Here is a 1,054,742-nt window from a genome sequence, read left to right as displayed (position 1 = left end):
GGGCCAACGAGCCCCAGGTTGAGAGCCACTGCTCTTGTAGATGTCAGAGAGACAGGTCTAAATTTACCTTCCTCTGTCTTCACACCCCGCCCCCACCATCAAAAGGGCCCCTTTGGTTTGGAAGCAGGGGCAGGTCTTCCAGCTGCTGACTCACTTCAGTAGAATAGGTCAGCTGCCCTTGTCGCCTGGTGTCATATGAAGCCTTGCTTCTCAAAGTGGGGTCTTCATGAGAACTGTCCCCTTCTTCACCGATGATCCTGTCCTTTGACCAGGCAGGCAAACGATCGGTTGTTACGTTTAGAGGTCTTGAGTCCGCCTCATCCACCTGGAGAGAATTTGAAAAATGCAAGTTGGTGTGGGGAGATCAGCTGATAGTGATCAGGGTTAATATACTGAAAAGTCACCAGATTGGCTGAAAAATGACTAGATGCAACAGAAATAGAGATTTACGGGCGGGGTTGGGGGGAGTTGTTACGAGCCAGACACTGTTTTAACTGCTTTGTATGTATTAACTCGTCAAATACTAAAAATAAGTAAATAAATAAATAAGTAAGGAGTAAACATAGTATTATATTTTTACGAATACTGAAATTGACATGCAAAGCAGGTAAGCACTAGTTACACAGGCGGGAAACATCAACTGTTTTCTTATCAGACCAAATTGCTGTGCAAACAACATGTGCAAAAGGATCGCTGTCTCGCATGTAAACAATGATGGATCCCAAGCGGCAACAGGAGGAGTGAAATCACCCTGAAATAACCCACTGAAAACAGTAACAAACATATGAACTCCTTGGGAAGAAAACCTAGCACAGAACGTTTAGGAACGAAGGAAGTAGGAAGAAGGCAGGAGACTAGAATATTCTACCTCATGGGCTATGGGCTTTCCACCTGCCGCCAGGTCCACTCTGCCCGCCTTTCCATCCCGCTCCGTGTCAGGCGACCTTGGACTCCTTGACAGCACTCTTTCCGAATACCGCTGATTGTTCCTTCCCCTTGCCACTGGAGGCCTGGGGTTGCGAAGACCTGCCCTGATTGCCCTGAATCCTGTCTACACTGTTTTTAAAAGACACTTTGCTAAATTCATCAATTTCTTTCTTTGTGCGTGCTGCTGTTGCCCGCCCGGACCCTGGAGTCGGTGAAGGAGCTGTAAATAAATGAAGAGAAATAGCTCGCTGTTAGGGCTAGAGTCCACAATGCTGTAAAAAATGGAAATCTTGCTTAAATTGATTTATAAATGGTGTGCGACCTCAGCAAAATACCATGAGTGACTTACCAGACTGACTCGAAACAGGAGGCGTTTTGGAAATCAGCTGGGCTTTCTTTATCCCAAAGATTACCATTACCTCCTAAAATAAGGATGACCCCTCAGAGAATGAACAATAACCGCACTGTATCATCTCGTGTTGATTTGGTATTCCAGTTTGCCCACTATGTCCCCAGTGTCATCTCCTTTCACAGAGTAAATATTTGTTATAGAAATGAGGCGCTGGATCGGACTGGGTCAAGACCACATGCGAGAACAGGCAGGTAAGTTCTAACTGGAAAGGTACTAACGGGAGGATTTCGCTTCTGGATCTATAAATGCGTTATAACTCCGCATCGCCGACAGTGCAGTCCCAGCGTGTCAATGAAAGAGAGGACATGTCAGAATTAAGCAAAGAGGCGCATATGGGACGTTATGTTAAAGTCACATCAATGACAAAGAAATCATTAAAATAATGTTGGGTGGCTGGCTTAATAAAATTTACAAACAATTAAGCTATAGTCCTACCTCTGTTTCTTACATCAAAATTAACTTCAGACAGTTCAAAAATTTAAATGTAAGACCTTGAACATTAAAAGTACTAAAAAAAAAAAAACCAGAGAGAGAGATTTTTACAATTTTAAATGAGAAAGTTATTCCATGTAAGAAGACAACAGCAAACAAACAAAAACCCAAGAGCAGCAACCTCAGAGTCCGAAAAGAAACACTGAAATATTTGACTATGTAAAAGTAAATCTACTCTCTCATCTGTCAGGGAGGGATGAGGCTTTGTGATCAGCAAAGACAACTCCAGGTTTCATATGGTAAGTTCCTGAGAAATGATGATACTGGTGTGTGGTATATTGATTATGCTTTCTTGTATTGACCTTTGATTTGTATCTCCTAGCGCTCCAAGGATACTACAGACCCCGAGAGTTAGGGAGGCGTGATCCCCAGTCCATGGTGGGTGCTGAAGAAATCAGGCTTTATGATGATGAAGATGAAAGTGATCGTGAACACAAGAACAATTCAATCAATTAAGTTAATCTTGAGAGGACGATGGTGATACAGATTAATCAATTGAAGTCATCAGTCATCTGTTGAGTTTCACTAGCTGTTTAAATGACCCAGTTTGGTTAAATGCCACTTGTCTAGTTGTTGAGCGTGAAGAAAGCCTATGGTTTTTTTTAATTCAAGAGATCCTAAGTCCTCCTTAAATCAATGTGGTGAATTCAGTAGCAGAGTGATTACTGATTTTCTAATAATGGATATTATTAATAATATCTAATAATGGATGTTATTCTTTAATATTCTTTAAAATCATTCTACTTTAACTTTAATTATGTCAGTAGCCTGGTTGTTTAAATAAAATCTTTCTTTTTTTGCCCAACTTGATCTTGCTCTAGAGAAGAGTGGAAGGAATTATATGACCCAGTCTGTGTGCGACAATTAAGCTTGGGCCCCTTTGGTTTTCTCTATTTCTGGATTTATATGTATATATGTATGTATTTCTTTTCTTAATCATTTGAAAGTTGCAAATAACATGACATTTTACCCTAAGCAGGTAAGCCTGTATCTCCTAAAACAAAGATGACACCTGAGAGTTAACAATAATCCCATAATGCCATCCCATGTTGATTCTATATTCACATGTCCCCAATGTGTCCCCAAACCAACCTTTATAGCTCCCCCACCCCCGATTCAGGAGTCATTCAAGTGTTCACACAGTGAGTTTGGTTGTGTCTCTGTAAATTTTTATACTCTTTCTTTATACAAAATGTCAGATGTCACATCTGAAAGTAACTTTAAGCTCTATGACAAAAATGTTCTCCGGAATAATAGACCCGTATTTCCAGTTATGTGCTGGACAATTTCCTATATACAAAGAGGGACAAATTCTTCTGGAACAAATCCCTAAGATTTTGAAACATTAAGGTGTAAAAGCTGGAAAAAAGTGGGGCCTTTTTTGTTTTACAAAAACTAAAAAAAAAAACCCCGAACACTGCTATTTAAAAGCTATAAGAATTTTCTATCTCCTTAGAGATCAAGGCAGCAAAATATGTTATACTCCTTCCTTTCAGGTTTCTTCTCTCTTTCCCCAACTCCCAACTCCACCCCCACCCACTCCTCTCTCTGAAAACATTTTGGGTTTTTTGGTTTGGGTTTTTTTTTTTTTAAGGCTTTATTTGAGAGAGAAAGAGAGAGAGAGAGAGAAAGAGGAAGCAGGGGGAGGGGCAGAGGGAGAAACAGCCCCTCACTGAGCAAGGAGCCTGCTGTGGAGCTAGATCCCAGGACCCCAAGACCATGACCTTGAGACCACCACCCCCGTCAAAATCAAGAGTCAGATGCCCAGTCAACTGAGCCACCAGGCACCCTTCTCTGAGAACATTTTGAATGGGGCTTTTAGTTGGGCAAATATAAGGCAAGGACTTTAACTTTTTCTTTACTTTTAATAGAAAACACATGATCATAAGGCAAGACCTAATATACAGAAAACAGAAAAAGAACAAAAGGAAGGAAGGGAGAAAGATTGATGGGGCTCTTAGGCAAATATAAAGGACTTATGTTTTGTATTTTAATAGATAGTATACATTTATGTGGTACAAAACTTTTATAGATAGAAAGAGGGGGAGAAATTGTGCTTGGGATCCCCAAGGTCACCCGCAGGTTTAATGATTCACGAGGAGGATTCATGGGACTTAACATATAGTTTACCCACAGCTACAATTCTTTATAGTGAAAGTACACAAACCAAAAACAGCAAAGAGAAAATGTGCATGGGGCAATGACCGGAGAGGAAGCCCAATGTAAGCTTCCAGAATCTTCTCCCAGGGGAGGCCCACAGGAAGCACTTAATTCCCTCTGCAACCAGTTGACAAGGCACACGTAAAATACTGTCTACCAGGGAAATTCCCTTCAGAGATGCAGTGCCCAGGGTTTATTGTGGGGGACTGGTCACGTAGGCACCCTCTACCTAGCACATGCTAACATTCCAGGCTCCTGGATGGCCAGCCAGTGTTCGACATACATCATAGTGTTCACAAAAACAGCTGAGTGGCAGGGAGCCACTCTTATCAGTTCTGGGAATGGTGAGAACCCACTCAAAATCCCAGTCTCCAGATTCCAAAGGCCAAACTTAAAAGTGGGCCTTTCTAGAGCCTGCTGCATTGTCCCCTTTCCTGATGCACCATCAACCCGATTCCAACCCCACCCCGACCCCCTCTCCACAAGAAGCCACTATCTGTGGTTTATCCTTACTCATCTTTCCCAAGTTTCCTTCTATCTGCAGACCCCCTGCCTCAGGTAATGAATGACCAGAACTTTCCCAGGCCATAGAAGCCAGCCCGTCTAGTAGACTTGGCTTTCTGATTAGCCGAGATACTTTTGTAGCAAAATGTCTTTCTTTTTTAAGTCACGCAAAGGATTTCACTAACCTCCCTTTGTGTGTCCGCAGACCTTGCCCTTCCTTGCATAAAGAACCAGGTCCTCCGCACATCACGAAGCAGGAACCGGTCGCCACTGGCTCCAGCCTGAGCACCAAGATAGTGTTTGTAGCTGGTACCATGGATTCTGCAAGACATCAAGAAATGTGGCAGGCCACTGCACTCCCTTTGCCAATGAACCACCTGAGCCTCTTTGTGAACCCTTGGGCCAGGCAGAAACCCCGGGGTTGGCCTTTGCACAAAGGTCTGCCTTCTCCCCAGGTGGCTGAACTCCTGAATAAAAAAAAAAAAAAAAAAAAATAAGGGGCGCCTGGGTGGCTCAGTGGGTTGGGGCCTCTGTCTTCAGCTCAGGTCGTGATCCCAGGATCCTGGGATCGAGCCCCACATCGGGCTCTCTGCTCATTGGGGAGCCTGCTTCCTCCTCTCTCTGCCTGCCTCTCCGCCTACTTGTGATCTCCGGCTGTCAAATAAATAAATAAAATCTTAAAAAAAAAACAAAATAAAAAATAAAAAAAACTTCTCCTATTCCTCCCCACTCTAAACCAGTTCCTTGAGTGATGGCCGTTTGGGACGAAGGCCAGCCGAACTTGGGTTGGGTCCCAGTACACTTTGCTATTAGCAAATACTTTATTCCTCTCTTGCTTTTGCCATTCAGAGTTTTTCTACACCTTCTGCCCCTGGGAATGTATGGGGAGCTTCCTCCTGCTTCTCCCACAGCTAGAAAGCATCCCGTTTCTGGATATTCCACAAGTTGTCTGAGCATCACTCTATCGACGAACATGTGGCTTGATTCAGATCTTTGCCATTACGAGCGGCAGCGCAGCGACTAACCTTGAACTACGAAGGACCTTCTGCTAAAGGGTTCACTGTCAACTATCCCAGAGGCTGAGTGATGACACAGAAGATGGCCACGTTGTCGGCCCAGTCCCCTGTGGCTTCATTAGTTCAAGAGAAATTACTGGATATTGACGATAGACTGCTTCAAGTTGTCCCATGAAAACAGGCCTCTCATTGGCTGGATGCCTTGTACTTGGTTTTCTAAGTCTGAATGCATTTCTTTTCTCCTTTTTGGTGGAAATAAAGAGGATCAGGAGTGGTCCTTGGTGGGTCATTAAGGCTTCGTGCAGGGTTGCTACATTTAGCAAATTGGCACAGGCTTATCCTAAACAATTATTTCTTGTTTATCTGAAATTCAGATTTACTTGGGTATCCCGGATTTCACCTCGCAGCCCTGGTTTAGTGGCATATTTTAATCTAGCGACTTAAACCTCGTGGAACTCCTGGGATTAGGTCTCTGACATGGAAAGCAAGTGCAGACTCGAGCTAACATCCAGCGCGGCGGGGGAACAGGCCCTCGGCTGCGGACAAGAAGCCCCACGTTGCCGTCCCTGGCCAGCCATTTGACTCCGACACGGACATCAAAGTAGTTCCGCAGAAACTTTGTCATACATACTCTCCCAAAGTTGAAGGGAACCTAAGTAAGTCCCTTTACACAAAGTGTTCCAATCCTCCGAATGCGGAGTTCCCAGCACGGGGAAGTATGACTTCTTCCGTTTCTCTGTGCGAGTTTCTTGATGTGGGTGAGTGTGGGAGCGAGGGGTAGGTATTTACTCCACCCCCTCCCCGATTTCTGCTGTTCCCCCTTGCTGATGCTGGCAGTCAGGGACTGCTTGTGAAAAGGGAGAGAGGACTTTAATGGCAAGAATCACGGTATTTTTGTAACGAGCCTGAACTTTTAACCCCTTCAGTGAGATGCAACCTTGACTGTCTCCAAATAATATTCTTTGTTAGAAATTTGCTGATACCATGAGCCCGCTGTCTGTGAGAGGTAGAACACAGTCTACAGAAATCATTGCAAAGCCCCAGGATCACCATTAACCTGTCTCTGTTGTCCCTCCCCCGACCATAAACCGAAATACCAAGTGTCTCGCTGCTTAGTCCTCTAAGTTTCATTTCACCTTGAAATGAAAGTGTTCTGAAGATGTCCCCGACCGGATATGCAAATTCGTGTAACAAAAACCTTCCCTATCAGTACTAGTGTTCACCAGATGACTCCAAAGGGTCAGATGCTTTGAAAAAAAAAGAAAAAAGGCCCCAGATGCAAATAATGGGGTAGATGATGTGGTTAAAAGAGGAAAGGCTATTTATGGATGTAATGGCCTCCAAACAGTGGTCTGTCTGGTCATGGGGTTTCCATAGCCCCACGAGTGAATTCATTAGTAGCGAGGCACGATGGAAAGGCACTCACTTGGAATTTGCTGATGATTTGGTTGACTTGGAAGCACGATCATTCACAACACCTAAGATGTTGCTGTAACGGTATTTTGAGGATGTGATTAACCTTTACATAATCAATTGACTTTAAGCAAAGGAGATTGTCCTTGATAACGTGGGTGGGCCTCGTCCAGTTAGTTGAAGGCCTTGAAAGCAAAAACTGATTTCCCACAGGACAAGGAAATCTGCCCTAAAACTGTAACATAGAAATCCTGCCTGGTTTTCCAGTCTGTGGCCTGCCCTACGGAATTCAGATTTGAAAAAGTAACCATGATTTCATTGACTTTTTATTGTTCTTTACCTAACCAATGATACTGAAAAAACTGGTGTTAAATAACTACTTCAATTACTTTTCTCTTGGTTCTAGCTTCCCTCCTTCCATTCCCCTAAAGGAGAGTCTCACATTAATAGAACCATTGGAAATTAATTAGGTATTAAGCACTGTGTGTTGAATCCCTTATTACAAATGATTAAGTACTATTTGTTTTAATATTTTTTGGTAATAACTATTTTCACCAATGGAATATTAATAATATAAGAGCATCTCCTTCTACTTTGTGTTCCTGGAAAACCAGCATTGTCTTTTTCTCTTAGTAAAACCAAAACATTAGAGTGGTGTCTAGGTGGCTCAGTAGGTTAAACGTCTGACTTTGGCTCAGGTCATGGTCACAGGGTCCTGGGATTGAGCTCTGCGTCGGGCTCTCTGCTCAGCGGGGAGCCTGCTTCTCCCTCTCCTCCATCTGCCCCTTCGTCCCCATTCATGCTGTCTCAAATAAATAAATAAAATCTTAAAAAAATAAAATAAAATAAAATAAAAGCATTAGAAGCAACTCAAATACCCCAAGAAACTAAGTATCTGGCAATGACAGTTAAGGTGACACAAACACTCCAAACTTCTATTCTAGGTACATTTGAATCGTCAAATAAGTCGAAAACTGTTGTTCTCTCCAAATGTCTACAAAGCAGGCCTAACTTTTGAGTCAAATACAAGAGTTCCAATGATGGACAATGAAATGTGACTAACTTCACAGAGTCAGAAGCACGTTTATTAAAGCAGATGGGGCTCTTCCCCTCCACGACGGGGATCACTACCTCGGCAAGGGCCAGGCAACAATTTCACTGGTTTTGCTGTTGTTTTCTTTTTTAAAAAGATTTTTTTTTTGTTTATTTGTCAGAGAGAAAGAGCACACAAGCAGGGGGAGTGGCAGGCAGAGGGAGAAGCAGACTCCCCGCTAAGCAGGGAGCCCGACACAGGGCTGGATGGATCCCAGGACCCCGAGATCATGACCTGAGTGAAAGGCAGACGCTTAACCAACAAAGCCACCCAGGTGCCCCCATTTCATTGTTTTTTAAAATTGAGATGTAATTGACATGACATTATATTAGTTTTAGATGTACAACGTGATGATTTGATATTTGTATATACTGAGAAATGATCACCACAGTAAGTCCACTTAACCTCCACCACCATACATGATGACACATTTTTTTTTTTTAATCAATTTCGTTTTGACCAGTGTTTTTTGAAGCTCCTTAGGTGGTTCCAATATGCCACCAAGTTTGCCAGCTACCATCCTAGAAAACCTGGTCTTGCAGAGTAGTTCCCGAACTTTGGTGTACTGAACCCCCATGGCTGCCCACCCCCATGCATGCTGCACTGCTCTACCTAGAGTTTCTGATACAATATGGCTGGATGGGGCCCGAGAACTAGCCTTTATCCTAAGGTCCCCGGTGATGGAGATGTTGCTTGTCCAGGAGCACATTTGGAGAACCATTGTCCTACAAAATTACCATTATCTGAAAACCATCCATGACCCAGGGCCGTTATTTGGAATCTCCCCATGTTGGTATGACGCTGAGAAAGGACCAGGCAAAGACGCGGAGTACGATCAAGACTTTCTGGAAGGAAGAAAGTGAACCACCAAATCTATGGACGCAAGCATTCAGGTTGAATAGCTAGCACAGCATAATTTGTGCTTTTCCTCACTGCTCTGAGGCTTCATGATATAGTGCGCCTTCGTGACACAGCAGTTAATCATCAGAGGTGGCCTGCGTTTCAGTAAACATCTCCTCTCGGTCAAAGCGGTGAGAGGTCCTGTTTCTTCTAAGGACCTGCGTGGCCTTACTGAGCCCGCCACCTCAACTCTTTGAGCCTTAGTTTCCTTGCCTGTAAAATGAGAGGGGACTCATTTGGTCTCGAATGTTCCATCTCATTCCAGACTCTGATCAATTCCGTGACATTTCACAAGAGAGGTGACAGACTCTCTGGTTTAAGCACAGAGGGCTTAAGCCATGTCCACGCACAGGAGTTCGATGGCCTTCAGCATGACCATTAGCCTTCATGCCGGCCTCTCACAGCAGCAGGGTGAAAAATCACCAAAGGGCTGGGAAACCTGCCACTTGCCCGGCGCACCAAGAACTGCTCTCCAGAGATCACTTGAAGTCAGACTAAAATTCAGTCATCTCTTTGAAGTTCACTCTGTTTTCCTCAGTTTCTTGATTAAAACAAAACAGAAAAAACCCCACCCCTGGTGACCCGTCATGCGGCTGGAAGCATTCCTAGGGGAAACTGAGAAAACGAATGACTTAGTGACTTACTGAAATCTCACCTGACTCCTGCCAGACGTAGGGATCCGGGTGCGTAGCCCTGCGTCAAATGGATACTGTGATTATTTCGGTGTTAATTTCAAGTCCTACCGAAACAAGGCCGCTTCATTTTCTTAAGTGATCAATGCCATTGCCTTATTCACTTTGTTCCAGAATGCTTTTTTACTTGAAATTGGTCCCGAAGCCAGGATGGATCTACTCTGGAATTCTGGCTTGAATGAATGTCAGGAAAGAGGATCAAGGAAGAAGGTTCTGGTTGGAATCCATCAGTGGTTCCAGACCAGGGGCAAGTCTGCACTCCTCCCGCTCCCCGAACATGTGGCGGTGTCTGGAGACATGCTTTTCCTTTGTACAAATGTGTGTGTGTGTGCGTGGGGGGGGGGGGTGGGGGGCATTACTACTTACGTCTCTTAGGTAGAGTTCACGGCATAATCCAGCCTAAAATACCAGTAGTGCTCTGAGGTGGAGAAACCCTGACATAATTCTCCCGGGGAAATAAAAGTAAACAGCCACGGGGACAGAGGGACAAAAAGGAGGGAGCAGAGGAGATCTGTCCCTCAGACGAGGAGAGGCATCTGAGCCAGGGAAAGGCTGGTCCTCAGTAACTCATCCAGTTTCCCTCCCCTTCCCTTAGCAACCCCCCATATCTACCCCCTACATTCACTACCCCCCCACCCCCACCCCCCCACCCCCATTTTCCTTCCTCACCTCTGGTCTTCCCTGCCCCCATTCCTCCATTCTGAGATGCCTCTGTCAGGGAGGGACCCTGAGACCCGTCTTAGAGATAAAACTGGCTGTGGGGAAAATATGTGATCAAGAGAAGAAGCTAGTAAACTTAGGAAAAAGTGCTTAATGGCAGAAGCGCAGCAGAAATGGCTATTAAAACAATAAAGCATCTTAAAGGCGATTTTTAACTGTTGTTCTGTTGACGTTTAATGCTGAGTGTGGCTGCCTAGGTGGGCTTAAGATAGAAAGGATTCTGATTTCAGATTTTTTTTTTAAAGTCTTTGTTTTAAAGTTTATTCTTTTTTTAAAATAATTTTTTATTTTTTTAATAAAAAGTTTATTCTTTTTTTTTTATTTCAGATTTTTTTAAAGATTTTATTTATTTATTTGACAGAGATCACAAGTAGGCAGAGGCAGCCAGAGAGAGAAGGAAGCAGGCTCCCCACTGAGCCAACAGCTCGATGTGGGGCTCGATCCCAGGACCCCAAGATCATGGCCTGAGCCAAAGGCAGAGGCTTAACCTACTGAGCCACCTAGGCGCCCCCCACCCCACCACTTTTTTGTATACCATCAAACGTACACAAAACCAAAGCAGGATATAGCAACAAATGGGGAGGGGGAGAAAACACTGTGATCAGCTCTTTCTGACCACGCCCCGCTACAGTGGCCTTGGCCCCAAATAAATGATTGTGTCCAATCAAAATCCATGGAAGCAAGTGCATTTCTCAGATCGACTAGAGTGCCGAACTTGTGTGTGTACAACAAAACAGCTTCAAATGACCAGGGACAGAACCGTGTTCGTGACTGCACCGATGCAAAGCAGGAAGGAATTAGTGACTCATCAAAAACTGGCCTTCTGGTGCCATCTGGGTTTTCCCCCCACACTCTTTTAACTTGTAGGACCTTGTCTGTGAATTTTGTCTTCACCCAGCCTTGTCTTTCAAAGGCTCTGAGCGCAGTCAGCAGGGAAATGAGCACACCGCTGCTGAGGACGGGAGTCTGCCCCCTTTGCGGTACTAGGAGACTGCTCAGTAGCCCTGGGCCCACACAGGATATTCTGGGGCTTAAACAAATTTAGGGTCCGTTCCTTGGTCAGATCAGCACACATCAGTGGCACTTCCTGAGTTCATTCTATAGCAAATATACACCAAAATGAACATTTGGGACACCCTGCCTTTTCCTTGGACTGTGCCCCGGGGTAAGGGCCACTTAGGGGATTGAAAGCAGCTGTGCCAAGGACTGGCCATCCCGCCAGGTCTCAAATGCATTTTCTAGAAGTGCCTCCCTTTTTCCTCCGTTATTTGTGACTACAACTCTTTGGCTTCTATAGTGACTTGACAAGGTATTTTGTAATAACTGTGACATCACAGGTCACTGCACCGAGTCGGGCTTGTGATATAGCCTGCTTTTTGTTGCAATTGGCACAAAATCAGAGCCATGCTTGTGGGATTCCTCAGCTGAGGCAAGCATTGGGGATCCAGAACAATCTACCTTAGAAGACGAAATGGGGGTGACCAAGCATGCTGGTTTGCTCAGAACGGAAGCGCTTCTTGGGGTACAAGGTTTATGGCACTAAAATTGAGAAAGTTCTCCGCCAGCCAAAACAAGTGGTTCACCTGATAGGGAAGTTATCTTCTTTGCCTCTTGGGAACCACAACCTTCAGTTACTAGCTATTCCCACTAAATCTACAATAGATAGCATAGCCTATGAAAACCCCTATCCCAGGGGACTTCAGCAATCATCCGCCCTCTCATTTTGGCAGATACTGAGACTTAAGAGTGGTGTAGACATTTTCCCAAGGTCACACAGCTTGCTAGTGGCGTATCAGGAACCAGGCTCTAGACCACCACGCTCCCCATTTAGGACACTGCCCACAGCATGCCCGCCTTTCGCTTTGCCTGTCTCTTTTTATTGCTCTTTTAAAATGCAAAAAAAAAAAAATGTAAAATGACTTGTGCTGGTTTTCCTTTTGGCCTTGGGACTCTGCCATTAGAACAGTGTGAGCTGGGGCGGGGCGGGGGACAAGGAGCAGGTGCGGCCGAGGGTGGTGGCGGCCGAGGCCACCAACTGCATCATGGAGGTCTCCCGTCGCCAAGCAAAAACCAGCAAGAAGCCCAAAGTCAAGAATAGGAAGTCTAAGAAGGATTACTTCATTCCTATGCTCACCTTAGCATTCACGAGATGCTGGAAGATAAGGCCCACGCCCGCAGGTACAGAAACTCCGTGTTTCACAACCTGCACCTCTTCAAGGACAAGGTGGTGCCAGATGTGGGCTCTGGCACAGGGATCCTCTGTATGTTGGCTGCCAAGGCTGGAGCCTGCAAAGTCACTGGAATCAAGTGTTCCCGTATCTCTGATTACGCAGCAAGATGGCCAAAGCCAACAACAGAGACCGTGACCATGATCAATCGAGGCCATTCACAACAACCCGATTCGATTCTCCGTCCCAGCACACCACCAACCGAAAGCGGTACCCAGTGTAAGCGGTAAGGGCGGTTTGTCTCTTTTCCCCCAGCTAAGGGTTCACTGGCGTAAATGTAACCAAGAGAACATCAGTTACTGTAGGCCATTCTTCCCTGCCACCTCTACAGCCACTGGGGGGGGGGACTTTCAACACACGATCATTTGTTGCCACCGAATGCTGCCGTGGACAGAGATGGTCACACGCCAGGACTACGTCCCTCTGGGTGAGGGGCTAGTGCTTGTGACTAGACCACATGTGCACGCAGCTTAACGTCTCGAAAATGCATGAAAATCTTGCTGCTTCCCATCTACTTATCGTTTCAGAGAGAAGACTTAAGATGCCTGCTCTAAAAGGTGAGATTAGTGTACAAAACACTCCGTTCTAAGCGCCGTACAGAGATCTCATAAAATCCTCATCATCGGCTGTTCTCTCCCATTTCCCATCTATGGAAACTGAGGCACGAGACGTGAAGCAACCCTCCCAAAGAGCTTTCGTTGCTGGTTTCACTGTACTGAGTGGTGAAACCCGCTTCTGAGCATCGCGCGCTTTGCTTTCCAGGAGAGAAAACAGTTTAGGGGCTACAGTAAAACAAAGCAATCGGAACACAGCTCTGGAAAGCAAGGGCAGGGACAAGGTGGAGGCGGTGTTCTCAGGCTACGGGGCAATAAACCAGGAAGATGAAGATTCCTAGTAAAAAGGAGGGGTTCTGTAGACTTCGCACACTCCACATGAACGATATGGTGACACGCCTCAGCCCTTAACTTCCGTCTTCACGGGCCATCCTCACTCGAGCACATCATACAAATGCCCTGTCCTGTCCCGCTCTGGTCGCAGCGGGAATACAGCCATCGGTTGTGGAACATTCGCCACAAATTCTCATCTATACTGGCGGTCCCTTCACAAAGCCCTTTCGGATCTCCTCAGCCCGATTCGGCCCTCTGCCCCCTCGTATTTGCTTTCCCTTCGCCACTCAGCCTGTCCTCCCTGGAGCTCAGCCAGCAGATTGGCTACGGACACGCCGAGATGAAATGAAACACTTCGGAAGCGGTGTGACCGCATGACTAGGTGTAATTGTAAAGTTGGTGACATTTGGGGACCCCACCTCTCCTTTATTTTCTTCCTCCCTTCTAGTACATTCCATCACGTTGGGTCTTAAATGGTGATCTTCTCGGGCAGACTGTTACTACTTTAACATAATAAGTGCATTGTGCCATTTCTGACTTTTATGGGCAACAATGGGAGTTATCAACTTTGGGACAAGTCCCGAAATACCTTCACCATGGAGAAAAGCTGACTTCAATTAACTTCTGGCTTCTCTGTAATTTTATATGCCAGGCTAGCATCACGAAGTGGCAAACACGTTCAGGAACCCCATCAAAACGCAGCACTTTGCAATGAGGACACAAACTATAACAGAAAGAAGTAGCACGATTTTATTGAAATGTGTTAGTACAGTGTTCGACAACCTCAAAATCCTATATCCTAAACCCATGTAAGCACTGCATCCGAACAGAGGCACGTTCTAACAGGAGCATCTGCACGCGGAGTAACACACTTTCGGCCGGAGCACGAGCAGCTCTGGGGCATGTGTATTTCTGCGGCTCCCCTGCTCGGCCCCACACACGTGAGTCGGACCCAACCGAGAGATCTGGTGGTTTCGCTTAAGGTCCGCACACCAGCAGCAAAGGCTAGAGTCTGGGGATGGGGCTGCTCCCGAGGGCTCCTTCATCGTCTTCTTGAACTGAAACCATCACAGAGTCGAGGTGGTCTACGTTGCTGCTGTGTGTGGCCAAGTCTAGTCGAATTAGTTAATGTATCAGAACTACTTGAAAAACAACAAAGTGAGACTAGAAGAGAGAGGTAGTTGTTAATTCAATCATGATCATGCAAATTTTTATCTGAAGATTATTCTGAAACAAGCTCTTAGACTTGAGAGAAAAGGATCACATTTAAATCAACTTTTTTCAGTCACGTTAATGTGTCTACGCTTGTATGCCAAGGCTGTCTACGTGTGCGTGTCTGTAACTACATTTTCACTGGTCTAGGCATAGAAATTCCAAGAAATAGATATTCCTCATTTATCAAAACTAAAAATTACATACATCTAAGGAGGCTCTTTACATTATCAAGTTAACTCTACCTAGAGAGAGTCAATCCACATTGCACAGCCAACGCTACCAGGCTAGAATACTACTTTCCTCAAAAATCCATTTTAAGGAACAGCAAGATGTTCATCTCCGCAATGACCCAGACGATATTTTTTGACCTCGACCTCTGCTGTGGTGAAGTTTGAAACCTTAAGGACTGCTGTTCAAGTCCGTTACTGACTTCTGGATTTGGTTTTGCCACCTGCAAAATTTAGATCAATTTCCTCTCTTCGAGTTTTTTTTTTAAAATTTTTTATTTTTTAAAGATTTTATTTATTTATTTGACAGAGAGAGATCACAAGTAGGCAGAGAGGCAGGCAGAGAGAGAGAGAGGAGGAAGCAGACTCCCTGCCGAGCAGAGAGCCCGATGCGGGACTCGATCCCAGGACCCTGAGATCATGACCTGAGCCGAAGGCAGCGGCTTAACCCACTGAGCCACCCAGGCGCCCCTCTCTCTTCGAGTTTTAAGATTCAGCAGAAGAGAGGGACTGCTATTATTCTCAGGCTCTGTCTATGCAGGCAAGTCTCTCTTCTGCCACACGTGGGGAGGAACCTCACCGAGGAGGATGCTGTCAAGGGCCACGTGTGAGTAAAGCAAGCTTTGCCTCCACCATTGCTCTTGGGTCACCACTGGAACGCTATTGTCACAAAACAATGAATGCTTCCTTATCTCTACTTTCTCTGTAGGCCTTGCTTACCCACGTTCTTCATGGAATGGTTTTAGTTAAAATCATCAGTAGTCTAGCAGACTTGCTACTTCTGATTACAAAAGGCAAAAGAATATTAAAACAAAGGAGGTCATGTTTAAATATGCATTTGGTGGTACTCAACAGAAATTCACCTTTTTATTATGTCAAAAACAATGAACAGACCAGTAAATCTGAGGAGACTTAGGGGAGTCTTTGTTTTAGCGGCAACCCACAAAGTGAAATTATTGGAAAAAGACAAAATAAAAGCCGGAACTAACAAAAGGCCATAAAACAAGACGGCGGGACAGAAGAGCACAGCGTGAGTGGCCCCAGTGAGCTGGAAGGGTGTATCTTGACACTTCCTCAATCAGATTTACCGCTGCACATAATTCTGGAATTTTAGAACATGACACTGCAGGTAAGTGATGGTTATCATGTGTTTTTCAGAAGGGGCAATAAAAAAAAATGCAGATTGACTCTGCTGTCTCATGTTTATCAGAAAGTAAATGTGTCAGTGGCCATCTTGGGCTGCTTAAATTCTGGTCAAATTAACAATAACCACAATGGTTTATTTGAATCATGGTTACCAAAAAGAAAAAAATAAAGTAAAACCAAACTCAGGGTATTATCAATTTTCTAAGGTTCCCTAGGAAGTAAAAGGCTAAACTCTGTATACAGGGTTTCACCCCAATGTCCATAGGCATTATCCTTATTTACACAGAAGGCTTTAATCTGAAGTCGCCTTGGGCAACCTCGAAATACATAAACTATGAACTTTGGCGGTAGAATTCCATACTTGAAAGTTGTGGCCTCAAAGTACTGGCAAAACAAAGAAGAGGGTCACCTGTCGGGACAAGTCGGGATGACGAAACGTATCTCATTAACAACAGTTCACTTACGAGGATCAAACAGCCACCACCCTCCCCCGCCAACCTGGAAAGAAATGGTCTGGAGCTTGAGAAGGGGGAAACAATGCGTCTTGGAGGGTACAAGATGGGATGCTTTTGCATTATATCCTAGAATTGCTGAGTCCTAAAACTAAGAAGTCAGGTGAGCACGCACAAGTGGGCCGGCCCCGCGCTCCCCGTCGGGGGTCTAGAGCGGCACGTGGCTGAACAGGTAGGACACGGATTCACCATTGTGTGTTCTCCGGATTGCCTCCGCCAAGATCATGGAGATATCAATAACCTGCAGGCCAACAGAAAAGGGGAGAGCACAGGGGGACACCTCAATCGTAGTTAGCGAAAACCACAGAAGCCACAGAGCCCAGAAAGAATTTCTCCAGCACACAGAGATGTGCGAGCACCAACCGCCCCCTCCGGCCGCCCCCACTTCGATCTTCAAGTTACCAACATGCGTGGGACTGGGGAAGCGAGAGTTCCAGTGCGAACACTCAAAGGCTTTTCTCGGGGTCCGTTAGCCAGAGACGTCCTTTTCTTGGGGTGTCTCTGGTTTAATTTTACGCAATCATGACATGGAAGGCTTTCCTCTCTCTCGGTTTCCAAAAATGCAGTGACCGCGTCACTTAAGATCACCTCACTCAGGGGTCAGTGCACTAGGTTTTCAGGGCAGGCCCAGGGGTAGTATTTTCAGCTTGCGGGCCAGGCTCAACTCAGCCACTGCAGTGTGAGAAGAGCCACGGACCATACATCGACAGATGAGTGCGGCTATGTTCCAATAAAACTTTATTTACAAAACCAGGTGGTGGGCCAAACCAGGCCCAGGGGCTGTATGTAGTCTGCAGACTCGCAACCACCATCAGTCAGGGAGGAAGATGAAAGAAAAAGCTACTCTGACCATTTTCCAATGCTGCGCCCCCGCCCTGTGCCAAATGAACCTCGCTGCCACCGGACGGCTCAGAAATCACGAAGCGGGTCGCCCGGTTCCAGCTCCTTGCTCCGCTGGGGACAATGGAGGCTTTTAGCGATGAAATGACTCGCCAAGGTTCCCCGCAGCCTAGAGCCAAAACCGGGGCTCAAATCCCTTCGGCACAGTTCCAGGCCATCGGTACAATCTGATCACCACCGACTCTCCGGCAGCCTCCCAAGTCAGGAAGGGCAGGAAGGGGCAAAGCTCTAAATATCCTTAGCACGGCCCGTTTTCTCGCCTCCATTTTTAAAAAATTGTGGGAACATATCCATAATGTGACAATTGCTGTTCACCCCGCCATTAACCGCATTCTCAGTGCTGTGCAGCCAGTCGCTGGCGCCCATTTCCAAAATGTTTCCAGCATCCCAGCACCTCTGTCCGCGTCATGCGCCAGCTTCCCCTCCTCACCCCCAGCCCCTGGCGACCAGCACTCTCGTCTCCGTCTCTCGACCGGACTGCTCTGGGCCCCTCAGAGAAGGGGGATCGTACGCCACCTGTCCTTGTGTGGCCCGCCGCTTGCGCTAAACACCATGTTTTCAAGTTCACATGTTTGTCACCTATGCCAGACTATCCTTCCTCTTTAAGGCAGAGTGATGCCGGACCCCACCTTGGCGGTCTACTCCCCTGTGGTAGGACTCCTGGCCGCTTCCACCTTCTGGCTACTGCGAAGAGCACTGCTATGGACAGACATGCACAAGCTTTCATCCGCACACCCGTTTTTAAGTCTCGGGGTAGAGAGCCAGAGGTGGACTCCTGGGGCATATGGTCATGCTGTTCAGCTTTAGCCTGGCCTGTTTTCAACTGCTTTCCTGATGTGGTTTGATCGGCTGACTGTTTCTAACTTGGACTTCCGCTGGTCCCAGCCTCGCTCGGACCCAGCGGGGATCGCGCCCTTGGTTAGGAGAGGCCACAGGCCCCCATGGAAGACTCGGGGCTGTTTTCAGGATTGGACGGATGTTCCGCGCTGCTTGGTTCTGCCTGCCATATAGGAGTTACCTGAATCTTGGGACAGTGTCTCATTTTGTCCTCTTGTGGAATGGTGTTTGTGACGACAACAGCTTCAAAGGCGGCATTATTTATTCGGGAAATAGCTGGTCCCGAGAAGATCCCGTGTGTCAGGATAGCATAAACTTTGGTGGCTCCAGCCGAGAGCAGCCTGTAAAACAGAAGAAGGGGAAAGAAAAAAAAAAAAAAGAACAAATACCCTTGAAACATTCTCCCCTTAGTGTGATTTAAAAAAGCAAAAAGTGTGTTCCACAGAGAAAATCAGAAAACCAATTTCTCTTGCATTTATTAACCTAAAAAGAATCTTTTGAGGTATGCAGTGGCAAAACTCTTTCTGTCAACCTCGGCCTCGGGCCTCCGTAATTCTTTCCTGAGCAGCGTCCCTGGCCTCTCCCTCCCACTCCCCCTCACTGGGGACAACCAAAACACGTTTCCAGGTGCTGTCAAATGTCTCTAGGGGACCAAAACGGCCCGTGGGTGAGAAGCACAGGGTTAAACTAAGAAAGCCAGACTATCATCATTTTGAGCTACAGCCAGTATAGAACAACTAGTGACACAGTTTGCACGGTTTCTGTTTCATACTATGCTGGAAACCCAGTGGGCACAATCTGCCCCCCGCACGTCTCAAGTCAGGCCAGCCCCTTCGCAGGTACTCTGCGGCCGTGCCCGGCGGGGTGCGACTCCCACTCCCCACAGCCCCGCTCTCAATCCTTCAATCCCCCTGGAGCCAAGGGCTAAGGAGGCTCGAAGGAAGGCCAAACAGAAGGAAGAAAAGGCCAGAAGGAGCCCGCAAGATGGCCTCTCTCCTTCTGTGCTGTTTTAGGGGAAGCACCTTCTCTGACCCTTAATATTTTAAATACACAGAAAGCTCGTCCTTGAAAATGGAAACCAGGCCATAAAGGTCTGTGGGGTTTTTTCCTCCTGAGAAAAAAGAAATGGGCCTAGACGGTCCTTTGGTCTGAAACACCTTCTGCAAGCAGCCCGTGATAATTTGGGAACACCGACCCGATTTTTAAAAGCTGCCATTTCTCCTTTCCTAATGAGATGCCCTCACGCTTGCCCACAGCATCCCTCATACTTGTCTGCGGCGTGACAGATGGTGCCACATGTGTCGGCCATGTCGTCCACGAGGATGGCCACGCGGTCCTTCACGTCGCCCACCAGAACCATCCGGTCCACTTCGTTCGCTTTCTTCCTCTCTTTGTGGATCAAGGCAAACTCCACATTCAGCCTGTCTGCGATTGAGGTGACCCTGTTTGAAGACACGGAGAGACGTGTCAAATCTTGTCCTTATGAAGAAAAGCGCTTGTCGTTCAGTGCTGTGTTCCGGGAAGGCAGTTAACCGACCACACTCAAGACAGCGAGGTCATTGGGCCTCACTTGGAAAGCCAGGCCTGGCCTGGGATGCGCAGTAAGCAAGCCACGGGGAGAGGCATGTATTGACGTGGCCTTGCGTTCGTGGCAGCCGGTGACGACTGCCGGGCGCCTGGCTAAAACTGGCTAAAACCGCGGACTGAGAAATCCGTACGCCACCTGTCAGTGTTCGTGCGACTCTTTAAAAAAAAATCAGAGACACGTGCTGAATCACCATACTATCCATCCGAAACTAATGTGACCCCGCATGTCAGCCAGCTGAAATTTAAATAAAAATGTAAAAAAGAAGCATAAGGAAACAGCTGTATGTTTAACAGCATGAAAATACAGTGTATATGAAAAACCAGCAAGGAAAAAAGATCACTAAGAGACAATTTAAATCAAGTTATTTAGAAACCGCGACTCGCTCAGTCTGTGGCGTAGCCAGTGGGGACAAAAGTCCCGGCTCACAAATCCACATAACACGACAGCGAAGGAGAACAGGCTTCCCTGCACCAGAGGCCTTGGGACTAGTAAACCGTGAGTTTCTCTGCTCATCTGCGGCAAACGCTCCAAAGTTGCCCACTCAGGAAGGGCTGGGCTGGCAACAGAGGGAGAAGGAGGCAGGCCAGACGTCTCCGTGCGCCCGTGGCGTGTGGCCACAAGCTCTTCTCCTCTACCTGCGCGAGACTCAATATATGTTCCTACCAAATGATGCTGACCCAGGGTATCACTCCGGATCTTACCCAGAAAAACCTAGAACAAAATATACAGTTTCCTTGCCATTTCTTCTCAACATGTGTTTCCATTGTTTTCAGAAGAAAACAACAGAAGTTCAATCTGAATCCGTTTCACCAAGTTCCCAGCCTGGTTCCGTGTTTACACCAAGGGTGAGCTCCCTTCTAAGGGTTTACTTGCCCTTCAGCAGTCAGCCCCACTGAGCTTCGGAGACTACCCAAGAGTGCCCTCTTGTGGCAATCCTTTTACCTGCAGCGAGTCAAGCTTCAAAGCTTTTAACTAAGGCAGCGGGTTCCAACGGGTCTGATACCCATCTGCTTTGGTGAGATGACTTCCATTGCATGGAGCAAAGATACCACTGACCACGTCCACTGTATGTATCACGGGGCATCTGTGCAGCGGTTCTGTCGGTTGGGGACCAGCTTACCCCAGAAGAGGAAGAAGCTAATGACACGTAGCAGAAACTTTGTGGAAAATGAAAGAAGGTGGGAGTAAAATCCACAAGAGCCTCTCCTAAAATGCTTGGCTTTGCTGGCAGAGGGAGCGGGGTGGCTGAGTGGGACAGCCTTGAAGGGGATCTGCAGAAAAACAGCATCTCAGCGCTGGCCACTAACTCTGGTTAGTTGATTCTGCACTTTTATTTTTTTTTTAATTATTTTTTAAAGATTTTATTTATTTATTTGACAGAGAGATCACACGTAGGTAGAACAACAGGCAGAGAGAAAGGGGGAAGCAGGCTCCCCGCTGAGCAGAGAGCCCGATGCGGGGCCCGATCCCAGGACCCTGAGATCATGACTTGAGCCGAAGGCAGAGGCTTAACACACTGAGCCACCCAGGCACCCCTGATTCTGCACTTTTAAAATCAAGGCTTGGGGTGCCTGGGTGGCTCAGTTGGTTAAAGCATCTGACTCTGGGTTTTGGCTCAGGTTACCATCTCAGGGTCCTGCTCGTGGGGAGTCAGCTTAGGATTCTCTTTTTTCCATCTTCCTCTGTCCCTCCCCTCCCCCACCCCTGCCAAATAAATCAATCTTAAAAAAAAAAAAAACCCACATGCCAGGGTTGGCAAGTAGATGGGGGAATTTGGTATATAAGATGGTGTTTCAAATCAAAAGGGAAAAGATAGATTATTTAATAAATAGCTTTGGAACAACTAGATGGCTGGGGGTAGAAAAAGCTGGATTCTTCTTCACTCTTTAATTCAAAACAACTATCAGATGGAAGAAAAATTGGAACATTAAAGAGGAAAAAGGCAATTTGTCTTGAAATAGATGAAATCATGGAAGAAAAATTGAGAGACAGGTGAACCCTTCCTAAACCCAGAAGCCAGAACACAAAGAAATAAATGACAACAGAAGAAATGTTCCAAAAGTCCTGTAGAACATAAAAATACACAAAGAAATGAAGAACTTGGGGAAGTATCCGCACTATACCCGCACGGAACAAAGGCACAGCCTCCTGTCTTCCAAGAACTTCTAACGATCCACAGCACCTGGGTGGCTCAGTCGGTTAAGCATCTGCCTTTGGGTCAGGTCATGATCTCAGGGTTCTGGGATCGAGCCCCATGTCGGGCTCTCTGCTCAGCGGGGAGCCTGCTTCTCCCTCTCCCTACTGCTCCCCCTGCTTGTGCTGTCGAATAAATAGAATCACTAAAAAAAAAAAAAAAAAAAAAGCAAATAAACCCCTAATGATCCAAAGGAAAAGGCCTCTAGCCAACATGACAAATGATCCTCATGGAAAAGACATGCCAGACCTTGTCCGTAGCAACCAGAATGAACAGGAAAAGAAACCACACGCCATCTCTATCTGGTTCATAAAGTAGAAAAGGTCCGCCCAACTGCTATGGCAGCAGGCCTGGGGAGAAAGTCACAGGCATTCGTGCTTGGGAAGGTCAATGTGTCTACCTTTTCCAAAAGACCCAATTTTGTTCCTGTTCATGCAAACCAAAATGGCTCTTGCCCTAGGACTGGGCAACTGCCCTTCTAGAACTAGCTCATGTGTGCAAACGTCCTCCAGACACAGTCAGGCCAGTGCTGCAGGACCGTGCTTAGGAGTACACACCACGGGACCTCCGGGCGAGGAACGAGGGGCTCGGTCAAGGGGTCCGGGTGTATGCGTACCGTGGAATTATCGCTCCGCCGTGAAGAGCAAGGAATTGGATTTACTGCATAGCTGTGGAATCGCGGCCAAGACAGAACGAGGATGGTTCTTAAAAAGCACAGGGAAGAGGTGTGTGCGGCAGATTACCACTTGTGTCAACTGAAAAGGGGGATGTGTCTGAACAACAGAATTCTGACGCTGGGAAACGGAGGTGTCTAAAGAGGGAGATGGGGAACATGACCCAATTTGAAGTTCCGCGAACAGGACGCGTAGGCTGAGACTATATAATAAAAAACAGGGTCGGGATAGAAAAAGAAAAGGCAACAAGAGTCTGTGGCATCTATTATTCTTTTGGCTTATTAGCTTCCGGAGTAGTTTTTCCTGGTTAAAAACGAGGGACCGGGACGCCTGGGTGGCTCAGTTGGTTGAGCAACGGCCTTCGGCTCGGGTCCTGATCGTGGAGTGTCAGGATGGAGTCCCACGTCGGGCTCCCTGCTCGGCGGGGTGTCGGCTTCTCCTGCTGACCTCTCTCCTTCATGCTCGCTCTCTGTCTCTCTCAAATAAATAAATAAACTATTTTTTAAAAAATTAAAAAAAATAAAAATAAAACGAGGGACCGCGTATTGCACGCGCCGTGCACACGCGATGTCTGCAGAGGCGGAAGGAGGCAGCGGCGGCCGGGGGATGGGGGAGCGCCTGGCTAGCGCGCACGGGTCTGCTCTGCGGTGCGGACAACATCCGCGAACTGGGGAGGGCGGCGGCAGGCACAGCTCCGGGACGGCGCCGACCTCCGCGGAGCTGCAGAACAGCAGGGGCGGATGCGAATCGTGTCTCACGAGCACCGCCACTAACAACAAGCTCCGTCTCGGGCTCACCTACCTCTGACCTGCTCGTCCGCCTCCGGCCTCCGATCGGGCCACTGCAGTCACCGTGTCCGAATGTAGAGTCCACCGCGTGACTTACTAAAGTGTCCAAGTAAAGGGCAAGCATTTCCAACAGACGGACAGACAGATGACACTCTGCACACTTTGACCTGGAGGTCCCGGGTGAGGGTTTTGCCACTGCCCGGCTTGGGTCTTCGCCTCCCAACTTTGTGCTACTGCCTTTGATGCAGTTGTGTCTCCTTCCTGGCAACAGCCACTTCCTGCCGCTGTCCAGGGGGGCCGGGCCCCACCTCTTCGTCCCCAGCAAGCCCTCCAGAGGGCCGCTTAGCGCTCAGCTCTCGTGGGGGCTCTTCTGAGAATCAGGACCTCCGCTTCCCTGCGTGGGCTCGGTGACGGCTTTCTGGGCTACTCCTGAGCTTTTAAGTTCGATTCTAAGCCCCTCAGCCAGGCTACAGGCAGACAGGGGAGCCAAAAAGGCAGCTGCATTTTAAAGACATCCTGAAGCACGACGGTCACTGGATACTGTCACGGCCCATTTATCAGCTTCTCTGCGTCTGTGCTCGACTGACAGCCAGAGGTCTCTTTCCCTCTCCCTTCCTGACGGAGACCCCTACACCTGGGCACTAAAGCGCCATGCCACCCAGTCTTCCTTTCCCAGATGGTCGCTGCCCAGGTCTACAAGATCACGCAGAGTCCGCGAGCGTCCGGCCCATACGGAAGCCACCTTCTAGCGCCCTCGTCCTGCGTTCTGAACTCTCGGTACTGACCGCTCCTTCACTCCCCAAGTCCGCGAAGCCCGCCAGATTGGCAGCTCGGCACGGCTTCCTGGTGCTAGTCCGGGTGTCCGCAGTCTGATGCTTCTGGGACCATGTCAGTTTCTGTCCAAGTCAGTCATCTGAGAGTCGGTGACTGTTCTAGAGACCTGTATGTGGGCGGTTAACACCAAAACGTCGGCCTCTTCCTGAATCTCATACCTGACCCAGGCCTCGGAAGCAGGGTTTTCAGCTCTTCTTTATTTCTTGGCTCTGGATCTTATCCCCCCTTTTCTTGTGCTCTACGGACACAGATTTCTTTTTGAAAGCTCCGTTCTATTTTGGCTTTCCCTGTCAAGGGTTTGTAGTAGGAAGGACTGGCTTAGTGTGTTGCGTTGTTAATGAAAAGCCTTGTTTTCCAGTTAGGCTCATTGCTCTTATCATCAGAAAAAAATTAACTTAAAGTAACACGTTGAGTAAAACACGTCCACTGAAAACGAACACATGCTTGTGTTTCTCGCACGAACGATGACATGCTGACCTCAAGACCCGCTCTCTACTCGGCAGGGGAACGCCGCAGTCCCCGCCCTCGTCCATTTACACAACAGAGCGGTAAGTAATTTAAAACACGCTGCTTTAGTTAACGCATTAAAAAAAAATAGAACAAGAAGAAAAACCACTGTGCGTTTGGGCTACCTTTTGGCTCCCCCGGCGTCAGGTGAAACGATGATGCAGCTCCTCCACTCCGCGATGTTCTCCCGGATCCACTGCAGGACCGCGGGCTCCGCGTACAAATTATCCACCGGGATGTCAAAGAATCCCTAAGGGGAGAAGTCAGGGTCACACTGCAGAGGTTTTTGGGTTTTTGTTTTTTTTTTTTTTTTTTTTCTACAAGATACCCTCTTTCATTATGTAAAATTCGAATTTTCTATTCAAAAGAAGCCTTTTCAACAGACTCCCTTTTCTGAATTTTAATAGAATTAAATCGAAAGACAGGTATGTTCCAGGCGCCTAGGTCAGTCCAATCCGTTATCTTTGCAGACATGTTCTAGTCTCTTAGGATTACCTATATTCTAAGCACTAGGAGAATGGTTCTGCAGGGGAATGGGGGAAAGGGGTCTGCTGTGTCTTAAGCACCTTATTGAAAGCCAAATGCTTCTCCGCATTGTATCACCGAGTAGGTGTAGTATAACGGGGCCTGTTTTATACATGAAGGAACTAAGCTGGGAAGGAGGTCAAAAACACATACCTGGCAACCCTGCCATTCTAAGTACCTTCGAGAAATGGAGATGGGAATGATAAAGTTTACTACCAAGAAGCCATTCCCCCTCCTCCACAACTATTTGGACGCACTGGTGGCAGACAGCGGAAACAACTGTTAAACTCTGTTTCCAAGCCCAGGAAAGATGAAAATCCAAGACAGCAACCACATACAAACTCAAACACGAGTCGTGTCACCCACTTCGAAAACAATTTAACTTAACGCAGTTAGGATTTAACCACTCCCATTAAGCCCCTGGTCACAAGGGCAAGAAAGAAAATGCTGGAACCTGGATCTGAGAGGCATGCAGGTCCATGGTGATGATGTGATCGGCCCCGGCGACCGAGAGCATGTTGGCCACTAGTTTCGCCGAAATTGGAGCACGACTCTAAAAAATAAAGACACAGATTTTATAACAGGAAAAGAGAAGGGAAGAGATAACATTAATAAAATTAACCTAAGTCATTTAAAACTTTAATACTTCAAATTATTATTAATAACAAAATTACATTATTAACCAAAGATAGTCGTTCCATTTTATTCGCCCAACATTTACTATTTCCATATATTGTTGCAAGACAATGTGCTTGACGCTGGGTAGAAAGAACAAATATCCAAGAAGCAAACCAAACACACACACGTAGCATCACCATCTGTGGTCCGCAGAGTGATGAGGGTGAGGAACAAGAGGTCCCAGAGAAGAGGAGAGAGCATGGAGGGCACGGAGTGTAGAGACGGGTCAGGGCACGGAGTGTAGAGACGGGTCAGGGCACGGAGTGTAGAGACGGGTCAGCAGAGGCCCCTTCAAAAACTGCTTTTAAGGTGTGGTCAGCAGAGGGGAGACCAGTGTTCCAGAAAGAGCAGCACGTGTGACTTCACTGAGGCCAACAGGTCACATCCGGGGACGGAAAGAAGCCCAGTGTGGCCACGGGCACTGGTCTGAGACTGGGGGTGGGGGGGAGCGCTGGGAAGCGACGCAGAGGCCAGCCCCTCCTCAGGAAGAGCCCATGTGCCTCAGCTAGAAGCGTGTGCTGTCACGGATTAAACAAAAACCAGACTGAAGAAAGAACACTGTACCAGGAATAAGAATTTGGTGTTTCAAGAAGGGATACAAGGTTATTTATTGATGCTGTCTCCTCTTTAGCATTAACGTAACTTCTCTGCAGCTTTAGCTTCTACATCATAAACCCTGGACAATAATGGTCTAACTCAAAAAAAAAAAAAATTCAGAGACTACACAGACATAGATGAAACCTGGGAAAAGAGGTCAGCATTTTACTGTAAACAGTAATATTCTCATACACCAACCCAAAAATATGTACATATAAGCTGAAAAGATTTCATTCAGACTCACAGAATGTCATCAATTGCATCTCAAAAGTGAAACAAAAGACATTTCATTCACAGTAGTAAGAAATAACATGATCCCTATTAAATACACAAGTATATTCATGTAAAAACATACACAGGAAGGAATTACACCATAATGTTAACGGATCATTTGTATCTTCTCTTAACACACCATACTTTATTAAAAAACAAACAAACGGACAGAAACCTACTGCTTTATAATCTACTGGGAACATTAGCAATGGGAACCCTCACTAGTGGGAGTCCGGGGGTTTCGGGAGGGGGAGTTTTCATGCCCTCCCAACTCCTCATCCACTGCAGACCCAAGACGAAGAGGCGCCCTTGACCTTGCCCAGGGATACTACTCTTGCCTTTCCAGCAGGAGGAACAAGTGCTTTCGTGGGCCTCAGGGAACAGCTCAGCCAATGAGAAGCCGTCACACTTTGAACTCCCAGGTTCCTCCAAGAGACTTTTAGTTCCTAAGCGCCCTTCCAACCTCCCCCTTCTCTCCTTCCAAAGCCTGCCTCTCTCTCCCCGCTGCCCTCGACCTTGCCTACAGTCTTGCCACACCTTGTTTGTTTGCAATTCTTCCATTCCCAATCACTGTCGGTGGCTGGGAAAGTAACCGGCAGAGTCTATTTCAAGATCTGCATGACTTGGTGATCAGCCGCGATCCGGAGAGGCCCCGGGGCTGGTGAGCTAACAGGGGCGGTCCCCCCGAGCTGCTGGGGCTCACTGCCTTATCTGCGACCCTGGGGTTTTCAGGGGAAGCTTTCTCCTAGGATTTTGAGCTTCACGCCTTGTGTCTAAGCTCTCCGGGCTTTACTTGGGATCTGTGTAAGCCCTGGGTCTTGGGGTTTTCTGTTTTTGTCTGTACCTCTGACCGCACCTTTGACCTTCAGGACAATTCAGACTGTTCCTGATGGAACTGTGCAGCTTCCGGTTTGCTTCCTGTCAGGAACGGGACTGTTCCTAATGAAACCGTAGCAGGGGTCCCGGGGGCCCCACATAAACCAGCTTTGGCTACCGGCCGCTGACAAGATCCAAAGGTGGAGAAAGGAGCGGTGGTAGAACAGGACAGAACTCATTTCCACCCGGAAGACAGCGGGACCGGTGTCTCCAAGATGGTCTCCAAAGTGCCAGATAAAGGTCTGGGTGTATATAAGGAAAATGTGGGAAAAGGCAGGTGGGTGGCGAGAGTCAGATGGGTCCATCATTTGCCTTGGGGTCAACTGTGGGGGGACTCGCCTGCCAGGAACAGCCCACTGCTCCAGGGGGTAATTTCAGTTCCTCTCAGGGGCTGCCGAGCCCTCAGGGTCTTTGGCCTGCGGGAAGAGATAAGCTGGCAAGGGAAACTTAATTAGAAAGTACAGACTCACGCCAGAATGGAGGCAGCGAAAGTCCTCCCGCAGAACCAGGCTGGCCTTCAGTCTGATTCCTTTTCAAAATCGGACTGTTCCTATCGGAACTGTGCTGGCCTTTCATCTGATTCCTTCTGGACCAGGCTGTTCCAGAAAAACCTCTAAGAAACAGGACCCAGTCATCAAAATGCTCTGAGGGCATGCCGCCGCACCCCCACCCCTCCACTGGGACTCCAGCCAGTTTTATGTTTAAAAACTATGGTCCCTCCACACGCACATTTATAAATAAACAGACTGGCTTAACCAGAAGTCATTTAGAACTTCAATGGCCATTATGGGGAACTGTCAATCTTTCCGAACTTAATTTTCTCCAAGTTGAACTGGACAACAACCACGGTTCTCAAACTGAATGGGATTTCTTCTATTTTAATTGGTATTTTGAAGCTTTGAAACACTATCAGGAATCTGAAATTGCCTCTTTCCGAGATACACTTTATACACTAAATGAGGCAAATGATTAAAAAGAAAAACCGGCTTCTGAGGCCTCTTCACCCTGCCCCGGGGTCCAAGGCAGCCACCTTGTATTCAGGCCCCTCCCCCCTGGGCGCCATCTTCTTCCGGCGTCTCTGTTCCCTCTCGTCTCCTGTCCTCTCCTTCTAGTCCTTTTGCCAAACCCTCCCTTCCTCAGAAGCTCCTCCACTCTCTCCTTTCCTGAACCAGTTAAAAAGTGCCCCTTTAATGTTCAGTCTTCCGAGGATCTAAAAAGACCCTTAAGTTTCTTACGTTATCTGAACTAAGGCTGAACTTCCAGCCATGGTTAAAGAGTTTCCTGAAATGACCGGGACCCCAGAGGTTTGCTGAAGAATTTAACATAGTTATTCCAACTTACCACCCTGGTTTCTCAGATTTTTATCACCTAGTGCACATGCTTGTTGGTGAGGGCCAGGCCAAACACCGGACGAAACTAGCCCAATGGGAAAATCCTGAGCAGGATTTAGAAACAGACCCCTACCTTTTGGCAAGATGCAAGAAAACTCACTGGAAATCTCCACTGAACAATTATAATGGCTTTTCGTAAGCCTGTTGATGGAACAAAATTCAGGCTTACACAAAAATTTGATGAAATCTGTTCATGATTATTATAATCACCTCCCAACTGTCTTTAAAGAAAATTCTGGTCTTCGTTTGGATGGTGAATCCGTCGAGGTAACATTTAACTCTATGCTTATTAATGACTACTCCAACTTCCCTTTTAGTTAAAAGGACCAGGATGGGATGAGAAACTACATCCACTTCAGATATGAGTAACCTGGGAAACCAGCTTGCTCGCACCCTAGATAACGCAACTAAGGGAAAAGTGGCTAAAATGTTTGATGTTTAGCTCCACCAAATGAAGTCCCCTAAACAAAACCGGAAGAGTAGTTTCTGCTATTATTTCAAAGAACCAGGACACTGGGAAAAGACTGTTACAAATATAAGAGCTTCAGGAGTCTTACAATGTCCTAATTCCCAAGGACAGGGGTAGAGAGCAAGATGGAGTCACTCATGTCAAGCACTGACGCAAGCAGATCAGGGCACTGCAACCACAAGATATCACCAAGCCCAGCATCAGCTGAAACCCCAGAAATCGTAACACGCAGAAGCAGAGGAGGTCTGCTAGTCACACCCCCTAGGAGTTATCAGAGTCTCCAGGGTCCTCAAGACGGGTATCCTGGGCCCCTGCTTGACCTGAGTGACTCCATCTTGCTCTCTACAACAGGGCTACAGGAAACTACAGGGGCTTTTCCCAATCCTCCCTCTAAGCAGCCTGCAGAAACTACTATTCAGGTTGGGCTAAGTCTGTGTCTGCCCTTACTGACACCGCGGCTATACAGCAGGCCCCGCCTCGGAGTACTAAAATGGCTCATAGAGTGGGTGGCCTCTGATCGATCTTGACAGGCTCCTCTCTCTGAACCTGCTCCCATCTGTCCAGGCCCTTTAAGAGATGCACCTGCTTTCTTCCCTGGCTCCTCTGCGCCTATTCATCGACTGGGCCCAGATTTCTTAGAAAAATATGCTGGAAGCTGCTTTCTCGCAAAAGAGGAAAATAATTCTAGAATTTGACAGTAGTAACCAAGATAGCCAACTGGGGGAAATATATGACCCGTCGGCATCTTTTTTATGCGGTCTCTGATGGCACTTTGACTGACACCCCTTCCCGCCAAAAGCAAATGCTTCACTGTGACTGACCTATGTGGTGCATTTCATAGCACCCCGGTTGATAAGGACAACCAGTATCTTTACCCCTCGGAAAGAAAGGCAATGTACCTGGCCGGTGATGCCCCAGGGCTACATAGAGCCCTTCCTAACTTTTCCCAAACCTTAAAAGCGGATTGGGAGGATCCAGAGTTTTTGGCAGGTTCTACTTTGTCACGATACGCAGTCTGCTTCTGTCCCCCTTCTCAAGCCTCTTCACAGAAGACAGCACCCACCTGCTAAAACTTTTGGCCTTTAAAGGGACATCAAAGTCTCCAAAGAAAAACTGTCCTTTGTCCAAACTCCGGTTTGGTATTTAAGGTCTGTGATCTCAGAACACAGACCAGAATTGGATCTGGGCAGACTCCGAGGGAACCTCAATGTCCCAGAACCTAGAACCAAGAGGCTTTCTCAAACTGGCTGGCTCTTGTGGAAACTAGGATTCCAAACCTCTCTCTCCCCGCCCAGCCTCTATGCCCTTTACTCAAACCTGACAAACCCAGCCCTATTTATTGGGAAACAGGGGCATGACACAGGCTTTGGGGCTCGAAAGCAAAGCCTAACAAAAGCCCCTGCCCCCAGACTTCCTAATTACCAACCTGCCTTTTTCCTCTTCTCATACAAGAGCTTTGGGAATGCCCCCGAGCGCCCACCCACAAACATCAGGCCAGAGGGTGACCCCGCCAGCAACCAGTGGCTCCGCAGGCATCCGCCCTTCGCCTCAGAGCCACTGCTGCCACTGCCCTCACAGTTAAGGCCACTGCAGATGTAAGTCACACGGGTCCCACGAACCGTCCCCCTGCTCCATGCCACCAGGCGCCTCACCCCAGGGACACCCTCCTAGTCCCTGTTCCTCCCGGAGTCACACTTTCTCACCGCGAGGGCCCTAGCTCTGCCAGCCTCCCCCCTTGCGCTGACGAACCCCTCACACTGCCTCACGCTGGAGGCCGCCTTCCGACTGCCCACGACAATTCCCAGCAGACTCCTGTGACCCACGCAGACTTCCCACGGTTTACTGACGTTCTTACAGGACCAAACCGGCAACCAGCACGCTGGGCGTGCCCTGCCCACTCCCTCTGAAGTCACTGCGTCTTGTTCCCTTTACCTTTAGCTACTTTTGCTGCAACAAGGTTGGGTTATCCACTCTTACTCAAGCTTCTATTTTCGCCAAAGGCAAAACCACATACACCTATGCGGACAGTCCATGTGCCTCTGGGGCAGCTCAAGACTCTGGAATGTTACGGCAGCAACCGGGTCTCCATACTTGTAATGGGGATAAGATTAAAAACGGCTCCCGTGTCCGAATTTATTGGGTGCCGTGCTTTTGCCGGCAGCTCTGGCTCTGAAAGTTCCCACATTCCAGACTCAAGGACATCGCCTTGCTGATACTTCCACCAAAAAAATGCTCCTCTCAAGGAGAATGACAGCCAGAGCCCTGGTGTGTTCCAAAGGCAGGATGTTCTTTCAAAGAACAAATTAGAAAAATTGACCAGAGGTGCACAACAATTAGCCCCAGAAAAAATACTGGAAATCTAGTAACTGTTGCTTTGATGAAGAAAGCGAGCTCGGGTTTAGACCAAATAACCATCCGGTCCTACCAGAAATTCCACTATTTGCACTACTTCCCGCTGTCCACGCATTAAACCATGGGTCTACTGACAGAATGAGAGCATTCATGAACCAATACTGACGGGAAATTTTACAAAGGTTGAGAAAACGTCCACTTGTCCAAAATACAATCCTGGGAAACCTCTCCACACCATATCTTAATCCGCCTGGCAAATTAAATTGCCCAATGGACCACTGGAGGTTTGGCAACTAGATTTCATGGATTCAAGCATGTTTTCATCATGGTTTGTCACTTTTCTCACTGGACTGAAGCTTCCCCTGCAAATACGCCAGTGCCTCTTCTGTGGCTAAAATTCCAGCAGAAAAAATGATTTCCTTCCCGGGGAACCTTTCCTGAACTACACAGTGACTGGGGTCCCCGCTTTACTGGTCAGGTGCTTCTCCAAGTCTAGGCACTGTGGCTAGCTTCACTTAAATGTCTTCCACATCGTCCTTAATCCTCAGGGCTGTTCGAATGCACTAAGGACACCGTTAAAACTTAAGTGGCAAAATGTGTACAGTCCAAATGCCTGGGCCAAAGGCATGGCCACGAGTCCTTCTAGATCGCAGACCTTCCTGCTTTTGGAACTCATGCACTCTCGCGCTTGGAGATAATCCCAGGACGACTGTGCATTTGGCCCTGCCTCTTAGGACCCACACCTGATGCAAAGAAAGCTCTTCAATATCATAAAGGTGTAGTTGCTTCTGTTAAAAAAAAAAATCACCATTCTCTGGTAGAGCCAAGTCTTCACTGTGTACTCCCAGCAGACAAGCAATCTTACATCATCACCCTTCACAACCTGGAGAATTTGTCTCTCAGAAAGGACACCTCCAAAAAGATCTTTCAGCCTCGCCGGAAAGGCCCCAATTGGGAATGGCTCACCGACCCGTGTCGCCCAACTCAAGAACAGACTCCTGGATCCACATGGTCCCTCTAAACCAAACACCACCTCCTGACCGGACCTGCTCACCCTCGAAGGATGTGAGAGTCAAGACCCCCGGGACTGAAACACAGAACACCTGGAGAGACCGCTTTCCCCAGCTCTCCGGACCTGGCCTGTAGACCTTCTATCTCTTTGATGGCAAGAAAACACCCTTGATCTGCATTGCCCAATCTCTTGCCGAAAGGGGGAAACCTTTTCAAACAGGAACAGCCTCATTAGGACCCTGTGAGCGTTTCTGAAGGGCGACAAGGTTCTGAATTCACAAGTCTTTCTTTTATCTCAACTAGGAATGGGCCCTGGATTCTTATCCAAATTCATAGTTTCTGAATTGGCAACTTTACAGACTATTAGTGGTAACAAACATGTTTCTAAATAGCACTTTTGAGATAACGCTGTTTTAAAATGTGCTTGCCGAAAGGGTCTGTTTTAACTATTGCTTCACGTTCCTCCGTGTACCGTGGCTTCCCAGACGCGCTCGGTTACTCCGTGCACTGCGCTCTCGAGCTAGTTTGCGATTTTATCTCCCAGCCATTTCAGGAGGCAAACGTGACTCCGGTGACCTTCAGAGGGAGAAACTTTTCTTCCCTAAATCCAAGTAAGAACCAATAAATATTTTCAGACGTAGGGTTCTGGTTGAGAGCTAACATACGGTTGGTTCTGTCCTGTTGGTTTGGACTGGCAACAGCTCCGCTGATGGAAAGCCACTATAATAGCTTCCAACTCCCACTTTCTTCCAATGGTCTTTCAGTTCCTAACAGCCCTCCCAACTTGCCCCTTGGCTCCTCTCCTTCGTCCTTCAGACCTGCCGATGCTTTTTTTAAATTCTCAAATCAGCCTACCTTTTGCTAGTAAAATAACTGGCAGTTCTACTTTTCAGGTTAGTAACACATATGTAACACACACACACACACACACACACACACACACACACACACACGTTTTTTCCAACCCACAAGGAATGAGAAGAAACACCCCTAAATATTAACGGTACCTGTTTCCAGAAAGTGAAATTGTGGGAAAATATTTTTTTTTTTTTTACATTTTTCAACTTTTTCAACTAACCACAAACTAAAATTCATGTTTTTATCGTTTAACTCCCTGTTCTGTTCCACACTGCCTTTAGGATAAAAAAGACCCCGACTTTGGGACATCTGGGTGGCTTAGTCAGTGAAACATCTGCCTTTGGCTCAGGTCATGATCCAGGAGTCCTGGGATGGAGCCCCGCACTGGGCTCCCTGCTCAGCGGGGAGCCTGCTTCTCCCTCTACCCTTCACGCCACTTGTGCTCTCTCTCAAATAAATAACTAAATCTTAAAAAAAAAAAAGAAAAAGAACACCCCAACCAGCCTGGCTCCAAGGGTCTTCCCTGCCATCTGCACTGGGCCCGCTCTCTCCCTCTTCTAGAGAACAATTCAAGCCTTGCCGTCTACACCCACAGGTCGGTCTCACTCCCATGCCTCTGCTGGGCCACACTGCATTTGACCCTCCCCATCTGGTTCAAATCTCCAAATGTTGTGACACTCTTGAGAACTCCCGAGAGAAATGGTCTGTCCGTTCTAAAGAGATGCTGCATAGGCTGATCACTTGGCCACTATGGCTGAGGACCGCCTCAGGCCATCTGCTGAAAGACTGACATTAGAAGACCTGAAGTGTTCGAACGTCATAGTTCACAACTGGACCAGGTATCTCTCAAGGGCAAACGACTGGTTCAGAAGATTTTCACATCCTCTGGAGCACATGGCTCGGGACCCTACACACCACAGCTCTTCAGTAAATACTCAACAACAGATTCTCAATCCCATCGCATTTTCAAGGCTTAGTGATTTGCCTTGGTGACTGCGAGAATTATTCAGTCTAACACGATTTCAGAATAATTCAAAGAACAAACTGACCATGGAGACTTCTTTGTAATACAATCTGATTCTCAATGCTCATCAAACTGGGGCTCTTCCTCTGATTTTATAACTGGCCAAAACATTCCTCTGTGGCATCCAGCATGTCCCACTTCTGAGATCCAAACCCCAGGTAATGTCTAAACTCATACTTTCTGAGATTTCCTTCTCCAGACCTTGTTTAAGAATTTGTGTTCTGTACCATGACTTTGGCTCAAGACCCAACCGACTCCTGCAGGAAAGAGGATCTGCAAATTAATGGACTTCACAGCCACAGGATAATAATTTATATGACATTTCCACAAAGGTGGCATCCAGGTACAGCGGCCAAAAGTAAAACGTTCAACTCCCCTGATGAAACACGGAAAAAGATCAAACATTTGGTGAGCCAGCCCAATCATGAAAAGACTCTCTGGATATTCTAGATCTTATTCAATGTATCGGGTGCCATCCTGCTAGAAATGTACATTGGATGAACTTTACAAATTTATAATATTGGAGAAACCAATGTCAGGACAAATGTTCTCAAGGTTTCCAGTTAAAAACCCAAATGAAACAATTGGATAATTATTTGAAATAACTGAAATTGAAATTTCCATAAATAATATTTCGATGAAATTAAAATAATTGAAAAGAACATAACCTTGAAAACGATCGGGGAAAAAAAGCTGCAAGTCTTGTACCCTCTCAGAACTAACGCTTTCCAGCTATGCCCACATCATACTGTCTGTACCAGGGAAGGGAAGTGGCCATTACTGACTGCCAACCAGTGCGGGCATCAGCCAGCCGCGGCCGGTGAGACCAACCAGCCTGTGGTCTGTTTTTGTACAACCTGTGAGCTAAGAATGGCTTTTACCTTTTTCAGAGGCTGAAAAACAAATGAAGAACGTTTTGTGACATTTGAAAAGAATATGAAATTCCTACACCAGGGGCACCCAAGTGGTACAGTCAGTGAAGCGTCTGCCTTAGGCTCAGGTCATGATCCCGGGGTCCTGGGATCGAGTCCACATACTGCTTGGTTCTCCAACTCCCTCTGCCCACACCCCCCACCCCCGTTTGTGGTCTCCCCCAAACAAACATAAAATCCTAAAGAAAAAAACAGATAGGGTGCCTGAGTTGCTCAGGCAGTTAAGTGTCTCCTTCGGCTCAAGTCATGATCCCAGTGTCCTAGGATCAAGCCCCAAGATGGAAACCTGTTCTGAGGGAGGGCCTGCCTCTCCTTATCTCTCTCTCTCTCCTCTCTCTCTCTTCTTGTCGAATAAATAAGAAAAATCTTTTAAAAAAATTAAGGAAAAAAAGAAGTAATTCCCATTCCCGCATCCATAAACAAAACTTTACTGGAACACAAACAGATACCCCTTTGCTTACGTATCATCTATGGCTGCTTTTGTGCCAGAATGGCGGAGCTGACCTTGTTGAAGAGATCTGGTGGTCCACCAAGTCTTAAAATTTGACACCTGGCTCTTTTTGGAAAAAAATCTGCCTACCTATGTATTTGCTGTAGGCACAGCATGTAAGAAATAGTAGCAAATGCTATCCTTACATTTACAGATGAGAAAACTAAACACACACAGAGTTTAAGCTACCATTACAAAGAAAGGATGAGCTGAGTGAATCATGATGCTGAAATTCAAACCTGAGTCCGCTTGTTTCCAAAGCTGTAACCCCAGAGTTCAGGCAACGCGACACGATGCGTTTTACGACTCATACTACGTCACCTTCCCTTCTCCAGGACGGCACCGCATGTGCTGACGCGTCATGATTTATGAAACCATTCCTTCACTGCCGGAACTAGGCCCTGGTTTCTTGCACATACCAATGAAGCCAAAAATAAAATTTTACAGATGTGCGGGGCTTGCTTAAAAAAAGAAGCAGTAAGATTCAAAATAAAGGTTGTTTTTTTTTTTTTTAAATAAAGATTTTATTTATTTATTTGACAGAGAGAGACACAGTGAGAAAGGGAACACAAGCAGGGGGAGTGAAAGAGGCAGAAGCAGGCTTCCACTGAGCAGGGAGCCCAATGCGGGGCTCGATCCCAGGACCCTGAGATCATGACCTGAGCTGAAGGCAGATGCCCAATGATGAGCCACCCAGGTGCCCCAAAGAAGCAGGTTTTGAATATGAATAAAAGCCTCTAGCTTTTTCTGGGCTTCTCTGCACATAACTCCAAAAAGGTCAATTACCCTGGATTTCCTTGTGTCTCAGACATCACAGGCTGCACTATCCTGCGGGAAATAACAGGACAAGAGAAACCAGGGTTTGGGGCGTGCGGGGGCGGGGGGGCGGGCAGGGGATGCACGTGTGGCCCATGCCATCCTGTCACATTGCAACACTGCACGGCCTTCAGCCTACTCTTCAGTGCTCTTCAGCAGAGCACAAAGGGGGAAGTAGGGTTTTCCCCTCATTCTGGGTCTCAGCTCAGCCCAGTTACTGATAAACACAGTTTGCTCACAGGCTCGGGCCATTTCTCTTAAGCATTTGCCTAGATCCCTTGATACACGCTCTTCAAGAGGGAAAATTCACGGAGGTAAGAAGCCAAGTGAAGACACAGACAGGTTGGAGGGATGTGGCCTCAAGCGAAGGAACCAGGCAGCCTCTCCAAGCCGCAGAGGCCAGAAGGATCCTCCCCTAGGCCTCCAGACACACCTGGCTCTGCCACACTGTGATTCCTGACCTCTGGCCCCCAGAATGGTGAGACATTTCTGTCACTCTAAGGGGCCCCCCAACCCCCCACTTAGTCATCTACTACAACAGCAACACAAACCGAACACAGCTCTCCACCATTCCTTCTCTCCTTACCAGTTTTCTCTGACAAGAAGCCACACAATTTCTGCCCTCAGGGCTCCCTCTGCTGCTATCTGTGTGGCCTCTCAACCCTGCGTCCACCTCCCTGCGTGGTTGACAATGAATGTCTTATCTCCTCCATCAGCAGTTAAGCTCGGAAGTCTGGAACTGTCTGATGCGGGTTAAACACAAAAACAGCTACCAGGTTGTTTCCAAGAAACACACTTAGAGCAAAGTGATTCGTGAAGAGGGAAGGGAAAGAAAGACAGGTGTTCAAAAGGGTCCTGAAAGGAATACCGGCCCCAATGACGGCCAGTGGGAACCAGGACAAAGAGCTGGTGAGAAGCCACGCCCGCACCGCGGCTCGTGGGAGAACTGCGTAGGGCGGCAGGGGACACTGCTGGCCAGCAGTGGCCACATTCCCCCTAAGGTGGGAGACAGGTCCCTGCCAGGGGCCAGGGCCAAGCAGGACTAGTTTCTCTGCAGGAAGAAGACTTCGTTAGGAAAAAACGTGAGCAACAAAGTTTGAAAATGCCACCCTGGAAACAGACTGGATACTTACAAACAAAAACCGTAAGAGTGTCCACAGGTATCGGTTAAGGAGAAGTTAGGGCTCCCCTCCCCGGGGCAGTGGGCCCGGAACGGGGGCCATGGAACAATAAAGGGAATCAGTTACTCAAGAAGATACAATCCCCTATCTGAGCACCAAATGCCAAAGCCACTAGAAGTGAAAGGAGAACCTGATGGCAAATGACAGAATACAGAACTCGCTAAGCCTCTTGCTACACGAAAGAGAAAGCGCAGAGTATCACTGGCTCCTTTAGGACATGGACAAAAGTGAAGATGTACTACAAGGCTACGACATACACAAATGGAACAACAGACTGTGCTGATGGGACAAAAATCAATAGAAATTCTGGAGAAAAAAATGCACAGAAAATTTTCCAATCAAGTTAGAATAAAAATTGCTTCCTAAATAACAAGGGGGAGGTTATGTGCTTCACGGCAACCTATGTGACCTAAAGGTTTTGGGGGCCCTTAGCTAAAGCTCCATCACCGATGGATACATACACAGTCACAAAGTCACACGCTCAAGCACGTACGGCTCATGAACCAATAATGGTTTTTACATGACTGAACAGCCAGGGGGAAAATAATCAAAACAATATTTCACGGCATGTGTCAATTACATGAAATTCACGTTTCACTGTCCATACATAAAAGTTTCATTGGAATACAGCCACACCCATTATTTATATATCATCTGTGTCTCTGAGATACACCAGAGTTCAGCTGCTGCCACAGCGACCGTACACCCCTTTATAGAAAGTTTGCTGACCCGGTCTAATCCATGCAGGGTAAATCATAACTCAATTGCAGAATGGAGTTCTGGAGACCAATTTCTAGGGAGAAATTAGCTGACAGCTGTGTTCAGCATGGGGTCTGGGAACCACATCGGAAGAGGCATTAAAATTTAGGGGGATCTTGGTACACGAATTCAAAATTATAAAGGGATTTTTTTTTCCATAGAGGAGGGAATCTGTGTGCTGTTTGGAAATGTGTGTTGTTTCATAAAATGAATTAGGGAGATAAACAGGGGTGTATTGGGGGAAACGTCTGGCATGATTAGTCACATCATAGAATAGCCATGTGTCTTGTCCATTGCAAGGATTTGTGGAAAACCTGATGAGCCTCTAGCCATCCGTAAGACAGAAAGCACGTTAATAGTCTAAGAGCCAATGGTTATCGTGCTTTGAGTGATAGCCCCCCAAAACGCATCTGCCCAGAACCTTGGAATGTGACCTCATTTAAAAAGAGGGTGCCTACAGATAGGACTAGAGAGTAAAGATCAAAATGGGTAAAGGGTTAAGGGTAAAGATCAAAATGAGATTACTCCAGATAAGGGTGGGTCCTAATCCAATGACCACCCTTTTAAAAAAGAGGGAAGGGCACACGGAAACAGGGAAGAAAGCTGCGAGATGGGAGTGATGCCACCAGAAGCCAAGGAATGCGAGGAGCCACCGGAAACCAGAAGAAGCAAAGGCGGCTCCCCCCACCCCTGCCTGAGTCTTCATAAGGAGCGCAACCCTGATGCCACCCTATCTTCTGATGCCTGGCCCCCAAATCGTGACAGAACAGGTTTCTGTTGTTTTAGGCCACCCAGTTTATGGTGATTTGCTGTACCAGCCCTGGCAAACCAATACAATCCCCTCCAAAGTGTCCCTCCAATCCCAAATTCTCTGATGTTTTGCGAAGGCAAGGACTATTTTAATTTCTTCTAGAAACTCACACAGCCTCCTATAGGGCTAATGTTGCTAAAAGAAAAAGTCAACAATACTAACTTCGTTCTTTGTGAAAGGTTAAAAAGAGGTGTATTTTTTATTTTTTATTTTATTTTTTTTAAATATTTTATTTATTTATTTGACAGAAAGAGAGAGAGAGAGAGATCACAAGTAGACAGAGAGGCAGGCAGAGAGAGAGGGAGAAGCAGGCTCCCCGCCAAGCACAGAGTCCGATGTGGGGCTCGATCCCAGGATCTTGAGATCATGACCTGAGGCGAAGGCAGAGGTTTAACCCACTGAGCCACCCAGGATCCACCCCCCCCAAAAAAAAGAGGTGTATTTTTTAAATGAATGTTTTTCTTTTCGAAGACCTGTAGATTCATATGCAATTGTAAGAAACAATTCAGAGATCTGGTTGGGCCCTTTACCCATTTTCTCCCCATAGCAACATATGCAAAACTAGAGTACAGAATCCCAACCAAAATACTGGCAGTATTGATTCAACCCGGTAATGGGATTCTACTTCCCCAGATTAACGTACTCGCGGGGAGGGTCCAGTTCCATCCACCACCATTAAAGATACACAACAATGTCATCGCCAGGGCTACATGCTATCATAATGCCCGGAAACACATGCCGTGTCTGTATCTCTATCTGTAAATATGAACACGATGGCTGGTTCAAAGACAGACCTTTGAAAAGCCCAGATGAAAAGGCTTATGTACTCGATCATTAAAATAGAAAGCAAACATCTTCCCAGATGTTATAAGGTAATACGTAAGGGGGAAAAAACGCAGATGGTACCCCAGAATAGGTTCTGCCAACGGGACGCACACCTCCTACCTTGTCCTTTTTATCCTGTCGGGCGTATGGAAAGCACGGGATCACGGCGGTCACCCTGGAGGACGACGCGATCTTGCACGCGTTGATCATGATGAGGAGCTCCATGAGGTTGTCGTTGATTTCCCCGCAGCCGCTCTGGATGATGTAGACATCTTCACCCCTCACGCTTTCACCAATCTCGACGCTAGAAAAAGAAAAGGCCCGAACGGTGAAGCAGGCTTGCGTCTCGGAGGTCCCCTGGAGCACGGCCGTGGGGCAAGGATTCACCGTACAGTGGCACTCGTGGCTAGGACCTCCCACGGCCAAAGGATGCAGAACAAAAAAGCGAAGGGAAAGGGGGGAGGAGCAAACTCCGCGGGCAAGCGGGTACAAGCTTCACCCCCCAGCCACGCGCGGTGGCAATATGCCTGAAGTGCTGTCCGCCACGGAGGCTCATCCGTGCCCAGGCTCATACCGGGGGCGGGGCGGGGGGGTGCAGCTGGGGGTCCCCTGGGCTCCATCTGCCTGGCCCGGACCAAGATCCCAGACCCCCAGGGGTTCCACATTAAGCACACCACTCGCACAGGTGGGCAGAGAGAGCGGTTCCTATCTGGGAAGGGCGGGAACCCTGGCAAAAACAAGGTTCCCAAAGGTGCGCTGAGGACCCCTGGCAAGCCTCGCTTTCTCACATAGGAGGGGACCTTCTACGCTCGCCGGAAATATGTCTCAGTCCTGCCATATTTACCTCTTTCTGCTAAACAGTATCCTATTCCGAGTTGAGCCATAAAGCAAACTTCAATCCAAGGTTAGATTTCCCTCTTACACATAGCTTTCGGTGATCTGTCTTCCCTGGAGTCTAACGTCCTACGTTTTCACCTGGTAAGTTTTCTAAGTAGTGAACACAAATTCCAGCGGAAACACTGGCCTGCCCATCTGCATTCCCACCAGGACAGCTGCTCGCGCCATCTCCAGCTCACTGTCCTGCCGTGTCTTCTCCCACCACTGGCTGCCCCGGGTTCTCCTTCTGCCTCTGCACAGGTGCCGCCCCCCCCCCTGGGGGGGGGGAATCCCACCATCCCTTCCCCCACACTCAATTCCCCACTTCCTCTAGCCTCTTTCTTGCTGTACTTCTTTGTTTGGTTTGGTATCCTCCAGTAGCTTCTGGAGAAAGAGTAAAGAGAAGCTTCAAAAGTCTCTGAAAACTGCATGTTGGAAAACCCATGTTTTGGGCAGAGAATGGTGAGTGTTCAAGACGATAGCGAGCCAGCCCATCCCTGGCACGCGCCTTCCCTTGGGAAGAAAAGGGAAATAGCGCTGTGTGCTGGGGCAGGTCCTTCCCAGAGCAGGGCCAGGAACCAAGGAGACCCTCAGCTGTGCTACGTTTTTCCACAATTGATACCTGGAGCATAATACGAATTCTGCATTTGCTTCCACACCACCTTTCACCCTGAGATGAGAAGGCAGGAAACTGCACTGTCCCCAGCTGAATGGAACCACTGAGAAATACTTGGCGCATGCGCGCGCGCACCCTCCCCACGAGGACCATAGCCACACCCATCCACATCTGGTATCACCATTCCCCACATGCCTTCGGATCACCCTCCCCCCATCGCCTCACAAGAACCCCAAAGCTATGGCCCTTCCGAGACCCGCTTCCACAAGGAAGCTGTAGGTCTTTTTCAGTGGAAAGTGTCATACTTACTACAGCGTTTATGTATTTTTTTTTTAAAGAATTATTTATTGGTGGGGCGCCTGGGTGGCTCAGTGGGTTAAAGCCTCTGCCTTCAGCTCAGGTCATGATCCCAGGGTCGTGGGATCGAGCCCCGCATCAGGCTCTCTGCTCAGCGGGGAGCCTGCTTCCCCTCTCTCTCTGCCTCCCTCTCTGTCTACTTGTGATTTCTGTCTCAAATAAATAAATAAAATCTTAAAAAAAAAGAGAATTATTTATTGGGAGGGAGCACGACCAGGGGGCAGGGGCAGAGGGAGAGGGAGAAGCAGGCTTCCTGGTGAGCAGGGAGCCTGATGTGGGCCTCGATCCCAGGACCCTGGGATCATGACCTAAGCCAAAGGCAGACGCTTAACCCACTGAGCCACCCAGGTGCCCCACTATTGTTTAAACCTTCAGTATGTGTAGCGTTTTCACCATTTCTGTTGTATCCCATTTTCTTAAAGCAAGTTACAGAAGAAGTTTGAGTGCTGGTCCCCCAACCCCAGCTTTCCCATAAACCCTGTGCTTTTTATTGTATGATTTTGCCTAGCAGGATGATTAGGAAAGCATGTCACACTACAGTAAGATGGTCTGCAAATGGGCTCACCCGGAGAAGAAACAGAATGACTCTTACTGTAAAATTACAAGTGAGGCACATAAATAATTACCCTTATCTATTCTACTATCAGAAGCCAATTATACCGAATGATACTGCTTTATCAACAGAGCCAACTGTTTCTAAAACAACTTTAAAAATGAGTCGACATTTCGGACACCATGCAGCAGTATGCTGAATCCATAGACGCTTCTACCCGACTTCAACTAGAATTAATTGGGACACAAAAATGAAGTCTTTCAAGTCGAACTGATCTGCAAGTCAGTTCTGGTAACGGGGGTCCTGTTTTTCTACGTTCTCTGCTATGAGTGGAAAGAGTATGAAGAGAGACAGAATTCTATATGCCCCCTCCTATTTTGAGTTCTAAGGAGCGAACCGTAATTCCCTTGAGAATATCCTGTCAACTGCGGAATAAGGCCAATTTGGAAATCGCGGAGTCCTATAGCTAGAATTAAGGTTATTGACCAGCTGACCTTAAAATAGGGAGATTCCCCGGAGATTATTCAAGTTGGCACAATGCAATCACAAGGGTCCTTTCAATGGGACAGGAAGACGGAAAAGGTTAGAGCAACAGGAGGTCTGAGGCAGGGGGAGGAAGGTGCTGCATGGTTCGCTCTGAAGAGGGAAGGAACCAAGGGCTGCCGGCGGCCTCTCCAGGCTGAGACAGGCAAGCGAATGGCTTCTCCCCAGAGCCCCAGAAGGGAATGCAGCAACCCCTAACAGACTTCTAACCTACACAACCACGAGATGCAGCGGCAACAGAGGGGACATGGGCCTGCCAAGGCCGAAGTATTTACTACCTGGCCTGTTACAGAACAAATCTGCTAGCGTCTGGTGTTAGGACTGTTTATCCCCTAAGACCTGCTTCTCTGGCCTATTTTTCTTCAGGAACTTCAGTCCCCTTATGATTAGCAGTCCAGCAGAGGATGGAGAGTCCTATCACCATGGCAACTCTTCTCCCCAAAGCTATTCCTGCTTCTACTCATAAAGATGATCACGACTGATCTTTCCTGTAGGGTCTTTTAAAAATTGTGGCCAGAAGGCAGCATCCTTTTGCTGTTCAGATGAAGAATCGTCACAGGTTCCGAAATAAGAAGGCAGGTGAGTTTATGTGACTCAACAATGAACAGGTGTAGTGATTAGAAGATGGCTGCAGATGCTGTAAAAACTTTTCCCACCAAGAAGTGGAGTCTAGGGGCGCCTGGGTGGCTCAGTCGGTGAAGCGTCTGCCTTTGGCTCAGGTCATGATCTCAGGATCATGGGACTGAGCCCTGCATCGGGCTCCCTGCTCAGCGGGGAGCCTGCTTCTCCCTCTCCTCCTTCACGTGCGTTCTCTCTCAAGTAAATAACTAAAATCATAAAAAAAAAAAAAAAGTAGTGGAGTCTAGGGGCACCTGGGTGGCTCAGTCAGTTAAGCATCCAACTCTTGGTTTCAGCTCAGATCATGATCTCAGGGTTGTGAGATCAAGCCCCACGTCAGGCTCCACACTCAGGAGGAAGTCTGCTTGAGATGCTCTCGCCCTCTGCCTCTCCCCTTCCCTTGCTTGCACACTCACCTTGCACGCACACACACTCTCTAAAATAGAAAAAATAAAAAGTGGAGTCTATGTTCCCCTTCCCTCGGATTTGGGAAGACTCTGTAGTGACAACGCCCCAACTGCAGGGCCCAGAGCTTACCAGACCAGCAGGTCCACTGTCTGTCTTCCATGCTGTAAGGAAGCTCAAGCAGCCCTGGGGGTGGAGCGGGGGGAGGTCCTGAGTTTCCTAACCAAGCTGCCAGGCAGGCGCCGGCACCGACTTACCGGCCATGTGAACCGGCCACCTTCAAAGTAGACCCTCTAGCCCCAGCTAACCGTCCCAGACACCATCACACAGGGCACTGCCCAAACTGCACGTTTGTGAGTCAAATACACGATCGCTGTTTTAAGCGGTTAAATTCTGGGGTGATTTGTTACACAACAGAAAACCAAAACTTTGGGTCTTTCAGTACAGCTAACCACTCTGTGGGCAGGTTAACTGACCAGGATAAAACGTTACAACAGACCTTCAGACACCTTCACTGTGGGATTTCAGCCATCTCTACGGAAGCCCGTGCAGAAACATCTCTCTGCATATTTCAAATGATTCAGAGGGCTCCTGGGGGGCTCAGGTCATGATCTCAGGGTCCCAGGATGGGGCCCTGTGCTGGGCTCTGTGCTCAGAGATGAGTCTACTTGTCCCTCTCCCCCTACTCATGCTCACTCACGCTCCCTCTCTCTCAAATGAATAAATACCATCTTTTAAAATAAACAAAAAAAAATCAGTAAAGTGATTCAGAGATGAGAAGGGAAATTCAGGAGGCCCCGTGTCTGATTAAGTGGTATTTTAAAGGTGGGGAAAGAGGGGCGCTTGGGTAGCTCAGGCAGTTAAGCGTCTGTCTTCAGCTCAGGTCATGGTCCCAGGGTCCTGGGATTGAATCCCGCAATCAGTTCCTTGTGGGGGGCGGGGGGGGGGGGCGAGTCTGCCTCCCTGCTTGTGCTTTTTCGCTCTCTCTCTCTGACAAATAAATAAATACATAAAACATTTTTTAAAAGATTATGTATTTATTTATTTGACAGACAGAGATCACAGGTAGGCAGAGAAGCAGGCAGAAAGCGAGGAGGAAGCAGGCTCCCTGATGAGCAGAGATCCTGATGCAGGGCTTGATCTGATCCCAGGACCCTGGGATCATGACCTGAGCGGAAGGCAGAGGCTTTAACCCACTGAGCCACCCAGGCGCCCCTAAATACATAAAGCATTTAGAAAAAAAAAGTGGGGAACAACGAGGAACAGGTGCCTGGCTGGCTCAGTTGGATAAGCATGCTACTTTTGATTCTTGGAATTCTCAGTTTGAGCCCCACGTTGGGTATAGAGATTACAAAAGAAAAATCAAAACTTAAAAAAAAAAAGTGGAGAATGGAAGGAGTGATGACCAGGAGACATTAAAGCACATTTCTGGTCCTGGCTCTGGGGAGAGGTTCAGGAAGCTTACACGAACTAAATCAATTTTCTCTTCTTTTTACCCCATTTCTCATCTCTAGGACTACACAGTAAAAACCAGATCACTAGTACAATACCTAGCACAGAGAGGACTGTTTGTAAAAATCAACCTCTGGACCTACACAGTTCATGGGAAAGAGAAAAGTCAGGAAGCTAACCTGTTATATTCCAAAAATAAAAACATACAGGGGCGCTGGGGTGGCTCAGTCATTAAGTGCCTGCTTTGGCTCAGGTCATGATCTCAGGGTCCTGGGATGGAGCCCCACACCGGGCTCCCTGCTCAGCAGGAAGCCTGCTTCTCCCTCTCCCTCTCCCCCTGCTTGTGTTCCCTCTCTTGCTGTTTCCCTCTGTCAAATAAATAAAATCTTAAAAAAAAAATAATGTTGGGGCACCTGGCTGGCTCAGTCGGGAGCATTGGAGTCTTGATCTCAGGGTAGTGAGTTCAAGCCCTTCCTTGGGCACAGAGATTACTTAAAAAAACAAAATAGGGGCGCCCGGGTGGCTCAGTCACTTAAGCATTTGACCCTTAATTTCGGCTCAAGTCCCGATCTCAGGGAACGGGGATCGAGCCCCGCGTCAGGCTCTGGGCTCAGCTCAAGAGTCGGCTTGAGATTCTTTCTCCTTCTGCCCCTCCCCCTGCTCACGTGAGCTCCGGAGCACCGCCTTGCTCTCTCTAAATAACTAAATAACTAAATAAAACCTTTGAAGAGCGAATGGTTAAAAAAACAAAAAAACCAAACACAAAATAAAAAAAATACATAATATAACTATACAAGCAATTCCCAGACGTCACGTAGAGTGGTTTCTGAGACCTCATGATTTCTAGTTAGCAGGTGGTCGTTATAAAATACTCAAAAACCAAATAAAACTGAGTTAAACATACAATCGTACTTCAAGGTCCGAATGAGTTTCCTCCAAAGGTACACACAGTATTTTGAGCAGAAATCCAACAATGCCTTTGCAATGGACTTCTGAGATTAACTAGGTTCCAGCAACAAAGGAGGGCGCTGCACAGAGAGAACAGGGAAGGGCAACGTATTTGCTTTCAAAATCCACTTCACGCAGAAATTTCTCCTTTACTTACACGATGCCACCTCCCGAACAAAAACTAGTAGCCCACTCTTGTTACGGCTACCGAAACTTGAATAAGACTGGCAAGATATTACAACATTCAAGCCCCGCTACACTAGCCTTTTCCCCAGCCCGCCACCATGTTTCCAGACTTCTCTACTAAACTCCGCAAAGCGGAAACGTCGGGCTCAAGGACTCCCGGCAGGTAGAGCACCTGTTACCCGTTCGCAAACGTTTCTTCACTTACATTATCAACGAGACTATGTATGTATAGTGATTTCCCACTGGGAAGAAGGGTTTCCCAGATCCTATAAAGCTGACTCCACAAACACCACTGTCCCCATATTTCTGACTCTAATTCCTTAGCATCTAAGACATTTTTGACTAATCCAAAAGTCACCCAGGTTTTCTTCTACAAATGTTTCGTTCTAGGCTTCACATTTAGGTCCACGACCCATTTCAAGTTCATTTCTGAAACGGTGGGAAGCAGAGATGTTGTTTGCTGCGTTTTGGCAGCTCACACCAATTGTTCCCTCACCACTTGTTCAAAGTGTTGGTTGCTTTGGACCTCTGCCAGACATAAAAATGATCAGCAACTGCGTACAGTGCTGGACGCCTGAGGGAAAGAGCTAAAAAGGAGACCCACTTGAAACCGGTCAAAGAGCTTTGTGGACTCAGGCAGGTGGAAAACGGAGCCCCTGTCCCGTTTCGTGGTGGGGGAGGGGAGCAGGGGGGTGAGAGCGGGGGCGGGGGGGGGGCACCGGTCTGACCTCACTGAATGGAGGCGACCACGGCTCCTGGACCTGAGACACGGGTAGTGGTTACGCGGGCCAGGGCCTTGCCGCTGGACACAGCAGAGTCCCACAACTACGAACATGACCAAAAGTCTATCACCTTTGAGGCGGAAAAATGAGAGGAAGCCCACGGGAACAAGCACGTGCGCTCGGGCGCTCTTGAAACCCGCCGCACAAACACCGCCTCGGCTCAACCCAGAGGTCGGCGCCCGGGCTGCAGGGGAGTCACCTGCGAGCTTCTGAAAACGCAGACTCCCACCCAGCCGTGGGCCAGGCAGGGGAAGCGGCTTTCCGAACGACCCCAGGTGAAGGCAGCGCGCAGCCGGGGCTGGGGACGTGGGCGGAGCCGTCCCTCGCACGCCCGGGGGTTTGGGACCAGCCTGGAGGGGGACGGGGAAACCGGACGGGCACAGCCGGGGACGTCCCTCGCCGCGTGCCCGGCACCGAGGCGGTTCCCGCCGGCCTGCGCCCACCTCTCCTCGACGCTATGACCGCCCCGAGGTCGCCCTTCCGGGCCAGGGGCCGCCCTCCTCCGCGTCTCCCGGGCGCCGCAGCGGTGGCGCGGAGGCCGCGTCGTGGCCGTCCCGCCCCGGAAGGGGGAGCGGGCGGCCGCGGAGTGGTCCCGGGCGGGCGACGGTCCCCGCCCGGCCCCGCAGCCGCGCGCCCTGCGCCTTCCCCGGCCCGGCCCGGCCGCCGGCGCGGCCCCCACCTGGTCTCCTGGTTGCTGAACTTCTTCGTGACCACCTTGCCCAGCTCCAGGCCCAGCCGGTCGGCCACGCGCTGGGACAGGTCCTGGTGCGAGCTGCCGCTGAAGAGCACGATGTTGGGCATGGCGGAGGCGGCGGTGGCACCGGAGGCTGCGACGCGAGCGGGAAAGCGCGGCTGTCGACCAAAGGAGGAGCGGAGTGGAAGGGAGCTGCAGGGGGCGGAGTCGGGGCGGGGCTCGAGGGGGCGGGGCGGGGCGGAGCTGAGGGGGCGGAGGCGCGGGAAAGCGCCGCGGCGAGACCGGGAGGAGGAGGAGCTGGAAGGGGCGGAGCCGGGGGGGGGTGCTGAAGAGGGAGCGCTCTGGGCCCCGTTTTTGACCTTTCTGCCCTGCCTGGAGAGGGAGGGCCGATGTACCAGCTTAACTGGGCACCGAGGGAGGGTGCAGGAAGAGGCGACGGACGTGCCTAGCAACCAGGAGCAGCCCCCCGCATCCCCGAATACCCCCAAACCCACTGCAGACGACTGTGTGCCACTACGAGGGTCTCCAAAACTGTGGCCTGCGGGTCACATCCACGGTGCTGTTTGTACCAGAGACCTAAACATTGTTCTTACACGTGAACATTTGCAATCTGTATGATCTACAGCTGTACCACGTTCGCAACTCAACTAAAAAAAAATAGTATTCCCATCAAAAAAAAAAAAACAATCAAAAAACCCCCTTTCCTCTAATTAATAGTGTGTACTGCAAAATGTTGTACTAAATTCTTATATTTTGTCAATAAAAATATTGTGAAAATTTGTTTTCTCTCGTTCTGTGAGGACCTACATAATAACCTCTCCATTTTGCTTGGTGGCCCACAAAACCTAAATTATTGGCTATCTAGTCCTTATTCAAAATTCGCTGATGCCTGAATTACAGAATGGCCCTGTGTCCTTGAAAAAGTCATGAAACCCCTGGCCCTCTGAGCCCTGACCGCAGATGGAGGGGCAAGGTTGCTCTCCATGGTGATGGTGAAACTTGATCAAATCAAGGCCCCTCCAGATACCTCATTTTTAGGTGATCAGGTCAGTTTTGCAACTTCTTGCCTGATCCCGGGAACCTCACCCCCAGCGGCCCCAGATCCACCAGGTGGTGTCATGTCATCCCCCCATCCATCCCCTGCCAGAGCTCTCCGTAGCCCTGGAGTCTGCCGTCTTTCCCTCCCTCCCTGCATACTGGATCAAAAAAGGTTTTCTCAAGCAGGTGCGGTCCTGGAGCCAAGCCCTGTGCACAAATCAAATGTAGGGGAAAGAAACGTATTACGTGGAACAGAGGACCCACATGTTAGTGATGCTGGCGAGTTTCATGCTTCTCAATGACAACAGATTAAACAGGTCAGATAAATGGCTGGTTTTTACCTACTGTGGCCAAGAGTTGGCCCTCCGTCCACACCAAAGTCCTCCTGCGAGCGGGCTGTAGCCCACTGTAACCTGATTTCGTATAACTGGGATTTGTGGGATTCCTGGGATTATTCATGTAACTGGAACTTTTCATCTGGGTCCATGCACTTTTCAAATGTACCTAGCACATCGAGTATTTCTTTAAACTCCTGAATCTGTCTGCTTACCAAAAAACTGTCCCAAACCACCAATTCTGGCAGCATTTCTGCCCCGTTTCATTCTTCCTGGGGACATGTATGTGCTCTATTATTAAAAAAGAATAAAAAACACAACACTACTTGCAATGATTTATTACCTATGTGTTTTACGGTTAATTACCATAGCAATGAGATTTATACTGATACTCAACCATATGTCTAAAATTTTTATTGAATGAGTCTGCTAATGTAATTATTTTTAAACTCTCCTAATAAAATTTTCTACTAACAATATTAACTGTAATTTTTATGTCCTTAAAATTTTTCTCATAGACAAACTATATACATGTTCTTTTCAGGGGGAAAGCGGCTCTGGATAGCATGGCAGGCCATGGTAATTGGGTAACAAAACTGACAGACTCTACCTTACAGTAGAAGTTAAAGCCCCTGGTCTCTGAGTATGTTAATGGTCAGGGGCTGGGAAGCTAAGGTTGAATCCTCACAAACCATGATGTCAATACTACCAAGGAGAAGCAAGATCTAGGTGGGGAAAACTTACCAAATGGTTGTTGGTTCAACTCTTTGATGAGGTACTGGGCTTGAATGCTGAGGGTAAACTGGGATCATCCAAAATCATCATGAGAGGGGCGCCTGGGTGGCTCAGTGGGTTAAGCCTCTGCCTTCGGCTCAGGTCATGATCTCAGGGTCCTGGGATCAAGCCCCACATCGAGCTCTCTGCTCGGCAGGGAGCCTGCTTCCCCCGCTCCTCTCTGCCTGCCTCTCTGCCTGTGATATCTCTCTCTGTCAAATAAAAAAATAAAAAATCTTTTAAAAAATCAAATCAAATCAAATCAAATCAAATCATCACGAGTAGCAGACAGTCCAGAAACCTGTCCGTGGTATATCTATGCGGGATTTAAAGAACCACTGTAGGTGAGTTCGTTCAAGAGCAGACATTTTCTCTCCAAAGCCCTTTATCTTTGACCCAAAGGACCCAGGCTGTGGTGACAAAACCCTGGTCTAGAGCAGGTTTCTCAACCTTGGCACTACTGACATTCGGGCTGGGTAATTTCTTGTGATGGTGCTGTCCTGTTCATCGGAGGATGTTTAGCGACATCCTTGGCCTCTACCCACGAGATGCCAATGGCACCTTCCGACCAGCTATGACAATCGGGTCTCTGCAGACATTGCCAAATATTCCCCAAGGAGTAAAATCCCGCCAGCTTGATAACCACTTGTCTGAATGCACTCCTGTCCCTTTCCTCCACTCGGATGAGCAAATACTCATTGAGTCTCTGTATTATCAAATTTGCCAAGTCCCATTGGTCAAAGCAAGTTATGTGGCAAAACCAGCATCAGGATGGTATGCGAACACATACGGGCATCGATACCAGGTCCGCTAGTCCACCAGAGATCTACCATAGCATGCTTCTTGGACGGAATGTGGAGTTGAGAGAGCCTCCAGGAGAATGGACCACACATACAAAGAAAGACTCTGGACTCAGGATGGAGAGAACATATGCCATGTGTCTATGTGATCTCAGATTTTGGCCATATTGTAAAATGGTCATTATTTTAAGACATTATTTTAATGTTAGTGGAGAAAATAAGATATTTCCACTGTTGGCCTCTCACTTCACTGACTCATCAATAGGACTACTATGAGAAACACTGATTTGAGTTTACGAACAGTTTCACGTTTTATATTCCCCACATCATTTAGCCAAGATCTCTGTGTATAGTAAAAGCTCTCAACATTTGCAGAATGAATTTATTCCCACCTACCCTAGGGCTGAGAAATGGAAGAAATGGCCCAAAGTTACACAGCTAGTAAAAGGCAGCAAGGGAATCAGAATGCAGGCCTTTGAACTCAGTCCTTTCTCTCCAGAACAGTGATGCCCAAAAGTAGTATAATGCAAGCCACATATGTAATTTACATTTTTTCGTAGCCATATTTAAAGAGAGCAAAAACAGGGGCACCTAGGTGGCTCAGTTGGTTAAGCATCTGCCTTCGGCTCAGGTCATGATCCCAGAGTCTTGGGATCGAGCCCCACATCAGGCTCCCTGCTCAGCAGAAGCCTGCTTCTCCTTCTCCCTCTCCCCCTACTTGTGTTCCCTCTCTCGCGGTCTCTCTGTCAAATAAATAAATAAAATCTTAAAAAAATAAATAAATAAGATAAAATATTAAAAAATAAGTAAAAAGAGTAAAAACAGTGACGTTATTTTAATGATACACTTTATTTAACCTAATAGGTTAAATGTTATGTCCCAAATGTTAATCCCTCCTACATGTATCAATATTAAAAAAAATTAATGAGATATTTTGCATTCCTTTTTTAGTTTTTGCTCACATGAAGTCTTTGAAATATACTTTACAACTACAGCACACCTCAATTTGGACTATTTTTCAAGGGCTCAACAGTCACCTGTGGCTGGCAGTTGCTTTAAGAGCAAGAAGCTCTAGAACAGTGGTTCTTAAGAGCAGTGTCAAGACACCCTTCTGAATTCATTCAATTGTGTGTATTTCTTAGGAGTGCGGCGAATAATTTCTAACTAATTATAACCTGCTTGAGTTTATAAATAATTTGCTTTAAGATGCAAGTTAAAATAAATACAATTTTATTCTCTATTAGTGATATTTTCACTCATAATCAAGTTTTTTTCCTGATTCTTATTTCTATATCATCTCCGTTTACTTTCTATCATTTAAAGAAAAAAATTTTAATAGAGAAGAGTAGAATTAACATCCATAAATCCATCACCTAGATTTAGCAACTACCAAAATTTTGCTAGAGGGGCACCTGGGTGGTTCAGTTGTTAAGCATCTGCCTTCGGCCCAGGTCATGATCCTGGGGTCCTGGGATTGAACCCTGCATAGGGCTCCCTGCTCAGCAGGAGGCCTGCTTCTCCCTCTCCCATTCCCCCTGCTGTGTTCCCTCTCTTGCTGTGTCTCTGTCCAATAAATAAATACAATCTTAAAAAAACTTTGTTTTGCCAGATTTGGGGTGTCTGGGTGGCTCAGTTAGCCAAGCTCCTGATTCTTGATTTCGGCTCAGGTCATGATCTCAGGGTAGTGAGCTCCACGTGTACAGCCCTGCATTGACCCCCACATGGACCACCTCCTTCCCGCCCTGCTTTGCTCCGTCAGCACTCTGGAGAGACTGCTTCCCCTCTCCCTCCCCCGCTGCCCCTCTCCCCACTTGCAGTCTCTCTCTTAAATAAATAAAATAAATCTAAAAACAAATTGCCATATTTGCCTCATCTGTTTTGTCTGATGTAAACTACAGTCATTGTATATTCACCTCTAAATTGTTCCATCTGTGTCTATAAAAAGATAAAGAAATCACACCATATAGGAAAATTAACTAAAAAAACGGACCAAAGCCCTAAATGTAAGAGCTACATTTGTGAAATTCTCAGAAGACAATGTAACTGTTCATGACCTTGGGTTAAACAATGATCTCTTTAATATGACACCAAAAGCACAAGCAACAGCAACAATATAAACAGATGAACTAGACATCAAAATTGTAAACTTTTGTGTTTCAAAGGAGACCATCAAGAAAGTGAGGACAGACCAAAGCGTAGGAGAAAATGTTTGCAGCCAATCTCTCTGATGAGGGAACTGTATCTAGGATGTATAAAAAATGGCCACAACCCAGTGAAAGACAATTTTCAAAAATGGGCAAAGGAGCATGCACAAGGATATTTATAGCATCTTTATCCATAATTGGCAAAACTTGGGAGCATCCAAGATGTCCTTCAGTAGGTGAATGGATAAACAGTGGTCCATCCAGACAATGGAGTATTATTCAGTGCTCAGACAAAACGTGCCATCAGGCCATAAAAAGACACACAGGAACCTCCAATGTATATTACTAAGTAAAAGAAGCCAATCTGAAAATTCTGTGTAGTGTATGATTCCAGGTACGGGAATGTTCTGGAAAAGGCAAGACTAAGGAAACAGTTAACAACAACAATAAAAAAGATTAGCCTTGCCAGGGGTTTGGAGGAGGGAGGGAGGAAGAGATGGAGCACAGAGGGTTTCCAGCACAGGGAAACTACCCCGCATGACCTACAGTGGAGGCTACCTGTTGTTACACATTTGTCTAAACCCTTGGAAGTTACGTCAAGAGTGAATCTGGGTTGATAATAATGTGTCCCTGTTGGTTCATCGTTTGTAACAAATGTACTGCTCTGGTGATGCTCAGGGAGCCTGGGCTGTGTGGGGAGGCAGGAGGTATCTGGATGGGAACTCGCTGTACTTTCCACTCGATTTTGCTGTGAACCCAAAACTGCTCTTGAAAAAAAAAAATACCAACAAAGTACATCTAGAAATGGAAAAAGAAAAAAAAAAGGAAGAAAGAAAAGAAGCAAAAGGATCTGAATAGCTACTTCTCCACAGAAAATATATAAAAGGCTAATAAACACACAAAAAAGATGATCGGCGTCATTAGCCATCGAAGGAAAAGCAAATGAAAACCACAGTGAGATACCACTTCACATCCGTTAGGATGGCCATACACAAAAAAATAGGTAAGACGAATGGTGGTGAGGATGTGGAGAAACTGGAACCCTCGAACACTGCTGGCAGGAATTCAAAATGGCGCCACTGCGCTGGAAAACAGTCTGGCTGTTTGTTCCTCAGTTAAACACAGAATTACCATACGACCCAGCAGTCTCACTCTTGGGTGGATAGTCAAAACTGGGAAAACAGGCACTCAAATAAACAGTCGACGTGAATGTTCATAGCAGTACTATTCAAAGATAAAAGCCACCAGATGTCCATGAACTGAAGAGTAGCCAAACAAAAAGCCATACCTCCACACAATAGAATATCGTGCAACCATCAAAAGGAATGAAGTCCTGATACAGGCGATGACGTGGGTGAACCTTACGAAGGGCAGGCTAAGTGAAAGAAGGTGGTTACCACAGAGGACCGCATGGGGCTTCACTCCATGTTCAGAACAGGCCCAGTCTATAGACCCAGAGTAAGTGAGGTGGTGCCAGGTGCTGGGGGCTGGGGACACTAGTGCGTGATGGGTAAGGGGGGTGGGGTTTATCTGGGGGGTAATGAAAATATTCTAAAATTCTAAAATGGACTGTGGAGATAGAGGCCCTACTCTGTGATTATACTCAGAGCCACTGAATTTCACACTTTAAATGGGCGAATGGAATGGTACATAAATTATACCATAGTAAGAGCAGTTCAAAAGAAAGATAAGGACATTTTTCTTCATGATTCCAACACCACATGATCCCATCTAATGTATTACCATGTCATTGTCCTGCTTTCAATGACACTGAGATTGATCACTGGTTTAAGGTGGTGACAGCAAAGATGTTTCCACAATAAAGCTTTCTGCTCTGCAAAATGCTAGTTTTCTAGTTCTACCATTCCTTCTGGTCTACAAACACTAGCTGGAATTCCTCAGTAAAGAAGAGCTTAAAAACAAAAACAAAAACAGAAGAGCTTCCCTTAGTCTTCTGGGGCTCCTTGTTTACTCCAAAGTAGAGCTTGTACCAGAAAAGCAAGACAAAAAGTTTCTTTTTCTTCCCTTTGATTATCAGTCTTCAGGGAAAGCAGTTTTGTGTGTAAATGTTGCCTCCCCCTAACAGGAAGCAGAGATCCTTGTGGATTTGGCAGATCCAAGGTCTGGGGCAGGAACAATGCGGGTCAGGACGTCTTGCCTCGGCTCTGTCAAAGACAAGGAGGAATATGTCTAGAGGATAAAGAAACCAGCTTGAAGGAGTGGGTGCTGATCAAAGGTAGGACAGTGTGAACGTCAAAACTTCATGGAATGATAATTGCCTGAAATGCACCAGTATGTTAAAATCAATGAGTCTACAATGACACTCAATTAAATGAAAACCAGAACAAAACAAAGTAATCCTCACTTGAACCCAGTAAGGTGAATGTTAGACTAACTCCTTTCCATGAAAATTGGCCAGTAAAGAGTCAGCTTTCTGGAGAGGCAAGGTGAAGATGGTATTAACTGATTTCTTGGGTGATTACGTATCCTCTGATGCTGTCCAGGGGAACATCCTTTCCATGTAGGTCGGATCAGTCACTTCTGGAAATTAGATCAAAGATAAAGGCTCTGGTGCCATGAGTAGGCTTAAGGGAGCTAGACACAGCATACATAATTCAAGCCGAGGAGTCAAATGGCATGGGATTCCCATACCAGGGGGGAGATGGGTGTATGAGGAGGTCTTACAGTGGTGGAACTAGAAGGTTTTTAAATGGGGTACCCCATTCGCATTGTCGTGAGAAGGTGGGGTAGTGTTCTGATGACAAGAGCAACAGAGTCAGGTAAGTAAAACCGAGCTTCATTTTAGTGTGAGCCAAACCAACAGAGAAGTGGAGGGTTTGTATTTTGGGACCAATAAGAGCGAGTAGCTGCAAATTCTTTCTGGAATAAGGTAGCCATTGAGAGAAGGAGTAATGATACTGGACCTGTATATAATACTACACAGCAGACCTTCACAGCAAACCTATGTAATCAATCTTATGACTGTTTTCACAGGTAGAGAAACTAAGGAACAGAGAGGTTAAGTGACTTACCTGAGGTCACACAGCTACACAGGGGAGCCAGGCAGCTTTAACTACTGCTTCTTACTTCACTCCATTATGGAAGTGGGAGCCATTGAAGAAGGCTGTCCATTTTGGATCAACACGGTGTATAAAAAGAGTACTTCTTCCTTATGGCAGTGTTTCCTGTTCCTAAAGAATCCCAGGAACACAATTTTGATAAAGATTACCCCACCCACCCAACATTTTTTTACAATGTTGTTGGAATACCTCCAAGCATGATCCTGGGCTTTCTTGTCTTCTTTGCTCGTTTGATAAGCTCTCCTTACCGGTCATCTAGGCCCATGACTGAATCACAAGGACTTCCACATTTGTATCTCGAGTTCTGCACTCGCTTCTCTCTCTCTCTCTCTCTCTCTCTCTCTCTCTTTCTCTCTCGTAGACTTGAACATCCAACTCCACGACAGGGGTCCTGGCAAAACTAAGGTTTTACCCATTCACGTACTTACCCATTGCCTCCGGCTGTCATTATCTATGGCCACAAGAACAGAATTGAGCATTTGGGGCAGAGGTCATGGGGTTTTAAAGCCTAAATATTTACTGTTTGGTCCCTTACAGAAGAAGCTGGACCTCTCCACTGAGAAGTCTTTTTTTTTTTCCCTCCAGCTTTACTGAGATATAATTGACATAAAACTTACAAAAAAACCACAAAAACTTACGTATGCTTAAGGTGTAAAACGTGTTGATCTGATACCCTTATGTATTGCAAAATGATGATTACCATGGCATTAGCTAATACCTCTGTCATGTCCCATAATTACCATTTCTGTTTTGTGGGAAGAACAATTAAGATTTACTCTCTTAGTGACTTTCAAGTATATAATACAGTATTATTAACTGTAATCACCATGCTACCTGAGCGCCCCAGAGCTGGTTAATCTTATAACTAGAAGTTTGTACCCTTTGACCAACACGTCCCCATTTCTGCCACCCCATGGCCGCTGGTAACCACCACTCTGCTCTAGGTTGTTCTGAGTTTGGCTTACTTATTTTTAAAAAACTTTTTTAGATTTTTATTTATTTATTTGACAGAGAAAGAGAGATCACAAGAAGGCAGAGCAGCAGGCAGAGAAAGAGAAGGAAGTAGGCTCCCTGCTGAGCAAAGAGCCCGATGCGGGGCTCGATCCCAAGACCCTGGGATCATGACCTGAACTGAAGATCGCCTTCACACAGCATAGACACAGCATACTGAGCCACCCAGGTGCCCCTTATTTTTAATTTTTTTTTTTTTTTTTTAGTAATCCCTACACCCAGCGTGGGGCTTGAACTCACAACCCTGAGATCACGAGTTGCATGTCCCACTGACTGAGCCAGCCAGGGACTCCTTTGGCTTTTTTGAGATTCCACATATAATTGAGATCATACAGTATTTGTCTTTCTCAATCTGGCTTATTTCACTTAGCATAATGCCCTCAAGGTCCACCCATGTTGCTGAAAACAACAGGATTTCCTTATTATTCATGGCTGAATATTCCACTGTACACACATGCACACACACCCATCCTTTTTTAAAGATTTTATTTATCTGAGAGAGAGAGAGAGAGAGAGAGAAAGCACATGAGCAGGGGTGGGGGAGTGGCAGAGGGAGAAGCAGGCTCCCCGCTGAGGAGGGAGCCCAATGCGGGGCTCAATCTCAGGACCTTGGGATCATGACTTGAGCCGAAGGCAGATGCTTAGCCAACTGAGCCACCCAGGTGTCCTGCACATCTTTTTTCATTCATCTGCTGACTTGATGCTTCTCGCCTCAACAACGCATTCTTCCCTCATTACATAACACCACTAACCATCCAGTTGCTTGAGTCAAAAATATGTGCAGCATCCTTGATCCTGACCTTCCCGCTGCTTTCATGGGCTGAGACTGTCAGTTCTGTTTGCAAAGTCTCGATCCAAGCCTGTTCCCTTCTCTCCATGTCTGTGGCCAGCAGCCATCCCCAGCATGGACTTCCTCCACAAAATTTTCATAGCTTAATCTCCTCTAGCCCCTTTCCACACGACAATCGGAATCATTTTTTAAAATCAAAGCTAATTGTTTCACGTCACCCTCCTGCTTAAAACCCATCTATGGCTTTCTGTGCTACTTGGAATTGGGCCGTGCCTAAACTGCCGGCTCCATGTACCCTTCCGTCACTGACCTTCAGCTTCCCTAGTCTCTTGCCTGAAACACATACAAATCTTCTGGCCACAGGACCTTTGCATATGTGCCTTCCTCCCTCACAGAGCTCTTTCCACTGGCTCCTCCATCACAGGCTTGGCTCCTTTGATCTCCTGATCTCAGTTTATAAACGTCATTTCTTTATCCTCCCCTCAAACCACAGGGCTCCTTCCTCTCCCACCCTGACTACAGTTTCTCTTTTTTCTCATTGCTCCTGTGCCGGCTGCCGCCACAGCGTTTATCTTAATCTGTAATTATCGTCTTGTTGCTTTTATGTGCACATTACCTCTCTGTTCCATTAGTAACTAGACTGTAAGTAGCACAAAATCAGAGATTGGGTCAGTCTTGGTCACAACTTTATCCTCCGAGTCCAACACAGGATTTGGCCAAAGAGTATTTTCAGCTTTGCCAGCTATAGGGTCCCTGTCGCAAATACTCAACTCTGCTGTTGCCACACAAAAACAGCCACACAGGGAACCCAGTGCACATGGCTGTGTTTCAGTAAAACTTTATTTATGGGTACTGCAATGTAACTCTCATTTTATTTAATGTGTCATGAAATATTATTCTTTTGGGTGGCTTTTTTTTTTTTTTTCCTGCCTCCAACCACTTAAAAGTGTAAAAACCATTCTTAGCTCAAAGGCTGTACAGAAGCATTTGGCCATAAGAAGTTTGCCAGCCCCTCATCTAGCACATTGCATGGCAGATTCTCACAATTTTTTCTTTCTTTTCTTTTTTTGGAAATAAAGAAGACATGCAAGGAAGAACTTAAAAATGAGAAACGTTCTCCAAACAATACTCCTGAAATGTGCATTCAGAGAGGATACAAGGCATAGTCAGATGTAAATGTGATTATTTTGCAATTGACATGATCCACATAGACAGCAACCAAAAGTCCCTTCATTGTTTGGCAGCTTCTGAAAGATCCATTTCCCTCTGGGCTGTGCAGACATGGCCACTCTCCTAAATACTGCAGTGATAAAATGGGAATTAATATCAAGTGATCCCCTAGAAACCTCTTAGAGAGATGTCAAAGAAGTCAACAAAACATGTCTATCTGATCATTATATGAGGGACACACCCACCCCCTCCACACACACCTCCCAAAGCTTTCCAATTCTACCACTGGCTTTTTGGCCCTCTGCATTCTGAATTGCCCCAACCTCCCCTTCTGTTTCACCAGAGCATTGAGACCCTTGTCCTTGGAGGAGCAGGTCATGACCACAAGAAGAGCCCTCAAGTCAGCAATGCGCATGCTCCCTGTCTCTTTCCTCTGTTCTTTATACCACGGTCCTCGGTTCCCACCGCTGTTCAAGTCATCAGGGTTGTGATGGTGAAACCATTTCTCTTTGTTCCTCTGTGCTAAAACTCTTTTGTTCCTCAGGCTTAGAGGTGTCGGTTAAAAAGAAACTGTTTATGCCACCTAATTAATTTAGCGAAGGTAGTGGGGAAATGTTGAGCCCAATGACTCCCTGTATTTATTTAAAAAAAAAACCTTTATTTAAAAAAACAATAACAGTTCATTTCTTTTTATAAGGAAAATGAATAATTTTTTAAAAAAAGAAAATGGATAATTTTGGGGGACTTTTTTTTCTCTCCAACATATAATGCTCAAGAGGGTAAAAGAGTTCAGAATGTACTTTCTGAAGATTTATCATATAGAAGAATCTGATTTAAGAGCACAGCTTTTCAGCAAAAAAAAAAAAGTTCATGTCTCTGAATGCCAACTTAGGACAACTATCTCCATTCAATTGTCAAAAGCATGATGTGATCTTCTTGATCTTCTGAAAGAAGAATAATGTGACCTTATTCAGGCTTGAAAAAGTCTCAGCTCAAGGATCTTTGGGGAAAAAGCCATGCTTAGTAAATCATTAACCCCACTGGCACTCCTTCAAGGTTACCCTATCATAGGTAAGAGAGGGACTGTAGCCAAGTTCAGGAATTTTAGTTCAAGCACTCTCCTCTGGAATATTTAGACCCTTAAATTTCGGGTGCTTTAAATTCAGGCAGTAGAATAGGTTTAATGAACACCGCTACTGAGTGAAATACAAAGCACTGGGTGTAAAGCATCAGGTCAATATAGAAAAAGGTTGCTCGTGAATTCCTTCTTTAATGGAAACTCCAGAGGGAACTTGAGTTCCTACTACGTGCCCCACTGCTTCGCATACAGACATTCAGTTCTTCCCACAACCCCGTGGACTATGGAAAACTGAGGCTCAGAAAAGGCATCCAGAGTGCGTGGTGGGCAAGCATTTGAACTCCCCTCTTTGTTTCTTTTTTTTTTGTTTTCCAGATTATTTATTTACTTGAGAGTGAAAGAGTGAGAGAGAGCAGAAGCAGGCGGGGAGGAGCAGAGGCAGAGGGAGAAGCAGACTTCCCCCTGAGCCAGGAGCCCGATGCGGGACTCGATCTCAAGACCCCGAGATCATGACCTGAGCCGAAGGCAAACACTTAACCAACTGAACCACCCAGGAGCCCCTTGCCTCTCTGTTTCTATGTTTCCTTTTTAAAATATGTATGTTGAAACACAGAATATAATTGCTCAGTCTTCAATATTGGATTTGGGAACCAGTGGGATTCTAAACACCTGATGATGGCCACCAATGAAGTAAATATGTTTACAACTGCTGTGGGAATAAAATGAACATAAAAATCCATATACACATAAAATTATACATGTGCTCCCTGTACACCCCAAATAAATGAAACTGTACCAATCTCAAACTACTTACCAAGTAGCCTAAGTGGTAGCACATTGCTCACTGGACTTCGTAATAATTTCCAAATCACTCCTGATTTTTTAGAAATTGCTGATCTGATCTTTCGTTTGACGCAGCTAGGATTAGCTAAATGATGCCTGTGTCCGAGCCACGATTTAGCACAAGGAACCACATCTAACTCATCCAATGATGGTCCCCTTAAATGGTCGTGGGCCCCAGTGCCAGATCGGATGTGTTGCCGCCCGGGGACCACCAGATGGGGTGTCCCAGATCTCAGGTGGCTGAGCCAGTGAATATCATGACATCCGGCGTGGCACGGACCAGAAGAACTACGGCTCTACAGCTCTCGGGGCCACCAACACCTCTTGCTCCAATGCCATCACTAAGTACCCTCCACCAGCACTGCCCCCACACTCCACTGCCTGCCTCTGAAGCTGCCCCCGCAAGCTCTAGTATCTGGTGACTTCTCATCTCATTAGCCAAGAGCAGACGCTATGGCAACGCCATTATTCTTGGCACTGAACTTACTCTCCGCCTCTGATGGACCCACAGCAAATTGATGAAAACATTTTTCAGCTGCTTTTCCTAGCTGGGCTATTAATATATTTAGTATCTCTATAATCTACTGAGACACACGGCCACTGCGACAGTTGGTTACTATGACGTTCAATGATGTGGCAGTTATTTTCCACTAACAAGTTTTTTACTACTGCCAGCAGTCACTGGGCTGCTATATACCAATGAACATAGACATACAGTCGTGTCAGGTTGAAATCTCCGAGATTGCTGACAGTCAACCATTTCTGATCGGCCAACACAGCAATTTTGAAATGTGTGGTTATACCTGCCAGTTCTAACAATTTGAATGGTGGTTCTGGGTATACTTGGTCCTCAAGCAGGGGCAATTTAGTCCCCAAGTAGTGCTGAGGCTGAGAAAGCCCCCTCTAGGCTAATCTGTAGACTAGCCCGCCACGCCTGGGTGTGCTGCCCTGGCTTGTATTTCACGTCGCTCAGTTTCTTCTGGCCGTTTCTCTGTGCCGAATCTCACCCGGGACACACCTTCTATTCAATTACCTTGGTAAAGACAAAACAACTGAAAGCCAGAAGCTAGGAAACTGGTAGACCACAGATGAAAAAAGCAGCTCTGCCGAGATTATAAAACAACATTTTGGGATGCCTGGCTGGCTCAGCCAGTAGACCATGTGACTCTTGATCTCGGGGTCGTGAGTTCAAGCCCCAGGTTGGGTGTGGAGCCTACATTTAAAAAACAAAACAAAACAAAACAAAAAAACCCAGACTGAAAAACAAAACAAAGAAAAAAGAAAAACAATATTTAAGTCGAGAAAGAACAAGTGAGCGATGCCATTGTCTACTGCCTACACAGAATCCAGGTCTATATTTTTTTCAGACTTTCCACCAAAAATGTTCCCTAACAAATGCTCTGCCCCACCCACAGTGGTTTACCCAGTTGTCTTAAGATACCTTGTTCTTTCTGAGATTTTTGCTTTTACCCATACCCGAACTCAGCTGTGTTTTCACCCTGATTTTCTACTTACTCACTACACTTATGGTGACGGTCATGAACAACCTGTTTGTTCAATATGTGTTTTATGAATTACCTGAGTGAACGTATTTCATGCATTATTTTAGATAGTTCCTTTTAAAGGAAACTGTAGCAGGGCACCTGGGTGGTACACTCTGTTGAGCATCTACCCTTGATTTCTGCTTAGGTCGTGGTCTCAGGGTCGTGAGATCGAGCCGTGCATCAGGCTCCACACTCAACGTGATATCTGCTTGAGATTCTCTCTTTCCCTCTCCCCCTCCCCCTGCTTGTGCACGTGCTCGCTCTCAAATAAATAAATAAAATCTTAAAAAATAAGTATATAAATAAAACTATTTTGTGGGATAATTTTACTTTTTTAAATTTTAAAAAAGATTTTATTTGAGAGAGCGTGTGCGCAAGCAGGCAGAGCGGTAGGTAGAGGGAGACGGACAAGGTGAGTCCCCACTGAGCGGGGAACTCAATGTGAGACTCAATCTCAGGACACTGGGCTCATAACCTGAGCCGAAGCAGATGCTTAACTGACTGAGCCACCCAGGCATCCCGAGTTGCTAACTTTTAAAACAGAGACTAGTTCCTAGAAAAGCCAGATCTAGGACTTCTCTTGAAGAATCCAAAGATCCGGACACTGGTCCTGCTTTGGCATCGAGCCACAGTTGTTTACCCCCGAGTCAAGGCTGTCCCCTTTTTGGGGGGGGAGGGAACTCTCTATTTTACCCCATGGAGGTCAAGTGTCAAGTGTCCTTTCTCATCAAGATTGTGCTTCTGCTTGTCGTTCTGCCATACCCTAGCTACACATTTCCATGGCCATCTTGGCTCTCGAAAGCCGCTGATTTTTCCTGTCTACCTCTAAGCCTTAGGACCCACTTAAATGAAAGAACAAATAGCTGCTTGGCTCCAATTATCCTGGGCCTACAGCTTGGGACATGCACGCATCTGGGGAAATTTAATTATCCTCCTAGAGAGGGACGGTGCTTTTACTGTTGAAGAGGAAAAAAAAAAAAAAAAACCAAAACAAAACCCGAAGAGCATATCGAATACATCTGTATAAATGGTGCCTGAATCTGGAGGGTTACAGAGCCTGGCAGCAGGGCTGAGGTGGGGGAGCGGAGACCCAGACTGTTAGCGGATATGTGCTCCTTATGGCAAAGGATCTGCCCCTCCCTCCCTCAGTGCCTTGTACTTTGAGAGAATTAAATATAATCCCAATTCTGAAGTAAATAATGCATTCCTAAGAAAGCCAGTAACAGTCGGAGTGTCTGTATTTTGATATTCGTTTCAGACACTGTTAGTTGGCCATTTTCCTTTCCATTTCAATTATCTGCAGCTTTAGCCTAACTGAGATTTGCAAGTTTAGCTTCACTCCCCAAACAGCAATTATTTTTGGGAATGTGTTTATATTTTAATTGTCCTCTAGAAAAAGGCTTTTATCGAATCATCATTTCAGTAAGAATTTTCATTTTTTTGTCGGACACTTTCTCTACGACTTGGGAAAATTCAAATACGGCAAGTATGGGTCTCATGGTGAATTCAGCATCACAGAAGGGAAGGAACCAGAACTCTCTATTTGACCTTTCTGAAACAGAGCAACTTCCAGCAAACTCATTTTTCCTAAAAGTGCAGGAGATATAAGAATGCTTTACCTCTTGGTGATTTTATTGATACGTGTCTTGAGAGCATATACTGTTAATTTTTAAGTTTGGGAAAAAGGAAACTGCAAAGAAAGCATCCAATTATCTTGAATTGAAGATCACCATATGCAAATCAAACCTTTAACTGTCTTATTAAACTAGTATCTCACTACAGTTGCATTACAGATATAAAAATTCAGAAAGAAACACTGGGGAAACTTCTAAAGAGAGAAATAAGGTTGTCCTAGAAGTTGTTCTTTCCAACAAATAACAAAATGATAAAACTATACTTAGTGTATTTGGCTATAATATATATTAAGCCCCTATTATGCATTCTCCAAGCACTGTGCTAAGCGTTCATGTTTAGTATTTCCATTAATCTTCATGAAAGCCAAGGAGTGTGAGTTACTATCTCCATTTTACAGATGAATGAACTGAAGAACAGAGGATAAGGCACGTGACTGACCGCGCACAGCGGAGCTGGGGTTTGAACCCAGGTGGATCTGATCACCCGAGCCTGTCACCTGAGCGAGAGGCACACGCTGTCCCCGCTTACTGCTATGGCTTTCTGTCCCGTGATTCCTATGTGTTAAGAAAAAGGACAGCAAAAGCGTGTTTCTGTCCCTGGCCACCCCTTCCTCTTCCGTGAGCAGGAAGCAGGGTCCGGGGTCTCCTGGTCTCTCATTTCCCTAGTGCCTGCCTCTTAACGAGATCGCAAAAGCTCGGAGTTAGAGATGCGTACTACCACTTGGTGTGTTTCTTTATTCTCATTCCTTTCCTGAAGGGTTAGCTAACCCTGAAGAGCAAAGGCACAGAAATCATAAAACCAAACCGACTAACACAACTTCAGAAGACCCAGTGGGTTTGGAAGAACTCCATTAGAAAGCCAAGCTAATAGAGAATGCTGGAAACCCCAAATGGCTCTGGGCTTCCAGGCAGCCAAGGAAGGCAAAGAGGGGCAAAGTAGCGTCTACAATTCCTGGAGCTACCTTGGAGATGGGGGGAGCCCCCAGACTCAGGACTTTGCAAGACAGCTTCTGATATTTACTGAAGACCCCGTTGCTGGAAGAAATGAAAGGACCGGCCTGGCCAGAAGCTAAAGCAGCTCAGCACCTCCGTTCTTAATACATCAATTTTACGAGTCCTCTATTCCGCAGGAGGCCGAACCATCCACGCCAGCAAGCAAGGCTCACCCCTTTCCCTCCCAGAAACTGCTTTGTGATTCCCCGCTGAGAGAGGCTTCCCCTCACAGGTAAACACATTTCCAAGGCCATTTGAAACACAAAACTGATCATATTTTCGAGAAGAGGTTAAACTTGTGTTTGAATATGGGGGGAAATCAGTATTTGGTCAGTAGAGGCAAGATTGACATTGAAGGTCGATGAGTCATGATGTGTGTTCAGGGGAGTAAACAAGATCTTTCTATTAGTTGAGTTTTTCATGTTTAGAGCACAAGACATGAAGTTCTCTTGAATATGGATGAGCTGAAACAAGTCTTTTTTAAACATGTTCTCAGAGAAAGTATTTAGAAGGAGAGAGAGAGAGAGAGAGAAAGAGAGAGAGAGATGATCTTCATGTACCTGGAGAAATGACCTGAACCAGCAGGAAGCCATCCCAGGAGAAACAGTACTGGCCTTAAAGTGACAGCTGCTGGGTTTGACTGGGGGTTCTTGCTAAACTGAGCTGGTGGGCAACCAGCTCTCATGTTAGAGACACAAGTCAAACAGCCCTCTTTCTTCCTTCTCAACACCTAGTGTCAAAGCAGCCCCACCATGCTGCTGTGATTCCCATCACTGCCAATGTGGCACAGGCCTCTTGGAGTTGTGCAGTGCACAACCTATGTACCCATACACAGCAGCCCTGAGGGAGGGGAATCTCTTTTCTTTTGGAAAGTTCCTCTTTCTGTTTTCTGGTCTGCTGGATGGACAAGTACAAAAATATAGAGCCAATGACTTAGACAAATATGTTGATGTGTTTCGCTTTAACCCCCCAAAAATTACCAAGTAGGTGAACATAGAATTGGGTTTTTAAACTAATTTAAGAGGGGCACCTGAGTGGCTCAGTGGGTTAAAGCCCCTGCTTTTGGCTCAGGTCATGATCCCAGGGTTCTGGGATCGACCCGTGTCTGGCTCTCTGCTCAGTGGGGAGCCTGCTTCCTCCTCTCTCTCTGCCTGCCTCTCTGCCTACTTGTGATCTCTGTCTGTCAAGTAAATTAAAAAAATTTTTCTTTAACTAATTTAAGATACAGAAAAGGAGTCAGCTTCACTAAGAAATCCTGTGGTGAATTTTTTCATAAAGAGAGGAAGCCTTTCACCAAGTAAATAATCATCCTATATAATTCAAAAGTCTTGGATTTCCTTGCCTTTGTTTTGCTTCAAATAAAGTATGTTGAAATGAAGAACATTGATCTGGAATGTGACTTGGGCTGTGGAATTTTTAAAAGATCCCAGGTGGTGCTAATGTCCAGACAGATGTCAAAACCACCGGGGTAGTCCAATTCTCTCCCCTTTCTCTAGACAAATCTCTCCTAGGAGAGATCCTTACTGGATTAGAACACAGACAAGAGCTTAGCCATCAAGTCTGTCTGTTTTCTTTCACATCCTTGTGTGTTTCACATACTACATCTTGAAACTTCTGGTTGAACCACATTTCATTTTACGTCAAATAATTTTGAACATCTACTCTGCATTAGGCACTTAAAAAAAACCCAACTGACATTTCAAGGATCAGAACATTGTTCAAGAGAGAAGATGCGTTCTTAATTTAGCCACTAGATGGCAGGAATTTGTAAATCAAAGTGAACATATACCCAAAGCCCACCCTAAATCAAAGCATTTTTTACTACAAAAGCAAACAAATGGCCCCTAGGTAAGGATGGGACAGCCTTAGGTAGTGTTTTAACGGAAGTGCAATTTATCTCTGATGCCTCTAGAGTTCCCTTTCCCCCACCTGCTTCGACTCTGCCCCCATTGGGTGCTGCCCGGCCCCACGCTGGTGTGTGATCTCCAGGTCTGCTCCTCCTGCTGGGAGCACCATGTCTCCTGGCGATCAGGAAGGGCTGGGAGAGCCAACCAGGTGGCTAAGGTGGGGCACAGTGAGTTTTCATCTTTTCCCAGTCTATAGTGGCTTCTGGGGGACAATGCGACTGGTAGAGCTGGGATGGAAATGTGGACACAGGATCCAGGATGCCTGCTGACCCAATCCATGGAGGCCACAGGCCTGTGGAACCCTAGGCAAGTGGGTGTGCTGGCCTGGATGACATCCCCCTGTAGCTGGGATTAGGACTGTTCCCCTGTTTAAACGATGACAGAGAAGCCAAAGTCTGCTCTATGCCCCACTCTGACCTGTCAGCGCTAGCAGATGGATAAGGCTGTTTCTGCTTTAGTCTGTTTAGCCTCAGACTAGGTAGGCACTCTCCCATGGTCTGAGTCCTTGCAGAGACAATGTCTTTTTTAAGGCTCAACTAAAATCCCCACCTGCTAATTTTCAGCTACCCAAGTTATAGAATGAAACTGGTCGTCTATAGCAATGACCGAGTGCTTTTGACAGTCAGGCGGGACAAAAGAAGCCTATAGAACACCCATCTGGGGGCACCTGGGTGGTGGGGTCAGCTGAGCATCCAAATCTCGATTTCGGTTCGGGTCATGATCTCAGGGTCCCAGGATCGAACCCTGTGTCAGGCTCCGCACTCGGTGCTGACTCTGCTTCATTTTCTCTCTCTCCCTCTCCCTCTGCCCTTTCCCCTGCTCATACCCCCCCCCCTCCCGTCTCTAAATAAAGAAATACATCCACCTGACTCATTGCCACTTTCCAGTGGAGAAAAGATGTAAGCAGTAACAAGGGAATCTTGCTTTATAAGCACTTTTGGGCAATAATAACATCTTTAGCAAGAGGAATGGGGAAGACCACCAAAATCCACCTGCTCCTTCACGGGCCCATGGCCACACACGTGAAAAGTCGGAGAAAAACCTACTGAGCATGTGATTTGGAATGGTATCTAAAATATTGCTGTAAAGTAAGTCCATCCTGTGTTTCCTGATGTTTCGGGTATGTGCAAATTTCCCAGTTGCGTTTGTAGTTAGGGGCGGGCTGGTGGCTGAGTTCTAGCCAGTGGAACTGGAGCAGAAATGACATGGAGCTCCATAGCCTCCCCCCATGGCCTTCCTTACTCCCTGCTGGCTTGGGGCAGGGGCGGACCACTGCAGTGTGCCTGGAAGCCTCCTGCTGAAGACGGCAGAGCTGCCATCAGCCTGGGACCCTGAGAAACTGTGTGGAGCAGAGCCCCTCCCTTCCCTCTCCCCACAAACCTTGCCCACTGCACCCCACTCCCATCCTGTAAGGACCTACTTAGCAAGAGGATTTCATTAAAGTTAAACTGTCCCGGCTCCCCTTCCCCGCAGGGGATTCACTTAGAAACAAGTCCCGGAAACCAGCTCAAGGTAACAAAGCCCAGATACAAAGGTGGGTCAGGCCAGGTGGAGACATCCGATCAGTGGGGGGTTGCATACTGTCTCCCTAGCTACCAAGCAGTATGGGCCCCGGCCCCTTGGGAGCCTTTTGGGCGCCAATCCTAATCAAGGTGTAATAGGCTGGTTCAAATGTCTACTAGGGTAAATTGTAACTCAACTGGTCACCTAGCATCACTGTGGAGTTTCCTGTGTGTGTTACAATCTCATTGGCCACCTGTGCGTGGCCAGGCCTGAACGCATGGCCTTTGTCCTTAAAAGCTAGTCTGTGAAACAGAGAAGGGTCGCCCTCTCTTGTAAGAGGTGTGGCCCCGAACGTTCGGTTAGATTCTCGATGCTTGGCACGAAATAAAGCTTTGCTTGACCTTCGCTTTATATCAGTCTCGCTCCTTTAATCACGGACCCATTATTGGGGCATAACACATCCCTCTACTGGGGAGATTATAGGCTCCCAGTTGGCAAAAGCATACCTTGCACCAATAAAATCACTGCCAATCAGCTAGAGGAAGACTTCACGGTAGAGGGCAACTGCAAATCACACTCTGGGCATCTCATTTCCCTAAGGGCTGCAGGGCTCTGGCCCTCACTGCCGGACGCCAGACTAGATCGCCCCACAAACCCTGGTCATGTGCTCTTTTCGTTCATGAGCCCTTACTCTAGTGGCTTTTTAATACCCCACCTCGACGGAAAGCCACTTAAAGCCAACGGTAGATGAGCGGTCGATAGCAGCGTGGAGGTAGACACAGGGCTGGGGGGAGGGGAGGGACCAGGGCCTGGAGAAAGATGAAAGGTCCCCCCACCACCCAGGACCCCGGACCAGCTGCCCACCCCCCACCCCACTCCCACCCCCGCCGCTGCACACACCTGTCTCCTCCCTCGTGAACAGTGCACCTGCCCGTGGTCTCTTCCAGCGCTAACATTTTTAGGATTCTGTCGACATTCAGTTTTGGGGGGGGGTACATTTTTGCTTTTCTTTCATTTAGTTTTTATTCTGATAAACACCGACTTGATAAATTTTTCATTGGCTAATCCCCGCCATCAATATTGTATTGGTTTCAGGTGTAGAAGCGCGGATCGTTTAAAACGGGGGGTTGGCAAACTTCTTCTGTAAAGAGCCAGATGGTAAATATTTTAGGCTCTGTGGGCCTCAGGGGCCCTCCCCCCACCCCCACCCAAAGACTCCCAGACTTAGTCTGCCCTTGTCATGGGAAAGCGGCCAGCAAAGGCAAGCCAGCAAATAGGCGGGACTGTGCGCCAGGAAAACTTCATTTACTGCAATAGGCGGCTCCTTCCCAGCCCCCATGCTCCACGGCCCCTCCCCCAACCCCCGTGTTTCTGCCGCAGGTACCACGGCTTGCAACCGCCCCATTTCGACCCTCATTAACCTTGGTAGCTCTCCAAAATATGTACGTACAATAGTTACTGCCCAGGAAGCTTGCACTGTCTCAACTAAGCCTCCAGCTGATTTAAGTTCAAGTTGGAGACCCCTGCTCCAGAGGATTTTCTCTGTTGTTATTGCAAATGTATGTAAAACAGTGTTTAAAAATATGTTTGCTTTTTTCTTAAGCCCAGTCCCCCTGTTACTAGCCCCGCCTTTATCATCTCCACTTTCTTTGAGACTCACTCCCTCCTTTGGGGGTGGAGGTGGCGGAGGGAGCCTGTCTTCCAGTAGCTTCCGGAGCAATAATGCATAGGAAATAAAGTTTTTGCAGTTCTGCAAGTCTGAAAATGTCTTCAGTATACATCATTCCCACAACTCCAAGCTTGGATGGCTGTAGAACTCTTAATTGGAAATTGTTTTCTCCCAGTATTTTAAAGGTTTCCTTCTATAAACAGTAGTCCCCCTGATCCGTGGGGAATTCATTCCAGAACCTCCGATGGATGCCTGAAACCCCATCTAGTATGGCAGGCTACATGCCATGTTTTGTCCTATACACACAGACAGGGTTTCATCTATAAATTGGGCACAGTAAGAGATTAACAGTAATAATAATAGAACAGTTACAACGATGTGCTGTAATAAAAAGGCAAATATGGCCTCTCTCTCAAGACACCACCTTGGGCTGTACTCACCCTTTCTCTTGGGATGAGGTGACCTGAAGAAATGCCTGCGTGATGAGATGAAGTGCGGTGATGGTCACAGGCACTGTCACACAGCGTTAGGCTACCCTTGACCTTCCAAGGAGACGTCAGGAGGAGGAGCATCTGCTTCCCAACAGCAGTTGACTTTGGGTAACCCCAGCCACGGAAAGAGGAACAGCAACAGCGGATAAACAGGACGGCCCTAGTTCTTCCAGCTTCTTTTCTGCTGAGAAACTCAGAGCCTTTCAACTTCTAGAAAAAAAGAAAAGAAAAGAAAAAAAGCCTTTCAGCTTCTGATTTTTTGGCACAAGATTGTTTCTTCCCCACTTTCCCTCTGGAAGCATTCCTCTGCAATCTCCACACCCCCCCCCCCCTCGGGCTTTTTCCCTAATTTTAACATCAGAAGATTCCCTTTGATGATAATAATATCACATAATAAAAGCTAACATTTGTATGGCACTTACAGTCTGGCAGAAACTCTTTCAGGCACTTTACACATATTAACTCACTTAATCTTAACATTCCTAAATGCAAGGGGTTATCAGAGAGGAGGACACCTGAGGCTAATGTCTCAACCTTCGGCTAATACTTAAGACACGGCACCAAAGAGAGGAGCGGAAGCCGTGTACCAGAGAATGGGGCTTGTCAACCAGGGCTTCCACGGAGAGTGATGGAGACATCAGTGACAAGTGGAATAATGGCCCCCAAAGATATCCTCGTCCTCAGCTCTGGAACCTGAGAAAATCTTGGTCATTAAATTGATATTTGGGTGTTTCAACAGAAATGTAGAGAAAATGGAAAATGTGAAATTCCCATTTTTTCAAAACTTACCCAGGGTCCTTTGCAAATAAGTCAGATTCGCTACAGTACAGTACATTTTAAGCACGTTAATGAATATACTGGCAGATTTTTGAATTAGCACCAAATCTCTGTATTTGAACGAGCTTCCTTGAGGTCTACATAGTAAATGAGGGATTCGTGCTAATTATCTGAAAAACATGTGCTGAGAAATCGTTGAAATGTTTTAACCCCCAATTAAATGACCAGGGAAGTGCATTTTGTATTTTATTCATTCTCCCAAGTCCATCAAAGTGATGTTGCTCATAAAGCTAGAATATTCTTAGAGACAGCGGTGAAGTTCTTGTATGGACTAAGCCCTGAGAAGGAGATGGAGGTTTCAAACGATTTTCAGCCCGAACAGCTTCTTTTCCACGCTGTTTGACAGCACCTTTAAGGACTTATACGTTTTTCAAAGATTCCCAAGTCCTCAGCTGAGAAAAATTCCCGCTCCTCCTAGAATGGGCCCCACTGTTTCCCACTTTGCATGGAGTAAACTGATTTCCCATGTAGCTGCAAATAAAGTGCTCCTTCTCTCTCAAATCTCACATCCAGGGTGGGTCACAAACTTAAAACATATTTTAGAATACAGACCTTTACAGGTGACTCTTAAGAGTAGTGGTTCTCCGGGCACCTGGTGGGCTCTGATGGGCAAACACGTGACTCTAGATCTCGGTGCTGTGAGTTCGAGCCACAGGCTGGGTGTAGAGATTACCTAAAAATAAAATCTTAAAAAAAAAAAAAAAAGAGCGGTGGTTCTCCAAGTGTGGGCGCCCTGGTCCCACCCAATGTTAATATCACCTGGGAACATGGTAGAAATGCAATTTATTGGGGCCCGTCACAGCCCTAGTGAATTGGAAACCCTAGAGATGGGTCCAGAGTGTTAACTAGCCCCCCAGGGAACTGCAATGCACAGTCAAGTTTGAGAAGTCCTGGCTTCGAGGACTCCAGGATGAATTGCAATTTTAGCAGCTGGCGCCGTGTTGATATCCTGAGGATACTCAATAAATTTTTCAGTGAAGGAACCTAAGAAAGACTCACTTAAGACACTCAATATTGGAAGAGACAGCTAATGGGCATAGTATATCTTTAATCTTTATAAAGGATCAATAGAAGAATCAAGAGAATGTGAAAAACCCTAAGGGAATGGCAAACAGGAATTTCTGGAAATCACACCCAGAGCTCCTCCTCTCTTTGATCAGCTGGGTGACTTGGGGGAAGATCAAGTTTAGTGGAACTTGGCCTTCCAGTTGGGGGCATGCACGGGCTCCTTCTGGGGGTACGTTGTTCACAGATCCTCTCTACCTTTAACTATACTGAACTACCTTTAACTATACTGAAGGAGCTTGTATCCTTGGCCTGGGATATTTCCAGCAATTGTATCCTTGCCCTGTTGTGACAACCAAGCAGTAGTTTAAAACAGAAACGACGGTGGGCACCTGGCCAGCTCGGTCAGTGGGGCCTGTGACTCTTGATCTCGGGGTCATGGGCTAGAGTCCCGTGTTGGGTGCAGAGATTACTTGAAAACATAAAAAATAAATAAAATAAAAATGACTGAGATGGGGTGGTCTTAACACATGCCCAGAAATCCTTGGCCTTGGCTCCCATCAAGAGCTGCTGAATACAGGTGGGCGTCCGTCGCACCTGTACGAGAACGCAGCTTCATGGAGGGAGATGCTCTGTGACCTCTGAGGCAAGGTCATCAAAAGTGATGTGAGGGCGGGAGAGGCGAGGCTGCTGGGGCACCGCCGCAGGGAGGAGTCACGGCTGGAAGACCACCGCACTACAGAATGACCTTGGAGGGGGGCTCCGTGGCTCCCCGCTCCAGCTGATTGCATCTGCCCAGCCCACCCGCAGACCAGGGACTGAGGAGCCTTGAGACAACTGCAGCCTCGGCCATCAGCTGACTAGTCACATGGGAAACCCCAAGCCAGCGCCTACTTCGTGGCTCCCCTTCCCAACCCCGTCATGGGCTCTTCCCCTCCGGCCAGTCTCTCCGGTGACTTGCTTCCTTGAGATCCTACCCTCTTCTCTCTCCATTCTTTGACCTTTCCTTGGATCGCAGCACCCCCATTACTCCCATGACCTCAGCTTGGGGCGGGAATAGTGGCAGGTGCTGGTGACAGCCGGCCCACCAGCCATGGCGCTGCTGATACAAGAGGGAAACGTTCAGGTCTCCGGTGGCGACCCCTGATCTCATCCCCAGCACCAGGGGGTGAATCATGATTGGTCTAATTTTAACATGGGGGTCTCGTTCCCTTTGGCCATTGATTGGTTTGTGGGGGGGCATTTCTTCCAGGGCTGGTAATGAGCTGACAGGGACGTTTTCTCGGGAGTTTGCCTTCCCACGTAAAGAAACTACAAGAACGTACGAGTTGGCAGGGAGGGACCATCTGACTATCATCCTTTCCCACGTCCTCCTGCTTGAAACATGACTGTTACGTCCAGAGATGGAGCAGCTTCTCAACCTCTAAAGCAAAAGGCCAACAGGCTGGGCAAGGAGGAACCACAAGACAGAAAGCATTTGGCTTCTCGGGAGCATTACCATCGCCCGATCTCACTCTTCCGACTTCCTCCCTCTGCATCTTTTTGTGGAGGAAGGAAAATCACACATGGAGCCCTTAGCGTTCTGCACGAATTTCCTTGGATAGGCTTGCCTGGTTGCGAGGGCTACTTCTCCAGTCTTGGTGCGCGTTGCTTCTAACCGTTCACACTAGTGACCTTGAGTTCTACCGCCAGACAACTGGATCCAAGGCAGCTTTCAGGGGGAGATGTCACAGCACACAGCCTTCTTGGGCAGCTGTAGCCAACGACCTATGGGGTTAGAGCTTTGAGACCCAAACTCTTTCTTCTTCTTCTTCTTCTTTTTTTTTTTTTTTAAAGATTTTATTTATTAATTCTACAGAGAGAGATCACAAGTAGACAGAGAAGCAGGCAGAGAGAGAGGAAGGGAAGCAGGCTCCCTGCTGAGCAGAAAGCCCGACATGGGGCTTGATCCCAGGACCCTCAGATCATGACCCGAACTGAAGGCAGTGGCTTAACCCACTGATCGACCCAGGCACCCCAAACTCCTTCTTCTTAAAGTGAAACACCCCAGAGCCCCTCCAGGATCCCAGTGACTAAGGAACTAGGATGAGAGTCAGACCCCAAGCAGTCTTGTCCCCTAGGTCAGAGCTCCGTTCTTTTTGAACTCTTGATCACACTCTATTGAAATAACAGAAATCCCAGAGCAAAAGGGCTCACAGCCCAGTTAGGATTACATTCATGTTTTCACGTGCCCTATCGCTTTCTAGTTCTTCTCAAGTCTGTACATTCAATTTTTGTATGTTTGCAATAAAATATTTTTTACAGCATTTTATGTTTGATGAGTCCCTGTATTACCAGATGCATTCTTTTCCATCTGCTGGTCTTCTGTCCCCAAGCCCTGCTCTGCAAACCTTTCTGCCCTGGCCCTTTCTCCACCTGTCATGAAGACAATTAGTTTTAAGAACCGGTAGAATGATGTAAATGTGAGCACACCAGAATTTGGCTTTGCTCTTTGTGGGTTGTGTGATCGCAAGCATCTTTTGTCATTTCTTTGTGCCTCATTTCCTCATCTGTAATACTGGGATCATAACACAAGGATTTCCCTCCCAGGGTTGTTGGGAGGCTGAAACGGATATTATCTATCCTTGCCCACAGAGTCCCTAGAGCACAGGAAGCGCTCAGCGCACTCTCGAGTTAAACATCGCACACCTGTTTGCTATGTGTATTTCCGCCTGGCAGGTCAAGACAATCTTGGCCAGATATTGGGTTCTTCAACTGCAATTCTTTTTTCTCCATTGTGTATGGATGTCATTCACATCCTTCTAGGGTTTTTTTGTTTTGTTTTGTTTTTTTGAGAGGGAAGGGATGGGAGGAGGGGCAGAGGGAGAGAGAGAGAGAGAGAGAGAATCCCAAGCAAGCTCCACGCCCAGCATGGAGCCCAATGCAGGGCTTGATCTCATGACCCCAAAATCATGACCTGAGCAGAAATCAAGAGTTGGATGCTCAGCCAACTGAGCCCCCCAGGTGCCCCAGGTCCTTCTAATTTTAAATATTGTTTATGAGAAGTCTGATGGCTGCCTGATTGTTCTGCCTTCCTAAATAATCCATGATTTTCATATGAACTATGCTTATAAGATTGTCTCTGGGGGCACCTTGGAGGCTTAGTGGGTTAAGCGTCTGCCTTCGGCTCAGGCCATGATCTCAGGGTCCTGGGATCGAGCCCCGCATCGGGCTCTCTGCTCAGCGGGGAGCCTGCTTCCCTTCCTCTCTCTCTGCCTGCCTCTCTGTCTGCTTGTGATCTCTCTCTCTGTCAAATAAATAAAATAAAATAAAATAAAATAAAATAAAAAAGATCGTCTCTGTACCTCTGGAACTCAGGAATATCATCAAGACATTGCAAGGCCAGGGCCTTTGATTTCCATTAATCTTACCTGGATCTCGGTGGGCCCTTTTGGTCTGCGGCCTTGTCTTTTCTTCAGAACAGGAAAATCATTCTTTTATTATCTCTTTAATTATTCACCTCCCTTTTGTTCTTTTCCTGCTTCCAGAACTCCTGTTACTTACATATTACAGTCCCTGACCTCTTGTCTTCGTATATCCTATCTTGTTCTTCCTAAATTCTGCTTCGGCAATTTTTCTCTAGAACTTTTTCATCTTCCCAAACAGAAACTTTATGCCATTAAACAATTCTCCCCCGCCCCAGCCCCCATCACCATTCTATTTTCTGTCTCTATGAATGTGACTATTTTGCATACGTCACAAAAAATATTTTTAATTAATTTTTTTTTTTTTTTTTTTTAAAGAGAGGAGCACCTGTCTGGCTCAGTCAGTGGAACCTGTGACTCTTGATCTCAGGGTCGGGATTTGAAGCCCCATGTCTGGTGCAGAGTTAACCTAAAAGAAAAAAAGATTAGATACCTCACATTGAGTAGAATCACATAGTATTTGTCCCTTTGTGTCTGGCTGATTTCAATGAGCATAATGTCCTCGAGGTTCACCCACATCCTAGTAGGTGACAGGATTTCCTTTCTTTTTTAGGCTGAGTAATACTCCATCGTAGGGACGGGGCCACACCCTGGTTATACGTTTTCCTGTCGGTGGAGATCTGGGTTGTCGCCATCTCTGAACTACCGTGAATGCTGCTATTCTGAACACCAGTGTCCACGCGTCTGCTCAAGCCCTCGTTTATTTGGGGGGTATACGCAGCTGTGGAATCGCCAGGTCTTAGAATAACTCAGTTCCAATTCGAGAGGAGCCATCACATTGCCTTCCACGGTGACTGCTCCGTGTCCCGTTCCCAGCGACAATGCAGAAGGATTTTCCTTTTCTCCACGTGCTCGCCAAAACAGTCAGCGCGTTTCAGCAATTCTCCCACCTGGGAGGTAAAGTATCTCCAGGAAGGCGTCTCTTTGTCTAATTTGCACAAAGGTATCCTACGGACTAATGGCAACGTTTTTGGCTGTGGCGTTAATGAACGCTGCCAGCTCTTTCTGCCATCAGCTACCCAGCTCCGGCCTCTGGCCCATCCCCCAAACACACTGTTCCTCTGAGAGTGTAGAGTGTAGTGTCCAGTCCCACTAAGTTATTCGGCAACCATTTACCAAGGCTCCCCGGGGTGGGGGCAGGGTTCTACAGGGTTGGCCTGCCTATTCTCAAAGGCACGAGTGTGCACCCTGGCAAGGGGGCCCCAGGCAGCCGAGGGAATGCCCATCAGATGGCTGCCTTCTCCACAGTGGCTTGCTTTCAAGGCAATAAAACCTGGAAAATAGCGTAACTGGGATTTGAACTCACGTCTGTGTGACTCCCCTGACCACAGTTCCCAGGTTCACTGGTCCCTGACGAAACATGACTGTCTCTCTCCTGCATGTGTCAACAGAGGCATTTGGCTTCTTCTCCCAGCTGACTAAGGAGCAGAGCTGGTAGTCTGGTCCTCTGACCACCATTCACGCAGAACGGGAGCAAGCCTCCTAGCAAGTGCCCATAAGATTTAATGTGCCACTGAATGACCGGGTTGCTAAGACTGGTAAACAGACATCTGGTGCTCACAGATTCACAAAAACACATAAATTTCATAGAAAGTTCTGTACTTTTGAAAACAACCAATAAATTGGATTTTCTTCTTCATGACATCCCGAGTGTTTATGAAAAGAGCCAAGAAATTATAAGCAAAGGCTGATTGAACGATTACTCACAACTAATTTCAAAAGTGAGTGATGAAAACAGTGTCATTCTAAATATACGTTTAGTGTGGGATACGGGTGATTTGTTGACATCTTATTTCCCAACTTCTCACTGTGAAAATTTTCAAATATATAGGGAAGTTGAAAACAACAGTGCAGCCACCACCAGACAGCGGTCACCTAAATTCCACAGTGACCCTGTTTTACTGTATTTGCTTTGCTTATCCAGTGACCTGGCTTTACTTTTGCTGAATCTCTTGAAAGCTACAGGTGCTATCACGGATCACGTATCTCCTCAAAACAAGGATGTATTCTTTATGATCATAATAACTTCTCACACTTAAGGAAGTTAATAATGTCCTCAGAGCACATAATAATCCAGTCCCTATTTGAACTGTCATCATTGTTGCCCGCCAATGTTCTCAATGGCCGTGTACCCAACACCCGAAGCCTTGCTCGGTGCTTCCCTACAACAGCCCTCCCCCGAGCTCACCACCCTGCCGTTTGCTGGGCTGCCGGGGCTCCGCCGAGCACTTCTGGCTTCCGCTGGGTTCTCGCGCTCAGCTCTGCACTTCAGCCAGTCAGCGGGGCTGTTCTGGTCCTGGAGGCTGCCTGGCTATCAGCTGGGGTGTTGGGGACAACTGAGCCCCGCGTCTCTCCCCACCTAGAAGGCTTGTCTGAGGTTTCCAATGCGCTAGCCACATAGTCTGTAGGCCACAGCCTTCTCCAGGGTCCCAGCTCTCTCCTGGGCCTGCACCCCTGTTTTCCCATTAGCTTCACCTTTTCTTCCTTACCTCAATTAGCCACCATGGCAACACCTTGACTCTGGAAAACAGTTCTGGCTTGCTGGGTGTAGCGTTTTCGGACAATCTGGGCTTCTAGCTCGTTTTCCTGCCTTTGTCTGCCTCTGTCCTTTTTGGCAACCCTTCCTGGCCTTCAGCCACGCAACCACGGGAGGCAGTGCTCCTAAGGACGGCAGCCAACCGCACCTAAGCAACCCCACCAGTGCAGCCGAAGCCCCAGCCTGTGGGCTCTTAAGGCCACCTGCTTCCTCTTAATCTGTGGGGCTCAGACTGACTAGGAAAGTAACTGAAACCACCCCCTTTCATCCTTCATTTCCTTCTGCCCAGCCTGGCTTCTGGATGTTTCTCTCCCCTCCGCCCACCTGCGCTTCCTGCACTCAGGAGACCCTTCCGGTGGGAGGCAACCTCCACTCCACAGCGGGGGAGTTGCTGGTGGAGTCACGTGAGCGGGCCTGGTCAGTCGGCCCTTGTGGCAGATCTCTAGGACTTACTGAGCTCGTGCAACGGAAGCGTTACACTTCTTCAAAAGCTGCCCATTTGCCCTCCCCCCAGCTCCTGGCAATCACCATTCTGCTTTCTGCTTCTCTGAGCCCGACCACTGTAGAACCCTCATATAAGTGGAATCATGCCACATTTCTCCTTCTGCGATTGGCTTATTTTGCTTTGCAAAATGTCCACCAGGTTCATCCATGTTTTTGCGGATGGCGGGACTTCTTTTTGATGGCCGAACATTATTCCAGTGTATGCGTATCACATATAATGATCTCTATATAATGCATTATATCTAAAATGCCTACATTGGGATAAATATCTTAATAGATATATATAACGCATTATACATAGATGTGTAAAATGCATGTTCTGGATGTAGTCATCTGTCAGTGCACACTCAGGTTGCTTCGGCATCTTGGCTGTTGTGAACAGGGCCGCTGGGAACATGAGGGTGCAGATCTCATGACCCATTGAGCCACGGAGAACTAGGAAGAGCCGGAATTGGATTAGCGCCGTGTCTGAAGCCAGCAGCAAAGCGAGGAGCTCCAGCCGCTGAAGGATAACGGGGGAGGCTCACCGTGGTCTGCAGTCAGGAGAACGACCCAAACCAGACTCTTTTGCGGCTCTGGATCTGGGTGGGGGAAACATCGCCTCTGGCTACGGTTAGAAAGGCCACACCTTCCTCCAAATGTGTTTGGTTTTAGTCACTCTTAAAATAATAAGAGTGAACATTTATTAGGGCTTATTATACGTCAGACAGTCTCCTAAAGACATCTATTAACTCATGTATTTCTTCTGAAAGCCATATGGCAGGAGCTGTTGTTTTGTTCCGGGAAGCAAATTCAAGCTCAGAGACTGACTTTGTCTTGGCCAGTAATTTATTTAACACAGGTTTATTTACTGCGGAAGTCTTAGAAGCCAATAGCGCACAGGATAATGTCTCTTAATAAGCCAATAAAGAAAGAACATAGTCCAAACCAACAATAGATTAATCACACCATTGTTCCAGGCAAGGGGAGATGAAAGGAATAAAGTCCAAAGTTAGTTGAGGTGTTCTTTCCTCCCAGCCGGTGGCGGAGCCCGCTCAGCCAGCCCCGAGTCCGGACTCCGCCCCGTTGCTAGGGCGCGTTGCCAGGGAACGCGGGCGCTGGAGGCGACTGCAAGAGGGTCACCTGCCCCGCGTGGCAGGGCTGATGTCGCTGCCGGACACAGTGGCTTGAAATGCCCCAGGGTCTTGGGAGCGTTTCGCAGATCAGCAAAGAGCCGCCTTGTCCAGATCCAGCTCCGGCGGGCCCCTCCGTGCTTCTCAGTGACCACGGGTTGCGGGGACGCCATCCCGTCTCAGCTGACTTCACTTTTCCAGCAAAACAACTTTACTCATGAAAACAACTCCATTTTGGTCATACACAAGTGGATATGAAATCCTATCAAACCAATGTACAACAGCTGTGTGTGTGTGTGTTTTAAGTAATCTCTACACGCGAGGTGGGACCCGAACTCACAACCCCGGCACGCTCTACGCACTGAACAAATCCGCGCCGCCCTCCCTACCCCCCCCACCCCCCCACCCCGGACAAGAGCTGTTTTATCCTCGTCTTACAGATAAGAAAACCGAGGCCCATACATATGAGCGCCTCACCCAAAAGTCACAGCTGGGACACGGCAGGGCTGGGGAAAAAAAGGAATATGGATTTGTCACTCTATTAGCCAGAAAAGTGTTTCTAACTAAAAAATAACTTCTAAAGTCGAAAAAAACAAACACCTAAGTGCAAAAAGATTTCTTTTGTTAATGAAAACTTTTACAGTAATAAAAGCCCTAGTTTATTTATAAAAGCAAGGCCCTGTAGGAAAACTTTTCTTACTAAAGCTCGTGATAAAGAGCGGCAGTAAAAATACTTGCCTGCGAAAATAATTCTATGTATCATTAAATCTGAAAATTAAAAAAAAAATCATTTATAGCTCAGCAACCACGGATTTGTCCCAGGAGAGTCGTATTCAGCATTGAATTATGGGTCTCTCGTTCCCAGTGCTACTTGGTGGGGCATGCCATTCCAGTGATAGTTCAAAGCAGCTAAAATTAGAGAATTAGCATAAAGCCAGGACCTAAAGGGCTATTTGGAGCCCAGGGTTTATTACTTTTATTCATTCAATAGCAAACATTTAATGAGTACCTGCTCTTTGCCAGGGGTATTCTGCGCTTGAGAATAAATAGAAATAAAACTCAACTCCGTCCTCAAGGAACGCAGAGTCTTTTTGTTGAACTAGAGAACTAGACCCACCATGGTACTGCTGAAGGGTGAAGGTCGGAATTGCCTGGGGGCGTTCCGGTGGGTCAGCAGAGTGTTGAAGTACAGATAGCAGCTCAGTGTTGAAGTACAGATAGAGAGAGATTGAGACTTGGGGAGGTTCAGAATTTCCCAAGGGGATGTAAATTACAGCTTCAAGACCCAGAACTGGAAGCCAGGATTGGAGCCGAAGTGGGGACGAATCTCTAATACTGCGAGCCACCAACTCACTGTCACGTGACCCGTGGTGTTGACCTGCTCCGATCTGTTTCTCTAACATCACCTGTGTGAATGATTGGATTCTGGCCATTATGGATGGATTAGTCATTGATTACCATGGTTTCAAGGTGACGTTTAGAGCAGTGGTTCCCAAAGTGTGGTCCCTGGACCAGGCAACATCAGCCTCACCTGAGAACTTGTTAGGAATGCAAAGTCCCTATCCCCACCAGGACTCATGGAGTTTGGAGCCCTGGGTCCTGGGCCCAGCTAGATACTTGCTACTTCCTGTATTGGCTGGTGGATCAAAAAAATCTGCATCACCTGGGAACTTGTTAGAAATGCAGACCCTCAGCCTTACCCCAGGCCTCCTAAGCCATTTTCTGTATCTTAGCAAATGCCCAGGTGATTTACATGTACGTTAAAACTTATGTCAATACATAAAGAAGGTCTTTGGCATTTCAGTTCACTCTAAAAAAAAAAAAAAAGGCATTGGGGCGCCTGGGTGGCTCAGTGGGTTAAGCTTCTGTCTGCTTTCGCTCAGGTCATGATCTCAGGGTCCTGGGATTGAGCCCCGCATCGGGCTCTCTGCTCAGCAGGGAGCCTGCTCCCCCCCCCCCCCGCCCCCTCCCCCTGCCTCTGCCTGCCTCTCTGCCTACTTGTGGTCTTTCTCTCTGTCAAATAAATAAATAAAATCTTTTAAAAAAGGCATTTATTTATCTTTTTAAGAAATATCTACACCCAGTGTGGGGTTTGAACTCACGATCCCAAGATCAAGAGTCACATGCTCCCCCACTGAGGCGACCAGGCGCCCTAAAAAAAAAAACCCTTTACAATGGAGCGTGCTATACTCCGGGTACAGTTCAAAGCACCGGGAATACAAATATGAGTAAGATGCAGGTATTTCCCTAAGCAAAACAGATTAAAAAATGAAAGCTAAAAAAAATAATAATAATAATAATAATACTGTGTGAGTAATGCGGGGAGTTTGACTCTTGAGTAGGGTTAGAGGGACAATCACAGAGGGCTGTCCGGGGAGGTGACCTCTGAGGTGTGATTTGAAAAACAAATAGGACTTCATTAGTTGGATAAAGCAGAGAAAGGACTTCAAGTTGGAGAGTTATTTTCCTTAGAAAAAGGTCACTTCAAATGATAATTACGAATTCAAGAAGTATTTTTCAAAAATCAATCATTATTATGCTCTCATCTGTACTTATTCCCTGTGTTTTCCCAGGCACCTGTGACCTCTACTCTGCCTTCTGTTCTGTATTCTCAAAGACAGATAAAAATGTCTTCCTGAATTTAGTTATTTTTTCCATTATGCTATTTTATTTAAGATACATTTAAGGGTGATTTAGTGATATTTTTACATGATTAAATGTTATAATTATAATGTCTTATTTCATATCCATTTGCCTTTAACAGTATAAATACTGTATAATAGAAAAATAATTCTAAAATATAGAGTCATCCTTCACTCATAACAACATGAATGGGAGACATATACAGCCTTGGTTTCAAGAATAAAAATTTTTTTCTTTTCGAAGTGCAATTTACTCCCAGGAATGTAATTCTTATTTAATGAACCTGAAAATAAATGATAGTTTCACCCCACCACACAGTAGAGAATGCAGTTGACATACATTGTTCTATTTCCCTGACTCCATCAACTGTGTGGTTATAGAAGGGATCGACTTAATAGCAATAAACCATAGCTTGGCTTTTCTCACGCCTATCTAGTAATTCAGGACTTTTCTTTCCTGTTAATGTCTTATCCAGTTTCTCCTAGGACATCTTGATGGTACTGCACATGAGTTGACCAACAGTTCTGCCCAGAACGTGGGACATTTGCCATGTTCTTCAGCTTTAGTTCATCCTTGTTGTGATCTGCACACCTATAAGCAGGTGGGGAGAGCCTCAGTTTTTCCCCAAGCCACTTCACCACAATGGAATCTGTGTCATGGCCAAGAGTGTTCCCTCCAAAGATTTCCAAGCAGACCGGAGGCAGAATGTGTGTAAGTTAGAAGCGATACAAATCGCCATCCCCAAACTGTCCACACTTGGCCATCTAAGCCTTGACATATGCTGCTTGTCTCACAGGATCCGGTCAGCGATCTGATGTTGAGGAAATGGTCTACATCTATGGGGAAGAGTAAAAGTGGATTCCTACTTGACTCAGAGAAAAAAGTGGATTTCGGATGGATTAAAGACCCATATAGGAATGGCGGAACTATAAAGTAAAGAGAAGAGGAGGCATACATCATATGGTCAAAGATTGGTGGACTTGATTATTTCCAAACTAAGGCTTTCTGTTTTCAAAAGGAAACTATGGACAAAGATTACAAGTGATGGATTGGGAAAAGATACTTGCAATGTCCCAAGCCAATGAGTGCATCATATAGAAATACATAAAAAACATCTGTAAATCAACATTGAAAAATAGAAAACTTAACTGAAAATTGGGCAAAGGACATAAGAGGAAATTAAAGGAAAAAGAACCTCAATGGTCAATGACCACATGAAGAAAAGGTGAAACCCTTTATCAATCCCAGAATGCAAATTAAAATAACAAAGAAATAGAAATCCATCAAATAGGCAAAGTCAGAAAGCTGGATAGTGCACACTGTGGGTAGGATGTATCAGTCAAAACCCTGTGGGAGTATAGACAGGTGCCATCATTTTGGTCACATTAACTTTCCCTTGTGATCCAGTATACGTGTGTGTGTGTGTGTGTGTGTGTGTGTGTGTGTGTGTGTCTTGTTGCTCCTGTCTCAGAAATCCGGGGAATACTAAGTCCGATTCAACAAAAGTCTGATTCAATGACATAGCTTTATATAGCTCTGGAAAATCAAGGGAGAGGAAAAAGGGTCACAGAATCTAGAAGGAAATGAACCCTTTTTTATATTTGTCTCTGTTGGAACCCACATGGAGAAAGCAGCATCCTTTCAGGGCACTCAGGCTAGGAGTTCCAAGTGGGACATGGTGTGGTGTTGAACCTGAAGGAGTGGAGTCCACCTCCAGCTGAATCACTTAGGACCAAGCAACCTTACTTGACTCATCCCCCTTCTCATAAATACTTGAGAAAGCATGGTTATGCTGGTTAAAGTTTGGCATCTTTAATAATCCATCTGCTGGTTGAATTATGTGATCTAACCTGATCTTGAAGTCATAACTTGACTCTAAAATGAGTGTGGTGAAAAAAGTCATATTGCCACAGGAAGGTCACCTATGGTCTTAGCGCTAATAAAATTCTGACCTGCACAGGTCAGTACATCATAATTATTGGCATTTGCAGCCAGAGCAACTTGGCCTATTAACAGGGAAATATGTCTAGAGAATGGGCCTGGGCCAGGGCAGAGAAAGCTGAAGGCTGCGGGGTCCTGAAGGTCTTTCAAGTCTATATTTCAAGTGTTTACACTATTTCTTCTGTCCAGAGGAGTATTTCATCTGTCGAGTTTGTAGCTGAGGGAAAAGCCTTAAAGGGCGTGGTGGACAGACCCTAAAGTGATCCCCCACAATTCCCAATTCCTAGTATTTACAGCCCAAGCAGTCCTCACCTCTTGAGTGTGGGCAGAACCTGTGGCATGCTTCTAAGTGACAGAGTGTGGCAACTGTGATATAATATTGGAGATGCACTTACGGTCCCAACTCAGTCTTTTTTTCTTTTTTTAAATTTTGCTCTTAAGTAATCTCTATACCCAACGTGGGGCTCAAACCCACAACCCCGAGACTGAGTCTCATGCCCCACCGACTGAGAAAGCCAGGCGTCCCCCAACTCAGTTAACTTTGAATTAATCAAAAGGGACATTATCCTAAGTGGGCTGACTTAATCAGGTGAAACCCATAAAAGAGAGACTGGACCTTCCCTGAGGTCAGAGCTTCTCCTTGTGGCCTTGATAAAATAAGGAGTCATGTTGGAGATGCCCCTGTAGCAAGGAACCGTGGACAGGCTCTGTGACCCGTGGGCAGGCTCCAGACTCCAGCAGCAAAATACCAGGGCTACTCTCTAGTCATATAGCTGCAAGAAATTGAATTTGAATTCCAAGCAGACTCATCCCCAGCTGAGCCTTCAATGACTGCAGCCTAGCCAAAACCTTGGTTTTAACTTTGTGACACCTTGAGCAAATGACCCAGGTAAGTTGTGCCCAGACTCCTGAGCTCTAGAAACTGTGAGATAATAAATGCACCACTAAGTTTGTGTTCACTCATTAAACAGCAACATAAAACTAATACAGAGGGGCGGGCTGGGGGGTGGGGGGGAGATTAGGAGGGGAAAGTAAAGGGAAGAAATAATAGATAGTGGTGATTAAATTTAAATTGTCTTTCATCAAACTCTGGGCTCACATCTTCCTTTATTCCTAACCCTATGTATATTTTAGACTGCAGAATGTGCTGGTTACATCTGAGTGGGCTTGGGTGAGGCTTGGAGCCCCACCAAGAAGGAAGTTGGGCCCAAGAACTGGTAGAGAGATCAGGAAAAACAGAGGAAAGTTCCAGCTCTGGGCTAAGGGCTGGTATGGAGTCAGACTGCGTTGGGAAGGACACCTTTTAGGGAACAGACTGCTCATGCTGGCTATTAGGTCAATATTTGCCACACTTCCTATGCCCCAGTGCAGCTGTCAGTCATTCACGAACTAATGTGCACTCAGCAGCTGATTTTCAGATCTTAGGGAAGAAATATTTATCCATGCAAATCACACATCAGCATCCTTGAAGGCACCCAAAGGCTAAGAACAAGTGTGCATGTGTCTGTGTGTGTATTTGCATTATTCAGGGGGTACTCAGTTGTCTTTTGACCTGGGACTTAGGAAAGGGTTTGGATAAGTCAGAGCCCATGTTTAATGAGGGAGGGTCTTTATCTGCTACTGTCTCTAATGCATATAACATTTAAATATCTTTAGCGGGGCCTGTGTGAAATGGGGGTCATGTACCAACTGATCAGAGCTGGCTCCTTCGTTTCAAACCTAGACAAAGTCTTGACTTATTTCCTCGGCAGACTATCAATTTTCCCTCTTAAAACTTACTGAAATTTGTCATTATTCTGTTTATTTTACTCTTCTTTGCTTGCCCCCTAGACCTGCACTTGCCCACTAGACCTCCGTGTGCCACTAGCCACAGGTGGGTTTTAAATTTAAATGAATTAAAGTGCATTGACTTCAAGATTCTGTTGCTTCATCATTCTGGCCGCACTGAACATCCACAATAGCCACGTATGACTATTGGCTACAATATTGTGCATCACAGATTTGGAAAATGTCCATGATAGCAGGAAATCTTATTGGACAGTGCTAAACACTAACTGTTCAGCTATTTTCACCACTGGCTTCAGACTCTTTAAACATTAGTGTCCAGGCAGTCCTCATTCTGCATGGGTCTGATATGCATGAATTTCAGTTACCATGGTTTTATGAAATACCCATCCCCCAACAACATGGTTTAAACCTCAGTTACCATGGTATGCTAACTGTGAATCATTGCACAAAGTCCAAACTTCGTGATTACCTCTTCAATCCAAAAATCACTGTATAAATAAAAGAGGTGCATGATGATCAGGGACCAATTGTATCACTTCTTTGAACGTCCATTGGTATGGGCTGCCAAGCTTCTGCTATTCAGCTCAGGCACAGACAGCAAAGGATGTAGTTGTGCTGTCTTCTTTTTCCCCCTACCGAATGATAAAGCCACATAACATTTAGTAAAAATGGATGATTGAAAGAGGGAACAGGCCAACAAAGATGAAAGTGCAGTAGAGAAACAAAAAATGATGATGCTGGAAGTGAAATAAGAGAGAATGTAAGTGGAATGGTAGACAAAGTCGCTGATTATGGGAACGCAAACACAGCCTTCCTTTGAGACTGGACATAGGCAGCCAGAGGAAGGCAGTGAAGGCAAATTCATTGACGTAAGCAAGGGGGGTGGCTGTGATGAAAAGGGCGAAGCTGTCCCAGAGGAAGTAACACTGAAAAAGAAACCCACCTACATTAAAGGAACTCTTGGAGACATTTCACAACATTGGAAGCATGAACGATAAAATACGTGAAGCTGATCCAAATTTAGAAAGCAGTATGACAATTTGCCAAAGCATAGAAAAGATGCTCCTTCCAGATTATAAGCTAAATGGTGAAAAAAAGAAGACAAACACTGTTCACACTGCCCTCTATGAGGCTTTACCAAAAAGGCCCACTTTAATTCTCACAGTTTCTAATGTTTTAAATCACTGTGTACCAAATAAGTATCCGTTTTACTCTATTTTTTTCATGTCCCTATATATTTAAAATTGACAGTAAGATAGTGATGTTTTCACAGAAATCTTTATAGGTCATGGAACAATTGTAATTTTTTTCTTACTGTCTATTAAGATCATTTTGCACATTTCTGGCTGGCTTGGTTATCTTTGAGGGCCTGCGATCTCATGCAAAGTGAAAACTGCCTGCAATGCTCACTTACTCTGAGCCCCTCCTTTCTTGAGGAATGGCCCATTCTAGAATGGGTGCTCCATTTTTGGGAAGGACCATGTCAATCATTCACCATCACGTCCCACCTCCAGCACCTAGCAGTGTTTGCCCAGATTAGAAATGAATGAACGGACTCATCTTGACTCTTTAAGTGGGTGACAGAAAGGAGAATTGGATCGTTCAGTGAAAGGACAAGACATGCAAAAGGTACTAATCAGAGTGAAAACAAATACATTACTTGGTTGGGGTTAGCAAGAAGGCTCAGCTTCTCAAATCCCACATACCTCCACTGCCAAAGCTAATTCCCCTAAAGTTGTGAATGACAATGCCGCAAACAAAATTTTGGTCCAGGCTGTGGAGTAGAAAATGAGAATTAATAGGGAGAATGAAAAAACCCCAAAGAAACCCACAAACAACTCAATGCTTTGAGGTGAATGTGTAACAGAAAATCGAGATGCCATCATAAATACAGAGGTAAGATTGGACAAGGTTTAGCTGAAGGCAGGAGGTTAATTTCGAATTGAATGGCAAAATAAGCTACGTGGGATAAGTGGCTATCTACTTATTTCAGTGACCCAGGATTTAATTCATTCCATTATTTTCTGCAGCAGAAACACTTGATAAAGATATGGATTTTCTATGTATAGGCTTTGAAATTAAAAAGTGAGTTGGGTAGGCCAGAGAACAGGGAGATAATGAAAAAGTATCCAGCTTAGTGATGTTCAAGATCTTATGAATAAAAATTCAGTACAAAAGGTTAGATGCCAACTCTGATCTTTCAAAGCAGGGAAGGTATCTCTGTAATGTTAACTTTAAAGGAAGATTTAGGAATGTTATACAGAGAACGTTTTATCATAATTTTTGGACTGCCACAGGGGAAACAAGCTCTGGAATCCACAAAACCAAACTGAAAACTAGTCTTACGCTCCCACCCACCCACACAGAGCCCCTCAGACATCTCCCACCCCTAAGCACCCCTCCACCCCCCAAAATGTGGAGACAAAGTCAGGTTAGAGAGAAACAATGTAATATATGTACTTTGATCCTTATAAAGATTTCTAAATGTTTGTTTAAAGATAAGGAATCATGCAAACAGAGCCAATATGCTCATTTTCCAATTTAAAAATCAGTTAACACAATTATGAATGGTAAACAAAAGAGAGTGGATTTCTCCCATTGCCAAACCAAGAGTAATCCAGGAGAAATAAATTAGAGTAATACCCAGAGTAGCTCAGAAGTATCATTCAGAGAGTAACTGGCATTTGGAAATACATGAAAAAGGAACATAAATGAAGACTGTCTTTCTTAAGATAGATCATCATGGAAGATGAAATTCTTAGCAAAAGGAATTGATCCTTTGCAGTGTTGCTGTACTGGTCATTCCAGTATTTGTTAGTCTTTCTTTTCTGGAAAGTAATTTATTTTGCGATTAGACTGATTGCAGTTGGGCCTAGGGAGTCTGTGTTAATTTCAGTGTCTGAAACAATTGCACTAGTTGTTGGATGTTACTAGAAGCCTAAGGTTGTGGGGTTCATCTTCCTCATTTCATCTTATTCTTTCCATGTCTATCGTTCCCCTTCTGGCCAATCCACTTACATAAAGTATGCTGGGATGGGGATGCAGCTAGAAGGGCACTTGCAGTCAGAACAACTCGGAGTCAAAGGTTAAACTCACAAACCCAGACAATAATATATACATACATATATATGTGAAGTTGAAAGAAGGTGCCCTAAATTGTTGACAAGGACTGTCTTTGGGGGTTGGGTTTATAGGAATTTTTACTTTCTTCTCTAATATTTACTTGATAACATTAAGAAATTATTGATTTTTAGAGGTGTGAAAATGGCATTGTGGTTATGTTTAAAAGTCACCTGTAAGAAGTTCTTACGACGAAATGAGTTGGTGTGTGAGAAGTACACACGATTCATTATATGACTGTGTCTGCTTTTGTGTATGTTTCAAAGCCTCAGAATAAAAGATTAATAGTGACACACTTGGAAAACCAGGCTGAGGACTTCAGTATAAAGGACCACAGGTACAGGGGCATCTGGGTGGCGCAGTCTAACCGACCCCTGGTTTCGGCTCAGGTCATGATCTCAGGGTTCTGGGATAGAGCCCCATGATGGGCTCTGTGCTCAGTGGGGAGTCTGCTTTTCTCTCCCTCTGCCCCTCCCGCCACCCAGGCGTGCTCTCCCCGCTTTCTGAAATAAATAAATCTTAAAAAAAAAAAAAGGACCTGGAGTTAGAAGGAAATTTTATTCTCTAGTTCAGTGGTCTCCTAACTTGTGTGAATGCAACCCTACCTGTGACAAGATTTTTGCATACATGCACCAGGCATATGCTTATTAATTGATTTATTTATTTAAAATGATGTACATATACCACCATACTATTATGCCATTATAAAACATACACAAACATAAAAAAGGCTAGATAAAAATAAACACAAGGATCATTCGAACATGTTCTTCCTACACTCTAGTGGACCTGGACCCCACTCAGGAGCCCCTTGTGTAGTGAATTGGGTGGATGGGTGGGGGCTTGAGGTTTTCAAAGTACTAAAGAGTTTGTAAGAAACAGAAATGGACCAGAGCACCCATAGGTAATGGGAGATGATCTGGAAAGACCCAGAGCTGCTTCACAGAGGCCTCGCAAAGAACTGGAATGGACTGAAAGCTGTTCTAACTGGATAGGATTTGAACAAGGATCACCGCTTCCTTGTATGCTCCTTTTAGACACATGCAACATACAGAATGTGTCCTGCCCGTACAGGCAGGAGACAATATGCAGATAAAGCAACCCCCCCCCATCAGCTTGGGCGATATATTTGACGTAATGACTATGACGAAATTATCTTAACATTAAGTATTTACTCTGCTGGGTAATGCAGTAAAACTTTCACACACGTGATTGTACTTAAAAGTCATGACAATCCTATGGAAAGAGATTTTCGTTTTCCTCTAAGGAAATCGAGATTTAGAAAACACAGATTAACTTTCCCAAGATGAAAGGGGTAGAAATGGCAGAGTCCAAATGTAAATCAAGAAGGTTCTGACCCCAGGCCCCATGTCCTTAACGATTAAACCATATTGCCTCCATAGGGAATTAACAAGTGTCCAAACCATAAGATTGTTGTGATGGTTAAATATATGTGATATGTTCAGCACATTGTCTGACAAAGAACACACATCCTATTAATGTTAGCATTTTAGTACACAGAATATTTACCAAAAGTTTCCACAGTAAACACCATTAATATTGATCAATATCAAACACCAATATTTATAATTATAAGAAAATAATGTTGTATTATTTAAACATTATTTATAATAACACACACCTAAACTCCTTTTGTTTGCTACCATCTAGAAATATGTGTGACTTTTGGGATGGAGTCTCTATGAAACGACTGATGAGAAGAGATAGCGACTACAGACTGTTACGCCTTCTGCCCAGTAGGCTACAAAAATGAAGTATTTGCACCTGGCATACTCCTGTCATCTTTTAAGGAGCCATCTACACAAACAGGAGTAGGTGGAGCTTGAGCACTAAATGACCCATTAAGTACATATGTACATTTCAATTTTATTTGACAGTTGCGGCTTGCGTCCTTTTGCTTTGACCCAAAGATACATTTGTAGACAGAGGACAGTTCTGAAAACTTCTTTACATTCTATCAGTTTCCCCCAAAGTGGTCAAATTTACCACTTGTTTTTTTTTTTTTTTTTTTTACCCCCCAGCTTTCCTATTTCTATCTACTGATCCAAACGAGAACTTCTCCTAAACACTTTCTGGATCGTGGCTTCTGTAATAGAGGAGCCATCTCTCCCTGATTTTCTGAAACATTCCAGATTTGAAACTGTCCCGATGTTAGGCTGGGATTCCAAATTTGGTTGGAAACATTGGCCCCTGTCGAGGTGATGCACGGAGCTCTAGGTAGAGCGCTATGCCTCACAGGCTGGCGTCCCGTCCGCTTTATGGGACTGGATCTGCATGGACTCCGATGATCACTGATTGTTGCTTTTGGTAATTTTGCAAATACTTCACTAAATGTTCTGTCACTCTTAATGGAATTCTAAGTTTCGCGGTTGAGTTGGGGTGGGAAGGAAGATGACGTCTTTGGTTTATATATTTTGACATTAAATCAAAGGAGATCTTTCTTTTCATCAAAAATTTTAATTTGATATTATTAATTCCTTTCATTTTATGTAACTAGATAATCTCTAACTCTAGGTATTACCTAGGAACCTGCCCATCGTTAGCTCTCTTCTCCTATTTGGGAAGTATTTTAATTATAGAAACAACGTGATGAGCGTTTGTAGGGACACAATAGAATCCACCCCCATCCCGTTTCGAGTCCAAACGGCATAAGCCAAAATTAAATTTCATGTAGGATTCTTGGAAGAAAGCATCAGATAACCAAACACTAGGAGCAAAAAATTCAAATTAATTATATATATTCTCTATTAATTCATAATAGCTTCTTGGATTTTAAACATCTTCTTTGCTATTGCCAATGCTTAAAAATCGTAATTTTAAAATGTAAGTACTGTTTTATATACACTGTGATTTCTTTCTCTTTCTCTCTTTCTGTTTTAACTTCTAAGTATGAATGATATGGTCTCCAAGTGTCCGCTTGGAGGGAGAGGGGATAGGATTCATTGTTTTGCTCTAACACGGTAAAATTTAAAACTTCACATCATTTAACTGGAGTTTCAACTATATGAAAAATAGCCAAATGTCATCACTTGGTTGGATATTTCTTTTTCGTGTATATATACGTATAATATAAACAGAATACATCTGATTAGTACATTTCAACATTTCATCAGTGTGACTTTTATCTCCTATTTTATATAAAATAACAAAATATACAGAGAGAAGAAAGGAGACATCTGTTCATCGTACACATAAAGTAAATAAACGTTCACGTATGGCTTTGCAAAGGTAGATTATGATGTGACTTTCATACTTTATTTATTTAAAAGCATCTTGAGAGAACGCGTTAGTGTGCTTACGAGGGCGGCCATGGTGGTTGAATGTCGCGCCGAGAGTCCAACATTAGGATCCCCACTCATCTTTCCCGTGGCTGCCTCTGCAGCTTTCAGGAGACAAATGTAGTTTATGACCACTTCGTTGATCTTCGCTACGATTTCCTGCCGCTGTGTTTCTGAGTTCACGACTTTAACTAATCGCATGCAAGCTTCCGTTAGGCAACAGAGCACTTGAAAGCTGGAAGTCATGGCTAGGAGCATCTCCTCTGGGCTCTTCTCGGCCATCGCCAGTTTCCTACAGGCACTTCCCAACTGTCTGGATTCGATGGACAACAGTTGCTTGTACTGAGAAAGCGTAAGGTCATATGCTTCCGGGCGTGACTCCTCTCTCTTCCCCTTTGTCGCCCTGACTAGGCAGAGCAGCTCATTGGCATCGTTTTGGGCTGCGAGGAACCCATCAGGCATGGCGTACGTGCTCTCTTTTAGGGCACTGATTCTTGCAATCCGGGCATCGAAGGCCAGGTTGCTAAAGTCCGCATCCTCTGGGCCAGGCAGGTCTTCCGCCCAGACCTTCAGCACTGACGCTCTGGTCAGCTCCCCTCCTTGCTTCTGAATCCCAACAGCCAGAGGCGGACTGATGGGTTCTGGCATGGCTTGAGTCATCTGTGGTCGAAAGAGGCAAGAGACCTGGCGGGTGGCCTCTCCCTCCTCTTCATCCTCATCACCCTCTTCATCCTGCCCTCGGTTCAGGAAGCAGTAGCTGAAAGGTCCCCGGCATCTCCAGTTGCTGCCTTCCAGCTTGCGCAAGGGTAATGTCCTATACAGCTTGGAGTCTTTGTGAGCCACCGGGGACCTTTTGTGACCTTTCCCTTCGGAGCTAAAGAACATCGAGCTTTGGGAAAAGCTTTTGGTGAGCTTCTTCCCCAGGGGGAGTTCTGCTCGCCTTTCCGAACTGGCCTCCTGTGCTTCCGTGATACCCGGACACTTTAAGCTGACCGCACCCTTGGTTCTCTCCTGGAAGGTCTCCAAACCTACAGATCCCAAGAGGATACTGCTGCTACATCCCAGAGCCCTCTGGCTGGGGGGTGTTCCGAGGCTCCCCCCTCTCAGATCCAGTGGCCGCCAGTTCACAGCCTCTCCATATGCCAGATTTGCTTGGGAGAAATCATTAGGGTCTTGATTTGGATTTGGCACCTTTGATTCCGAGTGAAGGTTTGATGGTAGCAGGATGAGATCAGCTTCAGGATGTTGAGACCAAGCTGAAGGCGCGCCTCCTCGTCTCTCCTTCCCAGGCTCTGTCAAAGCTACACTAGGGGTAGCAGAGAAACAGAGAGAATCATTAAGCATCGCATGGGTGGTCATTTTCCCTCAATCTCTATGTGCTGTTTGTCACTTTCCAAGGATGGACTCTAGAAGGGCCGCGTTTGTCAGGGTCGGCCCCCTTTTCAATGGCTGCCTCCTGAGATCTCATCAGATTTCCATTTCAAAACATTTCAAGAAAGACAGGGAATCTGTTATCTCTGAAACCACGGATTTCTTTGGAATCACAATCGTTTTTGGAGACCATAGCGTTTCATGACTTGCCTTGTCCCCCACATTTATCTATCGGCATTTAGACATGTAATTAGAAAACACACGCCCTAGATCTCGACTATGCAAACATATTTAGGACACTGAAGTTTCATTCCAAGAGAGTTAGGTTAATGCTGGCATCAGTTATCTTTTTCTTTTTTTTCCCCCAAGGTGGTCTAACTTAATGAATGCAAAGTAAATAAGGTCAACTTTTCAAGGGAACCCCACTAGGTCTGTCTGGTACTGGATTTGACACAGACACCCTGGGCAAGTTGCCCAACTTCTCTCAAAAAAGTTGTCACATGAATTTAAGTTAAAAAAAAAAAGTTGTCATGTGAAGAAAATATTCCCTCCTCACAGAATTTTTGTGAGAAGAGGGACGCCAGGGGAAAGCTCCTGGTAAACCATGAAAGAGTAAACAGCCCGAACTGGAGGTCAAGATGCTAGTGGAATCATGAGTTAAGGAACATTCACAGACGGGTTTCCCAAGGCGGGTGGTGCCAACGGTGGGTCTGCGAAAGGAGATCATCTTAAAATGGCAGGAACGGAGAACCAAGGCAAGCTCTCCCTACCATCTACTGACCTAGGACGGAAGAGACAATTGCTGATATACTTTGATATTTGAGAGTGTGAAAGAACATTGGTTTTTGCCATGTGATGGCTGGCCAAGTAGATTGGTGAGAGGACTATGTGCCCACTGGGTGGCAGGATGGTGAAGGTGGGTGCAGAAGGTGGCTGTGTTCTTGTTTCTACCTGTGCCCCTATTTTATTCTTTGGGGGAAAATGTAGCAGCTCGTCATGCGTACCCCTGGAGCCTTCCTGACCCTGAGGTGTGCCAGATACTTTAGGACACGTGTCTAAGAAAGTCTTACAGAGTAGGTTGGCATAGTAAGTATTAGTGAAGGGCAAATGATCTTCCCTAACCCCTTCGACCTCCCCACTACCCTGCTCTATTAACCTTCCTTGCCCCTCAATAATGAAATGGCAAAAACAGAAATTCGAAGTCTTGAGAGGGCTATCAGACTCTTGGGGCTCTACATCATACTGTCTCATAACCAAAAGTCCTGCTGAGTGCTGCTAAAAATCCCCATTTAGAATTTAGAAAAAAAAAATGTATTACTCCCCCACAGTTTGGAAGCAGGCACAGAGCAAGAGTCCAAACAGCAAATGCTGTTCCCACTCTTGATCCAGATCCAGAAACTTCAGTGTTCACTGAACACTGGGGGGAGGGGAGGACCCATGATCGCTACTTAGGCTGGCCATAGTTTTGCAGCCTTTTAAAAAAAACAAAACCCCAAAAACCCAAAAACCAAAAACAAAACTCCCAAACGCCCTAACTTGTCCTTTTCTTCCAGACTTTATATCTTTCGGTTTGTCGTAAATCTGGTTTACGTGTCTTGGGTGCATAACGCAAAGCACTAAATCCATCATCGCTGTACCTGTGGTTTCCTTAATCTTGGGGAGTCGATGACATCCATCTCGCAAAGTGCCGAACAGGGGTTCCGCGTTAATAGCTGTGTGCAGGGCGGGCACTGCCATCCGCGGACACATCCCTTCTGCCTGTGGGTGTAATTCCTTAAAGGCGGCTCCGTGGGGGGGCAGCCCAGAGGCTCTCTCCTCAGAGGGAACATAACTCATGCCCTTCCCTGAAGTCTCGGGAATCAGGTGCTTGCCCATGGCGGGGCAGAGTGGGGACTCCACGGGCGTGGCACTCGTGCTGCTGCTGCCTGTGCCACAGCCCGCGTCCACCGACGAGCCTTGAGAGCTCTGCAGAGAAAAATGGCACTCGCTTTGTAACGAGGACATCCGCTTGGCCAAGTGGTAGTCACAGAGGCGGGCCACGCTGTCTTCCGCCTCAGGAAGCTTGGAAGGATGGTCACAGGTAGACGGGTCGGTGTCCTCGGGATTATCTAAGTCTTTGGCTGAAGATACACAGGTCACGTCCGTTAAGAAGTGATCCCGTTGGCCAAGTGCTGAAACCTCACTGGCTTCTCCGTCAGGAGCCCCTTCAACCTTCTCTTCTGCCTCCCTGGTCCCCAGACCAGAAGCTCTCGGGAATGGGATCCCCGTTGCCGCTTCCAGGCCACTTTTCTCGGCCACCGCCCCCTCAGTGGCCACGTACCACCTTTGGCTGTCCTTGCGAAAGGCAGTTCTTTCCAGGTTAAAAGTGCTTAGGTGTTGGCTGTCCCTTGAAGACACGGTACCAAATTTACCTTTGGCTTCCTCCTCTGCCTCGGCTGTTTTGGTCCCCTGCTGTTTTTTCCCGGGCAGGTTTGCACTAGGGGGAGCCTTCCCCTCCCCGTCGGCCAGCTTGCTTTTCCTTTTGCTGGTGCAGGAATACACCACCGACCCCATGTGCAGTTTGCTAAAATAGTCAGTGACCGACTTGGTCTCCATGGTTTCGGGCTCCATCTCCATAGGGTCCGGGGGAAGGATCTGCTTGGAAGGCACAACTTTGGGCGGGAGGTCAGTCACGGGGCGGGCGGCCAGGGCGTGGGCGGACTGGGGAGGCAAGCCCCCGGCGGGGGTTCTGGAGGTGGGGAACTCTGTCTGTTCCTCCGCCAGCGGGTGGTAGCCTTCGTGAGTGGCCAAGAACATGCGGGAGAGGCTTTCTGACTGCTTCTGTGCTGCGGCCAGTTCAGAGCTCTCAGTCATTTCGGAAGAGTTAGTCTCATTGCCCGAGTCTGATGAAGACTCGGGACTATAAGCCCGCAAGATGGCTACACCTGCATGCCGTGAAAGACAAGAACCGATTACTGGATGCATCAGAGGCACTAGGAGACATGTAAGAAAATGGGACTCGTTATTACTAAAAAACAACAACAACAACAACAACAAAAGACAAACAAAAAAACCGAGGTTTTCCCTTTGCAGTGAGGACTCTGAGTTTATTGCACAATTGTTCCAGAAATGAGGAAAAATACATGCCACATATTTAAAAAAAAAACAAAAACAAAAAACAAAACAAAACAAAAGAACAAAGGAAATCATATACACAAAAAAACCCATGATGGTCGTTTCAACACACTTATGAAGCGGGACATGCGTGAAATGGAGAAGAGCAGGTAACAGGACTCCGGGGGTAAATGGCTTGAGAGGACGAAATGCACGGGTATCAGTGAATAAATGTAACAATCGTGAAAGAACCTGAATTGTCACTGGTCTGCTGTTCTTCTGACACGGACAGAGCTTCTAGAGCTTCCAGAGTGGAAACCACGGTGTTATCCAGGCCCTTCTCGCACTTCCCCTCGGCGTTGGTGGGCACCGCATCAATGAGAGACACGGGGATCTCATCACCTTGCAGACTTCTGCCTGGCTCCTTGTCCTCGAGGAAGGAGGCTGCCTGGCTCTGAGAGTCCTCCTCATCTGAACTATCTCGAAAGCCAGGTGGGGGTGCAGCGATGGCCATGTTCAAGGAACGCAGCAGGAAGTCATCCTCATTGTCGTCCCCTTCCGGAGGGGGCAGGGACGTGAGGTCAATGATGTCATCGCTTGACCCAGACAGGTTGAGGATAGCCGGCTGGTTCATCTCTCCCACCACGAGGTCCTCCTCACAGCTCACCTCGTCCTCGTCCTCCGCATCGTCGGTGTTTTCTGCGTAACAGATGTCGTGCAAGAGGGGCTCCTCTATCCCCTCAGCAGTCTCAAAGTTCTTCACGTCGCCTATGTTTGCATAAACGGAATTTGCCACAAACTGGATGCTCTCGGGATCCGGAGCAAGATCCAGGCCCTTCATGTCATTGGCACTGGCCATGTAGAGACTCCTCTGCTTCTCCAGCAGTTCCGGGCTCTCCTCCAACAGTCTTTCGTAGCCGAGAGTTGGGGGATTCACGCCATCATCCAAGGCGAGATCTCCGAAAATAAAGGACACTTTAGCTCCTCTCGGAGACTCCTGTGCTTTCTTCAGTGTTTCTGGTCCTGAGAGGGTCAACAGGGACCGCTGAGCTAGAGTCCTGTAGTCGGCCTCACACGGAGCGTCTCCCGGCTGGGTCAACGGCTGGTTAAGTTCATCTGGATTATAGGTGTTGTCTAGATACAGGTGCCGGTGGTCTTTGGGACACAAGGTGCCATCTGAAATATCGACCGTCTTCTGTTTTGAATCTATATATGTGATTTGGGCTTCCTGTTCCCCTTCGCCAATGAACGTGGTCATCTGGGGTATACAGTTCCAGTCGGGGCCAAGGAGGTTATGTTTTCCTTTATTTTCAGTTCCTAAGGAGAAAGAATCATGCAAAGACAAGGTTACTGGAAGGCCTGGTTTCTTAATTTCATGGCTTGTAGTATCACTTTTGGAAATACGGTCACGCAGCTTTCCGGACAGCGAACCAGTCGATGGAGGCTTCAGGTGTCGGGCTTTCCTGGTTAGGAGAGCTGACCTTAACAAAATCGAGCCCGCACAAAATAGAATTGCTATTTGATTAAAAAAAAAAAAAAGAATACCATCTGAGAATAGGGAACTAGAGCTTAACTCCATGTGACCCTTGGTTCTATTATTAGAAGACCTCATTTCCGCCTATGAATGGGAATATACAACACGCCTTTCAAATTCCTTAAAGGCCATAGTCGAATCAGCTGTCATTCCAGAAAATAGATCCCCCTTTTCTCAGTAAAGCAAGCGCTGACATTCCCCACCTTGTGGAAGATGATGTTGGAATTTTTCCTCCCTGAGTTAAGAGAAAGTCTTGTATTTTCACCACATATTTTAGGAAATATTGTAGTGATAATATAATAATGTCACAACAAAAATAATCTAACACATACATACATAAGAATAGGATAACATTGTAATGAGAACACAAAAACCTCTATCTTCAGTCTTTGTATATCCTAGTGGGTGTTAAGGTTTTCACCCATAAAGGTCAGGATGGAAGCCCGTGTGTGCGCGCATGTGCACACGTGTATGATTGTGTAAGGTGGACTGCATTACAGGTAACATACTTCTTCTATTTCTTTTCTTTTCTTTTTTTTTTTTTTTCCTCTCTGCTGTTTCCAAGCATACTTAACAGTTTAGCTAATTTCAATTGTTATTGGTATCAGGAGAACTCCTGAGGGTTTGTTTGATGTTCCTCATGAATTAAAATCGCAAAACCCTAATTTAAAAATCATTGTTTTGGCTGTTCCTCAAGGGTCTTCCAAGAGGGAATTCTGATGTGGAGATTTTGCTCTGACATTTAACAAGACAAGGCAGTGTGTCATTCTGTCAATATTGCTTTGTAGATTCCAGAGGAAACATTCTGAGGAAATGTTGGGGCCACACATTCTCCCATTTGTGCCCTCGAATTGCCCCCGGGCCTAAGTCTGGATAATACTGACATCAGCTGTACAAGACATACGGGGAGAAAAAAATCAGTTTTACGGAAGATGTTTTTGCTTCCCCCAAGTGGTACACATTAAACTCAATGCTGAATGTTGTTCCAAGTCCTTTTCTTAAATGCATGTATTTTTGCGAGTAGAAAGTAAAGACATGATTTTGAAGACACTGAGCTACTCCATGAGAACCATATTTACATGTTAGCTGATGATAAACAGACGTGTGGGGGTTCAGCACTGTTTTATGAACAATTTTGATGACGACTGGCTGTGTGTGGGGCGGTGTGTGGGGGGACTGAATTGCCGGAAGACGGAGAGCAGTTTAGCAAAGCCATGACAGAGCTCTGGGTTTAAACTAGTGGCTGGCAAATTCTTCCTACAAAGGGAGGGCTAGATGGTAGACATTTTAGATTTTGTGGGTCGACTGAGCAACCACTCAACTCTGTTCTTCTCCCAAGAAAGTAGCCACGGCCACCAGCCAAAGACATGCATGCAATGGGCTGGACAGGGGCCTCTTCAAAAGACAGGTCCGCTCTGTGAATATGACCTTATTTGAAAAAAGAGCATTTGCAAGGATAATTCAGTTATGGCTCTTGAGATGAGTTCATCCAGATTATCCGTGCGGGCCTTCAATCCAACAATCAGTGTCCTTATAGGGGGAAAGCAGAGGGAAAAGCTGGGAAGGCGATGCAGAGATCAGAGTCATGCAGCCATAAGGAATGCTGCTGGCCCCTGGAAGTTGGGACAGGCAAGAAAAGGTTCTCCCCTTGAGCCTGTGGAGGAAGTACAGCCCTGCTGCTGCCTAGATTTTGGACCTGTAGCCACCAAAACTATGAAAGAGTAAGTTCCTGTTAAGACTCAGGGTTTGTGATAACCTGGCATGGCAGCCCTAGGAAACAAGTATAATGTGCACAGCTGAGTGCCAGTAAAACTTTATTTACAAGAACAAGATCTGACCCGTCAGCCATCTTTTGCCAACTTCTGGTTTAGAAAAACATGAAAGCTGAACAGAGCGGTGGCTAAAATGGTTGACTGATACTTAACTCAGCTCCTCCTAATGCTCAGAGGTCATCGCTATGTGGGTTCAGGGATTCTGAAAGTAACCAAAGGTTAGTTTTCAGGATAGGGAAGAAATGGGGGCTTGCTGTTCCTTATTAGAGATCTTGACTAAGGTCTCTGATCAATTTGAGGTAAGAAGAAAATACACACTCAGTCTTGGCTTCCTTCCAAAATGGTGTACTGGCTTGGCTTTTGGAATGATTTTAGAGACACAGAAGGATGTGGGTTAGGAACTGGGGTCGACACCATGGCCTAATCTTGTGGGAAGACAGTGTGGACCAGGGATGAGCTAGTCTAAACAAGCTTTACCCTCCGTGCTTCTTGGGTCTCGGAGGGTCACATGACATTGTGAGTCACTATCTAAAGGACAGAATGTAGGCCCTTATTACTGTGACTGTTGTTGAAATGGTAGGTTTCGTCTTCTACACACACCTGTACAATCTCAACAGTCTATGGGGAAAAAAGTTTCCATTTTCAAGATCAACTTTAAGATTTGAAAATAAAAAGCAAAAAATCGGTTCTCCAACATGACAGGGTTGTGTTACACTGCAGAACCGATCTTTGGAATTTCCCAGGCCGGGGTGAAGTTGTTCAAAATCTCCTAGCTCGAAAACGTGTGATCCCACAAATGTTCACCATCAGAGCTGGCGTACCCTTGCCACCGCCTTCTTGTTCCTTCCCTGTTTATTTTTGATCATTTGCGTGTCTCGGGGTCTTCCCTTGCCTTATGTCTGTCTTCCTTTCCTTTCTCCATTTCTGTCACTTTTGTTCTCAAGTTCTCCCACTCCTGCTTCCCTGTCCCTTATTGACAGAAGTTCTGGGCATCCTTTTAGGTGTTGTACACAAATTCCTTTTGAACCCTTCCCTTGCCCACTAGCTTCTCGGTCCCGATTTTACAAATGAGAAAACTGAAACTTGGAGAAATGGAAATAAGACGCTTCCAGGTGGGGCTGGATCACGTCCAGTTGTAATTCCAAGTTGCCTTCTGGCATGCCTTGGCCATCGCCCTCATTTTCTCTCAGGGTCCCCTTCTTTCTGTGACCAACTGCTTTCCCCTCCCCAGCCATCATCATCAGCTGTGCGTGAGCTGTGTGGTTGTGCGCGTCTATAAGGAACAAGATATTTAGGGAGTAATGATATACGTTTTCGACTAAGTCGGAAAGTGAGAGGATTTTCCCTCCCCCACCCCTTTCAGAAATGGTGACGATGGAATTTGTTCTTAAGATTTTTCCCTTTAAGAGAAACCCTGATTTCAGAACCCCCCGTGATGATTTGTTCATGGGTCAGCAGCTCTGGCTTGAGTGCTAGTGTCTGTCCATCAGCCACATTTACTGAGTGTCCCCAGTAGATGGAAGAAACTAATCAAACACTAAAGAAAAGAAAGTCTAAAGCAAATGAAAACCACCCACTCTCAGAGAAGCTGTTAACACCGCAGTCCTCCTTGTCCCCACTTGGGAACTATCTTGTCCTGTCAAGTGGCTGAACTGGTTGGATGTCTTTGCCATATCAGTGCTCCCACTACAGAGTTCTTTCTAGAGGCCCAAGTCCAAGTGCTGGGTGATCCCTAAGCCCTCCAGTGGGTCTCAGAGCTCCCAGAATCCTGGATATAAGTCGGATATAGGAGGAGGTGCCCAGACATCTAGGCCTAGGGCCCCTTAAGGAAGGAAAAGCCCTAAGCAGGGTGGGGGGCTGGGGGGGCGGGGGGCCTTACAAGTCCTACCGTGCATTCCATCATTAGTTCTCCCCATCCTGAGTTCTGGAAGAGCAAGGCAATAAAAACTCCGTCACAAAGACTGATGCTTACTACCTTCAGAATAAGAAAATCACTCCCTTTGAAACATGTTCAGCATTTCCAAGTGATGAGTAAACACCACTCCCTTTGAAACACCACCATTTCCAAGGGACGAGTAAAACAGGATGGAAAAAATCAATATTTTCATCTAAAAAATAGACCATATCAGAATTATTTGAAGGTTTTTGTATTACATTTGGACACTAGATTTTTGCATGAGCACAATTTTAACTTTTAAAGAAACATTCTTATTGTTGTCAGGTAAGGCAGGGGATGGGTAGTACTTCGTGAGTTTAGGAAGAGAATACCTGTTTCCTGGGTCCCTGTATTTTTCTTGTTGGCCATGTTAAATATTGACCTCCTGGAATCCACAAGTAGCCGGTAGTAGCCAGCAGTCAAGCAGGCCAAGTTCATGGCATCTGATGATTCCATCAGGAGTGTAATGGGCTACACAAAAGAGAATATTTTGGTTAAAGCCATTCCTCCTTAATGAGTTCCCTCAGGCTGACAACAGTTGCACTGGTGCTGATGAAATATAACAAAGAAAGTTATTGGGCAACCATTTCATTGGAGAAATACAGAAGGTCAGAAGTAACACCAAGAGCCTTGCTGAAAAACATTTCTGTGACACCATCTTGAAAGCAGAGACATTTTGAATCTTCCCAGGTAACACTGGGATGGGAGAAAAAACAACAACACTGGTTTTGTTTCCAAATAGTTAACATTTTGAAAAAGTGACAGTTAAGGGGTCAGTTACCAAATGTGAACCTGTGATCTAAAAAATCACAGGAAGATGAAGTTGGGGTTCATAGTGCAAATTAGTGTTGAAAAGAAGTAAAAATTCCAGTGGAAATTACATCTAAGACCGAATGCAATGTGTCCAAAAGATTCAGGATGGGCTGCTTGTAAAAGAAACTGTAAATTCACAGGAGAACAAACCCGAGATGGGAGCTAAGAAAAGGCCTTGGTAAAACTTTCTGGAAAGAGTGAGGCTAGCATATGATTGGAGACAAGGTTTGGGCATATAGGGAAGAGGTGGTTAGTTGAAGCAATTATTCTCTTTGAATTAGTAAGGGTGGACCTGCTGGAGGATTCTTGGTGAAATTGAAAACTTGACAGGAATAAGGGAGCAATATAAAAGCAGACACCCAGAGAGGCACAGAAACATCAAGGTGACGAGCTCTTGCTTTCAGTCCAAGGTATAGGACCCTGGCCACGTTTGATGGCCCTGGCTAATGGGATCCACCATTCCACCCAAAGCCCCCATACTCCTTGATAACCTGCCTTTTCTTTCCATTTCAACTGAGGGCTTCCCTCAAAGCATCCCACAATTCTTTCCTTATAGGAAAGCAGGAGACCACCCATAGGGTCTTGCCACCTACTTCCGTTGGGTCGGATCATCCCGTTATCAGGTGTGTGATGACTGCCTCTAATTCACTCTTTCCCCTGCTCTTTCTGTGAGGGGGGCCACTGTTGTTAGCATCTCTGCTCACAGAGTGGGCCAGATGTCCCAAGTCTGTTCTTGCACTTGCGCTGCCACGAAGTTAACCAGAGGTCCTGGATTCGGCCCATGAACGCCACCAGCCATGGCCGCCATGTCTGAGCGGCATACTCTCCAGTCCATAGTCACTGTTTCCCGCTATAGAGGCTTTTCAATTTGCTGTGTAGACAGAACCCTCGCCTGTTCTCAGAGCACTCCTCCTGACTGACACGGTTTCCTTTTCTCTATGGAAACATCTGGCCCAGAACCAATGACTCATCCACTACTGGGACAAGAAGGTAGGTAGAGGGGACCTGGATTATTTCCCGTCAACTTCTGCTTCAGGAGTTGAGTTCTGCCCTTTGAGGACAATGTCAGATTGTTGTTTTAAATGGAATGGCCATGACATTCATAGGGGCCAGCGGTTCAGTCAGTACTAACGGCCACAGCAGATAAAGGCTAACTGACAGAAATGCTCAGCTTTTCCCAAAGAATAAACACACATGGGCCAAATGGCCGTTCTAAACAAAGTTGGGAAAAATATCCCTGACTCTCTGGACAGGAATATTCTAGAAGGCTAGCAGGGAAAAACCTTCCCACTCTCTCTCTCTATGATTCACGCACTCAGGAGCTACAAAGGACCTTAGAAATGAACTCGTTTGCTTTCTCGTGTACAGATGAAGTGGTCGAACAACTCGTCCCCAGATCACATGGCTCTTTAGGGAGGACTGGAGGCCTCGGGCCGGACTTGGGTGGATTTTTCTCTGTACCTCGTCCCATCTCTGATCCTCTGCCCACCGTGCAATGTCGACGGCTTTGCAAATAATAGCGGTGTTACCACAAACGAGCTTTTCAGATCAAGGTGCCGGGTCAACAGCTGAAAGATTTACCTTCACATCCAGCACGTGCAACTCTACCCGCACGAAGCTGTCCTCCTCGGTAAACATCTCGATTCTGTTGACGTGGCTGAAGTCGGCTAAAAGAGCCACTAGGTTTGTCTTGGTGTTTATGACGTGGCTTATGCCATATCGGGGCCCAACCAGGAGAGTCACTTCTGAGCGCTTTTCCGCCTGCTGAGAGAGAAGGACAAATCCTAAAAATCCTAGACCTCTAAAACACCATGCAGACTTGAGCCTGACGGTCTGTTCTTATAAGATCACATTTTCTTTAGCAAGTATTCCTCGATTATATTGTACTAAGTCAGCCAGTTAGAAGAACCAAACATGACGATCGCATCAAGGCGCTGATCAATCATGAATAATGTAGAAAGTAACTGTTATCCCAGCACAGACATTCATAATCATGAGACACTCTTAGAGACGAGGATTTTTGGGATTTTTTTTTTGTTGTTTCTTTTTTAACACGAAAGCAACTTATGGCCCAGTGATTTAAAAGAAGGCCATTGTTAGAGTACATCCATGCTCTTGGTTCATCATATTTCTTTTTCTAGGGCATTTGACAGTGGCGTTATCTAGTTTAACATTTCTTCTGATATTTCCAGACTGTGCTGCAGTCGCTTAGAAATGAAGGCTGGAAAAGATTCACAGCTGATTTGCTTTTGTCAAAGGCAGCTCATTCAAGACAGCCTATGGCAGTGCTATTTTGCAGGTCTCCGTGGCTCCCAAGAGAAAGCAAAAAAACAAAAACAAAAACAAACCACCCAAAACCAAAAAGCAATTACCACTAATGTTGCCTTGAACACACGGCCCCCATACAGTCGAAGGTCACTGAGGAACTTGAGATAATGGACCTTGGCTTGCAGTGCAGAGAGCTGAGGAGAGAAAAGAAACCTCAGGTGTTAATTGCAGTGGGTGTGGCCAGGTTTCTGCTGGAGACCAGCAGAACGACAGGGCGAACTGGGGGGCACGACAAGGAGTCTGGATGAAGAGTCAAAGTAAATTGCTATGTGTTTGGTTTCAGGATAAAGGGCTGTAATAAGGGATCCAGATGAAAACCTGTTTATTTGGGGGGAAATGTATGGGAGTGGTTGGGTCACAGACATGGATACGCTGGGCCAGGGCACTCAACAAATGAGAACAAGATGGTAAACTATTCCACTGAACTGTCTGCTTATTGGAGACTCCAAGAGTCGAGTGGTGCTCTCCGATCGTGGGTAGGGACAAAGTGGGTTGTGTACAGGAGACTCACCTATACAGAGTTCCTGAGAGCCGTTTTGAACACACACTGGCCATCTACCTACAGCCCATGAAAGAGGCTCTCCAAGCTCATCTCAAGTTTCCTCCGGCCTTTGTAAGTTTTTGGGCGTGGGTAGACTTTCTGTGCTCCAATCATTGGGGAGATGCTGGAGCTTGGGGCAAGTCCCTGCTTGGTTAGTTCAACTCAAGCATCTTTTGAGTTTCGTGAAGGATATTAAAAAAAAATACTTTATCCAGATAAAAGTTATATTTTAAAGATTTAAAAATGGAGATTCCCACCTCTTAAAAGGAGTCCTTGATTGTTAACTCTACCTTTCCTTTCGAAAACCAGGAGCACTTTGCAAATTGATTTGAAAGCAAACCACTCACTGTTGGCTAGAAAAACCGACCTTCAGAGAAAAACAGTGACAGATAGATCCTAGAGCAGTTAAGCCGATTATTACAAAATCAGTGGGCCATGCTTGAAAAAAATCCTATTGAGCCAATCGAAAGAAATTAACTTTGGGCCAATCAGAACTGAAATTGAAAAAAAAAAAAAAAAGAAAAACTTCTTGTTTTTTTTAAAGTTATTTATTTAAGTAATCTTTACACCCAACGCAGGGCTCAAAATCATGACCACGAGATCCAGAGTTGCACGCTCTACCCACAGAGCCAGCCAGGTGCCCCTATAAAACTTTGATCCCTGACATCCCGCTGGATTTCTGTGAGCTGAATGCTGAATGTAAGGCAACAGTGGCTAGAGGGTGTCAAACCTGATTTTACATTTTAAAAAGCCATGGGGTGAGGAGGGAATAGCGGTAAGTATGTTTTGGCCAGTAAAAATGACTTATAACCCAATACCAAGACCAAAGAATTACCCACATAAACAGTGATTTGTATTAGAGCTGCCCAAGTTTCTATGGCCAATATCAATTGTTAAGTGTTCTTGGGCTGTTACACTGCTTTCGACTTTATAGGTCCTGTATTTTTAGGTTCCTCTTTCTGGTTCTTGAAACCCTTTGCTTTTTATTACCTATACACATAACTCTCTATTCTGGCCCACACTCTATTTTAAAATGTCCTTTCTGTTTCTTCTGATAAAAAAAAATAAGGGAGACTTTAACACTAACGATGGTGAATGGTAGAGATAATTTTACCTTCCCTTCCAAAGTAAGATTTAATTCAGTGGTTGTCAACCAGGGGTGATTTTGCTCTCGGGGGCCCATTTGGCAGTGTCTGAAGATATTTTTCTATGTCACGATTGAGGGCATCTTGTAGGTAGAGACCAGGGATTTTGCTAAATACCACACAATGCACAAGAGGGCCTCCCTCCCTTCAGCAAAGAATGATTGCAAATGTCAACAGTGGGGAGGCAGAAACCCTGGTTTAAATAATGTGATAGCTGGTTTGCAAGGACCCTTGCTGGCTGCCATGCATTGAAGATGGCACGACGGAAATGTACAACTGTTTCGCAATTCTGTTCTCTGAGCACAAGGTCTCAGTGGCTAGGCAAGGTTCTCTCACACGCACAGGTGCACACGTGCACACACGCACACTCCATATAATAACTCTATAGCTTACAAGAAAGAAATAAGTTTCCATAAGAACACTGACTTGTCATTAGCCTTAGAAACAGGTTGATAGTGAAAAAAAAAGGGGAAGGGGTTTGGGGTTGTACAGTTATTGCCTCTGAAAGTTCGGTGCTTGCTAAGTATTTTATTCATGCGCTAATTTTAAGCATTTTTAAAAATGCACACAAGCCTTTCTCTTTAAAATCCATTTTCTATTAAGATGCAAATGTGATACCTTTTTACCCGGGGGAACCAAGTTTTGGTTTGCTTTGACAAGGTGTGAAAGTGCTTTCTTTATGTTCTTCTCCTTCATGCTTTGCAGCACAGCAGAGGGAAGGAAAGTCTCTAATCCCCATTCTTTTCTGCAATAAAGAGCATATCTTTAATTTCACATTCTTGTGATGATTAGTTATCTAAGACAAAATGGCGCCCTGATGTTGGTTGGAACAAATGAACTGTGAGGAAGTCAGGAAATGGAGGTAGGTCCCCAATTAGCGAGGCAACTTTGAATTTACACTCGGGAAACCTACTATCCGATGGGTAATACATCTGTTTGCATTTTCAAGGAAACGTGCTCTTCCCTCTCCAGGGGGAATGCCTTTGGGACCAATGGGAATTGAAGAGACAATTTATCCAACCCACCGCTGAGTCTCATTGAGTTCATTTATGTGTCTGAGTATGTATTTCCAACACAATTTCTCCCGGTTCCTTTGTTTATTGCCATTGTTACTATTCCCGCCCCCCCCCCCCCATCAGCCCCACACAGTTTTTCTCTCTTCACTGAGAAGGGCCCCGGGCAACTCCTTCGCGCTCCCAAAGCCATTCTTCCCTTCCCTTCCTCCTCCCCAGTGGTGGCTTCGCTAGAAACACACACTTGTCTTCTCTGCCAGCAAGATGATGTCTCTCTAGGTCCTTCAAGCAACATTTCTGCCTGGTATGTGTGCATGCGTGTGTGTGTGTGTGTGTGAGGAGTGCTGCTGGTGTGCAATCAGCGTGGGGTTCATGACCCCTAAGGGTGTGTGACACTGATGGGGAAGTGCGAACGTCACCAATAGGTGCGCACACACAAGAGAAAGAGAGAGGACTGTGTTAATACAGGTTTGCCGAAGGCCCGTGTCCCCAGCGACGGCTACAACCCTACCCCAACAATGCTCCATTTCCATCATGAAATCTATGAACTCTACCCTGATTGGCCGGGTACCCAACCAGTGTCTCCTAAATACTGTAAAGACCGCCAAGATTTGGTCATTTCTCCTATGCCAGATCCTCTCCAAAGAAGGGGAGGGAGACAGTCCTCCCCCCACTTGACCATCCACGCCACTGCTAGTTACGACGGGGTTTTTCATGATCACCATGTCCTCCTCCTCCTCCACGGGCACCTATTTCTACCCATTGTCTTGCCCTCCTTACGGGCTGCCTGGTAATTCTACTTACATCAGTATTTTAAATCGTATCTATCTTTTTTTGGAGATTTCATTTATTTGTTTGAGAGAGAGCACATGCATGTGCACAAGCAGGGGGAGGGGAAGAGGGAGAGGGAGAAGCAGGCTCCCTGCTGAGTGGGGAGCCAAAGCAGGATTGCCAGATCACAACCTGACCTGAAGTCAGACACTCAACCGACTGAACCACCCAGGCACCCCTCGTATCTTTATAATCGGATCACAAGTCCTTTAGGTTTATTTGTACTTTCTGCTGGCCTAGTGTGAAACCCACATAAAATGCTCAATGAACAGGTGAGTAAATTAATTAATGAGAACATTATCGTAGACTGTAAGAGCCTTACTCAAGCCAGTCATCTCTGGGAGGCTTCTGACGGTACCATGTGCCAACTAGCCGAACGTGGGGATGGACAGTAAGAACAGAAATGCATTTTAATGGTCCGAAAACCATGGCAGGTTGCTCAGGCTGCCTTTTCACATAGAGGCCCATATCATCCGTGCCCAGGAACTCACGGAAGGGGAACGGATGAGGGAGCGAGTGTGTCCGACTGAGTGTAAGACCCCTCTGGGAGCCAAGTCTCTCTGAGGCAACACTCACAGCCTGTGTGGCAAGACAGACACAAGCCATCCGTGAGAAAGAGTGAGCTGAGAACGGAAAGCCCGAGGTTCTCAAATTGTACGTGAGGATTTGTCCCTCGGGGTAGACAGGAGAACCGAGAGTTGTGAGACTAGGGGACTCCGAGTCCGCAACCTGGAGCTCTCACCGTCACCGTTGAGTTCTTCTCAACTCTGTTGAGAAGAAGCGATTTTATTCCCTGTTGGGTCAACCCGGCACGCAGGAATTTAGAAAGGTTTTACATGCAGCCCCCGGGAAGCTTCTCTGGAAGGTAGGATGTCACATAGCTTGCCCACCCCTCGTGCACATGGGGAGGACTCTACGGCCTTACTGTTACGGCCTTACTGTGGCTCCTTTCCTGCCATAAACTTTGAAATACGAACTCTCATCAGAGCTGCCAAGATTGAGGGAGGGGGTGGCAGCCTGAACACAGGTGCTTCCATCAATCACACGGATGGTAGCACAAGGTGGACCCCCCCCCCCAATAATCCTGCACCGGACCTGGGTTCGAATCCTGAGCCCTCTAGCTAGTAGCCCCGGCACTCAGCCAAAGCCTTATGTCCTACTGTGCCTGGGTTGGCTCATCTGTAAAATACAGCAAAAAGGCTAGTTCTCTCCCAGGGACATCATGAGAATTAAAGACCTTCATGCCTGAAAAGCGCGGAGACCAAAGCTTGGCTTAGAATCAAGTCTGTTCGGGACTTTGAGAACCTACACTTCATGTGACATCCGATCCTCCTTTGAACCATGATTTGCTAAAGGTGGCTTATGGAAGAAGTGGGTCTCTCCCCCTGCAAAACGGACGCCGTGCCCCCGTTGAACGAACGCCCCGCCGCAAACGACATCCATGTTGGAAACAGAGACAGACGTCAAAAACACCCTTGGGCCTTACGGAGGCAGCATCCCTGGGCCTGAATCGCCTCCGAGGCTCAACACTTACTCGATGTACTTGAGGGATATTTTCTGCGTTTGCTTGGTGGTCACGGTTGCGATGTACATTTGCAAAGCCGCCAGCCGCAGGGCTATGTCGTACTTCAGCTCCGGCCCAAACCGCTCCTGCACCACGTCGTTGCAGCTCTGCAACAGACACCAGCAGAGGGCGCCACGGGTCAAAGAATGGGCCGCCGCGCGCTGCCTCGGGGACAGGCGACAGCCCTTCCCCAAGGAGGCCAAACGTGCAAACCTTTCCACCAGGCCGCTTGGAACCCGGTCGGAGCTGGACGGCATGCACACAGACACAGAGACCACGCGCAACATGCCACATTCACTGACAAGTGAGCTGCTATTTAACTATCAAGGTTTTGTAAGAATAATTAGGAATTTAGGTCCGTCTCCTAACACAGGGGCTGCAAAAGAACACGAAAAGCACATGTGACTTCTGCTGAGGTTGGAATCCTGGGTTTGAATCCGGCTCCTCCACTACAGAGGGGAGGGCACTTGGGCATGCAACCTAAATATTCTGTGCCTCAGTTTTCTCTTTGGTAAATTGGGGACAATACTGCTCCCCATTTACAGGGTTACGGTGAGGATTAAATGAGGTAAAAACATCAAGCCCTTAGGGCTCTACGTGGTATGTTTTAAGTGTTTGGAGGCATATACAGCTGTCATCAGGAACATCTTTAACTTCCTCTTCGCTGTGTAGAGCAGCTTTGGGGAGGTGGAGTTAGCAAGGCGACGGACAGTAGCAGCTCTGGACTCACCCTCCTCACCCCTGTGCCACCCCCAATCCCCCCTCTCCCGCCTGCTTCAGAATCCTGGCTTTGCCAATGCCCCCTGCACACATAACTCCAACCACTTTACTCTCGCAGCCTCAGCTTACGCATCTGTGCAATGGGGATTTGTGCTAACGACCTCACTGGGGGTTGTGCAAAGACCGAGAGCTACACATCAAAGCCGTGCACTGGTGCGCTCGGTAAAGGGTTGCTATGGAAATCCTTGGTTCATTCCAGGGCTGACCACCCCTGCTGGGGCTCTGAGAGCATCATCTCTCATTCCCTGGCCTCAGTTTGCTCATGTGTAAGAGGGAAATGCCTACATCACAGGGTGATGAGGGGCAAATTGAACAGTGGCCGAGAAATGTGCTAAGTTTTTTTTTTTTTTTAAACGATTTGATTTCTATATTTGACACTGAGAGAGCACAAGCAGGGGGAGTGGCAGGCAGAGGGAGAGGGAGAAGCAGGCTCCCTGCTGAGCAGACAGCCGGATATGGAGCTTGATCCTAGGACCTTGGAATCATGATCCGAGCCAAAGGCAGTGGCCTAAACGACTGAGTCACCCAGGTGCCCTGAAAGGTGCCAAGTCCACTAGGACCACAGTGACTGGCTTTCTAGTGGTGTGCTCAGTCATCAGGAGCAGGGCACAGGGCTACACATCACCGGGAAGCACGGTATTGCTTCATTATATCCTACATATGTGTGCACATGCATTTTTCCAGAAAACTAGGCTAGCCTCCTTCTTCCTTGTCTTGTTCCAAGATTTCAAGGGCAAAATGGTCTCAGAAACTGTTTGGCTCTTTTCCAAGAAAAGCACATCCGTGACCCCTTCCTATATCGACTTGACTCACTGGGAACACGTACCACTGCACGGTTTCTGCGCAGAATATTTACCTTTCAAATACTTACCCATGCCCTAGTGGGATCATATGAGGCATGCTCTGTCCCTATGCTCTAAGTTCGTGCCTCTCGGCTTATCCCTTCATCCCTAAGAGGGAAGTCCCATTCTAACCCTGCCTCCATCCCAAGACCTAAGGGGTGTCCATTAAGGGGCACCATGGGGTGGAGCGTCACCTTACAGTCTCGTGAAGGGTGATGGCGAGGAAGGCACGGGGCCCGGTGCCAGGTGCCAGGCCATCACAAGGCCGTGATGCTTGCTGGTCAATCATTTCACTGACTGGCTTTCTTCTAGGACTGCTACTGCAGGTCACGTGTGAACCAGGATTTTAGAGCAGGACTGAGAGACGAAAGCTTTGATCCTCGGCTCTATCAACCACTGAGCCAAGGACCTCAGATGTGGCATTTCATCTCTCAAGCCTGTTTTATTACCTGGAAAGTGGGCTAACTCTCAAGGTTGTTGGCACACCTCTTAAGGATGTTGCATACATTGGAATGCATTTTATTAGGGTCACCGCCATCATTTCTCCGAGGAGCTATGACTGGGACCGCTGCGTCCCCTCCCTTTCGTACCCCGTGTTTAACCAGACTTCTGGGTGAGGTTTTTGTCAAGGTGATTAGTCACTTAACTACATTACATAATGAGTTCAGACGGACCCTGAAGAATCACCGAGAAGTCTGACGTATATGTCGTGTGGGACAGATCATGCTTTTATAACTCATAACTTCAGGACTTCAAGGACAGTTCACACAAGCAAACGGCGGGCACGGATGTGCTGTACCGGTGCTCACGGGCTCTACTCTAGGCCTAAAACAGTTCATTTACAGTAGACACGTTGGGTATTAAAAAGGAAACCAACGCTGCACCGAGACAGAGGACAGGAAATTATGAATTACAACTGTCTGAAGGGTTAGGGTTTTCTGTTACTATATATGCTAAAATCTGTAAGATACTTCATGGCCCATTAGCGAGTGGGAGGTTAGCAGAAGCGCCTCTCTTTTCATTGTCGTGGTTCATCTAGAGTCAACGGTTGTTGTCCTCCACAGGAACCCACTAAGCTGAAAGGACTTCGGTCTTTGTCATATAAGCGATAGCACTTTTGCTTACTCCTCTGTTCTCTAGGCTAATTTTCCTGTATTCTTTTAGTGCCCTAGCATCGACACTGGCACCCAGCACCATTTGCAGACCCACTGACTTCTGTTAGACAAGTTGTCTTAGACATACCACCTCACATGCTGCGAGACCCAGGCTGATGCCAGGAACCTCTCATTTCCTATTCTTGGTGGCGGACATAGGAGATGACGGTAGCTTAGTTTCAGTCCACCACACGTGGCTTCCCACCTCCTTCCCTCCCTCCATGGGCTACTCCTTGAAGAGCTGACTGGCTGGTCCATCAGCCATGCAACAGCCAAGGCGGGAAAGCAGAAACATCATCTATGGTTTTTTCAAGTGCCCAAGCGAGATCCCCAGGCAGGGACAATGGTTTGGAAGCGTCCTCTTGTGAATGGAAGGAGTACATAATTATAGAGAATGACAAGAGCATACATCTGTCTACACCAGTGCTCTGACTGGCACCTGTAACTATCTCCTTACAACTAACAAGATTAAAAAAAAAACCCTAGTGTATCCTCGGAGCTGCTATGGCAAAGCCCAGGGTTGGGTCTTAACAGAAATGAGGGGGATGGGGCGGTCACATCTGGGTTCTTGGGCTGTCCGGGGTGGGGGGAACAGGTGTCCAGGTGACCGAACTGGAACATTTAAAAAACCCAGGTCTTGACAGTTTCACATTTCTGGATGAACAGGGCATGCTGAATTGGACTTGGCTTTTCCAAATGACTCAGGGTTATCTTCAGGAACATTAATCATCCTATTGAGCCGGAAGTGGCACGGTTTCTTCCAAAGACCACGGAGGTGGGGGAATGTTTAAGCGGGCCTTGCCCTTAGTGCCCCATCTGTTGGAATGTTCTAGTACACATTCTGCTTGCTTTTTTTTTTTTCCTTCAACTTAATTTCTGTGCTCTAGGGCTTATTGCCACTTTAATTTATGTCACCATTCCTACCCTCTGGCATTTATCTTGTCTGGGTCTCTCTGCCATCTTCTACTGGTTTTCTTTATCCACTCAACTTGTTAAAGACCACAGAAGTTTTGAAATAAACAAGAAAATACTGAGAATAGGAAAACAAAAACCAGTGTATTAACTACCTAGAATTAGCAAAGGTTTCTTTTTTTTTTCCTTTTTCTAACTTTTTTGTTTTTTTATTTCTTACAGCTCCAGAAATCCTTGCCTTATATAGGTATGCTCAGCTAAACGGAGCACGTCTTTGGGGGTTTTTTTGGGCCTCATTTTGGTATTTTCTCCCCTCCCCCCCTTTTTTTTGGTGCCAGGGGAGGTTACATTTAGGTTTACAATCTCTTTGAGTAGATCTAATGTGAGATGCTTAAACTTCAGGTAAACGGGCTCTTACTGTTTAATGTGATTGTACTGGGAATTTAAGTGAGAGTAATGGGAAGCAGTTACGGAAAAATACAGGAATATCTCCTAAATGTCAAATGAGTAAATTCCCTCTGGGGCAAACTAGCAAAGATTTTCATCTCTTGAAACCTTGTTTTTTGAGAATTGTGACCCAGAATCGGAGATAGTCTGCAAAAGATACTATTTTCACAAAGTCTTGTTGCTTTGAAATTAATTATTCCATTATAAGGAATATCACATTTCAGAACAATTGAAGCACCGAATAAATGCATGAATAAAGGAGTAAAGAAAGGAGAAAGAAAATAAAATATTTTTTATAGTAGAATACCAATTAATAAATGAAGAAATAGTGGAATTAGAAAAAACATCATTTTGAACCATTGCAGTAATAATGGATTTGGGCAAGAACCATCAGTGAATACTAAAACCAGTAAGTGAAAGGGTATTAAGAAAGTTGCAAGTGCCTCTCCGCAAATTACTTATTAATTATAAAAAAATTATAACTTCTCAATGGATAAATTTGGAGAACATCGCCATAACCAAGAGTCAAAGTCAACCTCATCATTATGGGGACAAACGGACATCATCTACCCCTCAATGTGGTGCACTAAGGATGACACGAAGTCACGCATGTCTTTCTTCTGCCCAGATGACATAACCTCGACCTTATCAGGAGAAATTTGAGAAAAATGAGAGGTTGTTACAAAACAACTGACCTGTACTCCTCAAAACTGTTACGGTGTCGAAAGTCAAAGAAAGGCTGAGGAATATTCTGGACTTAAGGAGCTGAAGTGACACGACAATTAGATGCAAAAATGGGATCCTGGCGCGGATCCTATTATAGAAAAAATGGGTTTCTAGAAGAAAAAGGCCATTTGGGGGACAGTAGGCAAAATCTGGGTATAGACTGTACACCAGGATGGAAATGTATCTGTTAAATTTTCTTATTTTGTTAATTGTGCCACAATTATGTAAGAAAAGGCCCTTTTTACTAGGAAATACACACAGAAGTAGTTGGGGTAAATGAGCAGGATTTGGTAAATGACATTTTGTGTTGTTTAGAAAAATAACGTGTGTGTGCGTGCGCGCATGTGCAGGCATCGCAAAGGGGGAATGGGTTCTCACTAAAGTATGGCAAAATGTGAACAAGTGGTGAATCTGGGTGAAAATTATCAAAATTCTTCTACTACTCTTGTAACTCAAGTATGAAATGATTTCAAAACCAAAAGGGAAAATTATTAAAAGCACCATGGAATCATTTCACAATGCATGAAGCTTGGGGTGGGGGACAAGAGAAAGATCCCAAAGAAAAGAATTTAGGCGCAAAACCCCGCATTAATTTATCCCCCAATATTAATATAAAATGTCCTCAAATTCTCACATACCTGGACATAGAGATACTCAAAAGCAACTGGATCTCTCCTTAGAAGGTCAATTGGATCCTTTGGGACGAAGCTAATTCGGAAAAGACACCTCATCTTATGGGAGCTCGGCCGCTGTGTCACCTAGAAGATCAGACCAAACATAAGACTCCTTCACTGCTGGCAGAGGGACATGGAGGCATAGGCAGCTTTGTTTCAACACCAAGGAAGAGTGGTCAAAGTTCTTTTACAATGTCTCCCAGATACCGACTCCCCGAAAACCGCACATATCCTATGCTGTGTTCCCCAGAAGCCAACCCTGAGATAAGGGACCTGCTGAGGAACTGCTCCCGGGAGAGGCTGGTAAGGGAGTGGGGGGAGCAGGTCAGGCAGGAGAGGAGCCAACCAAGGGCATAGTGCACAGAGGTGGGTAGCTACAGCCTAACCCACAGGGGACTCAGGAGGATTACCTATACCACAGAGCCATGGGAACCTGAGCCAAAGGACCACAGATCAGCCATTGGTTTCAGGCTGTCCCAAAGGGGTATGAATGTCCAGGTGTGGCGAGAATGGGCGACCAAAGTCTATGGGCAGTCCTCTGAAGATCTGAAGATGCTGGTGCAGGAAGTGATAGCGCACCAAAACTAGGATGGGGTTGGGGGGTCAAAAAGGGGATCTGGAGGGAGACCACAGAGACTATGATTATTGTATGACACGGCCATGGGTTTTTTTTTTTTTTTTTTCCAATGAGACTCCAGACTGACTGCAGTAGGGAAAGCAGGAAAATGTCACCCTTGGATAACAATGCTTTGGAAAGTCAGAGACAAAAGTTTTGGCCTGAGCACTAAATCTGGAGTCCATGAGTTTCCAAACTACCCCAAACTTTCCATAATGGGACACTTGTTCAAGGGAGTTCAAGGGAGTTGAGAATACAAGTTGTTCAAGGGAGCTTAGAAGACACCACAGGTTCTTTAGGGCTAAGGACCATGGATTGTTTGGTTTTCCTATTTTATCGCACAGCATATGCCAACTATTAGGTGTTAAGTTTCTGAATTCCTTTTGCAACTGAAGGGAATCAGCCAATGTAATAGTAGGTGCTTCATAAACAGCCGAATGAATACAAGATACTGGACTCCAAGGAAGAAGGTAAAAGCTCTTCGATTTAAAGAGGTCAACACGATGCACCTGAACCATGCACCACGAACCAACAGTTGCTCTACTTGTAGTTTCATATACTTGTGTGTGCTTTTCTATGTATCTGTACGTAGCTTCATGGCCTTGTAACTCCTTCGTTACAGAGGACAAATCTGGCAAAATAAAAATGTTTGTGAACGGCAATTGAAAATTCAAAATAAAAATAACAATAGTTTTATTGAACACCATGTTGTGTGCGTACGCACACATTTTTCCAGTTGCCATCCCTACTTTTGTTGAGCTGATGAATTTCAGTGGGAAAACAGTCCTTTTAAAGGTATAAGGCATCCTGAGAAGCAGTAACACTGACCCAGCTTTCTGGCTGTGGGTGCGATTACAGGGCTGACTGGACTCACCAGCCAATGGGCTGGAGGCTGGCTCTTCACCAGCTGCAGGTCAAGCAAACCAGGAAGAAGAAAATGTGGGAACTCCAAGAGGCTGGAAGCACTGCTCAGGCCTGCTATGGGGTTGTAAGGTGAGGTCATAGGGTATTTTGTCAGAAGGTCTGGGCTGAGATTAGAAAGTTGGATTATCATTTCATTACTGGTTAGAATCTATCTTTCTCAAATTTTCCACAAGCGATCTTGAGTCTACTTTTATCATCAGGAGGTTTTTTGAGAAATCATGTAATGCAAAAAAAAGTGCTTCAGACTCATTAGAAAATGTAGTTCCTAAAAAGAACAATCCCTAAAACAAACAAGAAAACAATTTCCTGGAAATTTGCAGTAGTATGTAAATAGACAATAATATTTTGTATATAAAGTTTAGTTATAAACTGCCAGAAATTCGGAGCTGTTTAAAAGTTCTTTTGGGGGTTCTCACCAAAATGGAATATTTTTAATGATTGATTTAAATGATTTTTGTCATTAGACACATTTCTTATACTTACTCTCCCTTTTTGCCATGCCTATAAATATTTCGGTGATCGAACCTTTCATATGCAATGACTTGCAAAAGGCAAATAACTGGTTAGTCTCAGGATATTTAAATCAACCAAATTTCTTTCTAGAAAGCATACTTAAAGTTTTAACACTTTGCTTTTAGTTCTGGCTAAACACGAAACAAAGCCTCTTTTAGAAAGATAAGGGAAGCATCAGGGTTAGGGGCTTTTTGTTTCCTTTTAAGATTCGAGTGGAAATTTAATAACTGGAAATCAATCTGGAACGAGAAATTATGTGTACCTAGCACCAAGAGAGACTGAAAAAATCTCTCTCCAGCTAAATCAGCAAGCAGTTTTCCCATGAAGGCTATGCAATAGATAGAAGTTCAGAGGGATAGTGTAACTGCAAATATCAGAAAATTGTGGGAGGTTTCATTAGGCTCATAGCAACTGGCTGTACGCTCATATACCCTTGACATTTACTGCTCCCAGCTTAAGGCCGCTCACTGTAAACACCTGTGACCACAGGCCAGCGCCCCACAACCCTGCACAGCCAGGAAGTAACTGCCCTCAGGAGCAGCCACCACCACCACCACCAAGGGACAAATGCCCCCGTACCCCACCCCTTAGGTGGGATACCTCTGCAGCGCGTTCTCCACTGGCTTGCAGTGTTTCCCAGTAGGACCGAGCTCCAGTTGCCCACAGAGGAAACTGGCTCATTACTGGCACCCCCATTTCCCCCATTTCCCTTCCACTTCCTTTCCCAGCATTTCCCAATATCGCCTCCCAGTGAACCATGTGCCCCCAAACCCTTGTCTTAAGTCCGGCGTCTAGAGGAACTCCAAGCCAAACTCCTTTCACATGGGGGAATTCGGATTATCAGGGCTTGTTCCCCTAAAACAAATTATAAAAGAAAACCTGTTTCCAAGGGAGTTTTGGCACAGGTTAACAAACAACATGTGACGTGATTTCAAATATCTATAGATTGCTTTAAGCCTCCTAAAGAGAGTTCAATTGGAGGGAGAGGGCTATAAATGAACACCAGTGAGAGCTTTGTCACTAATTCCCTGCACTGAGTTGGACCGATTCAAGAGATTTAGGGATATTGTGGGAGCAAACTTTCTGCTAATCCGTCCATCTGGGGGCACCTTGACTCCTCGCTTCTCCTCCTGGTCTTCCCGCGTATCTCGCTCCCTCCCGAAAGTCCCCTCATTACTGAGCTCTCCTACAGAAAGGGAAGTTGTTGAAGTCCCTTATACTTCCAGCAAACACCCTGCTTGTGTCGAATCACAAGAGAAGTCAGGGTGCTACACTGAATTCAGCAGCCAAGCAGCCTGCTTGTCTCCCGACAGAACAGATGGGGGTGGCATTTTAGTAAGCAGGAACTGGGACACACTGGCAGATCACATGTTTACAGTGGGCAGCCCTGGGGCAGGGATTTCAAGCTTCCACAAATAGTCACCAGTATGCACCCAGAACTTAAGACAACGAAATATGATATTGGCTTCATTTGAGTAATCGCAGGAGCTGGTTTCTTTTTAACAGTTTCAAGAGATCAATGGTCAGAACAGGTGAGCAAGTCATTTCCCATAACATAAAATAGGACCGACGGAGGCATATTCCCAGTGAGTAGCTGCTGAGTCTTTGATAATTCTGGATGTGACACCAACTGACAGTCTATGAGAAATTGACAGAAAGGGAAAACGTTACCTTGAGATGTGAAACCCATTATGAATGCCAGGGCATTCGTTAGTGGAGATACCCGGGGCTGCAGTGAGCAAATTTAAAGGATTCGAGAGGACAGGGGATTTCTGGGGCCGGGTAGCCTCTGCTCTCACCTGGGGGGTGTAATTTCACACACCTGAGTTAGAGTCTCCTGTTCATGAAGCAAGAGCAGCTTGGTTCCGGCCCCTTCTGTCCTCTGCTCCAGCATGAGGGAGAAGTGTTCGATGCCTTTGATGGAAAGCTTTTCTTGAAGAGTCAAGATGACATCCTTATAGAGAAAACACGGACAAGATGCCATCAGGATGGGCAGAGCTCTCTCGCAGAGTTTACTGGGACGGAAATGGTTGCACAGAGGGGCTTCAGGTGTCTGCACTGTGTACCTTTGCTTCATTCCGAAGCCTGATGTTCCTCTTCCTGACCTCGCCCACCACCCCAAATCACTATGGAGCTCAGAAACAGGGAGGCAACAGGTTGATCTAGCTGGAGGAGGTGCTTACTTGACCCACAGAGCTGATCAATCCACGGCGGAGGGGAGAGGGTTCAGGTCTCCTTGCTTCCTAATGGGGTAATGATCAAACTTCTTCATAAAGTGGTCTACCCTTGGGGGTGGGCGAAATACCCCCCACATGCCAAATCCAGCCCACCACCTGTTTGTTTGTGTAAATAAAGTTTTATTGAAACACAGTCACGCTCATCTGTTTCTGTACTGTCTATGGCTGCTCTTGCCCCTTGCATTGGCAAGAGAGACTGTGTGGTCTGTGAAGTCCAAGATATGTGCTGTCTGGTCGTGTACAGAGAAAGTTTGCTGACCCTTAGTCTATACTTCGGGTTTTTTGTTTTTGTTTTTGTTTTTGAGAGAGCGAGCACAAGCTGGGGAGGGGGGGGAGGGGAGGGGCAGAGGGAGAGCGAGAATCTTAAGCAGACTTCACACTCAGCGTGGAGTCTCACAGGGGGCTCGATCCTACAATTCTGAGATCATGACCTGAGCCAAAATCAAGAGTCAGAGGTGGGGGCGCCTGGGTGGCTCAGTCGGTTAGGTCTCTGCCTTTGTCTCAGGTCATGATCCCAGGGTGCTGGAATCAAGCCCCTAGTTGGGCTCCCTGCTCAGTGGGGAGCCTGCTTCTGCCTCTTCCTCTGAGGCTCCCCCTGCTTGTGCTCTCTCACTCTAGCACTCTCTGTCTCAAATAAATAAATAAAATCTTAAAATAATTTTTTTAAAAAGTCAGATGCTTAACCCACTAAGCCACCCAAGCAGCCAGAGTCTCTCTTGGTAAGGGCATGCGGTCAGGAAATGTGGGCTCTGGAATGTGGGCTCTACTCCCAGCTCGACTTCACGGTAGCTGTGCAGCTTAAGGCAAGTTATTTACCTTCGAAGTGTCTTCATGTCCCTGCCTATAAACTGGGGATGCTACCAATACCTGCCTCAGAACAGATGTAAGGACTAAATGAGTTCACACAGAGAACACATTTACTGTAGCGCTATTTGATATAGAGGTAGGGGGCTATAACAATACGCACACATTCGCTTTTACTTCACATCCCTGGGGAGAGAAGGAGGAGCAGGCTTTGTTAGCAATCTTTGGCAGGATTAAACATTTATGATGAGGTGGGTGTTCTATACATAAGCACTTGTTTACTGCATTGCAAAACAGATGTCTTTGAAAATGAAAAAAGAAACACCATTTTTTCCCCCATGTACTCGAAAACTCGTAAATGATCTCTCTTCAGGATGATTTATACTCAGATGCTAAAAATCCCAAGGAGCAGTGCTATTCCAGCCCGGGGCGATTCTACCTCACAGCAATTGGTAATTTCTGGAGACATCTATGGTGGTCACAAGGGGACTGGGGCTGCTCTCAATATTGAGGGATACAGCTAAGAATCTTACAATACCCAGGACATGCCCCACCACGAAGAGTTACCTGGTCCCAAGTACCAACAGTGTCAAGATAGGAAAACCCTGCAATACATACAGATTTGGTTGTTGTTGTTGTTGTTGTTGTTTTAGCTCATCTTTTTGAAATTTTGTTTCTTCCCTGTAGACCTTTCTCAATTTCTTCAGGCCCCTTTAATGGTTGTTTTGCTGTTGTTTATTTTTTGTTTTTAAGTAAATGCCACCCCAGTGTAGGGCTTGAACTCCCAACTCCAAGATCAAGAGTGGCGTGCCCTACCGACTGAGCCAGCCCAGCGCCCTTCTCCAGGCCCCTTTAAAACAAGGACCCTCACACCTAATCACCACCTCAGACATCATTCAACAGAAATGCCTTGACTATATATTGAATTTCATAAAAAAAGATTCTCTGTGTCATAAGTTTTGTTCAAGGGCCAGAAAAGAACAAACAAACCAGCCTCTGTGTGGCAACAGATACTTTATAAAAGAGTCTCCTCAAACACCAGGGACGACAGAGGAAAATCGATAGCAATAGTTTCTCCTCGCCGTGATTCTCTAGCAAGAATTCTGGCAATTTTTATTAACCAGTGTCGTATTCCTTTCATAACTCTACTCCTTCTCTTTTACACCTTCCAACCAACGTCTGCGGCCATAGTAAAGCTGTTGGGTGCGAGCACAGTGAGCTTGAACTTGCTGCCCTCTGTCTTCTTGGTGCCGCCCACCACCCTCAGGGAAATCAAACTCACTCACTCTAGTGTGGGTTCCCAAGACCAAGGCCAGAGGGAATGAACAACAGGACTCTCTTTGAAATCGAGAGGGATTTCGATGAAGGAATGTATTCAAGTCTTGATCTATATCTTCAGATGGGGCAGGTGGCCTAACAGCAAGGAGATTTCCTTACCACGTGACGTGGTAGCATGGACCAAGCTGCGGTGGCACAGGGAGATCTAATAATGTGGGCCTGTGGGTTACCTTGGGGATCTGCAAAAACCGATGGCCTGGCCGGAGCACGTAAGCTGGCCACGCCCATTCATTTACATATTGTCTGAGTAGGAAAGGAATCGTGTTGCCCAAAGAAACATTTGCCTCTGTGCTCCTGGCTCTTCGGGGGAGTGTCTGTCCACCTGAGAGCCGGAGAGACAGCCGAGAGCCTGTGCCCACGACGTGAGGGCCTTGGGCCAAATGTTTGCAGCGCGACGTCCGGAGGAGCGGGATCCTACAGTCAGGCCCACGGGGGCTCAGCTTGTCTATGTGGCCAAGCTCAGACAAAAACTGAACACCGAGGCTCACTGGAGCCTCCCCGGCTGGCAGTCCCGCAACCGTGCTGTCTCGTGCGATTGCTGGGAGAACGAAGGGGTTGGGAAATTCTAAGCTGGCAAACTCTCCTGCCCTCTGCACCTACGCCCACTGGGTCCTCTTGCTGTGATGGAATACCACCGTGAGGGTGCCTGGGTGGCTTAGTCCTTTAAGCCTCGACCTTTGGTTTAGGTCACGGTCCCCAGGTCCTGGGATCGAGTCCCGCATTGGGCTCCCTGCTCAGTGGGGAGTCTACTGCTCCCTCTCGCTCTGTGATCTCTCGCTTTCACTCTCTCACAAATAAATAAACAAATAAATAAAATCTTAAAAAAACAAAACAAAACCAAACCCCGTAACTGTGCTTATAACAATTTGCCGAGTTCTGCAAGTCCTTCAAGTCAATCATGGAACCAGAGGGCGGACTTAAGGACCTCCGGAACCCACCGTCTATGGCTGCTTTGCTGACACAACAGAACAGAGTAGTTTCGAGGGAGATCAAACAGGCCACAGAGCTGGAAATACTTAATCTCCTTCCAGAAGTCTGCCCACCTCTAGGCTAGCAGATCAATAATAAGAGTAACACGTTGCCATCCACGGATTTTGAGTAGGAATAAAGGAAAAGGACTTTGTCAGTCACCCCCATTTAAAATGAGCGTTGTCGCATGAAGGTGATGGTTCAGTGTGGAAGGATTTGAGGACGGCTTATACGCTCCATCATCAATCTCGAACACTGTGTTCTCCATCACCTGCTACATCGGCACCTACTTCAAGCACTTCTAAACGGGCTGCTTGTTGGTATCACGGCAATAAGGGAACAGGCGTCTGCAGAAATGCTTCTACTTGTGCGGTCTATGCTGACTAATTTACAAAACCGAGAATGAGGGGTTGACTATTGACAGACATTTTTAACACAGACTTGATAGTCTCTTGATACATTGTTGTACAGATCATCACTAGGGACTTTTTTTAAAACCTCCATAAAAATCTCTTTTATTGTGCCATTTGAAGAAAGCCTATTTTAGGCTGCTGGAACATTAGGGAGCAATCAATTTCTGCACACACTTTTCTCCAATAAAAAAGAGAATATGCACTTTTTTTCCCCAGGAAGAAAGCATGGGGGAAAAGAACCCATCTGCTTTGTTCTAATACCCTTTTTGTACAACTCACCTGTGGCTCCACAGTAATAGGACTGCTCTGTGACTCTTCCTTTTTACCCCTTCTCCTAAGAAGCATGCCTTATTTCTTTCTTTTTAGGCATTAATTTTATGAAATTGGTTACAGCAATTAAAAGCAAATGTTATCTTTATATCATCCTACCCCTTGTTTTTGCTGGACACCAAAGAAGCAGATATTCAATTAACAGCTAGTGTCTTAATCTTCTTGGGGGCTGACATTGCTAAGAAATTTTAGGCAGGGTGCCAAGCCTTCTTGGGGACCGTCATGCTCTTTTAATTACACCGGAGTTGCATAAAAATAACTAGCCCTAGTGGTTCATCACACACACACACACACACACACACAAAGAGCAGAACCTTCTTAGTTTAAGCTTTTTTTCCAGTTTGTTTTTAAGTATTCACACACTACCTTATTTGGAAGCAACCAAAAAAGTCTCAGAAAGAAACAGTTTGGCAAGAAGGTGTGGCCACATCAGGCTGACCGTGGGACTTTCAGGCCACACCTGCCAGTGTCCAGGTGGAGATCAGGGGGTCCGCTTACCTTTATGGAGGTGCTGCCATCAAAGCGAAATGATTTGGTCTGTCCATTTTCCAGATACACTTTCAAAACATTTGGCATAAAAAGAAGTGAATTATCCTTAACAGTTTCCTGTTTAATGACAGCAACGAACAAGAAGGTCAAATGAGCATTCTGCCCTTTGCAGAAGCAGTATCTATCTACAATGTATTCTAATCCCAACATGAAAAAAAAGTGTGGCGGGGAACTCTCTAGGGCTAAAAACTGTCCCTCCCGTGATATCTGAGTTCTGTTGTTCATAGCAAAACTCTTCTTCTCCAGCTACAAATAACTCAGTTGATGCAAATAAAAGAACTTTTTTTTTTCCCATCTGAAAATAAATCCGTTGAATGTTTTTTAAAAGTCAAGGTTTCCCATCGGAAAACCCAATGAAGGAAATAATTCCTTTGTAATTGAACTACAGTGCTCAGGACAGCAAGGCCAGCCTTTGCAGAGCAGTCTATCTTGAAAAGAATGGGACCAGTAATGATAACCTTTGATGTGGTACCTTTGGCACCTGGTAGAGCTCATGCAAAGTGAGTAACAAGCAAGAACACGCTTGAAGTATACAGTTGTTTTAGGAAACAATTATTTTTTAAAAATTTTATTTATTTGAGAGACAGAGATCACAAGTAGGCAGAGAGGCAGGCAGGGAGAGAGAGGAGAAAGCAGGTTCCCCGCTGAGCAGAGAGCCTGATGTGGGGCTCGATCCCAGGACCCTGGGATCATGACCTGAGCCGAAGGCAGAGGCTTAACCCACTGAGCCACCCAGGCGCCCTGGAAACAATTATTTTTAAGTAGGCTCCATGCTCAATGTGGGGCTTCAACCCATGACCCAGAGAGATCAAGAGTTGCATGCCCCCCCAACGGACTCAGGAAGGTGGAACAATTTTTAACCCATTTAGAAATGTTCCTTAAGCTCAAAGGGGACATTTAAGGAATGGATGAGCATGGTAAAGGTTAAAACACTGAGTCTATAACAAACATTTTAACTCAAAAATAATTCAAGAAGAAATGCTTGGAACATGACCAGAAATGAACAAGAGAAACGTATTGCTTTCAATTTTCTCTTTAACTGAAAGTAGGGAGAGATGGCAGGGGAAGAAAGAAGGCATGTGGGATGCGCTCTGCCAATCCTTTCTCCCATGCAGCCAGTCACGGGGTCACAGAAGCCAACTGGAACTCAGCAGTCATGAAACTCTATGTCCCTTGTTTTACAGATGAAGAAACTAAAGACAAGATGTCCAGAGATTGGCTAATGTCCTACAGATAACGCATGAGATTCAATCCCTGGGTATTTCTGTAAGAGACTTTGTGCCTTTCGCTTTCTGCTCCTTTCTCTGAGTTTCCTTTCTCTCCTTTCCCCTCCTGTGGACTCGACACCTGACTCCTTGCTACCCAACTCACCGAGTGGGTTTGGCTCCAAGGCCACATGAAGAGATATGCAGTGACTCAGTAGAGCAAGAGTAAGCTGGACATAAAGATGGTCCCAAAGGTTGAGGAACAGACACGTGAGTGAATGTCCCTGCCACACACAGGCCTGTGGGGAGACAGTGGGGGGAGCTGCAGGTGATGACTGACCCTCAGAGCTGTCCTCACACACCAGCTGCCTTGAATGAGCCCTATTAGATCCAGGATGAAGTGAGATTGCCATAGCAGCTTCTAGAATCACATTCTTGCTAAAAATACATAAACTGATTGCCCAATCTCATGCTCGGAAGCTTGAAAAAAGATGAGCTAAGGGTGGCCTTCTGTGATAGTGTGATTCCTCTGTGACTGGTACCTTCCAGCTTTGTCTTGTAAGATGCTAACGGATACTAACTACATCCAAAGGGACAGGGATACACTGTGGCGGGCGGAACAGTGTGGGGTGAACAGGGGCAGAGGAGACGGGGTGGGAGATGGTGATTGGGAAGACAGGGGCCACAGCTGAAATGCTCCCAGGGCAGCACAGTGACAGCCCGAGGCCCCTCCCACAAGCATCCCATAATTGAACAGATTGGCCATCCAACCCCTGGACTCCAAGCGGGGCAGACACAGGTCAGCGAGTTTTGACAAGGACACACTTGGACCAGGAGGGCCTTGCTCAGGATGTGCAGGCCACGCCTTCAAATTCAGACCCAGGACCGCCCTCGGGGAAGACTTTGTGACCTGTCACGAGCAAGTCATGGATGAGATTTTGTCCTCGTGAGTTCATGTAAACACCGCCACCAGCAACAACATAACCTCGACCACAAACGCTGGTATTTCAGAGGCTCAAAAATGATTAGTGCCTTACATGACTGCTTTCGAAGAACTAAAAACATAAGGCTAGATTTTCTTGGAGAAAAAAATGGAAACTCAGCCTCCAATTGATGTGTGCACTATTCATTTAGAAGATGAATTACATGCCTGGGCAATCGTGATTTCCATCAAGACCTATGGATGAAGATTCGGGCTGTATATCTTTACTTCTGCTGGCATATATGACTCTTTCCCTGCATCTTCACCTCTTTCCCTTTTGATCAGTGAAAAGAAATGGAGACATTTAATTCTGAATAAGGAAAAACTTAGGGGAAGCCTTTCTCAAAATATATAATGGAAGCGTGCTCACTTGGCACAATGGAAAGAAGCATGTGGAAGGTTCAGAGGCCTATTTTACTCAACCTGGGGTGATGCCAGAGATCACAGACAATCAACTCCTCCACAAAGTAGTGAGGTCTCTAACATTGGAAGCGTTCGAAGAAACACGGGACTACATATTCTGGATACTATAGAGGGAACCCATCAGGAGCAACATGGCCATCTCTCAAGCCCTTTGCAATTCTGAGATTTAGCAGCCCCGTGAAATCCAACCACGAATTCTCTATTGAGCATTCCAGAGGGGTGACTGGCTGTGCTGTGGGCAAAGCCCCTATTTCAGCCACTCTCTCTGAGCCGTAAGCAGGCAACGGTCAACTCACCGACACTTGGCCATTGATGATGACCTCCTCGGAGAACCGCACTTTGACCGGATTGGACTTTAATCTTGCCTTTTTGGCAGCACTAATAAATGCTGACTTGGGAGACTAGAAAAAAGAAAACACTGGGTATCATTATTGGGAACATAGAGCAAACCCTGGAGCAGTTGTTTTCTAGCTTTCTCCTCTCGTATATGCAATATTTCTGCTAAAAAGTACATTTGGTACATGTCCAATTCGAGGATGAAACACAAATCATGGAAGCAATCAAAACCCTGTCATGCTCATAAAGTAGGAGCTTTGATTTAGTCAAACAGCGCGCTCTATGTTCTTGCTGAGCACCTTCCCAAGGATCTTTTTATTTTTCTTTTTTTGAGAGGAGAGAGGGAGAAAGAGAGCAGGGGCAGAGGAAGAGGGAGAATCTTAGGCAGGCTGTATGCTCGGCGCAGAGCCCAACACAGGGCTCATTCTCACAACCCTGAGATCACGGCCCGAGCCGAAATCAAGAGTCTGACATTCAACCGACTGAGCCACCCGGCTGCCCCACTCAAGGATCTTTTAAAATAATGCCTGCAAAAGTCACAAACCGTGCTTTGAATATAGAGCTTTGAGCGCAACATGGAGGGTGAAATGTTGGTCAAATGTAATGTTGGGTTCATGTCGAATTGATCACTCATTATTTTAAAGAGGTGGAGAAGATTCACTAATAGTTCTAAGGTGATCGATAGTCCCACTGTTATTCACACAAAGGGTTTAAGGGCGTGTGAACAAGCAAGAGCGCACACACACAAAACACACCCACTTTATGTGCCCCAAACTTGAATTTCAGCCTCTTGCTGGTAATCTGTCATCCAGAGTTCTTGCAGGATGGGGCAGAGACCACTTTGGCTTACAATTGAATGTTGGCTTCATATTCTGTCTCACTGTAAAGGTTCTTCGTAGAGTTGACCCTTCAACAACATAGGATCCACTTACGTGTGGATTTTGGGGGGAAAGTACAGTACAATATCATAAATGCATTTCCCTTTTCAAAATTTATATTTATTTTATTATTTCTTTAAGTAATCTCAACACCCGATGTGGGCTCAAACTCATGATCAACAGTCAGATGCTCTACTGACTGAACCAGCCAGACACACCAACATAGTTTCCTTATGATTTTCTTAATAATATTTTCTTTTCCATAGCTTGCTTTATTCTAGGAATACAGAATATAATACATCGAACATACGAAATACGTGTTTACATTATCGGTAAGGCTTCTGGTCAACCGTAGGCTATCAGCAGTTAAGTTTTGGGGGACTCAAAAGTTACATGCAGGTTTTTGACTGCATGGGAGTTGGTGTTCCCAACACCCACGTTGTTGAAGGGTCAATTGTATTGTCTTTTGTTGGAAAGGAGCTGAGTGACTCAAGTTTTCTTCCTCAGAAACTAAACGTGCAAGAGGGAAACTTGCTCAGAAGTGTACTGTGATCCAGAGCGAACTCCTGCTGCACAGTTCACCCCATCTGAGAATCATCCTTCTTGAAGAATTTTAATGAAGCCTGAGGAGAAGGGAACTCACATTTAGGAGGTGTCCACTATGTTGCAGGCACCATTTGTTTATTTTAAAAAGGACCACATTCTCTACTGAATCTAATAAACAGGAAAATATTTAGTTTGAATCATGAAATTGCTACTTGATAGATTAAAATTGTCAAGCACTGCAAATTGCAAATTGCAAATTGTCCAACCTAATCGTTTTTATGGTATGTGGTCCCAAGAGGTTCAGGCTGTTGTGGAAAGAATCCTAGTAATTGACTCGAGAACAAACATAGAGGCTCGACTTTCTGTGCCCTGTATTAATCTCAGGGCACAAAAGCCAATTAGGGGGTCCCAAACTTTGAATTTTGAGTAAAAATGAAAAAGGTTCCCATCTTTGTCAAATGCAAGTGTACTTGAGATCAATTAAAATGATATGATAAAATAGAGAAATGAAATGACAAATCCATACAATGGAGTATTAGTCAGCCATAAAATGGAATGATGTTCTGGTTTGTGCTACAACATGGATAAACCTCAGGAACATTATGTTGAGTGAAATAAACCAGACACAAAAGGCCATGTATTGTAGCACTGGACTCCATTTCCATGAACTGTCTGGAACAGGCAACTCGATATAGACGGAAGGTAGAATAGTGGTTACCCCGGGCAGGTGAGGACAATGGGGAGTGACTAACATCTGCGGGGCTGGATTTCCTTTTGGGGTCATGAAAAGGTTCTGGAACAAGACAGCAGCAACTGTTGAACAAGATGGTGGACATACTTAATGTCCCCGATTTGAATGCTTTAAAATAGTGAAAATGGTAGATTTATGTTACGTGCATCTTCCTGTAAAAAGATAAAATCGCTGTTGGCACTGTGTGTGCCTGTTCCAGGGAGGAGTTTTGCTTGAATACTGGACACAATCCTGTTACCTTAAGTTTCCCTCCACACCCATCCCACCCGCTGCGCTCATCCGTGTCTTAGGGGACAGCGTGGATGAATGGATGGTTTGGCCGCTGGAGCTTTAATTTCCCTGTTTATGCAAGATGTTTGCAGAGAAGGCTGACCTCTTGGAACACAACATAAGAAAACAGAACCAAGAACTCAAAGCTCTAAAGAACAACATGTTGACATGTTCAATATGACTTTTAAAAGCCCCACTCCAGGGGAGCCTGGACGGCTCAGTCTGTGGGGCTTGTGCTTCTTGATCTCCAGGTTGGGAGTTCGGAGCCCCATGTTGAGTGTAGAGGTTACTAAAAAAAAAAAAAAAAAAAAAAAAAAAAAAAGTCCTACTATAGAGCTTAAGGGATGGGATGGTGGTGTTCTCCTCGGATCGCTGTAATTATAGGCTGAGTTTGGTAATGATTAACGAACAAATCGTACAGTAGTGAGTTCTTTTGCTTTCGATATGCCACTTTTTAGCTGAAGGGAAAACATTATTTTCTCTTAATGATTTTAGGCAGGCGATACTTACACTGGCACAATGGGTTTCACACAAAGGGAGTGGGCTGTCAGAAAGCTACCGAGAACAGAAGCTACTAATTAGATAAGGGGCTCAAGCTTTGAAGCCCCCCCCCCCACCAACCACTGCCGCCTCGGGCTCTAGCATCCTTTATTCATGAAGGCTCTCATGTGTGCTCAACATGCCAGATACAGAGGTTGATTCCCCTGTGCATCTGAATCTTTTAATATAGCACTTTGCCACGTTTTCCTGAAACGATCTATGTCACTCATTGCCTCAATAAAAAAAGCACTTCACAGGGGTGCCTGGGTGGCTCAGTGGGTTAAGCCTCTGCCTTCAGCTTAGGTCATGATATCGGGATCCTGGGATCGAGACCCGTGTCGTGGCGGGGGGGGGGGGTCCCTGCTCAGCAGGGAGCCTGCTTTCCCCTCTCTCTGCCTGCCTCTCTGCCACTTGTGATCTCTGTCAAATAAATAAATAAAATCTTTAAAAAAAAAGCACTTCACAAGGACACTTGGGTGGCTCAGTCTGCTCAGCATCTGCTTTCGGCTCAGGTCATGATCCCAGGGTCCTGGGATTGAGCCCCACATCCAGCTCCCTACTCAGTGGGGAGTCTGCTTCTCCCTTTACCCTCTTACCTCCTCCCCAGATTTATCTGCCCTGCCCTAACCACAAACCTGATGAACGAGGAGAACCAGCCAGGAACTAGATAGCTAAGGAGTTAAGTAAATACTATTCTATGTGTATTTTGAAGCCAACGGACTTGGGATAAAAGGCCGAGAGAATTCAGGCCAGGGCATTTTTCTTATTCCAGATTTGCGACTATTTTATGTAATTGACATATGTTTCAAAAATTACTTTTGGGTAATAAAAACATAAGCTCCTCAAGTCTGAAGGTTACCGAATTAGAGTCAACAAAATAATGGCTTATTCCACTGGCTGGAGTTACGTGTGGCATGCGGGGTACGTAATCCCATCACGACTGCGGTTTTCACTCTGATCTTCTTTTGCGCCTCAAAAAACATACAATGTACACCCCTCAGAACACGATGAGTTAATTCTGAGCAACCCGCAGGCCCGTAGGTGCTGATCACAAGCACTTCCTATCCTGTAGTGGAAATGACGAGTGATTACCATTTAAAATAATCAGATTCCCCTGCTGTTAATTAATTTAAGATTAGAAGGGCTCTAATCAACGTCTTTCCAAATCTGCTGTTGCTTTTGCTGGGCTTTTAGAGGCTCAGAAGTCACTAGAACATCATTTGGAAAAAAAAATTACCTAAATAAGATAAAATTTCTGAGGGTAAAGCATAAGGTCTTAAATTTACAACTCCTATATGTCTACAGTACTCTGTACGTGGAAGGTAGGCATGGAGTAAGTATGTGGTGAAGTCTGAGTTAGCCCACAGTTATCACCGGGTCACTTAGCGTGGAGTTTCCCCAGAGCAGCGCCTAAGACAAGGACTGACAAGCAGGAAGCTGAATGGGAGGCGCTCCCAGGAAACACGCATGGATGACCAGGAGGAAGGAAGAGTGACCCAATGAAGCATCCCACAAGCCCGAAACTGGGCTGGCATGACACACGGCAGGAGGATCTCGTCTGGATTCTGGGACCATCTAACACATGGAGGCTCCCATAAGGAGATAGGTAGCCTCTCCCAGGTGTGTGGAACATAGTAGAAGTTGGGCAGGAAGGAGAAGCAGGAAAGCAGGTCCTCAGCTCTCGGGTCCAGAAAAAAGCCGAGTGAATGAAAATCATGATAGCGCCAGCCTACAGAATGGACAGTAACTTATCCCAAGTGCCACGGAGCCAGCACTGTGTAATGGGAGGGAATCGAAGAATTTCAACAGTCTGTTTCTCAAGCCCCATGAGACTAGGAAGTTCTGGAAGTTCTAGATTTGGGAATGTGGGAGGTAAAGTCAAAGGAAAGGAGGAAGGAGCTAGCAAGAAAGCCTTGGAATAAAACACAGTCAGAGTACAAGGAAAGAAGATGGTGCAAAAGATGGAATAAAATCCACAAGAGACCCAGAAATTTCTTCTTTAGAATGTCATCATAATGGAAGGGGGGAACTTCTCACTAGATATAGATAAAGACTTCTACGCAAAGGTGTTGTGTGCAGAATTAAAAGGGAAGACCACTGAGATCAGTATGAGAGGCTTAATAAGAGGGTGTTGGCTAAGTAAATCTTGATTCAATGTAATGCTTTCCAGCCATGCATACGATGCTGATAAAGAATTCTCGATGGTATGAAACCATGTTTATGACAGACTAAGTGAAAGGAGCAGAATAAACTCAATGTCCAAGATCTCCACTAGTGACAAAGCATCTATCACATGACTGGAAGGAACCAGGCCGATTGTTTACACTGCTTGTCTCTGAGGAAAAGATGGGCTGACGTATATTTTTTTGCTCTCGTGTGTGTTGCCTTCTATACTTCCACAATTTTTCTCTAAGAAATAAAGGAAACATGGCAGAAGGGGAGAGCCATCTATAACACTTCAAAAACAAGGCAGCAGCCTGTGAAGAACGACTTCTCAAAAGCCTCAGGAATCAATGAATACTGTTATGCTGAAAAAAATAAATTAATTAAAAAAAAAGCCTCAGGTATTTCCACAGCAGGGCTCACTGTGGGGGAGCCCCGGGACCATGTGGAGTGACGTAAGAAGGGGCGAACACTGGTTCTCTGTCTTGACGGGGCCTTACTAGGCAGAAGAAATACAACATAACAAATGCTGGCCGGCAGGTTACAGAATAAATTAAAATGCTAATTTTTACTATGTGCAATAAAAGCAGAATTTATACATGTTCTTTCAGCCTGGGGGCCCATCTGTTTCAGGATGCCGATCCTGGCTGCCGAGAGAAATGGTCAGCAAGAAGGGTTTGGCTAGGCCGAGGAAGTATCGGGGTAGGATATGTGGTGGGCTTTTCAGGAAGGAGGACTAATCCAGGGAAGTCAAAGACGAGGATGCCACCCAGTGATCGAGCAGGGAGAGAGTGCTACGAGGCGCAGAGGTGCAGCTATTGGCCAGAAGAACACACAACACTCGCTCCTGAATGTTGTGGTCAAATGTTGACTTTCATTATAGCGCAAGAGCAACAGCCACCTGAACTCCTGGAAAGTTCCAGATGATCTATTATAGGAAGTTCCATGAATCACTGGTAATAATGAGGATTCATATGAATAACCAGTCACGCGCACTCGAAACCAGCAAGCAAAGCCACAAGACGCAACCCTTAACTTAAATGCCAAAGTCCTTGTTCTTTCTCCAAGTCTACTGCATGGGGTAAAACATTACCTCACATTGCAAAAATAACCTGGTTTGGAATACAATGGTTCTGATCTCGCATGTCTAAGAGGTTACAAAGTGGGAAGAGGGAAGCCAGGAGACGCAAGGTGAACTTGAAGTTTCATTAGGAATTTGTAGTGGGCCAACCACTTGGTTTTTGTAGGCATTTCTGTTGGCTTCACTCAACCTATTTGTTCCCTGCAAAGAATGAGGAAACATGGATAGATTTGAAGCGAGTGTGAATGACACTCTGGTTAACAGAAACCATGTAGCTGTTCTTTCTCTGGAAGGAAGCACGGAATTATGAGACAGCAGAGCAGGGAAGCCCTTGGACGTGAGTCAGTGTGAGAAGCGAGACAGATTTGGAAGTCCGAGCAGGTGCGGGACTGACCTGTTCTATTGCCGAGAACTGGATCTCAAATCTCAGTTCTCTTACGTCCCATTGTCTCCTTGGTTTTCAAATCCAGACATGCATGTGCAGTTGTGGCACACACAGGGACCACGAGCAACAGTCCATAGTAAACTAAGTTTTTATTGTAAGTAGCAATGTCCTGGATGGCACAGTTTGTTGTCTTGCTTAGTTCTATTTGTCATCGTATCACAATCTGGAACACTTTTTTTTCCCTGCCTGAAATGCTGAGGCCACAGTGCTTCCAAGGAGGATGCTGGGACACGGGAAAGGAAGAGTTTGGTCAGGAGACGGAGAATGACCCTTAGCAGAGCCTCCAACTCCACGGGGAAGGAAGTAGAAGTTTAAACAGTTGCGAATCTCTGCCAATCCCTGTGAAGGCCATGCAAGGTACTGATGGTAAACCTTTGTGGGAAAATCTGAAGGACTTTGCCTTGGTATTTTTGAGCTCAGCTCCCAATGTACGGACTTCACAAGCGACAGCAAATCTATAGAAATGGGCAACCAGTCGTTGCCTGGGATTGAGGGTGCGAAGGGGGTATTCACTGTAAATGGGAACGAGGGATCTCAATGGGCTGAAGGAAGTGTTCTGGAACCGGACTGTAGTGATGGCTGCATCCCTCAGTAAATTTTATACAGAGCATTGACTTGTATGCTTGAAATGGGTGGATTTTAGGATATACAAATTATACTGTGATAGAGTTGTTTTAAAAAAAAAATCATGGCAACCCAAGGCAGTACTCCCATCCTCCTGACCAAGGCTGCTGAAATCAAATTCTGACAGCCGCGTTTCCTCTAATAGCCACCTTTAAGTGTGTGTGTGTGGGGGGGGGGCCTCCCTGAAATATCTACCAAAATAATTAGAAAGGAATATGGAAAAGAATTATGCTAGAACACCCTACAATTAAACATTCCATTCCATTTGCGATTCTCAAGCAAGAAACAATAAGAAAGTCTTGAGTCTTGTGTGATTTCCAGATGTGAGTGCCATTGACTGAGAGCTGGTTTTCCAGATATATAGAAAAGGCGTTACTTTCCTTTCTTGCTGCGAATGGTTTTGCTACCATGGTGCATAAAACACAAATAATGAAGATTTCTGAACTCATATTGTGAGTGCATGCTGTTTTTCTCTGCTGTTAATTCATTGTCACGGTTTCCCCGGACTGGGAGGAGGGGAGACTGGAATCCTGGGATCTTACAGCGGCACTTTTACTCACAGGACACTTACAGGGTAAGGCTGAATGACAGTGAGGAGTATCGATTCTTTGCAGCTTCTGAAAGAGAAGAAAAACAAACATATTTATGAAATGCGCAGAGGCCAGGCTCTCCATGACAGCGTTCTTTTGAAATGCGACGTGTGATGTGTTGGCGAACATTTCTGGGGCTCTCAGGCGCAGTAAATCAAAAAGCTCAAAAATGGGCTTTCAGGCCTCAGAGAAAACCAAAATCAAGTGTTCACCCAGTGTAACAAACAGCCTGATTGAAAGCTTCCCATGCGGTGTATGTTGGGCGCTATCATCTGTGATGCCAAACAGCAGGGCTTTGAAATAACCCTCGCCCAGGGAAGGACTGTTGCAGAAGCCTGGTCTCCGTCAGTCCCTGTGCTTCCCGCTACCCTCCACATTCATTCTCCCCCTTTGATTTTAATTTTCTAGAAAGGGAATCGATTTCTTAAAAATTCGTAACATCGTTATCTGCTCAGGGTCAGCAGCACAAAAGCGAAGTGTCAGTGTGGGTTTCTTGTGTGCAAACAGCACCCCGCAAACATCACTTCCCCATGCCGGGAGGCCCCCTGGGTCCACGGTGGCAATGCCCAGGATGTCGGGGTCCGAGCTATTTCAGACAGGTGCCGGCTGGGAAACTGTGTTCCTGATAGGGGATGCCTTGTAGCGGAAAGCAGAACAAGGCAATATCATGGTTTATTTAATTTCCCTCAAATAACCCAATCCTGATAAATAACTCAGCTCCTCAGGGAAAATCATGCTGTGGGTGTAACAGTTTTCCTTCCTTCCCTTTTCATCCGGAGTACGAGGAAGGTCTGTTGCCACTTTGTGGAGGAGATGCGGACTTCCTACTACTTCAGGGTTTAATGAACACCTGCTTTTGTGATTTACTGTCCACGTGAATAAAGTAAAGGGAATCCGTGGCAAGGCTGTTCCCTGGAAGAAGCCACGGCAGATGGTATTTCCAGCAATCTTTGCGCTGTGGTGGGCACCCTCCCCCCCAAGCTAGTTCCGGCCACTGGCCACGGCAGCGCTGGGTGGGGGCTGGGGGGTGGGGAGTGCAGTGGGGGAGGAGAGCAAGAAACAGCAGAGAAGGGAGGGATAGAAGTCAAGAAACTCGAAGAAGTATCAGGACATTTCAGATGACGGTAAAGCTGGAGGACCGGCTGCCCCGCCCGTGGGCTCCCACGAGTTCCCAGTTGCCAAGGGTGGGTGGAAAGCTCCAGCACCAAGTGTGGCAGCCAGAATCGCCATTAGATGGGGAAACAGAGCCACGGCACGCCCACAGCAGAGTGCCGCAGATACAGGGAGTGGTTGCGCGTCGCGGCTGGCTGTGTGGACAGGGGCAGCCCTTCCGCCAGGCCTTGTGGCATCACTAGGCAAACCTCAGTGTCACATGCACTATGACCTCAGCCTTATCACTCTGGTTTAGGTCCCAAAGACATGCTGCCGCTGGACTTTAAGGGCTGGGGGAGTTGGGGATGTTGCCAGGGTGGGGGGGTGAAAGGCTAGAGAGCAGTTAGGGCTCCAGCCACAGGAGAGTGGCCATGGACGTGCGTGGATGGCCAGCACCCAAGGACGGGGCGAGAAGAGGCAGGAGCTTAGCTGCGCTTGGTAACTCCGGCGATGGCGCAGGGCAAGAAACTGGACCCGGTGTGCAACAGAATACCGTGAGCAAAAGTGCAAAACACACGCACACACTAAAGGACACACTAAACGCGTTCAAAGGGATCTCTGTCGGGCGAGAGAGAGAGGGCAGGCGTGAATATAAATAAGCAACATCAGAGGAGAGGGGCCTTCCGTGGGTCTCTGATGATGCTTTCTAGCCTGAACGGATGAGTTTGATGAAGTTCACTGTCTGCACGTATGGTTTCATAAAGAACTTGCAATTTGGAAGAGGATGAAGAAATGTGGGGTAGACGTACATTAGCGAACTCGCGAACTGCTGAAGGGGAGGTGGCTCATGGGGCTTTTTGAAGTAATCCCTCATTTGCTCACAGACAGCGGAGGACCCGCTGCCCAGCTCTTTTGGGGCCATCCCAAGGCAGGGGACCTAACCCCATCGCCCAGCCCCCACTGTCTTCATACAGGTGTCTGCGTGAGAGGAACACTCAGAAGGCAACACAAGTATTGCTTCTCAGCTCTCCCTCGAGTTCCTCTTGTTCGAAGGGACCAAGGAACGCCCAGCAGATGAGAGAAAGGATCCAGTTGACCGAAGCCTTTGTGCACACGGCCACCGAGGTAGTGGGCGTGCCCTGCCCAAGGTCCGCGCCCCAGGGCCCTGGGGAGCCGTCGCTGGGCCCAGGGATCTGTGCTCGGGGCACAGCTGATTGGACCCAGAGGTTGGAGAGAGCCAATCAGATTTCCTCTCCGCAGGATCGGAACTAAGACACCCAAGACTCCCAACAGGGAGCTGGGGGTCAGTAATGGCTGAGCAAGAGGGGAGGTGGCAGGGGCGAGTCCTCCCCTGTGCAGTTCTGGCGCCCACTGTCTTATTAGAAAGAAAACAATTGATAGGAAAATCTCAATCGAAATATTATCAGCTCTGTGAACGGCCTTTCATTTCCGTGTTCTTTCATCTACAAGTACTTAATTATCCCCCGTCAGATGTGAAGAATGAACTCCATAGCGCTTTGGGTCCCGTAGGGTTTCTCACTCAGTCCTGTCAGGGGTGAAACGGCAGCAGGCGCAACCACAAGGGCGCCCTCTGGGCTCATGAGTTACAGGAGGCCACGGAGCCACCCGAGGCCTTGGGTCAAAAGACATCGCTCACCTTTGCGCACCAAAGCAGGGTGCCACAGACCTTTGAAGGAGGTACTGAAAGCCAGGGTTTAGGGCCTTTAACATTGTATGCACCTGGGAGCCGGGCTCATTACTTAATTAAAAGCAACAACAAAAGGCAACCGGGAGAGTTTGGTTGAAGCAACATAACCCCTAAGAATAGAGATGTTTTCAAAATCCCTACCCTTCCACTGAGGCAGGCCTACGGGATGCAATTCCTGGGGCCAGTATGTGGAAGACACAGTAGAAATGGAGCCCTGGGGTCACTGAATAAAGGCGTCTGGCACATCTGAGCCTCTATAGGGGTGACAGTACCTGGACAGGGGCAGAGGTGCAAGGACAGAGCCAGCCTCTGGGTTCTCTCTGACTCCAGGTGCTGCGGTTGGAGCTACACAACAGAGAAGTCTTCCAGGAATCCACAAACATGTCCACAAGGGAGTCAACCTTTTTTTTTTTTTTTTTTAAAGGTCCTATTTATTTATCTGAGAGAGACCGTGAGCATGAGCAGGGGGAGGGGCAGAGGGAGAGGCAGACTCCCCACTGAGCAGGGAGCCTGACATGGGGCTCTATCCCGGGACCCGGAGTTCATCACCTGAGCCGAAGGCAGCTGCTTAACTGACTGAGCCCAAAAGTGAATGTGCATTATCCTCTGTAGATAAGAGGACACCGATGCCAGATGACATTGGTGCCAATCAAGTGAAGCTTTTCACTTCACTGTCCTGGTCCCATTTCCATACGGAAGGAGCCAAAGCTAGAGAAGAAGTTTAAGGAATGCCCCTTAGCCCACTGCAGGCATCCCAGGTGCAAAACAGGGGCAGGGAAGGCATTTGTGGAGCTGGGAGTTTCGATTCTTACGTGACAATCGAATGTTTCAACTACCGATTACAAGCTGTTGTGATTACGAGTGTACAAGACACTGGAGAATTTCCTTAAACCTGCTTGAGATACGGATGGGGCCTGCCTGAGGCTTTGAGGAGGGCTAAGGAAGAGCGGGCTCTGGTGAGCTGTCATGAATGGGCAGTGGGGAGGAAGAACCACAGTTGCTGGAAGATTCCACCCTGAGACCCGTTGGCTACACTCCTCTCCAACTTCTCCTTCCTCCAACTGACTTGAGTAGATAGTGTTCTTTGAGTCCAAACAATCCTTGACTGAGGGCTCAGAGCTCTAAGGAAAAAACAATACAAAGGAAAACACAACAGTGAGGGACAAGAGGCGCTGGGGCAGGCAGGAGGCGGGATGGGCACACAAGGCTGTAGGAAAAATGCTAATTTCCTCCAGAGCGATGCCCAGTGGTCCCATATTCATTTGTTTACTTCTGGAAAGGGAAGCAGATATTCCCAGCTCTGGTGCAGTCTGTTAGGAGCAGACAAATGCCTGGAGATGCAACTCGTTAAGCATCTCAGACGCTAAGCAAATAACCACAGAAATGGGATTAGCTCTGTATCGCTGCTGTGATAAATAAACACGAACTTAGTGGCTTAAAACAACACAAATTCATTACCTTATAAAGAATGGAGGCCCAAAGTCTGAAATGGGCCTCACTGGGCTAAAGTCAAGGTGTCAGCTGGGCTGCACTCATTCTGGGAAACTTCCTAGCTTCTAGAGCCTTCCTGTATTCCTTGACTCATGGGCCCTTCTTCCATCTTCAAACCCAGCTGCATAGCACCTTCCAGTTTCTCTCTGACTCTCTTGCCTTCTTTCAGTTATAAAGACCCTTCTGATAACATTGGGTCCACCGGGATAATCCAGGACAATCCCCCCATTCTTAATGGAATCACAGGTACAGTCACAGGCTCTAGGGATTAGGTTGTGCACATCTTTGGTGGCTGGCTGGGTGGCTCATTTGGTTAAGCATCTGCCTTTGGCTCAGGTCAGGATCTCAGGGTCCTGGGATCAAGCCCTGAATCAGGCTCCCTGCACAATGGGAAGTCTGCTTCTCCCTCACCCCTACTTCCCCGCTCCCATTTGCTCACTCTTGCTTTCTCAAATAAATAAATAAAATCTTCAAAAACAATTTTTTTTTTCTCAAGAGACTGTCATCAAAGTGTTGCCCAGGGCTGAGGTCTCATCCGAAATCTCAATTGGGAAGGACCCACTTCCAAGCACACTTCTGTGGTTTGGGGCAGGATTAAATTCTTTTTTGAGATATTGGACCAAGGGTCTCTGTTTCTTGCTTGCAGTCAGCTAGAGGTCACCCTTCGTTCCTTGCGACATGGTAACTTGATTCAGCAAAACCAACAAAGGAGAGTTTGCTGGCAAGATGGAAGTTACAATGTTGTATAATATAATCACAGAAGTGACATCCCATCACCTTTGCCATATTCTATTGGTGAGAAGCACATCAAAGACCCCACCCATACTAAAAGAGAGTGGAATGCACAAAACTATGCATATCCAGAAGCGAAGATTATTGGGCCCATGTTGGATTCTGTCTGCCACACTAACAGAAAGATTCATAACCAAGTAACTGTAAGTATCCAAAAGTGGCCTCTGCCCATGAATTCACCTCACATGAGATTTTTTTTTTTCATGGTAAGAAATATCAACAAAAAACATTGTTCGGTATACTCCGTTAATTTAAAAAATGGGAAACATTTTTCAAAATATGTCTATTACATTGACGGCATTTAAAGTTTTTGTGCCTGGAGTGCCTGGGTAGCTCGTTGGTTAAGCATCTGTGTTCAGCTCAGGTCATGATCCCTGAGTCCTGGGATCAAGTCCTGCATTGGGCTCCCCGCACAGCGGGAGCCTACTTCTGCCCCTCCCTCTACCCACCCACCTGTGCTCTTCCTCACTCTCTTGCAAATAAATAAAATCTTAAGAAGTTTTTGTGCTTGAAGTAACTCTCTGTAAAGTGCCTGAAACACAACCTCGCTTGGTTTTAACTTTACCGATTAATGAAAGATGAAGTTATTTAAATTGAAATAAAATATTACAGTATGTTATTTGTCATCCAGGCTGGAAATGTGCTTTTCTCCTGTTTTTCTCACCGATAATTATTTCATTAAAACCTGCCAGACAATTAACTTCATAATGTTTTAGATCTTTTAGAATTCCTAACCCCAAGATCCTGGCTGGCAGTTGGGGAAATCTAAGCCATTTTAAAGTCGCTTCAGCAGAAAGATTAGACTGGAGAGTGGAAGATGTTACATTTCAGTAAAGCAGATAACTTCCTTTTACGGAGGTCTGAAACAGCTGGGAATGTTAAAAAATACAGTTAGGGGCATGTGTAGAGAAGTATTATTTCATAATAAATTCCAAGTGAATCTTCTACTTTTAAAGAATAGCTTCAAAGGGCAGTACCAATAGTTTTGAAATAGTTGAGTTTGTTAAAAACATCATTTAAATCCCTGAATCACAGCGCTGACCTGTGGTGGAAAATAGAGTCTGCCCTCTCTAAACTGCTCTTACCAAATTTGCCTTTGATTCTTCCACAAAAGCATCTTATCCCTTTTTGATGGGATCCCTTGAAACCCGTCTGGGACATCTGGCATCAGTGGTCGCAGGTCACGCTTTGGCAACACATCCCATTTGTAAATTTCACTGGCTGAGATTTCTGCTGCAGCAAGCAAAGTGACCTGAGGGACAGCTAGGATTCTAATGAGGCTTTCAGCGTTAAAATCTTTTCCAACAATGCAGCTAAAGCTGATGTGGTCTTTTTTTTAAAGAGCAGCATAGCTTGGCACCTTTCCTCAACTGCCTTTCTCATTTCATATTTACACGAATTTAGTGTCGCCATATGTAGTAATGTTGGCATGCCCTATTGTATATTTCCTTCTGCACCAAAGAAATATATCCCTTGATCAACTCAGAAATTAAGACTGATGTAACAGAGCTCTGAAGAACACTGAGATTTCCTCAGAGATGGGGAAAATGAAACACAACCAAGCCCAAATAACTAAAATATATAGCAAGATACCTTATGTCAAAATTCAAGAGTCCTGCAAAAAAAAAAAAAAAAGTCCAAACAAGTTAACTAACTATAAAGTTTTAGACTTCAAAAATGAAGTAAAGAATCAATCCATGAGGGCTGACAGTTTAGGCTATGGGAAGGCAAAATAAAGAGGAAATTTAAGGCTACATATGAAATGATTTGGTAAACTGTAACATGACATTTTAACATGATGCGAGGGACGGATGTGCAGTATTTTTAATTGAAAGGAAAGGTGCTGAGGCACAGAGAAAGGGCACTGGAACTCTCACTTCTAAGGTAAATGCACACACACATCAGATTCTTTCTTCTTGCACTTCAGCGTTCTTTGGCGAGATTAGCAAAACACTTTTTTCTGCAAGCTCATGTGTGCACCTCAGCCCTTAAACTCTCTGCTGGTGGACAGCCGCTGATGAAGGAAATCAGAAATGATTACAACAGCATTTCTCCAGCGACTCTTCACTCAGAAGAGCCTTTCTGCAATCCTAGGATGTTGGTATCCCAGTGGCTTCCTTTCTATTTCTTCTTTCTATCTGAACCCGGAGATGTGAAAAGAACATTAAGATTTTTATGATCTGAGAACCAGCCATAACATGGTCCACCTAGTCAATTGCTGGCAAAGCTGAAGGAAATAATGCTGCCCTTCACTTTTAGAAAAGTTGCCATAGGACTACTTAGATTGGCAGTTTAATGCTTCATCTAGTTGACCTTTCCAATACTCTGGAGAGAGACACTAATTATCCATTGTATCGATTCCTAACATGTACTGAAGCTGGAAGAGAATGGAAACTGCTAGCAAATGACTAAGCATTCAAGCCAGATCAACACATTAAGGCTAAGTGTGATCTGTCACAGACATTAGGAAACATTAACGCTCTACGCATTGTTGCTGAACCGTGTCTTTATTTCGATAACTGCAAAGAAAGGGATTATTTGTCATTTCTCAGTTATGGTCAGGGGATGCTGGCAAAGAAAATGTACATAATGAAGCCACCATAGTCATCAGGGCAACAAAGATAGAAGAGAAGGATCAAAGAATTCACTTGTCCGGGAGCACCGGCTTGGCTGCTACTAATTCCACAGTGTGTCTCCCAGGACCATTTTACCCTTGACATAGGGGTTATACTATTGAGCAAAAAGACCCCACCAGGTTGGTGGCCAATGGGGAAAATGAAGAGAATTTAAGACAAGATCCTTTTTAAGCAGTAGGTTAAAGACTGAAAAACCGGATGATTGAACTGTTCTTTCCCATCTGAGCTACAGAGGCCCCAGAGATGGACCTCAATGAACCGCAGCTTTTGGTGTCTAGACCTTATGTAGTCTCCTCCCCTTGAATCTGGGCTACTTCTGTGACTTACTTTTGACCAACAGAAATAGAGTGGAAGGGACACTGCATGAATCCCAGGCCTTGGTTAGAAGAATTGGAGGAAGCCTTGCAGAGACCCATTCTGTGGCTATCTTAGAACGCTCACGGAGAAGCCAGCCACCAGGTGAGAAGGCCAACAACCCTGAGACCACCGTGTTGTGAGAAGGCTGGTCATGCGGAGTAGCATCGTGGAGAGAGGGGGACCTGCTTGGCCAGCGCACCTGTTTCAGCTGCCCAGGTCCAGGCAACAATGCAGGAATGAAGGGGCCGCCTGGGATGTCCAGCCCAAACAAGCCTGTATGTGGTTACAGCTCTGGTTGGACAAATGAAAGATACCAGCTAGAATTCTGTGGATGAGTCCAGAACAGAGTCATGACAGACAAGGAATTATTTTATTATTTTATTAAGCCCTTAATTAAGTCCTTAAATTTGTTATGCAGCAATAGAAAACTGGACTGTCATCTGTCCATAAAGACTTTGAAAGCTATGTGTTTAGGGGCACCTGGGTGGCTCAGCCTGTTAGGTGCCTGACTCTCGGTTTCAGCTCAGGTCATGACCTCAGGGGTTGTGAGACGGAGCCCCACATTGGCCTCTGCACTCAGTACGGAGTCAGCTTGAGATTCTCTCCCTCTGCCCCCTCCCACCCCCCCCTTCTCACGCATGCACTTTCTCACTCACACAAAATAAATAAATAAATAAAAATCTTAAAAAAAGAAGAAAACCGATGTTTTTAAAAGGCAGTCATCAAAGGGGTCAAATGATCTCGAAACAGAACATACCTCCCTTCTCAAAGAAAAGACAGTGTCCAATTTAATGGCTCCCCAAAATACCGTGACACAGACTCACATTTAAATACAAAATGTCAGTCCTGTACACTGAGGTGGAAATGGCGACAAGGATGCTCTAAATGCTGGAAGTGAGTAGAACACAAGTACAACAATTACACACTTTGGAGACCGGGGTGGAGGAAAAAGAACTAATAAATTCTGAGTCGTGGACTAAAAGTATTTCACTACAAAGAAGAGTTTTGCGGGCACCACTGGCACATTGTTGGGTAGATATTTGAACTTTGCAGAGCAAGGATTAAAGTACATTGTAATTTTAGGTTTAGAATTAAATACTTATATACAGCCAAGGACTATAAATACAAACCTAGGGAGAAGCCACAGTTCTTTGCAAAATCTAATTCACATTTTAATGAATGTATTTAAGGCTTAGGCTGGGCTTTTCTTTGTGGAGAATATTAGGTCATTAGGTTAAAATCACATAAATGATGCAGTGATTATCAAAATTAACATTTAAATGAAATCGGCTAATTTGAAGCACTTTATTTTATTGTACTTTTTAAACCGTTGCAGTGAAATTTCAGGTTAGGTGCTCAGAATGTGGAAACCGCTGTCAAGAGTGTTTTATTTGCATGTGATATTTGTTTTTGGCCTGACCTAAATTTTTTGTCTATTTAATTTATTTTCAGCTGAATGAATGTTGTCTTTCGCCTTTGAACCACTTACCTTTAACTAATGGATGAAATCGGTACTTATATTTAAGATTTGTAAAGGACAGCAGGAACCCTTGAGATAAAAATTAAATTGTTTCACACACATGTGTGATACTAAATAGCTCTCACCTCATTCAATCCTTTAATAGGTATTTACTGAGTATCTCGTAGTGCCCAGCATTTGAGATACACCGATGGTTCTCAATGGGGAATGATTCTGCCCCACAGAGGGCATTTGGCAATGACTGGAGACATTTATGGTTATCACGACAATGGGGAAACTACTGGCATCTTGTAGGTAGAGGATAGGGCCACTGCTCAGTGTCCCACAGGGCACTCATGTCTCGGAAGACAAAGAATTTTCAGCCCAAGCTGTCAGTAGTGCCGGGACTCAGAGACCTTGGGCTATATCAGACATTACCCTTGGGAATAGTCACTATCCTGAGTTCATTCTTCTATTCTTTCTCTCTTTCTGTTCTTCCTTCCTCCCTCCTTCCCTCCGTTCCTTCCTTCCTTTGTATTTTTTTTTTTAAGAGAAAGAGAGGATAGAGCAGGAAGGGGCAGAGGGAAAGAGGGAGAGAATCTTAAACAGGCTCCACGCCCAGCACAGAGCCTGCTGCGAGGCTCTGTCTCATGACTTTGACAACACAACCTGACCCTAAACCAAGAGTCCAACACTCAACCGACTGCACCACCCAGGTACCCTGTTCCTTATCTTGACTTCTAATACCACAGGGTGGTTTACTAACTGATGGGCATTTGGGTGGTTTTCAAACTGGAGCTGCAAGCTGGGACTGCTATTATTATTCTCAAAAATGTCTTTTGGTGAATGAGCGTACACAGCTCTGTTTGGCGTGTACCTAGGAGTGGGGCTGATAGGTCATGGCGCATGCAGGTGTTCAGGTAAAAACGGTGTTTTATTTGACTATGCCATTCCTTCATGGTCCTGTGACGTGGATACCTCTTTAATACGACGAACTCTACTAGTTTTCCTTGACCTTGTTCTTTTACTCTTCTTGGTGTCTGACTAAGCTCCGAGAATGTCTTAAACTTACTCATACACAGTTAAAGCTCCGTTGTCTTAGAGAGGGGTGCAAAAAGGTATGAGTGTACAATATTCAACTCATCCCAACTAAATACCACAAACTGTATCAAAATTATTGGGAAGCCCACAGATTTCCAGCTGTGCTCCAAGCAACCCTTCTGAGACAAGGACACAGGCCAGTAGGAAGAATCTTAGACATGCTGTTCATTTTCTCCCTTTTTAAAATTAATTTTTAAGAGTTTTTTAAAAAGATTTTATTTATTTATTTGACAGAGATCACAAGTAGGCAGAGAGGCAGACAGAGAGTGAGAAAGGAGGAAGCAGGCTCCCTGCTGAGCAGAGAGCCCAATGTGGGGCTCGATCCCAGGACCCTGGGATCATGATCTGAGCTGAAGGCAGAGGCTTTAACCCACTGAGCCATCCAGGCACCCCAATTTTTAAGAGTTTTTATTATTTATTTGAGAGAGAGGGATCACACAGGCAGGTAAAGGGGAAGAGCGAGAGGGAGAAGCAGGCTCCATCCCAGGACCAGGGATCATGACCTGAACTAAAGGCAGACGCTTAAGCAACTGAGCCACCTAGGCATCCCCTGTTGCACAATTTCAACCAGAGACTCTCCAGGGCTTTACCCATTGGATTGTGAGTTAGTTGTCTATTGAAGAAAGGGTTCTACTGCTGAAAGCAAATAAGAAAACCAGTGGAGAGAAAGATTGTGATTGGTTCATCAAATTCCAATTGGCCTTAGTGTGCAATTCTAAATCTCATTCTGAATTTCCATGAAGCCGTCCAGCATCCTCTTCTAACTTTAACTTCCACTCTTCAACAAAAAGTTTTAAAAAAATAATTGGAGGGTGCCTGGGTGGCTCAGTGGGTATTTTGTATTTTTGTATTTTGTAACAACTATCAAAAGCAGGGTTAGCTGTATGAATAGCAAAAACGTATGCTTTAAAACAAGGAACAATGGGGCGCTAGGGTGGCTACATCTGTTAAGTGTCTGCCTTCAGCTCAGGTCATAATCGCAGGGTCCTGGGATCGAGCCCCGAATCAGGCTCTCTGCTCAGCAGGAAGCCTGCCTCCCCCCCTCTCTCTGCCTACTTGTGATCTCTGTCAAATAAATAAATAAATAAATAAATAAAATCTTTAAGAAATAAATTGAAAAAAAAAGTAAAGTTTTGGTGGATTAGGTCGCTTTTCTACTCTTTACATTTTAAGAACAACAATAATATCGTTTGCTATTTAACATGGCAAATGTAGAGAATTGTGGTAATAGTCACAACACTCTACAAGATCGGAAAAACTATTATCCCATTTTTATCGATAAGAAAATAAGGCTCGGAAAGGTCACAGTGACATTTACTTTCCTGATCTGAGGCTTTGGGTTTGGCCATGAGTTGCTGTAGCCAATGGAAGAAGGAAAGGAGTGACAGCGCACCAGACCACAGCCCACATTTTTGGAGGCCTTCGGTGTTCTCACTTGTCCACTCTTGACTGTACTCTAGCCGGCTCCCTGGCCCAAGGAGGATGAAGTCCCTGTGTAGAGGACCAGCCCCTTACCTGTAGCTTCTGGGAGAGCTCGGCCAAGATCAGCAGAACCACCCCAACCAGTTTTCAGATGCATGAGAAAGAAATGCTCATTTCTAGACACAAAAAGACAAACATTGTAAGAGTCCACCTATGAAATCTCTGGACTAGGCCGAGTCATAGAGCTAGAAGGCAGATTAAAGTATACTGGGGGACTAGGAGGAACGGGGGATGGAGACGCTTTGCTGAATGGGTACGGAGTTTCTGTTTGGGGTGGTGCACAATTATTTGGAAACAGTCAGCAGTGATGGCTGAACAGCACTCTGAGTGTAATTAATGTCTCTGAGCTGTACCTGTCAAAGTGGTGAAAATGGCAAATTTAATGCTATGTGATATTACCACCGTCATGAAAAAGAAAACGTGTGTTGTCACAAGCCACTGAGACCTTGTGGTTATTTGTTATGAAGCAATATGGCCCCTAAGCCAACAGTAGGGTTAATGTTCTATAAAGAGAAGAATGGGAATTTGATGGAATGCTGAATATGAGTACGAGGTGAAGAAAGAGGGGGAAAATGTCAGAGTCAACATCTGGTCTGCTGAATAAAATCTCTCCATGGTAAAAATAAATTAGGTCGCTGGCCGAGGAAGGGACTGATGGTTGTTGGGACCATTAAAAGAGACCATTTGGAAGTGGCTCATGCCATTTTCAGGGTCATTCCCATGGAGGCAATGCTGTCGTGGAGCGTACAAAATGACAAGCAAAATTCAGGGAGCCGGAAACATTAAAAAATTGGAAGCCAATACAAATTTGGAGCCTGAAAGACTGGGAGAGATCAGAAGGAGACAGTAGTGTCATCGGCTAAGCTGAAGCTGTTGGAAAGAACAGTTCGCATCCCGAGTGGATTCTTTAAAAAAAAAAAAATTAAAAAATAAATCACATTGTTATGCAATTCAAATCAATTTGCCCTGACAGTTGCTTTCCCTTTCTGTCTTAGTTCAGAGGAATTTTCTGTGTGATTCTGCCCTCTTTCAGGGCTTACAGCACCTTCTGTTCACCAGCCCTGCAGTGCGCTCACAATACAGGGATTTAATATATTTTTAAACGATAAAATTAAACAGAAGGCCAGAGACTGTAATGGAATACGTGGCACAATGGCAAATGGGAGGTGGCAGTAGAAGCCTTTTTTATACATAAGCCGAGGGACGAACATTGTTCAAGAAATGAGGTGTTGTTGGCCCAAAGTCTCAGCAGCTAGCGATGTGCCCACAAAATGGAAATAATAACAGTAATAATAATAACAGGCCTGTTCAGGGGATTGTTGGGAGGAGGACAAATTATAGATGGTTGAAGTGCTTTCAGTATCTTGGCAGAAAGGTATTATGTAAATTCCATTTCTTTTTCTTTTCATTATTTTTCCTTGAAGACTGCCAAAAAAAAAAAAAAAAGATCCTAGTGGGTGGATGAGAATGGGGATTGAGGGAGGAAGGGGAGAAAAAGTATTTCAGAGAAGCAAGTGATAGAGAGAAGTACTTCTTGGCCATTGCGTTTGCATTAATAAACTTCATCTACTTAGGCATGCGGTATGGAGGATACAGAGTGTCTGCGGGATTCCATCCCCTACCCCACCCTTGCCCAGAAGTAAAGTAAAATCATAGATTTTGTGGTCATTTTGCTAAAAGGATCCTGTCCATCTTGTTGACATGGCTATTGCCTTCACTTCCAACATTGTGCTTCTGTGTTTTAGCATGCACCAGGAGTGTCTTCCGCAGGCGACTGTAATTGCCCGGTCCCAAGGGCAGACATGGACACTCCATGCTCTAGGCTCTAGGGCAGATGCATGCAAAGGCCAGTAAGAGCAATTCTTGTTTTAAATGGAACATTCTGGAAGGCAGGGCTGAAAGTCAGCATGTTGCAATTTGTAGTGAGAGAAATTAAATTCTAATCTTGGACTCCACGGATGTATTCGACGCCGTCAGGTGAGATGATAAGACGACCCGGCTTTTAGACAGCCAACACATGGCTTGGCCTTCAGGTTCATTCACTTCATCCGCACACTTGGAAAAAAATCGCTTCTCTGTCAAGAAGTGGAATGCCTCCTGTCTCCTTTCTCTCTGGTCTATTTGGAAGCAATCTGAACCATCTTTCTGAGCTAATATGTTGATCATACCACTTCCCTTTGCAAAACACTATAATGATTTCCAACTGCATCTTATTGCATGTAGGATTCTTAATCTCTGCCTGCCAGGAGAGGACATCCCTTGCAGCTCTCCACTTAACATTTCAACTTTAAAAATCACTGGAATTCATGGAACAAGTGTTTGACAAGCCCCTACTATGCATCAAAGACTCTTCTGGGCTATATGGATACATCAGTGACCCAAACACAAAGTCATCTCTGCTCACCAGCGGTTGCCCTTCTATGGAATCATCTGGAACTTGGACATTGAGCAGGGGATGCCCTAGCTGGGTGGCAGTGGGCCTCAGCGAGCCCCTTATGCCTCTGGCCATTTGTGTTCTCATCCCGAAGATGCAGAAACTGGAAGGAATCTCCAAGTCCATGGCTTTCTCCCACAGTGCTGCTTACTCTTCCAGTTCCCAACATTAAGCAATCTGTTTGGTTCAACGTCTTTTACCTAAAACTGCCTGAAATGTCTTCTCTGACTACAAATAACACGCTAACCTCTTTCCTCAGACCACTCTCCAAGAATCACTCCCTCCAAGTCTTCTCAGATCACCGCATCTGTCTTCAAATCTACTGCTGTCCATGGCAACCTTTCAACATTCAGAGACAGCTTGGAAGGGGCAGATGGGAGGAAAGATGGACTCTCCTTAACACAAAGAGGGAACAAATTGGGGAAAGAGAGAAACAGGTTGCTTCGCTACCTGGAGTCACATGGCGTGGACTGGTTTTATGAAAAGGCTACTGCACACAAGTTTCCAGTGTAGATAGGAATGAGAGATGGTCAGGATCTATGTGGGGCCAACTGGCAACATTCTGAGACCAAGTACTGGTACAAGTGAGCATTTATTTCACACCTACTGCATGCTAGGGACAGTGCAAAGCACTTCATACCCAATATTTCCCATGTATTCCCTTCAAGTAAATTAGGAATTAAGCGTTACTATTTTCCATTTAGAGATGAAGATACAGAGGCTCTGAAGATGAAAATACTTTGAACCCAGGTGCCAGATGTTGGAAAAAAAATCCTCATTTATCAAAGCTTACCCACTCTTGCTGTCCTGCTGGAGGAAGGTCCTCACTACAAATCCAGTCACAGGCTCACCCCCGGGGCAGAATCTGGGTCACGAGTGGCAGGATTAAGTACGGATAAGGTATGATTGCACACGACCCTGATCCATATGTCTTTGTTGTTGTCATTTCAACCACGATTGTTTTCATTATCATTAATGCCTCTCTCCAGAGCCCAGAGGGAGAACATTCTAGAAGATACAGAGGAGAGTGTGTAGCCCAGTGATGGAGTCGCTCATTTCACTGCAGCATACAAATCGCTCTTCCCTGACCAGGCAGGCTGCACGGTCTTTGAGCTTCTATCTCAGCTCACCATCCCTGAGGTTCTGAGAAGTCCTGCAGGAGGTGACGGGAGGCTCGAGATTCGTTCTCACCTGTGACTTGGAGAAACCTGGGAGGGTGCTGATTGGCCACGTAGGTTTCTAAAGCAGGAACCTGACACTCATCCCGGTCGGCAGCCTCCTAGGATGGGACTTAGTCTCTTGGGTGTGACAAACACTTTCTCGGGCCTCGCCCAGTCCCCATAACACTGCGTCTTGCCTGGGATGTGTGTCCCTGCTGGTATGGTCCATGTAGGAGATGACAGGGAACACTGCAAAGCAGCCGACTTCAAGACATCGCAGCTCTGTCCGCTTCTGTTAATTATTCAACACCAACTGCAACAGGCCTGCCTCAAGCTGACCCTCATCATCTCCTACCTTTAAAATAACTCTGCAAGGTGTTTTTCATTATTTCTGCCCCCACGCCAGAAAACAGGCTCTCTGCGGAGGCTAAGCATCTTGTCCAAGGCAGCGCTGCTCCTGAGAAGGGGAGCCAGTAATCCCATGAGGGTCACGCCCCGCAGTATTCTTTGCCTCTGTCCATGGTAGTCATTATCCCCATTCAGAGCGCCCACATCCCAAAGTTTTACCCAGGACAGCTGCCTAATGAAGATACATGTTGTGTATAGGCCCCAAAGCATGTTCCCATAGCAGTTCTCTATATTTCCACAATGCTAGTGACAATTAAGGATCGAGTTCTCCATTTCATAGTTGACTACACTGTGGTGTGGACAGGCTCGTGTTCTGCTGGATGGGCGCGCTTCACCTAGCAGGGCAGGGTTTGGTGGCTATAACGCCGAGGGGTGGAGGGGCAAACGAAGGATTTTTTTTTTTAAAAGATTTCATTTATTTATTTGAGAGATTGGGAATGAGAGAGAGCATGAGAGGGGGGAGGGCCAGAGGGAGAAGCAGACTCCCTGCCGAGCAGGGAGCCTGATGTGGGACTGGATCCTGGGACTCCAGGATTATGACCCGAGCCGAAGGCAGTTGCTTAACCAACTGAGCCACCCAGGTGCCCCAAAGGAAGGATCTTAAGCAAGCTCCACTCTCTGTGAAGAACCCGATGTGGGGCTTGATTTTACGACCCTGTGATCACAACCCGAGGAAAATCAAGAGTCGGGACGCTTAATGGGCTGAGCCACACACACGCCCCAGCGAAAACAGTTCCATAGGCAGGAATGCTTTGCGGCTGGTTAGGGAATAGTGCATTTCCAAGCGTAACTAGGACACAAGATGGGTAAGTTGCTTTTGAGAGAGAAAAGGCTGGAAAAGAAGACCGGGAACAGGTGAGGGAGACCCAGTTGAGGCAAAGAGTCCTGATGAGAACCACCCGTCAGTAGCTGAATCATTACTCAATGAGAAGTAGCTGGCAGAAATTATCACGTGTGTCGGAAAACAAATGGAGTTACAGGTGCACATTTAAATGTATTGGTGCAACTTGCGTTTTTAGTGGGTGTCATACAACAAGGAAAGCCAGGGAACACTTGTTGCCACTATTAGAATCTAGAAGAAATGCATTAATGTTTTCAGAAAGAAGCCAGATGCAAGGATAAAGGTTCCCAAAACCACCCAGCCAAATCTGGATCTCATTCATTCAGATATTCATTCATTCATTCATTCAGTAAACATTTACGTACCTGGAAGCATGCTAGGCAACAGGGATATGATGAACTTAAGATTTCTCCAATCCTCAAGAAGCTCACGGTCCAGACTCACAGATAAATATAACCGTAACAAAAGTGCCATGTAGGAGCATATATGGGAACATATACTGGCATGAAGGGGGAGGGGTCAATTCATTCCCCAGTACCTGTGAGGAAGGTTACACTCAGGGAGGCATTCACAAAGAAATAGATGCTTCATCTGGTCTTTAGGGATGGAGGAAGAGTTTATCAGATGAGCAAGGGGAAAAAAAAAAGGAAATTTCAGGCAGTTGGGATAACAAGTCCAAAAGAAACAGGGTCAGTACATGTGGGGGCTGCTGGAAACGTGCTCTGCCATATGAGAGCACAGAAAGGATACAAGGCTGAGCAGGAGTGTGGGTCTAATGACAGCACATCTTGAATTGATGTAAGCAGCGTGTACCTTATCTCAGATGACAGTGACCACGAGATGGCTTCTTTAAGCTGGGGACTGATATAATCAGCTTTTTTTTTTTTTAACTTATTTAAATTCCAGTTAGTCAACATAGACAATCAGCTTTATTTTTCTAAAGGTTCACTCGGCCCACAGTGCAAGCAAATGTCAGGGGCATGGGGAGAAGGTGACTCAGGGATAGAGCTCTTGCCATGTTCCAGGTGAAGGGGAATGATGACTTAAAGAGGCAGAAAGGGTGACGAGGAAGGGATCTATGAGGACGATTTAGAGGAAACTTGTGTTCAGAGGCCTCACAATGTGAACGGTATCCAAGAATGAAAAGGTGAAAGGCACTGTTGGAGTTCATGGAACGGAATGTGCGGATAAGGTTGTTCCAATGCCAGAAGTAGCTGGGACTTTGCAGGTGTGCCTAGGGGTTAAGGACCATAGCCACTAACTCCCAATCTACATGAATTGGAGCTATAACCATGTGGAGCTCTATGGGGGTTGAACTTGTGCTTGAATATTAACAAGGCAGTGGTCGTCTCTGCACTCTCGTTCCAGTTGGTAATTTTCACATGCATGTCAGTGAACAGGGGGCACATGTAAGGAGAGAAATACTATTTTTAATGTTGGCAAGGAAGAGAGGTGAGCCTGAAGGAGAAGCTGTAATTCTCAGATGGCACATACAGAGAGTACTTGGAAAAAGCTGCAAGACAGACTCTACCTTCCTGCTAGGAGGAGAAATCAGGGTTAAGGAAGCACAGGTACAAAGCACAAATGGCTATCCTGAAGCAACGCCCCAGATCTCAGAAAACTAGCAGTGCCCTAATCCCTTCTAAAAGTTGACAGATTTTCAGTCAACCATGATCATATTTCACTGATGGCAAGAGGTCGTGGGATTTACACTAAACTTTTGAAGTGTGCCTGCCACGTCTGAATTTAGCATCAACCAAAGAAAACTATTTATAAATTAATCCATGGCAAGACAGAGAGAAATCTTGTTTTCCTATCTATTGGGAAATAACTGCTTTGAACGTGAACTTCACTGCACTAACCTTGCAACTGAATTCTGAGACCTTTCTGCTTTGTATCAATAGGGTTTGTGATCTACATTTGGGCTGATGATATGTAAAAAGAAAGTGTTTCACTCTCAAAGGTATCTAATTACTACATGAAGAATCCTATGAAGATTACTTTTCAAAAGCAGATATCTGCGGGGGTTAAAAACAAACAGCAAACAAACATAAGTAGTGAAACAACTTCCTTCCTACAGAACCTAAGAGCGTGGTTTAGATCATTTTTCAGTGCATCCCCAATATAGTAAGAGATAGAGTTTCAGCAGAACTGCCCTTTTCCACTTTCAAGGCCATTAAGAACAGAGGGTGTGGCTGGTAATTTCCATTTGTAATCATCCTGGATTTTTTATTCCTGCCACCATATGGAAGCATGTCTATAGCCAAAGACAACCCAGAAGGATGCAAGTCAAAGCGTATATAACAATCTTAAAAATATGAACCGATTTTTGTCTTTTACACTATTTTTTCCCTTGAGTTTCAGGAATGTCCAAGGAACACCAATATTCAGCTAGGTGAAATAGAAAAAAAGCCCCACAGGGTGATGAGGAGGTAAGAAAAGGCGAATATAAAAAACTGAGTTAAATAGCGAGTTTTCAAAATTACCCATTGCATAATACAAAATAACATGCATAGAAAAACAGTTTGAAATAAAATCCAACAAGGTCTGAATGAATCATAACATGTTGGAAACAATGGTAAGGGATTAGTAGGAAATATAAAATAGGTAGGAAACTACTGCTCTGCGAGTACTGTTTTCAGAAGACGGTGAAGTCTTATTTTTTATATTTGACGAACAGTAGCAACATTAAAAATACCAGGAGACACGATTATACAAACACACATTAGGAGTTCTTTTAAAAAATGCGTTTTCTTCGCCCAAATGAGACATTAATAGCTCCTTTGAAACTCATGTAATGTATCATATGAATAGGTCTTTAAACATATGCCCTATAAAACTCTTAGGAGGAAGTCTGAACAGAGCAGGTGAAGTCGTCCATTTGCATAGTCAATAAGTCACTGTTCGCATGCCTTGCTCTTATCCACATGCCGTTTCTCCATGTAGAGGAACTGCTATTCATTCAAAGAAGAGGAAACAAAAGTCCTCCATATAGATCCCCAGAAACTAATTATGTGTGAACTGTAGTTTGAGCTTGAGTTTGAAACACGGGCAGCCTGGTCATCCTTCAGCTTCCAAGGTTAGCCAGGTTCTAACCTGGGCCAGGTCTGCCGCTCAAGAAGATGTGGGTGGAAGGACCGCGGGGCTTAAACTTGCATTCCACCCAAGGGGAGCCGGGAAGCCACCAAGATAGATACCTTACTACACAGTCTCTTACTTGCACAGTCTCTCGTTCAGGTTCGAAGCCCTCAGAGCTACTCCTGGCCAGTCGAGGGCCAAGCACAATTCTAGAATCTCCTGATTTTGAGAAAGGACCTGAGAAATGTGAGTGAGGGGCTCTCCCACGGCTGTCACAGACAAATGTTACAGTGACAAGGACCCCACAACTATTTTGAATCCTATGCTGTATGTTCTCCAAGATGCTCTCTGCATGGTGTATGTGGGTACATATATAATTCACAACTGAAAGATTTTAATCAATGGTCTGAAATGTTTTTTTAAAAAGATGAAGCTCAAAATTAGCTCGTGCTTATGCATAATATAAATTACACAGAAACTCTGTCAAGTCTAAAGACAAGGCCACACAATTACAGGCATATCTGCCTAAACCAGATCACTCTGACCATATCTCTGTGGATCGATTATACAATCACCTCAAATACCAGCAGAGGAAAGATTTATTGTTCGTGATCCTAAGTCAAAGGTACGCACTCCACTGAGAGTTAAACCCCTGCAATGGCTCCTATGGAAGGCCACACTGCTTATTGGAAAACCATGATGAGTTGGTCTGCCCCGCAGGCTTGGCTGACACAAGAGCACAGAACCCTGAGCAACTTGAACTTACTTACTCGCCTAAATGACTTCTGCCAGCTCCTGTTGGCTTATCTCATGGCCCAGCGCCAGCATTCACCCACAGCTCAAGCTAGAAATTCGGGAGCTACCCTCCATTCTTTCTTGTCTTTCAATCTCTACCAAATATGCCACCAAGTCCTACCAATCTATTCTTCCTCTATGACATAGCTTTTATGACTCTCGAGGACTACCCTGGGCCAGGTCTCTAGCTGTTATTTCTCACCTGGACTCTTTTCAGACCTTCTAATGGCTTCTCTGTTTCTACTCGTGTCTCCCATATTCCATTCGCCACACAGAGCAGCCAGAGTAAAATTGTCAAAATACAAACTGGCTTATTTTACTCTATTGCTGAAAACCTGTTAGAGGTCCCCTCTCTCCTCTAGAATAAAATCCAGACTTTTTTTCATAGTCTAGATCAAAGGTCAGCATACTTTTTCTGTAAAGGGCCAGACAGTGAATATTTTAGGCTTCGTGGGCCACACGGCCTCTCGCCACCACCCTCATCTGTAGTCATAGCACAAAGACAAGATGTAAATGCGTGGTTGTGGCTATGTTCCCAAAAAAACCTTGATTTACAAAAACAAGCGAAGGGTCACATTTGGCCCTTGGGCCACAATGAACTAACCCTACTCTAGAAGGCCGTCCAGTGCTCAGTTCCCGTCTCTCTCTCTCCGGTCTTTTGATACCACGTTTCCTTTCACCGGCCAAGGACAGTCACATGGTGCTATTTTTCTCCCCCGAAAGAAAGCTTTTTTCTTCCCTCCACTCTGCCTGGTTGACTTCTCCCATACTCTCAGGAACAACTTCAACATCCCCTCCTCATTTAGGATTTCCCTGAGTCTCCTACTCCTATACCATCATTCTCCCTTTCATTCACCCTAACCGTATTCACCTATGTATTTGCTTGTTTCACTGCTTACTGTCCACTGTACCTCTTCCTCACGAGACAGGCAGGGACAGGGCCTGTAACCTGTAACCAGCAACTACCCCCAGGCCTAGCACACAGCAGGCACCAAAATATTTATCAAATGAACACATTTTGTTCATTTGAGTCCTAGATCCCTCACGTCTAGAATGGCCGTAACAATACGCCTGGCCCCTTCAGCTTGTGTCAGAACTGCTGTGTTGACTAAGTATTTCAAGCACCCCAGGGACATGCTCAGACTTGGACATTTTCCTTATATTTGGCTCTCTTCAGCACAGATACAGTTAACGGATAAGATTGTTTGTTTAAAAACCCATCCATTCTCTCAAGTGGCATTCAAGAAGTCGGGGAGCCGTCATGCCAGTCAGGATGTTCAAGCTACTTCAGTTGCGGATTTATCATGTGAGTTAAAGATTAGAAAAGCATATTTTCCTTTTTATAGCAGATGTTTTTTCTACTTCAATTAATACACTCTCAAGTCCTTTTTCTAGAGATATTTGTCAGTAAACATGGAATGTTGGGCTAGAAACAAATGTTGGATCGGGGCAGGTGGTCTCCGATGGTCGATGTGTTTCTAGAAAACACAGCCGAACTTGCGCATGCTGTGGAGTTGGCCATTGCCTCAGAGTGTGAAAGGTGCACTAGAAGGAACTTAAATGCCCCAGGGGGCAGACCCTAACCAGTGACTGTCTTGTGGTGGAGAAGGACCACAAATGCCTCTGATGGGACAACTACTAGGTGTGATGGAGAAGTTACCCAGAAATCCCTTGTGGATTGAGCCAAAGATACCCATTTGGAATATGGTCTTATATGGCATCTTGTTTGGCTTCTTTTTCTTCCAGGTCTGACTTCCCTATTCCCCTATTTAGTTTTCGAGAGAACTCTTCCTTTGAAGTCACTTGCACATGAATCCGCATCTCAGGGTGAGCTTTTGGTAGCCTGACCTAAGACAGTGACTGAGCACTTAATGATGAAACACCGGTATTCCCACTATAAACCGTCATTTCAATTCCACATCTCAGTGGTCATGATTTGGGCAAACATTTTGTAGAAGGGATACATAGACAAGTCCAGCTTACTTGGAAAGTTGAAATAAATGCCGTTCAACAATTTCGGGACTAGAAAGAGTAGTAGAAGAAAACTCGAAGTGTGTAGAGCTTGGAAATAAATATGCAACAGACCAGATTAAAAGTAAAACCTCCCAAGTCAAGGCCATTCTGGGAGCATTTTCTTCCATCAAAACATATTGAAATAAGTATCGTTAATAAAGATCATTCTTTTAAGAGGATGACTGGAAATGTTCTTTTAAACCGAAGAGATGCCAATCTGCATTAGTCTTACATAAAGATTTCTCTGAGCAAAGAGGTAATTACAGCCTGACAGATGCCTAAAATAGCCTCAATGCTGTGTTTCTTTTTCAATCCAGAGGTGGGCAGAAACCACCCTAGAGCCTCTCTGAATTATAGCTTACGAAACTTGGGAGAAAAAAAAAATGATATCTATTGAACTGCAATGTTTAGACTACCCAAGACTTTCAAAAGGCTTCTCCTACCCCCTCCTCTCCTCACCATCCTGGAAGCAAAGGAGCAGTCTAAGTTCTCTTGTCCAATGGAAACTGTTCAATTGCCTTCTTGTGTTGAAAATGGCGCTGCAAGTTTTCTGCACATGCTGGTCTGATGGTTCTCCACCTCTGTTCCCCTCAGCAGCCGTGTTCGGCTCTGGGCTCTGCTATTTATTGGCTGCACAACTGCAAGAAAATACTCTACTCCTCTCGAGCCTCTATATCCTCATTCGCAGAATGATGGCAATCTTTGCTACGAGACTACTGTTTTGTGAAGGTGAACAGTACCGTTTACTCATCTATGTCGATCACGGAAGAACATATAGTAGGAAAATAATACTGGCAGAGGCAATGCCTTCACTGGATTGAATATTTCGCATGCTACTTTACAAGTAGATGCTTTACAGCGCAGGAAGTCAATTTTTAAAATCTATGCTTTGTTTGATGTCCCCAAGTGTAACAGTCTCAACATTTAAACTTCAGATGGCAAATTTCACAAGTACCATAAAAACTGGTCTGCTATTCACTTCTAAGGAAAAAGGAAAACATTGAACCATTTTGTTTTCAACAGAAGAGATAGGTTTTTTCCTTCTTCCATAAGAGAGGATTATTTCTTCTTTATTAAAAAGAGCCAGACTTGACCTGAACCCACGATCATTGCCATTTGATTATATTTGTTGGCTGGGGCTGCAAGAGAATTACCCAAATGAAAGTACTACGTGCCCATAAGAGATACTACATATTTGTAAATAGTTCTTCGTATGTGAAGCTTTTCAGTAAAATCTGCAGCCATTGGAAGATTAGGTGAAACTGGTGAACCAGTGTTGAGTTGGCCCATAAAAAGAGAGAGAGCAGCTAGGAGAGCAAAGCTCCAAACCCATGACACCAGCCCAGCAAAACTGCATGTGAGCTATCTCCACGGCAGCTACATTGGAGCTGGTGAAGACAGGCCACCAAAGCATCTGTGTGGGAGGACCTGGAGGGAAGGTAGAGGGACCTCTGATCACTCAGAGAGCAGAGAAACCTTAGAATTACCGACAGGTCCCCCCCCAAAAGTGCGAGATTCCCATCCAGGAAGAACAAAGCACACACTTCCTTGGAGAGCTACTGCTCTGATGTTCGAAGGGCAACAGGGAGCATCTGTGTTAATTCCATTCTGACAAGGTGGATGTAGTATATCCATGTAAAAATGGCAGGATAGGGGCACCTGGGTGGCTCCATGGGTTAAGCATCTGCCTTCGGCTCAGGTCATGATCCCGGGGTCCTGGGATCGAATCCCTCATGGGGTTCCCTGCCCAGTGGGGAGCCTGCTTCTCCCTCTCCCTCTGCATCTCCCCCTCTCTGTCAAAAAAATAAATAAAATCTTTTAAAAAAATGGGTGGAGGAAAAGGAAAACTGACCAAGAGCAGAGGTAGGTAGACACTTGCCTTATAGGTATTAATTTGAATTGTGAGTATAAAGATAATAGTTCAAATTCAGTGTTCAAGGGGATGGCAAGAAGGGCAAAGAAGAAGTTATTTGCTAACTTCAAAAATGTTCAGAGTAGGGAACCATTAGATAATAGCCTGAAATAAAAAACCGTGGGTAGGTGTGTGTGTGGGGAGATGGCCATTATGTAAAGCCACCAGTCTAATGACAACCACCTGACCAAAAACACCTGTCTTCCTAATTACAATGAGTCACCCACAAACACACACACGTGTGTGTAAGAAACATGATGATATGATGTAGTGATCCACAGGATATACAGTTAAGAGAAAAAAGTATGTCTCATTTACTGCTATTTCTAAGAATGGAGACAAATTGGAGTATGTGCTCATTTTAAACAACGGAAGAAAGAACCACAGTATAAAATAAAAAATAAGTGTTACATACCAGGGAAGAAATAGAGAGGGGAGCACCCGACAGAATTTATACTTCCTTGAACATACATTTTGTAGATTTGACTTGGGAATCATGTAAATAGACATAATTATAAAACACAACTAAATAAAATCCCCAAATATTGCTTTTTCAAAATGAAATAAAGAACCCACATATCCTGTTGAAGGAATGGTTATAGCTATGCATAATTTTAAAACAAAATTAAACAAAGGAGCCATCCTAGCAATTGTAAGTAAGACGAAGTAATTGTACCTGTGAATCCAGTTAGAGGCAGAGTGACAAAGAGAGGAACTGTCCCAAGTGATTTTAAAACAGCATTTTGAACATTCTTGTAAGGTATATCAGGAAGACAAAAAGAACTGCAACAAAATGGTCTTAAAATGCAGTGGGTAACCAGGTCATTTGTGGTAGTGCTGTTATTCTGAGGCGGGAATATGGGTGGTGGGGGATCAAGCTAGAAGTCACGATAGGGTCCCCGAGAATAGGGATTTAGTTTGAGAAAAGGGAGATAAAGATGAAAGATATATGGGGTCATGTCAAAATGTTTTGTCCTGAACTTGAATCAGACATATCAATATCTCCTCAGGATGTATTTCACATTTAAAAAATGTACACAAATGTTGTAGTTCTATCCATCTCAATGAGCACACCAACATTCAGATTACCAAACACCATTTCCCACTAGAAGCAATCACGGCTCCTTAGAGGAAGGACTGATTCCAGATCTGGAGTGACAAACACACGAGCCAAACCTTGAGCATCCTGTCTTATCAGAAAGTCGAGACACTAATACAGACCCTCAGGGTCATGTCATGAGGACTTGATAGCCCACTGCAACAGGCTCCCACTTACCAAAGATGAGACGAGTTGAGCTTTGACAAGAATACCAATGGATTTAAATAATCAAACATACCTAAATCCACGAGTTCAAAATAACATTAAAAAAAAAGTTTTGGGGGGCGCCTAGGTGGCTCAGTGGGTTAAGCCGCTGCCTTTGGCTCAGGTCATGATCTCAGGGTCCTGGGATCGAGTCCCACATCGGGCTCTCTGCTCAGCAGGGAGCCTGCTTCCTCCTCTCTCTCTCTGCCTACTTGTGATCTCTCTCTCTGTCGAATAAATAAATAAAATCTTAAAAAATTAAAAAGTTTTGGGGAGAAAAGCCAGTGAAACAACTCATTTTGAAATCTGGTTTTGGAAAGTGGCAGATGAAGGGACAGAATCAAATATTTACCCTGCTTCCTATGTGAATCATTCCTCGGGTAACCAAGTTTATTTTCTCTCCAGAGTCGTTCAGCTAATGGGTTCCATGCTAGTCATGGAACATACCCATAAGTAAGTAAGTAAGTAAATAAATAAATAAATTTATTCAGCTAATAACTGAGCAAGAAATAATAGAATTAGTGTACCCCTTGGTTACAATCACTAATGAAATGAGAGATTTGGCCAACATTATCAACAGTTGCTTACATTATACAAAGAGACACAACCAGCTATCATGCACCCCTGGAGATGGAAGGTATGCAGCATCTTCCATAAGGAAACAAATCCAATTCTTACAGAAAACACAGGAAAACAGAGAGGATCATGGGACATGACATCCAGGGATAGAGTTGGCAAATTCGGGGTCCAGGATTCTCTACAGGACAAATAACTTTTTTTAAAAAAAGAAATACAGGTATGTTGTTTTAGAAGATAATTTAAAAAAGAAAGGGAAGGAGAAAGTATAGTTTAGAAGAGTCATGGGATGCCTAGATGGCTCAGTTGGTGAAGCATCTGCCTTTGGCTCGGGTCATGATCCTGGGATCCTAGGATGGAGTCTTACATTGGGCTCCCTGCTCTGTGGAGAGTCTGCTTCTCCCTCTGCATGTCCCCCTGCTCTGCCTGCCCCCTGCTAGCACTCTCTCTCAAATAAATAAATAAAATCTTGAAAAAGAAGTAAAAATAAAAAAGAGTCTTAAATGACATATGAACAACTCATATTATATAGACTTTATGGGGCTCTTGATTCAAATACACTCTAACAAGAAATTATTTTCTGAGGCCATGGAAGAGATATGAATACTGGGACTATCTGATTACATTGTATACTGTAAGGTATAATGCTATGAAGTGTTTTTAATTTTTATAAGGAATACTGATCTCTTAGAGGTACATACTGAATTACTACAGATGAAATGATATGATACGTTGGGGTCTGCTTCAATGTCATGAACGAGTAGAGGGTGTCCTGGGGTATGGATGACTGACTGGCCATGAGTGAGAACGGTTGAAACTAGGTGAGGGCAACATATGTTGACTACACTTTTTTTCAACACTTATGATCTTTTTCAAGATTTTCCATCATAAAATGTTTCCCAAAAAACCCACAGCCATGATGGACTGATAATGTCAGCAGTGGTTTCCTTGGCTTGACCAGGATTCAGTCCACTCTTCTAGTAATGGCCACCAGATATCCTTTGCAGAGCCAACCTCTCCAACTGTCAGGTCCTAAAACTCCAGGCAGGGCTGATCCCATCTTCATCACATGACCCAGACCTGCCCCCTGCCCCACAGCCCCCAGGGCACAGTCTACTCCCCAAGCACCAGTAATTTATTTAGGGGTGGACAGTCACCATACTGGGCCAGTAAATGCCCTGTCTGGGAAGGTGGCTTAGATATTTGGGGAAAATGGTGGGTCCTCACCCTCTTGAGTTGTTAAGCTGGTGGCCTGCAAGCCTATAGGTCTGGTTTAGCCTCACCACTGCTTGGAGAGAGCTCTCCTAGAGAAGCAAACACAGGAAAGTGGGCCAAGGCCAAAGATGGTGGACAAAGGACTCCTGTCACCATTGGGTTTCAACACCTGACTTCTCTTAAGCCTGACCAGCTGCACCATCGATCTGTTTGGAGTTCCACCAGTCACTAGATTCATTTTTTTGCTTAGGCCCATTTGAATTGCATTCCACATCTGCCTGAAAGGCTCTTATTAATCACAGCTATGCTATTTTTAAGAACTACCGTATATTTGCGAGACCAAGGAAAGGGACTTCATGGAGAAAAGAAAACAAATTACAGAGGAAGTCCACCCCTAAGGGCCTCCCACGTATTGAATTACTTCATAAAATAGTGGAAACTGGTACCTCACTATGTTTAAGACACATAATAGATGCAGGAAATTAAAGGGCAAGAAGTGTGAGCCTTCAGAAAAAAAATGGTCACACTTCTAGAAGCTTTCCCCAAACTTGGTATGTTTTATTATAAACCCCGAGAGAGGCTGGTTTTGTTACTGTGTTCGGCTATTCAGTTTTGAAATTACCAAGGTCCCAGTCACCCAGACACCCTGAAGTGCTCTATGAGAAAGAACGTTCCCTGTTATTTCCAGAATTCAAAGCGAGCTGATACTGTTGATTGGGTTCAATGAGGAACAGTCTGTTCCACCTCTAATATCCTTGATTGAACATTAAATATAAATGAAAACACCCTGGGGCAGAGTTTCAGAGCGTGTGATGAAAATTCAGCTCTGACATGCTTCTTATAAAAACCCAAGAATGCTCAGCCCACAGAACAGTCCCATTTATTAGACACAGAGATGTGTAGACTATTTTGCGCATAAATATATAAATAGATAGCAGCAAGGAGGTAAAAGGAAAAGAAGGATGTCTAATAGTGATAAATTCTCATATGGGGGAAACTAACAAATCTTTTGCTTTCTGGGTCCTTTATTATTTGATCTAGAATAGGCAATGAATTTTGCCTTGGTTGTTTAAATGGGAGATACTCAGGATACGAGAAAGCAAAGATGTGGAAATAGAAATGAAATCTAGTTTAGAATAATAATATATTACACATGCTGCTGTCAAAATGCCAAGATTCGTAATTTTTTCTTGGTACTTTTCTGTCTAAACATATGTAACTTACAGAGTAAATGAGCTTATATTTTATCTTTTAAGTTGTAATCAAATGGCGCATTAACTGCTTTTTAATGTCTACTATGTGCTGGCACATAATTTGCTTAATAAAGACTGATTTATAATATACAGGATACTGAGAAGCCAAAATGTTGAAATTAAAGCTGCTTTGAAAGATTTTTTTTTTTAATTTATTGGACAGAGACAGAGAGAACACATGCGTGAGCGTAGGCAAGGGGCAGAAGGAAAGGAAGAAGGGGAGGATCCCACGCAGACCCCCTGCTGAGGACAGAGTCAACACGGGGCTTGATCCCACAACCTTGAGATCATGATCTGAGCCAAAGAGCGGGACGCTTAGCTGACTGAACCTCCCGGACTCCCCAGTTGCTAATTTGAAAGACATAAGCTTGTATGTTTGCAGGTGGAATCAAAATGCATTTCAGAGTGGACAAATGGCCTTCAAGAAAGTCTTCCTTTTCCTTGTGTGTGCATTTTGGCCAATGTAATAAAAAGACTAGGTAGCAGGTACAAAATTTTGACCCTATAACACTAGCTGTGAAAAACATCCTTTAAAAAAATGATTTCCAGGGCGCCTGGGTGGCTCAGTGGGTTAAAGCCTCTGCCTTCGGCTCAGGTCATGATCCCAGGGTCCTGGGATCGAGCCCCACATCAGGCTCTCTGCTCAGCAGGGAGCCTGCTTCCTCCTCTCTCTGCCTGCCTCTCTGCCTACTTGTGATCTCTGCCTGTCAAATAAATAAATAAAATCTTAAAAAAAATTATTTTCACTCAATGTATCTCTACTCTGAACTCCTGCCCGGTAGCCTAGTGGGAGACATATTCTTAGTTGTGTCTGGGAAGAGCTACCTTCTTGCCCTGGTCACGCGAGGGTCCTGGAGATGTCACTCGGCTCTCACCATTCAGGACGGGTGCTCTGGTGCCAATCCACATAGCCACCAGAGACGGGTCTGCTCAGGGTTCAAGGGCTCCCCAGACACCAAGTGACGGATGGAGTAAGGGATAGTACATACCATAGATGGACACAGGACTGACTTCCTGGCTTCATCAAGTATTTCTCAACTGACCTTGAGCAAATCATGGAATCCCGCTAGCAGAGCTTCGAGACCAGCAAACACTCAGCATGAGTTGAACCCTATTTTCTTAACTAGAAAGGAGTCTGATTACTCCCAGTCCCAGAGAAGTGCTAGGATTTGGTGTGTGGGGCCCAGAGGTGGGGTTAATAAATGGTGGTGGCTTCACGTTTCCTTGTTTGAAAAACTGGGGTTCAAGGACCTCTTTCAGTGGTTTTCGTTTGCTTGAAAAAACAAGAGAGCCAGAGTGGCAAGGGAGTACAAAATCTCTCCTTGCATCTTACTTGTGCAAAGAATCCTTTTCTGCCTGAGATTTACAAGCCAATACATTTTTTATAGATCCTATTTATAACAAAAATTCACGGTCTCACCATTTAGTTTATGAACATAGGGTCTCTGCTACCACGCCATCTGGACTCCCAGCAGGGAGAGGGTGGCTTTTGATGACTGCTGCCTCCCTGCTCCGCGCTCTGTTGCCTGGGAACAGGGATAGGACTTGCCTCATTACCTCTCCTCCTCTCTTCCCAACCATTTCGTGTATATTTCCCCATCTTTGGACATTCCCACTCACTGGGGAACCATTCACCTGCAGGAATTGGAAATGACACCCTCTTGAGAGAAAGGGGAGAGGTGTCTACTACTGATCATAGCATGTTTAAGGTGGCCAAGATTTCATAACTCTCACCTCCAGTGGTCTTCAATGGGGCAAGGACATCCCCAGTCATTGGGGAGCACCACCAGGGTTTAGTGGATGAGGCGCCAGATGTCAAATGTCCTTCCATTCAAGGACAGACCTTGACAATGAAGAACGGTTTCACACACAATGACTACGATCCTCCCTCCCCAACTTTTGGGGCTGCGACATGCCCAGCTTGACAGGGCTGGTTGGGAGCTACCTGGGGAAGAACACAGATCTTCTCTGTCCCCCACGCAGTTCGATCTCACACTCCTGTGCTCGGCATCTTCATGACCCGGGGGCATGGGAAGATTACACAGCACCAATGCCGATTCAGTCAGGAAGGGAGGAGGTTTACCTGTTGGCTCACATGTAAGCAACGCATGTCTGGCACAAATAAAACCTTTAAAAGGCCACACTGTGTTTTCTTAGAGAAAAGAGAAGTTTAATGTCCACTGGCGGGCATCTTCAGTATGGGCATAAATGTAACTCTGGTCATGCTGAGTATGGGATCTGACACCACCCTGAGGCCACGGGAAAGTTTAATTCCAGAATGGTAACTTGAACCACTTACTGAATACCCCACTTCTAATCTATGAGCAGACGCCAAGGTGATGCGAAGAGGCTGAGACCAGTGAAGTCAGGAAAAGTGAGGTAGACAGAGATAGGACTATGAGCTGAGCTGGGGAAGTATGCGGGTGTTTGGAACACGGGTGTCTAGACTAAAATCTACATGTATGCAAAGGCATGAGACAAACCAGGGACCTGCTTCGGACACGACTGCTGAAAAGCTTAACAACTTGTTTAGATTTGATCAAAGGAATAATGAAACGGATTGTATTTAATCATGTAAAAGGCAGCTCCACATTAAATCCCCTTACAGAGGACTTCCTGGAAACATTGACTTCTATTCAATTTTGTACTGGGCCCTCCACTAGCACGAAGGCTAGCCTCAATGAATAAAAGATGATCTGTGCCGAAAGTGGCCGAGTGCTCCACAAACCGGTTTCACCTATCTCACCCAGCTCCCCGCATGGGGACAGTCACCCATGTGGCTGACTTCCTACCAAAGCGAGGGGAGTGCAAGCGCTGTATACCCCCAACCCCTTCCTTCCAGGCCTGGCCTGGCCAACCCTCCCATGGACCCTTCCAAACTCTTTCCTCTCTGCCATATGACAAGGACAAAGCCAAGCAGCATGCTGAAGACGGCAGTCACAGACCAGGTGGGGTCTGGGTTGGTCCCTGGATTTCAGCCCCGCCCCATGGGAAGGGGAGCTGTCCACCAATCAGGAGCACTCATTATGGACTTATGTCATTTACAAATCCCCATTGTGACCGAAGCGTGGTATGGTTTGGGTTTTGTTACAGCAGCCAGTGTTCTCCTAATCCGGGTCCTTGTCACTAAGAAATACAGACTCGTGACAGAGACCAGCAAGTTCAAAGATATGGCTAACCTTGGGTGGTATAGATTATAATAAAATCTCTGTACATTTCAGCGGCTCAAGATATGGGAGTAATTAACATTGGGGGCTGACTGGAGAGGATAAGGGAAAGCAATACAGAAATCTGTGATGTTTATCTGTTTGCTTGTTGCTTTTTTTTTTTTTTTGCCATGACTCTACTTTCCAAAAAAGGATTTTAGGTTGCCACAGAGTTCATCATATTGGTGTTATCTTTACTATTTTTGCTAGCAAAACAACAACAGCAAAAACACCCAGCACCCTCTGCCTTATTGCTCTGCCTCTCTGGTCCCCTTATCTTCAGAATAGGTCTCAAAGTTTCATTGGTTTAAGTCAGGGGCCAGTAGACAACAGCCTCGGGGCTAAATTTGTCCTTCTCTGTTTCTGTAAACAAAGTTTTACTGGAACCCAGCCACACTCATTTGTTTACATATTATTTATGGCTGCTTCTGTGCTACAATGGTAGAAAAGGGTTGTTGTGACAGCGACCATATGGCCCACAAAGCCTAAAATATGTACAACCTGGTCTTTTGCAGAAAACGCTTACCGACCCCTGGTTCAGGTCATTCCTAACCTAGTCATAACCTCAGCAGGGCACACGCCAAGAGCTCCCAGATCTTCCCACACCCCCTTCACCCATATGACATGACACTGAATCCCTCTTGTTCCAGCCACCACCTCATTGCCCTGCTGCACACCTGTGTGAAGCCCGAGTCAAGTTCACTGATAACACTGCTGGGTTCTAGCACTCTAAGGCTGAGCCTTGGCTAGCTCTGCCAACAAACCCTGGCGGCCTTCTGGGCTTTTCCATCATTCCTCAAGTTTTCTTCATCCTAAAAGACTAAATTTCTAAACAAAACAAAACAAAAAACAAAACTCAATTTCTGCTAAGTTTCCTCTCTTTGGTTTTGACGGCATATCTGGATTGGGATCCAATCTCTGGCTCGGCAGTTCCATGAGCATTAATGACAACATGTGACACAACAACTTGCCTGATTAGAAGTCACCAAGTACTCTCGCAATACGTGATGTCATTCTGGCTTAGCTAGCTCTCACGACTGTATGAGATAGATCTCCATTTTATGGCTCAAGAGACAGGCTTATGTAAATAAAGTCCTTGCCCAACGTCGGACACAGCGAATCCATTTCGGGGACTGGTCAGAGGATGGGGAGACAGAGCAAATCTTAGGGCACTTAGAAGAGTACCAAACTGGGGGTGCCTGTGAAAGAGCACACATCATCCCCCTCTTTTCAGAAGCTTATCCTCCAGGAAGATCCCATTGGGAACCCCCAAATAGGCTGGTGGAATGAAACAGTACAATGACCTGTACATTTTCTTGTAGTCAGAACCCTGGGAAGGTGACAAGACCCTGAAGGAAATGAGCCCTAGGGAGAAGTCCATGTCCCAATATGGCACAGGAGGGGCAAGCGTACCCAAGATGGCGGACAAGTGGCTGAGGAAGTGCTGACAGCAGTGAACAAGGGATGCCATAGTAGCTCCCAGCCAAGGTGAATGACCGCAGACAGTCCAGATGGGCACAAAGGTATCTCAGCAAATTCTAGTAAGATGGAAGATGCAGGCTAGGCGGATCTGCTTTGCCTCCCCCAAGCCTCCTCCTGTTCAAGCAACCCGCCCGATGGAGACGCAGCACTGTGGAAAATGGGACAAACTGACCATACCCTAGGATAGGAACTAGGAATAATTTGGATTGTTACATACAATAGATAAATAATGGTACAATTCTGGGGAGCCAGGCTGGCTGAATCGGGAGAGCATGTGACTCCTGATCTCGGGATTGTGAGTTTAAGTCCTGTGTTGGGCATAGAGATTACTTAAAAAAAAAAATGGGCTTCTTGGCCATCTGAGCATGTGGCCTGAGATTCTTGCCCACCCACTATGTTGGCTGTAGAGATAGGTTCAGGTGTTAAGCTCCTGAGACCTTCTATTAAAATCTCTAGGAAACGGGGCTTCTATTTGGTCCTGGGTACGTTCTGACTGCAGGTTCACTGGGATGTGTTTTTTGTTTGTTTGTTTGTTTTTGTCTTTTCAGCTACTTCTAGAAAGGTTGTGGAATAATTTATCTCAAAGATCAATAGAACATAGCATAGGGCCAATAATCATCTTCTATCATTTTTCCTTCAGGTAGATAAGATGTGAAGACGTTCAGTAGTGTCAACCGTAGGAAATCACTGAAAATACACCCTAGTTGAAAACTTGTTCCTTATTCTTCAATCTCCGACATTCATTCGCCATCCATGAGTTGCACAAAATGATACAGAGTAATGGAGAGATCTAGTGAGAGACGAGGAGATGCTCATCAACAAGATCTAAAGCACGCTGCAATAATGCAGATGAAATCACTTTTCTTATTAATTCTCATTATAATCCTTATGAACTATGGACTCAAATCGCTTTTTCTACTTTGTCCTTATTAGAAGGTTTTCCCACACATCCCATTTTCTAGAATCACTGACCTCTCTCCCCCCAGGCTCTGTAATTTGCAAATGCCAGGAAATGTGTGCACTGCAAGTGTGTATTTGGTGAGTCTACAATGTGCCGCGTCAGCATACCGAGGGGCTGTTCTTTCCTGTTTTCACTGAAATTGCTTGCCAGTCTTCCTCTAATAAGGCCTTATTATATCCTACATCATCATGCATATTTTATATGCCTGAGGCTCGTGGCTGCTCTCTGCTTTGTTATTTCACTAAGCAGCATCATGATGCATCTAAGCCAAGCTGAAACGAGACAGGAAGGTGACCCTCCATACAGATTCCTTCGCAGACACCGTGCCCGTGGAACATGATCTGATTTGACTTTCTATTATAATTTTGGCGAGGAGAGCCTGATCAAAACACAGAGGGGCCGAGATCTGATCTTGTAGATGGGTCCCTTCTAAATGGTTTCTTGCCATCAAGCTCTGGCCAATCTCCCACCGAGGGCAGCGAGGAGGTACTCCTTAGTACTTCCTGCAAAAATCCAAGCAGAATCTTGGCAAACCTGGGGTAGGAGACGGGCTCTGTGCATATAATTCAAGAACGGAGGTGCTCAGACCCACGATCTCAGGGCCAAATGCAGCTCCGTTGTTGGATGGGCCCACCAAGTGAGGACTTGGTAACTAGACTTGGGCCTGTGTGAACCGACAGGTCCTGGTAATTCCTACTGGCTTCTTCCACCCCCACTGCATGCCTCCCTACTTGCCCTGAGCAACTGCTTTAACTTCTTTAAGCCTCCTCTTCCAGGCTGTAACAGGGGTATAAGAAACAATACTTGCTCCTAGGGCTGTCGCAAGAAATATGAGCTGAACAGGCAAAGCACGGTCACTAAGGAGGCAGACTGCGTTTCATTCCACCACTGACTAGCTAAGGAACTTGCGCACATTCCTAACCTTTCTGCACTTTGGGTTCCCCATCTGTAAATCAGAGGTTACCCCTGGACCCAGGAACCATCGTGAGGACTGAATCAGTTAATATACTAAATGTACACGGGACAGGGTACATAGTGAGCACAGTGCGAGTATTATCTGGTCTGAATACTAAGGAATGAAAGAGTTTAGCATACGATAAGGACTTGCTCCATGTTAATTCTCTTAGTTGGGATGCGACCAATTACATTTTCTTTTTTTCTCCTGAGAGTCAAAAATGTTACCCTTAACTGAGTTACACACAAAGCTCTGGCTTCGACTGTGGATGTGAGTTGGCTCACTTGTTGTACTAGCGTCCTGGTTGTAATTGTTGGGATGATCATCCTGGCCTTAGAAACAAATGTGGACATCGCCTGGCATGTTTTTATACATCTTAGTTACTTAGGCAAAAGGAATGTCGCTAAAAATTCGTGTTTGTCCTTCGTGAATTAAAGTGATGATGCGTCACTTTCCGTCTATTCGTATTCATAGTCTAGTTACTTATCGGGAAGAAGCCTAATGCTCCCCGGAAAAGCTGTCCAGTCACAGGACATTAGTACAGAAGGGATGACGTGTCTGATAGATGTGGACAATCTTCTCTAGATGTGGCTGGAGCTCTGGCACAGCTCATTAATTAGATCCGCAGGCATCATCAGACTAGGCCGTGTGAGGAGACAGAGGGAGGGATGGTCAGCTGCCCCACTGCAGGGGAAGGGAGAAGGGGAACTAGTTTCCAGTTTGACCCTCGTGCCTTCTCATCATGGGGTGGGCTGCCCTCGGCTTTCACTGCCCTGAGAGGAAGGGGTAAGACTGAACTGCTCACACGCCTGGCTCTTCATGTTGCCTTCTGATGGAGACAAAGGGAAAGGATGGGAGCCCACACCTTCAGAATATGCTGCCAGGGCTCTAAAACCGGGACTGGCATGCGGGGATGGGGGCCGAGAAACATTCTGACACTACAGGCAAAACTGTGTGTGCCCGTGGATGCTTCTGGTTGGAGGCGCAGGTCCACTCTATTCACCCAATTCTCAGATGGGTCCTGACTCTCCAAAGACAAATGCCTCCAGTCTAAGCCAAGCCAGGAGCTCTGTTGCTGCCTTAAAGGGGTGACAGCAGGAAGGCAGGACCAAACTTTGATGTCACGGTTTAGGACGGCCATGCGGGCAATGGATATTTCTCTCTCTGCAGATGGGAAAGTAAGTGTTCATCAGGAGGGTCTGGGGTTTCTGGGGACGAACCAAGATGTATTTGACAAGCCTTTCTCCAGCCATGAACCTGCTCTTCCACTCAGGGTTCACAGCTACACATTGCCACCTTCATTACACTCTTCTACATCCCCATCCAACCTCGTCAAACATTCCCTTCAAACGCTACCCTCCGCTGCGGCCTTGCAACACTCATAAACACAGGGAAATTAGCTGGACGTCTCCTCCTGAAGGGCAAGAATGATGTCTTTGGTATTTATACATGGCCAGCACCCGCCCCATCATCTGCTACCTAGTTAATGCTCAGTAATCGTTTGTTGAAGTCAAACGAGTTGAGTTGGGTTGGCTAGCCTTGAGGGATGGGGCATGATTCATGATGTCTACAAGCAATTATACTCCTTAGTTTTCAAAAATAAAATTTTGGAAATTGTTTCAAGTTAATTTGTCTAATTATGAAAAGCCAGGGGAAATTATCCACGGCTACTTCTAAAGAAGAAAGATATGGTAATTTGCAAAGGGCAAGAATGCTGCAAAGATTTTGCTCCTCGGCCGCTATAAAGTATAAGACCGAGTTAAGAACTTAGAAAACTGAAATGAACAGAACTCGTCTAATTTCAGCGCAGCAATTATAGCTCTATCTGAGGACACATGAAAAAAAACCCAAATGTGGTTACTATAGTAGTAAATTGGTCTCTAAGAAACTCCTTCATTTTCTCTAGAAAAATAAATAATTTTCTATCATAGAGCAACCAAATGATAAGAAAAATAACCCACAAAGAAACATAAATGTATCTGGAAAGAAGAAAAAGAAGAAGAAGAAGAAAAAAGATCCACAAGCAAATGCCGCGATGGGAGAAAAAAGAACAAAACAAGACGAAACCATCTAGACGAGTGGTGATACCAATTTTTAAAGAGCGAATTTTACAGGGTTATTAAAATGATGAGTGTTTTTCGGAATTTCCTTAGTGGCAAAGAAAATGGGGTATTTTATTAAAGAGAGAGGGAATTTATCTTGTGTAAGACACAAACATTAGAACACGTATCGGCTGAGAAGCCCAGGGATGATGTTACGCAAGCCCCGTTTTTAAAGATTTGTACACATATGGCAGACAGATGACTAAGCTGATGGAAAGGCACGGGGAAGATTTTTCTAATACTTGAACTCTTTCATTAGTGAGAAATGCGTTATTTCCGAATTCTGGTTTAATGAGTTGGAAGGTATCAGCCACAATAGGAACTCGGCGACCGACTGCATCTCACCTCCGTGAACCACACTGTATTATTATTGCACGAGGCTTTCTCTGGTTAAAAGATAGCACTTTGTTACTTTTATGCAGATAAATGAATTGCACGGAGATGAAGGAGCAACCTTGAGGGTTGTGGGACACGTTCATAATCTCCATGGCATCCATGGCCAATGTGTTTTTCTCACTAGCAGTATCCCTTCGAATCTGACAAAACTCCCCCAAGGGTTCGATGTGGGGCCTTGTCTGTCTCGAGGAGGTACATCCTGAAGAGACAGCACTAGCCATGGTGGCAAGGACCATCAGCTCCCCGAGGGCTGGGCGCTGTCTCATCCCTCTCGGTGTCTGGTGCCTTCGCTCTGTGTCCCGTGTACACAGTAGCTGCCTGATCAAACACGGGTTTCCTGAGAGGTGGACCCCTTAGCTGACATTCATGCTTGAAGATCTTGAACTGAAGGAGGGGCTGGGGGAAACCATGGCAATGGGGAGCTTTCACAAAGCGCTCTCCAGAGCCCACCCACTCACTCAATGCACGGTCACTGAGCACTACGTGCCCAGCTTTGGAGCAGGTCATGGGGACACAGAAGGGGATGACACAGACAGGGTCTCTTCTCTCACAGGATGTAGGATCCAGGTCACCTGTTCCCACCACATCCAGCTGCATTCTGTATTTAAACCATGTCCTTGTCACACAGCAGTGGGACACCCATGAAGAGACTAAGATCACATTCCAAAGGGAGTTGCAAACAAGTGAGACCCCCCAGAACTTTCTAGAAAGAGGCACCATGGGATCTGCTACTGCCAGCCAGCACCGCCTCCTCCCCTTTCCTCCTCCAGCCCAGGTAAGGAGTTGAAATCGGGACCTTTGGTGTTGTCAGAAGGGCCGAGATCCAGGGAGAGGTGACTTCTTGTCCTCTGTGACGGGGTCAAGCAGACAACTTGAAGGGTAGCTGTTCTTGCTGGTGCCAGGCCCCCGTGCATGTGGGGTGGCGCCTCAGGATGTGTCCCTTCCTGCCTTCAGAGACTTCATGGGTGAGCTTCAGGGGATAGCCAGCTTCTAGGGACCAAGGCCACCAAGAGAACTGACAGCCAGTGCCAGTCAGAGGAGCAGCCCCCACTTACCAAGGGGGGCTCTGACTGCAGGCAGTTTGGCGAGAAGACCTCGGCTCTCACCGATTGCCCTCCGACCTCTGACTCCAGGGTTTGGCCTTGACAGGGGAATGGGAGTTTAGGCACCTGAAGTATTTCATAATGTTTGAAAAGCATACATGCTTTCCATTTCAAACACAACCTCGTGATCAAGTATGCAGGCATGTTGGAGGGATCAGAAGCGAAAATGCCATTAGTTCCTTTACTCTCTCCTGCTAGAGGGACCGACAAAATTTTCCTCTCAAGGGCCAGATGGGTGTCGGTCACAAGTATCCAGCTCTGCTACCGCAGGGAGAAAACCCTCTGAGACGACGCATAGAATGGTGGCGTGCGACTGTTGGCACGTTATTTATGGACTCTGGAAACTTGCATTTCACATGGAATGCATGTGTCACAAAATAGTCTTCTTGTATTTTTTTCCCAGCCATTTAAAAATGGTCCAAACCATTCTTAGCTCATGGGCTGTGCGGAGACAGGTGGCAGGCTGGATGGGGACCGTGAGCTGTCGTTCATTTAGTCAACACAACTACGCTGGGCCCTGGTACACAGAAAGTTCTCTAGAGACTTTGTGTAAGGTGAGGTCATTTTCTCCCAAACGCGTTAATGCAGAAGGAAACCGTGTTTTGGAAAACCTCTCTCACGATGCCCCGTTAGGACTGCTGGGAGCTGATCCCACTTTCAGTCCCCGGCTGCCGTGTCTCGGTCCTGCAGCGAGCCGGCCTGATCCCACTTTCAGACCCCGGCTGCCGTGTCCCGGTCCTGCAGTGAGCCGGCCAGTCCCAGCACAGCCACATAGCCGTCTCCGTTCTCCTACTATCCTCCAGGGACACAGGGCAACAGAGTTGATTATGGAAGGGTGTGCCCAGGGGGATACAAAAGAAGCCCGTGGCCTGCCATCAGGCCTGAACAAGACACTCCAGGATGCAGGCCTACATAAGGCTTGGAGCTTGCCTGGACGACACCTGTCCCCGCTGACAAGCACAAGCATCTCAAGAGACAAGTGGCTCCAAATGACAACACTGCAGCTCCCTCCCTGGGGCTTGACAATACAGAGTCACCCCCAGATTCTTGCATTCCTGTCCCCCAGGAAAATTGGAGGTGGTGCCAGGTCTCACTCCTGATGCAAGGTGGGGTCTAACATGAACCTCAGTGCCTATTCACAAGGAGGAACCCTTGAGAGATGTGGACGCCCCTTGCAGACTTGGCCAGCCAGTTGCAAAGGCTCTATGCCCCTGGGTCTACACGGAAAAGTAGGGTGGCCGACCCTTCTAGAACTGTGAGGTTGCCCAGGAGGTGGGCCTTGCTGGGCTCAAACTGGAAATGTTGCTCACCCTAAAAGTAAGCGGCCTCTATTTCTATTTCTCTGTTTTCTTACCCCTCTCCCAGTCCTTCCAAGGACTGACAGGACCCTCCAGTGCTTCTCTGTGAAGCAGAAGCTGCAGAACTTGGGAAAGAAACTTTCTCTGGAAAACCCCAGAGATGCTCCACTTAATGCCTTTTCAAAGTACGGATGTACATTTTGTAACGAAAGAGCATCAAGGTTAGAAGATCCCCTTTTCAAAATGTTCTGATAGCTTTAGCTTCTGCTTCAATATTGTTTGGAAAAAAAATCGGTTTGTAAAAGACAAGTGTCACACATCCATCATCCCTTAACACTCCCGGAGCACACACGGATCTGCTCAGACAATAGACATAGTTACATTTCTAACTTCTAATGACCCCTTTTTGCCCCAAGTACGCTGTGGAGAGGAACTCCAGTGGGCTTCAAGGATCTCTTGACCAATATTTTAACATCATATAAAACAGATTTTCTGGTGCTCCACTAAGACTATCATACAACGAATTATTTACATCAATGATCAAGCTAAGCCAATACACTAAAAGCACATTTTTAAACTGTCACAGCTTTGACCTAACTATCCTTTTGCTTCAGTTGATACTTTCACAATTCAGTAATGAATCAGTCAAGTATGAAAAAATCAGTGAACTCTATGTTTGCATATCCATGGGATTATATAAAATCACTCTTCACTTATATGGAATTTGGGCATTGCGTTTTGACCTCCTCAATTAGGCAATATCTATGTGTCAGTAAGGCTGGAAGGGGGAAAAATGCAACCTTTGGATATAGCAATGAAAGTAGGAGTGAAAGAACACTCCAGCTGAAGCATAGGCACTTTGGCAGTTAACAGAGAATGGGCGATTGGGTGTTCGGTGCTTAGGGGGCATGCGTTTTTAGGTTAGAGGTCAGTGTTGCCAGCACCGTCAAGGTGAACACGTGGGCTCGTGTTACTGCCCTTCACTGGCTCACAGGAATTCCTCCACAGGACGAGGTCTCAGAGCTGCGTATCAGCAGAACAGGGCCCAGGGGAGGGAGTCACGCACCTGACCAGGTCGATGACCCGCTCCCTCGGCGCAGCGCTGACCGGCTCATCGTTAATCATTACAATCTGATCTCCAGGGATCAGCTTGCCTTCGGAGGGGCCACCTGGAGACAGAGGAGAGCAAAGCGCAGGTGAGAAGACCATCGCCGATCCATCCGTGTCACCCTCGCCCCGTCACCACTCATCATCAGCACCTGGAGCTGTCCGCCGAAACAAAACCCAACCCTGGTGGCACGTTATTAGAGAGACCTGGGGAGGGGTGCCTGGCCGGTTTGGTCGATGGAGCACGTGAATCTTGGTCTCAGGGTCATGAGATCAAGCTCCATGTTGGGAGTAGAGCTTATTTAAAGAGAGAGAGAGAGAGAGAGAAAGAATGAACTGGGGAGTTCTGGATAAACTCCAGAGGCTCAGGCTACACCCTGGCCGATTAAATCAGAATCGTTGGAGGTGGGAAGCAGGCACTGGCATTTCTCTAGAACGTTCCTGGCAGGTTTGAGACACAGCGGCCTAGGAAAACTGCACACTTGAACGGACACGCGCAAGCCTGGGAACCGTGGAACCCCGCAGGCTGATTCCGTAGATTCGGAGGAGCGATGGGGAGGTAACGCGCTTCTCACCAGCTCCCAAGGGCTCCAGACGCTGCTGGTCGACTGAGTATACTGGTGTGGAAGCCCCGAAAAGAAGGTGTTGCCCCAAAGGGATGGCCACCCAGCTGTGCAGACGGCCTGCGGCCAAAGCACCGGGGCACACAGGGACCTGAACAAAGTTGCGTTTACTTACTCAGCCCAACTAGGGAGGCCCCATACTGTCGGCAATGGGGAGGCAGCAAGCCCGTGAGGAAGGACTGACAGGCTGGGGCCTGTGTTCTATGCTTCTGGGGAGGCTCAAGAAGTGCGGTCACCTTCGTGATTCTTGTCTGAAAGGTGGGGGCAAGGAAGCAGAGCTAAAGCTGAAATTGTTCAGGAAGCAGCAGGGGTCATGTCAGCTGGGGGGTGAGGTCGTTTGGTCCCTTCCGTGGCTGGGACCGTGGCAGGGACCGAGCCTGGGTGCGTGTGCCCGTGCTCGCACGAGATGACAGAGGACTCTTGTGTTTGTCTTGGTCCATCATAGTCGTTTCCATTGGTTTTTGCAAGGAGGCAGGGAGCTAATATTTGCTGAGCATTTATTACATACCAGGCAAGGGCCTAGCTGCCTTGCCTAGAATCCCAATGACACTTACAATCCCTTCCATACAATGAGAGGCCCCAGGCTCACACAGGTGGAAGAAATGGCTTAAAGGATAGAACCCGGTTGCAGCTCAGGTCTGTGGACTCGGTCAAGTTCAGGGTGACCAGCATCTCCTTTGAGCTTGCTCCTATAATTGAAAAACTGGTCACTGCCAGGTCTCCTGACAGATAAACTTAAAGCCACAACTGCATAAAGCATACATCAGTATCAAATAAAACCTATAAATGAATATTTCAACTACCTCCATGTCTAATGTAATTACCTCCCAAATATTGATAGGGTACTATAATTTTCATTTTACTTCCAGGTCTGTCACTAGGTCATAGGTGCAGCTGAAAGATGATCTCTCAAATATTACTGCGATGACTTTATTCAGTAATTGAAATGAGCACTTCATAGCCAGAGACGGGATCTCAAAGGAATTCAGATGCTTCCCACCCACCCAGACACTTGGCATATGTGTCACTGAAGCTGGAGCATAAATGAATCTTCTTTCTGGGTAGTAAAAAAGTAGGGAAAACCTTAATATTTCCTCATATCGTGATAAAAAAATATTCATTTCAAGATGTGGGAACTGAGAATTCAGTGTTTGCACACATAAGAAATTCTGAAAATCACTTAAGAGAGTTTATAGAACCATTGGATTATCTGCAAACATTTGCTCAAATTCAGTCCAACAAATGGTTAGCAATCAGATGCTGATCAAATACTGAAAAATGTTCACACGGATTGGCTGATGGACGTTAACTACTTTCCTGCGAAAACCGCTTGCCGATTAATAGGCCATACTTTTACATCTGACCCAGGCTTTTTGGCCAAATGGAAATATTCTCGTTTAATCAAGCAACTTAAACAAGAATTTCCGAGGGAAGCAAGACACAACTCCTTTCAGAGAACTGTTTCGTGCCCCATACTCTGAAGGCTGGGGTGTCTGGTACAGAAAATCTAGTCGGCCACAGAAATCATCTGAGACTTCAGCAGAGTCATTTTGATGAAAGCCACAATTTATTGGACCATTATTTTCACACCTCAAAATGATCGGAAATGGTCATCTTTGACCTGTTTCACTTTTGTCCACTGTTCTCAAGATTGTCGAAAATGAGGTGTCGGTGTTTGAGTCAGGAGAGTCACGGGCGAAGAAGAAGTTAAAGGAACGATGAAGCAACACAGGAAAACCTAGAACAACACTCAGATCTCCTGCCTGCTCTGGGGAGGACTCCTCTTTAAGAGAATCTCAGAATCAGAGATGTTAGTGTCCCTCTATCAGAAAGCAGCAGCTCAATGTCACCCCACTCAGGAAAGGGTGTGCGCACACACACCTAGCCTACATTATATAGCTCATACATATGACATATAATGTACGCACCCTCATACCCAGACTTGTCTCCTCTACATACACAATAATGGTTCGCCCTGGGGGCGCCTGGGTGGCTCAGTTGTTAAGTGTCTGCCTTTGGCTCAGGTCATGATCCCAGGGTCCTGGGATCGAGCCCCACATTGGGCTCCTGCTCAGCGGGAAGCCTGCTTCTCCCTCTCCCACTTCCTGTGCTTGTGTTCTCTCTCACACGGTCTCTTTCTCTTTCTCTAATAAATAAATAAAAATCTTAAAAAAAAAATGGCTTGCCCTGAGTAGTAGGAGCTCAGGTGATTCTGTTTTTTTTAACTTTCTCCTCTATATGATCTATATTGTATGTTTTTCATAATGCGGGTGTATTATTTTGTTATCACAGTAGGCGACAAATCTCTTTCATTTTAGTAATACAATTCTCAGCCGCGTCAAGCTCAACAATGCCATACAGAGAATTGAGGTAGGACCTACAGCTAAGAAAAGAGGAAGCTTGGCAAACAGGAACAGGTTGCGTGGTGAGTCAGTGGTGGGAGAGAAAAGGAAGCCGATTCTTCCCTGTACGAGTCTGTAAGGTGGTTGACTGTGGTCACAGGACTTACCCTGGACTATATGATGTCAAAAAAATGAAAAATGCAATCAACTTTTGAGACATCTACTACGCACTAGATGCCTTTCATTCTCCTTAACTGGCAGACTCAGTAGCCCAAATATTTTAGAGTTTAGTAATAACAACAATAATAATAACAATAAATATCTTTGAAATGAGAAGGAGGTACCTGGCACTCTTTTATGTATTTATTTACTTTCTGAGCTTTTAAAATTTTAATACAGTTCCAATCAGTGTACCGGCTTCATTTTGGCTTCTTCACTGCCAAACCTGGGGACAGGGACAGCGTCACGTGGCTGCCTTCTCTTTGTCTGGGATGACCAGGGTATAAAGGTTTCTGCTACACTGGACTTTGAACTTCACATGATCCTTATTTTTCTTGATCTTGACAAGTTTGGCATCCTTTTCCCTGCCTAAGAGCAAAGTCCCCGATTCCTTCAATTTCATGAGGCACGGCGACCAGGGACGCAGGGCACTGAAGGCCGGCACAGTAAGCATAAAGATGTGGGGATGGAGAAAAGCTACCTGCACTCTTAGAATGCGTTGCATTCTGTCCCGAGCCCTTGAAGATAGATATGAGCATGAGCCCCATTATCCAGAGGATGCAGAGAAGTGTCCATCAAACTGAAATGCAGAGGAATTAACATGGAAGCTCAACACGTCTAACGGGGGCAGAGGCGAGCTCCAAACCCGTCAAACCCGGGCAGTCCATTGCCAGAGGCTGTGCTCCTCACCACAGGACTGTTCTCCTGAGCTCTGTCCGTGATTTGCCAAATCCTGAGGAGGAATAGTATGGAAGGCAATTTCCTTTTGTGTGAGAATAAATCCAATACAAGTCCATTAAGATAAACTCATAAATACATATCATGAAAAAAGAAATCAGTCAAAGAGCCTTGTTTCTGGAAAGACCAGGGCGGCCCACTTCAGGTAATTGCCTCCTAAGGGCATTATTTTCAACTGTGTGGATGTCGGACATCTGTAGAGTCTAATAAGAAAGCCTGAGGCAGAGGACATTAATGATTGGCTCCTACTGCGGGATGTGTCCCGTTGGTGATCAGTCAGCCATTACTGGATGACGAACCAGCGTCCGATTCAGTAGGCTGCCCGATGGTCACTTCTTCTCAGGCGTCTGGGCCTTTCGGGTGAGCACAGACAGGCTGAAAAGGTAAGAGCCTCTTGAGGGAAACTCTCCTGCCGCTCCCATGACAGAAATCCAATAGAGAAGGTCAACAGTACAAGCACTTGTCAAGCCTCTGAGTGTCATCTCTGCTAATAGGCCGTTGGCCAAAGTCAGCAACCTGGTCCAGCCCAGCAACAGCGGGGTAGAGAACTATATTCCGCGTCCAGTCGGGGGAGAAGAGCGCATCCTCAGAACACAATCCAAGCACTCCGATGACTAAAATCCTTCTGTGACTTCATGCCACTTTCTGCTTTTGTTCACTAAGGAGTTTAATCGTGAACTTACCGAAATACAGCACAGCGCCTGTCTCTTTTGATGTGCATTCATACTTTAAGAAGTAGGTCATTCCCATGGTTACAAATGATAGATCCGTGTTTTCCGAAGTCAAAAGATATGATGCATTTGGCAGTTGAAACCCAGTCTACAGAGCCCTTTCTGTCCCTCTGGCGGTCTGACTCTAGCCCGAGGTTGGAAAAACTCCACAAGGCTCCACAGCTCAACGTGGAATGGTATGAAACTTACGGGACTCAGCGACAGTCGCTGGGGCAGGGTGTGATAGGTGACCCCAGGAGACCGGGAGCGGGGCCCAGTGCTTACCTGGTGTTACGGAGCGAACGACCACCGGCTTCTCACTCCCAGCCACAAAACCAAACCCCAGTACGGGGTCCCTCCTCATCTCCACCCTCCGAGGGGCCGGAGGGAGGATTTGGCAGCTCTCCAACCGAGGGTCGTCAAATGGGATGCCCTGCGTCATGTGACTGTGGGAAAAGCACACACAATGGAAAAAAGGTGTTACTGTAAGTGTTTGGCAATGGCTTGGCAATCACATTCTCCCTCTCCTTTCCAAACGTTCAATTCCCTGTCTGGGAGAGCCTGGGGAAGACGCGGGAAGGCACACAGTTATGCTTCCTGCATCCCCTCCTTAATCCCTTGAAAACACCAGACCCATTTCAGCATTAGGCTATTGCACTGGCTGTTCCCCCAAGCGGAAATACTGATCCTACCATTACATGGGTGTGGAGCCCCCTACCCGCTCTCTGGTCTGCTCAGGTGTGACCCTCTAGCCACATACACCGCATGCCTGGTCCCCCACACCCACAACCCCTTTACCCTCTTCTACATTTTTTTAAAAGATTTTATTTATTTATTTAACAGAAAGAGAGAGATCACAAGCAGGAGGCGGGGGGGGGGGGGGGGGGGGGCGGGGAGGGGAGGAAGCAGGCTCTCCACTGAGCAGAGCCCGATGTGGGGCTCGATCCCAGGACGCTGAGATCATGACCTGAGTGGAAGGCAGAGGCTTTAACCCACTGAGCCACCCAGGCGCCCCCCTCTTCTACATTTTCACTCATAGCACTAATCACTTGCTGATGAGCTATAGAACACACTTTAAAAAAAAAAATTGTTTTGCTGTCTACACTCCTAGAGAGGAAGCTCCACGAGGACAAGGAAGTTTCTTTTGTTAACTCATTCATCCTGGCTGCCTAGAGCAGCAGCTGTCACAGGGCGGATTCACGATCAATCATTGAATGAATATGTAGAGAGGGAACTGTCTGCGGAACACTATTTATTTATAACTGATATGCCGAGAAAGCAGCTCAGAAGATTATGGATACTCAGTAAGTAGGATCTGCAGCTTCTGGCTCCCATGAAACTGAAGGGATGGGGATCATTCCAGTGGTGATAGGTTATTCTGGCGTCGGCCACATTTCCCCCTTCCAAAAAAGATGGGAAACTAACTCCTGGCATTTATATTCTGGAGAAATTTTCAACTGATTTAAATGAATCTCTTTGTTCACATCTAACTTCAGAAGTTTTATCAGTAATTTAAACTCAAGGGGCGCCTGGGTGGCTCAGCGAATTAAGTGTCTGTCTTCAGCTCCGGTCATGATCGCGGGGTCCTTGTGTGGAGCCCCGCGCTGGGCTCCCTGCTCAGCAGGGAGCCTGCTTCTCCCTCTCCCTGTGCCCCTCCCCACCACTTCTCTCTCTCTCTCTCTCTGTCAAATGGATAAATAAACTCTTTAAAAAACATCATTTAAACCTCAAAATAGGTATGGCATTCAAAAATTTTCAAAATGCATCCACAAGTATCGTATTTGACGCCCCGAACAATCTGGGAATAGCGAGGCTGGTGTTACCATCTGCATATCCCAGGAAGGAAGCCGAAGTCAATAATGGCTTCTTGGTTCCCAGGGCCCACGCCTCATATGCCGGAGTGTCGGGTCAAACCCCAACTCCCCGGACTCTTCATGAAGTCTTTGCTCACAGACTGCAGCCAGTGTAGCCTTTTGTGAGCGAAGAGCTATTAGTCTGAACACCAGCGCCCTCCTGTAAGGAATGCAGGCACTGTTATTTCAATGATGTGGACTTCATTCAATTTTTTTTGCTCTCTAATGTTCAATAAGGAAAAGAAGACCATTTTGAAATACCTCAAAAGATGCTATTCTATATGCCATGTGGACAACATATTGTTCAAATGGGGGGGAAAAAAAGAAGATTGAGAAGGACGAATTCTGTGGTCTTTTTGTGTAATTAATAAGAGTTGAGAAGAACGAATGGAAACCCTCCAGGATCTGTCCTCTAGGCATGTACCACCGACTAAGAAAATAAAAGTTTAAAATTCCCCTTTACTCCGAAAGGACACGTCTTCGATTTAGCAGCTCGCAGTCTGAAAGGCTCAGAAAAAGAGAAGTGTTTGTCGAGAGCTAACGTGTTACGCGTTGCACGCTGACACTCATCTGTTACCCGATGTTATCTTCAGAACACCCCACAGGAACGGCAGTTTGACCCCACGACCTCCTCAGTGCAAATGCCAAACACAGAAGAGTAACTGGGTCAAGGTCACACGATTCTCAGAGGTAAGCCAGGTGCAACTCACACCAGGTCTCGTAAGTGTCACACGCTTGACCAGCTACATAATCTGCACTGACAGTGCAAAATCAAAACGCACACACTGTCACCCGAACCTAATTCAGAACCTCAAGACAGCAGAATGTGAAACCCAGGTCAGGGCCCTGTGTTACTGCCTGGGTCACGCACCCAAGAAGCTGGCCTTGGTGGTGTCCCATTCCAACGTCCCACCGCCATCCTAGACGTGTGCGGGCTCAGAGTGACCGCACCGTAGGTCAGCGGGGAGGGGAGGTCTCTCTGGACCCAGAGTTTAGATGTGGCTACAAGGGCAGGTTACACACTTGGGATGAAGGGAGGTGGGAGCTGCAGGCAGAGGAGGAAGCAGGCTCCCCACTGAGCAGGGAGCCCGATCTGGGACTCTATCCCAGGACTCTGGGATCATGACTTGAGCCAAAGGCAGATCTTTAACGGACTGAGCCACCCAGGCATCCCTCTGCGCACGCTGTCCTTAGGCTACCTTTGTAAATGGGGCTCTCTTGCCGGCCCCAGATGGAATAACGGGGAAAAAAGGGAAGGGGATTCCCATAGTTTTAGGGTCTGGTCTTAAGCTAGTCATTTGCACCATAACCCCCGGAAGACATATTCTAAATGAAGAAGGTGGTGGAAGTGAACTGACCTGCTCATGGTGTCCTGTGTTGCAGAACAGAGACCTGGACCCCGGCTGGCAGAACTTCCCGTTGCCAGTGTAGAAGGGACAGGGGAAAGCTTTGCCCCGTGCCACTGCCAGTCTGTGAAAAGCTTCTGGCACGGGTTCCCAGCCTTGGCTGCACATCAGAATCACCCGGAGAGGATTCAAAAGTCCTAATGCCCAGGTTTCCCTCCAGACCAATCATATCAGAATATCTGAGGGTACGAGGCAGGGTTAATCTTGAAAGAATCCCCTGGTGATTCCAAAGTGTACCGAGGACTGGGGACCACTTCCTGCTCAGGGAAATGTGGCATCTAGCTCTCCTTCTAGGTAGTAGGACAAGAGAGCACAAATGATGCCCCAGACCACCTCCTCCAGCCTCTACTGCAAATGTAAGTTAGGATATTTAAAGCATTTATAACTTGATTGTCCTCTTTCCGCCGCATGATAAAGTAATAGTCTCCAATTTTTAATTCATCATTCATTCAATAACTCTAATATTATTATCTTATGAATACCTGACATTTATTAAACACTAATTTCATGCTAAGCAATTTTTGAAATTATTTCCATATGTTAGTTCATTTAATTCTCCGAAACAACTCCATAATGCATTCATTTAGTCAACAAATACTTATTGAACGCCCACAGGCTTCTCGCTTCCAGGGATACAATGGGAATCAAAGCCGAATAAAAATAATAAAATGTTCACTCTGGTATTCAGAGACAGAAAATGATCTAAGAAATTAGTAAAATGTATCGCATATCAGGTCTTTATAAGCACGTGGAGAAAAATAATGCCGGAAGGGGACACTTTGGGCTTCCAGCAGGGGTCGGATAAACATCTGGGGGAGGAGGAGTATTTCAGGGACAGGGGCCTCTAGGGGCAAAGGTCCTGAGACAGGCTGTGCCTGGGGAGAGTGTGCCTAAGGGACAGCGGGAAGGCCGGTGGTAGGACGATGGGGAGGCGCTGAGGGACTCAGGGGTAAATAAAGGACGTGTGTGTGTGTGTGTGTGTGTGTGTGTGTGTGTGTGTGTGTGAGACACAGCCTCTTGGAGGGGCTTTGTGTTTTGTGCTGAGTGAACCCAGCAGCCTTTGGAAGGTTCCGAGTGGAGAAGTGATTGCGAGCGGCCCTTACCGAGGGCAGACAGGAGGAGGCTGGGCAGGGCAGGGGGCAGGGAGAGCTTTACAGGGCCCGTGGGGTCCATCCTGACAAAATACATGGGGGCCTGGACCAGAGTGAGAGCGGCGGGGATGGCAAGAAATCACTGGGTTTTTAATATATTTGGAGGCCACTTCGACAGGGCTGGGATTCCTATTCTGAAACCTCCTTCCTGCTCACGGAGGACATTGAAGTGAGGAAGGACATATCAGCACATCGTCTAGTGCAACTCTTACGTCTTGATGTGTGCAAATCGCAGGAGCCATTTTGGTTGCGAACAGCTAACCCTTTATGGTTTCCACAAGAAACACGCAAATGTTCCTGCCCAAGTACAGGGCAAGTGTGAGACTCATAGGGTCGTTTGCGGGCAGATTTTGTGGCCGGACTCTCTGAAGCCCAACTCTGTAGCTCCCACCCCTACTTCCTAGCAGTGCGATGTGTAAGAACTACTTCCTGACTCTATGCCTCAGTTTCTCCATCTGCGTAATGGCAATATGAGCAGTCACCATGGCTTAGGACAGCTGCAAAGATGAAATGAATGAATAGAAGTGAAGCATTTAGCAAAATGTCTGGCATGGAGTGCCTGGGTGACTCAGTGGGTTAAGCCTCTGCCTTTGGCTCAGGTCATGATCCTGGGGTCCTGGGATGGAGCCCCACATTGGGCTCTCTGCTCAGCGGGGGGGCATGCTACCCCTCCCCCCACCGCCTGCCTCTCTGCCTACTTGTGATCTCTCTCTGTCAAATAAATAAATAAAATCTTAAAAAAAAATGTCTGGCATGTAATCAGCATTCAACAAGTGATGTGCCAGGCACCTGGGTGGCTCAGTTAAGCATCTGCCTTGGGCTCAGGTCATGATTCCGGGGTCCGGGAGGAGTCCCACATTGGGCTCCCCATTCAGCAGGGAGCCTGCTTCTCCCTCTGCCTGCTGTTCCTCCTGCTTGTGCTTTCCCTCTCTTTCTCTCTCTCTCTGTCAAATAAATAAATAAAATCTTAAAAAAAAAAAAGTAATGTGGGGGCACCTGGGTGGCTCAGTGGGTTAAGCCTCTGCCTTCAGCTCAGGTCATGATCCCAGGGTCCTGGGATCGAGCCCCACATCAGGTATCTGCTCGGCAGGGAGCGTGCTTCCTCCTCTCTCTCTCTGCCTGCTTCTCTGCCTACTTGTGATCTCTGTCTGTCAAATAAATATTTTTTTAAAAAAGCGATGTGTTATTTTCATCTCTCGAGGTCAATGAATAGAAAGGAATAGATTTCAGATATTACGAACACATTCACTCTTAAAATATGAACACAAACCCAGTATCATTTCAAATGTTGATAGCCCAACGCCCGATGAATTGTCTCACCAAATCGTAGCTAAGCTCTGAGAACTTTCATTTGAAAAATCTTATCAAGTGCGATGACACAATAAACACAAGTATAAGTATGCCAGAATACAGACCAAAAAAGAAAGAATAAAATACAGGCTCTCTAAGGACTGAATCAGTAAATTTTTCTTGGCCATGTTTCTAGAACTCTAAGTGAACATGCAGTCCAGGGCTGGGAAGGAACCTACGTCATGGGGAAAATGAGAAGCGCCACTCAAGTTCTAAGGGACAGAGGAGATGGAGATGCTGCCACCAGCTGTGTCCACAGAGAGTGTGACATTGGTCTACATCCCTTCATTGTTCTTTCCCCGCCCAAGTAACATTGAGACCCACAACTGAACGTGTATTTTGTGGTGGGTGTTTGCTGCAGCATTTTCATTTTTTGCATTCTTCTTGTTTTGTTTGCACTTGAGGATAACCTTCCAATGGCATTATTATTCTTGTGCAACAGGTGGTATTTTCAGAATAAATTATCTAAAAATAATCAACCTGTCTTTTTTCCAGCAGGAACGGCTCTATACAAAAATGTGCCCCCATGAAACATCATTTGGTGGTTTGGATTAAGGTAAGCACGTTTTTGGCTCTCACCTTGCAGTATTTTTCATAAAGATGCTTGAGTCCTTTTACAATGAGCTGAGAAAGCAACACCTTTTTTTACCTGCTCGGGACATGCTTCAGTGAATTCTCATGCTAACGCTGCAAGAAGACAACTGATGAGCTCCACAACCTTTCAGTCCCAGCCCCCAACCATCTGCAACACACACCACACACACACACACACACACACACACACACAGGCCAGGAATCAGACACCTAAAAATCCAGGCTCTGTTAATTGAGATGGAAAACATGCCCACCAGAGATTCAATGAATAATCACCCTGTTCCTGACAGATTCATTTTAAAGGAATGATGGTGATCTTGCTGTCCAACCCCCGCCCCCATAACAAAAGGAAAGGGCTTTCCTAAAGTATTGGGAGACTTTCTTCCTCCACAGAAGTCAAAGACGGATACACTCAGCATATCACAAGAACTGACTTTGACTGGTAGATAGAATGCTATAAGAAGACCCAGTGTGATTCCATTTTTATATGCACTTATCAGAGACAGTGATGTCCTTTTATGGAATATGTGTGGAAGGGAAAGACTCTGGTGGGAAAAACTAAATTTGGAAGTTATTACTTGTATTGTCAAATTAAAAACTGTAGAAACATGGTGGCAGGTCGGATACATGGGTAGGTAAGACTGGAATGAAAAGAAGTATGAACGAACAGGTGCACCCAAGTTCTACTCAAGAAGGCCATTGCCATTGTGACTCTGCAAGGGGAGGCCAGCTGGGATTACGTGATAGCATTACACGTCAAGATATTCCATGCTCACCTCGCTAGTACTGGTCTCTGTGACCAACTGAATTATTCTTCATTTGCAGCCCAGGATGTGACTGGCCATGCTATGCCACGTGCCTTTCAGAGCCTCCCACTGCACGCAGTTCACATTTCGCTGTCCCTTGACTCAGTTAACACCTTACTGTGCAAAGCGAGCACACGGCAGAGCCCAGGTGTGACAAACAAAAAACACCTTTGTAGCTGGTCTTGTGCTCTTGTTCCTTTATCGTCACCACGCACGTGGAACAAACCAGAGCTGGCAGCTCAGGAAGGAGCCACGTGGAGCGAGCGGAGCTTCCCAGCCCCCCAGCCTAGAGCAGCTGGCCAATTACGAGCTAGGAAGTAATGATGGCGTGACAATGAATTTGGGAGATGCTTGTTAGGCACCAAAAGCTCACTCATATAATCATTACACAGTGATTTCTATTGGTTAAAACCCCTGGAATTCCAGAGTTCGCCTTGGATTCTACCAACCCTATTGTCCACACCATTTATGACCGGATGTTAACATTTCACAAACACGACAGACACTTCCAAAGGAAACTGTCCCTAACCCCCGCCTCATTATCGCAGTTGACAGGACATCCACAGGAATGCTATAATCTCTTCTTCATGACTTTCTCATACCCCTGAATGCACATGGGTAGCAGTGCAAGGGTAAAAATTCCTAAGCCCTCCTGTGGCCTGTGAGGGAGCCTAATAAGAAAAGCTCTGAACAAAAGTTCTAAGTTAGGCAAACCAGAATTCCCTAGAACAAGAAGAAGGAAGGAAAAAAAAAACCCACAACAACTCAGAAGTATGGATTATTCAAGTTGACAGAGGACAGCTGAGGGAGCTCCGGAAGTAGATGAGACCACAGGATGGGTTTTCAGCAGGTCCAGATTACAGTGACGTGTGTGTACCAAAGTGACATCCTGAAAAAAGTGTTTGCTGGCTTCTCACTGGGTTTGTTCCTCTACGGGGTCTAATGAAGAAGACAGCCTGGTGACCATCCCTGAGCAACTCCACTAAGGAGGCAACGGCAAAGGGTCCTGTGAGGTGGCAGAAACTTCGGGTGTTGGTGCTATGTCTAGCGAAACACCAAGATCCACAGGTTGGGCCTAAAGAAATGGCAGCCCGTGAACTTCAGGGACCTCCTCAGTCTTGGGCCAGGGTACCTTGGAGCAGGACCGTGCACTGAAGACCAGAGAGGTCTGCTCAGATCTCAACTTGGCACACATCCAGAGGACGTTTGAGTATTGATGTGATTATGTTCAAATTGACAACCAGCGGGAGTGTAATATGATATTCACACGTGACTTTCTTGATTTTCTTTCAACACATGACTAGTCTGTGCCGTGTGAGAGAACAGCAACTGTGAGTTGAACCGGGAGGGCAGTGACTAAGCCTGGAGAGAAACCGTCCTGAGCAGGGACATCATGCTAGGAGATCTGGGAACTCCTGCTAATACGGATCGAAACGCCCCGAATCGAGAACGTCCGGGGCATTCCACCCCTTTCACGATCGATGGGTTTTTACACTCAAAACCCATTTTTTGAAAGCAAATCTGGGCAAGCCTCTGGCCTCAGGGATCAAAAAGGTTCAACCATACGCCGCCACTGAAGAGGAGTTGAATTTAATATAAAAGTAAATAACTGTACATAATGTATTTCCAGCTCACATAACATACTGGGTCTCATGCTTTCTGCCTTCATGAATATTCATACTGTGGGTTCAGAAGAGCTCAACCTTCACTAATCAATTCCACAGGCCACTGTCACTCAATTCCACAACACGGCAGGAGCATTTAAAGATTTCCAACTGTTTAGTCAAGCTTGGAAGCTTACACAGTACTCGCGAAGCTAACAGAATCCCGAATGCTTAACGGAGAAGACACAAACTGTTTAGAAGAATCCTGGAGAATTTTATGAGAGTTTGAAATAAACGGGACTTCCTAATGGGTAGACAAAATTTGAAAATCTCGGCTCTCTTTAAGCTAATTTATAGATTTAATGCTATTCAATAAGGATATCTCAATAGTCAATTTTAAAGAATTCAACAAAGAGAACTCTGAATTTTGTATGATCGTATAGAACACTTTGAACAAGAAAAACACTGGCTGTCGAGCCGACAGGATACCAGACCCTATTAGAAAATGACAATTCTTAGGATGCTCTGATCCTGGCGCAAACAGAGAAAAGTATAAACTGGTGGAGTCGATGCTTCAGCTGGAACAAACAAGGCTTCCAGGTACATTTAGAGATGCCTGCCTCTGGAAAGAACTGAACGCAAGCCAAGGAACCAAAGAAACAAGTGCTTTAGCATGTCAATAAAATGGTTGGTTTTGAACCAAAGCCTTTAAATCTTTTGTCATCCAGAGGTTGTCTCTTCAGAGTCAAGGAGCTATCAGAATAATGAAGGAGAGAGTAACTTCAATTTTAAAAGAAATCTGGGTGTGTGTTAAGAATGCAGGGAAACAGATGTTTAAAAATGATGCTACCGTTATGTGCTTGTTTTATTGAAAATTATGCAAATACATATCTATAAAAACAGCAGCCTTTGAAAACCTGGAAATGAATTTTTCCAACCCTTTCAAAAATCCTCAAGTGAAGCATTTCAGTGGTGTGTGAACTCATTTGTTAAATATAATACCAAGTAACATCTCCCATTTGGTTTGTGAGAACAGCTGAGGGACAACAAGGAACGTGGAAGCTTTCTGGCCGAATCTCGGCAAACTGACTTGCAGAGATGAGAATGGAAAACAGTAAGCAAGCTGGTGAGACGTTCTGTCCTGTTGCCTCTTGATAGATTTCTGCTTCCGATGACAGTGAGTGAAATCAAGTAAAGCCATAAGCTGAACTTGCAAACAGACCCTCAAGTTTTTTAAAAAATTTATTTATTTGACAGACAGATCACAAGTAGACAGAGAGGCAGGCAGAGAGAGAGAGAGAGGAGGAAGCAGGTTCCCCGCTGAGCAGAGAGCCCGATGCGGGACTCGATCCCAGGACCCTGGGATCATGACCTGAGCCGAAGGCAGAGGCTTCAACCCACTGAGCCACCCAGGCACCCCAGACCCTCAAATTTTTATTCAACAGTGTAGTAAACGACAGTGCTCAAAAATAAATAAGCATCCTCAATTATGCTGCTGTCATGAAAATATTACAGAATTTGGAATGCAGCAATAACAGTGTGTTTACAAGTGATTAAAAAATATACCCCGCCTTCATTTCATCTCATGTTAACATTCCATTTTAATACCTTTTTCACATGTGCTTCATGCTTTCCATAACATACTCTTTACTGTGGCGTGGGTGTATATACATATAAATTACATATAAATTAACACATATTCGGAGTTTACATGTTCAAAGCCTTTTTTGGTAATAGGAATGGAGGGCCCCTGGGTGGTTCAGATGGTTAAGGTTAAGCGTCAACCTTTGGCTCTGGTCGTGGTCCCAGGGTCCTGGGAGCGAGCCCTGCATCAGGCTCTCTGCTCAGCAGGAAGTCTGCTTCTCCCTCTGCCTTGCTCCCTGCCCCGCCCCTACTCATGCCTGTGCTCTTACCTCTCTCTCTCTCTGAAATAAATAAATAAAATCTATAATGGGAATGGAGTACAAAAGCAAAAAATGTGGAGATTTCTGTTCTGTATAATCTGATTTATCGTGTGAGCCCAAAAAGTGTTTTACATATGCAAACATGACAGACAGAATCATGGATATTACAAAGCTCAGCACAGCTCTTAAAAAAAGCCCAGCTCTCACGTTCCAATCTATTCTGAATCAAGTTTAGAAACCTACAAATGAAGTTAACATGCTGATGGGAAATGGTACATTTCATTCTGCTTGTCTAATCCTTGCAAATCCCAGCAAACAAGATGAAACAGAGTGGCCCCAGGTTTGGGTCAGATGAATTGATGGTTATTACATGTGTTCCAGCTTTGGGCTCCAAAAGACTGAACGTTTAGAGGTTGGAAACCTAACCACTCCAGATCTTTCTAAGTTTCAATTGGTATCTGTCGTTTACAGAGCATAACGAATTACAGGGCAGGGCAGGGCAGGGAAGAACATTCCATCTTGAATGATTACCGTTATTTTTTTGTACCTACACGAAAATCCACTTTTGAACAAAAGACTTGATAACAATGAGCGAAGCCTTTCTCAAGCTGTTAAAATCATCACTTTAGGTCTGAAAATTTGTTTCCATCAAATTGGAGTCTATCCACACTTTAGAGCAGGAGACGACGGAAGCAGAGGGTTGAAGATGCAGGGGGTGCCCCTCCCCCACTCCCAGGGGCTGCTGTATAGATCTCTGTGATTAATGTGTATTCTTTGAAAATTTCTATTATAGTTTTATATTTGGAAAGTGAAAACAATCCCATGGGTTTGTAAATTCCAACTATGAGTTGTGAGAAACCGTGACCTAAGATAATATTGAAAAACGTGAACTGGTTTGGGGCATGTGGCCGGCTTAGTTGACAGAGCAGGTGACTCTTGATCTCGGGGTTGTGAGTTCGAGCCCCACGCTGGGTGTAGAGTTGATGAAAAATAATTAAATAAATAGGTACAGCATGGAGATATTTTAAAAAACATGAACTGATTTTTAAAAAGGACATACTTTTAGAGGGATGATTAGCCACACTTAGTAAATTTCAAGATTTTATAATCTTTACACAAAGGATTTGAAAAAGTGATTAGGCAGTAAGGGTCCCTTGATGACTAAGAACTTTTTGTTTTTTTTAAAGGTCTTATTTATTTATTTGAGAGAGAGAAGGAGAGAGAACGAGCATGTGAGTGGGGAAGGGGAAGGGGACGGGGAACATCTCAAGGGCACTCCCCGCTGAGCACAGAGCCCTGTGCAGGAGCTTGATCCCATGACCTAGAGATCAAGACCTGAGCCAAAATCACGAGTTGGATGCTTAACCGACCAAACCACCCAGGCACCCCTGATGACTGAGAATGTCTGACAGAAGTTAAAAGAAGATGGCAAAGAAATCACAGAATTAAAGGTTTCAGCTAACGGTTCTATTTTAATCAAGAAATTGTGGTCTCCTGGGGCACCTAGGTGGCTCAGTCAGTTAAGCCTCTGCCTTCGGCTCAGGTCATGATCTCAGGGTCCTGGGATCGAGCCCCGCATTGGGAGCTCCTTGCTCAGCGGGGAGCCTGCTTCTCCCTCTCCCTTTGTTCCTTCCCCTGCTTCTGCTCTCTCTCAAATAAATAAATAAAATCTTTAAAAATTAAAAAAGAAATTGTGATCTCCTAATCTTTTCTGCATTAAAATAATTGTTCTTAGCCCCTACCTAGAGTAAATTCAGTTTCCTTAGATATCGAACTATGTTACAGCCCAAGGTTCCACATCTTTCCTGCTTTGAGTTTTGTTTGTTTACTTCATTTTCCCCTCTTTTAAGCTCCATACACATGAACTCAACCGCTCTACCTGAGGTCCCAGATCCAAGCCTGCTTCCTTCTCTGCCTGCTCTGTGTGATGGGTGCTTCAGTCCCTGCAGGCGACAGCACGTAGTGGTGCTGTCCCAGGTGCGGCTAGTCGGTGGTCCCTGGGTGCCTCAGTGGGACTCACTGATTTCTTTATCTGTGCCTCCATCTATCCATTCTCTGCCAGGATTCAACCACACCATCCCTCTCTCCAATGTAGACACCTGCTGAGTCCCAGGAATCACACCCTTGGCGATGAACTGATGAGGAACGTCCTCATCCAGACTCCAATTGGAAAATCGGATTAGAAGTTCTGTTCTAATGCTTAGCCAAGAGCAATAAGCATTTCTGCACTGAGAGCAATACTGAGATCAATTATTCAATTAATACTATTTATAATACATCAACCATACCTATATTTACACCTACAGTTCTTAAAGCACAAACAAATCCCAAATACCTATTAAATAAATACTTCTTTCTGGATGCAATGCATTTTCCACATATAAACCTTTAAATACAATGAAGACTTTAGCTTCCTGGATTGACTGCCATAGAATTCATTTCTAACTCCCTAATTTAAATGAAAAACAATCTCCTTTTGTCCTAACTGAAGCATTTTCTCTGGTTGTCTCTGTAGAAGTTCTCAGTAAACTATCTTTGGTCAGTATTACCCACATACCAGCCATTTTCATGACTTAGAGGAGTCAACAGGCTAGCCAGGAGATTTTTGTCTATCCTTTCCTCCCTGGCTAACAGCCACTGACTTTGCAAATTCAGTCAAAATCAGGCTCTTCTGTTATTTAATTCAACAACTCTTTAGTGGAACCTTTCTATGTGTCTGGTACCCGGATGTGGCTGTGATTCAGACCCACAAGCTTCTCTTCTAGCCCAGGTGGCAGCAAACTGTAGCCCACGGGGCAAATCTGGCCTCTGGCTGCTTTAATAAATAATGCTTTATTGGAGCAAAGCCATGCCCTTCTATTAATATACTGTGGTTGTTTTCACGCTACCAAGGCAGCAGTTCTAATGGTAACAGAAGCTTTCTGGCCCACAAAGCCTGAAATATTTCCTACCTGGTCCTTTACAGAAAAAGGTTTGCCGGCCCCTCTTCTAGTGGAGAGACGGAGGTGATAAAAATCAAACATAAACCATATCTCATATTTTTGGTGGCTGATATGATTTTACGTAAAAAAATATATATATATACAGCAGGATCGAGCGTGAAAGGGGGTGGATGTGTTGCATGAGACGGGAGTGGAGGCCTCTCCAAGGAGGTGACTTGAGACCTGGATGAAGTGAGGGATTCAGCTGGGAGGCTAGCCATGTAGAAGATACCAGGCAGAGGGAAAGGAGGTAGAATGGTCTTGAGAGGACAGTTTCCCTGCCATTGGTCTACTCATACATTCATTCCTTTATTGAAAAAAGTTGTAGTCCAATGGAATGTGAAGTTCTCCATGGTTCTATGCCCTGAAGGAAATTCCAGTCCAGTAGGAGAAGCTACAGATAAAAACATCTGAGTCCAACAGATTGCTGGAGGCAGGTGCCAAGGAAGGATATACGCCATACTCTGGGGGCACATTCCATGGGGGTAATCAGCCTACGCAGTCGGGGGACTAGGAAGTACCTGACAGAGAAGATGACCATGAGTAGAGTCTAGAGATATGAGGAGGTAAATACCAGATGGCTAAGGAAGGAAATTATGTTCCAATCCAAGGGAAGAGCAGGCAAAGCCACAGAGACATTAAAGAGACTGGTGTTTGGGACAACTGTACGTGTTACTTGCTGGGTAATAGGGAAGAATGTTTAGGAGAGTGAGTGGTATCAAGGACAAATGAGGTTAAAGAAGAAAACCATTAGCCATGTTAGAAGGCTGCCCTGTACCACTCCCAGACCCTTTATGTAAGCAAGAGTACATCCTTCCTGCAAAGGTCGGAGGCTCTGAAATCTACCACTTGCATAGCAGCTGGGATACACTGGGTTGGGAAAAGAAAAATCCTGAAATTCTCTCCACGTTCTAGGAGATGAAAGTAGAAGATCTCAGAAAAGGTTAATACAGTTCTTAAATATTAACTTGAATGCACACACTATTAATTTTACTTATGAATCAGTAATATTCATTTTGAGGGTTATAGTTCAAAGGACTACATACACAGTTTAAACAGAACCCAGACAGATACATTTTTCTTGTCATGCCTTCAGCTTTAGCAAATGAGATGCAATAAATGAGGGACCTATTCAGGCTGGTATAAATTCACGTCCAGAAGAGGTTCCATTAATTCATGATCAACTTCATCTTTCAAGGACTTAGTTCTATTTGTCAATACCACTATTGAAAACCATTTCAACAATTAGTCTTTATCAACAGCCAGCTCATCTACCCAGATTTTTATCATCGTTAAAGATGATGAATTCAGCGCCTGCAGAATGCATATTGACTGTGCCTTGTGAATCTAATTGTAGGATCTAAAAGGGCAAAAATGTTTGTCAGTTTCCCTAAAGCTGAAAAATCCCTACAGCTAGGCTGGTAATCAATTACATTAATTGAGTTCAGTTCAATGTGTTTAAGAGATGACTTTTATGTTAACGACACTCTAATGTGTCAGAGGCAATAATAATCAAGTCACATCCTTGGGTTGATTGAGGGGCTCAGCAGAGCTGGTAGTTCTCAAGCTCACCTCATACCATCAAGCCAGATAGACATGACTCCCAAGGAACCTGAGATTGAGATTTATTGGTGATTACTCATTTAAAAGACAGGTAATATAGGAAGGTAGCCACACAATAAATGCTCAGAATCATATGCTTGACAGTAATCTGTATAAACAGTGTGCCATTGGGGTAAATGTAAGTCAGTGTGAATTGAATTTGAGACGAGGCTATACAACATTTCGGATACCACGAGGCATATCTCTTCCTGGAGACTACATCGGAATAACCATGTTAGAAAAGGATGTAGCAGTAAGCCCAACCTTGTAATTCTCAACCCTGACTTCTGAGTTATTGGATAGGACCCAGAGGTAGGGATCTTCAGAGCATGCCAGTGGTCCTCCCACGACACTTGGTAGGTAGTCCTAAGGTTTGAAGAGTGCACCCAGCAGACTAGAGGAGCTGGCGAGCAAAAGGAAAAGTGGACTGGGAAGAAATCAGGTGATTTCCTTGTTCTGATTCCAATCAAGAGGGAGGGTGATCAATTTCAGCAGGAAGAAGAGAATCGTCACTGAGAGAATGGCCACTATCTTCCAAGACAGCGACTATCCTAACACCGGGCTCCATTTTAGAACAAAACTATGGGGTTACCGGTGGGTTAAGCCTCTGCTTTCGGCTCAGGTCATGATCTCAGGGCCCTGGGATCAAGCCCCACATCGGGCTCTCTGCTCATCAGGGAGCCTGCTTCCCCTTCTCCCTCTACCTGCCTCTCTGCATACTTGTTCTCTCTCTCTGTGTGTCAAATAAATAAATAAAATCTTAAAAAAAAAGCAAAACTATGAAACAAAATAATTAAAGAAAGTACAATACTCTGATATTTTCCATGTCCACTTCAATGCTATTTGCTTAAAACGCTTTCATTTTCCAGACCCAATTCAGCTGATAACCTAAATCACACTTCAGTTTGTCCCATTAGTTAATGTAGCATTAGCCAGGAAGCTGTGCTTTTAAAGGCCATTCCAGGGGATTCTGGGGCAAAGCATTGGGTCAGTGGGAGACATCCAAGGAGGGAGCTCAAGAGACGGAAGAGACAGCCAGCCTCCTTCTACCTGGTACTCTGCAGCCATGCCCACCCACAGCTTGCCTCGGTGACAACCTCTGATGAAGCACCTGCTTCCCTGGGACCATCTTGAGAATCTGAGTTTCCAGATGGAGAAGCATGGAAGGGAGGCAACAGCAATTCTTGATGATAAACAACTTCATGGCTTGGATACAACACTTGCCATTATTTTAGCACGAACCCAGGACAGTCTCAAGGATTGAAAAACATACAGATTAGAGGCACACAGCTCAGCCTCTAGTGTATATCGCCCTGTTGAGAACTAGTGTACCATCGATGACAGGACAAAGGAAACTGCTTTTCATTGTTTTATTTTATTTTATTGTGCTGATCCAACACAGATTGCATCTGATGAGACTTGAGAAAATTACCACCTGAACATCTGGAGTCTAAACCAAGTATCTTTTATGGAAACTTGGCTATAGCAATTTCCATTTGCCTTTCGTCTTATTAAGGGAACTTTGGGAAAAATTTTACTTCATTTCCTATCATTAAGATTCATTTGGATTAAAAAAAATTCATTTGGATAAACTCAGAATAGCTCAAACCTTCAGAGGACATGCGCACTTAAAAGCATCCTGAAATTTAAAATTAAAAAAAAATTTTTTAAAGATTTTATTTATTCATTTATTTGTCAGAGGCAGAAAGAGAGAGAGAGTGAGCATGAGTAGGGGGACGAGCAGGCAGAGGGAGAAGCAGGCTCCCCGCTGAGTAAGGAGCCCGATGCAGGGCTCTGTCCCAGGACTTGGGGATCATATGAGCTGAAGGCTCATATGAGCTGACTGAGCCACCCAGGCATCCCTGCATATGGGAACTTTAAAAGAACTCAATTATTTTAAAAAATAATTAACATGTATCAGCAGTATCCATTCTACAAGATGCAGCTTTCTTATGATCATAACTGATGTTTAACAAAACATGAAAGATAGGCATTTTCAATGACATATTTAGCAATTTTATGTATGCCTAATTAACTTGTTACAATAACATTCATTTAACTCAATTTAAGGGCTAAAAAGTATTTTCAGCTTTTATTAGTGTGACACTTATATTCTGGGCCACACAAATCATGGCGGTAAACAAATCAAAGACACAGGATGAAACTGGGAGATTTTGCCTCAGTCCTTCTTCACCTTTACGAAAGGGCATTAGAACTTCCTGCTCTTCTCTCTCCATCACAGGGAGTTGCTCTTCCCTTCAATACTTTATACTTAGTATACTTAAACTAAGTATAAGTATAGTATAAGTATAGTATACTTATACTAAGTATACTAAGTATGCTACTTCATCTACTTTTTACATCAGGCTTTTGATCAGGCATTGAGCTAAGCCCTGAAAAAAATAAAAAGAATCATTACCATAAAAGCAGCAGATACTGCGAACAGGCCCGAGCTTGCCAAGTACTTCTGTTGACAACACACTTGCATTGTCACATTCATTCTCACAACAAACCTACTAGCTGGGTAATATTTTCACCATTTATACTTGAGGGTGCAGAGGGGCTGAGTGGCCACATTTAAGTTATGAAAGTACTAGAGGGTCGCCTGGGTGGCTCAGTGGGTTAAAGCCTCTGCGTTCAGCTCAGGTCATGATCCCAGGGTCCTGGGATCGAGCCCCATGTCCGGCTCTCTGCTCAGCAGGGACCCTGCTTCCCTTCCTCTCTCTCTGCCTGCTTCTCTGCCTACTTGTGATCTCTGTCTTTCAAATAAACAAATAAAATCTTTAAATAAAAAAGAAAGTACTACAATAAAATATTTCTTAAAAAAAGAAACGACAAGCTCAAAATGGAGTCACTTGTGCTAAGCCCCAGATCAGCAAACCAAGACTGAATACAGAACCTTACTGCAGTTCCAGCCTCTTCCAGGAATGTAACCTTTGCACTCAATTTGAAATTACCTGATCAGCGCTAGTGGGGGTAATCTACCTCACAGACCCTGCCTATCCCCCTTAGGAAGGAAGCTTTGTCTGCAACAACCTACTTTTTGCTAGAAATTTCTTTTTCCTGCCCCCTTATTTCCATAAAAGCCTTTCATTTTGTGCAGCTCTTTGGAGTCCCTTTCTATTTGCTGGATGGAGTGCTGCCTGATTCATGAGTCACTGAATAAGGCCAATTAGATCTTCAAATTTACTCAGTTGAATCTTGCTGTTGTTATTGTTGTTGTTTTCCTTCTTAACATACTAAAGAATACATCTAGAGTCTTGTGGCAGGAAGGGAATTTCCAAGTATAATGTGAAATCTAAAAGCTACAAAGGAAAAGACAAATAGGTTCAACTCCATAGAAATTTAAGAGGGCAAAAGCATAAGCCAAGTTATAAGAGAAAATGCTGGAAGATGTGTGCAACATAGACAATGGACAAATGTATGAATACGTAATAAATAAAGAGTTTGTACAATTCAAAAACCAAAGATAATCCAGTAAAAAATGGTGACTTATATGATCAGGGACATAGATGAAAATAATACAAAGGGCTAATAATGTTCTGAAAGTCACTCCTTCTCATTGTGAAATGCAAAGTGAAATACTGATTTGCCACTTTTCCCCCCTTGAAGTAAAAATGTAAGCTGGTGCAACCTGTTTCTGAAGGGCCCTCATGAGCTTCCAGAATTTACATGCACATATTATGTGTCTCAGCAGTGTTGGTTCTAGGCCTGTATCCTATAAGATAGCTGGGGAGAGCCGTGTACCCAAGGATGCCCACTGCGGCACTTTATCGAAAACAGAAATAGGGAGGGAATGCGAGAATGACAAGGTGCTCTTGAAAAGTAAATATATAATTTCATATTGAATTCAACAGAAAGCTTGAAGGATACATTTTTAAAAAACCCTTCAGACATCTGAATAACAAGACAAGGTGTTAGAAATATAAAAGAAACCAAAGAAAATTACATATGATCAATTCAGGAAAGCTAATACAAAATTGGCAAGAATTTCTAAAATCAAAAAGTGCAAACAACAGGGAGAAAGGAATCACCAAAGAAATGATTCTGAACAGTCTTTGAGCTGAAGGACCCAGAGAACTTAGCTGGAGAGCCTTTAGCCTGACGATAAAAGTACCTTCCCACCTGGATGCATCATAATGAAATTTTAATACACCAAGTTTAAAGAAATGATCTATAAAGCTACAGGAAGAAAAGATACTTTGAGGATGAAGGAATGTGAATCAGAGCATTATCTCGGTGCAGGACTGGTGGCCTGAAGGCAACGCAGTCGGAATCAAAACCTTCCCGGGAAAATAATTTTCAACCCAGATTTCTATGTCAAGTGTGAGGGCAAAACCAAGACAGGTCCAGAAATGCAAAGATCTAGAAGGTTTACTTCCCACACATCTTCTCTAAGAAAATGGTCAGAGGATGGGCTCCAATCAAATCAAGAGAGAGAAAGGCATGACATCAAGATAACCTTGGCTCCAACACAGGCAACAAGGCAGCAAAGTCCCAAGATGACATTTTGCTGGTGGCTCAGGAAGTCAGCAATCAAGATTAGAACAGGAGAAGGAATTCAGGAGGGACAGGCTTGGGAAAGAAGGTGCTTCCATAGATGAGGCACAAAAGTGTTCAAGACAGAACATGCAAGGGGGAACATGAAAACACAGAACCTGCTAGAAAAACAAAAATTTTAAAGTAGTGGCAATATAACCAGCACTAATTAGTAATACAATGAATACTCTTTTTTATTAATAAAAATTAAAACTCTTCAGTGAGCTTGAAAATTTAGAACCAACCTATAGGTAGGGCCCCAAAGGCTCTGTAATGATTACCAGGCAACTGTAAAAGCTTTCAACCTTTGTGATATTAAAGATAAAACATGCAAAACAAAACATGGGAAAGAAGAGGCTAAGAAGAAGCCAGCAAGGGCGCCAGAATTATATTTTCACCTCACTGAGTGGAAATTACCAGTATTAGGACATGTTGCTTATAGTAGAAGGAAAAAGAAACAAAGGTGTGATCTATCAATTAGAATTGTAAAGTGGCAGTAACTGAACTACCTGGAGAAAAAAGGAACATTAGGAGAGGTAGGGAATGGTGCCACTGATCTAGGTTTTATCTGGCAGAGCGAGCAACAGCAGATAAGGTCTGAAATTGGTAATCTTAGAAATTACCAGTTTAAGCATAATATTCAGAACAGAAGTTAGTTAGTAAGCAGGTAGTTTTCCGTAAGGGGCCAGGCAGCAACTATTTTAGACTTTTCGGTCATTTGGTCTTGATCACAAATAGTCAACTTTGCTATTGTAGCACAAAACCTGCCATAAACAAATGTATAAGGAATGAACAGGACTGTGTTACAATAAAACTTTATTTACAAAAACAAGTAAAGGGCCATCTTTGACCCAGGAGCCAAAGTCTGCTGAGCCCAGATCCAAATGTACATACGAAATCATCATATTACAAAAACCATAGAGGAAGATTTAAAAAATTACCATTAGAGAGATTTTGAAGCCAAACACTTATATTTACCTTTTAGTTCCTAGGAGGACTTCTCTTCTTTGATTCTTAAAGTCATGTCAAGAGCAGAAATGCTCCGCTAATACTAAACAATTGGTAGCCTTTTCCCAAATGTCATGACAGGAACGGTCAAGACCAAAATGTACCTAAATTTAAGGTTTATTCCAGTATTTGTTTTGGTAAATACTACTAGGTTCCAAACTCCTTGAAAGCTGTGTAATGGCTCTAATTTCAGTCTCTTCCATTGTGTATGGGATACAGTTGATGTGTAAAGCATACTTGGAAAACGCAGATATAACTTAGCAAAACTCCCCTATTCAGTTACTTTACATTTAATTTGACAATATATCATGATGTTTCCCAAAGAATTCCAGAGATGTTATTCCCCACATGAAGTCTTCGAATCATTGTTTTAATTTTCAACTTTGGGTGGTCAGCATTGTTTTTATCTGGTCAGAAGAAACAGAGACTATAAAATGAGATGACGAGCCAGGGTTGGGTCTTTTTGTATAGGTATTTCCAAAGCTATCATAAAAGCTTTAAAAAAACATTTTCAAGGCAAAACTCAAAATTTAATGCTGATGATAAGCACATTCTAAAGTTTGAGAGTAATATCTATTAATGTTGAAGAGGCAATCATTTTCAAGTTTCCATTTATTTCTCAATTCAAGAAATTGCCTTCTCTCCCGAAAATTAAAAAGGTTCCCACGGGGACTTAAACTGTGTTGGAAATGAATTGCTTGTTTATATTACACCCCCGTTCCCAACACCAAATGAAAGTTAAAGCAAAGAAATAAACTTCTGTGATTTTAGTTCACATAAAGCCTTGTCTATACACTGGAGCAAAACCACATTTCATCATTTAATTATAGATAGTCTCACATGATAATTATGCAAAGTAGACTTTCATTATGTCTCAAATTGAGCCCTGAAAAATGTGGATTCTGTGGGTGGAAGGAATCAGCTGATGAATTTTTGCTATGGAGCTTTGCCCCAATAATCACAACCATGAAACTGGGAGTGTAGGTTGACGGGAAGAAAAAAAGAAAATGTTTGGTAGAAACATCTGGAAATAAATCTAACTCCCCTTTTCAGAGAAAGGATGTCTTTGAAATGTTATGGCTATAAATATTATTTTATGGGCATTATAAAATCATGCACAATTAAGAAACAAATTAAGCATGGAAAGGCCACAATTCACTTTTCAGAGGCCTGTCTCCAGAAGTGTTTAATGATAACAGCGTATAAAAAAAGGAGGTTATGGAGACAAAGAGTTGAAACACTTGTTCTCTGGTCATATCAAATTTAGGGGTTTGTAGAGGATAACAGGAAAATTGCTGGGACTTTTGAGCTTACCTGGGCTACATAAAAAGATAAACATGTTCGGTGTGCTAGGGTTACTGTAAAACAGAATGTAACACCTTTTGTATTCAATTTCAGATATGTTAAAATCTGAGACTTTTCACACCGGTGTAAGCCTGGTTTTCCCTCCTCACAGCGTTTTCCTTGAATTTGGACAATTTGTTAAGAAGTGGCCGAATGGGTAGGGAGGGGTTAATCTCTGTAAAGACACCTACACTAAGCGTTTATCAATATCATCAACAGACAATCAAAGCTTCAAATAAAACCCCTGCTTTGGCCCCAAGGGAAAAGTTCAGGTTAGACATTAGCTCAACTGAAAACATAGTGGATTAAAATTTTCTCAAAGATTCTAAGACTCAAGCCTATTGAAGACCAGTGAACCTAAAACGCTTAGGTCTACATTATGAAAACAATCTAACACACTCAGTAAATAGTCTGAATTATTTCAATATGACTTCGACCAAATATTTGGATAATATCGACTAGGGAAAATCTTCGATCTATTAAAAGCTGGTGATAAATAATGATACCCCAAGATCCTTAAACAACAACAAAGGGCATTGTAGACACTGTATTTTTTAGGAATGTTGATGGTTGTCCATAAAAAATTATCTATGTATATATACAGACCTATGCATACACACACATTTGAAACGAGCTGAAAAATCATTCAAAATAAGATACATTTGAAATATACTGGTAAGCAACTGAATGTTCTGAGCAAAATGACATTGCTGTGGGCTGGAGATCTCCTTACAAACTAAGTACACCGAATTGGAAAGAGATTGACTTGCCTACACCACGGAGCACCATCTGGCTTACTTTTAGCAGGGAGAGAAAGCAAACCGAAATGGGAAATATTGTCGGGGGGCGGGGGGGGAGGCTGGGGATCCTTACTGCTAATTCGCGTCTCTGATAGAGCAACCGCACGTGCCCAGGTGTCTCCAACAGCCGGTTCTCTAGCTTCTCGGAAGTGGCGTCACCTTCACTTATTTCTGTGGTGAACATAAAGATACTCGATTTTCAATTCGGACACCCACAGCCAGGCACAACCCGGCTGATGACTGACAGCAGAGGAGGGTGCAGGACATGGCATGTACTAGACTCTTGTTTTACACCCAAAGGCAGGAAATCCTGGGTCTTAACACTTGGCACTTCACATTTCAGTCATTTCAGTGAACAATTCTCTTAATTATGGTCTTTTATCTATCCCTGAATTCAAAGTAAATACACAAGCATTCTACATACCAGGCCACAGTCGATTTGAAAAAGGCACGAAATATGGCGGTTGACCAGTAAGTCAAACACAGAGTTGCATACAACTCTGCAGTTCCTCTCCTAGATACATACCAGAGTTTCTAGGTGAGTGGACAGAGCTTTTAGGTGGGTTTGTAGCTCTTTTAATATCTACCCAAAAGAAAGAACTGAAAACAAGGGTTAAAGAATTGCACATAAAATGTGTATAGCATTACCATTCGTGATATATCCATTTTTCTATTAATGGACATTTGGGTTGTTAACACTTTTTGGCTATCAGGAACAGTGCTGCTATACACATATATACATACATATATAGTGGGACATTATTCAGCCATGAAAACCAATGAATGCTACGACGTGGACAAACCTCGAAAACATGATGCTAAAATGAAAGAAAGCCAGACAAAAACGCCACACGGAACAGAGATAGAGCAAAGAAGCTCCATGCTCTTTCCCCAGTCCTGACTCTACATCTCCTTTGTCTGGCTGTTCTTGAGTCCTACTCTTTTATCATAATCTGGTGATCTAGTAAGTAAAATGTTTCTCTCAGTTCCGTGAGCTGCTTTAGCAAATTAATCAGACATAAGGAGGGGACACCGCATAGAGGTTGGTTAGAAGCCCAGGTGACAACGGGCACAAGCGATCGGCCTCTGAAGTTGGGTGGGTGGGGACAACACTTGGGAAACCAAGCACTGAAACTATGGAGTTGGATGACAGCTCCAGGTAGAACCGAGCTGAGGACACCTAACAGGTGTCAGAGAACTGCTTGGTGGTGCGGGAAAAACTCACACCATGGAATTCAGAGCAGAATCATAGCTGTTCATATTATGAAGGTACAAATGTCCCTAACAGTAAATTTTAGGTTAAGGGTATTTTACCACAGTAAGAAAAAGCACTAAAGTATTTCCTTTCAAGGCGCTAATTTTCTCCCTGAATCTGCCTTGTTCCCTTCAATGCTCCCATGGGAGGGTGCCTGGGAGTAGGGATAATACGAAAGAGAAATGAAAGTTCTCTTGCCATGTCCAAGCATTCAATTTCCTGAAACATGATTCACAGGATTTTCTTCTAAGGAAGGGAATGGGGAGAGTCGGAGGTGGGGAGGGTATTTGTGAAGGAACAGTCTGAAAGAGAAGACCCAATGGGTCCTACCTGGTAGCGGAGGGTTCTACAATCATGTTTGGGCAGGTTCCTGGTCTGATACACGGGGTTTCGGATTCCTAGCAGGAGATTCACAGGATGGATTGCTGTGGAATTAGCTTCTGGTCCTCACACTTCCTGTGTGTCAGTGAGTGAGCTGTGACAGCTAAGGCTATGTCTGCACCGTCTGGTTAGTAACGTCAATAGTTAAATTTAAGAGGGTAGACCACTGCTCCAGGCCAACCTTGCCGTGGGTAACCAGCACTGAAGAGTGTTTAACTACAGAAAAAACGAACAGCATTCAAAGAGGGGCCAAGACACAAACACCAGCTAATACAGATGTCCCTTTTTTTGAGGAACCCAGAGCCTATGATCTCTTTGGCATCAGATCCATTCTTTCTGTGTTTACAGAAAGTGAAGAGTAAGCTTTGAGAGTGGTTAAGACTGAAAGTTGACTGTTCTGGAACCAGTAGAGGCTGGCAGAGTTTCTAGGTGAGTGGACATAGCTTCTAGGTGGGTTTGTAGGTCTTTTAATATCTACCCGAAGCTACTTCTCCAGTATTTAATCAATTCCTGCCTCGAGCAACAAGGAAGAATGGGAAAGGTCCCAGCATGCAGTATGAGGGGACTTGGCTGTGTTCCTCACTAGCGAAAGCTTATAGTTTCACTTTCCATAATACAGCAAATATTTCTTGAATGCCTCTAATGTACAAGAGAGTGTAACAGGCACTTCCTGAAGTACAAAGATACAAGAATATATTAATGATCTATTTCAAGAGTCTCCTATGGACCAGGCACTGAACACACATTAATTCTAGTTTTTGCAACCTTGGAGAGTTTAATATTTCCGATTTTCAGAAGACATAGGTAGAGTTGAGAAAGCAAATTATTCTTACGCTAAGTTTGCAGTCCAGTGAATGCTGGCAAATCTATTCATAATTTTAGCATACAGGAATATTGTAAGTCACAGAATCAGAGAATTCTTGGCCTTGGAGGTATTTGAGTGGCCAGAGTGCAAACCCTTGACAGATGAGTAATTGGACACAATGATTTCTCCAAAGACAAATAGCAATTCTGTGTCAGAGGTGGGGGGCGGACCCCAAGGTCAAGACAATAATGAGGGGTCACAAGAATGAGAGTGCCGTGAGGTTCTGGGACCCAGGAAAAGCTTGACCGAGAAGGTAGCAGAGAATATCAGTCTTAAAAGGTGGGTAAATATGGAAGGAGAGAGGGCAAGGCAGGCAGAGTGTAACCAAAGAGTAGTGAGAATAAGGCTAAAATGGCGGCAGATGTTGGCAGTGTTCCATGGTCTGTATTCCTAGAATCCACTGCGCATTTCCTTACATCCTGTCTCCAGATACTTTCTTTCCCAAGAGCTAGCACCCTGATTCTTGGTTGGCAGACAGCACCAGGCCACCAGAGCCGGTCTTGCCTCTGCTCAGAGAGAGCCAGAAACAATTTTACAATGAAGGGAGAGGAGCCTGAAGGTATACTGGGGTAGAATTACTCGGGCTCCTTGTCCCCACAGTGTAGACAACTCTGGAGATGTTAACTGAATTGTCCACAGTGCTCCCCTGCAGGGCTGGACAAAGACTGCCATCCTTCCCTGTGACCGTCTGGATGTTTCCACCTGGCTTGGCCTCCCTCCTTTCCCTGTCCTCCCCTTCCTGTCTCGCACACGGGGGTTTTCCTGTGAAGTGTTCCGATAACTCGCTTCACCAGAAACCCTGGTCTCAGGTTTTACCCCTAGAGATGCCACCTAAGGCAATGGCCATACCACGGATCCTTGAATAATAGGATGTGAGACACATTCTTAATTTATTGGGGGCGGGCTGGGCAGGCAAGTTTTCAAGCTTTGGAAAATGAACTGGTTACTGACATGGATGGCATGAAGAAAACGGAGCGACGATTTTCATCAGGCAATCATCGCTGACTTAATCACCACAAACTCGTCCAATTCCGCTCCATTTATATGTATTTTCTGACTCAAAAAGAAACCAAGGCAGAGAGATCTTGCTTTCCTCTAGGATCTACTTGAATATCTCCCATTCTGTCAGGGGCAGACAGTGAAAGTATGGCAATCAATTCATGATTATAATATGTGGCACAAGGAGATAGAAAAAGGTCCTTCAGTCCTTCATGCATTTCATGAATATTTTTAACAAGCTACTCCATGCCAAGCTCTGTTCTAAGAACCGCAGAGATAGCAGATAGCAAACAAAAGTCTCTGCATTCAGGGAGCCTACATTCTGGGGAGACAGACAATACAATATGGAAATGAACAATACATAAGGTGAGAGGCTAATAAGCAGTATGGAGAAAAAAATCCCAGGAAATGGGTTATAAAAAGTGTCAGGAGGCAGAGGTGAGAAAGGTCTCCTTGAAATAACAGAGTTCCAGGAAGAATCTGAAGGAGCAGAGGGAGTGAGTCATGTGGCTTCCTGCGGGAAGGGCATTTTGGGCAGAGGGAACTACACATGAAAAAGCCATAGGCTGGAGGGTGCCCAGCATATTCCAAGAATCCCCGGCAGGAACTAGCCTGAAGGGGGATGGGCTGTCCTCTAGTCCACGGGCAGACAGGTGGAGCGGACCAACCACACAGGGATAGTAAGGCTTTTCCCTTAATCATTGGTTCAGCAGATACTTGACCTCATGGTGAGTCCTGGGGGCACCCTTCCAGACCTGGGAGCTCCAAGGTCTGCCAGCACCCTGCTTGTTCATGCTTTCCTACCTTGACCTGGAAAGTTTTTCCTTCCTCTTGACTATTTGCTAATGTTTCCTTCTCTCTCGGCTCGGTTCAGTTACCACATTTGTTAAGAAATCTTCATTGGCCACCTCTATCCCAGGACTGCCCTCAATGTCCACTTCCTTGCCAAACTCAGGTATAAAAGGGACTATTTCCAACTCCACTATTCATTGGGGGTTCTGCACTCAACTCTTAATCCTGCAAGAGGGTCCATGAGAATTTCCCAGATCACTGTCTCATGGGAGACAGGAATTTACTCCAGGCTAGGTCAGAATAAGGACTTAGACCTAGAAACATCAGTCTCAGTGCCTGCCCCATTCACAGTTCTCTCTAAGGTGCACCACCGTGCCTAAATTCCCTGAACCATGTCACCCCCATTCTACCACTGGGCCACATCTAACTGGACAAGGACAGACTCCTAATACAAGGCAAGTCCATTCATAGGCTGACCACTGGACCTGTGATTTGGCTCAGCAGCAGAAGATGAGCTGCGCTAAACAGTGTGTCTGCTGCAACAGAAACTGGGATACTGTATCTCCTCGCAAGCAAGCTACACCCAGATCACCAGTCAATAACCACACACCTCTGGAGTATCCCATCTCTAGAGGCGAAGGAGAATTCACATATTCCTCTTCAGTCGATGCTGTGGGGTTCTTGGATTAAAAAAAAAAGCCAGTACAGCAAGTTTTATTGTCCACACAAATGAAAGATGGGAAGAAAATAATCCATTGTTGAGTGGTAACAATTCATAGGTACATTATACCAATTTTTGTCCTGCTCAAAAATTGTAATAACTTGGACATAGGTTAGACCAAGCTTGTTACTGTACTCTACGAAAAACAAAAAAGATGTAAGAAACAACTTAGTGAACAATAAAAGATTGCATAAGGGGGCACCTGGGTGGCTCAGTTGTTAAGCGTCGGCCTTCGGCTCAGGTCATGATCCCAGGGTCCTGGGATCAAGCCCCGCATCGGGCTCCCTGCTCGGCAGGAAGCCTGCTTCTCCCTCTCCCACTCCCCCCTGCTTGTGTTCCCTCCCTTGCTGTCTCTCTGTCAAATAAATAAATAAAATCTTAAAAAAAAAAAGATTGCAGAAGATCTTTTAGTCTTTTCTTAAAACTTTAGACACCACCTTGGTGTAATATATATACTTAAAATTCTCAAGCAGGCTACAAATGACTGGTGGCTGTTACTTAAAGCAAGAGTTCTTGACAATTTATCTGGCACTAGTATATATTATTATATAAATCTTAAAATAATTGTACTCTACTGACTATTCAGATATCACATTTTTCAATTCTATAACTTCCTTTTTTTTTTTAAATGAATTCTAGTTCTCTGCTGAGATTTCCAAGCTTGGTTTTGCTCATCCACATCATCAATACTGCTCTCGATTGATTGTTTGTCTTTTTTTAAAAGAATGATTCACATTGAGGTGCCTGGGTGGCTCAGTAGGCTTAGGTCATGATCCCAGGGTCCTGGGATCGAGCCCTGCATCGGGCTCCCTGCTCAGCGGGAAGCCGGCTTCTCCTTCTCCCTCTTCTACTACTCCTACATGTGCGCTCTCTCTCTCTCTCTCAAATAAATAAAATCTTAAAAAGAAAAAAAGATTCACATTTTTGGGGTGCCTGGGTTGGCTCAGTCAATTGAGGATCTGCCTTTGGCTCAGGTCATAATCCCATAAAAACTGGCAAACCTATCCTGCAATTCCTTTCCTCCAAGGGTCAATGCCACTCCAGAATATTTTTACCTTTGTTAATTTTCCAGTGTCTGCGGTAGGTGTTGCAATTTTTTTCCCTATCATATTCAGAGTTTATAATTATTGTATAGAAGAGAATCAGTCTCTCAGGAGTTTCTGTGGCCATACTGGAAATGGAACCCCATTTTTATTTTTAAATAATTCTGAAATGTGAACGTGTCACCCATTTCAATAACTTTCCTTCTCATGCAATGAAGTTTGCTTTTATTTTCCAAAGACATTTTATCTCCTCATTTCAACATCTTTTTCTTTCAACCTCAATTTTTCTAAGCCCCAGAACAAGGAAGCGTTTTGAGTTTTAGTTTGCTTACTGGGAGTACTTTTGAACTGCAGTTCGCGAGAGGAACTAGATTTAACTTCTATCCCATACCCATTTCAAGTAGGCACTGGATAATTAGCTCCTGATGGATTAAAACAGATTTTTGTCCATAAAAATCCATAGATTTTTAAAAATAAAATATCCAAAGCATTATTAGGTAATGATGAATAACGTAAGGCTGAACGTCGGCCGCGCGGTTGAACGGGCACTCTCAGCCCACTCCGTGCCTCGTCATCACCGCACGTGGGCTCCACTGGGGACCTACAGGACTTGAGACAAGGTCAGCAAGCGGCTGCCCCTGAAGCTGCAATTCATCAGACAACACACAACGGATCTGCTGGGGTAACTCTCCTCAGTAGATCGCTCTGCAGTGTGTCCCCAGTGATGCTAGAATCGGCAGTCTGATCCAATTAAGAAAACCAAGACGGATCTCAAGGGCCATCAACAACTGAACTGCATGGTAACAAGTAGGAGACAACGGCTGCATTATCATCAGATGGGAAGGGTGTTCTGAAGGGTGTCTAGAAACAGCAGAGTGGAAAAAACAGACTTTGAAAATTCATTCAGCATGCTTGATGAGACAGCAATATTTTATACATTGTGGAGTTCGAACTGGATTTTTTTGCTAACCTACGATTTTATATGTTAAGAGTGAGGGATAGTTCGTCAGGTGTTTTTATACCTTGGAATGAAATTACTTTGCACAACTCCCCACGTTACTTTCTTTGGCACAATCGTCTTCAGGCACTCTTTTTACCACCCCCCTCCCGCTTCCGTTTTCCTGGTAGGTGGCTGGAAGGTGGGAATGTTCAATCGTTTGGGAGGTAACATTTTCCGCTGTGAATGAATCAGCAACGTCTGATTTGGTTTCCTAACTCTTTTGTGAAATAAGGTAACACACAAATGACGGCACGTGTGCACACGTGTTATGTGTTCTCAGGAGGCGCGGTATCGCTTCCCAGGGGGTGGAAACTGGTTCTTAAGAGGCAAAAATCTTTCTCTTTTTATATAGAAAGCACAGATATACACACAGTACATAAACTTATATACAGCAGAAATACCCATGTTATTTTTATTTTTTTAAAGCTTTTATTTATTTATTTATTTGACAGAAAGAGAGACAGCGAGAGAGGGAACACAAGCAAGAAGTGGGAGAGGCAGAAGCAGGCTTCCCGCTGTGCAGGGAGCCCGATGCGGGGCTCGATCCCAGGACCCTAGGATCATGACCCGAGCTGAAGGCAGACGCTTAATGACTGAGCCACCCAGTGCTCCCAATACCTATGTTATTAAATGAAGGGGCGATTAGGAAAAAAATTGTTAGATTGTTGAGAAAAGCTTCTTCTCCTTGGTAGGAAATAATTGAGAAAACAACTGGGAAACGTGGACATAAGCCAGCACACACACACAGGTATCTCAGAATACTCATTAGAGTATAGAGTATTAGAGTATATGTTATATAACAGACAGCTAAATAGATACCGATTTTATATCTAGAATTTTCTTTATATCATTTGGGGGTTTTGTGTGAGTCTGTCAGCTTAATATGATTGTCTCAGAAGCTCTGTATGCCCCAACCTACGTCTGATAATCACCACTTCTCACAGTGGATAAAAAAACACACAAGACTAGTCACTAAGGCCCGACCTGGGCAGGGCTCAGCACATCTCATATCAACTACAACAGCCAAGTGTAGGCAGCCCGTGCCCCAATCCAAGCTGCCCGTGCCTAGTAACTCTTCCCCCTCTCCCATCTGGGCACGTCAGCTTTGGCCAAGCCTGAGGGCTTCGGGTCCCCCATACTCTCTCATCGCTGCCCACGCAGCCCTCCTGTTGCAGAAGGTCTCGGCCGCCATCTTCGTGTGAAAGAAATTCCCGCAGACAACACCAACCAACTCAGAGCCTCTTCCCCCAAACCTGCCTAAGCCTCCCTCTGGAAACAATGCCTCCCAGGCCCACAAGCCCCACCATCCCGCCCTCCTCAGCCTTGTTTCTGCTTCTCCAAGGACACTTCTCTGATTTGGCTCCCATGACAGCTGTCTGCATGAGTGCCTTCTCTCTTCCACTGAGGTGTGGCCTTCTGGGGAGATTTATTTCAGAAACACAGAGCACCTAACACAAGGCCTGGAAGGAATAAACAGCTGGGGATTAAGACCCACCTGTCATCTCTACCCGGTGAGTAATAAGCTTTTACTGAACACCCACTATGAGTGAGGGACGGAAGGCTAATGATGAGGCGGGATTCTTCTCCTCAGGGGTCTCAGAATTCAGGAGGGATCCTAAGACAAGTTCATGGATTTACAGTTTAACAGAAATCAAAGAGGCTTCAGGTGACAGCTATCATGGACTTCAGGCGTCTCTCTCCCTTAAAGACCTTTGGCCAGCCCAAATGACAGACACAGCACATTAAGCCGGCCTCGGAGTGAACAACCACGCCTACACATTTTCTTACTACAGACAGAAAGTGGCTAAAAAGTGACAAAGCCTTCAAATGAAAGGATCTCACTTTCCTTTTCATATTCCAAACAAGATTTCTGAAATTTGCGACATGACACGTGTGGCAGTGGGCTGCCATGGGGTCAGGCAGGAGCAACCACCCCCCCAACCCGTGGCACCCCAGGACACCTCCTAGAAGGTTCCCTCCGTTCATTTCCTCTTGCCAGGACAAATCCAGCCTCCTGCAACCTTGACAACGGGTTTGTTTTTCTCACTCAGATTCCCACGACAGTGCCCGAGGGTGCTGCTGTGATGGAAGGGACTGACAGCTTTCCAGATTCACAAACTGTCCCCTGCAGGCCTGCAGCGGCTAAAAACACACTAGGATAAAAAGCAAAGTCCCCCAGATGGATGAACCGCGTCGGGAGACCTTGCAGGCCCGGACACCCTCAGAGTGAACATTCCCGTGGGCTCTGCTCGCAGCGGGAATCTTTTTCACGGTCCCTCCTCAAATTCAGCATGATTCATTCACAACCAGAAATGAACCTCTTTTTCTGATTTTGAAGGTAAAGCCCTTATTTTTTATGAGAAGCACCTATAACCAGCCCATTTTAACTGTGAACTTGGCTGTGGATGAGAAGGCAGGGTTTGGATCCCACGGCTAGCCACAAAATGACACTGGGGAACGCAGCCTGGGGTCATGGCCCGGGGAGAGGCCTCCTCCGCCAGAACTGTACCGAAAGCTGCGCGCGTGGGCATGGCTGTACACGGTCCGCTTTCCCACGGGTGCTGTGACCAGTTGTCATAGGTTCCAACCCACATGAATTTATGATTTTATAGTTCTGGAGCCAGAAGTCTGCAGTGGGGCTCACTGAGGTAAAATCAAAGCGTCTGCTAGGGCTGGTTCTTATCTATCTGGAGGGTTCCTGAGGAAAGCCTATTTCTTGGCATTTGCCCACATTCCTTGGCTTGTGGCCTCCTTCCGTTTTCAGTCAGAAATGCCAGTCAATTCTTCCTCGTGTTCCGTCACTCAGAGGCTCACCCTTTTGTTTCCCCCTTGCTCATTCCGTGGGCCTTGTGACCACAGCGGGCCCCCCTGAAAGAGCGAGGCCCATCTCCCTGTTTTAAGGTCAGCTGAGGAGAACACCTTGATTTCACCTGCAACCAAGACTCCTCCTTTGCCGCTTTCGGTAACATGTTTACAGATTCTGGGGAATGAGGGCATGAAACTGTTTGGGGCGCCCTTATTCTGCCTACCAAATGTATTTTTCAGGGGGAAAGGGTTACGAGCTGTGAAAAGATCCTCAAAGGGCGACATTAAGAGGCAACGGGTTCAGTGCTAAAAGGTTTCTTGGAATGCGAACACAGCTCGAGGTTAAGAATGCTACCGACCTGCTGTGTGTTCCAAGGTAAGGGATTTCAGCTGCCCCATCTCGGCCTCAACTTGATGAGAAGGAAGGACAGAGACGGTCACGAGAGACAGAAGACACACTGTTGCAAGTCTAGGTCTTTACGTGTAAAAATTAATTTACAGCTTCCTTTTTAGCCCATCAGGAACCAAAGTTTTTTGGCTGGTTTTTATAACCTACTTAACCAATGCGGGGGTGGGGGTTGGGATTGGGGGCCGGGGGGGTAAAGAGAGGAGAGATTCCTGGGAAGACAGACAGATAAGCCTGATGATCCAGGCTAATGTGGGCCTTCTGGGTTTTTTCCCCCATGGATTTAAATAATCGTGCACATTAATGAGTTCTCCACGAACGGCAAGCATCATTTGAGGGACCTCCTTGGTCTGTCACTTCCAGGAAGGAACAACGGACTGGGCGGAGAGGACAACCAGACAGCCGAAGGACCTGCGTTCCCACGTGTGAGATCGGCGCGTCTCTTTTATGAGTTAGTAGAAGGTGCAGGTGACGCGAACGCCGTCAGGAAAGAGGCTCATTTTATTGATCTTCCTGTTCACGCGTGCCCTCCGGAGATAGGAGAGTGTCAGAAGAGAAACCTGATTTTTAATGGGGCATTTTATTGGGTTGAAGATGTTAATGAATCCCAGTCCTGAGACTTGAAACTACCTTTCAATGTGTATTTAAAATGCTCCCCCGTGCTACTGGCTCCTTTGAGTTTAGTCTGATGTCTCCCTGTCCACGCACACCCACCCAACAGAATCTTCTCGTTCTCTAGCACAGTCCTTAAACTCTTGGACACAGCACCCGTTTTTCTCTGCCCATGAATTGCTGGGGAACCTCAGAGAGCTTTCATTTAGATGGTTGAAATCTACTGATCTTCACCAAGTTGGAAATAAAAACTGTGAAAAACTGTTAATACTTATTAATATATTGGGGCACCTGGGGGGTACAGTCTATCAAGCATCTGACTCTTGGTCCTGGCTCGGGTCGTGATCTCAGGGTCATGAGACCTGGCCCAGCACTGGGTTCCGTGCTCAGCTCAGAGTCTGCTTGGAATTCTCTCTCTCTCTCTGTCCCCACATCTGCCCACCCCAACCCATGCTCTCTCTCTGAACTAAATAAATCTATAAAAAACAAAGAAGTACTTATAAATATATTAAAATAATAATAAACCTATGGATTGTAACACAAACAACATTTATAAAATACAACTGTTTCACAAACAGGAACAAGCAGGGAGGCCAGCAGGATCGCGTCCCATTTTCATAAATCTCTGTGATGTCTGATTAACGCAAGACAGCTCGTTGCTCATCTCGATTTCCTTACTGCATCTTGTGTAAGATCACATGTGCCACAAACGCCACTGTGTACTTGTGACAGACTGAGATGGAAAAGAGCAACTAAAATCCCAGCGTTATTATGCAAATCGTTTCAATATCGCGGACCGCCCCCCCATGGGTCTTCCAAACTCACCAGGGTCCTGAGAGCACACTTCGAGAGCCACTGCTCTTCGTGGTTTTCCCCAGGGGGTTAGTGCCATATGGGCTCCTGATCAGTAGTAAATGCACGGGATGCCCGGAATATGGGCTGGAGCTGAATCCGAGAAAGCCCGTGTTAAAAAGCGAAGTTTTGTTCTAGGGGTCCATGTTACCACTGCGAATGGATTTAGAATTTTTTTTTTAAGTAGTCTGGACACCGAACGAGGGGTTCGAACACAGGACCCCAGGATCGGGGGTCGCACACTCCACCAACTGAACCAGCCAGGTGCCCCTGAATTTAGTTTTTAAAACTATGAGAAGCAGGAAGAGTTTTGGGGAGTCCGGTCACCCACCAAATCTCTGGTAGGGGGGAAAGGCTGTTCTACCGGCTGTTCCCTAACCTGCCCTCTGCGGAGCTGGTCGAGTTGTTACCCTTCTTTGGCTTCTGAGATTTTTTGCAACGGCAGTTTTTTTTTTTTTTTAAAGATTTTATTTAATTGTTTGACAGACAGAGATCACAGGCAGAGAGAGAGAGGAGGAAGCACGCCCCCCACTGAGCAGAGAGCCGGATGCGGGGCTCCATCCCAGGACCCTGAGATCATGACCTGAGCTGAAGGCAGAGGCTTTAACCCACTGAGCCTCCCACGTGCCCCTCAACTGGCAATTTTTAAGTAGCGTTTCAGCAGTGATCTATGAACAAGAGCAGATTGTCTTTTAAGTCCCCTTTGGTGACTAAGACGGGGGAGCACTGTTATGCTTTAAAGGTACAAAACCAAAGCACTGGATTAGGATTGTCTTTGGAGATCTCCTGGCCTTACTTCTCAGTTATACTAAGCAAGTAACTTCAGATGTTTTATTTGGTTCCACCTTAAATATTAGATATTGCCGGAAGGGAGCAAGTTACATTTTGAGCAACTTGGGAATAGTCCACGTGGAAAAGGAACTGGTGCCTATCCACCGTTAGGGAGCTCTAAGGCAGCTGTTCCCGCATGGTGCAGTCTGGCCCCCTGGTATGCCTCTGCCAGTTCTGGAGACTTTTCTGGCTGTCCCAGCTGGGGATGGCAGGGACTCCCAGCCTCTAGTGGTCCAACCCAGGGGTGCGGCTTCACCTCCTACAGCTTCAGCCACCCACTCTGGCAAAGGAGCATCTGGCCTTCGATGTCAATAGTACCCCAACTGCGAAGCCATGCTATACACGATGAATTTATCTTTCATTTTCATCTTAGAACAAGGGCAAGTCTTTTCCTAAAAGCAGCATGTATTTTGCTCTCGTCAATGAGACCCTAATCACCCCTCCTTTGAGCATGCCTTTTAAGGCGTTTTTGGAACCCCAGTATGATGAACTTAGAATGTATATGATAAGACCTGAAAATGTTTGAGTGCATTCTAACTGCCTTCAACATGGAAGGGTCTCACAGTTATCTGGGAGACAAAGTATCCATCTAAACTGGAAAAAATAAGAGTAAACTAAATGAGGTTTGTTGCTGCAAGAATCATTAGAGACTTTTAAAGTCCAAAACACACTGTGGGGGTGCCTGGGTATCTTAGCCGGTTGAGCTGTTGCCTGGGCTCAGGTCAAGATCCCAGGACTCTGGGATTGAGCCCCGCATTGGGGGGAGGGTGTCCCTGCTCACTGGAGAGCCTGCTTCTCCCTCTCCCTCTGCCACTCCCCCTGCTTGTGTTCACTTGCTCTCTCTCTCTTAAATAAATAAATAAAATCTTAAAAAGAAAAAAAAAACACAACACACTGTGAACATCAAAAATCAGTATATCCTGCATGTCATTTTGGGAACATGGACCCCTTTATTTAAGGAGCCCTTTCGGTGGGATTATCTGAGCAACATTTGGAATAACTGTGAAGACAAGGCAAATCGTTTCAGAATTTTCTATACATGACGCGAAAAAGCTCACGAAGCTTATTAATTTTTTTCTCTCTGTTTTCTTCAACTTCGAAAATACTGCCTTTGTTTAAGAGAAAGAGAAATCAAATCACGATTACTCTACCCGGAGGTTCACTGCTGACCACACAAAATAACCCTAGTGGAAGCAAATGAAAGTTTCCGCGACCTTGTGATTAGCTGAGCATAGCTTTAGAGCTAGGGAATTTTCAGTCTCGTGAGCAACAGTAATTACGCAATTCTCGTCAAAGTTCCCCGGATTTTAGAGGACTTCTCACCCCACCTAACTACAGACACAATCATTCAGATGGCGAAGAGGCGGAGACGGAGGCTTGCCCGGAAGGGTAGGAAGAGCAGGCCGGCATGCTCTAACGGAGCACCCCCGCGACGCCAGGACATGGCCTATCGCCAATTACAAAGGGGAATGAAAATTGATCATCTACAATTATGAGACAGAATGACAGTTCTGAGCTGTTCGTCACAATAGAAAGCCTGAAGTGGCTGGGGCAAGAAGAAACCGGCAGGAAAGGAAAGGGGCAAACCCCGCCGACTCTACTTCTCATTAAGCCACTGCCAGGTTCAATGTCCCACAAACGCACCCTCGAAAGAAATTACGTAAGACCCATACCTACCTCGTGTGCCAACTGTTCAAAAATTAAGAAACAAATTGTTTCCATAGCAACAGCTATCTGTAAACAGCACAAATATGTTTTATATGCAAGTTAATAAGGGTTTTCTTAGGATCATTTGTGCAGTTTTTGTTTAATTAATTCACAGGCATGCTTGGCTGAAGAGTGAATTATTCATTATGGGAGAAGAGAGCTCAGGAGTTCAATAAACGAAGGTCAGGCTTAATGATCGGGGAGAGAATCTTGACCTGAGAGTTTAGGTTTGGATGCAGGTTACTTTGAGACGTTTGAAACAAAAATGACATTTAGTGTTCCTTACTGAGATAACAGTATTTTTGCGGTTCGTACTGCGGTGCTACGGCAGGGGAAACGCTGAAGGCAGATGCCCGTCTGGTGGGGAAGGTTGGGGGAGCAGAGGTCTACCTTGTCTGGCAGGTGGCCGCTGGATTCCACCCTGCGACCGCGGTGGGAAGGGCTCCCATTTACCAGGAGATGCCCTTGGCGGAAATCTGAGTCCTGCCTAAGGCAAGCGTCTTCACCTCCTGGCAACTCTTGGGAAATACACATGGACCCAAAGCGATAACAACGTAAAAACAACTATGAAGTGCTATTTGATTTTTCAAAGTGAAACAAACCAGGAGGAGTATACATCAAGAGGGTAAGGCCGACACACGACCAGAGGGTAATGGAAGCAACTTAAACTCAGTGCATATTTGTGACCCAGAAGTGAGCTCGTTTTAAGACACAGGGTGGCGGGTGGGGGTGGGAGCCCTGGAACACAGCACGACAGGGGAGTGGCTGGATTTCAAGGAGGAAAGGAAAGGATGTGGGGAAGGGAGAGAGATTATTTATGCCCGTCAGTAGACATGGAGTCCTCCTGAATGATCTGTTGGAGGCGGTGGGGCACCTTTGTGTCTTTCGTCAAGGGAGCACGTTACGGGGAGGGGAGCGCGTCTCCAAGACTGACTTAGCTGCCCTCCCCAGCCAAGGGACAGGAAATTCTGTGTGTCGCTTCAAGGTCATTCTTTTTGGAGACAGGGGAGAGCAAAGGAGAAGCGGCTGCAAAGAGGAGTCCCAGAGAGGTAAGAAGAGGTTCTGGGAGGCCCAGGGGCTTGGGCTGAGTGGGCATGCTAGGCGGGAGGGACAGGACTTTGAACTGCCCTGTAGACACTCAGGGAGAGGCCCGGAGGCCCAGCGAGGCTCTCCAGGGGAGGGCTGAGGAGGAAAAAGGGCCCAGAGTGACAAAGTTGGAAAGAACTTGAAAGGCCACATGACAAGCTGGTGCAGAACACTGAGCCATTTGGGGATGTGGGACGGTGCCTGCAGATGGGCTAGGAAGGAGACTCCTTCAGGCAAAAACAAACAGCTCTGAAATCAGCCAAACCTGGATGGCAACCCCAACGACCAGCTATGTGATCTACATCTAGATCAATTAAAAAAAAAATCAGTGGCGTGGGAACCTGTACCTCAGTGGAAAAAACACTGCCCAGAACACATCATTCCCAATTACCTGATTCTACGGTGGTTATTTTACAACTATTTAAATCATGGATAATGGATAGCAATGCAAAATCATTCCTGCCCAGAGACAGATGTGCAAATTCCACCCTGGAAGGCCAGGGAGCTGCCAGGCTGTGCAAGCTGATTTTGCCTTCATTTGCATATTTATATAAATATTCCTGATCTGCATGGGTATCTGTTCTCGGATTCTCCTTTGGAGTAGTTGTAACATCACAGCACTTTCCAAATTAATGAGTTAAATGAAATCTATTACACAGGTTAGTTTTTTTTTAAATTTTATTTATTTATTTGAAAGACAGAGATCACAAGCAGGCAGAGGGAGAGAGAGGAGGAAGCAGGCTCCCCGCCGAGCAGAGAGCCGGATGCAGGGCTCGATCCCAGGACCCTGAGATCATGACCTGAGCCGAAGGCAGAGGCTTAACCCACAGAGCCACCTGGGCGCCCCTACAGGTTAATTTTAAATCTGTATAAGAGTAGGGGTGCCCGGGTGGCTCAGTCATTGGGCATCTGCCTTCGGCTCAGGTCATGATCCCGTGGTCCTGTGATCGAGTCCTCGCATCAGGCTCTTCTAGGGCTCTCGCTCTCTCAAATAAAGAAAATATTTTAAAAATAAATAAATAAATCTGTATGAGAGTCATGCTATTCCCTTGTTTTGAAAATTACCTTTAATGGGTAATGATTAAGTAACTACTAATACGTCTAATGCTGTACCAGGTAGTGCTGTAGATATATGAATATTATATAAGTTCTGAACTTAAGGCTTTTACTTCCAGAGTGAACCATCAAAACTAATTTCTACAATATCTCTGATTTAAGCACATTTACTCTTGCTCATTTCCTTCCATTGACATATATTGTGTTTTTAAGGTATATTCCCAGGTCGCTAGACCAAGAGAAAAAAAAATCAGAATTAAATGTTATTTTACCAATACAAACGGAGTAAAAAACTAACAGTAGGAAACAGAAAGTTAGGAATCTGTTCTTTTAAAATCCTTTTCTTCAAGTTTCTACCTGAATTTCTTAGACTTTAAGTCTTGGGTAAAAAAGTGTCGGTCTCCCATTGATACGTGGGGATACAATCATTCCCATTCTGTTTACTGATAACCTGTGGTGGGGAGAAGAAAATACCTTAATATTTTATTCTTTCTATATTTGTAATGTCTTATTATATGATGAATGCCTCAATCAAGAGAGAAATTTTACACTGTGAATCTGACTTATAGCTTAAAACTATTTGAATACAAACTTGCATTAGCATCACTAGTTTTCTTTACCACAATTTGGTTTACCTCTAATGTTCACTTGCCATATCCTAAATTTCACTCTCAAGGAACTTCTTTGGTATTTGAAATTTAGATGTGATTTTTGTAGACCATAGAACTCTGAAATGTCCATCTTGTTCGTACGCCAACCACATTAAATTGTCTACATCACGGACTGGGGCTCATGTTCCAATTTATAATCCTAGCCTGGCTTTCCAAAATGATAAAAGTAAACCTGCTTTAGGAGAAAAATTCACATAGTACAGAAGAGTATAAAATGAAAAATACGGACCTTGCCCCAGTTCCTCAGATCCCAGCCCAATGCCCAGAAGACATCATTACTATCGATTTCTAGTGTACCTTCGAATAAAAATTTTAATGATACACAAAATTCACATAAAATGGACTTCTATGTAGCATTTTAAAAAAGACTTATTATTTTAGAGATGAAGAGCGCTCAGAAGCAGAGGGGAGAGGCAAAAGGGAGAGAATCTAAAGCAGACTCCCTGCTGAGCAAAGAGCATGACATGGGGCTCGATCTCACAACCCAGAGATCCTGAGTTGAAACCAAGAGCCAGATGCTTAACTGACTGCACCATCCAGGCATCCCTCTCTGTAGCATTTAAAAAGGACCAGAGAGGGGAACCTTGGTGGCTCAGTGGGTTAGGCAACTGCCTTCAGCTTAGGTCATGATCTAAGGGAACTGGGACCGAGCCCCAAGTTGGGCTCCCTGCTCGGCAGGGAGTCTGCTTCTCCCTCTCCCTCTCTAATCATCCTCTTCCTTTGCGATCTCTCTCACATAAACAAATAAAATCTTTCAAAAATAAAAGTAAAAAAAGAAAAAGGATGAGAGAGGTATATGGAAAATATCAAGATGTATTAATTTAGGGGCACCTGGTGGCTCAGTGGGTTAAGCCTTTGCCTTCACCTCAGGTCATGATCTCAGGGTCCTGGGATGGAGCCCCACATCGGGCTCTCTGCTCAGCAGGGAGCCTGTGTCCCCTTCCCCCGCCTGCTGCTCTGCCTACTTGTGATCTCTCTTTCTCTGTCAAATAAATAAATAAAATCTTAAAAAAAAGAGATGTATTAATTTAGCCTTTTATTAATCATATGTAAGGCAAATGTTTTCCCAGTTGGCCTTTTAAACTTGTTGTGGTATTTGACCCTTAATCTATTTAAATATTGAAAGAATTATTGTTAAGTGCAATTAACAGCTAAGGTTTCTAAAGCATGACCCTTAGATAAATAAAGTATGCTGGAAAATTATTTGAACTACAAAACTAAAAGTCAAAAGACTTCAAAATGCAAGGAATTACCAATACCAGATAGTACCTGTCTTGACTGAGTTTCCATTCCAGCTGCTATACATTAATCTGGTTATCTGAAACTTTCCCAAATGCCAGTATTTTTCTTTCTAAACAAAATGAAGTTCAGTGATGCAGACTCAAATTATTTTCTCAAAAGGCACTGAGCCCTAGCAGCCTCTAGAGGGCAGCAAAGAGGCCTCTCCATTTTGTGGCTGTCATTAGGAGATTTATTTTTTAGACAGTCTTTGTAGAACTGTTGATAATGCTTTGAATACACATAATTGGGTCGTTCTCAAAACAGTCAAAGATATGAAGAACATTATTATACACCGAGACTATGCTATAGGAACCTCTAATGGTTCACAATCTGTAGAGGAAAAGTCCAGTGTCTTTTGGGTAGTAAACCTAGCTCTTCAGAACCTGTCTTCAGGGGTACCCGGGTAGCTCAGCTGGTTAAGTACCCGTCTTCAGCTCTGCTCACGATCCGGGGGTCCTGGGATCAAGCCCCACGTCAGGCTCCCTGCTCAGTGGGGAGCCTGCTTCTCCCTCTCCTTCTGCTGCTCCCCTCCCGACTTGTGTTCTCTATCAAATAAATAAAATATTAAAAAAAAGAACCTGCCTCAAACTGTACTCTCCACGATAGTTTGGCATGGGACCTCCCTAAAATCCAGGGACACTGATTCCAGCATAGTGAACACGTAAATTGTTTCAGGAGCCCGACAGTTCATGCTAACTCCCTCTTTCCCCAAAGTTCAAGGCTTCTCTACATGGAGAACTCGCGCTCATCATATGTACATCAACTCATCTACTTAAACCTTCTCCAGTTGCAGTCATTTCTGGGGTTTGGCGCCGGCCGCATTGTACGGTGATCATCTTCTTACAGGATACTGAGTCCCTCTGTGAAATAGTAAAGTCTTCAGCGTAGGGCCCCTTGGTTTATTCACTTCGTAATCCCAACACAAGTAGCCACCAAGTGTTTAAGGAATGGACAAGTGCACACACGTGTGTGTGCAGGAATGAATGGTTAGAGGGAGCAAGGGAGTTTAGATTCTATTTTCCTAGAAATATCAATTCTATGTCCCAGAAACATCACAAAGAGACAGCGATATTTCACTTCAAATAAAACCCTTATCTTAAATCGAAATGGCTCCAGGACAACCAGCAGTGGAGGGCTGCTGGAAGAGGTCTATTGTACAAATCTTTGACCTTGAAGCCTGAGGTAGCAGAAGTCCACCTTCCTCAGAAACCCAGAACAGTAAGAATACAGTTATTTATTATAACTTTGACAATGGAAATCACCTGCAGTTCCGAATGTGTCTGTGGGTGACAGAGCTAGCGGAGGGAGAATTTAGTGAAGAAGAAAAAAATTGTTTCCTTTTAAATCTAGGACAAAGAGGAAAATGTCTGATGGCTTGGCTTACCTGTCTTTGTAGGAAGAATATACCGAAATGAAAGGAAGGAAATCAGCATCAATTCCTATTTTCTGTGAGTAAACTTCGGTTTAGAACCAAGATTATAATGAAGGATTTATATCGCAAGGGAGAAAAGAAAGGTGGCTTTCTCACAACGGTCAGCTAAGTGAGAACGCCGGTTTAGGGTGTGATCTGGGGGGAAAGTTTCTGCCATTTTTTTAAATGATTCCCCAATACTTCATACTTCTCAAACCAGAGTCCATTCCTAAATCCAAAGAACAGTGAGCAGTTCTTAATATGATCTGCTGTGGAGAAACCCCCACCCTCCTACCTCAAGAGAAAGATGAAATAAAGATGTTAGATTAAGTAATTTCTTACTCACTCCTTCAAATTTTAGAAATTTAAGACAGTTCATCTTACAGCTGCTGCTTTTTTGGCGGTCTTGAAATTCCATGGGGGAAAAGGGATTTTTCCTTCATTTCATTTCTTTCGTCTTGATGAAAACAAGCACACAATAAAACAATATGTATTGTTTATACATATATACATACACATGTACAGATTATGATATTAAGTTGCCTGTGATTTTTTTTGAAGTGAATTCTTTTTGTAAGAACAAAATAAGCATGTGAATTTTGAGTATTCAGGAGGGAGTTACTGTGGTAAGATTAGAAAGCATATATAGAAAACAAAAGGCCTGGTGTCAAGAATTTTAGAAATATTTGAAAAACAGGAGTCTTCTCTAGGGTTTGCAGGAGACTGGGAATGGACGAAGTCAAGCAAAGGCGCGAAGCCGACCGCCATCTTGGAGGGTCTCATGCCTGACACAAATCCTTTGCACACTTGGCTGCATTGCATTTCCTGGAGTTTTCAAGGCCCCGTTGTAGTCTCATTTATCACCGATGGAATTCTATGTCTTGCTAGCTGACATGCCGTGTAAGACTCTGGGTCGAGACACAGGAGACAGTTTTCAGTCCCTGGCTTGTAGGTTCTCAGTTCTTGGGCCTTCATGACTGCTTGACTTTGACCCTATTTCCTGGACCCCCCAGTTCATACACTTGTCTGCAATGGCTCAATGGCCTTCCTCAGGAATGACTGATCTGATCAAGAAGACTGTGTTTCAGATTCATGGGTTCAAGTTTCACTCCATCATTTCAATACATTTTGTACTTCAGAAACATTTTAGATTTGCAGAAGAGTTACAAAGATAGCCCAGAGAGTTCCATTTTACCCCTCACCATTTCCCCCATTTTCACAGCTAAGAAACCTACAGTGGTATGTTCCTATTAACCAAACCCTGGGCTTTATTTGGATTTCTCAAGTTTTCCCATTACTGTTCTCTTTCTGTTCCCTGGGATGCATTTGGGGGTACTCCATTATGTTCGGTTGTCACATCTCTTTTAGTCTCCTCTGGTCTGTGACAGCTCCTCAGTCCTTCCTTATTTTTCATGACCTTGACAGTCTTGAGGAGTACTGGTCTGGTATTTGATCGAGTATCTCAAGAATCGGGTTGGTCTGACATTTTTTTTCATGATTAGACTAGGTTATGGATTTTTGGAAAGAACATCACTGTGGTGATATGCTTTTCTTATTACATTATGTCAGCGGTACCTGCTCTGGACTGGACTTATGGCTGCTGATATTAACCTTGATCACCTGGTTTAGTGGTGCTTGCCAAGGTTTGCTTTTTCTTCCTCTTACTCAACTCTTTGGCAGCAAGTCACAACTCGCAGCATATACGCCAGAAAAGGGGGTAGGGGTAGGGGGCTAAGCTCCACCTCCTGGGGGGGAGAGTCACAGATATGAATCGGCATTCCTTTGTAAGGGAGATTTGTCTCCTTTCTCATTAATTTACTTCTTGAATTGCTCATTTATTTCAGTAAGGGCTCTATTTATGTCAATGTTTGTTTATGTCTATTTATGTTTACGTTGGGTGGCAAGGTAATACTACACTATTATTTTGTCGCTGAAATTGGCCGGGTTTGGCCCTTGGGTGCCCTGTAAGTTCTGCCGCTCCTGTGTTCCTCTGATTTGGCTTCATTTATTTTTATAAAAATGTTTCCGAACCTTCCAGCACAAGATGTTGTAGGCTCATCTTGCATTTTCCCATTTCGGGTCCCCAAATCACCATTTCTCCAAGGAGCCCTGCTTCCTTTTACTGGAAAATTGTATAATTCTTTCAGTTGATGCAGGCCCTCATAAAAGTCATGTGCCTTAACCCATCTTGATCTACTTATTGATTCCAATGATGGCTTATTGTATATAAAATTCGCTTACCACACTAAGTACCTGCTTGGTAAAAATTAAATATTAAACTGTGAAACTGCAGTTTTGGACAAGACCCATGTTGGGGGAAATCATTGCATTTATATATAGCAGTAGCACTTAAATAGTGTCTTTGATGAGGGAGCAGAAAACAAGCTGACATCCCTAAGTGCCTCCCCCCATGCCCCCCAACTCCAAGGTGGGATATGGGAGACATTCCTCAGGCACTCCTGGCTCCCCTAAAGATAAGGGAAGGAAAAAAACCAAATGGTTAAACTAAAAGAGATCACAGTCTAGCAAGACATGAGTCTCACTCAGTTTACAAATGTCTTAGTGATTTACAAGAAAAAAAGCATTCTTATCAATAACCTAACTCCCAGAAGGAAACTCCCAAGTGTCTTACCCTTAATGCTTTACTAGAGGGAAAAACAACTTTAACTTGACAATGGCAAAGCCTCCAATATCTTGTAGCACATAAAAATTTTTTTGAAAAATTTTTTGAAAATTCTTTAGCATACAATAATTCTTTTGAAAAACTTCCTTTTCCTACCCTCCAACTCCCAAGTATAGAATCAGTCACCCCCTCACAAGCCCAGTAGTGAGCTCCTTCTGCCCACTGGTCCTGTCTCCGTGCTTTAATAAAACCACTGTTTTGCAGCACAGGCATTTCAAGAATTCTTCCTTGATCGTCAGCTCTGGACCCCACCAACCTCATCTATGTTAAAAAAAAAAAATCACCTTCTCGCAGTAACACAGAAGAATTTCATTTTGACAGATGGAATAAAGTCAATCAACGCACGTTTTATCTTTTGTTATGATTTTACCATAAAATAGAAACCTGTACCATCCGGGTTACAAAATTTACCCAGTTACACTCAGGTTCTCTAACTGTGTTAATCAGCACGCCTATTCTAGTCTGGAAGTCATTTAAAGGAATCTCTAGGAATAGGAAGTCAAGTTCCCTGCGATTTCCACGGCGCAGTTCAAGTACATCAAACCCCAACGCTCCATGAGTATTTGCATGCTTCGGGATGGTCAAGGCTTACTAGGAAAACAGCAGTGGCACCTGGTTTAAAGGATAACTGAATAGCAACTTGAGGAATGGAAGGACTGAGGCCTCCCTAATGACAAAGTCCCCAGTAGGCCCAGGGCCCTGTGCTTCCATTCCACAGTGGTCAAGTGCGGACGGCTGCCTCCTCTCCCCGCGGGGACTGTCTATGTATCAGAGCAAAGAACTCCTCTCTCTCTAGAGCAGAGAATGGACAGATGTGTCCGCAGTTCCTATATTAGCTCTGGGGTTCATAATTCTGGAATTCTTCTCCTGTGTTGGCAAGCTTCAACACACAGCTAGATGCATTTACTGAGTTGCCCTCTAAGAACTAGCACTCTGGCTGCGTGTGTGTGCGTGTGTATAAACATATAATGGTGAGAGGCCGATTTGTTAGTCTGAGAATAACATTTTAGACACCTCGCTGTTTCAGACTCAACAGTGAGCACAAACACCCCCAGGAAACCGGGATGTGTTTCCATAGGCAGCCCCTGGTCCGGCGATAAGATGTCATTGTTGACAGGGATCTCCCCTCATTTCTCTGTCCGTTCTATAAATGCTGTGACAATATTTTGAACATCACCCATGATGAGAAACACCACACATTTAAGCTCCAAGGCTTCACCTGGGAAAAATGTCTTTACTTCAGCACATGGGAACAGAAAGGGCAGGCCAAGACTTCCTTCTGCCCAGACACGCTTCGCGACACATTTTCGCCAAATCTGGTCTTTCAGTGGTTTTTCACTCCAGGTCTCAGCATGCAAGGGCAATTCACAGAGGGTGTGTTTATGTGAATTTTCAACTCAATTTCCTGTCTTTATTTTGTTTCATCTTTCAACTAACACCACTGAAAAAGAATAAAAGAATTAATCATAACACTTTGTACTTCTTTTGCACATTTTTTCCTCCCGAGGAGATGATAGGACTTCACACTGAGCTCCACAGAGATGGAGAAAGACGTCTGTGAGGTAGACAGACCGCGAGTATTTTCATAATTGTTCACATGAAAGGGAATAGAGCTAGAGAGGGATTGGTATGGCCTATACTGGGAAGCGGCAACGTGGGTTTCTTTCCTGGGATCGAGCCCCGCATCAGGCTCTCTGCTCAGTGGGGAGCCTGCTTCCTCCTCTCTCTCTGCCTGCCTCTCTGCCTACTTGTGATTTCTGTCTGTCAAATAAATAAATAAAATCTTAAAGAAAAAAAAAAAGAGCCTGCACTGGTCTTAGGTAGCATGCGATAACTGTACGCAGCGTGGGGATGTGACTTGGGTTGGCTGATGTCCAACAGACAAAAAATTATCTTCCCAGTTTCAATATACCTACTACAATTAGGGACATGGACTCACCCTTTTGACTTGATGGTTGCATAATACCTAATTTCATCTAGCCAGCGAGAACTTGCTTTTCTCTTAAAGAGATATTCAGGGCACCTGGGTGGCTCAGTGGGTTAAGCATCTGACTGCTCAGGTCATGATCTCAGGGTCTTGGGATTGAGCTGTGCGGTCTGCTTCTCCCTTTCCCTCTGTCCCTCCCCCTGCTCGTGTGCAAATGTGCTCTCTCTCTCTCTCAAATTCTTTAAAAAGAGAGAGAGAGAGCGATGGGGTGTGTGGGTGGCTCAGTTGGTTAAGCGTCTGACTTTGGCTCGGCTCTTGATTCCACTGGGCTCCCTGCTCAGCGGGGAGCCTGCCTTTCTCTCTCTCCCTCTGCCTCTCCTCCAGCTTGGGCTCTCTCTCTCTCTCAAATAAATAAATAAAATCTTTTTGTATAATAAAAGATTTTTATTTATTCATTTGATAGACAGAGATCACAAGTAGGCAGAGAGGCAGGCAGAGAGAGAGAGGAAGGGAAGCAGGCTCCCTGCCGAGCAGAGAACCCAATGTGGGGCTCCATCCCAGACCCTGAGATCATGACCTGAGCCGAAGGCAGAGGCCCAACCCACTGAGCCACCCAAGTGCCCCATTAAATAAAATCTTAAAATCTTAAATATATATATATATATATATAAACATTTGCTTCTTTAAAAAAAAGAGAATGCTATTAATTTTGACTTTTGTTAAAATAATAAAAATAAATAAAAGATAACCTCTGTGAACATTAAAAGAGAGAGAGAGAGAGAGAGAGAGATGGAGAGATATTCACAGAGCCACAGCTATCTTCATTTTTTTCTTCCTTTCAAATATAATGTGCCATATTTTCCTTTTACTTCCTATCATTATTGTTTATCACATCAAGGTTAATCTTCAAAATAACCATTTCCTGTGGCTCACAAAATGAGCTTCAGTAAAATGCTCTGAGAGCCAGGGAAGAGTCATTGTTTTGCTCCATGAGTTCAAGTTCATTGTTGTCACTGGAAACCAACCTGGTGCCTACAGCTTTAGCGGGGAATGTATGAATCTGTAAAATAATATGCACAATTTTGCATATGTATAATCTAGGAACAGGTTCATTACTGTCATCAGATTCTCCAAAAGTATCTGGGACCCAAATTAAGAAGCCATGTTTGTCAACCTTCCTTTCTCTTTAGACAGTTTTCTTAATAGACCACTGCCCTCACATGAAATTTCATCAAAGATTTATTTAAATTGTTTACGTACTATATTCGTATCTGTGCTTTATAGAAGAAAAGAATAAAAGGCTTTTGTCTCTAAGAAGCAATTTTTGCCCAGGCTGGAGTGGTATCAGCCACCACTGAGAATGCCTGGTCTATAGGGTCACAACCAAATCCCTCTATCTGGTTCACGTGCTGCTGTTTCTGCTCCTCCCAGCACCAACCAAGCCCAAGCTGGCGGTTTTCAGCCTATAATCCACTCGCACAGTCGGATCTTTCACTCGTCCAGCAACTCCACGAAGTTCATATTAGATGCTTGAACTTACTCTTCCTCCAAACACCTAAAAGTACTTCCATCTCAACAATTTGTCCATGGCATCATCAACTTTGGCCCGTTTATCTTTTCTCTTTGGAAATCTCCTTTTCTCCCATGACACAGAGCAGGAAAATACATACTAGAAGCATGGCATCATTTTGGGGTTTGTTTTAGATAGCACGCAGTCTTGGCCCACCATTAGTAGGTATCCGATTTTGAATAATGGTGATTAAAAAAATGTTTATTCAGCAGACAGCTAATTGACTTTGCCAGGCATTTTCCTCCTGCTCAAAAGTTTTCCTCTGAAAAACCAGAGTTAAAGGGTTAAACCCTTTAACCCATGTCTTTGTTGAGGCAACCCCAAAATCGGGATCCTGCACTAGTCACACGATGTAGTCTAGACAACGATTGCATCCCAGCAGGACCAGTGACATAGTTGTGGGATGTGGTTTATTATTTTTTAAGAATTATTTATTTATTTGAAAGAGAGCGTGCACAATCACACATAAGCAGGGAGAGGGGCCGGGCGGGGGGAGACAAGGAGACTCCCCGCTGAGCCCACTCTATCAATGTCCTGAGCTAAATTCAAGGGTCCGCTGCTCAATAGACTGAGCCACCCAGGCAACCCCATGCTATGCAGTTTAAAATGAAAATACGGGATGCTTGGCAGCCTCAGTTGGAATAATACACAAATCTTGATCTCGGGTCTCGAGTTTGAGCCCCACATTCGGAATAGAGATTACTCAAAAAAATAAAATGAAAATGGAGGACTCCTTGTTCAAAAATTAATACTAATTTCAATGTAGTAGAGGATAAGAGAAAGCATGGGGCCCTTCTAAGTGCAGGGTCCCGTGTGACCACACAGATCGCACACCTAAGGAGTGGGCCCTGCTTCCCATGCTTCCTGCCACAGTTAATGGTTCAGGAATGGATATAAAAGAAATCAAGGTTGTTAGACCTATACTTTGTAGGACTCAGAAAGAGAAACACTCTAGCTGCCAGATCCAAAGTTTGCAACAAATATCCCTGAAAAGGGTGGTGGTCCAGAGAATTGGCTTGAATATGAAGCCAGGACAGAGGGCAACTCAGGTGGGAGAAAGGAAAGATACCGAGTCTTGGTAACACTGTTGGAGCCCCTGAGTCCAGACCTACCACTGGAAATGAGTCACCAGAACCCTCTTTGTTCTTAAAGCACTTGGAGTTGGAATTTCTGTCACTTGCAACCAGAAGAAGCTTGACTAACAAAAAAAACTATGTTTTAGGGCTGTAGGTGGAAAGAATTTACATGGTACGGGAATCCGATAAATATTAGCTGTTATAATTATAATGATATGTCAAACTCTGAAAACACTGCCACTCTTCTCAACTTGGAATGCATCACTACTTTATAGTGTTGATTTAGGTCTATGACAACCACATTTAAAGCTTTTTGAGAACATAGGATATTTTGGAAAATATTTCATAAAACCTTGACTTGAATGGGAAAGATAAACTGCTAAGTATGTCAATACGATTGTGTTGAAATATGACGCGAATTGATCCCTCATTTAGCAACCTGGAGGAAAATTAAATATAGATAAGAGTGTTTACAATATGTGATTTCATTTGACAGAAGCAGACAATTCTCTGAGGTGCAACACAAAATTTGTGAAGTTTCTAATTTATTATGACTTGTAGCAAAGGTTCTATTCCAGGAAATTTACATCCCTTGGGAATATGAGATTGAACAGGAAAATATGTTTTAACCTATTTATATATTTGTGTGAAAAATTATTTCAATCATGAATGTTGCATTGAATCATTGTGGTCTCCAATTAATTGAAAAAGGAGAATATCTGCAGATTTTTAGACACAGACTTACAAATTTCCTGAAGGCCATGAAAAGTAAAAGTAGGTAAAAGCAATATTCACATTTTCCATTTGACTGAGAAATTAATGGTGGAGCTGTCAAAAAAGATAAGGGAAGATGTAAACACTGGGGAGAACTCCTACTCTCAGATGCTGGGCTGGTACAAAAACTATATACATACCAATTACTGTCCAGACACTTGTCATGTCAGATTTATAAAAATACAGCAAGACTGTATTGAGAATCACTGCACATAATAAATATTTGCTGCTAATGAAACCGAATTGTGTTAGTTCCAAAACTTAATTGCCTTGTTATTCTTAGCAGGATTTTTGAAAATTTACATCATAGCTTTTTTGTGTTCTTCAAGAAACCATGGGCTATTTACATTTTTTCTTACAATTAAGAGTCCCTGTTATGAAGTCAAAATAGTGTCTAGTCAATATCCTTCCTTTGAGGTCCTTCAGTAGATGTGGGTTTATTTTGGTTCCTTCTAAGTTCCTTTTCCTCCATCAATCCAGGCTGCTTCTCTTTGTATGTCCATAAGATTTCACCCCTCTTACATGTCTTATATGTGGTTTTGGCAACTCTAAAACAAATGAACTTCGGGTAAGAAAACACAATCATATATTTGAAGACCGATTTTGACAAGGGAAAAATATTAATTACAAAAATCACAGGCCTTTGTATTTAAAGGGGAACAGCTCCCACCTGGGCATATATTGCCTGTTCTTTTATTGTCAGAGTTAAATCAATGTTTTCATCAGTGGAGTTTGAAAAAAGTCCTGTGAATTGTTAGTTAATAAATTTTGTCACTTCCTAACTCAATAAAAGATCTATTTGAATGCACTGTAATTGCAATGCATTTCTAAAAGAAAACTCTATTTTCTCTCTGAACTAGATCTTGGGTTTACTGCACTGAAAACAGGAAGGGCATATCGAAAATAGAAGAGATGTTTTTATTCTTCTGAGAACAATATCTAATTTGAACACATCAGCTTTCTCTTCCCCAAATTTAAAATTTAAAATAATTGTTCAACCAAGCAAGTCACAAGTGCCCAACACTGTATGAGTTTCCGTAACTAAATGTTTGTTTGAGGAAGGTAGTTTTGCTCCAATAAGAGTTATAGGAATGTTTCAGCAGGGTGTGCTATGATGCCCTAACGGGAAGGTTCTTCTGCCACTTTTCCAAACCTCCTAACTCTTGCTTAATATTTCCATTTTACCTACCCATTTCTATAAGTATTTCTTTCCACTCCACCACGATTTCTCTTTTGCTTTTATTTTCTCAAACATACTACTAATATGCTAGAAGGTATGTTTATTACTTAGTTAGTTAACCAATAAACCATTTCTCAACCCAAATCTGGCAGGGTATCAGAGATGCAGCCCAAATAACTTTTCTGTGCTTTAGAATTATCTTGGATAATGGACAGGCAAATTTCGTCGGCTTCCAAATTGAAAAACCTCCTGGCTCCAATCCTGAGGCCAATATAAAATTCGAGAATAAAATCTATAAAGTAGTACTGAAGAGGTTCAAAGAATCTCTAAAAAATTGTGTCCCTTTGGTATGAGAAATATTTTCAGCTGAAGGCAATTGAGACCCTAGGGGCCAAACACAAACTTCTGCCCCTCCTTTGACAACCTGGAAAAATCTAAATTGGGGTCCTTTGATTATCAGAGTTACCTTTTATCTGAGTGGCCCGTCCGTATGGGAGGGCAAACGTGAATTACCACACACCTGCTCCTCTTCTCCCCGCTGAAGCCTCAGGCTCGTGTCCTATTGCTTACTTCCAGATGGCACTGATACTTCATTGTACATTTCTGTCATTGAACCTCTCAAATTTGAGGGCCTCCTGTATGAATGAAATTACATTTGACTTTCTCAAGTTAATCTGTCTCATGTCAATTTAGTTGTAGACCAGCTGGAAAAACCTTTGCACGGTAGAGGAAATTTCTTCCTCCCCAACCTTCTCATGCCCTGAACTTATTTCTTTTCATTTTGGGAGGGGATTTTAATGCTGTCCTTATTTGAATCAATCCATTTAATAGCTAAGGCTGCTGTTTCCCAAAAGTCATTACTTTTGCTTAGCCTTACATGTAAGGGAAAAGAACTATATGCATTTTATCTGCTATCTCCTATTGAAGAAAGTTGGCATGTATCATGCTGTAACAGGTATCGTTTAGCAAAAAATAATTTCTATTTTAAAGGCAGATAACTTCCTGAGGATGTCTTGAATTAAAAACACAAAATGTGTTTTTCATTATAACCTTATACTTGCAGAGACAGATTAACCATGTTGCTATTGCTCTGTTTACAAAACAACAAGGATGGTCATCTAAATGCCTGAGGGCCATTTTCTTTTCTCCTTCTTATTATCAATGACTTGTTAGGCAGGAAGCTATTGCTGTTCCCTTCCAGATTACGTACTTTCAACTTTATTTAAGGGGAGAGCACAGGACAGTTTTGCATGATCAATCGGCCTTGTGAGAGCAAATGAAATGCAGACAGGTTAATTGCAACCCATGAAGGAATATACAAATGGCAGGCATTATCGTGACTCATGAATGGTTTAGTTGGTGACTTTGGGGAAGAATATGCAAAGTTTGACATCCTGTTCATCTATATTTATACAATGTGGTGGCAAAAGACTGGTTTTTTGGTATCTTTCAGACTAAGGACAGAGTAAAAAGGAAATGATGTTAAGTATATGTCTTTGGTTGACTTCATCTCCTTGAGACTATTGTTGGTCTCATTCCCAAAAAGGGAAAAAATAATGCCTAATCCAGGGGTGCCTGGGTGGCTCAGTCGGTTAGGCATCTACCTTCAGCTTGGGTCGTGATCCCAGGGTCCTGGGATGGAGCCCCACATTGGGTTCCCCTCTCAACAGTGAGTGTGCTTCTCTCTCTCCCTCTGCCTGCTGCTCCCCCTGCTGTGTGCACTGTCAAGTAAGTAAATGAAATCTTAAAAAATAAAATAAAATGCAACTTAAAACAAAATAATGCCTAATCTAGAAGATGGTGATAAAATTAAGTGAGTTTACTGAATATTACAGAACTTGATCCATAGAAGGTTTCCAATACTGATTTATCTTCTCCTCCTACAAGCGCTAGCTCCCCCCAGCTTTTAGAAATATTTACTTATTTTAGAGAGCATGAGTAGGAGGGGCAGAGGAACAGGGAATCCCAAGCCAACTTCCGGCTGAGCCCCAATGTGGGGCTGGATCTCACAACCCTGAGATCATGAGCAGACCCTGAGCAGAAACCAAGAGTCAGACACTTAATTAACCAACGGGGCTACCCAGGCACCCCTTATTGTGCTTATGTCTTATCACAACTTCCTTGAGGCACTGATGAGAGTGTTTTGCAATGACCGGTTACAATCCGACCATCACATTTGAAAAGCCCTGACATCAATGGAATGTATTGATGACCACACCCCACAAGCCCTTTCCCTGCCCAAGATTAAGGGCTGAACACATACTGACCACCACCCCCCCCCACCACCACTTGCTCCCTGCCTGCACTGAGGGCCCTGAGGCTTTCCTATACAACTCCGATTGTCCGTCTTACAGGCGGAGAAGTTAGCTTTTAAAGCCTGAGCCTGACACCTCCCCAAGACACAGACACCCGAAATTAATCTCTGGCTTTTTCCTTTCCCAACCTCATTTCTTGAGTTATTGGTTTCTCTTAGGACAAATATATTTGGCAACACTGTTGGCAAACCCACCCAAGGTCTATGCTTTCGAATTGTCTAGGCCCCTTGGGATCCCCCGGGACATAGCAACTTGCCAAGGCAGCTACAGGGCTCATCAAACCAATTCCAGGTCCTAAATTAGCAGCTGTGAGAGATCATTCCGCAACAAATGGAGTTCAAGAGGAGTTCAAGAGTTACTAACCCTCCAAAGCTATGATTTGAAAAACAATGACCCCTTTGTTAATCTTTTCTTTGCATATGAACCACCAGAGTCTGCATTGAGGCAGTGCCGGAAAACAGTGGGGGGCCTTGCATTGGAGATTAGCTCCTCCTGGAATCCAAAAAACATACTTCCAGAGCCTATCTCATTTGTCAAAGATGTGGGTTGAAGAAATTATGTTTGTATGGGACCAACATTTATATAACATACCCTATTACACCTGGGCAGAATTTCCTAGATCATATTTTTGATATGCAAATAAACACAAGTTAAAATATAGCATTAAATATAAACATACATATAGATATTTCTCACAGGTGTTACATTTTGTTAAAGTAGAGTTAACTACCTGCCCAATTCTAAAACACGGATATGTCTCTTAGTATGTTCTTTGGTGTCTAAATACACAAAGGAAAGCACAAACTCATAATAATGAAAACACCCCAAAGATGACTACTTTTTCCCCCCTTCTAAGGCCTCTGAGGTTCCTGACATATATTTTTGAATATAAAAGCCCCGACCCCATAGCATTAAAGGTCAGGTGATGATTTTTTTTGGAATCCCCTCAAAATGTCATCACTATAGAGAAATACACTTTCCAGGACATTGGAAAGCTGCAAGTCAGATACATTTTTCAAGGGCACTGATGTTTGTAAACATCCTTTTAAATGGAATAACAAGATATATTTGCATATGTCCTCCTAGAATACTGACAAGGCCAGGATACAAAATGGGCGTTGGGCAGCAAGACTTGGGCTTTGCAGAACTAGAATTACTTGACATTTTAAAAAACTATGTTTACCATAATACTGATTTTTTAAAAAATTTCATTTAATAAAGGAGGAAAATACAGTCATGCAGTTTTATATATTGATGAGTGGGTCATAAATTAGGCCCTAAACTTGGAGGGAAATCTAGACAACTCATGGTGTCTACAAGACAAAACTAACAGCACTTAAAAGAGGCACAGCTGGTTTTTTTTTAATTTTTTTTTAAGATTTTATTTACTTATTTGACAAAGAGACACAACCAGAGAGAGAACACAAGCAGGGGCAGGCTTTCCACTCAGCAGGGAGCCCCATGTGGTGCTGGATCCCAGGATCCAGGGCTCCTGACCTGACATGAAGGCATTCTCGAAACGGCTGTGCCCCTCAGGCACTGGGTAGCACAGCTAGTTAAAATACTTCAATGAAATATATGTTTCTCCTGAAATGCTTCTTCATGAAAGATAATGGAAACAGCAAAGACTCCAGCTTTCTTGGACCTAGTCATTAATTTAACAGGATTTGGGCCCGTGAGTTCAGTGCCGACTACAGTTTTGGAGAGTTTGTGCAAAGACCTGTGGTTCTGGGACACCAGGGTGGCTCAGTAGGTTGAGCATCTGCCTTCGGCTCAGGTCACGATCCCGGACTCTTGGGATCAAGTCCCGCATCGGGCTCCCTGCTCGGTGGGGAGCCTGTTTCTCCCTCTGCCTGCTCTTCTCTCTTTCCCTCTCTCTGACAAATAGATAAATAAAACATGTTTTAAAAAGAGAAAAAAGACCTGGGGTACTGGGTAAGGAGCAATGATGTAGGTAAAAACAGAGGACTAGATGCATTATTTTGGAATATGGATAAATGTCGCAAAGTTAGTGTGCTCTTTGTAGTAGTACAAAACTAGAACTAACCCAAATGTCCATTAATATTGTCTGCAGTTGCAAACGAGAGCAAGGACTGCTTCTGTATTTCTCCAGCAAGCGTCTCCAGACTGTAAGGTTAAGTGCAAATCATGGTGAAACAAAGCATGATTAGTATGCTATTGTTTATTTTAAAACCAAAGATAGGTGTTAAATGAATGAAACAAAGAGGTCATTAGACTGGCCTGGCTTGAATACCAAGGTGGCCCACTTGAGCAAACTGAAATCTAAGCCTTTAAATGCTGGAAGTTGATAAAATCAAAACACTAAGAACAATCAAACACAAAGAGCCACTGGACTCTTTAATACAGCCATTCAATCATTTCTTTACTTTGCTTCTGCCTTTTGTCTAGAAGTCTTTGCCCAGCGCCCCTCACTGGAGTGTTCCTAACAACTCCAGGTTTGGCACTGCCCAACTGGAATCGATTTTTGCTAAAATCAACTCAAAATTGTTAATCTCCCTTAGTTTACCCTTAATCAAAGGATGGAATACAAACCAGAAAAAAGTAAAACATTACCTCTGAGGGAGAGATAGAAGAAGGTGGAATGGATAGAGAGAAAATTTCATCTTTGAATACGTCCCATTTTAGAGACTGCGTACTGGGAGCAGGTATGGGTTTTAAATACTTGTAGAACCAGATTGAATTTAAAAAAGAACTTTTATAAATAAAAGCAAAGTGAAAGTAAAGAACACAACTGTGAATTGGGTTGGTGACTAAGTGTAAAGAAAGGAAACATTTCAATTAAATTTAAAACACAGAAATGTAACTAAACATCTCTAGTCATTCCTTAGGACAGGGTAAAATTAAAAAAATATATAAATACTCACAAAAACACATATGCAGATGATGTATATATATGAAAAATGGAATACACTACTATATTAGTATATGGGATTATATATACTATTTCATATATATTATACTCACTATGAAGGAGAGTATCTACGCAGAGAGAAAAAAAGATACACATATGAGCACGCATATGGGGGGGCATTATGTGAATCAAGAACAATTAATGTTCTACGAATTGAGGAGTATTATAAAATCAATCTTCCTCACCCAAGGACCAAAAGGAAAAAGAAGGCTGCGTATATACGGAGAACAATATTTTATTATTTTTTTTTTTTGCTACATCATTTGATTCTCATAACAAATACTCCTTAACAAATGGATTGGAAAACCGCGTTCAAAGTTGAAGCTGCAAACACAGTACTGAGGCTCTTGCACTTGGACTTGGCAATGCTATGGTGTAATATTCAATACCACACCTCAGTGAATCCCAAATAAATCATTCTACTCTTGCCTGTGGAAAAATAGCAGATAGAATGCTCTTGTTTATTTATTTATTTTATTTGTATGAGCTTTACATCTTCAAGTAAGATGAGACCTTCAAGGTCATTATGTGTGAGTCTAGTCCAGGAATTTGAGCTTGGTTAGGTTCTACACCTCACACAGAACTTTACCTTAGAACGTTAATAGAACTAATTGTCCATTGATAGCAGAGATTTTAATTATGGCTTGAAAAACTCAGAAGTCTGAAACCTCCACTATATATACCTGTCTCTTTCTAATGTGCTAGACCTCCTCCCTGTTGGAAAAGTATCTCCCTAACTTCCAAAATGCTTGCTCTATTTAAAAAAGGCATAAATGCGATTTCTAACTAAAGTCGACCCTGTCACATTGAAGCTAGGATCACAAAAAATTATACCTTCTCAGGTTAAGAGATGTAAATCTCCCTAACTTTCGACATTAGATGCATTATTGCCCTCATTGCTATTCTGGTGAACTCATCATGGCTCAGGGAGCAATTATGGGTACAACTACCAAAAAAGGTGGGGGGTGGGCTTCCTGAGGTTCAAAGGATTGGGAAAATGCAGGGTTGAAGGGCGTGAAAGGGATTTCTTTATTCAGAACATATAATGCTATGGGGTATTATGATTCTCCAAAAAAGGCAGGAAAGTGAGGCAGAGTTTCCAAACTTCTATTCCTTGGAAGCTTTTGCTTTCAGAGTTTTGTTGAACCAGTGTTCAGTGAACCACAGTTTGGGAAATGCTGGCATATTGGCCGGGGCTACTGCCAACAGTAGGTGCTGAGGTCTAGCAGCATGGAGCCTGTCAAATCTTTTTTGTAGTTCTAACTCAGAATCAAATGCAGAGGTTGGCAAATTTTGGAAAGATAAATAAGTCCTTCTCCAAAGACACATCCTGGGCTTTTGTATTAAAGTGACCTTCTACAAAGTACAAAATTTGTAGGAATTAATTAAGAAAATGAGGCTTAATTTGTAGCTATAGAATACAAATGAAAAAGAGCTATAATTTGAGTAATCTAAATTAATGGAAAATAAAAATTAGTTAACATTATATAAGAAACAGAATTTTGAAATCAGATTGTAGGAATCAGATTTGTGAAATAAATGCCATTTTTTTTCTTCTCAGAATCTTCCAAAGAGGAGGCTGGGTTGTTAGTGGCTGTGGGCTCACCTAGGAGAGGAACACTATGGGGCAGGGCTGGGGGTTGGGGGGTTGGAGGTAGCACCCACAACTCCTTGAGGTCCCCACCCCCAACAGACACAAAACAACCTGTGGAATTCCTCCTACTATGGCTAGAAGTGATGCTTTTTAAAATCTGATAATCTGGGGATTTTTTTTTAAAGATTTTATTTATTTATTTGACAGAGAGAAATCACAAGTAGACAGAGAGGCAGGCAGAGAGAGAGAGAGGGAAGCAGGCTCCCTGCTGAGCAGAGAGCCTGATGTGGGACTCGATCCCAGGACCCTGAGATCATGACCCGAGCCAAAGGCAGCAGCTTAACCCACTGAGCCACCCAGGCGCCCCTGGGGATCTTTTGCTAGCTGCAGCTCTATCCTCCCCGTGCTGCCTATGAAATCCCTGAGAACAGAGGCCAAAACAGGAAGTTTTTGAAAGAAGTCAAACTTTTGCAAAAAGAAAAAAAAAATTAAGCTGGAACTCCACGGAAGGCAGTCTCCTGCAATCCTTCCCAGGGCCGGGCACTATCCATGGTTCTGATCTACCTCCATGGGAAACTCCAAATGAAGAGTCAAGGCCCTGAGCTGGGCAGTCGGGGGCCTCATTTGCTTTCATTACCAGTCTCATTTTTGCTTCTCAGAAAAGGATTAGCTAACCACTTTCCAGACCCATGCCTTCCTTACAATGATGAAAACCTACATCTTCTGCCTGGCCTGACCAGAAAAGACGGTCTACTATAAACTGTCGGTAGCTTGTCTCCTGTCCATTCAACTGTTGACTGTACGCCACGCTTTAGACTAGCTGCCCAAGTCCCTACAGGTTCCTGTTAGGTTACTGTTCATTCAAGCAGTACACAGAGAGGTGGAGAAACTACCGGACAAGGAAGCCATAATGGACTGACACTCTCTAATGAGAACTAAAGGACAATATAGGGTAGAATTCACTGCAGTTACACTAGATATCATCATGATGGCACGTGGCCAAAATGGGTGAAATGCACATTTTCCATAGAACCAGACAGGACTGCAGACTGTAGCATTTTGCAACGTCACGACTTTGGGCAAGTCAGCTTTCCTGAGGTTCAAATTCCAAGAAAGCATTAAACCACAATATTGTAATAACTGAATGACATGAGGCGGGAAAGCGTAACCCGGAGAGCTGGATGAGTATAGTACTCAAAGGTCCTCTTTAGAGTTATTACACCCGTTATAAAATCCTTTTCATTTAAACTCATCTTTTTTTCCTGTTTTACAATGCCCAGGTATCAATGAGATAGCTTCACTGTTAGTGATCTCTTTCGACACCTTTAATTTCAATAATAATAACATAGAGCAGCAGTACATCCAATGAGGCAAAATTTTCTTTTCAGGATAACCATATTAAGGAGCTGACTAAAGATGAAACAAACAGAATCTTAAGGTCTACATTTCCCCCTATTTTAGAATTAATAAGGATACATATAGAAACTAAAGATAGTTAGAAATATATAAAGATCATACTTGTGAATGTGTCATTTAAAAGTCTTGTACTGAAAAAGGGTGCGTGACTGGCTTACTCAGAGGAGCTTGCTACTCTCAATGCCAGGGTCACGAGTTCAAGCCCCATGATGGCTTCAGAGATCACTTCCGAGAAATACAATAAAACAAAACAAAAATAAATAAATAAAACACAACTTTCGTAGTGAAAGAAAAATTCTTGAAATGTACTTTTGGTGATTTCTAATTCCTGAGAAGTGATTTACACCTAGAGGTTATTAAAATGGAAGAGGTACAGTTAGAAACTTTGATCCCACAGTCCTTCGTTCAAGAACTACATGTTTTTGTCATTGATACTTTCTTTGATAAGTATCTTTGATAAATTAACTTACCCTGTGCTAACCTACTTAATTCTTGAGGTTCACACTGTTATCGCAAAAGCCATACCTGATCACTGGAGAGAAGGCAGAAAAGGTAGATTTAAAAAACAAAAAAAAATCACACCTAATTCTATACTCCGGTGTTAATGTTTTAGTGTATCTTCCCATGTATTTTCTATTTTTACTGTATTTTTCCACTATTTTCTGTTTAAACGTTTTATATGAATTAGAGGGATCATACTTCCTATTATACTTTTTTATCCTTCATAACTATGCCATAAAGCTTTTGTCATATTCAAAATTCTTTATAACAATAAATTCAGTGGTTGAAAAATAGCTTGTAATATGTCTAGCACACATTTATTTAAAGTTTACTGTACTGTTGGGTTGCTTTCCATTTACTCTAGTATAAAAATCATTCCCCAGACTATTTTTATATATAAATCATTTCTACGTTCATAATTACATCCAAAGGCTAGTAGCCCTGAAGTAGTTCTACTGGGCCAAAGGAAATAAATTTTTTTTTCAATTACTTGTATGATTCACAGTATTATAACAGTAATTTTAGATCAAAAGGTTTTCAAAACCCTTAATAAGTGACTTGTAAATCGTAACTCCATAGAAATTGATTCATCTGTTTACTTTGACTTCAGGTTTTCAGAAATGTTGATCTCAGAGGACACAACAAAGAGCAGCAAGGGTCAGGTGACATCTGACCTCAAATTCCACTGTGCTAAGTTTTATTGGGAATGCCAGTGTTTAGAGGCATGGGGCATAGAGAAGCAAGCCCTCTGTGTGAGAGCAGAGACTCAGGGGACCCAGGTATCCTCTTGGTCACCACTGAGCGGAGGTGCAGGGAGATGTCATCGCTGCCTTGGCTGGGGCGACAGGGAACTGAATGTCGACACTCCACCCATGGTCCCTGGGCATTCAACCTGCAGTGTTTAATACTTGCTGCCTAAGAAAAAGTTCTTCTGGCAACAGCGCGGCCTCAGCCTGAGAAGTAATTGGCAATGTGTTCATGCTTCCAAGCAGGTATCCTTCCATCAGGGGTAATACCATGGGTGTCTGCCCCCCAGGTGGCTGGCTCGAGAGTTCCCCAGAGGAGGACAGAGCCCGCAGGAGCTATGTATCTGATAATGCATCTTCTGCGGACTCTATTCCCTGTGCACACGTGCACATCTGGGCGGGGGGAGAGAGAAACACGATTGAATTCTTTCTTCACCTATCAACTGAGTAAAGATTTGAGGAGAACATTAAAGATTTTATTTATTTACTTTTTAAAAAGATTTTATTTATTTATTTGACAGAGATCGTAAGTAGGCAGAGAGGCAGGCAGAGAGAGAGGAAGGGAAGTGGGCTCCTTGATGAGCAGAGAGCCTGATGCGGGACTTGATCCCAGGACCCTGGGATCATGACCTGAGTCGAAGGCAGAGGCTTTAACCCACTGAGCCGCCCAGGTGCCCCTATTTATTTACTTGACAGAGAGTCTGAGAGAGCACAAGCAGGGGGAACAGTAGAGCAAGAGGGAGAAGCAGGCTCCCCACTGAGCAGGGAGACTGATGCAGGGCTCGATCCCAGAACCCCGGGATCATGATCTGAGCCAAAGGCAGATGCTTAGCCATCTGAGTCACGCAGGCACCTCTGAATTTTTTTTTCAAAATATTTTATTTATTTATTTATTTATTTGACACCACGAGAGAGAGAGAGAGAGAGAGCAAGCACAAGCAGGAGAGTACAGAGGGAGAGGGAGAAGCAGGCTCTCCACTGAGCAGGGAGCCTGATACCGAACTCGATCCCAGGACCCCGGGATCATGACCAGAACCAAAGGCAGACGCTTAACTGACTGAGCCACCCAGGCGCCCCTGCTCTGGATATTTTTGTACAATCTCTTAATATACATTTGCAAGAACCTCTCACTACTAAATACTTCGGCTGCATGTTAAATTCCTCAGTTACAGAGAGTACATTGCTACAGGCTGGGGAGGTACACTCTGCTTAGGAATGGATCCGTAGTGTCCCTTCCTGTCAATACCTTAAGCCTCTCCCAGGCAGCTGGATTTGGGGTCCCTCTAGTCCCCCTAGAAGTTCCCTTTGGTCTTCCTGGAGCTCTCCTGCCTGATGAGCCACCAGTGAATAGGTCTTAAGAACCACTGGGGCAACAAGACAAAAAAAGCCTCAAGATCAAAGCCTTTGAGAGACCCTTAATATTGGAAGCCAGTGGGGGCTTGCAAGGAGGTGCAGTCACCAGGGTCCTGAAACTGGGGATTGGGCCATCTGGCATCTTCTGAATGGGAGAACGCTGTGCACTAGCTCCAGCAATGGGAGGGAGACAAATTTGTTTCTTCAAAATGTCAATATTTACCGAGGATTCATAATAACATAGACATAGGGCCCGAAAGCTTTTCAGGCACGACAGCAGAGACTGGCAAGCCTCCAGAAAAGGTCCAGATAATATTTTAAGCTCTATAGGCAACAGGGTCACAACTACTTAATTTTCCTATTCTGGCCCCAAAGCAGCTAGAGACGATATATACATGAATAGGTATGGGCTGTGTTCCGGCGGCTGGGTTCCTACATGAAAACAGGAAATTCTATTTCATATCATTTTCACATGTCACGCAATATTCCTCTTCACCCCTCCCAACCCTTTACAAAACCATTTTTTTGCCCCAGCGCCCCACAGTAAGAGACAGTGCACCCAATTTGGCGGACAACAGCACTAAAGCAACCAGGAGCACTGGGTCGGAAGCCAGACCACTTGCGATTCAATCGGTTCAGCTGCCTGAGAGCTCCATGACCCCGCACAAGTTACTGGACATTTCTGTGCCTCAGTTCCTCACCAGTGAAATGGAGAAGAAGCACCGTTCTGTAGGATGGTCGTAAGGGTGATGGATCAGTGACCGATGCATAATAAACATTTAATAAATAGTAACTTCTTATTATTGCTCTTGTCATATTTAATGATTTTTTAAAAGATTTTATTTATGTCTTTGGCAGAGAGAGACAGTGAGAGAGGGAACACAAGCAGGGGGAGTGGGAGAGGGAGAAGCAGGCTTCCCACCAAGCAGGGAGCCCGATGTGGGGCTCGATCCCAGGACCCCGTGACCATGACCTGAGCTGAAGGCAGAGGCCTGACCCACTGAGCCACCCAGGCCCTCCTTGCTCTTGTCATATTTATAGGTAAACACAACCATAATCATACAAGCTAGATACCAGGGTTTTAGTGGAGGATGAGGTCAGTGGCAGGTCCAGGCTCAGCTGGATTCAGCTCTGAGGTTTTTCCTGGGTGGACTCGTCTGCCACGTCTGCCCAAGGTGGGGGGTGCAGAGAGCTGAAAAGAATGGACCATACTACAGTGCCGCGTGGGGAAAATACGCGGAAAAGATTCCATAATCCCAAATACAGCTAAATTATATTTTAACTAAGTACCTTTTGTTGGCTAGCCTGGAATGTTGCCACCATTTTTAACATGATTTCTACAGAAAATTACATTCCACCTTCCAATCTGAGGCTTACAAACCACTGACTGGAAAACATTCTGGTAATAAGGACACACTGTAATAGAGCTGCCTGTGGGCTACTGAGAGCAGGAAGAAAGGCAGTTGGCGCAAATGAAAAGGGCTCACGATTTAGGATACAGGATCTTTCATAAAATGATGGCTGGTATAAAAGTAACATTCATTAGGAAACACGATGCAAAAATCTGGACAACTCTTATTGCAACTGGGGCTCCACACGAGGCCTGGAAATGACATTTCTCCTGAAACCATTCTTTCAGCTGTTTCTAGCATGGCTTTTAGAGCAGACCAGCTAACTGCTGGACCATAAAGATAAGTAAAGGGGCTAACTGACAATTAGGGATTCTCAGCCCTGCTTTCTAGATCTGCCACTGGCTGGGACTTGTCTTTACTTTTTCAATTTTCCCTAGGCTTTGGTGACCTAAACTGGAAAGGATATTTTGATCAAGCATTGGCCCGTGCATGAAAGTACAGAAAGGTCGGGGCATACAATTTCCCTCCTCCTTGCCTATCCCCTTGCAGTTTATCGCAAAACATCATTACCTTGATCCTTAAACTAAGCCTCGTTACGGAAGTCTGCAGCCTAGACAAGTCTTGTGGTCGTATTAAAATAGCACAGGATTGAACAGGGAGGAAAAAAAAAAAAAGCACGGAGAGCCCATTTCCCCCCACCTGACAGAGTGTGCGAACCACTTTCCAAATGAGTTATGCCCATCTGAATTATTTTTGGAAGTCTCGGGGGGTTATACTTTTTATAAGTTGTTCGTGGTGACTGCCCTAGGGCTCACAGCCATCCAGGGAGACTTTCATGTATCTTACACTTTGGTCCTGATGACAGGAAGACATGAATGAGAAAACTGCTTATTCTGCAGCAGACCCAAAGGGAATGAAGGGCTGAGCTTGAAGGAGCAGAGGACAAGGACTCTAGAATCAACGAAATTCTATTATTCGATATGCTAACATGAGAGCCTCAGGAGTTCTGGTGACAGGCTAGGTGGCGGGGTAGAGAATTCAACAGGATCAGGTTTAAAAATCCAAGAACCTGGTGGGTGCTGAGAATATAAAAGAGGCACTGTTTTGCCCCCAGTTCAAAAATCCTCCAATTACACACAAAGAGCATTTATGCTTACATAGAGGCAAAACTCCACGAATTCCAATTGAGTGGATTAAGCTGGGTGAGATCTGCAGTGTTCCTGGAGAAGAAAGGACTAGGTCTTGTATGTGATTCAGCAGCAGGGATCTGGGCTGCCTGACCACACCCCTAGAAATCCCTGGGCTCCCCAACATCCCCCCAGGAGGACAGGGATAGCACAACACATGAGGATTCCTCACAAGGAGCTGCTGAGGTCCTGGGCTGAGACGGCTTGTTGTTCAAAATTTTCAGGAAGCTCAGAGGGCAACCCCCAGATTTCATGGGACAATACGGTAGACTGCATGAAAACAATCATCTTGGATGTGTTGAAATCACGCATCAAAAGTCATGTCAGAAACAGACACTCTGTTTGACTTGCTATGTGCAAAGGTATCTTTAAAATCTGGGAAGGTGGGGCGCCCTGGGTGGCTCAGTCGTTAAGCGTCTGCCTTCAGCTCTGGTCATGATCCCAGGGTCCTGGGATGGAGCCTCACATCAGGCTCCCTTCTCGGCGGGGAGTCTGCTTCTCCCTTTCCCACTCTCACTGCTTATGCTCCCTCTCACTGTGTCTCTCTCTATCAAATAAATAAAATCTCAAAAAAAAAAGATAAAATCTGGGAGGGTTTAGAAATCAAAAGAGAAATAACGGAGAGACTGAAAACCACTATATTAATATTTCTTGGTGACAGCATCTGCACAAATTTGTCATGGAATAGTCTTATAATAGTTAAAAGAATTTGATCTATTAAGATAAATGTATTTTTTAAAGATTTTATTTATTTATTTGACAGACTGAGATCACAAGAAAGCAGAGAGGCAGTCAGAGAGAGAGGAGGAAGCAGGCTCCCTGCCGAGCAGAGAGCCCAATGCAGGGCTCGATCCCAGGACCCTGAGATCATGACCTGAGCCGAAGGCAGAGGCTTACCCACTGAGCCACCCAGGCGCCCAAGATAAATTTTCATTTAAAATTGAACTCTAAATAAATTTATTTCCATTTTAAAGCATTGAATGATGGTTATTTGAACCAAATAAGCCCCAGAAGAGTTGCTGCTGTGAATCAAAGCTCCCACGAGACCAACAAAGATCTTCTAGCAACAAGTGGAAGGTGACAAAAATCCGATTAGGTGGCTCAGTGTGGACCCAGCAATGAGCTAAATCTTTCAGCACAGGGTCCCTCTATCCTCACAGCTATATACTAAGTCAGCATCAAACAAACTTTTTCTGAGAAAGGACAGATGGTAAATATTTGGGGGACTGTGGGCTACAGGCTTCATGTTGTAACCAAACAAGAGGTAGAAGCAGACATGGATACCACGTAAATGAATGGACATGGACTGTGTTGCAATAAAACTTTAAGGACAAAAACAGGCTCCAGGTTCTATGTGGCCAATCGGCCCCAGTTTGCTGACTCTGGGTGAAGGACAATTTTATCCATCTTGTAAAAGAGAAAACTGATTCCAAGATGCTATGGTCTGAATGGTTGTATCTCCCCAAATTTCATATGTGGAATCCAAACCCCTCAATGGATGGGATTATGAGGCAGGACCTTTGGAAATGGATTAGGTTGGGAGGGTGGGGTCCTCATGACTGGGATTAGTGCCCATCTAAAAGAGGCCACAAGGAATAGACATTTTTCTTCTACAATGCTCAGCACAAAGCTCAAAGGTACACACTGTCCATGAACCAAAAAATAGGTTCTAACCAGACACCCAAACCGCCAGTGCCTTCATCTTGGGCTTCAAAGTCTCCAGAAGTTTGGAAAATAAACTTCTGTTTTCAAGAAAGCCAGCCTCTAGTGGTTTGTTATAGAGGCCCAAAGGTGCTAAGATAAAGACAATGAAAATAATTTGAGCCAAGTCCCTCCCATAAGCTGTATGGCTGGAGTAGGCCCTTGAACCTTATCTTATTCCAGGGTGTCAGGCTACCTTGCAAATCAGATAGTCGAGCTACAGTTGCGAGGTCTACGAACTGAAAGATCTGAATCCAGGTAATGTCTACGCTCTCCTTTAACCTATTTTGTGCCATTTGACAAGTCTAGTATGCCTATGAGACTCTTCAAAGAACCAAGTGCATAAAGGCATAAAATAAAATACACAGGATTACAAAGGCAATTAATTATAGTTATCATAATTAAAAAAAAAAACCTAAAGCAGGCCTCTTAGTCGCAGCACTACGGAAATTTGGGACTGGATGATTCTTTCTACTAAGGGGACTGTCTTGTGCATTTTTGGATATTCAGCAGACTCCTTGGCCTCCATGACTAACCAGATGTCAATAAAACTTCCTCTCCTCGTAGCAACAATCAAAAATGTCTCTGCACCTTGTGAAATGTGACTCGTGAGGCAAAAACTTGCCCTGTTGACAAACATGTGCCTATGGGAATGGATACGCCTCTCCGTTACTGAGTTCAATGGGAAGAAGGAGAAGCTCTAAGAAGCTCCAAAACGTTGACGTAGCGGCAAATACCCTGACATTTTGATAGCCCCAAACCTGTCCTGTGACATCAAATACACTTGTGTTTTCTACTGGTGACAAAGTTACACATTGCAAATACTCTTGTAGTTTGTCATTTATACTCCTGATTAAGGAAAATGCTCACTGACAGCCAGAGGGCAGTGGAAGTAAAAACAGAATTCCACACACCTCTCCCCAGCGAATCAAGGTTCATGGACTCTCTGACTTCTACTGACAGAGTTCTTGTGGAGATCTATGAACCTCATGTTAGGAAACTCTCCTTTAGTTAGACACATCAGGAGGAGATGAGGCCCAGTCAGCCACTAGGTAATCAATTTTAACAGACCACAGAGGATCATTTAAATTTAATGTACTATTTTATAACCAACAAAACGTTGGCTCAGGAAGGGTAAGCGATTTCCTCAAGGTCATGTAATTGTTTAGCATAAAGGTGGAGTCTAGGGCTGCCTTGTTTTGAGCTAAACCAGCATTCCCTAGTAACCAAGGAGGACTGCTTTACTCCTCTGTTTTTGTCATCCACAATGCTGACCTCCTCAAGACTGCAAGTGATTGGATCCCAACTTCTTACTTAAAAAAGGGACTAGGTCCCTGACCTCTGAACCTTCACTGATTGTGCCCCTTTGAAGACTTTCACGAAGAGGAGATGAAGACTGAGTCTAGGGACTGGAAACAAAGCATTCAGGTAAGAAATGATGCGGGAAAGTGGAGGGAGGGGGCGGTCAGCTTTGACAGCTTCACTAAGGATGTGGGGGAAGGTAAAGACAGCAGGCAGGAGCGATCCTCACATATTAGCATGAAGCTGGATGAACTAGGAGCATCAGGGAAGGGATAGATAATAAAACTTCACACAGGGAGGCTATGAGCAATGGCAGGAGGTAAATGAAATTATGCGTCGAAAGGCAGCTTGCAACTTGACTGTGTCACCAAAAATAGAGGATGTCAGCCAAGTCACCAAGAGTGAATGGTCGCTTACCATCCTGGGCATTCCAAGGGTGATCCATGGATCAGCAGTGTTAGAAATGCCTGGAAGCTTGTTAGGAAAAGAAGACTGCCAAGCCCCAGCTCAGACCTCAAAGTCAGACTTCACATTTTAACTAGCTCACTAGATGATGCACTTCGAAGTGTGAGAAGCACTATTTGGAAAGATACGAGGTCCAAGAAGCCTGAAAGTTCCCAAGAAGTATGGTTATGTCAAGGACAGAAAATTAAAGGCAAGAAGAGTGGTGTAGGATAGGAAGAGAAACTTTTTTTTTTCTTATTTGCATTTCTTTTTTTTTTATAATTTTTTATTTTTTATAAACATATATTTTTATCCCCAGGGGTACAGGTCTGTGGGAAGAGAAACTTTTAATTTGAGTTTCTGGAAGCATTTTTTTCCACGTTCCTATGTCCCTTACTAAAATTATAGGGATGCTAAATGGCACCAGTCACCAGACTGGTAGTTGCTTTGCATGTTTAGAATACAGTGCTGAGAAATTTAACAGGTTTCCAAGATGTTCATACGATCTGCCTAAAGAGTTTGGTTCTCTAAGGAAACTGTTCTTTCCTAAAATTTGTAGAAGCAGATGGAATAACAAATTCTTGATGAAAACTAGGAAAGTAGGGATTAACATAAAGAAGAAACATGGGTTAGTTTTCTAATTGCTCTCCTAAATCTTCCCACTGTCACTTTAGCCATCTGAAGTTCTTACTACTACTTTCTATGCATTTCCTTATATATCCCCCAATGATTTCTCTACTATGTTCCCTTTGAAGTTCAACAACACCATCAGTAGACCCGAGCCACCCCTCCATCCATCCAACATACATCATCTACTCATCTGTCAACCCGCCGACTGCCAACATTCACCTACCAGGCACCATTAGGATATTGAGACTCTGTTATCAAATAAGACATGGTTCCTCTTCTTAGAGGCTTTTATTCTCTTAAAATAGAAATTCCATAGAAATCCTTGGCTCTTCCATATCCCTCCCTCACTCCTAATAACTCTTGCTTGAATCTGGCAATACTGTCAACTCCAGTCCTAAAACAATGCCCAATTTTGACCACTCCATTTCCACGGCCTTCTTTTTTCTCTATCTTATTTTACACCACCCAACTCTCCTTGGAATATTAACTTTTCTTCTTTTATCTAGTATCTCCAGCAAACGCTCAGTCTTCCCCCCATAGTTTGTTTCTAAGGCATCTATCTCAGCACATAATTCTACTAATTGCAGAACATCTCTGGCACTCTGCTTTCTATATGCTAAAGCCCACAGTCCACGTTCTAGCATTCAAGTTCTCTTTCCTATAACCACACTTCATATTTGCAGACATATTTTATGCCATTAATAACTCCCCTTCCCTAAACATATTCCCAACATTCTAGCCATATTGGAAATTCCATTGTTCCTGGAAGGTGTCAAATCACACCATCTCTCCATGCCTTTCATTGTGCTAGTGGAAAGCCACTCCTACCTACTTGGTTTTGTAGCAATAATCCCTGAAAAGTTAACTCTTTTGGGAATTGAGTTGGGGAGAAAGAGTAGTGTTAGAGAAAGTTCCACAGAAAAAGTGTCAGCATGTTTATTTAGAACTATGAGAGAAACTGGGAGTCCCATGGTGGGCTCAACATGAACAAAGCCATCCCTCTTTTCCATATGCTCCTTGGGTTTTGAACTTGATTTTAGTGTGACATATTACAAGTTAGAGTTAGAGGTTAACATGCTCATGTTTACGAAGCAATTGTGAAATACTTGAGGGCAAAGGTACTTATGATCCAAGTTGCACCTAGTGGTGACATGGATGAAGGATAAGAGTTTGCTAAATGAAATCATCACAGATCGGATTTCTAAGAGATGTCTGCAAACACACTCTCCCTCTTGGTATTGACTGCCTTGTGTAATCTCTGCACTCTGAGCAAACTGTTTCTATATAGGAGAATATGCAATGCTCAGGAGATACGCTGGTTGTGATTAGATTGTACAAATTATTATTTCCATCTTGCTAGCAGCCTGTCTCTATGGCCTTCTTGGATGGGATGTTATGATAAAGTGAGCAGTTCTGCTATAGAGGCCTACATGGCAAGCAGCTGCAGATGGCCTCTCAGGTCCAACAGCCAGTGAGGAACTAAGACATTCAGTCAATCCAAAAGTGAAGGAAGTGGCTCTGTCGATAATCACGAAGTGGGTCAGGAAGTGCCCCCTTCCCCACTCCAAGTCTCACATAAAACCCCAGGCATCAGCCAAGTTCTGGAGTGCGGCCTACTGAGAACTCTGGGGGAAAGGAACAACCTTAGCCACATCCAAAGTACAGACCCACAGAAACTGCGAGAAAATCAATGTGTTTTGTTTCGAGCCACAATGTCTTGGGATTATCCATTAGGGCAGCAAGGGTAACCAACGCAATGAGAATACTGCTCTGGGTGGGTTGATTAATAATCATGATTCAAGGATAGTTACGGGGGATCGTGGATGCTGGGTTAAACAGGAGTACGAAGAAAGAGTCTTTGAAAGGTGAGATATACTCAAAAAATCCCGATGCTGGATTTTCATACACTGTGCATCTACACTGTAAAGAATTACGCCTTGGAGCAAAGGTTAAGATACGTCGAAGAGCAGACGGCCACTTAGCAACGCTGCTATCCTTCTTCTCATCATGGCAAGTATTTGTAATGTGAGGAACCCGGTGCCGACAAGGTCAGGTCAGGGAGGCTCGGCAGTCACATCAGAAGTGAAAGAAGTCACCAGAAGATTGGCTATTAAGAGGGAGATAAAGCGTTCTGCCAGCTACTTCCTCCTGGAGGCTCTGTGCTCTCTGATCTACCGCCCCGAGCTCTCATACACAGTGTGCTTATTTGGCCTCAACTAACTTATGTGTCTGACACATACTGGGTGTTTAATAAACATTCATAAAACGAATAAACAAATAGATGAATAAACTGAGGCTCCTTGAAACCAGGGCAACATTTTGTATTTTTTCCTATTTCCTAACACATCACTTGGCATGCAGTGATGGTTCAATATATTCATGGTGATTAATTGGTTGGTGGATAACACATAACGTTTCTAAAATGCCAACAGTGATAACATGAGAAAATATTTCGATTTCCCCACTAAGCCAAAAGCTTTTCCTAGGCTTGCACATTATACTGGGATGAATATTTGAGACGCCTCATCTAAATACCTTAGGAGAAATTTCAACCATGGCATCTCCATGTTCTAAGTAAATTTTCCTAGTAGAACAAATGAATGTAGCACAGGCATCATGGGGAGTGGTGTTCACTTCCGGATGGTTAGAAATGAAAACATTGCATAGGTGTTTCACGTATGGTGACATAATTCCAAGTGGGACTGTGTGTATACATTTTATTGCTATCCCGATGATGGTTAAGATGGGAAAATGGTCATTTTGTTGATTGAAGGAGTGCTCAGAAATGCAAAGCCAATTGAACCAACACGCCAAAAAAAAAAAAAAAAAATCCGCTTTCCAAGGAGGGTGATTTGCTTCTGGTTGACAAAGAGGGAAGTCAAAAAACCAAACTGTGACTCAGATCTCTGAGGCTGGGTAAGGGCCAATTAATATCGCAAGCCCTAAGCCTGAAAGATTAACAAGGATCTCTTAGAGTAACAGAAGCAGGGCCAACAAAATAAACAGAAATGTACATTAACAGGGGAAGAAATGAGGCCACATAGCAGGAGACAGAAGACTAAACACTTCTAGGCGTGGACACAGGTGGAAAGATGTCATTTCCCTGTCATTTTCCAGGAAGTAAAAAATCAGTAACAGCTTTAATGAAGCACTGTGAGGTATGTGCGCTCATGTGGTTCCCCAACTGGTATCCAGCTCTCAGGAGACACACTGATAGTGAGTTCACAACTAAAAAAATAAAAAAAATATATATATATATATACACACATATATATATGTATATATACACACACATACACACACAAACATACATATTTACATACACATACATACACAAACACTAAGGCCATTATTTTCTTCAGGGATCACTTTACTAATTTTTTTGAACTTCCCCCAAATTTTATCTCGGTTATATGGGAACCCATGAAACTAACTGGATGTCGCAAATGAAGACTGACTGTAGATAAGAAGGACCATTCTTCCTTGTTTTTTGATCTAATTCTTTGACCGGTCCTCCTGGGAGTCTGAGGAGGAGCACTTACAACTTAATGTGTTGCAAAAGATGAGGAATTTAACAAGCTCCCGATGCAAGTAATTCCTCTTCCTGTATGTATGCTGATGTGCACACGAGACAAGATTATTTTAAAGCACAAGAAATCCTTCTGCCTTCGTGGAAAATCAAACCGTTTTCCCGGATAATTTCTTCTCGAAATTGAAAACTTTTCTGTTGTTGCCCACCAATGATCTCGCTTGGAAACCCAAGATGCTTCGCGAGCGCACAATTGCACAATGCTGTCAAAGGCACTTCCCATGCCCATCTGACCACCAGATGGCTGAGGCTCGCGCGAGAACAAGATTTAGAGACACTGTTATGAAGGTTGGCACTGGAGGGCAAAGGGAAAAGGATGCAGAGAGAGACGAGCGGCGAGGGGAACTGACATTAGGATTCCTCTCAAGTCCTTTAGAAATGGACTTCTTTGCAGTCAGCAGTATATGCAGTCGTCCACTGGGCTGCAAACAGCGCGCTTGCTCCCAAGGGGCTCGTGGTGAATGAACAGGCAAACTTGTGCATGTATTAAGAATGATGCACCAGGCAAGGAGCTCATTAAGGGCTCCTGTCACTGGCTGTGAGCAAACACGAAGACTGAAGGTGCCTAAAATTAAAATTCAGAGCAGATGATGGCTAATGTGAGACCCGGCTCTTGCTTTTGGGAGACTGACACAGACAAACTCCACTTTGATGAGCCGGTCCCACCGAGGGAACAGAACCAGCTGGGGAGTCTGCAGATGGCTTATGTGCTTGTGGGAATTGGTAATCAGTGCTGCACCTATAAGGAGGTACTGTGAAGGCCTGGGAAATTTAAACCGCCTCCCTGGTAGCACTCCCAGACGGAGAAAAATTTATTACAAAATGTTTCAGGAAATAAAAACAGAGGTTTTCTCCTGAATAGATGAAAAACCCTTATAACTCATTTAGACGAATGTTTTGAGATCCCGCTTAAAAATGGGTAAAAGATTTGAATAGGTATTTCTCCAGAAAAGATGGACAAATGGACACAAAGCATAGAGGAAGACACTCAATATCAAGAATCATCAAGAAAATACAAATCAGAACAATAACGAGCGGGTGCCTGGGTGGCTCAGTGGGTTAAGCTGCTGCTGCCTTCAGCTCAGGTCATGATCTCAGGGTCCTGGGATGGAGCCCTGCATCGGGCTCTCTACTCAGCAGGGAGCCTGCTTCCCCCCCTCTCTCTGCCTGCCTCTCTGTCTACTTGTGATCTCTGCCAAATAAATAAATAAAGTATTTTAATTTAAAAAAAACAAATAATGAGCTAGCACTTCCATCCACGAGGATGGCTGTATTTAAAAACAGAGATAGTCACAAGTATTGGTGAGGATATAGAAAGAGAAAACAATTGGTAGTTTCCCTAAAAGTTAAACAGACTTAACATATGATCCAGTAATTCCGCCCCTGGTAATCCACTAAGAGAAATGAAATCATATGTTCACAGACAAAGACTTGTGCATGAACGCTCACAGGCTGGAAGCAGCCAAGTGTCCATCATGTAGCAGGCAGGCAAACAAAATGTGAAATATCCATACGATGGAATGGTATTCAGCCACAAAAAGGAATGGGATATTGACACCGGTACCAATATGGACAGAACATAAAAACGTTGTGCAAAGTGAACGAAGCGAGGCACAATGGATCGTATGTTAGAGGATTCTATTTACAGGACATGTCCAGAAAAAGCAAACTCACACAGACAAAAAGCAGAATAGTGGATGTCCGAAGGTTGATGGTGAGAACAGGGAGTAACTGCAAATGGGCACAGAATTATTTTGGGAGTGGTAAAAATGTGCTAAAATTAGATCGTGGTAACAGCTGCGCAACTGCTACTTTGCTAAAAGGCGTTGAGTTGTACACTCAAAATAAGTCAATGTTATAGAATGTAAGTTACATTTAAAGAATGGAAAAGAAAGACATCTCTTCTAGGTGTACCTATCCACAGTCAGGTATCCTTTAGCAACCTGTTTTCCCATTCAACATTCTATTTGAGATATGTCAATGTTGATATGTTGGAACTTGTAAACTCTATCAGATGCTTTGACTCTGCTGTATTGAATCGATTATCACCATTTCCATATGATGGTTTCCATTTCCCAAAAGCATTAATTAATGTACTTAAAAGTGTCTACTACATTTAATACCTTGGTAAAGGCAGTTCATTGGGGAAATTGGGCCAGGCTCTAGTGGGTTCAGAGCACGGTGAAGGGGGAGATAGCAGAGTGATCTCTTCAGTGATTTTACATACAGGGAGAAAGTGAAGCTAGAGGTACAAAGCAGGTTGTGAGGGAAAAGTGGTTTTGTTTTATCGTATTTTAAATTTTATAATATATTAACTTCTGCATACTTAGATACTGATCTGAGGGTTGCCTGGGTGGGTCAGGGGGTTAAACGTCCAACTCCTGATTTCGTCAGGTTATGAGCTCACGGTTGTGAGATCCAGCCCAGTGTCAGGCTCACACACTTGGCATGGAGCCTGCTTAAGATTCTCTCTCTCCCTCCCTGTCCCTTGAGAACTCCCCAACCCCTCTCTGACCCTCTCTTAAAAATCGATAAATCAGGGGCGCCTTGGTGGCTCAGTTTGTTAACTATCTGCCTTCAGCTCTGGCCATGATCCCAGGATCCTGAGATGGAGCCCTGTGTCCAGCTCCCTGCTCGGCGAGGAGCCTGCTTGTCTCTGTCCTTCTGCTCCTCCCCTAGATTCTGTGCTCTCTCTTGCTTTCAAATAAATAAAGTTTTTTTTATAAAAATCAATCAGTCAATCAGTCGATCAACCAATCCTGATGTGCAGTTGCCTGGATCATAGATACTAAACATTAAGCAAAGAGATGGCATGATCGAGGAAATCAGGTTCCAAAGATGGTAGCAGGGTTTACATCATGGGGCTGAAAATCATCTGGGTCTGATGAACAGGGGTTTCCTCTCTATTACAATGAAGAGACCTACGTGGGTGAGCAATGATAAGAACGTGTCTACGAGTAGTAAAAGGTAGTAGAGAGTAGGGTAGTAATGATAAGCAACGTTAAGCAATGATAAGCAATGATAAGCAAGTAATAATAAGCAATGATAAGAATGTGTCTATGTGTAGTAAAAGGTAGTAGGGAGGTCACTGACACCAAAACTTTCACTTTTAGGTTTAATTCTACAGTTAAAGACTCTGTACCCTTAATAAAATGCCAGCAGCCCTGGGAAACACTATTACACTGGATTCCCAGTACTTCAGATGCTAATATGGCCAGCTCTGTTATGTGCATTCCCTACTGAAGGTTCTTTTTCCCTTCTATATTTTAAAATATGTTCCTTTTTTTCCTTAAAGATTTTATTTATTTACTTGGCAGAGAGAGAGACAGTGCGAGACGGAACACAAGGAGAGAGAGAGGGAGAAGCAGGCCTCCTGCCGAGCAGGGAGCCCAATGCGGGGCTCGATCCCAGGACCCTGGGATCATGACCCGAGCCGAAGGCAGACAGTTATCCACTGAGCCACCCAGGCACCCCTAAATATGTTCCTTTTAAAATTTTTTCTTTTAAAACGCATACCACACGATGATTTGAGAAACATTCACATTGGGAAATTATTGCCACAATCATGTTAATTAATGCATAAATAACCTCACCCAGTTACCATTTTGTGCGTGCGTGGGAAGGTGGATAAGAACAAATGAGAACTTCTCTTCATGAATTTCAAATAGACAACACAGTGTTATTAACTACAATGACAGTGCTTATGCTGCATACCCAGAACTTACTCATCTCAAAACTGAAAGCTTGTAACATTTCACCAACACTTTCCCATTTCTAACCCAAACTCTGGCAACCAATTTACTCTATTTTGAGAGATTGACTTTTTCTGAGTCCACATATACTGAGATCATAAACTATTTGTCTTTCCCTGTTTTGCTTATTAAATTTAAAATAATGACCTCCAAGTTTATCCAGGCTGCCATAAATGGCAAGATTTTCTTTTTTATTATGGCTGAATAATATTCCATCGTATACATAAACCACATCTTCATTCATGTATCCCTCAACGGACACTTGGATTGTTTCTCTGATTTTGATTACTGTGACTAATGTTCCGATGAACAAGGGAGTACACATATGCCTTGAAGAATCTAATTTAATTTCCTTTGGCTATATAACCACAAGTGGGGTGGCTGTGTCATATGGTAGTTCTATTTTTAATTTCTGAGGAACCTCTGTAGGGTTTCCAACAGTAGCTGTAGCAGTCTGCATTCTGACCAACCGCGTGCGAGGGTTCCCCTTAGTCACATGCTCACCAACAGTTCGCTCTCTTTTTTATAACAGTCATTTTGACAGGTGTGTGGATATCTCACTGCAGTTTTGATTTGAATTTCCCTGATGATTAGTGATTTAATATACCAGTTTGTTATTTGTATGCCTTCTTTGAGAAAAGGATGGCGTCCATTTTCAATCAGGTTATTTCAATTTTTTAAAAAGATTTTATTTATTTATGTGAGAGACAGAGACAGAGATAGTGCCAGAGACAGTGAGAGAGAGCACAAGCAGGCGGGAGAGGGAAAAGCAGGCTCCCCTCTGAGCAGAGAGCCTGATGTGGGGCTGGATCCCAGGACCCTGAGATCATGACCTGAGCAAAAGCCAGATGCTTCACTGACTGAGCCACCTAAGTGCCCCAGGTTATTTCAATTCTTGATATTGAGTTGTACAAATTAGTTATATATTTTATTTATTTATTTAAAAATATTTTATTTATTTATTTGACAAAGAGAGAGAGACCACAAGTAGGCAGAGAGTTAGGCAGAGAGAGAGAGAGAGGGAAGCAAGCTCTCCGCTGTGCAGGGAGCCTGATGCGGGACTCGATCCCAGGACCCTGAGATCATGACCTGAGTCAAAGGCAGAGGCTTAACCCACTGAGCCACCCAGGCGCCCTATTTATATATTTTAAATATTAAACCATTATCAGATATAAGGTTTACAAGTACTTCTCCCCATTCTAGAGGTTGAAATTTTGCTGTTTCCTTTGGTATATAGAAGCTTCTAAGTCTAATGCAGACTCACTTGTTTATTTTTGCTTTTGTTGCCTGTATCTTTGGTGTCATATCCAAAAAGTTACTGAGACTACCAATGTCAAGGAATATTTTTTCTTTGTGTTATCTACTAGAAATTTTATGGATTCAGGGCTTACATTTAAGTATTTAGTCCATATTGAGTTAATTTTCATGTATGGTGAAGGACCCAGTTTCACTTTTCTGCATATACATAACCTTTTCCCACAACATTTATTAGAGACATAATGCTTTCCCTAACGTAAATTCTTATTTACTTATATATTTATTTGAGAGAGAAGGAGAAGCAGATTACCAGCAGGGATCAGCAATCAGGGAGCCTGATATGGGACTTCATGCCAGGATCCCGAGATCATGACCTGAGCCGAAGGCAAACACTTAACTGAATGAGCCACCCAGTGGCCCACCGCGACACTGTAAATTCTTGATGCTCTTGTCAAACACTATCTGACCAAATAAACATGGGTTCATTTCTGGGCTCACCATTCTGTTCCATTTGTTTATAGGTCTGTTTTTATGCTAGTACCATAGGGTTTTGATTATTAGAGCATTATGATACAGTTTCAAATCAATAATGGCGAAGCCTCTACCTTGATTCCTCCTTCTGAAGATTGCTTTGACTTATTTTGGTGGGTTTTGTAATTCCACACAAATTGGACGATTGATTTTTCTACTCCGATGAAAAAATGCCATGTGAATTTTGATAGGAATTGCAGCGAATTTGTAGATTGCTTTGGGTAGCATGGACACTCAAACAACATTAACTATTCCAGTTGATAAACAGGATCTATATTACCATTTATTTGTGTCTTCTTCAATATCGTTAATCAAAGCATTAATAGTTTTTAACTCCTTGGATAAATTTATTCCCAAGTTTTTTAAATTCTTATCGATGCTTTTGTAAAGGGCATAGTATACTTAAGTAGTTTTTCAGATGGTTTATATTTTGTATTTTTTTTAAAGTTATTTATTTGTCAGAGGGAGAGAGAGCAGAAGCAGAGGGAGTGGCAGGCGGAGCAGAGAGAGGGAGGAGCAGGTTCCCTGTTGAGCAGAAAGCCCAATGTGGGGCTCAATCCCAGGACCCTGGGACCATGACCTGAGCCAAAAGCAGATGCTTGACTAACTGAGCCACCCAGGTTTATCTTTAGTGTATAGAAATGCAACTGATTTTATGTATTGACCTTTTTTTCTAAAACTTGACTGAATACATTTATTCTAACAGTTCTTATTGGGGTGTGTGTGCGTGTGTGTGTGTGTGTGTGTGTGTGTGTAGTGTTTTCTCTATGTAAGATCCTATCATCTGCAAACACAGACAAGTTAAATTCTTTTCCAAATTGGATACCATTTATTTCTTGTTCTTGCCTAACTACTATGGCTAGAACATTCAACATTATGTTGAATGGGAGTAGTGAGACTAGGCACATTTGTCTCATTCCTAATTTAGAGGAAATCTTTCAGCTTTTCATCGAGTGTGAGGTTAGCTGAGAGTTTGTCATTATGGGCCCTGTCATGTTAAAGTACATTCATCTGTATGTAACTCGTTGAGAGCTTTTATCATGAAAGAATGCTGAATTCTATAAATGTTTTCTCATCCATCTATTGGGTTGATCATATGATTCTTATTATTACTCTGTTACTGTGGTGTATTATGTTTATTTGTGGCTGTTAAACCATCCTTGCATTCACAGATAAATCTCACTTGGTCACAGTGCATAAGCTTATCAATGTGCTTAAATGGGATGTTTTCTTAATTTCAGTTACAGATAAATCATGGTGTAAAAAAAAAAAGTAATTCATTTTTTCATACTACTTTTGTTTCCTGATGTGCAGTTGCATTAGATTTATAAGAATTTTCTTGAGGATTTTTTGTCTGTAGTTATATTTGTCCCTTGTAGTGTTATTTTCTTTTCTTTACTTTTTAAGATTTTATCTATCTGGGGCACCTGGATGGCTCAGTGGGTTAATCCTCTGCCTTCGACTCAGGTCATGATCTCAGGTCCTGGGATCGAGCCCCACGTTGGGCTCTCTGCACAGCAGGGAGTTTGCTTCCCCCTCTCTCTCTGCCTGCCTCTCTGCCTACTTGTGATCTCTCTCTCTCTGTGTTACATGAAGAAATAAAAAAAAATCTTAAAAAAAAGATTTTATCTATCTATATATTTATTTATTTTTTAGAGATTTTATTTATTTATTTGACAGAGATCACAAGTAGGCAGAGAGGCAGGCAGAGAGAGGAGGAAGCAGGCTCCCTGCTGAACAGAGAGCCCGATGTGGGGCTCGATCCCAGGGCTCGATCCCAGGTCCCTGAGATCATGACCCGAGCCGAAGGCAGAGGCTTTAACCAGCTGAGCCACCCAGGTGCCCCAAGGTTTTATTTATTTATTTGACAGAAAGAGAGGGTTCAAGCAGGGGGAGCAGCAGACAGAGGGATAGGGAGAAGCAGACTCCCCACTTGAGCAGGGAGTCTGATGCGGGGCTCAGTCCCAGGACCTGGAGATCACGACCTGAGCCAAACGCAGACGCTTAACTGACTGAGCCACTCAGGTGTCCCTCTTGTAGTGTTTATATCTGGCTTTGGTATGAGGGTAGTGTCAGCCTCATAAAATGAGTCTGGAAGTGTTCCCTCCTGTTCAATTTTTGGAAAAATTTGAAAAGGATTCAAATTAATTGTTCTTTAAATACTTGGTGGAATTGATCCATAAAGCCATCTGGTCCTGGACTTTTCTTTGTTGGGAAGTTTTGAATTCTTTTGCAGTCTCATTCTCATCATTTCCTATTCAGATTTTTTTATTTCTTGATGATCGTCCTGGCAGGCTGTGTGTTTCTACCCACATGTTCTACAGCATTCAGTTCACTGGTGTATAAATGGTCATAGTAGTCTCTTATAATCCTCTATGCCTCTGTGGTTATCAGGTGCAATGTCCCATATTTATTCATTATTTATTCACTTAAGTTTACTCTCTTGGTCTTTTGGTTATTCTAACTAAAGCTTTCTCAATTCTGTCCATCCTTCCAAAAAACAAAGGCCCAGCTTTGTTGATTCTATCTACTGTCTCTCTAGTCTCCATTACACTTATTTCAACTCTAGTCTTTACCATCTCCTGCCTCTACGATACCTTTGTGCAGCCCACTCTTCTCCTTCCTCAGCTGGGTTGCCTCACTGAGACATTCCTTTTTTCTTAACAAAGGCACTTATTGTTACAAACTTCCCTCTTCGAAGTGCCTTTGCTGCATTCCACAAGTTCTGTCATCTTGTGTTTCCATGTCCATCTATCTCAAAATACACTCATCTCGCCCTGTTGATTTCCTCCCTGACTGATTGGCCATCCATGAGGGTGCATCCATTTTCCAGACATTTGTGAATTTCCCATGTTCCTTTGCTACTGATTTCTAGTTTCATACAATTCTGTCTGGGAAAGACAGTAAATATGAATTCAAATTTCCCAAATTGAACAAGACATGTACCCAAGGCCAACTTCTGATCCATCCTGGAAAATGCTCCAAGCGTGCCTGAGAAGAAATGTACTATGCTGCTGCTGGAAGGAACACACTGCACATGTCTGTTAGGTGCTCTGGTCCACAGTGTTATTGAAGACCACTATTTCCCCATTAATCTTGTGGCTGCTTCATCCATCCACTGGTGAAAGTAGGGTATTATAGTCCTCTGCTATCATCGCATTTTTGTTAAGTTTCTCCCTTGAGTGCTGCTCATTTTATGTCATCTGGGCTGACCAAAGACATGCCCAGATACCTGCTAAAACATTATGTCCAGGTATGTCTTTGTGGATGTTTCCAGATGAGATTACCATTTCAGTTGGGAGACTGCATAAACAAAACCACTGTAACCAATGCATGTAGGCATTTTCCAATCCCCTGAGGGCCTGAACAGAACAAACAGAAGACTAGTGGGCAAACTGGCCGACTGGTTGAGCTGGAACATCGATCTCGCTCTTCTCCTCTTCTAGGAAGTCAGCGTTCTGGAATCCCAGGCCTTTAGACTCAGACGCGTATATACAAAATCGATGCAGTTTGATATGGACTGAAATTATACCACTGCTTTCTGGTGTCTCCAGCTTTTACATAACAGATCATGTGACTTCTCAGTCTTCTTTTTTTTTTTTTTTGCATTCAGCAGTGTTTTTATTTTTTATTTTTTTTTAATTAATATTTTATTTTTTATAAACATATATTTTTATCCCCAGGGGTACAGGTCTGTGAATCACCAGGTTTACACACTTCACAGCACTCACCAAAGCACATACCCTCCCCAATGTCCATAATCCCACCCCCTTCTCCCAACTCCCCTCCCCCCAGCAACCCTCAGTTTGTTTTGTGAGATTAAGAGTCACTTATGGTTTGTCTCCCTCCCAATCCCATCTTGTTTCATTTATTCTTCTCCTACCCACTTAAGCCCCCATGTTGCCTATGACCCAGCAATTGCACTATTGGGTATTTACCCTAAAGATACAAACGTAGTGATCCAAAGGGGCACATGCACCCGAATGTTTATAGCAGCAATGTCCACAATAGCCAAACTATGGAAAGAACCTAGATGTCCATCAACAGATGAATGGATCAAGAAGATGTGGTATATATACACAATGGAATACTATGCAGCCATCAAAAGAAATGAAATCTTGCCACTTCTCAGTCTTCTTAATCACAAGAGCCAATCACTCAAAAGAAATCTATCTCTATCTCTTTTTAAAAGATTTATTTATTTGTCAGAGAGAGAGAGAGCACAAGCAGGCAGAGTGGCAGGCAGAGGCAGAGAGAGAAGCAGGCTCCCCACTGAGCAAGGAGCCCGATGTGAGACTCGAACCCAGGACCCTAGGATCATGACCTGAGCGGAAGGCAGCTGCTTAACCAACTGAGCCACCCAGGTATCCCAACAAATCTCTTTCTATATCTCTGTATGTAACCTATGGGTTCTCATTTTCTGTAGAATGCTAATATACCTTACTAATATAATGCTTTCTTTACAAGTATGTTTATTTCAAAACAGACAGGGATTAGAAAAGCACACATCAGATGCCTCAAGACATCATTCCCAGTGATGATATTTAACTTGATATCTGTAGAGAGAGTGAGCTTCCTTACTTTTTCTACAACTCGATCAGTGACCAATGAAAATAATGATGATGCTGCTGCTTGAATATTTACTGTTCTTAACACATAACATGAATAAGGCATCTAACACTCTTAAAATTCAATGAAATACGAGCTACTATTATGCCATTTCGACAGATGACTAAAAGAAGACAGAGAATGATTAGGTATCTTGTCCAACATCAGATAAGCAGAAAATGAAATATACAAAGCCAGGCAGCCGAACTGCAGAGCTTGCATTCATAACCACCAAGATTTCCCCCACCCTAGCTTTTTTTGCACAAATAATAAAAACACTAAATAAAAACACTGTTTATAAGTCACTTTCTTATAAATGCAGTTATTTGGAATACAAAAGTCAAGAATTGGAAAGGATGTGGCTGATGTAAACCTAAAGACTATTTGAACAGAAGGAGATACAAACGACCTTACCACGAAAATTGTCTCTTTCTCTTCCTGAGAGTCCATAAGCATCTTGCTTAGAGACTATTAACTTTTAATTTCTTTATGATTCTACCAAGCCCAAACAAATGCTTTCCTAGTCATTATGAGATTATAGAGTATAAATTAAAAGGGAGTCCTGTCATAAGATAATTGAGGGAGGACCTACTATTAGGGGGCACATTTATTTATTTATTTATTTTAAATATTTTATTTATATACTTGACAGAGAGAGAGAAAGAGAGAGATCACAAGTAGGCAGAGAGGCAGGCAGAGCGAGAGGGAGAAGCAGGCTCCCCACTGAGCAGGGAGCCCCATGCGGGGCTCCATCCCAGGACGCTGGGATCATGAAGGCAGACGCTTAACTGACTGAGCCACCCAGGTTCTCCAGAAGGCACATTTGAAGATGAAACTTGTGTCACCATGTAAGGCAGGAATCCTCCAATTTAGAAATTAAAAAGAAGGCAAAGAAAAATTCAACAACAAGGTTAGAGAAAACAGAAAATCAGCAAAACTATCCTGGAAACGCTTAGATTTTGGATCTAAACTAACACTCTCTACTTTCCTTTTTTCATCATGGAGGCTCCAGAGAGTTTGAAAGGAGGTACTGAATACTATTCACGGGGAAATGTTCCTGTTTGAGCAACTGCTAGAATAAAATTCTGCAGTTTATACTATTAATGTGTTGGTATTAGACCAAGTAAGCTTTGTGAGGAGCTATGCAGTTAAATCTCAGTTTGATACATACATTATCATCAATGCATGCAAACTGCACCTAGGCCTTCACAGTCCTGTCCCCTAAGTGGCCTTTGATCCTGTCTGAAAATCACACCTGGGAAAGGACTGTTAAGAGGACCGCCACCCGGTTAGTGTCTTTGAGCATGACCCTCTCGAACTTAGGGCCCTGCCACCGAAGCATGGCCCGAGAGCCAAACTGCGATTGAAATCTAACCTCACAGGGCCCCGAAAACCTTGACTAGTATCACAAAGATGCCACAAACTGGTACACAAGATTCCCAGCGCCGTGCCATTTTAATTCAAATCGAGAGCTCCAAATATGAGTTGAGACTCGCATTTTTTTTAGAAGTAGGAGGGCCATACAGAGTGAACAAATTTAAAAAGTCATTATATGTGCTGAAGTATTTGGACAACAATTCAAAGGCTGCCAAAACACATTTGACCGAATCATTCCACGGTTGCCAATTTTAGTTTTAAAACAGATCATTGCCCTCCCACAGCACCAAGCTATTCCCATGAGCTTTGCTTTCTCCCAAGCCTGTTTTCTTTTCATCTTCCTCCAGAGATCCTGACAAACTGTCCCCTTGTAGGAAATTAAAAGCTTCCTTGACTTTATTCTTCCTCTGCTCCATACTGTTGAGCTCCAGCTCTAATTCCCCTCTCTCCGGGATCACTCTCTGACAGTAAAGATCCTGAAACCCACATTTTGACTACTCCCTTCAATCATTTACCTAATGGCGCTCTGGTCAATGGCTGGAAAATAAAGCTATTAAGAAACAGATCTTTCTGAGGACTGTTTTAGTCTACTAAATATTTAAGATAGACAAAAGGACCTAAGGGTAAGTCAACAACAATAGGAGAAAAATTGCATTGTAACATGACAACAGTTTTAACCTCAGTCAATTCATCATGCCTGCAGATGTGAAGGTATCTCTTTTTTCCACTAACAGTAGAGAAGAGTCATTCTCTCTAATATTTAACAGTACGCTGCCCTGCGTGTGCAGAGTGTTGTCCTGTGGCAACCAAGGAATTATGACAATTCAGCACACAAGGGCCAAGGGAAAGAGATCGCACGACCTTCCAAATGCTTTGTTGCAACTCAGACACAAATGCCTCTTTCAAGAGCTAAAAGGCATTTGGACAGATTATCTTGAACAGGGAATCTGCAAACTGCTGCCTCTGGGCCAAATCCTACCAGCCATCTGTGAGCTAAGACGGTTTTACATTTTTAAATGGTTAAGAAAAAACAAAGTAAGGATGACATTTCATGATAGATGAAATTATATGAAATCCAAGTTTGAGTATCTGTAAAGTTTTGCTGGAATGCAGCCACATTCCCTTATTTAAGGTCTCCGGCTGTTCTCACGCTACAACTGCAGAGATTAATAGCTACAGTGGAAACCATATATGACCCACAAAGGAAAAATATTCAGAATATAGCCCAATACAAAAGTCTGCTGATGCCTGGTATGAAAACAACCTCTCTCCCGAGTGGTAAGGCAAGGATTGATTTTGACTTGCATGTTTCAGGGTAAGCCCTGTTTGTTTCAGGTCAGTCAACATTTCCCGTATGTCCAACCATGGGTGATTTGTTGAAGCTAGGGGTATGTGGCCTATGCATGGGGAATGCTGGGAGGCTGCTTATCTCTCATGCCAACGATGACTGCAAGAAAGGGCAGGATTGCATTCATGAGGCATGAAACTGGAGAATGAAGGCAGAACAGCGAGAATCCAGAGACAGGGAGAAGAGCTCTGATGACCTTGGGTGCCCTTGAAACCTCTTCTGAAGCTGGGTGCTAGTTCTGTGTGTGTGTGTGTGTGTGTGTGTGTGTGTATACATATATATTTATCAGAGTGAAAAACACATATCTTAAAATGTTCCCTCTTCAACATCTTAAAGTGTACAATTCACTAGTGTTACGTACCATTACATTGTTGTGAATCATTTCCAGGATCGAGACTGTTCAGACCCAAAACTTTATCCTTATTAAACAACAACATTCTGTTCTTACCGCAAACACTGGTAAACACTATCTGACACATATATATATATATATATGAATGGAATCTTTCAATACGTTTTAAGACTGGCTCATTTTATAAGCTTGATTTCCTCAAGGCTCTTTCATGTTGTAGTGAGCCACAGGATTTCCTTCCTTTTAAAGGCTACATATTGTATCACTATAAGTATTTACCATAGTTTGTGTGTCTATCCATCTATCAATGGACTTTTGGGTTGTTGGCACTTCTTGAGTCTTGGGAAGGCTGTTGGGATGAACTTGGGTATGAAACTATCTTTGAGACTCTGCTTTCAATTCTTTTGGAAATACACCCAAAAGTGGGATTGCTAGATCATACATTATTTCTACTCTTAATTACGTAAGGAATCAATATGCTGTGTTCCATAGTGCTTACACCATTTTACAATACTAGAAACAATGTGCAAAGATTCCCTTTTTTCCTGCATCCTTGCCAACAATTCTTATATTTGTTTTCTTGATAATAATCGCCCCAATGAATGTGATATTTGTGGATTTGATTTTCATATTCCTAGTTATTAAGGATATTTGCCATATTTTAATATAATTGTTTGGGCCATTAATATACCATCTGTGGAGAAATGTTAAGTCTTTGCCCATTTACCAAATTTACTGACAAAATTTTTTTGTTTGATTTTTGAATATTTTCCGCCATTCCTTAGGTCATCTGTTCACTATGTTATTACTGTCATTTGATGCACAAAAGACTTTAAGTGTGATGTAGTCCAGTTTCTCTGTTTTTCAACCTGTGTGTCCATGCCTTTGGTGTCATATCTAAGAAATCATTGCCTACTCCACTATTATAGTCTTTTGGAAATTTGTACTTTTCCATCTTTAGTTCAGGTCTTTAAACTTATTTTTTAATTTTAATATATGGTTTAAGATCAGGTTGAAGTTCCTTATTTTCTCTGTGAGTACCCAATTTTTCAACACCATATGTAGAATTCTGCCTTTTCCCCATTGAGTGATCTTGGCACCCTTGTCAAATCATTTAGTTCAATACACAAAGGTTTATTTCTTTTCTTTACTTTTTATAAAAAAGACTTTATTTATTTATTTATTTGAGAGGAAGAAAGAGAGTGAGGAGGAATAGGGAGAGGGAGAAGCAGGCTCCCCACTGAGCAGGGAACCTGATGTGGGACTCGATCCCAGGACCCTGGGATCATGACCTGAGCTGAAGGCAGATGCTTAATACACTGAGCCCCCCAGGGGGCGCCTGTTACTTCTTTTCTGTGTCATTGGTTTATAAGTCTATTTTGATACTAGTACCATACTGTTTTCATTCCTTTATCTTTATAATATAAAGAGTTTTGAAATCAGGAAGTGATTACTATAGCTGTCTACTGCTTTTTGAAAAATCTTGACTATTAAGGGTTCATTGAGATTATATATGAATTTTGGGATATTTTTGCTTTTTCATAATCTCGGTGCCCAAACTGGGGTTTGAACTCATGACTTTGAGATCAAGAATCCCATGCTGTACTGACTCAGCCAGCTAGGTGCCCCTAGGATGATATTTTTCCATTTTCCCCTAGGATGATATTTTTCTATTTCCACAAAAAAAGGCCATGGGAATGTTGATAGGGATTGAGTTAAATCTGTACATCACTTTGGGTATTACTGATATCTTAATAATATTATATGTGCCAACTCATGAACCTACGTTATCTTTGCATTTTTTTGTGTCTTCCTTAATTTCTTTCAGCAATGTTTTGTAGATTACAGTATACATGGCTTTCACCTACTTGGTTAGGTTCATTCTAAAAATATTTTTTTGATACAGTCATAAACAGAATTATTTTTTTAACTTTCTTATGCAATTGTTCATTAAAAAGATATAAAAACATAACAGATTGTTCTATGTGGATTTTATATCATTCAACTTTAATGAGTATATTTACTAGCCCAAGCTTTATTACGACTTTTTCTTCTTTTCTTTTTCTTTTTATTCTGTGTGTAGAATCTTTAGTATTTTCTCAATATGACATCACGTAATCTGAACAGAGATAATTTTATTTTATTTTTTTCTAACTGGGAAGTCTTGTATTTCTTTCTCTTGGCCAATTACTCTGGCTGGGATTTCCAACATGACAATGATTAGAAGATTGAGAGCAGACATGCTTTCTTGTTCCTTATAATAGAGGAAAACCTTTAAGGTTCTAACCACTGAGAGTGATGTTACAGGTGGCCTTTATTATGTTGAAGTCATACAGTTTTATTCAAAGCTTATTTAGTGTTTCTGTCATCAAAGGGTGTTGGATGCTTTCATATGCTTTTTCCTCAATCAACTGACATGATCATGTCGATTTTCCCATCATTCTCCAAATGTGGTGTATTATACATTACTTGAATTCCATATGTTGAAGCATCCTTACATTTTAGGAAAAAAATATCACTAATTCATTATATATAAAGATATTAAGAGGCTGTTAAATTTACGATGCTAGTATTCTGTTGGAGGATTTGGGGATCAATACATCAAGGGTATTTGTATTTTTCATCTGTTTGTCTGGATTTTGTATCAGGTTAATGCCACCCTCACATAAAGAGATTGTAAGTGCCACCTCATATTCAATCATTTGGAAGAGTTTAGGAGGGTCGATATTACTTCTTCAAGTGCTTAGTATCACTCTCCAATGAAGTCAACCAGTCCTTGACTTTTTGTTAAAAGGTTTTTGAATACCGATCCAATCTCCTTATTAGCAACTATCCTGTTCAGATTTTTTTTATTACTTCATGATTCGGTATTGGTAAGGCTGTGTGTTTCTAAGAATTTACCGTTTCCTCTATTATTCAATTTGTTGGCATACATTTGTTTCAAGTATACTCTAATATTCCTTTTAATCTCTGTGACCCTGATTCTAATGAAATCTCTTTCATTTCTGAGTTTAGATACTGAAGGCTTCTCTCCTTTTTCTTTCCTTTTTTAAAGATTTTATTCATCTACTTGACAGAGAGAGAGAGGGAACACAAGCAGGGGGAGTGGGAAAGGAGAAACAGGCTTCCCACTGAGCAGGGAGGTCCATTTCATATGACCCCAGGTGAACGCAGACGCTTAACAACTAAGCCACCCAGGTGCCCCTTCTCTCCTTTTTCTTAAACAAGATAATAGCTTGCCAATGATTTTGATCTTTTCAAAAAACCACAGCTTTGGTTTTATTGAATTTTGTCTCTTGCTTTACAATTTTCCATTTCATTAATTTGAGCACTCATCTTTATTATTGCACTTATCTTTATTATTTCCTTCCTTTGGCTAGCTTTAGGATTAATTTATTCACGTTTTTCTAGCTTGAGGTGTAAACGTAGCTTGTAGATTCCAGAAGGTTTGCTTTTGTACATTTTGAAGCTACAAACTTCCCTCTTAGGTCTGATTTCAATGCATCTCCCAAATTTTAATATGTTGAGCTTTCATATTCATTTCTCACAAGATTGTTTATAATTTCCCTTGATACATTTTCTTTGACCAATTTGTAGGTGAAGTACATCTTTAAATTTTTACATATTCATTAGTCTCCCGCTTTTCCATCTTTTGTTGACTTCTAGTTCCATTGCAATTTAATCCAAACAGAGATTTTGAATAATTTCACACTTTCAAATTTGCCGAGACTTCTCTTAGGGCCTAACGTGTGTCTATCTTGGATGATGCTGGAAAGGTTCATTGAGAAGAATGTACAGAATTCTGGTACAGAATTCTGTATATGACTTCTAGGTGCAATTAATCTATTTCCTGATTTATCTTCTTTCTCTTACCCACAGTTGAAGTGGACTATTAGAAGTCTCTGACTATCACTGTGCTGCTATATCTTTCTTGAAATCTGTCAATATTTGCTTTATATATTTAGGAGTTTAGTATGTTTGTTGTATGAATATTTATAATGATTATGTCTTCTTGGTGAATTGTCATTTTATCATAGTAGAACATCTTCCTTTGTCTCTTGAAATAGTTTTTGACTGAAGAATGATTTTGGGAATGCCCGGTGGCTCAGTTGGTTAAGCGTCTGCCTTGGGCTCAGGTCATGATCCCACGGTGCTGGGATCGAGCCCCACATTGGGCTCCCTGCTCAGTGGGGAGCCTGCTTCCCCCTCTACCCCTCCCCCTGCTCGTGCTCTCTCTCCCTCATATAAATAAATTTTTTTTAAATCTAAAAAAGTAGGGCGCCTGGGTGGCTCAGTGGGTTAAGCCGCTGCCTTCGGCTCAGGTCATGATCTCAGGGCCCTGGGATCGAGTCCCGCATCGGGCTCTCTGCTCAGCAGGGAGCCTGCTTCCTCCTCTCTCTCTCTCTCTCTGCCTGCCTCTCTGCCTACTTGTAATCTCTGTCTGTCAAATAAAATAAATAAAATCTTTAAAAAAAAAAATAAAATCTAAAAAAGTAAATAAATAAATAATAAATAAATGAAACAATACATAAAATTGATTGTTGTCTGATATTAGCATAGCCACTCCTTGGTTCTTTTGGTTACCATTTAAATGTAATTTCCCCCATACTTTCACATTGATTGTTGTGAAATCAAAAGTGAGTTTCTTATACATAGTATATAGTCTGAGTCTGTGTTTCTATAATACCTTCTTACTCTGTGTTTTGATTGGGGAGTTTAATCTATTTGTACTTCAATAGTTACTGATACAGTAGGACATACCCTTGCTACTTAAGTTGTATCTTTATGTCCAACCCTCCCTCTATTACCACCTTCCTTTGTGTTTCATTGATCTTTTTTGTACTGACATACTTTCATTCCCTTCTCATTCCATTTTTCTTCTCTTTTACAGATAATTTCTTTGTGACTATCATTACAATTACATAAAACAGTGTAATATTATACCGTTCTATTTCAAACAGATTAAAAACTTAATTTAAATTGCATACAAAAACCACTCAAAGAGTTCTACCTTCCCTGGCACATTATGTTACTGATGTCACAAATTGCATCTTTAAATATCATATACTCATTTTCATGATTTACATTATTTTTCAACATTTTTGTCATTTAAATTCTATATAGGAATCAAAACTGAATTGATACATAGAGATTCTATTAAGAGAAGAGGCTATTTTTGTCAATATACTTAGTTTTATCAGAGAACTCTATAATTTCATTTGATTTTGCATTAAGGTATAGCATCCTTTCCTCTCATCTTAAAGTTAGACTCTTTTGACCATTTCTTAAAGAACTTCCCTTAGCATGTCTTAATTTCTTCATTTATGAAGGACAGTTTTCCTGGATATATTATTCTTGCTTGAAAATTGTTTTTTATTTCAGCAGTTTGAATATATCGTCTCACTCATTGTAGTCTACAATGTTTTTGCAGAGAAATCCATTCACAACCTTATATAAACTTCCTTGTATGTGATGGGTTGTTTTTCTCTTCCTGTCAAAGATTCTCCCTTTACTCAACTTTCACAGTCTGATTATCATCTCACTGATTGGGTGTCTTTTTGGATTTATCCTAAATTATGCTATTTGAGTTTAGTTTCTTCAATTACTGTGTATATTTCTTTCCTCAAATTTGGGAAGTTTCCACTGCTACTTGTTCAAATAATGTTTATGCCCAGTTCTGACCCTCTTCTCTCTGGCCTTCCCTAAATGGATACAATGTTGATTCGTGTCTCTAAGGCTCTCTTCATGTTTCTTCTTACTATTTTTCTTTTTGCTCCTTTGACTTCACCATTTCAAATGACCGGTCTTCAATGTCACGTGTTCTTTTTTTTTTTTCTTTTCTTTTTTCTACCTTATCAACTCTGCTGTAAACTCCTCTAGTGTACCTTTCATTTCAACACCAGCACTTCCACTTGGGGTGTTTTATAATTTAAATCTCCTTCTTGAAATTCTCATTTTGTTCATGCATTGTTTTCCTTATTTTGTTTAGTTTCTACCTCTGTTCTCATTTAGCTCAATGAGCTTTTTCATGACTGGTCTCTTGACATGTGAAACAAAGCTATGCACATGGATGTGTATCACATTAGAGTCCACTTCAAGCATTTAATTTTGTTACTTTGCTTGGCCCATGTTTCCTTGTTTCTTACTATGCCACAATTTTTTGCTATTGTTGAGACTTGGGCATTGGAGGGAAAAAAAAAATCTCTTCCAGCCTTTATATGCTGGCGTTATTAGAGAAATACTTCACTGATCAGCCCAGACAGAGATCCTAGGACGTTTCAAACATTTTCTGAGGATTTTTCTTCTCCAGATTTGTGCGTACGATTTTAGTAATTTTAAATTCAATGGGTCGCTTATTCCTACTTCTTCTCAGAACCCCATGGTCTCTTATTCCTCCTGACACCAGCCATTGGAACTGTAGTTCTAATAAATACCATAGCAATAGCATCTGGTGTCAGTAGCTTCCAAATAATACTTTTAGTCTGATCAGCACTCCATGACAAGTAAGACAGATTACAGTCCCTGAGGGAGCCCCCAAACTAGCTAGAACACCGGGTGCATGATATATGCTCAATTGTTTGTGTCCTGAACATGAATCTTTGGCGTAGGAGGTTATCTTCCTAGTTGCACCATGGTAGGTCACATAGAGGGAGGAACATGGCCAAGGATGTAAGAACACAAGAATTTAACAAACCCAGTTACTGGAATTCTTTCTTTGTCTTACACTGGGTAGGGTACTATTACTTATTAATTTGTCTCTAGAACTCTCACAAAGGTATTTTGCTCCACATAGAAACACAGTGTCTACATGGCAGAGTGAGGTTCTAAAGCTTCTTGGACTGTTATCTTGCTGTTATCCTGCCACTTTGAGTATTTCTTACATCCAAACTATTTTAGAACACTTGTACAGTTATAGAAAACTACATAGTTCCCATTCATCTGGCATTCAGTTTTGACTAATGTTAACATCTTACATTAGCATGGCAAATTTGTCACAACCAGTGAACCAATACTGATACATTATTCATAATTAAAGTTCATATTTCATTCAGGTTCCCTTAGGTTCTACAACTAATGTCATTGATCTGTTTTAGAATGCCATCCAGGAGATTATATCACATTTAGTGCTCCTACCTTCTTGGGCTCCTCTAGATTATGAGTGTTTTACCACTACATTTAAGTGATATAAACAAAAAAATTCGGTTCATAGTCAAAGCCAAATTTGTTAAGAATTTTCTGTTGCTTGGAACTCACTAGATTACCAAACGATGCTGTTTTCTAGTTCAAACAGACTATTTTATAATGATCAATGTGAGGCCAGGCCCACAGTATCCAAATGGTTACCCACCATTACATAACTAGTACTGAGAAGAACTAGGATCTTAGCCCAAGAATTTTTAGTTTTTACCATCCAATTTCTGCCCTTTACATTGTAACTACATTACCCCCGAAATTCACCTTCATTACATCCTGAATTCTGAACAGCCAATAGACAAGCATAATAAGATATGAATTTAATGACAAGGATGTGATGATTTTTCAAGTTCTCAAGGTTTTATTAGGAAATATGTGCTTTATCAATGTGCTCAAATTCTGTTAGTGAAACTCCTAAAGTAGAAAGTTCACAGGCGATCATGTTAAGTCACTGACTTACGATCATCCTTTTTTCTAACAATTTACTGAATATATTGCTTCAGAAATAGTTCTATTCATGTATCTATTACTTCATCCATCCATCTACTCGTATCTACATACACCTAAAGATTTTTGTAACAAAGACTTATTAAGCATCTACTATTGCCCAGAAAATATTCCGGGCAGTGATAACCAACACTGATTAATCTCCTGGAGAGGAACAGTCATGAGTTTTCTGGAATTTTTTGGACTGAAATTAAATGGTATCAATATAATGAAATTAATAAATCCATTTAACTTTTTGTAAGATCTAAGTAGAAATGTAGGCTTAATAATGTGGGAAACTGAATTTTAATCACTGAACTAAAGAATAAGAATTAGCTGAGGAGAAAAGAGAAGGAGTGAGTTTGGAGAAAAAGAAGGGGGTGCTATCACAGAAGCCAGGAGAATCACTTAGAACAGAACATCACCAGAAATGAATTGGGGACTTCTATTTGGGTGCTTTATAAAATTCCCCCATAAAATGAGTAGTATTACTTCAAAACACTATGGACAATTAACTTTTTCAAAGTACAATGGGGCTGTTTCTCTGTAGACCACTGGTGACAACAAGTTGCTATGTAATTTTCACATCCCTAATAATTATTTGCACTTGCATTTGGCATTCCATTGTGACTGGGTTTTATGTTGCTATTGTTGCTCCCCCTTCAACCCCTCCCACAAAGGTGCTAGATGTTGGTGGGAGCAGCTGCATGCCCCGTGATCAGCAGATTCCTCTCCCTCAGTCCCCATCACAAGGGAGGGGGGAGTCATGATATTCTCACAGTGAAGGTTTTACTTCTCTGTTGACTTTTGATGATGTTAACCCTACAATACTCTTTAGAGGTAGATATTGGTTGTTAGAGCTGTGCAACAAGTTCCTGCTGACAGCAGCGCACCACAGAAGTTGGCCTTGCTCACGGTACAACCTAAGAAAACACACTCTACCGATGTCTGTGCTAATTTCCGTCATACATAAAACTAATGGCAACTTCCTATCTCATGGGAGGGTTTTATAAATTTATCAGACAGTGAAACAGAAATACAAGAATGGGGTCAAATGCAAGATATTCCAGAGTAAGGTTTGGAAAACAATTACATCCCATAGGACAAAGGTGGCCCGCAGTTTCTTTTTGTAAATAAAGTTTTATTGGAATACAACCACATCCATTTATTTGCATATTTCCTATAGCTGCATTCATACTACAGTGGCAGAGTTGCCATGATCATTGCCAATTGCTTTGAGTTGTGACCAAGACCACATTACTTCCAAAGCCTAGAATATTTACTATGTGGCCTCTTACAGAAAAACGTTTGCTGACTTGGCCTACAGAAAAAAAGGCTAAGAGTGGAGGAAGAAAATTATGTACCTTTTGATGAGAAAACCCATCCATAACAGGGCAAAGAGAAGACTTTCTGAGAGAGTCGAGAGCTAAAAGCAACCTGTCCTCTTTCCTAGGCCTTTAAGGAAAATGCTACATGAAAAAAATTATAAGAAAGAAATCAGGAGGTGAGATTGGGAGGTGAGGTGTGAAGGCTAATCAGTCTTTAGCATTTATAGCCTTCTAAGAAACAAGAGTGAATGAACAATCCTGTCATATCCTTTGTGACTTGTATTCTTTCCTTATATTGGCCATCAACCTACCAAAAATGATGACAGAGAAGGAAAGGGCAAGATAGGGCCCTTTCCTTGCAATTTTACTACAGTCAACAGCAAGCCAAAAGTAGGGAGTTTTGGTAGAGTGTGCTCATACCGAGAAGTAAAATAAAAACCGTTAAATTAATTTTGTGTACCATTTCGACTTTTGGGGTTGGAATGAAATACGTATAAGTGTATAAGCTATGAAATACAAATTGTGCCATTTCACTGATTCTGCACAGAGGGCGAAGCTCCCATGTTTGCATATAAAGCTCACTTTGCATCATCGAAGGATCATCAGTAATATTCATGCTAATAAATTAAAACTTTTAATTTTAACTTAATGAGAATGGTGACAAAAGGCAAATAAACAATTATGAAATATTGACAGACCACAAAAAGAAGGGAAACCCTGTAGATTTTTAGTGTATTTGTCTTGCTCCTTTTTTTCTTTTTTTCCTCTTTTTTATCTTGCTCCTTGAGTAAGGGGACACTTATTTTCATTTTGCAATGGGTGCTGACAATTAAGGGGCTGGCCCCGTGCACTGACCAACACCCTTTAAGATCGACTTGTCTGCTTAGAGAGTGTCTCCTAGCCATCACAGCCTGAGCTGCTGTGGCCAACCGCAAGCTCTTGGAGCAGCTGAGCGACATGCCTACTCACGACGCAGGCTGATCCGTGTGTCCACTGGCACAAGAGAGCAGTGCCACTTCTCATCAGCTTTGCGATGGAAGAGACTCCTCTCCAGAAAGCGGCCATGGCCGACAAGGTTTTATTCAGGCTGTGACAGGCAAGAGAGGACAAGGGCTCAGCAGGGAGCACGGTCCCCGACCCGGGGACACCACAGCGAGGCACTGTACATCCAGCCCTCCTCTCCTTGCTGCGGCGGTGCAGACAGTCATGAAGGGACACCTGCCACAAACGTGATACCGTGTCCTCTTAAGTTCAGTCGATTTATTTGGCAAAAACACCCACACCCGCCAGTTGGCACTTGGCACCGGCCAGAATTTCCTGCCTGTGTCCCAGCCTTAGGCGAGGACATCAAAATTGCTCTCTGCAAGGGTTGGCTCAAGCCAGAAAGAAGGGCTCCAAAGGCCACTCAAAAGAATCGAGAGGTGGTAGCAGCCTCAAGCTACTCTTTCAATTACAGGCTGTGACAGAAACCTGGTCACCCAGGTGCTTCTGCTTTTCACAGTTTGGCTGTCCCTGTGATCCTGAATGGCCTTTGTGACCCACTTCGTGTACATCCCTAGAGGGTGCTAAAAAATGAAAAAAATGAAAAAAAAAATAAGGAGAAGAAAGAACCAATCCTGATCACCACCGAACCGGCTGTCCACAGCTCTGCGTGCCATGCGTGTCCCAACTCTTTGTCACTAAGTGGCCCAAGGCAATTCAGGCAATTACCAAACCTTCAGCTCTGTTGGCTTCCTGGACAAAAAAAGCCAGGAGAGTTTGAGGGATTGATGCAAGAGAGATGGATCGGTTATGTGAGCCCGCCACATTTCGAGAACAAACGCCCAAGATGGGAAGAGCCACTGATACAGGCGAAGACTGCGTCGCATCGCCCTTTCCACCAGGTGCCAAGTTAGAGCTGGACAGTCGTTTCCAAAGCCTTACTTTTCAAAGGGGCTCCGGCAACTCTGCAGACTCACGTGCTAGCTGGGAGGAGTAATTACCAACTCAGCAGATAGGTGCTTTGTCAGATATGAAAGAAAACAAACCTGTTTCAGTGAAGGGAATAAACAGCCCCCGATGTTCAGCCAGGGAAGCTTGTGCGCTGACAGGACGTAATTACCTTTCATTGCATGTAATGATATTATCACTTTTACTTTGTTCCTCCAATTCCAAAATTATAATATACCTCCCTCGCTTAAGTGGATGCTTGGGTTCCTCAGGAACTCATTTAACTCAACGGCATTTGCTTTTGCCATGAGGCAATTATTTGCATTTGGTGAAGAATTCATCGTGTGTCCTTGGAAGCAGTATGTTTTATTTAAGTGTTCTTCATCACAGAAACCAAAAAACGAGGCACACTGCCTCTTTTCCAACATAATGCCGATTTGTAACTCTTTGAACACTTAAAAAGTCCCCAAATAATCCATCAACCCAGCTCGAATAAATCTCCCCTATTTCCATCCATGTCACACCTTCCAGTTTCCACAAAGAAACTTTGGTATTTCATTCCCAGAATCAAAGGGTAACCACCTATGTAATCGCTCAGATCCATTTGTCCTTTGTTGGATGATGGTTAATAATTCGGATTAATGAAGTAGGAAATGGATGTGCCATTTTGAATATGAAAATAATACAGGGGGTGGTGGGGGCTACCACAGTATCCAAATCCAGCTTTACAACTTTAAATTTTTAGAAAAGGAAAACATTAAAAGAACTCATGAAACGGAACAAATGAAGGGACTGATCCATAGAATATGAGCCAGACTCTCTTCTGAAATCTTGGGGTAAAAGCAAAGGAAAAAAACACCCCAAGAATAACCCTCTTGGGGACATACTAGGTAAAGCCAGGGGAACTACTCGGGGGCTCAAACTTAAGGATGAAGTAAGGATTTGCTGTTTCTATTTCCATGATGACAACAACAAAATTCTATCACAGTGACTTGAAAATTCTGCTTGGGGTTAACAAAACGGGGAGATGGGACCCACACGCTGCTTGCATTTCCTCAGATGATTCTCTCCTGGAGCTAGAGAAGTCAAAAATACCTTTCACACTGACTACGGAACTGACTGGCAGGTGGGTATGGCTAGACTTCTCCCACGATGGGCAATGTCCATCCTGGAGAACAGAGTGGAAGTTTCCACATCTCATTACAAATTTCCACTATTCAGGTTTCAGGATTGAACTCTCTTGCATTCAGAAGATAGTGACTCGGTTTAATTGCCCACCATGGGAATTGCTGGCAGAGTAACAGAACAGTATGTCTGGTCCAATAAGCATGCAGAGCTACTTTTTGTAGGCTTACAGAAGACGACGACGAAGACGAAGACGAAGAAGAAGGAGGAGAAGGAGCAGAGGAGGAAGAGCAGCAAGCCTTTCAGATGCAGAACTTGAAAATGAGGGCATGTATTTTTGCAATGACCCTCCCGTCTCCTTTCCCACCTGCAACTGCTATCCCCAGACTCCAACTGGGCTGGCTCTTCATTAACAGCGATCTTGCCAACAAGTGCTCTAATATGAATTTTGACCATGTTTTAATTTTCCTTTCAATCTTCAAAAGCCAAAGTTTCAAATTCATGAAGGACATTTCTTCTTTTGTATTAACCCTCCCGACCCGCAAAGTCCAACCAGAGTGTTTTTACTGTTTAACAAAGAAATGGGATATTAGGAACTCGCTGCTCCCTATTCTCTAGAACATGTATTATATGTCTCTAAGGAGGTAAAACAGATCTTGCACAGTTGAGAATGACAGCAGGCCCATCACTTCCACTGTACTCTAAGATCATGGAAAGTAGGAAATTGTCTTACTAATCTTGGTATCTTCAGCATACACTCATGTTCAATAATGTTTGGTGGCTGTATGTTGGGAGGGCCAAGGAGTGCTTTTAAAGGAAGCCCATGACCAGACCACCTGGCGGATGGGCCATTTCTAAAGATGCTGAATGGGGAGGGTAAGCCAGGGAAAGGTGGTGGTGAGCGTGTAGGGCTGCGTGGTTGCTGGGATGGTGATTAAGGCTATGGATTATAGGGGACATAGCATGCATTAGACTCCATTACAAAGCCAAAACAACTGAGGCTTTATATTCTGATGATGAGGAAGAAATGCTAGTCTGACTACACAGAGGATGTGGCAATGCCCAGTCCTGGGGAGCCTCACCTTCTCCCCAAAAAGTAGATTCCTCAATGTAGCTCACTATCTCCCTGGTCAGTTGTCAAGGTTCAATGAAATCTTTGGTCTCGCAAGAATTTTCTGAACTTGCTTTATCTAAATCAGATCACATTAAGAGCCAAAAGAGGTGCTGTCCATAATTATGTGAGAACGATAATCATAAACCAGGACACTCCTGGGCAGACAGGGTTATATGCCTCTATCTGCACACATATGATCTATATCATCTATATGCTATATCCATTTGTAACTATATCCACAACTACACGTGTATCTGAATCAAGAGCTCTGTTGATATCTACATTTCTATCTACAACTGTATCTAAGCTTTATGCATCTTGATTCACAACCACACGGACATCTGTTATTTATGGATGCTGTTCTTAGAGCAAACATTTCAGAGGGCCTCAAACTCGCTATAATTCTTTCTTTCTCTTTCCTTCCATTTCTCCCTTTCTCGCCCCTTTCTTAAAAGGACACTCTTTCCTGAGAGTCATTCCTTCAAGTTCCAGTTTCTCTCTTCCCGTCCAACTCTCTCACTTCCCCTGCTTACATGGTCATAACAGGAAACTGACAAACTCTTCCTCTACATCTCCCATGTTTCATAAACAATATTCACTGTTGCTCAAACACATGTATTTCCTGTTTTTCTGACAATAGTAACAAAAGCTGTCCTTTTCTAATGCAGAGTTGGGTGTATTTGACCAGGTACATGTGTAGACATTTGGAAAACCATTTGATGACTCTGAGTCTCACTTTTCTCATCCAGAAATAGGATCAATATTTCATCAATTAAATAAGGGAAAATGCAATGGGGCAGCTGCCAGTCCTCGGGAGGAGAACCTGAAACTATTTCTTGGCTCTACCCAAGATCCAGGGTATGCACTGAATGTGTGTGTTCCTCTAAAATCCATTTGTTCAAACCCTAATCCCCAGAATGATGGTATTTGGAGGTGGGGCTATTGAGGAGAGGGTGGTAATTAGGCCACGAGGGTAAAGCTCGCATGATAAAATTAGGGAACTTCTAAGAAGAGACCGAGAGATATGATCCCTCTCTCTGTGTGTCATGTCAAGGTACAGAGAAAAGACAACCACCTCAAGCCCAGAAGAGGGCCCTCACCAAGAATCCAGGCTTGCTAGCACACTGATGGTTGATTTCTCAGACTTTCCAACTGTTGAGAAATAAAGTTCTGTATTTCAGCTACCCACTCTTTCAGAGTTTATTATAAACCCCCAAAAGACTAAGACAACCAGCCATCAGGATTTTTTACAGTTCCTGACCCTATTTCAAAGTGCAGCAAACACTGATAACCAGTAGTCTACTGTCTATATAATGTTATTTAAGTGTTCATTAATATGTGCGTAATGGCATTAATTTTTTAATCCTATGCATTACCAGCTTTTTTTAAAAATAAAATTTAAGGTATTGATTCCACTCTAAATAATTGGGGATGGGAAAAAGAACACGAAATTTGAACACATTTAACTACCGTGGGCTGTGTTCTGAAGGACTCATCAAGATAGAATTAGCTCATTATTGAGCTAGAAGACTCTAACTTTGAACATGGGAAGCCTGGATCTTCCCATAGCTTCATTAATAACTTGAAAGTAGTTGTACCACCATCAAAACCAATTGTATGATTTGGGATATCATTTGGATCCTATGACAAGATAAAAAAAGAGACATCTAACATCTTTCAAAGAGAATATGTAAAAGAGTAAGAAATTAAATGCAAAGGTGCTAATTACTAGCCACAGCTTAATTTTCAAATTGTTCTTTTAACGTACAAAACTAATGAGCAGAGATATACTCCACACTGCAAACCAGAGGTCGACAGAAACTTGAGTAATTAGAGTATTGCTCTGTAATGGAGGGAACTCAGTAGATAAGGAAAAACCCCCACAGGAATGATTCTCATTTATAAAACCCACTAGGGATAAAGAACAAACACCTCTGAAATCAGGTACTTGTTCTTCACATCTGAAAACAATGAGTCTGAGAGTGCTATGGAAACTTAACTTTTCCAGTTAAAAAAATCCTACAGATTTGGTGGCTCCATAGGTTGAGAGGCCAGCTCTTGATTTCTGTTCATGTCATGATCTTGGCATTCTGAGATCGAGCCTGGTATTGCTCTGGTCTCAGCAGGGAGTGTGCTTGAGATCCTTTCCCTCCCCCAGCTTGGGCACATAAGCACACGCACCCGTGTGCACGCTCTGTATTTCTCTCTCGAGTAAATAACTAAAATCTTAAAAAAAAAATAATCTTACAGATTGGGAAAAGTGACACTGTGACATTCGTTTTTAATGTTGCTATTTAGTGATCAGTGCAGGTTTCTCTATGAAGTTGCTGATTTACTCTTAACAGGTTTCAACAGCTGGCAGTAGGCCAGGGTAAATGTTACATTCACACGTGGCCTTGTCCTTAAAAATGTCAAGGACACGAAGTGAAATGCACGTGGCTCAGGTTAGCTGGGATTCTATGACCAACAGGCCCTGGTTTGTGTTTCCATTTAATTAACTGGTTTGGAAAGCACAGGAGCCCAAATCCGATGAGGAAACAGAAAAATCCATTTTCCTTGGAAAAGTCTAAGATATACCTCCATAAATTTATAATCCGAATCTTTTAGAAAGTACATTTCTTTGGCAGAAATTCTTATTGTTTTGAGTCAAAGCATCTAGGCAAGCTCAACTGAGCCAATTACATGAATTCATAATGATGTTACAAAATAGATAGCACAATGTAATCTGACAAAATATCATCTTTTCAGCAATATAAAGCACTTGGGTAAACTATGAAATGAACATCTCAGAGTCTAGGGTATAAGCAGAATTGTTGGTCTTTCTTCCAGTCTTTGGGCTTTCTGGGAGACTCTACTCCCATCGCCAATTCCAGTGCAGTTCCTATGGTAGGGCACCCTCAGGAAAGCCTTGAAGAGCCAAAGGCCACTGCCCACAGGCTCCCTGTAGTGGGTCAGGGTCACGGGCAACTTGAAACTTCCCAGAAGGCCAGGCCCTCAAGAATGAATTGTACTCTGAAGAGAGCTCCTCTCCCCTTCACAGGAAATTCAAGAAAGAGGGGAGACTTGGGCCGCAAAGACTGGAAATCTGACCATAACGTTCATACGTTTCTTGCATAGATTGCCTCCCATAATCACCTGGAGGTGCTGGGCTGTGCAAAGACCAAATCCCCAAAAACAATCGTAAGATTTTTTGTCTTTATAAACATGATCCCCCACCTCACCGTGACCCTGTCTGCTCATAGTCCACAGTCAGATTGACAAGAGCAAAGAAATGCTGCCTGTAGTCTGAAAAATGCTTCTTTTGGCATCCAGTCTCAACTCAATTTTTTTGGTTAGGATCAAACATGCTTACTGATCTAAAATGTATTTTATTTTCTTTTTTTAAGATTTTATTTATTTATTTGAGAGAGAGAGCATAATCAGGGGGAGCAGCAGAGGGAGAGAAAGAAGCAGGATCCCTGCTAAGCAGGGAGCCCAACGTGGGGATGGGTCCCAGGACCCTGGCATCACGACCTGAGCCGAAGACAGACGTTTAACCAACTGAGCTACCCAGGTGCCCCTAAAATTTATTTTAAATATTCTTTTACTTAAGAATGCTGCACATAGCTTGTAAAAGAAAGCAGGGTGGGCCCTTGTTTTTTGATAAGTGCAATAGGAAAACTTATCTCATACAATTGCAAAAAAAAAAAAAAAAACCAGAGAACTAGGGCTACTGATTCCTCCAAAATTCTTCGGTGGTTCCCTCCAAAAGGTAAACATAGAATTATCTTATTATCCAGTGAGTACAATGCTAGGATATATCCACAAGAATTACAAGCAGGGACCTATACAGATACTTAGGAAGCACTAGCCACAGCAGCATTATTCCTAAGATCCAAAAAGTGCAGACGACCCACATTTCCAATGACAGAAGAATGGTTAAACACACAAGGTTATCTGTAAAATGGATTATGTACAATGGAACATTATTCAGCCCTGAAAAGGAACAAAACAGTTATATATTCTATGCCATGGAAGAAACATTGAGGACATTACACTAAGTGAAACGAGCTATACACAGAAAAACAAATACTTCATGATTTCACTTATACGAGATATCTACAATAGGCAGATTCATAGAGAAAGAAAGTAAAATAGAGCTTACCAGAGGGAGGAGGGGGAATGGGAAGTTATTTTTTAATGAGTACAGAGTTTCTGTTGGGCATTATGATGATAAAGTTCTAGAAATGGACAGTGGCTAATGGTTGTATGATGTTCTGAATGTACTCAAATGTCACAGAATTGTACACCCCAGAAAGTTAAAATTAAACAAAATTTACCTTTATGCTATATACATTTTAACGCATTAAAAAAAAAAGCAAAAAAAAAAAAAGTCCAAAATCTTAGGCAGTGTCAGCGAGAGGAACACATATAATTCTGTTAGCTCATGTTTTTTATTACGAATAACCCAGTAACATTTCTATCTTGACCAATTCTACAAAGCAATGGAAATTGTTAAACTTTAGCTCTAGGCTCAGACAGTGGGTACAACTGGCCTTGGATATACTAAGAACACTTTCGCTCTTTCTCAGAATGACCTTACTGTCCCGAGAATTATCAGCCTAACAGGGCAGATCACCAACTATGAAGCAACTGCAAGTCACAAGACATAGAAGACAGAGAAGATTAAGCAGCTCGACTGATGGCCTCCAAATGTCTATGAGTCCCAAATGGAGGCACGCTAATTCTGAGTCAAGGCTGGAAGTAGAGACAAAGAACAGGTAGAAGATTCCACACAGTTCAAGCCATCAGTTCTACCTACTTGATGAAGCAGTCTCGGCCATCCCGGTTCGCGGTCATCTCCCATCCATAGGGTGGCACCTGGTTCAAGCCCCAGGTGCCCGAGGGAGGTGGCCAGCCAGAAGACTTCGTCCTGTGGCTGGGAAAAGAAAAAAAAAGAGAGAGAGAGAAAGAAAAGCATCATTACACCTGACTCCTAAACATTTCTTCTTAGACAAACACCAGAAGGAACATGGGATTTGCTCCTCTCAACTGTGGGCTACATGCTCAGCTGATTAAATGAATAAATACAATGAATGATTTTACAGTAGGTACCATGCTCATTAGTTCTCCTTATACTATCTTCCTTCCTGAGGTAAGGACATATATTCCTTTACACATATTCCATTTTACAGATGAGGAAACAACAAATGGCTCAGAAAGATTAAGTAACATTGTTCAGGACACGTTATCCATTTTAAACAAAATTTTTGCATACATTTTGCAATGGCATCATTGCACTACACTTCCTGACCCCAGACATCAGGAAGTGTGGCAGATAGATATTGCATGCCATATCAACACATATATGTAAACATTGTTTTTATGGATATGAAGCAAATATTTGGAAGCTACAATTCCCTGGCCTCCCCTGACCCAAGCATAACATTTCCACTCATATTATCCACATTCCTGTCAAAGTGAGCTATAACCCAGAGACAAACTCTCCATTTAAGTTGCAGAGAAAATCTACACATTTGCTTTTACACTTGCAATTCAAACCCTGAATCTCAATCATCAGCAAAAGGGAAGGGTAGGCTATGGAGAACTTTCTAGAAGCCGGCCCTCCCAAGAGCAAGAGGAGAGGTGAAGTAATTGCACGTGACAAGCCACTGGGACAGGCAGGGCGGCACAGTCACTATCTCCAACCAGAGGCCAAGCCCACGTTCTGGAGCGTGGCTGGGTCCTGGCCACTCCTCTCCACCAAGGACCTCCAGAACTTCCACCGTCTGCTCAGCAACACTGAAAATTGCTTCAGAGCAAAATCACAAGAGGAAATACCAAGTGCTGTTTTTGGATCAGCCAACATCCTTCACTGTTTGGTCTACCCACACCACGTGAATTTCTGGATGGCCTTGGAGATCTTCCAGGCACTTGCAGATTGCAAACTGGGGTCCAAACGACGTGGCGGGGGTTGGGGAAGCAGGACTCACATTTCAGGGGCCTCGTGCTCAGCATCTGAGTAGAGCACCAGGGAGCCTCTGACAGGGCCCCAGGGACCACACGCACAAGGTGTACAACTCTGTGTGGGCAGCCGTCCAAAGCCAGCAGCACTCCCCCTCCCCCGCAGCAAGCATCCAAGGACAGGGTGTCACCGTTTCTGAAAGGAGGCACCTCTGAATCCCCCAGAACACAGGGCAACTCACCCCCACCTCACAGCCAATGCACACATCTGATCAGAACCCAACCCTTCCAGGCAGGTGATACAAGCCCATTTCCAGTACAACTTCTAGACGGGAAGGATCTCACAACATTTAAACCACCTCTGTTGCTGTTTTTTAAACTTCCTTGCAGGTTTCCCACCTCCTTCATGAAATGTGGTGAGCAAAGGTCACAAATCTAAAGCGGGGCTGGAGGATTTAAAATCCCACCACGGGAGCCTTTCTTGCCCCTAGACTATTAAAATACAAGACAAGGGCAACAGTTTCTGTTCCTCTTCTTGGCACGAAAGTCAGCAGGGGCAGTTTCCTCTTAGGTTTTATAAGAATGGGCTGCTTCCCTACAGTTGGAAAACCCTTCAACTTGCCATCCTGTGGAAAAAAAAAAAAAACAAAAAAAACACCAATTTCTCCCAAGTAGTAGAGAATACATGTGGAGAGCTTCCTAAGACTGGACCAAGGACACAAGCCCTTAGGCAAGTGAACAGAGCACATCCTGCTATTAAAAAGTGTTCCAAAAGCAACAGTACGGTAAGAAGTAACACAAGGAATACTTGAGCAAAAGACTATTTATGTAGAGAATGCAACTGTTTACACTAGATGACTAAATGAGGGCCTGTATCAGAATGTTAATCATTACCAGAGAGGGCTACCTTACTGAAAACAGACTCTCTCTTCTTTTCAGTATTTCTCTCTTTCATCGGCCACAGCCACCAATGTCTAAATCACTAAAAGAAAAACACAGGCTTCCTAATGTAACTGCCATGTAAAATATGGTATCAGTAGGCCTGAATTTTGTTATAAAGTACATTCTGTCCTGTACCGTATGTTCTGAAAGCAGAAAAAAGCACTTCATGATGATGTTTTCCAGTAAAGACTTTTGTCATGAAACACCCAGTGAAGTGCAAATACTAGACACGTTTACAAATGCTAATTTAATACTTCCCTTCCAGGATATTGTTTGATATAAAAAACTGAATAATTAAAATCAGTTATGTCTATATGTCTGTTAATGTGTTGTCATATGTGAGTTGGAAAGGAATGAATGCAATTTAGCAAATTAAAATGCTCAAAGAACAAAAGAATAACACCCTAAATATCTAAACCTAAGAGTCTTAAGACTCAAGGACAAGGGTCATAACTGTGGAAGGATTTGGTTCCTGCTTCTATGAGTGGGATTGCTGGAGGTCCACCCAACAATATGTGGCCGTATAAGCTGATTGATTGGTCTCCCTTTTTCTAGGCACCTCCGTTCCTGGCTCTACCCTCTGTGTCTTCACCAAACCCTCTAAATTGGCCCATCCCAGAACTACTGGGAGACACAGTCTTTAACACCAGGAATACAACAGTTCGCATCTTACAGAGCGTAGATGGGGCCAGTGCTTGTAAAAGTAGAGATCACTTAACTGATGTATACCAGAGGCCTCTCTGATTCAGATATTCTACCTCTGCTGACAAGAGTTCTGTGCCCAACTCCTCATGTTTGGAAAAAATGCTGACTCTGGGTCCCAGTGTGAGATGCGCACCCTTTATATCCCGCAATCTCCCAAAGAGTCCATTCAGAGTTCCTAGGCAGTCTTCCCGAGCACTGACACCTTTGGTATTTCTCCTCTTTGAAAGAGGTCTTATTTTCTTTCTTTCTTTCTTTCTTTTTTAAAGATTTATTTATTTATTTATTTACTTGACAGACAGAGATCACTAGTAGGCAGAGGCAGGCAGAGAGAGAGGGGGAAGCAGGCTCCCTGCTGAGCAGAGAGCCTGATGCGGGGCTCCATCCTAGGACCCTGAGATCATGACCTGAGCCAAAGGCAGAGGCTTTAACCCACTGAGCCACCCAGGCGCCCCAGGTCTTACTTTTCTCGTCCAAGTTCCTATTAGCCTCTGAGTTGCTCTGACCACTTCCATGGAGAACAAAGACTATTCCGTAAGTAGGAACCTGCAGTGCTGCTCAGGAGCCAGCAGGACTGAGGATGGTAAGCAGGCTGGCGCCACTGAGATCATTTCTAGAATGTTCTCCAGCCTAGAGTTGCCAGATTTGCCAAATGTAAATATAGGACATCAAGTTCAATGTGAATTTCGTATAAACAACATTTTTTTTTTTTTTGCATCAGAAGATATCACATAATATTCGGGCATTACATATACTAAAAAATGCATTCATCATTTATATGAATTTCAAATTTGACAAGACATCCTGTGTTTTATTTGCAAACTCAACATTAGCACCTTAAATAATTGAATACTCAGATTCTCTTCCACAATCAAAAAAGGCAGCTTTCCTACAGAACTAAAATATCATAGCCCAGAATTCTTAAGACTTACCCTCACCTAATCGTGGGAACAAATACTACTCTCACAGAGTCTATGATGTGATAAGGAGCACCCTCAGCTCCCGGACTAGCTTCAAACCAAAGTATACCCTCCAAACATGTCTGTGGGAGTAACAGGGGGATTACAAGCAGTCATGAGCTAGGCGTTGATCTATTTCTCAAATTTAGCTGCAAGAATCACCTCACATTGTTCGATAACTATAAAGATAACTAGACCCTAGAAATTATGATTTAGCAGGTCTGGCTTAGAACTAGGAATCTATGAGTGAGAGAATGAGGGTGTGTGTGCTGAAACCAGCAATTCACATAATTCTCTTTTGAACAGGATTGCTAGATTTACCAGTCCAAATGAAACAAAAGAAAACAAGAATGCCCATGTCAACTGAATTTCCAGTACACGGTGAATAATTTTTAGTGTAAGGATGACCCATACAATATTGGGAAATACTGATTTAAAAAAACCATCCCGATTCAACCGGACATCCTATATTTTATACAGGGGCTATGAGGTTTGGAGAACACTAGTCCATGGTCATGTGGCAACCCAACAGCATTAGAATCTACTGGGTTGTTGGCATGACGTGAAATCTGCATTTTATCAAGATCCCCAAGTGATTTCCAAATGCATTCAAGTTTTCTAACCACAGCCCAAATGGGTGATTCCCAACGTGAAGCCTTGCAGCAGGTTGGAATCCCGTGATGAAACTTGTTAAGTCCAACTGCCCGGGACGGAGGCCAAGCCACTGGAGTCCTATTCCCGGAGGGTGAAGCCTAGGCATTGGTATTTCACCCCAAGATGGCCACCCACTGGTCAAAGTCATTTTATATTTGTTTTTGAGCTGATTGAATCACAGCAGTATGGTGTGGCAGCTCAAGAGCCTGTTCTCTAAGTGTGGCCCGGGCGACAGCAGAGGCGCCACCAAGGCGTACGTATTACCCCAGACCTACCAAAACACAAAACACTCAGGTGACAGGGCTGACCAAGCAATTTTTGTTTAAAAGGCCCGCAGGCAAGGCTGGGGCCCACTCAGCTTCGCTAACCACTGAGAATCAGACTCCCTTTAATCCAGGCGCTGCCGATTCTTTTCCACAATCTTCAACAAGTTCCTCAAACCCCCTTGGTCCCAGCGACTCCTCTATAAACGCTGCTAAGAGGACCAGGGCCTCGGAACAATATTAAATTAGTTCTGGAGGTCATTTCATACCATCTGTGCTAAAAAGTCTCTGCTAAATAAATCTCAGCTGAACGCGGGAGACAATAAGGCATCTGGGGGTAAGGCAGGAATAGGTGTCTCTACTCGTTCTCAAAGTGTTAGAAGTGTTAGAAGGGTGAATGTCTCGGGCCTCTATTCCTTTCCCGACGGGCAAGGGCAGGGTGATAAGGGGCTGAATCGAGCCAGGTTATACCTTCTTCCCAGGTCACAAGTTGAGTTCAGCTGTTCCGAAGGCAGAGGAAAAGATCAGAAAATTGGGCCCGGGAACCAGTAACCCCAGCTGTGTGTGTGATCCCCGGTAGAGAGGCCAATTTCCACGGTTCCCAGGCCCCACCTTGAGACTGCCTGCGACCGCAGGCTCCGTCACTGCAGCCCGAATCACGGTCGTGCGAACCACTTTCAAACACTTAGCTCAGCCTTCAAAATAGCGACCTACATTGCCAGGGCTATTTCAGTCATTCCAGAAATTCCCGGCCGCTTGACTGAACTGCTTTGCAATGCTGTGCTTTCTCACATCTATTGTTTGCAACAGATCGAAGAGGGCCTGGACAGAAAAGATCTTCAGACACTAGATGAAGCGAGAGCAGCCAGGAAGTGGAGGGGTTGAGATGCGGCACTAGCGGCACTGGGACCCAAGGTGGAAGCCACGCCCCGTTTCCACCCGTGGGCCCGCCTCTAAGTCCGGGACCCAATCCGGAGGCCAATCTACCTGGGAGAAGGCGGGCTCTTAGAAACCAGGGGCAGGCCAGTACAGTGACCTGGGGGGCTAAAAACACAACTCAGGAGGAGAGAAGGGGATTTTCCCCAGGTGAAGGACCGTGAGTGAGGTCTGGTTCCACAATCCTGAACAAACACATTCAAATGCTGTCCCAAACGAGCTTTGTGACCCCAAATTCTAAACGCGCCCTACTTAATTTTCATCACCTGTAAGAATGACTTAGTCTGTCTCAGTGGTTCTCACCTGCGGGGTGGAGGGTGGGGGTTGCTACCAGGAAGACACTGGTTTTGGAGACCAGTGAGGTGGTCCCAAAGGGGGAGAGGGGAGACACTTGAGGCACTTAGTGGGTACAAGGCATGGATGCTGCCACACATCTCCTGGGACACAAGTCACCCCCAACACAGAGACAGAATGACATCAGGGCCCCTGCTCAGCACCTAAAGCTGTCCTGGGAAAGAAAGAGAAGGAAGAATACATGGTTCTGACCACTTTCCTTGATGGAGACTTGGGGCTCAAAACATTTTGGTTGAAAACAAATACACAAGACACCCCGCAATTTCTCAAAGTTTCCACTGAAACCTGAATTCGGATAAGCAGAATCGATCTTTCCATCACAATGCAAAAGTTCGAAACCCAGGTTTGCCACTGAAACCTTCAAACTTTACTCAAATGATTGGGGTAAATCATTTGGCCTCTCGGGGTTTTAGTCCTATGGGTAAAAATAAAAACACCAACATCTGCTCTCAGGGATGTTCTGCAGATAAATAATACGTGCCAAGAACCAGGGTCCAGTGTTTGACTCACTGAGAACAGTCTCATCAAATGCTCTTGTGTTAGAAGTGGTTATCATCGTAATGAAGGTAATTTTAGTATTTGACCTCATAGATTAAACACCACTTCTACATACAGAATTTCTTTTGGTCAAAGTCAGCTTCATCATGGAACAAAATGCTAAGCATTCATTGTTTTGTTTTAAATATGCAGAAATGGAACTCAGAGAGAAAGTATAATTTACCCCTTAGCTAATGGAGGTACCATGTTGGCCTCACTGGAGGGAAACAAGGGCAGCCATGGACTTGGACTAGAGACCACATGTTGTGGCAGGCACTGTGTGTTTCACGGATTGTACTAGGGATGGAAATGGTGGGGAAAAAGTTACAGCCTCTGAAAAATCTCCCCATGCACACATCCTACTGCTGCGACACAGCTAGTTAGGAGAATGTCCAAAACAAATCCACGGCCTCCGACTCTAAATTCCTCTTACTTACACAGCATCATGATGAAGTGTGACTTCAACATATAGGTTTATGTAGATACCTGATAATATTTTGGACGACTAGCCAGAATTAACGTGCATCATTTGAGAACTGGTACTGAGAAAGGAGCTCTTATATGCATTTCAGATATGGTAAAACCTAAGCCACGTCTCTTCAGTTGCTCATCTTGGACATACAATGCACTTAAAAATCCAACCAAATCCAATTCTTCCCCAGAATTTGACCATCCTTATCTCTTTGGACTCACAGAGATTATTTTCAGAATACCCCAAGGTTATATAGTGTTACAGATGATGCTACAAAATGTAAAACATGTTCTCATTTGCATTGCTCTAAGTGGTGACAGGATTACAGTATCCAAAATTCTGCAAGAATGCCTAAGGTCACACAATATACAAGTGGGTGATATATAAAGTATCTGGTAGGTTGAATGGCCTTTTGGTTTAAGGTAAAGGAATTAGAGAGGGATTGAGACAAATAAATAAAGAATGCTTTCAAGGGCACCTGGGTGGCTCAGTGGTTGAAGCATCTTGATTTCGGCTCAGGGTCCTGGGATCAGTTCCCAGGTCATGCTCCTCACTCAGTGAGTTTTCTTGAGATTCTGTCTCTCCCTCTTCTTTGTCCGTCAACCCCGCTAGTGTGCTCTCTCTCAATCTCTCTATAAAATAAATCAATAAATCTTAAACAAAACAAAACATAAAGGAATGTTCTGGATGAATTGAAAAAGCTCCAAGATTAGTGGCAGTCTTGTTTCTATGATGACCACCTCGCTGAGCCTCAACTGGATGAGAAGGGTTCCATTGCTACAAAGTTTCGGGTCTCCAGGGATCAGGGAGGAATTGACTGGCTAAGTCTTTTGGCTCCAGTAAAATCATGCTATTGACACAAAGACACATCTTGAATCAGCTGCATTATGTTGTCTCAGAATATAACTCTCTGCCTTCAATTCAGCCATAGTCACAGTATGTCAGTCTCACTCACGAAGCAACAGCTTTCTAGCCAACTACCCTTTATTAGACACATCAAGGTCAAGTGCATGTGCAGAAAGCTTGATTGGAGAGAAGAATAATATCAAAGCCATAGATAGAAGTAAAAACCACCCAACCAATTATTTGTAAGATTTCACTTCTCTTTTAACAGGAAATACAAAAAAGTACAGTAAAAAGGGAATCACAGTTAGTTAAAAAACTCATTTGAATATTACTGATATACTGCACAAATGCAAACGGTATATACATTCCAAAGTCATTAGACTCAAACAAAAATGTATGATTAATCAAGAGTTTAAAAAGACATCTGGGGGCACCTGGGTGGCACCTGGGTTAAGCCTCTGCCTTCGGCTCAGGTCATGGTCCCAGGGTCCTGGGATCGAGCCCCACATCAGGCTCTCTGCTCAGTGGGGAGCCTGCTCCCCCCCTCTCTGCCTGCCTCTCTGCCTACTTGTGATCTCTCTCTCTCTCTGTTAAATAAATAAATAAAATCTTTAAAATAAAAAGATATCTGGGTATAATTTAATAACCAAATTGAAAGATTTTTCTGGCTGTCGTTATTTGCTTCCCATACCAAGAGTCCTGAAACGTACACAGTGCTGGCCATTAGTGACAAATGAAGTTTTGCCTTAAACTGAACTTTTGTTTTTTGCAAAGTGCGTTTGTACGTATTAGCTGGCTGAACTCTCTAATTCTGTGAATGGAGAAGGACAATTATGATTAGCCCTGTAGTATACAAAATAAAATAAGAGACTAGACACGGTAGCCAAGGATTCCCAGAAAGGCAATACAGAGCTCTACATCCGAACATTCACCCAACCAAGGGTGCATCCACCTTAGCTGGAAAGCTGTTGAACTACTCCAGGGTTCAGAGTCCTGTCTCCCAGGTAACCACATGATGTCAACTTGGTATGCTAAGCTGGGCACACACCTGTGACAAGGGTCTTCTTCACCCTTATACTCTATTATTCGCAATAGTATCTAGCACATAAGTGATAGTCAGTGTGAATTGAATTAATAGAACCACTCCAGGAACTTTCACAGGTTATTTCTTTTTAAATCTCATGACAGGTGAGAAGGGGAGCCTGGTTGCCACCGTGATGGCTAATCCAACAATGGATACCATTCAGCCAAAAACCCAAATGGTACCTGAAGACTGACTGTTGTAAGATTTACAATTCAATGAGCAAAACTGGTTACAAGAGGAGTGACCGCAGCATGACTGACTATGTAAAAGGAAAAGGCTATGTACGCAGGCATAACAAAGCCGTATGAGGGAGGGATCCAAAGTCACTGTCCATCAGTTGTGGGATCGAGGTGGGGTTTTTTTGGGGGGGGGTGGGGGTGGTTTTCAGTGTGATTTTTGTCTTTCCTTATATCCTATGAGAAAAATGTATTACTTTTGTAAATAAATTTTTATTTTATTTTATTTTTTTTTTTAAAGATTTTTTTATTTATTAATTTGACAGAGAGAAATCACAAGTAGGCAGAGAGGCAGGCAGAGAGAGAGAGAGAGAGATAGGGAAGCAGGCTCCCTGCTGAGCAGAGAGCCCAATGCGGGACTCGATCCCAGGACCCTGAGATCATGACCTGAGCCGAAGGCAGCGGCTTAACCCACTGAGCCACCCAGGCGCCCCTAAATTTTTATTTTAAACAGAAGAAACGGATAGGATTCCGTATGGATTTCTGGTGGATTCACTGGAGAAATTGTCCAAAGGCTGTACTGAAAATCTGAAAACAAGGTGTCAAAGAGGCTGTAAGGAAATACGCATTATAATGTACTGTTCAGAGTTCATTTCAACAGTCCCCTATGGAGAACAATCTAGCAGTTTCTATCCAAATGGCAAATGTGGATACCCTCTGAGACCCAATTGATATGAGATGGATTAAATAAACGACGACACAAACACACAGTAAGATAACAGGCACCTATAAAAAAGGACTGCAGATCTGCTTTGTTTACAGATTTATGAAGACCCTAAAGTGGAAAAAAAAAACCAACCCACACATGATAAAGAAATGTGGACAGCCATCTACCATTTCATGAATATCAGGAAGTAAAAAACTCCACAAAAGACAAACCCATAGAATCTAGATTTAGACAGAGCAACGACATTGAACATTGGATCGAAAACTTAGCCGGTTCCTTTTCCTTCGCGAAACATCAGCATTATCTTCTGAAAGCTAAGGCTAATACGAACCAGCTTGCCAGGACTATTGTGAGGAGTGCAATGATTAATTGTAAAAATGAAATACTATCGTTATAGCTTGTACATAGTAATGCAAAAACTAGTATTGATCGAGTGAGTACACAGTCAGTAGATGCCACAGGCTGTCCAAGGGGTGGCAATGCATCAGTGAACAAAAGAGATGCTGAAAATAAGACTCATGAACACAGGAAATAAACACCCCCATCATCTGAACCAACGCGCCCCCCCCCTTTTTTTTTTTGGTAACCTAGCATCACACTCACTTTACACATGCTTCTAATGCGATGGCCTCTGGCTAAAACACACTTCTTCTTCCATTCCAAACCCTCCTACCTCTACATAACTGTAAAACTTGACCCATGCTCCAAAACTCATTGCAAATGCGACAACGTGCTTAAAGGAGTCCCTGAACAGCCCTACTCTAAAATGATTACCTCACTTGCCCACAATGTTTGGAAATGACGGATTGCACTATGGAGGTAGCATCTACGTTATATAATTAACAATAACTCTGTGAGGACGTGTCTTCCTAGATTATAAGATCCTGAGAGTTCATACAATTTAAAAAAATCAAATATTTGCATGTTCATATACTTAGGGCAGCTTGAAATCGGCTCATTTGCCTTGCCGCCTTGAATGGGAATTATCTCTTGTTTATCTGTTATACTGCAGAGCCAGTTCTGACTTTCAGAAGGTCGGGGGGTGAATCTCCTTCATCTTTCTATCCCTGGAATTCACACAGAACTTGGCAATGATAGCTGCATGATACGTACTGTGTGTTCAATGAGCTGATACAGAAACTGTCTTGCTATGGTTGGTTTAGTAAGGGCCTCGAAATTGTACAGAAATGGGAATTTTAGCTATTGCTTTTGGAGGGGAGATCTAAACACATGAAAACAGGAACCTAACTTCTTCAAATTGCCTTCTATTGTTGAATGGCCAGGTAGATGTATCTGTGCTTGATGAGAACGTACAGACAGGGGATTCATGGAAATCCTAGGCCAACAGTGCTCACCTCTCTGATCAGCAATAGGCACCAAGCCCGGGATCCAAATCCACGACCTCTCCTTACATAAGTATTCAGTGCATAAACTGGCACATAGAAACCATTTTATAACAGGATTTCTTGAAATAAATGAATGAATGAATAGCAGTCAACTCTGTAGCATCCTCCAAAATGAGCACAGTGATGGTGCCTGCTTGGGTCCAGGATTACAAGCAATGGACGCTACAGCCAGGAAGAGAACGCCATATAATCAATAGCATCCTCCTACCTTGGGATTCTGGAAAGACTCATGTTTTCTTATAAAGATAACATTGCAACTCAGAGGACCCAAAGGGATTAAATATAAACTTAATGATGTTAAATTATCAAGCCTTGATGAGTTTCATTGATATAAGCTTGTTTCTTGATCTTTATCAGATCAAGGATCCCGAGGTAGGAAATGGCTCTTCATTGGTGGTGAGCTCATAGCCACAACAATGACTATATCCCTGACTGACCATTCTGAGAAAGTTCGATCACACAGAAAAGTTGGAAGAATACACCAACCATCCATTTGGCAATCTTCTAGAGCAGTGGTTCTCAACGAGAGATGATTTTGCCCCCCAGTGGACATTTGACAACATCTAGAGACATTTTTGTCACAACAACTGGGGGTGGTGGAATGCTACTGGCATCTAGTGGGTAGAGACCGTGGATGCTGTTAGAGTGCCCAGGACAGGCCCACAGCAAGGAACAACTGGATCCCAAATGGCAGTAGTGTGGAGGCTGAGAGACACTGACCAAGGTTTACCAATGATTTCTAGTTGGCAACGTTTTCCAATTTCTTCTCTCTCTCTTTCCGAATTTGAAGTATCTATTTCAATCATCTGATACGTACTAATAGCTGTTATGTTCTAAGGGACATGAGGACACTTTCCCCGAAAATTGTACAGAATCTATCACTTAAGAAAAAAAAACATACTCCTATATAATCACAATACCATATCAGAGTAAAATTTAATATTTATACAATATTGCATAGAATCCATATCTAAATTTCCCCCAAGGATACAACTACTTTTAAGGGTTTTTTTGGGTGTGATTCAGTATCTAAACAAGCTCTATGTGCCTTGCATTTAGTCATGCTGTCTCTTTATTAAACACTCATTTAAGGAGGCAAAGTAATCATAAAAATGAGGCAAGGAAGTATGATGCCACCTCAACCCCACCCCCAAGACACAATGATGACCAATATTTGTAAATGACACGACAGACGCTATATGGGACTCCTAGGGTTCGCAAAGTGCCTAGCAATTCTAGTTGCCCAGGGCTAACACACAAGTTGTTAGAAGCTATCCCGCAACACCCTGATACTAGTGGGAGTTTGGGACAAGGTCGAAAGGGCCCCAAAGAATCCTAAAATTTCTCAAAAGCAGAATTCAAGATGACAACATAATGTATCAACTTGTGAACAAACAGAAGGCAAGACCACAAGTTTCCAATGATTTATAATGAGGAAACCGAACAGGTACCAGAGGCCCCGATATTTTGCAAGGCAAGAAAGGCATATAAAAAAAGAGAGGCAACAGCAGCCAGAAGAGGGGTCTGAAATCAACAAGTTTCTGCCTCAACAAGAAGGCCCTCACAGACCTCTTCATGTGCAACGAGCCCAGTGCACGGGAAGACCAGGCTGCTACATTTTCTGAGGAATGCAGACACTTCGTTATCCCTCTTGTCCTTCCTCTTCCATTCAAGGATCTGAGATGAAAAAATAATCTTTCAGAAGGACAATGAAGAGTTTGGTTTACCTGATGACTTGGGGAGAGACTTGTCAATCTGGATTACCAGAAAATTCAGAGTAGAAACATGCGGCCTAAGATGAGCTAAACCTCTACACATAGAGGGAATTCCAGACAGTCAATGACCATTCATTGTATCCGCTCTTTTGTGCAAGGTTCTGGTCCCCTGTGTGTAAAATATAGCAACCCTATAATACGCAGTTCCTACTCTCTGGGTTATAAGGTAGAGTCTAAATAACTGTTTTCTGTTTCCCGCAGCTAGTGCCCTTATGACACTAAATTGATTCCCTCAATCATTTAAAACATTTCATTGCGGAATTTCAAGGCACTTGTTGTATGGGACTCTGGCGCTGTGATAAGCAGATAGGATGCCTGCCCTCTTGGAACTGATAACACTGCCAACCTAGACAAGCAGGAGAACATCTCACCCAACTTCCTCAGGGTACAAGCTCTGGATTGCTCCATGCCCACTAAACATTCAGTGAAACTTGGCAGGAAGGAGTGCCAGGCTAGGGAATTCAATCATCAGGAGACAAGCAACTCTTCCTTATGCCCCTCGATCGGCCCACAGGACAACTATTTCACCCATACTGAAAATTAAATAAAATTTTCCTCCTTCGTCTAAGGTTAGTCCTCTTCTCTCGCTTGTAATATGGAAGCTGAAAATGCTCTGAGGACCCACCAAATGCACTGTCATAGAACTTGACAGTGATGATAAAATAAATAAAACCCAACATCGACAAAATCTGCCAAATGGCCTAAGGTAATTTTCCAAGGTGTTGTTAAAAACGCTTCTGCAAAGATTCATCATTTTGAGAGGCCGATTCATGTTCACATTTGTCTTTTTAATAGATGACTCATAAGCTAATATCGCTACTCACCAAGCTTAGCCAAATCCAATTGGCTTCCCATTAAATGTCCTCATGAACTGTATATGAAAACTTCAAACATTTCCCAAGTTAGTTAGTGAAAGTTATATTTTCATTGTTGGTTGAGGATACCCTGTATCTTCATGTTTACAGATAATCATATAAAGTATTTGCTCTTTTTTTTTTTTAAAGATTTTATTTATTTATTTGACAGACAGAGATCACAAGTAGACAGAGAGGCAGGCTGAAAGAGAGAGAGGAAGAAGCAGGAACCCTGCCCAGCAGAGAGCCCGATGTGGGGCTCGATCCCAGGACCCTGGGGTCATGACCTGAGCCGAAGGCAGCGGCTTAACCCACTGAGCCACCCAGGCGCCCCAAAGTATTTGCTCTTAACGACTGTAGTTTTCTTAACCTTCTTAGTCTCGCTTTAGGACTTTCAGCATGGTACGTTAAAAGTAGATCCGTTAGCTAAGCAATCTCCCATTCCACTTAAGTTTTTCAAAAATTTCTTGGTAAGGTAATAAAGTATTATTTAAAAATTATCCTCACTTTGAAATAAAAAGGAAGAGATCACTAAAAAGAAGAAAGCGGAGAGACAATGGCAGGAACTGATAGGACTGTATGTGTACCTTTTGTGAACTCAAAGTAAGAAAGAATATAAATGGAAGACTACTAGCCAGGAAGGCCAGAAATTTCCATACAGGCGGTTGATGAGCAAACTTTCATGTAAAGAGACAGGTAACAAATATTTTCAGCTTTAAGGGTCAGATGGTAACTGGGTTAAAGGTAGAGAACTCTACCCACTGCATCAATGTAGCCACACAATATGGAAACTAACAGAAAGGGCTGTATTCCAATAAAACTTTATTTGGAAAATAAAGACTTGACATTTGGCACACGGGCCAGTTTGCTGATCTTACAGTGACACTGTGGAAAAGTCATTTATACTTCCATGCCTCACTTTTCTTATTCAAAAATAACAGTGCTGACCTACATGATATTTGAGGCTCCATTAAAATTCAAAATGTTCACCTTCAAAAACTAAATAGGTCTCTTTCTCAAAGGCCATAATCTTTAACAGAATTATAAGAGATCCAAGTAGACAAATTCTGCAAAACCTATTTTTCCACAGAGATACCAGTTTGACAGTCAAAAGTAGTGAACAAGATTCCTATTTTTTTTATTTTATTAATAGATTTATTTATTTGAGAGAGAGAGAGAGAGAGAGAGATTAGAAGTGGAGGGGCAGAGTGAGAGAGAGAAGGAGGCTCCCCCCTGAGCAGGAAGCCAGACAGAGGGCTGGATCCAAGGACTTGGCAATCATGCCCTGAGCCCAAGTCAGAGGCTTAATCCAATGGGCCACCCAGGTACCCCAAGGTTCCGATTTTAAACAGCATTTGAGCCAAGGATAAAAATATTACACTTCAATCCATCACATACCTGAATATTTATGGGGAGTTTAAAATCTCTGAACCATTTATCTTGTCTTATAAATAGGACCGCTATCTGGGTGAATAGTATTTCAAATACGCAATATGTAGTCAGTCTAAAACCAAAATGAGAAAACTCACTCTAGTGGTTGCATTCCAGAATTCAAATAAAGATTCTTTTTGGCTTAAACAAACAGTATCACAAGCTGATTATTCTAGAGTTTTCAAATGTGAGGTTCGAAGGTGGTTTTAATACCAAATAGTATGATGCCTAATAACATAACCATGGCTCTATCCTCATTCATATATTCTAAACAACCAAAGGGCATTGATCTTACAAGCTACAATGAGTCTATTTTCAATCAAAAACATGCCTGACTTTGGTTTGCTATGTCCGAGTCTACTGGGGACTTCTTTATTTATGGTTGAATTATAATCCCTGAAGAACAGGTGTTTCTAGGACACCTGCTGACATCCTTAACAAGCTAAGACAGAATGTTACAGTCAGTATATCTAAGTACACTGACACACTAAAATGTGTTGTATGGCTTCATTCCCCAGAGTTAGACTGCGTTTGCAATGTTGTTAATGGGTTATTTACAATATAAACAAAACACATCAACCTAGTGTTACTTTATTTTTATCTAACTCCAGGAAGATTTCTGATGGCTTTTCATTTAGAGTCATTTAATACAGAGATTCCGGGCTTTGTTCCTGCATTTACATAACTGTTGCCAGTCCCCATCACAACCCTGAATTCATCATGCATTTCCAAGGCTTCTCTTCATTTTTGAAACGATTAACATAGACGCAACAAATGGGCATGTGAGGCTAAGCGCAGAAAATTAAAATTATTTCATTAACACGCCGCCTAGATAACAAAGGGGAATACATTATGTCACTAGATTTCTCGGTATCTGCTCACCGCCAAGGTCACTGAAAATGTATGAGAATCGAAAGCACAAAAGCCTCAGAGGAGATATAAACACATATATTTAAAAATACCTATCTACCCTCAGGGCCTCCCCTGCCACTTTTTGTTGCAAGGGGGTGGCAGTTCTTTAAACAACTGGGAAGATCAAAGGGAGAAAATGTAAGCTAAGGATGAAGAGAGAACTTTCTGGTAATATTTTATTGACTTTACTCATATTTCTTTTGGTTCTGTACCTCCTAAATTGCTTCTAATAAGCACCACTGTATGGGGAGAACTGTGACAGAGGAAGATGATAGAACGCTGTCTTCCAAAAACCCACAATACAATAAAAAATAGAGAAAGGACAAGAAGATCCTGAGCACAGGCTTAAAAACCCAAGCAGGAGGTCACCAGAATGAATGTGGGGAAACCACAATGTGCTGAAAAGTCTCTGAGTCAACCTGAAACCCAGGGGAAAGGAAGGACATACACGTGTTGAAGAATTATCAGCATTTCCCTTCCTACCGTCATATTTTCACAACAGTTTGGATAACAATGATATTTATCATGAGTATTATAATAAAAACTCTCAAAGTTAAATGGTGCCATTACTAAAAATAATCGGTTGCTTAGTTTTTCCCCATCTTTTCCAGTTTCCATTTGGCATTCATTCATGCTTTTCATTCCAACTGTTCCTAATATAGGTAAATTAACTCTGAACAGAGGGAAAGATCCAGAAATTCCCGGACCCAGCTCAAGTGATGCACACAAGTAGACTCTGCTACCTTCTTATGTGCTGACATAGTATCATTTTAGGAATCAAGACAAAAATCATCATGACATTTCCCTAAGAAATAGAGAAGAAAGGATATGAAACAGGGGAAAGGCTGTGAGCTCTGAATAGTGTTACATTATGGGGTATTCACTTCCACGGTAAGAAAGATATTTACTTACAAAGTGTGCCGACTTACAAATTATTGGACAGCGCTATATTGGAAGCAAGTGCGACAGGCTAAGTTTTTATTAGAAAAGTACCGAAAATTTGTCCTTTTTTCTTTTTTAAGATTTTATTCATTCGTTTGAGAGAGAGAGACAGAGAGAGCACAAGCGGGTCGGGGTGGGGGAGGCGGGGGGAGGGAGAGGCAGAGGGAGAGGGAGAAGCAGACTCCCCACTGAGCTGGGAGCCCAACGTGGGGCTCGATTCCAGGACTCCAGATCATGACCTGAGCGGAGGGCAGATACTCAGCCATCTGAGCCACCCAGGTGCCCAGAAAATCTGCTCTTCTGATAATGATAATATATACTACAACTGATAATATCTCTAGGAAAGATATTAGCAACTACATGATACATGCGTACATATTAGCCAAACATCTTATTAAAAGACAGGTTCAGATTCCTTCAGTGTGCACTGGTGCTCAATTTCCAAAACCTCCCAGGTGGTGGTGACGGTGCTGGTCCAAGGGACGCAACTTAAGTAGCAGACTTAAATGTGTTTGGAAAATAGAAAGCAAACTATCACAGCTAGACTTGGAACTCCCAGTCAAATAGTTTCAAAGGTGTCTCTGAATCCATCCAGGCTGGCCTGGCAGGTATTTGGAAGGATAGAAGTCAATAGCTAGTCTTCCCCTGACACTGACCTTGGCAAACCCAGGATAACTGATTTGAATAAGGAAAAGAAAAGGAAACAAAAGTATATCTCATGAATAATAGTGGCACTTCATGGTCATGGTTATCTTACATTTAATATATGAGCATGGTGAGCATGCATTAAATGGAGCACTAAATCTTTTCTGTTGGAAATTACAGAGCCTGATGTACATTCTGGATTCAAAGGATTCACTTACCTAGACAAGATTCTGGAGTAAGTGTCTAACTTAGAAGCTCTATCAGCATCCCCAACTATAGAGAAAGTACATAAGACATGGCGGGGCCCTCAGCTTTGGCAGTTGCTTTGGTTCCTTAGCACAACAGGAATTCAGCCCTCTGGGAAACTTTCCTTAAAGACCCTATCCTACTACTCTCGACACGGATTTATCAAACACTTATTGTATTGTACAACTCAACTAAACTATTTAAGACCACAGACTGATGACCTGGTCTCCATTCGCAGAGAACATGTACAAAAGCTGCTAAAAGGGGTGCGGCGGGGGGGGGCCCTCAGTGGGTTAAAGCCTCTACCTTCAGCTCAGGTTATGATTCCAGGGTCCTGGGATCGAGCTCCACATCGGGCTCTCTGCTCAGCAGGGAGCCTGCTTCCTCCTCTCTCTCTGCCTGCCTCTCTGCCCACTTGTGATCTCTGTCTGTCAAATAAATAAATAAAATATATATATAAAAAAAGAAAAAGCTGATGAGAGGTTAACTACTATACAGAACATTATTTGAGAACATCAAAGAATAAGATAGATTGAAAATCCCTACAAAAATGTTAGATGTCCAAGAAGGACCATTTCTTGTACTACGTCCTTCACAAAGGCTTAAAATTGGGTGTAGTTGATAATTTCTCCCCACTATTCCACGGAGCACTGAACAGCAAACTACAGGCCATGGATTTGGATCACCACCCACTTTTTCATGAATACAACTTTATTGTAATATGGCCATGCCCATTGATTTTAGGATAGCATATGGCTGCTCATTTGAGAAAAATGGCAGAGTTGAATAATGTGGAAGAATCCAACTGAACAGCCTGCAAAGGCTAAAGTATTCACTATCTAGATCTTTACAGAAAGACTTTGCCAATCCATTATCTAGACTAATGATTCATCACCATCCTGACATCACTTCAGTTTCGTCTTGTATTACAGTCCACCCAAGATAGAGTTGGAGGGAAGGCAAGAGAGAGAGAGAGAGAGAGAGAAACACAGAGAGAAAAAGGAGAAGGAGCAAGTGAGAACCAGGCAGGTGCACAAGCTCAGGGGACATGATGACTCATGCTATGTCCTGAGAGAGTCTGTATCCTGCAGGCTTGCAGTTTTCCTAAAGGTTCTGGAGCCCCTTGTATCCGAATAAGTTGGAGATGACCAGCATGAGGGTTTGCCTAAACATAGAGCTCAATGACTCTAGGTGACTGAAAGTAAAGTAGAGTTTTTCTAGGGTACAACTAAAGCTGTGATATTTAGGATGGTGAAATGCCTGAGAGCCAGAAGCGAGCATCCAATTATACCTGTAACTAAATTAACAGAAACCAAATGGTGCTTTTGGCAGCTCTGTAAGAGCCATTTTCATTCACAGGGATTTTCAAGAGGTTCTATAATGAATTGCGGCCATAAAATACTTAATATTAGCACTACCCATCCATGGTGAATCTTCAAAGCCATAGCAGAGATAAAGAACACGGTCTGCCCTTTGCAATGCAAACAACCCAGGGGCTCAGTCATGGCCATGCTTCTTTATGGGCTGTGTACTTCTCCTTCTGTTCCAGCACCCCCATTCATCTGTTACTTTACAATCTTAGCTGGGCTCCAAGGATCCAGTAGGAAGACAAGGCGGTAACTACACTTTGTAAGCAATTAACTTCTTTCTTCCTTTGAACATTTACTCCTGTATGTTCATCAATTCTTAAGAACGAAACAAAAACATACACCTTCTGTCATTGCCACTGGAAAGATGATTAAATGTAATCTTGGCCAAATTACTGTATGTGTTCAGTGTATGGTTCTGGCGTTCAGCGTCTCATTCATTTACTATCATTCTTTTTTTTTTTAAATATTTTATTTATTTATTTGACAGGCAGAGATCACAGTAGCCAGAGAGGCAGGCAGAGAGAAGGGAGAAGTAGGCTCCCCGCTGAGCAGAGAGCCTGATATGGGGCTCTATCCCAGGACCCTAAGATCATGACCCACGCTGAAGGCAGAGGCTTTAACCCACTGAGCCACCCAGGTGCCCCATTTACTGTCATTTTATGAGTCCAACAGATTCCACACTTGGACAATTCTGGGTACCGTGATCCACACAAGTACCGCTAGTCACAAATATCCTGAAGCAAAAGGGTTCCCAAGATGGTGGTGACTTTTTCTAATTTAAAATAAATTTATTTATTTAAAGTCAATATTTATGGACAAAGCATGCTATTTCCATTAAAAAAAAAACATTAAAACCATTAAAAAAAACCAACAAAATTAAATTTTCTCACCCCCAGAATCTGTACCATAACATAATACATACGAGCCATTGACTTTTTTGTTGGTAGAGCACGCAAGTCTTGATTTCAGGGTTGTAAGTTCAAGGACCACTATGAGTGTACAGATTACTTAAAAATAAAATCTTTAAAGGAAAAAAGAAGGGGGCACCTGGGTGGCAGAGCCGGTTAAGCATCTGCCTTCAGCTCAGGTCATGATCTTGGGGTCCTGGGATCGAGTCCCGTATTGGGCTCCCTGCTCAGCAGGGAACCTGCTTCTCTCTCCTGAGCTCTCTCTCTCTCTCTGTGTGTCAAATAAATATATAAAATCTTTTTTAAAAAAGGACATGCTCTTTTAAAAAAATGAAAAAGAAGTTACTATATAAACTTAGAAAAATATTTTTTAAACTTAGAAACAATTTGGGTAGAAAAGCACTAGTAGTGCTTACATTTTTTTTTTTTTTTTAAAATAAGCTCACGACCAACTCAGGGCAGACACCTACCTCCTCTTTTCTTTGAGTGTTGGAAGTTTCTAACTCCTCAAGCAGAGAAGCATTCTCCAAGGCTCCCATTGCCACTCTCCCAAATGACCAAAGCCTAATGGTTCATCCTCCAAGGAACATTCTGTCAACCTGGTTTACCCATATGGAAACCACACGTCACATACAGGTCTTTTCATTTAAAAGATTTTCTATTGAAGTAATCAACACTCGACATGGGACTGGAACTGACAACCCCAAGATCAAGGGGGCAATGTTCTCCCGACTGAGCCCGCCAGGCAATCACACAATATATAGTTTATTGAACACAGCAAATGTGGCGAGTGCAAACTGAGATGTGCTCCATGTGTAAAATACACAGATTTCAAAGACTTAATAGGAAAAGAGGAGAACAAAATATCCCCTGAACTATTTAGACACTGATTATATATTGAAACAAGGCTATTTTGCATATATATGGGGTATAGTAAAAATCTATTACTCAAGTTAATTTCACCAGCTCCTTTTTATTTTTAAAATATGGCTGGCAGAAAAATTCAAATAACACACATGGCTCAGGTTATTATTGGACTATGCTGCTCTAGATTATTGGAGGAGGGTCAGTGATCCTCTGACAGATTCCTTTACATCTCTCAGTCTTTCTCGTAATTTACCCGGTGGCTTGTGGGTCTTTTCTGGGTGCTGTTAGCTGCTGAAGCATGGACCTTGTTCTCCTGATCAGGACGCCACCCACAGCTGACCCACAGAAGACCTCCACATATGTTCTCTGAATAACAAGAACCACATTATGAATCAAGAACTGCTGTCACATTGTCCTCCTAGGTCATGAGTACTGTGAAGGATTAGCATACATTATCTCCACCAGCCCTTCAATATCCATGGACGGAGATGTCTATCACGGATTTGTACCAAACTGTTGTTTTCTTGTGATATTTAGATCTTCCCCCCAAAATGCCTTGTTTTGTTATCTTTCACAAGACGCAGTAAAGGCTGATACCTGGAAAGTCAGTATCAATTCAACAAATAGTAAGCTAAATTTTTTTACAAGTTCTGCAGGGCGGGCCTGATGTAGAAGGAGAAGTGCCGAGATTGGCTGGATCCCTTCAATCGGCCACACATGTGGAATCTCTGTCCCGGGAGCAGGGAGGCTAAGCTCAGGGCTTGGGGGCACTAGTAGGCCAAGGGGGGGCGGGTGAGGACAAGAGGCACACACCACAGGCTTGGCAACCTCCGCAAGTCACTTGTGCAAATTCCCTGTTCCCCGCAAACACCTGAAGAAGCCAGTATGCAGGAAGGGCTGTTTCCAGGGACTCAGCCTCTCTCCTACTTCATCCCCTGGACAGTAAGGAGCAATGAAGAAGTAGTGCCCTGAAGGTTTTCTAAATTACTGCCTGAGTGATCTACCTCGCCCTGGAAGGGTGTCTTGAGACCCCAGATCAACTATTCTTCGCAGCGCACGATGCTTTCTGGTAGAAATAGACAAATTTAATTTACACTGCAACAAGCAAGAACACAACTGAACAACTGCAAAGATTATTTAATGAAAACAGCCACATCAGAACATATGTTTGTTCTAAGGCTTTTTTTAAAAGGAAGCTTGGAAGCCGGCTGTCCAATCCGTCATTATTTACAGGCTCACAGTCTCTGTTAGCTCCGCCGCTGTGATGAACGCTTCTGATGGGGGGTCCCAGAGTCATTAAGATCATTTCCTTTATTCACGCAAAGCATGCCAGCCATCAATCATGACTCAGAAGACAAAGTGATAACGGCCAATCGCACTGTAGCAGAAAGAAGCAAGCCGAAAGTAACTTTCCCGAGAATACAGGCGAGGGACTTGAAAAGGAAGAAACTCAGCAAACAAGAAACTTCTTCGTAAACTGTACAAACCCTAATTCCTAATTATGTTCCGCAGGAGTCTGGGTGCATGTCTCCCATTGATACCCAGGATCTTAAGACAGAAGACTCTTTTCGGAGAGATAAAGGAATCAAAGATGCAAAAGGGAAATTGGAAATTTTCCTATCCCAGTTTCATTTCTTTTTCTTTTTGAATGTAGCCTACCGGAAGCTTCTATTCTCAAAACTCTCTGATCACCACTGGAGAATTCGACATTCTAACTCTCAAAGGTTTTTTGTTTTTTGTTGTGTGTTTCTCCAAACACAGCGTCCGCCTTCCTCCAATTCTGGGATTTTGGCCATGCGTCCTTGAAGCCAGTCTCTGTTTATGTAATTGTTCTAATTTCTTTCCTGCAATTACTTTTCTGTTCTTTTTTTCCAAATCTCACCCTTCGTTCCATTTCTTTTTCATCTCTTGCCCTAGGAAATTTCATTTTCTGGCAGGCTCCTCTTGTTCTCTTTGGCAGTATTTCACACAGGCACGAATAGTCGTGATGATCAAAGTGTGCACGGGGAAAGGGGGCCTTACCCAGGAGCCGAGGCCACTCACCAGACTTATCTCATCATTCTGCCCTCTACTCTGCAAATTAGGGACCTATTTCCCAGTAGACACAGTGGAGGGTTGAGACAGCTGCTTTATTAGACTTAACAGAACCAGGAAGGGACAGAAACTCATTTACATCACATTAGGCCTCATTACCTTACTTCTCCCTACCTTTCCTGCCAGGCTCATCCTTCACTGTCTCCCCAACACAAAAGGGGGACTCATTCCCTGAGACTAACATCTTATTATATATATATACTTAGTAATCTCCGGCTGTTCCCTGTTGAATGGGGCACAAAGGGGGAAGAAACCTAAGTGTGGTTTCTTTGTTTATTTATTTATTTGTTAACTTATTTATGTATTTAAAAGTAATCAGTACGCCCAACAGAAGGGCTCGATCTCAGGAGGCCAAGATCAAGATTTGAATGCTCTAGCAAACGAATGAGCCCACAGACCCATTAGCTTTGCTCTTGGTGTCACAGGCTGTCCTGGTTCCTTGGACAGCTCTGTAACCATCCCACTTCTTCCACCGCTGTACTATTACATTTTACTGACATCTCGTCAGTACTGTTTATTTATTTATTTTTTTAAAAAAGATTATTTATTTACTTATTTGACAGACAGAGAGATCACAAGTAGGCAGAGAGGCAGGCAGAGAGAGAGGAGGAAGCAGGCTTCCGGCTGAGCAGAGAGCCTGATGCGGGGCTCAATCCCAGGACCCTGGGATCATGACCTGAGCTGAAGGCAGAGGCTTTAACCCACCGAGCCACCCAGGCGCCCCTCGTCAGTACTGCTTAAGAACATGAAAAGAGGGGCACCTCTGGCACAATCAGTTAAGCGTCAAACTCTTGTTTTGGCTCAGCTTATGATCTCAGGATCCAGAGACCGGAGCCCCTGATGAGCCCTGCAATAGACTCCCCAGTGAGCCCAGAGTCCCCTTGGATTCTCTCTCCCTCTGCCCCTCCCCCTTCTCTAAAAAATAAATAAATCTTAAGGAAAAAAAGAAAAGAACTTTATAAAGAAAACCCTTTCAGGGGCGCCTGGGTGGCTCAGTCATTGGGTTTCTGCCTTCGGCTCAGGTCCTGATCACAGGGTCCTGGGATCGAGCCCAGCACTGGGCACCCTGCTTGGGGAAAAGCTTACTTCTCCCTCTCCCACGCCCCCTGCTTGTGTTCCTGCTCTCACTGTCTGTGTCAAACAAACAAATAAAATCTTAAAAAAAAAAAGAAAGAAAAGAAAAACCTTTCAGCCACACACCATGTTCCTCCCCACCCACGGTGATTAATGGGGCAAAAGGTTCTGACGAATTCAAAGATCTGACCAGTTTGGAGGAGTGTCCAATCTACCTACATTAGCGAAGGCGTCAGGTTTGTGGTCATCACGTTTATTCATTTTAAAGCACAGTATAGCAATCATTGTTTTAAATTATATCAATAGTGCTATAATGTCATTATTCCTATTCTGGTTCCACAGACAAAGAAAGATGGTGGAGCCCAAATTTCAACCCAGGTTTGTCTCACTAAAAGCCGGGGTGCCTACTCTTTTGTGTTCAACTACACCATTCTTGTCAAGTCAAAGAACCGGATCACCTCCCCCTCACCACCACCTTCACCAAGGTTTGGCAGGGCGTGACCTGACTAGCCATCCCCTGAATTTGGAATGGTCTTTTCAAGGGAAGCAACAGCTCGTCTAATGTAAACTGTCAGCCCCTGGGAATGGATAATGCTGGCCAAGGGACACGCAGAGCTCATCATTTTCTTTGAGACTTGAAATATAAGTCCCCAAGAGGCAAGACAGTTTTGCCTGCTAATGCGCTCTTAGACAAGTGTTTCCTAGGACACAGGGAAGTTAAGAGCTTGGGAACATGCTCTTGGGCCTCCTGTCCCTATTTAACCACAGGCAGTTGAGTGCTCCAAACTGTCAGGGGGTCCCCAGGGCAGAAACTCTGAAATTATTCCAGCTTTCTAAGGGAGGCAAAAGTGTAGTGGTTTTTTTTGTGTTGTTGTTGTTTGTTTGTTTGTTTGTTTTAACACGTTTCTGCTTGGAGATAAGAAAAACAAAGAAAATGCTACAAGTACCTTAAGGTGGTTTATGGCCCTTATAATCTATAAACACATGCCCCTTCATGCACACCCATTTATTTGTTCATGTAAAATTTTAGATTACACATTGCGTCGCCATAAATAAGAGATGGACAATAATCAGTAACAAAGCGGCAAAAAGGGAAATGTATAAATGTGCAAAGCTTTCAGATCATTTTAAAAAGTGTAAAAGAAAGAAACATGGCTTCCCTACTGATCTAATTATCTCATCTTCCAACCTCTCCTGGAACTGGAATTATCTGCAAAGGCAATATTCCCTGAAAGACTGAATAACGCGATCATTAGAGACGGGTAGGTTCGCCAGAAGAAAGAACGGCATGAAATCACATCTTCCTCAATGCAAGCTCTCCGCCAACATTCAACGGCTGTGAGTTTAAGATTTTATTTATTTATTTGACAGACAGAGAGATCACAAGTAGGCAGAGAGGCAGGCAGAGATAGAGGAGGAAGCAGGCTCCCCACTGAGCAGAGAGCCTGACGTGGGGCTCGATCCCAGGACCCTGAGATCATGACCTGAGCTGAAGGCAGAGGCTTAACCCACTGAGCAACCCAGGAACCCTCAACAGCTGTGAGTTTAGAACATTGCGGAGGAGAGGGCGAGCGCAATATTTTAGAGAACTTTGAAACCGAATGGATGACAGTCATCAGAGCATAGAGCTAATACTCTTTTCCAGTCTGCAGATGGGTCCTCAAGATAGTACCAAAAAGGACCGGAATCTAAACAAGACAAGTCGTGCTTTCTAGGGCTACATCCTAGAGCCCTATAGCTGTCTAATTACCCTGTGCTGATATGAGCAAACACAATTAAGATCCAAGATTAATAAGGGGTTTTCCTGTTGAAAATTGCTTTTAAGAGCTTACCTGTTTTATGATTCAAGGCACATATTGTACCCATACCAAGGGTGGAAACACATGCACGTTTTTGCGGTGTGCGTGTATTGGGTGGGATTCCAATGACTGAGCGAGTCTCCCAGATTTCAGGCCACATGGGTCATTATATGTGGCAAATTCTATATAGCAGGAGTGGGACTGGATTCGAATGGTGTGACGTTCTAGAGTTGGGGCAACCATCTTCCTAATTATTTTTCTTTAAATACCCTACAAACTCTATTTTTGCCTATTACCACAAAAGCAATACGAAAACTTTTGAGGCTAACTAAAGAAATAATCATGATGGTTAATAGCTACATATACCCATCGGAGTATTCTCTTTCTATGTAACAAGGGCTGAATATTTGTCAACAAATGACTGCGATACCATCTCATCTATTGCTAATTATGAGTTATGCTTCTTAATAACCCCCCTGTGTTGAACACATGGCCCTATTCTCAAGGAGCTTTCAATGTTTGCAATTGGAGTTTGTATTCAACGAGGCAGCTGGAAGGGACCCAGCTGAAAATACCGATGTCTACCCAGCAGTTTGCTCACGCTCCCAGCATGGTGAGGCTTCTGAATGATTTATGGCAAAAGCAACAGCTTCTTAAATTCTATGCAGGTAAAAACCCAGGATAGCCCTTTGCAATGAAGGGCTCTATAACGAGGGTTCTCAGGCTCTATGTTGCCCTCACAACACATACTGTACTGGAAATAATGCTTCTTTTAATAGTACTTCGATGTTATAAACATCATGTTTGCACAAAAAAACTGGGTGATTGCTTTAAGAAGTAAAACTTGTACAAACTTGCACTCTTGAGTGTGGCTAAAGCTGGGAGAATGAAAGCTCACGGAAAACACTGCAAAACTCTTCCACTATTCTAGAACAATATATTTTTAAGGAGGGACACTTTTGCTTACACGTGTTTGTCTGCTCCACTCACCTGGGGTTTGCTTCCCAATTTCTGGAAAGATTTTTGATCGTCACAAACTTGGGGGAAGGTGAGGGGTGACTACTACTGGCAGCTAGCGGGTAAAGGCCAGAGGTGTTGCTCAGCATCCCACAGTGGACAAGATAGATGGACAAGATGGAGTAGCCAGCTCTAGGGATGGATGGTGGGATTGGAAGTGAGGTTGAGTCTGGGCTCTGTTGTGGCAAGTAATTCAGCATCAGTATTCCTTTGCAACATGAAAACTATATTCTCATTTGTTTGGAGGTAAATTTAGTGAGTTAATGAATGCCAAAGACAGAGTTCAGTGTTCTTCCATCTTGATGGTGGGTGAAACTACAATAGTGAGTCTTCAGCTCTGTGCGGGGCCATCTACAACTTCCCACGATTGTGGCGATAACAAATAGGGGATGGGTACTATTCTCCTTAATGAAAGGCCAAAGAGGAACACCACAAACTCAACAATACAAATCTCCCTATCAACTGTGAGCCAACCATTCTCTCCATGTTTTTGCTTCTGATGATGGTTGATCTCTCACTCGTGCATAAAAATGGCCAAATCAAATCTGCCCTCACCCTTACCATTCCAAACCCAGCAACACCATCCAGCTATGAGGCTCTTCTGATAAGTCCCTGACGGCCATCTCCTGAATTCCTGATAAAAACAATTCTGTGAATGATACTAATGTTCTTTAAAACTGAATTATTTTCACTTTGGATATCCTCTGTGAGAGTATTTTAGATGTTTCTCATTATATTTATTCTTGCTCCAGTAGTCATAACCTGCTTAAATGGTTTTGTGTTTCTTATTTCTTGAGCATCTCTTCTTGGGTGAAATTTACTTTGTGTGACTCTTTGTGTGAAGCCCCTCTTCTCATATCAGCGAGGTCAAAATTCACATGGGTCGTGAACTATTGGCCTACCCATGCAAACTTGGAAAGACAAGGTGAGGAGCAAACTTGTGAAGGTCCAGGTGCTGATTTGAATGGTAGACGTGAGAAAAATGGCAGCTGCATTAATTAGATGAACAGGGGGAAAGTTTCCATGAAGAAAGCACCAATAGAAGGAGTCCTTAAACTAGGGTCTTTGAAAGGATCTAGTAAATGACATCATATGCTAAATAAATATGTGTTGCTTGGATGGATGGATGGATGGATGGACACACATTTAAGAGTGGTAAACAATGAAGGGATGTGAAGCATAGAGCTAGGTTTCTGAATTCGTTTCCAACAGAAACAGTGAGATACTAAAAGATTTCGATAAAGAAGACCCACTTAACATGACATGTAGAGAAGATACATAGAAATACTGTCAGCAAGGGACATCCGACTTAGACACCTGATTATACCAAAGTGATCTAAGAAAAGAGATAATACAGCTTTCCCAAAGGAATTTTGGATACAGTTTTCTAATACATTGGTTTTGTATTATATTTCAAATAAACACAAATAATCATAATGATACCAGAAATAATTACTCGATGTTTAGCATGTGTGAGCCTAACCATAAGGACATCAGGCCATTTCATCTTTGTTGCTGGAAAGAAACCATCATAGTTATTGTAGTCAATCAACAATGTTAATGAACAATTCATTTCTTTGCTACGCAACAGCAATTTAATGAATGAGGTCATACAGAAGAATCGGGTCTTACACATTCCCCAGGGGTGGGGGGCATCAATGGCTGTAAGTATATTTATTTATTCTGAAAATAATGCCATTTGATCACTAGTTAGATGATTATTACACTGGAAAAAAAGAAAGAATATATATTTGTTAAACCAGTTTCCAACTATGTTTAAATAGAAAGAGAGCCTAAGAATCCTACCTTCTAAGAGATAATGATTTTTACTACTCCCTCAGTGATCCTGAAAGGAAGGGTTTTTTACTCAGTACTGCACTGGTTTTCCATGAGATTTCATTGTGATTGGCTCAGGACTGGATTTCACAGTAAGGTCACATTTGTATTCAAGGCCGACATAAATATAGAAAACTATCACTACAAAACACGGAATGCACATACGCTGTCGATAATCATGACATGAATATCCTGAATCACAGCTTTTCCTTTAAAATGTATTTCACACCTGCCATTTCATCTGACTCTAACTATAGGAGCATGGAGGGTGAAAATCTACCAAAGTAAATAGCATACAGTTTCGCAGCCAGGTTCAGCAATGCTCGCACTATTCTAGGTTAACTACTTGAAAAACTACACTCCCAATAGTAGGTCAGGTCAGACATTACTGGTTATTTTTACTTAATGGATGACTTCTTATTTCTCTGCATACATTACCCAATGATAAGCTGAAAGTGGATAATTAATTTGAAAGAAGTTCAAATATTTTCAACTCCTCATCCATCATATTTAAAAGCTGAGATCTTCATCACCTGGCTTCTGAGTACTGGCCAGTGCTTAGCTTTTAAAAAGGTAATTATAACAGCCGATCTACCTCAACCTGAAGTATAATGACCCCAGTGAAAAACAATTTATTCCTGAAAAGATAGTTTGCCAAGATAATTTTAAAAAAGGAAAACCAAGAAGAACAGATAAAAAGGAGGAGGGAGGCTGGGCAGGAGAGAACAGAGTAAGGTAAGAAAGACAGAAGGCAAAAATGAATCTATGTGAGATCGAAATGACCAAATTATTAAACTCCACTCTCTAAAGTCCCACAGAATGTTCGCTACAGTTCTTTACATTTGGAATACTAAACCAACTGTCCAGGTCATTCTAAGCAAATGGTATGACTCAATAATTTTAACATGGAAAACAACAACAACAACAAATCACATTCAAAATGGACATTTCACTAAATAGCCAAGGCACTGGTTTTTCCTTCTCCAAATTTGCTTGACGGTTTTCATTAGGATGTAGCAAATATTTGGCTTCAGGACTCAGATTTGGCCACGCTAACCCAAGAGTGTGGATCAGAGTTAGACGTATGTTTCTAATGCACTCTTCCTTGTAAGATCACGGAGTGTTTTTAGGACGTTTCATTCCCTATGAATATCACCAGGAATTTCCATAGCATCGTCAAGGGAATGAAAGATCACTTACCTTCTTAGTATAGGATTTCAAGGTGACTTGTGGGTCCCCCGTTAGGAGGGTGAAAATATGGATAAAATATTCTCTTCATTTGGGTCCCATTTGGGGCCCGTCTGCCACCTATAATCCTCAAGTCAGGCATGTACAACAACAAACAAGGAGTTTTTGAGAATTCAATGGATTCACCCAAATGAACTATTTCTTTTCTGTAGAAGCGGCCAACACCGTGATTCTTCACGGGGCCTGAACACAGACATTCGATAAAGCTCTGAGTATCAGGTGACATAAATGTGGCTCATAAAAGGCGCAAAGGCAGGACTAATGAGGAACAGGATGCCTCCCTGTTCCTGTTAAATGTTCACTGTATGCATGATTGCTTTTGCCACCATTGGAAAAAATATCTTTTGTGTTCTCTTGAAAGACACTTATCATTTAAAAGCGTCATTTCTTCTAGTGCTTTAATACGATCTCAAGTAGATACAGGTGGAACCAAATCCTTATTTATTCATGACCAAAACCTGATGCACCATTGCCACAAATGAAATGAGGAAAACGCTCCTTCAACGCTTTAATGGCACTGAGATAAAATTCATACACAGCCCAAAAGGCAGCTGTCACGTGTGGGGGTAATGGAAGTAAAAGGGATTTCTGGGTAATTGACAAAAAGTCACAAACTTGTACAAAATCACGACTCACACCTCCAATTATTTATATCATTCCATTTTCTCTCTGAACTGTCACTTGTTACTCTGTGCCCTGAGTAACTCCGAGACTTCCAAGAAAAAACAGGACAAGTACATTAGTACTTTGTAGGACAGCAGCGGTAAATTAGAAACTGTTGTCTTGCAAGCATGATGATCACAAAAGACCTCTTCTGTCGGACTCTGGATATGGACTTTTACTTATGGTAGCTCTGATTTAGTGTCACATGCTGTAAAATCAAATCCCTCAATGAGGCATTAACCATGGAAAGGAGTTTTACAGAACACCAGGCAAGTCGGCCTTCCCCCTTGTTTGCATTACACTGGAATGGATTGACTTAATGTTGCAGGACAATCAGTGCCCTGTCATCTTAATTAAAAGATAGAAGTGTTCTATCTTCTGGCTGAAACTCACCAAGCACTTTTCATTTCTTAAAATGAAAACAGATCATTTCTCCTGATGGCTCATAGGCTCGAATTTCATCTCAATCTATTTTGCTGTGTCGGACCAGGCACGCTCGTGCTCAGAAACCAGCACCATATCACTTGGAATCAATCCTGGACATTTTCACCATCACCCAGGACGGGGGCTCCTCCAATAGGGACAGGCAATGACAATGTCCATCAGGGTGGGCTGCTACTAGGATGTAAAGGCACAACTGTCGGGAAATGAATACTTTTTTGAGGAGACCCCCACATACTGCTATTCCGTATCAAAGGACTGTGAGTTTGGCTCAATGAGCCTCTGAACCTGAAGTGAAATGCTGTGTCTGGCATAAAGGGAAACCATGATGGAAATTTGATTAACCAGATAGACTGACTGCAGCGCACAAGTTGGCCTATTTCAATGGAGCCTGTGTTGGGGGGATGCTCTCTTGCACGTTCTTCAACTGGAGAAGGACTGTTTATGCCAACTACTTCTGTTTTGTTATCCAGAGCATATGGACAGACAGCTTAGGTGTCTGCTCGCTGATATTCACAAAAACTACCTTAGAGCCGCACAATTAGCATTCCTGAGCAAGCAATATCAAACACGCACTTGTGGAACGGGCACACGGTGAATTTTCTATGGCAACAGAAGCACGCGTGCACACGCTGAACGTGCTCCGTTATTGGAGACGAACGCAATTCTAAGTACAGAAGAAGAAAGGGTTCGAAGCCAACCACAACTCTCCCAAAATGAGCTCATTGGAATACATCAAAGCTGGTAAAAAATACATGTTGCTTTTCCTTAAATGGGATCCCACCCTTCCCAAGATGCCCACCAAGTTAACTCTCGCACAGCTCTGACCATTCCTTCCAGGGCTATTTATCAGTTGAGGAGGATGGAAACAGCTCTGCACAGTGATTTAGAACTCCCTGTACGTTCCCTGAAGCTCCGTCTTCAGGCAGCTGCAAAACAATTTTTTTTTCTATGACCCTCACTAATAGGGCTTCTTGTTTACTTCCTGTCTTCCTCCGTGATTTGAAGACTGCAGGCATTCAAAACTGGAAGTTTTTTTTGAACATGTTCTAAAAAACAACAACCAAAAAACCCCAATGTGTTCACAGGCTATAGAAGATCAAGAACAGAGGATAGGAAAAAAAAAAACTGGGTAATTGGAAATCAAAACGAAAACCAAGAACATCTCCATTAGGCTTAGGGAGTGAACACCACGACTTTATTTGCAAAGAAAAAAAGAGTTTCTTAATCACAGGGTTTAGAAGTATGATATTCATCTCTTATTTCTTTTCTTTTTTTAAAGATTTTATTTATTTGACAGACAGAGATCACAAGTAGGCAGAGAGGCAGGCAGAGAGAGAGAGAGGAGGAAGCAGGCTCCCTGCTGAGCAGAGAGCCCGATGTGGGGCTCGATCCCAGGACCCTGAGATCATGACCTGAGCCAAAGGCAGAGGCTTAACCCACTGAGCCACCCAAGCGCCCCTCTTATTTCTTTTCATTGCAGGCAATTTTGAGGGGATCAAACAACACTGTGAAAAATGTTAAACTATGCTCTTTCCTGGTCAAACATTTTGTTTGCCTGTTAGTCCCACATGGAATGCTGGGAAGGCAAATCAAAAAAGCTCATTCTCAGAAAAAGAGTTCCAGTCCCCCTGCTAGTGCTCCATTTCTGTTGAAGGGATTGATAATGATAAATCTAAGAATATTCAGACTGGAAATCCCCTGTCATCATTTTAACTTCTCCCCCCCACCCCCACAAGTTTGAAATACAGTCACCATCCCATTTGGGAACAAAATTCAAAAAGTCCAATGTAGAATCTAATTTAAACGTGTTTATAAATACAGATGACGTGTTAGGAAGAAAATGCAACGGAAGGAAGAAAATGCAACTGATCGCTAGGTTTCTCCGCAGTAAGAAAGAGGGCATGGGGTAGGAACTTGATGCTTCAACCAACCCACGGAATCCATGGGGGGCAAACTAACAGCAAAAGACATCCATCTTCTGTGTCATTTCTACATTTCCAAGGAGATGTGGTAAATACCGTATGACTGTCAGAGGTTGTTTTTTTACATGAAACACGAAATCCTTATTTTGACATGTTATCAATAATACCTACAACAGCAATAATTGTACAATTGAGGTTCCACATTTATTTCTTAAACTCCCCTCTGCTTAATCTTACAATTCACAACTCATAAGCAAACGCTTATTCAATGCTAGGCCTTCAAATATAAGAAGTACGGCCGCAAAGATGATAAACAGAACTTCTAGAACCCAACTGAAACCCAACAAAGCATTCATGTTCAGGCACGGACGACAGTGAAAACCTGTGTTTTCTGAGTAATGGGATGCGATATTCATACCAGGTTCAGGGAAGGATGCTACTCTAGATTGTTTTATGTAAAATAAAGCCTCACTGATGTTATGTGGAAAAATAACCATTCAGTCCAAGTATTATTGGACTGGGATCTTTGAGGCCATCAGGACAAGAACCCAATTAAGCAATGTACAATCAGGTGCCATTTTACCAGACCTTTTATTTCAATGATCGATCCTAAGAGTGGAAACAATGCCTAGTTGGGGAATAGGTAGTTTTTTCAAAACCAATGACATTTTGTTTCTCCTATACCATTAAGTCATGGGGACACTGACCAAAAAATTAACACCTTCAACCTCCTAGGCTGTGATCAACCACTAGAATTAGAGTAGATAAGTTGCTCCTGGGAAGTAAGGTTTGAGTATGTAACAGCCCCACTCACTGTAGCTTCCTCAAGATCTGTCTCCTATTTTTTGAAGAGGCAGTCACTTAAAAGTATTGCTATGCATATAGGTTCAAAATGTTCTCTACTGCAAAATATACATTATATTTTATGAAATGACTGGTTATTACCTATAACAAATGATATGTAGAAGAAATCATTGGCCATAAACTCTCCCTTGGGATGATGTTAAATGAGGGGGTTCCATTTCATAAAATTCACCTTTGGTTTGCCATCTTGCATCCATTGCTTTGCTACTCAAAATCGGTCCCTCTATTTTTAGTCCCAGAGCGGCACGGCAGCACCTAACCCACCCGTAATTCTTATATAATCCAACTCCAGAGTATCTCTTCATGAGAATATGGCAGGTGTTAGTTCTGTACATAATTGTGGATAATGAGCATCGCAAGCAACCTCAAACAGAAAATTGTTCTTCTAAGAGAAATTCCGCTCCATAGAGCTCGCCCTTGTTGTCAGGCACATGCATTATTTAGAAGCTATCTGTTGGACAGGGGCTCCTGTCGGCTCTGTCCCTTAGTCTGTAACAATGAATATAATTCCAACTTCGTCAAACTGTCTAATTTATTTTACAAAATTACCTTCAAAAAAACCCCTGAAGGCCACACGTATATGCAAACAGACTCACACAACTACCACTTGAAAATGAAGTATCTATGATAGCCAGAATGTTCTGAATGATGGTAAAGGGAAAGCAACGTTTTTGTGGATCAAATAAGCACAAATGTTGGTGGGTGAGAGTAAGCTAATCTTTGCAAAATAACGGCATTACGACAGCTGGTTTGAAAGCCTGTAGGGGAGCTGTGGTAGACAATTCTACGTCCAGTGGTGGTCTCACTTCAAGGATGTTAGCTTAATGACCACTGCAATTTTCTGTCACAAAGCTTTCATTTCAGTTCTTTAAATGCACTTCATCTAATGGTGAGAAAAACTCTTGGCTTATTGGAAGGGTTCAGTGAATACCTACCCTATTTTTGCCTTTCAGAAGGTCAAGTTGGAGATAAGTTCTGCCCCAGAGGTCAGCAAACTTTTGCAGGGTTGACCCCAATATTTTTAGGTACTCTTAGATGTTTTAAGCCACATGATCTCTATCACATATACTCAACTCCATCACGGGGGCACAAAAACAGCCCAAGTCCTAATGTACACAAATGCATATGGCGGCATGCCAATAAAACCTACTTACAAAAAGCCAGTCAGGTTGAGCCCACCACATGTCATTACCTGCCTTCTGTTCTATAGGACTCCTTGGAAATTCCCCATCAGTTTGGGCCTCCGATACCCACACTGCCAACCTACCGCAATCCTCTGGGTTTTTATTTCTTCTATCACTCTCACATTTTCCCCACTAACCTAACAGAAAAAACTTCCTGCTTCCTAGAATAACCTCCCAAATAAACTATTTACTTGCATGTCTGTCTCTCAAGCATCAGGCACAGGCAACTACTCAGTGTCTCTTAACAGAAGTAATGGAGGAAGCACCCAAGCGCAAATGTGGACAGCCATTGTACAGCAGCTGTGGTAAAAATGGCTGCTTCCCCGGGAGGTGGCCATTAAGATCAAACAGCACCATAGGACCAAGGCTTGTTCTAGAATGGGAGTAAACTGCATCACCTTTACATGCTGCATCCCATACTCATCATTTACTTAATGGCAAAGTATGACAGCGGAACAAGGCTGGTTCATGCACGACTCCAGAACAGGACAAAGAACGCTGGCTCATACATCAGTGTTGACAAAATGGCCCTGGAGAGGACGGCAAACCGGATGCTTTTCAGGCAGTTTTCCAAAACCCTGCTAAGATCTAGTCTATCCACCCTCTCCCAGAATATAGTGAACATGAACCACAGGTGGGGATCCCTGCTAAAAACAAGGCAACCAGGAGATGGAAGCCTTTTAATGGCCTCTACAATCATTTTTTTTTTGTTAATCAAATTCTTAGAATGTACTTTTTTTGCTGATTTTCATGGATGGAGTGGGCTTTCAGTTTCAGCCCTATCCACCATCTCTTAGATTACAATAGCGATAAAAAAAATCGAGCACTCTTCCTTTGGTAATGGTTAAATATGACCTTAATAGTAACTTGATTTACTAATAGATGTAGACTTAAATTAACCATGTCCCTCACTGAAACCTAGATGTGACAGCGGACCGACTAAATGCCACTTTAGGAGAGTGCTTTTGTCTATTTAGGTTTATTGAATAATGGAAATATGGAAAGTGGGCAAATATTTGACCATTTTCCATAAGGGCTTAAAGGATATGTGACTGTATGAAGTCGGTAATGATAAGTGACTAATCTCACAGTCAAATACAAGGATCTCAACCACAGCGGAGCCCATAAATTCCCAACGGATTCAGTGCTTAAGGTTCCACCTCAAATAATTTTAAAAATATGTGGTATCCGTTGTGTTCTCCCTTCCTCTATAAAACAATCACCTGTTTCAATGTTCAATGGCCGATGGGCCTATATTGTTTCATATTTCCTTCTCATTCTCCTCCATTTCTTGCCTGCATGCTTTTCATTCATTCACAAAATAAGAAAATACAGTTAACCCTTGAACACCATTGGTCCATTTATACGGGGATTTTTTTCCAATAAATACAGCATAATGCTATAAATGTACTTTCTTTTTCTTATAGTTCTCTTAAAAACATTTTCTTTTTTCGAGCCTACTTTATTGTAAGAACACAATGTATATTACCTTTAACATACAAAATATGTGTTAAGGGACTATTGATGTTATTGATAAAGTTTTCAGTGAATGATAGGCTACAGGGCCATACATTTCCAGAGTCAGCCCTTGAAATTTGAATTGCTTAAAAGTGAAATATAGATATTATCTACCAAACCACAGAAGGTGATTTGGAACACTGTATTCAATGTCTTTTCCTTGGGCCAGAGGTATCTGCTCACCCCACTGAAGCCGAGCTTAGACAACTGACTTTCTTTGGCCAATAGAATATGAGTACATGTGATTAAACCCTTCTTACTAAAAATCCATAAGAACCATCAGGTTGATCTACCTTCCATTCCATTTTAGCTAGTTCCAAAATAATGGTAGCATGGCAGACAGCAAGCCAGTAAGTAACAATTACTCTAATATATGGTGTGAGTTGGGAATAAGGGCGATGTTTAAGGACATGACTGTCAGATTCAGAGAGCCCAGGTTGGTAATACCCTGTTGCTTATAAGTTGAGCTAATGTACAGAAATAATTTAACCTGAGACATACAAATATAGCTTTTAAAAAATATTTATTTATTTATTTATTTATTTGATACAGAGAGACACCAAGAGAACACAAGTGGCAGGGGCAGAGGGAGAAGGAGAGAATCTGAAGCAAACTCCACTCTGGGTGTGGAGTCCAATGCAGGATTCGACCTCAAGACCCTGAAATCATGACCTGAACTGAAACCGAGAGTCAGAAACTGAACCTACTGCACCACCCAGGCACCTCTAAAAATATAGTTCTTAACTTGCTCGGTTGGTGTGAGGAATAATGGGATTGTATTACCTATTGTTCAGAAGGAGACAAGATAGTTTGAATAAAGTAAGTGCTCCACCCAATCTGTGGACAATTCAAAGCTATTTAAGGGAACCCAGCATAACACTGAGGGACTTTTAATGGCCAAGAGATTTTACAACTTTTTTTCTCTAATGATCTTGAAGTAATTGTTCACCATATAATAAGACAATGTGTGTTGTGTCTTAAGAGCCGGTATCAACCCTATGAAATTGGTAAGTTACTAACACTTCATTGAAAAGATAAGGAAGTTGTGACTTCTTGAAGTTTACTCCAATGGGTAAAGCTAACACAAAAACCTCATTTAATTCCAAATCATATGCTTTCTTAAAGCTCATCTAACCCTGTTGTCTCTGAAAAAAAAAAAAAAAAGGATTTCCCATTATAGTGGATAGATTAACTAGGAGAAATGGATTGATATTTATCCCTAATAAGCTGCAACAAAGCTCCAAATCTATGTTGCCTTACAACCCACCACCAATACATCTAGAAAATCTCTGCTCACATGAGGTTGCAGCTTCCTTTTTGTTATAAAACTATGTTCGCAGAACTGGTCTTGATCATCAAAAAGGTCATTTTCCTTTACAAAATCTCCCTCCAGCCATTCTTTGACATTTAATATTCTCTGCAGTCCGTGATCATGTGATGATTCTTAATTGCATTGCAGAATTGTACAGTATCGTGGAGTGCTTCCAGAAATCTCATTGTGTTCAATGCACACATGACTTTTAGAAGTGATTATAGAGCAAGAAAAGTCGTCTTAGCTTAGAAAATGGGAATTTGTCATGCAAAAGTCACCTACCCACATTCTAGGAGAAATATGTTATCAACCCAAATCTCTAAAGCCTCACTGAATTCAGGAAAATAAAAAATTCAGCACTTGAGGTTGTATCACTGAAATTTTACAAAAAAGAGAAGCTTATTCAGTGCTTCTCTGTTGTGTTCTGGAAACACAACTTCTTTAGAACGTCAGTATTCAAACAAACATATGCATCTGAAGAAAAATGCTTAGCTAACTCACCAGTAACGTACATTTCGAATATTCTCAAAGTCATAATGAAGATACTTTTTGGGGGCAACTGTGTGTTCCATTGGCTAAGCACATGACTTTTGACATCAGTCATGATCATGGGAACCTGGAATCTAGCCACTGGACAGGCTCCTCCATCAGTAGGGAGTCTGCTTCTCCCTTTCCATCTCCCTCCTCCTGCCTCTCCCCCCACCTTGCTCACTCTCTCTGAAATGAATAAAATCTTTAAAAAAAAGAGAGATTACTTTTCATCTGCTTAAAAAAAAATTCCTGAACAAAAAGGAAATCTATTCATGACCAACGAATTACTTTACCATTATGTCTTTCATTGCTATTATCAAAACATAAGAAACATAAATAACAAGACTTTATGATAATACGGAGAAATAAAATTTGAAAAGATATCAACTGGCTCAGTATATGGATAGGCTAGCTAGAGGAGCTGGGAAACATTAAAGTATAGGACAGAGATTCACTATGATTCACTAAAATCAAGATATATTTTTAAATTATTCTGTAACATACACATAGTTAAACTGTGGTTCTAAATCACTGAAAAAATAATGATAGGACTTGGTGATGACCTTTTTCAGGTGGCAAACCCAAACTTCCTATAACCTACCCAAGGTAAATGACATTGATATCATTCAGAACGGATTCGGAAGGATGATACTGAAACCAAGGAACCCATGGTCCTAAGGTTACAGTTTTACTCCCACTGACAACATAAACCAACACTACCTCAGAATTAAGAGGGAAGATTTTCAAAAAAAAAAGAGGGAAGATTTTCGTTCCTTTCAGAAAAAATCAATAAAGGAACCAAGTAAACTGTTACCTTCAAAAGTAAATAAAGTCAAGGACAAACACAAAATGGAAGCTAAACAGAAAAGGAACCCAGGCACCCTATTATGAACATAGACTTTCTGGTGGAGCCTGGTTGGATCAATGGGCAGGGGATGTAAATCTTGATTTCAGGGTGGAGAGTTGCACACCATGTTGGGTACAGAGATGACGTTAAAAAAAAAAAAACTAATTAAGACAAACTTCCATAGCTACTTTGTTTTACAAGTGAGTCTTCTTCTTCTTTTTTTTTAACATTTATTTATTTATTTGAGAGAGTGAGAGAGTGAGCATGAGCAGGGGGAGAGGTGGAGGGAGAAAGAAAAGGAGAAGCAGGCTCATCATTGAACAGGGAGCCCGATGTGGGGCTTGATCCCAGGACTCTGGGATCATGACCTGAGATGAAGGCAGACACTTAACTGACTGAGCCCCACCAGTGTATCTAATTTTCTAGCCAGAGAACATCTTACAGTTTGAATGATTATCAAGGCCCGACTCTCTCCTATATTTTCTTAATTTGTTCCACACACTGTAGGAACTTTGTAAACGCACAGCAGATAAAAGAAGATCTTACAAGGGGCAACAAAACAGAACATGACCATTTATGAGTTCCATGCTCCTCGAAACTTAAGAAACAATGAAAAATACATATTTGATTCTATTTAAATAATCAGAACCACCTGATATAATTACACTTTTTGAACACAACTGTACCTTCTGTAGTCCAAATCAAAAGTAGCAGTAATTATGTCCCTGCTGGGCTGGAAGACTGGCCTTGCCATTCGGAGCACCAGGACAGCAGCCAGCAGGCATTCATCAGGTCTGACCGGACGGTGGGAGCAACTCGTACAGCGGTTTGGAGGTAGTAATTCAGGGAACTACAGGAAGCCCTCACAGCAGTACATCTTAAGAACTAGCAATTTTAGCCTCATCAGTGGTAATTTACAAGTGATTTAATGGACCTGAATCATGGGCCTATTTCGACATTTATGAGTGGACATAAAAAGTTATGATAATTTGACATTAAAAATGAATATTAATATTAAAAATAGGTTTGGCTCTTAACTGATATTCCATATCTGAGATATTTCGCTATTTCAGGGTGTTTTTTTCATATATATAAACATATATATATTCATTATATATATGTATACCTTAAAACACAGGTACCGGAAGACACAGATGGCAGTGGCTGACACAGAACAGAAAAAGAGAAGAAGCAGGGCACTGACAATGAAGACAACTACCATGATGAGATAGTGAAATTTTCCTGATAACAGCTGTTTTTAGTGTGATACAGCACAGTTTTATATTTGCTGCTCCTTGCTCTCCTCATCTAGTTGTTTGAAAAAAAAAAAAAAAGCAACAACACGATAGGGCCATGAATATGCTGTAAATATTATAGAGATATTCTACACATGATAATGAAATGCACGACAAAGTGGGTGTACATGAAACTGCATCTGTATGTCACATTTTGATTACAAGTTATAATAAATTGCTTTTGAAAAACGGTTGAAATTACCACTCATTCGCAAGTAACAATTTAAATGAGAGAATTCGCACAAATAAGCTGTTTGTATTTGTTCGTACAGATACAGAGATTTTCTTGTCTGGGCCATGTGGTCAGATACAGAAGCACTTACTGATCTTAGTTTTGCAATTTAGGGGCTGATTTTCACTGACAATTATCGTTGTAAATGAGCCAAAGGACGTAGCGGACGAGAGAATATCCAGCTGAGAAAATTATATGACATTAGTTTTGATCGCATTCCTACAGAGTCTCTTGCTATAAGTGCGGAAAGAAGGTAGGAGAAAAGGAGGAAAAGAAGAGAAAAAGGAATGGAGCAGTGGTAAATATTCCAGGGGAGGAGAAACAGTCCAGAAAACATAAACAAGTTAACTCGTGAGTCAGGACACTGAGAATAATACGGAGAATTTATTCAGTATGTTAAAGACTTGTTGCTCACATAAGAGTGGAAAGGAGAAAAGTAAAGAGAATTCACACTCAGGCACACATGCAGAGACACACACATCATGGAAGCTACCAACAGTGGGAAGCTATAAGGGATATGTCGTGTGAAAACAGTATTTTACAACAAAAACTAAAAATTGAAGGGAAAACAGTCTTAAACATTAGATACAAAGACATTACGTATTTAAGTAGACTTTTCCCTTGGTTTCATCCCATGAGTCTAATTGTATATACATAGAAATAGGTATTAGCCAAAATTAGTGACACTGATGCCATTTTAGTCCCTGTCCTTTAAGGACACGCTCTTTGTGAAATTCCTCTCTCCTCCCTTCTCAACAAAATGGGTGGGGAAATTATCTCATGTAAAGAGAAAATTACTGCACCAAAGCAGGTTCTTGGCCCATTTTACAAACACAATCTGAAAAAAGGCAAAGTGCTGTCACTTAATTCTTTTATGAGGAATGGAACACAATGAAGAAAAGTCAGCGTTCTGCGACCTCTAGATCAAGGTAGAGTAACAGTTCTGATACCCAATTACACTGTGGGCTGGAACAGAGGGCAGCTCCAACAAGCAATTTTCTCACACCAGCTGGATATCCTAGACCTCAACCCAATTCTGTCACCATCTACCAGGAGACAGCATCTGATTCCAAAGCTTGAGGGCGGAGTCCCACAAGACTGCCCACTCCTTGCCCATTTCAGATGCCACAGGCAAGCGCAAGTTGTCATCTGTGCCTCTCACCAGCTGTAGATCTGGGGTTCCAAAAACCACCTGCTTGGATCTGATTAATTTGCTAGAGCAAGCTCAGAGAAACATTTTACTTACTTGATTACCAATTAATTATAACAGGATATGACTCAGGAACAGCCCCACTGAAGAGATACAGGGCAAGGCCTGAGCAGAGTACTCTGGGCATCCACGCCCTCTCCAGAACATGCCTATCCCTGGATATCCATTTATTCACTGGCACAGGTGCTTGCCAAACACCGCCTCTGCTTTTGGGAGTTGAGGGAGGCTTCATTACATAGACATGACAGATTAAATAATTGGCCATCGAACTCAACCTCCAGCCTTCTGCCCTCACTGGAGGTCAGGAAGATGGCACTGCGAGTGCAACCCTTCCTAGAGGGGGGTGGGAGGATGGGCGAAAGAGGTGATGGAGTGCACCTGTCCTGGTGAGCATCAGGTGATGGCTGGAAGTGCTGAATCACTATATTGTACACCTGAAACTACTATTATACTGTCTGTTGACTACATGCAATTTACATGAAACCTTAACATTTAAAAAAAAAAAGAGCAACTCTCTAATTCCATGGTTGGGCCACTTGACAACTAGCACTCATCTTTAGGTGCTTTCTAAAACTGACACATTAACATAAAGAGAAAATTTCATGTCTCCTACAGAGAGTTTTACAAGCTCTACGACAGAATGGGGGATGAAGACCAAATATTTTTTATATATATATATATTTTTTTTTTTAAGAAAATTTATTTATTTATTTATTTGAGCAAGAGAGAGAGCATGAGTAGGGGGGAAGGGGGGAAGGAGAGGGAGCAGCTGACTCCCCGCTGAGCAGGGATCCGATGTGGGACTCAATCCCAGGAGCCCTGGGGTCATGACTCTAGCCAAAGGCAGACGCTTAACCAACTGAGCCACCTACATGCCCCCGAATATATATTTCTATCTATAAATCATAATATAACAATAGGTTTTACTAAAAAAAGAAATTTGAGGAAAGGCTTGAAGGATGAAAAGGAATGAAGCAAGCAGGTCCCGAGGAAACATTTTAGTCCCAGTGGAGCAGGCAGGGTGCATATCCTAAGGCAGACACCTGCTTAGTAGGTTCAAGGTTACCGTGTCTGAAATAGAATGAGCGGGAGGGGATGTAACAGACCATTTCGTGGAGGGCCATCTCCATTTGTCATTTTAAGGACTTTGACTTTTGCACTGAAGTGAATAGCCATTCGCTTAATGTACTTTCTTCATTTATAGAGATCCTTAACTTAGATAAATTTTACAGCATCGACTCCAAAACAAAGGTAGATGTTTTCATTGCCTTCGTGGGAATTACTAAGGGCAACAAAATCCCCCACAAACATTTTATCTCCATTAAACGGAGTGTTATTTATGCAGGGGAAAGTATGGCAGATTCTGCTTCCCAAGAGGAACCGTCCCTGCCCACACAGTAAAATAATCCCTCCTGAATTCATCTGTAACATGTGCACCAAGAAAACCACATGCCTAGCTCCAGAACTTGTTGAGGCCACGTGGTTACGTTCTGGCCAATGGGATTGCCGGGGAAGTATTGAGTGGGGTTGCCCAGAAACATAGGGGAAGCTAGGAGGTGCAGCCCATCTGCACTTCCTTACTCCTCTCTCCATCCGTCTTTTCCTCGCTGGAGAGCAGAGGTCATGGTGCTCAGATCACAGGACATCTGAGCACATCAAGTAAACTTGAGATTTATTAGAACATCAGGTGAACTTCAGGTTAAGACCAAATCACCGCCGGGGCAGAATGAAAGGTAGAAGCACGCAGGATCCCATGGGGACTGTGTTGTCCACCCAAACCTCGTGCGACCAAATGTGAACAGGTGAGGCAGACTCCTACCTTCTTACACGCCTGTTTGATAACTCCTGATCTCCTATTACATGCAATGGATCCAAATTCAAACAGCTCCCATATTTTAGTCTCCTGTCTTCGGCTCCAATTTTTCATTTTTTTAAAGCCATTCCTTTGGATTTAAAATAATACATCCGTCTCTCCCCCAAAATAACTACCACGAATTTAGAAAATCTATTCACAGGGGAAAAGAGTGCCAGATCAAATAAACAGCACTGCCTATAATTAAGGACACGGAGTAGTGAACCATTGAAGTCGACTCCAAGAAAAGACCAGACACTAATTGGTAGAACTACATGGAGACTCACTGAGGGGTCAGTACCCGGGATGCCTATAAGAGGGCCGTGAGCATTGTTCAAATTAATGCAGCAGGCAGAAGCAGCCACACCCACTGGAACTACACACCACACATGTCACCAAGTAGAGGGAAAACTACTCAATGTAAAATTCTTCCCCAATTCCCTCCTCTTAAAATATATGCCAAAGTGTTCAAATTTTAGAACTATATGGAATACTAATAAGGATTTCATGCTCCTCTGACAAGCCTAAACTCTGATGTAATAAAAATGATAAACATATCGTCACTTCAGGCATGACACACAGCAGGTGCTTAATAAATGTTCATTGAGATTTCTCCATTATAGCCCCAGTTTATGTCATCGGTGCCACTTTTATTTCATTAGTCAAACTTGACCAAATATAATCTCCTAATATTTTCACAGGACTGTGAGAATCACAGGAAATAATAGGTATGGAAGCCATCTAAATAAATGAGTAGCGTTGTTATTGGTACTTGTACGATTTATGTCAGTATTGTATTTTCATTAGATTACGAAATATATTTATGGTTCATTCCACAGGTCTAGCCATTCTTATAACACAATTTCAATTACTAAGAAATGACAGTATTATCTTTTATGTTGAGATGGATGACTGTTGCGAATATGTATAATATGCAAATACAGAGCAGTTAAAATGGTTACTCTCTCTTAACTGAGGACAGGGAGGATCACCCAGTTCAAGGAGCTGGTACAAAGCTACTCAATTGGGAAGGGAGTAGGGAAGTTTTAGATGGGAGTCTTGTGGATGCAAAATCCAGTGTACTCTTTCAATCCCATAGTTAATCTCTGCAAAATGATTCCCAGAGAGCAGAGGATGACCACAATCCATCTGGCTAAAAGAGGTATGGTTAAAATCACTTCGCTAAGAAATTCAAATAGCAGATTCCACCAATGGATCCTTGCATATGTGAATAGCTCAAGCAAATGCAAAAGGGTCAGATAATTAGTTCCTTTAAGTATTGCACACACACACTGCCTGGCCATCGGAGAGACAAGATTTCTGGACGGAGGAGGGATGTTCAGAGTTGTATGCATGGACCAGAGCAGAGTGTAACTCTAAACCTGGCAGACATGGAGAGACGGGTGGGGTATCTCTTGGACAAGAAGCGGTGCTCTTCTGGAAAATACTGTTTTTGAGATCAGGTCTACCTTCCACCACTCATGTCATCAGGAGATGTTTACTCTTCAACATATCGCTTACCTTCAAAACAAATCTACAAATGTTGACTATACAAAATAGAAATTCAATCATTTCAGTGTGAGCGATCTCTGATCCCTGTATTTCCATGAACAAAGCAATAATTCTTATCAATCTTCCTTATATTAAAAAGAAAAAAAAAGCAAACTCTGTGAACTATACTGGAAATTACCTGAGTGGTACGGTCGGTTTAGCAGCCAACACTTGGTTTGGACTGAGCTCAGGACTTCAGGGTCATGTGGTTGAACCCCCAGTGGGCTCTGTGCTCAGTGTGGAGTCTGCTTGAGATTCTCTGTCCCTCTCCCTAGGCCTCCCACCCACCCCCTACTCTGGCCCTCTCTCTTGCTCAAATAAATAACTCTTTTTTTAAAAAAAAGACCTAATAGAAAAAATAAGCAAACCCATTTATCTGAATAATTTAATATTTCTCAGGCATCTATCAGAAATATTATTTACTTTCCACCCCACGCTATCTTAAGGTTTGGCACAAATAATAAAATTCACAAAGAATAAAACCGAACTGATTGGTTGAATTTGCTGAGACTACAAAACACATTTTACCAATGTTTATTTAAACTAATGGTTCCATTTTATTTATTGAAGTGTTTCTGAGCCAAGAATTAGGTAGGTTTTTTTCTTCATTACTTCTTATAAATGCTCTCATCTTCTTATTGACCAACAATATGAATTCGAAAGGACAAACTTCTATTATTCTCGGCTCGAAATATAGTTGCCATTAAAACAGAGAACAAAGTTCTCACAAATGCATAGATCATTTCATTTATCGGGAGCAGCAACACTCAATTAATAAATTTGAAGAGAAGCTTGTTTAATCTGGAAGCAAGACACTTCCACTTTGATTAACCGAGTACACAAATACTCCATCATTCCCTAGATGTGCACAGTCAGTGGATTCTAAAAACGTTCCTGCAATATTTGTTTTATGCAGTTAATTACCATCCTGTAAATACTGCCTTTGTAAAACAAGGGCAGTTATCACCACTGTTACCTAAACCTGAGTTATACTTCCCAGAAGAAGCGAAAGTAGGAATCTCGTGGGGAGGACAGACCTACATTGCAAAAGCAAACATTTAAAGGCAATATTACATTTAGTTTGATGAAATAAAATAGAACATAAACAAATGAAGAAAGGTGAGAATCTAGTAAACACCACAGGGAAGATGCCTGTTTTTTCAAGGATGTTGATTGGAAAATATGTGCAAATAGGCCTTAGCCTTACACGTCAGCAAGTGTCTTTGTTCCTTCAGACGAGATACCACCAGGAACTGATGCAGACCGCAATTTCCATCTTTATTCTACATGTAACTGAACAGAGTAAACCCCTGGATATATGATGCAGGTAAGCTGGAAAATGATCAGTTATCCTCCTGTGAGCCAGAGACATAGAAGAATAGCAGGCATTACCCGCCTCACTCTCTAGATGATCAAGAAACCCTGATGTTCTGGTTCTATGGAGACATGATCTCCTCCTAGAGCACAGAGGGATTTGACCTTCTTTCTTTCTTAGACATCACATTAAATCTTATTGTCACAAACAGTTCACCACAGAAGGTATAGGAAATAAGATTCTGGGGGAAAGAGAAAAAAGTATTAGCACTTTGCCCTTTACCAAGGTCTCTCGGTGACTCAGAAGAGTTACAGGAGGAGACAGCCTTGTACTTGGCATGCCAAGTGTGAACTCCCTCTACTTGCACGCGACTGATTTTAAAAGTGGTCTTAGACAAGTGGTCTTCAACAAGGGTGACATTTTCCTCCTGGGGCAGATAGCCAGACTTATAAAGATTTGTTTAAAGATTTATTTCTTAATTTTGGACCCAGAGAAAGAGAGAGGCGAGTGGAAGGCGGGGGGAGAGCAGAGGGAAAGGGAGGGGAAAACTCAAAGCAGACTCCCCGCTGGGCAGCAAGCACAAATCAGGGCGGGAGCTCACAGCGCTGAGATCAGAATCGGAGCTGAAATCAAGAGTCAGATGCTTAACTGAATGAGCCACCAGAAGCCCCTGTTTATATTTTTGATTGTCACACGTCGGGTGAGGAAGGCAGTGCTAAAGACATCTAAATTCAACACCAGGGAATCTGTAAAACACTCTCCATTGCAAAGAGCAGCTCCCAGAACAAAGAATGCTCTCTCTCCAAATGTTAAGAAACTCCACCTTGCTCATCCCTGCTGCTCCCATCCTGGCTCTCCTTCTATCCCTAAATTAGAAGTGGGTTGTTAAATTTGGGAATTTAAAACAACAGGAACCTAGCTCAAAGACACCCTCAGATTTAGTCTTTGTTTTGGTGATGTCCTATTCCCTAGGGGACCAGGCTTTCCTGTTGGCAATGAAATGCCCAATGCAAGTTTGGCAAGAAAACCCCTGCAGGGGCGCAGTGCCCCATACTCCTCATCACGTCAACATTTCCGCCCACCAGTTCTTCCCAAATGCCCTTGAAAAGAACAGAAAGGTACCATGTGGGGAAGAACTTGACCATCTCCTTACTACCTACAGTTGTGAACTTCCGAAGCCTCAGTGAAGGGCTTTGGGAACCAGAATCTACTCTTTCCAATCAATTTCAGCATCGCTGGTTCTCTTCTTCACATCTGAATAACATTCACTGTCTATGCCATGTACATGAAGCACCTTAGGTCACCTAAAAACGTGTGCTGTCCACAGTGCTTTACATATTGCAAGATTCTCAACATTGCCATGTAGTTGCCGGTTAGTGGAATGCTGAGCCATTATAGTGGGTGGTGGATAACATTAAAAAAATAGCAAATTGCGAAGTCCATCACACATACAAACCAAAGTATCTGTCTTCTGCACTTCTGGTTGTTTTGTAAATATGTCCGGAAGTTTATATCCTCAGATGTATTGCAAACTGCATTTCCAATGAGGAGCCTTGCTTTTTGTTTCGTTTTGTTCTGTTTTTTTGTTTATTTGTTTGTTTGTTTTTAAAGATTTTGCATTTACTTATTTGAGTGAGAGAGTGCATGAGGGCATGGAGGGGCAGAGGGAGAGGGAGAAGCAGACTCCCCATTGAGCAGGGAGTAGAAGGCAGATGCTTAACCAACTGATCCACCCAGGGGCCCCTCCAACAAGGAGACTATTTCTTTCTCTCTCTCTCTCTCCCCTCCCCCATTACCTCACTCAACCTTGGGAATAAAGACCTCGTCACATTACCAGCAACAAGCCCATTCCATTAAAGAACCCTCATAATAAACCATCTCTCATTTTCCTGTTCCAAACGAGATGCCATTCAATGTAAGAACACATGAGATCAGTACAAACTTGCCTTCTTTGCTGCAACTGGAAAATCCTTTTGACAAAGTGCTACATACACAAGTAGAAAAAAAGCTGGAAATGCTATGTCATCGATCAACTCTTCATAATACAAAACAAAATGACAACAACACTCACTCACCAGGAGCTCACTACTTAGACACTACTATACCTTGCTGGACTGAGCAAGTAAACACGGCTGAACTCAACTCCAATTTCAGTGCCAACTCGTATCACCAGTTAACGGGGCACAGATTACTTATCCTCTTGGAATAACCATTTCTTTAGTTACAGAGAAGGGCTATAAAAGGATAGCTACCCCCAAACTTTCACATATGCTAAGACTGGAGAGAAACGGATGGAAAAGGTGCGGGAAGACTGTCTTCCACATCACAGGTTTTCAACGAACGATTCAGTATCTTACAATCTCTATCAACACAGCGTTGCTCTACTTCTGCTACTGAAACCTTGTCAAACTAGAGTTTCCCCGCTATTTCACTGCTATTTATTTTTTGAGTCCCTCAGATGGAGCAGAAGATGATATACCCATAGGATCAAATGCTGGATATCAGCATTCTCAGATGTAAGCATACATGACAATCACAATCGCTGCCTAACACACAATTCCCAAAGAAACAGATCTTTGGGGCCCTGACGTTTTAATTCCCCCCTATTTTCCAAGTGTGACGGATGAGCTCTTTCCCATGTTCCAGGACCACTGATCTCTGTGGACTTTTAAGGACAAACGTAGCCACTGATCACACCACAAGCACCAGGAAAGGCCAGGAAGCAGTTGACCTGAGCCCAAGTAAGGTCAGGACACTTACTGCTAGAATAAGGGGAATACAAACTACTGAAAGACAGTAATAAGGTAAAAAGCTTGTTCTCAAGTCCCCAGAATGTCAATGTCCGGGAAAAAACCCCAAAACACTGTGTCTCCATTTCTAGATTAAGTAACAAGCGTCCATCCATTCCCAGGCTCCTAAGCCACTGACCTAGGCACTGTTGTTCGAGGATCTGAGAGTAACTTACCACCCCTTTATTCCCAGCTGTCCACACCAACACACACTGAAAAAATTAATGACGGACATACTTCTGCTTTTATTTGGGCAAGAATTTTCCTTTCACGACCTTTTGTTCCTAGCGTTAGAAATTCTCCGCTTTGGGAAAGAGAGCTGAGTCTCCACAGGTTATTTTGTCCCTTTCTCTGTTTCACAAATAGCCCCTGGGTCACACCACAGGATATTGAAAAGCCTGTGTCTCTCACAAATTAGGGAATAAGCAGAATAATATACAGGGAGTTGAGATGTACTCTGTGCACCGCTGATCAGGTAGGAGGGCACCAAAACCACCAGGGGGACAGAAAATTGGAAATTGCAAAATTAAGTTTCCAAGTGGAGTTAGTGCAGAGATGAGTGTTGGGCCCATTTTTTAAAAAATGTAAAAATGGGGGGAACTGAGGCAAATGACATGAAACCTTGAAGTTCTTCAAAGAAAGCAAACTTACCCCGTGGCGGGGCAAAGCTAATCTGGAAGACCAGAATATAAATGGGAATGGAGTCGATTGCGAGCTGTGGGGTTGCTATTTTCCTCCACGAGCGAAAACATCTGCGTCCCACATTCATTTTGGAGGCCATAACAGATAGTGCTAGAAGTTACAAACAAGCTGGCCCTAAGAATACAAAAAAACCAATGAAATCATGCTTTTATCTGTTTCCGCTCAAACCAAGATCCCAGAGTAGCTGAGGATACTTGGGCCTTCTGATGTAACCTCATTACACAGACCACACACCAGCCTGAAATAAACAGCGGTGAGTGACCATTAGCAAGGTTCACACTCACCACCGCCGTGGCCGCAGGTCTCATGTGACACTCGAGTCTTTCAAATGGGGGTGAGTATGCATTGACCAGTCCTTGGGAATCTATAACCCAAACTGGACTTTTAATACGATGGTACAAGGACATGAATATAAAGTGCTTTGCTAATTTCAGAAATATTGATGGATGTTGAGATAGCATGTTGGACAAATTAAGTGAAATAGACTCAATTGTTAAAATTATTTACACCTGTTTCATTTGACCTCCCTTAACATATGATAAAAATTTATACTTATATATGTGGCTTGCAATTTATATACATATAAGACATATTACTGATACCATTCGCATACCATAAAATCCCAACTTTAACATGGACAAGGGAGAGCTTTTTAGTATGTTAACGGAGTTCTGTAATCATTGCCGCTGGCTATTTTTAGAACATTGTCACCACCCTCCATAATACCCCTGTACCCGTTAACACGCCTTCCCCAAGATGCTGCTCTGGGGCTGCTGGAAACAACTCATATACTTCCTGTCTCTAAGGCTTTGCCCATGGTAGACATCTCGGATACATAACATCGCACAACGTGTCACCTTTTACAACTGGCTATCTTCAGTTCCGACCATGTTCCCTATGTCCATCCAAGCGGAAGCTTGTAACGGTAGTTCATGCCTTTTCATGGCCAACGAATATTCCATGGTAGGGATAAACCACAATTAGTGTAACCATACTTCATTTGACAGACGTCTGTGCTATTGCCACACGTTGGCTTTCATGAAGACTGTTGCGATGAACATTCACGTGAGTGTCCACGTGTCTTCTTGTCGCGTGCGGTACAGGGAGGAGGGGAAATTCCTGGGTCATGTGGTCATTCTATGTTTCACACTTCCGGGAACTTCCATTTGACTTTGAAAACAGCCCCGTGGTTTTCTATTTCCACCAGCAGTGTGTGAGGGTGGAAATGACCCCAGATCATCATGAAAACCTGTCTTTACGGAACTTGGTCGTGTCCGGGAACCCAAGCAAGGCAAAGTAGTATGTTATTGTACAGTCATGTCCTTTATATATTCCTCACCCAGTGCCCAGTGAGATGGGATCTGAAAGAGCCACAAGAGCTTCCATGTGTCAAATGTGCATTCACCAGTTCAGTTCATTTGGATTCTTGATGTTAATTTCCTGTCTCCTGGCTTCTCTTCCAACCTAAAAATCCACACGTCTCCACGGCAGACTTTATAATCATGCTGTGCTCAGTGAGCAGAGGTACCATGACAAATAGAGCGAGTATTAATAATTATGCTGACACTGCAGGCATAAACAAAAAGTGTCCCGGCAAACAGTGACATACGATCACCCTACTTATAGCCCACTTGTGGCACACTGGTTGGTAAGCTTGCTCTAGAAAGCTCTGCCGCTCTGTAATGAGTTTACTGCCGAAACACCTGAAGCAGAGGAATCAAGGAGCTATGTATTCCCTAACCATTTTGTAGCAAAATGCTACCAGTGGATCAGTCTCAAATAATCATCTCCACAGAGGCCCTGGTGGTTGGTAATACTTCTGCATTGAGCTGGAAGACCCCGTTCTGTGGTTTGTTCCTACCAAGTTCATTTTCAGCCTAAACACTCAGTTACCAAAGATCAATCTCCCACATGCCTTGCCAAAGACTCTTGACCTCTTCCATCTGCAACACCATTTTTTCCCATTTGCCTCTAAAGAAGGCACAAGGCTGGGGCAAAATGCCCTCCCCAAGAGCCAATCATTTCGGGACCTTCGAGTCTCACACTTGAGTGTAAGGGAGTAGGGATTCTATTAGAGTATCCCTTTGTTGTGAAGGTGTTATTGGAAGGGAAGAGAAGAGGTAAAAAAAACAACCAAATAAAATAATGATTTCCATACACATTTTCTTTTCCACTCCGGTAGTAAGCAATTTTTAATTCTAATGTTGATTTTTATGGGCCAAGCAAAGCATACAGTATCCTGGGAAGAGTTCCTCAAAATTACAGGGTCTTAATGTGCAATTTGGGCATCGGTTTATGGCCATTCAACTTCTCGTCACGGTTGTTCACACAAAGCCATGTAACACTTCATGGAATTGCAAATGATGCCCTGTAATCCCCCCATGAGATGCCCCTTCATGGGTTGTAGATTGCATGTTTATACTCGTCTCCAGCTGGGCTTTCAATACCGCAGTAAGTAGGAGGCTGTTCCTCTTGGATTCAAGGAACGCTTGCTCTTTTTTTTTTTCTTTCAGTTACGTGCAAATAAAATAGAGAAGAGATACTATTCAATGTCCTAAATGAGTGGGATGATGGGAGAAAAAAACTGTCCATACAATTTGGACCCTGATCTATGGGGGAGAAAAGTCCTCCAGCACTTCGGGGTTGTTAGGGTTGGAGGGGTTGTGCCCTGCCCTCCCAATTTGTTCTCTGAAATCCTAACCCTTAATGTGGTGGTATTAGAAGGTGGGGCCTCAGGGATGAGATTTAAGTCCAGAAGGTGAAGCCCGATGATGGCATTACTGTCCTTGTGTAACAGGCTCCAGAAAGCTGTCTTGTCCTTCCATCGCGTGAGGATGCAACGAGAAGACAGGGGCCCATGAACCAGTAAGCATGATATCACCATGCATTGAATCTGCTTCTCACCTTCATTATGGATTTCCAGACTTCAAATCTCTGAGAAATAAATTTTTATTATTTGTCAGCTACCTAGTCTATGGTCTCCTATTACAGAAGCATGAACAAAATAAGACCATTTAAAAAATATTTTTTTTAGGGGGCGCCTGGGTGGCTCAGTGGGTTAAGCCTCTGCCTTCGGCTCAGGTCATGATCTCAGGGTCCTGGGATCGAGCCCTGCGTCGGGCTCTCTGCTCAGCAGGGAGCCTGTTTCCCTTCCTTTCTCTCTCTGCCTGCCTCTCTGCCTACTTGTGATCTCTGTCTGTCAAATAAATAAATAAAATCTTTAAAAAAAAAAATTCATCCTTTGGGCGCCTGGGTGGCTCAGTGGGTTAAGGCCTCTGCCTTCGGCTCGGGTCATGATTCCAGGGTCCTGGGATCGAGGCCCGCATCGGGCTCTCTGCTCAGCGGGGAGCCTGCTTCCTCCTCTTTCTCTGCCTGCCTCTCTGCCTACTTGTGATCTCTGTCTGTCAAATAAATAAATAAAAATCTTTAAAAAATAAAATAAAATAAAAAATAAAAAAAAATTTTTTTTTTAAATTTATTTATTTTGGAGAGGGAGAGGCAGACTCCGCACTGAACAGGGAGTCTGATGCAGGGCTTGATCTCAGGACCTTAAGATCCTGACCGGAGCCGAATGCAGATGCTTAACCAACTGAGCCACCCAGGCACCCCAATAGGACCATTTCTTAACTGAATCTGGTTTCCCATTTTCCTTCAATCTGTTGATACAGACCACTCATGGTATTCTGTAGTTTCTACAGCTGTGTCCTGCACACTGCTGAATGTGTTCCAGGGAAGAATTGCTTAATAAACCACCTGACCAGGGGCGCCTGGGTGGCTCAGTGGGTTAAGCAGCTGCCTTCGGTTCAGGTCATGATCTCAGGGTCCTGGAATTGAGCCCCGCATCGGGTCTCTGCTCAGCAGGGAGAGCCCCCACATCGGGCTCTCTGCTTCCCCTCCTCTCTCTCTCTCTCTCTCTCTGCCTCTCTGCCTCCTTGTGATCTCTGCCAGTCAAATCAATAAATAAAATCTTTAAAAAAAAAACCACCTTAACAGAAATCAGGTCAGGGTTGATTTAATATATGTATTATCTGTCTATAGGGTTGCGAATAAAATACAGGATACCAAATTAAAATTGAATTTGAGGTATACAGCCACTGAGTTAGTGTGTGTCACATGCAGTATCTGTGACATACTAATATTAAATAGTTATTTGAAATTCAAATACAACTGGGCAAACAGTATTTCTACACAGTAAATCTGGCATCCTTTTCAATTAGACCCTCATAGGAACACATTAAAATGATGATTACCATTTATCAGATTAGAAAATAAAGCTTCGAGAATTTTACTGACTTCTCAAATGTCAAAAAGGACTTTGCAGTTTTCTGGCTCCTATCTGGGAATTCCTTCTGTCTTGTTCCATCATCTCGTTTTCTTAAAATTCTGCACTCTTCAACTTCCCTATTGGGAAGGAAAGTTTCCTAAAGGAAACTTGGCAAACTAATTAAAATTAAGGTTCCAATGGCTAATAACCACTTGGTGTGTTGAACCAACTGAGAATATGCATTTAAACAAACAATGCCTTAATTAGAAAATGTGGACTATTCACAATGGAAACATCTTGTCAGCTGACAGGTGACATTGGCCCACTCCTCATACATTGTCAATGACCCATTTCCTAGGCCTCTGAATCAGGCTGGATAGAATCGAAAGGACTGTAATAGACAATGAAATGAGGTCTGGACTTGATCCATTCAGAGTGCAGTAATAAAGCAATTTTAGATACATAATGGGCTCTCGCTGAGATTATTCCTGCCTATTTCCATGTGAACAAGTACAAAGCAGAATTTCAGGCGCTTTGGCTCCAAGGTTCATTGCACATGGGTTCAAAGCCCACTACTCCCTAGTGAGATGATTTTGACTCTTCCGAAGCTTTATGAACTGTGGAAGGGCAGAGATTTAACTCTCCCAGCAAGGTAATGGTTTAGTTGGGTACATCGTCATATTTCCTTGCACAAGACACTAGACAGTTGGGTCAAAGATAAAAAGAATTTCCTACTAACAGGTATAGCAACAGCCAAAGTGCCACCATTTGTGCAGTTGTATACCCTAAATCTCAGTGGGAGACACAAAGGGACCAAATGATACTTGCACATAATTCCTTATAGAACAGGGACACCAAATGTAAGGAACTTGAATCTTTTATAATGGACAGTAAAGACTTTCTGATCTTGCCTGGGAGGGAACTATTATCTTTAATCGTGATAATCAATAAGACACAAATATATCTCTACTCCATTTGGAGTCACTGCCCTGTTGTCCAAGTTTCTTCTCTATATAAACAATCTTGTAAGTGTATTTTATAAAAAGGATATTCAGTGTCTCTGGTTGAAAGGTGATGAAGGAAGGTGAGAGATCAAAAGAGAATTGTCTCTCAACACTAAGATTATACTTCCTTATTTGTACATGGGGAAAAAATTTCTTTCTTTCTTTATTTTTTTAAAGATTTTATTTATTTATTTGCCAGAGAGAGCGAGCGAGCACAGGCAGACCGAGTGGCAGCAGAGGCAGAGGGAGAAGCAGGCTCCCCGCCAAGCAAGGAGCCCGATGTGGGACTCGATCCCAGGATGCTGGGATCATGACCTGAGCCGAAGTCAGCTGCTTAACCAACTGAGCCACCCCGGCATCCTGAAAAAATAGTTTCTACTTCACTGAATTCCTCTTCACCTTTTATTTAGTAAAGCTCCTTTATGCGGACAAGTTCTGATTCTTGGCTCCTCCAAACCAGTTGTATAAGGGCATATAACTGAATGCATTTGAGAAAGTAGAAAGTGCCTTAGGTTTTAGTAACAGAATCCCCGATCACCTACTCGTTAAGCAGATACAGTTAAGATCCTACCACTGACAAGTCTTTGTGATGTTCTAGATTAAACCCAGGGTGTGAGGCTTCATCCAACAACTCTTATTGGACAGAGAATCTGAATCTTTCCGAGGCTTCCTTCTGTCTCAAATAGGAAAATCTTCACTTTGTCCATAGCCTCATTAGGAATCATGAGCATATAAATCTATAAATCTATTATTGCCCAAAATTTATTAAAGGGCTAGCATATATTAATGACCAAGGAGATAGAACAATTTCATATAGAATCCCAAACGGCATAAAGGATGACAGAGAAAGAAAGACCACTTCATTGATATTCTGTTCTTGGATTTCTCATTTTGCCATATTTGGGTGCTGGGTCTGTTTAAAATGACTTATGTAACTTTCTTCAAAGAGTGGGGATAATTTTAGTCATAAGTTCATCTCAAAATCTTTTATGGATAGGTTTCCTGATATTATCAGTTGTTAAATAATATAGTTGCCTATAACCCAGAGATTTTAATTCTTTTTAAAGCTGGAAAATCACTAGATAATAAATCTCAAAAGGCAAGAGGAAGCATTGATTTATCTATTTCTATCCCTTATTTTCAAGATTAGGTAAAAGATTGATGGAGGTAATCTCACATCATTTTTTATCAATAAATTCTCATCCCTGATTTTGAACAGAACTCACAGAACAAACTCCGATTCTAATTTCTAATTATAGGTAACCAATGGCCGTTGAGAGCATAATGTAGACTAGTTCTACAGTGAACTGCAGGAAAAGAATAAAGTGTATAAACATGTAGGCAAAGATCACTTGAGTCTGAGAGACTTTATACCAAAACTCCCCAAAATCAAGCGGAAGGAGAGCATCATGAATGGAAAAGAGGCAAAGGCTGGTTCGTCGTGACACACAAATGGATGCAGACCACATGCAAAAACACAAGGGAGTAATATCGTTAATGAACTGACTACACAGAAAGTCCAGAAAGGGAAGAAACCTAGAAGCCAAAACCATCATTCAAAAATTAGTATGAAAGAAAGGCATTTTCGGACACAGTAAACCTCAAAAAGTTTTAAACCGATAATCCCAACCATAAGGGCAGAATAGAAGAACTGAGGCCAAGATGCTTTAAGTTCATAAAAGGCGGGCAGACAAGGGCGATACATACATGAAGAGTCTAAGAGGATAAGAGAAAATAAATTCTTCAGATTAAATAAATACTATTTGAAATATAAGTGTGAAAATGTGTATCTGTGTGTATTTGTGAGTGAAATAATAATTTGCAAAGAAATTTCTAGACTCAAAGTAGTATTATTTAGGGAGCTGAGAGTAGGTGCTGAATTGGGAAAACAAACACAATCTAAAGTGTCTTGTTTGAGAGAATAAATACTAAGTATGCTTAGATTTTAATAAAAACAATCAAAGTGTGTTTGCTCATTATTAGAAAAATAAGCACAGATAATAAAAATGTAATTCATAGCTTCCAAACATTTAAAAAGAAAAAAAAATACAATCAGATATCAGAAAATTAAAAAAAACATAAAGATACCAATTCAACCAAAGAAGGCAAAATATCTCAGTACACTAAAAAATATGGATCAGTTCAGCTTATCTACTAAAGTCAGGTATTCAGATTTTAAGAAAATCATCTATGTATTAGGACAAATAACTCCCTCTTAATATCAAATATCTGATGTCCTACTGCCCATAACCAGTCATCACAATGCAACAGATAAAAAAGACTTCAATCTCCAAATATTTTAAGACAAAAATATATGTCTTGGGGGCACCTGGGTGGCTCAGCAGGTTAAAGCCTCTGTCTTCGGCACAGGTCATGATCCCAGGGTCCTGCGATAGAGCCCCGCGTCGGGCTCTCTGCTCGGCAGGGAGCCTGCTTCCTCCTCTATCTCTCTGCCTGCCTCTCTGCCTACTTGTGATCTCTGTCTGTCAAATAAATAAATAAAATCTTTATATTTATATATATATATATATATATATATGTTTAAATAATTCAAAGTTAAAGATTAATGAGAAAAATATTATATAAAATATAGAAGGGAATTTAGGTGAAAATCAGTCTAGATTGAAATTATCCAGGTAAACTAAAACAGTATATAAATATTGATATGTCTTTTAAAAAAGAGAAAAAGTAAAAATAAATGAAGTGATCAACTGTTAAAGCTAGAAAACGCGAAATGGAGCCAAAACAAGAAGATGGAAGGCGACAAAAGATACAATGGAAAATAAAAAACAACTGATTCCCCACAGATCAATGAATCTAATATTGGTTCTATGAAAATGTAATGAAACACACAAATATCTCCAAAGAGAGAGGGAAAAAACCCCACCAAAGTATACAAAAATAATAATATTAAAAATAAAGGGCATAACTACAGATGTTAAAGTGATTTCAGGAATCATTACAAAACACAATTACACAAATTTAAGCCAAAAAATATAAAATCAAGGACATAAATTTCTACAAAGAAAGATTTAATGGAGGAGCGAACATAAAAGCAACTAAATCAGGAATACAAATTCAGACAAAAACTCCAACTAAGCCTGGTGATTTTACAGGACAGAGACTCAACTTCTACTAAATTCATTCCTCTCTTAGAATAACTTTGCTTTTCAGCAGTCAAAAGATGTCAAACTTATCACCTTGTATCAAGAGGCTAGCATACCTTTGAAACATAACCAAAGAAAAGTAACAGAAAAAAATATTTAAAAAATTTATTTATGAATTCTGATGTAAAAATAATCATAATCAAAGTGATAAGAGAATATGGTATAATTTAATATAAATTCATAATGAAAATTTGTAATGAACAATTTAAGAAGGAATTCTCCTATGTCAACAAAAGGGTGTATACTAAAAAGGAACAGAAAAAAACCAACTCTGTAGTTATATTTAAGATGAATTACAGTGAATATCCAGATAGAGCAGAAAATCTCTCTGCCAGCATATAGCCCACACTTAGGCAACATTGTATAAGACATTCTACCAAGCAAAGTGATTTTTTAAATGAGTAAGAGGTTTGAGAATTATAAAGTACGGGACAAAATTTTCATTACCTAAGGATAACACATTAGTCAAGATAATCAATGCATAATTACGATTTATATGAGAATTGGGCAGGAGCCTAGGGACAAGATTAACCTACAACCATCAATAAGACCTCAAATGCCTCAAATACAGCATTCTAACCAGTTAGAATATGTAATAGAAAACCAAATCCTGTTTCCAGGAGCTACTAATACTATAAAATATCTTCTCATGGATCTAATGAAATCATTCCAGAAGAACCAACTATGAATAAAAGTTTAACAGGTTAACAGAAATTAAGAGACCAGAGTAGCAGGGAAGAGTAGGATAAAATCTCAGCCGAGGGCCAATTCTGCTCTTACTTTAATTGAATTTCATTCAACATCTGGAAAAGACTTACGATGGCACTTAACTAAAAGTTCCTGAAATTATGAGGCGCCTGGGTGGCTCAGTGGGTTAAGCCTCTGCCTTTGGCTCAGGTCATGATCTCAGAGTCCTGGGATCGAGCCCCGTGTCAGGCACTCTGCTTGGCAGGGAGCCTGCTTTCCCCTCTCTCTCTGCCTACCTGTCTGCCTGCTTGTGCTCTATCTCTCTGTCAAATAAATAAATAAAATCTTAAATGAATAAATAAACAAATAATAAAATTTCCTAAAATTCACATGGAGGAGGGACTATGCAAGCACAGCAAAGGCAAAGACGGTTTATAAATGCAAACTTTGTATATTAAGTTCTACATTTGTACCCCGGTTAAACCATGAATACTTGGACCTGTCGTTTTCTCAAACACCCCTTCCAACCCTGCACTGAGTAGCTGCCGTGTGCCAGTCGTACACCAAGAATGGCCAAGAGTGATTAAGATCAATTAAGTCCGGACCAAGACTCCCAAGGGAATGTGGTTTCAAAAGCAAAGTCTCAGCCAGTCAAGCTATGGCATTTCCAGTCTGACAGAAGAGGATTCAGGAAAGGGTCTATGACATGATTCAGACCCAGGAGCCTGTAGGGAAACATCCCTGGGTGCTGCTGCTGCTTCTTTTTTTTTTTTTTTAAGATTTTATTTATATATGAGAGAGAGATAGAGAGAGAGAGAGAGAGAGAGAGACAGCAAGAGGGAACACAAGCAGAGGAGTGGGAGAGGGAGAAGCAGGCTTCCCGCAGAGCAGGGAGCCCAACGCAGGGCTCGATCCCAGGACCCCAGGATCATGACCTGAGCTGAAGGCAGACGCTTAATGACTGAGCCACCCAGGCGCCCCATCCCTGGGTGCTTCTTGAAGGAATAAAATACCCTAAGAGTTAAAGACGCCATGCATTCCCTTACTTTGATGTTCTGTAGCACGGGGAAGCAAAAGGTATGCAGCCAGCATCTTGAAATCGGCACAAGGAGGGAGCTAGGACTGAGAGGAAAGGAGTAAAGAAACACAGGGAAATAGAGTCACAGGCACCAGGTCAAGCCAACCCGGAGGCCCTCGTAACAATTTCTGGTTTTGTAAATTTACAAACTTCTCCTCCTGAAGAGGGTGAGTGTTAAGTACTCGACACAGGGTCTCCCCGGACAGCAATACTCATGGGGCCTTCAAAACACAGCTCAGTTGGTGTAAATGAGCACACAAGCAAAGAAGGAAGAGCAACAAGGAAGAGACAGGGCAGAAGAGAAGGTGGTGTAGACGAAGGCCTGTGGAGAACAGATCTTTCATGAACTTGAGGGCTTCTCTGCCAGTCAGGCCCAACAAGCATTCTGGAACGTTCTTTTTCTCCTTCCACATAAAGCTTCTCTGCTCTTGAGCCCACTTTCCATTGTCTCACAAACAAGCTTCTAAATAAATGTATGCGATCCTACTGGGAAGGTCCCCAACCACCTCCCCTACACATTCATCTTCCTCTTGAAAACCCAGCTGAGACGGTCACTCCCAGCGAGTAGCTGCCTGCCTTCCATTCAGTCTGAAATCACCAGGCTGGCAATTACAGTTCTATTTCCATGCGATCTCTTGCGCTCCTGCAAAGATCCCTTAAGATTCAAGTTTTCAAATACTTGCCTTCTTTCCAAATACATTGTAACCTACTTGAGAACAAGAGTAAGTCCAACTTTAATGTTCCCTTATACTTTGAACATACAAAGCTTCTAGAAAATATTGTTGATAGAATTGGGTTTCTGGAGTCCCACTGTTTGGAACATCTTCGTTCTCACTAGATTCTCCTTGCCACTCCATTTCTTCGAGCCGGATTTCATTTGCGGTTACCATTACCTTGCCTCTAACTTGTAGAACTTGCTCACTCCCCTTTGATCACTTAACTCGGAAGACATAACTATGAATTCTGGCTAACCTCTCCAGACTATCTCCCCAGCAGCAAGAGGCCAATTCAATCTCCACAATTTCAGACCCTGGGAAATCATTTGTACCTTGGGGCACTGTTGTGTCCAGAGAGGAGAGGAGACGGCAATCCCTGGGCTTAATCCTATTTATCTCCTTTCCAAGGCAGCAGAAACAGATTGCTTTTTACTCTGCTCTGTTCTGTGCTGCCCAGGACTTCATTTACAAAAACAAACTGAAAGATAATGAACTCCTTCCTTGCTCCTGAAAGCTTAGCTAGGTGCTTGACATTTTTTTTTTTTAAACAATGACGATTATCAGAAGTCAAAAGTTCACCAATAAAACTTGCAAGAAGTCAGGATGCCTAATTATATTAATGACGCACACACTTATCTTGAAATCTCCCTTTTTGAGACATTGTTTTCACAACCCTCTGTGGCTGATTGTCAAATCACACCGCAGAAAAATGCAGTTAACTTTCTATATATGAAACTGTTAATTACCATTAGTTATTAGTTAACTTAAACCAGAGCTGATAAAGGCTGACTTAAATCGTACTTAAGCATACCAGCGCAAGTAACCACCAGGCAACTGAGGGTGTCATTAAATGAATTAAAAGACTATTTTAAATTTTCATTCACAAAATGTATCACATGTGCAAATGTGCTTTATTGACTATGTAGGGATTTGACTATATTGTTATCAAAGGGTCACAAACTTTCTATTGTGGAATGCAAAAAAACTGGAGCATGAAGCCTCATGTTAAAAGGGGGGAAAAGCTCTGTTTTTAGATGACCAATTTTTCTCACGCAGTGCTTCTCACCTGTAGGCTACTTTGCCCACTTAATCCTGTCCAGGGACATCTGTCAATAGCTGGAAGCAATTTTCATTGTTGGGAGAAAAATGGGTTGTTAACCAGCATCTGTTAAGTAAAGACTGGAAATGTTGTTCAACAGGCTACAATTCGTAGGGCAGCCAAATCAATTGCTATCCCCTCCCCGTGTTAATAGTGTCAGCTTTGAGAACTCCTACCTGGAAGGCAAGAATAAAGAAAAATCACTCTAAATGTAAAGAAAATAAGTGGAAATATATGTTCACGGTGAGGAGCTTAGTATACATGCAAGAGAATATATTTGAAGAAAAAAAAGGACTGATATACTTGTCAGTATGAAAATTGAATGGCTTTCATATCAAAACATAATACAGGGGCACCTGGGTGGCACAGTTCGTTTACAGCCTGACTCTAGGTTTCTGCTTGGATTATGATCTCATGGGTCTAGGGATTTAGACCCACGTGGGGCTCTGTAATCAGCACAGTTCTCCTTGAGACTCCCTCAGCTCGGGGCGCCTAGGTGGCTCAGTGGGTTAAAGCCTCTGCCTTCGGCTCAAGTCATGGTCTCAGTGTCCTGGGATCGAGTCCCACATTGGGCTCTCTGCTCAGCGGGGAGCCTGCTTTCTCCTCTCTCTCTCTGCCTGCCTCTCTGCCTACTTGTGATCTCTGTCTGTCAAATAAATAAATAAAATCCTTAAAAAAAAAAAAGACTCCCTCAGCTCCTGCCTACCTGTGCACCTGTGCATGCTCTCTCTCTAAAATAAAGAAATAAATCTAAAGAAAGAAAGAAAGAAAGAAGATACAAAAATCTGTGACAAACTGGGATAAGCTAATGGTACCAAATATTGGCAATACAGAATGGAGTCCATAATATAAAAAGAATGCTTACAAATCAATATTAAAAAAGGCTACCACCCCCCAACTAAAAACAATCATCGTGAAATGAACTTTGATTCACAAGACAACAAAATATGAATATATGATAAATACATGAAAACAAGTCAGTCTCAGTGGGGACCAAATTGAATTTATCAAGCTAGAAAACCCTACAAAGATAATACTACATACTTCTGACTATGGAAATGTAAGTGAGATAGATAATAGATCAAGAACATATAATTTAGCATAGCACAGTTTGCTAATCGGGCTCACGAATTTTTAATATGGACAAAGCATTAAACTCTGAAGTATCATTTCAAAGAAATTACTAAGAGAGAATAAGGAAATATAGGTTAATAATTTCTAATGATTGGCAGTTATAATTGATAACAGAAAACAAAAAATGTATCTCCAAAAGTCAGGTAAGGAAATGATGCTACTTCTTAACATAAGGGGACAGGAGATGTGAGATGGGGGAAAAAAGGGAAAACTCCTATAAGACACTATTCGGGAAAGGCTAGTTGAATTAGTATCCTTAAAATAATCAAGTTAAATGTCAACGGATACTCAGTGTGTGAATGAACAACAAAAAGGTTAAGCATATTATCTCAAGATTCATAGATAACAGATATCGGAATGAAAGACATACCTCTAACTAGTTTGGGAACAAGAGAATTTTCAATGAGGAATTTGTTCCTGTGAAGATTCAGGTATAAAACTATAGTAGATGGAAGAACTGAAGTTCTCCATGGCTAAGGCTTGGAATGCCAAAGAGGATTAGTATGGGGGGCTGGGGGGAAAGAGATCCAAGAAGTTATTAGTGAGTATCAATTTGTTTCAGAAGAAGGATGCAGTGCTGTAGGGTAAACATTGAGAAAAATTATACTAACATTAATCTCAAAAAACTCCTTTATTTTGGGACACTCAGGTGGCTCAGATGATTAAGTGTCTGCCTTCGGCTCAGGTCATGATCCCAGGGTCCTGGGACGGAGCATCGGGCTCCCTTCTCAAGGGGAGTCTGTTTCTCCCTCTCCCACCCATCTCCTTGTGTTCCATCTCTTGCTGGCTCTCTCTCTCTCTCTCTCTCTCTGTCAAATAAATAAATAAAATCTTTAAAACAAAAACACAAAAAACCCCCACTTCCTTTATTTTATAAAATGCAACATTCAACAAACATCCGTTGGATTTCCCTACATTCCCGGAGCCATAGAGACTTACCAGTGGGCATTTAACAGGCAAACTGGCAGCGCGGCTCCACAAGTTTATATTTTGGTTTCTGGAGGTGAAGAGTTAAAACAATTAATAATATAAGGCATGTAGTTGGTATGCTTCTAAGATGGCCACCAATAACCTTTACCTCCAACGTGATTATAGTCCATGTCCTTGGGAAATCCACAATCCAAGTGTGTGGACAAGACTAGAGACTTTCTTATGATAGAATTTAATGAAAGCGTTAGGATTTTACTTTTGAGATGAGCTTTTAAGAAAATTACAGCCTCGGGGTGTCTGGGTGGCTCAATGGGTTGAAGCCTCTGCCTTCGGCTCGGGTCATGATCTCAGGGTCCTGGGATCGAGCCCCACATCAGGTTCTCGGCTCGGCAGGGAGTCTGCGTGCCCCCCCCCCCCCCGCCTCTCTGCCTACTTGTGATCTCTCTGTGTGTGTCAAATAAATAAATAAAATCTTAAAAAAAAAAACCAGAAAAGAAAAGAAAATTACAGACTCCATCACACTGACAGTCTCTCAGTGTTGCAACCTGGCTCACATTGATGACGTCCCCCGCCACGTTGTGGGCTGTGCTACAGGGAATCTGAGGGAGCAACTTAAGGTAGCCTCTGGCACACAGGCTGAGGAACTAAAAACCATCATTTGAATAAGGTGAAGGAACTGAATTCTACCAAGAGCACAGGAGATGATCAAGGAAGAAAAATTGTTCCAATTAAACGCTGGGATGCCTATGGCCATGGCTGAAACCCAGACGGCAGCCTTGTGAGGGACCCTTAGCGAGAGAGCAAAGTCAGGCAATGCCCAAATCCTATCCAACAGAAATTGTGTAAGAATAAATATTGGTTGTTCTCAAGTACAAGAGTTTAGGATGAGTCCTTATATAATAATGGATCACTAAGGCAGAATACTTGGGGGGGTTCACTACAACAGATAAAGATAAAGAGTTTAAGAGATGCTTAAGAGGAACTGGTCTCCGGTTTGTTCAGAAGAGATCAGTGACGGACTCTGAGGAAACACTTCAGTGCAGAGCTGAAAACAGTGTAGCTTTAGGTCATGGTCAAATCTCAAGGAAGTGCTTTCTAGAAAAAGGGAACAGGTTCACAAGTCCGAGTTAGACATAGGCTTCAATGTCCAGTTCTGACAAAGACCAATCTAAATTAAATTTAGAACCCTGAGTTAAGGAGTACAGAGAGGGGGCTGCCAGCGTTGCCCCTCCCTGTTCTCCCCACAAGGGGACCTTGTGCCTGTTAGGTCTTTCTTATCTTGAGGTAAACATTCTTTTTTTTTTTTTTTTAAGACTTTATTTATTTATTTGGCAGAGAGAGAGAGAGAGAGAGATAGAAGGAGGATATGCACAAGCAGGGGAAGGGGCAGAGTGAGAGGGAGAAGCAGGCTCCCCACTGAGCTCGGAGACAGACTTGGGACTCGATCCCTGGACCCTGGGATCCCGACCTGAGCCAGAGGCAGATGCTTAAATGACTGAGCCAACCAAGCATCCCATAAACAGACACTCTTTTTCAAAATTTGAATGCTCAGTAAGAAGAAAATGTCACACCAGATAAGGGACCAAAGGTATTATTTTTCTGTGCTTCAAATGATGTACTATGAATAAGAATAAATGAAAATGCTTTCTTCCAAGAAAGAAATTTAGCACAAGAGGCAAATGTAACATAAAGCCAAAAGTTTTGATCATGTGGTTTGTTAGGGATGATCTTTGGTACAACAATCAGGGATTGCCACTCTTCGGTGTGCTAAAACTTAATAACCACTTCAAAAGGACCAAAGGGCCCCCTACTCCAGATTCTGAACAGACCTTGGAGATAACACAAATCTCCATGGAATGGAAGTAAATGGAAAATTCCAACCATTCCTATTTACCTACTAGGTTCCCTGTATGCTGTTTTAAATATCAAAGCAAGGGGCTCAGGGGTGGCTCAGTGGGTTAAGCCTCAGCTCAGGTCAGGATCCCAGGGAACCCAAGTCTGTCTCCGAGCTCAGTGGGGAGCCTGCTTCCCCCTCTCTCTCTGCCTGCCTACTTGTGGTCTCACTCTCTCTTTGTGAAATAAATAAATAAAATCTTTAAAAAAATATAGCAAAGCAAACTCATGTTACCAGTTTTATTAGGTATGTGTAAACATTGGGACTCTCCCCTAGTATACATTAAGTAGTCAATAAGTGCTTGATGGATCATAATCTAAATCTCACATGAACAGATTCGCATTTATGGTGTTATTTAAGAACTTGTTGAGAGTAACAAGATTACCTTTTCCCTCATTATGGAAGCTCAGTCATCAGAAATCCCACTTCTGTCCTTTTACACTGGTGTCATGAACCACTATATATTCAGATGGGATGCATTGTATTTTGCTTGTAAATTAGGGCTTTTTTTCACCCCAGAACTCCTTCGGAACAGAGAACATATCTTATTTCTATATGCATACCGAAAGCCCCAAACTTGCTTGACTCATAATAGTTTTCAATAAATGTTTGCATAAATGAATGAATAAATGGATTGAAGATATGTTCCTAAAAGCCAAAATTGAAAGCTATGTCTCTCTTAAATATAATATTTAAGATGCAATTTGATTTGTAAGTCAAGGATAAGAATGAATTTCTATGTGCAATTTGAATATAAATACTCTTCTGAACCCTGAATGTTATGGAAATATTGTTCTGGAAAACTAACAGCAGCAGTTAAATGCTTCAGAGAATGTTTTTCATCTAAAGCAGACTGCAATAATGCCGTTTTTCCCCCCGAAAGACAGAGCTATGTCTATCTGAGAGATGTGAGAAAATAATGTTTAAAATGCTTAACAATTTAAAGATCAAAAAGAAAGGATGAGGGCACCTGGGTGGCTCAGTCGGTCAAGCATCTGCCTTTGGCTCAGGTGATGATTTTGAGGTCCTGGGATCAAGCCCCATATGTGGGGGGGGGGGTTGTGTTCAGCCGGAGCCTGTTTCTCCCTTTCCCTCTGCTCTGCCGTCCACTTGTGCTCTCTGTCTCTCAGATAAATAAATAAAATCTTTTTTTTTTTAAAGGAAAGGATGAGTAAAAAACAATTAGAGATGAAACAAAACTAAGAAAAAACAAACGTGAAACTCGGACGGTTAATTCACTCATCAGATGGACGATCGAACAACAACTTCTCCCCATTCTCATAATCTCATTTCCCCATTTAGAACATTTAGAACATCCATCTCCAACTCCTGCTGAAGCAGACGTTGGGATCAGAACAGACCAATCCAGGCAATAAGATCGTGGTGGTCTTCGTCTTTTAGTTATCATCCTAAATCATGCTAAAGTTATCATCCTAAAGTATAGTATAAATATATATCCTAAATATATTTAGGATATGAAAATATCCTAAAGTAACAGCCTTCATCCATGCATTGAAAATATATGAAATGAGTACCTCCTATAAGCAAGGAACTGTGTAGTCACCAAAGATTTGCAGATAAATCAATGAGATGATGTGTCTCCCTCCAGCAGTTCTGGAGACCGATGTGTAAACCAGCCATGGGATTGAAGAGAAGACAAGACTAACCTCAACGAGTTAACACCATTCAAGACAAGAAACAAAGATGTAGATCTTCTCATGAAAGTCACATTTAGTACCTGTTTTCCTTGAGCTCTGACAGTGAATGGCAACTGTGGAGAATGGTAAATGGTTTCATAAGGAAAGACCACGGAATTCATTAGGATAGAATTGAGGGAAATGAGATTATGAGAACAAACTTTAGTTTTGTTACAAATCACTCTGGTCTGGTAATGGAGCCCTGTGAGGCAGATGCTAGACAACTCTTACCAACTGGAAGCCAGGATGCACAAAATGGCATCCGACTCATATTTTCCAGATGGAAGAGGAAAGACATTACACACGGTACCTTTGACAAAACAGGGAAAATCTCACGGCAGGAACTAAATCCCAAATTACAGAAATCAAACTGGAGGAAAGCATAATGAACTTGGCAGAGAGGAAAAAAATTGAAGCTAGATACTTTGGTGAAGAGTTAGAGTGCAAATAATAGAAGCAAGTGCTCTCCCTCCTCAGGACCCCCAAGAGTTTGAATAATCAGAGACACAGATTACAGTGGAAAGAAGGGTGAGGCAGCTGTCCATGAAAAGATCCCTTGATTGATGATCGATAGAAATAGCTTCATTCACCTAGGTTTGGGACCCCACTGAAGAAGCCAGCTGTCCTCAACCAATGGACAAGCCAGGAGGTTTGGCCATAGTAAAAACAGAATCCCAAGCAGAGCTGAATTTGCACTTAAACTCTCTAAGAAGTAGGAGAAGGTATTAGAGCCAAACGCCCTTTCATAGAAAAATAATGGAGGATAGGCTCCATCAGAGGGAGTAAGCCTAGGCGGAAATAACAAGGGCTTCAAAAGAAAGAGATTCAAGCAGCAGTGAAAGAAACAATGAAAATTTATAGGAAGATACAATGGAAACGTAAGACCCCACTTAAAAAGAAAGCTTCAGAGTCCGCCATAGGAAAGGCTGCCCAAGATATGTGGAGGTGAGAGGGGGAAAAATAAACACAGACCAATTATCTATCCTCCTGGACCCTAAGGAAAACTGTGCTGAGAGGTAGTTTTAGGAATTCTTATGGGCATGCGAAGACTTTTCCAGATGATTAAAAAAGAAACAAACCAAAGCAATTGTAAAAATCAAATCAGTTCTTCAAGCAAAGGAAATGTACCAGGGATACGTAGCTTAGGACAGAACAGGATTTAAATGAACATCATAATGAATCTCTCCCTGTGGATTTAACAAGAAGTAAAGATGGGTGGTTAAAATCTGTCAGAATGAAAAGCAAGAGGATAACAACTGAACCTGGATGAATAATACAGAGAGCAATTCATGCATTCCGATAAAAAAAATATACTTCTAATTCACAGAGTAAATAAGCCTTGGTAGATGACTTTGCTTCAGGGGAGGAGGGCAGAGCAGGGGATAGGAGGGAACGGACTTTGGAGTCATCTCATAAGCAATTTAGAATAACCGGCCTTCTAAGATTATTGCCAAGTAAAACTGTGATTCAAAGTAGAATAAACAGCACCTTTTACGAAACAGAGAGTGACACAAACCACACTTTTTTGGCATGGGCAACCGACACGGGCGACTGGAGACAGCACCTGGGTTGGGGGTGGCTTCAGCCAGGGGCGCGGGCAAAGCCAACGGTCTTGTCCCAGGACACCGTCGCCATCTTTCTTTGCTTTCTCCAGTTTATTCCGCACTCCGCGGCCAAATGAGACGGACCTAGGGCTTGCTTCCTTTCACTCTTGCACCAAGACATTATTGTCCTAGTGTCTCTACACCCTGTTCTCTCCCTGTCAATCAGACACTCATCTGGGACACGTAGCCGGAGGTCAATGAACTGACCTAACCCAGAAACAGTAAATATGCGCTGGCCTGCGTCTTGGTTTCAGCCCGCAACATCCTGACTGCTTGATGGTGGGCTTGTTCTGACGGGAAGGATTGAGCAAGGTGGTTACAACTGTAGGAAAAACAGGGCTCACTACAGATATAACCTGTTGTATGAAGGACAGCAAACATTCTTAAATGGGCAATGATACAGCCCCAGCAAAGGTGTTTCAAAAGCAATTCATTATCTTTACATCAAAACAAAATTCAGTACTAAGGTGTACACACCGAAGTCAGTTTCTCTATATACACATGATCATGATAGCTAATGTTTTTATTGTGCTTATAACGTGTTAGACATTGTCTTAAAGAGTTGACATACATTCGTTGAGCTAATTATCACCATCCCATATGCAATGTACTGGCTGTTATTGTGTTCATTTTCAGCGAGATGAGGCACAGAGAGGTTCTACAACGTACCTGAAGTCCCATAGCAGGTGAGAGCCAGGAGGATAACCCACTTGAAAAACACTGAACTCCACAGCTAGGAGCCCAAGCAATAGACACAAGACTGAGAGTATTTGGTTTTTAAGGGCCAAGAGGCTCTGAAATCACCCCTTTTATTTTCCTCACCTTCTGGGATTTTTGTTTCTTAGTCTTGTTTCTTCGTTTGTGGCGACGGGGACACAGATTGTTGTTCACCGGCGCCTTCACTAAGGACAACTAAAGTAGAGACACGGGAGTGGCCTACAGAAGTCTGTGAGCGAGTTAGCAACTCAGATGAAAAGCGATAAAAAGAGCAATTGCAAACAAAACTTGTCCATATTGGCTTAAATTAGGTCATTGATTTCAGGCCTCAGCCTTTGCTTTATATAATCTCGCTACAGTTTCCGTGGATAGCAGTGGCCGGCTGCCAGCAGGAGTCTCCAGAGTGAGGGGCTGGTCAAGCCTGTTCGCCCCGGGGCAGGGGAAGACTCTGGGAACACTGGCACGAAGGGTGCCCACATTGTCCACGGGCACCGAGGATGAACGAGATTCAGAAGGACTTAGCTTGTCTCCACGCTGAATGCGTCCGTGAGCCCCATTAGCAATACTTGGCCAGAAATAGGGAGCGTATCGTGGAACCAGGGGGAACCTGGTCTTTCTCAAGGGGTAGTTAAACCGACATTTATTTCTGAATAAATATGCTCAAATGACAGAGTGGCACAATACTCCTGATTTGAAAAAGAAACGAGTGAAATGTTTAATGGTTTCGTATATGTAGACATATTCTGGTGTTGAGAACATAAAAAAAAAATCCTGGTCACAAACCATAGCAAACTGTGAAAAAGGATCCAATTTCGCTGACAAACAATATACACACAGTTCTTGATTATCTAATGTGAACTGTTGGGGTAACATCCTCACACAGCCAAACAAGTAGGCAACACTATATCAAATAACAATAAACCAGGGTTTCTCACTCTTGTCACATGTGACACTGAGGTTCAAATTATTCTCTGTTGCGGGAAACTGTGCCACACATTGTGGACTATTTCACAACATCCCTGACCTTGACCCCCAGGAAGTCAGCAACCCTCACCTACCCTCAGTCCTACCCAGAGTCCCCTTGAGAGCCAAACTATCATGTCCAAGGCCTGTGATTCACCACTGTCGGGGACATAAGAATTTATCAGGTATTATCTTATCAAGAAACTATTAAATTCAGATTTTAATTTGTATTACTTTTTAGACCACAAATTATTCTCTATCTAAAATATGATGCTCACAGATTCCTTAAGCAGAGAACAGGGAGCATGGTTTAGACAGCACAGAACTCTAAGAAAACCTAAGAGAAGTGCCTTTTTACATGTAATTTTTATCTGCTTTCTATTCCATATCAGTAATGAGATGGAATAAAAATACAACTTGGGATTACTGGCCGTTTCTAAAAACTCTGAAAGTTGTTCTGCCAAAGTACACAGAAGAACATTGTGAAAGGCAAAGCTAAAACACTAAACAGAAGAACGCTGGCATTTCTTTGAGGAATGTGGTCTAACCAAATAGAAGCACGGGGGGGAGGAGGGAAATGAGCTAAGCGTAAACCTAAGCTCAGTATATATGCGTCTTCAGCCAAGAAGACAAGGTTCTAGCTGACTCGTCCTTGTTTTGTCTTTGTAAGTGATGGCGCAAGTGATTACTTAGCTAATAAGGAAAGATTTCTTTTGTTTTGAATAAAGAATTATTTATTTTTAGAGATTGGCAGCGAGAGAGTGAGAACAGGGGGAGAGGCAAAGCGAGAGGGAGAAAATCCTGAAGCGGACTCTGGGCTGAGTCTGCGGAGTCCAGCTCGGGACTCAATACCAGGACCCTGGGATCATGCCCTGAGCTGAAATCAAGAGTCGGTTGCTTAAGCAACTGAGCCAGCCAGGCGCCCTGGGAAGGACTTATTTAGAGCTGTTTAGGAATCTTTTTCAAAGAGGGACTTTACATATTCAACCTATAAAAATCTTCCTTTGCTATATTAGTTACCTTGCACTGATATAACAAAATACCCTACACTGTGAGGCTTTAGCAACAGACATTTATTTCTCAGAGTGCCGGGGCCTGCGAAGTCCAGGTTCAAGGTCTCAGTAGATTCAATACCTGGTGAGAACCATTTTCTAAGCCTTCAGAAAGCCAACGAGGCAGTTAGAGAGAGAAATCTGGTGTCTCCTGCTCTTCTTATAAAGACACTAATCCTATCCTATGTACTCAATTCCTGATCTCATCCCTACGTACTCACCTCCCCAGCATCCCCCACCAAGTCCCATCATGTTAGAGGTTAGGGCTTCAACCTCTGAATTTTGAAGAGCCAAGAACATTCAGTTTCCAACATGTGGGAAAAATTAGAACTGAGTTATGGAGAGATTTGTTCTAAGAGGAAGGCCTGTCTTTGAGAACACCAAAGCATTATATAAATAACACTGCCTTGATCCAAGACTGAGTAAATATGAAATTATAATCTTTACTTATAATTCAGGTAGCATTTGCAAATCACATGACCAGAAATGATTCGAATAAGTCAAAATTTGTTAGGAGTGTTCATATTTTCATGATGTGACAATGTAACTTTTCCCAGACAGAAAGACAGACATCAGGGGGATACACACTCACTTCTTGTGTATGCTGAGACTAAGCTGGAAACTGAACTGAACTTCAAACTTGGACTTCAACCTTACTTCTCACAATGTGATTGGTGGACTGACATTATCAGCATCACCAAGGAGCTCATAAGAACCAAAAAAATCTAAAAAAAATAAAAATAAAAAACCCCCAAACCAAAAAAATCTCAATACCTGACCAAGATATATTTAATCAGAATCTGCATTTTGACAACATAACAAGGTAATAATCACACTCACTGAAATCTGAAAAGCCCTGCTCTAGAGAATTCAATTTTATCATTTAGGATCATATTGTACAAAACCTTTTGTGCTAACCAAGGCAAATATTTTTTTCAAAATGGTCTTTTTAGAACTTCATGGAATATATGAAAAAAATTCTTTAAAGACCTTGTGATTTTCCGGGAATAATATATTGTATTGAAAATACAAGAATAGAAAACAAAATAAATGTAACTAGTAAAACGATGACTAAGCTCATCATTTATTGTGGATGTTTTCAAAGACAGGTTATTCTGATTGAATTCAACAAGGGCCATGCTTCGAGCTCTAAAAAGAACCTACTCTCTGACCAATTACTGTACCCACATTGGATACTCCCCATCACTTCTTACGGGTCACAGATTTTGGTTCTTCCCCACAAACATAGAAAAAGCTATGTTAGCACTAACAAGAAAATAAAACAGTTATTAAAAACTTTTGGCCAAAGACTAGAATGCATTTTATTTTGAAAGCTTCCCTTTGTTTCTCTCACCTAATCTTCCTTCCTTCCTTCCCCTTCCCTTCTTTCTCTCTTTTTAGCTTAAGAGTTTAAGATAACAGGTGTCATTCGTTACCAACAGCTGACCAGACTTTGTGATCTCGGCCACTGAGTGCTTTTGAAACTTCTGAGACGGGGAAATCTGGGGAAGCTTGGCAAAAGTCCCCCCACACCAACCCCAGTGGTTAACACTGCTCTTCTTTTAAAATGATAAGCCAAGGCTCAACGCACAAGATTAAAGAACATCAATAAATAGCAGGCAATTAGTTCAATAAATGAAAAACGATCTCATGTAATTAAAAAGCAATTGTAAAAATCTTTTTAAAAATGAAATAAAATTAAACTCAGCCACTGAACTGTAGACAAAGACATTTCGGGTACATTGAAGGGGTTCATTTGGCTCAGCAGCCTTTTTATTCCCCGACTCAGAGAACAATAATACTGGAACAGGAAATATGTCAAAAAGGTGGAAGATTAGAAGCTTAAAGCCCATAATCCTTGTGGTGGCAGCCAAAAACATCATTAAGGAGGAACACTCATTTATGTTTCTGTTCTCCTCCAAACCTAATCTTGCTTTTTTTTTTCCGGAGCAGAAGGAACAACAATTGGGGGTCAACGTTTGAACAGTGTTAGAGGACTGTTTCTTGGACCCAATGACCTCACTCAGAATGAGATTGTAGGAGTAGGAATTTTGAAAAAGATATTTGTCTCTTTCAAAACTGGAAAAGTCATCCTTCTGCAGAAGAATGCTGGGAACACTAGGGTGTTGGCTCTAGAGTTTGCTTTGGGAAACCTCCTGGCATTCCACAGGGAGCATGGAAGACACTCAGCTGTCAGGGAAAGCTTTGCCCTCAACATCTCAGCTCGCTGTATACAGTAACAATCTCCATAGGCCTATTGCCCTCACAAGCCTTGCAAAAAGCAGCTCTAAACAATATGTCGCATCTTTTCTATTTCCGGTCCTCTCCTGCCTTTCTACAGGGCCAAGCAAGAAGAAAATAACAAATCCCAAGGACTAGTCACTCAAGTCTGGGCAGATGATCACCTTCATGAATATTAGACGAAACCAAAGAGCAAGAATACTCATTTTAGAGAGATATGGGCGTAACGTTTTCCCACAACTATGAACGCGGATTTCCTCATTTGTTTCTCCATTATCTCTATATTACACTCCTTATGGAAGCAAAACATTTCTTTCTAGCTTACTTTGGAATCCTGGTGAATTTCTTGGTATCTCTCATTATCTTGCTCATAAGGCCGTTATTTCCTGAGTTCCGCCTCTATGCCAGGCACTGAAATAGTCACTTAATGGACTTCACCTAATTTCTTTCTTTTTTTATTTTTTTAGAGATTTTATTTATTTATTTGACAGAGAGAGACACAACGAGAGAGGGAACAGAAGCAGAGGGAGTAGGAGAGGGAGAAGTAGGCTTCCTGCTGAGCAGGGAGGCCGATGTGGGGCTCGATCCCAGAACCCTGGGATCATGACCTGAGCTGAAGGCAGATGCTTAATGACTGAGCCACCCAGGTGCCCCCCCGCAATTTACTTCTTAATGTACTTCTGAAAAATGGGAAAAAGGATTCCCATTTTTCTGAAGAAGAAAGTTGGACTGGAGGTAGTGAAGGTAATTACAATAAAAACTCCACTGAACAGGTTTTGATTTTCTTGAATATTTTATATATTTATTTGACAGAGAGCAAGAGAGCACAAACAGCAGGCGCAGCGTGGGGAGAGGGAGAAGCAGGCTCCCGCTGTGCGGGGATTGAGCCACCTAGGCGCCCCCTTCTAGGCAAGTTTTAGACACCAAAGGTGATGGCGTGTAGTCTACCCTCAGCATCCGACATGAAGTCTTTCTGGAAGACTGCCAATAAGTCTTTGTCCCACTGAAGAGAGCTGAAGAGAAAGGGCTTCACTCATTAGATAAGGAGGCAGGTCCTCCGAGGGAAACGTACCACGCAAGAGAAAAGGAGCTGGTGGTCATAAGCAGCAAACTCAAGGCCATAATCATTTATAAATTCCCAGATCAATCACCTAAAATTATAATACTGGAAGGAAATGCTTTATAAACAAACCTTAATTTCAAAGAATCAAAAAATAGTGGACATAAATGTCTTAAGTGTTTATGACTTAAAGTAAAGGAAGGTCTGCTGAGTTGCCCACAATACTGGGAATAAAATGAGAAGGGCGAGAGAATGGAAAGCAAGAAGTTGAACAAAGCGGGAACCCGAATGCCCTGGTGACATGGTCTAGCTTTAAATCAACTTAGTGTCTTCCGGGATGGACTAGAGATTATAGAGTTCTATGAGAAATACAGAAGAAAAAACCATTTTACCTCTTTTCCAAATATTTTACTTCCTCCGAAAACCCAAAGGTAGCATGGACGTAGTTTTTCCGTCAGGCGTCCTAACCTACCAGATTAACATTTATGTAGGGCTTATCTCCTGTGATGAATTGTAGAGTTTCATTTTTTCACCTCCATGATAGAACAGTTTTAAAGAAAGGCACCATATTTATATTTAGGGGTTTTATAATTTAAAGACATTTGGGGAAAGAAGAAAAACAATGGGATTGGTTTTGTGATGTGCTCATCTCAATGTTTTTACCAGATCCTCAATGACTACAAGCACCTTCCTTATGTTCCAGTTGAAGTTCTGAACCCGGTCACCATGTTGCCACCTCCGATTTCCACCCCAGCACATCAGTGTTCTTTCTTAGATCTGTCCTGTGGGTGGTAGATGAAATTATACCCATGCTGGCTTGGGGAAACCATGAATCGTGTATTTGTAAATTCTGAAATCACTGCTATTCTGTGCTCAAGGCATTTTATGATTACTTGAAAATTGAAAATCATTGAAATCACTGCACCTTTCAAGGAAAAAATAATTTTAAAAATATATGAGCATCCTCACTCGAGAAGTAGGTACTGAGAATTTCTGGTGAGATTGCAAATGCTTCCAGGATCCGAAGACAAATAAGACAAGTGAGCTTACTGGCCTCCTACAGGTCCCATCACACAAGCGATTACATCAGTGGATTGACAGATGCCATAGCAGAGCACTTAGGGCTCTACGGAGGCTCTGACAAAGGGCAGGATGTGGGCAAGGAAAGGCTCACTTGGGGAAGAAGGTCTACTCTAGAAAACAAAGGACAGAGATGGAGTTAGTGAGAACAGCATGCACTTGACGGGGAAAAGATGCAGGTGGAGGAGCCGCGTGCTCACACGGGATGAAAGAAAAGGAGGCATGCAGGACCGGAACAGGGAGAACACAACCACATCAAAGCTCTTCCGGGCAGCACGGGACGAGCTGAAGAAGATGAGAGAAGCAGCAGCTGCTGTGACTGGAGACAGATGATCAAGACTGTTGAGGAAACACTGACTGGTGACATGTGGGTCGTGGGGGGTGGTGCGGGCAGGAGACCTGTGGCACTGTGGAGACTAACTGAGGAGCCAGCTAGATCTTTGCAGGCATTCAGAGCAGAGACCATGGGGATGAGGGCAGGGCATGAATACAAATTGGAGATGGAGGGTTGGTTTTGAGGACAGAGGACCGGGGTGACCTAGACCTTGGACATTGTGAGCGATCTTGAGGGCTCAGTAAAAAAGAAATTATCAAGAATTGTTTCCAAACTTCTGGATGGAGCGACTCCATGGAAGATGGATGAAGGAAAGACAAATGAAGGAGCCGTTGTGGTGGTGACATGGTAAGTTCCATTCATGACATATTAACATGCAGGTGCCGGTGGAAGATCCAAGTATTGGTATTTCAGCAAGCTGTTCAATACTGGGGTCCAAAGAGCAGGGATAAAGGCATAAAGGTATCAAATCAAGGCTTTCATCAAACCAGAGATGGTAACTGCAAACAGTGAAGCAATGAGGATGTTCAGGGAGCATGGGAGGAAGCCAGATCCCCAAGGGTCACTTACCTTTACGAGAGGTAACAGAAAAGGAAGCACAAGGAGATAGAGGAGATGGAATGGGAGGGTCAGGAGGAACACCAAGAGCGGGCTCGGCTCCTCTCTTGACTACCTTGAGGCAATATAAAGGCACTTCCAGAAAATAGGGGTGGAAGCCACATGAGACTGGCTCACAGAGTGGAACAGAGGGGAAGAAACTGCTCCCTAAGGGTAAGCCAAGAAGAGCACTTCTCAAACGATCTGGCCTCTTGACACCTGTACGCTGCCAAACATGACTGATGACCCATCCAAAACACTTGCTTTCATGTTGTTCACATCCGTTGATTAAAATGCACTGCTGGGGCGCCTGGGGGCTCAGTCAGTTAAGTGTCCTATTCCTGGATTCAGCTCAGTTCAGGAAGTCAGGGTTGGAAGATCAAGCCCCGAGATCAGAATGGAGTCACCTTCCCTTCTCTGTCCCCAGCTCCCACTTGCTCTCGCTTGCTCCCTCTCTAGAATAAATAAGCAAATCTTAAAAAAAAAAAAAAAGAAAAGAAAAGAAAACAAAAGAAAAAGAAAAACCAAACTGCAGTGGAAGCTGAAAATGGAAAATGATACAAATATTTATTCATTAATTTAAAACAATAGTAACTCCATTAACAAGTACTATATTTTTAACAATGTAACTATATTTTCCTAAAAAAAGCATGTGGTCAGAAGAGTATCATTTCATGTTTCCAGATAGGACTCAATATACACCTTAATGAATGAAAATGGGTTTCCCCCATTCCTCTCTACTCCTGGATGCAATTTGTAGCAATATTATAACAAACAGGACATAAGACAGAAAGTCTGCCTTCCCTTCAAACAGGAGAAAAAACTAACTTCCCATTCATTGTAACGAGGGCAAGGAGGCAATTTTGGGTGTGGATTTAAGTAAAAGAACAGGTTTTGAGGCAGGAGAATGAGGGACTTTTCAAACAGTAGGTCGTACTTTCCCAAATATAGGATCATGATGCAGTGAAATGAGAGAACAAAAATTTGAAAAGTGTAGAGAATATCTAAGTAGAAATACTCAAGTGACCCTTTCTTCTCATAAAACCCACAGGATGAGATCTCCTCTGAAAAACGCACATGAAATACCACAAAAGGTATTTGCATTCATTGAGAAATTTGAGAGCCATCTGGAAAACTAAAATTCATGACAAAAGGTTTTAAAAGAAACAATGCAAGCAATGCAACATCACTAGCCCTTCTGGAGAAAGGTCGAGAACGTGGTGGCTGTTTTCAGCTTTTTGTAGACTAGCAACATGGTATTATCGGGCAATAGAACAGGAGAGTAACATGATGATGTCTGACGTAATACCATTGTTCTTCTGCGCATATCTCAACCACGTCACATAGAAACAAATGTTGTTTATAAATAGAAACACTGATGGAAGCTCAAATCCAATAGGCATCAGTTAGACTAGAAACATCCCAGAGTCAACCAACCTCTGCTCTTCTCTGCACCCGTGAAATTCCAAAAACCCTCTCCAGAACAATGATAAGAGAATCAGTCAATGACTAAGATGGCAGCCAGTGCAAGGGCACATGAAACCATCCCCTCAAACGTCACTGAAGTGCCTTTAACTTCTGGAACATGTTGTTCCATTAGAGGCTCTTAACCTTTCCTAGGACACAAGCTCCTTTCCTGGTCTGCTGGAGCTTCAGACTCCACAAAACAGTGTTGTAAAGGCATAAAATAAAATAATTAGAACTGGAATTTAAAACTGATTTTATAATATAGAAAAATGCATGTGTCAGTTACCACCTTCCATAGAGAGATCTAGCACTATTTTTACGACCTAGTTGTGTCACAAATATCCAGTGTGAGGGGGACTGCTAGCAACATAAACAGTAGTTTACAGCCTAATGGGAAGGCAAACCTATAAAGAGATAAATTGAATAGATTGAAGAAATATTAAGGTAGGGCACGCACTCGAGGAATTCGATACAGAGGAGGGTCTCTTAGTTTCCAGGAGGAGATGCTATCTGAGCTGAGCCCTTAGGTCATGAAGATTTTATCCTTATCTATAAATTAAGCAAACAAATTTTCAATTAAGTAAGGGTAGTCTCTGGATGACTATGGGAAGAGATTATGCAAAAATGAGATGAAACCTCAAAAGCTTTTTAGCAGGGTTTCAAAAACAAAGGATTTTAAACAAAGATGGAAAAAATATATGATATTAGCAACTTCTTTTGTAAAGGGGCTCAAGCCTCTAGATCTACTTCCCATGGCCCTAGAGCAAGTATCAGGTGGAAAAAGCCAGATACCTTTTAATTATTTCCTTTGCCCATAAAGCAAAAAAACAAAAAACAAAAAACAAATAAAAAACGAAAAAAAAAACCCAAAAACCAAAACCCCAACTCCCCAACTATTATTGAATGTCTCATCTCCAAAGAGGCAAAAAGGGTGAACAAAGGAGTCATAAGACACCAATTAAAAGATCCTCTCACCACATGAATTTTTTTTTTAATTTTTTATAAACATATATTTTTATCCCCAGGGGTACAGGTCTGTGAATCACCAGGTTTACACACTTCACAGCACTCACCAAAGCACATACCCTCCCCAATGTCCATAATCCCACCCCCTTCTCCCCAACCCCCCTCCCCCCAGCAACCCTCAGTTTGTTTTGTGAGATTAAGAGTCACTTATGGTTTGTCTCCCTCCCAATCCCATCTTGTTTCATTTATTTAAAAATCAGAAACTAGAATTTAGTCCCATGAAAATTTACCTTGAAAGAGTGCCAACCAAGGTTATAAGTGTAATAAGAACTTACATAAATCTAAAGGGGATTGATGATCAAGACGGTAATTTGAGAAATATGAATCCGAGTTTGAGAAAGTCTCCAGGCCTTCAAAGAGTACATCATACAAGGTGTTGACAGCCATGTCAGTGGTGTCTTCCCACACCGGGCGTGGAAGGGGAACGTGATGGCCAGTGATGGGCACCAGGCGAAAATGTGCGGAGAAGGAGACACACCGACACCACTTCAACAACTGATCTTGTCAGAGAGACAGACAGAAAACCAGAAAGACAGAGAGAAAGAGAGAGAAGGGAGGAAAGCAGGGAGCTAGAGACCACAGAAAACACTTATGAACAATACATTTACAACTGCTTAGTAAATGCTAGCATTTCCTAATAGCACTTCAGCATTTAACACAAGATGGACAAGTTCTTTCCCTTTAACATTAGATACATTACCCAAAGGGCTGTAAGTTTCTTCCTATGTTTGTGAAGAATTCTAAAAAACCAGCAAATTTCCGGAAAGCTCAGTGTCCAAGGGCTGTGGCAAGTATGCTAAGGGACTATGACCTTGAAATGACCACAGTCACAGGTAAACAGCGGGGTTACAAAATATGTTTCAAAGGGAAAGACCGGTAGATTTTCAGGAGATAATAAGCAGCTCTTCTCTCAATCATGACCATTCGTAAACAGCAGGTTTTGCTACATGAGCAAAAAACCATGAAGAGTTCAAATACATCCACATTCAAAATTAGCTGCAGGAAAGAGGTAATTTCAAATATCGACCTGTATATATCTAACTATATATACTTATAGATATATATAAACATATATAGCTATATAACATATGTTATATATATGAATGTATATATATTCATAATATGTAAATGGAAGCTGGGGACTAGTCAGGACATTTTAGTAATGGTAGGAGCCTGAGGAATCAATCATATCCCCACTCTAATTGTAGTGAAAACAAGAAGCAGGAAAGGAAATAGAAAAACCTAAAGTCGCATTTCACCTACTTCTGAATTCTGCTCTTGAAGAGCCCAGGAACTTTCATTTCACTGAATTCCTAAGGGGAAAGCTACAGTCACTGTTGTCTGGTAGCCCATTATTCCCCCAAGAGGAACGCACATATCTCCCTCCTTCAGACTCACTTCCAGCATTCATACTGTGTGCTGGGGTGGGTAGTGGTAGTAAGAAAAACAAACAAACAAACAAACAACAACAAAAAAACCCTTTCGTTAAAATATCACCTGAAAATACCATATGAAAATAGATTAAATAGAAAATTGAGTTGATGGGGCAAAAGGGGAGTTAGTAGAGGAATATTGATACAAAATCTTTTCAGCACGTTTCTCCAAATACATTAGATCAGTATGACAGTTTCGATCCCACCAAAGACAAAAGACATGAGAATGTTCAGCCGGGGAGAAGAGAATGAACGAAGAAGCTGAGGGTTGCAAGTCTCAGAACCATCTCTATGAAAGTCATGCATATTGTCCAACAACATTATTTCTCTGGAGAAATGGGGGCCAACCTAAGATGCTTGGTGTGGCTGTACTTGTAATTCAGACATGTTATTCTCAGGTTTCAGGTGTGTCCAATGATTCCAATGGGAGACATACCATCCAAGCAGCATTCTGCTGTCAAAATAGAACATAGGTAAACCAGGATCATATGTGCCATTTGGAATGGCTAATAGAACACTGAGAGCCACAAATGGATTTACAATGCTTTCCCAGGCTCTCCACATCCTCCTTAACTTTTTAATGTTCACTATCTAAATGAAGTATCTAGAAATACACCGAAATTCAGGCACTTGCCCTTATAATGTCATAGAAGAGATCCCCCCAAAAGCCTACAAAATTCCATGCATCCAAAAACCAAAGAAATCTACCATGTAGCATGAAGGGTTTCAATACCATCTGGTAATGATGTATGGAAAAAGAAGTGTGGAACCAGACCTGTTGTTGAAGAACCCAAAGGTCTCACCGGTATGATCATGAACATGGGAAAATAACTTACTCGCTTTCTGGTTTAAGATAAAAGGAAGAGACATGTAAAGCATGATGGTAAGGCGATGAACAAAATGCTTTCTTAATAAATGCTAGGTCCTACCAGTATTGGACATTCTCCTTCACGGATTTTGCGTTCTCTCTTCTTGAACATTCTACCATGTGACAAAAGCATTCATGTTGTCCATACACTGACCAAGCTTCAACACTTGAGAGAAACAGAATCTGGGGTTCCAGAATTTCATACTACTTTGTGACTGGGAAATATAGAATATATATCCCACGACTCTCCATGCCGATGCAAAGTATTTCAAGGATGTTATTGTTGATTAAATTGAGAGGGAACAAGTAACAAAACAAAACTATTTACACTACAAAACAACAACTTTTTCAACACATAAAAGGCTTTTGAAGTAATTCAAATACATCTTTGACAAATAAAACTTCATAAAACTTCAAGCCAAATCAATGATATACCTTTTCAACGATAATCTGAAAGAAATGAGATAACCCAATACTTGAAATCGGGCAGTTAAAAGTTACACTGACAGGAATTGGTTAATGAATTATGGTGTCTTATATGGGAAGGATTAGCGAAGCCCTATTTGAATTACCAAACGGGGATATTAAGATAAAAGGTAGAAGCAACACGTATTAACTTATCACTAAGTATTATTACATGAAGTCTTTGTGGCAATAACTTTTTAATTCCTTTTCACTTAGCTAAGATATACTCCTATAAAACTACCAAAACTCTTATTTATTGTCACACTGACAAACATTAATTTAACAGTGAAAGTCACCATCATACAAACAGTAAATCCATAGCCCTATAAGATTTAATTAAAAGACATTTATCATCCAGACACTAAGAGAGTGGAAGGAAATAAAAGACAAAAACATCACCTTCTGGATTGCTGACAACTATGGCGAGTTTTTGGCTGGTAGAGCTGAACATCCACAAAATAGGAACTGATTTAAAATCAATGCCCTAAGGAGGTTGATTGGTGGAAACACCAGAACCCCAAAAACTAGAGTTTGCCCATTTAAAGACTGCTAAGAAATGTTCAAGGAACCAAGTCGTAAATACAGGAGTCTACAACACGCACTTCACATGAGACCACATATTTTTGCATTGGAAATATAACTAAATCTACAGTCCCTACGCAATTCCTTTTCTATCTGATCAGCACCTCCACTTGCTAGAAAATTCTCTACACTCCTTTGCTTAGCTGATGTTGCATTTCTTTTGTGTACCTAGAAATCAGTCTATGAATCCAGACTCTTTCTGAGCCATAGACGGCCCCCCTCTGACATTTCCCTTACTTCTTTTTGTTTTCAATTTCCAGGTTTCTAAAATTAATGAAATACCATGATCTAATAAACAGGGCTGATACTAATATTTATCTCAGTTTGGGATTCCCACAAAGTAGACCCCCAGACAAAGATTGTACTGCAAAGCAGGAGAAGCTAGAATGTGAAGGGAGAGAGCTTAATAAACAAAGTATCACACTACTAGCTCCACAGTGGGTCATGATAGCTTAACCCTAACAGGAAATTCTGAAAGCAGTGGAAAACCTCCACCCCTGAAATACCACTTCTGAGGAGTAAGGGAACCGAGGTATTTATATACCAACTCTTGTCAGTCATTTCTGAAACACTCCTGGGCAAAAGTAAAGCAGCAAAAACAGTCACAGGAGAATATCTCAGCCACGGAGATTCAGATATGGGCTACTGGGAGTCCTCTAATACACAGTGACATGGTATGATGCAAGAGATATGAGTGGGTTGGGTGTATTACTGTACATAAGATGCCCAGAACCATATAGAGGAGATGGAAAGCATTCCATAAATGTCACTTACCATTACGGTCAGGATTATTAGTTTGGTAGTGAGGAGGCATTAGACAAGCTACCCAGTATTGATGTCAATGTCCTGCTACCAGGAAACCAGTTCAGTTCCCCGGAAGAATAGCTATTTCAAAACATGTAATCATCATCAATATGCTGATTGTCATTCAACTAGAGGTTCATGCTGAACAACAGGGTGTCAGTTGCTTTTGTGCACTTATAAATCTATGAGAAGAGAACATGTACCAACAATGGCCAACACAATACACGAAGTCCTCTTCCAAGAAGTACTTAGTCTTTCTCCCCCAAATCCACGGCCTCTGCCTTCGCTTCCATTTTCAGGCATGATTCCAAAAATCTCATGACAGGTTGTAGCTGGTTTTCTTCATTCTCAGTGCTATGGAAATGCCTGACCCAGAATGAAGGCCGACCACAACATGGATTCAATTTTCACAAAGGACATAAACAAACGCTAAGTATTTCCTCTTTGCAAGCTGTTGCATTTACTAAATTCCTTATGGACTCAAATAGGGAAACTCAAACACAAAATCAGCTGGAAGCAGCGAACACTAATCCAGGCCACTGAAACCAGATGATACCAAACCCACAGATGGCGCATTTGTTGCGTGAAAGTGAATTTGGACCCTGGGCAGCCAGGTGGGAGGTGGGGAGGGTGACTATGATGGAGGAGACAGGTCCACAGCCTCATTAGGCAGAATTGGTAGAGCTACACAAAATAGCAATTATCACAGATAGGCTTTTTTAAAAAAAATTTTTTATTTTTAAAAATTTTTTATAAATATATAATGTATTTTTATCCCCAGGGGAAATATGCTTATTTTAAACTGAATATTACGGTGAGAAAGAAATCTTAAGATTTGTCATCAGGCATTACACGCTGAACTGTCCTCTGATTCGAAGTAGCCTTAAGCGGGCTGTCAATCAGGGTGCATGGGGAGAGCACCTTTCAAAATGCTCTCATTATCCCTTGTCTCCTCTAATAGAAACACCCCAATTTGTTCCCACAGTTAAACTTGTCCAGATAAAACCCTACTTTCCTAGCCAACCTCCTTTTCAGATATATGCATCCAATGAGTTGTGTATCCTCAGCTTTGGGTCCTTTCAGACTTTCCTCTCTGACTGGAGCCAACAAACTCTTTATGCATCTACAGTCAGTCACCTTGACATTGGAAACCAAGTCGTAAGAATGCAACAGCAGACGACAGGGACCTACATTCACTGATGGACGATGAAGATACCATATTGAATTTTTAGTACCTACCTCTGAACAAGTCTTATAGAAAATGTACATTTTTCACACTTTAACATTTTAAAAAATGGGATGAGAATTACACTTGATGGTGTTTCAAATTGTGAGCGATCAAGCCATAGTGGTTTGTCCCGCTTATGTTTGAAAAATGCACTCATAGCTACTTATATGGAATTATGTCTAGTGTTGATGCCACTCCTGTTAAGTTTAAATGCCACATAAAATGTCTTCCAAAAGACTGCACTATGATTCAATATTGAAATTGAAATTTGCTGGCACATAAAAAGGCTTTTCAACTATGCAACAGAACTATGCAACTATTCAACAGTGCAACAGGCCATGAATTCGGTATTAGAAAAACAAATATTCACCTTTGAAGAGTGAACATGTTGTCACAACTTCTGGCAAAACAACAAATGAATTCAGGACCACACAAGTAGATGAAGCTGTGTTATACTGTGCTACCAAAATACTCATGAAACTATTACCCCTTCCACACCAAATAAGAAAAACACCAATGTTAAAATTTGCAGTGTGGGTTTTGAGAATTTGGGGGAAAAAAATCTCACATAAAAGTGGAGCTTGCTACAAAACATAATAGATGGCACAAAGGAAAATACTGGATGAACAACAGTTGGCATCAGTGATTCTCAAAAAGGCATCCAAAGGGGGTGATGAACCCAGCAAGAACTTTAAGGAATATCTTAAGCAATATATTTTGATTCTATGTTCTTTTTTATTTTTATTTTTTTTAATATTTTACTTATTTATTTGACAGAGATCACAAGTAGGCAGAGAGGCAGGCACAGAGAGAGAGGGAAGTAGGCTCCCTGCCGAGCAGAGAGCCCGACGTGGGGCTCGATCCCAGGACCTTGGGATCATGACCTGAGCTGAAGGCAGAGGCTTTAACACTGAGCCACCCAGGTGCCCCACTATGTTCTTTTTTAAATATACGTTCCAGGGTGATACAAGAGAAAAACTCGAAGACTAAAAGATGGCAAAATATAAAAGGGACAGGTAGACACAAAGGCCAGTTCAGACACCATTTCCCGATGTCGGTAACACGGAAAGAGCCTAATACAACTCATTAGGAGATGGTCTTTGGAACACTTAACTGCCTCACCAAAATTATAACCTTGGTAGAATTTAGGAAAGCTTGGGGATTCAGAGATTTTTCTTCTATGGAATTGAAAGCAAGAACATTTTCATGGGTTGTGGGAAGGATCAGTTTTGAGGGACCTGAAATTGACATTTTAAGTACTATTCACAGCTAGTAGCTTTTCCTTTCATTACACTTTTATGACTCTGTAATAAAAGGGGCAAAGGCAGAACTACAAGGAACTAGTGTAGAGTGACTCTATCTCAAAAACCAAGATGTCTGCATACCACAAAACATTATGTGGTATTTAGAAAAAATAACAGATTAGAAGAATACAAGGCAGAAGTATACAGAAATAGTATAAACATCTTCAAATCCCAAGTCTCAGAAAATACAAACAGTGATATTTAACTCAATAAACTTTATGCAAATTGAAGAGTGTATGTAAAACAATAACATTCATTTGCAAAAATAAATGCATACAAAAAGATCTACATTAAACTCAGTAGGATAATTACCTGGGTATGTAAATCATGATGGCCTAGAGAGAAAGGAAAATGAAGGATTTCTTCTTTAACAACATGAAGGCGTCTAATTATCACAGATGATAATGTGTTCAGAAACTGATAAAAGCATTAACTCAATCTGATATGCCCACATTAAATAAAGTTCCATCTTCAATTAAAAGTTCAAATGTAGACTGACATAAAGTTTCCATAAGATATTTTAATGCCCAATTCTCCTAAAATTTAGAAGAGAGAAGAAGGGGTGCCATTTACAGATTTTGAAACTATTATACACTTAAGAAGGAAAGGAGTTGAAATGTTTTGTGAACACCAATGAACATAAGGACTTTTTCTCCCATCCAAAAATAGTCACTGAAATCCTATTCTATCCAGGAATTTTTGCATGGAATAATTCCCTTAGTGATACTGAAAAACATACAACTGATTCTTTATCAATGAACCTATTTTAAAGTCTTTTCCATTTTGAACCAGTTACGTAGAAATAAAAGTGGCACATTCAAGTCCACTAGAGAACAAGCATTGTGACAAACTAGTTTCATCAGTGCTGCATCAACCACAGTGAGTACTTTCTCATGCTACTGTATTCCGGAGGTCTTCAAGGAGAGGACCAGCAACCACAACAATGAAACAACAACAACCAGCTCTGGAGAGAGAACTGCATGTTCTCCTATCTCCTCCTTCTAATATGCACCTAAATTTTTCCTTGGTGACAAACATTCCCCTTCAGTCACACTGAGGACGAGGCTTGGAGGCTAAGGTGTCCCACTCTCAATGAGCCTTGGAGTGTACAGTCTGCTTCTGAGAAAAAAAAAATAGCAACTGTCATTCATCCACCTAAAGAATCCTTGAAAATCCCTGCTGATCGCTGCGCATCTGATACCGGGAAGCTGACCAAATTTTTATCCTTTCTAGTACTTATCTTCCTGGAGTTCCCTGAGAGTCCACTCTATCTTGCTTCTAATTTCCAATTTTGACTACATTAGCCAGTTTGGAATTTTACTGCTGGCAAGCAAAGGACCCAAACATGATCAACGATGATTGACTGGGCTTAATCGTGGCCTGGGCCTTGTGCTAATGGTCTGTAATAGGTTCCCTACTCCTACTCAGGAGATGCGGATCTTGCTCGCGCCCAGGATAGGACAGGCCCTACTCATGGACGGGGAAATAGAAACACGGACAAAGAGCTTTTTCAGCTTACCAGGATCATCTGGAGCAGAGATTTTTAAAAATCAAATGCCTAGGCCTTGCCCCCAGAGAATCTGACCCAATTTGGTTGAGGTGGGGGCTGAGAACGATCCATTCTTTTCCAAAAGCAGTGTCAGATTCTTGCTATGAACAAGGCAGTAATCATGGACACTTAATCTGAAATCAGGCATGGAAAAATAAGAGAAATTATATCTTTTAATTAGAAAAAAAAAACCCTGAAAGTGTCAGGTGGTACTGTTATCATAGTTAAAAAGTTCTTCAGGAGATACCAATAATGTAGCTTGGGTTGAATCCTGCTATTCTAGACTAGGAATTGGCCAACTATGACCTGTACATGCCAAGTCCACCATGCTGACAGCCTTTAAAAATCAAGTTTTATTGGGAGGCAGCCTCAATTCATTTACATATTCTCTGTAGCTACTTATATCACATTTTAAATGTTGAAAAGTAACAGAAACTGCCTTGTTGTAACGCCAAAAATGTTTACTATGTGGCTCTTTACAGAAAGGTCAGCTGACCTGTCAAGTCTTTTGTTTAGTCCTCTTCGCAGCCAAGGTATATTGAACGATTATTATGCACGAGGGGTTACACATACTACTATGAGTTCGTTATTTCCTTTATAGCCCGCAACAACAGTCCTTCCAAGTAGATACTGGAATGCCAATTTAGAGACAGGGAAACTGAGGCAAGTTGAAGTAACTTTCCTTTATCCACACAGCTAAAAGATTGGGAAGCCAGTATAAGAATTCGGAATCTATCTCTGTGTAGTACAAATAAATTATGTGACCAACTGACACCATATTTGGCAGCCTTAAAGCTAAGGGAGGCAGAATAATGGCACCCAAAGATATTGACGTCCTAATCTCATGGCTTACAAATACATCACATTACATAGCAAAAAGGACTTTGTTACAGTAATTAAGGTTAATATCTTGAGATAGTTACTGAATACCAGATAATCCATGGGTCTAATGTAATCACAAGATCCTGATAATGGAAAGAGGAAGACACCAGAGGCATTGAGAGAACACGTGATGATGGACTCAAAACCAAAAAGTTTGTGGTCATTTGTTTTTACATCACCCATAGGAAATGAAAACACAAGCCTTGTTTTACTCTCTTGAGCCACACTTTACTATATACCAAATGGAAGCAATAGAAGAACTTATTTGAAATCAGACTAATGGTTGATCATTCACAGAGCATCCATCTGCAAAATTAGATGGGTTTACAGTTGATAAATAAACATGGGGATAAAGAAATACCTAGAAAACCCAAAGGAAGAATTGAGAGATTGACTCCCCATATAACAACACTGATTTCAGCGTATCTAACTAACTAACCTACTTAGTAGCTAGGTGGTAATGGGGATGGGGGCGGCGGTAGGGGGGATTATTACACGTAGCTAGAGAGAGAACGAAAGCAAGCTTTGGCAAGAGCTGAACTGTCCCATGGTCGAGACGTATGATGAGGAATTCTTTGTTATAGGAGCAGGACTTCTTCTAATGTGATTTTTTCCTTCTAGCATCCAAAAGCAAACTTCCTGATAACTAGATCTATTAATGCCACAGCCCCCAACTTTATTAAAAGCTATCATTTTGACTTCAGAGGTTATTACAAATTTGACCTATGAGGATAATACTTTAAGTACTCCTTAAAACACCAGGCAAAAATTTTCCCTAAAGGCAGTATGTCTGACTATATTAGACTACTCCAGTGTGTCACAGGCATGGGTCTATTGACATTTAGGACCAAACAGTTCTATGTGGTGGTGCTGTCCTGTGGATTGATCCGGGCTTAACGGCGTCTCTGCCTACCTTTGCCGGTAGCACCAGGACCAGTCATAGAAAACAAACAAACAAACAAACAAACATACAAAAACCTGCTTCTACACATTGCTAAATGTCCCCTTGTTGAAAACCACCATAATGGCGGAGAGCCCCCCCTTTTTTTTTATATTACGTAATTATAACTCCCTATTATGTATGTATACAAATCTCATCACTGCTGAAAAGCTTCACTAATCAAACATAAATAAAAGAACCAGTGGCACCAGGGAAATATTAAGACAATTAATTCAGAGTTAGCACACAGAACTTAACCCATTGTCTCTGCATTGTTTCATAAGTACCAGATTTTTATTTTCAATTTGTTTAAAAAAAAAAAAAAAAGGACCCTGAGATCGAAGTAAATATAATGTAAATATTCACTTGCTTTTTGTCATTGATATACCAATTCCAGAAGAGTAGGATAATGACAACGTGGAAATGAACAAAGTCTATTGGAAATGGGACTTAATTCTTCATTCTACTCTTGATGTCACGTCAGCCAGAAAGACAGGACTTTTGAGAAATTAGACAAGGGATGGCTACAGTATTTGCACAAAACTAAACCTATTCATCATTCAAGGATGGCTCCAATGGAACAACCTAGAGAAACTTTTCGGGTGCCCCGTTCTTTCTTTAGATGGGCTACTGCCCCTTGTTCTTTAACAATTATTTAACGAGGATTTCTATTAGACTTACTTGTTCACATGCCCATCTGTTTCACCTTGTGTCTTTGTATTCCTTCTCTCTAGTGGGGATAATGCCCTTGAAACCAGAGGTTTTCAACAATATCTACACATTGAAGTTAGCATGGAGAGCTTTTTGAAATAACAATGAAGCAACAGTACCTCTCATTACTGGTGGGAATACAAAATAATAGACACTTTGGAATAGCCTGGCGATTTCTTACAAAGACAATCATCCTCTGACCATATGATCCAAAGCTTGTGCAATGTGGTATTTATTAGAAGGAGTTGACAACGTACATTCACACAAAAACTTTAGTGTGGTTGTCTACAGCATTTTTATTCATAATTGAAAACAACCAAGACATGTGAAGGGTTAAATAAAGTGGTGAAGGGTACTGAAGGGTTAAATAAAGTGTGTTATACACAGACAGGAGAGTAGTATTTAGTGCTAAAAACAAGTGAGCTATAAAGCCATGAAAAGAAACACTGAAAACTTAAATACCTATTAACAAGTCAAACAAGCCAACATGAGAAGGGTACATATCCCAGAACGTTCTGGAAAAAGCTAAACAGTGGAGATAGTAAAATGATCAGAGAAGACAAGACTTAGAGGGATGAGGAGGTGGAGCACAGAAGATTCCTGGAGGAGGGAAACTACTCCATGTAATACTAGAATGGTACATACATGCCATTATACCTTTGTCCAAAGACACAGAGTGTACAACACTGAGAGTGAACTATAATTTTATCTAAACTATGGACACTGGACGATTATGATGGGTCAATGTAGGTTCATCAATCCTATCAAATATACCGCTCTGATAGGGAATGCTGCTAATGAGGGAGGCTTGTATTAGTGGGGATAGGGGATATATGGAAAATCTCTGGACAGTTCCCTTAACTTTGCAGTAAACCTCAAACTGCTCTACGAAATAAACTCTTAAAACACAATCAAATTCCTGTCAAGGCCCTACCCCCTGAGATGAAGATTTAAATGATTTTTGGCGGTGGTGGCAGGGGGGATATGGAGAGGGGGTGTGGTGCACTGACATCAGTATTTTTAAATACTCTTCAAGTGTTATTAATGGCCTAAGCTGAACACCTATATTTAAACAAGGAGGGAACATACAAGAACATGCAAGCCAGTTCTATGAGCCACCTACTATTGTAAATGAAGTTTTATTGGAATATACCCATTTTTATTTGTTTACATATTATCTATAGCTACACTCATGGCCTAATAGTAAACAAGGATTTTCCGGATGCCAAAGTTGAAATTGTTTTTGACCTGGTCCATTACTGAAACAGCTTCTGAACACTGCTTTAAATGATTGATGTTAAGAGAGGAATAGCTTAAGAAGAAAAGTCTATTTACCCCACAGATTCCTGGCTGATTCTAAGAAGAAGCAGAGGAAAGAAGGACCTAGGTTTCATCCCTAGCACCCAATAGTAGAACAAAGACAAATTGTGTTCACCCAGATGGAACATCCACAAGATGTAATACCAACAACGTGCTTTATGGCAAACTTCCTAAACTTTGAACTTCATTCAGACCTTTACTTGTAATTTTCCGTAACAGAAATTATAGATGATAAGAGGAAACGTTAAACAAAACTACAACAAAGCAATTTTCCAGATCATGAAATGAGATATGCCACGGGACAGGACTTCTTCCACCACCATGATGAAACAAAAGGCAGGCAGTTAGTCTACATGAATGAGAACCTAGACATGGGGGTCACTACTGAATGCTAGTTAACGACATATCTGGGGAACACCTGAGAAAAGCTGAATACAATCTGGGGATTGCATGATTTGAAGGCAGTGTGTGCTATGCTGTATACATAAGCAAATATATTTGTTAAAGGTACAGGCTGAAGCATGTGCAGTATATAATCATGATTTCTGTCATTTCTTTTAAAATCCTTCTTCCAAATCAAGCGCAGATAGAGCAAAACCTTAATGATTCTTATATCTATGTGATAAAAAGATGAGGAAGGTGCTGAGGTGTCATTGTACCATTCTCTGGGCCTTTTTCTGTATTAGAAGTATTCTTAATTAAAGATCTAGGGCACCTGGGTGGCTCGGTCCGTTAAGCATCTGCCTTCAGCCGAGGTCATGATCTCCGAGTCTCACGAGTCCCATGTCAGGCTCCCTGCTCAGCGGGGAGTCTGCTTCTTCCTCTGGCCCTCCCCCATCTCATTCTCTTTCTCTCTCAAACAAATAAAGAAAAATCTTAAAAAAAAAAAATCTAAGAAAGGTGACACGTGGTCACATCCACAACACGAATAGTAAGTCAGGCTGGTAAAAGTATCCTGACGCACGGGCATCAAACTCAGCGTGCCAACACACTCAAAAAATGGGCCAACATCATGAACTCACTGAAGAGAAGTTATAGCAACACAGGAAGAGGAGGGAGATTGAATTTCCCTGAGACGAAGGCCGAAGAAGAACCAGTAAGGAGCAGACAGCATCCATGCGTGAGGACACCATCGTGCGCATGCGCGGCTGGGACCTGTGTCGCTCCTCTAGTCAACATGAATTCCCTCAGTGCTCAGGTCCTGTTCTAAATGCTGGGGAGACAGTGATTCACAGGATAGGCAGGGCTCACAGGATATTCCACCCTTAGGAGCAGTGGAGGGGACATGGGAGGAGTGATAAATAAGCAAAATAACAAACGCAAATGTCTAAGATCCTAAAAGCCACCTAGAAACCAAAGCGAGGAGACGGGATAGCGTGGAAAGAGTAGAACGGGGGAGCTACTTGAGATGGAATGTCAGGACACTCAGGCCTTTTCTCAGGAGACTGGAGTATGAAGATCTGAGGAAATAAAACATTGTAAAAGGAGACACAGGATATAGGAACTCTGAGACAGGAAGAAAGCGGATGGGTTACAAAACAAATAATAGCAAGTACGAGCAGTGCGAAACGGGGGGACTGGGAGGCAGGGCAAGCTTAGCACAACCATGTGGGACCTGAAGAGGATTTGAGAGTCGATTTTTGGTGCAGTGGGAAGACACTAGTGCAATTCAGAGCAGGGGCTTAACAGGATCAAGGCATGTCCTTGAAAGAACTTTCTGGCTGTTCCATAAAGAATGAATAGCAAAAGAGGAAGAGTGGAAGCAAGAAGGGCGATAAAGAACCAGGTGAAGCGACACAGGTGAGTTTTGAAGGCGGACCTTCCTGAAAAATTGTAGGGAGCAAACAAAAGGGGCAAATTCCCGAATCAAGACAACACATGGGATGTGGAGAGATTAGTGAGGGGGGCAGAGGAAGCAGGGATCACTGTGGCATTTCACGGGAGTGTCCGCAATGATGAAATTTACTGAGGCAGGGAAAGTCTCTTCATCTTACAAGCAATTAGTTTTCTTTCTGGAACACCCGAAGCTTTATTCTCACTCAAAGTCATTAGATTTCTCTTCCCTCTTCCCGGAACATTTCTTCCCTCAGATCTCACGACTCACATGTAATCCAAGAAGCCACATTCACACAGAATACTGTTCCTGACTACTCTGCCTTAAACAGGATGGGAAGCAGTAGGGGCTGGAGAGTACTAACTGGCTTTAATGGAGAAAGCCTGGATTACAAAGGATGTGAGAGGTGGTACCAGGTCCATCTCACCAAAAGTAGGCATGACAATGTCAAAATACTGGTTGCATTTAGAAGAACTAGGGTCTTCCTCCTCCTTTACCTTTGCTTCTTCTTCTTCTTGACAACCTTGAGAATCAAGGCTCTCACTTCCCTAAGACAGGCCAAGGTGCCATGGGTTTCACCTCAGAGCACACAAGCAGTTATGGCCACCAACCCACGATGGCCCAAGATGGCCTCATTCTCATCCTCTAGGACCATGCCTACCCAGAGCGTGACTTGACTTTCTGGAAAAAACTGCACCTGTGCTCACCTCTACACTTGCTCCTCATCTTCTCTGCACGAGAGGACAACAGCTCTATCTTTGCTCTCCCAAGGCACCCAGTACATTACTTTGTACATGAATAAATTAGCAATACTTTGCAATAATTTGCAAATAAACTATTTGTGGAATGAATGAATCTGTAACTATTGGAAACAGGAGACTTCAGATCTCTTACAGTATCACATAAATCCTTATTATATCTAAGAAATATCCATATGATCATATTTCTAAAGGCCAATTAACTGTATAAAACCAATATTCCTTAATTATCATCTGTGCCAAATTAACTAACACATCCAACTTATGTTAGATATTTACTCCTCTTTACTTATTTCCACATTTATCTCTGGCACATTTGGTCCTCCAGAGACAGGGAGGGTGTTGGGGGATAAGAATAACAAGGAAAATCTGGAACATAGAAAGACCTGAAATGAGGATTAACATAAGCCAAAAACTCTTAGAAGCAAGTGTCCTCAGAATGTCACTCAGCCTGCCATGAGCTGCTGAAATAGGCCAACATTCCCATGAACATTTCTATTTGTATAGATGGAGAATAATATTTTCCAGAGAGGAAAAAATGGAAGAGAGAGGGAGAAAAGAGAGAGGAAGATGAAATTAATTTGCTGTTCGAAACTGACCAAAACTGAAGGTTGTAATTGATTTCAACTATGTTTAAGTTGTCCATTTTTCTACTAAAAAATTAAATGGACATGTAACAGGAACATTAGATTTCCCGTTAAAGACAGATTTTCTTCCGTGAAGATCTAGCTTAAGCTGAGGGCTATGCAATTTAATTATGTTCTAACAAAACATGAGAATTAATCCTTTCTATGAGACTTACTAAAATGGGAATTAGGAGATTTTTAGCTTCAGGATTCTGTGTCTTTTTCATTCTAGGTTAGAACATAACTTCCAAATATTCTCTTAACATGAGGGTTATCACAAAATCTTTCCTGCCCTTAAACTATCAAAACAGGAACAGTAATAAAACAAACTATACTTCAAAATGATGAAACGCTTTGGTAATCATGACATTTGGCCACAACTTATTTGCAAACCAAACTGGAAACCAAACTGAAAAGGTATAAAAGTTATATAAATTAGAGTGGTGGTTTTGCATGCATCCTAGGTGGAAAAGGACACTAATAATACCAAGATAGGAGTAGAAAATGCAGAAAAGTAATGCCCACAAAATCACACTTTATAGTTGTGAAATGACAATGATTAATGTCACTCGCCTTTACACCAAATGAACTTGATACGCATAGGTCATGGAGCTTGCTGCATTCAAACATGTAGTGACATCCAAGGTAGGGACCATTAGAACGAATACTCCTCCAATTATTTTATGCTTTGCACTCTGTCAGTTGGCGTTTCCTCTCTGCTTTCAGCAGATTTCCCAAAAGGATACGATGTTTGCCCATTTTCTAATCAAAAAGCTATCGCGGTGAATTAAATATGACAAATATGAAGAAGCAGATGGTTAAACGTACTTTCTAAAAACCTCACGGAAGGTTAATGCTACTAATTATTTTACATGGACTTAATTTCACCTCAGTATGGGGGCAGAACATTGCTATACACTCAAGAAAAGGGGTTTATTAATAAATGTACTCTGGGCAGAACGCCTCTGTCAAATTCCCCATGTAAGGAATTAGAAGCATGAGCAAATAGCAGCATTGATTTCCTTCTAAGGCTATTTTGCCAAAAAATAGATTTAAGAAACCAATACGAGCCAACATTATCATACCTAAGGAATATCCACAAAAGCTTATGTTCCAGAACAAGTAAAAACTGAAGTGGACTGTTATGGCATAAATATTTGGGACAAAGCTTCAGTGTTCACACTGTATTGATATTTAGGGGCCTTGAGGAACTCATAAGATGCTGTTATTTAAAAACAATCTAGGGGCACCTGGGGGGCTCAGTCGGTGAAGCCACTGCCTTCAGCTCATGATCTCAGGGGCCTGGGATCAAGTCCCACATCAGGCTCCACGTTCAGTGGGGAGCCTGCTTCTCCCTCTCCCTCTGGCTGCTGCTCCCCCTACTTGTGCTCTCTCCCTTTCCCTCTCTCTCTCTCTGACAAATAATTAACTAAAATCTTTTTAAAAAATTAAAATTAAAAAAAACCTCTATATCAAATATCTACAACTCTATCTCCATCTCTACACCTAACAGCATGCCTTATTTACATATATGTCGCCGATGAGATAGAAACTCCTGAGTGCCCCAAACATGCACCAGTGAAGCAGGTAGACTGGAACCTTCCTCAGGGACCCTGCTGCCTAGAGGGCAGTGCAACATCGTTTCATGAGCACTCAAGTGACGGCAGGCGCAGAACTCTGGAGACTCCCCTCAACTAGCAGCTACACCAGGCTGAGAGGCCAAGGAAAGACAGAGCCTTTGTGGCTCACTGGAATGCCTTGTGCACCTGAGTCCTGATACGATGTTGAGGCAGGTCCCCAGATATGTTCGAAATCACCAAAGAAAGTACTTTAATACACAGGACAATCAGGGCACAAAAGACGAAAACAGTATCACTGTTGTCACATGTAAAATAATTTCAGCCAAAGAGATAGCTGCAGATTTCCTTGCAAAGAGTTACTGCAAATAAGCCAAACTCATTTGTGGGGATGAGTTCTGTTTCCCCTTATTTTGTCATACTGTTCCTTCCTCCTTGGTAATTCCTTATAAAGTGAATGAGCATGTTGGACCTCCTCTCCCTTTAAAAACAATGGTGAAAAAAAACAAAACAAAAAAACAAAACAAAACAATGGTGATCAGGGGCGCCTGGGTGGCTCAGTCAGTTAGGCATCTGCCTCTGGATTTCAGCTCAGGTCATGATCTTGGGATCCTGGGATCCAGCCCCACTTCCAGGCTCCCTGCTCAGCACAGACTCTGCTTGAGATTCGCTCTCCATCTCTTCCTCTGCCCCTCCCCCTGCGCTTTCTCTCTCGAAATAAATGCATAAAATTGTTAAATAAAATGAAAATCATAATTTAGGACTGACTAACGTGACCTTGTAGCCCTGAAATTATCATGGTCACCACATCCTCCAAACAGAAGGATGTCCCAGGTTGGAGGAATAATATTGTCCAGCCAGGAAGAACAAAAAGAACAAAAATAATGGAAGTTATTACTATAACATGGGACTCTCCCAGCCAAGGACTTAGAACCACGCCATATAGAGAAGCTAGTCAGGATCACTGCTGCTAACCCCTAGAGCCAGGTATAGGCGTCACCCTTTCCTCTGGAAGCCAAGGGGAGGAGCTTGCCTACGACCACCGAAGTCATAGCCTAACAAACATGGCCGGAAAATGTAGGTATGTAAAAAACCAAAACTATCACCTCCCTTACTGAGACATGTTCTATTTCATATCTTTGGTTTCAACAAAAAACAGGACTTCTTGATCCATTTTCCAAAACTGTATGGCTTGAAACTCTGGAATGTATTCTTCTATTGTCATTGGAAATCAATTGAACCTGCTCACTTAATCTCCACATGTAATCTTCCTCTGTCACTTACACTGCTTAAACACCACCCGTATACTCCTGCCCATTGTTATCACACAGTGTGTGTTTTCCAAAATGTATGCCACACACATAATGCTACTTACAAGAGATGTAATTTTGTTTATAAATTTGTGGGGGTTTTGGAATAAAAAAATTCTGAAAAATACAGGAAATCCTTCACTCCTGCTGACCCAGGTTAGAGAGCTGTTACCCAAGTCTGGGGTCCTAGAATACTCACTCAGATTCTGCTCTATCTTGAGGACAGTGAGTTTGGTTGTGTGAAGAGTAAGAGACCAAGAGACCATCTTTTTCTCTGAAAATCAAGGTTTGGTTGGGGAGACAGGTCATGGGAATGCATCCTAGGGCTGCCCTGCTCAACACATTTCATGGATATGGGCCCCAGAACTCAACACAGCCAGCGCTGGGCTGAGCTCCTCACCTCCTGGGAAGTAACTCTTGTGTAATTTATGAGCATATTCATAAGACACATTGAAAATGACTTAGGAAGCAAAAAAAACCAGGGGTGCCTGGATGGCTCAGTAGGTTAAGAGACCACTTTCAGTTCAGGACATGATCTTTGGGTCCTGGGATCACGTCCCACATCAGGCTCCCTCTGCCCCTCCCCCCCCCCCCGCCCATGCTTGCATGCTCTCTCTCAAATAAATAAATAAATAAAATCTAAACAACAACAACAAAACAAGAAAATCACCAAAGGATTCAACTGCTAGTAAAAGAGAAATGAATCACAATGAGACGATTTTCTTTTCAAATTAATAAAGATACAAAACACAATGTTGGTAAGGAGGTGGGTACAAAAAAAACCTCTTAGAAGTTGATTTTAGGAGTGGAAGCACAGAAACTGCTTACACAGTCACATGAAGAGAGGCACTTGCAAACACACGTGTACACATGTACGACATAAAATTGTAATTATGGTTTCAGGGTGAATAAAGTTTTCTTTAAAAAAACTCCAAACCAGGACAGATGCGAGGCAAGAAGTGTACCAATGACAAACACTCAGACAATCAGACTTGTAGCTCTATGTTCTCCTCACTCCTTCTCTCTCTGCATTTCTATATTGTTGTGACTTCTTTAATGGGCACCAATTTTCCCGAAGGATAATAGTAAGTACTTATATTTCATAGGGTTCCTGAGTCCACCAGCCATACATGTCTGCATGCCACTACAACCTAACAGCAGTTCCTAAGAAGACATGTGGAGAGTAGAGATGATATGGCTAAACCAGAATACACTAAGCATTAGGAAGTTATCAACCAGACATCAGGGAAAATCACATGCCAGTTTTTACTATCATAAATAGGGTTTCTCATAAACGATTTACGTGAAAGATGGCTAGCTGTCTACCCATTCTCCAGGGCCCTTCCACACCATGGACATTACTGAGATCGATCCAGCCAGCCCCCCAGGGACAATGTTTTCTGGCCTCTCTTATTTTTAAGAAAGAGCTGGAACCACACACTGGGCAATGGTATGTGGGTACAATCAGGTCAGTCCCTTCCACACCTGCCCATTAAAATAGGCAAGTGTCCATGCTTTCTCTTTCCACACCTGTCTGCTGACGATCAAGGTCCAAGTCAACCCCAGAAACGCCAGGTTTGGAAGAGCAAAGCTGCCCCCAGCTTTGGTGGTTGAATGACCAAATCCAGGAGAAGATTTACTCCCCACCAGGCCCTGACACCGACTGGGCTTTGTTGTATTTGTTGAGACCAAGATTTCTATGATTTTAGGACTGGATGATGAGTATCACAGCCACCCACATTATCCTAAGTCATAGCAGAAACTGCCATGAACCATCCAAAAAGCTTGCATTCCCTTGTACTCCTTACATAGTAGGACGTCATACTATGGGGGCACCAGCGGGGCTCAGTAGGTTAAGCATCTGCCTTCTGCTCAGGTCCTGATCTCATGGTCCTGGGATCGAGTCCAGAATCCAGCTCCCTGCTCCACGGGGAGCCTGCTTCTCCCTCTCCTTCGGCTCCTCTCCCCTGCTTGTGCTCTCTAACTCATCTCCCTCATCCTCTATCGAATAAACAAATAAAATCTTTTTTTTAAAGGGTATCATACTATGAGACTAAAACTGAATATGTTCTAATAGATGAAAATTGCAACAACAACAACAAAAAGGTGGTATAAACTCAAACTGAAAAACTGTTTACCTTCGGGGAGCTCTGAAATCTTTCACCTTTCTCTAATCTGTAAGGTTACACATTCTTTCCAAAACAGTAATCACTCAGCCCAGTTGAAAGCACTATTAAACTGTATATAGACATTCAGTAAAATATACACTCAAAATGACAACCGAGTTAAAGAAAGGTCTCCAGAGCCCCAAATAAGGTTTCAAGGGAAAATACATCAGGGAACCGTAGATAGAAATAACTTTGATATTTTCCAGGTAATGTGAATGAACCACCTATTAATAACATCCGTATAAAAATTTTGAAGATGTAATATATTCATCCTTATTAGAGGAGGAACTGGAAACAAATTTGCAAGTTGCTTTTGTGAAAACTTGTTAGTTTGTAAATTAAAATATAGTGCATATCATAATCTTTGTGGGGAGAAACCCAAATAAGAGAGGGGTCAATTTGATGCCTTTTATATCCTCAAGGGAACTCCTTTTAATTCTCCAAGTCAAACCGGCCCTAAGAAAAGGTTTGCTTGTAGGCCTAATTAACTTCCATTCCACGACCACCCAGTTTTCCAGGGAAGCCACAAGGAACTAATTAATCAACCAGTGTGCCTGTCAACAGAGCTTAACTAAGTCTGCCTGGTGCCTCACAGGAAAGGTACAGAGCTATAATTGCTATTGGTCAGTGCCCAACACCTACACCAACAGATGTCTGTTAGTTAAATTTGTCAACACGACCAAATAACTAGGGAATTTCATGCTTCAAATGAGACAAGCTGGACCCAGGCTTCTCTGAACCCAGGAACTGCCCACCAAGAATATGCTGGAAGCACGGGACATGCACGAAAATCTCATTCATCTGCACCACATGGTGTGCAAAAATGATGCAACGCCTGAGTGCAACAGCCCGCCGAAATCGTCATAACGAAGTATTCTGCAGTGTGCGTATTCCACGGATGAGCATTTTGAGTCAGATCACCAGGAAATCCAAACATGGGGATTAAAAAGAGAATCTACTGCAAGTTTGCACGGCGGTTCCATGTTCTGCATTAGCAACCCAACAAATGACATTTTCCTACCAAAGCAAAGGAAGGAAGGGAGGGAGGGAGGAAGGGAGGATAAAAGGACAGAGGCAGGGAGGGAGGCAGGGAGAGAGAACATAACCGCTGACTCCCATTAGTTGCCCACAGGAGAATTTTTCAATTGGTGGCCCAGGTACAACTGATACCATTTGAAACCATTTACGCGAAGGATAATTTTTATTTTGTTTTAAAATATAACTACAGGGGCGCCTGCGTGGCTCAGTTGTGAAGCATCCGCCTTCGGCTCAGGTCATGTTCCCAGGGTCCTGGGATCGAGCCCTGCGTCGGGCTCCCTGCTCAGTGGGAAGCCTGCTTCTCCCTCTCCTGCTCCCCCTGCTGTGTTCCCCCTCTCACTGTCTCTCTCTCTGTCAAATAATAAGATCTTAAAATAAAATAAAATACAACTACAGGGGTGCCTGGATGGCTCCGTTGGTTAAGCATTTTTGGCTCCGGTCATGATCTCAAGGGTCCAGAGTTGGGAGTCTTGCAAGGAACTCCACACTCATTTGGGGCTCTGCTTGGGGTCCTTTCCCTAAGCCACTGCCCCAACAATGTGTTTGCTTATTCTCTAGCTCTCTAAAAAAAATAATATTAATAAATTAATCTTAGGAAGGAAAGAAAGAAAAAGAAAAGAAGGAAGGAAGGAAAATGCAAATAAAGCAATCCCTAAATGAGAAATGACAAGTGCCAGAAAGAAGAAACTGGTAACAGAGTAAAGGTAAAAACAAATTCCATTTGTCGTTGGCCTTGAAAAGGAACACAATTCTCTTTCACCATCCTACATATTTATTTTATTTAAAAAAAATTTTTTTTAAAGATTTTATTTATTTATTTGACACAGAGAGAGAGATCACAAGCAGGCAGAGAGGCAGGCAGAGAGAGAGAGAGGGGGAAGCAGGCTCCCCGCTCAGCAGAGAGCCCAATGCAGAACTCGATCCCAGGACCCTGAAGTCATGACCTGAGCCAAAGGCAGAGGCTTAACCCACTGAGCCACCCAGGCGCCCCCATACTTATTTTAAAATTTCCTCATTCCACCATCTCTTAGCTTCAGCGCGGAGACATGTGGTTCTTTCTCAGCACTAAGTTCGAGGAGTCCACCATGATTCTGTCCTCCTTCAACGGTTTTTCTTTTCGTTTTGACAACCATCACTCAATGGCAGCAAAATGAATAAATCATGACACTTCCATGTGGATGTCAACAATATCGCCTGTTCTTATTATCACACACAAAACGTGATTTCACATAAAGTTTACACAATGGACACAGATGCTTATTTTTCATAAGTTGTCAAGCAGCTAAGATTTTCTTTAAAAGCTCTGGTGTTCCAAAATGTGTCTGGTAGAGCTGTACTAAAATATTTCATTACCTTCTACTCCCTCAGGGGTGAAAATGCTATCCTGCCAGCTGCATTACTTGAGAAAAATTACGTGCAAATTCTTAACCTTCTTGGAGACAGACATTACTCAAAAGCAATGTAATCTTCAGTAATTTTCATGAAAACTCAGTATATTGGTTCAAAAAATATCAACAAAACAAGAAATGCTCTTGCTTTAAAAAAGAAGTGATCAGTAGTTTGGCTCTTTTCAAAATGAGGCCTGTAGACATGTAAACAATTTAGAATGGATATTAATGAAATACAATGACTCCTTAGAATTCACACTTCAGTTCAATACCTACTTAATTCTCTTACAGACAAGTAAGAGATAGGCCAAGCCAATCTTAATTTAGATTAATCATGTGTCTTTTTAAAAAATTACCTCTGTATATAAGGAAATCCTATTAGGGAATTATTCATTTTTTAATTTATTCTTAAAGATTCATTCATTTATTTGAGAGAGAGGGAGAGAGAGAGAGAGAGAATGAGAGAGACTTAGCCAAGGAGTAGAGGGAGGGGCAGAGAGAAAGAATCTTCCAGCAGACTCCCTGTTCAGCACAGGAGCCTGAGGCAGGGCTCTATCTGAGGGTCCAAGAGATAGGACCAGAGCAGAAACCAAAAGTCAGAAGCTTAATGTACTGACCCACCCAGGAGCCCCTCTATTAAGGAACTACGAATGAAGGGGAAAAAAGATAATGGAAATTTACCAACTTATTCCTTTCTCCTTGAAGAAACAGAAAGAAATAAAAACACATGCAAGTTGGTGCAGCCACTCTGGAAAACAGTGTAGAGATTCCTTCAGAAACTAAAAATAGAGCTTCCCTGCAATTGCCCTACTGGGTATTTACCCCAAAGATACAGATGTAGTGAAAAGAAGGGCCATCTGTACCCCAATGTTCATAGCAGCAATGGCCACGGTCACCAAACTGTGGAAAGAACCAAGATGCCCTTCAACAGATGAATGGATAAGGAAGATGTGGTCCATATACACTATGAGTATGATGCCTCTATCAGAAAGGATGAATCCCCAACTTCTGTAGCAACATGGACGGGACTGGAAGAGATTATGCTGAGTGGAATAAGTCAAGCAGAGAGTCAATTATCATATGATTTTGCTTACTGGTGGCACATAAAGAATAACAGAGAGGACGTGGGGAGATGGAGAGAAGTGAGTTGGGAGAAATCGGAGGGGAGGCGAACCATGAGAGACTGTGGACTCCGAGAAATGGACTGAGAGTTTTGGAGGGGAGGGGGTAAGGGTTTGGGTGAGCCTCATGGTGGGTTTTGTGGAGGGCACATATTGCATGGAGCACTGGGTGTGGTGCATAAACAATGAATTCTGGAACACTGAAAAGAAATTTTAAAAATAATTAAAAATTTTAAAAAAGAAATAAAAACACAGAAAAAAAGCTTTAAGAATGCCCAATAATAAGTTTACCAGGAAAATACAAAATACTCAATTAGAACTGAATCTCAGATAAACATGTAAACCATCGCCTATTATTATCTATATAATATAGAAACATTAATTATTATTTATTACATAAATCTGGCAACTTTACAAGTCATTCTTTATTTCTTAGGAACTAGGGATATTGAGGCAAGAATCATAGACAGAAAAGAAAGTGCCAAAACTTAAAAACTGGATTTGCATTCCCTGTCAGCCAGACCACTGATGTAAAGAGTTCACATCTTCTCTATCAACCTTTCAAAAGTGGATAGATAGAAAATGATGTCTTAATGAATGCAGACATATTTTAAAATGGCATGCTTTGTGGGGCGCTCGAGTGGCTCAACTGGTTAGGCATCCAACTCTTGATTTTGGCTCAGGTCATGATCTCGGGGTCATCAGATCAATCCTCGCATGGGGCTCTGCGCTCGGTGGAGGGTCAGCTTGTGACTCTCTCTCCCTCTCTGATAAACAAATAAAATCTTGAAAAATAAAATAAGATAAATAAAATAAAATAGAAGATACGCTTTTATCTCCAGGATATGGGGAGGAAAAGGATAGTAATGGAGTCACTTTGATCTCATTTGGAAAATGATGGACAAAGGCAGGAAGAGTTTGTGTCCAAGACTCCAGCTCATAGGCACATGTGACTCTTTATTTTTAGATTAATTAAAATTAAATTAAATAGAAAATGTAGTTCTAAACTCTTGATTTCAAGCACAGAGTGGCCACATATGGCCATGATCATAGATTTTTACCATTGCAGGAAGCTGTGTTGGACAAGGTAGGCTAAAACCCCTGTAAGGCCCTACTTATCAGAGGCTGGCATTTCTGTTGGGCTGATATGGAGGTAGCAGAAGCAAGTACTCAGTAAGCGCCCAGCCTCAAGGTGCAATCCTATCACGGGTGGGGCCCTATGGTCCTACTCTACCCAGATGCTCTCCACACCTCCTTCAGGAGCCTCAAGCAACAGCATTTTCAGCATTTTACCCTGTGGTAAGGTTACTCCAGCGAGGACAGAGCCCTGGGGCGGGAGTCAGGAGTCTGAGAATCCGGCTTCAGAGTCAGCTCTCTGGCCTCTAGTAAGTTCCATTCCTTCACTGTACTGTCACTTCCTCATTTCCAAAATGAGGGCCAGAAAAGGGCTGATTGCTACCAGGTGCTCTGGCTCTCGGATGCCGTGATGGGATGAGCCCCCGGCACTGAGACGGGAGACCCAGGGAGCAGGAGCAAATCGAGAGGATAACCAGAAATGCAGCTTGCCTAATTTGCTTCCAGCCATCACAGAAGCACGGCGAGTTCTCCAAGGGCAGTGCACCATGCTGGGGATTCATTATTCATACATGTGTGCAGGTAGCAATAACTTCTGTTCAAACTGTCGCCCCTGGAGAAGCTCTCTGTCTCCTTCTTGACAAACTAAAGACTCGAAATGTCAATAGTCTGATTTGTATTATTCTGCTCTCCCCTTCCCAATTTTAATCATGTAAATAAGGGCGGGAGGTGGGGAGGGGGGATAACCAGTCGCTGCGCAGTAAGGATTATCATTGTCTTTAAGGAATTTTACTTATTAAAAAAATTCAAAACATTTCTCTAAAGAAGCAGTCTGTGAGATGTTTATGACTCCGAGTTTCAGATGGTCTCACTCTCTAAGGTAAGGGAATTCAAAGGAGCATCTCTTACAGGCCTTGTGCTCCACGAGGCCGAATCTGTCAAGGACCACTAATTTTTTCCATGCCTTTCCAGAAACCTCAGAGATTCTGATACACAGTGAACTTGCTGAGACAAGAGGAGGAATGAATTTACATTTGATTTCCATCCACATGCTCTTGATGACATTTTTAAAGGATCTCTTGAGCCCTTAGGGTGATATCAGATATCTATCAGAGGAAAGCAAACAGGAGACGATTTCCAAAAGAAAGAAAGACCCAAGAAATTCCAGAAGTCCACATAACTTGTGAGAAACATTGTAAGTAATTCATTTGAGACTTCCCTTCATCATCACTGAGCAACACAGCCAAAAAACAAACAAACAAACAAACAAAAAGCCCCTACTGAACTCGTGGGAACACCTATTCCCAGCCACTTCAGAGGCCACTGACCTCGAGAGTCCCAAATGTGATCGCTAAGGACCCAGTCCCATTGAACAATTCTGACATTTTAGGGGTAGAGACAAAGGGAATCTGAAAGTGAAGCCGTGCTCCTTTGTTGCATTATCTAGGAATACCAAACATCCTGGAGAGCACAAGTAATGCAGATTAAACACTGTGCAAAAATCGGCACTTTCATTAGAGGGAAAGAATTGACAAAGTAACCATCCCTCAAAGATGTGGTATAAACTGGAGCTTTCGAGAAAACTCCACAAAGGTAAAAAGTGGTCATGACTCAAGTAAAGAGAAAAACTTCACCTGTTTATTATTTACAAACAATTTTATTTCTATTTCATTGAGTTTTCCTTTCTCGTTAATTTTTAAACACACACAATTTATACTCTCCCTTGCATGTGAATGACAGATTGAATCCTTGGACCAAAACAAACTTAAACAGCAGTGGCCCCGGGTTTTGGTAAGCTACCTTTGATTCCTACAACACGTTATTCCTCCTTCACAAAACTAATGTATAATATCAAAGCCTGGTACTTAAGTTAGCTGCATGGGGGAATATTCTAGAAAGACTAGAAATGACAACAATCAAAGCTAATAATTTATGAGACCATTTTCAGATTGCTTTCTAACACAGTCACAATTTCAGTATCTCCTCCAGTAGACCTGAAGTGAATTAAATCTGGGGTTAAAACTTGGCACAGTCCTGCTTGGGAGCTACCTGACAGCCAACAGCGAACATTCCTGGAGGCAATATATAAAATGGGAATGGGAAATGGGAGATGAGGAAACATATGGGAAGTTTGATGGAGAGTCTCTGCTAACATTACTAAATATACAAAATAATACTCTGGTCACAGTTCAGAACTTCTCTTCCTTAAAAAGCAAAGTCTTCTGTACATTCACAAGAATGCATCTCAGGATCAAATATGTGATGAGTTTTATACATTTTGTCACTGAAGTCTACCATATACAATACATAAATCTTTTTTTTTAAGATTTTATTCATTTACTTGATAGAGACACAGTGAGAGAGGGCGCACAAGCAGGGGGAATGGGAGAGGGGAGAAGCTGGGTCCCTGCTGAGCTGGGAGCCCGACGCGGGGCTCAATCCCAGGACCCCCAGAATCATGACCTGAGCCGAAGGCTGACACCTAACAACTGAGCCACCCAGGCGCCTCACAATAGATAAACCTTAAGCATATAGCTGAGTTTGTCCATATGTATGTACCCACACAGCCAACACCCATGCCAAGATACAGTTCAGCACCCAGATGTCTGTGTCCTATCCAAACCTAGCCGTGATCCACCTGGCACCTAGCGCTAACCCCTTGTGTGACTTCTATCACTGTACATTAGCTGAACCTGTTTTTATTCATCGTCTCAATGGAATCGTACTGAGAACAAATTTTGATCTGGCTTTCTTCACTCAAACACTACATCCCTATGACAGTAGCTGGTTCATTGCATCACTCTATACTGATTTCATTGTTGAACTAAACCACTATCTGATAGAGGGCAAGGGGGCCCGATACTCCAGAAGTAATGTAAAGTTAGCAATGAAAGAATCGTCACAGTGACAACTGAGGTGATCAGTAGATCGTGACACCACAGTTGGACGCGGACACTGGCTTTCAGCCCAATGAAGACCACAACCGAGCCAGACCGACCAATTGTATGAGAGGAAGGGAAGGAGAAAGAAGGGGCAAAAATTCCAGATGATCTCAGGATTTGTTTTCTGTCAAACCATTCTACTCCTTTGGTGCTCACACACTGGTTTTATTAAAAATAAAAACACAAAAGTTCCTGAAGTGATACAAGTACATCAAATTAGGAAGAGTAAGACTATTAATATAATTTTTATTAAATCCCATAAACAAGAGAGATTTCCAACAAGATGTTGATGCATGATTAATTCACTTTAATTATGTTTTTCTTATTTACCTGATTTAAAGTTCTCTCTTCAATCATGACATGTTATTAAAAAGGTGTCTTCATAGACATAACTTTCCTTCCGCAATCTTCCTGTCTCTGAGTGAGATTCATTTCACTTTATAATCAATAAGCCTTGTGTTCCATTGTGCCTCCTTCAGCCGGCTGCTTTCACATTATTTAATCTGCCTTAGCGATTCCTAGGGGCTTAGAGATTTAATGTCGTAAAATAGAAATGAACAGTCTTTAATCACCAGGTTTGCCAGAAATGGTGTTAACCCAAGTTTAATGTCCCTGTGTCCCAGGGGAATGTTCGTTGGCTCCAAAACAGTGAAAAATATTTTTCACGCTTTCATTGCAAATTTTCTGAGTAAAATGCTTGCTCGCATCATTAGACATTCGTCTCACATGGACACAAACAATGGATGGCTTCCCTATTGTTTTACGATATTCTTAACCTGGTAGTTCCTGGAATGGTGCAAGTCCATAAACACATACTCAAAATGAACACATACTTAAAACAAAATACAGCAGAGAAAAATAGCCAACAACAAAAGCAAAGAATCTTTGCTTTCTGTCTTGTTTGCCAATAATTGCATGTTTTGATTCCTTTCTGGTATAACTGCAAAATGTTAACCAAATGTTTGTCTCCCGATATGAATAATTAGCACAAAAACACAAACTTCCCATAATGATTCTTAAGGAGGAGGCTGTGCCCCATCCCCACCCCCCCCCAAGAACAGCCATAGCCCTTTAGTAAAATTCCATTTTCAATAGTGAGTTCTCTGCCCTTTCATCTCTTAACCTCCATCACCATTCACTCCTCTTGCTGAAACAACAACTCTTGTCCCCTGAGCTCTGCCTCAGTTCCTCACTAGCACCTCCGCTCAGCCTGGGACAGAAAGCAGCGCCCGAGGCATTTCCAGGCAGACACCATGAGTTGGCCACTAGAAGCAGAGGATTCACTTGGGTTCTTTTCCTTTCTTTCCTCAAAGCCTACAAAATGGGTAAAGTCTGTACCTAGTGAATGAGCAGTCAGCCATGATGCACACGCTTGGAGAGGGCTGGGGAGACCCCAGAATGATCTGAGGAGCCCATTTAGCAAACTCAAGGCTGAGACGTGAAAATTAGAAAAAGTCCCCCCCCCCCATCAATCTATCCACGCATCTTTGTCCTTGGGCGCTCACAGATTTCCCTGCGCTCCCTCGCGGCATCAACCGTTCAGTCTATATTTGGGTGCCAACCTTCCCACGTGTCCCCCCTCACAGAATTTGCCATGGAAATGGCCTGTTGCTTACACTACGTCATGGGAGACAGTTATTTCATGGGGTGGAAATTTTGGCTGCACTGAGATCCATCCAGATGTGAGGAGATCGAATGCGGAAGACGTAATTTCCCTATGAAGAGCTAGGATCTGTTTCCAGTCACGAGACAGATACTCATGCTCCTCATGTGATCCCCCAACTAACAAGGTTTGGATCATGGTGAACTTGAATGTCCTCAAGTTCAGTGACGAAAAGCAAGAGGGGAGCCAACTCCAAACTCACATGAAAGCAAAGGGTCCTTATTCTGCATACCTATAAACTTGCTACATTTCTGCAAATAGTGCCAATAGGATAGTTCTAAAGGCCTTGGGTTACCATTAAAAGGAAATTTGAGAGGAACACAAGGTAATATTTTAAGCTTCCTTGGACAGCTTTTGGAAACAATACTACCTCATTTTCTTTGAACTACTCTTCGGGTAGGATCAGGTGCAGATTTTTATCTATCATTTAGCTCCATGCCAATCTAGATGATTCTTAGAAGCTCTAGGACTCTCCTTTATCACTGTTCTTGAATCCATGCTATTTTCCTTTCAGTAAATTCACCAAAGGCTCTTATGGTAAACATTTCTGTGCAACACGCCCTTTCTGATGAGCTCCAATTCACTATATAAAATGTGCTACGTACAGGGCCGAGTTTGTGTGATGTTATTGTAAATACAAGTCGATTTAAATATTAACCTTGTAACACTCATGTAAAATATAGGCTTATACTAATTATCCCAACACAAAATAGAAAATATAAAAAATACTAGGCCTACTGTCTCCCCTCAACACATTCAAACTCCCCATGTGATTGTCTTCAAAATCATCAATAACCAACTAAATGACAACTGACTTGCCAAGGCAACATGGTCTCATGTCCAACCCAGGGTCTTCCTGCATGACACGGCTTCAGTACATACCGATTTCTCTGAGACTGGGCTCACAAATGACTCTCTTAAACCTTGGCTTGGAACTGGGAAACCTACTGTGAGAAACTGAATATACCAAGGCAACATACTTTGGCTGGTTTTTCAAAAAGATACGAGGAATGGGGAGCAGGGGAGCAAACATGGGCCATTCTAAGTCTGCCAGAAAGTTCCTCTGGGGGTAACTAGGTGGCTCAGTTGGTTAAGTGTCTGCCTTCGGCTCAGGTCATGATCCCAAGGTCCTGGGATCGAGCCCCACATCGACGAGCTCCCCACTCAGGGGCGGAGCCTGCTTCTCCCTCTCCCGCTCCAGATCCCCCTACTTGTGTGGTCTCTCTCTGTCAAATAAATAAATAAAATCTTTTTTAAAAAAATCCCTCTGAACCATAAGCTGTCCCGACACATTTCTGTCAATTATATAGAGAGCTGAGATAGCACAGTATTTTTCAAGCTGTATTCAGAGGACTACTGATAGGGTAATATAAATGATCTCCCACTTGGTGAGCAGGAAGGAGCCACGTACTGAAGGACGCTCTTGGAGGAGTAGACCAGAGAGGAAAACCTAGGAGGCATTCTTCTACACACATACCTGCTTCTGTTTGTTTACCGTTGCATTTTCTAAATTTATCTGACCACATAACTCTGCTTTCGTGTAATAGCCTCTGCAAATAATATTCCCTTTAGGAAAGTCTCGTACAGTGAAGAGCACAGAAAGGAGAGCCCCAATGCCCCTTTCTGGGACTCTGGATAAAGCTCCTGACACCTGTACCTCCCAAACTTACTCCTCTCCAGAATGCAGGAGATTTACAACATTTTCGTGAGCCCTAACACTCCATTATTTTAAGCTCTGTATTAATAATGAAAATAATGAGCACATTAGTATAAGGTCAAATTCAACAATGCCATAGAGATGGGATTTTTATGTTTCACATTCAATACTGCATTGGGGTGCCGCTTTATCTCGTCATTAAAAGCAATTTGTTGCGCCAAGTTTTAGTCAGGCTGATATACCGGCGACACTGTAGCATAATGAAGATGTACCAAGACTAAGAGCTCAAAATCATTCCTCTCTTGCTTCTGCTGTTTACCTGTGAGAACTTAAGTGAGTCATTTCACATTCCTGGATTTCAAATTCCTTGCTTCACTTGGATTTAAGACTGTTGGAATGAATGAGCCCTCTAATCCCCTTCGCAGCTAATATTCCATGACCCAAAGCACTGTGACCGTCTTAAATGGAGACATAAAATGTGGCTGCTGCAAATCTGCTTGTACACCCTGAACTTGACCCTACTGATTACTTCCTGTGGAGGCCTTATGAGAAATGCTTGTTTCTAATGGTAATGATGTTCCAAAGATGATAGTGAAGCATCCTTTTTTTTTTTTTTTTAAAGATGTCATTACTCTCCATTCATTCATCAGTTTAACTGTTATTTATTAAATGGCTGATAGATGCCAGGTGCTCTCAACTTGGGGGGGGGGACACAAACATGCGTCAGGCTGCCACCCACAAGCGGTGTTTAATGACAAACACGCGCACATGGGAATTATCATAAAGGTTCTGGTTTAAATCAGGGCTTCTCAGCTTCAGTGCTATTGACATCTGGGGTCAGCTGACTCTTTGGACTGTCGTGCAGTGCACTGCTGCATGTTCCCTGGTCTTTATCCACTAGATGCCAGCAGCACATCCCTCCAACCACCAGATGGGACAACAACACTGTCTCCAGACATTTCCAAGTATCTACTGGTGAGAGAGGAGCAAAATTACCCTTATTTGACGAACACTGGTTTATTTCTTCATTTTTATTTTTTTATTTATTTGAGAGAGAGAGTGTATGTGTTTGAGGGTAGGGAGCAGCAGACGGAGAGGGAGAGAGAGGGAATCTTCAAGTTGATTCTCTGCTGAGCAGGGAGCCCAACCAGGGGCCGGATCCCAGGACCTGAGATCACGACCTGAGCCAAAATCAAAAGCTGGATGACTGAGCCACCCAGATGCCCCGACAAACACTGATTTAACTCTATCCTTTTATTTCCAGAGAATTTTCCATCTGTGTGCTATGCTGTAAGTGATTCTGACCATAAAATTCTAAGGATAACAATTCTATCCTATCTTTATTGCTGTAATTTCAATTTTGTAATTATTTATTAAGTGCCGCTGCAAGTGTAAGGGGCTATCCTATTCACGAGAGGCCTTTAAAAAATTAGGATAACATAATTATCTGCCCTCAAAGGTTTACCGTCTTGTTTGGGAAAGTGATCGGAACACAGAACATCTCCGGTAACAGTCAGGCGGAACAAGTGCCAGCTGGGGCTATAAATAAATGAATCAGGAACAAGTCATTTATTCCACAAACATTTCCTATGATGTTAGTGGCTCGACTTTGGGCTCTAGGGACGAAACAGTAAACGAGATAGATCATTGCTACCAGAATGGAGCCTCCATTCCAGTGTTCACAGTAAAGACAGTCATTTCTCCCTCATGTTTCCCAAGGCACCTCTTTTTCCTGGAGCTTTTAAAATTGACATATTAGGATCCTTTATTTATTTATTTATTTATTTTTAAAGATTGTATCTCTTTATTTGACAGAAGGAGAGAGAGCACAAGCAGGGGGAACAGCAGCAGAGGGAGAGGGAGATGCAGGCTCCCCAATGAGCAGGGAGCCCAACACGGGGCTCAATCCCAGGACCCTGGGATCATGACCTGAGCCGAAGGCAGATGTTTAATGGACTGAGCCACCCAGGTGCTCCCACTGGGGTCCATTATGTTCTGTTCTCAGAAATTCTCTTGCATCACAACAGCCTTCTCACTATGGCAGCAAAGAGCCAGGTTCCCTGTTGGCCTTCAGGATTCTGTCCCTAATTGCCTATAGCGGGGTCAGTGTGAATCCTTTGGGTTTCTTCAACCTCCACTGGACCTTGTTCTTCCCCCTTCATTTGGTCTCCCCTCCTGCTGGGAAAGCCTTTTCAGGACTTGTCAGCTCTTCACAGGGTTTCTAGGCTGTTTGTTGTTTCACATTGTTTCTGGCTGCATCCCTCCATTTGGGGGCACCCCTCCCCCTCTCGGATGTGGACCTAGCAAGGGACAGTGCTATGGGGTTCTAGTCCAAGGTTAAGGTGGGTTATTCTATCAAACTGCCCTATTACTAGTTCCTCCGTTTTGCAGAACATTCTCCTAGCCTCCATCTGCCCTAGTCCGCCACTGGATGACGTTATCAGTCGTGCATTTTTCAATCTGCGCATAGGCAGGACAGTTTCTATTTGTAACGGTCTGTAAAGTCCTTGTCTTGTCTTTCACATGTTTGTGAATCTAAATGATAGACCAAGTACCAACTACTGATGTGCTTATTTCTATACTGAAATCATACCAAAAAATTCAGGACAGACATAACTTCTTTATCCGTGACATCATTTTCCTATCTGATAACAGGGACATAGCTGCATCTAGAATAACCACTTAATAGAGTAGGAAAGAAAAAGAATACACTTCATGAGAGCATGCAAACAATTTTTTATCTAATAACTCAATGATTTTAACTCAACTTTGAACAAACTTGGCGTGCCTTAGTGCCGAATAGCTGAAACACCAAAAGAATGTGTTTCCTGACTGTCATTTTTTTGGTTCATGTATCAAGGAAGTCAACTCTCTTCAACTCTAAACATTAGGTAAATGTCCTGTCTATGTCCTGTTGCTTTCTGCATTGGTTGTAAAGACCTCTGGTAGCATCGGTTCGTTTTGCCACCCCACAAGTCTGTCCTTCAGGGCTTCCATTCCGTTTGGCCATCACAGATTTCAGAGAGCTCAGTGGGACCCTACAATCACAAAATGGAAGCTGTTCCTCTTGAGCTCAGGAACCATGGGTGCACACTGACAGCCAGCTGGTCAGATAACATGATCACAGAGGCAAAAGGTCCCCAGACCCAACCACCAAGCTCATGTTGGGTCACCATTTCCAAGCTAGATGTCAGCGTTTTTCTGATTCATCTTTGAAAATTACTCTACCTATTGGTCCATCTATAGTCTGACCTGTAGAGCAGAGATAGCATGAGCTCATTCACTGTGGCATTCTGATCAACAGCGTATGTCCCCAATACACTGAGCTCTTCACAACAGGCTGGTCTGTAAATATAAGACAATCAAAACTGCTTTGGTAAATCACTCCAGGATAGAAACCAAGCACAGACATTCCTGACTTCCAAAGTCATAGAACTCTTCTTGTCTGTTTCAACAAGTCCAGGATGGACCCTCCAATAAATGAACAGTGCAACAAGATTTGGTGCCAGTGAGATTTTGGACACCTTTCTTCAATGGATCAGACACTTGCTTTTGTGCAAGTCCACAGAACAAAAACTGCTCGTCTATACTGCCTGAAATATTCTAGAATATAGGCCCAGCAGACTATCCCGATTTCCTGCTTGTACCCAGCTCCACATTCACTAATTAAAGGCATTAAGATAACAAAATTTAAATACCAATTGCAATTGAAGGGAAACTGATAGGCTCTCTTCTACCCTAGGCTCCTACATCGTGCCTTTTTCTAAACTCAGTAGCCATTACTCAAAACTATTTCTCAGAAATTTAGTAACTTATCTTTTCTAACATCTTTGCTTTTCACATGGACATGTTCCTCTAAAATATTCTATAAACCTCATGTTTATACCTTTACAAACCCAAGAAAAAGGTACTGGAAAAATCTGACACCTTAAATAAGAAATCCAATGAATAAAATAAGAGTGGTAAAGATAGTTTCATAGGCTTCAAAGGATGAAGCAGCTACCAATGATCAAAATTGGTTTTCCTATGATGTCACCATAGAGTTGATCCCTGTGTTAGCATGGACACATCTAGAAGCTACTATACTGCTTCCAATACCAATTTCCCCCAAAGACTTTGAACCCCTTCTCTTACTCCTCCCCCTTTCCCTGTCCTTGCATCCTCCAATGAGATGTGCGCTTTCTGGTATGGAAACCAGGAACAACCTACCATAGCATAAGGAATCCCTGGATGATCACCAGCAGTGTTTCTACAGTCACGTACCAACAGATGAATAGTTGAGCAGACCCCATATTTATATGCCAAGAATGCTTTACTCTCTTCCATGCCTTTTAACTCTGCTACTGGCCAATTCTATTTCCCCCAATCTAATCATTTGAACAAAATCTTCTTAGAGGTACATATAATGCACATGCACACATATATAAAGGACTTCCTATCAATGATACACACACACACACACACACACACACACACATATGTATAAAAAATGGGCATGCATATACGATAACACAAATTACATTATGTGTTTATAAACATCTGAGTGTTAATTGAAACTGATAGTCACTTCTGTGGGATGGTAAAAAAAAAAAAACACCTCAAAGATCTAAAGGGTAGCAGTCTGATTTTATTATATGTGCTGCCGAAGCAAGCACAGCAGTCTGATTTTAAAATTGCAACATATATGACCAGTCTGTTAAACACGAGAGAATCCCATTGTAAACATGCCCACATGACTGCACTTCAGCTCCCTAGAGTCAAATACAATGCATAATTTAATTACAATTTCAACCCTGTATTTTTCATGCAGCTTGTAAAAGAGATCAAAGAGCTGGCCATGAGATTTACTGGGCACAAGCTAAGTTCAAAGTCAAAAAACTTACCGTGAACTTGGTCTGAACATGCACTGCTAAGAGACAGAGCTTACTTCACAGTCTTAAGATACAGCCAACACGTGGAAGAAAGATTTACAATAAACAATACTAACTTGCCCCGAGCAGACGGACAGGCTTTGACTTAGAACTTCAGCCGCCCACCCGTACTCTCCCTAAGGGATTACGTTAACCACACATGCCTTTAGGAACAAACCTGAGCGAGACGTGAGGTTTCCCAGTCTTTCTGTGTCTCTGAAAGCTATTTCTTAACAGGTTTAGGAAAAACAAACAGAGCCACTCGATAGAAATAAAACAACCAAGTGAATCCCAAAGATTTCACCTTAAAGAAAAGAGAACCGAAGAGTGCCCTTCCATTTCCATGGCGACAACTTTACTTCTACCCAGGTTCCCACCGACAATACTCCTGTCTCAAGGACAGAAGTCCCGTATAGTTCTGAGTGCTCGGGGACAAGAATAGTCCAGCAGCATGTGGGAACGTCAGGATCATACTACACCCTAAGTCAACAGCAAGTTGCAATCTCTCCCCTTCTTCTTCTGCTCCGCTGGCAATAAAATCTAGGAACGTATCATTCCAAACGAAATGAAACAAGTCCCCCTTTGCCCATGCATTCCCCCTCAGCCCACATTTCCTACACGGAGCACACATTTCATGCTTTACCTTTTAATTACTGGATTCTGTCAAGGGCTCTTCCTACGATATCCAGCAGGAACGCAAGTTGATGCGTGTAGTTCACCCCCGAGTGGCATTTGACTCCACTCTATGCAATCCCTCTATACAGTATGGATGAACGGGCCAAGTTCAGGTTCACCGCCCTACAGTGTCTTTATTCCTCACAGCACAAGACTAGAGAGCAAGCAAGCCACTGCTGCCGGTGATACTCCGCTCCTGTGAAACCTAATGGAAAAAGCATGTTGCAAAAGGCTTTTTACAGGCTCGCTCTCCTCACTCTCGCTGTGCCAAACTTAAAGCTGGAACACTGATAAAGAAGAACAAAAGACAGGGGGGAAAAAAAAACCAACCCAATACAAACTGCCCCCTCTGGAGGAGCTTTGTCTTCCAGCCAAACATTACCCACGCCAGGCTTGGGCACAACAGATGAAGCCACGTATGAAGCCTTGAACTTTATTACCCAGAAGAGTCCGGCCAAAATCGCCTGGATGCCTGAGCCGAGCAGGCATCAGTCCGCCCAGCGCTGCCTCTTTGCAACGTGCGTGGAGTGTGCAAAAGGAGAGCAAATAAACGCCCAATAAACAACAGAGAACGCAGCCAGCAGCTTGACCTTGCTCCCGCCTTCAGAAACGCCAGACTGCTCTGTTTGCTCGGGACTCTCCTTTTACCTACATTCAATTTGAATGAGCCGGTGCGAACGCACTGCCCCTCCGCTCCTGAGAACAGGATGCATTTATGTGAAACACGAGGAGCATGCCTAATGCCCAGGCATCCTGTGCATTCCCAGGAGATTTTATTACACGGCGAGCTTCCATTTCACGGCTGAACCCCTGCCAACACCCACCGCACTCCTGCAGCCGCCCTTCCTCCAAGCCACACGCGCTCCCGTGCACCTGACACGCGGTGACGTCCTGTGCGAGGAGAAGCACCTTTTTGCAAGCTGCTGCCGTGCGCACCCAGGGGTGCAGGGGGGGATAGAAGTGTTGCCTGGCGTCGCTTTTCTCTTTTAATCAGCAACTTTCGAGACGGGGAGAAAACCAGTAGCTGATGAACTGTGGAGTGTCAGCTTTATCCTGACAAGTAACTGCTCTGTGGGCCGTTATTAGAAACGGATTCATGAACACAGACCACCCTGGCTTTAATCCTTCTGTGATAGATAACATTAAATACAAGCTTAATAAAAACCCACTGTACAAAAAGTGCATGATGTCCTAGAACATAAGAACGCGTGCCTACCAGGCCACGGCCAGCATCCCATCTGATTAAAACGACCTGCTACCAGCAGTGACGGAAAGCCGGTCTGCTTGGTACATTTAATTTTACATGTCCCCCTCACGTATAGCTCATACTTGATTGAGTGGAGAAGACACTATGATCACACTGCTATTTTTCTTCCTCCAAATTGCCCCCACTGTACAGCATGGTTTGAGGAGGAAATGTGGATGGGCTGCCTGTTATGGGGGCCTTTGAGCCCAGGCCTTCAGGACAGTGTGCCTTGACGGGGACTTTCCCGAACCTTCTTTGGGACCTCTGCATTTGGGGAATACACATTTGGATGAAGCAGGGAGGTTTTCCGTGACTCTCATTCTAAGGGCTGAGATGACGGACGCTGCCAGACACGCCACGGAGGTGGCAAGCTCCCCATCGGGAGGAAACAGTTTGGATCTGGGGCAATATTTCACAGGGAATGCTGAGTAGATGCCACGGTGATCCAAGAAATTCTCTAATCCGCAGGTCCAGACACTATTTTGGTCACTGGACCGAGGGCTTCTGCACGTCTCTGGAATGTCATGCTAATCCCACTCACGAGACAATGATGTATAAAACAGGTGTTAATTTGTGAAGTATAATTCACCCAATAAATAATGTATGACAAAAATCAATGTTTTTCTGATGACCAGAATTTTCACATCGACCCATCAAGCTTGAATCAACTCTATGTTTTCTCCTAGATTCAGGTACCTAGGACCTGGGTTAATATGATTATTTAAGATTTCTGTTGCATAGAATGACATTTTTGAAACAGAAAGAAAAAAGAAATCTAGTACAAAACCTAGCATAAGATTTGGTACAGGGCGACATTACCTTCTATGAGTGTCTCTTTGAAGCTATAGCCTATTTGCCCTCCAGGGATTAATAAAACATTTTTTCAGGTGAGTGAGTGCGTGCGCGCGCGTGCGTGTGTGTGTGCGCACTGATGTACTGGGAATAAATACCAAGCGATATCAGCCTCACCCTTTAAGTTAATCAGAACTTAAAAGTGTCCTTAAGAGATTTTTTTCAACAAATAGTTAATAAATGCCTAACTTAAAGTAAAATGTAGTGGCTCCTTAGAGTTATAGGCCAAAGTATACGGATGCAATTTCTAATCCTGGCACAGATACTCAAAACCATTAGCGTAAGACGGGGAGGCAGGAGTGGTGAGGCAGAGGAGACATAGATGCACAGGTTAGCTTCAAGGACTAGGAAAGGACATTTTTAGGCAAATATCCCAACCCACTTTCTGAAAAGGTACTTATGATAATGATTGCTCACACATAGCCTGGAAAATCAGAGGACGCCTTCCAGTGTGTGGGCGCGTATGGAAACAGCTGTTGGGAAATGATGACTACCTATATCTGTTCAAAAATAGCAGTTCTATCACTTGGTAAAAGACTCTCAGGACTGATCAATTCATTTATCCATTCATTTCTTCACGGCAGCCTTTCCAGACTGCCTCCCATGGCCCAGATTCCAGGCTGCCCATCAGGGGACATGGAAATGAATAATAGATCATTCCTCCAGACCAGATGGGGCTCATGTTCTTAGAATCGAGGATGTCTTTCCTTATTTCCCAAAGGAATACCTCAGCCAAAATCCCACAACATGACATTGCAGGACTTGACGAGAGGGACGTCAGACCCATCAGGAATAGCCTGGGGCTTTTTAACCCATGAACCCAATCTTCCCAAACACCTTAGGGGAGAGAATCTGAGGAAACACCAAAGATGACGGGCCCGTGAAGTACCAGCAGAGACTGCAAACAACCGGCTGACTCCCATGACCTTCACCTTCTGCTCTCTGACTGGGGCTTCCAGACACTGTCGATGGAACTGCAGTACGGTAGTGAAGGTAAGGTGACTCACGGGCTGGCCTTGCACTAGGAAGGTGATCCTAGATGGCCCCAATGGGTCCAGTGGAATGACATAAGCACTGACGGCCAAAGGAGAAGGTGGAAGAGGAAGTCAGAGCCCAGAAGCCTGAAGAAGATTCCGTGTGCCATTGTTGGCTTGAAGACGGAGGAAATACAAGTTGGAGACATGGATACCTCTGTCCTACAGATGCGAGGGATGGACTTCTGCCCACAAACAGGGAGCCTGAAGCAGCCCCCAAGCTCTACAGGCTGTGGGTCACAGTCCTGGCGGATACCTTGAATTTAGCCACGTGAGACCCTCAGCAGAAAATCGAGCCATCCCACGCGGGGCTTCTGACCGGAAAGAGTCGAGCGAATACGTGAGTCCTGATGACGCCACTAAGTTAGTTACAGTCTCTTCCACAGCAGACCTCTGATGAGCCAGCAAGGCGAATGGCCTAGGTGGGTGAACTTCTATGAACCCATCAATCATCTTGGCAGACTTTCTCCTTCCTTTGGCTCCTCCCAGAGGAGAGTAAGCCCTACCACAGCCACAGATGCCACTGGATAGACAAGCCAAGCCCAGAAAGACGTGAGGTCAACACAGGAACACCCAAAGGCAGGGCACGTGATTGTAGGCCAGACAGAGCGGAGGAGAAATGGCCGTACAAGTAAGTGCCGGACACGGTGTTAGCCTCAGGGGATTCCGAGGCAAGGAAGGCAAGATCTTTGTCTTCAAGGGTGTTATAATATAGCGAAGGAGTTGAGGCAACTCAGGGAAAGAAAACCAAGAACAGAGATGCCAGGAGCAGAGCATAAAGTCATCTCTTCTCTTCAGAGGCAGGGGTTGGGAGGTGGGGGGCCCTGAGCCACAGACGGTATGAAAACCAAGCTGCCACTTTTCCACAGATGCCAGACACCAAGAAAAAAGATCGATGACTATCAAAATCTAAACATTTTCTCTCTGTCTCTCTCTCTCACAGACTGTCTCCAACTCTCCACGTGCATGACCCTATCTCACCTCCTCATCGTCCCAGGCACACTGGATTCTGTATTTAAAATAGCGAGAGTTTGGGGCGCCTGGGTGGCTCAGTGGGTTAAGCCTCTGCCTTTGGCCCAGGTCATGATCTCAGGGTCCTGGGATCGAGTCCCACATCGGGCTCTCTGCTCAGCGGGGAGCCTGCTTCCCCCTCTCTCTCTGCCTGCCTCTCTGCCTACTTGTGATATCTCTCTGTCAAATAAATAAATAAAATTGAAAAAAAATAAAATGAAATAAAATAGCGAGAGTTTGATTTCCATGTGAACTTCGGCTTTCTTATTCCGGACCAAGACGAACACCTCTCTCACCTCTATCTAGTCTGACTGAAGTCCACGATTCTTATCTTTCCAAAGATTGAGAAATGCTCACCTTGATTTTCTGGATGACTAGTCAAAGGACTAATCTACTTTCCTGCGAAATTAGAATAATTTCTCGCCAAAAATTTCTAGAGTTCCCCTTGTGGAACTCCAACAAAACTATAAAGAAACTTGAACTGAATGTAAAGCTATCGGTAAATTCAGGGACAGCAAAGTCACAGTTTTTCTGCATTTGGAGCATAATGAGGTCGATCTGCTTGTCCACGTTCATGCAGATGGTAACACAGGTTGCCTGAACCACCAGCTGACCGGTGTGTCGAGGTTACCCGGTGAACACAGAACTCTCTGTTTCTCCTTTGAAGCATTGCCGCCTTTGTGGGCTTCATTTTCTGCTTTAATAAAAGGAAAACGGAGCCACAAAATGGTGCTCAAAGGGAACTCTTGAGTTTCCCAGTGGCCGACTTCATATTTAATTGTATCGTTTTTACAATAAGGAGGAATCTTTTCCTCTCAAGTTCTAAAAATAGCGGGAGACCACACAGTTTCAGCTTTGGATTATCGACAGAACAATTTGTTCCATTGGTTTTTTGACTTTGTTTAGTTGGGAGATATTATTTTATTGTCAGGTTGATGTGGGTTCCTTCTAGCTGTGAGTGGGCTTAACACAAAAGGTGTTCTCAGGGCCAATTTAAACCAGCAGGTAGAAATTGTTACACCTCTGAATCAAAATAGAGAGGAAAAGTATACGCCACTTGCTTTGATAAACTCCCACCATTTATTAGATGGGACTGAGGTTTTTAAAATCAAACACTTTGTAGAGTTTAAGCAATCAGTATCTGATTAGTACTCAATGACTGATCTCTCTTAAAGGCTCCATTTTCATTAAAATGCAAAGAAGGCAACAGAATATATTGAGAATTTACATTTTTAAATACCCAGGTTAAAGTTATATACCTGGTCCCTGCCAAGGGATATGAAACACTCTCTCTGAAAAATGAACTATTTTCTTTCTACTAGGCAATCAGTTACAAACTCCAATACTTCGGCAGAACATACAGAGAAGTGGTTGAGTCAACTTGCCCAGAGAAAACAAACGTATTGCGATTATACACTTAACTTTACAAATCCAGGGCTAACTTGGGCATTTCCAACTTGAGGAATATCCAAACCAAATGGAGGTGTCCTATAACTGTAGAAGCATCTGGTGAGGCAGCAGCAGGAGCTCACTCAGCAGGACTGGTTCCCAAAGCTCTAAAGTGCATCTCTGCTCCATCAGGGACCTCATGGCCACGGGTGGGGGACTTTGAGCCCCTGGTTCTCCTGGAAGCCTTCCCAGATGGTGCCAAGGCCCTGTAGTACTCCAGGACTGATGTCACTATTTATTCAGTCATGGACATTTCTATCTCTGAGCTCACTTTCCTTCTCTAAGGGCCTCAAACCCTCCTGAAAAGAAGGGCAGCTCTATCAGCGTGGGACAAAAAGGGAAAATGCCCTGGACCTTCCTAGGGGCCTTTTCCAAATTTATTAACAGTGTGTGGGCCCAAGATGCACAACCTAGAGTAAAAGGCAATGGTCTAACCTAGACAGAGTGCTAGGAGAATCCAACACACCCACTTTGCAACTGCAGAAAGTGACAGATACAGATGGTTTGGATGGACTCAGGATGGAACCAGAAAGCTGAGGCAAGAAACAATGGAGAAAGGGCTAGGAGGTGGTGACATCCTTGCATTAGAGCCAAGCATACAGGGGGCCTGTGAGCCAAGCAGAGCGGTCCCATCACAGGTGATACATTGGAATCATGCAGGAAGCATTAAGAATACTTATGCCTTGGGGCCGCCTGGGTGGCTCAGTGGGTTAAGCGTCTGCCTTTGGCTCAGGTCATGATCCCAGGGTTCTGGGATAGAGACCCACATCCCTGCTCAGCAGAGAGCCTGCTTCTCCCTCTCCCTCTCCCTCTGTCTGCAGCTACCCTTGCTTGTGTTTTCTCTCTGTGTCAAATAAATAAATAAAATCTTAAAAAAAAAAGAAGAAGAAGAAGAAGAAGAAGAACACTCATGCCTTTTCCCACCCAAGAGATACTGACATAATTGGTCTAGGCTGGGACCAGGGCATTAGGACTTTTGAAAGACCCTCATGTGGGATTCTCTCTTTCTTTCACTCCCTGCCCCCACTCCCAAATCAATCAATAAAAAATCTTTAAAAGATCCTCAGGTACTACTAACATTCAGACAAGGTTGAGAAGCACCACTGTAAGGCTCACAGGTATTCAGCAATTTCCAAACGTTACCATAGGTCAGATACCAAGAGGCTGCCCATGATGGAGGTAATCTAAGCAAAGAGACAGGAGATCCCAATAAAATCAAGAAACTGAGGGAATTCAGGCTTCTCGTGAAGCCTCGTGTCTCGTGAAGAGACACGGAGTGGCTGAGCCTTCTGCACAGAGAAGCAGAGCTGTTTCTGGAAGTATTTCAAGCACTTATCCCAGGCAACCACTCTGCCCGTTATTCTGATTTGGGATTGGATGATGGGATACAGAAGGCCCGCCTACGCACGGTACTTACTGCTGAACTGAGAAGGCTTTAGCATATCTCCCAAATAATGCATGGATAATACTCTTTGGTATAAATATTTCCCAAATATTGCATGGGCCATACTGTACTAAAAAGAATTATTTGTTGTTTATCTGAAATTCAATTTCACTGAGCAGCCTGTAATTTTATTCACTATGTCAGGACCCAGGAAGCCTATTTACTCTTTGCTGCCATCACAAGAATATATACTGATCTCACGTGCCAGCCACTGTGCTAAGCTCTGGGCTTACGCTTCCTCTTCCCAGAAACCACATATGAGAACTGAGCTCAGAAGTTCTCTTTGCCCGAAGGCAGGAGAGTTCTTCCCCCTCCGCACCCCTCCCGCAGAGCAAGTGGAGGTAAATTGTGGGGTGTGCACCAAGGCGTGTAGACCCACTCAGGCACCTCCTTGCACCTTGCGGCAAATAATGGAGCCTTTCTTAGCCCCAGTTCCCTGCTAAACGGGGGCTTTCTTGTGGATTCTATGGAGAATCAAGAACTCTACAAAGTGGGAATCCCGGTCTTCGGCTTATAAATGCTTGTAATCATCGTGATCATGGCTTCCTAACAAGTTGATGTCTTTGACATACCAATTTTAAAAATGGAACCAAAAGAAACTCTTAATAGAGGAATTTCAGGCTTGATTCTTTAAGCAACAAGTAAGTTAATTTAGAAAATATCGTTTAATTAGGGACACGTTTCTCGTCGACTTCCCATGTTTCCACCCAGCCCCTTCTTGTCATTACACGGGCCTCTCGAACGTGTCACCCTGTCCACTGTAAGCACTGGATGTAACCATCACCATCTGATCTGGATGTGACAGGGGACATGAAGCAATGGGATACGGGGAACTAATTCTGCGTTACACATATTCGCAATCCACATGTTACTGAGATGACATATACAAAGAACCAATGATCCAAAGAAAACACTGCTATAGGTATAAAAGTACGAAAATTCAAATCAAAGGAAAGGAGATCGTTTTACAAAAAAACCTAAACTGAAGACCACTACGGCAATCTAGTGTAACAGGGCCCTGAAGCCGAGGTCAAAAGGGACATGTAATATATCACTGAGTTACCTGTCTCATGACCACCAACACACTTTCCTAAGAGAGAGAACTTCCTCCTGGCAATAATCTCATATGCCCTCTGGCTCCCAGACCACACAGTAGCCTGGCTCTATTTTTGTATTTCCCTAAACATACAGCAGCATTCTGGGTTCCAAACTTTTTTTTTTTTTTTTAAGATTTTATCGGGGCACCTGGGTGGCTCAGTGGGTTAAAGCTTCTGCTTTTGGCTCAGGTCCTGATCCCAGGGTCCTGGGATAGGGTCCTGGGAGCCAGCCCTGCATCGGGCTCTGCTCGGGGGGAGGCTGCTTCCCCCTCTCTCTCTCTGCCTGCCTCTCTGCCTACTTGTGATCTCGGTCTGTCAAATAAATAAGTAAATAATCTTTTTTTTTAAAAAAAGATTTTATGTATTTATTTGATAGAGAGACACACAGCGAGAGAGGGAACACAAGCACAGGGAGTGGGGAGGGAGAAGCAGGCTTCCCGCCAAGCAGGGAGCTGGATGCAGGACTGGATCCCAGGACCCTATCCCAGGACCCTGGGATCATGAGCTGAGCCAAAGGCAGACGCTTAACGACTGAGCCACCCAGGCACCCCAGTTCCAAATATTCTTAAGGATATGATATCCCCAAACATAAAGCAATCAAGAAACATATTACAAATATGTTTCTGGAAAAACTTTGGGTTCGTGCAATTGCAGCAATGCCCGGCTCAAAGGCTGAACAAACTGGACAGTTTCTGATTACAGCCCAAGGTTCGCAGAAAACTTCCCTTATTCTCGCCAAATCCCTTTGTCTTTAAGACACTTGTAAGATCTTGCAGGAATCTTCCAGAACCCTTACCTGCTCCCAAGACATTTTCTAGGAACGGCAGGGGTTGGCGAGGAAGGGCAGTACACTGGGATGCCACAGAGACCTGCCACCTGGGGCTCCCCTGGGCACTCCCAGCAAAGCCTCTGCAGCACATTCGCCTGCTCCCAGCAGGGGCTCCTGCCTCCACAGGGTCAAACTCAAGGGCAGAGAGGCCCTGAGCTCTGGAACTACTGATGGGAGCTTCCAGGGTTGAAATTGCTAGAAAAACTCCCAACCCATTCGGCTTTTTTGTCGCTTTTCTTCATCGACTTCTCCAGTTCAAAATCTATGAATAAAGGCACCGATGTGAAGCAAATTCCCTGTGGACACGTGAATTATGTTACTGTGGAACAGTATAGATTTTTTTTTTCCTTTTAAACAGGAACATTATAGGGAGAGAAAGAGCATTTGCTCAATACTAGGAAACTCTTTGACAAGCAAAAGTTCAGGCCAACCCAAAATAGACCCATTAAGTCTTACACAGGAGGCAAAAATTATATATTATATAATATGCAGGAGGAGAATCAATACCCTGAATTGATGATTTAGATGGTGACAACGACTGAGACTAAACTCTTTAGCATAGTAACGAGGCCTGTTGGAATTTGTCCTCAACCCTCCTCACTGATCAGCACTCAGGCTCCATGAAATAATTTCCTTGAAAACAACAGGCATTTTATGGGTAGGCTTTCCGCTTCCTATTTCTCTCCAACTATTGAACTGCGAGGTATTTCTCTTCCAATGCCACCTCCTCCTTGCAGCCACCCCAGAATGCCGCAGACTAGATACTTGGCCAGCCTGGCATTTTACAGGGACACTCGTCATGTAACATAATTACACATTTGAATCCACTTCCCACCCTCCCTTGCACAAGCGCCACTGTGATTTCCTCATTTTTGTGTTGAGACAGTACCAAACCCAAACAGACGTGCTGAATTTGAAATCAACTCACACCAAAAGGAGGCCCAAAATAATGACGTGATATCACTCGTGCTCCAAAATACTGTTTCGTAAGAATGGCGTAGAGACAGACCAGTGTGATTCCAAATACACGCATGATTTCATGAATTTAAAAAAGGTCAAAATGAAAAGAACTTTGAGTTTAATTTTCAAATGCCCTTACATAGACCAGAGTGTGCCCTCAAAATGCCAAAAGTACAGAATGCACTCTCTATGCTACCACGAAGTCCAGTTTTCTAGGCTAGTTTCTAAAGAAGGGCGTGTGGAGGGCGGGAGGGAAAGAGGGAAAGAGCCACGGAAGAGGCAGACGACATTTAACGTCAGTCGGAATCTATCCTACACTTTGTGTAACCTGGGTGTTCACTTATAGCTTCTCCTACACATCATCTTGTTTTTAGAGAACAGTTTGTGTTTATATGTTTCTAATCGGCTGACGAGCAAAATCAACAACAAAACAACAACAAATACCAGAAAACGTAAAACATGTTCCCTCACTGGCTAGTACTCCGCAAACCGCTCTTGGGTACTATTTTTCTTTTCTTAGGTTGCAACTGGCCTTCCTGTTCTTGAAAACAACATGGCATGTAGAGCTCATGCTAGCTGATTTTGCCTTCACAGGCACATTGCATTCAGCCTCTTTTTTTTTTTTTTCTTTTTTCCTTCCCTCATAACATTAGCTCTTGTACACAGACTCATATCCAGCTCCCCATAAAGGTAAAGCCTTAAGCACTGGGCTGCAAGGTCTCCGTTCTATATTGTACACTTCTTTTTTTTTTTTTTAAGATTTTATTTATTTGAGAGATAGGGAGCATGAAAGGGGCGAGGGGCAGAGGGAGAAGCCGGCTCTCTGATGAGCAGAGGGTCTGATGTGGGACTTGATCCTGGGACTCCAGGATCATGACCTGAGCCGAAGGCAGTTGCTTAATCAACTGAGCCACCCAGGTGCCCTGTATACTGCACTTCTGTGAGCGCCTGCCTCCAGGCTTGTTGGGGGGAGGGAAACTGAGGCATGGAGATGTAGCCACTGTCTCTACCCCAGGGGCCTGGCACCTAACCACCATTATAACCAACCCCTCAGCCAAGCTCTGGCCTGTGCCAGGAGGAGAAAGTGTCTGGCCTGGATCGGCAGTTCAAGGTCAATGCCCTGGTGATGGCATCAGTGTGGCAGCTCAAGTCAAGTAGGAGGCCGAGTGGGGGAGGGGCAGTGGGCGCAAGTGAAGGTCTGAGGGTGTCAGTGAGAAGAGGAAGCAGGTGTCAGGGGACAAGAACGTCCTAAGAGGAATATTTGGCTTTGATTTTTATTATTATTATTCTTTATTTAGTCAGAGAAAGAGAGAGAGAGAGATCAAGATGGGGACAGTGTCTCTGCCACTGGAGTTGGGTTTTCCTAATGTAATCCAGTCCAGTTTCCCCCCTTACACAATCCTACCCAGTGCCAGTGGCCTTCAGTATACAGTTCGAGTCCGCGATTATACTGCATGAGATTCTTCACCGTGCGGCCTCCGCTTTAGGTCAAAAGCCTGGGTCCCGCCTACCTTCACTACCTTCTATGACCCTTACAAGGCTGGACATAACCTTTGCCTTGATAGAAACCTCCTCACCCCCCCTCTTAACCTGGCCAACCCCTCTGGAGCCTTGCAGGCCCAGTGCAATAGTTCTCAGGGCCCATGCTTTCCTGAAATGCAGGGCCAAGTTAGTAGCACCCCGCGCTGATTCTCTATAATTCCCTCGCGCAAGAGTAAGAAAGACCATTACTTATGTATTTGCGACTCTGAGCTTTGGAGGGCGGGAGAGCGGTTATTTATCTGTCTATCTCCAGTAACGGGCAGAGCCTGCTGCATGGGCCTATTGAATGAATGAGCGAGTGCGCAAATGAAAAACAGGAATGACTTAGGGAGGAGGAAATGTAGCAGAAAATAAGAAAATGAAGCAGAAAATAATGCAGCAGAAAATAAGACAGGGCAGAGGCAAGACGAAAGTTGTGGAAAGCTTCATAAAAAGACTCTAAAACACCAAGCTCTCTCCTTCCCATGTCCTCAGCTCTCATGGCTGCCAGCCCCTTCCCTGAGCTGGCACAGGCAGACACCCCCAACCCCCATCTGGGATCGACTCATGGAACGGGGGGTCAAGCCCGGTGAACTAGTAAGGATGCAGGAGGGGGAGGACATATATGGGCCCAGAACTTGTGGAAGTACACAACGTGGCCTCTCCCCAAAGAGACAGGCCCCCACGGAGGATGGCAGGAAAGCCCAGAACCCGGGAAAGAGCCTAGGAATGGAAGAAAAGCAGGAGCAAAACGAAAGCCGTGCAGGCTGAAAACAAACTCACAATTTCACGGCCACCATAGGCTCTACTACCGTGGAGCCAGGAACCAAAGCCAAGAAAGATAGGACCAGATCTCGGGCTTCATGGCAAAACCATTGCCCCAAACACCTCATCAACCCCTCCTGTGTGCCCCACCGCCACACACATTTCAGAGCTGCGAGACCCAAGGCCCAGAGGCACGTCTTGCCCAAGGCCCTGCTGAACAAAGCTGTAGGGCTCAGACTGGATCCTAGGCCTTCTGACTCAAAAGTCGGGCTTCTTTTACCCCATAAATTCTCCCACAAAAGTCTCCACATTCAGAAGCCGCAGAGAAGGCAAAGAACCTTCCTTCACCCCATGCAGGTGTTCCAAGTTGGCCTCCATCGGCTGGCTTCCGCTGGCTATCTACCCTCCCCAGCTGCGTCTAGAGGAAGCAAGCCCACGATCTGTTGTCACATGGGCTGTTTGCCATGATGCAGACTCGCAGTAAACGTCCCATCTTAGGAGAACACCTGCTGGATGTGAGGGCCTCTAGACCAGGGCTAGCGAGCTGAAAGCCTGCCCCAAGTACCGCTCCCTTGCTTGGTGTGGCAGAGAGAAGGGGAGGGAGGAAGAACCAGCCAATCCATGAGGATCTATACTCAGATAGTCTGTAAGCCATGGACGTACTGGGAACCTGCCCACGCCAGGCTGCTGCCTTGTAATGGAGGCATGGAGGGTTCAAACTGGGTTGGACGAGAACTTTTGATAACATTGCAAGTGTATGTGTATTAGCCATGTTTCTAGGTTCTGGAAAATTGATGCCTTACCATCTCCCCTACATGCATAAGCCAGACACTCCTTGACCGGACAAACAGCGCTATCCAGGACTGACCTTGCCTCAGCCCTCTTCCTCCCTCATGGTCTGTAATTCCTCGAAGGGCTCCCTTGGCAGGCGGCATGCTTCTCCATTGCAAACCAACCCAAGCAGGGCCCGCACCCTTAACCACCCCTTTTATTTGACTCTCCCACACGAGGCCATTATTCTCTTCCCATAACCACTCCCAGGGTGACAAAAGAGAAAACTAGGGACAACCTCTATGTTCCAAAACAGACTACAAGTAACCAAATTTGCCAGTCCTAAGCTCACTGGCTGGCCTCGGCCATTCCTTCCTAGGAAGACCATAATAGAGGCTCTGGCCACAGTTCGCCTCTTCTTTCTACCTCGTGACCCTCCCTGTTGCCCCTCAAAAGGCAGGGCGGGGCCCTTTCTACTTATAAACACGGAGTCATAAAGTATCTGTTCAAAGTCAATCATCTCCTGATCAATTAGCCTTAATATACCTCAAATTTTCTACTGCTCCGACGACATTTTAGCAAGGGGGGAGGGAGTACGTGTGGTGGACGATCTGATTCCCCAGTTATCTTGAGGGAAAATGAAGGTTTCATTTTTCGCTTGATATGAGAATCCAAGTTTCCAACACCAAGTACATGCCAAATATGAACAAATGAAACTTCTAAGATACAATGAACCAGTGACAGATACCTGAATGGAACTTAGGAGTCAGCTGACCTCATTCCAAAGTGCTCTCTATCACCTGATATGCTCTCAGCGTCTACGCGTGTGGAGCTAAGGCCAAGGGCATCACCTTCCTCTCCACTTGTGAGACGTCACTTTCTAGGCTGTCATGCTGACAACTTGTCACTTCCCTCCCTGAAGAGGCTGTCAAGTTCTGCTTTAGAAAACACACCACAACATTGGAACGAACCACCTCACAGTGACTCAAACTTCGGCGGTCGGGGTGGTTTCATGGGCCAGATGATGTCAATGACAGATAACCACAGTCACAGCTGGGGTGGGTTCTGGATGGTGCAGTGCAGCCTTGTGGGGGTGTGAGCCCCTCAGGTGTCCGACTAGGACTTCCACAGTCTGACATGTGGTTCTTGCTAATTCCTATGTCCTTGGAGCCCTGGATATCCCCGGACTCAAAGAGAATTGCAAATATTAACTAGTACTTGCACAGTACCTATACCACTATATCATTCCAACAAGGCAAGTATTTTGACAGAATCAGATATTCTGGGGCACCTGGGTGGCTCAGTCGATTGATCACCTGCCTTCAACTCAGGTCATGATCTCAGGGTCCTGGGATCGAGCCCAACATGGGGCTCTCTGCTCGGCGTGGAGACTGTTGCTCCCTCTCACTCTCCCTCTGTGCTCTCTCTGGGTCAAATAAATAAATAAAATCTTTTATAAAAAATAAGATATTCTACTAAAAGAAATGTAGTTTAGAATTATAAGAGACTGTAAGTTAGGATGAAGAAGGTCACCAGATGATACACTTTCCTAGGAATATTTTCAGAGACCTGGAGAAGATTAAGATTGACTACATGAACAGGACAAAAATAAATGGACAGATTTCTACTAAATACTAATTTAATCGACTCTCCTTTGCTCTGTCCAGTGGGTTGAAATGTGACCCTCCCAAGAAATATAAAAGTCCCAATTCCTAGTAACCATGATGGGGAGCTTACTCGAAAGAGGGGTTTTTGAGATAATTATACCTAACCTCAAGATGGGAAAATCCTGGATTAACAGAGCGGGCCCTAAATTCTGTGACAAGTGTCCTGAAAAAGAAGAGGAGGCAGAAACAGGAAAAACACACAGGAGAAGGGCATGTAGAAGACGGAGGCAGAAACTGGAGTCGCGTTTACATAAGGGCAATGATACCTGGAGCCCTCATGATAAGGAAGAAGCAGGGCAGGTTTCGCACCTAGAACCTTCACAGGGAGACTACACCTACCAACGTCTTGATTCTGGACTTAAGCCCTCCAGAATTGCGAGCGAATACTCCGCTCTTATTTTAACCTAACCAGCCATCATAGTACACTCATGCTTTATCACATGTATATCCAATGTCCCCGAGGCCCAAATAACAATCCAAAAATGTGTCACTGGATAAAAATAATTGAAAATCACTGTGTTCAAAGATTGCATCTAGCTCTTTCCCCTACAAACAGGAAAAGCTAAAGGTTCAGATCTTCTGAGACACCAAAGAGAAAGGCAGGGACCAGTGTTCCCAGGAAAGCTTCGTGTTTCATCTGCATGCTCTACTGCATGAAGGAAGGCCTGTCCCTGTGATTTCTAAACTATCACACAGAGGCGATGTCAAGATAGGCCTGGAATCCTTCCAGAGCCATCGAGCCCATCATTCTCCATGACAATTTTATGCTATCGCTTATAGATCATACAGGGAAGGTGTCCTTAATATCCCAACTGAACGTTCACTGCTCTGGCTGTTTGTTAAAAGCCATCTCTTAAGCAATACATAAATATTCTTTACAATTACCTCACATGTGAGAGTCAGAAAAATGCAACGCCAGGATCGCAGTCTCAAAGAGTTCAAGGAAAAGCTGATTTCCATTATTTGGTAAGATAAGGCCATTAAACTCAACCATTCCATCGCATTAGTTTTTTTTTTTCTTTTTTTAGAGAAATTCCACGTTCCTTTAAATCACTTGGAGGTGACAAAACAAGAGTATGTCTCAGTACTTTGGTGATCCTTCTTCAAAAGCTCAGAGCTCCACATAGGTCTGCAGAATTCAAAATACTTACCAATTTCTTCGTTCTATAACTTAAAGACGTGAGCAACAGACGCATGGAACTCAAGCTGCCCCAGATATCTCTGTTACCCCCTCATGATTAGGGAAATAAGAACATAGAAGGCAGAACTATCAGGAAAAACAAAACAAAAAACAAGCCTACATTGCCTGAGGAATCAATTACTTCTTAAATACATTTATTTCTTAAAATGGTGGTAGAAGTTGTGATCACCTTCTCCATGGAACAACATGTAGCATGTCTAAAAATTTCTGGCAACCAACCGGCTTTTAACTACTAAAGAAATGTCAGGAATTACTCTGAGCATGATGATGATATAGGACCTTTTAGTCTGTGGGAAGGTGAAAAGGAATTTCTCCCAGTTGGCCAACATGACTACTCTTCCCACCTCCCCCCACCTCCACTGGGATCTAATTAATAATTTGTGACCACACTGAACAGCTAAAAATACGGGCGACTGATAGTGATCAACACGTGTTCAGAACTGGAATTTGTAGAAATGGGTGATGGATGACACAGGAATCTTTTTTCCTTCATTTTTTTCTCTACATGTTTAATTTTAACATACAAAGTAAGATTGAAAACATTGGGCTTGCCAGTGTACATACATGGATGGTTGCCCTCCATGAAACCATCCCCATATGTCCAAATAGACCATATGGTTTTGTTCACCCAACTCAACTCACACAGTGGGCCAATCTTTCGTGAAATGTCATAGCAATTGGAATTTGGTCTTGACGTCCCTTAATCCCAATCACATTCAGAATAAAATCACACGAACTCATTCCCACTTGAGGCACGAATAGCTGATATAATTTAATTGAGTACATATCTAAAATACTCAATTCTTTAAAGATCAACTGCTACTGGTATGGTATATACTTAGACCATTATTTTTTTACAACTTTTGCCAGGTAAGCCTGCCAGAGACATAAAAATAAAAGCAAAAGCAAAAGAAACCTTGAATCGACAAAATGTATTACTTAAGTATAGAAAAGTAGCATTATATCTAAACATAAGTATCAGAAGGGGCAACTTCAACAGACTTCATTGAACTACGGGGCCTGGAAAGTCCAATGTGGTCATTAACACAGTACGTGGAGACACTGATGTAAGATAAAGAGACTGGGGTCCAGCCTTGCCCCAGAGCATGGACTAGAACCAACTGAAGAAGCAGGAGAGGACCAAGAAGCACAGTGCCCCCTCTACTTCCTGCCCTCCAGCATAAAGGTGACACAACAATGGCTTTTTGTAAACAAACAAAATGGTGGGAAGATGAGAATAACGACATCTACAAGATTTCTTCCTTTCAATCAGATTAACTTCAAAGTAATGTTTATATTCTCGAATGGTCTGATGACAAAATACAAATTTATGTATACACACACACACACACACACTTATTTAAATTTACGCCTTCAAACACAATATGCTACATATTCATGAGAAAAGATTGTCAAGTGCCCTGGATTTCCTTCAGTTCATTTTGGTCATCTCCATTTTTATAGAGCTTCTTTAATTTCACAAGTCCAAGGTCAAAAATCAACTCTGAGCTATTAATAGATCTACCAGCAATCACATCTGCAGCATCATGGAAACAGACATCACATTCTCTCCATTGAACATTGATGATAGCTTCCAGCATTCTGTACCCTTGTTAAAATTTTTTTTTTTTTTTACAGGCAGTTGTTCCCTTCAAGGCAAGCTTTGCGACATATTTTGCAATATTGTTGAAGTTAGAGAAGTAGTGTTTATCTAGATATCCAGTTAAAAGTCATTAGGAATGGCACATTGAAGGAGGCAAAAATCAAATTATTTAAAAACAAAACAAAAAAAGCCAGAACAAGCCCGGGACACCTGCCTTCTGAACATTTTTAGTACCCACTTGTTCTCATAGACATGCAGCACTTTTTGAAGCCATCCTTTTCTGCTTTGAAACTATAATTAAATCCTCTTTCTCTACATTTCACAATTTATTGCCTCCTTGAATTTCAATTATGGTATGGAAAGACTGCTCTCAGAGGCTCCCAATGACTGAACTCTAAAATTAATTATCGAAGGGAGGGATGTAGAAAGGATGAGTAAAACTACTCTAAGAACTATGATTTGGGAGTCTTCAGGAAGAATTATGAAGTCTACGTGACAAACTGTGGGGTTGGCAAGATGAATGCCCTTACAGGACAATCCTGTGAAATGGAGACATGCAGCCAATAATATAGAAAATACTGTATTTCCATTGTCAACAAGTAGCACAGAAAAATATACAACATAATGCAGTCATTGTTCCAAATGTGTAAGCCCTTTGACCTTAGAATCTAAGAGACCTGGGGTTTTACTCAAAAGTCATTTTATCCAGGCAGGAGAGCTTCCAGCTGGTCTTAGTGGGGGCAGGGGGGTCTCTGTTTATTCCTCATCCACACAGAGGTGTGGGGGATAGGGAGAGGCTTGTGAGAGAAATGAGAGGTCAGGTGCTAATCACATCATCTGGTAAGTAGTAGTAAGTTAAAAAAATCATCATAGCAGCAGTATTACTACAAGCCAGAAAAATGGAAACAACACATATATTCATTCAGTGGATAATGGATCAACAAACTGTGGTATATCCATTCAGTGGAATGTGGCTCGACTATAAAAAAAAAAAAAAAAACAAAACAAGTGCTGATACACATTACAGCATGTATCAACCTCCAAAACATTATGCTATGTGAAAGAAGGCAGTCACAAAGAACACCCTGTATGGTCCTATTTACAAACGCTTTTCAGAAAAAGTTTAAACCTACAGAGACAGAAAGGAGAACAGCACTTGCCAACACTACACATGGGGACAGGGAGTGACAGTAAATGCACAAGAGATCTTAATATGAATTATGGTGATAGGCTCAATACATTCTTTAAAAATCCACTGACTGATATACTAACAAGGGGTGAACTGTACAGTTTGTAAATTACACCTAAATAATGTCATTAAAAAACAAAACAAAACAAAACAATGAGAGTCCACTCCAATGTAGTGGAGCACTGGAGCTCCACTCCATTCCTCCAATGGAGTGGGGCAAAGCCATTAAGAAATAAGACAAGCTACATATGCCTCTTCAAGTTCTCCTTCCCTGAGAGCCTGCCTTCAGAGATCAGGATGTTCACATCAGGTCCTAAAATACAGCTGTTTTATATCTATGCTCGCTATTCTGAGAGAGATCGTAAAGACCCAAGTAAATTGCAAGGACACGTGAGCACAGAGAAAGTGGATTATCTACAATTACATAAGGTTTCATTTGCTATGGCCAATAGTGGATTCCATCCAATGCCATGGCCAGCTCTCCCGGATATGGGTAACCTAGACCAATATCTGACTCAAAGACATTTATAATTGAGACCACAGATGTTCAAGATCATGTTCCAGTTAACATTTGTCAGGAAAAGAAGATAATAGTACCTACCCAACAGAACTGTCAGGATTAAATGAAGTACCACATTATATTACTTACTTGTCAAGGCCTGGAAACAGACCTTGTTCAATATGTCAGTTACTGATTACTCCGCTCCTTGGGTAAAGCTAAATAACTCTTAAAAAAAATTTTTTTTAAGATTTTTATTTCTTTATTTGACAGAGAGAAAGACCGCAAGAGAAAGAACACAAGCAGGAGGAGTGGGAGAGGGAAAAGCAGACTCCCCACTAAGCAGGGAGCCCGATGCAGGATTCGATCCCAGGACCCTGTAGCCAAAGTCAGATGCTCAATGACTGAGCCACACAGGCGCCCTAATTTTTGAAATGTTAAGACCTCATTTTTTACAATGAAAATTAGATGATTTTTGCCCATGACATAAGATAATTTCTCAAATCCATTATTGGAAATGTACCTACTAATTTATTCAACATCACTGAAATTCCTTTTTCAAATGAATAAAAAATTATGGAAAAAATAAGAAAACTAAAATCATTATGTCCATCATGCCCGGTATGCTACTGAATTGAATGAGAAAAATAATGGCATGGGGCCCATGGCTGGCTCAGTCAGTAGAGCACGTGACTCGTAAGCTCAGAGGGATTAGTTCAAGTCCCACACTGGGTGTGGAGCCTACTAAAACAATGATAATAAAGTAAAAATGTGAAAGAATTGCATATTCAGTTATGTAATCGCTTTTTAGTGATATGAGTGAGTTTTTTAAGTACAGAGACATTAGATCTTAAAGCAGTTTTAGGTTCACAGTGAAACAGAAGGAAAGAGACAAAGATGCCACTCTGCTTTCCTCCAACCCCTGGCCACCCTCGCCATCACCAGCGTCCTGAAGCAGAGTGCTACATTGCATGTGATCAATGACCCAACCCTAATACATCGTTATTAAACCACGTACAAATTAACACAAGAGATGAATCCTTATGTTGCACATTCTAGTGATTTTGGCAAATGTATATTGTCATATATGTACCATGGAAGTATCACACAAATAATATCGCTGACCTAAAAATCCCCTGAACTCCACCTATCCACCTCTCTCTCACCATCCATCACCAATGATCATTTGAATCTCTCCACAGTCTTGCCTTTTCCAGAATGTCATGTAACCAGAATCATACAGAATGTAGCCTTTTCGACTTTGTTTCTTTCTCTCGGCCAGATCCATTTGAGAAGGGGCGCCTGGGTGGCTCAGTGGGTTAAGCCTCTGCCTTCAGCTCAGGTCATGATCCCAGGGTCCTGGGATCGAGCCTCGCATCGGGCTCTCTGCTCAGCAGGGAAACTGCTTCTCTCTCTCTCTCTCTCTCTCCCTGCTTGCCTCTCTGCCTACTTGTGATCTCTCTGTCAAATAAATAAGTAAGATCTTGGGAAAAAAAAAAAAGATCCGTTTGAATTTCCTCCCTGTCATTTCACAGAGTGAATTTGTAGGTGTCTGTTAACAATATTTCCTTAGAATGAGGTTATTTACAAAATTAGTCCTGAATGAAATTAAAATTTTGTGTATCTTCAAAAATCAATCAATCACAGTGAAGTCAGTATTACCTGTGGAATATCTAGATGTTTTGAGGTCTACAGAGATAGTAAGTCAGTGTTTTCTCATTCTGGCAGAGCTGCTAAAGATAAGATCGGGACATTTTAACAGAAATGATAACCTTCCTGACCATGGCTTGAGAGAACGAGAATGTGGCCCAAGCCTTCGAGATAGTTACATGAACATACCTTGGAACAAAAGGAAAGAGACATGTAAATCATTAGAATGGTAATCGGTCTAATTTAAATAAAGTCCAAGTGTCCTTTACTGGGATGAAATTGGTTTTCTCTAGCAATATCTCACAAAGGAAATATACAAAGATCCCAAGGAAAATTTCAAAAATCAGAAGAGTTGAAGAAATAGATGGTGGGAAAAAAACAATTTCTTTCCTACAGAGATTCCGAGAAGAATGTTATTAGAGCTGAACAAGCCTTATAGATGATTTCAGACTGTCATTTCAGCAAATGCACATGCGTGGCAGCAGAGACAAGGAAAGGACTGTGGAGAGAAGCCCGGATGATACCATGAGAACCTATTATCTGTAAAACAGTGTTTTCTATACAGAGGAGTGCTGCCCAGTAGAGACTCCTGAGGTAAAAGGGAGTGTTCTGTATCTCTTCTGTCAAATATAACAGTCACTAAACACATATAAACATTTTCGTTAATAAACAATTCTATAAATTGTAAATTAAAGGTATTTGCATAGAAAACAATAACATACTTGACAGTTACCTATGTTTAAATAACTTTACTTCATATCTTTATTGAGATATAATTCATATACCATAAAGTTAGTGGGCTGAGTGGTGTTTTTATATTCATAAGGTCGTGAAAGTATTCACCATTAATTCCAGAACATTCTCAGCACCCCATCAGCAACCACATATCCATTAATAGTCACTCCCCATTCTCCCTTCCCCCCCAGCCGCAGGCCATCACTAATCTAGTTCCTGTCTCTATGGATTTGCCTATTATGGGCATTTCATACAAATGGATTCCTATAATGTGGTATGTTGTGCCTGGCTTCCTTCACATAGGATAGTATTTTCAAGGTTCAATCCAGTCATGCATGTATCAATGCTTTATGACTTTTGATGGAATAATAATATTCCATTGTATAAATAGAGCAAGGCTTTGTATCCATTAATCAGCTAATGGAATTTATTGCTAACAATCATTTGAAATGTGCCTAGCGCAACTGATTATTCCTTTTCTTTCACTTTAATCAACTTACATTTCAATATCCCTTATCTCTAAAGACTACCACACTGAAGCCCTATTCTGGAGCTTCAAGAAAGGCTGCAAACACCATCTTGATTACATGGAGAACCACTTCTGTGGCACAAAAGCTCCCCTACCTATTGTTGTTTGTCCAGAACCTACACTTCATCGTATACGTCTTGGGGTGCCCAGGAGACTCCAGGAACAAACATGCTAAGCCAAGCATTAAAGTCAACGTCGCTACTGACGACCCTGGCTTCCGGGCTCTTCAAGGTATCTCTCTCATGTTAAAATTTTGGTGTTCCCTCTCCAAAAATCCCCAAGGCAGAGCAGCTAGGAATGACTGTTAAGCTAAGCACATCGAGGACTCTTTTGTGTGTGGGTGCTACTGTTGCAAAATGCATATAACATAAAATTTACCATTTGAAATGTATTAAGTGTTCAATCCTGTGCCACTTAAGTACACTCAGATTGCTGGGCAACCACTAACACCATGCATTTTTTAATCATTCAGAAACCTCAGCTCCATAACCACTAAACAGTAACTCCCTGCTGCTGCCTTCTCCCAGCCCTCGGCAACCACCTCGCTATTTTCTCTACGAATTGAAGGACTCTAGGCATCCCTCGAAAGTGGAACTAGACAATATTTGTCCATCTGTGACTGGCTTATTTCACGTGTCATTAATGTCTTGGAGGTAGAGCGAGGTTGTGTCAGACACTCCTCACTCATTAAGCTGAAACAATGCATTTCGTTGCATGTAAATATCATATGTTGTTTATCCGTTCATCTGTCCCCAAATCCGTGGGTTGTCTTCACCTTTTGTTGCTTTTAAAATGGGTTCTCTCTTTTGAGTGTCTGCTCTCGTTTCCTTGGGTGAGTGTACCTGAAAGTGCAATGGCTGTGTTGTGTGGCAATTCTAGGTTTAATTCTTTGAGGAATAAGAAACCCATTTACACAAAAATGGCACAACTTCCCATTCACACCAGCAGTACACGTGGTCCCAGTTTCCTAATGGGTGTGAAGCGGTAGCTCGTTGCGGTTTAGATTTGCACTGGCCAAATGTTAGTGATGTTGAGCATCTCTTCCCATGACTATTGGCCCTATGTGCGTCGTCTTTGGTTCAATCGAAATTCTGGATTACAATCTCCGAGCAGATATAAGCTATGCAAATATTTTTCTCCCATTCTGGAGGTTGACTTTCCACCCTTCAAATAACATCTTGGATACAAAAAGATATTTTTAATGTTGATCAGGCCAACTTATCTGTTTTCCTTTTGTTGTCTATCAACCTCTTTTATAGGTTAAGAAAATGGAATTCTTTTTCCTTGTAATTAAAAGATAATGAAAATAACAATAAATAACACCACCCCTGATTAGATTAACAAGAGTTTCTGATGGGCGAATAGGTTTCAAGTACGGCAGATACTGCTAGCTCCACGCTGTTTAACAATGTGGAAGGGAGTATGTGACTCACTCACGGTCAAACACATCCTATAGCTCATATTAAGCACAAGGACTCTCAGGCCAAGGATTCTTCTCCTCTGCCCCATTCTTTATGGTAGGTTTGATTGTGTTAACTTTTGCATTAAATGCACAAAACTAATATGAAATGCACAATTTTCTGCCTCTTACAAGGAAACTACAATCCTATTCCAAAAGAGGAATGGAGAGGAGGGGTCAAATCATTCACCTACCCACATTCACCTGGAAAATATGTCTTTCATTCTGAAGAAAGAAAATTCACTGATATGTTCCACTTGTCCCATTTCCTAATATAATAAAACTTGCCATTTGCCATACTTTTATTAATACTTTGCAGCTACTTCGAGAGCTGTAAAATATGCTTTAAGTACATATGGAAATGCCTGAATTTTAAAGAAGGCTTTAAAATTTTAACTGTTTAAAGTAGTAACCCACGAATATTAGAATATCGCAGGTGCAAACATCAGTGCTCAAGACATAGCCAAAATATGCTAAGAGGACACTGAATTCCCAGGAAGGAAATCTGTCCCATCACCTCTAGTTTAGAGGAACTACCATACTATCGTTATTGAATGTTTTCTGAATCACTTTTTCATTCACACACATTAAATCCACGTGTATTATATCAAGGAAAAACCAAACTGAGAAACCTACCATAAGTGAAAATCGCACACATACAGTGAGATTTGGTGATATTCTCCCCCAAACATCTTTCATCTCCTACATTTTTTTAAGACTTTATTTATTTGACAGAGAGAGAGAGAGAGCACAAGCTAGGGGAGCAGCAGGCAGAGGGAGATGGAGAAGCAGGCCCCCTGCAGATCGGGGACCCTGACTCGGGCTCGATCCCAGGATGCTGGGATCATGACCTGAGTGGAAGGCAATCACTTAACCAACTGAGCCACCCAGGCACCCATCTCACCACATTTTAAGTCCCATTCCTGCAGAAGGAAAACAAAAACAAAAACACAAAAAAACAGGCAATGACATTTGACACCGTTGCTGGACGCCCATGGATAGATTTTATAGTTCCGGTCAGACTCCCTTTGCATCATTTTATGCGCTCTTCAGCAAGCAGATTTACATCAGTGATCATTCAGCTACTTAAAAAACATTGACAATGCCCTAAATATTCGAAAGGTCTAAATCATCAGTAGTAGTATCTGACTTGGGTCTGCAAAGCCGGGAATGTTTTTCATTAAGAAGCAAAGGAATAAATGCCAAAGCTCAAGACTAACTCTCCAAAGTCCTAGAATACAAAATCTTTGGCAGAACTGAATATAACGGGAAAGACAGTTAAGACTATGGACAGGACCGCAGTGTGGTTCAGGTTTTCCAGGAGCCCTGTTTTCCGTTCTTGTCAAAGTGTGTGTGGAGGTTGCCCCCTTCGCCTACAGGACTATCCGCCACTCCCCAGGGGGGCAGCCATGCTGACCTTCAGAAATCAAGGCAGATAGGGATTCTGGCTCACCTGGTTCTTTTTTCTAAATGATTTTATTTATTTATTTACTTGAGAGAGAGAGTGAAAGCGAGAACTTGAGGAGGAGACAGGGAGGCAGAGAGAGTCTGAGGCAGGCCTATGCTAAGCCCCATGTGGGGTTCGATCTCACAAACCTGAGACCGTGACCTGATTGGAAACGGAAGAGTCAGATGACCCTTCACCGACTGCCACCCAGGCGACCCCTGGCTCACCTGTCTTTAAGTTTTATCCTCCACGTGAAAATGGCTGATGTTCCATGGCAACATCCTCCGTGTTTTAGAGGACTCATTGGAGAACACGGCCTTGCATGCCAAGAACTGGGTGAGACATAGTTATTTTGCAATAGAGAACATGCTTCCTTGGCAACTAGAAACAATACTGGGTGTCCTTATGAATACGTTCCATGTTTTCAGTGGGTCTGAGATACGAAATCATTTCAATGTTATAGTAGTTATTAATGTAAGCCCAGTGCCCTGGCAATACCACTATTTAGATACGAGTCCCTGGCAAATCCTTTCCAATGTGACAAAAATGAGCGTGTGTCCCCGGAGCACCGTGAATGTGAAATGAAATCCAGTACGGGCTAGCACGGAGCACAAAATGAGTGCTCGGCAAAGAGTGACCAGTGTTCTCATTCACTGAAAACCACTTCACAATTCATTGCAGCATTCGACCACTAAGACCTCTTAGCCCTATTTGAATTCCCAAGTGACTGGCCAACGGCAAAAGAAAATAAAGTAAGAACTAAAACAAAATTTAATAACCGAGCAACATGCCAGACAGCAGATGCCTGCTTCCTGTCCATGTCTTGTGGGATCAGAGGATTAGCCCATTTGGTTGGGGCTGCCCGAAGAGTAAGCATCCGAAATTAGATACGGAATCTTATATGGAGTCCATGCGGCGAAAAGCTGTGAAGCTTAAGAGCGGGCAAACTCCCAGTAAATTTGTCCTCACACAACTTGCTGGTGAGCGCCCCACATGTTTGGAGTTTCAGCTGGCGAGTCGAGCCTGATTGGTTTCTAGCCACAAGGCAGAAGTCACTCTACTGTGAAGAATGTCATGCGGATGGTAAAAATAGGACTACGAAGCAGATGTTAAGTGATGAGCTAAAATGACACGACCCGAGGCAGGGAGAGAAAAGGGCCCACATGATCAAATGCCACCTCTAGAATTAGTTAGATGCATTGTTTCTGAAGGCCAGTCTGTGCACGTGTGTTGATCACTGGCAAGCACTTTACTGGTTCTGGGATGCATGTGAGACCTATTTCTGTTGAGGCTGGTGGGTCCAGGTCAGAGCAACATCCTCTCCCCGAGCCAGTGCAATCAGGACGTGCCCACTGGGCACCCTTTCTCTGGTCCCAAGTCTCCATTCACAGGGCTCTAACAAAAGAACCATAGCATAATCACTCATTCTGGGCCAAAAGGTTCTTCCTCATTTTGTGCTTTTATTTTGGGCACATCTAGCTCTATCATGATAAATCCTCCACCAAGAATTTTAACGACACTCTTTCTGGAAGAACTGTCCTTGGACCTTAGTCTACTGAGATTTTCTTTGCTCACCTCCAGGTTTCATTTCCTGTCTCTTGACCTGCTTTTAACTTATTACAAAGTTAATCTGAAATGTCTAACCTTATTCACCATACAGTTCTTATCAAGGTAGTTTTAATCAAAAAGATGTTGAAAATTTAATTAGATAGGAGACAGTTCATCTCTACCCACTATTGTGGGTCCAAAACCACTTTCATTTGCAATAAAGATGAGGTCACAATGACCGGAGTAGAATCTGGCCCCTGTAAATGATTCTCACATGTGAATCTGGAGGTTCATCTACTGAATTCTAGCAAAGAGAAAAATGCAGAAAATTTACACTCGGAAAACAATTAACACAACCATTAATGCAAATCTGGAATTTGAAGATTGGAAAAAATATTGCCTGATTTTTTAATAAACAATAATAATATAACAGCCCCGTGATACTAATAAATAAAACTAGAAATCAAAGCCTACAGCATAAAGGGGATATGGAACAAAAGGAAAAGTGCATTAACCTCTGTCTTTTACCACACTCCAACTCATACAGCTTCAACACTCTTGGTGTATGCTCTTTATTGGTTACCTTTATTTTATATATTCGAACATTGGTTTCATGCATTACTAACCACACACAGGGAGATAAACTATCAAGACGAAGAGAAATGAATGCATGCACACTTCTTCCTAACTTCCCTCCTTGTTCCACTAGAAAATTTTGATGTTATGTTATGATTTTGGTTCCTCTAGAAAAGTAAACTCGTATTTTTATTAATTAATCTATTTATTTATTTATTTATTAAGTATATTTTATGAATGATCCTATTGATTTTGGTTCCTCTACTGGTTAGCTTTACAGTCTTATTTTCTTCTACTAAGTAGTTAATTATTTAATTAATTTTCAGTGGGCTCCAGCCTAGCGAGGATCCCAACACGGGACTTGAACTCACAATGCTGAGATCAAGACCTGAGCTGAGAACGAGTGGGACGCTTAACTGACCAAAACACCCAGGCACCCCTCTTTCTACTTTTAAACAATACTTTTATAATGTAAGCCTCAATTGCTGGATTTATTCATTCTAGGTAGTATCTTTTTACTCCTGCCTATGAATCATGAGGAAATACACCCCAGAAACTTCTCCAACATTCTAGCTGGCTATGAATTTTTCCCCATTAAGTTAAATAATTTAAATTAATGATCCATTAGGAAGACATAAAACATTTGCATTCTCTTCCAGATCCTTAATTGCCATAACTATTTATATATTTCTACTGAAATGGACTTACTACTCATTTCTGTTAATTCCTAGTTAAGGAAAGCTCTACATTTTCTGTTTCAAGATGAGCACACAGATGTCATAAGCACTAACATGTTCAAAATTGTCTCTCTTTTGGCAAACCTGGGTAGCTCAGATGGTGAAACATCTGACTCTTGGTTTTTGACTCAGGTCAGAATCTCAGGGTCCTGGAATTGAGGACCGCATCGGACTCTTCACTAAGCAAGGAGTCTTCGCTAAGCAAAGACTCTCTCCCTCCACTCATCTATCTGCTCTCAAATAAATAAAAACTTATTTTTAAAAAATCTCTCTCTTACCTGTATACCTGATTCTTGGCTTTCCCTGTCTTCCTGACACTAATATTGTAGGTATCGGGCAACCCTGAGACTGAGCTTAGCTATGGAAAATTCTGGGGGAAGCCTTACCACAAGACCCTGATAGGGAATCCTAACAAGGTGACTTGCTTGCCTGAAGGAGGGCTGATTAGGAGTCTTTATCCTCCTTACCAATTTCCAGGCAAACAAAAGGTCTGTAAATGCCATGCAGGGAAGCCCTGTATGTCTTGTTTCTATGTATTTGTAGTGATTACAAGTTTTAAAATTTATTTATGTGTCTTTGAGATTAGCTGCTGCAAAGCTGACTAATGCCCAGTGTCTATCCTTCATCAGGCCACTATTTGAGTTACCCTACCTCATACTTTGGTCCCTGAGAGGTACAGGAGTCACCCAGGCACCCAGTCCTCAACTATGATAGACATTACTGGTGCTTACGAACATGCTTTCCCCCATGTATGAGGAACACCCTTCCTTAAGATGTTTTGTCTTCTCTAGAGGGCCCCTTCAATTTAGGTGAATTCCCTGTGGATATCAGCTGTCATGATTGGTTTGTTTCACAAACTTTCATAGCTTGCTTCTTTGGTGTCATCAAAGATAGAGTATTCTTCTCAGTTTAGATTTCTTGTTTTTCCATAGTTTATGCGAGGATAACTGGGATCAGAACACCCAAATTCTGACATCCTAAAGCATATTTCTCCATTATTCCATTTAGAAAAGCAGTGAAGTCAGTCAAATGGGACCCAGGCTTAGCCTGGACAATACGGATCCTTCAGTTCAGTCCACAGTCTAAGCTTCGGTGGCCATCTGGAGCAAATACTCATTCAAGGCCAACTTCTTTCTGAAAGAACTAAACTTAGTCTTTGCTGATTGGAACAGGGAGACTCTGGGTATGTATCTTCAGGTTTCATTCCAGAAAGGAATGAGAAACACTTGCTTCTTCCTGATCCCTCTACCTTGCGTTCGGACTGGAATTCCTGGGGATCTCCATTTCCATCGCTCCCTCCTAGCTTGACAAGTACTTCCCTCTTGCCCATGGAAATATGGGAAATTTGGGTGCATTGTCTTAGATTTTTCTTTGTCAGAGGACAACATTAGTAGATGGAGAGTCCCAGCCAGATACAGAGATAGGTTCATAAGCTGATTGAAAATAACACTTCATCTATATAAAATCTACAAGGTATTTTTTAACTTGGGTTCATCGTTAAAATTAGGTACTACCCATGCAATGTAAGGGCCTGTAAATATTTTTAGATGACTATCAAGCAATAATTTATATTACCAGCCCGAACTAAGTTAATTAGATAAAATCTATCCCTAATACTCAAAAATTTTTTTTTGTAAATAAAATATATTGTCACAGCAGAAACTAAGAGTCAAATGTGCATGCCCTAATTTAGGAATATATTAAATGAAAATTGATGGTATTAATATTTTTAAGATTTTATTTATTTATTTGACAGAGAGAGAAAGATCACAAGTAGGCAGAGAGGCAGGCGGGGGGGAGGGGGAAGCGGGCTCTCTGCACAGCAGAGAGCCGGATGTGGGGCTCGATCCCAGGACCCTGAGATCACAGCCTGAGCTGAAGGCAGAGGCTTTAACCCACCGAGCCACCCAGGTGTCCCAGATTTAATATTTTGAAACTTCTATAAAATAATGAGGAGAACAGAAATTCTATTATCTACTATTTATTTATTTCTTCTCAAAAATAATCCTCTGTATTTTTGTATATCTAATGAAACTAATTAGGGGGTGAAATTTTTATAATAAGTTTTCTTTTTAAATTCCAAATTATTTTACTTTATTTATTAATTGTTTTTATTTTATTTTAAACTTATTTTATTTTATTTTGCAACATTAAACTTATTTATTTTGGGGGGAGACAGAGAGAATGAGCAGGGGGAGGGGCAGAGGGAGAGGGAGGGAAACACATAGAACCCCCAGGCAGACTCCAAGCTGAGCACAGAGTCTTAAACGGATCTGGATCCCAAACCCCGAGATCATGGCCCTGGCCAAAATCAAGAATTGCACACCCAACTGACTGAGACGCCCAGGCACCCCTAATTCTAGCTTTTAAAAGGAGATAAATCATCCAGAATTTTTATAAAAAATGGCCATGGAAAAGACTAAATATATAAAATAGTAAAGGCATATTTTCAAGAGAGGGAATATGTTCCAGAAGAAATATCAAATGTACCCAGCCTGCATTCCTATGACCAAATCGAGAGAAAGCAGCTTTTCCTCAATTGGATTATGTGACTTAACAGAATATTCCTAACTAGGCTGAATCACTGTATTATCACAAATACTCCCAATTAATTACATAAAAAGAAAATTATATAACCACTTTGAGACAGTGAAAAACATTACTTATGTTAACTACTTGTCTCAGAATATTGGATAACAGAACCCACATAATTTCACATCCAATTTTCAAATGCCACTTCTACTAGTAAGAATTAATGAAAAAGTCTCTTTAAGATTTAAGAGAGTAAGACAATCCTTCTTAACAGAAGGGTATATTACTATATTATTCAAGATAATAAGGCAAATATCCAACTGATTCACTAAAAATTGTGATTAAAAAAAAGATCTCTAAACAAAAGAAGGAAAACTATCAAGGAATCAGTACACTCTCTCAACAAATAAAAAGGCAAAACAAGAAGGTGAATGGAAAACATTTTAAAAAATTCATATCCCAAGGCACCTATGTAGCACAGGTGGTCAAGGGTCTGAGACTTGGTTTTTGCTCCTGTCCTTGTCCAGGGTCCTGATCTCAGAGTAGCAAGACCCAGCCCCATGTTACTCCTCCACAATCAGGGAGAGTGCTTAAGACTCTCCCTCTCCCTCTGCCCCTACCCACTGCAGCCCTTAGCTTTCTGTCTCACTCGCAAATAAATAAAATCTTTTTTTAAAAAAATGCATATTCCATTTTTGCCAAAACTAGGAAGCAGACTACAAAATCTTTGTTAAGGAGTATGAGAAGTGACTATTTATAAGAGTGAGTCTGGAAGGAATTGCTGTAGAGTTAATAATATACACTGCAATTTTCTGAAAAAGGTATTATTTTGCCAATTTTACAGATATGGAAATCCAGGCAAAGAAATCACATAATTTTGCCAAGGTTTCGGCAGGAATCAGTGAGAGAGATATCTGACCGGGAACTCACTTCTGAGCTATCATGCATGAGTTTTGTAAAAAACTGGTAATCCCCAAATACAACAATTTCAGACTGGGCACTGCCCTTTCTGCCCTTTATTTGCATAATCTCAGTGCAAACTAATTTTGTTCTTGCAAAACTTGATCTTCCCAAGAAAGCCTTTCCATTCATTCCTTGGTGAGCCATAATGGATAATTCATTAATGTTAACATTCAATGCACCATCAATTTGCCATCCCAAAGACATATGAATATATTTGCTTACTCATTTGTTTTTCCATAATTAGCTTCACAATTGCGAGTAATTCAATTACACTAATCTTTAGTGAGCATTTACCTTTAACTACACATTCCTTAAAAATTGAGATACTTTAAAAATTCTGATGAAAAAGTGTATTTCAAAGACAAAACTGACTTCTGAGGTTTAAGACAGTAAAGATGATTCCTTTTCTTTTTCATTATTGATTTCTAGTTTGGAAAGTAGCTTAACTAATGCTTTTCATAAATTCAGAGAAAAATATTTCTGGGCTCTTTGTCAAGTTTGTATGCCTCAAGCACACCATATATTGTTGTATTTTTAAAAGCTAGAGAGATTACTAATGTTTTATAACATGAGAGTAGATTTAGTGTTCAATAAAGTACAGAATTAATAGGATTGAACTAAATTGGCTAAATTAGAAACAGATTAGATTCTGTTACCATTCCTCCCAGCCTCCTGATATACCACAAATCATGCATCCATATGACAAAATGTAGGTTTATCCACCAGGAAACCAGCAGGGAGAAATACATCTCAGCAACATAAGGAATTGAAAAGGTTCCTGAATTCTCCAAGAATTCAATGTCAATAACCCTGGTTCACAGTTCATAATTCTATGAATGGAAAGCTTAGGTCTACCATTCATTGGTCCTGGGTCTTTGGAAAACTTATTCAGCCTTTCTAAAATGGGTGGGAAAAGGGCAAGAGGAGGAACTGCTAGACGAAATGGACAGGAATTCTTTTTTTTTTTTTTTAAAGATTTTATTTATTTGACAGACAGAGATCACAAGTAGGCAGAGAGGCAGGCAGAGAGAGAGGGAGAAGCAGACTCCCTGCTGAGCAGAGAGCCGGATGCGGGGCTCAATTCCAGGACCCTGGGATCATGACCTGAGCCGAAGGCAGCGGCTTAACCCTCTGAGCCACCCAGGTACCCCTGGTCAGGAATTCTTGAACTGATGCTAAACAGGTCTGAAGTGCAAACTCAAATACATTCATAACCAGACCATACACATCCACTCACTTCTCGCATGAAAGGAGAGGAAACACCTCCATTCACACATTCTGTCCATCTATCTATCCATTCATCAGTCTTCTATCATCAGTCCACATACCCACTCTCCATCCACCTACTCTTTTAACCACCTGCTCATCCATCCGCCGACCACCATCCTCCATCCTCCAACCACCCATCCACCTGCCTACCCATCCATCCGTCTGTCTGTCCATCTGAATGTCCTCCATTCACCGATCCACTAAGCTATCCACCTATCCAATATCCAACATCCATCCATCCATTCATCAGTCCAACCAACCTCCATTACCCATCTAGGCAGTGACTGCCTACTGGGATGATACCAAGATTTTCATTTGTTCATTATTAACACAGTTTAATTTATATTTTAAAACAGACAAGAAACATGAAAGGCATTTGAATGACTTTTTTTTTTCCTGCCATGTGTGTCCTGAGGGAGGGGTCAAAGGAGAATTTCAAGGTTAGATTTTCCTGCCCCTGCCTCCTGCCCAGCAGTTGTAGGCACAAGGTTTATAAACACTTGGTACATTTAGCACTTGCCATCTACTGAAGCCTTAGGGAAAAAACAAACAAACAAACAAAAAACAAAAAACAAAAAAATACTTGAACTGAGAAACAGAATTCAAAGGCAGTCAACAACACCTGTCTGCAAAGTTCAGCAAAATCAGACTCAAGTCCAAAGACGCAAATGCTCTTCGACTATGAATCCACTGTACACAATTTATTGACCGTGGCTCAGTTCTATTTCAATAATTAGCATGATACAATTACCATTGGCATTTCCATTCCTCCTCTCCTACCTCCTAATGATGATAAATAATAACAAGAAAGCACTAGGTTGGACAAGGGTTCCAAGTGGACATGCAAAGGAGGACACAGAGAGGAGGTCAGGTTAAGTGTCCTAAGACTATAATGTGAGCAAGGCCATGCTACCAGGGGGACAGAAGAGAGAAGTAGAGGGGGAACGAGAACATCGCTGACAGGAGAGGGAGATGGGAAAGAGAAGGACACCATGGGAATTTGGGGGAGCTTTGCAGGGAGCTGTGATGTCCCGACCTCCCACACATTCATGTCCTTGGGATGACCAGCAAGGACCTTAATACTGTAAAGTTTCCTGGGGTAGCGTTTGTTTCTTTGGAAGTCCCAGCCTGCTGAGGTGAGCCCAGAGACGAGAATGGGCAGGTGAGATAGACATCAGTGATGCATCTACCTAAGGCCTTTGGGCAAAAATCCAAAATGACACTAAGAAATTGAAGAAATTCAAAGTCCATTGCCAAAATTTGGGACGTGGGGCAATGGCTCCTCAAAACACCTTTAATCCCACACTGCATTTTGGCATCCCAAACTTCAATTAACTTAATTTAATTAACAGAATAAAAGCATTAACAAACAGCCACCATGATTTCACCAGCAACACATGATGCCCCCTAGAAAAGGAAAGGACTTTGGGATATCAAGAGTGGTAAGATATGAGTCAAATACACAACAACTAAACATTTTTCAAAATAAAAAAATTTTTAATAGATAAATAATCCCGAAAACAAGAAAAAGAAGGAAAAGAAGTGTGAGTGGAAGACCTGATTTCAGATTCTGAGTGTGCATTTAGTAAGTATGAGGCTGCGGTGGTCATGCTGCTGAAGAGATTTCATGCAAAGAAATAGCAAATGTAGAGACCAATAAAGCAGGGTCATTAGAGCTTGAACCCTCAAACTCATAAGGGATTCCAAGAAGACACAAAACCAAGATGGCAGGAAAGAGAGCAGCCAGAGCTTCACATCTTAAGAAAGACAGGAACTATGGAAGAAGCGATCTAGAAAACTGTAATGGGCTTCTGGGCACCTGCTTCTCCTCCTAACCTGTTCTCTGGAGGAGGCATGAGGGCTCCCTCCGCCTTCCATCCTCTCAACCCTCTGCTCATCCCCACTAAAGCAATTTCAACAGGCACATCCCTGGAGGGCCCCCTGAGTCCATTCAGGGTCCTGATGGCTTTGATCTGAGTTGGAGATGCAGATTTCCAACTGACTCAGTGGTATGGCCAGATGGGTGGCCTGAAGAGACCTTACAATCAGCTGAACCAAAATGGGATTAATTCCCGCAACTCTGAGGCATTTACCACTCCGTGAATGAGCAAATGGAAGCAGAGAGGTTCATCCACAAACCCAAGGAAGGGCATGGCCAAAATTCCTACTTAGAACTCTTACTTCCAGACCCTAAGCCAACCTCACTAATCTCTCTGACCTCACACATGTTTTCATTGCTAGTCGCCTCCACAGACACTGAGTGCCACCTAGGCAGAGCACGACAGGAACCTCAGTGGGCCTCCCCAGCCCTACTCACTCACCTTTCCGCTCCAATCTTCCCTATTTTTCAGGTCCTCCCTTGCAGTCATGAATCCAATGACATCACTCCACTTCTTAGTAACATCTAGGGCCACACCATGGTTAAAATCATGCTTTCTGGAACCACACTCCCTCAAGTGGAATCCCAGCTCTAGCTCTTACTAGTTATGTCGTGTAGGCAAGTTTGGCTTTGTGTAGGCCTTGTTGCGTCGTGTGTGAGATGAGAATGGTTATGATAACACAGAGGCTCCTTATGAGGAAACAGGACTTAAGGCAGTAAGTGGCCACATGGTCAGGTCTTTGTAAAGGTTGGCTACTTTTTCAGATAGTTGAGCCATGCTGACCTCTACAAACTGACGCTCACCCACTGATCGGCCACACCGCTTCACGTACAGGGTATTCCTAACCAGGTTGACTGCTTCAGACATTTTCTTCTGACTTTGCCCACCTCTGTTATTTTACAAATGTTTCCTCAGGTTGGAGCTCCCTTTCCATCCCCACTGAATCCAGAGGGCAAGTGTGAACTAGCCAATCACATCCAAGCTCCAAAGTTCTCTCCTGCTGCTCACCACATCCACCAATGACCCCATTTAGGGTACAAGTTCGGAGTCATCCAGACTCATCACTCATCTGAAGCTCTTCCCTTCCAATAGTATTTTTGTGACCCTGAGCAAGTCATTTAAACTCCTTGGGCCTCAATGTCTACTTCAAATATAAAATGGTAATTACAATAGCACCTTCTTTATAAGTCAGTGCCCACTGTGTGAGCTAATGTTCCTGGCTCAGAAGAACATTCCATAAGCACTACCAATTGGTTTTAGAAATATGCCTATGGGCTTTCATAGGTGTCTCCCAATTTTAGAGTGTGAAAGCCTACAAACACTTGCGAATTCCTTTTGCCATGCCCTGCTCCAGATCTAGCTCTGAGAAGATGTCCCCCAAACAAAGTGTCTGTAAAATGAATGAGTACCAATCGGTCAGTTCACTTGCATTCGTAGTTCAAGTACAGCCAATGTGTGGGTCAGGTTCACAGATCTGAATTCTTCTCCTCCGCTGAATATCAATTACCAAAGATACAAGATATCTGGCAAACTCCAGAGACAAAAATCAATAGATTGTTAATGAAATATTTTCTTTCCAATTACCCTTTAAAAAAGTTTCCCTATAGGACTGGTGCACAAAGCAATTCTACCGGAGCTTCCAGCTCCATTTAATTATGGTGCCCCAGGACGTTTTGAATTTTAATTCCGAGAGCAATTAAAATATCTGAACAGAGGACTTTGTTAAAAGTTCCTTGGCTCAAAGATGGTTCATCCAGTTTTTTAGGATATTAAACTCTGTGTGACACGTAGAGTCAACCAGCAAAAAATCAAATATAGCAGAAAAATACAAAAGCTCACAGTTTTGGGACACAGGGACAGTTTTAAATCAGTCACTTGCCAGCTGTGTGACCTTATGAAACTGACTGCTTTGTGCCTCAGTTTCTTAGTAAAACTAAGACACTACAAACTGTCCTGTAAAACAGCAGAGAGCCTGAAAAGTAAACACTCTTTAAATGGTACGTGCTAGGGGTGCCTGGGTAGCTTAGTCGTTGAGCATCTGCCTTTGGTTCGGGTCATGATCCTGGGGTCCTGGCATCAAGCCCCGCATCGGGCTCCCTACTCAGTAGGAAGGCTGCTTCTCCCTCTTCCACTCTCCCTGCTTGTGTTCCCTCTCTTGCTGCCTCTCTCTCTGTGTCAAATAAATAAACAAAATCTTTAAAAAGATAAAAATAAACAAATGAATTGTATATGTCAATAAAAATACCAATGACTCAATTATAATAATTGAGAAAACAAATTGGACCTGTCCTCTCAAATCAGTAATCAGGATACAAATTTTCCCATGAGGGACACCCAGGTGGCACACTCAGTTGGGTGTCCCACTCTTGAATTCCATTCAGGTCCTGATCTCAGGGTCCTCAGATCCAGATCTACCTTTGACTAGGGTCTGCTTTAAATTCTCTCTTCCTCTCCCTCTGCCCCTCCTGTTTATGCTCTCTCTCTCTCTCAAATAAATAAATAATTCTTAAAAAAAAAAAAGTTCCCATGAACTAAACAGCAATTACAGTTTGGGCTCACCAATTGGGTTCTAATAAAATCAGTAACCTAGCCATTAAGAAAAAACACAAATTGTTCAATATGCTTCCTTTTCTTCCACCATTACTTTCTGATCAAGGTTTTAGATTCATTTTCTAAAATGATGTGATTATGAGAGATTATTTCATGGCCGAAGATAAAGGGAAACACTCTGGCAAGCAAGTCTTCACGAAAAATGGTCCTAAGCACAGAATCCAAGGCTCAAAAAACTTGAAATATCACAGCCATAAGCCCAGTATTTCTTTTTAAGATTTTATTTATTTATTTGACAGACAGAGATCACAAGTAGGCAGAGAGGCAGGCAGAGAGAGAGGGGGAAGCAGGCTCCCCGCTGAGCAGAGAGCCCGAGGAGAGGCTCCATCCCAGGACCTTGGGATCATGACCTGAGCCGAAGGCAGAGGCTTTAACCCACTGAGCCACCCGGGCACCCCAGGCACAGTATTTTAAAAAAATAACAAATTTGGCTTGAAAATAAAAACCAGCCAAAGAAATAAAGAAAAGCCCAAAGAACGTAACCTAAGCTAAAGCCTGGTTAGAAATAAAAATGAAGTTTGCAATTTACCAGATCCTAATTCTCAAGCCACCATGCAAACAGCAGAAAGTTCTCGGCAATTCACCTAATGTGATTTCAAGGTAAATACCTTTTAGTACAGTAATGGGAAAGTGAAGATTAAGATGTCACTTCTTTGAAACAGACAATTTAGTTAGACCATTGGTTACAAGGATGGACATCTTCAAAAACTAGAGTAAACGCTCCTGTCAAGGTAGGTTAAGAGCCAATCAATGTTGATGGCACTGCATACAAGAACCGAAAATGAAGATCCACAAACTACACAGAATAACAGAGACATGTCATCTGTGCTCCTCACCTAAAACTTCAAGGTTTCCCCAAACATACACAAGAATACAGATGGTCTCCTTTGATGACTGTTGGCCTAGTCCTAAAGGACAAAATCCTCATGGGACATCTTTCCCAGCCATCTTACCGGTTTCCAGAACAAATGTCAACCACCATTCAATGTTTCTAGACTGATTTTTTTTTTTTCCTCCACTCTCCCACAGAAATCCAGTCTGCTTTCTCTATTTTTTGACCAAAGTCCATAGACCATTTTCCTCATAACTGAATATTCACGAAAATACGTAAGTATGTTTGAAAAGAACTGAATACTGAAATGGCGCACTGCTTTTCACTGTAAAAATGACATTCATGGGATGGTTAACAACTTTTATAAAACTATCAACACCCTGCTGGTATGACACCGGTTGTAATCAGCCTAAGCTTTACTTCTCTCTCTGAGATTCCAAGCCTAAGTGCCACTGACAGGAACCTTATAAAACCCAGCCCTGATGGGAAGAACAGCTCCAAGGGGAACATGGAATTCACTCTGCCCCATCTCATTTACCATTGAGTCAATTGATTGCTACCCCAATTTCTGTGCTAATGCTAATTTGTTTATAATGGTACCGTGGTATGTCAGCAAGAAGTTGGTCAGGTTATGCGTGATCTCTTACCTTGGATGTTCCCAGAAATGCTGAGAGAATAAAATATGGTGGAAAGTAATGAGCAAATTGTGGAAGAACACACGGACACGGGTTTTACACAGGGTAGGAGAACTACCGAGTAGGTCATCAGTGGGGTTTAAGGTAGAAAAAGAAAAGATGACTCAGTGACAGAAATCATCCAAGGCATAGAAGCAAGAACAAGGAAATAACCACCATCAAGAAAATCTCATGTGTGGGGCACCTGGGTGGCTCAGTTGGTTAAGGAGCTGCCTTTGGCTTAGGTCATGATTCCGGGGTCCTGGTTTCTCCCTCTGACCCCTGCTCATGCCCTATCTTGCTTTCTCTCTCAAATAAATAAATAAATAAATAAATAAATAAATAAAAAATCTCATGTGAGCCATAGTCCATAGACAGAAGTCTGGTATCTGAAAAATAAGTATATGCATCTGATCCAAACACAGATAGACTGCCCTGTACCTTTCAAAACCCGTGATTTATTTTTTTTAAAGATTTTATTTATTTATTTGACAGACATCACAAGTAGGCAGAGAGGCAGGCAGAGAGAGAGGGGGAAGCAGGCTCCCTGCGTAGCAGAGAGCCCGATGCGGGACTTGATCCCAGGACCCTGGTATCATGACCTGAGCCAAAGGTAGAGGTTTTAACCTGCTGAGCCACCCAGGGGCCCCCAAAACCCATGATTTAGTCCAATAAAGGAATCTTTTCTCCTGCTGCCCTTCGCCCCAAAATGCTTGTCCCCAATTCAACATTTTGACATTTCTGTGCCTTTTCACATTCTCTGTTCTCAGGTTGAAATTTCCTTTACTTACTTAACAGTGTATTCTTACCCTTCAAAAACCAACATGAAACAGTGGCAAAGGGTCTCCTGAATGAAGTGACCTGAGATTGAAATCCTGGCTCTACTTCTGGTTAGGCATTTGCTCTGGTAGGAGATGATTCACCTCTGGAAGCCTCCCTTTCCTTATTCAAAAAAAAAGGGTGGGGGGGCAACGATGATATTACTTGATGACCCTTGTAAACCTTAAAATACCCCATCAAGTGACTAGAAGGCTCCTCTAGGTAGTATATTTTTTGCAGCTGTGTCTTCCCTTCTAATGACTTCATTTACTTGGCTAACATTAAGAAACCATTCCCGGGGGATGCCTGGGTGGCTCAGTCAGTTAAGCATTTGCCTAGAGCTCAGGTCATGATCCCAGGGTCTTGGGTTCAAGTCCCACATCCGGCTCCCCATTCAATGGCGAATCTGGTTCTCCCTCTCCCTCTGCACCTCCTTCACTTGTTGTCTCTCTCTCTCTCTCAAATAAATAAATAAAATCTTTAAAAAAAGAAAAAAAAAAAGAAACCATTCCCGGGGCACCTGGGTGGCTCAGTTGGTTAAGCAACTGCCTTCAGCTCAGGTCATGATTCTAGAGTCCCAAGATCTAGTCCCACATTGGGCTCCCTGCTCAGTGGGGGGTCTGCTTCTCCCTTTGACCTCTCTCCTCTCATTCTATCTCTCAAATAAATAGATAAAATCTTTAAAAAAATAAAATAATTTTAAAGATACCATTCCTGAACTCCTTCAATACTTTATATACACTTCTAACACTCAGCAGTTTGTCATTGAACTATATCCCTCCAAAGTGTGTGAATTTTTCCAGATAAGAGAATGTTTTATCTACCTTTAGTACTTGTATTACATGAAACAAACATGGTGCATAGTAGGTGTTCAATCAACGCTACAACAGGAACTCAAAAAATGTTTACGGAGTGAATGGACTGTAAGATGAATAATATAGGTGGCTCTCTTCAGTAACAGGCAAGGTCAAACGCAAATTTATACAGATAATATGCTAATCCCCTTTAAACCTGCTTTTTATCTTCCTTGTCCGTAGAGCTATACGCTGTCTAGGACACCTATCAATGATTAAGACACTTTTCACCTTATGAGTAGATACCTCTTTTTTTCTTTAGGTTTCTAAGTTCAATCCAAAAATGCAGAATAAAATACTACTATGCTTTATAAAGACATTTTCATCATTATGGTAGGACATGATAAATTAATAGTAAACCAAATAACCATATAAAAGAAGTATTTTCACCCATTACCCCTTCTCAAACTATCAATCTTCCTCAACATTCATTCTGCAAAGCCGCAACTGACCTTAAAACCCACTCCGAGTATAGTATAAATCACTCTCGCAAAGAAGGGATACTATCTTAGACTCAACGGGGACTCAGTTCTCAGAACATCTACTAAGGAAAACAGTAGTAGCCCCTGACAGTGTCTTTCCTTCATGTTGTCAAGAAAGTTTATAATAGTGGATCTCATTAACTCAAACACAAATCACAAACAAATTCCACAAACAGGACACGTAAAAATATTGCACAGCATACTGCTAGAATGTATGTGCCTTCCTTAAAACCCTAACCGAGGGGCACCTGAGTGACTCAGTCCGTTAAGCATCTGCCTTCGGCTCAGGTTATGATCCCAGGGTCCTGGGATGGAGCCCCGCATCAGGCTCCTTGCTCAGTGGAAGGCCTGCTTCTCCCTCTCCCTCTGCCCCTCTGCCCGCTCGAGCCACTTCAAATAAATAAATAAATAAAATCTTTTAAAAAATAAAAACAAAGCAAAGCCTAACTGATTTGTTTCTAGTCAGGTACACTGAATCTCTCTCAGGATCCTCAATTAACAATTCTAAAGAGCCCCATGTTCTAGAACAAAGGGAAGAATGATAATTTTTTATCTCATTTTTGCAATTAAAAAGATATTGAACTAATAAATAAACAAAAGTCTCATAATGAATACATGCCTCCAAAAAGATCATAATTAATTCTGGTACTAATCATAAGGCAAGGAATATATACCGTGTGAACCGGAGGATGATTTTTGGTTGTGTTTGAATTGCTGTAATTGTTCTCCAGTCGGATCAATGTCACCCAGATTTTCATCCTTCACTATGTTCTACTGCCAACCCCTTAAAACTTAGCCTTCTCTCCGTTTCCCACTTAGCTGTCCTATCACACACAAGCCTGAACCAATTGTTAGCGTTTTCCAAATGCTATCAGCATAGCGGTGACTGACCCACAACGCATACCTGCTGCTCCCCCCGGTTTATCCTCCTGGTTCAGTCCACAGCTACTTACTAACAAAACCTCACAGCCCTCCAGAACACTGCTCACCTTCTCAAACCTCCCTTCCTATGCTTGAAGTAGAAGGGAAAGGCCTGATGTTGAAATTGGACATTTTTCCTGGACCAGCTGCGTGACCTTTGAGGCCCAGCATGGGCCTAGTTTGCTCAGCAAAATCCAAAACCGTTTTTAAAAGTCCGTAACGGGGGAGTGCCTGGGTCGCTCAGTGGGCTAAGCCTCTGCCTTGGGCTCAGGTCATGATCTCAGGGTCCTGGCATGGAGCCCCGCATCCGGCTCTGTGCTGAGCAGGGAGCCTGCTTCCCTCTCTCTCTCTCTGCCTGCCTCTGCCTACTTGTGATCTCTCTCTCTCTGACAAATAAATAAATGAAATCTCTAAAATAAAATAAAAAGTCCATAAGGGATTTTCCCGGAAAGATCTTCTGGCCTTTCCGCCAAGATAAGCTTTCCTGGGTGAGATGTTAGAGTTCTGTAAACAGTATCGGTGATGCCTGCTGACCCAGGTCCCGTCAGGAACCAGCCACATGCCAGGCACCACTCTTATGCCCCGATTTAGGGAAAGATGGATGTGACTCCTGAAACCAGTATTTACTATGTTTTAACTAACTACTTTTTTAAAAACATTTTATTTTTTATTTATTTGACTAAGAGAGGGAGATCACAAGTAGGCAGAGAGAGAGGGGGAAGCAGGCTCCCTGCGTAGCAGAGAGCCCGATGCGAGGCTCGATCCCAGGACCCTGAGACCATGACCTGAGCTGAAGGCAGAGGATCAACCCACTGAGCCACTCAGGCAACCCAACTAACTACATTTTGACTAAAAATTTGAAACGAACAACAACAAAAAAAACCCAACAGAACGAAAGGTTTCCCTGTCTTGCCCTCCCCCACACCTCCTGAGGGGACATGTCTGGGACCACAGTGCCAACATTCAGCTCTCTGGGTCCCACACCCGATGAGGCCTCACAAGTCACCCAAGGAGAAAGAATCCTCCCAGCCCAAGGCTACCACGTTGAGCGTTGGCAAGGCCGTGGCTAATGCTAACATTCAAATCTCAGTGAAAACCTATGCGAGCTGCTGGATACAAAGAATTTCTAAAGCTCCAATAATTTTCCATTTTGTACTAGGCCGTGAAACAGTTTGTGTTCAACTTGTGTCCTCTAAACTGTAAACATTGTCACGGACATCTCAGAGGTAGCTAAAGGGAGATGCCGAGAAAGCCGGTCCTTGGGGCGCCCGGGTGGCTCAGTGGGTTAAGCCTCTGCCTTCAGCTCAGGTCATGATCCCAGGGTCCTGGGATCGAGCCCCGCATCGGGCTCTCTGCTCAGCGGGGAGTCTGCTTCCCCTTCTCTCTCTGCCTGCCTCTCTGCCTACTTGTGATCTCTGTCTGTGAAATAAATAAATAAAGTCTTTAAAAAAAAAAAAAACAAGAAAGCAGATCCTTATTCTCCCAGTCCTCAAACCTGGTGATGCCCTCAGCCTGACTGCAATGAAAAATGGCCATCTCTCTCTCCTTTATAACAGCAAAAAAGTAAATTTTGAAACTGAGGAAATTCACCTCCTTAAAGTAGTTCACACACAGAAAAATCATGTCATATGCTGAGATAGAAGGCTTTGCGTTGAGAACCCCAACCAGGCCGACTCAAGCACCAAGAATGAACATCAAAGTGAGTCCTTCTGTTCTTTTCAAGAGACACAGTGCATGCCTTTGTGCAAATGAGAGTTACAAGTGAGGTGACAGAAGAAAAAAAAAAAAACAAACTATGGTATTGTCATAGCTGATGGCAGTGGAAGCTAATTACTCTAAAGGAAGCCTCATTCCTCTCTGGGAGAGAGCAAAGTCTTTGGGGAAATCCCTTGATGGAGGGCATGATGTAAAACCCAGCTTCCCTTTGAAGCTGTGGGGAGGCTGAGAGAAAGGACAGGAAATGTGCTGTGCAGGAACAGGTAAGGAGATCCCCCATTATCCGTCTGGCAGAAACTGGAGTTTGAGGGTCCTGGCGTAAGGAGAAGAGAGTTGACAGTAGAAGAGTCTCAGTGGGGAGAAAAATGGCACCCGAAAATGAGCGGGTAATGCACACTGAGTCCAAGAAGGGAGAGGCCCATCATAGATCCCTTGTGTTGGGGAGGGGGCAACATATTGTTGTAAACAGCATTATTGGATAAAACCAAAACAGCTTTATGAAGAGTCCGAAAGTTAAGGAGGTGGTGCTGAACTAGCACAACCCTGAATCCCGAAGCACCGCCCTTCCGCGGGAAAATGGCAAACCAACATCTCCCGAGATAGGGTCCCGATCCTGAGTGAAGCCAGCACGCAACTAGGTGAATTTCATAGTGTTATTTAACCCCAATTGTATCATCTGACAATGGGACAATAAGCCTTAGTGTTACTCTGCAGGTTAACGGGCATATGATATGTCCAGGGCTCAGAACAGTACCTGATGACCATGAAAAGCACTTCATGTTAGCATGTAAGTCCTAGTAACTGGATTTGCTATACGAGGGCATGTTTGGGTCTCTTCCCTTTTGCAGCTTACGAGCTCCATGGGGCAGGGGCTCTGTGCCATCCAGCCTCACACTACAGCTGGCACACACAGGTGCATAATGTGTCCTGAATTGAAATGAAACAAGTAAAACTGTCACTATGTATCCGCAAGGGCCACAATACCTCTTCTAGCTACCTAGTACATAAATTCTCTAACTTATCAATGAATACAGTTCCATAAATGCCATACTTATTTATAGGGAGGAAGGGAGAAGAGGCTTAACAACTTAGCTGGTATGGAAACTTCCTCATTTCCTAAGAACGGATGCCTTTATATGAAGGTCACATTTAGAATGAGTTTGCATAGCACTCAGTTCTTGTCCTTGGCCTTGACTTGTCAGATCCACTGATTTCTTGGTGGAGGCCTCACTACCTAGCTACTGAGGCAGATCCTTGAGCACCAGACAGATTGATGGTCTGCACCTAACACAAATCCAAGAAAGAAAACTAAAAGTAAGAAACAGAGGAGAGGGGGTGCCTGGGTGGCTCAGTGGGTTAAAGCCTCTGCTTTCAGCTCAGGTCATGATCCCAGGGTCCTGGGATCAAGCTCCATATTGGGCTCTCTGCTTGGCGGGGAGCCTGTTCCACCCCCCCCCCCCCACCGCCTGCCTCTCTGCCTACTTTTGATCTCTCTCTCAAATAAACGAATAAAATAAAAGAATAAGTATTCATTTTTGAAGCTACCATAGCTGGCCATCATAACTCTTTTTTCATAAACATAAGCAAATTTCAGTGACCTTTATCATGTCCAATCTCTGTAACTATGTGTTCACTAACAAAAAAATAAATAAATAAAAGAATATTCCCTAGTGGTTGTCTTTGTACGAAAACATCCCAAATGCAAAAAATACTCAGTGTGTATTAGGTAATGAATCATATGTGCTTGCAAAATTTCAAGCACATAATTGCCTGTCCATGATAATTTTTGAAAATTAGCCCATTTCTAGAGTGAGTGCATATGGCCCACAAAACGTGTCACTTTTTCTATGACTCATAGACTTTATTCCAATTTTAAGGCAGATGTTTATATTTAAATGGGGTAGAAAAATATAATGCCTTAAAAACTTAGGCTACGTTTATTATGGTAAAAAATGGCTAACATCTGCAGTTAGGAAAAATATAGTAGACAGTTCTAGTCCTGTGGGAAACCACAAATTAGGGGTTGACAAGTTGCAGGTCTTTAAAATGTCTGGCTATATTGCCATTCCATATAAAATACCGAGTTTAATCGGGATTATATTTACTCTGCCCATATGTTGTTTTCAGAATGCAAGGGCACCTTGCTTACTGATGCAGTATTTTTAGTGTGAACTCTTCAAGAGGAAAGAAAAAACAATATAGTGGACTTATTAGTTGAAAATTTAAATTATGTTGCTAGGCAATTAGAAAATTCTACTTTCTAAAAATGCCAGGGTGGGTACCTAATTCAGGATTAATAATCAACCCAAGAACCTAGTATCTTAAGTATTAATATTAGCTCCAGCTCAAGTCTGGGTGAAAATAAGTGACAATTTATCTGTTTCCTGAAGAAAATAAATTCCAACATAAATATTGAAGTAATCTAGAAAACACTCTGCATTTAATCAGACTTTTGTCTAAGTATTCACATTTCAACGACTTATTGTGTATCCAAAGACCACACTTAATCAACTCACTTGTTCCCTTAGATCTAGATTTAATGACGCTATTGTTTCTATATATTGGCAGTTTTGAAAACAGGGAAAATAAAATTGTGAGCATAAAGCAATTAAACTCTTTGCCCAATAAATGTTTTACTTTAAAAAACAAAATGCCAACCTTTCAAGGTCTGTCCATATATAAAATTCCATTTCGTGTGTGTGTGTATATATACACAGACATATATATAATTGTTTCAAAGGGGAAATCAAATGTTAGTTAAGAATGGCACTGGGCAACCAAAATTTTTCAATCACCCCTTTATTCTCCTTACTTATACTCATAGGTGTTTCAAAAGTGACATCCAGAGCTCAGTAGGTTAAGCATCTGACTTTTGCTTTCAGCTCAGATCAGGATTTCAGGGTCATGGGATCGAGCCCTCCATTAGGCTCCACCCTCAGCAGGGAGTCTGCTGAAGACTCTGACTCCTTCTCCCTCTGCCTCTGCCCCTCCCCATCTCACTCGTAAATAAAGAAACAAACAAACAAATAAATAAAGTGACATCCCAACTTAAGAGTCTCTAGTAGTGAAAACTCACTCATGACCAGTGGTTCATGGATTACAATGAAGCCCCGACACCAAGGGCACCAAAAAAAGATATTTGCTCTGTGATGTCCAGATTTTCAATCCCAAGTTTCTCAACCCTCTTGCCTATACCTCAAGTCTTCGTTGGTTCACTGGCTCTCTGAGATCTGCCTACTAGGTTATTCACATAATTATTGTACTACTCCTTCAGAAGTAGGAATAAATAAGAGATCTCTCTAGCTTTTCTACCCATGAGATGCTAAGCTGCATGAACAAATGATAACATAAGGGCTCTCTCAGTTGGGTTTTCAGACATTGGTTCAACTGACAGCATGCATAACATCACTAGAGAAGGGGACTGCCCTGACCATATGAGGAAACCAAGGCCCAGGTGGCTGAGGTGCTGTGTCAAAGGTCACACCGCCAGAATTCCATTCCTGATGCCCAACTGAGTGTTTTTTGTTTAATTAGCATCCATATTTTTGAGTGTATACCAAGTTGCAGACACTTGTAAAAAAGGATTCTACACGAATCATGTCCTACGAATCTCAGAGCAATCCTATTAAAAGGTTCCTAAGTAATTCCATTTTCCAAATGAGCAAACAGAGGCAGTGCAGATGGAAGAGATTTACACCTGGAAGGGAAAGCTCCCATTAATCTCCGAGGATGGGCAATGGCTGACTTTTGACGCCTGCCCAAGATAAGGATTAAAAGCGTATTTTTTATGCTTTGACACTCCCGTGGTCGCCTTCCTTATTGAGCATTTACAACTATCCTAACTAGTTGGAAGAACCTCGCTGGATTATGACCAAGAGGATTTAGAAGCACTGTGCGCTGAGAGGGACTCTGAGCTTTCCAGGCCAAGACCAGTCACACAGATCTTGGTTCTCCAGCCAGTGATTGAATATAGGCCTGGGTGCTCCAAGAAAAGGGCCCTGGAGAATATGGATGGTTGGAATGGATCTCGAAGTCCAATGTGTACCCACACCTGTTTCTCAAACTTGCAGCACCTTACCTGTCACCTCTAAACAAAAGCCTCCTGTGAATTATTTCTGGTACCACCGAGGACTTCCACGTATCCAAATGTGGGAAAGCAATACAGAGAACAATAGAGACCGTGTTCCCTCCTGAGACCACAAGGCTTCCCTGTATGTGAGCCTGGAGTGAGGTCTAGCTCTAGCTGACTCTAGAGTTCACGGCTACTCCTTCCAGTTGTGAGTGCTATGACCATACATAAGGAAACCCGAGGAAGGAAGAGGGTCTACTTTGGAAATGTCTGTGTCAGAATAAGGGTGCCATTATCTGACTCATGCACCCCTAGGATTCGTTTCCCCGAATCCCACTTTTAATGATCTTTCCCTAGAGAGCACATCATCCCAAATTTATGTTTTTATTTTTTTAAAGATTTTATTTATTTATTTGACAGAGAGAGAGAGAGACAGCAAGAGGGGGAACACAAGCAGGGGGAGTGGGAGAGGGAGAAGCAGGCCTCCTGCTAAGCAGGGAGCCTGATGCGGGGCTCGATCCCAGGACCCTGGGACCACAACCTGAGCCAAAGGCAGATGCTTAACAATTGAACCACCGAAGTGCCCCACATTTATGTTTTTAAAGATTTTATTTATGTATTTGCGACAGAAAGAGAAAGAGGGCACAAGCGAGGGGGGGGAACGGAAGGAGAAGCAGACTGTGCACAGAGCAGGGAGCCAGACCAGGACCTGAGCAGAAGGCAAACGCTTAACCAACGGAGCCACCCAGGTGCCCCTCATCATCCCACATTTAGAGGCTGAAAACAACAACTACATATCACAACTCTACAAGTTGGCAGTTGAACTGTGTTCAGCTCGGCACGTCTGTCTTCAGCTGGGACAGCTTCTGTCTGTCCCACGGGGTCTATCAGCTTCCAGCACTCTACTCTGGCTTATTCTCATGGGAGCTGGGCGGGGTCCCAAAACAAAGACAGATGTGCAGGAAATCTTAGGGACTTGGCTGAGAACAGGCGTGTCATTACTGCACCTGCATTCCAAGCAAGGCAAAAGAACATCCCTCACTCAACGGGAGAAGAAATAAGACTCCAACTAATTGATGTGAACATCTGAAAAGTCATTGTGTGGGGCACATGGTTGGAACCAATGTCGTGATCAATCCAGGATATTCACAAAGTCACGGTATGTACTGACAGGAGCAGTGGTCTAGATATAATCATCCCTTTCTCTTTGGGAAATGCTTAAATACCCAGATGAGACTATAAATCAGATCTGCCAGGCAGGACTTTCATCCCAGGCGGTACACGAAAGTCAGTCCTCTGGCTGCCCCAGACTAACTCCTTCTGGTAAGCGTTATTGCCATCAATTGAATCAACTACAAATTTGCATACCACACCTTCCAGAAATAACCAAATAGAAAATAAAGTTCAATATTTGGAAACTTAATATTTTAATCATTGCATAATACCAAGTGACTTTTTTTTACAGGAGTAAATGAGTTAGGCTTAATCACATTGGGAAGGTTTTCTGAGGGCCATCATTACTCACACGGAAATGAGCAAATGCCGACTTTCTTCCTCACAAATAATAGTCCTATTACCAGCCGAACGTGTGATGAGCCTGTCAGGGAAACCAGCTACACAATTTAAGACATTTGATGATGATTTTGTAAAACACACTATAGAGATGAATGGACCACATAATGAACACGAAGCAATAGCCAATTTCTAATTTGAATGAAAATTCCTAAACCATGAGAATCAAGTTGTTTTATAGATTATGAGGAGAGACTCCAGCTCCAAATGCCGCAGAGACAATACATATTTATGTCTTTTCCCACTTGAGATTCTTTAAAGCGACTCTAAAGACACAAAAGGATCTAGAACTGAAAGGAAGAGACAGGAAAGAGGACAATGGGCCGCTGAGGGAGCCCAAGCGTGGGGAGGATGAGGAGCTGATGGAGAAGCAGGGCCCGCGCAGGGGTGGGGGTGGGGGAGGGGGTGGCGGCGAGGCAGGGCTAGGAGGCTTCCCTAACTCTTCATTTCATGACTCACATGGCAAGCAAACAACATCATCATGCTGCACTGGATGAACACAGAGAATGTTCGAGCCTGGAGGCTAATATCCGGGGCCTCTGGTAGCACCTATAGCGTGCAGGAAGGCAGTTCTTTTTCAGCATTCCTGTGACTCAGTGGTTCTCCATGAGGGGCAATTTTGTCTTACAAAGCACACTTAGCAACGCTTGGCATCATTTCGGGGCATCATAATTGGAGAGGCTAGGGAGGGGACTGATGCTGCCTAACGAGAAGAAGCAGGGATGATGCCGAACACCTTACAAGGCACAGGGAGGCCCCCAACACAATGGAAAATCTGACCCCAAACGGCACTCAAGCGAAGGCTGAGAACCCCCATGGTAAGCCGTCCATTTGTGGCCCAGTCCCAGAGGCTGGGAAGCTTAGATACGCTCAGAGGGATCCAAGCATAGGAAAGTGGATCTGGCTGGAAAGAAGACAGAAAGGTTGGGACGTAGAAATGCCAAGTACAGAACTGGCTGAAGTGAGGCCTGACAGAAAACAGAAGGAAACGTCAACATCTGTACGCAAAATCAATCACCACACTGAATCTTGTGGAGGCCGAGAAAATTAAGGCCATCTCACTTCAAGTTTAGCTGATGTGGGAAACAGAGGCAGAAGAAAATCATTAAAACTCCTTATCTACTGACAAGCCCTTGGAACAGAGAGAGTGGCTCTCCCCTGGGGACTCAATTGCCCTCACCTTGAGGTTTTGCTAAGGACAATCCTAGCCTGACCGACCCCCTACCCCGACAGGTCCGACCAGGATCCCGTAAGTCTACTTTAACAATTCCTTCAGGAAACTTTATCTCTAAACCTCCAAGATATTGTCGACAATCATTCTCAAGTATAGGGCCCACTGATATATATCTAAAGGGTCTCACGAGAAGATTTTTATTATTGGTAATAAATAAGCTTTCTCCCAACAATAGCTAGCCCCTCAAGGTCCTGGAGACCTTGCTTCTGAAAGTTCTTGGAGACTTACATCATCCATAATTCCCTTTGTCCTCAGCCACCGCCGAGGCCACCCCTACTCTGCCTTTACAAACACTGACTATAATCTGGTTCGGGGTCCAAGTCCCTACTCTGCTGTGCCGGGTATACTTGGGCCCAAGCTTAAGCTTGTCAAATAACCCATCGTGTGATTGCTTGGCTCCTTGGTGGTCTCTCGGACGCGAAAACTTGGGCATAACAATCTCTCTCATGCAAAAGCCCTTAAAGCCAGTATTTTCCAGGGCAAGAGATTATGTGGCTCTTCCTGAGGAAATGAGGTGAACCATGTGAGAATATCTAAGGCAGAAAGTGGGGGGTTACTTGCACCCCATAAAAAGATCTCCATATTCTAGCTTCATAAAGTCCGCAGCAAAACATCTAACTCCCTACCCACTCAGCCTACTAGAAAGCCACTCACAACACTGGTTCCCTTCGCAGAGCTTCCTCAGGAGCTACTCTGGCTTCTCTCTGAAGAGCCAGTAGGCCAATGGCTCTTCCAGCTTTGAGAAGATCTTATTAAATGTAGATTCTGATTCAGGTCTGAGGTGGGGTCTGATAATCTGAATTTCTAAGGAGTCTCGGGCAACATTCCAAGCAGGTGGACTCTTCATTGCATGACAAGGGTTTTAAGAAGCTGGCAAACCAGGAATGGGCCAAACGCGGCCTGAAGGCTGTTTTTGTAAATAAAGCTTTATTGGAACATAGCCACATCCGTTTGTTTACATCGTATCTATGGCTGATTTTACACTACAGGGCGAGGTCCGTAGTTGCCACAGAGACCACATGGTCTGCAAGAGCAATGATTCTAAATGCTAGAATTACCGGGCAGGAATGCGAAACATTCGATAGTACGACGACTTTCTGGGAATGCAGTAAGTACCTACATAATTCTAATGGTGCATCTGGGGCAGCCTGGGTCCTGGGATCCAGCCCCACTTGGAGCCCCGTGTTGGGCTCCAAGCTCAGGGCAGAGTTCGCTTGTCCCTTTCCCTCCCCCTGTCCCTTGCAAGCGTGCACGCTTTCTCTCTCTCTCTAAATTAATTAAATAAATCTTTAAAAAAATAAATCTTAATAATGCATCTGAATTACAATTTCTATAAAAGACAGCAAATAGTATTGACTTTCTATACAATTCCTATAAAAGACACCAAAGAGTGTTCACTTACTCCCTTCAAAGTAAAAACTGCATCGAAGTGACGGGAGTTAATCAGCTCAGACAGGTCTCAGTCACCTAGAATTAGACTGTATGTCTTGAGAATATATCCAACAACATTTCCTTAAAAGGTATACTACACAGGAGTCTAGTATTGTTTTTAAAATTCAAAATACTATATGAAACTATGACATATTTTATAACAAATACTACTTTTCCAGAGTAGAAAATGGAGAACAAACTAGATCAATTTAAAATATTTCCCTCTCCTGTCATATTTTAATTTGTGTTTTGGGTATGGGAAACACCATAAAAATAAAAACAAACTGAACGGAAATTACATTAAATAACTTACAGCTTTGACAAAGCATCAAACAAAATTGCTTTCTGTCCTCACAGAATTTTATTGAATACGTAGAACCATTTCTTGTCACCCAGATATTAAAAGACAATAAAATACCAGGTTTTGTTGGGTAAAGATCTATTCTGGGGAGAAAAAAAAATCCACATCCATTATCTTACTTAATTAGAAAGTATATTAGTAATACCAACTGCTTTCTAAATATACTGACCAAGGAGAAGGTAATTCATTTGTATGCATCAATATATCTACTTACGAATACATAGTCTGCCAGTAAAAAGAGAAGTGAAATAATTTAAGAACTTAACATTTCAGGACATAAAACAGTCCATTCGTTATAGATAAGCCAAAATAACAAATAAATTAGGATAATTTCATTGTCACATTGTTTATTTTTAAACTGCCATTTAGGTAACTGGCAACTTCTGTTTTGTAATACATTAAAATGGCAGTTTCTCTTCATAATGCATTAAAATTACGTTTACAAACCATAACATTTCTCCTAGAGAACAATGAGCAAGCACAAGCGAAATGTGTCACTTTGTCAAGCTCACAAAATACCCTTTCATGTTGTAAAGCCTAGCCATAAGGGCAGAAGCTATAGCCTGAATGAAAAATTCAATGAAAAACAAATTATCACATGCTAATTTACCCATCCTGGGTAGCCTTCAGCAATTTGATTAATTTTACTCATCATCTGCTGACAATTAATAAAGGGCCTATTTTGTAGTACATGTTCGAAGATGGTATGCGATGACTAAATTCAGTTCCTTGGGAAAAGGTTACACAACTTGAACTACACATCATCAGAATGCTGAAAAGATAGTTCTTTGTTCCTTCTTCCTGTCTACATCAGAGAAATGAAGATACGCTTTCACCAGACAGAACTTGGAGAGGGGGAAAAAAAAAAAAAAGCACACATCTTTACTTCCAAGGCAAGACAACACAGATACTGATGTCATCCTTCTACTGCTTGGTTCAAACCACCTGTGGTCATTTGCATACCTTACAGTTATTTCCAGCCTCTCCTGAGAGGAGTTGAGGTAAGCTGTGATTCCAGATAAGACATTCCTCCCCCTCCTTAAACCAAATGACCTACCTCAGAGGCTCCATCGTGCCTTTAAAGGAACTGAAGTCATATATGCGTGGATGTTATTTACCTAAGTCCAACTCAACAATGCGGGATTCTAGTCGCCATTGCTTCAGAAACAGCCTGGGTCTGGCTTCCATTTAGTTCCAAGAACCCAGTCCCCCAATCTTAGACTCCTAAAGCACAGTCAGGCAGGATCTCTCCCCGAACACACTCTACCTAGGTAATACGTTAGAAGACGTCACTGAGACACCCATGCAAAGTAGAAACAGTGAACAAACCACGTGCTGGCTCTGGATGAGAAGTAGGCAAAAAGGGGACCCCAGTGAAGGCAACCGCCCCCTCCTCCTCCTGAGGCTGGCTCTCTAGTGTGACAGGCTGTGTGCCCCATGCATCGTGAGGGGGCTTGCACATTGTTCCCCCACAATCCTTGTCTTGGTAAAAGCTGAAGTCGGTCTTCATTCCTGCTGATTTCCCAACCAATGCATGGTGCTAAGAACACCCCCAAACCCTGTGAATTCATGGGCTCCCTTTGTCCATTGGGCAACCTCCCCTTACATTTAGTTGTCAAGGCTTAAGCCTGTTGGTTTGAATGCACTCGTCTGATACAGTTAGACTGAGAAACAACTGTATTTTTGCTTTTATCTCCTCTGAATAGCCCCACAGAGGATGGGAACGTCCCATTTTACTTGGTTTTCGACTTCCCTTGGGCTGCTGCAAACTTGCAAACCACTAACTGGGGCTCTAGAAGTAAAATACTGTGACTCACAGTTAGAAATAAATAGAAAGAAAGGAAGGAAGGAAGGAAGAAATAGAGGGAGGGAGGAAGGTTACATAGTAACCTACTTCACACGTGCATTTCTAAAACATTTATACCATATTTCATCAACCAGTCACATCATTGACCACGAGACCCACCTTGATTTTAGAAGAGAGGTCCAAATTGGAAAAACGTACACTCAATATAAAGGAAATATTAAAACAAATGTTTCATGAAACAGGGGCGCCTGGGTGGCTCAGTTGGTTAAGCAACAACTTCAGCTCAGGTCACGACCTTGGGGTCCTCAGATCGAGTCCTGCATCGGACTCCATGTGCAGTGGGGTCTGCTTGTCGTTCCTCCCTCTGCCCCTCTCCCCGCTGGTGCTCTTCCTCTCTCCCTCTCAAATAAAAAATAAATAATACCTTAAAAAGAGTTTTATGAAATACTCACTATAGTATATACAAGGGACTCTCATAGTTTCTAATTTCAGTATTTAAAAGTTATACTGTGACCAGCTAAATTGATTGATTTATCCACTGCCTGGCTAGAAGACAGACTCTGAAAACGCAGAAGGCCCCCAGAGCACTTCCCATCTCACTTCTGGAATGGGCCCTACCCAGGCCCCTCATGGCCCGATTCCTGCAAATCCCGAACTTGGCTTACCTCCCTGCTCGTCCATGATTGGCCCACGTCCCCCAGCCCACCTCCCTGCTCGCTCACGATTAGCCCGTCTCCCCCTTGCCCCCTCCCTGCTCGCTCACGATTGGCCCACTTCCCCCCCCCACCCCCCGCGTCGCCCATCCTTCTTAAGACCCCCGAACACAGCGGGCTCTTCGCCCACCTCACGCTGTCCTCTCTCGACGTGCCCTTCCTAACTTACTCCTATCATTTGCTCTTCTCTGTGTCAGCTCTAAGTTTAGCTCCCTTCTCTCTGACACCGTTGAAGCTGCTTCTATCACAGCACCTCACGTCCAGGCTGGGAGGTAATACAGGTGTATCTGCACGTCTCCTCAGTCAAGGGTACCAAGAGCTCTGTGCAAGGATGTTTGGAAAGCAAACAGGCTGGAAGCTACATATAGGGGAGCCCTGGCTCAGATCTGTTTCCCGAACAAGTCAGAGAAGCCCGACCTCCCCGTCTTGAACCTCCACGTACTCTGAGGCATTAGAGGATTGGAAAGTCTCCCTCTCTCGACAGAGAAGATCTGCTCAGCTTCCGGGCTGATAAAGCGAATCTGTTAGAAGGGAGGACAGACAGGTTGGCTTCTGTATTGGTTATAATTTGGGAGTTTCTTAAGCTCTGTGGTTTCTCAACCGAGACACAAATTTACAACGTGCCCAGCATCTACCCAGAACCTTCCATCCACATCACCCTGTGGAACTCAGGAGCAAGGTAAGCAAGGAGAACCTGCTGTGCCCAGACTAGTAACTGTGTAAAACCATTTGGGCTCCTTGGTTCCTTACAGATCAAGTTTATGTAAGTGTGAAACCCAGCCTAGCAGTCCACGGCCTCTTGGGGGCGGCTCAATGCGGGTTGACAGCATTACCCGCAGCTGGACTTCCTGTTTTTATTCTCCCCTTATTGCCAAACTCTACGCCACCCACCTCCCATGACACTGGAACTCTCCTGTGGACAAAGATCAGGTCATAGTAAAAGCGTTAATTAAATGTTTACCTCTAGCCATCAAGTTAATAATTTACAGCTGCTACAATGTACTTCTTTATCCACATAAGCCACAGCTGTAGAAACTCTTAGACATCATATTAGTGGACAAAAAGGTCTCATTATTATCTCAAGCAAGACTTGGCTTGAGATAATAAATACTTAGAGTTGGAGACACTTACAGATAAAGCATCAAAAAAATAATCTCGATCTATGAGAGTTCTTGGTGAATAAACATGGTTTAGCCATGGTTACGGAATATTTTTGACAATTTAAAAAATTTATTCCACTGCCTTAGAAAGTACAGAGAGACAAGTGAATCTTGTTTGATAATTTAGTGTACTGGTTTTCCTCAGTGTCATTGCCATGAATATTAAACATGATTCCATGGTACAGAAAGAGGTTCTCCAATGGAACCTAGTCTAGAAATTAAAATTTTTAATAAACTAACAAGGACTGTTTTTTCAATGTTTAATTCTTTCCAGGTACCGTAAAGTTGGGAATATTTCTATTTATCTTCTGCTCTGGCTAATCAAGTTTCTGCAGTACCTTTTTAAAAGCATTCTAAATGAAATAAACAGCACAAGCAAATGCTAAATCACACCATTGAGAAAACATAGCACTGGTTATCACCTCCTATAGAACATTGGTGGCATTAATTCACAACTGCTGGGGAGAGTACACTACCTATCTTGAGTCCCTGGTTTCATTTTAAAAAGCAAAATGTCGGTTTCTCGAAGGATCTATTTGTATTTATGCCTTTCCAAATTTGAAGAAGTTTTTCTTACGGCAAGAGCAGAGATCTGGTCCTGTGTTTTACTGCAAAAGCATCTGCTGGGTTGCTTTGTATTCAGGGAGGATGTAGACCAAGAGGGTTTTATCACAGTCCAGCAGTGGAGGAAACCAGTGGATGAGGGATGGGGACCTTGAGCTCTGGGTCTCCAATGGCTCCTCCTTGAGGCATGTCCTTGAGGAAGTCCCCTGTCCTCATTCTCTCTCCCCATTTTTAAAATACGAATACTACCTGTCAGTGTGAACTAACTAATCAATTTTTTAAGATTTTATTTATGTATTTGACAGACAGCAAGAGAGGGAACACAAGCAGGGGGAGTGGGAGAGGGAGGAGGAGGCTTCCCATTGGGCAGAGAGCCCGATGCAGGGCTCGATTCCAGGACCGTGGGATCATGACCTGAGCTGAAGGCAACCGCCTAACCGACTGAGCCACCCAGGCGTCCCTAACCATAACCAATCAATTTAAATGGCTAAGATAAAAGTGTTTCAGACTCAAAAGCTATTTTATAGGATGTAACCTACTTGCTTCCCAATACTCCATATGTGCCACTCTATCAAGCTAAAGAAAACAAACAACAAAACGGTGTTTTCACAGCAAATTATATTAAGTGCTTTATAAATTCCAGAGGCAACTGCTGATAAAGGTTCTAGAAACAGTGTTTACAAGGACAGCCATGCACAGAGTTACAAAATAACATTATGTGGCAGGCATTCAGAAATAGGCTTATTTCCAAAATAATCCTTAGTTTCTAAACCATGCAGGAAAAGAAATCGATCATGTCCAAACTTCTAGAACTTCGGCTCGTCTTCCACTGACATGTGAAAGGAAGAGAAGTACCAGGAGCACTAACCCAACACAATCTCTTTGTTCAGTGGTCAGAATAGGCACCAGAGGGCCAAGGAAACACTGAAAAGAGGAGACAATAGAAGTCCTTGGGTTTTATGTTCTAATGAAGTCTGGAGAATCTCAATCTACTTTCTTCTTGCCAAAACCCCCAGAAGTTTGTTTGAAGATCCCCTATGGGTCCCCAAACTGTCCTCATCCTACCTAATGTGGGGACATTTCACCTCAGGCACTAGTTAGCTAGAATAAGCAGGCCAGAATGGCTCCTGTCATGCTACTCCGGGCAGCTTGAACCTGTGGAGAGAAATTTCCCTCCCATCAAGGAGTGTCCAGCAGCAACAGGCAGCAGTTCCCAAGCTGGACTGCACACAAAGTTCCGATGTCGGGCTTTTAAACATCCTGGTGTCCAGGTCCTACCCCTACTAGTTACAACAGAATCCCTGCACACACGTGGGGAGGTTGTGGGGTGCAGCTAGCAATCTAATTTTTTTTTAAGATTTATTTATTGATTGACAGAGAGAGAGAGACAGAGAGAGAAAGTGGAAGAGCAGAGGGAAAAGGAAAGACTCTCCAGCAGACTCCCCTTCTGAGTTTGGGGCAGGAAGCAGGGCTTGATCTCAGGACCCTGAGATAATGACCGGAGCCAAAATCAAGACTCAAATGCTCCACCCACTCAGCCACCCAGGTGCCCCAGGCATCAGTATTGTTTCAAACCACCACAGGGTGCAGCCAGATAGGAGACGCAGTACAACTAGGCATGCTCAATGGTATTAACGGAATGAAAGACAGGGCAGAGCTTCTCTTCCCCATTGTTGCCTTATTAACCTCCACCAGGGGTCTGACAAATGTCTGTAAAAGGCCAGATTCTGAACACGTTCATCTTTGCAGACCACGCAGTCTCTGTGGCAACCACTCAACTTGGTTTCTAATCCAAAAAGCAGCCATAGGCAATATGTAAATTCGGAGGCACCAGGTCACTTTGAACAAGTGAGTCTTATTTTGCTGGCCCCTGACCTAGTCCAGCCTAAACTATTTATCCAGCTCACAGTAACAATGCTATTCACATTATAAAGCACGCTCAAATGACAATTTTCAATGGACATAATCGATGTATCGTTAAGTATGTGTTTTATTATGAATAGTACAGAATGTGCTGTTCTGGAATTATTCCTGCTAACAGTTTTTATGGAGAGCAATTCATTTACAAATGCTTAATTAATTTTGAAAAATTTCGTTTCATACTCCATGATACAGCAATCTAAAGGACTGGCACGAACTTCGTTGTCAAACTTGCATTGGTGGCTCTCAGACTGGCAGACAACCTTGCCAGAGTTCTGTTCACCGAAATGCTGACTACCTGAATTTTCCAGCTCATGACGCTTAGTTTTCAACTATGCCCATCAACCAGGCCATTGTTTCTATTGAACCTCTGGAAGTAAATGCCCAACTTCCCCAGCAACTTGCCCTAGAATCTAATTGGCACCTGTTTATTTTCCATATTTTTAATACATGATGCCGGAACCCAGTGAAACCTTCAGTCAAGAAGCTTTGTTTAAACTGGGTTGGAGAAGTCTGTCCCTAGGGCTGACTCTTGGTTTCAGTTCAGGACATTATCTCAAGGTCCTGGGATTGAGCCCCGCATCAGGCCTCCCGCTCGGCGGGGAGTTTGCTTGAGTTTCTCTCCCTCTCCTTATGCCCCTCACCCTGTTCTCCTGTGCTCTCTCTCTCTCATTTAAGTAAATAAATCTTTTTTTTTTTTTTTTTAAATTTACGTGTCAGAGAGTGACACAGTGAGGGGCGAACACAAGCAGAAGGAGCGGGAGAGGGAGAAGTAGGCTTCCCGCTGATCAGGGAGCCCAACACAGGGCTCGATCATAGGACCCCCCCCCCCCCCCGGGATCATGACCCTAGCAGCCACTTAACGACTGAGCCACCAGGGTGCCCCATAAATAAATACATCTTAAAAAACAAAAAAAAAGTCTGTCCCCCAAGGATTTTCACCAAGTAGCTATGAATGTGGATAGGTAATACTCATCATTTTCATACACAATATATATTCATTTAAGAATGCTTAACAATGGAAACGCTCACAAGTATTATTATTATTAATAATATTGTATACTTCTTTTTCTGAAAATAACAGACAAAATGTCTCCAAAAAGGCTACTAGATAGTATACCCTCCTGACATATTGGGAAAATAAATTTTGTAAAACAAAAAGTGACACTTTAAATTTGAGAACATTATTAAGAAGTATTTTGCAATGAGATAAGATGCAAGCCTCTGCAGAAATCAAAAGAGTTTCATGGCTGTGTTCCATCTCATTACCAAGAACAGTAAAGTGTCAACTATTTAAAGGTATGTTTTTATTTGTTTAATGTCTATATTAGTACTACACCCAAAGAGGGACTTGATCTCACGACCACGGGATCAAAACTCACATGCTCTACCAAATGAGCCAGCCAGCCAGGTGGCCTTACCACTGTTTTAGTTAAACTAGCAACACTACTGCCAACCGGGAGGATGTCTGTGGTGACACGTTATAGCACACCAACCTCCCAACATCCTGCTGGCCAATAGGGTGCGAAAGTACAGTTAACAACTCCTTCAGATCAGAAAACTGCTACGTTTATGACCTGACAGACACACGATCACACATGAAACATGAACACAAAATGATGTGGCAATGCTGGGGTATAGAGCAAACGGTCAAGAAAGAACTAATTCTTGACACATCTTCAATGCAAAAAGCATGGGGACAGACCCGTGGGCAGAAAGAGCTCCACTGGGGTTGTCTGGGGGACTGATCATATATGTTCAAGTTGGGAGGGGGTTAGGGAGAGCATTAAATCTCTAAGGAATCTTGGAAGCAAGGTATCCAAGATTTTGAGGAGGCAAGTTATTTTTAGGAAAGGTCATTTATTACTGTCTAATGAAATCTTACTCAGGACAACCTTCAGATGTATATCAGGGGGCCATAAGCTTGGAGGATGATTGCTAGCACATATCTTGGAGTAGTGGCGATAAAGGAAGTTTCCAAAGGAATTTCTTTTTTTTTTCCTTAGATTTTATTTATTTATTTGACAGAGAGAGAGGGATCACAAGTAGGCACAGAGGCAGGCAGAGACAGAGGGGGAAGCAGGCTCCCTGCTGAGCAGAGAGCCCCATGTGGAGCTAGATCCCAGGATCCTGAGTTCATGACCTGAGCTGAAGGCAGAGGTTTAACCCATGGAGCCACCCAGGCGCCCCTCCAAAGTAATTCCTATTTATTAAAGTAGAATCACAGGATCCTGGGGGTCAGGCTAATATTGTCTTTTGCCCTTCGCCAAGTGTCAATATCGAGGCAGCTAAGCTCCCAGAGAAATGTCACTGCCTGTTTCAAGGACTTGTCATGGACTTATGGCTCAAGTAGTAGGAGATTTAATTTTTTCCTTTTGCCTTTCTTACCCATATCAATTACACTAACATGAAACCATGTATATTACAGAAGTTTGTAATAAAAAAAAAAAGCAAATATAATTCTCCACTCCGAATCAACACGCTGCACTCTTAGATTGGTAGTCGAGTGCTGAAGAAGAGCTTAGTAAAGACAGTCATTGCATGGTATGAACACCAACACCCTCCGTTCTGACACCAGCAGCAGACATTGCAAATCAATCACGTGCTTCTAAGCCTCTAGGACTCCAAGGCCCCAAATACCAATACCAAATAGTCAGGCAGTGAAATGAAATCCGTCTTCTTATTTTGCATGTAGGTTAAAAGGCGCGGTTTATGATTTAGGGAAACTTACAAAGACATTGCATTTCATCCCAAGCAACTATAGGAACAAAACAGTCAAGACACTCCCCCAAATTACAATTTTCAACTTGTCATTTCCCTACATATTCTTATCATTTTTCCCTACATTCTCATCAAAACAAAACAGAATAAGGGAAGTAGGTTTATTAGTGGCAAGGAAACATATAAGTCGTTTCCATTTACTTGAAATTCACTTTATGCAGCTCAAAGTGAGCAGAATATGTGACCCCAAAATATGGCTCTTTGGCACAAAGATAATTGTAAAATGGTTTTTTTTAATGATTTTATTTAATTATTTGACAGAAAGAGACGTAGCGAGAGAGGGAACACAAGCGGGGGATTGGAAGGGGAGAAGCAAGCTTCCTGCTGAGCAGGGAGCCTGGCATGGGGCTCGATCCCAGGATCCCAGGATCCCGGGGATCATGACCTGAGCTGAAGGCAAACACCTAACAACTCGGCCATGCAGGCACCCCTAAAATGGTTACTTTTAAGAAACTGGAGACAACTGAGAAGCTCTAAAAACTGGTATAAGTTACTCTTTTGCTTAAGAGATATTTACATTTATAAGGAAAATCTCTATTTGTAATGGGGTCTCCTACAGTGTACCAGAAAAATGGCCAAGACCAAATCTCTTCAAATCTGCATAACAATTCTACCCGTGTTTACGGTGCTTTGCCTGATACCCTCCCAGAACTGACTCTGCACCCCCAAAATCTTGTCTTTAGCTGAAGATGGTATTTAGGGTAATGTTGTGGCCAAATCAGGGTGTTACCTCAAGATTTCTAGGGTTTCTCCCACGTATACAAGAGGTATACATGTGATCAAACTTCTGTTTATCTCCTGTTAATCTTTCTTTTATTACAAGTTGGTCTCAGCAAAGAAACAGGAAGGGTGGAGGGTAAACTTTTTTCCCTCCCCCACAGACATCAAAGACCTTAAAATTCAAATGACTGCTGTACTGAGATCTTAAAAAGCCAATAAAGGAAGTTCCGGAAATGAGAGCTACACATTCTTCAGTGAATATGAATTTTAACAATTTTAGCAACATTAAAAAATGCAAAATTGTACATGCCATTTTCAATCATAATCCCCGTAACTATAAAAGATTTTTTTCCCTTCCAAACCAGACAATGTGATCAGTACATTCTGGCAGTTATATGCCTGTCTTTAAAGCAAGCTTTGTAATGTAAAAGAAATGCCAGAGAACCTTGGAGGATTTTTATGACACTCTTTGTAATGCTAAAAGCAAGCACACCATGCTGTGGATTTACCTGGATACCCTTGTGAAGGAATACATTTCATAGGTGGGTCTAAAACAATAAGAAAAGGGAAATGTGAAAACTATCCACAAAACTGATTATCTGTGATAAGAAATAAGTAGTCCCCCCCCTTATCCACGATTTTGTTTTCCTGTTTCAGGTAGCCATGATCAATGGCGGACAAGAGCAGATTATCCTGTTTCTGATGAATAATCAGAAGGTTAATGGTAGCCTTCTGCTCAGCCACAATGCCTCCATTATTCCCGTCACTCCATCTCATCCCCCGGTCATTTTATCATCCCCCACCACCACAAGGGTGAGTACAGGAAACTGAGATGTGCTGAGAGATCACTTTCACATAATTGTTACGATAGTGTACTGTGATAATTGTTCTATTTTATTATTATTGTTGTCATCTTTCTATGATGATTAATTTATAAGTTAATCTTTATCATAGGTATTTATGTATAGGAAAAGAAAACATAGTATATACATAGGGTTCAATACTATCCATGGTTGAAACCACCCACGGCGGGGGGGGGGGGGGGGGGTGTCTTGGAATATATCACCCGCGGCTAAGGCGGAACTGTTACACATAAGTGTTCAGCTGAATTTAATAAAAGCTACCGTAGGGGAGCAAATTTTCTAACCCCAAGGCATACTGATTACTTAGCTGATTATTTTTAAGAAACTACCAACACAAGAGAAGCTCTAAAACCCGAATAAAGCTACTCCTCCTAGAATTTACAAGTACAGGGAAAATCTCCCTTTGTAAGGGTGTAGCCTGGGTTGTACCAGGAAGAGGGGACTGACTCGGAATCTCTAGAAACTGTGATCAGTGAAGAAGCCACCTTCTAAAATCTGCACCACGACCAAGGACACTTATTCATTGTGCTTTTCCTGGTAAGGGGCCAAAATTGACTCCTGGCCTCCAACATCTTTTCTCCTTAGTTCCATAAGGTATTCTGGCCATTCCCTAAGAGGCCTCACTCAGTTTTCTTGGGTGTCTCTCAGGTAGACTGGAGGTATACATATTATTAAAACTTTGCTAATCTGTCTCATGTCAATTTGATTCTTAGAGCAGCTAGGAGAACCTTAAGGACAGCAATGTTTTTTGCCTAACACTATTATGGTTATATAATCCTCAAATACTCAATGGTTGAGAGTCTTTTTAATTTTGTGTTGCTCTCCTGAGTTGAGATCATGCAATTACCTCTGAAGATATTGCCCTTGAAGAACTCTAATAGTTCACAAGTTTCCTAAACCAAACCTGGCATTTGAGACCTGTGCATACCTTCAGTACCACCTTGTGCCCTGCCATCCCATTAGCTATGGAGAGTGGATTCTCACTGTCCACACAGTTGATATTTGGGGCCAGATAATTCTCTAGTGTGGGGGTCGCCCTGTGCTCTGGGGGAGGTTTAGCAGTCTCCATGGAGTCTACCCACTACAAGCCAATAGCATCTCCCCTTCCGTCCCGATCTTGACCATGAGGGCATGCTACCAAATGATCCCTGGATGACAGATGTCCCTTGATTGAGAACCTCTGGTACACCTATCAAGCTTAACTGACAAGATATGTTTTTTGGGTGCCTAGCTCTGATTCTCATCCACCTATCAGGAATCCTGCCTTTTCCCTTGCTCTGGGCTCTGCAAAGGAGGCCTTGGATATGTCTTACCTACTTCATCCTTGCGATCTACCTTATTTTGTTTTAAGATCATTTATTTATTTACTTATTTGACAGAGAGACAGCAAGAGAGGGAACACAAGCAGGGGGGGTGGTGGGAGAGGGAGAAGCAGGCTTCTGACTCAGGGCTCGATCCCAGGATCCCAGGACCCCCAGGATCATGACCCAGGGCGAAGGCAGATACCTAACACCTAATGACTGAGTCACCCAGGCACCCTAAGATCTGCCTAGTTTTAATCCATGCCTTGCCCTTGTAAGGGCCTATTTAGCCAGAGCAGCTACAACCCGTTAAACAGTGATTTTGTGATTTATGCAGTAAAGCTTAAACTGTCCCTACCCCCCAGGGGACTTACTTAAAAACAAGTCCCAGAAACCAGGCTCAGGTAACAAACCCCAAATACAAGGGTGGGTCAGGCCAGGTGGAGGTATTCAATCAGTGGGGGTGCATACTGTCTCCTAGCTACTAAGGAGTATGGGTCCCGCCCTTTGGGCGCCAATTCTGACCAAGGTGATAGGCTGGTTCAAATATCTACTATAACATTAAATTGTAATTCAATTGGCCACCCATGTGTGACCTAGCATGATTGTGCAGCTTTCTCTTTGTTACAATCTCATTGGCCACCTGTGCATGGCCAGGCCCAACCACATGGCCTTTGCCCTTAAAAGCCAGTCTGTAAGGCAGAGAGAGGTCGCCTCTTTGCAAGAGATGGCCCTGGCTAGTCAGTTTGATTCTCGCTGCTTGGCGGGAAATAAAGCTTTGCTTGACCTTTGCTTTGTATCAGTCTCGCTCCTTTGATCACAGACCCAGCACCCTCATTATGCCAGCCACCTGCATAAACCCCAAGGATCACCAGCTGGTTTTCCCAGGCTAGTCACTGCCTCTCGGGCTTCCCTCTCTGTTCCCTCTGCCAAATCCACCAATTTCTGTACAGGAGACAATGTTGCTGGGGCTCAGGACACATGACTCAAAATATGGTTCCTTGGCATATTGAATACTTTAAGTTGAAGGAATTTGAGAAGCATGAGGTTCAGGAAGGACTCTCTGACATCCTACTTTTCCTCTGGGATAGGTCAGAATCCCTTCAAGTAAAACACGCCTTTCCAATAACCGGAAGACAGGAGCATCTTTATGACTGAAAATGGATCCCTGCTGAAAGGAATGTGTGAATAAGCCTTGCTGCGTTTGCTCTAATTTGCTACTCTTACCTCAGAGTCTTTGTCCTATGACACTTTTCAGTGGCGTCGCACACCTCAACAAACCTAGTATAAAAATGCTTAGACTGGGGCACCTGGTTGGCTCCGTCACTTCAGTGTCTGACTTTGGCTCAGGTCCTGAACCCAGGGTTCTGCTCAGCAGGAAGCCTGAGTCTCCCTCTCCTCCCCATTTGTGCTCTCTCTGGCTATCTCTTGTCTCTCTCTCTCAAATAAATAAATATAATCTTAAAAAGAAAGGGGGGGTGGGTGGGTCCTGGGATCAAGCCCTGCATCAGGCTCCCTGCTGGGAGCCTGCTTCTCCCTCTTCCTCTGCTGTTCCCCCTGCTTGTGCTCTCTCTCTCTGTCAGATAAATAAAATTAAAAAAAAAAAATCCTTAGACTGAACTCTTTCTCTGAGTCCTCATTTCCTTGTGAAGGTTCTCATATCACATAAAACTTTTATTAAATAAATGTGTATGCTGTTCTCTTATAAATCTGTCTTTTGTCAGTCCCATTCACATGGCCCTAACTACAGCACCTGGGAGAAAGAAGAAAAAAAGAATTTCTTCCTCCCCTACCTTATGAGAGTGTCAGGGGAATGTTGTTATTTAATTCATATTTGTCAACATATTGGTGTAAGTGGTCAATGAATAAATATTACTGTGCTCATTTCAAAACAACAAAAGGGAAGATTAACCCCAAACATTTATACAAGAAAAAAAAAAATCCCGTTGTTTGCAATACTAAAATGAAATGAGTTTTCCAGCTTGCTGTTTGAAAAGAAAATGAAATTCATTTTAATGGTCTTTAGCCAAATTTTCTGGCAAGCAAACTCAAAACTTAATCACACAAGACATTAAATAGTATATTAGTCACTCGACGCAAGTTAAATTTATAACTGTTAAATTAAGAAAGCCATAATCAGAGAAAGTACTGAATATCTAAAGTATAAGTAGTAACACCGACTAATAAATATGACATGCAAAATGTTAGCTATAGAAATCGCTGATCCACGGTATTTACTGAAATGCCTGCACATTAAAGATAAAGCTTTTCTCCTTCCTTTAAGAATGCACTAATTGTGGTGCATTTGTGTTTCTTCAGGCAACCCAGCAGCTGTGGTTCCAAACATGAGCCTTTGAGAAATACATTTAAATGAATATTTATAAACTTTTCTCTGGCAATTATATTTAGCAACTGTAGCAGATGCCTCCGCTTTCACAGTGTTCACTGTGTCACTAATTACAGCCCCTCTCTAATCCTGCTGTCCCCCGGTCACTTGTCTCTTCCGTGGACCACCACCACGTCGAGGAGAAGGAGACACACAGAGGTGTAACAAGTTTATTGCCAAGTTTTTTAAAAAACGCTCATAAAAACGTGCATAAACCATAGGCACTGAGTGTGCATAACCTCAGATTCTCCCCAAGCAACTATAGGACCATTTGAAATTGAGATTTTTATCTCCTGAGCATCTCAATAGGATATTAGCTCAAGTAATGCCAGACAACCTCCCTGCATCCTTTATGGCCCATCTGCCTCGGTGTAGGGGCCACAGACCACCGGGCCCAAACCACACAGACTCCTCAGATTTACTCCTAAAGCTGATCTCGAAGATTGGGGAGGAGTCTGGATATGCCCTGTTTTTCTTCTGGTGTGCTTAAGTTTGCAAAGTACAGCTTCTCAACAGTTCAGGTCCAACTTCCCCAGGAACCCTGCTCAAAAACTCTCGAAGCTGGTGTACAAACGTCCATCTTTTGTTTTTCCAAGGAGCCCTGAGCGCCCTTATAGTCAAGCTCTTACTATCTCCAGTGGAACGGGTTCCTTCGTTTCTTCTCTCTTCCCTCGCAAATAACTGAGGAGATTGTCTTAGACTTACTGGCTTCTGCATGCCCAGTGGATGGGAGGCAATTAGTAATTGCTTGACTCAGTAAACACTTTCAGCTTTCTGCCACTGAGAGTTATGTTTTAATGTCTCGGGTGTCAGCGTGAATTCCAGAAATATTCACCCACTTTGAACCCTACAGCAGCTTTAACATAGCTTCCAGATACAGTATTTATAGCCGTGTTTCATGCTTTGGTCTTGATTTCCATTTTGTAATTTACTGCACTTAACATTACACTACAGACATTACACTCATTAGGATTCACTACGCATGTTACAATCGATTTTGGAGAAGATCCATTTAAACCTTTGAAGCCAGAGGAATTCTGAAAAATTGGGGGGAAAGAGTACAGCTACAATGAGGGAAAACACCGAAGTGAAAAACAGCAGAAAGCTCAAGTCAGGAAATAGATTGACACAACAAGAATGAAACTATCCACTCTTCAAGATTATTAACAGCAGCCAGTTAGAAAGATAAAAAGAAATGCGGAAAAGAACTCGCAAAGCCTTACTCCTTCAAAAGGATGGGATTTTTCCACTTCCTGGCTGTTTTACATTACAAGGAGATGGAGATCTCTGGACATTGGTCAAAAGCCCTCTCAACATTCCTACTTCTCAATTTCAGGTTTTGGTCCACTGTTCATCTCTTTCTGCCTTGCATGTTTAGTGACTGAGAGCAAATTCTACCTCCTTCAAGGCTGAACTTTTCCCCAGCTTCCATATCCCGCTCCCTTTAGCCAACTCTCCTACTATGACCTGCAGCCTTTCCCCTCCAATTTTCCCTAAGAATTTGCCTAAAAACAAAACAAAACAAACAAGCAGAACTTGAGTCCTTTTGTGTAATTCGGGAGTCCACAAACATCTGTGAAGAGCCAGAGAGTAAATAATTTTTGCTTTGTGTGTCATGCAATCTGTTGCAACTACTCAACTTTTCTATAGATAGTAGGGTTTTTTTTTTTAATTTTTAGAGATTTTATTTTTTTATTTGACAGAGAGAGATCACAAGTAGGCAGAGAGGCAGGCAGAGAGAGTGGGGGTGGGAAAGCAGGCTCCCTGCTGAGCAGAGCTCAATCCCAGGACCTTGGGCTCATGACCTGAGGTGAAGGCAGAGGCTTTAACCCACTGAGCCATCCAGGTGCCCCTAGACAGCAGGTTTAAAAGAAAAAAATGGGCAGAGCTACATTTCAATAAAACTTTATTTCCAAAACAGTCAACCAGCTAGATTTGGCCTGCGGGCCATGGTTCCCCAAAGCTCAAGGCCATCTCCATAAGTGAGTGCAACCAGGCCCCATAGGGTTAATGAGGTCCAAACGACCAGAAAATTTAAAACTGGTTTTTCTGAGAACTGTTTCTCTCTAATCAGCTACTGTTTCTTTGCAGACCCCACTAAAAACCCACTAGCTGTTGTCATGAGAAGCCTGGACTCCAAGTGAACGGACACCGTTCCAGCCTATGATACAAGCAAAGCCTTGCATTTCTCACTGAGTAAGGAGCCCAAGACCCCATCCAGTTTGCACAGGTTCTCCATCCCTGCCCATAGGCTCCTCTCCTTGTCCTTAAGGTAACCCCTGTTGACGTCAGGGGCTGAAGTTGGCTTTTTTCTCGTGCTAAATCTCCACCCCAGAGTGAACATGGGATGTATGTCACATATATTTGCTTGCTGCGCATGTTCCATCGTCCCTCATGAATAGTCATAAACTTCCCTGCCCTTTTCATCAATATGTATGTAATCTCAACCCCTGTGATTATAAAAAAAAAAAAAAAAAAGTTCTCTTCCCCTTCAGGGAGACCGATTTGAAGCTTGCCCTCCAGCTTCCTCGTTTGGCTGCCTCTCAATTAACCCTTTCCCTCACTGCATACCTGATGTCTCAGTGTTTGACTTTGATGCACCAGATTGGGTGTTGTGAGGCGGGCGGGGCCAGGGGGTGGTGTTCAGTGACAAAAGGGCTTCTCGTGGATCCAGTTCTTCAACTATAAATCCTCCATCATGTTACTACCCGTGATCACAGCAGTCCGGACTTCCAACGACCAATGCGGAAATTATTCTCACAAAGGTCATCAATGACCACCCAACTGCCCGATCACATTCCCTGTTGGCCTGTTTCACTATTAACTTTCTCAGGTTTAAAACCAGCCCCTACTTCCCAGGAAGTCCAGCTCCACTAGCCTTCTGATTTGTAAAGAGTACTTCTCAAGTCTTCTTGGTCCCTTTTTCTTCCACCTCACCCATAAACTATAAAGATTTTCCAGACTTGGTCTTTCCCTTTTCTTTAGGGAAATGTGATCAAATTCATCCTTCATCCATCACTCCCCCAGAGAATCCACCCTGCCAAGGCACTGGGCTTCCTCTTTGTTCTCCCACTGCACCATGCGCACATACTGAATTATTGTTGATGGCTTCTTGGCCTACTATCCCACAGTGTAATGAGGGCAGGGAATGGTTGTCAGTTTGCAGAGGAAACCCGCCTTAAGAAAATACGTGATCTTTTAAAAGAGGTAATTTATACTGGCAGTGAGTCTGTGATTCAGATGATGAAATCAAGTATTTCAGGATGCTGTCTCCCAAAGCAGGAGAAAGAATGCCTGAAGCAAGAGCATCCAGGTTCCAGTAATGAGAAGTTTAATTATTTGCATCAGTCTATCTAGATGAGAACAACTGACAAACATATAAATAATAAACACCATGTGAAATATACAAGTAAACTATACAGAGCAATGAAGCAGACTGAAAAAAGAAACTAGAAATTACACAAATGAGAATACAAAAGCTGAGTTTAAGAACTCAGTGGATAGGTCTAATAGAAAATCAGACAAAGCTGAGAAAAGAATTAGTGAACTGGAAGATAAATGAGATGTAATTATTCAGAATGCAACAGAGAGAGAAAACACATTGGTAAAAACAGGAGAGGGTACAAGATCCACAGCATCTATCTACCCTTAGATAGGCCTTAAAAGGCCTGACCTACATTGGTAAGAGTACTGCAGAGAGGCAATATTTGACGAGATCATAACTGAGAAAAATAACAGTCCAGGGGCGCCTGGGTGGCTGGATCCATTGAGAGTCTTGGTTTAGTTCAGGTCATGATCTCCTTCCTTCCTGATCTCTAGGTCCTGGGATTGAGTAACACCCCCCACCTAGGGCTCCCAGGGAGCCTGCCTGCTGGTGTGTTCTCTCCCTTGTACGTGCTCTTGCTCTAATGAAGAAATAAATCTTTAAAAAAAAAAAAAAGGGAAGAAAGAAAAGTAATAGTCCACAGTTCCAAGAAAGACCCCCAAATTATCAAAGATAAAATTTGAAAAATGCACACCAAGAAATGCATAGATCATAAAAAAAGAGAGACTGTCTTCAAAAGAGTGACATAAGAATTATCAAGAACAATGAAAGTTCCAAGAAAGTAGAATAATACCCTTAACGCACTGAGAGAAAATAATTTCTACCCTAGAATAATATACACAACAAAAATACCTTTCAAGAATAAAAACAAAATAAATACATTTTTAGCCAGATGAAAATGGTTAACCACCAACAGAGCGACTCAAAATGAAATTCTGAAGCATGTACCATCAACCAAACAAAAGAGAACAGATGCCAGAAGAAATTTATAAGATACAGAAAGAAAAGAGCATAGAAAGTAGTAAATATTTGGGTAACTCTAAACAAACACTGAGTGTATCAAGCAAAATTCATCTTATTTTGTGGGATAAGTTAAAAGACATAGTCACAATAATGGCATATATGTTTATAAGGAAAAGAGCGAGCAAATGGAGTTTAAATATTCTTGTTAGTTCATAGGAAGAATGAAATATTAACTTCAGACTTTGATAGCTAAAAATTCACGTTTTCCCCGCTATGGTAACAACTAATAGGATCAAAACCTGCCAAATCATCTACCCCCGGAAATGGATGGCAGTGGACGGTCACACCCAAGCCCAGCCTTCCCGACAATATATGGTGGCAAGAAGGGCTTTACGTTAGTAAGCCCAGATCCCACCCCTCCTTCAAAAAAAACAAGACAAGAAAAAATAACCAAAGATCACAGAGTCATTGTGACAAATACAAAGTACAAAATTAGGTGGTGGATTTAAATCTTTGCACATAAATATGTATAATTACATTACATGTAAATGAAGTAAATGCTCAAATTAAAAGATAAAAATCAGATTGAATATTTCAAAATTTCGACTTCATGCCAGGCATAAGACACCTGAACTTTAAGACTACGGAGAAAAGTTAAAGGATAAATAGAGCATGAGGAAATCGAGAGAGGAACATCTACCTACTAGCAGAAATAGAGTAGAAAATGTAAACTAATTCTTGATCTTCCCTGCTGGGCAGATAAGGATTTCTGGGTATATTAGGGTACGCTACTACTCAGGTTGAAAATAGTTACCCATTATGACCAACTTCTCAAATTAAGTAAACCTAGCTGCATTGGCTGGGGGATAATATAGCTTTACAAGCAGTCACTCCTTCTCCTTTGCCCCACATGAATGCTACTTTATGCGGGATAGACAAGAAAAACTACTGATTTCATTCAATGACAATGATATCTGTTCATTAGAGAGAAGGTAGGAAACTGGACTGTTGATGGTTTCTGAATTTTCTTTTCACATCCTGCCTTCCTTTTTACTGTGGGGATGGACTAGGACTAAGACCAGTAAAGAGTTACGTTGACGATGTTCAGCTCATTAGGCCGGAAGGGCAGTGCTCAGAACGCAAGTGAGCAGAATCCAATCTGCGGGGACCAGTTAGTTTTGCTCCTGCACAAGCACAGATGTCCTTTCTAATCCAATCAGCAACTCTTACACCGGGGCGATCAGCAAGACTGTGTCAACAGAGCAGAGCAAACCGGGAACACCACAACACAAAGCAAGGATACCCTGCCGAAGGCTGCTCCCAGACTTCATCTGAGGACAGCCTGTTTTGTGCACGGGAATTGTATCATAGCCATTTGCTTCCAAAATAACTATTCCAAAACATCAGACAATCCTGTCTGCATGCCCCATTCCTTAATTCTTTCCACACCCACCCCTTAATTCCTTTATTTTGTGCCTGTGATAGGGATACGGTGCTTAGTGAAGAAGACCGTCTCTATCATCCTGGTGTACACAGCTTAGATAATGATCACATTGTCTTATTCTTATATAACAATGTCTCACTTCCCAAAACAAATTTAATTACTCTTATGTAGTACAGACAAAGGTTCAAGGGCTTTAAAGTCATCTGGTGCTGCTGTTCTACCAGGCAAAAACACAGCTGGCTTCAAGAATTCCCACACTGTGTTTTTGGATAATTTTCCATCAGTGATTTAAATTTTAACCCCTAACCAATGAGAGGTAACTCTCTAGGTGTCTCTCAGACATAACTCGATGTAGACCAACTTCCCATGTTTCAGTAGCAGCACGAAGACACAGAATTTAATACAGTGACTCACAGAACTTGGCTCTGAGCATGCTCCTAGAGCAGGGGTTGGCAAACGACAGCCCACAAGCAAAATCTCACAGCCATTTATTTTTAAAAATAACGTCTGACTGGAATAGAGCCTTGCTCATTCATTTATGTATAGACTACAGCATACGCCATGTTGGAACAGCAGAGCTGAGCGGCTACAACAGCGATCCTATAGACCTCAGAGCCAGACATATTTACTGTGTGGTCCTACAGGACAAGTTGGCTCTAGGCAGAATCCAGGGAGGGATGTTGGACAGCCAGGGGAAAAGCCCATTCAGCAGCTAGTAGACACTCACAAAGCTGGCTTTATAGAGTTGGCTAGGCGGTTATTGAATAAAGACTCCTATTAAAACAAAACACTTACCTCCATGTGATTAAACCTAGCCTACCTTGCTTCCTTATCAAATGCTAACAGGGCAGCCGGGCCACCTCAACTGCGTCGGTGAGCCAGGATCAGAGCAGGTCTCCAAAGAGCCCAAGTCGTTCCCAATTGTTCTCAATGTGACTGCCTTCCTGTGAATGCCTGGAGTCTTTGTCATCCATCCTCCAGTGCCTGGCATGGTGCTCTCTGCTGGTTCATCAGAGAGCCCCCAACTCCTGCCAGGACAGTGGCTTCTTCAAAAACTTCCTGTTCAATTCAAATTCACAGCCCCCAAACACGGCTAATTGGCCATGTGTGAAGCCCAATCCCCATTTCTCCAGGGCCCAGCTGTACACACAGAAATGAACAGACAGGAAGAGGCAGTGCATATTCATGGCCTCTTTCTGTGGTTGCCCAGACAGAATCCAAGTACCCTTTGCAAACTGGCTACGGGCATCAAAATTTCTCCATCATGGGGGCCCTGAAAAGACAAAGCTTCCTCTAAGTGCAAGCTGCAGAATCTTCTGGATCTGGTGTGGTTTCTGTGTAAGTGTTACAGTAAACTTAGCAAGACAACTTCTAACGGGCTCAGAGTGAACGGAGGCGCCATATGCAATACAAGGTGAATGGTAATGAGATGCAGAGGCTCATGGAATGTGAAGGACCCCCGGGGAGTCCTCTGCTTCTACAGACGGAAACAAAGGGAACAGAAGCAAGCCAGGATATGCTAGGACCTTGGAGCCAAGGGAAATGCTGTCAAGGCTTGCAGAGGTAATGAAAATCAAAAGGTTGCCCTGGCTATATGATACCTAACACCATGGACATCCCACATTTTTAGTTGCTAAGGCAACATGCAGGCAGGCGTTCATGCATAAGTACGCACGCGTGTGCGCACACACATATATTGATGTTAACCTGCCCCTGAAAACTTCAGTGCCCACTTCTACTCCTCTCCCTTCTCTGAGTCCGCATTCCAAGGGTTTGGCAAGCCCAGGACTCTGCCGACCTCATAAGTGCCGTACCGTTTAGCTCTTGTCATTGATTTCAACTTCAGGCCCCTTCTCCTCCACAAAACTATTACACTGGTTTTCCTTCATCCTATCTCTTATTTTTCCTTTATTCTAGGTTTGATTGTTTCATTGCCAGACAGCACACATGCAGCAAAGTGCACAGATCCTGAGTGTGCGGATGGAATGGATTTTTCCCTATGGATGTGTTCATGTATACATACTTCCGGTACCTGAGAAGACCTCCTTGCGTGTTTCCTCTGTCAATACCCCTCTCAAAGGCAAACACTATTCTGATGGCTCCTGCCAGAGAGTCGTTTGGCCTATGTTTAAATTTCATACGAATGAAATGATGTGTGATGGCTTCTTTGCTCAACACTGGTCTATGAGATTCATCCAAGTTGAGGCGTGTAGTGGTATTCATCATGGTATTTTCATACCAAAGGCCACTATACGACAATGTCTTCACCTGATTTTACCACTGATGGACATCGAAGCTGTTTGCAGTTCAGGGCTATGATGGATAAAGCCTGCAGTGGTCCTTTATTAGTCTGACTCCCAGGCTCTTGTCCATCACTGGATCTTGCACAAACAGCCACATTTACTACTCTCACAGCCAGGCTTCCATTATAGGACTCCACAGCATGCCAATTACCAATGGCTTCTCATTGGCTTTCTCAATAAAAACTGTCTCCTCATTCTAGCATTCAACAGCTTCTGCTACTGCATTTGATTTACCGTCCAGCCTTTGTGGCCCATCTCTGCCATCCATGTTTGTGTTCTTTCAGACAAATTCTCAACCAGTGCCAAAGCACACCCTGCTCACATTCCCACTCAGGGGCCTTTGTTTTTGCAGTGGCTTGGGCAGTGGAGATCCCCCTCCCTACTACACTCGCTTATGCTTATAGGAAACATGCATAGCTTTCTGGGCCCATATAAAAATGACAGCTCATCCAAAAAGTTTTCAGAAAACTTCCTATCTTCCTGCTTAGAAGACTGTACCATCTGAATATTCTCTAACAATTCCTGTGGCTAATACTGATAATGATAGCGACTTCCTCATAACAATTATATGGAGGACGGAATGGAACGGAGGGTCAGTTATTTTCAAATTTCTGATGCTACTTATACCAGACTCCTATGGACAGCCTTTTTGGGTTACTGGAATTCCATTCAGCAAGTAAATATTCAGATTAATGGTTTAATCACTTAAGCAGTAGGTGATCTGAGCAAGTGAAGAAGTCTATGGGTTGCATGTTATTCTGTTTTTGGTTAATTTTAATAAAATAAGACTCTAAAAGACATTAATTTTTGTGGGCATAATAAAAGAAAGAAAAGAACTAACAGAAAAGGATCGTTGGTTATATTCAGTCTGCAATCTCGTAAGTGATATCCATTCCTTCCTCTTTTCCTACATAGTGACCACAGCAAAGCCCTGTGCTGGGAGTTGGGTGGGGTGTGGGGAGGGGAGATTGCAAACCTCACCCAAGAATTGCACATTCCACGGAGGAAAACAAAAAGGATAATAATAGGCTATGCGCTAGAAATATTGTGTTTGGAAAATCTTCAGAGCAAATAGAAAGCACATAAGGAAAGCTTTTTGAGACCCATGAAAAAGAAATACAATCAGCATTTCTGGTTGTGCCAAGACTTTCCGTACAAAGAGCCAATGTCAATTGAGAACCCATGCTGACACATTATCAGCGAACTTCCCTGGGGTGAGGCTTTTGGGGGATTTTTGAAGCACAGAGTAAGTCTGTAAAATTAATGACCAAAATTTCCTGCAAAACTATAAAGTGGAAATCCAGCTCGGGTGCCTATTAGGGACTCAATTTTGCATCCAGTCACTCTTGGAACTTTTTAGAACAGCTCAGAAGATAGTCATGATGGCTTTGTCTAGTGATCCTGTGCAGAAATTGCAAAGATGACTCTACAAAGAACTATGGAGAGATGTCAGTCATTAAACCCTTTAAATGTTTTGCTGCCTAAGACACTTCGGTACCTTTAGGAAGATCTCCAAAACAGACTTTTAGTTGTGTGTCGCTACCATTGGCCCCCTGAAGACAATTTCAGGATTCTCTCTAACTTTTCCCTGGTCAGTGTGTCTCTGCGGCCACTTGTCTGCCCCGAGAGAACTCAGTTCTCTGTCAGTTGTGGAAGAACCTTGAAGGCCACTCACCTAGTCTTTCTAGAGTCTTCTCCAACTCACAGAATGTTCCGTTTCCCCACCCGACAGTGGGCACATGCTAACTGGTGGGGCGCTGGCCAGCAGGATCGCTGGGACAATGTCGTCCGCACCTGGCCTCCCCACCTGGCCTCCCCACCTGGCCTTCCCACCTGGCTTCCCCTCCTCCACCCACCCGACTCCTCACTGTACACAGCTGAGTTGAGGAAGTTAAAAGTGCCTATGAGGCTACCTTGGCGCATAAAGGTGATGAAAAATCCTTATGAAGATGGATTCCTCCTGAGGAGTTATCTTTGAGACAGGGTATGCACAGAACTTTTTCTCATCAGTCATGCTTCATAATTTCTAGGTTCGAATCATCCTTCCCCATAATGTTGCATTGGGCTGTAACTAGTTGGTAAAATGGTGGAGTCAAATCTGACCTACAATGTTCATATTTTATTGATAGTCACCCAATTAATAAGGTTCTCTATGGCATATTGTTCTACAATAGATTGTATCATGTCTTCGTCATAAATAATTCATGCCACATGATACTCATCAACTCAAAATTCAAACTCATGCACAAGGAATCTATATTTTATAATTGATGATAAAATAAAAATTTTCCCAGGGTGCCTTCCACCTCCAGAGAATGAATGAGGGATGGCAGGGGCTGCCTGATGTCAGGTCCACTGGGCAGAGACAGCCAGGGAAGCTGCTCTGTCTCCACTCGTAAGGAACACTGATGGGAACTCTCGACCTCCAGGGGCTCATCACCAACTTAGTTTCTGACTTTCTATTATCTTAAGACTCAGAGGAAGGTATAGGTTGTATTATTAGAGGTTTACTATAATGCAGTGGTTTTCAACCACGCATAATTTTGTTCCCCATTGGACATTAGGCAACGTCTGCAGAAACATTAGCTGCTTGTCATTTGGCAGACTGAGGGTACTGGCATCTAGTAGGTCACGATCAAGCATGCTGCTAAGCATTTGACCATGTACAAGACAGACACTCAAAAGACAAAGAGTTATCAGGCCTCAAATGGCAGCAGTGCAAACATTAAGACACCTTATTTTAACATCATGTTACCACGTCAATTGTGCAAGGTTTTTGGGTAACAGGCCCCAAATTACTCCTTAGTATCTCATAATTAGAATCGGCAACCAAAGACAGAGTATATGGGAGATGATATTTGGGACTAACCTTTGGAACCTGGCATCATGACTTTTATTATGCACACATATAAATAAATATGTCATGTCATTTTCCGAGAAAGAAACCTCCTGGTTGTATGTGTAGTGAATTCCCCTGCACCCGCTTAGGTACCAACAATCGAGATCAGTCCTAACTGCTGCATAAAAGCTTCTTCCTCGGAGTGCGTGGTCTACCTTGGCAAGTTCTCAAGTCGGACATGTTAGATTGACATTGAAATGAATGCAGAGCTTGCTCTTAACCTTTTAGACTGCTGGTACAAAGGAAGTTTTCCTTTGACTTTAGTCTTCTCTGTGTCTAAAATCTGCTTTTCCTTCGTGGTGACCATAGCATTTGGCCTTTCAAAGCTTCATTTTTATGAGGGGTCCACCCCGTATGGCCACCATCAGCCTAACTTATCGACTGAGAAATTCCGCACTCTATTTTCCTTTTTAACTCTGGTTTTCCTCATTTGGATGATTTCCATTAATCCAAATAATAAAGGGCTAAATAACATTTCCCAAACGCTGTGACATAATACATCCACGGGATACCATTTAAAATGACAAATCGATCTTATATATAAGTGTATACAGAAGTCAAACATTCTGTAAGATTATAATCTTTGTTCTATACTCTGAATTTACTATTACAAGTTCATTTATCTTTTAACTGAGATGGTTAATGAGAAATAAAGCAAACATATGCTTTCTCTTTCCAGTTAAATCTCAATGTCATTGTTACTATAACCGATTAATTTTACCCTCCTTCATCTACTTTATCTGACCTGCCCACAATCAAACTTTCATTTCATTTCTTTATTTAAAGCTTGTGGGAAAGGATCTTACATTCCACTTTCAGTGTAAATTGTATACTCAGATTTTATCCCATTTAAAGATTCTTCTGGGGTGCCTGGGTGGCTCAGCTGGTTGGGTGATTGCCTTTGGCTTAGGTCATGATCCTGGAGCCCCGGGATCCAGTCCCATATAGGGCTCCCTACTCAGCAGGGAGTCTGCTTCTCCCTCTGACCCTCCTCCGCGCCTCTTGTGCTTTCTCTCTCTCTCAAATAAATAAATAAATAAATAAAATCTTTAAAAAATAATAAAAATAAAAACAAAGATTCTTCTTGGATTAACATTGCACTGTTAACATTGAGCAACAAGATTCAAATTCATTAGAAGAGCCTACATGTTGGCAACCCCATACTCTTGGGAATCAATGAGTTGATTCCAGCAAAAGCAGTTGAGGAGACACATGCCTCCCCCTCCCAATGACCCACTGGGCCCTGTACCTCCTTCCCTTCTTGAACATCCACCAGTTTATTCCATTGGGGCTATTTGAAAGCTGTGACTGAAAGGCACCTACACTATGCATTCCATTTACCAGCTTGCGCGCATACCTACTGCTTGGTCCTTGCACAGGATGTGTCCAAAAGCTGTACCTAGTAATCACATTAAATTATATATTTTGCTGGAAATTTTGAATTTGTATAGATTTCAGTATCCTGCTTGCTTCTAAAATGCCTAGCAAAAAAATAGGAATAAAAGTTTGAGTTTCTTAAAAAGATCTTACTTATTTGTTTGAGAGAGCATAAGAGAGAAAAAGAGAGCAAAACAGAGAGACCATGAGCAGGGGGAAAGGGCAGAAGCAGACTCCCCACTGAGCAGGGAGCCCTATGTGGGGACTCTCCTCCTGGACCCTGAGATCAGGACCTAAGCCACAGGTGGACACTTAAATGACTGAGCCACCCAGGAGCCCCAATTATAAGTTTTTAAAAATTTATTAATAATATGAGAGTTGGAGGTCTTCCTAACCTTTCTTTTTTTTTGTTAAACTAAAATTTTATACTAAGAAAGTTCTTCAGGTAACAGCAACCAGTGCTAAGCTTAGTAGAAGTGAGGCAACAAATGACCTAAGCATTAGAAATTGGGTTTCTTTTTAAGAGGGGTCATGATAACCTCAGGGAAGTGTTACTGGCATCAGAGCACAAGACTGTCATCTCAGTCTCTGGCCAGGTTGAGCTGAGGATGGGATGGGCTTCTCCAGGGAAATCTCACTTAGTATTTCTTTGCCTCTAATAGAATCCTAAGGACAGTAATTCCTCAGAAAATTATGACGAGCATTAGGACTATTAAATACAATACTGCATGCTATGTGCTTGATAGTACCTCACACATAGTAGACAGTTAATAAAGAACCATAATAATAAATTATCTAATATCTAAGAATTATCTGATAAATCGTGTAGTTTCAGGGAAAAATGAAACTGACATTTGGGAGGAGTGGAATTCACAAGCAACAGACTAGAGTGAAAATTTCCAATGTGTATTTCAAATATCGAGGCAGCTCATGGGGGGCTAAAGAGACAGTACAAGGAGGGAAACAGCCCAGGGAGGGCGGAGTGACTCCCACGCCCAAAGCAGACTCGGCTTAGTTTACCCCAAGGCGGTGTATTGCTGCCCGAGCCCAGAGGAACAGGCGGCCTCCTCTGCTAAAGTGGTAGTCCCGAGACTCAGATAGGGGTGCCTCCAGGGCTGTTCTCACTTTTTCTTTCCAGCTTCTTTGATTTTGCTCACGTTAGTAAAAGCAGCAAGGCATCCACAAAGCCAAAACTACTTTGCTACATATGGAGGGAAAGCCCAGAGATACAAACACCACAGAGTAAACACAGAGATGCTTCTTGTTTTATAAATTGTCATGATGAAGCCTGGCTTCGTTTATCATATCCTTAAACGTCTGCTTCTCTGGATTTTACTCCAAGGCCAAAAAGCTCACACTGAGCTTCCATTATAAACTACAATGTGGTGTCTGGCACTCACTAAGGGTTTTGGAAAAATTAGCTGATTTTGACTTTGATCTTGAATAAATACTCACTGGACATCTACTGTATGGTAAGCACCGTTTTAGCCAGACGCCGGGTTCCTTGGCAAGTATAATACATGAAACTAACAGATAAGGATGTACAACGCTGCTTTTGGTTTTTATAAGATCCACGTGTCAAGGGAACAAAGAAATTACAGGTACTATATTGCCTTTGGGGAGCCCTGGTGAGTGTTTTTGGAGCAGCTGATGTTCAGGTTGAATCTTACACGACACACCACAATGGGAAGAAGGAGAAGAAAGAAAACCCAAAGAAGACCCCGGGATAAGACACAGAACAGAATGGGGGCGGTTGGGTGTCTGACTCTTGGTTTCAGCTCGGGTCGTGATCTAGTGGTCACAGGATGGAGCCCCGCGTCGGCCTCCACTCTCAGTACAAAGTCCGCTTGGGACTCTTGCTCTCCCTTGTGCACGGGCACGCACTCTCTCAAATAAATAAAAAGATAAAATCCTCTTGGGGCGCCTGGGTGGCTCAGTGGGTTAAGCCTCTGCCTTTGGCTCAGGTCATGATCTGGGGGTCCTGGGATCGAGCCCCGCGTCAGGCTCTCTGCTCAGCGGGGAGCCTGCTTCCCTTCCTCTCTCTCTGCCTGCCTCTCTCTCTGCCTGCCTCTCAGCCTACTTGTGATCTCTCTCTCTGTCAAATAAATGAATAAAATTTTTTAAAAAATCTTCTTTCATAAAAGTTAAAAAGGAAAAAAAGACATAGAGCAAAATATCTGTGGTTTAGGGCCAGCCATAAGACGGGACGGCGTGGAGGGCTGGTATGTTCATGGGGTCTAGAAGAAGGGGCAGGAGGGTAAGGAATGCAAGGAGGTCCGCTGGAGACACGAAAAGGTGGAGCGCCCTGTGGGACAGAGAGGCACGAGACAGCAGAAATGCCCACAGCTTCTGTGGAACCCTAGAACCCACTCGCGTGCTCCAAGCCAAAACTTGACCCCCTTCCCTCCCGCCTCGGAAGCCTACCAGGTGCTGCCCCTGGTTGTGTGGGGTCCTGTGGCTGCCAGTCCAATGGGGATGTTGGTAGCTCTTGGTCCCGGAACGCTGTGCCCGCCTTCCTTGTCTTCCTTCTTGGCCTTTACAGTGGAGTCATCGCCACGCTGAAATCTTCATCAGCACCCCGGGGCCCATGTCAGGGAATCCGAACACCTTGGCCTCTAAGATCTGAACCCCACTTGGCTTTTCAGATGCATCTACACTGATGCTCCCTCCCCCATTCTCCTGACCCCTCCTACCTGCCAGTCCTCGCATGGAGGCCCCGTCTCACCTCTGTCCTTTGTGTTTGTTTTCACACTGCTTCCTTCAATTCAATGCTATGAGCTTTCATTTTTTTTTAAATTTTCAATAAAAAAATTTTCTTAAAATTTTCCTCTACATCCAATGTGTGCCTCAAACTCATGACCCCAAATCAAGAGTCACATGCTCCACCAACTGAGCTGGCCAAGCACACCTTCATTTTTTTTTTTTTTTAACCTTCAAATATACGTACAATTGTCCCAGGTCTATCTCAATTATCTCTGTTGAGAAACCTTTCGTTCCTTTTGCTTTGGCTGTACAGTCTCATAATTGACTTGTCGAATCTAATTACTTTAGATTCTTGCCTTGGCCTGGGTTCCAATAGTATTTTATTCCCATTCTTACACACCGTCTATCACCAACATGATTTACTTTGTTTCCTACAACCATGAAATTTAGTATAGGGCAGGGACTATATTTTGTTCCTTTTTCGCATTTCTCTTGGCCCATGAATATTTGATTGTTGACTAAAACTGAAATGACCAATCCTAATCATACACTAGGAGTCCTAAAAAGGTTGAGTGTTGGGAGAGCCAAGTGTTTTGAATTAGATTGCATTTTTTGATCATTCTTAGCCAGAAAACAAAAACCACAACGTCCCTGATCTGCCAAGAACGGACTGGGCAGATGGGTGGCCGTATAGGCTTCTGTGGACTGGCAGGGTAGGAGAGGACCTGAAAGGGGTCAGCGGAGAGCAGAAGGGGTTTGGTTAGGTGACTGGTCAGGAGGGAACATACATGGCAAGGCCAAAACTCAAGAGCATGGCCCTACTGGAGAGACGGAGCCCAGAGGGTCATAGTATGTTGTATCTCTTCCATGGTATGTCTTATCTCCCACCACGCTTTCTTTTGACCTACAAAGCTCTGTTTCCTCTCAAAATTACCTATTCTTTCCCACAATCCTCCCTTCTCTGTCACAAAACTCAACTTATTTCTTCCAATTCCCCATTTGATCCCAAGATCCTCCACTGATCCCACAGTCTTTGTTCTCTCTCGCTATTCCCTCTCCTGCAATCTCCATTCTTTCCCACCACTCCTTGTTTCTCCCACAGTTCTATTCTCTCGCTCAGCTTTCCATTTTCTCCCACAACTATGTCCTTCAATGTCTATTTGTCTTGCCTGCCTAAGAGGTTTCTGAAGTCCAAAGTATTTAAGTGTTTATCCTGTATATATGTTAAACATCAGCAGCATTCACTTCACACACCACACTCCCCGTAGTGGTCACGCTTACCTGAGCTTTTTCGTGAGTGCGAACCTCATGGCTCACCTCTGGACAAGTCACTGATTCCTTTAAGCCTCCTTTATACCTGCTCATTGGCTGCTTCAGTGACTGTCTTTTTGTACACCAGGAATGAAGCGACAGAGGACGGTCCCACTCCAGTGCCAAGGTCCAACCCAAGATAAGCAGCTTGTTCTAGAACGCCAAACTAATATAGCACTAAGCACGGTGTTTAATTCAGATGATTTTTTTCCATAGCGAAACTTTCCTGGGAGAAGAATCTGCTGTTTTCCTTTGTTGGGCCAGCTCATCATCGCACTGTACCTCAAAAATAGAGATATTATTGGTGGCTCTGATTTCCTCTGGAATAAAGCAGTAAACGCCACTCTCAGATTAGTGGCAAGTTATTAAAATTAATGCTAGTGTCCTTCCCTCTCACGTAATTTTCCTGGGAAAATCTGAGAAATACAGAGAGATAATGAAGACGTGAAAACCATTAATGGGCAATATTTCCTCTAGGATAGAGATTTTCCACAAGGGATATTCATGACCGCCAGGGGACCTTTGGCAATGTCTAGAAAGAGCTTTGGCTGTCGTAACTGGGGGAGGGGCATGTTACTGGCTTTGAGCGGGCAGAAGCCCGGGATGCTGCTCAAACATTCTACCATATACAGGACAGTCACCACAACAAACAATGATCCATCCCCTAATTCTAACCCAAACATCATTAAGGCTGGCTCTAAAGAAAAGTTTTTTTTTCTCTTTTTTAAGGCTGCAGTTCATTCAACTTATTTAAACAATAAATATTTATTAAATACCCAGTAGGTACCTTACAAAGAAAGCTTGTGCCATGTGATCCTCACAAAAATTTTATGAGATTATTACTATTATAAGAAAGAGTTCTTTCTTGAAGGCAGACCATAGCACAGACCATATACACAGTGGCTAGAAGAGACAGGCTCCCTCCACACCAACCAAATACCCCTTTCCTGATCGCTTGTCTAGAACTAGAAGAACCTAATGCAATGACACAAACCACTGACATCACGCACAACCCCTATTCAGATTCGTCTCACCAAAGTGACCTTTTAATAATTTGGTTTCTCCTGTCAGTTCTCAGTAAGGAAAGAGTGAGCAGGTCAAGCTGACCTGAACATCCAGTTGACTCAAAAGAACTCATTACTTTGATGAATCTGGAAGTCTGATTTTAAGTTAACTTATCACAAGCACTACTGCACGGAAGGAAGGTAACGGACATGAGAAAATGAATATTCTGGTCTGTTTGAGAATTGTATTTCCTTCTCATGATAGAGTCATACATTAACATTTCAACAGGAGAAACATATTTTAAATATATATAGGTATGTATATATAATATCTGGTATTTACATAAATAAATGAAATATGTAAATTTATATGGTGAATCTATAAAACTGACTAATAGGATTCCATCTGATTATCCTTCAGAGGCCAATTTATACTCAGTATGAGAACAAATTCTGACTCCCAAGCTCTACATCTGAAGACCAGTTTGACCATCAGGGTTATTACCTGGCCTTCTGAATATAGTTACTCATTTAATAGGGATAACTAGGCAGAGAGCCCTCCTCTAGTGGGAGAGGCCCCAACCTTATCAGTGACCTTTTAGAAATTAGACCGAAGAGGTCTCTGAAAAGATCATACACCACGTAGAGAAATCCCTATGGCATATTATGTGACAGCTGAGGCAGCACCTTGGTTACACAGATTTTATTTAACTGCTACATACCAAACACAAGCACACCGCATTACAAAGGGGTATGTGTGGGGGTGTGCACATGCGCACACGACTATGTGTGTGTTTACAGCTATAGGTTTATGGCCCTGTTTTCTAAAGTGTTTACTATTCACATACTGTTTCAAATACTTCCTTTGATGAGCAAATTTAATTACTTTGATCTCATGGTTCATCTTCTAACTCCTTTTGGACTTCATATAGATGTCCCCTGTTGGTTTACGTCTCTTGCTGCCATGACAACATTAGCTTTTCAAAGGGACGTATTATTTCATCATGTGGAGCAAAGAGTCTTGACACCTTATTCGAAGTGCTTTCAGAGCTCTAAGAACACCCTTCAGAGCCACGTGGGCAGACCAAGAGCCTTCCTGAACCTCACTAACGGCCTTCCTTGCAAAAGCACCTTGGTACTGTATCTTGTTTGGAAAGCAGATTCTGAAAGAATCTGAAGAAAGAAAGGGATTTATACCGAGTACTGATGTAGACCAGAAACTAGAGTTCAAAGGCCTCCGTCTCAAACTCTGTTTTCAGCACCTAATCCCCATCTTAGACCAGTGAGTACCCAGAAAATAGTTCCTGCCTCAGGCCTCTATTCTTTCTGTAAGTATAATATACTGCTCTGAGGGCTCAGCTATTATTCTTGGTCAAAGATACCATTAATGAAAACTAAACTTAAGGACATATGTAAACTATTTAATCAGCTTTATGTGTTGAAAAAGAGCAGGGTTTGTAAAATCATTCCTACGTTGAGTAATATATGATAGTATGCAACTGAAGAACAAAAGTAGAAATGTTTAATTCACAGCACAATTGATACTAAAGTGCTAGCTAATATTTAAAACACAATGCCACCTGAATTCTACCACTGATCAATACTTGAAAATCACCACAGCTGACTTGGACTAAATTCAAGCAAAATTACCGAATATTCATTCCAAAGTCAGTGGCATTGTCTTGTGCAATACAAGTCTGTCGATCTTCATTCATTAGTCTCTCTCGTACAACAGTGGGCAACCACTGCAACAAGAATCATTTAAGGGAAGGCAACGAGCAAATTAAATGTAGAAAGAATCCAGTGTTTCTCTAAGAATTAAAATGGACAGTGACACCACAAGTGAATTAAGGTATAAGTCTTTCTGGCTATTTCAAAGAATGGAATAATTTGCATATTTATTCTCTGCTGTTGGGTTTCACATTGTTCCCCCTCTCCAGGCAATGATGTCCATCACATAGCAATGTAACACTGCAAACGGACTCCCCTGAGATAAATCTATTTGCCAGATCTGATCTCTTTCTGCAACATAATTCTTAGTATTCTTTTCCCAAGCCCTGCTTTCGACAATTCTATACTCTTATTGTTAGCTGCTAACTTATCCTTCTAGCTGCAAAGTTCTGCAAGTACGTATATGAAGCAGCCCCCAATATCGCTGAAATTTTCCTAACAACAGACCAGTCACTGAACATTAACAATCTGCAGGGTGACGGACAGAACAAAAATGCAGCCACAATTACAATCAAATGTCCATTTAAAAAATCCATATTCTGTATTCATAGAAGAATATTAAAATGTGCATATGTGCCCATGTGAACGGACCCATACATCCAAAGCTTTTATACTTGGATTAGGTTCACTGAAGAGATCCAGCATTTGGCTCAGTTTTCTCAGTTAGGCTCCAAGATAATAGAATGACCGAGATCATTCACTATTTTCCCTAATGCCAGTCAGATTTCACAACCTGGGTAGCATGGTTTGAATGGAATAATGCATATGGAAAAGTTGTCATGTAAATTGACATATTCCGTGTGGAAAACACTGAATCATGTAGTTAGACCCTGGTTCAAGTCTCATACCTCAATTTTTTTGAGTGTGATCATGAGCAGACCAGCTAAGGACTTCACACTTATATCCTCATCTACAAACGGGGGTTGAAAAGAATTAGTTTCTATTGTCCTGAATCTGAGTCACATAATGAACTCACAAGTGCTTCACACTGAAAAGAAATATATAAATACAGAATATTTAGTCTACCATTTTGTGGGCCAGGCACTGAATTCATTATGAAAACACCGTTAAAGCAATAATCAAAATGGGAAATGTAGGGGCTAAGGGCAGGCCACCCCAAAATGTGCCACGGTAGGATATTGATTATTTCAAATAAAGGTTACAGAAGAAAATAACCAGGTACAAGGACACTCAGACCCTCTTCCACCCCCTGAAATCAGGAAAGAGCCTTCAGGATGAACGTACTCTCCCTATACCAAGAGGGAAAAAGAGCTCATCTCCGGAAATGGCAACTTTATAGCCAAGAAATCTGAATGAAACGATCCTTGGACCTTTACAACTGATCTACCACCACAGAACAAATTCTGTTTAAAATTCATAGTTAAAACTCCCAAATATCTGTTGACTTTATCCTGTCAATTCTTCAAAAAATAAATTGTCTCTTAGACAAAGTACAAAAACTACCTGCCATGGTCATTTTTTTAAGTCTTAATCTCAATAGTGGGCCTCAATGCATGTGTGATTACACTTTTTTTTTCTCCTATCTCATGTAAATTTAATTTTGAGATCAGCTGAAAGACCCTGGAAGGGCAGAGAATTTTTTCTTCCCTATACACTGCCCCAAGGTCCCACCACCACCCAAAATAACAATCGGTAACTCTTGTCATTTACTATGACTCTAAGCACTTAGTACGTATACCCCCACAACACTTCCGGGTGAGGGCTACTATTATTTTTATTTAACAAAGAAGCAAACTGAGGATGGTAAAGGTTAAGAAACTGGCTCGAAAGTGTACAGGCGGCAGGTTATTCATGGGGGAAGGGAGACTCCAACATACTACACGGCAAGGTAGGAAGGGCCATCACAGAGCTCTGCTCAGGAGGAAACTCTTGATGATTCTGTATTTGCCAGCCAGAAATATAAGGGCTATAATCAGGGTCTGTGTCCAGAAAAGGCCGACAGCTGAATGGCAAGAAACGTCTTAGCATGGTTAAGAAAACTCGGAGACTTTCAGTGTGGCAAAAACAGCAAAGCACGAAGAACAGTAGGACCACGTGGGAGAGTGTGGGTCAAGGATCGAGAAGTCTAGAGAGCCCCACTGGAACCAGCGAGCCATGTGCAGGAAAAGACATCTGAGCCCCAGGGAGAATTTCCTATGAGCACTTTCAGACCATCAACATCACACAGAGCCACTCTGTGACCCATAGTGAATCAGGGCAGAAACAAGGGCTTTCTGGAATTCCATCTGTAAACAGACAAAATGAAAACATTGTCCAAACCAAAGAGATGGCCAAACATCACTAGCTCGGCTAGTAAGAATGTCTGCTGCTTCGGGGTGCCTGGGTGGCTCAGTCAGTTGGGCATCTGCCTGCCTTTCAGGTCATGATCCCAGAGTCCTGCGATCGAGTCCCACATCGGGTTCCCCCACTCAGAGGGGAGTCCACTTCTGCCTCTGACCCTCTCCCCTCTCATACATTCTCTCTCTCCCTCTTGCTCTCTCTCAAATAAATAAACAAAATCTTCAAAAGAAAAAAAAAAGTGACTGCTGCTTCTTCACTAACGTAAGCCTCCACTATTTGTTCTCCTCATGCTTCTGATTTCTAGATCCAGTTTGTTACTCCTACCTAGACTTTGAGAATTGGCCCTGCTTCTGAAGCATCCAATACAGAGCAGTCCTATTTCTCTGAAAATCCCCCCAAATCCTACCACGAGCACAATCCTACAGGGCACCCTTCCTCATACTCCCACGCAGATGCCACACGGTTCCCCACAGTGTACATTATCCCTCATTGCAGTGGGCAATACATCCAACTTGTATGACTGCAGGGGTGTTCCTGGCGGTCAACATCTGAAAAGCATCTTTTTGCCAGGTATAAACCTCTGCGTTTTTAATCCCTAGGCAACAGAGAGCGAGGAAGAAGCTTCCAGGCAGAAAGTGAAATGAAAAGTACGGTTTAGGAAACTCACTCTTAAGTAATGTGACCAGGAACTGAGCGGGGAAGAAGTTGGTGCAATGAAGACTGAGTAGGAAACAATGACTGTAGTAGAGTTGAAGAGGCTAAGACAAAGTCAATGAGTGCCGTTACGAGGAAAGGAGACTACGCTCACGATACATGTCCAAGATAGAACTAAGAAAGGACCCAGGACAAAGAACCGAGTATAAAGATGGCTTTTAGAGTCCTCTCTGGAAACACTGTATTGGTCAGGATGTCATGAGTGGTCTTGGCCGATGGTTCCAGTACTCCAACACTGGCAAAAACTCATTGGGCAGGGCGCCTGGGTGGCTCAGTGGGTTGAGCCTCTGCCTTCAGCTCAGGTCATGACCTCAGGATCCTGGGATTGAGCCCTGCATCGGGCTCTCTGCTCGGCAGGGAGCCTGCTTCCCCCTACTCTCTCTCTGACTGCCTCTATCCCTACTTGTGATCTCTCCCTCTCTGTCAAATAAATAAAATTTAAAAAAAAAGTCATTGGGCTAGGGGCGCCTCGGTGGCTCCGTCGTTGAGTGTCTGCCTTCGGTTCGGGTCATGATCCCTGCTTCCTGGGATCAAGCCCCACATTGGGCTCCCTGCTTGGCGGGAAGCCTGCTTCTCCCTCTCCCATACCCCCACTTGTGTTCCTGCTCTCCCGCGCACTCTCTCTTTCTGTCAAATAAATAAATAAAATGTTTAAAAACAAGAAGAAGAAGAAGTCATTGGGCTTGCACAGTATTGATCTGAGCCCTCTCATACACTGAGGACTTTCTTCTGTTTTGCACTTGCACCAACATTCAGTCCCATGAACGATAGACTTAGAAGCTATTATGAGCCTGAGTCAGAAACGGCACCTCGTGCCCCTAAGCCCTCATATAAAGCCACTCATCTCACTGTCTCGCACCCTGTACATCCCAAATATGCCGAAAGGGTAAAAAAGGCAAGGGTGTCTGGGTGGCTCAGCCAGTTAAGCATCTGCCTTCAGCTCAGGTCATGATCCCGGGGTCTTGGGATCAAGCCCCTCACTGGGCTCCCTGCTCACTGGGGAGCCTGTTTGTCCCTCTCCTCTTGCTCCCCCTCCACCACTCATGCTCTGTCAAATAAATAAATAAAAGTCTTAAAAAAAAGAGTAAAAAAGGCAAGGCAAGCAATCATCAAGAATGGCACATTCCAACAGAATTTTCAGCAATGATGCAGACATTCTCGCCAAATTTTTCAGCAAGAAGGCCACTAGCTAAAGGCTCATCTTGAGTATGGAGCTGTGGCTAGTGCAACAGAGGAATACAATTTTTATTTTATGTCTTTAAGTTTGTTTATTTTAGTTTTTTTAGTAATCTCTACACCGAGTGTCCGACTTGATCTCAAGACCATGAGACCAAGAGTTGCATGGTCTCCTGACCCAGCCAGCCAGGCACCCCAGGGACATATTTTTAAATTTTGTTTAGTGTTATTATCATATCATTTTGGTAGCTACACATGGGCTAGTAACTTTCATATTTGAAATCAGAATGCAGTGTAAACACCAAATGGCTCAATTCCCATGATAAATAGGAAAAAAAAAAAAGCGAGGCAAATGGGGAAAAAGTCAAAAAGTTTGTTTCAGATACTCTGAAAAAAGTCAGAGAGTAAATAACAACACTATCATTTGGGGGTTTTTTTGTTTTTGTTTTTGTTTTTAACACTAACATATTTTAAACTCTTTCTGGTGAGGCTGGCATTTATTTATTTATTTATTTGTTTGTTTGTTTAAAAGATTTTATTTATTTATTTTTTAAAAAGATTTTATTTATTTATCAGAGAGAGAGAGAGAGAGAGCAAGCACAGGCAGACAGAATGGCAGGCAGAGGCAGAGGAAGAAGCAGGCTCCCTGCTGAGCAAGGAGCCCAACGTGGGACTTGATCCCAGGATGCTGGGATCATGACCTGAGCTGAAGGCAGCTGCTTAACCAACTGAGCCACCCAGGCGTCCCAAAATATTTTATTTTTTAACTAATTTCTATACCCAACGTGGGGCTCAAACTTACAACCCTGAGATCAAGAGTTGCATGTTCCCCCTACTGGGCCAGGAGGCTGACATTTAAAAACTAGACCAGGGCACCTGGCTGGCTCACTCCATGGAACATGAGACTTTCTACGTTGGGGTTGTGGGTTCAAAGCCCATACTGCATACAGAGAGTACTTAAGAATAATAAGATCTTAAAAAAATTAAAATAAGACAAAACTGAAGAAGAAGAAGTAGGAGGTGAGGTGAAGTGCAGACAAATCCAAGGAACAGAAACTTCATGGGAGGGAGACAAAGAGGGGAATAAAGACTAAGAAAAAAAGGAAGAAGACAGTAAGGTATAAACCACTGCCTCTCTCCCACACAACTCAATTACTCAGGAAACTAGTCAAATAAATGAATGCAACAGGAAAATCATCATCTTTTGAGCTCATCCTAGCACTCTGGTCTGTTAATGCCTCTCCCAACACACCTGGGGGGCAGGAGCTATTATTAGCCTGGTTTCATGCGCAGCCAGTGAGACACTGCCCTCTCACCGTGCCAAGAGAACTTATGCATCGTACTGGTTAACACCCATGTGCTCATGCCTTCCCCTAAGATTCATAGCCAGATCTGAGTGTGTGAATAAAAATTTGTAATAAATAACAAATCACCAAAGCACTTTTTTCAAAAGGAGGAATAAATACCATTTGCTGCTCAATTCAGTTAGGGAATAGCACTTTTCCAAGCCAAAGGATAAAGCAGAACATATTTGCCCTAAGATCATAACTCATTGATCACCAAGAGAAGGCCGGTCTGGAATGAACAGGACAGGAGATGCAAAAATTCTAAAAGAATAGGGCCATAAGATTAGGTACAAAATTAAAATAATATGATAAATTTGGAGAGTAGGAAGTGTAATTTCTCCAGGGCACTGAAGCTTCCACCTTTCTTCCATTGGGTACCAGTGAAAATTCAAATTCTGTATCTCTATAACATCGCTCAGCTAAGATGGGCATACCCAAACCCCACTCATTATGCCTGAAAACTAGCATTTATTAAAAAACAGTTTGGGTGGAAATACTGGTTAGAGATGAACAGGTGAGATTTCCTTTATTGGTTTTTAGTGCACACGACTTTAAGCCACTCTACTTCTCTGGTCGACGATCACTAATAGTTTTGGAATACTACGTTGGATTGCCGCTGTTAATCAGGTGTTCTTTACCAGCAGCCAAACTATGGCTCCCCTGCAACAATGCCATACTTATTATTTAGCAGTAAAATATTATCTTTCAGTCTCTACCCTGATCTAAGCCTTTAGTGGCTCCTGAATTGATCCTTCTATACTATCTGTAACAAAACTTAAGGCATCACCACATCTGTCCTAGAAGACTTGGATCAAACCAACAGACTCAACACTTGGTTCAGTGTTTCTAAAGCTTGGTCCAAATCAAAAAATGGCCTTTTTCTGTCTTAAAATCTTCCAGTGTCTCCTAATTACCATCCAGCTAAAACCCAAACTCCTTTCCAGGTGCTGAAAAGTCCTCCATGATCGGGCCCTTGATGGCCTCCAGCAGAGCATCTTGCTGCCGTCACTCTTACAAGGCTCCGAAATGTGCCATGGTCATCTTGGTTTCCAGGTCTTGTCCTCCAGTTCTGAACTTGTCTTCCAGTTCTGATCCTACCTCCAACCCCCCACTGGGCATAACCCCTTCCTGGGCCATGGGACTCAACTCTGTGACTAGTCCCACTAAAAAAGAAGTCTTCTAGACCAACTGGGACCTGGTTTAGCTGTCCCTCTTAGGGACTCCTACTTCATACTATTCTTCCTTTAACTTTACAATTGTGTACTTACTTGTCTTCTCTCAATCCCTCCACCCACAACACAATTATCTCCCAAAGGGCAAACACTTAGCCTTGCTTTGTTTTTCGCTGTATCTCCAGCACCTACACAGAGCCAAGAACATAACTGAAATTCTTTACATGAACAATACTGAATGAGCGTATGAACGGATGGATGCTCTTTCACCTCCGGCCTCGACTGTGAATCAATGAAGATACCATAAGGGATTGACCCATCCTCCCAAGTGTTCATGACTTCTGCAGACTCAAAGTTCCTGAAGGCCAAGTACACTCCAGCTGTGAAATGCAGCAAATGGTCCTATTACTTTCATTTCTGCATTGGCTATAATGAGGGAAAAAAAAAATCAATGGACCATTTTTTTTCATTCTTTAGAGGGCATCAAAATGTCATGCACTTGACTCTCTTAAATCTCCACATTCTTTAGCTTTCTGAACAGCTCACTATTGTCTACACAATGACAAATGAGGCCCCTACAGTCTATCACAAGATATAATTCTCCACTCAGTCTATGACAAATTTTATCAAGGCTGTAATGATATTGACATCCCCATAAGGCACAAAAAGCAGAGGGTTCCGTGTGCACATTCCCATATTCTGGTAATCACAAAATTGCAATATAATATGTGAAACTTTCTCAAAGCCCAAGTGCGTGTTTCATAAATTTCATTAACGAGCCATAGAAATCAGAGAGTTCAAAGCGATCTTCCAGATTGCCCAATTCAGTGCCACAAATTCAAGGTATATTGCACTGCCAATACCATTCACATCATAGCAGGGGTCCTGCTCCCATTATAGATGACAAAACCGGGCTGCACTTACAATGCGTAATTTTATATATACTGGGAGGGTTCAGCATTAAGGGGAAAAGGATAACAAGATCTTTCCGCTGAAACCCAAATCCTTCCAGAATGCAAATAATCACCCCCAAATTCATCTGTCAAGTATAGTTAAGTGTCTGCATATACGTGCCTGTGGGGAAGGGGGGAACACTCTACAACACATTAAAATATTACCTTTACCTACTTTGTGTTCTTTAGGAGGCACTGGCGTGTATACAAAAGGTATTTTGCTCATTGCAATGGAAAGCTCCGTCGGTAAAGAAGTAGGCTACTATTTCCTGCTGACGCTGGATGGAGTGAAAATGGGATGTGTCACGACACACTCGACTAACAGGGAAACTTCCTGCACGCTCCTCCATTTACTCCGCTATTGGGTAGAACACCCAAACCAGGAAATTTCTGATGTCAGACCCGTCTGTCCACAGAATTTCCCTAACTCTGAGTATATGTAAGTGGGTTACAGGAGATTTATCATCTGATAAGAGCAACCCCTATGCGTTCAGTCCTCAGATACACCTGGCATCTCTGTCGCTGAGTGCTGGACTTCTAGAAGAAGTGTAGCAAGAGAAAGTTCTTCTGAGAAGAGAAAAAGCAAGAAAGCATTAAATGTTCCTCCACAATCTTTCTCCAGAGTCTGATTAGAGGATCCCTTATTTAAAATATCTGGGTCATCAACAGCCTGAAGAACCCGTTTAACCTTTCGAACTCCAGACTGGCCCTTTCCGTCCTGGCTTACTTCACACCATGGTCTCCAACCTGCCCACCCCTTCTCTCCTGTCCTCACTTACATGTGATGCCTCAGCTGCACACACAGACACCCATCAAATTCCCTGCCTCGGTTTCCTCAAACATATCATACACATCACTATGGGTTTGCTCATCTCCTTCTTTTTGCTCTTAAGCTCGTCCACGACATCTCAGAGCATAAAATGGCAAATACCAGGCCCAGATTTTCCCCAGACGATTCTGACACTCATTCCTGCCTCACCGTAAGAAGCACTGATCTAAGATAATCCATTGTTAACAATCGTTACATTTGATGAAATCCTCCTTGTTCCTTGGGAATAAGACAGAACCATGTGTGTTAGAATAAGTACTGAAGATTTCTAGCTGACTGAATGGCCAAGCTCAAAGGGGGCTGAACAATGATTAGGTCTCCCATCACCCACCCAGGCAGCACCCTAGAGTGGAAAGTCAAATACGCTCCCAAGCCCATTCCCATGCAGGACTTTGGCTACCGACTAGAATGTGGATATAAATAGAAACCCGGTCAAACGTAGAGCGGGTGAAAAGGTAGGACAGCTGAATACATTTATCAAAGGTCAAGCTTGAAATAATACTAGTAATCACCTTACTTACCACCTACTGCAAAGCCCTCTCTCCTACTCTGGTCAGGTTACAAAAGGAATGTTTCTTGTCACGAGGGGCAACCAAACCAGTCACTATCCAGGGAACACTGAGAGTTTGAGGGGATAAGAAGGTAATCTGTCTGGCACCCGGGGTACCTTACACAAGGAATGTCTTATATAATGGAAAATTCCAAGCTGGGGGTGCCTACTGCAGACGAGGCTGTGAAAAGAAGCAGCAGAGCTCCTGAGTTTGTGTAGAGGCTTGTACTCTGTCTCCAAAGTTTCAAGAAATAACACTAACATGCTATTCAAGGACTTGCAGAAGGGGTGACTTGTAACCAATGAAATGGAAGAAAAGCCGTAGATCATCTTCAATAGACTTATTTATTACAAACTATTAGATCCATGTGCAGTGCTTGCCACACTAATTGTCAAGGTTTTGTTCGCTTTTTCTGAAAACCCATCATCATGGCTCAAGACACAGAGGGGTACCTCGAAGCACAGCCTGCAGAAATGTGTGGTGATATAATGAACTACAAGATATAGTTCCTGGGCTGCATACACATCAAAGGCTAGTAATAATTTGTTTCTAAGGGCACCTGAGTGGCTCAGTCAGTTAAGCACCCAACTCTTGATTTCAGCTCAGCTGGTGATCTCAGGGTCCTGGGATCAAGTCCCACATCGGGCTTCCTGCTTAGCAGGGTGTCTGCTTCTCCCTCTCCCTCTGCTCGTGCTCTCTCTCTCTCTCTCTCTCTCTCAAATACATAAATAAAATCTTAAAAAAAAATTGTTTCCAGGGGCGCCTGGGTGGCTCAGAGGGTTAAAGCCTCTGCCTTTGGCTCAGGTCATGATCCCAGGGTCCTGGGATCGAGCCCCACATCGGGTTCTCTGCTCAGCGGGGAGCCTGCTTCCCCCTCTCTCTCTGCCTGTCTCTCTGCCTACTTGTGATCACTGTCTGTCAAATAAATAAATAAAATCTTTAAAAAAAATTATTTCCTTTCAAACAGATTTTTCAGAATTTCTTAAATTTATGTTCTACGACTATTAGAAACAAGAGTCTTAAGAAATACACAAATATTCTAGGTGAACTCATGGGCCTGCCTGGGGTGTTATTCCTTGTTTCTCTGTGCGGGCTGGTAAACGGATGTGAGAACAAGTACTAGCAATGAAAAAAGCAATTGTTCATGTACTTATAGAGGAATCCAATGTATCTTATATGCTAATTACTTAGGCAACTGAAACTCTGAAAACTCAATCGAAATAAAATGTTTACTAGAAAAAACGATAGTCCCACTAAAAACTCATTAATTAAGAGCCCATCCATTTAGCACATACCGCCATGTGGCCCTGCCGAGCCGAAATGTATGTCTGCACTGCGAAGCTTGCGTTCATCAGCTCGAGGGCACAAATGAGATTTCCAAAGACGGGCTTAATTTGCCCACGAGAGCAAAATGATCTCAAGGACTTGAAAAGCACTCACTTAGAGTTAACGACACAACTGACCGCAAATCGTTCCTATCTTTTCATTCACCAGGCATGCCTACTTACTTGGTTTTCCACGTGGCCTCCTCCCTGAAATGCAGGACCCTGACAGCAACAGACAGAACTTTACAAGAGCGGCACTGACACCAGCCTAAACAAGATTGGGTAGCCTGGGGTTCCTTCTCTGAAGGGTCTGGGACTGAAGAGTTTGCTCCTGGAAAACCACGACACCAATCCCCTTATTAAAGCTTGCAGTACAGTTCCTAGATCAGCACCGTCTAACACAACTTTCTACGCTGATGGGACAGCTCTGTATCTGCTCTATCCGATAGGTAGCCCCTGGTCACAATTAAAATGTGCCAGTGTAGGTCAGCACCTGGGTATCGCAGTTGGTTAAGTCTCCAACTCTTCATTTTGGCTCAGGTCATCACCTCAGGGTCATGGAATCAAGGCAAGCCTAGGGCTCATGCCCAGGGCTGCCTGAGATTCTCCCTCTCCCTCTGTTCCTCCCCACCGCAGTGCTCATGTGCACTCTTGCTCTTGCTCTCTCACAAATGAATGAATGAATGAATGAATGAATGAAGTGGCAGTAGATATTTTTATGTGTAAAAATATAATCTTTAATTATACTCCATTTGAATTAAGTTAAAACTTCATTAGCCACACGGGGCTGCTGGCTCTGTGTTGCACAGAGCAGGTATAGACACTGGACAATTTCTGAGCCTCCCCGCTGGACACATGTCCTGACAATGGGCGCCCATTGGCCCTGTAGAACTTCCGCAGAGCTCATGGAGCTAACTGGTCAACCCAAGAGTAAGCTGATGGGAGGCTGCAGAGGTAGTTCCAACACGACGAAGCCCCTTCCCTCCTCAACGGTTCTAATTTCCTTTAGTTTTGCAGATGACCAATTGCTGCTGTTGCCCTGTTGCTTTATGACAGTTCTGAGCTACTCCAAGCCCAGCCTCAGGATAGTTCAAATGCCTGTAAAGCCTTCAAAATAGTACAACTAGATTTGCATGAAGCTGGTTTGTGCTTCAAGCTTCGGTTTCGGTTGCCATGTGCCACAAGGCACTTTTCCTTTTGCCTTTGTGCACCCCTTAAGCCATAAAAAAGTTTTAAAAAACAATACTGTATAACTATATTGGTAGAAAGAATTCAAATATATTAATGTCATATATTCAAATCTTTTCTTTGACCTACAAATCTTTTCTTTGACCCGCACATTTTTTTGGACTGTTTAAAAGAATGCCAAATGCAATGGTCCTTTAGCCCTGTGCCTGATGGGGAGGTTGGCCTTGCCTTCCTGTCGTGATCCCTTGCCTGGGCCTAGGCCTCCAGTTTGCAAAGATCTGTGACTTCCCGTGGGGCCTTTTGGCAGGTGAAAAGTCTGTGGGTCAGGGAAAGGGTGAGGGCCTCACAATGCAGGAACCGTCACATAGTTAGCCTGGGCAAAAATTCCATATTGGTGACATCGGAGTCATCTGTTTTCAAATTTCTTCTCAAAGGATGAAAGGATAGCCTAGAGAGTTCCCTCAGGCTTCTTCATTTGTGATGGCATCAGTACCAACAGTCCATTAACAACCACTTACTAGGAAACAGGATGCCTAGTAATCAAACTACAGAACTTGCTGGTACCTACAGGGTGAGTAGGGAGAGAATCTCAGATCAACGCCATATAGGTTTTAGAATCTCATTATTTCAGATTTAAATCCTGGGTCTACTGCTAACACTGACCTTGGGAACGTTAATTAATATCTTTGAATCCCAATTTTCAAATGACTCACGGAAACAAAGTAATATCTACCTGACCAGATTGTGATGACAATTAAATAAGATAATTATCTGCGAAGCACAAGGTCTTTCATGGAATAAATCCCAGAACTAATATTAAAATTAACAAAAAATGACAAAAGTTTGCTGCACTGGAGAGATTTTTTAATAAAGATTCAAAGGGTGTGGAATTCTTAGCTTTGAAAACTTACTTCATGTGAATCATGGTAGATTCTCTATATTTTTTTAATCTAATTCCTTTGCTTGGGAGATGAAATTCCATAAGAAAGGAAATTGTACTTCAGCCTAACATTCTGTGGAAATTTATTATTTTATTGTGTCTTATTTTGACTGCAGTATGATTAACATGAAGCGAAATACGAGTTTCAGGTGTCCAATATAGTGCCTCGACATGTCCACACATTCCCCGCACCCATCACGATAAATTCACCCCTTCATCCCCATCACCTACCTCATCCATCCCATCACACACACACACACACACACTCACACACACACACACACACACCCCGGAAAGAATGGGAAAAGGGAAAGTTGTTCTACTGTCATTGGAAGTTCCCTGGCCCCCTGGGGTGGGTGATCAGCACTCACTACTGAAAACAAAGCAGAAGCTAGCTTTTTGTTTTCCCTGGTGTTCTTTTACGTCTTTCCTCATCACCCTTGGGGCTTCTATTACTTTCCTCCAAGAAATGGAAGACAGAATCAAAGGAAAACCAGCGGTAGAAGCTGAGACGGACCGTGAGCAAGCAGCATGTGAGCAGGCCTTGGGTGCTTCCAGAAAGGAGCCGGTCGTGAGAGCAGAAGGACTCGGCATTTTGATACAGCAGGCCTGCCAAGAATCAGGGGGACAGGCCGCACTGACAGACAGCGGGACTCTGGTGATGGCGGGGTCTCCAGTTTGCAGGTGACCAGACTGAGGGGTAGGGAAAGGGAGCCGTTCTTAAGTCATGGCGAGTGAGCGGGAAGCCTGGGACAGAGGAAGGGAAGATTGTCAGAGGACATCGAACTCTGTAGGCGGCGGCATGGAAGGCTCGCCCTCCCAGCAGCCTGGCAGTGTTGCTCCCCTGAGGGAATGGGGACTTTAAGGTACGTGAACAGTCACCACCCTCAGGCTTAGTATGGCTCAGATGAAGTAAACGGACTTTTTCTGTGGAGTAACACCCTTTACTAAACAGCAGGCCCCAAATGCTTACCAGGAGGGAGCGGCCCGGCTCTCAGGGATGGCAGGGGTGCTCTCCCTTACTCCAGACGGTGGCTCAAGTCCAAGGAGCTGAACCTGAAATCCAGTCCCCATCTTCCCTGACCAGTGTGGCCAGCAAATAACCTGGGTCTTCACAACACAGCCGCCTTGGATTCAACATTTATACTACATAGGTGTTCCTTCGAAAAACTCTCTTTTTCTCTCCTAAGCTTGGTTTTATTCTCTCTCTCTCTCTTTTTTTTTTTTTAATAGCAGTTTTACTAAATATGAAGCACTGAGAACAGAAGCTTACACCAGAAACCTGAAGCAATTAAGGCCATTTTTTCCCAGCGATTTTATTTATTCCTTTGCAAGAGAGAGCCGTGAGCATCAGTGGGGGATGGGAGGAGGGCGAGGGAGCGGCCGGCTCCCTGCTGAACGTGGAGCCCTAACCGGGGCTCGATCCCAGGACCCTGAGACCAGGACCTGAGCCGAAGTTGGACATTCCACCGACTGAGCCACCCGGGTTCCCCATTTAAAATTACTTTTTACCTCTAGGTTGTGTGTTAGTGTGTCTGAGACTCAAGGGTGTGTATGAAAGTGTGTATGCGTGTGCGTTCATACGTGCTAAATAAGAAGGCAACAGTGTGCCTGTGCACAGGACATCTTACACGGGTAACCTCAGTTAACCTTCCTGACAACCCTACAAGGTGAGTCACGTGATTATCCTCATTTCGTAAATAAGGGAACTGAGGCACAGAGGGGACTTGGGTCTTCTGCCAGCAAGTGACGGAGCACGGATTGGAGCCCAAGCAGTCTGGTTCCATCCAGAGTATGTGTCTGGGTCACTGAGCTCTTCGGCTGGACCCGCCAGCCTGCCCAGAGAAGCATGGCTTCTCTGTACCCAGGGACGTCTGGGAGCAAAGGGGAAAGAGGATGTTGCATTCCCTGGGACGTCACAATGTGGAGTGAGGAAATCCCCCGGGATGTTAAAGCAGGCTTGGGGACAGCCAGGGCCTCACATGTAAAAGGACTGAGAAATGGAACACTCTTTTCAGAGGAGATGCATGGCAAGGTCCAGAGGAAACTACCCGCCCTGGCTGGAGAAGAACTTGCGAGGAATGGCTACCATGCATGAGCCCGCACGAGGTGGCCCTGAAGAAAGAGAGATGGAGACCCCGCTCACTGGAAGACTAGAAAAACCACTGCACTACCTGAAAACAAATCGCCTTCTGTGCTTGGAAAAGGAAACCTTGAGCAGCCCTGGGCACCCAGGCAAGCAGGGGAATAGCAGATGCTGTGCTGCCGTGAACCAGACGAGGCCAAGATGGCAGCAGGCCGCATGAGTGACGGCCAGGGGAAGGTTTGGTCCACCAAGAATACCAGCTCCATCCCTGGGTGCTGCTGGAAAGATAAGGGATGGGACAGACAGGTCTGGAGCCATTGCGAACCCGAGACCAATGTGTATGCAATGGCAGAGATTTGGTGAAAACACTTGATCTGTGAGATGGTTCCAGAAGTTCTGATATAAAGAGCAGGGACGTGAAAGGGAAGGCAAGGAGAGGAGTGTTGATCACAAGTGAGTGCTGTGGGTGACTGGAGCTCAGTCCTGATGGGCACCCCTGGGAGACTGTAGACCGTGCTTTGTGGTGATTCTACCTGAGGAGGAAGGAGCTGGGGTATTTACACTCCAAGTCCCAGAGGTCATAAGATGAGGATCGCTCTCAGAAATACCGACCCTCTATAGCACTTTTGACTTACCCCAGGGAAGAGCAAAACAGCGTTTTCACCCAGTGAATCCCGGGGACTTCCCACAGGGAGCCTTCAGCCCATGCAGGTACAGGGAGTGTGCAGGGTTTCCTGTGGGGCCCTAAAAGCATTTGCTGTACCATGTCATGTAGGTAATATGGGAAATCAAGACACTGTAGAGTCCTCTTGCAGCTTTTTCCTTCCACTTCCGCTCCAATCTGAGAGGAGTATCTTCTCTACCTCCTTATTTCCCCCGGAGGAGTTAAGCTGTGGGCTAGATGAATTGATGTGCTGTTTTTTCGCTTTTCGAATTAGATTTGGAAATCATGCCCGTGACTTTTTCTTCCTGGCTGCATGTGGACAAAGCTTTTCAGACTGAATGGGCTTAATAAATGAGTGATGGCTGGAATCTGCTTTGCCAGTATCAAAACAAATGGGAAGCCAGTTGGGAAAAGAATATATTCAGAGAACAGGTGGCTGGGAGCATTTGTGACCAGAAGCAGCAGCTGAAATGGGTGAAAATCCAGCAAGAGCTGAAAAAAAACAATCATTCCCGGGTGTTTCCATCAGAAAATAAACTTGGTGCTTCTTTGGACTGGGGGAGGCAAGGTGGGGATGGGGGACACTCTTATTTGTTAATAATAATCCTAAGTTTTAGGTGGGATCATTTTTATTAAGAAAAGGCACTGCCTTCTGAGACTTGAGACCTAAGCAGAACCCCCATCGGGACTTCTAACTGGAGAATAGTAAGTGGGATTCTACGATTCACCCAGAGGGCTGACTTTGGGGAACATTTATTCAGTTATTTCTTGCAATTCCTAATACTAGCTACATCGGCCAAAAGTAAGACTAATTAGAATGTGAAACGCCAAATGAAAAATTCAGAAATCTCCTTTTTTTTCTTTTAAAGATTGTATTTATTTATTTGACAGAGAGACACAGCGAGAGAGGGAACACAAGCAGGGGGAGTGGGAGAGGGAGAAGCAGGCTCCTCACTGAGCAGGGAGCCCGATGTGGGGCTCAATCTCAGGACCCGGAGATCATGACCTGAGTTGAAGGCAGATGCTTAACGACTGAGCCACTCAGTGGTCCCCAGAAATCTTCTTTTAAACCTTAGTCTAAAGCTTTCTATCTGGGCACCTAGGTGGTTCAGATGGTTAAGCATCTGCCTTTGGCTCAGGTCATGATCCTAGAGTCTAGGGAATAAAGCTCGAAGTTGGGCTCCCCGCTCAGCAGGGGGCCTGCCTCTCCCTCTCCTCCCAGTTCATGCTGTCTCTATCTCTGTCACTATCTCTCTCTCTGTCTCTCAAAGAAATAAAATCTTAAAAAAATAAAAATTAAATTAAAAAAACAGTAAAATGTCTTAATGATACTTTTTACATTGATCACACATTGAAATGATCATTTTCTAGATCTTTTAGGTTAAGTCAAGTATGTTATTAAAATTAATTGCACCATTTGTAACTTTTTTTAGTACGACCACTGGGAAATTTTTAACTTCTTACACGTCTTGTTTCTATCAGATAGTGCTACTTTGTGTAAAAAAAAAACCTTGAAAATTGGTTTATGATCAATCAAATATCTGATATTTTAGCTAACCATAAGTTTTATCTTATTCCTTTCCACCTCTACCATGCCATAGGGAGGGGGAAGGTTTTTGTGAATCAAGTTATAGGACTGGAGGGGCGCCTGGCTGGCTCAATCGGTAGAGTATGTGACTCTTGATCGCAGGGCCCTGAGCTCAAGATCTACACACAGCGTAGAACTAACCGGAAAAAAGAAAAAAGTTATACAGCTATTGATCTTGACCCATAATGTCTTGGTGGCAAGAAGGAAACATTGTCTATCTAGAGACCAAGGTTGACTCCCTAGTTCACTCTGTGGACTTGACAAGTCACTGCCCCTCCTGGGTCCAAGTTTACTCATCAGTTAAGTCAAGGGGCTAAGCTAAACTCACCTCCAAATCACCCAAATACCATCAATTACTCTTCCTCAAAGATCCTGGTCACTTCCAATTCCATCTTCTTCACGAGCTTCCCATTACCCACTCAACAAAAGGACAATTCCCCCCAGCCCCACTGGCTGTCCAGGGAGGGGACTCCTTTCTGACTTCTGCTCTCTGTTCCCTGCGTTTCTGTCTCAAGGAGCTGGCCTCGTGCCCTTCCCTCCTCTGAGACTTGTATCAAGTCCTGGAATCCTGTTGAAATCCTGTTTTGCCGCATCCCCACACCTTCAAATGTCACCCGTCAATCAAAGTCTGCTGAAATGTTACCTTTCTGGGAGAGCTTGTATTTCCTCAGCTGGCAGTTATCTTAGCTCTCCTGGGTTCCTGTAATACCATGTCTCGCTGCTGCCTTCTGAAAAGGAAACGTACCCTATCCTGGGCAATGGTTATTTATGTGCGTGCTTCCTCTCCAGAACTCGAAGCTGAAAAGCAAGGGCCATCCTGGGATCCCAGTGGAGCGAACATATAGACGCAGAAGGCAGAAAAGCCACAGCCAGGACCCCTGCTGCCTTCCTGGCCCTAAATGCCCCCTCCAGAAACAAATCCTCCAGAAGGAATAGATGCAACAAACGAAGGCCACGCTCAGTGGATGACTTGGCTACTGACATAAGCTATAAAACTCAATCATGTTGTTTCTTTGCTTTATTGTTCTCTCGGTGCTATCTCCTTTTTACAGAAGTTTAAGATGAACATGCGCTTGGTCAGAGTGGAGTGGCCCATTTTCACTCCAAAGAGGATCGACTGAGAGGCTAATGACATCTCCGTTTAAAGGCCCTAATTGCGCAGCTCCCCTTGGAGGCTCCAGGCGTGGTTCTGCCAATTTGTATTCATAATTTTGGATTATTCTTCCCAAAGAGGGCTTTTCATAATATAACAGCTTCTGGCTGCACAAAACCTGGATCTGTGCCTGATTTTAGTTCTCTTTTAATTTTTAATTGGAAAGAGCAAATACCAAGCCTATACTTTTTCAATCTTAAATATATATATATATAGAGAGAGAGAGAGAGGATATATATGTTAAGGGAGATATATATATACATATATATATATATATATGTATATATATATGACACACATGTTAGTATGCATATATATAGGATATATATATATATATATTAGGATATGTATATCCTAATGGCCATTGAGGGGTCCCCAAACCCATGGGAATATGTTGACCCCACATTCTGTTTCGTAGTATGTCTCTCCTTCCGCACACGAAAGACTCTGACTTACTGACTCGGCGAATGGATCAATAAATAACTACGTGAATTAATATATGGATGAAATGTTGTGATGTCATAATCTCCCATAATGAGTAAAGAGAAACAAAGTGCAGGGGACAACCCAGTAAAAAAATACTTCAGTCAAGGATGCAAATGAAATCACAGGCATTTTTATACCCAGAAATGCTGATGTACTACAAAAAGCCAAGTTTCCCCAACAAATTCTCTGTAGACAAAGCAGAAAAAAGCCACATAGACTTTCATCCTCTCATCAAGGCATAGACACAGCAAAAGCAAAACATGCAGATTAACATAAATCACAAGCACTACATACTCTAGTAGGTGCCGACTAAAATCCCCCCTACCCCATCCCGCCCCATGAGACTGGCACTGCAAAGAACCAGAAGCTTCTATAAACTATCATCTTAGTATATCATATGATTAAACCATACATTGACACAAACCACTATTTATATCCCTTTCAATTTTTTTAGTTCATGATATGATCTGTATTTGGAAAACAAATCTATACCACCTTTTATGCTTGAAAAATTTGTGGTGTCTCTGAATGTGTTTGATTTGAAAGCCAAATTACCCTAAGTGCAAAAAACATGTCATACTGTACTTTGGCAAAAAATATAAATTACAAGCAAATTGAGTAAAATGGACAGGAACCTTCTTTTTTTTTAACAATTTCAGGCATTTACCTAATACTTTCAAAATGTCATGTTCCTAGCATTATCTAAATGCTTTTGACCCAAGTTCATTTTGTAAAACAAAAACAAATAAAATATACCTACTATTCCATAAAGTCATCCTTATCTAGAAGAAGAAGACCACAGCTGGCAGGGGGCACGAGCTGGATTTTATTGAAAGACTAAGTGGGCATGTCCGTAGCACTGGTTACTAAAATGACAGGAGTTTTTCTTCTCTTAGGTTGTGGTTTCATGCAAGAATTGTGTTTTCTTTTAAAAATACCTTAAGTACGAGGTTTATTTGCCACCTTGACTTATTCCTCTACAAGCTAGCTACTAATTACCAGCTAAGAACTGTTACAGATTTCAAATAGGCCAAGGTTCAATGTTCAAACATTGACATCAGATGATCTAGAAAGAAGATGAATCAAAAGTCCTATAAACTGCCACTTTGACAAGTCGTCCTAAGCCCAACCACCCAATCATTTATTTCATCAGGGTCTTGCTCACATATCAAGAGCCCACACTCTCACTGCTTACAAGATGCCAACCACTGCCCTGCCATTGATCTGACTCTGGGTACTGCAGCTCTGCCCGTGCCTTCACGACGCCCATCCCAATCCAAATGCCAAGACTGAACTCTAGCCTCAACACCTCTCCCAGAAATACCTACAGACCCACCTAGAAAGCCAAATGGTTACTAGTTTAGTGTCAGTGATTGACAGAGACTAATTCCAACTGCCCAGGCACTGACTGACGAAGATGACCTTTACTGAGTACTGACTATGCCGGGTACTGCTGGAAGCATTTCCCATGTATGGCATCATTCAGTCCTCACAAAACCCTGCTATGGGGATGCCTGGGTGGCTCAGACAGTTAAGCATCCAACTCTTGATTTCAGCTCATGTCATGATCCCAAGGTTGTGAGATCAAGCCCTGTGTCAGACTCAGTGAGGAGCGTGAGACCTGCCTGGGAATCTCTCTTTGTCTGCCCTTCCCCAGCCCACGCTCTTTCCCTCTCTAAAAACAAAACAAAAGAAAACAAACAAACAAACAAACAAACAAACGAAAACCTGCTATGACAGTTCCCCCCAGGACAGCTGCATAAACTGAAGCAGAGAACTATTAGGAAAGTTACTCGTCCATGGGCATATGGCAGAACAAGGATTTGAATCTGGACAATCCGGCCCAGGTCCCTGAGGTCAACTGTCACATAGTGCCGCCCCGGTTATAAGATAATGCCTACGTTATTGTATTATAATAGCGTCGCGCAGTGACGATGGGAGCTACACTTGTGAGCACAGCATAACGTATGCGCTTCTTAAATCTCTACGTTGTACACCTGAAACTAATGTAACATTGTGTTTCAACTATAATAACACGGAAGGAAGGGAACGAAGGAAGGTAGACGGAAGGGAGGGAGGGAGGGAATGTCTACATCAGTGTGGTCCTTGTGCCCACTGCATCAATATCAGGGGGAGGAGCTTGGTAGAAATGCAGAATCCACGACTCAACCAAACACCTACAGCATGAGAATCCGCATTTCAAGGAGATCCCCAGGAGCGGTCAGATGCTCACAGCCTTTGATTTGTATTTGTCTAAGAGCTCATTAATGACAAAAGATGCAGTACTGACTTCTTGTTACCATGCAAAAACCTCACTTTCACCTAAATAAAGGCTCCTACTCTTATCTTAAAATGACATGCAGAAGCTATAACTTAAGTTCTAAAATTAAGGGGAACCTGGGGCACCCAACCCTACTGAAGCTCAGCCGGCACAGGTCAATGGCAGAGAAGAGATGGAGGGCAGCTCTTCGCGCGCGGTGGTGGCAGGGAAACCTCTCAACTGAGCAGCACACATCCCACCTGCTAATATGTGCTGGACCCGCGTCTCTCTCTGGGTAGAAGATGTGAGATGCTTGAAATTTCACTAGACCAAAGTTAGAAAGTGTTAAAGCTAATCTAGAGTATCAAAAGGCAGGATATGGGTTAACCTTGGCAAGGGTGGCGTCCGGTTAGGGATTGAGGGGGTGAGGATGTGGGGGCCCTGGGTGTTGGTCATAATCCAGTCCTGATCTGGGTGCCCATGCCATGAGTGTGTCCAATTCGTGAACACTCACTAGCTGTGGACTTGAGATTTCTAAGTGCATGTGATATGTTGACAAAAGTTTACATGAAAGAAATTGTTTCTATAACATAGTTTCACTAATTCACAGATGCAACATAATAGTGTTTATAACTGAGTGTTAGGAATCACATAGTAATGTGGGAGTATTATTACATTTTCCGACAAAAAAGCAAGGTGTGCTCTCTTTTTAGGAAAACTATTTATATGTTTTTACTGTTGGAAGCAGGAACACTATCCTAGTTGTTTTGATTTTAACATCTTGTTTTAGACTCACAAAAGACTGCAAAAAATAATAGACAGCTACCATGTCCCCTTCACCCAGCTTCTCTGAACGCTAACTTAATCTTCCCTAACCATACTGTATTGTCAAAGCCTGGAAATTGACATTGGCACAATACCACTTACTACAGACTCTACTGAGATTTCAGCAGTATGAATATTCTGCCTTGGCTTCCAAAGTCATACCTTGTGGGCCCCTCATAGAGTTACAAAAGAAACAATGATGCATAAAGGAATGCTGCAAAGTAACTTTGCCTGTTCATGACATTGCTGTGTAATTTGATCTTAATCATTTGGTCCTACCACTTACCCAACCAAAAACTGGGATGGCTCTGTATCTGCTCCCCTCTCGCAGTTCCTTAGGTGAAACTAATAAACAGATTTATTACAGGAGTTATCAGGAGTTACGAATTAACCAGATGGTCAGAGAATTTTAAGAGAATAGAAAAATATTGGACACGTGGCTCAGGTATGCAGTTCATGCAAAACAAACCAAGAAAGATATTTTTTAGAGCTTTTATTTTTATTATTATTTTTTTTTTTTTGAAAAAACACAATGGCATTCGTCATGCTAATTACTACTCCTCACCAAAGTGATAGAAAGAATTGTTAGAAGCCCATGGGCATTTCTGCATCCGGAAGTTCTCTCTGAAGCATCCAGGAATCTGCAATTTCACCAGGGAGAAATTCCTACAAGTCCATTAGCACTTTGGCAATTAAATGTTACCAAATCCAGGGGCGCCTGGATGGTTCAGTTGATTAAGAGGCTGACCCTTGATCTAGGCTCATTTCATGATGTCAGGGTCCTGGACATTCTCTCCCTCTGCCCCTCCCCCCGCTCATATGGGCACTCTCAATCTCTCTCTCAACTAAATAAATCTTTAAACTAAATAAATAAGTAAATGTTACCAAATACAAGTACATGATTTTGAGGGACATCTTCTCACTCTTCCCTGTATTTCTCCTTCCCCTCATCCGTGCACGCCGAATTCTAAGTTACACGGGATTCAAAAAAAATACCCACTTCCTCCTCAACCCGCCTCCCCTTATCCCAAAGGCACAACACTGGAGGATTTGAGTCTCCACCTTCTGCGTCAAATTCCAAGTTCCTCAGACTCAGCAGTATTGACATCTGGAGGCAAGAACTCTTTGCTAGGGAAGGGGTGAGGTGGGGGCGTCCTGTGCCCTGTGGGGGCGGGGCAGCCTCCCTGGCCTCGACCAGCCAGATGCCAATAGCACCCCACTCAGACGAGACAACCAAAAATGTCTCCGGACACTAGAAGCATCTGTTGGGGGGGAGGAGTCAAACCTACCACAGCTAATGTGGCACACCTCAATGCACCTTTGAACAAAAAATCCATCCGTTCAATAATAAACTAGAAATATCGTGAAATGACTAGAAATAGTATCTATCCCTGACTTGAGTAGACCCTCAAAACATCCTAAGTTTTCCATTCCAGCACTAAAACAGTTTCCCTCCCTTGCCAGTCAACTGATATATATAATAGAGTCTATAACTGGAAGGCTTAAGAGCTTCAGAGAGGACTAAATTTTTATTTTATTAATTAACACACTGAGGTCCTCTGAGAAGGTAAGCAGTTTTCCACAATCACCCAAACAGCCAAGCCGTGTGGTTTCTAGTCCAGTTACCCTGGAGGGTCTCCTCGGCTTCTCCCACACTCTCATTCACATACTTTAACAGCTAACCACTTTATAGATAGGTAGCCATCGATTACTTATTTATGGGCTATGAAGCCACAACCCCAGTCTTCCATACTGGTAAGCAATAGCGCAATATCAAAATAATAATAACAAAATATAAAAAATGGCAACAGAACCAAAGCTAACAGTCAAATTTCACTTCAGGGCAGGTCAGGGCCCAACTGGCAGTGGAAGGAAGGAACTGCGGACTGTTTCTAGAAGAAAAGGAAATTGTGAAGACTCTCGAAGACAATTTTCAATAAGGAGGTAACGCTCAGATTAGTTTCTATCAAAACTCCATCAGTAGTGCAGTTAGGGCCCCCGAATTCTAAACTCCTTGAGCTCCTTGTAAAGGCTGTACCCCCTAAGGAACTAACGTGCTACTCTCGTCAATGAAATGGAAAACTTTTATTTGGAAAAGCAAGTCACAGAAAGGCAATCACAGGCTATGCCTAGCCCTGTGCAAGGGACTGTAGAACACAACAGAAAGATGATACTTCCCAAGTAATTTCCCAAGTGCAGGGTGGTCCTTTGACCCTCATCTTCATAGGGAAAGAAATGAGGAATGAAGCCCTAACTATAGCCCTAACTATGCGTGGGTGCAGAGCTGGGTCCGGAGCCCAGTTTCCCTGCTGGGAAGCCTGCTGCTCTCGGCGCTACACCTCAACTGCCTCTAGAGGTAGGCTACAGTCGTATTCCCAAAACCCTCCTGTCCGAGGCTATGCAGGAGCCTGCTACAGCACTGGGATTTGCTTTCTCCTCTTCTTCTTTCTGCAAGGTTAGGTTTTTCAGCCCTCTTTTTAGCTGGCCATGGCTGTGTGATGAACTCTGGCCACAGCAATCAAAGTGAATGCACTAGTCCCAAATCTGCTCCACTGAAACTCTCCCACGTAGGGGCCTCACTCTTTTAACCCACTCCACTAGCTTAATGGAGACTCTACAGATCTACAGAAAGGCGGAGCCACCAGACGGAAGGAGGCTGGGTTTCTGAATGACCATGTAGAGCTGGGCTGTCCCCATCCAGAATGTGATGGCTAGGGATGTGAGCAAGGAATAAACTTTGATTGTATGAACCGCTTCTGGGGGTTCAGCCCATAGAAGGGTGATATAGACATTCTCTGTAGATTCCCAAGTACAGTGTCTGGCTTGTGTGGGGAAATGCAGCAGGCTGGAATGGAGGATCAGAAAGCCTTTCTACCTCCGCTCAAAGAGTTCACTGGCCAAGGGCTTTCTTGCTAGGCTCCTCTTTGACGACACCCCTAGTGAGAGCGGACATTGAGGCAATAAACACTAGCTTTGCCTCACAAAACTATGGAAGACCCCATGATACCCAAGGGAACGCCCATTCCCAAACATTTTCCAAGCGGAAGAATACATCTAAACCAACAAGGCAAGTAACACCTTATCATCATCACTCTGCCAACAGTGGTAACCCAAAAGTGATCCAATAATTTGTTGCTGAATTTATCAGTAACTCACACTAATAACCATGCTTCAAGATTGCACTTCCAAGCTTCCCATCTGTCTTAGGAAAAAGAAGAAGCTATTTGTAGCACTACACACTTTTTTTATATCATAAAGGGGGGAAAAATAAGCTGTCATAATAACCAAGCTTAGTGAAATTACCAGTACTTAGTATTCTGGAAGAAATTTTGGAAAATTACAAGGTGCTTTTAAAGTCATGCTTGAAATATTTTTTTCGTCTAAATAGGTAAGACCTATGGTGTGCAGAAAGAGGGCAAGTGGTTAATTGTATAGCCATCGAATTCAGTCTCGCAAATCAGCCTCAGGCCACTCAAAACATATAATCACAGGAAATGCATCTCCCCTGTTATTTCCAGAGCAAAGGATAAAACATGAAAACATGCGTGGACTTTATTTCCAAGTTTTAAATACACATACAGAAGTCTTCTAATTAAGCAGAACCCATGCGAACACAGAAGACTCTCATGACACTTCCTGGGCTGTTTTTCCCTTCTAACAACAGGATTTGGTGATTATAAAAACCTTCACTGTTGTGGCGCCTGGGTGGCTCAGTCAGTTAAGCGACCGAGACCGACTCCTGATTTCGGCTCAGATCGTGATCTCAGGGTCCTGGGATGGAGCCCCTGCCTTGGGCTCAGGACTTAGCACGGAGTCTGCTTGAGATTCTCTCCTTCTCCCTCTCCTCCGCGCTCCCTGCCTGCCCTGCCCCACACCTGCATGTGCTCTCAGACTCTCTCAAATAAATAAAGTCTTTAAGAAACAACAACAACAACAACAACAAAACCCTCAATGTTGATGGAGAAGAACCTGTTCTGGACCAGAGGTTCTCTGATTTGGTGGCACATTATAATCACCTCGGGAGACTGAAAATCTCCTACGGCCCAGGTACCACCCTGGACCAATTAGGCCACAGTCACTGGGAGCACGCCCAGGTATTTTTCAAGTCCCCAGATGATGACAACGTGTGGCCAAAGCAGAGAACTACTTCGCCCCTGATGACAGGCGGAAACCAAAACACGGGCGATCCCAGCTCTTCCACGCAGATGAAATCAACAAGGCAACCTTTTCTTCTCCTGAAATATCTAGCCTGGTACCGGGTCGCATCGGGCCTTGCTTTGCCCCACAGCAGCTCGGCGCAAGCTTATTTAGAGGGAGGGAGGGAACAGCTCATTTCCCTCGCAGATCTCACAGCAGAAACCAGGCTTAATACAATCCAACTGCGCGTCTTTTCCCATCTCCATTTCCCCAATTCCGAACAATTTAAAATAACTGTCTCTGGAAAATTAGTAAAAGAATGCTTTTAAATCAACCCAACAGTAGCTTTAGGCATTCTTCAAGAACTATGGCATAATGAACCATCTCCTGAGATTCAAAAATTTGCTTTGTTAAACTAATAGATAAACTCATTAAAGTCTTGTGGGAAAACAAACATACGGTAGCCCACACTTACACCTCACTTAATTCCAATCAACACCTGTTGTGGGAGATGGATTTATTATCACACTGCATTTTTAGACCCATTAATACAGGACAGAATTGGAATAAAATGTTTGCGGGAAGCAGCTGTGGTGTGAAACAGCCACCCCCATCACGAACTGAGAGCCTGGGGAACGTCTTGAGTCCCCGTGGCAACAGACAGGCCAGTCCTCTCTTCTGAACCCCCTACGCAACATTCCCACTTGCATTTCGAACAGGTACCTCCATCTTGACCCCTGAACCTTCCCTTTCAAACGCTGTTCCTCTCGGTCTCCGTCAATGGTCTTTTTCTCCTTGGCGTAACTCAGGACAAAAACTCACCAGTCACCCAGAATCCCACCACCTCTCACAGCTGCGGCGACCTCGCCTTTAGCCTGAGCCAATGTTAGGAGTCAGACAGTTAGGGAAACAGGGCCAGGGTCATATGGAAGGGAGGGCCAGAAAATATGGAACCAGGGCAGTTGAGATCAAACAGCAGTGACATCCTGTTTCTTGCAGCTTAGACAGCACCGCATGAACATTCTGCTTTGCAGAAATCACTTCTGCAAAAAGTCTTAAAATAAAATCATGAACCACAAAGCATTTGTCACCATTGCAGGCAAGGTACAGTTAAGACTAGGCCCTCAAAGTTCAGGGAAAAAAAAAAAAAGAAAGAAAACCATCCGCACATGGACATGACCCTAATAGGTAGACAGATCCAATTGGCACAACTGGTTTGCACGATTCTGATTGGCACGACTCAGCACACCGTGTTTGCTTACAACAGTTCCACAAAAGAGTTCATAAAACCCTCTAAACCTAGAAACTCAATGGCAACCCTCTGAGGTCCCCTCCTTCTCAGTGAGATTTGGACCCTCGCTCCATAAATTCTGCTTCACTGCCCATCACTGTTCATCTGGTCTACCTCTTCATTCTTCGAAGCAGAGTGACTAAGAACTGGAAGAACTAAAGGCAGAGAAATCCTGCCATACCAACAACATCCTGGCTCCTGAATCAAGATGGTAGCTTCTCCCAGTGAGCAAGGAAAGGGTTAAGATATAGGCAGGGAGAGACAGGAGGCCCCTGACTCCCCTGAGGAGGCTCACAGAAATCCCAACTGTGGAGAAATGCTGAGGCGTACAAAACCAGGGATGAGGGAACAGACCGGTCCACCTGGCCCTGGATGTTAGGGAATTGGGTTTTGTTTTGCTTTGGTTTTTTGCCAGCTACGCTGTAACTACAGAAAATGGCCAGACCTCAAAGATAGAGTCAGTCACTAAGGGTGCTATCGATCGTCCCTGCTCGAACCAAGACAGCACCAGAATCTCAAGGCCACAAGCGTCCTGGTCAGTTGCCAACAAAAGACCGCCAGTGACAGCGCCCCGCACCATCCCACCCCCCGCACTGTGGCAACCCACTGGGGACCCGTCTCCCTCTAGAGAACTCTTTGCTTTCCTTTCTGCTCTCACGTTCACTTCATAAACCTTCACTTCACTTCACCGTTTTGTGTCTGAGAGGGTCGTTCTTCGACCGCGTGAGACGAGCACCCCGCGCCCCTATAACACCAGCTACTTTAAGCTTTGGCCGAGCTGCTCTCGTCCCAAGCCTAGGTCACTCTAGGACCTCCCAGACTGCTTTCCTGCTTCTGTCCTGGCTCTCTCTGCGACTCTCAAAAGAGAAACCAGCACGGGCCTTCACTAAGAGACATCAACCCATGTCACTCCAATGCCAACCGCCCACGGCCTGCCTTCCGCTCCAAGTCGAAGAAGCCAGTCCTCAAAATGCTGATAAGGTCCTGAGGCTTCTGCCACCCCCACCTCACCTCGGATCCCACCGCTTGTCACCCCCCACCCCGGTGGATGCCGGCACACCCCGACAACAGCCACACGTGTCTGCTCGCTGATCAATGCCAGGCGCACTCTTGCCCGTAAGATCACCAACATCCGGGTCTACAGGGAACGGAGAAGTTTCCTAGGATGCAGGACCTTTGGTGCTATAGACCAGTAAGGACTGGCCAAACCGGGGCACCCTCTCTCTCCCACTCCCAGACACCCTCGCTGGCGTGCTTCTTCCCTCCTGCTAGGTTAGCACGCTACCTGGATCTGGGTCGAAAACGGACTCCTTCCCCCTCCCCCACACCTCTCCCATCTTCTCGCTTCCTTTTCGTCGGAGACCTTCCATCATCATCTACCATGCTCCACACTTATTTACGTAGCTTCATTTCTGACTCCCTCCAACAGAAGATAAGCCCACGAGGGCTGTTTTTACTTGCTGCTGTATTCCCGGAACTCAGAACCGTGCCTGGCACACAGTAGATGCTCCGTAATTATTTGCTGAATGAGATATTTGCTTATACTATAGAATACCGTTCCAGGGAATCGTCACAATCCAAGATGACAGTATTGTATCTAGAGGACAATCCTGGATCAGTGCTAATCTTTAGTGATATTATCAAGACTATAATTGGAAAGATTAGAAAAATCCAGGGCACATATGAAATGTGATGATTGTGGGAGAGAACAGACTTGAAATTTGAGCCGAAGTCTACCTAGAAAGAGCTGACTAAAAGGTAGGCATTTAGTGTGACATTAAATGCATTTTGCTATTTGTTCTTCCGTTTAGATACCTTAAAATCCATTTCTGAAAAGCACATGGAGATTTTTGTCCAAGCGTAATATAAATTAATTATTATAATCTCTTCACCAACAACATCCTAATGATAAAAACCCATGCAAGCAGGAGGAAGATGGAGAAGACATTTTATTTTCATTAAAGACCGGTAGAATATCAGGTATACCGCCTATGAGAAGCCACAGTCACCTCATTTCACCCACAACTGGTTTCATAAGCAAATTTATTTTATTGCAAGGATATACTGACAGAGTCTGTTTTCCTCCCAAATAAATATCTCATTTTAAGAGGCAAATGTTTACTTCATGAAGATAAATGGGAACATTCCTAACAGCTTTCTTTTTTTCTGCCCTGTTATGAATATTGGCTTTGATTTCACCTTCTGGATATATTTTTCAATCAAGCGTTTGAGATGTGAAATTCAGGGCACGCGCCACTCATTAAGCGGCACACCAGCTCGCAGTGAGCACCATCGAGCTCCTAACACGACAGCGTGTGTAATCGCTGTCCCGGCCACCGGGTCCTGCACGCCGGGGCTCCCTGAACCAGCCCGTGTTTCTGCGGTGCAGACCATAATCTGATTCACAACATCTACAGCAGAATAGCAATCAAGCCCCCATTCTGCTCAGAACAGAGACTCAAACAATCCTAAGCTAGTATTTCCCGTGCCAAAATCTGTATTCTAAAGCTTGTTTTGAATCTATCTGTAAACTTCCACGGAGGGGTACGTACCTCCCCGTGCAGTCTGGAGGGGCAGCACCTCATGTTAAAAGCAAATGTCCTCATGTTAAAAGCAAATGTACAGGGGCGTCTGGGTGGCTCATTGGTTAAGTATCTGACTGACTCTTGGATGCATCTCAGTTCATGATCGCAGGATCCTGGGACTGAGCCCCTGCATCGGGCTCCCTGCTCAGTGAGGATTCTGTGTGAGGAGTCTGCTTGAGATTCCTTCTCCCTCTGCCCCTCCACTTGTGCTCTCCCCTGCTCTCTAAAATAAATGAATAATTCTTTAAAAAAGGGGGGTCCTGGATGGCTCAGTATCTTAAAGTATCTGCCTTCGGCTCAGGTCGTGATCGCAGGATCCCGGGATCGAGCCCCGCATCGGGCTCCCTGCTCAGTGGGGAGCCTTCTTCTCCCTCTCCCACTCCCCCTGCTGTGGTCCTCTCTGTCAAATAAATAAATAAAATCTTAAAAAATAAAAAAGAGCAAATGTACAAACTGACTACCCAGGATTATACATCAGTCTTGTGATCTGTTCAAGAGGGAAGAGCTCACTCTTGGAGAAATAACAAAATTCAGATCCTAGACCTTTGCAGCTGAGGCCTAGACTCTGAACTGTGGTAAATTAATCAAGATTTAGACTATTACCCCAGGAAGTCTCGAGGGCCTGCTGGCCAGATCTCTGCAAGGATCCAGATGCCCGGTACCTCCGTGCAAGAGAGAAGAGCTGCAGAAACACACTAACAGCAGCGGCCTCGGCTCCTGAGCCTTTGGCAGGTTCCAAGACTTTGTTGACTTCATTCCTTCTAACAGTCTCACAGCGAGGGAACTAATTATCGCCCTTTCGCAGATACAGAAACTGGCTTGGCCAGAATAAGTTGCTTCCTCCATTCCTAAGAGGCACACCGGCAGTCACCAACAGTACTGGAATGGTCACGAGGACAAAGTGAATAGTACTTACCAGGGGCCAAAGCGCCTCCCGAGTATTCCCCTGTGTTTCAACTCTTGGGCTCCTCAAAACAACCCCAGAAGTTAGAGACTTTTCACTTCTATATATAGAATATTAAATTGTCTCAAAGAGATTAAATGACTCATCTAAGGGCCCATGGGTGATAAGAGGAAGCTTCTACGCTAAGCCAGAGGTTGTCAAACTTTATCTGTAAAGAGACCGACAGAAAACGTCTTGGGTTTCATGGGACATAGAATCTGTGACAGGTAGCCCACTGTGGCTCTGTCACCCAAGAACAGCCACAGACGTTACACAAATGCAAGGGGACGGCTATGTTCCAATAACACTCTATTTTCAAACACAAGCAGGGGCCACATTCGGTCCACAGGTTGGTATAGACTTGGCTCTTACTGTAAACCACTATACCAAAGTTCTTCCTAAAACAATTTAAAAGTGGATATAATATCATTCACAGGAGCACCAATTACTTCTCTGAGGTTTTTTTGGCCACATTTTATTAAGTAAACTAGACCAAAAAAAAAAATACCCCAAGTAAGTTAAACTGCTACAATTCAAAAGAACAACAATCTATACATATCTATATATTTATTTTGTATTTATGGTATTATTAATTGATGATGATGGAACTCTTTTCCACCTAGGTATACTGGCCTTGTCACTTCTGAATACAAACAAATGAAAGCCACAACTTTACCACAGAAAAAAAAATGGGGGAATGGCAAATGCCTAAGTATACAGATGATTCAGAAAAGGCAGAATGTTGATCATGGCTTGAGAAGGTCTGTTCTGTTCTTCTGTTTACTTTAGGCATGTCCCAAATGTTCTTAATAAAGAGTTAAAATCATGAAAACCTTACTTATTGTTAAATACGTGCACGTAGTACCCAAAGTTCCTTGGGTGGGGGGGCTCCTTGGGTTCTGACAGCCTCTCTCCTAAATGTCAAGTCCTGCGGGTAGGCACTTGGGCAGGAAAGATGCACTGGTGGCATTTTAACAGGATGCAAATCACCAGCTTTTTGAAGTCCAAGGTTCTACAAAGCTCAAAACAATGTTCCCTTGCTTTTCCCTTAAATCAATAAAACCCAAGGAATCAGACAAACAGAACTTATAGCTGGTGTATTTTGCATTCTGTGTGTGTCATCTTTAGTGATTCTGTAATGCAGTTTTCATGGATTTCTATGAAGTAAGGCATCTTTTTTCTCCTTTGGGGTGTGAGGGCGACCAACCATCATCTGTGGTCCTGTCCAGGCGCCAAATCTCTATTCAGGTCCTCGGTGAGAAGCTCAGCTCTGATGAGCAAATATTTACTCAGCATCTATTATGCTCCAAAACTGACCACGTCAGGTCCCAGGATGTGCTTCTCTGCCCTCGGGGAACCAACTCTTGGCAGCAGACACATAAAGAGGGATTGTGTGTACCATTGTCAGCTCCAAGAGAGGGAGAAGCCCAGGGTGTTGAGTAGAGCCCAGAGGAGAGAGAGCAACTTGAGCCAAGCTTACAGGCATTGTAAGAACAGACTCCTGAGTTGCCTAGAAGACTAAGAGGAGCAAGTTCCATGCAGGAAAGAGAAAAGGGCATCTAGGGAGAAGCACCAGCTTTGGTGAAGGCATAGAGGAGTGAAACAGCATGACATAGTAGAAGAAGAGAGGTTAGCACTAGGGCATAAAAGGCAGACTAAGGGGTAGAGAGAGAGGTCATTCATAGCCTTCCTGGCCACACTAAGGAGCTCACATCAGTATAATAAGGGGTCACTGGTGAGTGAACAGGGAACCAGTGCACACAACCAGCATTTCAACTAGAACATTCAACTACCGGTATGGATAATGGATTCGAAGGAGGCAAGACTAACAGTGAGAACATTAAGATCTCCTGAAATCAAATCCAGTGAGGAATACCGAGATAGAACTGGCCAGTGGGTGGTCAGAAGTCAAGAAAGCTCATTTCAGGTACATGAAGCAAGCATTAGGATTTCCTTTGTTTCAGGTGAAGAAATGACTCAGAGCCCAAGTTCTTTTCCCAGGTCATAAAGCTAACAAATAAGCAAGTCAAGACCAGAACCCAGGTTCATTTCGCCAAAAAATAAGAACAAAATCTCATGTTCTTTCTAACACACCTGGTAGATTAGAGGGGGCTTCTCACCTAATTTTGTTGACCCTGACGCTTCTCCTGCTTCAATGGGCAAAAACCAGAAGAAGAAAAAAATATATCAAAGCAAATGAAAGATTTATTCTGACTTCCATGAAGCTAGAAGTAGCAAGATAATGAAATAACAAGGAAAGTCTCTGGCCTCAAGCATAAATACATTGAAAATGATTCAAGAATCAAAGCATGACCCCTTGTTTTGGTGTTAGGAGGCCCAAGAAGGTGTAAATCACATACCTAGAATTTGTAAGGTGGTAGAAAAGGGGGAAAAAACCCCAAAACAAAACAGAAACCACAAATGTGATAGAACCTAAAATAATATTTTCAACCTAGAAACCACCCTCATCTAGGCACCTGGGTCTTGAGGATTTGCAAAGAAAGGTCATAAAGCCAAGTGTTGGTGAAACAGAATGACTCGTAAGTACCAAACAATTACAGCATAAAGAAAACGAAAATGTTGACAAGAGACACCTCGGCAGTAAAACCGCGTAAGAAACATCTACGATGAGGAGTCATTTCAAGTAGCATGATAATTAAAATTTAAATGAGAAACCGGATGGTATTTCTAACACTTGGCAGTGAACATCTTTTCTGGGAAATATTTTTACAGAGTTGCCACACCTCGGTCATTAAATAAACGAGAACACTGAGATAACAATTTGATTTCATCAACAAAAATACAGGGAATTAGGAAGAATTGTGGGATAACCTACAATATCAAAGGACACTGGTGTGCCATGAAAGGGTTGTAAGTGTGTGGAGATATTTAACTGGAGATGCTTTTAAGATTTTATTTACTTAAGAGAGAGCAAGAGCAAGAGAGAGAGCACAGAGGGAGAGGGAGAAGTGGACTCCCATTGGGCAGGAAGCCCGATGTGGGGTTCCATCGCAGAACCCAGAGATCATGACCTGTGCTTAAGGCAGACCCTTAACTGACCGAACTATGCAGGTGCCCCTTAACTGGGGATTCTTAACCAGATTTTTCACCAGAAGAAGTGGCCTAGGACAGTCAGTCGCTAGGTCTGTACCTTCTGCCACAAATAAGCTCACCCCATTACTAGATTCTGCATTGGTCATGACATTAAAAGGCTCGAAGTACTGACATATACACAAAGAGAGGTGTCGACTTTATGAACAGGCCACTTTCACAGGACCTGCTTAGGACTGTTTCCTGGTCAAAGACCTTTGAGATCATCCCAACGACAAGGTTAATCAAGAACACCTGCCACGAGGGCCCAAGGCTTACAGTCACTCGGTCACTTGATTCGGTGCAGACCTTGGCCTCACCCCCCCCAGGTAGCGATGAGCACTGGTCCTGGCCACCTGCCCATGGACCTAACGAGTGTACAGGAAATCCTGGCTGGGTTCCTGGGGCAGAGGCTCTAGCTGTGTGCTGCTGCAGATACGCGGGCCTATCGTCTTAGGTCCTCCCTTCCTCTCCGATTTCTGGGGAAGGGGACCGGGCTGGGCAGCGACATTTCTGGATGAAACATGGCAAGCATCTGAGACTCTGTGCAGCCAACATCCCTGTGGAGCTTATTGGGAGCGCCGTAGGGGTCTGGGTGAGAAATCCGCCTCGGAAATCTCACACTGATCATGCGCCCACATTTCATCCCAGAGGGCCTCCCTGTAGCGTGATGGTCAAGCACACGTGAAGATAACTGGCCACCTGGCCTTGGTATTGGCATCCGACCTCTAGACCTAGCCTGTGCACCTGGAGATGTCAGGTTGGTGATCCGGCCCACGAGGACAGGACTCGGCTTTCAGCATTAAGAAGCAAGTTCCCACAACCCGGGCAAGGCCTGGACTAGTACCACTGCCCATGGCTTTGCCCTGTATCCAGCCCTCTGCGTCCATCTCACAAAACAAAAAAGTCAACAGGATAAACACCCACGTGCAGCCGGCCACTCTGACGGACACTAAAGCAAGAAAGCGATGTGTTTCTTCTATCTACAAACCTGTCACCTTGACGAACAGGCACTCACTTGCATGGCCAAATTCTCCCTTTTAGCTAGGCTGAATAACATCTCATTTTGCATACCTAAATATTAGAATTTAATTTTTTAACTTACACAGTACTTAAAAATAAACAGAGACAGGATAATTATACATCCATCGAATATCTGAATTCTTCGAAGAAAAGCCTGCATTATCACAGAAATCCAATTGAAGCGCTTCATAAAATACTGCCTGCGCTCTAATAACAGAGATGATACGGCAGTTGATAAATCATGGCCTACAATCAGACAATATTTCTTCCTGAAGATTCTAACCACGCAGTTATCCTATGGCCCCCTTTCTCGTGCCACCCCCACATCAGGTTCTCTTGGCAAATATGACTCGGGCCTAAAAATTGCTCCATCTTTTTCCCCTTTTGAAAGTTGAGCAGAAAACTCTGACAAGTCTCCTTTGTCCCTCTGTCTTGTGCCTAGATGCCATCCCTTGGCCCAGCCACGCCCCTTTTCGTGACCCGTACGCTGTTCATCCCAAATCTTATCTCTAGTCCCACTTTCTTTTCTGGATTCATAACCCAATGTTTGATGGAAAATGAGTTACTAAACATCAACACTGTGGCTTACTTCTGCCTTATTTTATTTCCAGGAGACAATGAAGTGCTTTTGGCTCCATCCCAAGAAGGACAATGCTGAAAACTGCACGTGTGTAGCCATCCACGGCTGGAGCAGGGCAGGCCCTGGCTCTCCGTGCAGGGGAAGCTACTGGAGAGTCTTGGGAAGAGTAAGAGTGAGGACGGAGCTGAAAGTACCGTGGTGGGCTGGCTCAGCCAGTAGACTGTGAGACTCTTGATCTTAAGGTTGCGGGCTTGAGCCCCACGTGGGTGTAGAAAGCACTTAAAAATAATAAAATTTTAGGCGATGGCGGCAGCTGTCAGAACTGGAGAGGGGCCGGGCGCAGCGGCGATGGAGGGTCAGTGCTGGCTGCCGCTGGAGGCCAATCCCGAGGTCACCAACCAGTTTCTCAAACAATTAGGTCTACATCCTAACTGGCAGTTTGTTGATGTATATGGAATGGATCCTGAACTCCTTAGCATGGTACCAAGACCGGTGTGTGCAGTGTTACTTCTCTTCCCTATTACAGAAAAGTATGAAGTATTCAGAACAGAGGAGGAGGAAAAAATAAAATCTCAGGGACAAGATGTTACATCATCAGTATATTTCATGAAGCAAACAATCAGCAGTGCCTGTGGAACAATTGGACTGATCCATGCTATTGCCAACAATAAAGACAAGATGCACTTTGAATCTGGATCAACCTTGAAAAAATTCCTCGAGGAGTCCGTGTCAATGAGTCCTGAAGAACGAGCCAGATACCTAGAGAACTATGACGCTATTCGAGTCACTCATGAGACCAGTGCCCATGAAGGTCAGACTGAGGCACCAAGTATAGATGAAAAAGTAGATCTTCATTTTATTGCATTAGTTCATGTAGATGGGCATCTCTATGAATTAGATGGACGGAAACCATTTCCAATTAACCATGGGGAAACTAGTGATGAAACTTTATTAGAGGATGCCATAGAAGTTTGCAAGAAGTTTATGGAACGTGACCCTGATGAACTGAGATTCAATGCAATTGCTCTATCTGCAGCATAGCTTGTCAGTGACGGAAACACCAAATACTGTATTATTTGCAACAAAAACTAAATTTCCGCTGCCACACACTAACTCAAAAATTTTGATATTTTCATTAACTTGACTGATTAAACTTTATGTGAATTAAAAAAAATAAATAAATAAAATTTCAAAAGTAAATAGATTTTAAAAAATGAAAGTACGGCGATGTATGGAGCGCAGCGAGCGGACTCCCAGAGGAGTCTGCAGGAAGGATCTAGAAAACAGTGGCGGAAAGGGTCTTGAAGAAGAAAGACATGGCTGACTCATCTGGCAGGAAGGCAGAAAAACAAGGGGGTTAGAAAACGATTGATCTAATGTTAGAGTTTCAAGATCTACCTTCAAGTTTGCTAAATAAATGTCTTGCATAAGTAACTGTCATTGATGTTATCAATAAAGCGGGACTCTCTTCCACGCTTGAGAACACACAGAAGAGGAGGAATACAGCACACAAAGACAAGGAGACAATCACCCTCTTGAACGAATTCAGCAGAAGCAGAAATTCACACTGAGATGAACACCACACAATTTGCACCGTGCCCCCCTACCACCACAGTCCTACCATCAGGAACCCCAGGCACTGGGAGGGTGCTGGCCTCCAACCGGGTGTTAATTCAAGTCCCACATAATTTCATCTGGATCCCAAAAGCGAGTTGCCTCAAGGGCCTTCCACGCTATACCGGTATGTTCCACTGCCCACTGGACATCTTCACCCAATGTCTCACAGACATGCATCTTGTCATCAGTCTCAGAACTAAACTAATGATCTTGTCCCCAAGCCTGTTTCCTGTCTTGCTAAAAGGCACCAACAGGTATCTGCCTAAGTGCTCATCAGGGCCTCCTGGCCAGAATTTCCCTCCTCACATCTTGTTAAGTTTAAGAATTCCGTCGATTCTAACATTTTGTTTCTCTACTTTCTGTACTTCTCTTCCCTCCAAAACCTAAATAATTTCTACAAACCTACATCCTGGCTCTCTACCAGCCAATGCTGCCTTGGCTCAATCTAATCTTTTCTAAGAAAAACTTCACCAGCACATTTTCTATATTGTGTCTATTCAATAGATTGTATCTATATATTATGTGTATGCATGTATATGTGTGTGTGTGTGTGTGTATAGATACAATATAGAAACTATTATATACTTTATAGAACACACACATATAGATACAAGATAAAAACTATTATATTCAATATAGAACGCACACATATACTTCCTGACTGCACCCGTAACACTGACTGATAGGGCACCGGAACTTAGTCCTTCGTGGTGAACTTCCCTCTCTGGAGAAAGGGGTGGGGGGACTTACTCATAGGCGCTCCTGAGACTATCACCTTGTTCCCATAGTACACTCCCTAGTGATGATCTCCTAGTAGAAAATCTCTTGTGTTTTGTTTGCTGGGGAAAGATCTTTTCCTTCAACCCATCCTTGAGAAAGTGTTTCTGGACACAATTACTGGTATGGAGTGCCTCCCTCTCTCTGTCTGTCTCTCCCCCCACAAGCACTCAGAAGATAGTATTACACTATACACACATGTTCCAATTACTTTAACTAAAAATATGCTTGGAATAATTCTGTCCATTTGAAAAAAGATCATCTTCATTTTTATAGGAGAAGTAGCATCAATAATTAATATCCATTGCTTTTCGTAGAGGGTAATGACATTATACGTGGTATATTTGACTTCAAGACACAGCTTCTTAACTAGGCTCATAGAAATCACAAGGGTATAAAATTCATGACACTTTAAAAATATCTTATTAAGAACATTGACTATGTTTTAATTATAAGGACCACAAATGATTATGAAAATTAAAATGAAATATTCATAGCAGTCGGGGATAGGCAGAACTTACTCGAAGCTTTCTACAGCATCTTTGCTAAGTTGGAAACACCTCTAGTGATGGACAGCCCTCTCGCTGTTTGCAGCTGAGCTGGAAGAAAGCGCCTTCTCTGGTCACCTCACTGTGACTCTCCCTCCTCTGATTTCTGTTCTACCTTCTAGAAGTCCCAGCTAGAAGCCTCCACCCCCACCTTCACCCAGATCATATCCGTCTCAGTCCTGGAAGAACATCCCCATACTGCCAAGTGTCTTGTTTGTATCTGCACTTCGCCTCAAACAAACAAACAAAGAATGGAGACCCCTTTCTTAACAGGACATCCCTCTGTGCCTTTCCCGCTCCAACTGTTCTGTCCTCTGCGTGCTCTCATAGACAGCTGAAGTCTCTCAGATCTGGCAGCCTTAAGCCCTCCAGGAATCTCAAATATAATTTGAAGTCCTTTATATATTATTCAAAGTCCTATTTATAAATAGATTCCCTACCCTTGAACGCCCTCCCTAATCTAGTGAGGTGCAGTCACTTTCTCTCTGTCATCCATTAAAGACTTGACTCACACATGCCCTCCAACATCAGTCCGACCAGGTGAGATTTCTGTGCTTTGATACACTGAACACACCTGAGTTTTTTTCCTCCCAGTACATATGCTTTTCCATATGTCTGATCTTAATTTCTTTGGGAGTAATTAACACATACATAAATTCAATCATATGTAAATTTATGCACATGACCTTCACATTTTCTATGTGACATTTTCAAATTCACAGATTCAAGAGCTTCTGCGAACACCATCATCTAAAATCTCTTTCATTTCCTCTCCCTGAGGTAGAAGAATCAATACCAGAGATTGGAATCATTTGAAATGAAGAGCGTCTCATCTATTGAAATATTATTCCTCGTGGCATTCAGAGAATACTTAGGGGATACACTCTTACTGCGTTCGTCTTCCTTTATCTCACACCTCCTTCCTTAGTAACAGACGATTTCTCATTGCTCAAAATCTCATGTCCGTTTTCACACACAGGATCCAATGTACTCAATGGTTCAAGCAAACCCATTTCCCAAATGTCAGGCCACTGGATGCCTAGAGGTTCTGTGTCCCCAGACAAAACGGTGCCCTGCTAGTCCAGACCCCAGGGTCCGAGTCACGGACCATAGCAAACCATACTTCACACACAGTCACTGGCTTTTCTGAGTGTGTGCACTCACCTACAAAACGAGTAGACATATTGCTGTGCTGCTCTCTCTTGGGAAGCTTCTGACTCACGCTAGAGAGAATTATCTGAACTTCTGGACTCCTCTGAATCTTAAGAACAGGGTTTTCTACACAGCTCACATTTACTGAGGGTCTGATATGCGTCACGAACCAATGTTTTTGAGCATGATTTCTTTTCAGCTTCGCACCAACTTTATTAGTTTGCTCTATTTCTCCTCCAATTGGCAATGGAAGTGAAGCTCAGAGAGGTTAGCCATTTGGCCTGACGTTCCACAGCTAACAAAGGAAAAGCTGGGAGTGCAATCAAGGATTCTAGTTTATAGCTTCTGCTCTTACCGTTAGCCGCATAGCCACCTGAACTTGGAGTTGTTGGCGTCGGTGCTCGTTAGCTTGGTCTCCAGACATATGTGCCGACCGGCTATCTTCATCCACGTCCTCCAGAAGCAAACACCGAAAGGAGGGCTTCCATGCCTGTGGCCAGATTGGCACTACTCCCACGGAAGGGTTGGCGAAGAGGGAGGAGGAGCAGCCCAGGGAAGGGCAGGAAGCCGAGAAGGACAGCCCCCGGAGAGCCTCCCTGGGTCATCACAGGTAACTTCAGCCTGAATCCCACAAGGAACTCTGCAGTCTACGCTACACCCACCAGCTGGTCATTGGTCAAGAGCTACACGTTTGTGTGTAGGCCATGGGGCCAGGGGCATGAGCTCCCAGGTACTCCGAGCTTCCTATTCAATCAAGCACGTTCAAAGTGGGCCCTAGGGCTCAAGAGAAAATCACCCATGAAGGGTTTAAAGGAGGGGCACCTGGTCGGCTCAGCTGGCACAGTGTGTGACTCTTGATCTCGGGGATGTGAGTTCAAGCCCCATGTTGGGTATAGAGTACTTTGAAAAGAAAGGAAGGAAGGAGGGAGGGAATGAAGAAAAGGGAGAGAGAAAGAAAGTGGAGCGCCTGGGTGGCTCAGTCAGTTAAGCATCTGCCTTCAGCTCAGGTCATGATCCCGGGGTCCTGGGATCCAGTGCCATGTCAGGCTCCCTGCTCCCCGGGGTGTCTGCTTCTGCCTCTGCCTGCCACTCCCCACCTGTGCTCTCTCTCTCTCTCTCTGATAAATAAATAAATCTCTTTTTTTTAAGGGAAAAATGAAAAGAAAGAGAGAAGGAGAGGGGGGATGCAAGAAAGGGCTAAAGGAGGGCACACACACAGTGAACGGTCTGTGAAGGGACCAGGCTGACCCTGACATTGTCTGTCCTACCTGCAACCACGGGGAACCACGGACCGTTTTCCCAGCTTCCCCATGGATGCCACCTGCTCCTGGTTCCGTTACCGGTTGGGTCTCCTAGGTCTTCAAGGGAACTGACCGAGACTGTGACTCATTAAAGGGCATTTCGGAACATCAGGCAATTTTACCCCATCTTAAATGCCGTTAGTAATGTTTGGGATTGTTATTCTTTTCATGACAGATCTGCACTCACAGTGAGGCCCGTTTTAAACAGGAACAGCAAAACTGTAGTTTGGTGCTTTGTGTTTTTTTGTCATTTTTTGTGTAGTTTTGGTACTTTGGTGTCCAGCAGAAGACAGTGGGAGGGTCGGCCTGGAGTCTAGCTGGAGTCTCCAGGAGCAAGAGAACAGAAGGGTGAAGGTCAAGGGGCCAACACGGGTCTAAGGGGGGGGATTTCTGACCTGAAGCATGAACTAGATGCACCATATACTTTCTGGATTCTCCCTCTGCAGTTCCACAACACTGACACGAGGGGCGCTGCTTCATCACCCTCCTACTTGGTTTTTTTCTTAATGCTTTGTTTTCTTTTTTAAGTAGTCTCCACTCCCAACATGCAGCCTTAATGCCCCTGAGATAAAGATCTGAGCTGAGATCAAGAGTCAGATGCTTAACCGACTGAGCCACCCAGGTGCCCCGAGACTTTTTTTTTCTTAATTAAGGCAAAAGATACTTTGGCCTGTGGATGAACTGGCAGTTAGGACCATTTGCATGAAAAACTGGGGAGCAAAAGTTTGTATTTGTGTTTTTTTAGAACTGATCTCTCTCTCTCTCTTTTTAAGATTTTATTTATTTATTTGACAGAGAGAGATCACAAGTAGGCAGAGAGGCAGGCAGAGAGAGAGAGAGAGGTGGAAGCAGGCTCCCTGCTGAGCAGAGAGCCCGGATGCGGGACTCGATCCCAGGACCCGGAGATCATGACCTGAGCCGAAGGCAGCAGCTTAACCCACTGAGCCACCCAGGCGCCCACTGATCTCTCTTTTTAATAGCAGTTCTATGCCGAAGTAAAACTTTGACAGCATCAGGACACTAAATTAATTTCGGGGAATTTTAATTTTCACTATACTTTAGTGAAATCTTAATTTTCTTTCTCTAGGGTACTCAGTTGGACTTATACAGAAACTATCTACTTAAGAGATTTCTATATTATGCTTTCTTCTTTTTAAAAATATTTTATTTATTTGGCAGAAAGAGCAAGCAGGGGGAGTGGGAGAGGGAGAAACAGGTTCACCGCTGAGCAGGGAGCCCAATGCAAGGCTCGATCCCAGGACCCTGAGATCATGACCTGAGCTGAAGGCAGATGCTTAACCGAAAGAGCTACCCAGGTGTGCCATTAGTATGCTTTCTACTATGAAATTAATTCTATAATATGCCCCACAACCTCCCCAAGGATATTATTCCCTTTCCAGCGTGCATCAGCAGTGAATCCTGCCAAAGAAACATCTGGTCAAACCTGGAAATCTGATTTTATAGTGAAGTACTCACATATGGTATTCTCAAGAAAAGTACCTTAAGAATTCCTAAGATGTTATAACCTACTCCTTAGAAGTTGAGATACGTCTGGTGATCACATTAGTCTATTTTGCTGTGAAAATAATCACTGCCAAATGAAAATGTTAAGAAAAACAACTCTTGAACCTCGTTTAGGGATGGCAGAGGACATGGGTAAATGCCCAATTATAATTTGCTCCATGGACAAACAGCTTCCAGTTGGTATCACAGTGTGTTCTTGAAAATTAAGTCACTAAGCAAACTTCCCTCCCCGAATATCATCACAAGGGACCGTTAGCACACCAAAAAAAAAAAAAAAAAAAAGAATTCTCTTACGCCTTTCATACCTACTATATTTAAAATTTTGAGCAGAAAGATGGAATTCATATATATAACAATAAATAAGACCAAAACAAAATAGCTTAAACATGGGTACTCTGCCCAATAAAAATTATTTTCAAAACTCTGTCCTACAAAATGAGCAGACTGATTTCACAAGGGGATCAGCAGATCGATATTCATTACACACAGAACTGCAAAATGCAACTTGACTGGTGTGGGGGTTTTGTGCCCTAAAATTAACATATCCATTTTTTAAAAGATTTTATTTATTTATTTGACAGAGAGAGACAGCGAGAAAGGGAAGGCAAGTAGTGCGGAGTGGGAGGGGGAAGCGGGCTTCCCGCTGAACAGGGAGCCCGATGCGGGGTTCAATCCCAGGACCCTGGGATCATGACCTGAGCTGAAGGCAGAGGCTTAACTACTGAGCCACCCAGGCGCCCCTAACATATCCATTTTAACCACCATTAAATAGCTCAGTAATACCTTTTTTGTCTTCTGATAATTTAGGAAAGTTTTCGAGGGAATGATTAGGACATAAATCTCTAAAAACTGCCCAAATGCTCTTTCTCTCTCAATACACTTCCAGTTATTAAGCAGACACTTTCAAATGTATCCCACTTGTCCCGGAGGTCCACCGAACAGAGAAAAAACAGTCAGTGAATGTGTGTTGCGGTGGGGCTTCAGGCCCCAACAAGCATCATTAAGTGGGGAGCAATCTCTCCTCCCCTCACCTCTCCATCCCGCTGCTGCTCCAGGCACCAAGGCCCAGCAATGGCCTCAGGAAACAGGAGCTCATCTTTTTGGGGGTTATCCTTCCTCCTATTAACTGTTCCCGATTTTGCTACAGCACAATTACAAAAAGAGTAAATTTTTCATAGTAATTTCATAGCTGTTCAACAGAATAGACATGACCCTTAACAACTTCTCCCAGATTTTGGAAGGCAGCCAATATGTAACAGAATCCATTCGCATTTCCACAAACCAAGAAATCAGTTACCAGGTTAGTCAGCTGGACTCTGCGAGGACCAATGTCACGGTAGCTCTTGTGGAAAGCGCTATGGCAAGAGCATATCTGACGATGAGTATGTCACGATCTCCTGTAACAGGAGTACGAAGAGCTTGTTTTGGGGTTTTTTTGCAGTATATGAAGCTTGAAACTGCAAGGAGCTGCCTATAATGAAAATTACTGAGTGTCAGCACAGCTGGAATGATTATACTTGTATTACCACCACCGAACGGCGATAAAGCTGAAACTGACACAGCTCAGTTTCTTAGAATTTCACTGTTTTTGTGACTTACGCAGAACACTACATGCACAAAGGACGATGTCTTTCTGTGCCAGGTGGCAGGTAGAGAAGGAAAAGTATTAGCGATCACATGGGGCAGTTGGGAGCAACTAGGACTGTCTTGACATTCCGCAATACCTTGAACACCAGGCTACAATCCAAGAGACCACAATGGCATTTCTGTGTGATCCTGTTCAAGTTACATAATCTTCCTGATGTCTCCATTTCCTCCTCCATAACCTTACCTATTGGAGAAAATTCCTTTAAGTCTCAAAAAAAGACTAAGTGATGAATAGTAATGCTATAAATGGCCTCTTATTTTTCTTTTTTCTTTTTTCTTTTTTTTTTTTAACTGATCAGACATTTAACAAGCTCCTCTTCTAAAATCAGTATGTTGAGGGGTGCCTGCGGGGTTCAGTCAGTTGAGCCTCCAGCTGGTAAGTACAGATCAGGTCATGATCTCCTGGGTGATCTCCAGTCCCAGGGTGGGCTCCAGGCTGGTGTGGGGTGGGGGGCATTGTCTGCTGGAGATTCTCTCCCTCTGCCCTTCCCCCCACTTGCTCTCCCGCTCATAAATAAATACATCTTTTAAAAAATGCAGTAGGGGCACCCTGGTGGCTCAGTCAGTTAAGCCTCTGCCTTCAGCTCAGGTCATGATCCCAGAGTTCTGGGATGGAGCCCCGCATTGGACTCCCTGCTCAGCAGGGAGCCTGCTTCTCTCTCTCGCTCTCTGTCAAATAAAGAAATAAAATCTTTAAAAAATAAATAAATAAAATGCAGTATGTTGGTCTGAGTTCAGCCCATGACACATTCATGGAATAGGGTGAACCACTTCAAACAGGTGGCCAATCACACCCTTTTCCGTGTGGGTCATGGCTTAGTGGGGAAAGAACAAGAGTTTGGAGCATGCGCGTTCCAGAGGGGTCACTGGGAGATGGGTTGCCAGTTCGGAACTCCAGAAGGTAGCATGGAGTACCTGGGTGACTGGAAGCCGTTAGAGAAGTTCTCAACCAGGAAGGATTCTGCTCCACTTCCCCAGGGAACATCTAACAAGGTCTGGAGACATTTTTGGTTATCATTAACCGGGAGAGGATCCCACTGACATCTAGTGGGTAGAAACCAGGGAAGCTACTAACCAGCCTACCATACACCAGAGAGCCACCACGACCACAAGCAAAGCTGCCCTGAACGTCACCAGTGCTGAGGTTGGAAATCCCTGCTCTAGAGACAAGGAAGTGGGAAAGAAAGAGGGAGGCAAGAAAAACCAAATTTCACCTCCTCTGCTAATCCCCTCAGGAGTCCAGTTGGCACCGGCTGCTGGTCCTTCCAACCAAAAACTTTTCTCCTAGACTTACGAGTCGCCAACACTTCTAGTTTGAAATCACAGACTTAGGGTGATAGAAATAGGGTTTCTCAATTTTTCATCTCCTCCTTTTAAAATTATAAGAACCCCGTCTGTTGGCAGACATACTGGTGCCCTGCTGACCATCACATTAAGGGAAAGTGAGACCTTAATTTTAAGGTGTCTGAGAAAGATTATACTAAAATGTGCTCAGAAAAAAAAAAATGCTAAACTGACTCAGAAATCTCATACAATATGCATCTCCTTTTGTCTGCACTACTTCTTATCAGTAGGAAAAAAAGAACAGAAATCGTAAGAATCATGCAAAGAAAAATGTGGTTTTTTTCCAGTGACTCTAAGTGGTTTAGCAGCATTATCAGAGAATGTGAAAAATATATCCTTAAAAATGACCTCAGAGCCAGTCTCCTTTCAATTTAAGGAAGCAGACACTGAAAAGCCTGGGGAAAATAACGGGCTCACCTTGGACGTCACAGTGGCTCTGTAGCAGGTGACTGTACCCTGGACCATTGGTGAAGACATGATGCTAGCAGCTGAATAATCTTACAAGTCTCTTTCGACCACCTTAGGGTTTTGTCTGCTACGAGGCAGAGAAATGTAACCTCTACAGATACAAAGATGGTGGGGGACTGAAACTCTTCATTTCAGTCAAGCGAGTGCAGAGTCAGCTTTTAGAAAGAGGAGGACGGGTCACCTCATTTTGATGCAATGTGAATGAGACTTCTCTTTTAGCAGAGCAGCAATCAGACTGGGAAGCCTTCTTTTCAGTACCCCCATGGGGTCCAGGGTTCAGTAATTCCAAGGAAATGAATCACAAGCAGCAATCGTGAGCTGTCAAAACATCTGTTTGCAAAGCCCAAGGGGCAAAGAACAGTATCAGAAGGTACTGGGACTTCACTTCTGTCCAGGCGGTTCGGCAGCAACCCCCCCACAGTGACTGTACCTGGACACACTCTACCCGATGGAGCCGAGAAGCCGGGGAAAGAAACGATCGGTGTGTGAGCAAGGACACAGGGTTGGAAAGAGAGACTGAGTGGGCCGTCTCAGTCACTACTGCTTGGGGTGAAGACATAGTGAATCCTGGCAGGTAACCAAAGACCTACTCGTACTTCTCAGCCCTTGGAATCTCTTCCCCCTTGACAAGAAATTAATGGGCTTCACGAACCTCAGGGCTGGTCACAGACACAGTTCTTGAGTGAGGGAAGAACCCCGCCCCACTGTTGTCCCTGCTTTATCATCTCAGGGCACGGTTCCATTAAAAGGCAGGCAGGGTCAGATTAAAGGGTGCGCGAGTCAGGAGCCACCTCCCAAAGTACGCGAGTGCCTCTAGCCCTCTTCAGGGCAGGCTCATCCTCAACATTCACCAGGCTGGGCAAGAACAGAACTAGAACCCTCCACACCACACATCTATGGATATAGAAGTTCCAAACCGAGCTACTAATCTGTTAAGTCAAGTCCGTGTTTTATCCTCCGAAAGTGACAAATGTCCTTTGATAACAACATGTAATAAGAGGCACATTTTCCGATTTGTAACTTGCAGACTTCTCAGAGTCCCACCCCACAACATGGTGTCAAGGACACCGCACTCACGGGGGCCGGATGCCATCTCCTCTCCCCACTCATGGTCAGGCTCACACCTGAGCCCACATGCATCACCTCCGTCCTTGTCGTTTGCCATCAGCCACATCTGACTATTCCTTGGTGGGACCCTACCCTTCGGATCCTGGAAGCAGGCTCAGGAGTGGGGCAAGGAATTCTAAGGAATTCCAAGGTCCCAGATACCCAAAACACCAGTCTAAAGCAGAAGCTGGTCACTGTGTCCTGTAAAAGGCCTGTTTTTTGAGTCAGTACTTTAGGCATTCCGGGCCACACTCTCTCTGCCACAGCTACTGAGTGCAAACAGTCATAGATAATATCTAAACGAATGACTGTGGTTGCACTCCCCAGAAAACTTTCATTTACAAACATAGGCCATGGGCCAGAGGCCACCGTTAGCTGGTGCCTGGTGTAGGAGGCAGGAGGGAATGGGCTGAGGAAGACATGTGACCTTGGACTTGCACATTCCCTGAAGCATGGAAAGAGGAGTGCCTAGAGGAGAACCAGAGTGGGCCCTCTGGAACGGTCCAGTACTCGAGCCACCAGCCACACGTGGCAACGGAACACTTAAGATGTGGTGGTTGGCCCAAACTGAGATGGGCTCGACATGCAAAACACACAAGACGTCAAAAAGTAATGGACAGGAGGCGCCTGGGTGGCTCAGTGGGTTAAAGCTTCTGACTTCGGCTCGGGTCATGATCCCAGGGTTCTGGGATCGAGCTCCGCATCAGGCTCTCTGCTCAGCGGGGAGCCTGCTTCCCCCTCTGTCTGTCTCTGCCTGCCTCTCTGGCCACTTGTGATCTGTCTGTCAAATAAATTAAAAAAAAAAAAAAGTAATGGACATGCCCAAAGGTCTGCAGCCAGGCAATAGTGACTTGCTAATCCACACATACCTCCACCTCCCACCCTCCATGCAACTGTGATTTTCCCAAAGCCCTCCAAGAACTCTTCTAGACCCAATGCTGACTGCACAAAAGTGACCCACCTGGACAAGGTCTGAGACAGGCCCATTCCAGTCTGAAGCCCAAACAGAAAAATCTCCAGAACTTTATAAAACTCCAGTCTATATACCACGTCTGGTGTAACTGATACATCATTCTAATTTCTCTTGCTGCTGGCTTTTTACAAGTTATTTCTGATGTCAGAAAATTCCCAAGAACTCCCCAAAATTAAGTATCCTCTCGGGTTTTATTATGAAAGTTCTCCCTTTAGAAATATAAAACTCTGATTGCTGTATTTGTGTTGTCTCTTTCTTCTGTCTTAAAAGAAAAATCTGGCTGATCATAGTCTTTGAATTTATAGGACCTTCTACTCTCACATGATATTTATACTCCAATGAAACATTACCCTTTGGGAAGGTGCCCATTTGACAATAATTCACAAACATCAGCAGGTGTAATCAGACCAAAAAGAAAGACAACAAGATCCAGAAAAATCAAACATGGCTTTGATTGATATTTCAAACACCTATTGCATGACTAGTTCAGTAAATACACAAATGAGCCTGTCAAACCCAACTCAATTATTGGACACCCCTGCTGTTTTCAACACATTGCTCACGTTGATCTTAAAAAAGAAAGGAAAAAAAAAAAAAAAAGGGAAGAAGAAGAAAAACGAAAAAAAAAAAAATCCAGAAACCAAAAAAACAGATTGTCTTTCATTCTGCGACGATGGACGTTGAGGAAGTAAAGTGTGATGGGCTGAAATAATGACAGCGTGCAGAGGGGAAAGGAAAGAGCGCAAGCCTTTGTAAAAACTTCCAATCAGGTGAAGTCAGAGTTGAGGCCAAGGTTCTAAAAGGAGACTATAGAAAAAAACATTTTTCATATAAAATGACAGACACTGACAGTTTTGTCTGGTACCATCTGTGTTCTCTCTTCCATGGCCCTTTGCTAGACCTCATGCTCCAGCCTCCCTTGCAGGGACTGGGGCTACATTCGTGTGGAGGCCACTTGCGTAGGCAGAGCCACGGGCTACCTTGCCCAGAAACCTCTAGCAAGCTCCGCCAGGCTCCCTCTCTTCTCTCTCCAGTGGGGATACTATGAGACTCCAGAAGATGATCAAGCCCTTAGACCAGGAGTTGCCAAACTCTTCTATCAAGGGCAGATAGAACATATTTAGACTTCGTATATGTGCTGCCGAAGCGAGCACGAACATATTTAGACTTCGAAGGCTACATGCTCTCAGTCATAAAAACACAACCTGCCTTCATAGGAAGCAGCCACGGACCCTAAGTAAACAAATGAGTCTGGCTATGTCCCAATCAAACCATGAATGATGGACACAGAAACTTGAGTTGTGTATGATTTTCATGTGTCACAGGACACGTGAGTGACTCAGTCATTAAGCATCTGCCTTTGGCTCTGGTCATGATCCCAGGGTCTGGGGATCCAGTCCCGCATTGGGCTCCCTGCTCAGCGGGGAGCCTGCTTCTCCCTCTCCCTCTGCCTCTCCCGCTGCTTATTCATGCTCTCACTGTCTCAAATAAATAAATAAAATCTTTAAAAAAAATGTCACGTATCACAAGGTATTACTCTTTTGTTATTTTTAAACCACTTAAACATCAGAAAAATGTAGAAACTGTGCTTGGCCCTGCTAGACTGAAACGATCAGGTGTGGAGACGTTTCTCTGCCAACCCCACACTCCCGCTATGGCACAGTGGCAGGAGGTAAGAAATGGGTTTTCTTGTGGGAGGTCTCGGAGCCTCTTGGAGTACCATGACTGATACGTAAGTAATTGCAGAATCTTGACCATCGAGAAAAGAACAGATACCACACAAGCTGTTTCAGAACAGAATAAAGGCTTTCCTTGGAGAAACACACATGTCCCCACCCGGGTCCTTGTGAGAAACTTCAACATCCAGATTTTCCTGAATATAAAGCCTGTTTACAATTTTTCAGCAGGCAGTTGCTTTCTTTGTCTGTCTCCTGCTTCTTCTCCTTCCCCTTTTTAACATGTGGCGAGGATAATCTGGAAGGACACCTCCCCCAGGTGTTTGTGAGACAAATCCTACCAGCGACCGATTTCGAAATGACAGATACCTAACAACAGAGGTGGTACACTTCTAAACAGAGAAGGTACAAGTGCATTCTCGGCGATGGTGTCAATTCTGACCTAACGTGATATACAGATGCCACAGAATTCAGTTATAATGACACACAATAAGTCAGTTTCATTTTTGCAGAGAGAACCACAAAAGAGACCATTTTATGCAATTTGGAAAATCCTGTTCCTAAAAGCATTATTATTCCAACATCGAAAAACTACTCAGAAAAGACACTGAAATTAGGTCCTCTAGCATTCCTCATTTTATAGTCTATAACTGCCTGGCTCATGTTAAAGGGAGTATTTAAGGACAGTAAAAGTGGACAGAAAAGATTAATTAATAAAATTATTTATAGTCAGGCTGAAGGCGATAGACTATGTTATCTGAGAGCATAGTTTTCCTAAGAGGAATTCGTTTTTGGAAATGTGAATGACTTTATTATATTGATTTTTTTAAATACATATACTTTTTCTATTTGAGAGGTAAAGAGATATGAAGGTAACTTTAGGATGATAAAGTACAAATATATCACAGCCGAATAATGATCATACTTTTAAATTATATATTGTGACACATAATAAAGGACAGTTAACCTTTTTTAGAAAACCTTTATCCACAGTTTATAGCAGACTACAGATCACTTTTTTTTCTTTTAAAGGCCTAACCATGGGGCACCTGGGTGGCTCAGTCAGTTAAGGGTCCGACCCTTAATCTCAGCTCAGGTTATGATCTCAGGCTTCTGGGATGAAGCCCCACAAGGGCTTTGCATTCAGTCTGGAGTCGGCGCGAGATTCTCCCTCTTCATCTCTGCCCCTCCTCCTGCCCGGACTCTACCTCTCTCTCAAGAATAAATAAATGAAATCTTTTAAAAATAAAACAGGGACACCTGAGTGGCTCAGTCATCATTAAGCGTCTGCCTTCAGCTCAGGTCATGATCCCAGGGTCCCGGGATCGAGTTCCGCATGGGGCTCCCTGTTCAGCGGGGAGCCTGCTTCTCCCTCTCCCACTCCCCTTGCTTGTGTTCCCTCTCTCGGTCTCTCTCTCTGTCAAATAGATAAAATTTTTAAAAAATAATAAAATAAAAAATTAAATTAAATTTAAAAATAAAATAAAAGGGCTAAACTTGAGGGGGCCTGGCTGGCTCAGTCAATGGAACACAGCAACTCCTGAATCCACGGTCATGAGTTTGAACCTCACATTGGGCAATAGAGCCTACTTAAAAAATTAAAAGGCGTAACCTTTCCTACTAGGGTTGGAAAGCTTTTTTATTTTTATTTGTTTTAAGGCTACATAGTAAACAGTTTCAGCTTGTGGGCTACTGTATCTATCCCTGTGGCAGCTGCTGGAATCTGCTGTTACTGTGCAAGAGCAACCACAGGCGGTGTTCTGCGGCGTGCCTGTGGCTATGGGCCAATAAAACTTGATTTACAAAAACAGGCCCCTGCCCCCGCTACAGTCTATCAAGTCCTGTTGCACTGATCCCCAGTGGTAACCTAAAAGACTATATTAAGAGAGTAGTTGTCTTGGGGTGCCTACGTGGCTCAGTCGTTAAGCGACTGCCTCAGGCTCGGGTCCTGGGATCGAGCCCCGCATGGGACTTGCAGCTCCACGGGGAGCTCTCGCTGTGTCTCTCTGTCATATAAATAACTAAAATCCTTAAAACACACACACACACACACACACACACACACACACACACACGAGGAGAATGGTTTTTCCGTCTCGATTTTAACTTTAAGAGTAAATGATGTCTCGAGTCAACTATCAATTCACAGGAAATACAAAGAACAAAGAAACTTGTTAGGCCCTGCCGTGGAATTGAATCAGCAAACTCCAGAATGAGTAGAAATTCTACAGGACAAATGACCCAGCTTCTTAAAAAAAAAACACATCATAAGAAAATAAGAGAGATGTGGAAACCTATAGATTAAAATAAACTTTAGAGGCCTATCAATAACTTATAGCGGTAGACCTTATTTGGATTCTCACTCAAATGAACAAGTTACAAAATAGTTGAAATGATTCTATTTAGAATCAAGCAAACAAACAAAAACCAAGAGGACTGTAGAGAACTAGATCAGGGTTAAGTAAAAAAACATCAAGGAGAAAGCAGTAGTAGAAAATACGGAAAATTTTCCAGAAATCCTTAAGGTTAGTATCTAAATGTAGCCTCTTTTTTGGAATTTATCAAGTATGAAATTCATAATACAAAAAGTACATAAAATACGTTGACACCAAGAAATGGAATAGAATTTAATAGGCAATGTCTTTGTAAACTTCCCTCCCCCAAAATACGGAAGATACTTGTTCAGATGTTAAGAACACTCCTAGAACAGAGCAAGACTAATGGCCAAAATCAAATACGGCAAGAAATGATCCTTTTCTGGCAGCCATTTCATTTATGACCAGGATGAATGGAGCATGTCTGAACACACCGCGATCATCTATTTTTTGACACAGGTGCAAAGCACATAGGAAAAACAGAACATAGGTTAGAAAACTTTGATGTATACCCTGGAAAAACAGTGTAAAACCATAGTTCTTAGATGTAAAGACAAAATTCTAAAAATATTTTTTGTTCTATCAAACACAGTGCATTATTATTAGAAGAAAAACTCTACCTAAGGAATGTCCACATATATATTCGTTTTAGGAAATAAATTTAAACCCTGTTCTTTTGTGTAGTTAGAGATCTCTCAGCCTCGGCACCGTTCACATTTGGGGACAGGTAATTCCTTGTTGTGGAGGCTGCCCTGTGCATTGTAGGATACGAGGTAGGATCCCCTGGCCTTTGTTTCCTAGATGCCAGGGGCAATACCCTTGTGCCAACTGTGACAACCCAAAAGGTCTCCAGGAATGGCCAAGTGGGGGCAAAATCATCCCCAACTGAAATCAAATGATATAGATCAATGCATGTTCTAACATCCAAGAGAAATAAATATACGTTAACACCGCAATAAGCTAGGAACGCCAGACTTAGAGGAACGCATGGAGTTAGTTCCTAAGCCACGACCAGGACAAGGCATTCAGAGTTCAGATTTCTGGTGTATATATCTAAGCTTGCTGTCAAGCATTCTTTCTGATCAGATTGGCACATATGTAATTTGGGAGTTATTTCAGGCTGCAGCAGTACCAGTCAGTGAGAACCAAAAGCTCCTCAAAAATGTGGATTTCATTTGGTCAAACATTCCATTTATGGAAAAACACATCGGCAAGACAAGGGCAGTGTCTCAAATGTGTTTCATGAAAAAAAAAAAAATCTTCATAAAGTGCCCAAGAAGATGACTGGAAATGCTCCTTTTCCTTTCTTTTCCTTTTTTTCATTTCTTAAAAGCGACTTGCTCTGGGACGCCTGGGTGGCTCAGTTAAATGTCCGACTCAGTTTTGGTTTGGGTCTGATTATGGCTCAGGTCATGATTTCAGGGTCATGAGATCAAGCCCCGTGTCAGGGCTCCACACTCAGTGGGAAGTCCACTTGAGATTCTCTCCCTCTGCCCCTCCCCCTGCACATGCTCACATAGCTCTCTCTCTCTCTCTCTCTAAAATAAAAATAAATCTTTAAAAAATATAAATTATATATTTTGGTTACGATTCATGTTTTTTTTAAGGTTTTATTTTTAATTAGTCTCTACACTCGGTGTGGGGCTCGAACCTACAAGTGGGGCTCGAACCTACAACCAAGATCAAGAGTCTCATGCTTCCCAGGTACCCTAGGATTCACGATTTAAATTTAAAGCACTTTTCCAATGAAATCATTTCAAATAATACATGAATTATTATATATGATATGTAAATTATATATATATATATAAAATAATTCCAGTGAAATAATTTTTTCATTGTAATTTTTTATAGAAAAATATAGAAGATATATCTGTGGAGGGTTTCATTTGGTGTCTAATTTTCAGATGCAAAAATTACTTTTGAATGAACTCTCCTTTCATTTCTACTGATTTGTTTTTAAATTTCGCTCTATCGCTTTCATAGTAGGATTAGAAAAGTACACATACATGAGTTCTGGGGACATGGCTGTGTGTTGTATCATTCTTCACGCTTGAACCACATTTGAAAATATCCTTACTGAGTTATTTAAATGAAGTAATTTTTTAAAAATATGCACACATCTACTCTTAGTGCCATAGTTTTTCTCCTTGTTTGTCTATTTCTGATAAAAAGCCATGGGCCTTCTATGCCTGTACTATGACTTTCAAATATACGTGTTCAGTAATGGCTCTACAAAAATACAATACTGGGTAAAAAGTACAATACTGGATATAATATACGACACTGAAACCTAAACACTGTCCTTTAATTTATACTTACTCTCATAATTACTGATGGTTTAGTCTTCTAAAGCAGCTTAATAGTACTAATTACCTCATTAGTTATGCATGCCAAAAATTTTTCCCTTTTCTCTGGTACAGAAAAAGCATGAATTTTTATCTTAAAAAAAAAAATGTCTTAGAGGGCGAGAGTCAGAATCTGTTTAGAAGCCCAGAGTGAGAAGTCTCTCCAGGATATGTGGGTAGGGGATTAGCTGGTTGGGATTTGGAGAGACTAACAACGGACCATGGAAGGATGGTCAACCCCCGAAGCAACGGTCAATGATGTAAGTGTGGAGAATGTCACATGAGAAATGAAATTAAATCCAGAGATCCAATTACATGCAGAGTATGTGGATGCAGCATTATGTACTTTGAAGGACTATAAAACTGGTGGGGTTTGATGCTTGATGAAACACAGAATTCAGAGGATTATCTTTGCTTATATTTGGATTTGCTGTTAATGTTGTATAGCTTTTTTTTTTTAGATTTTACTTTTTTAATATTTTATTTATTTATTAGACAGAGAGAGAGAGAGCCAGAGCAGGAGGAGTAGAGGGAGAGGGAGAAGCAGACTCCCCGCTGAGCAGGGCCTCGATCCCAGGACCCTGGGATCATGACCTGAGCCAAGGGCAGTCACTTAACCCACTGAGCCACCCCGGCGCCCAATATTGTATAGCTTTTTTTTTTCTTTTTAAGATTTTATTTATTTATTGTAGAGAACGGGGAGGGGCAGAGGGAGACAGAGAACCTCAGGTAGACTCCACGATGAGCGTGGAGCCTGATGCAGGGCTTGCTGTCCCAAGCCTGAGATCATGACCCGGGTGGAAATGAAGAGTCACACACTTAACGGACTGAGCCACCCAGCCGCCCCTGTTGCACAGCTTCTGATTTGTGTGCTCATCTTTACGGTCACAAGTACACACCCATGATTTCATTTTAAAATCCATATTGTATTAGCATCAACTAATAGTTTATATAAAGGAAACCTTATTGCTCAATTAAAAATTTTTCTTTAAATAAAAGAAAAAGGTTAGTTATCTGATTGTCAATCAAAAGCCAGACCACCTAAAATCTTCAGTAAGTGTGGCCCCTATTTTGGTGGAAGGCCTCTCTTCCCACGGCAAAGTCACGGGGAAAGTCAGCTGCTATTAACCACAATTAAATTTAGTCTGTAAAAGGAGAGAACATTTCATCCTGTCTTTTCTCCTTGCTTTACCCTAATTTGTCCTTCAAGTCAGAACATATTATTTCATTCTCAAAGCCATTACCATCCTTATCTTCCCCAAAGGGATGTGTAGCACCGAGCACATTTGGGCTCTCCATGGTCACCGTTGGATGAGCTCTCCGAATTGGACGCTCTGATGCTACACCCTCTGCCCAGCTTCCAGTAGAGGGAGGACAGTGTTTGCAGGTGGAATGGCAATATGGGGATGTCCAAAGAACCCACTCGAACCCATCCTTTGTGTTATTCAGCCTACTGTTCAGCACAGAGCACACAAACAAAGAAGGAATGACTGAATCACAAGCAAATAATCAAAATCAGATAACACCAGGGCAAGTCATTCTGCAGATGGCATTTCAAACAAGAAGAGTGATGAATTCCCAAGAGTTTGATTAAAGCTAAAGGGAGAGGGTAGTTCTATTCCCCGTTTCTAGCTCTTCCCCAAGCAGGGTCCAATTCATCAGCCAAGGTGTTAGCATGTTTTGTGGTTCTGTTTTGTTTTTTCTTTCCAACGTTGTAATTGCTACTCCATTGCTTGGTTTGGTTTTCTAACACCCAATCCCACTGCTCCTAAGTGTTATATATATATATAATTGCATTTCAAATGAAAGGGAATTTATTTTAATTTTGTTTTGGATATTTCTTAACACCCCTGGAGGTGGCTGGCAACATGCCAGGACGCTGAAAATCAGAGTCGCCAGAAAGTGCAGTTGGAGGAAAACCAAGAATGTTGCCAAGTAGAATCATCTTTCGGTGGTATTTACGCACCTCTCTGCTCAAGCCAGAGCAAACGCTCAACAACCTGCTACACAAACTTGTCTCGAACACTGGGTCATTTCTCACCTTCAGAACTGACTTTGGCTCATTTTGTAATTAATCTGTACTTCGAAGGTCCTAACGTAAGTTTTATATTGTAAACTGCCGACACAGCGATCTAGCTTTCACATGAGGCTCACACTCTGTCTCTTTACAAGCACAAACACACCCTCACATTCAGCCCTAATGCTAAAAGGAGTCCTCTGCCTAGCCTGGCTGACCACCCGGCCGACCAATCCACACTTGCTCATACTGCTTCTTTTGCTGTACCCCACGGGGCCATTCACAAACTTAAATAAGAGAAGCGCATATGTACAGGAGCCAGCTAGGAAATAAATTAGCCAAGTATTTCATCTCCTAGTGGATTACGCAGAAGGAAAAAAAAATCAGAAGATAGCCCCTTGGACGAGGTCATTTAATGCCAAATATTTGAACAGTTACTACATGCAAGAACTGTGTAAGCTATGTGGCAATGCAAAATGGAATACAGCACAAATCCTGCCTTCACGAAGTTTCCCTGCCTTGTCTACATGGCCACAGCTGTCACTCTCCATTTCCAAATCTACCCCTGGTCCTGGTCCTGGTCCTGCTCTACTTAGCTCCAGCCACTGACTGCCTTCCCTAGAAGTTTTAGTAAAGCCACACTGTTTATAGGTGCAAGGCAACTGCACACACTTGAACCTGGACTTTCCATTCAGTAACTTCACTGTCCACTCCGACTCATCACAGTGGTCTCTCTATCTGAGTCCTGAACTATAGTAGCAATAAATAATGGTTTTTGAGAAAATGAAAGAAAATAATCCCATGGTGGGACCTGGTTAGGGCTATGGTTATAAAAATGACCAAATCAGAATTCCAGGAAGTTTCAAACACAGCTCTCCAAGTATGTAGGGTTGCCAGATAAAATATAGAATACCCAGTTAAATTTGAATCTCAGATAAACAATGAATGGATTTTAGTATAAGTATATCCCAAATAATGCAGGAGACATACTCTTACTAAAAAGAGAAGCTGTTCACTGTTTACCTGAAATTCAAATTTAACTGAGCATCTTTTGTATTTTTCTTTCTTAAATCTGACGTTACAAATATACCCTTTTGAGAATCATTTGCGTTGAGAGATCTCCCTTTTGAGTTAAAAATAGTCCTTAGGATGTTCATACCCTCCTATCAATTATTTTATTTTTAAAAGTTTTATTTAAGTAATCTCTACCCCCAACGTGGGATCAAACTCACCCCAAGGTTAAGAGGGGCATGTCCGGGGCGCCTGGGTGGCTCAGTGGGTTAAGCCTCTGCACTGGGCTGGGGTCATGGTCCCGGAGTCCTGTGACGGAGACCCGCATCAGGCTCTCTGCTGAGCAGGGAGCTCAGCAGAATAGATAAAATCTTAAAAAAAGAATTTTTACAAAGAGGGGCATGCCCTTCAGACTGAGCCAGCCAGGTGCCCCTCCTCCTATCAATTATTTTAAACAGTCCTTACCGTGCATTAATGTCCTCAGAAAACTGGCTTTGTGCTTGCCAGGCTGGCTCAGTCTGTGGAGCATGCTACTCTCCATCTTGGGGTTTTGAGTTCAAGCCCAATGTTGGGTGTAGAGATTACCTAAATAACTAGATATTTTTTAAAAAAAGAAAATTGGATTTGTGAACAGGAACGAGAGATAGCCTAGGAGAATTTAGAGCTTGAAGCATTGGTATCCTTACCACCGGGTAGGAAGGCTACATAGAATTTAGGATCACAAAACACATTCAGGGCCCCGCCCCCTTCGGGCTGCTGGCGCTTAGAGACCTACCTTCTCAAGGCTGCTGCTGTAGGGTGTGGTATTTATCGGGGCCGCCCGCGAAGCGGGCTCCAGAACACGCGAGGAGCGCGCTCTCGAGCGTAGGGGGCGGCCATTGTGGTGCGCACTCCCGAGTCTGAAGGGACCCTTGAAAGGCGCGCTCTTGGGCTTCCAACACGACGGTTGAACGGCGCGTTCTCGAGCTTCCAAGGCAACCGTTGAAAGGCGCGCTCTCGAGCTTTTAAGGCGACCGTTGAAAGGCGCGCTCTCGAGCTTCCAAGGCAACCGTTGAACGGCGCGTTCTCGAGCTTCCAAGGCGACCGTTGAAAGGCGCGCTCTCGAGCTTCCAAGGCGACCGTTGAACGGCGCGTTCTCGAGCTTTTAAGGCGACCGTTGAAAGGCGCGCTCTCGAGCGTCTGAGGCGACCGTTAAAAGGCGCGCCCTCGAGCGTCCCAGGCGACCTTCGAGAGGCACGCTTTCGAGCGGCGGCGGCCCGGCGAGTCCCGTCGGTGTCGGCGCTCGTGCCAGGGCCGGGGCCGGGGCCGGGGCCGGGGCCGGGGCCGGCACGGGGAAGAGGCGGCGGCGACGGCGCGGCGCGTGTGAGCCTCGAGCCGGGGTGTGAGGCGCGGCGTCGGCCTCCAGAAATGAAGCGCCAGTGCCCGGCGGCCTTACCTCCCGGAGCGGCGACGTGTAACCCGCCCCAGAGGTTGCCCTCCCTGGCCGGCACGACGGTGCCCAACAGCGACTTGGCGAGCCTTTTCGAGTGTCCGGTGTGCTTCGACTATGTGCTGCCCCCCATTCTTCAGTGTCACAGCGGCCACCTCGTGTGCAGCACCTGCCGCCCGAAGCTCAGCTGCTGCCCGACGTGCCGCGGGCCGCTGGCGTCCATTCGCAACCTGGCCATGGAGAAGGTGGCCAACTCCGTGCTGTTCCCGTGCAAGTACGCGGCCACCGGCTGCGAGCTCGCCCTGCGTCACACCGAGAAGGCCGAGCACGAGGAGATGTGCGAGTTCCGCCCGTACGTGTGCCCGTGCCCCGGTGCGCTCTGCAAGTGGCAAGGCTCGCTGGAGGCCGTGATGCCGCACCTGATGCACCAGCACGAGTCCATCACCACGCTGCAGGGCGAAGACATCGTGTTCCTGGCGACCGACATTAACCTCCCCGGCGCCGTGGACTGGGTGATGACGCAGTCCTGCTTCGGCGTCCACTTCATGCTCGTCCTGGAGAAGCAGGAGAAGTACAACGGGCACCAGTTCTTCGCCATCGTCCAGCTGATAGGAACGCACAAGCAGGCCGAGAACTTCGCCTACCGTCTGGAGCTGAACGGCCACCGGCGCCGGCTGACCTGGGAGGCGACCCCGCGCTCCATTCACGAGGGAATCGCCACCGCCATCAGGAACAGTGACTGCCTCGTCTTCGACACCCGCATGGCGCAGCTCTTTGCAGAAAACGGCAACCTGGGCATCAACGTAACGATCTCCATGTGTTAAAACGGAAGGCCCGCGGCTTTCCCGCCGCGGCCGAAAACCCTCGTGCTCAAGTTCACGGAGAACAAGGCACCCACGTTAGCCCATCAGCCTGAACTTTTGAGAGGTCTAGACACACGAGGTAAATAAAAGGAAAGGCTGTTCAATACAGGAAACAGCTGCATGTAGTTACACGAATATATTTAAAAATAAGTCAACCGTAAATTATATAAAGTATATAATTAAATATTATATATTGCACACACACACACACACACACACACACACACACACCCAGCATGGGCATCTCTTGTATTAAGAAAGGGAGCATTGTTAAAAAAAAAATGAATTTGTGTTGCAGATTGAGTGTACGGTTCAAAAATACATACTGGGTTTTTGTTCTGTGTGTGCCCCAGAGCTAGTGTGTATGGGGAGTGGGGGGAGGGTATTTTTTTCCTTTAACCAATAAGCCATGTTGAGTGCTCTGGAACCACTGTTTTTTTTTTCCCTTTGTGGGTCAACATACAGTGCTGCTATGTGTGTATATTTTGTGGGTGTATGTATTTGCTAATTCTTATTAATTCCAGTTTTTCATTAAATTTGATTTTCTTTTCTGTAATTCAGGTTTTTCCTCACCTTTTTTGGGTGCCTTTTTAAAGTTAGTGCCTTTCTGATATGCATAGTTGTTTATGATAAACCTTATACATAGGTATTCGATACATATTTCCTTTTCCCCCATTAATCAGTTCATTACAAATATTTTAGGCAGCAGCTCTTTCTTCCCACGGGTCCTGTCCCCGTGTTTTAATAAAACCACCATTTTGCACCAGAAATAAAAGAAAAAAAACAACAAAAAAAGAAAAAATGAATAAATGAAAAAAAAGAACAAATACGAAAAAAAGAAAAAATAAGTATTTTACATTCAACTCTTTTGAGAAAGGAAAGTTCCAGAAAGGAAAGGTAACAGCAGAATTATCAGAAGCTATTTAAAGCAGCTATAAGATGGTCTCTATTTGTCTGTTTCTCTCTCTTTTTCTCCAGTTGACTCATACCTTTGAATTTATTATTTGGAAGGTTAAGTAATACTGATTTTTTTTTAAATACCAGAAAAAATGTGTCCTCCCCCCAAATATCTTGGACAAATCACATGTTTAAAATTTGTTCTTGGGGTGCCTGGGTGGCTCAGTAGGTTAAGCATTCAGCTCCAGTTGCGATCCCAGCATCCTGGGATTGAGTCCTGCATCGAGATCCAGTCCTGCATTGGGATCCAGCCCTGCGGCGGGATCCAGCCCTGCATCAGGATCCAGTCCTCCATCGTGATCCAGCCGTGTATCGGGCTCCTTGCCCAGCGGGGAGCCTGCTTCTCCCTCTGCCTGCTGCTCCCCCCAACCAAAATAAATAAAATCTTTAAAAAAATAAAATAACATTTGTTCTTGTATTTATTGGTTTTGCAGAAGAAGGCATCGTCTTACACAGTATTTATAATCAAAAGCAAATCATGTTTTAAAAAGGCAGTTTGGAAAAAAAAGGTTTTATTCTTTTATAATTCTCGTTAAAAGACTACCTGGCAAATTTAAAAAACACACATTCAGAAAGTAAAAGTGGGCCACTGAAAGTAAAAGAAATAGGAGAAACTGGGAAACAATGGAGCATTTTGGTGAGGTTCCTGGTAGTGGCTCGGGTCCAGTTGAATATTATTTCTGAGTTTACATGGATTCCCTGCAACATGTGAAATTGCATTTTTTCCTAAAAGAAACCTAGACTTAACTTCACACAGTATTTGAATGGCTGGTGCCCTCACTTATACTTCCTACTATACCATTAGCTCCATTAAGGCAAGAAATCTTTTATTCTGGTGTCCCAGGGCCCAGCTCATCCCCATTTCTATGGTGGGTGAGCATAAATATTTACTCCCTCTTGTGGTTGATTGAGTTGATATATCTGGATTTAATTCAAAGGCTACACAGCTCAACATAGTCTAGTTCACAGATCATTCCAACATTGTTCCCTCCCTGCCCCAATCCCACTGAACAGTGGTGTTTGCCAATCTAATCTCCCTATGTTCCCATGGGTGCCAAATAAAGTATCAGTAAAGAGAGAGAAGCAGAAAAAAAAAAGGCAGATCTACTCCCATGTGACCTTCTTCAATGGGTTTTCCTCTCGTTAATCTATCTGTTTTGACTTATGAGTGACCATAGAGCCCTGTTTGCTTGGGACAACTCTGGTTTATGTCTGTTGTCCCAGGGTAATTATTAAGGGCCCCCCTTTGACTCTCAGAAGTGCCCTGGACCGGAGGGTCACCCCACTCCGGACACTCAAGAACTCATGGTAAGTAGGAAGGTACTATAGAAATAACCAATAGAGCACACAAATGTTTGTCCTCAGAATGGCCAAGACAAAGACATTCACGCCGTTTAATGTGCTCTACTCAAGAACTAGAAACCAGAATTAGCAGACTCATAAGGTGGGCAGTGCTGGGGTTTTTAATCTCATCTGTTGACTCTTGATGCTGGTGAAAAGCCTAGCTGCACAGAAGAATCACTTGGGCTCCAGGAGCTTTCAGAGCACACAGAATGACATTCCTCGCCCTACACGAGGAGGTTCTTACCTAGCAAATCTGGGTAGGGCTAAGGAATCTATATTTTTTTAAAGCTCACCCGAATGAGTCTTCCAGATACTGAGGCTCATAAATATTAAGTAAGTTTCTACGGCAGCCTCGAGATTGAAACAGAAACCTCCCTATCTCCCTGACTTGAATGCATGATAAAACAGAAAAGGGAAATACGTTACCAGGGGAAAAAACTTATCCACATCACAATTTTAGCTACTGTGACATTAATCACAATATCCCATGTGATTATGTGATAGCTCTTGCCGGAATCCCTCCTACCAATTCCACCAGCTTGGTCTTATCTCACTTCCTGTTTAAGAGATAACTTCAAAAGGAGCAGCTGTCAAGCATAAAATTTGAGAGATGATTTATGCAAACAAGAGATAAAAAACTAATTTATCTTCCACTAAACATAATGAAAAACACCCCATAAATCCACCAATTGATCCAGCTTTCTAAACACGAAAACCAAGGCTACTCTCCAAGTCTTAACTACATCCTTAATATTTTACCTGGCAACAAAGACAACATATGAAAAACCCCACAGATCCAAGAAAAAAGGCGGTCTTATCCAATGGTGACCAACCTTGTGTCCCACACAGGCAAGGAAGTCACAAATGACTGTCAAACAAGTTTTAATATTCCATAAGCCTGTTTTAAAAATGGGAGTATACCCCAATAAGGCCGCTCAAGCTCTGTGAAAGGCCAAACATGTTTTCTTTCACCAGAAGCCTATCAACTCAATGTGTTAACGGTGGCTTCTTCAAAGTTCAGATGAACTTCTCGTGTCACTCTCAGAAATTCTACATCATGTCTGATGGACCAGAGCTGCTCACTAGCAAGGATTACAATGCAGTGCACGGACAGGAAGAGTTTAAGTTTGCAAATGACCTTAGTTAGATACAAGCAACAAGTGTTAACAACAGGCATTGCTGAAAAGCTCGTAAATAACCTGAATGTTTCCTTTATTATTTATCACTACTTCAACTGTGACAGCGCTATCATGTTACTATAAAGCAGTCTCTGGGATGTGCTCTCCCAAACATTGGTGCCATGAGATTTTAGGTTAGTTTTTGTTTGTTTGTTTGTTTAATTTTATTTATTTATTTGACACAGAGAGAGCACAAGCAGGCGGAGTAGCAGGCAGAGGGAGAGGGAGAAGCAGGCTCCCTGCTGAGTAAGGAGCCTGACACGGGGCTTGATCCCAAGACCCCGGGACCAAGACCTGAGCTGCAGGCAGTTGCTTAACCAACTGAGCCACCCAGGCACCCCAGTGCCATGAGATTTTTGTGCATGTTATGCAAAAAGAGGATTCTGTGATCAGGTGAATTTAGCAAAAGTTGGTTTAAATGAAATTTAAGAGCATCCTTAAAGGCAGGATAACCAAGAGTCTTTAATATGTTTTTGTGAAGTATAAATCCCCAAGAGGTAAGGGTATAATATTCAGCATTTTCACAATGTATTTGGCCAAAGGTTTTCTTCTGTAGTGTAAATGGAGGAATATCCTGGGGTACCTCAAAATATATTTGGGGAGCACTGAAACAGACAATTGATAGTTACACATCATTGATAAAATCTGGACCAGAAACAAATCAGAAAACCAGTGGACCCGGGTAAATCAATCTGACTGTGTCACTTCCTCATTACTGTTCATTTTTTTCTTATCAAATTAACATTTCTACACACGAATCGACACACCATAGTAATTAATCTTTTAAATCGGAAGTAGTAGAAGCCCTTCTCCATCTAACCTGTGTTCTGTTGAATCTCACTTCCCCAAACTGTTGGGGAGCCTACAGTTCCTTATAAAGCTGCTTCCCTTGCTTCTAGACCCCTCAACAAGCGTCAAAAGGCTCTTGAGTAATTCCTGTTTGTCCTTAAGAATTTCTACCACGTACTCCTCCCTTGGCTGCACATCCGTGTAGAGATCCCTCCTCAGGGCCTTCCAAGGCCATGAAGGAGCTGCTTCCCATGGGATTCCACTGACGCCACCATCAAGTACCACCACCTCCAGAATCACCAAGGGACAAGAGCCACCAAACCCCGATAACACAGTCCTTGAGATGCCACGTGTGCTTTGGAGTCATTAATGTGCGTACCTACGCTCTCCCTTTCTGTCGCACTTGGTCACATAGGATATCAAGGCAGCGTTCCTTTGCACCCTTTCCTATCTTCCAATATAAACACAGCTTTCAGATTTTACTATCAGAAAGCAACTTCTCATGGACTGCTCCCCTATCTACACATCCTTCCGGTGGAGGCCCTGACTGCCTTCTGTCTCGGACTAATTTTTCAAAGATGTCTGTACACGGAACAGACTTAGAAGATCTAGGGCTTCCCTCCTTCCCTCCAAGCAAAGGGCAGGAACGCTTGCCGCGTAGGAAGGTAGAGACTGCTCCTGCCTTCGGAGCGAAGGGTACACATGATTACTGCCCCCTCGAAGAGACTGGGACTCTCTAAGCGCAGGGCTCCTTTCCTGCAGTGGAAACCACCACGCGCCCTGCATCCACCTGCTCCTCTTTGTGTTGCCGCACGGGCACTGGCACTCAGAACAGACACAAAAGCTGATACTCTGCCCGCTGCGAGCAGTAAGCTGGCTGTGGTCTCCGACAAGGGTGTTGTGTCTTCCTTCTGTCAGCATCCATGAAGCTGCAGCAGGCTATCTTAGCTTGCAAGTAAGGAAAGAAGATCTCTGACCCCCATCGGACACAATGGGGGATGGGCGTGGGGGGTGGGTACGTGGCTGGCTCAGTAGAAGAGCATGTGACCCTTGATCTCAAGGTCTTGAGTTTGAGCCCCATGCTGGGTGTAGCAATTACTAAAAAATATAAACTTAAAAAAAAAAAAAAGCTCCCATCTTAAAAATCTCCAACCCCTCACAGATCTTGACACTTATATTTAGGAAACTTTTGTCTGGAATTAAGATCTAAAAGCAGATTTGGGGGACGCCTGGGTGGCTCAGTTGGTTGAGCATCTGACTCTTCGTTTCGGCTTGGGTCGCAGGACGGAGCCCTGTGTGGGGCTCCACGGTCAGTGCGGAGATGCGGGGCGTCTGCTTCTCTCCGTCTCTCTGTGCCCCTTCCTCAGATGATGCTCTCTCTCTCTCTTTCTCTCTCTCTAATATAAATAAATCTTTAAGAAAAATAAATGCAGAGGCACCTGAGTGGCTCAGTGGATTAAAGTCTCTGCCTTCAGCTCAGGTCGTGATCCCAGAGTCCTGGGATCGAGCCGCGCATCGGGCTCCCTGCTCTGCGGGAAGCCTGCTTCTCCCTCTCTTTCTCTCTCTCTACCCGCTTCTCTGCCTACTTGTGATCTCCACATGTCAAATAAATAAACAAAATCTTTAAAAAAAAAAAGGAAAGAAATCCAGATTTTAGAACTAAACTAGAAAAAATCCAACAGTAACATATACTTGAAACTTGGCTGAGTTCTTGTGCCAGATACTGATCTTTTCATTTAACGCTGACAACATCCCTAGGAGGCAGTCACTACGATTCCCTCCCGGGCTGGCTGATGCCATCGGTAATGCAACGGGCCCACTACCCTACGTGCCCTGGGCCCAGGGACAGCACACCACTTCGGGCCAGCCAGGTTTCTTCTTCATTTGCCATTCCTCTTGCTTGTGAGATGCTACAGGTTGCTACAACACTCACTCCGAGCAAGAGCGAGGTTCTTCCTTGTCCAAGTGTCTTCAAGTAACACTACTCCAGAGAATTCCAGCCCCTGAAAGGTTGCTAGCTCTGTATGAACGAAGCCCGGCTGTCATAGCCTGGCTTCTCATTCGTGACAAAGCTACATCTGCGATACTTCTGCCGTTCCATTTGCAGTTAGGCAGAAGGGCAAGAAAGACTTTCCGTTCGGTCCTGAATTACATCAGGATTTTAGAGCACACAGAGCCCTTAGAGAAAGTCACTGCTGATTAAATATTAGCTTCACTGTTACGTACAGCGCCATCAGGATAGCCATCTATCCTTCCTTAGTTTTGGTTAAACAATTTTGGGCCAATTTAAAGATGAACAGTGAAACAGTTCTGCCCTCATCTTATTTGCCATAATCGCTCCTTCTATTTCCTATTCCCTTGGGTACATTAGTGCTCACTTATACACACAACCTTGCTGTTAATAAAAAAGATTTATGTACCAAGTAAGATTTTATTCCTTCCATCAAATGTTTACTTAAGGAGGCTTTATTGCATAAAATACTATCCTTACTCAGTGCACAAACAGATTTCTCTTTCTAAACCCATTTCCTTTCTTTCCATACTTCAATCTTAATCTGTTGTGGGGATTTTATTTAGCTCTAGAATTCTGACTTAGCATATTGTTTGTTTCATATATAGGATCTTCAAGAAAAGAGAAGTTATTACTGTTACTGTTAAAAACTTGCAAACTGGCACAGCGGCTTCCTCAAGATGCACAGAAAAGACGGTTTAGTCAAAGACTATCTTTGGTACAGCAGGGCCCCTACAGATGGGAAATGGACATTTCCTAACTGGTCCACATTTAGAAAACAAAGAGGTAATATATATTACAATGAATTTCAAGCCTTAGGTCCTTTATGCTAGTAATACTACTACTCATAGATATTCATCCTAGGAAAGTAATTCCAAATAAGAACAATAAAAACCATCTCAACAGAGCACACAGAAAGGCTGAACTTGAGAATACAAAATCAGAGCCAAACTCAATCACCAAAGCATCCTCCACTTACCAACAGAGACTTTTGGATAAAGATCAGAAGGAAACGCAAGAAAGGAAATTACACTGCTGTCAGGATGGTGAAGAAACAGGATACACAGATGACCCTTACTCAACACAGGTTTGAACTGCGTGGGTCTACTTATATATGGATTTTTTTTTCGTAAATATAGTACTGTAAATGTATTTTTTCTACCATGTGATTTTAATAGCATTTTCTTCTCTCTAGCTTAAGAATACAGTATATAATACATATCACATACAAAATAATGTTAATTGGCTGTTTATGTTATTGGTAAGTCTTCTGGCCAACAGCAGGCTACTAAATTTGGGGGGAAGTCCACTATGGTAGACAAGGGCACCTGATGGCTCCGTCGGAGGAGCAGGGGACTCTTGATCTCAGGGTTGTGAGTTCTAGTCCATACAAAGACTCTGATGCCTATGTACATAGTTACTTTATTTGTAATAGGTGATCCCTGAAAACAATTCCACTGTCAAATACCTGGCAAATCAACAAAATATAATATATCCCTACAACAGAATACTACTAAGCATTAAGAAGGAAAACACTTATATGTGAAACAACATAGCTGACCACCAAGTAATTAATGAGTAAGCTTAAGGGTTGCGAAAGATTAGAAAGAAAACTACCAACTTCAAATGTCAAAGAGCTATGGTTAAGAAAGAAAGCCAAGCAGAGACATTTATCTTGTGATCTAAAGACACAACTAGTACACATCTGGACAGTCTTCAGGATCCCAGAACCCATCAGGATCAATTAATATTGTCTATGGTATTCGGGATAGGTTTAACAAACGAGTTGTCCCCAGAAGTTCACGTTATTTTACCTTCTTTAAATTGCCAGCCGTCCACAACTCCACCTAACAGTATTCAAGTAATCATTAACTTAAATATATATCTATTTGGGAATGAATGTAATTTCTAAAGAAAACTAAATAAAAGATAAAGAAAAAAGAAGAGTTAAGTTAGAAGGTATGTAAGCTTTTGGGGCGCCTGGCTGGCTCAGTCATGTGACTGAGCGTGTGACTTTCGATCCTGGGTACAGAGATTACTTAAAATCTTTTTGAAAGAAGGAAAGCAAGCAAGCTTTTATTTAATCTGCCACACCTGTAGATAAGCATAGAAAGTATCATTATTTGGACCATGAGATTATATTCTAGGTTATAAACAACTATAATAGAGAAAATATTACACTAACCACACCAATTCCCTTCCTGGAAACAAAGAACACATTTCCCAGGACCCTTTACAGTTAGGCTGAGGTCCACATGTCATCCTTCTAACCAATGGAATGTGGTAGAAAGAGATTTAAGCTACTTCTAAACCTGGAGCGCCTGGGTGACTCAGTCGGTTGGGCCCCTGCCCTCAGCTGGGGTTATGACCCTGGGTTCCTGGGATCAAGCCCCACCTCCAACTCCCTCCCGGCTCAGTGTGAGACTGCTTCTCCCTATCCTTCTGCTGCTCCTCCTGCCTGTGCACTCTCATGCTCTCTCTTTCCCTGTCAAATAAATAAATGGAATCTTAAAAAAAAAAAAAAGAAAGAAAGAAAAAGAAAAAGAAAACAAAACAAAAACAAAAACAAAACGCCCTGGGGTGGGTATTAAGGAGGGCACGGATTGCGTGGAGCACTGGGTGTGATGCACAAACAATGAATCTTGGAACACTGAAAGAATAAAATAAAGTTAAACACACACACACACAAAAATGCTAGTTCCAAACCTGAACTCAGAAAAACCCTATATGTTAGGGTGCCTGGCTGGCTCAGTCAGTGGAGACTCTTGATCTTGGGGTTGTGGGTTGAGCCCCACAGTGGGTATAGAGGTTACTTAAAAAAAAAAAAACAAAATCTTAAAAAACATATATCCCATGTGCCAGCTACACTTGCTGGGGATGGGGTGGATAAACGGCTGGAAAAGGAAACAAAATGTGTGCTTTAAGCTCTGTTTCTCAATGGGCTGGTTAAAAAGTTGTGCTCAGTTGTAACAACCCATTCAGCAGCACACTCGTGATGGTGCTTCTCTCTGTGTCTGTTACAGTCCGTAACAAATTCACGGAACATAATTTTACATCCCTCTTCCTCTTCCATGGCCACTTGGGGCACCACCTGTTTTTGATGACCAAGTCACAGGACAGCCGCAGTCTCAGGAGAATGCCAGTAATGGGGTTGGTCCCTTCCTGCAGCACAGGACTAATGTCATCTACCTGGGTGGCAGTTCACCTCCACAGAGGGCACAGTCCTCTGTGAATACTAGAATACTAGTTCTGGTGGTCTTCAAGATGCAACCACAGAGCTTTATGACAGTGGGTTTCAAACAATGGTGCATGGACCGTTGCATCGGAAGCATCCGGGATGTTTGATTAAAATCCAGATATTCCACAGCAGAATTTCTAAGAAGGATCAATGGGAAACTGATTTTTTTTTTTTAATACTCAGCTCCCGCAGGTGATTATTATGCATACAAAAACTTGAGAACTATTATTATAGTGTGATGACAAAAGTCACAATAGCTGACAAATACTAAACTATTGTTTTAATACCCTTAAGTAAGGGTATTAAAAATACAAAGGCTTACCCTTTTGTCTCAGTGGATTAAGGCACGGGAGTCAGCTCCTCCTGGTTATAGAATCCTAGATAAAAGCCCTTGATTGAGCACAAAAGAGCTAGATGCTGAGTGCAGCCCTACTCTAATTCTCCGCCTGAGCCAGGTGAACTCATCCACATTGTGGCCGCCGCTGCAGTTTCTCCATCTGCAAAATTTGAAGAGCTCCCCTAGGATCTATGGTTTCAAACCATTTTACTAAAAACTACTCCTATAGCAAATCTTGTGTGCAAGGCAGTACATGGAAAATAGAAGCAACAGCTTGTCTCGGTTGGAAGGAGAGGGAGCAACACTGAACCACCCCCGAGCCTCCAAATGCAAGGACCCCTGTGGGTGCCCCAGAGAAGCTACATACAGAACCACAGACCGAGGAGCAGAGTTCAAAATCTCCCGTCTAGGGGGCACCTGCGTGGCTTAGTCAGTTAAGCATCCGACTTCGGATCAGGTCATGATCTCAGGTCCTAGGATCGGACCCTAGAGCGGGCTCTCGACTCAGTGGGGAGTCTGCTTGTCCCCCTGCCCCCTCCACCTACCCTCCGCTAGTGTTCATGTGTGTGTGTCTCTCTCAAAAAAATAAAATCTTAGAAGAAAATCTTTGATCTAGCTCATATCTTAGCCTCCTTTTATCTGGAAATTCTGACAGTCATGATTATGACCCTAAAAACTCTTTAATTAAAGTCACCTCTACCGTTCTCCTATGTTTAGAGCGGACTTACTTCCTCTAGTCCCAGCTGGAGGAGAGGGCGGGTTAAGCTGGGAAGGGAGAAAAACCGATTCCAGAGATCTACAAACCCTGATGATGAATTCTATGAACTCCCCTAACTAAATTCTCAGACAACTTTGTATTCTTTGACTAGGAAGATTTCTGTCCTTCTTTGAGTACAGTCCACAGATGCTAGCCTCTCCTTCCCAGCACGTCTGGCCGGTGTGGCGCTTCCTATGATCAGCCGGTGCTATCCATACGTGACCGAATATTCTGTCCGTAACGGCAAGGACTCGCGCTACTGCAGCCATTCTGGAAAGTAAGTGGAAATCGCTCCACAAATTTCTTCGAACCAAATATCATTGTACATTAACAGGATGTTACTAATAATTGCTTTTTCTAAAGAGTTCATCCCCTAGATTCCTAGCTTGTTGTCTTGACCTCTTATTTTGGTCTCATTAATTCTTTTGAAATTTTTTTAAAAATTAAGGATGTAAATGAACACTTAAGACTGCATTCCTTTTTTAGAGAGCTTATTTCTCAGGTCCAATCAGACAAAGACCAAAATGAAGAGGTATCTTGATTTCTCTGGTACCTTTATACAGTCTAAATACATAATTCAGTGTCAGGTTAAATATAACCTAACTAAAATTTGCTGTGTGGGGCGCCTGGGTGGCTCAGTGGGTTAAGCCTCTGCCTTCGGCTCAGGTCATGATCTCAGGGTCCTGGGATCGAGCCCCACATTGGGCTCTCTGCTCGGCAGGGAGCCTGCTTCCTCCTCTCTCTCTCTCTCTCTCTCTCTGCCTGCCTCTCTGCCTACTTGTGATCTCTCTCTGTCAAATAAATAAATAAAATCTTTTAAAAAATTACTGTGTGATCGATTCACTGTATTAGCTGACAACTAAATGGAAAAATAAATGTACAGTATTAGTTCAAATGGCAACATTATGTTTTGGGTCAGCAAATGTTTTCTGTAAATGTGCGGAGAGGAAATACTTTGCTTTGCAGACCATATGATCTCCCTCACGAGTGCTCAGTCCTGTCACTGTAGTGTGAAAGCAGCCAAACACAGCATTCCAGTGAATGGGCTGGACTGATTTCCCCTAAAACTTTACTTACAAAAAAGGTGGAGGGCTAGATGCTGCCAATAGGCTAGTCTGCTGAGCCCCGGGACTTAGGTGGAAAATTTTATAAGGGGTGGAAAATCATAACCATGGTATTATTTCCTGAGATGAACTGTAACGACTACCCAGTCTGCCAACTGAAAGTCTCATTCAAGCTTATTACCCCAAGAACATATGTGGTAGAACATTGAAATGTCATTTCCTGCTATTCTACCTTTATTTTTAAAAAAATCATTTAAACATCAAAGGAAAGTTTTGGGTTTTTCTACTACCTATTGAAGGCTTCGCTAGAAGACCAACAAGAAGGGTTCTGGATGTACTTTCTAACTTTCTTTTTACCTTTCCCTTTCTTTTGGTAAATCTCAAAGGAATCCTTCAGAGCCTATCTCCCCAAAGACCATGAAAAATTACACCTGGCAAAAAGGTTAGTTCAAACATAAGGAAGTCAGTAGCAGAACCAAGGTACGACATAGAGACATCAAGCCCACTACCCACAATCTCTTTTTAATAGTGTCCATTGACTATCCTTAGTTGTGTGTGAGATACACATTCATTTTCAAGACAAGTGTCCGGTCCCCTACCAAATACACATTTCACATCATCTGAGTGGTCAGGTGCACCCATTTTACACAGAATTTCTGCAGACCACAGAAAGGTATAATGAATATTTTAAACTTCAGACAGAGCAGAGACCTTGCTTAGGCACAGGGAGGAAATGCAGTCACTTCCAGACTTTATGATTTGATTCTGACTCAGAGAAACAAACACACTGATCATTAACACACATAAAAAGAACAGAGCTAGAGGCTGAGAGTAATCCTCAGGGTTTAGATTAAGATTTTAGTATTATTTGGGTTCTGGGACCTGATTTCAATGGGGGGGGTTCCCCACATCAGCAATCAATCCTTGGACACCACCTGGGTCTCCTACAATTCAACTCAATTATGACACTACACAGAAAAGCATCAGATCCTACAGGTTAAAAGGTCAACGTTATAAAAACTGCCGCCGCCCCCCCCCCCACCGGATTTCTGAGGCCAAGTGCAAGTCCAAGTTGTCACCTGGCTTCTGATAACCAACCATAAATCAGATTCCCACAACCCTCTCTTTGGGTTCTATTAACTTGCTAGATTGGCTCACAGAACTCAGAAACCAGAGATCCATTTGACTTACTAGATCACTGGGTAGAACTCAGAAACAGCCAAAGGGAAGAGCTGCATAGGACAGGGGAGAGCTAGGGAAAGGGCGTGTAGCCTCCACGGCTCTCCAGGCCCGCCACTTGGCCACATCTTCCTGTGCTCTCCATCCCGGAAGCTCTCAGAGTGCCGTCCTTCTGGGTTTTATGGAGGCTTCATTACATAGACGGGATTGACTCAACCACTGACCGTTGGTGATTGGTTCAGCCTCTAGCAAACCCCTCCTTCCCCCGCCCGGAAATCAAGGGGTGGGACTGATAATTCCAACCCTTTATTCAAGGTTGGTTCCCCCAGCAACCAGCCCCTCTCCTTAGGTGTTTTCCAAAACTCACCTCATTAACACAAACCCCATTGTGGTGGAAAGGGGCTTATTATAAATAACAAGATACTCATTACACCTTTCAGGCTCTGAAGGGATTTCAGAAACTGAGGACAGGAGAGCCGATATTATAACAAAAGATGCTCTAATCGCTCAGGAAATGCCTGAGCTCCCAAGGGTTTTGGGAGCTGTGAGCCAGGAACCACGGATGAAGACCAAATATATATAAGAAATAAATATTGGTCATACGCATGACCAAAATAGGTTTTTATAAATCACAACACCGCAGGTGTTTTCCACTGACCGGGGATAGGGAAACAATGAACATGACTTCCAGCTACAAGATGAGTGAAGGTTTTAGAGGAGATAGCGCATGCAGATTTGTTAGCCTAGGACCCTAAATGAGGTCGCTGTTGAGGGCCACAGAGATACTGCGATGTCTAGAGTTAAAGACAGGTAGGCGGGTGGTGGTGGTACTTTCATATTTCCAGACCCAGTCACAGCCCCATGCACTTCTTACAACTGGACATCAACACCCTCCCACTGAGAGGCGACACTTGTATTTTGTCCTTTTGACCGGGAGTGGCTCCTTGTGACGGCTTTGACCCACGGAACACAGGGCAGTGGCACTGTGCGACTTCCCAGACTTGTCAGAAAAGGTGGGACAGCTTCCATCTCTCTCTCTACATCTCTCTCTCTCTCTCTCTCTCTCTCTCTCGATGCACACACTGGGAAGCTCGAGCTACTCGGTCAGAGGTCTGGAGGACTGACACAGCCAAGCTGGAGAGGGCTTGGTGGGAGAGCACGCAGGGCTAGGGTGGGAGGCCAGTGGGGCCCCTGCTGAGCCGGTCCCCACGTGTGGGGACTGGAAAGAACTGCGGTGCCCTGTCGGGATTCCTGACGCACGGAATCTGCGAGCGTGGTAAGTGGTCATTTTTATACCGCTGGGATTTGGAGTAATTATTACACAGTAACTGGAATAGTTGGATCTAGAAACTGTATTTTAGACCAGCGGTCAGCAAACTTCTTCTTTAAAGAACAAAAGGGTAAGAAATAGACCAGGCTGTGCAGCACCGTGGTCTGTGTCACAGCTACTCAATTCTGCCGCGCGCGGGGAAGGCAGCCAGGCAGTATGTAAACGACCAGACAGGGACTGGGTTCCAATAAAACTTTATTTACAAAAGCAGGTCTGATGTGTGATGTGGGAAACAAAGGTACAAGAAAAAGTATTAAATGTCCTTACTACCTACTGCCCACCGACAAGTCCTTGAAACAGGCAGAGTGACCTTCCTCTGAGGACTCAGCTGCCTCGATGTTACTACTTTGCTAAGGACAAAAGCCAACCTTAGTCCAACTCCCAGGATCCTGTAAGTCTACTTGAACATATAAAAATTGCTTTTGGGGAAAAAAATTGCTTTGGAGAGACGCCTGGGTGGCTCAGTTGGTTAAGTGTCTACCTCTAGTTTAGGTCATGATCTCGGGGTCCTAGTATCCAGCCAAGGTCTCCGCTCCCCCCTCTCCATCAGGCTCCATGCTCAGCGGGGAGCCTGCTTCTCCCTCTCAGTCTGCCCCCCCCATGCTCTCTCCCTGACAAATAAGTAAAATCTTTCTTTTTTTTTTTTAAAGATTTTATTTATTTATTTGACGGAGAAAGAGAGCGACAACAAGAGAGAGAACACAAGCAGGGAGAGTGGGAGAGGGAGAAGCAGGCTTCCTGTCAAACAGGGAACCTGATGTAGGGCTCCATCCCAGGACCCTGGAATTGTGACCTGAGCTGGAGGCAGGTACTCAACAACTGAGCCACCCAGGCATCCCAAATGAGTATTATCTTAAAAAAAAAAAAAAAAAAAAGAAACAAAGAAAGAAAAAGAAAAAGAAATTAAAAATAAAATAAAAATTCCTTTGAAATATTTAAAATAAAACAATAGAAAATTAAAACAAAATAAAATAAAAACAAAAATTCCTTTGGAGATTTCATTTATTTCTATCCTCCGAGCATATGGCCCACCGACATACATCTGAAGGGTCTCGTGACTCAGGTTTTATTAGACAGTAATAAATGACCCTTTCCCAACACCAGCCAGCCCCCTCAAGGTCCTGGACACCTTGCTCCCAAATTCCTTAGAGACTTACACGCTCTCCCTAACCCCTCCCAACTTGAAAGTACATAATAGGCCACTCTTCGTGATCCCGATGCAGCTCTTTCTGCCCACGGTTCCTGTTCCTGTGCTTTAAGAAAACCACCTTTTTGCACCAAAGTTGTCTCAATAACTCACTCTTGGCTGTCCACTTCGAACACTGATGTCTCTCCTACATCAGTGGGGAGCAGACGAGGACAGATCTAGTCTACAGTACACAGCTTGCTGACCCCTATTCTAGGCAAAGGAAGAAACCTGACATTAGGCCAGAGGCAGAAATGTGGCTGTTTGTTCTAGAAATTACAGAAACTACCCTGGAGGCAAAATAAGGTACTTACAGATCACAACAGCTTGGTACTTCAGGACATGGCCTCTGGATCCAGATTACCTCTTGCCAAGCCACTTACTCTCAGTTTTGTCACCTCATCTTAAAATGGGAATGATGATACCATCTACATCTTAGGTCGCTCTATATGACCTTGGATGACATGTATGGGCCTTACAGCAGTGCCTGGCCCATAACAAGCACTACTTAAATTCCTGCTGCTATTTCTATTGTGGTTACCTAGGGAAGAAGCTACAGAAAGAGAGAGGAGAACACAAACATGAGAAATATGGCAGAAGAGGGGCGACTGCGTGGCTCAGACTAAGGAAAAATATTTCACCTGCAAATGTTAACTTACGTGTAATTAGAAATTAAATATTCCTAAAATTTTTTATATTTGATAATTACTATATATAAAGGAATGATACAAATATATATACCAAAATTATAGGTTACATATTTATCTATGGATCGGTTTTTTACTTAAACATGATCTCTTGAGCATCTTCTCATAAAATTAAGGTGAGTTTTATAAAAAGTTTTTTTTTTTAAGATTTTATTTATTTATTTGGGAGAGAGAGAGCACAAGTGAGGGGAGAGACAGAGGGAGAGGGAGAAGCAGACTCCCCGCCGAGCAGGAAGCTGACCCTGGTGGAGCTTGATGACCTGAGCAGAAGGCAGCTGCTTAACCGACTGAGCCACCTGAGTGTCCCTATAAAAGGATTTTTAAAGGGTGCTTACTAATCCATCTACTCGTGACTGTAGGAGACATACAGTGCCATACGCAGCCTAATAGCATTCATATGAAGATGTGGCCATTACTTCCTAAGGGTTCTCTACTATGACATGATGTTCTACTGAAAAGGTGACAAAAGAACTCTGTGACATAGGTGTTCTAGAGCCCTATTTGTCCAGAATCATTCTTTGCCATGAGGTTTCTTTTAACTCTTTCCCACAAACAAGCAATACATTCTATATTCTGCCTTTAGCTGTGAGTCATTGGCCATTAGTAAGTTGATCTACAACAGGGTATAAATCATGGCAGATAAAAAATATATATGTATAATTTGAGTTTCAGTAAAAACTAAATTCCAACTTATCCCTAGTCTGCAACGTGGGATCCTGCCGAGCTAAGTGACACCAGACTTTAAATGGAAAATAATAGGGGCGTCTGGGTAGCTCAGTTGGCTGAGCGTCTGCCTTTGGCTCAGGTCATGATCTCAGGGTCCTGGGACCGAGCCCCGTATTGGGTTCCCTGCTCAGGCGGAGCCTGCCTCTCCTTCTCTCTCTGCTTGTGTTGTCTCTCTCTCTGTCAAAAAAATAAAATCTTTAAAAAAAAAAGGGAAAATATTATGTGTCTAATGGCAAGAGAATATCTTACTGCATAAAGCTTGCACTCCTTAAATTTATCTGGTATTTCTAAAGGTCAATAATCAGGAACAAGCTACTTCAAAAATGCCAATTGCTAAGAAAAAATACATATACAAAGAAAAACTTCAACCATTCATACTGCTAGAAAGCTTTTATTTTTAATTAACTTCAAACTTAATGAAGAACTTAATAAATGATTATCATTAAGTTAATATAACATGACAACCAGGAAAAATATTTGAAATGTGTTATAATAGTCCCTTAAATTTTAATATTCCAAAATCAAATAGCTATAGATTCTCAATAAACATTTCTAACTCCATTTTAAGTACCAATGTGATTTGGCTTATTTTTTTTTTTTTAAGTAGGCTCTATCCCCAACGTGGGGCTCAAATTCAGACCCTGAGATCAGGAGACACACACTCTACCAACTGAGCCAGTCAGGTGTTTCCCTAACTCCACTTCCGACTAGATTTTAAAAACATGTGTCCCAAAGGCAAGTCAAATAAATGTACCAAGAGATATGCACTCTTCAATATATGCCTACCTTAGTAAGACAAAAGTTTTTGGTTTTGTTTTTTTAATTTTTTAATTTTTTTATAAACATACAATGTATTATTAGCCCCAGGGGTACAGGTCTGTGAATCGCCAGGTTTACACACTTCACAGCACTCACCACAGCACATACCTTCCCCAATGTCAATAACCCCACACCCCTCTCCCTACCCCCCTCCCCCCCGGCCACCCTCAGTTTGTTTTGTGACGTTAAGAGTCTCTTATGGTTTAAGACAAAGGTTTTAAAGCCACTGCATGAAACAAGTCACTGAGGACCAACACTCATGCCACTTTCAGTTTCATAAACAATATGAGGAGTCCCCTGGGCAGAATTTGGTGAAGCCATCCTTTTTACCCTTTCTCATTTTCCACAAAGGAAGGAAAGCATCCCGAGATTGCAAGTAAAAAGGAACATATAAGGGGCGCCTGGGTGGCTCAGTGGGTTAAGCCTCTGCCTTCAGCTCAGGTCATGATCTCAGGATCCTGGGATCGAGCCCCACATCAGGCTCTCTGCACAGCAGGGTTCCTGCTTTTCCATCTCTCTCTCTGCCTGCCTCTCTGCCTCCTTGTGATCTCTGTCTGTTGAATAAATAAAGAAAAATCTTTATTAAAAAAAAAAAAGGAACACATGAAATCTTCTCCAAATATGTAAAGCCCACACTCTGAAAATTTAGATGCAAGCCATTTTGAAGGTACTCAGTAAGTATGCAGCCAACAAGAACCTCAACTAGAAAATACGCATCAAACAAAACTGATGAAATTCCCATCCATCATTTAGAACTTACAGCCAAAATCGGGCCACTCAAGGAAAGTACTCTCAGGGGTTCAATTCCTCTTTTGAAGAAAATGTGTCCCAGCATCGTGACAAAACATTTTCCATAAATTCTAGATGCTTTCTACCCTTCAACTTTTATGTGTGAAGAGACCAATTGATTCTGGCAAAATACATTTATATTGTACAATTTTGTTTTTTTAAGTCTGGCAGTGAGAAGTGTCACCAAAAATTACGCCTTTATTCTAATTTTCAAAAGCACAGGGAGTAAGAGAATTAACATCTATGAAGTTTCTGCTATGTCCCAAGGTACTGCTATGTCCCAGAAAGCGGGCCATATCACCGAATGAAGACATGAAGGTAGATTCCATTTTGGAAGGAGCCTGGCAAAGGGAAGCCAGAGCTCTACAGCCTGAGAAGTCAGAGCAGATGATCAAAACTGAAGGTCAAAAACACAGGAGCCAGGAAGAAAGGCAGCTGTGGCCGTGGCCTCCACCAGTCAGACGCTGGGTCTGAGGAAGAAAGCAGTAAGGGAGACTTGATTGAGGGCCTTAAGGGTAGAGTCCCAGTGTCTTTCCTGCCTCACATGGAGGCTGCTTTTAGGCAGCAGGATTGGGTAATGAAAATGTGATGGAGGAAAAAGGGCCGCACCGGCCACTGAGCTGATGCAAAGAGGCTCATTAACCGATCCACCTGAAATAACCATAGGTCCTAACTAACCAATCACAACCGGGCACAGTTCCTAAGATTACCAAAAAAGGGGAAATTCCGTATGTTCCCATACTCCCTCGCTCCCTCTATAACTGTGGCCCCTTACCGCCATCTCCTGGAAGACAGTCTGTCCTCTGCTGTCCTGCCTGCCACGCCCATGAAGTGTCTGTAATAAACGTCTCTCTCTTTTGTTCTGCTCGGGGGCGGGGCGAGGGGAGTTCTTTTACTGCCCAAACCGCCAGCCTGCACCCAACTGGGTCGCCGGAGCACCCCACACCTCAGGTCACAATTTGTAACACAAGGTTCAAGGATCCGCATGTCCTCACACACAAACAGCCCTGCCTTCATAAAAGAAACCAGCCAAACAAACAAACACCCAAAACAAGACCCCAGAACAGTGTCATTGGGACATTTTTCCCCAAGTGGCCCCTTGTCCAACATGGGGCTTGAACTCAGGATGCCGAAATCAAGGATCACATGCTGTACTGACTGAGCCAGCCAGGCACCCCAATGTCATTAGAATTTCTAAAAAGCTATGAAGAGAATTTAAAAATCCAGTAAGGGGCACCTAGATGTCTCAGATGGTTAAACACCTGCCTTCAGCTCAGGTCATGATCTCAGGGTCCTGGGATCAGTCCCTTATCAGGCTCCCTGTTCAGTGGGGAGCCTGCTTCTCCCTCTCCCCTCCCCCACTCATGCTCGTGCGCTCTCGCTCTTGCTCTCTCCCTAATAAAATTTTAATAAAATAAAATAATAGAACTCCAATAAAATAGCATTAAAATTTCTGTACCTCTGGGTCAGGGATGCAGGATTTTATCATGAAAATGAGGAAAAGATAAAAGCGATTAGCAATTACTAAAAGAACTAGTTAATTTTAATGACAACCATAATGTGATTATGAACTTTTGACTCACTAACTTGAGATCCCTTGGGTTATGAAATCTGTCCCCTTGGAAGTGGATTAGTTCAAAAATAGATTTGGCTTCAGGTTATAGTGACATCAGCCAGAGAGAAATTTACTTTTCTCTCCCATCTAAGGCTAGGCTGGTGTGTCAACACTGTTCTGTGAGTTGTGGGAGTGTTACAGCGTCGCACGGTCCCATGGGGTCTACCTCCTTTCCTCTAGACACTCTGCCAACCCTGCCATGCTGTCCTTGACCACTGGGCCAAGATGGTGCACCACTAAGTCTGTATTCCAATCCAAAGGAAAGAGGACAGAAATTAATCTTGCCTATCTACAAGGAGTCTGGGAAATGTGTACCCCTAAAAAAATATCTCTACACCCAACATGGAGCTCAAACTTACAACCCCAACATCAAGAGTTGCACATTCCTTGGACTGAGCCTGGCAAGTGCCCTGAAAATTTCTTTGCTTAGGGGGGCCTGCCTGGTCTAGCATGTGACTCTTAATCTCAGAGTCATGAGTTCAAGCCCCACCTTGGGCGTAGAGTTTACATAAATAAATAAATAATAAATAAATAAATAATTTAAAAATTCTTGAACAGGGGGTCAACAAACTCCAACTCACAGACAAAATTCAGCCCACCGTTGTTTTTACAGCCAGAGGGTTAAGAATGGTTTCCACATTTTCTTTTCAAGATTTTTATTTATTTATTTGAGAGCATGTGTGTGCACGCACACGAGAGAGAGAGAGAGAGAGAGAGAGAGAGAGCGCACACTCATGAGCAGGGGGAGGGGCAGAGGGAGGAAGATAAGCAGGCTCCCTGCTAAGCAAGGAGCCAGATGCGGAGGCCCAAAGACATGGGTCCTGATCCCAGGACCCTCGGATCATGCCCTGAGCCGAAGGCAGATACTTAACTGACTGAGCCACCTAGGCGCCCCAAGAATGGTTTTCACATTTTTAAATTGTTGTTGAAAAGAGAAAGAAAGAAAAAAAGATAATTGTGACAGAGCCTTGTGTGGTCCACAAAGCCTAAAAAATTTACTATCTGGCCTTGCACAAAAAAAGTTCACTGATGCCTGTTAGAGAGGGAAGGAATATAAGATATAGAGAGTGGCAAGTGTCTTTTCAGCTTTGGGAATATTTAGAATCAAGAAAACAACTGAAATCACGCAATGTCATACAATTTGTATCTTTTAGTAAATTTTATGAACAGTCTGCATTTGTTATATAAGCGATTTAAGAAACTCCAACATATTTGCCTTTCCATTTTAAGCTGAAAAGAGAAAGAAAATTGATATTTTTAAACAGAATTCGAACATTTCACAGAGGTTGTCTGCTCTATAAGTTTAATGCATTATAAGAGAAATTTTAAGTGCTTGGAAGGCTTTTGATCGTTTGCACATCAAGTTGTCCTGTCAGTCACTGGAAACACTTTGAAGAAAAATATAACATATTAAATGCATAATAGTAGTGTAAAATATTTGAAGGAATTCAATGAACTACCTTCGAAAATGGCTCTGATTATTTAGATAAGTTATCATTTGTTTGACACGAATCCATGAAATATTAGTTTAAGAAACTACCAAGGTGATTGTCTTTCTTTTCCTAGTTTAAAAAATGGATTAATAAGATTTTTTCCCTGAGGTTCAAAACACAAGAAAAACTAGAATTTTCTCAAGTGTAACTGCAGTAAAGTAAATATGAAGTGAATAAAAGCAGTTACTGTCAATAATCCTTTCCATACACACAGGCTTCCCTCCGACATCAAAGAGCTCATGGGCTGGTAAGCAGATCTGTAAGCCAAGTGGAGCAAATGGGGGAGGGGCGTTGGCAACTAGAGCAGGAGGAAGCAGGAGACACATTCCAAGTCTAGAGAAGATGCTGCTGCTTTAGCCAATCTTACGTTCCACCGTTTCTTGCCAGAGCCCCTCCTGTAGTGGCTTATCAAAGCAAATTCGAGTATAGCCAGAAGCTCAAGCAACCCACACCATTCGTCTTGGTGGATTCAATCCTGTTAACGAGAACTACAAAAATGCCAGTCATTCCAACTCTGCCATAGTCTGAGAAGCTGTTCTCTCCCGGGTCCTTGCTGAGAACGTAAAATAAATGCCAGAGCGACCAAACCATCACCCGCTGAAATCGAACACTTTGATTTTAACAAAAGTACCTTTCAGAAAGATAGCCTATTTCAGTTTGTCATTTGGAAATTACAGCTGTGGAATTTCTTTCTTTCTTCCTTTCTTTTTTAATGCCTAGTTTTGACATTTTAAAACCTTCCTATTTCTGAAAGTCTAACATTTTGCCATTTGATATTTTAAATACAACTTACCATTTAATGTTGTCTCTTTAAATCTGGCGAACGTTAAGGCTGTCACTGTCTCTCGAACATCTAAATTCAAACTTCGGGTTGTCTGGTTTTATTTCCCCCTTTTTGAGTGTGTGTGTGTTGGTGTGCGAGAGGGCAGGGTTCCAACAGTGACACACGATGACCGCCTACAGAGTTTCCAGAACATCAGACTGTGCTCATCGGGAGCACTGCCAAGCTCTTTGTAAATGTGTGTCAAGAAGCTACACCCCCTTGTCTTTTAGGAAAGATGAGGACATCCTTGTCTACCCTTCTTGCCTACCCCCTTCAGAAAGTCGTCCTTGCGAGCCCACACTCCCTATCAGATTGGGGCCCATATTTAAATTGGTGATTTCAGGCTCCAGCAGAATCAGTCAGTGCCAATCTAAAGTCCCTCAAATATGTGGATTTCTCTTTGCCAAATACTCCAATCATTTACAGATTAACACATGACAGCGTGAAGGCAGGTTCCCTGGGTACCCTTGGCCTCCCTTAGTAGATCACTTGTCACACTGCGGGTCATGGCTGACTTCTCTGGAAGACGGTCATCTTCCTCGGAGGCAAGCTTCCTCCCGACTGAGTCCCCTGTGCCCAGCAGAGCAGCTGGCACCCCAAGTTTCAAAAAATACTTAGACAAAGAAGAATGGAAGGGAGGGAAGGAGACTGTGGAGGGAAGTGGCAGAAGCGGGGTAGGACAGACTCCCGGGATTCCAGAAGGAGAAGGTATGGACACGCCCTTGTTCTCTGTCCCAGGAGCTCTCCATGCGAACAGAAGCCAGAAGCTCTCCACCATCTGGGGGAAGGAGGCCTCCCTCCTGTGCTTCTAACCAGGTCACCCTGGCTTGTGCTAGCCGGAGCCGGCTGCTGCTCATTCAAGCTGGACTCTGCAGGTTCAAGCTAGTTTTGCTAACCTGCATTCTTTCCCACTCTAACTCCACTAACTGCTCCCTTCATGCTGATTACCGGGAAGATCCGTCCCATTTTGAGCTGTGCATCGAGCAAACGTGAGGTCGCCTAAGGCACGTGTTTCATGTATTAACATTTGGTTTTTTGTTTTTTTTTTTTTTAAGATTTTTATTTATTTATTTGACAACCAGAGATCACAAGTAGGCAGAGAGGCAGGCAGAGAGAGAGGAAGGGAAGCAGGCTCCCCACTGAGCAGAGAGCCTGATGTGGGGCTCCATCCCAGGACCCTGGGATCATGACTTGAGCCGAAGGCAGAGGTTTTAACCCACTGAGCCACCTAGGTGCCCCCCCAACATTTGGTTTCAAATCATCCTATATATATATTTTTTTTTAATCTAAGTTTCTTGTATACTTGCTTTTACCACATACTTTACGTGCTGTCTTATTGTTTGGGGCAGGGTTTTAAGAATGGCTTTAAACCTTTTCTTGAATAAGGTGGAGCATAAATACCTTGATATGCTCAAAGTCACAGGGCCAATCATTCTTCCCAAAGGCACTACCGCAGAAAGAAAACCAAGCAACCGTCACTTAAGGGGAACCTATTGAGAATATGGCAACAGCTTTCCTATTTTACAAAAGTAACATTTGATACCGATGTATCATCTCCACTTTTCACATGCAAAATGATTCTAAGAAATAACCAAATGAATATTCCTTTAAGCTGAGTTCTTTTTGTCAATTATTAAAAATTAGGAGCAATGAGGAAATGAAAGAGATTCACCACTGTCAATACTGAAAAAACATTATGGGTAGGAATTCTTCTTTTTGGAATCCAGGACACAATTGATCATTATCTGAAAGTTACAAATCCTCTTCGCGGAAAAGGACCAACGTGTACAAACAGATACATTTTTGCAAACACAGTCAAGGGACTCACAGACTTAGCCACTCCCACCCACACCCACCCACTACACTGAAGCCCGTCACACACAGCAGGGGTCTGCAAATGGTAAGCTGTAGATTTGGGTTAAGTGAGGAGGTGTTCAATATTCTGCAGTAGAAAAAGAAAAATGAGGTCTGTGTGGTGTATACAGAAATAGATGTGACTGTAAAACGTTTAAAGTTCTTGCTTATGGAGGATTTCAGTTTCTCGTGTTATTATGCTTTCCTCAATTAATTTTTGATTCTGTTATTTCTTTTATGAAATAAAGATAGGACATGGTATTGGTTTTTGGTTTGCTCTTTCAAATATCCAACCTGAAACTCACAAACATTCAGAGTTAATCTCAAAAAATAGACTTTTTAATATATTACTCTGTAAAATCTAAAAGATACAGGGATGTCTGCTCTTAGTTTTATGACCAGCAGATGAAAACCCCCATACTACATTATAGATAATTAAGGAAATATTTTATGACTGGAAATAATTTATGTATTGATGTAAGATACACTGGACCAATTCATAAGAGGGCTGAAAATAAAAAACAAACTGTAGCAACTACGTCAATTTAAAATGACAAAAGTCTGGGGCAACTGTGTGGCTCAGTTAGTTATGCGACCAGCTCTTGGTTTAGGCTCAGGTCATGATCTCAGGATCCTGAGACTGAGTCCTGCATCAGGCTCTACGCTCAGCACAGTGTCTCTTTGAGGTTCTTTTCCTCTCCCTCTCCCTCCCTTTCTGCCTCTCCCTCCGCTTGCTCAAGTGCTGCATGGGCTCTCTCTATAAAATAAATAAATAAATCTTTAAAATGACAAAAGTCCATTAGAGTTTAGTTGTGTTGGGTTTTAAGATCCCTACTGTCACAAATAGTTTTTATATCTGATGACTAAAATCAATAAATTAAACACCTACTGAAAGCTAACTTACTTCAGTTAGCTAATTCTGAATAGGCAAAACCACCGTACCAAAATGATTCATAATCACTGTTGTAGTTTCTCCCAATTATTTCATAATTTTGTCAAAGATGCCTCAAATAGAGTTTTTCCATAATTTTACTCTTCACATTTTAAATATGGGTGGTAAAGGGGCGCCTGGGCGGCTCAGTCAGGTGCGCATCCCACTCTTGATTTTGGCTGAGGTCATGACCTCAAGGTTGCGGGTCATGGATACACCACATGGTCTCCATGCTCAGCAGGGACTCTGCTTCTCTCCCTCTCACTCTGTTCCTCCCCTTACTCACAAGCTGTCTCTCTCTCTCTAAAATAAATTTTAAAATCTTTGAAAATAAATAAATACATACCTACATATGGTCAGTGCAATAGATGATTGTATTAAATTGGGTAGAGTGGCTTAATTGAAATAATTTCTTCAACTGTATTCAAAAATCGCTTAGATACATTACTATATTAATTTATTATAAACTTATATGATACTATAGTAAGGTATCATCTGCCAATTTTATATGGGCTAAAGAAAGAAACCTAAATTAATGGGTTTAAAGAAATCTATCTTAAATATAATTAATAATCAGCTATGCATAAACAAATCTATTTGGTATAAAGGCTTTGTAAAGGATACCAAAATGAATAGGATAACAAATATATACTATTATTTCCCTCTTCTAGGATTTTTATTCAGTTCTTTCCTTCACTCTACTGAAATTCTGCATCTTTTTACCCACTGTACTCATCTTTTCCTATCATTTTTTAAACACAGTGGTGTGCCTGGGTGGCTCAGTTGGGTAAGCATTCACCTTCAACTCGGGTCATGATCTCGGGGTCCTGGGATTGAGCCCTACATTGAGCTCTCTGCTCAGTGGGGAGTCTGCTTCTCCCTCTCCCTCTGTGTGCTCTCTCTTTCAAATAAATAAATAAAAATCTTAAAAAAATTTTTTTAAACACACTATAGTAATTATTTTAAAGCCCTTGTTGGTTAATTCCAACATCTGGGTGATGTGTGGATCTTCAGCTATTGACCTTTTTTTTTTTTTCCCCTTGATCATGGGTTACATTTTCCTAGCTCTTACATGCCTAGTAATTTGTAATTACGTACTGACATTACTGACAAAATGTTGTATACAGTCTGGATTCTGTTATCTTCCTTTTAAGGGTGTTAATTTTTGTTGTAGCAGGCAATTATATCACTAGAGGATCACTTTAATTCTACAGAGGACTGGTGTTTAGGTCTCTTAGGATGGTCTATTTCAAGTTTGTCCTTATTTCAAGAGCATGGTCCTCATTCCTGAACACAGTCCCTACTCCTAATGTGGCTTCTCTAGGCCTCCAATGAAAACCTTTAAGTGGTTCTCAAACTCCTACTACTTGGCAGGACTTGTTCTCCAATCTCTGTTTTCCCAGCACCAGGCAGCTGGTAAAATCTCTGCTCAGGTCTTCAACTTCCCAGCTACTGTTTTCTGTTGTGTTTCTTGGAGACACACATGTGCATGCACAGTTTAGGATCCAACAAGAGATTTATATGTAGATTTTGATGTTCCACCTTCCCAGGATTCCCTCTCAATTTCCAGGTATTTCAGCAGCCCTGAACTCTCACCCCTGAGTCCTCCACTTAATTAGAATGTCATTTTCTGCTTGAGGTCTATCCCTGTGTGCTACATGAATGGGGAAGTATCATCCACTGGAAAGAATTAAGTATGCATCTCAGCGAAGGGTCATATGCCTTGCAGTTCCTGCTTGCTTCTGTTGTTCTCCAGATGGCTTTCAAATAATTATTTTTATAGTTTATGATTTTGAATTTATAATTGTTATTAGCAAAATGGTTAGTTCAATAATAGCATAATACACTGCCAGTGCAATACAAGACAATACCTTGGAAATTTATTTTTTATTAACTGTTTGTTGTTTAATTTTTTTTTAAATGTAAGTTCTATGCCCATTGTAGGTCTTGCAAGATCAAGAGTTGAGTGCTCTACTGACTGAGCCAGCAGCAAGTGCCCCTGCTGTTGTTGTTTTTTAATTAAAGAGGTACTCTTTTTTCTAACTCACAGCTTTGGTTAAAATATTGAAAAATTTCTATCTACAGCAAAGAGTTTTGGGGCTTAATAGTCAGGTTTTAAAATAGAATATTGATGAAGAGTAGTGAGGCATTGCTTTTCATGCCAAAAACAGAAAGTCACAACTGTTTTTTCTCTGCATATGGCATTGTAGGTTTTGGCAATTCTACAAGGTCTATCTCCCTGTCATGTTGATCTAGCATCAAAAGAATGGAAACTCTGGGACACTGTTAGTTTTTTAATAAGAAATGACACGTAACAATAAAGAAACATATAGAATGGTTGAAAAAGTGAAAATGCAAATTAACTGAGAAAGGATGGTCATAAGGATCCATTTAATATAGAATAGAACAGTCTTTCCCTCTTTGATAGCATATAAGAGATCACTGCATAACCAAAAAACTTATTACGATGATTATAACAATATTTTTATTAGTCCAGTTCAAGTTGTGAGTATTGGAAACAAGACGTGGGTAACATAAGCTCGGTGGGGAGGGGCGCCTGGCTGGCTCAGTCAGAAGAACATGTAACTCTTGATGTTGGGGTTGTGAGTTCAAGCCCTACACTGGGTATAGAGATTACTTGAATAAATAAATAAACTTAAAAAAAATAATAAACTCAAGGGGCACCTGAGTGGCTCAGTGGGTTAAAGCCTCTGCCTTCGGCTCAGGTCATGATCTCAGGGTCCTGGGATCGAGCCCGGCATCGGGCTCTCTGCTTGGCGGGGAGCCTGCTTCCCTCCCTCTCTCTGCCTGCCTCTCTGCCTACTTGTGATCTCTGTCTGTCAAATAAATAAATAAAATCTTAAAAAAAAAAAAAAAAACACCTCAAAGGGATTAATGAAAGGAAATACGGTTGTTCACGAAGGCTGTTCACGAAGGTCTTGAGACCAAGGGCTGGAGGCAGTGCCCAAAGGGTCAACATTGAAAGTCACCTCACAGGGGTGCCTGGGCGGCTCAGTCGTTAAGCGTCTGCCTTCGGCTCAGGTCATGATCCCTGGGTCCTGAGATCGAGTCCCGCATCGGGCTCTCTGCTCAGTGGGGAGTCTGCTTCTCCCTCCCCCACTGCCCCCGCTCCTGCCCTCTCTCACTCACTTGCTCTCAAACAAATAAATGAATAAATCTTTTTTTTTAAGATTTCATTTATTTATTTGACAGAGAGAGACACCATGAGAAAGGGAACACAAGCAGGGGAGAGGGAGAAGCAGACCTCCCTCTGAGCAGGGAGCCCGATGTGGCACTCAATCTGAGGACCCAGGGATCATGACCTGAGCCGAAGGCACACGCTTAACAACTGAGCCACCCACGTGCCCCAATTTAAAAAAAAAAAAAATCTTAAAAAAAAAAAGTCACATCACAGATCAAAACACTAATGACACCACTACTGCCACCACTAAGGACAGATACCGAAACTTGCACAGTGGACACCACCAGTGTGGACTTGAGCCGCCTTTGCCAGAACTACAGCCATTGAGACCTCTAACGACCAGGGACACTGGCTACAATCGAAATGATGTAGCATCAGAATGGATTCTTGTGGCCCCTGCTTCTCCAGACCAAGAGCCACTAATTCAAGGACAGGCGTGGGTGTGCCTGGCTAGCCATATGTCCCACCACCGGCTGCCGAAGGAAGCATCTTCCGATTTTATGGTAGGGTGGGCTCTGCCTCATGACTTGGGAGGGTGCCCACATGCAGGAAGGTAGTTTTGAAACCAGGAGGAGACCTGCTCCCCCTCAAGAAAAGAATAAAAGTCCTTTACGATACTTTTGAATCATCAAACAGAGAAGACAGAAACGACATTTATAAAGTACCTCCCCAGTATCAGGCCCTTTGTTTAGCACTTTTAAAGCCAGTTATCTCATTTAATTTAATTTAACTTAACTTAATTTGATCTAATTTAATCATCACGATGATCTTTAAGGCACATAGGATTTCTTTCCATTTGCAAGGGTAGGTTCTGAGGCTCCGAGAGATCACACAGGCACGATGACCAGATTTGTCACCAGGTTCATCTTGGTTCAAAGGCATATGTTCTTGAAGAATGCTGAAAAGCATCCTTACTAGAAAGTTCTATACGAAATGCTTCCCATTTTACTTTGCGCTTCCTGCTACACGGAGCCCGTAGGCCTTTCCCGAGCTCCCTTATTTACATGTCCAAATGCCCTGCGCGACTCTCGAAAGCCCCCTCCAGGTCAAGACAGCCTCTTCGCCAATTCTATAATTAGCCCACACGGTGCCCGAGCACACAAGAGAAGCTCAACCCTTGTTGGCTGCATAAACTGCACAAATCGCAAAAATTCATTTCCATGCCGAAAGGGGAAATGCTGAGGTAGACAGAAGTGCCCTCTGAAGTCGCATAATTTAACAGCTGCCCTGGAGGAAGCTATGAAGGAAACAGCACAATGCACCATCTTAATACAGAGGGAGAGATGACGTCTTTGGAGGAATCAACACCCCAATATGTGAGTCATCTTGAAGGAACTCTGGGCATTCGAAGTCAGCTGTGCGGGAACACCCTGAGAGTAAAGAAGAAGAATCAAACTCTTTTCCTTCCCTCATCCAATCTATCATCTTTTCAAGCTACTCATGTATTCTGAATTCCAGTCCCGTTTGCCAAAAGCCCGAGCTTAGCAATTTCTCCGGATAAAAATAAAAATCCTCTTAACTTGAAGGGACACAGTACTGTCTAAATTTCTTATATATAAAGAAAATCTTAACTCCTATTTCAAAGCGTATTACTCTATATTTTTCCACAACGTTGATTCCTTAAGAGGCCGGAGATGTAGGTTTGATAGACGCCGGCACTCAGAGCCGGCAGTGAGGAGCCGGAACGGCTGTGAAATTTGCCTCTCTGGACCTCTGTGAGAGAGGACAGATCGTCTTCTGTCTTGGATGATGGGACGTGGACTGCCTGCGTGCACTGGGAACACGCTTCGGGGCTTTCCAAGGTCCCTCCCAGCCCACATGATCGTCACCTTCACCATCAGAGTGTCTTTCTTTAGCATCAAATTAGCCTCAATTTGGGGTCCGGGTTGGTGGCAGAGCACTACGGGGAACCTTGTGTTTGCCCTCGAAGAACTGAGCCTTCAGTAACCCAGAGAAGGGACTTCTCTGGCATGGAGCAAATGAACAAATGAAAACAATTAACCCAATTCACAAATAGGGCAATTGACAACCTGTGCAGATTCGGGAGAGCACCCTGGGCATCGGGGACCAAGTGTGTGTGAACAAGCGGGGCGGGAGCGGGGACAAGGCAGATCGCAGCGGCGCCGGCTCTTCTCCCGCGGAGGCCGTGAAGATGAGAGCGTTGAAAATGTCAAGACACCGATCATTTGGCAAAGGGCAGGGGTGAAGGGGAGAGCCACAAGGGAAGAGAGGAGAACAAGCCTCTCAGCCATGTGACGAGACCCCGAGACCCTTCCGAAAACGCAGGCAAATGGACGGACGGGCTGTTTCCACACTGTGGGAGGAAGGAGGCTTTGAAAGAGTGGGGGTCTCAGAATGGAACCAAACCAAAGAGGGGTTCAGAGGCAGGGGACACACTGCCAGCACGCTGGCTCTGCCCTGGGCGGCCAGGGGCAGACTGCTGGCCTCACCTGTCGGCAGGCTACCTACTTCAGAGGACGGTGAAGGAGTTAAGGCAGGGGACCTTCAGACGACACTGGTGGCAGCAGCACTAAAAAGATGACTTGAGGTTAGAAAAGGGTCACAATAATAAAGATCTACCTCACCTTTTCCCTCCAGCCACATTTGGGGCTGGATCATTCTTCGCTGTGGGGCTGTCCTATGTACCCCTGCAGGATGTTTAGTGGCATCGCTGACCTCTGACCACTCAAGGCCAGCAGCAACCCCTCTACTCCAGTCGTGAACACCCAAATGTCTCTAGACACCGCACGAGATGTGCCCTGGGAAGATGGCAGGTGGGAGTCGGGGGTCTTGGGTGCACAGTGGGAAGTAAAGTTGCCCAACTGATAGCCACTACTCAGACCATTTAGAGGAAGCTCACCATTTAACCAGAATAGAATAATATATTTGAATAAAAACAAAAGGACAGCAACGGAACCAAACGTCAGTGCGCGCACAAGGAGAAAGCCAAACGGGACCAAAAGCCCGAAGGGCACAGCTTTCCACCTACCGTTGCTTTCCATCACTGAGGACTCCTCAGAAAACACTGCTATTAGCGTGGCCCTGTTCCAACTAGGTGTCAAATAAATTGATTCACTTCTTTGAATTAAATCTTTGGGCTTAGTAAAGCGCAAATAGTTGTGAGAGAACAAACATTTTAAAGTATTATTGGTCCTTAATGCCTTGGTGTAAATGAATAGGTCATCAGAATCCTTTGGAGAAGCAAGTACTTCTGTTCTTGTTTTGAGGGGAACAAAATTAAGATGGGTAAGCAGGATATCCTCTCCTGTGGTTAGTTCTGCCCCTGCCCTACTACACTCTCCATAGGGTCACAGGGCTGGAGGCCTGGAAACTACACTTCCCAGCACCCCCTAGCAGCGAGGCACCATTTACATTTGATCAATGAAAGTCATTCCCAGAGATGTGGTGACAGCAGCAGGAGCAGACGTGTGGGCACAGACCATTGACAAATGCAAAGTTCTGCTGGAATCTTCCAGGCAGCTTCCTGCAAGTCACCCTAGAAAGTGCTGAAAGCCACTGAAATACCAGGTAGTGGTCTCTTGCCTTCACTGTACTTCCCGAGTTCTGGACACTAGAAAGGCTTCCCTGACTTTTGATCCCCAAGCCAACAATTCTCTATATTCAATCCAGTCCCTTCCTGCTCAATATAACTAGAGTGGTCTCTGCCTACCTTATTCAACCTTGACTCGTGTATGGGTGAAGCTGTAAGATACTGGTGTGACAGGCCAGGGGAGTGCCAGACACTAGGGAAGAAAGGGGGACATTGCTGGGAAGTAGGGGACACTGTATTAGTTTCTTAGGGTTGTCATAATAAATGACCCAAAACTGGGGCGGGGGGACAGGGTGCTTGGAACACCAGACATTTGTTCTCTCACAGATTGGAAGCCAAAAGTCTGAAGTCAGGGTGTCAACAGGGTTCCCTCTGAAGGCTCCAGGGAAAAAGCCTAGATTAATAATCCTTCCTTTTCCCCTCCCATCTTCTAGTAGTTGTGGGCAATCCCTGGTTTGCAGGTGGATTACTTCTGTCTCCATCTCTTGTCTCCTTCTCTTGGTGTCTCCATGTCCCTGTCTTCACAGGCCCTCTTTCACTGTCATTACACCAAGCCTGTGAGAAACCCATAGTCCTCCTCTTGCCTTTATTCCATCTGCAAAGAACCTATTTCCAAATAAGGTCATGTTCATGGTTACCAGGACATGAATCTTAGAGGGGACGCTATTCCACTCAGTAGAGGCATCCAAGACCCTCTTGCTCCTTCTCTCCCAAGGCCAGTCCCACCCCAAGGGCTGGTGCCCGGAGCAGGCCGGGAAGCATGCCCAGCACCATAGCGGATGTGGTGTTTTCACAACGAAACCTCCAAATCAAATGTGAACACCGGTCCCCCAAGCGTTTCCTACAGGTGAAGTCATTCCTTCCGAGAGCAGGATGTTTTCATGGCCTCACACAGGGCTACTCCAGAAAAGTGATACATAGCTTGATATAAGTCAACATTATTCAGCTCATCCATTCAACAAAAATATTTTCGCACCAACACGCACACAGCTCTGAGCTGAAGCAGAGAAGGGCGAGAGACTGTTGTTCAATTATTGACGTGATCTTTATCGTTCTCATATGACGGGCGATGAATATAACCTTCTACGGCTACCCAAAATGTTCCATGTGCACCGTCAATGAGATGCACGCTGTATTGTATGTGTAGGACAGCTTCTCTGCAAATATCTCATCAGTCAGAATGAGGATTATAAGGAAAGCCTGGCACCCGGGAGGACATGAGGATGTTAGCCAGAAGCACAACGGCCTGAGAAGGAGGGGGAAAAAAAAGAAAGAAAACAACGCCTAGAGCAGGGAAAGACAACAAATCTCTGGGCAATAATCGATACCCCGGCTAACACTTACGAAATAATATAAGCCATCAGCATGTTTATTAGCTCTTTGCAACAACTGGGGAAACAGCTCTGTTTAATTTTCAAATGAGTTCTATAAATAAGCACATTAACCCGAAGGAGGTTGCCTGAACTCAGAAACATCTCTTCGTTAATAAATGTCATCACACGGTTATGGGAAGCAGCTTCCCTTCCGACACACCACGCGGAGCCACTGTCCTTCCCCCTCTCCCATCCGGAAGCTGCTCATGGCGCAAATGGGGCTCTTCCTGACTCAACAGAAAAGGTTAGCTTCTTGGAGCTACATTCATCCAGCACAAGAGCTCAAAGCACCTCTCTGACTTGCCCACGCACCTTGGTCGCACCAGCGGCTCTTGAAAGTGGAACTATTCTAGGACTGAACACAAAGCTATCGATGATCAGGCGACCCACCAGAAATAGCAGGTTATGATGGGGATTGTGGACCACCGCACATTTTCTGTCCCTACTCTCCTGCTGTTATCTTAACCCCAGGACCCTACAGCGAGCTCCTCTGTGGCTCATTCATTGCTTTTGTTGTTGCTGTTGAAGGATTTAGCACAAACAGGGGAGGAGGGTTTCTAGTTGTTGTGCTATACGGAAGTAGGGGTTCCTTTTTACTGATTATTAAAAAAGTATCCCATGCTCTCTTAGAAATACTGTGAAACTACAGAAACACTTAAATGCATAAATTCAAAAGTAATAACACAAAATCTCACCACCCAGAGATGACAACTTGCAATGCTTCTGTTCTCATTTCAGACTTTAACATATACGTGCACGTGGGGAAAAGTCATCTTTTAAGAAAAAATTAGGCATTGCTGGGGCGCCTGGGTGGCTCAGTGGGTTAAAGCCTCTGCCTTCGGCTCAGGTCATGATCTCAGGGTTCTGGGATCGAGCCCCGCATCGGGCTCTCTGCTCGGCGGGGAGCCTGCTTCCCTCTCTCTCTCTACCTGCCTCTCTGCCTACCTGTGATCTCTGTCTGTCAAATAAATGAATAAAATCTTTAAAAAAAAATTAGGCATTGTTTAGGCACTAAACTTTAGAACACCTTTCTAAGCTGATTCTGACGGTATGGTGGCTCTGTATCTTTTGTTTGAACTATTTGCAAGTCTGGAAGTCATGCATAACTGGAAGCAATGCAAAATAATACTTTGCTACAGACAAGCAAATGAGGTCTGTAAGGTGCAGGTCCAACTGACTCCCCTTCCCCCTGTTGAAGAAGCCAGTGTCTAGTCTCAACCCTCGGTAAATTCGCTTCACTCTTCCTGGTCCATAAACATCCTTGTTCTTTGGAGTCTTTAAATTCTCCTTCAAACTGTTCTAACATCTTATTGATTCCCTCACTCATAATGAGTTGAATAAAATGTTCAACATGTGTTCATTTTATATCTGCACGAGAGTCAATTTACTTGGTTTTGAAAATTTAATGCACACATTTTTTTTTTTTTTGGCAATAATGTGATCCCACTGTAATGACTTTGTCGTGGCCCACTTTATTCTTTAAACAATGCATGATAGGTCTTTTCCATGATGATAATATGGATTTGTAATGAATACATGAATGTTCCATACTGATGGCTATTTGGGTGGTTTCTAATCTTTTGCGATGGTGAACAATTCCACACTGAACTTCCTTGAACAAAATTGCATACCCCTCTGGTAAATACTCTGGGCAGATGTCTAGAAGTGGACTGCTGGGCGAAGATGCCTGCAAATCTAAACACAGATACCTAGTGTGGGCAAGCTATACACAAATACACTTCTGCGAACACCCTATGAGAACCTGTTTCTAGTAGGCTAGCAAACTGAATAGCCCACAAGGCCAGGTGGGCACCAGAGCTTCGTTACCTAGGCCTCTATGAGACCACAGCGTGATGATCTATCATGGGAACTGAAGTAGCTCAACACCACTAGTGTTCACACACGGGCGCACGCACGTATGCATGCACGCGCGAACACACACACTGTTGCGTACATGTTTTCCAAAAATTTAAGTTGCCTAAATCTATCGAGTAAAGAAATGTTAGTGAGAAACTGGGCCTGGGATTAGTTAGTTTAAATAAAAACTTGCTCTGAGATGGCGCACTTCTCATCTAACAGACAGAAAAAGTCACCCAGCAAGCCGCATTGCCTGACAATCAAATAAGGACTCAGTGGGGAGGGGAGAGCAGGCACAGCCATTATTGTTAAAACAAACCCCCCAAATCCTGCATCTGTATGAAGATCTTCAATCAGTACAAAGTATCTAAAAACAATCTAAAAAATCACTTAGATACAGGAAACAACTTCAAAAAATGCTTTACTTTATATTTATAAAACTCAAGAGAGTTTAAGTTATTATTTTGGCGATCTTACCCCCCCCCCAGTCTTTCTAATCTGTTTTTTTTTTCCTAGTGAGTTATTCCTTTGCATTTATTTCAAAACAATCATTTTTTCCCCTCTAAGTGAGTCAGAGTAATTTTCATCTTCAAGGTTCTTTTAATTTTATGCCAACAGAAACACAAAACCTGAAGAAGTCTACAGGGTCTAATGGGGCTGGCATTTGAATGTCTTTAAGAGAGTCAAAGAAATGGAAAACCAATCACACTGGGAGGGCAGTTAGGTATCTCTGTGGGAGAGGATGTCCTCTGTGCACAGCTGAAAGAAGCATGGAAATTGCCACTTAGAACCAGCCCTTTAGGCCTCATCCGGGAGCTGGTGAGAAATGGAGAATCACGGGCCCACCCAGACCTTCGGAATCAAAGGCTTCGGTGTGACAAGAAGCCCGGGTGACTCGTGTGTCCATGAAAGATGGAGAAGCACGGGTCAGGAACTAAGGCTATTACTAGCAAATGGTATTTCTCATCAGCGGCCCAAGAATGAATAAAGACCAGCCCTGTGACTCCCCTGGATGAATGAAAAATGGGAGAAATAGAGGGGCGCCTGGGTGGCTCAGTCAGTTGAGTGTCTGCCTTTAGCACAGGTCATGATCCCAGGTCCTGGGACTGAGTCCACCATCAGGTTCCCTGCTCAGCAGAGAGCCTGCTTCTCCCTCTGACTGCCACCTGCTCTGTCTGCCACTGCCCCTGCTGGTGCTGTCTCTCTCTCTCTCTCTCTCTCTCTCTCTCTCTCTCTGACAAATAAATAAATAAATAAATAAAATCTTTAAAAAAAGAAAAGAAAAGAAAAACAGGGTGAATGGAGAAGGGAGACCCAACTTGCCTTGGTGAGAATAATTTTTTTCCTTATTGGATGTCTTTTAACCCTGAGAAGGTTGAGAATCAAGTGTAGAAATGATGGAATAAATCAATCCCACAGCATTAATATCTTTGTATTAAGTTTGGAGTTAATCTGTAAATATTTAACATTATAAGTACTTTTTATTATTTAAGAGAATTTGGCATAGAGATTAGCTAATCTAGTCTCAGAATTCTAATTTAAAATGTGTACTTGAGGGTCACCTGAGTGTCTGCCTTCGGCTCAGGTCATAATTCTAGGGTCCTGGGATCGAGCCCCGCATCAGTCTGCTTGCTCAGCAGGAAGCCTGCTTCTCCCTCTCCCACTCCCCCTATCTGTATTCCCTCTCTCATTGTGTCTTTCTCTGTCAAATAAATAAATAAAATCTTTAAAAAAAAAGAATTATTAAAAAAATAAATAAATAAAATGTGTACTTGACAGGCACCTGGCGGGCTCACCCGGAAGAACGTGGGACTCTTGATCTCCGGCTTGTGAGTCGGAGCCCCACACTGGGCGCAGAGACGACTTCAATAAATAAACAAATAAACTTTAAAAATAAAATAAAATGTGTCCTTGAGTAACTCATTCAGATTTGGATTTATACGCCAGAAGACAGTAAATGGGGCTGGAACATTTAAGGGTACCAACCACTTGGATCTGTGAGTTTAAAACACTAGCTTCATAAGACTAATTGAAATGCTTCGAAGGATTTCTTAGACATCTGAAGGATGTCAAAGAAATACAGAAATGCCACCTTAAATGTATGAGGGAATTCGATGATAAGTCTTCCTAAAAGTGACTATGAAATTTTGCTACATTTACTTTTTATGTTTTTTCCCAAAAGGAAGAAACTGGATTTTGAATACGTAACTTGAATATACCGCTTACCAGGTTAGTCCAAAACCTTGCCCTCAAATAATCTTTTTTAGGTACTAGAGTCACCCTCAACCCGCACACAAGAAAATCACATTTACAGCCAGACGGTGCAGCAGGATCTTTGAGAACCCAGAGTGCCCTCAGCGAGCTTCCCTGCGTGGGCGCCTTACTTCAGCTGCCACTCAACTCACGGGCCCGCTTCTCTTTTCCACCTTCTCCCCGCTTCCGTGGTTCTCCACAGCAAGTGATCGGTGGAAACGCAGCGGAAGACCAAGAGCAAACCCATTTCCGGGGGTGTCAAATGTCTAATTGCTGGTGCTATCCCAACGGCAGTAAGTTCTTCCGTAGTATTAGCCTTTGGCAGTTGGGAAATGAATCTCTGTTTTGTTGGGTCTGTATAACCCCATTTCGTGGATGAGGAGATGAAAGCTTAAAGCATCATGACTAAGCTCTCTTGGCGTTAACCCTGGCCACCCGGAGTCCTCACACGGTCACTCTGCTGTGCCCCAAGACCCGTTTCAGCAAAGGAGTACAGAAAGGCTCTTCACATTCAGGGAAAACCCCAAGAGTAATCGTTAAGAAAAACGTAAATATACGTATTTGGAAACAGGTGATATATGTGAAACATGCACTTTTGTTAAACTGTAGTATGTGATAAACTAATGTTACACGAATGAGATAAGGAGGCCATTAAACTGAGATGGGTCTGTGGCCTTTGTCAACAAACCGAGCTCTAAGCCTCTACGTCATGAAACTGATACCTAAGGACAACCTTGGGCTTGAAGTGACAACCAATCAACAAGTTCCGTTCTTAAAAAAGAAGAAGAAGAAGAAGAAGAAGAAGAAGAAGAAGAATTTCCTTTCTTTGCTGCCACTTCTTTGCTGCCACACCTTTTCTATATAATTCTTTCCCCCGGATTCCATCAAGGAATGTTCCTGATCACTTCCAGTTTGGTACTACCCAATCTGAACTTAGTTTTCATGTGCCTCGGTTTACCTTTTTTTAAAATTTTTATTTATTTATTTGACAGGCAGAGATCACAAGTAGGCAGAGAGGCAGGCAGAGAGAGAAAGGAGGAAGCAGGCTCCCCGCTGAGCAGAGAGCCCGATGCGGGGCTCGATCCCAGGACCTTGGGATCATGACCCGAGCCGAAGGCAGAGGCTTTAACCCACTGAGCCACCCAGGTGCCCCCTCAGTTTACCTTTTAACACCCAAATATTCCATTTCGTGATGGAGCTCAATAATAGTGTTTCTTACATATCTGTAAAGACAGTTCATAGAAAGCTAAAGAGGCGCCTAACTTCCGTAACAATTCAATCTTAAGTGTGTTTCTCTTTGCATTCTGGATAAATTCTTTTTTTTTTTTAAGACTTTACTTATTTATTTAAGAGAGAGAGTGAGCACAATCCAATGGGGAGAGGCAGAGGGAAAAGCAGACTCCCCACTGAGCAGGGAGCCCGACCCAGGACTCGATCCCGGGATCCAGGGGATCATGACCAGAGCAGAAGGCAGATGCTCAACCAACTGAGCCACCCAAGTGCCCCTAGAGAGTTACATTTAAAAGGGTAAAGAAAGAAACACAGATTCAAATGTCTGCTTTTTTTCTATTCAGAGGCTCTGCTTCATAAACATTTTGTACTCCATCCTTAAGTGGCCACACACACTTCCATGCTCCTTTTAATATATATGTGAGTACACCTGCGCTTGTGTGAGTGTGCGCACGTGCACACACACACACACACACACACACACACACACACACAGCTTCTTTTTACAGCAACAGAAGTTCTGCATGAGAAGTCTGGACTAAATCTGATTCAGGCTCCTGCCAACAGGCCAGAGCATCTGCCGACACAGACATGACGGGTCAACGGCCATATCCTCTTCTCCTATTTCCTTTTCTCATCGCTGATGTGATTACTGTGATATTGTGCCCTAAATGGAAGCTTGCCCTGTGATGAGCACCGGCTCCATCCAAAACCGGAGGCTGAATGTGACTGCGACATGGCCCAGGCCAACGCAGGCAGCCCTGTGACCTGCAGAAGCTCTGTCCCCGTTCTCGCGCCCCGCCCCCCCCCCACCTATGACCAGCGCAACACAACCTGCTCGCAAGTCGGAAAATACACAACGTGCTAAATATTTAGCAGGTAGCTTGGAGAATCTAGGAATGAGGTTACATTCAGATTACTGTGGCCAGACTGCCAGAATTCTGGGCAGAAAATATGGATTTTATCGTCTCTAAATTGTACCTGCAGTTCAATCATACTCTACAAAATAGCCAACTTGTAACTGACACGTGAGACTACAACCCCACTGTCCACTGATGCATCCACTCGTGTTTCCAGAACATCTCTAGGATGTTTCCAGAAACAGTCTTTAGGTTTCTCTTTGGGTCTCTCTGTCATCCCGGGTGCCAGGGAAACATGATAAATAGGCTGGGACATCTGCCCTCAAGATGCTGACAGCCTCATACATTAAGTCAAACAAGCATGCATTTATAGATCGGTATACAAAAGAGAATATAATAGCATTTTCAAAAGTATACACCTCTGGAGGAAAGGGTTAACCTAGTCAGCCTGAGCTATTTGTTATCTGAAAAGCAGGTCAGCTTGCAGGGTTGGCCTCTGGCTGGCTTCTGGGATCTCAGTTTCAGGAAAGTTCCCTATGCTAGCAGGTTGCTTTGCCCCCCTGGGGCTTGAAACACCTGCTTTCCTTGGGGGAATCCTGAATTTCAATAATAGCGGCTGGTCCTTGTGATGACGTGACTAAAATCTCTATGCACTGAGCCTCACATGGCCTTTCCTAGGCAGGACTTGAGCATTATCCTGCTGGGGGGAGAGCACTCTGCGTGGCCTCATTCAGGGGCAGCGTAATAAGCTCATGCATGAATTTTTCCAGACACTGCCCTGTGCCTTTTCCCCTCTCTGGTTCCAGTGCGCATCCTTGCTGTGGCAAAGGAAGGAAAGAAGGACAGAAAGGAAGAAATCCATAACACACACACACACACACACACACACACACACGACTCTACACTGAGTCCCCGGGAGTCCTACAAAACCATCAAACATGCAGGTGGTCTTTTGCCCTTCTTTTTTTTTAAGTAGGGTAAGACTTGAACTCAACGACCCTAAGATCAAGGGTTGCATGCTCTACTGACTGAGCCAGCCGGGTGCCCCCATGCAGATGGTCTCTTGGACCCCAAAACAATCCCACTGTCCCAACAGTCTACATTCGGATTGGTATTTATACACTAATGCCCTTCTGGAAAACTAGTCGGTGAATTTGAGAATTTGAGATAAAATTTTAAATTAGGTAAAATAAATCTCTTTTCCAAGTTCATTTTAATTTTGACCCACCTGCCTTTATAGTCAGTCTTTTTTAAAAACCAGAAAATCTATACAGTATTTCACAAACACACAAATATGTATATGGACACACAGACACATGTATGTGGTCATGACATTGAATTTAAAAGTTGGAGCTGCCCATCAAATAGCATAAAGAGAAAGGACAGAATTAAGCCAAGGGCAACATGACTTCTGTTAAGCTTTCAGCCTCTGTCTTTCATTCAAGTTTATTGGCAAATTAAATGATCTCGGATAAAGGGGAAAGCCAGCATTGGGAACTTCATTTCATGTTGTCATTGTTTTCAAGGATTAAACGCAGGGCTTGCTATCAGCACTATCCAAGTGCTGTGCTCGGAATAGGAAAGTGTGAAAAGAAACAGCATTCCCTCTGAAAAAGATCCATCCGGCTTTTTCAGCATGGCTTTGCTGTTGTTAGCTTTTTTTGTTCCCTCCCTTAGAGAATCTAAAATCCTGGGTCTTCATGATGGAATTTAAAAACACTAAAATTGGGGCACCTGGCTGTCTCAGTCAGTAGAGTATGTGACTGACTCTTGAACTTGGGGTCTTGAGTTTGAGCGCCACGTTGGGGATAGTGTTTACTTAAAAAATAAAAATAAAAATAAAAACCACTAAGATTACTTTTCGGGGCTCCTGAGCAGCTCCGTCAGTTGAGCGTCCAACTCCTGGTTTCGGCTCAGATCATGGTCTTGTGATCGTGGGATGGAGTCCTGCCTTGTGCTCTGTGCTCAGTGCAGAGTCTGCTTCAGACTCTCTCTCCCTCTCTCGCCCTCCCATTCACACACACACACTCTCTCTCTAAAAAAAAAATTTAAAAAAAAAAAGCTTAAAAAAAAAAGATCGCTTTTGGGGCACCTGGGTGGCTCAGTGTTAAGTTAAGCCTCTGCTTTCGGCTCAGGTCATGATCCCAGGGTCCTTGGGATCGAGCCCCGCATCGGGCTCTCTGCTCAGTGGGGAGCCTGCTTTTCCCCCTTTCTCTCTGCCTCCCTCTCTGTCTACTTGTGATCTCTCTCTGTCAAATAAATAAATAAATCTTTAAAAAAAATCACTTTTATAAGGTTTGCTTAAATACTAACCTAAATCATACACAAAACATCCAGATTTTATAGGGAACACTAGTGTTCAGGGAACACTAATAGTCCCCAGACTTCTTTCTTAACCTCCAACACCTACACCGTGTATGCCTGATACTGGGGCAGCCCTCCCCAAATTGTTTTAAGTCTCTCTGTGGTTCCCCTGTAAAACCTGATGCCTCACCTCATCTAGCTCTGTTTTATAAATGGAACAAAACAGTGATATGTATATGGGTACATAAGTTAATTTTAACCCATATCCTGACGCTAATTAGGTCAGATTTAAGAGCCCCTAATCAGGAATTCACACTTCCCGAGGCAGCAAAGGCAAGCACTTCATCCGTGTTATCTAAATCGGCACCACAGGCTCGTTCGTTGGCATAAGTGGGGTCAGACCTCATCGTTCTCCAAAGAAATGGGAGGTATTGCAGAAATACGGTAGCTAGGAAGACGACGGAGGCCCCACTGCCCTTGCATGAGACAAGAAGCGGCAGTGGGCAAAACCAGCAGCCATGAGCAAGCGACACTCTCACTTCCGCCAGGCCATCTGGTGTTGCACCCACCCCTCACCCTCTCCACTACCCACTTGACCGAGGACTTGGTGTCCAGTCCGGCTGCACACCTGACACAGGTCTGTCTCCAAGCGAACTCTTCAGGCCGGTACTGCTCAGGGACGTCACTAACCACACAAGGAACACGTAGCCAATCTGCTCTTTCCTTTCCTTTCTTTTTGCCAGCCCACTAATTAACATCTGTACAAACCCTGATCTGAGACATGCTTTCACTCTAACACTGTAACATACCGCCCGCCTGCCGGGTTATGGGAAAAAGAGATGTAGATCTCACCTGTCTCTATTTGTCAACCTTTTACCAAAGACACAAACACTTTTCAAATGATCCAATTAGCATAAATCCCCGGACAACTACTCCTTCAGCCGCTACTTCACGCCAGTCGGGGCCCCTGAAGGCAGAGATGTCCGATGCAATAACTGAATGTACGGGACCCAGATATTTTTGACATTAAAGGAATGTTTGATAACATTCCTTAGGGGAAAAAAAGGAATAAATTACCAACAATTCAAGAAGGTCATCAGGCCATATTCAGAAAATGACAGGGGCACCGGACTGCCTCAGTCGGTGGAGCATGCTTTTCTGGATCTCAGGGTGGTAGGTTCGAGCCCCACATTGGGTGTAGACATGACTTAAAAATAAAATCTTAAGAGAAAGAAAGAAAATGACAAAGTTTTTGAAGTCAATAGATTTATTCAAGAAGCTGATTATGTGTAGCGTAGAAACTGTAGCACCACTGAGAAAACCAGCTAGCAACTAGCAATCCTGAGACAAACGAATAGGTGAAAAACAGAACTGATTTGGGAGCCAGACACCCAAAGTTCCCGTTTGTCATATTTGACATCGCTCTCCACCTTCTGCTGGCTCTTTGTTCTCATTTCATGCCATTTTTGCCAATGACTTAAAAGAAAGGGGCGTGCTCTATTTTTTTTTTTTTTAATCTGGAACACTCATTGTATTTTCTTTCAAGACAAAATGTTCTGAGCTATTTGTCTGTTAATAAAAAGTCAGATATACACGTATACTACTTTTTGGTGTCTTCACACCTTCTACTGAGAAAGTGAACCTTCTAGAGCAGAAGTTCTTTTTAAGATTTTATTTTTTTAAGTCATCTCTATACCCAACATGGGGCTTGAACCCACAACCCCAAGATCAAGAGGCCCATGGTCCTGCGACTGAGCCCACCCACCAGGTGCCCCATGGAGAAGCTCTTAAGGTGTAGTCCCTAGACCAACAGCATCAGCATCGTGTAGAAACTTGTTAAAGATACAAATTCTCTGGCCTAACCCCAGCCCTAATCAATCAGATGCTCTGGGGATGGTCCAGGATCCAATGATAGGAAGCCCTCCAGGTGATTCAGATGAATGCTAAGGTCTAGAAAACACTATTTGACATTTGGCACACGCCTTGTTCAACTTGGAAACACTTACTACAGATGTTCCCAAATCGTCATCTTTACAGGGAGGGGAAACAGATGACGAGGCGGGTGGTTGTCTGTCAAGCTTGACGGACAGGTGAAGGAGAAGCGATCATGCAGAATTCACAATATCCTTCCTCCCACTGTATCAGACTCGGCTTTGGCGTCTAGCGCAGCTGCCATCTTTGCACACACTCCCCACTTACCAGCCACGTACAGCTACAGCTTGCTACAGGCAAAGCTTCAATACGCCTGTTGGTACCTAAGGAAAACGGCCTCTCTATACCTCTACAGAAATAACAAAGGCAACTTAATTAAATCATCACAGATGTCCAGGTCACATGGTATCCAGTGGCGTGGAGGCCAGTCACAGCACTGCCACCACAGGGCTCTGAGCCCCAGTTTGAAGAATGTGCCCAGAAATTTTGGTTGTGTTTCAAAATGTGATAAAGTTGCTTCAACCAGCAGAGAAGAGACAGTCATTCAAACCAAACCCAAAGAAGACTAATGCCTTGAGAGGAAAGCTCTCTAATAAGAAAACAGTTGGTTCATAAAGCAATTCTTGGTTTAATCAATTTTTAATAGCCTTTATTTTTAATTTTTTTATTTTTTAAGTAAGACATGGCTTTTTTTTTTTTAACGTTTATTGATTTATTAGAGAGAGAGAGAGAGAAAGAGAGAGCAAGCACTGTGCGCATGTGCCGGAATCATGGGAGGGGAAGAGGGAGAGAATCTTCCAGCAGACTCCCCACTGAGACTCAAGGCTCAAACCCACTGAGCCACTGATGCACCCCAATAATCTTCAGTTTTTAGTTTTCAGTTCACAGCAAAATTGAATGGACGGTATGGAGAGTTGCCATCTAAATGGGTGTTAGATTTTGTTAAATCCTTTTCTGAATCTATTGAAACAATCATGTGCTTTTTCTTTTTCAGCCTGTTGAAGTGATTGATTACACTGACTTTCAAACACCAAAGTGGCCTTGCTTACCTGGGATAAATCCCATTTGGTCACAGTGTATAATTCTTTTTATACATTGTTAGATTCAATTTGCTGATACTTCGTTGAGGATTTTTGCATCTATGTTCATGAGAGTTATTGGGCTATGGTTTCTTATAATGTCTTTGGTTTTTTTGTTTGTTTTTGTGGGTTGCCGTTTTTTTTCCCCCCCCTTGGTCTGGTTTTTGTAGTAGGGTAACGTTGGCCCCAGAAACAGAAAGTATTCCCGCTGCTTCTATCTTCTGAAAAAGATTGTAGAGAATTAATATCATGTCTTCTTTAAACGCTTGGTAGTAGGACATACCATTCATCTGGACCTGGGACTTCCTATTTAGGAAGGTTATTAATTATTGATTCAATATCTCTACTAGTTACAGGCCTATTCAAGGGCACCAGGGTGGCTCAGTCGGGTAAGCATCCGACCCTTGATTTTTGGTTCAGGTCATGATCTCAGGATCATGAAATCGAGCCCCACGTCTGGCTCCACGCTCAGTACGGAGTCTGCTTGAGATTTTCTCTCTCCCTCTTCCTCTGCCCTCCCCACTAGAGCATGCGCGCGCATGCTCTCTTTCTCTCAAATAAATAAATAATTTTTAAAAATTAGTTATAGGACTGTTCAGATTATTTCTTCTTGTGTGAGATTTGGCAGATTGTGTTCTGCAAGGAATTGGTCAATTTCATAGCCGTAACAACAGAGATTTTTGTAATTTTTTAAATTATTCTTTTAATGTCTGTGGCTCTGTAGTGATGTGCCCTCTTTCAATTCTGACTTCGGTAATTTGTGTCTTCTCTCTTTTTTCCTTAGTTAGCCTAGCTAGAGGCTTGTTGATTTTATTGATGTTTTCAAAGAACCAACTTTTGGGTTTTGGTTTTTTTGTGGAAACGAAAGTAAATTTCATCCACTTGTTTAAAGACTGACTTGGAGACAACTAAAATACAGTATGATGTGGTCAATAATGTAAAATATTTATGAAGAGATAGGGAGAAGTAGGAGAAGGCCCTATGAAAAACAAGGGAATCTGGTTGAGAAGGACAGATAGGAATGGTGGCAAATGGACAAGTACATTCAAGGCATAAGGACAGGGCTATACATCTTGTTTATTATTAGGTGGCCAGTGTCTTCCAAAACAATTCCTCCAAAAATCCTATTTACTTACAATACTGCCACCTTTTCCACTCTATTATCTTCTTTCAATAATCGGAGAAGAGAAAATCATGCTGCATCTTCATATACAATATAGGTAAGACATTCAGATTTTCTAGATGACCTGCACAGAACCTCCTTAATTTAGCTCCCTTATACCTGCTGCTGTGCATGGTCTTTGAGGAGATACACATGAGAGATTACAGGGAAAATATGAAGATGTATTGATGCATTTGTAGATATACTTTTCTCCCAAAAAATAGTTGGAGAAAAATATACTGTTGGAGAAAAAAGATACTGTGCAATGGTGCAAGTAGAGATAGTGGGAAAAGACCATATAAAAAGACATTATAATGGTTCTATTTCCTTCCCAGAATCCACAGCCCGGGGTGCCTGCATGGCTCAGTCGGTTAAGTGTCTGCTTGGGCTCAGGCCCTGGCATCAAGCCCCATGTCAGACTCCTGGCTCAGTGGGGAGTCTGCTTCTCCCTTTCGCCTGCCCCGCCTCATGCTCTCTCTCTCTCTCATAAATAAACAAATAAATCTTTAAAAAAAAAAAAAGAATTCACAGCACAGTTTTCATTTTATGAACAGAAACGTATTATTTATTTTCCTCTTAATAAAATTCTCTCTCTATCCTCATGTCACATACCAAAGACATATTTGAGCCTCGGCTTTATTTTAGCATTTTGTTGTTAGGAAGTCACTGTTACTGATTTTGAATAGCCAAGGTACCAAAATATATTATGGCTGTCATCACCAAAAATTATTTAAGTCTTTTCTTTGGGATACTGTCATACTGTTACGTGACATCGAGTAAGTAAAACAGAAAACAGCACCAACAAGCACTTTGGGAAATTCCATTTAAAGATTTTATTTTTAAAAAATCTCTGCACCCAGCGTGGGGTTCAAACTTACAACCCCAAGATCAAGAGTCACATGCTCTACAAAGCAAGCCGGCCAGGAGGCCCAGGAGATTCTATTTAAAAAATAATAATAATTACATGGATCCATTTTTTTAAACCAAAGATCCCAGCCATTCTCAAGTACTATAAAAGTATGACAGTAGTAAGGAAGACCCGACTACCCCTGCTTTCCTGCTTGAAGGGAATGCTGTGCTTCAGCAGCGAGGACTCTAGTCTTTTGGTCATGGAGCGCACCGCTGGTGAGATTTTTAGCAGGTGTTTATACGAAGTACAGAGTTGAAATGCCTCGAGGCAAAGGCAATGCAAGGAAGTGTATGCAAACAGTAAAAGACATGAAAAATACAGATCACTCTCCTTTAAAATCATTTATGGTGTGGGGGCCCTGGAATTGTACCTATGGGTTTCCTTTTATAATCACTTAATCATCTTTCAAATGGGAAGTAATGGGCATCCAAAAACATCATCTGCAAGGCTGCAGATCACCTGTCATTCCATTTAATCAGACTGGACTTGACAGCTGTGATTTCTTATTAGAGGGAATTTTATGGCCAGGGGTAATGTAATTCAAAAACTACCAAAATGTAATGATTTCTGGTGAATATGCAATAAAGTTATAGTGGGATTTGATAAATGGAGCCCCGAGAATAAACTGAGTTCCTTAAACTATCACCACCATTAGCACTCCATTTTTTTCCTTTGTTACTTATGGAGGCCAGAATTGCTTCCATTTGCAATGACATTGTATTTTTTAAATTCTTTTTAAAAAGATGGATTTGGCAGATTGTGTCCTTCAAGGAGTTGGTCAGTATTCAGTATTTATTTATTTGAGAGAGAGAGAGAGAGAGAGAGAGAGCATACACATGCAGGAGTTTTGAGGGGGGAGAGGCAAAGGGAGAGGGAGTGAAGCAGACTCCCCGCTGGGCATGGAGCCTGAAGCGGGGCTCAATCTGATGATCCTGAGATCCTGGCCTGAGCCGAAATCGAGTGGGATACTCAACTGACGGAGCCACCCAGGAGCCTCTGTAATGCCATTTTAAAAATGAATCAGTGAACAGGTTGCCCCTTTGAGGTGTTTTCCATTCCAGGAACTGTGAGAGTGTGTGAGTCGAGGGGGAAAGACAGACGGGGCGGGGGTGGGCAGGGTGGGCGATTACAGGTATGGAAGGACTGCTGGAAGAGTCAGCCCGGGCATGACATCTAATGGCACAAGAGAAGGTTCTCGGTTTCATATTGTTCTGCTAATTCTTAATGTGATTCACTTGTGGGGTCTTAATTCTCTACCCGTGTCAGAACACCATCCCTAGAATTCTGATTTGGTGGGTGGGGAATGGGGCCTGGGCATACTTTATAAAATCTCCACATGGGGCACCCTGGTGGCTCAGTCGGTTAGGTGTCTGCCTTCGGCTCGGGTCATGGTCCCAGGGTCCTGGGATCGAGCCCCGCATTGGGCTCCCTGCTGAGTGGGGAACCTGCTTCTCCTTCTCCCACTCCCCCTGCTTGTGTTCCCTCTCTTGCTGTGTCTCTCCATCAAATAAATAAATAAAATCTCCTTTAATTTTATTTATTTGACACAGAGAGATAGCGACAGAGCAGTCAATAACTGCTTCCATGGCGACTATGCCCATCCTCTACCTCTGAAGTAGGAGCTGAGGAATTGCATGTTGCCTTGCCTGTTCACCAGGAGACATCCTTAGATGACACAAACCTTGGTTTTCACCTGAGGACTTACGGGGACAAATTATGCCATGTTGGTGCCCTCGGTGCCTTTCAGAAGGAAAATGGATTGGCAGAACCCTTACTGTAATTTTTTGTGGCTACGGGTGATGGTTTTCATTACAATTTGTTTCAAGGCCAGACATGTAGTGGGGGTATTTATCCCTTTCAATATGTGAGCGGCCGCTGGAGACAATGACTTGAACTTTGAAATCAAACTCAATGATAGTGTCCTACGCAGTGTAGAAATTCACGGGACACTCAGGGCCATCTCTGTAGGTCTAGTCAGGCAAATATTTTTCAAAAGGCTGCTTCCAAATGTTCACCTCTTTGATGTTCAGGATTTTTATTCCTGTTTCCTAAAGCTGTGGTATGTTTTAAATCGGTGTAGTTCTGTTAGCAAAGATACGAAAGTCGCTTGGGACTTCTAAAAAAAAACCCCAACTGTGCCACTGACTGCTTTGTGAGTGAATTCGCACAGAAATGTTTCTTTCCTTCTTTTTTTTCTTTCACGTGTCTCCTTTATCTACCCAGGTGATGTGTTCCATTTTCAATATGCAGTTCTAGTGAAGAATAATTAAAGATTATCAGAAAATTGTTGCCCTTCTGATTTTCAGGGAATTTAAAGAGAACATTTCCTTGATTTGTCCCAGGAGACCTGCCATTTCGGAGAAAACACTACAAGACTTAATGAGCCCAAAACAGGCACCTCAGCCTAACTTTAATTTCTAACTTAGTTCAGGGAAGTCAATTTAGAAAGCTCCAAGTGTGTTTTCAATGCTTCTATTTATATTCTGAAGAGCCCTAGACTGGTGTGCTTGTCTTAAAAAGCCACGGACTCTGAGTGCCTATCCGTGGGGAGAAATGTTAAAGTGACCTCCTTGGAAGATAGAAGGAAGGAATTAAGCCTGTAGAGTTTACAACTTATATTAAAAATCTTTAAGACCAACCAAAGCTAAGCACAGACCTGTACAGTGGGAAAAAATCTGAATATTTGGGGAGAAAATTATTTGATGTAATTATTAGGCCAGATTTTAATGTCTAGGTTAAAGAACAGAAAATTAAGTCTTCCTTGAAATAGCTCTTCTTTTCCCAAAAGCTTTAGGACTTCTCTATTCTAGTGAGGATCTTTGAAATAGGAAGAAGGAGGCAAAAAGACTGTCATCTTGAACTTTCAATTAATGTAGATTTATGCCTCATGGATTTGGGGAGGGTGAGCTATGCTGGTTAGGGAACGATGCTGGGCTGAAGTCAGCCAATGTAAATGTATGCCACTGTCTGCTTAGCCAAGCATATGAGTAATTGATAACTTGTTTACATTAACAGGAACTCAAGGCATTCCCATTTCGTTTTCTGTGCTAGCATCCTAGCTGAATGACCCAGAAAAACGAATCCGATGAATCAGCAGGTGTGGTGGACCACTATTTTTTTTGTTTTGAGATTTTATTTATTTATTTGAGAGAAAGCGAGAGAGCAAGAGCAAGCTGGGGGAGTGGGACGGGCAGAGGGAGAGGGAGAAGCAGACTTCCCAGTGAGCAGAGAGCCTGACGCGGGAGAAATGTTAAAGCGGGGCTCAATCCCAGGACCCTGAGATCATGACCTGAGCCGAAGGCAGAGGCTTGACCCACTGAGCCACCCAGGCGCCCCTGAAAGCAAGTGCTTTCTAATGTGTAGCTGCTTTCTAATGTGTTCATGCTGTAGGTTTATAAAGATATATAAGGATACACAGATAGCAACAATGACATTTCTACAAACAAGAGAAAGCCAGCTCAGAGAGGCAAACTGACCCAAGGAAACACAGCTTGTGAGTGGCAGGACCAGGCATCAAGCCCCAGAGGTCCAGCTGCAGACGCCTTCTGTTGAACTTCTGCCTCGGCGCAGCTGACTTCAGAAAAGGGTTCTCCATGAGCGGTGCGGAGCTACGGCCGGCGCAGACTGAACCAACCACCCCCCGCCTTCCTGGATAAACTGATCGAAATACAATTGTCAAGTCAGATGCCCCAAAGTGTCAGATTTGACAAGAAAAATAAGGTCAGATGCCACTAGATTAGAAGGGATATCCTGGCTGAGCTGATTGGCGTGTGTAGTGATTCCATTACGACAACCATTCTACACACCACCTTCATTCTCCTCACCTTTCCAGGCATCAGACTCATGATTTCACTAAAAATGTCAAGTTTTGAGTAGAGCGTGTTAAACCACATGCTGGTTCAGCAGCATGACTGACCAATACAGAAAGTAATGACTAACACACACACACACACACACACACACACACACACGTATGTTTATTTCCTCTCCTAAGAAACTCTCCCCCTAAGAAACAAAGTTTTGAATGAAAGATGGGTCTTACAAATATAATAGAGTTCCAGGGAATATTCTTCTTTGATTAAAATAATTTCAAGGCAGGGCAATAAGTGTTGGATCTCAGAATCTTGACAGAGAGTTTTTAAAGTGAGAATATGGCTAAGAACACAAATGTTTTACTGAATATACATGAGACAGGAAAAATCTTGCTTGCATACCTGAGGAAACAGAATTTAAAATTTAGCACTCTTTAGAGGGAAAGGAATCTGTTCAGTTATTGGCAAAATTTCTGAATTAAGACTTCCTCTGACTTTGAGTCCCCTCGTTACTGTTCACGATTAGTTTACTAACCAGAGTAGACATTTATCATTGGACTACTCTGTATGCCTTACCCCTTCTCCAGGCAACTGCTTCATGTTTTTCGTTCTGGAACTATCACTTCTCTCGTGCTCCTTATGGTCTGAGTAGTGCTGACTCTGTTCTCAGCTTCGGGGGTTTGCAGGTCACCCAGTTCTGGGCAAAAGGAGCAACACCATGTGTTCGAAATCAGGGATAAGAAAAGTTTATTTGAAATTGTCTGGTATCTGCTGCTATTACCAGGGGAGAAGAACACCCTTTAGCCCCTTAAAAATATATATATATATATGTAAGCCTTGAGCTGCCAGTGAACAAAGGCTGCTGAAAAATGGGAGTAACCTACAGAAAACCAGAGGCAAGAGGCCAGGACGGAAAAGACCACGACCTGGAGGCAGGGCCCAGAGCCTGTGAGTTTCACGGAGGTTTCCATTTGGAAGGGCCCCACCCTTGACTTAAGGCTATGCTGTCACCATTTTGATATTCTTATTTTTTGACCAAGGGACCCTGCTTTTCTATTCTGTACTAGGCCCCGCAAATTGTGCGGCCAGTCTGATCGAAAGACTTTGGTAAGACCTCTAGACCCAGCCATGTCTGAAGTCAGACCTATCCTGGGACCTTTTAGTCGTATAAGCCAAAAGATTTTTCTTTCTTTTCTTCTTTTAAGGATTTTATTTATTTTTTTTTTAAGAGAGAGTGTGTGAGCAGGGGGAAGAAGAGAGGGACAGGGACAGGGAGACTTCACGCTGAGCGTGGAGCCTGATCGCACAACCCTGAGATCATGACTGGAGCTAAAACCAAGAGCTGGACACTTAACGGACCGAGCCACCCGGGCGCCCCTAGATTTTCTTTTTTCTTTAAGCTACTTAGGGTTGGGATTTCTCTACATGCAATTTTGTCCTAATCTGATAGTAGAACAATTAAGAAGATTATCTTTATAAACTTCCACCTCCTTTTAGAACAAATTCTTCAATCAACTCACAGATAACAATACATCCCTTTTCTGAAGCCCTTTGGTTGTAAAAAACTACTTTGTGAGGTAGTCCATTTTGAAACAACTATAATATTCATTCATTCATTCATTCATTCATTTTAAGTAGGCTCCACGCCCAGCATGGGGGTTGAACTCACAACCCTACCGACTGAGCCAGCCAGGTACCCCCGAAACAGCTACAATGTTCTTAAAGTTCTCCTTTTATAGACTTGTACCTATTGGTTCCTTTTCTAATCTCTAGAATTATTCAGACAAATCATACCTCCCGCCACATGGCAGGACTTCAAATACTTGAGGATAACTACACTCACATCTGAAAGTAACTCACCATTGTGAAGTCAGACCTCAGCTCCTTCCATTTTCCTTTTATTCACTTTCCAAATCCTTGAACATCCCATGCAACACAGACTGCCAATATCCAAACTGACTGCGAACTCCTATCGTAAACTACAGTAGGACTCTTCATTCCCTGACTTTGGATGGAACACGTCTGTTAACAGAGACCTAAATGGCATTTCCTAAGGCAATCGGCTCAAGTCAAGCCCCCAGCCAACCGAAGACTCCCAGGACACGGTCAGGTGAATAGCTGTTAAGCCAAACTTCCTCATTTTGCACTTGAACAACTGACCAAGTGCAGGGGTCAATAAACTACAGCCAGCAAACCAAGCCCAGCCCACCACCATTCTTGGTAAATAAAGTTTTATTGGAACATAGCCCCGTACAACTTTTCACATACTGTCTAAGGGCTGCATTCATGCTACAATGTCAGAGCTGAGTAGTTACAACAGAAACTGGCTGGCCTGCAAAGTCAAAACTATTTATCAACTGTCTCTTTACAGAAACATTTTGTCAAGCCCAGAATTAAGTCAACAATATAAGCATTTACATTTAGCCTTGTTAGGTTTTATTCTGTTTTGGCCCTTCATTCCAGCTTGGTTAGATTTTCTCTAAGTCCATCGGTTTGTAACCCATATCTAAACTTTTTATTCACAAATGGTCTTGAACATGATCATATTTTTTTCCCAATCCCCAGCCTCCATCTGAAATCTATTTTAATTGATCCATAATGCATTGCAATGGGTATTTTAGATCACATAGCAAATTACCCTTAATCTTAATCCACATCATAGGGATCTAACCCAGGCCTTACCTGTTTTATTCTTTTTTTTTTTTTTAAGATTTTACTTATTTATTTGAGAAAGAGAACACAAGCAAGGGGAGAGGCAGAGGGAGAGAGAAAGGGAGAAGTAGACTCTCTGCTGAGCAGGAGCCCAATATCGGTCTCGATCCCAGGATCCTGAGATCATGACCTGAGCTGAAGACATTCGCTTAACTGACTAAGCCACCCAGGCATCCCATGTGTTTTATTCTTTTTTTTTTAAAGATTTTATTTATTTATTTGATAGAGAGAGATCACAGGTAGATGGAGAGGCAGGCAGAGAGAGAGAGAGAGAGAGAGAGAAGCAGGCTCCCAGCTGAGCAGAGAGCCCGATGTGGGACTCGATCCCAGGACCCTGAGATCATGACCTGAGCCGAAGGCAGCGGCTTAACCCACTGAGCCACCCAGGCGCCCCCCACGTGTTTTATTCTTAATTGGACAAGACATATTAGAAAGGCGCTGTCAGATAGAACTTTCCACATTGATGGAAAATGTTTCACATAGGCACTGTCCAAAATGGCACTGACTGGTCCCATGTAGCTATACTGAGCACTTGAAACATAACTGGTACAGGGGCAAATAGCTGTCTCAGTCAGTGGAGCACGGGGCTCTTTTTTTTTTTTTAAGATTTATTTATTTGAGAGAGAGAGAGCGGGGAGGGGGTGTCAGAGGTAGAAGAAAAACCAGCTCCAAGCAGACTGTGCTGAACACGGAGCCCCACACAGAGTTCAAGCTCACGACCCAGAGTCCATGACCTGAGCCAAAACCAAGAGCTGGCTGCCTTAACCGACTGCACCACCCAGGCACCCCTGGAGAACGCAACCCAGTCTCAGGTTGTGAGTTCAAACCCCACACTGTGTGCCGAGCCTACTTAAGAAAAAAAAAAAAAAAAAGAATGAAAAAGAAATATGGCTGGTACAAATGAGAAACTCAATTTTTCATTCTATGTAACATAATGAATAAAAGACTAATATGAATACACACATGCGGCTAGTGGCTACTGTTGGACAGGACAGCATTAGGGAGTGAAGAACACTAAGAAATAGTAAAGTTCCATGTCCTCTAAGCAACATTTTCTTGTTCAGGGCTCTTCTGGACTCTCCTCTAACTACCTCAAGAGAATTCCCTCGTTTCTCTGGTATCCAGCACCAACAGATGACTAGCAGGGTGAAGTCCATCTTGTCCATGATAGTTAATGGCAAGTGAGGGCTCTGAACCCATTTTGTGTCTGAAGGAATTCTGGGAAGGAAACAAATACACCACTTTTTTTTTTTTTTTAAAAAGGTCGAGGTTAGCAAGAGAGCATGCAAACTAGACCACTAAAGAAGCTATTTTGGTATTCATGAAGTTTTAATTTTATTACAATTTCTTTACTGAACACAATAAATCCTCATATGAGCAATGAATGTTGTGGTTAGAACTACGGATAAAAGCCAATTTGCTAACCTAGTTTCCATAGAATCACCACAGGAAGTGAGACTGGATTCTTTACTTGTTGATATCTGTTAAGTTTCATTTTTCTGTGAAGTCCTGTGTTCTCCCACCCAATATTTTGGGGCATCTTTCTCTCTCTCTCTTTTTTTTTTTTTTTAAGTATGCTCTATGTCCAGTGTGGGGCTTGAACTCAGAGCTGACCTGAAATCAAAAGCCATATGCTTTACCACTGAGCCAGCCAGGTGCCCCGAGGGAGACATCGCTATCTTACATAACAATTGCCATTATTGGGGCTCCTGGCTGGCTCAGTCTGTTAAGCGTTTGACTCTTGATTTCAGCTCAGCTCTTGATCTCACAGTCATGAGTTCAAGCCCCACGTTGGGCTCCAAGCATAGCATGGAGTCTACTTAAAAAAAAGAAAAAAAAAAGAACCACTATTATTGCACAAGGAGCATATGGAAAACCGCTCTGTTCCTGTGGCCAGGATTTAGAAACCTTTCATTTGTACAGCGATAACTTCCAAATCTCTATCTTCGATCCGAATCACTTGAGCCTCGGAAGCATCTCGGCCACTATGACAGATTATAAAATGTGGCCATGACTTCTTCCTGTCCTGTGTGCAAAGACCCTTTGCAAGGTGCCTTTGCTGCTCCTCCCTATAAGAAAATGAATTTAGGGGCGCCTGGGTGGCTCAGTGGGTTAAAGCCTCGGCCTTCGGCTCAGGTCATGATTCCGGGGTCCTGGGATTGAGCCCCACATCAGACTCTCTCCTTGGCAGGGAGACTGCTTCCTCCTCTCTCTGACTGCCTCTCTGCCTACATGTAATCTCTGTCTGTCAAATAAATAAATAAAATCTTAAAAAAAAAAAAAAGAAAGAAAGAAAGAAAGAAAGAAAGAAAATGAATCTATTTCCCAATCCCTCAAAGCTGGGCTGGTCTTGAAAATTGCTTGTAGCAGCAATCACATATTTGCCTTCCAAAGCTGGGCCTTACTAAGCCTTGCCACTTCTGCTTCCACAGCCTTGGAAGGCGGCTCAGAGACCGTGAAAGGAAGAAAGCCAATCTGGTGTCCTGCAGGATCAGAGACCACACGGAGAAGAACCAGGCTACCCCAGCCAAGCAGAGACCCACTGCCAAACAAGCATGTGAGGCTCTATTGGACCTACCAGACTAGCTGTCGTCCTGGATGAATGCAGCCATATGAGTGAGCTCAAGCAAAATCAGCAGTGGAACTGTCCAGAAAACCCAATGAATTGTGAGAAATAATGCACTGTTGTTATTTTAAGCCATTAAGTTTTAGGGTGGTTTGTTATGCAATGCGAGACGAGAGGAATGCCAGCTATCTCCAGGATGTTTCCACTGGTACATCTCAGAAGCATGTCAAATGTTGCAAGTCCACAGTGAAAGGCGCCCTCATCCGCTTCCAGATTCCACACCCTTCCCTAATGCCCCCAGCCGCTGTCTGGTGAGGTGCCTTTGCAAATGCTTCTCTGTCTAGCACAGGGTATTACAAACTCCTATACTTTCTCCCAGCTGTCAGGGCGCACATTAGATTTGCATTTTATATCCTGTATCCTCTAGCTCCTAGAACAGTATTTGGCACACAGTATGTGCTTAGTAACTATTTATTAAATGCCAAATGAATGACTCACACATCTAAGGACCTCAGCTCTCTAGAAACACAAAAATAATTGGGGGACGGGGGTGGAGAAGACAGCAAGGCAAAGAAGCAAGAGCCACTCATCCACAACTCAGGAATTTACTCAAAGCCTAGTGTGGCTTATTTTTAACACATTTATAACAAATCTAGTGATCATCTTGCGCAGATTGCAATAGCAATGACCCAAATACTAGGCAGGAAAGTCAAAATCAACTAACTAAAAGAAAAAAAAGCAGCACCTGGGTGGCTCAGTCGTTAAGTGTCTGCCTTCAGCTCAGGTCATGATCCCAGGGTCCTGGGATAGAGCCCCACATAGGGCTCCCTGCTCAGCAGGAAGCCTGCTTCTCCCTCTCCCATTCCCCCTGCTTGTGTTCCCTCTCTCACTGTGTCTCTCTCTGTCAAATAAATAAAGTCTTAAAATAATAATAATAATAATAATAAAAGAAAAGAAAAGAAAAAAAATTGTGGTAGGCTGAGAGGTAACAAAAGCGACATGTCGGAAAGAGAAATGAGATGAATGAAATTAACTACAAGTAACAGACAGAAGAGCCAGAAAAAGTATAGGACTCTGGAGCTATTTGGTGTATCTTCTTACTCAAAGTTCTCATCTAACCCCAACATCCAGTAGAATAAAAGTGCCATGAGGGTGGGGGTTCTTGTCTCCTTTATTCATTCAATGGTACTCAACTTCAGTGCTCAGTAAGTATTTGTAGACTGAATGAACGACCTTCAAGGCAATCACGGTAGATAGCACTGAACAGACTGTCTGAAGTGAGAATGGACCTGGGTTATCAAAACAAGGTAAAAATATATTTATTATTCCCAGTTTAAGAACACAGGGCAGGAAGGAATATTCGGGGGAAAATTCTACAAAAATTGTTTTTCAAAGTTTGCATACATAAGCGGTAACCTTCAGTCATCTGAAAAATGTATGAATGTGGACCACCAGGCAAGTGAGTTAGAATGTGTCTTTATTGTCTCTTGCTCCTTCTACATTTTCCACTCTGCCTAGCACACCAGGTAAAAACTATAAAACTGAAATGAATATTTTAAACCTTTTATCATGGAAAATTTCAAACATACATAAAAGTGGAGAATCATTTAATGAATCTCCACGTGACTATCACTCTGCTTCAATAATCATCCACTCTTGGTCAAGCTTATCTCCCGAAAACCACATCCACCTTCCCTGCCCCCATACTCTGCGAGCATTTTGGAATGAGTAATTGGTTCCAGATCCAGTTCGTCACTATAACCTATAATCCAGTAGGCGAGGTGTCCAGATTTATTTGTATTTAATGGACATTCATTAATAGCATCTTTTCATTAGTGGGGAGTTTATCTAAGTATATGAAGAATAACCCATGCCTCGTGGCTTTTTATTTTTATTCATCCACAGAAAACCAAATGTCACACTAGAATAAATTATTCATCTTTATTTTAATCAATTATATATTTGTTGCTCTTATTAAGCCATTTTTCTTCCAGAGGAGCCGAGAAATTGCATTTTTCAAACATGACTATGACAAGCCACATAAAAGAAAATCACCTTATGGTTTATCTTTTATACTAGTATTAGATTTTTCAAAATGCCACGTCTTTATATTCCCTGTGCCTTTTAGTCACATTCTATATTATAGTTTATTCTAATGTTTAGAATATAAAACATTGCTGTTTTCCTTAAGCTTAGAATATTTGAAACTGGTTTTATTTTATTAATTATTTTTTAAAGATTTATTTATTTATTAGAGAGAGAGAGTGAGCACATGCGAGCAAGCACTGGGGGAAGAGCAGAGGGAAGGGAGAGAGAAAAACTCAAGAAGAATCTTCACTGAGCCCAATGCGGGGCTTGATCTCATGACCCTGAGATCATGACGTGAGCCAAAACCAAGAGTCAACGCTTAACCGACTGCGCCACCCAGGCGCCCCTGAAACTGGTCTTAAAACAGCGATAACATCAATCATGATCTTAAAATATACCTGTATGGCGAGGAAAAAATTCTCTTGTCTAAAACCTAGTATTTGGTGACCAAAAGATTTGATTTAAATTACTGAATGTAAACTAAATTTGATTGTAGTTATACAGATGTTCTACATCGTATTTAGTCTTATATTTACACAAAAATTTTTTGAGAAGAAAATTTGCAGAAATACACAACATTTTACACAGTTTTGATTCTTGGTTTGAAAACCAGTGGCTTCCCTATAGAACTTGCTCCTGTCATGGTATGGAAAAGAAGAAACAGGAAAAACAGGAAGTATTTTGCCCACAACTGGGTGAGAGGAATTCGATTCCCTACTTTATTTCGCACGAACCCCACCGCTGTTGAGTGCAAAATGTGCTTCACACTGGAATCACCTGGGGAATTTCTGAAACCATCCTGATGCCCAGGTCACAACCCAGACTGATTAAGCTGGAGCTCTGTGGATAGAACCAACTTGGGCTAAAGCCATCTTGCTCCTAGTAGCTCCCAAGAGCCAGTAGCCTGAGAGTGGCGACGGTGGGAGTATTTATACCACGGAAATGGGCACACGCTATAAGTCAGGGCTCTTCACCTTACAAGGAGCCGGTTGTTCAATGCTTACCAGCACATCGCTGGACTGGGGACGGGGACATAGGCATCACTATTTTTTAAAGCTCTCTAGATGGTTTCAATGGGCAGCCAAATCTGAGAACCAGCTATCCAGACGTGGTGGTCCTTAAACCTGGGGGCTCATCAGAATCACTTGGAGGACTTGCCACAGAACACTGATGGTGTTTCTGACTCAGGGAAGCTTGGTGCCGCTGCCAAAGGTGCATTTTTAACAGACGATGACACTGGTTCAGGGACGCATTTTAAGAACCGCTAGCCCAGGTCATTCAATGAGTGTGAACTGACAAGAAGACCCCAGACATTGAGAGGAAGCAAAATAAACCCACACAGATCACTGCTCATGGTAAAAGCTGGGGAACAAGACCTAAATACTAGTAATCTCTATTTATTCACACCTTTCATCTCCTGCCAAGCCTGATCACTTACCCTCCATGCTCTGGGTGTTTAAATTCATTCATTCATTCATCCCACCATCTGTGACTTTATATTATGTCTAGTATGATACAAGGTTAGACATATGAGATTTAAAAAAAAAAAAAGGAAGAATGAAAGAAAAGATCAAAGGAGACCTGGTCCAGTCTAGAAGCTTACGAACCAGTTGGGAAGATAAGCAACTACCCATTCAATCAAAGTAAGGCCTGGTAATTGCGCCATCAAAAAGTTATACGCAGCTTGCTTTAAGAGCTCAAAATAAGACAGGGGTCAGGGAGTCTGCCCAGCGGTACTACCAGTTGACATGTTTTTATAAGATAAGAGTAGGTAATGCAGACCAGAGGAAGGATGGATCTAAACCATTCCAGGCAAAGCAAATAGCTGGTTTAAGAGCCGGATGAGATAAAAACACTGAAGCCAGGGGGAGTCTCAAAATCGGGAGAGCATCAGAATCACTTGGGGAACTTGATCAAATGCTCTGTGTTCTTTATTGATTCTCCAGTGATTCTGCTATACACCAGAGCTGGAGGACCGCCGACTCAGCATCCTGACCAGACAGGATGTGCTAGCGCAGCACCAAGGGTCCCCAAAGGAAGGAGGAGCTGGAGTAGAGAGCGGACCGGGACCAAAGCGTGAAGTGTGATTTGAAATTATGTTCGAAAACAAAAACTGGGGGGCTGGCCGTCTCAGTAGGTAGAGTGTATGACTCTCGATCTCGGGGTTGTGGGTTCAAGTCCCACACTGGGTATAAAAATTACTTAAAAATAAAAACCTAGGGGCGCCCGGTAGCTCAATTGATTGAGCATCTGACTCTTGATTTCAGCTCAGGCCATAATCTCAGCATCGTGGGATCAAGCCCCACATCAGGCTCTGCAATCAGTGGGGAGTCGGCTTCTCTCTCTCCCGCTCTGCTCGTCCCCCAACTCTTACACACATTTGCCTGACTGTGCACGTGCACATGCACACACACTCTCTCTCAAATAAATAAATCTTTTTAAAAAATCTTAAAAAACAAAATAAGACAAAAAAGCAAATAAAACCCCAAACTGAGGAATTGTTTATATCTTCTCCTGACCGCCCGGGAATCCACTGCCACTGAGGAAAGACAAAAAGCTTTGGTTTTCTAAAGCATGGGTCAGCAAACTGCAGTCTACCGGCCAGATGGGGCCTACCACCTGCTTTCGTACCACACACAAGCTAAAAGTGGTTTTCAAATGGTTGGAAATGGTTTTTTCAGTGGCTTTACATCTTTAAATGCTTGGAAAAAATGAAAAACTAGTATTTTGTGACACATGAAAGTTCTATGAAATTCAAACTTCCATTCAAAGTGTCCATAAAAAAGGTTTACTGAAACACCCAAACTCATTCATTTACCAGTCGTCTGTGGCTGCTTTCATGTGACAATGGCAGAGCTGAATAATTGCACCAGAGACCACGGTCAGCAAAGCCAGTCCTTTATAGAACAGTTGGCTGCAGTCGGCTGATCCTCACTTGAAAGTCTAAGCCTGTGAAGGTCTGGAGCTGGAGAAGACTCTAACGGGTGAGGGAGAAGGGAGTTAGGGTCCCCCGGCCTGGGCCAGCCAGCTGGTGGTTTCCATGCACAACAGAGCCCTTGGAGACCCAGACACGTGGTCACAGCCCCAGTCTGGGCCCCAAAGGTAGTAGATGTTTTCTAGGACCATCTGGTCAAGGGCTTAGAGAAAGACCACCAAGATCTTCGGCCTTGTGAGCTGCACAAAAGGTGCAGAGGCCAACCTTACGAGGAGGGAAAGCAGGCCATCAGCCAAGGCACCCACCTTCCAACACGGTCTAGGACCCGTAGCATCTACAGCGGCCATGATGAATATGGACGAGAGCCGCCACTTGCACGGTCCTAAGAAGCCCCAGTGTGGGAGCAGGGACTCCGCCCCCTGCACATTCCTCCCCTCAGGCAGGTGGTGGCTAAGCCACGTTGAGCTTGATTAAGGAAAAAGAGGAATGTGACATTTCCTGATACACCCTCCTTTCCCAACACTCAACACTCGGCTCAGATTTCGGATGACCTTCTCTTCAGCTGGCTCTCCTTGAATCTGAATATGAAAAGCCATTTTTCTTTCCGGCCTTACTGACACACAGCCAGAGGGGAAAGCTGGTGATCCCTGGAGCAAGAGTATGAGCACACCTGTGGCCCCCGCCTCAGCGCCGCACCCCACCTCGGCTGGTTGCAAGGAGGCTATGCCTTGCTCCAAATATATCTGCTGGAGAACAGCCCAGATTTAATTTACTACTACACTCTGGGTGCAGGATCTCTTAATATCTTCCAATTACCTGCCTCACACAACCATAGCTATTTTAAGCAGAAGTCACTGAAGGCTTCCTCATCATAGAAAACCTTCCCATTTCCAGAAACTTCTGGTCAGAAAAAAGGTCAGAGACCTTGAGCTTGGGCTCGGCCCAAAGTTTGCATTTTATATCGCTGGAACTGAAAGCTGCGGCAGTTTGGGGGTTCTTCTGGGTAGAGAGTCATACACGCTTTAGAGAAACGACTGTGTTATTTGGCAAAAGCTGCTTGAATGGACCGCTTAGTTAAGCAAATGGAAAGTGGAGACTATAATTAGTAAAAGAGAGGCTTGAAATGCTAAAACTACATTAGTGTGGCCGAGGTAGTGGCTGGAAGCACAGTGCGTCCCTGCGGATAATGTGTGTTTTAAAGAGGGATTTCTTGTCTATGATAGATTTGGCTGCCCTGTGTCCACAACTTCGAGATCCCACTTCAGGAGACCATCGGGACTTGTGGTCCGAGCCAAGCAGGGAGGGAAGCTCTGAGGCCAGCCTCTCGGGCTCGGAGCATGGCCCTAGCCAAGAGCCAGGCTGGGCTTCAGAAACCTTGGTCCCTTCCTTCCTCCCCAAGTCTCTGGTTAACTGTTGCTATGACCTTCTTTGCCTCCACAAGTCAAAGAACCCAAGAAATCTGTGGGTCAGCAGAGTCGTGGGTGACTGGGAGGCGCGAAGGCCCACGCGCCATCGGCCTGCAGAGGGAAAACAGCTCAACCAGGTTTTGGCTTCTCAGTCAGGGACAGCTTTTGCTTCATTATGTTGGGCTCTAGAAAAATGAATCTGCAAGCACTGCAATCCTCCAACACTGCCTTTTATCTCCAGTATCTTGCCAAGTTGTAAGGGAGCTCTTCAACCTGAGCAAGTTAGAAACACACACACCGAGCTCTAAAGTACCACCGATTTCTCTGTTGTTCTTTTGCTGTGGGAAACAGCCTCCGCTCTTTGAAAGGCCTTGAGGAGCCTACAGAAGCAAAGCATAGGAAAAGCGAAGGCTTTATTTCTCATTTTGAAAGCTGCTCATATAACCATATCTGGCATAAAGAAAAAAAAAAAATAGAACTTACAGCCCACACTGGGCCGTACAATCGGTAGAAAGGCCCTAGCCTCAAGCCCGGGTCCTCACCTGGCACGTCTGAAGGCTGGCTCTTCCTGCTAGGCTCCCCGTGGGTTTGAATCCTTTGCCTTTTCAGTGTGCAGGATCTCCTCTACAGGGGAGAGTTCTGGAAATTAGTAGCCCTCCCTCCACTGTAGTTGGGGTTACCTAGTATTCTGACCCCAACTGTCAGGGAAATTAAAAAGGGGTTTCTAGGCCCCAAATGCTGGGGTATCCTGAGACTGAGAAAAACAGGTCCACTTAACAGACCCTCAGATGCTTTATAACGTTCACTATAAACAACTTCTCTGAAGTGCGACACCAGCAGCTAGAAATTGGGAGGAGTGGGAACACCTGCATGTTAGGCACAAATTTTTTTAAACACACCAATGAATGGAAAGCCACTCAAAGAATGACCTCATCCTGTTAACCCAACAAGGGATTTCTAGACTTCCACAGGACACCGACGTTCCACAGAGGAAAGCGGAGAGGGCTTAGTTAAATTGCAAAGTGTTTACACCAGATCCTGCAGCAGCCCAGGCAGAAGCCACCAAGCCTCCTGAGCAGAGGGACTGAGCCCCCCTCGCAGACCCAAGCACCACTGCCATCACCGTGAGTCGCTGTGGGGCCCCGGGAGAGTGCGGCAGCTGCAAATCTAGAGACTCAGGAAGAATGTCCATTTCCATGAGGTTTCACTTTGAGCCTTGGTAGGAAGTCTGTTTAGCTTGACAAAATAAAGCAACGAATGAACAGAAAATCTCAAGTATACGAGTAGTGCCTGGCTTACAAAAGACTGGCAGAACCTGAAACTGGATCCTTTTCCCCTTCCCTCCCCTCAGTTAACCAGAAACTAAACCACTGGCACCTGCGGGGAGGGGGGAGGGAACCAAGCTACCGTATTTCTTGAATTCTAAGAAGCACATGCCTTTCACATCTTATAGTCTCCAGGTTCATCTTACAATGAATGGTATTTCTGAAGCCTGGTCTTCCAGAACATGCACAGTCAATTGGTTACTTCTGGAGTCATGATTGGACAACCTCAATCCCTCCCTGATTCAGCCAACAGACTAAAGACTGTTTGGGGAAGGAATGGGAGACCTGGTTGTCCCTGAAAAAAAAAAAAACTTTTGAAAATTTCTGGGAAGATCAAGAAAGTGTCTGCATCAAAGCATGTAGAATGGGTTTCAGCATCTTGGAAGAAAATCTTAGAGGCAATAATGAAGTACCCATTCAAGAAATGCTGTACCACTGACACTTCCCACGGCACCGGGGAAATTATTTTGTGAAAAATCATGGATACTACTTACTGCATTGAAATGTGATTCAAATGGATTGAGCTCCATATGTTTTATCTACGAAAGGTTGAGGAACACCTTAACTAAGTTGTTTGCTTATATTTCAGTTTCTGTATGCTCAAGAGCATTATTTGATTAAAATTGATGCCTAAGTCTAAAAGTTAGTTCAAGAAATATAAAATAAAAGTGTAAGGGGTTGCCAAACTTTTTCTGTAAATGACTATATGGTAAGGAGTTTGGACTCTGTAGGTCATACAATCTCTTTTGCTGCTACTTAATTCTGTCATTGTTACCTGAAAAGAAGCCTTAGACAATACATAAATGAATGGGTGTGGCCGCGTGCCCAAAAATTTTATTTATAAAAACAGGCAGTAGCCCAGATTTGGCCTACAGGCCAATCTGTCAGCCTACGATCAAAGTCATAAAGCATTATGTCTTAATTTCCCAGTGGTACACACCAAAAGATGCCTAGCAATTGAGGGATGCTTAGATTCCATAAAATCTGATATATATGCCAATGTCACCAGTTGTGGCTAGTCAAGGAAAAAAATCCTAAGTCTTTGCTTCCCACCACCACTTTCCTTCCTATTTAGGGGAAACATACATAGAAAGTGTTTCCTCTTCTCTTCTGGATTTCACTAATCACTGCTTTAGCAATCATCTTTGCACATATACGCACTCCTAGCCTCTTTCTTTATTACTGTGTCTTCTAAACTTCTTGTCTAGTGGCATTAGAAAGCTACTTCTGTATGAGTCAAAATGCGGGCGTCATCATGAATAATAAGTTTAATAGCTGTATGAGGATGTGTTATGTCAAACAAGATGAAAGAAACACTCCGAAGTGAGATAAGGTAATAAAAAGTCAATGTCCTCCTTCTGATCTCAAAAGGGCGCAAAATAACTTTCAGAAACTTACATTTCCTTATTCGCTAATAAAATTGATTTCCCCTGCTTCATACGCGGGCATTCTTTTACTCTTTTGTTCTGAGGGCATGACAACAAGGTCGTGCACTGTTCATTTAAGTTGCACGCACATGGCAGTCTGATCGCACTACACATTAGAGAGAATGTTCTTTATTTTTCAACCAGGCTTTGAATTTCCATTAGCAAGACAGGCTACTTGCCACCACAAAACAAGCCCAAAGCGTCCGTGGTTGAACTCGGTGGAAGTTAGTTTTCACTACCCTGGTCCAGTGAAAGTACGGAGAGGTAAGGAAAGGCGTGTGGCCGTGTTTTGCGCTACAAAGTTGCTCAGGGTCCCAGGCATCTTCCATCTGTGGTATCTGCCTCCTCTAAATCTTTAGACCAGGATTTCTTAATATTGGCGGGGCTGACTTTTGGGATCAGGTCATTCTTTGCTGTAGGGGGGTGTCCCCGGCATTGTAAGAAGTTTAGGAGTAACCCTGGCCTCTGTCTGCTGGATACCAGTAGCACACCTCCCCTAGGGTGTGACAAGGAAAAATGGTATCTCCCAATATTGGTAAATATTCCCTGGGGGCACAAGTCTTCCCCTCCCACAAAGCCTAACAGTAAGAACCCCTGACTTACTCAAAAACAATATTATCACCCATCAGAGATTATGTGTTCCATTGATTCCCAGACTAGTGATGTGTGAATTTTAATTTTTTTTTCATATTAAATCAGGTTATCTTTGGTCATGTAGTACATGTGACACATGATTCCAAAGGCTGTTGGGCACAATGTGCTCAGCTGGAAAGCCCATTATATCATCTTTCCATAAAAAGCAGGGGTCCTTCTGGGGTGCCTAGGTGGCTCAGTCAGTTGAGCATCGGCCTTTGGCTCAGGTCATGATCTCAGGGTCCTGGGATCTCAGTGTCCTGGGATCGACAGGGAGCCTGCTTCTCCCTCCCTCTCCTTCTCTCTCTAATAAATAAATAATTAAAAAAAAAGGCAAGGGTCCTTTCTTCCTGCCTCGAATTACTTCACAAGCATTTCAGGAACAACTTCTATCCATGAATCCCAGAGAAAGTCTCTCAAAGTCTGAGTAAAATGGGTCCCCATGATTGTTTTTCCAGACCTCAGTGAGTACCACTTGATATTCATTCCTCTCTCCTTTAGAAATCCACCATTCTATGCACTTCTCTCCAATGGAAGGCCATAATCCATGCACAAAACCACTTCTGTGAGTGAGACCAAATCCCACGAGCATGTCAAAATGGCTCTTAGAAGCCAAACGTTGCAACCCCTAATAACTACTTCTGTGATCCTAATTCCCTTGAAACTGTCCTACGTCTCACTTTTGCTGAGGCAAAGCTGCTAAAAGCAATCAAAGACAGGGCTGTATCTTTTGTATGTTCCCATCAACATTTAGTGGTTGCTTAGGAAAGAGTCGTATAATTAAACTGCTGATGTTCTGCCTACATCAGTCACAGGCTACAGCCCGTGACGTCATTCATTGGAAATCTCAAAGGCGAAAGGCATACTGCACTGGTACGTGTAAACATGGCCTGGCTGGCACTGAAACCCTGCAGGCTACAATTCACCTCACCCAGTTGACTTAGAACAAAGGCTACCCACAAAACCAAACTTTGAGATCCCAAGGTCTCACGTACCACTTTTTTTTTTTTCCCTACAAAGGTCACTGGAACAAATACACCCAACTGGGACCATCAAGAAGGATCCAATAATAGTGACTATATAATTGAAAATAATAATAATAGGAATAATGTTAGGCCCAAAGAGTAGGAAACATGGGGAGAAACACCACTCCAGAGAAGGAGCAGGAATAATTGGAATAGTTTATCTGGCTCCAAGTCCTGGGAAAAATGTCACTAACAAATATCCTTAGATCTTGGGTATCTCTGTGGTGGGTTTACCCATGCGCTGGGGAGGTTAGTACCCCTAATTGGAGCATAATAGCTCCATCTATCATTTGGAAACCATCTTCTGACCATCATCGATTTCATTTTTACCTGTGCACAAAAAAATGTGCTGTCTCTTCCCTCTTTCCTCCCCCTTTCATGATGTGACCTAAGGAGGAGGCATCAAAATATGTTGAGTGAGCTATTCACAAGAAGAGGATGGAGAAGGCTCACTTTCAATCAATCTGGACATTTTAATAGCAGAGAAATTCACAGAAGTTGAAGAATGTAGTTGAAGAAGGTCTGGGGCTAATCATAACATTTGAAATTAGAGGGAAAAGAAATCTATCAAATTGCATCATTTTTGTAACATAAGTATCAGCTCGTGTGTTGGGTCAAGAAGGAATATCCCTGACCTGAAAATGCCACAGTTCACCCCAGGGAAGGGGACATGCCACCTGCTAGGGGTAGGAGCAGAAGAGTCTTCCCAGGTTTGCCTGGGCTCAATCCCAGATGCCGCTGTCAGGGCGTCTGTGGGGGGCAGTGAATCCCGAAGCATATGTTAGCATCGCTGTGACTCATTGCTACACACACTAACTTTTCCTGGCACTCGTGGTCCTCAGTTTCAAGGGCACTGGTTGTAAATGTCATTGAAAATGATAAACAGGAAGCAAGTCACCAAAAAAAAAAAAAATCATCTCCTTATAAAACAGTCTGGATTCAATTTACTATTGCATTCCGAGTGGGGAACCTGGTCTTCCCACTAACACTCCTCATGCAACCACATCTGTTCCAAGAAGTTGCTGCAGTAATTTCGAAGCCTCTCTTCCTTCACGGCTCTTTATCTTGTTCTTAAAAACCACCAGCAACTTGATATGGTGCTGCCCAAAAGGGACCGCACAACCGCACCTGATTAATTCTGAATTCTACATTGTTCCCAACTGGATAAACACTGCTAAGGCTGAGGAGCCTGGTCCCACCCAGGAGTTAATACACATGCTGCTAGGCATTCTTAATCAGACCCTCCAACTATGACTCCAGGAGGAAAAGAGCTAGGTTTACCTACGATTTCAGATTACCTCCACGGCGCAGACCTCTATATTCTCTGACATTTCATGACAGCTATGGTTCTTTTGAGGAGACTGCGCTCATCTAATTCAGAAACAAAATGTACAAAAGCAGGATAGGTTCAAAAGAAAGTAGGGAATATGCAAGGACACGCTTATCTATAAAGAGGGTTACTCGGCATTTGTGAAATGCCTAACTGCTCTGTGTCCTTTTGTGGTAATGATAACCATTCTGCTTTAAAAGAGAGGGAGGAAACCATTTTCAGTAATGCCACATTGTTGGAAATGAGACTATTAGAGTTTGAGTCCATAGCTCTGAAAAGATATAAAATACAACGAGGAATACAAATATTCTCTTTGCCATAATGTGGTATTATCTAAAAAGACATCTCCATGTGATCACGGGAGGCAAATGAGAAACACATCAAAGTCGCATTCATTTACTCAGTGTGCTTGGCGGTTTCAGGTAGGGACTCTGCAGCAATGGTCAGATCCTGATGATGGGGGACAGAAGCACAAAAATGTCCCCTCTCGGCCCAGAAGGCTGACTGATGACCAGTAAGGATCGAACACACACTGGTCACTTCTTGCTTGCTTGCTTGCTTGCTTTTTTAAAGTTTTATTTTTACACCCAACATGGGGCTTGAACTCGAGACCCTGAGATCAAGAGCCACATGCTCTTCTGATGGAGCCAGCCAGGCGCCCCAGTTGCTCCATTCTTAAAGGATCTCATGAGTGCCTGCAAATTTCACCAATAGTTAATACCGAACTGAATGATAAGCACCAGAGAAGTCTTACAGAAGTGCTTTATGAGTAGAAATCTGAAGACATTAATGATCAATACTCCCCACACGTCCCCTCTCCCTTGAGCACTAAGCATTTAACCACCAGCATCATACAGCGAAAGTACAGCTCTTTCTGCCCCCCAGGTCCTGTCCCTATGCTACGTAAATAAACTTACAAAGTTATACCATAAAATGCCTCAAGAATTCTTTCTTGACTGTCATGCAACAAGCCCGCAACAACGGACTCTTCATTTTTCCTTGGCTAAGTCAGTGATTTACCTTCTCTGTCCCTCAGTGTCCTCCTCTGCAAAATGGGAATAATCACAGCACCTATCTCACCGAGTTGTTGTGAAGATTAAATACTTGAGCAGTTGTGGATAAAATGCTTATCAATGTACCTGAGACGTAATCAGCCGTCAGTACACTGTAGGTAGTCACGGTAGTAGCAGACGGCGGCCGGAGTAGCAGTAGTAGTTGGTAGCAGTTAGGAGTATTATTATATTATTATATTATATTATATTATTATTATATATATTATATTATATTATTATATTATTATATTATATTATTATATTAATATATTATATTATTATTATTATGTTATATTATTATATGCTCATAGGTTTTAATTAATCTGAATAGTAAAAAGTACCGTCAGTAGTAAATAAAACTGCAGAACTAAGTAACAATAGTAATGCTAATATTAATATTAGTAACACGCTCATTAATGCTAATAGTTGTATTTCTAATAATATCATTGGGGATTGATAACACAAAGAATTTACCACTACTAGGCCCTGAAATCATTGCAGAGTCAATAAAAATAATGTGATATGAAATTGACCTGTTTCGTACTGAAGATTATCATTTATTTTGAACACAGGGGTATTCTAAAGAGTACCTTCTTTCTGCCTTCCCTTCAAAGAAGATAATTGTATCTTGGAGCAGTATTAGGAAAACAGAGAGCAATCTTCATATAGGTAAAAGGGAATGAAAGCCACACAGGAACCATTAAAGTAAGGGTTATTTATGAGTTGTGTTGATTACTAATGAGGAGAAAACATCACTCTGAAAAGAATCAGAGAAACACACCTGAAAGGAAGAAATTAGCATATTCCTTTAGCAACAAGTTTCCAAACTACGATTCCTGATTACTTAGAAACGAGCCACCTGGTTTGAGGATGATGCCAGCCAAAAACATTCTGCAGGGGCGCCTGGATGGCTCAGTCAGGGAAGCATCCAGGGTCGAGGGATTGAACCCCCGGGCCAGCCCTATGCTCAGTGCCAAGTTGGCTTGGAGATTTTCTCCCTCTGCTCCACCCCCACCCCCAAAGTACACAAACAAACGAATAAATAAACTCTTTAAAAAAAAATCGACAAAAATATGCACGTATAAGAAGATGTGTACTAACAGGGACTGTACTGCAATGAATAGAGGCCACTTTATGTCTACTCGTAACCCCCCGCGCCATCCGGGGTGACTCAGCTCTGCTACAGCACTTGTTTGTAAGTGTGAATTTGTTTCAGTGGGACTGATACAGCAGGGAGGGATTTGAGGACGGTACAGATTTCCTGTTTGCTGAAGCACTTCAAACTTGGAAAATCGCATCTAGCCCGAATTGAATCCTTCAGTTCACACCTACCGTGACAACCTCCCTCTGACCTGAGATCACCCTCCTCCACCCCTTCCCAGTAGCACCCAAGCTGCGACCCTCGCTATTCGCACTTCCATGAGCTCACTTCCGGACTTCTGGAGGGAACGGGAACTGTGTATGATAGTAGTACTGTAACTCTTAACCCTTAACTTGTGTAGAACTGTGCTATCATTTTTATTGGGTTTTCACCTTTTGTTCTAATGGTGTCACTAGAGGCGCCTGGGTGGCTCAGTCGGTTAAGCCTCTGCCTTCGGCTCAGGCCATGATCTCAGGGTCCTGGGATCGAGCCCCACGTCGGGCTCCCTGCTCGGCAGGGAGTCTGCTTCTCCCTGCTTCGGAACACACTCTCTCTATTTCAAATAAATAATAAATAAATAAATGAATGATAAATAAATAAATAAATAAAATCTTAGGAAAAAGTTGTATCACTAATGTTTTTTAATATTTTCAGTGCCGTGTCCTTCACCCATTTTTCCTAACAAGCCTTGTGGTGTTATTACTGGACTTTGCAATCATGCTGCAATTTCAAGAATGCCTATGTTGCATTATAACAGAACTGACCGAATCTATCTTCCAAATCTTCCCCAGCTTTGAACTGAGATGTTACTGCCAACCTTCTGTGCGAGAATATAGAACATGGAGACCGGCTATGGTGGTCAAGAGCAACCATCAGGGGGAAAGCCTATTAGTCCTCAAGACTAATGTTCTCACTCTGCAGAGGAGGACTGAGGATGGGGAAGGCAACAAGCTCTCAGGTAAGTGTGAAAGGACTCTGCCTGAGACTGGCCTGCTGCTCCCCAGAGCAGGTTGTCTGATTCAGGACGTCCATTAGACTATGATGCCCAGTGTCTCCCAGCATCTGGTGTGGTTAGATTAGCCTAAGAACGAGTTCTCAGTAACGGATGAAAGCAGAAGTGAAACTTGTGCCTTCCTGCCTGCCCTGTCCTCCTTTCCAAATCGGCCTGCTTTATGCACCCAAGCACTATGTCTTGGAAGCCGCCTACCAAAGATGACGGAGCTGCAGACAGAAGGAATTCAGGTCCCCATATCACCACTCCGAGGGGACCTTCTGAGAGCAAGACAAACGATGCTGGTATTGGGCACTACGCATTTGGATTTATTTTGCTATAGCGGCTTGACCTCAACATATTAAATCCAGATAGGTTAGCCGACAGCGCCGGCCTGCACACTCGGGTCTTACCCAGCCGAAATGTTAAAGAGTTAATGGAGGAGCCTCTCCGGATTGTCCGAGAAGTCTGCGCGCTTTCCGTGCAACAGCTTCTCTGCTACGTGTAGGGGTCAGACGACGGTGAATAAGACATCTCTCCATAAAAGGACTTTACAGTCTAGCAAGAGCAGAAACGTGAGTGACTGCAAAGGACAGGTACAGAGCCACAGTTCCACTCCTAGGAATATGCAAAATGGAAATATGGTTGACCCTTGAACCACCTGGGTTTGAACCGCACAGGTCCAGTCATGTGCAGATTTTTTTTTTAAATAAATGCAGTATAGTACCACAAATGTATTTTCCCCATGATTTTCTTTCTTTTTTTTTTTTTTTTTTTTCTTAAGTAGGCTCCATGCCAACATGGGGCTTGAACTCCTGACCGTGAGATCAAGACCTGAGCTGAGATGGAGAGTGGGACACTTCACTGACAGCTGTCCAGGCGCACTCCCTCTTGTTATTTCCTTAATAATCTTTTTTCCTTTTTTAAAAAATTAAAAAATAATAATAAAAATATTTATTTGAGGGAGAGAAAGAGAGAAGGATAGCAAGCGGCAGGAGCAGGGTAAGGGCAGACAGAGAGAGAGAGAGAATCTCACGCAGGCTCCCCGCCAAGTGTGGAGCCTGACACGGGGCTCAATCTCACCACACTGAGATCATGACCTGAGTCAGACCCTCAAGCGACCGAGCCCCCTAGGTGTCCCAATAACATTTTTTCTCTAGCTTACTTTATTATAAGAATACAGTATATAATATATAGAACATACAAAATAGGTGTTAATTAACTGTTTATGTTATCGGTAAGTCTTCTGGTCAACAGTAGGTATTAGTAGTTAAGTGTCGGGGGAGTCAAAAGTTATAGGCACGTTTTCGACTGCATGGGGGGGCCATCACTGCTAACTTCTGCATTGTTTAAATGTAAACTGTACTTCCATGAGCTGCAATCAACAGAATAAAAAAAATTAAAAATGATAGAACAGAACAGAATCAGATTGTGTCCAAATCATTACTTTGTGAAACTTGCTTCCGTTGTGCATGTAGGTGTTTGTGCGCACGTGTGTGGTATTTGTGTGCACTGGGTAACCATGGCAAACGGATTTCTTACTGTGAGTTTTGGTTAAAATAACTAACACTACTATAATATTCTAGGCTATCATCGAACATCAGATTTGTTTAACATGTACGCACATCACCTTCCCATCCATGGGAATCCTCCGATATGTTTCCGCTCTCTCTCCATGCCTTCAAATAATGTGATTATGGCTATAGATACACAAGAAGGTGCAGCTGAGACATTTTTATTATGTACTCTTACACCTTATTTAATCAATGAGAAAACGATGAGCATGAAGAAATGCACCACTATAAATTTCTTTTCAATGAATATGGCCTAATACATTAATTGGTTTTATCATAAAGGCCAAGAAAAATTATTTTAAATTACTTGTTTATAATTGTCTTTTAAACCTTACTTTCAGTCATATGGCTCACACATTCTTGTTGGAAATAATTTGTTCGTTACAGAACAGCTTGCGAGAAAAGGCCTTTGTGCTTCATGTAAACCCCAACCCCGTAGTAGCTGCAACACAGGAAAGCACGTTTCCCACGGATGTAAAACTCCAGCACCATGAGCCGCTCCCCATCAGGGCCCCCGCTGTCCTCAGCCGATGAGTCAGTCCATAATTATCAGGTACCCATGCAACCATCCCTTTCTGGATATCAATTTAGCAAATCCTCTCTGCTCTCCACAGCCAGCACTTTTGGTTGCGTAACCAACAATTTCCTCTCCTTCTTTCCTCCCCATCTCCATTTTGCAGAGGTATCAGATGGCCGTCTACTGGGTTGGGCGTAAGAGGGGGATAGCAAGAGCTGACGCCCTCTCCCATGCCAGAAAGTGACTCTTAATTAATATTAAGTCAATGTTTTTCAATGTGAAGGTAACCCTGCTGTTTGAGTGGGACAACCCTTCATATTTTATTCATGTCAGGATGCTCAGTATCCCTGGTCCCTTCCCACTATATGCCCATAGGATCCCCCCACCACCACCACACACACATCATAAACAACTAGAACACTCAGAGGCATTGCCCAATACCTGTTCCCCATTTGAGAACCACTGATTCTCTAAACCAGGGGTCAGCAACCTTTTCCTATAAAGGGTCAGATAGCAAATCTTGTGAGCTTTATGGCTCCTATGGTCGCTGTGGCAACTACTCAACTCAATTGTTGTAGTGCAAAGGTAGCCATAAATTTTAAGTATACAAATGGGCAGGGCCACATTCTAGTCAGTCTCTATTTGCAAAAACAGGTGATGGGCTCTATTTGCTCCACAGATCACAGTGTGCCAATGTCTGCAAGCCTAAACTGGCCACGGTGATTCCCTTCGTTGCGGGGGAAGACGTGAGACACAATGATAGTCTTAGACAATGGAAGAGCAAGGTAGTCTGCGATGAGGTTTCTGGCAGATGTCCTAACACTCTCAAAAAGAGAGGCATAGAAATAACATACTCTGCTCCCCTCTCATTTTTTGTAAGATTTTATTTTTAAGTGATCTCTACACCCAATGTGGGGCTTGAACTCACAACTCCAAGATCAAGAGGCACTTGCCCCACCAGCTGAGCCAGGCAGGTGTCCCGTCAGCTTTGGGGTGTGTGTGTGTGTGTGTGTGTGTGTGTGTGTGTGAGAGAGAGAGAGAGAGAGAGAGAGAGAGAGAGAGAAGACGTAATAGCTAGAGATACTGCAGTCACTTTGTGACCACAAGAGATTCAGGCCACATGCTGACACGGTGCATGAAAAAGATGACAAAACCCTCAAATCCAATTAACCAACCCTAAAATGGCTCTACCTCTCGATTTTTTTCTTTTCCTTTTTTTCCCCCAAATTTTATTTATTTGAGAGAGAGAGCATGCACTTGTGCAAGCAGGGGGAGAAACAGAGGGAGAGAGAGAAGAAGACTCCTTGCTGAGCAGGGAGCCCGAGGAGGAGCTCGATCTCAGGACCCTGGGACCATGACCTGAGTCGAAGCAGACGCTTAACAACTAAGCCACCCAGACGCCCCTGTAGTTGTTCTTCTGCTACCTGCTGCTGACAGCCTCCTAAATAATACACTTTCCATTTGATCACAGAGCAATAAAGGTCACATAATTCTACCAAAATATGAGTATAGTATCTGAATGGACATTTGATAGCTACCTCCCAATTCAAGTGCTTCTGCAAACAATAGCTTTGTTGCTGTTCTCCAAAAGTGCAGCTCTGAATAAAAGAGAAAATATTAAAGAAGAATAGCATGTTGACTGCTTTCTCATCTTCTCTTCTTTCTTCTTCTATGCTAGTAGAAATCTTAGTGTTATGATCTCTGAAGAGGTAAGTCAGAAATGAAAATCTGATTGCCCTTGGCCAGGGGTGGCCATGAGACCCATTCTGGTCAAGGATACTATAAGGGAAGAGTCTCGGCTTTTGCAAAAGATGCCCTTCCATGATAAAAGAGAGAGACAAGGAAAATGCTCACCATGTTCCAGCCACCCAGCTTCCTGACTCTGAACCCAGTCATATGATGGAGCTGGGGCAGCCACTTTACAAGCATAAGGTAACAAGCATAAAGCTCGTGCAGGAGAAAGAAAGACAGAGCGAGCCTGGGTCAATAAAGCCCAATCCAGGAACCACCTACCTCTAGAAATATATTGTGTAAGCTACTTTTAGGAAAGCTTTCCTTTACTTGCAGCTAAAATATCCTGATACACAATATAAGAAAGCACAATGAGGATGACATTTTTAACCTTTAAACATAGAAGCTGTTTAGGTTATACAGGAACTACTAAGTACTGGTGTCCCTAAATAAACGACCCATGTTGTCGTGGAGTTCTGATGTAGATTTCCTTGGAAGCAGACATGGTCAGATAAGCAAGTAGGGATGGCCAGGTGGGTGGGTGGTGGGGGTCGGGGGCACACCCTTTTTTCTTCTTCTATCCCCCCCACACCTACTTTTCCAGTGTGGTTTCTACACTTTGATTCAAAGCATCCACCTGTCATAGCAAAACAACCAGTGGGCAAAGGGGAAACAGTTTGTCAGCTTTTTTGCTTGGAACCCTTTACTACATAGCGTGTGTGGGTTATTACATCTTCCTTGTGGGAAATCAAGCTCAGCGGGAGGATTTAACCATTTACAGGATGATTTCTCTCTCACTTCCTCTCTTTTGTTTTTCTTTTCTTTTTTCTAGATTTAAAAAAAATTTTTAAGTAATCTCTACACCCAACGTGGGGCTCAAACTCAGGACCCCGGGGTCAAGAGATGCATGCTCTTCCAACTGAGCCAGCCAGGCGCCCCTACTAGATGATTTCTATTCAAGTTGTTTAAAATCTACTGGAGAAGAGACAGGATTGTCACAGTAAGAACAATTATACAGAGAATCATCTGTAAGTGCAAAGTGATACTGTCTAGCATCCCATTTATGCAGAATTTCCAAAAACCCAAAACGATAAAAATATTTATATATCTAAATCTGTATCTACATATTTATTTTTAATTCCCTTCTCACCAAGCACCACTTGATATTTGATGACATAGGACAAGCCTCAGCAGACTTTCTGTACGGGGGAGATATTTTAGGCTTTGTGGACCATCTATTTTCCATAGCAACCATTCAGCTCTACCATTGGATCAAGCAAGCAGCCACAGACAATACATAATGGGCATGGCTATGTGCCAATAAAACTTTATTTATGGATACTTAGATTTCATTCTCACATAAATTTCACATATCATGAAATATTCTTCTTCTTTTGGTTTAGGGGAATCATTTAAAGCTATAATAACCATTCTTAGCTTTATACAAACACAGGCAACAGGTTGTACTTGGTGCACAGGCTATATTTTGCCAGCCCCTGATCCCTAGCTAGGACACAGGGAAAAAATCAGAAATGACCTCTAGGTCAGGGGACTCCTGGGTCATTCAGTCAGTTAAGTGTCTGCCTTCAGCTCAGCTCATCATCCTGGAGTCCTGGAATCGGGTCCCACATGGGTCTCCTTGCTCAGCCGAGAGCCTGCTTCTCCCTCTGCCTGCCAATCCCCCCACTTGCTCAGTGTCTGTCATTTTCTCTCTGACAGATAAATAAGTAAAATCTTTTTTAAAAAAGGATTTAAAACTATGAATTATACCCCAGTATCGTTTTATGCATGTATCTTCTTGTGTTGATATCTTCAACAAATGTTAACACATATAACAGAGTTTGATCAAACACATCACTATATTCTAGATAAATGGAAGTTTAGGTAGTTACATATGACCACAATAGTACTAAAGTGAGGTCAACTAAAGAATTAACCAGTAGAGAAGAATTAGGCACTTTATTGCCTCCTGCATGTGTTCCATTAACTTAAACAGCATTCTATTCTTCAGCCTGTCAACATGATCTCAACCAGAAAGCCAAATTATGAACTAATGGCATCATAATCAAATTACATTCCTAAAGGAAACATCCATCAATACATCCCCAGAATGTGGTTCTCCAAAACACACCAGGTTGTCCCCTTTGATGAACGGAAGATTATCGGAAGATAGGATTTTTAGTATTGTTGTTAAAAACAAATAAAATTTAAGTTTAAAAACATATAAAATAAGCATTCCTTGTTGGGAGGTAGGGAAGAAAAGAAAAATATTTTTCTGTTTATACTCTTATCAGAGAAAAGCTGATCTAGATAGAGGAACTGAAGAAATTTTGCTTCAGAGTACTCAATTCTATAGAAAAAGATATCACTTTTTAAATAATACCATCTTCCAGCTTTATCTGAATTTGCTAATGAAAATTACCAAGAAGATTTTATAGATCTGAAATTTCTATTATACTTTTCAGATCTATATCCTTAATATATTGAATTATCTCTTATTTCATTAGTTCAAAGGAGAGAAAACGAGAAACTTATAAGTTAGAATGGCCTGATTTAGCAATTCATATTTCCATCCAGAGTAAATTTTTCAACATTTTAACATATTTGGAGGGATCATATTTACCCAATTTATTTCTCTTCTCTAAGTAAACATTCTTCTCCCATCTCCCCCATTCTGGTTTTGTTTTTTTTTTCTTTTTAAGATTTTATTTATTCATTTGGCAGAGAGAGAGAGAGATCACAAGTAGGCAGAGAGACAGGCAGAGAGAGAAGGGGAAGCAGGCTCCCTGAGAAGCAGAGAGAGCCCAATGAGGGGCTCCATCCCAGGACCCTGGGATCATGACCTGAGCCAAAGGCAGAGGCTTAACCCACTGAGCCACCCAGGTGCCCCCCGCTTCTTTTTTTTAAAAGTAAGCTCTACGTTCAATGTGAGGCTTAAACTCAGGACCCTGAGATCAAGAGTCCCATGTTCCACTGACGCCATCAGCCAGGTGCCTCTAAACCTCACTCTAAGAACATTTTTATTATTTTCTTATGTATCCTTACAGATTTTTATATGAATACAAGCATGCTTACTGTTCTGTAATTTATTATTCTCCCTTAATATATTCTGGAGATCATTTTTAAAAAATACTTATTTATTTTTAAAGATTTTATTTATTTATTTGATATATAGAGAGAGACAGCTAGAGAGGGAATGCAAGCATGGGGTAGTGGGAGAGCTAGAAGCAGGCTCCCTACTCAGCGGGGTTCGATCCCAGGATGCTGGGATCATGACCTGAGCCAAAGGCAGACGCTTAACCAACTGAACCACCCAGGCACCCCTGGAGATCATTTGAAATCACTGCACGGATTGTTCTTTTTTCCTTTATTTTTTACAACTGCATAGGGTTTCATGCTATTTTTATTTTAAAGATCTTATTTGTTTATGACAGAGAGAGATAGTGAGAGAGGGAATACAAGCATGCAGGAGCTGGAGAGGGAGAAACAGGCTGCCGGCCGAGCAGGGAGCCCAATATGGGGCTTGATCTCAGGACACTGGGATCATGACCTGAGCTGAAGGCAGATGCTTAATGACTGAGCCACCCGGGTGCCCCCATGCTATTTTAATCTAAGTTCTCATAGATGTGTTTTTTAGAATCTACTTATTCTATGGAAAAATGATGGCATTTTAGAAATAGAATTAAATTTAGAGAGACTATTACACAATTTCTCCACTGTACAATTTGGGGAAACAAAGGCTCGACTTGCTCAAAATCAACCTGAAGTCCCAACCATCACTACTCAAGCTTGGCCCATCACCAACTGCTTCTGGTCTTGTCATGAGGCTCCCATCCAGGACAGATTCTGCTCGTCCATTCCAATATCTAGAATGTCCATAATTTTAGCATAAAATCTGAATATCACTTAATGGCATCTCAAACTACCTTCAGACTTTAATGAGTTTTGAAATATTCAGCATGCTATTATTAATGTCATTAAAAAGGCTGATAATCCAAAGACTTGGCTGTAAGGATGTTTATTGCATCACAGTGTTTGTCCAAGGCAAAATTTTAATTAAATAAGAGGTCATTCACTATACTGTAGCAAGTGTTGCTATGTATTTTATTTATAAGGAATTTTTAAAAAGATTTTATTTATTTGAGAGAGACCGCAAGAGAGAGAGAGAACACATATGGGTTGGAGGGCAAAGGGAGAGGGAGAAGCAGACTCCCTGCTGAGCAGGGAACCCAAACTGGGGCTTGATCTCAGGACCCTGGGATTATGACCTGAGGCCGAAGGAGGACGTTTAACCAACTGAGACACTCGGGTGCCCTTATTTATAAAGAATGTTTAATGAGGGGCCCCTGGGTGGCTCAGTTGTTTAAGCATCCCGAAGGCAGACGCCTTCGGCTTAAGTCATAATCCCAAAGGCAGACACCCAACCAACTGAGCCACCCAGGTGTCCAGTTATCTATTTTCTTTAACCTTTCCGATTATTTTACATAGTATCATATATATACAAGTCTACACATAACATTTTTACAAAAATGTTTTCATATCCTTAAAAATTCTTTTTTTAAAAAAAGATTTTACTTCTTTATTTGAGAGAGAGAGAGTGAGCAAGAGAAAGAGCATGAGCAGGGGCGGAGGGAGAAGGAGAGGGAGAAATAGACTCGCCTGCTGACCAGGGAGCCCAGTGCGGGCCCGATCCCAGGACCCTGAGATTATGACCTGAGCCAAAGGCAGACACCCAATCAACAGAGCCACCGAGGTGCCCCCGGTGTGACATTTTAAAAGGCAATATAAAAACTAAGTCCAGGTCAAATACATGCACTTTATTTAAAAAAAAAAAATTTTTTTTTAAGATTTTTAAGTACTCTCTATATCCAGCATGGGGCTGGAACTCCCAACCCTGAGATCAGGAGTCACATGCTCCGCCCACTGAGTCAGTGGGGCGCCCCTACATAGGTGCACGTTAGCAAGACAGTGCCTGTCATTTAGTATAGTGAGTAGTTCACTTCCCAGTTATTTCATTTACTCAGTGTCTCGTATGCAAGATATCCCGATCATCGATTCTTTACTAGGACATTTAAGTACACAAAAGTCTCATGATCCAATCTTTAAGGACGTTACAGACAGCATGGAAATTCTCTTGCAGTGGTAGAGCGATAATGTGTGTCATTGGAGACTAGGACTCTCAGGACTGGAGCGGAGGGAAAGGAAACAAGCGTCGAAGGAGAGGTTCTGGCTGCCGTCGCCGTGGCAGGCCGTGGTTCCCTGCCTAGTGTCCCATGGGCACAAGTCCTGGAGGCAGATTCCCCAGATCAGGAGCTGTCGATCTGCCCAGTGGAGGCGACAGCAGCCCGAGCTGGGATGGCGCGTGCCATGCAGCGTGGTTTCCCTCCGCTTCATTCCTAACGCACCCAATCCTTAGTATCTACTCTGAACCAAGGAGGGGTCCCATAAAGAAGCTCAAATAATACAAAATTAAGGACTGAATTATAATACACTGCATCCTGGTCAACTACTGCCACAATAATGCTGTGTAACAGATGACCCAAAGCTCCGCGCCAGCCGACCCATAGCGTGTTTTCCTGCTCGCGGGTCTGCAGGACGGTGCTGCGTCGTGTGAAATCTAGCTTCTGCGACCAACACACTACCCCAGGCTGTTCTTGCTACAGCGATGCTAGAAGCAAAAAAGAAACGCACGCTGCCTCTTAAGGCCTTCTGGCAAAACCGATCCTCTGTGACCCCGGCCCACCTTCTGGGGGCCAAAGCAAGTCACCAGCCCCACAGCAGTGAGGCCGGGAAGGTCATTCCCCCTCCGGCAGGAGGCACTGCTATGCCACACAGAAGAGGCCCGGATTTAGGAAGGGTTCAGGAATCGGGGACGAAGAGCCATCGAGCACATAGGGCATAACTTGGTAGGATGAAGTCAGAACCCAGGATGTGCAGCAGAGAGGGCGCACAGCTGGATTCAATTTCCCAGGGATCCTTGCAGTGAGGCGTAACCAGGGTCCTGGTAAACGGAGCGTGGGCAGAATGACAGACTCGGTTCCAGACATGGCTTTCCCAAACCTCCCAGCCAACCTCCCCTGTTTCTCGCCCCTCATCTGTCAGCTGAATATGGATGGCCAGGGCCACCCGGACTCTCCGGCTGAAGAGGAGAGAGCTTCCATCTCGCAGGTTCTCTGAGCATGTCTCAGAGTCGCTCCATCAGGAACACCTGTTTGGGGCTCCAAGTCAGCAGAGATAAGCCGCTAACCGAGGGGCTGACCCACTGAAGCAGTTAGGCTATCTAAACTAACGGAAGACTAGTCAGCCACTCCACCCAGGAGTGGGAAGTTGGGAGAAGGAAACTGGAACAACCTCAGATCGAAAACTCAAACATACAAAAACAAACCAAAAATCCCCCTCCAACATAAAAGACAAACAGGACTTTTTCCAGTGAAAAGGAGGCAAGGTAGAGTGCTCCAGCCAGAATGAAAGCCCAGAGGTGTGACATCATTTAGGACTTATAGAAAGTTTAACATTTGGACAGCTGGGTAGCTCAGTCAGTTGAGTATCTGCCTTTGTCTCAGGTCATGATCCTTAGGTCGTGGGATCGAGTCCCACATCAGGCTCCTTGCTCAGTGGGGAGCCTGCTTCTCCCTCTGCCTGCTACTCTTCCTGATTGTGTGCTGTCTCTCTCTCTCTCTCTCTGACAAATAAATGGAGTCTTTAGGAAAAAAAAAAAAAAGGTCAACATAAAAAAACAAATGCATTAAAAAAAATAAATGAAAATTTCAACACAGCTAGGGGTAGGGGTGTATGTACTTGTGTGCTTGTATGTAAAAATGTGTGCACATCCGTGTTTGGGGGTTGAGTAGGAGTTAAGGCTGGGAAAGAAAAATCACAAACGTCCAGAAATAAGGTGGCCAAAGAAGACAGGGCCAACCCCAACAGGCTGAGCTAAAGAATGGGGATTTTGTCCTAAGGTCATTAAGGAGTACAGAGATCAGTTTCACGCTTTAGAAAACTTCCAGGAGCCCCTGGGTGGCTCAGTCGGTTAAGTGTCTGACTTCAGCTCAAGTTATGATCTTGGGGTCCTGGGACAGAGTGGGCTTCCCACTCAGCAGGAAGTTTGCTTGTCCCTCTCCTTCTGCCCCTCCCCCTGCTAGTGCTCTTGCCTCCTGTCTCTCTCCAGTAAACAAATAAAATCTTTACAAGAAAAGAAAATTAAATTCACCCTCGAGTGGTATGATGAGTGCTAAGAGGCAACCCCCCCCCGAGAAAAGATGGCCAGAATGGCTGGGGGTGGCGTGCCCCCCATCCACATTCTACCCCTCCCCTTCCCAGCAAAACGGGCAGACATCCAGGGAACCCCACTCTGACCCCAAAGGGGAATCTGAGTACTGAGTTCCAGGAAGAACAGTAAAATACTCCTGTTGAGGGCAGAGAGTGAATACTGTAGGCCTTGCAAGCCATGTGGTCTCTGTCCCCGCTATTTAGCCCTGCCACAAGCCACCACAGACAGTCTACAACCAAATGAGCACGACTGTGTTCCAATAAAACTTGGTTCACAAAATCTGGCAGCAAAGCTCTGAGAAAATAAGCACATAAAAATAAAAGCAAGGTAAACAAGTCGGGTGGCCCAGGCCACATTAGGGAACACTGCCCTGTGCCACGATTCAGGTGGACACCTCAAGGACTTGCGACGCGGGCTGCGAAGTCAGATGGGCGGTTGTAAAGTCGCCCCGGTTAACTGTCCGCTCTGCTGCAGAACCAGCACCGCAGCCACGAATTAGCCAGATGGCCTCACGTTCTCCACCAGAGCAGTCCCTCCTCGGCTAGTCCAGGGTCGTGCCGGCTAAGTCTGGAAATGCCTTCCGTCCTACACGCGCTGCGCCAAGTTTCGCAATTTTATGAACTTCGGCCTATTTTCTTTAAAGCTCGTCATTGTCAGAAGATTATCACATCCTCGTTTTCCATTAAGCAAACCTCACATGATTTATGGAACATAGGAAAATGACCACGTAAAAAAGTAAAACCCTCTCATAAACCGCAATTGCAGGAAAATCACTTTTCCTTCTCAAACCTGACAAACATTTCTTTCATAGAAACGATAGTATTTTCCTATCGTTCAAAAAGGAATTCCCGAAATAAAAACTTCCCTGACATCTATAAAAACCCATTTAGCACAAACCTAAGTTAGCTCGTGGAGCTCATAGCAGTAACACACAGATTTCTTAGAAGTCCATGTTGGTGACTTTTTAACCACCAATCACAGAAAAAATAAATGCTCCAAAGGTTGAAACAGAAATAAAAGTTTATTCTCCAAGACCCAGTCCCAAAGCAGGCCATTTGTTTTTAACGTATGTATTCCTTTTCATTTCCGAGTTACTGACCATGATAATTGCTCAGCTAAACAAATGATGAGAATTTATTTGCAAGAGGTATGAGAACTTTCCTCACTCATTATTTAGTACAGAGTATTTATTGTATGCCGAATCCTGTAAGTTATACTTGAAAATATATTTCTGAAAGAAGAATTCAGGCAGGAAAACCTTCCTATCTCTTTGCCAGGAAAAAAACGGGAATGCTAACTTTGTTATCTAAAACTCAGGCTTAGATTTCTTGTAGATAGTTTTCGCAGCTTTAGTACATAATGACCTCAATTGCTCAGAAGCAAGGCAGCATACTTTTGAGATGTTTTCGCTGGGCTGAACTAAAGGTAGCCTCTGGTTTTTCATTACAATGCGCTCAATCAGATCATAAGAAAGTTGAGTTGAACTCAACTCCAAATTAATACAGCCTATATCCAGTCCTCCGCCCACGACTAAACCCACTTATCTAGTTTTCTTTCCATTTGGAAAAAGATGAATGAAGGTCATCAGCCATTAGCACCAGATGGCTCAAGTGTACTGTAAGGAAATACCAGGCATTCTCCCATGGACTTGTTTATCAGCTTGTGGGCACATGTCGGTTGAGGCTGTACAAATATGACTGCCCACTCTTTTTCCACCCATGTGAAGCTAGGAGTTTAAAGGCCTGTGGGAGGCAAGCATCACTCTCACGAGTAACTAACTCCCCAACACAAAGATAGCAGGCCCACCTAGTGACCAAAGAAGAAGTACTCCGAATTGTCCCCAGTGCATCAAACACCAGTAGAGCAATTACGTTCACTTCTCATGGTCGACGTCCAACCGTTAAATAAGTAATCTGAGATCAGAAGTTTAAATAAAGATAAGTCTACATGAATTGTGAATGTACGTTAGGGAATTCATGCACTCGATATGCTACATTTTATATTGGCAAAGTTTCTTTCCTTAACCAAACTCCTGCCAGGTTCCTTTGAGCCCCTTCTCGACTAGGCCTCAACCTTGGTCTACCAGGACTTGAACAAATACTAACTCAGTTTCTAACAGCTCAAGGCCACACATCCCTAGGATGACTCCAACCTCCCACCCCCACCCCCCTAACGGGCCTGCCTGAGAAAATTCAAGGCTGCTAAAAGAATTTACTGTTTGTTCCAGCCAACACCTGAAGAGAGGGCCCCTATCCCCCAGCTTCAGTGGGAGGGTAGGAGCCTACCTTGGATAAGTGTCCTTAGCAAACTCGGATGGGATTCACATGAACCAATCTCCTCCTTGGTTTTGGTACTTTTTTTCACTTCCTGCCTCTACCAAGCTCCAGCTGATCCCCTTCCCTAGGTCCTCCCTGTCCCTTTAAAATGCCCAGTCCCCCCTGTACACATCGAAGTTGTGTTGAGTTTACACTGGACTCTTTTCCCTATTAAAATACTGTGGTACTGATGAAAATCTGTCCTTACTGCTTTAAGTAATGTCTGGCTTCACTGTTCTTTGACAGTGTGTAATTGGTTGTACTTGTGCCCACACACATGTGTCAGCGATGTAAAGAAGAAAAAAACAGGAAAGGGTATTGTTTAACCCCGAGGTTAGTAAACTTTCTATGAAAGACCAGATAGTAAGTCTTTTAGGCCTTGTGGGCCATAAGGTCTTGTCAGTATCTATTAAACTTTGGTGTTGTACAGTAAATGTAGTCCCTGACAATATGGAATGCATGAGCTTAGCTGTGTTTTCTTTTTTAAAGATTTTATTTATTTATTCATGAGAGACAGAGAGAGAGAGAGAGGCAGAGGCAGAGGGAGAAGCAGGCTCCTTGCTGAGCAGGGAGCCTGCTGCAGGGATCGATCGATCCCAGGACCCTGAGATCACGACCTAAGCTGAAGGCAGATGCTTGACCGGCTGAGCCACCCAGGTGCCCAGCCCAGCTGTGTTTTAATAAAACTTTATTTACAAACACTGACACTTTAATTGCATACTATTCTTTTGATTTTTTTCTTAACCACTAAAACAATTTTTAATTTTAAAAACCATTCTTAGCTCACATTCTATACCAAAACAGTCAGCAAGCCAGATCTGGCCCACAGGCCATAGTTTGCCAACTCCTAGTTTAACCTATTTACATACTTCTCTTTCCTTGCTATGATTAGCTCCCAAAGTTCAAGATCATTTGATGGTAAGGTTAGTAGGTTTGGGGGTCATATTCTCAAAAACTCGAAAATGCTCTCAATTTTCCTTATTGAGACAAGTATGAAATCAGTGATTTTAAGTCAATTCTTCTTTTTAAAAAAGATTTTATGTATTTATTTGTGAGAGAGAGAGAGAGAGAGAGTGAACATGAGCAGGGGAGGAGCAGAGGGAGAGGGAGAAGTAGGCTCCCCGGTGAGAAGGGAGCCCGATGTGGGGTCGGATCCCAGGACCCCGGGATCACAACTCGAGCCAGAAGTAGATGCTTAACCAACTGAGCCACCCAGGTGCCCCTGTTGTCAATTCTTAAAGATAAACTCCTAGCTCATCAATTACATATATTTTCTCACAAGTAAACTCCCATGGCAAATGCCAAATGGAATATTAAAGTAATAAGATTGAACAGTACGTGTGTGTGTGTGTGTGTGTGTGTGTGTGTGTGTGTGTGTGTAAAGAGAGAATGAATAGCTGTTAAGGTCCATAAGCAGAAAGTGAAAATTTTGACGTCATGCATTTAAAGTATAAGAAAATTTCACTGCAGGTGACTATCTATATGAAATTCTGATAGCAAGCAGGTGAAATTCACTTGCCCCAAAGAGAGAAAGGGAGAAAGAGACAGAGAAGGAGAGGGAGAGGGGAGAGAGGAAGAAAGAGAGAGAGACTTGAAATGGTATATAGCCTGAATTAGACATCTTCCCTCCAGAACTGCTAACAACTAGACTTTCACAGCTGCAAACTAGCAACCCCTGGGAAACTAGAGTTAAATATTCCTAAAACAGGAATCTAGTTCTGTTATGAAACTGTTCATCATTTCACCTCCTGACAGCCACAAAAATCAGCAGAACTCGGAAAGGACTCAGATGACGAGCAAGCAGCATTTTTAATAAAATTCAAATCCAGAGTCTTTGGGGGGGGGTTGGTTGCTAGCCTTGAGAGCTCACTATTATCGGCAATATTGATGCAATTATTCAGATAAAAAGAGAGGAGATGCGAAAAATAGGACCTTTCGCATTGCTACCTTAACTCCCCTTCTCCCCCAGGGAATACTTAATTCTGAACAAGGGAAAGGTGAAAAGCAGAAGTTTAGTAGTCTTTAAAGAGGTTTTACGGAAGAGTCTGAGGAAACTCTAAATATATAGTTTTATTCTTCCTCAAGCGTATGACACTTGTAACAAAATTATTATTACAGATATCAGTCACCATTCTTTGCCACAAAACAGCCCATGCAACCACATGATGATGTGAAACAGAGCAGCCTCCAAATTTACCGACCACTATAAGGAATAATCTTCATATTAATAGCTGGGACCCAATCATTATCTCAAAGTGTGCCGTTTTGCATCAAGAAGAGACATAAAGTTAAGCTATTCAATAATCCCCAAAAGCGGCCCTCCGTTTAATAACACCCCTGTGAGTTTTGGGTTTCACATCACTTCCCTCAGGCGAAGGGGGCAGAATCATATGTTTTTCTACTGAACTGCATTCTCCTATAAACATTTCAAAGAGTGCATCTGGTTTACAAATGAAATCGTCGATACGAAGAGCAGTAACAATAGAAATAGATGCCTATTTTTCTACTATTACTGGTTTATAAGGCAATCATCTGTAATGCTCTCATCTACCAGGATGAAAAATGATATATAAGTGTTACCAAGGAAACCAGGAAGTAAAATTGCATGTAAACTATCAAACAGTTTAATAACCAGAAAATTAGAAGAACAAGAACAAACATCTCCAGATAGAACCGCCATACATTGCACCACCCACAACGGGTACCATCAAGGGTCACAACCAGCCAGCTCTTCCGGGGCTCAGCAGCATTGGTGTAAAACGGCGACCCTAAGGTGGTACTGAATTCCTAAAGGGGAATTTGAATTCTGCTTTTTTTCCCCCCCCACGTGAATGAAAGGACAGAGATCCTGGGAACAAGTGGTTAAAAGTGGGTACTTTGAGAAGTCAAAATACTCCGTTAATTCCAGCATGGACTCGTGCTCGCTCAATAATTCTCTGTAATTACCAGTGTCTTTACTCACAAACAGGACATTCAGCAAATAGCAGGTATGCTCTCCCCAGCAAATGCTTTCCAAATCGACATTTAGAAACTCAAGTTCTTGGGAACCAAAGACAAGGCGCAGGCCCGGGGTAACTGTGTGTGTTCACCCCTAAACCACGAGAATTTTAAGCACTCAAGTAAGCATGCTGATCAAAGCTAAATCCTTTAGGAAGATTATCCATTCCGAAATCAGGAAAATCCTGCAGTGTAAGCACTTTTACACTGCACCTTTGAGAAAAGAACTTGATTTCTGAAACAGTGTTTAAAACACATGCACAAGACCATTCCTACAAGGGCAAGGAGCAGCAGCTGTAAACATGTGTTTCTGCGGGCTGGTGACCCCCTCCACCAGCTACTTCAGCTTGGGGTCGTACCTGGGGAAGTTCTGCTACTTCAGCTTGGGGACCATGGCTGAGCTCACACGGAGCCACAGGAAGAATGCCTATGGATGGAAGATTTCTTAATGGGCACATAAGCTCAGAACATGTGCAGCTTCTCTCTTTAGAATAAACACTCTATTTGGATCATGTTAAGGACAGAAAGTGAAATTCACACTCATTTACTAAATTTTAACCTCTCTTTAAAATAAGATACTAATCCCCCACAGCCTGGCTTGGGTTTTGCAAAAACTCAGATTTGTGAATATCACGAAGGCATCCCGGAATTTAGTAAAATGAATATAAACCATCTTTTCACTGACATACAGTACTGTCCTCTTCCAGACTCCAAAGTTTGAGGACTAAATCCAGGCTCTAGATTATTTGTGTTTTCTTTTTAACACTGATCACTTTTAGCATTCGAGGCCACCAAAATCCATATCTTGGTTACTCTCAACGATGCCGGTGAACTTCTCTTTCCCTTGGGCAATCTCTGTCCATCACACAGACGGCACCAGGCAATCACACAGACGGCACCAGGCAATCACTAAACTGTTGCTCACAGCCCTTTACCGTCCACGGTTTGTGATTCGACAGCTGTTTATAAACCCGCCAGAGGCAGAAGCATGCAGGAAGTTAACAGAACGGAGGTGTGAAGCCACGGCCCTCTATGATATTGACGTGAAACCAAACCATTTGCCACACTACAATCCTGCACCGTTTGACGTATCCGTCTTCTGACGTGCGGGGCAACACCTCTTCGTGGGCTGCTCCAAGACATATATGCCCATCAGCCGTATAGCTCACGTCTACCCAGACTAAGTCACGGTGGGGTCCTCTCCCCAGAAACTCTGCCGTGACATGAAGACTGACTCACGTGAACAGAGAGGGAAGGTGGACATGGGCCAGAGGAGCAGAGGAAGACCTGTGGATGCCGGGGAAAGGCACAGCTGAAAGGCAACACGCAGACCCAACTGATCTGAAATGGCCCGGATGGAAGGGAGCCGGTCAAAGCCCACAGGCATTTCTGATTGTGGCTCTCGGAGGCCGTTCTCCTTCGCCTGCTGCAAGCCACACAGCCCACCCTGACCCTGAGGAATAAAGGCAACCCTGGGATTATTCTCTCGCAATTGCAAGGAAGTCTAAACATCCTGGAAAAGTCCTAAGGCAGTGGTGGTAACTGGTACGGGGAGAGCCGAGCTCAAGGGGCAGGAGGCTCGTCCTTCCACAGACGTAGGGGGAGGACATGGAGCGTGGGGGCTTCTGAGATTTCTCCCACCACGCACCTGCCGGTTAATGCCGTGCTGGCAGAAACACAGACCTACGTCCCGGGCTCCAAAGACTTTGGAAGCATAAGCAGGGCAGAAAACCTAAGGCGAATGCTCTGACCAGGTATTACCTAGGCAGCCAGAGTGGAAATACGCTTCCTCGATCAGCCCTGCCGGAGGAATCTGCCTGAATTGATGACTCTTTTTCTGTTTCGACAACATGGCCACTTGGAAGCAAATTTCTAAATCTTTCGAGGCTTGGGGACTACACAGTTACCCAAAGACAGGCTAAAGGTCTCTCTCTTCCGGCTCCCTGCCTTCGGCATCTAGGTCACTGCTAGGAACACGGGACAACTTCCCAGGTCAGCGTACAGGCTGAGTTTTCAGGGTGTGGAGGTCTAATTTAGGGGGTGGAGGCCAGGGGCCACTTCTGGTCACTGCTGCTTGGGAAGCAGGGACCCAAACTCTAAGCACTTCTGGCTTTCCCTAGCAGTAGCAATTACAACCACCTTCTCCTGGCCCTGAATTATACATGTGACCCCAAGCACCACTGGGGCTTTTCCTAAGGGAAAACAAACTGTCATGAATATTGGTGTGTGCCGGAGGGTGCGTGTGTGTGTGTGTGTGTGTGTGTGGTCTCCAGCCTACGATACACAAGCCCCACCAGCCAGTGGGAGATAAGTTGAACGCAGCAGCCCCTGGCCAGCAGCAGCCCCTGGCCACCTGGTTTCAGTCCTTTCTTAAGCCCCGCTGCTCTCTCCAGCTTTTGCTTCTCCCCAAGCCTCCCGAAAAATAAAGCACCAAGTTGCCGGCTGCGGCGGCCCCGGGTGCAAAGGAACCGGCGCAGCCCCTACCTCGAGAGCTTTGCAATCTTCACAAAGCTGAAGACATCCATGCAGGCAGCCGGGCACCCCGAGCTCGGAGGCTGCGGCGCCCCTTCTCACGCCAGCAACGGCAGCCCCATGGCCGGCCGGGACCTCAGCGCGCCCCGGGGCTCGAGTGGCGGCGACAGCGGGTGGCGGCGGCGGACCTGGAGAGCCCGCACCTGGAGGCGGTGGCTGCTACCCCCCTCCGGCCGTGAGCTGCGTGTGCATCCCCGAGCAGGACCATTGACGGGCGCCCGTGTTGGAAAACTCAATGGAGAAGGGGGGGCCAGGGAGGGTGCGAGGGGCGGGGGTGGGGAGCGTGGCCCCGGGTGGTGTGCCCTGGCCTGGGGGACTGCCGGGCGCCCCGGGGAGGCGAGGCCCGGGCGAGGGGCGCTGCTCCGGCTCCTCAGCCCGCCGGCCCGGCTGCCCCGCGTGCGGAGGAGCGCAGACTGAGCCGGGAGGCGGCGGGCGAGCCTGGCACACGCGCACGCACCCCTCGCGGCACTGCAGCTGCCTCCCTGCCTCCTTCCCCAAGCTGAGTCCCTTCTCCTCTCCCCACCCCCACCCGCGGGGAGGGGGGGGGCTCTCCTGTCACCAGCTGCGTGTGCCTCCAGATCTGAAAGATTGATCTAACAGTCTCGGGCACACCGGGGACGGTGAACGCTACCCCCTCCCTCCCCAAACCAAAGGAGAGCCGTGCAACTGCAGGTTGCCCAAAGCCTTGGTATGTTCCATAAACCAAAACTAGCGAAGGGAAGGAGCAGGGATGATCCGGGCTGGGTGGTTTGTCAAGGGGAAGGGGAGGGAGATGCCCAGCACGGCGGGCTTGGTTTGGAGAGCACAGAGGTCCCACCGCTTCCCCCCAACCACTGGAGCTAGACGCGACAGCTGGGCTGCCTGGGAAGGTGTGTCTTTGGACAGCAGCACCGGGGGAGCGTTGGAGAAATCAGAAAATAAGAACGGGAGGCAGTCGGAGGGGCGGGGGTACGCCTGGCTGCTTGTCACTACAGGGGTTCGGAGATGGGGGTCCCAGACGCCAGTAGGGGGGAGAGGATTCTGAATGGGCTTCAGAATCTAAAGAAAGAGAAGGGATGAGAACGGGGTCTGGAAGGCAGAGCTGAGATGCTTTCTCCAATGGAGCAGCCAGTACAGAAGGGGGAAAAAAAAACCAACAAAAAACAAAGCCAAAAAACCTTACTCATAAAAACAAAACCACGGAAACATAAACACTCACCTTAGGCAGAGTAAACTCCAAGTTGCAGCCATGTAGAACTCCTACCCTCCTCTTTTACATAATTATCTCGGGTAATCAGCGCTCTTCATTAACTCAGTTCTCCGTCCCCGGAGCCTCAGGCTTCTCCGGGCCTCTTCTTCTTCTTTCTCTTGGAGTCTCCAGGCCTCTTCTCCCCAATCCTTTAAAATCTCTCCCCAGACTCTCTGAAGGTCAGATGGCCACACAAAGTGTGTGCTCTCCCACCCAGAAACGTTCACCTGATGGCAGGGCCACTGCGAACAAGAGATACCACCCCCGAAATGTTGGAGGATCTGGCCAGTGCGCTTCTAGCTCTCGGAGGGGATTAGGGAAAAGGAAATAGGTTTAAAGTTCCCAGACTTCTGCTCCTTGCCGGGTCTGTTGCTGTTTTTCAAGTCTCCAGTATGGGAGCCTAATACCTGCACTTTGTTGTTTTAAAGGCATTTCTTTCCAAAAGGAAACATAAAATCACTAGCAATCAGGAAAAAAAATCTAAATGATGTGAAAGCCGGGCATAAAATTACATGATTTAAAAAATAAATAGGATCAATTTTCCTTCAGCTCCTTGCAGACAGGCTAGTTTCATCTCACAGATGGGGTCACCTCGCAGCATCGGAGGAGGCAAGAGGGACCTGGGCTTGTGAACCCCCCACTGTCTTGCAAAATAGCTAGTTGGGTCTGTACTGTCCTGTACCTTTTTTAAAGCATTTTTGCATTTGAGTCTCATAGCAACCCTGTCATATAAGTAAGGCAACGCATTTAAAAAAGAGAAATCTTTTCTTTTTATGCCACCATCTCTACTCCACGTACGCGATGGAGAGATGCATTTTAAATGTGTGTCGGGCAAGGTTACTTGTCCAACTGAAACTCCACGAAAGCTCTCCGGTCCCCTTTGAGCGGAAGTTGGTGCTCCTCCGTGACCGCGACCAAGAAGGCTTTCGATGCCTAGCCCTTGAGCTCTCTGACCTCTCTCTTCCTCCCCGCCTCACTCTCTGCCATGTCTACTCCCTTCAACACTAACTGAGCCCCCGCAACACCAGCCTCCTTGCTAGTCTTCAAACTCCGCAGGTAGCCTCCCAGCTTTGGCTCCTTGCAATAGTTGTTGCCTCAGCCTGGAATGTTCTTCCCTCAGATGCTGGCATGAACAGCTCCTTCACCACATCGAGCATTTGCACAAAGACCACTTCCAACCGGCCACCTCTGAAAAGCCTATTTAAAATTGCAAGGCCCCCCTGTCTGGGATTCCAGGGCCCATTAGTGGTTTTTTATTCGGGGGGGGGGTCTTGTTTCCATAGCACTTATCACCCACTAATGCTTTATAGAATTTATTTTTATGTCTACTGCTCCTTATTTCCTGTCCGATGCTCTTGCTGGAATAAAGGCTCCACAAGGGCCGGGGTGTCTTGGCTTTGTTTGTTTGCTTGCTTGTTTTCATGGATGGATCCTAGATGCCTCGAATAGCTCCTTGGAAGTAGAAGGACCTCACTACGTCTGTGTTGAATGAATGCATTTTATGCTGCTGAGATTCACAGTCAAACCAATGCTGGTCAAGCATCCCCAGTGGGTACTGTTCCGTCTCTGGCCTTCTCCCTGGCATCTGTCTGCCTCCCCAGCATTCCTCCATCCCGGACATCCTTCCTCCTCCTTTCCATTGCCCGTGAACACAGTGAAGGCCCTCTCCCGTTCGCCAGCTGCTTTGCCCCTTCACGCTTTCTACCTTTCCCACAGAGGGGCCTCCGACACAGTCCCTCATCTCTGTGTCCACATCTGGCAGCACAAGACCAGCTCTTGATGGGGAAAGGGACATAAAGCAATGCCTTTGGAGAACGTGTTTTCAAAAAGTAGTTCCTTCTGAGAACAGTTTGGCTATTCTTCTTAAAAAGATAATGCTATTGGGGCACCTGGGTGACTCAGCTGGTGAAGCGCCTGCCTTCAGCTCAAGTCATGATCTCAGGGTCCTGGGATCGGCCCCCCGCACTGGGCTCCCTGCTCAGCGGGGAGTCTGCTTCTCCCTCTCCCTCTGTTACTTCCCCCTGCTTGTGCTCGCTCTCACTTGCTCTCTCTCTCTCAAATAAATAAATAGATAATCTTAAAAAAAAAGATAATGCTATCAATCAAAAATTATTCCAGTTATCAAAGACCTAGTTATTCAGCAGTGACAATGACAGGAAACAGGCATGGTGCTTACTTGTAGAAAGACAGCCTCCCTTTAAGACATCTGGTCTACCTGGAACAGCTTGCTGCTTGGGCTTCGGTCTGTGCCAATTTGCGCACTACAGTTATGAATGGTGCGATGCCCACTCTCCACAGCCTAACAGCTACCAGGAGAGGCAACTGGCTCCTCCAGGTCTTCGTACACCTGACGCATTCATTACCTCTTGTGTTTTCTAATGGTCTCTTTTTAAGGCAGAGAGATTCCTCCTCTCCTTTGTTTTTCATTAACATACAAATGGCAGAGTCTACTCCCTTGAAACATGCTAACACAGCCCAGTTTATACCTTTAAGTCTCGGCAGGGAGGCAAAGATTTGAGTGGCTGGTCTCCCAGCTCTGCTCCCTCTCTGTGCCCGGTGTGTGTGGCGGAGGTTGGGATACATTTCTTATCTAGCATGGAACGGATCTGCCTAAACGAACAAAAAACAACAAATGGCATTTGAGTACATATGTGATCTTCTTAAGTTTTATTTTCAGCCTGGATAGCCTCTAGGGCCCCTTCCAGAACTTGTAGAGATTTACTCATTGGAAACTGTATTATCTAGCCCTGAGAATCTGTTTAATTTGCTTCACTTGGATCCAACTGACATTTGGTCATTTCCGAAAACCAAACATAGTTTCAAACACTGTTGAATGTATTCATGAATAAGAGAGTCAAGGGCATGACATCCAGAGCAAGTCATAGAACTTCTCTGAGACTCAGTTTCCCCACCTATGAAATAGAAATGGCAATCCACCCCTACCTTACATAGAACGAGCCCTTGAGGTTGAACACCAGTGAAGAGCTGTATACATGTGAATTGAGTCACGTGGATATTGACTATTTTCACAGCTGTCTTGAGCTACCTACCAAGCATCCTAACTTGGCCTCCCTTAAACATGCTAGGATATTTACATTAGCTGACAGCTGGGAAAAATCATCTCACGTAAGGCCTATTTTATAATAAAATGTGGAGTAGCTCATGTAATGTATTAAAGACTGTCCTGAGAGAGACAAAGAGACTGGTTGTCTGGGGACAGAATGGCTGTCAGTGTATCACTTATTGACCTCATGATTGTGTGGCTGACTGGGAGCTGTGGCTCACTGTCCCCGCCCAACATTGCAAGAGAGGACTGTACCACATACCGCTAGCCCAGGAAAAGATCAACATTCAAAATTCAAAGTACAGTTTGTACTAAATGCGTATCATTTCTGCACCATTGTAAAGTTGAAAAATCCTAAGTCAAGCCATCGTAAGTCAGGGACCATCTGTACCGTCAGGAAAAGTTTCAGTTGCTAAGAACACTACTTCAAACATGAAAACATTTGCTTTGGTTCAACAGAGGTCTGGTGTTCTGCCTAAATATCAACCTTATTGTTGCCTGGTCAGTCACCAAAGCCCTAAGCAATAGTAACATTTATGCTCTGTGGGCTCAGGGTAAAGAGGGAGGAATTTCTTCCTCACCAGTAAGGCCTTATCTCAGGCTGGTGTCAGGAATTTGCTACTGGGCCAGATGTTCTATACAGGATGGCAGCTTGGACTGCTGCTGCTGCCAATTGCATTAGCTAGAGCCTCATGCATTTCTAAGATGGACTGCAGCATCCTGACCATCTGATTGCAGTCTTGAAAACAGAAGTGACTAAACCAAAGGAAGGTATCTGTCAAGTCAACGAGTATTTAAGAAATTTCTCTTAAGAGAGGCACCTTGGTGGCTCAGTCAGTTAAGCATCAGACTCTTGATGTCATAACTAGGTGATTATTTATGGTCCAATGGTCAAGGAAGACCTCTCTATGCAGGTGACATTTTTTTTAAAGATTTTATTTTTACGTAATCTCTATACCCAATATGGGACTTGAACTCATGACCCCGAGATCAAGGGCTGCATGCTCCACCAACTGAGTGAGCCAGGTGTCCCTCTATGTGGGTGACATTTAAAATGAGATATGAGGAACAGGAAGGAGACCGCCACTCAACATTTACATGGAAAAGCATTCCACACAGAAGGATCAGCAAGGACAAAACAATCACAGAGTCCCTGAGTTGGGAACAACTATTGTTGAAGGCAGCCAGTGTGCCTGAAGGGTATTCTGTCAAATGGAGTGAGAGTGGGTGAATTTGCAGGGGTAGACAGGGCCGTGATCACGTGGGGCAGAGAATGCCATAACCGTCTACCTTCTGTTGTGGAATGGGGATCCGTAAGAGGGTCTTTAGCATGAAATGGCAAAATCGAATTCATATTTTGCATAGCCGTTTCTTTTTTAAAAAAAGATTTTATTTATTTGTCAGAGAGAGAAAGCACAAGCAGGGAGAGTGGCAGATAACGGGAGAAGCAGGCTTCCCACTGAACAGGAAACCCAATGTAGGACTCGATCCTGGGACCCTGGGATCATGACCTGAGCCAAAGGCAGCAGCTTAACCGAATGAGCCACCCAGGAGCTCCTTGAATGACCATTCTTCAGGGAAGTGAGCATGGGGACAGAAAGACAACTTAGAAGCCTATTGCAATAATCCAGGCAAGAGATGGCAGTGCCTCAGAAAAGAACATGACGAGGATACGATGAAAATTAGCCAGGCTCAGAATATGTTGATGGATTGGCTGTGGGAGGTGAGGACAGAGAGGAATCAAGGAGGACTCCGTGATGAAGATTATTTTAAAAATACAGCTTCACTTCACCAGGTGTTGACTATGTAAAAACTGGAAGAGTTTCTCTGCCTCTGTGCTCACGTACTCTGCCTTCCCTCCTGTTTCTCTCAATAACCTGCCATGCTGTGGAGGCCGACCCACCGGGTGTGTGTGCCCGCGCCTCCCTTGCCTTCCCAGGGTCCTCCCTCCAGCACGTACATCGGAGTTTCTTGCTGATCGACTAGATCATTCCCATGGGCACACAGACATGCTGTAATTTATCCCGTCCTTCAGACATCTCTTAACACCTACTTCCAGCCCCTTTCAGCTAAGTCTCATTCTTCTGCTCATCCTTATGGCAAAAGTCCTCCAAAAACCTGTCTCTCTTTGCTATCTCTCAGTGCATTCTGAATCTACTCCCCCTGCATTTGCTCACCACCCTTACGATCAACAGTCCATGGAAATGATTCTTCTTAAGGTAACTGGGGACATCGGTGGAGCTCAATCCAAAGACCAGGAGCTCAGTGCTTATACTGGACTCAGTTGACCATTCCCTCTTTCTGGAAACTTTTTCTTCACTTGACTTTGGGGATATCAAATTCTCCTGGTTTTCTTTCTTCCTTGCTGCTTGCTCTGAGTGTCTTTGGTTACTCTTCGGTCACGATGCTGCATCTTGCCAAACTCTAAACATTGGAAGGTCCCAGGATTCAGCCCTAGACCTTATTCTCTTTGAATGTCTATACTTACTTCCTAGGTAATCGCATTGAGTTTTATGATGTCTTATGCTATCTCTATGTTGACAACTCCCACATTTGTATCTCTGGCCTGGATCCCTCAGCTCCAGACCACCTACTTAACATCTCTATCCAGTGCTACAAGGCACCTTGAACTGAACATATCTGAAAACTGATTCCTATAGAGGATACTCCTCCTTACAGTCAATCCCATGTCAGTGAATGTCAACTCTCTTTTTCTAGTTGCTTAGTTCTAAATTCCTGGTACTACCTTTGCCTTTTTTCCCCTCTTAAACTTCACATCAAACCCATCATCACATCTTTCAATTCTACCTTCAAGAAAGAACCACACATTGGGTGGGACATCTGGATGGCTCAGTCAGTTGAGTGTCCAACCCTTGATTTCGGCTCAGGTCATGATCTCAGACTCTCTCCCTCTCCTTCTGTCCTTCTTCCCTGTTCACAAGCACTCTCTCTTTCTCTCAAATGAATAAATAAATCTTTTTAAAAAAATGCACACTGGGGAGCCTGGGTGGCTCAGTGGGTTAAGCCTCTGCCTTCAGCTCAGGTCATGATCCCAGGGTCCTGGGATCCAGCCCCGCATCGGGCTCTCTGCTCAGCGGGGAGCCTGCTTCCCGCTCTCTCTCTGCTTGCCTCTCTGCCTACTTGTGATCTCTGTCTGTCAAATACATAAATAAAATCTTTTTAAAAAATGCACACATCTGACCAATTCCATCCCAACCACTCAAGTCCAAGCCATCATCACTCTCCTGGATAATCACAATGGCCTATCAGCTGGTCTCCTATTCCCCCCAGAGTCCCCACACTCAACAATGAACAGGCTTCTCTTAAAACAGCAGGCAGATCATGCCATTTCTCTGTTTAAAACTTCTAGCAGTTTACCCATCTCACTCACAAGGCCATAGGTGATATGGTTCCTTGGTCCTTTCTGACTTCATAAACTGCCCCCCTCTCCCTTGCTCATATCAGCCACTTGGTTGTTCCACTAGTTGGCCATGAGGCCTTTGCACTTGTTCTCTTTGCCAGGAAAGTTCTTCTCCCAGATATCAGAAAGGTCTTTCTTCTATAATATTCCATTTCAAATAGAAATACCCTACCCTCTAGACTCCTTACTCCTCTTTGTTTTATTTTTCTCCATAGTGCTTCATAACCTAGGATAATTTTAATGTGTTTTTAATTTCTTATTTCCCCTATCAGAATAAAGGTGAGGAAAGGGATCGACAAACATTGTTGGAAGAAGGAATGAATGAATGAATGAATGAATCAACTATGTTTCATATAGGTGAAATTATTTAGAGCCACACATATAGTTAGTAGCAGAGTGAAGATCAGAAGAACCCAGTGTGCTTTGCAATATACCATCTAATATCTCTCATGTCTGACCTAGCCCATAACAGATAGCAGATTGTCAGGCAGAGAAATGGCAACTGGGGGTAAAGAGGGAATGCTTCTCAAAAATGGTAATACTGTGCCTTAAAAGGTACATGAGGTTTGCATGGATGGCTCAGTCAGTTAAGCGTCTGACTCTTGGTTTTGCCTCAGGTTATGATCTCAGGGTCATGAGATTGAGCTCTGTGTTGGACTCTGTACTGAGCAGGGATTCTACTTCTTTCCCTCTCCCTCTGCTCTGCATCCTCCCCTCCCCTTGCATGTGTGCTCTCTGTCTCTCAAAAAAATTAAAAATAATGTATCTTAAAAAAAAAAAACTTATGTGAAGGGGCACCTGGGTGGCTCAGTTGGTTGGGCATCTGCCTTTGACTCAGATCATGATCCCATAGTCCAGGGATCGAGCCCTGCATCGGGCTCCCTGCTCTGCCAGGAGCCTGCTTCTCTCTCTGCCCCTCCCCCTTGCTTGTGCTCATGCTCTGTCCCTCTCTCCCTTTCTGTCTGAAATAAATAAATCTTAAAAAAAAAGTTATATGAAATTTAGTTACCCTGAAGGTAGTGATGTGAGTAGGTACAGAGGGCTTACATGGTGGAGGGCACAACATTATAAAACAGGCATGACATGGTGTTGTAAATGCAGGTAGTGTGGCTTGATTCTACAGTGAGGAAAAGGGAGAGGAGGGATATAAAGCTTGAGAAGCAGGAAAGGGTAGGGTCAGAGACTAGACCTTATGGTCAGTGGGTTTCCAACTTTACAGCAAAATGTTTTATCCCAAAGCAATTACCTCCAAGAACCTCAATGCAGAAAGCAAATATAGAGTGGGATTTCCTTGTCTGAAGTGGGAACGTAGAACCCAGCCCAAATAGCATCCCCATCACTTTCTTCCTTCTTTCCAACTAAGGCATTCCCATAGCTCCATATGAACTCAGTTTGAGAACCATGGTGCTAGTGATGGGAGTCACTAACAGGCATGAAGCAGATGATCTGATCAGATGGTTATTTTAATTGGATCCTTCTTAAGGCTATGAGGAGAGGAATGGACATAAGAAGGCCAATTAAGGGAATATACAAGGAGTCTATGGTCAAAGGTGAAAGGATGGAGAATTGTGTTAGGGAAAAAACTCAGGAATACATATTTGATAACATATGGGAGTAGGAAGTTGTGGAGGGTCAAGTAACTCTCCAGGTGTCTAACGGATGTATCTAATGGATGTATCTGCCACTGGAGATGCCCCCAAGATAAGAGGTATCTGAGAAACAGTTTTGAAGGGAAAGATGATGAGTTCACTTTGGGACATGTTGAATTTGAATGAGTGATGTCCGCAGGATGTCGTATGTACATGCCTGAAACTAAAGAGCAGGTGTGAATGTCAGTGGGCCACCAACATTTTCACACTGGGCGTGAATAACAGAGCAATGTTCTCCGAGATGGACTGGCCATCTAAAGACAGTGGGATACTTGTGGTGGAGGTGGGGAAATGAATGAAATGGGTGAAGATATGAAGAGATACAAACTTCCATTATAAAATAAATAAGTCACAGAGATGAAAATACCAATAGGGAATATGGTGAAAAATATTGTAATAACATTGAATGGTGACAGACGGTGACTACACTTACTGTACTGAGCACTGAGCAATGTACAGAATTGTCGAATCACTGTGCTATATATATAACTGAAACTAATATTTATCAACTATACTTCAAGGATAATAAAAAATAAATAAAAGGCAGAAACATAAAGATGATGGGATTCTTGAGAAATGAGGTTAAAAAAACAATAAAAGTAGTAAAAGAAGGATTATTCTAATTTTCTTTCTTTTCTTTGTTTCTTTCCATTTTTACTTTATACCTTGTTTACATATCTCAGTATCCTATAGGGGTGGGGTAGGACTAGAGGTTGGAAGCCAGGACAAGCTGGTTTTAAACTTTACTATGCTTGGAACACCTGGCTGGCTCAGTTGGCAGAGCCTATGATTCTTGATCTCTGGGTTTGAGTTCAAGTCCCATGTTGGGTATTATTTAATTAAGAAAACTTTTTAAAAAGATTATTTTGCTTATTAGTATTAAATAAGGAGATGAATCATGCTGTACATTTGTAGGCTTTCATTTTTCTAAATGCTTTCATTCCATCAGTCCTTGAAATAGCCCTACAAGTTACACAAGAAAGTTACTATTACCCCATTTCAGTGATGACAAAAGGTGAGATCAGAAAAGCTCAGTGATGACAATAATTTCTACAAACTATGAGGACTAGTATAAGAAGCATTGGTTCCTGAGGATAAGTCTAGCATCAGTAGGTAGTTTAAAAAAAAAAAAAAGATTTGTGGAATAAAAATTGCTCAAATTCACAGTGCTTGGGTGGTTCAGTAGGTTATGTGTCTGACTTAAGCTCAGGTCATGATCCCAGGAGTCCTGGGATTAAGGCCTATGTGAGGCTCCAAGCTCAGTAAGGAGCCTGTCTCTCCCCCTCCCCCTGCTCGTGCTCTCTCTGTCTCTTGCTCTCTCAAGTAAATAAATCAAATCTGTAATATAAATAAATACAAATTGCTCAAGTTCTATCAATATAATTCTTTTTTTTTTCCCTCCCATATTTTATTGTCTTACATGAGAGTCAAAAATTAAAGATGCTATATGGGGCATTAGAGAAGACAACCAAGGCATTAGGACTTCTCGGTTCCATTCCCAAGTCTGTAAATAGAAGTGACCCTTGAGATATCACTTAACTTTTCTTAATGTTAACTCCCTCATTTGTAGGATTCGTGAGTTAGAATAAGTTTGTATTTCCCATTTTCTTCCCCCTCTCATGCAATATAGATAGACAAGAGAGTCTTCCTAAAAGCCAAGAGATGGGAGATATTTTGAGATCCCATGTATTCTCCTAATTGTGTAATCAAGAAGAGATAGGGCAGCTGTGTGCTCATTGCAGAATTATTTACAGTAGCCAAGATGTGGAAACAACCTTGGTGTCCACTGATGGGTGAATGGGTAAAGAAAATGGTGTACACATATATGGAATGGAATATTACTCAGTCATAAAAAAGAAGGAAATCCTGCCATTTGCCAGAACATGGACGGACCTTGAAGGCATTATGGTAAATGAAATAATTCAAACAGAGAAACACAAGTACTCTATGATCTCACTTATACATGGAATCTTAAAAAAACAAACAACAAACACCCAGTGGCACCTGGGTAGTGCAGTCGGTTAAGCAGAGTGCCCAGCTCTTGGTTTCGGCTCAGGTCATGATCTCGGGGTTGTGAGACTGAGCCACACAACAGGCTCCAGGCTCAGTGTGGAGTCTGTTTGAGACTCTCTCTCCCTCTGCCCCTCCCACTCACTTGTGCTCTCTCTCTCTCTCTCCCAGATAAATAAATGAATCTTAGAAAAGAGACAACCACCCCCGAAAACCCAAAGCTAAACTAAGGCATAGATACCTAAGGCATAGAGAACAGATTGGCAGTTTGGGCTGGTGTTGGGTGTGGGTGAAGTAGGCAAAGGGCACCAGAAGGCACAGACTTTCAGTTATAAGATAACTAAGTTCTAGGAACATAATGTACACCATTATGGTTCTAGTTAACAGTATTGTAACTTATACTGGAAAGTTACTAGAAGAACAGATCCTAAAAGTTTTTATTACACAAGAAATTGCAACTATATATGGTGATCCACTTTAACTAAACTTTTTGTGGTGATTATTTCACAATATATAGACATGTCAAATCATTACATTGTACATTTAAAACTAACACAATGTCCTCTGTCAATTATATCTCAATTTTTTTAAGATAAAAAATTTTTTAAATAAATTAAACAAAAGAAGGCTAAGTTCTACAGGAACAAATTCAAGATCAGAGACTTTTACTAGTCAGTTATATATCAATAAAATAGAAAATTATTAGTCTATCCTCCTTTTAGCTTAACTCTATTCAAGGGTAAGAACCACATTTGCTACATGTACCTTTCACTAGGCCATATTAGGTCACCTAATTTCCTTTATGTCTTTATCCCCACCCTCTGTCACCATTTTGCTCAGGCATACATGAAACGTCTGTCAATGTGGGAAGGATTATAATTACTGCTTTCCCGCTGAATCTCCTCTTGTCTGATGAGGTATTGAAAGGCAAAGGGGGAGGTCATTTAAAAGATTCTGCTGGTGTATAATTTTCAGGATATAAATTTTTACTGTGATATACCCTGTAACAATATTTTGAATTCCTATGCAACAATGTATAAAAAGAAAACCATAAAGGTTCATATTGTCTGAGACATATTTTAATATTTCAGACTCATTTTAAACCTCTCAGATCCAGACTCACTTTTATTCTGTCTTTCTAACATAATGTTCCCACATCTTAGCCCCTGACTAGACAAAAACTAATCAAATCACTTTGAATAACAGCACTTCTACTTGAAGGATAAATTGCTCTAATCCTGAAGGCTATTAGGAGGGTGAACTTTAAGGAAGATGTATGCACAAAAATGGCTGGGTCGAGACCAGTTATTTCAGGTTTTTGAATTCTCATTCATGTATTGATTATTTATTAATTTGTTCAATTAATATTTATTGAACACCTACCATACGCCATCTACCATACACTAGGCACTGAAGAGAGGAATTCAGACGAACAAGGGTTGATTCCTGTCTCCCAAGGCTGTTAGTAGACAAGTTGCCCCTCAACAGGCAGGCTCTCTTTTCACATGGAAATGGAGTCCATCTTGCAGCCCACATCTAACCACATGGGGTCCACATGGGGGGACCCCATCCGCATCCCCACACGCCTTCCTTTTTGCAAACAAGGTCATCAAACTTCCAGTCTGCCTCTGCCTGCTGCTCTCCCTGCTTGTGCTCTCTTTCCCTCTCTCTCTCTCTGACAAATAAATAAATAAAATATATTTTTTAAAGATTTTATTTATTTATTTTTGCAAGAGAGAGAGTGAGCGCAAGCAGGGTGGGGGTGTGGGGGGGAGGTGGAGGAGGGAAGGGCAGAGAGAGAAACCGACTCCCCACTGAGAGGGAGCCTGATGGTGGACTGGATCCCAGGACCTCGGGATTACCACCCAAGCCAAAGGCAGATGCTTAACAGGCTGAGCCCCCCACGCACCCAACAAATAAAATATTTTTTAAAAATTTTCTCAAATAACTATAGTATGAAAGCTATAATAAGGCAACTATATGAATAGCTAGAAGATAAATCATGATGATATCCCACATTGGTAAAATGCTTTCCAGTCTAGAAAAGGTTTCTGTATACATATCATGGCATCTACAACAATCCTATGAGGCAGAGATCCTCATCTCCCATGGGTAGATGATGATACTGAGGTTCTAGGTGGCAAAGCCATTTGTCAGAGATAGCACGGTAAGCAGACTAGAAGCAGCAGCTCTCACACAGGTGGGTCCACATTTCTGTCCGCCTAAGCTCTCAGCTGTAGGGGAGTGACCTCAGACAGCACAGTGGCTCTGGGGCCTGGGGCACCCCTATGGGTGGGGCATTAGACAGAGGTGAGGGGCGAACAGTTTTGGGAGGAAGGAAATCTATCAGGGGCCGAAACAAGAGAAGCGTCGTAAAGAACTGATGCCTTCTGAGCTGGGCCTTAAAGGATGGCTGGAACTCAGGAGAAGGTCAGAGGCAAGACGCGTCCAGAGGAAGAATATCACCAAGATGAAAACAGAAATATGCCGAATATACTGAGCAAGTATTTCAACTGGGGTACAAGCACTGAGTTAGAAAGAAACGAAAGACACAAGGGACATGAGAATTCCGAAGCAGGGTCTTAGGCGTCATGCCAAGGACTCTATTTCAGTAGACAGTGGGGCTCCGTCCGCAATGCTAGAAGAGAGACTGTGGGGCAGTCACAACAGGAAACCAGGTTCTCCCCCACACAGCTCTAGGTGTATGGTGGAGAGAAGAGAGCTCAGAGCAGAAACCAGGAAGGGGGGTGCGGGGACTCTGGTGGGGAGACCAGAGAAGAGAGTGCGTGACCAGCCAGACCAGAGCTAGGACATCCACAGTGGGAGAGACGCGTTGGAATTGGGCTGGTGGCCTGACTTGCCTACTGGGTATAAGAGATGGTGTGGAACAGACAAACCAAATGAGACTTCAAAGAACTGCCACAGACGTGGGTTTATGGAAATGGCAGAGAGAGCCACCCGCTGGACCAAATGGTCCGGTTTGCCTACAATGTGGAACCTCTTGCTCACACCGCCCAAGATCACAGCCAGAATTTCAGCTCCATCTTAACTGTATGGCTGGTTTGGGGAGACGTGAAACTCTGCCTCTCATACCCTGACCTTCAGAGCAGAAGATTGGAGGGAGGCCCATCACCCAAGGCACGAGCTTTGTCTCTGATCGAGAAATGTGATCGGCTCATCTCTATGGCTTTTTGTTACAGTTGTTATTATGTTATTCCTCGTGGATTTCCTCGGGATCCTCCTCGTCCTTCGTCAGACAGATGTCCTTCTTTACGGTTCCGCCTATGTCCTACTGTGTCACTGGGTAACGACAAGCAGGAGCTGAGTTGTCAGCTCCCTAATTACAGGATAGTCTAATTACAGACGTGTTACACTTGCAAGGTATCATTACCGAGGCCTTGTCTGTCATCGCCCAGAAGTAATCTAGTGAAATGTCCTCACAACTGTTAGGGAACTGGTATAAGGAGCGATGTAAACTCTCCCATGCATGCTTGGTCCTGGGAATGCCCTTGGACTCGGGGCCGGGATCTGCTGAGAGCGCTGAGGGAAATACTAGGTAAGAGGGGAGGGCTGAGAGAACAGGACGGTGGGGAACGAAGCCGGGCCACTAAGCTGGATCCCCCTGGGCTGTTGAGTTCCGGCATGGCAGTTTTCTGTGTCCCTCCCCCTAGTCAATCCTTGCCCTTCTCACTCTGAGAAAACTTTGTATCTGTTTTCTTAAGCTTAATAACATTTGTATTCTCGGGGTGCCTGGGTGGCTCAGTTGGTTAAGCGTTGAGCTCAGGTCATGATCTCAGAGTCCTGGGTTCGAGCCTGGTGTTGGGCTCCTTGCTCAGTCGGGAGTCTGCTCCTCCCTCTCCCTTTGTCCCGACTCCCTGTTCAGGCCTCTCTCTCCCTCTCTCTCTCTCTCTCTCTGTCTCAAATGAATGAACACAATCTTTAAAAAAAAAAAAAAGTAATATTTGTATTCTTGTTATGAGGGGCTATCAATGGTAGCAAGTGGAGAGTTTATGTTTTGATTGTTCTACAGGGATGTAAATCTATTCCTGTAAAGGATTTCACCTCTGGAGGGACATATTGGTTCCCTTCCAGAAGAGAGCTAGGAGAGACAGCTTCTACCCACCTGATCCCAATGTGTTTGCCAGGAAGGCTCCAGAAAGGAATGAGGGATAGAAGAATTAAGAGAAGGGACACCAGGGAGGGAAAACCACCCAAGTGTCTATCAGAGGGTGACTACCAAGCTGGAAAGATTCCTCAATGAGAAAAGCAATAGGCACTGTCTTCCAGACTTCCTGTGTATTTGAGATTAGCCAATAATGAGATTACTTTCTTTCTGAAAATAGCCATGGAAAGCCTTCCAGATACGATTTCCTTCCAGTGTTGTACAACCTAACGGATATCCTTCTAACTCCAGATGTCTGACATCTCAGGATGACTAGGCTCCAGGAGAAAATTCTGGGAAATCGGTATAACCTACATTGGCTCACAAACAAAAGCTATGGCCATATCAGAGGGTATTACCACAGTGGAGGAGAGTTTTGGACCCTCAGCATGGACTCATTGGAAGAGCTGATATAGCTTTGGTAAAACCCTGGGGCCCCAAGTATGGTCTGAAGATCACTGACAATATCATTTACATGATGATTAAAGAAGCCAGCAAGGCTGTGGGACTGTTCGACACTATGTTCCTGTAAAGGAAGTGGTTCGACACTATGTTTGTCACTATGTCTCAATGGCAAAGAGGGCAGAAAGGTTTTCAGGTGATGTGCAGGTTAGGAAACAATCTATGCAATGCAGAAATCCCAAACCCAAAGCAGTGGGTTTTGATAGTAGAGAACATTCACTGATTTGTGGATTCACTCATTCTTTTGTTCAGTAATATTTAGTGAGCAATTACTACACGGAAAACATTGGGTAAGACAATGTGGCCCTAACCGGGAGCTAAACAGACGCTGCTTCTAGCACCTTCACCATCTAGGCCGTCACCGTCACCTCACAGTATATCAAGAATATTAAAACACACCCCCATCATGCATTAAGTAGACGTTCCTATACAATTCTTAAAAGGATTTTCAAAATACTTGTATTGAATTTTGTTCAGAGTAAAACATTCAATTTGTTACTGTGCTTTAAGTTTCATTTGTAGACATAACACTGTATATACATAAAGACTATATGCATATACACACACAGCTGGGATGACTTGTAAGGACGGAAGTGTAAAGGCAGGCAATTCTTACACAGTTGCGCAGGCTGTGCACATTGGTACAGGGCATAACCTGCACGATGGTACAGGGTACCATTCATATTATATTAATTATAGATGTGCATATTTGCTCTGACAATTTTCTGCAACATAGCATAGGACTGAGGTGTCTTAGGAAAATAAGGTATTTTTCTAACTTTCACTAAGATGTTATATGGGCAGCTTAGCATTAGCTATCATACTAAAGTTTTTTGATGACTAACTCTAGGCCTGTATATATTTATATTTGAGGACCTAGGCACTGGAGGCCTTAAAGAAAAAATCTTTCCTGTTGGGGACAAAGAATTATTGGTAGGCCTCCTAAAGTGTCAGTTGACCTGTGATCTCAGACCTGGCAATATTCCTGGAGTTTCCACATTACTACTTAGCATAAAATTCTTCAGAATGCTCCTGTAATTATAGGCTTAATTCTTCCCTTTTCCTTGTGTGCAGCTAGACTCTATTTCCCAGCATCCCTCACCACTGGGTGTAGCCCTCTGAGTGATTCAAGGCCATGAAACATTAGTGGAGGTGCTGACTTGGCCTCTAAAATTCTCCTATGGGAAGTTTCCCGTCCTTTATTTTCCCATCAACTGGCTGAAGGTAGAAAACTCCAAGGGCCTGCGGATAAATGGAGCTGCAAGACAGAAAGTTCCTCGGTCTCTAAGTGACCATATGGAGCCCTCGCCAACCCATTTCGCACTGGAACACGAAGAAACAACTCTTCTATCAGTCTTCTGTAAAGTTTAGTTTGTGTGTTAGAGCAGTTAGCCTACCCTTCCTAGTTCATTGCTAAGGGGGTCCTATATATGGCCATCAAATCTGTAGGGAGGGTAATAAAATACAGTGCTCAATGCCATAAAACCAGGAGCCAGAATACCTCTGTCTGAATCCAACTCCTGCTCCTTTCTAGCTGGGAGACTTTGGGCAAACTTACTTAAATGTTTGCCTCCGCTTCTTCGTACATAAAATTGGGATAATAATTATACTTAACTGCTAAGCGTGTTGTAAGATTTAATACATGTAAGTTGCCTAGACCCATGTCTCAAATGGCACGAGGGTCCAGATCAGCTATTCCGAGGCTGATACTCGAACATTCTGACGACACGTATGCTCAGAGATGTGCCGATGAAGACTGCCAATGTTCCAGGACCAGGCCTGTCACCAAGTCCAGATCTTCCCCAAGATCCTTCCTTTACTCTAAAATGCCATCGATTTCTGTCTCCCAGAAGAGAGTAACCTGGCAGAACCCCTACAGTTCAGGAAAGGGATATGTTGTGAGGTCTGGATAGGATGGGGTTGCCTAGGGAACCAAGCACACAGTTTGCTTCATTTTGTCTGTCGGAGAGGGATCCCGAACATATGCACTCTCTGAGGGGTTTTCCTGAGGGTCCCACAGGCCATCAGAGGACCATGGGAGAAGGAGAGAAAGTCAGAATGTGCACAGATCACGCCGTGCAAGGTCACTTTGCAGGGTGAAGGAGCAGACCAGTGGTTCGCCAACAATTTCACTTTAAGATCCCTATCACACTCTTAAAAATAATAAAAAACCTCAAAAAAAATTTTTTGCCCAAGGCTTATCTATTGATATTTACCAGGTTAGAAATTAAACTGAAAATGTTTAAATGTTTATGAGTTATTTAAAACTAAGAACAAACCCTTATATGTTAACATAAGTTAATACTTCTAATGAAAAATAACTATACATTCAAAATAAAAAAATTAAGAAGTAGACTGGCACTGCTTTATACTTTTGAAAATTTCTTTAAGATCTGCTTAAAGAGGCCAGCTAGATGCTCGTATCTGCGTCTGCATTCAATCTTTTGAGATACCATTCACCATCATTCTTCAGCCTCCAGAAAACTCCACCAGGCATTCATGAGAGAATGCGATTGAAAAGAAAAAAAAAAAAGTCTTCCTATTATTATAAAAGTAATTTTGCCCTTGTGGCACCCTCCCTGGAATGAGTTTTAGGGATCCCAGGATCCCAGACCACACTTCAAGTAGGAACGGTAGAGCGTGTCACAGGGTCCAGTGCTTGCTCATTTCCGAATGGTTCTCCCTGTTGGGCAGGACTTGGGATACTAACGGCCTGGGTTTTATTCGGAGTAATCATGCCTTAATGTATCCTGAGGAAGATGTGCTACATGCATTATTTTAATTTGAAGAAGAAATTAGGCATGAAGAGTTTACTGGTTTCACCCAAGGTCATATAATACAATGCTCTGGAATCCCAATCTTGGGTTTTCTTCCACCCAATCAAACTTCTTACTTGGCCCAGATACTACAGTGGAGTATCAACATAGTCCACTATTAAGTTATTAAATACAGATAAAGTGACTATAGTACACTTTCCACAAGAGACCTCAGCTCTTGTCCAGTCCCACCTTGAGGCTATACTCAGCATTTTCTATGCATCTTAACACAGACTCAACTCCACGATTCAATAACCAGAGACAAATATTTAACAATGAGTTTATGGGAGAGGAGTACAGAAAGTATTTTCTGTACTTTTCATTCTACTTTCAAGAAAGTATGTTCATTTCTCTAATGGAAATGTCCACCATCTTTTCCCATTTCTGGTCACTCCATCTCTCCTGACTCTCTTCTTACAGAGTCACTTACAATCCCACTTTATTATGGAGGAAAATGTAGCTTTCTGCTTTAGTTTATAACTCCCACTCTACCAAAGAAAACCCAGGGATCGGTGACAACTGCTGGCTCCTATGACTGCCCCTCAGACAGCACAACTCATTTGGCCATGCTTAGAATAACGGATTAAGAAAAATGTGATTACAAAAATCTTTACTTCTTTCTTACGTTTCTACTAAAGTATCATAAAAGTGACCTCAGCCTCATGGAGCTTGAGGCAATCTCAACAAAGTTGTCTGATTTATACTCCTGTGACTATGATACCACATTCTGCTCCAACAGATATATTTATACGTCTTATAGATAAAGGGAGTCTGTGAATTTCTCTACACGTAGCATTGCAGTCTGAGAGGTTGAGTTTATGCTGTCACTAAAATCTATATTCTGTTGTATATTAGATCAAGGCAATAGAGAGGAGCTCAATATATTGTTGCTTCACCTTCATATGTTTGGGGAAATTCTCACATCATTACTCTGTCTTCTCTTCTTCAGGCTAAATAAGCCTATCATCTTCCCTAATTTGAAACTCACATTTTATTTTCTTTCATCTTTTCCTTAGCTTTCCATAGACCCCCTCCAATTCTTCCATCTGTTCTTTTAAATTTGCAGGCCCAAATTGTACCCATCCTCTAATAAGTTTGATTTTTAACCGTGTAACATATAGCATATGTGATTATAAGAATTAATTCTTAATTTTTTCATTTCATACTGATGACATCACTCATCAGTCACATGTTAATTTTAAGATTAAATTGACAATTCCTCTCCTATATCATAGTGAACTAGCTGCTAAAATTGGAAAAAAGCAAAGAAATAGCCATAGGGTGTTAAAGAAATTATTCTTTAATATTACTCAATGAGAAATCTCAAAAACATATACCACACTGAAATTTTTGTAGTGGAAGCTTCAGAACCTATGTGTGATTCCATTCAAATCCCCCTTGAAAGGACAAGACTAAGTGTTCATTTTTATAAAATGTGGCCCCAATCCTAAATAGTGCTATGGATCAATGATGACTTGACCTAAGGTCAACCACCACTGGCAAACCAAAGATTAGCCAGATTCTTTCACTTGAGAATTTGAACTCAGAGTCACAAAAATGAAGTCAGCCAATGGTGATGGAGCTGTAAGGTCATGTAACTTGGGCCCTTTTGAGCCTTTAACAAATGATCGACATTGTTGGAGAGCAGAGACCAAAAGAAGCAACAATGGAAGAGATCCTGTGATTGCTTACAGAGTTCAAGAGGGACAAAGAAAGTCAGTCCCAGACCTTATCTTCTCCCATTCTCAGGAAGATTGCTACCTTTTGATTCCCGTGTCTGAATGACTACATAGTGTAAATATACTACAACTCCTTTCCATGAATTAGTTTGAGCAGATTTCTAACCCTTGCAATCAAATGATTCCCAGTCAAGACCATCTTCACCACCAGACAACTTAGGTATGAGAAGCATGATGCTCCAAGTCCGACACAGTCCTGGACATCCAACACAACCCTGGCTCAACTTCCACTCTTCAGTGGCAGAAGATGTTCTCATTGAGTCTCCTAGACACACACAGAAGGACTTCCTGCTTCCATTGACAATGCCAAGGACACAGCAATGACTTGAAAATGGTTTGCCTGTTATTTGGTTTCTTAATAGTCAGCAGTGATCTGCTGTGGACTTTTATTTAGTTATTTATTTAAAAAAAAAAAAAGGTATAGTAATCCCAGGGCACCTGAGTGGCTCAGTCAGTTAAGCATCCAACTCTTGGTTCCAGTTCAGATCATGATCTCAGGGTCGCAGAATCAAGCCCCAGGTGGGGCTCCACACTCAGTTCAGAGTCTGATTCTCCCTCTCCTGCTCCTCCCCCTGCTCTCTCTCTCTCTCTCTCTCTCTCGCTATCTCAAATAAATAAATAAATAAAATCCTTTTTAAAAAAAATATACTAATCCCCACTTATATATGGATATATTCCAAGACTCCCAGTGGGTACCTAAAACCACAGATAGTACCGAACCCTATAAAACACCATGTTTTTTTCCCCTATCCAATCGTACCTTTGATAGAGTTTATCAATTAAGCACAATAAGAGATTAACAACAATAATAATAAAATGGAACAATTATAACAATATACTGTTAAAAAAAAGTTATGTGAAGATGATCTCTTTCAAAATACCTTACTGCCCTATACTCAACCCTTTTTTCTGTGATGATACGAGATAAGATGTCTGTGTGAGGAGGTGAAGTGAGAGGAATGACACAGGCATGTGACAAAGCACTGGGCTACTGCTGACCTTCTGAGAATTCATCAGAAGGAGGATCATCTGCTTCCAGACTGTGGTTCACTGTGGGTAAGTGAAATGGCAGAAAGCAAAACCACTGATAAGGGTGAACTACTATATTTAGCAATTTGGTATAAAAAAGAAAAGAAACTGGGGTAAGAGTACTTCTAAACATTTTACAAAAAGTCTCTTCTTCACTGTCCACTTAAGTACATATTTAACAGGTTAATTAATGGTTCTTGATGAAGAGAGTTCCAGTGGACAATTCCACTTACCAGTATGTAGACAAGGCAATAATAGAGTGTAAGAAATAAAATTAGTATTTTATTTATTTATTTATTTAGAGAACGAGAAAGAGAGAGAGAGCATGAGCAGGATGGGGGTGAGGGGACTGGGGCAGAGGAAGAGGGAGAGAGATAAATTTAAGCAGGCTCCATGCCCAGCACAGAGCCCCATGTGGGGTTCAGTATCAAGACCCTGAGATCATGGCCTGAGCAGAAATCAAGAGTCAGATGCTTAACTCACTGAGCACCCAGGTACCCCAACAATATTTAGATTGAAGAGAGTTAAGCAGGCTTTTGGAAGGAGATTTTGATAGATTTTGATGTGGTACTACAGTGTTTTAGAAGGAAGTAAGGATTTTTTTTAAAGATTTTATTTATTTATTTGACAGACAGAGATCACAAGTAGGCAGAGAGGCAGGCAGAGAGAGAGGAGGAAGCAGCTCCCTGCTGAGCAGAGAGCCCAATGTAGGGCTCAATGCCAGGACCGTGGGATCATGACCCGAGCCGAAGGCAGAGGCTTAACCCAGTGAGCCACCCAGGCACCCCTTTAAAAATTAGAATTTGAACACTCTGTAATTCACCCTTTTCCTATTTTCACTAATCATTTTCCTAATCATCCAATGTGTGTTACATTAAAAATAAGAGAAAAAAGAGTAAAGGAATTTTAAACATAAAAAAAGAATTATCCAGATGAAATGAAGTATGGAAAATAGAAAAATAAAAAGCAAATCAGGCAGAAAAAGAAGAAATGAATACAGGTGAATATGCTCAGGAAACAAAGTGGTTGGAACATGAACATTGGAAGGAATATTTGGTAAAATCTGATAAAATTTTTTTAAAGATTTAATTTTATTTTTTTAATTTTATTTTTTATGTAGGCTATGAGGCTATAACTCACGACCCTGAGATTAAGATCTTAGCTGAGATCAAGAGTTGGACACTTGGGGCACCCGGGTGGCTCAGTCAGTTAAGCATCCGACTCTTGGTTTTGGCCCAGGTCATGATCTCAGGGTCACGAGACGGAGTCCTGTGTGGAGCCCTGTGTGAAGACCTGTTTCCGGTCCCACACTCAGCAGGGTGTCTGCTTCCTCTCTCCCTTTGCCTCTCTCCCTGCTCACACTCTCTCTCTAAAATAAAAATAAAATAAAATAAAAAAATAAGAAAAAGAGGAGCCTGGGTGTCTCAGTTGGTTAAGCATCTGCCTTCAGCTCAGGTCATGAGGTCAGAGTCCTGGGATGGAGCCCTGTGTTGGGCTCCTTGCTCAGTGGGGAGTCTGCTTCTCAGCCTCCCTCTGCCCCTGCCCATCATGCGCACACGCTCGCTCGCTCTCTCTCTTACATAAATAAATGGATGAATGAATGAATAAATAAATAAACCTTTTAAAGAAATAAGAAATAAAAAGAGAGACACTTAACCAACTGAGCCACCCAGGGACCACTTAAATGAAGATTTTATTTTTAAGTAATCTCCACACCCAACAGGGGGCCCAGAATTCACATCCTCAAGACCAAGAGTCACACGCTCCACTGATTGAGCCAGCCAGGTGCCCCAAATCTGATCGATTTTTTAAAAGTCAATAATACAGGTTGCAGAAAGGACGGAATGGTATGTATAGCATAAGTCAAAGAGCATTCACAGAAGAGAAACAGCTCAGAGTGGAGTGAAGGAAGCAAGACGCACTGATAATATGGCGCTGAATCATAGGACACCTTGAGTGCCAGACCTACGAGCTTCAACATAACGTGAAAGCCAGTTGGTATGATATTTGGAAGAGAAATGATATTATATCCTTTTATTTGGGGGAAAAACTGACATGGGTTCAGCATCATTGAAGGCGGGGAGTGAAAGAGGTAGATGGTGGCATCAGAAGATGACCAGAGAAATGTGGGCCAACACAAGTAACACCTAGACAAGGATGGTGGTAGTAGAAACAAAAAGAAAAAGTAGACTCTGAATGACAATGTAAATAAAGATTGATGTGTGTGGTGAATGATTTGGTATAGGGAAAAATGAAAATGAAGGAATTCCAAAGTTTATTTATCTAATTATTCAATAAACACATATAGCCACAAATACATATTCTCTGATGCTGCTGTATCAGAAGAGGGTCATATCTGTTAGCAACCCAAACTGAATCTAGTTAACTTAGGCATAAAGGGAATTCATGCTAATACCAGGTGCTCATGCCATCAGTGAAAGCTGGGAGGGCCAGGCTTAAAAAGATGATAGATCCAAAAATGCATCATAGCAATGTTTCCAAACTGAGTTCCTTGAGAAAATTAAGCCCCACCACCCTATAGCAGACGCTACATATAATGACATCACTCCTCTCCTATGCATCTAAAATGGTACTGGTTGGGACACCTGGTTGTCTCAGTCAGTAGAGCATGTAACTCTTGATCTCAGGATTGTAAATTTGTATCCCAAGTTGGGTGAAGAGATTACTTAAAAATAAAATCTTAAAAAAAAAAAAAGAAAAAAAGAGTAAAATGGTTCTGATTATGTGCCATCTCTGGCAGGATTGAGAAAATTGTCACTCAAATCATTTTCTGTTTCTGTGGCTTAGATGAAGTACCCCAGTTGAAAAAGCTGTCTGGGGGCTGAGCAGAAGGCACCAGAACAAGATGGTCTCGACCACCCACTACTCACTGCCTTTGTTCTGAAATTATTGCTTCACTTGCTCAAGATTTAAAGTCCCAGGAACTTGGGAAGAGTTCATGTATCTGGGAAGGCTTTAAACAGAGATGCTTCAAAATGGGTCTTAAGAAAAAAAAAATCAGGGAATTTTGCAAGTTCAGCAAGAAAGAGATCATCATGGGTACACCTGGCTGGCTCAGTCAGTAGAGCATGAAACTCTTCATCTCAGCGTCATGAGTTTGAGCCCTATGTTGGGGGGAGAGTTTACTTATAAAAAATGAGAGATCATCCTGTGCAAAGACAGAGGCTGGAGGTGAGGGGCTCGGCCTGTTTGGGAAATGGTGAGAAGAGTGCTGGGGCTGGGGATAGTGAGTCTGGAAGCTGAGGGCAGAAGATGAGGTAGGACATGTGAACAGGCCATGAAGGGCTTGATATGTTCTCACAGAGTTTAGACCTCACCCTCTAGATCCAGGAAAGTCACTGAAGTTAGTAAAGTTTGAGAGTGACATGATCCGACTTGTTTGTCACAACAGGAATACTGACGGGGGATGAGTTATAAGAAGGAAAGACTAGAAGAGGAGGAAAACGATGGTGTATATATATGATATGCCAGGGGCAATGAGCTAGTCATCCATGACTCTATGTACATAAATCAAGACTCAAAAATGTTAAGTGACTAGTGTAGACAAGCACAGCTTGCAAGGGAAGAGGGAAGATTGAAACCACCAGGAAGCAAGGAAACCATCCAGAAATGAATTTAAATCACCCGGGTGATAAATGATAAGGTCTTGAAAAAAGGGAATGGTAGTAGCAGTGGGAAGGAGGAGACATTGTGGGAATGATAATAAGGCTGAGGAAAGGGTTGTGAGTCACTCTCAGATCCTATAGAATTATCTCAATATGTGTGACATAAAGGCATAGTCTGAAGTAAATGAGGAAGAGAATGTAGAGGCCAGCATTGCGGGATCCTCGGAGTTAGGGGATGAAGTGAGGAAAGGAGCCAGCAGAGGCTACAGAGGAGCAGGAAGAGTATCAATGATGCAATACCATGGCGGGGTGGGGGAGGGGGGCATACAACACTGGAGAAAAGAGACACTTAAAAAAAGAAACCATAGGGACGCCTGGCTGACTCAGTAGAGCATGTGACCCTTGATCTTGGAGTTGTAAGTTTGAGCCCCATGTTGGCTATACAGATTACTTAAAAATAAAATCTTAAAAAAAGGAGGGGGGGCACTTGGGTGGTTCAGTTGGTTAAGCATCCGACTCTTGATATCAGCTCAGGTCTTGATCTCAAGGTTGTGAGTTCAAGCCCCATAATGGGCTCCACATGGGTGTGGAGCCTACTTAAAAAAGAGAGAGAGAGAAAGAGAAATTAATCACAAAGACCAGAAACATCCTCCCAAGGAGATACATGTTATTTCTTTTCCCCCAAATCCCTCAGATCCTCATCTCATTTAAAAAGAAAGTACAAACACTTCTAATATTGTGCATATGACAAAGAACAACCTCATCTCCTTACTTCTTTGTGTAAGCTTGCTTCCATCAAAATCTCATTTACTCTCTGGGGTATTTATTCTGACAGCATTAAAAGTCTACTAGAGATAATTAGTTATGACCATATGGCTTGGCCTGGTCCACTACCTTTAGGAATATATGCCAAGGAATTACTTAAAAACACATTTAAGACTGGTTATAGCTGTATTGTTCATTGTATAAACAAACAAAGCAGCAGGGAAAAAAAGCAGCAGAAAAGATACTGAACAAGTGAGCAAAGCTGGTATAGGATTACATGTAGTATGTATAACAGTATACTGCATTGCGCATCAAGGAGATACACAAAAACATTTACATGGATTAAGGAAAAAGGAAGAAAAATAAAACCATGAATGTACCAGAACAAGAACTGGAAAGCAGTCATAGAATCATACAGATAAATAAGATCACATTTAAAACTTGTTTTGGGGGCGCCTGGGTAGCTCAGTCAGTTAAGCATCTGCTTTTGGCTCAAGGCATGAGCCCAGGGTCCTGGGATGGAGCCCCATGACCAGGGAGCCTGCGTCTCTCTTGCTATCTCTGTGTCTGTCTCATAAATAAATAAATTAATACAATCTTTAAAAAATTTGTTTTGTTTTTTTGTTGTCTACGACATAGTTATTTATATGTCTATTTTAAAGACGGCTAAATGGGGAATAAAAATAAAATATACAATAGTTATTTCCTGCATGTTAGTACAATGAGAAAAGAAACTCCATTTGTTGGATTAAACTGCCATAGATCATATAGTTAAATTCCACTGTGTAAATAAGGAGCTTGTGCAATATATCTGATGGTGTTCAAGACATGTCCCTCAAAATATGGCACCTGGGCATACTACAAGTTTTAAGCTGAGAGAGTTTAAGGACACAGCAGAAGCAGAAGATTAGTCTGACCTCCTCCCCTCCACGCCCTTCTCCCCTACAACAGGCCCTGAGACCCTTGGGAAAGAGGGTCCCTTCCTATATCTGGAGGAAAGGAGCATCCAGATGTCCAAAGACAAAGGGACACCAAGAAGAATCCCAACAAACAAGCCTCGCTGTTTCCCCCAATTTACTACACTTCCCTCATATTCCTTAACCTAGCCTATTCTTCCACAACTATCCACTCTTTTTCAAACCAGCATTAAAATACACAGATCTAACTTTCTTTGAGGCTTCACTTCTTTATAAAGTCTCCCATGTCATGTAAAACTTACATTAAATCAATTTGTATAATTTTCTCCTAATAATCTGTCTTTGTCAGTTGACTTTCCAGACCCAGTCAGGAACCCCAAAAGGCTCAAGGAAAAATTCTTCTTCCCTTACATATTCTTAGGAGCAAAAAGTCAAAATGGCCTGGTAAAATAATATTTCAATTAAAAATAGATACAATTGTAATATGCATGAGTAAAGCCTAAAAATATGATTTTATAAGCTTTTCAGGAAAGTAATACAGGGCTATATTATTTACATAGAAACAGCAAAGAATAAGAACAATCTTGGAAGAAAAAGATTTATTTATTCATTTATTGTGAAATGGGAATTCATGTTTATTTGATACCAGCCAAGAGAATTATCATAAAACATTCTTTAGAACAACCGAACCACACAATTTTCTTTGAAAAAAAGGACAAAAAGGTTTGAGCCTATTTCCCACCCTCAAAGACATACAGAAAAAAATAAAAATAAAAATAAATATTCACAGAAACAGTAAATAAGGGAAAACAGTTTAAATTTAAGAAAGAAGAAGATGAATATTCTGAAAAATGAGAGAAGTGACAGTTGAAAAGGAAAAAGAAAAATGGAGAACAAGAGGAAAAAATATTTCAGAAAGGCTCTGTAGCATATAACAAGCTATAGGAAGCAAGATATTTGAAAGGTGAACTTGAGTGAGAACAAGAGCATGTGAAAAAAATTCCCAGTTGGTAGCATAAAAGAACTGAAAAAGATGGTTAAAAAAGATATAAAGAGATTAAAGGACAGGAAAATACTGGAGCCATTTAAAGTTATATGTATAATTTAATGTTCTCTGTGCAATTCTTTCATCTTTCCAGGAAAAAAAATGCTTCATAACTCCAAATATCTATATAAATGTCCTTAAATTGCCCCAATATCTCATTTCCTTTTCTTTTTTTTTTTTCTTTTTGGGTGGGGGAGATAGAGATATAGAGAGAAAGGAGGGGCAGAGGGAGAGGGAGAGGGAGAGAGAATTTTAAGCAGTCTCCATGTCCAGTGGGAGCCTGACACAGGACTCGATCTTACAACCCTAAGATCATAACCTGAGCTGAAATCAAGTCAGGCGCTTAACCGACTGAGCCACTGGGGCGCCCCTTATTTTCTTTAATATAGTATATATTTTTTTAAGACTCTTGATTGCCAATGACAGTGTTCCAACTCAGACCAGCTTTAACTAAAAAGGAACGAATCTGTTTATTGTGCTAAGTCCCCAAAGGTGTCTGTGTCCTAATCCCCAGAACCTGAAAATATGCTTCCTTATATGCAAAAGAGACTTTTGCTGATATGATTAGGTTAAGGGTTTATGAGATAAGATGATTCTCTTGGATTATCTGGGAAGGTCCACTGTAATCGCTAGGGCTCTTATAAAGGAAAGGAGGGAGGTGAGCAAGAAAGTCGGAGACAGAGAAAGAGAAAGATGTTATGGAAGAAGCAGAGGTCAGAGCAATGGGGAGCCCAGGACTGTGGGCAGCCCCTCGGAGGTGTAAATGGCAAGGAAATGGATTCTGCTCGAGCCCTGCAGACCCATTTGAGCCTTCTGACTTCTGACTTGAAGTCATTAAGTGAATGATGACTTGTTATAGTAGCAATAGCAAAATCATTCACTCGTGTAACCAGGAAGTTCAAGAACTCTAACTAACTTCCAGCCCATTTGAATCCAGCGGTTCAGCTGATGTTGTGAACCTGTCCCTAACAATAATCTCTAAACAATGCTTTCCTCTATGCCAGTCTCATTTTCAGGTAGTTTCTCTCCATGTCACAGAAAAGATAAACACAGGTAGTTCAAGGCTTGCCTTGTCCTTAATGAATGGAGATCCCTTGAGCTATACTGTGTGGTGGCCCTTCTAAAACCTGGCAACCCCAGAAGAATATCAAGAGCTTTCCCCCACTATACTCTAGAAAAGCCCAGGTGGGAATCGGACTGGCTTAGAAGAGGTCACTCTTTTTCCTTGAACCAATTATTTAGTTAGGGAAATGCAGTACTTTAATTTGCCAGGTCTTGTTTCTCTTACCCTTGTGTTTGGAGCAAGGTGAATGGGGAAGGGTCAGCCCCATAGAAACCACATAGACTTGGGTCCCCACAAGAAAGAAGGGTGCTGTTACCAGAGGAGGGAAAAGGAAAGGATATTGAGTAAATAGGAATCACAGCTTCCACTGGAAACAAACATACTATTTCAAAAGTATGTATTCAGTATTTGATCAAAATTTCAGGGCGTCTGGGTGGCTCAGTGGGTTAAAGCCTCTGCCTTCAGCTCAGGTCATGATCTCAGGGTCCTGGGATCAGGCCCCACATTGGGCTCTCTCTGCTCAGCAGAGAGCCCGCTTCCTCCTCTCTCTCTGCCTGCCTCTCTGCCTACTTGTGATCTCTGTCTGTCAAATAAATAAATAAATAAAATCTTTTTTAAAAATTTCAAAATTAATGTACTTCCCTTGGCTACTGACTATATATACATATATATGTATATATATATATATATATATATATATAAATTTTTTAAAAAGTAACCTCTACTCCTATCATGGGGCTTGAACTCATCATGACTCCAAAATCAAGAGTTGCATGGTCTATTGATTGAGTCAGGTGCCCTGATTATCAATTTTTTAAAGATTATTTATTTATTTATTTGTCAGAGAGAGAGAGTGAGCACAGGCAGACAAAGTGGCAGCCAGAGGCAGAGGGAGAAACAGGCTCCCCGCTGAGCAGGGAGCCAGATGTGGAACTCCATCCCAGGATGCTGGGATCACGACCCGAGCCAAAGGTAGCCGCCCAACCAACTGAGCCACCCAGGCATCCCCTGATTATCAATTTTTAAAAAACATTATTATAATATGAAAACGACCTGCCAGATTTTGATTGCATGTGTGGTTTCATTAATGCCTTTGATCCACCACCACCCGTCATCCCCATTATGGATACAGCTCCTAAGATATTGGCCTGTTCTATATTAATAAATGAATTTGGTAGCTCAGCAATAAAAAGGAATGATTACATAAATAACAGGTAAAACGCAGTATCTAAGTGGCATTGATTTCTTTCTCTTTCTTTCTTTTTTTTCTCTTTCTTTTTTTTTCTTTAGAGACAGAGCACACATGCACAAGGGGAGGGGCAGAGGGAGAGGGAGAGAATCTTAAGAAGGTCTATACCTAGTGCGGAGCCTAACTGGGGGTTCAATCTCACCACCCTGAGATCATGACCTAAGCTGAAATCAAGAGTTGGACACTTAACCAACGGAGTCCCCCCAGGAAGCCCTAAGTGGTCTTGTTTTTGATCCAAGGTGGGACATGGTCACTGTTTCAAGGGCGCTTGGGACACCGGGGTGTCAGAATTCTGAAGAAGTGATGTTTGGTGGAATCAGATGGGATAGTATCGGGACCCCACCCTCCTTTACTGATCTGTTATCACTGCCACCTCCCTTCCTGCTTGGAAGATCCTGGTCATGCCCAGAAAGTGGTGGTCCTGGTGGTGGTGGTTGTGAAGGTTGCATGGAAGATGGTAGAGCCCACAGAGATGGAGTGACCCACAGGGTCTAGCTCTCAGAGAAATGTCTCATAAAGCAATTTAAATGTGTTCACTTTTTTCGAGGTGTCTTCACATCTCAGGTGAATGGAACCAACTCTAATGCATCAGTAGGAGCAGAAAAGGATTTGAATTTACTTTAAAGACTTGGGGGTAGCATACAAGTTGATCTATTATCTACAGTACCTTCATATCTCGATCAGCCTACCACAGGTCCTACCACTCAGGAGGAGCTCAATATCCACATACTGAATGAATAAACGGGCTTCAAAGTGTCACCCTTCCTCGCTTCCTGAATATAAATTTATCTTTAAGGCGATACAAAAAGGCAAAGCTATCCTTTTTCATCTTCGTTCTGCATTTTTATTATCATCAACATTCATTTGGACGCTCGCTTCTTTCTGATATTACATTCATGTTATGAATCTGAAGTCAGGGGTTAAGTGAAAGATTAAAGGAGTTATACAAGCGATGATTCTGGTGTTACTAAAACCACAAACACACACACACACACACACACACACACACAAGCATATATATACATACACACACTGAGCGTATTCAAGTTAATGCAAATTCTAAATGCCTAAGATAATGCAGATTGGAATGCAGCCAGCAAAAATGTCATTTTCTGACTTAATGGAGAGATTAATAAATCAAAACCATGAATTATATATGAAGTCTCACCCAGGATCTCAGTTATTTTTAGCACAGGAGAGTAACATGATGCTGCAGGTACGGTTTGTGCCAACACCATAACTGGAAGAAGAAAGTACCAAGGAAAGCAGGGCTGGGATGTCTCAATCGACAAAAGCAGAGACAAAAAGTCAACATCCTCCCAGAAGAGAGAGACAGCTTTTCTCGTGTGCAAAACCGAATGACAAATGTGATGGAAGGAATCACAAGTGTAAGGAGGGGACTTCCCCAGCATACTAATAACTATGCAAATAACTGAACTCTGTCTTAAGTGCATCTCTGCTTGTCAAGTGACAAAGGTAAGCCACAGTTGGAATTTTAACCTCCCCTACTCTAAAGAAGATCGCCATCTGAAACAAAAGTGAAGGGGATACTTAGCACCAGACAAAGCTACAGCAAGTATACAGAATAAAGACAGGTCCGTAGACTCAAGTTCAAATCCTGGTGCTGACCTGGACTTACTCTTGGTGTTGACCTGGACAAGTAATTCAACCTCTAGAAGCCTTAGTCTACTGGTCTGTGAAATGAGAACAGTATGTCTATATCATAAAGTTTGGGGAAGGATCCAATGAAATGACATGTGTATTCAGCATGGTGTCTAGTACACAGCAAGTGCTCAGTAACTAATTCTCAGAAATGTAAGTATGATAAAAACAAAAATAAGTACATGGATGTGCCCCCATCTTAACTTTTAAAGTCACAAAGAATTTATTGTATGCCTGTATAAAACTTACAGGATATGGATTAAAAGGTTTTGGCAGATAGGCAACATAGTGACACAAGTCCAGACCCCACAGATGCTAAATAATTCGGAAGCAACTAGTGTGACAATCACCTAAGGAAGTCTGCTATTCAATGAAGAGAGAAGACAGCTCTGATGAGAGTAAATCTATCATCTTTTAGTTCTCCACCTCTTCCCTGGCCTTTAGTGCCATAGGTACTTGACCCAGATAGTAGCTCCGCCCACTAACTATCATAATTAAACCTTAAGGTTAAGCCAATCACAAATAAACCAAGCTCTCAGAGACCTATAGAGGGAAGGGATTGAGAACATCTTTCTACTTGAAGAATATTCATTGACTAGTCACCAAAATGTAAACTCTAGTTATCTCTGGGGCGGGGGGTGGTAAAGAAAGTGGGGGGAGGCATAGAGGGAGAGGGAGAGAAGCAGAATCCCCACTGAGCACAGAATCTGATCTCACGATCCTGAGATCATGACCTGTGCCAAAATAAAGAGTTGGACACTTAACCAATGAAGCTACCAGGAGCCCCTCGACATTTTTTAATAGCTAAGTTATGAATTTTAATTTATATATATAACATAACTATATATGTTATATATATTTATAAATAAAAATAAAATCTTTTTTTAAAAAGAAAGTAAAAGAGAGAGAGAAGGAAGGTTGGCTTGTCTTTACTATTAATTTTTTTAATCAATTTAATTTATTTATTTCAGAAAGAGAGTGTGAGAAAGAAAGCACAAGCAGGGGGAGCACCAGAGGGAAAGGGAGAAGCAGACTCCCCACTGATGCAGGGTTCGATCCCAGAACCCTGAGATCATGACCTGAGCCGAAGACAGACGCTTAATCCGCTGAGCCACCCAGGCGCCCCTTTACTGAGTGTTTACTATGTACCAAGCACTCTCCTAAGTGCCTTACATATATATATTAACTAATTTACGTGGCATGACAGCCCTGAAGCGTAGGTTCTATTATTATTGCCGTATCATAGATGAGGAGCCAGTGTGACTTGTCCAATGTCATTTGTTGAATTTGACAGGAACAGACCCAGGGAATCCAAGCTCCAAACCTGTGCCCTTAACCAAGCAAAGCAGCTCAACTCTTGAACCAAAAGGTATCCCTGCTGCGTGACCCTTATACATCTTAGTCTTCTGCAATTTCGGATTTTATGTTGTACATTTTTGTCTTGAAAAATATGTCAAACCTTGGTTTTCCTTAAGACAGAAGTCACCAACTCCTGGCCCACTTGTGATGTCTTCCCATAGCTATGTTTTTGGATGGCACAGTGCTTGCAAAAAAACCAGAATTTAAATTCCTGGGAGTGGGCATGTCCTCCCCACCCCAGGGCCATGACTCCTTCCTTAATAGTGAAGACAAGCCAACCTGTGATGGGATTCACAGCCAGCTGCCACTCACCTTCACCTCTCTGCTAGGCCCTGAAAGGCATGTGGGACCCCCAACCCCAAAGTCTTGACTTTGGTAGAGGAAAGCCTGCTGACGAGTGAAGGGGTTATATGCTGTTATCGTGGTAGGGGTCCGGTGTCGAGCAAAACAGAGATCCCCCTCTGAACAGGAAGGGGTGAGAGTGGGAGAAGAACAAATGTTTGTCTGCAAGTCTGGTCCCCCTGGGCAAACTCGGAGACTCCTGTGAGAGAGAAAAGGGAAAGACAGAAAGAAGAGGACACCGTGAGAGGTGCCATGTGGTAGCGTAGGGGGTGGGGGTTATCGCAACGCTTTCAGGACACCTCCCTCAAGATACGTCCTGAGAATCTTGGAAATCATTGGGAGGAAAGATTTTGCTGGATGCTGGAAGCACATTCTCATGTACATATTGCTACCTGATACGCCATGAGACAAGTCATATAAACAAAAAGGCCAACAGCCTGAAAATTTAATGCATTCTCAACTTACACTCTCATCCCAGCCGCTGTTCCACTGCTAGGACAGCATCACTCTGAGAATACCAGCTAAGCCTTTCTGGAAGGTTTCACTAAGCAACCATCATGCACCCTATGAAAATCTGGCAAGGGCCCCATTTCAAGGGAAAAAAACAGTCACATAAAAAATTTGGGTAAAAACTCCAGGGGTTCATAAACCACTGACTCCCCAAATACCCATTGATTCTAAGGCAGCTATAAACCCTTGGTTAAGAACTCTGGCTTGAGAGCATTAAAACACACACACTGCATTTCCTACTTCTTTTGAGTACACAGAATAACCAGGAATCTGAAATGTGTTATAACACAGCAGAGAAACTGTGCTACTAAATTTTCTAAGAAGCTCACATTTACAGGCATCAAACAGAAAAAGCCAACATCTAAATATATAGTTTATCACCTTGAAGAGGAACAGAGAATAAAATGAAAAGGAGGTGTTAAGACCTATTGAAATTCCTTTTTATTATTCGTACAAAGACACACACATATGCGCACACACACATCATGGGACAGCTTGAACTAAACACAGCGATAGCTTTCATTTCAAATGAGCTCATTCTGTCTCCCGTATGCTTTACAGCTTTTACATATATAAACCATCTCCTCTCTTCCCTTTTCTCCCTTCCTTTCTTTTGGAGTTATACATTGTCCACGGTTTTTAGGATGAATATTCATCATCTTTGACATCACACAAAAAGCTACCTTTGGAACAGAATACCATTGATGTACTAGAAAGGATCAATACAAGCCTCTCCCAGAAAACAAAAGGTCAGAATTTTGTCTTACGAGAAACATCGGAAGGATGGCGTGATTTCGAACAGGGAGAAACCGTAGGCTCTGGAGAATGAGAAAAGATTCATCAAACACTCTAAGAAGGACCACAACCACGTAGGGGAGGGACGAATTTTCAGTCTGGGAAGCTCCGGAGAGTCTACCGAGGACCAACACGCAGAAAAGTCAAGGGACAGTCACTGAAGCTCACTAGAGAAAAATACTTTGCCAAGATGAAAGTGTGCTAAAAAGCTTGACAAGGTTCCCTCTCTGTGGAGGCGCCCACCCAGACGACCAGCTACAGAAACATACCCCCAGGCGTTAGTTAACCATTGGTGGAAACACGCCTCCAGATGCCGGATGACCATCTGTGCGTGTACATATTCAGATGCTGGATGACCGTACATGGAAACATACATCCAGATGCCAATGACCATATGAATAGGCAGACCGCAGCCCTCCACTGCCCCCGCCCCGCCATGCTGGATATCCTTCTTGGCCACAACCCAGCATAAAAAGTGACCCTGAGGTTGGTTTTCCATCCTTAAAGATAATCCTCAGAATTGTGAGATATGTCCTAAAATAATAAGCCACAAAGCCAATCGCCTGTCTTTGGGGGTGGCAGTGTTTCATGACTATGAAGAATGCCTTGGAACCGACAGCACTGGTGACTCTTAGCCTCAGAAGAGCTGCACGGTAATGCTCAGCTATTCCTTTCAGCCGCCTGCTTTATGGCTTTGCAGATGCAGGAGATACACACTACCCTCCCTTTCAAAAGGGCTCTCAATTAAGAAAGAAAGGGGAGAGCTTCCAGAAGGAAGAAAACACAAGATCAAGGAAAAGAGGAGAAACAAGGGATGATAAGGGATGGAGAACAAGGAACACAGCAACAAATTAATACAAATATATAAGCTTTTAGAAAACATCTGATGGCGAACATTCAAAATGAATGTACACTCTGGCCTTGGAGGTTTAGTCATTTGCCTAAACAATCAGCTGCTTCAAAAATTGTCCTGCAAAAGGTCTCACATGATATAAATGGGCTGTTTAAACAGGAGACAAAGGAAAACCAAAACAGCTGTGATATTTACATTTTCATCACTGATTCTCCTAATTAGCTGTGTGACCCAGATAAGTTACTTCATCTCTCTGAAACTCCACTTCTTCATGTACAAAACGAGGATTGTACTCACCGAGGCTGTCGTAAGAATGAACGATCTCCTTACCTGTAGGTACATACTCACAGGTGTTGAATAAATCCTAGCTTTAGGATTACAGTCGTTGTTAAAGATCGTTTCTTGGGTCTAGAAGGGAATAGGTTCTAATATTTCTCTGAGAGCCTGTGTGACTTGAGATTTACATACACCAACGTAAGCAGTCGCCATTTGGCTTGTGGGCAATACTCTGTTGACCTCTGAGCTAGATACAATTCCCAAATTACCAATGAAGAAACTATTGTTCAAAGTGCTCGAGCAACTGTTGTAAGCGACTGCTGCTCAGTCACTTGGCTCAGAAGTGGCAGGCCTGGGATTTGAGGACCATAAGTCCCAGAGCTCATGTTCTTTCCTCCATGCTGAGTTGTGTTAATTGGCTTTATACCTTTTGTAGTTATTTAAATGCAGGATTTATGGTTCAGAGGAGAAATCCCACTCACCTAAATACACAATTGCTGCATAACACAAATGGTGCCCAAATAATTCAAGTAGAACCTATCAAGATTCCACTAGGGCCCAAGCTCACTGTGAAATTTATAGTCTCGAAAGGGTTTTCCGGTATTAGTGAGAAGTGCTCTTGCCAAGATCCAGTGAACAATTATTACATGGATGTCAAAAAATAATTTTAACCTGAATTTCCTGGAAAATACAAATAAATGTTCTCTTATTTGGGTTTCAGTAACTGAGAGATTTGTCCTGAACATCCAATGCATTGTCACAGAGAAAGGTGCTGAATGATTGGTTCTTCACAGAGTAAGAAACAGGAAGAAGAAAATAGCCATTCTTCCAATTATTTATGTGAAACATTAATTTCCTTGAAAGATGGGCCACAGACATTTACAAAATACTTAGCATCGGTGTTTTTCAGTTGGGTTGCAAAGGAAAGGAATGGAGAAAGAAGCACTTCACAGAATTAACTGGAAATCTCTACCACAAATACACACAGTCCAGTCTTCACCTCCACCAGCTCAAGATTCAAACACCCTCCCCCCAGCCCCAGGGTTGGGTGAGGAAATGACTTGGCATCTGCACTTAGGAAGCCAAATCAGGGGGAAAAAACACTTAAGAAGTGATTCTAGTTATTGGCCCTTCGGGAGCACTGGTTAAAGCAGACTCTCCCCTTTCACCCTACTTCCTAACGTTCTGAAGTTGGAGGAGCTCCATCGTTGGAGTCGCCCTGTGCATCGCGGGCCACGGAGCAGAAGCCCCAGCCTCTACCCACTAGATGTCAGTAATATCCCGTCCCCAATCGTGACAACAAAAAATGTCTCCAGACATTGCCGAGTGTTCCCTTGGGCGGCAAAGTTGTCTGTGTCAGAATCAAACTCATCAGATATTGGCTTTACCTTAATGCTCAATCCAAAAACATGGAGAAGTCCCCGTAAGCTCTAGGTAGAGCACTTCTCTTCTGCCTTATTTAAGGACCATGAGCCCCCTCATGGCCCCAGCTTTTTACTGAAGCGGAGCCATGATTTTTTAGCTTGGAAGTCATTGCAAATCTGACATATGCACTAACACGCTTTCCGGATATTTTTTATAGTATCAATTATCACTTGGGCTTCACTGTAATAGGTTTTATGTCAATAAAACTCTTTGGATCAACAGTTTTTCCCTGTTTCTTTTTTCTTTTTCATTCTGTTTTGTGGGTTTTTTTTTTTTACACATTTTAAATGATCTTGGAATTCATATTAAGGTCCTTCAAAACTCATGTCACCTCTAGCCTTCCCTAGCTGAAATTAGTTACCTAAAATATGTAATAAAAATTAACTGGCCCTCAGATAAATGTCATTCTGGTGTCATTTAAAATAGCACCCAGGTCTCGACAAGAACAAGCATTGGCCAAGATGGAGAAAAATTGGACCTCTCACATATTGCTGGTGGGATGGTAAAACGGTACAGTTACTTTGAAAATAGGTTGGCAGTTTCTTAAAAAGTTAAAACATAATTTCTCATAAGACCAAGCAATTCTACTCTTAGGTATATACCTAAGAATGAAGACATATGTTCACACAAAGACTTATACCAAATAACAGCATTATTCATCGTAGCCAAAAAGCGAACACAACCCAAATGTTTACTAACTGGTGAATGGATAAACAAAATGTGGTCTATTCATATTATGGAATATTCTTCATCAATAAAAAGAAATGAAGTCCTGACCCAAGCTAACCATGGAAGAACACAGAAAACCTAACATTGACTGAAGAAAGGCAGACATGAAGGCCACCTACTTCATGATTCCATTTATATGAAATGTCCAGAATAGGCAAATCTCTAGAGACAGAAACTAGATTAGATAGAGCTGGGTATATACATGGCGGGGAGGGATGGGGAGTAACTGCTAATATGTATTAAGCTTCTTTTTCAGGTAATGAAAATGTTCTAAAATTAGATCACAGTGGTGGTTTCACAATTCTGTAAATAAAGGAAAAATTACTAAATTGTATACTTTAAATGGGTGAATTTTATGATATATAATTTATATTTCATTAAAGCTGTCAAAAGTATCTGTTGCACAGGTCTGGACGAAACCTCTCCTGAATGAAAATTGAGGTTTACTTCCCAGACTATCAACTCGGTCTGTAAGCTTCCACCGCCGTTCCATTCATCAGGCCTAACTACAGGGTTCAACAAGAAGACATCTGTCCATGTCTCTCTGTCACCTTCAATTCTAACATTCTCTGCATCCTTAAAATTAATGAGACATATAAGATATCGAGTTATCTTAGGTTCTGATTCCATTGCTGCAGTGACATTATAATGGAATCACAGACCAACTGACTTATACATACGGAAGTGTATCAATTAGTAGGCCATCCTTCATTTTGGTAGAGTAGGTAGTAACTACTTTCTGGGTGATTCAGAAGCATTTGAAGCCCTCACGTCCCAATGTTCCCCCTTCCATTCTGTCCCCAACTCCCTTCTTTTCGGCTTAGGCATTGATTCTAACAGTTCCTGTCAAATGTATACTAAACAAAGTGCTTTGATTAATGGATTTCGATCAAGCTGGAAGAAAGATTCCAGTGGCTTGCCACAGGACTCTTGTTTGTTATCAGCAGCACTGAAGACAGGGTCCTTTTTCAATTTGTTATTCAAAAATAGGAGGAACAGAAAATACATTAGTTAATAGAGCTAAGGTTAAAAAGTATCTCAGTAAGATGGAACAATATGCTGAAATCAACAAAATAAAATAAAAATTCAATATTAAAGTTCAATAAATCCATTTCACATGAACAGAAGGAAGGAGACCCAGCTTCACAATCACTCATTTAAAAGAAGTTGGCGGGGTATACATGTCAACAATCTCCATATATATTGCCTACATCACTTATTTATAAGACTAATATGGTCATGGGCCGCAGTAACAGAGGTACAAAATTCCAATGACATTTGGAACATTACATCTATTTCTGAATGTGATATTTTCAGAGTTGCATGGCAGAGTGGCGATCCAACAGCCTTCAAAAAATAATTCAGGTATTGGTGTTGGACACCATGCTGGGCACTGGGAACCTAGGATAACACGAGGAAACAGAGTCCTTGTCCTTGTGAAGGCAGGTCTTGAGTCAGTCATTACTAGTATGGTGGCTCTTTCAAGAGAAGAGGGCAGAGCTGATGCGAGAGACAAGGGTGCACCTAGCCTAGGTGCTCCTGCGGAGGAAGGTGATCTCGATGGTGAGTGGTCAGGAAAGAGTAAGGCACAGTTGGGAGATGTAGGGATGGATAATTTAGACAAGAGAGGACTGATGGGGGGTGGCCGAAGTACTGTTATGTGACTAAAGAATTACCCTTATATTTGTTGTTTTGAAGAAAAGAATTAGGACCAACAAGGAGATATTCCAAGGGGGCAGGCTTTCTGTGTGGGTATTTGTGAGAACTTCCTCAGACCACAGAGGAGGGGGCTTCATAAAGTAGTAAACTGGCCAGCACAGAAAGTATTCGAGCTGGTGACCAGTGTGGTAGACTAGATCAGGGGTCAGAAACATTTCTGTAAAGGCAAAGAGTAAACCTATTAGGCTCATCAGCATATGCAGTCTCTGTTGCAACAACCTGACCGCCACTATATCCAGAAAGAGCTACAGGAAATTCAGACATTAATGAACATGACTGTGTTCCAATAAAACCACACTTATTGACCCCGAAAGTGGAATTTAATATAATCTTCACATGTCATGAAATATTCTTTTGATTTTTTTCCCTAGCAATCACTAGCTTGTGGACTGGCGGTAGGCCAGAGTTGGCCGACAGGTTGTAGTTTGCCAATGCCTGGATTGGATGACGTTGGAGACCATTTCTACTTCTGTGACTCTGGGTTTGAGGAAAACCTGACAGACAAGGAGCGGCCTTGTATTTTGTAATGCCTTTTTCAGAGCTTTAACTTATTTGTTTTAGAGAGAGAACATGAGAGAGCATAAGCAGAGGGCGGGGAGGGGGAGAGGGAGAAAATCTGAAGCAGACTTCCCACTGAGCAGAGAGCCCGATGCGGGGCTCAATCCCAGGACCTGGGGATCATGACCAGAGCTGAAGGCAGATGCTTGACTGACTGTGCCACCCAGGCGTCCCAAGGGGCGACTTTTTAAAGGCTTATGGGATTCTTTGGTTTTTTGGTTGTTTTTTTAAATTTTTAAGTAATCTCCACACCGAGCGTGGGGCTCAAACTCACAACCCCGAGATCAAGAGTCACGTGCTCCCCCGACTAAGCCAGCGAGGCGCCCCAGGAGTGTCCTTTTAAATCTGTCAGTCCTTTGCCGATAATTGCAACTATGGGTAACATTCATTGAGACCAAAGCATAGGGAATGTTCCACAGCAACAAAGTGGTGAACAGGGGACTTGAACGCAGGCAGCCAAGCACCAGAATCATTATTCTGTACATCCATTCAGTGAATCTATGCAACAAACCTAGAAGGCAGGTGCTCCACATGCGAAAACTGAGGCACAGGACCCTTAAGTCACCCAGACACACTCTCCAGAGGGCAAGGACTGGGAGCAGACTCCAGTCTGCCCCACAGGCCACAAGCAAGACCCACCCCTGAGGGCGCAGAGTAAATGAGTTCGTGCCCATAAACTGCTTACGGCCTTTAGATGGAACCAAAAAAGTCCAAGAATTACAACAGGACAGTTGATCTGCCTTTATTGTCGCATTTATGAAGTTGTCCACTTCCTGGTCTTCAGGAGGGTGTACGGATAAACACCGGTGCACTCATTATTCTCAGAACTATTCCTAACACCCTGAAAAATCAAGACTAAATGGCAAGAGATGAAGGCCACTGCCACTGAGAAGACTCAGAGAGCCAAAAAATTACCATCCTTGGAATCTCTTGCCTGTCTCCGTCAAGCTGTGACTCTGCTGTGGGACCGACAGGACCAACCTTGGCCCTCGTGCTGCTTTCTTTCTAAGTCACGGGAGCAGGAACGCCCTGTGTTTAGGAGTTCTTTGGCATGAAGGCAGTCTTCCACCTTCTAGAAGGCAGTAGGTTGTAGAAGGGCAGGAACTAGACAGGTGAGGCAGGAGAGCTGGTTGGGCTGAGGCCCAGTCCAGTATTTAAGCGGGACCCTAATTTTCAGTCACCTCATCTATGAAGTCTTCCCTGATTTGCAGGCAGGGTTGGTGTCTCTCCTCTGGACGTTGGTAGTACCACACGCACCCCCATCGTACTCCATATGCCTTTTGGACACTGTTGATTTGCTCATCTGGCAAACAGGACATCCCTCGAGGGCAAGACTTTTTTTGTCATGGTGTTGTCTGTAGCTAGTGCAAAGCCGGGCAGTGTGGGCTCCCAATAAATGGCAATAATAATAAACAATAAACTGTCCTTGATTTGCTTATCAGGATAACGAGGGAACAGGATGAGATGGTCACTGACGTCTCTTCTGGCCTTGAGATTTAGGTAAAGACCGTGGCTCTAATTCCCAAGCAGACTCTTAGGTAATTGTGCTTTAGTTTAGGGGAAGAAAGGGGAGGGGAGAGAGTCTCCAAGGACAAATACATTTCCATGACTGCGTCCCTCTTCCTACAGAATGGACATTCTCTTCTCAACTCGACGTCCAGAGATACCCATTTTCAAACAGGGAAGCCCTTATCTCTCCCCTGCTCAGAAGCCTGCAGATGATTCCCCACTTTGCCTAGAAAGCTACCAACCCCCCTGTGGCCAGCAGTCGCTGTACTGTCTGGCCTTGTGCTCACCCACCCCCTGACCTTGGTCCAAGGCTCACCGCAGTCCCGCCACGCCAGGCTCCTCAATCCTCTGCCATCTACCACATACCTCCCCCCTTGAGGTGTACACCCTTGTGGTTTCCTCCTCCTGGAACATCTCCCCCTAGCTACCCCGGGGCTTGCTTCTTCACCTCCTTCAAATCGGCCGAAAGTCACCTTCACAGGCAACCACCACATTGATGGGCTGCAGTCTCCCTTCTGGCGTGCCCCGTCCTCCTTGCTGATTTATTTCTCTCCATAATGCTTCTTACCTTTCATTATCCGATAAAGGGGACTTTTACTTTCTAGGCTCCTGCAGCCGGCCCTTTCGTCCAGCCCCGATCACTGCTGTGCCGCCGCGCCTCTAAGACCGCCAGGCATGCAGCATGGGGCTCAATGGATGTCTGCTGGATGAATGAGCACAACGAAGGCAGCACAGCGAGGTGAGAGCGAGGCTCAGCTCATGAACCTCAAGCCCCACTGCTTTTCCTGGTTGGCCTTTGGGCTATGGCTCTAATCTCATGTTCATGGCCTCCTCCAGAGTCCACATTTGCTCTGCTCTTCCTATGAATTTGCCTTTTGTCAACTCTGTTCTCTCTTTCGGGACTGTGGGAGCTCCATCCCGAGGTAAATTAAGCAGGAGGTAAAGTGACCGAAAGGGAAAATGCCTGCATGTACTAATAGAAGGCAAAAGCTATTATCAACAGGGAAGGCATGGGGTTGACCATTGACCTTATTTCTTGATGTGGAAAAAAGAAGCAAACATCAAATTTTAGATCCCAGACTCTCACAAAAGCTATTTTTGAGCCAATGTTGGCTAGAGATGCAACTTTACAAATAAAACTTAAATACACAAATCTGGCATTCTTTTCTAGGTGTACCTGGTGTTCAAGGAGGTTGTCCAAACTTAGAAGGCTTTGTGACCAATGATATAATTCATTGTAATAATAAGAAAGGCAGCAGGGTAGAATGGGAAGATGCAGACTTTGGATACAGGCACTTGCACTTCTTCATACAAAGAAACAAAATCTAATACCTGCTTTATGAATCCATTTTAGAATGAAACAGGATATTTTAAGACTGGGATATTATTATGTACAATTATCCAGTCTATAATGGGCACTCAACAGATGTCAGCCATCACCACCACCGTCGTCATCATAACTGTCATTTGGAAGGGTTGATTTGCCTCAGAGGCAGTGAGAGAAGAGTGCCATCATGCAGAGGGAAATAGAGAAGGGGGACATTTTATAGGCTGAAAGAGGAATCTGGTTCAACTGGTCGAGGGTTACTCAAAAGTGGCACAGCTGACATCCAGGACCATATGACTCTATGCAGAAGGGTTCCTACCTTGCATACTATAAAATGTCTAATGTTATCCATGGCCTATTCACGCCAGATGCAGTAGCACACACACCCCCCCCCCATCGTGATAAATAAAAATGTCTCTAGACATTGCCAAATGTCCCCTGAGAGGTTCCATCACTCCAAGTTGGGAACCAGTGATGTCTGACCAGGAAACAAGAAATAGAAGGCAGTAAAAAACACATCTGACTTAAATCTTTTACATACACAAGGGGCAATACGCCTGTACGCTTTACAGCAGAGGCCAGCAAATCAGGGCGCACAGGTCAAATCCATCTCACTTGTTTTTATAAATAAAGTTTTAGTCAAACATAGATAGGCTTTCTGTTTACAGTATGGTCTATGGCTGCTTTCAGGTGACAGAGGTAGAACTGAAGAGCTGAGATTGAGTTAGCATGGCCCAGCAAGCCTTAAATATTTATGATCAGGCCATTTTAAGCCAAAGGTGTCCATCCTTGGTTTATAGCACAGATAGGATCTGGAGGTAGGCTGCTTGTTTTTTAATCCTAGGTCAGCTGCTTATCACCAATATATTTTGCTGCAAGGTCCTTAACCTCCCGGTGCTTTAGCTTCCTAATCTGTCAGTAGGGCTGATGATGATGGTGCCAAAGTCACAAGCAGTCCTGGGCACTCAATACGTGTCTGCACTGGTGGCCCTTTTTCAAGGGAAACAAAGAAAACATGGTGGTATTACTTATTAGGGGACTGATTTCTATAACTATAAAATCTGCCCAGAAAAGAATAAAATCTCTCACATCTAATCAACTTATTGGTCTCTCTCCTTTAATCGTCTCTAATTTTTGATGTGCTCATTTCAAAGAAAAAAGGATCAAAAGCCTTTGAAAAATAGGAGTTTAAAGTACCTGATGGAAAACCCGAGAGGAGAAATATAAATTGATAGTGAAACGGATATGGGCTTTATGTACTTTCTGACTGTTTCATATTAAGAAAGGCTGTACTTTCGTTATTTACCATCTCATTGGAAAACTCTTACAAAGGAAAGGCTTTCAGGTAATAATGTACGTTTACGTAGGCCTTGATGTATATAGAGTTGACCCTTGAACAACACAGGTTTGAACTGTGTAGGTCTACTTACACGTGGATTTTTTTCTTAATAAATGCAATCCAGTACTGTAAATGTATTTTCTCCTTCTTATGAATCACATTTTCTTTTCTCTAGCTTACTTGAAAGTAATAACACAGTATATAATGCACATATCATACAAAACATGGACTAATCAACTGTTTATGCTTTCAGGAAGGCTTCCGGTCAACAGTAGACTATTAGTAGTGAAGTTTTCGGAGGGTCAAAAGTGATACGGTGGATTTATGACTGTGGAAGGCTGGTGCCCCCAAATCTCACATTGTTCAAAGGTCAACCGTATATCCTCACCAGAAATCCCCGACCCTGACTAGACCTGGAGCCTCACCACAGAGAATCAAATTCGATTCTTGCCTGGCTCCTTTGCTTGAGTTGTATCTGCTTCTCTAATTCCTATCTATTCTCCGAGTCTCAGCATGGGTACTTTTCTTCCTGTGGCCCTTGTCATGCTCTCTGAACTATTTCTTCAAATTCCAGAAGTATTCAGAGGACTTCAGCTCTCAACAAGACACTGCATCCCACACTCACTAGAGCTCTTATTCAACGGCAGCTCATGTGGCTTTCTTGGCTCCAACCAAATTTTTTCCCAATTTTTAAAAAAGATTTTATTTATTTATTTTAAGACAGAGAGAGAAAGAGGGAGGAGGAGGAGAAGGAGGAGGAGCAGGGGGAGAGGGACAAGCAGACTCCACACTGAGCACAGAGCCCAATGCGGGGCTGGATCCTACGACCCAATGATCATGACCTGAGCCAAAATCAAGAGTCATATGCTCAACCAACTGAGCTACCCAGGCGCCCCTCCCAATCAAATTTTAGATGACTCGTGGCAAGGACCTAACTTAAGTTTCTCATGTGAATCTCCTGTTGTACTATGCTTAGAGGGGGAGCTCTTAGCAGGCACTGAACACATAAATTAGTTAAAAGTTATAGTGGTTGACACACATCCATACTCAATAAAGGACTCAAATTATATAAATATAGATGTGTATAGTCCTACAAATCAATGAAAAAGCAAATAATATCACAGTTACATGGGTGAAACACTTGAACAGACACTCCACAAAAGAATTTATCCAAATGTCCAACACACATAATGAAAAGATACTCAACTATATTAGTTATAAAGCCGTGTGTTGCTTTCATTAGACACCTACCACAATGTCTAAAATAAAAAAGATGGAGAACACAGACTACAGTAACTGGAATTCTCACACACAACCGATGGGACCACAGAATAATACAACTACTTTGGAAAACTGTTTAGCAGTATCTACAAAATCTCCACATAAGCCTATTCCATGAATGAGCAGTTCCACTCCTTGGTTTATTCTCCATAGAAATGTATATGTATGTTCACTAAAAGTAAAATACCAAACATTCATAGTAATAATACCATTCGTAATAGCCAAAATGTAAAAGCCACCTAAATGCTGATTAGTAGTAGAATGAATAAAGAAATAACTATAGTCTTCTAATGGAATATGATACAGCAAAGAAAAGGAACAATATACAATATTCCCATCAATATGGATGAATTTTACAAACATGATACTGAGTGAAAGAAGCTAGACAGAAAAGGGTATATAGCGTATGAACAAATTTGTATACAGTACAAAACTTACTGAACAAACCTATGCTGTTAGAAGTTAAGAAAATGGTGTGCCCGGGGGCTCAGTCGGTTAAGCCTCTGCCTTCGGCTCAGGTCATGATCCAAGGGTCCTTAGATTGAGCCCCACATGGGGCTCCCTTCTCCACAGGAAGTCTGCTTCTCCCTCTTCCACTCCCCCTGCTTGAGTTACTGCTTTTGCTATCTCTGACAAATGAATGAATAAAAAATCTTTTTAAAAAAGAAAAGAAGACAAGACAGAAGAAAGAGAAATTAAGGAGTCAATCCCATTTACAATTGCACCCAAAACCATAAGATACCTAGGAATAAACCTAACCAAAGAGGCACAGAATCTATACTCAGAAAACTATAAAGTACTCATGAAAGAAATTGAGGAAGACACAAAGAAATGGAAAAATGTTCCATGCTCCTGGATTGGAAGAATAAATATTGTGAAAATGTCTATGCTACCTAAAGCAATCTACACATTTAACGCAATTCCTATCAAAGTACCATCCATCTTTTTCAAAGAAATGGAACAAATAATCCTAAAATTTATATGGAACCAGAAAAGACCTCGAATAGCCAAAGGAATATTGAAAAAGAAAGCCAATGTTGGTGGCATCACAATTCCAGACTTAATAAGCTCTATTACAAAGCCGTCATCATCAAGACAGCATGGTACTGGCACAAAAACAGACACATAGATCAATGGAACAGAATAGAGAGCCCAGAAATAGACCCTCAACTCTATGGTCAACTAATCTTCGACAAAGCAGGAAAGAATGTCCAATGGAAAAAAGACAGCCTCTTCAATAAATGGTGCTGGGAAAATTGGACAGCCACAAGGAGAAAAATGAAATTAGACCATTTCCTTACACCATACACGAAAATAGACTCAAAATGGATGAAGGACCTCAATGTGAGAAAGGAATCCATCAAAATCCTTGAGGAGAACACAGGCAGCAACCTCTTCGACCTCAGCCACAGCAACATCTTCCTAGGAACATTGCCAAAGGCAAGGGAAGCAAGGGCAAAAATGAACTATTGGGATTTTATCAAGATCAAAAGCTTTTGCACAGCAAAGGAAACAGTTAACAAAACCAAAAGACAACTGACAGAATGGGAGAAGATATTTGCAAACGACATATCAGATAAAGGACTAGTGTCCAAAATCTATAAAGAACTTAGCAAACTCAACACCCAAAGCACAAATAATTCAATCAAGAAATGGGCAGAAGACATGAACAGACATTTCTGCAAAGAAGACATCCAGATGGCCAACAGACACATGAAAAAGTGCTCCATATCACTCGGCATCAGGGAAATACAAGTCAAAACCACAATGAGATATCACCTCACACCAGTCAGAATGGCTAAAATTAACAAGTCAGGAAATGACAGATGCTGGTGAGGATGCGGAGAAAGGGGAACCCTCCTACACTGTTGGTGGGAATGCAAGCTGGTACAACCACTCTGGAAAACAGCATGGAGGTTCCTCAAAATGTTGAAAATAGAACTGCCCTATGACCCAGCAATTGCACTACTGGGTATTTACCCTAAAGATACAAACGTAGTGATCCGAAGGGGCACGTGCACCCGAATGTTTATAGCAGCAATGTCCACAATAGCCAAACTATGGAAAGAACCTAGATGTCAATCAACAGATGAATGGTTAAAGAAGATGTGGTATATATAAACAATGGAATACTATGCAGCCATCAAAAGAAATGAAATCTTGCCATTTGTGACAATGTGGATGGAACTAGAGCGTATCATGCTTAGCGAAATAAGTCAAGCGGAGAAAGACAACTATCATATGATCTCCCTGATATGAGGAAGTGGTGATACAACATGGGGGCTTAAGTGGGTAGGAGAAGAATAAATGAAACAAGATGGGCTTAGGAGGGAGACAAACCATAAGTCACTCTTAATCTCACAAAACAAACAGGGTTGCTGGGGGGAGGGGGTTTGGAGAAGGAGGCTGGGGTTATGGACATTGGGGAGGGTATGTGTTTTGGTGAGTGCTGTGAAGTGTGTAATCCTGGCGATTCACAGACCTGTACCCCTGGGGATAAAAATATATTATATGTTTATAAAAAATAAAAAATAAAAAAAAAGAAGAAGTGAAGAAAATGGGGGTGCCTGGGTGGCTCAGTTGGTTAAGCATCTGCCTTCAGCTCAGGTCATGATCCCGGGGTCCTGAGATCAAGCCCTGTATCGGGCTCCCTGCTCAGCGGGGAGTCTGCTTCTCCCTCTCCCTCTGCCTGCTGCTCTCCCTGCTTGTGCTCTCGCTCTCTCTGTCAAATAAATAATAAATAAAATCTTTAAAAAAAGGAAGTTAAGAAAATGGTTATTCTTGCAGAGGGGGTATGATGGGTCTCCTCAGAGATAAGAGCTAATGTTCTGTTTTTGTTTTTGTTTTAATCTGAGTGTTGGTTATATGGGCATGTTCAATTTGTGAAAATTTATTGAACTGTTCAATTAAAATATGTACCTTCTTCTGTATGTAGACTATTTAATATAAAGTTAAATTATTTCAGTTCATTCAGTAAGGAGTAAATCAGCAATATTCATCTTTACTTCTAGGTACTGCTTTCTGTTTTGTGCATAGTATGTAGGTAACAAGGTCACCATTCCCTGCAGAGAACAACCTATCATGTTCAGCTCACGTGGTCACAAAAGCCCTTTCGTTAACCAGCACCAGTTCACCACCTCCTATCTTTTGCTAAATACACAGGAACATGTCATTCTTTACCCAGAACTCAGCACTGAAAACTGGAAAGAACTTCATTTTACAGGACAGAAAACGGACTCTAAAAGTCTATGTTGTTGGTCTGAGACCAAACAGTTAATTCACAGCTGAGATAGAACTGAGGTCCTAGAACGCCGCCTCCAGTTCCACTCTGGTCTCCTGTTTGCTTGGAATTACCAAACTCCACAGGGAAGGTCCACAGTTTACACCCTCCTGGGGGGCAACTGATCATCCCTGGAGTACACACAGAAAATATTCTGCCTGCTGCAAAGGTACCAAGAGCTCTCCATCCCCATACTTTTCTAAGAAAACTTGACAGGAATTTAATAGGAGAGGATACATTTATCAAATTTTGTCTGAGGCCAATTGTTTCTTGCATGCTACATGTATGTGCTAATTTCTGTAGCTAAACAGCAGACTCATAATCTAGTACTTGGGTAATAATGATACGGTACATGGTATTGTAGGGTTGTTTCATGCTATGGGGAAGGAAGGAAGAGAGAAATCTTACAAGTAGCATGTTTTTGCCTTGTCATTTTGAAAGCAAAAGAAAAATAAATCCGTATTTTGTATTCAAGGAAAACATGTTTAAATTAATGATGTGAATATATTTTTTGTTTCTCCCTGAACAAGGCTTTTGTATCTCTTCTCTACTTAATGCATACTGATGCCAGAAGGAGGTGAAGCTACAGAAAAGGCCACAGTATTACATAACCCAGTCTGGGAGACTTCCTGAATCTCGATGCTGACCCTGGGTGGTACCAACAATGAGCAAGGAATTCTAAGAAGAGAGCACTGAGTGCATCAACTCGTACATCAAATATAGGCTGCAGAGCAGGATGGAACTGAATGCAGTTATGAAAGGGGACATGGCCTTAGAAAGCCTGTTGCTGCCCTATTCAGAACGTCTCCCTTCTCTTTGATTTTCCCCTCACCTCTCGGCCCCCGCCTCCTCCCTTCCTCCTTCCTCAGCCCCTTGGTGCTTTCACTGGACACGCCCTAAAGTGACCCCTGATGACAGCTGTGAGACAATGAGCAGAGGATCCAGCTCAGCCCACGCCTGGGCTTCCAAGCCACAGAAACTCTAAGACACTAAATGTGTGTTGTTTTAAGCTAGTTTGTGGTAGCTTGTCATGTAGCATCAGAAAATACACAGGAACAGAAAAAAAGCTGGAAGTTTCATAAATATCTGGAGGTTAAATAACATGTTCCTGAACAACCAATGGGTCAAAGAAGATATCCAAAGGAAATCAAGAAATATCTTGAAACAAGTGAAAATGGAAGCACAGCATATTAAGACCTATGAGATGCTGCCAAAGGTATTTTACACTTGATCTTAGCCAAAAGGCTGAGAAGTGATATTCTAAAAGAGAAGTTTATAGTGGTAAATGTCTACATTAAGAAATATATCTTAAAAAAAAGAAATACATCTCTATTGAGGAGTGAGGGAGTAGTGATAGGATAGAATAAAAAAATAAAGCAAACCTAATTATGAGAGAAAGGAAGGGAGGGAGGAACGAAGGAAGAGAGAGAGACAGGCATCTGGGTGGCTCAGTTGGTTAAGTGTCTGCCTTTGGCTCAGGTCAAGATCCCAGGGTCCTGGGATTGAGCCCCACGTTGGGCTCCCTGCTCAGTGGGGAGCCTGCTTCTCCCTCTCCTACTGCCTGCCCTCCCCCTGAGGTGCTCTCTTTCTCTCTGTCAACTAACTAAATAAAAATTTTTAAAAAGTAATTTAAAAAGGAAGGAAGGGAAGGAATCTCAAATAAACAGCCTAACTTTATACCTCAAGGAACTAGAAAAACAAACTAAATCCAAAGGTAACAGAGGAAATGAAATAACAAAGGTCAGAGCAGAAATAAATGAAATAGAGACCAGAAACACAATAGATCAATGAAATTAAGAGCTAAGTGTTTGAAGAGATAAATAAAATTTAAAACTTTAGCTAGACCAACTCAGAAAAAAGACAGAACTCAAATAAGATCAGAAGTGAAAAAGGAGACACTACAACTGATACAACTGATACCACAGAAATACAGAGTCATAAACAGCTACCATGAACAATGATATGGCAACAAACTGGATAACCCAGAAGAAATGAACAAACTCCTAGAAACATACAACCCACTAAGACTAAGTCATAGTAGACAGAAGAGAAAGAAAATCTGCCCAAACCAATACTAAGGAAGTAAACGGAATCAGTAATCAAAAACCTCCCAATATAAAAAAGCCTAGGACAAGACAGTTTCACTGATGAATTCTACCAAACATTTAAAGAATTAAGGCCAATCCTTCTCAAAGTCTTTAAAAAAAAAAAACTAAACAAACAAATAAACTGAAGAAGAGGGAATACTCCCAAACTAATTTTATGAGGCCAACATTTACTTTAATAAGAAAGCCAGATAAGGGCACTACAAGAAAAGAAAATTATAGACAAATACTCCTGATGAATATAGATGGAAAAATTCTCAACAAAATATTAGCAAACTGAATTCAATAACACATTAAATGGATCATACACCATGATCAAGTGGGATTTTTTTCCCCTGGGAGGCAAGGATGTTTCAACATATACAAATCAATAAATGTGATATATCACATTAGAATGAAATATAAAAATCACATTATCATCTCAATAGAAGCAGAAAATAAATTCAATAAAATTCAATACCTTTCATGATAAAAGCTCTAAGCAAACTAGGTATAGAAGGCACATAATAAAGGCCATATATATCAAGCCCACAGCTAACATCGTATTCAGCAGTGAAACGTTGAAAACTTTCCTTCTAAGACCAGAACAAGACAAAGGTAGCCACTCTCACCACTCCTATTCAACACAGTACTAGAAGTCCTAGCCAGAGTTATCAGGTAAGAAAAAGAAATAAAAGGTATCCAAATAGGAAAGGAAGAAGTAAAATTATTTTTGTTTGCACATGATATGACTTTATATATAGAAATTTCTAAAGATTCCACCAAATTGCTGCTAGAACTAATCAACAAATTCAGTAAAGTTGCAGGATACACAATCAACATACAGAAAATAGTTGCATTTTTATATACTAATGACAAAATTTCTATAAAAGAAATTCTAAAAATAAAGCCTGGGAGGCTCAGTCAGTTAAGCACCTGGCTCTTGGTTTTGGCTCAGGTCATAATCTCGAGGATGGGATCCAGCCCTGCGTTGGACTCGGTGCTAAGCATGGAGTCTGTTTGACCCTCTCCCTCTGCTCCTCCCTATGTTCTCTCTCTCCCTCATAAACAAATTAAAAATCTTAAAAAATAATAAAAATCAATTCCATTCACAATATATAGCATCAAAGTGGGGCGCCTGGGTGGCTGAGGTGGTTAAGTGTCGGACTTCAGCTCAGGTCATGATTTCAGGGTTCTGAGATAGAGCCCCACATGGGGCTCCACACTCAGTGGGGAGTCTGCCTGTCCCTTTCCCTCAGCCCCTCCCTCTGTTTGTGCTCTCTCTCTCTCTCTCTCTCATAAATAAATACAAATTTTAAAAAAACAACAAGATAGCACCAAAAATAATAAAATAGGAATAAATTTTACCAAGGAGATGAAATATCTGTCCACTGAAAACTATAAGACTTTTTTTTTTGAAAACTGTAAGACTTTGATGGAAGAAATTGAAGAAGACACAAGTAGATGGAAAGATAATCCATGTTCACAGATCAGAAGAATTAATATTGTTAAGATGTCCATACTACCCAAAGCCATCTAAAGGGATTCAATGCAATCCCTTTCAAAATTTCGATGACATTTTTTACAGAAATAGAACAATCCTAAAATTTGTATGGAACCCCAAAAGATCCCAAATAGCCAAAGAAGTCCTGAGAAAGAAGAGCAAATCTGGAAGCATCACCCTTCCTGATTTCAAATTATATTACAATGCAACAGTAATCAAAGCACTACGGCACTGGCGTTAAAAACAGACACATAGTACAATGGAATAGAATCGAGAGCCCAGAAATAAACCCTTATGTATGTGGCTAAACAATATTTGACAAGGAGGCCAAAAATACTCAATGGAAAAGGCAGTCTCTTCCACAAACGGTGCTGGGAAAACTGGATATGCAGAAGAATGCAGAAGAATGAAATTGGTCTCCTACCTTACACTTAACTCACAGAAATTAGTTTGAAATAGATATTAAAGACTTAAACCTAGGACCTAAAACCAGAGCATTCCTAGAAGAAAACATAGGAGAAAAAGCTTTTTGATATTGGTCTTGGTAGTGAGTTCCTAGATATAACATCCAAAGTACAAGCAACTAAAGCAAAATTAAAGAAGTGGAACCACATCAAACTAAAAAGCTTCTGCATAGGGGCGCCTGGATGGCTCAGAGGGCTAAGCCTCTGCCTTCACCTCTCTGCTCAGCGGGGAGCCTGCTTCCCCCTCTCTCTCTCTGCTTGCCTCTCTGCCTACTTGTGATCTCTCTCTCTCTCTCTCTGTGTCAAATAAATAAATAAAATCTTAAAAAAAAAAGCTTCCATACAATAAAAGAAACCATCAACAAAATAAATAAAAGGCAACCTAAAGAATGGAAGAAATATTGGCCAATCATATTTCTGATAAAGGGTTAATATCCAAAATATGAAAACAACTCAAAACCAATAGCAAAAATACAAACAATCCAATTAAAAACTGGGCAAAGGACCTGAATAGGCATTTTCCCAAAGAAAACATACAATGGCTAAAAGGTACATGAAAAGCTACTTGACAACATTTATCACCAGGGAAATGCAAATCAAAACCACAAGAAGATACCACCTCACACCTGTCAGAATAACTGGTATCAAAAAGACAGAAGAGTGGGGTGGCTCAAAGGGTTAAGCCTCTGCCTTCAGCTTAGGTCATGGTATCAAGGTCCTGGGATCGAGCCCCACATCAGGCTCTCTGCTTGGCAGGGAGCCTGTTTCTCCCTCTCTCTGTCCGCCTCTCTGCCTACTTGTGATCTCTCTCTCTGTGTCAAATAAATAAATAAAATTTTAAAAAAATTTGTTAATCTTAAAAAAAAAAAAAGACAAGATACAAAGTGTTGGCAGGGATGTGGAGAAAAAGGAACCTTCATGTACTCTTGGTGAAAGTGTAAGTTGGTGTAGCCACCACGGCAAAGAGGGTCCTCAAAAACTAAAAATAGAACTATCATATGACCTCGCAATTTCACTTTTCAGTATAGATTCAAAAGAAATGAAGGCAGGATCTCAAAGAGTTATTTGCCTACTCCTGTTTATTGCAACATTATTCACAACAGCCAAGATATGGAAGCCACCTAAGTGTCCATCCACAGATACCTGGATAAAGAAAATATGAAGATATGAAAAAGAAAATATGAAGATACAATTTAGCCACGAGGAATAAAGAATCCTGCGATTTGTGACAACTTGGATGAAACTTGAGGGCATCATGCTAAGTGAAATAAGTTAGAGAAAGACAAATACTGTAAGATCACACTTACGTGAAATCTAAAAAAGCCAAACTCAGACAGAGAGTGCAGTAGTGGTGACCAGGTGGGGAACATGGAGAGATATTGGTCAAAGGGTATAACTTTCAGTTATAAGATTAACAAGCTCTGGGGGATCTAATGTACAGCCGGGGTTTACAGCTAATGATACTGTATTGTGTATTTGGAAGCTGCTAGAGGAGTAAACCTTCAATATATTCACCACAAAACAGAAATGGTAATTATGTGACAGGATGGAGGTGTTAGCTAATGCTACTGGCAGTAATTATTTTGCAACATGTGAATGTATCAAATCAACACATGGTATACCTTAAACTTACACAATGTATGTCAATTACATCTCCCTAAAGCTGGGGTGGGCCCTGCGGTGTGTGTGTGTGGGGGGGGGGGTGATGGAGAACAAATACAGTGTTCTCAGGATTAGCTTGACTTTCCCAGACCCTCATGTCATGACACACCCAAGCCTCCCCATCTGCCCCATCTTTGAAAGAGGCTCTCACAAACAAACAAAAAACCCTCTTTCCTCAAATATCCAAACTCTCTTATTTCTCCAGAGCCAGAAAGAGAATTGTTTGTTAATCTCTGATAGACTGATTAATAATTAAACATTAGTGACTCTGTCATCTCTCCATTCCAGGAATGTAAACTTTTTAATAGAAAGCATCAGTATTGGGGCACCTGGGTGGCTCAAACATCTGACTCTTGATCTCAGCTCAAGTCTCGATCTCAGGGACGTGAGTTTAAGCCCCTCACTGGACTTCACACTGGGCATGAAGCCTACTTAAAATAAAAAAAGGAAAAAAAGAAAACCTCAGAATTTTCCCAGATGTGCTCCCTGAGTTATTGTTATAGAAAAACACAAAACAAAACGAAAAACCAGTTCTGTGGCCAAATGTTTGGGAAATGCTGAGCAAAGCAAAGTTAAATAAGTCCCCCCAACCCCCGCAGTAGTTCTTGAGCTTGTAACATCCTAAAGGAGTTTGAGCATCCACAAAAGGAGATAAACACACAGCATTTGTATAACGTATTTGACTATAGAGCCATTTCCTCGTCTCCTTTTAATATGTGTGCTTTTGTCTGCATATGTGTGTGTGGAATCTTACCAGAGAGCAACACAGAGAGCAGGCAGACAGACAGACAGACACACACACATATGAAAAGAACTAGAAGAAATTAAAATTGAATGTCTATAAATAATAGTTATATCAGTAGTTATTATATAACGATGGGTTTAAGGACATTTACTTGTCTCCTCTATGTTTTTTATTGTTTGCAATAATTTTTGAAAGGCAAAAAAATTAGAAAGAACAACAAGCATGTATCCATCTTGAGCCAGAGATTATTATTATTTTTTTAAAGATTTCATTTATTTATTTGAGAGAGAGAGAGAGCCTGCGCATGCGAGAGAAAGCCCACAAGTGAGCGCGAGAGAGCACAGCATTGATGGGGGAGAACAGAGGGAGAGGAAGAGGCAGGTTCCCGACTGAGAAGGGAGCCCAACCAGGGCTCAATCCCAGGACCCCGGGATCACGACCTGAGTCAGAGGCAGACACTAAATGACTGAGTCACCCAGGCGCCCCAACCAGAAATTGTTTTTTAAAAATGAATTGAGGGTGATTATTCATAATGCAATCAGATCAATTGATTTTTATCAGTATTCAAAAGATGTCCACAGGTTTCTATAAAAGATGAACCTCCTCATACATTTAAATTATGTTTCAATTTTTAAAGATTGAAATACACATGTTTAGTGCAATAATTGCCGTATGGTAGATTCACAAAAAGACTTCATTTAATTGAACTCTTTGAAGCCACATTTACTGGGTAAAATTTACCATCTGGTGGTATATTTGCTATTATGGGGCATTAGCAAATACCATTATCAGAGTTCATTATTTGAAATTAGTGTTTCATGATTTCTTTTATCCCCAGCACTGAGTTGTAAATAGGCTACGTTCAGACTAAAAGCATTTTATCTATGATTTTTTCATTTTCTATTTATTCTTCCATTATTAGTGATCCCCTGATGATAGCCAAACATCAACATTTTCCCCTAACACTTTTCTGGCTCTAGCAAAATTCAAGATGTCATATGTGAGTTTGCCTTAAGGCTTTTTCTGCCGCCAATTTGCTTATTCTCGTATCCAAATCTGTGTGCCATTGAGTCGCCTGCATACAAGGGGATCTCATACCCAAGTCATTGGCCTTTCCAAAGCTTCCACCCAATGTGGCTTCTCTCTTCTGACAGTTTCCTACACCAAAAGAAGAGTTTCCTACACCAAGTAGTGAGTACACCATTCTGATTTCATTCACGGTGGAGAGGCAAGAAATTTTAAAATCCATTGCTTATTGGTTTTCTTGATATGTTGGACATTAGTCATTATTTTAGATAATGAAACCACCAAAATGTCTAACTCTTTTGATGAACACAAATAAGCCTTGATATTAACATCAGAAATTCTTCATCATTCTTGGAGAATGAAATTATCTGCTATTTCTTTCATCACTCATTGTGAAGTATAAGATTTCACAAAAAGAAATGTGTTTCACTTTTTTTAAAAGATTTATTTATTTATTTGAGAGACAGAGACAGAGACAGGATGAGCAGGAAGAGGGGCAAAGCGAGAAAGAGAGAGAATCCTCCAGCAGACTCCCCACTGAGCATGGAGCCTTAACATGGGGCTCCATCCCATGACCCTGAAATCATGACCTGAGCCGAAATCAAGAGTAGGCTGCTCAACTGACTGAACCACTCAGGCGCCCCAAGAAGGATACTGTAGAATGCGCGTGCGCGTGCACACACACACACACACACACACACACACAAGCACATAGAAATATGATTCGATATTCTCAAAGAAACAAGAAATAATAAATAAGGAATTAACTGCAGCTTATATCATCATTCCATTTGGTTAAAACCTTATTTTCTTTAAAAATTAATTAGTCTCCTAAAGAAAATGACTTGCGCTTGATTCCTGGAAGAAACAAACTAAAAATATCATGAGTCGGGCTACACTGGGTAATTTCAAAAGCATAACTCACCAACTGTCTGAATAATGTCACTGTGAGAGGGAAGAATATTTATGGTGGCTCCTTCCTTGCATCATAAATTTCATAGGAACGAGGAAATTTGTTTCATATACAGCAGAGAATACTGATGAAATTTTCGAAGGTAGGAGCTGTCAATTTTGGTGACATTAGGGGATTTCAAATGTAGTAAAAAATGAAAAGCACAACTCCTATAAGAGTCCATGCTCATGTATTTCTCCTTCTCCATTAGAATCTAAAATTATACTGAAAGAATTAAATAGAAGAAACTGGCATTCTAAAAACAGCAACCCCAGCGTCAACAGGCGTGGGAAAGGCTGGGCAGCTCTGTTGTTCCTTTTCATCCGGTTACTAGATCTATGAGCTTCCTTCCTTCCAGTTACGTACTCAGAGTATATAAGACAATGGTCATATTCACAGCTGCGAAAGCAGCCTGGCAAAAGAGAAACCACAAGTAATGACAAGCTCGCTACTTATAAAACCGTGACCTGAAGACTGCCTGACAAAGACTACTCTGCTCATATTAAACTGTAAGCAAAAATATGTGCCGTCCTCTCACACTGTAGCTTCTGGAAAAATCTCAGCTAAAAAAAAGAAAGACACTTTTATCCTAGAGGGGAGGAAAATGTTGTTGCCATTAACCTCCTCCAAGTCATAACACATAAGTTGTTGTATCTATAAGCAAAATAAAAATAAAGCGACAAAGTAAAGTTTCTATTCATTCTCTGCAGTCGTAGCCCATGGGAGGACCAGGGTTTTGTGCTGGGCGCTGGGCAGCAAGCCGCAGTAGAACAGGACAACTTAATTTTTGGTCATGTACAAACCACTCTCTCCAAGGTTACTTAGCTCATGAAAAGAACCAAAGTGAGAAAGTCGGGAAAGATTTGCCATGATCAAGTTTCCTGTGGGTAGTTTTGAATATGCGGACATTCATATGGGAAGAAAGGCAGACAAATAGGTAAATAATTCACAGGGGTTGCATGTGATACATTTTCAGAAGATAATAAAATGCAATATTGATGCTTTTATAAAGAAATAATTCAGCTTTGCATTGTTCAGCTGAGTTGCTCAAAAAAATCTATGATGCTGTTGTATTGACCTTCTACAGTTATCTAGAAAAGCAGCTGTAAGCACTACTGAAAGGGACATGCTCATAAATTCTCTTTGAATCAGAATTCCCAAATAATCACAACATAAATAATTTCTAGAATGCCAGATGCTTTCTTTTATTTTTTCTTCTCAACGATGATCTTCTATTCCTTCTTCAGATTCTGATATTTTGTGATTTTTTTAGTGTAGATTTTGTTTTTGTTTTCTGTTTCCAACTTTTAGAAGTTCTACTGAGTGCTTTGTGCCCAGCTAATGTCTTCTCACCGGTATCTATGAGTTAGCATCTCTCTCTTTTTTTTAATAGACTTTATTTTATTTTTAGACAGAGAGAGAGAGAGAGTGTGTGTGTGTGTGTGTGTGCACACGGAAAATGGGGGCAGAGAGGGAGGGAGAGAAAAGAATCCTAAGGAGGCTCCATGCTCAGAGTGGAGCTCGACACAGGGCTCAATCTCATGACCCTTTGACCATGACCCAAGCTGAAAACAAGAGTCAAAGGCTCAACCACTGATCCACCCAGGTACCCTTAGATTTTTCTTTCTTTCTTTTTTAAGATTTTATTTATTTATTTGACAGACAGAGATCACAAGTAGGCAGAGAGGCAGGCAGAGAGAGAGAGAGAGGAGGAAGCAGTCTCCCTGCTGAGCAGAGAGCCCAATGTGGGGCTCTATCCCAGGACCCAGGGATTGAGATCTGAGCCGAATGCAGAGGCTTAACCCACTGAGCCACCCAGGCGCCCCAGCTTTTTTCTTTCTTAAAAATCTGCCAGGAGAGGGTGCCTGGGTGGCTCAGTGGGTTAAGCAACTGCCTTCACCTCAGGTCATGATCCCAAAGTCCTGGGATCGAGTCCCACATCAGGCTCCTAGCTCCACAGAGAGTCTGCTTCTCCCTCTGAATTTCTCCTCTCTCATGCTCTCTCTCACTGTCTCTCTCTCAAATAAATAAATAAAATCTTAAAAAAAAAATCTTCCAGGAGAAAAAACCTTCTCTAGCTGAGGGATGTAAGCCAGAAACAAGAGCACTGCCTGGTGGACCTCTACGGCAATACGTCCCACACGGAACCATGGACCGCTTTCTCTTCAGCCTCCCTCAAGAAGTCATGGTTAAAGAGGAGGACTATATATGCCATGGTCCAAACCAAAATGCTTGTGAGAGCAAGTGGAAGTTTTGAAAATATGGACACCCAGAAAACAGATGTAAACCAGGACTGATCTGAGCAAACAGGGATGTATGGCCATTCTAAGTATTAAAGTTTGAAATCGCGAATTTGTCCCTGGGAAGCTGAAGTGAGGCAAGAAATAGAATTTGTTTACTTTTGAAGAGGAGACCAGAGAAAGTCATAGTGTTGGTAATAATACTATCATTCTCTTCTCTTCGGGCAGGATATCCTCATTCTACCTGCACTCAGAGAAAAAAGCACATTACTGATTGAAAGGATATAGTACCTGATTTCCGCAAGTTTCCAAAAGTTATAGGTTCAGCAATAATTTTCAAAATGCGAGAACTTCATTTCCACACAAATGTGTAAATGATCCAAACGGCACATTAAGCTATAACATATCTTTGGTTTTACTTCTTATTTAAACTCTGGAATATAAAGAGATATTCGTGTTTCCGGCCAATTTATATTACAGGTTATTAACAGCCCTTCTCTATTTTAAGACTTTGGTTGCAGAATATACTTTAATTAATGCTGCCAATAGCAAAATGACCTGAAGAGATGGGTCAAGACTGCAGATATTTACAAAATAAATGAAATCATCAGGTTATGACTACAGAACTGGCAGGACTTAATACTAACCTCAGCTTGAATGAAAAAATTGCATAATAAAACAAAATAAATGGAAATAATCTTTCACGAGTGCCAATAATTCAGATTTATGGGGTCATCGCTACAAATTGCAATTCCTAATGGATTGCCAAACATGTGTCTGAGGACTTTCATTTCCTGTTTTGTACATTTTATTATCATTTGAAGGGCTAGAAAATTGGAGTCTTAAATTAAAGTGCAAAAATGGGGACATAAACAAATGTTTGGAGAATGGATCGTGTGCAGAGATTCAATAAGCAAGCTGTATGTTTCACAAGTTTTTACTATTGTTTAATTGTGTACCTTGTGAAATTTCATTCTTTTCTCAATTAAAAGAAATGTCCTGAGATTGTAAATGGTAAAATCAGATATTCCAACCGCCAGGCCCATTGCCCAGGCAGGGGGGATTTCAATAGGTGCAGCAGTACTTTCCAAACCAAAGTAACATTTCTGTGATGACAATACCCTTATTTTATGGAGGTGTATAAAATCTACCTTAGTTTACAGGGAAAGTGACCTGGACGAGAGAACTTACAGTCCAAACTAGAAATGGAACCCTTTAGACCCTACTAGGTTGCCTGAAGCATGGCTCGAAATTTCCCACTGCCTTATATCATCAGTTGTAATGCAGTTGGGTAGACTCACAGCTGTATTCATACCAATTCCATCCTAATTATGGTTCCATGAAATTACACTGCATGGATTTTATTGCCATCAGGAGATGCCCACTGTCTCCTTAATGGAAACCTGGGAACGACCCTGGCTTAATGGATCTCAGCTGAGGCTGATTACGCTCTCCTCCTTCCACGGCACACCTGGCGATGTCTGGGTCTTTCGTTGACACATCCCTGGAAGGGGGAGGAGGGGCCAGGCATGTCGTTGAAGATCCTACAGTACACAGAACGGTCTCCAACAACAAAGAATTAACCAGCCTCACAAGTCAATAGTGTCACAGTGGAGAAATCCTGTCCTAGACATCAGCACGGTTATTTCCAAGTGATGTTTTGAGGCTAGAAACCACCCATTGGATAACTCATCCCACACAGTTGATGTTGATGCCTACGGGCCTTTATAATTAGTTTACAGATTGTGGGAGTGTACTGCACTGGAAGCTTGATATTGCCCATTCTAAGCATTGCAGGATCTTTAGAAAGTATTTTGTGGCATAGAAAGGGAGGGAGGAAATTCTGAGGGATTCTGCTAAGAAGAAATGGCCAGCCTCTCTTTCTTCATATCCTGATGTGACCTCCAGTGAGTCACAGCCCTGTAGAGTCCCACCCTCTTATGGATGGCTGGGACCTGTGACTTGCTTCTAGTTGACAGCATTTGGATAAGCTGACGGGATGTTACTCTCACGATCATATTTCGTTATAGAAGATTCAGTCCCAGAAGACTGGAATGGGAAAGTCTGCTGCTGGCCTTGAAGAAATAAGCTGCCATGTTGTGAACCGCCTGTGAAGCGGGCCATGTGTCTAGGAAGTATGGGAGACACCCAGGGCCCGAGGGCAGCCTTCAGCTGACTGCCTATAAAAAGCCAGACACCTCAGGCCTAACACCTCAGGAGAGGACCTGTGGGAAAAGCTGAGGAGATTTCTGACAGGGTCCTTCCCCAGTCAAGCCGTAGCTGACATGGCAGTCCTGGCCGACTCCAGAGTTGGCAGTTGTGAGGCCCCAAACAAAGACCTGGTTAAGCTGTGCCCGAACACGGCCCACAGAAACTGTAAGATGGTGTGTTGTTTTAAGCCGCTAAAATCATGTAATTGGTTACGCAGCAACAGGATGAACTCCCCACGGAAGAGCTGTGTCTGTGGTGCTGAGGAAAAAGTGTAGAGTCATGTGCCACTCTGCTTGATTGATCCGACTTCCTGCCTGAGAGAAAGAAGGTCTGGGGGGTGTTGCTTGGCCTTAGCATCACTATAAAACAGCATCTGGAGGCCAAGCAGGGGTCGTGGATCAAAGGGAGCTGCATATAGAAAATTCCACTGTTTCACCAAACACAATTACGGAGAACCTCCGTATTTCACTCTGGCCCATTTTCTCTCCACTGTGACGAGATCACGCCTAAGTAGGCAGAAAGCACTGTGCTGTGGCCTGACACAGGAAGCCCCTGGCAGAGGAGTGTCTCCAGGTAGGGAGGGAAATTTCAAGGAGATGAGTTCTCCATTTCCAACTGAAAAGCCCCACGCCTTCTCCCTGTTCTTCTAGGAAACGGAAGGGCTGGACCACGGCGAACTAACAGCAGCTCCAAGAGCTCCACGTGGTGCTCCAAGAGGAAGATTCAAACGGGGTTCAGGGAACAGTAGAAGTGAATCAAGGGAGCCCTTGGTGCTGCTCACTGAGGAAAAAGACGGTGGATGCAGCTGTCTGAGACCAAAGAGAAGAAGATGCAGGAAGAAAGGTCTATTCAGAGAAGCAGGGAGAAAATGAATATAGAGCCATTTTGTGCGATGTGTTCAAGGAGTTCCTAGAACCGTGAACAGTCAGGGTTAAGTGCTAAGGGAAGGTCTCGGATGAGTGGACAAAGTGGGGGAAACTTTCTCTCTGCAGAGGAAGGAAAATTGGAGGGCCTTCGGCTGCAATGCCCTCAGGGACTTTGATCTCTCTGGGCTGCTAAGGGCAAATCTGAGCTTTCCAGATCAAAGTGGGAAGTCCCTAACCTGCAGCCTTCCACCAGGACTCAAGCCGCTAAGAGAGTTCTTAGTAACCACCCTTACTTCTAACAAACGGACTTCCATTTGAAGGTAATTTTTAGTCTTTTAGAGAAGATTTATGCCAAAGACTCTAGGGACTCTAGGCGCTGTTATGAATCCCAGCAACAGGTCAGGAGACTTCTCCACCATGTCACCCCCTTTCTGTCTCTCTCAGGGAAGGGTTGAAGCTGCAGTTGATGGGTTCCCCAGTCTTATCCCGTCTAAGGACTACTCATTTGCCAATGGAAAATACCACTTGGTGCTAGTCTTAGCAGTTAAGGGTCAGTGAGAGGGGCCGAATGCTTTATTCATGCATTTGATATGCTTTTGTCAACCTCCTCTAGAACGGGAAAATGTTCTTCATTGTTTACCCCAAGTGTCTACCCAGAGTGCAGGGAAGAAAGCAATGAAAATCATTCCTGCGGCTGTTTTAAAAGAAGAAAAGGCAAGCAACAATTCCAGAAAGAACTCATAGGATAATTTCCTGAGCTACTTATTATGAAGCAGAGGCCAGAATTTGGGGTTAAGGCACTACTAACAACCGGGTAGGCAAAGAAAAGGACTTGCACAGTAAGGAATGTCTTATTTTGCATTTTCAGATTCACACTCCCAGTACTCTTTGAGTCAAGACTCACAGAAAACTCAGTTCAGTCCAGGCAAACCAAATCAGCAACCACTGTGGTCATTAGCTGCTTTGCTAATTTGCTATTTTAAATAAAGTCTGGAGTGAGACCTGCTGCTCTGTAGTCATCATTAGCTCTGGCCCGGCAAGCTAACTTTCCCACGATGCTGGTTGGCTGGGCAGTGGGGAGAGCCAGGGCACCCGTATCATGGCCTCGTGCTCGCCAAGATACCGGCGCCAGAGCATTTCGGTGTAGACAGACAAGAGCTTAGCTCTCAGAGACGGAGCTTGATCAACGGAAGGCTCTGAGCACCACTCGTTGGGTTTCCTTCATCAAGTCGCTTTAATTGACTAAGCGTCTTTTTCCTTGCCTTTCCAGAACAAAGAGGGTCAACTGAACAAGGGATACGGTGATGAGGCACAACTGCACCTGCTTTAAAGCACTGTCAGGAATAAACGATATAGTATAAGTACAGTGATTAGCAGAGTGTATGGCACTGTAAGTACCCTCTTATACAAATACTATTACTTCATTATAGATTTTATCACTTATGTTGATAACAAGATGGACCTTTTTTTTTTGGTTTATTTATTTAAATAATATCTATACCTAATATAGGGCTTGAACTCATCACCCTGAGATTAAGAGTCACATGCTCTATCCATCCAGCCAACCAGGCACCCCAAGACTGACTTTTTAAAAAGAAGACCACCAGAGCTTTCAATCTATCTTCCTAACTTGGCTGTTTTGGTCACTGGCAGGGTCTGTGAGGAAAAAGCCACTTTATCTGTGCATTTGCATGGGGAAGGTGGGGAGTGGTTTGGAACAGAGGGGCAGGGGAAATTTGGGGCCTTTGAGCCCAAGAGCAAGGTCCTCTCACAGCACCTATCCACCAGAATGCCATTATGCATTTCTTTCTCTTTTTTCTCTTCTAGATTGTGAGTTCACAGAGAGCAGGTGCTAGTCCTCCTCCCCTGGTTTCTTTTCTTTTTTTCTTCCCTTTTTAAAAGGATTTTATTTATTTATTCGAGAGAGAGACACAGGAATAGCAACACCGAGCACAAGCAGGGGGGAGAGGGAGAAGCAGAATCCCCGCTGAGCAGGGAGCCTGATGTGGGACTAAAGTCCAGGACCGTGGGACCATGACCTGAGCCAAAGGCAGATGTTTAACTGACTGAGCCACCCAGGTGCCCCTACGTCTCCTGGTTTCATAACAAGGCTGGCTAGTTGGACTGAATGGGACAAAAACATAATTTTGGTAAAGAACTGTCAAGTCTCGATTTCAAAGTCGTATCTAATTGCACTTGTGTTGACCATCCCTTTTCTGAAATGCCCAAGTCACTAATACAGGTCTTATCTTTTGAGACACAGGCATGCTTTACTCAACTCTCAGCACTGTCAGTACTATCTTTTCTGAGTAGCGGTAATATCTTGTCCATCCTCCCGGGAGTTATCATTTACCATCACCATTACCATCAACAACCCCACCAGCACCACCACCACTAGGAAACGGACATAGACATTAAATATAAAGAAGGCTAAACGCGTCCATTTTCATCCCTCTGTCTTGTAACATCCACTGCAAGGAAGCATCTCCCTCCTCCCTGGTCCTCATACAGAGTTTTTACTGTGAATATTTGTATCTTGATCAGATCCCTCAGGCCAGGCTGCTGAGTTCACTGTGCTGCCATCCTCTCCTTCTAGGACTCAGACTGGAAAGTCTTGGTATACTCATTCCCTGAGGTTGCCTGGCGGCATCTAGCATATCCTTGACCCAGGAAGAGAAGTGCTATTCAGATCTGTATTTTTTCAGATTTCCATTCCTTCTTCCCTCTGTGGTCCTGAGTCGTTTCATTATTCTTTCCTTGTAGGCAAGAAGAAAATTACTTCCAGAGTTCTCTGAAAGGTGCCTTTCGTTTCTTTCCAAATCTCACCATCACTATTCCTGTGATCTTTCCAGAAACCTCCAGGCAGCAGTGTCTGAGATGCTTCACCATAGCCCATGCCCTCCCAAATGGGGATGGCATTTACTGTACCGTTGGCACAATGTTTTTGATCTCTGGCCACCTCTCATATGCTCAATGAATACAGGCATATACAAATAATAATTTCTAATCTAAAAAATGAAAGAGCAGGGGCACTTGGGTGGCTCAGTTGGTTGAGTGTCTGACTCTTGATCTCGGCTCAGGTCATGATCTCAGGGTTGTAGCACTGAGACCCATGTTGGGCTCCTCAGTGGGCATGGAGCCTGCCTGAGATTCTCTTTCGCCTTCTCCCTTCCCCCACCTTCCCAAAAGGAAGACAGATAGAAAGAAAGAAAGGGCAAGCAAAGTCAATCATTCCCTGGTCTGTTCTATGCCCAGGCAAAGCCACTGAATGTCTCCAGGTAGTAGACCCTCTCGGTCACCGGGCTCAAGGGTAGATTCAATTTATAGTGGATTCATAAGCATCGGATCCACTCACTCCTCCATATCTGACATGACCTGGCCAAGGAAACTACCTGCTTCCACCCTCAAGCTTCCGCCTGCACCTATCATTGGTTACAATCCTCTAACCACCCAGGTTGCAAGATCCTTCTTCCCTTCATAAACACTGAATTTCTCTTTAGAAAGACCATAATTTAAAACATTTGGGGGAAAATGTTTCTGAACACTGCTGTAAGAATTATAGGATAAGAGAGATTATCTTAATTATGTCACTCAACACAGTGCAAACCCATGCAGAGCAAATGTAGTTTCAATCTCTCATCACTGGAGAAAAGCTAGCAAAACATGGAATACATTTTTGTAACACTTACATTTTTATTATCTCAAATTTTGTCAAATCAATAATATGCTGTGTTGAAGGAATAATCTCACTTATCTTGCAGTGGTAAGGCAGGTCTACTGCAGTCTAACTGGCTTGATTTCAGGGAGTCAAGAAATCCTCTTTTTTTTTTTTAAAGCTGACTGAAGCTTGAAATATTACATCAGTCAATTAGATCCCTTTGGGTGAAGACATTGATCTCTTTGGAAAAATCTCTGAGCAGGTATGTGAGATTTTTATGTCCGTGGGGCCCCGAGAGCAGGATAGAACTGGACACAGAAGAAGGAGACGAAAGGGCAGTTCTGGGAAAGGAGGTTGGAGGAAGACACAGGAAACAAAGAAAAGTCAGAAGGATGGGCTCGCTGAAGATGAGTGTCACCCTGTTTCAATTTTGGAGTGGGAGCTGCAGTAGTTGTTGGTGGTGGTCTTTTAAACCGACAGCAATGATTTTTTAAACGATTTTATTTGTTTATTTGACAGAGAGTGTGCGTAACGGTGTGTGGGGGGGTGGTAGGGCAGTGAGAGGCAGAGGGAGAGGGAGAAGCAGGCTCCCCACTGAGCAGGGAGCCCAATGTAGGGCTTGACCCCAAGACCCCAGGATCATGACTAGAGCCGAAGGCAGACGCTTAACTGACTGAGTCACCCAGGTGCCCCAAACAGATAGCAATGATTTTAAAGCCAGTAAATTAATCTGGAAATTTCTTTAAAAAAAAAAAACACAACCTATGAATAAAATATTGATGAATTCCTTATTAACTGTGCTGGTACAACAAAGACATGCCACAAACTTGAGACATTTGCAATATAGTGTCTCTTTCTGCCAAAGAATTAGTATGCAGAATATAGAGACTCCTACAGACTAGCTTTAGAAAAAGGCAAACAACCCCCAAAAAACTTGAAAAGGAAACAGGCAAATCAATAGAAAAAAATAAACTAAGTGATTAATGAACATATGAAATATTACCTAGAAATCCTGATTGAATAAAGAGATGGAAAGGCCAGCTTGTAGAAAACAACTATTTGTTAATAGTTAATAGTTAAATAATAATTGTTAATAACCATTTCCCATATATCAGATAGGCAATACAGAAAAAGTCTGATAACAAGTGTAGATGAGGCTATCAGAAAATGTAGATAGCAACAAACTATAGAAATGATCCCTGAAAGTATGGTTTGGTGAGTGCTGTGAAGTGTATAAACCTGGCGAGTCACAGACCTGTACCCCTGGGGCTAATAATACATTATATGTCAATAAAAAAATAAAAAATTATTAAAAAAAATCTATTCCGAAAAGTTAAAAAAAAAAAGAAAATGTGCATAGCAATACAAAGAGGAATTAATGCACTGATTTTGGAGAGTAATCTGGAGGAATTACACCAGTCATTTGATACAGTAATGCCACTTTGAGATACAGCCCTTAGAGCAAGAGACAGCAAATCATAATTTGGGCCAGATCAGGCCCAGTGCCCATTTTGTATAGCCCATCCATGAGCTCAAAATATCTCTTAACATGATAAAGTAGCTGAGGAAAAAAAATAATAATGCACATGAAAATGATATGAAATTCACATGTCAGTATCCATAAATACAGACTTGTTGCCACACAGCCATGCCCATTTGTTTACATATTGTCCGTGGCTGCTTCATGCTACCAGGACACAGTTCAGTAGTTGTGACAGAGGCCAGATAGAATTGCAAAGCTGAAAATATTTACTATCTGGCCCTTTTCAGAAAAAAAAAAATATTGCAGAGCTTGGCTCTAGAGAAACACTCACCTGTGTGTGCAAAGAGGGTATGCAAAAGTGTTCATTGGGGTATTGTTTTTATTGGGAAGAAACTGGAAGCAATGTGAATGTTCATTAAGAAGTGACTGCCTAAATCAATCTTAGTATATTCATACAATGAAATATAATAGCTTCTTTTTTTTAAGATTTTATTTATTTATTTGACAGACAGAGATCACAAGTAGGCAGAGAGGTGGGGGGGGGGGGATTGGGAGGCAGGGGGAAGCAGGCTTCCCGCTGAGCAGACAGTTAGATCCCAGGACCCTGGGAACATGACCTGAGCTGAAGGCAGAGGCTTTAACCCACTGAGCCACCCAGGCGCCCTGAAATATAATAGCTTTTAAGTAGTAGAGCTACCCATATCAACCTGGATAAGCCTCAAATACTCAATGTTGAATGAACAAAAATATGTTGCCATTATAAAACCACTTACATATATTCTGGAAAACCTAAAATGATGCAAAATATGGTATATGGATTATACACAAAATTAAAGCATAAAAATATGGATAGGAATAACACACAAGCTCAGGATGCCTGTTGTTTCTGCAGTGGAGGAGAAGGGAATGGGCTGGAAACCTTTATCTAGTGCTTTAAAAAGAAAAAAAAAAAGTACTGGTAGCCAATAAAAAGGAAACAATATGTTTACTATGGGCATATGTGTGTTTACTGCAATGTGGTCTGTATCTTTGAAATGTATAAACTATGTTCACAATTTAAAATATGATCTCTGAATTAGACAATTACCCCACTATTATTTCTGTTGCCTACATTTTCAGCTGACCACAACCCTGTCTGTGACTGCCCTCTGAATTACGTAACACTTGGGGAAGGCAGTCAGGTGGGAGGTTTGGTTAGTGTCAGCCCTGCATTGTTGGATGCTAGGAAATGCGCAGCAGTGGGCATGATTAATTACATAGTCCATAAAGCTGTGTTCTCCCACTATCCACCTAATTACTGTGACACCATAGGGTATGGGTGACAAAATAATTGCTGTAACCCCAGACAAATGTTTTATGGATATTGGAACAGAGATGGAAATGGAAGAGAATTCAGGAGCAGTATATTTCACGAGGAGTGCGCATTCCCCAATCACCCTTCTGTTAATAGAGAGTGTACATTTCCCAGACACGGTGAATGAAAAATAGCTTCGTTTCCAACAACGGTATCAGGAAAGGGAAGAGAAATGTGCTCTTCCCGGCTATAAGTCGAGAAGGATGTAGCTATGAAGCATGATTAAATACTAATGAGAATGATGTCAGACGTGGTGGGAAACTTACACCATCTATTTTAATGCTGGGCGGTTTGAGGTTTGCCGGTGCCAGAAGGGTGTTCGTGGAAACTCACGTTCCTGTCTAATCACTCACTGCTGGATCAAACGCCTGCCGGCTGGGGTCCTTCCTTTTGCTGGTAAGCGTGGAGGTGGAGCACCGGAAAAGTTTTCACGACTCTAGGGAAAATTTTATGGAGAAAGGGAAAGCGGCAGGCACGGGTGCTTTGGCAGGCTCTATCAGCCTCGCGGTCCTGCCTGTTTGCCTTCACTAACGAGGAGGCAAGGAGGCGAGGAGCAGAGATTATGCAGCATTAGGGCAAGGATCTTGGAGCCAGGAAACCTGGATTTGGTTATCAGCATTGCCACTTGCTGTCTGTGCAACCCTGGGTGAGCATCTTGACTTCGCCAAGGCCAAATGAATGAAACTGTAAGCTAATAAGGGTGAATATCTATCCTGCAGGACTGTGGAAGGTCTTAAAGGAAAATTTCTGCTAAAATGCTTTATAAAGGGTTAAGTTCTGTAAATGTATTAGCTGTTCTACCAGATGCTTTGTGCAGCGTGCAACTTAGAATATTTCCACTGATGTGTGTAGTATACGTCATGGTTGGGGGATTTACAAAGGGGAGGGAGGAGGCAGGAAAGGGGCCGGAGGGAGGGGAGAGAAAGGTGAGGGAGGCAGAAAAGCAGGAAGCGAAGGAAAGGGAAGAGGAGGAGGAGGAGGAGGAGGGAGGGCAGGAGAGAGAAGAAAGGGGAAAGTGAAGCTGTCTCTGCCCCCAAAAGAAAATCTTGACGGGGTCTCATCATTACTCAGAGACCCATTCTTATCAGCGCTATGTATGGGCTCCGGGCAGGTAACTCAACCATCTTGTTATTGTCACCTGCAGTATGTAGATAATTTAACCAGTCTCTCAAAAATACTGCAAAGTAATTTTCTTAGACCAAAAATCGACTCTCCAAAACAAACCCAGAGCGCACACTCCCCTGAAAGGTCTTCATGACCAGCACAGCCCCGTGCTTTGCAATGCAAATGTCCCAGAAGCTCTAAGGCTCACTCTTTAAATGATTTAGCTCAATTGTATCTCATCTTTGGAAAACGCTGTTTCATTACATTGACAATATCACTTCCACAATATATATCTATTTTTTGGCCCAAAGGGCCATCTTTTATATGAGATAATGATGCTGACACACTATCATTGGAGCTGGGTTTTTTCCAGTAGTTTGGAGGATCCTGAGGTGAATCAGCTGGACGTGCTCAAGCTCCCCCAACCTTCATTCATCTGGCTGGCTTTAGTGCTGCAATCCACAGCTGACCAATTGTTTATCTGTTTAAAGCCCAGCAGGACAACAAGGGGTTGGAGCCTTGAACCGTGGCCTCGACTTAAGTTTCTAACAAAATGAGTTAAACCAGAGACAACTGCCACTCGGTTAGATAGCTGTCGATATATATTGGTTTCCTCTGAAAGCCCAGGTTTTAAAAAAACATTATGTCCTGCTGTCCCCTCCTAATCAGGACAATTTCCAGAAATTTCTATTTTTCTCTTTTTTGCATCAAAGCTACCTATTTTGAAATGCTTCTCACACTAAAAAGTGGCATTAAAAATCCTTTGTTAAAATATAGGGCCCTTATCAATTAATTGCTCAGAAAACACGCGACCAAGCTTTTCACAGGACCCTTGGGTCCCACCCCCACTTTTTGATCACTCAAGCAACCTGATGCCTGCCTCTCCCGCTTCTTCAATTCCCCACTCTCTATTTGATCATCACTATCCTCATTCAAACATCCCGTAATCTCCCCACTATTAAAAGTAAAAGTCCTTCGGTGGTCCCCCATCCTCCTCCAGCTACCACCCTTCTAGAAAGGTTTGCCTACACTCACTTTCTCCACTTCCTGTCTACCTGTTCTCCCTGGACCTACTGCCGTCAGGTTTTTTTCCTCCATTATTCTATCTGAACTGCTCATTCAAGGTCACCAATGACTTCCCAGGGGTCAATTCCCATAACCCATGTGTCATTTTATCCACATGTCAAGGGTGTGAGATGAGATTCCTTCCACGCTCCTCACAACACTTTGGGGACTCCAAGCTCTGTTCTCTTCCCTGCTGACCGGCAAATCCCTCTGAGTCTCACTTCCTCTACCACCCAACAAGGCGGTGCTCTGGGCCCAGCCCTCTGCAAGCTGCACATTCCTCCTCGGTATGTTCAGTGAGACTCCTGGATTAAAGCACCATCTACCCACTGACGCTTTCAAAATTTAGGTCTTCAGCCTAGACTTCTCGGAACTCCAGATTCACATCCCATATCTCACATCCAAATCATGAGCAAATCCCATTAGCACTTCCTTAGAAATATATCCAAAATACGGTGACTAGACACCACCTTTGCCAAAGCAACTGGGCTCTAAAACAGCATCACCTCTTGCCTGGATTCCTATTCTCTCTGTCTCTGGCCTAATCTCCATAGAGCAGCCCGACTGATATTTACAGACTGTCAGATCACCGCACCTCCAGAAGCATCCCATCCTGTTCAGCGTGAAAGTCAAAGTCCTAACCATGGCCCTCACGAGCGGCCCAGTTTACCTCTCCAAACTCTTCGCCAGCAGTCTGCCACTCATTTGCTGGGCTCCATCTGCAGGCATCGCTTCCTGTCTCATTGACTATGCCAAACACCTGCTGGCCCAGGCCCTTGCCCTTAGTTGGGTTAGTAGCACTGCGTACTTCCTCCTTGATTTCTGGTTCTACTCAAAATGTCACCTACTTAGAGTGGTCTTCCCCACAACCCAATGCCCTCTACTACTCCACAGGCCATTTATTTTCCTTCACAGCACTCATCACTGCTGGGAAAACTGTGTATTTATGGTTGTTTTCTTGTTTCTTTGCTGTCTGTGTATCTCCTCCAAATATGAGAACCTCAGGGGCAGGAACTTTTTTATTTTTTTATTTTTATTAATTTTTTAAAAGGATTTTATTTATTTATTTGAGAGAGACAGAATGAGAGAGAGCAAGCTTGAGAGGGGTAAGGCCAGAGGGAGAAGCAGTCTCCCTGCCGAGCAGGGAGACCAATGTGGGACTCGATCCAAGGATTCTAGGATCATGACCTGAGCTAAAGGCAGATGCTTAACCAATTGGGCCACTCAGGAGCCCAGGAACTTCTTTTTTATATAGTGCCTAGGATTGAGTCTCACATGCCATGGATACTCAACGAATGTTAAATATTTCATTTCATATTTTATGGATATTTATACATGACTATGTTCGAATAGCATTTTGTCAACTAGTCAACAAGTTCAGCAATTATTGACCATGTGGACCTACCTACTGTGTGTTAAGAATTTTGCTAAAAACCAGGAATGAAATGAAAGAAAATGGAGCTCTTAGATCTCATAATTTTTTTTCCTAAAGATTTTATTTACTCGAGAGAGAGAGAGAGAGAGCATGAGCAGAGGGAGAGGCAGAGGAGGAAGGAGAAGCAGACCCCTGTTGAGCAGGGACTCCCAACTTGGGGCTCAGCCCCAGGACCTGGAGATCATGACCTGAGCCCAAGGCAGATGCCCAACAATCTGAGCCACCCAGATACCCCTCAGATCTCATATTTAAGGGGAAGTTAGAAAAATAAGCAGTCTAGTTCCATAGTTTATGGCATAATGTGTTCATCAGACTTTGATAGTAAGGAAGGAGAAGTAGGCGTTGAGGGTCTAAGGGTCCCTACACAGATCAATCTTCAACAAGAACATTTCTCCCTTTACATTTTCTGAAGAGTAAACATTTTTTAAAAATTGAAGTTTGGAGGGCGCCTGGGTGGCTCAGTGTTTTGGGCCTCTCTGCCTTCCACTCGGGTAGTGATCTCAGAGTCCTGGGATCGAGCCCGCCATCGGGCTCTCTGCTCAGTGGGGAGTCTGCTTCCCCCACCCCCCGCCTGCCTCTCTGCCTTGTGATCTCTGTCAAATAAATAAACAAAATCTTTAAAAAAAAATTGAAGTTTGGGGATGCCTGGGTGGCTCTGTCATTGGGCGTCTATCTTCAGCTCAGATCATGATTCCAGGGTCCCGGGATTGAGTCCCAGGTCAGGCTCTAATCCTTCATTGGGCTCTTTGCTCAGTGAGGAGCCTGCCTGCCACTCCTTCTGCTTGTGCTCTTTTCTCTCTCAAATAAATAAAATCTTTTAAAAAAAATAAAAATATGGGCTCCTGGGTGGCTCCGTTGGTTGAATAACTGCCTTTGGCTCAGGTCATGATCCTGGAGTCCCAGGATCGAGTCCCACATTGGGGTCCCAGCTCCAAGAGGAGTCTGCTTCTCCCTTTGACCTTCTCCCCTCTCATGCTCTCTCTCACTGTCTCTCTCTCAAATAAATAAATAAAATCTTTAAAAAGACAAAAAAATAAAATAAAAGTTGAAGTTTGTTATTACAATCAGAAAAAAAAATGTGGTCTCTTTTGAAAAATACAAAGTTGTCTTTGTATGATTTTCTTATTGCTGCTGTAACACTCAGTGGCTTAAAGAAATGCAAATTTATTCTCTTCCATTTTTGGAGGCCACAAGTCCAAAACAGGTCTCATGTTGTTAAAATCAAAGGTCAGCAGCACCATGTTTCTTTTGGGGGTTCTAGAGGACATTTTGCTTCCTTGCCTCTTCCAGCTTCTACAGGCTGCCTACCTCCCTTAGCTTATGGCCACTTCTTCTGTTTTCAAAGCCAGCAGAATCACATAGTCAAATCTCTCTTGCTTTCTCTCTTTCTCCCTCTCCATCCCCAACTCCTGCTTCTGTCACTCTACTCTCCTTCTCTGTCTCCAATCCTCCTGCCTCCCTCTTGTGAGGACCCTTGTGATGACACTGGAACTATCCGCATCATGCAAGATAATCTTCCCATTTCAAAATCCTTAATTTAATCTCATCTGCCTTGTCCCTTTGGTATGTGAATGAAGAGGTTCAGGCCAGCTGTCCCCACCCCCACCCCTGAATGTGCCACCTTGGACTATAGATTATATAGAGCTAAAGGCACTAGAGACCCTATGGGCACAAAAGAAACTTTTGCCACTCCCTTAACTACATAGAAGAATCTAAATAGGGCAGTCTTCACAAGAATAAGGGTTATTAGCAGAGATAAATTTTACCTGCGTGATCCATTTGTATGGTAGGGCAAATGTCATTTCTTTCCTCTAAAATCCCAGACCACTCCCCACTTCTTCTTAGTTCAGGATGACATATAGACCTCATGTTGCCTGCCTGTCTTTGGAATTTCCATGTCAATGTGGATTCCCTGTACATATGCCTACTAAATTTTATTTTCTCCTATTAATCTATCTCATGTCCATTTGGTTCTTAGTTCAGCCAGAACCTCTGAGAGGACAGGAATTCCTGCTCTGCAACAGGACATAACATTCAGGATTAGGACATGGACATCTTTGGAGGGAGGCCATTTACTGCCTACAGGAGTCATTCAGTGTGAGGCCAGAAGGAAAAGATGTACTATTTTGAGTCACCAGATCAGTAACTTAGGTCTGCCAACTCTGTAGCAGGACTTGAAAATATACAGATTGTTTACATAAAATGTACTCCACTTAATGCTTGGAGTGACCAAGGAGGCCAGAAGGGGTGAGCGCTGACAGCCCTGATTGGCCATAGGCATATCTGGGACCTGGACACTGTCTGCAAGCCAGTGGAGGAGCAGAGATTGGGCCATTTTGTCATCTCCTCATGGGGCAAGAAACTTATCATGGAGGTCAGTGCTTCTTTAGAATCTTGGGGCTGCTGCTGTGTTTGTGCTTTAGTTTGTTATGTAGTTTTTAGGGTATCTGGAGCTATAAACTATAGGAACTAGGGTTTGAGTTTTATGATAGTGTTCCCCCCCTTCTAAATAATGGCTGCTTTCTTCTGTTTCTGTAAAAACAAAACTGTCCAGATATTTTAAAAAGTTATAATAAAGCATTATTTCAAGAACTAGTGTGGTCTACAATATATGAATCTCATATCTGTTATTACTCTTCAAGCATCCCAAATATTCAGAAACCTAAATGCTCCATAATTAAAAATTTCTTTCCCCATGAGCAAGTCCAAAGTACTCATATTTGTTAAAGCATAAACAGAACTTAAGTTGTTTAAAAGGCAAAAGGCAGAAAAGAAATGCTGACTGTCTCATCAAATATATTTGCTTAATTGACCCTTCCAGTGGTTTCGGTGCACACCATGCTCACAAAAAGGCACATCCCTGGGAAGTTAAATTTCAAGGGTTCATCTCCAATCATGGACAATTATAGAAAACACAGTCTTAGAATTTGATTTGTTTCCTAGGTAACACCCCATCAAATCTGGTATCCATGCCTCATCATTTTGCTCCTATATGTGGATAAAGATCCTGAAGCTGCCTAGTCTACATTTCAGGTACAGAAGATGATGTGAGCAGACATCCCAAAAGAAGGATCGGGCGGGGGGTGTTATTCTTCAGAAAGAAATTTAATTTATTTAAGTTAATAAAAATAACAGGAGAAAGAAACAAAATCGGAAACTTGCTGCAACTTAATTCACTGCTGGATACTGTTATCTAGCAGGTTAATCTTGGGTCCCAACCAAATGATTCAAGTGTCTGAAACACATGAAGTATCTCATAGTTTAACCCAATGGCTGTGACATAATAGAGCTCTCAGGGGAGGAATACAGTTAGATTTATATGTTTAAACAATTGTGGTTGATTTCTGAACCTTAACAATGGGAATGACTAGAAACATAGCATAAATGAGATTTATACAGACTGAAAAAAGCGAATGATTTCCCACAGAGTCCCAAGGTACTAATTTGGATTACTAAACATATAAACATTACAATTACTTTGATACTAAAAAAGCCATCCCTCAAGGTATAAGAACCAAGGGCAAACCATAAGGTGTGTCTAAGTCCCCAAGTCCTGATGTAATATTCATATTCAGGGAACATTTTGTTTAAAATAATCATCAAAGGTAGCCTTGAACCACAAAGCCAAAAGCAGAAATGAGAGCAGCCACCATAGGAAGACTGCTGCAGGAATACATGTACAAAGTGAGAAGAGATACTCGCATTCAATATGCAGCCTCAAAAGTTGGTATAGAAATGCAGAAGGAAGAAGGAATAATATAGCTATGCATCAGCCAGGCTTGGTGCTCCCGACGGTCAACCTAGCTGCCCCTGTGCCCCTTTTGAATGGAACTGTCCTATGTGCTGAAATGGGCCCTTGAATAATCCTCAGCTCCCCTGGTAGCAATGTGAAATTGTCACCACTGTTTGGCATTGGTTGAAAACACACTCTCCTTTCCACGCCTGCTGCTACTGTGAGTCATTGCATTTCCGGCTACCTGCTTCTCACAGGTATCAGTACCTGAGACTGACCAGGGACGCCTACTCAGAAAGGGAGAAATCAGAATACCTGGAGCCCCCACAGCAATCTGTTTAAAGGTTTAATAATCTATTTCCTTCTAGTATTCATCGGCTTCTTAAAAGTCACAACACCCACTCGATTTGCCAATTGAGAATGATTTAAAATTCAATAGTATTTGCAAATAGGAATCTTTATGTCCTTTTACAAACTACAGCAGCCTAATTACTCTATTTTCATGTTAACTGCCTCTTCTTCATTTAGTAAATGCAGGTTATTAATTATGCACACTGACATTTAAAAACCATATGAATTCTATGTACTTATTATTAGTTTAAAGGATACAAACCATATAACTTCCTCCACAAATTAGCTCATTTTTGTTAAACCAGATAGAGAATTTTTAGTAATCTTTATTAAAAAGTTACATTAATCCACTGAAATGAACATTTTTTTCAATTATTTTTAGGGCTCAGTTAATTACCACATCTTGCCCAAGAAAAAATTTTCTCCCGGTATATATTGTCAGGAATTCCTGTGATCTATTTGCCTTTTTTTTTTTAAGATTTTTACTTATTTATTTGACAGAGACACACAGTGAGAGAGGGAACACAAGCAGGGGAGTGGGAGAGGGAGAAGCAGGCTTCCTGGTGAGCAGGGAGCCCGATTTGGGGATGTGGGGCTTGATGCCAGGACCCTGGGAGCATGACCTGAGTTGAAGGCAGACACTTAATGCAGATGCTTAATGACTGAGCTACCCAGGTGCCCCCTCCGTTTTTTTAAAGTAAGCTCTACGCTCAATGTGGGGCTTGAACTCATGATTCTGAGATCAAGAGTCACGTGCTCCACTGACTGAGCCAGACAGGTGCCCCTCTTTACATTATTTTTAAAGCACTGGAGAGAAATCACCTAATCAAGTAGATGATGGATTTCTTATTCCTGCATAAGATTAACCTCAGTGTTCCTCACTTTTCATTCTCCTGTACCTCTCTTGTGTGAGTAACAATTCCAAACCTCCACATGTAAGTATTTTCAGTGCTAGACTTACAGCATGCTTTGACTCAATTCTAGAAAAAGACATCTGACCAGTAACTCAAGCGTCAGACACATTTTTTTTTTGGCCAGGTACCTGTTAGGCTTGAAATAGACCCAGGGAGGTATATTCTGGGAATACAATGATTTATCTACACCCTGAAAAGGTGTATCACAATTCAAGTTTGTGCCAAAGACATGGTTCTTAGGGGTACCAGATTATGCCACCCCAAAATATGCATCTCTGACATACGGGTTATTTTGGGCTAAGAGCCACTGTGAACCAGCCAGAGCTCTAAAAACAGAGCCCAGGTTTTCCTTTTGTAAAAGAAATTTCCATTCATAGACATGTCTCCCTCTCCTTTACCAGGAAAAGGACTCTACAACTCCTATCAATCGGGAAGGCTCTGACTTAAATCTGCATCAACCAGCCTTTTTTGACAACCCTTGTTTACCATACTTTTCCAGGTCATCTTCCCTTAACTTGCCTCCCCTGCACAGCAGCCCTAAACTCCTTTTCCTTTGTTGGTATTGCATTGAACCCAAATCCTAACCACCCCTTTGGGTTACTCGTTGCTAATTGCTCCCTTGTGTACACTTCGATGTGTTTGTCAATAAACTTCTGTTTGTCTCTGTCCTGCTAATCTGTCTTTGGCCAGTCTTATTTACAGCTGGAGAACCAAAGATAGGTAAAGGGAAAGATTTTTCCTCTCCTACTGTACGGCCTCATTAATTTTCTCCTGCTGCCACAGAATTTGGTTAAAACCCTAACTCTGCTATAAACTTGTTCTGGAATGTTGAATAAATACAATACCCTCTTAAATCTGCATTTAGGCATTTGTACAATGTAAGTGTTAATATCTATTTTACAGAGTTGTTTAGAAAATTAAGTGAGATTATATACACAGAGCATCTTCCTCAAACAATGCCTGAAATAAGCAGATGATTGAATAATAATATGTCTGCCAGACAGGTAGAAAATAGGGGGAAAGTGAAGCTCATCCTTCATCCTGATCTTCAATCACTCCCTACAAAAGGATAAGAGTCAATAGCTTGTTGTGCTTCCCAAACTGGGGCTACGATATAAACACTCATCATTATCAAAAACAACAAAAACACCATGGCTAACAGTCTAGATGCAATTTGGATATATCTTTTAAGACAAAAGCAAATCCGTTTAGTGTTTCAATAGGTATGGCCCTGATAAATTTGAAAATCTAGATGAACGGAATAGTTTTCTATGAAAATGTAAATTTTTTAAATTAAGTCAAAGAGATACAGATAATAGGAACTGCCTAACAACCACAGAATAATTTGAAGTTAGTCAAAATCAATCCCCACAAAGGCGTAGATGGCTTTATTGAAAAATTCTAACAAACATGCAGAGATCATATATTTCTATTAAGGTAGTCCATCATATAGACAAAAATGAAAATTGCTTTTTTCTTTTTACTAGGCCAAATATCTCTGAAAACTGAACAAAATAAGGAGTATTACAGATCCCTCCCACTTGTATACAAAGTCATGAACTACATATTAGTAAATTTCATTCTGTAGGTTTGGTTTTCGCATAACCATGCAATCAATATTAGGAAGTGTATAAATGAATGTCACTACATTATTCTGCTATAGCAGAAAAGCATATTATCTTTTCAATACACAATAAAAAGTATTTGGTAAATTTCAATAGCTGTGCTTATAAAACTCAGTAGTATCGGAATGGTGGGAAATCTTAATTTGAATAAAAATCTCCACCAGAAAATTACAGTAAACTTCATTCTCAGTGGTAAAATATAAGAAACATTCCCATAAAGCCATGAATAAGGCAATATTCTCGGCTTCTTCAACTTGACTAATTGACATTGGACTGGGAGTCCTATTTAGTGCAAAAGAATATAAGAAGCAAAAATATTGTGAAATGACAGAAAACTCCATCATGCATATTTTTGTTATAATCTTCTGACACAGTATTCTTTTTTTTAATGCAATTTTCTACCTAGAAAATTCTAGCCCCTATAGCAAAAACACTAAAACTAAAACAACAAAAATCAGTAATATGGTGAGATAGAAAACTTTATAAAATCAAAGTGCCCCTGTATACCACCTATAACCAACTGGAAAATATAATTTAAAAAATAGGCATGGCCTTTTCACAATAATACAAACACATCTATCCACACATCTACCCATCCACTCACCACTCGCCTTTTCATACACCTACATGAACAAAAAGAAGAGACAAATACTAGAAAACTAGGAGTAAATTTAACAAAAAATGTGTAAGACCTAGATGAACCAAATTATAAAATATCACTTAAGTCTTTTGAAAACACTTGTAATTAAAGGAAAGACTGATCATATTCCCAGAAGAGAACACTCAATACTGAAAAGAGTTACTTCTCACAAAAAGAATCTATATTAATAGCTAAATTTTATACATACATATTTTGGAATATCATAAAGCGACAACAAGATGAAACAGATTAACATGTACTGACAAAGATAAATAACCATAATGCATTGTGTGGGAGGAAAAATTTTTCTCCACCCTTCAAAATTCTTCTAGCTGGTCTAAGAATTAAACTGACATGAAACAGATTAACATGGGGAAAAAAAGTTTAATTACATGTGCACAGAAGCCCAATAATAAAATTGAGACCCAAAGAAATGACCAAGGCAGGCAGTCTCTCTCTCTCTCTCTCTCTGTATGTATATATATATATATATATAGGCTTTTTAAAAAATTTTTTTTAGTTATACCTTTTAGATGAAGAGATGATAAACCTGTGAGGAACTGGCAGGACAAACAAAACTTGTGTTCAAGAGCTTCAATTAGTAAGGAATTCTAAAGAGAATTTGGGCTGGAGTAATAAGTTAGTAAAAGTACAAGGTTTATTTATATAGCCTTCTCAGCTCTGAATTGTCTATCTCTGGAGATAAGAATGTTTCTTTACCTTCTGGTGCAGGGAGAGTATCTTATACATGGGAGATTTATTTTCCACTTTCTGGAGACAAAGTGGAGGGGGTCAGAATTTTCTTGAGCTGGCTGATTGCTATTTCTTACTTTCCTCATCTATAATATGGGTATAATGGATTTGTTAATTCAAAATAATAAATTTGCCAAAGTGGCATATTCTGGGAACCCTGTTATTGGCCCCAACAGATGTCAAATAAAATAAAGTTTCCCAGAATGATTCCATCAATGCCAAAGAAATTTTTTAATGGTGTATGAGTGTTTGTGCATAGATCCAGAGGTTGTACATAAGCAATAATGACATGGGGAGTTAAAGGGGTAGGGTAAGGGCAGGGAAGTAGAATTGTATTTTATCCCTATGACTGTACCCTTTGGGTTTTTACAACAAGCTTTATTTTTTCTACCTAGAAAAACTTTAGGGGTATAAAGGATGCGTGGATGGCTCAATCTGTCGAGTGTCCAACCTTGACTTTGGCTCAGGTCATGATGTTAGTGTGGTGAGACTGAGCCCAGTAGTGGGCTCCATACTGGGCATGAGCCTGCTTAAGAGTCTCTCTCTCTCCCTTTGCCCTTCCTCCAAGTCTCTAAAAAATTTAATCGATCTTAAAAACTTAAAATTTTTTTAAAAACCTTTAGGGGTATTAAAGACTTAATAGAAATTTATTAGCTTCTTCTAGGTGCTTTCAGATACAAATTGTCTATATCTCATCTGAGTATAAGAACATTAGTGTCCTAAACTTAACTCAAAATAGGTTTTAATAAAATCTCCCTAATCTTCATGATCCCAGGGTCCTGAGAAAGAGCCTGGCTTGGGCTCCCTGCTCAGCAGAGAGTCTGCTTCTCCCTCTCCCTCTGTCCTTCCCATCACTCACACTTTCTCTCTCTCTCTCAAATAAATAAATAAAATCTTTTAAAAAAAAATCTTCCTAATCTATCAGTTCAGCACACCTTGATTTATAATAAATACATGATAGACTTTGAACTTCTTGGGAAACAAAAATGCTCCTCAATACAATGGAACAGAAACATGCATTAAAAACAAACTATTTTTTTTAGATTTTATTTTTTAGTGTAAATGCCACCACCAACATGGGGCTCAAAGTGACCACAATCAAGAGTCTCATGTCCTATTGACTGAGCCAGCCAGGCACCCCCAGCAAACTATTTCTAAATAGTTTTTTTAGCACAAACATCCCAATCATTCATTACATTTATTGTTACTATAAAAATGTGAAGTTTTCATTTTCAATTAAAAAAATACGCTTACTTTGGTGATCATAAATTAAGGATAATTTAATTTTTTTTCTGTTTTTATTTGCTACTTTGTGTCTTTTCTCTTAATGGATCCCCATTTGGCCATCCCAGTTACATTATTTCCTAGTTGGTGAACTTGATTTCTTACTTCTATTTCTTATTTTCCTCATCTCTAATATGGGTATAATGATCTTCCCCATCACACAGGAAGATTAAGTGAGGCACACGGCAAATATTATGCATTAAAATATGTCAATTAGGGACGCCTCGGTGGCTCAGTGGGTTAAGGGGCTGCCTTAGGCTCAGGTGATGATCCCAGCATCCTGGGATTGAGTCTCACATCGGGCTCCTTGTTCAGCAGGGAGCTTGCTTCTCCCTCTGCCTCTGCCTGCCACCCTGCCTGCCTGTGCTCTCTCTCTCTCTCTCTCTCTCTCTCTGACAAATAAATAAATAAATCTTAAAAAAAATAAAATATGTGAATTATTATTATTCCCAAATATCAAGGAGTCAGGAAAATGTGTAGCAGCCAATTTGGATGCACAGCACATTAAATTACAAATATAATCATGACTCATTGCTTGTAAATATAAAACCAAAACTATGTATGGTAGTCATACCTACAAAATACATTATTTTTAAGAAGATTTTAGATGAACAGAGAAGGGGGAGGAGGGAATACACACGGCAGGTGAAAAGGGGTGGGGAAAAAGAAGTTAGAGTCTTCAAAGATTTACTCTTTCATTCCAGGCCAATGATCCATTTAGCACCAACTGTTATGTAAAATATATTCTCTGTTTAAATTTATAAATAAGGGGGAAACAGTTTCATTCCTTAAAGATATAGGCATGGCCTGGAAACTACATCAGTAGACTTTTTTCACTGTACTAGAATAATATTTAATATAGTTAAGTACTTTCACTTAATCCAAAGTTTATCAACCCCGGCACTATTGGCTGCCACTATCAACCACTGGGTTGGACAATTATTTGTTATGGAGGCCTTTCCTGTGCACTGTGGGATATTTAGCAGTATCTGTCATCTCTACCCATTATGTGCCAGGAGCACCCCTCTCTCTTAGTTATGACATCAAAAATATCTCCAGACATGGCTAAAGACCTCCTGGTAGTAGGGGGAGTGTAGGCAAAGTGGTCCCAGGTTGAAAAATCACTGATTGAGTGAACTGATGAACATTCTACTTTGTCATGAAATATTCTCAAAAAGCATCTTTTAATGATTTTAAAATATTACCACATATATTAACTTACTTCAACCATTATATATAATTAGACATTTTAAGGTTTTTCTAAAAAGGATTTTATTTATTTATTTATTTATTTGACAGAGGGAATGGGACAGCACACTCAGGGGGAGCAGCAGAGGGAGAGGGGGAAGCAGGCTCCCTGCTGAGCAGGGACCTTGATGCAGGGCTCGATCCCAGGACCCCGAGATCATGACCTGAACCGAAGGCAGCTGCTTAACTGACTGAGCCATCTAGACACCCCTAGAAATTTTAGTTTTTTCACCTTTTTTTTAAAGATTTTATTCATTTATTTGACAGAGAGAGACATAGCAAGAGAGGGAACAGAAGCGGGGGTAGTGGGAGAGGGAGAAGCAGGCTTCCGGCTGATCAGGGAGCCCGATGCGGGGCTCGATCCCAGGACTCTGGGATCATGACCTGAACTGAAGGCAGACGCTCAACGACTGAGCCATCCAGGTGCCCCTAGTTTTTTCACCTTTTAATTTATTTCATGGTAAATAAGAAACACAAAATTCTTTGGTTGGATAACTGATGATTTTCTTAGGATAAACTCCCTAGGTTGAATTATTCAATCAAAGGGTATAAACATTTTTTAAAAATGAATCTGTGGTCCACTCTCCAGAAATGCTTATTCAAAAGACATGTTCTTTTGCAAGGGAAATGTGTGTTTATACCACCAATACTAAGCAACCCTGTGTATTATACTTGATAAATATTACATATGAAACCAGTGCCTGAAAAATGATGTAACACATCATGGTGTACTATTTTTATTTATTAGTGTTTCCTTTCTATTTACCCTCCAATGAACTTAAAGTCATTTTATTTGACAATTGAGTCTTGTATTAAATAAAATCCTTCTGTTTTATGACAATATTTCTTGAAGTAATTTCTAATTTTGAATGATAGATGATACCCTTTGTGTTCCCTGTGTAATTTTAATTTACTAGCCCTGACCCCATTGCTTAAGAACTATTTGAAATGGCGTGAGGGAAACAACGTGAAGGTTTATAGATACCCTGTAAGAGGAAGCAGGCATTCTTTCCTACCAGCCCAGAACAAGAATTGCTTACTTTCCTACTAATAGATAGCCTAGTATAAACTCGGGCCTCTGGAAACCAACCCTGAAGCAAAGATAAAATGGCAGAGGCAGAAGAAGTGATTGTAAGTATAACTCAAAAGCTGTTATCAAATTGTGCTCTAGGACAATTCTAACACCTGTGTAACAACAAGGTACACAAATGGATATTCATGATACTACTTGTGCATTTTCAGAAACATCAAGTGAAGTATAACATGGTCTGTTTGAGAAGGTAGAATTCTAAGGTGGTGGCCTCCACGCTCCCTACCCTCTCAATGACAGCCTTGGGGGGCCCCAAGCAAACCCACACCTAGACCCTGGACCCACAGAAACTGGGAGATAATAAATGTGCCTTGTTTTAAGCCATTGTTTGTGATTACTCAGAATGGAAAATGAATACTGTCGGAGTAACTAATACTGATTTAGGATAACTGCTGTGTAAAATGGCTAGATGATTTGAGCCCTTGAAAAAGTAAACTTCAATTCTTTTATCCAGAAGTTCATTCTCTTTGGATACCTTGGACCCCAACAAGGCTTGGTGAGAAGGGGATAGTTCGTTGTCTTTCACTACCTCTGAAAATATATCACTAATACATAACACAGGACAGTATATCCACATCTAAATTCCTGATCTATTTAAATATAGTCCACTTATGACAAAGAAAAGAAGCAACATGAGAAATAACTAAAGTGGTACATTCTGATTTGATTCTTTTCAGTGATGCTGATGAAACTAAATTATGCTCTGTTCAAAAACACCATCACCAGTAATGTAACTAATTGACAAATGAAAGCAGAATGGACATCTGCCAAAATTTGGGTAATGAAAATAAATGCCGGTCTTCATTATGTACACATTAAATTTATCACACAATTAGTGTATGGTGCTTATATTCTTTGCTTCAAAGAATTTTATGGTATCAAAATTTTTTTCTAAAAATAAGTACTAGAAGGGCACCTGGCTGGCCCAGTTGGTAGAGTGCGCAGCTCTTGATCTTGGTCATGAGTCTAAGCCCCACTTTGGTGTAGAGATTTCTTAAACAAATACACTTCAAAAATAAACATCAAAATAAGTACTAGAAATTAAACTTACACAGTGGTTAAAAAAAAAAAAGACAAGTAAGAAAACAATTTATTCTCAAATAAGTTTTTCACTATTTTAGGAGTCATTTGAATAGACATAGTTGCATAATTCCTAAAATATATAAGGATGATCATTACATTATTTGTTCTAATAAAACATATAAATACCCCACATACTCATCAAGGGTTGTTGAATAAATTTTGGTATATTCATATCATAAAATGTTATGTGGCCATTAAAAAGAATAAGCTTGTCAGAATGTACTGTCCTGGATATACGTAATATTTCACTGAATGAAAAAATGTATAATATATATGGTTTGATGACACTTTTATTTTCTGATAACACCTTTATTTTAAAAACATTATGTGCATATCTGTATCTTGTGCATAGAAAAAGTTTAAGGGGTGCCTGGGTGGCTCAGTGGGTTAAAGCCTCTGCCTTCGGCTCAGGTCATGGTCTCAGGGTCCTGGGATGGAGCCCCGCATCGGGCTCTCTGCTCAGCGGGGAGCCTGCTTCCTCCTCTCTCTCTCTCTCTGCCTGCCTCTCTGACTACTTCTGATCTGTCAAATAAAGAAAAAAAAATCTTAAAAAAAAAAAAAAAGTTTAAAACACAAGGTTTGTAAAAAAAATAAAACAACAAAGGGGCACCTGGGTGGCTCAGTCAGATAAACATCTGACTCTTGATTTTGGCTCAGGTCTTGATCTTGGGGTCGTGGGATGGAGCCCTGCATAGGGCTCTGTGCTCAGCATGGAGTCAGCTTGAGATTTTCTCTCCCTCTGCCCCTCCCCTTGCTCATGCATATATATATACATATATATACATATATACATATATATATATATATATATATATATATATATATATATATAAAAGCAACAACAAAGATTTTAAAAAAACAACAACAAACTGCTAAGAGAAGATAACATTTGGGGAGAAGGAATGAGGAGGAGGGACTTGGGAAATTTCTCTTTTCTTTTGTTCCCTCTGGCCCCTCTGAGTCCTAAACCCAGGCAGTCCACACAAACAAAATGATCAGTGTTGAAAATGCCTTATTTCCAATCCATCTAATTTCTAAAAATGTCTAATTGTGCATCTTATAAGCATCACATGAGATTCAAGTATGAATCCCCAGAGACATGAATGATATTTCTGTCCCATTTTGTCCTAGTCTACTACTCTTCTTCCTGCTCTCTGGTCTTTTATGAACCAACAACAACCAGGTTGAGACAGATGTTGCTTATTTTACCACATCTCTCCCAGCCCCCAAGCACAGAGGTCTCATCTTCCTCTAACTATTCTCTGGTTAAACCCCAAGCCCCCAGGAAACTCTTTGCAAGGGATGTAAACTCCTCTTTTCTTTGAGAAATTCAGGCAGGGAGATTGGAAACACCTATACATTAATAAATTATGACTTGTCACATCACACTTTTATAATGTTTTAAAAAATATCAGCATGTTTTATTCAGGTTAACTTTTTTTCCCCTGATATGTACTTTTTCCCCCTCCATTTGCTTCTTGGGAGTAAGGTCTGTTCCAGTTACAACTTTTCCATTTTCATTTGATCAGATTTAATTAAGTTTAATTCAACAACTATCTCTTGAGCAGTTGGTGACCAAAATGAAGATGGTGACCAGATGAAGACTGATGTTCTTATAAAGATTACATTCTAGGGAGACAAGGCAAATGCTTAAACAACAGACATGACAAATCAATAAATTGTATGGAAGAGAATAAGAAGAGGAAAAAAGGATAATGAAAATGGCCAGGGTGGGGGTGTCAATTAGGCTTTTAAGAAACTAAACAAACTTATGAGGAACGAGGATGAATCAAAAGCTAACTGAAATGCTAATCACAAGTCCGAATTGCAGAGGGAGAGTAGTGGCCTAGGGGAAGGGAGATGTCTGTCTGTCTTCCATTTCCACCAGCTTGTCCTTTAAACCACTGTCTGTGGCTCTGCAAGTGCAGCCAGGCCTCTCACCCCAGAGGCTGTAATTGCAATTGAGTGCCAATTCATCTTTGTTTCCCAAAAGTAGTCATCCACAGAGTTTGCAGATGCTTACAATTAAGAACTGACCATGGTTCAGTTGTTTACTGAAATATTTTCTTCTCACCTTTTTCAGTAGAGATATGTGGGCCTCAATTGTTTCCCATCTGAATCTGTCCTGTAAGTTCAATTCTTCAGAGTATTTTACAGGAATCCTGAATCTCGCGATATGTCATAGATTTAACCAGAGAAAATGCAGTCCAAGTTTCAAAAACCTTTTCGCTGACTACCCTCATAGACTAATCTTCACTTCCTTGAAAGACTTCTCTCCCTTCCTTGTCCCTGCATACTGCCACATTAGGGTTTTATTAATGTTAATATTAGGGAATTATTGCCAATTTATTATAGGTGCTTTTTTGTTGTTACTTGTTTACAATAAAGTAATTGAGAGAATGTCTAAAGTGAGAGACTTGGAAAGGACTCCAAATACTGGGGGAAATCTTGCCTTCATGGTTATTGGATGACTGTGGACAAAGCATATAAAAAGACCTAGGACACTCTATGATGGCTTTGGAATGGCTGATTGATTTGCCCAATGACCCAAAGCGACAGAACTAATGGAAGGATAGAATTCATGTTCCTTGCTTTTCAATTCAGGGCTTTTCTACCACACCCATTTTGAACGGAAGTCAAAGTATATATTCCTTTGCCTACCCAAACAAACACAAAGGACTGTATTCGTGGAAATACTGTAAAGACATTATCTGAGTACTCAGATGCTTTTCCCTCCCCAACTCCCTACGGATTCTCTCACTGAGTGAGATCAAATATACAACCCCATAAATTTCTTTGATGTGTTGGTTAGACCATCAATATAGCAAGCTAGGCAGAAGACAAAGGGCATTTAATGACCACAAGAAACACTTTTACAATCTTCCCTTCTCTATAAATCTGAGACCGTGATTTATAAAGGACTCATCTGAATCTACCTCCAACAGTAGAAATAACCTCAAGAATGTGGAGCCTGGTAAAAATCTTGATATCCTTATTTAGCACAAGACATCGAAATGGCAGAGCACCAATGGACCAATACCTTTGAGGTACACCATAAAATATGTCTAACTGATTAATGAACAAAGTCACTGTCTACATTTAATGAAAAGAATTGTTTTATATTCTCTATATTCAACACAGCAGAAAACACCTCCACTGATCAAATTATTACTTCCCTCTTCTGTGCTTCTGGAGCATTTGGAATATACCTCTACTCACACGGTGATGTAACTATTTACTTTCTTATGTTGCCTTCTGCTTGACTTGGAGGAAAAGGAACACAGTTTATTTCTTTTTCATTACTTTAACCATCCCAGTGATTAGTATGATATTGGGCATTTATTAAGTTCATGGCTAGATGGATGGATAGATGGTTGTATGGTCATGTTATCTATAACATGTAACCACAACCACCACAATATAACATTTTCTCCAAGTTTTGCTTCTCAATTAGCATACACCTGCTATAGTAAGGTTTCCTTTGCTACTCAGTCTAACCAAAAAAGTATGGTATTACAAAAAATACTTTTGTACCCATCTGAATAAAATATTACAAATACATTGAAAGTTCTTTGTGTACACTTCTGCTTACACCCCCTAGAGTTTGCATTATTCTGAATTTGTTGTTCATCCATTTCCATGCCCACCATTTGACTTTTTACTACAGGGCATATATGCTGAAACCATAAATAATATTGTTTTACATGATTTTAAACTTCATATAAATGGTATTATACTATATGTATCATTATTCTATGTGCTTTTTGTCCTTCAACATGAGATTTATCCATGTTAATACATATAACTCTAGTTCATTCATATTTCCTGCTGTGTAGAATTCCATTGTAGTAATATGCCACAATTTATTTATCCATTCTCCTCTTGATGGATATTGATGTTGCTTATAGTATTTGGTTCTAACAATGTTGATATGAACATCTTGTACAAGCTTTTTTGTACTTGTGTACAAATGTGAATCACATTCAGGTAGTATTAGAATGACTGGGTCATAGGATGTGACTTTACTAGATATTGCCACACTGTTCTCCAAGATGACTGTACCAATTTGTATGCCCACCAGCAATATGGTAAAGTTCTGATCATTCTAAATCCTCATCAATACTTAATATTATCAACTTTTAATTTTTCTTAATCTCAATGATATGTACTAGTATCTTATTTTAATTTGCAATTATCTGATTATTAATACAGATAAACATGTCTGTTGTCCATTTAGCCTTCTTCGTTTGTGAATTGCCTGTTTCTACTCTTTGGTTATATTGAATTTAAATTATTTGTGGGCTTTTTTCTATTGATATTAATTAATATATTCTAAATAATTTGTTGTCAGTTTTATGTATAATAAACATCTTTTCCAAATTTGTGGTTTAACTTTTCTCTTTTTTAAACTGTGTTTTGATGCATGGAAGATTTTTTTTTTAAGGTCCCTTTTTTTTTTTTTTTTCTAGTAATCTCTACACCCATTATGGGGCTTGAACTTTGAACCCTGAGATCAAGAGTCACATACTCCACCAACTGAGCCAGCCAGAAGCCCCATGATGCATAGAAGCTTTTAACATTTAATGTAGCTAATGTATTTATCTATTCCTTTATGGTTTGTGCTTTTCATGTCTTATTTAAGAAATCTTTCCCTACACTAAATTCTCAAATTGTGTTCCTATATTTTCTTCAAAATACAGAAGTTTTAAACTTTTAAAAAATCTTTGTATTTTTTTAATTTTCTTAAAAAATTTTATTTATTCACTTAACAGAGAAAGAGAAAGCATAAGCAGGGAGAGCAGCAGAGAGGCAGAGGGAGAAGCAGGCTCCCCACTGAGCAGGGAGCCCCACACGGGACTTAATCCCAGGGCCCTGTGATCATGACCTGAGCCGAAGGCAGATGCTTAAGGACTAAGCCACCAGGCACTCAGAAGTTTTAAATTTTAAAGTTTTGCTTTTTGCCTTATAAAAATTGTTTAATTTTAAATCATGTTTGCTTGCACTTGACCAATCCTGCATGAGTATACAATGTATATATACATGTACACACACATACAAATGTAGATATTTGTATGTGTGTAGACTTCAAAGAATAAAATTTTGCCCAAGTTGAACTACTTTTCTATTGTATCTTTGTCTCCTATTCATTTCGACTCTTTATTAGTTCTTTCTAATTTTGAGGGGTTTATTCTAATATCTTAACTAAACTGCTTAGCTTTTTAATTTTTAGTTTTCTTTTTATTAACATAAGAATTTAAGATTATTAATTTTCAATGTCCACTTTAGCTACATCCCTCAAGCTATGAAATATAGTATTGTTTTATCGTGGCTTAATTACAAATGATTTCTAATTTAATTATAATTTTTTCTTTGGTACATAGGTTAACTGAAAATGTGCTCTTAAATTTCCAAGTGTACAAGTACTTCTTGGTTGTATTTTTGTCATTGATCTTTTGACTTCATTGCATCACAATTGAAGAACTGGGTCTGTATGATATCAATATTTGGACATTTGTCGACACCTATTTCTTGGTCCATTTTTGTCAATATTCCACTTACTGAGAACAGTTTGTTAAAACCTCCCACTAGGGATTTATTAGTTTCTCCTTGTAATTCTGTAAATAGTTGCTTTTTATACATTTAAGATTACGTTTTGATTTTGTCATGAAAGTTTAGAATGGGGGCACCTGGCTGGCTCAGTCGCTAGAGCATGTGACTCTTGATCTCAGGGTTGTGAGTTCAAGCTCCACCCTCGGCATAGAGCTGGCTTTAAAAAAAAAAAAAAAAAAGTTTAGGTGTGTATCTCTAGGTTGACATGTAGCTTTCTCTTATTGTGCCATGAACTTCTTTATCCCTAATAGTGATTTTCTTTTTTACTTTAATCATATTTTGTCACAAATTAATCAACATTCCTCTCTTTTCTCAAGAACACAGGAACCTTAGAACAATTGAGCTCTGCAAATACCGAATCCATTTTGTGTGCCACTGTAACCCATTAATTTATTTTCTCCTTGCATTTTTGGCCCTAAAATTTGGACATTGACATTATCTCATGCAGTCATAATATCACCCTTCTAGTGATATTTTTCCCCTTAAATCTCCATTCTGAGTTTAATTTCCTTCTTGCCAAGGACCCTTGAAGGTCTATAGACCTGAGTAGAAAAGATAAGACTACTAAAAAAATCCCCACACCAGCAAGGCGAACAGGGTAATGTGTCTATCTCAACACGGGCTCTTGCAGGGGGGAAAAAAAAAGCAGTCAGCAGCAGCTTTCTTCTGGAATTTGAAATCACAGACCAGCCCTCACATGGGCTTAAGGTTCATATGTCCAATGTTGATGTGATCTAGGAGCCTCTGAGCCAGGGAGAGGATAATTACAAATTGTTCCCTATTTATAATGCCCCTAGAAATAAAGAAAAAAAAAATTCCTGGAAACCTTAACCTAAGAAAGAAATAATAAAAAGGTGAATTGTAGTAATTCTGGGAGTAAACACAAAACATACTTGGAGACAAATAGCTTCAATCTAGGTCTTAATATGTGTTTAAAATACAATGTGGCAAAATCCTTCTATAAAGGACCAGGTATTAAACATTTAGGCTTTACAGGCCATATAATTTCTGCTGCAACTTCTCATTTTTGCCATTTTTGCGTGGACTAAAGCAGCATGGACTCACACTCATCAACAAATGAATATGGTTGTGTCCCAATAAAAGTTTATTAATAAACACTGAAATCTGAATTCTGTATAGTTTCCAAATGTCACTAAATCTTATTTATTTCTCAACATTTAAAAATGTGAAAAGCACTGTTAACTCTAGGAAGACTGAAAACAGGCAGCCAGGCAGATTTGGCCCACAAACAAAAGTCTGCCAACCCCTGGTGTAGAATATTTTCTAAGACCTAGAAAGCAATGTCTGTGTTTGCTACTATTACTAAACTAAGAGGCATCACTGATCACTAATTTAAAGAGGATACTTTTGTTTTCGTAGCAAGCTTCCCAGCAGACGATCTGGCCCAAGGAAACCTCTTATTGTACCACAAAGCAAAGTCAGAGAGCTCAACAGTACATGAGACCACAGTCTCCTGTTTATTGATCTGATAAGATGGTCAGGTCTGCACTGATCTGGGAAAACAGAACATTAGAGCTAGCTATCGCATAACTGAGACCTGAAATATTTAAGTGACTTGATCATTGCCTGACACAAGGAGAGTGGCACAGAGAACCCTACTCATTATTCAAAATCCAGCTCAGATTGGTGACCACCACCACCCACCCCGCGCCACCCTGAACCTTCCTCTGGACTGTCCAATGGTAATGTTTCTGTCACCTGCATGCACTTTATTCCTCTGTATACACCCCCTGTAACACTTAGCAGTCCACTGCAATTGCTTCTCTGCCTCGCTTGAGCGCTCCTTGTTGACCATCGCATCTCTCTTGTCTAGACCCATGAAGCCGACATCTGGGAATGGCTAATGTAAAGATTATTAAATAAATGAATGTAGTCTCCATAGAGCACAGCTCACGTTATTTCCAGTCGACAGGACCAACTGACAAGCATAAGGACGATCAGGGTGCTTATCATACAATACAGGAAAAATGATGTGATCTGTAAATCCCTTGCATCCCCATACAAAGCTCAGGACCTTCCAAATACAAGTGTTGTGATGGCAGCATAATGAAATGCTCTGAGGAGGATTCTGGATTGCTGATTATAGAGTCATCTAATCATTGCTAAATTGATTTAACAAAGAAAGATTTAAGAACTGTGGGTGAATTTTGTCCCAAGCCCAAATAAGATTTTATCATTCGGAAAATTGGTAAAAATTAACTCAAATAGCTAAATTACACAGAAGGGAAAGCAGTCATTCATTTTTCCTGTCAGTTGTGTAAAAGCCTTTCTTTATGAAGAACAAACCACATTATAATATCCTAAGATGATATTTTCTCCATTTCTTCCACTTCTATTTAAAAACCGAGTGAAATTGAGAAAAGAATTTAACACCTCAGGATTTGCAGTAAAATTTCAACACGCAAGGGAACAACATGCGGTAGACAAATATTAACGTTGCCAAAGGAGAGCATGATATGTCCATCCCTCTACTATCACCATTTCGTAGGAGAGAAATAGGAAAACAATGTTACTTTGTGTAAAATGCTGTCCTTTAAGTCAAATTGATGTAGCTTTATGAAAAGCATGTTAAAATGTTAGTATATTCGAAATTGTGCTATGGATTAGAGAAAATACTTCCACAGGCCCCAAAGACCCCAAGAATCCCTGGCCCACTGTTTGGGGGCTACTTTCTACGTTAGAAGGTATCCAAGGCCTCTTCTCATGTGAATTTCTTAACATAATTAAATTCTTCTCCTGCATCTTTATTAAATGCCTCTCCCCCTTCTCACAAGCCTCACCACTGATCACCACAGACAGCTCCTTGAGAAGCTTTTCACTTTTCTTAAACTTGATATTGAATTTAGTTTCTAATTTACATTTTTATCAATTTCAATTATCTTCTTGTCTGATTTATAGGCTTTTATCATTACCTCACTACATTAGCCATATATCATTTCTTTCACCGCCAAAAAAAAAAAAAAAAGAAAGAAAGAAAGAAAGAAAGAAAGAAAGAAAAAAAAGTCATACATTTGTCATTTAAAACCAGTATAACTGGCAGAGCATCCACCTCTGACCGAGTGGAGATTTCGGCAAACCCTCTCCTCCAGACACATATAAAGTGGTACAAAATGGTCACGAACGACCATTTTAGAGCTGCAACAACTGACCAAAGGCGAATGATAGAGAAGCACAGACATCTGAAAAGCTCCCAGGACCTCAGGCAAGAACTGTGGGAGTCTAGGGCTGCTCCCCTCTGGGAGCCAGGGGTGGAGGCGGTCCGTGTGTGGAGCGTGCCGGAAAATCCGCAGCCTCACTCCCTGCCTGAGAGCATGGACAGACCTGGGAGCAGAGCTGGAAACTACTCCCAGCAGCGTAGTCAGGAAAAGGAGCCGATTCTGCAGGAAACACAAGGAGGAAAGCCACAGCCTGCGGGCGTCGGCTTCCAGGGCAAATGGGAAGCCAGGCAGAAATAGAACAAGGAGCTAGTCCTGGAAATGAGATCACCTTAGAAGCGCAAGAAAAGCTCCCCGCATGTCTCGGACTGACTGGGAAAATTATGGGTCTGGGCAGGGAGAGTCAACAGGGTCTGGTGGAAAGCAAAAGCTGGGTCACCTTCCAAATTACCTAAACTTTGAAGGTGCTCCCAACCCACATTCGAGTTCATTGGCACCTTGAACTGTTTGAACACAGGCTCTGCCCCATCACTGCCTGACTGTTAAGTTATGCAGACAGAGCTGTGGCCTTAATATAACCAGGATCAAAATCACAATCAGAGAAAACAAATGAGCACAAAGAGCAGTGACCAGCGCTATGTGCACCTAATTTTACAGAACACTCCACTCAAAAGCCGCAGAATACACACTTGTTCTCAAGCACGCGTGACGCATTCCTCAGACTAGACCTTATCCCAGACCACACACACAAATCAGTTAATTTAGATATATCCAATTGCTTAAAGTATGTTTTCCAACCATGGTGGAATTAAGTTAGAAAACAACAACAACAGAATTTAGGAAAGCACTAATTATTGGGAAATTAAACAATACTTTAAAAAATACTATACATATAGGTAAAGGAGAAATCAGAAAGGAAATTATTAAGTATTTGAACTGAATTAAAACAAAAATAACATATATTAAAATTTATTAGATGTAGTTAATGTAATACTTAGGGATAATTTATAGTTCTAAAAACCTATATTAAAAAAGAAAAGAAAGAATGGTTTTAAACCAATAATGTTTCCACCCTGAGAAACTAGAAAAAGGGATAAATTAGTTCCAAAGTTAGCAGGAAATAAACTATAAAGATTATGAGAAACCAATCAAATGGGAAACAGAAAAATAATAAAGAAAATGAATCAATAAAATTGATAAATTTCTAGTCAACCCATCCCAAAAAAGAAGAAATAAATGACCAAACTCAGGAAGTTAAGTGAAATACACGAAAGCATTATGAACAAATTGATACCAACACATTATGATACCAATTCACTGAAATAGACATATTCTTTTTTCTTTAAGATTTTATTTATTTATTTGAGAGAGAGAGATAGTGAGAGAGAGCATGAGAGGTGAGAAGGTCAGAGGGAGAAGCAGACTCCCTGTGGAGCTAGGAGCCTGATGCAGGACTCGATCCCAGGACTCTGGGATCATGACCTGACCCAAAGGCAGTCGCCTAACCAACTGGGCCATCCAGGTGCCCTAGACATATTCTTAAGAAGACATTTTGATGAAGACCCAAATGTAAGAGCTGAAATGAAACCTCCTAGGGGAAAACACAAGAGAATACTTTTGTGAGGTAAAGTTAGGCAATGATTTATTAGATGTAGATGAGAAAAGCACGAACTATAACAAAAGTTGGTAAGTTGGACTTCATCAAATGTCTGCTCTATGAAAGATACTCTTTTCTTTAAAAAAATATATATATATTTTATTTAGGGTGCCTGGGTGGCAGAGTTGGTTAGGTGTCTGCATTCAGCTCAGCTCATAATCCCAGTGTCCTGGGATCCAGTCCCACATCCGGCTCCCTGCTCAGCGGGGAGTTGGCTTCTCCTTCTGCCCCTCCCCCTGCTTCTGCTTGCTCTCTCTCTCTCCCAAAATAAAGAAATTTAAAAAAAAAAGATTTTATTTATTTGAGAGAGAAAGAGAGAGAGCATGAGCAGGGGAAGGAGCAAAGGGAGAAGGAGAAGCAGACGGCCCCCTGAGGAAGGAGCCCAACGCAGAGCTCAATCCCAGGACCCTGGGATGATGGCCTGAGCAGAAGGCAGATACTTAACCGACTGAGCCATCCAAGTGCCCTACGAAAGACACTCTTAAGAAAATGACTAGGCACTCCACAGACCTGGGAGAAAATATCTTTCAAGACACATATCTCTTAAAGGGTTTGTATGTAGAATACATAAAGAACTATTACCACTCAAATAAAGGAGCTGACAAAAGGACATTTGGATGGAAAATTAAGATCATAGTGTTATACCACTACATATCTCCTAGAATGGCTAAAATGAAAAGGACTGAAAGTACTAAGTGATAATATGGATATGGAATAATTGGAAATCTCACACATTGTTAGTGGGAATGCAAGGTGGTGCGACCCCTTTGGAAAATAATTTCCCATGTATTAAAGACTTAAACATAGATCTAATATATATATACCAGAAATCCCACTCCTAGATAATTACCCAAGAGAGATGAAATCATATGTAAAAAAAGACTGGAATATAAAGGTTCATAATAAGTTTATTTATAATCAGTCAAGAACTGGAAATGCAAATATGCCATCAATTAATGAATGGATAAACAAATAGTATATCCATGGAAGGAGATACTATTCAGTAAAAAAAGGGAGCAACCTACCGATACACACACAACTATGGACGAATTTCAAAAGTCCTATGCTAAGTTGAACAAGCCAACCCCAAAATGTTACACTCTGAAGGATTCCATTTATAGCACACCTTGGAACATGCAAAACAATAAGGACAGAAATCAGATCAGGGACCAGGAAACAGGTGTAAAGGAACCTGAGGGAACTTCCTGGCAGGATGGAAATGTTCTACATCTTCATTGCAATGGTTGCATGACCATATACCTTTGTTGAAATGCATGTCACATAAGTAAGTACAAAAGGGGAAAAAGATTATTGGTAAGTATAATCCTCATGTGAAAATTCAGGTGTAGAAGTAGGTCTCCTTATCCTCGCATGCTAAAAACTCAATATTTATCTATAATCCAGCTGAGAACACTGGAGAACTACTTAGAAGTTCCACAGATCCGGGCAGCTGGAATGGCACAGTTGGTTAAGGTCCATCTCTGGGTTTTGGCTCAGGCTGTGATCTTAGGGTGATGGTATCAAGCCCTGAGCAGGGCTCCATGCTCAGCGCAGAGTCTGCATGAGATTCTCTCTCCCTCTCTCTGCCCCTCCCGCTCATGCTGGCTCTCTTTCCCTCTCTGTAAAATAAATAAATAAATATGAAGAAGAAGAAGGAGAAGGAGGAGAAGAAGAAGTAGTACTAGTTTCACAAGTCAGTGCACTGCCTGTATGAGGAGAAAGATATGGTCTAATTTGTCTGTATAGTCCCAGTTCCCAGCAAAGGGCCATAATCTCATAACTGCATAACAAGTATTTGTATAATAAATGGACAGATAAATGGTTTCTAAGATACTTAGCCAAAATCAGATGCTCTTCCAGGTGTGAAGGTGGAATATTAAATGGTGAAATCTGAAAACGGAAGATTCTATAAATTCACCCAATTCCCCACACTACTGTGTCAATGGTCCCTGGGTGGCTCTTCTAGAATCTCAGCACATAACTGTATGGCCGAACCAGCAAACAGAGAAATGTTTTTTTTTTTTTAAAGGGATTGTATATAAAGAACAAAATGCCTCTCCAATGACTCACTAGAAGATTAAAACAGATAAACAAATCAAAATAAACTCTACCCAAATCTTAAAATTCTCTGCAAGTACAATTGATCTAAGTTAGATAATACTGAAACAAGGTTCTGTAATAAATTTGTTTCCCTTGAAATAGGCAGAATTTCTTATTTTCTTGCATTTTGAAATCATGAAACAGACTCAAAGGCTTCTCTGCAAGCTGTTCATTTCTTAGCTCTAGATTGCTTTCAAAATAACATTCAAATCAATTCATATTATTTCTAAAGAAATGTCAAAACGTTCTCAATTATTTGTAAAGATACTCCTATCTTTTCTTGCCCAACTTTTTATTTTGCAAATTTTCCTAATAACATCCTTTATAGCAATTTTGGTTTTTTGATCCAGATGAAACTCACTGCATCTACTTACCATTCCTCTTCAGACTCCTTCAATCTGGAACAGTTCTTCTGCCTTTTGTCTCTCATGATATTTCCATTTTGAAGAGTAAAGGCTAATTTTTTTGTAAAACGCCCCTCAGTGTGGGTTTGTCTGATGCTTCTCATGCCTAGAGTGCAGTTGAGCATTTTAGGCAGGGGCCGAAAGACGTGAGGTCCCGACCTTCACACGGTGTCCCATCAGGACCCACACAAGGTTCGTTTGTCCTGGTGTCGGAAGTGTTAACTTGGATCATTTGGTGTCGGTGGCATTTGTCAGATTTCTCCATGGTAAAGGGATCTTTCACCCTTTGTAATTGATAAGTAGTCCCTGGGGAAATACTTTGATAGCTCATAATCGAGTTGTATTACATATACCGGAGTATTAAAGTATTATGAAATTACAAAATATATCTTTGAAAATAAACACATTTGAAAATAACCTCATTTGAAATAGTTTTAGGATAGAAAAATATGTTTAGGGGCGCCTGGGTGGCTCCATGGGTTAAAGCCTCTGCCTTCGGCTCAGGTCATGATCCCAGGGTCCTGGGATCGAGCCCCGCATCTGGCTCTCTGCTCAGCGGGGAGCCCGCTTCCTCCTTTCTCTCTGCCTGCCTCTCTGCCTACTTGTGACGTCTAGTCTGTCAAAGGAATAAATAAAATCTTTTAAAATAAAAAATATGTTTACTTGCTATCGTATATTTCTATTATTTTTGAGGCATAGATCTAAGTAGATGTTGCTAGAAGGGCTTTATAGAAGATGTCTATTTTCTTCCAACGTGAGGCTCATTGCTTATGCTTTGTGCCCATGAGCCCTGTTGGACAGTCGTTTCTTCTGTTTAAAATTCAAGAGCAGTGCTCTTCATTCTGGAGGAAACAGAATGCTCTTCCAATGTACTGAAAAATGTACCATCTCACCAAATATCAAGAAACCCAAGAGGCCAGACTAGATCAATAAATAAACCTTCAGCCCCTGGCCTAAGCTCCAATGATTTAGTCCCATTTATAAAGTGTTAACCTTGAAATATTGTTTGAGATCAAGCTGAAGATACTTTATTACAATACAAACTGGTAGCACACTACAGACTCCGCTTCTTCAAGGTTAGCGCCTTATAACAGAATGATCCCTAGAGTTTACAACAGCCAATGTTTTTACCTGAAATCCATCACTCTAACGTAGCCTTTGGTAATCCACTTTTCCTTTCTGGAAATCCAGTTACTCCTCTTTAAACTGGGGGCTCACAGTACTGACTCTGTGGGGTTGTCTAAGAAATAAAACATCTCGTGCACCGAAGAGCTTTGGAAGCCAGAAAACACTTACAAATGTTAGCCAAAGAGGGGAGAATGCTCTCCAAAACACCATTATATTGTTATTTCCCACATGAAAAATCCTTCAACTTAGACTTGATGCCAAATAAAAATCTATTTATTAAAGAATTTTCAATGCTCCAAATGTCTGAAAAGGCAGCGTTTTGATTGTACAAATGAAGCAACACTGAATAGAACAGAATTTAAACGATGCCAAGAACCAGGCATAAACGGCCCGAGAGACTGACTGCTCTCCATGCTCACTTCATGAAGTAAAGTGCAGGAACAGCTGCCAGCTTGGTGGGAAGCCACCGCATACCTTTTACAGTGACGCTAGAGCTACCTAAACACACAGTCACAAGGAGACACTCAGTCACAGGCTGCTTTTTACCAGCCGTGTGTACATACACACAGGTGTGCATACACACAGCAGTTCTGGCAAAGAAACAGATCACTGAACCCCAAGCGTGATTCCCTTCCAGTGATGCCTGCATGCCGGTTTATGAGTTCATCGAATCCAATCCTTGAGTGGTTAAACTTCAGGGATGGTGGATGAGCGGACCTTCCCAGTGAAACAACCAGAAAGGATGGAGGCCAAGGGCCCAGCGGTCTTGGAGCTGGTGCTCTATCAGCAAGGGCTACAGTAAGTGCCGGTGAAGGTTTCCACTTCCCCTGAAGCTTCAAGGATTATGGACCAGGTGAAAATGTTTTCAGTGAAATCAATTCTCAGTGGAAAGAAGCAGCAGGAGGCAAGAGCTAGACGGATTGGAGCTCAGAATGAAGGATAAGCAAGAGGAATACTGAAAGCACTTGCAGGCCTTGTGAACACAGAGAATGTTCAGAAATTAGTGTTGAAGTGCAGGAAAATGAACTGATCATCTGAATACTGACCTTGCTTGTATCCATCTCTGTCTCTATTCCAATAACCACAGCCCTAGATCAAAGACCTCATTACTGGGGCACCTGGGTGGCTCAGTGGGTTAAAGCCCCTGCCTTCGGCTCAGGTCATGATCTCAGGGTCCTGGGATCGAGCCCTGCATCGGGCTCTCTGTTCAGCAGGGAGCCCGCTTCCCCCTCTCTCTCTGCCTGCCTCTCTGCCTACGTGTGATCTCTCTCTCTGTCAAATAAATAAAATCTTAAAAAAAGAAAAAAAGACCTCATTACCTTTTCATCTGAGTTGTGTCTGCCCACTCTGACCAATCCATTTTTTTTTAAGATTTTATTTATTTGTCAGAGAGAGAGAGGGAAAGAGAGCGAGCACAGGCAGACAGAATGGCAGGCAGAGGCAGAGGGAGAAGCAGACTCCCTGCTGAGCAAGGAGCCCGATGTGGGACTCGATCCCAAGACGCTGGGATCATGACCTGAGCCGAAGGCAGCTGCTTAACCAACTGAGCCACCCAGGCGTCCCCAATCCATTTTTTTTTAAAGATTTTATTTTTAAGTAATCTCTACACCCATTGTGTGCCTTGAACTCACAACCCTGGGATCAAGGGTCACATTGTATCCATGGAGCCAGCCAGATGCCCCGAACCACTCTGACCGATTCTTACATCCTCTCTCATGTCATCTCCTTAGATATGTTCACAGGGATTTCTCAGGACAGTGAAATAACAGGTTTTTTCTTCTCTCCCATGTATTCTTCTCAAGTTCATTAAGCAAAAAGAGGTCCACATCCCATAGTGTGGTAGAGAAATAGATCTAGGACTTCCTCAGCCTGCAAGGCCTCTTCTGTAGACCACCAATCCTATATCCTGGGTTTAAAGTACCTCATGGGTCAGGGCACCTGGGTGACTCAGTCAGATAAGCATCCGACTCTTGGTTTCAGATCAGGTCATGATCTCAGGGTCATGGGATCGAGCACTGCATCAGGCTCTGTGCTTAATGAGGAATCTGCTCGAGATTCTCCTCCTTCCCTATGCCCCTCCCCCACTCACGCTCGCTCTTTCTCTCTCTTAAATAAATAAAACATTTTAGAAAAAATAAAATACTTCATCTGTGGATGACACCCAGCACCACCTTCCCCTCGCATCCTCCTTGCCATTACCTTTATGTATGTATGTATTTATTTATTTTAGTTGTACACTTTACTTATTAACTTATTTATTTTTAAAGATTTTATCATATTTGAGAGAGAGAGAGCACAGAGGGAGAGTAAGAGGGAAAGCAGACTCCCTGTTGAGCAGAGAGCCCAATGTGGAGCTTAATCCCAGGACGCTGAGATCATGACCCGAGCCGAAGGCAGCACCCAGGCACCCCTATTTATTCATTTTTTAGAGAGGGAGGGGTACAGGAAGGAAAGAGAGAGAGAATATTAAGCAGGCCCCACACCCAGCATGGAGCCCAACATGGGGCTCGATCTCACGACCCTAAGATCATGACCTGAGCTGAAATTAAGAGTCTGACACTTTATCGACTAAGCCACCCAGGTGCCCCACCATTACCTTTAAGTCTCTTTCCACACTCCATGAAGGCGTTTCTCCTTCAACAATCCACAATGACTACACCTCTCTGGTCCATGTTAATTTGGATACTACATTCAATGACCTTGTCTCTTGAGTCCTTGATTTCCGTACCTACAAATACCTTCACTTTTGCTTCACTTCCGCCTAATCTCAAACTCGGAGCACTCCCCCTGTAACCGTAGCCCTCACTTCCTCCACCTCTGGTTTCTTCAAGGAGCTATTCTCTCAGCTAGAGGGGACCTTGATTTCCTTGGTCATTCTATTGTTTTCTCTTTATCCGCCACTCCCCATCATGTCTTCACTTCCTTCTCCATTTCACTTGGGTTTTGGACATTTATTCTACAATACCCATTCTTTTTTCTTTTTTTAAAAGATTTTATTTATTTATTTGACAGAGATCACAAGTAGGCAGAGAGGCAGGCAGAGAGAGAGGGGGAAGCAGGCTCCCTGCTGAGCAGAGAGCCCGATGCAGGACTCGATCCCAGGACCCTGAGATCATGACCTGAGCCAAAAGCAGAGATTTAATGCACTGAGCCACCCAGACACCCCCACAATACCCTTTTTTCACTCATTTTCCCTCAGATCCAGTTGGCCAAACCTTAGCCCTAATAAACAAAAAACTCTCTACCTTGACACTGCCTTCACCAAGATGCTGACGACTGCTGTCGAGAATGTCAAACAGAATGGATTTGTGGCACCACGATGAAGGAAGCCAGACCAAACTGGGCCTCAGAATTCCTTTGATTGGAGAGCCTTTGTGTTTCTTTGGTCATACCTTTTTTCTAATTCCCACAGCAGCACTTGCCAGATGCAAGTGCTATGTCTGACGTTCCAAGAATACATTTAATGCACAAAATGGCACGAATACACATTGCTTTGAAGGGACTCACAATAATAACCTACATATAAATAATCCAGATAGCTTATGTTAAGAAAGATTAGAGAGGTGTCAGGGTGGCTCAGTCAGTTAAGTGTCTGATCATGATCTCAGGATCGTGCGATCAAGCCCCATGTCGGGTTTTGTGCTGGCGGTGGGGCCTGCTTAACCTTCTCTCTCGACCTCTGCCCCCTGCCCTCCACTCAGGCACACACTTTTTCTTTAAAAAAAAAAAAAAAAAAAAAAGAATGATTAGAAACTCTATAAAGCAAGAAAGTTTCTTTCTGATTATGAAAAAATCATATACATGGATATTACATGGGAATATGTGTATACCATTCATATATATGACTATTATATGAATAGTAATTCAATGGAAATGTAAGAAGAAAATCATAACTGAAGAAAAGAAAGGTACAAACTATTCTAGCTATCATGTTCAGATGCTCAAAAATCACAAATGAGCTTCAAGTTTGGCCCTGAACCCCCTGGCTACTAAAGCAAAAAAGGGCAAGAAGATCTATTACGCGGCTCTTATTAAACAGGAAATGCAGGAACGTTCCTCGGCAAAGGGTATTCTTTTTTACCAGCAATAAAATTAACATTAAATGTCTCATGTAGGGCATGAACAGTGTCTTTTTTAGTAAATCATAAATGTCATGGGGGCGCCTGGGTGGCTCAGTCAGTTCAGCATCGGACTCTTGGTTTCGGCTCAGGTCATGATCTGAGGGTTGTGAGATCGAGCCCCGCCTCTGGCTCCACTCCTCAGTGCCTAGTCTGCTGGGGAGTCCCTCTCCCTTTCCGTCTGCCCCTCCTGCGTGTGTGCACACTTGCTGTCTCTCTCTCTTCCTCTCTAAAATAAGTAAATAAATCTTTAAAATGAAAGAAAATCATAAATGTCATGTTAAATTTTGTATGTTTATTTTTAGTGGAGGATTTTGACAAAGGTAAAAAGTAAAACATTCAACTGCATGATTGTACGAGGTGCTAAGCTAGCACCGTCCAAGGAGGTAGCATTTGCCAGTTCAACTTTATCCAATAACAGAATGCAAGTCCCTGGAACAGCGATTCACACGTTGGCACAACTGACCTTTAGGACCAGAGGGTCCTTTGCTACAGGGGGCTGTCACTGTGGGATGTTGAGCAGCACGCCTGACCTCTACCCACCAGATGCCAGTAGTACCGCCTGTACTCCCCGCAGCTGTGACAATGGAAAGGTCTCGAAACATTGCTGAATGTCACCTGTGGCCTGCGGACTCGAGCGATAGAAAGCAAATGACTCCTCAGCTTTGACCCTCCTGGGTCCTCGTGTACTCCCATCATCCCCGCCTTGCCGCCGGCCTCATGAGCAATTCACCACCGGGGACGTCATGTCCTGCAGCATTTTTGAGCTTTCATTCTTGACCCGCCTCCAGTCCTCCACATTTCCTCTTAACCTGTCAAATATCTCTCGCAGACATAATTTCAGAAGATTTTAACAAAGACTTCTTTGCTCTGCAGGCCCTGTATTATATGGACACAGATGATACAGGCTTCTCTAGTCACGGCAGTTTCTACCAGAAGACCGACCTCCTGAGGGAAAGCGCGGGCACTCCTGTGACTGAAAATTGACCAGGCATGTGGAAACACGCTTTTCCATATTCATTCCTCCTCTCTCTCCAGTCCTCTCATGAATTACTGTGAACGCTGGTGTCGAGCCCTTAGAGTTGTCTCCTCTAGGGAGATGGCACTGTGGACCCCTCTTACTGTGTCTCTTCAGCTCCTAAAGCTCAGCGTTTGCCATGTGCATTTATCATCTGCCAGGCATTATGGGAGGCATTCGAAAGCATTCCTGGGGTCCCTCACCCACACTCTTTTATAGACATATTCCTGGCATCCGTTCGGGAATCTTCGAATAGGAAATGCTCAGTTAGATTTCGGGTAATACTAGGCACTCAGCTTAACAGAAAAATGTCTGCTGTCAGAACGGAGCCTGCATTTCTCAGCTTTTTGCTTTGTTTCAACTAACATTCTGTCTCTCCTTACCTCTAATAAGTCAATGGCTAGCTCTAACTTGACTTTTGGTTTCCTTTTCTTTTTTCTCCTTACTAGTGCTAAAGGATAGTATCTTCTCTAACAACATTCATGTCCATTTGTCTTCGAATGGTCCAGAGTCCCTGTGTAACTAAGCGATGGTCAGATGTGTGTGGTTCATTGGCCTTCCCAGCTTTGCCAGAGAGAATATATGCCCTTCTCATGGTCTGTCTTGCCAAATGATGTTGGATTTGCAGAGATTTCAATTGCCAAGAAATAAGGTCTCACTAAGTAGCTCAGGATGACACTTTCCATGCTGCTGACCATAACCAAGAGACCTCAAACAACCAAAATGGAAGCCAAACACTAATGGATCTCACTGGGCGAGAAGGTCTCATTTGGAGGTTTACTCCGCCATCCTGATTGTGGGTGTTCCTTCTACTTATCATGGGGTACTGTGCTAATGGCAGTGGCACTGACCTGGGAGAGGACCATGAAGGATCTGACAGTGTAGATACTAACTTTTCAGGAAAGCCTGTCCCTTTGAGATGATCAAGAAGACATAATATTTTCCTTCCAAAATGCCAGTGTGCCTCATGAAGTCTGGGAAGCGTCTTATGATTCTATAAACCAGACTAGTTTCTATCTTTGTCATAATAGCATAAAGAAAAACACAGAGTTATTGCTAGGAGTGGGGTCCTAATATCTCCAGCAATTCTCGGTTGATGGATGATATAAGTGAATCTCAGGGGTATTAGGATCAGAAATGAGCAAATGGAATGTAGTATGCTGAATTCTGACGTGGTCCCCCCAAATGCCCACTGCTCCACTGCACATGCCCTGTACATCCCCCTCCCTTTAGATGTGGACATGACCTGTGAATATGATGGGACAGTTGCTCCCATGGTTAGGTTACATTATTTGTCAAGGGTAGAGGAATTCTGCAGATATAATTAAAGTCCCTTGTCATTTGACATTAAATTAATCAAAAGAGAGATTGTCCTGGGTGGTTCTGACCTAAAGAGGTGAGCCCTGTAAAAGAGGTTTTAGAGATCACAGAGATTGTCCTGCTGGCTCTGGAGATGTAAGCTGACATATTGTGAGAAAGTCAAGTGGCAAGGAACTGCAGGGGTCTCCAGAAGCTGTAGCAGCACTTGGCTGACAGCCAAGAGGAAGTGGGGTTGTCAGTCATACAACTGAAAGAAACTGAATTCTGTCAACAACTACATGAACTTGGAACCCTGAGCTCTAGGAAGGAACACAGCCCACTCAACATTTTGCTTTCAAATTTGTGAGACGTTGAGCACAGAACCCAGTTAAGCTATGCATGGTCTCTTGACTCATAGAAACTGTATGTTTTTTAAGCCACTAAGTTTCTGGTGATTTGTAATGCAGCTAATGAAAACCAATGCATCCTGGGTGCCCAGCTGGCTCAGTTGGGAGGACATGTGACCTTTGATCTTGAGGTTGTGAGTTTGAGCCCCACATTGGATACACAGATTACTTAAATAAATAAAAATTTTTTAAAAAAAGAAGAAAACTAATGCATCCTTAATGTTAAAATATGAAATCCAACAGTTGGCAACTGCAGACCAGTGACATATATAATAAATTTGCTTCTTCCATGATACAGAAATGTTAAAGACATGGGCAATATTTAAACACCAGTAACAGAGGGGCACCTGGGTAGCTCAGTCTGTTAAGTATCTGTCTTCAGCTAAGGCCATGATCTCAGGGTCCTGGGATAGAGTCTTGCATCAGGCTCCCTGCTCAGTGGGGAGTCTGCTTCTCCCTCTCCCTCTCTCCCTGCTTGTGTTCCCTCTCTTGCTGTGCCTTTCTCTAATAAATATATAAAATCTTCAAAAAATAAATAAATAAACACCAGTAATAGAAAAGGATGTTATAGTTTATAAGCAAATGATTCTTACGTATTAAGATACTGACCAATGGAGCACATGGGTGGCTCAGTCGATTAAGCATCTGCCTTCAGCTCAGGTCATGATCCTGGGGTTCAGGGACTGAGCCCCATAGCAGGCTCCTGCTCAGAAGGGAGTCTGCTTCTCCCTCACCAGCCTGTGCTCTCACTTGTATGCTCTCTCTTCCTCTCAAATGAATAAAAAACCTTAAAAAAAAAAAAAAAAGGCTACACTGACCATTTATCAGCAATAATTTCATCTGCATAGGTAACATATCCCAGATATTGGCTTTACTTTTGACTAGAAAAAGAAGGTACAATTTAGCTCAAAATATTGCATTAGATATTTATAAATGCATCACAAAGTCCAATTTATAAGAAGCAAGGGCTGAGATTTTTTTAATTAAGACTATCTTTCATACTTATTTATGTCTTATTTATGCCCCAGGCAAATTTGTTTTCAGAAAGCAAGGACTGAGGAATGAGTGTTGACTTCCATAAACAGTTTTTGCTTATCACTTTGTCACCATCCATGTAACAGGAAGGAATTGTTGCAGGCTGATTCTAGTTTTCCTCACATAGATTGCTTGCTCACATCAGATGACTGCATCAAATATCTATGTGATTGAGGAAATTATAGTTTCATACAATTCAAGTTCTAAGACTGTCTGTTGCTATAAAGAATCCATTGAAGTGATGTGAGGACATACAAAATTACCTTTGAAGACCAGAAGTAATAAGCCATCTAAAAACCTTAGTCAAGAAGGGTAGAAGCTTTTTGATATAAATTTACAGAGCAGCAATGGACCCTAGGTTAGAATCACTCAGCTTTGCTAGAAGTAAACAGGCCCCACAGACATAAATCAAAGTAAAGAAGATTCTGAGGTGCCTGGCTGGCTTAGTTGGTGGAGCGCATGACTCTTGGTCTCAGGGTCATGAGTTCAAGCCCCACATTGGGCACGGAGCCTACTTAAATAAATAAATAAATAATTTTGTAAAAAGGAAAGAAAATTCTAATTAATATAAAAGGTCACAGCAATTTCATCTTTGTAACAATTAAATGAGGTGCTTTGTGTGACAATGAGTTGCTAATTACTAGAAATGATTATGCAGCAGCTGGAAGATCGCTGGTTATGAAGACTGTGGGGAAATTTCCACACTATACTGGAGAGTCAGTCCAGTGACCCATAAAGTCCCCATTTGAACTCTAAGAGTTTTTATGATTCTAAAGAAAAATCGATTCAATAATTTCAAGAGATATCCTATACCATTATAAGCTTGCATTGGAATACTCATTCATTGTACATTTTCAGGAAAAACTTTATTACTTTTTTCCTTAGGTATAATGAAAGCTTGATAATTTGCCCTGACACTTTGACGGGGAAGGTGGGGAAGAACACCCAACCATAGCTTCTAGTATTTAAGGCCCATCCCTGGAGATTCTTATATGTGGAGGGTAATAAAGAAAGGAAAGAGAAAAACTAGTCAAATGATGGAACATAATGCCACATGCATAGCTTTATCAATCACCACTTTCAGCACCATTCTAGAAAATTCTGCCTCGAACAAACAAGTTTGAAAGCCCCTCTGACCAAGAATGATCCTCAAATCAATTTCTTGAGAAATCATAAGCAAATTGGGATCTTACTAAAATAGAACCACATATCCCTTCCTCAGAGAATTTTCACATTTCTCAGTTAATCTTATAAGATGTTATCTCCCTTGCAAACTCCATGACTCTTGGGACCATGTTAGGTTTTGATCACCATCCCTAGTACTTAAAAGAAGGAGCTCAGTAATAAAACTTTATTAAATAGGAAAATATAAATTAACAAGAAAAAAGGGCAGGAGGATAAAATGTCCTTAACGTCAAAGACCTGTTCTTTCTCCCTCAAAATAAGAAATGATGATGGCTTGGCCTAGTGTACATCATTGGAGAAAGAAGTTGAGATATTTATGTTAGATTTTGAAGATAGAAGCTAGAGGACTAACAAAGGGATTACTATAGAGGATGAGGAAGAGAAATGAGTCATAAAAGAATCTAGTTTAAAACCTGAGTTATCAAGTGGATGGTTTATTGAAATAGGGACTGTTGGAAGGTGAGCACGATTTGTATCAGTTATCTAACACCATTTAACAGATTACTCCAATGCTTAACAGCTTAAAGCAACAAACGTTTATTATCTCATCCTTTCTATAGGTCAGTAATCCCAGCGTGCCTTGGCTGGATCCTCTGTCTCAGAGTCTCACAAGAGCACAGCTAATGTGTCAGCAATGGCTGTGGCCATCACAAGGCTCAACTGTAGCAGGGACATCTCATGGACTTGTTGATAGAATGCAATTCTCCACTGGTGTTAGGCAGAGACAGCTTTCAGTTTCTTGTCATGTAGGCCTCTCCATTGAGCAGCTCACAACCTGACAAATGTCTTCATCAGAATGAGAAAGCAAGGAGAGCTAGAAAGAATGCAATCTGTCTTTTATAACCTAATATTGGAAGTGACATCTCGTGTCATGCTTTTGCTCTACTCTACTCTATTCCTTAGAAGCACTCACTAGATCCAGCCCACACTCGGGAGAGGAGATTACACAAAGATGAGACTACCAGGAGGTGGATCCTTGAGCACCATATTAGAAATGCTCTACCATGGGTTTAGATGGAGAATGAAGAGTCTCTCTTTCTTTTTCTTTTTAGATTTCTCAAGTTTGAACTTGAGTGGCCTCTGAGATATCTACGAAGAGGTGTCAAGCAGACAATTGTCATGATTCATACGTGGAGCTTAGCCGGAAGATGTAGGCAGGAGACAGCACTGTGAGTATTTAAAATCATGGAAATAGATGACACCATTTAAGAAAAAAATGGGCGGGAGAAAGAAGGGTAAAGTGTCCAGTACCACATTTGGGGGAATCCCCCAAATTTCATGTTAAGTGAAAGAGGGCAGGAAGGTAAGGAAAACTGAGGAGTCACCAGAGGAGAAAAACAAAGACTCTTGATGTTGCAGAACAAAGAGAGAAAAATGTAGAAGAATAAATGTGGCTAACTATGGAACATGTTGCTGAGAGGCAGAAACCAATGAAGACCAAAAAGCGACATTACCATTTTCTTTTTTTTTTAATTTTTTATTTTTTATTTTTTATAAACATATATTTTTATCCCCAGGGGTACAGGTCTGTGAATCACCAGGTTTACACACCTCACAGCACTCACCAAAGCACATACCCTCCCCAATGTCCATAATCCCACTTTCTAAATCAAAATACAAAAATAACCTAATTATATATCAATAGGTGGCCAGGTAAATAAATTGTGGCATATTCATGCAATAGAATACCATGAGCAATGAAAAGGAATGAAAGAAACATGGATATCAACATGGAAAAATTCCAAAAAACGTAACACTGAGCTAAGCAGAAGCAACTGTTACAAAGATATTATCTAAAAACTGTTACAATGACAGATACAAAAAGTATTTTTAGTAGACCCATTTGTATATAGGAATAATGTAAAAAAGCAAGCATATGAACTGTTTTTTAAAATTCATGAAAGCAGTTACAACCAGGGAGGGAGAGGGGCAGTGTGATCAGGGAAAAGCATACAATAGGCATCACCTTATCTGTAATGTATTAATCCTTTAAAAGTTGAAGACAATATAGGATTATACAGGAGTATTCCTGATATTATTTTCTCTTTTTGTCTATATGTTTGAAATGTTTCATAGGAAAAATATGAAAGTAACAGAGATTGGCAAGATTTGGCAATTGCTTAAGAGTGATTTTATCTTAACTACATAGAACAAATGGACGGTTACCAGAGGGTAGGTGGGTGGGGAGTGGGGAAAATAGGTGAAGGGGATTAAGAGCACACTTACCATGATGAGCAAGCGATGTATAGATAGAATTGTTGAATCACTATATTGTACACCTGAAACTAAAATGACATTGTATATTACCTATACTGGAGTTAAAAAAAAAAAAAAAGAATGAGAGGTGAGGAAGGGTGGGTTCTTTTTTTAAAAAGTTTATTAAAAGAAATAAATAAAAATTAAAAAAAAATTTTTTAAACCTGTAACCTGTAAAAAAAAAAAAGAAAAAGAAAAAGAAAAAAAAGTTTATTTTACCTTCCGAGTGATCTTTTGTTTTGTTTTTTAAAGATTTGTTTGTTTGCAAGACAGCGCAGGCACATGTGTCTGTGCAAGTAGGGAGAGGGGCAGAAGGAGAGAAACTTCAAAAAAAAAAAAAAGATCTTGTTTTGCTCAGCATGGAGCCTGACACAGGGCTTGATCTCACAATCCTGAGATCTTGACCCTGAGATGAAGACCTGAGCTGGAACCAAGAGTTGGATACTCAACTGACTGAGCCACCCAGGCGCCCCGCCTTCTGAGTGATCTTGAAGAAGTTATTCCACCTCTCTGAACCTTAGATTTCTCATCTATAAGGTGGTATTTATGTGTATGTGTGTACATATATATGCACATACGCACAGATTCACACATGCAAACACACGCACAAATGCACATATAGACAAATGTATTGCAGAAAATAAATAAATGAGAGCTATAATTCAACTTTCGCAGTGAGGGCTGAAAAAAAGACAATCTTTTAGAGCTTAGCTAGAATATGGATTACTGATGAAAGAAATGGCAGGGGAAAGAAAATGGCAAGGAATACTGCCAAGCCATGTTCAGATCTGTCTGTATTAGTACAAAGAAATGCGAAGAAAAGACGATCTTCAGAAGCTGGCTAAACTTTGTGGCTGGACTATAGTTACGTGACTTTCTAAAGAAAGCAGTCTTCTGTCCCTACCCTTTCCACCACTGCCCTGTCCCAAAAAGCCTACAGTTAAAAAGGGAGCGAGCGTCTCTTCAGCAACTGCTCACCCAAGAAAAGACAGGCTGGGTTTGGAGCCTGAAGGGTATGGCCAATGTAGTTGTGACTTTGGATGAGAAAGGCAGGTGAAGCTCAGAGACTCTGAACAGAAATTTAAAGGGAATTCATGCTGGAAAGGAGAGATGAGGCAGAATTCCCGCAGGGGGTAAGGAAGCAGAAGCAACCTCTCCCAAGGGCCACATGCCCATTACCGGTAGAGGGCCACTTGATGCTTGTTTTTCCAGTTTCTACCACGCGCCAGGAACTGTTGTGCCACTAGGAAGAAGTGGCAGACAAGGCAAAGTCACTGCTTTCATGACAGTTGTATTCTGGAGGGAGGACACAGACAACAAACAATGAAAGAAATGATCAGCAATGTTAATTTAGAAAAATAACGCAGGTGAGCACCCGGGGGAAGGATAGGAAATTAAAAATCCAGTGAGCAGGAACACAGTCCCTGGTAAGGTGACATGTGACAAGGTAAGGATGAGAGTCCGGGAGATGAGGGATGACTTGGGGGAGTCTGAACTTCTTGTGACTCCCAGTTCAAACAGGGATAAGCAGAGATTTGATCTGGTGGCTTCAGGGCACATCACTGGTGGCATCAAAGCTGTGAGTGTGGGTGGGGAAGGAGGGGAGGAGAGGAGGAAGCGGAGTGACCCGACCGGCTACACACTGACGGCAGCCCAGGGGCCTCTCAACGCTGCTTTGCTCTTATAAGTAGTTTGATCCAAATAACCTACTGAAACACTGAACTGACAGAGGAAGAAATATATTTCGACTCTTGCCTGGGCTGGAAGAAGCTATAAAGAATGCTGTGATTAAAGGCATCAGTACAGGGGAGAGCCTGAGTCCTAAGGGAGATGACCAAAGAGACATCTAGCTCTGGGCTTTCAGAGACATCATGATGCTGATGATGTCTAACGCATGGCTGAGAAGGCCTGGTGCCCCATGTCCCGGCCCAGCTCCACACTGATTTCACAGCCCAGAATGACCCGGGAGGGAGCTTTCCCTGGTAAGGGAGAAGGAAGGGTGCTGAGTGAACCCATGAGTATTTCATCTTCACATATATATTTAAAAAAAAAAAAAGATTTTATTTATTTATTTGACAGAGAGAAAGATCACAAGTAGGCAGAGAGATAGGCAGAGAGAGAGAAGGAAGCAGGCTCCCCACTGAGCAGAGAGCCCGATGCGGGGCTCGATCCCAGGACCCCGAGATCATGACCTGAGCCAAAGGCAGAGGCCTCAACCCACTGAGCCACCCAGGTGACCCTTCACATATATTTCTGACAGAAATTCTGGTATTGACAATTTTTTTTGATGTTTTATTTTTAGTAGGTGGGGGAAAAGGGAAAAAAAAGCTTTTGTTTTTAAGTAATTTCTATAGCCAACATGAGGCTTAAACCTACAACCCCAAGATCAAGAGTCTTTGGTATTGAAGATTTTTGATGTGTGTCTTCTTGGCAAGGAATGAGCGGGCCTAGCTACCAACAAAGGTTCAACTCAGCCACTTACCTGTGCTAGGAAATGTGCTCAGGGCACGCACACTGCCAGTGATTCCCATGAATACAGACGGACTGTTCTTCAAAATACTATCAAACAATTGTACAATGCTCACACCGTACCAGCCCCTTTCCCAAGCGCTTTACATGTCTTGCTTTACTGACTTCTTTCCATTTACACATTGGAGAAAGGATTAGGACGGGCAGATTTGAATTTGAACTGGCAACAGAGAATCCCGTAATTCATAGTTTCTGTTCCCTGGGAACAACGGAAGCATGGTCAACAGGATAGTCTGCACAACAAAGCAATGTGCAGAAGACTGCACACCCACCAGAACGGCCAAACTCGGGAAGAGTGACCACACCAGATCCTGACCAGAGTGAGGGTAACAGGAGCTCTCCTTCACTGGCGGTAAGAATGCGGAAACACTAGAGCCACTCCGGAAGGCAGTTTGGCAGTTTCTTATCAAACTAAACAGACTCTTACCATCTGATCCAACAATCATTCTTGTTGGTATTTACACAAGGGAGTTGAAAACTTACACACAAAACCTGCACACAGATATTTATAGCCGCTGTATTCATAACTGCCAGGCTTGGAAGCAACCAAGATGTCCTTCAGTAGAAAAATGCATAAATTAACTGTGGCCAAGTCAGATGACGGAATATTACTCAGCCCTCAAAGGGAATGAGCTATCAAGCCAGGAAAAGACATCGAGGAACCTTATACGCATGTTGCTAAGTGAAAGAAGCCAATGTAAAAGGCTATGTACTATATGATGTTAACTACATGACACTGTGGAAAAAGCAAAACGGTGGAGACAGTAAGACGATCAGTGGATTCCAGGGGTTACCAGGGGAGGAATGAATAAATGAGCACTGAGGCAATGAAAATACTCTGTATGATATTACAGTGATGGATACATGTCATGATACATTGTTTCAAACCACAGGACGTACATCAGCAAGTGTGAACCCTTGAGATAAAAGTGTTCTAAAAAAATCACTTGGGTGGAATTTAAGAAATCAAACAGATGAATGCAGAGGAAAGGAAAAAGAGAGAGAGAGAAGCAAACCATAAGAGACTTAAAGAGAACAAACCGAGAGTTGGTGGAGGGAGGGAGGCGGCAGATGGGCTAGATGGGGGATGGGCATTAAGGAGGGCACTTGCTGTGATGAGCACTGGGTTATATGGAAGTGATGAATCACTGAGTTCTACTCCTGAAACCAATATTACACTATATGTTAACTAACTAGAATTTAAATAAAAATTTGAAAAGAAAACAAACCAAAAAAGGAATTAATAGCTAAGTGGTTGGAATGTGGACATCTAAAACAAAGGCCCATTCATAAAATCAGATTCCAGGAATTAACAAGTCCCTGGCTGGCTGAGAAAGGGATTCTAGAAACATGGTCACAGGCATGAAGTCTGGCTCCTATTGTATGGGACCCGTACAGGGTTATGTGCTCATATGAATTTCCTGCCAAGCGATTCCTCTCTTTCTGCTTGTCTGCATGAGACCCTATAGAAGAGCTCCATGAGTTGCAAGGGCCCAGCCCAGGAACCAGGGAGGAAGATATAGGATGTCAGTGACGGACTGAGCAAATATGGGAAGTCAGAGCAGGAAATGGATGAGAAGCCACACGACAAGCCAGTAAGGAAGCATACACAACCATCCAAGATCAGGACAAGTAAGGATTCCAAAGCTAGGTCAATCAGCAAGAAGTAGGAGTATATAAATAGGACTGGTATATGGGGCAAGCACTATTCTAAGGCGAACAATAGCCCAGCAAAGGGAGAAAATAGAGAAACAGTGTAAAACTCAGGAGGTCAAGTCAGATGCAAGTGCTCGAGCAGTGAGACCGGAGTTGGCCTCTAATGAGAGGCTTTGGCCTGCTTCATGGGAAGCCCACGACTTTCCCTGGTGTGGACAGTCTGATGCCCACGCTTGGCGTCATTTGGAAAAATCTGTCTGGAGGAGGGAATGGGGGGCAGGGGGCTGGGGACAGAAGTGGAGAAAAAGCCCTGTTTTGCCCTCCCTAATATGGACCATGCTCCCAGAAGCAGTTTTCCATTGATCGGCAGGGCACTCCCAATGTTTAAGTATCGGGGGAGAATGTTGACCTAAATGGTTGATTTCATAGGACTAGTGTTCAGTGTAATTTCTCTCTTTAGGCTAGCCTTCCTTTGTGTAATGACCAGAAGTATAGTTCCCAAGGTCAAAAAGCACACTAAGTCATCTATGACATATATGAAAGTCACTAGAGAAAATAAACCTCCCTTCCCCAAAAGCTTCCAGAGAAACACATTTGCAGAGTTGCATTACTCATTATTTTTCTAAAAAGATGGCAGAGCATAGTTGTACAAAATCAATTCACTCTACATTTAATGCACTCTGGTTTGCTTAATGCACATAATAACTACATTAACCTCATAGAGCCTCTCTCCTCCAACCACACGTAATATTAACAGGAACATTAGATATACCACAGACCCTCGTAACTTCCCCTCCACTTCCTTTGACGTAACTCGTTCAGGGACTGCTCTTCCCTTCTCGAGTGGGGTGCTTTGTTCTCCACCGACTTCTTTAATCACGAGTTCCCAGGAAGGGTTATGACTCCTCCACATTACTCCACAGTCTAAGAAAATCTAGCTCTCTTCTCTAGGCAAAATAGTCCCCATATCATTCCTTCTTTGCTTATCCTTCTGTGCCACTAAACAAACAAATGAATAAAACCAGAAAAAAAAAAAAACATGACAATCCCAAGGTGGTTATTTTTCTGATGCTAAAATGAAGTCCCAAGGACTATGGTGGCTCTGGGATAGCACTAGGAGAAATCTGTGCTGCGTCTCTCTCCTTACTCAGCCTCAGCATAACTTGTGCCTTTCAGCGGATGCTGGTTGCCTTGTGGGTGCAAAGTGGCGGCTTCTCTTCCAATTTTGAGACTCTGCCCACAGCAAAAAAGAGGGAGCATGACAGGCAAAAGCCACCCAAGTCAACTGTGTCTGTTGTCATTTTAAAGAGCATTCCCTGCGCGGCACCTGGGTGACTCAGTCGGTGAAGCGTCTGCCTTTGGCTCAGGTCATGATCCTGGACCCCCAGGATCGAGCCCCATGTTGGGCTCCCTGCTCAGGAGGGGAGTCTGCTTCTCCCCCCTCACCCTGCTCTTTCTCCTTCTCTTGCTCTCTCTCAAATAAATAAAATCTTAAAAAGAAAGAAAGGAAGGAAGAAAGAAGAAAGAACATTTCCTGAAACCTCACTGTATAATTTCACCAACATCTTAACGGTTTGAATTATGTCACATGACCAGCTATAAATGCACAGGCGCCTAGGAAATGTAGATTTTAGGTAGAAAAATTTCCACCTCAAACAAAATAGTGTTATTTTAGATAGAATTAAATGGCAATAACACAAGCAGCAGAAGCAAAAGTCAACAAGTGGGGACTACATTAAATCAAAAAGCTGCTGCGCCGCAAAAGAAGCAATCAACAGGATGCCTGGGTGGCTCAGTGGCTTAAGCATTCAACTCCTGATTTTGGGTGGGGAGATGATCTCAGGATAGTGAGATCGAGCCCCGAGTTGGGCTCCATGCTCAGCGGGGAGTCTGCTGGACATTCTCTCCCTCCCTCTGTCCCTCACCCCACTCACATACTCTCCTTCTCTAAAATAAAAAAATAAATCTAAAAAAAAAAAAAAAAAAAAAAGGAAGTGGGGCACTTGATGGCTCAGTAGTTAAGCATCTGCCTTCGGCTCAGGTCATGATCCTAGGATCCTGGGACCGAACCCCACATAGGGCTCCCTGCTCCGCGAGGAGTCTGCTTCTCCTCCTCCTCCTCTCCCTGCTTGTGCTCCCTCTCTTGCTATGTCTCTCTCTGTCAAATAAATATATAAAATCTTTAGAAATAAAAAGAAGCGATCAACAAATTTAAGAGGTAACCTACAGAGGCGCCTGGGTGGCTTAGTTAAGCGTCTATCTTCAGTTCAGGTCATGATCCCAGGGTTCTGGGATAGAGCCCCATGGAAGGATCCCTGCTCAGCAAGGAGTCTGCGTCTCCCTCTGCCCCTCCCCCCTTCCCTGCCCCAGCTCCTGTGCACACATGTGGGCTATCTCTCTTTCAAATAAATAAATAAATAGATAAATAAATAGAAATGAGAAGAGAAGGCAACCTACAGAATGGCAGAAAATATTTGCAAAGTATGTATCTGATAAGGGATTAATATCAGAAATCTATGAGGAACTCATACAACTCAATACCAAAACAAACAATCTGACTCAAAAATGGGCAGAGGAGCCTTCAGCTCGGGTTATGATCCCAGGGTCCTGGGATGGAGCCCCGCATTCGGGCTCTCTGCTCAGCAGGGAGCTGGCTTTCCCCTCTCTCTCTCTGCCTGCCTCTCTGCCTACTTGTGATCTCTGTCTATCAAATAAATAAATCAAATCTTTAAAAAAACATGGGCAGAGGATTGGAATAGACATTTTCCCAAAGAAGACATCGAGATGGCCAACAGGCACAAGAAAAGGCGCTCAACATCATTAATCATTAGGGAAATGCCAATGTAAAACCACAATGAGATAGTACCTGACACCCATTAAGATAGCTATCATCAAACAGACAAAAGGTAACAAGTGCTGGCAAGGATATAGAGAAAAGGGAGCCCTGTGCACCACTGGTGGGAATTTGAATGGTGCCGCCACTGTGGAAAACAGTATGGAGGTTCCTCAAAAACTTAAAAATACCATGTGATCCAGCAATCTCACTTCTGGGTATTTATCCAAAGGAAATAAAAACAGGATACTGAAAAGATATTTGTACTGCCGTACTGCAGCATATTCACAATAGTCAAGATGCGGAAACAAGCCGTCAGTGGATAAATGGATAAAAAGATGAGCATATACATGGAGTATTATTCAGTCATGAGAAAGGAGGAAATCCTGCCATTTGCTACAACGTGGATGGCCCCTGAGGGTGTTGTAAATCAGGCAAAGGGGAGGTAAATCAGAAAAGACAAACACTGTCTGATCTCACTTATATGTGAAATTCAAAAGAGTTGAACTTGTAGAAACAGAAACTAGAACTGTGGTTGCCAGGGACCGAGGAGAGGAAGAATTGGGTGGATGTTGGTCAAAGGGTACAAATTTACAGTTGGAAGATTGAGGAAGTTCTGGAGAGTTAATGCACAACACTGTGCATACGCACAGTTAACAGTACTGTATAATGTATTTCAAAGTTGCTATGAGACTAGATTTTAAATGTTCTCACCACAAAAAAAGAAATGGTAATTATGTGACATGATGGAGATGTTACCTAAGGCTAAGGAAGGGGGCCAATCATACTGCAATATACAAACGTATTCAGTCCACACACTGTATACCGTAAACCGACACCGTGTTCTATGACATTTGTATCTCAATAAAAAATGGGGGAGGGCAATAGATAACAGCAATCTGGTGACAGACATAAGGAAATAATTATAAAAATACACAGTAACACGTTTTGATAAATTGTAAGATGAAACAGTACAGGCTGGTAGAGAGTATATAATGGGGCAACGAGATCTAATGTGGTAAAGATGAGATGGTCACAAAAACCTTGTTTCCTTTTTTTAAGATTTTATTTATCTATGACAGAGAGAGACACAGCAAGAGAGGGAATGCAAGCACAGGGGAGCTGGAGAGGGAGAAGCAGGCTTCCTGCTGAGCAGGGAGCTCAATATGGGGCTCGATCCCAGGACCCTGAGATCATGACCTGAGCCGATGGCAGACACTTAATGACTGAGCCACTCGGGTGTGCCCCCAAACCTTATTTCTTTAAAGATTGACCTATTTATTTGAGAGAGAGAGAGAGAGAGAGAGAGAGAGAGAGAGAGCATGAGCTGGGAGAGGGGCAGAGGGAGAGCAGAGAACCTCCAGCAGACGCCCCGCTGAGCAGAGAGCCCGATGCGGGGCTCGATCTCATGACCCTGAGATCATGACCTGAGCCAAAACCTAGAGTCAGAGGCTTAACTGACTGCGCCACCCAGGCACCCTGATCATAAAAAACTCAAGTGAAACTGGAGAAAGAAATAGGAATTAACTAGGTTGGGGGCAATGTGTTTCCTCCTTACTACCTTCACACTGGGGAGCTGGCCAAACAGCCAAAATCGGAAAGCAGCTTTTAAAATTTACTATGAAATGAACTATATAACATGGCGGGTGTGTATTTTTAAAATTCCTAAACTTGGAGGTAACAATCTTGCCAAAGCTAGTCTACATCGCGATCAATTCCTTTGTCTGACCGCACTCTCAGATTTGTGGAAAAAAGGAAAAAAAAAAAAAGCCAAGATTTGTTTTTCCTTTTTTGAGAAAGCCAGTACAGTGCTGCCAACGACAGAATGCAGCGAAGACACTCACCCACCCTTGCCCTTCGTTCTATATCCTTGTGTCCAAGCCCAGAGTCCTCGTCAAGCTAACGATTCGTCCTCGGCTGCCTAGAATGTTATTTTGGAGTGTTCTCTGTTGGGAAATGGAGGGCGATTTGCAATTTAATCATCACAGCTGCACCTCCGCCGCCTTGGATCCCACTTCTCAGAGGCAGCCTGCACTACTTGTATGGCGACTGCTTCCATGGAAGCATCCGCTCTGTGGCATCAAGGAGCCCTTGATGCTGTATATTCTCAGCAGCTCTTCAGGCGCGACTCTCTCTAGAATTCCTGAAACACGCACCTCCACCCACGCTATACACATGCATAATCAAGTCTGTATAGATTTCTAGTTCTGTATCGATAGACATTTTTTTTTCTTCTCTTCTTTCCTTTCAAAGCACTGGAAACCCTGGTGCCAGGTTACTATCTTTTGCTTTCCTTCTGACTTTTCCACAATAACCTGGCTGAATATTCTGCCAAAACAGGCACTGAGCAGACACGGATGGCCATACCCTAGCACGCAAATCAGTACCAGCCAAAGGTCTGAGCTGGTAGAAATAAGCTTCCAGACTCACCAGACAACTGGAATATAACATTAAGAATAATCACTTGTAACTAGTAAGTCAGGCAGCAACTTGACATTGTAAAATCCAAATGGTACAAAAACAGGTCAATTACTACTCAGGGAACAGAAGGATAAGTGCCATTAGAGGGACATGTCCCCATTAGGGGGACACTGGGTTGAGGCTCCATGGGCACTAGTTGTCCTCTTTCTAGTTGAGCAGAGAGGGACAGACCTTAAGAAGCTTCTGCCCCATTTTTTTCTTGCTGCTTCCTAGCAGGAATCCACCGGGCACTGCTGACAGGGCTCACATCGCCAAACCTGTCTGGTGTCATCCGGATGAAGGAGTGCTGGAAGGCTCAGCGGACACCTTTCTGCTCTTGGCTCGGGGAACGTGTAGGAGAAAAATGAGATCTCAGTCTAGTCAGGCTTTTGATAAGCACATTCCTTGGTTCTCAAGAAAACTAGGGAAACATAGTTTTACCAATGGGCCTGACTTGAGGATCGTTTTCACAGAAGTACTAATAAGTGATTTGTATTAAGTCAGTTTCATAAGGGTTAGTGCTCAGTAAACCAGGATGATTTCATAGTGACTTAGGTAATGGGCTTAAAGAGTAAATTCACACAGTATTTTCTTAATAAGGCTAAGGTGGGGGATGTGGCTGACAGCTACAGAGAAGCAGCTGGAACAATTCTGACAAGCTGGAGAACTGGGAGAGTATGTACCTGCTGCAGGTCAATGACAACATAACTGGGTCAGACCATAAAAGAAGAGAAAAGGAATAGCCCCAGAAATAGGCCTATGTCACATTCACATACTCATAGCCATTGTGAATCAGGCAAAACAAATCCTCAAGAGTTGGTTATTAGGGATTATAAGGTTGTTAGCCGCTACCAGTAAAGATGACCCACAAAAGAACAGTTAGCAATGGTCTCCATGGGGCAGAGTCAGGGACAGCTCTCACTCCAAATTACTGCCCTTCCTGCTTCTAGATATCTGCATGTTCAGTGTTTGGGAGCCACTACCTGGGATTAGGTATTGTCCACTTGTATGAATGACTGACAGCTGCATAACAAATTACTCCCAAATTTAATGACTTATAAAAACATACACTTATTATCTCATAGTTTCTCTGAGTCAGGGATCTGAATGTGACTGGCCGAGTCCTCTGCTTTCTGGTGTCCAAGGAGGCTGAAACCAATGTGTCAGCCCAGGCTCTGGGGATTCGTCTGAAGGCTCAACTAGAGAAGGATCCACTTCCAAGCTCATGGTTGTTGACAGGATTCCATTCCTTGAATGCTGTTGAATTGAGAGCGTCAGTTACCGACTGGCTCTTGGCCAGAGGCGGCCATCAGCTCCTTGTCATGTGGGTGTCCCCAGCACCGTAGCCAGCCTCACCAAAGCATTCAGTCAAGAAAGCAATAAAACAATGGAATATTATTCAGTCATCAAAAAGAACTAAATCTTGGATGCCTGGGTGGTTGAGTCGCTTAAGCCTCTGACCCTTGGTTTCAGCTCAGGTCATGATCTCGGGATACTGGGACTGAGCCCCATGTTGGACTCCCATTCAGCAGGGAGTCTGCTTCTCTACCTCTCTCTCCCTCTCCATTTGTCCCTATCCCCTGCTCACACACACTCTCTCTCTAAATGATAAATAAATAAATCTTTTTAAAAATAATGAAATCTTACCATTTACAATGACATGGATGCGTGGAATTTAAGAAACAAAACAGATAAACAGAGATAAGATAGAAAAATAAGATAAAACAGAGAGAGAGGCAAACCATCAGAGACTCTTAACTATAGGGAACGGGTGATGGGCATTAAGGAGGACACTTGATGTAATGAGCGCTGGGTATATTACATGGAACTGGCGAATCACTGAATTTTACCCCTGAAACAAATAATACACTATATGTTAACTAACTTGAATTTAAATTAAAAAGCAAAAAAAGCAATAGAGTCTCCAGCTAGACAGAAGCTACAATCACTTGTAAAGTAATCGAAGAAGTGACATCCCATCACTTTGCTGAATTCTGTTCATTAGAAACAAGTCACCAAACCAATTCCACACTCAAAGACTGGGAACCGCACAAGTGCGTGAATACCAGGAGAAAGAGTTCACTGTGGGCCATGTCAGAAGCTGCTTACCACACTACTCCTTGCTCTCCTGGTGTTTTAAAACCAGTTATGTCTCTCTGGGGAGACATAACTGTGAGACCACTATGAATAATGGATTCCAGATCTAGGTTCATTAGATTAAGTTAAAGTTTTATAGGAGGACCTTTGTGGAAAGACTCACACGCTACCTATTCATGCAGCAAAAACACCTGACTCATATACATTAACTCTGTCTCATCACTTACTAGTTCTTGAATATTCCATGATCATTCTACTTCCTTGTCTTTGCTCATGCAGTTTCCCCAATTTTCCCTCCCTTTCCCATGCTTTAGCTTATCCTTTTCAAATCTCCACCTTCTATCTTCTAAAACAAATTCCATTGTTTTCCATGTCAAAATAATAAATTTCAGGGGCACCTGGGTGGCTTAGTCGGTTAAGCAGCTGCCTTTGGCTCATGATCTCAGGGTCCTGGGATCAAGTCCCACATCAGGCTCCCTGATCTGCAGGGAGCCTGATGTGTCCCTGCAGATCAGGGAGCCTGCTTCTCTCTCTTCCTCTGCCTGCCACACCCCTGCTTGTGTGCTTGCTCTCTCTCTCTCAAATAAATAAAATATTTAATAATAATAACAATAATAATAAATTTCAAACAGTAATGGTATATGGTGCTTCTGCCAAGAGATATGTTTCCCACTGTGGTAGGACATGAGTTCTGCCCTGATTCATTAGCAGTAGCCTTAACATAGATGGCATGGATTTGTTTAACTCATCCATGTACTCTTGTCTGGCCTTCCTAGAAAGGAAATTCTTTAGGGAATGCCAGGTATAACGAGTCACCCAGCTAGTTTCCACTCCCATAAGTAGCTAATAGAGGAAAAAAAAAAAAAAGAAAAAGAAAGTAAGCGAAGGAGCTAATAGAAGGTGATAAATGAATTAAATGAGCAGAAGGGAGCATGGACAAACACATCTCCATAATAAAAAATAAAACAAACTCAACACACTAAGAAGGGAACTCCCTCAATATGTTAAAGGGCACCTACAAATAATCCACCGATAACATCATACTCAATGGTGGAAGACTGACTTTACATGTAAGATCAGGAATAAGACATGAATATCAGCTCTAACCACTTCTCTTCAACACTGTACCATAGAACAATTAGGCAAGAAAATGAAATAAAAAGGGCCCCTGGGTGGCTCAGTCGGTTAAGCATCTGCCTTCGGCTCAGGCCAGGATCCTGGATCAGTTAAGTGTCTGCCTTTGGCTTAGGTCATGATCCCAGGGTCCTGGGATTGCGTCCACATTGGCACCAGGCTCCTTGCTCAGCTGGGGGTCTGCTTTTCTGCCTCTCCCCTGGCTCATGCATGCTCTCTCTCTCTTTCTCTCTCAAATAAATAAATAAAATCTTAAAAAGAAAAGAAAATGAAATAAAAGGCATCCTATTGGAAAGGAAAAAGCAAAACTATCTCTATTTGCAAATGAAAAATTTTGTACACAGAAGCAAATACGGAAATTGCCTGAAGATGCAGATATGGTATCACTGAAATAATAGCAATGTCTTATATTTATGAAGTATTTCACAGCTTCCAAAGAGCTGTGCATCATTTTGTCTTCATAACCACCTGTAAGATAAGTACTAGTAGCACCCCTATCACAGATAACAAAACTAATACAATTGACCCTTGAACAACACAGATTTGAACTGTGCAGGTCCACTTATATGGGAATTTTGGTTATATATATACATATATACACATATATATACACGTATATATGTATATATATGTATATAATTTTGGTTACATATATACATATATACACGTATATATATGTATGTGTATATATGTATATACGTATATATACATATATATGTATATATATAACAGTACTATACATGTATTATCTCTTCCTTATGATTTTCTTAATAACATCTTTTGTCTAGCTTATTTCATTGTAAGAATACAGTATATAAAACATACACAAAATAGGTATTAATCAACTATTTATGTTATCTATAAGGCTTCCAGCCAACAATAAGCTATTAGTAGTTAAGTTTGAGGGGAATCAAGAGTTATACATGGATTTTTTACTGTGCAGAGGGTTGGTGACTGCAATCCTTACATTATTCCTGGGTCAAGTGTCCTTAGAAAGTGATGTACAGGTATCATCTGCTTTCCAAAAGTTCATGTTAGCCCACTTCCCTTTTATGAAAGATCTCTGTTTATACCTGGTTTTGCTAACCAAAGGAAATTGAAAGAGAATTTTAACTTTTACCAAGAAAAGCCATTACTGTGCTAATATAGGTCTTCATACAAGCATAGTAGCCTAATGTGAACTTCCAGAAAGTGGGGGAAGCTCTTTGATTTACACACGTTTGACTTACAAAAGGTTTCACAGAAATGCTCTACTTTTGGATAGCCAGGGGAACCTGTATCAGTTAATGGCGCCAGTCACTAAATGTCATAACTGTCATCCAAATCTCCAGCCCCAGGACTCTAAGTCAATGCATAACAGTTGCTTGATTTCTTATCTCGTAAGAGCAGCAAGGGCCGATAATACCTTCTGCAATGGTGAAAATGTTCTATATCTGCATCATTCAGTGTAGTGGCCATCAGATACAAGTGGGGACTGGACACTTTAAATGTGGCTAGTATGACTGAACAACTAAATTTTTAAATAGCCACATGAGTCTAGTGGCCACCATGTTGGACAGTGTAGCCCCTAGAGAGCTAGACCCTGTTCTGAATCAGACATTCCTTCTCATGGTTCTGTCCTTGGAGTAGTGGACCTACGTGCAATTCCTCATTGATTGATGAGAGGTAGCACCATGAGATGAACAAACCACCCTTGGGACTAATTACAAATTGCAGCACATCCTTAGAAGTACCTAAAATGGGGATGCCTGAGTGACTCAGTTAGTTAAGCATCTGCCTTCAGCTCAGGTCATAATCCCAGTGTCCTGGGATCGAGTCCCACATTGGGCTCCCTGCTCAACAGGGAGCAGGCTTCTCCCTCTGCCTGCCACTCCCCCTGCTTGTGTTCTTGTGTTCTCTCTGTCTCTCTCTCTGACAAATAAAAAAATGAAATCTTAAAAAAAAAAAAAAAGGAATCACCTAAAATGATTCTCCAACATAGAAACATGTAAGAGATCTAACCAAGCAAAAATACAAGAAATACCTTCCTAAGCACTAGAGCTTAGTATTCATTACAGACGTGGTGCAAGGTCAGAAACAATACAGCTTACATTGAAGTGACTACATACACTTCTCTTCCCTTACACCCACTCCAGTGAAGTCTTGCTTCTAACTTTACCCCTATAGTTAGGCCAAACAAATTGCTTGCTCTTCTTTACTCATTTTATTTTTCTAGAGAGAGAGAGAGAGAAAGAGCGAGAGAGCGTGCAAATGTGTGTGTGAGTGGGGAGGGGCAGCGGGAGCGAGAGAATCCCAAGCAGGCTCCATGTCCAGCAAGGAGCCCAATGCAGGGTTTGATCTCACCACCCTGAGATCATGACCTGAGCAGAAATTAAGAGACGGACACTTAACTGACTGAGCCACCCAGGCACCCCTTCTTGCTCTTCTTTTAAATACCCCCTTGTTATTTCCACCGTTCGACCTTTCCTTGGACTATCTTTTCTGCTGGGCATGTCCTCCTTCACCTAACAATTCAAACATGCCCACATTCTTCAAGGCCTAATTCAAGTCAGCAATCTACTAGAAGACTGTGTTGCCTCAGATGGATGTCCTTGACTCTTCATTTAATTCCTTTGTAGTACCTAGTACTCTGACTGTATATTACAGTTACATGTGCACATCATCTCTGATGAGACCCAGGGTCAGCAAACTACAGTCTGTCGACAAAATCTGGCCCACTGCATGTTTTTGTATATAAAGTTTTATTGGAATGTCACCATGTTCAGTACATGACACACTGTCTATGACTGCTTTTGTCCTACAACAGCAGAATTGAGTAACTGTTACAGAGACAATTTGGCCTGCAAATCCTAATATATTTCCTATCTGGCTCTTCACAGAAAGTTCGCTGGTTCTCTATTACTATAAGCTTCCAGAGTGAACTACAGAATCTACCTGATTTATTTTTTTTAATCTTCACAAACCTAAAATATTGCCCTACATATAGTAGTAAATCATAAATATTTTACATGAATTTTTTGTTTATAAGGAACAGAAGTACTGCTTCTGTATATCAATTTTCTATTCATAAACATTATCCCATCCAATTTGCCATTTCCTAGTCAAGACAACTTCCTGACACAGAGAAAGTAGGTCTCATTATCTACATTTTACACTGTGAAAAATTAAGGCACATGGTCACACAACTAGTAAGGAGTTGTAAAACTGGGTCATAAACCCAGATCTTCCCATTTATGGCTTCAAGCTACCCCATTCTGCCTCTGTGCTTATCTGCTTTCCCTTAAATTGAACTAAGATGCTGACAGAACCCAAAATAACAAAACACTGTATCTTGTATCTACTTAGTATATTAATAATCATGGCTCAAGTAAACCACGGTTATTTTTAATAGAAATGGAAGTATTTTTGTGAGAACTAGTCAGTTTAAAATATTTTTATGTATTTACATTCTAAAAAAATTTTAAATTAAATTTAAAACTGAATTAAGATGTAAAAAGATTTATAAAAAAAAAAATAACCTTCTCCCCTGACCAAGAAAAAAAATAAATGAAGGGATCTTTTATTCAAAACTTCAAAAGATACAGAAAATGTACATTTCCTACTCTGGTCACACTGATTCTCCCTGGTCTGTTCTCTTCCTTACAAAGGCAGGTACTCTCTCTTTATTTATTTTTTTTTTTTAGATTTTATTTATTTATTTGACAGACAGAGATCACAAGTAGGCAGAGAGGCAGGCAGAGAGAGAGGGGGAAGCAGGCTCTGCCAAGCAGAGAGCCCAATGTGGGGCTTGAACCCAGGACCCTGAGATCATGACCTGAGCCAAAGGCAGAGGCCCAACCCACTGAGCCACCCAGGCACCCCATGCTCTTTTTCACTCAACATTTTCAAGTTATTGACTTCAAGTAACTATCAGATTAAACCGTAGTAAGAATAACATGCCCCCATGGTATGTTCAGTCCGTCCCAGCCAAGTTTATCTAATTCAAGCCCATTATCTGCTCAGCAACACCTCTTGACTATTCAGTATGGGCTGTTTACACAGCTGATATGAAACACTGGAAAAAAGCAGAGTGGGGAGAATACAGGACAATTGTTTTATGTCTTCCAGTAAAAACATTCTGACTTTATTCTGAATGTATTAAACACTAAACTCATGAATTTTTAAAAAATAGTTGTAATGTCTTTGCATTTATATTAGATAACTACATCGTGTTTTGAAACACAAACAGGATTTAAAAAAAAAATATGTACCCCTTTCTCTGAAATGGGTAGCATTCTTTACAGTTATGGAGAGTCTACTTATTTCTGCCCAGTGAGAAAGAAGGGATTTGTTTTTGAGCTTCTTTGAGGTGTTAAATTATGCATGCAATTTAATGCAAATGAAAGGTTTCAGTATAAGCAGGTGGCTCTCTGAGCTGGAGGCTACCCTATTGGCAAAATCCATATCATGAAGTATGCATTTAATTCTCTGTGGGCAACCAATAAATGTTTGCAGACTAAAATAAATCTACGTCTATTTTTTTAAAGCAAGAATTAATATTTTTAAAAGTCACTGTAGTAAGTGTTATTAGAATGCTTGTAAATTCAGGAATACATGCCTAATGCAAATGTGACCTAGTTTCCTGGTTGATCACAGTAAAGGCCAGTAGGCTAACTGGGTGATGGGCTAGGCCCCCAAATCTTCATTCTTAATGCACAAAACTACTCTGTGGTCTTTTATATCAGTTTCTGTAAGATACGTTTCCACATTTGTTCATTTTCACCCTCCCTTCCTCCAAGAATAACTTTAAACAGCCTACAAAAGGACATACGATATATCTAAGATTAAAATGTGTTTTTAAAAATATTTTATTCATTTATTTGAGAGAGAGAGAGAGACAGCATGGGTAGTGAGGAGGGGCACAGGGAGAGGGAGCAGCAGACTCCTCACTGAGCAGGGAACCTGAAGGAGGGCTCGACCCCAGGACCCTGGGATCATGACCTATGCCGAAGGCAGATGCTTAACTGACTGAGCCAACCAGGTACCCTTAAAATGTGCGGTTTTTTGTTTTTATTTTTTAAGATTTATTTATTTATTTGACAGAGAGAGAGAGAGCGAGAGAGAGAGAGCAGGAGAGCCCAAGAAGGGGGAGTGGCAGGAGAGGGAGAAGCAGGCTCCCTGTTGAGCAGGGAGCCCGACATGGGACTTGATCCCAGGACCTGGGATCGTGACCTGACCCAAAGGCAGTTGCTTAACCAACTGAGCCACCCAGGCACCCCTAAAATGTGTTTAAAATAAGAAAAATGAAGCATCTCTTAGCTCGTGTGACATGAGTATGACGTGATCCACAACATGAAGCAAAGACTACAGGTGCACTGGGAACTCGGACTGGGCTCCCTGCAGTCTTTGTGCCTAGAGTTTTGAGGTCAGGGGTGACAGATGATGAAGCCGGGTCCCCTGGGATAGAATCCTGGTTCTGAATTTGGTGATGCACTGTCATGCTGGGCTGGCCGAATGGCCTCTCCTCCAATGCCTCAATTTCCTCAGACATAAGTCAGGGTACTCGTAACATGCCTTAATTCTACAGGATGTGGAAACGTCACCCAGCACCAAGAAAGCCCTACTATGTCGTCGTATGGAAGGAGTATTAGTATTAATCACAGTGATGTTTCATCATCAGCCCCACAGGCAGTGACTCAGGAGTATACTCTCCCTTGGGCAGGGTAAACCACCTAAGTGTATTTTTGACATAGTCCCCATTTCTCGTCTCTTTTTCCATACATCTCTGCTTCCTCTTCTCAGTGGCGAGTGTCCTCACCCTCTTAGCATTCTTTGGAGGGCAGGTCCCATCCTGTGGCCACCAATAGGCCAATCCTTGCTCTTGGCTAATGGTCACCAACCCCTGCTCACAATTTAATATCACAGATTTCCCTACACCCTTAAAGACCTGTTTATGTCACCTGGGTGGGGCGGCAGATATAGAAGACTGAGAAGCTTTTCACCTTGATAAAAGTGTTCGATTGGTGTAACTAGTGGTAGGTTGGAAATCTCAGGCTACTTCTTGCTTTTGACCTCAAACACATTAGTTGGTTAATCAGTGGGCTCTGAATGAGAGAAAGTAATACTACATGGATGATGGAGCTGGGGGAGGGTATGGAGCATTTTAGACTATGGCATTTGCCAGGGAAAAGAACTGGAAGGACACCAGGACATCCGTTCCAAGTGTATCATGGGTTTTGGAAATTTCAGCAGGAGCCTGCCTGAAAAGCTCTGCCATGAGAGCTGTTGCATGGTCTTGGCATTGTCTCAGCATGGAAAAGAGTAGAAAAGTAGAAAAAGGAGATGCTCTTTGTCCTGGATATCTATTGCTATACAGAGAATAGCAATATGAGAATATGACTTCAAAATTCAGCAGTTTAAGATAATGACAATCATTGATGTTGCTCCTGAATCTGCAAGGTGTACAGGGCTTAGCAGGAAGGCTTATGTCTGTACCACACGGTAGCAGCTGGGGCAGTTCTGCTGAAGCTAGAGGCTACGATTCAAACATGGCTTACTCATGTGGCTAGCAAGTTGGTGCTAGCTGAGATCTGGTCTCAGTCCCTCCATGTGGGCCTTTCCACAGAGTTGCTTAGGCTTCCTCACGACATGGAAGCTAGGTTTCAAGAATGGGTTTTCTTTTAAGGTTTGGGCCCAGAAACTGGCACAGCAATATCCCACTGTATTCTATTGCTCAAGCCATCACAAAGCCCACCAAGATTCATGTAGAGGGGGTCATAGAATCTTTTTTTTTTTTTAATTCATTTGAGAGAGAGAGAGAGAAAGAGAGAGCACATAAGCAGAAGGGGCAGAGGAGAGGGAGAGAGGGAATCCCAAGCAGACTCCATGTGGAATGTGAAGCCCAACGTGTGATTCGATCCCATGACCCTGGGATCATGACCCGAGCTGAAACCAAGAGTCAGACACTTAAACAACTGGACCACCCAGAAGCCCCATGGAAGGGTTACAGAATCTTCCAAGGAGGGGCATCAAGGAATTTGTGGTCATATTAACTTGCATCCTTTTAAAAAAGATTTTAATTTTAAGTAAACTCTACACCCAACGTGGGACTCGAATTCACAACCCCAAGAACAAGAGTCGCATACCCTTCCAACTGAGCCAGCCATATGCCTCATACCTTGCCATACTTAATTGCCTTAAAGTAGAAGAGACGGCTGAGACTCAACCTCTCTCTCCTCCTTCTCCATCACCTCAGCAAAACAGAAGAGTGGTGTGGCCCTTCCTCTAGACTCAAGATCACAGAAACTCTTTGGACTTTGGGTTGCCATATTTCAGAATCCCTTCTCTTTGGGTTCCTGGTATCCCTTCACAAAATCCACCTCCTGCTTTCCTGAAATTGATGGTCTCTGTCTCACCCAGTAAGATTAAACTGTAGAAATAAAATGTTACAGCTATGGGGAGGGAGGGAAGGATAAAATGAAATGTGCTGTGTTCCTCTCCAGGGATCCTTGGCTTCATCAGCCACCAGGTGATTATGAAATTTTGATATGCTTCAAAATGACATTCCCAACTCCATATTTACAGATACAGGTTCATTAAAAACAAAAAATTGGCTATTTTAGTGAGCTTTCTGGTAGTAAACTCATTAACACAACATCTAAAAACAAAAACTGATCGTTTTGGCATCCTTCTGGTAGTAAACCCATTAACATGGCATTTATTTAGCCCAAGGCAATGGAAACATGCAAAAAGTTCTTGTAATATAACCCCAAATTTAAAGACATTAGAGAAATCTTGTTTTCAGTTATTTCTGCTTCAATATAGATATCTATTAAATCCTTCTGTCCGTAAGTGAAAATTTGTACATACCTACGCCAGAGGGCTATTTTGCTAAGAATCAACTTCCATTATGGATTTTATAATGGGTTTAAAGAGCAAATGTTAAGTGTATGATAGAATTAGTTTCTCAAATCCTAGGTTTGAGGGGGCCAGGAAATCAGAAGAGCCAAGGGATTCTCAAAAAAAGCTAAAAAGATAAAGCTGGTTTAGATGTAGGGACCAGGAGCAGTGACTCCTGTGGGAAGATTGCCTTTGTCTGGAAGAGAGGCAAATAGCTTCATTGTACCAAGGCTATAATCATTTTACCATTTCTCCTAACAGCCTGAAAATTTTCTTAAAAGATCAGGTTCTTAAAATTTACCCAAAGGGAAAAAAGAAGCAGGAGAGAGTCTAATGACTAATGATTTCTTCTCTAAAAATAAATCCCACTTTTGAATGTGGCAGCCTGGGAGGAGACAGGCCTGTTCACACAAGCATGGAGGCAGGAGGCTTGAGTAACAGGGTTGCAAGCCACCCCTTCCCCACTTAGCGTTGGCCACAGGGTTTTCTGTCACACTTCTGGGACAGCCTTCAAGTCAGAGCTGCTGTATGATGGGCACACTGAAGCCATCATTTCACATCAGACCCAAAGGCATATCAATTCTCTCTGCAGAGCTCAGAAGAATGACATAATGCATTTAGTGAAGGCTCACATGTCTGTTAAAAGATGATTCATCAGGGTAAAAAGTAGGACAATAAAATTCTACACAATGGTTCTGTATCTCCAGGTACTTAGGGATTAAAGGAAACACTGGAGGTGAAATGGACTCTGTCTAGACTACAAAAATATATATAATGGCAAAATAAAGAGAACCAAGCAAATGATCATCTTGTCACAAGTTCTTTGCACTGGGGAGGCTCAGTAATGATCCAGCTGAGGTTCAAAGAGAAACTGTCAACTTGGGATGGGATATCTGTGATTGAGGCCAGTGTTCCTTGAAGTATCGTCCACCGACCAGCAGCAGCAGCATCACCGGGCATGATGGAAGTGCAAATTCTTGGGACCCATCCCAGAGCGACTCAATCAGAATCTCTTGGCGGGGGTGGGGGGGGGATGTCCAGCCATCTGTGTGTTACAAGATTTGCAGATGATTCTTAAGCATGCTAAAATGTGAGAAGCCCCAATTCAGACCGTGGCTAGAGAATAATAACAAAAGACAACTGGTTTACTCAGACTTAATTCTGAAGAATGCATAATAAAATGAGGCATAATTCAGGTGTCATTTAGGTATTTTGAAAATTGCTAAGAGTTTGACAGAATCTGAATGCATGCTAATCGATGAAACCTGACAAGTTCACAGATCAGTTACTAAAAGGATTTGTCCCCAAATTACTGATGGTGTATTTTGCATTTCAGGGAATGATGATGAAGGTTATACGTGGGGCGTAAAGATCTAAACAATGGGAAAGAAGCCAGGCAGAGTGCTGGGCCAGCGGAACATGCTTCCTGATACTGGGATGGAGGAGCACCCAGCCTCAGTACAGAGGCCAAGGGGCTGCGCTGGGCTGGACAGAACATGGCCTCCTGGCACTGAGAGGATGCAGAGCCCAACAGCTCACATAAACATAAGAGGGCACTGTGGACAGCAAGCACAGATGCTAAACCACAAGATTAAAATCTAGCCTATTTCAATTTGTTTCCATTTTTACCAAGATGATACATAATATAAGGATTTAGGGGCCTAAGTTTATTAGGCACTGGCTCAGAGTGTGGTATGGGGCAGTCCAGGCTTCCTGGTCAACACAACCAGGCAGGTAGTAGGTGGGCTGCCTGGCAATTAAACACGATAATGCCACTCAGAAGCCATGTTCATAATTAAGTACACTGTTGATGTGTCCAAAGCAAGGGAACTCTACTCACTTATTCTCCAGCAACTGAGTAAGCGCCAAGAGGCAGCTGAACTCAGGATCCTACTGCTTTAAATTGGAAGGAGTAGTCAACCTGAACCAGACTGGCAGACCCTTGGCCCAGGCAGATGTCCGTCCTCCATCCTACCAGGACCCACCTGGAGCTCCGCTTTAGAGCAGCGGTTCTCAGCCTCTGGTGCTTTTAATACATAATGTCGTCCAGGCTCAGGTCAATTGTGTAGCTGAAGGTGGGACCCAGAAGCAGTTTTAGAAAGCTTGTCAAATTATTCTATTAGGCAACCAGCACTGAGAGCCAAGGGGAGAGGAGAGGAGAGGAAAAGCCAGTCTTGGCCCAGTCTATCTTTCGAGAGGTAGACGGAGGGAGGGACGGAGGGGAGGAGGGGACAGATTTGTAACAGACCTCAGCTGAGCTAATGATGTTAGAAGCCCATGCGCCTGAAACCCACACTCTATCAGTTGTCTACAACCTGAGATCAAGCGTACTGAAAAAACAAAAACCAAAAAATGGTGGATTTCATAATGTTAATGATGTATGTTTGGGTGACGATGGGTAGATAAAAGAGGCACGGCAAGAGGAACAAAAGGAACCAGGTGACAAATGGGGAAAAGAACTAACAGTTCCTTAGCAGAACCTCAGTAGGGGTGTAAGGTTCAAGGTTCTAGTAAGCTGCAACAGATCCCTTCCCTCGGTGCTGTGACATCTCTATTACCCTCTTATAATATCCTTAATTTACTCCCAAGGAAGTCAATCTCATATAAGTGTAAAGCAAGTTGCAGAGCGAGCTTTCCAAATCAGTCCCCTCAAATCTCAGACTCTCATGCACTGTGTCGGACTAGAAGAGGTAGGAATGGCTGGGGGCACCCAGCTCGAAGCAGCGGCTGCTCCTGGGTCACTGCACTTGGTGTGTTTGAGTTTGAGTTCCTTAAATCGTGGGGACTTGATAAGGGGAGCTTAATGTAAGAGCAGCTTCTAGAATAGAGATTGTAGACACCTATTCAGCTCCTGCTTCTTTTATTAAAACCCCACCCAATAATGTCTGAGAGCCTGAGTCTTTGAGAGAGAAATTCTTTCCTCTATTAGTGGAACTACTGAAATGTATGTCTACCATGGCAACTTTGGTAAATATATTATGTCAGTGCATCTACATGCTCCAAATCTTACCTCTCAAGGCTTAAAAAACTCAAGCATTACACCCTCAATGCCCAATACTAGGAGATAAGTAGTAATTTCTTAATAATGGCCCATTGATGGGTGACCCCAGTGGTGGGTATTAAGGAGGCCATGTATTGCACGGAGCACTGGGTGTTGTACATAAACAATGAATCTTGGAACACTATATCAAAAACTAATGATGTACTGTGTGGTGACTAACATAATACAGTTTTTTTAAAAACGGTCTATTGGAAGAATGAGTGAATGAATACATGACTCCTCAGGGATTCCTCCTCCAGTTTCTGAGGGATTTTTTTCATTCATTCAACAAACATTGGGCATCTACTCTACACTGTGCACATTCCAGGAAGTAGAGATATAGCGATAAACACAAAGGCTGTCAGTTGTCAATACTATTGCATTCGAATTAAGGCCTTAAAAATTGTGCATAAGGTAGAGAGGAACAAGAATATGGTATGATTGCTTTTGCCTTCTAACATGACTTAATTTTACTTGGCTTTTCGGTTACACACTTGCTTTAAATCAGTCTGTGGCATTGTCCCGTGATTAGAAATGCAATTCTAAGAGCAATGCTGTCGAGTTTCTTCAAATTGCTGACTTGACACACAATCAAAGCCACCTGCCTATGAATAAGCCTAGGAAAATATCGGATTCCTCTACCCGCCTGAGCAGAAGCGGCCAGCTATTACTTCTGTATATCATTCCAGGCACATAAAGGGGAGTGAGGGGTCCAAGAACTCACTAGAGAGAAAGTTAATTAAAACACATCCTTCATTGTCCAGAATTTAGGTAATAAATGCTCTACAGAATGCACTGAGAAGGAAGTCCAATGCTCTGTGGTCACATTTTGCATCTTCCTTTCCAGCATTATGAGAACAAGCCTCTGAGGAGGTGCCTAAACCCGTGTTTAACGCAGAGCTTTGTGTGTCGATGGCTGGTCTGCTGGCCCCAGGAATAGTGAGAACCACGATTATTATAATTTACTTCCAAGATTCTGGTTATACACAGATACGACATTCATGACCCACTCTACATCATATTTTGTTTTAAAGCCTAGGCATTGGTCTTAGTCTGTTAATTATGGAAAGTCCATCTTTATTCAAGACCAATAGTCTTTGGGAAAAAAATGATGGGGAGAGGATTAATTCCATGGTGATTCTGAAGAATTCATTTACAGGGAACACTTCCAAAAGTCTCGTTTAATTACAAAGATAAAAATGCATCAGTTTTGCAGGTCAAGTCATTCCAGCAAGCCTCTCAGAGGAAAAATTCAAAACTGAAAATTGGTGTTGTGAGTGTACTAGATAGGATGACTTCCCCGTCTTCTTCAATAGCTTGATTGCTTTCTTTGTTTTTTTTTTTTTCAGTTTTTTTTTTTTTTTAATGTCAATTTCTCCGTGTTTCTGGCACTCTGGGCTGGAGGAGATGGCTTGGCAACATCGTTCTCTTAAATCACTATTTGTCCGGGCTCATAAAATATCTGAGAAATAGATGGTCATTCTTCTGGTCCCTTCTTTCCTAATGTAGACTATCAATCACCTATCACCTTCCTCTATTTTCAATTATACTCATGTGATTGTCAAGTAAATCATCGGAAAAGGCAACTCGCTGAAACTCCCGCACTTCTGACTCAGTTCAATTCCATGTGGTCCACCTTAAAAGAATATTAGGGATCATATAATGGATGTGGTTGTCTCTCAGTCTTTATTACAGCAGCTGGCACAGCCAACCTTAACTAATGCAAATGCCCACTAAGTGTAGGTACTGTGTCAGGGAACAGCGTGTATGTGGAGAGATCCACCAGCCTCTCTCTGAAACTCTTAGGGTCATACCCATACCCCAAGTCATCCTTTTCCTTCTGATTTTAGAAAGGTGAGCAATGCACATACCATTTAATACATAACCCACCAGGAGGGTCCAGAATAGCACCAAATACTCCAGCACATTTAGATTTCTGCAGCTACATGCAGGAACATTCACACAAGGCATAACAAATAAAGATTTCAAATAGATTCATGTCAGGTTTTGTTTGTTTTTCTAATGATTTTACTTATTTATTTGACAGCGAGAGAGAGAATAAGCAGGAGCTGGAGGGAGGGGCAGAGAGAGAGAGGGAGAAGCAGGCCCTCCACCGAGCAGCAAACTGGCTGCAGGGCTCGATCCCATGACCCATGATCATGACCTGAGCTGAAGGAAGATGCTTAACTGACTGAGCCACCCAGCTGCCCATCATGTTAATTTTTTAAAATGTATCTGATGAGTTACATATTGTATCAAGTAGAAAAGCAAGATTTACAGGTAAAGAACCATTCATTCAGCAAACTTCTGTGGTACTAGGGGTTTGAGAAATGAAAGACACAATTTTGTAGGGAAGGAGCTCACAGATACATAAAACACAGTAATGTAGTGTGATGGAAGAGCTAGCCAGAGGATGCCAGGGTCACAGAGCGAAAAGTCACTAAATATAGTTCGGGGTTTGGGAAGACTTCCCAGGGGAGAACAGCGCCGAAGTTCATCTTGGGAAGTCTGAATATAATCTGAAGAAGGGAGCAGAGAGGGAAGAATGTTCTCGGCAAGGAAAATACACTCTAATGCAGCTACTGGGTTCAGGAAGGAATGAGCAGAGAATGCTTGGAATAAGCTGAACTCACCATCACATTTGACAATTTCTCTACAAGCAAATCACCTATTTTTCGTCTATTATGATATTGAACTTCTTTGCTCCTACTAAACATTGCTGTATATTTATGTCAAAGTTGCTTTTTATTAGACTTTTGTCTTTGTTTCTCTTGCATAATTACAGTCACTGTTCTGAGGCTATTTTCTTTTTTCTTTTTTTTTTTTTTTAAGTAAACTCTACTGCCAATGTGGGGCTCCAAGTCACCATCCCAAGACCAAGAGTCACACATTCTACTGACTGAGCCACTCAGACACCCCTGGGGATATTTTTAAATGAGAGCTGAAATCCATGCATGCTTCTTTGGCTTATGGACCACCTTACCTCCAGGTAACTCAAAATCTTCACAGATATTTTCACAGCCCTACTCTATACCAAATTAATTGGTCAAAAATAATCCAATCTGGTGTTAAAACCTACAGAAAAGATTTAGTGCAGTAAGAGCAAAGAGAAGGTGGAACCGAGATGGCGGAAGAACTCAAGCAGGTAAGACCCAGCAAAGCGGCTTTTTAAAACGACCACCAAAACACGTGATTCTGTGTAATTAAAAATAATGAATCTGAGAAGGTCTATCATTTTTCCACTTCAAGCTTAATTCTCAAACACGGGCCTTTAAAATATTTGCAAGTTGAGTCCCTTTCTTCAAAGAGTAGATGAGAATTCAAAGCATAGAACATCTCTTCAGGATGTGCTTGGTGCGTTGACGAGGAAAGGCTCATCGTTCCCACTTTCTGAATATCACTGATGGGCTCCAAAGACAGACACAGCCATCAACGGCATGCACAGATGCTCATAATCATTTTAAGAAGAGGCTTTCAGTTGGGGGAGCTGATGCGCTCCATTTGCTAATTGCTTCCTCTGCCTGTTTTTCTGTAATCTCCCATTCAGACTTGCTTTCTGTCTTGTGAGAGTCTCTGATGTGATGAGCAATGAGAGATACAGACCTAATTCCTGTGTGATTGTTACAGGTGCGCACGTCACTTTGCATGAGCCGTTCATCTTGTCGTGGTGAATTTGTCAGTAACTTCTGTAACTTGCCCCACCAAGTTTCAAACATGTTTTAATGACATCTGGAGGAAATCACTGCGATATACCCAATGTTATTTGTCTTAATTGTATAATCTTTTGTCAGGGTTGTTGAAAAAATTTTATTGCACTTGATAGTTTTCTGATTTAATTGTTAATGTTACTGTTTCACTATTAAAACTTGATGTTAATTTATGCGGCTGGGCCATTTCTTGGATCTCCTCTCTCCTCAAGTTTCTTTAGAACATTAATCGGTGAGAGGTTGCAAGTTGAACTATTTCATTTCAGCCTGGTATAGTTAGCAATGTATGTCTTTATTGCTTCTGGATTGAGTGGCAGGGTCATGGGCAAATACAGCAACTGTCAAGAGAGCCTCGTGGACATGAACATAGGCAGGATGTGGGCACCCAGGATAAAGTGATGAGGCAGAGGAGGGGAGGCCCATTGGCGGCCATCCCCCAAAGCCTTTCTAGCGCATGGAAGGGCTTCCTAGATGAGATCCATATACACCAGTATTCAGATGATCAACTGTTCTATACTGTGTGTCCCGCAGACCTATAAAATTATGCAAAGACTGATATCCCATTTAAATAGCAATCCTGAGCTACCCCTGCTCTAAAAAACCAAAGACGATTTTTTTTTTTAACCAAGCAAAGGAAAAACATCATCCCATACAAACTGAAAAGCACTTAGTCAACTAGTTCTTTTAAGTGACTGTGCAGCTGTTCCTGATGTAAGCTGTTTAGAAATAAAAGTTTTAGAGGTAGGATGTGTCAAATTGAAACAATCATTTTTCCTCTGAGTATGAACACTCACACATTTTCTATGATTTAGACATGATTTATGGGTTGACTGCCAAAAAAAAAAAGTCTTTAAAAAAATTCCCTTTTATGGCAGAACTTTCAAAATTAGGATTTTAGATGACAATTAAGCAGAAAAGACTATACCACCATAGTCAAGATTTCAGTACAAGTTTTACTGCAGATGGTGGCCAAACTGGATTTTCTATTCCAAACCTTTCACCTTCACTCCAGTCCCAGACTTTCAGCTATGGAGAGTCAGTTGGATGTCCTGCCCTCATCTCAAACCCAAAATTGCCAAATTAATTAGGCAAAAATAATCCAATCTGGTGTTAGAACTTCATTTTCTTATCCTTCCATCCACCTACCCAATAACAACCAAATAAAAAACAAATCAAAGAAAACCTTTGGTTCTGCTTCCCAAGTTCTCAGTTCCTTCTAAAGTCACCCCCATTATCTTGGGCTTATCCAATCAACACACGTAAGGAAAATATAGATACACAAGCCACATGCCCAACATCCAGGGCACAGCATTAAACTGTGGAAGGTTTTGTGACAGTTATGCAAAAAGTATCAGGGAATAAGAATCAGTGGCATTAACAACAGTCTTTCAAGGGGGGTCAGAAAATCCTGAGAGAAGATAACACGTAGGTTAAGAACTAAAGGATTCAAAGGAGAAAGGGAACATTCCAGGCAGAAAGGAACAGTGTGTGAACAGGAGGCATGAAATTTCATGGTGCAATGCAAATCGGTCAGTGTGATCAGAGTGAAAGAGGTGGGAGCATGGCAGCACAGGGAGGGGAATGTGAGTAGATCGTGAAGAACTCTATTCGCTAAGAAGTTTGATCTCTACACAAGTAAGGAGACATGTAAATAATTTTTTCCAGATGCATTTCAAAAAGGTTACGCCAGTTTTAAAAGTTGGGGTGGTTGTTCAGAAAATATTCACTTAACTTCCCTTCTATTTGAGTGGGATATATACATCTTTGCCCCATGGACTTGGGCTTTGTCATGTGACTGACTTTGACCAAAGGAATATAACTCAAACAGTAGCTTCAAGTATACTTTGCCCTCCTATGATGATCACAAGAAGAGCATATTCTGGATATCCTCTGCCCCATCAGCCTGAGTCCCATAATGAGACTCAGGCTGCAGATATGAAGCCTGGAGTGCAAAGCCTGATTCCTGGATTCCAAAACCTGAAACCAAGCCCCACCAAGTTGCAGCATGAAAAAGAACCACTTTAGCCAACCTAAAGACTTATGAACAAGAACAGAAAATGCACACTGTTATAAACCACTAAGTTTGGGAGTGATTTGTTGCACAGCATTCCTGTAGCAGTACCTGACTAATACATGCATGTTGGGAAATATGAGAAAAAGTTTTTTAAAGGTTATTTATTGATTTATTTGACGGGGGGGGGGGGAGAGGGAGGGAGGGAATGAGCACAAGACAGGGGAAGAGGCAGAGGAACAAGCAGATTCTCTGCTGAGCAGGAAGTCCAACGCAGGGCTCTATCCCACGACTGTGGGATCATGACCTGAGCCAATGGCAGATGCCTGCCTGACTGGGTGGCTCAGTCAGAGAACAGTTTTTAACTTCCATTTAACCTTATACCCCTTCCTCCAAATCCAAAATATCAAGGAGATATTCTTGTAATCCTTCTTTAGAATTAGATTAGAGAACAGCCTCCTGACCAATATTCTTGAGCCTGTTTGCTCAGTTCTCATCCGTCCTAGACTCTAGGCCTCCACTATTCTTCTTCAATACCACTGTCATGTCACATCTCATGCCACCATCTGCAGGGCTTCCCACTGTACAGCATTTCAGATTCAAATCCTGCCTTGTTTCCAGAAACCATGAGGTAGTTTAATTTGTTCATGGTTTGCATCCCAGACTAACTCTTTATGCCATATCTTTGTTCAGACAGAAGAATGTCTCTCCCTGAACCCCATTTGGAATATTCATTTCTTCTTTTTAGCCCATCTACAAAGCTTCACTTTAAGCCACCTTTCTTCCATGTAGTAATCATCCTTCCCAGACTTCTTAGAGCTACAAGGACTGTACCATTCCTATGACATTTTCAGTCTCTATCACAGGAGCATCTAGTTACACAGAGACTTCGCATATACATATGTGTGCCTATCTCATCTTCCCAACTACCTTGAAATCTCCTTGAAAGTCAGAACTATATCAAAGTTTACTACATTCTCTGGCTCTCCCCTCAAAGTTCTTTGCAGAATTGCTGGACACAAGAGGGAATGCATATTTGTTTGGTACCCTAAAATAGGCTTTCATTTGCTCAATACATACTGATTAATCACCTACTATGTGCCAGGCACTGATAAGTAATGACCGAAAAAGACGAATAAGCTACCGCCTACGGCGTGGAGAGCTTTATAATTTACAGCAACAACAAATAAATACATAAAAGGGAGCATTACTATTTTCCTCTGAAGGAGTTTCATTCTATTTTCTGCATATACTTTAAATGTTTCTATCCATTGCCAGACTAAAAAGATGGAAGCGGAGCACTAGGGATGCATTTCCTGAAGATGTAATCATGTCTCACCCAGAGAATTTTCTTAACCTGCCACCACTCCGGGAATATGATTGTCAATTCTTACTTATTTTCCTTGCAAAGGCAGTGAGGAGGGGCCAAAAGGGCTTGTGGGGATGGAATTTTCTGTCAAAGCACACTATTTATAGTTTTTCAGTTTACCAGAAACAAATATTTAAATGTATTTTCTTAATTTTCCCCTTTGTCATCTGACAGAAAGATAGCAACTTCCATAATTTATCAAAAAAGGTAGCATATTATGTTACAAAATCAATGCACCAACTAATGGAACTGCATTTTCTACAGACAGTCTTCCCCCTGCCTCTTTTTTTTTTTCTTTTATAAATGGAGAAATGATCTAAATGACTGAAACTTTACACCTGGCACATCTGGGGGAAATTTTAAGTCCTATTGTTGATTATGAAGTAGAACTCAACAACAGAATTTTAAAGTAATACTGGCCAAAGATTCTGAAAATTAGCCTTGCCACGTTTACAAAAGTGAAATTTAATTGAAGACCACTTATAGCCTCTAATACCTCAGTCACACTTTGTGAATATAAGAGTTGGAGCTTAGATATTTCTAACTCAATCTGATATTAACTATGGAAGTGGATGATTTTTGCTCCCACTTTTGGTCCGAGTCAACCATGGTCCCCAGCCATGACAGATGCTGAATTAAAAGGGGGATTGAGAGGCACCTGGGTGGCTCAGTGGGTTAAAGCATCTGCCTTCGGCTCAGGTTATGATCCCAGGGTCCTGGGATCAAGCCCCCCCATCAGGCTCTCTGCTCAGCAGGAGCCTGTATCCCCCTCTCTCTGTGCCCGCCTCTCTGCCTACTTGTGATCTCTGCCTATAAAATAAATAAATAAAATCTTTTTATAAAGAGGGGGATTGATATACTGACTGGGTGAAGGTCTTCAAGTGAACAAGAAGGATGGCATTAATAATTATGGTGACTTAACAGTGAGATCTTAACAATTTAAATACATTTCTCTTAATACTTTAAGTAACTATGTGCCTAAAAATCTAACTGATGAAAGAGCATCAAAAAATTCATTATCTTCAATTCTCAATCTCTCAATTTTAAGGAGTGTTTTCCAAGGAAAGTAGAGTCTTCCCTTGCGCCTGTCGTTGGGGGACAGAAGTCTGAAATGTGGAAGATTCAACTCTATTTACAGCTCACTGGCAACTAAAATGGGAAACCTGAGAAAATAAAGATAGCAGGACCCAAGCAAGAGTGGGAAAGATGGAATGATAAAATTAAATTTCTCTGGGACCTCCGCCAGCTGATCTGTGACTGAAAAAAATATGAAGTGTTACAGGATGCCACTGTGAAAAACCAGATGTCAGGAAATACAGACCATAGGGGACTGTGCCTCAAAGATTGACCCTGTGGTGTGACTATCTCTGATCTTCAGATCACTTTTGAAAGTTTGTGCCAAAGTCTTAATAAACTCACCTTTCCTTGTACAGAACCACAATTTCCAAATGAGAACCATTTCAGCGCACGGGCAAAAACACAGAATCTGGGAAGAACAGAAATGGTTCAAGGACCACAGATTCAAGCTGTTCTGAGAGAAAAAGGAGAGCTGTTGCAAGTATTTTGGAGTCTTCAGTGGAAAAGGGACTGGGGGGGAAAAGGACTTTAAGTGATACCAGTATTTCAAATTATTCTAGTCCTACTTCAGAGCACATATGTGGCATTAAATATGCAACAGTGAAAAGAAAGAACATAGAAACAGAGCTAGAATGAAGGACTAAACTGAGAGCTTCTGACAGAATTGATGCCTTGTAGAAGTCTATGAGCAAAATGTAAACTCTGGAGTACTTGAGTTATTGGAATGAGTTGTCTCCGATATCACTCATTAGCTGAAGAATTAGAAAGCATGGAAGATATGGAAAGTTCATTTTATAGGAATCATCTTTTAGATTTAATCTAAAATACAACTCCTCTGCACACGCCCCTGAGCATACAGCTTACCATTCTGTGTGTTCATAAACTTTAATAATGCTCTTGAAAACAACCCACCATAAGGAAATGTAGCAATACTAAAGTTCAGCCTTACAGATACCACACCCCTTTCAGCAGCTTCTCCCTCATTTCAAAGACTTCTCCCACTCCCAGATGCACTCCCCAAACACAGTTGTTGTACTTGCTTTATCCTGCAATCTTCTTACCATAAGAGCAAACCGTCTGGAGGGTTCTGACTGTATGTTAGTAACTTAGTAGCTTACCTCTCCCAGGACTATCTGCCTTTTAAAAGAAGAGAATGAGAAGTTTATGCTAGACTCAAAGGAATGAACTTCCCTAGGCCAACAGGGGAAGAATTTTTGCAGCAAAATAGCTGTTCTCTGACCCTCAAGTCACATTGTGTGCTGAGGCCTTCCTTTCTCATATGTATACGCCAGGGTTTCTCAACCTTGGTGCTACTGAAGTCCGGGGCTGGAGAATCCTTTGTCACGGAGGGCTATCCTGGGCACCGCAGAAAGTTGAGAAGTATCCTGGATCCTACCCACCAGAAGCCAATAGCACCATTTCCCTCAGTTCCGAAAATCAGAAATCCCCAGACATTGTCAAATGTCTCCTGGTTGTGGGGAGGGGGGTGCAAATTCACCCAGTTGAGACCTGCTGTCCATGGGAAGACAGGCCTCACTTGCAAACACCAATAATCTTAAATTCATTGCCTCACATTCTGTTTTTTATTCTTGTTCAGTTGCTATTAGCACATAAATCACTCTTTGGAAACAAAACAAAACAAAACAGGAAACCTGTTCATCACAAAATAATTAGCAGAATTGGACTCCAGTCAAGAGCTTTTGTTCTTGTTTTGCTGGAGAAAAATTTACACATGAATAATATTCTCAAGGAAGAACTCACTCAATACACCATCATTCTTTGCCCTCAGCCTGATTTACAAATATCAGCTTGAAAATGTACTAAAGGGCAAAAAGTGACTATATTCCTTTAGACTTACGTAGCCCTTGAAATTACTGTACCACAAAAACTGTTAAAAAGAAAAATAACTTAAAAAAAAAAAGAAAGAAAGAAAAATAACTTTTAAGAAAACGGGAAGAGGCAAAGCTTTGATCTTACAAAAGTTCTAATATTAGATTCCTGACTTGTATAATATATGTCACTAGCTCAAGTTAGACACAGTAATCTATAAAACATACTGATTTTAAAATGAAGGTTTATTTTTGTTTTCTTTTTTGTATTCCCCATCTCCATTCCCTATTGTTTCCTGAGACCAATGGTTCTCAACTGGGGGAAATTGTCAATGTTTGTAGACATGTTTTGGTTATCACGGCTCAGAGGCACAGGGTTGGGGAGGGGGTGTGACTAACAGCTAGTGGGTGGAGACCAGAGATGTTGCTAAACATCCCACAATGCATAGGGTGGTGCCACAAAGAATTACCCGTAGTGCCAAAGCTGAGAAATCCCCATCTAGACACATAATTAGAATTCCCCCTAATAGCCCCTTATCTGGTTACAACCTATGGGAAAGGAATGGTACCCACATCTCCTCCATGTGCTTACTGACTGCAATGATATATCCACTACAGGTACCTAATGTGACTGTGACCTGAAAAATCCAATATTTTGGAAGAAGACAAAGAGATAGTATTATTCTTTTTGGTTAAAACATTCTTGGTAAACCAAAAACTTAAAGTAAGTACAGCTGGAATAAAATCCAATTTTTAAATGAATGAATTACAGCATTTGCCAAAAAAAGCAAAAACCAAGAAAACGAGAACAATAAAGGTCACAAATCTGTTGGTTGTACAGTTGAATCTCCAGGGGGGGCTCAAGGCTCTTCTTCAAGCTAGACAGCTACTTCTACCCCCTTGTCCTCCACCAAGAGTAGGCAGCTCCCTGATGGGCAATAATGTGAAGAGCCTTCTGAGGGCCCAAGGAGGCCACCATTGTGTGTGGGGTTGGGGGGGGGAGGGCAGTGAATGGAAAAAAAAGAGAACTGGGGGAGGGTAAATAAATAGTGAATATGGAAGCATATTCACTATCTATTTCTCTGTTTGCATCTCTTTGCTGCAATTATAGCTAAAATTTATGAATGAGAATTCTGATCTGACTTAATTTGGGGGGAAGATTTATATAAGAGTAAGCCATTGCTCCAAGTTCCCCAAAGGCAGTGGAATTTAAACAACAACAAAGGGCAGCCCGAGTGTTGAGGCACAAAACATGGGTGGCAAAATAGCTCAGGAAATGTTGTCACCTTGCCCTTGGGACTCTGGGTAAGCTACACTAGAGAACAAATCTGAGAGACAACATGTGGCCCCAGCAATACCATGTTGGTTTTTATAATCCTTGAAAATGTAATAAATAAACCAAATTGCTGCAAATAGAAATCCCACCAGCTCTTCTTGAGATTAAGAATTTAAAGCACCAATCTTCTCCTGGGCTTGGAGACTTTCAGAACAAAAAGTTTTAAGTGGAATTGGAAAACAGTTAAATATTACTGATGCACCCATATTGCTCATGTAATATTTATGAGCCACAGAATGATCATTCTGATTATTCCCAGCTGATTTTAACAAGGGATTTTTTTCCCCCCTCTCTTAATTAGGTGTCTGCATGCAAACAAAAGCCTATTATAGCACTCAGAAAGAACACACTGAATAAAATTAGAGTATATCTATCTTCTAAATCACTGGATAGTAGTCTAGATATAAAAATACAACAGTTGCCTGTAATCTGGATGTGAGTGCACTTGCAGTGAAACTTCAATGTGATTTCAATTGCCACTCTTTGCAATTAGGGCAAGTGAACCTAAAATCAACTCTTTCGTGCTCTTATAGTGCATCTCACCTGAAATACGAGCTTTACCAGTGTCAGAGATACTATTGTCTCTTCTTCGGTTTAGAAGAGCAAATGGCTAAATGTTTTCAGGTAACTTCAAGGCAAATGACTAAAATTTAAAGGAAATTCAGGGTGTCAGGGTGAATCAGAGGGTTAAGCCTCTGCCTTCGGCTCAGGTCATGATCTCAGGGTCCTGGGATCAAGCCCCGCATCGGGATCTCTGCTCAGTGGGGAGCCTGCTTCCCACTCTCTCTCTGCCTACTTATGATCTCTCTCTGTCAAATAAATAAACAAAATTTAAAGGAAATAACTTTTCTTGTTGCTCAAAGCACATCAGAAATACTTCAGATTATACTTCAGAAATAATACAGATAGATGTAAGAAGGGTGGGAGTTTTAGAAGTAATCACTATCCTTAAGCTTGACTTTAAAAGTCTATTCAACTACAATTAGTGTCTAAATTTAAATCCCTGTCTGTTGTTGGAATAGAGGTACAAAGTTAGAAATTCTGCTCCAGTGTACACCTACGTGTCTTTTCTTGAGACATATTATCATATATGTCTGTTTCCAGAAAAAGACCAAATAGATTCAAAGGCATGGGATCTTTACAGGCAACAGTAAAAGGCTGGCTCCTTGTATTACATGATAATTAGTTTATGGAAGCATAACTTGGGAGTGTTAATGTCTGAAACATTGGGTCTTATTTTAAAATGCTGTTAAGGGGCACCTGTGTGATTCAGTAGGATAAGTGCTAAACTCTTAATTTTGATTCAGGTCATGATGTGTGGGTCCTGAGATCAAGTCCCACATCAGGCTTCCTGCTCAGTGGGGAGTCCGCTTGAGATTTTCTCTTTCCCTCTCCCTCTGCCTCTTCCCCACTCATGCACATGTGCACTCCCTCTCAAATAATCTTTTAAAAATAAATGAACGAATGAATGAATGAATGAATAGAATGCTTTTAAGGATTAGACACCAGCAGACAGACCCTGAGATGGCTCCCAGTGAGTCCCACCTCCTAGTGCTGATATATACACCATTATCAATTTTCTTTTTTTTTTTAAGATTTTATTTATTTATTTGAGAGAGAGAATGAGAGAAAGCATGAGCGGGGAGAGGGTCAGAGGGACAATCAGACTCCTTGCTGAGCAGGGAGTCCGATTTAGGACTCGAAGCGACCCGAGTTGAACGCAGTCGCCCAACTGACTGAGCCACCCAAGTGCCCCAATCAATTTTCAAAGATAGCAATAATTACAAAAGTGCTTAATGCTACCATGAATAGGTATTATGGGAATAAAGAGGGACCTATTCTAGAGTAAGTTGTTAGAGTGGAGAGCAGTGGTACAGAGAAAGAAGACCAGAAACACTACCATTCTACATATGCTGGGTTTCAAGAAAAGCACTGGTTCTAATGTGAGTTAAGATCTTTAGGATGCCAAAATATGGAAACAACCTAAGTGCTTGTCAATGGATGAATGTATCAAGGAAATGTACCACACACACACACACACACACACACACACACACACAGAGGAATATTATTCAGCCTTAAAAAAGAAAGAAATCCTGCCACTTATGACAATATTGATGAACACGGAGGACACTACACTAAGTGAAATAAGTCAGACACTGAAAGGCAAATATGGTGTGATCTCACTTAAATATAGGATCTTAAAAGGTTAAACTCATAAAAGCAGAAAGTAGAATGATAACTACCAGGGGCTGGGGGAAAGGAGGAGATATTGGACAAAGGGTATAAAGTTTCAGTTAGGATGAATAAGTTCTGCAGACCCAATGTACAGCATACTGACTATAGCTAACAACACTGTATTGTACATTTGAGATCTACACTTGTAGCAAATTTCAAGTGTCCTCACCACACACACACACACACACACACACACACACAGAAGTATATGAGGTGATGGATATACTAATTGGCTTGATTGCTGTAATAATTTCATAATGTGTGCATATATATATATATATAAACATGTACACCTTAAATATATACAATTTTTATTTGTGTATTACATCTTAATGAAGCTGGGGAAAAAATAAAAATCTTTAAGATGTTCTTTTCTTTTGTTCCCTAATTTTCTAATTACTTCAAAATAAATTTTTGTATTTGTGGGGCATAATTTAGTCTCTACAAGCACACTCTACTCATTAAGATTCCAATTTTCCTACCAGCACTGAATTATAGTGCTCATAATAACCATTTCATTAATACAGTGATTCAGTTTAGATTTCTCATGCAGTAATTACTAGAAGGATTTCTTTTCCATCCCTTCAAAGATGGGTAACATATATTCTTTGACTTGGTTTTCAATCCCAAGTGTATTTTGTTTTGTCTTTATTTTTTAAACAGGCAAAATGCCCTAGATATGTCAATCTTGCTAAAGTAGATAAGCTGCAGGATTCTTAGATCTAGTTCTCACACCTCCAGTTAGCACCATTTAACATATTCTAGCCTTTTGAAAGAGGTAACCAACCCCTTTTGAATCACAGGGGATGTCAGTCCTGGAGAGGTGGCTTTTTTTAGAAGGAAGGACCACTGTGAAGCCCCCACAACATCAGATCGTTTTGAGAACCCATTAGAACACCAAAGAATAAAAGCACGTGGGCTGACCAATGCCCTTGACTCAACTTCGCACACAGACTCCATTTCTGAGACCCAGGACCATACTGGAATAATTCTGAAAAGCAAATTTACAGAAATGAAGCCATTTGCTCAGTTTGTTTTCCATCATTTAGCTACTTTTTAAATAAGGAGCAGCAGCAAAATCTATCAGTCTAAATGCCTTAAGATGAGAAAAACACTACCTGTTTGGTAGTACAGTTTCCGAATGTTTTCATGAACCAGAACTTATACTTTTATTTGTTTTACAAGAAAAAGCCCTTCTACAATAAATATGATCCTGTGTGACGGAAAATTAAAATAAAAGTCAGGTGCAATTTACAAGAAAAGACAAAACAAAGTGAAAATGATCACAGAATTGGTCCCATCAAAGCTGATGAGTCATGGCAAATAAGGAGAAAAGAACTGAGTCTCATGGAGACTGCTGAATCACAACCATTCAGGGGCTCTTTTTAAAAAAGGTTAATCTCTTAAACTGGCTAGTCACTGGCAATTTGTTTGGCATGAATTCTCATAAAGCAACAACCTGAATAAGGAAGGGCTTGTTTGTGAGAAAACAGAGTGTGGGAGCTGAGGAATCACATTATAATTGATCAATTGATCTAATATTTAAAACTGGGTCTTCCCAATTGCTTTGATGATTGTAATTAACATATTCAACGATCGAACAGACTGATGCCCTTGCCAAAAAAGTAGGTTTTCCTTCCCGCTTAAATGAAAATCAATGTACTGATCAAGGCCACAGCTTACCTGAAAATGGATGTGTAACCAAGAGTGTTTGTGTTTTAAAGGGTTTTGTTTTGTTTTGTCTTGTTTTGAAAAGACATCAAAGCAGAACAATTTTTCTTGAAAGAAACAGTAGCTATTAGAGGAAATACTTTTATCTTTCATGAATATCTTCCATGGTTTTCACTATCAAAAGGCCAGTAGACCCTTCTTTTTCTTTTGCTGACTTTTTCATGGCAAATTTATCTTTATTTGTGTGTGTGTGATAAGCTACACATTATTCAGACACCGCTGTGGCAGAATCTGAACACTACGGCCAGAGAACAGCTTGACAAGAATCTACTCCCCACATCAACGTCAGGGACCTTTGGGGTTCATCTGGAAGAAGAGAGGCTTACATGGAAAGAAAATGTTCAGGAGCGCCAAGGACAAGTGCATAAAGGCTCCCTGTCTCCAAACTGTTCTCCAATGGATCCGCCATGGCCTCAAAAATTCGTAGTGAGAGTGTCACTGCTTTGAATGGTGGCATTTTTCTCTGAAGATCTCTGTTAAAATGCAAATGCCTTGTCCAGAAAGGGGAGTGACCTAACTATACCCACCCACCGACTTCAAAAGCAGATCATCATACACATAATTTAATAATCCACCAAGTAAATAGCAGCTCGTGGACTGATCTAAGCTGAGACCTTGGCCCTCAGTGACAGAGACCTTCAGGATTAGCACTAGAAGACTCTCACTTTCCTTGAGGCTGGCTGCCCACCAGAAAGAGGCTGCCTGTAAACGGCAGCTGTGCCTACGGCTGTGCCGTGTGCACCTTCCAGGTAGAATTCAACCTTTCCTCTGTCAATTCTGTTTGAAACCAAGAATTTCATTTTTCCTCTTCCACTACCCTCCAGAAACAGGGCTATCACCTTCTTCATACAGCAAATGCAAAAACAGAAACAGAAACAAAACAACAAAAACCAATTTGTATGCCTTGAAGACAAAAAGAATATCGAAAGGTCCATAACGAGCACTCACAGGTAGAAGGCTCAGGCAGCAGGTAGGAAGGCTTCCTCCTCCCCACAGTTATTTAGCTGCATCTTATGGAGCCCCTGTGATGTGTCTGGCATTCCTGTGTTACATGTTCTACATGCTTTAAGCCTTTGCAACAACCCTGCAGGGAAGATCACGTTTTCTCAACTTTATAGATATGGAAACTAAAGCTCAAACATAATTTTCTATAGCCCCAGTGTATCTGATTGCAGTGCCTTCAAATTTTCATGAGAGCATGCTTTGTCCTCTATTCAAAATGCTATCATTTTCTTTGGATAAAGATTTAGGCAACTGAAAATACTAAACGAAGTACGAGCTTCACTGGTTTGAGATAGCTTGCTCTGGTTCTCTGCAAGGTGCTGCTGTCCTCTGTGATGGGGTTTCTGCTCTGGGTCATCCGTGCTGGGCAGGCTCTAGGTCCAGAACAGAGAACCAACAGGCAGACCTCAGTGTGCCGGGCCAAGCCTCATTTGCCTGATTCTTCGCCTTTCTGACCTGGGCTGACCTTCCATTGTCTTCCTGCCCCAAATGCTCCTTCAGAAACTCTCTGCTCCTCGGCTGGGCAGAGTGGAGAAACCGGGGCTCCTCCATTAATCTTTCTCACTCTTTGACCTCATGGACTTGATCTCTCCTGCCCAGGCTTGCCCTGCTGCTACCCATGGCAGAGAGGTCTGCCTGGGTCAACAGCTCCTGGTCAGGAGCTGCCTCTCTCCTCACTCAGCCAGGAGCCCCCACTCTGTAACAACCTTAGTTCCTGGCGAAGCCCATCCGAGGCTCGGCATCCCACACTCACCAACAGCAAACTGTCCATAGGGCTGACATCCCACATCTCTTACTTTACTGTTTCCCAAACTCTTCAATTCCCAAGCGCTTCTGGTTTCTGATTATTGCTTTGAACTTCTGATCTTTCTCTTTGCTCTTTCCTACACCATGTGTGGCTCTGTCTCTTGACTCTGACTTTTTCTCTCCACAAATTCTTCCACTCTGGGTTGACCAGAGTTCACTAGGAACCACTTACTCCCGGTCTCTAGTTAAAGCCTGACTCCCAGCTTCCAGCCCCTCTTGGGACCTGACTCTGGGCCCACACCCTTGAGCTTGATGAGGGTCTGTTGTCCCCGATCCCCTTTCATCTCAGGGTGCACAGGAAACTTCTATCGTTGCCAGCTGTTGCTGGATCCAATCTTGATTCTCCTCAAGACTTGAGTAGAATGAATTAACTGCCATCCTTGAACCTTTTCTGGCCAAAGACGTGTTTCACTGTGTGTTTCCTCGTGTTATCACAAGCTGGTCTCCATCAGTGTGGTTGCTTTCTTATAAATGATCAGCTTTCTCTCTTCTTGACAAAAGAGAATACAAAAGCCCAAAACTAGGAATGAACCCTTAGCATAGAGTTACACGAAGCCCTTCTTCCAATTGGAAGAATGAACCTGCCTCCCAGTCTCTTCTACACACTGGTCCACTTGGGTTTCTGAGACCAGAGCTCCTCCAGCTTCATGGTCATTCGATGTACCTGTTAACATGCAGATTCTGGCTTGGTAGGTGGGGGAGGGGTGTTGTGATGTTTGTACTTCCAACAGGTTCCCATATGACATCCTGGCTACATCAAGGTCAACATTTTCTGCAGCAAAGCCCAGACCTGGGGAGGAATTTAAACCAGGCCTCCTTCTTAAGCAGTACCCACAAAATTAGAGAGCCCTAGTCTCGGATTCAGAACGCAGCCCTTTTCTTTGAAACATCACATTTTATAATACATTTAACAAAACCAAATGTTTTCAAATGATGATCTCTTTATTCACAGCTATGGGTAGGAGCCTGATTAACAGACACAGAAGCTGTCTCTTTCAACAAAGGGAGGAAAAAGGACAGAGGAAGTATGGATTAGAAAGGAGGCACTGAAGTAGAGGTTACTGGAAAACCAGCCAAAAATAAAGCTACTGAACTCTGCAGCTGAAAGACTAGAAGGCCCCCAAAGACATGAGCCCATGCAAGAGGGAGACGATGTCAAGCCTTCTGTTTCAGAATATTGCACTGGGTCGACTCTAGAAAAGACTTGACTGAATCTAGGCAATTAAGAATCTTATTTGTCTATTATCTTTTTTTAAAAAAGATTTTATTTATTTATTCATGACAGAGAGAGAGAGAGGCAGAGGGAGAAGCAGGCTCCCCACCGAGCAGGGAGCCCCACATGGCACTTGATCCCCCCAACCCCGGGATCATGACCTGAGCCAAGGCAGAGGCCTAACCATTTGAGCCACCCAGGTGTCCTCTATTATCTATCTTGAGGCCTAGCAGCTTTTACTGGCTCAAAAGTTGTCTTTATTTATTCTGACATACTCATGAGGCTAAGGCCGCCAGACCATGATCGCTTCTAGTTACGGCATATAATTGAAAACGACTTCTAAGTTTTTCCAATATTAAAAATTACCCCCCATAAGGCACTCATTATGTCTTTACATGCACCAACCTCGCTTAATTCTCTTAACAATACAAAGGGTTAGACCCATTTGGCAGAAGAGGAGAGAGGACAAGGAGAAGTCAGTGAGGTGCCTGAGGTCCTAGGAGTGAGCAATAGTTAGAATTCTAACTCAGGATCGGACTCTAGCCCTAAGCTTTCAACCACTTGCTATCCTGCTTCTCTGTTACTTCTTTTGTTTTGTTTTGTTTTCCCCAAACTGGACAATTCGAATTTATTTTCTTACATACCTTCCCTGGAAGACTCGTCTGGAATTATGAAAAGGCCTGCAAATGGACTCGAGAACAGGGGCAGTTGTGGCCTGAGAATTGAGCCAAAGTGAGGACACAGAAGGGATATTTTGCTCCATGGACATGTCACATTTTCTTTCACATCTTACAGTATGTAACAGTTGGGATTTCTTTCCCTATGATTTTAACCGCTGCACAATATATGGTCTGTCCTCTTGAGCTCAGTACCCTTTATTAAAAGTCATACTCGACTCGGGATATTTTAGGTTCCACATTTATTTTCAAAATTTTATTTATGTATTTGACAGAGACAGCAAGAGAGGGGACACAAGGCCAGGCAGGGGGCAGGGAGCGGAGCTGGAGAGGGAGAAAGCAGGCTCTCTGCTGAGCAGGGAGCCTGATACAGGCCTTGATCCCAGGACCCTGGGATCATGACCAGAGCTGAAGGCAGATGCTTAACCACTGAGCCACCCAGGCACCCCTAGGTTCCAAATTTTAAAATAAAAAACAGACGAGGACTGGCTGAAAAATAAAAGAAATGTCCTAATACATATAACTACAGACCTCCCAAGACATGACAGTGTCAAGAACCCAGCTTCCTTTCAGCATTCCACATGGTCTTTGCGACCATGGGCCACGACTGAGGCCAGCCCTCCTCAGAGTCATAGGATGTTGGTGGCCAAGAACACTGAGAGCCACCTGCTTCCTCCTTTGTACTTGAGAAGGGGGCTGCTCTTCCCCAAACTATCAAACACAAGTTCTGAGCTTCACTCGGAACCAACTCACCATATTCCACCCATTATGAGATGCGCACTTTTCGTATTGTAGGAGCTCTGCTGTCAAATATATCTAGATGTACTTTCTACACATATACATTACACGTTCTGTTACATGTCGATGTATAGTTATGTCAGGGTTTTTCCTCATTTTGTTCTCGGTGGTACCTAAAAGAGTGTGTGCCCTTTCTGGCATCTAAAACTGGGACAACAGGCCTAGAGCAGTCAAGAATGATCCCTAGAGCTGGAATGGCCCCAGTCTGTGCCAAATCCATTACTGCTGTTTCCCATGAGGAAGCTTGGAACAAGTGTTGGGAAGACAATCAAAATGTTAAGTTACTAGCCACAAATCAAGGGGAAAAAGCTAACAGTACAAAGTCATTCATTCTTTTTATCTATTCACTTATTTATTCATTAAAATGAAAGCATTTATTGAATCCCAGTTATGAGCTGGTACTCTTCAAGGTACTAGGATATAAATGGCTAATAAGATACAGACTGTGCCATTGAACAGTTCACACTCTATGCTGTTCTTTACAGTGTTAAGTTACACACATACATATACACCTCTCTGTACATAAGTAATAAAATTATAATATGGTGATAACTCCTGAGTCATAGTCTACAAATATCCAAACAATAATGAAATACACAAAATGGCAAGGCCATAGACAATGTGTTATATGGAAGGTTACACCCAAAAAACTTTGCTGTGAGTGAAGGGAAACAGGTTTCCCTGACCCTCACAAAATCTGGTGCGGGTAAGGCAGCAACTCAGATTCTGATTTTGGAATAAGGGTGGCCCACCAGCCCACGGCTAAGACACATCAGTGACTCACAGATTGCAAAAGTCAGGAAATAAAGAAACCCTGGGGATCAGATCACGACCTGTAGAAATCGAGAAAACCCAGTGGGAAAACCTCTAACAAATTCAGCCATCATAAAACATGTGAGACACACAAATGATCTGGAAGAGGGGAAGAACAATTGCCAATTACACATACTGACCACCAGATCAATACTATATTTATTTGTAGGGAAGTCTTAAACCAGGGGATAATCAAATGAAATTGGACTGAACCAAAGGGTGATCATCCAATTTCTATGAGATTCTTGGTGCTGGGAATAAATTCTCTGCCTCAGCTGTGGTAGTATGAGATAAATGACAGGCATTTGTGAGGAGAGCCCCAGTGAGGTCAAACCACATTAGCAAAACTAGCAAGTGCTTTAGGCAATCACTGAAACCTTCCGGGAAAAATCATCTCACCCAGCCAAAGTGGCAGAGATTTGCAGTCAGCAGAAATTTTATTCCTGACTTGGCTTAAACACCTACTCTTCCTGTTCCCCTGGTGGTTCTCGGGTAGCTCATATCTATGAAGAGTGGTGATCCAGCTCATTTGCGTGGAGCATTCTTAGTTAATTTTTGTGATTGGGATGGAGCCAGTTAGTGGTAGGATGAAGCCCTTCTCTTCCGTTTTCTAGGTATAATCAGTGGGATTAGGCATTTCTCCAGACCAGGATGTGTGGGCAATGAAGAGACAAAAGAATGATCAAGAAGGTCAAACACAATGTGGCGGCATCGGGCTCCGTTTGGGAATGCAAGTCTAAGGGCTGCGATCATCTGCTACAAAGTGCCAAGGGCCTGCGAGAAGTAACATCACCAGATGGACTCAGGAAGAGAAGCAGAAGACACCACAAGAAGCTTTACCCCATAGCCTCCCTTGAAAATCACTGCTTATTATGGGATGAAGGTTGTCATGGTGACAGGAGGGGGTGAAGGTTACTTAGTTGAAAGGGTGCCTTACTAATATACATCTTTGGAAAAGTGTCTCTTTTTGGTCTGGGCAAGAGACCCAAATTGCCTTCTCTCTTAGTGCCAACAGGCATCATAAAATTAGTAAAGCTTCCCAAAATACAACAAATTCTATCTGTCCCTGGTTTTGCTACAGTATCTTAGAAAACCCCCCAAATACCACAGCTCCTGGATCTGAGGGTAGAGGAGGAATGGACTAGCAACAGTTTATGACTGTAACTCCTAATCAGACTACCTGTGCTTTGGATATTCCAATAAAGATTTGTGCAGGTAGAGAGGCAGGAAAGGCAGGGAGCAGTTAAATCAACCCTTTCAATCTATTAAACTAATGACCTTACGAGATGTAATAATGAATTGACATGTTTGTTACATATTTTTACATAGCAAAGCATCTCCCTAATCTCAAATTTAGCCAGACTTTCACAGACCATAACACTTGACATTTAATCAGTGGATTTATATCAAAATGGCCTTGGGCTCCTAACTCTTTGATCCTGATGATCAATGCCATCAGAGTAACTTTAAACCTGGACCCATTTCTAAGCTGTGGGACAACAACCCCGTACGATTGCTTTAAGGACATTTGGAATCTTAACACCTAGGATTCTTTTAGTCCATTATCCAAGTCACTGATGAAAAGCTCCCTATTTTCAGATCTAAGGCCTAAGCCCATGGAAATCCATGGGTGATCTCCCCCCTGGCATGGCACTGCCCCATCAGTGGCATTCTTGGCAATGTCCCTCCACAGCTCAATTCATCAATATTGATGAGAAAGTTCAGCAGCTTGGCCTGGTGTCAGTAAACGGATTGGAGCTGCGCTAGAGGTGTCACCCAAGGCACTCTGCCATCCTGAGAGAGCTGAGAAGAGGTCCCTCTTAGCAGTCCTGTTGCAGAAGAGGAAACGTTGATGAGAAACAGCCTCTGTTTTCGGTCTATTCTCCGTAGGCACGATACAATTGGAGATAAGATCCAATGACCCAGATGGTTCAGGCCAAAATCCACACTGCTTCATGACCTGCCTAGCTGTAAGCTTTGCTTTAATAATAGCCTTGCCTAAAACTGTCTCATACACTGTCTTCCCACTTCAGCATCCTGTTAGAAATTTCTTTACAATCCCAAGGTCACTAAAACTTCCCTAAAATGTAATCCAACTTCTAGGAGACTCTTGGTTGGGGATACACTTCACGGCTTCAGTTATGGTAGTATGAGATAAATGATAGACAATTTGGGCCAAAACACAGTGACTTCAAAACTAACAAGTGATTTAGGTAACCATCAAAACTTTAAGGGAAAAAACATTTCAACAATCCTAAACTTCCTCGAGGGACAACAGATGCTCCCTATCTTCCAAAAGGCATGCTTCTCTGCCCACCAGCAAACTCTTGGTTGTCTTTTCCTCCTCGAGACCACCTATCACCTTTTAAAAACACTTCCCTATAACAACTAAACAATAGCTAACAGCACCTCCATGAAAATATCGCATAGAGTAATATTCATGAGGGTAGTGTATGGCAGTTCAAAGAATCTCCAGATTGGAATGAACGTGATCAAGACAGGAGAGAAGATGAACACCTTACTCAGCCTAAATATTTGAAAGCAAACCTTCCACCAACTCTTTATTTTCTCTGACCAGAGAATAAGAAAGAAGTTGAAATGAAAGCAAATGGGATTTTAGTTGGCCTACTCATCAGGTCTCATGTGGTTTTAAGTGGCAGAAGGAAATGGTTTTATTGTCTCCCATAACTGGGAAGGATGGGGAGAAACGGTGGGGAGCAACTGAGTGACGGTGTGGTCTGTTGGTTGAGAACACAGGTGCTGGAGCCAGGTTGCCTGGATGTGACTCCTCTCTGCCACTAGTTACCCACGTATAACTTTGGGCAAGTTACTTACCCTTTCTGCTTCGGTTGCCTTATCTTAGAAAAAAAAAAAAATACTAGCATCTCCTCATTGGGCTGTTGAAAATATTAGCACAGGGGCACCTGGGGGGCTCAGTGGGTTAAGTGTCTGCCTTTGGCTCAGGTCATGATCCCAGGGTCCTGGGATCAGGCTCTGCTGAACAGGGAGTCTGCTTCTCCCTCTCCCTCTGCCTACTACTTGGCCTACTTGTGCTCTCTATCTCTTTGTCAAATAAATAAAATCTAGAAAGAAAGAAAGAAAGAAAGAAAGAAAGAAAGAAAGAAAGAAAGAAAGAAAGAAAGAAAGAAAGAAAGAAAGAAAGAAAGAATATTAACGCAGTGCCTGGTGTAAAACAGTAGCTTTTACCATGAGCTAAACCCAAGGCTCAAACAAAAGGGGTTGGGGGTAACAGGCTCCCCAGTTGGTCAACAGAGAAAGTGATGGAAGAGCAAGAGAAGATGGAACAGAAAGAATTGGTGGACGTGTGTGGTCAAACAGAGAAAAGGGGGAATGCAGAACTCTAGATGGTGGCCACCATCCCCTATCTTGCATTTCTGCTTCTCAGAGAAAACTCAGGAGGTCAGTGACAGTAGCATCTGCAAGGAACAAGCCCACTCCAGCTGCCATCTCAATCCACTTCTCAGTGTATCTTGGGCTCCGACACTCTGGGTCTAAACTGAAGGAAGCTGCTGAGCTTCCCCTCCATTCCTGAGTCTGTTAGAACAGGTGTTCATTGTAAAAATGCAAATGATCAGGGCCTAGGGTAAGAGCTCAAGGCATTGAAAATTTACAAATTCAAACGCTTATTGCTTTGAATGCATTGTGCAACTACAAGTCAAGCAGGAACCTGGAAGGCACAGTTCTAATTGAGGCAGAAAATTGTGACTCTCAAGTTAAACTTAACAAAAATGCCTCTATCAGGGTCTCACAGCACACCATCATGTAACAGCCCTGTCCAGGAAAGACAATTCATTACTTCATACATTTGCAATAGTATTGGGTGGGAGAGGCAGTGTCTCCAATTTCTGAAGGCAATGAAATGGGTTGAAGTCCCACCGTGGATAAGATATATCTTTACATCTAAAGTCTTTGCAATTTCATCTCCAGGATGGCAATAAAATTCTTTGTAAATATTTAAAATATTTTGTATTGCTGTTATCTCTTGCCATGAAAAGCAGAAAAGAAACCCAGATGGGGTGCCTGGGTGGCTCCGTCGGTTAAGTATCTGGCTTCACCTCAGGTCATGATCCCAGGGTCCTGGGATCAGTTCCGCATCAGGTTCCCTGCTCAGCAGGGGAGTCTGCTTCTCCCTCTCCCTCTGCCCCCGCTGCTCCCCTCCAGCTCGTGCTCTCTCTCACTCTCTCAAATAAATACAATCTTTTTTAAAAAGGAAAAAAGAAACCCAGATAAGGGATTAAAACTCAGACCCAAGAGGCACCCGGCTAGCTCAGCTGGTGGAACATGTGACCCTTGATCTTGGGGTTGTGAGTTCAAGCCCCACTTTGGGTACAGAGATTACTTAAAAATAAATACAATCTTTGAAAAAGAAAAATCCACCCAAGCCATTTACTTGTTGATGGCTGGGGAAGTAGGGGCTGAAATGAGGACCATTAGAAGAGGATCCTCCAATGTAATCCAAGTAAGTGTGGCCACTTAGAATGTTTAATCTGGCCTACTTGAAAAAAAATCAGCTGCATGCATACAAGTTGGACACTTAAAAATAAATGAAACTGGAGATTTAAGAGGTGAAGGGTTCAGGAAGATTTTGAATCGAAGTGAGAATCTGTGTGAATCAAAGGAATTATCACTTGGGTTACGAGAAAGGTTAAACAGTAGAAAGTGAAATCAACTTCGTTGGTTTTACTCACTGACTTTGCTTTAGAAAAATACCAGATTGGAAAGAAAAATTAAGTCTTGATGGAAGTATTTTGAAATCACAGATGATTGTTACATATCCATGCTCTTTTTTCAACTCTCTGCATGGCAAATTGGGGCTATTACAGCTAAAATAACATTATGATTATTAGAAGCAAACATTCCCATGGCGCAGAAAAGGTCCAGTTAATTCTACTCTTTGTACAGAAACTTTTATTTCCCCAAATTTGTATATATTTCCATTAGATTTTCAGCCGCTTTCAGGCGAGGTTTTGTAAGGACCTATTTTATATTTTTATTTTAGCCAGAGGCTTCCACTGAGGTTAAACAAGAACTTTGTTGTTTAACCCTTAAACTGTCTCTGCTCCCCTTCCCCCAGGGGACTTAAAAACAAGACCCGGAAACCAGCTCCAGGTGTGGAGGCCAAGAAAAACAAGGCTGTACCCACCTCGAGTCTAGCCCTGACATAAGTACAGCCATCTTGGCAAAGCAAATGCTGGCACCTTGCTCTGTAAGACTGGGTTAGCATAAGAATGGCCATCCTGAAGGCCGGGAAGCCATTTTACTGAGCGTCCCTAACCAGCCCACAGGGCCTACGCGACTTGAGATAAGAGGAACTAGCTAAAACCTGAAAAAACAACTGAATCATATACCACCAGGGCAGTTAGGTGGTGGTGCCACAGGGACCAGATGTTAAAGAAAAACAAATGGTTAACTTGCAGAGATCACAATCCTGCAAGACGGAGGCTCCCTTGGTTTGTAAAATGTCCTAGTGATTTACAACAAACAAGCTGTCTTCTCAATAGCTCAATTTCCAGGGACAAATGGCTCAGTTCCTCAAGGCCTAAGGTTGCCCTCCCCACCATAAAACTGAAGGAGGCTGAGGCAGAAGGAAATGTAAATAAAGTTAAATTTCTTCTAAACCTAAATCTCACTTAACCACCAGGGTGACACCGGGGTGGCAAAAAGTTAAACAAAGTTAAACTGCCAAAGGGGAGCGCAAGATATGTATGTAGCTATGAAAAAGTGCCTTGAAAATGCTATATAAACCCTTGGCTTTGAGTGCTCGGGGTCCTTGTTATAACCCGCTGCGCCTGGCAGATACTTGGACCCCAGCTAGCTGGAAATAAACTTCGCTGTGTGACTTGCATTATTGAGAGTGTTCTCTAATTGAGGGGTGGTCGACACCATACCCTAACTCTTTGTGTCTCAGAGGTCTTTTTATCAAGCACAGTGTTTAAAAAAATGCTCCCTGATTGATTCATTAAATTTTAAAATATGGAGTTCAGGAAGTATGACAATATTGTGAGAGATATCAGAAAACTATTATTTCCCCTTTTTTAGAAAGGAAAGAACTTTTTGATTTGGAGCTTAAGAAGGTTGCTTCTAAATAACAATCAATCAAGACACTATTCAGGTTCCATACTGGGAGGAAAACAGCCAATACCATTTTCTTTTGTATTCATGTATTGTTTGTTTGTTTGTTTAATTTAAGATATTGAGAGAGTGGGAAGCAACAGACAAGAACGATGTTCTACTGACAAAAGAATGATGATTTCTGTTCCCAACAACAGTGACAAAACAGGAAGATGATTGTGCTGGACTCATCCTGCCAGACTCTCCTGGGACTCTTGAAGTGCAACATTTACAACCAACAATGAGAGGAGCGTGTGATCTTGGAGAAATGACAACAGCTCTGGGAGCATGTATACTGATCTAAATAAGCAGAAGTAATATCTTCTTGGACACTGAGATGCGTTACAGCAAATCAATGAGTTCTATACCAGATTACAATGTACTTCCTGAAATTATTCTGGTGTATGAACTAAGTAACATGAAGGAATAATTTTCAGAGAACTAAAACTTGGAGCACTAAAACTAAATCATTCAGCATTTAGCTCAGATTCATCCAACCATTCAACCATTAATTATTGAATGATTACTTTGGCAAAACACCCTTCTAGTTAAAATAACATGTGGCCCTGTCCTCGTAGGAATCTAATTTGGAAAACAGGACATGAGGTAGACAGAAGAATTGCCCCCCTTCCTCCAACGATGTCCACACCCTAACCCCCAGAAACTGCAAAGATGTTATATTATGTGGCAAAGGGAATGATGGTTGCAGGGCACTAATTAGCTTACTTTACAACAAGAGAGTGCCCTGGGTTTTCCAGGTGAGCCCCATATACTCACAATACAGTAGGATGCCTTCCCCCATGGGTGAATGCACTCTAAGACCACTGGTGGATGCCTGAAGCCACGATAGGACCAAAAACCCTGTACAGATGGTTCCCAGCTTACAATTTTATGATTTTTCGACTTTACAATGGTGCGAAAGCAGTACTCATTTGGTAGAAATGGTACTTGGAATTGTGAATCTGGGTCCTTTCCCGAGCTAGCAACGTGCAGTAGGATCCTCTCTCATGATGCTGGGCAGCAGCAGCGAGCCACAGCTCCGTCACCCATGTGCTCACAAGGGTCAACAACGCGTATACGCTGAGAACCATTCTGTCCCCAGACAACCATCTGTTTGTCACTTTTGGCACAGTATTCAGTAAATTACACAAGATAGGCAATGCTGTTATAGAATAGGCTTTGTGTCAGAGGAGTTTGCCCAACTACAGGCTAATATATGTGTTCTGAGCATATTTAAGGTAGACCAAGCTAGGCTATGCTGTCTGGTAGGTTCGGTGTACTAAATGCACTTCAAGGAGCACCTGGGTGGCTCAGCAGGTTAAGCGTCTGACTTGTGATTTTGGCCCAAATCATGCTCTCATGGGTCATGGGACTGAGACCCACGTCAGGCTTGATATTGAGTGGTGAGTCTGCTTGAGTTCTCGCCCTCTGCCCCTATCCTCACTCACAAGCACATGCTCACTCTCTCTCACTCTCTCCCTTAAATAAGTAAATAAATTGTTTAAAAAATCATTTCAACTTTTGATATCTTCAACATATGATGGATTTATCAGGACATAACCCATCATAAGTCAAGGAAGATCTGTATATAGCATGTTTTTCCCTATACATATATATATCTATGATAGTTTAGTTTATAAATTAGGCACACTAAGAGATTAATAACTAATAATACAATAAAATTATAACAACATACTGTAATAAAAGTTATGTGAATGTGTTCTCTCAAAATATCTTCTTATATGGTACTCAACCTTCCTGCGACATGAGATGATACAAGCGCCTATATGATAAGATGAAGTGAAGTGAATGACATGGGCATTGTGACACAGCCTTAGGCTACTACTGACCTGCTGATGATGTGTTAGGAGGAGGAGCATCTGCTCCCAGGCTTTACTTGACCACAGGTGACTGAACCCATGGAAAGTGAAACTGCTGGTAAGGAGGGACTACTGTAGTTATTGTCCCTAAACTTGGAATAGGGAGGCAGAGAAGAACTAAAGAAATGGTAGGGTGAGAAGGATTTAGCCTGCTGTTTCTAGCTTTGAAGATGGAGGGAGGCAGACCCGGCCAAGAAATAGGGGTTGCCCATTAGAAGCCAGAAAGGACGAGGAGATAAATGCTCTCCTAGAGCTCCAGAATGGACTAAAGCCCCACCAACACTTTGATTTTTAGCCTCGTGAGAACCATTTCTGATTTCTGACCTCCAGAACTGTAAGATGACAAACTTGCATTCTTTAAACCACTAAGTTCATGGTAATTTGTCACAGCAGCAATGGAAAACTAGTATAAGCGTACTTATAAATGGACAAATAACTATCTGCAGTAGTAATTGCCTAATGCCAAATGGTATGGGCCACACATTTCACAGGATATTCGGACTCTGAAGGAAAAGCTGATTCTCCAAAGGGCCTAGAGTCTTACTGACTAGGTGTCGTAGATACCAGACAGGGTAACATGGGAAGCCCTATTGTGTTTGATCTGTAGTACTGGGAAGTGGTCCTCAAACCACAAAGATCCTTAGAGTATTCTTTGGGAGCATCTTAAAAATATTGAATTCCAGCCCCACCCCCAAAATTCTGATCCAAGTAGGTCTGAGGTGGGAGCCAGGATTTCACATTTTTTAAAAGCTTCCCCCATCTCTCAGGCGAATCTTATGACCCACCAAATTTGGGAAACACCTCCTAGGAGATCTCCCATAGCACATCTAACAAACTCAGAACAACTTGGGGGCAAATCAAGGTAGTCTATTTGTCTTTAAAAAGAAGGGTTGGACTACATGATCCCTAGGGACCTAGGGACCTAGGGACTGTAAGTCTGGAGCTTAAAGCTGGTTCTGCCTCCTACCATCCCCTACCCTCAAACCTCTCTTACAAAGTATCTGCTGACTTCTGTTAAGAGTCACCAGCTTTGAGGGGCACCTGGGTGGCTCAGTCAGTTAAGTGTCTGCCTTCAGCTCAGGTCATGATCCCAGGGTCCTGGGATGGAACTGTATGTTGGGCTCCCTGCTCAACTGGAAGCTTGCTTCTCCCTCACCCTCTGCTTCTCCCACTTATATTTCTCTCTCACTCTTTCTCTCTCTTTTGTTCACTCTCTAATAGATAAATAAAATCTTTTAAAAAGAGAGAGAGAGAGAGTCACCAGCTTTCGGACGCCTGGGTGGCTCAGTTAGTGAAGTGTCTGCCTCAGACTCCCTGCTCACCAGGGAGCCTGCTTCTCGCTCTGCCTGCCACTCCCCCCACCCTCACTCTCTTGACAAACACACACAAAAAAATCTTAAAAAAAAAAAAAAAAAAAGAAGTGTCACCAGCTTCCCTCCAGTTCCTTGCCTGAGGCCTACCAATTTTGGCCTGACTCTTCCTACCTTCTTAAGGAAAATAGCAGTCAGATCTGACACAAAGGAGCTCGCCCACACATCTCTGCTCTTTCTAGTTCACTCATCTTCAATCAGCGTAGTTAGGATTCGGTTCCATCTTACTTGCTGGAAAGGAAATGGTCCTTAGAAAGAAAACGGTTGCAGTCCTGCAATCTGTTGTCTTTCCTGAAAGAAAGTTTACCTGGATAAATCCCTATGAAAACATGGTACTGACAGACCTCCTGGCAAATTAATGGCTGGTTAGAGATTCCTTATTTATTGAATTCTTTTAGCAAGATATACCTGATCTGTCTAGGATGGTTTATGGCAAACGGGCCTGGACTCGATGGACGTACAGCGTGTGCAACTAAGTAGAAATGTTTTGTGTCCAAGACAGCTTCTACTCTATCATCAATGTAGCAGCATATGCTCTGGAGCCCCACATGTTCAGCCTCTCACACAGCGCTTCCTACACAAGAAGACTCGCAGCGGGTGCCTCCAGCCCTATCCCTGCCTCACAGTTTGTATCTTAGAAATTACTGAGATCTAAAGAAAAAAAGAAAGAAAAAAAGAAAAAAGAAATTATCGAAATCTCTGGTTCATGTCCGACTTAATTCTATCCTTTCTGTTGTCTCGTCAACCCCAGTACCGGTACTGAAAGAAATTAGATAAATTTTAAAAAAGGAAGATAAGGCAAGAAAGAACACTGGCACACACTTTGCTTATTAGTGGAGGTAGTGGTGGCAGAGGGAGGAGCTGGGAGGGGGGAGATAATGAAGAAACCAAGGCAGCCGGAAGCAGCAACAGCTACAGAACAGAGTAACAAGAAACAGTAGAGATCATATTTAGAATGAAAGTGTTTGACCAGAAGAGAAATTTTTAAAAGAGGTGTCCCCAAACCAGCTATCTGACCCTTAAGCCCCCGACCCACACAGACTCTGGGGGCGGTGGGGTGGCAGTAATTCTGCTGCGATCCCTGGCCCCTCGAGGGGGAACGGTGAGGGGACCACAAACCTCATGAGAGGGGTTTCAAGGGCTGTTGAAGACACTGTGCTGTTGACGAGCTGTGAGTCCAGCCCCACCCCAAGAGCTGCTGTGCCAGGGAAGTCTCTGTCATCTGGTTGAAAACTCACTCTTCCCTACGCTGCCCTGTAATGCTACATCTCTATGTCTATTTCTGCTTCGCCAGCCTCTCCCTGATAGGCTCTTTCAGTAGGGGCACTAGAGGGGGGCTGGAAGCCTGGAAGCGGAAGATGAGGATGGGTTTGCTCTCCTGAGGGTCGGCCATGGGCATGCAATTCCCCGGGGGCGCCTCGGGAATGCCCCCTCGCTGCAGCAGCAGTTTGATCTTGCGGCTGAACACTGCCCGCCCCAGAGTATGGGCTGCGGGGACTCCCGCTTAGTTTCTAAACTCCAACAGCTGCAACCTCTTCGCTCTTGTCCCTCAGCCACAGAGGTGGTGGGAGCTCTAGTAAGTGGCAGCCTCTGCTACCTCCCAGTCCCGCCTCTTACCTCTGCGGTACTTAGCACCTGTTTCTCTAGCTAACAATTTCCGTGAAATATTGCCCGTGTGCTTTCCTTCTCCTGACTGGACCTGGCAAATCAGGAGTGACATGTGCAGGGATGCCTCGGGGAAAAGATCATCCAACGGAGTGGTCGGGGGAATGAAGATGAGGGTCCTCCAGTCCGAGTGTTTGCCTCCGACCTGAAAAGTCTGAAGCGTGAAAGGTGAGCTGGCTAGCTTCTCTGAAAGTGCTGTGTGGTGGAGGGGACCACTTGGCTGGATTTGAACTCTTAGGGTCCATCAGGAAAGATAATGGAGAAGTGCTTCCCAGAGACTAGATGTCAGCTGCTCTATGAGGGTGAGCAGGCGTAGCGTGGCCTTAATCCTGTATAAGATGACCCCTGGGAAGGGCAAACAGACTTAGCAGTGAAATCTGGAGATATTTCCAGATTTGTCAGGGCTAAGAAATGGGTAATAAGGACAGATGTAAATGCTCAAGATACTACCAAAAAAAAGTGGGTGGGGGGAGAAAGGAATCAACTTTATAACTCTGCCTAGTGAGGACACCAAGGCTAGACCTGTCTGGCAGTACCCATCAAGTGAGAAGTTTCCTGGAATATTGAAAGTTGTTCTGTAGATGTTACCTACAAATGTATCATTGTGTCCTTCAGCACAGGCTGCGCTCTCCTTCCTAGCTGACAGTTCTTGGCATCTAGAATAGCAGATAAAGACCAATCGAGTTTGTAAGATGTACAGACTTGCATATTTGGTGACCTTAAAGGTAGTGAACAGATTCCCAATCCCACCCAGAGATGAGTTTTAGCTGCAACATGGAACAACTATAGGACTTACTGGGGAAACATACAGATGTGCTGAAAAGCCTGGAAACAGCAAGGTAATTGTAACTAAGGGACATTCAGGACTCTAATCCCCGCATCCTAGGTCTACAGGAAGACCAGAAGCGCCTTTCTATAAGCTGAACCGTCATTGGTACAAGGTGAACAGTCTCCTTTTCAGTAGGAAAAAATTCTTCCTTTTGCCTTTATTCTATTCATCAATTTTGACTTTTTAAAATACCTGTGAAAGGGTTAAGAGGGAAATTCTGCTTAAGTATTTGAATCATCTTTAATAATGACGGTATATTTATCCCATTTGATTCTTTTTTCAAGTCTTACAAAGTAGATAGTATTACACTCTGAACAAATAAGTTGCTTCCACACACACAGCGTTTTCTTGCCTACCCCTGTTCTGTCTCCCTTTCCACGCTGAAGGAATCAGAAATCATGGTTAACAATCTGAGAGGGCAAGAGGAACTTAAGAGGAGAAAAGAGAGGAAAAGCCAGGCAAGCATAGTCTCTGGCCACAGTAGGTTCAAGGTCAGCATGAGTTTGATGGCGCCAGACGTTTGAGTTATTGGATTAAGATGGTATTGTGCAACCAAAAGTGACCATAGGGCTTTGTCTTATCAAAGAATCACCAGACAACGTAAAACACAACTCTACAGAGCAGATTTCGAAGGATAAACGAAGCAAAACTAAAGTTGCTTTAAGATTCCACCCCCAAGTCCTTCTTTGTTCCACATACTGGTTATAAGTAGGTAATCAAGGGACAGTAAGGTGAGAAGTTAAATAAGGTTTTGACTATCAGGCTAAAGAGTTTGGACTTCATCCCTTCAGGCAATAGGGAATACATTAAATTTAACTCCAACATATAGTGAGCATTGTGCTAGACACTGCTGATATAAACATGAATATAAGAGGAGGCACCACCAAAGAGGGAGTGGATATATATACACGCCTGGATTTAACGTGCTTCACTACTCTGTGACGAATGCCACGGTCGAGATGTGCGGCCAGTGCCGAGCAGGTGACATGCACAAGGCAGAGCTTTGGCAGAGTAAATTCGACTACAGAACAAAGGCAAAATACATCTGGGAAAAAAAAAAAAGAGAGAGAGAGCATATCCATCTTTGTATTATAGGAGATTTAAATCCCCAAGTATCTATGTGGGCACCAAAATTTTTAACCATGCTTAAATCCATAAATATCTCTAGAAAATTGTGCCAGAAAACTGATAACTGGCCATGGTCTTTAACAATTTCTTGATACGGATCAGTGCATCTCAGTTTCAGACTGCTTCTTGGGGCCTCTTTGGTGGCACTGTGTGGCCTTGCCAATGACAGACTGAATGCAATGACAGCCAGAAGAAGGAAGCAGCAGGTAACTGGTCAACCTCAGGGAAAAAGAACTTGACTTACTTCTCAGCCTTTAAAATCCAAATGGTCCCTGGCAACACACACACACACACACACACACACACACACACACACACACACATGCACGTGTACATATGCACACACACACCCCAGATGGAAAGGAATACTGGAGGAAGGAAAAGAATGGGGAATGACAGAAAATCCTAAATGCTCCATAAGGAAGCCTCTCCATTTTGACATATTATTCTCCAACAGTATAATAATCAGTGCTATAGTATGTGTAATATGCTGGGCCCGTTCTGGGAGGCACACCCCAACTGCTGAAAAGGTTAACACACCTGCTATTTTCTGCACATGTTGTTCCTTTTCCACACTGATGGATTAGGGTTTCTTGAATTTGTTGAGTGATGCCCCATCATTTGAGACACTTGAACCTCCAACAGAGCTGCCTGTGGTATCATTGATTATTGTTTGCTGAGATGAATTTTTTCCCCTATGAGATACAGCATATGGCAATTAAGGTCTTTTATATCCTTTATAGAAAGTACTTGTGTTGAGGGCACCTGGGTGGCTCAGTCGGCTCAGCGGCTGCCTTCAACTCAGGTCATGATCCCAGGGTCCCGGGATTGAGTTCCACATGGACCCCCTGTTCAGTGGGGAGTGTGCTCCTCTCTCTCCCTCTGCCCCTCCCCCAGTTCGTGCTCTCTTGCTCACTCTCTCTCTCAAATAAATAGATAAAACATTAAAAAAAAAAAAGTACTTGTGTTGAGAACAAAGCGTGTCTACTTCACTTATGGAAATTGTTGGAAGAAATAATATAAAGAAAAAGACACTCGTGTGTCTCCTTTTCTCACCACTCTGAGACAACACCGCTTCACTTCTGACACCGGATGTGTGGGTTTTGCACAGAGCAAGCAAATCTGTGACACTGGCTGGATGTCCTACAATTCAATTCAGTTCTCACTGATTGGAGGTCTCCATGCTCACAGAACAGAATTCAGTTTTACTAGATTACTGGCTTATTACAAAGGATATTCAAGGACACATGTAACCACTGGATGAAGAGATATATAGGGGTCAGTCCAGAAAGGTCCCGAGCACAAGAGCTTCTGTTTTTACAGAGTTTGGGGTGTGTCACCCTTTGACATATGGATGCTTCTTGTTCACCAACATGGATGGTCTCTGAACCCCATCCTTTGCGGTGTTTAGTGGGGGCTTCATTACACTGCACGGACTGGTTAAATCAATGGCTGTTGGTGATTGAGTCAACCTCTAGCCCCCTTTTCTCTCCCTGGAGGGGGGAGGCTGAAAACTGAAACCTCAAATCAGGTACGTTTCCCAGCCAGCCCCCATCCTTAGGGAACCTGGAGCTTTTCAAAAGTTAACCTCATTAGCAAACTCAAGGGTGTTTGGAAGGGAATTGTTATGAAGGAGAAAAGGCATTTATCACTAAATTACTAGGATTTTAGGAGTTCTGTGCCAGAACCAGACAAAAACCAAATGTGTACTTCTTATCATAAATTACTGATGGGATAAGAACATGTTGCCCCCAAATACGGCATCTTGGCCTAATGAAGCTGAAGGAGTTTGAGAAGACAGCAGAAGCGAGCAAGTAACTCTCAGCCCTCCTCTCCCACCTCATTCTCTCTAAACTAGGTCATAAAACCCTCAAGTGAGAGGTGGCCTCCCATATACATACACACACACACACACACACACACACGAATATCCTTACCTCTGTCGTTGAACACGCAGGTCTAGTTTCTTTGGCTCTTCAGTTCCTTCCGAGAGCTCCCGAATCACCTATAGCTTACATTAAATACATTTGCCTCCACTTTTCTCCTGTTGATCTCTTTGTCGGTTTAATTTTCAGACCCAGCCAAGGACCCCAGAGGGTTAAGAAAAACTTTTTCCTCCCCAACATCACAATATCATAATATCACCTACAATAATAGTTAGGGCTTTCCATTTAAGATTTCTTTTCAGAAACTACAAACTGCACTTTGATTTTTAACATGATTTTTTCATAACATCTCTCTCTTTAAAATAAGCTTGAGGCCCAACATGGGGCCCGAACTCTCGACCCTGAGATCAAGAGTCATATGCTTCACCGGCTAAGCCTGCCAGGCACCACTTTTTGCATGACTGTTTTAATGCTGATTAAATTAAACTTAATGGGACTGCTTGGGTGGCTCAGTAGGTGAAGCACCTGCCTTTGGCTCAGGTCATGATCCCAGGGTCCAGGGACTAAGCCCCACATCCATCGGGTTCCCTACTCAGTGGGGAGTCTGCCTCTCTCTCTGCCCCTCTGTCCCCCCCCTTGTCCTCTCAAATAAATAAAACATTTTTTAAAAATTAGACTTAATGGAGAGGCACCTGGGTGGCTCCATGGGTTATGCCTCTACCTTCAGCTCGGGTCGTGACCTCAGCATCCTGGGATCGAGCCCCGCATCGGGTTCTCTGTTCACCAGGGAGCCTGCTTCCCCCTCCTCTCTCTGCCTGCCTCTCTGCCTGCTTCTCTGCCTGCTTGTGATCTCTCTGTCAAATAAATAAATAAATAAATAAATAAATTTAAACTTAATGAAGTTTGAAACTAGTCAGTTAAGTGTCTGACTCTTGATCTCAGCTCAGGTCTCAGTCTCAGGGTTGTGAGTTCAACTGGGCATGGAGCCTACTTCAAACAAACAAATGAACAAAAAACCTACCAATGAGGGAACAGAAGGCCAGGTGAGAACAAAGCAGAAGCTGACACCCCAGAAGGCCCCTGCCATGGGATATACTTGGCATTCCTCATGCACTCCTGACTGCCCCAAAGCTAAGGAAAGGAAAAACATATAGTTAACTTGTAGAAATGACAATCCTGCAAGACAAGAGTCTCCCTCAGTTTACAAATGTCTTAGCAATTTACAAGAACAAAGCATTTCTCTCAAGAACGTAGCTTCCAAGAAGAAAATGTGGATACAACTCAATGTCCTTATAACCTATAGTGCATTGACAGATACTTGAAGTGGGCAGAGTATAATGTTCCTCCAGGAAACTCCCAACTATCTTCCTGTTAATGCCTTGCTAGAAGGCAAAACAACCTTAACTTGACAGTGGCAGGGCCTCCGATACCCTAGGAGTCTTCTTTAACACATGAAAATCCTTTTTGAAAACCTCCTTTTTCCTTCCTCCCCCAACTCCCAAGTATATAATCAGCCACCCCTGATGACCCTGGTACAGCAGCTCTTTCTGCCCAGGGGTTCTGTCCCGTGCTTTAATGAAACCAGCATTTTGCACCAAAGACGTGTCAAGAATTCTTCTTGGTCTTTGGCTCTGGACCTCACCCCACCAAACCTCACCTATATTCCAGAACCCCGTTACTACCAACCATAACCTTGACTTTCATTGGCTTTTGGTATAAAACAGTATATGGGCAATATAGAGAACTACATTCTATCACAAAATGCAACTTTCTAAATTATGGTAAATGCTGGAAATCATTCCAGATTGGTAGTAAAGAGAGAAGTGTCTCTTTACTCATTAGACATGAGTGTCTAATGATTTAAATATTATAAAGATGCTAATGAGCCTTACCACCATCCAAGTTGCACAGTGACTGGAAGTCATCCTCAACTCATGAAAATTCTTCCTCCTCCCCCATCATCCAGTACAATATTCTTTGGTCACTAGGTCCTGTCACTTTCACTTTCAATATCCTTCTAGCCCAAGCCCCCACCTCCTCAACCAAGGCTGGCATTTTTTTCCTTCCAGGCCCCTTGGTCGCTAATCCAGAGTATATCCATGGATTCCTAACATGAGCTTTTGTTAAAGACATGTATGTCCCTCAAGAATCAATCCTCAAGAACCTGGATCAGAAAATCCAGAGATAGGCTCCTGGATGGCCCAGTTGGTTAAGCGACTGCCTTCAGCTTGGGGCATGATCCTGGAGTCCCAGGACTGAGTCCCACATCAAGCTCCCTGCTCAGCAGGGTGTCTGCTTCTCCCTCTGACCCTCCCCCTTCTCATGTTCTCTCTCACTCTCTCTCTTAAATAAATAAATAAAATCTGAAAGAAAGAAAGGAAAGAAGAAAATCCAGAGATGGACCTGGCTGTCTGTATTTCTGAAAATCCAATATGATTCTGGTCAAGCAGATTTGGGAATCAAATGTATTAAGTGCTGAATTTTAATTGCAGAAAAGGCCAACTGAGGGGTGCTTTAAATACTAAAACCTACTTCCTTAGGGTATATTGCTAAGGACTCTCAATTGGCCAGTGAAGAAGGGAGGAAAGAAAGGGATCAAAGCCAGGAGAAATCAGTCCTACAATTGCTCTTCAAGATAATGACGGTCAGCACAAGAAGAGGTCAGACAAGTTTATGAGAAAATCTGAAATAAGCAAAAAAGATGACTGGGTATCTCCAAAGGAAATACGGATTGTGTAGAGCACAATCTTCTGGGCTGACTCTAGCCTTTCATTTCCTTTGAGCTCTTTTACAACTCTACAAACTGTAGATAATAGCCATGTAAAATAATTCTTGCCTGAGACATGCAAATAAATTGTCTGGTAGCAGTTCAATCGACTCCCTCAACATCACCCACTGTGAAAAACCAGTTTTGTGTCCATTTGTAAATTCATTTCAGCATTTCTTCACTTCATATAAATTGTACTTTGAACTGGCCATAGCATCTTCCTGGCGCCCTCGTTTAATTAATGAGCTATGTAAAATATTTTATGTGTTCATTTTATATTTGTATGAGAGTCATGAGTTTGCCTATTGTTAAAAATTATCCTTTAATAGGTTCTATCAAAGAAGTTAATATTAAAGGGATCTAGAGGGAAAGGAGGCCAGCTAGTGAGTTCATCTAGCTTTTTCTTACTTATTTCTCTGTTTTTTTCCACAAAACCCACAGCTTTCCTATAAGGAGAAAATGCAATATCAGATATGACAGATATCCTAGTCTTCTGTACCTCAGGGTACACGAATTCTGACTCTGATGATAAACCAGCCTCTTATGAGTATGGTTAGGCTACATTTAAGGCTGACTGACTCAGTATCACACAAGTCCCATTTCTGAAACTCCAAACCTGAGGGCCAAATTCTGGAACATATGTTAGTAGCCTGCCTGCCTCCATTCAGTGACAATTCTATCTCAGTTCTCTGACTTCAACGTGGGGGAAAAAATTCTAATGCTCTTGAAACATTCTGAGTTTATTTTCTGAAAGGCCAAAAATGAAAAAGAACAAAGATGCTATTTAAAACAGATATAAAAGAAGGTTTCAAAGAATTTTCTACACAGAAGGAAGAACTAGGTTACACTAGAGGGTCATTTAAAAAGTGCATCCAGTTATCATGGGACTGTAGCACCAGTGAATCCCACTAAGGGTTTTCTATGGACTAATAGTGAAGCGGGCTCCTCCTGTTACTATATTCAGTGTTGTTGCCGTTCTTTTCTTTTCTTTTCCTTTTTTTTTTTTTTTTAAAGACAGAGACGTAAGTGGGGGTTGGAGCAGACGGATAGGGAGAGAGAATTTTATGCGGGGCTCGATCTTACAACTCTGAGATCAGGACATGGGCCAAAATCAAGAATTGGACACTGGGGCACTTGGGTGGCTCAGTCAGTTAAGCATCTGCCTTTGGCTCAGGTCATGGTTCCAGGGTTGTGGGATGGAGCCCTGAATTGGGCTCCCTACTCAGCAGGGAGCCTGCTTTTCCCTCTCCTTCTCCTTCTGCCTCTCCCTCTGCCTCTCCCTCCAGCTTGTACTCTCTCCCACTCACTCTCTCTCAAATAAATAAACAAGAATTTAAAAACAAAAAACAAAAAAAAACCAACAAATCAGACACTTAATCGACTGAGTCACCCAGGCACCCCAATATTCAGCATTTTCTAAGGGAACGGCTCTACATTCTATTTGAGCAGCTAATGTTCTCTAAAGCAGTCCTCTCCTCTCTAAGCCTCACACACATCTTTAACTGAATGTATTATAATCCCACCTTTTGGAAAGCAAGAAACAGAGAACAGAGTGGCCTACAGTCCCAGAGAGGAAAATGGCACGCTAACAAGGAGACTGAGTGGAAATGGCCAGTGAGTTGCAGACGGGGGTGGGGGGGGGGGTGCCAAGGGCTAGGGCATCGGGAAGGCTCTGGCTCCGAACATCACACCCTCGATCAAGCATTGACAGGCAGTGAGAACCCTAGAGCTCATCTCCCAGAGGGTGTGAGCCATCACAGAGGAGGAAAAATATCTCTTCCTTCTATCCTTCAAGGTTTTCAGCTGGGACCCCTATAATGAAAGGCAGATTATCAAAAGAAAAGCATCTAAATATATGTAATACAAGTTTTATGTGGCACGGGACGCTCCATAATGAAGCATTATGAAGGAACCATTATACCTGAGTGTTTTTATGCTCAGCTGAAGAACTGAAAGTCATAGAAAAATGTGATAGGGCAGAAGGGTATATAAAAGCTAAGCGTAGTAAACCCAGGGAAGCCTAGCTAGTCCCATTCCTTCACTCTTCTCAGTACGTCTCTGCCTTCAGAGATAAGGATGTTCCTTTCCTCCAGGTCGAAGGAGGGCCCTCTCACAGGGTTCTCTGCCCCACTTCAAGGAAAGATCAGAATGCCCTTCCCATGCCTGCCTTTTCCCAAAGTCCTTCAGCTTAAAATATTCAAATGCTGAGGTACCAGATTTGGGGGTAGTGTATCCTGAGCCCCATAACCATTAATATACTGCCCACAGGTGTCTGAACTGATTCTGCAACTTGGCAAAGATGAGCCTAAAACACGAATTCACCAAGGCCCACGGCAGGGAGAAGCTGCAAAGAGCAGGCCTACCTCTGCTCGCCCCCCCTCCATGGCCCCTTACTTGTCCTTCCGAAATCTGGACTCAAAACACCCCTTTCTTTGTCATATATTTTAGAAATTTCCCGCGGTGTCATAAAAAGACAAGAGACCAATCTTTTGGAAATTCAATTTTGCCATCTGTGGAGTAAAATGATACCCACTTAATAAGTTGCGAGGTTTCAATGAAATAAAATGCGTAAACTTCTATTTTCTAGGGTAAGGGAAGCTAGCTGAAGCTGAGTAGGAAGATCATGATTTATATTAGGTTCCTTGACAATGAGGTGCTTCCTGTAAGTGCAGGGTGACCTAGGTTTAGATTTGCTTTTGGGCTGAGTCACTGGGGTGGGCTCCATTTTGTGAGTCTCGATATAAGAATTCACTTTATCACCACCTAAGACAGCGTCTGGCTAATTTCTAATAAATGGTTTCCTGGTACTTGCTGCCATTGTGAATGTTTTAGAGGAGTTTTAGGCTAGTCCCTGGTGATAAGACTTTCCTATTCTGCTAAACTGCCCCCAAGGACACCAACAAGGTCAAGAACAAATCCTCAGTGAGAAATCAGCAGTTCCTACAATCAATTTATGATCCTATAATGAAAGACAGACTGACAGAGAACGACAATGCAAACTGTAGAACACTAGGGGCAAGACCCCAGGATGAGAGTGGAAAGGATTTGTATTATTTATAGAAGTTGCAGCCAGCTGGTGGTAATCGTGGACCACAGGACTGAAAAATGTGGTGGTAAAAAATGTCACCTTTTTTCCTCCCTTACCTTTACTTAAAGATTCTCCTGCTCTTAGTTGCTTTGTTTTAATTATTAAGCTTTCCACATGGAAAAAGCACTTCAGCCATGATGATTATTTTTAGGAGGTGCTAATGGGACAACTTGTGAACACTCTCTTAGCCACACTGTTCTCTTGTTAGTGTAATTAATGACGTCCCTGCATCTCTTTGTTCACCAAAGTCACATATTGTGTATACCAGATTTACTGACATGGGCAAAAAATATGTAGTGTATTTTCCAGTTGCAACTCCTGCATCCAGCTTTAAATAGTTCAGTCAATTCTATCCTCAAAGTACTTTCTTTTTTTCTTTTTTCGACAGGGAGAGAGGGTAGAGGAAGGGAGATGGGGAGAAGGAGAGAAAAAATCTCACCAAATGGGGCACATGGCTGGCTGGCTGGCTCAGTTGGTGGGGGGTGTGACTCTTGATCTCAGGGTTGTAGGTTTGATCCCTATGCTGGGTGTAGAGATCATTTTTTTTAATCTTTAAAAATAATAATAATTAGCACCAAGGAGACATATTGGATGGGATGTGAAAATTCCAGTCACTGATTTTTTTTTTTTTTTCCCTGCACAGAACTGAGTGCTTGTTCAAAAGACCATTTTAGGCAGCTGGGGCCCAGGCTGCACTTTTCTCCACCCTCTGATAACACTGTTCAGGGCGATCATGGTCCCAGTCCAACTGCAGCCCTCAATGAGCCTGTACTTGACCTCAAGTAGACTTCTAATGATATTGGTCTCATTTAAGAATCCAGGAAATCAGTGACATTCTGGATGGGTGAAAAGAGGGGAAATAAAGACTCTGTTCCCCCTCTAGCTGCACCTCACCAACACATCCATAAACCCTTCTGTAGCGCTCTCCCCAGACAAAACTTCAAAACAATCAGATCTGTCTTTGGAAACATGCCACCTTCTGAGAAAGTTTCTAAATTAGATGAGGTATGAGCAGCCCTCCTTCCTCTTCCGCTTCTGAACAAGTACTCTCTGAGAGTTTCAAGTCTCTTTTGTTTTCCCCAGAAGGGCTCCCAGAAAAGGAAACCTTGAAGCACCAACAGTAAGGAAGAGTGAGGATCCTATTGTGAGACCTCATGGGTCAGTCAGTTCACGAGGGGACAGCTTCCTTATATACCGCCCTTACACCCCCTCAACACCTGACACAATTCACAAGCCAGACTGTACTAATGTCACTCAGTGACTTCCCACTTATCACATAAATGGCACCTCAAGAACGGAATCCACCCAATGGCCTTTTCTCAAAGTCTCTAATTTTACCTTAAATCAGAATATGAATACAGTGTGCCCTTCAGGGCCCCTAATTCATGAGCCAAGGAGGCCATTCCAGGAGCTTCAAGTAACATCTCATTAAATTCTAACATAGCAGAACTCTCCTGTGATTAACCTACAAATTTTTAAATCTATTACTTGGTTTTGAGGAGGCGGGGAAAACGTTGTGGGGACCCATATGCTCACGACTGCTAGAGCGTTGAATATTTTTTTAAATGTTATGTCAACATGTGACATTAAAACCTTAATTAGCCAGAACACCAGAACACTATGAATAACTCATTCATTTATTTTAAAATGAAATTTATCAAAAAGCCTTGGTTTTCACCTCTTGCTGCCAAAGGTCTCTCTAAAACGTATCACTCTAATGGCTTTCAACACTGTTGAAAGGACCCATAGGATTCTTCCTTCAAACAAAAAGTCCTCGGTGGAAACTAATCCATGATGGTCGTAAGGCACAGCTGCTGAGCTTGGAACAGTGATGCTTCAGGCCCTACCCACCCTTGGCCTCCCCAGGGCTCTGAGATTTCCCACCACAGGGCTATTAAGAGGTGCTTCAGGATTCATGGAACGCAGTAGAGTACGGTTTAAAAACCACAGTGTTGGGGCGCCTGGGTGGCTCAGTGGGTTAAAGCCTCTGCCTTCGGCTCAGGTCATGATCCCAGGGTCCTGGGATCGAGCCCCACATCAGGCCCTCCGCTCAGCAGGGAGCCTGCTTCCCTCTCTCTCTGCTTGCCTCTCTGCGTACTTGTCATCTCTGTCTGTCAAATAAATGAATTTAAAAAATCTTAAAAAAAAACAAAAAAAACAGTGTTAGCTAGTTTTCTCCCTCATATCCAGAGCTTCAGAAGGACTGTTACTATTTCATTCATATTAATAGCCAAAATGACTACAAGTTCACTATAAACCAATTGTGTGCCCAGAGCCTTACTTGTTCTAATTACTTCAGTTCATCTTGGTATCAACACATGAGCATTTACTTACAGCCATTATATGGTCCTTTCTGCATAGGATTTGCTCTGTCTCGAGGTCATTATTTGAACAAGGCAAAATTGCAAAGTAGATGAAAGAGATCACTTCCGCCTTCACCTCTTACACATTCTCGGTTTGCTCTTTCCCCTGGAGCCTCAAGCTCCAGGCACCGTCTCTGTGTCACAGAGGTTTTCAGTGCCTGTGGACTAAGTGTTCACCCCCCATCAGGCACGGAGCCTACCCAGATAAATGAGACAATCTCTGATTTCCAAGAGCTCAGTACAGAGGACATTGCTCAGGACATTGCTCAGGACCTAGTTACTCTGCAGGAAATGGCTATGCTCAAAGCCTGGACACAGTTCGGACTTTCTTGGGGGGGAGGAAATGCCAATTTCATATATTTAAATAAAGATCCACAATCTCTTGTCTGCAATCCTTGGCACTGGATCTGTTTCAGAATTCAGAGTCTTTCAGATTTTAGAAAGATAAGGTGGCACTTATATTCATTTAACTGTCAGAGGAGGTTAGATTAGGCTCTAGCAACGAAGATCTGCAAAATCCAGGGTGCTCTGCATCATCTCCAGGTCTCAGGCTGTCAGAGCAAACGTTACCAAAAGCACAGCTGGTCAGAATTCCCGAGGGAGAGACCCTGAAGCTGATTGCAAACTGCCTCCTCAAACTTCTGCTTGGAAGTTACATGCATCACACCTGGTCAAAATCCATTGGCCAAATCAAGTCACGTGGCCATACCTAACTTCAAAGGCGAAGGGAATTGCAACCCTACCATGTGCCCAGGGAGTGGAGGGCTGGAGATATCTGCTACACAGAATGTTGGATCTCCACAGCCATATACTATGTAACAGTTCTAGCAGAATCAGCCACAGCGAGGAGTAGTAAAACCCAATAACTATGCCACCAAAATGTGAAAGTTTATAGTACAGGGAGTAAGAAGAGATTGTGCATCACCTTCCATTTGTTCAGCTCAGTCTTCTAGGCAAATGAAATCGGGGACCAAATTTCAAAACTCTGTTTTTCAAGCCTTGGGCATTTCAAAATTAAGATAATAAAATTATGGAGTTGTGCTATGCTCAAGGATTTATATTTCAGCTCAGTTTTATGTTTGTTTTGTTATATAACTTGTTTCTTTTTCATAAAGACATCAACCGTTTACAAAATTAAATGTAGAAGCAGTGTAGCCATGACTTTGAGCCCTGGAGATAGACTCCCAGCTCTGCCACTTATGTCCTGTGTGTAACCTTAGACAAGTAACTTAACCTCCCTGTGCCTCAGTTTCCTTATTGGTAAAAATATGAAAATGAGGGGTACCTGGATGGCTCAGTGGGTTAAAGCCTCTGCCTTTGGCTCAGGTCATGATCCCAGGGTCCTGGGATCGAGCCCCTCATCCGGCTCTCTGCTCAGCAGGAAACCTGCTTCCATACTTTCTCTCTGCCTGCCTCTCTGCCTGCTTGTGATGTCTGTCTGTCAAATAAATAAGTAAAATCTTAAAAAAAAATATGAAAATGATAATGCTTCCCTCATAGGGCTGCTATGAGGATAAAGTGAGACACTATATTGAAAGTGCTCCAAATAGTGCCTAAATTTAAGCTATTATTCATAATTAATTAAATATGACATAATTCTCATATTCTTACATTTTAAAAAATCTTATGTTCTAAAACCAAAATTATACTCAAGAGTTGCTTCACTTCCTCTCCCAAGTCAAAACACTCTTTGGCTCTGTGTCGCATGCTGGTGTCAATTTCCTATTGCTGAGGAAAGGAAGCTGGCAGTAAGCAAATGCAGGGCTCCCCCACCCCACCACATCCTGGGACATCTCCACTTTTCAATCCGATGCAGAGGTTCTCAAAAGCCTCTGTACATGAACCACCTGGAGGGCTTGTTCAAAGTCAAAAAACTAGGCCCCATTCCAGCTTCTGCTTCAGTTGGCTTGGATGGGGCCTAAGATTTTTGCATATCTAACAAGTTTCCTGGGGGCCACACTTTGAGAACCACTGCTCTAAAGGAATGCCTGGGACTACAGGAAAAATGGCAGTCACCTGGGGAGACAAACTGCAGCAGAAACATTTCCTAAAAAGGGTGTGCTTTAAAACAGGAGGTTTCAACCTGGCCATGCACTGAAATCACCAGGGCACTTTAAAAGAATTTTTTTTCCTTTTTTCCTTTTGATTACTTTGTCTTACTGTGGTAAGGCTCTTAACTGAGATCTACGCTCTTCACAAGCATTTAAGTGTACAGCACAGTACTATTGTCTAGAGATCAACAGCATAGCACATCTCTAGAACTCTTTCATCTTGCGTAACTGAAATTTTGTACCCACTGAACAACAACTCCCCATTCTCTTTCCCCTGACTCTTGGCAGCCACCATTCTACTCTCTGTTTTTTTGTTTTGTTTTGTTTTGTTTTGTTTTGGTCAGAGAGAGAGAGAGACAGAGAAAGAGCACAAGCAGGGAGTAGAGGCAGAGTGAGAAGCAGACTCCCCACTGAGTGAGGAGCCCGATGCGGGACTCCATCCTAGGACTCTGGGATCATGACCTGAGCTGAAAGCAGACACCTAACAACTGAGCCACCCAGGTGTCCCCTACCCTCTGTTCTATGAGTTTAACTATTTTAGAATCCTCATATAAGTAGAATCATGCCATGCCTGTCCCTCTGTGCCTAGCCGTTTTCACTTAGCACAATGTCCTCCAGGTTCATCCATGTTGTTTATGGCAGGCTTTTCTTCTTTTACAGGGTTGTATAATATCCCATTGCATACGTATATACTACATTTTCTTTAGGCATTCCCTCATTGATGGACATTTAGCTTGTTTCTATATCTTGGCTATTACAAATAATGCTACAATTAACATGGGAATGCAAATATTTCTTTGGGATCTTGATTTCAATTCTTTTAGATATACACCCAGAAGTGGGATTGCTGAACCATAGGGTAAGTTCCATTTTTTATTTTTTTAAGAAACCTCCATACTGTTTTCCATGGTGGCTCCACCAGTTTCCATTCCCACCCACAGTACACAAGGATCCTGCTCCCTCAACATCCTTTCCAACACTTGTTATCTTTTATTATTTTCATAATAGCCACTTTAACAAGTGTGAGGTGATATCTCATTGTAGTTCTAATTTACATTTCCCTGATGAGTGCGATTGAGCACCATTTCATGTACTGCTTTGGTGGCCATTTGTATGTCCTCTTTGTACAAATGTCTATTCAAATCTTCTGCCCACCAGCATGGTGAATGCAGAAATATAAACCAATGGAACGGAATAGAGAGTTCAAAAATAAACCCATGCATACACAGTCGATTGACTTTTGATAAGGGAGCCAGAAATACGCAACGAAGAAAGGATGGTCTCCTCAACAAATGGTGCTGGGGAAACTGAATATACACGTGCAAAAGAATGAAACTGGATGCTTAGCTTATACCACACACAAAAATCTACTCAAAAAGAGTTAAAGATTTAAATGTAAGACCTGAAACTACAGAGGCACCTGGGTGGCTCAGTCGGTTAAGCGTCTGACTATTGGTTTTGGCTCAGGTCATGATTTCAGGGTCATGAGATGGAGCCCTACAGTGGGTTCCATGCTGGGTGTGGAGCCTTCTTAAAGCTTCCTTCTCTCCTTCTCCCTCTGCACCCCCTATTTGCATACACTCTCATTTGATCTCTCTAAAAGAAAAAAAAAAATTTAAAAAGACCTGAAACTATAAAACTCCTAGAAGAAAACATAGGGAGAAACTTCATGACATGAGATTTAGAAATGATTTATTGGAATATGACACCAAAAGCACACACGACAAAAGCAAAATAGACAAGGAGAACTACATCAAACAAAAAAGTTTCTGCACAACAAAGAGAACAATCAACAAAATGAAAAGACAGCTTACAGAATAGGAGAAAATATTTGCACATCCTATCTCTGATAAAGAGATGCCCAAAATATATAAGGAATGCATGCAGGAGCTCTAAAATGCTAATTCCCAGGTCCTGCCCCCTAAGAGTTTGATGTCAATAATCTAGGGTGAGCCCTGGGTATTAGGATTTCCAAAGCTCCCCAGGTGTCACCATTGTGCAATCATGGTAGAAAGCCACTGCTCCTGTGGCATTTCCTGCAATATTGAAGGAGGATTCTCTAGTTGGAAAGAACAGTGGATTTATCTTACAGCTTCTCTCCTAGGCCAATATAGCACACGGAGAATTTTTTATTTTGTTCTAGGAGAGGAAGCAAGAATTTTGGAGCATAATCACGGTTCAAAGACATACGTGCTGCTATCCCTACCTTATTGGGAGGTGTTGGTTCTGAGAGTGGTTTCTTGTCCTATTTGCCACCATGGCTCAGCGTTCCGGGGTGCAAGGACTAGCCACTGCTCCTGCTGGCCTCGATTCTACTTCTGGAAGGTGGAAATAGAAGCAGCCATCTCCAGGTTCTCTGAACACATTTGGCTGGTGACAGCCTCTCCTTGGGAGAGCTGTTTTTCTGACCTACCATTTGCAAATTAGCCTCATACATTGACCGTGCTGCCTAAAATCTGTGGTCTATTAATTTTACATGAAATTATAAATGCTAAGATCCTACCAACTGCTGGAAATAGATTGCTTGAAAAAGGCTAAAATAAAAGTCAGATTTGTGTCACCAGAAAGGAAAACAAAGATGAAAGAACCTGAACTAGTAGACCCTGCAAAAGGGTAAAACAAGTAAAATCAATTAAACGGCTAGTATCTGGGTCAAATTACAGAAATAAGTAATGTAAACATCTCACACTATCCTTTATTAGTTACTGCTTAACTGCAGTGTCCAGGTAAAGGTGACAGAAGAAACAAGATACTTATTTACTGTTGCTCCTGAAACTCCAGGAAAAGGCCTGAAAAAGGATTAAAAACATACAATCTCAGAATAAGAATTGGAGGGGAAACAAAAGACAGCAACAAAATCTGGGAAGCTGGTAAGCAGCTGGATGGGAAGCTGATGAGTTAGCAGACCAAAAGAAGACGAAAACCTGAACCAGCAGCAGGGAGAGCCACAACATAGCCCAACTTCCATCACGCACCAGGGGTGGGGAAATATCGGGTGCACGTCCATTCACTTCAGTCTTGTCTACGGCTTCTTTCCTGATACAGCACCAGAGCTGAGCAGCTGAGAGAAGCTGTGATTTCATGGGCAGGCAGCTGCATGGTCCCCAAAGCCTCAAATAGTTACTATCTGGTCCTTCAGAGAAAATGTTTGCTGATCCCTGTCTTGGTTATTGCAAAGGCTCGAGAACTGGCCATGTCAATTACGTCAGGGAGCTGGGGAGAGGATGGCGTTATTTAAAAAAAAAAAAAAAAAAAAAAAAAAAGAGGTTGATTAAAAAGTATGTTTAAGAAGCAGTTAGATTTCCAGGTTCCTGGGATCTGCACAAAAAGGAACATCCTTTTTGTACAAAAAGGAACATCCTGTACAAAAGGAACATCCAGAGATTAAATAGAAAAGGAGGGTTCACAGAAATTAAAAATAAATAGCTCAATGGATGCGTTAGAAGATAAAATTGAGGAAATGTTCCAAAAGTAGAAAGAAAAAAAGAGAGAGAAAGAAAAGACCAGACTAGTGGTTCAATATGTGGATATAGTAAGATATGGAGCAAGTAAGAAGAAAACAGGAGACACGAAATCATTGATGTAATTATTTTTTAAGTTTTAGGTACTGAAAAGCATGCATGTTGACACTGAATTGGCTCAGTGAGTGCCCAGCAAAACGAATGATCAGACACCCCAACTGAAGCCTGTCATCGTGGAAGACCAGAAGAGAGAAGATCCCTCCTCCAGCTTCTGGAGAGAAAAATCAGGTCGAAGCAAGGGATCAAGAACCGAAACGACTTTAGTCTTCTCAACAGCCGTCCTGGGACCAAGAAGATAAACATGGGAGCAAAACCTTCAAAATTCTAAAGAAAAATGGTGCCATCTGCTTGGCACAGAGAAGTATTAATAAATGTTTATTACTCAGGGGTAGAGCATTTGACTGCAATAAATGTTTATTAAACTGCAACAAAGTACCAACTTGATTCCTGATTTGCATTTTATTTGTGTCCAACTCCAGTAGAGGGATGTTACATGGGTGGAGCAGTGCGAATACCCGGCCTCTTCCATTCTGCCTAACAGAGGATTCTACAAACGACTGCTGTACGAATAGATGCATCTTCACTATGTCCAGGCCACCACTTTCTTTCATTTGGACCTTTTCATTACCCTCCCAACTGGTCACCCTGAGTCTGCTCTTTGCCCTTTAATCCTATCTCCTCACAGCAGCAAGAGAAAAAAAAGAAACAAAACACCATTGGCTCAAGTCAACCTCCTACTTGATATTGTCCAATGACTGATGATTCCTTTTATAATAAGTTCTGTACCACAGACTAGAAAGTGCTGCCTGATTGGACCCTTGGGTACTTCTCCAGCCTCACCTCACTCACTGGGTTTCTGATCTTTTCTTGACAGAATGTGCTACGTGCCTTCTTGCCACAACGCCATTCACATGGCCTTTCTTCTATCTGAACTCTTGTATACCACTTTTCACATGGCTGCCTCCTTTGCAACCTTCAGCTCCCAGCCTGAGTATGACATCCTCAGAGAGGCCACTCCCGAACAGTTGGTCTAAAGGTGCTTCCCACTTCCATTATTCTCACTCATAATATGGTGTTCTTTTCCTTCAACTCTTACAGCACTGTGCTGCTACTCATTTTACTGTCTCTGCATGAGTGTGGAGTCTATAAATGTAGAGGTAATGTCTGCTTTGTACATCATAGTTTCCACAGTGTTGATCCTACTATAGGCTCCAAAAAGCTCATTTTTTAAAAAGGGGCACCTGGCTGGCTCAGTCAGTGGAGAGGAGACTGTGACTCTTGATATCAGGGTCGTGAGTTTAAGACCTACGTTAGGCACAGAGCTTAGTTTAGAAAAAAGAAGAAGAAAGAAAAGAAGGAAGGTGGGAGAGCTAGAGAGAGTTCTGGACGGCAGTAATTTCATATACCAGACTTAGGTCTCTGTAACAATTTGAGATTCTATGGAATTCTGCCCGAATTTCTAGTTTGGGGACATAGGAATTCACCTCAAATGCTACACTTTCATCTATAGTACCTAGGTATTCCAGCATTGGTTTTTTGCGCAATTATCAAGATTCTCCAGCTTGTCCTTCACTTCTGGTGTAGCCAGGTGGCAGAAGGAAGGTTTCCAGATTGTAAAATCCAACCATTTGCTCATATCCCACTTATGAAATGATAGCTACTGCTCGCTTGGATTTTCCCGTTAAAAAACTGATTCCAGGGGTGCTTGGCTGGCTCCGTTGGTAGAGTGCGTGACTCCTGCTCTTGGGATTATGAGTTTGAGCCCATGCTGGATAGAAAGATTACTTAAAAATAAAATCTTAAAAAAATTGATCTTAAAAAAAAAATCTTAAAAAATTAAGAAAAAATCTTTAAAAAATTCATATACACGATCCCATGTATATGAAATACTTAGAATAGGTAAGTACAAAGAGATAGAAAGTATGGTTCCTGATTGCCTAAGTCTGTACTTGGCTACAAGGGCTGGGAGGAGGGAGAAAAAGGAAGTGACTGTTTAATGAGCACAGGGTTTTTGGAGGGGTGATGAAAATGTTCGGGAACTACCTAGTGCTGATGGTTGCATAGCACTGTGAATATACTAAATGCCCTTATATTGTATACTTTAAAATGGTTAAAATGCTGAATTTTATGTATATTTTACCATGATTAAAAAAATGTCCCCATGTGCTTTCCTTTTACTTATTCTCAAAATAAGAGACCATTATTATGCAAGACAACCTAATCCCTAACACCCCTTTGTCAGACACAAAATTTGGTCCTAAATTTATAGTAAATGTTATTATACTGGGGGGGGGGGGTGGAACCTCCGCTTTTTAAAAAAATTTTAATTCTAGTATAGTGTTTTTTCAATTTTAATTCCAGTATCGTTAACGCACACTGTTGTAATAGTTCTGATGAAACTCCACTCTCTTATTTCCAGTTGATAAGATGTGGGGGTTATTGTTTCTCCCTTAATTCTACCATAGCCAGAATTTTGCATGTGCTTCCTCTGTGCCCATTTTTTATTTGATGCTTTTATTAACGTAATGACAGATTTTATTTTATCTATATATATTTTTAAGAGTCTTATTTTTAAGTAAACTCTACACCCAACACGGGGCTCGAACTTACAACCCCTAGATCGAGTTGCGTGTCCTCTAAGACAGCCAGGTGCCCCAAAGTAATGACAGATTTTTTTTATTTTTTATTTTTATTTTTTTAAAGATTCTATTTATTTATTTGACAGACAGAGGTCACAAGTAGGCAAGAGAGGCAGGCAGGGAGAGAGAGGAGGAAGCAGGCTCTCTGCTCCACGATGTGGGGCTCGATCCCAGGACCCTGGGATCATGACCTGAGCCGAAAGCAGAGGCTTTAACCCACTGAGCCACCCAGGCACCCCGTAATGATAGATTTTAAAATGGATCTTAGTATTAAGTTAATAATCAACATAAATGTCCAGAACACTTCCACAGGGTCAGAGTTTGAAAGAAACTTACTTTAAAATGCAAAATCTAGCATAAAGTTCTATGAAAGCAGAACTCTTTCAAAAATAGGTTTTCTGGCAGGGATGAGTAGAGGCCTTTACTTGCTATTTTATATGCATCAAAATCAGAAGCCAATTTGCAAGAATGTTTAGCCTTTGTCCTGTTCAAAGCTTTGGCATTCATATGTATCTGGGTAGTGTGTTTTCTTGACTTCTCCACTGCACAAGTCTTTTCTGAAGCTCCTGGTCACCGCTGACAATTGAGGACTGATAATTATAAACAGGGGCCCCTATTAGTTCACACACACTGGATTAGAAGCCAGAATTGCCTTAGGAAGGAGGAAAAAGACCCGTTTTCAGAATAGCAGAAAAAACCTTCTCAACTTGCAGAGTGGTAAATGTGTCCCTCCACGATTTCAATAGTGCTAAAAATAAACTCCATGCCTTCATCTCCCTTCCCTAAGTCTTTTAAAGTAGGGGATAAATCTAGACGCTTGCTTGAAACCGACTGGATTTCTTCAAACTTTGAACACTGGATTTGTTCCCACAAAGGTACTGCTCTCTTTAAGCTTTTAAATACTTGAGGCTGAAGTATTTCTTAAATTAAACATTGTACACGCTTCTCAGTTTGGAATGAGTCTTCATATACTGGAGCTGTTTTTCTTTCCCAAGAGGGAGTGATGTGGACAAATTACCTATAGATACGAAGTGGCATATGGCTAACTGTGGGGGAGCAAGGGCAGAATGCTTCTATATTTCACTAAGTGCTGAGGGCATGGGGAACGCAGTTACCAGCAAACACCAGAATGGCCTACAGGTAAACATATGGCATTTCTCATAATAATCATCTCTTAAAACCTCCTGACAATACTGTAAAAAAATTCACCAGTAGTTTATTATACTGCTAGAAATCCAGTATCACAAAAGGCCAAAAGTTTACTGACAGATTGATATATATGAACTTGACCTTCAACATTCACAAGAAAAGACCAATTGCATGTACTGCGTCTTGTTCACAAAAGATGGTGTAGGTTCTTCCTCCTCTATAAACAAAGTTCAACAACAATAACAAAAACGAACTTGGGCAGTAAATGGCTATGAACTTCAAGGATATCATTCATCCCTTCATCATTCAACCTATAAATATTTATGGATACTCTACCAAGTATCAGACCCTGTCCCAGGATAGGGATACAGCAGTGAGAGAGATAGACATTGTCCATAAGTTCGAAGAGTTTATATTCTCACAGGAATGCAGATATATAAGCAATTAGAAATAAGTAATCATTTTAGAAAAGACAAATGCTTCCTTCCTCAAGTTATCTATCAAAATACTAAATACTGCCCATTATGTTTGGCAAGAACACACTACTTCTTTGTGTAGAGACACAAAATGCTTCCCCCAAATGCTCCCTTTACATTTATAATGAGGGCCGTCTCTCTTGTGAATTAAGTAAACCACCCTTACCATGGAGACTTTCCTGGGAGTGGCTCTAGTCTAGAAACCACTGTAACTAGAAATCCAAGCAGCCAGAGAGATGTTCTCCATTTCTCAATAACTTTTGTATTGGTGGTGTGCTTGGAGACTTGGGAGTCTGGATGTTCCTTCCAGGCCCTAAACTCCCTGTTTCTATGTAGATCAACTGCCATGAAGGTTGGCAGAACTTTGCTTATGTGAGAACTCGAGCACACTTCACTATTTTAAAAAGTTAGAGAGACCCAAGTAAGGCAAACAAATGGAAAAAAGCCCAACAACATCAAGTCCTAGTACCAAGTGTAGTAAACCAATCAGCATGCAGTGGTCCTCCCATCTAGCCAGTATGGTAAACGAAGTTCACACCACTTGCTTGACATTCTTTGAAAGAGATTATCAGATGGTAGACCTGTTGCCTGGCATTATCAAACTACCTTGATAAGCTCATCCACCCTTTAAGTAAGACTAGCAATAGGCCAGGAAAGCTGGGTATATGCCAAGAATGAGCCAGGCCTACTTAACTGAAATAAAAATTCCACACCTTAAACTCTCTTCTGAAGAGTTTAATTTAAAAAGAAAATTAGCACAGAGGCAAACATAAATGAAGAAGCAAGGTTATTGCAAGCTTTTAGCACCAGATTTATCAATAGACTCATAATTAGAAGCTCTGCCACTGAAATAATACAATTTGATGCTACATTTATTCTTGTGAGATATTGATCATCCTTAAAGAAACAAAGTGAACCTCAATACCATCACCAAATATTTTGGAAACTCAGTTTTGATCCTACAAATGGACACAATTGTTTTCCCCAATTGGGGGTTGATAGGTACAATTGGCTCCTGAATTAGAATTGACAGTAGTGGAGCACCCGGGTAGCTCAGTGTGTTAAGCATACAACCCTTGATCTCAGGAAAGGTTTTGATCTCCTCCTCATGAGGACAAGTCCTCTGTTGGGCTCCAAGCTGTGGAGCCTACTTTAAAAGAAAAAAAAAAAAAAAAAAGATGATGGTGGAAGCACTGAGAAACAGCAAAGTTTTTAATCCTTTGGAATTCCTGGGCACTGCTTTGGGTGTAGGAAGACTTGAAAATCATTGTGCAACCAGAAAATAAAATGTTTGGCTTTCTGCTGACTTTGTCCTCATTTATTGCAACTCCTCCCATCTGGAAAACTTCCACTGATCCAAATGAAAGATATTTCCAAAGAACCACTTGAGGTTGCTGATGTAGCTTATAGCTTAAATATTGAAAAGGAGGGCAGCTACTGGGGGAAGGTGGGGAAGGCCATGAAAGGCGGGGAACCCATCTTCATGAAGAGCATTACGAGGGTAGGGTTAGTATGAAATGATAAATAGTGATGATGATGAGCCAACTTCCAAGGAGAAGAAACAATTCTTTTTTACACCCCATGAATAACAAGGCCAATCTGGAACTGGCAGCCTTTTCCACAATTGGTGCAGATGTCTCCACATTAGACTCTAGGGTTGGCACTCCCATCGGCAGTGTTTATCTTTCCTTTTTGTGGAAATGTGTACCTGTCTTGGAAATGTGTGAGCCCTCAACTCCTGTACATTACATTAAGCTGACATTTGGGGACTAGATCTTATGGACAATACACATGTATTTACTGAGCTGCTGCTAGGCACTGTAGGGTGGCAATGGGAAAGATAGACCTCTGCTCTCAGTGGAGAGGGACAAATTATAAAAAACTAATCAACAACTCCATGTGTGTGCCTGAAGGAACTGAGAACAATGGAGATGCTGCTTTAATAAGGGTGATGGGGAAAGGCAGCCCTGGTGAGTGAGGCGGAATTTGAGCAGGCCTTGGAGGGGAGTCAGGGGCAAGTCCTGCCAAACAGGTGAGTTGTAAGCAAAGGAGGATATGGGGAGAGGAGGCTAGAAAAGGCACCCAGGAACATGCTTGTTGGGTACAAAGCATTTTTTAATGTTTCTTAATTTGTTCTTTGGTCCTCTTGAACACCTCCCTTTGTTCAAACAGAATAGTAATTGCTTTGTGTATTTAATACCTAGTACATGATTTGAGACACCCAACTCAAAGAAGTAAATGTTAAAGAACTTCTTCTTTACATTATGTAACTGGAGATTCCTCTTTTAAAATGGCACAGCCAAACCTGGTGATTCACAGACCTGTACCCCCGGGGCTAATAATACATTATATGTTAATAAAAAAATTTTAAAAATTAAAAAAAACTGAAAAAAAATGGCACAGCCATTTGGACAGTTGACCGATCTCTTAATTTGAATAACATTTTCCAAAAAACATATTAATATTTTCCCCCAGCATTTTGATATACTTTTTGTGAGATGTCTGAATCATTGATATAACCAGTAGTATTTAATTTATAACATTAAAACAAAGATAGTATTTTAAGTTAGAAAATGTATGACTCTCAGAATTCCTATCATAGGAAAGAGAGATGGAAAAGATTAGGAAAAGGTAAGCAAAGGAAATAATATGACTTATGAATGCAGAATTACTCGGTAAAGATGAAATGCATATATTGATTTAAAAGCTTTTTAATTTTTTGAAGTTTTTAAGTGAACGGTTCATCTTTCTTAATTCATGCCTGTAGCAGTTTTATCTGCTAGATTAGAATTCATAAGAAATAAAAAAAAAGAAATGAAATGTCATTAATACTTCTTTGTAACAAGTATCTTGACTAAATGGCTAGGGGCAGACAACAGTGTCTTCCTGGGGCTTAGCACTGTGGTATATATACACCCTGTAATTAACAACACGATTCATTAATAACACCAGTCCATGCTGACATTATACTCTTAACCAGACAAGAAGCTTTTCTCTTTTTTCTAATCTAACCCTTAAACAGTATCTCTGGGCAACATCAGTACCATGACCTCACAATGACCCAATTCTCTTTTTAGAAGAATTCAGATATTCTGAAACATGGATGACTGATGGCATGTGTGTATTCACTCAGGCTCTTCATCAAATAGTCATCGAATACCTACACTGTGCCTCCTCCACTCCTATTCTGCTGAGGGAAAACAACAAAAGTGCAATTTTTTGTACATAGCCCAGAGATGGCGTTAAAGATGGGTGCCCATTCTCTGTCTTCTCCCATCAAAAGATGGAGGTTATTTCTCCTTCCTTGAATCTTGATTATAACAGTTCTGCTTTTTTCAGAATGGAATCTCTAAAAGGAACTCGTTACCCTCCATCCAGTAGTGAACTGGCCATTCTGAGAGTGAGATAAAGGCAGCCCATTAAATATCCCCTGAGAGGGTGCTGGGGTAACTCACTGGGTGGGAAGAGGCTATAGAACCTCCTGGCCAAGGCACAGCCAGTGTCTCTAGAGGCAGATGGTCAGTTTCAGCTCCACTGCACCTCAGGGCTCACCCATAGCTCATCATCATCCCGCTCCCGAAACACAACTGGACTGATCATAATTGCCCAAGACCCTGAAGAGCTCCCAGAGCTGCCTTTCTTTCTGATGGACAAATCAGACCATATCAGTTCCATTTTTATTTTTTTTACAGAGAGAGCACAAGTGGGGAGGGGCATAGGGAGAAGGAGAGAGAATCCCAAGCAGGCTCCACACCCAGCACGGAACCCAGTGCAGGGCTTGGATCATGATCTGCATTGAAATCAATAGTCAGACGTTTAACTGACTGTGCCACCCGAGTGTTCCATATCAGTTTCATCTGAAAGATTATCAGTATTGCCCCTCTGCCCAGCCCCTGCTCTACATTCCTCAGCAAGACATAGAATAGACTCTTCCTATCTTCAGGTATTAGTTTCTTGTGGTTATCATAACAAATTACCATAAACTTTATGGCTTGAATCAACAGAAATGTATTCCCTCAGCTTTAGAGGCCAGAAGTCTGAAATAAAGGTGTTTTACAAGGCTGTGCTCTCTCCAGGGAAGGCTCTAGGGAAGAATCCTTCCTTGCTTCTTCCAGTCTCTGGTGGCTGCAGGTATCCCTCAGTTTGTGTTATATCATTCCAACATTCACCTCTCTCTTCCCACCGCCTTCTCTGTGTCTGCGTTCTCTTCTTATAAGAACACTTATCACTGGATGTAGGACCCACCTGGGTAATTCACGATAATCTCATTTAGGAATCCCTAGCCTATTTGCATCTGCAAAGACCCGCTTTCCAAATAAGATCATATCTACATGTTCCTGGTGGAAATACCTTCCGGGACAGCACCATTTAATCCACTACACCTCACTCCTCCATGTCATCTCTTCCTCCCCATTGTCCCTGGCCCAGTGATGCTGTGATCTGGGCACTCTTTGCCACTTGCACGTCCCATGACACACTGTACTCATATGTGTGTCTGTATGAGGGCAATCACATGACAACACCCTTCTGCCATTAGCTATATGTCATGGAGGAACAAAGTCTTTGGGTCCAGTTCAGATGCAGCCTCTTCCATACAACCTTCTCAATACCTCACAGGGAAAATTAGTTGCTTCTCACTTCCCATAGCACATTGTCCAGGGTCTTACACAGTCATGGCTAAGTGCTAAATAGATACTTGCTGAACTAGATGGGTCAAGTTTGGCTTATGAGCAGATGCATGTAGCTTCTATCCCCCTCTATCAGGTAGATTACTGGCATTTTATTCCTTTGGGGTTCACAAGGCTTTCTAATCCTTAAAAGTCCTTTGTTAAAACATATGTATCTTGCTGGCTCAGTTTGTAGAGTATAAGACTTTTGGTCTCAGCTTCATGAGTCCAAGTCCCATGTTGGTTATAGAACTTACTGAAAATAAAAAGAAAGAAAAAAAGAAAGGGAGAGAAAACAGATATGTATCTAAAACTCTATGCCACTGCCAGTTAATACTTGGGGTATTATTAACAGCTGGAAGAGACGATCACTCTCAGGAATTAAACACTGGGGATAGATTGTCATATAGAGGGTGACAAAATGCTCACCTATATTTCCCTCTTTTGGGCATTCTGGAAAATCTATATTTCTAAGCCTCCCTTACACTTAAGTTTGGACCACGAGATTAATTCTCATCAAAGAAATGGGGCACCTGGTGGGCTCAGTTTGTTAAGCATCTGCCTTCAGCTTAGGTTATGATCCCATAACCTGCTAACCCTGCTCAGCAGGGAGCCTGTTTCTCCTTCTTCCTCTGCCATTCCTCCCACTTGTGCTCTCTAGCTCTATTGCTCTATCAAATAAAGAAATACAATCTTTAAAAAAAAGGAAGAAAGAAAGAAATGAAGACAGGGTGGGGTACCTGGGTGGCTCAGTCAGTTAAGCGTCTGCCTTCAGTTCAGGTTATGGTCTCAGGGTCCTGGGATGGAGCCCTGCATAAGGCACCCTGCTGAGGGAGACTGCTTCTCCCTCTCTTGCTACCCCCGCTTGCATGCTTTCTATCTTTCTCTCAATCTTTGTCAAATAAATAAATAAAATCTTAAAAAAAAAATAAAAGAAGAAGAAAAGAAAAGAAATGAAGACAGAGTGATATACTCCATTTCTAGGTCTGTCCTCTAAAATCTCCCAAGAGATCACTGGTTTTCTCTTGTTTCCATCTATGTACCTGGAAATGAGGACGTCAAGATCACAGAACCCTACCATGCAAGGAGCCCAGATTCCTGAGTGACTATCAGGAAAGAGAAACGAAAGGAGACATATCCAACCTGCATTAGACTATAACTGAACAAGAAATACATATTTATGTTGTTACATTATAAGCCAATTTTTGTTAGGTTATGCTGTGGTAACCACTCCCCAAGTCTCAGTAGCTTATGACAACAAAGGTTTATTTATAATTCACATTACATGATAACTGGTTTTTGGCTGTGGCTATGCTCCTTATATATATATTTTTATTCCAATCCATGCTGAAGGATCTGTCCCTATTTGGGACATGCTGTTCTCATGGCACAGGAGAACATGAACCACCAGCAGAGTTGCTATGCAAGACTCTTAAATGTTCTGCTCAGATGGGACATCTATCACGTTTGCTTACATTCCACTGGCCAAAGCCTGTCATATGGCCAAGCCTCAGTTACCAGCATGGAAACTCTACTTAACCCTCTGTTATGGGCTGAATTATGTTCTCCAAAATTCATAGACTGATACCCTAACCACCAATTTGACTATATTTGGAAATAGGGCCTTTAAAGACGTAATTAAGGATAAATGAAATCATAAGGGTGGGGGCCCTAATCTGAAAAGACTGCTGTCCTTATATGAGGAAGAGTCACCGTGAAGATGCAACGAGGACGTGGCCATCCGCAAGCCAAGGAGAGAGGCCTCAGGAGAAATCAAACCTGCCAGCACCTTGATCTTGGACTTCCAACATCCAAAAATGCAAAAAAATAAATTTTTGCTGTTTAAGCCACCCAGTCTGTGGCATTTTGTTGTGGCAGCCCGAGCAGACTAATATACCCCCACAAAGAGGCATCACAAGTTACATGGCCATGGATGAGAATGACAGTCTCCTTACCAAGTAGGCTAAATAACTGGGGACAATTAAACCATCTACTACATTATGCCACTGAAGTCAGGGGATCTTTTGTTAAAGCAGTGAGCTAGTGTTACCCTGACTTTTCAGATACATCGCGAGAGTCTAAATAGACACATGGAGAAAGGTAGTTTGAGGGACACCAACAGTAAAACACTCTTCTCTCTCTATTTGTCCAGGGCTGACTCTAGGCCCCTAGACCTCACAGAATGCACTGCTTGTTCCAAAAGAACAGATGGATGTCATAGCTATCGCACTTCGTCCTTGGAACCCGATTTCAACTCTTTGAGTTCTACTGTGTTTGTTGAATAAGAATACTGCTAACTGCTTCCCAGGGTTGCTGTGAAAAGTAAATGAGAGAAAAGTCTTGCTACACAGTAGGTTTTCATCAAATGTTATTTTGCTCTCCTCCTACGTTCTTGTTAGGAACTGAAGAAATTCATCCTGAGGGGAATTTAAAGCTTAGCATGTATCAGTCTTATCAAAAGAGACATTTTCCTTTGTTCTATAAATCATTATTTCAAATCAGAGCTCATCTTACAGGACTAATTACCATACAGAAGATAGTGTGATTAATTGTTGGGGACTGGAGAGAGTGGAGATGGGAAAGGAAGAATGGAGGCTGTTGGAGGCAACCTGCAGGCAAGAAGAAAGGTTCAATGCATTTATTTAATAGGCCACGATGCAGCTGACTAGAGTTTATTTGTCATAACAACACTGGCATTTAAATAAAGATGTTAGCATTAATCATCAGTTGTGGTTAAAGCCCAAAGCTATGGCAAAAGCTAAAAACATGCTTGGCTTTTTTTTCCTCCCTTATTTTCCCACTGGTCTCAGAAATGCAGAATCTCAATGGTCCAGAAGAAAAATTCTCTATTTTTATTAGAAACAAAATGGGGTGGGAGGAGGCTTTGAAAGTTATAGGAATATAGAGTTTGGTGTGTTTGTGTAAAGGTTCATAAAATGATGCCAGCTGTATTGTTTTTAATTCAGGAATTATAGGGCTAAAAAGAGATTTACTCACTATTAAATATCCATTTCCTTATTCTTCAATGCCATATTGTCCTTCAGTAATTTCATACTAATTCCAGAACAGTTTAATATTTACCCAACAGATAGCATGCAATGCGGTCACAGCTCCTAAGCTCCGTACCATTGTAGAAACAGATAATCCCTGAGGAGGAACAAGGAGGGGGGAGAAGACTTTCTAAAAAAATGCTCTCTCTGTTCCAGCTTCAAAACCTTCAGATTTGACTATAGTGATGCAGCTTCGATTAATAGCTTTGAATTAGAAACATGAACCAGTTTTCATGGTAGAATTCCTGATATGGGCAGCATTTTCTCTAAACAGTCATCCCCAAATTCAACTCTTGGAAGTAGGCAGGAATTGTCATTGAATCCCTGCAATGATAACTGCCAAGCATGATTTCTTTGTGCCCACTGTTGGCCCTGACTCCCTAGGAATTCTGTGAAACATTCCAGGTGACCAATCCTCCCTCCATAGCACCCATGATCTCACCCAGCTCCCCTGACCTCTATGCAGAGCCACCTACCCTCCATGGGCCCTATTCTCCCCACCAACCAATCTATTAGACTGATGGATTCTCGTGGACTCATCAGTAATTTATAGCAGATATTTGTGTAGATCTTAATATTTGCTCTTTAGATTTTGACATACAACTACAGCATTTGCCTAGAACAGTAGTCCTCAACTGGGGAAGAGTTTGCCTCTGAGGAAACATAAGAGAACACCTATTTAAAGGCATTGTAAAAGTGTGCCTGGGTGGCTCAGCCAGTTAAGGGTCTGCCTTTGGCTCAGGTCATGATCCCAGGATCCTGGGATCTAGCCCGCATTGGGCTCTCTACTCAGTGGGGAGTCTGCTTCTCCATCTCTCTCTGCCTGCAACTCCCCCTACTTGAACTCTCTCTGTCTGTCAAATAAATAAAAGCTCTAAAAAAATAAAAAATAATAAAATAATAATAAAAGGGATGTAAAAAGTGGGAGGAAGTATGAGGAGAAGGGCAGTTCCATGTTTGGTCCAGGGCCTCAACAATATCAGAGTTCAGAGTCAGCTTCTTTGCTCTTTTAAGATTTGCCTCATTGTGACAATATGGTGGCCACAGCTCTGTTACATTTTCACAGAACAATGTTTTAAGTAGGAAGGGGAGGGAAGCCTCCCATCTTACCTTGTTCCTCTGTCAAGGAAGAAAGCTTTTACCCAAGCTCAGCTCTACGAGTTCCCTCAGTTCACAATGGCCAGAACTGTATCACTTGCCCATGCCCATGCCTTAGTGGCAAGGGAGGCTGGAAACACAGGTATCTCGCATTTTAGTGGGAGGGTGTGCCTGCTAGCAAGAAAGAGAATGTGGGAGGTTCCACAAGAAGGCACACGACAGTGCATACACTGCCTGGTCCTCCATTTGTGGAACTCACAACCTACTGCAGGGAGAATCAGATTAGTACCAGGCAGTGCTGGTGGCTAACAGCTGCTGCCATCTAAAGTTAGAATATAAGGATGAGGGTTCAAGTCCAACATGATGACACAGGAAGGCCCTGAACTCACCTCCCCCACAGAACACACCAAATTACACCTATATATAAAACAATTCCTCCTAAAGAATAACTAAGGGCCCACTGAACAGCTTCTGAACAACCAAATATAGAACTGCTTCCCAGAAAAACAAATCACTAAACCAGCCTTACAAGAAACGTTAAAGGGACTTCTTAAGTGGAAAAGAAATGTCCATAATTAGACATAAGAAAACTATGAATGAAAACATGTAAAATATGACAACATACACATAAGATGTGGAGGAGACAGTAAAAAGGGACAAGAGAAAGAGAAAAACAGACTTTTTTCCGTCTTTATGTTCATTAATTTCCTTTTTTAGAATGGCTTTGAACTTAAATGACCATCAGATTAATATCAACTGCTATTGACTTAGGATGTTATATATGAACCTCATGGTAACCATAAATCCAAAACTTATAGTAGGTTCATGAAAAACAAAGAGAAAGAAAGCCAAACATTACACTATAGAAAATCATCAATCACAAAGAAAGAGAGCAAGAAAAGAAAAAAGAAACAAAGGAGAACTATAAAAACAAACAGAAAACAAATAACAAAATGGCAATAAGTTTACTTATCAATAATTACTTTAAATGTAATTGGCCTAAATACTCCAATCAAAAGACAAAGGGTGGCAGAATATATTAGAAAACAAGACCCATCTCTATGCTGCCTACAGGAGACTCACCTCAGACCTAATGACACATACAGACTGAAAGTGAAGGTGAATGCAAAAACATTTACCATGCAATTGGAAGAAAAAAAAAAAAGTCACAGTGACAATATTTATATCAGATAAAATAGACTTTAAAACAAAGACTGTAACAAGAGACAAAAAAAGGACATTACATAATGATAAAGGCATTCAATCCAACAAGAGGACATTGCAAATTATAAATACTATACAATTTATGATTGTGAATATCTATGCACCCAATACTGGAACATCTAAATGCATAAAACAAATATTAACAGACATAAAGAGAGAAATTGATAGTAATACAATAATAGTAGGGGACTTTAACATCCCAGTTACATTAAGGGTTATATCATTCAGACAGAAAATCAACAAGGAAATCAGATCTTTGAATGACAGTTTGGACCAGAGGGACATAACAGATATATACAGAACATTTCATCCAAAAACAGAATACACATTCTTTTCAAGTGTACATAGAACATCCTTCAGAAGAGATCACATATTAGGCCACAAGACAAGCCTCAGTGAATTTAAGAAGACTGAAATCATATCATACATTTTCTCCAATCATAATGGTATGAAACCACAAATAAATCACAAGAAAAAGGTGGAAAAAAACACAAACACATGGAGACTAAGCAACATGACACCAACCAACCAAAGGAACAATGAAGTAATCAAAGAAGAAATTAAAAAATGCACACAGACAAATGAAAATGGAAACACAATGGTCCAAAATCTTTTGGACACAAAAAAAGAAGTTTTAAGAAGGAGGTATATAGGGATACAGGCTTGCCTCAAAAAACAAGAGCTCAAATAAACAATCTAACTAACCAGGGCACCTAGGTGGCTCAGTTGTTGAGCGTTTGTCTTCAGCTCTGATCATGATCCCAGGGTCCTGGGATAGAGTCCCTCATCTGGCTCCCTTCTCAGTGGGAAGCCTGCTTCTCCCTCTCCCTTTCCCACTCCCCTGTTTGTGTTCTCTTTCTTGCTATGTCTCTGTCAAATAAAATCTTAAAAAAAAAAAAAAGACCTACCTTACACATAAGTAAACTAGAAAAAGGACAAACAAAGCCCAAGATGAGTAGAAGAAAGGAAATAATAAAGATCAGAGAAATAAATGCCATTGAAGGGGCACCTGGGTGGCTCCGTTGGTTAAGCATGCAGGTCTTGGACTCAGGGCTGTAAGAGCAAGACCTGCATTTTGCTCCACACTGGGTGCAGAGCCTACTTATAAAGAAGAAAAAAAAAAAAAAAAAGAAAGAAGAAATAAATGACACTGACACTAAAAAAAAAAAAAATTAAAAAATTAATGAAACTTAGTTGTAAAGATAAACAAAATTGACAAACCCTTAGCAAGACTTATTAAGGAGAAAGGACCCTAATAAATAAAATCAGAAATGAGAGAGGAAGTAATAACTGACATCACAGAAATACAAAGAATTATAAGAGAATAGTATGAAAAATTATATACCAAAAACTGGACGACTTAGAAGAAATAAATTCCTAGAAACATACAATCTTCTAAAAGTGAATCAGAGGGGCGCCTCGGTGGCTCAGTGGGTTAAAGCCTCGTCCTTTGGCTCCGGTCACGATCTCATAGTCCTGAGATGGAGTCTGCATAGAGGTCTCTGCTCAGCGGGGAGCCTGCTTCCCTCTCTCTCTGCCTGCCTCTCTGCCTACCTGTGATTTGTCAAATAAATAAATAGGATCTTTAAAGTAAATAAAAAAATAAAAGTGAATCAGAAAAAAAAAATCTTAACAGACTGATTGCAAATAATGAAACTGAATTGGTAATCAAACAAGTACCAAAAAATAAAAGTCTAGAACCAGATGGATTCATGGGTGAATTCTACCAAACATTTAAAGAAGACTTAATACCCCCTCTCCTCAAACTATTCCAAAAAATAGAAAAGGAAAGTTTCCAAGTACATTTGAGGCCAGAATAACTCTGATACCAAAACCAGATAAAGACACCACAAGAAAGGAAGGAAGGAAAGCAGGTAAGAAACTATAGACCAATATCTCTGATGAGCATAGATGCAAAATCCTCAGCAGAGTATCAGCAAAACATATACACAATACTTTAGAAAGATCATTCACCACGATCAGGTAGGATTTATTCCAGGGCTGCAAAAATGGTTCAATATTCACAAATTAATCAACATGATACATCATATCAACAAAACAAACTACAAAAATATGATCATCTCAATAGATGCAGGAAAAGCATTTGACAAAATTCAACATCTATGTTGAATTCATGATAAAAACTTCAACAAAGTAGAATTGGAGGGAATATAGCTCAACATAATAAAGGCAATATATGAAAAACCCACAGCTAACAACATATTCTTTTTTATATATATATATTGAAATCAAATTTTATTTTTTAACAACATATTCTATGGTAAAAAGATGAGATCTTTCTCTTTAAGCTCAGGAGCAAGAAAAGGATGTCCACTCTTGTGACCTTTGTTCAACAGAGTCCTGGAAGTCTTAATCACAGCAATCAGACAAGAAAAAGAAATAAGAGGCATCTATAATGGCAAAGAAGAGGTTAAACTGTCATTATTTGCAGATGATGTGATACTATACATTGAAAATCCTAGATTCCACCCAAAAAACTACTAAAAACAATAAATGAATTTGGTAAAACTGTAGGATACAAAATTAATACTTACAAATTGGTAGTATTTCTATACACTAATAACAAAGAAGCAGAAAGTGAAATTAAGAAAACAATTCCAGGGGTGCCTGGTTGGCTCAGTTGGAGGAGCATGCAGCTCTTGATCTTGGGTGTTTGAATTCCACATTAAGTGTAGAGATTACTAAAAATAAATAAATAAACTGTAAAAAGAAAAAGAAAGAAAACAAACCCCTTTACAATTGCACCAAAAAGAATAAAGTACCTAGGAATAAAAATCAAAGAGGTGAAAGACCTGTACTCCAAAAACTATTACACATTGTTTAAAGAAATAGAAGATGATACAAACAGATAGAAAGATGGTCCATACTCATGGATTGGAAGAATTTATATTGTTAAAGGTGCACATCACCCAAAGAAATCTGCAGAATCAATGCAACAGCTATCAAAATACCAACAGCATTTTTAAAAGAACTGGAACAAATAATACTAAAATTTGTATGCAACCACAGAAGACCCCAAATAACCAAAGCAATCTTAAGAAAGAAGAACTATGCTGGAGGCATCACAATTCTAGATTTCAATATATACCACATAGGGCACCTGGGTGGCTTGGTCCGTTAAGTGAGCAACTCTTGATTTTTGACTCAGGTCATGATCTCAGGGTTGTGGGATCAAGCCCCGCATGGGGCTCCATGCTGTGGGAAGTCTGCTTTAGATTCTCTCCCTTTCCTTCTGCTACTCCCCCTGTTTGTGCTCACTCTAAAATAAATAAATAGGGACACCTGTGTGGCTCAGTCAATTGAGTGTCTGACTCTTGATTTTGGCTCAGGTCATGATCTCAGGATGGTGAGATCAAGCCCCACTTCAGGCTTGCACTCAGCTTTGAGTCTGCTTGAGCTTCTCTCTCCATTTCTCTCTGTCCCTCCCACTCTTGCTCTTTCTCTCTAAATAAATAAATATAAAAAATAAAATAAGTAAATCTTTGAAAATAGATATACTACAAAGCTGTAGCAATCAAAACAGTATGGTACTGATATGAAAATAGACACATAGATCAATGGAACAGATTAAAAAGCCCAGAAAGAAACCCACACTTATACGGTCAATTAATTTATTACTAAGGAGTCAAGGATATACAATGGGGAAAATAAATCAATAAATAGTCCTGGGAAAACTGGACAGCTACATGCAAAAGAATGAAACTGGACCAGTTTCTAACAATATACCCAAAAATAAACTCAAAATGGATTAATGATCTAAATGTAGGACCTGAAATCATAAAATCCTAGAACAGAAGCAGTAATTTGTCTGATATTGGCTATGGCAACATTTCTCTAGATATATCTACTAAAGCAAGAGAAATAAAAGCAAAAATAAATTATTAAGACTAACTCAAAATAAAAAGTGTTTGCACAGCAAAGGAAGCCATCAATAAAACAAAAAGACAACCTACTAAAGGGGAGAAGGTATTTTCAAATGATATTTGTGATAAGGGTTTAATATCCAAAATACATAAAGTACTTATACAATCCAACACACACACACACAAAATCTGTTTAAAAAGTGGGCAGAGGACCTGAACAGACGTTTCTCCAAAGAAGACATACAGATGGCCAACAGACACATGAAAAGATGCTCAATCTCATTAATCATCAGGTAAATGCAAATTGAAAATACAATGAGGTATCACCTTAAACACATTAGAAAAGCTACAATAAAAAATGCAAGAAATAACAAGTATTGGCAAAGATGTGGAAAAAAAGGAACCCTCATGCACTGTTGATGGGAATGTAAGTTGATACAGCCACTTTGGATAACAGCATGGAAGTTCCTCAAAAAAATAAAACTAGAAATACCATATAATCCAATAATTCCATTACTGGGTACTTACCATACCATCCCCAAAACAAAAATGCTAATTCAAAAAGATATATGCACCCCTATGTTTATTGCGGCATTATTTACAATAGCCAACATTTAAAGTAACCTAAATGTCCATCGATAGATGAATGGATAAGGAAGACGTGGGGTCTGTGTGCATGTGTGTGTGTATACACACATACATTTATACATACATAATGTAATATTACATAGCCATAAAAAGGATGTGATCACGCCATTTGTGATGACATGGATGGACCTAGAGGGAATTATGCTAAGTAAAATAAGTCAGACTGAGAAAGCCAAATACAGTATGATTCCACTCATTAGTAGAATCTTAAAAAAAAAAAAAAAAAAGAATAAACAAAAAAAGAAGAATCAGATGTATGAATACAGAAACAAACTGATAGTTGCTGGGTGGGGAGGTGAGGTTAGACAAAACAGATGAAGAGGAGTGGGAGACACAGGCTTCCAGTTATGGAATGAATAAATCAGGGGACTAAAAGGCATAGCATAAGAAATAGTGTTGATATTGTAAGAGCAATGTCTCAGGACAGAGGGTAGCTATACTTGTGGTGAATATAGCATGATGTATAAACTTATCAAATCACTAAACTGTACACCTGAAAATGTTATAACATTGTGTGTCCATTCTACTCAAATAAAAAATGAATAAATAAAGCTAGAATATAAGACACAAAACAGGAGCTACCCCACTGTCTGGAGAAGTCAGGGAAGGCTTCTCAGAAGATGCATGCCTGTTTCTCCTGAAATCCTGCTTCAGTAAGAATATCTCCACCCACATCGGAAGCCCAAGGAATTGTTTTCAAATCCCCCTTTTCCATCTTCCCACATGTGATTCACCTGCAAGATTTATCACCGTCCCTCTCTCCTTTACTTCCAGACTTTTTGCCTTAGTTCACAATCTCCTCATCCCCCTTTAACCTTTCTGATTGCTGGGCCCTCACCTTAATCCATCTTCCACAATATCACCGTAGTTATCTTTTCAAAACTTAGGTATGATAATGTCAAAATCCTTTGAAGACTCCTTTTTTTTTTAAACATTTTTTTAAAAGGTTTTATTTATTTATTTGAGAGAGGGAGAGAGAGCGTGAGTGGGAGGGAGAGTGGCTGAGGCAGAGGGAGAAGCGGACACCCTGCTTCGAAGGGAGCTCGATGTGGGGCTCAATATTAGGACCCTGAGATCATGACCTGAGCCAAAGGCAGACACTTAACTGACTGAGCCATCCAGGTGTAACCTAATTTATTTTTTATTTTTTATTTTTTTAATAGAATAAAATCTGGCCTCCTTAGTGTGGCATGCAAAGCACACTACAGAGTCTTTCTTCACCTGCCTTCCTGGCTTCACCTTCTGCCTTCCCTTTTTCAACAGACAAGTTGGGCAATTTGCCATTACCCAGATGTGGCACATAATTTCATGCCTCCATGCCTCCGTGCCTTTGCACAGCCTGAATACCCTGCCACCCCATGGACTTCCCTTCTTTACTTGTTACAATTTATCACTCTGCCCACTTTTTAATCATTCTATCTAGGTCCAACTTAAATGTCACCATTTCCATGAAATTTTCTCAATCTCTGTGTCAGAATTAATTTGCTGACTCTTCTGAGACTTCAGAATGCTCTCTAGAACTTTTATTGAGGAATTACTCCCACTGTTTCTATTGTACTTCCTATAGGCCAGATATTTATAAAAGAATTAAATATTATAAACTCATTTAATCCTTGCAGCAGCCCTCTGATAAGTATCATCCCCACTTTATAGATGGGGAAGCTGATGCACAGCGATCTCAAGAAACTCTTCTTGGTTTCCAGCCCAGTCAGTCTGACTCCAGACATGAGTTCATGATTTCTATACCAGTGCTGTCCAGTGGAACTTGCGATAACAGACCTGTTGTATAGCTCTGCTCGCCAACATGGTAGCCACTAACCACATGTGGCTATTAAGCACTTGTAATGTGGTCATTGTGATGAAAAAACTGGATTCTTAATTTCATTTTATTTTAGTGAGTTTCTGTGAAATGTAAACAGCCACATGTGGCTCTTGGCTACCATACTGGACAGCACAGTTCTGTACCATCTTCGTCTCCATATGAGGGCAGGGACTAGAGCCTGTTCATTATCAGATGCCCCCAGAATCCACTTCCAATGTTTGTTAGATTGAAATAGGCCTATTTCATTTTCAGCCATAAAAAAAAAGTAGCCCAGCTTTTCCACCCCTACAACTGACAGACAAGACTATTTTCCTGAGTTCCTTTTTTGCAGCATATGCTGAACAATCCCCATTATTATAAATTTGGTTAACCGCTCTAACTGAAAATGCTTCTCAAAAGACTGCTTTATTACTTTTGATATAATGACCTCACAAAGTAATCTCATGCAGCTTAGAGAAGAATCTGACCTCTGTGTTCAAAAATGCAATTGCTCTTATTGACAATTCCTAGTTATATTTACAGGTCAACACATAATAACATTTATGAGGTCAGCACATTGCACCCAGGAATAGGAAATAAAAGTTAACTACAGTAAAGATAAGCAAATCCTCAAAGCTATTTGTGTTGCGTTGCTACAAAGCTTTTTTTCTTTTATCCCTAAAAATACATATGTCCTATGGAAATTTATGCTTAAGAAACTTTAGCAGTTATCTGTATCAAGAAGTTACATTAATACAAATTTCTGAACACTATTCACAACTCAGTGTGAAAATATCTAAGTGACAACGGCAATATAGGTTTTGCCTACACCGTGTTATTTAACATATACATACAAAAAAGTTTGTTTTTCTCCCCCATTTGGCACAGTGTGTAGAGAAGAATAATAACTGCAGAAATAATTTTCCCATATGTTTAGCCACCAGCTGCCACAGTTTAAAGAGCACACAGGGTTGTTTCTGTGTTTTGGGTTTTATTTTCTTTCCCAGGGAGAGAAGAGAACCTGGCAGGAAAGTGGTATATTAAAAGTTGTAAAGCATTTTCAAATAATTCAAGGGATTATAGTATTGAATCTATACGGTGTAAGCCTGCAATGGGATACTAATTGGTTTTGTTTGGATCAGAGGTTGTAAAGTGGTGGCCTTTTATTCCACTTACACAATGTTTTTTATAAATGTATACTTGGATGCTTTCAGATAGGACTTGCATGTTCCAATATTCCATTGTTCCCTTCATCCCTTCTTGTTTTACATCTGCTCCTTTCTCCTGTCTACTGTACCTGCCCAGCCCCCTGTAGACATTGAAATTTGCAACCCCTGCTTAGGCAGTATTCCACTACAGGAACTCAGAGTACTCAAATGCTTTCCAAAAGTCATATTCTTACCTAGTTATCATTCAAATGATATCATCATTGAAGGACACTGTGCAATGTGCCGTTCAGATGCAGTGCACTATCAGTTTACCATGGTAGATGGATTAATCCTTTCAACAAAAAGGACAAATTCCTTTTCTGTTATCTACGAACCTTCTATAAACCTAGAGGAATTAATTCATCTGGGAAATATTTATGGAATACAGAGCTGTAGACTTGTGTTCTTCAAGACACAGAATTCTAGCAGAACTAGAATTCTAGGATGTATTGGCAGCTCTCACCATCTACTGCAGTTAAAATGATTATAATTACCACATCTAAAAATACTGTCATTTCTTCCTCCATATCTGTTTCCTCCAGAGTTTGCTGAGCATCCCAATGAAACAGGAAGCTGGACCTGGGTTCACATGCTGCCTCTGTTCACGTATTCTACCTACCATCTTCAGCTTTTGTCCTTCTTCTCCCATTCTATTTCATAGCTTTGAGAACATTCTTGATCTTTATTCTATGGGAAGTGTTGAAACAAAATCAGATTTTACTTGCTGCAATATTGTATTTCTCCTTATTGGCCAAAGGGAAATGATATTTAAAATTTAAATTCCAGAAAGCAACCATATATTAGATACTTGGAAGTTTTACTGAACAATGCATCCAATATCAACTAGTTTTCCTCTAGGACCCAGATATCTGGAAGAGATCTCGAAGGTAGAGTTCATGTATTAGTCAGTGTTCTACAGAGAAACAGAACCAATAGGATATAGAGAGAGATATACAAGAGGAGATTTATAATAGGAATTGGCTCATGTAGTTATAGAGGTCAAGAATTTGCCCTTCTTCTGCCTTTTTGTTCCATGTGGGCCTCCAGTGGATTAGATGATGCTCACCTACATTGATAAACGCAAATCTTCTTTCCTCAGTCTACTTATTCAAAGCAGATCTCTTCCAGAAACACTCTCACAGATACAATCTGAAATAATGTTTCATCAGCTACCTAAGCTTAGTCAAGTTGACACATTAAAATTAACCATCATAGTCTAATGCCTTATGGAGGAGGAAGGACTGTCAGTTATCATGAAATTACTCAATGATGAAAGTGAGACTAGAAACAGCTAGACCAGAGATTTACAACTCTCACTGTCTATCAGAATGACCATTATCCAGAGGGGGCAGGACTTTACTTTTACATACTGGTGCCTGGGCCCTGTTCCAGAGAACCTGGGGAGAGGTGGCAAGCATTGGTATTTTATAAACTTCCCAGGTGATACATGTGCCAGCATGGAGAACCTCAGGTCCAGACCAGCACTCCTCCAAGTATTGTGTTCAGTTAGGATTACAATCATAAGGAATGCCTGGAAAATGAAAATTTATGACTATACCCCCCCCAAAAGCAATAGAATTAGGATCTCTGGGGCCAGGGTTCAGGCATCTGCATATTCCCAGCTCTCTCCGAAATATATAGGTCCAGTAAAGACTGTGAGCCACAGGCTAGACAGAAGTAGAAAACTACAAGTACCACTGGCTTTGGAGGCAGATAAGGATATTAAGACCAATTTGGCCACTTGAAAGCTGTGGGCCGCCTCTAAGAGTCAGTTTCTTCCTTTCCTTTTTTTTTTCCCCTCTATAAGGTTCAGTCTCGTATCCTTTGCCTTAGCTTCTTTATCTCTAAAGTGAGACAATGATAATAACCTCAGAAATAAATAATAAGAAGTAATAAAAGTAGAGTACCCAGACCCATGTCTGGGACAGATTTGGTGGTCCATAAATTCCCTTCCCCATTTTGCTATTGTCTAAAAGAAGCCTCTTTTTTTAAGTAAACTTTACCCCCAACGTGGGGCTCAAACTCATGACCCCAAGATTCAGAGTTGTATGCTCTACCAATTAAGCCAGCCAGATGCCCCAGAAGCTTCTTTTTTTGGTAATCTCATTTATTCTGCTATATCAGAAAATTAGGAATTTGTTGTCATGTCCTACAATTATGATTGGATAACAGAGTGCTTCCGCTTATTAAAATATTACAAGAATTGATGGAGCATATTTTTTAAAAAGATTTATTTATTTATTTTGGAGAGAGAGATAGATTGCATGTGTGAGTCACAGGAGGGGTAGGGGGGAGGGAGAGAGAAACTTCCAGCAGATTCCTAGCTGAGCACAGAGCCCAATGTGGGGCTCAATCTCATGACCCATGAGATCATTACCTGAGCTGAAACTAAGAGCGGGATGCTTAACCAGCTGAGCCACCCGGGCACCCTGATGCAGTATTTTACAGTACTTTATTTGACCATGAGGAAATCCTCAGGCAGATTCCCAAATTTTGTTTTGTCATCATGAATACATAGGATTTTTTTTCCTCCACAGGTCAAAATAAGTTCACTAGCTTGTCAGGCCAATGGGCTCATCTGTCAAGTGGCATTTTTGTCCTCAGAGGAATCTGAGCCTTTATATTTCTTTTATATGTTATTATCCCAACAAGCCATTTGCTATCCAACTTCCAGGAGCAGTAGTAAACTAAAACTATCTGTTCATTGTGTCAATCATTTAGACAGAAGACATGCAGGAAAAGATATTTCTGGTAAGTTATCTCCTTTTTGATCTCTGAGAAAAGGAGAATACAATTTGTCCTGCATTCAGCATGAGTTTCCATTTCCAAAGGTAACATTCTAAGGCTGAACTATGTCTAAAGATGGGAGGCCAACCTGGTGATATTAAAATTTTCAAACTAAGGGACAAAGAGTAAGACAAGAATCTGGGTGTGGCTCACAGAAATTGACATTCTCCCTAGCTACCAGCTTCAACTGGGAGGACCGAGGGGCATATTCTTCTCCTTCCCTGGTGGTTTCAGAGTAAGAAGTACCAGCCTCTGCAGTTCAAGTAGCCTGTGAAAGTCTTTCCCTCTCTGTACTGTTAATCTCTTCCTGATAACCAGCCAGTCAGTGAAACCCACAAACTGAGCCAGAACGCCATTCTATTCTTCCAACAAAGTACCCCAAGGGAAAGTATATAGCTCTTGCCTGCCCATCTGCTCTTCTCTGGACAAATCCGGCTGTGGCACCACTTTGCCACATCTCAACTATTTCCTCTTCTTGCTTAAATATCTTCTGGTTTAATAACACTCACTTATAAAGCAACTGGACTGAAGCCCCAGCTCTCTCCCCTACCATTATGATCCCAGTAGCTCTCAGTTCTCAAGAGGATGCTTCCCCCGTGTCCACAAAAATGTCTGCCAGCTATAGTCCATCTCAGATGTCTACCCTGTCCGCTGTTCTTGCTCTGGCTAACCTGGTCTCCATCCCCCGTCCACTCAGTCTCCAGAAGCAGCCTCCCAGCTCCCTGCTCAGGCCCCACCAAAATTATACCGGAGTCTCCCCACAGATGCTCTCCAAGGTGCCAGAATGGAACTGGAGTCCACTTAGAGGGACAGAGAAGTTCTTTGCCAGTCCTTTGACAGCCAGGACCACAACGCTTCTGTAATTGTGGTCAGGGTCCCCTAGAGTACTTGAATGATTTTGTTAACCTTGGCATCTACATTGCTTTCACTGTAGGGAATTCCAAACCAGCCCAAATTGCCATTCCAGCCTCTTTCATCCTTCTAGCCCTTTATCTGTCACCCTCCCTGAATAGGGTATCTTCTTACCTTCTCAGTTACCAAATAAATGTATAGAGATAAACAAATGCAGTGTTTGAATTGAGGGAGGGGAAAACAGGAGTTACTATGTATAGCTGGGGTTGGCAAACTATGGCCCAACAGGCCAAATCAGGCCTACTACCTGTTTTCCTAAACTAAGTTTTACTGGAACACAGCTATGCTGATTCCTCTTCATGTTGTCTATGGTTGCTTTTTCACTACAACGGCAGTTGACTAGTTGAAATAGACTGTGAAGTCTATATACTAGTTGTCCCTTCACAGAAAATGTCTGCTGACCACTGTGCTAGACTAATAACATGCTAAAGACAAAAATATGTGGTTACAACACTTAGCAGAATAGATAGTCCCTCTACAGGGATTCTTGGCAGATTTTATTTTAGGGCTACATTTTCATTTCTCTGTAACAGCAGAAATAACTACATTCCTTTAAATATAATGATGAAAACAGTTGATTCTGAAAGTGTCTTGTGATGTTGAATATTAATTCACAAAAGGCTAATGCTTAAATCCTACCAGGCATTACCCTGTGCCTTGACATGTGTATAACTCCTTGAAAAAGGCTTGATACTTACAAATGCAAAGTCATACGTTCTATTACTATATTATTAAGTCTTTATGTTTATGTTATGTTGCAAGGTGGGTTTTAATGAGATAATACATTTATATAGTAGTATATGGCTTATAATGCTTCTTCCTGAATTGTCCATTTCTGTTAATACAACAACTCTCTGAGGTGGGAAAAGAGTATTAGCATTTTAACCATGAAGAAACTGAGTCTCATGGACTTAAGCAGGTTGTTTATAATGATGTAATTAGTGAATGAAGATTTCTTGAAATGGACAGATCAAAAATTACAGTCGAAAGTTCCAAAATTTTTTTCTCAGGAGTTGAACACGTAAGCAGAAAATCAGTGGTGATGTAAGACTTGACAAACATTATCAACTACCTTGATAATATGATCATTTATAGAATATTTCATTCAATAATAAAAGACTACACATACTTTTAAAGTATGTATAGAATATTTACCAAAATAGACTATATTCTGGGACACAAGACGTCTCAATATGATGTGGGAAACAAAGGCGGAAGAAAAATTATTAAATTTCCTTACTACCTATAGCGCATTGACAAGTCCTTGAAACAGGCAGAGTGACATTCCTCTTGGGACTCAACTGCCTTGATGTTAATACTTTGCTAAGGGCAAAATGCAATCCTAGCCTGAGCCCTCTTTCCCCCAGGATTCTGTAAGTCTACTTTAATGTAGAAAAATTCCTTTGGAAACTTCCTTTATCTCTAAACCCTCAAGATATTTGTTGGAAATCATCCCCAAAGCTTATGGCCCACCGATAAACATCTGAAGGGTCTCATGACTAAGGTTTTATTAGATGGTAATAAATGACCTTTTCCTGACAATAGCTAAGTCCCCTCAAGGCCTTGAAAACTTTGTTGCCAAAATTCCTTAAGACTTATTTCTATCCCTAAACCCCCTCCCAACTTGTAGGTATATAACCACCACCCCTCACTACCCCACTACAGCGCACAGCTCTTTCTGCCCATAGGTACTGTCCCTGTGCTTTAATAAAATCACCTTTTTGCACCAAAAAGTCTCAAAAATTCTTTCTTGGCTGTCAGCTTCAAACCCTAACGTCCTTCCTACATCAAATACATTTCAGATGATTGATTACTAAGATGTTCTCTGACTGTGACAAAACTAAACTAGGAATCAATAAGAGAGAGATACTGGGAAAATCTCTCACATATTTGGTTAGGTAACACAGTCCCAAATAAGTCAGAGGTTGAAGAAAAATCACGATGGATATTAGAAAATATTTTAAACAGAATTTTGAAAGTGAAGACAGAACACATCAAAATTTGTGGAATAAAGCTAAAGCAGTGAATTACAGCATTGAGTGAATACATTATAAAAGAAGAAAGATCTCAAAATCAGTATTCTAAGCTTTCACTCAAGGAAACCTGGCGGTGCGGGGAGGGGGGTGCAAATAAAACCCAAAGTAAGTGAAAGGAAATAATAAATTTTAAAAGAGCAGACATCAATTAAACAGAAAGAAAATAAATAAGTTTAATGAAATCATTTTTTAGAAAATAAATAAAAATGAAAGAAACTTAGCCAGACTAATCAAAATAACAAGGAATACAAATATTAACAATATCAGTAATAAAAAAGGAGATATCACCATAGATCCTACACACATTAAAGGATATTACAGGAATATCATGATCAATGTTATGGCAACACATTTCAAAACTTGGGCAAAACAGAAAAATTCCTTGAAAGACACGAACTACCAAAGCTCATTTAAGAAGAAATAGAATACCGATTTGTAGTTTAAAAACCTTTCCGAAAGAGAAAGCTACAGAGGAGGGAACTGTATGAACTCAGGGGAGGCTAAGAATTTTGGCATAAAGATTATTTCAAGTTAGAAGTAATCAAAACCCAGCAGATGCAGGAAAAGCTCTCAGCCTCCCTGTCGACTGCCTACATTTACATTGGAAAGGAGAGCCTAAAGCAGGAAGAGAGCTATTAATGAACTCTCCCCTTTACCTAAGGGACTTATCTGCATAACAGGGTGACCTTTGTATTTCAAAACATCTCTCACCGTCCTCCATTTCCTTCTTCCCTTTGTATCCTCAGACCCAACAGCTCTCCTTAGCTCATATAAGCCTCATGTTACCTCTTTTCTTTGGAATTTCATGCTTGGGATTCCCCGCACATACACCTATTTCCAATTTTATTTTCTCTTGCCTTTAAAACAAAACAAACAAACAAAAACCAAACAACCCCCCCCAAAATATTATTTTATTAAAAATAAACCCAGATAACTTCAATGGTGAATTCTATCTAATACTTAAAGAAGAAATAAGACTAATTACACATAGACTCTTCCAGAAACTTGAAATAGGGGAATATTTCCGAATAATTTGTTGAGGTTAACATTACTCTGACACCAAAATCAAAGATAATACAAGAAAAGAAAACTGGAAACAAATATCACTTAGGAACACAAAGAGGGAATTCTTAATAAAATGTCAGCAACTCAGATATAGTAATATATAAAAAGCATAACATGTCTTGACTAAGGTGGGTTTATTCTAGGAATATAAGAACATTAAAAAAAATTAATCAATGTAAAAGTAGGACCTTCAGTGATAGCATAGTAAAGCAGTCAGCAAATCTCCCAAAAATCCATTAGAAAACTGGACAATTGCCAAAAACAACCATTTCAAAGTTCTCAAAATCAACCAAAGGCAGAAAAAAAAAATCTGAGATGTATTTATTAATGAAAACCTGGTAAACCCTAAGTAAAATAATGGGACTCTATGGCACTCTTGCCTGGAACAGATCACACATACCCCAGTCTACTTGATTTGGGAAACAAAGGCAGAAGAAAAATTATTAAATTTCCTTACTACCTACAGCCCTTTGACAAGTCCGCTTTTAAAAAGATTTTATTTAGGGGCGCCTGGGTGGCTCAGTGGGTTAAAGCCTCTGCCTTCAGCTCAGGTCATGATCTCAGGGTCCTGGGATCAAGCCCCGCATCAAGCCCCACATCAGGCTCTCTGCTCAGCAGGGAGCTTGCTTCCCCCTGTCTCTCTGTCTGCCTCTCTGCCTACTTGTGATCTCTCTCTCTCTCTCTCTCTGTCAAATAAATAAATAAATAATTTTTAAAAAAGATTTTATTTATTCATTTGACAGAGAGAGAGCAAGCACAAGCAGGGGGGGAAACAGAGGGAGAGGGAGAAGCAGGCTCCCTACTGAGCAGAGAGCCCAATGCGGGGCTCGATCCCAGGACCTCAGGATCATGACCTGAGCCAAAGGCAGATGCTTCACCAACTGAGCCCCCCAGGTGCCCCTGACAAGTCCTTTTTAACAGGCAGAGTGACATTCCTCTAGGGACTCAACTGCCTCAATGTTAATACTTTGCTAAGAGCAAAGGCAATCCTAGACTGACCCACCCTCCCACACACACTGCATCCCCAATCCTGTAAAACTACTTTAATGTATAAAAATTCTTTTGGAAACTTCCTTTATCTCTACCCTCCCCCAAATATGTGTTGGTAATCATCCCCCAAACATATGGCCCGCTGATATACATCTGAAGGGTCTCACGACTAAGGTTTTATTAGACGGTAATAAATTACCTTTTCCCAACAATAACTAAACCCCTCAAGGTCCTGGAAACCTTGCTTCCAAAATTTCTTAGAGACTTGGGCTCTCCCTAACCCCCTCCCTACTTCAAAGTACATAATGGGCCACTCCTTATGACCCCATGGCAACTCTTTCTGCCCATGGGTCCTGTCCCTGTGCTTTACTAAAATCACCTTTTGCACCAAAGATGTCTCAAGAATTCTTTCTTGGCTGTAGGCTTTGAATCCCAATGTCTTCCCTACATCATTCATATTCACTCACTCAGATTATTAAGCAAACAGTAATACTTTGTAGTAGTGTCAGGTGGGGCTGATTGTGTAAAACAAAACATTCACTGCTAGATGGGGCTGCCCTGATTTGAAGCAGAAGGTGGAAAAGCCACAACCAGTGGTAGTGTCAGTAAAACTTCCAAATTTGGTAGGAAACAGCAAAGGAAAGTCCACAGCTGTATTAGCCTAAGGTATAATCCCAGTGGGGGCGAGTGGCAGACCAGCTGGAAAGTGAGAAATTTAATAGGCAGATCCTAAAAATTTAGATGCATAGGAGGACAAGAAATTCTCTACATCCATCCTTGGCTAATTGGCTGTGTGCAGGCTCAGGGCCAATCTGAGTGGGTCTAAGCTCTCCACAGATTCCTAGATGACTGGGAGGCTGCTTTCACATGCAGAGAAGACCCAAGAGGACCCAGCAAAAAATTGAAGAAGATTGAAAACTGCCTAGATTTTGAAAGTGCTTCCACATGCACACACATATCCATCAGCAGAAAGTAGAATCCTTACTGACATAATTTGTTCTAGCATAATTTCTCTCTAATCACTGACTGAAAATGAAGCTGTACAGACAAAAGAATGACCTATAGGATGCCAGCTGAAAAATAAATGGGTGCCTGGGATGTCAGTGGAGCATGGGACTCTTGATCTCCGAGTTGTGAGTTCAAGCTCACACTGAGCATAGAGCTTACTTTAAAAAAAATCAAATCAAATCAAGTTAATTAATCAATCAATCAAACTAAGACAAGTGTTAGCAAGGATGTGGAGAAAAAGGAATCTTCCTACACTGTTGATGGGAAAGAAAACTGGTGCAGCCACTGTGGAAGACAGTATGGAGGCTCTTCAAAAAGTTAAAAATAGAGCTACCCTATGATCCAGTAATCATGCTACTGGGTATTTATCAAAAAAAACAGAAAAACATTAATTCAAAGAAATGCACCCCTGTGTTTATAGCAGCATTATTTACAATAGCCAAATTAGGGAAGCACCCCAAGTATCCATTGATAGATGAATGGATAAAAAGGTGGCATATATGATGGACTACTGTTCAGCCACAAAAAGAATGAAATCTTGCCATTTGCGATGACATGGATGGAACCAAAGAGTAGAATGCTAAACAAAATAAGTCAGAGAAAGACAAATACCATATGATACCATACCATATGATACCAAACACCAACCAAATACATATGATTCACTCATATGTAGAATTAAGAAATAAAATAAATGAACAAAAGAAAAAGAGAGAGAGAGAGAAGCCAAGAAACAGACACTTAACTACAGAAAACAAACTGATGGTTACCAGAGAGGAAGTGGGTTGAGGGGATGGATGAAATAGGTGACAGGGATAAAGAAGCAACTTGTGGTAATGAGCACTGGGTGATACATGGGATGGTTGAATTACTATACTGTACACCTGAAACTAATATAGCACTATATGTTAATGGTACTAGAATTAAGATTATAAAATATAAAGTAAAATAACAATAAAAATAAAACTTAGAAGTGAAAAAAAACAAAAGAGACATCACAGCCACAAACATGGGGAATGAGGGAGGGATGGAAGAGATTCCACAGATCAAAGGAAAGCAAGTTACCGAACAAAATAAAACTGAAAAAAGAAAAATTGACAAAAACAACAACCATAAGAGGAAAAAATGCAGAACTCACAGTTTCTACATTATCTAAAACATCTAGGTTTCAATACAGGTTTCAACAAAAAAATGACACAAAGAAATAGGGGGGTGCCCCAATATCTCCTACTTGTTTCTAAGATCGTTTGGAATTAAGAGCACATATTATCAATCTTAATATCCCAAATATGTAGCACAGAATCTGATGAATACTAGGCATTCAAACCTAAGTGTTCTAAGACTAGAACCCAAGTCTGGGCTAACTCAAGGTTCTTTTCAGTAGGCAAACCTTGTTTCTACAAAGTGGAGTATATGGATGATTTGCCCGAAAAATATAACAGAAGATGAATCAATAAGGAATATTTCTTTTTTTTTTTTAAGGATTTATTTATTTATTTTAGAGAGAGAACACGTGAGCACCATGAGCAGGGAGAGGGGGAAAAGAAAAGGGAGAGAAGCAGACTCTCCACTGAGCACAGAGCTGTGAAGCAGGGCTCCATCTCATAACTTGGAAATCACAACCCTGAGATCAAACCTCAGCTGAAATCAAGAGCTGGATGCTTAATTGACTCAGCCACCCAAGCACCCCAATAAGGAATGTTTCTCACTGAGGAACAGAATCATTAACGATGTAAAAAATAAGCATACTTTATTGTTTCAAAACAAAAGAAGGGAGTTCCTGGTTCAATGACTCAGACGAACAAGATCACCAAAGTCTCAGGATCATTTTGATTTTTTTACTTTGTAATCTTCAGTATTTTGCCTTAGTTTGTAACACCATGGTTTCAAGATGGATGTTATAAATCCAAGCATCATACAACCACATTCGAGGCAGGAAGAAGGAAGAAAGCGAACCGCTGAGGAGGTATCCTCCTAAACTTGCTTTTTTCAGGCAGTAAAATCTCTCCTGGATATCTTTCAGCAGGCTTACCCTTATGTGTCCTTGACCAAAAGTCACATAAGCACCTAGTTTCCAAGAGGGGACAGGAAAGGGAGTTTCAAGGAAAACGGAATGACAGCGCACTTACTTAGACCACTGGTTTAGACTCATCTCCTGGGGGGGGGGGGGGGGTGTATACTGCCAGCTAAATAAAATTGTGTTCCTGGTGGCAAGGAGAAGGGGGAAGTGTTATTATGGATATAACTAACTTTGCCGCAGAAAGTAATAGAAAAAAACAGTCTTGCCATTTGAGGAGCTACTTCCATTATCACCAAAAATAGATTCATTCTCTACATGTCAATATTACTTTTGTATCTTTAAAAATAATCATATTATAAAAGCTCCAGAGCTCATGGGGACAAGGTCAAGACTTCAGAGTCCTAACGTTGAAGTGAGAACAGCAATCAAAGGATCAATAATGACTGTCTGAGTATGGTCATTGTTGATATTCCTAAAAGGTGGCTGATGAGTATTGACCTCCCATGGGCCTTGGAAATCAAGGCTGCTGCAGAGTCAATTCCAAGTTGCTTCCTGAGAAGGGTGAAAGTGAGGACCAAGACAGGAAACTCAATATTGACTTCACCTAATCGTGTAAAACCACCTGACTCAATGTTGGTTGGACAAAATTGGATGCTAAAATTAAAACCCAAATCAAGCTCCTGTCTTCCTTGCAGCCCACATTTAACAGTGCCCCTTGCCCTTCAACTAAAAAGGCCAAAGATCAACAGGATTTGATGAAAGCGACAAATACCCTTCCTTCGTCTCAAGCTTAGTGGCAAAGTCTCTCCTTAGTGATTTAAATTCAGTGAGTAAAGCAACACTTTAAGAAGATGAACCTTTCAGGATAGAGGGCTCTGTGTTTTTTCTTGAAAGACACTAGAAAAAATAAAAATGACAATGCTTTAAACCAGATGATGACTATTTATAGCCACCTATTCAAAAAAGAAAGAGGGGATAAATGCAACCATTTCAAAATAAATTAACAATGCTTCTGCAATATCCAGATGTTTCACTTAGTAGTTTCAAAATTAGACTCAAAACAGCAGGATATATTAAAACTGAAATAGCACGGGATTTAAAATAACAGTAATTGTTAAAAAGACAACCTGTAGGGCTACAAAGAGAAATGTCTATGGAATTTTGGCCAGCAAACATAAACTCTAAATTTTTTTTTAATTTTTTTTTAAGATTTTATTTATTTATTTGTCAGAGAAAGAGAGAGAGAGAAAGAGCACAGGCAGACAGAGTGGCAGAGGGAGAAGCAGGCTCCGTACAGAACAAGGAGCCCGATGTGGACCTCGATCCCAGGACGCTGGGATCATGACCTGAGCCGAAGGCAGCCGCTTAACGAACTGAGCCACCCAGGCATCCCATAAACTCTAAATTTAAAACTATGATTCAAGTTTTGGGTTTCTAATATAATTTAATGACTTTTAAATTTGTAACTTCAAAATGTCTTGATTTCAAACAAGAAAGCATGGGACTTGAAAAGGTGGAACTTGAAGAAAATGGGATTGTGATTTGGATTTAAATCAGAGAAGAGGAAGTAGGGCCTTAAAGAATCAAGAGGGGATTTCCATGTGGTTTATTAATCGGCTTCATTATTTCCTAGCTACACTAAAGGTTTTGATGTTCTGGCTCAAGGAATTTAGACTATATACCAGTGTGCTTTGCTTTAATTTGCTCTTCAACCAAGGTTGGATTCAATTTGTCTTCAATGATAGTATTCTATTAGCATAAATACTAAAGTTGACAATATTATAGCTTAAAAGACAAAGTAATAGATTCCATTGTGGGGTTGAAGTCTATGTTCAATACTGACATATAAACATACACCACTTATTTTGCCCAGCATTTTTCATTTATTCAAAATTTCTGGAAAATGGCCAGTGGTAGATCACACTCGGAATCACGCTCGAAGACTGCCGACAACACGAAAACTGGCAGCTGTTCCTGCTCAACGCCACTTGGTTCTTCCACATCCTGCCTTCCTCAGGTTCCCTCCCGTAGGCCTGCAAGAACACCCTGTCTGTGGACTTTATTCTTGCAGTAATTCAGGCCACAAACCTCAGTGTTATCCTTGACCCACAGTGTATCTTTATCCCATCAGCAAATCCCATTAGCCTTATATTTAAAACATATCCAGAATCCATCTCCAGAGAGCTCCACAGCTAGCCCAGTGGTGCCAACCCAACCTCCCTCATCCCTCTCCTGGGTAACTGCAACAACCTTCCAGCTGGTCTCCTGGCCTTTACCTTTGCCCTTCGCTCAGCCATTCGTTTTCCTTCTGGGAATTCTCCCACACCGTGAGTGGGAGAAGGACCTAAGAGGCCACCGCCATCTCCATGCCAATTCCATTCCAGAAGAGAATTTCCCATGCCAAGCTTGAGCAGCCACAGAGCAGATTCTTAGCAACTGCATTTTTCTGAGGTGAGAGTTACATAACAAAATCTCACTGAAAGGCAATTTAATAATCTGTCAAATTATTACATCTTTCATATAGTATTGCTTACAACTGGATGAAAAAGCAAAAGAGAGACAGGGACCTCTCAGCTCATGACAGACCTGAGAGAAACTTACCCAAAGAAAATTGTTCAGAAACCTAGACCGCTGAATCAATGAGTATTTTTCCAAAGACCACTCATTTTTTAAAAATATTTTATTTATCTATTTATTTGAGAGAGAGAGAGCACGTGTGCATGCATATGAGTTAGGGGGAGGGGTAGAGGGAGAAGCAGTCTCCCGCCAAGCAGGGAGCTTGATGTGGGGCTCGATCCCAGGACCCTAGGATCATGACCTGAGCCGAAGGGAGATGCTCAACCAACTGAATCACCCAGGCACCCCAAAGACCATGCATTAGAATAATTCTTTAATATCCAATACTTTTGTATTATTGTGGGATTGTGGTAATAGCAGAAAATGATTCAGGGAAATACGATGTTATACTGATAGTGAATAACAAATTGATGGGAAGGAAAGAATACTGTCCATTTATTTTTAAGATTTTACTTATTTATTGTCAGAGAGAGAGAGCACAAGCAGGGGGAGTGGCAGGCAGAGGAAGAAGCAGGCTCCCCGCAGAACAAGGAGCCCAGCGCAGACTCGATCCCAGGACCCTGGGATCATGACCTGAGCTGAAGACAGACAACCCACCTGACTGAGGCACCCTGAATACTGTCCATTTACTGTATCGCTGGTACTAATTGACCCAGTAACCAGTGTAAAAATTCTTTCACATAATAGTCCATTTACATGAATGCATACTTATATTCGAAACTCCTTATGAAAATGAAAGTATTATTGTGTAACTCAATGGCCATGGCTAAATAATCTATCATTTAAACCTTATTCCTTAACTCTCATGAAAAGAAAGAGAAAGATGTTGGTGGGGTGAAAAAAAAAAAAAAGCAAAAACAAAGAAAGAAAAGGGGAGGTTGGCAGCACAAAGTGTCAGGTGCAAAGTCAACATCACTCCTGAGTCACAGCAATTGAAAATGAGATTAGGATTGATGTCAGGTTTTAGTCTATGGTAAACCCTTCAGCCATTTTCTTCTATACTAACAAATTATTCTGCAACATTCCCCTTGCTACAGTCACCAGCCACATCCTGCAAAGAAGCAAATTCATTCTCAATTACCCGAGTGCATTCTAGGCATGAAAAATGAGGATGCTACAGAGAGGAAGACGGAGCGTATCGCCATTAGCTGCTAGCATCACACGTAGCGCCCTACAAAGTTACAGTTCAGACTTCCTGCATTCCTCAATAACCTTTTCAAATTTGCTTTGACAGAAAAGCCATTTTGTAGTTTTTATGAAGCTACTGCACAAACATAAGTCTTTAAGGAAGTTAGATGGTATGTTCACGACAGAGTGGAGGGTTATGTCAAGCCACCTTTAAACCCCTGCTTAGACACCCAAAGCATTCTTCCCATCTCGAAGGCAACTCTAGTTTTCTATTTACTCAAGCTCTAACCTTGGAGACAGCTTTCACTCACTGGTACTCTCACAGTCCACGTACAACTGGTCAGGATGTCCTGTTGACTCTACTTTCAAATTATTTTCCCGAATCCAACTTCTTTTCTCTACCTTGGGAGCTTCCATCTTGTCTGACTCTCCCGTCATCTCTCGCTTGGATTAGTGATGGAGCACCTCCAAGGCTCCTCCCACGGGAGGCTGATGCTGCTGGTCCTGGGACCAAACTTGGGCAGTGAGGCTCCGGAGTGTGTTTCAAACTGAAGGAAAAATGAGAGGAGCGGAAAGACTAGAAGAAGGAGAGTAGCCCTGCCTGCAAATGATAGGACACAGAAGCATCTACATGCAGCGTATGAGAGAAGGCCCTGGGGACAGACCAAGCAAGTGAAGTCTCCTGCCAGCCAGCCGCCCTTACTTCCACCCTTGCCCCTCTAGAGTCTGGTCTCAAAACAGCAGTCAGGTCCTGCTACTCCCAGTTCACAACTCTCAGGAGGCTGCCACTTCAAAGTAAAAGTCAGTCTTTGCAATGGCTCATCTGGTCCTGTCACCACCACCACTTCCTTTTGTGTTGCGCCCTCCCTCCCCCACACACCACTCAGTCACAAGGGCCTCTTCCTTTCTGCTTGAGCCTCCTGCCTGAGACCTTCTCAATGCTAGTTCTTAGCCTAGAATGTTCTCTCCCATTATTTACATGGGCTAAATCCCTCACTTCCTTCAGGACGTGAAGCAAATGAAACCTTCTCAGGAAGGCCTACCCCGAACACCCAACTCCTCAACGAGCTCTCACCTGTCCCTCGCGCCGTCTCACCCGGCCACCACTTCCAGTCCCCTTACTCTGGTCCAGGTTTCCATAACACTTGTGTCTAACATACTCTACAAGGTACTTACTTCTTTATCACCTTCATCAGTTACTGCTTGTCTTCTCTACCAGAATGCAAGCAACATGGCAGTAGCAATTTTTTTTAGCTTCCTTCATTGATATATTCCCATTACCTAGCACAGCACATTGAACATAGCAGGTGTACAATGAATTTACGTTGAATAAACGGAAGTAGTCCTCGGAGATAATATCTCTTACATTTGTAAAAGGCATTCATTATGAGAGGAAACATCTCAACAGAAAATCACCTTAAAAAAAAAAAATGCAGGGGTGCCTGGGCGGCTCAGTGGGTTAAAGCCTCTGCCTTCAGCTTGGGTCATGATCCCAGGTTCCTGGGATCGAGCCCCACATCGGGCTCTCTGCCCAGTGGGGAGCCGAGCCGACCCCCCCACCACCCGCCTGCCTCTGCCTACATGTGATCTCTGTCTGTCAAATAAATAAATAAAATCTTTAAAAAAAATTTTTTTAATTAAAAAAAAAATAATTTTTTTTAAAAAAGCATTCTGGTCATACACACACATGCACAAAAGTAGCGAGTGATACAATGAAGGCCGCAGACCCAACACGCAGCTTCAATAATGATGAACACATGACAACTCTTGTTTCACATATACCCTGGGAACTTGCTAGAAATGCAGAATCCCAGGTCCTGTCTCAGACTTACTGAATTGGCATCCGCATTTTTAAAAAATCCCCAGGCAGAGGGCACCTGAGTGGCTCAGTTGTTAAAAAATCCCCAGGCGATGAGGGAGCACATCCAGGTTTGTAAAGCACCTGTTAAAATACTCTTTGGAGAGAGGCTTTGTAATGCAGTCATCAGGCCACACTCTACTGTGTGGCCGCTGGGCCAGGAGGCAGCTGGAACACAATTCCCAGCCACTGCTCCCTTGACATAAACCACGGAACGACTCCCTGTATCATCTTGGCCTCTTTACAAACACCAGCTTGGCACTAGGGGGTGGACAGATAAGGAATACCGCAGGACAAAGCAACAAATGCGGTCATGTTTGAATTCCCTTCTTGAAAACGCATATGCCTTTGAGGTTTGGGAAAACTAATTGGATTATCTAAACTCCGATAGCCTCTAGAGCTCAAGGAGGATGTCTGTGTAATTACAAAAGGGGAATCATTGAGAATGCAATCGCTGGAATTCCGAAACTGAGAAATCACACCAAAGAGCAGCTATTCAGGAATAGTTCCTTAAAAGAGAGACTCCTTCAGCCCTCATGTATCCATCTAAAGCAGAAGGGTAGTTTGATTAAAGAGAATTTAAAAATACTGGGAAAAGGATTCAGGTGCAAATATAAATAGGAACTTTCCAAAGGGCTGTCACAGCTCAGGGTGCTTACACAGCTCTGTCAGAACCATAAACTGACCCAGCTGCAAGATGGAAACAACCCGTGTGAGGGGGCGCTCCCTATTAAATGGCTGCGAGGTTCCTGGAACTACAAGGCAGACAGGCCCTGGGTAGGCACTAATGGAAGACAAAGAGGCAGAGGACGTTCCCCATGTTATCGTAACGCACAACGAACCTACGTATTGCAACAGTCTGTCTTCCCCTCCACTGGTGTCTGCGGTGTCACCGCCAGCAGCAGGACACTCCCCGTTTGCTCTCCTTAAACTGCCTACATTTGCAGTGCAGAAAAATTTTTGTTGATTTTAGTAAATTCATGCTTGGCACACTGGATGAACCCAAGTCCCTTTGTTTTTATTTCCTTCTCCTTGCCGAGAGCTCCCTGTTCTCCAGGGCAGTCACTCGATCTGCCATGCAGTCTTTCTACCTGAAAGTTTTCATGAATGCTCTAAATACTTGACCTTGGAACAGTGCAACAGCCTGCGCTAATTTTCAGTCTACTCCAGTGGATCTCAACCAATCAGAGGCAATTTTGTCCCCCAGGGCACCTTTGGCAATGCCTGGAGACATTTTTGGTTGTTACAACTGGGGTGGGTGGGGGGCACCGGCAGGCACGTGGAGGGTGGAAGCCAGGGCTGCAGCTCACCATCCTACAATGCACAGGACAGCCCCACAGTAAAGCATCACCTGGCCCTAAATATCGATTTGTGCTGCTGTTTAGAAACCATGCCCTACTATAATCTGTCATACAAGCAAGGGCAAGAATCATTTTGTCCAAATCAACCATTCGGGAATCTTTCCAGTCCTTTGAGTTCCTATTTCTGGGAGGAAGCTCTAAGACCTTTTACCAGTGAACCTCCCTGAGCCCCCAGCCCCACCTCCAGCCTGGGTGTACCCATCCGGCAGGGCACTCTGCTTGCTTGGTCTGCCCCCCAGGGCCCTCTCTCACATGCTCTGTATAGACTGCTCCATATCTTGTAATTCACAGCCAAGAATACCCTCCTCTTTTCCAGCCTCTCACCTCCTCTCAAACATCCTTCAGTTGAAGCACACTTAAGAGCCTTGCTCCCCAAATGCGGTCCCTACACCAGCAATATCCTAATTGCCCGGGAGGAGCCTCTTCCAGGCACAGAAACTATGTTCCTACCTAAGCGTTCTGAGTTAGAACCCACATTTTAACACCATGCCTAGGTGAGTCTCACACACATCAAAGTCTGAGACATACTGCTCTGGTCTAGAGCAGTGATTCTAGAATTTGTGCGCTAGAATCATGGGGCGAACTTTACCAACACTGATGTGTGGGCTTCACCTCCACAGAGCCTGATATAACTGGTCTGAGGTTCACCCCAGGCACTGGGATTTCTACAGCTTCTCATAAGATTCTACGGTGTGGCCAAGGGTGAGAACTACCACTCTGGATTAATTGTTCCCGTTATGGTTGATACTGGCTTCTTTCGTTTATATATTCCACAGCCTATAGAGGAGTCAGTGTAATAGAGCAGTCAAGAGCCTGGCTTTGGGATTAAATTCCCTGGGTTTGAATTCTAACTGTCATTTACTGATTATGTGATCCTGGACAAGTTATTTAATCTCTCTTTGCTTCAGCTTCTCCAAATGTAAATGGGAATAACTACCTCATATGATAAGGGCTTCCATCAGTCAGTCTTCAATCTGAGAAGCAGAGCCAGTAGGGGAGAGAGCGAGTGAGAGAGAGAGAGAGAGAATTTTACAAGGAACTGGCTTATGTAGTTGTGAAGGCTGCTTATAAAGCCTTAGGTCTTCAGTGCAGGCAGTCAGGAAGGCAGGATCGTAAGCATGGTGCAGGCCCGTGGGCATAAGCATCAGCTTGTCCATAAACATCTCTCTCTCTTTTTTTTTTTTTTTTTAAGATTCTGTATTTATTCATTTGAGACAGAGAGAGAGAGAGACAGATCATGAGCAGGGGGAAAGGTGAGAGAGACAAGCAGACTCCCTGCTGGCAGGGAGCCCGATGCACGGCTCTGTCCCAGGATCCTGGGATCATGACCCCAGCCAAAGGCAGATGCTTAACCAACTAAGCCCCTGGAGTGCCCTCCCCTCAAACATCTCTTAACTCAAGGATGCATACATTCTCTTCTAAAGACCTTCTAGTTGACTAGGTCAGGCCAACTCAGGATAACTGCGTTTTGATGAACTTAAAATGAACCGATTATGTGTCTTAATCACACCTGGAAAATCTTTTCATGGCAGCATCTAGACTAGTGTTTGTATACCTGGGATAAGATGTATGTGCTACGGAGCACCTGGGTGGCTCAGTGGGTTAAGCCTCTGCCTTCAGCTCGGGTCATGATCCCAGGGTCCTGGAACTGAGCCCCACATGGGGCTCTCTGCTCGGTGGGGAGCCTGCTTCTTCCCTTCTCTCTCTGCCTGCCTCTCTGCCTACTTGTGATCTCTGTCTGTCGAATAAATAAATAAAATCTTAAAAAAAAAAAAAGATGTATGTGCTAGTCATATAGTGATACCCAAAATAGTCACTGTGTCCCTTTCTTCCTATGATACTCTTGAGAATAACCCTTGTAGCCCACCCTAACCGGAACAGAATTCCCTAGAAGGGAACCACTGGACTCTTGCTGAGCGTAGCCAAGCTGACACATCGAATGCTAGCACAGAGTGAAATGCCTTACCGCATCCAGCTCACTAAAGACACTACCTCATCCACAGTCAGCACTCAGTAAATGATTATTGTCTTTATCACCATCACAAAAGCTTTTTTAGCCAAAGATTCTTACACCGAAGTGCTTGGGCATATAATGTGTTTTGACGTGGCTGAATCTCAGTTTCAGCTTTACACTGGCTTCTATTCCAGCCAAAATACGTTTTCATCCCTAACCAAAAATAGGTTATTTGTCACCAAAATGTCACAGGTACCTGACAGGCGGCAAGAAATCTTAATAAAACCTTTAAGAACTCAGGGAAAAGAAAATATATACAAAAAAAAAATGCAAGCCCAAGCACCTATACAGAAAGGAGAGCCTCACAGTGGTGCCCTTCAGAATCAGAATGAACTTGAAACTTGAAAAAAGTAAATAAACTCCTGGTCAGGATTCCTCAAGACGATCAAGGTCATGGAGAACAAGGAAAGACAGAGAAACTGTTACAGACCAAAGACTGGAGGGACATGACAACTAAACGCAACGTAGTGTGCTGGATGAGATCCTTGAACACAAAAAGGAAGAACAGAAAGACTGATGAAATCTAGATAAAGTCTGGAGTTTAGTTAATAGCGATGTCGCCATGCACCATGGAAGTCTAGGAACTGGCTGAGGGTTGCATGCGAACTACCTGGAGTATCTTCGAAACTCTTTTATAAATCTGAACTTATTCTAAAACAAGGAGGGTTATTTAATACTGTGGAGGCCGAGAAAATTAAGGCCATCCCACCTCAAGTTTAGCTGATGTGGGAAACAGAGGCAGAAGAAAATCATTAAAATTCCTCACCTACTGACAAGCCCTTGGAACAGACAGAGTGGCTCTCCCCTGGGGACTCAACTGCCCTCACCTTGAGGTTTTGCTAAGGTCGATCCTAGCCTGAACGACCCCCTACCGGGACAGGTCCGACCAGGATCCCGTAAGTCTACTTTAACAATTCCTTTAGGAAACTTTATCTCTAAACCTCCAAGATAGTGTCGAGAATCATTTCCAAGCATACGGCCCACTGATATACATCTAAAGGGTCTCACGAGAAGATTTTTACTACTGGTAATAAATCAGCTTTCTCCCAACAATAGCTAGCCCCTCAAGGTCCGGGAGACCTTGCTTCTGAAAGTCCTTGGAGACTTACATCATCCATAATCCCCTTTGTCCTCAGCCACCACCGAGTCCACCCCTACTCTGCTTTTAAAAACTCTGACTGCAATCTGGTTCGGGGTCCAAGTCCCTACTCCGCTGTGTGCCGGGTATACTTGGGCCCAAGCTTAAGCTTGTCAAATAAACCCTCGTGTGATTGCATCTGGTCTCTCGGACGTGAAAACTCGGGCATAACAATACAGTAACAAATATTCAATGATTCTGAAGCAAACTCTGGGGTTGAGACCCAGTCCAAGCTTCATTTCTAAAAGAATACTTTCTATTCCGAATCGTTAATATAAAATCATCCCTCCAGGAAACAGCAGATACCTGAAGAATACGAGAGCAAGCCATGCCCAGGATCCTTGTTGCACTTTCCCGATCCCTGACCAAAAGCCGCAGAGCCCAGGGGAATGCAGGTTTAGTCTTCTTTCATTCTTTGCCCTTTCTTTCACAGAGAAAAGTCCCCTCAGTTTCACCATCTGAGAACTTCATTATTGGCAGAGTAAATGCATTCTCCACGAAGCAGATTTTTATGTACTCATTCTTAGACCTCTGGTTGTATCACAGCGCACTTGGGTCTCTGTGCTTCTCCTGTCTTCCGTCCCACACGTGTGGGAGTGAAGGAGCATCGTGGCCTTCAACAGGCCAAGGCCGGGAGGCCACTCACACCCCGGAAGAGGACTGCAAAATGACTGCTCTGGCAGTTGAATTACAACAGTTAAAAAGAAAACCACAGTCCAAAATGGTATGGCTTACTTAGGTTAAGACCCCGAGTCAGTAAACCAAGACTTAATACCTGACCTAGTTTTACCCCCCAGGATGATAACCTTTAACCAGTCAACGGGGAATATCCTGATCAATACTAGAAAATACTAGGAAATAGACCCCTTGGGAGGGCAAATTTGCCTAAACAATGCAATCCTTGCTAATACATTTCTTTGTTCCTTTTTTAATGGCCTCTCTCTGCCTTTAGAAAGCCTTTTGTTTAGCTGGGGGAACTTCCCTCTACTTGCTAAATGGGATGCTGACCAATTCATAAATCGTTCAAGAAAGCAATTAAATCTTCAAATTTACTTCTTTGAACTTTGTTTAACGTGACAAAAGCAAGTGAGCGCGCTGTTGCAAGACCATAGTTAGAGCAGAAAGGCTGTACGGTTTCCCTTGGCAAGTCCCTGGGTCTACTGTGAGTATGAAAGCTGTCTCAGTAGGCTCTGAGGCAGGATTTTAACACCAAAGCCAAAACGGAACGGAACGGAACGGAACGGAATGGAAAGGAAAGGAAGAAAGAGCGCGTGTGAGAGTGAAAGCAGGAGTATGCGAGAGTGTGCAGGTACATGAAGGAAGGAGAAAGGAAGACAGAAAGACAGCTCTGGGGAAAAAAGGCGGTGTCATCTCTGACCCACTCAGCGGCATCTGAAAAATCTCTGTCTATCCCTGTCTATATGCATATATATACCTCCTGTGTATACATACACACAAACACAATCACACACTCAACCCTCTAAAGGCCCATCAAGTCCTTTGATAAAGCACAAAAAGAACTGCCAGACTACTATAGAGTTTGTATATTAATCCATTCATCAATTCATTCTCATCAAATAATTAATAAGTACCTACTACGTGCCACAAACTGTTCTGGGAGCTGGGGACATGCCAGTGAACAAGACAGTTTCTACCCTCAGAAAAATTTTAACATTACTAAATAACATTTATCAAATATGCACTAAATGTCAGTTATTGGTGTATGTAATCCCTTTAAATAAATTTTCCCATTTATTCCTCACAGCGATTGTATGCAGAGATAAAATTATTACTCCCAATTTCCAGATGAGAACCTTGTGGTTTATCAAGATCAAGTAAGTTACCCAAAGAAAGTGATAGCGTGTAGATTTTGATCAAGAGAGGGTAATCACAGTACCGAAGCTAGCTCGTGCGACATGTCGAGTGCCAGATGCCAAGTATTAACCTATCTAGTAGGGGCAGAAAGTGCTGGCAGAAAGGACCAAAGCAAACATAAATATTGCTCTGTTTACTCCAAGATGGAAAGACTCTGGAGCTTTCTTTCTTGGCCCCCTCTTCCCTCCCTCAGCTGCTGGGTCTAGGAAGAGGAGTGCCCTTGCTCGCACTTGCTCCTCATTCCTCATGCCTTCCTCTCTCATTCCTGGAAAGGGAACAGCAAGGAGGAAATCGCCTTTCCAACCCACGCACAGCTGTTGGAAAGAAGCTCTGGCAGGCGCCAAGCTCTCCCAGAAGCGGGAATCCAGGAGAAGCCGTTCCCTGTTCCCTGCTCCCTATCTTGGCTCACCCACTTCGGGATGAGCTCTGTCCACATACCAGCTGTTATGTGCAGCTCAAGGTCTGGCACGGGCCACCAGTCAGAGCTTAACAGTGTTCTCTGTTCCAGGTGGAGACCTAGAAGCAGAGGGAAGGCACATCTAAAAGGGAAAACACTGGACTGCGCTCTCGGAGCAACAGCCCTTGGAGACACTTCAAGAGGCAGCTGCCCAACTGGCAGGGTCTGTATCAGGCAGCTGTGTGCCCAGGAACAGGGAGCAGGACACATACGGCCGAGCGGGCCCTGCCATCTGTCACAGGCCTGTGCCAGTCTCTGTGTTTTAGGCAAGGTGGGAGTGGGAGGGCACCGGCAGAGAAGCGACCGCTCGCCAGGCTGAGCCACATGCCACGGCTCCCCTCAAACAATCTCTTCCTCTAAACATTTGGACTCTTCCACAGCGGCTCTGTGGCAGTTGCCAGTGTATCTGGTTCCGTAATTAAGGGCATGGAGTTCGGAGTCCGAAAACCCTAGGTTTGAATTTGGGGGTACAAGTATGGGTCTCGAAGTGTCCATCTGCTCTTTTGTAAAATATACAATATAATAATGATAATAATTATTAATAACACAGTAATAATGAAAGCTGCCATGACGATTAAATTCAGTAATAATTTTAAAGAGCGAAGGGCAGTGCTTCAAAAAATACACACTAAGTATGAAGTCAAACAAAACGTTTTTCATGCTGAGACAAGTCTCTGATGGTAAAACATTCTTATTTCATAGGTGGTAGGTTTTCTGTCTCAGTTTTGGAAGTAGAAGGAGCAATGGAGCTTTTCGGCACACAGTGATGGGCATTCAGAGCCCCTAGGGATCTTGGGAAAAGGCAGGTTCTGGTTCGGCAAATCTGGGGTGGAGACTCTCGGGAGTCTCCATTTCTGGTGAGCTCCCAGTATTGATGCTGCTGGTCCAGGGCCCACACCTGGTATAGCCAAGTTCTGGAAAACCAGCTGTGGGACCTTGGGGAAGCCATTTCATTTCTCTAGGCTTCAGCTTTCTAAGATGCAAAATTTTTAAAATTTATCTAGATCATTTCACATTCCTACCACATTATCATGTTGTGACAGGTTATCCACAAAAATGGCTGCCAACGGTTCCTCCCACCCTACCTGTCCTTCTGCAGTGCGAGTTTTCTGCTCCTCCCATGGAGAAGTGGAGTCCCTCCCCTTAAATCTGGCTTGTCCTGTGACCTGTCTGGACCAGGAGAATATGGCAGAAGTAAAGCTGTGTGATTTCAGGTTTAGGCCTGAGAAGCCTGGCAGCTTCCACTCAGTCTGCTTAGAACTCAGCTGCCATGTAAAAACAAGCCTGAGCCAGACTGCTGAGTGAAAAGGGGGGTTTAGGGCTGGCTAGACCTCAGCTCTAGGCACTGGAGCTGAGGGGCCGGACATGTGAGTGCAGCCATGGCAGACATTCCAGCCCTAGCTGACCTTCTCGCTCTCACAAGTGACCCCAGCTGAGAACTCACACAGTATATGAACCACCCTGCTGATCCCAAGCCACAGAAATTACAAAAAATAAGAAGTCTGCTTTAAGCTATTAGGTATTGGGTGGTTCCTTACACAGCAAGTGATAGCAGATACACATGTTCTGCTTGCATAGGAGAGAACAGAAATTTTAAAAGCCAAAACACTTGGAAAAACTATATAGAAATATGTCTACCAACTGGAGAGCAGAATATATGCCAAGATCTGACTTATACATTTAGAGCAGATCTTCTTCATAAAGACCTCTCATCTGTATTCGATTCAATTTCATAAGTATTTTTTCAGGGCTACTGGGTGATGTAAGAAAAGTTGGAAACATAATTCTAAGAAATTTGTAATGTATTTGGGGATACTAGTATTTTACAAAGAAAAAAATCAGAAAATATGCCTCAATCAGTAACAGTACACTAAGCACATATCTGAGAATCAGAATATTTTTACATCAAAAACAAAATTATACGGACACCTAGAAAAAGTTCAGTTAGTGTATTCTAGAGTTATCAGAGAACAGTCCAACAGAGGAGGTATAACTTGAATCTGAATAAATAGGCGAGTAAAAATGAGTATGTAATGACTGAGCAGTGGTGTTCAAATCTGGTATAGAAAACTGAAAAAGTCAGCCCTACTGACAAATACATTCTAGAAAGTACTCAATGTCCTTTATAGAGAGAATGACAATTCTTTTTTTTAAAGAGGATCCACGCCCAGCATGGAGCCCAACATGGAACTTGAACTCACGACCCTGAGATCAACACCTGGGCTGAGATCAGGAATCGGACACTTAACTGACTAAGCCACCCAGGTGCCCTGAAATGACAATTTTATTTTGTTTTATTTTTTTTAAATTTTATTTATTTGACAGAGAGAGACAGAGCACACAAGCAGGGGGAGCGGCAAGCAGAGGAAGAGGGAGAAATAGGTTACCCCTTGAGCAAGGAGTCCAATGTGGGGCTTGATCCCAGGACCCTGGGATCATGACCTGAGCCAAATGCAGATATTTAACCAACTGAGCTACACAGATACCCCAAGAGTGACCATTTTAAATAGACATGGCATACGTAATTTCACTAAACTAGCAAAATGTGAGGATATAAGAATATCATAGAACATATGCTCCAGAAATAGTAACAGAATTGCAGAGATGTCATAGAGGTAAAAATTGTGAAGGTGTAGTGTTAAAGCCAAAAGATGACTAGAGCTTTGAAGACGAAAGGTGTACACAAACTAGTACCAGAAAATAAACATAAAGGATTTGATGAACACAGTAATCATCTTTGGGGTTCTCATCTACATCTCAGTCATAATGTGCTTTTTGGGAAATATGTTGGATTTAATGGTTGCTACTGGTCACATGAAACCTCAGAATTAAAATTTTCCAATAATATTCCAATAAAATGAGTTTCATATTTAAGATGCAAGAAAATATAAAAAGGTACTTATTTTTCTCAACCTCATAAGCATTTTCTGTAAGGAAATTATGTACTTACAAATCATGTTTTAACTGTACTAGATAATAAATAAATCAATCTACTTTGTTAGAACAGGAAATTAATCTTGTAGGCACCTTTTCAAAACTTCATTTATCTATGTTATCATTTTGCTACCTCTTTCCTCATGAAAACACAGGGAGAAGAAACACAATCCTGACATACTGGTAATGTGAGACCTCAGAATAGTACCCATTTTAGATGAAAGTTTCAACCAAAACTCATAGTCGATCAAAAAAAAAAATCATAGTCAAGTGTTTGCATACTTACACAGAGACAAAAGACTGGCTCAGTAGTGGTATAATGTTACCCTCCGACTAGCATAGAGCTCAGTGTCAGATCCACTGTTAGTAAGCAGAGTCATTAAATGAATGGACGTCAATGTGGGCAAGCTTTCTCCAGGAAGGAGCCATTTGAGCAGAGACATGAGTGATAAAACATTCCAGAGGCGGGGAATAATTTGCACAAAATCATGAGTCAGAAGGGAGGGCTAATATTAAGAAATGATTATTGGGGCACCTGGGTGGCTCAGTGGGTTAAAGCCTCTGCCTTCGGCTCTGGTCATGATCCCAGGGTCCTGGGATCGAGCCCCACATCGGTCTCTCTGCTCACCAGGGAGCCCGCTTCCCTTCCTCTCTCTCTGCCTGCCTCTCTGCCTACTTGTGATCTCTGTCTGTCAAATAAATAAATAAAATCTTTTTTTAAAAAAAAGGCATGATTATCAGATAACAATAACAATCATACTTTAAAATAGAGAAACAGAATAAATAAAACAGAAGTATGAACAACGAAAAAATGAAAGATGTGATTACTGGAGCTGGTTTGTATGTGCGTGTGCATGCCTATTCCCCCACTTTGGGCTTTGAATTTTGTACTGGAAAGGTGACAAGGTATTCCCCCAGCAAATATATTCAGGGCACAGAACTTCCAAACCATTAGCCCCAGTCCCCTGGGAGGATTGTGTTCAACCCCATCAGCAATTATCTGTACTATAGGATAACCATCTTTACCTGAGAGCAGGCTTTGAAAGGGCAAAGCACAGTCCTTGTCAGAGGAGGGTCCTTCAAGTGCATGTTCAGTTGCCTAGGGAAAGACCTTCTGACTTCTCTGTTTGCTTTTCAAAGCACTGGGTTTGTCTGTGTTTTGTAAGGGGGAGGGGCTTGGGCGGTGGAGGGGGGTGGTGAGGGGAGCGGGGTTGGGCGGTGGGGGATGCCGATGTCTAAATCGATCTCCTTTCTGTAATTCCAACATATCTCCCAGCTGTTTCTTTCTAGAAATCCACTGTACTAAAACAGAAGACTGCTTAATTATCATCTTTAAAAAAATCAGAAAACAGAAGTGCATACTGGAGGAAAATTATGAATGGGAAGTACAAATTGGCGGGGTTTGAATCATTGATTATTATCGGATACACCTTCTTGATGTGTGAGAGAAAAGCTGCAAGACTAACAAATACGATTCCTTGGGGACATGTGCATCTGTAGAATAAGGTGCCCTCTAAGACAAGCACTTCACAAGAAACTTTGGCTTTATAAGTATGAGGCCATAAATTCATCCCAGCCACTGAAACTACAGATGGAATCATCAATCACATAAACGAGCCTCAACAAGATTTTTTTTTTAAAGTAGGCTCCATGTCCAATGTGGGGCTCGAACTCAAGACTCTGAGATTAAGCATCTCATGCTCTATCGACTGAGCCAGCCAGGCATCCACAATAAGATTTTGCTTTATTTGAGTATATATTCAACTCAAAGCTTTGAAATAATAGTTTTTGTGCATAGTTAATTAAGTTTACCGAATAGAGACAATTTGTTGAGCAGTACTTCTAAGCCTTTTGGGTGAAGAGGGAGTTTATGTGCCTCTTTGAGGAACTCAAGAAAGTGGGGCGCCTGGGTGGCTCAGTGGGTTGAAGCCTCTGCCTTCAGCTCAGGTCATGATCCCAGAGTCCTGGGATCGAGCCCCGCATCGGGCTCTCTGCTCAGCAGGGAGTCTGCTTCCTCCTTCTCTCTCTGTCTGCCTCTCTGCCTACTTGTGATCTCTGTCAAATAAATAAATAAAATCTTTAAAAAAAAAAAAAGTGATGAGCCCTTTAACCCAGAAAAATACGCCAACAGATAAGAATTTGCATCAAGTATGGAGGAATTCATGGGTCCCCTGTGTCTACTGTGGAAGCCCACTGCCTTCGAGACACTGGAAGCCAAGAGCAATACCTCAGGTCTGCGTGGCACTGGAAGAAGAATTTTCATTTTGTAGGTGGTATGCACATCCAGGCAGGCTGTGTTGACATACAACGTTTGTTTTTTTAATATTTAAAAAATCTTTTAATTGTGGTAAAATATATGTAACATAAAGCTTACCATCTTAACCATTTTTTAGTGTACAGTTGTGTTAAGTGTATTCACACTGTTGTGCAACCAATCTCCAGAGCTATTCTCATCTTGGGAAACTGAAGCTCTACAACAAGTCCCCCTCCCAGCCCCCCGTAGCAACTACCATTTTACTTTGTTTCTATGATCTGACTACTCTAGATGCCTGGTATAAGTGGTATATAAGAGAGTATTAGAGGTTTTTATCTGTCTTATTGCACTTCGCACCATGTCTTGAAGGTTCTTTGCCTATGTTGTAGTGTTTGTCAGAATTTCCTTTCCTTTTATTTATTTATTTTTTTTAGAAGATTTTATTTATTTACTTGACAGCCAGAGATCACAAGTAGGCATAAAGGCAGACAGAAATGGGGGGAAGCAGGCTCCTCTCTGAGCAGAGAGCCCGATGCTGGGCTCGATGCCAGGACCCTGAGATCATGACCTGAGCCAAAGGCAGAGGCTTAACCCACTGAGCCACCCAGGTGCCCCTTCCTTTCCTTTTAAAGACTGAAGAATATTCCTTTGTATGTATAGACCACATTTTGCTTATCCATGTGTCAGTAGACATTTGGGTTGTTTCTACCTCTTGGCTATTATGAATAATTTTGCCATAAACGTGCATGAATGGATATTGTCTCTTCGAGATCCTACTTTTAATTCTTTTAGATTAATACTCAGAAGTGGAACGACATGATGGTTTTGATACAGTCGTTTTGATGGGCCCCTTTTATGCAAGGAACACCATGACTCAGCAATTGAGAGTCAGGTCCCTCAAAAGCGTCCCTCCCAAAATGTGAAATTGGTGTTTGATCACTAAGCCATGCATATGACAGACTTCTTGATCCTTGTGCTATACTTAGCCCCTCCTCAATTATGTGACTTTTACTTTCAGCTTTATTCCTTTCAGTATTTTTTTTAACTTTTACAAGTATGCATTAAATTTATAATAAAAAGGCAATAAAGAGCTTTTAAAATCTGTTAAAACTGAGTATTTAAGGGTATCTTAGCTAACTCTTAAGACACCAATTAAAAATGAATATTAGTAAATGAATTCTATACAGAGAGAATATATATATTCTAATATAATATACATTAGATCTGTTAGAAATTTATTTGAAGACTTTATGTACAAAATGGAGCCAAGAATAAAGACACATAAATTCTTCCTCCTCTTTACCTTTAGTGTCCAACATAACACTGATGAATAAAACTGAGTATATTCGAGAAGACTTCAAATAACAGAGATGTCTGTCCCTGAATTATCAAATGGAAAAGAAAATAAGTTAAATTTTTAGTTGAGTTAAGTGGAACTCGTTGTTACATGTAAACAAGTAGAGCCATTGTCATTTTTTTTCCTTTCCTTTTTTTTTTTTTTTTAAAGATTTTATTTATTTATTTGACAGAGAGAGATCACAAGTAGGCAGAGAGGCAGATGGAGAGAGAGGAGGAAGCAGGCTCCCTGCTGAGCAGAGAGCCCGATGCGGGGCTCGATCCCAGGACTCTGAGATCATGACCTGAGCTGAAGGCAGTGGCCTAACCCACTGAGCCACCCAGGCGCCCTGAGCCATTGTCATTTTAAAAGTGAAATTAAATAACATGAGATGTAGACCATTCAAGATGCCATGGCAGTTCCAAAAATGAGTGGTAACTGAGCTTAGAACGACCAAAAGTCCTTTATAAGCTGACAATGGTTAGCACATGATTCTGTCATGGGTAGTTTGCCCACCAGATGGTGCCTGAACCTTTTACCTTCTCACTTTTGACTCCCAAATGTCCCAAACCCACCACAAGGAGATGAGGCCTCAGGATGGAGAAACGACATCACTTGTTTATTTCCTGGTTGTCAGGACAGCTAGAATTTTAATGTTTTGGTTGGGGGCAGGGGTTGGTCACATCAACATGGTAGCATCAATAGGAACCTGAGTCACAATAGCTCTGACAACACGTCTGGGTTAAAACTATTTCATTAAAAGAATCTCTTCAAAATATCACATGCCCATTTGTGCTGCCCAAAGTCAAAGCCGAGAACTTGGCCTATGTCATTCCAATTATTGTCAGGTCATCAAAAATTGATTTCAGAACATACTCCTTTTGGAAATGTCCTTGATGATTGCTTTGCGACTCAGCCCGTGCATATGTACAGCAAGATTCAGTACCCTTAGCAACCTAGAATTTCTACTTATTTGCTTATGGCTGTTCTCAAGCACCACAAACACAAAGGGTAAAGGAGCTAGCTCTCCTTGTGAGACTCTTAAATGTTTTCAGAACAGGGACCCGATCTACTCTTTCTTTTCTATCCCCTCCCCACCCCAGAGCTTAGTATAATGCTCTGCATGTCAGAAACATTTGTTAATTTTAACACCATCTCTTCTAGAAAGATTAGAGAACACTTTACCAGGATGTCAGAAAAAAGGAAACTGGGCAGATAAGCACCCTTGCGATTAAAGTGTAAGCTAGATGCATCTCTCCTTCTCACACATATGAACAAATCTTAATGACAATTCACTGAGAATTTTGGTGAAAAAATAAATGGGTTTTTTCCCAGCTTTATTGACATATAAAAAATGGATTCTTGAACCAATTCCCAAGGCTCTGATTTCTTTGTACCAATGACTACTTGTTTGTATTTTCAGCCCAGACTGGTCTTTAGAGGGCCTGTCTACTACGTATTATTACCTCAGAGTCCCTTTACACTTCAAAATTGTCCAAAGCTGAGCTCATTTAGTTCCTAAAATATCAGCTCCACAAGAGCTAGGACTTGGTGTTGTTCACTGTTGGATCCCCAGGACCAATAGTGCCTATCATGCAGGTGTGTGCTCAGTAAAGATCTGTTGAATGAACTGATGAACGAATGAGTGAAAAGGTCTTCCCAGGAGGCTGAGTCTTCCATGACGACTGCACACTGTAAGAGTGCTCGCCAGCACTTGACAGCTGAGACTGAACACTCTGCTTCTTCCCATGATCTCCTCCTGCCAGTCTCCTCTTCTTCCGTCAAATCGCCCTCTCTGCTGCCTCCTCCCTATCCATCTCTAAATATGCTCAGAATCTAACTATCAAAAACCCAAATGTTCCTTTCTTATACAAGGCTATCCAGAAATCTGTTCCCAATCTCAGTTCTCTAGCCCCACCTCACCCTTCATACTCTTGTAATCTTGAAAACCCTAGAGCTCCCAACTTGCATCCCACTTGGCCTCTTCTGTGCCTTTCTCAGGCAAGGTCTGACTTGCTTGCAATGCCTAGCCCTTCTTATCCTCCGTTTCCTACTGCAGCCTTTACCTCCCTTATGGAGTCTTTCCCAGGACCCTTGTCCTCCCGGACAAGCAAACTGCTCTTGCTCTGTGCTCTTGTAATACCTTAAACTAGGACTTCCCAAGCTTTTTCACATTTCGGTGCACACAGAAGAAGGTTAAGGGTAAAGGGGCCAGGCTGTTCCTGGCCATAAGCAACTGGCCTGGGTCTCAGGACACCACAGTCCTTGTGCAGCAACCTCTGGGTATACCTGTAACCCAGTCATGGCATATCGGCAGGACACATCACACTAGTTGACATGCTCTCAGCATGCCACAATCACTGCATTCACCCCACTATGCTATAAATATTTGTGTTTGTCCTTCATTGCACCTGTGAACTCCTCAAGGGCAAGAACCCTGTATTCTCATTTTTCATGTTTTAAATTATCACATGGTAAAGCTGACTTTTTGCTGTATAAAGTTCTATAAACGTTATCACATGTATAGATTCCTGTAATGAGGACCACAGTTAGGACAGAGAGTAGCTCCGTTACATAAGGTATTATCACACCCTTCCCTAACCCTCACCCCCAGCACCCATTGATCTGCTCTCTGTCACTACAGTTTTGTCTTTTGGAGAATGTCATATCAATGGAATCATACAGTACATAACCTTTTGAAACCGGCTTCTTTCACTTAGCATAATGCCTTTGACATTTATCCAAAATAGTTGTGTGTATCAATAGCTTGTTCCTTTTTATTGCTGAGTCATATTTCATTGTAAGGATTTACCACAGTTTGTTTATCCATGGATCTGTTGAAGGAAGTTTGGGCTGTTTCCAGTCTGGGGCAATTTTGAATACAGCTGCTATAAACTTTTGTGAAAGGTTTGTCTGTGAACATGAGTTTTCATTTCTCTGGGGTAAAGACCCAGGAATGGGACTGTATGGGTTTTACTGCAAACATGTATTAAGCTTTATGAGAAGCTACCAAATAGTCTCCCAAGTGGCTATACCATTTGACTGGTCCACTGTCCTGGCAATCAGTGAGAGTTCCGGTAGTTCCACATCCTGGCTAGCACTTGGCATTGCCAGCAGCTGTCCTTTTTGCCATTCTAGTAGGTGTAGTGCAGCACCCCACTATAGCCTTGACTTTTATCTTCGTGCCCCAGTGCTCAGCACAATGGTAGGTTATCCACAAATATTCGTTAACCAGAAATCAACTCATCCTATTTTTACTTCTATTTTTAACCTCACTAGTGTTTTCATTATACTTCCTACCAAGCTTTGTGTTTAAAAAACCAAAGAAACTGCAGAGAAGTATTACATTCCTTCCTACCCGCCTGTAATCACTCCTCCTACCAGGTTCTAAATGAATCATTTTTCCTACTAGAAGACTAGAATCTTCCTACCAGAAGATACAGCAACATAATCTATAACTTCCTCTCAAACTTAAGCTGGACCTGAAGGCCTGCGATCCAGATCACTTCTGAAAGGCTCTGCTATTACTGCTCCTAGCTTACCTGTGAACAGTAAGAATCATCCTCAGTAGGCAGATAATTGGATGAGCCAGGCACTGGGAAAGGAGATGTTCCTAATAAGAACTAACTTACCCCTCTATCCCCATGAGGTAGGTATGATCCTCATTTTACAAATCCTCATTTTACTGAAACTGACAAAGTCACCCAAAGCCATAGAGCCAGTAAATGAAGCAGGAGGGTGCACACCCAGGTCAGACTAGTTCTGGAAACTACGGTCCTAACCATTCTGTGGGGCTACTCTACTGGGCAAAGAAAAACCAGGTGCTCTTTAATCAACAATAAAAACAACCTCAAGTCCCTTTAATTTTGAAGGTTATAAAACTTCAGGAAAGTGAACCATTCCCAGGGACCTCCCAGTCTATGGAGCCTGTACTGCCTGGCTGAAGGACAGACTAAGGATTTTGGATCTTATTCCTGTGAAAAGTCAGCAGCACGAGTGAGACTCAGTTGAGTGAACGGGACCGGCAGCACTTGCTCCGTAAGACTGCCCCTGCCCATTGAATCCTGAACCCCATTAAAAGTTCTATGTTCTATACCTGATGGCGTCCTCCACTCTACACATGAGCTGAAGTAATAATAATGGTTTGCTTTTTGTGTTGAGTCATAAAAATAAAATCATATTTTATGTATAAAAAGAAAACTAATAATATACTAACTCAGATCATCTAATGACTAAGCACATCCATGGGTAACACAGATCTTCAGTCTTTAGAAACTTATCTAGCAGTAATTCTAATAAAACAAGACACACGAGACTTGTCACCGGATACGTGGAGCTAAAACCATGGCCAATAAACCATCAAACTGGAATTTGGTGGCTTGGCTTTAGTATTTTGATTTACAGTATTTCTTATCTCTTTCATTACCTACTTTCTCCCCAACCTGTAAACAATACGCTTCAATGAGCTTGGAGCTGAGTCTATTTCTTTTCATGTTACTGATCAGGCAAGCAAGAGACACAAATCTCAGGATCCTAGGACTTAAGCAGTCATTCTCCTTAATCCAAATACAGTCAATCATTTCATTTTCAGGTATGAAATCAGGAAGAAAATGTGCACACTAAAAAGAAAAGTTCTCCAATGAAATGATGGCACAAGCAAACAGTTTGGGGACATCATAGTTGCCAGTTCTAAAATGTCACAGTCTTGTGTATTTTAATCCCATAGAATGACAACCTCTGTTTCTAAATTTTCTCTACAATGAACTACATAACAAAAAGAGGTTTCCTTTGCACCCATGCAAACTGTAAAAATGTTTTAAAACAGATAGTGCTAACAAGTGACTACTACTATGGAAAATTACGGCAACTCTAAACACATTTGGCTCAAAGTGTCAAGTGATAAAAGTCAAGGCTAATGAATTTTACCCATTTGGAGAGCTTTTCTTAACCTGTGGCAGTTCTTTTATATGTGGGCCTCTACACAATGTTCTCATTGCAATGCTTAAACACTCAATAATCATAGAATCTGCTGAAAGAATAGCATTTTAAACAAATTCATAGGTGCCAGTGATTAATGAGAAAGCATTAAATAGCAGAATGACTGGAAACTTTCCAATTAGCATTCCAAAGTGTATGCATTACTGACAAACTTCTCACATTTGAAACTTCAGCAACCTCAAGAAAGACTTACATATTTATATAAACCATAAGCCACTCATCAAGGATCTGAACTTTCTGTAAAAAGCAGTTTTTTCCAAAGTAGAAAAACTTATTTATCAAGACCACTGAAGATAAAGAAGCAATGAAATACAAACTAATGTATATAGCCAATAGAGCATTTTCTGTTTCAAAATCAAAACTTTTCATCCTGATAGATACATTTGTCACTGAGAGCTACTACTTTTAAAAGAAAATAAACACAGCACAATCCAATTTCCCTTGCAAAAAGCGTAGTCCAAAGTTTACTGTGAATGATAACCTATTACAATACCATATATAAAGATGAGCAGCTAAAATCAGTTTCTCTCTTCCCAAAAGTGCCTCTAGACAGTGAGTCTTAAGGAAATAAACAGCCAAAGCAGTGTATGGTTGTCACACTTTTCTTTGACAAGATATTCCTGCTTCACCTCCAATATTCTTTTTAAAAATTAGAATTATTGAGACAAAACTCATAAGGATCCCATCGGTTTTCTAGCAAAGGCATCGTTTTTGTATAATTCTGAGACATGGTCTTCAACCCATGTCCAAATAAATTCATCTTACCAAAAAACATAAGCTAATCTCAGAAAACAATGATAAGACCCCAGATATCCGTACTTGAGGACTAGTACTCACTGGCAGGTATGTTCTCCTTCATCCTCTACTGCCTGGCCGAAGCCCCAGGGAGTGGAAAAAGTCTGCCAAGTCTCTCCTTCAAGATCCTCGTCCATGGTAGGAAGGCAAAACAGCCCACCTTTTCCTAAGGATGGAAAGAAAGAACTTCGCTCTTTATTCTTTTAAAAGAAGAATGATTGTACCCTAGCAAACAACTAACCGCTAGGCATGAAGAGTGAGAGAGGAAGGACAGGAGGAATCAATGCCGAGAGGCCAATCATATTTCATCACTCAGCTACTTGGAAACCAGATACGCTCAGACAATCACGTGCTCGGAGAGATTTAAGGAGGCGAAAGAGGAGCAGCTCTGTCTTTTGTAAATTATTCACAGGGACTTTTTTTTTTTCTGACCATGAGCAAAGTTGCACAGGTTACCCGTTTAAGAAAAAAGCAATCAGGCTCGGAATAGAGCATATAAACCGACCAGTCCAGAAACGAGATTTCTTCTGATTGAAGTTCTGCCCCTGACCACTATGAAACAAGACAACCCAGTGCCGTTAGAATCAAAGTGGTAGTACACTGGGAATGAACTGGCACCTTCTGAAGGTCTGAAGAGGTCACAACTGCAGTTTCAGCGTTTGCCTCTGACGAAAATGAATATCCGCTTCTCGTCTTCTGAGAACTCACTATGGGGTGTTTTGCGCCATGAGCTGGAATGAAGCCACCCGCACGCAACTCACACAGCTCTCTCAGATTTCAAAGTGCTGCCTGACTTCTCTCATGGCTTTCTTGTGTTTCATCCAAATTTGATACGGTAGCATGTTTACCTTAAAGCTATTCAAAAGTTGCCAATTTTTAGGCTAGATCCTACCCAGTAATTTAAACCCAGTGGAAAAACGCCAGTCCGGGAAGCTTTGAGAAAGCATGGGTTTCTCGTGGCAAAGATGGGGGAGGTTGGGGGCACATGGGAATTTGGAATGCTTCTTTTTCTCTAGACCGGGATTTCTCAGCCTCTGCATTATTGACATTTTGAGCCGGGTATTTCTTTGTTGTGGGGGTGCCCTCTACATCAGAAGGTGCCGAACAGCATCCCTGGCCTTGAACCACCAGATGCCAGCAGCATCTCCCCAGCTGTGACAATCAAAAATGTCTCCAGACCTTGCCAAATATCCCCTAGGAAGTACAGTCACGCCCAACTGAACCCACTGTGCTAGACTCATTTCTTTGGTGAAGTTGTTCCAAAGAGGAAGAACGGGATTTACATTTGAGATAGGCTCCTGCCAAAGACAGGTGGTAGGAAAAGTCAAGGCTGTGGGTGAACCATACAACTGACATGCAGGTGGCCAATTCGATTTGTCAGAATGGAGACATATCGGGGGTGGGGAGTACCAACTCTCCATGGATATTTGCTAAACTGCTCACTACCTGTGATGATGAATTCTGTGTCACCTTGACTGGGCTATGGGGTGCCCAGATTTTTGGTTAGACGTTATCTGGGGTGTACCTGTGACTGTGCTTCCAAATGGATTAACATTTGAATCCATAAACTCAATAAAGCAGACTGCCTTCCCCAATGTGGGTGAGCCTCCTCCAGTCCACTGGAGGTCTGAATAGAACAAAAGGGGGAGTAAGGGGGAAATTGCTCTCTCTGCCTAGTCTTGAGCTGGCCCATGGGTCTTCTCAGTCACTCCGACTAGAACTTACACCCGTGGCTCCCCCGCGTCTCCAGCTTACAGATGGCGAATCATGGGACTTCTCAGCCTCCAGAATCACGCGAGCCAATTCCTTAGAATATACCTCTAGGATCCCTTGTCCCAATATGTGCGTGTGTGTGCGTGTGTGTATTCTATTGGTTCTGTTTCCTGGAGAGTCCTAACTAATACACTACTATAGTTTGTAAGTCTCCCAAACCTGCCGTTTAAAATATGCTAATTTCTCCTTAGTTACACATCCTTCATTTTACCTTGGTTTCTGTCATCCCGTTGCAAGTAAGGTTTGCTCTGGCAAACTATTCTGAGCTGATCTTTGACAGCAAAACAAATCAAGGCAGAGATAATGAGGACATAGATTCCCTGCTTATTCGTGTAACCTTAACTAACCCCAGTTGAGATGTTTCCTTATGAGCCTCAGATTAGTGCAAAAAAAAAAAAGAAGAAGAAGAAGAAGAAGTCTTTTCAGTTAAATACAATAACAGCAGTCTATTTAAATTCAACACTGGGAAAATGAGGCAGATGGTTTCAAAAGCAAAAGCACAGTTCGAGTCCACAGGTGATGGTGGACATCTTGTCATTAAGAAGGATGGCCCGCCTAAGGGTGCAATCTTGCAGACAGGACATTGTCTTGGGAGAAGGAACAGCCTTCGGGGCCTCAGAATTTGCTTTCTGAGTAGGAGTGGGTGTGACCCAAAGGAAGGCAAGTTCCTCACATGGTAAACTGTGTCAGTACAGCCACCTGTCCACTCCAGGGCTTATTCTAGAAATTAGTGTGGAGGGGTCAGTCTCTGAAGTGCTGAGGTTTGTGCTTTCAGGCTCCTCTGAGAAAAGGGTACGGAATAGGCAGAGGAAGAAAGATGCCTGCTCCATGTGCTTTGGGATAGGAAGGCGAAACCGAGTATTGAATAGAGCACATTGGTGTCCTGAAATGTGTAAGCCATGTCTTCCTCTATGAACTGGACTGGAGGAGGAGGAAGCTGTCTGCCTTGGGAAATGTCCAGGATGCTCAGTGTGGCCTGGATGGGGGGAAGGACCCTCCAGGTAAGTGCTGGGTCCTCGAAGAAACAGCTTCAAGAAATAAATCTATTTCCAGCCTGTTCCCATGTTTATTCCTTGGCTGTGTGCTAGGGGTTTTTTCTTAACTTGGCAACGCTCATTTCTTAATAATGTCAAGAGCTACCGAGTGAACTGCTGCAGTTCTGCATCATTGCTGGATAGCAAGGGCTTATTAAACACCTACCAAATGGTCCGCACAGTGGCAAATATGAAAGACTTAGATCACGTTTTGCTACCCTCAAAAAGCCTATATTCTAGGATTCTATGGAGAGATGGTAAATATCCAAGAGCAGCACATTTGAAACGTTTCATGTCATGTTCTCATTTGTTTTTACATCAAACTGGGTTGTTTTGCCTACTTCAAAATACTAAGGTACACTTTGAGTGATTTTATTTATTACTTTTTAAGATTTTATTTATGTATTTGACACAGAGAGAGAGAGAGCACAAGGAGGGAGAGGGGCAGAGGCAGAGGGAGAAGCAGGCCCCCTGCTAAGCAGGGAGCCTGATGCAGGGCTCGATCCCAGGACCCTGAGTTCATGTCCTGAGCCAAAGGCAGATACTTAACCAACTGAACCACCCAGGTATCCCTCTGAGTGATTTTAAATTACCTATGAACATAATCATCTTTTTTGACTAGTCAACAGGAAAATAAGACTATTATTTTATAGCTGAGAAGATAATTTTATAACACTTTAAGGAAGGCTTTGAGAATTGTTCCAAATTGTTCAGATCAAGTCCTTAATTCTAGGTCTGACATTCAAGGTCTGACATTTCAGTGCCATGATTTTCCATCTCCAAACATTTGTTTTTTCTCTGTCCTCCCATTAGAACGTCAACTGCCTTCCTCCTGACCAAAATCAATCTTTCCTCAAACACCTGATTCACAGCTGACCTCCTATGATGCCTTCCACTTTCTCCAAGAGAATTAATCTCACCACCTCAGTACTTGGGAAGGACACCGTATCTCTATAAAGCAGCTATCACATTCTGCCATACATTACAGGTACTTGGGTATAATTTTGCTAGGCTCACTTACTGTTCTAGTAGGCTTCTTGTAGATGCTTTAGCATTTTCTACGTAGATGATCATGTGATCTACAAATGAAATCCGTTCTGCTTCTTCCTCTTCCTGTCCTTCTCTCCCCACTTCTCCCCCTTGCCTTAATTTACTGGTTAGAACCCCCAGTACAATGCTGAATAGAAGTGGTGAGCAGGGAGATCTTTGCCCTGGTCCTGATCTTATGGGGAAATCATTATTAAATAGTGGCAAGAGCTGATAAACTGAACTTTATCAAAATTTTTGAAGTGTGGTATTCAACAGGGTGGGTGCAGAGAAAATATTTTTTGTGTTTCTGCAGAGGTGGGGATTTCTGAATAAATTTTGCTGAAAACTTGGGATTCAGAGCCAAGAGCAAGCCTTGGGAAAGTCACGTATAACAGGATAGATACTGAGAGAACTCCAGCGAGATTCTCCTAACTCTGGAGGTATGTGTTAACATTTCAAGGGAAAAAAAGGCTCAGGGCCTTGGAAAACCAGTCATTCAGGCTTAGCTAGTCATTAAAAAAGATACATTCTAAAAGGTTAGAGTGAGGGGTGCCTGGGTGGCTCAGTGGGTTAAAGCCTCTGCCTTTGGCTCAGGTTATGATCTCAGGGTCCTAGGATCAAGCCCCATGTTGGGCTCTCTGCTCAGCAGGGAGCCTGCTTCCCCCTCTCTCTCTCTCTGCCTGCCTCTCTGCCTATTTGTGATCTCTGTCAAATTAAAAGGAAAAAAAAAAGGTTGGAGTGAGAACCCAAGATCCTTTCACCCCATCCCCAAGAAGCAAAAGTTTTATTCCCTCTTTTTAAGAGAACAGGGGAAGACAATTGCCTGTTTCTCTTATGCATGAGCAGGGAACATGCATTCTTCTCCATTCCTCTATGGACCATCTGGTCCCTCAAAGGAGAGATTTTTTTTCTATCTGACTTTCATTGTGAGGCCCCAGGCTGTAATATTGGGGGCAAATGAGCCAATGCAATGATTATTAGTTTTTTAATTTTTTTATAAACATATAATGTATTATTAGTCCCAGGGGTACAGGTCTGTGAATCACCAGGTTTATACACCTCACAGCATTTACCATAGCACATACCCTCCCCAATGTCCACAACCCTACCCCCCTCTCCTGACCCACTGCAATGATTACTATGTAAATAACACTACTGATAGTCTGTCTCTGAGTCAGAAACCTCATGGACACAATCATGATAAAATTAATGAGATGAGTATTAAAAACCTAACAAAAAGACTCTATGCTTTGCTCTCTGTCTCTCCTGATGCAGGAGGCTGTAAAGAATAGGTCTTAATTTTCTGAAAATTGGTAAATGCTATTAGGTCAAAAGCAACTTCTGTGCTCAGTTACCTGTCGGGTTTCTCCTTCATTTTTTCCCCCCTGTGATTAAATATACATAACATTAAATTTGCCATTTTAACCATTTTTAAATGTACAGTTCAGTGACATTAAGTACACTCACATGCCATGTAACCATCACCTCTATCCGTTTCTGGAATTTTTCATCATCCGCAAAAGAAACTCCATACCCCTGAGGTAGTAATTCCCCATAACCCCTTCCCGCAGTCCCTGGTAAAATATGTTCTACTTTCTGTCTCCATGAATTTGCCTACTCTAGATACCTCATGTAAGTGAAACCACACAGTATTTGTTCTTTAGTATTTGGCTTATTTTACTTAACATAATGGTTTCAAAGTTTATCCGTGTTGTTACATGTATGAGAATTTCACCCCTATTTATAGATGAGTTAATATTCCATGGTAATAGATAGACCACATTTTTATCCATTCATCTGCTGATGGACACTTGGGTTGTTTCCACCTTTTGCCTAGAGCGGCAAATGTTGCTATGAATATTGGTGTACAAGTATGTTTGAGTTCCCGTTTTCGATTCTCTTGAATATACACCTAAGAGTGAAATTGCTGGATCATATGGTATTTCTATGTTTAACTTTTTGAGAAACTGCCAAACTGTTTTCCACAGCAGCTACACCATTTTTCATGCCCACTGCAATGCACAAGGGTTTCGATTCGCCACATCCTCGCCAACGCGTGTTATTTTACATCTTTCTTCACTTTTGTGCTTTTGTCAGCTCTTCGGTAATTTTAAGCTTTATAAAAAATATTTTATCTAGGGAATTGGTCTGAATGACTGACCCTGCCACTCTCAGAAATAGGAGACCTCATTTTACTTCTTTTACATACTTCTATGACAGTACCATGCAGATTTGGTAATAAACCTCAAAGTAACATCATTGGCTCTATTAAATAACAAAAATTCAACAGAGTAAAACCTAAAGATTTAATTGGCTATATTGAATGATTCATGAATTGGGCCGCATCCCATCCAGCAAGTATAAAGGAACCCAAGTTGCTGTGCAAAATGGAAGGCTTTTATAGACAGAAGGGAGCAGAGATAAAGAAAGAGCAGATTACATCATCTCCCTTTGGGGGATAGAAGAGAGTCTATGTGGCAGATTACCTCACTGGTGCTAACCAGAAAATTCCAGACTGACCCATTAAGACTACATTTCCAGGGAAGTCTGAAACTGCGATTAGGTTAGGGATTAAGCCCTGGTTTGGTGAGGTGGGCCGGGTGTAAGTGACTCCATTTGGGGTCTATGGTTTTCTTTTTAACAGCTCTATCGCATCAGAGAAAACTTATACTACTGACAGAAAAGTTAGAACAAATACATCTTTAATTTTACAGTAAGATGTATATTATTTTGAATTCCTAGGTACATTTTTGGTATTTCTCCATATACAGATTTCTGCCCTTCTCATGTGGTTGACATACTGTTAACGCAGAATGAACTCTAAAGATATATCAGCCATAGAATGAATGATTCAAAGTTGAAACCACCCTTTGGAGACTGGCCTGATTAGAGTTTCATAAAAAATGTTTTTGTCTAGTAACAATAAAAGGTGACTTTAATGAAAAGCTACTCTTCTGTTATCTATATGCATTCATTTATTTTTGTATTTCCTTTTATTTTCTCTATAAAAGAGTTAGGAAATTTCACATAGCTTGCTGAGGATAAAAACCAATCTTTTTCAACTTTGAACTTATAGTTAGACATAATAAACATAGGATGAGATTCTACTTTCCCTGCAGGAAGAAAAGAAAATGTCATTAAAAATATAAATTGATTACAATCTTCTGAAATTGAATGGGGAATGTTCATCCTAAACTCCCTCTGTCAATCTAAATGCTCCAGTAATATTGTTCGAGGTTCAGATAAGTTGGCTATTAGCTAAATTAGCTTTGAACATACAAGTGGCACTCAAAAACCTGGCTAGCCATGAAAGATTTAAGTTGAATGGTCCCTGCAATGAGAAATGAGGAAAGGGTTAGAAAAGCTCATTACTTAGAATTCACACAGCAATTCATATTTTCTATGCTTCTATAATCAGATGCAAGTCATTGCTCTAAAAAGGCCCCGTGCAGTTTTTAGTGGGCAGCATTTTCCATAAAGCTCACAAAAGAGAATTCCCTATTTCCGCCAATCTTCCTTCCCTACCCATTTATTCAGTGTTCACTGAGTACCCAGAGTGAGCCAGGTACTGCGCAAAGCAGCGGGGCTAGAGAAATGAATTAATGTCTGGGCAAGTTCACTGACTTTGGCATCTCCTTCCCCACAATGTTTGAGATGGCTGGTTGCAGTTTTGTTGTACCCGGATTTTGCCTCCTTGCTCAAGTTCTTTGATGGTTCCTCATCCACCACTTTACACCCATCTCCTATTTGGTACAGGACATGTCCTTATCTCTAAAGCATTGCTATTCACTCCCTCTACATTCTACATCTGCTAAGCCAATCCCAATCACCCTCTTTTCCTCAGCTCTGGAATGGGTCTAGCTGCCCAATGAGAGTTGGGATTCAGGATGACAGGTAAAATACAGGACCCCCACCATATCTGAATTTCAAATAAATAATGACTTTTTTAGTGTAAGTATATCCCATGTAATATTTGAGATAGGATAAACTTATACTAAACAATTATTTGATATTATCTGAAGCTCAGATACAACTAGGAGTCCTAAATTTTTATTTGCTAAATCTGCTAAGCCTAGTCGGGGTAAACAAGATATATTCCTCAAGGAACGGACCACTGTGATTTAATGCATATGCTACTAGATGAATCGCAGTAGGACTTGCTTGGGGCTAGTCTTAGGTTGGGCTCCCCCAGAAGCAGACCCTCAGAGAAGGATGGGAGTGCAAGTGGCTAATTTGGGAGGTGACATAAGAGAGGGGAGAAGGAAGTCAATGTGCTGTGCACTAACCAACAAGTTACTGCTGGGGCTAAGTGAGAACCCACTTCAGAACTGTCTCCCCCAAGGAAAAAGAACGCTGCAATGTCTTTCTTCAGCTCACATTTGGCCTCAGTGGAGGACCACTGCTGGGGATCTGAATTCCCCTGCATTTCCACCCAAGCATGTCTCAGCAGCCAGATGAAAGCCTCTGGCAGAGTGATAGTGAAAGCCTGCAGAAACAGGGAGTGCCAAGGGGATATGAACAGGCACTGCCGTGACAGCATCTGCTACAGTGATATCTCTGGATCATGAGCCCTGCATAAGCTGAGTTAATTTGGGAATCAAGTTTAAGTCCAAAAATCATGGGAAGTAAGAACTGGGAAAGACCTCAAAGATAATCTAGTCCAACTCCCTTGTTATGGCTCAGGGAGTTACTTACCCAAAGGCAAAGAGAGTTACCTTCCGACAGGTCTAAGATGCTATTTCTATTATTATTAGGTCATCAGACACTGACGGATGATGTGCAAAGAATATTCACATTTCATGGACACCCATACTCTACACCCAAGTGAGAAGGAGCTCTTTGAGATTGGTTGGGGGGGGGGGTGTTGGGCGAGCACCAGAGTTATCTGGTAATTATGTAGACCCAGAAGGGATGCTCTTGCTGTGAGCTGAAAATCCAGCCTCCTGCTTGGGTCTGGGAGACAGAGTAGGACATAAACTTCAGGTCAGTGAGGTGCCTGGTGTTCCCCAGTTCACACAGCAAGATCCCATCTTTAAAAACTCACCTCGAGGAGGCCGGAGCAGGCTGGACTCACCTCCCTACTCTATCCACTCCAATATTCCCCCAGAAGGGTCCACACAAACCTTAGGGTTGGACAGAATCCTTGTTCTGATTCCCTCTCAACGTTTTGTGTGAAAATCGAGTGGGATCATGGTGTGAAATCTCTAAATTTCTATAGATTAGCATTCTGTAAAAGATAACATAACACTGAGATATTCCAGCTCCTGGTGTAGAACTGCCACGTAGTAGATGCTCAACAATTGCTTAATGAATAAGGGATAGAGCCCCTGAATTGTAATTCATTGCTTGTCCTCACATAAAAATTCAATGTATTCCATTTCTTTTTGTTCAGTTTGTTAGAGACTCCTGACTCCATGATTTGCTCATCTTCTGTGATCTCTGATATAGGGTACGGCAATGGAAATAGGAGTAGCTAAGGACAAAGATGGCAAGAAGAAATATCCAGTGCAAATTCTGTGACCTGAACCAAGTATTTGCAGATCTAATGATCTTTGAAAGGTATCCATGAGGCTTTTATTCGCTTAAGCATTCGTAATTTAAACCCCAAACAAGAAAACCAATTGAGAAAAGTAATTAGTTCTAACTTAATAGACAATTTTTTCTTCCCAAACCAGAATTTTTCTTCTGGAACATGTAAGCAACTAATAATTTTCTTATCTGGCCCATAAACAACTTCATAGTAAGTCAAAGAAATTCAGCTGAGATTTTAATGTTATATTTAACATGATTTTTCACTTCTTAATTCAATATACTAGACCCACACCTAAAGCATTATAGATAATAAGCAAACCCACCTTTCAAAGTTTCTTTACAAACTCTTGACTTTCGCTTTAGCAAAGCCTTTGGTAAAAGCAGTGGGAAGGAACTAAGCAGCACAGTAAGTCTGCTGATCCAAGCACTTAAACACCAAACCAGAGAAATTAACTCAACCTGGAATGCTCCACACGTCTTTAAGACACATGTGGTAAAATATTTATGCTCATTTAATGAACACATAGCTTCTGAAATCTTCTTTTCTAAGAAGACACTGAGGGTAACCTTAAATCCACATCACTTTGAGTTTCCAAACATAGTCTCCTGGATTCCAGGAAATACAGATGTGAGATCTGAGAAGGACTTCAGACACCACTGAGTCCATTTAACTCATTTTACGAATGACAAAATCAATGCCCTGGAAAGTTAAGTGACATTCTCCAGCCCAGGGGTCAGCAAAATTTTCCTGTAAATATCCAAGTAGTAAATATTTTAGGCTTTGTGGGCTATATGGTCTCTGTCACACCCACTCAACTCTGCTGCTGGCATGTGAAAGGCAATACTTCAACAAACGAGCATGTCCGTGTTTCAATGAAACTTCGTTTATAAAAACTGATGGAGGCCTGGACTGTCAGACCCTGATCCACGGTGCACAATTAAATAATGTCAGAGCCAGCCCAGGCCCAAATCCCATGACTGACTATGTTTATTTATTTATTCATCTAACTCATACCTATTAAGAGTCTACCGAGTACCACACATAAGGCAGGGTGGTGGTGAATTTAGGTACAGTCGATTAACTCCAAATTCAGAGTGTAATACTTTGTCTACAGGGATAAAATTTAGCAGTCTCTACTAACCGTGTCTCAAGAAAACATCTCCAATTGAAGATCAAATTTCTGATCATGGAAATTGTCCATGGACATAAAACTTTGATGTCCTTTAGAGCTAACAACATAATTCATCGGGAGTTGTAAGTCTCTGTTCTCAAATGTGTAAGTGGAATTATCATTTTATTACCAAAAAATAAACCATCAGGACTTCCAGGACCAGCATCCCTACCCAACCCCTGTCCATGAGCATTTCTTCCAGGGAGTTCTCACAGCATTTGGCTTATCCTACAACCACCCACCCTTCAATATACAGTGTCTCTGCCAACTGATACCATGGGAAGGAACTGGTTTCAGAGAAAAATGAGAAAACTAGATCCAAAGGCACTGGCTCAAGTGAGGCAGAGGGACAGGAGAAATGTTCAGTCATTTGTTGAATCTCTCCAGAAATATTTACCAGCTCCCCCCCAAAACATCCTGGGAATATTGGGGTATACTGTGGAGACAATATCTCATTCTAGAGGCTCATCTAGAAGGCTTAGAGTGTGGGGGTAGGATTAAACAGATAGTGATAACTTTTATGAAAACAAATAAGTAGAAGAGAATAATGGAATCGAGAGTAACTGAGGGTTAGTTAGGGCTGTGGAAAGAGGAGGGGGCTATATGAAATACAATAATCAGGAAGGTCCTCTTCAGGAAGGTATCTTTTGAGCCAAATGCAGCATGATGGCAAAATCTAGACTCAAAGGGATCATGTGGGATAGTGAGAAGCACCGATTCAAATGGCCTGAGCAGGAACTTGTTTGGGATGTTCAATGTGGTCAGGCTAGAGCAGGTACAGTGGTGTGACAGGAGGTCAAAACAGAAGGCAGGGGTGGCTGCAACTAGAGAATGTGTCTACAGAGCAGGACCCACGCCCCGCAGGCATGACCCAAAACAATCCACCCGGCTGCAAGATAACAGTATCAGCACTTTAATTTAAACATGTTTTTTGTCTAAAATAGTAAGAAAGAAATTAAGCTTTGCTAACAAGTCATATAAAGATCGTCAGTGGTACTCTCTCTCAGTTGGGATATCTGACGGTAATGAGCCGAGTATGTTACTGGAAATCTCCTGAGGGAAAAGAGTTACCAAAGGGTTTGTCAGGCACCTGGAATACTTTTGTTCTGTTGCAGCTGATACTGGCTAAGTGAATTTGCAGACTATATTCTCCACTTGGAACTAAAAGAACACTCAGGCAACTCATGAATGGCTTAAAAAGCTCTGTGTAAAGGAATCAAGGTGTGACACTCATTGAAATAATGCAAGCACAAGAGAAAAGCAAGAAAATAGAGTTTACGTTTCTCCTTCTTCTATTATAACCTCTTGAACAATGACAAGTCCTGGACAAAAACAATAATGATGCAATTCAGTACTTTCAAAAGCATCTGACTATCACATTTCACATCATAATTTTGTATTTAGGTATTTATATATAGATGTGTAAGTATATACAGATACAGAGATAGGGGTATATAACCAAAAGAAGAGTTTCTTAAAACAATACTTATTTGTATTGTATCTAACATTTTGCCTTTTATTCTATTAAAAAGTAGTATTAGCTATTATTAATAGCATAATCCACCAATAGGTTGTGCTATTAATATTATAATCTACCAATAGGTTATGATATGCAGTCCTTGAAAAATACTGATACAATCAGATCCAAGGAGAAATCAGCCACACAACATTGAAATTAAGAAGGCTCCCTACGGTACTGTTAGCCATCAATCTCAGCACAAAAGTATATTTCTATTTTAGAAACTGGCTAATGGTAGCACAAAGTCATCAAAATTTGCAAAATATTTTAAAACTAAACATCCAGGGGCGCCTGGGTGGCTCAGTGGGTTAAGCCTCTGCCTTCAGCTCAGGTCATGATCTCAGCGTCCTGGGATCAAGCCCCTCATCAGGCTCTCTGCTTGGCAAGGAGCCTGTTTCCCCTTCTCTCTCTGCCTACCCCTCTGCCTAGTTGTGATAAATAAATAAATAAAATAAATAAAATAAAAATAAACATCCAGACTATAAAAACAAACCATTACCATATTTTTCAATAATATTATGAACCTCATGGTTTTATGAGGAACCAGCCCAAGTGTCTCTTGACTGATCAATGGATAAAGAATATGTTGGGTGTGTGTGCGTGTGTGTATAATGGAATATTATTCAGTCATAATAAAAGAATGAAATCTTGCCATTTACAATGATATGAATAGTACTAGAGAGTATTATGCTAAGTGAAATAAGTCAGTCAGAGAAAGACAAATACCATATAACATCACTCATATGTAGAATTAAAGAAACAAAACAAAATGAGCGAAGACATAAGAGGTAGGGGGAGAGCAAGAGAGGGAGGGGGAGAGAGAGAGAGAGAGAAACCAAGAAACAGACTCTTAACTACAGAGAACAAACTGATGGCTATCAGAGTGGAGGGGGTGGGGGAATGGGTAAAACAGGTGATGGCGATTAAGAAGTGCACTCGTCATGATGAGCACCTGGTGATGTATGTAAGAGCTGGATCACTATATTTTATACTTGAAGCTAATATAATGTTGTATGTTAAGTATACTGGAATTAAAACTTTTACAGAAACCATGAGACATATTCAGTCCATTACTTTGCAAAATCTTACTAAACCTGATGTATGTTAAAAGTCTCAGGTCTCATTGAGAGGCACCTCGGTGGCTCAGTCAGTTCAGCATCCGACCCTCGGTTTTGACTCAGGTCGTGAGCTCTGTGCTCAGTGGGGAGTCTGCCTGAAGATTCTCTCTCTACCTCTGCCCCCTCCCCCTGCTCATCAACTCTCTCTCTCTCTGTCTCTCAAATAAATAAAGAAATCCTTAAAAAAATAAATAAAACTCTCATTGACGATCTCTTAATATATTAATTTAGTAGTACACTTATCCTCCCTTATCCAAGGGAAATGCATTGCAAGACCCCCAGTGGATGCCTAAAACTACAGGTAGTAACGAACCATATCTACGCTATGTTTTGTCCTAAACATACATACCTACGATAGAGTTTATAAATTAGGCACAGTAAGAGATAAACAATAATAACTAATAATAAAATAGAACAATTATAACAATATACTATAATAAAGGCTATGTGAATGTGGTCTATCTCCTCAAAATATCATATTGTGGTGTCCTCATCGTTCTTGTGATGATGAGATGACACAATGCTTGCGTGTTGAGATGATGTAAGACTGGTGATGTGCACTGTGATGGAGCACTGAGCTCCTACTGATGATCTTCTGATGAAACGTCAGAAGGATCAGCAGTTGACCAAGGGTAACTGAAACCGTGAAAAGCAAAACCACAGGTATGAGGGGACTGCTGTGTATAATCTAGAAATACACACACAGTATTCATGGCCGGTCTCAGCATTTTTTGCTGAGATGATGTGTGAACAAACACGTTTGGAGATATCACTACAGCTCACAGAATTTGTCTATCCTGGGCCTTCAGCAGCTGTCTGTGGATTTCCAAGACCTCAGAACTGAGAACTGTGCTTTTACACCGTATTTCCCCTGCTATTGCTTAAACTCAATGTTTGCAGTCCTTTATTACCTGAACTACTTACCTGGAAACTACTACTCGGTGAAGTCCTTCTCCCAAAAGCAATTAGCTGATGGACATAAGATATCATAAGACCAGGCCACATAGTAGTTCTTCCTATGGCAAAGCCTTGTACAGATCAGAGCATTTTGATTTGGCTTACTCTACAATCTGGATATCCTTGCAGGAGAATCAAATGTGTGAAAGGAGCTGGTGTAGTCCCATCAGCACTCATTTTACCACTTACATAATCTGCCTTGGTTAAGAGAATTACCTCTAGAGATAACAAAGTTGGACTAGTCATATTAGATACCTGAACGTCAGCCAATGTCTTAGTCTCTCTATGCCTCCATTTCCATACTCATAAAGCGCTGAAAATACTTACCTAATGAATCTTATGATAAGGATTCAGTGGAAAACCTATGGAGTGCACCTTAGGACAATGTCCAGCACAGAATGTGGACTCCCTAGGCTGTGGCTATCACTGTTGGCTATTGTTGGAGTTGTCCTTCCTGTAGAGACTGAGTTCTGTGTAGCCCATCTTCATAGGTCCTACACAGCTCACAGAGATGTGCTTTAAAAAAAATCAAGCCACCTATTTCCACATTCACAAATAAGAAAACAATACCATTCTAATTGTATTTGCAAGAAAACTAAACCAATCTTTGAACCAGATCTGCACTGCTGTCTTGGCCACTCTGTTTTCACAGCCACTAGATCAATTTTTGAAATGATGATGCTCACCTGTGTTTTTCAGAAATGAAGATGAAATGGAAGGGCGGGGTTTGGAATCTTGCATTTTATATTCCATTCTCTGGGTAAAGTTGGGTGATTAAGCCACTTATTTTTTTCTCTTGGTCTCTTTTCCATCCACCTAGAAGATAAATGATATCTGGTTTTGACTACCTTCTTTGTACAAAATGTGTTATACATTTTTAAAGAACAGTATAATCCACTCAGTTTTACTCACTGCGAGAATTCGTCTCCTGAAAACGTCACAAATAGCTGTTCTTCCAACTTTTCTATCTCTACCACCTTCAATTTAAACTACTCGTTAACAATGAATTATAAAGCCTCGTTCACATTTTTCTGCATAGGAACAAACATTTACTAGAGAAAAATCCATTTTACTGCCCAGGGAAACACTCACATTTTACTATAAACAGAAATTAAGAATGCCAACAAAATCAAAGCATGGGATGGTCAATGGAAAATATCCATTAAATTCTTCAATTCTGGAATGTATCTTTGTTTTTAGGGAATCAGCAGATGACTCGAAGTCTTCAGGGATAAATGAGGCATCAACTCTCTAGAATATTCCCAGAGTAACAAAAGAATGACAGGATGGTTTTGCATATAAAGACAATAGGCCTGGTTGATTTTGCATTTGTTAAATAACCCCTGGGTCACTCAGGATGAAGTACATGCTTTCCCTAAAGGATACCAAAAGCTCCTAATTGCTCAGTTATGCATGCAAATCAAAACCACTGGCCACTTTCCCCTTCCCTTCTAAGAACCCTGTTCACAGTCTTGCTGATTCCTGTGGGCTCTCACATCCCCTAGCTGGCTTCCTCTGTCCTCCCCCTTTGCTGTGTCTGACCACCCAATCCAGTGCCCTTCAAGGGCCTTCAGTCCTCAACCAGGCTCCTCTCTTCTTCCTCCCTCATTCCTTCACTTTTGTTAACTTTCTGAGCAGCCTTTGTTTATTTATGGCACATATTCCCAGTAGAAGCTATTTTCACAGACTCATGCGATGTGTGCCACTTGCCAAGGCCGCAGGATGTGTGGGAATCCAGTTTCCCCCCCCTCTGCCTCTGCCTGGCAGCCTATTGTCTCCTCCGGTTAGCACCTGCAGCAAAGTCACAGCCCAAAGTTGTGACAGTACCAGGAGATCCAAGGCAACCAAGGGCAAGGTCCTAAACATAGAATTATTTCAATGCAAGACCAAGCAGAACCCAAAGCCGAGTAACAGGCGAACAGGGAGCATGTCTTTATTAATGCTAAACTGACTCAAAATAATTTCTGGCTGTCATAAGAGTTCTCTCACAAATTACACAAAGAAGGGGCACTCTAAATTAAGACGTTGTATGGTCATGCCATAATTCCTGATAAAATGTATAAAAGAATACTGAGGGAAGAAAATAATGGAGAAAAGAATTTCTAAGCTGTCTTTGTCAAACACTTAACAGTTCTAAGTCAGAAGCACTGAACTAGAGGCAAAAATGAGTGTTATTATGCAATAACATATAGTTTATGGCTGAACTATGAAATAATGTGTCATCATTTGTGTAATAAGTCAAAAATATTAAGTGACTCCCCACTACCAATACCCAGGGGAACCTAGGGAGGTCCTATAGACCTCTATAATCACCACTAGTTTCACCAAAGTCTCTTCAAATATCCACATGATCTAAATAAAAGCAGTGTGCCAGCCATACAAACACATCTCCCAAGTCATATACCTCCAACCAGTTTGCCACCCTAAACACCTCTTTAGTCCTGGTGCTTTATCTAAGAAGCAAAAGTCAAGACAAGATTAAATAAATGAGTATTTTGTTAATAGAAATAGCTATGCAAAAGGGAACTAATAGGGGTCCTGGGTGGCTCAGTCGGTTAGACGTCTGCCTTCAGCTCAGGTCATGATCCCGGAGTTCTGGGATCAAGCCCCATGTTGGGCTCCCTGCTCAGCAGGGAGTCTGCTTCTCCCTCTTTCTCTGCCTGCCACTCGCCCTGGTTATGCTCTCTCTCTCTCTCTCTCTCAAATAAATAAAATCTTCAAAAAAAAAAAAAAAAAAAGAGAGATTGAGAGAGAGAAAAACAACAGATGGGTTAAGGCAAGGTTAAGAGAACTGACAGACCCCCATTTACTTGAAGCATCCTAGACCCCTTAATATCTAAGGAAGGTTCAGCAAAGCTGTCTGGAGTTCTTGAGGCAAGGTCAACCAACAAAGAGATTGCCTCCTGAATATCCCCCCACTCAGCCATGGCTGGGGAGCAGCCTATGAGAGGCAAGAGACACAATGGAGCCCAGAGGGCAGAGGCTGGGGCTCTGGGACAATTGCTTCCCAGTGTAGGAGGCCTATGAAGTGAATTCTTGGGGACAACATGCCACTACTACATAGAAATTCAGAAGTTTTTATCTGTGGAATAAGTCTTGAGCTTGGCATTCAAATTTTCCCTGATCTCCACCTAACCCACGTGTAACCTTGGTTTATGGCACTTCCTTTTTGGACACTTTTTTTTTTTTAAAGATTTTATTTATTTATTTGACAGACAGAGATCACAAGTAGGCAGAGAGGCAGGCAGAGATAGAGGAGGAAGCAGGCTCCCCACTGAGCAGAGAGCCCGATGCCGGGCTCGATCCCAGGACCCTGGGATCATGACCTGAGCCGAAGGCAGAGGCTTTAACCCGCTGAACCACCCAGGCGCCCCCCTTTTTGGACACTTTTACATTAGTCTAAGTAATCCCTTGGTCCCCACAGGAGCCCCAAAGGTGACTAAAATGTTTTCCTTTATATATACCATTCCCTCCCTCTAATAATTTCTTCACCTCTAAGCCTCTTTTCAAGCTCCTACCTACTCTGCTGTAAGGTCATTCTGAAATGCCAATACAACATCAAGACCAAATTCAAACCTCTCACCCACCTGCGTCTGCTCAACCTCTACCCTTGCAGAAAGGTTCCTTCTTGCCTTAAAGCACGCAGAGAACTCTGGATACTCTTGTGCTTAGAGTATTAAGCACTTCCTACTTATTTTAGTTCTTACAAGTTCTATCTTCATAGCCAACCCCAGGAAGAAAGGCAGACATTTTAAGTGTATATTCCTGTACAATTGTACAAACAGTGCATTGAAAAAAAAAAAAAACCAAATGAACTAATGAAAGAGAGATTCTGGCCCTGTGCCTATCTATTGACCCAGGACAAAAAATAAAGCTAAAAGAATTTTTTTTCTTATTTTCTTATTTTCATGTTTGTGTTGTTTAAAAAAGATTTATAAGATAAATAGGAGGGGCACCTGGGTGGCTCAGTCAGTTAAGTGTCTGCCTTTGGCTCAGGTCATGGTCCCAGGGTCCTGGGATCGAGCCTGCATTGGGCTCCCTGTTCAGTGGAGAGCCTGCTTCTCCCTCTCCCTCTGCCTGTAGCTTCTCCTGTTTGTCCTTTCTCTCTCTCTCTCTCTCTGTCAAATAAATTAATAAAATCTTTAAAAAAAGATAAACAGAAACTATCAATCCCAAACGAATATTGATTCTTAAATGCAATGCAAAACCCCCACTGACCTGAGAAAGAACGTCACTGCAGTCATAGCAAATCCGCACAGTATAATTAGCTGACATAGGAAACTGACCCAATAAATGAATATTCTTCAAGAGATTTAAATATAAAATCCTATTAAATTAAACAAGGAGGCCATTAAATTGAGAAGGCTCTAATGCTGTGGAGACCTACAAAAGCAGAGCAAAACCAAAGCCTCTAAATGCCTCAGGGTTACAAAATCAAAATGCTAAGAACAACCAGTCACAAACAGCCAACAACTAGGCATGGAGTGATGGCCAATCAATAATTGCCCTACTTTGCTTTCATGTTTTCTCCATGAAACTCTCTCCCCCAGCTCCTGTGAGGGGAGTGCTCCTAACCATTTCTGGTTTGGCAATGCCCAGTTTGAACTGGCATTTGTTCAAATAAACTCTAAAAAATTTTAATATGGGACGCCTGGTGGCTCAGTCGGTTACGCATCTGCCTTCAGTTCGGGTCATGATTCTAGAGTCCTGGGATTGTGTCCTGCATTGGGGGTTTGGGGGAGGTCCCTGCTCAGCAGGGAGCCTGCTTCTCCGTTTGCCTGCCACTCCCCATGATTGTGCTCTCTCTCTCTCTCACACAAAATAAATAAATAAAATCTTTATTAAAAAAGAAAATAAAGGGGGGCCTGGGTGGCTTAGTCAGTTAGCATCTGCCTTTGGCTCAGGTCATGATCCCAGGGTCCTAGGATCGAGTCCCACATTAGGCTCCTGCTCAGCGGGGAATCTGCTTCTCTGTCTGCCTGCTGGCCCCCCTGCCTGTGCTCTCTTTCTCTCTCTCTGACAAATAAATAAAATCTTTTAAAAAAAAAGTGAATAAAATAAAAATAAAAAATTTTAATATGCCTCAGTCGTTTAACAGTTCCAGAGCAATGAGAAACCAAACACAGATACCTGCTGAGCCTCTTCAGCTTGCTGCTTTCTTGCTGCCTGTGGCAATAGTAGACAAGTCCTACTTGCTTCCTGGATCCTAGTTCCACAGCTTTCGTGTTATGAGCTTTCAGACTTTATTTGAACATTTCGTTTTCCGGACTGGGTCCAAAACTGCTAGGAATGGACTGGGTCTGACCGAAAAACTGGACTGGGTCTGGGGTCAGACTAGATCTGATCTGACTTTAACTGAATCAGTGCCAATGAGAGGCCTCAGACAAATAAAATTTTGTTTTAAGATTGAACAAGTACGTTAATCGTACCAAAGATAATCTTCAATTACAGTGGCTTCAGTGCGAACTTTTAACCATTTTAGATAATCTTATCAATTTACAAGATGCCCTAGAGAAAGAGGGGTTTCAGCCAGACACTGACTACAAAGGGTAGAGAGAAAATTATTTTTCTTCCTGTACAGTTTCTGGTGGTCAATATAAGACCAGCTAGGACATGGGACACCCTGGCTCAGGCAGAAGGCATCCTGGGAAAACTGGCAGAGGCCAGCAAAGGGTAACAAGTCTTATCAAAGTCAGCCCTCCCAGACCTCTGTGGCCTGGTGGAGCGAAGGTAAATTTCACATTTTCCCTTCCTTTCTAAATTCGGATCAGCGGAGGGGAAAAAAAAAATTGGTTATCCATTCTTTCTCTCCTAAGGACAGCGATAGCCTTTTTTTTTGTCTCATTTTGCATCTTTCAGAATTTGGCTTGGCAACCATCAGACTGGGGACCCCCAAGAGATAGCTGAACAGAGATGTGTGTTGTGCCTCCATTCATGGCTAGATAAGCCTGGGCAGAAATGTGGGTTGCATTCCATTTGTGGCGAGGGTCCTACCAACTGTTAAAACTCCTTAGTAATTCCAGCTCTCAGGGGGAACAGTCTTCTTTCTATTGGTGATCTTTAGGAGTGGCTCTGGATTTGGGAAAAGTATTATCTTTTGCACCTCTTTGAGAACTCCTCTTGGTTCCGTAGCATTGTTCAATACTACCAGGAATATTTACTCTTTGCCCCAACTGAAACTTGACAAGTTACTCAAGAGGACTTTTTTTCTCCCCAAGTAGTTTCATGGTCATAAATTGGGCAGATTGGCCCCCGTTATACAAAACCGGGTAGGAACTGGGTCTTTTTTTGTTCTTGTTTTTTAAGAGAGGGAGATAGAGGACATATATGTAACTGGGGGAGGGGCAAAGGGAAAGAGAGAGAATCTGAAGCATTTTTAAGTAATGTTAAGTTGTGGATCCCAATATAGGGACTCCATCTCCTGACCCTGAGATCATGTCCTGAGCCGAAACCAAGAGTCAGACACTTAACCATATGAGACACCCAGGCACCCCAAAGATTTTTTTTTAAGATTTTATTTATTTATTTGACAGGGAGGGAGAGATCACAAGTAGGCAGAGAGGGAAGCAGGCTTCCTGCTGAGCAGAGAGCCCGATGCGGGGCTCGATCCCAGGACCCTGAAATCATGACCTGAGCCGAAGGCAGACACTTAACTGACTGAGCCACCCAGGCATCCCCGAAGATTTTTTTAAAGTAATCTCTACACCCAAAATGGGGCTTGAACTTACAACCCCAAGATTAAGAGTCAGTCCCATGCTCTACCAAATGAGTCAGCTAGGCATATCAAAATTTATCGGTATTTTTAATTGAAGTATAGTTGATATATAATATTATATTCATTTCAGGTATAGAACATAGTGATTTGACAATTACTAACATGAAATGCTCACCACAAGAAGTATAGTTACCATCTGTCACTATACAAAATTGTTACATTATTGTTGACTATATTCCCTATGACTTATTTATAACTGGAAGCTTTAAAATTTGGAAGTTGCCAATCCCATTCACCTATTTTGCCTATTCTCTTCCCTGCCCTTTGCCAACCACCAGTCTCTATATTTATGAATCTGTTTCTATTTTTGTTTTGTTATGTTTATTTCTTTGTTTTGTTTTTTTGGATTCCACATTTAAGTGATATCATATGATATTTGTCTTTCTCTGACATTTCCCGTAGCATAATACCTTCTAAGTCTATCCATGTTGTCACAGATGGCAAGGTTTTATTCTTTTTCGTGGCTGAGTATTGTTCCATTGTGTGTATATACCACATCTTCTTTATCCACCTTTTTTCACAGGATCTTTATAAAAGTTATCTCTACACCTAATGTGGGGCTCAAACTTACATCTTCGAGATCAAGAGTCACATGCTCTACTGACTAAGCCAGCCAGGCACTCCTATTCATCTTTTGATGGACATTTAGATTGCTTCCATATCTTGGCTATTATGACTAATGCTGCAGTAAACATAGAGATGTATGTATCTTTTCAAATTAGTGTTTTCATTTTCTTTGGGTAAATACCCAGAAGTGGAATTACTGGACCATATGGTATTTCTATTTTTGGATTTTTTGTGGAAATTCCATACTGTTTTCTAGACTGACTACACCAATTTACATTCCCAGCAACACAGGATGAGGGTTCTCTATTCTCCCACATCCTTGTCAACATTTGTATTTCTTGCCTTTTTGATACTAGCTATTCTGACTGGTGTTAGGTGGTATCTTTTGATTTGCATTTTCCTGATGATGAGTGAAGCTGAGCATCTTTGTATGTGTCTGTTGGTCTCATGGCTAAATTTTTGTTTAAGATTTATTTATTTATTTATTTATTTATTTAAGAGAGAGTGAGAGTGAGAGAGCACTGTGGTGGGGAGGGGCAAAAGGAGAGGGAGAGAGAGAGAATCAACTCAGGGCTTGAGCTCAAGACCCTGAGATCATGACCTGAGCCAAAATCAAGAGTCAGATGCTTAACCAACTGAGTCACTCAGGTCCCTCTAAAAATATAAGATTTCTGTCTGCATTCCTATGTATGTATGTTATAGATGTGTGATATTTTTCTACCTCCAGATGATATCACCAAAATTAATTTGTAAAGACATCTATTTAATGAGCTTAAGACATGAAAGTATTTACATAAATCAGTATATTCTTAGAAATATAGGAACTTACCCAAATGGTTTTCAAGTTTATGTCATCTAGAATAATCTTGGTAAATAAAAGCTCGTTTAAGTGTTGTGTTGGTTTAATTATAATAGGCATGTCTTTAGAGTTACCAGCATTAAATATAATACTTTTGTTCTACCTAGGTTTACTAAAAGTGAAACAAGCTCATGTTATCTTTGTTACAGAATATGTCAGCAAAAATGATACTTAGCTGCTTAATGCCTTATAAAATTTTCACAAGTAATTTCAAGATAATTGTTAAGAACAAGTAAATTAAATATATGTAAGGAACATAGAGGTTTATAAATGCATTTTCAACAATAATTATGCCTAATTGTATATCTACTTAAAAACAGTTTCCAAAATCCAGGTTGGGAGGATAGGCAAACTAGGTGAAGGGGATTAAAATGTATAAACTTCCAGTTATAAAATAAATCACAGGGATGAAAAGTACAGCATAGGAAATATAGCCAATAATATTGTAATAATGACATATGGCAATGGAGGGTAACTACACTTGTAGTAAGCATTTCATAATGTTTTTAGTTGTTCAATCACTGTTATACACCTGAAACTAATATTATTTATTTATTTGGGAGAGTGTGTATGCACATGAGAGAGAAAGAGAGAGAGGGAGAGGGAGAGAGAACGAGTGGGGCAGAGGGAGAAGGAGAAGGAGGTTCCCCACTGAGTAGGGAGCACAACACAGAACTCAATCCCAGGACCCCAAGATCATGACCTGAGTCGAAGGCAGACATTTAACTAACTGAGCCACTCAGGGGCCCCTCAAATTAATATTATATGTCAACTATACTATAAAATGAAAAAGATAATGTAAATAACACATCTAGACAGTATATTAAGAAAACTTAAAAAATAAAAAGAACTCAAGCCATTTCTACATTATGAACTGTAGGACTGAATCATGTTATGTGTTTTATGTATATATATTTCATTTGCCAAAAATCATCTGTTCTATTATTTCCATGATGGAAAAGAAATATTTTTAAGATATGAACTAAATATAAAATTATATATATTAATAATACGTGTATTCTCAGTGATCATATATGTATGTTTGTGCATATATATGTACTTGTATATGTCCATATAATAGTACATGTTTCTTTTTATTTATTTATTTTTTTAAGTAATCTCTGTACCCAACATGGGGCTCAAACTCATGAGCATGAGATCAAGACTCAGATGCTCTATCCATTGAGCCAGACAGGAACCCTTAATAGTACATATTTTATAGGGTCAATATTAATTGTATATAATATTAAATACAAAATGCTTAGAACATAAAAAACACTATAGATTTTGTTAATATTACGATTATCAATGAATTATACAATTTTGGGGGGTCAAAAAAGATAGTTTTCAAAATCTCCTTTTTAAATATTTACTTATTTATTTGAGAGATAATGAGTGTGGGGCACTTGGGTAGCTCAGTCAGTTAAATGTCTCCCTTCAGCTCAGGTCATGATCTTGGGGTCCTGGGATCAATCCTTATGTCGGGCTCTCCCCCCAGGGGCAAATCTTCTTCTACTTCTCCTTCTGTGATCTCTCTTGCTTTCACTCTCTCTCAAATAAATAAATAAAATTTGAAAAAAAAAAGAGAGAGAGAAAGAGTGTGGGTCGGAAGCAGTGTAGGGGCAGAGGGAGAGGGAGAGGAGGAAGCAGACTCTCTCCACTGAGCAGAGAGTCTTAGGCAGGGCTCCTCTGAGATCCTTACCTTAGCTGAGTGAAATCAAGAGGACCCTTAACCAACTAAGCCACCCAGGTGCCCCTTGAAATCTTTTTAGTAACTGGAAACCTTGAAATTATACTGAGATAAGTTAAATGATGGCTATTCATTGAGTATCTCAATGAATCATTCCAAATAGAATAAAATACTAAAACATTAATTACTGAACACAGCTTTATCCACTTTTGGCTTTCTTTTACAGAGGAACTAAAGATATTTGGATTGATTAGTAGACCTCTTTTATAACACATCAAAAATTTAACTGAGGAAGAATATACTTCTAGAAATTGTGAAATATATTTATAAATTTCCCAATCCACAGAATGCTAGTGTAACTGACAGTCGATGTTGCTTACTTCTTAGTTTTCACTAGAAATAAAGGACTCTCCAGATTAAGAATTCTAATCAACATATGTAATTTAAACTATTTAGGAGAGGGGTCTGGCTGGCTCAGTCAGAGAAGCATGTGACTCTGCTCTCAGGGTCATGAGTTCAAGCCCCACGGTGGGGGGGCATTGAGATTCCTTGAATAAATAAAACTTTTAAAAAAAACCTACTTAGAAATAATAAGGATGAAAGGAAACTACTGCATACTCCTGAAACCAATATTACACTGTATGTTAACTAATTACAATGTAAATAAAAAATGGATACAAAAAAAAAAAAAAGGAAGGAGGAAACTACTATGTATCTATTACCTGAACTGGATCCTGAATTCTAGTTTCCTCAAGTGTCTGGCTACAACTCTCCAGGCTAACATTTCTAATTTTCTCCCACCTTTCTGACTTGGCATCACCAAGAACCAAGGCTGCCCTTGAACCTCCCTGGAAGAAATCATAACCGGTCCTTCTCACTGCCAAGACCACAGCCAAACTTCAGGGACTTGAACTTGGGTCCACTTCTCCCCATGAAAAAGGGCTCCTCCAGACTCTTGGAACGGCATGCCAGCTGGAGATCTAAAATTCATGTTGACTAGGGAGGTTCCTCCTCAGAAGCAGATGGCATCTTGAGGCGGACAGCTCCTCCAAGATCATGGATCAAGATCTTCATCTCTAATCTGAACCTTTATTCCTTCTTCTTCTCCTTCTTCTTTATTCCTTCTGCCTTTCCACCACTTGCCTCTTCTCTCTGGTAACGCACAGGAAAATAACGCTCCTTCACCAGGGCAACTATTGCTGAACTACTGCTCAGGCCATAGCTACACAATTAAGTCTCCAGATGTTCTTGCTAAGATGGTTTCGGCTAAGAGAACTGCTTTAGGTGACTTACGGGCTGAACAAGGAGGAGCCGGCGCCACAGCAAATACTTCCTGCAGCACCTGGACCAACACTCTGGTCTCACAGCAAATACAGTAAATTCACAAACCAGCCGCTTGGCTAAAACAGGCTGATGTCCCCTCTTTGACTTATTTGAGACCCATTGGCTTGGCTCATGGGGGTTAAGGAGTATATTCCAGTCTGTTAGTGTTATTCTTATAAAAAGTCATCATTTTAGTGATCTGGTATGTTATTTTCTCTTAAAGGTCTTAAGTGCATGTTCACAGCCATCAGCAGCACATCAGATGGTCCCACTGGGCTTGGAGAAACAGAAACAAGAGGAACAAGATGAACAGCAGAAATATTTCTTCCACGGATCTGACATCATCACCTATGAGGTTCACCGTAAGATAAGAGCAACTTAACTCTGATGGTGACAGACTGGCACTCATACCAAGGTGCCTGGCTGGCTCAGTCAGTGGAGCATGTGGCTTTTGATCTTGTGGGTTCAAGCCCCACACTGGGCATAGATCCACAATTAATACAAAGAAATAAAATCAATAAATACGTTTCTTAAGACTCTCAAAGCAAAGATTTAACTGCTATTGTATTTTTAAAAAATTAAATCCTCTGAGAAAGTGTTTCAGGTGAATTCAAGAGTCGTAGACTAAAAAGACAATCTCCAAATTAACTACTCTTACGTAGAGAACCTTGTAAACGTCAATAAAAGAACAATCAGTAGCAAATGAAGATCGATCAATCAATCTTTATCTCCAAGGATAACCTGGAATTTGAGGTTTACAGTAAGCCCTTTAAACTCCACCTGTGTTACCTGAAGCAACAAACAAACCGTGTATTCCTAACTTGGTTTAGGGAAAATCCAACTGGCTTATAAAATTTTTATCTCTTTCATGAGTTCATTTATAATCAGATTTCAAGAACCTCATAAGATGCTTCCAAGGCAGAAACATTTTCTCCAAGACAATTCGTGCCCTCTAAATATTATTAAAGTATGATTGTCACAGAGCCCTCGGGGAGCTGACACCCAGAGGGAAAAGAACACATCACTAATAGCTAGTCAAGTAGCAATTGGCTCTAAGCTGCCAACTCCCCTTCCTGGAACAACCAAGTATATCTGACCAAAAGGAACACTGATGATCATCAGGAAACATCCTCTGGCATCAATATGCTGCTGGTAAGGGATGAATCAGGATTGCAAATGTCACCTGAGTCACGCAGTGGGTTCAAGTACAGAGTCCAGATATATCCCGGAAGAAGCAGAACCTCAGGCCAACATCCCATTGAAAATTCTCAACCAGAAAGTTCTTCTCACATCTCAATCTCAAAAAAGTGAAAACATGAGAAATAGTAACCACATATAATAACTCTGCATACAACAGCCAGCCAAGGACTATAGCAATGCATTTGTAGAAAACAGTAAATTGAGAAACTATTATTTCCAAAATATATGCCTATTGTCAATGATTTCAAGTGCTTTGGCAAATGTGTTCTTAATTTTATACTGTCCTAAGAAGTAGCCTTGCTGCATTTAACTCCTCATTTGACTCATTTAAGTCAACAATAATTCTTGGGAGTTTGCAAAACACAAGGCAAAAGTTAAGCAGAGTTAATAGAAATGACAGTCCAAATCCTCAAATATAAAGACCAGAAAAACCACGTCCAACAACAGGAACATATCCTCAAAGGAGGACACAGGCAGAGTGAAAACATCAGGGAGGAACCGGGAGCCATTCCTGTGAAGAGGCAGCAGCAGCTAGCCTAAACTCCAGGGGAAACCAGTTAGTGGGAAACCAGTAACAAGAGACAGATGTCAGGTGGTAAATAACTCCAAAAGCAAAACTCTTAAAATATGTGGAGAAAACAATTCTTCCCTGAACTTCAACCTCAACGTTATTTCTATAGTAGTGATAAACTGAATAACAAAGCAATCTTAACTATTTACCTTCTACAACACAAAAGGCAAGAACTCAAGTCTTGGAAAAAGGCCTTCCTCACTTTAGGAAAAATGGAATTCTGTTGTCCTAACATGGACTTTATTTTTTTAAATTACCCTAAAAAATGTCCACCTCATCTCAAGATTCTATCTCAAAATGATCAGTTTTAAGTTTGACAGAACAAAAGCAAGTATATTTTGCAAAATTTTTATCACATGAAAATTTTTCTTTTGAAGATTTTATTTATTTATTTGAGAGAGAACATGGATGGGGGAAGAGGCAGAGGGAGAAGGAGGTTGCCCACTGAGCAGGGAGCCGACACGAGGCTCAATCCTAGGAACTTGGGATCATGACCTGAGTCCAAGGCAGACACTTAACTGACTGAGCCATCCAGATTCCCTTTGAAATTTCTTTTTAATACTGCATGACAAAGCTCAAAACATTGCATAATGCTATGCTTTGCCTCTTTGTGCTTCCTACTTTTAGTTATTATCAACTTCATATGCCAGAGAATAAAAATTGATATCCTGGATAATTATGTCCTTAGCAAGTATAGTTCTTCCCATGTGCAGTATATGAGTAAGTTTTTAATTAAATAAATGCCAAATAGCGCAGTTCAACCATGGGAATGGTCTTACTAAGGCTCTCTTATGTACATAAATGTTGAAGAATATGGTGAGAAAAAAAATAATATCTTCACACCTTCACCTGTTTATTAAAACCAGTGATAGGAAAAACAAAATATTGTGACAGCTACATTTTTGAAGATTTCTGCAAGTATATTTGCTTTCTTAATAATTTGCACCATAAATATGCATCTCCTTGTTAAGTTTACCTTAGGAGAATAGGAAGAAAACTCATTTACATAGTGGTGTCAGAAACTGATTCAAAGTACATTTCACAAGTTACTTTATAGTCAGCATCAACTTCTTCTATGACAGTCTTCCTAGTAAGCATTCTTTTAAAGCACACATGAAACATCCTACAGGATAGGGGTGCTTGGGTGGCTCAGTGGGTTAAGCCACTGCCATCGGCTCAGGTCATGATCTCAGGGTCCTGGGATCAAGTCCCAGGGAGCCTGCTTCTCTCTCTGCCTCTGCCTGCCACTCTGCTTGTACTCTCCTGTCTCTTTCTCTCTCTCATTCTGACAAATAAACAAATAAATAAAATCTTAAAAAAATATATCCTACAGGATAGACTATAGACTGGGCCATAAGAGAAGTCACAAGAAACTTGAAAAGTCTGAAGTCATACAGTGTTGTCACCATAAGCCCTGAGAAGTGTGAGGAGTGTGGTCCATTTTACTGATGAAGCCTGGTGCGCCTTCCTTCCTGCTCATACAGAAGTAATTCCCAAGTAGAAGTTATGACTATGTGGTCCAGATGATGTGAAATGGACACACAGGAATATCCCAATCCCCACTTCACTCATCGTCCATTTTTCAGGCCAGTGCACTGGTCTCTTATTTTCAGCTAATATGTAGTGAAGAAAGGAATCTTGCCACTGGACCATAACAATTCTTTTCTTAGTTATACCAGACAAAAGGATTTCATTAGCTTCCTTGTGATACAGAATTACAAGTTGAGAACAGAACCTTACTGTGTATCTGTTAGAATTGGGATTTTTGTACAAATTTATACCTGTTACTATAGGTAAGCTATACATAATTTGCATTCCAAGGTGTGAGTTTGGCTCCTCTTGAAAATTTCTATTGTCATCATATCTAAGCTAAAGCCAGGTACTTCCCAAAATCCTTTGTTGACAAAATCCATAAGAAGAGTTCAAGATTTAAACATTTATTTTTTTAGTTTTTTGTATCCAGAATACAGAAAGAACTCCTGTAACTCAATAAAAACACAAGCCAATTTTAAAAATGAGTAGGAGCCACAAATAGTAATTTTACCAAGAAAGACACACAAATAAATAAGCACATGAAAGGATGTACGCCATTAGTCATTTGGAGAAACTAGAACACTTACATACTGCTGGTAAGTTTGCAAAATGGTACAGCCACTTTGTAAAACAGTTTGGCAGTTTCTTTAAAAATTAAATTTATCATACAAACCAGCATGTCTACGCCCAGGAACCTACCCAAGAGAAATGAAAGCATATGTCCACACAACACTTGTACGTGAATGTTCAAAGCAGCATTCTTTGTAATAGTCAAAAAGTAAAAATGACCTAAACGTCCATCTACAGGTGACTCTAGAAACACAATGTGACACATGCATATAATAGAACGTTGCTCAGCAATGAAAACAAACTACTGGTACTGGCTAAGACCTGGAGGAAGCTCAAAAAAGTATGCTAACTAAAAGAAGAGAGATGCAAAAGACTATTATTATACAATTCCATGTATATGAAATTGCAGCAGGCAACTCTGTTCTAGAGAGAGAAAGCAGATCGTGTTTGCCTGGGCCTGGTACGGATGGGGCTGGGAGAATCGGGCTGGGAATTGTCTACAAATGGGCTCAAGAAAAATTGTGAGGGTAATGGGAAAATCCTAAAACAAGACTGTGATAATGGTTATACAAGTCCATAAATGTACTAAAAATTTAAAAAGAAAACCACTGGGTTAACTTAATCCAAAATCTTTATTTTACAAGTAAGAAAACTGCCTTTTAAACCCATAAAAATGTCTGAATATCCTTCTAGTACCTTTGGTTTGTATCTCACATTTGAACTCTGATATTGCTTTCTAATTCTTCATGTTGAGGGTCCTATTCCCATGAGATAAAGTAAATAGAAGGCAGGAATTTGTGTTAAATTCTTGATGAGTTAATCTGGACTGAATTTACTTAGTTTGAATTCGTAGGAATAAGCATGGTGAGCCTGAGCCATTCTCCTGAATCAGACGGAACATAGTGGCTTTTCTACTACTTAATTACTCAGGTTGTACTATTTAAAATTCCCCAAACATACATAGGAATACTCACAACCAGGGACAAACAAAAAGTAGCCTCTAGGATAAAAACAAGAAACAAAAAACAAACCACAAACTGTCGTCTCATTGTGGATCAACAGTCATTTCTGCTTCTCATCATTAGCTGTATGGAGAGCTCTACATGCAAAATGAGGGGACGTGCCAGATGAGCTCTAGGATTCCTTCCAGTTCTAACATAAATCATGACCCTCTGTTATTCTGATTATTTATCATTTCTACCCATTATCACCTATTTCTGTAGTAGCTGAGCATAAATCTATTTTTGTTACACTATTCTTTTACCAAGAATAAATCCTTAGGAAAGTAAGATTTTTTTTTTCCAAATTCAGAACAGAAGAAACAAAATCTCAGCTTTTTAAAAACTGAATCCAGGAACATTTCGAAATAGCTTTCTTAAAATCCAACATCGACATAAAGATTTGAGATTCCTAACGTAAAGCATTAACTGGTAGGATTTTTTTTTTTAATGAAAAAGACGTGTATTGAAATACAACTCTTTTTCCTTTCTTTCTTTCTTTCTTTCTTTCTTTCTCTCTCTCTCTCTCTCTTTCTTTTTTCAGTTTAAAAATGAACTCAAAGAGTGGAGCCTGGGTGGCTCAGTCAGTTAAGTGCCTGCCTTCGGCTCAGGTCATGATCCCAGGGTCCTGGGATGGAGCCCCCAGTCCTTGGGCTCCCCGCTCCGTGGGGGGTCGAATTCTCCTTCTCTCTCCGCCCCTCCCCTACTCACTCCTGCCCCTTCACCCCGCTTGTGCTCTCGAGACTCTAATACATAAAATCTTTTTTAAAAAATGAATTCAAAGATAAACTAAAATATAATTCATCGTCAGAAATATAATTCATCATCAGAAACGTATACTCAGTCCAACATGGCCATGGGCAGGCAGGATGCTTAAACTCTGCCCAGAAAGGCTGTAAGAAAAGTGATTTTTTTAAGGATTAAATTTAGGAATTGTTAGGCTCATATCCTTTTATTTGATATTTTCTAGCACTAACGAACGTGTAAGGCAATAGAAAAATGGAAAAGTGGCTCTCTCTGGGGAATGGAATGGGGGCTATTATTGAAAACCAGATGCATGAGGTTCCTGGGTGGCTCAGTGGGTTAAGCCTCTGCCTTCGGCTCAGGTCATGGTCTCAGGGTCCTGGGATCAAGCTCCACATCAGGCTCTCTGCTCAGCAGGGATCCTGCTTCCCTCTCTCTCTGCCTGGCACTCTTCCTACTTGTGATCTCTCTCTCTGACAAATAAATAAATAAAAGCTAAAAAAAAGAAAGAAAGAAAACCAGACATGGATTTTGACCTTTCACTTTGGTGTTTTTGAACTGTCAGACATTTTTGTCATGAACATATACTTCTTTTATATTTCAAAACCTAATAAAAATTATTCAAAAACAACACACAACTTTTTCATTTTCTCATATGTATGTCCCTTTAAAGAAAGGAGGGCCATGGCAATAATGAACTTTAAAAAGCCCAATTTCAAATTCCCCAGCACTCCAGGTATATATATATGTGTATATACATATATATATACATATTTTTTTTTATATTTTATTTATCTACTTAAGAGAGAGCACAAGCATGAAAGGGGAGAGGGTCAGCACGAGAAGCAGACTCTCCGGGGAGCAGGGAGTCCGATGCGGGACTCAATCCTGAGACTCCAGGATCATGACCTGAGCCGAAGGCAGATGCTTAACCCACTGAGCCATCCAGGCACCCCCCCCAGGTATATATTTTTAAGCTTTCACCAGAGCAAAATGGTTAGGTTTCTCTGTCTCCTCCCTAAATAGTGACCAACTCTCTCACTCTCTCTTTAAATAAATAAATAAAATCTTTTAAAAGGAGGAGGGGCACCTGGGTGGCTCATTTGGTTAAGGGTCTGCCTAGTGAACAACTTTATAATTGGCTCTCAGTCTCACTGATCACTTTCTCTCTTGTGCCTAACACACTGCTGTTCGTCATTCAATAAATGTTCATTAAGCAAAACTAAACCACTGAAGTTTTGCCCTCCGACTCCATCTTTGTGATCTTTAGTGAGTCAGTTTCCTGCCTTCAAAATAGGTGACAGAACTACCTCACAGGGATGTTAATTAAATGACACAATGTATAGAGGAACTTAGCACCGTGCCTCGTATGTGGTAGTGTCCACTCCCGTCACCTCTTCTTTTAAGATAAGTTTCTTCTCAGTGGGGAAGAGTAATAACTTTCTCAAGATTAAAAAAAAAAAAATCAGCAGTACTTTTTCTGACTTTTAAATGCCACTTTAAAGGCCGCAAAGATGAGCCGGTAATAAAACGTTAGCCTTGGTATGCGTTTCGGGAGTCCTAAGACCACCCATACGTTCAGTGATTTGCTAGAAGGACTCGCAGGATTCAGAAGAAGTCTCACTCAGGGGTACGACGCCTTCCCGCAATCACTAAGGGGAAAGGACCCAGCAGGAGGAGTCTAGAGGAATCCATGCCTATATTTCCTGCTCTCTCCCCTAGCAGCAGGAAGGAACGTGTTCCTCCAGCAAGAACATGCAGCAACACTTGCGGTGTTCTGCCCGGCGAAGTCTTCCTGAAAACTCAGAGTTCAGGGTTTTTCTTGGGGGTCTGTCACGTCAGCATCATGACCCTCCACAACGGCCCAGCGGCTGGATCCCCGGAAGGAAGCAGGTTCTCAGTGCCCCGGGTGGGCAAAACAGCCTCCCACTGAGAGAGGGTTTCAAAGGCAGAGTGCCCAGGTGCCAACCAGGGACCTCACAAGAAGGCCTTTTAAAGATAGCAGCCTCGGGCCTCCTGCACACACGGCAAGTGAGAAACTGGGAAAGAAGGGCACAAGTTGAGGAAAGAAGAGTAGTAAGAGCCGTGGAAAGCAGAGAAAGGACAAAATTGCGGAAAAGACAGAGAGAAAGAGAAAGTCAAGTTAAGACCAGGAAAGAAGCTGGGAAAAGGGAGAGGGAGGGCAGGAGGAAGAGGAGATCATCTCCAGGAAATCATCTAACCCAACTTGGCTTCTTCCTCAGGGCCCCGCCCCGCTAGCTCCGGGCTCAGGGCTGCTCCTCCCACAGCCCCACCTCACACTCCACTTCCTAAGCTGCCACAATGCTGCCCTGTACGTGCCTACTTTCATCTCCTGCGTTTGCCCGCGAACAGTAGGCACGTGTGTATGTGTGTGTGTGTGTGTGTGTGTATGTGTGTGTGTGTTTCCTTTGTCCTGCTGGCTCCGTGTAATCTTGCTGCTTTGATGAGGAGATGGAAGGATAAGGGAGAGAAAACCCAACAGTGATGAGATTAAATAGGAAAAGGCATTTGAGCTAAATGAACAAGAGGACGAGAACAGGCTGCCAGAGTCCCTCTGAACTTGAGAGAAATACATAGCCCTTCCGGCTTCCGAAGACAAGAAATACTGGGAAAATACGATGGCAGAATGGATTCTTTTCAATGTACAGTTGACCCTTGAACAACATGGTCATCAGGGGCACTGACCTCTCCCCACCTCCATGCAAACTTCACTACTACCTGCCACTGACCCGAAGCCTTACCGATAATATCAACTGTCGATGAACACAGAGTTTGTATGTTATATGCATTATACGCTGTATTATTACAATAAAGTGAGCTAAAGAAAATATTTTTAAGAAAATCACAAGGCAAATACATTTACAGTACTGTTCTATGAAACATCCACATACAAGTGGACCCATGCAGCTCAAACTAGAGTTGTTCAAGGGTCGACTGTACTTTTAAATTATAGTGGCCTCCTTGACTTCTAAGAGGTCATTGGTTACTTTGCCCATTTAAATATCTAGAGCAAGTTTATTTTTTTTAAGTTAAAAGATACTAGGGTTTTATTCTTCCAACCCTCTCTCTTTTTTGGACTTTGAGTTCATAAAAAAGAAAAGAAGATAACTGAGCTATTTCTTGCCCTAGTGCTTTTGTAATTGAAAAATATAACAGATCCTTTTCTCCTTTTCTCACATTTTGTATTTTAAAAATTGCTGTCAGACTAAGGCTTTGCCAAGTTTCAACCCCAAGTGAAATCTTATCAAGAAAACTGAAAGATATATAAAAAGCAGATGGATTATAGGTATAATCATACAGCCTACACACATGTTATGGTTTTTTTAAACAAGTTCATCTCTCTTGTGTTAAAGGTATAATATTAATTATATTTACATACTGAAATAAATGTCTTTTTACAATTGCATTTTCATATTACCAGGAAGGTGTTACTTGTGTAAAAACCACATATGTATTCATCTGGATAAAGACAGATATCCTAGGTAAGAGAAGAAATTAGAAAAAACATGATAGTTTTCCAACTTCAGTTACCAACAAGTCTACTACATGGACAAATGAGAAGAAATTTTGACAAGTCCAGAGGATGGAGGTTAAACAAATAAAACAGTTTTCATCAGGCACATTAAACTCACTTAAGGAAAAACCTGGTATCCTATATCAGTTAGTCCCTTCTAGAAATAGAATGGCTACTTCATTTATAATTGTCAAGTGAGGGGCATTGTCACTGAGAGTACTCAAGACTGGAATGCCAGTATTAGTGAGGCTCTGAGAAATCAGTGGAGAGCCAATGGAAGGACTGGACAGAAGAGTGAACACAGAGATTCCCACAGAGGCCAAAGACAAAGATGGGCTTCCAAGAATGAATTGGGAGACTGGGAACCTTATTGACATAGGGCACATTCCGAAAGCCTTGTGAGATGGGTCACGTGGCCAAACACAACTAAAGAGGTCTGAAGTTGAAGTTTAGCACAAGCACAGAAGGGAATTCCAACTGGATAGAGAGAAAAGGATTGAGCTTCAAGAGGAAACCTAAGGGTCAGCAAAGAGAGATCTGGTTAGGCTAGACTACGTGAGGTAACAAATTCACCCTGGAATCTCAGTGGTTTAAAATACCTGTTTCAAAGTAGGGAGGGAGGGAGGTCTGTTTCACAGCTATTCTGAGGTCTGAGCTCACAGAGGTCGGGTGCTTTACAGCTGCTTCATCTGTATCACATGGGCTCCAAGTCCTCTGAACATACAAAACAGGAAAAGACAGGAGCACTCAGACTCAGAAGTATAGTGAAGCTTCGCCTCTCACATTCCCATTGGCCAGAGCTCAGTCACACTGCCCCAGCCCAACTACAAGGGAGGCTAGGACACGTAAGGAAGGGAACCGCCATTCAGTGAGCTCAGTTGCCAGAGGAGACACGGCCCAGATTGAACACTTTCCAGGCAGAGATGCTATATACACAAACTCCATCTCAGTTTACTACTCTATAAGGCCTTCCTTGCCCAGCCATTAAACAAGTTCTGAATTTCTGACATGGTGGGTTACCATTGTTTAAGCATTCAAACAGAAGCTGGGGAACGGCCAAAATCCAAAACACTGACAACACCACATGTGGGCAAGGATGTGGAGCCACAGGAACGCTCTCACTCATTGCTGGTGGGAACGCAAAACCGTATAGCCACTTTGGAAGACAGTTTGGCAGTCTCCTGCAGAATTATAAATACTCCTACCATATGATCCAGCGATTGCACTCCTTGGTGTTTACCCAAGTGAACTGAAAACTTATGTCCATACGAAAACCTTAACAGAGATGTTTATAGCAGCTTTATTTAAAATTCCCAAAATTGGAAGCAACCAAGATGTCCTTCTCTAGGTGAATGGATAAATAAACAGTGATCCCTTCAGACAATGGACTATTCTTCAGTACTACGAAGAAATGAGCTATCGAGCCATAAAAAGCCAGGAAGGAACCTTCGACACATATTAGTAAGAGAAAGAAGTCAATCTGAAAAGGCCACATATCATGTGATTCCAACTTTATAACATTCTAGAAAAGACAAAACTATAAAAACAGTAAAAAGATTATGGTTGACAGGGGCTTGGGGGGAGAGAGGGATGAATAGGCAGAATATAGAGGATTTTTAGGATAGTTTAACTATTCTGTATGATACTACTGTGGTAGACATATACATAGACATTATATATAGACATTATATATTTGTCAAAACCTATGGAGTGTGTGCACACACACAACCCTAATATAAACTACAGAGTTTGGGTGATAAGATTGTGTCGATGTAGGTTTATAAACCGTAACAAACGTACCACTCTAGTGAGGCATGTTGATAGTGGGTAAGGTTGTATAAGTGTGGGGGTGGGGGGTATAGAAGTACTCTCCATGCTTTCCCCTCAATTTTGCTGCGAATCTAAAAGGCTCTAAAAAAAGTTTATTAATAAAAAAAGTAGGGATGTTCCTCTTCAGTAAGGCAGTAGGAGGGATGTATTTATTTGGTATGAAGTGAATCAGATGACCTCTTAAAGTCCCGTCCAACCCTGAGCTTCCCTGATTTCTATGCTCTATTTGGTGTTGAGAGACCACTGACTTCTTAGGACAAGAAGGGATTTTAAAGGTCACCCAGTGGATGAATTCTTTTCTCCGCGGCAGGACTGCTGAAAGGTCATCTGGTCTATGCTGGAAGATCTTCAGAGAATGGAAATTTGGTGCCTCCTCGATTAACTCTTTCAACACCTCCTTGAATCACCTTGTCTGAGAGTCATCCTTACACTGAGCCAACCTATAGCACCATAATGCCCACCGTGTTGGTATATCAGTGGGCATCAGAAAGATACCAGCAAATGTTTGGAGACAAATCTCATATCTATTCAACAGAAATCCCACCAAAAAATTGAAGCCCTTGCCTTATAGATAGGCTTTGCAGGAAAATGAGGCAGGAATCAGGGACAACCAGATAGCAAGCCAGACTCAGAGTGACCCTGAGGTCCTGAAGGACAGAGGCAGGGGCTCAGTTTAGATGCTTGTGAGGTTATCATTGTGTGGGGCCACAAGCAAATTTGGGCAAAGAGCACAATCATTTGTTTTGGATAGGGTCATCATCCTACTGATGAATATTGAGTTTATTTCAACTAAACCTTCCTATACCATACCTTCTCCAAAAGCTTCCTTTAAATTGATTGTAGACAGAAGTAAGAAGTTCACAGCCTTGTTTAGGAAATATAAAAGAATTGTGCCAAATCAACTGGATACTGTTCATTCCCTTTTTTGCTTGGTATTCCTTAGAAATCTAACACTACTAAATACTCTTTCTTTAACACTTCCCTCTTCCTTGGCTTAGACCTTCTTTGTCTTGGGCCTATTTTGTCTCAACCTCCTTCATTGGATTCTCTCTCCCTCCTTCTAACAGTGGTGGTTTCCCCAAAGCCCAATCCCCAGCCTTGTTAGTAACACACCTCTACTGGGCAATCTATTCACTCCTATGGCTATATCTACACTCATATGTTGATGGATCCCAAATGTGTATCTCCTGTACTCCCAATTTACCCTCACTTTAACAGGGCACAGATGCCAAGAGTATGGGTGTTCACAATGGATCCCATTGTCATTTACTCCCCTGTTCATGCATTTCCAACTTGGCACCATATTTATCCAGTCTCCAAAGTTGGGAAACCAGAAGTCATCCTGTACTCTTCCTTCCGCATGAACTTCCATAATCCAGGCATGAAGCCCCATTAGTTCTATCTCCAGGCAGCTCTAAAGTCTACCTCTTCCCTCCACCCGCATCACCAATGACATGGTTCATTGTCTCTCATCTGGACTGTTGTAACACCCAGCTTTAACATGTTCCATTTTACTGCATTATAGTTTAAGTTATTTTATAATGAACAACAACTTTCTTTTAAAGATTTTTAAAGTTTATTTAAGCAATCTCTACACCCAACGTGGGGCTTGAACTCATGACCCTGAGATCAAGAGTTGCATGCTCTACTGACTGTGCCAGCCAGACGCCCCTGAACAACAAATTTCTTGACTCGAACTTATCCTGTTCCGGTCTAGCTCCCCACAAGCCACTAACTGAAACTATTACACGTATTTGATCATCTAGTAGTCGACACAGTATCTCTAGATAGTACGCTTTATGTCACAATTTCTTGATTTATCAAAATTAAACTTCTATTAATTTTCTGCTACTGTAGATGAGATTTAACCTATCTCTCTCACCCCCAAATTTCCAGTAGCCCTTCTTCCCAAAATTCTGTATTTATCCAAATATAAGGCAAGATTTTTCCTCAAAATCATCCCATCATTAATAAAGTTCTAACAAAATAAAATAAAGTCTTTATTAAGATTTTCATATTACAAACAGTAGGCATTCTCCCAACTACGTAATTTTGAACAACAAAGTGCTATTTGGGGAAGACACATTAACCTGAAATGACCTCAATCAAACTCAGCTTGAATGCTTATAGAGGTCACTTGACATGATGGGGGAAGGTAAATAAATTTAACACAGATCGAGTCACCATTTCTGGAGAAAGGACTTCAAACTGCAGCTCACGGTGCCACTGCATACAAGTTTTTTTTTTTAATCAATTTATTATAATACATTAAATACGTACGTTGTGGAGCTTACAGCAAAGTAATGGGCATATGTGAATCATGGTAAAATTTCTAATGGCAGCACCATGCTGAGAATAAAAAAGTGCTACAATCAACTTCGTGGAAGTGAATATGGCACTGTCTTCAAGTGGCTCTTGATGGAGGAGAAATGAATGTCAATGTGCACGTGTGGAGTTTGAAAAAAAATTGGTTCATGAAACATGAGGGTAAAAAAGAGCAGTTTCGCATAACTATATTTTATATGACATGAGATTTAAAACATGTAGATATAATTAAAGTTCAAGTTAGGGGTGCCTGGGTGACCCATATGGTTAAGCGTCTGCCTTCAGCTCAGGTCAAGATCCCAAAGTCCTGGGATTAAGTTCCTCATCAGGCTCCCTGCTCAGTGGGGAGTCTGCTTCTCTCTCTACCCTCCCCCTGACTTGTGCACACAGGCTCTCTCTCTCTCTGAAATAAATAAAATCTTTTAAAAAAAGTAATTCGAGTTCAAGTTCAGTATTATAGGTAGACATTTGGCTATTTCAACTCTTTCCCTAAATATTATATATTTAAGTTCAAAAAAGGAGATGTTGTTCTCAACTCTCTCATTTGGGAAAGGGATGCTTTCACTTATATTCAGGGTCCACTTATGCTTGGGCATATATTCTGGTTATAGCTTCAGATCAAGACCTCCACTGGGGGGGCGCCTGGGTGGCTCAGTGGGTTAAAGCCTCTGCCTTCAGCTCAGGTCATGATCCCAGTCCTGGAATCGAGCCCCACATCGGGCTCTCTGCTCGGCAATGAGTCTGCTTCCCTTCCTCTCTCTGTCTGCCTCTCTGCCTACTTGTGGTCTCTGTCTGTCAAATAATTAAATAAAATCTTCAAAAAAAAAAAAAAAGACCTCCACTGGTCAATACTGCTACTAAGTACACTTCTGTTTCTCTATTTCATGTTTCCCTCCATCAGAAGCACCATCCCTTGGCCCTTCATTCTGTGAGGGGAAGAAGTAATGCTCTCTCCTTTCTCTCTACTGCTCCTTCCCTGGCCCTCCCAGCCTGATTCTATAACAAAACTCATCTGTGATGTGCCCAGCAAGGGTCACAAACTGTCAGCTCCTGGGTGAACAATGACATAAATGTTTTTTGTTTAATTTAAATAGAAATTTCTAAGTCAAATTAGCTTCCCAGTATTTTAAACTGAGAAATGTCACCTGTAAGCGAAGTACTCTTTTCTTATTTCTTTTGTGCTTCATTCTTTTGCCTTCTCAATTTTATGACCTTCACCCTAACATCTGGTCATCCAGCTGCCTGGAGAGAGACTAGAATTCATTAAAGAAAAAAAAAATCTGAAGAGAAAACCCAAGGAAATATTAATCTCCAGGTCTTTAAAATCAGGTTTATAGAGCAGGGCACTAATCCTCCAAAACTAACTCATTGCTTGAGAGAGGATTTTTGCAATTACTTTATGGCCCTCTTAAGTTTGCCAAGGAACAAGTTTTGAGGACCCGGCCTCACAGATTTCCACAGTACCCTGACAGTAGCTAATCCATCTCTGCCAGCTGGACACATGTTACGACAGACAGAGAATATCCCATGGAGGCTCACTAGACAGCCTGGTCTGACTCGTACGGTCCCGTTTTACACGTGTCGTCCCTTCGGCCCCTCCAGGTAATACCTCCTTTCAGCTCTCAAATGCATTCCAGGTCACAGGATCCATTTTATGGGTCACCCTAGCTATGACGGAAGCTAAGCAGCAGCCCTCTGTGATGGTTAATTTTATGTATGAACTTACCAAGCCACACGGTGCTCAGATATTTGGTCAAACACTATTCTCAGTATTTCTGTGAAGGTGTTTTTGAGGGAGACGGAAACTTAAACTGGCGCACTAGGTAAAGCAGATTGCCCTCCCTAACTTGGTTGGGCCTTGTCTAATCACTTGAAGGCTTAAATAGAACAAAAATGCTGACCCGTTCCCAAGTAAGAGGAGAACTCGTCCTGCCTAATAGCTTTCAAACTCGTACACTGGTTTTTTCCCACCTTGGGATTCTAACTGAAACGTTGGCTCTTCCTGGGTCTTGAGCCTGCTGGCCTTCAGACTGGAATGACACTACTGGCTCTCCTGATTCTCAGTCCTTTGGATTCAGACTTGAACTATACTGTTGTCTCTGCTGAGTCTCCAGCCTGCTGAGTCACCCTACAGATCTTATGACTCGTCAGCCTCCATAATAACATGAGACAATTCCTTCTAGTAAATATCTTTACACACACACACACACACACACACACACACTGGTTCTGTTTTCCTGAAGAACCCTATTACACCCTCCTGTCTTCTGATCTGAGGAACTCTCAGAAAGAGAGAGAAAAGCAGGAGAGAATAGTAGAGAGTTGGGCCTCCTGATTTCTTTTCCTTAGCTTGTGCCTGGCAAAGGAGAGACATCATGGGCAAATGCAGGAGAACACAATCTGCAACAGATGAAGATCTCATATGTCTCTGAAGTGCAATCATATACCTTGCCTGATAACCAAGTCATGCAGGAGGAGACCCTCAAATTCAGCTTGCTCAGACTACCCTGCTTTCCACTATGGAAAAAAGCTGAGCTTCTGAATGTAGAATTTGCTAAAGAGAATGGCCACAGAGGGGGTAAGGTGGCATCCACTGAAGATTCTATAGAAGACCACTTAAATCAAGACTGCTATGGTCTCAATGTTTTTGACCTACTCCCCCCAAATCATATGTTGAAATCCCAACCCCCAAAGGTGATGGTATTAGTAGGTGATTAGGTCATAAGGGTGGAGCCCTTATGAATGAGATTAGTGCTCTTATAAAAGAGAGCCCACAGATCTCACTAGCCTTTTCTGCCATGTGAGGATACAATAAGAAGTCCGTGACTCAGAAGAGGGATCTCACTCTGATCTTGGACTTCCAGCTTCCAGAATTGTGAGAAACTCATTTTTGTTGTTACTAGATACTCAATCTTTGGTATTTTATTAGAGCAGCCAAATGAAAGTCTGGGTCAGACTTCAGAGGAATGTGCAGTGACAAGAGAAAGATCTGAGGCCAAAGAAGCCACTGCAACACAAGATCCTTGTAAAGCCAAGAGTGGCCATATCACTGCTTCCCCCATCAAAGATGTAAGCCACACATGCCTGCCAAGATAGCAGCACCCAAGGGAACAAGTAATAATGCTTCCAGAACCCAGAAGGTAACCCAAAGAGCTGGACTCTTCCCACCTGCCACGAGGTTACAAAAACTACACCCTACCCCACACACGTCAATGCTCTTCTAGGAAGAAAAGCAGTAGGAAACTGGGTATTTTTATACTAGTTTGAACCATATTAGTCAGCAATTTTCAACCATTTGTTGAAATGTTTGAAACGACCTCCAATATGACTATAACATATAAAAAGGGTATGTGGGTGGCTCAGTCAGTTAAACATCTACCTTTGGCTCAGGTCATGATCCTGGGGTCCTGGGATCAAACCCACACTGGGCTCCCTGCTCGGTGAGGAGTCTGCTCCTCTCTCTCCCTCAGCCCCTCCCCCTTGCTTGTGCTCTCTCTCACTCTCTCTCTGTCAACAAACATATAAATAAATAAAAACAATATGAAAAGCTTACAACTCAGTAATAAAAAGATGTAACTTATTTTTTAATGTAGGTAAAGGATTTAAATCAACATTTCTCCAAAGTAGATCTACAAATAGCCAACATGTATATGAAAAGATGTTCAACAGTATTAGTCATTAAGGGAAAAAAATCGAAACCACAGTGACATAGCACTTCATACCCACTAGCATGGCTATAATCAAAAAGACAGACAATGACAAGAGTTGGCAAGAGGTGGAGAAACTGGAATGCTCACTCACTGCTGGTGGGAGTGGAAATTGGTACAGCCACTTTGGACAGTTCCTCAAAAAGTTAAACACAAAGCTCCTATTTGACCCAGCAATTTCACTCCTAGGCATATACATAAGAGAAGTGAAAACATGGGGTGTCTGGGTGGCTCAGTGGGTTGAAGCCTCTGCTTTCGGCTCAGGTCATGATCCCAGGGTCTTGGGATCAAGCCCCGCATCGGGCTCTCTGCTCAGTGGGGAGCCTGCTTTCCTTCCTCTCTCTCTGCCTGCCTTTCTGCCTACTTGTGATCTCTCTCTGTCAAATAAATAAAATCTTAAAAAAAAAGAGAGAGAAGTGAAAACATAGTCTACAAAAAGACTTGTACACAAATGTTCATAGCACATTATCCATAATAGCCAAAAAAGTGGAGACAACTCAAGATGTCCAACAACTTACAGATAAACAGGGTGTGGTTTATCCATACAATGGAAACTATTCAGACATACAAAGGAATGACGTATTGATACATGTTACACAGGGATAAACCCTAAAAACATTATATTAAATGAAAAAAAGCCAGTCACAAAGAGCCACGTATTACATGATTCCATTTATATGACATCTCTAGAGTAGGCAAATTCACAGAGACAGGAAGTAGGTTAGTGGTGGCCAGGGGCTGGAGGGAGGGGAGTGACCACTAATGGGTATGGGTTTTGGGGGTTCCTTGAGGTGATGAATGTTCTGGAGTTAGATAGTAGCAATTGTACAACTTTGTGAATATTCTAAAAACTACTGAATTATAAACTTCTGAAGGTGAATTTTTTTGGTATCTGAATTATACCTTAATAATTTAGAAAAGAAGAAAACATTTCCTGGAACTTCAGAGTGGAGTAACATTTAAACAAGTTTGACTTTTAGGTGTTGCTTGTGTCTTCTTGTGTTTTTCTTCTAGCCAGAGGAAGGGAGATTGGGAGAGGCCAAAATTTCAGACTAAATAATAGAATGAGCTCATTTTCTTCATATCTAGAATATGGTATGAAAAGGATTTTCTTACCCTGTTATATGCATAAAGATCCATCTTTCTGGGGCGCCAGGCTGGCTCACTCTGTGAAGTGTGTGACTCTTGATCTCAGGGTTGTGAGTTCAAGCCCCACGGTGGGTGTAGAGATTACTTAAAAATAAAATCTTGGGGCGCCTGGGTGGCTCAGTGGGTTGAGCCTCTGCCTTCGGCTCAGGTCATGATCCCAGGGTCCTGGGATCGAGCTCCACGTCGGGCTCTCTGCTCAGCAAGAAGCCTGCTTCCTCCCTCTCTCTCTGCCTGCTTCTCTGCCTACTTGTGATCTCTGTCTGTTAAAAAAATAAATAAATAAAATCTTTAAAAAAAATAAAAATAATAAATAAAATCTTTTTTTTTTTTTTTTTTAAAGATCTACTTTTCTTGTTCTTTTTAAGTGTTTTAATCTGGTAATAGGGGCTGGTCATCCTGTATGAAAATAACCTCTCAGTCCACCAGCAGCAGTGGTGGCCCACTTTGGATGGGCCATACACTCTCCAGGTTGTCATGGCCCCTTCCTCAACCAGCATCGTTCACTCTAGTTCTGAATATATTTTAATTTGTAATTCCTGGTAAAAAGAGTCAACTTCACATCTTCAACATCAATAAGCAGTGTTCGTATTTTTTTCAGTTTGGAATATGTTGAGCTGTGAATAACAAACATCTAGATAACACTACCTTAACAAATAGGGTTTTTTTTTTCTTTCATATTTCAAGAAGTTTGGAATCAGGTAGTTATTCAAGTTGGATCAAGAGCCCAGTGATAATAAGATCCTGATGTCCAGAGGGTACTGGCTGTCTACCAAATATCTATTTTCTCTTTTTTGTATTATTTGAAACCTGAGGTTATTTGAAGGGGCAATGTGATGAGCTAAAAACAAAATTTCCTGTTTCTCTTACAACTAGGAGTGTTTGAGATAGTCCTGGTCAATGTGATAAAGGTAAAAGTCACCAAAGCGGACTTCTAGGAAGGCAATTTTAAGGGGTCAACACAGTGGGCATACACCTTCTTTTCTCTTTGCTCTTCCCCTTCTCTATGGCTAAAATGAAAATAAGATGGCTAGAGCTCTGACAGCCATTTTGAGAACAGGAGGATTCAGATGTCAAAGCACAAAGCCAAAAGGAGTATAGGTCCCTGGTTATATCATGTAATTACTATAGCAGTCTTAGACTACCCACTGTGGACTAATAGAGCCATAATTTAAGCCACCCTTTTATGGGTTTTTATTACTAGCAGTTGAATGCAATTTCTCATTCACATACTGCCAATGTACCTATGACTCCTTTGGCCTTTTCTTCAAAGTACTAAAATTGATGCTGCCTTGCTTATTACAAGAATATGGAGAGGGGAAAGGGTCTGTCATAGGCACAGCTTTCCTGTTTAGTTATAGGCACGGTAAGCACTGGGGCATTATTCAGAAACTAACTGGATATCTTAAACAGCTGTGGTTGAAATTAGGAATATATAAATTCTTCATTGAGTATGTACCATCACACTTCTTGTTAAGGAAGCTTTGCTGGTTGGAACAAATAAAGATGGCATCTATGCAAAACATCACCCTGTAACTCAGAATAGGCCACTGACGTTCTAGTTCAGGTTCTCTGAATCCCATATTTCCAACTATGTGTGCTGTGGAATAACTCGGTTTTCTTATCTACTCCCTCTATCCAAACTAAAGCAAAACTCTCGCTTGAACAGTTTATAAATGCAAATGCACTAAAAGCATGTGGACGTGAGCATTCAATAAGATAAAGGCTCATCCAATTCACAGTAACAAAGATGTGCAAACAATGTCCAAGGGTGGACAAATGGATAAAGAAAAAATGTGGCATATCCATACAATGGAATATTATTCTGCTTTAAAAATAAAAAAAGAAGGAAATTCTGCTATTTGTTACAACATAAATGAACTTGGAGGACATTATGCTAAGTGAAATAAGCCAGCCACAGAAGGCAAATGCTATATGATTCCACTTAGATGAGGAACTCAGTGTAGTCAACTTCATAGAAGCAGAGAACAGAACAGTGGTCGCCAGGTGCTGGGAAGAGAGGAGAATGGGGAGACACTACTCAACAGGTTAAAGTGTCAGTTTTGCAAGATGAATAAATTTTAGAGATCTGGCTACAACACTGTGCCTATAGTTAACAATACTGTATTATGCAGTTTAGAATTTGTTAAGGGTGGGGAGGGTGGTTGGGTGGCTCAGTCAGATAAGCATCTGCCTTTGGCTCAGGTCATGACCCCAGGGTCCTGGGATCGAGTCCCCGCATTGGGTTGCCTTCTCCGTGGGAGCCTGCTTTTCCCTCTCCCTCTGCCTGCCACTCCCGTGCTTGTGCTCTCCCTCTGTCAAATAAATAAATAAATAAAATCTTTTTTAAAAAAAGAATTTGTTAAGAGGGTAGATCTCATGTTAAATGTTCTCTCTACAATAAATTTTTTTGATACACACTCATCCAGATAACTAGAAAAAAATAAATGTGTATACCTATAATTTCCACCTAATGAAAACACAAAATTCTGGGTTGCCTGGATGGCTCACTCGGTTAAGCATCAGCCTTCCGTTCAGGTTATGATCTCAGGGTCTTGGGATCGAGTCCCACATTGGGCTTCCTGCACAGTGGGGAGTCTGCTTCTCCCTCTCCCACTCCAGCTTCCCATGCTTCTGCTCACTCACTTGCTCTCTCTCTTTCAAATAAATAAATAAAATCTTAAAAAGAAAGAAAAAAAATGGGGCTCCTGGGTAGTTCAGTGGGTTAAGCCTCTGCCTTCAGCTCAGGTCATGATCTCAGGGTCCTGGGATCGAGCCACTCATCCGACTCTCTGCTCAGCAGGGAGCCTGCTTCCCGGCCTCTCTCTGCCTGCTGCTCTGCCTACTTGTGATCTCTCTCTCTCTGTGTCAAAGAAATAAACAAAATCTTAAAAAAGAGAGAGAGACAGAGAGAAATGAAAACACAAAATTTTTACATTCCTGTAGCAAACAACACACTCCAAGAGGACACCATTTTGTAGGCTCGGTTTGAGCCATACTGTCCTAAATAGTTAATGACCTCCGTCTTACTCCTTTCTCTGGAGCTTGTATGTGTTTCTCTGGCTGTGCTTGTCATTTTGTAATACTTTGCTTTGTTTTCTCATCTCTTTCCTACTTGTCTGGGAGCCTCTTAAGGTCAGCAACTGCTCTTCTCTATTTCCTTACAGATAAATCTAATGACTTAACACTGGATAAAATGTTCTATAAATACTGGTTGCTTTGAATGAAGCTCTAGATAAAACTCATCACACTTTGAAGGAGGCCCATCAGTATGACAAATTTGAAATTATCTTTACTTGCAATTTGTACAAACACAGAAAAGGAAAATCCATTAAAAAGTACTCAAGTCTTTAAGAACTTGACTTTGATGGCCAGCAAAGAAGACCAAGGAAAGCATGCTGTTCCCCTTGATAGGTATTTTTTATTTATCCTTCCTATCAGAACTCATAGATTTTGTTTATCCTTCCTGTTCGATGAGCACCAAGAGGTGTAATGGTTGGGAAAGGTCTCTAATGTCTTTGGCACCCTCCTTCCAGCCTCCTATTTTAGGGCAGAACCGATGAGCTCATTTACAGAAAGGCTTGCCAGGCTCTGCATATGGTTTGTAATATAAATAGATCACATCTTAGGCATATCAGCAAGATAGAGGAGGCTTGCCCTCCCCAAAATCTGCTGAAGTAGAAATTCTCACCTAAAAAAGTATGCAAGCCACCTCTACTTTCTACTTCTCAGGGAATTTAAGGATGTGTTGTGTGAAAATTTCTTTGGCAAACTTAGATGAGTCTTGGACGATCCAAAAATAAAATATTCCAAAACTAAAGACTAAATGGTAATTCTGCTTAATTTCAGACTTTCACCTATTGTTGGGTTTCATGACTACGTATTTATTAAGATCAATTTATGATCACAATCTGGGGGTTATAACCTATTGGATTAGCGTAAACATAGAGTGATTTGATTCTACATTCTCACTTACAAATAAAACCTGATAATCTGATTTGCTCATGATATGACTCTCCAATAAAATAAAAATGAATCTACAAGGTAGAGTTGACAACAAAACCAAATGATTTGGAGGTATACAATAGTCACAAACGGGTTGGGGGGGCTCTGTGATCTACTTTAACATCTAAGTATTTGGTTTTTTTAATTTAATTTTATTTATTTATTTGACAGACAGAGATCACAGGTAGGCAGAGAAGCAGGCAGAGAGAGGGGTGGGGGGAACCAGGCTCCCCACTGAGCAGAGGGCCCGATGAACCGTGGGATCATGACCTGAGCCGAAAGCATAGGCTTAACCCACTGAGCCACCCAGGTGCCCCTAAGTATTTGTTTTTAATGCTTTTCTATTTGAAATAGCTTAAGACTCACAAGAAGTTGCAAAAATAATAGAGTTCTCTGTACCTGTACCCAGCTTCCCCAAATGAGAACATCTTACATAACTATGGTGCACTGTCAAAACCAGAAACTAACATTGATAGAATACTACCAACTCAGCTAATAATCTCATTTGGATTTCACTCTTTTGCTATACTTTTTTGGGGTTGGGGCTTCAGTGTCTAGTTCTATGGAATTTTATTATATGTTGAGACATGCGCAACCACCACCACAAGCAGGATACACACTGGTATTCTTTTTAAACATTTACGGAAGCCCAACTAGGCACTGTTAGGCAGTTTTATATAGTAACCTCATGAGGTAAACTTACTATCTTCATTTCAGAGTGAGAAGACAAATATAAAAAGGAGAAAGTATACACCATGGTTTCTTCCATCCTTTACTATCAGGCATGTGACTAAGAGGAACTCTTGTCTAATGACATCAATTTCAACATGAGGGACTGATTTTCATAATCTTTATATTGGGCCTTCATTAAGTCATAGCTCTTCATTTTTAAATGCATAAAGAGAGAGTTCACACAAGTTCAAGTTCACATCTTTCAACTATTTTTTTTTTTTTTTTACTACCGTTAGACATGAAGTAAGAGAAGAGACAACAAAACAAAGAAGATCCACCCTGCAGCTCAGAATGGCAAAAGCCCCAGGTCTTGAGTCCCTTTTGCTTTCCCTCAAAACCATAGCAACTCTATTTCTGTTCTAGCTTTTCTCCTGCACCCAGACAATAACATTTTTATCCTCTGAGGATTATTTCTAAAAATAAAATGAAAAAGAAGAAACATGGAGCAGCCTCTATCTTTGGTTTGTAAATGTTACTTTTAACTGGCTATCTAGTTTAGTTCCCTACTAGAAAACACTGTCCAATGCACCGTCATGCAGTTAGAAAACATATGACCTAATGCTTCATGTGCCTTGCCACCCCTATGACCACTGGGGGTCCCATAAAGGAAACGCAGTGGGGTTCACCGGGGCTCATCCCTGAGCCATGGGCCATTATTTCTTGTCTGACTTCCGCCTCTGCCTTTCCTCAACCATTACACCCAATCCAGCCTAAACCGTTGGGACCTCACAGCTGAGTTTTTCTCCTACTTCAGTGGCCACTCCTCTCAGTCCCTTTCCCCATTTCCTCCTCCTCTTTCTGACCTCCAAAGTTGCGGTCCCTGGGGACCATCCTCAGCCTTTTGCTTAAGACAGTGATTCTCTCTCAAGCAAGGGCAATTTTCACCCCAGGGGACATGTGGCAGTGTCTGGAGCTGTTGGGGTTGTGACAACTGGGGGTGGGGTGAGTAGAGGCCAGAGAATGTTGCTAAACACCCTACAAAGTATGCTGTAGGATGGGACAGTCCCCCAACAAAGGATTATCCCCCCAAAAAAGAATTAACCCTCCCCAGATGTTAATAGTGCCAAGGTTATGAAATTTTGCCCTAAAAGACCTTATTCAATGCTATGATATACCCAGATTCAGTCTACATGCTGGCCACTTCTAAAGTTTAATCTCTTGTCCAGCCTTCCCCTGCCAACTCCAGGTTTTTAAAAGCAACTGTCTTCATTTATGTCTATTAGGTGCCTCAAACTTAACTTGTCCAGAAGCAAACTCTTGCTGTCACCCACAAACCTGCTTCTCCCCCAACCTTTCCCATGTTAATGATGGCATCGTCCAAGTAATCGTCTCAGGTTTAAATTCTGATATTATGGAAGTCATTTGGTGCAGGCATACCATGAGTAGAATCAAAGAACAGTAGAGTCGTTAGGGATCGCTCTTATTCTGGACAAGAGGTAAGCAAGACCCCGAAGTTCTTGCGGTGTAATCTAAGCAGATACATTAAAGCTAATGGCACAGCCAGAATGAGGACCATTGTTCCCTACAGCTTCTCTGTCCTAAAGGTTGTGATAACTCTTCCTGTGGGTGGCTTGACTCCCTTAGGTAAAATATGCAGCTCGGTTGCTTTCGCTTGTTTCTGTAAGTCAATGTGAGATAGGTGGTTTTGTGGCGGGCATGGGTCAGCCTGTGGGCCAAACCTGGGCTGCCACCTGTTTTTGCATGGCCTGTGAGCAGAATGATTTTACCAATTTTTAAATGTCTGGGGAAAAAATTTTCAGAGAACAATGATAACACAAGATATATGAAAAATTACGTAGGGATGCCTGGGTGGCTCAGTTGGTTAAGTGTCTGCCTTTGGCTCATGTCATGATCCCAGGGTCCTGGAAACGAGTCCCGCATTGGGCTCCCTGCTCAGTGGGGAGCCTTCTTCTCCCTCTGCCTGCCTCCCTCTGTCTCTGTCTCTTTTTCTCTCTGGCAAATCAATAAATAAAATCTTTTTTTTTTTAAAGAAAATTAGGTTAAAAACAAATTTTAGTGTATGTAAATAAAGTTTTATTGGAACACAGCCACATCCATTCATTCATTGGTGTATTATGTATGGTTACCTATGAGCTACAACAGCTGAAATGAGAAGTTGTGACATATATAACCTGACCAGCAAAAGTGAAAACACTATCTGGTCCTTTACAGAAAGAGTTTGCTGATCCCAGTATCCTGAAAAGAGCTCAAAGTTTAGAGTTTAGAAAAAATAAGAGATTTCAACTTTGTCTCAGCTGGCACTATAATCTTTGAATATGATTCAACATCTATGAGCCTCAAGTTAAATGAGGATGATAATACTTTCCTTGAAGGATGTTGGGGGTATTAGATGCAATGGCCATAAAGATTTGGAATATAGTAGGAACTCTACAAACACAATAATACTTATTAATATTAGTATTAACACAAACTCTACCCCTCAAAATTTCCCCTTTGATATGCTTTGAGAGTTCCTACGTCAAATGTCTTTTTCCGAAATCCAAGCAAATACAAACTTCAAACGACTGTCCTAGTCCCTTTCATCTATTAGTTGGGTGATGACAGAACAAGTTCTCGTCACATCATGTTTTGACAGCAAACTGGAGGAAGGTTAATATCTTAATAATTCAAATGTCATTGTACCCAGTCGTAAATTCCCTGAGTAATTAGTTTCCTGGAAAATTGTCTCCTGAGTGATAAAGGTGACACTATCTGAAATAGGAAATTATCCTGCCCTGCCCAATCCTCTTTCCAACTTTGTCATCCCAAGAATGTCACAATTTAAGTTAACAGAAAATGGGGAACTGACTTTGGGTGAGTAAACAGCATGTAGAAGGAGTCTCTGAGCTACCAGAACCCCATCTTCCAGACCTCCTTGCAGGCCCCTCAGAAGGGCCATGGAAGCAGAGAATGGCCTTGATTTGTGATGGGCATCCCTGCAGGCTTCCAGGGGTAAGAGATGGGAGAACGCATGCCTGACACTCACCTTGCCCGTAGCCTCCATCGGGGCCTTGACCTCAGCCCTGGCCACCTCCAGTCCTTCAGACGATTCTGCCATCCCTGGTGGCTTCTCGGCCTCAGGCTTGTCTCCTGGCTTACAGCTCATTCCTGGAGTGGAAAAGAGGTCAACTCTAGCTCTTTTTCTTTGTGTGACCCCATCCTTTGGCCCTCTTGCATCCTGCCATTTTCTCCTGCTCTCTAAGGTAGTTTCGGCTAGACAGAGAGTCACTTCCAGCCTCCTTAGACTTCCTCTTCCTGCTGAACTCCCCTTTCTATGGTACTTTCTGGGATGATCCACATCTCTCACGAGTGACAAGACGTCATCTTGCTAATTAACATATGGCCTAATTATGGCTGTGTTACACTTTAGAAGACAGAATTAAAGTCTGAAGTGACCTAAGTAATTAGGAGGGGCAGACAGAGACAAATGAAAGCAGCAGCAGTAAAGTGGGGGTAGCCACTGACTTGGCCATGTCCTGTGAGGCCGAAAACAACTGGCCATGACTCAGGTGCATGGGCACCTTGGGATCAGCTCCAAGCAGGCTTCTGTTGTAAAAAGGGAGCATCCTATATAGGACAAGATGGGATTTTCTTTCTTCCTCCTGCTCTTTATCCTCTCCTCCATCACCCCGGTGCAGAGGTGACACTCAATAAGATAGAATATGTGAACGAGAAAAAGTCATGCCCACAAGGTTGAATTTTCAAACAGTGCTGCAGAAGAGACAGGACAGAGGGGGTGGGAGGGACGTGACAGTGTAATCATTGTGCTGATGTTGACCCTGCTTGTAAGTGGACCCTGCTCTGCTAGCCAGTTTGCCCTGGAATTAGGACAAACAAGGACATGATGTGTGCTTCGGTTGGGTTCCCCCAGAATTCCACTTTGGGTCAAGAATGTGTGTACAAGTCATTTATTTAGGATATCTAGGAAACACTGGCAGGGAGTGAAAAAATGAGACAGGGGAGTGAAAGAAGTCAACAGAAAGTATGTTAGCAAGCAAGTTAGCACTGGGGAGCTCAACCCAGCTGGGAAACTAAAGGAGACAGAGTACAATAGCGCTCGGCCCAACTTCCCTGTAAGGGCACAAAGTGAATATTTCAGGCTCTGGGAGCCATGTAGTGTCCGTCACAATGGCTCGATTCTGCCACTGTAGAGAAAAAGCAGCCCTGGATAATACATAAATGCATGTGTATGGCTGGGTTCCAATAAAACATTATTTACAAAACCAGGCAGCCAGCCCAAGGGCTGTAGCTTGTCAACCCCTTGCTGGAGAATAGTGCTTCTCAAACTCCCATGATGAACCAGGTCTTAAAAAGTGCCAAATCCACTGTAAAACAAGACTTTTGTAAAAACAACAAAAATCAGTTGCTAGAAAAATGAAATTTAAAAAAGACATACAAAAGACACACTTCTTTTTAAATTATTAGAATCAAAGAAACAATGTCTCCGTCCAATTACTAGAAGAGATTCTAAACATTTACTGTGAAGTTCTGCACCTAACATCACCGACAGCTTGGGGCCTTGACTTCAGCCATGGCCATCACCACTATCCACATTTCTTATCAGGTGAGGAGGCCGGAACAGTCATCCACTGACATCTGCCCAGCATAATAAAGGGCCGCCCCCCAGGATATGGACTGCCTGTCTTTCTAACTTACTGGGCAAACAGGCCAAGCACACCTCTGCAGTGGGAGAAGGTGGAGGACCACAGGGGCTCCTGAGAGGAAGCTGTAGGCATGTGTGCCATGTACGGAAAAAGTGAGAACAAAACACATTGTGGACAGGGCACTGTTGGTGTCGCTCCATTGTGATGGAGTAGAAAGACTGGGCTTTGGAGGCAAAGAAATTGAGATGAAAGTCCTGATTCTGCCACTTAACCTCTGTCTCTCCATTTCCTTATTCTAAAAATGAGTATAGTTTGGTAAGGGCCGGCTTCAGTTTTGGGGGTTTCCTTTAAAGAAGGAACTTTAGAGCAGTTTGAGGTTCACAGCAAAATCGATGGGAAGGTACCAAGAATTCCTTTACATCCTCTGCCCCACACATGCCTAGCCTCCTTTGTTATTAACATCCCCACCACAGTGGGACATTTGTTACAAATGATGAACCTATACTGCCACATCACCGTCACCCAAAGTCCATAGTTTACCTTGGGATTCATTCTTGGTGTTGTACATTCTATCATTTTTCACAAATGTACAATGATATGTACCCATTATAGTATCATACAGAGTATTTCCACTATCTTAAAAACCCTCTGTGCTCTGCCTATTCATTCCCTACCCATTCCATCCCACTGCCTGGCAAACACTGATCTTTTTACTGTCTCTACAGTTTTGCCTTTTCCAGGATGTCATGCAGTTGGGATCATACAGTATGTACCCTGTTCGGATTGGCTTCTTTTACTCAGTAGTATGCACTGAAGGGTTTTCCCTGGCTTTTTATGGCTTGATAGCTCATTTCTTTTCAGTGCTGAATAATATTCTGTTGTCTGGATGGACCACTGTTTATCCATTCACCTACTGAAAGACATTTTGGTTGCTTCCAGGTTTTGGCAATTATGGCTAAAGCTGCTATAAACATGTGTGTTCAGAGTTTGTGTGGACAGAAGTTTTGAACTCCACTGGGTAAATACCAAGGAATGCAATTGCTGGATCATATCATAAGAGTATATTTAGTTTTATAAGAAACTGCTGAACTGTCTTCCAAAGTAGCTGTACCATTTTACATTCCTACCAGCAATGAATGAGAGAGTTCCTGTGGCTCCACATCCTTGTCAGCATTTGTTGTCACTGTTTCAGATTTTGCCCATTAGGTGTGTAATGGTATCTCATTGTTCTTTTAATTTGTATTTCCCCAATGACATATGATGCACAGCATCTTTTTACATGTTTAGTTCAACATTTGTATACATTCTACAGCGGTGTGTCTTTTAAGGTCTTTGGACCATTTTTTAATTGGGCTGTTTTCTTATTGTTGAGTTTTAAGAGTTTTTTGTATATTTTGGATAGCAGTCCTTTATCAGATATGCCTTTTGTAAATATTTTCTCGTTCTGGGTTGAGTCTTAAATGGCATGACAAGCCCTAGCATATGTGGAACATTTGGGCATATTAACAAGAGCTCAGTAATAACTCCTTCCCCAGAAAATTCCAAAACTATATAAAAACTTAGAGCTAAGGGACACCTGGATGGCTCAGTGGGTTAAGCATCTGCCTCCAGATCAAGTCATGATCCTAGGGTCCTGGGATCGAGTCCTGCTTCAGGCTCCTTGCTCAGCAGGGAACCTGTTTCTACCCTCTGCCCAGCACTCTCCCTGCTTGTGCTCTTTCTCTGACAAATAAATGAAATCTTTTTTTAAAAAAGGAGTTAACAGAGATCCAATGGACCATCTCCATGAACCTCTATTTTTCCTCCCTTATCCTCCATTTTACATCATTCAATTGTAGTCACTAGCCCAGGTTAATGGTGGTAAATGTGGCAAGGATGAGTCATGAAGGAGACGGGGTGGCAGAAGGCACCTGGGAGAATGAATGGGATTTTAACAAGAAGGAGAGAAAAAAGGAAGTCAAAATAGTAAATGTTTATTAAGCACCTATAATATCCCAGGCTTCATAGGGTGTAAGTGTAGGAATAAAGAACCGTTCTTATTTTTAAAGAATTTATAGTTTAATGATGATGGTTAAAAGAAGTCATAAGATGAATAATGATATTCATTGATTACCTACTAAGTAACAGGGATCTTGCTATACTAAGTAACAGGGATCTTTGTATACATTAGTGATAAACTAGTTGACAACTGTGCAAGGAAGACATTGTTGACTTCATTCTAAAGAGGTAATTGATGCTCAAAGAAGATGAGTGACTCATTCCAGGCCATAGAGCTAGTGAGAAACAGAACTGGGATTCAAACCTAGGGCTGTCTGATTCTAACGCTCACACACTTCATATACCAAGCTGCTGAGGAAAAGCTTGTAATACAAATCACACATAATTTCACTGTGAAAAGTATAACCTTGACTGGGAAAAGAATACACAAAGACTTAAAATGGAAAAAAATCAATACAGAAGATATGAAAAAATGGCCTAATATAATTTAAGTTTGTGAAAAACAAAAATAGGAAAAGTGGAATCACAAGATTGAGGGCTGTAACTGCAAGTCTATGGGTTCTGAAGGAGTTTGCCAGGGCAATGGACACCAGAAACCCTCAATAGGATTTTTTAAAAGATTTATTTATTTATCGTCAAGGAGAGAGAGAATGTGCATGCATGCGCACAAGCAGGGGAAGCAGCAGCGGAGGGAGAAGCAGGTTCCCTGCTGAGCAAGGAGCCTGATGCAAGACTCGATTTCAGGATCCTGGGATCATGACCTCATCTGGAGGCAGATGCTTAACCCACTGAGCCACCTAAGTGTCCCTCAATAGGATCTTTATAGGAGCAAGAAACAATTTCAGATTCAGCTCAAAAAAAAAAATCATTCAATCAAATAAGGGGCACTCGAATGGCTCAGTTAAGCAACTGCCTTCGGCTCAGGTCATGATCTCAGGGTCCTGGGATCAAGTCCCGGGTCAGGCTCCCTGCTCAGCGGGAGTCTGCTTTTCCCTCTCCCTCTGCCCTTCCTCCCTGCTCTCTTTGTCTCTCAAATGAATAAATAAAATCTTAAAAGAAAAAAAAATCAAATGAGGGGTGCGTGGCTCACTCGGTGGGTGGTTGAGTGTACGACTCCTGATTTTGGCTCAGGTCATGATCTCAGGGTCATGAGATTAAAGCCCCACAGTGGGCTCCACACTCAGCGAGAGTCTGCTTGAAATTCTCTCCCTGTCCCTCAGCACCCCCATGGGCGTGTGCTCTTTTTCTCTAAAATAAATAAACAAATCTTTTTTTAAAATTTCATATGGACTGAGGAGATCTTTTTTTATTAAATAGAGAAAAACTGGAAGAAATTTGAAGTCTAAATGTACAGAGTATCCTTAGAAAATAATGAAACATGAAAAAAAGAAATGCAGAAAACAGTTCACACACCTGATATTCAAATGAAGGGATGGCTACGGAATGACAGTACTTCAGCTCCACAGAATACTACTATATGGCCATTCGAATAATCATAAAAACTATAGCAACACATAAAAATAGGCATGATGTAACTATGAGAAATATGGTATAATACTTTTTTATTGCTACTGCAACACATTATCACAGACTCAGCTGCTTAAAATAACGCACATTTATTATCTTATAATTTTGGAGCTCAGAAGTTCAACACAGGTCTTACTGAGCTGAAATTAAGGTTGTCAGCTGGGTGGCATCCTTTTCTGGAGCTGTACAGGAGAATCCATTTCCTTTCTACGATCTCTAGAGGGCGCCCACACTCCTTGGCCCATGGCCCTGCCCTGTCTTCAAAGTCCACCAGGGCCCATTGAGACCTTCTCACATCAACATCACTCTGACTTACCTCCAGTCACATTTCCCTCCGAGTCTTCTGCCTCTCTCTTCCACTTTCAAGGACTCTTGTGATTACATTGGGCTCACCCAGATAATCCAGAATAACCTCCAATAAGCAAACTTCTTGGTCTCTAATAAGCAAACTTCATTCCTTCTGCAATGCTAACTTCCAAATTCTCATATAACCTAACAAATTACCAGTCTCAAGGAATTAGGATACGAACATCTGTGAGAGTCCATTCTTCTACTGTCATATATGGTTTCCAACAGACAGAATAAAATATATAAAAATACAACTACAGGGGCACCTGGGTGGCTCAGTGGGTTAAGCTTCTGCTTTCTGCTCAGGTCATGATCTCAAGGGTCCTAGGATCCAGCCCCACATCGGACTCTCTGCTCAGGGAGTATCCTGCTTATCCCTCTCTCTCTGCCTGCCTCTCTGCCTACTTGTGATCTCTCTGTCTCTGTCAAATAAATAAATAAACTCTTAAAAAATATATATAACTATATAATAGGGCAGTGGGACAGTGAGTAAATATTTGGTACTCTATTTTCCAAACCCTATGCATTGTTATATTACTTCCGTGATCTTTTGCAGCCAAAAGAGTGGTGGCTGGTGGGGGCAAGATATGAGAAAGGTTTGCTCAGTTTCAGCCTACTCGACGCCGGGCTAGCACATTAAGAGCTATTGCATTGCCATTGCCTTTGCTTTCCTTCTGAACATTTTTAGATTCCTCTCAGTCCAGGACGGATAGGTGCAGCCCTGACCCACCGCGCTGGTCAGCAATTCTTGCCAAATAACCTCTAACCATACCCAGCGCACACACGTGACCACCATTCATTTTTCAGGAGACTTCCTGTAACAGTGCTCCAGAGAGGCGGTGCTCTGGCCTTCCACACATATGCTAGAGGATACTGAACGCAAAGAGCTCACCATGCGGGAGCTGAGAGAAGTGAGTGGGAAGCAGGGAAGCAAGAAGGAAAGCAGATGTTTAGGCATTCACCTTCATTACATTTTTCAGAACTAATATTCCGGAGAAGGGCCAAGTAGTATTTCCATTCAGGGAGTATTCAAAGCCAGGGAAGTCACAGGAAGGCAGGGGGCAGCACGGAGGAGGTCACCGACTGGAGGCCACCAGCCAGAAAGTCAAGGCTCAGGGGGAGGCAGCTCCAAAGGCTGCCATCACCTCGACAAGACTGGAACAAGAAAACAACTTCTTGCGACTATCTAGCCCTTGCTATTCAGTTTGTGGTCTGTGGGCCATGGGGCACTCACGACCCGGCACCATGATAAAATGCAGACTGTGATAGAGAAGGTCTGCTGTGGGCCCAAGAACCTGCGAGAGTCCGCACTGTTAACAAACTACAAGCTGATGCCGATGCTGCGGGCCCGCGATCGCAGCCTGAGAGGGAAGGGTCACCTGGGAACTTGCAGGAACTGTAAATATTCCTGCCCCATCTCCGACCTAGAGAATCAGGAACACCATGAGGGTTTGGGGGGTTTTGGGTTTTTTTGGTGACAGGGAACTTTAATTCCCCCAAATCGGAATTCTTAATCATTTACCTTCAGGATTTGTAAGCCCCTTTGTAAGAAAACAAAACAAAACATAACCAAAATTGCTATGTCTCTACCACATAATTTTGAGCACTAAATATCCATGATGTTTGATACCCAACTACAGAACGTGAAAGGCCTTCCTCAGCTGCGGCTGAGCTTTGTAACTCGCACAGCCATCGGTCTGAAAACTGTGGCACATCTTTTATGTGTGTGTGTGGTTTCCACGAAGGGATCCCGGTAAGATACCTTGCTTAGAAAGAAGTCCAAGCTTTAGCTACCCGGAGGATGCTTTTACTCTGAAAGGGCAGCTGTGGTCCTCCAAGCTTTCTGCCATGCTCACTTAGAACAGTGGTGGGCTGCAGGGGCCAGCATCCAGTAGAAAGGCAGGAGCATCACTGCACCGGCCTGGAGATGCAGAGAGGCAGGAGACACGGGGGTGCCGGGCTTAGGAGGGAAACAGGAGAAATAGGGAAAATTACCCTCGTGCACACAACCTCCTCTCCCCAGAGGAGTGCGATAAACGCAAAGATCTTACCTGAAGCGACAGGAATTTCTCGCTTGTTTCTGCTCCTTCAATATTTGCTTACACCTTAGTATCTCAGGATTTGCTTACATCTCAATATTTATCACAAACATGGTCACAAAGTTGGCATGTAGGTATCGGTCTCGTCCTCTGGACTCTGAGAACCCACATCCTCAGAATCTTGTATGTGGGTACTCTCTGTATGTATGTCAACCCATGAGATGGGTATTAATAACATTAATTCAGGGGCGCCTGGGTGGCTCAGTGGGTTAAAGCCTCTGCCTTCCGCTCAGGTCATGATCCCAGGAGCCTGGGATCTAACCCCCATTCCGGGCTCTCTGCTCAGCAGGGAGCCTGCTTCCTCCTCTCTCTCTGCCTGTTTCTCTGCCTACTTGTGATCTCTGTCAAATAAATAAATAAGATCTTTAAAATAATAACATTAATTCACACAGGCAAACACATTCTGGGTTAACTTTTCTAAAGATCTTAGAAACTGGGTATATAAGATCCCTCTCACTGAAATGGTATTAATTTTTTTGACTTTGCACATACTATTTTCTCTGCTAAAACAAATGGGGAAAAAACCCCAAGTATTCAAAGTTTACTAATGAAAAATATGCCTCTCGGGATTAGCTTAGACAAGGTGGAAAACCCTATGTTACTTGCATGGTTAATATGCATTACTGTAAATCATAAATTATAGATTGCCTTTGAGCTAATTTGCATTATTCTGACCAAGTCAGAATGCTAGAATTCGGCAAAATAACGGTTTTGGTGTTTAGAAGTTTGAGAAGTCTATTCTTACATCTGATAGAGCCAACTGCTGAATATCAAGTTTGTCCCAAACAATACCTCTGTAGAGAATTATTAATTTAAAGTACAATAAAATTGGGGCACCTGGGTGGCTCAGTTGGTTAAGCATCTGCTTTCGGCTCAGGTCACGATCCTGGGGTCCTAGAACGGAGCCCCACGTCGGGCTCCCTGCTCAGTGACGAGCCTGCTTCTCCCTCTGCTCCTGTTGCTCCCCCTGCTTGTGTTTTCTCTCACTCTCTCTCCTGCTGTCAAATAAATAGATAAAAATCTTTTTAAAAAACTAAGTACTGTAAAATATGTTTAAAATTCTATGGGGTGCCCAGCTGGCTCAGTTGGTGGGGCATGCACCTCTTGACCTTGGGGTTGTGTGTAGAGATTACTTTAAAAAATAAGATTTTTTTCCTCTCCCTGATATGACGAATTTGAGAGGCAACCTGGGGGGTGCAGGGTAGGGAAGGAAAAAATGGAACAAGATGGGATTGGGAGAGAAACAAACCATAAGAGACTCTTAATCTGACAAAACAAACCGAGGGCTGCTGGGGGGAAGGGGGTAAGGATAGGGGGTCTGAGTGATGGACAGTGGGGAAGGTATGTGCTCTGGTGAGTGCTGTGAAGTGTGTCTGGGGATTCACAGACCTGTACCCCTGGGGCTAATAATACATTCTATGTTAATAAAAAATAAATTAAAAAAATACTAAAACTAAAAAAAAAATAAGATCTTTTCAAAAATCTATTAAAATGCTTAACAACTTTAAACTACAAAACTTGTCTTTAAGGTACATCTAATATATACAAATCAGATAATTAACATTCCTTAGTAACAGAATTAATAACATCATCAAGTGTTCAAATTTAAGGCATGGGAGTTAAAAACAAGGGGGAAAGACTCCATCATTTTGTGGGAAAATGACTTGTAAGACTTTTAATCTGACTAAAAGTGATCATATTATTCATATTTTGATAGATAGCCACAGGTTTCAACAGCTCAGTTAAGCTGGGAAACACCAATGCGGTCCCGAGAAAATGCACAGGGGCCGCACTTACACCCGTCTTGTTCTTCTCTGCTCCTTCTCCCCCAGCTCAGGAAATGGCAACTCTCCTGTGGTTTAGGACAAAAACCATGCAGTGATAACTGATGCTTCCCTTTCTCTCACATCCAAACCTTGAGAAAATTCGGTGAGGTCTGTCTTCAGAATATATCCAGAATGTTCTCCTCAGCTTCCTTGGTATCACTCGTGATTTCTGGCTTGGATTATTACAATATTTATAATCCTAACGTGTTCATTCGTTCAACATGTTCATTCATCCACCCATCTCACAACTACTAATAAACAACCACTTACAGCAGACATTCCGGTACTTCAGTACACAGAGACTGACCTTGTGGCCTCTAAGAAAGGAATACCTCTTACCCAACCTGAATCTTCCTACGGTGTCTTGTTCTACACTGAGAAAATGAATGGCTAGGTAAGGAGTCATTTTTCAAGTTGGGATTTCAGTCTTTTGCTTCTAAAGCAGACTAAACTGGAGCACATAACAGATATCTCATTAACAGTATTCTGCTCGATCACTCTCATGAAATCAGTTTTGGCATAGAACTCAGAAGGAATAAAAAGAACTGAACGACATTACTACGTTAACATTCTTTTTATTCCTCTCAACTTAAATGAACAAGATGTTTTGGCCTCACATCTCTAAAAATAAGAGAGAGAAAGAACTGATGTTTACCTCTGTCACATTCTAGCAGTGAATAACATCAGTCCATGGAAACTTAAGCCAAATGATAGAAAGCCCGATCTCATTAAGAAATACATTTAATAAAATAGTACTTTTATAATTATTCAGAATTGTGATATTTATAATCAGCTATATACTAATAATAGTTGTAGAGGTTTCCTCCACTATCTGAAAGTAGAGCATTCCTGTGAAAACTTTTGTAAGCCAAATTGGCATAAAGAAGCAATTATAATTAATTTACACTGAAAACTTGTTTGAGGGTTCCCAGACCCAAAAAACCCTCTCTCTCTTGGGCTTTTATGATACCTTAGAATATATCTCTCCAAATAGATGCACAAAATAGATCAAGATATAGCACAGACGCAGTTCAAAAGCTGTGGGCTGCTAGATGCTGAGAGGCTGGGTGTAATTCCCGGGGAAGGAGCTTGGTGGAGCCTCTCTTGCTCAGGGTGCACCCTGCTTGCTGCAAAAAGCTGAACACTATTTTTGCTTTTCACGTTTTTTGTAAAAGCGAAAATCCTCTACGAAATTTTTTCAGTTAGCAAAAACATGTACTAATGTAAGTCTTTCAAAAAGCAAAGTGACATAATGTAAACTTTCAAAAGGCAGAGGATGCCTGTAATGATTTAAGAGAAATGTTTCTCTGGATTGACTTAACATTTAGAACCTTATGATCACAAGACATTCAATAAATATACACACATTTGTGCTGCAGGAAAGAATGATAACGACTATGACTTTCATTCCTGGGGCGCGTGGGTGGCTCAGTTGGTTGAGCATCTGCCTTCGGCTCAGGTCATGGTCCCAGGGTCCTGGAATCAAGTCCTCTTCCAGTTCCTTGCTCAGCAGGAAGCCTGCTTCTCCCTCTCCCTCTGCCTGCCGCTCTGGCTCTGCCTACTTGTGATCTCTCTCTCTGTCAAATAAATAAATAAAATCTTTTTTAAAAAAAAGACTTTCATTCCTAAAACCACACTAAGTGAGAGTAGAATTCTGTAGGTCAGGGTTTCTCAACAGCACAGCACTACTGACATTTTGGGCTGGTTAAATCCTTGTTGTTGGGGGTTGCCTTGTGCACTGTAGGATGTTTTGCAATATCCCTGACCTCTTTCCATGCCAGTGTCCCCCACTCCCTAGTGAGGGCACCAAAAATGTCTCCAGATATTGCCAAATGCCCTCTGGGAACCCCTTGTCCCCAAATCAGAACCACAGAGAATAGCAATATGATGTAAAGTTTTGACTATCAAAGAGCTAGTTCACTTTTTAAAAATGGATGGTGGGTAACAAAAAAATTTAATTCCATTGCATACATTTACACAAGAGTGTAAAATGACATTTTATAATGCACTGGAAATTACATTATTTGCCATTATTTAAACTTATGGGAAGAACTTTAAATGTTAGCTTAAAACCCATTAGCCAAAAGCATTCTGTATTTTATAGGTTAGGTGGGTAATGTACATTCACATTCACTTTCTGATCTTTTCTGAAACCCTAATACAGTACTTTAAAGCACTCTCAAGTTTACCTCCTATAGCTCTAAGCCTTTTTCTGCCCTTGAAGAATATATTAAGATCTTGAAGACTACCTTTCTTGATAAAAATGTAGAAAACTGAACTGAAGATAAGGGCTTTTAAACAAATGTAAAATGTTTAAATACAAAGCAAATATTTTTCAAGATCAATTTGTATAGACTAGTAACTTTTTAAAATTTACTTCTTTTCATTGTAACAGAATTGTTTATGCACCACACCCAGTGCTCCATGCAATACGTGCTGTCCATAATAACCACCACCTTTTTTCTTTTTACTTCCACTCTCCAAATGATGCCTCTACAATTCCAAGGATTTGGAGACTGCAAATAGTTTAAGAATTCTAAAAACCTTTTCCATACACCTTTTCCTTAATCCTGTTACTATTCCACTGAATAGTGGGTCACTAAGCCCTATTTCTCTCAGCTCAGTTTACTGAAAAGAATGACAATAGAATCACTCACTCTAACCAAAAAATAAAAATGTATGTAGTGCTTTTATTGTTTCAAAGGACTATGGGTTTAATTCCACATAAGTTACCTAGTATTAATTGAACATATCTACAGGACAGGTAGAAAAGATGTTAAGGGTAAGAAATTCCCAGTTTAGTAATAACTTGGCTAGTTTGCAAATTCAGCAGCAATCAGCAGAGCTGACATCTCCAGAGCAATTACATCAAACTCTTTTCTTACGAAATCCTCATTTGAGATTCTGCTCATAACTTCACCATGTCTGGAGTTTTGAGGTGCTTGAAGGCAAGTTAAATCAAATTATTGCCAAAGGTGGCAGAATGTCCTCAGTTGTAGCAGCCAAGTTTAAGCAGTCACTCTGTACAAGGCTTTGAAGCCTAAATCTTCCCATCTATATTCAGTGTAATACCGCTTAGAAATCACTTTAATAGCAAATATATTATCCAGATGTCCTAAGGTTTTTTCAAAATTTGAATTGTGACATCACGAAGGACAACACAGTAAGCTCAACAGGTCTTCTCAAAAGGATGACTCTTTTACAATCAAATAGATGTTGAGAATCCTACAGATAAGATGATTTTGGTAATCCAGTATAGATCCTTTTCATTCAGCCCCAGTAGAGCTGATCTATACGTGCTAGTTACTAGGCTCCTCTAAAAACCGTTGTTCAATCTCTAAAATTAACTCAGTTAAGACCAAGATAATGAATACCGTTAGCAGGAACCACTTGTTCCTCAAAGTAACAACTACTCCTCATTTTAACTATTGTAGCGCTAAAACTAACAAAATACACTGCAATTATATATTCGCAGCTGTTGCTAAAAAGAGTCCAGATCCCCTAAAATTTATACCAAAACAGGGCGACATTTCCGAAGTTAGTTTTTTGCTTTTTTCCCCCCTCTCAGTGTGCAGTGACTCTGACAACGTGCCCCCGTGGAGCGCCAGGCTGCCACGGGTCCCCAAGGCTACCGCCACAGAAACGCTTTCTGGCCCGCGGGGCGGCTGCAGCCCGGGAGGGGGAGGGAGCGGGGCACCTGCTGCTCCTCAGGGACCTGCAGTGACCGCGCCGGGAAATTCACTTCGCCGAGGACAAGGAAACCGCTGCAGAGCCGGCCCGGAAAAACCGGCTAGGAGCCAAGCAAACCTGCACTTCTTTTTTTCCCTGCCCACTGAAAGAAACTTAAGATGTCTCCACAGATACGTCAGACGCCACACCACACGCCTTTCCCACGCTCTGCGCAGGCTCGGCCCAGGCTTAAAGACTCCGCCCCGCTCCGCCCCGGGCGCAGGCCGGGATGACGTATTCGGCGCAAGGAGGACGTTCCCCGCCCATGCTGCGCGCGCCGGCGGGAGGGGCGGGGCTGCAAAAGGCTTCCGCCTTTCACTTTCCTTTTCCCCCTTCAGAGGACCCTTTCCGCAATGGCGAAAGACAGGCCCTAGTAAAACTTGACTATCGTAGAAGATTAACTATTGCTAAATGTCATTTTGCCATCAGAGCTCGCGAGTATCTCCCTCCCGCAGAGGCGAGCGCTCCGCCCCACGGATCCGCCCCGGAGACGGCACCGCCAGTCCGCGCGGACGCTTTCCGGGCAGCGCCCAGCGCGCGCTCCGCCCTCCACCGCCCCCCCGCCCCCGGTCTAGTCAGCCCAGCCAGCCACGCCCCCTGGCCGCCCTCCCCCTTCCTGGAAACCGGCGCGTGGGAACTGGGGCGAGCGGCTTCAGGGAGTGCCGGCACCTTTTGTTTCTCTGCTTCCTACACTGCTCCTACTTTTCGGAGTGAGATCTTCTACCTTCTCTTCTCCTTCCGGGCGTCCCTCCTTTCCTCTCCGTAGAGCGCCGGCTCGCTCAGCAGGCGGTCCCCGCGACTCTCGCGCCCGGCTAATCTGCTGTTTTCTAACCCCTCCGGGTGGTTCTAATGCCTGCTCAAGTCTGAGAACCACTGATCTGAGGCTTTTAAGGCTTCTCTACAGATCCAACCCCTGTTTCCCCCATTCATCATCTAGCATGGGATCTTAGGACGGACGCCACTGGCCGCATGACCAAAGGGTGAACACGAAGCAAGAGAGGACAAATGAACTTCCCCTTTTATCGCTCAGGGTCAGTTGCTGTTGGAGCAAGAATTTCAAGCAGCGTTTCCCCCTTCATCACCCCCACCTACTACTGTGCCACTAAAATATTAGAGCAGTTTCAAAGTAGTTCTGCAAAGCCTCACTCTCCTTCCTCTCATTTTCATATAAATCTGGAGTGGGAGAGAAGTGTGCCATTGCCCACTTCTGCAGACCATAGGCTGTGTATGTGACATTATGTCACATGGGTGATGTTCCAAGTGCAAGGGGATTGGGAGCCATTGATCCATAGACAGTGGTCCTCCGGCAGGACTTAAGCCCTGCAGCAGCTGCTCACACTTCAGTGAGCGTGAATCCCCAGGAGACCTTGTGAAAGTACAGATTCCACTTCAGTATGTCTGGCGTGGAGCAGGAGAGTCCGGCCTGTAAACAGACTCCCAGAGGAAACTGATACAGCTGGTCCATGGAGCACATTGGAGAAGCAAGGTATTACAGTACACCCTGTTCCCAGTTCCCCTGGCTTCCAGAAAGATACCCAGGTGGGTATGTAGGGTGGCCAACAGTAAAGTTTGCCTGGGATTGAGGGAGTTGCCAGGATGCAGCACTTGCCTTGCTAAAACCAGGAAGGGTCGGTCATCCAACCCAGGTGCCTGTGTCAGAACTGACATTAGAACAACGCAATTCCTGGCAACTGTCCTACACTCCCAGTTAATCTCTCACTGATCACGACTCTTTTCGCCAACAGAGCCTCGACTTGGGCTCATTACGATCCTTCTTAATGCTGAGTTCCAGCCACCATTACCAATCAATTGACATTGGCAAAGGAAACAGGATCTATTTCCAACAGGATCTATTAAAAAAAAAAATCCTCCGGCCCAAAATGGAACCACTTAGGCCTAGACACCAAATCAGGGCTTGATATCTAACCTCATTGCAGTTTCCACCTCCTGCAGAAATGTAGTCAGGAACCGGTCAGTCAGGAATTTTCTCATCAGTGCCAGTGAGGCAATCTGTCACTTGGCCCTCTTCATTCCCCAAATGAAGAGGTCATGTGCATGGTGAGATCTCCTGGCCTTCCTCCTAAGAAAAAGTGACCTTGTCCAGAACAATCCTTCCCACAGAAACCTTCCATTTTGTACACCTCCTCAGAGCTCCCCTCTACTTGCTAGATGGGATGCTGCCTGATTCGTGAATCACTTAATAAAGCCAACTAGATCTTCAAATTGACTCCATTGAATTTTTGTTCTTTAACACAACTGAAGTTGGAACTAAATGTAAAAGGACAGGCTGCATTGCTTATTGCTCTCTCCACAGAAATGAGACATCCTGATGATGGTGATAACTCAGCAAGAAATGGTGTGTGTATGAAGGGGGATCATTTTTTACATTTTGTAGCAGTAATTGTTGGTGGGAATAACGCATTCAGGTCACGATGATTAGTTATAAATGCAGCTTGGAAGAGTGGAAAATTCATATTGAGGCAAACATAGGTTAGGGTCTGAAAAAGTGACATAATTGCCATGAACATGTCCCATCTGATGGCTTGATGGGGAAGAATCCACTTCTAAGCTCACTCAAGTGGTTGCTCACAAGATTCACTTCCTTGTTGGCAAAATTCACTTTAAGGGCTGTTGGACTGAGACCCTCAGTTCGTCACTGGCAGCTGACCAGAGGCCACCCTCAGTTCCCTGCCATGTTGGCCTCATTCAGTTTGCTTCTTCAGAGACAGCCTGTGAGGTGAGTCAGAGAGAAAATGTAAATATTTTGTAAATAACAGTCTTGTGATGTAATACCGGAAGTGACACCCAGTCACTTTTGCTGTATTCTATTGGTTAGAAGCATATCACTAGGTCCAGCCCACCCTCAAAGAGCAGAGCTTACACAAAGGCATGACTACCAGGAGCTGAAGATGATTGAAGATGTCTTAGAGAACACCTTCTACAGGCATCTCTTATGGAAATTACTGTTTCCCTCCCAGCTTCTAGAAATGGAAGCACAACTATTCCTCTGTCACACCATTCAAGGAATAAAAATAAAAGACGATGTGTACTTTATTTGTCATGGTACAGTATCAAGACAAAAAGGTTGTTAGAGGGACCACCATGGAAAAATCATAGCCAATATGCAATTTCAGAAAAATTTTGTTAAGTTGGCCTTTTGTCCTTGTTCATGCTCAATCCATGAACCCTGGTGTCGGAAGAGTTCCTCCTCTTAGTTGCTCCCTAGCCCTCTGGACATCCCAAGTTTGCTAAAAACTCAACTCCTCTGAATGTGTTCCAAGATTAACTCTCTCCAGTTCCACCCATTCTATTTATTGAATGACTTCAAATAACTCATGAATAATGCTACATGCATGTCAAGAGTCAGCTATGTAGCTTGAGAATTCCTCCTCCCCATGAGTGTAAAATATTTCAATATTATGAATCATGTCAACCAAAATCATTGGCATTGAAAATAGAAGCAGAACTGGAAAGGATCTTAGCAATGATCTCTTTTCTAGTTCTCAAACTTAACTGCATATTTGGAATCATGAGGGGGGCTTTTTAAAATCCTGTTGTCCTGGGGCACCTGGGTGGCCCAGTCCGTTAAGCATCCAACTCTTGATTTCTGCTCAGGTCATGATCTCAGGGTCATGAGATCAAGCCCCACACCAGGCTCCCTGCTGGGTACAGAGCCTACTAAAGATTCTCTTCTTCTCTCTCTGCCCCTCCCCACTTCTCTTTCTCTCACTCTCTCTCTCTCTCAAAAAGAAAAGAAAAATCCTGATGTCCAGAGCATAACCCAAAATGGTCGCATTAGAATCTCTGGGGGTAGGACTCAAAAAAATTAGTGTTTTTAAATCTCTGCAGTACTGTAACAGAGATTTAGAACCATTGCTCTATTTTAGAAAATAGATGTTCTGGAGGTAGAGTGACTTCCTTAAGATGACATAGCTAAATAGTAGCAGAACCACCAGCACTATGCTTTCTTTAGAGCTGGTACTAAAGGACTGAATTGTCTGCTGGGTATGATCCAAAGCAGTGGTCCCAATCTTGGCTGCCTAATAGAGGCACATGGAAGCCTGTTAAAATATAAATTCCTGCCCCCACCCCAACAGAGATTCTGATTTAAATTTTTTTGAAGCTTGCCAGGGGATTCTAATGTGTAGCTAGGGTTGAGAACTACTACTGTAAAATTTTAGCATGTAGCATATGCTGTCTTTCTTAACCACAGACCACAAAGTAGGAGGATGTATCTCCTTCACGTCCAAGGGGCTTTATCAGAATGAAGTTGTATCAGTAAGTTCTTAATGTCCAGAAGGGAAGCGGAGAATGGACACAATACATTAAAGCTACCCCAAAATTACAGGAATTCCTTTCTGGAGAATGAGGAAGATTACCAAAAACATGCTTCATTGTTTAAAGCTTTAATACCAGAAGAAAATACAACATTGATCATGTGAAAATTATGCTATGCAAGGCATGGCATAAGGGAATTTGTGAAACAAATATTATTTTAAATATGAGATGTTCGAAGGTAATGGGAAAAGACAGATAAGTTCCTAGGAACCTTGAGCGAGTCAGTGTGAGAAGGATTTATTAAAGACAGAGGATGTGGAGATGCCCAGACTGGGCTTCAACCAAGGAAAGTGTATTAGGTATCTATTGCCACATAACAAATTACCCTAAAAATTAGCAGTTTAAAACAACAAACATTTATTATCTTCCAGTTTCTCTGGGTAAGGAACTTGGGAGCAACTTAGGGGACTGGTTCTGCTTCAAAGTCTCTCATGAGATTGAGGTCAAGATGTTAGCTGGGCTACGGTCATCTGAAGGTTTGACTGAGGCTGAAGGATATATTTCCTAAAAGGCTCATACGGTGGACAAGTTGATGCTAGCGATTTGTATGATGCCTCAATTCCTTGCTAGACGAACTTCTTCAAAGGGTTTCAGGTATGCCCTTATGACATGACAGCTGCCTTGCTCCAGAGTGAGTGAGCCAAGAATGGGCAAGGAGGAAGCCGCACGCCATTTATTTATTTGTCTATTTATTATTGTAATTCCAGTGTTGGTAACATACAGTATTGTATTAGTTTCAAGTGTACAATATAGCAATTCAACAATTCCATATATTTCTCCATGCTCATTATAAGTGTACTTTTTTTTTTTTTTTAAGTAGGCTCTATGCCCACTGTGGGGCTGGAACTCACAACCCCGAGATCAAGAGTCACATGCTCAGGGCACCTGGTTGTCTCAGTTGGTAGAACATGTGATTCTTTTTTTTTTTTTTTTTAAGATTTTATTTATTTATTTGACAGACAGAGATCACAAGTAGGCAGAGAGGCAGGCAGAGAGAGAGAGGGGGAAGCAGGCTCCCCGCCGAGCAGAGAGCCTGATGTGGGGCTTGATCTCAGGACCCTGAGATCATGACCTGAGCCGAAGCAGAGGCTTTAACCCAGGTGCCCCAAGCATGTGACTCTTGATCTCGGGGTTGTGAGCTAAAGCACCACGTTAGGAGTAGAGTTTACTTAAAAAAAAAAAAAATGCTCTACTGACTGAGCCAGCTAGGTGTTCTGATACATTTATTCTTAATCCCCTTTACCTATTTCACCCATCACCCCAATCTCCACTCCTCTGGTAACCATCAGTTTGTTCTCTAAAGGTAAGAGTCTCTTTTTCAGTTTCTCTCTTTTTCCTTTGTTCATTTGTTTTGTTTCTTAAATTTCATATATGAGTGAAATCATACAGTATTTGTTCTTCTCTAAGTGGTTTATTTCACTTAGCAATATACTCTCTAGCTCCATCCATGTCATAGCAAATGACAAGATTTCATTCTCTTTTATGGCTCTTTTATATCACCTCATCTTTATCCACTCATCTATCAATGGAAACTTGGGCTGCTTCCATAATTAGGCTGTTGTAAATACTGTTGCCATAAACACAGGGCTGCATAGATTCCTTCAAATTAGTTTTTTGTATTCTTTGGGTAAATATCCAGTAGTGTGATTAGTGGATCATAGGGTAGTTCTATTTTCTGACTGTCTTCCACACTGGCTACACCAGCTTGCATTTCCACCAGCAGTGCACAAAGGTTCCTTCTCCAAAACCTCGCCAACACTTGGTGTTTCTTGAGCTTTTAATTTTAGCCATTCTGACAGGTGTGAGGTGAGATCTCCTTGTGGTTTGGGTTTGCATTTCCCTGATGATGAGAGATGCTGAGCATCTTTTAGCTACATGCCTTTAATGATGCAGCCTCAGAAGTCATGTATTATCACTTCCACCTGAATGTATTAGAAGCAGGACAGTCAGGGCCACACTCAAGGGGAGAAGAAATAGACTCCACTTATTGAAGAATGTGTCAAAGAGTTCATGGACATATTTTAAAACATCACGCAAGGCAAGAGAGAATAGACAGAGACCTGAGAGTAGGCTTGTTGGTAGACCCAAGGCAAACTTCATTTCCTGTGAGAAGCTGATGACAAGCAACACAAACCCTTCATCCTTTGACAACTGCCAAGAGGTCCAGGCCTTTGGAACTGGACAGAAGAGCCGCTGGCAGGAAACAGCAACTTCTAGAACTCTATTTCCTCAATCACTACAGTTATTTGTCCTTGCAACTGACTCCGTTGTGTGAGGGCCCTTTTTTGTGATGTTTCTTGTTCACAACAAGTGTTAAGAGCCAAATCATACTCCTTGTGTCGCTCCTGAAAGTAGTAAGGTTAATTACAACATGTCAATAAATGTGTTTTTTTTGCTTTTTCTGATATCCGCTTTTACATGAACAAAAATAATATGTGAACATAACTTTGATATTCAAAAACAGTTTATTAAAGTTACCAACTAAAAAACTAGTTCTCAGATTTTTTTTTACATTCAACTTACTAATCATATTACTGTATCTATTAATTTACTGAATTTTAATAATCACTCTTGCAGGATCTTTAATTAATGTTTCTTCCCATTGCCAGTATAGTTGATTAGACTCTCTTCAGTATGTGAAACAGCACTTAAAATTTTAATATATTCTATTTCTTTTTTACATGTTTCAATTGTGTAACAAACCTTCCTGAGTACTTAAGTAATATTTACAAATCTACTAGATTAAATTTTAAGTATGTTAATAAACTTAAGTTTTCCTGAATTTTCTGATACTATAAATTTTGTAAGATTTCAATCTACAATCATACATTTAATAACTAAAAACACACTTCAAATTTGTATCATAGAACTGATAGATTATTTTAATAGGCCACATTCTCTTAAGTATAATAAAGACTTAAATACCAAATATGTATAGGTTATTTTTAAAATATTTTTGTTTATTTATTTGAGACAGAGAGAACATAGAGGGAGAATCAGAAGTAGAAGCTGACTCCCTGCTGAGCAGAGAGCCTGATAAGGGACTTGATCCCAGGATCTTGAGATCATGACCTGAGCTGAAGACAGAGGCTTAACCCACTGAGCCACCCAGGTGCCCCTGTATAGGTTATTCTTTTTTTTTTTCCTTAAGATTTTATTTATTTATTTGACAGACAGAAATCACAAGTAGGCAGAGAGGCAGGCAGAGAGAGAGAGGAGGAAGCAGGCTCCCTACTGAGCAGAGAGCCTGATGCGGGGCTCGATCCCAGGACCCTGGGATCATGACCCGAGCCGAAGGCAGAGGCTTTAACCTACTGAGCCACCCAGGCGTCCCTGTATAGGTTATTCTTAAACACAAAGATATTAATGCTACAGTTTTGATTCTCTTAAATTTTTTTCTAAATTCTAACTTTCCTGTGGATTAAAAGATGTTTACCCACTAAGAAACTGTTTCCTTAAGCACTCAGCACCTTGATGTTGTCATTCAAATACTTATGGCACACACACACCCCCAAGAAGTTGGGCTTATCTCCTAGTTCCCAGTGAAAAAGGCCCATGCCTCAGCCCCTGAGATGCTTATACACAACCCTCAAGGGACACAATGAAATCTCTTTATAGCTGATACATTAATGCTCTCCATACTGGGTGGTCTCACAGTTCAACTCCTTGTTATCTGATTCTGGAGTCTGCCAGTGAAAGCCTGGAACCCCTTCTCCAAATCGAAATGATTAGGTTTTGAGTATATTTGGCTCATGGAAGATGCTGGATACTTTCTCCTCTAGCTCTGAAGACTTGTGTGAACCCTATAGTCCTTTCGCAGCCTTACTATCATTAAAAAACAACATTCAACTGGCTAAATTTGAAGATCTAGTTGGTTTTGCTAAGTGACTCACGAATCAGTCAGCATCCCATCCAGCAAGTAGAGGGGAGCTCTGAGGAGGCGAACAAAATGGAAGGCTTTTATAGGAAAGAAGATGAGACAAAGTAGTTATTAACCCAGAAAAAAGGGGGAAAAAATGATTGTTCCAGGCAAGGTCATCTTCCCTTAGGGGGAAAAACAGGGGGTCTTATCATTTTATTATGCAGATGACTTCCAAAGTGCCATGTGACAGATGACCTCCTTAGTGCTTATGGGAAAATTCCTGACTGACCAGTTCCTGACTACATTTCTGGAGGAGGTTGAAACCAAAATGATGTTAGATTTTTTTTTTCAGAATAAAATAACTTTCATTCAGTTATATGGAGCCAGATGCTATTTTTTAAAATTTTTTATTTCTTTTCAGTGTAACAGTATTCACTGTTTTTGCACCACACCCAGTGCTCCATGCAATCCGTGCCCTCTCTAATACCCACAACATGTGTTGGAGAGGATGATGTTAGATATTAAGCCCTGATTTGGTGTCTGGGCCCAAGGGGCTCCATCTGGGGGCTGTGGTTTTCTTTTTAACACTATCTAGGAAAGTCATAGCATATAGTTACTAAAATAACATGCTACTAGAGACGGGATTGTTGGGGCAAAAATGGAAGCAGGAGGGAGAGTTAGGAAAGTTTTTCAGTGGCCCAGGCAAGACAGGACAGTGGCTGGGACCGGGGTGATACTGGTGGAAATGGACATATGTGGACAGATCAGGATTATGTTCTAGAGGTAACACTGGCAGGACTTAGTGGTAAATTGTAACTGTTGGAAGAAAGAAAGGAATCAGGAAGAACATCTAGATATTTGCCTGAAAAACTGTGTGGTTGGTACTACCCCAAGCTAAAGAAGACTTGAAGTTTCAAAAGAAACTTCAGTAATTGTCTTTTAGACATGTTAAGGTTGAGATGCTATTGATGTGGGGAAACAAGGACACAAGAAAAATGTCCTGACTACTTACAGCCCATTGACAAGTCCTTGAAACAGGCAGAGTGACATTCCTCTAGGGACTCAACTACCTCCCTGTTAATGCTTTGCTAAGGGCAAAAGGCAAGCTTAGCCTAAGCCCCAGGGTTCTGTAGGTCTTCTTTAACATATAAAAATTCCTTTGGAAACTTCCTTCATCTCTACCCCCCAAGATATATGTTAGTAATCATCCTCCAAGCATATGACCCACTGATACACATCTAAAGGGTCTCATGACTGAGTTTTTACTAAACAGTAACAAATGACATTTTCCTAACAATAGCTAACTCCCCCTACTTTGTGTCCAAAATACTTTGGAAGTTTGTGCTATCCCTAACCACCACAAAATTTGAAAGTATATAATCAGTCACGTGTCTCAACCCTAGTGCAGCTCTTTCTGCCCGTGAGTCCTATCCCGTGCTTTAATAAAACCACCTTTTTACATCAAAGAGGTCTCAAGAATTCTTTCTTTTTTGTCTCTTCTGGATCCCAGTACTTCACACCACCTCACTATGATACTGTGATTTATAATAAGATACTTATCTTTGGTGAGTGGGGAGTGAGCCCCAGCACCAAGACAGAAGCAGGAGTATTTTTTTCATCAGACAGCCCAACACTTCGGCTTTATTTCTAGAAGAAAAGACAAGACTTGGGTTATCTACCACTAGGTATATTTGCTGCCTGAATCTAAAGACCCATATACCCCCTTTAACATTTCTATAGAAACTAAGCCACAGCTTTATGTCTATGGTAGACATTGTTTATCTTCAGGTAAGCAGGAATAAGTCTTTTCATTATCAAAGCTTTGAATACATGGAATTCTTTATGCCAAGATATCTGATAAATGGTATTGCTTTTGAGAAATTGGATATTTTGCATAAAATAAATTGGTTCCAAATAACCTAATAGGCAAATATCTGCTCACTCTTATTGTGATGGTTAAATTCTATGTGTCAGCTTGTCTAGGCTACTGTTGATTGGCTGACCAAACACTAGTTTAATGAAGGTATTTGGTAGATGTGACTAACATCTATGATCAGTTGTCTTTAAGTAAAGGAGATTACTCTCCATAATGTGGGTGGGTCTTATTCAATCAGTTGAAGGCATTAAGACCAAACACTGAGGTTTCCTGAAGAAGGAATTCTGCCTCAAGACTGTAACAGAGCAGTCTTGCCTGTGTTTCTAGACTGCTACCCTGCCCTACACATTTAGAACTTAGAACTACAACATCAACTTCTGAGTTTCCAGCCCACCGTGCAGATTTCAGATTCATCAAACCATTTGATCACATGGTCAGCTTCTTAAAATAAAAATTTTCAATGTATGTATGCATGTATGTACACGCACATATATAGATACCCATACACATACGCATAGATCCCGTTGGTTCCGTTTTTCTAGAGAGCCCTGGTCAATATTCACATATTCTCATTCACATCCACACATTCACAACATTCACATATTTCATGCAGGCAAAAATTAAGAAGAAAATTACATTTAACAAACAAGAAGTATCCTTGGTGCTTCTCTAAGTCTGTGAACTTCCCCCCAGTACATCACAGGTGCTTCATAAATCTTTGATGAATGGAAGAAGGAAGAATAGAGGAAGGAATTTCCATCTGCGAACCAAACCTTTTCTGGAGTTTCTGCTTGGAAATAGAGAGGGAAGTCCTCTAGAGCAGCTGGCCTTGTTGGCGATAAAGATCATTCTCAGCACCTCTTGGAGGGTTCACCATGTGCCACTCAGAAAAGAAAAGGGCTGATGAGTTCTGCATAGAAGCTGAGGGAAGAGATTTCCAAAACCGGAACTATTTCCAGAGACAATATGCCATTGATAAGAAATTATTTCAAATTGCAAAATGCATCTGTGTAAAAGAAATGCATGTAAAAACCTGCACATTCTTTTGTTAGCAAAACTGAATTCAGCTAGATAGATAATCTTTCCCATATTATTACAAAGGGAGTTTTACATCAATTAGCAAGCTCTCCCAACAGAATGAAAGGCAGCTGATTTTCTAAATCACTTGCTTACTAATACATGATTGCAATTTAATAGGCCACTATGAATAGCTTATTTTTAGGACATATGTTTTGCATGCCATTATTTTCACAAAGAACTGTTTTGTCATATAAATTGTTTTTCAAGTCCTGAAAGATCTGTATATAAGTAGTAAATAAGAAATACCTTCATAGAATCAGTGGCCTAAATGTAAAAGCAGAAACCATAAAAGTTCTTGAGAAGTCATGGGAAAATATCTCCTTGACCTTGTAGTAAGCAAAGATTTCTTTAAACAGGACCCAAAAAGCGCTAACCAGAAACAGAAAGAGATAAACTGCACTTCATCAAAATTAAATGCTTCTGGTCACCGAAAGACACCTTTAAGAAAATGAAAAGGCAAGGGGTGCCTGGGTGGCTCAGCTGGTTAAGCATCCAACTCTTGATCTCAGCTCAGGTCTTGGTCTCAGGGTCCTGAGTTCAAGCCCCATGTCTGGCTAGGAAAAAATAATGAACAGGCAAACCACAAAGTATGATTGGATTTGTAATATACCATGAATGACAAACTATGTGAATCTACCTGATAAAAAGAGCTACTACAAATCAATAACAATATGACAGAAAACTTAATATTTTAAAGGGGACTTGAAAAGACACTTCAGAAAAGAAGATCTTTATGGCCTTAAATAAGCACATGCAAAAGATACTCAGCGTCATCATTAGGAAATGCAAATTAAAAGCACAAAGAGAGGTACTTGGGTGGCTTAGTCAGTTAAGCCTTCAGCTCAGGTTATGATCTCAGAGTCCCAGGAGGATGGAGTCTGCATCAGGCTTCCTGTTCGGTGGGGAATGTGCTCCTCCCTCTGACCCTCTCTCTCTCACTCTCTCAAATAAATAAATAAAATCTTCAAGGAAATTTAAAAATTTAAATAAAAGCACAATGAGCTTCTACTAGGAACTCAATAACACAGTTTAAATGAGAAGTTTAGTGTTAATAATAGTGATACCTAGGGGGCGCCTGGGTGGCTCAGTGGGTTAAAGCCTCTGCTTTCGGCTCAGGTCATGATCTCAGGGTCCTGGGATCAAGCCCCACATTGGGCTCTCTGCTCAGCGGGGAGCCTGCTTCTCCCTCTCTCTCTCTGCCTGCCTCTCCTCCTACTTGTGATCTCTGTCTGCCAAATAAATCAATAAAATCTTAAAAAAAAATAGTGATAGCTAAGAGATGAAGCAACAGGGATTCTCATACATTGTTAGTGGGGGTGTAAAAAGGTGTGTGATATATTTGGAGAACGGTTTTGACACTTCCTTCTAAATGTTCCATACTCTTCGTCCTAGGTATTCCACTCCTAGGTAGTTATTCAGCTGAAATGAAAACATATGTTTACACAGAGACTTAGATGTGAAAGTTCATCGGGACTTTACCCATGGTTGCCAAAAACTGGAAACTAACTTCCATCAACAAGTGAGTGGGTAATCAAATTGTGGCATATTCACACCATATTATGTTACCCAGCAATAAAGAAGGAACAAATTAATGATACATGTGATGTGAATGACTCTCAAAATTAGTATATTGAGTGAACAAAGCAGACGTGAATGAGTACATAGTGTATCGTTCCCTTTATACTAAGTTCTAGGACAGACAAAGCTTCTGTAGCGAAGAAATCAAATGGTGGGCACCGGGGCTGGAGGTAGAAGAGGTGGAGTACATCTGATTGGAAAGGGACATGCCGGAACTTTCTGGGGAGACAGAAAGATTCCACATCTTGATTGAGGATATGGGTATATAGGTGTATTCTTTGGTCAAAACTCACAGAACTGTGCACTTAACATCTTTGCATTAAAAAAAAAAAAGACCTTTACATTTTTCTGCCTGTACATTATGCCTCAGTAGAAATTTCTTCTTCATGAGTAACATACACTATTGCTTCCGTGTTTTCCCTACTCGTAAAAATTTTCCAGAATCTTACAGTTAAGGTTATAGAATGTAAGATTTTTTTTTAAAGATTTTATTCATTTACTTGAGAGAGAGAGAGCGAGAGCAAGCAAGACAAAGAGCACAAGTGAGGTGGGAGAGGGAAGGGCAGGGGGAAAGGGAGAAGCAGACTCCTCGCCAGTCAGGAAGCCCCATGTGGGGCTCGATCCCACGACCCCGGGATCATGACCGGAGCCAAAGGCAGATGCTTCCCCAACTGATCCACCAGGCACACCTAGAATCTAAGATTTTTTTCCCCCCAAAGGCTCCGAACAGAGCATGATCCTACGAAACTACAGCAAGTATTCTAACACTGTTACACAAATCTTTACTTTGTATAAAAGAGGCAGAATGGAGTAGCGAGAAGCTAGCATTTGACGCTGCTTCTGCGGGCTGTACCAGCATGGAGACCAGCAGGAACGAGGTCACACGAGGAAGAGCAAACCGCATTCTTTGCAGCTCACAGACTCTACCCAGCGTGGACTCACTGGCCCCACACGTCGTGACATCCGTGCCCATGATCTATCGTGACATCTGTGCAGCTCTCAATAATCTGCTGTGGGGTCTGGGACCAGGGGGCCATGGTCCCCTCTCAAAATGTTGTTGGCTCTATGGCCCCCAAGCCTCTCCAGGGAGCCCTCCACATCCCCTCTCCCCAGGCGATCCCAACACACCACCGGCAGTGCGTGGGTGCCCTCCATTGCTTTAAAAAAGACGCTTAATGGGACCCCCCAGTGGCTCAGTTGTTAAGTGTCTGCTTTCGGCTTGGTCATGATCCCAGGGTTCTGGGATCCAGCCCCGTGTGGGGCTCCCTGCTCAGCGGGAATCTGTTTCTCCTCCTCCCACTCCCCCTGCTTGTGTTCCCTCTCTTGCTGTCCCTCTCTCTGTCAAATAAATAAAATCTTAAAAAAAAAAAAGGACTCCTACTTTCAGTTCCCTCTCCCTAGAACTGTGGCATTTATCATTTATGCCCATGAACTGGGATGGGCGGATACTTCCAGAGCATGCAAGGAGCTCTTCTATCCTTACTGGGCCCTGAACTCTCACGTCTTCACCTATGCCTGGTCTACTTCTAACTCTTTGGCTCTGCTGTCCAAGGGAAACTTTGAGGAGTTTGGAGCTCAGCTGCTTCCTCCGTGGCTTGGACCTTAAATAAACCATCTGGCTCTCAGCATCCCATGTTCTACCCCCACAGATTCCAAACCCCGATCCAGGCGAGGGGCCATCAGCCCGTTATCCTCCACCTCTGTGGGTGGAAGTTGAGAAACGATGTATACCAATTAAGAATATGTTGATAAGAAAGCTAAAGTTTGGGAACAGTGTAAAGAACCTAAAGCTTAGCTTAGCTTATCCCAAATTTATAAATCACTTTTTCATATTTTGTAGAAGCAGCTGAAAAAATTCCCACCTTTCATCGCACTTTGGGCTGGCAGCTCCTACTGGATTCTTGATTCATAGAATGCTTTTTTTCTCTATTTGGTGTTCTGAGGTGTACTTCTGAATGGAAATCGTCTTTAAACTGCTATAATTCTACACACTCAAGCTTACGGGATAAAAATGCATTTTCAGAAATACTGTACCAAACCAGGGAGACGACAAATTTTTCTGTCAGCTGAGGAAAGTATTTTCCTTCAGATACATTTATTGGCCCTGAACCCACTTATTGTCTAAAAATAAAGAGCCTCTGTTTTGGTCTTCTACCCATCTGGATGCAGGAACTCAGTTGAGTTTATAGCCTAACCCAAGTAGCACATCTTCATTGACTGAAATCAAAAGAATGGTTTCTGCAAAATTAAGTATGCATCACACTTGAAAGCACTGAGGTTGAAGAGAAACTAAGACACTCTAAGGCAAGTCTTTTGTCCCAGGCTGAAACGCAACAGACTGAAGTTCAATTTAGAAGGCCGGAACTCTAATGTATTATTTTTCACCTTAGCCACCGTGCTGTTGAAATGGAAGATGTGGCTAATCAGTTCCAGCAGCTGAGGTGGAACACAGTGCAGTGTGTAATCTCTGAAGCTTAAAAGAAAATCCGTTTACAAAAATTCGGAGATACATCAAAATGACAGGGGGAATAAAAGTGCCTTCATTTTCAATTAACACCAGCCAGAGTTTTAGAAAGCTGTAATATCCTTATTCCCCTTTTCTCTAACTCTTCTAACATCTTCCAAGTTGATCATAAACATGTCGCGGAAAGAGAATTGATGGGATATTTACAAAACAGATGTTTTCAAGGGATGCTAATAATATATTTAAGCCCAAGATCTACCTTTCCAAAGGGACATAAATTACAAGTGACAGAATACAAGGTACACAAGAATGCATTAAACTATGTAGCACCGAGCAGACAAAATCACGGGAAATGTCATCTAGTTGGTACCCACCGTATGATAGAAAGTTCCCAAATTCCTCCTGAAGAATTAATATGCTTGCACTCTGTCAAATTATGGACTATCTGTTTAGAAGATGACTCAAAAAGAGAAGCATAATACATCACCATGCTCAGAACCAACAGGGAAAGAAATGAGAATATTCAGGATACTACCTTCTTACCAATGACTAAATGAAAGCAGAATCATATGTATGTGTGTGTGTGTGTGTGTGTGTGTGCACGCGCATACACACGCATCTTCGTAACAACAAAGTGCTTTTCCTGGACTTCATCGCGAAGGAAATAACGCTTGTGTCTTCCAGTGGGGAGTACCCTCAAAAGGGAACTTCGGTTTGGTCCTGGTGTAGCCGTCTGGCTGTTGGTGATGCTTTGGTCGCATTTCCTTCTTTGCTGCTCTGCCTGGACATAAGCTTCTCAGACCCAATACAGATTTCAGACCTCTCCTTGGCGTGGAGCAGTAAAGTTATCCGCATTGCTCTGGGTAGCCCAACCTCAGCTTCACAATCACTACTCCTTTGGCCACTTAGTGCTTGGTCAGGGCTGACTCTGTACTGTTAGGGACATTTGGCAATGTCTGGAGATATTCTGGATTGACACAACTGGGGGATGGATGCTATTAGCGTTTAGTTGTTAGAGGCTGCAGATGCTGCTAGATATCCTCTGACACATACCACACACACACCCGCTCCCATGACAAAGAATGTTCCCGTCCAAAATGTCAATGGTGCTGAGACCGAGAAACCCTGCTCTAGAGTTGGTGTAACTAGTTAGGTATAACCAGGTCTGCTGTGTGATGGTCTCCCCATGAAGCAGTTTCATTTTGGGATTTCAGAAGCAAAGGGTTGAATTAATCAAATTCCCCACTTGACGGCACATTTTCATCATTGAACTCTATGAGGTCTTCTTTTATTTATTTTCTACCCCCATCCCCCATTCTAATGCATTTGATGTATATCCTTTTATTTGTACATGACATTATATAGCATTTAGGAGGGTGTTTGTATATGTGTATTTTATGTTACATGCACAGCTTGGGACTACACCCAGAACATTCTCTTTCTGACTTTTGTTTTCACACAGTGCTGTTTTTAGGATCTACTCATGTTGTTGTATGCAAATCCAGTGTGCTCCTTCTAACTGTTAATGCATATTCCACAGTATACTTTCATCACAGTTTACTAATAACCACCCCCCCACTACCAGTGGTGGCATTTCCAATGCTCCACTCCTGTGTCATAATAAATATCTTTGAAAATATTCCTATGTACCTATGTGAGAATTTCCTGAAGCCATATATCCAGGAGAAAGATTACTCAGTGTTATTTCAGATCCTATCACAATGGATCTTCCAAGAGATAATGTGAGATAGGCATCACTGTTTTCCATGGTACGGATGGGGAAACCAAAGCTTCGGATTATATGATTTGCCCAAGGTTACCCAGCAGAGCTAGCATTCAAATGGCTATATTTCCTGAAGTTCACACCTTACTTTCTCCTCAGAAACCTCTAGATGCAAAAGAGAATGGAGCCCAGAGCAGAACAGGCACTGACAGAAGGGAGACATGGAGGGATTTGTGTGAGTCTGCACTCACATTCTAGAGTCTTCAGCCTTTCCCCAGAAGCATCTTCCTCTCCAGCCTTTTATTATCCCCCAGGAGCTTCGGTAGCAAACCTCAGAAGGGCAACTGTACCCATCACAGGGAGGAGCAGGAGGACTGGTGATCTGAGGTTCAAGCCCAAAGGAGACTTTGCAGAGAAACCCCCGATTATTCCTGGTATGTGAATGTCTTCACCATTTATTCTTCCACTCATTTTCTTTTTCTTTTCTCTTCTTCTTCTTTTTTTCCTTTTTTTTTTTTTTTTTTGCGGGGGCAGGGGTGGAAGGGCATAAAAAGAGAAAAATCTCTCTCTCTCTTTTTTTTTTTAAGAGAAAGAGAGAGAGAGAGAAGGGGGCATGGGCAGAGGGACAGGGAGAGAGAAAGAATCACAAGCAGGCCCCTTGCCCAACGGAGAGCCCAACATGCAGCTTGATCTCATGACCCTGAGATCATGGCCTGAGCCAAAATCAAGAGTTGGATGCTTAATCAACTAAACCACCCAGGCATGCATCTTTCATTCATTTTCAATATTAATTGATCAGCTACTATGTGCCAAGCAAAACCTATCATTTGGGGGACTGCGTTCCTATCTGTGACTCTCACATTACAACCAGAGAGTGCTCTTGCTTGGACCACTGTCTGAGCCACCACATACATGGTCTTCAGGGAAATGCCAGATGGCCATGACCTGAAACACAGAGGGGAGGTTTGGCAGCAGAGCTGGGACCGGCTTCTGTCCACAAGACCCCACCGCACAGGAGCTTGTCAGAGACCTCCTCCCCATCTCAGATAGTCAGACCTTGGTCAGTAGGGCCCCCTTGCAGCACTCCCCACACACCAAGGATCTCAGGGTGGCTAAGTTTCCTCCACTCAACAGCACAGCTGCTGGGTCCAGAACAATACTTCAAAGGAGTATGGAACTAAAGCTTAAAAAGTTATCGGAAGTTGGAGGGAAGGTTGCTAACCAACATTATTTTCACATTATCTTCCAGCCGAATCATGTTTAGAGGCTTTAAAACTGGATATGTCTGTGACTCTTTGGACCCAGGTAGGCATAGGTGGAGGAGAAGGCTAGTAGAAGCAGCCCTGGCTTGGGGTCCAGATACACAGGCCGGGGACCAAGTGTTATTGATCCTCTGAGCAACTGTGAGCAGCTAACTTCTCTGTGTCTCCCCAACCTCCTCGGGGAAAGAGGTGAGGGTTTAGATTATGTCCTAGTATGCCTTAACAGTCAGTGAGAGTCCCTCAAGGGTCCTTTGGGATGAGAGTTTTATACAATGATTTTGCATATAAGACTTCCTCTTTTCACAACAAAGAGGTACAACACTAAAGAAAGATCTTGAAAATGATTGTTCACGATGACTTTAAAACTCTGCTCAAAAGAATAAATGAAACAAGATGGGATAGGGAGGGAGACAAACCGTAAGAGACTCTTAATCTCATAAAACAAACGGACGGTTGCCGGGAGTAGGGGGTAGTGAGAGGGTGGTGGGGTTATGGACATTGGGGAAGGTTATGAAGTGTGTAAACCTGGCAATTCACAGACCTGTACCCCTGGGGCTAATAATACATTGTATGTTAATAAAAAAAAATTAAAAAAAAAAAAACACCCAACTCTGCTCAGTGACTCATTACACTTCCCTTGACCCGAAAGCTCTGGCTTCCAGGAACTTTCCCTTCTCCTATAAAACAAAAAAAGTTGAAGGAGGAATCATGTTAGAGTAGACCAGAGCAACTTCTCTACTAGCCATAATAAGTCCAGGTCCCAGGGTGCCTGGGTGGCACAGTTGATTGGATATCTGCTTTCGGATTGGGTCACGATCCTGGGATCCTGGGATCGAGCCCATATCGGGCTCCCTGCTCGGCAAGGAGCCTGCTTCTCCCTCTCCCTCTGCCTGCTGCTCCCCTTGCTTGTGCCTGCTCACTGTCTCTCTGTTGAAGAAATAAATAAAATCTTAAAAAAAAAAAGTCCAGGTCCCAAAATATGTTTAGAGGCTGATGAAAATTATTTTCATTTTAATTTCTTTTAAAGTCAGAAGAAAGACACCTGGCTGGCTCAGTCAGTAGAGCTCGTGACTCTTGATCTCAGGGTTGTTGAGTTCAAGCCCCATGTGGGGCATGGAGCCCACTTAAAAAAAATCGGGGGTCGCTGGGTGGCTCAGTCAGTTAAAAGTCTGACTCTTGATTTTGGCTCAGGTCATGATGTCAGGGTGGTGAGATCCAGCCCTGTGTCAGGCTCCATGCTGGGTGTGGAGCCCACTTAAGATCCTGTCTCTCTTTCCCTCTGCCCAACCCTCCTCAAAAAAACAAAAACAAAAGACAAAACAAACAAAAAAAAATTTAAATTTAAAAAATTAGAAGAAAAAATATAGTAATCTATATATAATAATTAATCCAGCTTGGATTATATTGTCTTTATGTCAAAATTATGGTAAAATATAATTTTTAATATCTATGCGTATATATAAATATAATTTTTTGGGAGGGGGTGGAGAATGGGATTATCCTCACCAGCCCCTATACTAGGAAATACAGTCTTTGGGAGACAAGCAGATCTGGTTCCAATTCCTGCTTTTCTCTTATTAACTGCATGTTATTCACATCTGTGTCTCAGTCTCTTCGTCAGCTAAACGGGACGACAGATCCCTCCAGGAGTTGCTGAGGACTGAAATGGGCACATGCATGAAGCTGCGGCCCAGCTCAGGCCAAAGTGCTGGGGGCTCTCCTCCGCCACCCTCTCCACGCGAGCTCCTAGCCAGATGGCATCAGCAGACGTTTCAGGGGACACTGACAAGATTTGCGCCTTCAGCTTGCCTCTACGTATCTAAAAATCTCCTCCCCGCTTTGTTCTTCTGTGTGAGGGATTAAACAGAAATCATATCATGGTCTTAGAGTTACCTGGGGCTTTGCTGTGGAAAAATCCCAATTTTGACTGAAATATACTACGGCAAATGAAGAAGCCACAGCCTGGACCTCACCCTCTCTCACTTTTATCCCTAAGAATGGAGAAGTCGCCAGACCTGACAACAGAAATAGAAAATAAACAGAATGTATGGCCCGATTGACATGAAAGCTCAATGCCTGGAAAGGTGCAAATAAATCCAGTTTTCAGAGAGTGAATCGTGTTTGCCTTTCAAAGACACAAAAACTTTCACACTTACAGATGATTATTTGCTATTTGAATTAAAAAACAAGAACATAACACTAGCAAAACCATTCCAAGTTAAAAGCATACTAAAAACAAAGCAGAAGTGATGGGATACTTTAAAGCTATGGAGACAGCATGAAGAACTGTGTCAGAAAGTGAATGACGTTTCTTTGAGAAACTGTGCAGAAGGTGTGTATGTGTGTGGAGAGAGAGAGAGAGAGAAATAAATAAGCACACATGTAACCAGTTAAAAGGAAATTAAGGTACAAGAGTGACCCAGGGGTCCACCCCCATTTGGGTCACTTGGACTAAAACATGGTTGGGATCATGGTTTATGTGAAAAGGATGCTTTTACCCGGCCTCCCAGTGAGAGGGGCCTCAGCTGAACTCAGCTTCCCAGAGGCCCATTGAAGTTCCCATGGACTCCAAAAGCCTTGGGTCCTGGGGAGCTAGCACTTTGGCATGTCCTGCAAACACCCGGCAATCAAATCTAGACTCCCCAGAGCCAACCTTCGGATTACTCTACCCTTGACACAGTCACTCCCTGCTCTCCTGTAAGAATGGAAATTCACAAGGGGCAGGATAATTCCACTCGAACATGGACCTCCGGTGCACATATACAGCAAAGAGTCCTGACCTGAACACTCCTTTCAGTGGAATATTAGGAGGAAGGTGTGTCCATGCCTCTCATCTCTTGCCAACCCCGGTTTTATGTCTACCCTTTCCCTATAGGGCCTACTTCTTACTTCATACTATGTAACATATAATTTCTCCCAAATCTTGATAGATGACCCACAGGCAGCCAAAGGAGCCTCCTGTAGGACAGATGTAAGCTGAAATACTGGAAGTGATCATGTCTGGGTAGCAGGGCTGTGGGCAACAGCTATTTTCTTTCTATTATTCTGACTGCTAATTTTCGACCTTACCCTTAGAGTGGAGTCAGGGAGGATAGTTACTGCCAATGAACTTGAAACCACCCAAATGGTAGCCTCTCAAAAGAAACAGATCTACTTGGTGATTTGGTCTGGAATTAACCACTGCTTCCTTGAAGATGTAATCTATGTGATGCCTACTTTAAGGGAAAGTTAATCTCACTTCCCAATTTATCATCCTAAATGTGGCCAAAAGAGAAACCAGTCCATGTCTCTTTAGTTTAGGGGATGACAGTCTCTGTTACGAACAGTCTTTCTTAGGAAATGTCTTGTAGCCTCTTTACAAGGTTGCTTTCCTTCTAGGACTTTCAGGGAAAGCTCTTCTTGTAAGAAATAATAAATCAAGCTAAATAAAATATGGCCTAAAAATGGATTTACACTTGCATTTATGAGAATGGATGGTGGCAGTAGATGAATCAAAGTCACCTCATTTAATTCATTGTCGTAACAAGGATGGTTACCTGGCTTCCCAGCATACAAGAAATAGAAGAAGCGAAGGCTGCTGGTGGTGAGCAGACAGAAAGAAATGCCTGCTGGACCCAGAGGATAAAAAGAAGAGGGGTCAAGAAGTATTTTTAGCGGTGTCTGGCTCAGTTGGCTGGGTGTCCTGGGACCGAGCCCCCCATCAGGCTCCTTGCTCAGTGGGGGTCTGCTTCTCCCTCTCCCTCTGCTGCTACCCGTGCTTGTGAGCTCTCTCTCTCTGTCAAATAAATAAATAAAATCTTTAAACAAAGAGATATTTTTAAAGTAGATATAAAATTTTCAGAATATTTGTGAGGTATCATTGGACCAGACAATTTTTAAAAAGTTGAGTTTTTTCGTTTTGTGAACAGCACCACACACAGAGTAGGCACATTACAAGTGTTTGTTGTATGAATATTGAATGTATAAATAATACAGATCCCTGACAGGAATGTAGTGAAATGATGATGAGACGTGGCTGTTGCCAGGAGAAATTATATTTTCCTTTTGGCAAGTAATTTAGAAAAATACATCAGGCCTTAAAAATGCCCATGATTTCGTGTTTAGCAATTGTAGTTTTAGGAATATGATCTAAAAAAAATAGTCTTAAAGTCAGAAAATGCCTTAGTGCAAAAATATTTCCAATGGGTAGGCTATTAGCAATAACACTGTGAAAAAATCAAATTTTCAACAAAGAAGAATGGTTGTATAAACCCAGTGGAATATTGCACAACCAGTAACATGATGTTTAGGACATCCAGTAAAAATAATAAGAAAATGTTCTAAATTCTTTACATTTATCAGTTTATTTATATACATATGCCTACATATGTATGTGTATGTATATGTGTACAAAAGCATATATATGGCATGATTATAATTCAGAGTGAAAAGATTAACTATTTTTACCTATACCAATTGTACCACAGAACAATCAAACAGTTGTTGGAGGAAAGTTTCTCTTCATACAAGTATTCCAGCTCAGGGATACCTGGGTGGCTCAGTCAGTTAAGTGTCTGCATTCGGTTCAGGTCACAATCCCAGGGTCCTGGGTTTGAGTCCCGTATTGGGCTCCTTGCTCAGTGGGGAACCTGCTTCTCCCTCTGCTTGCTGCTTTCCCTGCTTGTGCCCTATCTCTCTGTCTCTCTCTCTCTCTGACAAATAAATAAATAAAATCATAAAAACAATGTATTACAGCTCAGAACATGGAGGCTTAATTTGAGTTTCTGCAACTCAGTAATTCGGGAGTGGCTAAGCTAGGGGTTCTGGGCTAAGGACCTCCCAGGAGGTGGAATCAAGATGCCAGCTGCAGCTGCAGCCATCTGAAGACCCGACTTCTAAGCTCACTCATGGGGCTACTGGCAGAAACCCTCATTTCCTTTCCACACGGTCCACATGATATGGCAGCTGGCTTTGCTCAAAGTAGGTGACCCCCTCCCCCAAAAAAGGGGCAGGGCAGAAGCTACACTGTTTTTATGACCTCACCTCAAAAATGGCATACCACTACTTCTCCGATATTCTCTTTCTTGGTCATTCAGACCAACCCTGTTACAATGCAGGAATAGGGCAGGAATGCAAGGAGACAGGAAACACAGGAGGCTGTTCTAGAGGCTGGCTATACCACAGTCCCCATTTTCCAACTGCCTCTGAATGAACGGATCTATACTATAATCATCGGTGGCTGCTGCCATCACAAGTGGGACAATCAGACCTAAAGTGCCACTTGATATAAGTAACAATAACAGCTATGAAGTAGTCTTGCCAAAATGCCAAAAATTTTGAACTTGAATCTGATTAAGCCTCTCGTCATGTCTACACGTGTAAAGAAACTAGAGGGGACAAAGAACATGTTCAATAGTACCATGCAAATGCAATTAGCAAAGTCCAGCCAGAGAGCATGTTTACAAGACCAAGAACTAATTTCTTAAAAGAATAAATTGCAAGAGGATTAAAAAAAAAAAGAGGGAAAAAACCTACAGATTAAAGACTGAAGGACAGATCAATAATTACAATGGTCAAACATTATTTCTATTCTGATCTGAACAAATAAGTTGTGAAAAAGAAGACTAATATACAAATATAAAGGAAACGCTTTAGACAAATACAAAATGCAACATTCTGAAATAATTCATTTTCAGGGGGAAGAGAATCTTATACACCCAGTATCTTAAGAAAACATTATAATAAAAACATTCATTTATCCATGCAGTTGACAAATGCTTATTGAGTACCCAACATGACCAAGGCATGCAGTAATTGCCCTGGACCAAAATAGAAAAGAGTATGTTATGCTTAATATCCAGTGTTCAGAAGCACAGAAAGTGAAAACTGTTATAAAAAGATTGAGCCTAATAATCCAAAATTTGACTTGGGCAGAAGACATCAATACATTCTCGTATCTTCTTTTCATTGATTAATTTTATATCAGATTTTTTAAAATTAAAAAAATTTTTTTAGAGTAAGCTCCACGCCCAACATGGGGCTTAAGACATGACCCCAAGATCAAGAGTCACATGATCTACTGAGCCAGTCAGGTGACCCTATTTTTATACCAGATGTTTTATTTTCTGTTATTTTTTTTTAAAAAATTTTATTCATTTATTTGACAGAAAGACAGCAAGAGAGGGAACATAAGCAGGGGGAGTGGGAGAGGGAGAAGCAGACTCCCTACTGAGCAGGGAGCCCAATGCAGGACTCGATCCCAAGACTCCAGGGTCATGACCTAAGCCGAAGGCAGACGACTAACGACTGAGCCACCCAGGCGCCCCAGTACCAGATGTTTTGAAACACTTCACCATTTTCCAATAATGGTTAACATGCCTGCCTTAACCATTTGAGGTTTTAGTGGCAGAGTGGTCCTATATCCCTTCTTTTGGTATGATTAGATATTCTTATTCCCATAGTACTTTTTTCATGGCAGTTTTTAGATAAAGATACGATTCACACATCATTAAATCTACCCCTTTAAAGTATACAACTTGGCAGTTTTCAGTTTATTCACAAAGTTGTGCAACTGTCACTACTATCCAATTCTGGAACAATTTCATCACCCCCATAAAGAAATCCTGTTCCCATGAGCGTTCCCGCCCCACAGTCCCCACTACCTGTGGCCTCCTTTCCACCCTAAGTGACCGTTAATCTATTTTCTACCTCTCTGGGTTTGCCTGTTCTGGAAATTTCATATCAATGGAATCATACAATCTTTATGGTCTTTTGTGACTGGTTGTTTTCACACAGTATGTTTTCAAGACTCATCCACATTGTAGCATCTGTCAGTACTTCATTCCTTTTTAATGGCCAAATAATATTCCATTGTATGGGTAGATTACTTTTGTTCATCTATTCTCCAGCTAATGGACATTTGTGTTGTTTCTGGGTTTTTTGGCTATTATGGATAATGAATGCTGCTATGAACATTTATGCACAAGTTTTTGTGTGAACATACATTTCCTTTTTTTAATTCAAAAAAATTTTTTAAAAGATTTTATTTATTCATTGAGAGAATGCAAGTGAGTGAGCAAAAGCAGGGGGAGCTGGAGAGGGAGAGGGAGAATCAGGCTCCCTACTGAGCAGGGAGCCCAATGCAGTACTGGATCCCAGGACCCTTTGATCATGACCTGAGCTGAAGGCAGGTGCTTAACTGACTGAGCCACCCAGGCATCCCAGTGTGGACATACATTTTTAATTCTCTTGGCATATACCTAGAAGTAGAATTGCTGGGTCATATGATAATTCTATGTTTAATTTTTTTTAGTACCTGCCCCACCCATCTTCTTGGTGTCTAATCCACTCCAGCTCTTATTGGACTGGTTTGCCTCCATCACATGTCCCTCCTGAACCAATCACCATGGTGGCCGAGGGTCTGCAGGGAGCTGACCAGCCAGTATATGGTCAGCCTTGGAGCAGCCTTGGAGCTGGAGCGGAAGACACCACTTCACATATGAGCCACAGGGACTGGGACTGAGGAAGGGGTGGCTCCCACGGGAAATGTGAGGGAGGCAGAACAAAGAAGAGAGCAAAAAGCAAAAACACCTGCCACACTGGCTTTCCAAGTACATAGAGCTAGCCCAACCCAAACCAGTCATGGATTGGGAATAAGAAATAATCGAATACTGGCACTTTGTACAATAGCTTGCACATAGTCAAAATCATTTTTAATACTTTCAAAATCATTTCAGAAGCAATAAATTCCATTGCAAGAAATTTGTAAAACAAGGAAAAGCACAAAGAAACAAAAGACTTACTACTGTGAGCGACCTTGGCTAAAATTTCAGTGATTGTGTAAATTCTTTTTACATACATACATAAATATGTACATACATAAAATAAATATTTGTTGATCAATTCAAATATTTCAATTTGACAGGCTCTCAAGTTATACCAAATTCATTATTTCATAAAAGTCTGGTTTTCTGCCATAAGGTTGACATTTAAATGCCAAACATCACTCCATTTCTTGAATTATGTAGACATAAAAGCTCTTGTTACCTATTACCTGTTTATACTTTATTTTGTCTAAAAAATTTTTAAATTTATTTAAAAGATTTATTTATTTATTTAAGTAACCTCTACACCCAACACGGGGCTTGAACTCACCACTCTGAGATCAGGAGTCGCACACTCCACCAACCGAGCCAGCCAGGTGCCCTGTTCAACATTTTCAGATGCTTCTATTCGTAAAGGTACTTTTATATGATACAGTATCTGGAATTTACTTCAGAATAATCTGAGAGCTGTAGAAATGGGGAAAGGTATGAATAACACAGGACTGGCTATGAATCAATAAAGCTTGAAGTTGATGATCATACCTGGGGCATCAGCATTCTACTGGGTCAACATTTGTATATGTTCAACATTTCCCGTAATAAAAAGTTTAAAAATAAACATATTGTATACATTCCTTTCATAAACTTAAGCCAATTTTTAAAAAAGACTTATTTATTTGACAGAGAGAAAGAGAGATCACAAGTGGGCAGAGAGGCAGGCAGAGAGAGAGGGGGAAGCAGGCCCCCTGCTGAGCAGAGAGCCCGATGTGGGGCTCGATCCCAGGACCCTGAGATCATGACTTGAGCCGAAGGCAGACGCTTAACTGACTGAGCCACCAAGGCGCCCCAAGCCAATTTTTTTAAAATGCTGAATTTATAGTTTTCATTTTGGTTGAAAAAAATCATTACACCCCCCTTTCCTGTTATAAAACTTGAAATATATTTCATTGGACAAATTTTCTCTTTTTTTTTTGTTCAAGAGGTACTATAAAAAAGATAAATGTATATATTTGTGTGTTTTACATTTTGGTTTTAGAGTCCATGTGTAAAGGATCTCCCTATGGTGTCGACGGGAAGGGAAAATTCCAGAATCATGTGGCAATGCCTGAGATAAGCCACTTCCTTTAATACACTTGAGAGCTGACTCCATGTTGACAAATGGGCCACAGAAGAGCCAACTATGAAAAACGGTGCTGCAGTCAGAGGGGCCCAGGCAAGTATTGTTGGTCAAGCTGGGCATCCTGTGGCCCATTACGGGCAGTGGGCCCAGCGTACATGTGATGGCTTTCAAGCCGACAGGAGGCAAGTCTCCAGCAAAAAGCACATGATTGCCAGTAATTACAAGGTATTATCCATGTAATGCTGTCTTAAAAAAATCCATATTTTAAGCTAACTAAAATATGCCCAGACGCTCTTCGGTTGACTTGATCAAAATACACAACTCAGTCATCAACATGAAAACATAATTTGCATCCCAGCACTCTCCTTGCCTATCCTGATGGCAAGCTAATTTTGTAGCGCATCACAGAAAAAGATACTAGATTTGGTTCACTTAGACAGAAAATCTGGGAAACGGGAAAATGTCCTTAGAAAAAGAATACCTTTTTTTTTTTTAAGTTCTTGTTTATTTATGAGAGGGGGGCAGAGGGAGAGGGAGACAGAACCTCAAGCTGACTTCCCTGCTGATCCTGAGATCGACTGGGGCCTTGATCTTACCACCCTGAGCTCATGACGTGAGCCAAAACCAAGAGTCAGGCACTTAACACACTGTGCCACCCAGGTGCCCCAAAGAATGTCCTTCTTAAGATTATTGTTCACAATGAGACCTTAAAGATAAAATTATCAGTTTAGAAGGACTGAACACGCTATTGGAAGAATAATTTCTCAAAATATATACTGTGAAGTGCCCAAGGAAAGCATGCAAGTTTCTATGAACTAGGCTGAAGAGTAAATGGTAGGTTCTAAAGTGTTCTTTTTGCACCTGCCAAAGCCCGCATCTTTATGAGGTAGCAATTTACACAGTAATCCAGGAAATCAAAATGAAATAACTGTCATTTCCAAGTCTTCAAAAAACTCATTACTGGCACTTTGAAACTACTCTGCGCCTTTTGGAAAATAGAGTAAAAAGAGGATTCTGTTTCAGAGTGGACCCCTGACTGCCCTCTTAAGCCTTAAACGTCAACATCAACCAGCAGCCTCAAAACATAGTTAATGCCTCAATTTTGGTATCGCTAAAAAAGACATTTTAACAGATGGTGGAAAAGGAAATAGGACAAGAATCAAAGGAGATGGCTCCAAAAGGAAGCTTAGAGAAACTAAGCTAACGCAGGGAAACTTCGTATGTATTAAAAGAAGTGCCGGTCGGCTGGCCGGTGCATGAAACAGAATAAAAGTGCGTGTCTCTCTGTGGACTGATTTTCCTTAAGGAAGCAGAAAAGAGAAAGACCCAAGACTTCCTGCTGGGTTCTAGAAACTGGTCCCATCAAGCCAAAGGGGAGGAGCCAGGCCCTCAGGCCCAGTGCTCAGAGTTGAAGGGAAAAAAAATCAGAAAATGAAAAGATCCTACAAAGTAGGTACGGAATGGAAAGGGCTGAAGAGGAAGGCAAAACCCACATCCAAACCAAGGTGTTTGAAAAGGATTCTATTCATTTGTATTTCGTGTTTGAGGCAGTTCCTGGGGAGATTCAGGGTGGGCGGAGGAGCTGAGAGCTGGAACTTTCTGCGGGGGGAGTAGGAGGAGTTCAGGCATCAGCTATTCTAGTGATGTATACAGTTTCCGGCTAAAGCACTTCAGCAGGTGTCCGCGCCAGCCCCCGAGCACCGGGCGCTGTTTGAATCACACATGAACTACGTGGACAAGGGTACACAAGAGGAGAAGCTAAACACAGCCCCCCACGCTCACAAAACAGGCACTCAGAAGCTCAACTCTGCAGGGAGATGGGACTTTTCCCTTTCCACGGTGCCTCAAGGCCTTTCCTCCGCAGCCTGGAGCCCTGGGGGGAGGGGGCAACTGGGGGCATGGGGATGGCAGGGGTGACAGCTGGGTCCAGGGGGCAAGCTGGAAAATACGGCAACACAGCCACAAAAGACGGTATTTTCTTATTAGCTCTTAGAGGCTGGTAGGGCCTGTCAGTCAGTACCTGCGAAAAGGAAGCCCAGCAGGCAGCAAGGGCTTTTGTGTTCTGGTGTCTCCTTTGCAGGCAGAAAATAAACCACGCTCGGGGTACCTGGCTGGCTCAGTTGGTGGAGCATGGGACTCTTGAGCTCTGGGTCATGCGTTCGAGCCCCATGTGGGGTGTAGAGATTACTAAAAAATAAAGAAACTTAAAAGAAAATTAAAACGATGCTAACCAAGAACAGAACTGCGGTATAGTTCCTGAGAGTTGTAAAGGGCAATAATATTACTACAGTTTTGAAAACATTTACAATACTTGCTTTTTAATACACTGCGTATTGCTTGGCTGCCCTATTTGAATTTCAAAAAAGAATACTTCTCCTTGGATTTAACGTAAGGCATACTGTAGCAAAGAAAAGAATGGTATATTTGATTTAGATAATGCATATACATAAAAATGTATGAAACGAAGTATCTTTGGTGCTGAGGGTGGAAATCATTTTCCCTGGGATCTCTTCGACTTTTAAAGATTTTATTTATTTTTAAAGTAGTCTCTACACCAAAGGTGGGGCTTGAACTCATGACCCCGAGATCAAGGGTCGCACCTTCCACCGACTGAGTCCGCCAGTTGCCCCCTCTTGTTCCTTTACATGGATGAGAAAACCGATGAGATGCAAACCGATGAGAAACTTTGCAATTCCCACCCACGTACGGACATGTGGGGATGTGAACAAAACCAAGAAACCATGACCTCAAAAAGCACTAATGTGTTCTGGATAAAACATGAAACGGTGAGGGTCTACTGCAGAAAAGTGCAGAAGTCAAAAAAAATCGCTCCCTACAAAAACGGTCAGGAGCGTTTTGAGCGTTTTGAAACATTGCCTTGTCTTTTGCTTCATCACAAAGAACCCAAGAACTCAAATATTCAGTGTCCTGCGAACATAAAGCTAGTAAATGTATTTTGAAGACAGCAACTATCCCACTGTTTGCTTTTTGTTTACCAAACAGGATTTCACATGATCGAATATCCTTTCTCTGAGGATACTGAGGGATTTTACAGAATCTAAAAGGCAATGGTAATCAAGTAAGGAAAAAGGATGTGCTGCCATATATTGCTCTCAAGTTATAAACGGGTCCATACACGGTACTTAATGCTATTAGCATGGCGTGATGTTGACGCCAAAATAACACGTACAAGCTCACAGCAGGTTGATCATCATAGTAACTTTACATGGTTTCAGATAGTTTATGTGGGTATTGTTAGAATCAGAAATCTCCTTCCTACAGAATAATTTTTAAATTCCTGTAGAATGCAGGAGAAGCACTATTTCTCTAGAACAACAGGCAGCAAAGTACAGCCCACAGGACAAATCCTACCCACTAAGCCAGCCCTGCCTATTTTCTAATACATCTTCTGTGGCGGCTTCCACACCATAATGGCAGAGGTTGGGTTGTAACAGAGACTGCCTGGTGCACAAAGCCTACATTATTTATTATCTGGTCCTTTACCAATCAATGTGCTAGACATTTAATTATTTATCCTCATTGTCCCATGGCACAATAAATAGCAGATAGGTAGATTTTCAATATCGAGTATGTTGTTTTCCTGAATGTAATTGATGGGATTTACATTAGGTTTTGGTAGATTCTCCTCGAATGTGGCTGCCAAAGGGTCTTCCCCTCACCATGTTGCATTCTTCTCTCTCCATCAAGACGTAGAGTTTATCGCCCCCCACCCATAGCACAGTATGACAAAAGATGCCTGGAGGCTTTTACTTTGCTCTTCATGCCCCAAGTCACCATGTCGAAAGTCTGTCTCCTCTGCTCAAGAGAGGGGCCCTGCCAGTCCCCGACATAGCAGGTGCCCCAGCCACGGTGCCAGTCATGAGTGGAGGTATCTTGGATGTTCCCACCCCAGATGAGCTCCCAGCTGAACGCAACCACAGAAGGGCTGCCCCCTCATGGAGCAGAATTGCCTAGCTCGGCCTAGGCGACCAACAAGGCAGTGAGAGGGAATTGTCTTAAACTACCAAGCTTTGTCATTATGCAGCAATACATGAACTCAACTTAAGGCTTTGATGTCCCATTTAGTATTTCAAAACTTTAAGATATTTAAAAACAATTCTAAAACAAGCCAACCCCATCACCTTCTTTTATAACTTAACAGCAAGAAACACCATTCTGTTCAGACGGCAGTGGGAGCAGGCTGGATGAGAAACGCTTCTGCTAAACTCTAGGTAAGATGTAAGACAGAGAATTGTTTAAGAAAGAGCAAAATTGGGGCGCCTGGGTGGCTCAGTGGGTTAAAGCCTCTGCCTTCAGCTCAGGTCATGATCCCAGGGTCCTAGGATTGAGCCCCGCATCGGCTCTCTGCTCAGCAGGGAGCCTGCTTCCTCCTCTCTCTCTGCCTGCTTCTCTGTGATCTCCGCTGTCAAATAAATAAATAACATTAAAAAAAAAAGAAAGAGCAAAATCATCTGGCAACAGCACAAGACACAAAATACAATCATACTCTAAACCCTGGAAAGATATTTTTAAATCTATCAACTCAGTGCCAGGGGTTTCAGAATCTCATCTTTGAAGAAAGCATTTCCCCCCCATCCTGCTTGTCTTAATAGACAGAACACAGGTCAGGAGAAAGAAAGACTTCATGGAAACAGAAAACACAGTTGTTGAATCCCTGTCTGCTGATGAGAGGTAATTATGATTGACTAGTGATAAAAGGATTCACATGGATCACAACTCCGGGGGTGGGGGAAGCCGGTGAAGGAGAGGAAGGCGGGGCGCCTGGGGGGCTCAGTGGGTTAAGCTTCTGCCTCCGGCTCAGGTCATGATCTCAGGGTTCTAGGATGGAGCCCCGCATCAGGCTCTCTGCTCAGCAGGGAGTCTGCTCCCCCCCACCCCGCCTGCCTCTCTGCCTACTTGTGATCTCTCTCTCGGTGTCAAATAAATAAATATAATCTTTAAAAAAAGGGGGGGGGGAAGGCAGTGAGAGAAGAGAAGACATAGATAAGGACACGAAAACGAAAGTCCCCTTGGCGTCACAGAGACCTGGAGCAGGGGATTAGATTCCCCATGGAGTGTGGAAAAGGGGCTCAGGCAAATAGAATTGAAATCTTAGAGGGCAGAGTGGCGTCCACTAACCCTTGAAATACGTGTGCCTCAAAGAAGAGACGAGAAGGCAAAGATCTCCAGCATGGTTATGGCAAGCAGCTATGGTGGTGGGTCGGGGATGATTTTTCCCCCTCCTTTTAATTGTGCTTTGACGTGTTGGTGCCTTTTAGTTTTTAACTCGGTGTTATTTTAGAGGCCGGACACGGTAGTATTCTGGTTTTAAAAGAAATGGAGGTGGGTGGTTTGAATAATAACCCTAACATTTTTAGAAAATTATTTTTTAAAGACTAAGTAATTAGAAGAAAATAAAAGTAAACATATTAGAAAACAAGAATGTATCACTATAAATCCAAGAGCAAATTTCTTAAAAAGGCAGAGCAGAGATGACCTTTGACAAATACAATCCGTGAAAAAGAAAATGCCTCCTAAAGGCCTTCTGAGTGTTGAAATGGACCTTAACAGCCACTGAAAAGTAACTCTGAGAATGTACAAACTGGGTAGCCCCAGCTGTCATGTATCTGGAAATCCAGACCAGGTGTGGCCAACTCGATCTGTAAGGGACCTGATAACACGTAGAGTTTCGGCTTTGTGGGCCCTACAGGCTCTGTGGTGACCACTCAATTTCTACAGGCCTGTGGGGAGCACTGAATTTAAAAATTAAATGTAAACATCTGGAAAAGACAATGAAGAATTCATTAACAATCGTGGGAGAGAGCTTTCTAGAAGTATTTTCACACATAGCCAGTGAGAGTGTGGATCCCAGTAATTCTGCAAAGGGAACGCGTTGACGCATGGGGATACCGGTGCAGGAGGCAGCGCTTGCCGCCAGGCTGCTGCTGGGGCCGGGCTGTAGCCAAGGGCCTACTGAGGCGGGGGCACCTCCCAGGACACTTCTTCTGGAAGGGCTGAGGGGAACTGTGGGCTGCCATAGCGTCCGGGACGGAAGGGCGAGCCAGTCCGTAGGCAGTCGGGCGTCCTCTGCTCTCCAGCGCTGCCTCCCCCAGCAGAAGCGGGGGTGGGGGGTGGGGGGTGGGGGGTGGGGGAGACGCTTGCTTTGCCTCACGTTCTCAGGAAAAGAGCACAGCCTAGAGCGGTGGATTGGAGCTGCCAGATGATCAATGAAAAACTGGCAACACCTGAAACCTCTTTATAAAATTTCCCTCAAGTGCACAAAATACGCAGGCTATTTCCGAAACCCGAGCCTTGATTCCAAAAATCTTAAAGAACAGAACGAAAAAACTGGCATCAGAGAGGTCAAGTCTGAAAACCTGCATGTTAACATGCCAAGACATGAGATGGTAAACATACCATGGCAGGATCAAGGTCAGGTCAAACAATATTGTCAAACAATGAGATGCTCCTTTTATTAATTTATTACTACTTTTAAGTCAGCTCTATGGCTTACGTGGGCTTGAACTCACAAACCCGAGATCAAGAGTCGCGTGCCCTACCGACTGAGCCGGCTGGGCATCCCTAGATGTTCTTTTTAGTGATTTCTGAGGGGTGCCTGGGTGGCTCGGTTGGTTGGGCCTCTGCCTTTGTTTCAGGTCATGATCCCAGGACTATGGGATCGAGTCCCACACGGCGCTCCCTGCTCAGGGGGAGCCTGCTTCTCCCTCCCTTCCCCTCCGCAAATGAATAGATGAATAAATACCTTTGGAGTGATTTCTGGGAGCACGCAGGAGATCATTTAATTACTTTTATCTTATTGCTCATTTTAATCGTGATTTTGTGATCAGCCTGGCTTGGAAGTTTGAGGATAAGGATGTAGTTTTTCTACAGTTTTCTTTCTCATTTTTCTATACAGAATGCCTGATAGAGTACTACTTCTGCTAATCACAATTCTTATCGGCAGTTATATAAATTTTAAACTAAGAGCAGCTGCATTACAGAGCACCTATAATGGAACGTGACATAAATCGAAAGACCTCAGGCAGCTCTCAGATATGGTTACACACGGAAAGCAATAGGGTGACACCGGCATCATCTTCTATGATCAGCTGGTGCGGACTGAACCCAAAGGGCAAAGGGCACATACGATTTGTTGAGAAGAACATTAATTATGAGAATGGGCTTCTTGTATACTAATTCATTTTTGACAGGGGATGTGTAAAATCTAAGAACATTCCACTATTTACTGCTTAAACAAGAATGATTTTCTCTTGTTTACAGAGACAATATTGTTTGACCCAACCTTGATCCTGCCATGGTATGTTTACCATCTCACGTCTTGGCATGTTAACATGCAGGTCTGAAAAGACTTGACCTCTCAACTGAGAAAACCCAAAAGAAAACTGGTTTGCCTTATTGAATCATGAACCTGAGACCCCTCAAAAATGATCTCATGTGGTACATTTGCCCCACTCAATGAAATAGTCCTCGGATGACCAATCGACTCCTTTCCACAGTGTCATTAATAGTTGCCCCAGAAATCAATCAGTGAACAAAGTAGCAGGCCATCACCTCCTATCCTGCTTTTTACCACTGTGAAGTTATTTATTTCTAATTTCTATGAGACCACCAAATCATCCCCAATACTGCAGAAAAACACAGGGCAAGGCGAGAGTGGGCAATGTGAGATGAGGTAACATGGAGAAAGTTGCAGAGACTTCAAGTTTTCATCCAATTTTTCTTCTTTTCAGCTCCCAGTGTTACAAATGTCCCACAAGACAACAGCCCTGAAACCAAACACCCAGGAACTCATAAAGCCAGCTCCCTGTCCAACAGGGTAACTTCAGACTCCAGAAAATGTGAAAAAGCATGTGTCTGACCACCCAGCAATTCTGAGTATGTGACCTACAGAAAGACTGGAATTTGAACACAAGGACCAAAGTACAAGTGCTGTTGTTTGCAGCACTGTTAGTAAAAGGGGAACTTGGAAGCAATCTGACTATCCAACAACGGTAATTAAAACTGGGTATTATATCCATGTGGTAGTCTTACACAGCAGGTAACAAGATTAAACTAAATGTGTGTATGTGTAAAAACACAAACTGATGTGTGTGTATCCATATACGTGTGTATATGGATACACACACATATGTGCACACAACACACGTTCGTTGCACATGCATGTGTATGTGTAAATATGCATCTCTATGTATGTGAGGAACATGATGAAGAATACGAGAGCAAGAAACTCCATGTGCACAATATGAAGCCACACCACACTCGGCTCAGGGTATTATCCCCTCTGAGAGAAGGGCTGGGGATTGAGAACCAGGTAAGGATAAAGGGGATTTCAGCCAGATTCAAAATGTTTTCTTCCTTTCTAAAGCAATGGCTGGAAACAATTTGCAACTACGTGGATGGAACTAGAGGGTATTATGCTGAGTGAAGTAAGTCGATCAGAGAAAGACAATTATCATATGATCTCCCTGATATGAGGAATTTCAGAGGCAGGGTGGGGGCTCGTGCGGAGAAGGGAGGGAAAAAAAATGAAACGAGATGGGACTAGGGAGGGAGACAAACCATAAGAGACTCTTAATCTCAGGAACCGAAGTGAGGGCTGCTGCAGCGGGGAGGGGAGGGACAGGGCGGCTGGGGGTGGACACGGGGGTGGACACGGGGGAGGGCGCGTGCTGTGGGGAGCGCTGTGAAGTGTGTAAGCCGGATGAGTCACAGACCTGCACCCCTGGGGCAAGTAATACATTATTTGTTAATTAAAAAAATGTAAAAATACAAAAAAACCAAAACCAAAAAACAATGGCTGGAAACAAATCTTACCAAATAACAATAGTTAATTTTATGATAGAAGCATATTTTATATTCTCTTTGGTTTCTGCAAACTAAATTTCTTACAAAACAAAACGCACATAGTGTTAGCTCAAAATCCCAAGGATTTGTCACTGTCTCTATCCATTTTCTTCCTTGTTACCTGAACAGTGGCAGGAGTAGGTCCATGTTCCCTTGGTTAGCTGATGGCTTCGGAACAGACCAGAATTTCAGCAATTTCAGCTAAGGCAATGAAGTTTGAGCTGTGCCATGGAACACGATGCAAAGCAGAAACACCACAAAGACATACTGTGATGTTAGCTGTTGCTGCATAACAAACCACCCAAAAACACAGTGGCTTAAAACAATAAGCCTTCATTATTGATCAACAAAATATGCGTCAACTGGGTGGTTCTAACCTAGGCCAAGTTTGGCAGATTTTGGTTCACTTGTCTATGCATCCGTAGCGGGCTTGTAGGTAGGCTGGGGGTTGGCTGGTCTGAAGTGGTTTCTTCCACATGTGGGGCAGTTGGCTGGTAGGTGGTTGGGTGATGAGAATAACTAGGCAACATGTCTCTTATCACCCAGCAGGTTAGCCTGGGGTTGGTTCACATCTCAGCAAGGTTCCAAGGGAGAGAAGGGAAGCGAAAAGCACTTCTGCCCTATTTTCTTGGCTAAATCAAGTCCCAAAGCCAGACTAATGTGGGTTTCATACTAAGCAGAGCAGTTCCCTTGCTGCGATCTATTGAAAGTCAGCCCTCAGCACAAGAAAAATGAAAGCCAGACCAAAATCAAGGAGAAGGAAAATGGATCCTAACTCTCGATAAGAGAAACTAAAAATTCACATTTGAACTTGATATAATGAGCACTGGGTGTGATATGCAACTGATAAATCACTAAATTCTACTCCTGAAACTAATGATACAGTATATGTTAACTAAACTGAATTTAAAAAACTTCAAAAAAAATACACATTTGAACGATCAGAGACAGGAACATGGGTGTGTGTGTGTGTGTGTGTGTGTGTAAAGATTTAGAAGCATTTTGTGTGTAAAGATTTAGAAACATTTTTCAATCCATCTACCACATCATGGCTTCTTAGGGACCACCAAATTAACAAAGGAGTTCAATGCTATGATTGGTTAAACTTTATGTGCTACAAAATATAAAGGCTAAGATGAATAATCATGTATCAAAAGAAATTCTTACTAGGTTGCCCTCCATTTTTGGTTTTCAGACTTTTATGTACTACCCAAACACACTTAAATAGGCTTCCTCCTCTAATACTTATAGGTGTGTTTCTACACAGCTCACAAAGCATCTCACCCAAAATCATTTTCTGGTTAATAATAAACAACTAATAGGTGCTGACGACCTGAAATTGTCTCCGAAGTCACCTTTACAATGGTGAAGATTGAGCAGTCTATAGAATTAGCAGGCTGGTGTAATTTACCTTGTGCCAAAGCGGATCTCCAAAATGACTTACTAAATCATTCCACTGAAAGTTGTAAATCTGAGTGAGAAAAGGACAAATCAATAGAAAAACACAGTCGAACACTTTACTACCTGTGATTTTTCACGACCTTCTGGAAGGATAAAGACTCATGTTGTAAAGAAATTCCAAAACATGAAAACTTGTAAACATGACCTGACTACGATTTGCATTATTCTTAATTCATGCTGTTTTTATAGTCACTAACTTCTTCTGTTTATTAACTTTCTTTGCTTCTATACTTATTCCTTATGCCCTGCCATGCAGAATTTGAAGGTCAAGGAGGTTTGAAGATCTGTCAACTCTGTATTTGCTCACAAAGAAAATTGTATGAAGGCACAGCACTGTGTCTTCTGAACTTCAGGTGAAGTCTGAACTCAGTGGAAGTGGAGAAAAGGAAACTCGGCCTGCCTTGGCTAGTGGTGCATTAAAGAAGCCATGTTAAAGGGCGCCTGGGTGGCTCAGTTGGATAAGCGTCTGCCTTCAGCTCAGGTCATGATTCCAAGAGGGGTCCTGGGATGGAGCCCCATGTCTGGCTCCCTGCTCAGCGGGGTCCTGCCACTCCACCCCACTTCTGCTCTCTTGCTATCTCTGTTGCGGTATTGGATCAAATAGCTTTTCAGGTCTCAAAAATGCATTTTCATGGTATGTATTTCTTGAGTTGTAGTTACATCCAATCCCTGGGTCTCCCTGTTTCAATTAAGTTATAATTCACATACTGTAAAATTCATCTTTTAAAAGCATACAATTCAGTGGTTTTTCGTAAAATCACAGGGTGGCACGTGATCACTAATTCCAGAATATTCCACCAGCCCAAGGAGACCTCAGGCCTCTTAGCAGTCAGTTCCAATTCCCTCCTCTCCTCGTCCTCTAATGACCATTAACCTATTGTCTATCTCTATGGTTTATCTATTATGGACATTTCATAGAAATGGAATCACAGACTATATGGCCTCTTGTATCTGACTTCTCCTGGAACCCTTCTGATGAGTTTAAGAACATATCAACCTGATGTCCTCATCTCTTGGGGTGCCCTTGCTCTTTATCCACCTGTAGAGGCCAGTCTCAGCCTGGCAGCCCATCTCCACTAAAGGTTAAAAGTACAAAACTACTTCCTCAAGCATTAAGTGAATGGTCGCTATTTTGGCAGAGTTACCTTATAGAACTGAAGGGGAAGAGGCTTAGTGCATGTCACCCAGCAAAAGCACCCCAATCCTTTTCCATTTCTAAAGCAGACCTTTTGTTGTTTTTCTTTCTTTCCTCCTCAGCCATCTCCAGTCTCCCCTGAGTGCTCAGCAGACTGTCCACCACCACGTGAACACTTGCTCATTCACCCTCTGATACTAACTGCAGTCCTTCGGCAACGTGTATATCATCTCGAGAAGACGGTCTGGGCTAGGGTCCCAACAGATGCTCCAGTCAACGTGCAGAGAGAAGAGCTAAGCACCTCACCCCAGGCCTAGTGGACACTCACAGCGGGCGTATATTCTGCTCATCCATCAGAGGAAAAGCTAAGGCAAAGAAACGGTCATTTACACCTTCACTTTGAGCTTAGATGTATTCCATGGAATAGGGAGGCAGAAAGTAGCATTCTCTTTTTACTGGACTAGGTAAAAACAACACAACTCAATTAACTTAAATACGCACTGACAATCTGTCCCAGATGAGCATGGGGAAGAATCTGGCACAAGAATAAGACAAAGAGAATTAGAACAAATAAGTGTCTCTCCAATTGCGTTGCTTAAAAAAAAGATTTAATTGGTTTATTGAGGAGTCTTATCTCATTGTGAAGTAAACACGATTTCCCCAAATTACTGCTTTTAATTTTCATCTGCTGAGACTCCCTTCCCCAATGGATATTAAGTCCCTTAACATTATGTTGGCAGATTTTTCAACTAGCAAAAAGTTAATGATCGAACTTACCTAAATGGACATTCATACATCAATTAGCAGTACAACTATCCCTTCTCTCTTAGACAGTGGAAAGCTTAATTTTGGAAAATGCTGCCGTTTATGATTACATTATACTTTTTATAGTTAAGAAGCAGTTAAAATAACACAATTCCTTATTATAGAACTTAAGGAAGACTCAGTCTTAAGTGCATTCCCCACCAAGGATCATCCCTTATTCATCCTTACCTTTCCAATACCTAGCACAGTTTTTGCTGTGCTAAACCACAGCAGGTGGTTGTCAATACATGTTCAGATAAACTTACTGTTGACAAGCTAAATATTAAGGAGCAGAGGCCACTGAGTTATTAAAACAATGGAAAAACAGGGTAACTGCACTTCCTCAAATTACAGAGTTATTTGACAGACATTATTACAGAGTTAACAAAATCTAATGACAGATGTCAGCTTTTATAAATTGAGAGTTTAAAAAATATTCTTTTACGTAGGCTCCACACCCAACACGGGGCTTGAACTCACGACTCTTGAGATCAAGAGTCACAGGCTCTATTGACTGAGCCAGCCTGGCGCCTCAGTAAATTTTTTTTTGCTTTTTTTTGTGTACACTGTACAATGGAATGATTTATAAATCTACTTCTGTTCAGACAAGTGTTTTTTTTTGTTGTTGTTCTTGAATGTTCTTTTCAAAGTCCTAGTACAAGGACCTACTATACAAATTATTGAGATATTATTTTCAATATACCTTTAAATGGGAAACATTAACATGATAAATATACTTAACTGCAAGGTTTGGCACTTTAGAAAAGTAACAATTTAAAAATTGACAAGAGTGGGGCACCTGGGTGGCTCAGTGGGTTAAAGCCTCTGCCTTCAGCTCAGGTCATGATCCCAGGGTCCTCAGCAGGGAGCCTGCTTCTACCTCTCCCTTTGCCTACTTGTGATCTCTGTCAAATAAATAAATCTTTAAAAAAACTGACAAGAGGAAGATAGCGTATAATTTTTAGGAGAATGGCCTAGACATTTAAATCATATTTTTAACTGATTTATTTTTTGAAAATTTATTAATGATATATAATAAAGGGACACTTGAAGGTCTCTTAATCAACCTAAGCTGTAAATAATTAGCTTATAGGAAGTTATGATTAGGAAATGCCTTAGGAAGAAAACTTTTCATTATTAGAAAATGAATGAAAGGGTGCCTGGGTGGCTCATTGTTAAAGTGTCTGCCTTTGGCTCGGGCCACAATCCCAGGGTCCTGGGATCGAGCCCCACGTTGGGCTCCCTGCTCTGTGGAAAGCCTGCCTCTCCGTCTCCCACTCCCCCAGCTTGTGTTCCTTCTCTCATTGTCAAATAAATAAATAAAATCTTAAAAAAAAAAAGGAAATGAATGAATTGTGGCTGTCTCTAGAAGAACTCCTGGGGAAAAAGAAACACTGGCGGGGTCTACACAGTATACCTGGGGTAGAGACAGCGGAAGCAAAGGGGCTTTCACTGTGTGCTCTTTTGTACCTTTTGGATCTTAAGTGACAAGAATATATTATCTTTTAAGATACATTTAGATTTAAAGGAAGGGAATGAAAATCTATATGTAGAGACCTGGAGAGATACACAAGATCATGATTAAATGATAAACAGCTGCTAAAAAAGAGAAGATGAATGAATTGTAAACTTAAGGTATGCAACTGTATAAACATTCCCAGAGATAGTCGGTATCCATTTCACTGGAGACTTTAAACAAGGAGATTCTCGTAAGGGAAAATTTTTTTCTTCTTTTCTTTTCCAGGCCATGAATAATTACTGATTAAATTTTTTCAGCAATTCAGAGCACACTGCTGGTGCACCAGATTTAAAGAGGCACTGCATGAACCAAATGGAGATGAAACATAGTACGAACTCAGTGCTATACCTGATGAGACACCAAAAACCTGAGTTACTTAGCTACTAACCACGCTAAGATGATGTCTACTCTGATTTACAGGCTCTCAATCTCACTGGTCAATATATGCAGAAGTCTCTTTGATGGAACCACTGAACCATTTTAGATTTAAAAAAATCCCCTGTGGCCTTTGTCGTTCATGACCAATAGTCTTTGGAAGTTAAGGTCAACTGAACTGAGCTACAAAAGAAGGCGGGCGCTCTAGTCAAGGCTTGTGTGGTACTGGGATCCCTTTAACTGAGTTACAACTTTCTTAAAAATCTAGGTCATTTTCCTAAAAATTATATTTTCCTCCTCTTGTCAATTTTTAAACTGTTATTTCCCTCAACTCCTATACCTTGCAGTTAAGTATCATATTCATCATGTTAACGTTTGCCTTTTAATCATCGAAGCAGAGAGGGGGTACAGGAGAGATTAAAACGAGGATTAGAAGGGTGACTGCAGGGGCACCTCAGTGGCTCAGTCGTTGGGCAGCTGCCTTTGGCTCGGTTAATGAACCTGGGGTCCTGGGATCAGCCCCGCATCGGGCTCCCTGCTTAGCGGGAGGCCTGCTTCTCCCTCTCTCACTCCCCCTGCTTCTGTTCCCTCTCTCGCTGTCTCTGTCAAATAAATAAATACAATCTTGAAAAAAAAGGGTGACTGCAGAGACCATCAGCTGGTAATGGTGTACAAGGATAATGTGTTGGCCCCAGACCGCCTCAGAGAGCAGCAGCAAGACAGCAAAAAACCGCGCTGACTCCCAGCAGCCGCCTTATGGTCAAGCCACCAAGTGGGGCAAAATCAAGAGGGAGAGAAAACAAAAGGCCCTAGCAAAAAAGGCACAAAAGTATAACAAAATAAAACAAAAAGTTATGAGTCAAGAGATTACCTCACTGTTCCTTTGCAACAAAGAAAGAGGACAAGGCCAGAGTGAAAACTGGTTCTTTGCAACAAGATGGGCAACACTTTATTTAGATCACCAAAAATAAGGTTTTACAGAAAGGGAACCATAACATTACACAACAAAGTATAGCTGTAAAATCTCAAACAAGAGAGGCAACACTTTATTTAGATTACCAAAAATAAGATTTTGGAGAAAAGGAGCTGTAACAAGCAAATGTGTGACTGCAAATTTTCTTTTGCCATCAGTATCAATTCCCTCTAAAATATTTTGGTACTACTTTGTGATTTCCAAGCAAAACTAAAATTTGCTGGACAGAGTTTTTGAGCCTCATCACAAGAATGAAAACAGTTTGGAAAACAATTTCGCTTAACGCTAACAAATAACTAAAAAATGTGGTCATCGCTGACGAATTAACTTCAACAGCTACTGAAACAGCCTGACTTATACATAATCTCATTAATGCTTCACAGTGACCACAGCTGTTCTTTTTCTGCTGTCACAGATGACATGAGCGGTGGCAAGGGTCTCATGCTGGAGGCTGGTCAGGCACCTAGGAAGTAAACCTTAACAGAAATAACTATAGTATGTAAGCAACTCAAACAAATGGGCCCACCTCTGCCAGAGCCCCTAGGGGTGGGTGTCATGCCAGCTCTGTAAAGAAGGTCCACCTTCTCCCTAGATCTTCATTGGGATCCTAGAGCACAAAGCTGGACAGAGAAGCTGTTCTTCTAGAACCATCAAAACTTTAATAAATTGCCCTGGGGTTCTTGGTGCTATAGTGTGCCTCACAGGCAGCAACATAGGCAGACTCTGGAAAGAAGTCATCATGGTATTCTGCCAAAAACCTGGGAAAAGAAGAAAATGGCCCTGATGATCTTTAACAGTGAGGACTGAATACCAGCAAGCAAAATTTTAACTTGCAACCATCCTAACATTTCAGATGTTTTTGGTATTCCGAAGGAAGAAAATGAATGAAATCTTGATTTCTATATACTCATCACTTTCATTGCATATATCTGGCTCCTCTATCAATTACCATTTCATTAGGATCCTTTCCCTGTCAAGTGTACAAAGAGAAATAGAACCGAAACTCCACTAGGTGGCAGGCTTCATTATACAAACATTGGGGGAAAAATGGGGCTCTGACGACTACTGCATTTTCCTGTTATAAAAACAAACTACACTGGGACGCCTGGGTGGCTCAGTCGTTAAGTGTCTGTCTTTGGCTCAGGTCATGATCCCCGGCTCCTACATCGGGCTCCCTGCTAGGGTGGAAAGCCGGCTTCTCCCTCTCCCTCTGCCTGCCATACCCCTGCTTGTGTACACTTTCTCTCTGTCAAATAAGTCTTAAAAAAATAAAAATAAGCTATAAAAAACTATAACCTCAGGGCACCTGAGTGGCTCAGTGAGTTAAGCATCTGCCTTCAGCTTAGGTCATGATCCCAGGGTCCTGGGATGCAGTTCTGCAGCGGCTCCCTGCTCAGCGGGGAACCTCCTTCTCCTGCCCTTCCCCCTGCCCGTGCTCACTCTCTCAAATAAATAAAATCTTAAAAAAAAAAGCACTATAAACTCAACAAATGTCACTTAAGAAATTTCCAATACTTCCTACAGGCTAAGCCAAACCGAAATTGAGCAGTATAAATAGTAAAGGGTAGCTGGGTCCTAATTTGCCACCCAAAGGTGTTACAGTTTCAGCGTATAGTAGCAAACTTCATAAACAAGGCTGACTTAGTGTCTGGCCATGGACGTTACAATGAGGCCAGTTATTAAAAAGTTCACATTCCGCCGACGCTATTTTGTGTCTCAAGTGTCAAAGATTTCACCACAAGGGGCTTAAACATCTTTACATGGGCCATATTAACCGAAGGCTAATTAATTTCATGCTTGCTTCTCCAGCCTCATTCCACCTTTCCAAATTTCTAAAAAAGTAAGGATAAACCTAGTTATGTTCTTTAGTAAAAACCGAGTCAAAATTCATGAGATAGCTAACTCTTCTCTGGGTTGTGCCATTTTTAAGGTGATCATTGAGTCTACCGAGCAGTCATACCGAGTCTACCGTATCTACTGGATACGTTTTCAAAACCAATTAGAATATTTGTAAATCTTTCTACATTAATTCTTAAAACATTAATTTCTATTTTGTTTTGGGCATGACAAAATCAGCAGGCTTTCCTATGCTAACTTGCAGCTATTCTTCATGTTTTATTGGCACTATTTGATTTTGGCCTACACAATCTTTATGCCAAACAGAATTGGGTGTTTGAGGGGAAGGCTGGAAGGGAAGAGTATATTTTTCATAATTGTTTCTAATAATGTGTAATAAACTCTAATTTCACTCACAGACACTCTACTCAAAATGTCTACATAAAAATACCCTTTAAAACTCCAAATACCCTTTAAAATACCCTTTAAAAACTCCAAAAACCTATTTCTCTTGCTGGAATACTTTCCACACCAATAAATCCTACTTGTTTAGCTCTTGCAGGTTGGAGCCTGACTACAAAGAGAAGGCACCCCCTTAGAGAGAAGGAAGAAATAAGATCAAGTAGATACATGAGCTGGGTAAGGCGGTGTGATGAGTAGCCTTGAACATGAAGCAGAGGAACTGGTCAGTAGACATCTGAATGGGAGAGAGCTGGGCCACAGGCACAAGTGAGTCTGGGGCCCACATCATGGTACGAGGAGTGGGGACAGAGCCTCAGAGCAAATGATCCTCAGATACAATGACTGGCTCTGTCAGATGTAGAGAACAGTACCTTTCTTTAAGTTTACAAACTGTCAGCATGTATCGGTCATTTATCTTAACTCTAAACACAAAAATCCAACCTGTAAATGCTAATATTTAGGTTAGTTTATGTATATGCAACAAAGAAAAGCCTAATACTTAAGGTACTTCTAAATGAAAAATATAAAACTAAATTATCAATCTCAATCACTTCTACTATAAAAAATTAATTTTCTATTCAGTTACCCAAATGCATTCTTCTAGTGACACAAAAATTTTCCCTTTATACAATAAATTACAGAAGAAGGAAATAGCCAAAAAAAACCCTGATGTCATGATTACAGTTGGAATCAATCATTCTTAGCTACTACTGCTACTGTTTAAGATACCACAAAGCTAGCTTCCACATCTATTATGGAGAAGTTCAGAAAACTCATATATAAGGCAGCAGAGATAAGTGTTTACAAACAAATTTAAAATACCTAAGAAAGAGATCAAAGTGCTTCAGTAAAGCCTTCAGATTCTTCTCAGAAAAGGACATCTTTCCAAGGATTTCTGGAAGTTTCACTGCATTAAAAATAAAACCAAAACTATATACAACTGGCAGACTATGGAAATGAGCATACACACTGAAGGTCCTTGCTTACCCTATTCAAACTGAAATTAACGTCTACATTATCAAACAAAACCAAAACTCTCACTGAACACAGTACAGTGGTACACATGGCACAAATACAATTTTTATGAAATTTAAGATTGAGTCAGTGCCTTTTTAAAAAGATTATTTTCAATGATTTTTCTTAGACCCTCAAAATTACCACGAGAGGTACATAAACTAACAAGGGTGTTAAAACCAAAGTGGAGGGGTGCCTGGCTGGCTCAGCTGGAAAAGCGTGACTTCTGACCTCAGGGTTATAAATTTGAGCCTCACACTGGGTGTAGAGATTACTAAAAAAAAAGATTAAAAAACCCCCAAAGTGGAAGGGAGTAGGGGGCAGGGGAGGAAGAAGAAAGTAGGGACCAGGATTTCTTACCAAACAATCGTAGCAAGTGTTGTGCCCCGTAAATGTAAGACGGTGGAGGGGGCTGGTCACCTGGGGGGTAGCTGTCAGGTACAAGTTTCCAGGAGAGGACCTGAGAAAAAATAAAGTGACAAATTGTTCAATGCATACTTAACACTGTCACCAAGAGATCTCAAAATTTAGAATCCAAGCGGAAATACACTTGCTTTGAGGTTCTCATCTCGAATTGAGTGTCAAATTCTCACTCCCAAGCTTCGTGGGCTCCTACCAACTTAGGAGTTGCTTCACAGCTGGACCCAGAAAATGGCAGTGAACAGTAATGACAAACCACTGTGGAATTCTGAACGCCACTCCTCTAACTTTCCCATGAAGCCTTTTTAGGACATGATCTCAGCATATAGGAGTATAATGCATTATGTTGAAAAGGATCAAACTACAAAATAATGAAATTCAATATGACACTTAGAAAAAATACACAATATAATGTACATAATTATTATGTAAATACACAGAAGACCTACCAGAAAGTATATATCAAAAAGTTAAATGTCCATTTCTTACTGCTGAAATTACGATTTAGGAAGTTTGGGAGGATAAGGTATGCATCTTCCATATTGATTATATATCAGCATATATCTAATAGTTCCCTACAACTTTTTCAAAACATTCTTGCCTCTTATATCACATGAGGATCCACCTTCCTTGGCAACATGGAGATACCGCTCATCACCTTAAGAAGTTAAAACAATAAATTGCACATAGAGGAAAATATACAAAATATACAGCTCTATGTCAAAATAATAGAAAGCTTATAAAAATAAAATGTGGGGTGCCTGGGTGGCTCAGTCGTTAAGCGTCTGCCTTCAGCTCAGGTCATGATCCCAGGGTCCTGGGATTGAGCCCAGCGTTGGGCCCCTTGCTCTGCGGGAAGCCTGCTTCTCCCTCTCCCACTCTCGCTGTCTCTGTCAAATTAATAAAATCTTAAAAAAAAATAAAGCATGTGTGTAGGGGGAGAGGAGACCTAAAATAAGATTAAGGAAATATTTGATTTCCCAATTCTCCATAGCTATGACCTATAAATTAGCTGTAACTGTTTTGGTCATTTTTGTCCCTTTTCCTTTATTGGAAATCATGCCATATGCAAAAACTAACCCAAACATGTTTTGAGTAATATTACCATTGTTTTAAGATTCCCTAATTTCCTGATATATTTGATTCCCTTTGGAAACTAATCCGAACCACTGGATCAAGTGAAAGCAGACTTCAATCCTGGTAACCAATTTCTTTTACTTTTTTCTAAATTTCAGAGCTGTGGGTGGACTTTGGGCTTTTGTTAAAGTCAAGAGCTATATATAGAAGCTCTCTGAGTCTCCACAGAGATATTTCAGCACATTATAGGACTATTTTACCGAGTTGCTGCTTTGCCTTTTGGGATCTGTCAAGTTTAATCTGGAAATAGAGTAGGGCCAAAGAAATCCTCTGTAAGATAAGGCAGAAGGATGCCAAAACCACCCCAGAAAGGCTGATGTACTAAATTGAGTACAAGTGTACACAATGAAACTGTAGAAGTGAGTCTCACCATGGTTCTGGATGGCTCCACGCTGCAAATCTGGGCTTCAGCCCTGGCCTCACCCGCCCCACCCATCTGGGGTGTAGACCACTGAAGGGAGGGATTCGGTTTCAGCATCTTTATTCCATGCCCAGCACCTCAGCCTGTGGTGCACACAACGGAAGCTTGGCAACTGTTTTGACAGCAATACTTGAAGTTAACTTAGGGGAAACCGCAATCACTGGAACCATGAGACACATGTGTGCAGTTATCTGGCTACTCAGCAGGCCGGCCTACCTCACTCATTCCGCTCTGCATTTCGATACAGTGTATCACCTTCTATTTACCAAAGATAAATTTCATGGGGAAAAACAGGTTTCTAGCAGAGCGATTCTCACCTGGGGTATACAGACAACCACCTGTGAATCGTAAATGTGTACATCCCGACTCTACCCCAACGCACTAGGTCAGTGACAGTCTCAGGTGATCTGGATGCAGAGCTTTTACTAAAACACACGGAGACAGAGGCGCTCAGGAAAGTGGCAGTTTCCTAAGATGTCATGAGTCACTGCTGGGAGCCTGTCTCACTAGAACGCCTGCTCTACTGGAGCTTGCAGCTGTCCTTGTAACCACTAGATGGCGGGCTCTCGCTGCCAACCTGAGTGGAAATGGCCTTGCCTGAATATTCATGAGCCTCTTAAAAGAAAAGAGCTCCCCTTAATAACACCTGCAGGGCCTTGTCTGAAAAAAAGGACGTTAGGGACTGCTATATAGGAATTTCCTAACTTTCCCTCAGTGTCACTGTAAAACAAATTAAGTTTTCCAGCTTTACTATCGGGGGTCAACCAGTTAAGGCCTTCTGCCAAATCCAGCCTAACTTCCTTGTGCTAAAAATAAAAATGACTGTTGTATTTTTAAGTGGTTAATAAAATCACATGAATAAATATTTCATGGCGTGAAAATCACATGAAAGTCAATTACTAGTGTGCATGAATACATTTTGGGGGGCAGAGAGCCACACTCATTCACTTATGAGTAGCTCTCACACTACAGCAAAGTTGGATAATCTCCAAAGACACTATACAGTATACAACCCTGAAAATATTTGCAATCTGACTCTTTACAGAAAAAGTTTGCCAACCCTCATCTTTAACTGTTCTCTCTCCCTAGTAAAGCCATCTCCCCTACGCACAGAAACAGGGAAATCCTACCTCCTAGGTGAGATTCACAGAGTATCCCAGTAGACCAAGACATTTCTTAAACCCCCGGTACATTCACTACCTACACATGAGTTAACTAGCCTTAAAAACAGAATTTTTAAGATTCTTTAAAAGATTTTATTTATTTATTTATTTTTAAAGATTTTATTTATTTATTTGACAGAGAGAGATCAAAAGTAGGCAGAGAGGCAGGCAGAGAGAGAGGAAGGGAAGCAGGCTCCCTGCCGAGCAGAGAGCCTGATGCGGGACTTGATCCCAGGACCCTGAGATCATGACCTGAGCCAAAGGCAGCGGCTTAACCCACTGAGCTGCCCAGGCACCCTAAGATTTTATTTATTTATTTGACAGAGAGACACTGTGAGAGAAGGAACACAAGCAGTGGGAGAGGGAGAAGCATGAGAGAGGGAGAAGCAGGCTCCCTGCTGAGCAGGGAGCCCGATGCGGGGCTCGATTCCAGGACCCTGGGATCATGACCTAAGCCAAAGCAGATGCTTAACCACTGAGCCACCCAAGCACCCCCAAAACTGAATTTTTATATGAAAAGTTTCCCCACTTGTAAAATGGAAACCTGATGGCAAGGTTGTTCTAGAGAATGTGAGGCAATTTAGGTCAAGTGGCTGGCACAATGCTAACACATGAGTGAGGTAGGCCGGCCCGCTGAGTAGCCAGATAACTGCACAAATGTGTCTCATGGTTCCAGTGATTGTGGTTTCCCCTACGTTAATGCTACCCACCCTCAAAGGGATGGGTACTGGTACAACTATTAACAAAGAATTTTATATTTTTAAATAGTTGGAAAAACCCAAGAGAAGAACCGTATTCCATAACACGAAAATCATGATACTCAAATTTCAGTGTCCATAAATCAAGTCTTATTGGACCACAGCATGCCCATTCGTTTACAGAGTGCTTTCGGAATTGGGGAGTCTTGAAGGAGACTGTGTGGTCCACAAAGCCTAAAATATTTACTCTCTGGATCTCTCCAGAACAAGTGTGCCAACGTCTGTTCCATAAAATGAAAATACTCATATATTTCAATACTTGTGCTTACTTAAAAGACGACCATAAGCACAGGGCTGGAATCCTAGGATTTTCTCATTTTGGAAACCCAAACCAGTATAAAACGTCATCATATGAAGCATTGTGTTGCCATCCACAGCAAGAGCAACACAGCGTTTCTAAGGAAACCTGATTTCCGCCCACAGGATTTAAGCCCCAAGGAGGCTTAAGGTCCTTTAAGGTCCTTTAAGGAGGACTCACTATGGATGACCAGCAACAGTAACGCTTTACCTCGTTTATTTCATTAGTTCTTCTGCCTTCAAAACCAGCAAACACGGCACTCCCTTCCTTGCTGGGGGTCAGAGGAACCGGTGAGGATGATCTGCTATGCACAGGTGTCTCTTCAGAAGGAAAAAATGTTAATTATTCACTTATAAATCATACAGCAACTGAAGAGTAATAACTTTGCTACTGTTTTAACAGTCATCTGGCAGTCTAAAACAGTAAAGAAGTTATTAATCTTTAACAGTAAGACTTTCCATCATCAAAGACAGTACCTGGATTCCTGGGGGGAAAAACAGGAAACAAGTATTGACATATGCTACAGCACGCTGAACTTTGAAAACATTATGCTAACTGAGAGAAGCCACAGACAGAAGGTCACTTACTGTGTCATTCCACTCACAGGAATTGATGCCTAGGAGAGGCAAATCCATAGAGACAGGAAGTAACTAGGGATTGCCTAGCAAGACAGATTAGGGCCGGCAGGAGGGAATGCGGAGCTACCGCTACAAGACCCACGAGACAGCTAAACCAGCAGGGCCAAGCACCCAACTGCGGAGCCGAAGGTGTGGGGCTCCTCTCTCCAGGCCATAGGGAAAATGCCTCGTGAGTCTTGGTCGGAGCCAGACTCCCGAGTGGATTTCCCACAGCTGAGTGGGTGAATCTGGGCGTGACCGCGCACCCAGCCTCCTCCGTCTCCCAGGCTCCCCTGTCCACTGGGCGCCCATCAGGAGAGCAGTGCCTGGCCCCCGCCAAGCCCAAAGTGAAAGGCTTGCCCACACCTGAAAGTGGACCTACTCTTCTCCAGGTGCAGGAACAGCTTTGGCATGCTGGAGGGTGTGTCCTGCTGCCGGCGCTTGGGCTGAGGCGAGGCGCTGCTCTCAGACAGCCTGTCGCAGTTGGCAGAGTGGCGCGTGGACCGCCTCAGGGACTGCAAGGCTTCTGGTTCAGCTTTGCGCCTTTTGGGGGTAGCTGGCTCCCCTGTGGTGGGCTGACTCTCCGTGGACTGCGGTGTGGATGGATTCAACAAAGGCGGGCTCGGAGAGAGCTCCTCTTGGTTCCTACGGAAGGAGAGGAGAGAGCATCACAGACACCTGGGCCCCAGAATCTCTGCAAAACCTGACGTTCTTAAATGTCCTCCTTCAGGCAGAGCAGAAAACACTCTGGACTCCACTCTAGGAGACTTAAAACTTTTACTTTCAAATGTGGCAAAACAAGTGTTTTCTTAAAGTGTAACCATACGTACTCGATCATTTAAATCCTCTTGACTTGATAACTCTGCAAGGCATGCTGGCATTAAAGGCTGTAATACCCCTTTTGTATTGGTCTTTTAGCGATGGTTCTCAATGGGGAGTCACTGTGCCCTGCCCGGGACAAAAGCGCTATCTGGAGACAGTGCTACTTCGCTTGTCACAACTGGCAAAACACTCCTGGCATCTAGTGGGTAGAGGCCAGGACTGCTGCCCAACAACCTACAGCGCACAGGACGCCCCACCACAAAGAATGATCTCACTCAAAATCGCAACAGGGCTGAGGTTGAGAAACCCCAGTCAAGAGATCAGGATTACTGTGGTAGCTCCACGTATGGGTAACATAGAGGTCTGTGCAATCACTGTGTCCTACATCCGAAAGTAAAATAACATTGTGTCAACTATACTTCAGTAAAAGCTTTCCTTTTTTTTTTTTTAAATAGAGAGAGTAAGAATACCATGTTATCTCACCACAGTGTAACTACTCACAAGACTAGAACGGAAAAGCCACAAGCATCTGCCAAGCTTTGTGGAACACAGTCCACCCTGGACACTGGCAACCTTGAGATCTGGAGTAGGGCATGGGGACATCAACACAGGTCCCCAGCGAGTTGCACACGCCTCTCATGTAGGGTGAAAGCAATGGGAGAGGCAGGCAGGCAGGCTGAGAGATGATCATGAGGCAGACAGAGAACCAGGAGCAAGGAGGCATGAAGGGAAGGGACAAGGGGGTGGTGGGGAAAGGTGGCCAGAGCAGAGCATGGCGTGTGACAAGTGGTAAGTTGTTAGTACCCTCCCTTGGGGAGCAGAGTTGGTAGACAACAGCAGAGTGCAAAGTAGGCAGGAAGAGAAGTGGAAATCATGAGAACACGCCATTCTCACCAAGAGAGGCAGAGGAAGACAGGGAAGCAGCTTATACAGGTGAGGGTACAGACTTCAGGTTGGGGATTTCCACCCCTTCCCCCAACCAAACAAGAGGGATTTGGGCATGCTTGGTGACTGAGGGAAGAAAGTAGTGATGCAGCAGAGCAGGAAAGGAACTAACCTTTAGTTGAAGGCAAAAGGTGGCCAGCCCTTTGTGAACTTTCTCATTCAATAACTACCCAAGGAGGCAGCCGTTCTTTCCATCGCACAGAGGCAAAAGAAAGAGCCTCAGAAGGCATGTCCTCAAGCCACACACTCAGTAAGTGAAGGAGCTAAATTCAAACCCACTTCCGCCTTTCTCAGTCTGCGCCCTCTTCACCCCATTAGTCTTTGGAAAGACGGGTCAGCTGCTCAAAATCAAACTAAGTTCTCGCACTGGAACCTTCACTTGGTTCAATCTTTTAGAGCCATCTGAAAGTGAATGATGACTTAGCTTACCCAGGGAAAAACTCTACTTTTCAATCTCCTCCTCCAAATCTGTTGGCCCCATAGCATTAGGTGGAAATCTTCAAAGAAAGAGTCAACTCGGTTGCTGACATCTGACAGTCAAACTTCAGACTATCTAACTTACCTGTTCGTGTTTGTGGCACTTTCCTTAATCGGAAGGAAAAACTTGGATGAAGTGACCTTTTTATACTGAACTTGCTCATACGGATAGAGTAAAAGCAGCGGCAGCGTGTAATCAAATGTTATTCTTACTCCATCCACCATCTCCTTACAAAGGTCAACGCTAGGAGAGTAAGAAGAGATTAGAGATGCAGGAAATACTTTCCAAAAGGTCATAATGAAGTTGCATGTTTTTAATCAGGCAGAGTTTTAAACTTAAACACCATATATTTCACCTACACATTTAAAAAATACAGTGAGTTTGTAATTTTTTGGCCACCAAAAAATTAAGTGAAAATCTTGATCTATAATATAAAGTGAAAAAAGTACATCAGTCATTTTAACTTACTGCACTGAACACAAATGTATACATTCAGTACCACACAAGGAGTCCAAGCAGCCTGTGTTGCAGAACACAGACTACTGGACCCCAGTTACTGGGAGCGGAAGGGGGCAGACCTAATGAACCATTCCTAATACTTATTTCCAATCAAACCAATTGCCTGTCTGCCTCTAAGCCAGCTGGGTAACATGCACAAGGCAGGCGATGAAAACGATTATCCTGGCTAAATAAAAACCTATTTGTAAACAAGCTTTGATAAAATTTTATTTGCCTATTCTGGTGCTTCTCAAGGACAAAGAGTTATCTCCCTATATCATATCACAGAAAAAAACTGGCATAGGTGTTGAGGCAGTACATACTCAGTATATCCAGACCAGATATCTAAATAGTTACTGAACATTTCGTAAAAGAAACAATATTTTGGTGAGAAATTTCTTACTTAATGAACTATTAGGTTAATCGGGTGATATATTAAATGAATTCCAAGTTACAGAAAGAGAGTGTCACCTGTTCAAAATGGAAGTCACTTCCCTAACACACAAAGAGCGAGCCGCTGAGACATCCATCCCCCGCTCCCTCACTACTCACTTCTTTTCTGCTGGGATGTAATGCACGTTCATATTGGCATGTGGCATAGCATGATGGTGACGAGGCCTCTCATTGGCTGAAAAGGCTGCATTGATAGCAAAATGTTTCACGTAGGATTCCAAAATAGTTATGATGTTGGTCTGGCATGGAAGTTTCACTAACTGTTAATAAAAATACAGACATGTGATGCATCTCATTGTATAAACCACATGTGCCAAGAAACAGTGCTCTTGTCTATATACATTTTTTAACTCAAAAGTAAAGCCAATTCTGTTTGAGAATGTTTTAAATAAATATGCTTTGAAGGTCTATGATTGCTTCTACTAATCATATCCGCATGAAGACTACAGTATAAATTTTAAAAATAAATGTGACCCGTGATTCACATCTTAATGATCAATTGCAGCTACCTGGGAAGACTATGTCCACTGTCTGCCTCTGTGACAGATCAATTCTGTCTTAACCTCTTCTTAAAATATTTGAGAGAGAGTGCATCTGTGCACGTGAGTAAGGTGGAGTGGGCAGGAAAGAACGAAGGGAGAAGGAATGAGAGCATCTCAAGCAGACTCCCACTGAGTGCAAAACCCACTATGGGTCTTGACCTCAGGACCCCGAGATCAAGACCTGAGCTGAAACCCAAGAATCGGACGCTTAATCGACTGAGCCACCCAGGTGCCCCATGTCTTAACCTCCTAATGAAGCCCAGGAATGAGGAGTTTGACAAAGCTCCCCAGAGGATTCTAATGGACAGCCAATGCTGGGAATTCAATCAGCAGCAGAAGAGTACGGTCAGAGAACTTTAAAACCTAACTCACTATAAAACTTAAAATATGAATTTCATTCTTACAAGGTTCTTAATTGTTTGAGTCTGTAACTGAAAAATATGGCAGAATGAAAGTTCTATTACAAATCCAGGTTTTATGTATTCTCCCTACATACCCGTTTCCTCCTGTTGATATAGTAACAATCATCCTCAAGCTTCTTTTTCAGAACTTCAGGGATTTCTATAGTTATTGTTCTTTCTTCCATCTCCCTTTTTGTGTGCAGCTCTGGTTCTTCCTTCTGCAATATCACAATTTCATTTTTAACTAGTTTTCACAATAACAGAGTCTACCTCCAAAGGAAGACTAACACAGAGAGTCTACTATGAAACAAACCCCATTAATCCTCGACATTCATACCAGAATGCCACATGTCCTACAGAAAAGTACATTAAAGGCCAAAAGTTAATGTATTATTTAGGGCACTAACCGTGTTGCCGATGCTAATTTTCTTTCTCCCCCTTTTAAGTTTGCCAGTGAGATTTATGTTAACTTTGAAGGCAGGCAGAAGATGCCAAACTCTGATACACAACATTTAAAAACTAATCACGACTATAAAAACGAATTTCATGGCCGTAATGGAAAGAAAGAATTAACTATGATTTGTGAAAACATTTTACAGGTAAAAACAGCTACCAAGAGGTTCATACAGTGACTATAAATATAAATAAAGGTTATTTTCCCTTAAAGATCAAGTACAGCTTTACAGTATCTGGTTAAAACAATGCACTTTTACAAAATTATCTGCAACTGAAGAATTTTATCACATATTTTTACCACTAAATATATACCAAAACGAGCATTTTTACAATAGAAACTTTATACCACTTCTGTCTTTTCTTCAATATCACTTTCTTCACTTATTTCTTCATCCTTTTCTTCACTACTGTCAGCAGAGGAACTGCTTATTGCTAGAAAAACAAAAATTATCAGGCATAATGGCACCATATACTTCCGTAACCTTTACAATTATAATTCTTTTATTTAAAAATATTTTATTTATTTATTTGACAGAGAGAGACACAGTGAGAGAGGGAGCACAGGCAGAGGGAGTGGGAGAGGGAGAAGCAGACTTCTTGCCTAGCAGGGAGCCCGATGCAGGGCTCGATCTCAGGACTCTGGGATCATGACCTGAGCCAAAAGCAGATGCTTAACGACTGAGCCACCCAGGCACCCCTACAATTATACTTCTTTAAGGTGAAGCGTGTGTCCTACTATTGGCAATAATTAACTGTAGTCCTGCACATATTTTAAATGCCGAACATAAAAACTGTACCTTTCAGAATAGAAATTTTTTTGAGAACTATAACACCAATTTCAATGAGGGCAAAACCCACGCAAGTTAATGATCTGAAAGTGTTTAGTCACCCAGGATCCTATGGTTCTCTGTTGCATTCATAACTGGGGACAAGGCTCAGAAGTGCCAAGAAGGAAACATGAGGAGTTAGTACAAATAAAGACCCTCGCTGAAAAGGCAGCAGTCATGAGCAAGACTGATGAAGTATTATGGACTAACTGACCACTGCTTTAATTGTTAAGAACAAAAGGGGCACATGTTATGTGTGGTGAGCTTAAAATGTTTCCTTGTCTGTAACTGCAAAGACTCCTACCCCTCGATCCTGCGGTATAAAAGGACTAGGTAAAAGTTCTTTAAGACAGAGAAAATGAAGTCAAACCACTTACAGTTTTCATCATTTTCATCTTTTTCTTCAACAGGGAGGCTTTTTAAGACAGAGTCAACACCGGGCAACCTGCAGCGCTTCTTCTTTCTTCCTGTGCTTCTCCTGAAAGAAAATAAACACAACCGAAATAAAGTTTGATGCTGACTGATACAGGTATTGAAGTACAAACAAGATAGAACAACAATTCTTAAGAACCTAAAAATCATTAAATCCCAGAACATAAATGCTAATCTCCACTTCAGAAGATTACACATTAACCTCTGTGAAAACACAGAATTTAGAATACAAGAGCAATTCTTCATGAACACACTTTAAATATATAAAGTTATTAATAAGCCATGTTTGCCATATTTTTACTTTAATATTTTAAAGGTTCTAAACACAAAGGAAAACACACTGAATAACAATTATGTCACAATTTTTGTGTTCTTACAGGCGAGCTACAGCTTTTCTTGCCAATTTACGCTGTAATCTCCGATTTTCGTCGGTGTCACGAAGGACATGATCTTCAGCTGCCCATCTATCCCAGCTAATCAAACAAAAAAAGGAAAAGCATGTAAAATTCAGTATTTTAGGTTGATACGAAACAAATGCTACAAGCATCTCACAGAAGCAGAAGTGTCCCGGAAGTACTTATGTTTTAGAAAACTATTTAAACATTTAAAATCACAACAAAGATGCAAATAAACTGAAAAAGAAACTCATGCAGACATAGAAAGATCTAGGGTTTCTAGAATTATCCACAGAGAATCCAAATATAATTGACTTAAAAGTAATCCTTCTTCAAAATACGCAAGGTTTGATAAAGCAGAAACAGGAAGTGAAGCTTTTCTACAAGTGTTTCTAAAACTTAAATAAGTTTGCAATGTTCTTGTGCTGCAAAGATGATCAATTTTCAATCCCGTTGAACAAGTACACTCACCTTCTGTTCCAACCATTAAAATGGATCAGATATTCTGGGATCTTTCTGCCTTTTTCGTCTTTCCCAACAATAACATCGACAATCTGAAACCAGGAAATATTGTCCGCAAATGACAGAACATAGAGAATACTGGAAGCTAGATCAGGAAAACTAGATCACAGATCTCTTTTTAAAAGAAAAGAAAGCGTTCTCTCCTTTTTTAGACTGAAAGCTGGGTTGAAACATTTTTCCTTTCAATTCCATTTTTTCCCCCTGAGTGGATGCCTCAAAATAGGAAACATCCCTCCAACCAGCCCGCGATTGGTCTCAGATATTGAGACTGGGTTCAGCTTCTTGAAACCCATTGGCCGACCCATTTGTCACTAACGAGACAGTCCAGGCCAGACAGGAGCGCTGAGGCCCTAAGATCTCTGGGAGTTGTAGTATCCCCAGCTTAGCCGCGTCCAGGGTCTGGACGTTTGGCAAATTATGCCATCCCTCCGAGGTGTCCCTAGAGGGAACAACTGGGACAAATTATGAGGCGTGTGACCCCTACGGAGGCTCAAGGCGGGACGGGAGGTGGGATAGCAAGCAGCCGGAGGCTTCGGGGGCGGAGCCCGAAAACACAACTCGCAAAAGCTAGAGGCCTCGGGAAGTCCCCTTAAGGCCAGAGTGGCCCCGAAGCCAGCCCCCAAACCCGAACTGCGGTGCCCACTCCCACTCGTCATCCAGGCCCCAGGAGCTGCGGTTGTGGCTCAGTGCCCCCGTCCCTCCCCCGCGTCCCCGAAACTTAGATGGACAGGCACAGGGCGCGACTCGGGGACCGAAAACCTAAATGCTGCAAGACCCCGAGGGACGAAAGCACCGGGTCAACACTGCCCTCGGGTGGGGAGTCGCGGCCTACGGGAGGGACGGGCCCAGACACGATTGGTGCTCCAGAGCAATGACGTCGTGAATCGACGGCCAGTGCTATGGCGCTACGGTTTAAGACCTGGCTCGGTCAGTCAGGGCGTCGCACGGCAGCCCAGGCAACGATGGGCCGCGCAGAATGGTGAAAGATTTAACAAGAAGCTGAAGGCCGCCAGCAAGCGACCTCCTCGACGGTAGCCCTCGCTGGCGTCGGCTACGCAAACCGCCGTCGCCGCCCCAGCCTCGCGACACTGCACGCGCGAGGTTTCCGATGGCGCGTGCGCAGCCCAGCGCCGGGCGGAAGCGGAAGCATCTGGGCCCCGACTCCCCAGCGCCGCGCCCCGAGAGCGCCCCCTGCTGCACGCACGGCGCCTCGCAAGCCGAGGAGCCGCCGGCATGGAGCGCCGGGCCCCGCCACTTCCCCTGCTCCGCGCCGCCGTCCGCACCCGCATCCGCATCCGCCACCCGTCCCGGGGTCCCCGGCCCGCGCCTCCTCCCTGTCCCTCCGCGGCGGCACCTTGGCATCGTACAGCACTCGCGCCTTGGTGGGGTCAGGCTCGAAGCACAGCACTTTCTCCCCTGAGTGGAATTTAAATTTCATGCCCTCGCTCGCGCTCATTTGCTCATCGTGGCGGAGGGCGAGGCTCCGGGGCGGGCGGAGCGCGCGCGGTGGGGGAGGGGGGGTGGGGGCGGGGAGGTGGCGCGCAGCAGCGGGGGTGGGGGGAGGGAGCGGGGAATGGCGGAGGCTGCGGCCGCTCCGCCCTCGGTCCCGCCTCGGCCCGCCCCGCGCGGTGGCCAGACCTGGGAGTCTCGGGGCGGGCGCGCTCCCGGTGGGGCGCGTGTCCGCGAGTCCTGATGGGCTCCGCAAAGACAGGCAGGGAATGACGCCCGTGGCGGTCTTCCGGCAGGACGGCCCCTCCCGCGATCGTGGGAAAGGTGGCCGGCGCGGGCTGGGCCCACGGGGTCATCGGGCCGGGCGCGCGCTCTCCGGCCCGGGCTGGGAGGCACCCAGGAGAGGGTCTGTCTGGGGGTGGGCAGTGGCGGCGGGGAGGCCAGCCGGCGGCCTCCTTCCAGCAACCACCGGCCGAGCCGCGCGGGCCACCTTAGCAGAGCTGCGCGCTGCCCAGGGTGGCTCCGCGAGGAGGACGTCCGGCTCAAGTCGGGTCTAGGTGGGCGAAGGGTGGTGGGGGAGTGAAGAAAGCCCTGGCGCATACCTGGGCCGGGACAAGCAGGTGACAGGTCTGGAGCCATCCAGTGACGGCGGGTGAGCATTGGGAGTGAGGCTTTGAGGTCCTTAACCAAGTCATTAACATCTTAAGTCTTGGCATGGTTTTCCAACCCCACACTCAGGAGTTGCTCCGTCTAGGTCTGCTGCAGTATGTTGAAAATTCCCCCAAAGGGGAAAGAACTGTGAAGCTGGTACCAGGAGGTACCTGCACCAACGAGGTGCTCAGGAGATCTTGATGAACAAGTGACAAGTGCTGGGAGACCAAGGCCAAACCTGCAGAGACAGGAAAGAAGGTGCCGAATTTTTGGCTTTGTTTTGCGGTATGGAAAGCGTTTGGGTAGTGTAGTGACTGGATTAAGATGGGCCTAGAGACCACCTTGGCGGCTCTGAAGTCGTGCTCTATTCTTGCAGCCAGAAATTTGCGCTTGCGCTCCCTTTCACTGGGTTTCTTACTATACATCCTTCACAGTTCACCTTGGACATTGCCAGGAGAAAACCCCTCGGGCTTCCCCCCTACCCGAATCACATACCCCTCCAGTATTCCCTCCCAGCCTCTACCTACCTGTTGCTTACATTTACGGTATGCTGCAGTAGAATGGGCTGTTCGTTTCCAAAGTGCTCCTCATTAGATTCTCCGTTCCTTGAAGTTGGGAGGGCAGAGCTGTGGGGAATCTCATCCAGCTTACGGCATAGTCCTGGCACACAATAAATGTTTAGTGAATGAATGAACAGATAACAGATTTATGAAATAGAATGCCCAAAACTCAGTGACCAGTTGGACTTGACAGGGGAAAGGGAAAGAGAAATCTTGAGAGACGTCCAGATTTTCTGGCATAATGAGTTGGGCGAGCAATAGATCCACTGGGCAAAATAAGGGCCTGAGAGGGACAGGTTGGGGGAAGATGGACGGATAGAGAGCTGTGTCTTTAAGAATAATACAGTGGTGGAACCGGAACTGGAGCAGTGATCCTTCTGCAGGTTGTGGCTTATCAGGAATGAGCTGTTGATGGTGATGTTCCCCATAAATAGCAGGGGGAGCTCTAAGGCACAAGGAGTTGCCTGTCATGGCTAAACCACATCAGAATATTAGCATTTTTATTTTTCTTGTTGGAGAATAGAGATTTCCTTTCCAGACTCTAACCTCGCACGGCAAGACTTTTAGATGCTTGCTTTTGTTTCTCTCCATTTCCACCCCTTCTTATGTGCTTGAGCCACATCTTTTCCTCTGTTGTCCCTAAACAGTCCAAGAATGCAAAAGCCTTCAGTGACAGCACCCCTTGCTGGCCTCCTCTGGATTGGGAACCACTAGAGAGGCCTCCATCTTTAATGTGGGCCGAGCATCCTTTTCCCTCTTATGTGCAAAGGTAGAGAACATAGAGGGCTTTGTGATCCAGTGCCACACTTGTCACTTCTCGTTTGTGACCTTGGACAAGTGATTAGTCTCTCTGTGATGCAGTTTCCTCACATTTAAAGATAATAGTGGCTCCAACCTCCTCAGGTTGTTTTAGGAATAAATCTACTCAGTCTACATGTGTTTGTGTAGTGCCTGGCACATAATAAGTGGTGGGTACATGTTTGCCATTAATATTAGGCATTCCTTGGTCATTCTTGACCTCATTCATTCATTCACTGAAAAAAAAATGTGTGTGTGTGTGTATATATATTTACATATATATAAATACATATATATAAATATATACATTTATATATATATTATATATAATATATATAAATACATATATATAAATACATATATATAAATATATACATTTATATATATTATATATAATATATATATAAATGTATATATTTATATATATGTATTTATATATATGTGTGTATATTTATATATATATAAATTTTTAATAAAAATTATATATATATATATATATATATATATGTAATGTCCATGCCCAACATGGGGGCTTGAACTCACAACCCTGAGATCAGGAGTCACCTGCTCTACCCACTAGGCCAGCCAGGCACCCTGTTCTACAGATTTTTATTGAGCCTCCAGTGTTCCGGACGCTAGACACACAAGCTAGAACAGAATACAGGTATTACTCTTGGCCTTGAAGAAGAGACGTTTCAGCAGGGGCCCCGCAGTGAGCATCACGTGTGCTGTCGGAGGGAACAGACAGGTGCTTACATCTCTCCAGGACGAGGCAGAGTATCAGAAAAGGGTCCAGAGAGGAAGTCTCTCCTGTTAAATAATAAACTGAAGCATATTAAACATCTTTAAGAGTGTGAGCAGAAATCAACCGCAGTCAAGTAAATGCCAATGGGAAGTGCTGAGGAGTACTTACTTCAGCGTCAGGAGCCCAGAAAGAGATTTTTTTTTTTTTTTTTTTTAGAGAAAAGGCAGAAATAAAGAGGTTCTTGATAGGCTATCGTGTAAAGACTGGTTGGCTGTTTGTGACTGGTTACCCTTAGTGTTTTATGTCATGACCTTGAGGCATTTACAGGCTTGGGTTTTAGGCTGCCAAAGCATTAGAGCTACCTCAGTCTGATAGCCTCCTCGTTGAATTAATTTAACAATTCCCCCCTTTTGGTCCTCTTCTTCTACATGAGAGAATGACCAAAACGTTGGTATGAGTGTCACTCTCAGTCATCATGAGAGTTACGTTGCAGCCGTCTCACTGTGACCCTCATAGGTGACGATGTCAGATCCGTGGAAGAAATGTTTCTGCTGTTCATCTTGTCCGTCTTGTTTCTGTTTCTCCAAGCCCAGTGGGACCATCTGATGTGCTGCTGATGGCTGTGAACATGCGCTTAAGACTTCTGAGGGGCGCCTGGGTGGTTCAGTGGGTTAGGCCTCTGCCTTCAGCTCGGGTTATGATCTTGGCGTCCTGGGATGGAGCCCCGCGTCGGGCTCTCTGCTCAGTGGGGAGCCTGCTTCCCTCTCTCTCTGCCTGCCTCTCTGTCTACTTGTGATCTCTCTTTCAAATAAATAAATAAAATCTTAAAAAAAAAAAAGACTTCCGAGTGAATATACCATACAAGGGGAATTACAATGACAACTATGAGGATGATAATATGGAGAGACTTCACCAGGGCTCCCATGAGACAAGCCAATGGGTCTCAGATAAGTCAAAGAGGGGACATCAGCCTGTTTTAGCCAAGCGGCTGGTTTGTTAATTAACTGTATTTGCTGTGAGACCAGAGTGTTGGTCCAGGTGCTGCAGGAAGTATTTGTTGTGGCGCCGGCTCCTCCTTGTTCAGCCCGTAAGTCACCTAAAGCAGTTCTCTTATCTGAAACCATCTTAGCAAGAACGTCTGGAGACTGAATTGTGTAGCTATGGCCTGAGCAGTAGTTCAGCAATAGTTGCCCTGGTGAAGGAGCGTTATTTTCCTGTGCGTTACCAGAGAGAAGAGGCAAGTGGTGGAAAGGCAGAAGGAATAAAGAAGAAGGAGAAGAAGAAGGAATAAAGGTTCAGATTGGAGATGAAGATCTTGATCCATGATCTTGGAGGAGCTGTCCGCCTCAAGATGCCATCTGCTTCTGAGGAGGAACCTCCCTAGTCAACTTGAATTTTAGATCTCTAGCTGGCATGCCGTTCCAAGAGTCTGGAGGAGCCCTTTTTCATGGGGAGAAGTGGACCCAAGTTCAAGTCCTGAAGTTTGTGGTCTTGGCAGTGAGAAGGACCGGTTATGATTTCTTCCAGGGAGGTTCAAGGGCAGCCTTGGTTCTTGGTGATTCCAAGTCAGAAAGGTGGGAGAAAATTAGAAACGTTAGCCTGGACAGTTGTAGCCAGACACTTGAGGAAACTAGAATTCAGGATCCAGTTCAGGTAATAGATACATAGTAGTTTCCTCCTTCCTTTTTTTTTTTTGTATCCATTTTTTATTTACACTGTAGTTAGTTAACATACAGTATAATATTGGTTTCAGGAGTATGCAGTAGTTTCCTTTCACCCTTATTATTTCTAAGTAGGTTTGTTTTTTTAAAGTTTTATTTATTCAGGGAATCTCAACCCCCCCGTGGGGCTTGAACTCATGACCCTGAGAGCTGAGTCACATGTTTCTCTGAGCCAGCCAGGCCCCCCTCCTAAGTAGTTTAAATTACATATGTTGATTAGAATTCTTAATCCGGAGAGTCCTTTATTTCTAGTGAAAACTGAGAAGTAAGCAACATCCACTGTTGGTTACACTGACATTCTATGGATTGGGAAATTTATAAATATATTTCACAGTTTCTATAAGTATATTCTTCCTCAGTAAAATTTTTGATGTGTTACAAAAGATGTCTACTAATTGATCCAAATATCTTTAGTTCCTCTGTAAAAGAAAGCCAAAAGTAGATAAAGCTGTGTTCAGTAATTAATGTTTTAGTTATTTTCTCCTAGTTGGAATGATTGAGATACTCAATGAATAGCCATCATTTAATTTATCTCAGTATAACTAGGGTTTCAAGTTCTCAAAAAAAATTGGGAAACTGTATTTAAGTAGACATACCGTAGAGAATATTTATTATTGAAAATATATAAACTTCTACTGACACTTATTTACTTGTTCTTAACACTTATGTTTAGATTACTCATGAAAATTTCATAAGACATTAAATAGCTAACTGTTCTTGCTGATATATCCTATAACAGAGATAACATATGTTAGCTTATTTGACTTTTAGTAAACCTAGGTAAATTCAAGTATTTTGTTTTAATGCCGGTAATTCTAAAGACATGCCTGTTTTAATTAAACCAACACATTTAAACTAACTTTTATTTACTGAAGATTATCCTACATGATGTGAACTTGAAAAACATTTGGGTTTCTCTTTCTGAGAGTTTGTTTGATTTATATGAATACTTGTTTGTCTTTAAGCCTATTAAGAAGTTTTTACAAGTTAATTTTGGAAATATCATCTGGAGGTAGAAAAATACCGCACATATATAACAGACAGACACACATACAAGACACAGAGATCTTATAGCTTTCCGTGTTAAAATTTTAGCCATGGGACAGGTATGATAATGCAAAACTCGTTAGTTTAAAAAAGAATGGTTGTATCTAAATTGTGTTTCTGGCAGAGAAAGTTAGAGTTACCTGCTCAGATGGCTAAAGCTTTTACTAATATTTGTGGAAAAAATTTTAAGATTTTTCATTTGGCCTAATTTCCAAATAGCTTCTTTTTGTTTTTCTTGTAAGAATTATCTTCCTGAAGTTTGCACTTCAAGAGATGGCTCTGGGTTCCTAGAGAAAGCCAGATAGAACGTTTGCATCTCAAAGCCACAGGGAAAGGCTGTTTCTCCAAGAAGAGCTTTTGTTTCCTAAATTCAGATCTTTTACAGTATCTGTGAGCCTTTGGGGATGAATAGGGCAGAGTTTGGGATTGGTAAAAACGACAGGTGGGCTTTGAATTGTTTTTAGAGCCGCATTTCCATTCTTGGAAAGACTCAATTGTAAGGTAATTTTTAATTCCTTAAAGAACTGGGTTGCAGTCTGAACGATTTCTAGCCACTGACCCAGCCATCCAACTACATTATCCTCCATTTGCTTCTTTGTATCAGGGAGAAGAGCTGCAATGAAGATGGTTATCAAAAGATTTATATGTTCCAGATTTAGACTTGGGTTCCTTTAATTTTTTTTTTTAAATTTAAATTCAAGTTATTTAACATATAGTGTAGTATTGCTTTCTGGAGTAGAATTTAGTGATTCATCACTTACATGTACCACCCAGTGCTCATCCCAACCGGTGCCTGCCTTAATGTCCAACATCCATTTAGTGCGTGTCCTCATCCTCCTTCCATCCAGCAGCCCCAGTTAGTTCTCCATAGTTAAGAGTCTCTTATGGTCTGTCTCCTAGAGCTGGGTTTCTTTAGAACATTTTATTTTAAAGATTTACTTTAGAGAGAGAGTGCGGGTGGAGTGTGGGCAAAGGGAGAGGGAGACAGACTCGCAAGCAGACTCCTTCCTGAACACGGAGACCATCGGGGGCTCGATCTTATGACCCTGAGATCAGAGCCTGAGCCAAAACAAGAGTTGGATACTTAACCAACTATGCCAGCAGGTTCCCTGTCTTTAGAACATTTTAGTAAATCCTTCCACGGTGGCTTCAGAATGCTTTTCTTTCATTTTAGCTTAAGGGAGAAGTCCTAAAAAAAAAAGTTTTTATCAGGCTCTCAATATCAGGTTCCAATCTGGCCAATTATGACCATATTGATGCTTTAAAAACTCCTTTGTTAGTATTTTGTCAGGTTTCAGCTGACACAAACAGTAAATATTCCTGATAGTATTCAACAATCCCATAGAGCCAAGAGGGTTCCTCAAGAGGTGCAAAAGTTACTACCTTCCCAAGATCCAGAGCCACTCCCTAAGATCACCAATAGAAAGAAGACTTGGACAATTCCCCCTGAGAGCTGGAATTACTGGGTAATTTTTCTTCCCCTACAGTTTCTGGTGGCCAGGTTAAGACCTGTCGGGACTGGACTCCCCCCCCCCCCCCCCCCCACACACACACTCTGGAGTGTGAAGGCATCATGGGAAAGATGCCTTTGCAGAAACTAGCAAAGGGTAACAATTCTTATCAAATACTATCAGGTCCCACAGTTGGTAGGACTCTAGCTGCAAATGGAGTGCAATCCACATTTCTGCCCAGCTTATCTAGCCACGAATGGGGGCGCAACACACATTTCTGTTCAGCTATCTTTTTAGGTCCCCTGGTCTGATGGTTGCCAAGCCAAGTTCTCAGGATGCAAAATGAGACAAAAAAGAAGGCTATCGCTGTCCTTAGGAGAGAAGGGACAGTTACCCAATTTTTTTTTAAAGCCGATGCGAATTTAGAAAGGAAGGGAAAATGTGAAATTCACCTTCTTTCCACCAGGCCAAAGAGGTCTGGGAGGGCTGACTTTGGTAAGACTTGTTCCCCTTTGCTGGCCTCTGCCAGTTTTCCCAGGATGCCTCCTGCCTGCTCCAGAGTGAGCCGGGGTGTCCCGTGTCCCAGCCGGTCTTATCCTGGCCCCCAGAAACTGTACAGGAAGAAAAATAATTTTCTGTCCACCCTTTGTGGTCAGTAAACACTGAGTGACTGAGGGCCGAGACCCCTCTTTCTCTGGGGCACCTCGTTAATTGATAAGGTTACCTAAGATGGCTAAAAGTTCCTCACCGTGGCCGTACTCGATTAATACTTGTGCAGCCGTAAGACAAAATCGTCTTCACCTGAGGCCTCACGCAGGCCCCGGTCCGCTTTGTAAGTCGGCCCAGGCCAGCCGCGGACCAGTTTCTAAGGCGGAACCAGTCGGTCCCGGACCCGGTCCGGTTTTTAAGTCGGACCCAGCCCCCAGTGCAGCTGCTTTCGGGACCCTGTCAGGAGAAAGAAATGCTCAAGTGATGTGAGGAGGCTCAGAACGCAGAGAGCGGCCGGGAAAGCTGCGGAGCGAGAAGGCAGGACCTGAGAGGGACCCGCCCGCCATCCCCACACCCAGGGAGAAAGCAGCGAGCTCAAGGGGCTCCTCAGGTACTCGCGCTTGTGGCTCCGTGTGCCTGGGGGCTGTTGGGGGGTCTCCTCCGGTTCCCTGTTCTGAGATGAGAACTGTTAAACGCTAAGCTGGGGTACATTAAACATGTTAAGTTTCTTTGAGCGGAAATCGCTTTAAACGTGGAAGCACGGAACCGGAAGTGGGGGGCGGGCTCCGCCTACGGGCGCTCAGGCCACCGATTTCCTAGAGAAAAGGCGGAGGCGGAGTTAGGGAGTGATTGACACTTCAGGTGTCCTTGGTTCTTTGTGTTGCTTATTGTTAGTGTGTCGATTTCATAACCTTGAGGCATTTACAGGCAGATTTTGGTTGGCTTACGTAGGCCGCCATGACATTATCACCAACTCTAGAAGGCTTTTATGTTTAACAACCGGGAGCTTACATTTATAAAGTATTTTCTTCATTTTCTGGTTTTTGTAGGGGTTACGGATCAACGCCTACACATCTTTTAAATTTGTCATTATAGGTCACCTAGTGGGTGGCCGGCCTTCAGAGACGCCTTCTGTCAGCTCTAGCAAGGTGTGTCTACACCGCGGATGTAGTGAGGTGCTCACCTCCGGCCTTAGCTGTTGCCTGCCCCATGGCTGCTGGCAGAGCCCCAAAGTCCATGCGGGGGTGAAACTTGATTAGGCTAATGCAGTAGGGCTAGCTTCTAAGTATACTCTTGGAACAGCTGGGGAACTTTTAAAACCTCCTGTTGCTGAGAATTGGAATTTTGTTTCTGTAACTCTGAGGATTGATTCCTCTGTGTGGGTAACATTGGGAACCTTTCCTCTTGCGGTGATTGGTTTCAGCATGGCCATGTGATACACTCCTTTCCTAGTGAGGGGAACTTCTGCCTGTGTGTGTGTGGGGGGGAGTGCTTCTGGCAAAGAAGATTGCCCTACCCCAAGAAGAGATCACTGTGACATAAACTCCCCTCTTCCTCACTGGGCTTTATCCTCTGCGTGGAAGTGTGGCAAGTGCTGCAACCATCCCTGATTCTCTGACAATAACGGCAAAGAGCTGCGGCTGGGTTCGCCCACCTGGGTCCTGGATACTTTACTGAGCCTCTGACTCACGGGATTAACCAACCCTGCCGCCTCACTCCAGTCTAATTGCTGTGCGGTCTAACAAAGCCCGGTGGGGCCCAAACCATCCTGGTCACACCTCTTCCACATTTGTAGCGAGTTCTTAGCACCAGCACAATTTATACTGCTACTTTTGGTGGTATTGGTGAGATGGACCTCCCACAGTGAGAATGCATTTTGCATTTTTACCTAGACAAGAAGGCATAAATGCTGGTACATTTGGAATAGCACTTCACATGTCTTCAGGATTAAATAGGCTTTGGGGATGAACAGTAAACCTGATGACGATTTATGATATGGTTTCAATTAGAAGCTCTGTGTTACAAACCTTAAGTGAATTTCTGGAATAACCCATTTATAAATTAGGAACAGCTAGACACTTTAGAAAAAACTTTAGTCTTCAGTAATATGCAGACCCTGCATTCTGTGAATGTGGCTTGTGGTTAATGAAAATTCTGATACAAAGTTGTAGTGATCCTTTTACAGAAGTTGCAGTGCCTTTTTTTTTTTTTAAAGATCTTATTTTTAAATAATCTCTACACCCAATGTGGGACTCAAACCCACCACCCTGAGATCAGGAGTCATGCACGTTTCTCACTGAGCCAGCCAGGTGCCCCCCCAAAGTCACAGTGCTTCTTAATCCTTATCTGTGTTAGTGTTTCTTAAGTGGGGATGACTTTTGCTTTCTGGTTCCTACCTCTGCTTTTTCAAATGATAAATAGATAAAGTTCAAGGTGAAAGCAAGCTTCCTACATTTTAGTTCTGTAACAAAGAAAGGTTTCTGGAACAATACCAGCAATGTCCTCCAGCTGAAGACCGTCAGGGACACACTCGTTCAGCTTGAGTGGAACAAGGTGGGTTTATTGCAATCTGCAGCTGGGGAGAAGTACCTTGGGGAGCTGCGGGGCCTCTCCGTGAGGGGGTTAGAAAGGACTTATTAGTGCACTGGACTTGTGTTAGGTAATTTGGGAAGGAGGTAAGGAACTGGGGGCTTTGGATTGGATGCTGCTAAGAAGAGGGGATTGTTTATGATTGGGTAGCTGAGTACTTCTTGCCAAGGAGGACACTAGAATGAGACAAATAAGCAGCAGTCATTCATTTGCTGGGAGGACTACTTAATATTTTGTGGTTTGGACAATATTCGTGTTTTCTCTGTGTTCAGGCGGGTTCATAGATTGGGTCACTTGGTGACCACAGTCTCTAAAATCTGCTTGTCTGATATTCTGTGACATTGTTTATGGTCACTAGGAGAATAGCAAGGACCAGCTGTGAAGGCCTGGCCAGCTTCTGGATGTCAGAGCCTGCGTTTTTCCTTCTTTTTTCCCCTCTCAATAGTTAAGACTTATTGTTTGTGTTGTACTAGGCACTGTGCTAAGTACCTACATATTCAAATTGAACCATCCGCCCCTTGTGAGGTGGCATTATCATTGTCCTTATTTAATAGGTGTAGGAACCTGCAGGTGTAGCACCTGCAGTGCTAACCAGTTTGTCCAAGGTTGGGGTGTAAGTTCAGACTGATGCCAGAGACCACAATGTCTTAACCGCTCCTCTCTACAAAACCATAAGGCTGTGCCTGGGCATTAAGACTCAAGTTAGGGCCACTTTATAAATAGCAAAGGTATTAATATATGTGGTGCCTAGCTTGAACTAGAAGCCAAGCACGAATCGGAAACAAATTATAATAGCGCACCTGATGAAGGAGCAGAAGCCTGGCTGAAAACAAAGCAAAAGCTGGCACCTTGCACCCCCTCTCCACCCGCTCCCCTCCGTAATATGTGTCACATTCCTCAGGCACCCCTGACTGCCCCAGAAGGAAAACAAATAGTTAACTTGCAGAGATCACAATCCTGCAAGGCAGGAGTCTTCCTTGGTTTACAAATGTCCTTGAGATTTACAACAAAGAAGTTACCTTATCAATAGCCCAATTTCCAAAGGCACATAACTCAGTTCCTCAAGCCCTAATGTCGCCCTCCCCTCCATAAAAACTGAAGGAGACTGAGGTAGAAGGAAAAGTAAATAAAGTTAAATTTCTAAACCCAAATCTCACTAACAAGGACACTTGATGGCAGGAATGTAGCATTCCACCAGGAGACTCTCAATTGTCTTTATGCTAGTGCCTCATTAGAGGGAAAGTGGCCTTGGCTTGATCGTAACCAGGCCTTCAATATCCTGACAGTCTTCTTTTCCCCAATCGCCCTTCTGAACACCCCTTTGTCCTCACCTACCCAACTCCTGTGTATATAACCAGCCACTCCTCGCATGCCCGGTGCAGCATCTCCGTCTGCCCACGGGTCCTGTCCCCGTGCTCTAGTAAACCACCTTTTTGCACCAAAGGTGTCTTAAGAATTCTTTCTTAGCTGTTGGCTCCGAACCTCACCTAGGTTCAAGAACTTCATCACACCTATACTATGAAGCCCTTTGAAATTATGCTGTAGAAAGATACTTACTGACCTGCAAAAACTGTTGATGATATAGGAACAACCAAAAGCATTAGAAAACGGAATCTGGATTTCTGCTCACCTGAGGAACTTTTTAAACCTGAAGTTTAGACCCACTGAGACAAAATACTGATGGTGGGGCTCCGGCATCCGTATTCCCCGGCATTTGAACTCTTCTCGCACAGGCTCAATGTAGCATTTCGAGGGGTAAGCTGAGGCTTACTCGTCAGCTACTCATCAGACTTTCCTGTTGTATGACCAAGAACATGATGGTTCTCAGGAACTCAGAACTGTGGGACGCAGCTATTTAACACTGTTTCTGGACATTTTACTTAGCGAGGGTTGGCTGGTGCTCTTGAAGAACCAAATAATAATAGCAACTCTTTATGAAGTTACATGGCTCCACGCCAGCATTTTCTTCCATCTTTTTATTTATTGCCACAAATAGTCCTCCGGTGTAACTATTATTACCTCCACCTAGAGCAAGAAAACTAAGACACAGGGACAGAGAGGGACTTGTCCACGGAGGCATGTCAATAATCGTGTCACTCTGAGCCCAGTTCCCATGTCCTGCTACTTTCTCAGTTTACTTGTTAACATCCCAGCAAGTTTTACAAGCTTTGAAAAAGGCATGTAAAAGTCTAAAGAGGTTTCGAATGTCTGTCTTTATACTGCTATGTAATCTTTGCTTTCTGCACCTGTGATATATCAAATTAGCACTAGCACAGGGAATATCATTTGCATGACAAAAAGACACTGAGCTTACAGTCATAGAATCATTTCAGTCTTCGTGATACTGAGAGTCAGATCAGCTACAATAACCAGATTAAAAGTTTCCTTAGAATTGGAATTCCAGAGATATTTACAGAAAAGAGTTTTACACAAGGTCCAAAATATCAAATCAGTTTTTTAAAAAATTTTACTTACATAATAGAGTCCAAATGCCAAGGCCTCTGGAATATTAATGCCTAAAGTTTTAATGCCTAAAATTTTAAAGGGAGCACTGAATGTCTTATTCATGTCAGATTTGCTTTACTTAAGACTCAGATGACATTTCTAAGTAAAATGACTATATTCTTGGCTAATTTTACATGCAAATGACTTTGTATTTTGAATAATAAAACTACTTTAGTTGTATATTTTGAATTATTGGTGAATCTTGACTGAGGAACAAATTCACATAAACTGTACATTTTGCCATTAAACATACTCTGAAATGGATTAGTTTCTTGATGATTTAAGCATTCACATTTCAGTTAATGAATCTTGGAAACAGTGTTGTTTGGTTTTATCATGTTTGAAAAATGGCTTTTTGGTCCCTATAATTAATTTTTTGTTTTTGAAGAAGGACTGATAAAGAGAACTGAGCTACAGTAAATGTTTATTATTAGCTTTCAGTTCTCCCAGGAATCATGGCTAGAGGTATACTTCCTTCCTCTTTACTTAAAGCTGTCATTAATGTTTATGTCATGATGATGTTGATTTTAAAAAACAGAATCTCATGAAAAGAATACCATGAGTATATGATTAATAGATCATGAAAAAGATTAGCTCAATCTCCAAATTAAAAGTTACTGGTTTAGGGACGCCTGGGTGGCTCAGTTGGTTGAGCAGCTGCCTTCGGCTTGGGTCATGATCCCGGCGACCTGGGATCGAGTCCCACATCGGGATCCTTGCTCGGCGGGGAGCCTGCTTCTCCCTCTGCCTCTGCCTGCCACTCTGTCTGCCTGTGCTTGCTCTCTCCCCTCCTCTCTCTCTGATAAATAAATAAAATCTTTTTAAAAAAAAGTTACTGGTTTAGAGTTTTCTTTTTTTTTTTTAAGATTTTATTTATTTATTTGACAGAGATCACAAGCAGGCAGAGAGGCAGGCAGAGAGAGAGGAAAGGAAGCAGGCTCCCTGCTGAGCAGAGAGCCCTATTCAGGGCTTGATCCGAGGACCCTAGGATCATGACCTGAGCCAAAGACAGAGGCTTTAACCTACTGAGCCACCCAGGCACCCCTAGATTTTTCTTATACTTGTATTGCATGTAGTAAAATCTAGATTAAAGATGGCGAATTTGAGGGACACCTGGTTGGCTCAGTCAGTTAAGTGTCTGCCTTCTGCTTAGGTGGTTCTGGGATCAAGTCCTGAATCAGGATCCTTGCTCAGTGGGGGGCCTGCTTTCCCTCTGCCTGCCGCTCCCCCGCTTGTGCTTTCTCTCTCTCTTTGTGTCTTTGACAAATAAATAAATAAATCTTAAAAAAGCAAAGATGGCAAATTTGGTTCAAAAGTGACTGAAATGATTTTTATATCCTAATTTTTTGGAGATTAACATTTACTACAAATGTAATATTTTAGGGATGTTCAGCAACATACAGGCTTCTTTCCCCAGTCTTATTCTGTCAACATACACAATACTCCCCAATGAGAATTAGCATTCACAAGGATGATTCCGAGGTATTGTCACAGGGTTTTTTCATGCCATCGGAACTACAAGATTTTGGGCATCGCCATTGTATGGGTTGTATGGTAATGATTTTATTTGGTAGACCTCAGAAAAATTTGCCATGTTCTTTATTGTGATAGTAGATCTCTCCCTCTGGCCCAGGCCTGACCCAGTGAAATATCTCATCTCTCCACCAAACAGAATTATTCCTTGTTCTTGTTACTTGGACATGGAATAAAAGCAGCTTGAGTGGAAGGGAAGCAGACAAACTCTGACTGAGGTGACATCTTTCCCACCCCACAGAGGGGATGATGTATGGTAACCATGTATGAAACTAACTCATAAAGAGAAACAGAAACAAGTTGAAATCCCAGTAGGTAAGGTGTGTTGGTGGTGATCTTCCCTGATTTCTCAGATTCTGCACCTTTTTCTTAGATTCAGTCAGTGAGCTACCTAAGCTATCAAAGGCAATATGTTCTCTTTTCTTAAGCTACTTTCAGATGGGCTTTTGTCACTTGCAACCAAGAGTCCTAAAGAATGTAGTAGTCAACGTACTGAGTGCCTGCTCATATGGCCACTATTTTCTATGTGGCAAAAGCAGGAAAGTGAGCCAAGTTATTTTAGACACACTTAAAAAAAAAAAGATCTGTTTATTTTTGAGAGCGGGAGAGTGTGGGTGTGGGGAAGGGAGGGACAGAGGGAGAGGGAATCTCCAGCAGACTCCTGCTGAGCATGGTGTCTGATGTGGGGTTCCTTCCCTCCACCGTGGATCAGGGTCTGAGCCGAAATCAAGACTCAGTCACCCAACTGACTGAACCACCCAGGCTCCCAGACACACTTTTCTTTTTTCCTTTTCTTCTTCTTCTTCTTTTTTCATCAAGTGCCCTTTTAAATGCTCATCATCTGCTTATCCCATCCCCCACCCACCTCCCCTTCAGCGACCCTCAGGTTTTTTTTTCCTGTAGTGCCCCTAGACACACTTTTTAACAGGGTTTGAAATATACGGGATTATAGCTTTGTGCAGTGACAGTATTGTAGCCAATGAGCTTTATCCAAGGTGCAGTTATTGCTAATTGAAAACTTTCTCCAGTATCCTGCTGTGGTAACTAGAAATATAAAAGATTGTACCAGAGGTGGTATTAGAGTGGTACATGGCTCTCCACAAGCCTTATACCAGATAATTTTTCATTGTCTTGGCATGCAACTAAAATTTAATAATGAAAAATAAATATTAGGTGTAATGATAAATCATATCCCAGGTCTGCACATGGTTTTCTGAGAGTGGTGCAAGCCTGGCTTGTGCATTTCGTCTCACAAATGTTTGTTGCAGTAAGAGGCTAGAGAGGTTGGAGAAAGATGAGTTCTCATATAAGAAGAGGAAGATTGAGAAAGAGGCTGATATGTTACATTCTTCTGCTTTTCTTTACTCAACACTTGGTTTCCATTGAAGGAAAATAGTGAATCTAATTCTCAGTCACCTTTCCTGGGTTGTAATTAAACTTGGGGAGGTTACACAGACAAGATTTGATTTCCTTAGGGGTTAGCATGTGGCTAAAGGAGGTTAGGTTCTAATTAACATAAGAGATGGTGAGACCTGCAACCCTGACTCGTTATGGTGGTATTTCCCCAGAGTTTCATTTCCACCCCACCAGTGGGGCCATCTGTAACCTGCAAAATCATGAATCCCACTGCTTTGTCTCTACTCCACACTATCCCAGTGTCAGACTCCTGTCTCTAAACTACCTGCTTGTCTTGCACCATGGAATACTCAAAGTATCTCAGTGCAGTGAGTCCAAAATGAAACTCCTCACCTCTCTTCCTAAACTTCCTGCTGGATCTCTGTGAGTTTCAGTGGCGAAATCATTCTGCACTGTTGTTCAGGCATATGTCTGGATACCACCTGTTACTTTTCTGACTCACTTGGAGCATTCAATCAGTTTTTCCTAAATAGCTCTTAAGATTTGTAGTCATCCCCGATACCCCCTTTCTCTCTGCCCTCTCAGTAATCCTGCAACAAGTCCTAGCACCTAAATACCTGTCCAACTCATTTATCTTTGACTCCATCTCTGCTGCTGCTACTGTGTTGGGAGCCACTGTCCCCTCCCTCCTGGATCAGCATGGTAACCTCCTAACTGGATGCCTTGCTTCCAGTCTGGACTCGACAGTCTTTTCACTGTGGTACAGCGGGACAGGCTGTGCACGACATGGATCTGCTGTGACACTCCACTGCTTTTGATCTTCCAGGGGCTTCCCTTTGCTCTTAGAAAGAAGGTGTTGTGTGGTCTGGATGCATTTCTCATGGCACTCTCCTCCTCCCCTTTTTTATGTTATCTATGCTGATCTTGTCTCTGTTCCCTTAACATCCTATCCAGAATGTTCTTTCATCCTCCTCACTTCTTTTTATTGAAATATAATTAATATACAGTATTATATTTTAGGTATACAATGTAACGATTCCACATTCTGTATGTTACTTGATGAGGAATTAATATCCAGAATATATAAGGAACTTACACAGCTCAACACTGGGAGAAGAAATCCAGTTAAAAATGGGCAGGGGTGCCTGGGTGGCTCAGTTGTTAAGCATCTGCCTCTCTGTGTCAAATAAATAAAATCTTAAAAGATAACAAAACAAAACGGGCAGAGTACTTCTTTTCCAGAGAAGACCTCTAGGTGGCCAACAGACACATGAAGAGATGCTCAACATCACTCATCATCAGGGAAATGCAAATCAAAACCACAATGAGATTATCACCTCACATCTGTCAGAATGGCTAAAATCAACAGCACAAGAAACAAGCGTTAGTGAGGATGTGGAGAGAAAGGAACCCTTGTGCACTGCTGGTGGGAATGCAAACTGGTGCAGCCACTATGGAAAACAGTGTGTCGATTTCTCCAAAAATTAGAACTACCCTATGATCCAGTGATTCCATTACCGAGTATTTGCCCAAAGAAAATGAAAATCGTAATTCTTTCATCCCTTTGCCAAGTTGCCAGATTAGTCTTCCCAGACCTCAGAATTAGGCTCAGGTGCTCGTATGTCCCCTGCTCTCTTCCTTTTATCTTCTTACTCATCTCAGATGATCATTATACATTCATTTGTATAGTTATTTGTCTCTCACTAGATTTTAACTCCTGTGAGATCCAGGTTTATGTTTTCTTTTACAGTGTATTCCCCAGAGCCTTACATTTTTCCATTCACTTGACATAATGGTGATTCAGTATATTTGAAACAGGACAGTTCATGCTTTATACCATGTGTATTATGCATTAAGTTGGCTTTGGGCGCCAGAGAGTAAACCTAACCACCATTTATAATATAGTTTGATTTTTAAGCTATTGTTTAAGAACAACCAAACTGTAAATGAATTTCTGAGACCTCCAACTAAAAAGTTAGAAACTCTTAAATTAGAGCTATTTAAATACATATTATTAACTTCTGTCATAGTAATATAACAATGTGCAGACTATATTACCAGAAAGTGTTTGGAAATTAATGGATATTTAGGAGCGCCTGGTGGCTCAGTTGGTTAAGCCTCTACTCAGGTCATGAGCCTAGGGTCCTAGGATTGAGCCCCGTGTTGGGCTGTCTGCTCAGTGGGGAGCCTGCTTCTGCCTCTCCCTCTGCCTGCCAATCTGCCTGCTTGTGCTCTCTCTCTGTCAAATACAAAAATTAATAAAATCTTGAGAAAAAACAAGTTAATGGATATTTAGATGAAGGTCTTACAGTCATTTTATAAATGCCTCTTCTTTATGTTAGAGCTACTCAGGAGAGAAGGGACTATATCGATTTTTACTTCTCAGTACCTTGTGACTAATACAACATCTGTGACACAGGAAAAACTCAGTAAGTGTTTGTGGAATGAATGAATGATGCAGTTTAGTTTGCTTACTTTTAGCCCGTTACTCCTGATGCAATATTTCTACTTCTATTCCCCCTTTACTTAACTAACTTATATTTCTCTCTCTCTTTTTTAAAGATTTTATTTATTTATTTATTTGTTTGTTTGTTTATTTGACAGACAGAGATTACAGGTAGGCAGAGAGGCAGGCAGAGAGAGAGAGGAAGGGAAGCAGGCTCCCTGCCGAGCAGAGAGCCCAATGCGGGGCTCGATCCCAGGACCCTGGGATCACGACCCGAGCGGAAGGCAGAAGCTTTAACCCACTGAGCCACCCAGGCGCCCCTATATTTCTCTTTTAAGCTTCAGTGCAGGCATCACCTGTGCAAAGTCTTCGCAGATTATGACTGCCCCTCTGTGTATGATCACGTGTGTGTGTATGCTGATCAGTGTCTGGGTTTCAGTCTCTTCCTGTGTAATCAGACCTCTTTGAGGAGAACTAAATATCTCTAGGGCCTTGCACAGTCCCAGGTGTACCATAATTTCTCAAAAAAATTCTTATTAAGTGAAATAAGTAGTTAATTGATGAATGTTCAGCCTTCAAAAGGTCCTGGAGCCCAGCATCATTCTTGGTACATTGTAATTGCTCTAAAATTGCTTCTTAAATGAAAGAAATGAATCAGTGGATCTTCAGCCTTCAAAATTTATTTTGATCTCAATTTAAATTAAAAAAATGTAGATAAGAGGAGCACCTGGGTGGTTCAGTCAGTTAAACATTCTGCTCTTGATTTTGGCTCAGATCATGGTCTCAGGGTCTTGAGATCGAGCCCAGTGTTGGGCTCCACACTCAGAAGGGAGTCTGCTTGGGATTCTCTCCTTCTCCCTCTGGCCCTTCCCTTTTCCCCCCTTTGAAAAAAAAAAAAAAGGTGGGTAAGTGACCTGAATATCTTTGATGTAAATCCAGATCTATGTATTTTTATTTTTATTTCTCAAAATGCAATAAAAAGATAATAGCCAAACAAAAAATAGAGCCAGATCCCTTTATAGATTTTAGTGAAAGCAACATAGCTACCCAAAATGGAAATCATATGCCAGAAATTTATCAAGTATTGACCTTTAAAAAAAAGAAACACAAAGGAGCCTGGGTGGCTCAGTCAGTTAAACATCCAACTCTTGATTTCAGCTCAGGTCCTGATCTCAGTGTTGAGAGATCGAGCCCCACACTGGGCGAGCCCCACATCAGGCTCCTTGCTGAGCATGAAGCCTGCTTAAGATTCACTTCCTCCCTCTGTCTCTGCCCCTTCCCATTTGCTTGCTCTCTCAAAATCAATCAGTCAAAATAAAAAATTTACAAAACCATGGTTACATTTTATATAAAAAAGAGATTCTTAAATGCAGCAAACTATACATATAATGAATATTAAAGATCTAGGGATAAAAAGTCATTGTTGAAAAAAAGGTCACTGTAGAACATTGCATTTAGCAGTGAATTATGGAAAGCTTTTCCCCTGAGATTGGGGAATGAGACAAGGATGCCCACTATACCTCAGTCTTAGTCAATACTGAGGTCCTAACCAGAGCAAGAAGGAAAATAAATGTGAAGGGCAAATGACTCAAGGGCAAGAAGTGAAATTATCATTATTCTCAAATGACATCATTGTCTATGTAAAAAAAAAAACCCAAAGCTCTATCTCTAGGTAAACTATAAGAATTAGTAAGTACATTTAGCAAGGTTGTTGCATAGAGATAGTTGTATTTCTGTATGCCCGCAATAAGCAAGTAGAAAATGAAATTTGAAATACCATTTATAGTAGCATCAAAAATGTCAGATACCTAGAATAAATTTGATAAAAGGTACAAAAAGTGCATCATTGCTGAGAGAAATTAAAAAGACCTAAGTAAATGGAGGAATAGCTCATGTTTATGGATTGGGAGAGTCCATGATACTAGTTCTCCCCAAACTGACCTATAGATTCATTAATACAGTGCAATCCTGGCAGTTTTTAACAATTGACCAGGAAATTCTAAATTTTGTATGGAAATGCGAAGGTCCAGCAATTGTCAAGAATACTTTGAAGAGGGGCGTTTGGGTGGTTTAGTGGGTTAAGCCTCTGCCTTCGGTTCAGATCATGGTCTCAGGGTCCTGGGATCGAGCCCCGCATCCGGCTCTCTGCTCAGCAGGGAGCCTGCTTTCCCCACTCTCTCTGCCTGCTTCTCTGCCTACTTGTGATCTCTCTGTCAAATAAATAAATAAAATCTTAAAAAAAAAGAATACTTTGAAGAACAGAGCAAACTGAGAGGACTTAAAAGATATCATCAGATGTCATGACGTATTATAAGCTGTAGCATTTAAGATACTGTGGTATTAGCATAAGAATAGAAAGACAAATTGAACAGAAGAGAGTCCAGAAATAGACACATTTCACTTGAATTATGAACAAGGGGTTGTTTCAGTGTGGTTGGGCAAGGAGGGATGATGCTGAGTCAACTCCATGTCCATATGAAAAAGGCATCTTGACCCGCTAACCCAACCATATGCAAAAGTCAATCTCAGATGGATTGTAGCTGTATATGTGAATGGTAAAAACCATAAAACATTTAGAAGAAAGGGTAGGAGAATGTCTTCATAATTTTGGAGGTATCAAATTATTGGTGCCTAAAAGCACTAATTAAAAAGAAACTGTACTCATTGAAATTAAGAACTTCTGTTCATCAAAGGGCAGCATAAAAAGTGAAAAAGCAAGTCAGAAGTCACAGTGTGGGAGAGGATATTTGAAAAGTGATGGACTTCAGCAGGGAGATGTACATTGTGAAGATATCATTTCATGCGCACCAAAATGCCTTAAATGGAAAAAAAACCCAATAATACCAAGTTTTGGCGAGGCCATGAAATAACTGGAGCTCTCATACCCTGCGGATGGGAGTATGCATTGAAACAACGCTTTTTGAAAATTGTTTGGGGGACGCCTGGGTGGCTCAGTTGGTTGAGCAGCTGCCTTCGGCTCAGGTCATGATCCCAGCGTCCTGGGATCGAGACCCGCATCGGGCTCCTTGCTCGGCAGGGAGCCTGCTTCTCCCTCTGCCTCTGCCTGCCATTCTGTCCGCCTGTGCTCGCTCTCTCCCACTCTCTCTGACAAATAAATAAATAAAATCTTAAAAAAAAAAAGAAAATTGTTTGGGAGGCTTTACTAAAGTGGAACATAAAATACCCCATGACCCAGCTGTTGTATTCTAGCTAGGTGCCCTGCAGAAAGGTGTGGGTAAGTTTCCCAAAAGGTAAGTACAAGAATGCTCATGGGAGTACTTTGCAGTAGTTCCAAGGCTGTCCACTGTCCAAATAGCCATCAACTGTAGGCTGGCTACATAAATTATATAAATACAACAGAACACAATATATCAGAACAAACGCAGATGAATCTCTTAATATTATTGAATGGAAGAAGCCACGTACTAGGCAGTAAATACTGGGTTATTCTATTTACATAAAGTTCAAAACCAGGCAAAAATAATGCATAATATTAAGAATTGAGATAGGCTATGCCCTTGTGAGAAGGAACAAACGAGGATACTCTGGGTGCTGGGAATGTCCTGTTTTGTGATGTGGCCACTGGTAACCTTTGTGAAAATGTACTGACCTGTGTACTTCTGATTTGTGTACATTTCTGTGTGTATATGTCAATTAAAAAAGTTACTAGGGTACCTGGTGGCTCAGTCATTTAAGCACCTGCCTTCAGCTCAGGTTATGATCTCAGGGTCCTGGGATGAGCCCTTCCTCGGGCTCTCTGCTCAGCAAGAAAGGAGTCTGCTTCTCCCTCTGCCCCTCCCCCACTTGTGCTCCCTCCCTCCCTCTCTCTCAAATAAATAAATAAAATCTTTAAAAAAAAATTACCTAAAGAATTGGCTTACATGAGAGGAAGAAGATGTCAGAGAATAATTTTTACAGAATGCTTAGGAATTAGTAAGTTCAAGATTAATGACCTAAAAGAAAAATAGCCAACAATAAATAGGCAGTCACCATGGGAGAAAATTATAATGACAGAAGCATTTGAAAACATGTATAACCTCTTCAGTGTTTAGGGAAATAGGTCTTCAAACAACAATACCAATTTCATGTTCTCAAATTGGCAAACATGTAAAGGCTAGATAATGCGAAGTTCCGGCAAAGATACTGGTTGGGGAAAATTCTTATATGCTGTTAGTGGGAGTGCAAATGAGCAAGCCCAGTTTGGAGAACAATTTGGCCAGAGATGGTAAAGTTGAGGATGCACTATACTTTGATTCACCAATTCCATTTTTAGGAAGATATCTAGAAAAATTCTTAACCTTATCTAACAGGAGACAAGTAAGAATGTTCTTTGTAGTATTGCTTATTGCAAAAAATTATGAAAATGATCTAAATATAGGACAGATGGAGACTGGATGAAATATGTGTCATGTTCATACAATAGAACACTATACAGCAAATAAAATAACAGAACCATTGTATTAAAGCTGTGAAACATAATTTTTTAAAAAGATTTTGTTTATTTGACAGAGATCACAAGTGAGCAGAAAGGGGGAAGCAGGCTCCTCGCTGAGTAGAGAGATCAATGCAGAACTCCATCCCAGGACCCTGAGATCATGACCTGAGCTGAAGGCAGAGGCTTAACCCACTGAATCACCCAGGAGCCCCTGTGAAACATAATTTTAAAAAACATGCAAAACAGGAGTGCCTGGGGGGCTCAGTCAGTTAAGCCTCTGCCTTTGGCTTAGGTCATGATCTGGGAGTCCTGGGATTGAGCCCTTCCTTGGGCTCCCTGCTTAGTGGGGAGCCTGCTTTTCCCCCTCCCTCTGGCCCTCCCCCTGCTTGTGTTCTCTCTCTCTCAGATAAATAAAATCTAAAATCTTTTAAAAAACACACAAAACAGTAGTGTCTATGATCTATGCTATCTGTATAAAAATGCACAGAAACCGGGGCACCTGGGTGGCTCCGTGGTTTAAAGCCTCTGCCTTCGGCTCAGGTCATGATCCCAGGGTCCTGGGATCAAGCCCTGCATCGGGCTCTGTGCTCAGCGGGGAGACTGCTTCCTCCTCTCTCTCTCTGCCTGCCTCTCTGCCTACTTGTAATCTCTGTCTGTCAAATAAATAAGTAAAATCTTTTTAAAAAAATAAATAAAAATGCACAGAAACAATAAACAATGATCATGATGATGATTGCCCGTAAGAAGGAAGACAAACAGGAGGAGGAAAGAGGTACACGTTGGGGAGGGGGTGTTCCACTTGCATAATTGTAGAACTAATTATATTTTACTTAAAAATAACTGAGACAGGATACAAGGTAAATAATTGATAAAGCTGTGTAGTAAGTATGCAGATATTATATTCTCTTTAACTTTGTCTCTAATCTTTTACAATAAAAAAGATTTAACAGGAATAAAAATTGAAATGCCGTGCTGTTTTTCACAAAAGTAGAACCCCCTCAAAAAAAGAGAGCTACTTAGGCATGTGTGGTCACGACACTTCACTGGATATATCTTACTGATGAATATTTTGTTCCTGCTCTCAAAAATGCATCCAAAAGCATAGGGAGTTGTCTTTAAACAATAAGAGCTAACAGTTACATAATGCTTCCTTTGTCATGCCCTTCCTTTCCCGCCCCCTCCCTGTGGCTTGCTTTCTCCATCTCCGCCCCCTTCCTTCCTTTCCTCGTTCAGACTTCTTTTTTAATTGCGAAGTGTTACGTTCATACAAACACTGCATACAGCCTAAACATATAGCTTACAGATTATTGTGAGGTGAATGCTTTGTAAATGCCCCGAACTGCGGGTGAGGAACACAGCCTGGTCAGCGCCCTGGGTCGCCTCTGCTGGGTTCTGTTGTAAGAGGCACAGAGAGGCAGCACACAAGTGTGCACTCACATTTCAATTTCCACATGTGGCGGTTAAGAGATTCCTATCTGATTCTTAACTCCTAGGGTTGCTGCAAAGCTTAAATGAGAACGTATTAGAAAGTACTTAGAAGAGTGTGCCTGGAAAGTAGAATTGTTTGTGTTCCTCTGGTCCTATTTCTCCTCCTCCCCCACCCTCCCGCCTGTCAGATGTGACCCCCAGAGGTCGACAGGAACACTGTTTTCAGGACTTTCCTTTTCAGTAGGAACGTATGGGCAGGAAAACTCATGAAAGATGTGTGAAACGGGACGTGCATTTCCTGCTCTAATACTGAAATGAACACGCAGAAGTTTACAGTGGGCGCAGTTCAGAAATCGAGAGTCCTAAAGAGACATGTACCCTTTTTACCCAGCGGTACTTTTACATCAAGGAGAAAAGTTGATGTCGTAGTGAATCTGTAATGTGGCTGAGAAGCAACACGAGTAGTGAAGAGATGATTGTGCATTGTGGTCATGTTGATCATTAAGTCATCCAAAAAAATTTTTTTTAAGATTTTCTTTATTTGTCAGAGAGCGCACAAGCAGGGAGGGTAGTGTTGGGTCCCCCAATAATGGGTCCATGGTCAAAGGAGTGAGACTGATACAAAGTGAAGGTCAAGCAAAGCTTTATTTCTTGCCAAGCATTGAGAATCAAACCAACTGGTCAGGGCCACCCCTTACAGAGAAGGCGACCCCTCCCTGCCTCACAGACTAACTTTTATAGAGCAAAGGCCATGTGGTTGAGCCTGACCACACACATGTGGCCAGTGAGGTTGCAACACACAGAGAAAGCTGCACAGTCATGCTAGGTCACACACGGGTGGCCAATTGAATTATAATTCACCCCATAGTAGCTATTTGAACTAGCCTATCGTCTTGGTCAGAATGGACGCCCAAAGGTCAGGGCCCACACTCCTTGGTAGCTAGGGAGACAGTATGCACGCTCTACTGATTGGATGTCTCCACTTGACCAGACTCATCCCTTTATTCCCGCTGTTATCTCCACCTGACCTGACCCACCCTTGTATTTGGGCTTTGTTACCTGGGACTGGTTTCCCGGATGTACTTTTAAGTCAGTTGGGGGGGGGCAGTTTAAGTTTTACTGCATAAACAGCAAAATGGCTGTTCAACCAAGGTGGGGTCGCTCTGGCTAAATAGGCCCTTACAGTAGCAGGCTTAGGGCGAAGCAGACTCCCTGCTGAGCACAGAGCCCAATGTGGGGCTCCATCCTAGGACCCCAGGATCATGACCTGAGCCGAAGGCTGACGGTTGACATACTGAGCTATCTAGGCGTCCCCCCAAAAGTAGTCTGCCCTAAGAGAGTTTGAGGAGGTAACAACTCCAGTGCTTGTTCCTGGCCTCAGGAGACGAGGGATTTGACTCATGGACAAATTTACAACCTCAGCAAAGAAAAAAAATCTAACGATAAAGCACGCACAGAGCACTAAAGTTGCATCGAGAAGCAAGCAGTTTCATGTGTGAAGGTCCGGGAAGGGTTTTCTGCGGGTGGAGGGAGATACTGTGCTGAAAGACCCAGAAGAACTGGAAAGGAAGCGGTTGTGGAGCTGCACGGGAAAAGCGTGTGCAGAGGTTTGGATGTGAGCGAAGCCTGCTTTGCTTGGAGCCTGCACATCAGGGAGCTTTGAGAGTTGCTTCATGCCCAGGGTAGCCTTTTTAACCACAGCTGACAACAGAAAAATGTGGTCAAGTATGTCATATCAGCTCACTGCATTTCCTAAATCCTCATGTTGGATTATGGCTGATCTAAATCACCTGTCTTATAAACATCTTCGGGCTTTCTTACTGAGATGGATGATTAATTGTGATAATTTTGCAGTTTACTATATTGAATCTTTTCTACCACTTTTTGTTTACATCCCAAAGGAAAAAATACAAATAATACTGGATTCCTTTTATAAACAGAAAGCTCCTAGATTCCCTATAAAGACTGTGTCTCTGCCCAAATAGATTTGTGTTATCAAACTTCCCTTTTTTGGAAATCTTTAAAAATTTTCATCTAACAGTGTTTAAAAAAGTTTTTAGGATTATCATAAACTGATGTTGTAAAATAGCACTTGGGACAAGTCATGCATTCTTTACTCACTGTTTAAACTCTGTCATTTCAACTAGACCTACATATTAATTCATTTTATTAGTTTAATAACATTTTCTAGGCGATTTTTTAATGAGAACTGGTTATTTTGCAGATTGGTCTCTTACAGACTTGAGACCAATAGACCTTCAAAAAGGAGCATGAAAATGATAGAGTGTATAGTATTGTGACTTTTAAGTTCTTTCATAACTGAGGAATGAAATATATGGAATGAAATATATATTACATATATGTTTTTTCAGCTAATATATAATTTAAACTTTATGCTGTCTGCACCACTGAATATCCATATCAGCACTGTTTTTTTTTAAATTTTTAAGAAAGATTTTATTTTAAGGTAATCTCTACACCCAACATGATACTTGTGAACCCACTACCCTAGGATCAAGAGTTGCACACTGCACTGACCACGCCAGCCAGCCACCCTTTTATCAATATTGCTTTTAATTACTTTATTTATTTATTGAGAGCGTGCCAGCGGGGGTTGGCTGTGGGAGAGGGAGAGAGAATCTTAAGCAGGCTCCATGCTGAGTGTAGAGCACGATGTGGGGCTCAGTGTCACGACCCCAAGATCATGACCTGAGCTGAAATCAAGAGTTGGACACTTAACCGACTGAGCCCCCCAGATGTCCTCATCAACATTGTTTATATGAGATTTCAAAATCCAAGAGACAAAAAAATATGGTTAACAAATTACTCTGAGCTATCTATTTATTCTGGAAGACAAATGAAAGTAGTGGACTTTAACATTAACTTAGTGGAAGAAAGAAAAAAAATCTCACAACCCATGACACCATTTCCTCCTAATGACCCTTTTTTTTAGTCTTGAGAACACTTTAATCCTTTGAATCTCATTTTCCCTATGCGAAGTAAAAGTAGCCATCCACGTTACCCTACAGATTAGTAGCGATCATCAACCTCTTAAAGACTTTATGAAGACAGTAGTAAAGGACTAGGATTGTAGTTTGGAGATAAGAGGCCAGATCTTACTGGATAACCCAGCTATGTCCTAGGAAGGTATGTTAGTGGGGTGTGTTCTAAAGCTCAACTGAATGACTGCTTTGCTTAAGTGACTTCATTTCACTTAGCAAGAAATATATGGACTTTTAGTAAGAGACATTTATTAGTGTGTATGCATTAGCAGTATGTAGGGTTCTCCAAAATGATTTCAATCTTTAGAGTTCTTCTGAATTGACTCAGCATTTCAACAAGCAATACAACTTTGGAAAAAAGGATACTTGTGTCTCTTTGAATCCAGTGACCTCTTGGTGTTCTTGAGGGGGATGGAGTGTGCATTCCATTAAAATTTCTTTCACCAAGACCTCTGATTACCTTGTTCCTATACCAAGTGACAATTCAGTTTTTCAATTTCGCTCTTATTGGTCCTCTCACAGTATTTGGCCCAGTTGATGACTCTTGTTTTCCTTAAATGCTCTACTGCCTTTGCTTTTGTGTCACCATTCTTGCCTGTTCTCCAAGCTTTCTCACACTCCTCAGCTTTCTGTCTCTGCTTCTCTTCCTTTGTCTGTTGGTGTTCCTTAGGGTTTTCTTCCATGCCTTCTTTTCTTTTTACCCTACCCCTTTCAAATTTCTTTCTTCCTTCCCTAAACTCTGTGTGTGTGTGTGTGTGTGTGTGTGTGTATAATATATTTAGTTGGTACAAAATCCCAAGGGTACAAAGGTGATGAATGAAGACTACTTGGCTTTCTACTCCTAGCCACCTGAGTTCTCTTTCTAGGGGAACCTCCATTATGGATTTCTTGTGTGTCTTTACAGAGTCATTCTATGCATATACAGACACACAAACATGATGCTGTATAGTGTTATATGCAGTATTATTGTGTGTTGTGCTTTTAAAAAATTTATTGAGCTGTAATTGACATAGTTGAGGTGTACAGCATACCGATGCAACATTGTGTAAATTATGAAATGGTCACCATGATAAACCTAGTTAGCATCTGTCACAAAGTTAATACAATATTATTGACTGTATTTCCCATGTCCTACCTTACACCCCCATGACTTATTTATTATATGACTATAAGATTGTACTTTTTAATCCCCTTAACCTTTTCCCATCCCCCAGCCCCTCTGGCAACCACACCAATCTGTTCCCTGTATCTATGAGGTTGAATTTTGTTTTTTTTAGGTTCCATATATAAGTTAAATCATACACTATTTGTCTTTCTCTGACTTATTTCACTTAGTATAATACCCTTAAGATCCATACATGTTGCAAATGGCAAGATCTCATTCTTTTTATGGCTGGTTAATATTACATTGTGTATATATGCCACATCTTTATCTATTCATCTATGGACACAGGTGGTTTCCATATAGTGGCTATTGTAAATAAATATTGTAAATAAGGCTGGAGTGAATGTAGGGTTGCATGTATCTTTCCGAATTAGTGTTTTGCTTTCTTCAGATACCCAGTAGTGGAATTGCTGGATCATATGGTGGTCCCATTTCGATTTTTGGGGGACACTCCATACTGTTTTTGATGGTGGCTGCACTAACTTGCATTCCCACCAACAGTGCATTAGGGTTCCTTTTTGTCTACATTCTCTCCAATGCTTTTTATTTCTTATCTTCTTGAGTCTAGCCATTCTGACAGGTGTAAGGTGATTCTCACTGTGGTTTTGTTTTGTTTTAAAATTTCCTCTCATTTCTTTAAGATTTTTAAAATTTATTTTTGCAAGAGAGAGAAAGAGCCACACACGTGAGAGAGACAGAGAATGCATGCACAAGCAGGGAGAGGGGCAGAAGGAGAAGCACACTGTCCTCTGAGTGGGGACCCTGACAAGGAACTCAATCACAGGACCCTGGGATCATGACCTGAGCCAAAGGCAGATGCTTAACTTTAGACTGAGCCACCGAGGTGCCCTCATTTCTTTTTTTTTTAAAGTGTATTTATTTATTCTTTTAAAATAATCTCTACACCCAACGTGAGGCTTGAACTCACAATCCTGAGATCAAGAGTAGCATGTTCTTCTGACTGAGCCAGCCAGGTAACCCTCTCATTGTGGTTTTGATTTGCAATTTCCCTGATGATTTGTGATGTTGAGCATTATTTTATGTGCCTGTTGGTCATCTGTATGTTTTTCTTGTAAAAATAATATTCAAATCCTCTGCCCATTTTTTTCAAATCAGATTTTTTTGGTTGTTATTGAGTTGTATGAGTTCAACATGAATATTTTGGATTTTAACCCCTTATCTGTTATGTTATTTGCAAATATCTTCTCTCATTCAGTAGCTTCCCTTTTTGATTTGTTGATGGTTTCTTTTGCTGTGCAGTTGTACAGTTGGATATGGTCCCATTTATTTTTGCTTCCATTTTCCTTGCCTTGGGTGTCACATCCAAAAGAACATTAGTAAGGCTGATGTCAAGGTGCTTACCACCTATATTTTTCTAGGAGTTTTATGGTTTCAGTTCTTACATTCAACTCTAATCCATTTTGAATTACTTTTTGTAGTTGATGTAATATAGTGGTTCAGTTTTCCCACCACCACTTATTTTTTTTTAAGATTTTATTATTTGAGAGAGAGAGAGAACGAACATGAGCCAGGGGAAGGTGCAGAGGGAGAAGTGGACCCCCCACTGAACAGGGAGCCTGACGTGAGGCTCAATCCTAGGACCCTGGGATCATGAACTGAACTGAAGGCAGATGCTTAACTGACTGAACCACCCACCACCACTTATTGAAGAGACTGCTCTTTACCCATTGAATATTCTTTTTTTAAAAAGTAGGCTCCATGCCCAAGGTGGGGCTTGAACTCACAATCCTGAGATCAAGAGTTGCATGCTCTACTGACTGAGCCAGCCAGGCACCCTCCCCATTACATATTCTTTTTTTTTTTTTTAAGATTTTATTTATTTATTTGACAGGTCACAAGTAGGCAGAGAGGCAGGCAGAGACAGAGAGGGGAAGCAGGCTCCCTGCTGAGCAGAGAGGCCAATGCGGGGCTCAATCCCAGGACTCTGAGATCATGACCTGAGCCGAAGGCAGAAGCTTAGCCCACTGAGCCACCAGGGTGGCTCACCCCATTACATATTCTTGCCACCTTTGTAGTGAATTAATCGACCAGATATGTGTGGATTTATTACTGGGCTCTCTGTTATGTTCCATAGATCGATGTGTATGCTTTTTATGCCAATATCATGCTGTTTTGATTACTAGAGCTTTGTAGTATGTTTGAAATTAGGGAGCATGATACCTCCAGGTTTGTTCTTTCTCAAGATTGTTTTGGCTGTTCGGGGTCTTTTGTGGTTCCATACAGACTTTAAAGTTGTTTTAGCTCTGTGAAAAATATCATCGGAATTTTGATAGGGTTGCATGGATTCTGTAGATTGCTTTGGCTACTATGGACATTTTAACAATATTCTTCCAGACCATGAACACAGAATATCTAATTCAACAATACCATAAAACTCCTGGAAAAAATAGGTGGTAAGCTCCTTGACATCAGCCTTACTAATGTTCTTTTGGATGTGACACCCAAGGCAAGGTGTTTGCATTTTCTTCAGTTTCTTTCATCAGGGTCTTATAGTTTTTGGCATATAGGTCTTTTACCTAATTTACTTCTAAGTATTTTATTCTTTTTGATGCATTTATAATTGGGATTGTTTTCTCAGTTTCTCTTTCTGTTTATTAGTATATAGAAATGCAACAGGTTTTTGTGTGTTAATTTTGTATCCTGCAACTTTACTGACTTTTCTAACAGTTTTTTGGTGGAGTCTTTAGGGTTTTCCATATATATTATTATATCATCTGCAAATAGTGACAGTTTTACTTCTTCCTTTCCAAGTCGTATGCTTTTTATTTCTATCTTTTGGCTAATTGCTGTGGCTAGGACATCCAGTACTATGTTGAATAAAAGTGGGGATAGTAGGCATCCTTGATCTTTGAGGAAAAGCTTTCAGCCTTTCACCATTGAGTATGATATTAGCTGTAGGTTTTTCATATGGCCTTCATTATGTTGAGGTATGTTCCCTCTGTACCCATTTTGTTGAGAATTTTTATAATAAATGTATGTTAAATTTTGTCAAATAGTTTTTCTGAATCTATTGAGATCACCATATGATTTTTATCTTTTATTAATGTGGTATGTCGTGTTGATTGATTTTGTAGTTGTTGAACCATCCTTGCATCCCTGGAATAAATACCACTTGATCATAGTGGATGAGCTTTTTAATGTATTGTTGAATTAGGTTCTCTAATTTTTTTTGAGAATTTTTACATCTATGTTCATCAGGGATATTGACTTATAATTTGATTTTTGTGATATTCTTTTCCAGTTTTGATATCAGAGTAATGCTGGCCTCATAAAATGAGTTTGGAAGCTTTCCCTGCTTTTCAGTTTTTCAGAAGAGTTTGAGAAAGATTAGCCATAATTCTTGTTTAAATGTCTTGTAGAATTCTCCGGTGAAACCATCTGGTTCTGGGCTTTTCTGTGTTGGGAGATTTTTGATTACTGATTTAATTTCCTTACTAGTAATTGGCCTATTCATATCTTCTATTTCTTCATCATTCAGTCTTGGAAGATTATAGATTGATAGGAATGTACTCATTTCTTCTAGGTTGTCCAATTTGTTGGTGTACAATTGCTCATGGTAGTCTCCTATGATCCTTTGTACTTCTGTGGTATCAGTTGTAAGTTTTCTATCATTTCTGATTCTATATATTTGAGTCCTCTTTTTTTTCTTGTATCTAGCTAAAGGCTTGTCAATTTCTATCTGTTCAAAAAACAAGCCCTTAGTTCTACTGACCTTTTTAAATTGTGTTTTTAGTCTCTATATCATTTATTTCTACTCTGATCTTCATTATTTCCTTCCTTCTATTAACTTTGGGCTTCATTTTAAAAAAAAAGATTTTAGGGGCGCCTGGGTGGCTCAGTGGATTAAAGCCTCTGCCTTTGGCTCAGGTCATGATCCTAGGGTCCTGGGATCAAGCCCCGCATCGGGCTCTCTGCTCAGCAGGGAGCCTGCTTCCTCCTCCCTCTCTCTCTGCCTGCCTCTCTGCCTACTTGTGATCTCTATCTGTCAAATAAAATAAATAAAATCTTTAAAAAAAAAAGATTTTATTGGGCACCTGGGTGGCTGAGTTCTTAAGCGTCTGCTTTTGGCTCAGGTTGTGATCCCAGGGTCCTGGGATTGAGCCCGGTATCAGGCTCACTTCTTTGTGGGAAACCTGCTTCTCCCTCTCCCATTCCCCCTGCTTGTGTTCCCTCTCTCACTGTCTCTCTCTGTCAAATAAATAAAATCCTTTTAAAAAAGGATTTTATTTATTTGAGAGAGAGAAAGAACGTGCATTAGCAAGGGGTGGGGCAGGGAGAGAGGGAGAAACAGACTCCCTGCTGTGCTTGCAGCCTGATGTGGGGATAGATCCCAGGACCCTGAGATCATGACCCGAGCTAAAATCAGATGCTTGGCCGACTGAGCCACCTAGGCACCCTGCATTTCATTTTTTTTTTTTTAAATAGCTCCTTTAGGTACAAAGTTAAATTGTTAGAGCGTTCTCTTGTGTCTTGAGGTAAGCCTGTATGGCTCTGAATTTCCCTCTTAGAACTGCTTTTGCTGCATTCCATAGATTTTGGTATGTTGTATTTCTGTTTTAGTCTCTTCATATTTATTGATTTCTTCTATTAGCCAGTGTTTTTTAGTAACATGTATAATCTTCATGTTTTTATAGTTTTTCCAGTTTTTTTTCCTTGTAATTGATTTCTAGTTTCATACTATTGTTGTTGGGAAAGGTGCTTGATAGCATTTCAGTCTTCTTGACTTTATTGAGACTTGCTTTGTGGCCTAACATGTGATCCATCCTGGGGAATGTTCCATATGCATTTGCTGCTTTTGGGTGGAATGTTGTGTATATATCTATTAAGTCCATCTGGTCTAATATGTTGTTTAAGGTTGATATTTTTTTCTTTTTTCTTTTTTAAAGGTCTTATTTATTTGTTTGACAGAGAGAGAACACAAGCAGGCAGAGAGGCAGGCAGAGGGAGAGGGAGATGGAGGCTCCTTGCTGAGCAGGGAGCTCGATGTGGGGTTTGATCCTAGGACCCTGGGATCATGATCTGAGCTGAAGGCAGAGGCTTAACCCACTGAGCCACCCAGGCACCACAAGGCTGATGTTTTCTTACTGACATTTCTCTTTGAATGATCTATCTATTAATGCAAATAGGGTGTTAAAATCCCCTGCTAATATTGTGTTGCTGTGTCCTGATCTTGGACTTCCAGCTCCCAGAACTGTGAGAAACAAATTTCTATTGTTTTAAAGCTATCTAGTTTATGGTATTGTTATAGCAGTCCAAATGGACTAAGACAGTTGTTTAGTATTATATCATGTAGCCTGTTCCATATATGAACACACAGAGCTGCATATTTTTTTGGGTAGATGTAGAGTGTGCCAACATATGGATATACCATAATTAATTTAACTAGCCTCCTTGTATCAGCCAGAATTTAATGTAGAAAGTAGAAATTCACCCTATTTCTGGCATAAATGACGTTCAGTAAAGGGATTTAGATGATAACGAAGTAATTGAAAGGGGCAAAGGAGTCAAAGTCATGGCCATTGCTGCTGGAATGCTGATTTCCAAGTTTCACAACCATAGCCATGGCACAGAGCTCCAGAAGCTGCTGTTGCCGTAGCCACAAGTATCACTGCTGTCTCATAGCCATGGAGCTGGAGGGTATTCCCTGGAACATGGAGGCCAGCAGCCGCATCTGCTCATGCCTCTGTCCGTAACCTGCACAGTGTCAGAGAGATGGCCCTTGTCTCACTTTTACTTGGACGCTTTCCAGCCTTGATTCACTTTCTTATTGTCTAAGAGCGACTCAGAGCAGAACCTAAATAAAATAGAAAGGGGGAGTGGAAATGGGTACCAAGGGCGGATGCGTCAACACTGTCCACCCTTTTGGCCGTTTGGCATAAACAGCCAGCCTTCCACCTGTCCCTAAATTGCAGCAACATGGTCGTGCCTTATATAAAGTAATCATACCTTATGCAAGTGAAAATATATTCACCCTTCCTCCATAAAACAGAGAACCAGTTCCATCAGTTGCAAAATGCATCCCTGGGCGATTTTAATACTCTCAATATTAGTCATATTGGAACTTTTATATCCTCGAACCCAAGGACTAAATGATAACAACCACCACTATTTACATGTCTTGGTATAAAATTAGACTAGAAAGGAGGAGGTAGAAAAGGAATCTGGCTAAAGTATAAACATAAAATGGCAAGGAAAAACGTCTATGCTGTTCCTCAATTTGACAACTGACTGTGGTGTTGTACTTGGTATTTACAAACGTTTTTCTTCATTTGGCATTCCGTGTTCCTTTTGCCTTTGAATGGTATTTCAGCGAAGTAGGGTGATTTGTACAGTGGGCTGGTAAGAGCCAGTATGGTAATGGAGTTGTCACTCCCTCAAACACCAAACTGGTGAGACGTCTCATCCCGGTCCTCCAGCTGAGTCCTGCGCGCTGCTGTAGTCGCGCTTCCGTGCAGAAGCCCAGGGCGACGCTCGAGATCATTTCAAGTGGAATGGGACTGACTACAGAAGATCCGGTGCTTGAAAGCTCACTGGAAGCGAGTCAGGAATTAAATTCGAGGGTGAGCACCGAGCCGATGGTTTAAAGGTCACACCACACTTGGTGTGGTGACCAAGTCAGGCAACGGCTCTGGCTGCCATCACGGCTGTGGCTGTCGTCACAGCTGAGCCGCTCACTCCCGGAGCTAGCGAGGAGACCCTGGGGTGAGCGGAGTCCCGCTGCCGCAGATTCTCATGTCTTGTCAGACTTTCCTTTCCAGACTCCACAGTGTGCGGAAGATGTCCCATTTTGATTTTCAGTGTCACATAAAAACAGCTCATTGATCATATCTAAATCATGTCCCAGATCCTAGCTGCACGAGAGTCTGGGAAGTGCAGTGTTTAGTTTCTTCACACCCAGCAGATGCAAAGTAGGAACGAAGAAAGAGTGGGGAAAGTTCTGTGCTAGCACACTTAGAATGACATTTATGTTGTTTGCTGTTTTTTGTGATTATACCCAGTTTCACAAGGCATTTCTGTGTGCACGCTCCTTTCCTACATATGCGGGAAAGTAAGTAGGATAAATTCCTGGAGGTTGTATTGTTGGTTTAAGAGAAAAATTTTCAAAGTGTTACCAAATCACTAGGTTTTATAACAGAGTGTGATCTGTGGACCAGCAGTGTTGCCCTTACCTGGGACCTGGTTAGAAATACAAATCTCAGACCTAATCCTTAAGGCCCTGAACCATAATATGCATTTTCATAAGATCTGCAAGTGATTTGGGTGCATGCTTCCCTTTGATAAGCCTTGAGCTAGAGGTCGTAGATACTGGATTGCCGGTAGCGGTATCTGTATAATATTCTGTCTGTACCTTCACCGAGACTGTATTCTGTCTTCTTGATATTTTACAATTTAATATTTGAAAATGCATTTCTTTATTATGAAACTGAGTATCTTTTCAGATATTAAAATGCTTTTTAATCAATTTCTGTGAACTCTTTATATCTAATTATTTAAGTTTTATCAAGTTAAAAATGTATTTAATACTGAGAAAATTAGCTCTTTGTCTTTGATGTGAGTTGCAAATATTGACATTTTGTCATTTGTCTTGTGATTTTGCTTATGGTTTAATTTCCACATAGGATACACACTTATCTTCCTATGTGATTGAATTTATTAGTCTTTTCTTTCACGGGTTGGAGATTTTTGTCTTATGTTTAGAAAGACCTTTATCACCTTGATAGTAATTTAAAAACTCTTTCGTGTTTTCTTTTGTGATGATCAAATCTTTGATCCATCAGAATGTGTTTTGGTGAGAGGTGTGAAGAAAGGATCCAACTGAATAATTATGCTAGATGACTATACCCCAGGGGTTCCTAACCTAATGTTCAGGAATCCTTGTAGAGCCCTTAAACCCTGCAATTGCTTGTGAAGTAGTATATTAATTTTAATTTTTCTCAAAGATGTGTAGGGTCCATTAGATTCTCCAAGAGGAGTAAGTGTCATTGCCTTATGCCATGTTCTGTCACCCAGTACCGCTTCACTTGCTTTCTGTGTCTTCAGTACTCCCAAGTGTCCAGTCAGATCCTTTCCTTGACCTCCAGATTTGGGCACACCAGAATGGATGCACCCAGTGTTATCCTAAGGATCATTATAAGAGAGAGACAAGAAGCAGAGCACTTTGAAGATGGAGAAAGGGGCCAGCGGAGGAATACAGATGGCCTCTAGAAGCTGGTAGAAGCAAGGAAATGGGTTCTCCCCTGGAGCCTACAAAAAAAATTGCCAAAGGGTCTTTGATTTTAGCCCCTTAAAATTCATTTAGGACTTTTGACTTCCAGAATTGTAAGAGAATACATTGGTCTTCTTTCTTTTTTTTTTTTCTTTTAAAGATTTTATTTATTTATTTGACAGAGAGAAACACAGCAAGAGAGGGAACACAATCAGGGGGAGTGGGAGAGGGAGAAGCAGGCCTCCTGCTGAGCAGGGAGCCTGATGCGGGGCTTGATCCTAGGACCCTGGGATCATGACCTGAGCTGAAGGCAGACGCTTAACGACTGAGCCACCCCAGGTGCCCCCATTTGCCTTATTTCAAGCCACTAAGTGTTTGGTAATTTGTTACAGTAACAACAGGAAACAAATACGTGCTGTACCACACAGAAGGCAGCAACAGTATAGGTCCAGGAATTTAACAAATTTACTGGTCTTAACCACTGCTGGTATCACAGGTCCAGAAAATACAGTATCCAAGCCCATCTTAATAGGATACATTTTATAAAGTTTTATAAAATTAAAAAAAAATGGAAGTGCCTGTCTGGGTCAGTTTGAAGAGCGTATGACTCTTGATCTCAGGGTTGTGAGTTGGAGCCACACGTTAGGTATAGGTAGTATTAAAAAAATAAGAAGAAATAAAATGAAGTTGAAAAGAAAAGAAGAAAACATGACATACTTGCAGACCAGCCCTCTTCTGTTGCCTTAAAACTGCATCTTATTGCAAGTGACTAGAGCATTATTGAAAGAGGTGGAAGAAACAAGCCTGCCATTAGAACCTTGGTGGAAAGAGTTGAAACCTCTCGCGGAAAGAGTTGAAACCTCTCGCTCTTTTCTAGCCCAGAATGTGAGAGGAAGAATGCTATGTCCAGGAGGATGTAAGAGTACCCTTGTGCAGGAACGTATGCAGGGGGCAACAGGAAGAGACTGAGTAGCTAGTGCCCCTGCTGTTACCAAGGGGCATACCCTAGGGACCAACCAGCTGACTGCCTTTCTATGCTCAGAGAGCTGAAGAGCAGTACTTCCTGAAGATTTATTGTATGTGGAAATGAGCTGGGGATCGTGCTGAGTTGCGGGTTCCGATTCTGTAGGTCTGCAGTAGAGCCCCTGATTCTGCATTTCTAAGAAGTTCATAGATGTTGCTGACATTGTTGCTCCAGGGATCACATTTTGAGTAGCGATGGCAAAGAGTTACTTAATGAGAATTCAAACTTGTATATTGGGCATGGGACTCTGTGCTTTTCCTTTGTGTTGTAGAGGAATACCCAAGTTCAAATTCGAGTCTGCCACCTATTTTGTGACCTCAGCCTTTAGAGGCCTGTTTCTCTTACTTGTTGAACAGGAACAAAAGGACATACCTTATAGGATGTTCATGAGAACGGAATAGTTATTGTATGTGTGATATTTGGTAAGGGCTCAGTAATTGTTAGTTAACTCGGAACCAGCCACAGTTGCTAGTATTCCAAGAAGACTCAGAAGTTCTGGCTACATACCACCAAACTATCTAGAAGAAAAATTTTATCAGCCTTCCAGATGGCTGTCGACATGATGCCAAGCATCCAAATGTTTGGACCGCATTCAAAACATATTCGACAAGCATCTTTCTCCTTTCGGATGGGTGTTTTGGCCTTAAGACCGAGTGAGGGGGTTTTATGTAGAAAGATGTTATCTATCTAACTTCACTGGCTCTTTTGTATACTTTGGAGCAGCTTACAGACACATTGGAAAACAGTAATGCATACAACATGGATAATCTCAATTTTCAGAAAGCCTTTGATACTGTTCCATCTAATGGGCTGCTTAAACCCAAGACAGCAGGGATTCTTGATGGAACCCTGGGAAAAAGGAGAAACTGGCTAAAGAACAAAACAAAAAGTTTAGAATGAGACAGAATGGAAAATAGATAGAAGATGGGGTTACATTCAGAGAGCAGGGGAAGAGGTCCAGATGTTACTGTTGTGACTGTGACCTAGGTTGGTGTGCAAGGCTGAGCCTCTGGGAGAGATGGCAACGAGGACCACAGTTCTCCCGTACACGGGCGCCCAGATCGGTGGGGATGTACACTTTGTGTGACAGTCTCTTCACATTGGAAGGGCCGTGTGTTCGTTAGGCTAGAAAGACTGTTAAGGACACTAAAAATGGTATGAAACTAGTTCTAATTTAAGAATAAAAATATCCAGATGCAGCACAAGACTTTAAATATACATTTATATATATTTAAAGGAATTTAAAGGAATACATATTCCTTTAAAGCATCAGTTCTCAGGGTGCCTGGGTGGCTCAGTAGGTTAAGTGTCTGCCTTCGGCTCAGGTCATGATCCCAGGGTCCTGGGATGGAGCCTCACATTGGGACCCCTCCCTCTGCCTCTCTCCCCACTTGTTCTCTCTCTTTCTCTCTCTCTCCTCAATAAATAAAATCTTAAAAAAAAAAAGGTTCTCAACTGGGATCAATTTTTTGCTCCCCCCACCCCCGCCAGGGGATATTTGGTGATGTCTGGAGACACTTTTGGTTGTCCCATCTTGGAGGTGGGCGGTGTGACTGGCATCTAATGGGAAGAGGCCAGGGATGCTGCTGAATGTCCTCCAGTGCATAGGCCAGCCCATGAACAGAGTTGGCAGCCCCAGATGTCAACACTGCCAAATTTGAGAAACCCTGTTCTAAATCATTGTACCCTGAAGTGTGAACAGGAGGGAAAACTTCATAAGGTAAGAATGTTCTATAGAAAACACTTGTCTAAAAAAGTACCGATCATTTGTAGAATGAAGTGTTCATTATCACTAAGCTATAATGTGGTGCTCTAAAACTAGAAACAGCAGCAAGGAGGGGAGGCAGGAGAACAACAGAAATTTGAGCAGAAAACGAAAACAGAGGACCAAGACTTTTAACCTCTGCTGTGAACTTTTGTGTCCTCCTCAACCCCCTTTCCTCACAAGTCTTCTGCTCAATTCACTTCAAATGAATTGGCCTGGAGCTGGCTATAGAACAGGATCCATAAAAAACATCTGTTCCAGTCTGGCACCCAGATGTTTGAGTCTGCATATGCCAGCTAGTCACTTTTCAGACAGCATTTTCTTTTAGAGAAAAAAGGTCCAGTGAGAGAATGAGGGATGGTAGTTGAAATAAGGAAAGAATTCCAGAACTTTAAAAAATGTATGAAATTGCTGATCTTCCTTTTCTCCCTGAAAGTCAGAGAAGAAATAATACTTCTTACTGGATTTTCCTAGACGTACATTAAAAATAAAAACAGCCTAGCTTTTGATAACTACATTCTAGGAAGTTGTGGTGTACATGGTATAGTTTCAGGGGTTCTGGAGAGGCCCCAGGTCCTGCTGTCCACCCTACTTCTTGTCATTCACAATTGCTACTCTCTTCAGAAGTTTAGCCTTGTATTAGGGCACAAACTTTCTATTCAAGGCTCCTTTTTTTTTTCTTTTAAAGATTTAAAAAAAATTCTTTAAATTTAAAGAATTTTTAAATTCTTTAATTTTTTAAATTTAAATTTAAATTCTTTAAAGATTCTTTTTTCTTTTAAAGATTTTTTTTTTAAGATTTTACCTGTTTATTTGACAGAGAGAGAGAGGTCACAAGTAGGCAGAGAGGCAGGTAGAGAGAGAGGGAGAAGCAGGCTCCCCACCAAGGAGAGAGCCCGACGTGGGGCTCGATCCCAGGACCCTGGGATCATGACCTGGGCCGAAGGCAGAGGCTTAACCCACTGAGCCACCCAGGCGCCCCTAAACATTTTTTTTTTATTTGAGAGAGAGGACAAGGGGGAAAGGAGCAGGGGGAGAAGGAGAAGAAGAGTCCCCACTGAGCAGGGACCCCGACTTGGGGCTCGATCCCAGGACCCTGGGATCATGACCTGAGCCGAAGGCAGAAGCTTAACTGACTGAGCCACCCAGGAGCCCCTCAAAGTTCCTTCTTAAGCAACTTAGCTGACTCCATTTATTAGTTTATATGGAAGATGAACCAGAATGGAACGCAGGTCAGAAATTAAAGAATCCCAAGGAGAAAAGAAATCTGGCTGAGATTAGTAGCAGTAAAAGCTGCGTTAGTTTGCATTGTCCTCAAAATTGAGCCTTGTTTGTAGGAAGGCAGGGCCATGAGTCATTTAGAATTCCCTCTAATTTAATGGAAAGCAAAATGTACCTGTGATGGGTCCTTGGCTGTCAAAATGGCACTTATTGATCTCTGGCTAATTCCACTCAGGAGATTGTAATATACAGCCCAAGAACCTGGTCTGGTCTCCTAAAATGAAAGGGTTCATCAGGAAATTCATGAGTTATGTTGAATAATGTCATGCCAGAGCCGGAGACCCCTGAAGCAGCTTGAACAGGACTCTGCTACTAAGCTCACTTATATGCACAAATATTCTCACAGATGGTATTGTGTTTCAGCATCATTGCCAACATTCTTAGTTGGATCGTTTAAAAAGATTAATTGATAGAATTCTGTAAATTAATCAATTCAGTTTTTAAATTGATTTGTGAGATGTGTGTGTGCATGTTAACATACACGTGCACATGTTGCATACACGAACGGAGGAATTTGAGCACATTTTCATCTCTTTGTTCATATTCTATTTTTTAAAAAGATTTTATTTATTTATTTGACGGACAGAGATCACAAGTAGATAGAGAGGCAGGCAGAGAGAGAGGGGGAAACAGGCTCCCTGCTGAGCAGAGAGCCCTATGCGGGGCTCGATTCCAGGACCCTGGGATCATGACCTGAGCTGAAGGCAGAGGCTTTAACCCACTGAGCCACCTAGGCGCCCTGTGTTCATATTCTATTTTATAGTTTGTGAGGGTGTTATTGAATTTAAAGGTCTGTATTTGGTATCAGGTAGGGCCAGGTATACTTTTTTTTTTTTTTTCAGTTCTTATCTGTAGATCCTAGCTCATGACTGAAAAATCTGTATCTTTGTTCGCAAATCGGAAGGAGCAAGAAGACAATGGTCAATCAGTGCCACCACTTACCCTCATCTGATCCCTTGGTGACAGGGGTCAGTAAGAGCATTTCTGTACACAAAGGGGAGGACATTTTATATATATTTAACATACCAGAAAGGGTTCTTAAAGGAGATGATGGTCAGCGTGACTTTCTAACATTGAGCAGCCAGTCGCTCCTCTAGGTGCTAGTCTGTCTTGTAACTGTTTATTTAGGGGCTAGTCTGTCTTGTAACTGCTGCGTGTAGTTTTATCAAAACAGTAGAAGTGAGATTATGGTGTCCCAAGTATAATGACAGTTCCTCATTGGCTTTCTAAATACCAGTGGTTTGTTCAGAAATCTGTTTTGCATATGCTTTGGGGCCTTTTTAAATTACCTGTAAGGTTTTACTTACTTTCGAGGCTTTATTTACCTGCAGATGCTTAAAGGGGTAATGAGTAACATGGATAACGTGGAAACATCACAAATAGAAGCTGCTCAGTTCACATTACGTTTCAGTGATACATCATCATCACCATAAAGCATTATAGAAGTTTCATTATGTGAAGGCAACAGTTAACTTTCCACATATAAAGGATTGACTCATGATTTAGAGCCAACTATTCAAAGTAAATATAGAATATAGAGAAAATACACAAGAATGAAAAAGAACTATAGATTTCAGGCAGCTTAATAAGGAAGATTAAAATTTCTTGGAAGATTAAGTATTTTATGCCATATTCTTTACCTACAAATAGTACTTTTGTAAATGTGCTATTATCCCTAACCCTTACAAAGTTTTTGGAAGTTGACTTATTTTGCTTAGCATAATACCCTCTAGTTCAGTCAGGGAAAGACATTTGTCATGTGATTTCATTCATATGTAGAATTTAAGAAACAAAACAGGATCATAGGGGAAAGGAGGGAAAAGTAAAATCAGACAGAATGAGAGAGGGAGACAAACCATAAGAGACTCTTAACTATGGGGAACAAACTGTGGGTTCCTGAGGAGGAGGAGGCTGGGGGCCTGGGGTAACTGGGTGATGGGCATTAGGGAGGGCACTTGATGTAATGAGCATTGGATGTTATATGAAACTGGTGGATCACTAAACTCTACCTTTGAAACTAATAATGTACTATATGTTAATTGGCTGAATTTAAATAAAATAACATTTTGAAGATGGTGCATATGTTTTATGGAGGAAAATATCAGGGACCTATACCTGGATCATCCTCTAACGTAGTATACTCTGAGATAAAATCAAATTTGGTGCATCAGTATTACCAAGCAACTACCATGCGTGAAATTCTGACATTAGAGGACACAAAGGTGCCTAAGGAAGAGTCTCTACCCTCAAGGAAATGACGTTAATAATGATGGCAAGAAGACATAGACTTGAATAAGTTAGATGGTAAAAACGTTTTACTTAAACACCAAGACATTAATAGAAGCTGTGTCATCACTGACAGGTACACCCAGTACTGCTGTGCTGGGCAGAATAATGGCTCCCCAAAGATGTCTGCCTCCTAATCCCTGGAACCTGTCAGTGTGGTTCCTTGCATGGCAGATCATACTTGGTGAGTGTCCTTATGTTAAGGCTCTTGGGACAGATCATCTTGGATGATCTGGGTGGCTCTAGTGTTGTCACAAGTATTTTTTTTTTAATTTATTTATTTGAGGGAGAGAGAGAGCATGTCCATGGGTGGGTTGGGGGTAGAGGGAGAGAGAATTTCAGCAAGACTCCCTGCTGAGTGCAGAGCCAGATTCAGGGTTCGATCCCACGACCCTGAGATCATAACCTGATTGGAAACCAAGACTCGGATGCTCAACTGACTGAGGCACCCAGGTGCTCCACAAGAGTCTTTCAAAGATGGAGGTAGGAGGATCAGAAGCAGAAAAGGAGGTAGAAGGAGGGAAGCTGATCAGAGTAAGGCAGGGCCACAAGTCAAGGAACTCTGAGCAGAGGCAAACAAATTCTCCCCTAGAGCCTCTAGAAAGAAGGAGAGAAGTCCTGCTGACCCCATTTTGGACTTCTGAGCTCCACAACTGTATGATAAATTTGTGTTATGTCACTGAATTTACGGTAATTTGTGATGGCAGTCATGGGAAGCTAATGTACTTGCTATCAGAATCCACCTCATTTCAGTGGACTCCAAGGTCACAACTGTCAGAGGGGGAAATGAGACTAAATTAGTATTTTGTCATCCCAAATCATACCCTTCACTAATGGAATATGTAAATATGCTGTCTTTCTAGAAGAAGACAGGAACAGAGGAAAAGTAGCAGAAGCTCAGAGGGGATGTGATGAGAGGCACTGCTCAGTTTATTTCTCTGGGCCTCTCCTGGAATAAAGATGGTAGGATTTTCAGGTCTTCTCCAGTTTTTTTTTTTTTTTCCCCTCCGTGGTCTTCTCCAGTTTTAACTCTGTACGAGGTGAAGTGAAGCCAGGGAGGATTGTCGCCAAGTCTACCGAAGTCATCGATTCTACCAACACTGGTTCGATTGGTTTGATTTTCAGTAACAAGCAAAAGTTTTTACAGGTATTTTTTTTACCCAAACAGATGTTCCCATTCTCAGCTAAAACTGGGTCTCATGGCACAGATATTGTTTTCTAATTACCCTTTTATGAAAATTTAAGTTTATTTTTTCTTTTTTGCAAAATAATACTCTGAATTTTTTCCAAAAATTGCACCAAGATAAAGCAAAGCTCTAGTTGATGTGGGCGTGTTGTTCAGGCATTAGCAGTACTGCCCTCACTGGGCGCTCATTGGACAGTAGCGCAACCCCAAGAAAAGGATGGTTCAATAGTAATCTCAATGTATAGAAAACATTGGCATTGAGATAGGTGTGGACATGCAGGATCAAAGTAGAGGTGCTAATCTAAGAGCAATGGCACAGTGAGGGCAGCAAGCTCCTCCCTGTGAATGAAGCATCTCTTTTTGGCTGAAATCCACAAGAACAAGACAAGAGTGGTTATTATCCTAAGCTCCATGAAAAGAAAATAAATAGGAAAGTCCCTTAAGAGTGTGAAACCACTTGGTGTTCAAAGACATCTATTTTTGTTTTTAATTGCTGTCTCAGGGATGGCTAAGTGACATGGGCTTCTCATTTCTTAGAGGTCACAGGAGGCTCTAACTTCAAGACAGAAAGATAACAAATAAAAAGAACTCTGTGCACATATGAAATGCCAGATATCCTAGTGTTGTTGGAAGATCCAAATGGAATACCTCCATAATGACACAGGGGCAGTTTTCACCAAGGAAGCTGGCCGTGATGCGCATTCCGTGTGAGATGACAGGGAAAGTAGAAAGACACAAGATACATAGCCCCGGCCTCTGCGCTGAGAGACAAGTTAAAACAAAAGTGATCTGTATAGGAATATTGTGGAAGAGAAGAAGACCACCTCAAGAACTGAAGTGAGGTCATCCAAGGTGCCACCTTAGCTCCCAAATCAATTCCACACTATAGCTGAGATCTTTCCTGTGCTTCCCAGTTACAGTAATGGTAACTGCTTAAAAAACAAACAAACCAGTCTCTGCTTTAAGTCTCCCCTGTCTAGCTGTCACAGTCTTCCTGGGGAAGGTAGATCAACAGATGAGAAAATCAAGGCTTAAGCTATTTGTTCAAGATCTCTGACTGACCACAGAACCATGATCAACCCCAAATCTGTCTGGTTCCAAAGTCCATGTTTGCAAGTCCCCCCATTACACAAAAATTAAATTTACACATGCCTACAAGGTTTCCTGGAGGGGTGCCTGGGTGGCTCAGTGGATTAAAGCCCCTGCCTTCGGCTCAGGTCATGGTCTCAGGGTCCTGGGATCGAGTCCCGCATCGGGCTCTGCTCAGTGGGGAGCCTGCTTTCTCCTCTTTCTCTCTGCCTGCCTCTCTGCCTACTTGTGATCTCGATGAAATAAATACAATCTTTAAAAAGAAATATTTCCTGGCTCTCTGTCTGCCGTTACCCCCGCAGTTATCGCCGCCTCTCCTCTCCATCCTCCCGGCTCTGCTTCTGTTGACGGCATGTTAGAGTTCACCGTGTTGGCCGTTCCTTAGCCCCTGTTGAGCAGTTGTGTCCGTCTTTGCCCTTCTGCAGTGTAATTTGGTCTTCTCTTTACATCTCTCTTCTAGTTCACAACTCTCTGGTCAGCTGTGTCTACTGTTGAGCTCATTTACTGAATCCTTTATTTTAATGATCAAATCAGATTCATCGCTCCTTGTTACTGCTCATGGTATTTGATTTCCTCACATGCTTTGTAAAGTCTGTCTGTGAGCTCATCTTTAGAAAGAATGAGCTCCTGTAGGGATCCATTACTCAGCCCATGACTTGCTTTTTTCATGGTTGTCTTTGTTGGGGCTTTACAGGGTTTGAGGTTTCAAGAGGGAACGTTAGTCTCACTGCCCCGCTTTTCTCTACTGTGTGGAGACAGAAACAAAAGACACCCAGCACGCTAGGCACTGGATCTCCTTCACAGTCCTCCTGAAGGAAGGCCAGGAATGGGACAGTTTGTGGGCTAGACCAGAACATGGTCAGTGGGCCAAATCCTGCCTGCTGCCTGTTTTCACAAGGCCTGTGAGCTAAGAATGGTTGTGGCATTGTTAAATGGTTGAAAAACATACAAGTAGAGATGCCTGGGGGCTCAGTCAGTGAAGCCTTTGCCTTTGGCTTAGGTCACAATCCTGGAGTCCTGGGATCGAGTCTCACATTGGGCTCCTTGCTCAGCAGGGAGCCTGCTTCTCCCTCTGCTGGCCACTCCCCTGCTTGTGCTTGCTGTCTCTCTCTCTCTCTCTCTGACAAATAAATAAAATCTTAAAGAAAAATTACAAATAATATTTCATGATGTGAGAATGACATGAAATTCAAATTTCAGTGTCCATAAACAAAGATTTATTGGAACATACCATGCCCGTTTGTGTACATATAGTCTGTGACTGCTCTCATCCTACAGCAGCAGAGTTGAGTAATTACAACACAGACCATATGGCCCACAAAACCTAAAATATTTATTATCTTACCCTTTACAGGAAAAGTTTGCTGGGCTAGATCATCTAATTGAAATCATTTCTGTTTGAAAGTGAAAGTATACCCCACAGCTGTGTGTCAAAATTCTCCACTGATATAAAGAAAAGCTCCAAGCATACAAAATAAAAAAGAAGGACTGTGATTTTCAGTCCTTAAGATATCAAAGAAATACTTCAAACTCCTCCAGTTTTAATAGAAGGCACAGCATATCCCTATGTGACTAGTGACTAGTATTGTCTAGTGACTGGTACTAGTCTAGTGACTAGTACTGTCATAGCGCTGTATGGTGACCGATGGTAGCACAGTGTAACAGAGAGAGAAGTTGAATCACTATGTTGTACACCTGACACTAATGTAGCGTTATGTGTCAGCTCTCCTAAAAAATTTTTTTTTTAAAAAAACCAAAGTTCCCCCAGTTTTACAAATTCGCCTGTCATTTTCTTCTCGGGAAAACATGCCACTCCTTACTGTGACCACCAGATGGCGAGCCCAATGATGGGTCAAACGTTCCTCAACATTCACATATAGAGATACCTTAGGCGTAATTTAGAAAGATGAAACTTGGGGCCCTTGGGTGCCTCAGTTGGTTGAGCATCTGCCTTCAGCTCAGTTCATGATCCCAGCATCCTGGGATCAAGCCCAGTGTCGGGCTCCCTGCTCAGCAGAGAGCTTGCTTTTCCTTCCTCTGCTGCTCCCGCTTATGCTCTCTCTGTCAGATAAGTAAATAAGATATTTTAAAAAAAGATGAACCTTGTGAACAGTCTGTGTTTATAGATCAGCTAAATAATGTCAAACTTTGAATAGTCTCTTTGGGAAAACAGGCTGAGACCCAAATCTTAGCTTTTGGGAGAGTGGGGACACCCCAGAAGTAAGTTATATATGCTTGACCTAAGGCAGTGGTCACAAACTATAATGTACAAAGAATAATCTAGAATACTTGCTAAAAGCCATCCTTTACCCCCAAGCCATTCTGTTAGTGAGTCTGCCTTGACAATTTGAAGAGCCTGCTTTAAAAACAACAACAACAAAATCCCCAAGAAACCAGTACTACATATATTTCTGATACAGGTGGTCTGAGGACAACAGATATACATATCCCGATTTAGGGAGATTTCTTTTCTCTAGGCCTGATGAGAAGGGTGGCCTATTGTCCAAATTACAAGGCCCAGTGAGGAGCAAGAACTTTGTGGCCTACTTTGTGGGCAGGGGATCAAACTTATGGGCAGGATGGGCATACTATTTGATCTCTCTTTGCCTCAGTTTCCTTAGCTACTAATGGCATCCACCTCAGGGGGTTGTTAACATTAAATGAGTTAATGTATGTGAGGTGTTTAGAAGACTGCCTGCTTCCTAGAAAGTTCTGTGTAAGAGTTAGCTATTAGTAGGAGCCATATTGCTCCCATCACGTGGCCTCCAAGCTAGCCCATGGAAGTTCCAGGCTCTGCTTCCACGCCTTTACTCATGCTGAGCAACTGTGCCAGTTCAAAAGTGTTAAAAAATGTGCATCAGGGGGGCGCCTGGGTGGCTGAGTGGGTTAAAGCCTCTGCCTTCGGCTCAGGTCATGATCCCAGGATCCTAGTGATCGAGCCCCGCGTCTGGCTCTCTGCTCAGAGGGGAGCCTGCTTCCCTTCCTCTCTCTGCCTACTTGTGATCTCTGAAATAAATAAATAATCTTAAAAAAAAAAAGATACAAACCAAGCCCGCATGATGCTGAATGCTCAGGGCTGGTAGACTATAAAAAATGTGCATCAGGAATAAGCAATTAAGATGTAGGACAGACTAACAGAGCATATATTGGGTCCGTGTCAGGCATGTCAGATGTATCAACCAGCAAGGTGCAGAGTTCCTTTCTAGTTGGGCACAGCCCATACACAGCACCCTGAAGGAGAAACAGTGATGCCCTGTTCTTAGCTCAGGGGGAGCCCGAGAGCAAAGCAGAGTCTCCACAGTTTGGAGACTTCCCTGAGATGACCTGGTGCAAAGGCTTTGCCTCAAAGGACAGTGGGAACTAGCTAAGCCGATGAGACTAGCTCTGAGTGAAATCTGGGTTGAGGGTGGGGGATACGGTGAGCATGGCCTGGTCAGGACATGGAGAAAAATGGAGCATTTGGAAGGAGGCAGAGGTGTCTACAGCCATACCCCCCTGAACGTGCCCGATCTCATCTGGAAGGAGGTAGAGGGGCCGTGAGGGAGGTGCCATAGAAACCATGAGGAGACAGAAAGAGAAGCAGGTCCTGGAAGCAGTCTGGGGGCCCTGCAGGGATGAATAGTTCCTGTTCTAATATTGTTTATTGCCTCTTATAGTAACTCTTCCCTTTCCAAAGGAAGCTTTCTTAGAATCCCGAAGCTAAATACAGAGGATAATACATTTTCAAGAAGTTCAAGGAACAGAGATGGAGAAGGACATGCACCGAGATGGGACTTCTTCTCGGAGAGAGGTTGGGTGAGGCCCATGAAATCATGACCGAAAGGCTCTTCTCCGACCGGCTCCCCTCCGCTTTCTTCCACCATCAGCCATGCTTCCTTCAGCAAATACAAAGCAGAGAGAACTTCAGAGGCAAAGGTAGACAGCTTGTGGGCCCAGGGAGTTCTCGCATGACTTTTTTATACTACAAAGTTTTAAAGGTGAGAAGTCTGAAATTAAGGTATCTACAGGGCCACCCTCCCTCTGAAGATTCTAGGGGAGGACCCTTCCTTGGCTCTGCTAGCTTCTGGTGTTGCCAGAATTCCTTGGTGTGCCTCGGCTTGTAGAAGTATTACTCTAGACTCTAGTCTCTGCCTCTGTGGTCACATAGCTGCCTTCTTTCTGTGTCTCTCCTCTTTCCATATGAGGCCAGCCACGCTGGATTAAGGGCCCACCCTACTCTAGTATGACCTCATCTTAATTCACTGTATCAGTAATGACATTACTTCTAAATAAGCTATGTTTGGAGGCTCTGGGGCTAGAACTTCGTCATATCTTTGGGGGGACAAAATTCAATTACTAGGTCTCCCCCCCCAACCTGCTTTGAGTTAAAGCAGTGTATTCATTATGGCAGAATGCTGGCTGTCCACCAATAGTTGGGCTCCCCTTCTAGCATGAGGCGTGACCACCGAAAGGCAGCTTCCCCGCCCAACACTATGTTTGCCAGCTGCCCTTGCATCTGATGTGACCATGCCATTAGTTGTCACCAGTGAAATGTGGATTGAGTTGAGTTTGTCAGCTCAGGTGGGTCTGGGCCGGCTGGTGCCTTCCTTATTCTCGTGATGCAAGGCCTCGGGGAATGGCAGATCCCCGTAGAGGAAAACTGCCTGCCCAGTGACCAAAAATATCCAAGTTGGCCTGTTACAGGAGTGAGAACTAAACTTTTAACCTGTTCAGTGTAGCCATTCAATTTGAGTGGTTTGTTACAGCAGCTACCACCACCCTAGCCAGTTCACTCAAAAGGCATGGTTGGCTTTCTTTTCATTATATTCACACAGCAGTTGATTCGCTACCGAATATACCTTCAAGGTGTATAAAGGAAGGAAAGCAAAAAGTTTGAATGAATTCCAGATACATTAGTTATATTAATAATTTAAAACTATTTTTTTGGCCCTTATATTGCTAGTAATAGTGAAGTAGCTCACAGTCTTTATATTGCACAGGTAAGGAGAAGATTAAGGAGATGGAGGAGACAGCGGACATTTGATCTTCATGGGTATTTTTTTTTAAAGATTTTATTTATTTATTTGACAGAGATCACAAGTAGGCAGAGAGGCAGGCAGAGAGAGTGGGAAGCAGGCTCCCTGCTGAGCGGATTGCCCAATGCGGGCTTGATCCCAGGACCCAGAGATCATGACCAGAGCCGAAGGCAGAGGCCCCACCCACTGAGCCACCCAGGAGTCCCTCTTTTTATTTTTTTAAGATTTTATTTATTCACTTTGACAGACAGACGGAGAGAGATCACAAGTAGGCAGAATGGCAGGCAAAGAGAGAGGGGGAAGCCGGCTCCCCATGGAGCAGAGAGCCCAACTCGGGACTCGATCCCAGGACCCTGAGATCATGACCTGAGCCGAAGGCAGAGGCCCCATCCACTGAGCCACCCAGGCGCCCCGGGTGTTCTCTTTTCATTCATCACTCCAGCATCATGTGGTGCTGTCCTGGTTTTTGGATGAGAATGAAAGGATGTTTTAGTTTCCAAATGCATTCATTGACTTTCAGCCAAATATCTTCGTTATGTGCCTCTTTGTTCAATCCTATTGGCTCCGACGTCTTTGGTGACTGGTTCTGGCACCATTCACATTTTGAGATCTCAAGGACATGAGGAAGCCTAAGAGACTTCTCAGAAGAAAAGGCAACCTCACCTTATATGTACATTTTCGGATACAACACTCATGGTGACAGAAGGTCTTCATAAAGGAATATCTTTGGTTTGGATCTAGAGGAGTTTTTCGACCTTGGGTAGTTTTGCCTGTCAGGGGGTGGTTGACAGTGTCAGGGAACATGTTTGGTTGTGACAACTGTTGGGGGTGGGGGGAGTGCCGCTGGCATTTAGTAGGTAGAGATGAGGGATGCTGCTAAACATTCTGTAATGTGTAGGTCAATACCCAATAGAGAACTATCCGGTTCTAAATTTCAGTTATGCGGACTTGAGATACCCTGACCTATAGTAGTAACTCATGTGAAAATAATTCATATTTACATTCTCCTTTTATGAAATTTGCTTTATTCTCAAAGCTGAAGTTTCACATACAAAAAACGCAAGAAATCTTAGAATAATACTGACTTTCATTAAAATCAGACTGTGTGCCAAGCACTGTGATAACTGCGTTCCATAAGCAGGAGAGATTTGCA

At 42.7% G+C, this 1,054,742-nt stretch overlaps 5 protein-coding genes, 5 long non-coding RNA genes, 1 other non-coding gene and 2 pseudogenes across 17 annotated transcripts; 4 read left to right on the top strand and 9 right to left on the bottom strand.

The window, feature by feature from the left end:
* Positions 1-16,233: 16,233 nt before the first annotated feature.
* Positions 16,234-50,964, bottom strand: PRPS2 (phosphoribosyl pyrophosphate synthetase 2). Of its 2 annotated transcripts, none has more exons than XM_032330284.1 (7): positions 50,882-50,964; positions 40,855-41,038; positions 25,846-25,944; positions 24,992-25,116; positions 19,550-19,723; positions 18,463-18,622; positions 16,234-16,785 (listed from the first exon to the last, which is right to left on the bottom strand). In XM_032330284.1, the coding sequence occupies exons 1-7, from the start codon at positions 50,947-50,949 to the stop codon at positions 16,693-16,695; spliced, it is 903 nt and encodes a 300-aa protein (XP_032186175.1). In that variant the 5' UTR covers positions 50,950-50,964; the 3' UTR covers positions 16,234-16,692. The 2 variants fall into 2 exon arrangements, with proteins under 2 accessions (XP_032186175.1, XP_032186174.1); XM_032330283.1 differs by lacking the exon at positions 50,882-50,964 and adding an exon at positions 48,750-48,967.
* Positions 50,965-51,093: 129 nt separating this feature from the next.
* LOC116583182 lies at positions 51,094-71,772 on the bottom strand. Of its 2 annotated transcripts, none has more exons than XR_004282641.1 (3): positions 71,518-71,772; positions 56,888-57,046; positions 51,094-51,123 (listed from the first exon to the last, which is right to left on the bottom strand). It is a non-coding gene; the product is annotated as an uncharacterized LOC116583182 (long non-coding RNA). The 2 variants fall into 2 exon arrangements; XR_004282640.1 differs by lacking the exon at positions 51,094-51,123 and adding an exon at positions 55,793-56,020.
* A 19,291-nt stretch (positions 71,773-91,063) lies between these two features.
* On the bottom strand, positions 91,064-945,374 carry FRMPD4 (FERM and PDZ domain containing 4). Of its 5 annotated transcripts, XM_032329882.1 has the most exons (21): positions 945,181-945,374; positions 939,321-939,518; positions 932,068-932,189; positions 895,658-895,787; positions 880,880-881,003; positions 287,359-287,475; positions 183,454-183,614; positions 178,496-178,598; positions 136,802-136,847; positions 128,893-128,997; positions 125,936-126,043; positions 121,169-121,300; positions 117,258-117,377; positions 111,729-111,865; positions 108,969-109,095; positions 106,709-106,798; positions 105,918-106,100; positions 103,856-103,994; positions 98,534-99,598; positions 96,826-98,112; positions 91,064-95,118 (listed from the first exon to the last, which is right to left on the bottom strand). In XM_032329882.1, exons 4-21 carry the CDS (start codon positions 895,722-895,724, stop codon positions 93,794-93,796), a joined length of 5,436 nt encoding a protein of 1,811 aa, XP_032185773.1. In that variant the 5' UTR covers positions 895,725-895,787; positions 932,068-932,189; positions 939,321-939,518; positions 945,181-945,374; the 3' UTR covers positions 91,064-93,793. The 5 variants fall into 5 exon arrangements, with proteins under 5 accessions (XP_032185773.1, XP_032185775.1, XP_032185774.1 ...); XM_032329884.1 differs by lacking the exons at positions 880,880-881,003; positions 895,658-895,787; positions 932,068-932,189; positions 939,321-939,518; positions 945,181-945,374 and adding an exon at positions 640,558-640,989; XM_032329883.1 differs by lacking the exons at positions 880,880-881,003; positions 895,658-895,787; positions 932,068-932,189; positions 939,321-939,518; positions 945,181-945,374 and adding an exon at positions 639,312-639,818.
* On the bottom strand, positions 181,921-182,268 carry LOC116582586 (annotated as a pseudogene).
* LOC116582475 lies at positions 345,524-365,632 on the bottom strand. The gene is made up of 4 exons (XR_004282442.1): positions 365,560-365,632; positions 360,217-360,219; positions 347,226-347,236; positions 345,524-345,537 (listed from the first exon to the last, which is right to left on the bottom strand). It is a non-coding gene; the product is annotated as an uncharacterized LOC116582475 (long non-coding RNA).
* Positions 525,275-526,138, top strand: LOC116582474 (ubiquitin carboxyl-terminal hydrolase isozyme L3-like). Its single transcript, XM_032329888.1, has one exon. The coding sequence runs from the start codon at positions 525,313-525,315 to the stop codon at positions 526,003-526,005; it is 693 nt and encodes a 230-aa protein (XP_032185779.1). The 5' UTR covers positions 525,275-525,312; the 3' UTR covers positions 526,006-526,138.
* On the top strand, positions 548,132-549,334 carry LOC116582473 (E3 ubiquitin-protein ligase SIAH1A-like). The gene has a single exon (XM_032329887.1). The coding sequence runs from the start codon at positions 548,257-548,259 to the stop codon at positions 549,100-549,102; it is 846 nt and encodes a 281-aa protein (XP_032185778.1). The 5' UTR covers positions 548,132-548,256; the 3' UTR covers positions 549,103-549,334.
* LOC116582477 lies at positions 810,777-830,268 on the bottom strand. Its single transcript, XR_004282443.1, has 3 exons — positions 830,256-830,268; positions 828,789-828,795; positions 810,777-810,871 (listed from the first exon to the last, which is right to left on the bottom strand). It is a non-coding gene; the product is annotated as an uncharacterized LOC116582477 (long non-coding RNA).
* Positions 857,976-860,465, bottom strand: LOC116582478. Its single transcript, XR_004282444.1, has 3 exons — positions 860,107-860,465; positions 858,389-858,558; positions 857,976-858,145 (listed from the first exon to the last, which is right to left on the bottom strand). It is a non-coding gene; the product is annotated as an uncharacterized LOC116582478 (long non-coding RNA).
* Positions 945,375-987,399: 42,025 nt separating the features above from the next.
* Positions 987,400-1,003,859, bottom strand: MSL3 (MSL complex subunit 3). Its single transcript, XM_032330641.1, has 13 exons — positions 1,003,701-1,003,859; positions 1,002,296-1,002,378; positions 1,001,807-1,001,902; positions 1,001,375-1,001,475; positions 1,000,517-1,000,602; positions 999,810-999,932; positions 998,871-999,031; positions 997,905-998,063; positions 995,958-996,220; positions 995,169-995,278; positions 991,122-991,221; positions 990,570-990,654; positions 987,400-988,207 (listed from the first exon to the last, which is right to left on the bottom strand). Exons 1-13 carry the CDS (start codon positions 1,003,800-1,003,802, stop codon positions 988,108-988,110), a joined length of 1,569 nt encoding a protein of 522 aa, XP_032186532.1. The 5' UTR covers positions 1,003,803-1,003,859; the 3' UTR covers positions 987,400-988,107.
* A 14,975-nt stretch (positions 1,003,860-1,018,834) lies between these two features.
* LOC116583732 lies at positions 1,018,835-1,019,021 on the top strand (annotated as a pseudogene).
* Positions 1,019,022-1,024,095: 5,074 nt separating this feature from the next.
* LOC116582596 lies at positions 1,024,096-1,036,508 on the top strand. The gene is made up of 3 exons (XR_004282469.1): positions 1,024,096-1,024,108; positions 1,030,821-1,030,826; positions 1,036,444-1,036,508. It is a non-coding gene; the product is annotated as an uncharacterized LOC116582596 (long non-coding RNA).
* An 11,073-nt stretch (positions 1,036,509-1,047,581) lies between these two features.
* Positions 1,047,582-1,047,707, bottom strand: LOC116583848. The gene has a single exon (XR_004282944.1). It is a non-coding gene; the product is annotated as a U4atac minor spliceosomal RNA (small nuclear RNA).
* Between the last annotated feature and the right edge of the window lie 7,035 nt (positions 1,047,708-1,054,742).

Source organism: Mustela erminea, chromosome X (assembly GCF_009829155.1).
Source record: "Mustela erminea isolate mMusErm1 chromosome X, mMusErm1.Pri, whole genome shotgun sequence".
NCBI classification, from domain to species: Eukaryota; Metazoa; Chordata; class Mammalia; order Carnivora; family Mustelidae; genus Mustela; species Mustela erminea.
The sequence above is the reverse complement of the archived record's forward strand: the minus strand, read 5'-3'. Positions and strand labels throughout refer to the sequence as shown.

Coding starts and splice junctions, on each gene's coding strand:
- PRPS2 (XM_032330283.1), bottom strand. CDS start 48,871: ATGCCCAACATCGTGCTCTTCAGCGGCAGCTCGCACCAGGACCTGTCC. Junction 25,945..40,854: donor GACAGGATAAAAAGGACAAG/GTAGGAGGTGTG, acceptor TTTATTTTTTAG/AGTCGTGCTCCAATTTCGGC. Junction 25,117..25,845: donor TGCATGCCTCTCAGATCCAG/GTTCCAGCATTT, acceptor TTCTCCCCTTAG/GGATTCTTTGACATCCCGGT.
- LOC116582474 (XM_032329888.1), top strand. CDS start 525,313: ATGGAGGGTCAGTGCTGGCTGCCGCTGGAGGCCAATCCCGAGGTCACC.
- LOC116582473 (XM_032329887.1), top strand. CDS start 548,257: ATGAAGCGCCAGTGCCCGGCGGCCTTACCTCCCGGAGCGGCGACGTGT.
- FRMPD4 (XM_032329882.1), bottom strand. CDS start 895,724: ATGGAATATAAAATGCAAGATTCCAAACCCCGCCCTTCCATTTCATCT. Junction 117,378..121,168: donor AACAGGAGACTCTAACTCAG/GTGTGTGAAATT, acceptor CTGATCTTCTAG/GTGACACAGCGGCCGAGCTC. Junction 106,101..106,708: donor TGTTCAAGGCAACATTAGTG/GTAATTGCTTTT, acceptor CTTCTCTCTCAG/CAGGCGGAAAAGCGCTCAGA.
- MSL3 (XM_032330641.1), bottom strand. CDS start 1,003,802: ATGAGCGCGAGCGAGGGCATGAAATTTAAATTCCACTCAGGGGAGAAA. Junction 995,279..995,957: donor GTTCCTGCACCTGGAGAAGA/GTAGGTCCACTT, acceptor TTCCTTCTGAAG/AGACACCTGTGCATAGCAGA. Junction 988,208..990,569: donor CACTTTGATCTCTTTCTTAG/GTATTTTAAATT, acceptor TTCTTTTCCCAG/GTTTTTGGCAGAATACCATG.